General features: G+C 41.0%; 7 protein-coding genes and 1 long non-coding RNA gene across 41 annotated transcripts in view; 1 reads left to right on the top strand and 7 right to left on the bottom strand.

Moving 5' to 3' along the window:
* The window catches only part of LYG2 (lysozyme g2), an 11706-nt gene extending 257 nt beyond the window's left edge, over nucleotides 1-11449 (bottom strand). Inside the window, exons 1-6 of one of the 2 annotated variants that reach the window (XM_008509947.2) lie at nucleotides 11179-11449; nucleotides 10632-10699; nucleotides 5701-5841; nucleotides 4737-4933; nucleotides 3822-3960; nucleotides 1-2809 (exon numbers count right to left, since the gene is read on the bottom strand). The exon at nucleotides 1-2809 is cut by the window's left edge and continues 257 nt beyond it. In XM_008509947.2, the coding sequence (XP_008508169.1) occupies nucleotides 2691-2809; nucleotides 3822-3960; nucleotides 4737-4933; nucleotides 5701-5841; nucleotides 10632-10674 (639 nt within the window). In that variant the 5' untranslated portion in view covers nucleotides 10675-10699; nucleotides 11179-11449 and the 3' untranslated portion in view covers nucleotides 1-2690. Of the gene's footprint in view, nucleotides 2810-3821; nucleotides 3961-4736; nucleotides 4934-5700; nucleotides 5842-7184; nucleotides 7309-10631; nucleotides 10700-11178 lie in introns of those variants that run through there. The other variant, XM_008509948.2, reaches the window with a different exon arrangement.
* A 43140-nt stretch (nucleotides 11450-54589) lies between these two features.
* On the bottom strand, nucleotides 54590-64651 carry LYG1 (lysozyme g1). 2 transcript variants are annotated; one of them, XM_008511140.2, is made up of 6 exons: nucleotides 64546-64651; nucleotides 60479-60545; nucleotides 58417-58521; nucleotides 56983-57173; nucleotides 55057-55189; nucleotides 54590-54863 (listed from the first exon to the last, which is right to left on the bottom strand). In XM_008511140.2, the coding sequence occupies exons 2-6, from the start codon at nucleotides 60519-60521 to the stop codon at nucleotides 54745-54747; spliced, it is 591 nt and encodes a 196-aa protein (XP_008509362.2). In that variant the 5' UTR covers nucleotides 60522-60545; nucleotides 64546-64651; the 3' UTR covers nucleotides 54590-54744. The 2 variants fall into 2 exon arrangements, with proteins under 2 accessions (XP_008509362.2, XP_070428149.1); XM_070572048.1 differs by lacking the exon at nucleotides 64546-64651 and adding an exon at nucleotides 62922-63016.
* A 50602-nt stretch (nucleotides 64652-115253) lies between these two features.
* On the bottom strand, nucleotides 115254-127819 carry TXNDC9 (thioredoxin domain containing 9). Of its 4 annotated transcripts, none has more exons than XM_070572044.1 (5): nucleotides 127466-127819; nucleotides 125160-125378; nucleotides 121618-121736; nucleotides 118227-118481; nucleotides 115254-115896 (listed from the first exon to the last, which is right to left on the bottom strand). In XM_070572044.1, exons 2-5 carry the CDS (start codon nucleotides 125346-125348, stop codon nucleotides 115779-115781), a joined length of 681 nt encoding a protein of 226 aa, XP_070428145.1. In that variant the 5' UTR covers nucleotides 125349-125378; nucleotides 127466-127819; the 3' UTR covers nucleotides 115254-115778. The 4 variants fall into 4 exon arrangements, with proteins under 4 accessions (XP_070428145.1, XP_070428144.1, XP_070428146.1 ...); XM_070572043.1 differs by having other exon boundaries at nucleotides 127448-127818; XM_070572045.1 differs by having other exon boundaries at nucleotides 127488-127809.
* A 618-nt stretch (nucleotides 127820-128437) lies between these two features.
* EIF5B (eukaryotic translation initiation factor 5B) lies at nucleotides 128438-202474 on the top strand. Of its 4 annotated transcripts, none has more exons than XM_070571982.1 (24): nucleotides 128438-128813; nucleotides 153394-153519; nucleotides 153621-153705; nucleotides 154371-155046; nucleotides 156593-156810; nucleotides 157217-157367; nucleotides 160279-160377; nucleotides 160863-160952; nucleotides 162530-162604; nucleotides 166066-166349; nucleotides 183024-183131; nucleotides 183314-183424; nucleotides 186238-186305; nucleotides 186867-187008; nucleotides 192524-192655; nucleotides 193088-193270; nucleotides 193414-193575; nucleotides 195212-195343; nucleotides 196402-196533; nucleotides 196642-196718; nucleotides 196844-197008; nucleotides 198499-198637; nucleotides 200447-200608; nucleotides 201007-202474. In XM_070571982.1, exons 1-24 carry the CDS (start codon nucleotides 128779-128781, stop codon nucleotides 201112-201114), a joined length of 3660 nt encoding a protein of 1219 aa, XP_070428083.1. In that variant the 5' UTR covers nucleotides 128438-128778; the 3' UTR covers nucleotides 201115-202474. The 4 variants fall into 4 exon arrangements, with proteins under 4 accessions (XP_070428083.1, XP_070428082.1, XP_070428081.1 ...); XM_070571981.1 differs by having other exon boundaries at nucleotides 166063-166349; XM_070571980.1 differs by having other exon boundaries at nucleotides 128468-128856; nucleotides 166063-166349.
* A 216-nt stretch (nucleotides 202475-202690) lies between these two features.
* On the bottom strand, nucleotides 202691-294981 carry REV1 (REV1 DNA directed polymerase). 18 transcript variants are annotated; one of them, XM_070571989.1, is made up of 25 exons: nucleotides 294216-294408; nucleotides 284760-284980; nucleotides 284365-284528; nucleotides 270891-270954; nucleotides 269411-269537; nucleotides 249694-249862; nucleotides 242597-242749; nucleotides 239221-239930; nucleotides 238014-238121; nucleotides 236498-236614; nucleotides 231760-231868; nucleotides 226610-226738; nucleotides 224209-224363; nucleotides 221488-221607; nucleotides 215138-215358; nucleotides 214717-214889; nucleotides 209275-209377; nucleotides 207711-207876; nucleotides 207298-207500; nucleotides 205831-206064; nucleotides 205021-205141; nucleotides 204166-204386; nucleotides 203907-204063; nucleotides 203497-203599; nucleotides 202691-203097 (listed from the first exon to the last, which is right to left on the bottom strand). In XM_070571989.1, the coding sequence occupies exons 4-25, from the start codon at nucleotides 270942-270944 to the stop codon at nucleotides 202986-202988; spliced, it is 3765 nt and encodes a 1254-aa protein (XP_070428090.1). In that variant the 5' UTR covers nucleotides 270945-270954; nucleotides 284365-284528; nucleotides 284760-284980; nucleotides 294216-294408; the 3' UTR covers nucleotides 202691-202985. The 18 variants fall into 18 exon arrangements, with proteins under 18 accessions (XP_070428090.1, XP_070428093.1, XP_070428098.1 ...); XM_070571992.1 differs by having other exon boundaries at nucleotides 231760-231865; XM_070571997.1 differs by lacking the exons at nucleotides 284365-284528; nucleotides 284760-284980; nucleotides 294216-294408 and adding exons at nucleotides 264369-264442; nucleotides 294579-294695.
* A 43095-nt stretch (nucleotides 294982-338076) lies between these two features.
* On the bottom strand, nucleotides 338077-911735 carry AFF3 (ALF transcription elongation factor 3). Of its 9 annotated transcripts, XM_070573486.1 has the most exons (25): nucleotides 911598-911735; nucleotides 865241-865351; nucleotides 781889-781963; nucleotides 779474-779594; nucleotides 778135-778447; nucleotides 777623-778008; nucleotides 618910-618957; nucleotides 535535-535615; nucleotides 513121-513157; nucleotides 503346-503397; nucleotides 487463-487516; nucleotides 449435-449486; nucleotides 421244-421284; nucleotides 383870-384056; nucleotides 376041-377141; nucleotides 371215-371339; nucleotides 368304-368502; nucleotides 365940-366061; nucleotides 356891-356954; nucleotides 354192-354328; nucleotides 348575-348646; nucleotides 346881-346974; nucleotides 344518-344567; nucleotides 344143-344366; nucleotides 338077-341761 (listed from the first exon to the last, which is right to left on the bottom strand). In XM_070573486.1, exons 2-25 carry the CDS (start codon nucleotides 865291-865293, stop codon nucleotides 341640-341642), a joined length of 3810 nt encoding a protein of 1269 aa, XP_070429587.1. In that variant the 5' UTR covers nucleotides 865294-865351; nucleotides 911598-911735; the 3' UTR covers nucleotides 338077-341639. The 9 variants fall into 9 exon arrangements, with proteins under 9 accessions (XP_070429587.1, XP_070429590.1, XP_070429591.1 ...); XM_070573489.1 differs by lacking the exon at nucleotides 781889-781963; XM_070573490.1 differs by lacking the exon at nucleotides 781889-781963 and having other exon boundaries at nucleotides 421244-421281.
* A 116944-nt stretch (nucleotides 911736-1028679) lies between these two features.
* On the bottom strand, nucleotides 1028680-1066894 carry LOC139075687 (uncharacterized). The gene is made up of 2 exons (XR_011526332.1): nucleotides 1066549-1066894; nucleotides 1028680-1033306 (listed from the first exon to the last, which is right to left on the bottom strand). It is a non-coding gene; the product is annotated as an uncharacterized lncRNA (long non-coding RNA).
* Nucleotides 1066895-1075214: 8320 nt separating this feature from the next.
* LONRF2 (LON peptidase N-terminal domain and ring finger 2) lies at nucleotides 1075215-1117829 on the bottom strand. Its single transcript, XM_070573485.1, is given in 14 exon segments — nucleotides 1075215-1075538; nucleotides 1077738-1077757; nucleotides 1077760-1077887; nucleotides 1080317-1080478; nucleotides 1083540-1083698; nucleotides 1085110-1085233; nucleotides 1088773-1088885; nucleotides 1089165-1089258; nucleotides 1089653-1089854; nucleotides 1090354-1090515; nucleotides 1092900-1093022; nucleotides 1105671-1105789; nucleotides 1116429-1116497; nucleotides 1117055-1117829. Coding segments are annotated over 14 exon segments (2322 nt in total). The 5' UTR covers nucleotides 1117707-1117829; the 3' UTR covers nucleotides 1075215-1075343.
* Nucleotides 1117830-1153433: the final 35604 nt, after the last annotated feature.

The raw sequence follows: 1153433 nt of genomic DNA, 5'->3' as shown, positions 1-1153433 counted from the left end.
ATCTGACCCGTGTGAAGCAGATGCTGTCAGTGTCCTTCCCATATCTCTAGACATTTCAGGATTCTTGGTTCATTCCCAACTGCCAGTATCTGCATCTCTGTGCCTACAGCCTCTTCTCCCTGGAACTGCAGGAAAGTGTGCTGCCTACTTGCATGGCAGACCAGAGGAGCAGCAAATTAACACACCCTCCTTGCAACAGGCAGTTCCCTCAATCGATGGCTCTTAGAAGTTGACGTATAAATATCCCAGTTCCTTGTCCCGTGGGTAGAATAATTCTGAGGTATGTGTCTTGCACCATTCCTCAATGTTTTCTTGGAGGATTGAGCTCCAGTGCCCACTGTGGTAGCTGGCTTGATGACACACATTTTATTGGCTGTCTTCCCTTCCCTATATCACCGAGCCACTTTATCGCAGTGTTTTCTGCGCCCGAATCCTTGTCTCTGGGTCGGCTTCTGGAAATAAAACTAAGACACCTTAAATATGGACTCTCCTGTAGAGCATCTCTTGGTATCCCAGTCATGAAGAGAATACGGGGGGAAGAGATCCAGAGCACAAGTCAGTGTACTATTTCTTGTTTTTCAAATTACTTAGAAATTATCTCACCTGGATGTACTTTATTGCTTTAGTAGTGACATTGAAGGGGCTGGCAATTATACAGAGTACATGCTTGTGAAGAAAAGCCCAGAAGAAATCATTCTAAGCGAAGTGAACATCTGAAGAACTTCCTGGATTGCCCGCATTCACGGATGATGATCAAAACATTAGACAACTAGGGGCTGGCCCCGTGGCCGAGTGGTTAAGTTCGCGCGCTCCGCTGCAGGCGGCCCAGTGTTTCGTTGGTTTGAATCCTGGGCGCCGACATGGCACTGCTCATCAAACCACGCTGAGGCAGCGTCCCACATACCACAACTAGAAGAATCCACAACGAAGAATATACAACTATGTACCGGGGGTGTTGGGGAGAAAAAGGAAATAATAAAATCTTTAAAAAAAAAAACAAAACATTAGACAACTAGTAGGGCGTGGTCCTTAACCAATCACAAAAGATGCTGGACGGTATGCTGCAGGGCTGCTACTCCAGCTGACCAGTGACTCTGACCAGTGAAACACAGGGGTCCCAGTCCTGTCCGGGTCAAATCTTCAGGTTGGGTTGAGACGTTGTTGAGCAGACAATGGTTTACTTGGCTTTCTCCAAGGGAGCTCGGAGGTAGGCAGGTATGACTTTGATTCCTCTTCAGAAAGGGGAGTGATAGCTAGAAACACTTACCGAACATTTCCAAAGGGAGCTAAAGCTCCAGCAGGGGCCACGGTGGCAGGGACTTTGAGAGCTTTGCACTCCAACATATTATTTATTTATGTCCTTTCCTTAGTATGAAAGTAAAAGCCACAAACTGCCTCAGGTTTACTTCTGGAGAATTTTCTCTTCTCCACTGTAGGTGGTCTAGGTAAGACCAAAGAGCAAAGTAGCCAAGCTGTAGGTATGTACATGACCCCGGGTAAATCCATCAGAGTCTCTCTCCTGGGACTATGAAGGTGAAGCAGAACGACGAAAGGATGGGAGAAAAAGTCTTTGGAGTTCTCTTACGCAGTGAGAGTGCTAATTCATTCATGCAGTGGGGATGCTATAAAGTATGGTCAACTGGTTCCTGCTACCCAGACCCGAGAGTTGGCTGGTTTCTCTTACTGTCTTTAATCTTCTGATTGGTTCTCTGGGCCTTCCAGTAATTTCTTCTTCTTCTTTTTTTTTGTGAGGAAGATTGGCCCTGACCTAACATCTGTGCCAATCTTCCTCTAGTTTATGTGAGATGCCACCACAGTGTGGCTTGATGAGTGGTGCTAGGTCCGCACCTGGGATCTGAACTTGTGACCTGGACCGCTGAAGTGGAGCATGTGAACTTAACCACTATGCTACAGGGCTGGCCCCAGTAATTTCCTTTTATTGCTTAAATTTTCCAGAATTGGTTACTGTTGCTTGCAACCAAAGAACTGTAATTAATTCAGGTCCTATATATTTATCTTCAGCCATGTTTTGTGGGAAGAGGACCCCTTGAAAGAATGTGTGGCAGTAACTACCGAAAATGGAAGAAAAGAAGCCAGTCCCTGCATCTTCAGTAAATAAGAGGAAGAAGACAGAGGAGGTTGGTGTGGGCCTGAAGGGTGTGGTGTACATCACCTAAGGAATATCAGCGTCACCACCGTCAGCCCTCAGTTACTCATGGAGCTGGAATTCCATTCCTACCTTCTCCATTGTCCCACTGGCTAATAAGTCAGGCATTTCTCACAAGCAAAGCCCCAGTGACTCAGCCAGATACTGGGAAAAGGACAAAAGGCTAGGTCAGGTTTTCCTCTTGTTAGCAATTCTGGTAAGACAGGGAGTAGGTTGACATTGAAATCATGGGCTAAAATGAGGCCTCGCTGGAAGATGCAGATGTTATTTACCATGATATTCATATTTACTACAAAACAAATATGCATATGTCCGTGCTCATTTCATGGAAACCATATTGTGAACTGGGTGGATTTTCTTTTTTTCTTTTTATGCTTATTTGCATTAAGAAAACTGGGAAATGAATTTTCTGTCATAATGGCAACTGTTCCTTTGCCAGTGTTGGGCACAACGCATCCGTATCAAACTCTCAAAAAGGGGCCATGTGAGCACCTGCCAACCTGGTCCACTCGTAGAGCTTTGCCTAGTAGCCGTGTCTTTTATAGTATTTAGCTCGGGCAATAATGTCATTGACGAAGTCATTGTCTATGTCTGCGGGGGTGGCAATGGCATCAATTCCTGACTTAAAGGCCGAGAGACCACCTGAAATGAAATACAGAGATTCAGAATGAAATATTAACTTACAGCAAAAATAAGATATGAACATTCCCAGCACGTCAGCCCTCCAGGCAAGCCTCCCAAAGCAGGCAGTCCCAGACCCTTCCTCCCCCTCTGAAAGGATCTACTACCCCAAGAATCACTGGGAAAATTTCAGATAGCTTTTCTTCTCCCTCTCCTTTTAAAGACTTGTCTTTTTCTTGCTGCAAAAGTTGTGTTTTCTCCCTGTAGTCTAGCCCTGGCAAAACTAGATCCCTAGTGAATCTCCAATCTGAGAATGCTTGTAACGTTCTCTCAGTAACTCACTCCTTTATTCACTGATTCATTCAATAAATGTTTTTAAGCACCAACTATGTGCCAGGATGGGTGACACATTGAGTGCAGGGTACACAACGGTACCCGAGACATAATCATTTCTTCATAGGGGTGTGTCTGTATATGTGTGTTTGTACGTACATGCATTTTACCCTAAAATTTTAATCTTCAATAGTTGTTTACGTGTTTAATATAATTGTGTTCTGCTCTGACATCTAGAGAAAAAGACCACTGGTCCTGATCCCTGCCTTCAAGTCTCCACTTGGACTTATCATGGTATCTAAAGCCCTGATGTCACTGAGAATGTTCACAGAGTGAAAATTTTTTCCAAACAATTCAGAAAGTGGCTTAGTTCCTTGCATCAGGAAAAACATCTATCAGAGGAAGACAAATGTATTCTTTTAACTGTTGCATTAACCCTCAAGGTATCACTCAATGGCTCATTAACCAACAAGAGGTGTAATAAGAACCCCAGCAGCTGGCAGAAGAGGAAACTGAAGTCCGGTAGGAAGACCACTCACAGTGACTGAGTGGCTCCAAGAGCACTGAGCAGCCTTTCCACGGCTCCTCTCGGACCACTGCTGACCCAATGAGAACGCTCCCCGGGAGGCCCAGGGCACGTCTGGCCTCCAGGGGTCTCACTCATTGCTCTTTTAAACAAAGCACCATGAATATGGCCTACCTTTGAGGTGTTCAGTCACACTCCACGTGGGGAATTTTTTCTGGATTGCCTTAAATCGGTCTGTTAGAATCCCAACAGCCTGCAAAAGGTGTTCTTTGCTGTCCCAGGTACCAACGGGGTGATGACTTTTTTTATCAAGCTAGAAAATTCAGATAATAATGTCAGCATCTGGATGAAGCAACACATTTTTCTGCTGTTCCTAATTTCCCCTCGTTGTATTCAAGTTCGTAGACATTGGCCTTGGCGCCCTTCCTTTATCCCCACAGAGTTAATTCTATAATCCTTTCTTTCACAGAAAAGCGAGTCAGACAAAGTAAGATTTGGGAGAAGCAGACGTGGCAGAGTTTTAGCTAAGCACACAAATACAAATAAATGAAAAAGTTATTTCAAAACAAATAATTAGCACCCAAAGTGTAGACATTTGCAGTCAAAAATAAAAATTTGTTTCAAACTGGGAAGGCTAGAAGTCTGGGTTTCTACAGACAATTTAAAATAAAGCGTGGAAGCAAAAATCCAGATAATTTGGATCCCTTTTCTCCAATTTGCCTACAGATTGAGTTCATTCCAGTAGGGCTTAATTATAGTGGTTTGATCTACATGGATGAAATTTTCTACTTCATGAACTCGTAGGAGACACCTGTAATAGTGCCCTTTATAAGATTTTCTCAATTTAACTACATTGCATATTATTAACTGCAAATTGTACTTATGAAACTCATAAAATGTTTTTTCTGAAGATATTCAATAACTGATAAATCTTGAATGAAATGCCAAAGATGTGATGGAGAAATCCCAGGACAAATTACGCTGAAGTAACAGAGTGTTTTGAAACCTGGAAGTACTGCAAATAGATTTCCAGTTTGGATCTGTAAGGAAGGATGAAGTGGGGCCGATTCGAGGTTTCTGTCTAAGTACCTGCATTAAGCCAAATTTAAGTCCCTTGTGGTCCCAGCCGTCTTTCAGGACGACTCCTCCATGGCTTTCTCTGGAGATGATGGCTGCAATGAGAGCAGGGTCCACGCAGTGCCTCAGCCCGACTTCTTTGATCAGAACCCGGTAAGGCTTTAAGGCCCTCAAATCCATCTCGGCAAACATTTCGGAACCGGGAATCCCTAAGTCAATGGAAAATAAACTACTGCAGCAGAGAACGCTTTTTCAAAGTTTAACAAGTTAGCCACTCCCTGACCACAGCCCATAGGCTGGGACAACCATTCCAGGACAATTTTTGATCTCTGATTGCATAAACCTGGAAAGGTTCATAACCCCAGACAGATACCATTTCTGCTCTCTCATTCTTCTGTTTTCTGCCACTTTGGGGCATCGGGAAGACTCTTGGACTAGAAGTCAGCCAACCTAAGTTTGAGTCTTGTTCTGCCACTACCTAGCCCTGGGCCCTTGGGAAGTCTCTCTTCCTTGCTGAGCCTCATTTTCTGATCTGTAAACTGGGGAGGTAGGATTAGATTGACCTTGCAGCATCCAGCTCTGATACTCTAACACTGGGATAACATGAAGAAGACTTTGGAACAGGATTACAAAAGAGAGGACGTACAAAGGACAAGAGCCTTGCTTAAAATTCTGATGCTATAACATGAAGTAGACACAACAACAAAGAAAAAACAAAGCCAAAACTTAATATTTTCTTTAAGCAATAATTTCAATATGTAGTAATAAACAGATCTGGACAAGGTTTGCAAAGAATACGGGAAGATGAAAAGAAGCAGTTTGTTAGGTTATTCAGGATTCTGTTTTGCTCTAATTTTTTATTTTGGTATTACTGCTGTAATAATGATTATATCTTTTCAAAATTAAACTACTTTCTAAGAAAGAATCTGAAAATGATGAAAGGCAAAAACCAAATGTTTGCTTGCTTCTCACTTACCACAGTTAAGCAACTTGGTTACATCACAGGAGGCGCCAGACGTCTCCATGATCATGATGTCGCCATAGCAGCCATGGTACAGGCGGGGATGCAGGTGAGGGTTCATCGACTGAGTGAAAGGGTACGAGCCCCTGGAAGTGCCTGGGGGACAGAGTGATAATTGATATGGCGCCTGTGAGAAAATACTGCTTGAGTTGCTATAAGGAACATAGACTACTCCTTCTCCAGTACCTCCTCCAGACCCCTAGAATGGCTCATCACACAGGTCAGAAGATTCCCCCTTCCCACTCTACTTCAACCTTAAAAAAATGTTAATCCAGCACTTAATTCTAAACATTGTGCAAAGTATTATGAAAATCAGTTCTTATAAGTCCCAAAAACATTTACTGTAATCTTGATTAGAATTAAAATTGCCACTAGAGTTTTAGGCAGGAACTTTGAGAGAAATTTTAAGACACTTCTGACACAAATACTTGTAGGGGTGTAAACATCTAGGTTAACAATTGTCTTTGTTTAGGAAAATAAGAAAGAAGGGTACAATTACAATTTAAGATAAGAAAGCTTACCATTAACTTAAGATACTAGTTTTATGTCACCTTGCTGTGAAGCTGAGTTTCTAAGTCTAATTAATAAAATTGGAAATGAAATTTAACTTACCATAAAATTTAAGCTAAATCTATTCTTATGTTTTATTTTGTCATTATGAAGTGAGTTTCTGTCCAAGTCTATTTACTAAAGGAGATAAGGAGCTTTTCTCTAAGTTGAAAAATTTGTTCTAATTAGTTCCTAGAATTGTTGACTTGTACCTTAAGACTACAAATATTTGTTGCAAGAAATTACATTTGTTAAAATGCTTGCTGTAAAAAAATACATTGTTTCAGTTAGTGTTGTAAATAGCATTTTTTAAAAATAGACGTGGATTTTACTCATCCACCATAGGTCTAGTTCTGATTAATTTGACAGTATAAAGAAACTCTCTCAGAATTAGGCACACAACCAAAAAAAAAATATTGATTTTAAAAGGAAAATAAAACAACTCCAAATGTTAACTTTTTAAAACTATATAATTTTTGAAAAGTGAAACTCACCAAAACAAACAAAAATACAGGCACAATCTGCTCTCTCTCATCTTCTAACAGGCAAAAAAGGAATTTTAAACAGACCAAGAAGTCAGATAGTGAAACTATCAAGTAAACTGGGGATACCAAGAAAGCTTATCTAGATAATAAAAGCAGCAGAAACCAGCAAAGCTATTAAGCTTCTATAAGCAGTGTGAATTCCCATGTGATGCAGAGAGCAGGAACCATCATATGGGCACGCCCCATGGCCTCAGTGTAGTATCTTGTGCCTACAATGTGTGTGGGAAATATATGTGAACAAATGAATGGATGTCTATGATACAGATCACTGTAAAATTGAGGTGTGGGTGTTCAGAGTCACAGTGCAGACTGAAAACATGTATCCAGAATCTGACCATTTCTCACCACTTCTGCTATCACCATGGTCCAAACCGCCATCATTGCTCTTCTGGATTATTATAACAGCCTCCTGACTGACATCCCGGCTCCACCTTTACAGTTTATTCTCCACCCAGCAGCCAGAGTGATCCTGTGGCCACATGCAAGGGGTAATATCAGTCTTCTCTCTTAACCTTCCAGTGGCTTCCATTATTCAGAGGGATGGCCAAGTCTATATTGTGGCCTCTGAGCCCTACCTGATCTGGCCCTCTGCTCACTTCCTGACTTCTCCTTCCCTTCTCTAACACTTCTGCAGCCACATTCTTCTCCTTGCTTATCCTGCAACATGCCAGGCAGGTTCCTGCCTCAAGGCCTTTGTATTTGTAATTCCTTTTGCCTAGAATTCTATTCCTCCAGACATCTATTTGCTGCCTCACTGCCTTCAGGTCTTTGTTCAAATACCAGCTTATCAGCAAAAGATATGGATAGACAGTTCATAGACAAAAGAAGAAAATGATCATTAAACATATAAACAATCATTCTCAAAAGAAGAGAATTCCATATTAAAGCTTCACTGAGACACTATGTTTTACCTATTTAATTCACAAGAATCCAAAAGTTTGACCACGTACTCCATGAGTGAGGTTGTGAGGGGGTAGGCTGTCTCATACATTGCTGTGGAGGAGGATTTTGCAATAGATGGTTGTATCAGCACTGCTTGTAACAGCAAAGGACTGGAAACAGTGCAAAAGTCATTGATATAGGGACTGATTGAATAAGCTGAGCTAACTCCACACAATGGGGTGCTGTGAAGCTATGAAAGGGAAAGAGGAAGAACTCTATATACTCCTATAAGATTATCTCCAGGAATAGAACAGTATTTATAGAATGGTACTCATTGTTTAAGAAAGGGGAGAAAATATGATTTTGTCTGTTTGTGTAATTTGCTTATATTTTTGAAAGAAACAATACAAGGAGGAACCAAAAACTAAAAAAAATTGTTAGTTATGGGAGAGGGTAAGAAGAAGGTAAAGCAGATAGGGATAGAGGCTAGACTTCTCTAAATGTACCTTTTTTATAGTCTTTATTTTGGAGTCATGTAAGTGTTTCCATCATTTAAAAAATTAAATCAAATAGAAAAAGACGACATCCTAAAAAAATGAAAAATAAACATAACTCTAAATCAAACTGAAAACAATGCATAGAGGAGAATTATTTCAAGTGACTTTAAAACATGTCAATGTAAGTATATATCACTTGTGGCACACATCCTATGAACATAAAGAATCATAAGAAAATCTTAAATTATATTACCAGTCTCATCATTGGTAATGCTGTCATAGTTATTTTGAAACTATTATGTATAAATAAGTAATCATGGTATTGTCATTAGGAACCAGGATATTTAGTGTGAGACAGCACTGGTACAAATATAAGACCAACGTAAAACCCTTGTATTCTTAAATATGAAAATGAAATATTCATGTGAATGCATAATTATTTTCTCTTTTAAAAAATACGTATTTATGTATTTTCTAGTTCTCTCCACCAGAAAGACCTGGAATGACAACCCCATAGCAATGAAGCACCCCTAGCACCCCAAGTGTGGTCTCTAGATACCATTTCCTGCTAAGAGGAATCAATGTTCCTCTGGAAAATGACTCATTCCTGGTCTGAGGCAGGAAATGTTCAAGATGAGCCAGGAACATCTTCTTGTGTCAGAGCTGGTTCTTACGCTACAGACACATATCAAAAAGTTCACAGGTGAAATGTCTTGATGTTTTGGATTGTTTTAAAATATTCCAACCACCTCCCCCCTTCCCCCTATGCAGAGATGAGGGCTAGATAAAATAAGAATGGCAAAATATTGAAAACCATAGAAGCTGGATAATGTGTATGTGGGAGTTTATCATACTATCTTCTCTCCATTTTGTATGTTTAAAACTTTCTATAACAAAATTTTTAAAAAAGTTATCTTATTAGAGAGTCTTTCTTGTCTATGTATATTAAAAAGGTAACACATTCATGCCTCATTCCTTGTTTCCCATTACCTTACACTAATTTATTTCTATCCCTTATCATCTTCTGACCTTTATTTTTCCCTTTATTTCTTCTTCTCTTTCTTTCCGCCTGCTCTTCTCACTAGAACATTTCTTTCTATGCTCTATCCTCCTCAGCATTTTGAACAATGCTTGGCACAAAGTAGACATTTAACAAATATTTGAGAAATGGATAAATAGATGAGTGAACGAGAAGAAAAAGAATTATCTAAATTATCTGGATCAAGTGTCCATATATCAACAGGGTCAATATCCTTTTACTGGGGAGGCAACCTTTGCTAGACTCAACATGTGGCCCACAGACCACAGGCATAAAAGTGCTCTGGGATGCCTATTAAAAATGCATATCTGTTGGCTCCTCATACTACGTCTATTGAACCAGAATCTTTAGCGATAAGGCAAAGAATCTGCACTTTAACCAGCATTCCCAGCAGACTCTTATGCATACCGAAGTTTGGGAACCACTGCTTTAAGGGGCTTGAAATATGACCACAGACCTTACACTACTTGTGTTGGCATCATAAACATACAAGCCTTTCTTAATTATAGTCACCTCTCAGTTAAACACAGCTACTATGGTAGATCATAATTAGTCTGCTGGCTCTATAACTCTGCTCCCACCTGGCAATTAAAGAAGGAGTAAAAATTAAACTATGCTCCCTTGCCTTTGACCATAGATAACAGGAAATTATCGCTTTTCAGCAGCCTTATTTTTCCAAATTTAGAATTAAACATTTTAGAAACACTTTCATCTCAATCTTCACACTATTGATAAGAACAACTTGAACATTGTTTACAATGGCTTTTCATTTTTTAGGCAGCAGTTTGAATCTCTTCTTATTCAAGATCCCTGATCATCTCACCTGCCTACCTTTCCAGCCTTGCCCTCAGAAATCTCTTCTGTTCTGGTCACACTGACCTGCTAACTGTATCCCAAACACTTTTCATGCATTTCTGCCTCTGTGCCTTTCCTAAAGTCTTTCTTATCATCCAGCAGATTCTTCTCTTATTAAAACACGAAGCATTCTTCAACTATCACGTCCCCCAAAAAGCTTTGTTGGTTTCAACATGCCAACTAGATGTGAACTCTCCAACCTAAACTCCTTTCGTACTAGTGTTTTTCTAGCTACACTTGTTTAACTCTTATTTACTGTCCAGTATTGATAATTTTATCTTTACATGTCTTGCCTTCCAAGGCACTCTTCCATAAGTTCCCTCTGGTGGCGCCTTTACCTGCTTGGTAAACAGATTACACTCTGAAGACAGAAATCAGCAGTTGATTGATGGCTAGGCTGATTAGAAAGAGAGCCCACTCCTCCATTACATGTAATCATTACTCTTTCTGATTCATGACTGTGCTGAATGTCTTTGTGGGCACCCTGTGAACAATGCTAAATGTCAATCAATGACTTACCAATAACGGCAATAAGTCCCAAAAACAGGATAGAGGAAAGCATGGTGTTCAATCTTATCCTACGGCACCTGTTATGATTTGAAAGAGAAACTGGTTAATTTTAAAACTTGAAAGTTCCCTAAAGAAAACTTGCTTTGATTTAAAAGAAATTTAGAGTCATTTCCAATTCAATAGCCTTTTTCCAGTTCCAAAATACTATTCTCATAAGCTCAGTATTATGGTTCATTGGATCACTCTCTTTCCTAAGCATAAACTCCCACTCATTTTAATCCAATTTCATGCTGACATGAGCCTGTGAACATCTTACATATGTTATCTGTACACATCCTCCCATCCCATCTCCAGGCTTGGCCATATCATAATATTTTTCCTATTCTTGTACTACAGCCTCCTTAGAAAATCCAAAGAAACTGCTAAGAGGAGCGTTAGAGATCGTGACTCAGAAGAGGTTTGCTGTGCCTCATATCTTCCTCCATAAACTCTATTCTTGGTTTCATTCGAAAGGCAACTTTTCTGTTTGACAAGATACAAGAAGGCTAGCACTAACCTGGTTTGTGACTTTGCAGAGAAAATCTCTTTTCTCTATTTGAGAAGATATTCTGTAATCAGCAGCAACCTGCACGTCAGGATTTTGGGAAGTGGTGGCCTTTGTCCTATAACACAGGTTTAACAATTTGGGAATCCATTAGTCGGTAGATCTCTGAGCGCCTGGCTTCAATCCGAGCAAACTTCAGCGCGGCTCTGCTGCTCTGGAGGAGGTTCTCTGCCAGCATGTGGACTCACCTGACTCTTCTCACCTTTATTCTGTACCACCAATCACCGGGAGTGCTTTATATATGATTTAAAACCCTCTCTTTAAACCACTGACCTCATTAGGCCTGATTATAATAGTACTTTGGACTCAGGAGGCCCTTTTAATAAAAGGATTTCAAAGCATTTATTAACCACTATTAATTAATTAACCTAATGAACCCCCAGGTTGCACTGGAAGCATATATTTGGTAGATTGTTTCTGGGTATCTAAAGTTGTGCCAGGCAAACAGCTTCTCAATTTGAGAACAAGAAACAGATAATTAGCCTAAAAAAGATAAATAAACAGGAAATACTAGTAGCTCCCATTCCTGGATTGGTTGTTTGCCTAAAATGCTGAGCCTCCTGCTCTTTGTTCTTCGTTCCATTGTCACATGATCCCCGTCCCAACATGCCTCATGGCTCCTTGCTCTAATTCTACCTCTGACAAATAGATCCAAGAGTGGCTACCCGCTCTGAAGAACCAACACAAGGCCAGGGAGTAGCAACATGGGTGCTGATTTCTCAAACTATCTGAGGAAATGGGAAAAAAGGATTTGGTCAGGGATGAAAAGTTCTTCAGGGATTATCTTTCTTCACACTTATGTCCAAAAGAAGTGATGAAGCACATTGTACAGCCTCAGGAACAGGAAATGGAAGGAATGTTCTTGAAACAGGCAAAGCACATTTCCCAAAGGAGAGGAAGGAGTCTGACATGGGTCCTTGCACAAGTGTAAGATGCTTCTGAGACTCACACAATCCTTCCACACAACCACCAAGTGGAGAGAGGTGTGAGGGGGACTGAGCAGGAGACAGAGAAGACAAAGGCTCTGAGTCAAACAACTTTCCAGGCTCCCTGGCAATGAATAAATCACACCTCCTCAGACAGCATGCCCTCACAAAGCGCATCTCTGTACTACCTCATTGCATTCACTTCTGCCCCACCTGCCTTCTTGTTTGTCGAACAGACTGCCCTTTAAGTGGCCTCTGGCTTTCCATTCCAGAGAAGAAAGACAGGCATGTTTTGAATCAATAATGATTCCTGCCTTGACTATCAGGAAAATGACTCATGAGGGGCCTCCTCCACCACCACTGTTAATGCTGCAGTCAGGGCCACTCTTTAAGGAGGGGTTTTGCATGGGTCCAGCTGCTCCAAGGTAGCCCTCAGGAACACATGGGCTATCACCAGTGACAGTGGCAACATCACATTGACGTTGTGCTCATGGTCCTCCAGAGCACAGGGTGAGTTGGGAGAAAGAAGAAAGGGAGGAGAAGAAGGAGTGCAGGAAGAATTAAAAGTCAGGTAAAAGATACTAGATAAAGGCTGAGTCTGTCCCTAGATGCTCCTAGAGAATAAATGTAATAACAAAACATTGAAAGTACTGTTGAATGTAAAGCATACTGTATTCCTCTCCTTGTGTTCAGATAGTGGGGTTACAAGTCCTTCTCGGTATGAAGGTCTTAATGCCCAGGCAATCTGCAATTTAGATAATTGTTTTCAAAGGGATGTGGATTACTAAGTTTTGTTCAAATTGTGAGAATACAAATGGACACAGATCTGACACCCATCATACATCAGATTCCTATGGACATTACATCATTCAATCGTCTGACAACAAGGAGAGGTAGATATTACCCCTTATTTTAGAGGTGAAGAAACTGAGACACTGAGAAGTTAAGCAACTTGCCAGAGATGGCATAGTTAGGAGATGGCAAAGCTGAGATTTGAACCCAGGTCTATAAGATTCCAAAACCAATGCTCTTCCATGTCTGAGGTGCCAGCACTATGAACAAATGACCCTGCAGGGTAATTATTGCAACAAGTTCAAACCATTCAATTTTAACACAAAGCATTGTCTGTGATCTGAATCAGTAATTCCAGCCACAGATATTTACCAATCATTCAAGTGTTTGTAGATACAGTTGTAGTTTTTAAACACAAATTAATATGAGTCAACTGAGTCCACAGTGGCTTTTTGTCACTCAAGAAGAGTAGCCAAGGAAACCATCAACAAAATGAAAAGAACCTACCAACTGGGAGAAGATATTTGCAAATCATATATCTGATAATGAATTAATATCCAAAAATACATAAGAATTCATACAACTCAACAACAAACCAAAACAAACAACCCAATCCAAAGATGGACAGAGGATATGAACAGACATTTTTCCAAAGAAAGGGCTGACCCCATGGCCGAGTGTTTGGGTTCGCGGCCTCTGCTTCAGTGGCCCAGGGTTTTGCCGGTTCAAATGCTGGGTGCAGACATGGCACCACTCATCAAGCCATGCTGATGCAGCATCTCACATGCCACAACTAGAAGGACTCACAACTAAAAATACAAAACTATGTACCAGGGGGCTTTGGGAGAAAAAGGAAAAATAAAATCTTTTAAAAAAAAAAAACTACAATGAAATATGTCAATATAATGAAGGCTGTATATGACAAACCCACAGCTAACATCATTCTCGATGGAGAAAAACTGAAACCTATTCCTCTAAGAACAGGAACCAGAGAGGGATGCCCACTTTCACCACTCTTATTTAACACAGTATTAGAAGTCCTAGCCAGAGCAATCAGGCAAGAAAAAGAAATAGAAGGGATCCAAATGGAAAAGGAAGAAGTGAAACTGTCACTCTTTGCAGATGACATGAATTTACATATAGAAAACTGTAAAGAATCCACCAAAAAACTTAGAAATAACAAATGAATATGGTAAAGTCGCAGGTTACAAAATCAACATATAAAAATCAGTTGCATTTCCATGTACTAACAATGGAGTAGCAAAAAGAGAAATTAAGAATACAATCCCATTTACAATTGCAACAAAAAGAATGAAATACCTAGGAATAAACTTAACCAAAAAGGTGAAAGATCTGTACACTGAAAACTATAAAACATTGTTGAAAGAAATTGAAGACGACACAGAGAAATGGAAAGAGGGGCCAGCCTGGTGGTGCAGCGACTGGGTTCACACGTTCTGCTTCGGTGGCCCGGGGTTCGCCAGTTTGCATCCCAGGGTGCAGACATGGCACCGCTTGGCAAGCCAGGCTGTGGCAGGCATCTCACATATAAAAAAGTAGAGGAAGATGGGCACAGATGTTAGCTCAGGGCCAGTCTTCCTCAGCAAAAAGAGGAGGATTGGCAGCAGATGTTAGCTCAGAGCTAATCTTCCTCAAAAAAAAAAAAAAAAACCGAAAGAAGAGAAACAGAAAGATATTTCATGCTCTTGGATTGGAAGAATTAACATAGTTAAAATGTCCATACTTCTTAAAGCAACCTACAGACTCAATGCAATCCCTATCAAAGTCCCAACAAAATTTTTCACAGAAATAGAACAAAGAATCCTAAAATTTATATGGGACAACAAAAGACCCCAAATAACCAAAGGAATCCTGAGAAAAAAGAACAAATCTGGAGGTATCACACTCCCTGATTTCAAAACATGCTACAACCTATAGTAACCAAAACAGCATGGTACTGGCACAAAAACAGACACACAGATCAATGGAACAGAATCAAGAGCCCAGAAATAAACTCAAACATCTATGGACCGCTAATTTTTGACAAGGGAGCCAAGAACATAGAATCCAGAAAGGAAATTTTCTTCAATAAATGATGTGGGGAAAACTATTTAGCCACATGCAAATGAATGAAAGTAGATCATTATCTTCCACCATACACAAAAATTAACTCAAAATGGATTAAAGACTTGAATCTAAGACCCGAAACCATGAAACTTCAAGAAGAAAACATAGGCAGTACGCTCTTAGAAATCGGTCTTAGCAACATATTTTCAAGTACCATGTCTGACCAGGCAAGGGAAACAAAAGAAAAAATGAACAACTGGCACTACATCAAACTAAAAAGCTTCTGCACAGCAAAGGAAACCATCAACAAAATTAAAAGACAGCCTACCAATTGGAAGAAGATATTTGCAAACCACATATCTGATAAGGAGTTAATATCCAAAATATATGAAGAACTTACACATCTCAGCAACAACAAAAAAACCCTAATAACCCAATTAAGAAATGGGAAAAACATCTGAACAGATATTTCTCCAAAGAAGATAGACAGATGGCCAACAGGCACATGAAGAGATGTTCAACGTCATTAACTATCAGGGAAATGCAAATGAAAACTACAATGAGATACCACCTCACTCCCATCAGAATGGCTATAATTAACAAGACAGGAAAAAAATGTTGGAGAGGATGTGGAGAGAGGGGAACTCTCATACACTGCTGGTGGGAGTGCAAACCAGTGCAGACACTATGGAAAACAGTATAGAGATTTCTCAGAAAATTAAGAATAGAGCTACCATGCAATCCAGCTATTCCACTGCTGGGTATTTATCCAAAGAACATGAAAACATGAATGTGTAAAGATATATGCATCCCTATGTTCATTGCAGCATTATTCTCAATAGCCAAGACTTGGAAGCAACCAAGGTGCCCATCAAAGGACGAATGGATAAAGAAGATGTGGTGTATATACACAATGGAATACTACTCAGCCATAAGAAATGATGAAATGTGGCCATTTGTGACAACACAGATGTACCTTGAGGGTATTATGCTAAAGGAAATAAGTCAGAGGGAGAAAGTAAAATACTGTATGATCTCACTCATAAGTAGAAGATAAAAACAACGACAAACAATCACATAGAGACAGAGATTGGACTGGTGGTTACCAGAAGGGAAGCAGGGAGGAAGGAGAGCAAAAGGGATGATTAGACACCTATGTGTGGTGATAGATTGTAATTAGTCTTTAGATGGTGAACATGATGTAATCTACACAGAAATCGAAATATAATGATGTACACCTGAAATTTATGTAATGTTATAAACCTATGTTACTGCAATAAAGAAACAAAGAAAAAAACAAACAACCCAATCAAAAGATGGACAGAGAGTATGAACAGATATTTTTCCAAAGAAGGTATACAGATGGCCAATGGGACCATGAAAAGATGTTGAACATCATTAATTATTAAGGAAATGCAAATAAAAACTACAATGAGATATCACCTCATGCCCATGAGAATGGCTACTATAAAAAGGCAAGAAATAACAAATGTTGGAGAGAATGCAGAGAACAAGAAAAACTTGTACACTGCTGGTGGGAATGCAAACTGGTGTAGCCACTATGGAAAACAGTATGGAGATTTCTCAAAAAGTTAAAAATAGAAATATGGCATTATCCAGCTATTTCATTTCTGAGTATTTATCCAAAGAACATGAAAACACTAATTCAAAAAGATATGTGTACCCCTATGTTCATTGCAGCATTATTCACAATAGTCAAGACGTGGAAGCAACCTAAGTGCCCATCAACAGAGGAATGGATAAAGAAGATGTGGTATATATGTGTGTGTATATATATATATATACACACACACACACACAGCATTACAATGGAGCATTACTCAGTCATGAAAAGAGATGAAATCTTGCCATTTGTGACAACATGGATGGGCCTTGAGAGTATGCTAAGCAAAATAAGTCAGACAGAGAAAGACATATGACTTCACTCATGTGGAAGATAAACAAACAAACACATAGATACAGAGAACAGATTGGTGGTTACCAGAGTGGAAGGGGGTGGGGGAGGATGAGAGAAATAAAGGGGCACATTTGTACAGGGACAATGGCAACTAGACTTTTGGTGGTGAACAGGATGCAGTCTACGCAGAAGTCGAAATATAATGATGTATACCTGAAATTTAGATAATGTTATAAACCAATGTGACCTCAATTAAAAAAAATTTAATAAAAGAACAACAGCCAAGCGTGATTACTGTGGGAAATTCATTTAACCTCTCTGAGACTTAGCTTCATTAGTAAAACGGAGATGATAATAATGCCCCTGCCTTTATTTTGAAGATAAAAATAAATTACATATGTGAAAACATGTTATAAGCTGCGATGCTTCATACAGATGCCACTTTATTATTATGATGGGGTAGCACTCAGACCCTGATGGCTTAGCTTCTTGCTGATTTATTTGTTTGTTTATTTGTCCATGGGGCTCCAGGAAAAATAAGGAAGAGTTGACTTATAAGACAGGAATGAAACTCCACTTCAGCCAGGATGGACACATAGGTCAAGCAGGGACTACGGATGGGACTCTGCAGCCTGCCTGGTGGGACCAAAGGAAGGACAATATCAGTAATAGCCACACACAGCCTGAACGTCCACTGCATGGCTTAGAAACCCGTAGAAGGAAGGGGCTGCTCAAGAACACATGGCAAAGCACTTGACAATGGCTGGTGGGAAGGCAGAAGGGAAACCCACAAAATTTCACTAAAAAGTTGCATTTAACCTTAAAATATTTCAACGCCTGGCTTGGACTGCTGAGTGCTTTTCTTCTCTTGGGTTTAATTTACTATACGGTAGGTAAAATGTCATACCGTGCTGAAGACACCACTTACACGATCTTCTAGAATAAAATACTTGATCAACATTTCAAAAAAGACGATATACAAATGGTCAAAAAAGCTCATGAAAAGGTGCTAAACATCGTGAGACACCAAGAAAATACAAATTAAAACCACAATGAGATAGCATTTCACACTCTCTAAAAAGGCTAAAATCAAAGACTGTTATATCAAATGTTGGTGAAATTATGAAGCAAATAGAACTCTTGTACTTTCCTGGTTGGAATGTAAAATGGTTTAACTGCTTTGGAGAATTGGTTAGTAGTTTCTTATAAAGTTAAACATATATCTACCCTGTGACCCAGCAATTCTATTCTTGGGTATCTATCCCAGAGAAATGAAAATAAATATCTCCCAAAAGACTTGTACAAGAATGTTCATGGTAGCTTTATTCATAATAGCCCAATACTGGAAACACTCCAAAAATTCATCAGTAGGGGAACAGATTAACACTTGTGGTATAACCATATAGTAGAATAATCTCCAGATTAACAAACAGAAATATCTGGGAAGAACTCCAGTTAAGCTAGGTTGGGTCAGGTGCCCACCTCTGGACTATTCAATCATGTCCAGGAATAGATCTTTTTGAAAAGGGGACTCCTTGTGGTTTGAAAAGAAGTAAGGAGAAGTCTGAATTTTTAAAAGGTGCCGTAGTTGTTCACTATATCTGTGATGGAGAGAAGAGTTCAGGTAGTATCTGGAGAAGGTCTTGGGTCAAGGCCAGTTTGTTATGATTTAGCTGGGAGTGACTTGATATATTTAAATGCCATAGAAGATACTGAGTGTATTGGAAATGGAAGCATTCTGTGAGGTCATAGGTAAGGTTAGAGGCATGAGTTCAAAAGCATAGGAGTAGAGATTGGCCTGAGGCAGGAATGGGGAACACCTCTTTCGTTGTAACAGGGAGAAAAGAGGGAAAAATCAGATAGTAATGCAGTTCAATTGACAGCATTGATGGGAGGAAATTGAGACAGTTCTCTAATGAGTCCTAATTCTTCTGTGCAATAGGAGGTCAAATCATGAGATGAGAGTAAAAATTGTGTGGAATTAGAGGCTTAAGGAAAGAGAGAAAATGTAGAAAAGCCAGTCTGGAGAATTAGAGAAAGAACTGACAAGAAAGCCAAAAAGATTACTGGAGTCCAGACGCAGACAAGTGGAGGTTGCAGTGTATAAGTGTGTAGAGGCACCGGAATGCTGGGCCCCTCGATGTGCAGAGAGAGGAGGCGCAAGTTAGGAGCCTCAGCTGGAGGTCTCTTAATAATAAGTTTCTTGTTTAACAACAGAGAAATGTTCATGATATATTGTTAAGCTCTTTCCTCAAGCAGGTTATTAAATGATATTAATGAATGGTTCCAATTCTCTTTTAAGGGTGTGTATATACAGTCATGGAAAATAAGCTGAATTGCGTCTTCACCTGTACCAGATGTTAGAAGAGTATGAGTCTTCCTGAGGCTCCACATCTCCACCCACATTTGCTGATATCAGACTTTTAAATTGGATGGGAAACCATTTCCCCAATTGAGGCTGGGCGTCTTGTCATCTATGCTTGCATGGCATTCATCTTCTCTGAACTACCTGCTTATATATTTTGATCATTTGTCACTGGATCATTTGCCTTTTTCTCATTTTTAAAAATGGGAATCCTTAACACACCATAGTCTGGGTCCTAGTCCTTTCTTAATTATATGGAAAAAAAGTAAAGAAAGGAATTGCACAACATAAAACAAAATATTAAATAATTAATAGGGATATAATCATAATACCTTTCAGTAATTTTCAAGTATGCATTCTATAAGGAATGTAATAATTTAGTTATCAGAAAGAAATAATATTTTAAAATTCTTTAGGATTTTAAAGAACCCTATTTGTTTCTAAAGCGTGGCCAAATCTGGTCTCATAGGTGAGTGCTGTGTAGGATTTCCCTTTAGATGGCCCTAGGCCCCCAAGGGTTTTTTTTGTTTTGTTTTTAAGATTTAAAAAAATTTTTTTCCTTTTTCTCCCCAAAGCTGCCCGGGTACATAGTTGTATATTCTTCGTTGTGGGTCCTTCTAGTTGTGGCACGTGGGACGCTGCCTCAGTGTGGTTTGATGAGCAGCGCCATATCCACGCCCAGGATTCGAACCAATGAAACACTGGGCTGCCTGCAGCAGAGCCCGCGAACTTAACCACTTGGCCACGGGGCCAGCCCCGCCTCAAGGTTTTGGGAAAACTGCAAGGGCATCTTCCAGAATTTCAGATCCTTGGGCCTCATGTCGAAAGGTAACTGGGAAAATGGAATAGTCAGGGGCCCTTTACAATTGTCCACCCTTCTTCAGTTCAAATTGAGAGCTGAGGAGATGGACTCTGAGTTTCAGTTCCAGGTGTGCAGAGCAACAGAGAGACCCAGAAAAATGTTGGTCTCCCTGAGGGTCCAGTCCAGCAACAGGCAACGAAAGAAGATGTTTCAGGAGTCGTAGCTGTCAGCAATCACCCACCAAGTCAACCCAACCTCAGTGGGTTTTCTTGAGGCTGGCACAAGGCTGAGGACACCTCAGGCATACCTTACCTTCTCCTGGCTCCTTTGTGGGAACTCCTGACAACTCTGGGGCTGGAGAACTGACTAGTCGAGAAAAACGAGGAAATGGACCTAGGAGGTCATGACACACTGTTAACAACAGAGAGCAACATTGTGCTGCCTTTGCCTCTGTAAACAGCCAACTAAGGAAGGTGCCAGCTTGGGCAGAGTAAGCAGCTCAGCCCCAAACTCATTCTATAGCAACTCTTGTTCTATTTTATTCATCTCAGCCTGATTTACTTAATTTTGCTAGGTTCTAGAACTTTCATCCAAAGTTCCCTTAAGGAGTTGTAACTGTGATAGAAAAAAAAAAAAAAACAGAAGAAGAAAATAGGAGCAACGGGCTTCTTTATCTTTGCTTCCTTTTGCTTCTCTGTATAGATATAAGCACAAATGCACTAACACGTCCAACACCAAATTATCTACAAGGCAATTGTCCACTTTGATGATTGTCAACAACTCTCTGTAGAGCTGGACTGAGCCAGGATGGTAATGTAGGCAATGTTTTTGTAATATCTTATGTTTGCACAGTGCCTCAAATTTTAAGTGAGGTTCTGAATAAGTTAAAATACCTGAAATAATCCTCTGAGAAAGATCAAGCAGATTTTATCTCCCCTGTAAAATATATAAGAAGAAAGATTAAATCATGTGCCCAAGACTTTCCAGCTAACACATGGTAGAGCTGAGTCTAGAACCCAAACATTCAGATGCTGAGACTAAGGTATTCTTTCTCGACCACTTATTGGACCAGATGACCTGCATGGCATTGTTTAATCCTGAAATTCCAAGATTCAATGATCTATTTTGTTGTTTCCAACAGCTAGGCACCACCTGGCTGCACAAAGACCTCTGTCTGGGGCCACCTAGGCCCGCCTTAGTTTTGACACTGCCTAGCATCTCTCCACCTTCTCCAACACACTCACTCCCAGTCCCATTGGGAAATATACGTGTTTGGAGTTGTATGTTCAGAGACTTTCTAGACCAGTGCTGTCCAATAGAAATCTAATGTGAGTCACAAATTTGATTTTACATTTTCTATTAGCCACATTGGAAAAGGTAAAAAGAAAAAGGTGATATTAATTTTCATAATATATTTTATTTATTTATTTATTTTGAGGAAGATTAGCCCTGAGCTAACATCTGCTGCCAATCCTCCCCTTTCTGCTGAGGAAGACTGGTCCTGAGCTAACATCCGTGCCCATCTTCCTTTCCTTTATATGTGGGACGCCTACCATAGCATGGCTTGACGAGCGGTGCGTATGTCTACACCTGGGATCTGAACCAGTGAACTCCGGTCCGCCGAAGCAGAACGTGCGAACTTAACCAATGCACCACTAGGTGGGCCCCAATAATATATTTTATATAACCCAATACATCCAAAATATTATTTCAATGTGTAATCAATATAAAAATTGAGATATTTTACAGTCTTTTTTGTATAAGACTGTGTTTTAGAATTACAGCACAGCTCAGTTCAAACTAGCCACATTTCAAGTGCTCAACAACTGCATGTAGCTAGTGGCTACCGTAAAGGACAGTACAGCTCTAATTGATGAGTGTTAACACGAGCCTTTGATGCCCTAAGGCAAAAGAGCGGCTTAACATAGGATTTGTCATATCTGTGGAGGAGATATTTTTGGATATTTCAAATTGCACTATACCAGGTCATGTCAGCTCAAGGCTCCCTTGAAGTGTTTGTAATGCTAACATCTTGGATCTTTATTCAAATCCTGCTGTGCCCTTAACTGGCCATTTTACCTTGAGCAACTAACTTAACCTCCCTAGTTAACTAACCTAACCAGACCACTATTTCTCATTTACGGGTTTTTGTTAGAATTAAATTTAATATTCTATATAAAGCACCTGTCACAGGAATGATTGTCATACACAGCAAGGAGGCAACAAACAGTAACTCTTGATAACCATTATTGCTCCTCCCATGCTGCTCAGTCATGCTGGACTTTCTGTGACTAGATCGGGCCAGTAAGCAGCCATCATCCAGAGAGGAGGAGAGGAGGCATCCTTCTCAGAACACTCTGCCCTCCACCCATCAGCATACCCCTCACCGGCCTGTGCTAGGTTGACTAGGGTCACCCCAAAATTTGTGTCTGCCAGGAACCAGTGAACGAATGTGACTTTACTTGGAAATAGGATTTTTGCAGGTGTAATCAAGTTAGGGTGAGATCATACTGGATTAGGGTAGGTCCTAAGTCCAATGACAGGTGTCCTACAAGGAAGGCCATGTGAAGACACAGGGGGACACAAGGAGTACACCATATGGTGATGGAGGCAGAGATTGGAGTGATATGTCTACCAGCCAAGGGACACCAATGATTATAGGCAACCACCAGAAGCTTGAAGAGGCAAGGAAGGATTCTTCCTCAGAGTCCTCAGAGAGAGCACGGCCCTGCTGAAACCTTGATTTCAGACTTTCAGCCTCCAGAACTGTGGGAGATTATTTCTGTAGTTTTAAGCACCCAGTTTGTGGTAACTGGTTATGGCAGCCCTAGGAAACTCATACACCACTGAATTTGGATTGTCTCTTTTCTGAGTGCTCTCTCTCGTAGTCTGTTCATATTCTATCATATTCATCTTTGTATTTCCAGTACTTGGCAGAGAACTTTGCATACCATAGGTGTTCTATAAATGTTTGTGGACTGGAAATGAAGCGAAAAAGCTTATGGGAAAAACCAAGTCTGATAAACATATAAGGGTGTCATTCTACATCTGATAAATCTCTAAGAACTATTTACATGAGCCAGGGAAAAAGGCAAGACTTGGAAAATTCTGTGGGTGATTGTACTGGAGAGCGATCTGTGAAACTCCAACTGGAGAGTTTTGATGTACGACACAGAAGGTAGAGGATATAGTATATTAGCGAGAAGCAGAAAGACCCACAAGAGAGAAGGCAGTAAGCAGACACCATGAGGCAGGAGAAGCTATGAGTGAGCAGACAGGAGACCAGAGGTTACCCAGAAAACCTGTTTGGCTGTTGGAAGTGATAGTTGTCAATACAGAGATGGAGGGTTCCTGAGTCTCAAGAAGAGACCCAAAGAGCTGCTCCTGACACTAGAGGGATGTGGTCTCCTGAAGAACATTCTAGTTCTTCATGCCACCTACTCACCATCTACTGAGATGGCTTCCTTTGCTTTCTCATTTGCTTCCTTTGAGAATCTTTACAACAGATCACCATCATTCGAGGGAATCTGAGCATTTGCCTCAGTTGCAGGCCTAACTTTATTTTAATTCAATTTGACTCCTTCCAGGCAGTCCTATTTTTACTTTATAGATGAGGAAACTGCCACTTGTATTAGCACATTGATGGATTTAAAGCTGCTTCTTTCTCTCTCTGCCCCTCTCTCCCTCTCTCTCGCTATCTTTCCTGCTCTCTTAAGTTACTCAGAAAGCAGAAAGCTAGACTCAGAGACGACATGCAACAGGAGAGGTACACTTTGATAGAGCAAGGCAGGTGATGGTGGGAGAAATTGTTAGGGGGCTAGTTCGTCCTTGGGTAGAGCCATCAAGGCAATGGGTCACCCACAGGGAACCAAGGCTTGAGGAGAGCTATCCAGTTTTCTTAGGAATAAATAAAGATCATGGACTGTAAACTGTTTCCCACAGAATTCAAGGAGGAAATCAGAGTAACAAAAGCCTTTTTAAAAATGATTTAATTTAAATGTTTAAATTTTTTCGGCATTGTATTTTCACTCTGCTGACTTTAGAAAGTCATATTATATGAGCAACTCTTAGCAGAGTTCTGTTTACCTGGTCCACTATAATCAGTGTTGCTACAGCAAGCTCTAAGGAAAGCTATAAGGGTTTTCTGTCCTGGGATGTTTCAAATAAGATGTCCCAGTGCAGCTTTGTCAAATGAGGCGGCAGCAGACTCTGAGACCATATAAATGCTGTGTTTTCAGTGGATTAGGTTGCAGAATTCCAGAGTCCTGGACGTCTGTGGTTTGAGGCAGATAAATTAACAAGAGATGAAGTCATGTGCCGATGAACGAAATGGGAAAAATTGGTAGAGGCAGTGTTTCATCTGAGGAGCAATGAAAGGGCTTCCCTCTAGGACCGACAGATCACTCACCCCTCTTCCCCAGGAAAAGGAAACCACTGCTGCAGGTCTGAGCGCTACTGTGAGACTGAGAGCTCGGAGATCCCCTTGCAAACAGGCTTTCCAAGGGCAGGACGGGCTTTTTGCTCTTTGATACATACAACCTTAGGGGGTTTCTTCCCTCTCAGAACATGGAAATATCATCCCAGTGCTAGCAAAAACAATTGTCTCTATTTTTCTATATTGATTTCTTTTTTTTCTCTAAGCTCTTATATCAGAAAACAGTGACACCCCGCCCCCTCTTTTTAGTTTCTTTCTGGGTAGAGATGTCTATGTGACATCATTCAACCCAGGATAAGGAAGCTTGGTCTGGGTCCCAGGGACACAATCAGTGCAGCCTCGGGAATTCACATTGATCTCATTAAAATGAGAGCCTAAGAATAGCCTATTTCCCCCAAGAGCCCGACTCTGGCTTCCTCCGGTGGAGCTTCTCTGTGAGTACATGTGAACTTCCTCACATGCAATCTTGACCTCTTGTTACCAGGGGGTTAACAGAATGCACACGCATCTTCTATAAATTTTAATACTTATTTTTATCATTTTTTGAGTTCCTACCATGTGTCAGGGGCTGTAATCAGCTCTTTATACACGTTATTTCACTTAATTCTCATTCTACAGAAGAAAAAATTCAAGCAGGGAGATGAGTAAATTCCAAAAGGTCAAATTTGAACCCACATCTCTCTCACTCCTTGAAGGCAGTTACCTTTGTTAAACTTGCCTTCAGTATTCCTAGAATTTTTCAATGAATATATCTTTAGCTGAATTGGATATGCATACAAGCAAATCTTTAGTATAATAGGGAGTCAAAACAGACTATAAATACAACCTAGAAGCACTAAATTACATTAAAAGAAATTGGGACCTGGTAGAAAATGCAGAGTGTCAGCCAGTCCAACTCCTTAATTTACAGATGAGGAAACGGAGGCTCAGAAAGGGTAAGTTACTGAAGAAGTTGACACAATGATAGAAGCAGAGTCTAGACTCCTGATCAAAGGTGTATTGTGACCATCCACCTTCTTTTCTTCAGACAAAATACACCTTCTTCTCCTTCGCAGTCCTGGTGGAAAGCGCTCAGGGCTGGTAGGAGGCAGGAAATCTCGGTGCTAAGAATTCATTCCTGCTTTGGTGTCCACAAGTTGTGTGACACTATGTCAGTCACCGAGCTTTCTGGGTCTCAGTTTTCTTTTTTGTAAAATGGAAATAACATACTTCTAACTATCTCACAGAGCTTCCATGGAACCAAAGTCAAATAGTGGATATGTACCGTTGGATGTAGAACACGATGATTTATTCCCAAAAATGAGTTAAGGAATACTGTTTGTTATGCTATGAGTTTGGCTGATTTAACAAAGACACAAGATAACAGTGATTCAGTGAAATAGAAGCTTATTTCTCTCTCACGAATCAGACTCCTCCTGCTTCTATTGTACTGCTCTGACATCCCTAGGTATTGCCCTTTTCCTCATGATCCAAGCTGGGTCATCTCCACAGTGTTCACATTCCAGATAAATGTTTGGAATTGTTACTGTGGAACAAATTCTGTTAATTTAAATTTGGTTACCGTGATAGGAAAAGAAAATAGATACCGGCAAGGGGTCAGTTTATAGTCTCTATTACAACAAAGTGTGATAGATACTGCAATTGATGAGCAAATAAGCAGCCCTGACCTTTGGAAACTTAAGATGTACTGAGGGAAACATCTCTCTATACATCAAAATCTAAACATAGAAAAATGATCAATAATTCACTATCTCTCCCAAAATACAGTCCCGAATACTAAGTATCTTTCACCAAGACCTTCATAATCTGATCAAAATCACCTTTTAGTGTTACCTCCCACGTCCTCCCACACACCTGGTTCACGACCTTCGGAGCCTCTAGGCCTTTGAACAACTGTTCTTACTCAGATGTCGTAAGCCCACCACTACAGCCTCTCTCTCCAATGAATTACAAGGAAAACTGGAAAAAATGCAAAAGGCAACCACCAGAGGATTCTGAGAAATATATAAAGACAGGTGAATTATGGAGTGTCAAAAGAGTCAAAGGCTGGAGAAGCGACCAAAACAAGGGTGAGTTTCTTGTTTTTCCCCTTCCACTGCTACTCCCTTCTCCTCTGTAAGAGCAAACCACAGTTGTGGAACTATGTGGTGGAAGCAGTGGAGATAGCTAAAATCTAAAAGTAACCTCTTTTTGGCTAGAGGAACCAGCAAGAGACCTCCGTGAACCAGAGTGTGGGGTAAATCCCAGAGAGGAGAGAGCTGGAGAAGGGGGTCCCCTGATTCTGTGTATGAACCCACATAAGTCCCAGGCTTACTTCTGACCTGCACACGGAAAGGATGGACCCAGAGCAGCACAGCAAAGACTTTGAAAACTGACCAAAGATTTAAACCACTGCCCCAGTCTCAGCAGAATCCATGAGTGGTACACGCATAAGGTATTGAAGCCCAAGTGAAATGAGGAGGGCAGTGTTAGGAGGGCAGTGGCAGCCAAGTGCAGGATTTGGACACACAGGAGGGTGACAAAGGCTTTCAATGAAGAGGGCAGCCAAGTGTACAATGGAGGGTGTTGGAGCCCAGGCCAGGTGAAGAGGGTTTCTGCACAAAGGGTGGCATGGCACAAGGTTGTGGATCCTGAATATGTGAGCAAGAGGCAAATGCAGGGAGGTGGCAGCAGTGACCCATTGTAAAGTGTCCCAAGTGAAATGAAGATGCCATCCACGCAGGGAGGGTGGTGGTGGTGGTGGTGGTGATGGTGACAATGACAGCAGTTGAGAAATTAGTTACATTCAGGTGAATTGATCAAATAAGAACATATATGAAGGGTAACGGGAGCCAGGTTTCTCATTGTTGGAAAAGGGAATTATGATATGGACTACGGAAAGAGAGGAAACTAGAATGAATGCTGTATATTCTCTATCTCTGTCCACTGAGAGAGCCTTGGAACAGTGATACCCAATAACAATGAGAGAACCGAGCACCCAGATCTTGGTTTCCAATACCATTCTTCAGTGAAAGGAACCAGACCTTATGGCAGCCACAGAAGTGTGCTGCTGGCTCTCCCTCCAAGAAAGAACTTACTTTTCAGCTGCAAGGAGAACAATGTGCTCATAGCTTTCAACTGTTAACACCTTCAGGATCCAGCTCAGGTTTGGAGCCCAGGCCACATTCTCCTAAGGCCTCAGCCAATGAGTGAATGCAGTGGCCATTTCTATACTGGCCCTTGGCCATTTCTGCCCAATGTAGTGTACCTCTAAGAGATAAACTTTGGTCCCTGTTGGTTGGCCATGACTTTATCAGATCTTTATCACTGACTGAGGCTCTTTTTGCCAAATCCTGCTGTCCCTTCACAGGTATTGGTTCTGCTTCACAGTCTGAAGGCTTTCCCTATATAATCCTTTTTTCCCTCTTTGCATCTTTCACAAGTGTTAACCTCCAATGAACCTCTTGCACTCCTAACTCCATCTCAGGTACAATTCCTGGAAGAATCAACTCACAAAGGGGTCCTTGGAAAAATGGCTGATTGAAGGGCTGAGTATGGAAGGTACAAGGTGAACCTGGAACATCTTGTTATACTAGAAATTTCTCAAAAAATAATGGGTCATGCCAAAAGGACTTAGGAACTATCTTAAAGAGGCTCCCTCTGGCTAAATCTGGAAAAATTTGTACATCAGAGTAAGTAATGATACTAACAGATCAAAACCTATTGAATAAAATAGAAATCCACAAGTTCAAAGGACATAAATAAGTGAATAAACTGAGATTTTGATAAGAAACAGGATATTTACAGATTCCCAAAGTGCCTTCCCACTAAATATTCTTTTTTTTTCTTTTTCTTTTTGCTGAGAAGGATTCTCCCTGAGTTAACATCTGTTGCCAGTCTTCCTCTTTTTGCTTGAGGAAAATTCACGCTGAGCTAACATCTGTGCCAGTCTTCCTCTATTTTGTATGTGGGTCACCACCACTGTCTGGCTGCTGATGAGTTGTATGGGTCCATGCCCGGGAACAGAACACAGGCTGCCAAAGCAGAACACACTGAATTTAACCACTAGACCACAAGGCCAGCCCCGCACTGAATACTCTTATTTGCAAAGTGGAAAAGAGTAATTTTATAGTGGAAAATTCTGGCAGACACCATATTAATCAAGTGCTCAGAGTTAACATCCCCAGGCATGTGCCACCAGATAGAATGCACTGAGAAGAATGTAGCATTATTTCTGCGATATTCCTGCCAAAGATGGGTAGCCTTGCATCTATGACGAAACATCAGATAAATCCAAATCGAGCAATATTTTACAAAATAAATGACCTATAAACATCAAAATCATCAAGGTCATTAAAGTCAAGAAGAGACTAGGAACAGTTCCAAATTAAAAGAGAATAAAGAGACAATTAAATGCACTGCTTGATTCTGGACTTGATCCTTTTGCTATAAAGGACATTATTGAGACCATTGGCAAAACTTGAATGGGGTCTGAGGCTTAGATAGTGGCAGTATACCAAAGTTAATTTCCTTTCCTTTAGAACCATTTTGATGGTTGTATTGTGGCTGTGTAGGTGAATGTCCTTATTCGTGAAAACTGTACACTAAACTACTCCAAAGATAATGGGGACAACACATTGGCAACGTTCTCTCAAATGGTTTAGGGGAAAGTGAGTTATTTGTAGTACTCTTGCAACTTTTCTGTAAATTTGAGATTGCTTCAAAATCAAACATTTACATGAAAAAGAGTCAAAAAATAATTTATAGACTAAAAAAAAATATTTGTCTGACACAGAAATTATAAAGGATTAGTACTCCAAATAGATAAATCCTACCAATCAAAAAGAAGAATAGATACACTGAAATAGAAAATGAGAAACAGCCATAAAGAAGAGGCATAGGAAACACAGAGGAAAAAAGCTAAATGAATAGATGACAAATGCTCAACATCTTTAGTAACCTGGAAAATGCATGTTTAAATCACAATGCAATAACATTTCATACCCATGAGACTGGTAAAAATTTTAAATCTTGACACTGCTGGAGGACGTGGTAAGAGGAGCCTTCATACATTGCCAGTGGAAGCGTAATTGTTATAACCACTTGGCAAAACAGTTTGGAATCACCAATATAAAATCCAGCAATTCAACAACAAGATAAATACCCCATTGAACAGCATTGTCCTACAGAAATGGAATGCATGCCACATGTAATATTACATTTTCTAATAGCTCGTTAAAAAGTAAAAAGAATCAGTTGAAATTAATTTTAATAATATTTTAATTTAACTCAAATATCCAAAATTTTATCATTTGAACATGTAATAATTATAAAAACGTTATTAGTGAGATAGTTTACATCCTTTTTTTCACACTAAGTCTTCAAAATCTAGTGTATATTGTCAACTTACAGCACAGACTTGATATATTTCAGCTCAGTCGCTGTATATGGCTAGTGGCCATTGTACTGGCAGCATAGTTCCAGAAACTCAACATGTGTAACAGGAGGCTTGTACAACAATGTCCACAACAGCATTGTTCACAGTAGCAAAATCTGTGACAATCCAAATGTCCATCATCAGCGGAATTAATAAATAAACTATGTCACATTCATATGAGATGGAATCCTAGACAGCAGTGAAATGCGTTACAGCTATAAACATCAACCTGTTTGTTTCTCAAAAAAAGTATTGAATCAAAGGAACAACTTACTGAAAAACATATACAAAATGACTTCAGTGATATACAGCTCAAAAGCAGGACCAACAAAATGACATGTTGTCCAGGAATGCATACACAGTTGGTGAAAGTAAAAAGCAAAGCAAAAACATGGTTAATACAAAAATTCAGTCCAGGTTGTCCCAGGTGATGAAGGAGAGGCACCTTGGGAATGTCTCTGCTGGCAGAGAAGTCCTAGTTGTTAACCTGAGAGACGAGTGTATGAGTGTTCGTTTTATTGTTCTTTAAGCTGTACATGAATATTTTATGTAAATTGTATTTAAATATAAGCAATTTACATAAAAGTGTGTATAGTATGCCTCTGGTTGTGGGGGAATTATCAAAGCACAAGAATATAATATGAATATTTCTTTGTAAGTAGAACATATCTGAAAAAATACAAAAGAATTGGTAAAATTAGTTGCCTCTGGAGAGAGAAACTGAGTAACTGGAGGACAGGAATGAGAAGCAAATTTTCACGGTATACCCTCTTGTATCTTTTGAACCGTGAAGCTCATGAACATATTACCCAATCAATCAGTCAATCAATCAATTTCTGTAATTCAATTGCTTGGAGCCCATCCCTGAAAATTCTAACTTAATAGGCCAGGATGAAGGGCCCAGAAATTGCATTTAAATTAGCCAGTCAGGGGATTATGATGCTGTAGGTCAAAGGGCTCCACTTTGAGAAGTGCCACCACAGGCTTATTCATTCACAAATACTGATCACATGCTTATTATGCGCGGGTCATTGTTCATCTGTCACAAAAGGTAAAATAAACCTGGGCATAGTTGCAGGAACGAGCTTTTGGAAATTCTCTTTCGATTATATCTGTTTTCTCATAGAGATGAGAAGCAGTCATCAACTCAAATTGTTTTGAGGATTAAGAAATAACATATAAGATGGATAAAGCTTGAAAACACTATTGCTAAGTGAAAGAAGCCAGTCACAAAAGACCACATTTGTATGATTGCATTTATATGGAATGTCTGGAATAGGCAGATAGAGGTAGAAAGTAGATGAGTGGTTGCCAGAGCTGGGGGAGTGAGGTAATGGGGAGTGACGGCTAACGTTTACTGAGTTTCTTTTGGGAGTGTTGGAAATGTTCTGAAATTAGATGGTGGTATTGGTTACACAATTCTGTGAGCGTACTAAAAAACCCACCAAATCATACACTTTAAATGGGAGAATTTTATCTTACTGGAAATATACCTCAATAAAAAAAAGAAGTAACATAAAATACCTGGTAAAAGTTGGAGGCTAATACCCACTGTTATTATTTTTGGCAGAAGCAGCAATGAAATCCCTATGATATCACTATTATCATGTTGTGTGGTAATTATTTTCAATTCCCCCTCCTGCATACAGCAGATTGCACTTCCCAAAGATGGCCACACCATTGTACGTTGTATGTCCCATCCCAAGTGCTCTTCTTGGTTTATTACACTGACAGTCTTGCATTGAGAGGTCAAGTCTATGTCTTCTCCTCCCAAGCTGGGAAAATTCCTGTCTGCTTCAATCAATAGAAGGCAGCAGAAATGACACTGTGTGACTTTCAAGGCTGGGTCATGAATGGCAGTATGCTGCTTTCTTTCTGGTTCATCTCTTGGGATGTTTGTTCTTGGAACCCAGGCACCATGTTGTGAGGAAGCTCAGACCATATGCAAAGGCATTTCAGAGGCCAGCCCCAGCTAGGCCCTCAGCCTAGGCCAAAAGCCAGCATCAACCACTAGACGTGTGAGTGGACGAGGCTTGGGATGATTTTTGCATCCAGCCTTCAGAACATCCAACAGAGCCCCCAGACACTATGAAACAGATTCCTACTGCACCCTGTCAGAATTTCTGACCTTCAGAAACAGTTAGATACAATAATTTAGTGAATTTGTCATACAGCTATAGATAACTAACCCATCTCCCTTGCTGGACTTCGAGTTAATGGCAAGGATTATGACTTATCTTTGAATTTCCAGCATCAGCTTTAGTGTCTGGCTCAATAACTAAATGAAAAAAAAAATTTGAAGAAATGAACACATTCTCAGTCTATGGAATTCAGGCAAGTCTCTAACTTAGGAGAATTGAAATCAGTTCTCACCACAACATAATTTTAAAATACCCTAAACACTTTCAGCCATTTTATCTGGATATTAACATGATAACATTTGAATACTTACTATGTGATATATGCTACAAATAGAGCTGGCACATACACATATGTACATTCATATACACACACAAATAAATAAGAGGAGACGGTTTAATGTCATCATTTTTAAAAATGAGATTTGAAGTCCAATAGACTATAGTTTGAATCCCAGCTCTGCTGCTTACTAACTTTATAATTTTGGACAAATTATTATCTTCTCTGAATATAAATAATTTCTTTGTTTACCTCTGCTTCAAACACCTGAGAGGGTAGAGCAAACTTTAATGTGTGTACGAATCACCCGGGGCTTGTGTTAAAATGCAGCTCTGATACAAGGGCTGGGGTGGGGCCAAGACTCTGTATTTCTAACCAGCTCCCCAGTGGGTGCTGCTGGTCTTCAGTGGGTTACATTTTCAATAGTGTATTAATCATGTTTTTTATTTTCTGTATTTTATGATGTTTGACATCTTAAAAAGCTTATTGGCCAAGGGAAGACTGCCCCTCGCAGGGCTAGCCAATTCTTAGAGATAGCAAAGGGCTAGGCAGAGAGCATGCCTTTCACGTACAAGCCAACCAATCCCAGCTCTTATTCCTCAGCCACCTCCTTTATCTAACTCTCACGCACCAAGCCAACATTCCCCCTGCCCTAAACTATCCTAGGGCCAGGGACCAGCCAACTGGAGACCACCCATAAAGCCCGAAACCCACGGGAATTACTCAGACTCGCCAGTCCTAAACCGTTTACTCAGTCCTGCCTTGCCGCCTTTCCCACGGAGACCCCGTTAGAGGCTCAGGCTCTCGCGTTGTTCCTGTCTCCGGCCTCCTGACCAAACCTGGTGTTCCTCCTGTGGCCCTGAGTGGCATGCCTCTTGCTTCTTAAACTTTTCTTACAATGGCATTGATCTCTCCCTGTCATCACTCAGTCACCTTTAGAAATTAAGACCCAGGCACAGAACAAATAGCAAATCTGCACATTGTCCTTATTTTGTAAGATATCCTTGTGTTAAATTTTCTGTTACATTCCACCTCTGTATACATGTAAACAAAAATTTATATTGAGATGCCCACCAAATAAAAAGCACCTGGTCACCACCAATGATGTGGTACCTAGATGTGCCGAGAAAGGACTTATGATAACATAGGCAGCAGCCAGCAGGAAGGAGAAGGCAGCATCAAGGGACAAATATATGGTGGGTGAGAAGCAGGGACGTAGGTAGGAGCAGGGACACAGGAGAAGCCCCAGTACTCTTGGCATGTCCCTGGCCTGTCCTGCCTGATTAGCCCCTTGCTGGATGGTCAACTGTTTTCAATGACCTGGCTCCTGTGAAGCGATTCTCCGCTCCCCCTGGAACATGAGGGGAGAATGAAACACCATCTTCTGCTTTCAAGATCTGAAAAAGCCACAACCCAGCCCCATCTAACTTTATTCTCAGAAGTTTCTTTTGTGTTCCCAATATAAAAGTAATTCCTTTCTGTGCCTATAAATATGTTCTGGTTTTTGTGGGGTTTGTTTTCTGGGTTTTTTTTTTTCAGCCGTAACAACAAATCCTTCTTTTGAGTTATTCAGAGGTTTTAGGCTTTGGGGAGAAACAACGCAGGATGGTGCATGATTATGTTCCCAAATGCATGAGGTGAAGCCATTAACCAAGTTCCTCTTATTAATTACAGAAGTCTCTGCTGTTTTCTGGGAGAATGGAAATTAATGGAGGAACAAGCCTTGTCCGTTGCTGTGCCCACATGATGAGCTGGTTCATCAGTGCACAGTATGTTCAGACCAAGGTTCATTCTACTCTACAAGACCCGATGATGTGGTGACACTTGAGTTTTGCTTACTTACGATCTCACACTCTAGAGGAAAATATTTGAGCAGCCTGATTCTTATTGCCTTCTCAAAGAGCTTTGACTCAGGCTCTTAAGAATTCCCCTTTTTAAGGAACCCTCATACACTGCTGGTGGGAATGCAAACTGGTGCAGCCACTATGGAAAACAGTATGGAGATTCCTCAAAAAATTAAAAATAGAACTACCATACGACCCAGCTATCCCACTACTGGGTATCTACCCAAAGAGCTTGAAGTCAGCAATTCCAAAAGTCCTATGCACCCCAATGTTTATTGCAGCATTATTTACATAGCCAAGACATGGAAGCAACCTAAGTGCCCATCAACAGATGATTGGATAAAGAAGATGTGATATATATATATACAATGGAATACTACTCAGCCATAAAAAAGAACAAAATCATCCTATTTGCAACAACATGGATGGACCTTGAGGGAATTATGTTAAGTGAAATAAGCCAATTAGAGAAGGACAATCTCTGTATGGCTCCACTCATATAAGGAATTTAAAAATGTAGACAAGAGTACAGATTAGTGGCTACCAGGGGAAAGGGGGTGTGGGGGGTGGGCACAAAGGGAGAAGTGGTGCACCTACAACACGACAGACAAACAATAATGTACTACTGAAATTTCACAAGATTGTAACCTATCATTAACTCAATAAAAAAATAAATAAATAAATAAAAAAGAATTCCCCTTTTTAATCTCCCCACCACAAGAAATATAAATATGTTACTGGAAGTATAAAATGTCTATTATGTCTGTGCTAGAAAAATAGATTCAGGTCATGTAGGAAAGTTGTCCATAAGGGAAACTGAGTCACTTTCACTGGCGCTGCCTCAGTATTTATTTTTAAAAACCCATGAGGCTGTTCTAAGGCAGTGGGGGGATGGGATTGGAGAAGGCTGCAGGCGGCTCTGACAGAGGAGGAAGTGGGATGGAGCTGCACTGGCTGGATAGGCTGACTCGGCAAGTCAGAAGGTGCTTTGGTCCCATCTGCTCAGCTAAGCCACAAACACTGCACACATCAGTGAGGAATCTGGATTTTAAACAGGCCTGAAAAGTGAGAGGAGGCTTGAGAGTGCTTCAGATAGGCAGACAAAACCACCGGTCAACAGTCTGTTTATTCCAGGTGATTCTGGAGAATTTGAAGGCAGGAATTTTCAACCTTGGCTACACATTAGAATCACCCGGGAGTGGGAACTGGCATTTAGAAATCCCCATACCCAAGGTCACACCGCAGACCAATCACATCAGAATCTCTGGGAGTGTGATGCCAGCAGTTTGAAAGTTTTCCAGGTGGTCCATCGTGCAGCCAGAGTGGAGAACTCTGGTCTAAGGGACGACAAGGACATTCTTAAGGTGAAGAAGGAACCGTGGCAGTTGGAGGAGTCTCCAGTCTTTCAGCCTAGTCCACATCTTCTCTAGATTCTCCACCTCCTGCTCACACACCTTGCCTTACACCCAGCCCTAAATGACCTGAGTTCTGGGGTCTTCACAGAGAAGACAGCCAGCACTTTTTTTTTTTTTTTTTTTTTTGACTTAAGCAAAAGACATTTATATCTCACAGTTGTGCAGGCTGGGAAGTCCAAGATCAAGGTGCCCACAGATTCGGTAAAAATCCCAGTGAGAGCCCTCATCCCGGCTTGCCCATGGCTAACTTCTTGATTCTCTCTCGTGGCAGGGAGAGAGGGTTCTGGACTCTTCCTCTTCTAACAAGGACACTAATTCCATCATGGGGGCTCCACCCTCATGACTACTCCAACCCTAATTACCTCCCATTGCACCGTTAACACAATAATTAGTATTCTGAGGGTTTACTCCACTGTTACTCCGAGTTCACCTTACATCCACCCTCACTCAGTTCAGTGTCATTTCTTCAGGTCACTGGGAAGTTGAGGTTCTTTCTGCCTTTACTTACGGTCTATTCCTGGGTTCTCTGTGAAACTTATTGCCCCTGAGGCCATGTGAACCTGCACTTGGTGATTTCTCTGTTTTCTCCCCACAGAATTTCCTGAACCGCATGGCCGTTTCCCTGGGCACACCTTCTAGTCAGCCCTCCTGGCCTGCCCTTGCTTTCAGCATCTCAACCCTTTATGCTTTCTGAATCCACATTTGTCATGCAACTTTTCTACTTTTTTTTTTAAATTAAGATTATGATAGATTACAACCTTGTGAGATTTCATTTGTACATTATTGTTAGTCATGTTGTGGGTACACCACTTCACCCTTTGTGCCCTCCCACCACCCCCCCTTTTCCCTGGTAGCCCCCGATCAGTTGTCCTTGTCTATATGTTAACTTCCACCTATAAGTGGGGTCATATAGAGTTCGTCTTTCTCTGTCTGGCTTATTTCTCTTAACATAATACCCTCAAGGTCCATCCATGTTGATGTGAATGGAACAATTTTGTCCTTTTTTATGGCTGAGTAGTATTCCATTGTGTATATATATCACATCTTCTTTATCCAATCATCAGGTTCTGGGCATTTAGGTTGGTTCCACGTCTTGGCTATTGTAAATAATGCTGCGATGAACATAGGGGTGCATGGGAGACAGCCAGCACTTTTTAACAATTACTCTGTAAATTGATTTGAAATCGCTGGCTTTACTTTCAGTCATTGAGAATATATCAAGTTCCTCACCAGCCAGCGGCCAATGGTAGGAAACCTCTGAAAAGTCAGAGCAATGAGGAAGAACCAGACTACAAGAAAATAAAACATAATATAAAGCTCATAGTTAATCAAGGTGATACTGGCACACATGTAAATAGATAGCTAATGGGAAATGATGAGCAGTCCAGAAAGGGACCAGAAATACAGGAAATTAGATTGTGATAACGTGGCATTTCAAGTCAATGGGGAAGATATGGTCTATTTTATAAATGGTGTGGGGACAACCAGGTAGTCATCTGGGAAAAATGAAGTTGGACCGATATCTTACACTGTAACTAGGATAAATTCCAGGTAGATCAAAATTTTAAATGTAAGACACTAAACAAAAAAATTTTCTACATTGTGAAGAAATTTTTTAATATCTAAAAGAAACAGATAAAAATCAGGATAAAATACTCAAAAATATTACAGAGGGCTAAGCTATGGAATGCATAAAAACCTTCTACAAATTGTTAAGTAAATAGGAAAAATGGACAAAAAATATGAACAGTTTTCAGAAAAGAAATGCAAACAGCTTTTAAACATATGAAACAATCTCTAGGAGTGCAGCTGAGTGGGGCTGGCCCTTGGCCCGGGGGCACTCAATTGTTTCAGGCTTTGGAAGGTGGGGCTAATCCTTTTTATGGCTATTTGTGAAGCACAGGTCTTCTGCCGCTGATAAGCCTCTCTCCCCACAGGACCACATACACACTCAACACAGTCCTGGTCCGTGCACACTTCTCAACCCCCTGGAGCGTACCCCAATGCTACACTGCAGAGGCCCCCACCCCTCCACCAATGATCCCTGCTTCTTTCTTTTTGTAGCTTTCCTGATGAATATCTCTTTAACATTAAAAACTATGTTAATCCTGCCCAGAAATAAACCCATGCACATATGGTCAACCAACTTGTAACAAAAGAGCCAAGAATATAAAAGAATATAAAACAGGAAAGGGACAATCTCTTCAATGTTTGCTCCAAGAAAGTGTGATTGGGAAAAGGGTGGGATGGAGTCCACTTTTTTGAATACATGCCTGTCTTACTTTGATTTAAAATTTTAAAAAACAGGGCTACATAAAACAAGACAGAGATGCCGGTGTAGCTGGATTGATGGCTCCACTCCCCCCCCGCCCCCAAGGTCAAACTCTGAAGATGTATAGAGGAAAATACAAGTGAGGAAATTGTGAGATACCCCCTGGAGTGGTGTGGGGGCTGTTTTCAACTGGTATGAATTTAAGTGGGGCCTGTGCAGGAGGCAATCTGATTGCAGGAAGTAAAATAGGAGGGAACTATTGGAGTTTAATCTTGCTTCACTATTCTGTATTACCTTGTTAAAAACAACACCCACCTACACCTGCACCCTGGTCCAGGTGTCCCCAGGTGTCAAATCAAGTTGGCATAGAGACCCCAGGCTTTGGAAGAAAAGAAGCAGGTGAGGACCAACTAACCTTCCCCATGCTCTCCCTCCTGGAACAAATGATTCCCTGGTGCTCAGGACCCTCTGCCCCAGGGCCTGCCTTGTCCCTCTCTCAGCCTCAGCACCTATTGGGGCTGACACTGATAGGTCTCAGCAGCCTGCAGAGACAGTGCCCCAGGGGCAAATGGATTCATAGGCTAAAATTTCTAGACGTATGAGGAGCAGAAACATTTCAAAAGGAAAACAACATGCAGCCTCTATCAAAAGCAAAAATATTAGCAGAGATCAATAAATAATATTAAATTTAAGAAAAAGTGAGGAGCTATGATGGATACAAACAGAACATTATCCAGATATTAATCTATATAGCAAGTGTCCCAGAAAGAGAGAAACTGACAACAGCCTTGTAGGCCTGAGGCCTATCACAACTGTAAGCCCCTGAGCCTAGCAATCAGCTACACTGGGTACCAACCCAATTAAGTGGAAAACTGCCATAGGAGTGTGCTGATAGACTTTGTAGCCAACAGTGCTGAGGCTCCCCAAACCGGATTTATAAATAGCTGACCAGGGAAGGAAAGACTAAACTCCCTGGGTTCCTGCAGTGGGAGCAACCCTGCACAGCAGAAGGACGCAAGTAGCCCAAAAAGGGGTCACTCCTGCTTCTTATGGACTGGTGACGAGAGGGAAGCACACTGCTGGGCCTCATAAGGCATCTCATACATAAGGCCACTTCTCCAAGATCAGGAGACATAGCCGACTCACCTAATACATATAAATAAGCACAGAGAAAGGGGCATAATGAGGAGAGAAAGGAATACTTTCCAAGCAAGGGAACAGGACAAAACCCCAGAAAAACGACTAAATGAAACAGAAACTAGCTACCTACTTGACAAAGAGTTCAAACAAAATATCATGAGGAAGGTCACAGACATGGGGATAAGAATGGATAAACACAGTGAGCACATCAGCAAAGAACTGGAAGATATTTTTAAAAACCAATCAGAATGAAGGATACAATACTCGAAATGAGAAATTCCCTAGAGGGACTCAATGGCAGAGTAGAGGAAGCAGAAGAACGGATCAGTGAGCTAGACGAAAGAGTAGAGGAAATCACCCAAGCAGAACAGAAAAGAGACAAAAGAATTAGACAGAATGAGAACAGTCTAAGGGAACTCTAGGACAATATCAAGCATGCTAACATTCAGATTATAGGTGTCCCAGAAGGAGAAGAGAGAGACAAAGGGGCAGAAAATTTATTTGTAGAAACAATAGATGAAAATTTTCCTAACCTGAGAAAGGAAACAGACATTCAAGTTCAGGAAGCACAGAGAGATCCAAACAAGATAAGCCCAAAGAGGCCCACACCAAGACATATTATAATTAAAATGTCCAAAACTAAAGACAAAGAGAGAATCCTAAAAGCAGCAAGAGAAATGCCATAAGTGACATATAAAGGGAAGCCCATCAGGCTATCAGCAGACTTCTCAGCCGAGACCCTACAGGCAAGAAGAGAATGGCATGACGTATTTAAAGTGCTAAAAGGAAAAAACCTGCAGCCAAGAATACTCTATCCATCAAGGTTGTCATTCAGAATGGAAGGAGAGATAAAGAGCTTCCCAGACAAGCAAAAATTGAAGGAGTTTATCACCAAGCAACCAGTTCTGCAAGAAATGCTGAAGGGACTTATTTAAGTGGGAAAGCAGTGACCACAAATGGAGATAAAAAAAATTATCAAATAAACAAAACAATAAAAAAACCAGGCAATAAAATCACTTCTAAGGTAAAAATATAGTAAAGGCAGCAGATCAACTACCTGTGAAGATAATATGAAGGTTAAAAGACAAATGTACTAAAATCACCTATTTCAATGATAAGAGGGTAATGGATAGACACACACTAAACAAGAGACTATATATGATTTGAAAAACACATAATGTGGGAGGAGCGGAGGGAGAAAGTAGAGCTTTTAGAAAGAGGTCAAGCTAAAGAGTCTATCAACTCGATATATACTGTTATACGCATAGTATATTAAATAGGATCCTCATGGTAATCACAAATCAGAAACCTATAACAAGCAGGAATAAAAGTAAGACAAAAGAAATCAAACATATTACTAAAGATAGCCATCAAACCACAAGGGAAGAGAGCAAGAGAAAAAGACAGGAACAGAGAAGAACTACTAAAACACCCAGAAAAAAAAATGGGACAAAATGGCAATAAATACATACTTATCAATAGCTACTTTAAATGTCAACGGACTAAATGCTCCAATCAAATGCCATTGGGTGGCCAATTGGATAAAAAAACAAGACCCATGTATATGCTGCATACAAGAGACACCCTTCAGACCTACAGACACTCGCAAACTGAAAGTGAAAGGATGGAAAAAGATATTCCATGCAAATGGCAAAGAAAAAAAAGCGGGGGTAGCAATACTTACATCAGACAAAATAGACTTTAAAGCAAAACCTGTAACAAGAGACAAAGACGGGCACTACATAATGATAAAGGGAACAATCCAACAAGAAAAGGTAACTCTTGTAAATATCTATGCACCCAACATAGGAGCACCTAAATATATAAAGCAATTATTAACAGACATAAGAGGAGAAATAGACAGTAACGCAATAATAGTAGTGGACTTTAACACTCCACTTACACCAATGGATAGATCATCCAAACAGAAGATCAATAAGGAAACACTCACCTTAAAGGACACATTAGACCAGGTGGACTTAGTAGATATATACAGACCATTGCATCCAAAAACGACAGAATACACATTCTATTCAAATGCACATGGAACATTCTCCAGGATTGATCACATATTAGGCCACAAAACAAGTCTCAATAAATTTAAGAAGATTGAAATAATACCATGCATCTTTTCTGACCACAAAGGAATGAAACTAGAAATCAACTACAGGAAGAAAACCAGAAAAGCCACAAAAATGTGGAGATTAAACAAAATGCTACTGAACAACAATTGGGTCAATGAAGAAATCAAAGGAGAAATCAAAAAATTCCTGGAAACAAATGAAAATGAAAATACGACATGCCAAAATCTGTGGGATACAGCAAAAGTGGTTCTAAGAGGGAAGTTCATAGCAATTAAGGCCTACCTCAACAAAGAATAAAAATCCCAAATAGACAATCTAAAAGTGCACCTAAAGGTACTAGGAAAAGAACAATAAACAAAGCCAAAAATCAGCAGAAGGAAGGAAATAATAAAAATCAGGGCAGAAATAAATGAAATAGAGACTTAAAAAAATAGAAAAAATTAATGAAACCAAGAGCTGGTTCTTTGAAAAGATAAATAAAATTGACAAACCCTTAGCTAGACTCACCAAGAAAAAAAGAGAGAAGGCTCAAATAAATAAAATCAGAAATGAAAGAGGAGAGATTACAACGGACACCTCAGAAATACAAAAAATAATAAGAGAATACTATGAAAAGCTATGCGCCAACAAATTGGATAACCTAGAAGAAATGGATAAATTCTTGGAAATATACAACCATCTAAAACTGGACCAAGACGAAGGAGAAAATTTGAATAGACCAATCACCAGTAAGGAGATGGAAACAGCAATCAAAACCTCCCAAAAAATAAAAGTCCAGGACCAGATGGCTTCCCTGGTGACTTGTACCAAACATTCAAAGAAGACTTAATACCCATTCTTCTCAAACTCTTCCAAAAAATTGAAGAGGAGGGGAGGCTTCCTAACTCATTCTACGAAGCCAACATTATCCTGATACCAAAACCAGGCAAGGACAACACAAAAAAAGAAAATTACAGGCCAATATCACTGATGAACATTGATGCAAAAATCCTCAACAAAATACTGGCAAACCGAATACAACAATATATTAAAAAGATCATACATTATGATCAAGTGGGTTTCATTCCAGGGATGCAGGGATGGTTCAACATCCACAAATCTATCAACGTGATACACCACATTAACAAAATGAAGAACAAAAATCACATGATCATCTCAATAGATGCAGAGAAGGTATTTGACAAGATACAGCATCCATATATGTTAAAAACTCTTAATAAAATGGGTATAGAAGGAAAATACCTTAACATAATAAAGGACATATATGACAAACCCACAGCAAATATCATTCTCAATGGAGAAAAACTGAAAGCTATCCCTCTAAGAACAGAAACCAGACAAGGATGCCCACTGTCACCACTCTTATTTAACATAGTATTGGAAGTTCTAGCCAGAGCAATCAGGCAAGAAAAAGAAACAAAAGGGATCCACATTGGAAAAGAAGAGGTGAAACTGTTACTCTTTGCAGATGACATGATTTTATATCTAGAAAATCCTAAAGAATACACTAAAAAACTTTTGGAAACAATAAAGGAATACAGTCAAGTCGCAGGATACAAAATCAACGTACAAAAATCGGTTGCATTTCTATACACTAACAACAAAGTAACAGAAAGAGAAATTAGGAATACAATCCCATTTACAATTGCAACAAAAAGAATAAAATACCTAGGAATAAACTTAACGAAAGAGGTGAAAGATCTGTACACCAAAAACTATAAAACATTGTTGAAAGAAATCGAAGAAGACACAAAGAAATGGAAAGATATTCCATGCTCTTGGATTGGAAGAATTAACATCATTAAAATGTCCATACTTCCTAAAGCAATCTATGGATTCAATGCTATCCCCATCAAAGTTCCAACAACATTTTTCACAGAAATAGAACAAAGAATCCTAAAATTTATATGGGACAACAAAAGACCCCTATAGCCAAAGGATTCCTGAGAAAAAAGAACAAAGCTGGAGGTATCATACTCCCTGATTTCAAAATATACTACAAAGCCATAGTAACCAAGACAACATGGTACTGGCACAAAAACAGGCACACAGATCGATGGAACAGAACTGAGAGCCCAGAAGTAAACCCACACTTTTATGGACAGCTAATATTCGACAAGGGAGCCAAGAGCATACAAAGGAGAAAGGAGAGTCTCTTCAATAAATGGTGTTGGGAAAACTGGACAGCCACAGGCGAAAGAATGAAAGTAGACCATTCCCGTACACCATGCAAAAAAGATCACCTCAAAATGGATTAAAGACTTGACTGTAAGACCCGAAACCATGAAACTTCTAGAAGAAAACATAGGCAGTACACTTGTTGACATTGGTCTGAGCAGCATATTTTCAGGTCCCATGTCTGATTGGGCAAGGGAAACAAAAGAAAAAATGAACAAATGGGACTACATCAAACTAAAAAGCATCTGCAGAGCAAAGGAAACCATCAACAAAACTAAAAGACAACCTGACAATTGGGAGAAGATATTTGCAAACCATATGTCAGATAAGGGGTTAATATCCAAAAGATACAAGGAAGTCATACAGCTCAACAACAAAAAAACCAACAACCCAATTAAAAAATGGGCAAAAGATCTGAACAGAGATTTCTCCAAAGAAGATATACAGATGGCCAACAGGCATATGAAAAGATGCTCAACATCATTAGCTATCAGGGAAATGCAAATCAAAACTATAATGAGGTATCACCTCACTCTGGTCAGAATGGCTATAATTAACAATACAGGAAACAACAAATGTTGGAGAGGATGTGGAGAGAAGGGAACCCTTGTTCACTGCTGGTGGGAGTGCAAACTGTTGCAACTACTATAGAAAGCAGTATGGAGTATCCTCAGAAAATTAAGGATAGATCTACCATATGATCCAGCTATCCCACTGCTGGGTGTTTATCCAAAGAACTTGAAAACACAAAGGCATAAAGATACATGCACCCCTATGTTCACTGCAGCATTATACACAATAGCCAAGACATGGAAGCAACCTAGGTGCCCATCAAGGGACGAATGGATAAAGAAGATGTGGTATTTATACACGATGGACTACTACTCAGCCATAAGAAATGACGAAATCAGGCCATTTGTGACAACATGGATGGACCTTAAGGTTATTATGCTGAATGAAATAAGTCAGAGGGAGAAAGTCAAATACCATATGATCTCACTCATAAGTAGAAGGTGAAAACAACGACAGATAAACACATAGCATTGGAGATTGGATTGGTGGTTACCATAGGGGAAGGGGGGAGGGGGAGGGGGAGGGGGGAGGGCAAAAGGGATGATTAGGCTCACACGTGAGGGGATGGACTATACTTAGTTTATGGGTGGTGAACATGATGTAATCTACACAGAATTTGAAATATATTATCATGTACACCCCCCCAAAAAGATTAATTTATACCATGTTAACTTGAAAGACATTTGTGTTAGTTTCTATTACATTTAGAAATAATTTATGTAAGTTCTTACTTTAAGCCAATTAATTAAAGCTCTTAATTTTACCCATACCATCTGGAGGTAAAATATCACACATATGCAGTATAAATATAGCCATACATGAGCACACAGATCAACACAGACAGAAATCTTATAGCTTCTGTGAAATTTTTATGAATCAAGTGCAATACAAAACTGACTAGGTTCTAAGAAACATTTTCATTTCAAACAATGGCTCTTAGGTCCTGGAGAAGATGGGAGCAGAAAATTTACTTCATAAACGCACAGAGAAAGCAGTCAAATTTTTTTCTAGACGGAGTTGATGCGGGGTTGGTGAGCCCAGGAGTCGAAAGAAAGATTTCTTGGTCTCTCAAGATCTGGCAGTAGTGCTCTTTTATTTAGAGAATAGTGTGGAACAGCATGGGGACAGGACCCATGGGCAGGCAGAGCTGCTGCCCTGAGTTGAGGCTTAGGGCTAATTTTATAAGGAATGGGTATGTGACTTACCTCTTTACAAGATAAAGGAAAGAATATGAAAAAAAGTTAAAATGGTATCAGTGCAGGTGGGGTCTGGCTATTGGGTGATCCCATGACTTTTAGATAAGAATCAAATCGGATTAAGTAAAGGTCAGAAGCCACCACCCTAAATCAGTGACATGAGATTGCCAGACAGTAACCAACTTAAGTTCTTGCCTTCCCCATTAAGAGTTTCTAGAGACAAGGTCATCTCCCTTCCTTCACAAATGCAAATGTCTCTCAAGGGCAAGCAAACTCCAGTCCTCAGAGCCTGCTTCTCAGCTACAGTTTTAAAATTAACCAGCCTAAAATCCTCATCAGGAGTTTCTGGGGCATATTTGCCTTATCAGTTTCTAACATCCCAATGTAGAGAAACAGGGGAGGCTTTGGGATTGGCAAAAGGACAAGTGAACTTTGAAACACTTTCTAGAGCCATACCTCTCGGCTTGAGAGATTTGCAAGACAAAGACGGTTGCTTCCAGTTCCCCATAGAACTGGATTGCAGTCTGAGTGACAAAAAGAGGTTGACCCACCCTTCCAGCTACATTTTTCTAGTTGCTTGTTTATATCAGGGAAATTTTTAACTTCGGAGGTGAATCAAAAGATTTTTATGGTCTGAAGCTTCAGGACAATGTATCACACCTCTAAAATGTCTGAACAAAGTGTTTAGTAACAAAAGTCCTCTTTCCAAGTGTATAATTTAGCCGTAGACCAATTAACTTTGCGGTGCGCGGGAAGGAGGGGGGTGCTTTAGTTCTTTTTTTTATCAGCACCTGATATTAGCCTCTAGTTTTCATCTCATACAGAGTGGGCTCAGGCAATCCTATTGACTTCCCTTTAGCATGTTTAATTAACGTTGTCTGAAGGGCAGATTCATATGCTGTCTTACAATTAGGCAGGCAAATTGTCCCCTAGTGAGACACAATGTCTATCCCCACAATACAATCTATAGTACAATCAGGCAAAGAAATGCAACTACTTCACACCAAAGCCCATAAATGTATCAATTTTCCTGCAATATTTCTTCTGAGTTCTATCAACTCGTATACCTCTCATTATAACTTCCATTAGGACTTTAGCAATAGGTCTCAGTCTTGTAATATTGGGGAGGGGAAGCATTCTTAGCCAGACATAATGTCCATTTTCAAAACACACTATGACAAAGTTGATATAACCTCTCCATATAAAATTAGCTCAAACATTCCAACCTTTATAATCTTATCAACACTTATACTTTCACATTTTCTCAATTTAGTTGCAGCCTGAGTCAGGGTCAGGCTAGTCATTGTTTTTGTTTTTCCTTTTAATTTAGTCTTTTCATAGGTACCAATAAAACAATTATGACAAGAGCTCTCTACAAATTTTTCCCAATTTAGGAGTATTTCCAGTTTAAATGATCCATCTTCTGGCCACGTTGATGAGTAGGCTCTCAATAGCCACTCAAACCAATAAACATTTATGGCTTAACCATGGACACGTAGGGTGTCTCCAGAAGAGAGTGCAAAAGAAGCAGCCCTCACAAGATCCAGAAAGTTGACTCCCAAAAATAATCTGAGAAAGCAAAGACCTTCACTACACAGGCAGTAGCACAATAACAAGCAGTGAAAGTTGAGATGACAAAGGCTCCTTAGAAAAGCAACTGGGACCATTTATGACAAACTCCCCTGAGAGCTGACACAGCCAGACAAAGAGGGTACGTCTCTTGACTGGCTGCCACAATGCACACTAGTGCTTGCATCCTCTGGATGATGGAGACCAAAGGTGTCACAAAGCCAAGCTTTCAAGACATAGAACAAGGTGAAAGAAAAAAGCATCTTAGAGCAACCTGTAATGGCCAATGGAATTTCCCTGAGGCTGACAGCAATTTGGTAGGACCCTTAGCCACAAATGGGAGTGCAACCTACATTTCTGTCCAACCGTCTCTGACTGTAAAATGTAGTGCAACCACTTTCGTCCCTCCCCAACCTGACAATTATTAAGCCAAGCCCTCAGGACACAAAACAAGTTTGGTAAGATTCTGCAGTTTTTTGTGAACATTTACAGCTCCTGGAAACTTTAGGTAGAAAGGTGGAGCCTTTGACGCTTTAAAGATTTCTTTGTTTCTTGATTTGAAAGCTCAACAGAAGCCCAAAATGGCCACTGTAATTTTAAATTATCCTGGGTTATCTTACCAGCTGTTTACAGTTATCCCTATTTTAGGGAGCTTTTCCCAAGGTGGCCATAACAAACAAGGCAATTTTCTAAGCAGAGTTTCTTATGATCACCAAGAAACTCAGTCCCCAAACAGCCAGTTTTAAGTTGTTTACCAACACAGACACAGATACAGGCACAGAAAAACCAGACACCAGTGAATTAGTTCACAGATTTAGGGCAAAAAGTCCTACAACTGTTCCCACTCTGAGTGCATGCCCAGATGGTCATATTGGACCCCAGCTGGAGAGCAAGGGAGTTCATGGGCATCCCCAAGGCAATTTACCCTATTCCAGATTGAGCCTGTGGAATTGCCAGACATAGCCATTTCTCTTCATACCACAGTCAGCATTAGGAGGCAGCTGGCAATAGTACAGGAAAGCAGGAGGGGCAGTTCCCCAAGACAAAGAGAGCTTCAGAAGCCGTTAGGGACTTATCCAACAGGTTGCCTGCCCAAGGTTGACTGGCCATGAGCAGGACTTAATGTCTCATTTGGGGTGCCAAATTTGTTACCACCCAAGGGAAGGGGGGCGTCTGCCTACCGCAAGACATGCCAATAATCAAGATGAAAGGTGGTAGGAGAGAAAGGACTTTATTACAGCTTGCAAGCAAGGGGGAAGATGGCCGACTAATGTCCGAAAGAACTACCTTACAGAACAAAGACTACAGGCCAGTTATATAGGGGCTGGCCTCCCAATGGAGGAGGCATCTGGTCTTTGGGTGCGGGCAGACATCTGGTCTTAGTTAATGATGATATTTTGTTTTACTGGATATGCATCAGAGCTCAGAGTAACGTGCTAGTTACTCTTTCAGTTGTCATTGATGATGGTTGTCAGCATAGACTCTCTGCCCAGGGGTCGTCACATTCCTAAGGAACTCAAAAGAACCAAGTTATTGACCTATCACAGATGGAGGGGCCATAAAATCTATAGAGCATGTATATTTCTTGAAGGTGCATATCCAGTTGGGTTAGTTAATCAGGTCATTCAAAGTTACAATATGATCTCTTTTCTACAATATGGCTTCCCTTATGTCAACCTTGTCTTGAGCCAGTATCAATTCTGCAGTTAAGGAACTTATATTAAAAAGGTATATGGGGCTGGTCCGGTGCCATAGTGGTTAAGCTCATGCACTCTGCTTTGGCAGCCCAGGGTTCACAGGTTCAGATCCTGGGCGCAGACTTACACACCTTTCATCAAGCCATGCTATGGCAGCATCCCACATACAAAATAGAGGAAGACTGACACAGATGTTAGCTCAGGCACAATCTTCCTCAAGCAAAAAGAGGAAGATTGGTAGTGGATGTTAGCTCAGGGCTATCTTCCTCACCAAAAGAAAAGGTATAAATCCACGAGACAAGGAATCTACCAACCTTGCTCTAGGTATGATATAGAGAAAGAACAGAAATTTGGGTTGAAAACTCCCAGTCCTTGGAAAAACTCCTAGACTCCTATAAATAGAAGTTACAAAAATTATGAAATCTGGAAAACAGATGGACAAGTTGTCACTGACAAAACAGTCATAAGAAAGTGAGATCCTTCTTTGGCTGTGGCAAAGCAAAGAACCAACTTGATTCATGCTGCAAGATCCTCAAAAGACTCAGCTATTGACAGCACTGGCTGCCTCTGGAAGTGAGGGAGAAGGATGTTTAAGGTTGAAAGATGACTAGATCCCTTCCCTGAAGCCAGCAGAGATTTTTATCTCTGAAAAAGGTAATAAAGAGGATCTCTGTGCAGGAAAGCATCTGGAAACTTTGGGGAGGGGGGGGTTGTACAGAAAATAGGGAGACTAAGTGAAACACATATTGAATGCTGAGTTCCTCAGCCTGTTACCTCCACGTAGATTCCAGAACACTGGCAGCCAGATCTTTACTTTCTAGACAAGTCTAGAGACTGGATGGGTTTTCTCTTGGTAATATGACCAGCCCAACAGAAAATATCTAAGGTTATAGATATAGAGAATTTCCCAACAAATAGCCCAGTAAGATGGCTTTACAGCTGATAAGCCCCAATCATGAATTGAGAGTTTCTGATAAGCTTTCTAATTCCCCCTTTTTTAAATACCCCTAGATAACCAAGTAATTCCTGAAACTTGAAAAAAGTCTCCAACATGAAATATAGAGATAATAACAAACAGGAAAAAGCACCTAGAGATTATACAAGAAGAAAACTTGAGGGAGTAGGGGTGGGGTCTCTCAATAATACACCCAGAGAAATAAGAGAAAATGTCGCATTCCTGACACAAAAGAAGGTGCTGTAAAAAGGAACATTCAGAGAACAACAAAAAACTCTTGGAAAATAAAAACATGATAGCAGAAATGAAAAACTTAGTGGAAAATTTAGAACATAGATAAAGAAATTTTCTAGAAAATAAAATAGAAAAACAGAGGTGAAAAATAGGAGAAGAAAAAAATCAGAAATTTAGAGGACCAGTCCAAGAGGTCCACCCTGAACAGCAGAAGAGAGGACAGAGAAATATGGAGGGAAGGAAATTATCAGTAAAGTAATTTTTTTAATTTTCCAGGTGGAAAGGACTAAGTGCTCAGTGTAATGGATAAAACTAGAATCCTACTAAAGCACATCATTGTGAAATGTCACACATGTGACAAAGAGAAGATTTTACAGTCTTCTAGAGGGGAGGAGGGGATATATCATACACAAAGGATTGAAATCAAAATGACCCAGGCTTCTCAAGAGTAAGCCTAGAAGCCAGAAGACCAAGGAAGCAATGCCTTCAAAATTTTGAAGGAAAATTATTTCCAAACTAGAATTTTGTATCAGGACAAATCATCAACTCATGTGAGAGTAGAAAAAATGATATTTTGGACACAAAAGTTCTCATAAAAATTTTCTTCCCAATCATTTTTCTCAGGAAGCTACTGGAGGATATGCTCCATCAAAACAAAGGAATAAGCTAAAAAGAAGGATGTGAAAAATGGAAGGAGCAACATGGTGTTACCGGCTCTTAGTTAATCTCAGCCCTCATATTGGTTCTCCTACAGTGAACGCAGCACATATGGGGTTAAAACCAAAAGCACACATTCCCAGCCCCCTAATTCGTTAGTTACACTCATATGTAAATATTTGTTTCTTCAACCTCTGACTCCCTGAGCCTCACAACCAAATAGAAGTTGCAAATTGTTGAAGTCCAGCTGGCCTGGCACTGAGATCACACTAAAATTTTAGCTAATCACACATCCTTGAAGTTCTTTCACAGGGAAACTAACGTCCAGAGAACATCAAGAAACTGAGGCTCCCCAGAGGAACCCACCATCTGCCACCCAGACAACCAAGGACATCCATCTGTAAATTCTTTATCTGGCCCTGCAAATAGCCTCAAGGCTAAATGTAGGCTGGTGGGAAAACACTGGCCAGCAAGGCTACAGGCACCACCCCTCCTACCCCAAACCCCAAATAAAAATCCCTACCCATTTCTTAATGGGGAGCTAGCAATTTTTGAGGCACCAGCCCTTGCTTGTTCTCTTTGCCTGGCAAAGAAAATAAAGACTTTCCTTTTCTCTCAAGACTGTTCTTGTTATCTGGATTGGCATTGAGTTCAGAGACTGAACTTTTGGTAAGAATAGGACAGCTGCAAAGGACTGATGGTGAGGAGGATCCCAGGATGCTCTCAGAGGCTTCTGACTTACCTCAGGTGGGAGCAGATCCGAAGGCTTCAGGAAAGACTCTCTGGGCGGAGGCTTAGGGCTGAGTGAATGGTAAGTACAGAGAAAACTAAGGCAGCGAACAAACAAGGGGACGTTACTAACTGTGGAAAAAAACTTATTCAAGAAAATAAAGTAATCTGAGCTTACCACACAGCTCGGCTGTGAACTGTGTTTGCATAGTGTCTGCTCTGGGACAGAACCATGTTGTGTGACATAGCTCACAATCCCCAGGAAGAAATCCCTAGAATTCTGGTGAAAAACTCATACTTTAAAAAGAGAAAAAGCACAAACCTTTGATATGATTAAGACTTATGTTGGGAAACCAGTTCCATACACAGCCAGTTGACGGTCAGCCCAGAGTTTAGTGGTCTTTAAGCAAATGTTCTTTCCTTTTTGTATTGTTGAGGACTTAAAAATCTTCCTAAGACATCAAAAAGAAAAAAAGCAGTTTTATTATTGAATAAGCATAAACCAGAGTATCGTGGTATGGTTGATCATCTGCAAAGAGATTTCAAAGACGGAAAGAAATTCTCCCCTATTCATACAGCCAGGAGGTTACAACGCTTTTATACTGGTCCTTTTTTTGGCATTACAGATATGCGTTTGCAAGGTAAACAGTAACCTGTCCTCCTATGAGAAGGCTTAACAGCGCCATTTGCTGTTCATTCTTCCCTAGTTTATCCTAAATTCACCTCTATCAGAGGAATAATAAAAATGTTCTTATTTCTATGACAAGAAGATGCCTAGAGGCTAAGCTCCCACAGTGACAGGGGCCTGGGGGCACTATCTTCCTAGAGGTTTGTATTTCAAAGAGATGGCTCCCACATCTCTGGAAAAAAAATTCTGGGTTGTAAAGCTGAGGAAAGGCTAACTCAGGGGGAGGTTTAAAAAGTGTGCATAGAGCCAGCCCTGACGGCCTAGTGGTTAAAGTTTGGTGGGCTCTGCTTGGGTGGCCCAGGTTCAGTTCCCAGTTCTGGAACCACACCACCTGTCTGTTAGTAGCCATGCTGTGGTGGCAGCTCATATAGAAGAACCAGAAGGACTTACAACCAGAATATATACAGCTACGTACTGGGGCTATGAGGAGAGAAAAAGAGAGAGAGAGAGAGAGGAATCTCGACAAGATATGTTAGCTCAGGGCAAATCTTTCCCAGAGAAAAAAAGTGTGCATATACGTATGTTTTTCACCGGGTGGAACCATCCTGCTCAGTGCAAATTTCAAAATGTTTAGTATTTTGCCCCACCACAAAATACCTGTAGTCTCCAGCCCCACCTCCTACCCCTCCACCCCAAGCATTGTGGCAATAACAAAAGAAATAGAGTGAGGAGGAAGGAGAGAGAGAAGAAAAATGCCCTCACATATTTTCAAATACCTCCTGGAAGGGATAATGCCAAGCTAGGTGATCAACTTTTGGATTTGCTTGGGACTTTTCCCCTTTAACTTTCCTGTTTTTAGCACAGAAAGTCCCACTTCCCAGAAAACTCATCAGCTCCAGGCAATCCAGGACAGTCGGTCACCCTAATACCCCACAACACACACACACACGTGCACAGCGCACACACACATACAAACGTTAATAATCATCTAACTATGTGCACGTGCCACTTAGGGAAAAATAAAAACTTAAGATGAAAATTTAGGCTTTAGGGAGCCGGCCACATGACCAAATGGTTAAGTTGGCGCGCTCCACTTTGGTGGCCCAGGGTTTTGCCAGTTTGGATCCTGGGTGCAGACCTAGCACTGATCATTAGGCCATGCTGAGGCAGCGTCCCACATAGCAGAGCCAGAAGGACCTACAACTAGAATATCCAACTGTGTAGTGGGGGGCTTTGGGGAGAGGAAGACTGGCAACAGTTGTTAGCTCAGGACCACTCTTTAAAAAAAAGTTAGACTTTAAGATGGAAGAAATCTGGGTTTGGGTTCAGGATTCTGCTTCTGTCCCTTCCAGTTCTGTGACTAAGGCAAGTGTCTTCAGCTCTGGTTGACAGTTCTTTCGTCTGTTCAATGGAATAAAAATGGTGTATGGTGTCAGGGCTAGTGTGAGAATTCAGTACCTAATAAATGACTTCATCTCTTGTGTGAACTCAGGCCTCAGTTCTTCATCAAAACTCCCAGCCCAATTTTTATTTACCTGTTCTTTAGAAAAATTAGCTCATTGTGTCCCATGTGTTACTATATCTTTACCCCAACTAGAAAAGGAGACTTTGTGAGCAAGGACAAGGCCATTATAGTTCCTAAGACAGTCGCTGGCAGGTAGAAGATATTCAATAAGGATATGTTAATAGCTGTATAACTAATATCCGTATATATTTACCACCTTCTAAGTCAGTTGCGCCTTCTGCAGAGCTCTCATTGTGATGACGTGGTGCCCTTGAATGACTTTCCTTGCTGGATGTCTTCTCAGAATGAGAGACACCACCAACACGTACACAAGTTAGCACCCTTACTGGGCGTACATGTCCACAGTGGCAGAGGCATGAGGCTGCCCTAATGCTATGATTTCAGGAGGACTTTATCAACCCAAGTGTTTCCCCCAGGGCTCATAACCAGTGCCTCGCCATCTGTTTTCCTTGGGCCAGTGAAAAGTAAATCTCCAAAGAGGGTGTATTCTGAGGTCTTCTCAGTCATTTTCTCCTTGATGAGGATCTTAACGGGAATCAGCCTTCAGAGTAGGTCTTGGAAGGCAGAGGGTGGGCAGACTAAGAAGGAAGTGGCCCTGGAGGTGGTCAAGGGCACCAGTGGTCTTGAGCAGGTTCCCCAAGCCCCTGACACAGAAGATGAACTCCTCACACTGTCACTGTGCAGGCCTGTCTCTGCGCCTTGTGCGCGTGTGGTTGGCTGCTGTCCCCAACTAGATGTGACAGCTTAACAGTTCCTGAGAGCAGAGACTCTGATATAGTGCTGAGCACATAGCAGTTGCTTAAAAAATAAATTCTGCTTAATATGATGACAACTGTTCTCAAATGACACTCCGTAAAGTGTTAATAGAATGGAACATTAATTACTTTTCTAGAATAAAATCCCTAGAATTCAGTAATTTATCCGTATGTGTGTGGTCCATGTCCTTGAGGACAGTTCCAACTGGTGAACCACTCTCCCTTGGCTGGCTATTAGTCTTAAGTGCCCCAAACAAGGGAATCGTTTAGCTGAGTTGGGGAGGTTGGGCATAGGAGAAGTTTCTGCGGTCCAGGAAAAAATGGACGAGGTAAACTTAGATGACAGAGAGGCTGTCCCAGGGTTAAGATAATGCCGCAAAGTTAACAAGTGACCCTCCGGAAACTATTCCACCCAGCAGATGGGGCTGGCCACCGTCTTACCCTTTTTCTCATCAAAAGTTTTGCCAGATAAAACACTGTATGCCCAGTTAAATGAGAATTTCACATAAACAAGGAATGATTTTTTAGTGTAAACGTGTTCCAAATATTGCACAGGATTTATACTAAAAAAAAATATTCATTATTTATCTGGAATTCCAATTCAGCTGGGCTTCCTATATTTTTATTGCTAAATCTGGTAATGCTAGTCAATGAGGTATAAGACTCGTGTTACAGAAATCCACATGACAGCTAACCTCTGTGGAAATACCTTCCAAGAGACACAGCCCTTAATTTACACACACACACATATACACACACACCAGACCACAAAATGTAGATAATAATTCTTCCTTTAATGTGATTTGTGTTATTTTGACAACCTTCAGGACAAACTCAGATTCACAGTGACAAGCCCCATTGGCTGGTGTTGTCTGTGTGACAGTTGAGGCCTCCTGTGTGATAACGATCTTGGGTTTGGTCTGAAGCGTTAGAAGCCATGTCTCTTGAAGTATTTGGCTCTTGCAAGGACATCATTGCAGAAGTCACAGCTCAGGTCCTGGTGGCTTCTAACGTAGCTCGCACCACCAATGTAGGCACAGAGTCCACCTGGAATTCACGAGACAGGTTAATGCTGACCCCACAGCCCCTTGTTGCCTCAGGGGCTCAGAGGTTAACTTAGATTCTCTTTCCTAATTCCATATCAGGAGGCACTGAGGTTTGGGGGAACCTGGTGCAATATATTACACTTGCGCCTATTAACTCCACGCTGTGAAGCTGCTGACCCACACGTTACGCATACCTCTCAGGTACTGGTCAGGGGTCCAGGTTGGAAACCTCCTCTGGATTTCTTTGATTCTAACAATGAGGATGTGAGTCATCCGTGAAAGCTGGGACTCGCTGATCTGGGATGTGGGAGCATAGGGACCAGGGTCCTGGAGGGAAAGAAGCAGAGGAAAAGCCAAGTAAGCCAGGTCGGAGGGTGACAGCTTCATTGGATCAGTGATGCTTTTTTTTGCTTTCCTTTTTTTTTTTTTTTTTTTTTGGTGAGGAAGATTGTCCCTGAGCTAACATCTGTGCTAATCTTCCTCTATTTTGTATGTGGGATGCCACTACAGAATGGCTTGATGAGCAGTCTGTAGGTCCGTGCCCAGGATCTGAACCCGGGAACGCAGCGGGGTAGAACTAGAGGGCGCGAGCTTAACTACTCCACCACTGGGCCAGCCCCAGTGCAGTTTTTTATTTCCCTTCTTTTTCTCTCCTCCTTTGGTGGAACCAATGCTGCCTTCAATTTCCCTGGGGATAAATAGTAAAGCTACAAGTTCTGGGCAAAGGAAGGGACAAACAGACATTTCACTTCTGCTTCAGTGTAATGGGGAGAGGCAGAGTTGGAAGCAAGAGGGGACAGAGGTAGGGTAGGTACCACTCTGGCGCCCTCCTCCAGTGCTGCGAACACAAACCCTCCAAACAGGTCAGAAAGAGATTTTTCTATTTGTACTTATAATTCTCCTTCTGGATAACCTGAATGTCTTAAGGTTCTAACTTTTCTTATATACCTTTGGTTACCATTCCATGTAGGGTTCATCAAATTTAGGAGAAATATCTGACTTTAGGAAGTTCTTTCTTCAGCTTCAAAGGAGATGGACTCATTCTTTTCCCAAGAATGAGATTTTACAAAGGAGGCAGAACAGAGCAGTGGAAATGATGCCGGCCCTAACATCACCAGTGTTGTCCTTGGTCTCAGTTCTGCATTTTCCAGCTACCATGTGACTTTGCAGCAATGACTCTCTTTACAAAGCCACTTCTTCTCTTGTAAAGGATGGATTGCACGTCCTTCTCAACCCATCTCATCAGAATACCGGATGGGTCTCCAATTCGAAGTAAGACACGTACATTTGAAAGTATTTTAAATTGTAAAGTGTCCTATGAAGTACTAATGGGAAGCCAATTTCAAGATCATCGAGCAATACATTTTCCTAAAAGCTTTAAAAAATGACTGCAATACTTCTAGGTTTCTCAACAACTACAACAACAATGTGAAATGCAATAGAAAAAAGCGTGGCCTCCTTGCTTTCTTGGCCATCACCGATTCCCCCAGCACAAGTCATTTTAGCAATGGAGTTAATTAACGCCCAGTTCCCTGGAAGTCTTCATCAGACAACAAGTGAAACGAGGCAGAATTAGCACAAAAATAAAACTTGATCTTTAGAACTAAGAATCGTGTAGAAAGAAGACAGGGAAAAGGAATTCAGTATTTGTTAGAATCTACCAGATAGCAAGTACTTTTTCACGTTATTTCGTTGAATCTTCGTAAGAATTCTATGAGGATGGCATTTTATAGGTGAGGAAACCGAGGCCTAGGGAGATTAAGTGATTTATGCAAGGTCCACGGTTACACAATAACAGGGCAAGGAGTCAATCTGTGAACTTTCTCCCGCCCTACTGCCTCACTGGAAATCCAGAATAGGGTATCATGGATGATATCCTGGAAACGCAGCATAATTTACTTTGAAAAGAAATTGTGGCCCCAACTGAAGCAGGAATGTTGCTGTTTATATTTCTCAGGGAGAGCCAAGGCTCTCAGGCCTCCAGGGAGCAACTTTCACTCTGTGTTCTACGGAACTATGCGCCAGGGGTGCCATCAACAACAACAACAAATGTGAAGGTGTTCCCTTGGCGGTGTGCCATGCACTGCAGTGGCCATATGTCATAACTGGTGGAGGATTACCTGCGCCCTGATTCCATCGCCTGCATTGTCCACGTTGACCACAATGTTGCCACCATGAGACTCCCTGGACAACACACCAGCAATCACTGCAGGGTCCACGCAGTACTTTCGGCCAACAGTACGCATTATGGGTTGATATCTCAATAGGTATGGCTTGTCTATTTCAGCCAGCCTTTCAGAAGCATGAACTCCTAAAGCAAACACAGAAGGAAAGATGCGACTTGGTGTGACTTATGCTGAAATGAGAGCTCAAGAAGAGAGAGAAAATACACTCCAAGGATCTGGATAGGAGTCTAGGACTGAGAAGCCCACGTCTGAAATCCCTAGGGGCCATTCCTAGATCTGAGATTATGATTATCCTTTAAGCTTGAGTCAGCATTCCTGGAGGGAGTGTCCTCTGTGGCTGTCCGTGCCCCTTGGCCAGGCTCTCAGGGGTTGCTCTGGCTGACTCAGGAACATTCTGTGGGCACAGGCACCACTGCCCCAAACTGAGCACCCCAGAGTTACCCAGTGAAATGAGACTGTCCATCAGCTACAACAGGCACAGGATATGAAATAGAAATTCTCCCAGCCCCTTCAAAAAGTCCTTGGAGAGCGACCCCTGGTGGCCTAGTGGTTAAAGTTTGGCACCCTCTGCTTCGGCGCCCTGGGTTCATTTCCTAGTCACAGAACCACACCACTTATCTGTCAGTAGCCATGCTGCAGTGGAGGCTGACAGAGAAGAATTAGAAGTACTTACAACTGGAATGTACAGCTATGTACTGGGGCTTTGGGGAGGAAAAAAATAGGAGAAGATTGACAACAGATGTTAGCTGAGGGTGAATCTTTCCCAGCAAAAAAAAAAAGCAAAGAAAAAAATCACAAGTGCGTAAAAAAGAAAAAAAGAGTCCTCAGAGACTTTTCTTGACAGCTTTGCTCACTCTTGCCCTCCTTTCTACCCTAAAGTGACAATCAGAAATCATGTCAGTTTAAACATTTATGAAATAACAAGAATCCTGGGCAAAATGAAAATCAATACTGCTTCACCTGGCTAGCTTACTTACCTTCTGAGCATTTTTATGGCTTCAGAAGCACCTTCATCCACACATTATATTGACCAGAGTTTACAACACTATTATCCTCCTTTCAAAGGAGGCCCTGGGGAAGCTAAGTGACTTGTGGAAGAGCCATGGCGAACACTGGGACTAGGTCTTTGGACTCCACGTCCAGTGCTCTTTCCACCACTTGGTAGTGCGGGGCTGTGGGAAACAGTGGGAGCCAAAAGGACGTATTGAGAGGGTCAAAACTTGTGGGGAAGGACAGGGAGACATGGGTGTGGGGAATCCAGGGAAGGGACAAAATCCTGTTGAAGCCACCCTTGCCAAAAGGAGTCACCTTCTCAGACAAAGAGGAAGAGGAGGAGGAGGGCAAGGTGGACAAGGAGCTTATGACTACCGCAGTAGCTCAGGCCTCGACGTCTTCCAATCCCACAAGATGCCCCAGGGGTGTCAAAGGTTTGGATGTCTCCGTAGCATCCCCAACTGCTACCGTCAGAGGAGTCTGCAAATTGAGAACATTTCAACCTAAGACATTGAACTAGGACAGTTCTGGTCATCTTTCTACCCATGAATGAAGTGACATTAATAAAAATAACTATAGGAAAATCAGTAACAACAAGAACTTTACTCTGCAATGGAAAACACTTTTGAAACTTAGAGTATAGTAACTAAGAAACTATCACAGAAATCTCGATACTAAATTCCCACGTGCTGTCCTGCAGACCTGAGAAACTGTTGGAGCAGTTATACTCCTTGAAAACCTCTGGGGCTGTCCAACACCGTTGCGTGGGTGTCTCGGAACCAAATCAGAGATTATCTGTTCCCTGTAAACTAGTCCTCATCTTATAGCTTGTGTGAACTCTCAGCGCTTCTCCCTCAAATACTCCTAGCTTGTTGGTCTGAGAGATATTTATATTTTGCCCTGAAGAAGCATTTATGAAGCCTGGGCCTCCCTGGGGTCTCAGCCCAGACCCACAGTAAAGGCACTGCTCATAAACTGGGACTTGGAGTCAGCCTCCCCTGCTCTCAGTGCGCTTGGAGGTGGGGGCCTAAGACAGCAAACAGGGAGGACCTGTAGTGAGGCCGGGGACCAGGTCTCCATGTAGGGGCTCCCTCTTTCCACTACGTCTCTCTTTGCCCTTCCATCTCTCTCTCTTTAACCCCCGCTGTCATTCCAGTCACTGAAGCAGAGGAGTGGTTTTATGCACTATTGGGATTCCACAAAAGCCCCCGAAGAGAAGGGCATCTCCTAGAATTTTCAATTCACACGAGAGGGAAGGCACATGAGCTGGGAGCCAGCAACAAGATATCTACAAAGGGCAGGAAACTGCCCCTCAGAGCATCATCTCACCTTTATAAGCTGTAAGAACTTCTTAATAGATTACTCTTTTTGATTTATTTTATTCTTTGACTGAAATAGATTATATGATCAGATCTTAATGATTTACAGATCTTCAGAAATATATCTATTGTTCATCATCATATGTGTACTGTATGTTTATGTAAACGCATTTTAAGGTTGTATTTTCTTACTAAGAGCTTCGTGGGGTTGATTTGAAAATACTAGTATTTTGAAGTAAATACTTCTACCTTAAAAATTTTGATGAGTAACCTAAGAGAAAAGAGGAAATGAAATGACTTGGTCTCTTATGAGTACACTAAAAATTAAACAAGCCAACCTGTCCTTTATTATTTTTTAATTAGTACACTTTTACCTTTATAATTGGGGACAAATACCTTTAATAGTATTTGGTTGTGTCACTCATTGCTCCCTGCCCTGTAGCCTCTCCCTAACCACATTATATGGTCCTCAACTTTCCTTATATTCCCTAAACTCCTTGTAGGAATTTTTAAAGATTTGTTGAATAAATGGGTCAATAAATAAATGAATGAATGTGAGACTGACCCCACCTGAGAAATGTTTAGAATTTAGAGCAGGGAAAAAAATTGTTTCTCTTGAGAAATTATCCTTCCTCCTTTTGTTTGTCAAAAAAACATGTACTTTCCCTTTTTGCCCCAGCTGCAAGGAACCTCAGGATGGAATCTGAAAATCAAGCATTGCAACTATGCCACCCTCAGTGGTTCGCTTGCTCACAGCTCCTTGATCCCATTCATGCTAGTCTTCTGTTGAATTACGTTAGTAGGCCACCTCAATCCTTCTGTGGAAATACATGGTCTATTAATAAATTCAATAAATACTTTTGGTGAAAGAGTTCTTATGGAGGAACAATGAGCAGTATCAATGGTATAAATTTATAGTCTGGTCTGAAGCAACACTGTTTCAAGCCCATCCCACATTCTGGAGAACTCCTTCCTCTTGTGGGACATCCGGGAAGAGGCTGCTACAGCTTAGAAAGAAAAAGTTTTGCACTACAGTTTTAGTATCAGAAATACCATCACATTCCTATGCTTATCCTTCCCATTTCCAAGGTCATTTGGGAAAAATGAAATGTACTCACCAGGAAGGGCAAGGAGGCCCAGAAGCAGCCACAGCACAGACATATTAATAATGTGGCTCTGTGGGTCCTAAAAAGATTTTAAAATAGAAATTAGCTCAAAGATGCAAAAATATCAATCATCATCATAACAATATGTAATGTTTCTATGGAAAGGTGTGAAAAAAAGAAAGGAACAAGTTTCTCCATGTCTAAACTAAAAAAATCAATAATTTGAATCATAATGAAAAAAGCAAAAGTAGGATATGTGCTCCATTCCCTCCTTTCAGTTGACTTAAAAATGATGGGACCCTTACTCCGCCCACAAGGACTCATCATACCGTCAAGTTACTGGATACTAATTATTTCAAGAAGCCAAGATGCTTTGATTCTCAACATAGAGAAACATAGTGACCTGACTCCAGATCCTGCAAAGCAAATTCGTGATGCATGTGCTTTATGCCAATAACCTCTTCATTATCAAAAGATAGCCTGAAAAGGAGAACTTTGTATTAGTGTCTCTTAATTTGGGTTCTTTTTCCTTCAGGATAGAGGAAAGGTAACACTTTCCTCCGTGCTTTGGAACATATTCTTGGCTTTGTTTGGAGGAAGGAGTTGGAGACATTTCCCACTGCTCTAAGGCCCCAGCCTGAGAATTTCAGACCCCCTCAGTCACCTTGAGCTGTGCTCCCCGTGCTCCCTCTTTAAAACTCCTGGGCAGGAACAACCCTGGGCCAGAGCCCGGGAAGATGGAGAGACAGGCTAAGTCCACCAGCAAAGTCAAATTCCCGTGAAGTCAGGTCATGGGCAGGGGTCCAGGATTGGACTCAAGTTGTTCACTGTACAGGAGAACTGACAACTAGTCGCCGTCAAGCACTTGCTTATATGAGAGCTTGCTCTCATACACTTTCTCTCTTTCTCATCCCAACCATTCCTCCAGTCATCTTCCTCCTATACAGAATCCTGGTTCCCCCACTACCTACCAAACGAATACACAAATGCTACCCAGAATAGCTTACAGTTGACCCCAGGGAATGCTGGAGGAGCCCGCCCCCAAAGCCTCTGCCTCCCACCAGCTCCTCCCACTGCAGGGTGTGCTCATCGTCTCCCTTGGTCAGCTGAGCCTGGCTACCTATCATTTCGAATTGTTACCATCATCACAAGTGGGAGCATGCATATAAATATGACACTCAGCACTTTCATAACGCTTTTCTCATCTCTTTTAAGATTATGCTTATGGACAGTTCCTTCCAAACACCCGGGAAGAGATTGTGTCTCAAGATGAAGAAGAGGTACGAAGGAAGTTATTTGAATTAAGTCTTCTTAAACCAAGGGGTTGTCTTCCCCTCAGACACAGTTGTGTGTTTTGCTTTTCTTCCCCACTACATTGAGGTGCTATACATGATTTCCCTTAGTTGAATGGCAAATGTCGTGCTCAGTCCCAATAGCAGAAAGACACAGGAACTTGGAATTTTAGCTGGGTCTACAGGAACTCTCAAATTCAGTCACCCAACAGGAAATATTTATTTAGTACCCACTGAGCCCTCACCACTGAATGAGAGAGGACACTCCACCCCAGGAAGACGAAGGGAGAAGGAGCCACTTCGGTACAGGAAAAGCCCATAGTCTCATGAAAATGTATCTTACAGAGGCATCTCACTGGCTTTACGGCTTTACAGAAAAGGCCCTAAGGAAAAAGCACTGCTTTCATCCAGATGCTAAACCCAGGGTATTTTACTCCTTTTGCTGCTTCTCTTGGGAACAAAAATACTTCTTCTTGGAAACCAAATGGAAGGACTTAGCTTTCATTGCAACATTAAAGCTACCTCATTTTCCAAGCATGGAATTGAATATCTGTGTTGAGCAAGCACTCGAATGAAAAGATTCTACGCACCAACTACTTAGGAACACAGAGTTATTTCCTGTCACTGTTTTTCAATTAGGAAAGGACAAGAAATGACAATGAGCATAAACACAGCATATTGAAGCAACCCAAACTGTGTGACCCAAGTCTACAGGTGCCGAAAGGTATTCTATGTTCAGAAGGGATTGTTGAGGCATTGCTGGAGTCTGCTCAGGGAGTGCCCGTCAGTTACTCATGACTAATCTATGGCTCCCTGCAGCTGAAACCATTGTTAAATGTCAGGCCAAGCCAGCACAGTGCTCATGATGCCAAGCACAATATCTACAGCAGCATCCCTCTTCTTTCCTGGAGAGCAAAACAGTGACAAACAGCATGGGAATGTCAACAAACTGGGGCAGCAGGTCTGCCAGGCACAGTGGAAACTGACAACCTGAGCTTCCCTTGGGGCCAGTTCAAGTTCCTGCTGGCCTCCACCCACCAAGTCCTTGGTAATTCTCAAGCATTGTTTAGATTTGGCGGGCATAATGGACCATTTCTTTCTCAGAAAGAAATTTTTCCCAAAAAGGGGGAAATAAAGGTCCTTGGTCTTTGTAGTTCTCTCACTGTAGAACTCTCATTCCTTTTCCACTGATGTTCTTCCAGATTTTCACCATAGACTTTGCGCCATAGGCACCCCAGGTTCTTAGGGTCCTCCAACCAGCCTGGAAAATGTACTGTATTAATACACTGAGGCGCTGGGAGATGAAGACAGCCCTGTGCCATTGGGGCCCCCATTTGATCCTGGAAGGACTGAGAACCAGTCTACATATCTGAATTATGCAGGTCTCCCGCTCCATGTTGTACTGTCACCTGGCTTTATTGCTAGCTTGTTTCTTCATCTGCTTGCTCCCTGTGTGCTGATAGGCCTTTCCAAGAGCATCACATCTTAGTCATATACCCTCTGGCTGGCCCATCTTCCCCCTCCCTCCTCACATATGCAGCAACACCCGAGCTCATTGCCTCACAGACTGCTATGCACAAACAGGCCTTAAATTAAAATAATAGTAATGACAGTCACAAATATAAAATGTTCTGCCACTAGGATCACATTTTCTTGAGACAAATCTAACTTTTTAAAGTAAAATATATTCCTTTTAAACTCATTTTTTGCAGAGCTGCATTTTCCCATGGTCTGTTAAAATATGTGTTTCCTGAACTTGGATGGCAAGCAATGATTATCAGGCCGGAAGAGCTCAGAAGTTTGATGGCTGCTCTTCACTCTCTGCGGGCAAATCCTTTCCTTGTAGGGAGAGACCTGGAAGGGAGTTCCTTCTCTCAATATGACCTCTGTGCCTGCTTACCTCACTTTGCCCATTTGGGGTTCCCAGAGTTGAGACCTTCAGGAAGTCTCCTCTCCTGGTGCTGCAGACTATCCCAGGAATACCCCATGCTGAACAAAGATCAAATCGAAGAAATCATGGCCTCTCTGTTTCACCCAAGACTCTTGAAGCTTGTCTATCCTTTGACTCTGTCAAGCTTAAGCTGCTAGAAATGTTGGTCCAGCACAACCAGAGGCACTCGTGACTAGAATATACAACTACGTACTGGGGGCTTTGGGGAGAAGAAGAAGAAGAAAAAAAAAAAAGAAGAGGATTGGCTCAGGTGCCAATTAAGAAAAAAAAAAGGTTACCATTAAAAAAAGAAAAGGAAAGAAAAGAAAATCTTGGCCTTGTTCTTTCACAGCTTCCAGAGAAAATAGGACTCTATTATAGAACCATCACTTAAGGTGTATGGGGCTAATGTAACATTGACAGGAGTGAGTGTGAGGGTGGGAGGAGAGATTACTCTCTGGCAAAATACAAACACCTCAGTCCTTTGGCTTTGAATTAACAAAACAGACATCCCATTTGGCCTACTACAGTTTCGGTTAAAGGTACACGTATTTCTGTTCTCTCATTCTTCGTTTTTCTCATGCTCACAAATCCAAAAGTAACTATATATTGCACTAAAAAAAATCTAAATTTTTATAAGTATTTTAATAAATAGGAAAAAATAATTCTATTATCTATATAATCTTTAATTTTATAACTTCAGTTTTCCTTGCAAGGTCCTTCAGTTTTATCTGACTCTAACTTGTCTTATTTACTCAGCAGCAGAGACACAATCTTTATCAATTAATCAACATAGACCAGATTTTTCATCCTAAATAAGCCTGAGCATAAGCTCCATCACTCTGTTCCACACTCACCTGCCTTTAGTTAGCTCTTGTCCTTAGAAGCAGTCAGCCCACAACACTTTATATAGAGTCCTTGTCATGCTTCCTCTTTTTAAAAGTATTGGCTTCATCCTATTATGAAGAGATTTATGGCCAAGTTTTACAAATTATAATAATAATAATAATAATTACAAAGACTTTGAACTTACATAGGGTCTTTTATTCAATTATGTCTTGGTATTTTGCAAAGAGTAACCCATTAGTTCCTTACCACAACTCAGAGGGCAGATCCTAATTGCAGGTTCACTTTGACACTTTTAGTTCCAATGCTTGTTTTTGTTTGTACCAGTTTCTGGGAATAGGGCTAGGTAAGAAAGAAAGGAGTGAAGGAAGAGAGGAAGGAAGAAAGAAAGAGAGAAAGAGGGAGGAAGGGAGAAAGAAAGCAAACAAGCAAGCAAGTAAGAAAGAAAGAAAGAGGGAAAGGGAAAGGAAAGGAAGGATGGAAGGAAGAAAGGGCTGGGAGAGAAAAAGAGAGGGAAAGAAAGAAAAAAGCAAGAAACAATGCGGGAAGGACGGAAGGAATTGTACTGAACCAGGTGCATTTGGCCCCTGCACAGTATGCCAATCACCAAGACGAGTTTTGCAGCAGAGCAACGGTTTATTCATGAGGCAGCCAAATAAGGAGATGGGAGAACAAGTCTCAAAGCTGCCTCACTGAAAATGGGGTTCAGGGATATTTATGGGATAGAGGGGCAAGGTGGTCTGAAGTGTGGGAATAGATGATTGGAGGTAAGGAGAAGTGAGGTAATTGATGATTTGTGTAAGCATAGTCAAGCTTCATGGCTCTTCATACGACGCATATTCACAAAATGATGGCATTAGCACGACCTGAGGATGGAGTTTTGGGCCTCCTGACGTTAAAGGGTCACCTATCAGGCATTTGTGCAGGCCGGGTTGATGAGTTGGTGGTCTTAACCAGCCTGAGCTGGACAAGGAGTCAACTCTCAGTTCCTGAAAGCCTTAAGTACCCATTACCATGGTGACCCATCGTCACAGATGTTATGTATAGGGTGGGCTTTAGTAATGCATTGTCTAACTACTTTTGCAAAGAGACAATTAACCAAGTATAGTTTAAACAGGTTGGCCCCCTTTTCAGGAAGGAAGGAAGAAAGAAAATAAGTTAAATTTGGAGTGTCAGAAACCCCTATTCCTGGTCTGTATTTCAGGCCAGCAGAGCCACACCTTAGACAGGCTGGATGATGCTCTTTTATATAAATCCACTACTTGACAATTTGTTCCTAAATGTCTACCTCAATAAATACTTCAAGAGGATTTATATGAAGTTTCCAGGAAGGACTCTTTGTCGCTGATTGCCCGGGGGTTGAGTTTCATAACTGAAAAAGGGAGCCCTCTCTGTCTCCACACCCTATGCCCCAGCTCTACTCAATGACTTGATTTTCCCCAGACACAGCCCCATCATTTGCTCTAGGCCTTCCTAGGGACAGGGACTGTGTTTCATTTGTTTTTATAACCCCAGCACCTGACACCCTGCCTGACACATATGAGATGCTCAATAAAACTCGTGGAATAAATGGCTTGCTCACTGCCTAACTTGTTTATAATCTGTCTATTCTGCATCCCCTGCCTTCTCCCCACTGCCCTTCCCTGCTACAACTAGAATGTAAGCTCTGAGCAGTGAACTTGGCTGCTTCAGTTATGACTGAGTCCTCAGAGCCCAGATCCGAGTCTGGTACATTGTGGGGATTTGGTAAATATGTGTTGATCAGTCAAGTCATGAAGAATCTCTACCATCTCACCCAGCAACATTCAGATTGGGTCCCCAACACTGGGTCCTAGGGTAGGCTCACTTTCCTCATGTTCCGTGCTGCCATGTGGATATTTCTATCACAGCACTTGTGACACTTTATTTATTGCTGGTCTGAAAACAACTTGAGAGCAAGAACTGGGTCTTTTTTCTTGTACCCCCTAAAATGGCACATAAGAGGTATTCAATGATTGTTTATGGAATGAATAAATGAATGAAAGGATATTTATGACTTTCAGGAAGTCAACGACTCAGCATCTGCAGCTCAGACTTTGGGGATTAGGATTTTGTTGCTCTCTACCCATGACTGAGATGCTGAGGCCACAAGAAAGCAGGGCACTGTGAGCAAAGATCCAGATCTGGAGGCCCAGGGAGTTCCTAAATTGTAAATTTGAGGAGGAGGATGTGAGAAAGCTGGTCTCCTCTCTGTTGTAGGCAGAACTGGGATAAAAAGCAGAAAAATAATGTACACCATTAAAAACTGTATCTCTACCAAAAAGGAACTGTGCTCTTTATTTTGTCTACCAAAGTCTAGCACACGCCAATGACAACTAACATTTATTACAGTGTGAGGAAGTTTGGAAGGCCCTGGCCCTATCTGCAAAAACACCACATCAGGGCTGATCTAACACTGTGCCAAGGGCCCACACTGATGTCCTGGAAGGTTCTCCCTGGTCAGCAGCCAGCATGTTGCCTGGCAACAGCTCCACAAAAACAGTGCCAACCTAGGCTCTCAAGCTTGTTAGTCCTCAGCCAGTTCCCATATGGACAACCTTCCTTTCAAAGACCTAGTGTCCATCCAGTGGAGGAGGCCATAGAAGTATTGAAAAGAAAGCTTGCTGCAGCTGGACTTCAGTGAGACTAAATAGAGACAGCTCAAGATATTCCCTGCCATGCCCCAAGAGCCAGGGGAGCAGTGAGTGCCCCCTATAATTCTGACACCAATTCCAATGTGTATTTTTCCACACCACACAATTCTGTGACACCAACTGGGTGTCCTACAATTTAACTCAATTCGGACACTACCTGGAGATAGCATCAGATCCCACAGGTTAAGGGCTCAGTCCTACAGGACTACCCTCCTATTTCCCAAGTCCAGTTGTCACCTATGTTTCTGACCAACCAACCCGCTACAAATCTCAGGTTCAGAAGACTCCGTCCTTGATTTTGATTAACTTGCTAGAGCGGCTCACAGAACTCAGAGAAATGTTTTCCTTACTAGATTACCGGTTTATTATAAAAAAGACATAACTCAGGAACAGCCAGATAGAAGAGATGCATAGGGCAAGGTATAGGGAAAGGGTGCAGAGCTTCCATGCCCTTTCTGAGCGCACCACTCTCCCTGCATCTCCATATGTTCCCCAGCTTGGAAGCTCTCTCAACCTCCTCCTCTTGGGCTTTTATGGAGGCTTCATTACAGAGGCATGATTGATTAAATCATTGGCCATTGGTGATTGAACTCAATACCCAGCCCTTGTCTCCTTTGGGGACGGGTGAGGGGGCAAAGCAGATCTGAATGTTCCAACTCTCTAGTAGCATAGTTGGTTCCCCTGGCAGCCCCTAACCTAATTAACATAACAAAAGACACTTGTATTGTTCTCATTACTCAGGAAATTCCAAGGGTTTTAGGAGCTCTGTACCCGGAACAGGGATGAAGACTAAATATATAGTTCTTACTATAAATCACAATATCACACTCCCTCACCTCACTCCCACCCTGGTCTTATTCACACACAGGATCCTCTACTCAGTTTGAGTTTGTGTGTCGAATGATTTTAGCCTTCTTACTCTTACTTTAAGGCTGGGTTCTGCATGGAACCCATCCAGAGGAACACAAATTAATTGCCACAAGCCTCCAAAACAAATAGATAGCTTTAAAGGAAACTACCTTAAAAAGTAGCAAAAAGAGAACCATTCTACACATCACCAAACTTCCTAAAAATCCTCTTTGCCAGTCTATCACTCCAAAGCTTCAGAAGGTGTCTGCCCCCACCCACATTATTTCTTCTCTACAGTGTCTCCTAAATGATATCCTCTTCCCCAATCTTCTCTCTTCCTGGTACCTCTTGGCTTTTCCTAACACCCCAGTAATGTAATAAATATCACAAGATTCTGCTGCATACAAGTTGAAAGCACTTATTGACATATCAGGATCCTTTGCAAATGCCACCTCTTCTACTCATTTAAACATCTGAGTTGACAAATGAGGCAAGGTAAGTATCTTGCTTGGGACTGGAGGGACTGAGCTGGGAACCCAGGTGTAGGCTGACAGCCAAGCCTCTGTTCCCTTAGGTGCTGTCCCAGGCAGCATTCAGTTCTTAAATTCTGCCCAATGTTTTTGAGGCAGGTGCTTCCTGGACTCTTGCTTCTTCAGTTCCCTGCCCTACTCAGTGTTTCAACTTTCAACCACCTTCAGTCCTGAGTGGAGACACTGCCTTCGGTTGCCATTCATATCTGAGAAACAGCTCTTCATGGACCCAACCTGTGATGTGACCATTTCCTACTTCTTTGCTGCTGCACCTCGGCCTCCTAACCCTAAGAATCCTAGTACGCAAAGGGGGCATTCTCCTTAAAGCCTCTTGGACACTGAAGAAAAATGACAGTCAGATTTACGTTTTAAAAGTGTCCTCCGGCTGCCAATTAGATTGGAGTTGAGCAAGAGTAAAGGGACTAGTTGAGAGATATTGCAGAAGACTTGGTAAGAGATGATGGTTGGACTGGGATTATGATTAAGAAAGAGAGTAGACATATGTGAGATGTATTTAGAAATGGAATTGACAGGACTTAGAATGGGACTAGATGCAAAGGATGAGGGAAAGAAAGAGGGCATAAGCAACTAGGAGAATGGTGCTGAGTCTGGAATGTTGGAGATGGAGCAACTTTGCAAAAGAAGATTAAGAATTAATCTTAATTAAGTTTTAGATGTTGGAATTTTGCAGCATGTTTTTTCTTAGGAATTGCTCCCCATCTTCAATTCTCTTCTAATATGGGTGAGTACCATGAGAGAAGCCATGTTGTAACTTGACCCTGCCTCTTTGGCCACTGTCTCTTGGACAAGGGATGACAAAATGATCTCAGCTGGGCCAAGAGACAGCATGGTACCAAGAAAGAGATGTAGCCATCTCTCTTCAAATTGGTGAAAGTGATGACATGTGGATTTGATATTTGTTGGTAGTTTAGAAGAGGGGTCAGAAAACTATGGTCCAAGGGATGCCACCTGTCATATAAATAAAGTTTCATTGGAACATATCTATGGTCATTCATTTACACCTTATCTATGACTGCTTTCGTGTTACAACGGCAGAGCTGAGTATTTACCACAGAGACCACATGGCCCACAAGTCTGCCTGGACCATTAAGAGAAAGCTTGCCGACCCCTGGTCCAGAATCTCTATTTTGTCTGAGGAATTAGAAAAGCAGCTAGAGAGAAAAATGAAGTAGTTGCACAGGAGGAATGAAGAAGAAGAAGGAATGAGAATTGAGGTGTTCTGACAGCATCCTAAGCCAAAGTTCTGGTTGATCTTGAGGTCCAACCACATTCCTGGTCTCAAGTTCATCTGAGACACCCCAGTTGTCTTATACTAAATTTCTCTTTTTTACTTAAAGTAGTTTGAATCAGGGTAATGATATCTGCAACTAAAGGGTACTCTCATTTAATTTACCCACTTATTCATCTTGCATTCATTCATTCATTCAAAACTTTCATAGGGAGCTTATTCTCTGTCAGGCACAGTGCTGAGCATGGGTGATACAGTGGTGAACAGGACAGCTATGGTCCCTTCCCTCGTAAAGCTTATCCTCTAAAATAGTGAGCGAGGTTTCAGGTGCCTGTAGGATATCCAAGTAAAGATGTCATAATGGCAATTAGAGCTTAAGTGAGATCTGGATTGAAGACTATAAATTTGGGAGTCGTTATATAGAAGAATTTATTTTTAATTAAAAAAAATTTTTTATTGAGGTAATGTTGGTTTATAACATTCTAAATTTCAGGTGTTCATCATTATATTTTGACTTCTGTATAGACTACCTTGTGTTCACCACCAAAAGTCTAGTTGCCATCCATCACCATACATATGTGTCCCTTACCCCTTTTTACCCTCTCTCCATCCACACCTCTGCTTCCTTCCTCTCAGTTCTCTGTATCTATGTGTTTGTTTGTTTATCTTCCACATATGAATGAAATCATATGGCAATTGCCTTTCACTTTTCTGACTTAAATCACTTAGCATAAAACACTCAAGGTCCATCCATGTTGCTGTAAATGGCATGATTTTGTCTTTTTCTATGGCCGAGTAGTATTCCGTTGTATATTTATACTATGTCTTCTTTATCCATTCATCCATTATAATTCTTTGTATTTCTGTGGTAGTCATTGTAATTTCTCCCACTTCATCTCTGATTTTATTTATTTTAGACTTCTCTCTTTTTTCTTAGTGAATCTAGCTATAGGTTTGTCTTTTTTTTTTTTTTTTTTTTTTTGGTAACATCTGTTACCTGAACTAACATCCATTGCCAATCTTTCTCTTTTTGCTTAAGAATGATTGTCCCTGAGCTAACATCTTTGCCAATCTTCCTCTATTTTATGTGGGATGATGCCACAGCATGGCTTGATTCGTGGTATGTAGGTCTGTGCCTGGGATCTGAACCCACAAACCCTGGGCCACCTAAGTGGAGCACATGAACTTAATCACTATGCCACCAGGTCAGCCCCAGGTTTGTCAATTTTGGTTATCTTTTCAAAGAACCAGCTCTTAGTTTCATTGATATTTTCTAGCATCTTTTTATTCTCTGCTTCTGCTCTGATTTTTGTTATTTCCTTCCTTCTACTGATTTTTTTCCTTTTCTAGTTCTTTTAGGTGTGATGTTAGATTGTTTATTTGAGATTTTTCTTGTTTCTTGAGATAGGCCTGTATTGCTATGAACTTCCCTCTCAGTACCACTTTTGCTGAATCCCATACATTTTGGTATGCTGCATTTTCATTTTCATTTGTCTCCAGGTATTTTTTGATTTCTCCTTTGATTTATTCATTGACCCAGTAGTTGTTCAATAGCATTTTGTTTAATCTACACATATTTGTGACTTTTTCAGTTTTCTTCTTTAGTTGATTTCTAGTTTCACATGTGGTTGGAAAAGATGCTTGATATTATTTCAAGCTTCTTAAATTTATTGAGACTTGTTTTATGGCCTAATATGTGGTCTATCTTGGAGAATGTTCCATGTGCATTTGAAAAGAAGGTGTATTCTTCAGTTTTGGGATGGAATGTTCTGTACATAATTATTAAGTCCATTTGTCTAATGTATCATTTAAGGCCAATGTTTCCTTATTAGTCATCTGTCTGGATGATCTATCCATTGATGTAAGTGGGGTATTACAGTCTCCTACTATTATTGTGTTACTGTCAACTTCTTCTCTTGTGTCTACAGCTATTTGCTTTATGTATTTAGAAGATCCTATGTTGGTCACATAGATGTTTACAAGTGCTATATCCTCTTGTTGGATTGTTCCCTTTATCAATGTGTAATGTCCTTCTTTGTCTCTTGTTAAAGTTTCTGTTTTAAAGTCTATTTTATCCTATGTAAGTATTGCTACTGCAGCTTTATTTTCATTTCCGTTTGCATGGACTATCTTTTTCCATTTCTTCACTTTCAGTCTGTGACTGTCTTTAGAGCTGAAGTGTGTCTCTTGTATGCAGAATAAATGTGGATCCTGTCTTTTTATCCATTCAGCCACCCTTTGTCTTTTGTTTGGAGCATTTAGTCCATTTACATTTAAAGTAATTGTTGGTAGATAAGTATGTATTGCCATTTCATTACTTCGTTTCTGGATGTTTTTATAGTTCTTCTCTGTTCCTTACTTCTTCTATTGCTCTCTTCCCTTGTGATTTGATGACTTTCTTTAGTGTTGTCGTTACTGGATACAAACATAGGTTCTCTACTCACCACATCAGAGGGGCCAAATAAAACTGGAACACCAGGCCTATGGCAAGGAAAAGGTTTTTATTTCAGGTAACATCAGCTGGGAGATGAGAGTGAGCCCTCAAATTCATCTTGTCTCCCTGAAAGATGAGAGGCAAGTGGTCTTAAATGTTGTGAGGAATGCAGCTGCTTGTAAAGAGGGGGAGCCTATGACCTTGCTGGTTGGCACTTTCCCACCAGCCTGCATTTGGCCTTGTGAGGCTGCTTGCAGAGAGGAGGATGGCAAGATTAGGGAATCTGCAGGTGGGTGTCCTTGGTTGTCTGCCTCTGTGGTGGATGGTGGATTCTGATGCCAGAAAGCTGAGGAGTTGGGGTCTGGGAAACTTCATCTTCTTGATATTCTCTGGACATCAGTTTCCTTGTAAAAAAACTTCAAAGGACCTGTAACCAGCCAAAACTTCAGTGTGAGCCCAGTGTGAGGCCACCTGGGCTTTTAATAATTTGTAACTTTGATTTGCCTTGCAAAGCTCAGGGATACAAAGGTTTAAAAAAACACAATAGTTACATGTGAATGTAACTTAGAGAAGCAGGGAAAGAGGATGAGTGCTTTTTGTTTTAACCCCATATATGCTGGGTTTAATGTACAGGAACTGATATCAGGGCCAGTATCATTATGTTTGGGCTCCTTTCTCTTTACTATTTGTGTATTTATATAGATTTTTGTTTTGTGGTTACTGTGGGGTTCACATATCATAACCTGTGTATATAGTAATCTATATTAGGTTGATGGTCTCTTAAATTTGTCCTCATACTAAAAGCCTTACACTATTAGCCCACGCACACACTTTATGTTTTTGACATCATATTTTACATCTTTTGATTTTGTATCTCCCTTACCCTCTTATTGTAGATCAGATGAGTTTAGTACTTTTGCCTTTTGACCTTCATACTAACTTTATAGGTGGTTGACTCACTACCTTTACTGTATATTTGCCTTTACCATATGTTTTCTTTGATAATTTTCTTATTTCTATTTGTGGTCTTTTCTTTTCCACTTACAGAAGTCCCTTTAACATTTCTTGTAAGGTCAGTTTAGTGATAATGAACTCCTTCAGTTTTTGTTTACCTGGAAAACTCTTTATCTCTCCTTCCATTCTGAATGATAACCTTTCCAGGTAGAGTATTCTTGGTTGTAAGCTTATTCCTTTTGACACTTTGAATATATCATGTCACTCCCTTCTAGCCTGTAAAGTTTCTGCTGCTAAGTCAGCTGATAGCCTTATGGGTTTTTCTTGTATGTAACCTGTTGCTTTTCTCTTGCAGCTTTTAGGATTCTCGGTTGACCTTTAATTCTTGACATTTTAATTGTAGTCTTTCTTGGTGTGGGCCTTTTTGGATTCATCTTGTTTGGTACTCTCTGTGCTTCCTCTAACTGGATATCTGTTTCCTTCCCCAGGTTAGAGAAGTTTTCAGCTATTATTTCTTCAAATAAATTCTTTGCCCCATTCTCTCTCTCTTTTCCTTCTGGGACACCTATAACACAAACGTTAGTATGCTTGTTGTTCCAGAGGTCCCATAAACTGTCTTCATTCTTTTCCATTCTTTTTTTCTGTTCAGCTTGTGTGATTTCCTTTACTCTGTCATCCAGATCACTGATCTGTTCTTCTGTGTCATCTACTCTGCTGTTGAGTCCCTCTAGTGAATTTTTCATTTCCATTATTGTATCCTTTAGCTCTGATTGGTTCTTTTTTATATTTTCTAATTCTTTGTTGAAGTTCTCACCTGTTAATCTGTTCTCCTGAGTTCACTGAGCATCCTTATGACCATTAGTTTGTACACTTTATCAGATGGATTGTTTATCTCTATTTTGTTTAGTTCTTTTACTGAGGACTTGTACTTTTCTTTTATTCTGAACATATTCCTTTGTCCCCTCATTTTGCCTACTTCTCTGTGCTTATTTCTATGTGTTAGGTAGATCAGCTACACCTCCCACTCTTGGAAATATAGTCGTATTTAGGAGATGTCTTATGGGGCCCAGCAGCATGCTTCCCTCTTGTCATTTGTGCCAAATGCTCCAGGGGTATGCCCTGTGTGGGCTGCACGTGCCCTTCTGTTGTGGCAGGGCTATTGCTGCAGGTGTGTGGGTAGGCTGGGCGGCCCCCAAACAGGCTGGATTTGTGCAACCTGGCAGTGCAGCTGTTGCTAGCTTGCTTTTGGATGGAGCAGGTATCAGGGGTGGGCTGGCTATGCAGCCCAGTGGTGCACAACCTCTTTGGGCATGCTAGTAAGTAGGGGGAGGGGAAATCTAGTGGGTGGGGTAGGCTTCTGCAGTAACAGGCTAGAGGAAGTCTGCCACCAGTGTCTCAGTCCCTGGAAGGCAGGGTTCAAGACACCCCCTTCCTCTCTGGGAGGTGCTCCAAGCTTAATGAGTCTCTTTTACCAATAGACCGTGCACTTTTATATCTCGTGTTTTTGTGCTAGTTTCCAGGACAAGTGAGTCTGTGCATGGACCCTTTAAAAGCAGGTTTTCCTTTCCCCTACGTTCTATAGTTTTCCTGCATTTATTCCCTGTTGGTTTTCAAAGCCAGGTATTTTGGGGTCTCATCTCTCTTGTGCTGGATCTAAGGGCTAGGGTGCCTAATGTAGAGCTCAAATCCCCCACTCCTCTGGAGAAAGCTCTGTACTTTTGAGATTGCTCCCATCGTGAAGTGCTGTAGCTAGGATGTGTTTTTTTCTCCCTCAGTAGGACTGTATATCTGCCTCTTCCACCCCTCTCTGTGCTGTCCCTTGTTGTGGAGGTTCTTTCCATCCAGTTTCCAGACCTCTCTCAGAGGAAATTGTTCTACAGGTAGTTGTAAGTTGTTGTGTCCATGGGAGGAGGAGAGTTCAGGATCCTCCCATGCCGTCATCTTGCCAAAACTCCTATAGAGAGACTTGAAGGCAGGAAAACAGAAGGCATTGCCTAGATAGAAAGTGTCAAGTGAGAATTGAAGGGAGCCCATGACCAGTCCCTGAGGAATACCAAATTTAGGGGTTGAGTAGAGGAAAAAGAACTGGTAAAGGAGACTGAATAGGAGAGACTATAGAGGAGGGGAAAAGCAATAGAGTATGACATCATGGAAGCCAAAATAAGAGACTGTCTCAATGGGTAAGTGGTATCTTCATCAAGTGCTGTTGAGAAGACAAGATAAGACTGAAAAGAGATCTTGCATTTAGCTACGTTGAGGTCGCTAAATACCAGGCAAGAACAACTTTTGTACACGTATACCAAGATTCATTTTGTTGTAACTAAAAACGTGACTCAAATTGACTTAAACAATAAAGATTTATTAACTGACGTAAAAGGAAGCTCAGAGGTAGGATGAGTTTCAGGGGTGGTTTGATTAAACAGTTCAACAATGTCATCAGGCACCTGGAATCCTTTTGTCCCTCCACTCTGCTTTCTTGAGTGTCAGCTTCATCCTATGGTTTCCCCTCCCCCAACCCTCTACCCAAGATGGCTTCCAACAACTCCCAGGGTTCATACTTTCTCATTCAAATCTAGAAGAGAGAGAGGATTACTTTGGCAACTCTCAGGAAAGTCGGAAAGCTTATTTCCCCAAAAACACCAGCAAGTTTTTCTTCATGTCTTATTGGCTCCAACTGAGTCATGTGTCCATCCCTGAACCAATGTAATCATAAGCAGGGAATGTGACATTATGATTAGCTAAGTCCTGTGTCTGGGGTCTAGACAAGCCTAGAGTCTGAGGTGGAGTCAGATCCCTCAAAAACACCTAAACTGTGTCAGGAACTATAGATACCCAGTGGAAATCAGGTTAGCTGCAAAGAGAAAAGGAATGGATGTCAGGGAGGCAACCACAGTAAACACACCAAAGGGACAGGAACTAGACAGGAGAAGATTCAGTAGCGAATGGGAGGTGCCGCAGAGGAGACAGAATGTGGAGACAACTCTTTCAAGAAGTTTGTCTGTGAAGAGGAGGAGAGAGATAAGGTGCTAACTGGATGGCGATGCAGAGGCAGAGGAGGGGGGTTATTATTTACATTTACAGATACTAGAATATCTCTGAGCACTAACAGGAGGGATACAGCAGAGGCAGAGCTTGAAAATATATTGAGGGAATAAGAAATGGAAAAATGACTGAGGTGAGTTCACGTGAGGGGTTGGCTTTTGCTGGGAAATGGAAGGAGAGTGACTGAAATCTGCACAAGAGTGAAATCTTAGGGTTCTGGGTAATCTTGGGCAAGTTGGTTTCTTGAGCCTGTTTCCTTGGCTGTTAAAATGTGGATAATGCTTCTACATCACAGGGAGGTTTTAAGGATTCAATGAGATAATGCTTGTAAATGACTCAATGGTATTTTTAGCTTTCTTTAGATCTTCCCCATTCCAACTCCACTCAACACTACCATCTCATTTCAGGCCTGTGACAGACATCTGGGCCTAGCAATACCCTACAGTAAAGGGAGAGGGAAGAAGAAGAAAAAACTGATATAAATTTATATTTGCAAGGCTTTTTTCAGCTAACAGACTCCAAGTTCCTCACCAAAGAATCTTCAATAAAGTCGTTGTGGAAATTTTCGAGGTAGCAATTAAACAAATCCTGCTGGAAGATATTGGCTCCCCAGAAAGGAATGCTGTCAGCAGCGTCCTCTGCCCAGATAAAGGAAAGACCAAGATGCCATTATTCCTTAGTCATTTTTGACAGCTTTACCAGGCCATGGGCAGTTTTGGTCACAGATGCCAGGAGGCAGACAGAAGTAAAGAACTTAGAAAAAGGGAACTGAGAAAGGGTCATTTGTGCTGGCTTTGGACACCACTGACTTGGTTATATTTTATTGTGGAAATCACAGAATTTCTTGCATATTTATCTTTTTCTTTTGGTGAAACAAGGGAAAAACCAGAAAACAAGATAAAGCAAACAAAGCAAAACCTTCTCTCTACTTAGTTTACAGGAATGGGCTAAATAGTTTTCAACTAGGACTATTTGGAAATACGGGGATGTGCTTTTTGAGTTGTCCCAGTTCTAGGCTGTGCTACTGGCATTGGCACCCCCTTGAGAAATGCTGTTGACTTTATTCAGTAGGAGCTTCAGAGGTGCTAGTCCTTTGAGATCTGTACTATTGTACATTTTGGAATCCAAGAATCTTCCAGGTGGCATTTTATGAGAGGTGGCTGGACAGAGCAGATGCTGTGGTGTGCCCTGCTAACATTTCCTGGGGAAAGACTTGGCAGCTCTCCTTGCCCTTCCCTGGTGCTTGTCCTAGACACAGGTTTGGGCTGCAGTCTCACGCATGTACCCGGTACATGGGTGTGGCATACACTCCCTTAGTGGGCAGGCTCAAGAGGGCTTTCTTCTTTCCATATCCTAGAAAGATCTTGTTAGTGTTCTTCTGAGAGCAAAAGAAGAAACTGATCTGCTCTGATGTGCACCTATGGAATATTTATATTCATTTGAGGAGACCCTACGATCATATAAACCTTATCATTGCTCTCACCATAGATTAGTCAAAACATCAGGAACAATAAAATCTATGCAATTTCTTTTCATCCAATGAACACAGAATTTATGGATTATTTTTTTCTATTTCTTTTCACAACGCATGATGCCATCCTCAGAAACAAAAGTCTACATGTAGTCAAGCATTCTCATTGCAGAAGACCACATCTTTTCATTAAGGTCACAGTTTTCATTAAGGTCAGTGAAGGTAAGCTGTGATTGAAGTTTTAGCCTAAGAAAAGTTTGACTACCTAAAACTGTCAGATGGAAAAAGGTTCCATGTATAAATGTACCACTGGTTGCTGCAAAAACAATGCAAAATCTTTCTGCTTTTTTTGTGAGAGATTGCTGGAAGAAGTAGATTGATCCCTCTTGCTCATGAGAAGCCTCCTGCCAGATCTGGGGTTCAGAGAGGGCTGACTTGTTCTGAATAGTCAAACCCAAGTTCATTGAGAGGTTCTACCATGTTTGTTTGTTTCTTTCTTCTTGGCTTGGCACATGCCCAAATTGTGAAATTCTCTTGTGTGGTAAGAGCAATTATTAAAAATCAATTTATAAACGTGTGAGTATTTATATAAATTTAGACACATAAATGCACATCTTTTATTGGCTTTCCTCTTACACTTGATAAAATCTCCAGGAGAAATACTTTTTAATTGTTAAAAAACTTAAATTACATGAACCTGAAAGAACTTTTACCTTAAAGCCTTGGGAAGTACATCTATAAATGAAGGCTGGATCTTTCATTTGTTTCAGATTTCTTCCGCTTTACAATAAAGAAAAAGAATGATTGGCCATTTCAATTATGAACCTAATATTGGTAGTTTTGCGCATTTTCAATGTATAGTCATATGATGCCTTTTCTCCAATTAGTGTGAAATAAAATTTTCACCCCACGTGACAACAAAATACAATATGAAAACAAGGCAAATATTAAAAGCCTATGCTGGCTATGATGATAGAAAATTCCAGAAAGCAAGTAACAACCTTATTCCTTCCAAAATATTTCTATCCATATATTAAATAAATGTTTATTTAGTATCCACAATATGGAAACTGCTGGGCCATATGCCAGGAATAAAAATGAATCAGACATGGCTTCTGCCCTCAAGAAGCTCACTGCCAGGTGGTGAATGGGTTTTCACTGACAATTTTCTGTTTTCTGCTGTGCCAAGGGGCTACATTGCTGCCTTCTCCTGGCGCCAACTTCAAACCTTCTATATACAATCATAAAACTCCACAGAATCCATCAGTCAGCCAACAACAAACTGACAAGGTAACCCTAAGTAAAGTTCTTTATTGTCCACAGGCATGGCAATGTGAGACCAATGAAACTGTCTCATCCAGGAACTATTAAAACTCTTAGATGCTGTGACTCATGCAGTTTGTCTAAAATATCCGCAGTGTGGGAACCTGCCCAAGCAGTCACTCAGTCATACCTCACAGTTGTGGATTACTTCCCAGGGTATAAAGTACTTTCACACGTGCTATTAAAACACCTGTATGATGTATAGGATGGGCATAATCATTACCCATATTTTACACATAAGGAAACTGATGCTCAGTAATGAAATGACTTATCTAAGTTACCAAATCAGCAAGGGGCCAATGGTCAGGTAAGGTAGAATTATTTGCCTTCAATCTTACATCCTGTAACTCTCCAGAGAACTCCCATGGGATCTCTGACGAGTACCATGATTTGGTAACCAGCATCAATCAAGGCCACAAAATGTTCCTTATTATGTGGGGAACAATGGTTCATCATGTTTGTACAGAGGTGATTGTCCTCAGGTGGTACCTGGGATTGTAGATATACGATGTATCATCACTGATGAGGCAGGGGGCATAGCCGTGGCCTCAGCTCAGGGAATGGAGCGGTGGGTCCCAAACCCTGGAGATTTGCATTTGGGAGAGATGGAAATTGAATGCTCTGTACACCCTCTGTAGAAGACCATAGAGCTCCTGGGTCTTGTTACCTGACATGGGGGAAGCTCGGGTCACAGAGTCACCAACACCAGGTCTTTCCATAAGGGTTCTATGTGCTGGAGGATGAGCCTGGAAATTCTGAAATGGGGGCTTACCTCTCTAGTAGAATTCGTTGCCTTGGAAAGCAAAGACCTGTAGCAGCCAATAATTCCAAGCCATCTAGGGCCTCTTTAATAGTGGCCACTTGACTAATCAAAGGGAGTAAGAAAGCTGCATAGTTTGTAGATACTCGCTTGAGAAATAACTGCTTAGTATCTGTGTCAAAAAGAGCCTGTGTAACGCTGGCCAAGGCTTCTCACCCATTGGCTCTGAGTTAACTTTAACTTATGCCAATATGTACAAATCAGCTGCTATCTTCTGATCCCCAAATTAATAATTTATTGCAGGATCCAATAGACTTGTATGATGCGGGGTCGGTGAGCCAAGGAGTCGAAAGAAAGATTTCTTGGACTCTCAAGATCCAGCAGTAGTGCTCTTTTATTTAGAGAATAGTGTGGAATAGCATGGGGACAGGACCTGTGGGTAGTCAGAGCTGCGGCGTGGGGACAGGACCCACAGGCAGGAGGAGGTGCTGCTGCCCCCGCTGCTGCTGCCAACATGGGTGGAGAGTAAGGCTAAATTTAAGGCATAGGTATGTGAGTTATCTCTTTACAAGACAAAGGAAAGAATATGTAAAAAGAGTTGTTAAAATGGTATCAGTGCCGGTAGGATCTGGTTATTGGGCGGTCCTATAACTTTTAGATAAGAATCAAACCGGATTGAGTAAATGGCAGAAGCCACCACTTAAATATTACCTTCAGCTAAAGACAAAGGAGGATGTGGGGGGGGGGGGGTGGTCAGTTACATGAGGTTGCCAGACAGTAAACAACTTAAGTTCTTGCCTTTGGCATTGAGAGTTTCCAGAGATAAGGCCATGCTGCCTTCCTCCTGGTGCAGAGAGGGACACACCCCCCCTCCACAAATGGAGACTTCCTTCACAAATGCAAATGTCTCCCATCAAAGGGCAAGCAAATTCCACTCCTCAGAGCCTCCTTTGGAGCCTCCTTCTCATCTGCAGTTTTTAAAATTAACCAGCCTAAAATCCTCATCATTGTGGACATGTGTGTGTAATTATATTGTTCAAATCTAAAATTTCTATTTGGTTTTTCTTTTTTAAAAATTATTTTATTGAGGTCATAATGGTTTATAACATTGTGTAATGTCAGTGTACATTAGTATATATCAGTTTCTGTATAGACTACCTTGTGCTCACCACCAATAGTCTAGTTTTTAATCCATCACCATATATATGTGCCCCCTTACCCCTTTCGCCCACCTGCTTACCACCCCCCTCTGGTAACCACTAATCTGTTCTCCTTATTCCCATGTTTGTTTATCTCCCACATACGAGTGAAATCATATGGTGTTTGTCTTTCTCCTCTGGTTTATTTTGCTTAATATAATACCCTCAAGGTCACTCATGTTTGTTTTTTCTTTATATCTTTTTTTCTATTTATTTGCTGAGACTTTATTTTTTCATTTGTTTCAAGTGCATTTGTAATTGTTTGTTGAAATATTTAGAAATCTTTGTCAGATAAATCTAACATCTCTGTCATCTCAATGTTGACCTCTATTGATTGCCTTTTTTCATTCAGTTGGAGATCTTACTGCTTCTTGGTATGATGAGTGATTTTTAGTTGAAACCTGGACATTTGGAGTATTATGTTGTGAGACTCTGGATCTTATTCAAACCTTCAGTTTTAGCTGGCTTCCTCTGACACTCCTCCAACAGAGGAAGGGGAAGGTGCCATGTTGTTATTACCAGGTGGGGATGGAAGTCCAGACTCCCCACTAGCTGTCCATTGACACACAGTGGGGAGCGGCTCCTCATTACTGCTGTGAAGGGGTGGGAGGTCAACTGTTGACAAGGCCTCCACTGACTCTCCCTGTCTGGGAAGGGTAAGAGAGCCCTATTGCTGCTACCCCGACATTGAGATGGGGGTGGCCTCATTACTGCTGGGTGGTTGTTAAAGTCCTGATTCTCCACTAGACCTCCTCTGAGTCACCCCTATTTGGGGAAGGGTGCTCATTACTGATAGGTGGTAGTGGAAGTCTAGGTTCCTCACTTGGTCCCCAGTGACACTGTGGTGGGGGGCTAGGAAATTCATTTACCCATTAGGATGAAAGTCCCAGCTCCTTCTCTGACACCACCCCAGGGGAAGAACTGGGGCACCTTGTCATAGCCTGGCATGGGTAGAAGTCTATGCTCCCCATTTAGCCTTTGCTGGTAGGGGTGAGGCCACAGTTTTTTCTATAGTGTTTGGCTGAAGTAGAGCTGTTATTGTCAAAAGGTTTTCTGTCTTGCTAGACTGTCCCTTTCCTGGTCCCTTGGCAACACAGAGCAGGCTTTTGTTCAGGTTTTTTTGGGTGGGGTTGTCTGCGCTCTAGGTGTTTTCAGGTTGCTGGCTTCTTTAAAGAAGCTTCAAGTCTGGGATATATGAAGCAAGAAAACCAAAAACCCAAAAAAACTCGGGGACCTCATTGCCTTGTCATTCTTTAGGTCCTGATCGAGTCTGCCCTCTTCTCTCTACCTTTCATTCTTCTTTTGTTTGTTTGTTTTTGAATATATAAAAATGCAAGGTTTTTAGTTATACTTAGAGGAAAGAAGAGGGAGAAGTGTGTCTACCCCATCTTTCCTGAAGCAAAGTCCTCCATTCCCTTGCTTTTGAAAGAAAATTTTTTTCACATCAACATCATTTCCCCAAAGGTACTTTTTAGCTTATTTTCTCACTTAATATTACATTGCTAGGACCCATCCATATTGTGTATAGCTGCATTCAAGGCCTGTATGATTTCCAGTGACAGACCTGTGGTTACTGCCCTGTACCGACAGTATGAGGGTGTGAGGTCCATTTAACCAGCCACCCTGGCCAGCCCTCACACCCATGTGCCCTCTAGAGATGATCCATAACCACACAGCACAATTCCTGTTCATGGTGTTTGTGTAGTCACTCCTTCCCCTTCTACTCTAAAAGATGGAGATCTGGGGAAAGTTGGGTGGCCACAGTGTTAAACAAAAACTGCAGTAAGCCATGGATGTGGTCACTGAGCTGTTTATAAGCCACTTAGAAGGTGTTTGGGCTTCCCAATAAGACCTAGAGAATCTTCTAGATTCTTCAGAGGAAAATTGCCAAAAGCTGATGAGTGGTGCTTTCCTGGGAAATTAAGCTACATTTTGGCTGATTTTTATGACATGGATGCCTAACAAAAATCAGGGATGCTCTGCTTTTAAAGGAGCAATATATATATATGTGTGTGTGTGTATATATATATATATATATATATATATATATATATATATATATGTATTTATTTCATGTTTTATTTTAAATGCGCAAAGAATTAGTTTAACTCAGTATTGGCTTATACATCATGACATGTTTCCTGTTCCATCCATATAAAGACCATCTTCAGGTACCTGGTTATGAACTTATTGCCACTTCTCTAAATATAGACTCTCTGTATCAGGACTCCTCAGGCCATATCTACAGCGTCCAGCACTCATCATAGTTTATGTGGAATTTAGATATTAAATATCTAATTAACATCTTTTTGCTTCTGAGTTTAAACTCTAAATGCTCTGATAGCTCTACTATTCAGAGGCAGAGTGATGTAGAAGTTACAAGTCAGACAGAACAGGGTCCATTCCTTGCTCTTCTGCTTACCATCACAAGACCTTGGGCAAAGTTCTGAGTCTGTTTCCTCATCTGTAAAATGGGAATCAAAACAGAGCCTAGTTCATAGGTTTGTTGTGGGGATTACTTGAGAGAAAATATTTGTAAAATGTCAGCAAATATTAGCACAATTAACCTATCACAATACCTGGCATATAAGTGTTAGTTGCATTAAAGGAAAAATCCAACAATCAAACATTTTGAAAAGAACTAATTGGCTTTATTCAGCAATTCATGAATCAGGCAGCATCCAATCCAGCAGAGAGAAAGGAGCTCCAAAGAGCTGTACCAAGGTGAGATATTTTTATAGACCAAAGCTAGCAGGAACAAGGATGATATATGGCGCATTTGCTGATTGGTTAAAGCAGGGTTATTCCCTTATAGGGAGCAAAGAAAAGTCTTGGAACTGGGTTAGATAACTTGTGCCAAGCAGGAAAGCACTGATTGGTTGACCCAGGCCTTCCTTTTCTGGGAAAGCTGAGCATAGAAAAAAAATCCAAAAAAAATCATTGCAAAGACCAATGTCAAGGAGCTTCTTTTCTACGTTTTCTTCTAGGAGTTCAATGGTGTTAGGTCTTGTGTTTAAGTCTTTAATCCATTTCAAGTTTATTTTGGTGAGTGGTGTAAATAGGGGTTCAATTTCATTTTTCTGCATGTGATTATCCAGTTCTCCCAACATCATTTGATGAAGAGACTATCTTTTCCCTATTGAGTATTGTTGGCTCCTTTGTCAGGTATTAATTGATTGTATATATGGGGGTTTATTTCTGGGCTCTCTATTCAGTTTCATTTGTCTATGTGTCTATTTTTATGCCAGTGGCATACTGATTTAATTACTATAGTTTTGTAGTGTAGTTTGAAATAAGGAAGCCTGATGCCTCTGGTTTTCTTCTTCTTTCTCAGGATTGCTTTGGCTATTCAGGATCTTTTGTGATTCCATACAAATTTTGGCATTGTTTTCTCTCTTTCTGTGAAATATGCCATTGGAATTTTGATAGGAATTGCATTAACTCTATAGATGACTTTGAGCAGTCTGGACATTTTAACAATATTAATTCTTCCAATCCATGAGTATAGGATATCTTTCAATTTTCTTGTGTCTTTTTCTATTTCTTTCATCAAAGTCTTGCAGTTTTCTTTGTACAGATTTTTCACTTCCTTGGTTAAAATTATTACTAAGTATTTTATTGTTTTTGATGCTATCATGAATGGGATAGTTTTCTTTATTTCTTTCTCAGATATTTCACTGTTCCTGTATAGAAACATAAGTGATTTCTGTATGTTGATTTTATATCCTGCAACTGTACTGAATTCACTGTATAGTTTTACAGTTTTTTGGTTGACTCTCTAGGGTTTTCTTTATAAGAGATTGTATCATCTACAAATAATGACAATTTTACTTCTCTCTTTCTGAATGGATGCCTTTTATTTCTTTGCCTTGCCTAATTGTTCTAGCTAGGACTTTCAGTAGTATGTTGAACAATAGTGGTGAGAGTGGGCATCCTTGTCTTGTTCCTGATATTATAGGAAAAGCTTTCAGTCTTTCACTAGTGAGTATGATGTTAGCAGTGGGCTTGTCATGTATGGCATTTATTATGTTGAGGTATGTTCCATCCATACACAATTTATCGAAAGTTTTTATCTTGAAAGGGTGTTGTATTTTGTCAAATGCTTCTTCTGCATCTATTGAAATGATCATATGATTTTTATCTTTCATTCTATTAATGTCGTGTATCACATTTATTGATTTGTGTATGTTGAACCATCCTTGCATCCCAGGGATAAATCCCACTTAGTCATGGCGTATGATCCTTTTAATGTGTTATTGAATTAGATTTCTTAATATTTTGTTGAGAAGTTTTGCATCTATATTCATCAGGGATACTGATGTATAGTTTTCTTGTAACGTCATTAACTGGCTTTGGTATCAGGGTAACGCTGGTCTCATAAATTGAGTTTGGAAATATCCCCTCCTCTTCAATTTTTTGCAAGACTTTGAGAAGGATTGGTGTTAATTCTTTAAATGTTTGGTAGAATTCACCAGTGAAACTATCTGGTCCTGAGCCTTTCTGTGTTGGAAGGCTTTTGATTACTGATTCAATCTCATTATTGGCCTGTTCAGATTTTCAATTTCTTCTAATTGTCTTGGTAGATTGTATGTTTCTAGGAATTTAACAATTTCTTATAGGTTACCCAATCTATTGGCATGTTTGTAATAATCTCTTATGATCCTATATATTTCTGTAGTATTATTTGTAAGGTTTACTCTTTCATTTTTTATTTTATTTATTTGAGACTTCTCTCTTTGTCTTAGTCTAGCTAAAGGTTTGTAAATCTTGTTTATCTTTGAAAAAAACCCAGCTCTTAGTTTTGTCCTTTTCTTTTTTTTTTCTAGTCTCTATTTTATTTATTTCTGCTCTGATCTTTGTTATTTCCTTCCTTCTGCTGACTTTGGGCTTAATTTTTTCTTCTTTTTCTTGTTTCTTGAGGTGTAAAGTTAGGTTGTTTATTTGAGATCTTTCTATTTTCTTAATATATGCATTTATCACTGTAAACGTCCCTCTCAGAACTGCTTTTGCAGCATCCCATAGATTTTGATGTGTTGTGTTTTTATTTTCATTTACTTTGAGATATTTTTTAAATTTCTCTTTTGATTTCCTCTTTGACCCATTGGTTGTTCAGGAGTCTGTTGTTTAGTTTCCACAGCTTGTAAATAGTCCAGCTTTCCTTGTTTTCTTTTTTTTTCTTTTCTTTTCAGGAAGATTGGCCCTGAGCTAACATCTGTTGCCAATCTCCCTCCTCCCCCCTTTTCTCTTTCTCCCCCAAGCCCCAGTACATAGTAGTATATCCTAGTTGTAAGTCATTCTAATTCCTCTAGGTAGGATGCCACCACAGCATGGCTTGATAAACAGCACATAGGTCCGCACCCAGGATCCGAACTGGCAAACCCCTGGCCACCGGAGCAGAGCACGTGAAATTAACCACTCAGCCATGGGGCCAGCCCCCCTTGTTTTCAATTTCTAGTTTCATACTGAAGCTGGGTACCTGAGGGTTACTGTAAATATTCAGTAAGAACATGATTACCCTTTGACCTTGTTCCCAACAGAGACACAGACGAAATAAGTTAATCTTATTAATTTGCTGTTTTCTTGTTTAACCTGAAGAGTGACTCAAGGGTCACAAAGACTTATGAGCTTGCTTTGCCGAAGAAAAAGAATGCCTTTAATGAAGTTATGATCACCAGATAACCAGCCCCCAGCTGCCATTGACACACAGAAATCTGATTGCCAAAGGGCTTCTCTGGAGTGAAAGGAACACAGATTTCCCCTTTCTTTCTCCAAAACTCCTCCACCAAAGCCCCTTAGCTCTATAAACACCCTGTGCTTTCTTCCTTTTTGAAGGCAGATTTGGAGAGCCTATCTCTCCCACCTTCTTGTTTTGGCCAATTTGAATAAACCTTTCTCCATCTCTAAGCACCAGTGTCTCAGATTGGCTTATTGCGCATGGGCACACAAACTTGAGATTAAGAGGTTCAGTATCAATACCATTGTGGTTGGAAAAGATACTTGGTATGATTTCAATCTTCTTAAAGTTGCTAAGACTTATTTTGTGGCCTATCATATCTATCCTGCAGAATATTTCTTGTGCCCTTGAGAAAAATGTGTATTCTGCTGTTGTGGATGGAACGTTCTATAAATGTCTTGTAGGTCCATTTGGTCTAAGGTGTGGTTCCAGTCTAACATTTTCTTGTTGATGTTTCTGTCTAAATGATCTACCCATTGCTGAAAGTGGAGTATTGAGGTCCCATACTATTATTGTATTGTTTTCTATTTCTCCCTTCAGGTCTGTTAGTGCTTGCTTAATATATTTAGGTGCTCCAATATTGCATGCATATATATTTATGATCTTCTTGATGAGTCAACACTTTTATCATTATATAATCACCTTCATTGCCTCTTGTTATTTGTTTTGGCTTGAGGTCTATTTTGTGTTATATAAACATAGATACCCCTGCTTTCTTTTGGTTTCCACTTGCATGGAATTTCTTTTTCCATCCCTTCATTTTGAGCCTAAGGTGTGTCCTTTAATCTGAAGTGAGTCTCTTATAGGTAGCATGTAGTTGGGTCTTGGTTTTTTATTCATCTAGCCATTCTGTACCTTTTGATTGGTGAATTCAATCCATTTACATTTAGAGTAATTATTGATATGTAGGGACTTGTTAATTCCATCTAGTTAATTAGATTTCTAGCTGTCTTATAGTTCCATTGTATCTTTTTTCTTGTTTCTACCTACCTTTGTAACTTTGTAACTGGTAATTCCATGGTGTTATGCCCTGATTCTCCCCTCTTGACGCTTTGTAAACCTACTCTAGGTTTCTGTTTTGTAATTCCCAAGATGCTTACATAAAACATCTTGTAGATAAAACAGTCCATTTTAAGCTGATAGCAACTTATCTTCAATCACATACAAAAGCTTCACCCTATCACTTCCCTCTTTATATTTTTTATATCACAATTTACCTCTTTTTATATTGTGTATTTGTTAACAAGTTATAGTAGCTGTAGCTATTCTTTAATACACTTTTTCTTTAACCTTTATACTATAGGTAACTGGTTAACACACCATCTTATTAGGGAATTAGAGTTTTCTAAATCTGACTGTATATTTACCTTTACCAGTGTGTTGTATACTTTCATATGTTTTCATGTCACTAATTAGCATCCTTTCATTTCAACTTGAAGAACTCCTTTCAGCATTTCTTGCAAGGCAGGTCCAGTGGTGAGGAATTCCTTTGGCTTCTGTTTGTCTGAGAAAGCCTTTAATTCTCCTCCACATCTAAAGGATAACTTTGTTGGTTAGATTATTCTTGCTTGGCAAGTTTTTTCTTTCAGCACTGAATATATCATTCCACTCTCTCCTGGTCTGTAAAGTTCCTGCTGAGAAATCTGCTAGTAGCCTAATGGGGTTCCTTCATAGGTTAAAATACTTTTCCTCTGGCTGCTTTTAGGATTCTCTTTTTATCTTTATTTTCATTATAATGTGTCTTAGAGAAGGTTTTTTTGCATTGAGATAATAGGGTGATCTATTAGCTTCATGAACTTTGATGTCCATGTCTCTCCCAGGTTTTGGAATTTTTCAGCTATTATTTCTTTAAATAAACTTTTTTGCCAATTTCTCTCTTTTGTCACCTTCTGAAATACCAATTATTTTAATATTTGTACATTTGATGGATTCCCATAGATCTTGCAGGCTTTCTTCATTTTTTTTTCATTCTTTTTTCTTTGTTCTCTCTGATTGGGTTATTTCAAAGTCCCTATCCTCTAGCTCACTTATTTTATCTTCCATTTGGTCTACTTTGTTGCATATGTTCTTTATTGCATTTTTTATTTCATTCATTGAATTCTTCAGCTCCAGAATTTCTGTTGGTCCTTTTTTTTATCATTTCTATATCTTTGTTAAACTTCTTATTCTATTCATATATTGTTTTCATGATTTCATTGAGTTGTCTTTCTGTGTTTTCTTGTGGCTCATTGAGTTTCCTCAAAACAGCTATTTTGAATTCTTTCTCACTTAGATCACAAAATTCCCTGCCATTGGGTTCAGGTATTGGGGGATTATTGTTGTCTTTTGGTGATGACATGTTTCCTTGATTCTTCATGTTCCTTGGAGTTTTGTATTGGTTCTTTTGCATTGAAGTAGCAGACGTCTTGTCAAATCTTCACTAGTTGCCTTCAGGTGGGGTATACTGTTCTTTGGTCCTGTTATACGTGGGGCTTTCTCTGATCATGTATGGATACACCTTCTCCACACCTCTTGCTCCCTCTTGTGGCATAATTCTTAAGGTTTTTTTTTTGTCTTTTCTTGTTCCTAAACTCACCCGGTTGGCTGCTAGAAATCTTTTTTTTTTTTTTTTTTTTGGCCAGAAGATGGCACTACCACCCAAGTTTGTGGTTTCTCCCTTGTCCACAGACACTAGTCTGATTTTCTGAGAGCACTCCATTTACTGGAACTCGCCCTGGCTGCTGCACTCAGGAGCACACACAAGGTGCTGGCTGCAGAGTGGAGAGAAGTGTGGGTTTAGCACTCAGGGCATTAGGGGGTGCCTATGGGTTCAGTCAGGAGATCCTCAATGAGGTTCTCCCAGAGGCTCATGGGCAGACTTCCTGCTAAAGTACTGAGCACAGTCCATGGGAACTATAACCCTTTAATATCTTCTGATATACTTATCTGCCTCTTTCCTGATCTCCTCTTTCCCTCCAGTCATGGAGGTCCTGCCTCAGTACTCTGGGTACTGCTGGAGAGAAATGAGTTTCTCCAGCAGTGTGCTGCACAGCTGGGGTAGCTGAGCACTCACTCACCACTCTCCTTTTCCTCCTGTGGGAGAGGTCACCACTGGCTAGTTCAGCCCCAGGCTGTGTCGCCTTGGGAGGGGCAGCAGTGGAAAATTTCCTCTTACTCCTTCCAATGCATCCAAATCTGTAATTTTTTTTCTCCAATAGTGTGTTGGAATCTCCCCTCAGGAAGGCTGGACTTCTACAAAGTCTCTCTTGCTCATGGGTGTCTGCTCTAGTCAGTACTCTCCAGGTTTTATCTGACTGTGGCTGAGAGGGGTTGGGGCAGGTTCACAGGCTCCTGCTGGCTCCACAGCCTGTATCAAGGTCTGTCTGCCTATTACCAGATGCAGGTGGGCAAGACATCTCCTGGGTCCCTTGGTATATGGTGCTGGATCCCACAACTCCCACAGAGGCACTTTTGTTTGTGGATGGATACCTGATTAGTTGTTAGAAAGGAGGGACGTCTTATACCACTATGATGCTGATGCCACTCTCTGTTTCCAGTCTTCTTAATCAGGAGTTTTCCCTTTACTTATGAGTTTCAGCCTACTTTGGTTTTATTTTTGTCTTTATAAAGGATCAAACTCTTCTTTCTCCTGTGCCATTTAAAACACAGAGTAACATAGTTTTAAATAATAAAATGGGTTTCTTCAAAGGGATGCTAAGGACTAGTACAAAATTATTTATCTTTGGTTTAGAAATACATGAGATGAGTTAAGAATTTATATCCTGTATATATTAAAAAAAGGACAGCACCCTCCCTCCCATACGCTTAATGGAAGAAAGACTAGAAAAGTATAAGACAGTTTCACGAAGGGGCATGTATTAACTTGTTCGCTTGGATGGACCCAGGACGAGGAGGAGATAAGGAGTCTGGGGCCACTCAGAGAAGGGGCAGAAAGTAGAGAGGAAGGACGCTGGCAGTGATCTCTGAGGGAAGAGAAGATAACTAAAGAGATCTGTACTATCAAATGAACAGCAGAGAGCCATGTGGCCTCTCCTACCTCACCAACCCCTTCCCACCAAACAAAGCACTGTGGGGTGCTTTCCCAGTTAAACATTTTACTTGGAACATGACACTTTAAAACTGGAAGTGCTAGAGAATTTTCATTCCCAGCCTCAGACTTCTCAGTGGGAATAGAATATTCAGTAATGTTTTTTAATCACACAATTAACAAGTTAAGATAGCTCTCAAGGTTATTTCATAATGTGTAATCTGTGCTTTGTATCTTATGAATGCACAAAACCCGGTACTTTGGTCAAGACTCTTTGTTCTTACCCAGAGTCTCATTTAGAGGTTTGGCTTCCTCTTATTTTGTGAAAGAGAAAAAAGAAGAACGTTGCCAAGGTTGCCAGCCCAGAGCAGTTTGCATTCTATTTCTTGTGGAGCTGAAGACATATAGGTAGTTCTATATGTACCAATATGAGAAAATGTTCAAGATACATAGCTACATGGGGGAAGAGCAAGTTGCAGAACAGAATGTACTGAAGTACCCCATTTTTACAAAAACAAATGTTAGTATATGTTTAGAAAACAAAAATTTTGAGGGAAATACACCAAATCTTGAAAGAGTAACTTTACATGGACTTACTCAGTGAATATGCTGATAATAAATGACCAACACACATTTTATCAGGCTAACAACGATTTTGATGGCTGATCTGCTGAGAGAAGATGGTTTTGAACACAAATATTTGTAGGTACCATTGATGTGATTGAGTTTTATGATCCAGTTACTATATTCTAAATGTCTAGGGGAAAGTTGGGAAAAAAGACTTGATTGGCAGTTTTTACTGTTAGTTATTTTTCTGGCTACAAAAGTAAAAAGGTAAACAAAAGTCAATCATTATAGAAACATGAAACACAGCAAGTAGAAACGTCCTGAAATCTCATCAGCAAGAACAGTTCCAGCCTGCCGCTGACTACTTGAGGAGTGGCTTCTCCCGCCCTTTCTAAATTTCTCTAAAATTACTCATATACTTTACCTTTTCCCTTCTTTTGTCTCATTTCATTGATGAAATCCCCTAAGATCTGGCTTCTGTCCCAGTCACGATGGTGAAAATGTGTTACAGGTTTTCCAGAGTAGCTCCTTTTTATCATATATTTTTTCAATAATGGTGATTCATTAAATAAATGTGACTTACTTTTGGACCATTGAAAGATTTCATGTAAATAAGTTCATAAATCAATCAAAATCCATCATCAGACCATGTTTTCAATTTTCGGTAATGAAAGCATGGTTTTTGTGCTGCCTGCACTGTGGAATTTGTTCTCCTGATGATTTCTGACCTTCACATTGCCTCTTCTTAGTCTTCTTTCAACTTAACTCCTCTACAGCATTTAAAATTGCTAATCGTCTTCCTTTTTCAAATTTCCTTCCTTATTATTTTTCATAAACTACATTCTTCTTCCTCCGTAAATGCTTTATTTTTTTCTTCTTAGTTCTTCTTAGCCCATCTCCATCAGAATGCATCTCTTCTCTCCCCAACCCACTACCACTTCTTTCCTTGGATCTCCTAGTTTGCTTTAAAAAAGCTACTCAGGTGACTTATTTTCAACCACTCCCTCCATCACTCCTTCCCACCTCCAGCAACTGAGCACTACATGCAATCCCTATACCCTACCCTACTTGCAAACATCTCCCACAGGTTTCTCCGCTTTCTTCCATCTCCTCTCGCACTGCCCTGGCTCAGACCCACATCCCTTGATGCTGTGCCTCCATTCTTTCTTTGATCACAATCCAAAAACTGTGTCTTGCCGAGAAGAGTTTTCATTCAATAAGGCAGAGCAGTTATTGAACCACACTCAGAGAAACAGGTACATCTCATCTAGAAGCTGAACAGAATAAGTGGGAAAACAATAATGAATAGACAGGTGAGTTTTCCTATCCTGACAATCATACAAAGATTCAAGACCTGGGTCAACTGGCAGAACCGGCTTGGGCAGGAAGGAATATAAGAAAACAAGTTCCCCAAGAACGAGGTCCAGAACACTACAGCAGCCAGGCTTTCCAGGGAGTTAATTGGACTGACTCGTCGCTGTGGTATTCTTTTGTCTCAGTGGATATGACTGAACAAGTTAGGGTGAGGTCATTATTAGAACTGTCCTGTGGACTTGGTTTGGATTGAGAAGAAATTCCTTTAATAGTATATTTCCTGAGAATTAGATAATACTATTAAGAAACATATTCAGAAGGTAATATTTTAGATGGCAATACACATTGCCCCCACAATTGTGGCAAACATTGTCAAACTGTTTGTATCAATGTAACCCAGACACTTAGTATAAAATGACTGGGGTAGGGACTCAGGTGGGGGAACATGAGCATTTCCTCATCTGGTCTGTGAAAGATTTCACTGGCCAGTTGTCTGCATTCTCAGCATGTTACTTTCGTCTATCTAGTCACACTGTTTATTGACCTGTCTTGAGGCATTTATACCCTACAATGCACCTACATCGTACAATACACAGGACAGCCCCTCTACAGCAAAGAACAATCCAGTCCAAAATGTCAATGGTGCTGAGGTTGAAAAGCTCTAATTTAAACTTTTTCCTCTTACTAGTTTAATTAGTGAAACTTTATCTAAAATTATGTTTGAAGACTTTGGCTAAAGTTGCTCTGGCATCGAGTGAAATTTGTTCCACAGGGCAGCTTTGAAAATTGGAAAATAATAACTAAATCTTAACATATTTAAAGGAAAGAAACGTAGAGACCATATAACCCCCATCCCTACACCTACCTGTTTAGAGACGAGCAAACTAGGGGCCAGAAATAGATACTTTACCAGGTAAATGATTTAACTTCTTGGCATTTCAGTTTCCTCATTTGCAAAATGGGGGTGATAAATTTTGCCCTAATTAGTTAACATACTTTTTGAGGCCCACATGGGAAAACTTATGTGAAATCATTTTGTGTAAAACACAAAGATGTGTACATATATGTAGGGCGTATTACTGACCATGACACACAGTTATATATCAAGCCAAGATGAAAATCATGGCATAGGTTTTCTGTTTCTTGTTTTTTAAAACTCTAATTCAATATATATATATATTGAGCTCTTGTTTACTCTAAAATTGGTCTACACAGTAAGGAGAAAATAAAAAACATGAGGAAAATTTAGTTTCTACCCTCAAGGTGTTCACAGTCAAATTGATACAATATAAGATAAGTAACTCACTTTATTCAAAATATACACTTAAGTAAAAAAATTATCTTCTATATGGTTGCAGAACATTCATTTTATCATAATAATCTTAAATATGAGGATATCCTATATCTGCACAATCTGAAATGAGCAGAAAGTTCAAGGAATTACATTGGTAAAATTGTCTTTCTTTAGCAGTATGCAGAGATAATCAATGTTCTTAATGATGACCAGAGAAGCAAAGATCCTAAACTCTCAGAATTATAAATGCAAACATTGCATTATGTTCAGTATAATCTTGGTATAAAGTCTATCCATTGACTCCTGAAGTAGTTGAAAATAAGAATCCAAAAATTAAAAAAATGGATCAGTTCACTTTCAGAATAGTTAGACTTTTCTATATTAATATTTCTTGTTTTGTGCAATACAAGGGAATATTTTCATGAGGCATTTCCCCTTGCACTGATGGAATAAGTAAAAGTACTGCCAAGTCACTATTTTTGACCAAGATCATATTTTCCCCAATCTTAGAGTACACCCATGCCAGGAGAGGAAAGAAATCACCAAGCAGGGGCATTTTCTATGCGTTCAACAAATAGCTTCTGGTGTAGGACAATTGTTCCCATAAATCTACAGGCATTTGGAGGAGCTTACATAGACTCCAAATAACAACTGGGATCTTAAACTTCATTCAGTGTTGTTCTCTGTGTTCAGGATCGTCTTCATCAAGTCAAATAATATTAAGAGTGTAAATGAAAACAGCAGATTAGAGCTTTAGTTAGCATAAGCATCGACCACATCTTCTGGGTCAGCTCAGCCACATTTATGATTGCCTCAAGAATCTTCAACATTAGGGCTGACCTCCTTTTGTGGCTTGAAGCCACAGTTGCTTTTTTTCCACTCAACCAAATTCTGCCCCGCTAAATGCATTCAAGATAAGAGTTATGTGTAGCTGTGGCAAATAAATGTCTCAAATGCCACAATTCTTCAATCGCATAACCATTGTGGACGTGGCTAATCCATCATGATACACTTTCTGGCCAAGATTGGAAAGGATCTCTGAATCTTTCTTAACACCATGCTCTAGCCTGCTACTACCTACCAATTAAAGCAAATTGGGTGTGGAAATGGTTGCGTAAGGGAAGAAGACAATTCCTCTACCCTCTAGGTCCTTCTGGTTGGTCTAAGAATTAAATAGACATGAGACAGAGTAACAGGAGAAAAACGAAAGTTTAATAACATGATTACATGGGAGAAACCCAGGAAAACTAACTCACCAGAATGGCTGAAGCCACCACCTAATATACCATCTTCAGCTAAAGACAGAGGAGGATGTTGGGGGTAGTGGTTTAGATCTTCAAAGGGGAGGAAGACAATTACATGGAGATAAAAAAGCAAATGTTTGATAAACAGTTGTTTGCTGGGCCATCTATAGACAATGAGACCCAAACGAGATCTTTTGATAAAATGGCCCTTGCTAGATGACATCCTGCCTACCACATCTAGAATTATCTATGGCGACAGTTCCTTGCATCTTAAATTCTTTTAGGCAGTTATGATGGGAAGGTCAAATTTTCTTTCAAAGAGTTAAACAGTCTTTTGTCCTTAAAAATAATCAAGCCAAAGAGACACATTTTGGGGTGGTCAATTCTGATCCCCCACAGTTGCACAGCCACATGTGCACATGTCTGTAAATATACTAAAAACTATTGAACAGCGCACTTCAAATAGGTGGATTGTATGGTTTGTGAATTACATCTCACTAAAGCTGTCAATTTCTGGTCGCTGGGGACAAAAAAGAGCCTTGAACCACAAATCTTGTGTTAAAATAGTCCCAAACCTAAAATAGCATTCAGTTACATCATATCCTTTGTGCAATTACCAGGGAACAGAATAGAAACAACATTTATCCACAGAGAACAAAAACCTGGAACAAAAGCAAAACAGTCCATTTCTAAGAAGGAAAAATAGACTAAGTTTAAACTTCAACAAATTGACGGGTGGCAAACCTGAAGCATGGCCTTCAAGTGCTGCATGGAAACAGAAGACTTACTATCAGTTTATTTTGTTACCTGTTAGGTTTCTGAATTTTTAGATAGTTTCTGCACAGCTTTTTCCTTTGAATTGTGTTAACCTTTTGAACAAATAAGTTTCTCTGGGGAAGTCACCAGAGGCCCTTTATCCAAGATAAATAAAATTTTCAGTAATTAAGCAATATGTCTTTTTCAAGTTCAATTTACTTTTCATTAATTAATAAGTAAGCGGTTAACTACGTTATGAATTAACATCGTGACTTTCAGGAAAGCAGAGGACTCTGTTCATAGGAATTAATTAAAAATCTCAAGTTTGCACCTTAGGGATCAGACACTGATTAGTTGTTCTTCAGAAAGTCACGTTTCAGCTTCATGTTGAACTTAGACACAAACTTACAAGGTAACATCGCTGAGCACCAGAGGAATTGGGGAAATGCAAACACTGATGCACATTTTCCCAGAGGATGGACTGGGAGTGACTAAAAGAGAGGCAGGCTCTTGCTCTGAGCAATGATTCTCAGCAGAGAGGTGGACATGGTGGAGAAGATAAGAATCACCTACTGTAGGTTTTCAATCTAAGTTTCTCAGAGTCTGATACAATCTCCCAGGCAATGGTTCTCAAACTTGAGCAGGAAGAAACACCTGGGGATTTTGTTAAAGGGGCTGATTCCCTGGTCTCAACCCTAAAGGTTGATTCAGTAGATCTGAGGTGAGGCCCTAAGACTTTTAACAATTTGAGAACAATGCTGCCCTAACGATTGTCTAATGCTGATGCATGTGCATGTCAGTGGAACACACTTTGAAAAGCAGTGCACTTGGGATTAAGAATCACTGGAATGGCTAGCAAATGTATTGACAGATGTGGCATATCCCCCAGGTACGTGGAGGTTGAGAACCACAGCTGTAAAGGGATTTAAAAATAAAAAACAACTTGGTATCAGCATTAACATAATTTAATTTTTTCTACTAAGGTCAAGTAAAAGTCTGGAATAATTGTCTGTGTTAGTAAGTCAGGCCTAGGGCCAGCCCCAGTGGCCTAGTGGTTAAGTTCAGCACACTCCACTTTGGCGGCCCTGGTTTGGTTCCTGGGTATGGATCTACACCACTTATCTATCAGTGGCCATGCTGTGGCAGCAGCTCACGTACAAAAAGAGGAAGATTGGCAGTAGATGTTAGCGCAGAGCAAATCTTCCTCAGGAAAAAAAAAAAAAGTCAGACCTATTCCTGGGTTGCACTCTTCACTAAGCTCTCCATTGCCTGTGGAAGGCCTGGTACACTTGGCATTAAAATTCAGCCTGGTCACCATTTAGGTAATACAATAGGAAAGGGCAGAGAAGGGACTTTAGCTCTTGTGAAAGTGTAAGTACTGAAAAGAATCCCACTCGTTGTTCCTCAGCTGAGTGTTCCAGTCAATCTACCTAACGTGATTACTCTTTTGTAAGTCTGAACTAAGAACAAAACCAATTCATTTCAGTTTGGCTTCCTTTGTGTATAGTGCACATACAACATTACATTATAAATGCATAGTGAGAAATACAGAAGATTCAAAAAGTTGTTTAAAAATTTAACATGCATTTTTTATTGTTAACTATAAAATGAAGTTCCAAGGGATGAAGATTGTGCAGCAACTTCTGGGAATGACCTGAATCCCAAAAGCAGAAACTCTTTGATAAAACCAGGTAATACCTCAAATTCTATTGTGATAATGGAATGCTAGTTCAGAAGCGTTGAAATAAGAGTGCAGGAAAATGCCCAGTAAGGGTAGTAAAGCAGCCCCTGATGGGAAAACCCAACCATCCAGGTGCCAGGGGCTTCCCCTGACTTAGTCTATTACCAAAAAGACATGGAAGAGGCAGGGCTAAATGGAACAATGGCAAGCCCTGTGTGCAGGAAGTGAGCTATAGGCAAAGCAACCTGGAAAACAGAGATTCTGCATCGTGAGCCACTTAAGAGATGCTTATCTATTTTGACTGGGAGAAGGAAAAGCTAAAATATGTCACTCACATACACAATCCTATGTCATAAGGGACCTCCTGCTAGCCTGGAACCTAGTGCTGGTCTCCTCCAAAACTCCCACTAAGAATAGTTTCAGGATGAACTCATTTCACTTAAAGATAATTGTTAGTAAAAAAGGATTCACCACAGAGTTTCAAAAAAGATAATAAAAGCAAAACAGGAAAGACAAATGGCAGGTAAGAATCTCTCACCAGAAAAAGCGTCACCAAAAAACACAGAAAAATTTGGAACAATCATTACATGTCTAAGTTCTTTAGTAAGTTACCTAAACTTGGTTACAAGTTACCACTTGCAAGCAACTAGAGAAAACAGAGAAAGGCTCAGGAAGATAAATTAAAGGTTAAGAAAAGAGGGAATGAAATATCTGTCAGAAATGAGGTAACACGTTGAAGAATGAAATTAAAAGGAAGGGTGTTTTGTTTATCTATTGTACGTAACACATCATCCCAAATCTTAGAGGCTTAAAACCACCACAAAATATGCTTGTGAATCTGCAATTTTGGCTGGGCTCAACAGACACAGTTTTTCTCTTCTCTATGAGGCATCCACTCAGGCAGGAGGATCCATTTGCAAAATGGCTCACTCACTCATATAGTTGGCAAGCTGGTACTAGCTGGTGGCTGAAAACTAAGCCAGGGTTCTTGGACAGAAGTGTTGGCTCCTCTCCACCTGGCCTCCCCACAGAGCTGTTTGGACCTATGGACTGCAGATGTCTGCTACTACATCTGGTAGGTGGGTTCTAAAAACAACTGTTTCAGAGTCAGAAAGAGGAGGTCGTTGGTCTCTTAAGGCTAGACTCTGAAACTTGCAGTGTCACTTCTATCATCGTCTATTGGTAAAGTAGTTACAGAGCTCACCCAGATTCAAGGTGAGGAGACCTAGACCTCCACCTCTTACTGGGAGGCATATCAAAGACAAAGTGGTCATATTTAATCTGCCACAAATGGCATACTGGAAATCAGAAAAAAGTATATATATTCTGAAAAGTTAGTAAGACCTGTGGAAGACAAAATTGACAAAGAGCAGCGTATAAAACAAAAGTAAATAAAGTTAAAAAGCATTACAGAGAAAATTATAGATATTGAGTACAGACATAGGCAATCCAAAATAACGATAATTAGAGACCATGAAGAGAATGGAAATAATAGAAGGAAAAAAAATATGTAATTCAAAGGGATTTCCACATCTGGAATGTTCCTAAATAGAAATCCTGGATAATCCAATGACAAAAACCTAGAAATAACTAATAAAATAAGTACTCTTTTTTTAATTTTATTGATGTCATAATAGTTTATAACATTGTCAAATTTCAGTTGTACATCATTATTTGTCAGTCACCATATATATGTGCCCCTTTACCCCTTATGCCCACTCCCCAACCCCTTTCCCCTCTGGTAATCACTAATCTGTTCTCTTAGTTCATGTATTTAACTTCCACATATGAGTGAAATCATATGGTGTTTGTCTTTCTCTGTCTGGCTTATTTCGCTTACCATAATACCCTGAAGGTTGCAATGGGAAAATTGTGTCTTTTTTTTATGGCTGAGTGGTATTCCATTGTATATACCTACTACATCTTTATCCATTCATCAGTCGATAGGCACTTGAGTTGCTTCCACATCTTGGCTATTGTGAATAATGCTGTGATGAACATAGGGGCACATAAGTCTCTTTGAATTGTTGATTTCAAGTTCTTTGGATAAATACCCAGTAGTGGGATAGCTGGATCGTATGGTATTTCTATCTTCAATTTTTTGAGAAATCTCCATACTGTTTTCCATAGTGGCTGCACCAGTTTTCATTCCCAGCAGCAGTGTACGAGGGTTTCCTCTTCTCCACATCCTCTCCAACATTTATTGTTTTTTTATGGCCATTCTAATGGGTATAAGGTGATAACTCATTGTAATTTTGATTTGCATTTCCCTAATGATTAGGGATGTTGAACATCTTTCCATGTGCCTGTTGGACGTCTGTATATCTTCTTTGGAAAAATGTCTGTTCATATCCTCTGCCCATTTTTCAATCAGGTTGTTTTGCGGTTGTTGTTGAGTTTTATGAGTTGTTTCTGTATTTTGGAGATCAACCCCTATTGAATATATGATTTGTAAATATTTTCTCCCAGTTGGTGGGTTACCTTTTCGTTTTATTCCTGGTTCCCTTTGCCTTGCAGAAGCTCTTTAGTCTGACGAAGTCCCATTAGTTTATTTTTCCTTTTGTTTCCCTTGCCTGAGTAGACATGGTATTTGAAAATATCTAAGACTGATGTCAAAGAGTGTACTGCCTATATTTTCTTCTAGGAGTTTCACGGTCTCATGTCTGATCTTCAAGTCTTTAAACCATTTTGAGTTAATCTTTGTGTATGGTAAAAGATAATAGTCTGCTTTCATTCTTTTGCATGTGGCTGTCCAGTTTTCCCAACACCATTTCTTTAAGAGACTTTCCTTTCTCAATTGTACGTTCTTGGCTCCTTTGTTGAAGATTAGCTATCCATAGATGTGCAGTTTTATTTCTGGGCTTTCAATTTTGTTCCATTGATCTGTGTGTCTGTTTTTGTACCAGTACCATGCTGTTTTGATTACTATAGCTTTGTAGTATATTTTGAAGTCAGGGATTCTTATGACTCCAGCTTTGTTCTTTTTTCTCAGGATTGCTTTAGCTATTTGGGGTCTTTTGTTGCCCCATATGAATTTTAGGATTTTGGGTTCAATTTCCATGAAGAATGTCATTGAGATTCTGATAGGGATTGCATTGACTCTGTAGATTGCTTGAGGTAGGATGGACATTTAACTACGTTTATTCTTCCACTCTGTGGGCACGGAATATCTTTCCATTTCCTTATGTCATCATTGATTTCTTGCAATAATGTCTTATGGTCTTCATTGTATAGGTCTTCCACATCCTTGGTTAAATTTATTCCTAGATACTTTGTTTTTTGTTGCAATTGTAAATGGGATTGTACTCTTGAGTTCTCTTTCTGTTACTTCATTATTAGAGTATAGAAATGCAACTGAATTTTATAAGTTGATTTTGTACCCTGCTACTTTTCTGTAGCTGTTGATTATTTCTAATAGCTTTCTGATGGATTGTTTAGGGTTTTCCATATATCAAATCATGTCATCTACTAACAGGAAGAGTTTCACTTCTTCACTGCCAATTTGGATACCTGTTATTTCTTTTTCTTGCCTGATTGCTCTGGCTAAAACCTCCAGTACTATGTTGAATAAGAGTGGTGAGAGTGAGCACCCTTGTCTTGTTCCTGTTCTCAAAGGGATGGCTTTCAGTTTTTCCCCATTAAGTATGACACTGGCTGTGGGTTTGTCATATATGGCCTTTATTATGTTGAGGTACTTTCCTTCTATACCCATTTTTGAGAGTTTTTTATCATAAATGGATGTTGGATCTTGCAAAATGCTTTCTCTGCATTTATTGATATCATCATGTGGTTTTTATTCCTCACTTTGTTAATGTGGTGTATCACATAGATTGATTTTGCAGATGTTGAACCATCCCAGCATCCCTGGTATAAATCCCACATGATCATGGTGCATGATCCTTTTAATGTAATGCTGTATTCAGTTTGCCAATATTTTGTTGAGGATTTTTGCATCTATGTTCCTCAGTGATTTTGGCCTGTAATTTTCCTTCTTTTTGTTGTCGTTGTCTGGCTTTGGGATCAGGGCAATTTTGGTCTCATAAAATGTGTTAGGAAATGTTCTGTCTTATTCAATTTTGGGGAATAGTTTGAGAAGGATAGGTATTAAATCTTCTTTGAATGTTTGGTAGAATTCTCCAGAGAAGCCATCTGGTGCTGTACTTTTATTTTTGGAGAGGTTCTTGATTACTGTTTCAATCTCTTTACTTGTGATTGGTCTATTTGGGTTCTCTATTTCTTCTTGATTCAGTTTTGGGAGGTTGTATGAGTCTAAGAATTTATCCATTTCTTCTAGGTTGTCCAATCTGTTGGCATACAGTTTTTCATAGTATTCTCTTATAATCTTTTGTGTTTCTGCGGTATCTGTTGTAATTTCTCCTCTTTCATTTCTAATTTTATTTGAGCCTTCTGTCTTCTTTCTTACAGAGTCTGGGTAAAGGTTTGTAAATTTTATCTTCTCAAAGAACCAGGTCTTAGTCATTGATCCTTTCTACTGTTTTTTTGTTGTTGTTTCAATTTCATTTATTTCTGGTCTAATTTTTTATTATTTCCCTCCTTCTTCTATCTTTCAGCCTTGTTCTTCTTTTTCTAATCCTGCTAGGTGTAGTTTAACCTTGCTTATTTGAGATTTTTCTTGTTTGTTAAGGTCTGCCTGTATTGATGTGAATTTCCCTCTTAGGACTGCTTTTGCTGCATCCCATATGAGTTGGTATGGTGTATTTTCATTGTCGTTTATCTCCAGATATTTTTTGATTTCTCCTTTAATTTGTTCAACGACCCATTTGTTGTTCAGTAGCATGTTGTTTAGTCTCCACATGTTTGCCACTTTCCCAGTTCTAGTTCCCAGTTTCTAGTTTCATAGCCTTTTGGTCAGAAAAGATGCTTGATATCATTTCAATCATCTTAAATTTATTGAGGCTTGCCTTGTTTCCCAACATATGGTCTATCCTCGAGAATGTTCCATGTGCACTTGAGAAGAATGTATAATCTTCTGTCATTAGGTCAAGTAGTCTATAGATGTCAATTATATTTAGTTGATCAATGGTGCTGTGAGTTCAACTATGTCCTTACTGATTTTCTGCCTGCTTGACCTTTCCATTTCTGATAGAGGGATATTAGAGTCTTCATCGGTAATAGTGGATTCACTTATTTCTTCTCGCAGTTCTATCTGATTTTGCCTCACATATTTTGAAGCTTTGTTTTAAGGTGCATACAGATTGAAGATTGTCATGTCTTCTTGGATTATGTAAATTCCCTCTTTATCCTTGACAATTTTCCTTGTTCTGAAATTAATATAGCAATCATCACTTTCTTTTGATTAGTGTTAGCATGGCATATCTTTCTCCTTTGCTTTACTTTTAATCTCTATGTGGCTTTATATTTAAAGTGGGTTTCTTGTAGACAACATACAGTTGGGTCTTTTTGATTCACTCTAACAATCTCTGTCTTTTAATTGGCGTATGTAGACCACTGACCTTTAAAGTGATTATTGAAATGCTTGGATTAAGAGCTATCATATTTGTTTGTTTTCTATTTGTTCCCTTTGTTCCTATTTTTGTCTTCAATACTTCTTCTGCCATTTGTGGTTTCAGTTGAGCATTTCATATGATCCCATTTTCTCTCCTTTCTTACCATATTATACTTCTTGTTTTTACTTTTTTTAGAGGTTGCTGTACATTTTGCAATGTACATTTACAACTAATCCAAGTCCAATTTCAAATAACACTGTAGTGCTTCAGAGGTACTGAGAATATCTTACAATAACAGAATAATCCTAATTCCTCCCTCTCATCCCTTGTATCATTGCTGTCATTTTACTTATACATAAGCATACACAAGCATATTTGTATATACACACATACACATAAGCATACGTAGAGCGTTGCTCTTATTTTAAACACGTTGTTATCTGTTAGATAAATTAAGAAAAGAAAAGTTTTTATTTTACTTTCAAAGTATTCCTTCTTCAATCCCCTTCCTTTCTTTATGTGGATCCAATTTTCTGTCCTATATTTTTTTCCTTCTCTCTAAAGAACTTCTTTTAAGATTTTTTGGAAGGCATGTCTACTAGCAACAAAGTTCCTCATAATTGCTGTTTGCCCAAAAAGTCTTTATTTCTCTTTCATTTTTGAAGGATGATTTTTACAGGGTATAGCATTTTAGGTTGGTGGGATTTTTTTCTCTCAACACGTTAAATATTTCACTCCATTCTCTTCTCGCTCGCATGGTTTCTTTGGAGAAGTCGGATGTAATTCTTATCTTTATTCCTCTATAGGTATGTTATTTTTTCCTTCTGGCTTCTTCTAGGACTTTTCCTTCATCTTTGATTTTCTGTGGTTTGAAAATGATATGCCTAGGTGCAGCTTTCGTGTGTGTGTGGGGGGGGGGGGAGTGTTTTGTTTTGTTTTGCATTTATCCTGCTTGGTGTTCTCTGAGCTTCCTGGATCTGTGGTTGTCTGATATTAATTTTGGGAAATTCTCAACCAAATATTTCTTCTGTTCCTTTCTCTCTTCTCCTTCTGGTATCCTAGTTATGCATATGTTACACATTTTATAGTTGTCCCACAGTTCTGGGATATTCTGTTTTTGTTTTGTTTTTCCCCAGTCTTTTTTCTCTTTGTTTTCGAGTTTTAGGGGTTTCTATTGCAATATCATTAAGCTCAGATATTCTTTCCTCAGCCATGTCCAGTCTACTAATGAGCCCATCAAAGGTATTCTCTTTCTTTCTTACAGTGTTTTTGATCTCTAGCATTTCTATTTTGTTCTTCCCTACAATTTCTGTATCTCTGCTTACCTTGCCCATCTGTTCTTGCATGTTGTCTACCTTATCCATTAGAGCCTTTAGCAGAAAAATCATGGTTATTTTAAACCCTCAGTTGATATTCCACCATCCCTGCTATATCTGAGTCTGGTTGTGATGCTTGTTCTATCTTTTACAATTGTGTTTTCTGATTTTTAATAGGGCTTGTAATATTTTTCTTGATAGCTCATCATGGTGTACTGGTCAACAGGAACTGCTGTAAATAGGCCTTTAGTAATTTTTGTGGGAAGCTGTGGGAGGGAAAGTGTTTTATCTCTATGAGTATGTCTCCATGTTCTAGTGAGCCTGTACCTCTGGACTCTGAACTTCACACATCCTTGTGTTATGACTCCCCCCAGTCCCCCCAGTTAGGTGGGACAAGATGGCAAGAAGGGGCTACAGTTGGGTATTTTCCTTCCCCAGAGCATTTAGGCTCTGAAAAAAATCCAGCATACTAGGCTTTGGTTAAACACTTTCTCCTGAGGGCAGACTTTATTAAGAACAGAATGCTGTGACATATTTAAAACGGTTCCTTTTTCCCTCCCCTGCCAGAACCATGAGGGGATTTTTCTCTGATATTCACTTTGAGAATCTGATAGAGATCCAGAAGGTAAAACTCACAAAAGTTTGGGGTCCTCCCCTTGACAAATGGGTCACCCTGGAGTTTTTAACTCCGAGTTGTTCACTTTTAGTCTTGAGAAATACATCAATTAGAGTTCAGGTTTCCCTACCGTGGCATTAGTTCCCAAAGAGATTGCTACTCTAGTAACTTAAGATTCTCTATATTGCCTGTTGGTCTCTATTTTGTGGGGCAGTGGTTTGCCCTGTGATCTAACTTCTCTTATGGATATAGAAGAGTTGTTGATTTTTCAGTTTGTTCAGCTTTTTACTTGTTGTTAGGAAGAAGTGGCGACTTCCAAGCTTCTTACATGCTAGACCAGAAACTGGAAGTCCCCTTCTTTTTAAAATGTGTTTACTGCTGTAAATTTCCCATTGACCTCTCTTTCACTGCCTCCCATAAGTTTTGATATGTTGTTTTTGTTCCCCTTCATCTCTGAATATTTTCAAATTTCCCTTGTGATTTCCTCTTTGTCCTCTGGTTAAGAGTACCTTGTTTAATTTCTACATATTTGTGAATTTTCCAATTTTCTTTTTGTTATTGATTTCTAACTTCATTTCATTTGGGTACAGAAGATACTTTGATTTCAGTCTTAAAATTTATTGAAAATCGTTTTGTGGTCCGTAACATGGAATATCCTGGAGAACATTTCATGTGCACTTGAGAAGAATGTGTATTCTGCTCCTGTTGGGTAGAGTATCCTATAGATGTGATAGGTCTAGTTGGTTTATAGTATTGTTAAAATCTTCTATTTCTTTTGTAATTGTTCCATTATTGAAGTCTCTGATTATTGTAGAAATATCCATTTCTGTTAAAGTTTTCTTCGTTTTTGGGGTCTCTGTTATTTGGGGCATGTTTGTAATTGTTATCTCTTGATGAACTGATCCTTAAAGACTATATGTCATTTTTTGTCTCTTGTAACAGTTTTGACTTCTATTTTGTCTGATATCAGTATAGCCACCTTTAATTACTATTTGCATGGAATATCTTTTTTTTCACACTTTCACTTTCAAGCAATTTCAGTCTTTAAATCAAAGGTAAGTCTCTTGTAAATAGCATAGAGTTTGATCATTGAGTTTTTGTTTTGTTTTATTTTTATCTATACTGCCAATCTCTGCTTTTGTTTGGAGAGTTTAATCTATTAGCATTACTGATAAGGAAGAAGTTACTTCATCATTTGTTTTTCTTTTCTTAAAGTCTTACTGTTTTTCATTCCTCATTTCCTCCATTACTGCCTTCTTTTGTGTTTACTTGATTTTTTGGCAGTTTATCATTTTGATGCCTTTCTTGTTTCCTTTTGTATATTAGTTTTTATATTTTCTTAGTACCATTGGGATTACAAAAAAATTTCAAAATATATAAAAATGCAGTTTGAATTGATATCAACTTTGCTTAAACAGCATACAAAACTCAACCTCTGTACAGCTCTGTCTCCTACCCTGTTATCATAAATTATATCTTTATTACATTGCATTCTCACTAACAGTTTTATAATTGTTGTTTTACACATTTGTCTTTTAAATAAGGTAGGAAATTTAAAAAGAGTTACGAACCAAAAATACAATAATACTAGATTTTATATTTACCTATGTAGTTACCTTTAATGGAGTTTTTCTTCTTTTTTTGTATGACTTCAAGTTGTTATCTAGTATCCTTTTATTTCAACCTGAAGACTCCCTGTAGCATTTATTGTAGGGCAGGTGCATTAGCAATAAACTATCTCAGTCATGTCTTTTTATCTGGTAATGTCTTAAATTTCTCCTTCACTTTTGAAGTATAGTTTTGCCAAATAAAGAATTTCTTGTTATTGTTTCTGTCAGTACTTTAAATATGTCATCCCACTCTTTTCTGGTCCCCATGGTTTTCAATGAGAAATTCGTTGTTAATATTATTGAAGATTCCTTGTACATGATGAGTTGACTCTTTTGCTGCTTTCAAAGTTCTCTCTTTGTCCTTGGTTTTCAACAATTTGATTATAATGTGTCTTAGTGTGGATCTCTTTGTGTTTATCCTTCTTGAACTTGTTGAGCTTCTTAAATGTGCAGAACTTGTCTTTTATCAAATTTGGGAAAATTTCAACCACTATTTCTTTAAATGTTATTCAGTTCTTTGAGATTCCCATTATGCATATATTGGTATGGTAAAAGCCACAGGTCTTTTAGGCTCTGTTCATTTTTCTCCATTGTTTTTTCTTTCTAGTACTGTTCAGATGATTTCAATTAAGCTATCTTTAAATCCACCAATTCTTTCTTCTGCTTGCTAAAATCTGCTTGCAAACCCTCTAAGTGAGTTTTCCATTTCAGTTATTGTATTTTTCAGCTCCAGAATTTCTTTATAATTCCTTATTATATATTTTTATTGATAGTTTGTTTATACATTGCACTGGTTTCCTTTAGCTCTTTGTCTGTTTTCCTTAAAGTGTTTTAGCATATTTAGAAGAGTTGGTTTAAAGTTGGCCCAGCTAGTCCAATGTTTGTGTTTCCTCATGGACAGTTTCTGTTAATGTCATCTGTGAATGGGCCATAGTTTATTATTTTTTCACGATTCATAATATTTTGTTGAAAATTGGACATTTTCAATATTATAATGTGATAATTCAGAAAATTAGCTTCTTCATCACCCTCTTCACAGTTTGTGTTGCATGTTGTAGGTGTAGCTTTCATGACTTTTCTGAACAATTTTTGTAAAGTTTGTATTTTCTCATCATGTGTGGTCTCTGAAGGTTCTATACCTTATTTAGCTTGTGTTCAGCTGGTGTTTTTACAGAGATTTCCTTAAACCTCAAAAAGGAGAGAGTGAGGAGGAGAAAAGGCAGAAATAAAAGTGTCTGTCACTCTTCATATGGGCTCTGTGCTGAGGTACTTGTACAATGCTTGGTGAAGCTATCTACAACTCCTGTATTCACTGAACATAGAGATCAATCAGAGGCAAAAGCTTCAGGTCTTCTCAGGTTCTTTCAGACCACACGTCCTGCCCTGGGCATGCACATGACTTCTGAAATTCCTCAGTGTAAAAATGTAGCTTTGAATATCCTAATTTTCCTAAAGAAACTCTCTTCCCCAGCTTTTCCTCCCAGGCTTTGGTGCTGTATTGTATACCTCAACTGTACTCTTTTGCCCCAGGTGGCTGCAGTTTGCTCATTTACCTTACAAAGTTTTTAAGGAATGCCTGCTCCTTTTCTTCCTCGCGTTCTGAGTTAGGCAAAACAAAGACAAACTCCCTGTGTCAGTCCTTCAAGTACGCTCCCAGACAGGTTAGAACAAACAATTCTTTGTGAATAAGGTCTACTTTGCTTGCTCCAGCATCAGAAACTAGGATCCCACACTAGGAATTCAGGCTACTGTCTTCAAAACCACTACAAATTCAGGGAAAGAGTGGGGCAAAGGCAAATAAAAATGGCACAAAGATTTCCTACTGTTTTTGTCTTTCTTGATTCAGCATTTCCTTGGTTGTTGTAAACTTTTGACTATTTTCCATAATAATGACAAAGTTGACTCTGATAGTTTCTGCTTGATTTTTCGATTTTGGGGGTTGGCAAAATGGGCCCTTGGAGCTGCCTACTCTACTATTTTTGCTGACCAAAAGTGGCTTTAGTTTTACAGGTAAATATATTAAATACTTCCAAAAGCCTTATGGTGGAATTTCTCCAATCATTTTCTGGTTGTCTGAAACTTGCTGGTTAGTAGATCATTCATTATAATATTCTCTAAATTTTTAGAAAATCACAATTTCATGTACAGCCTTCCTAAAGTTCAGTTGGCTGAATACAAAATCCTTGGTTCATATTTTTCCCACTCTAAGTATATTAAATATGCCACTCCATTGTCTTTCAGCATAAAGTGTGGTGGCTAAAATTCCAATGCTAACTCAGTTTTCTTTCCCACATAAATGACCTGGTTTTTTTTGGCATGAATGACCAAAACCTTTCTTCTTCTCCTTTAAAAGCCAGTAGTTTTATGAGAATATTTAAGTGTTGGCCATTCTGGGTCAAATTTACCAAGTACTTGGGAAGCTTTTCCAATATGTAAGTTCAAATCTTTTATTTCAGTGGTTTTATTCAGTTATCACTTTGGGAATTTTTTCCTATTTTCTTTGGTTTTCTTCTTCATAGACTTATTATAATTATGGTGGATCTTCTTTGCTTGGCTTCCATATTTAACAATTTCTAAAGAGACCTTTTATCTCTTTCTGTTATTTCCTCCTGTATTGCTTCTAGCTTAATCTTTATTTGTGAAATGTTTCTCTTTTATTTTTAATTCTTTCCAGGGCTCTGTCAGCTCTCTTTCATATCCTCCTGTTGTCTTGTTATTTATGACTTTTCTAGTTTTTATTTATGTTGCTTCTTTACAGTTTCTATCATCTTTAAATGCTTTGAGATGTAATCCACAAGACGATTCACCCTTTTAAAGTGTACAATTTAGTATATGCATAGTTCTGCAACTACCACATCAATTTTAGAATATTTTCATCATCCCCAAAGAAACTCCACACCCAACATCTGTGACTCCCCATCCTCCAACAACCCTCCAGTCTTATGCAACCACTAATTTGCTTCCTGTTCCTACAGATCTGAGCTTTCTGGACATTTCAATATAAACTGGATCATACAATATGTGGTCTTTTGTGACTGACTTCAACTTAGCAAGATGTTTTAAGGTTCACCCATATTGTAGCACATATCAGTACCTTATTCCTTTTTATTGCCAAATAATATTCCATTGTATGGATACACCACATGCTATTTATGCATTGACATTGAGGCTGTTTCTACTCTTTAGTTATGCATTAGCTGATATAAACATTCGTATGCAAGTTCTTGTGTGAATATATATTTTTAGCTACACTTAAGAGTGAAATTGTTGGGTCACATGGTAACTCTATGTGTAACTTTCTGAAGGACCGCCAAACTGTTTTTTAAAGTAGCTGCATCAGTTTACAACCCCAATAGCAATGCATGAAGGTTCCAATTTCTACACATCCTTTTTAACACTTGCTATTGTCTGTTGTTTGTTTTTGTTTTGGTGAGGAAGATTGGCCCTGAGCCAACATCTGTTGCCAATCTTCCTCTTTTTGCTTGAGCAAGATTGTCCCTGAGCTAACATCTGTGCCAATCTTCCTCTATTTTGTATATGGGACACAACCACAGCATGGCTTGATGAATGGTGTATAGGTCTGTGCCCAGGATCTGAAGCTGCACACCCTGGGCCGCCAAAGCAGAGCGCACAAACTTAACCAGTATACCACCAGGCTGGTCCCATCTGTTTTTCTTGTTTTTAAAGATTTTATTATTTCCTTTTTCTCCCCAAAGCCCCCCGGTACATAGTTATATATTCTTCGTTGTGGGTTCTTCTAGTTGTGGCATGTGGGATGCTGCCTCAGCGTGGTCTGATGAGCAGTGCCATGTCCGCGCCCAGGATTCGAACCAACGAAACACTGGGCTGCCTGCAGCGGAGCGTGCGAACTTAACCACTCGGCCACGGGGCCAGCCCCCCATCTGTTTTTTTAAATTATAATCATCCTAGTCAGTGTAAACAGGGTGTCACTGTGGTTTTCATTTGCATTTTCCTGGTGGCTAATGATTTGAGCATATTTTCACATGCTTATTGTCCATTTTAACATTTCCTTTGTGTAAAGTCTATTCCGATCCTTTACTTATTTTTAACTTGAGATATTCGTGCTTTTCTTGTGTTGTAAGAATTCTTCACATATTCTGGATACATGTCCTTTATCAGATAGATGATTTCCAAATATTTTCTCCCATTCTGTGAGTTCAGTTTGATGGTATTATTTGCAGCAAACAAGTTTTTAATGTTGATGAAGTCCAATTCATCTATTTTGTTTTTGACATTGGTGCTTTTGGTGCTGTGCCTTCTTATGGCTTTGACTAATCCAAAGTCACGAATATTTACTTTCAGATTTTCTTCTAAGGGTTCTATAGTTTTAACTCCTACAGTTTGGTCTTTGAGCCATTTTAAGTTAAACTCTGTGTATTGTGTGAGGTAGGGGTCCAACCTTATTGTTTTACCCGTAGCAATCTAGTTGTCCCAACACCTTTGTTGAACAGATTACTCTTTCCTGCTTGAACTGTCTTGGCACCTTTACCAAACGTCAATTGACCACAAATGTAAGGGTTTACTTCTGGACATTCAATTCTATCCCATTGATCTACATGTTTATCTTTATGCCTGTACCAGATTTGATGACTAGTTTTGTTTTTTTTTGTTCCTGCCTGTTTTAGGTTTAGTTTGTTCTTTTCCTAATGTTTTAAGTTGGAGGATTATTGATTTGAGATCTTTGTATCTGTAACATAGGTGTGTAGTGTTATAAATTTCCCTATAAGCACTGCTTTAGTGCCATTCCGTGAGCTTTGGTATATTGCATTTTTACTTTCATATATCTCAGAGAACTTACTAATTTATCTTCTAATTTTTCTCTTTGACCCATTGGTTATTTGGCAGTGCATGAATTTCTACATATCTTTGAATTTCCCAAGTTTCTGTTACTCACTTGTAATTTCACTCCATTGTGATCAGAGAACATACCTTTCATGATTTCAATACTTTGGAATTTATTGAGGCTTATTTTATAGTCTGAAATATGGTTTATCTAGGAGAAAGTTCCATGTGATCTTGAGGAGTGTGCTGCTGTTGTGTGAATGCTCTGTAGGTGTTAGGTGTACTTGTATAGCGTATAGATAGTACACAGTACAGAGGTACAGACGTATAGTGCTGTTCAAGTCTATTTCCTTGCTGATCTTCTGCCTAGCTTCTTATTCATTACCGAAAGTGGGGTCAGGTCTTGGACTGTTATTGCTGAATTGTCTATTTCCCCCTCAATTCTGTTAAGTTTTGCTTCAGAATTCTGAAAGCAAAACACAGAACTGTCAAGAATTTATGGGCTCTGTTGTGAGGTGCAGATATGTTTACATTTGTTATAGCTTCTTGATGGATTCTCTTTTATCACTATAAAATGACCCTCTTTATCTGTAGTGACACTTTCTATTTTCAAGTCTATTTTTTCTATTAGATTAGCCACTCCAGTTCTCTGATGATTGCTCTTTGCATGGTATAACTTTTTCATTGTACCTTTGATTCTAAGGTGTGTCTCCTGTGGACAGCATATAGTTTAATCTTGTTTTGTAACCCAGTGTGACAACATTTGCCTAAAGATTGTTTAATCCACTCACGTGTAGTGTCACTATTTATATGGTTGATTTAGGTTTGTCATTTTGTTTTCTATGCATGTCATATCTTTCTTGTTTCTTTGTTCTTCTTTTCTGGTTTCTTTTTTTAAGTGAATATTTTCTAATGTAATATTTCAATTCCTTTAATAATCGTTTTTTGTATATTTTTTGAATTATTTTCTTAGTGGTTACTCTAGGCCTTAGACTATACATCTTGTGGGAATCTACTTTAGCTTTATAGTAATTTAATTCCAGGGAAATATAGAATATTACTCCTGTAAAGCTCTACTCCTTCTTCCTTTTTGTTATTGTTATACATATTGCATCTCTATGTTAAAAATGTTTCAATACATTCCTGTAATAAATACATTTTATAATTTTGTTTTAAAAGTTGAAAAAACAAGTATACATTTACAGTTTCTTATATTAACCTTTTAATTTACCATTTCTCGTTGTCTTCATCTCTTTCTGTGGATTCATTATTGAAATACAGATTTGCTCCCACCTCTTTCATGGTGTTATTGTCACATTTCTGTTACAGATGAAACACTACAATCATACACATATTATATATTTTATAGAATTGTTTTCTAAGTCAGCTGAGAGAAGAAAGGACAATAGGTCATTACAACGTCTTTTATAATTTCCTACATAATTATCTTTCCTGGCATTCCATTTTTTCATGAGTATTTGAACTACTGTGTGATCTCACTTCCTTTCAGCTTGAAAAGCCTCCTTTAGTACTTATTGTAAGGTGAGTTTCCTCAGAACGAATTTTTTTTTTAAGATTTTATTTTTCCTTTTTCTCCCAAAGCCCCTCAGTACATAGTTGTGTAGTTTTAGTTGCGCTATGTGGGACGCTGCCTCAGCATGGCCTGATGAGTGGTGCCATGTCTGTTCTCAGGATTAGAACCGGTGAAACCCTGGGCCACTGCAGCAGAGTGTGCAAACTTAAACACTCAGCCACAGGGCCAGCCCCAGAATGAATTCTTAAAATGCAAGAATGTCCTTACTTTGCCTTCATTTCTGAAAGACAGTTTTGCTAGATATAAGATTCTTGGTTGACAGTTTTCTCATTCAGCACTTTGCATGTCAGTCCACTGCCTTCAGGCCTCCATTGCTTCCAAGTCAATCGTTAATGAGGTTTTCTTGTACAAGTGGGTTTTGTGTCTTCAAGATTTTTGTCTTTCAATATTTTTCTTCTGACACGTCTGGGTGTGGATCATTCTGCTTTAAGAATGTGCTGATCTTCTTCATGTTTTTCATCAAATTTGGGGTTTTTAGGCATTATTTCTTCTAATAATTTTTTCTCCTGGTTTTCTTTCTCCTCTCCTTCTGGGACTCCCACTACACGGTGATGGTTCCATGTTTCTCTGAAACTGTTTATTTTTCTTTGTTTTACTCTTGTTTTTTGGATTGCATTATCTGTATTCACTAATACCCACATTTGATGATTCTTTTATACTGCAAGCTCAAATCTACTGCTCAGTCCCTCGAATGAATTATTCATTGCAGTTATTGTACAAGTCTAGAGATTTCCATTTGGTTTTTTTGAAATAATTTCTCTTTAATATTCTCTATTTGATGGACTATTATTATACCTTCCTTTACCTCTGGCATGGTTTTTGTTAAGTTTTTAAAAAACAGCTGCTTTGAAGTTTTTGTCTGCTTCCAACATCTGAGCTCACTTAAAGGCAGTTTGTTTTGATTGCTTCTCCCCATGACCCCCACCCCGTGTATGGGTCACACTTTGTTTCTTTGCAGATCTTTTAATTTGTTGTTGAAAATTTGGTATTTTAGATAATATAGCAGCTCTGCAGACTCATCTTCCCCTCTATCCAAGGGCTTGTTTATTTGTTTAGTGACTTAGCTGGACGATTTAAGGCCATTTACGCTGCACTGTGTAGCCTCTGATGTTCCTCCCCAGGTTGTACAGCCTGGACATGTGCATGCACCCTGACTCCCCTCTCCAACCCCAAGGACAGTAGTTTTACTAGGGCTCTCTTTTACTGTTTCTTTCCCTGATCTCCTTGTAAGGGTTCTAGTTGGTCTGCCACTACTGTTATCACACCCTGCTATTAACATCCACTGATCGCCAGTGGACCCCTCTATTGCTTTTGACAATGCCTAGGGCATAAATTGCTAGACAGTTTCATTCAAACAAATTCAGGCCCTTGTAGACTTTGAGGCTTATTCCAACCTTAGGACTACTCTTAGCTGCCTCTTTCATTCTCTGTTAAACTTCTCACTGGTCTTCCCTTTTGCTTGTTGCTATCATGGAGCTACCAGTCTCCTCTTACTTGTTTTCCCCGATCCCCACCCTCCAAATCTCTTTTGTCTACAGCAACACCCTTAGGCTTGAACTTCTCCTCTCTCACTCTATTCTAAATAAAGTCAGTCCCTTTAGGGAGTGCTATGGAAGCTGTTTTTGTAGTTTGCTTCTCCCACCGGGCAGAACTCTGTGCTACTCCCCAGAGACGTGGGTGGGAGACTAGCCTGCTTTTCTAGGAATGATACCTGTGGTCTACAAATCTTATGAGTAAGCTGGGCAATACTTGGTCTGCCATTCCTGGGGTACATCTGTGCTAGAAGTGGCACGGGGTGGAGGAAGGAAGCTCCAGACCTCTTTGCTGCTCTAGACCTTCTGTAACACAGAAATTGGGGCAGGGACGAGAAATGCTAGTAGTCTGCTCCTCCTAGGCAGAAACTGAGACTAACACTGAAAGCTTCAGGGAGGAAGGGTGCAGGGTTGTGGCTCAATACCATGGAGACTCACTATTCTTACCAAGATTTAGTATTTTCTTGAATAAATGTTTTTGTTTGCTGTATGCTCTTATGACAATTTCCAGGAACTTTAATGTTTTTTTAAATAACATTTACCAGTTACGGTTGTTTAACTGAGGACTCTGTAGATCTCTTGATGTTGTTATTCCCAAAGCACTGCCTAATTATTTTTTAATGCATGTCTTAAAATACAAGCAATCAGGATCCTTTAAATAAGGCAATATGTTCACAACCTGAAAGAGCTTTCTGCTGCCATCAGTTGATGCAGCATACAGAATAAATAAGCAGTTCTTTAATAGTTATTTGAATATATTCCAGAAGTGAAGAGTGTTTAGAATTCATTTACAAGTGCAGTCTGTTATACCAGTAAATGTTACTTGACCTGGTGTATAAAGTAAATAATGTGTAAGACTTAGTCCTGGAATAGTTTGCTGAATTTCTATTTCCAATTCAGTAGATTAAAAACACAGTTATGAATGGTATAAAGATGTAAGAATCATATTGTGATAAAACCAATCTCAAAAATAGAGTCCAGATCCTTCCCAGATAATTTAAGAATTCAGATGTTTTTCTCAACTTAAACATGAGCTCCACACAGAAAGTATTAAAGATGTCCTTCAATGTGCTACAACTGTATAAAACTCTAGAATATGACCATTAGATGACTACTGTATCAAAATCAACAGAATTTAGAAAACACATCTAATTCTGAAATAAGCAGAAATAAAAAGACAATTAACAAAGGATTATGACTGATCTCTAATCATCATCAGAGTCTGAATCATATTTCTTTCCTCGGATAGTTTTCTTTTCCAGCTTTGTGAAGTTTGTTCCAAATTTCTTTTGGCTTTGAAATGGTGGCTCCATTAAATTTCCACTAAAAATAAAGCAAATTTGAGAACCATTTATTCTTTATGATTTAGTAAAGTTGGTAGACTAAACTGCACAAAAATCTCTTTTCTTCCTCTCTGTAACATATAGAGTAAAATTTTCTTTAACGTGCTGGTGTTAAGGAAGAGGTATATTATTCATACTCATGGTTAATAGTTTTAAACCTCATTTTGTACTACTAAATATATTAGATCAATGTTTTATTTTCTCATTTATGATTAATTACTAATTAAATTTCAGAGGAGGCACCAACAGAATTTCTGACTGAAAGGCATGGAAGGAAATCAGAGTTTCTTCCATCTGTTTTGGATATGCTGAACCTGTATTTGATTCTTTTCACTGTGAGAATGACAAAGGAAAATGGTGTTCTATTTTTGACAGCCTGTTAAGACTGTTAACATCTTTTAATGTTTAGATCTCTACAGACATAACAAAACTCATGGAATTCATTATCATTAACCTTGAATTGGTATGAAACTCTTTTCCATCATGCTTGAAAAATAAGTGAAATGAGATAATTTTTTCTTTCAAAAATATCTGGCAATATTCCCAGCACCTAGATCTCGATTTTGAAATATCATTTGCCACTGAAAGGAACCACCGGTCTTTGGAGAAACAGCCAATTCTAAGGAGAGTACAACATGAGCCCCCCCAAAACATCTTATTTGTACCAGAAAGAAAGTGCTCAGAAGAATTATGGGGACATGTCAAAAGGCTGGAGAAGCCAGCATGAAAGAGGCTCTCACTGGCCAAATATGGGGCAATCTGAGCTTTAAAGTAAATAATAATAGTAACAGACTATAACCCAATGAATAAAATAATCCATAGCCCATTCTAATATAAAAAATGAAAAAGTAAATTAATATAGGATATGGAGAAGCCTGGTAGACAACTGGTTAACCAGTGCTCAGTTATCACCACCAGAAATAAGACAAACCACCACATGCCTCCTGATATGGTGCACTGAGAGGGAACAATACAACATCACTTTCATAACATACCTGTGAAAAAACGCATAATCTGAATCTAATCTTAAAACGTTAGACAAATCCAAATCAGGAGATGCTCTATAAAATAACTAGCTTGTACTCTTCAAGAATATCCGAGTATTGAAAAATAAAGGAAAAGTATCAAGTTGTTAGAGGTTAATGGAAACTAAAAACACACAGTAACTACATACAACACATTTTTTGATATGGAGGACATTATTGGGACAATGGTAGAATTTAAATAAGGTCTGTAAATTACATAATATGTCCTGCTTTAGTAATTGTATTGATTATATAAGAAAATGTTCTTGTTCTTAGGAAATACACATGGAAATATTTAGGATTAAAGGGACAACACATCCACCACTCCCACTCATATGGTTCTGAGAAAAATTTACATGTATCTAGAAAGAGAATGATAAAACAAATAGAAAATGTTTAAAATTGGGGAATATGGGTGAAAGGTATATGATAATTCTTAGTACTACTTTCCAACTTGCTTCAAGTTTGAAATCATTTCAAAATAATTCACTAAATATTAATATTTTATTTAATATTAAGAAAATAAACTCCAAAATCAATTTCTACAATGTAGGAATGATTTAGGCATATGTAGGAGAGATTTAGAGAAAAATGGGGAGGGGGAGTGAAAAGACGAGAGAACTTTCCACTTATTGAAAGGCACTATGACTGTGGAATGATAATTCCACAATTATTGCACAATTTTACCTGCTATTTTTGAAAATCAAGAACAGGCACAAAAGACAAGATGATATGCTCTGATAAATTATTTGTCTGGAGAAGTGGACAAAGAGATGAACGAAAAATGGAAGATGGATTTTAAACTATTTTCAAACTGAGACTGTTCCCCTTAGAAAGTAATTTAAGCGAAGCACAGAAATGAGATTCTATATATTTTATCAGATTCTACAAGTGAGGCAGGAATATCCACAGTAAAAATCTAATGTTTAAAAACACGTCATTAACAATTTTAGAAATCTGGTTTAAATCAGGGAAGAGTCAATTCTGGAGTGTCACTTTGGCTTTCCAGATTAATAGAGAATTAGATTCAGTAGGTTCTGTTAGGTTGAAAACTTTTATAGCCAGGTGTACTCCAAGATTCAATATCTATAACTGTGATTTTGTTGTAAGATCATGCTAACAATAATGTACACTTTAAGAAATATGCTTTTCCTTTGTGAAAGTTTTTCTACATCTCAGCCAAAAGATCCTAGTTCCATAAAATAAATGTTAATATAAAAAAATCCTCTCTAAAAATATTGACTGAATATGCGAATTAAAATAAATCTATTGTTTGCCAAGTTACCTGTAATTAAGAATATCGGAACAACCAAGCCTCCACTCTAAAGTTTCTGTGGTGAAGTCATCTGTATTTCCTAGGTCAGTGAATCCAACAACATAATCTTGTGTTTTCCCATCTTTTACCAGTGCTAGTGTAGGAATGACTTTGATACGCAGTCTCTCACAAAGGAAAGGTGCTTTTTCCACATTCAGCTTCAAAAATTTGGTCTCAAGATGTTTCTTGGACAGTATCACCAAATGTCTGTCTAGTATTTTACACCTGTAAAAAACAACATATAGACAATCAAAAGCTAAAGCAACAGATTTCTTGTTTAAAATAACTATCATTAATATTTATGGTACATCTAATTTTACAGTTTTTTTGGCTGAGTCTCATAATTTGGCAGCCAACCTATGCCTGTGTCAGATGACCTCATTTCCACCTCACAGGTTAGCTGTCTGATTATGAGGGGTACAAAAACAGTCAGATTTGCCCTAACTATATTTATAAAAAACAAAATATTCAATATATGCCTTAAGTTATAGATAGTTCATGAAGTCATCATGTTCATGGTAAGAACAAATTGTCATTTCTGTATGCATGTTTCCTGGTATCTCATACAGGGAGCTCGAAGGATGACAAATTTTAACTTGCCAGAACCCAGAAGAGACTTTCCCGAGTTAGAAATGTACATACAGTGCCATATTTGAAAGTCATTAAGAAAGACTGAACAGTGTCACTGAGAAGGAACACTTCCGTGTAACCTGGTCAGTCAGAAGTATATTAAGGACAAGGGCTATAAATATGGTCATTGAGGTTCTAAAGAAATGAAAAGTATCACTAGTAACTTTTATGAAGCCACCTTCTACTGAAGAAGAAAATGGAAGTGACATTTTCTTTAAATTAAAATGTATTTTAAACTACTCAATCCTCTAGTGTTTCTGAAACAGTTCTTAACCGTAGGTCTTCACTACTATCAACTTTTAAAACATACATGTGAATCAACATTCTCGGGATGGAGCTGGGAAACATGCAGGTGACGCTCATGCCCAGAGAAGTCTGAGAACTACTGCTTTACTTTTTTTTTAATTTTTCTCTTTTTTTTTTTTTAAAGATTGGCACCTGAGCTAACAACTGTCACCAATCTTTTTTTATTTATCTCCCCAAAGGCCCCCAGGACATAGTTGTGTATTCTAGTTGTGAGTACCTCTGGTTGCATTACGTGGGACGCCGCCTCAGAACGGCTTGACAAGCGCTGCCACGTCCGCGCCCAGGATCCGAACCCGCGAAACCCTGGGCCAACGAAGCGGAGTGCGCGAACTTAACCACTCGGCCACGGGACCAGCCCCGAGAAACACTGCTTTAGCTAAGACACCAAATGCTCCAGAGCTGTTTTTACTAGTAGGCTTTTGGGGCACTTCTTGGTGTAGTTTTTCCTGAATTTGGTTTGGGTCCATAGTGTTTCTTATAACCTTGATGCCTCATCACTTTCCCTCTGAACGTATCTTTTCATATATCACCTCTGTAGTGCAGCAATGAGATTTTAGTGAAAAATGGTATGAGAGAAGAAATTAACAAATGGTTTTTGAATGAAGCTCAAAACAAATGATGAATCAACTGATATATGAGAATATGTTCTTGCAAATTTGTACATAAATTAACTCCATGGTTTTACTCGAGTAATATGAAACCTATTTTAAATAAGTCTATGTGCCATTTGCCAATTAATCCATTTAGTAAATTGCAGAAGCAGCAGTCATGGTGTAGTTAAAACAGCATGAGACTAAAAACCTCGATTCAAATCCTCTTTTATCATTCATTAGCTGAGAGACATTAGTTGAGTTACTTAATCTCTCCAAGTCTTGGTCTGCACACAAGAAGCATAGGAGTTATATCTACTCACCTCAAAGGGTCATTGTGAATGTTCCTGGATTTTATACATGAAAGCATCCAGCCCACTATGTGCTAGGAACTCTGGTACATAAATATATATACATTCACTGATGATGTAAACTTTGATTTTTCAGTTTTGTTTGAACGTAAGTACTGTTAGTGCTGCATTGTTTACATATCCATCAAATGTACATACATAGTACCCAGTATGTGTCAGCCATTGCTGTTCTAGGGCTAGGAATCCAGACCACAGTGGGCCACAATACAGGTAAACTCCCTACCTTCACAAAACTAACAATCTAGCAGGCAAAGACATTTAATAAACAAGTGAACAAACAATAACCTTATAGATTGATAGGGTACCAATAAACCACCTCATCACATACGTCAGAGGTTGGCAAGTTAAGGAATGCGTGCCCAGGGGAGATGACAGTGTACCACAATGGCAGAGGATTTCCTTGATTCTCTTTTACCTTCCTAATCCCCTCTCCCACTTTCCCTTATAGGAGATTTCACCATCTCAAAATTTTCTTTCATTTTTATTTTCTTAGTCAATAAATCCCAGGCGATCAATCTCTGAAAGGGGTTAACTAATAACCAAGTTGTTGCACAGTGAGGGTAAGACAAGGGCCAGGCATGCTATGCAAATGAGAGAAGTGGGCAGGGCTGAGACGACAGGGAATGAGAGACTGTACAGTGGAGTGTCTGTCCGTCTAAGGGAGGCAGCTGTCACTCAGCATCAGCAAATTGCTTTCATACTGAGTTCTAGGTCTGTTATTATCAAGTTTTGTAGTTTTTTAAAAAAATTCTGAAATCAAGATTTTTAAAAATGAGGTCTCTCTAAATTTTTAAATGTTGGCAACTAATCAAATTTTGGGGCTTAAAAAAGAAAAGGCTTGAGTCGTCTGGCTTAAGTCATAACCTCTTGTGGGGGTATTTTCTTTTTACAAGGGATCTGCCTCCACAGAATGGTGTGCAGACATGGGTTGGTCTAAGAGAAATCACTTTCTTCTCCTTCCAGCCACGCCTAGCAGTCCCAACTGTGCTTCTGGTGAAAGGCTCAAGCCATTGTCTCCCCATGAGCTGCTAGCTGAGAAGGAGTGAATGAATTCAGAGCGGGTATTCAAGGTGTTGATGCCCATTCCCAACACTGTGGCTATATCATAATAGTAGGAAAAAAAAAGTAGAAATAATTTCTGTTGCATTCATAAAAAAATTAAGCGTCTATTTCTAAAATGTTTTTAAGGTTAGCTAGTGAAAATATAATTCAGAAAATAGCCATTTCTCTGGAAATATTCTTGATTTTCAATAAAGTTCATTTATACTTTTGTATGTCACTGGTTTTTAAGGTAACCTTTAAAATAACAATTGCTTAACTTTAATGTACAGACTTCTATAGTACAGACTTCTATTACTTCTAGGAAGTAGTTCCTTTTATTTTTCTTAATTTCTCTATTAAGTCAGTATACCTCTATTCAAAGATCTCATCATGTTTAAAAAAGTCACTGATGGAAACAGTTACCTGAATGTGGAGTCTCTGTAGAAATGGCAAACCACTTTTTTACTCTCCTTTACTTCTTGAAAAAAGTCTCTCTCGCTAGGGATTTCTCTGTATTCTCCATGTCCTTTTGAAAGCCATTCCTAATTTGAAGAAAAGGGAAATATTACACATTTGTAATATCTCTTTCAATACCACTTTACATTTTGTGTGTAAACCACCATAATAGTTTCTAATGAAGTCGATTTTGTTTTCTAGATTAATAAATTCCTTTTATTGATTTGCTTTCCTATGTATCTAGTATCCATGGAAAAACAGTCTATGGGCAGTAATTATCTCCATAGCATGGCTCATATTTAAGACAACTATCTGTCTTGGTAACTTGAAACATGTATGTTTTCTTAGGACTTCGAAAATAAAAATTTAGACTCAAGAGACTTAGAATGTAATCATCTATTTAATTTCTTTGCACTCAAACTACTAAAATCAGAAGCATTTGATCTGAGTCACTACAAAGTTTTTAAAACTAATGCTCATGAGGTAAAGTCAGTTTCTGGGGATCAGGGAAGGGGGAGAGGGGTTACTGTGGTTCTGAAGCTGTGTGCTCTTGATGATTACCCCAGAGAGGCAGGAACCTTCCTATACTCGCCACCAACGGGTAACATCCTAGGAAGAAAAAGTTGTCTCCTCAGACGGTGTCCAGAAACAATTAAGATCTCACAGGTCATCAATCCAACTTCCCAAACCAGTATCTCAACCCTTATCAACCACGCCTGTCAGACCTTTCGGCTTCTTGAACCTTTCTGGTGGCAGGACACTTATTGCCTCAACTGGAAGCTTGTTTCCTTTTCCAGGCAGCTGGTTTTAACAAAAAGAGCACCGGGCCTGCAGGCAGAGGCATGGGCTCAAATGCCTTCTACCACTTATTAGGCTATGAATTCTAATAACCTCTCTGAGTCTCAATTTCCTCATTTGTAAAGTAGAAATCATAAAGCAACTATCTCATTGAGTTGTTATGAAAACAGAAAATCAACATGAAAATAACTATAACAGTGTCTGGCACATGTGCTTAAAAAGCATTTGTACACGTATTCTCTAATTTTTAGAAAGGTCGTCTCACACTGAACTGCAATATATCCGTAACTTTGGTCTGTGGATCCCAGCTTGGACCTAAGATTAGAGAGAAAACTTCTAATCTCTCTTTCACACGTCTGCCCTTCAATACCTCGTCTTGCCTATGTCCTCCCTTCCCTAAATTGAACATTTCCATTTCCTTTTGACTGTTTCTCATATGAAACGATTTCTAGACTTCTTACGCTCCTGGTTGTCCTCCTCTGAACATAGTCTAACTCCTCCACGTCCCTTTCAAATGTGGCATTAGTCTGAATGCAGCCCTCCAGAAGCGATCCAACTAGAAAGGAGCAGGGGTGCCAGCTGCCCTCCTCCTCTGGACTTAAGCTAACACAGCCCAGACTGCATTCATGGTTTTGGTATCCATTTCAGATTCGCTTACACTGAGCTCACACTCACAAGAGGCCCTGATATATTCTCCTTTGGTGACATTTCTTTGGTAAAGCTTCTATAAACAGTTTAAACTCTCAAATACAATTCCTTAATGACATGACATTTCATGACTCCTTTCTCGGTTCACCAACGACATGTGCCCTTAAAAAAAGAGTATTTTTCTGTTTTTTAAAAAACTGCTATTTCTTTTCATTATTTATTATCATGTGTTTAACCAACAGGCTGAAGACCTGAACTGTCCAAGTTCCTTAGACGGAGGCAAGCCCACTCTGAACCTCCAGCAATGCGCAGCTTCTCTCCCAAGACGCCGCATGGCTGCACTCTCAGTACAGTTCCTCTCACAGAGCATGTGCTCCACAGGTATCTGCTGAATGGATTCGGCAGGATGGGCACAGTTAACAGTGCAGCCTGAGCCTCCCTGAGGCCCGGCAGGTGGGCAGCCCCTGGCTCTCACTTCATGGCTATCACCCAACCCTCTGGCGGGCTCTTTCTATTTCTCACCTTGTCTTTCTGCTCCATACTTAAGTCCTACATCTCTAGCTGCTCTAACAGCAGGTGGGTGTTTGGTTGACTGAGGAATACTGATTAGCATAGGCCAATTAAATGCTTATATCACTGCATACACTGATTTCCCCAATACCCTCATGGATCAGAAAATCAGAATTACTATACATCTACATTACTCTTTCAAAAAGAGCATCTATAAAAACCATTAAGGCTTCTTACTTACTTCTTCAGAAAACATTTTAATAAAAAAAATCTATTAAAATGCAAATGAAAGCTCTAAAATAAAACCCTCTGAGTTACTCCATGGTAAATTCATTTTAAATTGACTTGTATATTAATAAAGCCCTAAAGTCTCCTTGCTTCAGTTGGTTTTTAATTATAAATATTCAGACTATTGTTTTTAACTGCTGCAACTTCATTTAAGACATTAATGTATGTCCCTCAATGCAAATCCAGTAGATTCAAAGTCTTTCTACAAAAATATCCTAGTCAGGACAACCTTAAAAAGAGGTTTAGCATTAGCAATTAGTAGTGTACTTAACTGTGATCATGAAATATGAGTTTGTAGCAGAATCTCATCATATATTACCTTAAACAATTAATACCATTATATTAAGAAAAGTAGACTGGTTTCAAAACTATATATATATATATATATTCAAAACAATATATATATATACACACACACACACCCCCCCCCCCATTTTAGACAACTCAAGATATAAAAATTAGAACTCAGTCACATTTAAAAGATTCTTTTTTGTTGCAATTCTAAACAGTGATGGTGTAAATGTTATCAAAGAGACACTATAGCAGCACAAACAAAATTTCCTGTTTCTTCAGAAAAGTTAAAGCTTATGCTTTACTCACAGCCAACTGAAGAGGAACCAGAGTTGGTGACAATGTATTTCAATGTAACTTAAACCAATGGAAACATTTTTTAATCAAAATTCAATTTGCAGAATTTAACCCAGTTGGCTTTGATCAGAGTCTACAAGTCCGTTACACACTTACACTCTAAGAAACCAATAAGCATAGAGCTGTGGCCACCTTTCTTTGTGACACAGCATGCATTCTTTTGAATAAATAAGCCACATAATTAAACATTGCATTGAAAACGACTGAAGTAAAACTTTCTTTAATGTAAGTTGCCTTACAGCTCTTTTCCAGTTTGCTTTGAGCACAGCTAAAGTATGACAGGCTTTACTACTACCTGGAAGGGAAACCACTGACTCCTATTGCTCCTAGCGTTCTTCCTAGTCCACTCTTGTCTCAACCATGCAAATCTGAGCTCAGAAAATGATCTTGTGCACACGTTTGTCTTACTTGACTGTGGATTAACATACTGATCAGGCTAACTAAGTGTCTTTAAAACTGATCTTTTTCTGGAGCATATTTTTAACAATGATAGGTACTTTGAGGTCAAAAACACCCTAAAAATGAGGATTGAAATGTAACTACTGCAGCACACATATATATAAGTTGTTAGGAGCATACTGTTATAGCAATTTCAGAAAGCAGGGCAGAGAGGTTACTTGTTTCTGCTGTTGAGCTTTCCTTAGTGCCTCAAGTCTCTTTTCTTTGAGGCGTTCCAATTCATCTTCGTCCATCTGATCCAGTTTCTGAATTTCAGAATCCAAATGTTCTTCCACTAGTTTGGTAGTCTGAAGCAACTGATTCTCCAAGACTTTTGAAAACATGTCAACAGATGCATTAGCTTCCATTTTTCTAAATGGTACGGTTCAGCCTTGGTGCTGGGGAGAAGGTTTATAAAGTTAGGGGGAAAAAAGTACAAACACTAAGTAAAATTTTCTCTCTTATTTTCAAAAATTCTAGCAAGTGTAATTTGTAGTCCACAAAGAGTTCTGCTGACAACCAAGCACTTCATGTTACGCTTCAGAATTTTTAATTAAGTGTTTTTCCAATTTAATTTTCAATAGGTTATAGTTACACCACTCAGCAACTACTTAGAGCAAAGTTTAGGTGCTTCTGACCTAGTGTGCGTTTTACTACACTAAAACAAAGACAAGTCTTTAACACCATCACCAGACCAGAGAGAAATGAGTAGGTGCAGTCACACTTAGTGGCATACACTGACCATCAGCATTCCCTACCAAGGGGAAGTAAAGCAGAAACGACTGTGAACAATGGCAAAGTTTAACTGCAGTGAGATTTTACACAAACATACACGTAGCAAACTTGGCTTCAGTAAAGAGCAGAGTTGAGTAAAAGATGTATTTTTCCTGGTCTCTGCCTAAATGATTTTCATTTCTTGAACTCCTAAAAGAGGTTATTACAATTTATGTAAAGAACAGCGCCTCATGTTGCCTAAGCTTTAGTTTCCATTCCTGTTCTCCGATTACCTAACAAAATCCACGAGGCCACAAAGACTGATATTGGTATTGACTTACTGACAATCAGTGTTCTTGACTTTGATGTAAAACAATTTAACACTCTAAACATTAAAAAGAATATTGATTTTTTCACCACTCCTCTATGTAAAATACGACTTTAAAAACAGAATCTAATTCAGATTAGAAAGGAAGATTGATCTCAATTATATATTTTTAAAGAAAACTATTACTTTCTACCAGCAACAATCAGATGGCAATTTTACGTGTACCCCTGGGTTATTACCACAGAAACATGAATTATAGCTTGCCTGTCAAAGCAGGAGGCTGCTGCATCTCAATTAACTATGATATATCTGCAAATACTACTGAAGCACTTTAAAAAATCTGAATAAACTGTGAACTCATTCACCCAGCTTTTGACACAGTCTGGCCCATACAGACGCTCTATAAATGTAGAATCGAAGAGAAATAGTCTTGTTGCAAACTTCACTTCTGATTCCTTTTTCTTCGCAGGAAAACCAGTTGAAAAGCATACTTGATTTCACCTTTGTACCCTCAGAACTAGCAGTGCTTGGAACGCAGCAGGTGCTCAAAAAATACTGAACATTGAATAAACACGTGCCTAGCTTAAGTTTCAAAGTTTTGTCCCAAAACTTTAAGTTTCAAAAGTACTTCTGACTTTAAAAAACCAAATAGTAAGTTCCTCTTAAATGCTACAAAATTTTAAAGCTTTTAAATACTTCTTTAAAATATTTTTAAAGAAATATTTAAATTTTAAATATTTCAAACACAGTAAGAATTTCACACGCTCTACCTCCCAAGAAAAATGTTAGTAGGACTGTGACCCTCTGTACAGGTGCTGGATGAGGCAGAAAACCGGATATTAAACAATGACTTGCACATCAGAACCTGTTCTTACTAGGGGCATAGCTGATGCCTATCCCTGGAGTTTTATAGCATGAGCCCAGAATTTAATGCTGAGCAGAAGCGATTAACAAGAGCTGTTCTGGGGGCAGGTGGTGGCGTTCACCACACTCAGAAAGGGCAAAGGTGATGGTGTAGCATCCTGATAACTTTTCATTCTTCAAACCACAAGCCTCTGACTCTTCCCTTTTTCAGTTCAAACGGAACGTTGGAAAGGGACTTGTTCTTAAATTACCTAACCATTTCCTTGATGCCTCTACGTGCGGCCGTCAAAACAACCAAGGAGCCTTATCCTTAACTGCACCTCAGGTACCTTCCCAAAAGCATCCCAGCCACTCCCTGAGCCCCCAGGGACAAACGAGGGCAGAGTTCAGGCAGCCCCGCTTCAACGCCGCCCGGGGCGCATGCGCCAAAGCCTCCCCCGCGTCAGTGACACCCGCGCCTCGGCCGCGCCCCTCCCCCGCCCCGGCCGGATGCTGAGTGGCGGTGTGTCCACTAGCACCGGGAAGCGGTGGCTGGTCTTTTTACACTGCCCTCTGCCTCACCTGAGCTCTCGGTGATACCTGAAAAGTGGGGAACCAGTACCTCCAGAACACCAGTCCACTCCGCCTTCAGCCTCGTAGCAGCTGCCGCTGGCGGCGAACCGGTCCGTCACTTCCGCCTCCTTATTGGCTGCGGCCCTCACGCGATACAACCTGGGACGCCCGAGGAAGGCGGCGGTGGGGGCGGGGGGGGGGGGAGGGAGGGCGTGTGGCGAGCGCTTCTGCGCCTGCGCCTCCCCACCCCCGTCCCCAGGCCGGAACCCCAGCTTTCTGATCCTTTGCCTCTCTCCGGTGAACTGCGGAGCGGGCAAGCGGGCAAAGTATGCTGGGAGTGGTAGTTTCGTAGTGCTCAGCCCGGAGTTGTCAGACTTTTTTAGGCTGACTCTCAGTACACGTAATGTTACGTCAGAAATGAGACATCTGCGATCTCGCTCGAGTGACGTGCCAACTTCTTTTCCATTCTGTTTATTGAACACTTACCTTTTTTAAAGAGTTGAAGCGTAACTTATACAGCATGGCTAGTTTTTACATAGTTAACACCTGTAATGTCACCGTCCAGATCCAGATATAGATTTTCGCCACCCTAGTAGGTCCCTCGTGACTTCCCTAACACAAATTTTTGGAACTTACTGTCACTTTGAATGCAAAGATTAAGATCTATTTGGGGGAGTTAATGGGTGTGTTCTTGTTTTATGGTTTTGTGTGTGTGTGTGTGTGTGTCACTGTGCATACTTCATCATTCATGGACGTTACTGAGAGGCCTCATTTTGTCCTGGATTCGTCTCTCTTGGGAACACCGAGGGCGCTCGTCATTGGTCCACTGGGGTTCTTTACTGAACTTCGTGCCTCTGAGAATACCAAGGTACAGAGGTTGAAAGGTGGAAGGTTTACTTCTGAACCGACCTCCAAACCCCCAAGTCTGCGTCCCCCGGTAGGGAGGGGCTGTCGTGGGGTATCTTCAGCTTCATTGTTCACCTCCGGGTTCTAGAACCTGGAAACCGCGCGGGCGTCGGTGCGCAGCGGACGCTTGCGGGAAGGGGGCGCTCGGGCTCCCGCCTGAAGGGCGGGTCAACTGGAGACGCTCTACACGAAGCGCGGCTCTCGATGAGCCGCGCCCTGCGTCCCCACGCCGAGGCGGCGGGGCGATGCGCTTGCGCATTGAGAGTTCACACCATATGTGCCCTGTCTCAGTGCGCGGGTCTGTGGAGAGCCGGGTGCGAGAGGCGGCAGCGCCGTGGGGACGAAGCCGAAGGGGGCCCAGAGTCGGCCGGGGGACAGTGGGTCTGTGAGAGACCGAGTGGAGGGGCTGGGGCCACGAGCGCCGCTGTCACGCGATGGGGAAGAAGCAGAAAAACAAGAGCGAAGACAGGTAGCAGTGGCTGGGTCCGCACGGCGGCGGCCGGTGCGGCTCGGTGGGTCGTGTGGGTCCCGCCGGCGCGGGATGGACCGGGGTCGAGGCATCCGACCGGCCCCGCGGGGCTCCGGGCCTGGGCGCAGAGTGGGCGGCGGGCGCGGAGGGCCTCGGCGGGGCGAGTTCTCCGAACCGAGACTCAGTCCCACCGCTTCCCCTCGCCCGGCCTGGAGAAAGAGGGGTCCCCGGCCTGAGGAGCGGGACGGTTGTTTTAGGGTTCCCGGCCCCGCGGGGAGGGACGCGGGCCTCGGGCTGCCCGGCCAGCGTGGCCTTGACGGGTGGCTGTTGTTTTGCGGCGGTTCTGTCGGCGAGGGTCAGAAAGAGTTCTTTTTATGCCTCTGTACGCACGAATACTTGGAGAGAAGGGAGTTCGAATGTGGTGTACCCAGAGCCAGGTTTTTCCCTCTGAGCCGCTCGGGTACGTCGGCGTTACCGGGGGGTGTTGAATAGCTAACTCCCACGTAAGTTTCTACAATTTGGATACAGTTCTCAGTTATTTAGGGGCTGATGGTCTGGACTCCACGCTTTTCGCTTGCTTTCTTCCGGCCTGTCTTTTGGTCATTTCTTTACTCGCTAGCACCTCCCCTAAGAAAGGAGGAGATGAAACCAACCAAGGTTGCTCTTTTCTAACCTCTTAAAAAAGGCTTTGGCGGGGAGGGAGTGTAAGGGTGGATGTAGAGTTACGTACTCTCGAGATTTTTGGAATATTTGTGTGTCACATTCGATTGAGTTACCCTTCTCGTTGAAATAGTTTACTTCCCGGCAGTGGACAACATCTGTTACTTTTCACGTTGGTGTACTACTCACCAAACTTAGTTCAAATACTAGACGGAGAGTAAGGTAAATTCAAAAAACGAAAAGCATAAATAACAACCTGTGCCAGTTCATCATTCTGACTCAAAAAACGGATATGTGGTCTTGAAGTTTAAATAAGATCACTAATTATACGTTGGAATCCTGGATCATTTCCTCACCTGGCACTCACCTAGCTGCCGAGTGGAGTTAAAAGGCACCAAGGTGAATCTTGTATTTCAGCTAGAGGTCTACTGGAGGAAGTTAATTGGTTTGAAGAATAGAACTTGTTAATCAAAACAGATAAAAAAATAAGCAGAATTCTGGGTGATTTAATGGGACAAAAATTTCTCTACTTTTGACAGGATTTTTTTGATGCATAGGATACTTTTTTCCCCCAACCATATAAAAAAAATATATATAGGTAATAAAGCTTCATGTACCCATTGCCCAGCTTCAACCGTTGTTATCACGTGACCAATCCTGTTTTGTCCACCTGCTGGATATTTTAAAGCAAATCTCAGAATCCCTTCAGGTGTAAGTCCTTTAAGTGTATCTGAAAGATAAATACTTGATGGAAAAAATAACCACAACGTTATTATCAAGCCTAAGGAATATTAACAGTGACTTCTTAAATATTATCAAGTATCCAGTTTTCTAATTTCACTGATTCTTATTTAAAAAAGTGTTTTTTTGTTTGGTTCAGGATTACAGAAGTCTGTTTTTTAGATGAAAAAGTACAAGTATGTGTTATTCTTTTACTTACAGTTTTTACTTTCCAGACTCTTTGACAATGGAAAAAAGCTATTCAGAAGGGAGGTACTTATTCTTGTCTGTGTATTTCTAGAGAAAAGTGAGTTTCTCTTATTAATTTGTAAAGATTTTCATGGGTGATATAAAGTTTAAATTGCAGACAGTGGAGCCTTATTGTTAAATGTTGGTTTGGTAGTGTAGAAGGAATGTTACTGGGTTTTTTCCCCCCTCAGACTAATCTGTAGTCTTTATTTTTTGGCTCATGATGAAAGTGGTGGCAACGTAATTGAAAAACATAATTTATTTTCTCATATGCCAATATCAAGGTTTTGTTTGTTTTTAATGCTTCATGGACTCCTTTGCTTGAACGTTTTTCATGTTGTGTCTAAGAAATACTCAGGTTTTGCAGAGGGCTCCCTTTGACTAGAACTGCATGGCCTTTTTACTTTGGCGTTCCGTATAAGATATTTTAGAGGAGGGAGAGAGGGGCAGGGAAGTTCCACTGTTTTGTGAGTTTGCTTTGACCTTTTGTTTGTTTGTTTATTTTGGTACAAAATAAATTATTTCTGATTAAATTTTAAAGGCCTAGAGAACAAAAATATTCACTCCCCAAAGTGTCAGTTAAGCCACAATTTTGTCCCTTGGTGGCTCCCATAAGTGCTTCATTCCATTGGTTAATGATTAAATTTTATTATTTCACTACTATCCTCCTGTATCCTCTAGTTTCTTCTCTTACTAGATTTTCAAGTCCCTTCTGTGTTAAACTGAACAAACTATGCCTTAGTACAATAAATTGCTTTCTTAAAAAAATAATTTCCAGAAAATATAATGTCACCACAGGTCACCAGAAGAATACAAAAACCAAACAAGCTTACTTGTGGAAGAGGAAGTTCAGTAAAAAGTGACCAAAAGTTGGGGTATATTAACTTAATGTTGTATATTTAAATAGTACTATCTTCAAGGATATTTGGAATATTTATGAAAGGAACAAAAACACAGACTGGGAAGAAAGTCTAGAAGGAGAAAGTCATACCTTAGGATTAATATTCTCGTTTGTGTAAAATGAGATATTTATCTGGTTTTACTCTTGTATGAAGACCCCTACTTTAAAGATTTTGCATTCATCCTACTTCCCAAGCTGTCCTAAGCCAAGCATGTTTCAGGTCAGGTAGAACTGGGTGAGAAATGAACAGCTGCTTTGTGAGTTAAGATAAGGCATTGGGCCACTTTTCAGTTTTTGGAGAGAACATAAAACACTTGACTGTTTTAATCCTTATATGTAATCAATCATTTAAATTTCTTAACCACTCAATTTTCATTTAAATTTAGATTTTTTTATTTTTATTTATTTTTGCTAAGGAAGATTCACCCTGAGCTAACATCTGTGCCAATCTTCCTCTATTTTTCAGTATATGGGCTGCCAGCGCAGAGTGGCTGATAACAGAGAAGTGTAGGTCCACACCCAGGAACTGCGAACTGAACCTGGGCCGCCAAAATGGAGCATGCCAAACTTAACGACCAGGCCACTGGGGCTGGCCCAGATTTTTTTATTTACTCTGAGTGTCTAGTTTTGTTCAGATAGCATATATTTTGTTATATCACACTATAGTTTTTTTTAAAGTATGGTTTTGTTTAAAGACTAAGTTGTAGAATTTTGTTCCAGCTTGTGTAATTCTGAGAATGAGATTTTGATAGGATGTTAAGCAAATTTTCCTGCCTTTTTTCAGTTGATTGGGGAAACTCTTTATAAGACAAAGGATAAGATTTAATATCTACAGATCATACAAAATCTAAGGCAGTATTTTCATTCCTTCCTATAACTTTCCCAGTCGTCAGTTTACACGATGGGACCTTATTTTAGGGGAAACCTGTGTTCCATTTACACAATACAGTGGATGTTCTCTTATGATGTGTGCAGAGGTAAAAAAGGAGCTGAATTATTTAGTTTTTCACAGTTAGCCTCCCATTCATCATTCTGGTTCTCTTTTTTTTTTTTGGCTCTCCCAGGTGTGGCAGTTATATTTCAGGTTATAATGGGTCTGCAATCAGGCATGTTTTGGTTAGTGACACACAAATGACTCCTTTTTTCCTCCCTTTCTAACTTATGCCTTGTGACAGATTATACTGCTGCGAAATTATAGTACAAAATATACAGGTATTTTGAACACTTATTAAACAGTATTGAAATAATCACAGTATACCACTTGATGTAGCAGTAACAATATTTACGTAATTTTAATAATGAAAACATTTAATGCAGAACCACTAACCCTGCTATAACTAATTTGAGAATCTGGGAGGAACGGAAAGGCATAAAGATATAAGAACTACTGTGTAACATATAGAAGAGGAAATTGGAATTTAGCGTAATAATGTGCTTGAGGCTTAGAGCCTCTCAGCTGTTAAGCCAAACCTGACTCCAGAACCTATGGTTTTTACTGTGTGTGCTCCCTGATCTAGGAAATCCTGATATTCCAAAATATGGACTTTCCAAAGAAAAATTAATATCTACATAAGATCTTTACTGATGAAGCAACTGTTAAAGATTTTTAAGAACTTAACAAAGAAGGAGGGAGAATAGAAAAACAACCACCATTCAGTATAGGTCATTCAGTGCCAAAATTTCTTTAAAGAATTTCTTTCTCAGGGCCGGCCCCATGGCCCAGTGATTAAGTTTGCATGCTCCGCTGCAACGGCCCAGGGTTTCGCCGGTTCGAATCCTGGGTGCAGACATGGCACCGCTCATCAGGCCATGCTGAGGCGGCGTCCCACATGCCACAACTAGAAGGACCCACAACTGAAAACATACACTATGTACCAGGGGGCTTTGGGGAGAAAAAGGAAAAATAAAATCTTTAAAAAAAAAAAGAATTTCTTTCTCGTTTAACCTTAATTGAATAACTGCCTGTCTCATAGTCTGTGTGTTTAAAGTAAAAGCAATGATGACTTAATGTTTCATTCCTTCCCATTTCAGACATGGTATGTAAAATTTCAGATTGGTGCTTAGAGAAATCCCTACTTTTCATCTAGGAAGCAGTCATGTTTTAGAATCATTGCTATTCAAACCTCCCTTTGGTGATAGAAATATTCTCTCTATTGAGATATAAAATATTTGTTTGGTTTTTCTGTTTCTGAAGCTTCATTCAAACTGTAAACTTTTTATAGCAGTTGATGAAATTGGGGTTCCATTTTTTGGCTGTTATAAATAATACTGCTATAAAAATCCCTGTACAGGTCTTTGTGTGGACATGTTTTCAGTTCTTTTGGGTGTATACCTAGGAGTGAAATTGCTGGGTCATAGGGTAACTCTATGTTTAACTTTTTCAGGAACTGCCAAGCACTTTAACTTTTTTTTGGGAACTGCCAAAGGTGCTGCTCCATTTACATTCCAGCGAAAAATGTATCTGAGTTCTAGTTTCTCCACATCCTCATCAACATTTATCATCATCTGGCTTTTTGATTATAGCCATTCTAGTGGATATGAAGTGGTATTTTGTTGTGATTTTGGTTTGCATTCCTTGATGGCTTAAGATGTTGAATATATTTTCATGTGCTTATTGGACATTTGTATATCTTGTTTGGAGAAGTGCCTATTTAGATCCTTTGCCCATATTTAAATTATTTATCTTTATTATTGAGGATTAGGAGTTCTTTATATATTCTAGATACAAATGTCTTGTCACATATATGATTTGCAAATATTTTCTCCCATTCCATGGGTTGTTTTTATTTTCTCCCACAGGAGGTTGTCTTTTCCTTCCTTTTGTAGCACAGAAGTTTCTAATTTTGATGAAGTTTGATTTACCTATTTTTTTCTTTAGTTGCTTGTGCTTTTGGTGTCGGATCTAAGAAACCATGCCAAACCCAGGGTCATAAAGATTTACTATATTTTCTTCTAATTTTGTGGTTTTAGCTCTTAACATTTAGACCTTTGAGCCATTTTGAGTTAATTTTTGTGTATTGTGTGAGGTAGGGGTCCAACTTCCTTCTTTCCATGTGGATTTTCACTTGTCGCAGCACCATTTGTTGAAAAGATATTCTTTCTCTAATTCCTTGTCAAAATCAATTGACCATACCTGTAGGGCTTTATTTCTGGATTTTCAGTTCTGTTCCGTTGATTTATATGTCACTCCTTAACTGCATTACCTCACTGTTCTTAGTTCTATAGCTTTGTAGTAAGTTGAAATTGTGAAGTGTGATTTCTCTAACTGTTCTTTTTTTGAGATTGTTTTGGCTGTTCTGGGTCCCTTGCAGTTCCATATAGATTTTAGGATCAGCTTCAAAATTTCTTCAAAAAAAAAGGCAGCTGGAATTTTGATTGGGATCATATTTCATCTATAGATCAATTTTTGGAGTATTGCCAATATTAGGCCTTCAGTTCTGTGAATATGGCATGTCGTTCCACTTATTTAGGTCTTCAGTTTGTTTCAGTGATTTTTCATAGTTTTCAGAGTACAAGGTTTGCAACTCTTTCTAAAAATTATTCCTAAGCATCAGTTCTTTTTTATGCTGTTGTCAATGAAATTAGTCATTTTATTTTCAGATTGTTCAATTCTAGTACATAGAAATACAATTGCTTTTTGTATATTGATCTTCTGTCCTGCAGTTTTACTGAACTCATTTATTAGCTGTAATGGTTTTCTGTCGTGTGTGTGTTGATTCTTTAGGATTTTCTGTGTACATGGTCACATCATCTGCAAGTTCAGAGTGTTTCCTCCCTCTTTTGCAATCGAAATGCCTTTTATTTGTCTTGCCTAGAGCTTTGAGTAGATCCTCTGGTACACTGTTGAATGGAAATGGGGAGAGTGGACATCCTTGTCTTTTTTCTGTTCTTAAGGGGAAAAAGGCTTTCAGTTTTTCCCCATTAAGTATGATGTTAGCTGTGTTTTTCATAGATGCCCTTATCAGGCTTAGGAGTTTCCTGTCTACTCCTAGTTTGGGGAGTGTGTTTACCATGAAAAGGTGTTGGGTTTTGTCAAATGCTGTTTCTTCATCTATTGACATTATCATGTGGTTTTTTTCTTTTATCCTATTTATATATGGTGGGTTACATGAGTTGATTTTTGTATGTTGAATCAATCTCGCAATCCTAGGATAGATCCCACTTGGTCATGGTGTGTAATCCTTTTCATATGCTCTTGGATTTGGTTTGCTAGTGTTTGTTGGGGATTCTATTTTTTTACTTTTACTTTTCTGTGTACTTGTTTCAGGTCTATCTTTTGGTAAACAGCATAACATTGAATTTTTATAGAAACATTTTGGTAACATATTTTTAAGAGTTTAAAATCACTTACATTGCTCTTCATTAACGATATATTTGACGTTATTTCAGCCGTCATATTTTTTTTTTTATTTGTCCCAATTCTGCCATGCTTTATTTCTATTTAAAAAAATTTTTTTCTCTCTTATCCTGGGTTAGAATTTATATATTCTATTTCTATTTTTTTAAGTGGTTGGACTTGAAATTTTACCTCGTATATACGAAGTCAATATTTAATGCCCTGTAAAACAGTAAAAGGACAGTAGTGCATTTGTCCAATTTTTAGTCTTATATTGTAATCCCCCACTCCAGGTCAGTGACCTTTTACTTAAGGTTGGATGTTACTTTTCTTAAAGGCATTATTTGTCAGGACTCAACCCTACGGAGAAAAAAGACATGTACTCAGTGAATTTTCCATCGTTCTCTTAAGAATTTAATTTGCTCTAAGGTCAAAATGATTATGAAAAATGATTTCCTCTTTTAGACACGTTAATAGCTAACAAAAGTCTTAAATGTTGGGAAGGCATTGTCTTCTCACACTGGAAATTATGAGTCAAAGTACTATGTTATGTAATTCAGGCCAAAGTTTATTTTTTGTTTATACAAGCTTTAAATTTTTTAAATTTAAAATTTTTAAATTTTTATTATAAAAATTTAAGTACTCTGAAAAGTTGAGGGATTAGTATAATGAACTCCCATACAATCATCACCCAGATTTAATCGTTACTACCATTTTGCCCCCATTTTTGCTATATGTATTTTATAGACATTGATGTTTTCTCTCTACGTTTCCTTGCATAACCACAACATTCTTATCCCACCCAGTGCAGTTAACACAAATTCTCTTAATACTTAATATCTAGTCTATATTTCCAATCTCTAGCTCCACAGTGACTTTTCACCATTGGTTTGTTCAAACCAGGTTGCAAAGAAGGTTCATGTTGCATTTCATTGTGGTGTAGCTTGTAATTTAATTTTAAAAGTTACACTTTCATTATAGGTATTTGGCTAAAATTATTGTTCTTTTATTCTGTGTAAATCTTGTCTTCATGCTCTCACTTTGAACACTTGGTTATCTTAGCCTATTGGTGATTAGAATGGAGGGGAATTATTAGAGAGACTTATAAGTGGCAACTTGTTCTGTGCTGTTCTTTGGTTTAAGGACAAAATCCTTTTGCAAACCTACAAACTTATCACTCTTAAATGATGAATAAAGTTAAATTCTATTATTTACTCCTATTTGAGTTGGCATGAAATATGTAATCAATTTTGTGAAATTTTTTTGAGGTGAAATTCACATAACATAAAATTAACCATTTTAAATTTACAATTCTTTGGCATTTAGTACATTCACACTGTTACGCCATCTCCTCTATCTAGTTCCAAAACATTTTCAGCACACCTAATGGAGAATCCTGTACCCATTAAGCAGTCACTCCCTGCTTCCCTCTCTTTCAGCCCCTGGAAACCTCTAAACTACTTTATGTCTTTTAATTTCTTTATTCTGGATATTTCATATAAATGGAATTGTACCATCTATGACTGACCTTTTGTGTCTAGGTTCTTGTACTTAGCACAATCTTTTCAAGGTTCATCCATGTTGTAGAAGGTATCGGTACTTCATTTTGTTTTTATGGCTGATTAATATTCCATTGTGTGTGTGTGTGTATATATACACTACATAATGTTTATCCATTTATCCGATGATGGACATCTCAGTTGTTTTCCACTTTTTGTGAATAGTGCTGCTATGAACATTTGTGTACCGGTGTTTGTATGAGTCCTGGTTTTCAAGTCTTTTTGAGTTCATGCCTAGGAGTGGAATCGGCAGGTCATATGGTAATTCTATGTTTAACTTTTTGAGGAACACCAAACTTTTCTACAGCAGCGGCACCATTTTACACTCCCACCAGCAATGTACAAGGGTTCCCATTTGTTCATATCTTTGCCAATGCTTTTTTTCCTTTTCTTTTTTTAAATAGCCATCCTAGTGAGTGAAGTGGTGTCTCATTGTGGTTTTGGTTGGCATTTCACTGATTACTAATGATACTGAACATCTTTTTATGTTCTTGCTGGCCATTTGTATATCTTCTTTGCGCATATGTGCGAGTCCTTTGCTCATTTTTAAATTGATTTGTTTCTCTTTTTGTTGAGTTGTAAGAGTTCTTTATATATTCTGAATACTTAACCCTTATCTGATACATGGTTTGTAATTATTTTCTCCCATTATGTGGTTTGTGTTTTCATTGTCTTGTTATTGTCCTTTTTTTATAAAAGTGTTTAATTTTGGTGAAATCTAATTTATGTATTTTGTTGTTGTTTGTAATTTTGATGTTGTAGCTAAGAATCTATTGCCAAGTCCAAGATCATGAAGATTCACCTTTATATTTTCTTCTTAAGAGTTTTATTGTTTTAGCTCTTACATTTAGGTCTTTAACTCATTTTGAGTTAATTTTTGTATGTGGTGTGAGGTAGGAGTCCAACTCCATGCTTTTATATGTGGATATCTAGTCCCATCACCATTTGTTGAAGAGACTGTTTCTTTCCCTGTTGATTGGTGCTGTCAAGTCAATTGACCATAAATGAATGGATTTATTTCTGGACTTTTGATTTTATTCCTGTAGTCTTTATGTTTATCCTTGTACAAGTACCATATTGTTTGGATTACTGTAGGGTTAAATGAAAGTTTTCAAATACATACAAAAGTAGAATAGTTTAATGAACACACGTGTCCATCAGTTAGCTTCAAATATTATCAATTTGTGGATGACCTTGTTTCATCTATACCCTGCCCACTCTCTTCCTCCCTTTCCCATTATTTTGAAACAACTCCAGACATACATAAATACTTTAGGAGGTTAATAGTCTATTATAAGAAAGACTTACATCTTAAATTTTAAAGAGTGGTGCGTTTTCATTCATTTGGGAAATTCACATACGGTTGAATGCTTATTTGTGTTAGGTAAGTGAAATGTCATTGTACTTTTCTCTCAGTGGGATTTTTAAACTGGTGTTTGAATTTGTTTCAAAAAATTCAATTTGGAAGTTTTACTATGATCAAAAGTACAGTAAACTTCTATGATGAGACTGGTGAGCCTTGCTTTTTGTATGAAAGTTGTGGTTGCCATTCCAGAACAGGGTTTTTTCTTTAATAGATCCTGTTAGGAATGTGTTACATTTCCTGCTGGTTGGTAGCTGTAGAAGGTGCAGAGGTGAATTGGCATACAAAAAGGAGTCTTCTGTTCTCAAAAGATCTTATATTTTAGTACATATAGCAAATAGACATATGCACAGATAATACAGTGAGCAGATGAAGGGAGAACATGGAGTTTAGGTTAAGTATGGGAGTACCACCCTCAAGATTTCAGATTTGCTTCCTAAAGTTATTATATGTGTGTCTTTCAAATCCATTTCTAATTAAATCGGCCATCAGAGGAGAGCAGGCCAGATTGGAACAAGAGTGCTGTATGTTCTTAGCTCTTGAATACCAAGGGTTGTTAATAAGGAGTATCTGAGATCTTCACTTGCTTTTCTGTTGCCTAATAATTCTGTACACAGGTGCAGCCAGACCATTCTAATGACGCTGTCGTTCTGCAAGTTGATTATTGAGAAGTACCCTCTCCTGAGAGTAGGTACCTGCATCAAAAATTGTTACTATTTATTTGGTTATGCCAGGCGCTATACATAGTAAATTAGGTGAGAATAATCCTTTAACAGTGATTAAGAACCAGAGTTGCTACTACAGAATACAAAAACTACAAGTGAGTTCACCTTCAGTCAGTGCTGAAAGTGCTCAATTTGATCAACAATTTTTTCTTTTTTTAAGATTGGCACCAGAGCTAACAACTCTTGCCAATCTTTTTTTTTTTTTCCCTGCTTTTTCTCCCCAAATCCCCCCAGTACATAGTTGTATATTTTAGTTGTGGGTCCTTCCAGTTGTGGCATGTGGGATGCTGCCTCAGCGTGGCCTGACGAGCGGTGCCAGGTCCGGGCCCAGGATCTGAACCGGCGAAACCCTGGACTGCCGAAGCGAAGCACACAGACTTAACCACTCCACCACGGGGTTGGCCCCTGATTAACTATTTTATAACATAGTGTCCTTTCTTAAGGTGTTGAGAATGGTTGCCTAAATGATCAATATTACCTACATATTTCTACAGGCATAATACTAGGTATAAACTTGTATCTCTTATGCGATTATGAAACCCCAAATAATCATATCAAATAGTAACAAATATAAAATTTTTAAAGTTCAAACTTGCAGTATTAACATGAAGGATGTTACTATTTTGTTGATCCTAAGTCAGTGCTTCTCAAACTTTAATGTGTATTTGATTCACGTTTGGATCTTGTTAAAATAGAGATTTTGATTCAGTAAATCTGGGGTGGGACCTGAGATTATTCATTTCTAACAAGTTGGTGCTGATGCAGCTTATCCTAGAAGTTTTCTTTGAGTAGCAGGATCTAAATGGCCATTTCATTGAGAATGTGTTGCCTCCTATAGTGGATTTCTTAGAGTTTGGCATGCCCATACTAGAAAGGGCTCAATTTTTCTTATTGGTTTTTTTCAGTTTGACCTAATGATTTTGAGCTTTGCATTATAGCGCCTTGTCTTGGCAAAAAAATTTAATTTACGTATAATTCTGCTTCTGATCTTTCTCATCGACGTGAAACAAGTTAGTGGAGGTTTGTAAACAAAACCTTGGGATGGTGTACTTTGACAGTAGACTGTGATAAGCCAGCCATCCATATGGTTCATGGTATGTTTGTCTTAAATCTTTATTATCAAATTAAAGTTACAAACAAACAGAAAAAAGTTACTGGGGAGAATTTTCAGGCTTCCAAAATCACCCACAACTGTGCATTTCACCCCCCCCCCCCCGCCCCGCCATTGAGAGTACTAACTCTAATTTGAAAAAGTTGCCCTAGACTGATTTTATAGTTAGATGTATTGGAATTTATGTGTATGAACTTAGATTATATATATTTGGAGATCTACAAGATGATGCTTGGGCTTGCTGTTGTATTCTTGTCACTTAAACATATCTGGTATTTAGAAGGTGGAGAATTAGGCTGAACTGAAGGTAACAAGATACGTTCTGTTTCCATTGCGTTGTAAAGTGTAAGTAGCAGTATAGTTTCATATCCTTTTTAAAGGTGTCAAGTCTTAGTTCATAAGGCAATTGTAGGCTGGAAGGTCCTTTTTTTTGTTTGAGACATAATAGGTAGCTCTGAATTTATTAATGGATTGTAGTACTTTAGATAGAACTCCATTGAAGGAGTGGGGAGTGAGAACTGTTGGGGTCAGTGGTTGTGCAAGTGGTGGGAGCTAGAGAGGAGCAATGACTACTGATCTTTTCCCTCTTTTGTCTTGTTTTTTCCTCTTTGCATATGTAACTATTGGTGATCCAGGAGTGCTGAGTAAGAAGAGACAGGTTGGAGGGAATGAGATGCCAAAAGGCATCCTATGGAGAAGGCAGTACTGGATTTCTCTGTTCCCTTTATTGTTACTGGGACTACTGGGGTATAGTTAGGGGTAAAGAATGGGATTCCTCCTTATGCTTTTCCTCTTGTTTGCTCTTGTTGATAAAAGAGTGTTTGGGGGGAGGAGCAGAAACCAAAGTAAAGTGAAAACGGGTAGCAACAGGGTTAGGCATGTCTGTTCCTTCCCTCAGTGCTTGGAGAGTACAGGCAATTTATATTTGTCAATTTAGGGGTGGGGAGAGAGGAAGGAATAGTGTGGTTTGGATTTTACCTCCTTCCATCCACATGATTTGCATTTTTATAGGCCTGAGTATTGATTAGGAATAGGAAAAAATATATGGGTGCTCTGGTTATTATTGTATCATAACAAGTTATCCCAAACATAGTGGCTTAAAACAACAAAAATCATCATTTCTCTTGGTTCTGAGGGTTGACTGGCCTCAGTTAGGTGGGTCTCGCTTGTCCCATGTAGTGGCTGTGATGGAGTCATCTTAAAGGTTTCCTCCCTCACTTTTGGTGGTTGACAGTGGCTGTTGGTTGGAACCTCTGCTGGAACACCCATGTTTAACCTCCCTTATGTGATCTAGATGTCCTCATTAGCTTGGCAGTGAATATTCAAGTGCCAGATTGAGGCCTGGACCCAGAAACTATCATCATTTCTGCCATATTCAATTTCTCAAACAGTCACACAACCCCGCACTAGAGGGGAGGGGACATAGGCCCCCTCTTCCACCCCGCCCCCCCCCCCCACCTCTCAGAGTGTCAGAGAAATTTCGAGCCAGCTTGTAAACCCTCCACAGGCATTAGCGAGGAGGGGTTGGTAGGAGAGAATCTTAGGAAGCTTGGAGATTTTGAATTGTGGAATAATTTGTGAAGGAGTTGGGTTTCCTATGTTCTTATCAAACTTTAGACAACTTTTCAGTGGAAGATGCCTGTCATTAAATGAAATTTGCCAAGTTTGGAAGTGAGAAGAGATTTGCACATAAGATTTTTTTTTTTTTTTGCTTCTTTACAGTGAACATTTTTTTTTTTATCGTAACATTTTTATAGCATTTTTAATGTTATGTGTCTTTAAAAGCCTTAACCTCAGAATGAAGTGTGTCTTATTTTTTACTTTTGTATGATTTTTATTTACTTGTTCCAGAAAGTCAGATACCAAAGTTGAGTACATGCCTGCGCACAAAATTAATAAAGAAATACCATGTTTTAAAAGGATTCCTTCGTAGTAACTTCATTTTAGTTACACATTACATTGTGTAATAGAAATTAGGGTATTAGAAAAATATAGATTTATTTTTGTTTATGAAAATAGGTAAATAATTTATATTAGATTTACATAATTTTAACCTTAACCTTTCAGTAAACTGATAAATGAATTCTGTAACTTTTCAGTTGTTTTTATGGTATTACTAGAAATTCAAGTTAACACGTTTATTTTTTTCTGAAGTGTAATTGACGTAAAATAAAATTCACAAATTTTAAGTGTGTAGTCGATGAGTTTTGTTAAATGCATACAGTTATATGTCCTTTACCAATCATACTTTACTATACTCTATAGTATTTTCTTTAACCCAAAAAGTTAAAAAGTTTCCTCATGACGCTTTGTAGGCAATCCTCTCTCCCTACAACTGGCTTTTGCCAGAAATCACTGTAATTTTTCCCTTTTTGGGGGTCACTGTAGTTTTCCCTTTTCTAAAATTTCATATAAATAGAATCATAGAGTATGTAGCCTTTATTGGCTAGCCAGGTTTCACTTAACATAGTACTTTTTTTTTTTCCCCTAAGATTGGCACCTGGGCTAACAACTGTTGCCAATCTTTTTTTTCCTGCTTTATCTCCCCAAACCCCTCCCGTACACAGTTGTATATCTTAGTTGCAGGTCCTTCTAGTTGTGGGATGTGGGACGCTGCCTCAACATGGCCTGACGAGCGGTGCCATGTCCGCGCCCAGGATCTGAACCCTGGGCTGCCGCAGCGGAGCGCGCGAACTTAACCACTCGGCCACGGAGCCAGCCCCGACATAGTACTTTTAAGAGTCATCCGTGTTGGTGTAACATTAATTCTTTCCTTTTATCAGTGAGTAGTATCCCATTGTGTAGATAGATGCCAATTTGTTTATAAATTATCTGGTAGATGGATATATGGGTTGTTTCCAGCTTTTTGCGATTATGAATAAAGCTGCTATGAACATTTGAGTACAAGTATTTGTGTGGACATATGTTTTCATTTCTCTTAGGTAAATACCTAGGAGTGGGATTGCTGGGTCATATGGTAAGTGTGTATGTTTAACTTTAAGAAACTGCCAAACTGTCTCTTCCAAAGTGGCTGTGCCATTTTTGCATTCCCTCTAGGGATGTGTTCCAGTTGTTCCACATCCTCTCTCAACACTTAGTATTATCAGTCTGTAATTCTGGTGACTGTGTAGTAGCATCTCATTGTGGTTTTAATTTACATTTCCTTATTAGTTAGTGATATTGACCATCCTCTCATGTGTTTATTTGCCAGTCCTGTATCTCATTTGGTTGTGTCTGTTCAAATCATTTGCCCATTTTAAAAATTACGTTAATATTGGATTTTAGTTCTTTATATAATATAGATAAATCTTTTCCTTCATCAGATATATGTGTTGCAAAAGTTTTTTTTTCTCAGTTTGTGGCTTGGCTTTTCATTTTATCAGTGTTTCTTTTGATTAAACTTTTAAGATAATTGTAGGTTCACATGCAATTGTAAGAAATAATATAGAGAGATCCCTGTACCTTTTACCCAGTTTCTCCCAATGGTAACATCCTGCAGAACTATACAATTGAAACCTGGATATTGACACTGATATAGTTCACTGATCGTATTCACATTTGCCCACTTTCACTGGTGTACACGTGCGTGTGTGTGTTTAGTGCTATACAGTGTTATCACATGTAGCTTTGTATCTTCACAACCACAGTCAATACAGAACATCACTGCCAGGATCCCTTATATTGTCCATTTGTAACCTTCTCATCTCCTTGCTGTACACTTCCCCTTCTCCACCCGTCCTTAACTTCTGGTAACCATGAATCAGTTCTACATTTCTAAAATTTTTTCTTTTCAAATTGTTATTATAAATGGATTCATGTTTGTTTGGGTCTTGGCTTCTTTCCATTGAGCTTAATTCTCTTGAGATCTATCCCAGTTGTTGCATGTATCCATAGTTCATTCTGTTTTATTGCTGAATAGTATTCCATGGAGTGGGAATAGACCACTGTTTTATTTAACCATTCACCCATTAAAGGACATGTGGGTTATTCTAGTTTTTGGCTGTTGCAAATGAAGCTACTACAAACATTTGTCTACCAGCTTCTGCATGAGATAAATTGTTATTACTCAGGGATAAATGCGCATGAGTGCGATTGCTGGGTCATATGGTAAGTACATTTAAGGAAGCGACTGTTTTCTAGAGTGGTTATTTCCAGTTTACATCTCCACCAGCAGTGTATGTGTGATCCACATTCTCTACATCCTCACCAACATTGGTTATTACCACTGTTTTTTGGAGGGAGGGCATTCTGATTGGTGTGTAATGTTATCTCATTGTGATTTTAATTTGCGTTTCCCAAATGGCTAATGATGTGAAACATCCTTTATTTCCTATCTGTAAATGCTCTTCAGCAAAATTACTTTCGTGTCTTTTGTACATTTTCTAATTGAATTGCTTGGATTTTTACTATTGAGTTTTGAATGTTCTTCATGTATTCTGCATACTAGTCCTTTTTCATATACGTGGTTTGTAAATATTTTCTCTCTGTGGCTTGTTTTTTCATTGCTTTCACATGGTCTTCCTGCACAGCAAAAATTTTTTAATTTTGATGAAGTCCAGTTTTGGGGAGATCTTTTAATTTCAAGTCTTAAAAACTCCTTGCTTAGTGCTAGATCCCAAAGAGTTTCATTTTCTTTTTTTTCCTAAAAGGTTATACTTTTACGGTTTTCATTTAGGTCTGTCATGTAACCTGAGTTCATTTTTGTAGTAGTAGTGAGGTTGGAGTTCATTTTTTTTGTAGGTATGGATGTCCATTTTCTCTGTCATCGTTTGTTGAAAAGGCTGTCTTTCTTTCCTCCCTTGAATTGCTTTTGCATCTTTGTCAAAAATCAGTTGGCTGTACTTCTGTGGGTGCTATTTTGAGGCTCTCTCATCTGTCCCCCTGCCCATACCACACAGTTTTGGTTATTGTAGCTATATATTTAATCTTGAAACCTGGTAAAATGATTTTTCTTATTTTATTCTTTTTTAAAAATTGTTTTAGCTATTCTGGTTCTTTTGGCTTTTCATATAAATTTTGGCTATGTCCCAAAAACCTTGCTGGAATTTTGATTGGAATTGCCTTAAACCTGAATGTCATTTTTGGGGAGAATTGACATGTTTACTGTATTGAATCTTCTAGTCCATGAACTTGGTATATTTCTCCATTTTATTTAGGTTGTCTTGGATTTCTTTCATCAGCATTTTGTAATTTTCAGCATAGAAGTCCTATACACGTTTTGTTAGATTTATACCAAAGTATATTATTTCCTTTGGAATGATTTTAAATTATATGGTGGGTTTTTTCCCCCTCAGGCTTTTAAAATAAACTATTTTTTAGAAGTTTTAGATTTACAGAAAAATTATGAGGAAAATACACAGCCGTATGCCTCACAACCAGTTTTCCTGTTATTAACATCTTATGTTAGCATAGGACATGTATTGTAATTAAGGAATTAATATGTCATTAACTAGAGTACATATATTGTGTAGATTTCTTTAGTTTTTACCTACTGTCCTATATATCTGATCCTATACAAGATACCACATTACATGTAGTAGTTGTTTCTCCTTGGACTCCTCATCTGTGATAGTGTCTCAGATTTTAACATATCACTGATGTTGACTTTGATCACCTGGCTGAGGTAGTGTTTCTCAGGCTTTTACACTGGAAAGTTACTCTCTTCTCCCTTTTTCCATGCTGTACTTTTTGGAAGGAAATCACTCTGTGCAGCCCACACTTAAGAAGTGGAAAATTATGTTGTGTCTCCATTAGAGTGGAGTGTCTGCATAATTTATTTAGAATTCTTCTGCATGGGAGATTTGCCTCATCCCCATTTATTTATTTAATCTTTTGTCTGTATCAGTATGGGCTTATAAATAATATTTTATACTTAGGTTTATAATTTAATACTATGTTCATTTATTGTTCTAATTAACAGATTAATTTGTTGCTCCTATTGGCCGTTGAGAGCTCTTTCATTTGGCTAGTATCTTCCTTTGGTTATATACTCATCATTGTGTTTGTGGAAGACGTCGAGGGTGGCGAGGGGTCAGAGGGGGAGATGGGTTAATCACTTCCTTACTTTCTGGCATTACAAGATGCTGCAGGCTTATTGTGTCTATATCTTGCCCCCATCCTAGAATCAGCCATTTGGTAGTCTCACTGGCAATTGATATTGTCCACTTTTTGTATTTTAGCCATTCCGATAGATGTATAGTGCTGTCTCCTTTTTTTAATTTGCATTTTCCTAGTGACAAATTATGTTGAGCTTTTATTTGGTCAGGTGACTGTTAAAATCTTTACCCATATTTTAATTGGATTCTTTTCTTATCCTTGAATTATAGGAGGTTTTTTGGTATATTTTGGATACAAGTCCTTTAGCCAGTAGTGTTGTGCAAATATTTTCTCCTACTGTGTAGTTTGTGTTTTCGTTTTCTTATCAGTATGCAGAGCAGAAGGGTTTTTTTTTTTTTTTTTAAGATTTTATTTATTTTTTATTTGTCCTTCTTCTTCCCAAAGCCCCCCAGTACATAGTTGTGTATTTTAGTTGTGGGTCCTTCTAGTTGTGGCATGTGGGACACCACCTCAGCATGGCTTGATGAGCAGTGTGAGGTCAGTGCCCAGGATCCGAACTGGTGAAACTCTGAGCTGCGGAAGCAGAGCATGCGAACCTAACCACTTGGCCTGGAGGCCAACTCAGAGCAGAAGTTTTTAATTTTAATTAAGTCTAAATTATCGTTTTTTGTTTCATGGGTTTTGCCTTTGTTTTTGTTTTTTTAATCTTAAATCTCATTGCCAAACCCAAGGTCTACAAATTGTGCATCTTGGTTCCTTTTGTGTGTGTGTGTGTGTGTGTTGTGTACAACCAAATCTTCCAGCAGCAAATGTTGAAAGGACTATCCTTTCTCCATTGAATTGCGTTTGCTCCTTTGTTAGAGATCAAATAACAGTATTTGTGTGGGTCTGTTTGTATTGAGCTGTCTGTTCTCTTGCATTGATCCGCTTGTCTGTTCTTTCACCAATACTCCACTGTCTTGACGGTAGCTTTCTAGTAAGTTTTGAAGTGGAGTAATGCATCCTCCAACTTTGTTGTTCTTCAGTATTGTGTCAACTATTGTAGGTCTTTTGCTTTTCCATTTAAGTCGTAGAATCAGTTTGTCTACAAAATGTTTTTTTGTGGCTTTGGGAATGCATTGAATCTGTATATCAGGGTGGGAAGAATTGATATCTTAACAATATTGAGTCTTCCAATTCATGAACATGGGTCACCTTTCTCTTTGTTTAGATCTTGCTCTCTATTTCTTGTTTGCTGAGTGTCTTTGTATGAATAGGTGTTGGATTTTGTGAATGCATTTTCTGTATCAATTGATAGGATCATATGATTTTTTTCCTTTAGCCTGTTGATGTGGTTGATAACATTGCTTTTTCATATGTTGAACCCAACCTTGCATTCCTTGAATAAATTCCACTTGGTCAAGGTGTATAATTTTTATATGTGGCTGGATTTGGTTTGACAGTATTTTGTTAAGAATATTTGCAATACATAAAAATATTCATCTGTACTTTTCTTGTGATGTCTTTGTCTAGTTTTGTTATCAGGATAATATTGGCCTCAATGTTCCCTTGTCTCTCTCTTTTTGGAAGAATTTGTGAAGGATTGATGATGTTAATTCTTTAAGTGTTTTGTAGAATTCACCAGTGAAGTCATCTGGGCCTGGGCTTTTCTTAATGGGAAGTTTCTAAATTAATAACTCAATCATTTAACTTATCATAGATATATTCAGATTTTCTACTACTTCTTGAATCACTTTTAGTAATTTGTCTTCTAGGAATTCACCCATTTTATCTAAGTTATCTAATTTGTTGGCCTACAGTATTTCATATTCTAAACTTGCATTTCTGGAGTAAATCCCATTTGGACATAGTGCATAATTCATTTTATGCATTGTTGGATTTAATTTGCTAATATATTTTTGTTGAGGATTTTTACATCTGTTCATGAGATTTATTAGTAGTTTTCCTTTCTTACACTGCTTTTGGTTGTGGTTTTGGTTTTGTATTGGGGTAATGCTGGCCTCATAGAATGAGTTAGGAAGATTGCTTCTGTTTTCTAGAGATTGTGCAGAATTGCTATCATTTCCTCCTTAAATTTTTGCTATTCACCAGTAAAATTACCTGAGCCTAGTGCTTTCTTTTTTGGAAGGTTAATTAGTGACACAATTTGTTTACTAGATACAGGCCTTTTCAGGGATGAAATAGGGTATATCATTATAGATGTATATCAAAAGGATAAGAAGAAATACTATGAACAGTTCTATACACATAAATTTGATAACTTCGGTGGAATGGACTAATTTCTCAAAGTACAAACCGTCAAAACTCACCAAGATGAAATAGACAATTTCAATAGCTGTACACCTGTTAAGGAAATTGGATTCATAATTTAAAATGTCCTGAAAAATAAATCTCCAGACTCTGATGGTTTTACTGGAGATTTCTACTAAATGTTTAAACAAGAATTAACACCAGTTCTGTATAATCATTTCCAGAAAATAGGAGACCTTGCTCAATGTTTTTATGAAACTGGTATTACCCTCATATCAAGGCCCAAGATAATACACAGAAAAAAGAAAACTATAAACCGATATTCTCATGAATACAGATAGCAGAAGTTGCTAATGAAATATAGACTTGAGTACCAGAAGGTCTTAGCATTATATAAAAAGAAACAAACACCATCACTAAGTGGAGTAAATTTAGGGAATGCAAGACATGTTCAATATTCAGAAATCAATCAATGTAATCCACCATATTAAAAGGTTAAAGAAGGAAAATTACATGATTACACCAATAGATGCAGAAAGCTTTTGACAAAACTCATCACCCATTCATGATAAAAACTCAGAAAACGAGGAATAGAGGAAAACTTCTTAACTTGACAAAGAATGTCTACCAAAAAATCTACAGCTGACATATTTAGATGCTTTCCCCCGACACTGGGAACAAAGCAAGGATGTCCACTATCGCCACTACTGTTCAGTATAGCACTAGTTCTAGCTAATGCGATAAGAAAAGAAAAGAAACGAAAGGCATACAGATCAGAGAGAAATAAAACTGCTCTTATATGCAAACATCATGTATCTAGAAAATCTTGAATCTATTATAAAATCTTAGAACTAATAAGTGAGTTCAACAAGGTTGCAGTATACCAGATCAACATAAAAAGTTTCAGTCACATTTCTGCATGTTAGTAATGAGCATGTAGAAACTGAGATCGGTTTAAGTTAAATACTAGTTTTGTGAAAATTACAAAACACTGATAAAAGAAATCAAAGAAGATATAAATAAGTGAAAAAACATACTGTGTTCATGGATTGAGAGACTCAATATAATAAAGATGTCAGTTCTCTTCAAATTCATTTGCAGTTAACACAACTTATATTAAAATTCCAGCAAGATTTTTTTTTGTAGATGTACACAAGGTTATTCTAAAATTTATTTTAAAGTCAAGAGAGTTAAGAATAGATAAAACGATTCTGATAAGAATAAAGGGGGGAAGGTATCACTCTACCTGATTTCAAGACAATATAGCTACATTAATCATGACAGTCTGTTAGTGTCAGAGACAAAGACACTAGATCAGTAGATCAGAACAGAGAACTCAGAAATAGCCCAATACAAGCACAGCTGAGTGATTTTTGACAAAGGCACAAAAGCAATTCAATGTAGGGTGGATAGTCTAAAATGTTGCTGAAGCAGTTGGCTACCCATAGGCAAAAAATAAAGATCAAAATGAATCACAGATTTAAATATCAAACATTAAAGTACACAACTTTTAGAAGATAACGTAGGTAAGTCTTCAGGACCTAGGACTTAATGAAAAGTTATTGGTCATGACACCAATAGCATGGTCCGTAAAGAAAAAGCTTGATAAATGATAACTCATGAAAATTCAGAATGCTTCATTTGATAAAAACTGTTGAGTGGATGAAAAGACAAGCTAAAGACTGGAAGAATATATCTGTAAACCACATATCTGACCAGTGACTCATATACAGAACATATAAAGAGTTCTCAAAACTCAGCATTAAAAGAAAATCCAATTAGAAAATGGGCAAAAGATAGGCAGAGACATTTCACTGAATAGTATATATGAATGGCAAATACACACATGAAAAAGTGTTTAACTTCACTAGTCTTTAAGGAAATGAAGACTATGATGAGATATCACCACACATCTATTAGGACAGCTTAAACGAAAAGTAACCATAATACCAAATAGTGTCTGGGATGTAAAAAAAAATGAATGTCTCTATACATTGTTGGTGTGAATATTAAACTCTAAAGCCACTTTAGAAAATAGCTTGTTTCTTAAACCACACATACAGCATTTTTAATGGCTTCATTTTTTAAGGCCATTAAGTTGTAACAATTTTTCTATCTTGATGATGGAGGAATGTGGCATATGAAAACACTGAGTTGAATATAGTAGAAAATTGCCTTTTATTTCTGTAACTCATGTTGTATATCATTGATATATTTTCTAGCTATGTTTGAATTTTTCTAACAATTTTCAGAAACTTATTTCCCATTTTCTAGGAAAGTAGTACAGTTCTGATGTTAGATTTGGGCTTGAGTTCCTGGTATGCTACTTTCTATCTGGGCAACCTTTTGTAAATTGTTTATCGTCTTTAAACTTAACTTCATAGAGTTGTTATGAGGATTAAATGATGTAATATATAGTATGTCTAGCGGTTGGTCAGTACAATGCCTGATAAACAACAAGCACTCAAAAACTGTTAATTTTTTATTCCTAGCCAGAAGAAGCCTTTCAGACTCAACAGCATGCAAATATAGTCCTATATACTGTTATTTTAGGGTGTTAATGAATACTCTGGAAATGTAGCCAATCACATGCTGTTTTGATTAGATGAATATAGTTTAAATGAGGGCTGGCAAGTTTTTGGAAGTGAAATGCCAAGCTTCAGTCATTAACCACCTTCCCATCTCACTCTGTTCTCAGAAGCTGCTGTAATGTGAAATAGTGGCAGAGATGCCCTTGAAGATACTGCTGGCTGATGCTGGGCCAGACTTAGGTTTCTGTTACTTCATGAGAATCATCTGTGATTCTTCTCTCCTCCTTTCTGTATACATTTAGTTGGTCGCTTAAGTGTTGCTACTTGATCCCCTTAATATTTATCTGACTCACATCTTCATCTTGCCTGCCACTCTTGCAAGTCAGGTGTTCATCATTTCTCATTGCACTTAACTATAAAAGCTCCCTAACCAGTTAGTCTTCCTGCTTCCTAACCAGTTGGGATTTTGCCCTCCCGCTCATAACAGAGGTAGCTTTCTAAAATGCAAATTTGATTGTCAGCAAGATTAAGAGCTCTGACTATGGAATAGAACTCCTGGGTTCAGATCCCATCTCTGCCTTCTGTGATCCTGGGCAGATTCTCTGTGCCTTAGTTTCTTCATTTATAAAGAAAAGAGTAACTTCAAATCTGACCCACAGTCACCTGGAAAGATTGCTAGAAATACACTGCCTTGCTCCCCCTCCTCAGTTTCTGGTTCCCTAGATTTGGGGTGGGGTCAAGAAATCCATTGCTTACAAAAAGTTTCTCTGTTGATTCAGGTGCTCTTTTATGAGTCCTCCTGAGGACAATGCACTTTATTCCCTGTAGATTTTTGTCCTCATTGTGTCTGATATGCACACCCCCTTTGCCTAGCTAACTCCTGTTCCACCTCTTTCAGTACTTGGTTCCAGGCTTCTCCTCTGCTAGGAAACATCTGACTTTCTCATTTTGGATTTGGTGCTCTAGGAAGTCACCACCAGTGCAGCAGTTCAGTGTTCTGTGATCCTCCTCAAATACACTGGCTAAGATATAGGACAAAAGGAACGTTTCACTTCTGGCCAACTATTTGTATAAGCATTAGATTCCCTTACTTCATGGCACTTACCATTTTGCAATTCCTGCTTTACTGGCTTCTATTAAGCTTCTTGAGAATCCTGTCCTCAAATGCCTTGTTATATAATCTAAATTATATTTATCATATAATTAAAAGTTATTCTCTTTAGAAAGTCTTTTTGCTGAAATGAATCATCTTTATAACAAGGTGTCCATCAGTGGAGGCATGTTACATGAGATCTTTGTTTTCTCATTCCGTCATTTATTTGGATTCATCCACCTTTTCTACTTACACATCTCAGACTGACTGGTCTCCTTGGTTTTCTGTAGGTTTTAGCTGGAAGTTAGTTTGGTTTTCTCCACATGATATTGGTAGATGAGGACGTTGTGGGATGGAACCGGAAACAAAACCAGGAATGTAAAAGATTGTGAGCAGATTTGGTTCTGGATTTTGGGGTGTTTTATGTGTTTTTAGTGAATCATTCCTAATTCATCTAGGTTTGGATGTGTGGTCATGTTTTGTTCAAGGCATTCAAACTTTGTGCATCTTAATTTTCCCATTGGTAAAAAGAGATAGACGAGGTGATCTCTAAAGTTCCTTCCAGCTCTAAAATCTCTGGTATTCCAGGCAAAAATGGATAGGTGTCCAAATATTTAGATATTGTTATTAATAATCAAGTACTAAGGCTTGTTTTATCATTTAAGTTCTCTTCATTTTATAAATAACTCCATTTATACACAGACACAAAAAACTTTAGTATCAACGAAAGTTAATTTCCTTTTCTTGATTACCTAGATTTTTTTCCTGGAGCTCTTCATCATAGGTCTTTCTGATTTGAGTGTTTCTCAGAAACTTTATTGAGTCAGATGCAGGGAATCTGATGAGTAGCTATAACCCAACAGTGTCATGGAAAGAACTTGACAAATGATTTTTCTCACTGGGCTGCTAATGCATGAAGAAGGCTAAAATGGTAAAAAAAAAAAAAAAAAAAAAAATTTTCTGTAAGTGAATGTAGTAGATTATTTTTGTCTTGAGTAACATTTATATCTTTGTTTCCATTTAAGTGCCAAAGATGATGCTGATCTTGATGCCTTGGCTGCAGAAATAGAAGGAGCTGGTGCTGCCAAGGAACAGGAACCTCAAAAGTCAAAGGGGAAAAAGAAAAAGGAGAAAAAAAGGCAAGACTTTGAGTAAGTATATTTTAAATATATTTGATTTTTATTAGCTCTGGGACTTGATTCACTTATTAAACTAATCCATTGCCTCAAAATGTATTTTAATCCTTTTCTAGTGAAGATGATATCCTGAAAGAACTGGAAGAATTGTCTTGGGAAGCTCAAGGCATCAAAGCTGACAGAGAAGCTGCTGCAGTAAAGGTGAAAGACCGATCCAGTTACCATTCATGCTTCTTAGTGCCAGTTGTACGGAGCTGCTTTTGGAAAGTTTCAGCAATGTGTATATAGTTAGTTAAAGTTTCTATAAATTCTAATGTCAAAGAAGGAAAACAATTTTTAGGAGAGAATGTGTTTTAGAACCTCCAAAAGATATAAACTTATTTTATTTGGGAATCCAAATATGTCGTATGTTGTGGTATGTTGTCTGTTCATAAAATTGGTACATTTGGATATATAGCGTTTCCCATCTTCACCTCCAATTTTCTATATTCTTTCTTTTTCGTTCTTTGAATTTGGATAAACCTCAAAGTAATGGAAAAGCAGTAGATATTTTTTCTTCTTTTAATTTCCTCCTTAGGCTTTGTGCATCATCTGAAGAAGGTAGTAAATGTGGACTGGTGGTTAGTCCTTGATTCAGTGCACCTGGGTTCTGAAGTGTACAGTGAATGTGAGATGTGCCTGAGGCCTTGGCTAGCTTTTGGTACTTGGTTGAATTTTATGTTCTTGTAAAAAGGACCTTATTTTGAAATTACTTTGAGAATTGTTTCTTTGTGTAGTTAATGAAGTACATGACTCTGAGGAGTCTCAATTATTTTAAAAAATAAAACATAACTCTCTTAATATATCTAACAATGGAAATTTTTTAGCCAACAGAAAATAATGAAGAAGAATCCACCTCAAAACAAGATAAAAAAAAGAAAGGACAGAAAGGCAAAAAACAAAGTTTTGATGATAATGATAGTGAAGAGTTGGAAGATAAAGATTCAAAATCAAAAAAGACTGCAAAACCAAAAGTGGAAATGTGCTCTGGGAGTGATGATGATGATGATTTCAATAAACTTTCTAAAAAAGCTAAAGGGAAAGCTCAGAAATCAAATAAAAAGTGGGATGGATCAGAAGAGGATGAGGATAACAGTAAAAGAATTAAAGAGCGTTCCAGAGTAAATTCTTCAGGTGAAAGTGGTGATGAATCAGATGAATTTTTGCAGTCTAGGAAAGGACAAAAAAAAAATCAAAAAAATAAGCCAGGTCCTAATGTGGAGAGTGGGAATGAAGAGGACGACTCCTCCTTCAAAATTAAGACAATGGCCCAAAAGAAGGCAGAAAAGAAAGAGCGTGAGAGAAAAAAGCGAGACGAAGAAAAGGCAAAACTGCGGAAGCTGAAAGAAAAAGAAGAGTTAGAAACTGGTAAAAAGGATCAGAGTAAACAAAAAGAATCTCAAAAGAAATCTGAAGAGGAACCTGTAAAATCCAAAGTGACTCTTGATGCTGGAGCAGCCCCTGCCTCTGAAGAGAAAGGAGAGACTCCCACAGCCGCTGAAGGTTGGTAATGTTATCGAGGAAAGGACAAAAGGCTTGGATTCGTATTTAGTCTAAGTTTTGGTCATTATGTCCCAGTCACTTTATTTGTCCTTGGTTATAAAGGTACTTAATTGTAAGAATCCTTTTAAAAATTACATGTAAGTACTCTTTGAATTGATTTTTATTTTGAGCATTTTAGATATATCATATAAAATATCTTTCAAATGGTTTGCACACAGATTAGGACTTTTATAAAATATCACTGAAAAACAATTTTTTGCTGTTGATAAAGACTGGAAGTTGCCCAATGTAAAATCTGTTCTTCCTTTTGATAACTCAGTGTCACATAATATCTGAATTCTTTCCTGCTTTTAAAAATCCAGTTCAGTCTATGAAATAGAAAATAAAAACTAAAATAAGTTAAAATCTTCTAAGCAATAGTGAGCCATGTTTTTGTACCAGAACCAACTAATAATAAGCTTTCTGGTTAAGTTTCCCTCTCTTATTCAGAAAGAAAATAAAGATCAAATGATTGACATAGTTTTTCTTTAGACTCGAAAACTTTTTTTTTTTAATTTTCTTTTTCCTTCTTCCCAAAGCCCCCCAGTAGATAGTTGTATATTCTAGTTGTAGGTCCTTCTGGCTGTGCTGTGTGGGACACTGCCTCAGCATGGCTTCTTGAGCGGTGCTAGGTTTCAAACCGGCAAAACCCTGGGCTGCTGAACTGGAGCATGCGAGCTTAACCACTCAGCCACGAGGCTGGCCCCGAGACTAGAAAACTTTTAATGGGAAAATTGACATAGGTTTTTTTTTTTCCTTTTTCTCCCCAAAGCCCCCCGGTACATAGTTGCATATTCTTTGTTGTGGGTCCTTCTAGTTGTGGCATGTGGGACGCTTCCTCAGTGTGGTTTGATGAGTGGTGCCATGTCCGTGCCCAGGATTCGAACCAACGAAACACTGGGCCGCCTGCAGCAGAGCGCGCGAACTTAACCACTCGGCCTCAGGGCCAGCCCCTTGACATAGGTTTTTTAACCACTCAAATTTTTATTATCTGGACATCTTTGAGGAGAAATACCATGAAAGTAGCTTCATAATCTTTAATTCCATAATGCTATAGAGTTCTTGGAATATAATTATCTCCATTTTTGTATTTTTGTCCTCCTAATATACCCTCAAGGTGGTTTAGGCATCATTCTTGTCATCCCCATCTTAAAGAAGCAAAACGAACTACAGAAGTTAGGCAGGAATTCAGACATTGTGAATTAAAAGATACGTTAGAATACAGTATGTCTTCTCCCACTGACAGGATCCTCTTGTCTTCTTGCATCCTTCAGGACAACTCAGACCAACACCAGCATTGTAGGCTTTTAAGGAGGTGAACATTGAGTGTTTCTGAGCTGTTCTGGGTACTCAAGTTCCCAAGTGCTCAAGATGCCTTGATGAGACCCTAGCCTGCTGCTAGCATCAGCCTTGTCACATTATGGTCCTTGAATTCTGAGGTTTGTTCATCATTGCCTTAGGAAGTAACTTTCTTTGTTCTTTTAACTCTGCCTCTGTTTTTTTGTAGATGATAATGAAGGAGACAAAAAGAAAAAAGATAAGAAGAAAAAGAAAGGAGAAAAGGAAGAAAAAGAGAAAGAGAAGAAAAAAGGACCTAGCAAAGCCACAGTTAAAGCTATGCAAGAAGCTCTGGCCAAACTTAAAGAAGAGGAAGAAAGACAGAAGAGAGAAGAGGAAGAACGTATAAAACGACTTGAAGAATTAGAAGCCAAGCGTAAAGAAGAGGTATGTTTTCATGAAGTTGCTGACATCAGCATTGTGTTTAACTTAAAATCTGTTCTCTATAAAATCTCTCTAACCTTCTAATTCTAAGAATTGCCTAGTTGTATGGTAATTCAGTTACATTATTGTTCTGATACAAATAATAAGATGAAAAGGTACAGAAAATCCTACCTTTATTTCCTCAGGTACAGACAGAAATTGCTTATATATTATTACCAACACATAGTTTACTCTCATGTAATATTAATTAGTAATCATTCTGTACAACATTTAAAATATTTTCATTTGGAGTCTTCTAACATAGTAGTTTACATATATCTTACGAGCTTTGAAGTTTGGGTTTTTTACATTTAAATTTTTTAATCCATTAACCTAATCCAATTTTTGTCTGATATGTACCTTTTTATAGGAAAGATTGGAACAAGAAAAAAGAGAAAGGAAAAAGCAAAAGGAAAAGGAAAGAAAAGAACGCTTGAAAAAAGAGGGGAAACTTTTAACTAAATCCCAGAGAGAAGCCAGAGCCAGAGCTGAAGCTACCCTTAAACTTCTACAAGCTCAGGGTGAGTAGTATTGTTAAGTAGCTGAACAATCTGGAAGCTTCTCTCATGTAGTTGTACCTCTATAATCGTCAAAAGGAGAATGGAATCAGAAGGAGAATTCCTATGAAAATGCTATGAAAAAGTCCAATAAAAATGTAAGGAATAGTTGAGATAATTTTATTATTTAGGGTAGCTGACTTCTATACTGTGATAAAAAATTTATGTGTAAATGATAGTATGGATAGTATGTCTATAAATAAGGTTTTTTGTCCTCTGAAATAAACAAAAAACAGGGAATATAGTAAAATGAGTCCCCATGTACCCATCACTGCCTTAGTGTGAGACCATGTCAGTAACCCAACAGAGGTGAGAGGAACCTCTATTAGTAGTTTGTTACGGGAAAGGAGAGGAAGGATTGCAGTAGAGAGCCATTCCATTTGTAGTGCTCTCTCTTTTCTGGGATTTCACCATTACCTGTTAGACTAATGAAGATGTATTCTCCTCAGACTCAGTAATGTTACTTGCAAATCAGTTTTGACATTGGTTTGCTCTGCCGTGTCTTAATTTGACAAAATTTATTTATTTGCTCTATTTAGGAGAAAAATATTAGAACAGATGTTCAAAACTGGATAATAACAACCATGAATTCAAATATGAACAAATTATGGATTTGATATTAACGTTTTCATTTTGGATAAGTCACTTTTTAATTGAATCTTACCTTTTTTTTGGTAAGATTTTGTTTTTCTTTTTTCTCCCCAAAGCCCACCGGTACATAGTTGTATATTTTTAGTTGTGGGATATGGGATGCCGCCTCAGCATGCCCTGATGTTCCATGTCCGGCCCAGGATTCGAACGGATGAAACCCTGGGCCGCCGGAGCACGGAAGCTTAACCTCTCGGCCACAGGGCCGGCCCCTGAATCTTGCTTTTATTTGCTTTTAACCAGCTGTGAAAGCTGGCCATATTGGCAAAAAATGGACTTATTAACTTCATTTTGTGATGGTAATGAGAACTTCTGTTATGCTTAGTTTGTTTTCTGTTTCTGCTGAACATGTTATCACAAATTTAGTGGCTTAAAACAACACAAATTTATTATCTTACCGTTCTGTAGATCTGACATGGGTCTCACTGGGCTAACGTGCCAGCAGGGCTACATTCGCTTCTGGAGTTTTTAGGAGAGAATCCATTTCTTTGTCTTCTTCTGGAGGCTACCCACGTTCCTTGGCTCATGACCCCTTTATCCATCTTCAGAGCCACCCACCTTACGTCACTCTGACCATTTTTCCATAGTTGCATCTTCCTCTGACCTCAGCGTGTACCTCAGTGAAAGTTCTTCACTTATAGGAACTCATGTGATTAGATTGGGCTCACCTGGATAATCTAGGATGCTCTCTCCCATCTCCAGGTCCTTTTTGCGATGTTAGGTTACATATTCACATGTTCTGGGAATTAGGACATGGATATCTTGGGGGTGGGGGTGGGACGTTATTACCACACTTTAAAACCTATTTTTCATTTTATTTGTGGGTTCATTATCAATAAAATATTTATGAGTGTCATGTTTCACCGTATTTTTCTTTTTTTCTTTTTTAAAGATTGGCTCCTGAGCTAACAGCTGTTGCCAATCTTCTTTTTTTTCTCCCCAAATCCCCCCAGTACATACTTGTGTATATATATAAAGATAACTCAAAATTCGACGATAAGAAAACCAACAACCCTATTTAAAAATGGGTAAAAGATTTGAACAGTAGTCCTTAGTAGTTTGCAGAACAATTCATCGAGATACTACAAGCATGTGAAACAAATGCTCAACATCATTTGTCACTAGGGAAATTCAAATTAAGACCACAATGAGATATCACTACACATTTGTTGGGATAAATAAATTAAAAAACAAAACAGCTGTCGTTACCAAATGCTGGCAAGGATGCAGAACAATTGAAACTCTCATCCATTACTGGTGGGAATGCAAAATTGTAAAGCCACTTTGGAAAACACTTGTCAGTTTCTTACAAAATTAAGTTCATATTTGCCTAATGTCCCATCATTCCCACTCCAAAATATTTACCGCAGAGAAATGTTGACACAAAAACCTGCATACAAATGTTCATAGCAGCTTTCTTCATAAATGTCAAAAACTAGAAAACTCAAATGTCCTTCAGCTGTCTGATGAATAAAGGAACTGTGGTACGTTATGTACAAGGAATGCTGTTCAGCAGTAAAAAGGAATGGAAGTAGTAGTACATACAGCAATGAGGATGACTCTTAAATCCATTATGATGACAACAGCCAGATTGTAAGGTTTCATTTCTGTGACATTTTGGAAAAATCAAATCTTTTGGAATGTAGAACAGATCAGTGATTGCTGGGGGCTAAGAATGTGAGTAGGATTTGATTACACAGAACAGCACAGGGTGATGAAATTGTTCTGCATCTTCATGGTGATGGTGGTTGCATATTCTGTGCATTTATCGAAAGTCATAGAACTGGACACCAAAAAAATGGAATTTTAATGTGTGTAAGTTTTAAAATACTTTATATAAAAAAGACTTGTGGGAGCTAGCCCAGTGGTGTAGTGGTTGAGGTTGCACGCTCTGCTTTGGTGGCATGGGGTTTGTGGATTTGGATCCCGGGCACAGACCTACACATTGCTCGTCAAGCCGTGCTGTGGTGGTGTCCCATATGCAAAATAGAGGAACATTGGCAAAGATCAGTGATGATCTTCCTCAAGCAAAAAGAGGAAGATTGACAACAGATGTTAGCTCAGGGCCAGTATTCCTCACCCCCAAAATAAAGATTTGTCCACAAATGTTCTTTTGTATTTTAGAGTATGTATCTCCGAGGTGGATAAGATGTCATCTTTTTAGGTAGTATATTTTAGGTAACATGCAAATAATATCAACCTGAAGTTTTCCATTTTTATCCGTCAGGTGTTGAAGTGCCATCAAAAGACTCTTTGCCAAAGAAAAGACCAATTTATGAAGATAAAAAGAAGAAAAAAACACCACCACAGCTAGAAAATAAAGAAGGTTTGTATACAAAATGGCCTGTGATTTAGAAACAGTTTTGTTTGCCTTTTTCCCACAATCTTCAAAACAGAATGTCTTTTAAAAAGAAATCAACAAGTCAGAATCAGGTATTGAAACTTATTTCCTATACCTGTTTCTTATTGTTATCATTCTCAACTGATGCAAATGACAGGTTAATGGAAAAGCACTTTGAAAAATCTGAATCCTGCCTTATAAATAACTTAACTAAACTGAAAAGCACAACAATCATTCTTATTTTTTCTTTGTTTCCTTCTCAACCTTTTGTAATGTTATGTTCTATTCCTTGAACAGAAAGAAAAACCACTATTTCCTGTAAAATATAGGACTGATGTTTAAATGCTTTCTAAAGTTGCCAAAGAATTTAGTTTTGCACTTCTGGCTTTTATTCAGTACTTAACAGAGTATCTGACAGAAATTATGCACTTGAAAAAGTATTGTTAACTTGGTTTCTGCCCTTTTTTCAGTGTCTGAACCAACAGAATTAAGTGCTGCTGTAGAAGTTGTGGAACAGGGAGTACCAGAAAAAGAAGAGACACCTCCTCCTGTTGAACCAGGCCAGTAGCACTGACTAATTAATTCCTGTTAAGTGGCACCGATGTGTCATAAGTTGTCTTCATTGTCATTTGTTTGAGGAAACCAAATATCTGGCAGGATGGCCTTCTTTCTTCATAATTCTTTCTTTTCTCTCATCCGTTTCTTTTTATTTCCACTGTGAAAAAGTGTGGAAGTGAGACTGCTTGTTCTTTTCAGTAGTGTCAGCAAAATGTTTTGTAGAGAGGGATAGAGGTCTTTGGATTTTCTCTGATGTTTTTATTTATGGGTCAGAAATCTTGAATGGTGCCAAGAAGACATGAAGTTCTTTATTTAATCTGTTAGAAGCAAATTGAAAGCATTTTTAATTAGAACTTTTCAAGAGTCATAAAAATTGTCTTCTTATTCATAAATTATCTGTGTGTGTGTGTTTTGAGGTTGGAGACTATATATATATATATATATATTTTTTTTTTTTTTTTTTTTTTAAGATATTGTTCTATTTGTGGAACTAGATGTTGATAGAACCAGAGGCTAGCTAAATGTGTTTGGTAGTAAAATCAAGAGACTCTTCAGTGTTTAAAGAGAGGAGTAGGAGTGGGAACAGCTTTAGAGAATATCAAGACTGACCTACACTCATGACAGATATTATTGATACTTCCTTTTTTTCTTTTTCCCCCTCTTATTCTCAGTATAAAAATAATCATTTACCTGGTTACACCTCAGTTTAGCATGATGAAATTAGAGAAGTTTGGGTTGATATGCTTAATAGCAGTTCACTATTCTAGGTGATATTTGTAGCAGTAGAAAGAATTGCTAATTTAGAAGGATGTTTTGGGTACATGTACCTGACTCATTTCCTCCTCAAAATGACTTATCCAACTTGTTGGCAAATAATAATTATTACAGGGAGCAAATACTGTATGTCCCACCTTTATCTTCCTTTTATTTGAGAATAGTTTTGCTTGATTGGATTTCAGTTAAAAGAGAGTCATTATTGTTAAGGAGAGTATTAAGTCTAATATTCAAAATTCTACCTTTCTGCCTATTTTTTGGTTGTAAGCACAACATTCAGTTCTTAATTTTCAACTGTAGTGGAGGTGTAGCTTTGTACCTCCAGCTAAGTAATGTAAGTAGTATTTGTGTGTATCTGTAGAGGTTAAAGCAGAAGAAAAAATCATAAATTCTTATGTATAAGGTATAAGTTGAAAGATCAAAAAGAAGAAATGGAAATTTCATTTGTCTCAAGAACTGAGTGTGATCATGTACTCTTTTCAAGATCTAAAAGAACATTTAAATGTCTGAGTTTCTAGTATGATTACCACAAATATGAAATCTGAGTTAAGTTTAATTTGGTATGTTAGAAATACTAGGAGATTGTGAAGCATTTAGTAATAGTAATTACAAAATGCTAGTTGTATTGAAAAAGTATTTCCAAAGATAATGAAATTATATATGTATTTGTATATGTATTTGTAAATTGTATATGTATAGGCATAATTTAAACATTTTTTTATGTCAGCATGATTTTCCACTTTTTCTAAAAGCAATCTCATTTCTAGATAATTCCTATGTCTTTAATGAAAACTGTTATTTACAGAAGAGGAAGAAGAAACTGAGGATACTGGATTGGATGATTGGGAAGCTATGGCCAGTGATGAGGAGAGAGAACAAGGTGAATAGCTCATAAGCACACGTTGATACATCTAGTGCTATTAGAGGTGTATGTACTAAAAGAGTAGTCTCCTGATCATGAAAGCCATATGAACATTCCTGGGGATGGGGACCAGTCTTGCTCTCTCCATTGCCATGATTCCTAAATCCTCATGTGAATCATCATTTTATGAATAAATGGTTTTTCAGAAGGCCATTTGTAAGATATCTGCCTGGAATTTAGAATACATTTTTTCAGAGTGACAATGTCATAAATGGGGTTAAGTTATTAAAGCTAGCCTATGAAAAGCCCCTTTTAATTTAAAATATAGTACAAAGATAATAGAAATAAATAGTATAGTTCCTAATCTCGATGAATAAAAGTATTTTTCTTTGTCGTTACTTTTTTGTCCTTTAAACTAACGTATTATACAGAGTATAAAGATTACTATTGCTTCCTTTGGGTTTAATTTACTGGCTTTTTTCCTAACTTCTTGAGATAGATATTTGGCTGTTTGATTGTGTAGCCTTTTTTCCCCTAATGTTTTTAAAACCATGAATTTTTTTTAAGCATGGCTTTAGCTAAATTCCACAGGTTCTGATAGGCTGATATTTTTTAATCGCCATTTTCTCATATTAACTGTTAACAGTGATTTATTTGGAATTGTATTTCTTAATTTACAAAAGTGGGGATTTTCTGATTATCTTTTTGTTACTTCATTGTGATTAGAGAGAGATGTTGAGACTTAATTTACAACCCAGGAAATGGTTGATTATTGTAAATGCTTAATATGCTATTGGAAAGAATTTTTATTCTGCTGTAGTTGGGTGCCTTGTTCTCTATATTTAGTTAAGTTTGCTGATCGTTTTGTTCAAGTCTTTTATATTTTTCTGAGGCTTTTTCCCTGGCCTGTTTTTTCTGTTACTGAGAGTGGTGTGTTAAAATTTCCCACCATGATTATAGATTGTCTGTTTCTCCCTAAGTTGTTAATTTTTACTTTACATATTTTGGTGCTATATTATTAGGTGAATACAGACAGCTTTTTGATGAATTGACTCTTTTATCATTTATTTATTTATTGTTTATTTTATTTATATTTATTCGTTTCTAGCAATGCCTTTTGCCTTAAAGTATACTTTCTCTAGTATTAATATAGCTACGCCAGCTTTGATTTACATGATCTTTTTCTATCTTTGTTACTCTTTCTGTATCCTTAAACAGCATATAGTTGAGATTTTTAAGTTCAGTTTGTCAACCTTTATATTTTACCTAGATCATCTAACATGTGATGTAATTAATGAAGTATATTGGTTTTATATTTATCATCCTACTAAGTTCGTCTTGTTCTGTTTCTTTTCCTCTCCTTTCTAACCATGTTTTAGATGTTGGATTTTGTTTTTTTTTTAATTCCATTCTTTTCTCCTTCCATGAGCTTGGAAGTTGTGTACTTTTCCACTTTGAGTGGTTACTCTAAAGACTTTTAGCATAGATCTTTGAAGTAACAATGTCTAATGTTACCATCTTTCTAGACAATGCAAAAAACAGAATACATGAACAACATTTACCCAAGTCCCAATTAATATATCATTGTTCCTATTTAAATTAGTTCTTTTATAAGATTGGCACCTGAGCTAATATCTGTTGCCAGTCGTCTTCTTTTTTTTCTCCTCTTTCTTTTGCCCAAAGCCCTTCAGTATATAGTTGTATATTCTAGTTGTGGGTGCCTCTGGATGTGCTATATGGGACGCTGCCTCAGCATGACCTGATGAGCGGTGCCGTGTCTGTGCCCAGGATCCCAACTGGTGAAACTCTGGGCCGCCGAAGCAGAGTACACGAACTTAACCATTTGGCCATGGGGCTGGCCCCTGATTTAGTTCTTTTTTAAACCCCATAATAGCTTATTATTATTTTTTACAGTCAATATTTATTTAACTTTCCTCATATTCTTAGCTTTTTGTTATGCTTTGTTTCTTTCTGCATCTATGACCGTCCATTTGGGATCATTTCTTCCTGCCTAAAGAAGATCTTTTAAAATTTCCGTTAGTGTGAATCTGTTAGTGAGATGTTCCATTTTTGCTTTTGTAAAAATATCTTTCTCTCTTCTTCATTCTTTAAGGGTATATTTACTGAGTGAGGAATTCTTTGCTGAAATTCTGTTTATTTAATACTTTGAACATATTATTTCCTTGTATTGGCTTTCATTGTTTCTGTCGAGAAGTCAGATATCAGCCTAAATTTCTCACGTGTCTTGGTTTTCAGCAGTTTTATTTTATTATGATGTGGCCAGAGTTGATTTTTTTTATTCTGCCTGTAGAGCTTTATGAATATATGGTTTTATGTTTTTATCAGTTTTGCAATGTTATGAGTCACTATTTCCCCTCAGGGATTCTATTTATGTCTATGATACACATTCTTAGTATATCGTTCTTTCCTTTCCTCTTTTCTGTATTTTTTGCCTTACTGAGTCTTCATGGTTCATTCTATATTGTTTCTTCTTATCTGTCTTCTGGTTCTTTAATTTTCTCCTCAGCTGTTTCTACTCTCCTATTAAACACATCTCTTGAGTTCTTAATTTTATCTCATGTATTTTCCAGTTTTAGAGTTTCCATTTATTTTTTCTAGTTTTTTACTTTCTAAAATTTTTAATCTTTTGTTTCCTGGATGTTAGAAGCATAGTCATTTTAACTTTTGGTTTTACAACTTCAATATATGGAAACCCTGTGGGTGTCTGTATGCTGATTTCCCAAATGTGAATTGTTTTTCCATATGGCTTATTGTTTTTACGTACCATGCTGGATATTATACTTGTAAAACTGTAGAAATAATTTGAGGTCAAGAATGGTGATTTTTTTTTTTTTTTCCAGAGAGAATTTATATGTACATCCACCAGGAGTCTGAGTAAACTAGCAATATGGAATCATCTTATTCTAAATTTATTAAGACAATCTTAGGGTATAATGGGGAGGCCCTGTTTCCTTCCTGTGCATCTGTACAGCTAAGGTTCGGTTCTTAAGGATTTCACCACATAGTAAGGGCATTACCCAATGTCTGCTTCCCTGAATCCTTTGTAGGCCCAATGCCTGGACCTCTAAGCACTGAGGGGCTATTAAAAGAACTGCTTAGCCTTTCAGCTGCCTCCTCCAGAATCAGCAACTGATCCCAAGGGGAAAGAAGTACTCCCTGGGTTTCTGTCCTCTGTCGTATCCTGGTTTAGTAATGCTTTTCTTTTTTATTAGCTTAAGTGTGGATTAATGCATTAAGTTTTTACTGTTAAATGGCAGTTGTAATTGTAGCATGTACATAAACACTTTATATTTATGATGCATGAAAACATTAATTTGGAATTGATGTATTAGAGTGTTACTGTGTTACTTAGTAGACTTTCAGTATTATTTTCCCTTTAAGATCTCTGTTATCTTGATAGAAATCTGTTATTTTTTACTTTCATTTCTTTTAAAATCTCTTTGTTTTCCTAAAAGAAGGAAACACCGTGCATATAGAAGTAAAAGAGAACCCTGAAGAGGAAGAGGAGGAGGAAGAAGATGAAGAGGAAGAAGAAGACAGTGAAGAGGAAGAGGAAGAAGAAGGAGAAAGTGAAGGCAGCGAAGGTGATGAAGAAGATGAAAAGGTGTCAGATGAGAAGGATGCAGGGAAAACATTGGATAAAAAATCAAGTAAAGAACTGAGCTCAGAATCTGAATATGACTCTGATGATGATCGAACTAAAGAAGAAAGAGCTTATGACAAAGCAAAACGGAGGATTGAGGTATTTATTTGTCCCTTTCTGTTTACTCCTTCCTTCCCCATTCCTCTGTGATCATTAGCCCTGTACTCTACAACTAAAGGCTTTTATTGAGCAGCACTTTTGAAAATACAGTCTCAGAGTGGTATCTTGTCCAGTTTTTGTAATGTTGAGAGTAATAGATCTTTCACACTGGTCTCACCCAAGGACTTCACTCTCCTACCTAAGTCACAATGGTAATTGCGTCATCATTTTTTTTTTCCTTTCTCCAAATTTTTATCTACGTTTTGAGTGGTGGTTTCTAATAGATATAGGGAAGTATGTTGAGCATATGCCTTCTAGTTATCAACATTCATTGTTTGCCTTGCAAAATTTGGTTAGTCACTACGCAGCATCTGATCACTTTAGTTGTTTAAATCTCGGGTTAATGAGGCTTCTATTTAGGAAAATCTACATGCCCAACAGGCTTACCGTATTTTTCCTACTTAATGCAGTATACTTCAAGAGAAAGTTTTCTTTAGTTATATCAGCTTAGTATAAATAATACACTAAAAACTTAGTTTGCTTGAGAATGCAAAACTATTTTAAAGCTAAAAACTATTTTAAACTTTAAAAATATTTCAGCTTTCCTTCATCTTTTCATGTATAATTCTAATTTTTTAATTTTTTGTTTTAATAACCTCAATATCAGTGTTTGCCTTTTCCTTCTGTAAAGTCTGGATAGGGATAAATTTTCTGAATTTCTAAAGGACTGGAAAGATCTATTGTGATAAATTGGGATTTCTCAACCTTGGCACTACTGACATTTTTGGCCAGATAATCCTTTGTTGTGGGGGACTGTCCTCTTCATTTTAGGATGTTGAGCAACATCCTTGCCCTCCACCCACTAAATACCGGTAACTTTCCCCTCCTTTCTCTTGGTTGTAACTGTTTCTTCCCACAGCACCTACTCAAGCCAGCTCCCTTGCTCTGTACTCATATGTGAGAGACAGTTTGTACTGTGTGTGATGATTTACAAACAAAAGGGGTATAAAGCAGAAAGTAAAAGTTCCCCTATTATCTCACTTCCCAGACTTGATGTGTCTGTGAGCTTCAAGTTTTTAAAGATGTTTAATTAAAAATAAGGTAATAAATTTTGTTGATGGGTGTTTTTTTCACATAGCAATATGCTATGGACCTCTTAGCTCAACAAGTTTTTGAGCAGCTTTGTTGAAATATGATTTACATACCATAAAATTGATCTAAGCGTACAATTCACTGACTTTTTAAAATTTACAGAGTTATGCCACTATCACAGCAGTTCAACTTTAGAATATTTTCATCACCCTCAGAAAGATTACTTGTGCTAATTTGCAGTTGTTCTCCATTCTTAGCAGCAGGCAACTAATCTACTTTCTGCCTCTATAGAGTTGTCTTCTCTGGAAACTTCATATAAATTCAATCTTATAGTGTGTGGTCTTTGTATCTGGCTTATTTCACTTACCCTGTTCATCTATGTGGTAGCTGTATCAGTACTTTGTTCCTTTTTATTGCCAAATAGTGTTTTGTTGTATAAATATACCATATTTTATTATTATTCATTCACCAGGTAAAGATGTTTGAGTTGTTTTTACTATTTGGCAATTATGAATAGTACTGTTATAAACATTCTCTTATGAGTCTTTGCGTGTAAATGTGTTTTCATTTCTTTTGCATATACTTTTAGGAGTGAAGTTGCTGGATTGTATGGTAAATTTGTGTTTAAATTTTTCAGAAACTGCTAAACTATTTTCCAAAGTGACTGCACAATTGTAGATTCCCACCAGTTGAGGATTCTCGTATCCCTACATTCTCACTGATACTTGTTGTCTGTCTTTTCAATTACAGCCATTCTAGTGTATGTGAAGTAGTATATCTTATTGTGGTTTTAGTTTGCATCTCCATGATGCTGAGCATTTCTTCATGTACTTGTTGGCCATTTGGTATCTTCATTGGTGAAACATCTCTTCACATCTTTGTCCATTTTTAAGTTTTGTAATTTGTCTTATTACAATTGAGCTATAAGAGTTCATTTTTTTAATAGTTTCTTTTGATGCGAATAAATTTTTACTTTTGATAACATCCAGTTTATCGAATTTTTCTTTTCTAGAGCATGCCTCTGGTGTTGTATTGAAGAAATCTTTGCCTACCCCAAGATCATGAATATTTTGTCCTGTTTTCTTCTAAAATCTTTATACCTTTAGTTCCTTCTACCTTTAGCTCTATGATCTATTTTGAGATAGGTTTTATGTATCATGTGAGATGAGGGACTGAACTCATTTTTTGTGAGTTTATCCAGCATCATTTTTTTTTTTTTTTTTTTTTCACTTCTTGGTTTTTTTTTTTTAAGTCTGACTTCCTAGGGCTTATTCCTGAGTCTGCTTATCTTACTGGTCAGCCAAATGATTTGTCACTAGTTGTGCTTAAAGATCTTGAATCACTAAGGCTTTCACTGTTTTCCAATGGATCTGGCAGTTTACTTAGTCCTCTTTGGTTTTTACATAATGCATTCACAGGGCCTCTCTTCAGCCAGGAATAAGGAACTCACTGAGGACCTCTCTGGTCTCTTTTGACAGCTTTCCGCAGGAAAGCCTTCTAGACCACCAGAGATAAGTAGGATCTTATCAGTGACTACTTTGGCTGTCTTCTTCCACAGACCTCCCTGTTAAGTTTTTGACTGATCTTCCAGGTTATCTCTTGACCCACCAGTATTGAGAACTTAGTCTAGTTATGACTTCAGCTTTATGTCTTTGTTTGCCCTTGAAGTCACTACTGTTTTTGATAGTGCTCTGAGGTGTGAAATCCCAGCCTCCTTTCTCGTACCACTTTTGCCCCATAGAGCTGTGGGAGTGAGGGGAGTGTGACGGAGCAACTCCAGTCTAAAATTCCACAGGCTTCCCTTCTTTTATTGACAGTCAGTTGATTTTCTTGATTTAAATGTTTTTCAATTTGATATATGCCTTTGGTCAATTTCTGGAGTCTTAAAGGGGTTCTTTTGTTCTGACTGTTTTGTTCAGGTTCATGTTTCCTTTTTGTGGAGAGGATTTGCTGAACTCCTCATTCCATCATTCAAGAAGTCCTACCTTGATATCTTTAACAGATACATGTGGTATTCCATTTTATAGAAGGATCCTAGTTTAACTTGGTATTAGTCTGCTGGGCTGCCATGACAAAATACCACAGACTGGGTGGCTTAGGCGACAGAAATTTATTTTCTGACAGTTCTTGAGGCTAGAAGTTCAAGATTGAAGAGCCAGCAGAGTTGTTTTCTGGTGAGGGCTCTCTTCCTGGCTTGCAGACGACTGCCCTCTCACTGAGTCCTCACATGGCCTTTCCCCAGTGCATGCTCAGAGATTTTTCATTTCTCCTGCTCTTATAAGAATACCAGTCCTGTTGGATTAGGGCCCTACCCTTATGACCTCATTTAACTTTCATTACCTCCTTACAGGCCCTTTCTCCAAGTAGTACGAATTTGGGAGAGATACAGTTCAGTTCATAACAAACTTCATGGTTCCCAAACCTTGCTACATACTATAATTTTCTGAAATTCACCTCAGACTTCCTGAGTAAGAACCTCCAGTGTGGATAGGGGTCTCTACCTACATGATTCTATGCATCCAGATAGTTATCAGCCCTGGGGTTTAGGAAGCACTCATTAAGAGATCCCCTGCTAAAGAAGATTAAGTGGTTACTAATTTTTACTATTTTAAACACTACTGCAGTGAATACACAGTGTTGTACACAAGTATCCTTGTGTCATTGCCTCATGACAGATATTTAGAGGTAGAATTTCTGAGTTAAAGTCTATACTACATTGCCCTCCAAATTTAACACTTCCATTTTCAGCCACATCCAATCCTAACTAAGGTCCTGATATTCACATTTGAGTTGTACATACTGTGAAGCTGTTGTGTACTACTTTCTGCTAGTAAATAACTTGCATGTCACTTTTGACCTTCCAAAATGTTTTTTCATTCCACTTTCTACAGAAAGATCCACTGTCTAGTGGTAGAAATGAAAGTAAAGACTTCTTACAGACATGGTTTTTAAATGGAAAATAGTTTTGTAAATGGTGTCACTTCAGAGTTTTGATGAAAGTCTTACCTCTTTCGAATGCCAACTTTACTATACTTGAAAGGCTCTCATTCCAAAGAACTGCTGGCATAGGTTTTTTTTGGTTCTCAGAAAGCTACAGTATTTAGGTAAATGCTACAGAGAAACACATTTTGATTCAAGGCTAAGCTTTCTTGCACTTAGTGGTATCTTAAGAAGGTAAAAAATATCGTTGGACATCTTAGCCTGAGGCTTAAATAGCCCTCTCCTAATTAAAAGGTTTTGTACACGGGATAAAGTGTTGAAATAAAATGCTTTAATGTTTTTGACAATTCTTAAGTTTTAGTGTTTTTGTTTTTGTTTTTTTGCTTGTACCACTCTATTTTTGTTGAGGTTATAATATTTTATAACATTGCAATATTTCACTTATACGTTATTCAGAGTCTCTTTGAATTGTTGATTTCAAGTTCTTTCGATAAAAACCCAGTAGTGGGACAGCTGGGTCATATGATATTTCTATTTTTAATATCTTGAGAAATCTCCATACTGTTTTCCATAGTGGCTGCTCCAGTGTGCATTCCCACCAGCAGTGTATGAGGAGTCCCTTTTCTCTACACCCTCTCCAGCATTTGTTATTTTTTGTCTTGGTGATGATACCATTCTAACGGGTGTAAGGTGATATCTTAGTGTAGTTTTGACTTGCATTTCCCTAATGATTAGTGATGTTAAAGATCTTTTCGTCTGCCTGTTCGCCATCTGTATATCTTCCTTAGGAAAATGTCTATTCATTTCCTCTGCCCATTTTTGGATCCAATTGTTTGTTTTTTGTTGTTCAGTTCTGTGAGTTCTTTATATATTTTGGAGATTAACCCATTGTTGGATGTATGCTTTGTAAATATTGTCTCCCAGTTGGTGGGTTGTCTTTTCCTTTTCTTCCTGGTTTCCTTTGCCTTGCAGAAGCTCTTTAGTCTGATGCAGTGCCACTTGTTTATTTTTTCTTTTGTTTCCTTTGTCCAGGTAGACATGGTATTCTGAAAGATCCTTCTAAGGCCCACGTCAAAGAGTGTACTGCCTATATTTTCTTCTGGGAGTTTTATGGTTTCAGGTCTTACCTTCAAGTCTTTGATCCATTTTGAGTTAATTTTTGTGTATGGCAAAAGATAATGGTCTGCTTTCATTCTTTTGCATGTGGCTGTCCAGTTTTCCCAACACTGTTAATTGAAGAGACTTTCCTTTCTCCATTGTATGTTCTTAGCTCCTTTATCAAAGATTAGCTGTCCGTAGATGTTCGGTTTTATTTCCTGGGGTTTCAGTTCTGTTCCTTTGATCTCTGTGTCTGTTTTTGTACAGCACCATACTGTTTTGATTACTATATCTTTGTAGTCTGTTTTGAAGTCAGGGATTCTGATGCCTCCAGCTTTGTTCTTTTTTTTTCAGGATTGCTTTAGCTATTCAGGGGTCTTTTGTTGCCCCATATGAATTTTAGGATTCCTCGTTCTAGTCCTGTGAAGAATGTCACTGGGATTCTGATAGGGATTGCCTTGAATCTGTAGATTGGTTTAGGTAGTAAAGACATTTTAACTGTATTTATTCTTCCAATCCATGTGCATAGAATATCTTTCCATTTCTTTATGTCATCATCAATTTCTTTCAATAATGTCTTATGGTTTTCATTGTATAGGTCTTTCACCTCCTTGGTTAAATTTGTTCCTAGATATTTTATGCTTTTTGTTGTGATTGTAAATGGGATTGTATTCCTGAGTTATCTTTCTGTTAGTTCATTATTAGAGTATAGAAATGTAACTGATTTTTGTAAGTTGATTTTGTACCCTGTGACTTTGCTGTAGCTGTTTGATTATTTGTAATAGTTTTCCGATGGATTCTTTAGAGTTTTCTGTGTGTAAAGTCATGTCATCTGAAAACAGAGTTTCACTTCTTCGTAGCCCATTTGGACTCCCTTTTCTTTCTTTTTCTTGCCTGATTTCTCTGGCCAAAACCTCCAGTTGAATAAGAGTGGCAAAAGTAGGCACCCTTGTCTTGTTCCTGTTCTCAGAGGGATGGCTTTCAGTTTTTCTGCATTTACTATGATGTTGGCTGTGGATTTGTCATATACAGCCTTTTATATTGAGGTACTTTCCTTCTATACACATTTCATTGAAAGTTTTTATCATAAAGGATATTGGATCTTGTAAAATGCTTTCTCTGTATCTATGGAAATGATCGTGTGATTCTTTTTTTTTTTTTATTAAGATTATGATAGATTACAGCCTTGTGAGATTTCAGTTGTACATTATTGTTAGTCTTGTGGGTACACCACTTCCCCTTTGTGCCCTCCCCCCACCCCCCTTTCCCCTGGTGACCTCTGATCAGTTCTCCTTGTCTATATGTTATCTTCCACCTATGTGTGGGGTCATATATAGTTCGTCTTTCTCTGTCAGGCTTATTTCGCTTAGCATAATACCCTCGAGGTCCATCCATGTTGCTGCAAATGGACCAATTTTGTCCTTTTTTATGGCTGAGTAGTATTCCATTATGTATATATACCATATCTTCTTTATCCAGTCATCAATTTCTGGGCATTTAGGTTGGTTCCAAGTCTTGGCTATTGTAAATAATGCTGCGATGAACATAGGGGTGCAAAGGACTCTTGGGATTTCTGATTTCAGGTTCTTAGGATAGATACCCAGTAGTGGGATGGCTGCGTCATAAGGTATTTCTATTTTTAACTTTTTGAGAAATCTCCATACTGTTTTCCATAGTGGCTATACTAGTTTGCATTCCCACCAACAGTGTATGAGGGTTCCTTTTTCTCCACAACCTCTCCAACATTTGTCGCTCTTGGTTTTGGATGTTTTTGCCAATCTAACGGGTGTAATGTGATATCTTAGTGTAGTTTTGATTTGCATTTCCCTGATGATTAGCGATGATGAACATCTTTTCATGTGTCTATTGGCCATACTTATATCTTCTTTGGAGAAATGTCTGTTCATGTCCTCTGCCCATTTTTTGATCGGGTTGTTTGTTTTTTTGTTGTTAAGCCGTGTGAGTTCTTTGTATATTATGGAGATTAACCCTTTGTCGGATAAGTGGCTTGTAAATATTTTTTCCCAATTAGTGGGCTGTTTTTTTGTTTCAATCCTGTTTTCCCTTGCCTTGAAGAAGCTCTTTAGTCTGATGAAATCCCATTTGTTTATTTTTTCTATTGTTTCCCTCAACTGAGGAGTTATAGTGTCCGAAAAGATTCTTTTGAAGCTGATGTCAAAGAGTGTACTGCCTATATTTTCTTCTAGAAGACTTATTGTTTCAGGCCTAATCTTAAGGTCTTTGGTCCATTTTGAGTTTATTTTGGTGTGTGGTAAAAAAGAATGGTCACTATTCAATCTTTTGCATGTGGCTGTCCAGTTTTCCCAGCACAATTTGTTGAAGAGAATTTCTTTTATCCAATGTAGGCCCTCCGCTCCGCTGTCAAAAATTAGCTGTCCATAGATGTGTGGTTTTATCTCTGGGCTTTCAATTCTGTTCCATTGATCTGTGGACCTGCTTTTGTACCAGTACCATGCTGTCTTGATCACTGTAGCTTTGTAGTATGTTTTGAAATCGGGGATTGTGATTCCTCCGGCTTTGTTTTTCTTACTCAGGATTGCTTTAGCAATTCGCGGTCTTTTGTTACCCCATATGAATTTTAGGATTCTTTGTTCAATTTCTGAAAAGAATGCCCTTGGGATTCTGATTTGGATAGCGTTGAATCTGTAGATTGCTTTAGGTAGTATGGACATTTTAACTATGTTTATTCTTCCAATCCATGTGCATGGAATGTCTTTCCATCTCTTTATGTCGTGGTCAATTTCTTTCAAGAAAGTCTTGTAGTTTTCATTGTATAAATCCTTCACTTCCTTGGTTAAATTTATCCCAAGGTATTTTATTCTTTTCGTTGCAATTGTGAATGGGATTGAGTTCTTGAGTTCTTTTTCTGTTAGTTCATTGTTAGTGTATAGAAATGCTACTGATTTATGTATGTTGATTTTATACCCTGCTACTTTGCTGTAGTTGTTGATTGTTTCTAATAGTTTTTCTGTGGATTCTTTGGGGTTTTCTATATATAAGATCATGTCGTCTGCAAACAGCGAGAGTTTTACTTCTTCATTACCTATTTGGATTCCTTTTATTTCTTTTTCCTGCCGAATTGCTCTGGCCAACACCTCCAGTACTATGTTGAATAGGAGTGGTGAAAGTGGGCACCGTTGTCTTGTTCCTGTCCTCAGAGGGATGGCTTTCAGTTTTTGTCCATTGAGTATGATGTTGGCTGTGGGTTTGTCATATATGGCCTTTATTATGTTGAGGTACTTTCCTTCTATACCCATCTTATTGAGGGTTTTTATCATAAATGGGTGTTGGATCTTGTCGAATGCTTTCTCTGCATCTATTGAGATGATCATGTGGTTTTTGTTTTGCATTTTGTTAATGTAGTGTATCACGTTGAGTGACTTGCAGATGTTGAACCATCCATGTGTCCCTGGTATAAATCCCACTTGATCATGGTGTATAATCTTTTTGATGTATTGCTGTATTCGGTTTGCCAGAATTTTGTTGAGGATTTTTGCATCTGTGTTCATCAGTGATATCGGTCTGTAGTTCTCCTTCTTTGTGTTGTGCTTGCCAGGTTTGGGGATCAGAGTGATGTTGGCTTCATGGAATGTGTTCGGGAGTACTCCATCTTCCTCAATTTTCTGGAATAGTTTGAGAAGGAGAGGTATTAAATCTTCTTTGAATGTTTGGTAGAATTCTCCAGAGAAGCCGTCTGGTCCTGGACTCTTGTTTTTGGGGAGGTTTTTGATTACTGTTTCTATTTCTTTGCTTGTGATTGGCCTATTCAGATTCTCCATTTCTTCTAGGTTGTTCAATTTGTTGGCATATAGTTTTTCATAGTATTCTCTTATGATCCCTTGTATTTCATTGGTATCTGTTGTGATTTCTCCTCTCTCATTCCTAATTTTATTTATTTGAGATTTCTCTCTTCTTTTCTTGGTGAGTCTGGCTAAGGGTTTGTCGATTTTGTTAATTTTTTCGAAGAACCAACTCTTTGTTTCATTGATCCTTTCTACTCTCTTTTGTTTCAATATCATTTATTTCTGCTCTTATTTTTATTATTTCCCTCCTTCTGCTGACTCTGGGCTTTGTTTGTTCTTCTTTTTCTAATTCTGTTAGGTGTCGTTTGAGGTTGCTTATGTGAGCTTTTTCTTGTTTAGTGAGGTGAGCCTGTATTGCAATGAATTTCCCTCTTAGGACTGCTTTTGCTGCATCCCAAATGATTTGGTATGTCGTGTTCTCATTTTCATTTGTCTCCAGATACTGCTTGATTTCTTCTTTAATTTCTTCAATAATCCATTGTTTGTTCAGAAGTGTCTTGTTTAGTCTCCACATTTTTGCACCTTTCTCTGCTTTATTCTTGTAGTTGATTTCTAGTTTCATAGCATTATGATCAGAAAAGATGCTTGATATTATTTCAACTCTCTTGTATTTATTGATGCTTGCTTTATTTCCAAAAATATGGTCTATCCTTGAGAATGTTCCATGCACACTTGAGAAGAATGTGTAACCTGCTGCTTTTGGATGAAGTGTTCTATATATATCTATTAAGTCTATCTGGTCTAATTTTTCATTTAATTCTATAATTTCCTTGTTGATTTTCTGTCTGGATGTTCTATCCATTGGTGTTAATGGGGTGTTCAGGTCCCCTACTATTACTGTATTGTTGTTGATGTCTTCTTTTAGTTCTGTTAAGAGTTGCTTTACATATTTTGGTGCTCCTGTGTTGGGTGCGTATATATTTATAAGTGTTATGTCTTCTTGGTGGAGAGTCCCTTTTATCATTATATACTGTCCCTCTTTGTCTTTCTTTATCTGTTTTGCTTTGAAGTCTACTTTGTCTGATATTAGTATAGCAACACCTGCTTTCTTTTGTTCATTATTAGCTTGAAGTATTGTTCTCCATCCCTTCACTCTGAGTCTGTGTTTGTCTTTGGGGCTGAGGTGTGTTTCCTGGAGTCAGCATATTGTTGGGTCTTGTTCTTTGATCCATCCTGCCACTCTGTGTCTTTTGATTGGGGAGTTCAGACCATTTACATTTATGGTGATTATTGAGATGTGGGGGCCTACCGCTGCCATTTCATGTCTTGCTTTCCGGTTTTCTTCAATTTCCTTTGTTTCTCGTCCCATGGTTTAATCTGTTCTGATGGAGAGCTGCTACTCTCTGTTGTTGTCCTTCTACTTATCTCCTCTGCTCTTGGTTTTGTAACCCCTTCCATTTTTTTGATTTTTCAGGAATGAGGGTTTTCCTGAGCATTTCCTGAAGAGGAGGTTTTGTGGCAATGAACTCCCTTAATTTTTGTTTATCTGGGAAAATTTTTATTTCTCCATCGTATTTGAAGGATATTTTCGCTGGGTAGAGAATTCTTGGCTGTAGGTTTTTGTCCTTCAGATTTTTGAATATATCATTCCACTCTCTTCTGGCCTGTAAAGTTTCTGCTGAGAAATCTACTGACAGCCTGATGGGGGTTCCTTTGTAGGTTAATTTCTTCTGCCTGGCTGCCCTTAGTATTTTCTCCTTGTCGCTGACTTTTGCTAGCTTCTCTACTATATGACGTGGGGTTGGTCTTCTTGCATTGATAAAGTTTGGAGATCTGTTGGCTTCTGACACACGAAGTTCCATCTCTCTCACCAGGTTTGGGAAGTTCTCAGCCATTATTTCTTTGAATAGGCTTTCTGCCCCCTTCTCCCTCTCTTCTCCCTCAGGTATACCTATAATCCTTACGTTGCATCTCCTAATTGCGTCCGATAATTCTCGGAGAGTTTCTTCATTTCTTTTTAGTCTTACTTCTCTCTCCTCCTCTGCTTGCAGCATTTCTGTATTCGTATCTTCCAAATAGCTAATTCTTTCCTCCATATTGTCAGCCCTACTGTTCAGTGCATCTAGATTTTTCTTAATCTCCTCTACTGTGTTCTTCATTTCCAGTATTTCTGTTTGGTTCTTCTTTATAGTATCAAACTCTTTTGTGACATAGCTCCTGAACTCATTGAGTTGTCTATCTGAATTCTCTTTTAACTCATTGAGTTTTTTAATGATAGCTGTTTTGAAGTCGTCGTCATTTAGGTTACATATTTCACTTTCTTTGGGATTGTTTTCTGTGTATTTGTTATTTTCCTTCTGTTCTGGAGATTTAATATATTTTTTCATATTGCTTGATGTTGTAGATTTGTGTCTCCACATAGAGATAGAGTTTAGTTACTCCTTCCACTTGTTTCTACTGGTGTGATGGGGGAAGCAGCTGTTTATACTGCACTATCCAGGAAGCCTATCAGCTGTTGCTACCTGGGCCTGGGCCCCTCCTCATAGTCACAGTGGTCCTGTGGGTTCCCTCTTCAGCTGTGGGGGCCGTCACGGGGGGGCTTCAGGCTGCTGGTGCCTACTGTTGCAGACAGCCTAGACGTGCTCCCTCCTTGGGGTCTGCCGTGGTGTTATGGGCTTTTCCAGTGGCTAGGGGCAGGGTCACTTATATTTGCAGCTCCGTCACTGTCGGCACCCACAAAATCTCACTTGTTCACTATGGGTCACAGCAGAGCTATTGGCATCTTCTGCAGTCTGTGGTTAGCTCACCTGGCTATGCTACTTTTGTCCCGAGGTCTTCTAGCCTTGTGGCTGCCGGATGGGTGCTCTCTTTCACTGAGCAGCAGAGGCTTTCACTGTGCAGAGGCTTTCACTGAGGCTGTTGTGAGACTGAAGGGTTTCCCCCTAGGCTACGGAGCCTGGTTGCTGGAGCTCCACCCAGACTCAGTCCTCTCCTCCAGGATCTTGGGGAGCCCTTTGCCCTGTCTGGGGGATAGCTGGAGACCTTGATTTCAGTGGCAGCTGGCCGGCTGCTGCCCTGCCTGGTATTTTCCTCTCTGGGACCCTCTCTATGTTGTGGATGCTGGGAGGGGCCTCTCCGCTAATGGCATGTAGGGGCTTTGTCTGCTGCCAGGGCGGAACTCTGAAGTATCCCCCCCAGTCCACAGAGCCAGTCGCTGGAGGACCACCAAGCCCCAGTCCTCTCCCAGGATATCTCCGGCCGTCCCGAGCCCCTCCCGGCAGTCAGTGGGGCAGGCAGCGGCAGCTGGCAGGCCGCCGCGCTGTTTGGGATTCTCTTCAGGACCTTCCCAGCGTTGTGGATGCTGGGAGGGGCCTCTCCACTAATGGCAGACAGAGACTTTTGTCTGCTGCCTGGGCTGCGCTCCGGAGCTTCCCCCCGGGGCCTAGGAGCCGGCTGCTGGAGCTCCACCCAGCCCCAGTCCTCTCCGAGGGGATCTCTGGCTATCCCGTGCCCTGTCCAGCAGACAGTGGGGTGGGCAGCGGCAGTCGGCGGGCTGCCGCGCCGCTTGGGATTCTCTCCGGGACCCTCCGGTTGCTGTGGACGCCAGGCAGGGCCTCCCTGCCAATGGCGGGCGGAGGCTCTACTTGCGGACTCAGGTGTGCAACTCTGAAGCCTCCCTCTGCGTTTAGGTGGAATTGCGGGGGGGCTTAGGTGGGGCTCTGGTCGCCTGTTTCCACCGTCGCTCCTCTGGTGTGCACTCCCTCCTGCCCTAGGTGTGTGCCAATGCTCCAGGGGTGTCTGCTGGAAGAAAGCTGCTTGCAGGTACTAGGCTGCTCAGTCGGGGTCGGAGAATTTTTCCTGTCTCCACCTCCTCCTGGAGGGAAGTCCGACCGCCTTCCGATGTATAGCTGCGTGGGTCTCTCAGGTGTCCCGAGATGCTGTATGGATATCCTTTGTTGAGCGATGAATGTCCAATTTCTTGTAGATTCGAAGGGGAAGAGACAAAGAGGACTACTCACGTCGCCATCTTGGATCCTTGTTCTAGACCACATCTATCGATCATGTGATTCTTATTCCTCATTTTGTTAATGTGGTTTATCCCATTGATTAATTTGCAGATGTTGAACCATCCCTGCATCCCTGGTATGAATCCCACTTGATCATTGGTTTATGATCTTTTTAATGTCTTGCTGTATTCATTTTGCCAATACTTTGTTGAGGATTTTTGCATCTATGCTCCTCAGTGATACTGGCCTGTAATTTTTCTTTTTTGTTGTCCTTGTCTGGCTTTGGAATCAGGGTGATGTTGCCCTCGTAGAATGTGTTAGGAAGTGTTCCCTCTTCCTCAGGTTTTTTGGAATAGTTTGAGAGGGATAGGTATTAAATCATCTTTGAATGTTTGATAGAATTCTCCAGAGAAACCATCTGGTCCTGTACTTTTGTTTTCTAGGAGGTTATTGATTGCTGTTTCAATATCTCTACTTGTGATTGGTCTATTCAGGTTCTCTGTTTCTTCTTGATTCAGTTTTGGGAGGTTGTAAGACTCTAAGAATTTATTCATTTCTTCTCGATTGTCCAATTTGTTGGCTTAGTATTCTCTTATAATCCTTTGAATTTCTGGAGTATCCATTATAATTTCTCCTCTTTCATTTCTAATTTTATTTATTTGAGCCTTCTCTCTTTTTTTCTTCATGAGGCTGACTAAAGCTTTGTCAATTTTGTTTATCTTCTCAAAGAACCAGGTCTTAGTCATTGATCTTTTATTCTGTTTTTGGGGGTATTTTTGGTGTCAATTTCATTTATTTCTGGTCTGACTTTTATTATTTCCCTCCTTCTGCTGATTTTGGGTTTTGTTCTTTTTCTAATTCTGTTAGATACAGTTCAAGATTGCTTCCGATTTTTCTTCTTTGTTAAGGTGGAGCTGTATTGCTAAGAATTTCCCTCTTAAGACCACTTTTGCTCCATCCCGTGTGAGTTAGTATGATGTATTTTCACTCTCATGTGTCTCCAGATATTTTTTTATTTCTTCAGTGATCCATTGCTTGTTCAGTAGCATGTTGTTTAGTTTCCACATGATTGTCACTTTCCCAGCTTTTTTCTTGTAGTTGATTTCTAATTTCATAACATTATGGTTAGAAAAGGTGCTTGATATGATTTCAGTCTTCTTAAATTTATTGAAACTTGCCTTGTTTCTTAACAGATGGTTTATCCTTGAGAATGTTCCATGTGCACATGAGACGAATGTGTATTCTGCTGTTTCTGAATGGAGTGTTATATATATATCTATTAAGTCCATCTGGTGCAGTTTTTTGTTTAAATCCACTATTTCCTTGTTGACTTTCTGTCTGTATGATCTATGCATTGATATAAGTGGGGTGTTAAGTTCCCCTACTATTATTTTGTTGTTATTGATATCTCCTTTTAGGTTTATTAATAGTTGCTTTATGTACTTTGGTGCTTCTATTTTAGGCACATAAATATACGTGTTATGTCTTCTTGGTGGAGTGTCCCTTTTATCATTATCTACTGCTCCTCTTCATTTCTCATTACCTGTTTTGTCTTGAAATCTACTTTGTCTGATATAAGTATGGCAACACCTGCTTTCTTTTGTTTGCTATTCATTTGGAGTATGCCTTTGCTCTGAGCCTGTGTTTGTCCTTAGAACTCAGATATGTTTCCTAGAGGTAGCATATTGTTGGGTCTTGTTTTTTAATCCATCCCACCACACTGTGTCTTTTGATTGGAGAATTCAATCCGTTTACATTTAGAGTGATTATTGATATATGAGGGATTAATGCTGCCCTTTTATCGCTCATTTTCCCGTTCTTTTGCCTTTCCCTTAGTTTTTGTCCCATGTATTTCAGTCCTCCAATTCAGTTTGGTAGCTCTCCATGATAGTTTTCTTAGTGTTTTCTTTATTTCTCATTTGTGTCTCTGTTCTGATTTCTCGTCTAGTGGTTACCATGAGGCTTGTATAAAAAGTCTCATAGCTATGATACTCCATTTTCTGATAGCCTCTTATTTCCTTAGCCTAAGCCAGTTCTATCCCTTTCCTCTTCCCCTTCTAAGTTGTTATTGTCACAACTTATTCTATCTTGTATTGTGAGTTTCTGGTTAAAATGACGAGATTACATTTATTTTTGATGTTTTCCTTCCCTTTATCTTTAATGTTATAATTCAGTGTTTGCTAACCTGTTCTGATAGCTGCAATTTTCTGATTTTGTCTGCCTGTTTATCTCCTTGCTAGAGGCTCCATTCTCCTTCTCTTCTCACTCTGGAATACCTATAATCCTTATGCCCCATTTCCTAATTGAGTCAGATATTTCTTGGAGAATTTCTTCATTTCTCTTTAGTCTTAGTTTTCTCTCCTCCTCCATCTGATGGATTTCTATATTTCTGTCCTCTAAGGTGCAACTTCTGTCCTCCATAGTATCAGCTCTGTTATGCAGGGATTCCAGATTTTTCTTTATCTCAGCCCTTGTGGATTTCATCACCAACATTTCTGATTGGTTTTTCTTTATAGTTTCAATCTGTTTTGCAAAGAAGTTCCTGATTTCATTGAACTGTCTATCTGTATTTTCTTGTAACTTATTGAGTCTTTATGATAGTTATTTTGAATCCTCTGTCATTTTGATTATAAATTTCTGGGCCTTCAGGATTGAATCTGTGTGCCTGTCATTTTCCTTCTAGACTATTAAAATATTTTCTCATATTGTTTGATGGCTTGGATTTGTGCCTCTGCATAGTGATAGTATTTGATAGTATTTGATTGCAGCTTCCACCTGCCACCACTGGGTGGGGGTCAAGAGCTGTGTATTCCCAGCCCAACACAATCCCCGTGGACTCGCTCACAGCTGCTGCTTTTCATTCGTATGTGTGGACACACTGATGGACCAGCTGAGCTGGAACATCAGGCGGGAGGAGGGACACTTTCTTTGTCCTGCACAGTCCCAGGAGCTCCTTGCTCTGCCCTCACTATCTGCTCTCCTGGGATGCTGGCTTGACGAAGACACCCCCGCAGTAGCTTAGCCACCTCTGTGGGGCTTTCCCTCAGGCTGTTAGGGAATTTGCAGAGCAAAGGTGTTCCCGTGGAGGACCACCTCTACCCCTCTCTCTTCTTAGAGCCACACGCAGTCCCAGGATTGCTGCCTTTCAGGAGGGAGAGGAGATTCCCTTACCTCCTGCCACTTCCTCTGGGGATCAAGCACCTCCACCTTCAGATGTATGGCTGCGTGGGTCTCTCAGGTGTCTTTTGTGTTGTGTGAATGTCCTCTGTTGGTGTATGAATGTCCTTTTTCTTGTAGCTTAGGGGAGAGAGTCTAAGGGAAGCACTCACTCTGCCATGATGCTGACGTCATTCTTAATGAAATTTTTTGAATGCAAGAGTATACTTCTTTTTATATAAACCCCCTCATAAGTTAGAGGTTGTACTATATAGGAAGTATGTCAGAAAGCTCAATTGCTTTTCTGTTCATTATATTCCATTAAATTAGCCATGTGCAAAAGTGTTCAGAAAGTTGGAGCCAACACTTTACACCATTCTTGTTCATATTTAACACTGCTGCTCTGAAATGTGTTCCAAACAGGTTTCTCCTTGTGTAAAGGTGCTGTAATGGGAATTAGATTGTAAATTTTACATTGTAAAGTGCAATTACATGTAGTTAAATCAACAAAGAACTTGGATGAAGGTTGTGGCATTCTCTTGCAAAGACAAAGCAATTTAAAGGAAGATAATGATAGTAGAAAATGTTTAATTTTGTGATTTTTCTTTCATTCCTAGAAACGGCGACTTGAGCATAGTAAAAATGTAAATACAGAAAAGCTGAGAGCCCCTATTATCTGTGTACTCGGACATGTGGACACAGGGAAGACAAAAATTCTAGATAAAGTAAGAAAACAATGTTATGCATTGATATAACTTTTTAAATAAATGGATGGTACTTTATAAAAGGCTAATAGAAACTAAAGCATGTATAGGCAATTCTATTTACCATAAATAAGTTGCTACTTAATGCTTTTGGTTGATTTTGCATTTTGGAAAATGAGTCTGAATCTGCTATCTTCTCCCAGCTCCGTCACACACATGTACAAGATGGTGAAGCAGGTGGTATCACTCAGCAAATTGGGGCCACCAATGTTCCCCTTGAAGCTATTAATGAACAGACTAAGATGATTAAAAATGTAAGTACACTGTATTTCATGTGTTTAATTGTTAACAACAATTAGAGTAAACTATTTCAAACAGAAAAATAGTGTAACAGACCCATATGCTCACCATTCATAGTTAACATATATGCTATTTTCCCCTATTTTGCTTCAGATTTTTTTTTGAGAAATAAAACATTAGGGACCAGCCTGGGGGCATAGTGGTGAAATTTGTGCACTCTTCTTTGGCAGCCCGGGGTTCATGGGTTTGGACCCTGGGTGTGGACCTACACACAGCTCATCAAGCCATGCTATGGTGGAATCCTACACAGAAAATAGAGGAAGATTGGCACAGATGTTAGCTCAGGGCCACTCTTTCTCACCAGAGTAAATATAAGTAAAAGAAAGCATAAAAAAAAAGAAAGAAAGAAAACATTAGGTGTGTAGGCGCTTTCATGTGCCATTTCCTTCCCTCTTGCTTCAAGAGGCAGACACTGTTCTGAAGTTAAAGTATGTCGTTCCCCTCCATCTTTTAACCCTTTTAACCATAGATGTCCATGTTTAAAACATTCTGTTCCCTTCTCCACTCTCTTTTCCTTCTGTCGAATTGATTATATTTTCTTTATCTCCCTTATTTTCTTTACTTTAGAGACATTCAGTTTATTTATGCTAAATACAACACAATAATAAAAAGATTAATGTGAAGCTTAATGGATTATTAGCATGCAGACACCCTTTGTGTCACCCATGTTAGGAGATAGAACTGTACCAGTTAACTCAGAAGCCCTGTATGCCCCTTTCCAATCAAAACCTTCTTCTACCAAGGAGTACCTTTTAAAATAATCTCTACCATTTAAAATGTTAGGGGTTGCAAAGTGTTGATATTCCAATCCCATCATCCATCTTTATTCTCCATAGGTTACTTCTATGGAGAAACTCGACCTGTATCTGTTTGGTTACTCAACAATAGTACGTTTGAGAAAGGCAGAATAAACGCCTCATCCTTTACTTTTACTTTACCTGCTTTTAAAATAAAGAGTGACCAATTTGGTTTGGCTTTGAATTATTATAAACTCATGGATCGAAATGTGTTTACTGTGTTTTAATCCATTTCAGTTATTATTGTGCTCAGTTAGTCCCATCTCTGCCCGGGGGTTGGTTCTTGAGTCTTTTGGATACAATTCTAGTAGTCTTATTATTCTGTTTGCATCCATGCTGTCTGATATAGCAGGATGTTCTAGGCTCATCTTACATGTAACTTGCTCCAGGCCTGGAACTGGGCCTTGTAGATAATTCTCCAGTTTCATTATCACAGAGCAGGTGAAAGTGGTAAATTTAGAACTGAGAAACAATAAATTGATAACTGATACACAGAGCGTGTATTATTATATACTGGTATCTCCCTTTATTCCTTATTATGTCCTAGCTCTGGATAGAAAGGATCTGTGAGCTTGTGTCTCCAGTGTTTGTTTGTTTGTTTGAGATTGTTTTATGAAGCTTGTTTTCTAGTAGATTCCTAAGGAAAGAATAAAGGGAATAATATTCCTTGAGTTTTTTTAATATTGAAGTGTTACTTTGTGGCCTTCATCTTGGAAAGTCACTTGGCTGCGTGTAAAATCCTTGGTTCACATTCTTTTTTCCCTGAGTAATCTTAAATGTTATTCCAGTTTCTTCTCACACACACAGTATTGCCTTTCAAGTTTGATCACAAGCTGGTTTTCATCCTCTTATAAGTAATGTAATCTTTTTGCATCTTGGTATTGGTTGTTCTGGGTTACTTTTCCAGTTATGTGCTGTTCCATATCAGTGTGTAAATCTTTATTTTTGGATACTTCTTGAATTGCAGTTTTTTGAATTAGTAATGTAAAATTTATTTTGGTTGTATTTTATCTGGTATTTCTCTGTGTGTTGGTCATTGGGGAATTCATAACAACTTATTTCACCAGTTGCCAGAACTTGAAATCTGACTTTATTTTAGAACATAGTTATAGAGTAAGATTTTTATTAGGCCTGTATTAAAGTTCTCAGGAAAACCTTTATATGACATTTGAATTTTGTTTGTATTCTACACACTGAAGTGGAAATAATTATGGCACTCAGTGAGTGTTTGTTTAAGACCACCAGAATGCAAATTTGAAATATTTTACATTTGAATTATTTTGACCTAGATCAGGAGATAAGATTTTGAAAAATCATTTGAAGATGGACAAAAAGTATAGATAAGCAAAATTTAAAAAGCTGTGTTAGACCTTCGTTGATCAGTGCTGCTCTTTAGGTTAAAAGAGAAAGTCCATATCCATCCTGTTGTGATGTTGTTTCCATTCGTTTATGTACTTTTATCAAGAAAATCGTGTTTATGATGTTATTTGAATAAAACAGGATATGACTTTATTCTTTAATATTTTACGTCAGTGTGGGTAAGTTTTCTTTAAAACACACTTTGGGATATTTTTCAGAGTTTAGAATTGCTTTAAAATTGGACCAGATAGATGTTCCAAATCCTGAGAACCTCTTGCATGTCAGCTTCTTATAGATAATCGCTCTCAGATGACTGCTCTGTCATTTGTTTCTTACTAATAGTCTGCTCAAATTTAGACTACACCATAGTTTTAAAACCTTAACAAAAGGAATATTTTCTCATTTCATTTTTTTTTCTGGAAAACTCCTTTTGATATTAATGAAAATATTAACTGTTATGCTTTGCTGGTTGCCTCACTGACTTTTGAAACAGTTTATTTAGAAAAGGAAGTGGTGATATTTTTAGGTTTTCATGGCAGAATAATTGTTTTGTAAAGAAGCTTTCATTGTTTTGGTTTTCTTAAGCTCTTCTCTTTTCCCACCTTTTCTAGTTTGATAGAGAGAATGTACGGATTCCAGGAATGCTGATTATTGATACTCCTGGGCATGAGTCTTTCAGGTAAGAGCAATTTTAGTCTTTTGTCACCAAACAACTGCTTGCAAACATTAAGTCTAAAAGTTCAACGAGAAGGTCTGACTAGTCATTAATCTTTGGGTAGTGGTTTGAGATCTGTGGTCCCTGTGACTACCAGTCCTCAGCGGTGTCTTACTGATTTAGTAGCATTTTATTTGGATACTTGTTTTTTTATAGAGAGAAGTCTTTTCTGTTTTGAAAGAGCAAATCCTAATACATACCTGGTCTATCTCCTGTGAAACCCATTATAGGTGGAATTTCATCCTGTTGCCTCTTGGCCATATTCCTTAGCGCAAAAAACTTGGTCAGTAAAATTGGCAGAAATATTGGAGTAACCTCTGGAACTAAGTCATTCCAACTGATGTCAGTTCACTGTCTGTCAGATAAGCATTTGGCAAGTTAAGGGCTAATGGCACTTGAATTTAATGCATGTACTTCATTTTGTTCTTTTTGTTTAGGTTTTACAAAGAAATTAAAATTTTAAGTTTAAGTAGAAGTATTGATTTTAAGCTTTCTATTTATGCATCTTCTCCCTCTTTTCAACAGTAATCTGAGAAACAGAGGAAGCTCTCTTTGTGATATTGCTATTTTAGTTGTTGATATTATGCATGGTTTGGAGCCCCAGACAATTGAATCTATCAACCTTCTGAAATCTAAAAAATGTCCCTTTATTGTTGCACTCAATAAGGTAAGCTCTCCTTCTGAAAAATTAAATTGTGAAAACATGCTTCTTAATTTTTTATGTTTAAAAAATATAGTATAACTTTCATGTAAGAAAATGTACTCATGCTAAGTTCATTGTTTTTTGACGAATTTATACACACATATAACCAGCACCATTCAGAATATAGACCATCTCTTTATTCCCAGAATATTCCCTTATGGTTGTTTTTTTAGTGTCCCCTTCTTCAACCCCAAACAAACACTGATCTTCTTTCTGTCACTATAGATTAGTTTTGCTTGTTCTATAATTTCATGTTAATGGAATTATATGGTGTGTGATCTTTTGAGACTGGCATTTTTTACAACTTACATTATTATAAATTTATCCGTGTTGCATATGTCATAGGTTATTCTGTCTTATTGCTGAGTAATCTCTCATTATCTGAGTAGTACCACATGTCCATTTTTCTATTGAAGGACATTTGGATTGATTCCAATTTTAGGTTATTAATGAAGCAGCTATGAACATTTCTATACAAGTCTTTATGTAGACATTTGTTTTCATTTAGTTTGAGTAAATATTTAGGAATAAAGTTGCTGGGTCATATGGTATGTATATGTTCAACTTTATGAGAAAATGACACATTTTCTCAGAGATTGTACCATTTTACATTTTAACCAGCAATGCGTGAGAGTCCCAGTTTCTGCACATCTGTTTAAAATCCTTTGCTCATTTTTTGTTAGATTGTTGTCTTACTGCTGAATTTTGAGTTCTTTATATATTGTCTGTATAAGTCAGTTCTGTGTATTGTAGATACATTCTTGTAGTCAAGGACTTGGTTTTTCATTTTTTTGATGTGATTTGAAGAGCAGAAAGTTCTAATTTTTACAATTTATGAGAAATATTTTATAATTTGTGTTTCTTGTGTTCTATATAAGTAATCTTTTCCCACCACAAGTTCATGAAAGTTTTCTCCAGTGTTTCTAGATATTTAACATTTAGATCTGTGATGTTTTCAGTTAATTTTTGTGCATGGTGTAACGTACGAGTCAAGGTTCACCTTTTTCCGTATCAGTTGAAAACTCTTTATTGAAAAGATTATATTTTACCTGTAGAGTTACTTTGGAATCTTTGTTGAAAATTAATTGACCATGTACGTATGTCTGTTCTTGGTGTGTATCTCCTCTTCCATTGACCTATATGTCCATCCTTATGCCACTACTACCCTGTCTTGATTATTGTAGTTTCCTAGTAATGTCTTGAAAGCAGGTAGTGGTAAAGTCTTCAACTTTTGCTTCTCAAAATTGTTTTGGTTATTTTAGGGTCTTTGAATTTCCATATAAAGTTCAGAATCAGCTTCTTAGCTTCTACAAAAAGCCTTCCAGGATTTTGATTGGGATTGTATTTAATCTGTAGATAAATTGTAGAATTGACATTTTCTAAAAAGTTGTCTTCTGATCAATGAACATGAAATCTCTCTACATTTACTTAGGTCTTCTTTACTTTCTCTTGGCAATATTTTATAGGTTCATTGTCCATGTGTTGGGCATATTTTTCTGTATTTATCTCTAGTATTTCATGGGTTTGATGCTCTTGTAAATAGCATTTTTAAAACGTGGGTTTCTAATTATTTGTCACTTTTATATAGAAATAACAGTTGATTTTTATATATTGACTTTTTATCTTCTGACCTTGTTAAATTCACTGATTAGGCCTAGTAGCTTCTTTTGTAGATCATCTGAGATTTTTTATATAAATGATTGTTATCTGCAAATAAAGGCTGTTATACTTTTTCCCTTATCTGTATGCTTTGTAAATTTTTTTTTTCCTTACTGCACTAACTACACCTTCTAAAACAATGTTGAATAGGAGTGATGACAGATATTCTTGCCTTCTTCCTGATCTTAGGGGTATAAAGTGCTCAGTCTTTCACCACTGAGTATGTCTTCTGTAGATTTTTTTGTAGATGCACTTTATTAAGTTGAGGAAGTTCCCTTCTATTCCTAGGTTGCTTAGAGTGTTTTTTGATTTTTTTGAAGTTTTGTTAGATGCTTATTCTGCATCTCTTGAGATCTTCACATGACTTTTCTCCTTTATTTTGTAACAACATGCATTGCTGTTGATATTTTGCGGGGGGCTTTGCTAACTTTTTGTTATTAAGACTTTATTTTTTTTAGAGCAGTTTAAGGTTCACACCGAAATTGAGGGGGAAGTACATAGCTTTCCCATATGTCCATGCCTCCACACATGCACAGCCTGCCCCGTTTTCAACGCTCCCTCCCAGGGTGGTACATTTGTTAACAATTGATGAACGTACACCAACATATCATTATCACCCAAAGCCCATAGTTTACATTAGGGGTCACCCTTGGAATTGTATATTCTATGGGTTTGGACAAATGTATGATGACACGTATCCATCATTATGGTATCATGCAGAGTAATTTCACTGCCCTAAAGATCCTCTGTGTTCTGCCTATTCATCCTTTCGCCTCCCACCCCCTGGCAACCACTGATCTTTTTAGTGTCTCCATAATTTTGGGTTTTCCAGAATGTTATATAGTTGGAATCCTACAATATGTAGCCTTTCCAGATTGTCTTCTTTCACTTAGTAATATGCATTAAAGTTTCTTCCATGTATTTTCATGTCTTGATAGCTCATTTTTTTTAATGCTGAATAATGTACCATTGTCTGGATGTACCACAGTTCGTTTATCCGTTCACCTACCAAAGGACATCTTGTTGGTTTCCAAATTTTGGCAGTTATGAATGAGGCTGCTGTAAACATCCATTTTGTGTGTGTGTGCAGGTTTTTGTGTGGGCATACATTTTCAGCTCCTCTGGGTAAATACCAAGGGAGCGTGGTGGCTGGATCATATGCTAAGAGTATGTTTTGTTTGTAAGAAACGCCCAGTCTTCCAAAGTGGTCATAGCATTTTGTATTCCCACCAACAATGAATGAGAGTTCCTGTTGCCTTCCCATCCTCACCATCAGTTAGTGTTATAAGTGTTTTGGATTTTGGCCATTCTAATAGGTGTGCAGTGATATCTTGGTGTTTTAATTTTGTATTTCCCTGGTGACATAAGATGTAGAACCTCTTTTCATGTTCTTATTTGTCATCTGCATATCTTTGGTGGTGTCAAGCTCTTTGGCCTATTTTTTAATTGGATTCTTTGTTTTCTTGTTGAGTTTTAAGAGTTCTTTGTACATTTTGGATACAATTCCTTTATCAGATGTATCTTTTGCAAATATTTTCTCCCAGTCTGTGGCTTGTCTCAGTCTCTCTTTCGCAGAGTAGAAGTTTTTAATTTTAACGAAGTCCAGCTTATCAATTCTTTCTTCCACAGATGGTGCCTTTGGTGTTGTATCTAAATGGTCATTATCATAGCTGAAGTCATCTAGGTTTTCTCCTATGTTATCGTCCAGTTTTAGAATTTTGTGTTTTACATATTGGTCTATGATCCATTCTGAGTTAATTTTTCTGAAGGGTGTAAGGTCTGTGCCTAGATTCAGTTGTTTACGTGTGCATGTGCAGTTCCATTTTTTAAATGTTAAACCAAGCTTGCATTATTGGAATAAACCCCATTTGGTCATGATGTATTAGATTTTTCATATGTTGCTGGATTTGATTTGCTAATTTTTTGTTAGAGATTTTTGTGTCTGTATTGGTGAGTGATTTTGGTTTGTAGTTTTCTTATTATGTCTTTTGTCTAGTTTTGATATCAGAGTAATGTTGGCCTCATAAGATTGAGAGTTGAGAAGTATTTTCTCCTTTATTTTCTGAGAGAGTTTGTATGGAAATGATATTTCTTCTTTAAGTGTTGGGTAGAATTCACCAGTAAAGCCACATCAACATGTAATTTCTTAAGTAGATGGAGGTTACTTAAGATTTTTGTTTTACCTTTGTCACTGTAGAAGTTTGTATTTTTCAGAGAACGAGCTTTTGGTTTTATTGATATTCTCTATTGTTTGTCTATTTTGTATTTTATTGATTTCCATTGTTAATTATATTGTTTCCTTCTTTCTATTTACTTTTGTTTTCATTTGCTCTTTTTTTCCAGTTTCTTAAGGTGGAAGCTTAGATTGTTCATTTCAGATGTTTTTTTCTTTTCTAATATAAGCATTGAAAAGTATGCCTAGCCCTGTTAAAAGCTCTTCTTAGGCATGTTGAGTTTTTATTACCATTTAGCTCAAACTATTTTCTGAATATTTTTACTTGATATAGAATTCTAGGTTTAAAAAATATTTTTTCTTTATCATCATTGCTTTCTGGCTTTTATCTCTGGTCATTCTTTGTTCCCCTGTAGGTAGGTAGTGTGTCTTTTTTTCTTTGGCTGCTTTTAAGACTGTTTTCTCTTAAGGATTTCATCAATAAGATTATCTAATAGTTTTATTTCTTGTGTTTGTGTTTGATTTCTTACTTGGGTTTGATTTTCTTAGATTTATAGATTTATAGTTTTCATCAATTTTTTAAAATTCTTGGTTGTTATTAGTTCAGATATTTTGCTGCTCTCTTTTCTCACTTCCTCTTTTTAAGTCTTTGATAGAATTCTAGGACTTTCTGGAACTTGAGTTACTTCTCGTAAGGGTGTCCCATAAGTGACCGAAGTGGTTTTTTTCCTCTTTCATCCTTGTTTCTCTGTATGCTTCAGTTGGGATGGTTTTTATTGCTATATCTTGAAGGTCACTAATCGTTTCTTTGCAATATGCAGTTTGCTGTTAAGTTCATCCAGTGAATTCTTCATTTCAGATTATGTATATTTTTTAGCTTTACAAGTTTTATGTTTTTCCTTTAAAGCCATTGCATATATTTATAAAAACTGTTTTAAGGACCTGACATGTTAATTTTATCATCTTTGTCATTTCTGGGTCTGTTTCTACTTTCTGATTTTTTTCCTTAGTAGCATTCAGGTTGTTCTAGTTTATATTACCACCCTAGACTGAACCAAAAGATTATACTTTCTTTTTGTTTTTACTATTAATAATTTCCTCTCTATACCAATTTATCACTCTTTTGAAAAGTGAGGAAATATAGATTATTTGATTAACTAAACAGATTAAATCCTAATTTGGGCAATAAAACAACTAAAATGGGTTATTCTGTGAGATAGGACATAATTATTTTTTTCTGTTTTCTCATATATAATTTTTTTGGTAATGGTACTTGCTGTAATTAGTCCTTGTTCCTGTCTGCTACTTAACAAAACCATTTTAGAATTCCAACAACATATGTCAATAGTCCTAGGATAGTTCTGGAATTTCATCTTTTGCAAACAAATGGCAGCCTCTCATAAACTGGTTGGAGGCCAATGGACAGCATTTACCTCAGCAGCTTCTAGTTTAAGAGGGGATGCAGGTAAGCAGGCTGTCAGAGGCTTTTGGTACAATAAAATATCTGAATAATTCACACTCTTCTGGATGTATGTAACATACATTAGGAATTTTCTGGAGCTTTAACCTTAATTAAACTCCTGAGTGTTCTGAATGTTTTAGAGATGTTTTGTATGAAAAAAACAAAAAACAAAAACCTTTTCCCAGATTGATAGGTTGTATGATTGGAAAAAGAGCCCTGACTCTGATGTGGCTGCTACTTTAAAGAAGCAGAAAAAGAATACAAAAGATGAATTTGAGGAGCGAGCAAAGGCTATTATTGTGGAATTTGCACAGCAGGTAAGAAAGCTTTCCCTTCTTCATGAAGAGCCTATATCATAGAATATTCGTTCTTTTATTACATTGTCTTTCTAATAAAGTCAGCATTTTCATTAATACTGCTTCTGTTCCCGTATTAATGGCAATTAGTGTTTTTCATTCTTTTCTCTTATCCCTTTTTGTTTTAAAATCAGAAAGCTGATATTTCAAAGATCTCTCTCTGTAGTCTGAATGTTTAAATTTTAGAAACGGAGTTGACCTGGAAAGAAACTACTTTTCTGTAATATAAATAATACCTACACAATATGCATATCTTTTCTTGAGTGTTTTCGAGGAGTTTCAGAATGATTAGCCATTTGTTCATCCAGCTCCTTCCTAGTTAGTTGTTCCTGTTCTGAATGCCTCCTTTCACAGCTTGGCCTTTTGGAATGATTTTGCTTTTTATGCCTCTAGGGTTTGAATGCAGCTTTGTTTTATGAGAATAAAGATCCCCGCACTTTTGTGTCCTTGGTACCTACCTCTGCACATACTGGTGATGGCATGGGAAGTCTGATCTACCTTCTCGTTGAGTTAACTCAGACCATGTTGAATAAGAGACTTGCGCACTGTGAAGAGCTGAGAGCCCAGGTGATGGAGGTAATGGTCAGCTTTACAGTTTATCGCCGTCCACTTTTTTTTTAACAGAGTTCTTGGGTGGGGATGTTTATTACTTTTAGATTTAATCAACAATATTGGATTGTAGCGTTATCTTTCATTCCTTTTGCAATAATGTCTTCTAGGTTAAGGCTCTTCCAGGAATGGGCACCACTATAGATGTAATACTGATCAATGGGCGTTTGAAAGAAGGAGATACAATTATTGTTCCTGGTGTAGAAGGGCCCATTGTAACTCAGATTCGAGGCCTCCTATTACCTCCTCCTATGAAGGAATTACGAGTGAAGGTAGGTGTTGACACGTGGGGACTGTACAGTGTTTAGAAGTTTGGCTGAGGTCACTTCCTCACTGTGAGAGCTGCTTGGCTTAATAAACAACACACACTCCTCATTTCATTTTAGATGTCTTCATACAGGAGGGACCATCAGTCAGTGGAGATGTGTGAACGTTCTTATATACCATCTAAGCTTCTCATAAAAATTAAAGTTCATTGTTTTGGGTCTACACTGCTAACTAGTTTTTCATTGACTTTTTTATTGTGAAATAAAACATTCATGCAGAAAAGTACACAAAACAGAGGAAAAGTTTAACAAATTTTTATGAAGAAAAAATTTAGGAAGCAGACCAGATCAAGAAGCAGAACATTGCGGGGCCAGCCCGGTGGCGCAGCAGTTAAGGTTGCACATTCCACTTCAGTGGCCCCGGGGTTCACTGGTTTGGGTCCCGGGTACAGACATGGCACCACTTGGCATGCCATGCTGTGGAGGGCGTCTCACATATAAAGTAGAGGAAGGTGGGCACAGATGTTAGCTCCGGGCTAATCTTTCTAAAAAAAAAAAAAAAAGCAGAACATTGCTGACAACCCAGAAGCCCTCTATGTGCCGCCTCCTGATCTTTGCTCCCTCCAGCTCCCTAAAAGTTCGCCATGCCTTCCATCGTTAGGATAGTGACTAATAGCCTTGCTGTTTTTCCTGTTTAATGGTTTTAATACGTGAGAGTGCACCCCTAAAAATATGTATGGACTTCATATAAATGGAGTTAGTTAATCTCAGTGTGTTCCTTTGTATCAGGCTTCTTTCAGTCAAAAAATAACTTTAAGATTTATCCATGTTGCTGCCTATAGCTATAGTTTGTTTTTGTTGTTGTCTAGTATTCCATTGCATGACTGTATCATGGTTTATTTATCTCTTCTCCTGTTGATGGAAAGAGTACCCTATCTCCAGTTGTTAAATTTTCTTATTACCAACAAAGCTGTTGCTACAAAAGTTCTTGTGTTATCTCCTGGTGCACTTGTGCAGATTTCTCCAGGGTCTCCACCTAGGACTGGATTGCTCAGTTATTGCTTATGCTTAGCTCCAGTTTTACTAGGTCAGGCCATGCTCTGGTCCACAGTGAATGTAACAAGTTATATGTAAACTGGAGGATAAAGTATACTCTATACTTCACATCTTCATTAGCTGTTTGCTGTTAGACTTTTAAATGTATCCCATTCTGGTGGGTATGTGACTCATTCTTGTTTCAGTTGGCACTTGCCTGATTGAAATATGGTTGCTCATTATTTTCTTTGTTGGATTAGCCAGATTTCCTCCTCTGTAAAATGCCCGTTGTGCTCAGGCATTGTCAATTTTTATTACGGATTTATAGGAGTTGTTTATATAATCAGGACACAAGTCTGTTAGTGTTTTGTGTGTATCGCAGCATCTTCTACTCTGTGATTTTTTAGTTTTTCTATGGTCTCTTGAAAAACAAATACTTAATTTTAATGTTGAATTTTTCAGTGTTTTGTGTTTATTGCTTTTTTTGTGTCTGGTTTAAGAAATATTTGCCTTCCCCAAGGTCACGAACATAATTGCCTCTTACATCATCTCATTATGCTAGGCACTTTTCAAATAAATGTGGTAACAAATGGTGTGATCTCTGTAGAACCAGTATGAAAAGCATAAAGAAGTAGAAGCAGCTCAGGGGGTGAAGATTCTGGGAAAAGACCTGGAGAAGACATTGGCTGGCTTACCCCTCCTGGTGGCTTATAAAGAAGATGAAATCCCAGTGCTTAAAGTAAGTTATTTTATTTTATTTTTCTTCCAAAGACATCAGAGTTCTGTCGTGTATCTATAGGGCACATGCTGGGAATGCTGAATGAGTACCTTTGTCTTTGTGAAGCCTCATCTGGTGGCCTTTTAGCAAATAGTTGATGCTTTTAAATTACTTCAGTCTGTACAACCATATAAATTGGTATAAATAATATTTGTATACGCTGGAATTCTAAAATAATACATTTTATTTAAATAAAAAGCTAATCAAAATCTAGACGTTGTTTATGTTTTATTTTAGATACTGCAATATGTAGACAGAACTAAAGAAAATCTTATTGGGGCCTAGGAGTCATTTTAAAGCCTGTCTGCCTGTTTGTAGGAGCAGAAGGCTCACAGGAGCCCAGCGTAGTTTCACAAAAGCAACTGTGAGCCATAGTTTATGTATTCACTTGCCAAGGAGAAGATACTGCTCACGGCACACGGCTCATCTAGTGTGTGGGGACTCCCATCATTCCTTAGGCAGCAGCAGGTCCCTGCCATCAGCAGTCAGCCAGTGTAGGGCCAGTGAGGACAGGGCAGGCTCCTTCTTCCCCAGTCCTGAGTACAGCATAGACTTCTGCGTTTTTAACGGCATCAACATAAGGTGGTCTTACCTATTTCTGGTCAAAATCTCTTCATCTCAGAGGACCAGTGACGGGGACGGGCTGCTGAGATTAGGGTGTTTCTAGTTAAGATAGTCAAGCAGAGCCTTTGGGCCACCGTAACATGTTATTTTATGTAGTACTTTTAACTCACAAGAGATTCTTCTTACTTCATTCCGCTCATCCATCTACCTTATTTGCCACATAGAGCAGAGGTTAAGTATATTTCAACATTTATAAATCTACAGAGGTGAAGTGGGATACAGCTCAGATGGAGCCCCTAAACGGTCTCCTCCATTCCAGCACAGATTCTGCTGTGCCTTGCTCTTGGTTTCATATTTTCAGGTGAATATTTAGTCAAAAAGAGAAGCAGTTAAATTCTAGGCTGCTGATGATAGAGATGTATTTACAACCTTGTCAAATCTAATTTCTTTTCAAGGATGAATTGATCCATGAGTTAAAGCAGACACTAAATGCTATCAAATTAGAAGAAAAAGGAGTGTATGTCCAGGCATCTACACTGGGATCTTTGGAAGCTCTACTTGAATTTCTGAAAACATCAGAAGTGCCCGTAAGTAACCACATCCAACCCCACGACAGCCAGTGGTAGTCAGTGGTTTGTGGTGCTGTTTCTGTTAACTGACACAGGCAGTTAAACTCGGAAACTCTCTTTCTCCAGTATGCAGGGATTAACATTGGTCCAGTCCATAAAAAAGATGTTATGAAGGCTTCAGTGATGTTGGAGCATGATCCTCAGTAAGTAATTTCCCTTCTGCTACGAAGGCTTTCCTATTACCTGCCCATTTTCTTCAAACTGTCCTTTATGATATACTCTCTTTTACTGGATGGTCTTTGATGTGTTTTATGTTTTAACCTTTTAGGTATGCAGTAATTTTGGCCTTTGATGTGAGAATCGAACGAGATGCACAAGAAATGGCTGACAGTTTAGGAGTTAGAATTTTTAGTGCAGAAATTATTTATCATTTATTTGATGCCTTTACGAAATATAGACAAGACTACAAGAAACAGAAACAAGAAGAATTTAAGTAAGTTGGTGATTTTACTTACATTGGATCTTTGGTAAGGAAGTTGATTATTTGAGAATTACCAAATCCAGAAAGGTGTGTAGACAACAAAGGATGGTATCCTCTCATCTACCAGAGCCTGAAGTGGTGTGTCATAAACCACAAACTCTGCCCAGCCAAGACATCCCAGCAGTGTGTGAACATATCTTCTCTAGCCTTTCTGTTTATTATTTACTTTTCAATTTGGCAGACCTAGATCTCATTGATGAGTGAGTAGATCCTGCGTTTGGGGACTTTATCTTGTTGGAGTTCCTTATGTGGGATTGCATGGAATGGAAGTAACAAAATTAGTGTGTGGAAAGTTAGGAAATGAAACGAGGTGAGGCATTCCGTGGGAGAAAAGCTCCTTCCTCCAGCCAGCCTCACCGAGTGCTCAGTGTAGGTGGCACTGCTGCAAGTGCTGAAGAAGTCAGCAGGGACCCTGACCAGTTTCCCTCCTGGAGCTCACAGGACGGACAAGCGATAGACACATGAGATGTGGGGATAAGTGCTCAGAAAGTGAAATGAAGTAGGGAATGGCCTAGATGAGCAGACAAGAGCTGTGACTGACAATGTGGTTGGGGGGGCGGCTCATCTCTGTCAATCTGTCATTCAAGTAGGGATCTGAAGAGAATGAAGCGAGCCACCCAGACACATGGGCAGTGTCCAGGCGGAAGGACAGCACTTGCAGGCTGGATTGGGTTCAGAAGTGGAGGCAGCCACACCGAACCTCAGGGAGGGAGTGGTAGGACTCGTGTCGAGTAGGACCCTGAGGCCAGGGGAAGGGTTTCAGGGAGTTGGTGATAAGAGCTTGTCAGGAGGCTCCCATCGTCCAGGCTCAGACCAGTGACTAAGGGCAGTGATGGCTCAGTCTGGGGTACATTTACAGTAAAGCTGACTGGTCAATACTGGATTTAGATTGGGATATGCTCACTTTAGATCATGAAACCTGAAGTGAAAAGAATTAGTTTAAGAAGACTCCTAGAACCTCGTAAAGTACTTTAAGCATATGCTTGAGAAGCAGGGAAAGAGTGGCCTTATGGATCAATTGATTTGGGAACATGGTGGAGAAAAGGAGGATATGGTTTGATGCCTGTGCGGTCCCCAGAGTAGACCACACATGTGCCACAGGACGCTCCTGACAGTAGCTCCCATCGATTTCTGAGCCCCGTCTTTATGGGCAGGGCTCAGCCTTGTAGTCTGGGCACAGAAGGCTCCGGTGGCACAGCTTCTTTAAGACTTGGGAAGCAACGGAACGGAAAGGGGGACGACAGGGTGGAGGGAGAACGACGCACAAGAAGGGAGCTGTGGACGGCAGCACTCAGAGGCGGCCAGCTGCAGCGGCCTTCCTGCTGCTCTGCCAGCACTGAGGAAGGCTGCTTTGATCTAATGGGAGAAGCCTCTATCTATTGTTTAATATTTAAGTGATTTTCTAAGCTTAAAAGTTACTGGGTTTTCTTTTTTCCTTTTAGGCACATAGCAGTATTTCCCTGCAAGATGAAAATCCTCCCTCAGTATATTTTCAATTCTCGAGATCCAATAGTGATAGGAGTGACTGTGGAAGCAGGTCAGGTGAAACAGGGGACACCCATGTGCGTCCCTAGCAAAAATGTAAGTTCTGATAGTACTTTTAAGAAAAGTGTCATCTCTTAAAGCAGTAAATGGGAGTCCCAGGATGGTGACAAACACAAACTTAAATCAAGCAGAGCTTGTCATCTTCTGTAACTGGTACTTCAGTTTCACTAAATATCAGTTTTCCTTAATCAGTGTTGATTCTTAGTACCTGGTATCAGTGCTGCAGTTAGGGAAAGTTGCGAGTTACTTTGAATTATTTCCCCCTTTTAAAAAGATTTTTGAAGTTTCAAGCCTAGGGAACAGCTAGGGAAAAGGATAGTGACCACGCCTATCCCTTCCCTCTAGATTAGCGTCCCACCCGAGGGAAACGGACAGCTCACTCTCGCACACTTTACAGTCCTCGTTCACATTTCCCCAGTCGTTCCAAACTGTCTGTAATAATGCCACCTGCTGACCTGGTCCAGGATCCCTTCAAGGTGCACTGCATGTGGTTATTATGTGTTTTAGTCTCAATCAGGAATAGTCTCCTATTCTTTTTGTAGAGTCCAGACCAGTTATTTTGCAGATTTCTCAATTTAGATTTGTCTGATTGTCTCCTCATGACTAGATATAAGGAAATTGGAAAGGATACTACACACATAAGTACTGCCTGCCGTGTGTCTTGCGCACACATAGGTGGTCTCAGTGTTGGTGATGCTAACTTTGATTATTGGGGAAGGTGCTATCTGCTGAGCATCTCCATTAGAGGCAGATCTTTCTCCTTTTGTAATTACTAAGTAATCTCTGGGGTACTTCCGAGTCCCTGTGAATATCCTGTTTCTCAACAGGCTTTCTCCTAATAGCTTTAGTAACCACTAGCAATCCTTGCCTAAGTCAATTATTACATAAATGGTTGTGAAATTGTGATTCCTCCCCCTCCCCCGTCTGTAAAGAACCTTCCTTCCGTTACCAATACTTTTGATACCCCAATGATCCAGTTTGGTCAGTGGGAGCCCATTCAAGCCGGCTACTGTGTCCTTGCCACATAGCACTTGGAGCGTTTTTCTTCCTTTCTGGTGCAGCAAGATGCTCCAGGCTCACCAGGTACTTTCCCAGCCCCAGACCTGGTTCCTTTAGTGGGAAATGGCACTGAGAAGTCATCTGAGCACCGTGACTTGTTGCGTCTGGGAGTCGTTGCTTCTGTACTGTTTTAGTGGGCTGAGCTAAGACGTTTATGGGCAGTAGTTATTTCCTGTAGGGCTTTTGCCAAACCAAACTCTGTTTCCACTTACTTTCCTGTATCTCTTCATAAGGCAGCGCACAGAGTGGGTTTTTCCCCCCTCAAACTATAACTGAGATGAGGTCACTCACAACTCTCACCCTCAGGATGAAATGCAGAGTTCTTACTGCGGCCTATAAGGCCCCATGAGTTGTCCCTGGCTGCCTCTGACGTCATCCCCTTGCTCCTCACCCCCTTCTTCACCACACCGACCACTCCACGCTCATTCCTGATTCAGAACTTTCGTGCCTGTTCTCCCCCCTTAATTTGGCACCTGTCACAGGAATGGATAAAGCTGAAACAGCAAACTACACTGGGTTAACAGAGCACTTTTCAAGTTCCCCAAAGCACAGGAGTGGTCTGCTTTTGTCCTCACACCATGTTGTGAAGGGCAGAGGGGAGGGGCCGGTTCACACCTCGCTTACCAGTGAGGAGGTTGCGCTGTGGGGACTGAAGTGAGGAGGGAGGGCTGCAGCGCCAAGGCTTTCCGGCTGGTGCCTTTGCTCATTTGATTTCAGCTGTCCACAGTGCTTGTGACAGGCATGATTCCTCTGCCTTACATTGCAGTTTCTGTTCTTATTTTGCAGTTTGTTGACATTGGAGTAGTCACAAGTATTGAAATAAACCATAAACAAGTGGATGTTGCAAAAAAGGGACAAGAAGTCTGTGTCAAAATAGAACCTATCCCTGGGGAATCTCCCAAGATGTACGGGAGACATTTTGAAGCTACAGACATCCTTGTCAGTAAGGCAAGTATCTCCGTGCAGGTGGCCTCGTTGTCAGACAGCGGGGAGTCAGCTCTTCTCTGGTTACCCTTACTCAGGAGCGCTGAAGTTTGAACTTTTAGAATCTGATGGGACTTAGATTGTTCCTTAGGGTCTGGTGTGTAGTATGGCCTTGTCTTTGCTGAGGAAGGTGCTTCCTGACAGTGCCCGCTGGGACTCCTAGGTCCCCTTCTGCCTAACTCACGTAACAGATGTGATGCTGGGATTCTGCTCCTCTCAAAGGCAGGCAAGTGCTGCCTTTATTTCTACCTAAGCTTTCTTTGTAAGGAACAGCATCTGGTGACAGACTACAGGGCCACATGGTTTTCTTGGGCACTTGTCTGAACATTTTGTTTACCCTGTTTGTGTCTCGGGAATTGCAGATTAGCCGGCAGTCCATCGATGCCCTCAAAGACTGGTTCAGAGACGAAATGCAGAAGAGTGACTGGCAGCTTATTGTGGAGCTGAAGAAAGTATTTGAAATCATCTAATTTTTCCACATGGGACAGGAATTGGAGAAAATGCAATATTATGTTGTAACATCACCAAGAAAAACAAGAAAAAATGGAATGGATGTAATCTGGACACTGATGAACTTAAGTACGGAAGGAAAAAAATAGGTGTATACAATGTTTTCCATGAGAAACCAAGAAACTTACACTGGTTTGACAGTGGTCGATTACATGTCCCCACGGTTCCAACGTGCCTGTTCACTCGCCCAGCCCTCCTCTACTGGCTGCTGTTTTCAAGTCTGCCCTTCCCCAAATTTGGATTTTTATTACAGATCTCAAGCTCTTTGAATTTTATACTGATTAAATCAGTACTGCAGTATTTGATTAACCAAGCTTCTGCAGATTTTGTGATTCTTGGGACTTTTTTGATGTAAGAAATACTTATTTATGCATATCCTTCCCACAGTGATTTTTTCCAGCATTCTTCTGCCATATGCCCTTAGAAATTTTTTAAAATAGAAAATTAGGCATTCTGATATTTCTTTCTTCGCTTTGTGTGAAACCATGGTGTAAAGCCTAGCTGGCTGCTCTTTACTGCTTGTATAGTCGAGAGTCCACTGTAATCAGCACAATTCTGAACTTCCAATAAAGAAAACATTCACCAGTAAGCTCTGTTAGCCCTCAACCTTAGCGCAGCTTCTCTCCCATGAGTCATCCTCCTCGGTTCAGCTCGTTCTTTTAAGGACATGGACTGTGAACTAGCATATCTTGTGTACTAGCACATGTTAACATTAGGAACTTTTATACAGCAATCTTGGTCTATATTTTATCCTAGAAAATTCTCTTATGCATACATTTTCTGATGAGACAATCAATAGGGACGATTAACTATTTGGGCTTAGTGCTTCTTTCTGAGTTGTTGCAGAAACATCATAATGATTATTTGTATGAGTAATCTGACTGTGGCTAGTTTTATGGTTTTCCTGAAGAATGTAGGAAGTGGGTCCACAGGAGGATATATACTCCTTCCCCAATGTAAGAAATCTCTTCACGTGAGATTCTTGTAACAATCTCTAATATCTATCTGACTGACTACCTGTTTAATAGCTCAGTGTTTGAAGAAAATGTTCCCAAGTATTCACTGGCATAGAATTATAACCTATATTTTTAAAGTGTTAGAGTATAACATAGTATAGAAAAATACTTTATATACATTTGAGAATCTGTACCATTCTTCATTATTATTCAAGTTTCTCAAGGGCCAGTAGAGGCAAAAACACCTCTAAACCATCTGTGGGACATAATTTTCCTAGGAAAAAATTCAATTTTTTGTGTGTGTGTTCTAATTCAAAATAATGTAAATTCCTCTACTTGGAAGAAGTAAAGAAGATTTTCGTAACATGCTCATGTGTTCATGCTTGGGGACAAGAATGGTAAGATTGTTCAGAAGCTCTACCCCTGCTTGGAACGAGCAGAGTCCCAGTCTGGGGCCTCAGGAAATTTCACAGATTAGCAGGGAGCCTGTAAGAGTCTGGCTTGAGGGTTTTCAGCCTTTAAGTGTAATCAACAGTTCAGCATTTGCTTCCTAAAGGAGTCACAAAAAGGAGCCTGTACAAAATATACATACAGTTCTTTATTAAACAACTGTAAACACTTCACTGTAAAAATCCATAAAACTTTATAAACAAACATTTTGTAAATAGAATCTATACTACAGTAAAAGAATTAACACAGTTATTTACATGCAATACTGACAAATTTGGCACTTATTGAAAAGAAATGTACAAAACACTTGCTTAAAAAGAAATTTAAAATTATAAAAACTCAGAGCGTTACTATCATGCACTTTGCAAAGACCTCACAAGCACTTATGGCACAGCTAGTGGTGAGCACCAGGCTCCCGGTCCTGTTTACGTCACTTTCAATGTGCTTCCGTACGTCTGTTGTAAAACCACCTGAACATTGTCAAGAATAAAGTCAAATGCCATATTCCAAACCGATTCCACCGACTGCTGCATCAACCTGAGGGTGGGAAGAAGAGACGTCAGGGAAGACGGTCCTCCTCCAAGGATCAGGGTAACATTTGCTTAGGGCTTAAGGGTTTTAACATTTTTACCTGAGAAGCAATTTTAGAAAAAAAGCCCCAACACTCAAAAGTACTTAGTATGGTTTTAAACTATATAACCCTCAAGGGGAAAAATCTCATTTTGACTGTCTTTACTCCCCAGTCAATATTATGGCATTGCTTTCTCTGGGATTCAAAATAAAGGACATCCCTTTTTTCTTAACCCTAAAGAGTATAGTCAACACAACCGATTGCCAGAAGGGGTTAAAACTTGCTCAGCACCTCACCTCCCTCAGTCAGTCCGTCCACTGTGACATGCCAAATTTTTCCTTTTGATAAAAGTACTGAATAATTACCTTTTCATGTATTTTATAACTAGGTCCAGTTTTTCCAAATCTTTTTCCTCTATTAGATCAGTACAGTATTTCACAACTTGCAGAATGTCTTCTTCCATTGGATCTAGAAAGGGGGAAAACCTCAAATGAGGACCAGCCTATCTTTCTGAAGGAGAAAGTGCTCTGTGGGGATAAAGGCAAACTGCATTTCTACAGCTACACCACTGACTAGAGCTATCAAACGAACAGTCCGTGCTAAGGAACTTTTCAAAGCCAGCCCCGGAGTTTAAAAGGTTAGGGGGTAGCTGGCTGGAATTTATTCGATTTAGAAAAATGAGTTCCATCTAAACACAGTTGAGTCTGTTCATGCTCTGAAATCACAGGACCATTATATCTGAGCCTCTGGCCATCTTACCACCAGCCAAGCCAACCTGAAATGGTAGTTATCCACTCTTTGAGCAAGGTCTTCACATCACTGAACTCCACAGCTCCCGCTAGGTTAGGTGCCGGGGGTCTAGCACAGTCGGGTGGGACAGGCTGCAAACCAGGAAGGCCTGGCGCACCTGAAGTGGAAGCGGAGGGTTCTCCCTGTAAGAAAACAAATGAGGAAAAAGTGCAATATTTACATAATATCAAGTACATTAAGATCTGATAAAAGGTCAAAGTTGAGAAAATAGAAAAAAATTTTACCAGAGGTTTCTCAGAAGCAGGACCTTCATATTTTAAAAACCCATCAATAAATTTCTGGGGACTCCCACAGGCTCCTGGCAGAGTTTTTGCAGGACTATTAAGCAGCTTGTTTTTCAAAGGACTCTGAATCTTCTTGAGGGGACTGACAGGACTTTTTTTCTTGTTTCTTTTCTTTTCTTTCACTGCTGCTGGTTTTAGCTGAAGTAATGGATTCTTTGGCACTAAAAGAAGGTCATAAGATTCTCAACAAAATATGTCTAAATACTACCACAGGTTCTCTTTCCATCTCCCAAATACAACCCTGAGCACATGCGCACAGGCCTCTTGCCAAGAGTGAAAATGGCAGGAAGTGCAGGCTAGACAATGCCTAGTCTCTGCTCGGCCCCTTGCTAATCTGACCTTTGGAGCACTGCACATCTAAAAGGCGGTGCTCCTCAGGATCGAATGGAGGCTCCACAGGGAGGTGCCTCCCACAGTTCAGCAGCCAGTCTTCTGTTTTCATAGTAAATGTGGTGACTGACACATGTTCAAAAACCTTCAGATTTTGTTTTAAACCTACTGTTATCAGTCTCAAGGGACAACAGGCTTGACAAGTATTCAACAGATTTCTGGTAGCACCTTATTCAGACTTTTTAAAGTACAGAATGGTTTTTAAGTCAAGAAGTTACAGATACAAATCCAACTAGGACGATGACAAACTTACCAAGCTGTATACTTGTTCTGCTCTCCAATATGAAGAGCCCTTACCATGACTGACAGCTTAGATTTTGGCCATTATCGACAACAGTAATCACACACAACAATGACTTCATGCTGTCATCTTTGTTTTCGTTACACATCAACTCCGAGGCTTACCAGCTGCGCCGGCCGGCGGCTGCTGAGGGCTCTTCTCTCCCTGCCTTTGTCTTTGATCGTATGCTGCTTTCAGCTCCTTCTGCAGCTCAGGAGGAAGGGCAGCGAACACCTCAGGGTCCACCTCGTGGAAAAAAAGTTCAAAGTCAAACCTGAGCTGATCCCATACAGCAGCTGCTTTATACTTTTCACAAAACTGACTTTGTTTTCAAATCATACTTCTCTAATCTGTATGAATTCTTAACAGGTCCTCAATATCAAAGCTCATTAAATTCTCAAACAAGGTTTTAAGGTGAGAATAGTAATAAAATTTTGACTGTGAATTGATTTAAAAAAAAAAAACCAACTAAAGAACAACCAGGGCAAGAAGTACTAACAGAAAATGAGAAGCAAAACACAGGAAAACAGGCTCATCTGTGATGGTTTTAAACATCAAACTTAGATTGTGTTAGTGTCCGTCGTGTGTGATTACACCTCCACCCTCTCACTCCACTGTGGCCCAGTGATCTCTGACCAATGAAACAGGAGAACTTCTCTTTCTTTCTGGGTGGAGGTGTTAAGCACCTACACGGCACAGCCCCCCTCATCCCTGCCCTCTGGTGCCACACACTGTTGCTTCAGGAGAGGGAGCTCTTGTCAGTCTACATCCTGTGGGTGGTGTGGAGACAGGCCAACCCTCCTCCCCAACAACATGGTGTCAGCCACTGAGATTTTAGGGTGCAAAAGAAAAATGGGAATGAGACAAGCCCGGAGCTGGAGTAGGATGGGTGAGAATATTTCAACTCTGGTAGAAGGTCCCTGAATTTAACTTACCTGTGAAAATGCTGGAAGGGCTATTACATTAATTCCTGTATCACTGTTAGATTCCTGAGGTTCTGGTATTTGTAACAAAACTGTCCCAAGTGGTTGTGGCAAAATTCCCGTGTTACAGCCATTTACTGGTTCTTTCTTTTTGTCGCCATGCGCCTCTCCTTGCTGAGCAGCACAAACTTGCTCCACTTGTTCTCGGAGATCAGGTGGAAGCGCTTCCAAAACGGACTGATCGAGCTACAAAAGAGCACACGTAACGAGCTTGAGGAGGGTACAGCACTCAGAGACGATGTGTTTGGAGAGTGAATGTATCACTTTAATTTCAATGTGAACATCCTGGATGATGAACATGAGGTCAGATAACTAGGCTAGGAAAGCTCCCCCCAGAACCAGCATATTTTTGGACTGTCTTGGCCTTTAGCCATAAGTCTGAGAAGTAATGTGTGGGGTCTGGAGATGACAAGTGTACACAAGTGGCCAGCAGCACGGGATCAGGTAAGTCCAACAATACTCAGTGACTCTCCTGTAATAGGGGCAGACAGACAGGTGGAGCCTTTGTCAAGGTCAAATCTTAGACCCCTCGCAGGGGGCAGGGGCAGGGCCAAGGCCTAAGGCACACGTCAAATTTCTGGGATGGGAAATTAAGAGAGTCCTGGATCAGAAGCTTACCCTTCAGACAGGAGACTATCTGCCCCAAAAGAGAAACAGCTCTAGTCTGAGAGCAGCAAGCTAGAAAAAAGGGATTCTAGAAGCTAACTTTTCTCCAGCCTACATACCAGAACCCTCTGCCCATCCGTGCACATCCCTTTAGAAACGCACGATCTCATGAGCTGGGAGGCCAACCTTACCTTGCCAGGGAGCAGCTAATTTTAGAAACAGCAACTGGGACCCAACGCAAGCATGTCACAACTGTCCCTTCCCTACCTTCTCTAGCCTTCAGCCAACACGGACATCTCCTTCAGCCTCCTACTATTCAGGGAAGCAGAGAAACTGACTTTCCCAATAGAGCTTAAAGGGCTATCTTAAGCTTCCAAGGAGCAAAAGTTCCAACAGCAGGCCACGTTTACAGCTCACCCCAACTGAATTAATAGCTTACGTCAGGAAAATCATTCACCCTATAGAGAGAACTGTTTGCAAATGCTGCAAGAAAAATCTTTGACATAAGGCCTCTCTACTAATGATCACCAAAGCTGCGCTATTGAACAGAGCGCTCCGTGTGATTAGCACTGTCACAGGGGAAGTGGCTGCTGACAGTGGCAGTTTACGAACCTGGCTGTCATCTATGTTTCACAACCTGCAAGAACGGCAAACCTCTGCAAAGCACAATCTTTCACCTAACTCATTTCCCGGTGGAACGCAGCCACATCACGGTCCGCCCTAGGCAGCAGCCTCATCAAGAAGGTCAAACGCCATTCCGACTGTAAAGCCACTTTCACACTTACATCGTTATACAGAAGTATAAAACTATACCTGGGAAGGTGACGGGACCTCTATACTCAGGTTAAGTCTTGACTTTAAACTGATGGGAGCATGTAGACCATTCCACTTCCCTGAAGACTCGGCTTTGCTAACGACAGGACTGATACCTGATGTCAGATGTGTAGAAAAAGATGGCAAGAGAGCGCAAGTTCTAGAGGCAGATGCTACTTCCAGATCCATGGCAGCCAGAAATACTGAAAGTACAATACAAAAACAGCTTCTTCAGATCACTGAGGGGAGAGGGGGCTTCAGTCCATTGCAAATAAACTTTATTAATCATAATTCAGAATGTCAATTGTTTCTTAAACAGTTACAGAGAACCGTGTCAGAACACTTGTAGATTAACTTAGCTTTCCTATGGGTAACAGCGGCACCCAAGCGAGAGCCACGCGGACGACGCTGACCTTCCTTGTGCTCCTCGTCTGCAGGTTTCTTAGCTTTCTGGACTTGGAAGAGATCAAGGACAGAGTGTGACCCACCAGGAAAGTGGCCTGACGGAAGCGATGGGCGAGTGGGACAGGCGGAAGGGTTTGCGTTCGCAGGAACCAGCTGATTCACATGAATCCCAACCTAGAACCAGAATAATAAATGTGTTCCTAGGAAAACTAAAGTGAAAATATGAATTCAACTAGCAAAATTCTCAGCTAATTCTTTACTATCCTCTAGATCCTCTTTCTAGAATAAAAAGTTAAATGGAAGTATTCAAACAAACAGCCTTCTATATGACTTATTACAAAAACTACTTCTATCCTAGCTGGTGAGCGGTTATCAGCTCAATCTGAGAGTATCCCATTCTACCCAAATATACTACAATCTCTTCAAAATCAGAAAATCCAAAAAAGTGCAATACTGTGTCCCACTGAAGTTCTAGTCAACTAAGTTTTTAAAGTAAGATTTAAAAAAAATTCAAATAGGGGACAATCTACTTGCAACCTTACTTTATCTACCATTTTTCTTTTTAAAATGAAGTACTTTTCAAATAAAAAAATGGGCTTGGGGGATGGGATGGGCAGTGGGGACCCCGCTGGTATCTGTACAGATACCACCACCCCACACACGCCCCCATAAAACCTTACAACAGGATTTCAGGAAGAAGTTTTAATCGTGGCGGGCTCAGCAACTTCTTAATCCTTCCACAAAACCTACACCAAGCCAACAGCAATCCTTCACTCACATATGTGCACTCAGGCACCGAACCTATGAAGGCTAATCCTCAAGAACAGAAAATTGCCGTTTTTACATTTTTTTTTTTTTTAAAGATTTTATTTTTTCCTTTTTCTCCCCAAAGCCCCCCAGTACATAGTTGTATATTCTTTGTTGTGGGTCCTTCTAGTTGTGGCATGTGGGACGCTGCCTCAGCGTGGTTTGATGAGTAGTGCCATGTCCGCGCCCAGGATTCGAACCAACGAAACACTGGGCCACCTGCAGCGGAGCACGCGAACTTAACCACTCGGCCACGGGGCCAGCCCCCGTTTTTACATTTTTGATGCCCTCTCGCCTATCCGTTCCAAAGGCGTCTTCCTGTGCCTGTGGCAAACCCTCCCTCCAAGAGCGTCATTCATCAGGCATAACGTTTCTGATTAAAAACGACCTTAGAGGTACAAGAATTATTTGCAGATTCACACTCCTCACCGTCCCGTCTACTCCTAGGGGCACAAGAACGGGAAGCAAGATAATGCAAGCCAGATCAGTCTTAGTAAGAGAAAGGCACTCATATAAAAATTGAAGATACAAAATTATTGTTCTAGGCAGAAAACAAAGAGCTGTCAGAAAAAATCTGACTCTTCTCTGAAAAGTAAGATGAAGTCAAATGAGAAAGTCAGGAGCTTTTCGGTTCTGTTCTCGTATCACCACCAAAGAAGCTGAAAGCCGGCCTATAACCCTGCACCTCACCAGGACCCCGCTCAGGTAAGCCTCAAACGAGAAAACACGACAGGAAGTCAGGATGTAAAACCGTTACACACTTACCCCTCTCATATCCGCTATGTTGAGTTTCATCGTATGAAACATGTTTAGTGTGGCCTTTCCAATTATTTTCGCACTGTCTGTTGCCTGGTCAAGAGTTATGGTCCTGTAAGTGACAGAATCAACTTTTTTAAAGGAACAAAAATTACATCCCATACGTATTCACTAGTGCCTCAGTAGCATGGAACTGTGTAAAAGTTACAGAAAAGTTGTAAAGAAACTAACAAAAGGTTTAAATAATTAAGTACTAATTATAATTCTTAAAAATGAATGAGACAGCCTTCCTTGAAGGCAGTAATACCACATTAATCACACCGGCAGCAAGGGGGAAAAGAAAAGTCACAAAGAACACTGGAACTTAAAGATACAAACTAATGGTGAACCTGTCCAAGATAAGTTGGATTTTTTTTTAAAAAAAAAAGATGTATTTTAGATAAAGCATACATAAATATAAGCATACTGTGTTGCAACTAAAGCATGAATAAGTGCAAAATTTTAGGTTCCAAGAAAATACAATTCTTAGATCTTTAAGAACTCTTGAAGGAGGACTGGTGAATCTTCCAGCATGATTAGGTGCCAAAAATTATATTTATTGTATTTATTTTTTCAGTACCATGAGGATATTATGTATTCATCTATGAAAAGTGCCTCTTTTTTTTGGTGAGGAAGATTGTCCCTGAGCTAACATCTGTGCCAGTCTTCCTCTGTTTTATGTGGGATGCTGCCACAGCGTGGCTTTACGAGTGGTGCTAGGTCCACGCCCAAGATCTGAACCTGTGAACCCAGGGCCATTGAAGCAGAGCATGTGAACTTAACCACTACACCAGCAGGCCAGCCCTGAAAAGTGCCTGTTTCTTTAAGGAAATCATTTGCACAGTATTTCCATTGATTTGTTACTTAATAAAGACAGAAAAACTTAAAAGCAAGACGTTTAGTAGACCATGGTGGTTTATCTTTCTTTCCTTCTGAAGCACCACTAAACTGACTTGAAATGATTTTTGAAAGGTATAAACTCTTAAAAGACAGAAATGGGAGAGGAGACTAGAGGAAAAACGTTTCTAATTTAGAATATTGAAAGCAAGCCAGTAAACGCCAAGCTACCAAACGCCTGCTCAATGCCTTAACAAGGCTCCGACTTGGGATAGGCCAATTTCTGCCCCGGGCCCCAGAGAAGCTGGTGATTCGAGGGGTCAGGTCCCTGTGAGAGGAGCAGAGATGACGAGGCTGAGACTCGCAGAGGTCCCCTCTCCCCCCTGTGGAAGCCCTGTCACACACGGGAACGCCGACAGAGAGCAGCCACGAGGCATCACACAGCTAAGGACGAGTGAAGCACGGCACTCGCCAGAGAAACCCCCATCCGTGCTTTCTCCCCAGCCCTCTCCCTACCGCCTACCTAGAACGCGGCTGCCACCTCCACCGTCTCACCCGCCTGGGCAGGAGGCTGGAGGATGTCCTCCTAGGGAAACGGACAAGCCTAAGAGACAAAGCGCAGACCCTGCCACTTGGCGTGGGAACCCAAGACCAGGCCTCCAACCACACACACCCTGAAGCCCTCTGGTCTACACGTCCCACAAAGAAGCCAGAGGTTCCAAACGCCATTTTAGCAGCTCACGAACAGCCGGCCAAGAACTACCAGACAGACACCTGAAGGAAACCTCACACAAGACAGCAACCAGAACAGGAACTCGGAGAAACAGACTGACACGGGGACTGGGAGAGTACTTAAGAGATAAGAGCGAATATTGCATCTGTGAAATAAGAGATACTATAAATATTTAAATGTCCAAAAATAAAAAGGACACTCTGAAATTTAAAATGTTAGTAGAAACAAAAAATTTAATACTGAAAAAGTACCTGGCACAAAGACAAAGACCAACCAACAAAATTCCAGAACCTCTGAGACAAAGAGAAAATCCTGGAGGCTCCAGAGAGAAAAAGACAGATCTCCCGTAAACAACAGGCAATCAGAAGAGCACTGAACTTCTCAACAGTGACCCTGAAAAAAAGACGACAAGCGAGCCTTTAAACGTCTGAGGAAAATGGTTTCTAACTTATATTTGTAACATTTAAGTCAGCAAAACTATTGAGCAAGAGGACAGACAGATTCAAAAAACTGCACCCACGCATTCCTTCTCAGTAAAATACTAAAGAGAGAGAGCAGGGATCCAGGAAAATAGGGACCAACACAGATCACAGAGAGGGGACATCCCAGGGCTCCAGCTCTGCAACAGATCTTACACTGACCCAGACAGGAGGAGCAGGCTAGAGGGCCGGCAGAAGACCACACCAACAGACCACTCACTATGTACTGAAACACACCAGGAGGGGGTCTGGGGATAAACTGAGTGCCAAACTCACAAAAAAGCAAACAAACAAAATAAGATACTCAGTAATTCCAGGAAAAACAAGTTCAACAGGAAAGGAAATGTGATCATAGTGGGCTATAAGGATCAGCTATGTACAGGACGTACATGGTCATAATAATGTAACACTAGATAGTGATTGAACAAAAAACGACAACTTTATTGGGGGCAAAGGAAATACACAGATACAGGAAACAACAACAGGCAATGGGAGAGGAGAACAAATCCTCATCTACATAAAAAGTCAGTAAACATTTTGCAAACCTAAAATAAGCTAGAAATAGCAGTTCAAGTAAGTATCCAGAAATATGGATGTAAATACCAGAAGAAACCACTAAAAGTTGAAAAGAATGCCACTCAGAGGTGGGGAGTAGTGCAAAGGACTGAAAGCCTTCTATCTGTACTTTTCAATTACATGTACTACTTTGATTTAAAAAAAGTTATATATACACACACACACATGCACCCAATTTAAATTAAAAACACACATACACAAAAGAATTCCAAGGGGGAAAAAATTCTTTCCCCAAAAAGAAAATTGTTACAAGAAAAATCTTCCTAAGTGACAATCAAGCCACAGATCTCAATCTACATGTAGCTCTCGGACACGCAACTTAAGGTTTGTCATTTTATTACACAATTATAATGTATCAGAGTCTGGGAGTCACACCATTGCCACGTAGCTTTTGATTAAGGCCAATCAGAAGAGACTATAAAATCAGACTGTGAAGTACCACTTCTGAATCTTCTCAACCAAACATTACCTCCGTGAGACTACAGACAGGGTCCAGCAACTTTTCTGTAAAGAGCCACACAGTAAACAGCTTCTGCTTTGTGGTCTCTTCCACTTATTCTTCATTTTTTACGACTTTTTATATAACTTTATATATTCTTAGCTCACACAAATCACATAAAAACAGACCACAGGCTGAATTTGGCCCACAGGAAACAGTGTGTTAAGCCCAGAATTAGAGGCAGTATAGGGTCAGTATTATAATATTTCATAATCCCTCACCTTTCTTATGCAGTCACACCACCACCAAAATTTAAGATTTAAGTTAATGGCTTATCGGCGAACTACATGTTGGTAACACTTATAAAATTACACCGTTTCAATTAGTGATGTGTTCCTTTTGCATTATCATGTCTCATCCAAAGTTAATATTTTATGGGCACAGCAAAATGCATGCTTTATCGTCAGCAATGCCCAGCAGATGTGGAACTGTCCTGTGTTACTACACAGAGTCCTCGTCTTGTGAGAGAGAAACACTGAAATACCTGTGGAAGAAAATGATACGGTATCTGAGACTGGCTTCAAAATAACCCGGGGGGAGGGGAGGAGGAATGGCACACCGGGAGCCAGCACAACTGCTGCTGAAACAGGTGATGGGCAACGCGGGCATTCACTGTACTCTTCTTTCTTCATAAGAAAACTTTTTTAAGTTTAGGACAAAAATGGGACAAATACCAAAAGCAAGCAGCTATGTACTTACAAAATAGCTAAATGAACATTATCCTTGAATTGGGGGCAATAAAGTATAATTAATCTCAATTTTTTAAACACTGTAATTAGATTTTTGGAGTACCTAGATTTTCTAAAAAGGATTAAACGAAGGCTGATTTTCTTATTAAGATTAGACAGAGTGAGCCGCTAAGTATTGCTGAGTGCACCGAAATAGACAATGCTAAGTAACTAAGATATTTAAAAGTGCAGACATGGCAAGAGACAATCTACCACCACTTCTCTTTCCAAAGGAAAACTAATTTTTGGATGATCCTTTTCATGTATCTTGAATAAAGTTCCAGGTTACATTCCCAGAGAAGGTACTATAAAACTGGATCTGAGTTTGTCACAGAAGCCATGTTTAAAAAGATAATTACATTCCTGAGTAAGGGCCTAAGACCCAACTTATTATAGAAAAGACCACTGACATTACATCTAACTAACTACCATTTGAAATACGGGTACATCAAAATGTTTATTATTATGCACCAGCCTGGTGGTGTGGTGGTGAAGTTTGTGCGCTCTGCTTCAGCAGGCCTGGGATCATGGGTTCAGATCCTGGGCATAGACCCAACACTGCTCATCAAGCCAAGCTGTGGTGGCATCCTATATACAAAACAGAGGAAGAGTGGCACAGATGTTAGCTCAGGGCCAATCTTCCTCACCAAAAAAAAAAAAAAAAAAAAAAATTTATTAAAATAGGTAAATAGAACAGTCCAAGATTACTAACTGCATAAAAATGTATTTTTTAAATCACATTAATGCCTAATTTATAATCCTTGTTTTCTGGTGAACAAATGCATTAATGATAAAGCTGAAAGCTTTCTGTGTTTGAGAGTAGTCATCACATTACTCTTGGCATATTTAATCTCACTATACACATGAATCTAATATGTATGGTTGGCATGCGCTAACCCTTAAACTATATTTTAGGGTTCCTTATATGTGGCTTTCAGAGTCAACAGTCTCAAAGCTTTGGTTGGTTGATACATAAAAGACAGGGTACTGTGTAGTATCAAATGGCACACAAAATTAAGTATTTTCATATTGGTCACAAATTTTACACCAAGTTTTATATTAGTGGCCCTCACATTAAAAAATAGGGTTTTTATACATGCTTTCTACCAGTTTTCAGAGACTACAATGATTATCTTTTCACAAACAGAAATTATACCTCCCTCAATGAAGCAAATGTCCCATCAAATCGTTTTTTGCTTTACTATCCTGAACTCTCTCCGGGACCCTCTGACCAAAGTCCGCAAGCATCGCCGTGGGTGGCAGGGCTTAGTGCGTCCCTTTCTTTCCGTCCACATGCTGAAGGCAACAGCCCGCAGACCCCACGGACAGGCTGCGGAAGGTCAGCACACACGGACAGGCTGGCCCTGCTACAGGTTCCCGTGCCAGGCTGAACCTGACACATCGACAGAACCAAAGGGCCCTGCGCGGGGGCCTGGCTCTGCAGAAAGTCAACTACTATCACACGGCTCACATTCTTCCTCGGTTTTCTTCATTTTCTAATAACTATAACAACCTGCACTGAACTATCGATAGCTGATATCCTTTTTAAGATTAGCTTACCTGGTGAAGTTATCACAAATTCCGTGGCCCCCAAATTTCGCACTTTCCACAGGAGCCCCCGGCTTTCGTACCAGGATTTTGAGAGTCAGGCGTTTACCCTTCACGCCAGCAGCTTCAAGTCGTCGTTGAATTTCTTCTGAAAGATTCAGAAGAAAAGCTTCTGCTTCTTTTGGCTATGGAAAAACAAACCAGAAAAACCGCTGTGTTATTTTCCTATATACCTACCAATCCTTCTTAAGTATTTTAACTTTCAATATTAAACATATATTATTGACCATCCTAAGTGTCTAAACTCAAGCTCTGAGAAGAGCAAACGTTTTAGACTTAACTTCAAGCATCAAGAGTCTAAGGTCTAGGTGAGAGAGGGGCTACGTGACAATACACAGAACCTGACAAGGTAAGGCTGGTCAGAGCCGAGTACCTGGGTAAACCGGATTCCATAGTTGATCTCCGCTGACACGGATTTTCTTTCCTTTTCAGTTCGAACTGGTCTATCATCCAAACCACGGCAGAACCTATAAAGCATCTGACCTGTTTTGGGACCAAATTCTTTTTGGAGTTTTGCCATGGTCATATACTGCAAGTCTCCACAAGTTTTAATTCCCAAAGATGTCAACTTGGATTCCATTGAACGTCCAACTCCTACAAAACAGGATATATATATATATGGTTCTTCAATTCTGCACATAAACTATTAAAAACAATGTAGCAATATGAATATCATTTATATACAAAACTAATTTAAACTAATCTTCCTTAAAATTTTTAAGTGACATCCGAAGCATCTCATAGATTTAGGAATTCTTCAGTGCAAATCATGCTAGAATCTACTTCTCAATTTGAACTCCACATACAGGTGAACAAGAACTTACCAAATATGTAAAAATCAGTTCTCAAAGGCATGTAATATTTATTACTGAGTAATATCAAGATTTCAATTTTATTCACAAAATCAACTAATTAAGTGACAGACTTGTTTAAATGAGTCTATAGTATGACCTACAGGCATACTAGGAGACTCGGAGTATGAGGAATTCTGCTATGATTTCAGTGAGGAACAAACTTCACAAGTTTCAGCCACACTTCCTTTGAATGGGAACAAGAACAAGAACTTGTGAACCCAGAACTGTTACTTGCTAACCTAACGGGCAAGGTAGTACCAGTGACCTGAGGATGAAGGTTTCTAAGTAAACAAAGTGGCTGGGCGGGGGGGAGGTTGGGGGGGAAGAGTGGCGAGAGACAGACACGGGACACAATGACCGACAGTCAGATTTATCAACAAAGGTTACCTCCCTGAAAAGGTGTAAACCCTCCCACAGCTGGGTCAGCATGCAGCAGTCCCTATGTCATATTCTTAAAAGATGCAAGGTTTGAGCCTCACCCAAAAAAGGATGCTGATGAGTTCTGGTGCTCTCAATTTGCCCAAAAGCTTAACAAATGTATGCATTTCTAAGAAAGATATTTAAGAGTAACCTAGGGAAGGTAAAATTCTTATTAAAATGGTCTCCACACCATCAAATCAGTATTTTCCATCAGTGAGGAAAAGACTGTTTCCAGTCTTCTGTAGGATCTCATCAGAGTGCAGAGTGAAGTCTGGCATCTTCTACCCATCACTGTTACTGCTACGTCTAGCTCCTATTCTGAGTGGTCTTCAGTAGAAGGAACAACCTCTAGTCCAGGTTCTGCCAGGAGAAGCCCTGGAAGCAGTTATGTGAGACAACGGTTAGGAGGCTTACTAACCCTATGGCCGTGGAGGCGGGTGGGACAAGTGTAAACCAAGACCACTGATTCCCTAAGAGAAGCTGGATAAAAGGTGTTAAGAGTGCTGCCTCGCACTTTTGCCATTTTAAAGTTCAAGTGGGAACACAGGGCAAGTAAGAATATCTGAGTCTGAGCTAACAGTAACAGAATCCTCCAGAGTACCAGTCACAAAAAGGGGAAATTCTAAGTGAAACTTACCTAGTATTTTTCAAGATGGGGAGGAGAAACCCAAGGGAATGGACAAATCAAATACTGCTTTGGGCACAGTCAGACAGACACGTCAACAGCTATTGGTGTAAAGGAAGGGGAGGCTTTTTCTCTCTGGTTTTCCCTCCCATCACTGATTGCCCTGCTCCCCACTCTCGAAATGTGCTCGTGATCTTGCCCTACAGATGTGGGGGCCGATCCACTCTCAGTGACTGGCAGAATCAACAAGACAATCACCATCCCAGGTTAACTGCATGTGTGTAGTGTTGGTGTGGGGCAGGGGGAAACCCTTAGTTTTTGAGAGTATCTTGAGTATACTGAAACAGAATTACTGCTCACTAATAGATACAAAAGAAAGACTATTATATTAAACATCACAAATTAACCACAACCAACCTCATCTAATTAAACTGTCCTTCTAGGGAAGAAGAAAAAGATCCTCTCCACTGCAAGCTCAGCTCAAGAAACAGAACGGGCCTGAAGTCGAGGAAGCGAGGGAGGCCTGGGGGGTGGTCTACTCTAACCCCTTTTATGTTGCATGGGGCGGAAAAATTGAGCTTGGAATCAGCACTGAAACGCCGAGAGGGTTGCTAGTTTAACTGACTGCATCCTCTAAGTGTTTATAAGGAAAGGAGGCACCGCTAAGGAGAAAACTGAGTCTTGAGGCTGAAATTGAATGCAGCCACCTAGAAAAGAAAAAGTGAATGAAAATATGCTGGCTTAGAACCAAGTCTTCAAGAACGAGAGAAGACAAAGATGTGGAAGCTCACGGTCAAGCTGCTGGGACAAAGACTTGGTATTTGTCCTTAAAGTGGGACTATTACTCTAGATCAAAAATGGCCAGTAACGTCTTCTCCTTAGTATCCAGAACTTGACGAGCCAACAGACACAGAAGAGTAAAGCTTCAAAGAATAAAGTTTCCACCATCTAAATCAGCGCTGTCCAAGAGAACCTTCTGTGATGATGGGAATATTCTACATCTGCGCTGTCCAATCCAACAGGCACTTGCCCATGTGGCTACGAAACAATGAAATGTGGCTGGTGCAACCGAGGAACTCAATTTTAATTTTACGTAACTTTAAATTTCACTAGCTTCACTTGTCTAGTGGCTACCACACCAGGACACTGTAAATCCCCATGGAGCCCTACACATTCATAGGGTTTCTCTGAGAATGGAACGAACAAGTGGAAACCAGAGATTGGGTGCACAAACCCAGTGTAGGTTGAACAAGGTGCAAAAGGTCCTTAAATTGAGGGCACATGCATAGGGCAAAAAGCCTTGCAAAAATCCAAAGAACACATAGACATGGTTACTGTATTTAACTAGTTGTTAGAGACAATCCTCTTCATTAAACAGATCTCACTAGGTAATTTGTTAGCATAGCTATCACCACTGTTCTGTGGAGTGCCCTAAAACACAAACGTACGAATGTATTTTCCTTCTATGGAGCTACAATAATTGTGCACATTGCGCTGGGCACACTACATGCTCAATAAACATTTATGGGCACAGAGGGCATGGGGAGCTGGTGGAGGACAGGGATGCAGATGTTAACACTGACTGTCTTCTGGTCACTGGTTAGACAGCAAAATTTCCTCAAAGCGTGTTCCACAAGATGTTAATAAGTACTACATAGTCATCTTCAAACGTCTTTGAGGAACTTCTGGTTTTTAACAAAGACAAATAGGTTTCTTTATTGTAAGAATTCTCAGAACTTTTACTGTACGTGAAATCTTTCTAAAGGAACAGCTCGTATTCTGTCGAACACACTTTTGGAAAAGACGCATTATAATGCCATTTTTAGGACAGGGAAAACAACAGAGAAGGCTGATATTTTGCATACCTTAAATGTTCTAAATCTGTCTGATTAAGAATTTAGGGATTTTATAAAAGTGAATAAGTTTAAACACATGAAAATCACATGAACGATTCTGAGTGGATACAACCAGGTTTTGAGGCTAGAGAAGGCATGCCAGAGGAAGCCAATCTTGTTGTCCCCCTATCTTTCAGATGTCCCTTACATAATTCAAGGCTGCGCCTAAAAACTGGGACATGTAACTTCATACTTGCCCTTCAAGAAATAAAGTCCCTCTAGCCAGAAAGCAAATGAAGGTGAAAGGTAAGATTACTAGGTCAAGAACTGAAATTTCTCTCCTTCTGTGTAAAAAAACCAAAACCAAACAAATAAACAAAACCCACAAAATTGATTCAGTTTAAAGATGATGTTACGAACTAAACTGTATCTGCTCAGAATTCCTATGTTGAAATCCTAATTACAGTACCTCAGAATGTGACTGTAATTGGAGAGAGGACCTTGAAAAAGGTAATTAAGATAAAATGAGGTCAGACAAGTGGGCCCCAAAGCAATATGACTTGTGCCCCCATAAGAAGAGGAGAACAAGACTCAGACGCAGAGAAGAGATCATGTGAGGACACACGGAGAAGACGGCCGTCTACGAGCCGAGGAGAGAGGCCTCAGGAGAAACCAACCCTGCTGACAACTCAATCATGGACTTCTAGACCCTAGAATCTTGAGAAAATAAACTTGTGTAGTTTAAGCCACCCAGTCTGTGGTATTTGTTATGGCAGCCTGGGTAAACTGACAGAGATGACAAGCACAATAAACTTGAACTCAAATTTCACATGCAGCTTTAAATACTCTTGATTCCTTCTGAGCTAAAACTACAATAAGATGTGTTATTAAAACGGTTTAAACTGTGGTGTCTAATAAGGGTCAGGAAGCTTTAAAACTAACCCACCATAAAATGGCATTTGGGTCAGTTAATATTTTATGGCCTATAACAGAAACTTCTTAGTTCAGATATACTTTTATTAGGCTTAAGAATATGCATGTGAAAATACCACTGAATCCACTTTATTTTTTTATTTTATAAGATTGTATTTTTCCTTTTTCTCTCCAAAGCCCTGTGGTACATAGTTGTATATTTTTAGTTATGGGTGCTTCTAGTTGTGGTATGTGGGATGCTGCCTCAGCGTGGCCTGACAAGCAGTGCCACGTCTGCGCCCAGGATCTGAACCAGCGAAACCCTGGGCCGCCGAAGCAGAATGCACAAACTCAACCACTCAGCCACGGGGCTGGCCCCTGCATCCACTTTTAACAAACAAATGAATTCAAAAAACTTTTATCAAAAATGTACTTTCTTGAGGGGCCAGCCTGGTGGCCTGGTGGTTAAGTTCACATGCTATGCTTTGGCAGCCCAGGGTTCACAGGTTCAGATCCTGGGCGTGGACCAACACACCTCTCATCAAGCCATGCTACAGTGACATCCCACATACAAAGCAGGGGAAGACTGGCTTAGATGTCAGTACAGGGACAATCCTCCTCAAGCGAAAAGAGAAAGATGGGCAACAGATGTTAGCTCAGGGCCAATCTCTCTCACCGGAAATAAAAAAAAAAGTACTGTCTTGAACTTTCCCCACCACAAATATAAGGGAGCTTTGTGAAGCCAATGCAAGCTGCTTTATAACAAATAGTAGAGGAATAGTATCAAGGATTACTATATGGTTTAGAGAAATTTCTTAGAAGGAGCTATCTACCATAGAACGCTATTCCAAATATTTAATAATTGTGAAATGAATTGTTCTACACACAAAAAATTACATCTATTCAAGGCCTCAAAAGGGCAACATTTTCCAGTTACAATTAATTGTAGTCAATCATTTCTCTATGGAAAGATTTTTACATGCTGGGTTAGTTAACCACACAGTAACTACACAAAAATATAAAATAACTAGACATCCTGCCCCTTAGATGAGAAAGGCGTAGATGAAAGTTTCACTTCAACTTCTGCATTAACAAAATACAGTATTTCATCTTTAGGTTTTCTTCTTTTTTTTGAGGAAGATTATCCCTGACCTAACTACTGCCAATCCTCATCTTTTTGCTGAGGAAGACTGGCCCTGAGCTAACATCCGTGCCCATCTTCCTCTACTGTATACGCGGGACACCTACCACAGCATGGCTGCCAAGCAGTGCCGTGTCCACACCCGGGATCCGAATCAGCGAACCCCGGGCCACCGAAACCACTGCACCACTGGAGCAGCCTCTATTCTTCTTAATGTGGTTCATTTATTTTCTATTTTTACAACTATTTGCTTACTAAACTCAGAAAACTGTCATCAGTCCAGCAGGAAAATTTCATAAATAGGGGAAGTGATTCTCAAAACTTTATCTTTGGCCTAGAAGTACACTTATCTCAATTATGACTTATTTAAAGGACCAAAAGCCATGGGGCCGGCCCGGTGGCGCAGCGGTTAAGTTTGCACATTCCCCTTCTCAGCGGCCCAGGTTCGCCAGTTCAGATCCCGGATGCAGACATGGCACCGCTTGGCACACCATCCTGTGGTAGGCGTCCCACATACGAAGTAGAGAAAGATGGGCACGATGTTAGCTCAGGGCCAGGCTTCCTCAGCAAAAAAGAGGAGGACTGGCAGTAGTTACCTCAGGGCTAATCTTCCTCAAAAAAATAAATAAATAAAGGACCAAAAGCTAATTTCATTACATTCCCTTTAAAAATTCACTACATTCCTTGATCTTGCTACTTGAGAAAAGCTTAAAGTAAAACACATGAGAAGCAAAACAAAAATGTAACATAAGGCCCTGGTAAAAGAATTGAGGGGACACTCATTGTGGAATTCCAAATTGTGTTTCTCCTGACATGCAATAATAGATCAAAAAAATTTTTAACTCATGTTTTGGAAGAGATATAATGTAGAATTATGAAAAGCATTAACAAATGTTTCCAACAAATAAAAGTTAAAAGGAAAAGACCTGTATTTACCTGGCAGATTCGTAACCAGCTGCCCTCTGATAAAATCGTCTACGTCCTCTGGTTTTAAGTGGTACTGGCCATCAGGTTTTGCTTTTCTAGTTGCCATTCTAGCCAGGAGAATATTAGAACCTATAAAGTTAAAAAGCAAAAGAAAATTGCTCAAGAAATATTCACCACAATAATTTTTTAAATTTCTTAACAAAGACATCTACAGACAGGTTACTTAGGAAATTTCTAAATCAACGAAAAGATTTTGCAATTTTGATCATTTCAAATACAGTACAAAACTGGCAGAATTTTGTTAAGTATTACAGATTATAATCAGTATGGTTACTAGACAGAGGTTCTCTTTGTTCCAAAATAAATGCCACTTCAACATCTCCCAGCCAGGGAAAGGAACGGAGACTGCAGTCCTCATCATAAGATTGGGGTTTATAGGAACTGAGAGCAGTGGTCAGACGTTAGTTCACTTTACCAACCCCCAGCCCGAGGCTAGGTAGGGAAATAAGGCCAGAGGAATGCTATTGGACTGGGGAAAAACTAAAGCCTGAGGCAACAGAAGTCACCCTCCAAGATCAGAACCCGCGCAGCAGAAACTGAGGGCATGAGGCTGTTAAAGACAAAGACGGATGCTGACGTGAGCTCCAAGGTGTGGTCTGGACAGGGATGACCAGAGCAGAGGCAAAGGCTCCCGGGGGCTGAGACGGCACCAGGGCTCTGACAAACCAGGACGTCAGCTGAACCTCTACGAAAGTAACAGAATCTCCAGAAATTACAGAATACTTACATAAAGCACATGTCTTGGTTTTATGGAAGACTTTCATAAAACTATGTGTTTTCCTATAATAAATATAAAGATACCCATGAAGAGAAAAAGTTCTGGAAAGTCACACCAAAATAATAAAGGTGGTTGAGTTTTGGAGAAGAAAAGTGGGCTGAAGAGTAGAAATATCTTGTGAGATTTTCATTTTAACTATATGCTGGAACTTAAAAGAATGTATTCACATCATCACGCTTGTACATTAAAAATAAGTACAATTAAAAAAAACAAAACTCTACAGCCAGGCCTGATACTGGAATATAGAAGGTAGGTCCTAAATGAATGCTGAGAAGGCTCTGCAGGCCAAACACCAGGGAGTACAAATGCAGGCTAGCTCGTAACTGGAGGATGTTATGAATGTATTAATGTTTTTCATTTTCTGTATCTTATGACTTAACATCTTAAAAATCCTGCCGGTGGGGAGACTGCCCTCCCAGAGCTAATTCCTAAAGATAGCACACGACTTCCTTGGGAGCAGCCTCTCATACGCAGGCCAGCCACTTCAAACCACCTCCTTATCAAACTCACACACAGCAAGCCAGTGTTTCTCCTGCTCTAAATTATCCCAGGGCCAGGTACCAGGCAACTGGAGACGCTCAGACAGCCCTAAGACCGCGGGAACTACCCAGAGTAGCCAGTCCTAAGCTGTTTACTCTGCCCTGTCCGACCTTTCCCAGAGAAACCCCAACCAAGGTCCTGGCCCAGGATTTCCCCTCACTCCTGCTCCTGCCTCCTGAGCAAAACCTGGTGCTTCCCCTTGTGGTGTGGCATGACCCCTCCTCTTCTTGGGAAGTATAAGTAATAAAAATCTTTCAACAGCATTGGCCTGTGTGCTCACTCAGATAAATTAAAATTCCAAGGGTACAAATGAGATAGGGAACTTTAGAAGGGTTTTGAATGAGAATGGAGCAGTACTGTCTGGAAATGACAGGGGCAAGCTAAGAGAGTTACCTCCACCTCCCAAGCCTGTGGCACACAGAGTACGGCAGGGACAAACGGGATCCACTTGAGAAAATGGCAAGAAAAGAGGCATCTTGGGAAAAGGTACTGAGTACATTCAGAAAGGGGTGACTCAGGGAAGCCTAGGTATGACAGAGAGAGTTCCATAGCGCACAGCTGGAAGACTGAAGAAAAGAAGGATAAATGATGGGAGGAGCTGAGGAAACAACGGGCAGGACTTAAAGATAAAAGAGATAAGGGGCGGTGAGAGATGGTACAATCTGTAAGGGCAGTTGTCAGTAAGCGTGACTTCTGGAAGTGAGAGAGTGAAGACAGGACTGGTTGAGATCCAGGAAGCTAAGGTTCAGAAAGTAACTGAATTACAAGACTCATACTTAACAACACAACTCTGAATTCCCCCCACCACACGGCTTTAAATATGGCCTCTGTTTACTTGAAAAAAAAATACAGCTTACAAATATTGAATTCAATTCTCTCCATTTTTTTCCTTCTTCTTTCTCTCCCCAAAGCCCCCCAGTACACAGCTGTATATTGTAGTTACGGTCCTGCTCGTTGTGGCATGTGGGACGCCACCTCAGCATGGCCTGACGAGTGGTGCCATGTCCACGCCCACGATCCAAACTGGTGAAACCCCAGGCCGTCAAAGTAGAGCGCACGAACTTAACCACTCAGCCACGGGGCCAGGCCCCAATTCTCTCCATTTCTGATGAACAAGTAAAAATTATTCCAACTTGTTTATTCCAAAGATATTATCACCCAAATGCATTTCCCATACGTTTGTCTCTGTATTGCACAACTGTGAGCAACACCAAGAGCTATTTTAGAAGTGAGAGGCCTATGCAGTAAGGTAATAAAATCTAAAAATCACTCCTAAAAGTTAAGTGATACTCAATGATCCCAAAGCAATGCTTTGAGTAAAATGAATAGTAGGAGATAAGCTGGATACTAACCAATTCCAACAGAAGCAGCACATTTAGTCTGGTCTTTGATTTCCATGCGGACAGCATTTGCAAATTCGTCAGGAGTAAGTCTGGTCTCTGCAAGGATTTCAGTGATGTCTACTAGTGCTTCATCACAACTGACAGCCTCGATGTGATGTGTATAGCTATCAACACAAAGCAAAGGCAATGAATCAGCCACAGCCTGCCGTCTGGTAGACACAAATGTTGCAAAATAGAGTCTTCCTATTGTGTCTTTCTTCAACACTTCCTTAATGAGACTTAGAAGGCTAAAAAATATTAACGTTTTTAATTAAATTGGCTCCAGTGGCATTATTTAGTCATCGAATTTTTAACTGCAAAGTTAGTGGTTCTCTTTTTCCAGATTAAGTACCAAAAACACAGCAGAAATTTTTATTCCAGTTTCTCTACAGTGAGAGTACCTTTCGTAAACCTCTCAAGAGTCGAACAGCAGTGGATGAATTAGAACTGTTGTAACATTTAATCTAATAAATTTTCAAACATGGTTTACCAGAATCCTTAAGGAATAGAAAAATCACACAAATCAGTCAAACAAGTAACCAAGCCGCTCCTAAATAAAAATACCACAATTGGGTTTTGTTTTTTGGTCATGATCTACCCATACAAAGGACTTGTTTTAATAGCTAGAGAAGAGGAAAGGAAAAGAACTGCCACCTGGCTCTGATGCTAATTACATACGTGGAAATGAGAGGCAACCAGAAAGGCCTCCAGATCAAAAATATATCTTCAACGATCCACTTGGAACGTATACTAGAGGGCCAGGTCTCCTCTCTTACCTACACCTTACTGTGGGTCACAATCAGATTAGTATCTAGGTCCGTTTAAGAAAGGAGTGTTTTGTTTACACTGAAGTGAAGTATGGAACCTGTTGGAGCAGAAGACCTGCCATGAGGAGCCCTGCTTCACAGTGAAAGCTGCCCCAAGGCACAGGGAACTTACCTCTGAGGCAGCATTTCCAAAGAGTGGGAGGAGAAGAACACTGTGAATTTTTTTTCCAAAGAACAGCCACACGACACCGAAAATGTCTCCACAGACAAAAATTATACCAGGACTGGTATGCATCATGGCTCTTCCTCAGATCCTCCTGATCAGAGGTTCGGGCTGGCAGTTTGCTCAAGGCTCTTGAGACCCAGGACAAAGCAGGACCACTGCTCAGCCCAGTCACCCATTCCCAGACCTCATGTGGATACTACTCCTGACCTCAGCTTTAGAACAGGACTTAAAAAGCATACTTTCCACCAGGTAACACCAACGTTCCCATATTTGGGGTCTTAAGGACAGCTGTGATTTTAACTGGCTTATCATTCAGCACTCAATCCCATACACTGATGTCAGATAACTTCATCTGTCCCTTTTTATTTTCTCTCTCCTGCTAAACTAGAGATTGGATCTCACTCCTCTCTGTAGGACTAGCAGCATCAACAGTTGCTTTTACTTAGTAGATATTCAGTAATAGGTATTCAAAATACTGCTTAATAAAGCAGAGGAAGAGGTGAAGACAGAGGCAAGAAGTGTATCTCTTAGAACATCAATACAGCCTGAAGGTTGACAAACCTTGGCCTGCAGTCCAGATGCTTGTTTTGGTAAATAAACGTTTCACGGAGCACAGCCACGGCCATTCATTAACAGACTGTCTGTAGCTACTCTCACTTTACCTAGCAGAGCTGGGGAGTTGGGACAGAGATCTTATTGGGCCCTTTCTAGAGAAAATATGCTGACTCCTGCTTTAGAGCATACATAACCTGCCATATACTTGTTTTAAATTTTCAGTTTTGAATATTAAATATACCTATATCACGAATATTTAAAAAATCAATCTCCTTTTCTCAAGCCAACTAATCAACCACTTTGAAACTATTAACAAACACTAACTTTTACGAAAACTAACTTTTGGCATACCTAATGATTTTAGAAGATAAAAGGTTTTAAAGAGTCACAACTTTTTAACCCATCAGTTCTAATTATAAATAAAACTATAATTCAAATGTAAAAAAAGAGAATAACCAGGTTAAAAAATTCCAATCCTTCATGTGTGCTTCCATGGGAAGAAAACTAGAACCACTGACTTGAAGTTATGCAGGCAGAGAATCAGGCCTTACAGCACCACGGGAAGCAATGGACAACTGTGACAGTGCAAAACATCCCTTAAGACTGCGCTGCCCAGCACGGGAGGTGCTTAAAGAAAGGAGAGAGGTTGTCACAGTGGGATGCTGAGGAAAGAGGTCTTGAAAGAGATAAAAGTCTAACCAAAGTGACCCTGACAATCCTAAAGACAACGATATACTTTATTATTAGATAATTTATCTAATTAGTATTAGATAAAAGAAGTAGAACAACACAAACATGAAAGTAACTATATTACACACTGTACCTTGCCAGTGTTTCATACATTGTTCGTGCAACTTCCTTATACGCATGAAAATCATATGGAACAGCTTGAAGGTTAGGACAAAGTTGTTTAGCATACCCAAAAAACATTCCATTCTTAATGCCAACTTGTCTAGAGAAAGAACAAAACACAAGAGAGGTTATACTAGGAATTTTTAAATGCAAAATCAAATATCAAATGTGCTGATATCATCTCCCCATGCTGCTAATATACAATTTTCATTTAACTCCATTCTCATTAGGGGTAAAAAACAGGCATTAAGAAAATTTACAGGTTTGTTTTCCCCCCAAAGCAAAATTACACAATTGTCTGATTAGTGTAAATGACATGTGCAGATGTGCCAAAATGTGTTATTAAAAGACCAGGTTTGGCTCTTGTCTGTATCTGAAGATTTCTCCTAGGATGCAGACCTCTGGCCCCTTTGCAGAGATGCCAGCATGCCATATGCTGGTGATATCACAACCACCTCAGAGCAGGAATGTACTGTCAAAAAGAGGTTTTCTTCCCCTAACACATGGCACGGTTTGGCCAGGGTTCATCCCCCAAAGACAAAGAATATAAACAAAAGAACTACACAAAACAGTGCTATGTGACAAACAGACAAAATGTACTCATCCTATTACCACCCAATTCCCAATTGACCAATTCCATGCTCCTGAAGTGGCTCCACAGTGGTTGAGATGCCAACAGCATTGTATATGGTAGGACATCACTCTGGGCAGGAGCCAGGGTTCCAGAACTTTGAGGGACCTAATTGAAAATGGTAAATTTTAAATCTTTTGCGTGTCTCAAGGCCCTACATTACCTTTGATATCTGGAGCATTCAGCATAAAACTATAATTATGGAATTAAACATAATTAGTAAAACTCCATTTTACCACTCTGCAATGAATCAAGAAAAAATATTAAAGTAAAAAAACAGGCAAAATAACAATAAGCAATGTTTCACCAGAATACATACTCCTACAGAAATATGTTAAATGGTTATTCTATACATTCAGTCAATAAATATTTACTAAGTGCTTACTTAGTATAGAAGTGTGCCCTGTTTTAAGAAACATAAACAAGTAGTCTTCAATAACGCAGAGGCCTCTGGCACCATCCCCATCTCAGCCCACCAGTGAGGGCCAAGACGGAGAAGAATCCTCCAAGTTACTCAGAGGGAAATGCAAAATCATACACACTTCTCACATACACAAAACAATAAACAAATTATCTGACTGCCAAGCTCCTACTGCATGCGAAATATCTAATAGGAAGGAAAAATGACAGCAAAGGGAGTGGGGACTGACAAACAGCACGGTAAAGAATAGTCTTTCATTCATTCAACAAAAAGTTATGTCTCAGGCATTTTGCAAGGTGATGGGTAACAGATGGTGACCAAAACAGACCTCATAATGTTCACAAGAACGACCCTGCACCCACCCAGCAAAGGCTGGATTAGAGTCAATGGACTTTGTTTATTAGGGTAGGGAAGTATATTCATAATAGTTTAGAAGTCTATATAGAAATACATAGTTGAAGACATTTTCAATAGTGCTAGATATATATAGTCAGTATGTAAAAGCTACACTTACAAATTAAAGGTAATTATTCACTTTTAAAGGAATGTGTTAGGTAATTCCTATAAATATCATATTCTTATATTTACAATAATTTCATTTTCAAAACTTACACAAAAATTTTCAGGGGCATATTACTTAGAAAAATATAACACATCTACTTATGTACTCATGCATATACACATCCCGGAGAGAAATGTTCAGGAGCCACCAGACACTGTAAGGAAGTTAAAAACAAAAAGGAAAACCTAAGAGGTTTCCTATAACTAAGGGGAGCAAAATACCTTGAGTTGGTGGTTGGGAAACTAGATTTGTTTCATAAAAATAAATGAGTAAAGACAATTACAGAACAGTTTGAAGTGACTCTTCACTACAGTGACTTCTCTACTCCTCTCAACTAAAATCCCACGCAGGATCAACTACCAACACTTCCTAAGTGGATGCTGCAGAAACAGTTTACTCCCAGGTTTACACTGCATAGAGCATACTCTTTCTTGCATTATGCTATGCTCAGACAACTGTATCTGGTATTGGATTAGACAATAGAAAAGAATTAATCATTGGGGCCGGCCCAGTGCTACAGCGGTTAAGTGCGCACGTTTGGCTCTGGCAGCCCCAGGTTCGCCAGTTTGGATCCTGGGTGTGAACATGGTACCACTTGGCAAGCCATGCTGTGGCAGGCATCCCACATATAAAGTAGAGGAAGATGGACATGGATGTTAGCTCAGGGCCAGTCTTCCTTAGCAAAAAGAGGAGGATTGGCAGCAGATGTCAGCTCAGGGCTAACGTTCCTCAAAAAATTAAATAAATAAATAAATAATCATTAAATCACTGTCATTGTCCAATATACTAAAAGAGATCTATATCTCTAATTAAGAACAGTAAAAACTAAGAATCACTAATTAGTAATAGTGCTTACAAAAGCACATGAAACAGAGGTTTAAAAATGATTTGACAGGGCTGGCCCCATAGCTGAGTGGTTAAGTCCGCACACTCCGCTTCGTGGCCCAGGGTTTTGCCAGTTTGGATCCTGGGCGCGGACATGGCACTGCTCATCAGGCCATGCTGAGGCAGCATCCCACATTGCACAACCAGAGGCACTCACAACTAGAATATACAACTATGTACTGGGGGGCTTTTGGGAAGAAGAAGAAGAAGAAAAAAAAAAAAAAACATGGGCAACAGACGTTAGCTCAGGTACCAATCTTTGGAAAAAAAAAACTGATTTGATCTTAAAAACCTTTGCCTCTAGGGTATTTGTATATCATTACCTATTCACCCACCTAGCTACCTTCTCACTTATTATGTATAAAGCTTGTTCCTTATGCTAAGTATGGGTAAAACTAACAGTAATGCATGTTCTGATCTACATATACACATCCTACCTTTCTAGGACTTCCACCATCTCAAGTTCACATCCCATCCTTTGCTAACCCCATTATTAATCTATGTCTATTGAAAACTCAGGAATGCATAAAACTGGAAGACCATCCCCACAATCACAGTCCCCACTCCAATCCCAGAAACATTTCTCTAATGCAACTGTGAATACACTTCTTAACAAAAATCTCTTAAGGAATATAACTACTGGATAGCCACAAAAAAAAAGAATATCCAAGAACTGTTTTCTAGAGACCTTCATTAGCAATAGCCTTCTAGAAAATGGAAAATTACAAATAAAGGACAAAAACCTCACTGCTGTGGGTTTTGCGGAGTTTTTTCCCAACTTACACTCAAATCCATTTTCGTCACTTTACGCATCTCTTTAAAATAAACCTTTGCCATTTAAGTGGCAAGTACATGGCTTGCTACACAGCATCTGGCCCCCATACATCATCACCCCAACTGTTCTGTGATACGTTCAGCTTAACAATCACCATCTGTGATACAACATAAATGCACCATCCAAACACCAATGGAAGCCTCGAGCCTGGACAGGACTAGGGCTGGTAGAGTCCAAAGCCATCAGGAGCTGGTAACGCTTCTACCCTTGAGGGAGCCTTGGCACCCCGATGCAGCGTTCAGCCTGTGGGTACTGAGGGAGAAGAGCGAGCCTGCAGAGGCAGCACAAGAAGGGTGGAGCTTTCATTTCACTAACCAGTGAAATCCAAAGACTGAGAGAGTATTTCTGGGCTTCATTACACCCTCCTGACATGGAACACAACTGTCCAGCTATCAGAAGCACACGTTGCCATTCAATAACTTAGCACGGGAGAGAGTCTAGCCTATTGAGCATAACATGAAATCCGCTCTAAATTGCCTGTGATAGTAGAAATATAATAATCCAAAATGTATCTGTATTTGACTTAATTATATTTTATTAAAGCAAGTTTCAGCTCCTTGGGTATACTGTCAACAATGAAAAAGACTAAAACATAATTCTGTCAATGAGAAAGCCAAGTCAGTCTGGGAGTAAAAGTTTGACACGTCATAAATGGAAAATAATTACAATAGTCTATAATTATGGGTGTTTGAATATAATGCTTTTTTCCTAAGTATCTTTTTTATACAATAATGGGCAAGACTAAACAAACTATTCTGGTTAGATGACACTGAGTTTAAATATTTTTTGTTCAGATTAGACTTGCTTGAATAAGCTCAACTTCTAATTAAGACTGGAAAATGTTACATGTATCAAATCACTATGTTGTATATCTGAAACTAATATAAATATCTCAACTTAATCTCAATTAAAAAAGGTATGAATGACAAAGCCATAAATAAAGATACTACCTGACCTTTCTCTCAAAAAAAGCCTGAAAAATGTAACCGGTGTAAGACTCTCTTTTATAATTATTAAATACTTTAACACCTGCCAACAACATATAAATGCTTACTGTGTTATAAAGGTAAAAATGTCTGTGGTCAGTTATCAGGAAAAACAAATAAAGACTGCTCTTTTTAATTAACCAATTCATTATTACTCCCTCTACTTTTACAACAATTGTTTTTTAAATTATTGATTGTTTTTTTAAACTATGAGGACCACATACATATCTCTGTTTTTTCTTGTATTGAAACAGCTAGTTGTAATGAAGTTTTAAGGCTACTGGAAGATAAAGATCTATACACAAAGTTGGTGCAAACAAGTCGACGACACTGCCCATTCAAGTAAAGAGATTACTAGGTATGCCAGTATGGAATTATTTACTTGTAATTTAATAGGCAATCAAGTTTTAACATAATTTTTTTTTTAAAAAAGCACTGAGTTTTAGAATGTTTAAATTGCAAAGGATTTTTTCTTAGCTGTAAAAAGGAATGATTAGGGTAGATGAACATCAAGACCCTCTCTCACTAAAAAAACGACAATGTCCAATTTCTTTAGGTTTCCACTGCAGAACCTTAGTTTCATCAAGAAACTAAGGTGTTTACTTAAAGCTTTCTAGCATTTGTGAAAGGGAAAAAAAGGAATTGAAAGGGAGTAAGTCTAGAAACATTGTTTTTCATAGAATGTCTGTAACATATTTAAGTTATAAGCCTAACCAGCATAGCTAAATCCACTTTAAAAGATTATATAAAAATGATTAAGTAAATTATTTGTAAGTACTACAACACACAATTTCTACATACCTGGCTTCATAACTACAAGATGCAATTTCGGCCTTTGACAAAACAGAATCTATTCCATTTGTTTGTGCAGAATCTTGATTCTCCCACAGTGATGAATCTGGTATATCTGCTTTAAACATAATAAAATTTAATGATTATATATTAAAAGCTGATTTTCCTTAGCTTTCATTCAAGAAATATATGTTCCAGCCCTTTCACAAACAAATGTTTAATAAATTCTAAATAAAGTTAACTCCATTGGTATTAAAAGAAAGTCTGTAACTCTAAAGTGGTTTCCTTCCATTATACTCTTCACCAGTAGACAAAAACTTATAATAATAAATAGAAAGTTCTGTTTTAATGAGAGTTATTTTTTTAAATATATCAGAACTAAATATAAAGTATCCCTTTAACACAGTCTCTTGAGACGGACAAGGTGAAAAGTGATCAGGAAGATGAACGCCCTCCCCATAGCCTTAAAAGGATTATACAGCTCCCTATAATAGGTAACACTTAATGGAAAATGTAAATTTCCCTGAATGTTCTCTGCTATTTCCTAAAAGAACTATCTGCAAAAACTTAAAGCTAATTAACAACATGTTCAACAAACATCAAATTCCTACAAGTCATCGAGCAAACAATAATTTAGTGGGTCACATACCATAAGGAGGTTTCATCCTAAATTTAAGAATTTTCTTTTGAACACACATCAGGTAAAAGAGCCTCACAACATTATCCCCCCTTTCAGGAAATTCTATTTTTGGTTTAACAACACACGTTCAGTTTAAAACATTCAAGTATGATCAAAATACCAATTGCTTTATATAATATAATTCTAGTCTAAATAGTATAGCTCACTAGTATCTCTTAATATCCAAACCAAATTTATAGCTTTACACAAGAATTTAAAAGCACATGGTCTTTTAGGCACATGGCCTACTGACTGCATGCTGCTTGACTTCCTTTACCACCTTTGGCTTCACTAGTAATTGAGAAATAGATTAAAACCCCACTTCAGTTACAGCTCTCTTGGGATACTACTCTTAAATTCCCAGAAAAACATGCTTTCAAAACATGTATTCTAAAACACAACCTCAGCAGTTCTCCTATTAGACACAAAATACCATTAATTAGGAAAACACACCAAGATACAACACTTCAGCTATTTCTAGACAAACCTATTTTGAGTACACTGTAACAATATATAACCAACAAATTCAGTACTGCTCTTCTGTTTATTTCAGAGACGTAATGTTCCAAGAAAAATCAGTCAAGTTAAAGCACCACCAGAAAGACGCAGCAAAAGGTCTGGCTTTATGGGCCACAGCAGCTCCTCCTAGTTTGACTCCAGTAAGCAACACCTTTCATCCAGCTATATAACCCATACAAGCATTTCTGGATTCCAGCACCCATACACACAAAGCATAAATGCAAACCAAACTCTGAGGTGTGGCATCTTAATGGGGTCAAATCCCACTTGCATCAAAACTAAAAAGACCAGAGTATGTAATATGAGCTATATTCTAATATATTGTGACTAACATAGGCTGTACTATGACAATTAAAGACAGAATGCAGAGCAGATTACCCAGCATTTCCGAAGGGTCTTAGAAAGCTAAATATTTGCTTCATTAGTCTATTATTCTAAGCTGAAAATCTATAGGAATTCTAGGATTGTCAGTATCATAGTTCAACAGACGCTGCTACTAAACCAAAGAAATAAGAGTTGAAGCTTGAATAGCCACAACCAGCTGCCTTTCAAAGGTATAACCATGAGTTATGCTTTAAAAGTTGGGGAGTTAGGTGACATATTTGAAGGGCTAGTTAAATAATCTAAGATAGCTGTCTTGAAAATTACAAAAAAGTCATGCTTGAGGTGAGAACAGTGTCTGTGGTCCCTGAGCTCCCAATGCCCTGCCTGAGAGGTAGCACCTCGAGGTTCCCTTCACTGGGCTGGCTGACCTTTTCCACAGTGCAGCAGAGTGCGTGGATCCCTCCACCAGCGGAGTGAGTTGCTTCAAGGGAGATTCAGGGAAATGCAGGGACACTGTCCTCACTGGAGGGCAAAGTAGAGAACTGCTCATCAAAACTTGACAACCTAGACGGGCACATGGAGAATGTGGAGGAACGGTTGGAGAAATCAGAGGCCAGGACCCAAGTCTGTGAAAAAGAAATCGCTGAGAATAAATCTATGACTAATACGATTTTTAAAACCGTAGTTCTTTAGAATGAACACTGAGGCTGTTGAAGGAATAGCAAACATCTACATCCTGGAATCCACAAAGGGATAAAAGGCCCCAACCAGGAAATTTTGAGTATAAATGGATTCCACATAATGAGATCATCAATGAGAAGCGCCACCACTGAGTCCTGCTCAGGAAAGCAGCTTCCAAAGGAAGTCATGGATGGAGAGCCCCTGGTTACAGTGGTCTGACTAGACAAAGAGTCTCTGAACATGACAAATAAGAAACCAAAGTTTCTATAAAGGGCTAAAGATGCTATTTGTTCTAATACTTTTGTCTACACATACAAGTCAAAACATCAGAACTGAATTTTTTTAAAAAGCTAGTGTGCAAAAGCCAAAGATTCCAGTTTCTAAAGTGATCCTCAACATTTTAAAATTTGGTGTCATGTCTAATAAGGACCCAGAGAAAACAAGATCAGGGAGTAACAAGGGAAGAGGAACAAAGGCACTGAAAAAACAAATGCGAAGTAAAAGTTTAGTCGCAACCAAACTTTATAATAAAGGACAATCTAATCACTTCATATGTAGCAAACATTTTGGTAAGCTCCTCATGGGTCAAAAGGCTTAAGAAATAAAAGCGAATGACAGCAAGTTAAAGAAAGAGCACGAAATGCAAAGTATCATATTCACTTTTCTAGTGACAGGAAAGTCTATTTTTGACAGTTTTCAATGGCAAGTGAAAATTTCAATATTTCTGCTAACATTTACCTTCTGGTTTACCACCCACATTTAGAGGTGGAGGGGAAGTGAACTATACAAGGTCATCCCAATGTTATGAAAATCCAGCAGCTAAACTGATGAAAGACAATTAAGTAGCCAACGACAGTATTCTGTTAATAAACTGTTTATGGTCAGATTATTTGTGATGGAAGGAAAGACGTTAAGAGGACTAGCTCTCTGCTACTCCTAAGAAATGCACGCTTGCCCAGGCCAAAACTGTAAATGTGGACTGCTATAAGGACGTGTGGAGCAAATACAAGATTCTACCTACTGGAGAAACTGAGCACCGAGTAACTGAGAGATGTTACTGAATAGAATGCACACAGTATTTTAGTATTTTTTCCTTCTTTCAACTTTTATTATGTTTTTACTTGTTTTTGCCCAATATATGACAAGTATAGTGCATTTTCTTTTTTTTTTTTTCTGCTTTATCTCCCCAAACACCCCCTGTACACAGTCGTATATCTTAGCTGCCGGTCCTTCTAGTTGTGGGTTTAAGCTACTTAATTGTTTTCTAGAACTTAAGATTTCATCTTTTTAATCATACCACACAGAAAATACAAAAAGAAAAACCACCCTACCACAAACCATACTAACAATACTTAAGAAAGTACCCATGTTGTCAAGTATCACAATACAACTAAATCTCAACAAGCTCAACACTAGCTACCCCAAGATCTACTCATGACACACAAAATGCTAGAATCTCAAAAATCTCTTAAAAGATATAAAAACCAAGAAAAGCTTTAGGAAATCTGGAAAATACACAGGTACACAGGAAGCATAAAGATGTATCTACATTTTCTTTTGTACTTATGCCTTATAAAACAGATGATCACAACCAACAAAAAGACTGTAATCCCAAAAAGTCCTCAGACATGTCTAGTGGTTTTCCTTTCGCTTTAATGTCATTGAGATAATTTCTAACACAAGCCCAAGGTTTTGTAACTGAAAACTAGGGACCTGAAATAATTGGGATGAAATTTAACTGCAAGCCTTCCATTCCACTGTGTATCTAATTTTTGACTACTTCCTGACTAATATTTTTCTGAAAAAATGATTAAAAAAATTTTTTGGCTTTGCAGACATCCATGAGGAAACTGATCAGTGTCAAAGGATTTAACTTCTAAGCAAATATTTCTCAGGTAATTGACTCGGGGGGAAAAATATATATATATGTGAAAATCTTAATAGCATTGTGATTAGTATAACTTATGATTTTTATTTATTAACAGCCAAAACTTAAACGCCAGAGAGGCAAGAAAGTGTTGCTTTTCATAGGAAATAGGTTCAACACAGATATGGGGAATTATTGCTGGTATTTATCTTCTTATTCCAATAAAGTGAAACTTTAAAGTTTCTTATTTCTACCATTTCTTATTCCACCGCCTCACATAAATCTTTAGCAACACGAAATTTAGTGTCCTTACTATGATCCGTGACCAAACAATTAGTAATTAACTCTCAAGTCTAGAGGCTTCCACAAAATGATGTCCATGATTTTCACCCCAAATCTAAATTTGTACAAAGCAAACTAATCACATCTTTGAAAACATTCTTCACTCTCTGTCTTAGGAAAATCACCATCCAATTCAACAAAGCCTAACTATAAACCAATCATTGGTATTACTTTCAGATTTTGCTTTAAGATGTCACTGACACCCTTAAAACCATTGGATGAAAAAGCTAATTATTTCAACTCTGCTTTCATTTCTGTAATGGTAATACCAACAGCAAAATCCAGGAGTCTTCAACAGGAGCACTACGGCTTCAAAGACAGCTCATTATCTGTACCTGCTTTGCCTCTCAGGACTTTATTCTGGTAATACTGCCACTCCAACTGTGGGTTAGCGCCAGGACGCAAAGGTGCCCTTCCTGTGCCTCTGTTACTTGTAACAGCCACTGGTTTCCCTGTGGGGGAAAGAATAAAATTATTTTTAAATCTAAGTACAGGAACATTAACAACATTGACAACATGTAAAGGAAGATTTTTCTAAAGATTTTAAAATATGACATTTTTTTCTGCAGCTTTATTTAGGCACTAGTTCATAAAGGAGTTATTATCTTTAAAGATGATCAATCACCATGCAAAAGCCATCTAAGATTTTCAGCACCCCCAAAAATGCAAACTATTTATGACAATTTTGATACATTTATTCAACACAAAAGCAACACTATCACTTAGCCTTGCAGGGTTTTTGTTCGGTTTCTTACAGTAGAAAACAAGCCACTCAGATCCTACATTCAGATTGGACAGGAGGAGAGAGAACGAAAAACTAACTGTATCTAGATTTTTTTAGATTTCTGGTATCAGAAAAGTAGCGTAACATCTACACTAATCTTTTAATTTTACGGCAAGAGAAACAAATTACATATATATGCAGAGGAATCACAATCCGACCTACCAAATAATCAAACATGAGTACACAGTCCCTCAGTTTTTGTTTAGTTATAAAATCTTTCATGTATCTTTTCCTCGGGTAAGTTAAAAGATAACTATAACTGCGTAAAGCAATAGCATGGATAATTCACATATAATTTACTGAATGCATTTGTTGTGAGGACAAAAGAAATAATGCATCAAAAAGTCACTTGAGCTAAAGTTAATTCTTTAACATTCTAAACACTGCTCTCAGAGCTGAAGCAGCAACTCCTCATGACAAAAATTAAGCCCTGCTATTAACCCAGCAGTTTCTGTGATTTCTTTAAGGGAAGGACTGACTCTCAGAAGAAAATGGTAATAGTTACATCTTTCAAAAAAAGAGAACTACTGAAAAATCCAGAATAAATGTTCTGAAAAGTATCGACTAGCTCCCAAATATCTGAAATTCCATTAAAACAAAGACTGGACAGACGTAAACATATTTCAGCAATACTCAACATTACAAAAATTATCCTACAACCAAAAAGCTGGAATGTTCACTAACACCAGGACAGCTATTTATTCAAGAGAAAGGATTGTGACCCAAGGTGCAGACACATGCTACCACAAAATTTCCATTGATTAACATAGTAAATATAAATAAAAATGTAGAAAATGCCCAATGCAGGTTCCTGCCTACATTACTCTTAGACAACAGATCCTTCAGCTGAAGGTAAGAATTCTTCCCTAAAGACCTGATCTCTACAGGGAGGAAAAAACTTCTAATTTCCCCACATCTCTCTTGATAATGGAGTCCAGACAATTTGGAAGCAGAAACTGATTTTGCCAAGGAAAATTAGAATAAATATTTCTTAAAGAAGATTTTGTGATCCCTTAGAAAATGTAACAATATATTAATTTTCTTAAAACATAAACAAGAATACAGACCTTTGAGATCTGGTCTATTTCGTATACCCACTGATACAAAGAAGCAATCCATATCAACATGCATTATACAGCTCTGATGTCTGGGTGAACTCAACACTGACATATTTCCTAGGAGGAAAAAGAGAATGTTCAAAGCCCAAACTAATTTTTAACATTAAAGAAAAAATCAGGTCTAGTTAATTTTAGAAATTATATTTTTAAATGCTTAGAAGTAAAATGAAGTCTTCAAAACAAAGACTCTACTATTACAGATTATTTCTACCACCTTAAGAGAAGTCAAATTTCAGTTTCTTTGGCTCTAAAAGTCATTCAGAGATACAAATTTCATTTCCAAACAATTTTAAATCAATTGTGAAGATACCACCTAATACCTGTAACATTATTCTGAAATATTCCATAAGTGACAAAAAGCATTTAAGAATACATCAAAAACAGCAAAACACAACAGGAAAACCCACATGGAGAAGCTCTATCACTTTCAGAACCATCAGCTTCTCTCTGTACCTCAGTTTCCACAGGTATAAATTAAAGACTAATAGTAGATAATCTCTGAGATCCTTCCTCGTAAAAAAATCCCACATAATCTATAAAAAACAACTAAAACCTCAAACCAGACACTAATTTATAATGGCTGGCACAGAAATATAGCCTGAGTTTGTTCATTTTTGATGACAAGGAAAGTATTAAAGAATACAAAATACAATCAACTAATCTATCTACACCCGAAAACACTTTATCTCACTAAATGTTTACCACTATAATTACAATAGCTATTATGTTGAAGTTATTTATTTAAAAACCATCATGAGGCAAGCTTCTAGAAATTAACAATTACTCTCTTACCAAACCAATTCATTCTTACAGGACTTTAAGCTCTGAATATAATACAGGCTATATTTTACACAGTTCAAAACTTCAACAACTGATGAAGTCTACATGAGGAATGAATGCTCAGAATCCCAACACTGTTACTGTCTCAGTAACCCAAAAACTTTCAGTTAGCCAGACTTAAATCTAATTTTGTAAAAAATATTTTAATAAATATGAAAGCTTTCTATAATATTATACTTACTGCAACTTACATAACCTGATATTCCTAAAGACTTCTGTATTATGAGAGCACAGTGCTGATGAGAACACCAACAACAGCTTCAGAACAAAATGATCAAGCAAGACTGTTTCTTAAGAAAACAACGTTAGTATCTACCTGTGTCAGTTACAACAAGTGCAGACCTGCCTGTTTTCATTTTTTTTAACTTTTCCCTTCCTGGAAAGACACCACTACTTTGCCTTTGCAGGGTACTGACAAACTCAGTCAATTCACACTTCCACATGGATATGTGATGCAGTCTTGAATGAGAATAGAAGTCTGAGATAAAACTGCAGTCCGAAGGTTTGGATGGCACTGAAGGTGCTGCTTTGCTAACAGTAGGAATTGAAGAAGTGCTTTTTGTGCTTGAAGGCCCCTGAACAGTGGAGTGGTGAGCACCATTTATTTTAGTGTTACTGTGCAAAGATGATAATGAGAAGGAATTAGTTCTGTGCGGATTCCGCAAAGCATCTGTGTTTTTAACGCTTTGCTGCAACTGCTGCACAAGGCGGTCTCTGAAGCCAGCACTGCTCTTCTCAGCCTTCTCCTCCTCCTGGGCAGAGTCTGGAGAGAGCCTGCTGGCAGCACTGTTGCCCACCGGCACCAAGCAATCCTGTGTCTTTAAGGCACCATTAGAGCTATGAGTGTGTCCATTAAAAACGGCAGAGCTGCCTCTGTGATGCGGAATTCCATTCTGTTTCCTTCCTGGAAAGATCTGCTCTAGCTCCACAAAACTAAAACCGTTATTTGCATCTTCTTCATCCCAGCTGTTCACTCCATTGACTTTGACTTCATTTTCTGTCTCAATCTTCTTAATTATGTGATTTCTAAAACAGGAAAAAATTTTACTTAAATTAATAATGCCTGACTTTCAGGCTAAAACAATTTTTCTTAAATACTGTCTTAAGTGATACAGACTTCGATATTCTCCCCTAAAAACAGAAAAATTAAGGCACCAATTCTATATGCTTTCTCTTCCAACAAAAGGTAATTCTTTGCTAAACCAAAGTAGCAAGGTAACTAGGAACATTCTAGAACATTAACTGCCTTTAGGGTTTCTTTTTTTCTTTTTTCTTTTAACTTCGGACACTCCCAAAGAAGAAATGCAATGGAATCTTTTCCAGGTTGAAGAAAAATCAAAAAAACTATTTTCAGTTACTTCTCCCACTAAAAATTAATTGGAATCTGTAAGCTCTAAATATCCAGTTTGTAGCAGTGTCTGGCATTTATGAGGTAGTCAATAAGTATTTGCTGAATTAAATGAGTAACTCTCATAAAAAATGGGTAAGAAACTTTATTTGAATTCTTATTCCTAGTTTTAACTTTAGTTTTATGTAAGGCACTGTTCAACATATTAAGTCCAATACTGCTACAATCCTGAGGCCAGTTTCACTCAGGAAAAGGCAGGCTAACAGACTATTTGCATTATCTATTAATGGGGCCAATTGCTGCACAAGTAGATAACAAGTAAGAACCAGGTCAATGTGTATGGGTAATTTAGTAAAATTTATACCTAGAAAAATGAGGGAACGCCCTATTAACAAAGGAAATAACATTCATTTCTAAGAAAAGCATATTTAGATGCCAGGGAGGTTCAAGGCAATGGGACGAGGTTTCCTGACGACAGGTATTTAAATGCAGGACCTATGACAAATGGTACGCTAAATTCACAGCCTTGGCTCCTCTAGATGTCTGCTTGGTAATGCTCTGTAAAAGACAAAATTCATTTGCATTCACAAGAATCATCTAAGTAACAAAAACCTGAATTAGGGAACAGTAATTCATTCTTCTCAGGAACATCCACAGCATTAATCCAATTACAGTTCAGCCTCCAGATGAGGGTGTCAGACATAGTACCCAGGCAAAGGTGAGACTACCACAGTATGATCAGGTTTAACCTATAGTCTCTCATCCTAGCATCAACACAGCATAACAGTAACGACAGTGTGAACACACAGAAAAGTCACACGAGTCAGATGCAAAACGTTACCACCCATTTCTGGGTGGGCCCTGGCTCTGGCTGACCATCTCATGGAATATGACAGCCAACTCTGAGTAGGTCCAGTTCTCACGGATGATCACACCAGCGAAAGGAAAAAAGAAGACAACTGGAAATGATTAAAAGAGGAAAGAAAGAAAACCTAATTTGTTACATGTCAGAGAAAGTCTCTCCCCTGAGATAAAGAGAAAGAAAGTGAGCAAAAAGTCACATAAGAGAATTTCAAAGAAATTTATAAAACGTATTGAACATACCAAAAAATAGTCACAGAAAGCAACAAAAGCGAAGTCAGAAAAGTCTTAAATCTAGTTTTCTGTGTCAGAAATATTAAGATTCTTTATATGTGAACTAGCAACATATGCAACAGAAGGGCATAAAGTGGCAAGAAAATACACCACTAGTATACATTCTTTCTGAACTACAGTTTTTCAGCCTAGAAAAATGAATATTTACAAAGCAGCTGTACTGGATATATACCACTGGTACATATACATTTATTTGCCAAATAATTTTTAGCGTAAATGTATTAAGAAGTAAAATCTAATAGGTAAATTCTCTATAAAATTGACACAAAGAATTTCAAAAAACACATATCTATTTTCTACTTTTATTAGTGTAGATTAAGAAAAATATATGAAACAGTGTATTGAAAAAGGTTTTCTGATATTACTTGTCATACACCTTGACAGTACTAAAAATATTAAAAGTTTAGGTGACATAAAAAAAATTTGAATACCATGCTTCTAAGTGTATACAAGTTAAATGACAACAAAAATTACATACAGAAGGTAGTGATATCGGATCCTCCCAGGTTAATTAGACTGCTGGTCTTTTGGAAAAAATATATCCAATTCCCAAAGCAAGCAACTGAATAAATAAGTACAAAGCTAATGATAATGAACCACCTGATATACAAGGCAACACACCAATTAACTGTGAAACCAATTTACCCAGAATTATTGCAACTAAAGCTTAAATCAATATATTTTTTTAAATCAGCTACATGGAATAAAGTCTAGATTTACCTCTAACTCTGTAACATTGAGGGTCACCAACTAAATTTTCATTGATACAAGATATTTAGAATTGTCATAAACTTGGAATTTTTCAAAAATAACCTAGAAATATTAACATTTTCATTAACTGTCTTTCTACGCATAGCATACAACAAAAGCATAGCTGGTGTATAGTTCAGTTTTTGAGAAAGCAATATTCTACAGCAAATTACTTTCAGAAATGTTCACTTCTAATGATTTAAGATCCATTAGTTTAACGTGAGATTCTAAAATGACGGGAAAAGCTTCCTTGTTTACACTTTATTTATGGAACTTTCATGATAAAAATAATTTTTAGGTAAGACATGCACACACATACTTCAAATGTTTAATATGATGAATGACCAGATTTTATAGCTGCTTTTCTCTTCAGCAGAGCACAGGCCACACCCACTGCTAAAAACCAGCTTTGTAGTGTTCTCAATCTAGACAAACTTACACCCTGTTGTTGAGCTGTTTGGTTATATTGCTTGGACCTGGCACAGGATCCTCAGGTTTGCATACAGGAGTGAAGCTGAGACCTTTCTGCACATTGGACTGCTTGGTGTAAAGCTGATATGGAATATAGGACAGGAGGCGTCCAGCTTTGATGCTGAAACAAAAAAGTAACACCAATTTAAGAGTTCAATACTTGGGGAAACTGAGAGCTCCACGAAAAATCAATGTTCTTAACAATCAGAGTATTTCACCAACAATAAGCCACCTGTTTTCCTAGTTTATTCCTTCTCTCTCTGTATCACTGACCTTAATATTATCTTACTTAAAAACTTAAGAATTTAAGACATTCCACCCATGAAAAGACACACGTCTGAAATCTTAAAAATTAGTGGCCAACAATCTTACATGAGAAAAAAAGAAAAATCACAAGAGTAAGATGAGAAAAAGTGCAAGCAGAGCTGGACTAGTCACTATTTTAATCTTCATATTTAATATTTACCATAATTCCCCCCAAACAATTCACATAGAATCATCAAGACTTTTTCAAATCCCATCTCGAATATTAAGTTTTTCCAGAATAAGTAAGCCAGATGAGGATTCCCAATTTCCATAATTCACAGTATGTCTATTAAATGCAAAATATTGTAAAACAAAAAAAGATAGAACAAAATAAAGAATCTCAACTTTAAGAGGAACAAATAATTTATACTATTTTTACGTGTAAAAGTGACAGATAAAGCCACTTGAGGATCTGAACTCTAAGAGGGCAGAAGCTATCACATATACCCTCTTCCAAATGTCCACCACATACAAACGTCACCAGTAAAAGCCAGGGAATACCAGTATTATAACACGTGGTGGGTGGTGGTACCAGCACATTAACTAACATTCCCAAACACCTATTTCCTTTTGTACTTGAGAACTAAAACTAATTTGATTAAGCAGTCTTAAACCTATTTTTGTCTTCTAATGAACTGAGTTCTATACGGTTAACTGTATCTTTAAAAATAACATTTTCAATTCAAATTTAAAAATAGCCAACCAACATACTTATGCTAACATTAAATTTTAAAAAATACTTCTTAAGTATCAGGAAATATTTCTAAACACATTTCTGGCTTTAAACCTAAAATATTTACTAAGGAAGTCATTCTTTATTTAGGAAAAAATTAATAAAAAAGAGACTAAAGATACTTTTCCTATTATCTCATAAATCCAAGAGTTTTGACATTTTTCTTTTCTCAAAGGGCATTCCAGAAAACTTTTTTTAAAAAATAACAAACATGCAAGAAATAACTGAATTGGCACAAAAAAAAACAATTAAAATACTGAGTCAGCAACTGTGAATATAGGAAAGCATACTAATGATATATTATAAAATGGAACTATATAACGTTACAGACTATGTCCTTTATGTAATATCAATACATATTTAGTAATCCTACCTAAACTATCTTAAACTATACCCAAACCCTAAAACCACTAAATTATGATGGTAAAGAACATACTGGTGACAACATTTCAATTTTCATTTACCTAGATTTATCATCACGCTAAAAGTTAGTCTTAATATTATAGATTACATTCAAATACTAGATTCAAAGTCCTAAAATTAGACCATTTATTAATTTACTTTATTCTTTATCAAACTAACTTTTCTCCCTTTAACAGATCATTTCAACTGCCTGACTACAGATCTCTTTTACCCTTTTCATCATATATAGCTGTAACTAAGGGATAAATAGAGAGCGAAACTATGCCCACCATGCCAGCTACACATCTGAAGTGAGACCAAAGTGCAATGAACATGGGAAAGGCCCTACTATGCCTGCTTCTCCTGCCCTACCAACAGCACGCCCGTGTGACACAGACTCTAAAGGTGCTCTCTATGCTATGACTATGGTCAACACTGATCATACACAAGAGCCTAAGATCTTGTCCAAATCCTAACAAGAGCCACATTACCCAGCAGAATTTTTAGGCTTATATAACTAAGTCCATGGAGATTGATATAAAATAAGAGAGCCAACTTATTAAATGCTGCAGGTCTCAAATCAGACATCCTCAGAGATACTTAGTAAAAGGAATTAAAGCCCAATGCACTATAGTAATGTTAGACAAAAAATTCTTTTAATTTGAAGCCCAAACCACTATACACCAGTTGTACACTCCTAATTATCCCTGCTTATCCATTTATCTTCTAAAGATGTACAGATAGAAACATTATCTGAAAGTATATTTTTAAAAGATCTTCTTTTTAAAAATTCTCTCAGGGATTAATTTCTAAAATTTTCTAATTTTGTTGCTCATCCTAAGCACAAAGGAACTGTATCTACATTTTTACTACTCTTCCTAGGAAAAAAAGAGCCAAATATCAAAATCTAAGTTTCAAAACAAACACAAGCTTCACTTTACCAAAAGATGGTTTCTTTTTCTACTTAGCTTTCCATGAACACTGAAAATATATTCAGACACATATTCTTTACAAGTGAAATATTCGTCTACTTCGGGGAGTCTTAATTCTTGCTTTGTCCTCTAGCTCCAGTAATCTCTAAAACAAAACTTTGTATCTAACACTTCTCTAAATCATTTCCTATTTCTATTAGCTGATAATGAATTTACACTGATAGTTCTAAACAGATTCTGGGAAATTTTACAAAAATTAAGATAAAACAAAATCACTACATTAACATCTATTCCAAATGTTTTATTACAGCTTGTAGTAACAGCACTTTCTTTGTATGAAACAATTCTGCACATCGAATCTTTTTTATGGTTCCAGTTAATGTCCCTGTCATTCTCTATTAGAAAAACAGCATCTAACTCTTGTATACCCATCTGCTTATCCATTCAGGTATCTACCTTCTTCCTTATTCAAAAGTGGACTTAAAGGGCCGGCCCCGTGGCCGAGTAGTTAAGTTCGCGCACTCCACTTCAGTGGCCCAGGGTTTCGAGGGTTTGGATCCCGGGCACGGACATGGCACCCCTTGCCAGGCCATGCTGAGGTGGCGTCCCACATAGCACAACCAGAGTCACTCACAACTAGAATATACAACTATGTACTGGGGGACTTTGGGGAGAAAGAAAAAAAAAAGATTGGCAACAGTTGTTAGCTCAGGTGCCAATCTTTTAAAAAAAAAAAAGTGGACTTAAGGCCAGAAAGGATCTAACTATGTGCTAAGGAAAAAGTGGGCTGTTTTGCCTATTATTCTGCCATTAAGCAAAAATCATCCTTCTGCATTCAATTAAAATTCCCTTTGCCCACCTCCATGACCTAACCTTTCCAAGCACTCACCAAAACACCATGAGCTCAGAAAAGGAAACAAATGGGTATGAAAATATGTAGATGACTTCTTGCCCTTTCGCCCACAAGGTCCAGACTGCCTTTTACTACAGATTCTGAGAGTTAAGCTATTCATTCTTTAGCTCCTGAAGACCAAGAATATATTTTCTAATAAAACATTACCTACAACAAGTCATTGGGGGGTACTCTGAAATGTGTTGGTTAGTCAGCCAAGTAAAAACAATTTTAGAATTATTCTGCAGTGCTATGAGAGAAAAATGTAAATGACACCAAGATTTTTTTTAAAAAAGCCAAATCTATACCAGGAACTAGAGTTATGCACATTTTTTATGAAAAATAAATTGAGGCAAGACACAAAAACACAAGGGAAATGAAAAAATCATGCGATAAACTTGGAATCACGTTTAAACAAGTTGAATAAGCACTCTAATATTTAACATTGACTACAATTAGAAACAAAGTTTGAGCCCATATGAAGTACAATACTCTGAAGAGTATCTTAAGTATTAGACAAATGTGCTAACATATAGTTTGAGAGCTTAAAAAGAAAGGACAAACTCTGGGAATCAGTCACTCCCACCAGAGGAGCCCAGTGCATTGGCATAACTGGAACAGTAAACCACTATCACCCCTTAACCCCAGCAGACCCACGTGAGAACCTAACCGTAGGAGGCAGGTCCCCATGCCACAGAAGACAGCACAAAACGAACAAAACAAAAACAAAATCATAGTCACTTAGCACAATGTTTTTAAACTGCGCTCCATGGTACTCCTCAGGCATGAGGCAGCACCGGGGTGAATCAGCAGCTTCTCGTTAACTATACTACACCTCAAATTTCAATGTAAAATTGTCTGAAGAAAGGATTATGGCAAAAACTTGACAATTGCTAACTTGTAATATACCATACACAAGTATAGGATTTACAAGTCAAAGCTTTCAGTAAAATAATGCCATACCTTAAACTCATGCACACAAGGCTTCTCATTAAAGGACTCCCAGAAGCCACGGCCCTACAATCATGCCTACATTAACTCAGGCTGAATGGCACATACACAGACACCCGGGAATTCTAATCAAAGCAAAGCAATCACCCCACACAACTTACAAGACGTAGCTGCTTTTTAAACTTCTCAACTAAAAACAGGAAAACTAATTATAGGAGAGAAAATCATGTATCATCCATTAAATAGCTAATATAATGTTTGAAATTTTAAATATAATAAAATCTCATTAAAACACTGCTGAGAAGAAGAGATTAGCAAGACTGGGATGAGAGTGTGAAAGAAAACAGCACCATGATTTAACCAAAAGGATTCCACGCTCTGAAAGAGTAGACACTGGGTATTTATTTTAATATATAAAATATTTATATATTAAATTTTATATTTATTATATATATGTTTATATATTAAAATAAATGCCCAGACTGATCCATTTCCACATGGACCAATTCATCTATAGCAACCTTAATTAAGTGGCAAAGTGGACACAAACAGGAGTCAGAAAATCTGGATTCTGAACCTTGCTGTTCTTGAGCAAATCTGTTAACCTTATGAGGGCCTGCCTTTCATATATAAAATGAAGCAAACAGGTCATACAATCATGATGTCCAAAGTCACTTTAGTTATCTAAAAACAGGTGATTAAGCCTGACTTCAAAGTAAAATAAAATCCATTAAGGTGAGTTTTAAAACTTCTAACTGCCTCAGTTGCTTTTCCTCTTATATTATCTCACTAGTTGCACTAAGGGCAAGAAGGAAGAGCAGCTGTAAAGAAAACAACTGTAACAAAAACTATTCTTTTCTAAGCAAATCAAGTCCCACCCAGGAAGAGCCCTTTTCATCCCCCCACTTTCCTGCTATCCATGGATCTCCCCTATTCCCTCCAAAGCCACACACACACACACCCAGTTCAAAATCCTAGCCCTAGCACAATGATAGCACTGTCTGTATATGACAACACATAGCTAACTCTGGAATGATACTAACTTCTTATACTGAAAACTTGACAATTCCTTTTCAAGTAGAGACACAGCTAAAAGCCATGTTCATTGATCCCATATAATGAATGGACAGTGGGTAGGTCATGAGAACACAGCAGAAGGAATCAGTGAGATGTTTCAGGGAGGAGCCTTCAACTTAATCCCCCAAGGTTTAAAACACTCAATCTGGGGGCCAGCCCGGTGGCGCAGCAGTTAAATTTGCACATTCCGCTTCTCGGCGGGCTGGGATTCGCCTGTTCAGATCCTGGGTGTGGACATGGCACCGCTTGGCAAAAGCCATGCTGTGGTAGGCGTCCCACATACAAAGTAGAGGAAGATGGGCATGGATGTTAGCTCAGGGCCAGTCTTCCTCAGCAAAAAGAGGAGGATTGGCAGTAGTTAGTTCAGGGCTAATCTTCCTCAAAAAAAAAAAAAAACCTCAATCTGTAAGATACATTTAGCTTTCTGGAAGCCAAATGCACTTCTGACCCTTTGGAATTTATTTTCTAATACTTGCTAATGTTTATAGACTAAAAATAAAACAACAACATTAACTTCTTACACATTATGGCTGTAGGATGTGCCAGGCATTGTACTAGGTAGTTTGCACAAATTACTTCTAGTTCTCATACAATCATAGCAGGTAGTTACCAGCCTTCTTTTACGAATGAGGAAATGCAGTTCAGAATGACTGTATAACTGTTCCCAAAGGCAGAGAAGATTACAGGGACACTGAACTCCGCAGTTTGGATGTGATACCAGGTACATCTCCCAAGCATCGCCTTTCTCACTGCTATATGGTGCCTCGCACTGAATCTATGCTGCTGTATCTGCTATACAAAGGAAGTGAGCAATACTAAATCTGATGAATAAATCAGTGGAGGGTGTCAGAATTAACGAAATTTAGGACTGGAAAAAAAAGCTTGGCAAGTAACTAAAAAAATAATTTCCAGTTTCATTAGCACTCCATTATACAATATGACTATTCTCTTACACACTGATTACAATTTATTCATACATAAAATCATGATTTTAATATTTTTACTTTTAACTTGCATAAATATAGCAATCACTCATATGTATTATACACCATTTCAAAATGTAACTCACTTAAGTTATGGCTCATCACCAAGGTTCCAGATGACACATTTAAACCTACAAGTTAATATGAATGGTCACCATTCATTTACAATATACCAATTCCAAACCAACAGCAAAGGAACCACAATTTAATAACTAAAAACTAGGTGTTAATAATACTGCAAACTGCTCTTCCTCCTTGTCCTCACTTGTAGTACTCCAGGTGCACATTACCCTGAGCTTCTTTTTCCCTTAGCACATGTCAACTTTTAACATATAATTTACTCATATATTAAGTGTATTGTTTATTACCTGTTTCCCCCAATAAAATGTAAGTTCTAAGAGGTAGGAGCGGGATCTTTGTTTTACCCATTGCTATTTCCCAAGGACACAAAACACTTCCCAGCCCCTAACAGGTGCATAAACATTTGTTGAATGAACAAGAAGCTTGGTCAACCCTCTCCCATCACTGCTTCCTGCTGCTTACTTGAGTCATCTTCCCTAATTCTCGGCAGCTGAGGTTGCAAGAACACTAGTGTACTACTTTTAATAGGATGTCAAATCCTAGGCACCTGAATTATCAGTGTGCGATTAAAGAGTAGTGTTGTTTAGGACAGTAATTACTTTTCACCCTTAAGTTAAGAGGCACTGTAAGTTAGATAAGTGTTTATAATAGAAATAAAAAGTATTTCAACTTTTAAAACTTACTAATTTAATTAAAAATTAAACTTACCTTTCCACAATCCATTCTGGTCGAATTACCTTTTCCCCCTTTAATTCTTTAATTTTGGCATTAGGAAGATTTGTGGCGATAATGTGTGTTGTTTTGGATCTGGAATAATACACGTGGTATTGGCCTCCATGCAACATCATTAGCTTTCTCAATTCCTCAGCAGAAGGATCTGTAAAATTAGTATTAAAATACATTAAGAGTTTTATATATAACAAAATAGAGCCCTAGCTGAATAATGCCTTAAACAGGACAATTTAAAGATGTATTATTGGTTCACTTTTTCCACGGCTGTGTTGCCAGTAAACAAGGTTCCAAGGTAAAACTCAAAGTGATGAAGCTGTTTGTCTTAGTACATCCTTCTCCCCTGGCTGCTAGAGACAGCCAACCACACAAAAACGTCTACTGCTAAGAGATGCCTAGAAGAGGAAACAGGGACCTCAAGTAATGAATTAAATACTAATAAGAGAGCAAATATTTTTCAACTTTGACCACATTTAGATATATGACCTTGATACTGGTATCTTATGTTAGAAAAAACTAACAAACATATACTCGTTTATTGATCAGTTTACAGAGACTCCAGTTAATCCTACAGCTCCCTTCGAGTAATACAGTATTAGTAATACAGCATTAGATAAACTGCTCAGACTTACTATAAGCAGACTTACCACAGGGCTTATTAACAGATGTTACCTCTACGAAGCCTGATTTTACTTTTTATTTAAGAAAATATAAGAAAGGGTAAAGTAATCTCAGTTTCCTAATATGAACTTGTACCAAAGACAAAAAATAAAGTTCACCAATACCAAAAAGAAACACTGCAGACCAAGAATCATTTTTTCACTTTTGTATCAAATTATTTTTTCTTAAACTATAAAAATATCTTAAACAAGAATCAATGTGGTTTTTGCTTTCCCCTAAAAAGAAATGTCTGACTCACTCAAGTTATGCCATGATCAGCATTACTAGCATCACATTAAAATAATTATTTTCAATAGCTTTTCTATTCTTTCACCTGTTATCCAAAGGAAAGCTCTAAATCACACCTCCCCTAGCAGCAGTTGCACCCTGGGGGGAAGCGGGTCACAGGAGGCTGATGTATCTACTTTGTTATTCAAGCAACAGCTTTTCCTTAAGCCCAGGCAACACAGGTCCAAGTATTTAAGTAAACACTTTCTAACTAGGTGAGTTTAAGTCTTTAGAAGAAGGAAAAAAACCTAACAAAGCACATATAGATATGCCAGGTTTGACTAATTCTTGGTAAATTCTCATAGGGTAGAATTCATATAAAGCAACTCGTTGCACATACCACCACCGCCCAATAGAAATATTATGCGAACCACAAAGGCAAGCCACATACATAATTTAAAATTTTCTAGTAATCTCATTAAAAATAATGAAAAGGTGAAATTAATTTTAGTAACATTTATTTAATCCAACAAATCCAAAATATCATTTCAACATGTTATCAATACAAAAAATTGGGATATTTCATATTCTTTTGTTCATACTACATCTCCAGACTCCAGTGTGTACTTGACATTTAAACACATCTCACTTTAGCCACATTTCAAGTGCTTAACACATGTGGATAGTGGCTACCAAAGCGAACAGTGCAGTAGAAAGAGAAATGAAAACAACTTTTAAATAAAATTAATTCAAAAGTCATAATAGAAGGTTTTCAGGGGTTAGGGATCACAAAAATTAAACTAAAGGATCACAATGATTTAATGTAAAATAGCGGAAATTAAACAGCCAGTCAGGAATCTATAAAAATTTACTTTCTTTTCCTAGGATTAAAGAATTTGGCTGACCTTATAAAAAAACAATGGAAGTACCAAAGAAAAGGACAATAAAATGCAATATACCGACAAATACCAAATCCAATAAAAAGCACAGAAGTGTAAAAAATTTTTTACAGGTTAATCTACAACTTTCCTAAACCAATTCTAAATGTATTAAATGATTTAAACAGAAAACAGCAGACTGTCAGGAACAGATTACCTTTGCATACACACACTCTCCCCTCTTAGTTGCTCTTTAAAATCTAATTACTGTGGGGCTGGCCTGGTGGCGGAGGGATTAAGTTCACACGCTCCGCTTTGGCGGCCTGGGGCTCATGGGTTCAGATTCCAGGAGCGCCCCTCACACAGCTCAGCAAGCCATGTGTTAGCTTAGGGCCAATCTTCCTCCCCTCTCCCCTAAAAAAAAATCTAATTACTGTGGAAATTTGGAACTGGAAAACCTGGCGAGTTCATTGTCCTTCTACTGGATCAAGTTAAGGGGGCTCCCTGAAGTTCAATTCTGAAAACTCTCGTATATTCTTCAGTGTGAAGTAGACCTTGAAAACCAATCTAGTTAAAAGGTAAGATAGACTATGGCGTCAGACCAACCTGGGTTTAATCTTGGCTTTAATGCTCTTTACTGTGTAACTTGGGAGAAGCACTTAACTCCTTTAAGCTTCTCCTCTCTTTACAAATAAACAAATAAGGCTGTAATGAAGAAATAAGTCTGGCACATAAGCACTCAATACAAAAACCGTTTTTATAAACTATGATGACATCAGAACTCCTTTCAAGTAATATATATGACTTGAGGCTCCTGCCATAGACCCTACAAGAAATGGTGGATGAAGACAAGACATATGCTGACACATGGTTACCCTAACTTTCAAACAAAAACAACAGCCAAAAGTGCACTATGGACAGCAGCCAGGAACCACCCCATCAGCAACCAGCCTGGCATGCATGGTGGCTGCTGGCTGCCCTCATTTTGATTGTTTCTTGAAATTTCAAAAACAGTCTTTCTTTCTGGCTCCATTTCTTCAGCAGCACAGCATACTTCTACATTACAAGTTCAAAAGAATAGAAACAATAGCTCTGAAGTTTTACATAAATTCATTCTTGTATTTAACACTCTTCTTTAATTCAGCAGATGTGGGCTAATTAGAAAAATGTGTGGGAGATAGTATCCAACACCATGAAATCTGTATGATGCTAAGCTTTGTGTGACACACACAAAGGACCCCATCCCTGCAATCTACATAAAATTAACACCAGCTAATTTTTACAGTTGATTCTTTAGAGTACTGGCAACAAGCTGAAATTATCTTGTCTATTTGTTTACTAGTTTACTGTCAGATTTCCCCCCCAGAACATGTGCATGAGAGCAGGAACCTGGTCTACCTTATTCACTTCCATATTCTGGGACAAAGCAGGTGCTCAGTAAATACATGTTGAATTAACTGATATGCCCAAAGCATCACAGACTCCTGCCTAGAGTTCTAGCAGAGGTGGAGTGCAACTAGTAGTAAAACCTCAATTCTCAAAACATTTATTCAATCACTCACAAAGTAGGTCATATAGCAGAGACACCAAAGTGAGACTGACTGGGTTCAAATAGCACTTGCCAGTTGTGTGTACCTCAGGCAAGTTACTTAACTTCCTAGGGCCTCAATTTTCCCATATGTAAACAGGGGATAATAACAGTGCCTCAGAGGGCTGCTGTGGGATTCTAAGAGATAAAACCTATAAATTGCTAAGAAAAGTGCCATGCACATAGTAAGAAATATGCATCAGCTATTATCAGTATTATTATTATTAATACCACCATCTCTTATCTCAAAGCAGCAAGGAAGGAACTCCAGGGCTGAAGCTGCTGTCTACCTAGAAATCATTAAATTTTTTCAATCCATAATCCCACCTACAAATCTTTCCTCCTGTTGCCCACCCTTCAGTTCCTTTTCCTTCAAGAATGTTCTTTATACACTAGCAAGAATAAGATAAAATGAAAAATCAAACAAAAACACATTCAGGAAAATTCTATCCTCCAAATCTTTACAGGTGATGTTATACCCTAGGGGACTGTCAGAACTAAAAGAGCTTTTAGATATCTAATAACCATTTCATTTCCAAAAGTGGTATAAACAAGCTGAACCAAGTTAAACCAACTGGACCAATTCAAATAGTACATAAAATCAACACCCCTCAACTTCCAATATACATCTTCATCGTACATATTACTTTTAAATACAGTAGAGTATAGGGGCTGGCCCAGTGGTGCAACGGTTAAGTGCCCACCTTCCGCTTTGGCCGCCTGGGGTTCACCAGTTCGGATCCCAGGTGCGGACATGGCACCGCTTGGCAAGCCATGCTGTGGTAAGCATCCCACATATAAAGCAGAGGAAGATGGGCATGGATGTTAGCTCGGGGCTAGTCTTCCTCAGCAAAAACAGGAGGATTGGAGGCAGATGTGAGCTTAGGGCTAATCTTCCTCAAAAAAATAAATAAATAAATAAATAAACAAACCTCAAGTGCATTATGCTGAGCAAAAAAAAAAAGTGACAGACACAAAATTTTAAAAAAAGAAAAAATAAATAAATAAAAAATAAATACAGTAGAGTATAAAACAGGCAATTTAATCACCAACAAAAAATCATCACCACAAATTACCACTGACATTTTGGTGAAGATGCTTTAAATAAAAGAGAGTGTCTCTGAGGCTTTTAGCAGTTCCCACAGATGACTTTACCAGAAGAAAAAAAATAGTATTGGTTCTAACAAAAGATTTTTTAAGGAACCATGTGCCAACTGAATTATTTCCTTAAAGTTCTGCTAAATTTTTAAACAAGCAGATTATTACTCATTAATGCACATAATAAAGTTTCTTAAATAGCATTAATTTTAGGCAGATTAATTTACAGAAAAACAAATCAAAGATTGGAGAGATTAAGATACATAACTTTCCAAAGTCACGCACAACTGGTGGGATAGTTGCAATTCAGGGCCAGGTTTGTGTTTCCCGAAACTCATACTTGATCAACTTTAACATGCTGCAAGCCTCGAGAGGCCTGGTTTTCAACTGCAGGTTGACACTGAAAAGTCATGACAGGTTGGGCAGCTGACTCATCTCACGTAATTCCTCATTTACAAAATGAGAGGCTAGACCAGATGCTATTTAAGATTCCTTCCAAAGCTAATGCACAATTCTGTTCACTAAAATCATTATCTCAGCAAGCAAAATTTGAATACTATTTCACAAATTTATGAGGGGAAAGCAAAGCAGGTCTTATCCCATCCAATTTCATGGATAAAAGAACTAAATCAGAAAAATGTGAATGAGAAAAAATACATAATGATAAATCAGCAAGACACTGGAAAAGGCAGATCAACAATTCACATATCTTCATTATCTAATAAACTACAATGTCTTCTACATATAACAGGTACAAAATTCAAGAAGTTTAAAGCAACAGAAAGTACTTAAAAGCAAGTATTTTCTCCACTATGGCAAATATAAAAAGCATGTGGTATAAAGGAAAACACAGTGAACTGGAGATCCAAAGTCCTGGGTTCAGTTTGGTACCGCCATAATTAGTTGGGTAACTCGAAGAAGTTTTCTACTACCTTTGTGTTTTAGCGTGTCAGAGGTCAAATGGGATGACCAGAGCAAATGATCTCTAAGGTTCCTTTCAGAACTAAACTATTATGAATCTATTTAGCTTCTAGACAAATTCTCTACTTATCACTGCCTCATTTTCCATTACAAGTAGTTCCATCACATCAAATACCATCATCACAGAGAACAAAAAGTCAGTAACAGTGCTTTGATGACCTGGTTAAAACAAACCATCTTTTACGTTGTGTTTTACCAGACCCCTGCTCAATAAGTTTACCCTCTATAATGGAAGTTCTATAACTGATACTGTTACATGCTAACGAAATTTGTGAGTAGAAGGCAAAGATTTAAGGGGTCTTCTATTATTCGCTCGACAAGCAATATTATCATTTATATATATGCATTATATATTTATGTATATGAATGTGTGGGTGTATCATCACACATCTCCAACTGCCTACATCAACTCCCAAACTGTCCATTAAAGTATCAGCACAGAGGATCTAAGATACATTAAGAAAAAGCATAACTAACCTATTCTTTTCATGTGTGGCTTCACTACCAAGGTTAGGCAGTGGTGGTTTAAAACATGGTATGTTAGCAATATGCTCAGAAAATTTCCTCTATGACAAAGCAATCTGGCAGTCATTTTTACTAGCAATAATCCTAAATATCTCATACAGAAATTTAAGATTACTTGCCAGTTTCCCTAAGCGATTCTATTAAACAAAATATGTTTTTAAAGAGATACACGATACTTGTCATACAGAGTAAGTGCTCTTAACAAGGGTAAATTTTTACACAGGATGATATAACAAAACTTGAAAACATTTCTTTCCTATAGTCAGTAAACACTTCTGTGTGTGTCCATTCTAGTAGCACCAATGTATGTCAATTTTATTTAAAAAACATCCACCTTTTTGTAGAGCAAACTAAAACTGTCATGAACTGCTTTAAAACCATAAGCAGGTAAAAAGAACGAAGGAAAGGAAATAAACATTAATTTAGCACCTATTCCAGGCAGGTCCTTCACAAACTTTCTCTCACTTAATCTTCACCAATTGACTCCAATACTGGAATTCAACAGTATAGATTCAACATCACAAGTTCTCTGTCATATTATTAATTTCACTTCAATACTATCTGATGTGGATCAAGGCTGCCCCAGGGAGAGAAGCCCAAGGCATCCTGGCCTACGTGCCAATCTGGATCATCCTCCAGGAAGTATAGGATGTCCTGACCTGATTCAACCTGACTCCTGACCTGATTCAACCAGACTCGTATCCAAAGTTATATGACCACAAGATAACCAGACCCCACCTGCCCTGATACCACTTTAACAACTTTTTTACATGATCTTTCCTTTGTCTAGTAAAAAAATAACTCACAAACCTATGCCTTACAAATTTAGCCCTACCCTCAAACCACATCTCTTCACTGCCCATGGGTCCTGTCCCATGCATGCGGCCCCTCCCTGCCCATGGGTCCTGTCCCCATGCTTACAGCTCTTCACTGCCCATGAGTCCTCTCCCCATGCTATTCTCTAAATAAAAGAGCATTACTACCAGACCTTCAGAGTCCAAGAAATCTTTCTTTCAACTCCTTGGCTCGCCAAGCCCACATCACTATTCTTACCAAAAAACAAGATTTCTTGGATCATCTGGATAACAATTTCATAACTAAGCACTGCCACATGATTTCAGCGCCCAGGTTTTGTTATGAAGGTGCTGGTGCTATTGTCATGGACTGCTTTAAATGTCATATACTAATGGTATATTATTCAGCCTTGAAAAGGAAGCAAATTCTAATACCTGCTACAATCTGGATGAACTGTGAACACAGTAAGCTAGGTAAAGTAAGCTAATCACAAAAAGACAAATACTCAATGATTCTACTTCTTTGAGGTATCTACAGTAGTCAAATTCATCGAAACAAAAAGTAGAATCGTGTTTGCTAGGGGCTGGGGAGAGGGAAATGAGGAGTTATTTCAGGGGCACTGAGTTTCAGTTTTGCAAGATGAAAAAGCTCTGGGGACTGGTTGCACAAGAAGGTGAATATGCACTTAACTACACACTTAAAAATGGTGCAAGTGATAAATTTTATGTTATGTGCAATTTGCCATAATTAAAACAAAAACAAAATTTGGACAGCCATGCCAATGTACCGGTCAGTACCACATCTACACTGTGAGCAGTAATTTAATTTCAGCAAAACAATACGAGTCACATGTTAATATTAACTTGAATTTTATTGTGTTTGTAATTTTATCCACATTTTATTTTCAATTCTGCAAAACCCATGATCGTAAGAGCTTGATAAAACATTATTACTAGTACCATTTTAGAGATGCTTGTGGACATTAGCTTAAAATCACACAGGTGTAAGAAGAGGTGGCATTAGCTAATAAGTGAAAAAGACATGGAATTAAATTAAAATCCAAGCCTTGATTTCTGATCCCATGCTCACTCTCCAACCTTCTATCTCAGTTAACAAGAAAATCTATACTCTGCACTTTAGAGAAAAGTTTTAGAAAAAGATCGATAAAAATAAAGGGATCCAACTTGCAAACAAAAATTTCCCTATTAACCCTAGAATCAGCACACATTCAATTTACTTTTCCAAACTTTTAAAAACTTTTGATACTTTAATTGGAGAACTGGAATTTGCTACATGAAAACTTACTAGAAATATTTCAGCACAGTGAAACCAGGAGGGTTTCTCATCACATCCTCTTAAGCCAAAATTCTTAGCTCCTTCAGCATCCTGAATGAGGTTTTATAAAGCAGATCGATTTCAAACAAAAAGGGACTGTAATACAGCAACATTTTCAAGTTTTAATAAATCTAAAAATAGGTTATAAAAGTTATTTTATAGTTTGAACATATACTTTCTTTTCTATGTGCACTTATAACACATATCCTTTCTTGACAAAACTAAGACCCATCAAAAACAACTGATCAACAGGAAAATACTTTTCATGTACATTGTAGTTCTCACCAAATAGGACTGTACAACTTAAGGAACTTACACATGAAAGAAAGCTTTGCAAACCTAAAACAATATATTCTCCTAAGGACAACGGCGGTAACTCAGCAAGTACAGTACCCAAATGAGGACTGACTCAAGGCAACGTCCGCCTGCAGCGAGGCTGGTGAGCGCCACAGGACTTTGTTCTTACCCTATCCTCCACAGTGTCTCAACTCAGCAAAGAAAGCAGAAGGTTAACTTATACAAGAGACAAAGTAATCTTGGTCAAAAAACACCTCAATGAGAAAAGTCTAACTGAAAATTAAGGTTCTGCATTTTATTTTAAACAACTGCATCATTTCAGGATGTAGGAGAACTGGCACAACAGCAACACAGCAAGAAGAAGTCTTGATGACTAAGCTGAATAAATGTCTCTTCCTGTTTCTATTCAGCTCTACCTCCTCTCCCTCAAAACAGCTAACTCAAACACAGAGGGCAGAAGAGGGGTGGGACAGTTCCACTCCAGAGGGCAGACTCCCTTCAGAGGACCTGATTCCATTTCTGATCTGACGCATGCTACACCCTGACCAACTGCATTAGAGAAGTACAGTAAAAATCAACCAGGACAAATCCTCTACAGATCTCAAGACCAAGTCCTACTGGCTAATAAGCACTTCCTGATGTTTCAGTCATGTACAAAGCTCCAAAAGAAAGAATGAGGAGGGGCCGGCCCCGTGGCCAAGTCGTTAAGTTCACATGCTCCATTTTGGCGGCCCAGGTTTTCGCCGGTTCGGATCCTGGGTGCAGACATGGCACGGCTCACTCATCAAGCCATGCTGAGGCGGGGTCCCACCACGTAGCACAAACTAGAAGGTCCTACAACTAGAATATACAACTATGTACTGGAGGCTTTGGGGAGAAGGAGGAGGAGGAAGAAAAAAAAAGATTGGCAACAGATGTTAGCTCAGGTGCCAATCTTTTAAAATAAAAAAGGAATTAAGAAACTGCTTCGCCTTCATGAAGACAGATGGAGACATTTAAACCAGTGATTTTCATCTTTTTTAATAGCAGAACCCTTATTTCAAATGAACTGTTACAGGAGACCCAAAAACACCATAATAAAAGTAGTATTATATAAGACACAAGTTCAATTTATAACATACACTTACTACCATTTTGCATTTGAGTATAGTACTGAGGATATCCTGATTCACACACATTAGAACTATTAATATTTACAACTATTTAAAAGAAGTTATATTCCAAGGTCTGTGTAAAAACTACTTAACCTGACAGTAAAAGGTAAACAACACTTCTAGTAAATAACATATTTGAGTATTTATCTTTTTTCAGTATACTTAAAAACATATAATTTTAAGACTGTGAAACCTTTAAGACATTTTGGAACTCAAAGTGATAAGCAATTCAAAACAACCAGAAGTTTCAATCAGGCGTCCAATAGCACTCATTACTTCTAATATTTGAAGATAGGAACCTTATTTAATCATGAGTCTATCCTCGGTACCCATATTTTCAAGCAGCCCACTCAGAATTTAGGAAGAATTCCACAAATGCATCTTTAACACAAAATGACTAATATACCAGAAAACAAGTTCTGTGGGAAGAGAGAGCTGACAAACATTTGCTTGAGCTGAACCTGAAAACTAAGCAGGATTTTTATGTTCAGACAAGCTGAGGAAAGATGGGGAACGAAGCTGTTAGGGGCTGGGGAAAGATGCGCCATAAGGTTGAAAGCACACTCAAAGAACTGGGAATAATCTAGCTTTGGAGAGCTGTGGCTTGATTAGCAGGAAGATCCCACTGAGAGCAGAGGACAGGCTCTGAATTTATGCTCTGGAGTCTTAGAGAAGGAACCAGGACCAGCGGAAAGAAGTTACAGGAATGCAGATTTTAGCTCACTAAAACAATCAGACCTGTTGGAAAATGAACTGGCTTGCCTCCCAAGACAGCAGACCATCACTGGACTCGTTTCAAGAGGCTGACTCGTGGCCTGTCTATTCTTCAAGGAAACTGAAGAAGGAATTTTCTCACATAATCAGTGATTAACTTGATTTAAAATTCCTTCCAAACCTAAGACTCTATGAGTCTGCCATCTAAAACTAAGGTCAGCAAACTAAGGCCCTTGGGCCAAATCTGGCCCATCTGTTTTTGTAAACAAGGTTTTACTGGAACAAATTCACTCTCATTCATTTCCATATTGTTACAACTGCTTTGGGTCTACAACAGAAGAGCTGAGTAGCTGCCATAGAGTGCGTGACCCACAAAGCTCTGGCCCTTTACGAAAAAAGTTCACCAAGCCCTGACCTGAAAGATAGCCAAAGATTACCACTTTAGGAAACCTAAACAAAACATAGTATTTGTTTTAAATATTTCTCCTATCCACCATTTCAGATACTGCTCAGAAAGGGTAGGGTAGGTTGGCTGCAGTAACACATGACCTCAATATCTCAGTGACTTGTAAGAAAGGTTTATTTTTCACTCACGCAACATGTCCATCCTATGCTCCAACATGTCCATGGAGCTGTGGCTCCATGTCATCTTTACTCGAGGGTGCAGCTGATGGAGCAACACTGCCAGTCACCATGGCAAAGAGGGTGTAATGAAGCACAAATTGGCTCTTAAAGCTTCATCCTCAAAGTGATAAATACCACTTCTGCTCACATTTTGTGAACATGGCCAAACCTGACTTCAACAAGCAGGAAGTATAATCCTCTCCCAGGAAGAGGAAGCAGATTTTAGTGAACAAAAATATAATCCACTACACAGTCTATTTGGAAAAATTTACCTAAGTAATTTTGTTTTCCTTATGTCTACAACCTATCTTATCAACAGCGTATTTTTACATCAATGTCTTGAGCCTCAAAGCAAAAAAAAAAAAAAAAAAAATCAAAGGTTCTAATGTAATTTCACACTTCCCAAGACAAATAATATTAAAGTTCAGAATTATTTTAAAGTTGTTCTCTATTCTAGTAAAAACATGCCTAGAATAAAAAAACCTGGAAATTAAATAGAAAAAAATACATCACTCATAGTTCTATGCCCAAAAAAAGTTAGCACTATATTTGCTTCTAGCATTTTTTCCCTGTGCTCTTCTTTTTTAAGAATTCAATTATCCCCTAGTTTTCATTTTACATCCTATGCTTTTTCATTCACCAAAAATTTTTTAGTATTATTAGAAATTATCCAGTTATCTTTTTAATTGTTTTAAGTCACCCTGTAGATGGTATAATTTATAACTAAACTTCTGTTCTCATACAATGCTTGGCTTTTAAACAAAACAACGTGTTAAGATTATCTTTTATATCAACCTTATACCAAGGGGCCGATTAAGCTTACTGCCTTAGAATAGACTCTTAGAAGACTGAGTTGAAGGCTATAGGCATATTAAAGCCTCTTCATATTTTCATATACTGCCACTTTGCAAAGCAAGTGTACCAACTCATTCTCTCCAGCAACTAACGAAGTGGCTATTTCATCCATCCATGCCTATATTAGGTATAATCACATAATAATTTTTAAAAATAAATAAACTTTGCAAAAGGTCTATATTATTTCACTATGCATTTGTCTATTAGTGAATTTGAACCTACTTCCACGTTTGTTACCCAAGTCTATCTCCTGAAATAGACTGTTTCTGAAATCTGCCTTTTAATCTTTTGGGATGTTAGTGTTTTATTTCCTATTATTTTGATATATAAGCTTTCTCCCAGTCATCAAATTTGTTGCAATAAATTATACTGAATAATCCTACCCTTTCCCCTATTGATCTGTGGCAAACCCCTTTATAACTTAAAATATTTAACGTAGTGCTGACATGCTAGGCTGTTCTAAGTGTTTTATAAATATTAACTCATTTAATTTATAACAAACACACATATATGTATACAGATGATATCTAATTTACATATCAAATTTATATACATTGAATTTATTTCTAAGCTACTCTAAACCACATATCTGCCTCTTCTTATACGAGTTACACAAAGTTTTAATTGCTTATATAGCATCCTATAATAGGTTTTGAGACACCAGAGCTAGTTCCTCTCTCCTCATTGTTTTTTTTCATCATTGTTTAGCTAGTCCCATCTGATTTTTAAGTTAGACTACTGGGAGAAAAAGAAAATGTAAATCAGATAATTCTCTGTAGAAGCTGGCTAGTAGCAAATGGCACTAACAAGGATAAACGTGTTGGGTCTGAAGAACCAACGTTACTGCAATAAAAGGCTTTCTGGCATTCTAAACATTCAAGCTATTTGGTAAAACTTCTTATGCAAAATAATACTGGGTGGTCTTAATGACAATGAAGCCACTCTAGGATACTAAAGGATCTTCTGAATCAAAGTTTAAAATTATATTCCACAATACTACTACTGTTAATGTTACAGAACATTCTTTGAGAATATTCTATATGCAACAAAATTTGAGGATAAACTAAAACCAACCATAATAGACAATTAAACATAGTAAAAGTAAAAGGCATATGTCAAACAGAGGACCAGAATTTACACCTAAAGCTCTGCAAGTGAAATTCCAAACCGCTGCAAATGCCATTAAATCACACCAAAACAGCACATGAAGACCACTTTCAGGTCTTTAGGCACAGCTTGTAAAAAGAGTCTTGCTCATCTGGTTAAAACAAGTTCTACAAACAAAATTTTTAAATTTTGTACAAAAGCTTTCTTTGATAGATCTTTATTGAGAAAATATTTATCATGTGCATCATTTCATTCTGTATATCCAAAGAACTTGATTAAATGTGGGTTGTGCTACATACACAGTAGAAAAAAGCAAGCCAAATGGCTACTTATGTCCCCTTTGGTCCTACAGTAGTAATATCCTTCATTATTTCTTTATTTCATTTGAATCTCACAGTCCTATAAGTTAGAAAAGATAATTTAGTATAGTTACTGATGAAGAAATAGAAACAAATTAAGTGACTTGTTCATAATCTTACATAACTATTGTGCAGACTCTGGTCTTCTGACTCCATTACTCTTTTTTTCTTTTTTTTGCTGAGGAAAATTAGCCCTGAACTAACATCTGTGCCAATTTCCTCTACTTTGCATGTGGGTCGCCCCCACAGCATGGCCAACGAGTAGTGTAGGTTCACACCTGGGATCCAAACCGGTGAACCCAGGCCGCTGAAGCAGAGCGTGCCAAACTTTAACCACTAAGCCAGCCACGGGGCCAGCCCCCGACCCATCCATTACTCTTTCTCCAGTAGCCATGCATACTCTCTTGACTCTTCCTCCCTAACTCCCTCAGACTTACCGCAATCAACTAAAAGCCACATACATCCAACCAAACAAAACTGAAGAAAGTTTCAAAAGCCTAGAGAACACATTTTTGAGTACCTAACAGGTACAAACACTTATTAGACACCAGCAAAACTACAGCAGGTGGCATAAGTCTCTCCCACATTGGAGGTTAAAGTCCCACACCCCTATTTTACAAGATCAGAGCCTCACAGGAAATGGAAGGAGATATATATATATTCACACAAAATAATTCCTGAAAGCCATCTATTTCAAAAAACTAAGATCTGTCAGCATTAAATGAACTCTTTTCCTAAACGACCACATTCATAGGTTCAGAAAACATGAACGTAAGGTTTTCAAGTCTTCAAACAAATCCCTAACACCTGAAATGCACGTCTGTTATACTTGCATATTTCCTTGTTTAATTCTGCCACCAGGTCAAAGTACTTGCCTGCCCACATGCTATTTCACAAACGTCAGCAGTGCCAATGTCACTGGACCTGGTTTGTTATCCACATTTTGAAAAAAGTAGAAAATAACCAGAACACCTCTTTCCATATTAACTGTCCTGATCCCATTCCACAGAAGAGTGCAATTATAGTTGACCAGATTTGAGCACCAGCTCAACTGCAGAACTTTCACCAAAATAAACATGCCCCGGGCCCATCTCCCAGAGATTACAATTCAGCAAGCCTGAAATGTGGCCTGTTTCTCGATTAAAAGCTATAGACTTAAGAAGACTGAGTTGAATTAGCACACGAGTGAAGTTATTTTAACATTCTGATGTACAAATACAAAATACTGTATTCATTCACTCAACTAATACTTATTGCACATCTTACATGTGCCAGGCAAGGTTCTAGGCCCTTGCAATGCAGCAACGAATAAGACTCCTATCTGTGCTCCATGGTACTTCTATTTCACTGAGCAGAGAGAAAATAACTCAGATAATACCAGTTCAGATACAAATAAATCCTATGAAGAGAAATGAAGCTGGATAAGGGGTGAGAAAACAATCGGAGGGAAAGGTACCTATTTTATACGAGTGATCAGGGAAAGTCTCTTGGAGGAGGTAACACTTGAGCAGAGATCTGAATGACGAAGACCTGGGGAAAGCAGAAGGATCAGCAAATTTAAGGTGTTATCTCTGACCCACGTTTGGATAGGGGCTACTAAACAAAACGGGCTTTCTGACTCCAAAAAACTTAAAACATAAATAAGACATAACAATACAAGACAAAACTCAAGTATTAAAATAGATATTTCCAGCAATAATGCTATGAAATTTAAGTACTATGGACCAGCTCAGACAGGGAAGGAGGCAAATATAATTTGATATAAGTCTTAATAGATAAATATAATTCCAGTTCACAGAAGTGACAAAAGGAGTTTTTCATCAGAGGCAAAAGCACAAACAGCAGCACAGAAACAAGAAAGTACAAAGAAAAAACCTAAAATATCAGAATAAGCCTGTTAACCAAAATTAGAGAATGTACAGGTAAAAATGTACATAAGGATTAAGATAAGAACGCCTTTACCCATTTTCATCTTGAAAACGACTATTTATCCAAGACCCAGCTAAAAACGTCAATTCCTCTATGAAGAATTCACTCTAACTTTCAAAGGCAATTACTTCTCTTCTGTGTTGGCACCTTCTGTTCATGTCTAACAAGATTATTCATTCTTCACAAAATCCACATTTTCCATCAACCACCATCTCTGCTCAAACACAGTTCCCAAAACACAAGCAGCATACAAAATACATTTGTTCCATCAACTAAAGTAGAGTAAAATGGGATAGAAGGACCATAGACTGGAAAACTCAACATAATAAAGATGTCAATTCTCCCTAAATTGATCTATAGGTTTCATGTAATTCCTATCAAAATCCCGGCAAGGTAATTTATTTTGTAGACACAGACAAGCTTATTCTAAAATTTATATGGAAAGCCACAGGCCCTAGAATAGCTAAAACAATCTTGACAAAAAAGAATAAAGTGGAAATAATCACTCTACCTGATATTAAGTCTTACGTATATACAGGTACGGTAATCAAGACCATGTGGTACTGGTGAAGAGATAGACAGATACACCAATGCAAGAGAACAGAGAACCCATAAAGAGACCCACCCACATATGCCCAACTGATTTTTGAGGAAAGACCAAAAGTAATCCAATGGAGGAAGGATAGCTCTTTCAACAAATGGTGGTAGAGCTACTGGATATCCACCGGCCACCGAAAAAAACCTCAAAATGGATCATGAACTTAAATTAAAACATAAAACTATGAAATTTTTAGGAAAAAAAAAGAATATCTTTGGGATCTAGTACTAAGCAAAGACTTCTGAGTGGAAAGCACAACCCATAAAAGGAAAGATCGATAAAGTGGATCTCTCAAAATTAAAACTTTTGCTCTGCAAAAGACCATGTGAAGAGGATGAAAGACAAACTACAGACTGGGAGAAAATATCTGCAAACCACATATCTGACAAAGGAGGAGTATCTAGAATATATAAAGAACTCCCAAAACTCAACAGTAAAAAACCAAACAATCCAATTAGAAAATGGGCAGAAAACATGTACAGACATTTCACTGAAGAGGATTTACAGGCAGCAAATGAACACATGAAGGATATTCAGCATCATTAGCCACGAGGCAAAGGCAAATGCACAATGAGATACCACTACACATCTACCAGAATATCTAAATTAATTAAAAAACAAACAAATAAAAACCTGTCCTTACCAAATGCTGCTGAGGATGTGGAGAAATAGGAATGCAAATTAAAACCACAATGAGATATCTCTACACGCCTATTTTAATACTTAAAATAAAAACACTAAATGTTGACAAGGATGCGGAGAAACTGGATCGCTTATAAACTGAGAGTGGGAATCAGCCACTTGGGAAAATATTTGGCAGTTTCTTAAAAAAACTAAACACCCGGGGCTGGCCCCGTGGCCGAGTGGTTAAGTTCGCGCGCTCCGCTGCAGGCGGCCCAGTGTTTCGTTAGTTCGAATCCTGGGCGCGGACATGGCACTGCTCATCAGACCACGCTGAGGCAGCATCCCACATGCCACAACTAGAAGAACCCACAACGAAGAATACACAACTATGTACCGGGGGGCTTTGGGGAGAAAAAGGAAAAAATAAAATCTTTAAAAAAAAAAACTAAACACCCAACTACCCGTGACCCAGAAACTACACTCTTACGTTCACGCACAAGCTTGCACACAAACGTTCATAGCCAAAACCAGGAAATAATACAGATGTTCTTAAATAGGTCAATGGTTAACAAACTGTGGAACATCCATACAATGGAATACAACTCAGCAATAAAAGGGAAAACACTATTGATAAACACAATTTGGATGAATCTCCAGAATATTATGCTAAGTAACAAAAAGTCAATCCCAAAAGGTTATATAGTGTATGTTCTATTTATCTAACTTTATTTTGGGGGGGAGGGGTGAGGGAATTTAGCCAATCTTCTTTTTTTTCCCTCCCCAAAGCCCCAATACATACTTGCACATCCTAGTTGTAAGTTATTCTAGTTCTTCTATGTGGGACACCGCCTCAGCATGGCCTGATGAGTGGTGTGTAGGTCTGCATCTAGGAGCCAAACTGGCAAACCCTGGGCCCTCCAAAGCAGAGCATGCAAACTTAACCACATGGCCACAGGGCCAGCCCCTATGTTACATTCTTGAAATGAAAAAAGTATAAAGATGGAGACCAGATTAGAAGTTGCCACGGGTTAAGAAGAGACTGAGAGCAGAAGGGAAGTAGGTATGGCTATAAAAGGGCAGCATGAAGGATCCTTGTGGTGCAGAAGTGTTCTGTATCTTGACTGTGTCCACGTCAATTTCCTAGTTGATACTGTACTATGGTTTATAAGATAGTACCACTGGGAGAAAATGGGTAAAGGGTTCATGATATCTCTCTGTATTATTTCTTATAAGTGCATGTGAATCTACAATTATCTCAAAAAACATTTTTAATTAAAAAAATAGGATAGAAGGCAAAGAAGTTAACCTTAGGAGGGAAAAAGATGCTTTTTTAGGGGAAAAAAGGGAAGAGAGAATGGGTTGACAGAGGCAGAGTATCCAAAAAATGGGGGATCTTATCTCTAAGCTCAAGTTCAATGCTAATTGGGCTGGAAGGGATGGGAGTTACCAAGGAAAAGAGCAGACGGCAGAAATGGGAGCTTTGAAGGAATCAAGAAAACTTTGAATATTAGTTAAAGTCTGCAGGGAGCAAGATTAAAAATCAACAATAAAACAGCACTCCCTACTTGTCTTCCTACATCTAAAGCACTATTCTTTGCGTGGTAATTCATTATATAGAGGTTGTTGATTCTATCTAGTCAGAAAAACTGAAAATTTTGTTAAACAATTTTATCACTACTATTTGCGTGTCCCTATGAAATTCAACATAATGAAACTTTACTTGTAGAATTATAAGGTAATCCTAACAATAACAAGAGTAAAAATTGTATTATTATCCGTATTTCCTTTGGGGATTTTCCTTTTTCTTCCTCTTATGTGAATAAGGGTGCCCCTGTGAACTGGGGACTTCCATAACTGGCTAATGTAACAAGCAATGATTATCTTTTTATTAACATTTTTAATCTTTTATAATGCATCTCTGGAAACTGTGGATCTAGAATGTTCCAGCATACCTAAGTAGAAAAGTTGCACGTGAACTTTCCCAAAGCTGCACCAGCATTCATTCTGAGATAATATTCTTAGACTAAATTCATTATCAATGATGCCTGATAAAACACAACCAGGAAACATATCAGTTAATTAAAATTTAACTTTAATTCAACAACTATTTCCTGAGTGCTTACACCCAGTCACCACAGAAGCACCAAGGATACAACAGTAATGAAAACGTGAAAACGTAGCTCTTGCTTTTGTCTAGTAAATAGATAAACACAGTAAGATCTAATAAATGCTAAAATATGTATAAATACAAGGAACCATAGCACCATAGGAGCATGAAAAGTTGCCTACACTAGCAGGAAGACAATCAGACAATCAAGACGAAGTGATGTATAAAGAGAGACCTTAAAGATAAGCAGGTATCAGCCAGCTGAGAAGTGCAGAGGGAAATATTTACAGCCGTTCACTTCGAAAAGCACACTAAAATGATCTTAAGAGGAGAGGAATTCTTAAGAGATTGAAAAGAAAACTTTAGCAGTCAAATCTGATAGACAACAGACAAGTGGTAACTGATTTGCAGATGAGAGAAAGGCAAAACCTAAGCTGGCTATGTGGAAGCCCAGAAGAGGCTGCTGGTGCCAATGAAACCAGAGAAACTCATGAAATAAAGGCAGTGGGCACCTCCAACAGTGAGTGTGTGGATAAGTCAAAAAACAGGAAGTTCATGGTTGAAATTCCGTGTAAGAGACAAATTAGAATTCCACATCTCCTCTCCTACCTGTAAGGAAGAAAGACTATCCTGTCCTTTCCAGATACTGGACTCAATGACAACAGGCCTGGCAGGAGGAGAGAAGACGTAGGGGACGAAAAAGAAAAACAGGGAGATTAAATGAAATCCTCCTTTCTTAACTGCAAGAATTCTGGCCCTTTCCTTCCCCTTGGCAACCAAAATGCTGGCAGCTAGGTTTATATCCTTCTCTAAGCAAGAGTTTGGGAAATTTGACACACACATCCCCCTCCACCAGCTCAGAAAGACCTATGCATAACTACAGGGGAGATTCACCAGTGCAGTGGCTCTACCGGGTCCTCCTATTTTGAAGCTCACAGGTTACAAGCCCCACAAGTGTGATGACCTTCCAATCAGCTGGGTAAGCAAGAGGACTACTGTTTCTCATGTTAAACTTCATTTGACTTTTTAAAACTATGGACTTTGATAAAAATTAAAATGAAAAAGACAATGGCAGGTACAGGCGGGATGGAAAGGAAAAGTGAAGAAAGGGTATCTAAGCAGAGGATTTCATCTTTTTTATATACAAGATAAATAATTAAAAACAATTTAAAATAAATCTCCCTCAATCCTAGTAAGAATACATGTCAACAGAGTACCTAGAAAGTAAAAAGTACTCAACCTGTATATCCATTAACATAGATGGCAACTCCACTAAAAATTGTAGATGACGTCCCATCCTTCTGCATAGTAGCATCTGATCGAAACTGTTCCTCCAATTTCTGGACCTTGGCAGCCATATACCCACCCTAGAATTAAAGAAAAGACAAACTAATCACAAAAGCCATATTTTCTTCCTCTCTCTCTTTTTTTTAAAGAAACTTATATTTAAAAAATAAATAATTAAAAGGACCTTACTCTGTGCTAATGACCAAAGTATGATGATGACATGACATAATTATAAACATGAACCATAAGACAAAACAATAATAAAACAGGCAGGTCAAGGGAGATTTTTACTTTTCCCTCTGTCAACTCAATTTTTAATAATTTATCACATTCTTATAAATGCTGAGAGCTACTTTAAAAAAGAAAACGTCAAAAATAAGTTTAATGCTACAAAATATTGTTCTTACTACAAAATCAAGTGAAAGTTAAACCAAAGTTTAAACTAATTAAAAATTTGACAACTGGTTAATCAGCATGTATTTTAGACTGCCTTCCACTATTTTCTGTGGAAGGCAGAAGGAAGCTTAAATTAGTAACTTCAAGTAAAATGAAGTAGTTTGACAAACCAGTACAGTTCTCCATACATGTAGATAAGAATACAACAAATGATTCAGTGGCTATTTTTGGATCTAATCAATCAATTGATAGTAGGACTAATTTTCACTAGATAACATCAAACCTAAAAAGAATATAAAAATGTTATTATTTTTGCTAAAGACCTTTACAAATCTATGAATTCAGGTACAATTTTCTTGAAGATTAAAATACTTAAGCTTAATTGATTTAAGTCTTTAAAATGCTTTAAGTGTCCAGAAGTGGTACAGATTTTTTCCAAAATGGAAACGACTTGTTTTTGATTATTCAAATACTACATGCTCGCTGTCAAAAAAATTTCTTTCAGAAAACATAAGAAAATATAAAGAAGAAAATTTTAATTAGCTACGATCTCATGGTTAACATTTGGGGATCTTATTTTCAAAGTTTCTTTCTATGCCTCAGAGCACAGAGGTTTTACGAAAATACGATCAAACATAATACTCCTTTATAACACAGCCTTTTTGTCAAGGCCATCTTGCCAGTTAAGAAATATAAAGCTAAATAATGTTTGCAGTGTTCCACTATAAAATTTACCGAACCAATCTATTATCATTGGATATCTGTGTTTTCCTGTTTTTCAGTATTATTAGCAATGCTGCAATGAACTTATCATGCAACAAATTTTGTGCACTAGGATATTTACTCAGGATAAAATTTCTGAGAGTAAAGTTTAGGGGTTAAAGTTCAAGCTTTCAATACATTGTGAAAACTCAAAGAGTTGGTGTGTAAAGTAATGTACAATTTAGAAAATGCCTTATACCACATTATAAACTAAAAGAAGAATGAAAAATACCTAGACAGTTCAATATAACTATTTTTATTCTTTTAAAACACACCCATTTTTCCCAGCCATCATTTTCAGCACGCCTTCTCCATCCACCGCGTCTCATGGTGGAGCCTCTGTATTAGGGAGAAAAAAAGATATCAGTTTTATAACATAATGTGCTATTGATTGATATTTTACTTCAATATCAAGAAAAATGAGAAATTAAAATAAATTCACATGTCCACTTCATAAAAGTTAAAAGCAGAATACTAAGAAAACTTTTTCCAAAGCACATCATTCGCCTGCTTCACAAGTGAAATTTGTTCCTAAAAACAGATAAGTATCAAGTTTCAATTATAACTACTTTAAATTTAATTTTTAACGGGAAAGACTTTTATGCATTCCTGACCACCAATCCTAACACCCACTTACATAAAACATCACCAAATCCAACTAACATGCCCTTGCTTACTTAGTATCATTAATTAGTGTTAACAGAACCTAAGAAAACATTTTCCTTTATGAATTGTCCTATCATATGGATCCGTTTTTTTTTTGTGAGGAAGATTGGCCCTGAGCTAACATCTATTGCCAATCTTCCTTTTTGCTTGAGGAAGACTGTCCCTGAGCTAACAACTGTACCAGTGTTCTTCTATTTTCTATGTGGGACACCACCATAGCGTGGCTTGATGAGTGGTGTGTAAGTTCATGCCCAGGATCTAAACCCACAAACCCTAGGCTGCCAAACCAGAGCATGCAAACTAAACCACTACGCCACCAGGCCAGCCCCTATCATACGGTTCTTAAACTCCTCTTTGGTATTACATACTGGACACTTAAGAGTACACTCATAGTGTAATTCATCTATTATGCAAAAAGCCCTAAAAGAAGCCAATTAAAATAATACATTAGAGGACATAGAAAGATTATCACTGATAATAAACTAGTAAATCTGGCACTCTGTTCTCCCTAAGGCAATTCTTGACCAACTACATTATAAAACCACGCAAATGACCACCAAACAACGGCTCATCTCAAGTGTCAGCGGCTTGGTGACTAGCAAGGTACAAAATCACTGAAAGCAGTCACTACATGAAACTCCTTGTAAAGTCAAATTTTTCTAACCCAAAGGGCTGTATCTTGGGACATGACTGCATTATCCTTCACAAAATTAATATGATCTCTACTTAGGTATGTTGCTCCTAGTAACTACACAGGTTAATATCAAATGGTTAGGTTACCATATATCACTGGAGAAGCCTTATACATTTATCCAAGTTAAATCAGCTTTAATACGACTTATTAAGAATTTGTTATTGAATAACACCTTAGAATATGACACTTTATCCACACACATCAGCAGACATCTTCTTTCAAACATTTCTATTCTTGGTATATTGTGGGATTTATAGTTTCTCTTTGCTAACATTTATATTACCAATTTTTACTATCTACTCTTAAATGTGTTAACACACAGTTCTTGACTTCATATAAACTCTGAATCCATATATCTGCTCTTACAAGTAAAGAGTTTGGGAGTCTGGCCATTATATGTTAAGGATACATACTGAGAAAAATTAAATGCAACAACTAATCTACTAAATGAAGGTAAATTAAAGAATAAAATATATTTTTAAAGTTTAATTCATTTGTCCAATTATTTATTTAAGAGCCTCATTTATTTAAGATCTATTGGGTTTCTACTGCAAAAGGCGAATATAAAAATCCTTACTGATGGTTTAATGAGGGTAGCAGACAAGTATGAAACAAAGTTGTAATAAATAAAAAACAAAAAAACAAATTTTAAAGGCTTTTCCCCCATTCCAAAGTAATAAAACTATCGCAGACAAATGTTTAAAACTTTGAAAAGTAAAAAGAATGAAGGACTGAAAATTCTAATTTCATTTCCACTAATTTGACCCACATACAGTAAACTCCTATTGGTCCAGGATTCAAATAACAAGACCAAAAAAGGGAAAAGGAAACAAGTAACATATTTCACTTTACACAGTCAAATTCTACTTTTGAGAAAATCCTGTAACAAACAGTAAACTAGGTAATCTGGACCAACCTTCTAACAAGGAATAGGAAAACTCAACAGAACACTTGTTTTTAAAAAACTGCCTCAAAGCAAGAAGCCCTAGCAAATAATGAAAAATTACTGGGTCAAGATTTACAAGATGATAAAGGAAACCTGCCACCTCACCTCTCTCCCCAAACTGGGAAAGCTTTTCCCTCTAAGGGTATGTCCCTCTGACAGACAGGGCAATGTTTTTGACACAGTGCTAAGGGAACAAACGTTGGAGTTCAAGGGTCTTTCAAGGACACGAATCTCCAAACTTGGGATTAGAACCCTAGGAGTAAGAGTAAACTGCAAGCAGGCAGATCAAACTGCAGAAAATGTATCCTGTCTTAGATTATTTCAATCTCTGAATGTAAATTAAGGTGATCCTACACTGCTAGTGCCCCAAAGCATCTGGTAGAAACAAATGTAAATCCCCTATGGAAGATGATGACAACATCCTAAACTTTACACATTTCTACCAACAGTTTTGCAAATATAATGTCTGGCACACACACAAAAAATAACTAGACACACAAAGAAGTAAGATCACATGAGGGAGAACCAACAGAAGCAACAAAATAAACAGAACTACAGACTCCAAATACTGAATTTCACAGACTTTAAAATAACTATGCTCATTACTATGTTCAAGGAGTTACAAGACAAGTTTCAGAATACTGGTAAAGAACTGGAACATATAAGAAATAACATACAGTAACTCTAGAATTGAAAGATACAATATCAGAAATTAAGCACTTAATACACAGATAAGAGCAAATAAAGAATAGCTGAAAATCAGTCAGAAGAAGATATCCAGACAAAGCACAGTGGCACAAAAGGATGGAGAACAGGGAAGAAGCGGAAGAGATACAGACCATACTTGAGAAGGTCTAACTTTAATAAGCTGGGGGAAAAAGGAGAAAAACAAATTATATTTGAAGAAACAATGACTCCAACATTCTAAAACTGATTAAGGACATCAAGCCACAAATTCAAGAAGCCCGATGAGCCCCAAGCAGGGGAAAAAAACTAAGAAATCTGTATCTAGACATATAATAGTAAAAATTATAGACAGAGAAAAATCTTAAAAGCTGCCATGGGTGGGAAAAACATAGAGATTCCATTCAAAATACTCAAAATAGGAGCAATTAAATAGACAACTCTCTTTTCAACAAATAATAGAGCCAGAAGACAACAGTGTTGAAAAAAATAATTACTTAGAATTCTATATCCAGAGAAAAATTCAGTCAAGAAAGATGAAATAAAGGTATTTGGGGCAAATAAAAACAGAAGCAAATGCCACCAGCAAACCTGCACTAAAGGAAATCTTAAAGGATCTCTCTTGGGTAGAAGAAAACTTCTCTTAGAAGGAAGGTCAAAAATACAGAAAAAAATACATGGCAAGGAAAACAGTAAATATCTGGCTAAATCAATGTTAAATACTGACTGAATAAAACAACAATCTGTTATTGTTGGTAGAATATACAGAATAAATGAATCAAAAGATCATGAATAAAAGACTAGGGGTAAGAGGAAGTTTTTCTAGTCGAGCCTCTGCCACTAATCAAGTGGTCTCTGTTAAATCTCCACCTCTGGGTCTCAATTACTGTATTATCTCAGTCTCCGCCAATAACTGTAAGAGGTTTGGGGAGTTGACTATTAGAGTTCCGTCAAGCAAAATAAAGAGGTAAACTGAGGAACTACCAGAAATTGAGTTTATTCAGGAATAGCAGAGGAACTGCAATTCGGGAAACACACGCTGCAGCAAGCTACAGGGGAGTCTGCTGAGGGTTTGGGGCGGGCTGCATTCACGGGCAAGGGGTGCAAACAGGGGGAAGTCCAGCCACAGTCCCAGCAGTGAGTTCACTGGCTTGAGGATGGGGAGAGATTCTTCGTGGATGTTCACTGGTCAGGAGATAAGTCTTGGTCTTCTGTGTGCTCCACACAAGACACACTGAAGAACTATTTTCAGAAACTAAATATAAAAAATTAAAACTACTATATCCATATAATTTAGCAGCATAATTCAATTTCAGAAATTTGATTATGTAACAATTTTGATGTTCTACATTTGTTTGTTTTATTTATTTAAGCAGACTCCCTTTTCTTCTTCCAGAAAAGATTTAAGGTAACTTGTCCTATCAAATTCATTTAAATTATGTACAGATTAAGATGGCCCATGACAGTGGATTAGGGGTAAAAATCTAACTGTAAATCTGGTCTTTGCTGAATACTAGGAGTGGCAATTTATCAGCCCTGTCACTGCTGGCTGACATCAATTATATAATTCTCTTTTGTCAGACAATAGATGCTAGATAGCCCAGTATACAGCTGTAGATTACATTTCACAGCATAGATAATTATGGCATGTAAGAAATAATTCAGAGCCCATGTACAGAGGACACCACACTAAAGTACCTACAGATCAAAGCTAATGGAATACTATGGTGTGTAAAGTACCATACTATACTAGGTACTATTGAGACAAATGAAATAGAGGCATTTTCGTATTTCTAAAATTTCACAATCTAAAAAGAAATGAGCACCAATCAAGGAAATACTAGCTCCACAAATGAACTTAAGGGAAAGATGTTACACAGGAAGCGGGGGGGGGGATAAAAACGAACCCTGAGCATAAAGCAAACTACATGACCCAGATCTATAATGCTGGCAAAGAGCAGCGACAGACCAACCTGGCATGTGGCAAAGCTACCTGACAACCTACACTGTAAGGCCTAATGGAGATTCAGGTGACAGGAAGCAAACAAGGAGGTCTGTCACACTTCTGTTGATATATGTAAATAGCATCAAAGACTGTTTATACTACACTCATTTCAGTCAGACCCACAATCATCTCCTGATACTCAAAACATTATAGAATGAAAATATAAAGAACATACTATATATAATAAATTGTTGTTGAATAAAGAAAATGAATTTATATTGAGATAAGGCACGACAGCAGTAGTAATATGTCCCAAGTGTAGTGTACCCCAATATATTAACATTTCAAACTATACCTTAGCATATTTAATCCTATTTTTTATTTCTCTTATTTTAAAATGTCTTTCCAAAGATTCAGTCAAATTCTGTGCTGTTTAATAGATAGCAATATGATACACTCCTTCCCCCAAAAGCAGTACACAGACAAGATTAGCAAATGATACACACTTTCCATGCTAACAAGAACCACACAACAGGCAGGATTAAGTATAAATCACTTAGAGGGTTCTAAAGACTACTGTGCTTGTTTCCTTTGTAGTGTGAACTCAGCAAGTAGCTAACTAAAACCCTATCCTTGGAAACTGCTGTGCCATGAAGTCAATCAGGGCTTAGGTTTCTGCTAACCAGGAAGGATCTTTGCAATAGCGGCTCTGCCTACGCCTCTGAAGCTACATGCAGGGCAGAAGTTCTCCACTCTAAAAGACTGACTTGCTTCTTCAAGTAGGACTTTCCCTAGAATGGAGGAGGGCAATATGTGAAGGTTACCACAGCTGGAGAGAGACAGCCCTCAGAAATAACACACTTTCTTGTTCTCATCATCTCTGTTGCAAGCAACCTTCTGAATTACAACATGTCCTCTTGACTCACCGTGCTAAGATGACAATGCCCTTTATCAACAAGCCATCCAATTATGAAGCCAGACTTGTAAATAAAAATTGCCTTCTAGGGGCTGGCCCCATGACATAGTGGTTAAGTTCACAGGCTCTACTTCTGTGGCCCAGGATCCACAGGTTTGTATCCCAGGCACAGACCTAGCACCACTCGTCAAGCCATGCTGTGGCGGCATCCCACATAAAGAGAAGAAGATTGGCACAGATGTTAGCTCAGCAACAATCTTCAACATCATCATCAAAAACAAAAAAATTGCCTTCTAGTTTTCAGACGAAACTCTTGCAGACTGGGTTCCCAATCTAGTTCCACAGTGCTTGGCGACCTTGAGGAAAGTGATAAACATTTCTGAAACTATAATGCATAATCTAAAATAATCTACCGATTTCTCCTTATCTAGCAGCATTAAAGCAGAAGCCAATTACTGGATTTTTAAAAATGAGTTTAAAAATGGATAAAGAACGAATTCACATATGCAAAAGTACTCTTATCCCTAGCATTTAAGGTATGCCCTCAATAAACACTAGCTACTATTATGCTAATCTACCCTGTCAGGTCACAGAGTGAAAATCAAATGAGACCACATGTGGAAACCCTTTGAAGATTATAAAGTACACAACACTGTTATTTTAAATAAGCTATCCATGGTGTACAACATAATGGAAAGAGCAATAAGATTTAGTGACACAACATCTGGGCTCTAATCTCAGTTCTCCCACTGCCTAGCTACATGACTTGGGGTGAGTCCAAGAGCCTCACATCCCTTCACCTATAAAACAAAGCTAGACTGAGTAGTACTCAGTAGAATCCCTGTGGGACCATGAACTGGATGCAGGGTGGACGTGGCAGGGTGGAAACAGATTTGGGGAGAAAATAGCAAGCAAGTAATGTTTCACTTGCTAAACCCACTTCCATTTTAACAGCCCTGCTTTTTTAAGTTTTAGATTATTTGGGGTTTGAATAGGATTGCTTTTGGAAAAAAAAAAAAAAGCTCAAACTGAAAAAGACTGAAAACTAAAACTAATGAACTAAAAACTAAATCTAAAGACATTTGGGTCTGTTCTTCTGTACCCAAATGTGACTCTATAAAAGGGGCTGGAAATGTTTCTCTCAATCCTTGAAAGATCCATAAACTAAAGTTACCTGTTAGCCCTCAAGTAATGAAATTATAAAGATCAACCAAATTAGAGGCTGTCAGTGCAGTCACGCCCAGCCCCCAGTGTCAACATATAATAACAGCTGGCCAAGTGAGGCAAGCTGATGGCAAATGGAAGAGCAGCTGTACCTATAATGAGCTCAGGGACCCGAATGTCTATAACGCAGAAGATTGCCTGACTCTTCCATTTTCTTAACAGAGATGTTCAAAATTCTATGAAGAGTCTCACGAAGGACCCGATTATTAAAAAATATATATAAATTACTTATGCATACTTTCTCCTAACTTTATTTCATCTTTTGCTGAACATTTACCAGTTCACTCTGGACTTCTAATGTGCATCTGAAGAGGCTATTCAAATCCCACTAAAAAGAACTTCATTCTGTCTTCTTTATTACGATTATTGGTGGATTTTAATACCTACCCATGGAATGCTAATCACCAGGAACAATGATTTTCTGCAAAAGTGGCATTTCATCTATTTCCCATAGAAATATTAACATTATAAGGTTCTAAACAGTTCACACACTAGCAAAATTCCCACTACATATCCAGAAAATGTCCAAATACATATTCATTAGCATTAATCTGTTGGTTACATATCTGTAACTCTAAAGTATATTCACTATTAAGTAATGAAACTGACTTTGAGTGGCTTTTACTCAGTCTCATTACTCTAGTCATATGTACACATATAGGTTTATGTTATCTTCAATTAACAGTTACTTAAGAACTAGTTGCTGAATGAACTGGAATATATAAATGGATATGCAACGGACGAATAAATGTGCATTTTACAGTAGTATAATAATTCATGAATATGACACAAATGCAAAGACAGCCACGTGAGGCCTCCCAGACTAGGCAAGGCTGACATAAAACAAGTCTACCTTGGGCTCACCCCCATATTGCTACTCAGTATCTCTCTTCTTCTTCAGGGCCTCTTTGTTCAGTTTAATTAGCTGTCAATTCTCTCTCTGTTAACAATTAAGGAACTGATTAGTAACTGGCTTAAGATGTGATACATCCCAGAGACATGTGTATTTAAAAAGACTTCTCCATGACCATTTAATAGGGGAAAGCACAGTCTTTTCGACAAATGAAGCTGGGAAAACTGGATATCCACATGCAAAAGAATAAAGTTGGACCCTTATCTTACACCATATACAAAAATTAACTCAAAATGAATCAAAGATCTATATGTAATACCTAAACTATAAAACCCTTAGAAGAAAATATAGGAGAAAAGCTCCATGACATTGGATTTAGCAATGATTTCTTGGATACGACATCAAAAGCACAGATAACAGGGGCTGGCCCAGTGGCACAGTGGTTAAGTTCACACATTCCGCTTCAGCAGCTCAGGGTTTGCTAGTTCAGATCCTGGGTGCAGACGCACGCACCGCTTGTCAAGCCATGCTGTGGCAGGCATCCCACATATAAAGTAGAGGAAGATGGACACAGATGTTAGCTCAGGGCCAGTCTTCCTCAGCAAAAAAAAAGAGGAGGATTGGCAGCAGATGTTAGCTCAGGACTAATCTTCCTTAAAAAAAAAAAAAAAGCACAGATAACAAAAGAAAAAATAAAGGCAGCCTTGATAGTCTAGTGGTCAAAGTCTGGCGCTCTCACCACTTCAGCAGCCCTTACAACTAGGATATACAACCACGGACTGGGGCTTTGGGGAGAAAAACAAAAGAGGAATATTGGCAACAGCTGTTAGCTCAGGGTGAATCCTTCCCTGCAAAAACAAAAAGAAAAGATTCATAGCCAATTGTTAAATACTTTAAAAAAAAAAAAAAAGAAAAAGATAAACTGGACTACTATACCAAAATTTAAAACTGTGTATCAAAACGACATAATCAGCTGAGTAAAAAGGCCATCCACAGAACAGGAGGAAATATTTAAAAATCATCTGATAGGGGCTGGCCCGGTGGCGCAGCGGTTAAGTCCACACTTTTCGCTTCAGTAGCCCGGGGTTCGCCGGTTTGGATCCCAGGTGCAGACATGGCAGTGCTTGGCAGGCCATGCTGTGGTAGGGGTCCCACATATAAAGTAGAGGAAGATGGGTAGGGATGTTAGCTCAGGGCCAGTCTTCCTCAGCAAAAAGAGGAGGATTGGCAGCAGTTAGCTCAGGGCTAATCTTCCTCAAAAGAAAAAAAATCATCTGATAAGGGATTAATGTCTGGAATATATAAAGAACTCCTATGACTTAACAATAAAAAATAAACCAATTAAAAAATAGGCAAAAGAGGGGCCAGCCCTGTGGCCTAGTAGTTAAGTTGGGCACAATCCGCTTTGGTGGCCTGGATTTGGTTCCCAGGCATGGACCTACACCACCTGTTGGCAGCCACAGTGTGGTGGTGACTCACATACAAAAGAGAGGAAGATTGGCAGAGATGTTAGGGTGAATCCTCCTCAGCAAAAAAAAAAAAAAGGCAAAAGACTTTAAATACACATTTCTCTAAAGAGAATATATAAATGGCCGATAAGCACACAAAAATACATTCAACATAACTAATCATTAGTGAAATGCAAATCGAAACCACAATAAGATACCACTCATAACCATTAGGATGGCTACTATCAAAACAACATAAAGTAAATGTTGGCAAGGAAGTGAAGAAATTGGAACCTTGTTGGTGGGAATGTAAAACTGTGCAGTCATTATGGAAAACAGCATGGTGGGTCCTCAAAAAATTTAAAAACAGAACTACCATATGATCCAGCAATTCCACTTTTCAGTATAGGCCCAAAAGAACTGGAAACAGGGTCGTGAAGAGATATTTATAGACCCATGTTCATGGCAGCATTAATCACAACAGCCGACAGGTGAAAGCAACCCAAGTGTCTGCTCATGGATGAATGGATAAAGAAAACATAGTATACACATCCAAATGGAATATTATTCAGCCTTAAAAAGGAAGGAAATTCTGACAAATGCTGTAACCTGGATGAACTTTGAGGACATTATGCTAAGTGAAATAAGCCAGTCACAAAAAAGACAAACTGTATGAATCTCCTTATATGAGGTATCAAGTTGCCAAATTCAGAGATAGAAAGTAGAATGGTGGTTGCCAGAGGCAGGGGGGAGGGGGAATGGGGAGCTATCGTTTAATGGGTGCAGAGTTTCAGTTACACAAGGTGAAAAGCATTCTGGAGATGGATAGTGGTGACAGTTACACAATAATGTAAACATACTAAATGCCACTGAACTCTACATTTAATGGTTAAAATGGTAAGTTTTTTACCACAATTAAAAATTAAATAAGATAAGTTTTCAAAAATAAGCAAAGAAAGTTAAAAAAATAAAAAAGGACTTCTGACACTGGAAACACTCCATAGGCCACTGGGATCACAGAGACTGGCAGGCTACAGGGAAGGATGTAACTAGGATGTTCAGTGGGAGTACAAAGCTGGGAAAGAGGCTATTTTCCAAGAAATCCATACAGCAGTATCTGGGATTTTTTTTCTTGGAGGAGAGGACAGTGGGAGGACGTTTGCAGAATTAATTTACTAGGACCAAGTACTGTCCTGATAAGTGACTAAATGAAGTGCAGGCAGATAGTCACTAGGAAGGTTTGATAAAGCTCCAATGTGCTCTTATTTGTCCTTAAATGGCAAAGCCTTTAACACAAGATAAACAGCTTTTTATGTAACATTTAGATAGAAAAATACAGCTGTTTTGAGATTTCCTTTTGATTCAGCCATAGAGACCATTACTGTCTAAGGCTCTAGTTCTCAGATTGCTCAAGCTATAAGAACACAACAGAGATTCTTGAATTTCACAACGCAGGGAGGTAGACCCTTCTTCTAGACCCATCCCACCAACGAGTCAGGTTCTGACTTTGAAAAGACTCTCACCAAGCTATTAAAAACAAAATTCAGACACCCAAATGAAGGGCATTATGCCCTTGTAACAACTTCCAAGAAGCACAACTACTGGCTCTAGTCTTTACTATATCCTTGCTTTTAGGGATTCTAAACCAAGCTGATAGTTCTCATCCTAAGAAAATACTAATACTACTAATAATAAATCTCATGTATTTAAGATATCTTTGAAAAATATATAAAAATGTCAAATATTTAGATCAGATATCATTCCTAACCTAATAGAACCCTTCTAACACTTTTTACCTGGTTTCCTCACCTTTAGTATACTGAAACATTTTCCAAATACCAATTTTTTCCTGTTGCAATGAAACAATTCCTGTACTATATGATACCATCTCGATCAAACACCAAATAAACACAGAATTCAAAGAACTTTAATTAGCCAAATAACAGTGGCTACAATATACACAGCACTCTCTAAACAACAAATTATAGGTTTAGGTACATAAGCCCTTTCTAGAAGTGAGTCTGATCTTTCCATCTTTTCTTGAGACATTCTCTATTATCCTCCCAGTTCGTGGCTTGTGTTTATACACTGCTTTGTCATGCTGCCAGTAGTCAGGCTTGCTAGGAGTTCCTTTCCAAAAATAGTTTTTCCTTGTCTACTTATAAAAGTAGTACACTTTTATTGCAGAAAATGGGAAAATGCAAGAAACAGAAAAAGGGAGGGGAAAATTACCCATATTCTCACCATTTTTTATTTTTTTTAAAGATTTTATTTTTCCTTTTTCTCCCCCAAGCCCCCTGGTACATAGTTGTACACTTTTAGTTGTGGGTCCTTCTAGTTGTGCTATGTGGGATGCCGCCTCAGCATGGCCTGATGAGCGGTGCCATGTCCGCAGCCAGGATCCGAACCGGCGAAACCTGGGGCTGCTGCAGCAGAGCGCATGAACTTAACCACTTGACAATGAGGCCGGCCCCTCACCATTTTTTAGAAAGTTCACCTGTTGACTGCACTTTGTATTTCCTTCCTTTCAGTAAGTCACTTAATGATGGGGATACATTCTGAGAAATGCATCATTAAGTGATTTTGTTGCTGTGCGAACATCATAGAGTGTCCTTACACAAACCAGGTATTATACGCTATTACACACCTAGGCTGTATGGTAACAATCTTACAGGACACTGTCGTATATGCAGTCCCTTGTTGACCAAAACATCGTTATGTGGCACATGACCGTATTCCTTAAATTTTCAACACTTAAATTCTTTAAATTTAAAAACACCACTAGTAATATCTTACATTTCCGTAGTGCCTTTATTTTTCAAAGGGGTCTTTACATCTACTGTGTATCTTCACAATACATCTATGGAGCAGGCAGGCCAAACGTGGCTATATACTAAAGAATTAACCTTACTAAAAAGAGAGGTCTAGCCTTTGCCCTTGGTTTCTGGGAAGCGATCTCTAAGCCCCCAGAATGTTCTACCTGGTAAAAGCTCTTGGTGTACCTACTAGAATCCTCTACCTATGAGCCACTCCACATAGTCTAACAATGTGATTTATGGTAGAGGCCTTGGGCCATGCACTATCAACCTCCGGAGGGGTTGGAGACCCATGTGGGCAGTCAACCATATTTATATGACCAAACTCCAGTAAAAACTCTGGATACTAAGGCTTGGGTGAGCTTCCCCAGTTGGCATTACTTTGTATTGTCACTCTTTATTGCCAGAAGTTAGCGCAGTCCCAGACTCCAGCAGGAGAGGACAACTGGAAATTCCACACACAGAACTCTCCTGTGTGCCCCATACACCTTTTCCCCTGGCTGGTTTTAATCTGTATCCTTTCACTGGAATAAATCTTAACTATGAGTACAATGGGAGTTTCAAGAGTTCTGGGTCCTTCTAGTGAATTACTGAACTTGAGGGTGGTCTTGGGGATCCCCAAACTTGCAGTTGGTGTCAGAAGTAAGAGTGGTCTTTGAAGTCCCAAACTCTGGAGTATTTTGCCCTCCAGAATTCATTCTCCCTTTCTTTCTTCTAGTTACAGAACACCTCTCCCACCCCTCTTAGTGGGGAGCAGAGCTGCCCACTAGAAAATATATTTCCGAGGCTCCTTTAAAATCGGGAGTGGCCATGTGACTAAGTTCTGGCCAATGGAATGTGAGCAGAGTAATGTCTACAAAAATCTGTGCCATATTCTTAAAGGAAGCTGTTTACTTCTTTTTCTGGAATGCAACTGTGAGGTAACTTGGCTCACCCATAAGGAGGAGGACAATACCCAAGGGATGGCTAAGAAAACCGAAGGAACCTGGGACCCTGAATAAGCTAAAAAAAAAAAAAAAACGAAAGAAGTCACTCGCCCACGGTGAACTGCCCACCTACTATTACAGGAGAGAGAAAAACTTCATTATTGTTTGCATCATTGTGTTTTGAAGTCTCCGTTACAGCAGCTTAGCCTGTACCCTAGCAAACGTAAGTACACTTCAGCATTTTAACACCATGATTTAGAGCCAATATTTAAACAAACTACAGAAATATAAAAAGAGAGACAAACAAGAAGATGTATAAGAAAAATATCTGAATATATTAAAGCCGAAAATGTGTAACAAATATTTGCAATGTCCCAATTCGAGGTTGATTTTATTAAAAGTTTCTATCCCAAACAATTCACTATAATAAAATTTTCTCTCTCTTATCTTCTTGGTTATTCATAACAAAAATATAAAAAGATGACTGATTTAACAAATCAGTCATTTGAATATAAGCTGAAGGAGGCATTCTAAACGAATTACTAATAATTTTCTTCCCTGTAATTACAAATTTCCATAGAAGGGAGAGAAAAGAAATGAAAACACTGTTTTAATAAAGTAAAAGAACCACCTTCTCTGGGTTTCCGGAGTGCAGTGAAATTAACTGGTTTCCAAACACCTTCACCTCCTCCTGACTTCCTGAACTCCAAACTACATGGGCCAACAGCTTATTAAACATCTCCGCTAGGAAGTTCCACACAAATCTCAGCGTCTGCATGTCCAAAAGGGATCAAGCTACAAAGGAAAATAAAAGAACGTTCTGGAGGTGATAGAAGAAGGAATAAAAAGCCAGTGATCTTCAGTAAGGAGAAGTGGCATATTCTCACAGGAAAGCCAAATGATTATCTGTAGAAAAGTTCAAGGTGGCAGTAAATCAAGGAGTCCAAAAGCCAAACAAAAGTTTATAACAGGGACAGAACTTAGCTGGAGAATAAAGGAGGAATATCAAAGAAAAGTAGATTGTACCTTGAGCTGTGGTTCTCATACTTGAGCATGCATCCAAATCACTTGGAGGGCCTGTTAAAACAGACTGCTGGGCCCCAACTCCAAAGTTTCTCATTCAGGAGGTCTGGAGTGGGGCTGGGAATCTGCATTTCTAAAAAGGTCCCAGGTAATGCTGACGTAGTGGGTCTGAGCACATACTCTTAGAATGACTGATTTTGCCTGTAGTGTATCTAGAGTGATAACTGAGAACAGAAACAAGTACAGAGAAGTTCAGAGGTAATGAGACTATGCTGAGTAGAAAGAATGTTGCTACAACATGCACTAAGTAGAAAGAATTTCACAACATGAGTACAGCAGTCCCCCTTATCTGAGGGGGACACATTCCAAGACCCCCAGTGGATGCCTGAAATGGCGAATAGTATTGAACCCTATATATACACTATTATTTCCTATACATACATACCTATGATAAAGTTTAATTTATAAATTAGGTAGAGTAACAGATTAACAAAAATAATAAAATAGAACAATTATAACAATATACTATAATAAAAGTTACCACAGATCTTAACAACCTCAGCATACGATTTTTTTTCCTTTCCTTATTAAGTCAAGAACTTTCACCTTTTCACTTAAAGAAAGCAATTTACAGCTTCTTTGTGGCATAGCTGAATTGCTGGCATCTCTACTCTTGCCCTTCTGAGGAGCCATTATTAAGTAAAATGAGGGTTACCTGAACACAAGCACTGTGATACAGTTGATCTGATAACCAGATGGCTACTAAGCAACTAATGGGCAAGTAGTGGATACAGCGTGGATACAGTGGACAAAGGGATGATTCATGTCCCGGGTGGGACAGAAAGAGATTTCCTTGTGCTACTCAGAATGGCTCACCACTTAAAAATTATGAATTATTTCTGGAATTTTCCATTTAATATTTTCAGACTGCTGTTGACCACAGGTAACTGAAACCATGGGAAGCAAAATCACAAATAAGGGGGGACTACTGTAAATGCAACTCACTAGTTGAAGGTCTTGATTAAATTACAGGTAATAAGATCTCTCCTGTCCTGTACCTCCCACTCTGTCTCCCCCAAGATTCCAGGTCTGATTCAGTAGTTTACTCCATATTCACTGAACATTTACTATAATTCGTAGCTTTCAAGGTGAGTAAAGTAAGTATAAACCATAAACCAAAATTATCTATTAAATAACAAAGATTTGCATAAAACTACATACAAGAGCCTATATTAGAGGCACTGACAAAAAGCAATAAATGCAGAAAAAACAGCAGTAAATCTCATGTTGGAAAGAGACCCAAGAAGGCTCCAATGAAGAGGCAGGTCTGAGCTGAGAACAATGGGTCAGATTTTAACGGCAGGACGAGGTGAGGGGAGGATTTCAGGAAGGAATTCATGAGCAAAAACAAAGAAAAAAGAAAGCTGTTTAGGCCACATTCTGACACTGACTCACGGACAGAGGCAGGGACAGATGAACTAATTAGGTAGCTGAGCAAGTACAACAAAAGACCCTGATTATCACACTGAGAAATTTGAACCCTACTTTGTAAAAGTTCGGAAAGGAAGCATAAATTTGCATATGTAAATAACGGGGGCTGAGGATGGCTGCACACAGACAGGGAAAGGTTCCAGCTCCTGAGCCTAATCTCCACCAAGATCTACAAATCTGTCTTAGCAGAAGCCCTGATCTTGTGCATTCCATCCACACACGGCACTGCATCTGCAAACTCACAGGATAAACTGGCATATATTACGACATACAACTAAAAACAAATTCCTCTGAGTAAGTACAATTCAAAAATACGGTTTTCTCTCAAATCCTTATGTTAAGCATAACTCCAAGTGAAAATAAAGGGAGGAGAATGTTTAAGAAATTGCCACTACTTTTATCTTCTTGGCTTTTTTCCCCTTGCTTCATGCCAAGAATTTCCTATCATATAATAAAAATAACACCAACAACAAAAACCCTACTACTTTTTAAGATGATATGACATTCTAAGGAGATGCCATATTCTTCAAAAGACACCAGAAGTCTTTTTCAATGTAACTGTTTATTTAGCACTCTATACCTTAAGTAATAGATTCTATTTCTGGGAAACATTCAATGAGTTCCAAGAGAATATAACATAACCTTTAAGTGACAATCAGAAATAAGATTTTCTATTGAACATAAACAATACACAAAAGAACACTATTAACCTTCAACATCATAAACTTGAACAGCTTAACTTCAGCTGGAGAGCTAAAATTCAAAATGCAATTAAGTTACTAAAACATTTTACAACTCTAATAACAAATACATTATAAACACCTCCACCTCACTAACAAAAATCTCACTTCAGAGGTGCAGATTTCCTTTCACTTAACAGTAGTAATAACCTAAGTCTAAAATTATCAATTCAAAAGAAATACCAAAAATCAAACTTTTTACAGCCAAAATTATCGAGCTTTTAAAATATCAAAAAGTATGTCATTTATAACCCTACCTACAACACAATTTAAGTAAATAAAATATTTGACTCAAATGAACATCAACCCAGGTTTTAAATATTCTATTGATAAAATGTTGTAATTTTCAACAGAAGGCAATCATTCTCCATACATAAATATATTCAAATGCAATCTATTACACTTTTTAGTATAACGGAGATCACTGGACTACCACGATACAGATGTGTTCTAGTTTCAACTGCCACAATTGGGCAAGTGTCTGTTCTCACTTCTGCTACTGTTGTATAACAAAGAATCTTGTTGGCCTTTGTCCTTGGTTCCGGAGAAGAAGACTCAACCCTTGGAATTTCACAACTGATGAGTTCTTTTCGATCCATGGTGGGTTCCCTAAGACCACATCTTTTAAATTAACAGGTGACTCCCACTGGAGGATGGGCCTGGCCACACTGGAAAGGCCAACCACGTGAATAGAGGGTTGGGACTTTGAGCCACATTTGATATCAGCCTGTCCTCCTGGAAGATGAGGGTGGCTGAAGACCGAATTCAACCATGTGGCCAATGATTCAATCAATCATGGCAATGTAATAAAATTCCAATAAAAACTCTGCATGCTGAGGCTTGCGTGAGCTTCCCTGGTTGGTAATCACACTTTGTTGGGGCAGGAGGATGACATGTCCTGAGGACATGGAAGCTTCATGTCTGGGACCCTCCCAGACCTCTCTCCAGGTATCTCTTCTTTTGGCTGGTCTTGATTTGCATCCTTTACAATAAAACTGTAATTGCTAATATAGCACTTTCCTGAATTCTGTGACTCATTCTAGCAAACTACCACATCTAAGGGGGTAGTGGGAACTCCCAAATTTGTAGCCAGTTGGTGAGGAGTGCAGGTGGCCTGGAAGGCCTGGAGCTCGCAGCTGGTATCTGAAGTGAGGGGAATTTTGTGGACTGTGCCCTCACCTATGACGTCTGCCCTCACTCTGCGTAGTTAGTGCCAGAATCACAGTGCAGCTGTAAAACACCATCTACTGTCCTACCTCTCTTCTAGGGACTCTTACGGGAATTGAACGAGAAAAAGTCAAGTGAAAGCACTTTTTTTATGGAAACTGAACGAGAAAAAGTCAAGTGAAAGCACTTTTTAAGGCATAAAGCATTACAAAAAGTAAAGGACTTTTTCGGTTATGCTGTCAAAAATATAAAGAAGAAACTGTTAAGATATTTTTAAAATTCAGGATCGTCCAGCTTAAATTTTTTAAAAGGCTGAAAATAGTCAATAATAAGTCATCAAGAAATAGAGCCTATAAAATTCAGAACTCTGATGAAAAGCATTTTAAAAAGCAAGGAATCTAAATCATAATTTCAATTACATAATTAAGACTAGTGCCTAAATCACAAGTAGTAAGTAGTAATCTCAAGTGTAGAAATGATGGAGTTTAGAAAACAGAAGATTCAGCTATTATTTTCTGACTAGACCTACAAAGAGCTCATCTGAGCCTTGGTTACCATCAGGAATGATTGATGCCAATAAGCAACATTTTGGTTACTCTGATACTAGGTTCAAGTAAAATAACTATCCACATCATAACCAACTTTTTTGGCCTATCCCTACCTTACCTTTTAAATCAAGCATAAAGCCACAAGGCCAGAGTAGTCCTCAAAAGATTTCTCAAACCATCCTATGTACAGATAGCGGCTACCTGCCTATATGAGAAAGCATAATTTCTAATTGCATTACAGAGGACAAGAATTTTTTCTATAACTTTAAAGCCAATGATTTTTTAAAAACCCTCAAAATTTTAAATCGCAAATTTACAAGAATATATCCTTCAATTCTCTACCCTCGAGAACATAAGATACTAAAAGCATACATTGGTCTTTCCCTGGGTGACGAAGGGGGTTAGTGTAGGAAGAAAATATGGCCTTCCAGTCCAAAAGAAATCCCCAGGTTCTAGTCCTATTTCTCTTCTTCATCAGTCAATTGACTCTCTGGTCTCAATTTCTTCCAAGAAAATATAAAGGCATGGCCTGTTCAATCTATACGATTCACTCTAGCACTGGCACTCTGAATCTGAAGTGTTGAGAAATCAACAACTCATAATTTAGACATTCTTCAAGTTTTAAAAGTCTCAGAAGTACATGTCAAAACACCAATGTGTTCCTCCTCACTTATTACTTACAAAGATTTGCTCCATCATCATTAATCTATCATGAATTTTTAAGTATTTACTTCCTGCCTTAAACTTCTTTTAGCCTTAAGCCAATTTAAAGACATTCATGTTTTCTTGAATCTGATGCACCACATCTATTATATGCAAAACCGTTTCAAACTATTTACAAAGCTGACCTACCATGACACACATGATGTTTGACTTATTTTTAATAAGTTTTAATAAGAATGAGAAAAAAAATAAATGATTTTGCATTATCATCAGCCTGTTAAAATGTTTCACGCCTAGAGACTATACAGGCATTTAAGTGCAGTAGTAGTTAAATCCAAAAAAAACTTAGCCACCATCGATGATGAAACTGTCAGTAGTTAAGAGGAACACATACAAATAACATGATAAAACATAACGGCAAGTTTCCAAACAGAAACTCTGTTTTTACGCACGTAGCAAAGTGGTTATGACCTTGGGTGATGGAATCAGATGGAAGGAGAGTGAAATGCTGGCTCCGCTCTTACAGGTGTGACCTGCCCAAGTAACATCATCTCTCTAAGTCTGTGTCTTTACAACTGTGCCTACCTGATACGGTAGTTGTAAATATTAAATGAGACACTGCCTTAACAAAGAGCCTGACACACAGTAAGTATTCAATAATTTAGCAATTCTTATTAAATTTCGGAACAAATGTACACAGTGAACAAGTATTTTGATTTTTTTCCTTTAAGTTTAAGGCCCAAAGTTTAGGATCCCATTGGTTAAAGTTCAGATTGAGAAATAAAACAAAACATAATGTTCCTACAGAGAGGCATTTTACTAAAGATAAGTGGACTAAGTAAAAATAACTGGTTATCACGCAAGTGCAGTGACCAGAGGCAGAATCTTAGCTTCTAAGAATAATTCAAATTGCATTAGCTCAAAGTATCTATTATTACAAAGCGATTGTTTGTCCCCATCAATTCTCTCCTATTTCTGTAAATGCTAAAGAAAAAGCAAAACCACACTATCAAAAGAAGAACAGAAAGAAAAAAGAAGGCATGAAATACAGCTCAGTTACTATAAGCTCTAATTAAGAACCAAATACAATTTGGGGGGAAAACAGATAATAAAAGCAGGCAGAAATTGAACACACTAAAAATGATAAAACATCTCTCCTTTTCCAAATACTACAAGACTCATACTTCAACTGGGTATTCAAGGATTTTCCTGTCTTCAGCTTACAGCAACTCCTTTCATCATCACAATCACATCTCCAGCTGAACTTCAAAGAGAAATATATAAAAGCCACTCCGCTGGGTGGCTGTTGAGATAATCACTCTTAGCATCTTCTACAGACTCTAAGAATAAAAAAGCTGACTTACACGTTAAGACCAAATACCGGTCACCATTCTCAGCAGTTTATTTTTTAATCCATTCTAGACATCCACAAAAATCTATTTATTTTAAAAAAGAGTTCCACAAACATAACTTTGGTAGTCAAAAAAATTCAGCAAAGTAATAAACATAAAATTCAATGATCCCACCTTTATCTCATGCAAAAACACAAAATCCTAAGTGAATACTCCAAGCTAATGTCAAATATTGCTTTTAAAAACTATAAAATAACCCTGTTCTAAGCACTTTACATATATTCACTCAATTATTATTCACCATAATCCTACGGGGTATTATTATTGTCACCATCTTACAGATGAGCAAACCAAGGAACCACAAGTATTAACTTGCCCAAGGCCACACAACCACTAAATGGTAGGAGCCCGGATCCTGACTCAGGCTGTCTAACTCCAGAGCCAATGCTGAAATCAACTACACCATTAATCATTCAACAAGTTTTATTGAGAGCGTCCTCTGTGCCAGGCATAGCTCTAGTACTGGGGATAGAGCTGTCAACAAGTCAGACACAGCCTCTGCCCTATGGTCGGGGAAAGGCCTGGGAGCAAACAAGGCTAATGGGGGAAACTGACAAATAAGGGAAGAGTGTATCCTCGCCTAGTAGTAAATGTCATGGAGAAAAATAAAGCAAAATGAAAGAACCACAAGTGACAGAGGGAGGGGCTGGCTTCCACTTTAGGGGTCAGAGAAGCCCTCTCTGAGGTGATGACATTTGAGCAGCAAACAGAACATGCAAAGGCAAGATAACCACAGGAGGAAGGGGGGGCCCACCTAAAGGGATAGCAAGTACAACATCCCTATGGTAGGAACAATTTCATTTGTTCAAGAAATGACAAAAGGAGCATGGGACTGGGGCAGAGCCATGAGGAGTCATGTGGTAAAAGGTGAAGTCAGAATTGACAGCTGTCAAATCATGTCATGCTCTGATGGGCTGGGGTAAGGAGTCCTAGGGGCAGGAAGCTTTTGGAGGATTTTGAGCAAGAGAGTGGTAATATGCCTTGTCTTTAACAAGACTGCTGTGATTGTTATGTGGGGATCAGACAGGAAGAGAGCAAGAGATACCAGGTAGAGCACCGTTACAACAGTCTAAGAGTTGGAACTTAGACTAGGACTGATGCACTGTTTACAAGTAGATGAGATACTAAAAGAAGAGCATGCAACCTAATTGTCTCTAAAAAAGTCTTTTTTCATATTTCTCCTTCCCTCATCCCCTATTCCTAACTTGACTTTAAAAAAAAATTAGAGATTTTTTTTATATCCATGTTAATGCTTCAGTTGGTTATTATTGAATTATTATTATTATTCAGTTGGTTCCTATTAAAGGGAAAACAGATTAAAAGGTATTTCCTTCATTTAAATGTTCTGTTTAATATACTCTATGATTTATAAAATGCCACATACACTCGTACATTCTTGAGAAGTAGAAAGAGCTTTACTACTCTTTAGTTTAGGGCTCACTCATTTATTTAGAGACAAGAAGAGGTACCCATCACCTCTTCTGATTAGCTAGCTTCTCATGCTTTGTCTTCAGTACATCCTGGCTCATTCTAGATTGTGAATTGTGAATACAAAGAGAATATTATTTACTGAGCACCGCTGTGCACCAGGGACTCACTCGATTCTTTACATTTAAGAACTCATTTAATCCTCAGCTACCCAAGGTAGGAAATGACGTCTTCATTCTACAAATGATGAAAACAATCAGAGACATTACTTAAAATTGTCCAAGGCCACACAGCTAACAATGGGCAGAGCCAGAATTTAAATTTACATCTAACTCCAAAGTTCTTGTCTTTCTCCTACAGCAGCAAAGAAAAAAGTATCAAATATATATTATACGCAGTCTTCCTAACCTATTATTAATGACCAGCTTGTTGCTTTCTTTTCTTTCCTTTCTCTTACGCAGAATTTGAATTTTGAGGCTGGGAGTGGGAAAAATGGAGTCATCTTACATCAACAAACACATTATTTTGAAAAATTACTTTCTACTTGAGATTTCATAAAAATTAATCCCAAAGGAGTGATTACCACCTCTATAGAAGAAAAATCTTAAATATGCATTGTTCACTATAAAATAGGAGTAAAGTTCTATAACAAAAGGAGGTCGGTACAGTCTCTGCCCTCAAGAGACCTACAAGATAAGTCAGGAAAGAGAGAATATGGGTAAAAAGATGATTGATAACACATGAAAACTGGCAAATAAACAGCCTACGAATTGAATGGAGGAGATATTCGCAGTCCTGAGAAGGACTCCTGGAAGAGGGACTTTAGGAGAGCTTCGAAGAGGCCAGGGCAGAAAAGAGAGGGAGGGAAAGACATGCCAGCAGCACTAGCACTGGCTAAGACGAGACTGAGCAGAGATGGGAAAGCAGAGAGCAGAAGTTTGGAAAGCAGGCAGACGGCAGCCCCCCAGCACGGGTTACTGCGCTCTCCGCAGGAAGCAGCCAGGCTCCGGCGCGTCCTCCCCGACCTAGAGAGGAAAGGGCTAACTCTCGAAGACTGCGGTGGAGACGCCGGACTCCAGGCACACACCAAGAACTAAGAATTGTTACGCGAAGTACATCAAGTCCTTAGCAGTCAGTTACAAGTCCTTTTAAGGTATACGCTAGTCTACACTATCTTCACCTAAACGACATCATTTCCACTCTGTACATGACCCGAGAAAACGTGGAAGACAGAAACAGGACTTACACCAGCTGCAACAAAGGGGAGTGAGTTAAGATATATTAAAGTATTTCTTTACAAACGGGGTTTAGGTAGTAAGAGCAGTGAAATAGATAAGGAAATGCCCCTTTGCGTCTACACAGGAGCTGAATCATTTTAACAGTGAGTAAAGTGTGAAAGGGGCACCTGTAAGGACAGCTGGGGAAAGGTGCCCTGCACATTAAGGCAACAGATGAGTGACCAGGAAAATAAGTGAATGAAAATCGCCTTCAGATACTCCTCCCCACGCCGGGCCCGGGGAGTGGGGACATCGCGGCGGGAAGCGGGCGGAGACCACCAGCGCTCAGCCGGGCCGACAGCCCGCAGCGCCCGAGGCAGCGCCGGCCGAACGCGCGCGGGAATGAATGGCCCCGGGCCGAATGGCCGGCGAGGCGCAGCGCAGGAGGAACGAGCTGGCGGAGGCCGGCGGGCGCGGGGAGCGCGGAGGAAAGGGCCGCGGGCGCGAGGTCGGCCCGCGCCTCGGAGTGCGGGCGGCGGGGGCGGCGGCGCCATGGCGGAGGGGGAAAGGGAGGTCACGCGTTACATAACCCGGCAGCTGCCGCGCTCGGGGCGCCGCGGGCCGCCCACGCCGCGAGAGGACGGCCCGCGGGGACCGGGCCGGCGCGCCCTCCCCCGCCCCGCTCAGGCCGCCCGCGCTCCGGCCGCCGCCGGGCGGGTCTGCGGCGCCTCGGCAGACGCGTGTCCGGTCCCGCCCCTCCCCCACTCCCGCCGCCGGCCCGGGGATCGCTCACCTTCCGCGTTGCCCCAGACCACCATGCCCGGGCACGGCGGCCTCCTCCGGCCTCACGGGCCCCGGCGCCGCCACCGTCGCTGCACAGCGCCCTCGCCGGGGGCCCAGGAGGACAGCCGGGGGAAGAAGCCGCACCGCCGTGCCGCGCCGCGGTCCACGCTCGCCCCACGCTCACGGCGGCCGGCCCTGCGCGCGCCGCGCTCTCCTGCCCCTCCCCCCTCGGCGGGCGCGCGCGCCGCCGCTCCGCCCCGCCCCCTCCGGCGGGCGCGCGCTCCCTGGCCCCTCCCCCGCGCCTCCCCGCCCGCATTGGCCTGCTCTGCGCGCGCGGCTCGGAGCGGCCGTCCCCGCCCCGGCTCGCACTCACCCCGCGCGGCGCAACCGCTCCGCTCGCGCCCTGCCCGGGCGACCCCGAACGACAGGCGCGGCGCCTCAGAGCTCCGCGCCTGCTGGCCCGCCCCTCCCCGGCCACGCCCTCCTCTCTGCCACCGCCCGCAGCGGGCCGCGCCTCCGCGGCACGTGACCGTCTCGCTCGCGGGGGCGACGAGGAGCGCGGCGCGGGCCCGCCTTCTGCAGCGCGCGGATCGCCCGCAACCCCACGACCTGCCAGGCTCCCGCTCGGCTCCTGGCGCCTTGGTCGCTGCCTCGGACCGAGCGCTGCCCTCGCTTCAGCTAGTCCCCGCCGCCCCCGCCTCGCCCCGGTCTGGATACCCCAGTCCGGGAGGACACAAGTGCAAAGACTGACCATGCTTGAAACCCTGGTACTGTCTGAAGATGCGTAAAACACACGGGTCCCTGTCCAAGCGATTGATTGACAGTGACATCTAGTGGAGAAAGAGACACACAGGAACTGACAATTTTCTATGTCAAAGAGCAACCGAGAATCATGGCCCACGTAGGTTAGTGGGAATGAACACTGCATCATGGGTTCAAGGGATTCATTGCCAGCTCCCGCAGGGGCACAGACACCATTCATTCCCCATCCTATGAGTGCCCACCCTGGATTGCACCTGGATATTCGTAAACCCACGGCAGGTATCCCGGCCCACTTGCAGCTCTGGGGTTACACGCGAAAGCAATTTCCTACTAATGTAAAAAAAATATCGTGTATTATGTATGCTTAAATACAATTTTAATTGAGGGCCTTCCGGCAAAAGACAATTGTTCCGTAAGGACCATTTTCCCCCTCTTGGAAGTGTTTGTTTGCCAAGAGATCCCGGAGATAGAGACTATTAATAGTCTTTATCGTTGTAATGCACAAACATGAAGCGAACCTCCGTGCATCGCCTGCACACTTTTTTCCTTATTCCCTTACTTAAGGTACTTGAAGAGTTTGCAAGTACAGTACTTAGGAAACAATCGGTACTCTCTTGAAAACTGATTTTGTAGAGCTGGGACTTGTTTACTGGTAATTCAGAGACTATTCCAATGACGTTTCTTTTTTCGAGCCCTTTCATTTTTGCCATTTTATAGACTTTTATAAATGCACTTCAACATCGGTATTCTTGTCTCTCAGCAAAATCAGGTTGCATGCTTTTCTGAGACGTCATAATTTAATACAAATGCTGTAATTTTAACGGGCTCACAGGCAGTTGCCAAGCACAACATCAAGCTATCATCAGCTGAGATGCCACAGTGAAACAGTGGCAACCCCTTATTAATTGTGTTTATTTTTAAATGCATGTCTCTAAATGGCAGTATTCCATTAACAAGAAATGGCAAAACTCAATTTTCAAATTGAAATATAACCTGTGAACTCTACAGGAAATGTACCATTGTATTTCAATTTTCTTTCCCACTCTCTTCTACTCAAGTCAAAGGTTTTATTTTTTCTGTATTTTCTCAAGAAATAAACACACAAACATCGAACTAACTGACCTTGGCAACAGCTTTATAGAATATAGTAAGATGGTATTAACTCCATTTTAGTGCAAACCAGTAGGCAGCCTCCTACTGCCTCCTACTGCCTACTAGTTTTTCCTCCTAATAAGGAGGAAAAAACGTCACATTGCTCTCTAGATAAAATAGAATAAAAAGAGAGACGAAAGGTATGTAAAACATGTACCAACTCTAGAATCCTGGGTACAAACGATTTGGCCAAAGTTTTCCTTTCTTTTTTGCCCATTCTAGAACATTTTGTATTATGCTAACCCATAATATATTACACACTGTCTGAAGAGCCTTTTATTTCAGTTTTATCCAGTCACCTACATTCATTCATTCATTCATTCACTTACTTCCATTTGTTCTCATGAGGACTCTTCCAGTCTTTGGGGAGGGCAACTGACATGGCCACTCTGACTCCCACACTTGGAGGAGTGCTTTGGGGCACTGTACCTTATTCCTCTTTTTTGAACTTCATTAAAATTCATTTTGGGGGGACCTGCCTGGTGGCACAGCGGTTAAGTCCACACGCTCTGCTTCGGCGGCCCGGGGTGCACCAGTTGGGATCCCGGGTGCGGACATGGCACTGCTGGGCAAACCGTGCTGTGGTAGGCATCCCACGTAAAAAGTGGAGGAAGATAGGCAGGGATGCTAGCTCAGGGCCAGTCTTCCTCAGCAAAAAGAGGAGGATTGGCAGCAGATGTTAGCTCAGGGCTAATATTCCTCAAAAAAAAGTCAGTTTTGAAATTTCTATCATTACTGACATCTCAAGGAGCCTACGAAAATGTAGACTCTTGACCCTTGTAGGGACAGCCCTGGATAAGATCATACCTGTACTATCCTTTAACCTCTGTATCTACAGTAAACTTTTCTTGGAAACATCCACATCTAGTCTCTCAAATAGCAAAAACAGAAAATAAGAACATGAAACCATTAAAGAACAGAGGTTTGTACTCAAGTCCCTTGGGTGGTATATACACACTAACTCATGTGATTTACTCGCAGGAAAGAGCGACAGTGCTGATTGTTGTAAGGCATTCAGCACATTACGCTGAAAGATGAAATAATACCAAGGAAGAATGAGCAGAAGCCCACGGACACTTAGAAAGGAAGTTGGGACCAGAATTGGCTTACCAAGACTTGATTCTTCTAAACGTATTGTCTGTTTTTACAGAGTAAAAAAAGACCATGGACAGGTGTATCAATCTATTTTTAAATGACATGGTCACAAATTCAGGATGATTCAACAATTAGTTATGACATGCATTCGGTGTGTCAGTCATTGTTGGGTCAACAGTGGACAAAATGCATTTCCTGCCCTCAAAAAGTTTCCAGGGTAGTGAGGAAGGCAGATTGGTAAACAGGCACCTGCAGTACAGGTTATGGCGCACACAGGAGAGGTGTCAGGGAGACTTCCTAGAAAGAGTGACATCTCAGTAAAGACTGAGAGCCTAGTCGAGTTAGCTAGGCAAATGCCACTCCCTCACAGAGGGAGCAACATGTGCAGAGGCAGAGAAAGAAGGGAGAACAAGGAACATTCCAGAACCTGCAAAATATGACGTACAGAGCTGCATGGGCTGGGGGTTGGGGTACATGCTGAAAAAGGAGGTTGGAGAGGCAAGCAGGGGTCAGGGCATAAAGGGCCCCATAAAGTATATGAACGTATTTTGCCTGTCCTACGGGCAACGAACCATTGAGGGGTTTTAAGGGATAAAGTGACTTTGGAAAGTCACTCTGGCTGCTGCATGGAAAGTAGGTTTGGGAGGCAGTCAGGAGGTCTTGTCATAGTCCAGGTGCCCAGATGCAGGCCCAGAGGAGGAAAGGGGTGGATTTGACCAGGGCAGGGCTTTTGCCAAGCAAGTATAATGAAAGGAGTAAAGGGCAAAGGAACTGAGGATGTATGCACATGAGGGATTACACTGAGTGATCATGGAACTTAAACTGAGAAGGAGGAAAGAAGACATGCTAAGGATAGGTGGGGGTCAGTGAAAAGATGATGCCTATGGAAGGGGAAGGGGGGTGCGGTGGGGAGGAGTTCAAAGGAACTTTGGAGTCAGGCAGTCGAGGGCATGGTAATAACAAAGTGGCAGAGGGAATTAGTGGTTGAGTTAGCATAAAGGACAAGTTGATTTGAAGACAGAAATTCAAGGACACGAGGGGGCAGCATGAGAGAAGAATCATCTATGTGCATATTGAAATTATCAGGAATTAAGACAGGAGTAGTGTTGGAGAAATGGACAGTCAGAACACAATCTTGATGCCTCCAGGTCAGAAAATGAATATCATCCAATGCACTCAATTCCAATAGAGTGATGGTCCTAGGAGGCAGTTCCCAAACTTTCTCTGTTCAGGGCTTGCTTAGCGTCTCAGTAATTTTTTTCACAGCATCCCTAGGCCAAAAGAAATACTTTCCAGTTCTGTATTAAGTAGGTACGGCCAAACAACTTAGTAAGTATTTGTGACCTAACCACTTAGTAGCCATTTGAAAAAAATAATACACATAAAGTGAAGGCAAAAGTAAGATGTTAATTTCATCCTTAAATAACCATCATTACTTATTAATAGGACCTATGTGCCCATTGAGCAAGGTAAAACTTCTCAAACTGTGGGATCAGATTGGATACTGCCACCATCATTTCCCCTTCCACATTGTCAAGAACATTTCATGCATATTGCTATGCACTTCGTATGCCTTTATAATAGGAGGCACAGGTTGTCCCACTACTAGTGATACTTAGCTGAATCACTTGGCTATGTGGTGACAGCTAGCTGTCTCCACCGTAAAACTACATTTTCCCCTATGCAAGCTGTGGAGTGGTACTTTTTACCAAGTGAATATTCTCTTCAACTATCTTTCCACCTGGCGGTTTCAGCATCTTTTGATGAGCCTGGACTAAACCAGTTCTTTTTACTGGGTTGCAAAGGAGTGCTTTTTCTAATTCTATCATTCTTTCCGCTTTTATTAGCTGGCATTTTTCTTCCAAGAAGAACTGTCCCATATTAACTGAGGATAAACTATCATTTCTCCTTAAAAAGCAGGGAAAATGCTTAATTCTTTCCCTATAATTACTAATTTTCATAGAAAAGTTCTCATCCAATAATTACCTCCAATGGTGGTAAACGAGCTTTTTCTTTCTTTCTTTGTTTTTCCTCCTTTTTCTTGAAAATTCTAATGGACTCATAAATTTTAATTTATTTATTACAATCTTGCAATTGATTATACTCATTCTTTTTGGTGTGCAAATTGTCCCAGATTTGGCCAGTGGTAGCCCCTTCAAGTATGGCACCTAAGTCCTTTAACACATTCCTGTTAGTTGTTTAAAGCTTTTGTTTTTTGTTTTGATCTAGTAAGGCTACCACTCTTCCTCTTTTTCTTCAGGGTTTTCTTAGCTCTTCTTGCTTGCTAATTTTTCCATTTTAGGATCAGTCCTGTGATGTCATTTGTTTTTGTCTCTAGACCTTCTGTTTATTTCTGGTGTTCTGAAATTTCACAATTATATACTGTGGTGTGGCTCTTTTCCTATTCACTATATTGGGTACTTCATGGACCCTTTCAGGCTAGAAGCTTGTGTTCATCTATTTAAAAAAATTTTTTGTACTATTTCTTTGATAATTTTTCTTTAAATTTTCTCCCTTACTCCTCAAGGAACTAGAAAAAGAAGAACAAACTGAGCTCAAAGTTAACAGAAGGAAGGAAATAATGAAGGTCAGAACAGAAATAAATGGAATAGAGACCAGAAAAACAATAGAAAAGACCAATGAAAATAAGAGTTGATTTTCTGAAGATAAACAAAACTGACAAACCTTTAGCTAGACTAAGAAAAAAAGAGAAAAGACTCAAAGAAATAAAATCAGAAATGAAAGATGAGGCATGACAACTGATACCACAGAAATACAAAGGATCATATGAGACAGATGTGAACAATTATACACCAACAAATTGGATAACCTAGAAGAAATGGATAAATTCCTAGAAACATACAACCTACCAAAACGGAATCACAAAGAAATAGAAAATCTGAACAGGCCCATAAATGAGTAATCAAAAACTTCCCAACAAAGAAAAGCCCGGGACTTGATGGTTTTACTGATGAATTCTATGAAATGTTTTTAAAAAAAGAATTAATACCAATCCTTCTCAAACTCTTCCAAAAAATTAAACAGAAGGGAACACTTCCAAACTCATTTTATGAAGCCAGTATTACCCTGATACCAAAGTCACACAAGGACACTATAAGAAAAGAAAATGACAGGCCAATATCCCCAATGACTATAGAGCTGAGAGAGTAAATCTCAACCATTCTCACCGCACACACACAAAATGGAAACAGAATGAGGTGATGGATGTGTTGATTAACCTGATTGTGGTAATAATTTCACTAAGTAAACATATATCAAGTCAGCACATTGTACACTTAAAATATATACAACTTTGTCAATTATACTTCAATAAAGTTGGAAAAAATTTTCTCTCTCCTCTTTTCTATTTGTTCTACTTTCTGGGAAATTTCCTAAATTTTATCTTCTAAATCTTCAATTAACGATAAAATTTCCTACTATCATATTTTACATTTCAAAGCACTGTGGGGTTTTTTTTGGTGAGGAATATTGTCCCTCAGCTAACACCTGTTGCCAATCTTCCCTCTTTTTGCTTCAGGAAGATTGTCCCTGACCTAACATCTATGCCAGCCTTCCTCTATTTTATATGTGGAAAGCCGCCACAGCATGGCTTGATGAGCAGTGTGTAGGTCCACACGAGGGATCCAAACCCGTGAACCCTGGGCTGCCAAAGCAGAGCATGTGAACTTAACCCCTATGCCACAGGGCCAGTCCCTCAAAGAGCTCTTTTTTGTGCTGTGAAGTTTCCTTCTTTGTTTAAAAATACCATTCTGTTCCTATTGCAGAGATCTTATCTCTCTATGGATATTAATGATATTAGTTATTTCAGAAGTTTTCTACTGTTCCTTTATGTCTCTATTTCTTCTCATCACTATTTGGTTTGGTTCTTATCTTTCACATTAGACACTACATTCATCAGCTCAGACTGATGTGGCAAAATACCACAGACCAAGTGGCTTACACAACAGAAATTTATTTCTCACAGTTCTGGAGACTGGAAGTCCAAGACCACGGGGCCAGCAGGCTTGGTTCCTGGTAAGGCCTCTCTCCTTGGCTGGCAGACAACCACCTTCTCACTGTGTCCTCGCACAACCTTTTCTCCATGCGTGGGTATGCCTGGTGTCTCTTCTTCTTCTAATAAGGACATCAATCCTATTGGATTAGGGCCCCACCCTAATAACCTTATTTAACCTTAATTACATCCTTAAAAGCCGCATCCCCAAATACAGTCACATTGGGAGTTAGGGCTCCAACATATAAATTTGAGGGGTACACAGATCAGTCCATAACAGACACCTTCCTCAAATGTTGATAACCCTGGTTCTCTGATCATATTTAAGCATGAGGCCCTAAAAGCACTGCGTGGCATGGAAGGGCCTGTTGATTGACGGGTTTCATTACCAGTTAATCGGGTCAGCTAGCTGATGGTTGGGGCCCCCTAAATATCAGTAACTATTGCTCTTTTAAGAAGGATGGTTCATTTTCTCCAAAGGAAGTTCCTCCAGTCCTGCTGAGGGAGACCAAGCGTGGCTGCCGGCACCGTGGAGCAGGTGGAGCAGGAACGAGGGTGGGCAGGAACCTGGGCATCTCAACCTCCAGTGTGCACACTGTCATGCAACTCCCTGTTTTCATCCAGGCATCCCCACCTGCACCTTGCCTTGCATCCCTGAACCCAGAGCTTTTCTAGACCAGCCTCTCCAAGAGCAAACTTCTACTCTTATACTGGCGTCGAGGAATGGGCATCATTCTGGTGAACAGGCTGAGAGGCCATTTAAAGGGCTTAACTGCTTTTTTATAGATTCATTCCAGGTCAACAAACTGAGTGAATTCCTTGTGCTTGTGGTGCTTGTTTTTAGAGGGTGAAAGTAATCAATAAGCAAATAAATGATAAGTAATAAGCAATAAGCTATGTCAGTAAAACATCATGTAAGTGCTGTGTAGGAAGGTAAAACAGGAAAGAAGGATGGGCTGGGGAAGGGCGGGTGTATTTATACGGAGTGGTCAGGAAAGCCCTCTCTGATAAGAAGTCTTTTCAGCAGAGACCAGAAGAAAGTGAGGGGAGAAGCCTTGCAGGTATCTTGGAGAAGGGCATTCCAGGCTCAGGGGACAGTGAGGTCAGAGGCCCTAAGTTGGGAATATGCCTCAATATTCAAGGACAGTGAAGCTGGATCAGAGTGACAAAAGGGGAGTGGTTAGAGATGAGGTTGGGAGGTGGCAGCAAGCCAACAGTGTTTGGTCATGGACCTGTATACTGAGAGTGATGGAGCCATGGAAGGGTTTTGAACAGAGCAGTGATGTATAATCTGCCTTCCTTTTTTTTTTTTTTTTTTTTTTTGCTGAGGAAGATTTGCCCTGTGCTAACATCTGTTACCAATCTTCCTCTTTTTGTATGTGAGCTGCTGCCACAGCATGGCCACTGACAGACAAGAGGTGTAGGTGTGCACCTGGGAACCAAACCCAGGCTACTGAAATGGAGTGCACCAAACTTAACCACTAGGCCACCAGGGCTGGCCCCTGACTTACTTTTTAAAGAAATTCCCGTGGCTGCCATGTAAGGAAGACTGGAGGAAGAGCAGAGCAAGTTTTAGGGGAGGAAATCAGAAATTTTGCTTTAGTCATCTTAAGTTTGAGATGCCTAGTAGATATGCAAGTAGAGATGTTGAATAGTCAGATATTCAATTGTAGAGTTTGGGGAGACGTCTAGATTGGGGCATATACATTTTGGAGCTGAGAGTTTATGGGTGATGTTTAAATTCATGCAGCTGGATACAACCAATTAGGGAACGAGTATAGTGAGAGAAGATGTTTGATGACTGAGATTTAGAGCACTCTAGTATGTGGATGTTCTCAAGATGATGGGGAGGCTGAGAAGGGCGAACTGCCGGTGAGGCAGAAGGAGAAGGAAAAGAGAGTGGTGTTCTAACCACCCCCCCCCCAAAAAGGAGTATTTCAAGGGTGAAATAAAGATCAACAGAGTCACGCACTGCTGATAATTCAAGTAAGGCAAGACTGAGAACGGACATTGGACTTGGCAATGTGGAGGTCACTAGCGGCTTGGAAAACTCTTGTGCAGAGGTGGGGACAAAGTCTTGATTGATACAATAGAAATGAGAGGAGAGGAAGAAGATGGATCCAGGTGAGAGGTGACGGTGGCTTGATCTGGGTTGGTTGTGGTGGAGGTGGTGAGAAGTGGTTAGACTCTGAAGATGGTATTAAGGCTGGCCAATAGGATTTGCTGATGGATTATATGTGGCATATAGAGTGTGATGCAAGTTTTTGCCCTGAGCAACCATGAGAACAGCATCTGCTTAGACAATGTGAGCACGTGTGAGTGTGTGTGGGTCTGTGTGGTTGCATTTGAGGGCATGCTGTTATGAACATTTACTCTTAGGTTAGAGTAGAGAGTTACAAAGAACCACACATATTTAATTGCAGTCCACCTCCATTTGTCACAGGCCTTAGGTGGCTGGGAATTTCCGGGGAATTTGGAATCAGAATAGATGAAATGTATCTCCATGTGGAATGCAGACTCCGGGGCTCTGAGTGAATTTATGGTCTGGGGGTCAGGGAGCCTATTCTTGCAGATTCTTGCAGGGGATTCCTGGAGCAAAGCATCCATGGGTAGAGAGAACTCTCCTGGTCTTCCTCTCAGGGCTTTTCCGGCTCCATGCCTTACTAGCCCAGCCCCATCTCTGCCCTGAGTTCTGTGACATAGGCCTGTTTGCTTGGAGTGAATTTCTCTTTCCAGCTTGAGCTGATTCAAGTTAGTTTCAGTAACTTGCAGCCAGCAGGTACTTAGTAAGATTGGAGATCTGTGTTTCACTGATCTGGAAGGTTGATCAAACTTTCTAAGGAGACTTAAAGGAGTCTCTCTCTCCCTACTGACATCATAAAGAACCAGGGCCGGGGATTAGGACCAACAGCTTTCAACTCAACTTTCCTGGGGGCCAGCAAATTCCCATGACCTTGGACCATTTGTGGGGCTATAGCAGAAATTGATCTCAGGGACTAGCCATGTCCCACCATAAGGAGAAAGCTGCAGAAGGACATAGGCCTAGTTTATCAGCACTTCCCTTTCCCCCTTCAACAGAGCAGCAAGAAAACCCAAGGAACATTCTAAATTGCTCTGAATCTTGGCCTTAGAGGAGGAGAATTAGAAATGTACTCTTAGCATGAGAGACATGAGGATCACATTTCTGGATTAAAAGTAAGTACAAATTTAATGTCCTAAATAATGCAGTATATCTTGTTTTTAGACTGTGTTAGACAAGGTTTTCCCTGGAGTCTGTCTATAACTAGAATCTGACACACTAGCAAAGCCCAAGGGGAAGATATTCCCAAAGTTACATACCAAACAGTGGGAGAACAGAAAATAAAGCCCGAGAGTTTTAGTGCCCGCTCTATCAATAACAACTCCAGGGACCCACAGGGACCTTGAAGGATGGTGTCTGTTTCTGGATTTTATTGGAAGATTCCCTTTTGTGGGTGTTCAAAGTACAAATGTTACAGGGAAAAAAGATTAATACATACGTTGTGAAAATGATGACTTATACTAATGATATTCAAATGCAACAACACTTTCAATGGAGATGCAGTTCTCTTGTAGAAACAGCACTGGGCAGGAAGTGAGGCCCCAGGGTTCTGCTTCCTACTCCAGCACTAATGAGCTGCTTAATTTGGGACAAATAGTTTAACTTGTCTCGACCTCAAAGTCCTGGTCTATAAAATGGAAAGGTTGTAGTAAACAACGTTGTCCCTAGTTCTAAAATTCTGTGAAAACCTTAATTTTAGAGATTTAAAAACTAAATAAAATGAATCGAAATATGGCTGTATCATACAGTACTGAAATTTTCAAAATAATACATTTAATACAATTTTAAAAAGCTAAAGTGGTTAATAAATATATTCGATTAAAGATAGAAAGAACAATAGAGATGGCTTCTGTTTCTGGCCTTTTCCTTCTGTTTTTTTAAATGTGAGGAAGCCAGAATAAAGATAAGGGAATTGTAAAAGACAAGCAAAATTAATCACTATGTGAGTTTAATCAGGGAAAGATTTAAAAAATCAAGAGGCTCAATATTGCAAGCAGCATTCACAATCACAGGCTTTTAAACCACGTACACAAGACATCAAATATTTTCACATGGGGGAAAAAAGCGTTTGCAGTACAAAAAGAAGACTAGGTTTTGAAAAGACAATTTCATTACTCACAGAGGGAGAGAGTGGAGAATTGCCAAAATGAAGAGCCTTATATCTAGGAACAACAGCTGATATTCAGGAGACTGAGAGAAGGGGCTGCGATGGTAGAAATGATTATTAACAGGCAGGATGCATTTCAGCTAAGCTAAGCATCAAGCTCAGATATTATTGTCTCAAAAGTGTTCAGCAAATAAGTAGAGATATAGATGAAACTTGAAAAAAGATTATAGAATAAAACCCCAACCAATGTGAAGAAAGATTCCAAAGTAGAAAGAAGCACAATTATTTTGAAGGAAAAAAACCAAAAACCAACAAATCAACCAAAACTGAAAGACTAAATCAGAATATACAACAGTTCAGGCAAATGAAAAACCTACTGTGAGAAAATGACCAACAAGAAAACTATGGGAAAGTAACTGGAATTTTTAAAAGCACAATCTGGTCTCATTTATAGGGACAAGCTAGTCATACGTCATCAAACTTTGGGCATTACTGGAGGTTATGGCTGTAATGATGAAGGAAAACTGATGGCTGCACACGTTGGTTTTTAGTAAGGATTACTTGAAAATTCCCATTTGGGAAATTAATTTCAAATGCTGAGTCAGAGGCTAGGAGGTTGCCCCATTTAAGAGCCAGGAGGAGGAAGGGGGGTGGCCCGTCACTGGCCCTGGCACTGGGACACCACTGCTCAGAAAGCCAGATCCCAAGAGGGAAACTTGGGAAGGGCAGCAGGAAAGGAGAAAATAGTGAGGAAAGGGGCTTTTGAGGTACACAGCTTCTGTGCAATCTGGTTCCTTCCTCCTTAGCAAAATTCTTAGCTTGGCATCCAAGACCTTGTGTCTCTGGCCCTGCTTCCTCGCTCACGGCACTTGGTTGCACTGTCCACCTTTGTCCACCACTCTGCAACCAAACTTTGTGCCTTTCCTTGACTTCACCTCTGGGTCTTTACCCTTATACTCCCCTCTGCCTGAAATGCTCTTTCCAAGCTCTCGGTTTGGCCAGCTCCTGCTTCTCATTCTTGTCTCGGCTCATATCTCACCACTGCCAAGTGACCTTCCATGAACAACCTGTCTGAAGTTGCCACCACCATCCTTTCATTCACTTCCCATCACCTCCCTGTCTCTGTTGTGTGTCTCCCCTCTTATCACATGCCCAAATGGTCTCCATCCTCGTCCTCCCTCATTGGAATATAAGCTCTCTGAGAAGAAGGACTTGGTTGTCTTGTGTGTCCCACCACCTGGCATACATTGGTTGCCTGAATAAATTCATGATAATTACTCCGTTCCTACCAATTTTTTTTCAAATGTCCCCTGTCCCTACATCTTTATTCTCATAACTATAGTCTTAGCATAATCCCTCATCTCTTCACTCCTAGACATGCACATTTCCTAAATAATTACCTGGTCCCTTTCTCTGGCCCTTCCCTCATGTTACCTTCAGATGATTCTTCCTAAAACGTCATCTTTGTTATGACTCTCCCTCTGATGAATTTCTCAATACCACCAGCCAAAGACCACCGAGGACACTTGTGTAGTTGAACAAGTTGGGTTTATTATTCACTGTGGAGATCACACACTATGAGGAGTGTCTCAGTCAAAGGGAGAGAAAGAACCCATTATATGATTTGACTTTGGTTTTGACTATGATTTGGAGGAGGGTATAAGGAAGCAGGGGCACATGCTAGATTGGATGTTGTCAGAAAGCAGGAGTAATTTTATGATTGCTTGTCTCACTAAATCTTATCTATGGGGAAAGGAGACTAGAATCAGAATAAAGTCATAATTGGTAAAGAAGCAGCAGGCACTCATTTAGTGGACAAAGAGGGTGTTTGGTACTTTTTAGTGGCAGAGTGACCTTGTTTTTTCCATGCTTAGGTAAAATTATGAAGTGGGCTTGTTTTGTTTCATTTTATCACAGTCTCAGCAGGACCTGTCTGAGAATGGGATTCTGTGAGATTGTTTATAGGTAATAGCAGACTAGTATGTGAGATAGACAGCCTAGCTGTGAGAGTCACGCCAACTTCTGGATGTCAGGGGCTGCTCTTTTCTTGTTTTCTCTTTCTTCCCTTTTGGCCAAGGGCAGATGAAGTCAGGCCACAGGACATTAATCCTGATGCCCCGATTTTCACCATTGTTAACATTTTGTTGATTAAGATCAGCAAAGTATCTTTGAATGCAGTCTGTGGTTGATCCAGGGTTAATCTTTCCCTTTCCTTCTGTTGTAGGATGAGTTGTTGGAACTCTGAGGTGACAATGGCTTTGCAGAAGCATTTAAGACTGTGGATAGGATACATCAGCCAACTGCAACACAGGCAATTATCAGAAGCAAAATGGCTATTAGTTTTATAACAGGGCTTGAAGCCAATGGCCTAGATTATGAAACCCAGGCAATGAAAGCGTGTCCCATAATCCACCTGAGTCTGTTTAAGAGAGCCAGATGGCTTTTTCTTTTAGCTTAGTCATAGACTGGTCTGTTTACTCTGCAGTATTTATATAGTGCAACTGAAGCATTCACTATGGCACAAATTCCCCTTTGGCTGGCAAAGAGGAAATCAAGGCCTGTATGATTGTCCATGACAACTCTAGCTAATGAGTTTAGACTAGCTCTTTGGGTTTCCAGAGAACCAGTAGTGTCATTTATGACTTCTGCTAAAGTCAGAGGCAAGTTTCAAACCACTTTTCTAATTGTATTATCCCCATTGTGGGAATCCCTTTGGAAATTCTCTCAAATAATTCGTGCTTGCCTCATTTTGGAGGCTTTGGTTATCCTTCTCAAGGAAATAGGATCCATGGAGGGACGGTGTTTTAAATATCTGGAAATGTTTACCAGCTTCTCTGAATACAAAGGATCAGTGAGTGGTGGTAGAGAGATAAGAGCCTGATGTCCGTGCAAGAAGTAGTATTCAAGTGGAACACAGATTGAACTGGGAGTGTAAGCATCACTTATTAAACTATGAGTGAGCCACTATAGCGTCCCTCAAGATGAACAAATTCCTTGAGTGGAATTAATATTTCCTGCAAAGCAGGCTGAAGAATCTCTGAAGAGAACAAACTAATGGTCAGCATAACCCCAATGCTAGTGCCTATTCTCAATTGACTAGGCTTTGCTGATAGGATTGTAACGATCTCAAAGAAGTATTTCATTGATGGAAGGTCAAAGTCCAGGTTTTTTTATTTTTTATTTTTATTTTTTTGCTGAGGAAGTTTTGCCCTGAGCTAACATCTCTGCCAACCTTCCTCTATTTTGTATGTGGGTTGCCTCCACAGCATGGCTGCTGATGAGGGGTGTACGTCCACTCCTGGGAACGGAACCTGTGCTGCTAAAGTGGAGTGCAACAAACTTAACCACTTTGAAGGGCTGGCCCTTAATGTCCAATTTTTGCAAGATTGGAGGTAGGGATTAATGATGTGAGGGAAACTCAAGTACCAGAAGGGATCTGTTAGAGGGATTTTTCCTTCTGGAGTATATAAAGGAATAGCTATTAAATTTTCATCAACAGGATCAGTTAAGGGGTTACAGATCCAACAATCTATTGGATGCAGAGCAGCAGCTATGCTCTGGGGAAAATATGTCAGAGAGTTTTGCTTTTCCTTAAGGGATGGAAGGAGACCATAAGTGGTCAAAAATAAGAGGATGGAGATAAGAGGGATTATATTAATGTTTTGGAAGGTGTTAAAATGGAACAATAGGCAACATTGTGTAATAGAGTGAAGGGGAATCAGAAAATTGTCCAAGAATATGAAAACTCATCTTATTCCATCATCTTGAAAGGTAGCTGTCCACTTCTAAGGTTCATTACTTGTTCCATCATCTTAGGTGCATACTGTCCATCTCTGAAGTTGGCAACTTCTGGAGGATTCCCAAGAATCCTCGGTTTAAGGTCTCAGATGGAATGGATATTTAGCAGTGAAGAGGAAGTGACATAGATCTTTTGAGCTGGGAAACATGAATCCCAGGGCCAGTACCTTGGAGTTTCACTGCTGTGTTATTTGTTAACAGTAACTGGTAAGGTTCTTTCCATTGAGGCTCAAGGGCAGTTTTTCTGTGGTATCTTTTCCAGAAAACTGAATCCCTAGGTTGCAGATCTTGCAGGGGCTTATTTAGGAGAGAGTTTTGGAAATGTACTTCTTACTTGTTGATGTTAAGTCTGGGAGGATCTGAGTCCCTTGCAGTAATTAATCATACCTGCTGTATAGAAGGTAGTATCTAAGTTTCCTAGGGCTGCCATAACAAAGTACCACAAACTGGGTCGCTTAAAACAACAGACGTTTCTTCTCTCCAGTTCTGGAGGCCAGAAGCCTGAAATCAAGGTGTCCGTGGACTCATGCTCCCTCTCAAGGCTCTGGGGAAGAACCTTTCCTTGCCTCTTCCTAGCTTCTGGCAATTGCTGACGATCCTTGGTGTTCCATAGTTTGCAGGAGCATCACTCCAGTCTCTGCCTCCATTATCACGTGTCCTTCTCCCTGTGTGTGTGTCTCTGTCTAAATTTCCTTCTTCTTTATAAGGACCTCTGTCTTTGGATTGGGGCCCACTACATTTCAGTATGACCTCATCTTAATTTGATTGTATCTGACTTTTTTTTCCAAATAAGGTCACATTCACAGGTATTGGGGGTTAGGACTTGAAGATAATCTTTTTAGCAGACACCATTCAACCAACAACAGGTAGAACCTATGATTGGGGGTGAAAATCCCACACACGGGCCAAACTGTTATTCATGAGGAGATAATTTGTGGGTTTCATCTTATAGACATTAGAGCTAATGGTAATTCTTTAGGCTATGGGAGTTAGGGTTTCTGAGAACTTAGCTAATTTGGTTTTAGAATTCCACTAGTTCTATTTTTTCTGAGGATTGTGGATGATTTGTTTCAGAGTAAAAGTCAAAACTTTAGAGAGTTCTGTAATCACAGTATCAGTAAAATGAACATCCCTCTTACTAGAGAAATAAGGGCATTTCCCAGAGTTGGAAAAACAAAAGCAAGAATTTTTTTCTTTTGACATAGTTTGAGCAGTAGCTCTTTGGCAAGAAGATTCAACGTGCTCTGTGAATAAATAGGCAATAACCAGAATGTATTCATAACCCAGGGCAGGAGGTATTTTTAGAAAGTCCACATGGAGTGTTCGAAGAGTCCTTGAGTTTTTGTTCCTGTCCACATCTAGTCTCCACAGTTTCACCAGGATTGTGTCACTGGCTGGTAGGATATATTCTGGAAACATCCTCAGCATACCTCTAAAATTACCCCACTAATGTTAGTCTAACACTGTTGCCATTTGATTTCTGCTGTTATGCGTAATATCATGAAGCGTTTTCGCTAAACTCAATTTTCAATTTTTTTGGTACTACTAGTCAAGCATCCTGAGAGGATCAAATATTATCTCTATGCGATGGGCATCCTAATTTTTACCATTTGCTTTTTTTCTGAATCAGGGGCTTGTCTCTGATAGTTAATAATAGCCTCTTTGAATTCCTGCAAGGCTTCTCTTTTCTATGTGATTACAGGAGCAATTATCTTGGTTAATGTCGCCTTTTTTGGCATAGAGGTCAGCTAAAGCATTACCATGAGATTCAAGGTCTTTGCATTTTGAATGACCTTCTGCTTTTATTATAGCTATATCCTTAAGTAAAACAAAGCATTAAGAGTTCTTTAATTTGTGGTCCAGTTTTTCTAGGGGATCCTGTCGACGTAAGAAAAGCTCTTTGTTTCTGAAGCATTCTGAAGTCATGGACTACTCCAAAAATATATCTACTCTCAGTACAAATATTTGGTCTTTTATTCTTTTCGAGTTGGTAGAACCAGGTGAGGGCAACTAATTCAGCCATCTGAGCTGATTTGATTTCTGGGAATGGTTTATATTTCAAATGTAAACTCAAGTTTGTGATAGCACAACCTGCTGGATCATTCCAAGTTTCGGTTTTTAAATAGGAACTATCTACAAGTAAAATTAGGTCAGTGTTATCCAGGGAAGCTCTAACAAATCTGCAAGAGACGTAGATAATTCTGTAAGACAAACGATCATGAAGTTCTTCAGGTGGAGGAAGGGGAGCAGCTGAGTTTCGTGTGCTGCAGCAATAGGTAGTGATTTTGAGACAGAAGGAATAATATTTCATTGGCTGTCAGGCAACTAGCTGAGAAATACTGAATATTTCCCATCAATGAAAGAGTCTGTATGTGGGGAACTACTACATTTAGAGGAGACCTTTACACTAAGCCAGCTGAGGCTTCTGTAGCTTTGATGCTGCTGCAACAGTTTAGACAAAGTGACTACGTCTTAGCTAGTGGATCTGATCAAAGACTGAAATGAGCAACTGGCCTCTGATGACTCCCAGGTAACTGAGTCAGTACTCCTGGTGTTCAGACCTTTCATGAACAAAAAAGGAAAAGAGTTTATGATAATTAGGCAACCCCAGGTTTAGGGCTTGTTACAGAACTTTCTTAGGTTTCACAGGCTTGTTTATCTTCCCAGGGAGAGGTTCAGGGACTGGGGATTTCGTTCATGGAAAGGGGATTCAATGTTAGACAAGTTTGGTACCAGTGCCTATAAGATACAGTCATCCAAGGAATCATCAAAGTTGCATTTTAATGGTTGGTCCTGGAAAATTCTGAATAGTTTGTAATTTTTATGTAGTGAGAGATTTGCCTTTTTGCGATATCGTATGCCCTAAATAATGAGCTTTTTGTTGTTGTTGTCACAGAATTGTAATTTCTCTTTGAAGGCTTTATTGTCTCTTCTGAACTAAGGTCTTTGATAAATACACGGAATCAATATTAAAACTTTGTTCATTTTTAAACATGGTAAAAAATCATCTACATATTCTATTAGGACAGAATCACAAGGAAATCTCAAATCTTTAAAGTCCCAATTAAGAATCGAAGCAAAATAAGAGGCGAGCTTCGGTAAATCCCTGAGGGAAAGCGGTCCAGGTATATTGCTGATTTTCCCACGAGAAGGGAAATGAATATTGACTGCCTGGATCTAACGGGGTGCTAAAGAACATAACTCCATCACAGCAAAATGGGTGGCTTCAAGTAGTGTTGAAGACCAAATCGAATTTGGTTTAAGAACCATTGAGAAAAGAGGAATCGTGATCTGATGGTCCTACAGTCTTGCATAAATCAATATCTACACCCATGAGGCTTTTTACCAGGCAATGCTGGAGTATTACAAAGGCTGATACAGGGAATAATGAATCCTTGCTTTATAAAATCTTTTATAGCGAGCCTCAATCCTTCCTTAGCTTCAGGTTTTATAAGATATTGAGCAAGAACAGGCAAGGGTTTAGAAAAGCCAATTTCTAGTTTGATGGGTTTGGTCTCTAGAATTCTTCAGTAGACCTGTTGTCCCAGAGAGAATAAGAGACCTCCCATAACTCAAATTCAGACTGAGTTAAATTTTTAGAGACAAGCAAAGTGCCGTCTAAATTGCACTATTAAAGAATTATGAATGAGAGAGTCTTCAGGTGTTTCTAGAAATAGTTCATCTGAGGAAAAGCTGAGTTGGTAGCTCCATTTACATAAAAGATCCTTCCCAATAAACTTTACTAGTGTGATGTCAAAGAGAAGAAATACATGTTGCCTACTGAGGGGGCTGAGTTGGATAGATAGATATCCAGTCACAGGGTGGATAATGGGAAGAGTTTGAGCACTGTTTGAAATTCCTGAATAGTTTAATGATTCTGGGGAAGATGGGTAGAAATTGTGGTAGAATTTACAATTGATAGAGTAGCACTAGTATCTATCAGAAAGGTTTGCTTTTGTTTTTCCATTATTAAAGATAATTCTCTTTGTTGATTTAAAGGAATCGTTGGAAATTGGGCAGCACAGTATCCCTCAGCGTCCCTTCATTATTCTTTTTTGGAACAACAAGGAGGCAGCGTAGTTCTGTTTAGTTTTAGTTAAGATGGGGTATGTTCCCAGTTTCTCTTCTCTTTTTTATTTATTTTATTTTATTTTATTTTTTACAATGTTGGCAAGTGTCTTTGTCAAAGGGAAGGTTTTTATTGTCTCTTGAGGGAGAGGAGGATAGATTTAATTGTAACACAATGTGCTTTGTTTATTAGTTTGTTTTTCTTCAGGGTATCTAAAGCCTCTTCAAAATGTTTAGACAAATGTTGAAGTTCATGGAATGAGGTAACATGCAAACCAATTTTTTATGTACCACATCTGTCATTTCTGCCTTAAATCACCAACAAAGAAAGGGGGCAAGGGCATTAAAAATTATCTCGGTGGTTGCACCAGTTTGCACTTCCACCAGCGGTGAACAAGGGTCCCCTTCTCTCCACACCCTCTCCAACATTTGTTGTTTCCTGTCTTGTTAATTATGGCCATTCTGACCGGAGTGAGGTGATACCTCTTTGTAGGTTTGATTTGCATTTCCCTGATAGCTAATGATGTTGAGCATCTTTTCATATGCCTGTTGGCCATCTGTGTATCTTCTTTGGAGAAATTTCTGTTCAGATCCTTTGCCCATTTTCTAATTGGATTGTTGTTTTTTGTTGTTGTTGAGCTGTATTAGTTCTTTGTATATTTTGGATAGTAACCCCTTACCTTATATATGGTTTGCAAATATCTTCTCCCAATTGTTAGGTTGTCTTTTCGTTTTGTTGATGGTTTCCTTTGCTGTGCAGAAGCTTTTTAGTTTGATGTAGTCCCATTTGTTCATTTTTTCTTTTGTTTCCCTTGCCCGGTCAGACATGGGACTTGAAAATATGCTGCTCAGACCGATGTCAAAGAGCATACTGCCTATGTTTTCTTCTAGAAGTTTCATGATTTTGGGTCTTACACTCAAGTCTTTAATCCATTTTGAGTTGATTTTTGTGTATGGTGTAAGGGAATGGTCTACTTTCATTCTTTTGCATGTGGCTGTCCAGTTTTCCCAGCACAGTTTATTGAAGAGACTCTCCTTTCTCCATCGTATGCTCTTGGCTCCCTTGTCAAATATTAGCTGTCCATAAACGTGTGGGTTTATTTCTGGGCTCTCAATTCTGTTCCATTGATCTGTGTGTCTGTTTTTGTGCCAGTACCATGCTGTTTTGGTTACTATGGCTTTGTAGTATATTTTGAAATCAGGGAGTGTGATACCTCCAGCTTTGTTCTTTTTTCTCAGGAATCCTTCGGCTATTCGGGGTCTTTTATTGTTCCATACAAATTTTAGGATTCTTCGTTCTATTTCTGTGAAAAATGTTGGAACTTTGATAGGGATTGCGTTGAATCTATAGATTGCTTTAGGAAGCATGGACATTTTAATGATGTTAATTACCATATGATCCAGCTATCCCACTGCTGGGTATTTATCCAAAGAACTTGAAAACACAAAGGCATAAAGATACTTGCACCCCTATGTTCATTGCAGCATTGTACACAATAGCCAAGACATGGAAGCAACCTAGGTGCCCATCAAGGGATGAATGGATAAAGAAGATGTGGTATTTATACACGATGGACTACTACTCAGCCATAAGAAATGATGAAATCCATCCACTTGTGACAACATGGATGGACCTTGAAGGTATTATGCTGAGTGAAATAAGTCAGAGGGAGAAAGTCAAATACCATATGAGGTCACTTATAAGTAGAAGATAAAAACAATGACAAACACATAGCGTTGGAGACTGGATTGGTGGTTACCCTGGGGGAAGGGGGACTAGAGGAGGACAAAAGGGGTGATGAGGCTCACATGTGAGGGGATGCACTATAACTAGTTTTCGGGTGGTGAACACGATGTAATCTACACAGAATTCGAAATATATTATGATGTACAGCTGAAAAAAAACCCCCCAAAAAACCCCAAGAAAAATTATCTCAGGAGCCAAACCAGAATATTGTGTAAATGTGCTGATTTGCCTGTTGATGAAGACTTTTTGGATTCATCCTTTTGCTATTAGAAAGATTGAACCAAGGCCCAGTATCTTTTTTTTTTTCACCAAGAAAGTCTTGTGTTATAGTTTCCAAAAGGCTCTCACCCATTTGCTGTACTTTAAGGGTCCTGATTGAGTGAAATGCATTCCATTATTTTTATTAAAATGTCTTATTGAGAACAGTGTAAATTCACATGCACTTGTAAGAGAGAATAGAGGGAGCTCCTCTGTATCCTTTGTCCAGTTTCCCCCAATGATAACACCTGGTAAACTGAGGTACAATTTCACAAGGATATTGACATTGAAGCAATCATCAGTTTGTTCAGATATCCCAGGTTTTACTTGTGCTCACCTGTGTGGATGTGTGCACTTAGTTCTATACGATTTTCTGCTATGTGTATGTTCGCGTATTCACTACAGTAAGGCATAGAATAGTACCATCGTTGCATCAACCCCTCCTATTGTCTCTTGATAACCACATCCACCTCCCTCCCACTCTTTTTCCCCCAAGCTCCTAACCCCTGGCATCCAATAATCTATTCTCCATTTCTAAAATTGTGTCATTTAAAAATGTTACCTAAATGCTATATAAATGAAACCACACAACCTTTTGCGATTGGTTTTTTCCTCTCAGCAAAATTCCCTGGAGATTCGTTCAGTTGTAGCATGTATTGATAATTTGTTGATTATTATTACTGATTAGTATTTCATTTTTACCCATTCACCCATTGAAGGACATCTAGGCTATTTCCAGTTTGGGGCTGTTATAAACATAAGTTTTCATTTATCTGGAATAAATGCCCAAGAGTACCATTGCTGAGTCGTATGGTAGTTTCATGTTTCGTTTTATGAGAAACTGCCAAACTGTTTTCCAGAGGGGCTTTACTGTTTGACATTCCCACCAACAATGCATGAGTGATCCAGTTTCTCCACATCCTTGCCCACTTTTGGTGTTGTCATTGTTTAGATGCTCCTGTGTTGGGTGCTATTTTAGCCATTCTGGTAAGTGTGCACTGGTATATCATTGTGATTTTAATTTGCATTTCATTGATGGCTAATGATGTTGAACTTTTTTTCATGTTCTCATTTGCTATGCATTTCATGTTAGCGAAATGTCTGTTCATGTCTCTTGCCCATTTTTTGATTGGATTGTTTGTATTTTTTTACTGTTAAGTTTTGAGATCTTTATAGATTCTAGGTAGTAGTCCATTGTCAGATGTGTAGTTTGCAAATATTTTCTCCCAGTCTGTAGCTTGTCTTTTCACCCTCTTAACAGAGTCCTTCACAAAAAAAAGTGGTTTTTTTGATGAAGTCTGATTTATCAATTTTTTCTCTTATGGATTGTGCATTTGTTGTTAAATATAAGAACTTTTTACAAAGCCTTCGATCTCAAAGATTTCTCCAATTTTTCCTTCTGAAAGATTTCTAATTTTTCATTTTAATTTAAGTCCATAACCCATTTTGAGTTAATTTTGTATAAAGAGTGAGATTTATTTTCTCTTTTTTGCCTGTGGATACCCAATTGCTCCAGCACTATTTGTGGAAAAGACTATCCTTCCTCTACTGAATTGCTTTTGCACCTTTGTCAAAAATCGGTTGTGCATATTTGTTTGGTCTGTTTCTGGGTTCTTAGTTTTGTTCTGTTGATCTTTATGTCTCTCCCTCTTGCTAGTACCACACTGTGTTGATTACTACAGCTGTACAGTAAGCCTTAATATTAGATAAAGTGATCCCTCCCACTGTATTCTTTTTCGTCAAGATTATTTTAGCTATTCTATAGTCTGAGTCTTTTCGTATACATTTTAGGTCATAACTTGTCTATGTCTACAAAAATTCTTGCTGGGATTTTTTTTTGGAATTACATTAAACCTATACTGATCAACTTGGGGGAGAATTGACTTCTTTATTATGTTGAGACTTCCAGTCCATGAACATAGTATGTTCTTCCCTATACTGAGATTGTCCAAGAGACTTGTTGAGGTGGGATTCTCCCCTATGGTGCCATCCAGGCCACAGGTGTCTCTGGGAGAACCTTAGGCTTGGGAGGACAAAAGGGTTTCCCAGGCTGGGTGCTTCCACTGGTAGGATTTCTTTTTAGTGGTGCAGCCCCATATGTGGTGACGTTCTGTCTTTTGGTGGGGGAGGGGAATCTCAGGACCAGTGAGGAAGGACAGTACCTCCAGCCTAGGCACCTGTGGCATTGTTGTAGGGTTTATTTGGTGTTAGCAGAGGGACTGCTGTTCCACAGGGAGGAATGAGCCTCCTTGGATCATCTTCTGTTGCTGAGCTCAGAGGTGGGAGAGGCCAGGCCTGGGTTGCCTTCTTCTGTTGGGTGGTCAGATGCGAGAAACCCTGCAGCTGTGTCTGTCTTTCAGTCCTGGGTCCCTAGCAAGTTCTCCTTCCTCTTTCCACTTTTCAGACATCTCCTCTTGCCTCTTGCATTGTTTTCAGGGTTTATAGTTGTACTTAGATGAAAGAGCAAGGAGAGATGAGTCTATGGCATCTTGTCCAAACTGAAAGACCCTATTGTAACTTAATTTTAAGAGAATTAGAGAGTTAAAATAGAGGATCCACAACATACATATTACATTACAAGAAAATGCAACTTGCAGTCAAAAGACTGGAAAGATGGAGTTATTTCCATTAAGAATTAATGTAAAATAACTAGATATGTTCCAGACTCCCATCATCCAACATTTTATCCATTTGCACTGCTCCCGAATGCATGAAATAAAACCTTAAATGTATTACAGAACTAGTAAATAAGTAATAAAAGACTTTGTGTGATCATTCATACATCAAAAATGTTGGTTCTGAGCTTAATAGAAGAATATGGAGACATGCAGAGAAAGGAGGACACTGCTGTTTACTGAAGGTCTGAAGGGCCCTGTCTTTATCTTTTTCTCTAGGATAGCACTGTCCAGTGGAATATAATCCAAGCCACATACGTAATTTGAATTTTTCAGGAAGCCACATTAAAAAAGTAAAGAGAAGCAGATAAAATTATTTTAAATAATATTTTAACCCAACGTATCAAAAATATTATCATTTCAACATATAATTAATAAAAAATGGTTAATGGTGTAATTTCTTTTTTTTTTTATACTAAGTCTTCAAAATCTGGAAGGTATGTTTCACTCAGCACATCTCTAGCCGGACTAGCCTCATTTCAAGTGCTCAGTCTCCTGGTCCCCCTTTTTTGCCCAACAAATCCTTCTCTTGAGACAAGGAGCACAGAATAGCCAGGAGTGCTTGAATTCTCAGGTGCTCCAGGTGATAAATTAAAAAGAAAGTGGGAGGGTCTGACCCGGTGGTTGTGGTTAAGTTCATGTGTTCTGCTTCAGCGGCCTGAGGTTCCTGATTCGGATCCCAGGTGCGGACATACACATCACTCATCAAGCCATGCTGTGGCAGCATCTCACATATAAAATAGAGGACGACTGGCACAGATGTTAGCTCAGGGCCAATCTTCCTCATCAAAACAAAAAAAAAAGTGGGAAAACAACTGGCATATACCTACAAAAGTATTATTCCAGCAGAAGAGGAAATAGTTCATTCATTTTAGGCCCTCTGCTGATTTTACGTATACTCTGCCTAATCCTTTTTTTGGGGGGGCTTGTTCAGGATGACTTTTCCATCCCAAGTCCAGGGCTTGAATGCATTTTCATAATGCTTTGTACTCCTTCACTTCCACTGGGAAGATGACCCCCAGCTTCAGGGAAGCTAGGGGCTTAAGTGCCTATTTTTGGCTCAGAAATGCACCAATTCAGCTGCTTCTAGGAGTCTCCTGGGCAGTTCTTACTTTGGGATGTGGTGGGCAGGGTGGAGGAAGAGGAACTCTGTGGAGCATTCCAAGGGACTTGGATCCCTTAATTGATGGGGCCAGCAATGGCTAGTGCAGCTCGGAAAGGAGTGCGTAAAAGGAATAGTCTGAGGGGCAAGAGTGAATCTGGGGGCAGGGCGTGCTCCACACAGGAAGCAGGTCCGAGGGGCCTTGATGGTTGTAGCTGGGCACTAATGGGTCCCATACCCTCACATTCAGGGGCAGCCACCAGGCAATCACTGCCCAGAGCTCATTGGGCAAGGAGGGACACCTGAGAAAGGCCAGGATTTGAACAGGGACCATCTGGAATAAGCAGTAATCGTCAGAGAAAGGATAAAGTACTTTGGGATTAAAAAGAAAAAAAAAAATAGCCCAGCAACTGATGTAAGTACTAAAGGCCTTACTTTATTGACATACATTGTTTTTATGAGGGGCCAGCATTTATTTTCATGGCTGAGTTAACGGACTTCTAGAAATAAAAATTGAGTATAGAGAGCCACATTTACTATCCACATATAACATTAGAAAAACCTCTTAGAGCCCTTCTCCCTCCTTCCCCTCGTCTCTCCCTCCCTCCTTCCTCTCACAGTCATTTACTCAGCCTCTATTATGTGCCAGACATTGTGCTGCAGGGAGAGAGAGAAGATAGAATCTCGTCCTGGCCTCAGTCTAGCTGCCGGTCTGGCGCCATGAACGTTTTGCCGACAGGTGACTACCAGCTAGTGCAGGAAGGGGCAGGATGGAGCTCTGAGCAGGAAGCTTCGGGAGTCCAAAGGCCGGCCCCTTGCCCAGATGGCGAGAGGGAGAGAAGTAAAGGAAGACTGGATTTGGGGTGGGTGGGCCGGATGTTGCCTGTGTGGGTTTTGAAAGCTAAAAATGAGTTGGCTGGAGAGAGGTGGTCTAGGAAGTGGGAAGAAGATACATAAAGGCATGGAGGCATGAGAGTGGGGCTAGTTCAAGATCCTCAAGTGGGCTCAGCACGATTGGGGCCCTCTGCGGGGAGAAGGGAGTGGGCTGAGATAAGAGAGGCAAGGCCAGCTCGCCGAGGGTCTTATGTATCAAAGCGGCTGGATTTTCTTCTAGAGTTTCTCAATGTAGGGAGAATTTGCCTCTCAGAGACACTTGGCAATGTCTGGAGATAATTTTCACTGTCACATCTTGGAGAGGGGTGCTACTGGCATCCTATAATGCACAGGACAGCTCCCCAGGGCTGGCTACTTAATTTGCAAGGTCCAGAGGAGAAGATGACTTCTGACCTAACATACACTGATCAGGGTTTTCTTTGACTATGAGTATACCAGTGCCCAATTGTTTGTGTTTTTGTTTGATTCATGTGAATGTCCTCCTTTTAACATTTGGAGCAAACACAGTCTACTCCAACGTCTTATTTCTTTGTGCTGGGCCCATGAATCAACCAACCTAGAACATCTCATCACAGTAAGAAAAAATACTGTTTTTCTAGATGCTAGGAATCATTTATAAATTCATTCATTCATTCAACAGCGAAAGCCAGACTCTCTGCACACTTTGCAGACAACCTGCACAGCTCACCACAGCACTCCACACTGGTTTTGGAGGTCAGGAGAGTCCATGGGACTTCCCAAAGTCTGGGAGGATCTTTGAGCACCATTTCTCATGCAAAAGCCCACATCTGTGAGTTCGTTTCCTGCGAATTCTCTTCCTGTTCAGAGCCCTCCCTGTATCTTACTTTATACACACTCTGTAGGTACAGCTATTACCCTTTTTACTTCCCAGTTGTTGACCTTGGATGCAGAACTTTCAATGCACAGCAACTATTTGGAACTTCTCAGACCAAACCCATACACTTTGAGATGTCTCTCACAGAAAGATAGATATGAAGTGTCAATCCAGTGGGAAAGGATTGATGGGCAAAGATATAGACCCTGCACCCTGTTGGAATCTGTCAGGCTGCCAGGCTGGTATAACCTGAGGGGAGGGGCTTCCTTGAAAGTGGGAAGCAGTTTTTCTCACCTCTGACAGACATTCATCTTAGCATTACCCATGGGTCCCTCCCCCGAATCTTAATGAACCCATATAAATTAAAAGAAATTAGATCTCCATACTTTATTCAACTGTGTACTCTTTCTCCCTCCCTCCTCTCCCTTCTCCTCCCTCTAGGAATGAGGTGTGTATGACAGTAACAGGTCTCTCCTATTACCCTGAATAGTAGGAAAAGAGGCTGGGACCACAAAGAGGAGGAAACAGGAATAGAATTGATGAAAACCTCCAACAGTCCTCATATTTCCTGCCCAGTTCGAGTTGGGTTATGTGGCTGTAGAGGAGCAAGGAGGATGAGTAGAACCCATAACTGCTTTACTTAGTGCTTTGTTTGTGGTGTTCTGGAACCACATGGAAGGACTGTGAGCAGAGGGGAGGAGAGTGGCTCAGAGCACTGCCCATTAGCTGTGTGACCATGGAGAAGTTGACAACTATGGTTTCAGCCTAGGTATGGAACCCTTAGCCGTGTGTCCCACATGTTGTGAGGGCTCAGTAAATGACAGGCACGTGTGCATGGGTATATTACATGAAATGTCAAAGCATGGGGATCAGACTAGTCCAACTGGTCGACCTTCCAGATGTGACCACAGCCCAGAGAAGTTAATGCGCTTTTTCAAGGTCACAGGTAGTATGATTCCTGGCACCATCCCCTAATTCCTTGGCTGGAATTCTTAGTGACTCCCAAACCCTTGTGTAACAGCTAGATCTTAAGTTAACATGAGGGAAGCCATTTTAGGGAAAGGAAGCAATATTGTGCCTATAACCCTGATTTACTAGTCTCTGTGAACACATTCTAGCCAGCCTGTAGCCTAGATGATTAAGTACTTCTCGCTTTTACAAAATACATGATCTGCTAGTTCTATGACTCTTGCTTGTGTATATCTCCCAGCTGTGATAAGACAACTTTGTTCTCTGAGTTCGCCAGCAACATGACGACCTCCAGAAAGAAAAATTCTGCCTTGGTACCCATCATGAATGACAGAAGAAAGAGATAATGTGGCGTCTTGAAGTTTGTCACACCGGATGGTTGACTTCCCTAAATCCCCTCCTTCCCTTCCCATTTCCCCTATAGAACTGCCTCAAGATTCTGTATGACTTTAAGGTGGTTCTTTAGGACTCTAGGCTGCCATCTTCCGATCATGCTAGCTAATCATATACATTTTTGTTTCTCAACCACCGACTTGTTTGCAGTTGATTGGCACTGGATTGCGGCAAGCAGAACGAGCTCCTTTTTGCTCGGTTACCTTGGAGTGAATAAATCAAAACCACTGAAAAACTTGTATTTACGCCTTGCAAGTGTTCTTTGGCACGTGTATTGTCTATTGCTGGGCTCGGGGTCTGTAGCTATCATTTTCATACCAAAATGGAACAGAATAAAACAAAACAACCCATTTAAGAGGATTTACAAATCAAAGTCACCTAATAATAATACTGCACATTTCTGAAGAACTTTTTATCTGCAGAGCACTTCCTAGACAAGAAATAATGAATTCTGCAACTCCCCTTAGGAATATAAACACATGCATTCCCACACGCACTAGCAACTTGATTTACATGAAACAAAGAAAAAGACATTCTGAAGTGGCATTCCACTAAATCATAATTACAACTTAAGCCCAAGATAAACACGTTGAACTCTCCCAGGAAGGCTGCAATACTCACCCACTGGGAAGTTTCCACTTAAATTCCAGCACTGCCTGTGTGGGGAGGAAAGATCTGGAGTGTTCACGTAAAGTCAACCGTCTCTGGGATCAAGGTCCCATTTTAAAGGCAAATGGCCTTAGGTAAATGACCTGTTAAGAAGCAAGCCCTGGAGCAGTGGTCGGGGGAAGCTAATCAGGGGGAAATGGTGAGAGAAGACGTCATGGATGTGTCAGGCATGTCCTGTGAGACGCCTCACAGCAATATGGGCATTTTACAAAGAAGAGCCTGGAGGTGGACTTCTAGGTGTTTTCATTCATGGAGGGAGGTAGAGCCATCTTCCCAGCATTCCATGAGGCACACCACCTGGCTGTGGCCCGCCTCCATCTCCCCAGGGGGCTGGTCCTGTGGTCCTATGGCAGGGCTCATGTGTCTACCTGCGTTCTCAACATCTGGACACTTTCCATGGGTCTTGCCATACTTACTTCGCTTACTTACTTGCTTTGAAATGACATCAGCCGCCAACTGAGATGTCTCCATGGCCTGCATTTGAAATGTTCTGGGCTAAATGGCGGTCCCTTAGCAGGGCAGCAGCTGAATGTAGATCTGCCCTTTGGGTCAGCAGGCTCAGTTAGAATTGGTCTGCTGGAAAGGATTGAACCCCTTTATTGTTTTCTGTCCCTCAGCCCTTCCTTTCCCGGGGCTGAAGCCACGTGACCTCCACCTATAGGCCACTTGCCCCAGGCTCAGGACGCTGAGCTATGCTGAGTGAGGAGCCGCATTTCAGTGTCCAGGCAATTACAATCAATCCCCTTGTTGGTGGTCCAGCTTTTGTGTCCCAGCACTAATTGTGGATTTCTGCCATTGCTCCCGGGACAGGTCCCTGGTTTATACCCAGGGTAGGATGTGCTGTGCTGACCAGTAGCGGGTTGGAACCGCCAGACCTGGTTTCTTAGTGTGGCTCTTTCAAGGCTGGGTTAGAAATGGTATCAACATGGTCTGTGATGGAGAAGACATTTCTGCCTCAGATGTTGTTTTTAAGGCTAAATTAGGAGTAGATGTCAAAAATCCACCTTACACTGCACTCATGGCTGTGGCAGAGGAAGCAAAGGCTACAAACAGCCAGCAGGGAGGAGAGACGCCCCGAGGGTCCCACTGGATATACTGACCAGAGGTGTGGTGAAGCAGCAGCGGTAATGAACAGCTAAGTGGTTCTTTAACGGGCTGAGCAGCAACTGAACCAGAAAGACCAGGATAACCAGAGTCGGTAAGCCAAGGGGGCAGCCAGTGGGACTGCAGCCTCAGAGAGGCTCCCGGTAGTAACATGGAGCCCAGAAGTCCAAGGCAGTCTCGGAAAGCAAGTACGATGGAATGAGAAGGAATGCAGACACCAACATGCAGAACATCCCATAAGGAAGCCTGAGTTGCATTAAGCCTGGTCCCTATATGGAAGTTCTCCTACCACTGGCAATCATTAGGACTTGCTTTATTAGAAGAGAGATGGCCATCAAGATGGCCAAAGAGATATAACCATAATCATAATCATAATCAATCATAATAAATCCACAACTGCATTAAAAAGACTAGAAGTGTTGAACTGTCTCTGAAGGATTGAAGAAGCCTAGGATCATCATGAAGCAGGAAAGCACACTTCTGAGGTTGTGCAGAACTAAAAAGATGGAAGGCTGCCTCAGGATGCAGTGAGCTTGGAGGTCAAGAATATTGGGAGGATCCCTGGGCAGGGGGCATGTTAATCACTTGGGATACCATATAGGAGCAGCCACTCTCCACTCTCAGGCCAAGAAGCAGACAACAGAGGTGTCCATCCCCCAGTATGCAGCAGTGGGTTCAGATGGTTGTGATGCAGAGGCCGGGTGGGGCCCTGCTAACACCCAGGAGAGACGGGAGGCTCTCTACGTGAGGAGACTAGATGCACCAAACAGAAGGAGCTTCAGTGGAAAGGCTGAAAAGTCAAATGTGAAGTTGAGCACCCAGCCAATAACCCCTACACATTTGGAAAAAAGCTATAAAAGAGAGGTAGCAACCCCAACAAATAGAATAGTTTACATCCAGAGAAGCGGAGTTAATAGAGCAAACAGAATAAGAATTTGGCGCATGTATAATTAGAATCCTCAGAGAGAAAATGATATTGCACCCATAAAAAGGAATGTTCTAGAGATCTTGGAAGTGAAAATTTTGATGATTGAAGTAAAATTCTCGGCAAATGGGCAGAAGCATTGAAGCTGATAAGAGAGTAAGCTGAGAGGCTGAGCAAAGGATTTTCTCAAAACAGCAAAAATGGACAAGGAGACAGAAAGTATAAAAAACGGTCAAGAGAACTGGGAGATAAATCCCAAAGTTCCCAACATTCATCTGACAGCTCTTCAGAAGGGAAGAACGGAGCACGGAGGAGAGGGGGGACTCAGGCAGCAGCAGAAGACAGTGCCCGAGCGAGGACAGCCATGGGCCCTGCGGCGAAACAGCCCTGGACAGCTGAGCAGAATCCCGCGCAAACAAGACGAAAGAGAGGACTCCTGTCAACAAGGTCACAGTGAAATTTCTGACATCAAAGATAAAGAGAAACCCCAAATGCTTCCCGGTGTAGGGCGATGAGAGAGGAGGGGCTAAATTGCTACAAAGATAACACTGGATACAAGAAGGAACTGGAGCAATATCCTCAAACGTCTGAGGAAGGAAAATCCTTTAGAGTTAGCGTTCCACAAGTGAAACTAGGACACAAGTATGAGGACCCAAGGCGAGATATTTTCAGACATGCAAGGATCCAAAAATTTTACTGCTCAGATCTGATCTGAAAGAAGAGTTAACTCAAGGAGTATGATACAAGAAGCAACAAAACAACTGGGACCCTTATTGTTAAGTCTAAATAAGTATTGACTATGTTTAAAATTGAGATAAAGTTCACATACCACAAAATTCATCCTTCTAATGCGTACCATTCAGAGGATTTTAGTATATTCACAACGTTGTGCAACCATCATCACTATCTAATTCTAGAATATTTTCATCAAGAAATCCTGTGCCCATCAGCAGTCACTCCTCGTTCTCCCCTCCTTTCAGGTGCTGGCAACCACCAATCCACTTTCTGTCTCTATGGATTTGCCTACTCTAGACATTTCATATAAATGGAGTCATATAACAGGTGGCCTTTTGTATTTGGCTTCTTTCACTCAGCATAACGTTTTCAACGTTCATTTATGTTGTAGCTTCTATCGGCCTTCCATTTTTATTCCATCGTATGGGTATACACATTTTGTTTATCAGTTTATCAGTTGATGGACTTTTGAATTGTTTCCACTTTTTGGCTATTATGAATAATGCTGCTATGAACATTTGTGTACAAATTTTTGTGTGAATATATATTTTCAATTCTCTTGGGTATATACCTGGGAGTGGAATTGCTGGGTCATACAGTAGCACTGTGTTTAACTTTTAAGGAATTGCTAAACTGTTTTCCATAGTGGCCACACCATTTTACAGTCTCAACAGCGATATATCAGGGTTCCAATTTCTCCACATCCTCATCGACACTTGCTATTGTCTGTCTTTTTTTGATTATAGCCATTCTACTGAAAGTGAAGTAGGAGCTCATTGGGGTTTTGATATGCATTTCCCTAATGACTGATAATGTTGAGCATTTCATGTGCGTATCAACAATATATACGTCTATTCAAACACTTTGCCCATTTTAATTTTTTAAAATAAAAAAAAATTTTTTTTGAGGAAGATTAGCCCTGAGCTAACTACTGCCAATCCTCCTCTTTTTGCTGGGGAAGACTGGCCCTGAGCTACCATCCATGCCCATCCTCCTCCACTCTATACGTGGGACGCCTACCACAGCATGGCCTTGCCAAGTGGTGCCATGTCCACACCCGGGAACCTAACCAGCGAACCCCGGGCTGCCGAGAAGCAGAATGTGCAAACTTAACCGCTGTGCCACCAGACCAGCCCCTGCCCATTTTTAAATTGGGTCATTTGCCTTTTTATTGTTGAGTTGTATGAGTTGTTTATATATTGAGTTGTATATATTATGAGTTGTTTGTATATTCTGGACACCAGACCGTTATTAGATATTATATGACTTATAAATATTTTCTCTGGCTTGTCTTTTCACTTTCTAGATGGTGTCCTTTAAAGTACAGAAGTTTTTAACTTTGGTGGTGTTCAATTTATCTATGTTTTTCTTTGGTTACCTGTGCTTTAGGTGTCGTACATAAGAAACCAGTGCCTAATCCAAGGTCACAAAGATTTGCAACTCTGGTTTCTTCCAAGAGTTTTATAGTTTGAGCTCTTAGGTTTAGATCCTTGATCCATTTGGAGTTAACTTTTGTGTATGTTGTGAGATGGGGTCCACATTCATTCTTTTGCTTGTGGACATCTACTTGTCCTGGCATCATTTGTTGAAATGTTCATTATTTTTAAAGAGTCCAATCTGGAACTAAAAATTCCCAAATGACCTCTATATGGGAGACTGAGGTGGGGTCATCCAGTCAGCTAAGGTCTCTTTCTGTTGGGGTATACAGATATTGATTAATTCTAGGCATTGACAGGAAAATAGATACTTACGTTTGTGTGTTAAAATCTAAGGGCAACCACTAGAAGAAACCCAGTAGAGGAAAAGGTGGAATAAATAAAACCTGAACAACTCAACAAAAGACAGAGAAGAGAAAGAAAATACAAGAAAGTGTGGCAAATAAACACACGATCAGATGACAGGAAAATCCAAACATGTCAGTAATCACAATAAATGAGGCCCTGCTAAATTCATCTGTTAAAAATATGGAGATAATCGTAGTGGGTAAAATCCTAAATCCAACTATATGCTAGTTGTAACCACATGTAAGAGACAAATCTATAGAAACCCACATAGGAAAATACAAGATCCTGAGATGGAGAAAGATGCAGCCAAGCTAACACACAGAAAGCAGCCGTAGCAATGTAACATGGGAAAAAATAGAATTTGAGGCAAAAGCTTAAGAGGGCAATGAAGGATATTTCATACAGGTAAGAGGAATGAACTGTCGAGAAGCTGTAACATCCATGAGTGTTTAAACCTCTAAAATACAGCTTCAAAATATGTAAGCCCCAAATGGAGAAAAACAAGGGGAGAATTACCCACTACACAAGTGTGGGAGAGGTTTTCATATACGTCTGAGACTGAAACGTCAAACAGACAAAACCAAGCAGGCGTTCCCTCCGTGGAGATAGTGCTCCAGGAGCAGTTGCCAGTAAAAGAGTAGTTCCAGTAGAAGGATTCCTCCTCCGGAACCCCATGCTCAACACCTCCTCCAGGCCCCTTTGCCCAGGGGCCTGCCCACTGCTAGCGCTCCCTGGAGGCCTGTCTCCCTGCTTCAGATAAGGAAGTATCAGAGGGACGTGGCCCACGCCATTGCCATTAGGTTCTCCTTCTGACGTAAGCAAGTCGGTTGTCCCCACAGGTGTTTGGGTTCAGAAGAGTCTCTGTGTGCCTTCTCAGTTGCCATATGCTTCTCATAACCAGTCCTCTGTTAGTTGTGAGGTCAGAAGGCTGGGCCTGGGCAGTACCCAGGAGTACGGTGAGGAAGTGGGCAGTGGGCACAGGTCCAGGCTGCAGAAGGCTCAGGAAGTGCCTACTTCAGACCCAGTCACACAATCCTGGGCTCAGAAGCAGGGGTCCTACATGGAAGGGCACAGGGATGACAGTCAGGGACGCAGGCGCAGGTGCTGGAAAGTGAAGCCACACCTGAGAAGTCAAAAATAACACACATCCTGTTTCCACCTCATGCCCTTAGCCCAGGGAAAGGCACTCCCCCACTGTGTGGTGCTGGGTCTTCCTGAAGGGAGGTGACAAAAGGGAGTTTAAGGCCTGCCAGCCCTGGGAGTGCCTCTGGCTGGGCACTGGCCCTGCTTTCTGCCCGAGGCGTGGCCTCCTTGCTGGGAGCTGAGAAGGGAGGCAAACCCCAAGGTCTGATCAAAACAACCCAGGTCATAATTCTAGTTTAACGGATGTTAAAATAGGATTCTCTTTTTCCTTTTCCAAGGAGTCCCCACGACAACACAAGCCAACTACTCCCACATCCCGAAGTCAGGGGACACCTGTTAAGCAGGGCTTGCAACAGAGATATCAGAGAACCATGATCAGACCCTGAGCTGGTTACCCACCACAGGCCTGAAAAAGAAGTTGATGAGGCCACAAGAAGGGCTGGAAATTAAGGAGAGAAAGAGTGCGCTGTGAGTCTCACCCCTACTCCAGGGCATTTCTCCATCACCTCAAATCTAATAAGGGCCCATGGAGAAAGTTTACCTGTGTGCCTGCAGTTTGGGGAGCACGAGGATTTTGCACACTTACAGGCGTTGGGGGCGGGGTCAAAGCTGCAGAGAAGGGGACATGGCAGCAGAGAAGGGGCCGTGTCTGGTGGGTAACCTCTGTCAAAGGTCAAAGACACTTGGGTCAAAGGCTGGTCGTCCCACCAGATGCCCATACATGAGGAAGGGCTGTGTATCGTCTTCTAGGGCTGTCATAACAAAATACCACAATCCGAGTGCCTTAAACAACAGAAATTTATTTTCCTACAGTTCTGGAGGCTGGAAGTCCAAGATCAAGGTGACAGCAGGGTTGGCTGGTGAGAAATCACATAATGGGAGTGAGGGAGCCAGAGAAGGAGAGGAGGTTCCTTCCAAAGACCCCTGGAGGATACCCCAAGACAGAGTCAGCACCAGGAACATACAGGCCAGTGGAAGAAGAGCCCTCCTGCCTCTGCTTCCAGCTGGAGGAGGTGGAAATCACAGAAGGAACAGCAGGCGAGGAAACAGCGAAGAGGCTGACCATATCCCATTGCGAACTGCCCACTTTGTCCTGGAAGCTGGGTGGGGAAAAGCTTTAACTTCACATGGAGCCTGAATAATACATAGGCTGGGCCCTTTAATGACTAAAAGGAGATAGCTCTTGTGATTACACGACCAGAAGACTTTTATTATCTGAAGGTGCCTGGCAAAGTTATGGGATCAACCCTAGATTTCACCCAAAGGTCTCAGAAGAGCTGACCCTCTAGAGGATGTTTGAATGGGCAATGCTGGGTGGGTGCTGGAGGTGGGAAGTACAAGGTGGTTTTCTGACTGTTCCTTATGGATGAATTCATTCTGTCTGTTCTTGTTCCCATGTACTAGGCAAATGAGGCAAAATCTACATCCTTGTGATCACAGGAAAATCTATTACACTCCAGAAAGACCTGGAAAAGTGGCTGGAAAGACAAAAAACACGCATGAGGCAAAAGTCCCAAAGAGGTGTGGGGTCAAGGCTGCCCATCCAGCACTGGGAAATCTGGAGACCTCAGTCAGACCGACCCAGGCGGCACCATCGAGTGGGTCAGGGCGGTCAAAGTGCCAGGTCCATGCTGGGTGCTGGGGTATCTGAGCAGGGAGCACTGGGCAGGGGCGGGAGGGTAGAGGGGAGCTGCCAGAGTCTGGAGCCACAGGATTACTGGCACATCTGTGTACTTCTGTTGTACCCTCAGGAACACATGTTATGTATATAAAAAGCTCCAGCTTGGTGAGGGACATCCAAATACTAGCCCAATAACCCATGTATGGTCCTGTCTGTTGGAGAACAGGGACTGAGAATGGACAGGGACTCGGCTGGCGGTGAAAGGCTCATGAACCCATTCTGCACTTTCATACAATTCTTTCAGCCAAGCTACTAGGCACATTACTTGTTTTTAGACTGGGCCAGATGTCACATACGAAATTTAATACATGATGGTTAATTAAAAAACTACTTTTAGCACAAAAGAACTTGCAAAAGATGAACAAAGGTAGAGGACTCATATTTTCCAATTTTGAAAATTACTACAAAGCTACAGTAGTCAAGACAGTGTGGTGCTGCTATAGGACAGAGATCATTGGAATGGAACTGAGAGTCCAGAAATAGACCCTCATGTGTACGGTGAATTGATTTTGGACAGGGGTGACAAGACAATTCAATGGGGGTAAGAATAGAGTTTTAAACAAATAGTGCTGAGACAACTGGATATCCACATGCAAAAGAATGAAGTTGGACCCCTTTCTCACACTACACACAAAAATCATCTTAAAATGTATCATACCTCTAAATTTTAGAGCAAAAAGTTTACAACTATTTGAAGAAAATATAGGAGTAAATCCTCATGACCTGGGGTTAGGCAAAGCATTGTTATATATGACATGAAAGCATAAGACAACATTTCAAATAGATAAATTGGACCTGATGAAAATTAAAGATGTTTGTACAACAAAGGACACTATCAAGAAAGTGAAAAAATGACCACAAAATGGGAGAAAACGTTTGCAAATCATATATTTGATATGGGACTAGTATCCAGAACACATAAAGGACACTTACAATCCAACAGGCAGAAGACAAATAACCTAATTTAAAAATGGGTCAAGGGCTTGAATAGACATTTCTCCAAGGAAGATTTAAAAATGGCTAATAAGAACCTAAAAGGGTGCTCAACATCATTAGTCATTACGGAAATGCGATTCAAAACCACAATGCAATATCACTCACGCTCAGTAGAATGGCTGTAGTAAAAAAAAGATGGACAATAACAAGTGTTGAAGAGGATGTGGTGAAATTGGAACTCTCATACATTGCTGGTGGGAGTGTATAATGGTGCCCCTCCTGTGGAGAACAGTTGGCAATTCCTCAAAAAGGTAAACATAGAGTTGCCCTATGACCCAGCAACTCCACACCTAGGTATAAACCCAAGAGAACTGGAAACACATCTTCACACAAAAACTTGTGCTATGAATGTTCACAGTAGCGTTAGTCATAACAGCCAAAAAAGTGAAAACAATCCAATGTCCATCAACTCATGAATAGATAAACAAAATGTGGTATGTCCATATAATGGAATATTATTCAGGCATAAAAAGAATTAAGTGCTAATACAGCTACAACATGGATGGACCTTGGAAACATTATGCTAAGTGAAAGAAGCCAAACACAAAAGGCCACCTGTTATATGATTCCATTTATATGAAATGTCCAGAATAGGCAACTCCATTGAGAGGTGAGTAGACTAGTGCTTACCAGGGGCTGGGAGAAGGGGGAATGGGGACTGACTAATCATCAGTATGGGGTTTCTATTTGGGATGATGAAAACGTCCTGTAATTAGGTGACGGTTACACAACCCTGTGAATATAATAAAAACCAATGAACTCTACACTTTAAAAGGGTGAATTTTATAGTATGTGAGTTATATCTCAATTTAAAAAATATAATTATTCAATCTAAATATCCAGCAATAGGAGATGTTAAACTATAGTAGACCATACTATGGACATACTGTGCAGAGGTTCCAAACAGTGGGGTAGATCTTTATGTACTCACATCAAAGGATGCCCAAGACTTACCACTAAATGATGAGGGCCACTTTCAGAACACAGAACAGCTTGAACAATACGGTCCTCTTTGTGTAAACAGACACGCATATAAATAACATGAATATGGACAGATACACCCAACGGACAGGAGTGGCTCCTTTTGGGTGGGACTGGATGGGAGTCAACAGGAACCTCTATTTGCATTGCGTGCATATTTTTAACAAGACTCTATTGTTGTATCACTTGTTTGACTGAAAATAAATTTCAAAAAAGAAAAGGAGATGAGAATGTGGTGAACTAAAAATGGCTTAAGTCAGCCTTGGGGTCGAATATTTTCAGTTTGTTTGTTGTTTGTGTTCGGACTATGTCACAATGTAACAGCTTCCATTTGTGCATCGCTCTGTAGTAAACAAAGCTTTGAACTGTAAACAAACAAATGAAAATCAAAAACTCTTTTAGCAAGAATATTCCAGGCTCTATCGTAGGTTTTCTTTCTTTTTCACTCTGAAGCGACACTTAACATTTCCTGCCAAGTGCATTCTTAGATTGGCGCTTCTTTCTTTAAAGTGCTGTCGTCCATTTCAGCAGTTCAGGCGGACTCACACTTTTGTGGAGCAAAAGTGCCCTACAAGTGACTAGTTGACGATATTTAAAACAAAATACTATAACATGAGAAAGGACATTTTACTCAAAAGAATTTCTAGGGAGAGACAGTGGGATGTTTCTGAGACAGAGTGATATCTCAAGGTTTATTAAGACATTAGAAAAGTAGTTTCACTGATGCATCAATATTTACCTTTAAATATAAAAGTGCTTATTCTCACAAATCCTTAAGGCTCATTCTGTGACAGTACAGGAAGATGTTTCCTCCTTCCAGAAACTGTGCTGCCTGAGTTTCATGTGACTTAGAGCTCAGCAAAATCTCCAAACGGTAAAAATAAATGGTCTACGACTCCACTATCTTTGTACATGTACATTTAAACTCAGACAAAATATAAGATCCCCTAGACAAATCCTTAATATTAGATGTAATCTCCACTCCTTCCTAATATCTTGCCAAAATAATTCACTGTTGAATTATTCATGACTTGAATGTTGAGTTTTGTTTATTTGCAATATGATAAATACAGTTGTGTGGGGGCAACTTCTTTCTTCTACGAGAGGGAGACAGATAAAGGGGATTAACATTTGTACTTCCTTGCACAGGTATGAGCAACGGCCAAAGGGAAGCTCTTCAGGCTGCGGGCACGCAGACATCTTAGAAGCAGCCTGGGAGATGAGGCCCCTTGACAGGAGTAAGAGATGTGGGTACTGAATGAGGATCCACTGGAATTTCCTGGGAAAAAGTGGTCACAACTTTTGAGAAGAAAAGCTGGAAGGAGTGATCCTTACTAAAACCACTGGTCCTCATTAATTGCTTGGGTTAAAATTTTTATCACTTGCTTAAAGACACACAGAAGAGCACACAATTTCATCAGTAGTAGTGCTTGTAATGTTGATGCTTCAGAGACCACTGTCACTACTTGGGTTAAAATAGTGACTATCAACACAGATTCTGGACTTTCTCCATAACCATACCCCAATGCTCTAACAAGAAGCCCCAAATGAATATCACATAACAAAAATGAACTTCAGCTATTTCAATATTGAAGAACTAGACAAAATGAAAATAGTATTGGACCTTATAAATACAGCACTTTAATCAATGCTACAATATGTACATTTTTAAAGCATAAATTACAGTACAGAATTGTCCTATTTAAAATCTTCCTTAATTCTTGAGATAACCCTAAAACCTACTCCTGTAAGAGGAAATGAAGGCCCTATAATTTGGTTTTGTGGCTGTTAAAACTGGATCACTGGAAAAGTCTCATGGGAGTTCCCAAGTTGCTGACAGCTTTCCCAAGACCGAGATGCACAATTTGAAGTGGTGTTCGATGTGACACACCAGGCCTTTGATATCGGAATATTGAATCGGAGTTGCCAGCTCCATGAATAAACATCTATGATGACGTAGCATAAGGAAAATGGCAGAATTTTAAATTCCTGCTCCGATTGAGGCAAACTACATGACAGTGACCTTAAACTGGTTCCACAGAACTGTAGAAGCAATCTCTTTCCATGCTGTGGAAGGAGTATTTTGTTCTTTAACATCCTGCCTGAGAAGAGGTGAAATCAAGAGGCTACCGAGTGTATCTACACCCCCTCGTGCTAACCACCTCGTGTTGCCACTCTAGAATTTTTTACCTAAATACCCAGAATTCACACTGGATAAGGTATTGTGCTCCTGTGGGAAGGGTGTTAGTATGAATTTGGGTTCAGATCAGGCTGGATCTCTCAGGACCCTCAGCCTTTGCTCTTTTGTACTGGAGAAAGGCTGGGGAATGGAGTTCCAGGCAGTATGACAAGAATGAGCATTTCACGATTATTTTGGTTAAGCTCAAAGCCCTGATTTAGGGACACAAGGAAGCCCTGTGTCTAAATAATATAAATATTAGATAAAAGCTAAAAACGTCAGTCCAACATTTAGGGCCTCGAACTCAGCAGTAGGAAACATTCAGATCATTGGTCAGATTTCCAGTCTTTGCCCTGATGTTTGGGACTGGAAAGTTCAGTCTCTAGCTGGGCATCATAAAATCACTAAGTTCTTACGTTGATTTTTCTCCCTCCTAGCACACTAACTAAGGTTTAGCCTACAATTAAGCAATCATGTTGAGGCAAACACCTAATCCACTAGAGAAAAAATCCATCCACTCTCTCAAGAGAGGTTTCCTCTTTCCTGAAGCTCATGACATACCCAAGTCCCTTATGACAGATCTCCTTTCTCAGGGACAAACCTCCCACAGCAGCTGTCCTCCATCCCTTGGCCCCGAACAACAACAAAAATTACCACCAGAGGCACAAGTTTCACGCGAAGAGAACTCAGCCTCTTGGCATTCAAGGAAAAACCACAGCAGGGCAGGAAATGAGACTGTGCTGTGGGTGTCTGGCTCAAAGAGGATGCCTGAAACATGGGGTTCATAGGCAAGTTATTTTCACATGAAAGATGCACATACTGGAAGGAACCCAGTATTCCTTCTTCCCCGTTCCATCTGGATACCCCCTGATTTCTTAAGGCCAGGACTGGACGAGAAAGAGGAAGGTGGGACTGCGCCACCGACTGCAGCGTACTCGACAGCCCTGCTGCTCCTGGCAAGGACAGGACTCCCCCAACCCATTGGTCTACTAGAGCTCGGCCCACAGGCAGGATGGACTCAAAGCGGTAACAACAAAGGCTGAGGAGTCCCACGGAGGGGTCTGTGGCTACCCCACTGTCATCCTCTTGGTCCTCTAGAACTTAGGGCTGGGGCAAAGCACCATTTCCCACATCACACCCCGATGCTTCTTGGTCCTGCGATAGAGTGTATTTCTGTTGCCTCTGTTCTCATAGTAACACTTATCTCCGGCTGCCTGTGATCACTGGGGATCTCAAAATGCTTGCCCAAACCTGTTGATCCTCACAGTCTCTCAGTGAGATAGTGGCTGTTTGGAGTCACATTTCATCTGGAGGAAACTGAAGCATTGGTGGCGGGGGGGACAGGTGCAGCAGGCGCAGAAGCAGAGTGCTGGGGCGCCCAGATATTTTCCTGACTTCTCCCAATGTCAGTGAGTTCCAGTGTGTTTCCTTAAAGCCGCCACTGCCTCTAATAACTGTTCTTTTAAAAAGTCAAGATAGTAAATGTGACTTACAGAACTTAGAAGAAAAAAACCCGAAAGGAACAAAAAAACATCAACCCGGCCCACAGAGAAGGACATTTTGGGTTGATTGGCAGCTCTGGGAACTTCAGGGGATTAATAATCAGTTTGCAAATTACTCAAAGGGAAGTGTTGATATTGCTATTTCACCACACAAATAGGCCCCAGAGATAGCTGGTGACGCTGCGAAAGTGCCTATCACTCAAGATGAGTGTGTCATATGCACAGAATTCTTGACATCGCAACTACGGGGCCATACTTTAGGCTTCGTGATCACTCATGCTGTCGGATGAAGATAGCAGAGGAGACTCAAAGAATGTTCTATAAAAAGTCAGATACCTTTGGCTACTGTGGGTGGAATAGCGGTTCAGTCAAGTAATGCACATTACTCAGTGTTAAGTATTTTCTCTTTGTTCATTTGGGCACCTAGAAATACAGAGATGATAAATAATGGGGAAAAAAATCAGTATTGTTTTCTGAAAAACTGAAGACGGGTTGAAGAATAATACAGAAGCTAGACTACTGTAATTATTTTTATAACCAAATAGAACTGTTTGAGAATCCTAAATGTTGGCACTATTTTACATCATATTTGGATAGAAATATTTTCTGATGAGCTTCTCCTATGTTAGAAATGAGTAGAAAACAAGACCTTGATTCAGCTGTCCAGGCTTCATCATTACTTTCTGAGGCTTACAGACGAATGCCGCTCCTTGTGTTGACTTGCAATTAGTACCTTGAACTCATCCCTCAGATCAATGTGATTAAAACTGGCTGTAGGAGGTGGATTTTCAAAGTACCGCATAGGGATTTAATCCCCTGATGCCCATTACTGTGAGTAGGAGCTGTGAGTCTAAATGCCCTGCAGCCGGCCCAAAATTTACCCCCCCCCCCGCCCCCCGCTGCCTCCGAGTGCCAATTAAATAATGAAAACCAAAACCGTGGTCAGATGTAATTAGTTTGAGAGCAGAGTTTTATAATTTTCCTCATGCCAAACAAACAAATTGACCCCTCTGATGACATGCACAGAATAATTCAGTTTGGACAAAGAGAACACAAATCTCAAGTCTGAACATTTCTTGTGCTATTTGTCAGAAGTTGTTAATATCGAAAAACTGTGCTCTTCTGGGAGTGGGAAAATAAGGAAATAAACTCTGGGGTCCAAATTGTTGGAAATGCAGTTTATATTGTTGTTGGTTTCTTCTTCTACTTAAAAAAACAGTCAAGACTCTGGTTGATCCAGGTTTCATCGAAAATGTGTTACTTCTTAAAAATACAATTCTGATAGGAACAGACGTCAGCTGAGTAGCTGGCAAAACTGCCCAAGAGAAGGACAGTTCTTGCAAGACTGTTGGGCATTTCTTAGCCCAAACCACCTCTGAAAGAGTGTCAAGCTTACGAGTCCCTGGGGCAAGCCAAGCCAAGTCCTGCTCCTGGCCAAGTGTGGGGTGAGGCCATCTCCATGGCGACCCGGAGCTGGGGTGCTGCTGCATGACAACGTGTATTTGAATCTAAGGATATGGGCTGGGTTAGGAGAAGTAATCGTTCTGTTTTTGTTGCTGTTTCTGTTTCTCTGCTTAGTTTAGTTTGGGGAGGTGGGGAATGAAAACGGAGGAAGAGAAGAGAAAAATGAGGTTAAAAAAAACCTTCCACAAGGGGGGATCTATCATGGCGAGCCACTGGTCTACTATTTCCCACTTCATTAGTTCAAAATTCTCTTATTTTACTCAATCGAATATTGCAAACATTCTTCCACCTTGTTGGTTTGAGTTGGAAAAAGCCAGCACACACAAGTCAGGGAATTAACTGTGTCCTTAAGGCACGTTGAGTAAAACAGTGTCCCAGAGCTACTGGTTGGACAGGCAGCGCTGCGGTCATCAATATGAACGCCCCAAACCTCCTACTCAGTGCTTTCTGGGACACGCGGTGTGTTCTCACGCACACACACACGTGTGTATACGTGCTGGGAAATGGAAAAGACAAGCAGTAAACTATAGTTACAATGAAGGAAAAAATACTTTTTTTTCCCAGTGAAAAATATCAGACTTAGTAATAATAATCTGTGGAAGCTACATTTAAAAAGTCATGAAACAGCAAAGCTGCTTCTAAAGAGATTATGAACTGGGGACCACAATACTTATTTGAACGTACTTTGATTCTGAAGTTTCCTTGTAAAAATATTCAAAGAAATTGGTGGACACTTTTTACATACAACTCGATTTCTCTCATTTACAACATAAATCATTTAATGTAACATTTGCAACCTTAGAAAGGCAGACATATTTAATCCAAGTCAGTTTATAAATTCCAATTTCACATGGATTAAAAACTGCGATAAATTAAGTCACAATAATATCCTGTACATGCATTAAGGCTGGTGACTGCTAAAGTCTCTTGGGTATCTACAAACAGAAAATCACACACAGATTACTGGGTCTGAAGAGTGTCTACATCATTAAAAAAATCTTGCTTTTTCTTTTTTTTGGTGATACAGATTTCAACAGTAACTCTGGAAAACTGTGAAAAATGTTATTTAAAAATATATATGTATATACTACTGCACAGTTTCAAAGATGTGATTCGTAAATAATGTTGGCTGCACTGATCAATTTTATAACAATTACTGCACTTCCAAGGTGATTTGAACACGCAGTGACTTGTACTCAATATTAGGCACTAGTAATATCCTTCGGGCGTACTACAGTTTTATGTTAGCTGTATTGTACATATATATTTTTAAATGTATGCATTTATACAAACTGTGTATATTATGTATGGGATGTCAGAAATGTACACATCACTGTTATATAATACACACATCATTGTTGTACATAACAGGATAAGTTTAGTGCAGAAAGTCTCACTGCATTGCATTCCACGTGTTCAATCTAGCATACAATTTGTCAACTCTTCAGATTATTTTTCCAGTACATTCCTCTTTAGATAGTGGGTCTGAGTTTCCATTTGCAATTTGAAAGTTTCCAGAAATATCTGTTTTAACTAAACCTCTCTTTCCAGGCACAATTCTGCACATAAGTCTGATCTGTGTAGAGTAGTAACAAACCCTAAATTTTGATCAGGAATATATTGGGGTTACTCTCTTTCAAAGATAACGCTAACATTGTGATAAAGGATGGCATCCATTCAGGTCACAGAAGGATAAGGTCAGTCGAACTTGTGTTGAACTTCTGAAGAAATAATATGTCTTCAAATAGAAAAAAATGGTAATAGACGTGATGTGTTTAAATGCGAGAATCACTAGAAAGATACATATGAAACGGTGAGCAGTGGTTTTCTCCGGAGGACGGGACTGACTACTTTCTATGTTTTTGTATTGTTTGCATTTTTACAATGAGCATGTATTACTTTCATAATCAGAGAACACAAGAAAGATTTCCACTTTGAACAAAACCAAACAAAAGGAACAAGCTCTGAAGGACTTTCACAAACAACAATCAGAAGATGGCTCCTTACCAAAATCATCTATGCCAACGTGAACAAAAACCGCTGCCCTGACATGCTCTACCAATGAAATAAAAGACAGGGAGAGGAACGGCATGCTCTGACCATCCCCAAAATGACCATTTTCAAGTTTTGTTGGGACATGTGGGTCACCAAAGTACTGACAAAGTGCCACCGGCACAATCAGCCAGAGGCCACCTGTGTATCTAAATGGGTTTCATGGTCAAGCACATCACACGGGTACCACAACAAGGCCTGCAACTTTAAAGATGGGCAAAACCAGGAAAGCACCCTGGGGAGGCCCGATGGACCCTGAGGGTCATCCCTTTATGTGAGAGTTTGAACATTTCATCAGAACTCAGCAAGAGCAAGTATAACTAAACCTCAGTCCTCCAAAAAAAAAAAAAAAAATCCAAATTTCTTAAGTTAGACCCAAATTTCCAACATAGGATGGGATTGTGAACTCCGCCTACAATTATTCAAAGGTATGTAAGAAGCACCTCAGGTGGATAAATGTAACACAGAAATACCGTTAATATTTCCAGATGCTTAAGGCCAAAGCCAAATGCAAATTTCACAAACCCTTCATCTGCTCATTTTAAAGTAATTTCAAATCACCAAAGTTGTTCAATCATTTGCAGCTTTGAATCAGTGCTTACAGCTAGGGAATTACAGCAATCTTTTTTCCCACCTACAGAGCAGGCTGACAAAAACGTTGACACCGCCACCAAACTAATAAGACCATCACTGAAAGCATATATTAGTATCTATTATAAACCACCAGCACCTTGAAAAATGGACTGTTCCACGTGCCACATCACCTGTCTTTCTCAGACTGTCCTGGTGCAATTTTGTCAAGTGAGAGGCCTCAGGGACATTATTTTTGTTGTTCAAGTGTGGCAAAGTATATCCTCGTTTTCAGGAGTTTTTTTTTTACCAATATTTTTATATCCAAATAGATTTAACAAGAAGACTAAACCTAAGGCATGACAAGAGACTATAATAGAAATGTTTTAGACAAAATCTGTAAACAAGATGTCAAAAAACTAAAATGTAAACTTAATTAAAAAAAAAAGAAAAGAAAAGAATCAAGGGCAGGACGTAAACACACCAGACGCACAGGATGGAAGCATGATGTTCTGGTCGTTGCTACCCCAAACAGAACTGCAATCATTGCAGGAATAATTTACCCTGCGTAGCAAGCAGCTTGCTAATCCAAGCCTAAAACATATCCCCCGGATCGAAATGCATTACAGGGCTGCAGAGGCACATTCTGCAGGACGACTGAGACGATTAGACAGATTCATGATAAGCAAATAGTTCTCAGCCTGATAAGCAACAGATACAGACTCCCAGCGAAGGGACATTCTAGGTAACGTCCTAATTTGGCCAAGAAATTAGTAAGAAAGCTATTTCAGAAAGAAAAGACTTGAAAAGCATTGGCCAACAAATGCCACGAGGCCCGACAGCCACCGTGTCACAGCGGCAGGAAGAAGAAACGTGCTGGACGGGCTTGTTGTTGGATGTGCGAAAGATTTCAATTCCTAACTGAGGTCCAAAACACAGTTATTGCAGCTTTAATGTGGGTTAACTTTCAGAGGCACTGAGTTTTTAAATCTCAGTGCCATTTTCATACTATTTTGGGGGCAGGGAAGGCCTGTAGGAGTTGGTTCATTTGCTTGTAACATGTTTAGTTGATAATAAAGTTGGAGGGAAGGAGTGGGTAATCAACAAAAGTCAGAGTATTTGGTAACATGCAATCTAGTAAACGTCCAGCACAAAAATAACTGACTTATTTTCATTATTCAATTACCCATTAATATACACAATCAAAAAATAATTGGGGTATAGTATAATAATACTGAAAGTAATCAATAGTATAAGAACTAGGTTCATATTAACTGGCAGTCAAGCTTTTGGTGTGCTGTATTGCACCTGGTTAACTAACCCATGAGATTTTGGTTGAATGTTCTAAGAAGTCATGGTTTAGCTTTGAAACAGAAAGTGTGTGTGTGTGTGTGTGTGTGTGTGTAAGTGTATTTTCTCTAATCAGAAACCTCTGATCACTTTGTCTAGCCTGGGATTATGGAAACTAGACAAAGAAAATGTGTTCTAAAGAGGTGTGTATCTTACACACATACACAGGCAGCTTCTTATACACCCACACATACAAACACACATGCCCTGGGAAAAGACCATTGTTCAATGCTGAGAAAATCTTCACCGCAGTTTGATAAATGCTGTGGCTGGGAATTACAGTAGCACAGTGTCCAGAAACATTGAGCTGTCCATGGAGACGGGAGCATGACCCAGCTCAAGGGTGAGGTCCCTATGACAGGTGGGTGCTGTTCCGCAGCCAGTGCAGGCCCTGCTGGGAGTACTGGACCAGGTGCTCCATGCTGCTGTGCAGGGTAACAGGCCCCATGAGCAGATCCAGGTCGTTGAAGAATTCTGGGGGATGGAGAGAGTTGTTAGAGTGCCATACACGCTAAGTGTGCTACCCTGAGTGACTTAAGAAAAAATTTCATTCACGGTCTCTATATAAATGAAGCATTGTCTGTTCCATCATGTGACTTTAGCATTCAAGTGAACAAAATAAAACCCAAAGGTGGATAACTCATCCTCTACCCAAATAATCACTCAGTTGGCCATTTTTAATTCAAATGAATAACATTTCCTTAGCCAAATAGCAAAGAAAATGTACTTCCTCAGGACGTATTCTCCTTATGCAGTAATGCTTCCCACCCCGAACGTGAGCTGTGGCTCTGTCATCTCTTATACTGTACTCAACTGTGGCACATGCTGAGCCCCTGGAGTGAGTCCAAGGGAGAAGGCTCCAGGCTCCTGGGGGCAAAGCAGAGATGGCTTCTGAAACGTCTCTACTGAGGTCACCTTCTCATCCTGGGACATTCTCTGGGTTTGTCCTTTCCTTAAGCATTTATTATGTGCCAAGGAGGGTATGCTAGATGCAGGAGAGTAGAGGTAGGAGAGTAAACAAAGACAAGTAATGTGTAGGCTCTGCTCTCTCAGAGATGACAGTTTAGTGGCAAATAGAGACACGTTCATATGGCTGCTATGCCATCATAACTGGATCACTGAGCAACACTCCTGGAAAGTGTGCGGGAGAAGTTTTCCAAAGGTGCTCACGTGCATGGGGAATGAAGTCCTGCTGAGGAAGGTAAGGGAGGGGTCAGAGAAGACTAAGTTACAGGTGGCTAGGAGCAGAGCTGCGGCAGGAAATCGAGAGCAGAAGAGGGGAGGAGGAACAGGTCGGGGAAAGAATGCCGACTTTGCACTGGACATGTGGCACTGAGCCCTTGGAGGAGACATCTAGTGGGCAGCTGGCAGTGCCATCTGGAGCCTGGCCCCATCAGGGTCTCCCAAACTAGCCGTGAACGTTTTTATACATTTGTTCCTCCTGTTCTGTCCACCTGTGACACTCACCCCACTCTATCTCAGCCACTCAACTCCTATCTGCTTTTCAAAACTGTGTTCCATGCCATCTCCTCCGGTGAGCCTCTCCTGGTGGTCTCAGCTCCCTGCCATTGACCTCCGTGGCATTCCCATTGGATTTCCAGGGTGCATGACCTCTGCGCTGATGTTACACACTATCTGGTTTTATTGTCAATTTCACGTACTCAGGACCTACTGCCTATCTCTGCCATAAATTCCTCATCTCACCGTGGGCATCCTGATCTTGTCCTCAGAGGCTTAGGCTACCATGGGAACAAAATCTGCACTGAATGGCTTGAAAGTGAGATCAGATTTGTAATCTCACCAGTTGGTAGAGGGAGAGGAGTAAGTTGGTATAACCTTTTGGGAGAAAAGTTATAATCTTAAAAGAATCTATACCTGTTAACCCCCAAATTTTACTTCTACAATTCCCTCCTATGAAGATAATCAGAAATACAGACAATGATTTCTACAAGGATATTTATCACAACGTTACGTGTAATAGTGGAAAGGAAATTGCAAGTAATCTAAATGTCCAACAGGGGGATGGTTTGAGAAATCATGGTATGTTACATAAGTACTGTTATGACAATATTATAGATCCATCATAAAGGGTGTTTTTGAACTAGTTAGTGACATGAGAAATGCCTGATGTAATATTAAATTTAAGAAGGACAGGATATAAAACTATATATACTATGATCTTATTTTGGTAAAAATCATGCATATGTGGCAAAGAACTAGAAGAAACTTCAGTAGAATGTTAACAGTAATTATTTCTTGGTGATAAGATTACTGATGATTAAAAATTTTTTTATAGTTTTCTGTACTTTACAAATTTAGCCACAGTAAATATCCATTTTTTAAATAATTAATAAAAACAAATATTACTTAAAAAGAAATATAGCTTACTCCTACATATAAAACATTCTCTTTTCAGTAGTAACCAGCTATCACTTAAATAGCTAGTAACATTCATACTCATTAATTAATTAATTTATTAATTCAATGTTTCAGATCCCCAACTATGTTCTATGCACTGTGCAGGTCTTAGGAACACAAAGTTGAAGACTTTGAAGTTAAAACATAATCACTACTTTCAAGAAGCTTACTGTCTAAAGGGAAAAACCTATGTGTATATATCTAAATCTGTGTTCTCTCTCTCTCTGTCTCTCTCTCTCCCTAATCTTCCACAGTAAATATAAAGGTAGCTAAAGGCATAGGAGGCCCTGAGTGAAGGGGAGAGGTCGGGAAAAGTTTCACAGAGTAGACAGCTTCTACTATTTCTTCTTTGCTAATTGATGAAAACTTGCCCAAGGGTCAGGCTGTCTCCCCAGGCTGTGGTCGAACCACGCACACACTCCTAGAGGCACACACACCTCTGTTTTCCTTGGCCAGGTTGTCCGCCATCTCCCAGTAGTCATAGCTGTGGAGAATGCTGTTGGTGATGCTGACGTGGTTGGCTGCCATCTGGTGGATGCGCTGTGGGATGCTGACAATGGTCGAAGGGGACAGGGTGCTAGCATTGGAGAGGCTCCCCTGAGATCCCACGGAGCTGGTGGGGGAGGGGTTGGGAGACATGGGGGATGGGGTTCCAGTGCTCCTGGAAGGGGAAGAGGGTAGAAAGACAAGAATGAGAGGTTGATACCCAGTGAGGCAGGGCAGCCCCTCAGGGCACTGTAAACAAAGAAGCACACTGCTCCATGTCATGCAGCGTCTCATTTATCGCCTTTACTTTGGAAAAATGAACTTACTTTCCACTGGCCCCCCATGGCGATGGGGCTTGGGCAGCTTTAGATGAATTCTGCAGGAAAATAAAAACATTGACAGTGAGTACCATCTGCTTAAGTTTAAAGAGCCAACGATAATAGATTCTCAGGTGACCAGTGAGAGTAGTAACGGAAGACATTGCAGATAAAATGTAGATTCACAGAAATTGGATCTGGGAATTACTAGGCTACTGGTTTCCTCTCTGGAAGCTGGTGAGGGGCAGCTGCGTGGCCTGCTGGGTTCCACGGCGGGCTACAATGAAGAGCTCAGCCCACAGCCTGGGTCTTCAGGCACCAAATTAAATCATAATCCTGAGGATCTGTTGAATCTCAAACCAGACTAATTTTTTCACCTTAAACTAGCTTAATTATTCTGAAAAGGAAAAAAGAGCACTAACCAGTGGCTCCCCCCGCCCACGCTGAAAACACCTTATATTTAAATATAGGGCATATTGCCAGAAACCACTGACATACATTTAAATGCCCCAAAATTTGAGACCCCAAATTCTATTGTTTTAACTTATGAAGCTTAAAAGTATTTCTCTTAAAGGAAGCTGCTCTTGCATGTTTCTAAAAGAACAGATTAAAACGTATTTCCTTAATAGGTAGGCAATTTAAAAATTCTGATTTATCTGAATATTCCAATTTAGGATGTTATGTTGCATGAGCCAGTTGTTTGCATCAGGCATTTAAAAGAAGTTTTGTCTTTGGCAAGAAAAGTTGCTACATGTACAGACAGATTTCCTCTCTAGAGTCTAATAATGTCTTCTTGGACGTAAGTTTGTGGGACTGTTAAGGAAAAAATGGTCTTTATGATGCTGATGTGAATTTTCTTCTCCAGAGACCAAAAAAATAGCCTCAGACTGGTTTCCCAGAGACAAAGTGTTTCTTTTGGTTAAAGAGAACTTTATGAAGTGGTGACTGAGTTTTAGTTTTCAGCGGAGGTGTTATCAAGTTGGTAAGAAATGGCCTTACACGTGGCAATTTTGCAGTTGTCTTCAGCCATCTTTCGCTGCCACTAAGCCCTGTGACTGTAAAAAACATGCGTGGGGAGAAAGTCCTTTATTCAAAGACAGCTCTGTACTGATAAAACACATTCTTTATGGATAAACTGCCACTGTTATGTGAATGTTTCATAATCTCTGAACTTTAAGTAGCATTTAAATAGCCTTTGATTAAGGGTAACCGCCAGTAACTCCTGGAGGGGAAACTCTAATTTTTAAGTTGTGTTCCTTATCCATTCGGTACATATTCTTGGACTGCACATATACATTAAGAATTCCTTGTGTCCCTTAAAAGTTCTGTCGTGACCCCTGTGGCTTACAGAGTTCAGATTCCTTCTTTAGTCAAGCATTTTTCTTGACTGGAATAACTCTCTTTAGTCTTAGCTCTTAGATCCTAAATTTTTGAAAACTACTTATCCTGACCTTCGGTGCCCAAAGTAAAGGGAAGGACTTAGTGTCAGTTCCTGTCATCATGACACACGATGGTCAATGGGCCAAGACGGTAATCTCCCTGGCTTAGCACCTGGTTACTCTAACGCATGACCAGGAGGGAGGCGGCATGCGGGACGCAGCCCACGGGACCCCCAACATAGCCTGGTCATCAGAGATAATCTCTCACGAGTGGAGGCTGGGGATTAAAGGATCTAAAATGATGGTTGTGTCCCTGACGAAGGCGTTGGTGGAGGTAGAGATGGTATAATTTCTTCTTCCTAAACAGACAGCAAAGAGGCCCAGAAATCTCAAATGAATTATTACTTCAGGTCCACTTCACAACAGTACATCAGAGAAGGTACTCTTCTTGTTCTTTTTTTATTCTCTTAGTGAAAATGATTTCATTTCCTGAGATAAGGAAAAGTTAGCATGGTTTCCAATTCTATCCTCATATTCACACATTGCCATTGTCCTAGTGCCTCTGAGTTCTAACAAGTCATTTCTTATCATTTAAAATAATACCTTTATTAAAAATTAAATCAGCTATGGGGGACAGCTAAGGCAGTTCTAAGCAGTTACTTCTAAGAGGAAGCAGCTGTAAGAGAACATGAAGAATTTATGTTAGCTATAAAGGTGGGTTTCCCAGGACACTGGAATGAGTAACTGGATCTTCTTTCTCTTGAGGCCATAAAAATACCTGGACACAAGGCAGGGGGATAAATTAGATGGGCTGTCAAGGCCATTCTCTGAGCCCTGAACACCACGAGTATGGCACAAATGGGGTGAGTGTGGATAGCAGGGGGCTCCTGTATTATCCCGGAACCAACAGATTCTACCAGACTCCTTGAAAATGTCCTTGACAGGGAGTCAACTGACTACAAGGGACAAGGGTGCCCATTAGCCACACAGTACCTTGAAATAGTCGATCAGTGCTTTTGAATACTTTACAGCATGGTCCCTTTTGAGTCGAAACATCCGCCAGTAAAGGAGAGCCAGGCATCGGTAACTGCAGCAGAAAAAGAGAAATGGGCCCTGAAAGCATGAGTGTGTCCTTTGCAAAAAAGACTTTACAAAAATCTTGTTGCTCTAAGGCACTCAATATTTACGGCATGATTATATATATAAAATATTTCTATACACATGTATATGTCTGTAACTATCCGACTTTCCTTTTGTTCATAAGATATAATTCAAAATTTCAAGCAGTTGCTTCGTAAATATATTTACCACTAGATCATTTTATATTAGCTTTATTGTTTCTTTGTCGGGGCCAAGGGGCTGGCCATTTTCTTCTTCCACCACTAGAGGGCAGTCTCTCTCCACGAGAGGAGTCAGGAAGCCCCAGCACAGCTCTCATCGCCTGCTGGGTGAGTTCCAGGGCAGAGCCGCTGACTGATTTCCCTTGGACATCCTGGACTGTCCCCCCTCCCCGATGGGCTTTGCTGAAAGAATAGCCCTTCCACCTGTTTTTATTCTTTCACTTGTAAATTACTTTACTATAATTAGTTCAAATAGAGTAACAGTTATGAACGTGTTTTATAAACAATAAAAACTCTATGGTGAGAGTAGTTATTGTTTTAGGTAATAGTTTATACATTTATTATTTACATATTAGTAGTCTATGATATAATATTAATTATTAATCATCATTAATTTATTAATCCTAATGTGGAACTTAAAGTTTGAAAAGAGCACAGAGAGCATTTTCTGAGACACATCTCTTTTCCTTGGTGCTTTCTATTCGTAATTATTTGCTAACTCAGATCTGGGACTGACATGACAACAGACCAAACACACACATACAAATATGACCCCAGCATCCCAAATACAACCTAACAGTCTCTTGTCGGCAGAGCCAATTCCAGACGATGCGACGACGTGAAAGGACTGAGACCCTCTCTTTTGTGTGTGTTGCTGTTATTTTTTCAAGACTCAATTCTCTACCTTTCAGATCAGATTCTAGAGTGGAGTAGGAGCCGTTGAAGACCAAAAAAAATTGGATCCCTCTCACAGGAGGAACCAACAGAGAGGTGTCTTGTGATTTGGGAGAGTAGGGTGAGCTGTCCTGAAGAGGTGCAACAGGGAAAACTATTTTTATTATATCATTGCAATCATTTTACAGATAGAAAAAAATGATTACAGTTACTATTTTGAAAGAAATGCTTTTATTATCAAGTAAAATGAACTGCTCCTCCGTTTCATGTGTTGAGAACTTTAAGGCACCATCTTGATTCAGTAATTCTGATCCCACATGTAAAGAGATGAATTATTTTGATTGCATCTAAAATGTTAAACACAGAGAAATTACACTAGGCACAATTCACATTCAAATTATTAAAACACAGACCTACCTGGTTTTAAAACACACACACATAGGAAAAATTATCCTTGTGTAATGCACCTGTTGATTTTCCATCACTGTGAGGTCACATCATGCATGGGATAACAGCAAGAAGCGAGGTGGGCTCTCCCTGGCCACCACTAGAACCGCTTTTGGTTTTGCGTGTTAGAGGACGCTATGGAATGTTATGCATTTCAGCACCTGGTGTGCCAATGAAGATATGCAAGACTGGGGAAGCTGCTTTAAGCTGACATGATGTACTCACCATAGTGCAGCCAGTTGTTTATCCTCTGGTGTGGCATTGGGGCCTGAGTGGGTTTTTAGTCTCATAGCATACCTACAAAAAAAAGAGAAGAAAGAAAAACCAAAGAAACTGTTTCAAAAAGCTTTCTTATTAACCATAGAACATTTTCTAGGATGGAAGCTCTCTCTGCCCAACACTTAGTTTTTCATAGCGCTTGCCAATAATTCCTTCCTAAAAGCTGGCTGATGCTGCCCCATTTTCCCTAAGCATTACATTATCGTGACGACTAGAACAGACGGCTTTTATGACCATCTAGCTACTTTCTGCTCTTTAACAATACAAATTCAAATGCTACAGATGGTCGAGAGTGATACCAATTCAAGCATTATCCACGTATACGGTGGCATCCATTTTTTACAAATTTTGATTTATGGCTAAGCGGCCGATAAGATGGAGGCAAGCTTCAATCCTTCCAGGCTTATCTCCAGAAGAAGTTTCCTCCCTTGTACTCAGATGAAAGCTTCGATTTACCCCTTTTTAATTGTTATGGAACTTTTACCTCGACAGCAGCGTAGGCATCCTGGGTACATAACCAGTGGCTTTTATGCACTTTACTTAACTCCACTTATTTCTCTGAACCAGAAGGACTGTGGCCCATCCTTTCTCCTGGTAATATACCAAGTTACTTGCAGACTTTCTGAGAGAGTTGAGACAGTATGTGTAACGGTCAGGGAGTCCTGGGTTCAAATTCCAGCTCAGCTACTTATTAGCTGTGAGAGCTTAGAAAATGTAGTAATATCTTTAAGCCTCCATTTCCTTATCTACAAAATAAGACTAATACAGCTGATCACATAGCATCGTTGTAGGGATTAACTGTGACAGTATTTGTAAGGCTCTTAGCATAGCAGGATGGCTCATTGTAAATGGCTCAAAAATGATACTGTTAGCGCACTATCTCCACAACATGCAGATTGGTATGTTTTCGAGTTGATCTGTGGGCATAGTTTTCACAGTGGTTGCTCTGGGTACTACAATATACATATGTGACATCGCAATTTACTGGGATCAACACGTTACCACTTTGAGTGAACTGCGGAAACCTCACTTGCGTTAGTTTGCTTTACTTTCTCCATTTTTAAATAACGTCGTCTTGAGTTATCAGATGGTGGTATAATTTTTGTTTCAATCATCAAATATGCTTATAAAACTCATGAGGATGGTTTATTGCATGTATACATACTTCTGTTCTTCTATTGTTTTTTCTTCCTGACGCTCCAAGATTCCTTCTTTTGTCATTTCCTTTCTGTTTGAGGAACTTCCTTTAGCCAATCTTTAAGGGTGAGTGTTCAAGATAAAAACTTCAAGTTTTCCTTAGTCTGAGAATATTTTTATTTCCCTTTATTCCTGAAGGATGAAGTTTCACTGAATCTAGAATTCACGGTCTGACAGCTTTTTCCTTTTTCAGCACCTGAAGAATGTGTGCCTCGCCCTCCTGGCCTCTGTGGTTTCAGAGGAGAGGTCTGCTGTCATTGGAACTGGTGCTCCCCCGTAGGTAACATGTCCTTTCTCTCTGGCTCCTTTCAGGACTTGTTTCTTTGTCTACAGTTTTTGGAAATGTGGTTATGATGTGTCCTGGCATGCACTTCTTTGGGTTTGTCCTATTTGGGTTTTTCTCAGCTTCTTGAACCTATGGGTTGATGTCTTTTGCCAAATTTACTAAGTTTTAGCCAATCCTTCTTCAAATACTTTTCAGCCTCACTCTCTCCCTCTCCTTCTGGGACTCCAATGATACACATGTTGGATCTTTTGTCACTGTGCTGGAGGCACTATCCTTTTTTTTCAGTCTATTTTCTCTCTGTTGCTCAGATTAGGTAAATTCTATTTTCTGTTCTCAAGTTCAATCATTCTACGCTCTGTAATTTCCACTCTGCTACTGAGCCCATCCAGTGAGGTTTTGGTTTCTGTTATATTTTTCAGTTCTATACTTACATTTGGTTCTTTTTAAAATAATTTTTTTGCTGTGATTTTTAATTTTTTGTTTGTTTCAAGAGAACCTGCACTTATTTGGTTCTAGGTAGTTTCACCACAAGGATTTTAAAGCAGCCATCATAAAAATGCTTCAACGCAGGGGGCTGGCCTGGTCGCGCAGCAGTTAAGTTCGCACGTTCCACTTCTTGGTGACCCGGGGTTCGCCGGTTTGGATCCCGGGTGCAGCATGGCACCACTTGGCAAAAGCCATGCTGTGGTAGGCATCCCACGTATAACGTAGAGGAAGATGGGCATGGATGTTAGCTCAGGGCCAGTCTTCCTCAGCAAAAAGAGGAGGATTGGCAGTAGTTAGCTCAGGGTTAATCTTCCTCAAAAAAAAAATTAAAAAGAAAAACAAGCTTCAACAGACAATTACACATCCGGCAGTTTCACTGCAAGCATTTTTGCCACCGACATCTTTGCTGCAAGCATTTTCATCACATAACTAATTGCCTGTAAGGCAATTTTGCTGTAAAAAATAAAAAAATAACTAGTTGACAGTTTTTGCTGCTGTTGGTAGTTTTCATTTCCCCATTGACAAAGTTCTCGCAGTTACACCCATTTTTATATGATATAAATCTTAGCTGGGGCTCATAATGGTCTATACAGTAACGAGTAGATGTGTTGGTGGTCTTAAAACAGTTAGTGTTTCTTCCAGTGATGTTTTATTGATGGCTTTATTGAGCTGACAGATGATGAGGATTGGTCCCAAGAGTCGGTTTCCTATTTGGAAACACACTACGTTGGAGGAGAAGAGGGCTGAGGGAGCAGAGTCAAATGCACACTTCCCACAGAACAAAGACAAGTGCTTCAGTACAATCCACACACACACACACACACACACACACAAAATCAAATCAGTTCTTAGGGCAGTACTGCCATGAATTGACATACACACATTTTAAATGTATTCAAATATTTTTGTTTTGCAATAGTCTCAAATTTTGTTATTCATTTCTTCATGTTTCAATATGTCCTTTTTAATCAATATCCCTTTTTTATTTTTTGCGATTTTATCTTTTATGGCAAAACGGCCTTACGGCCTATTAGTTACACAGTGAAAATGCTTGTGGCTAAAATGGTTGTGGCAAAGATGTCTGCAGCAAAGATGCTTACAGTGAACACTGGACATGTAATTGCATGTTGAAGCATTTTTATGATGGCTGTTTGAAAATCTGTGTCAGATAATTCCAACACCTGATTCACCTTGGTTATTGGTGTCAATTGTCTTTTCTCATTCCAGCTGTGATTTTCTTGTTTCTTGGTATGACAGTGAGTTTCTATTGTATCTTGGACATTTTGGCAATTATGTTAGGAGACTCTGGGTCCTATTTAAATTTCTTCTTTTAAAAAGAAGTCACTCTGTTTAGGTTTAGCAGTCAGATCCTGACCTACTTTTTTTTTGGTGAGGAAGATTGGCCCTGAGCTAACATCTGTGCCAATCTTCCTCTATTTTGCATGCGGGATGCCACCACAGCATGGCTTAAAGAGCGGTGTGTAGGTCTGCACCTGGGATTCAAATCCGCAAACCTTAGGCCACCAAAGTGGAGCATGCTAACTTGACCATTATGCCACTGGGCTGGTCCCTCATCCTGACCTACTTTTGTGGGCTATGGTTCCAAATACAATTTAGTTTTCAGAGCTTTTGAGGTGCAATTTTGATTTGTGATGGCAGGGTTCCACTTGTCAGTGTCCGTTAGTCACTTCGTGTTCCTGGGTGGAGAAAGGAATTCTCTTGTCCATGGGGACGCAGAGCACATCCTGGGCTGGACACCTGTGGGGAGATCCCCCTTGCCAGTGCTCCCCGCCCACACCCCCCCCGCCCCCCCCCCCCCCAGTGTCTCTCAGTGGGAGAGGGAAGTCTCAAGCCTGGTGGGCAACATGCAGATTTAAGCGGTAAATTAAGGGTTTTTCTGTTTTTGAACTCAGATAAACCTCCTTTTGCCTCTGTTTTGTGAGTAGTTTAAGGGATTCTATTTGGTCAGAATTTTCTAGAAAACGGATTGTGTTCTCCTCCCAAGGAAGGTGACTGCACCAGTGGGGACAGCAGACTCCCCACTCTGGGGTGGAGCAGGTGCGGCACGTTGGCCCCTCCCGGGGTCTTTGACTCACAGCAGGCTGTTACTGTTGCTGGGATTTGCTTGTTTTTAGAATTTGAATGCCTTTCATCGGGCCCGTGCATCCTCCAGCTGACCACAGGCCCTGTGGCCTGCTTATCTGTTCATTCCTCAAATACTTAGTGAGCACGTGTTCCAGGAACCGCTGAGGGACTAGGAATACACCAATGGACAAATCAGACGAAAAACAAAAAAATCCCTGGTTCAAGGCCCTTACATTCTAGGGCGTCTTACTGCTTTGTGCCCATCTGGTTTCACCCATTTTCTTCCTGCCTGCCTGTGGCCATCTGAGTCTGTGCCTTATTCTGAGGAAGAAATGTGAGAATCTAGGATCTCTTAGAGTCATTTTAAGTTTTTTACTATGGTGATCTCTTTTCTTCTCTGCCAAAAATACAGTACCGTGTAAGAAAACAGTATGAAGGAATCACCAACATACCAGTGTTGTAGAAATATTTTAATAAGAAAAATGGCTGAACAGCGTTGACTTTCAAAACATTCTCGAGAAGTGCTTTTTGAAGATGATGCTGGCATGACAGTTTCCAAGGCTGGAAACGATTTACTGAAGGAGTAAATACCAGGTTGCATCTCTGGGCCAATGCAGACCAAAGAGGTTAAACCTGGGATGATTAGAAATCTTCCATCTGGAATGGTGGGACATAGCACGAAATATCTAATCTTAGGTTGCACAGAATTCCAGAATTAGAAAAGTCTCTTAAAGATTGTTTTGGGAAGAATTATTTCACACAATGGGCATTAGCCATTGTCCCAAGCAGCTGAACCAGCTAAAAAGACAAACCATATGATGAAGGTTCTCAGTAGATTAATGGATGAAATTCCCTTAATGGTTCATTAAAGAGACATTAAAGATGTGCCTTTCCAGGTCTCCATCATGGAGGACAAGAGTCTCCCACCCAACCCCCTGATGTGCCCCTGTTGGAAACCCTGCTTCTGCTCACATTGCACATCTTAACTCAGGTTGGGGGATGGTGCTCATGTCCCAGTCTTAGACCAGAACAACGCCAGTACCCTCTGAGACAGTACATCATAGCGTGGATTTCCTTTCCGAAAATCCCCCTGAATCTTCTTTCTTTTCATTAAATACTCTTGAATCATTTACTGATGGAGTCAGAATTTAGATTATACTAACCTAAATCAGATTCAAAGAAAAGCAGCATAGACGTGAAATGAGTTCAAAATCTGCCCCTTCCTGGCTGGCTGGAGTAGGTGCGCCACATCTCATGCAGCCTCAGCTTCCCTTCTGCAGCAATGAGGCGTTACGGGAGCTAGGAGCTGCCCTGCCTCACTCCCACAGAGAGCAACGGAGGTGGGCTGTGTGAAAGTGCCTTGCAAAATCTGACATTCTTATTCTGGGGGGTGGGCGTTGGTTCCTGGTAGCTGACAGTGCAGGCTGACATTCTTTTCTCTGTATTCATAGTACATGCATATATTCCTCATCACCCCCCGGACCCCCAGCAAGAAAACACAGCGCTCACCTGATGAGCTCCACCGTTTCTGAGTACATCGTGTAAGGAGATTTGGATTCCATCGGGCCTTGTTCCATTGCATTTCCACACTCGATGAATGACAGGGCAGCTTCAGCGTAGTTCAGAGCCTTTCCAAACTTTTCCACCTGATCAACAGAGTTAATACAGTGTCCTCCTTAAGCAGAGTTTTTCAAACGCCATTGTCACATAGTCTATATACTTTATTTGAGAAACCCGATTTTTGAGTTCCAAATTCCTGTGAACAGAGCTGAGAGAAGAAAGAAAGAGGACATTCTCTTCTCTAGCTATTTCACAAATTGCTACTGATTTAGGGTAAGTGAGCAAATGGTTACATACAGAATTCTACCAAATCCACATAACAACCACTAATCAGAATTGTTCCGAAATCCACGGGTCCTCTGTTCCTGTTTCCCTCTTTCTAACCCCCAGTGGTCTGGCCACTTCACTCCTGGTTCCTCCATGCTATGCTAATGTACATCAAAGTTGGTAAATCTGATTCCATATAAGAGTTTTCACACTTTTTTTTGTATACTCCAACTTTGATGGTTTGAGGCCTTGGTTATTATCTTTTACATTATTTGTGACATTTACATCTCCAGGCCTTCCTTTTATCATGCGCTTTTTAGTTATTTCATCAATAGTTTGGACCTCACTTAAGGGAGAGAATGAAGAGGGGAAAGGAGACAAGATAAAACTCAAGACACTATTTCACTTTAGCTAAAATGGGACACAAAGTTGAAAATCAATAAAAAACAATTTGGATTATCTAAGGTTGTCAAATTTATGTTAATCCTTCCCCACATTAGCAAGGATAACCAAGAATCAGCCTATATTCTTAGATTCTCATAAATCTAAACTTACACATCAAGTTCCTGGTTCTATACATTGTTACCCTCTGTGGATAATTACATATTCTAAGTTTAAATTGCATAATCTCCCCAGTTTTCAAATAGTCATTCATCAATCAAAAGAGAGTTACACAAATACTCCAACTACTTATCTAAAGCTTGCCTCTGAAAAAAATTCTCAACACTAATGATACTTTAGAAAACAGAAATGTAGAGCAAAACTCTCCTTCATTAGCAAATCAAATTTTTAAACAGCTTACAACCCTAATAGGCTATAGAGTAATATTTCTTGACAACGCTGTCAGATTAAGGAAGTCATTTCATTCAACAAGTATTTTCTAAAGCACCCACTTCAGTGCTATGTGAGTTTGACACAGAAAAGCACCTTCCAGGAACATAGAATACATTAGAGAGGGAAAACGTGCACCCACAAGATAGTTCAAAGTGCAAGGCAGTCTGTGATTAACAAAATACAAAGCAAGTATTCCAATGCAAAAGAGATGGTAGGAAGGGAGCAAGTGACAGGGCTACAGAGAGGCTGGGGAGGCCCCAGGGAAGAGACTTGAAATGACACTGGGAAGGGATGGTACGATTTGGCTGGATTTGGGGAGGACGCTAAAGGTGTGAGTGTGCATGAGAATGAGAATGTGTGAGTGAGTATGTGTGAGGAGCTCTGAGTGTGCGTGTGAGTGTAAGGCTCTGCAGGTGCAAAGGCCCACTGGCTGGCTTGAGCGAGCTGTGCTTAGAGGCCGTAGGGGACCAACCTGGCTGAGCAGAATGTCGATAAGAAAGGTCATTTAAGGCAAGATGACACTGAATGAATAATCCTGGTAAACGGTGGATGATTCAGGCAGAAAATTTCTTTCTGCTTTAAAATTCAATGCCCTTCCCCAGCAGTGACCACGCATCAGCCTCTTCAGGGGACCAGAACTCTCCATCAGACTATGGGATTGTGAAGATAAGAACTGCATCTCCTGTTTCCCTGTTCTATTTTCTGATACTCAGTGGTTATTTCTCCCTTACACTAGGGTACCTAGGCAGTGATCTTCATACAAATAAATGCTTGATGGGCAACATGAGTCGCACTGGGAGGGGGTACTCTTGTGGTTTTACCATTTTCAACACGGGAATAACACTGTGAGAGTCATTTGAAATGCCTTATTCATCTCCGGCACCCTGATCTCAGTTATGAACACTGCAGGGGAACAGAACCAGAATTACTAGGTAGGAAGGAGTCCCCTTCGACGAGACCTTAAGATGGAACAACCATATGATCTCTTTTAGAAAAAAACAGAAGTTTTCTATCTCTTGCCTGAAAGCTTCAAGTTTTCCAAAATAGTAGATTATCCAAGTAAGAAGAGTTATTCTTTGAAAAATCAAATCATGGTGATTTTAGGGTCTTAGGTGCAGTATAATAATTTCCGTGTTGTACAGCTTCAGGAGAAATATTTGAGTCTTTTTGAAAGGGGTTTTGATCCTGAGTCCCAGCCAAGGGTTGGCCAGGCTAACAAGAGAGAAAAATGCAAACCTAGATTGTTTTTTTTTTTTAAGGAAATTAATGCTCCCACCTACTGCCTCCATTGCCTCTGGTTAGTATTCAAACCTTAGGACTAAATTGAAATATTCGTTTATCCAGGGCTTTTTCCCAGTCAGACATTATTGGTTGAAGTCATAATTTATTGGGCTATGAGCACTTGATTATATAAACATTTCTCCATTTAACAGACCCAGCCATCCTTGTAATAGATTTTATAATTACCCCAGCTATATTGCCCCAATGATGAAGCTGCAGTACAAACATAATTTGGAAGAATGTATCTGGAAAGAAAAGGGTCTTACCATTGCATCTGCTTTATGCTTCATTCGTTTAGCTTCTTGCATAAAATAATCTGCACTGCGTGGCCTACAAGGAGAGAATGGTATTAAATGTCATTAGTGTGTAAGGGCAAGATCTTTTGAAAATATTGCTTCCTTTTGCTCAAACTTGAAGCACAATTTTAAAACTCTGCTTGATATGGAATCAAGTATTTTTTGCATTTCCAAATTACTGTCTATATGTAAAATGCCACAATTATATTTCTCAAGTTAGCAATTCAAGACACACTCAGTATATGTAGATAGTATACATTTACAGTGATTTTAACACGGTTCCTCAGTGCCTAATTTGTGAATCTGATTTTTTACTCCTTGCTTAAGAAAACAAATGAAAATTCTATTTCATGTGATATTTACACAAAATGATCCCTTTTTAACGTAAAGATTACAAATATACCACATAATAATTGTATGGATATGTATGGGTGAGTACATTTATGTATCCTTATGAAAATAAGTGTCATTTATATGCATAAATGGTACCTAGAGTTGTATGTATCTAGATATGTAATTATTTTAAAGCTTCACAGTGAAAAATGAAAAAAGATAATGGCCGTATGATTCCACTCCAGTTGTAACGAAGTTAATTGTAAAATGATGTCTACCTTGTAACAATACAAACTTGGCTTGTATTCTCTAGAGTTCTGATTAGCTAGCTGGTAAACATTAACAGCAGACATGTGCATTACTAAAGCAATAACCCTGGCCAGCACTGACTCTGCTGGGAGATGAAGGTAATTCATCCAGAGACTGATCTGAGTGTGTGTAGTGACCCCAAGTGACACTAAGCTACTCCTCATACAGTACCTTTAAATGCTTAGTCTGATAGATTTTTAAAAATCTAAATACGTTAGGTGCCATCATCATAAACTTTTTTCTGTAGTATGGGTCTTTATGAAATCAATAAGCTTGACCTATTCATGAATATCCAATATAAGGCAGGACTCCCTGAATGGGAGAGGAGATGTAAGCAGTGATATTAATCACGGACTGTTTAACCTATTGTTCCACGCTTATTTTGAATGCCTTCTTTCAGATTCTAATGGGTCTTTTTCCTTCTTGCAATGTTAGGTAGTCAGCGCATCTTTTTATCCAAAGCAGTAATAGCGATTAGAAAAACCATGCATACCGTGTCAACGACATTGCAATCCAAAACCATTATCCTCATTTTAATGATTTTAATCAATCAAACAAAGAAACAAACCAGGATCATAGCAAAGAATTAGTTTCAGGTCACAAATCACTGAAGCAAGACAAGGACCTGTTTTTCTGTCTCTTACTTCCCCATGAGATATTGTCAGTACTGTGGGAACACGGGAATATAATCTAACTTTTCCAACGCAGAAATGAGGAACATAGTTCCAAGATTTCCTTAATGTGTCTAATTAATTAAACTTGTTGTCTTTGGCTCATTATCCCTTCACTGTTCTTCCTGCCACGCAGGCCTGAAAGCTTCCCCTCATCTTGATGGGTCTTCTTTGGTGGCTGAGGCCTGGGGTTTCCTTCATAGGAAGGCCCTGATCCTACTGGCTCTTCTTTTCTCTAGTTCACCTCCCAGATGTCCACATTTCTTCTACTTGAATGGTTTTTCAGTTGCCTTTACATGGTCGTTTTTCCTTCTGTGTCCACAGATTGACCTTTGAACACATATTGACTGTCAGGTCTTTAATTCCAACTCTGGCAATTTACATTATTTTTGTTGTTGTTTTTGTTTTTTAACGGACTGACTTTATTGTTTAGAGCATTTTTAGATTCTCAGGAAAATTCAGCAGAAAGTACAGAGAGTTCCCATGTACATCCTGCCCCCACACACGCACAGCCTCCCTCACTGTCAACATCTTCCACCAGAGTGGCACATTTGTTACAACTGATGAACCTACACTGGCACATCATCATCACCCAGAGTCCACAGTTTACATTAGGGGTCACTCTTGTGTTGTACCATAGTGTTGTTCACTCTATGGGTTTTGATAAGTGTATAATGACATGTATCCACTAATGTAATATCATACAGGATAGTTTCACTGCCCTAAAAATCCTCTGCATTATTTTTTGTTTGTCCTTTTGCTGCATGCCCCAAAGCGGAAGACCAGACCCTACCTCTAGTCCAAACCCAGATCAGACTCCTGAGCCTCAGACGGGGTCCCAGAGCCTATTTGTTAAGGAGGGGAGTTCAGGTATCTCTATCCATTTCTCCCCACATTACCAAAAGCTATGAATGCTTCCTCGTATACATTCCTTTCTATTCTCAATGACCATATCCACCACCCAAATCTAGGCTTGTGTCACCTCTCTTGGCCTCTAGTTTCACTCCCCTCCAGTCCATCCTGAACTTTAACCCTTGACTAACGTTTGTAAAACATGGCTTTCATTAAATCACCATCCTACTCCCAGACCTAAAATCAGTTTCTAGGGCCTATGAGATCAAATCTCAGTTCAGGTTCCTCAGAATCTCGCCTAACCTTCTTAACCATATCACTTACTCACCAAGGCCCTCAGGCATAGACAGAGTGGTTTCCTCACTGTCTTATTAACATGTCATCTCTGTCGTAGAAGCTCTGCTCATCTTGTCCCTCCTCCCTGGAACACTCTCCTCTTCGCTCATCCATTAAGCGCTCATTCACTGAGTGCCTACTGGGAGGCAAATGTTTCCTGTCCCTCAAATTCTTGTGCCATGAGGCCTTCCTGGTAACTTTGGTCCAAGCTCATCTCTGTCTTTCCTGATCTCAAATACCATTTCTTGTTTACACTACATTTGTGGGCATTTAATTACCTTCTGAGCTCTACTGGGCTACAGTCATGGTATGTGTGCAACTTTGCAGCTGGTCCATTTTCAGTGGGGACCATGCTCTAGGCCTCTTTGATCTTCCCCATCCTGCAGTTTTAGGCACATGGTAGAAGGTAAATGAATCCCCCTTGAATTCATTTTGAGCTTAGAAGAGAGTAGTGGCTTCTGATGGGCTACAGCATCACAGCCAATGAGCCAGAGAACATCTCCATGGCAACTTGAAATTCTCTACATCATTATCTGCATCACACTCTAGTCTATGAGTTTGGTCATTTTTTTCTCGCCCTGTTTTGTAGACCTTGTCACTAACAGATGATCATTTCAAATGCATTTTCTTTTCGTGAAAGGATTCTCTTGGTGATAAGCTATGCATCATAGTTTTTACTAGTCTTCTAAGTTACCCTGAGGGATGGCAGTGGCTCCTAATTCTTAATACGTGTTCCTTAATCAGTGTTGTTTTTATTTGCAGCATATGAATGTGTTTTTTAAACCTGATATGGAGGCTGAGTCACAAACTCTCACAATAGTGTATGTGGATAAGTAACATCTATTTTCGGACTAGATCACAGCTGCTACAATAGTAACCTGAGACGACGAAAAAAACGTACTATCGGGGCCATTTACAAACACATTAGTCAGAATCCTCATCTTTGCATGTAATGGAGGGCTCACTACACTGAGCTACTGAAGATTGCTGGACGATGGGCCCATTTTCTCCTTTCAGGTGATTTCCAGTGCCACTCTCCTGGATCAGAACACTACAAAGACAGTGGGACCAATGGGGGGTCACCAAGATGGTCCAGCAGCGCTGTGGATGCATGCCGTCATGCGGGCATCACTCGCACAGCCAGGCACAAGTCAGAAGGGAAGTAAAAGTGTTGTCCCCATTGGGGCAGTTACAGAATATAACATGGCAAAGGTACAGCAAGAAAATCTAATTATCTGAGTGTTCAAACAGATTTTTCATCTAGTTTTCTATTACTTTACATGGAAAACCTAGAGTTTTTGTTTTTCATTTAGATAAGATTCTTCATCACATTGTTCCTCACAGTGATGGTATTTTTATGATGATACCTGAACAAAGTTCAATTAAACATCACACATGTAACTAATGGCGGATCTTGGGCTCTAAGGCTCTTCAGAAACCGGGTTTGAGTGATCTAAACCACAGCTTAGCCAAGTGCATCTCTAAGAGCTCTCCGCATCAGTAACAATCTGAGCCCTTGATCCAAACAGAATGTTTTCTTTTGTTCTCCTCTCCCTCTCACCACCCCCACCTACAAACACTGGGCCTTAGTCCTGAGCAGCAATGGGGGCTGAGCCACCCTAATGTTTTTTCTGGCACAGGAGCCTTAAAGCAACCTTGCTTTTTGTTCTCCTTTGCGGCTGATCTTGAGCTGAACGGTCTCCCACGGAGAGGCTGGCAGACTTCTTTCTGCAATTCCTGCCTCCGCGCAGCGCCTCCCCTCAGCAGAGGCAGCCTGTTTTGTGAAAACTGGCAGGGACGAGAGCTCAGCGTGTTTGAACAAACAGGTTCCTTGGCACAGCGGAGATCTGGATAATTTTCTTAGGGGAGTTGAAATCCAAATCAGACAACGAGGCAACTGCATACCAAATAACTTCATCATCTGATAAGCCCCAGGGGTGTCATTGTGTCCCAAGCTTTGAGGTACTTTCTTCACAAAAAAGAACATGTAAGAAGTTAAGTAATTATTTTTAATGCACTAAGTGGCCACTATTGATGAGGGCACTTCGGGGGTGCTGAGGTTGGCTTTGCGAGGCTTCCTGAGGGAAGCAGGACTGCATCTGGGCAGCGAGGATTCAGATGCAGCTTTTGTCTCCATCACCTTGATGTTGGCGGAGATCCCTAAGTTCCTGGAACCTGGCTTCTAAGAAGCACGAGCCTTCATTCCCTGTGTCTCTTACAGGCCAGAGGCTCTTGCAGATGACTCTTCCCCTTGGACCACGCATGGAAAACAGCGCGTGCCTTCCAGGATGCACGGGCTAAGCGTGGCAGGTTTTCATCATTTAATCAGCAGCAACTTTCTGTTGAAATGGAAACTTATCAACTTGTTGTTGTTCTCTGGGTGCGACATTTAAAATAAAATGATTTTATAAAATGCTTAAAAATGATCCGAGCACCAAGATTTCAACCAGGCACACCTGAAAGGCTTCGACTCCCATTTCCCCCGAAGCTTAGTTCTTTTTCTTCTTTCTCTGTCTTTGTTTTGGTTAGAACAAAATTTTTTTGTCAGACAAATTTTCCATATAAAGAACATAAAGGCATAGTAATGGTTTATGAGGAAAACAGAGAGGTGGGGTCCAGCTTTGAAGAGATGGGGGAGGGGAGACCCTCAGGAGAAGAACGACGCCCATGGCAAGCCCCCCACCCTGCTTGGCTGTAATATCACCTACTCAAGGATTTCAATTGGTGTCCTTTGACTAAATCACGCAGCAAGAGATCCGACCTTTTACATACAGGAATCTTCCCATCCTCTATAAAATTAAAATCCTTTTAGCGTTGAGACTGCTGAGCATAATCACATCACAAATGCCAAATCCCTCTTCCTTCCCCCTAGGCACATTTCACATGGCGTGGCTGAGGGAGTCTTTTCTCAATGTCGGGAGGTTTAAGTAGCTGGGCTCCAGTTAGTGGTGTCACGGGGACAGGTGGGATGCTTGGCGGTTTGGCTGAATGTGATGATTGTGACTGACTCTCCCTTGTGAAATATGGGCACGAGATAGTAGCTCCTTCTGGAAGCAGCAGGCGGTTCTGGCGCTCGGGGTTCGCTGGCTTCCCAACACAGCAATATGGCTGGTGGGAACGGAGGCTTGGTTTCCCAGCCAAGCATTTCACCACTTAGCTCTGCTCAGGACTTCTATATCGAGGCCTTCACGACACAGTTGTCTCCTGATTTTCCCCAGCCAGTAACTCCCCGTCACTAATTATGAAACCAAGTAATTCACAACTCATGGCTTTGGACTAATAAGATCAGTTTCGAGGATTTGATTTGAATCAAGTGCTGTCACTCATTGACATAAATTCTTACAGATTTATTTTTTTAAATGAGTTTGGGAATCACACCAGTGTCACCTTAAAACTGTGGCTGTCAAGAAGTGAAGGTTGCGCATGGCTAAATGTCAGGGGAGGAGGTGCAGTCACACTGCCACCCCTTTGATGCTCAATTATGCAGAACAGGCTGACCTGGATCACGTCTGAAGGTAAGCGTTATTCTGTTCAGTTCTGCCTGCTTCCCAAAGGCACAAACTGGTGCCTGTTTAATTGGTAACATCGGAACAGGGGCTTGGAATCCCATGAATTTAAATTTATCTGCATGTAGCTTTCTCATACTCATGGAGAAAGAAAGAAAAAAATGCAGGCATTGCCCCCTGGGAACGTTATTCTAATTCAGCTGGGTTCATTCAACACTTGTTATTGAACGCCCACTGTTGTCTGAATTGCATGTTTATTCAACCATTAATGAGTATTTATAATACAAAAGGATGAGTTTACTTTTTTTAAAAGCTACATGATGTGGCTTTAAAAATTAACTGACAGTATGGCATCTGTTACTTTTTGGATCACTGTAACTGGATTTCCATCAACTCTAAATTACTCTGCTGCTAATTCTCTAGTTCTTTCTCCTCCTCTCCTGGTGGCCTCTCTTTGGTTATTTCACTGCTTGTTGATACCTTCAGTGAGGAGAACTCAAGGAAAGAGACAGGAGCCAGGCCATCATCTGTCAATAAGGCTGCTGGGGGTGTGTGTGTGTGGGGCAGGGGGGAGCTGAACACAGCAGGTGCAGGAGGAGGCTGAAGTTTCATGGTCCCAGGGAACCTTCCTGGGGAGGTCACCCATGTGCCTCTTTCTCCCCTGAATTAATGACTGGGAATTAATTAATCATACATCCTACCTCCTGCCACTGTACTGGGTGCTTAGTAAGTACCAAGCATGATGAAACCCGAGAGACATTTTACACAATTTTACGTGATTTCCTAGAGCACTGATTTCTTCAGGGACACATTTTTATTGTTTAAAGGAAGAGACAATGCCTATTTTTGCTTTTCAAGCTTGAAGAATCTTCCCAAGACTTTCTCAGTTCAGTGGTTGAGTGGCTGTTTGAGTTGGATGTTCATTTTACTGTTATGGATTTCATATCAATTGGGAGACATGGCAATTGGAATGCGACATCCATGCCTCCATATGATGGATATGTAAGAGTGCTTTTTTAATCTATTATATCTATATCCATAAAAGGAGAAACAGTTTTATTGTAGCTGTCAGGCAGAAAAATTACCCATATTGCTAATGGGAAGAACGAATGATAACAGCCTCTTCGTTGATACAAATAGTGACAAAATTATATCAGCTGCAGCCCCAGCAGATTGAGAAACATTTCCGATTGTAAATAGTCCAAGAAACTGCAGATCGAAGTATAACCATTTAGTTGTTGCTGTTTTTGACCTAGTTTCCTGGTCCATACATTGGAAAATTCCTTACATTTTAATTTTCCATACGTGCGCATGTTGAAATACCCTGCCCTTAACATCACCCACTGGAAACGTTTGATGTTTCGAGCACCTTCACGTCTAATGCACATTCTGTTTGATCCTGTTGTTAGGTTATGATTTCTGAATGCAAATTTCCATACGGTCCTTAAACACAATTCTACTTTTACAAATGTTTTGTTAAAGCTCATGTGAACCATTTACACTACTAAACCCTAGTTACGTATGTAGTTGACCAACTGACTGTACTCCCATTATACACCCCCCCACCCCGGGGATTAATTACCACCTCCCTTGCTGCTTAGCCAGGCCAGTGGAGAAGAAGAGAGGAAGGCGAGGTGGCGAGGGCCAGGAGGAGAGTGTGCGTGGGCCCGGCAGCTGCAGCAGCCATGGAAGGGGAGAGAAACACATGTCCTCCTGGGCCACTCAAACTTTTGTAAATCCAATTATCTCGGAATGTGTTCAGTAAGTGAAACAAACCAACCAAAAATGTGGATTTGGTTTTCAGCCTCAAAATCCTGTGTCCTAATTAGCTACGGAAGTCCAAACAACACTTGAGGACCACAACTTGGTATTCTCATTTCTCAGAGAAGTCTACAGAGGTGAATAAACGGACCTTGTCTATACTCCGGGTGAGTTAGGACTGGAGAAGAGGATGGGAGGGAGATGAGGATGAAGAGTCATCTGTCCCTCCCAGTGCTTTCAATTAATTCTCCAGATGATCATCACCCTGAGGAGAGGCCGTCTCACTGGATCTTAGGAGAGCCCCGGGGGGCCGGTGTCATAACTGTCATTTTTCTGATGAGGAATCTGGGACTTGGAGACGTTTAGCACTCTTTAATTATCCGACCTTGGGTGGGTTAGTGGTTCACAGTCTGTCCTCTCAGGCAGCCTATAAGCAATCAGAGGGTGGGATCTCTCCACTGTGGCACACGGCTCCACCCCAGGATTTAATGGAGCGCCTCACACAGACATGTATTGGACGCTCGTTGAACAGCTAAAGTTGAAAACAGACTTCAACTGAACTCCTGAAACCCTGTCTTCTGCTTTCCAGCCTTGTCCTTGATACATATTTTTTCCCTAAGAACCTAAATAATTTTCAGTATCCTTTTATCATTTCTCATTTGTCATTTTCAGCATCTCAAGAGCATTCCGGGATGTTATTTTTATTCATCTTCTTCTCTTATTTCTCCTCCTTTTAAACTGATGCTGGGAATGGAAGTGATACTTGGGTTTCAGCGAAGGGATTGGGTGAAGGATCACAGGATATTTTTTTCTGCATAAGAACTGTTTACACTGTTATGGAGAACATAGCAGTTTAGAGGAAAAAAGCTTTCAGGAGTGAATTACTATTATTCTTTGCTTGTTATAATTTACAAAAACAAAAATGCCTATCTTTCTGGTAGCACACAACCGCCAACAGCCCCAAATACAGGTGCTTAGAAACGTTAAGATTCATTACTGCCATTTGCCTTAGCTTTCTGACATTCTGGATACAACCTCATTAGCTCTGGTTGTTCTGTCTGTTCAAAAATTCCACCCAGGACTCAGGGGTCCATTCAAAATTGAGCTCTAAATCCCTTTGAGAGGGCAATTTAACTGACCAAGTCACATGGCAGAAATGGCTACACTGTAAATTAGACGCATGTAACCCATCTACCTGTGGAGTTTCCATTTATTTACCTTGCCCTCCCCATATCCACAGTCCACACTCACATATCATCGAAGACCAGTTTCTGCCTCTTGCAGTCCCTGTGGCCATTGGAGCCTGGAGACCACGGCTCTGTCTGTGGCCGTGACTTGTGGAGAACGTTTTCGGAATTGTTGTGAGCGGCTTTCTAAACAACAAACAACACACCAGTCTTTGAGAAACTTGCTACCTGGCTGAAAGAGCAACCCATTAAAGAGAGTATCTTGTGTTCTATGTTCCATGTTAGAACTGACGGTACTTTTTGTTTAAATAAAGAAGAAGAAATACGTGCATTTCAGGTCTCAAGTTGAGGGCTTTTACGTACGCTGTCAAATGTCATTCTTACAACAGCATCGAAAGGGAAGTCTTAGTATGCCCACTTTCACAGATCCAGAAACTGAGTCCTGGTGAGATTAAGTCACTTGCCCAAGCTCACGTAACTACTGTGTGTGGAGGCTCAAGCTTAGAACTCAGGTGCTTAACTTATCCCAGTTGGCTAGACGGGTGGTTCTGCAAGTTGACCCTGCAGCAGAGTCATCTGGGGGCTGGTCAACACACACACAGCTGGGCCCCACCTCTAGAGTTTCTGATTTGGCAGGTCTGAGCTAGGGCCTGAGATCAGGCATTGCTAACAGTTCCAGGGGATGCTGATCTGGGAACCAAACTTTCAGAACCACCGAGCTGCAATCATCCCTCGCAACAGAGAAGTCATTCAGGTTACAAATTGGCTGGTTCTCATGAGCTGTCTGCGAAGAATAGGAGAAGCCAGATAAAATGTGTTTTAAAAAGGAACACTATTGATCTGTGGAAAAATTAAAAAATCCTATTTCCTGGAGATACAAATATTACAGAGCACCTGTTGTGTGCTAAACACATGGATTGTAAAACAACTGTCTGGTTATGAAATTCCAGTTGATTCCTCCGAGGTGATTAAAATGGAGTGTACACAAATGCTTCTTTAACTACAAGTGATTTTCTGCGTAGATCAAGCCTCTTTGTCATAAGAGCCCCTAGGACTCCATGCGTTTCCTTTTGGGCGCATGGTGGTTGATTACGGGATGTGAGCCCTTGTCGAAGCCACTCTCCCCAGCTAGCCTGTAAGTTTCACGCAGGCATAGACTGCATCTGTTAGATCATCATCGCATCTCTGTAGCTTAGCATAGTGCCTGGCACACAGTCAGCACCTGATCAATAAACCTCTGTTCAGTGAAAGAATAACTAAATAAGTCTGCCATTGGTTTACGATTCTCTGCACATCATAGCTGCTTGTGATATAAGGATCTAGAAGCAAAGAAAAATTTGTTGTTTTTAAATTGGAATTGGTAGCTTTTTATTTCAGGTTTTTCTAATAGGTCTTCTCAGACTTTTTTAGCCTATAATTAAAGATAATTGCTCCCAAATGAGGGTGCATAAGTGGGTTAATTTCCTGATGATATAATAAGATTTAGGCTCTTGCAGGACCTTCTACCAACTTTACCTCTTTAATTCATGAAATAAATCCTGGCCCCTACCTTTCTTTGCCGAGCCCTATACTCATGTCTCATCTCCCCCTACCTCACAAGCCCTGCTGGCTTTGATAGGCGCCGTGACCCGGGAGAACTCAGTGGGGAGAGTTTAGAATTAAATAATGCATCCCAGAGGATGCATGGTCCAGGGCCACCAGCCGTTAGACAGAGGGTGGCGGTAAAGTGGAACTAACAGGTAGAGTTAGTTGCATAGGTGTCCCATGTCCCTAAGGTGTTGGATTCTTTAGATGATATTGTCTCATTTAAAACTTATCAATACCATTTTGCAAATGAAACAGGCTCAGAGAGATTAAGCAACTGGCCCAAGGTCACAGGCAACTAAGATATGAGGCTAGATGGACTGTGGACTCAAGTCCCCAGAGGAGTGCAGGGGACTGGAATCCCCACTGAGAAGGTCGCTGGAAGAGGGGTGGTGGTGAGAGTCCCATCCTGTGGCTGCTACACTGGTCACCAAGGGCGGAGTGGGAGCCCTGCAATCCTGGGGTTTCCAGCCCAGATCTAAGTCTGTCTTGGGGCAAGGAGTCTTTTCAAATGAAAAGGCTGGTTGGTCCCAAACTCCCAATTTACTTGGTCCTGGGATAGTATTACTGTGGGGCTGTTTCTTTTCAGAATGGGAAATGAAATCCTACAAAGAGGCTTCCTAACAGAAGAGTAAGATAACTCCTCCGGTTTCTCCTCCGGCAGCTCTCCGTGGGGAGAGGTGAGGGGGCGCCTCCTTTGCCAGGTCTTCCCAGAGCTGAGCATTTAGCGATTCTGTGTGGGACCTCAAGCATGTGCTTAGACTCCTGGGCTAAGGGCAGATAGGGTACAGGGGTGTGCTAATTTCCTGCTCATTTATTTGGGAAAGGAAGACCATCAACGTACCGTGAGGTCTCCGGCATGAGGCTGCGGCTGGTTCTCCGTCTTATGCTTTTTGTTGGAGGAGGAAGTGAACAGCCCATTGCTGGTGGATCTGCTGGAAGAAGTGAAGTCCTCGCTGGAGTGTTTGTGCCTGGATGCGTCGGAGAGGGGTGAGATGGGTGACCGGAGCGTTTTTTCATTTTTATTTATTGGTATTGCCAAGCTGAAAAAGGAAATCACAGTAATGGAATGTCACACAGTCAGCACAGGGAAAGGTAAATGTTTTATATATGATCCAAACCGCCCATTTAAAACCTGCTGGTAGGAAGACGTTTATGGGGAATTATTATACCAGGAAACAATTTTATGGCATCAGGACCCTAACAATCAATAAGCAAATTTCACTCGTCGTTTCTTTGCTCGTCCTATCAGGATGAATCGTAATTCTGGAGTTAAATGACTAAGAATAATAAGACTTTGATTTTCAGAGTTCTTCATCCAAGGATCCCAAAATACACAACAAACAACTTACTGCTTTCCTAACAAGCGTAACCAGCAAGTGATGGGAAAGTCAATCAAATGATATATAACTTCTCCACTTCTGATTGGACTTTTGCTAACACCTGAGTTGAACTAATTATTATATGGAGAATAGCAGAATCACAGAATAACCTGCAAAGCATGAAGCCCACTTTCAGTTGTTAGGTTTCTGAGCTAACCAGGTGTTGATCAGAATAAAGACAGAACAGAAAACTGTCCTAGAAGTTACATTTTCTCATTCCTGGCTTCTTACTTTACCTTCAGAACTACTGTCTATGCCTGAATATAACTCCCCTCAAAACTATCCATCAGAGAAGGGAGTCACTTATATTCGAGGGTTTGCAATGTATATTATATTGATAGGGCTCTCTCCATTACCTTACTTTGAAAAAATAAAAAAAAAAGCAATTGGGGGAAGACCCATTAGCCTGAAATAAAGTCAATCATTGCTAACTTGGGATGCTTATAGAAGTCACCTGATAGAGTCAGTTAAAAAAGGTAAATCCATTTAACAAACATTTAGTACACAGGCCTCTACAACAAATGATAAAGGCAAGCTTCTTAATGTTATGCAAATAGATACGTGTAGGGATAGAACGTCTGGTGATAGACCTCTGGTTCAAAAAGCACAGTGCTTCTGACAACTCAGAAGTGAGATGTGTTCTGGAAAACTGCCTTGGTGAATCAAAAGGGGCTCAGCTGGTGATGATGAAGACACTGATGTTGAAGATGAAGTGAACAGTCTGAATATGTGTTTCTTGACATGTGAGTGAAAAAAGTCATATTTCTAAGTCTATTATTTTACATAAATGTGATTTTAAATGTCAAAATTAAATTATTACATTAAATACTGTCATGGACATATGATTATTTCTTCTTCCTCTTTATAAATTTATATATTCAAGTTGCTCAAAGAAACTTTCCTTGGTTCTTCTCTTTGGCATCTTATCTATGGGACTGTCTTATCACACCGGTAAAACTTGAAGGCAGTAATCACAATTCCAGAGGTACACAGACCACCTTTCCTAGAAAGACCTCCGAGCACTTCCATATGCATTGTGTCACTACTTAACATAAATAAAACTGTCAGAGCTAGCAGGCTCTGCCAAGCCAAGGCTCTAAAGCAAGAGTATTTATTCTGGGGTGCATGCACCTGGGTGGAGGAAAGGTATATCTTCATTTCCATTAACCTCTCATTGAAATCGAACAGTTCCTTCAATTGTGAATGAAGGCAAGAAACCAGAGTAGTGGTTTAGCAATACCTGTGACTGTTGTCACCAGTAGAAATCAGACATTTTCATGTCATGTTACAGTTATTGCGGACATTCTGAAATATGGTTTATAGTCATCACTACTTAGACATTATGGTAGTTACTGAATCTGCTAGAAAGGTTATTTAATGCCTCAAGAAAGGAGCACATATATAACTATATCACACATTTAAAGATATTTTGGGTCCACATTTTCCGCGTGCACATTTTCCTGATGTTTGGGGACACAGAGGACGTGGACCAGACCAACTTGCATGTGCGGCCCTCCTTTCTGCTCAGACCTTCCAGAGCCTTGCCCTCCTTCTCAAGGTGATTCTGACACAGCAGCAGGCCTGTGCCTGTGTGCCCTCGCTCTGCAATTTCCTTTCCGAGTTTTAGTACTGCTCTACATCTTTTCCTAACCTTTCAGTTTACATTTTTATGTGTTGTGCTGAAACATTAATCTCCCCTTAAAAATTCTATGTACACAGCCAGGGAGAGTGAAGAGTGTCTGAGCAGAGGAAAAGTGCTTTCTGAGCTGTGGTGTTTCTAAATGGAAAGAGCTTCTATGACTGATGATAAGCTACTTGCTTATAATAAATATCTGGGACCTTGCCTTGCTAGAAAGCCATTTGTCACTGCAGGGATTCAGGGCAATGTGGGTCTGTCTGGAACCCTTTAGAGGATGAGTGGGTGGCCATTTAACCTTGGAGACACAGATCCTGTCTTAACACAACAATTTCCGTCTATATCCAAGAGCTTTAGGTGTGTCATGTGGAGATTCTGCTCAAAGTTTACCTTTCTTCATCCATGTAATAAGCATAGTGTTTTACGGGTTTAGCGGCTATTAAAATAATGGTTGACAATTCACTTATTAAGTTTTCAGAGGGAAAGGTGTGTCTTCGGGAGTGCAGAACTGTGTGTAACTCGTAAGCGGTCTTTTGTTACAAAGAAGTACTTACACCTCACTGGAGCTGTGAGAGGAGGCACACCTTAGGCCTAATTATTAGCCTTGGGGTAAACCACGAGAAGCCAATAGGGAGACCCAGGCCAGAGCAGTCTAAAAAATCTGACTCTCCCCAGTAAGGCACGTGACTTTCAGACCCAGCGAGCCCTCCAGCTCACCTTCCAGGGAACACGCATACCTGTTGATGCTCATGTTGCAGTGGTTCGCAGACAAAGCACTGTTGGCCGAGGCGGTCTGTCGTGAAGAGCTCTCCTTCTCTCCCTGGGCCTTTTTGATCTCCCGGTAGTCGTCTTCGTTGTCACACTGCATGGAAATAGGTGAAAACCAGTCAGCTTTGAATTTCAAGAGACCACGCCGAGCTCCGTCACCAACCTCCACAGAGCAAGGCCTCGCGGAGCCCTGCTCACTCGGCTTCTCTGGAGAGCATCTGAGCAGCAATGTGGTTGTGGCATTCTCGCCCTGGCCTAGGTTCCCCGTCAGCTCCTCAACGAACAAGGATGAAACTTGTCAGTTTTACTATTGACAGTTTATTGAGAGGAAAAGCATGACACCATGATCAAAATTTGGGAGGGAACATTGTAGATGATGAAAGCTGCTCTGCCATCAACAGGGAGAGATACCGCCCTCTAGAGAAGACCTGTTCTGAATTCACATTGTGGCTTCAGCATCTCCCATTTTGGTATTTCTTGGTATCTGAATAAAGTACAACAACCTATTCTGGGCTTAAGGCCATAAGGGAAGTGACAAGCTTGGTCCTTTCTTTTGAAATTCGTGGCTTTTATGAATTTCAAGCAAAGGTTCTTACCTCTTGGTGTCTTACTTCTAGTTAACAATTACTATCCCATGACATCTTGGAACCCTCAAACTCCCTTTTTATAAAACAGTACTTTGGATTCTTGTTTCCATGATTGTGTTTAACTTTAGACGTGTCTTAGGGTGCAATACAAATACACTCAACAAAGTTCCGTTTTTGGTGAGATAGCAGGAATGCAGTAATGGTATATTCAGGGCTCTCAGCAGTGTTTTCCAGGAGACAAGCACCGGCACCAAAGACAGAAAGACTTTAACCTTCTATCTCTAGCTAGGATTGCCACACAGCCTCTGTCACAAGGATCCCAGACATTCACACTGAAATAGTGCCCCCGAGGAGGGCCCAAACCAAAGCTCTGAATCCGCAGTTGTCGGCTCCAGGGCTCCAGCAGGGCTGGACTCTGCACCCTTGGCAGCCAAGTCTGTGGTGTCCCACCTGCCGCACCCAGTCCTGGGGTTGTAACGCCCCAGATGCTGAGTAAAGAGTGCTACCAAAATGTTCTCTCACTTCTCTGTGTCTGTGTTTAACGATGATTCATTAGATTTTTATGAGGAGAGCTGGGTGTCAGGCTTAGCATAAATGAAGTTTCATAAGTTAAAATTAAAAAGGCCATGAATAATGAAATTATTTAAATACAGAATATTATGGACTTTATAGGTATGACTTTCTGCACATCTCTATGTATGCTTATATAGCTATATGTATTTCCAACCTATACGCTTATCAATTTCTATCCCTGTGTATTTCTTATATACCTATGTATCTTTCTCTTTCTTTCCATCAGTCTATCCATTTACCCATCAATCCAACAAGAAATGAGGAGAGCAGGGTATGCAGAGGAAAACAAGAGGAAAGAGGGGTAGGGAAGTAGGGTGCTAACCCGATTATTGAATTATATTGTCTGAATCTGACAACACCCTGGCAAAGACATCACCATTTTACAAATGAAGAAACAGAAGTACAGAGAAGGTAAGGTCACCTCACTGAGGTCACCCAGGAGGCCACGGCTGACTACACAATTTGCAAAATTCAGTGCAAAATAAAAGTGCTGGGCCCCTTGTTCAAAAAGAAAGGAAAGATCCTTGACATCAGTCTTGGTGATGATTTTTTGGATTTGACACCAAAAGCAAAGGAAACAAAAGCAAAAATAAACAAGTGGGACATCAAACCAAAAAGCTTGTACATAGCAAAAGAAACATCAACAAAATGAAAAGGCAACCTACCGAATGGGAGAAAATATTTGCAAATCATATATCTGATAAGGGGCTAATATCCAAAATATATAAAGGACTCATACAACTCAATAGCAAAAAAACCAAACAATCTGATTAAAAATTGGGCAGAGGATCTGAATAGACATTTTCCCAAAGAAGACATACAGATGGCCATCAGATATATGAAAAGACGCTCAACATGACTAACCATCAGGGAAACGCAAATCAAGACCACAATGAGCTATCACCTCACGCCTGTGAGAATGGCTACTATCAAAAAGATGAGATAACAAGTGTTGGTGAGGATGTGGAGAAATGGGAACCCTTGTGCACTGTTGGTGGGAAAGTAAATTGGTTCAGTCACTACAGAAAACAGTATAGAGGCTCCTCAAAAAATTAAAAACAGAAATACCACGTGATCCAGCACTTCCACATCTGGGTATTTATCAAAAGGAAACAAAAAGACTAATTTGAAAAGATATATGAAACTTTCATGTTCACTGCAGCATTACTTACAATAGCCAAGATATGGAAACGAGCTAAATGTCCACTGATGGATAAATAGAAAAAGAAAATGTGATATATGTGTACTACGGAATATTATTCAGCCATAAAAAGAATGAAATCTTGCAATTTGCAACAACATGGATGGACCTTGAGGGCCTTATGTTAAGTGAAATAAGTCAGACAGAAAAAGATAAATATTGTATGATCTCACTTGTATGTGTAATCTAAAAACAAAAAACTCCTTGAATTTACGTACATAGAGAAGAGATTGGTGGTTGCCTGAGGCGGGGGGTGGGGGGTGGGGGGGTGGGTGAAGGGCGTCAAAAAGTACAAATTTCCAGTCATAAAATAAATAAGTTACGGAAGTGTGACGTACAGCATGGTGACTATAATTAATACTATACTGCATATTTGAAAATAGCTAGGAAAGTGGATCTTTAAAGTTCTCATGACAAGAAAAAAACATCCTAACTATGTACAGTGATGGATGTTAACTGGACTTACTGTGGTGATCATTTTGCAATATATACAAATATTGAATTATTACCTTGTGCACCTGAAACTAAAATAATGTTATGTCAACTATACTTCAAAAATAAAAAAAGAGCAGTAAAAGAGTAATGTTATAAAGTACTAAAGTAGAATACATTTTCCTGTCTATCAAGTCTCTCTTTTGACCCGTCATGGTGGTGTTTATTTGCTATTTCATATTGTGCTCCTTGAGGCATGGGAACACATGGGGGGGCCATGTGTAGACTCTCAAGTCGCTGGGACCTGTCCTGCAAATGGGCGCGTGCACAAGGCCCACCAACAGAGGGTGTCCAGTGCCCACCAATGTGTGACCCAGGAGTCCAGGAGTGAGGATGTCCAGTCAGGCATTTCCCTTTCTAAGGCCCACCACCCAAGCCAAGGCGAACCAGCAACCCCTAAGGGCTTGCAGTCTCCCCTCCCAGACCCCATAAGCTTGGGTGAGATGCTGATCCTGACCCCGACCCCCACTGTGCCTGCGCCTTGGTTCCTGGGGGCCAACGGCAGCAGCACTGGTCCCTGGAAGGAGACAAGGAGGGGGAGGTGGCACAGGGCCAGGAGTGCAGAGGGGCCAAAGGGCAGGCAGAACGTGTCTTGGGGAAACAGGCAGGAGGCGGGACCACAGGTGAGTCAAAGCTCCACCTGTCCAGTGCATGCTCTCCTGTCCCATCACACTTCACTTACAAAACACAAATTCAAAGGTAAAATGAAGAGTTTCAAGATGGCAACCAGGAGAGTCAAACTCCAAGCAGGGGCCCTGTGGGGAATGTACCACACAACCGTCAGGCTGACTTATGGAGAGACCCTGGAACCAGACAGCCTGGGTTCATTCCTGGCTCTGTCCCTTACCACCTATGTGAACCGGGGACAAGACACTTTAGGCTCTCTGAGCCTCAGTTTCCTTGTCTGTAAAATGGGCATGACAATAATATTTGCCTCATAAAGCTGTAAGGACTAAACGATTTAACATGTTTAAAGTGCTAAGAAGAGCATCCCTTATGGGGACATTATATACGTGCTAACTGTTGTTAATGATTTCGTCCTAGATTTGGAACCATCCATGATTACTGCAATCTTTGGTTTGTCACCCAGTGTGACATTCCACCGTGGTCCAAGTTACTTTTGAAGATACAGTAACAGGAGGGGATAAAAATCCTCAAAATTGGCTTTAATTTATGATCAAGTTATTCCCATGCTCAAATCTTCACAGACTGCTGAGCATTGGGTCTGCTTCCGGACGCCCCATCCTGGAGCTGCCTTTCTCACTGCCACGCCTCCCCTGTTCATCCTGTTCCCTTTTGGTGCCTCTTCCATCTCCGCCCCTCTGATTACTCAAATGCCCCTCTTCCTCGGGGCACTGTTCTCAGCCCCTCTCCACACACTTCTCCTCGATCAACAGCTGCGGGCTGTGATGCTGCAGTCTGGTGTTCCTCTCCCAGCGCCCCCTCCAGCCCCTGCCCGGCATCGGGCACTTCCATATTCATGCTTCACCTGGGTCACAGCCTTAAACTCTATGAGGCTGCCAGCTTCTTAGGTCAATGAATGATCCCACCATCAATGTCACTCCATCTTTTGCAGCAAAGAATGGCATTCACGACGCGTTTAGCTTTTCTACAGGCCCCCATCCAGCTGCCCTCTGCACACACCCGATAGAGATTTCTTGTATACGTACTTCAACACGCAGTGGGACAGCACTTAATTACCAGTAGCTCTAAAATGGGAATAATAACAGTACTCCCCTCATTCGGTGGTTCTAAGGACATAGCTGTGTTAATATATGTCAAGTACTTCCAACAGTACCCGGCATGTATACGGCGCTATAGTAAGGTCCGTTGAGTAAGGACACCTGCACACCGCAGACGGCAGCCTGCCTGTGCTCCACCACCTGCCCACAGGTTCCAGGAAAGCCCTCCCTTCCGGCCACGCGCTCAGCCCCAGGCCTACCTTGCGTTTCCTCTTGGATTTTGGCAAGGCCTTTTCGGCAGGGGTGTCGGAGGTGTGGCTTGGCGGTGCGCTCTCAGTGTCCTTGGATGCAGGGGCGCTCAAGACCCCCGGTTCCTGGGGCAGGTGTTCCGGGATCCTGGACAGGAGGGTCAGGTCAATTTTGACCCAGAGAGACCTGACCTCATCACTGTCCTTCAGCGGGGAGAGAAGTTCGTTCCGGCCGAAGGGGACGAGCGTGTAGAACTGCTCCTCCAGCTCCTTGGCGATGTCACTGGTGGTCCTGGCGTTGATGGAGCCCACGGCGGCCCGGGGGCCGCCGCCGCTGCTGACGCTGTTGGCAGCCTCCTTCAGCCTCTGGTCACTCCCGGAGGAGGCGGCGGCGGCCACGGCCTGCGCTTTGGACAGAGGGTACTCCTCCTGCTCCGACTCCAGGTCCGAGTCCGAGGAGGAGGACGAAGACGACGACTCTGTCTCAATGAACTCCTTGGATTTGGGCACGATCCTGCTCAGCCCCCGCGTGCGCCGCTTCTCGCAGGTCACCGAGGCGCGCAGCTCCTTGCGGTGGCTGGTTCTGCTGTTGCCGCAGGGTCTGGCTTTGGGGGGCTCGGGAGGGGTCACCACGCTCGCCCCCAGGGCGTCCGCGGCCGCGGGCTCCTCGGGCCGGTGGCAGGTGGCGCCGTCGCCGGCGGAGGTCCTCTCGGTGCGCCTGGTGGGCTTCTTGCCCCCAGACCTCCGGGTGGGCGCGGGCGCGCTCTCGGCGGGCGCACCAGGCACCGCGGGTGGGGGCGCGGCTGCGGTCACGGGCACGGCCACGGCCGCGGGCGGGGACTTCTGCTTCACCCCTTTACTCCCCGGGGCCTTGTTCGCTGTCCTGGGCCTCTGCTCCTCCTTGCAGGCGCTCTTGATGTCCTTCTCTCTCAGGCTGGTTTGGCAAACGTCGGGGAGTTTCCCACAGTCCTGCGCGTCGTCCTTCACCGGGGTGTAGTACTGATTGCCCTCTGGCCCGTGGCTTTCATTTTGGATCAGAATGGGTGGCTTGTGAGGATTAACTTTGTTTAGCCATTTATCCAGCTGCCACTTGTTAGAGGACGCTGGTTCAGCCTAAAAGCAGAAAACCAGCAACAACAAAACATCTTTTATTACCGACTCACTTAAAAGGGGCCTGGCTGTTTTTATCTTCACTGAACTCCTCTAGGCGTATGAGCAGAAACGAATCAGCTGGAAGCAAAAGGAAAAAGGAAGCAGTGGGTATGTGTAGCTGTCAGCTGGCACACAGGACGCAGGGGTGGTGTCCCTCTCCTATCCCAGGGCACTTGCAGGTCAGTGCAACAGTTTGGGGCCTATTTGGAAAAATAAGAGGATAGCACTGTGTTTCATTAGAACCCATTTCTAGCAGTTTTGAGTTTTATACAATGTATACTTTTCATAATTATACCTACATAAACTTGAGATTCCACAAAGGTTAACTGGGGAATAGTTTGGAGGCCCTGAGTCTTTAACCACTCATGTTTTGTAAGACTTAAAATTTGGGGGGAAATTAGAAGAGGGATCTAAGTGGAACCTATAATCCCAAAGAATTAACAAAAAATTATATGATGAAGGCAAGTGGGGCATAGTTATTTAATAGAAGAAGCAATAACTTTGGGACACTGCTTGTTTAGAGGTCTGGAACTCCTATTTCAAGGGGACGGGTGTGTGCCCTATATGGTTTGGCAGTTGACTTGGTTAGTCCATCCTCAACCTGCTTTCATCCCACTTTGCCAGAAATGTTTCAGACATGGAGGTGATGATGGAAACCCTTCCAGCAAGCTATTTTGCTAACTTAGAGCAAATCATGCATATTATAGGTTTTAAGCTCTGCCCCATAGATTGGTTCCAGGGGGTCAAGGAGTGCCCTGAAACAGGATGTCATGTAGAAGCATTTTTCTGGGAGAGGCCCAGAGTTCTCATTCAAGTCTCTAGTGATCTATGTCTCATAAAAAGGTTAAGAACTGATGACTTTATACAGAGTAAATACTGTTGATATCTAATAAAAGTCCATTTACGCAGCATCTATGATTATTAATAGAACAGAGGTGTACTTATCTAAGTATAGAAAATATTTTGAATGATTAAGGTGACATATTTTTCTTTCCCTACGGCCTCCCATCCTCTGAATTCGTGGCATCTGTTGTTTCCACATGAGACTAGATTCTCGCCTAGAATAAAGAAGACAATGCTTAGCTTTGCGTTTCAAACTTGATTGGTTGCAGTCCAGAACATGTCAGGCTCCCTTGTAGGAGAAAAACACTTTTTAAAACATAATAATTCCCGAAAGCTTGCTTTTATGTGTCAAGATTTGCTTTTCAGTAGTGAGGTCCATATGAGGAGCAGAGGTTGGCGCACAACCACAGGCAGCAAGGACGTGAGGGGAGCGAAGAGAGGGCAGCATCTTAGGCACAAGGGTCCTGGCTGAGTCTCCAGGAGTTCGGGGCATAGCTCAGGGAGGTGGGAAGTCTCTAACGAGCCAGAGGGGCTTGAGACCAAGAGAAGAGGACACAGAATGTGGGGACCAGGCACTAGAGCCATGGCAGGGACCATGGACATCCTGCTGGTTCCCCCCAAACAGATGAGACCAACTGCACTCCAGGGAACACCAGCACAGGGTGGCCAGTGACTGGGAAGGACAAGCGACCTTTCAGTGGAGGCCAGCATGAGGCTCCGAGGCCCTTCCCCTGGGGCTGTGAGGATGGAGAGGCCTCACCCCGGGACACAGATGTGGGAGGAAAAAGCCTCAGGGCCCTGCTAGGGAGTCTGGTCTTTGACTTGACCTTTTGCTTGTTTGTTTTCATGCATTAAAAGGAGCAGGGCTCCAGAGCAAGATGCAAAAGAACAAAGATATGTATCTTTTTTGTGCCTCTGAGTTGTTATATGTAAATTCTGACCTCGCTTTATTTTGGCTTCTCCAGAGAAAGGGAACGCATGAAACCTGAAGAGCACCCCAGCACTTAGTGCAGTAGCAGAAGCATGCAACAGAGACAGTGGGACAGCAGGACTCCCAACAGCTTCCTTGCTAAGGGGAAGCTGAGTGTGGCTGAGAGCTACTTTGGAGGGAAACAATGTATGACTTCTGATATTGTCTCCTCCCTGCCCCCATTTCTCACTATGTGACCACTACAAGTCACTGACTTCTGTGCCTCAGCTTCCCTAGACAAACGGGGCACAGTAAATATGAATGGATGCTGAAGGGGCCTCTTGCAGAAAGGGTACACATGTTGGGAGAGGGCGCACACATTTGTGGCAGAGCACACCACCTGCCCTGGCCCTACCATCCTGTTTAACACTACCTCTCCCTCATGCCCACCGTCCTGAGCCTTCCACAGCTCACAGCTCTTATGCGAGAGAACACAGGCGTGTGCCTGGAGCCAAACACAGCTGCACACGGGGAGACTTGCACTAAAGCTTCCTGATGGGAGCATTAATAGTGCAGGGGAGAATTTAATAAATTTAGTACGGGCCCATTGCCTGATGTGCTTGAGGGTCATTTTTTCTGCACTTCCCAGTTGAAGAAATCAGTCTGAAGTACCATTTTCAACACATCGCTAAATCACACTCCCTTTCTCAAGGATCTACAAGGACCTCCTACTGCCTCTCCAACGAAGTCTGAATTCCTCAGGCTGCTGTTCGAGGGCATCCATCATCTTACAGTCATCTTTCATTGCCGCAACAGCTACAATGTACCTCCCACTTTACAAATATTATCTAGCTTAATCCGTACAGATAGGAAATATTATCACCCCTAATCTATAGATGAGGCTCAGAGAGGTTAAGCGACCTGTCTAAAGCTGCAGTGCTACCAGGCACTACCAAGACTAGATCCTTATTTGTCGAGGTTTAAAGACCAAATTCTCTCCCCTGCTGCTTTGCCCAACCTCCCAGTACGCTCCGGTGGAGCCTCATGACAGGAAGATCTCATTCTTTTGAGAAATGTTGGTGTTCAACCTAAAATGATAGAATTAGATTTGATTTTTGGAGAATACCACTAACTCTCCAAGCAATACCTGTGGCCCTCTATTATCCTCAACTGCATAGGCTTTTGATGTTCATGTTTGTTTCACATGTATATGTCTTGTGTCTTCAACAAAGTCAAACACCTCTCTCAGGCAGGGGCCAGGTCGCTGTTTCTTTGTATCCCTTGCAGTGTCTGTAATAGGTTAGGAAGACAGACTGCTATGACTCTCCTCCTGATAAGAACTCACAATGGGCTGTCGCTCAAATTGTATCATTTATTCCTCAGAACAATCTCATAGACTAGGCAGGACGGGAATATCTGCCATTTTGGGGATGAGGCAATTGTGGCCAAGGAAGCTTAAACGGTTAAGCGGCAGTGCAGGAGGGAAAACTCAGGGCTTGGGATTCTCCTCCACCGGCATGCTGCTGGCTCTGGTCCGCTTCCTGAACCATTCACTCAGGTTTCTGCCCAGTGGTTTTGTTTGCTTTCTCGCTTGCTGTGTTATATTTTCAGCCACGACCCTCCTCCCTGATTAATCTTCCCTCTGATTCACGCATAACCTCTCCACCGAGTACCTTAGTGTCTGCTTCATCTATATCCTCCATAGCACTCATTGCCAGGTACCCCATAGGTGCCTAATTAAGGAGAAGCTTGTTGAACCAATGAGTAACTTCCATCACATTTCTGCTGATTTTCAAGAACAATCTAGGGCAGTATTTTCCAAAATAGGGTTTTAGTTCATATATTCCATGAAGAAAGGTTTCCATGGTCAGGTAAATTTGGGAAATGCCACAATGGAAACAGCTTACAGGAGCAATATTACAGCCTGGGCAATGCCCTATTATAGTAAAGAGACGGGTTACACCTACTTTATCCTGGCACTCCTCAAAACACGTGACCAGGCTCCTTTTCTCCCATGTGGTACCAAGTACTTAGGGAACACTGGTCCAGGGAGCTCTGTGTGCTGAGGTAAACGTGCTAGCTGAGCGAAGGTGCTCTCCCCCAGTAAAGCCCTGACAGGAAAGGATGTACCAGGCCAGGAAAGAAGATAAAACTCAAGTGAAAAAAATGAGGCTGAGAATAACTAAGCAAATGTCAGACCATAGCGAAGGGCTCTGCAGTGATGGAAATATTGCTTGGAGCAGCTCTGCCGTGCGAGCTTGCAGATACGGCATTATACTATGGTGACTCATGTAAAATGCAGTGGCTTTCTCCAACCACAGCCATAAAGAACAGCTCAGAGGAAACTCAGCTGAGCCAAGTGGGTTTCCAGCCATGGCACAGGACGGGGAGAATGCAGGTGGCTTGGACCATCGCGAGTGCTTCCTCCTATTCCCACGTCAGGATGTTACCAGTGGGGGAAGTGAGGGCCAGAAACACTTTGCTGCAAAGCAGCGTCAATCGGTCTGCACAGCAGAATGTGCGGCGTGAGGCCATCCAAAGCCTGAGTGTCCTGTAGGGCTCAGGATAAAGAGTCTTAGTGCTCTCTATAAGGTGACCTGGGCCAGCTCAGTCACAGCCAAACAGTGACACTGAGCAGGGTCAGCCAGATAATGTCACTTACTGTCTTTGCAATTTTCATTCTGCAAACTCATTTTATTTCTAAAGGGTGTATGTCTGTATTAATCTTGTGAAAAACGTTAAACGAAATGTTACTTTTATGCCAACTAATACATTCCTTTCCAACAAAAAGGAGTAACATGCAGCGTGGCTAACACAGCTCTTGCTACTTGCTACTTCTCATTCCCTCTGAGTAGAGAAGCAAAGAATTGAAAATTCTAATTGGCCTCAGGCAACTTAAACTTTAGGCCTGCTTTAGTAGACTCACGCTCCCTCCTTAGCCAGGGGCCTCTGTTAGCTGCTGGAAGAAAAGGCAAGAGCTTCCTTTCATCACCAAGAAGTTCAAGTCTTTGTAATTATCTCAGTGACATTTAGAGAGAATTTGCTTACAGCACTTTCTAACTGTACTTCTCCTCGGCTGGGTTTCAGCCTCCTTCAGGAGCTCCAACATTCACATTTCAGCATGCAAATGAGACTCCACATTCACGAATTTAACCTTCAAAGTCACAAAGAAGAGCCTGCATGGGGGGTCTTCACAGACACTAACACGTTTTATCCACCTCCACTGCGCCCCTGGCTCTTGCAATGTCTCTGGAATCCAGTTATTTCTTAAAACTAAATATTCTGGAGTTTCTCAACAAATTGTAGCACAAAGCTGGCTTTGAAGAAGCCTGTTTAACTCCTCAGTCTTATTTAACTCTTATATATTTTTTGTTTCAAATGATTCCCATTAGAACGTCAGTTCTAGGAAGACTGGGACCTTTTCTGTCACATAATTGCTGTATCTCAGAGCCAGGCACCATATCTATGGCAGATGCTTAGTAAATATTTGTTGAATGAATGCTGAATGAATGAATGAAATTATGAAGAAGGCCTAATAATTCCGTTTCTAGGAAAAGTCAACCTATGGCTTTTATAGGTTAATGTTGCCTAGAGCCTTCCCCTCCTGTAGGTAGACAGAGAGAGACAGTGTGGGGAGTGGGGCTCATGGAAAGGAGACAAAAATGCAGGAGAGATGGAGAGAGGCCTTATTTCAGGATGAATGGGGAGCTTCTGGGGCAGAGCAGAAAGGCGCTGGAGAAGAAATGAGGAGTGTGGGGAAATAAAACCTCCCTGGGTGCTCAGTGCCCTGCAGCCAGCTTCAGCCTCCTGAGAGGAGAGTGGAAGGGGAAGAGCCTGAGGGAACGTAAGAGCCACTCTGTGAACCTCAGACAGAAACCCCACTGCTTTCGGGTGGGATAACGTCCCACGGCACAGGCAGAAAAGCTGGAAGCAGGCATTGTGTTGGCTCTTAATGTGCTCCCCTCTCACTGCCACGGTTTGTAGACTGACTTTGGTTTCATTTCAGAGCCTATTTAGAAATTTGGGCTCCAAAGTGGTACAGAGGGTTGTAGGTAAAAAATCAAATCCTACGATCCATGGTAATGTCAAATGTTTACACACGCAAGAAGAAACTGTCTTTTATTCCTTCTTTAGAAATCAAAGCCTACCCTCACAGATCCAGACTTGAGCAGTTTGCTCTCAACCCTCTCCCAAGATCTCCATACTCTGAATTACTATTTAATTTTCCCCTTTCCCCTTTCAAGTAGAAATAGCGATGGTTTTTATTGGTACCTTGTAATGTTTTTACATGAGGCACCTAAATCTTCCACACAGATACTCATCATAGCTATAAAAGGTTTCATTATTATTTGTAGGTTGATGCTAATTTTTCTTTTCATATTTTCACAAAGAAAACACAGTTAAGAAGGTTTTATTAATATTTATAGCCCTTGTCCTTCTGATCCGTGGCAAACTGCAAAAAGGTAAGATTCTAACCATGTCTAATCTATGAAACTCCTTTCCCTATAATTTATGGTGGCCACACTTCCCAGGCGGTGAACTGCCCTGCCTGCTTACTGCCTCTGCCGACCCTTAGGGAGACCCGATCCATAGGTTATTTCCAGTCAGTGATGTATACAGCATACTTGGAAACTTTTGGGAGGCAGGATAGAGATTTTTGGACAATGAAAGATGAAGTTTCTGTACTTCAAAGGAAGCTCTGTAACTGGAACTATGAGGAGGGGACAGAGTGGGGAAAATGATGAGCCCAAACAAATCCAGATGGGCCACCAAGGGGTGGTGGCCTCAGGGGTCACTGCTGGCAGGCCAGTCCTCCTGTCACAGCACGGAGGCTGGGGGAGGGGGGCAGGTGTGAGAACCAGGGCTCCTGGGTTTCCTGTCCTCACGGGGAGAGACGCATGCAGGGGAAGGGCCCCGGGGCCAGTGTGGCTCTTACCTCGGGGCTGGAGTAGTGGGGAGGCTTGCTGCCCTCACTCTCGCTAGAACTGCTCTCGGTCTCCGAGTCGGATCCGGAGCTGCTCTCCGAGTCGCTGGAGGAACTGTTGCCGCTGCTGCTGCTGCCGCTGCTGCTGCCCTTGCTGGGAGGCGCGGAGGCTCTGCAGTCGGCCTGCTGGACCACGGCGCTGCCGGCCCACGAGCCCCCGGGAAGGAAAGGGAAGGAAAGCCAGGTGAGCAAACACGAAACCACGACCGAGCAAGCTGTCACTCAACCAGAGGAGACAGGAGGCACGCAGTCCACACAGCTGTCAACCATCACTGGGAACCGGAAGAGCAATCATCAGGATCAAAGGCATCTTAATGGTTAAAAAAAACTCATATATATGAATAAAATTGAGAATGAAAGTTGGAGCCCCTTGGTGGTTGGCACTAATTACTTGTGTGGCCTTTTTAGAAGGGAAGGTGGTGTAATCTCAGAATGGCTGCTGCTGTTTTGCTGCTGTTTTTGGGGAATGGCTTTTCAAATGCAGCCCCAAATCCGATCATCTTCAAAAATTCAAGGAAATCCAAAATGCCTGAAATATTTTATAAAGGATGAAAGTGTCTGTTTCCTTATTTTTAGAAATGGGCCATGAGGAAGGGCACAGTGTTATGCTCTGTGCTTTCCTGGCTGCTGGAAGGTTCTGGAGATTTGGGGACCGTCAAAGTTAGTCTTGCTTCCCGCCTCCTACTGCTCATAGAGTCGGGTGTTGCAGTTTTTACAGAGCTGGCTTGCAGTATAAATAGTAATTTTCCTTTGAGCCCTTTATTAAAGAACTGAAGAGCCATCACTTACACGTTTTTATATATTCCAGCCTTTCAAATCCCATGGCTGTACAGTGGCTTATAGCAATAGCATTTCAAATTATAGTTGACATTCATATTCCTGCTGAAATTTGACAGGAAGTTATACACTCAAATCATATACTCAAAGAGAACAGGAAAAACTGACACTTTCTAATAGTAATTAATTAGGCACAAAAATTCAAACAGCGTGCATCCACCCAAAGAGTGTTTGAGCCAAAAAGAAAGCTTCGGTACTCACATAATAGTCAACATCTTCAAAGTCCTTTATTAATTGCATTGAAACACACCTGAATCTGTTCTGTGGAGCTTAAATTCTAAACCCGGAAAAGGCAGTGATCCCTTTTTCCTGTTGAGTCAGCAAATATCTGCTTGCCCCTGCCAATTGTGACCACGGCTTCAAGAGGAGTGCATATCAGTGAAGGCCAGGCTCCGGCGGAGCTGGTCAGAGCTAACGGCCTCAAGTACAAGGAAGCCTGAACAAGGTAACAGACCCTTTTCACCCGCCCCTTAAATCTTTGACAGATGCTTCGCCCAAGGACAGATTCTCATAAATCTTCAGTGTGGGGGTGGGGTTAATGCTCATTGGAGCCCTGCTTCTCCTAGAAGAATGAGCAGATAGAAGAAACTATCTCGCAGGATATATCTGAAGATGCAAACACCTTTGTTGAACTGCAGGGTTAGGGAAAAATGGAGTTTGAACATAATCTTCCCTAGTGGTTTCTATTTCTTCCACCAATGCCATGGTCCATACCCAGTGTCTGACCAAATTCTTCAACCTCAGACACCACCTGCACGTTCATGCCTTGCCTGAGCCGCAGTGATTTCTTTTCCGGCCTGTCATTTGTTTCTGGTGTTGAGAGAGGAATCCTGGATCTTTCCATAGAGGTGGGGAGGGAAGGTTAGTGATCAAAGGGCTGTAATATTTCTTTCTTCCCTGATGAACTAAAATCCATCTTTCCTGTTGGCTGAGTCGAGATGGCCACTATCAATGGAGTCATAAAAAAAAGACTCTCAGATTCTGAGCAAACATGAACATCTGGGATCCATGTTCGAGTTTGTCAGTAGGCCCCCAAAACACTGGGGAAATAACTCCAAAAAACAATCCCCCTCCCAAAACCCTAAAACCCAAAAAAGCAAAGCAACACATGATGAGGAGAGAGATATGTCTCCTGCCACACTCTGGAATGGCACTTGCTGACGACTGGGAAATAAATGAAGATGAATGAAGAGCATTTTGATTGGTTTCCTATGACGGTCAAAGGCTCTAATCACCGAGCAGTACATTCTTCCTGCTCTAATTCAAACAACAAAGAACGTGTGAGGCTGATGTGTGGGTACCTGGGCGGTGTGTGTGCAGCACAAGCAGCAATGCATGTGGAGTTCCCTGGGGCTTGTACCGCAAAGTGACTGACTGTCTTTTGAAAAGCAGGACTTTAATTTCTGGGGAAATGTCCAATAAACAGTTGCGGGGCTGCCTTCTTTTCATGACCGCGGTCCTATAGTAAGGAGACGCATGAGCCCAAGGGGACAGAATCTCTGATCTGAACTAGACCGACAGAAAAGCCTACTACATTTATGTTTTCCTTCCTTAAATTAGGAAAGTCACTTAAAATGACAGTTTTACTGGCATAACTATTATTTGTTTTTAAAACAGCTCAGAGAGCCAAGAATTTTGGGTTTTTCTTCATGCTTTGCTTGGAAGGGCTGCGAGGCATACGATGCCTCTGGGGTCAGGATTGAATATATTCATGTTTCAATGATCCGGGTAGAGAATATGTCACCAGAAACAATCCATGTCAAGGATGGGGGCCTGGAAGGGCTCCGGCGGCTCCAGGTGTGGGATGGAGGTAACAATCCCTCCCTCCACCAAGGCTGCCTCATTAGCTAGTCTTTCTGGGGGTTCTTGGGGGCAACCGGTGTTTTGGGCCTCAGCACGGTGACTGCGCTTGCCATGAGTGCATGCAGCTGCCTTGCCTCTGTTGGGGTAGCTGCAGCAGTGGGGGTGACAGGATAAAGTCGCGGAAGTGGGGGATGCTCCTCCCTGCGGACCAGCACTAAGGAAACGATGGGCTGGGTGAAGCCAGGAGGGCTCTCTGGAGTCACAGAATAAAGAAGATGAAAACCGCATATCAGAAAGACCTTCCTGAAAGAAGACTTCAGGCTTTACATATTTAAAATTGCCAATGGAAAATTTTAGTGTGCCAACTAGCTGTCATGTCACCATACCAAAGAGGTTATAAAAATTAATTAAAAATTAACCTTTTCCTGAAATAACACGGATTGATTGACATGATGACACAGCTCTGGGCAATTTTTAGGAGAGTTCTTGGATCCTATGCCATTTCAGGAACATAGTGCCATCGAACCTGCAGACGTGAAAACACTACCGAGATCATGGAATAAAAGTCCATGTGTCACCAAACTTAGCACAGTGCCTGGGACACAACAGGCCTTCACGTGCGATTACTGAATGAAAAAATCAACAGGAAAAAATCCAACGTTGGGTTAATGAGTTAAAAAAAAAGGATTTAACTTTCAAAAAGGTTACAATCTCTCTTTTCCAATAAAAAAAATATTTAAGGGGATTTCAGCACTTCTTATGCTCTTCCAATTTTAACACTTCTTGCTGTCAGAGAATAGTTCTTTCAATGTACTCTGAAGCTCACCTGCTATAATTTAAGCACAGTTCTCTCTTGGGTGGTTTATTGACTTTTTGTATTTCGCGTCCATGGAATGTTTTGCTGGTTTTCTGAGTGGTCAAGAACAAACACACCTTTGAGAGAGTCGCAGCTTTATTCTACATGATCTGCTTGCTGTGTCCCTTCCTTTGGCTGCAGTGACACATTCCTTTCAGAATCTGGCCTGGGCTAAGACAGAATATAGACAGTAACAGAAAAGATCTGGAACCTAAATGACAAATCCTGAATGTCACAGTCAAGGGTACTCCTGCCTGCCAAGCATACTGTGGGGCCGGGATAAATATCCAAAGTTATCCACAAGCTGTCAACTAACAAGTAACTTGGAGGCAGGCTCTCTGCCTGGCTGGCACCTGGTGAATAGTGCGATACCCAGCACAGTGCCTCGCAATCTGTGGGCATCCACTCGTATTAGCCGAATGATAGTATTTTAGAAGAGGCTACAACACCTTCTCACTCAACATCCTGGATGAACTCAGCAAATGCTTGACTTCCAAACTAATCAGTGCCCTGGCAACAGTATTCCTTTATTGATGGGATCTTTATTGATATTAATTATCTAAAACTATAACCACATTATGAGAAGTGAAAATGGTAAAAGCTGGCATAAGGAAGTTCACTGTTGGAATTATCTTCCAAAAAACAAAACTGATAGGACTGTCAGTCCAATACTAAATTTTTTTGTTTGCTCTGCGATACCATCAGGAACAATTCTTTTGTTACACATGCCTTTTTGAAGCTCTGCAGGGTCTGGCCTCAATCAGATCTCCAGCTTCACCTCAGTGGGTCTATCCCTAAACCTCAGACATAATAAATTTCTCATCATTTTGACAATCTGTGTCTGCTCATAGCTGAGTGCCCCGCTGAACATGCTATTTTCTGCACCCGAAAGTCCTCTCTCCCTTTCTTCTTCTGTTACCTCCTACTCACTCTCCAGGACTGAGTTGCAATGTTACCGTATTCTGTAAAGTTTCTCCCAACTTCCCAGGCATAACTGATGTTTCCTTCTCTGAGCCCCTTTAGCACATTGCCCATTTCTCTATTGTAGCTCTTACCATATTAAGGATAGGAATTATCTAATTTGTCTGTGTATCCCCAGAGCTAGCAGGGATCTGGCACAAACAGATTCTCAACAAATATTGATTAAATGAATAAAAGAAAAGAAAAATGATCCTTGAAACAGTGTGTAAGTCAAAGTGTTTTGTTATACTATGAAGTAGCCCATGAGATGTTCATATACACACATACATATATTTTTCTATTGCTTTGGGGCTGCTGAGGATTTCATGCAACTAATAACTTTAGAAAGCTACCATCTACATTACAGCTGAAAATTGAAAACCTACAGAGGCCAGGCAGGTAGCATAAATGAGTAAAGTGTCCAAGTATGAGAAACCCAAACGCCTAACATGTGATGATAAATGACAGCGGATGCCTGGCTCCCCAGGCGGAAAGGGGTCAGAGTAGAGAGTCCCATTTGGTCTAATGCTTCCCCCTCAGGCCAGCATATCTCTGCCATGTGGGAATGAGAGCCCACTGTGACCAAATCCTTTGATTTTTTCAGAGGAAGCCCCAAACCCTGATATTTCAATCAAATTTCCTAATTTTAAATGCCAGTAAATAATCTGAAAAGTTTTAACAATGAAAGGTTCATTGTATTTTAGCAATGATACTCATTTACAGGTCACATGAGGCCTGTGGAGCACCAGTTAGAGACCTTTGATCTATGTCCTATTATTACATATTCTGAAATCTTCAGATGGTTCCATTTAAAGGAAAGAGACACAGAGAGACCCGCAACCACGAGTTTTACCTCTTTCTGAGATTTAGATTAGCAGGGACACACAAGAGGTTAATCAAATACACTTACTCTCTCAGCCTATTTATTTAAAGTTTTTTATATCTTGAAATAATTACTAATTCACCAGAAGTTACAAAAATAGTAGAGATTTGCCATGTACCCCTTACCCAGTTTCTCCCATGGCTATAACTTATGTAAGTATACCACAATATCAAACCCAGAAAACTGACAATTGTACAATGTGTGTCTAGTTCTATGTCATTTTATCACATGAGTAGAGTCATGTAACCACCATCACAACCAAGGTACAGAACTGTTTCGTCATCACAAGGATCCCCCTCATGACACTCCTTTAGAGTCACACCTGCCTCTTAGCCCCTCACCATTCCCAAACCCTGGGAATCACTAATCTGTTTTGCAACTCTAAAATTTTGCCATTTAAAAAATGTTATATGAACGGAATTATACAGTGAGTCTTTTCTTAAATGAGATTTATTTTATCAGTTTTTGGTTCACGTATTTTTCAACTCTGTTGTTTGGTGCATACACATTTAAGACCACTTGGTGTTCTTGGTGTCTACTTGGTGGCTTGACTCTTTTACCGATACGTAATGTCCCATTATGTTCCTGGTAATTTTCCTTGCTCTGAAGTTGACTTTACTGGATAGTAGTATAGCCACTATGGCTTTCTTTGATTAATGTTTTCATGGTATATCTTTTCCATCCCTTTAGTTTCAACCTATTGTTATATTTGAATTGTGTTTCTTGTAGACAGCATATAGTTGGGTTATTTTTTTTATCCTCTCTGCCAATCTTTGTTTTTTAACTGGTGTATTTAGGCCTTTTACATTTAATATAATCATTGATACAGTTGGAGCTTAAATCCATCATTTAATTTTTGTTTTCTGTTTGATCCCTCTGTTTTCTTTTTCTTGCCTTCTGTTTCTTGAAACATGTTACAGAATTATATTTTGATTTACTTACAGTGGTTTTGAATTGATCTCTTTGTAAGTATATGTAATTTCTTAGATTTAGATAAAGATTTCTAAATCGTTTTTCTAGATGCTATATTATACATAACTTCTCACAATCTACTGGTATTATCATTTTACCAGTTTGAGTGAAGTGCAGAAAACTTGCCTTCTTAATTGTCTTAAATATTTCCCTCTCTAGATATTGAGAACCACATCAAACAACATTTCACATTTTGCTTCAACTGTCAAACACAATTTAGAAACCCAAGAGGAGAAAGAAAATTTATTGTATTTACCCTATTTTTACTCTTTCCATTGTTCTTCTTTCTTTCTTTCTATCATTTATTTTATCAAAGTTCCTTCTTTAATCATTTCCTTTCTATTTCAAAACCTCCTCTGGCTGTTCTTTTTGTAGGTTTGCTGGCAACAAATGCTCTTTCCTCTCAGAGTGTCTCCATTTGTCCTTCATTCCTAAAGGAAATTTTCAACGGATATAGGATTTTGGGTTGCCAGCTCTTTTCTTTCCATGTGCTACTTCCTTCTGGCCTCCAACGTTTCTGAGTCCAGCATCAAATTGTTTCTATTATTTTACCCTACAGGTAAGGTGTTGTTTATTTGTCACTGCTTTCAAGATTTCTTTTTTTTGGTCTTGTTTTCAGAAGTTTGATTATGTGTGTCTCAGCATGAATTTATTTGGGTGTATCTGTTTGAGGTTTGCTCAGCTTCTTGAATCTGTAGGTTTGTCTTTTGCAAAACTTGGTCCCTGAGGCTCTGTCCTTTTTTTGTCTTTAGTCTATTTTTCTCTGCTCTGTTGTTCATAGTGGCAGTTTCTATTACTCTGTCTTCAGGTTTACAAATTCTTTCCTCTGTCCTCTTTATTCTACTGTTACGCTCTTCCATTAAATTTTTAAATTTCAGTTACCGTAATTTTCAGTTCTAAAATTTCCATTTGGTTCCTTCTATCTTCTATTTCTTGTTGAGACTATTTTTTCACTTGTTTCAAGTGTCTTCTTAACTGCTCGTTGAAGCAGGTTACAATGGCTCCTTTAAAATCTTTGTCAGATATTTCTAATATTTATGTCATTTCAGTATTGCCATCTGTTGATTGTCTTTTCTCGAGGTGAGATTTCTCCAGGTTCTTGGTATAATGAGTGATTTTCCTATTGTCTCCTAAACAGTTTTAATACTATAAGACTTGGGATTTTTAAAAAAACTGCTTGTTTTAGCATGCTTTCACTAACACCACACCAACAAGGGAGGGAGCATCTCCTCACAGCTGGGCAAGAGCAGAAGAAAGTCTAGGCTTCCCACTTGGCCTTTGCTGATGAGGGGAGGGATAGGGTCATTTTTTTTCCCCACGGTGTTTGCTGGAATAGAGCAGTTATTGTCTAAAAGTTTTCTTCTTGCTAGGATACTCATTTCCTGGTCCTTAGACTAGAGACAGTTGGCTTTCCTGGAGGAATTTTTTTTAAAAAAAATCTGTGCCCGTTGGCATTGCCAGGTTGCCAGCTTCCCCAGCATTCACTCTGGGCTTTATGAGGACAAAAGAAAACCCAGGGAATTCACCAGCTTGTCTTTCCTCAGGTCTGAATTACCTAGCTGATCTGTCTTCATCTTTCAGTCTTATGTTCATTTTATATATAATGTCTAAGGATGTCAGCTGTACTTAGCAGGAGGAATGGGGAGAAGTATACCAGTCTCTTGTCCTAGAACAGGAACCACCCACGTGACAATTATCACGTGGAAATCAACCCTGTGCCAATACTTCCAGCATCCAGCTCTGTTAACTGTATCAAAAGCTGATGAATGAAACTACCACCAGGTCTTCTATAGTCCCTGCTCGTTATACTTACCCAGTCAAACTAGGAATTAATTCATTTATTTAAAAACCACTTATTATGGAAATGAAGCTCAGATTTTAAAAGTATGTGTACCAAAGCTAGAAAGGGCATGTCACTATGGATGCATATAGCCTTACAAGAAAAATGACTCAAATGAGATGAGGTTGTAAAATAGTTAAGGATAAAGAGGTGAGTACTTTAGAAATTCTGCTCAAGATAAATGACATAGGGTTATGGATGACATTGGTGTGGTCACCGTTGACAATCCACTTTGTGCCAGGTACATCAGAGCCATAGCAGCATGTGTATTGTGCTGGGCGTGTGCGTGTGAGTGGGTGTGTGTTTGGGGAGGAGGTGTTAGTGGACACTCAGCCATGTGCAGAGCCTGGAACAGAGGAGGCAGCTGCTCCCAGCTTCCCCAAGGAAAAAAGAGTAACTGTCAAAAACAGTATAGGATCATAAAAAGTAGACGAAATCAGCCATGAAAATTGCAAAGCAAGTTACAATACCACTTGTTGACAATGCAAAAACTGCACATTTTTCATCAGTCTAGGAAATCAAACAAAGAAAAGATGCAACAGTGAGTCATAACAGAGCACCCAGTACCCAAGGGGAGGGAAATAGTTACATCCCAGCGCAAAATAGTGACTCAGAGCAACGGACAATGCCTCCCGCCAGGCCCCAGACACCCGGGAATGTTTCTCTTACTTCATGCCTTTGTCTCCTCCTGTAGGGGAGGTATTATTCTGCCTCTTTATAGGTGAAGACAATAAGGTCCCTAATAAGAGACAGAACTGAGATTCTACTTCCAGAAATTTCCCCTATGAAATAATCAGGCATGTTTAAACACATTTACCCACAAGGATATACGCTCTTATGTTATTCGCAATAGGAAAGCATTTGTAAACAACCAAAATGCCCAACAAGAGAAGACTGGTTAAATAAATGATGACACACCCTCATGAGGGAATACTTTGCAGTACTATCTAGCCATTATGAACATTTTAGAACAGAATATTTATTGTCACAAAAAATTCTCACACTAAATCTGTGAGGAGATGGGCTTTCAATACGCCAGCCATCGGAGGGCAGAGAGACTGCTCAGGAATACCCAAGCGTTGCCTCTGCTTTTTCCCTGGGAGAGGATGAGGTTTTACTGACTCTGGGTTTTGCTTAAGAATCCGAGGGTCCCACTGTCTATAAACAGGCTCTCACACGGCAGAGTTAAGCACACAGATTGTGTAAGTCTTCTTGACTAGCTCTGTGAGGCCCAAGCACAAAAGGACTGAGGTGTGAGCACCCTGATGGAAGCTCTAGGGGGACCATGGATCTGTGCTGGTGCGCAGGGCACCTGGTCCAGCTCTGTGGGGCCCCTTCGCCTCAGCCGTGTCTCTGTATCCTTTGCCAAGTAAGTCGAGGACCTAACCTAACCCCACCAGGTATATCTGTGTGGTCTTTCCCCGACAGTCTGCTGGCTACCAGGCAGCATGATCATAATTACACAAAAATAGAAATACAGAGACAAAAACACTGGAAGGATATTTACTCAAATATTAACTGTGGATATTTTCGGGTGGTAGAATTATGAAGATTATAAATTTTTTGAACTTTCCTATATTTTGCAATTTTTTAATTTTTCACTAATAGAACATATGCTACTTTTTTCAAGTCTGGTTGGTTGTGGAAGATGATTCTATGAATGTATTACTAAATTTAGTATGTTAGTATTTTATTTAGGATTTTGGGAGGATCTATATTTACAGGTGAACTTGATATATGTTTACATTGATCTATTTTATATTTTGGGGGTGATTTTGGCAGGTTCTGTATCATAGTTTTAGCTTAAAAAAATAAATTGGATAGTGATTTACCTTTTTTAAGTATTCTGGAAAAGTTTAAATAGTATGAGAATTTTCTGTTCCTTGAGCGTTTAAAAGAATTTACCACCAGCAAAACCATGTGGTCCTACGGCCTTTGGAAGGCAATTCTTTGATATCTTTTACAATTTATTCCTTGGTTATTGTCCATATCTTTTTTGTCCATTTTGTTATTTTTTCCAAAAAAACTTATTTAGTTTATATTTTCAAGTTTATTTTCACAAAATTTACATAACATTCTCTTAAAATAAAAAACACTGTATCTATTATATCACCTCATCCCAAATTTTGTTTTCTATTCCCTTTTTCTTCATTATGTTTGCCAAAAGTTTATCTATTTTGAGGCTGGCCTGGTGGCATAGTAGCTAGGCTTGCATGCTCTGCTTTGGTAGCCCAGGGTTTGCAGGTTCAGATCCTGGGTGTAGACCCTGACACACCGCTCATCAAGCCATGCTGTGGTGGTGTCCCACATAGAAAATAGAGGAAGACTGGCACAGACGTTAGCTCAGGGACAATATTCTTCACCAAAAAAAAAAAACAAAACAAAACAAAAAAGCTTTTCTATTTTATTTTCAAAGAAACATCTCTTGATCTACATAATAATTCTAGTATTTTCTGGCTTTGCTTCCTTCTACATTTTTTATTACTATTATTATTGTTTTTTCAGGATTATTTTATAAAACTTCTACGAACTTTTTGAGTTGAAGGCTTATTTCAGTTGTTTTTATTCTTAATAACGCAAGCATTTGGGACTATTTAGCCTCTGAGTACTCCTATGGTTGTAGGCGATCACTCTCGTTATGCTGCATTTTTATTTTCTTTACTTTTTAAATAGATTATTGTAATAGTTTTAAGTCCTCCTTTGATCAAATAGTTATTTAGATGACTACTTTTCAAAACAGATGACATTTAAAGAGGATAAACATTACATTGAGGTCCCAAAAATAAACACAGTGGATGTAGCTTAGCATATGTGAAAACTTCAGGCAAGATGCTGGCTTCAGCCTGAAGGGGGAATCTCAGGGCTCAGGTAAGATAAAAGTGAGAAGGAAGGGCAGGCAGGATGGGATGGGAATAGGGAATGGCCTGGGGAAGGGAGTAAGGCCATAAAGAAGACTTACACAGCACTGTGCACACCCCAAATGTCCCCGAAACTCTCTGCTGGCCTTAGGGAAAGATAAAAGTCAGCAGAACCTGATACATTTCGCAGGAGAGAAATTCGGTGATATAAGAGGTCTACAAACTTGGACATAAATTACACCTCCTAACTCACTGCTGATGTTGTTGTAGTATATGAAATTCTTTCTGTTACAAACCAAAGAATCCAGAAATTCTCCTGATCAGCCAATCGGCCCATTTACATATTCCTATCAGGGAATGAGAAACTAATGCCCAAATTCTAATTTTATGAAAAGCTTTGGGTCACAAGCCTTGATCATCAATTTCAGACAACAGAGAGCATAGATGTCATCTCACGGGGCCCTTGTCATTTCCTGGATTTCCATCCTTTCTGATGTTCTGATGCTCTGCTTCCCTAGCTTACATGGGCTTGGAGAATCTGCTCAACAGCACCAGAACATTCTTGAATTTAGCATCCCTGAGTTTACAGTGTCACCACCTGACTAATGATATTTGCTAAGGAATATAAATTCTTTTGTTCTGGGTCAGTCCTGCTTTTGGATTTAGCAGATTTTCTTTCTAGGATGGGTGAAAAATCTTCTCTTCTAGATGGACCAAGACCAAAAAAGCTATGGCTTGGAGCTCTGGGTCATATTTGGAACAAAGTTTTCCTTTCAGTTGAATAAAGAACCACATGTGACCCAACTGAGGAGAAAGGCATCTCACAAATAAAGGAAGAATATAATAATGTACAAATATTTGGTTCCCAAATACTCCTGGACTTGATAGTTTTTCTGTTTCTAAAACAACATGTTATTTATGTATTTTTTACAAAAGGCCCCTAGGAGAACATTCTCTACTCAGTGATCTTCTCTGGACTGAAGGCTTCAAATGGGGTGCAGCCCTCAGGTCCCTTCTTCAGATAGACATGTTCTTGGAGGGGTCTGCAAATATCACCGGATATTTACAGAGAAACATCTGCACATCTTGTCTGTGTAATGGACAGGATTTGAGCGGGGAGTCCTGATGGGTGAGGACGCTGGGCTTGTTCCCATGTGGAATGGTTCTCTGAAAGCCCTGCACTGGTTTGGCCAGGCCGCCTCTGCACCACACAGCTAAACAAGACCAGCCTGCAGCTGCATTCCCTTCCTGTCAGTGGGCACTGTTTGAGAGCCTGTGCCAAGAAGGAGCTGCCTTCTGGCGACACAAACTTGCTTCCCTTACACTCAGGTGGGTGGTCACAGTGACACTGAGTTGAAAAGCCCTTCTTGGCGCAGAGAACATCTCAAAGCAGGGAATTCAACATCTTGCTTTTGACAGCTGGGATGGGAGCTGCAAGGTGGCAACAGCTCTAGAGGGCCTGGGCCCAGCTGCCAGAGAGCTCGAAAGACCCGCTAGCACAACTACTCCTCTGGCAGAAGGAGCTGAAACATGGATTAGGTGAAGGCCATCTGGGTGGGAGTGTGGGGAGACCGAGTGTTGAAATGGAAGGGCGCTGGCCTCTGTGAGGCTGAGCTGGCTGGCCAACGGGTGGGGAGGGCGCTCTGTGTGCGAGTGTTCACGTTCCAGCTGCTGAGAGCGAGCTGGCCACCCAGATGAGCGGCCTCAGCAGGGTTTCATTTGACCTGCGCACAAGACAAATGCAGCTCTCTGACTTGCTCAGTGTGTTTCTCCCTGACCCTGCGGCTGCTGGATGTGGGCAGGGGACCTCCCCACTTGATTACTTTTCAGCCACGTGGTCTACAATGGAATGCTGAGAAATTCCGGGCTATCATGATGTAATGCTACCCCGAGTTTCTTTCTCACGCCGCCCTCAGGGGTGGGTTGCCCAGGGACTGCTTCCAGAGATGAAATGATGTTGTGGGGACATGCAAGTCCCTCTGCACCCTACTGAGTTCCTTCCTTCAGTGTGACAGCCCTGGAAGACAGAGAGTCTATGTGAAGAGCACCTCTTGCACCTTCAAGCCATCTGAGTATTTTAAAGCAACAGCCCCTCAGAGATCCCGCCACCCATGTAACTACTTACATAGTTCTTAAATTTGCTTACATGTATTTTCAGTTCAAGGAGGCCTTTACACAGTGCAGCCCCACACTGCTGTCCTTACGGGAACTCTGTAATCCATGTGGCAATAAAAATTTACCCAAGTTCCCTGAATACTTTTTTTTAAAAAAAAGCTTCATTAAAATATAATGTATATACCACACAATTCACCCACTTAAAGTGTATAATTCAATTTGTTTTACTATATTCACAGGGCTATGCAACCATCACCACAATCTAATTTTAGAATATTTTTGTCTCGCCTAAAAGAAACCCTACACCCATTAGCAGTCAATCGCCCTTTCTCCCACCCCAAATTCCCCTTATCCCAGTCCTAAGCAACCACTAACCTATTTTCTGTTGATATGAATTTGCCTATTCTGGATATTTCATACAAATGAAAGCATACAGTACGTGGTCTTTCGTGACCAGCTTCCTTCAAGTGGCATAATGTTTTCAAGGATTGTTCCTGTCGTAGCATGTATTAGTACAATATTGCAGTTATACCATGCTTTGTTTATCCATTCATCGGATGATGACTATTGGGTTGTTTCCACTTTGGGGTTATTAGCAATAAAGCTATGAACATTTGTGCACAAGTTTTGTGTGGACATACATTTTCATTTCTCCTGGATATATACCTAGGAGTGGAATTTCTGAGTCCTACGATAACTCTATGTTTAATCTTTTGAGAAGCCGTCAGACTGTTTTCCAAAGCAGTTGCACCATTTTGCATTCCCACCAGCAGCGTATGAGGGTTCCAATTTCTGCACATTTGCCAATGCTTGTTATTGCCTAACTTTTTGTTTCTCCCCATAGTGGTGGGTGTGATGTGGGAGCTCATTTTGGCTTTGATTTGCATTTCCCTAGTGCCTAATAATGCTGAGCATCTTTTCATGTGCTGAGTGGCCATGTGTATATCTTCCTTAGAGAATACCTACTCAAATACTTTATCCTTTTAAAAACTTTATTATTGAGCTGTAATAGTTTTTTATATATTCTGGATAAAAGTCCCTTATTAGATATATAATTTGCAAATATTTTCTCCCTATCTGTGAGTTGTCTTTCACTTTTTTGATGGTATCGTTTGTAGCAAAAATATTTATAATTTTGAAGTCTAACTAATCGATATTTTCTTTTGTCACTTGTCCTTACTTAAATACTTTTAAAAGTAACAGATACTTGAATTTATATGAGTCTTTACAATTTTTCCAAGTCCCTCTTCTCAACCTCACAATAAACCTCTAAAATAGGAAAGTCAGGTATCATTACGTCCACTTTATTGGGGGCAATATAGAGAGGTTAAATTGCCTACTCAAGGTTCCACACTTACTTAGTGGAGGAGAGAAGCTGGAACCCAGGCTTGGGCTCCTAATGCTAACCTGTGTTTTCTGGGGAGCCAAACTCTCCCAGCAAGTGGGGTAAATTACAGCCTTTCTGGCCCCAGTCAGGGACATTTATATACTTTTTCCATGTGAGGCAGGATGGTGTGTAGGCTTTAGAATCAGACAGACCCAGATGGAAATTTTACCTCCTCTGCTTGCTGGCTGTGTGACCTTGGGGAAGTTCCTTAACCTCTCTGAGCTTCAGCTGCCTCATTGGTATTAAAGGGGTAATAACAGTAATCATCTCACAGGGTTGCTACGTGGACTAAATGAGAAAACATGTGTAATGTTCTTAGAATAGAGTCTAGCATATAACAAGTGCTCAATAAACATAGGTTAACGTTATTCTTTAATTACTGATAACTGTAATACTTCTTCCAACATGGTAGCCTAAATCAGTAGGCATTCCTCAAGTTAACCTGCACTCTTAACTTGCATTACCCATCTGGTCTTTTCATAGGATTATAAAATGACTGATCAGGAAGTAACCTGGGAGGTCGGCTCGTCTGACTCCCAGAAAAGAGATGGAGCGTGGTTTGCCCAAGATGACACAGCAGATGAGCTTTCCAACAGGACTTCTTAGAAGCTTCTTCTTTTATTTCCATAAACTAGCTCTTTGAGTGCAAAGCTCCAGACGCCTTGATCTTGAACAAGGTCAAAGGAGCTCCCAAGGGAAGCTGGAGGGGCCCAGAGAGATGGCAGCACCCTGATCTTGGTCTGGAATCATGTTCGGCTCCTGAAAATCCTCGTCCTAACCCAATCTCTATCTGAATAAAGCAATTCCATTTCTCTCTGTGTTTAAAGCAAATAAAGTGAGTTTCTGAACGTCAGCAGCATGTGGCGTTTAATTTGCATCTCACCAAGGAGTACAAGACTTAAGGATGATGAGCAAAAGGGATTTTTATGGAAACCAAATTACAGCACCTGAGACACAGACTGGTGGCCGCCTCAGTTCAAGCTGCGATCTTGTTAGCTGCCATAAACCACGCTGGGTTTTTTCCTTGGATAAGGACTCTCAGGGAAAATGTGTAAAACATTATTCAGGTGTTTCTGCGGGAAGCACTGTCCATAACGGCCTTTCAAGGGCTATGTAAGACAGCATAGCAGATAGACTGTCTGCTGACAGGGAAAAGGGGTCACAACCAAAATGAGCAAAACACAGTAAGGACATGCTGTGTTTCTAACTTTCCTCACTGCCATGCTCGGTTAGTGTTGAGGCCAAGTTTCTTCACTGCCTTAAGACGGCTGCTACAGTCATCACACACACATGACGATGCCTAGAGAAAGCCATATTCCTGTCTGATTCTCCTTGTTAAGCAGACCACCCTTCGTGCCTCACTGGCTTGAACTGCATCACACGCCCATGACTAAATCAGTGCCATAGCAAGGGTAAGACCACTTAGATTGGGTAAGACCAATGAATAGCCACCCCTTATGACTGGAGACTGACCAACCTCCTCTGAAGAACCTGCCACTGAGTGCAGGGTGAACCGAATAGATGTTCTCTTTGTAAGGAAGTGGAGGGTGGCTGCTGGACCGGCAATCGATGGTGTCTTCCTCATACAGAAAGTCTGCTCCATTATTGAGATCCTGGACACACACAACAAACTCAACTAGCCAGATACCTGCTACGTGACCAACACAGTTAGCGTGACAGGCCATCTCAGCTAACAGTCAAGGACAGAGCCACGCGGCCTTGAAACCTGCACACCTGCGTTCCAGTCACAGCTGTGCTAATAACTTGCTGTGGGTCGCTACATCCTCACCTATTAAGAGACAGGCTTGGACTAGAGGATGTCTAAAGTCCCTCTCACTTCCAATATCCATGGATAAATCTACAGTTAATTAAAAACAAAACCTGGTGGCCCTCATTTTAGTTACTTATCTCTAGAAATGTCTAATATCAGGATTTCTAACTATAAGCTCTGTTAATTTCTATCTTAATTCTTTTCTTTTTCCCCCACTCAGTATAATAAGCAGTGGGTAGGCCAACTGAAAAACAGAGAACGCTGGAGCCAGAAGTCATGGATGATTTGCTCCTGGTAGTTAGTCTTGAGTTGACCGTAACATGCTGTCTGGTGTTTTATTCCTGCACGTGCACGCAGGATTACTGTGTAACAGTCAAGCACATGCCAAATTCCTAGCTTTGCTACCTTCGGGAGTCTAGGTAATCACAAAGATTCCCCTGACAACAATGTACTGAGCCTCCCATATGCCAGGCGCTGTGTTGGGGCTGCAGATTTCTTATCTTACTGTGTGTAATGTGACTTCAAGGATGAGCCAAAGGCATTATCTGCCCGAAGCCAGTCACACCACAAATACTTTCCATTTTAGTTTTAGGTCGATGAGGGTTTTTCTGCCATCAAGAACGTACTGTGCACCTGCATCACACTGCTGCTTTGTGCTCACTACCTGCCTGCTACTGTTCTGAGTGTGGTGGGCACAAAAGTACCATGTTAACCCATGTCCTCAAAGTTGGAGGGCCTAGAATAACGTTTAAAAGAAGACAGTGTATATCAAGTGTGAAATTCACTCATAAAATTCTTAGTCCTCAGAGTTTAGGGACCAGGGGAATAATGAGGTCTAGAGTTTTCCGGTAGGACTCCCTGGAGGAACTGGGACCTGAGCAGAGCTCTAAGCACAAGGTCAGATTTAGCCAGCAGAATACAGAAGGGGGCAAACCGTAAGCAAAGGCATGGAACAATGGGTGGGAAGCCAGAGGGCAGCCAGGAGACAGAGATTCACAGAGGAGGGTGTGCAGGGTGGAGTGCGGGGAGGGGGGGTGGGGGGGCGGGGCGTGGAGCCCCTCATCCTAACTTGGTTTCACAGAATCTAGCACCAAGGAGGCCTTCTACTTAGATACATGGGGGATGATGAGAAAAGCGGAAAAGACAGATTGGGAGTGACTGATTTCCTGCACTGTGTGAAGCGGAAATTCTACAAGCACATATGTGTGATTTAAAATAGTAAGACTATTCTGAGTGGGACACTCTTGGGAAAAAGGCTGGTTCAGGGGTCTCCAGTCCCACTTCAGCAAATGAGTCAGGGAGGCGGGTGTGGCCCCTTCCGGGCACACTCTGCAGAGGCTGTGCCCCCAAGAGAGCACTTGGGGAGACATGCGTGACGGAGAGCGACACCCACATGCAGAAGCAGAGGACGAGCTAAACCTGTGAGAGGGAGATCTCAGTGACGCCATTTTACTCAAGAAAAGCATGTCAGAAGCGGGCCTCTGTCTCTTTAAGGTTTGCTGAAGATAGAAAGGTCGTTTTACGGGCAGGCTGAGCAAAGACGGAGAGAGGAAGAGAGGGGATGGTAAGAAAAAGAAGGGAGGAAGGACATAAATGAGAATGTGGTCAATATAATTTTATTTGCTTTATTTTTCCTGAGTGTGGTGCCAATAAGTCTGAGTCCTGTGACTCTGCAGCTCCACCATCATGAGAATATGAGCAATCCTGCTCCCAGAAGTGAGCTTGCCTCTAAAAGGAGAAGCACCACCAAGCTTTGTCCACAGGTCAATAAAACTCTCGGCCCAGGCCTGGCCTGATTCGCCGATTCCCTCAGTAGGTCTGAATGGCCCCAGGCACCAGGGCCCCGGACGAGCCAGACCTGCAGGGCTGCAGGCTGCTCTTTCACCGAACACAAGTCACAGAGTCAGGGAGCTGGGAAATGCAGTCACGCCCCAGCTGGGATCCAGGGACAAGGCAGGGGTTCTGAGACACGTGCTGGAGTCAGGTCCCTGACAAAAGGGAGCTCCAGGTTGAAGCGTTGGCTTGTCTCTTTGATCAGAATTACTCTGCTTTAAAGGTCATCTCACTTTTTGCCAATGAAGAAAAAGTGAGTGAGGGAACTCACAGGAGAACTTTGGTCGTAGGAGGAAGAGAGGACAGGAGGAAGGTACGTAGTCAGACATCAGGGCAGTGTGCGCCTCAGTTAACTCCAAGGCGCAAAATGCACTTGAGACCTCAGGGTGTCACATGAGAGGAAACACTCCATCAGGACCTTAAAGCCTTAGAACATAGGCCTTTCCTGATGCTAAATAAGGGCAGTGATGCGGTGTCCCCAAACCCCGGGCCAGCAGCTGCCACACAATTTGCAGGGCTCATTGCAAAATGAGTATGTGAGACCCTTGCTAAAAAATCAGGAAAACAAGCATCACCACAGGCACTAAAATGCAAAGCATCCTCCTTTCTTCCGTGGGCTCTCAACTGGTCATGGCATTTGTTTATTTGCTATTTCATGTTGTGCTCTCTGGGTACCAGGACTCTTGTGGGGTGAGTATAGACCCTGACTGGCATCTGGGGAACTCGTCATGTGGTGCCCTGGCTGGGGGCAGTGAAGTCAAGCCAGGCACCTTCCTTCCCACGGCCCGCCATCCCAACCAACGTGGGTGATGGGTAATCCCCAAGGGTACTGTGACCTTCGCACCAGGAAACACTAGGCACCTGGCTCAGGCTAAGGGAGAGGCTTGCCCCAGAAGAGTTGCCCATTGAATGGGCCCGGGCGCTGCCTGCTTGGGGTGGAAAGGGCTCCTGTGGTGTCCTGGGCCTGCAGGCCCTACCCCCATCCCTAGTGATCCCACATCCGCTGGGGTGTGGGATGGCAGCAGTTGCTGCCCAGGGTGGAGAGGGGAACGCTGCCGGCAGAGGAGAAGAGGGCTGAGTACCCATCCCTGGGAGGCAGGACTGCACGGGAGCCAAGGCTGCAAGCAGCTGTGGCATGCTCCACCATCCTCTGGACTTCCCTTATGAAACACAAATTCCAACATCAAACTATTAAGAAATTCAAGAGGGCAGCTGCAGAGTATTAAACCCAGCGCGGACCATCTGGGGATGCAGCCCTATGAGCCTGCACAGGGTGCTGGCCTGGGAAACGGGTCTTGCCTGGAGCCACAGGTTTCTCCTACCTGTGTCCTCCTCTAGAACAAAATGCCCAGTGCAGCAGCTGTCTTTCAGGGTCCTGGGATCGTGGTCTGCTAAGGGGGCCCAGTCCCCACCTGTCTGCTTGCACCTGTCTGCTTGCATTCCCCGAGATGCTCTCTAACGTAAAGGTAGGACAAAATTTCACAGACTTTCTCCAGGTAACCAAGGTGGTGACAGTTTTGGAAGCTCAAAGGAAGCTCTGTGGAGACAGGATTTTAAATGAGTTGGAGTCCCATGTAATTAAAATAATTTTGAATTAAAATTACCACTTTGGTAACTGCTTTTATAATATTTACTACCATTGCCATTGTGTAACTTATCTCATTAATTACATTTGGAAAAAAGTTAGGCAATGAATAATTAATAGGATGTGATAACCAAGGGAGTCACAGGGCTTAAGGAACAGAGCTGGGAAGAAGGTGTCACCCACGTTCAGTCCTGTCAACGAGAACTTCACGGCCTGACAGCCACATGCGAGGAGGGGTGCTCTCAGGCCATCACCTGCTGTTCGGAGAGGTCAACAGAAAAATCTCCTTGGCCGCATCACTGACGTGGAAACAGGTCAGGAATTCTCCTCAGTGGCAGCAAGAAAAAAGCTTCCACTTTATCAAAACAGACAGTCCTTGGCACAAATAACTCAGCAAAATACAGATTAGAAATGGCACCAAAAGGCCAGCATGGTGCTGGGGCAGCAGCCATGCCTTGTAGAAAGTGGAAGTCTGTTTTTCATCCGGACACGTAAGGTGGGAGGTGGGGAGCAGGAGTTCAGTCGGATGCCTCTGCCCCGTGAATGGTACCACCCCTGCCGGGACTTCCAGACACGCCTAACGTTTGTAGCAAGTGTGACACATCCTCCACGCACACAGAGATACACACTTGTGTGGAAAATCAAGAGGAACCACTATGCACGGCTTCTACTGAAAGTGAGATTCTCAATCTACTGACAAGAGAAAATCAGTTTCCAAGGAAGCTCTTTTGAAGAGCGAGACAGAATTTCCATTTAAGCTGCGTCCACAGTTTGTATACAGATGGCCCTCCAAGATCTTGACATTTCCTTAAGTAATTTCTCACAAAGTTCAAATACTTTTACAGAATATTTTTTTCTTAATGGTCTTTCACTCAAAATATGGTTTCTGTAGGGTTGCCAGATAAAATACAGGGCACCCAGTGAAGTTTGAATTTCAGATAAATAATGAATAATATGCAATACAAGGGACATATTTATTCTAAAATTATTTATTGTTCCCATATTTTTATTTGCTAAGTCTGGTAACCTTAGGTTTGTGATCTTTCTTATCCATCCAACTTAACAACATAAGGTGCCAAGCACTGAGGAGATGCTCCTGGAATGTTCTGGATGACTTAAGGAAGGTGAATGGCACCTGGCAAACGGCATCACCATTAAATGATGCGCAGGGATTTCCTGCTGGAAAGTTTGCACAGTTTCTTCTGGGTTATTTGACAGGATCCTAGATGGAATGCCGTGTGAGAGAATTAATTACAATCAATCACAGATCGGGAGGTCTGGGACCTGGGAATTCATATTTCAGGTTGCCAAAGCTATATTTTAAGAGGAATGTAACACAACAGTCATTATGGAAGAACAGTCAGAAGATCAAAGTAAAGGGGAAATAAAATATTATCTGAGTCTGTCTCAAAGTCACAAAACTGAGGATTAAAATACTGCCTTTTAAAGTTTTTGAATGAGTTGAAAGGGATGAAAAGTGAGGCTTATGTAACCACTTCCCCAGCGAAACAAAACTTGTTTCTATCTCCAGGACCGTAACACCCGCCAGCTGACTGAGAATCCTAAAGGGGTCATATGAAGAGATCAGGATTTCTAAAGAAAGAAACGTACAGCCCTGCCTTGCCATGCAGGTGTAGAGAATGCCAATACCGAGGATTTTCAGTGTATCCAAACTAGCGGAGGCTGCCAATCCTAAACTGCGTTCTGTGGCATTTGGACAACAGAATGTTGGAAGATGTTATTTGATTCAACAGGACCGGTAATAATGTGGGAGTTAATAAGGACATGCCCTCCTTGGGGTGTTTCACTGAAAGAAAGTGGTATCTGCAAACCTAGAGTCCATTTCCCAAACTCATGTTTGCTCTTGTTGCCAGTTTTTTTTCTCATAACACATAAAAGGTAGAATACTTCTTTGGAAAGCAATTCTCCTTTAGACCCTACTATTTAGACCTGCCCACTGCACTGGATGCAGCTTGCCCTTTGTAGAACAGGCAGGGAGGATGCAGAGAGAGATGAGGTTGGCCACATGCACCAAGTTTCACTCTAGACGACTCTTTGGGGGCTGCTCATGGGTACAAGCCACTCAACCCCTCGGAAATGTGACCGTCACAGAGGGGAGAGCTCTGAAAACCCGCACTTCCTTTAGGAGCTCCAGGGTTTTAGCATTAAGACTTCCAACAGGCGATCTTCATTCGAAAGCTCAGAGACAAAAATAACACTGGGGCATGATGGGGATGCACTGCATAAAGCTCGAAAAGGGGGAAGGTTAACATAGAGACTTGTTAAATACTAACTAAAGTAATGACAGCGGTGTTAGAAAACAGTCTCTAACAGCTATTGAACGCCTCTCACGGAAATAAAGAGAAGACTTTATGACCCCATCTGCACACTTCGCTGAGGTAGTTTATCAGCGAAAAAAGGCGATCAGGCCAGTGAAGGAGGGATTACAGTTTGGGAGTATGGATAGGGGGCACTTTCACTGTGTGATACAGCTCAGGGGACCATATCATGGAGAAATAGAGAAGCCTGGCATGTCCTGGGCTCACCTCGTGGGGGAGCTGACCTTGTAGAGGACATGGGCTCTCAGAGGAACTGAGACGGAGGAGGGCCCAGCTAAGTCTTGAAGATGGAAGTCCTGCGGACTGCCGCAGGAAAGCTGGCCTGAGCAGGACACGGAAAAGGGCTCTGTGCAGCTGTGAAGGCTCAGGGAGGGCCCCAACTCCTGGGAGTGGCCTGGCCATGTGAGCCTCTCCCTTGCCGCTCCTAAGTCCTGGGACAAGCACTCTAGAAACTGCAATGAGCCTTTCTTTCCCAAAGAACCCCGGCCCGAAGCCCAGGAAAGGATTAAGCTGGATTTGCCCTCACTGGTGGCCTGATTCCTGTGTAAGCTGCTACCTATCATGCCACCCCATCCAAACAAATGTCCTTCAAACTTCTCCCCATCTGCCTGCCGAGACGTCAGATTCCTTCATACGAAGAAGAGTTTTTTATTCCATAGTTAGAAATAAAAGGCTTACGTTGAAAATGTTTCCTTGAGTAACACTGACTGACACAAATTCAAGATTAGTTATAATTAGGGTGGCCACATAATTTATAGTCTAAACCACAGCATTTTATTTTTTTTAAATTATGGTAAAATATGCATAACGTAAAACGTACCACCGTAATCATTTTGAAGTCTACAGGTTCAGTAGCATTAAGGAGACTCACATTGTTTTGCGACCATCACCACCATCCGTCTTCAAAACTCTTTTCATTTCACAAAACTGAAACTCTGCACCCATTAAGCACTAACTCCCCAGCCCCTCCTCCCAGCCTCTGGCAACCATCATTCTACTTTCTGTCTGAATTTGACTATAGTAGATACCTCACGTAAGCAGAATTATATAGTATTTTTCTTTTTGGAACTGGCTTATTTCACTTAGCATAATGTCCTCAAAGTACATTATGTAGCACATGTCAGAATTTCCTTCCTTTTCAAGGCTGAATAATATGCCATTGTATGTATTACCACATTTTGTTTATCTATTCATCCATCGATGGGCACTTGGGTTAATTCTACCTCTTGGCTATTGTGAATAATGCTGCTATGAACACGGGCGTGCAAGTATCTCTTCGAGACCCTGCTTTCAGTTCTTTGGCGTATATATCCAAAAGTTTTGCTGAATCATATGGTAATTCTATTTAAATTTTTTGAGGAACTGTCACATTTTTTCCATAGTGGCTACACCATTTTACATTCTTTCCAATTTCTCCATGTCCTCGCCAACATTTATTTTCCGTTTTCTGCAGCAGTCATCCTAACGGGTGTGAGGTGATATCTCGTTGCGGTTTAAACCAGGACACTTTTGAGAGTGAAGGAGGCACTGCCCACAATTACCCTGGGGCACGGGCAGACATTGGGGTGCACGGGGACTGTAGCTGTAATCAGCCTGGGGGATCACAGGATGAAGGCTGCTACCCGGGCTGGGGCACGGCAGCCCGGAGTGCAAGGCTTTGTTGAAGAGCAGCACAACAGTGTCTGGAGGGGGCCCAGGCCCCGCCTGCAATCTAGCCAGCTGCCCATCCACCTGCACTCCCTGAGGTGCTGACTTATACCAAGGTGGAACAAAATTTCGCAGACTGCCTCCAGGTAACCAAGGTGGAGACAGTTTAGGAAGCTCAAGGAAGCTCTGTGGAGACAGGATTCTAAATGAGTTGGAGTCCTAAGTAATTAAAGTGATTTTGAATTAAAATTGCCATGTCAGTAATTGCTTTTATGTTATAATATTTACCACCGTCACCTTGTGAAACTTATCTCATTCATTACTGCTGGAGAAAAGTCGTCAGCCACCCTAGGTTGGGGGTAAAGTGTCTGGGGTAAAAGAGGCAGTGGGGTGTTTTGACTTTACCCTTTGTTACCCATCCTGGAGAACAGCTATTCAAGTTGCTTTCTTTTTTTTGTAGCAACTGTACTACTAAAAACGTGTATTATTTGTAACCAGCTTTTTGTTTTACATAGCACTTTTGCAAAAAGAATCTCCTAAGGCCTTTCCAAAAGCTTCACGGTGGACAGAGCGAGGACCACTATCTGCACTTAACAGATGAGAGCGAAGGACTGGGAGAGAGCGAGTCGGTCAGGGAGCGTTAAGGCCCTGCATCGGGCACTGCTCGGCGTGCCGAGACTTGACAGACACAAGGTGCAGCTTGTCTTCCATGGGGAGGTGGCAAACGAAGCAGCTCATTACCACACTGATGAGTGTCACCCACAGGCAAGTGCAGGGTGCTATGGCAACAGATGGCAAAGGGAGGAAGCCCTAAGGGGGAAGAGGATGTTTAAGGTGTGACCTGAAGTGTGGGTAGGAGCGGGCCAGGGAGGTTGGAGGGGAGGAGAAGAAGAGGGAAGGAAAACTGTTCCAGAAGGAAGGAGCAGCATGTATGCAGGGGTGGGAGAAGAAAATTGCTGGGCCTGGAGTCACAAAATGAGTCTGTGGCAGAGCCAGGGCTTGAAGGGGACTCAGGAGTCACGTTGGTTGAGTCTCTGCTGTTACAGACCTTCTGACATCCAAGAGTATCTGTGTGGTCTCCACTGCCCCGGAGCTTCACTGCACTCGGCTGAGGCGAGCAACAGGGTGGCTGATGACCGATGCCCAACGGAACCAAGGATGGGCAGGTTCACGCTTTAGAGACCCACGGGGTGCAGAATTGCTGTACAGATGTGAGCAAACTTTGGCCTTCATTTTGAAAGGTTAGTGAATAGCTAATATTTCTCGAGCCAGTTGGAAGGGAAAAAAAACCTTCAAGAAATATAAGTCTTTGGAAGTCAGGCTGGCTGGGCTCTCCCTTCCTCAACACTGCAATCCGCCCAAGCATGACCAGGGCACTTTTCGAGGTTTTTGCCCTCTTCTGTTTTAAGTGCAGACACAGGAGACGGGCTGAAATCCTTAGAACTCCTTTCTTGGGGAGAATAGAGCTAGACAAGGCTTGTTCTACCAAGCAAGCCCAGCGGAATCCTTCGTGGGTGCATGTTCATTCCTGTGTGATGTCAGGTGTGGAGTGGGCAGAGGCTCCCTCTGATCACATGTGACCACGTTCTGCTGCCCTGCCACACGGGCGGGGGCCAGCAGCCTTGGCCCTGGGTGCAGCCCTCAGCCCATGCTGTGAGCGTGAGCTCGCGGCAGGGCGGGATTCTGTGCTGTTTTAAGGGGTTCTCTGGGGCCAAGCAAGGATGAGGCCCTTGGGCCACCACCAGGTGATGAGCAGCATGCCCCTGCCACCAGCTCCATCTGCCAGGGCCTCTCTGCCTAAGGCCACACTGCCATCTGAAATCCTGGGCTCCAGTCAGCTCTATTCCTTCATTAACCCTGGGCAAGTGATTCCATTGCTCTAGGCTTCAGTGTTTTCACGTGTACAACGGGGACAATGGCACCTACCCAGAGGGCTGTCATGGGGATGAAATGGGATAATGACATCAAGCCCCAGCACAGGGCCTCATGCAGCAGACACGCTGCCCCAAGAGGCCAGGGTAACATGAGGCCCTGAAGACCACCCGCCTTTGTCAGGGAGGGGTGGCGTATCATTCAGATTTGTGTTCATCTTCCAACAATAGCAAAGGCCCACGCCTACTGTCCTTTTAGAATCACATGAAATAGCTCAGTGGCTGGGGCGATGACTCAAAGAAAATAGGGACTCCTTCACATGTTCCCTCAGAAAGCTAATAAAGACCTTAATTCTTGGTGCCTGCAAAGCGTTTGTGGCTGGAAGTACCTCCACGCCGGTTACTCCCTTCTCTCCTCCCAGCACCAGGCTTCGACTGGCTGAACAGGGCTTACCGTCACCATTTTAAGATGAGGAACAGTGGCCTAAAGTGGCTCTCTGAGTCACCGGCCCAGAACAGGGCAAATGGGGCCAGAGGGAGGTGAGTGGGTTGCTGCCAGGCCTTCAGACTCTTGGCCTGGGCTGGGTTTCATGGAGGCTCCGTCCAATCAGCCAGATGGGGCCAGCGAGCAGGCCGACCCGTCTGGGAGGTGGTAGAAGCGGCCATAGACTCTCCCTTCGCAAGCAGTTGGTTTGGTTTCCCCATTTTAACCTAACTGACCTGTAATTACTTAATGAGCATTGACATACCGAAGGCTGCCTCTCAGGGAGAGGGGAACAATGGATAGAGGCAGCATGAAAACTCAAACCCAAGGCCACGGAGAATTACAGAGAGAGGAGGCAAGGCTGAGGAATCTGCTCAGAATTTGGCAGCCCTGATGGCTGTTCCCGAATAACAGATGCAGATGGCCGGGCTCTGATGCTGGCTGGCAAGGGCAGAGGTGGGCACTGCATTCTGCAGGCCATCGGGAAGCTATGGGGCGGCAGCTGGCCCACCAGTCAGTTGCCTGGGAGCCAGCACAGGGAAAGGAGTTGGACGAGCTGGGAAAGGTCAGGTTGCTCCAGTTGACAGGGAGCACATTAACCTTTCAACAGCAGCAGGGGAGCTCATGGGGCTCCAAAACACAGTCATTAAAGGCCAGCCGGCCAGCACGGCCAACGCTGGCCCAAGGCTGCCTCTGGCAGGGCAGCTGAGGAGTGGGTCATGGGGAAGCTGATTGGGGAGTGGAGGAGAGAAGAGGAGGGCAGGCCCCGTGCCCAGAGTTAGCAGCTGGAGGGGCAGCTCTCTCCAGCTGGCTCTGTGAGTCCAAAGAGTGAAATGGCCCGGGTGGGGCTGCCTGGGAGGGAACTTACTGTGGAGGGTGGAATGGAGAGCATGGGAGTGGGTGGGCGGTGCTGGCCTGAAAGGCTCTTAGGGCAGAGAAAGCAGGCTTCAGGGCTTTGGCTAGTTTTCTCCACTAAAAGGAGATTTAAAAAAAACAAAACAAAAAACAGTTTTGGTGTCACACAATTTAAATAAACTTCCATCAAAAGCAGCTAAGTAGTTTGGTTTTAAACAAAGCAAAACAAACAAAACAAAACACCCTAATCTATCTATTAGCTTTAAAACCACCTGCCCAGCACAAATGTTTCTCCAGCTGGCCTGCACTTACTAAAGGCCTAGATGCGAGTGATATATCCAAAGACAGAGGCATAAATGCGTTAAGAAATATACATGTGTATTAAAAATGCATCTTTTTTTAATCTTTTTTTTTTCCTGTAAAATACATTATTTGTTGCCCTTTGCTTTCTTTTATGTTCAGTTCAATATCCAGATCTGGGTCAGTGAGAATGGTGACCACATATGCAAAATTTAAAAAGTGGGTGTGTGTGGGGAGACTATAGATTGTACCTTCACGTGTAATCAGCTTAAACATTTTAATAGACCTGACCACTAACTAACCCATCATCAGCGCATTCGGTGCAGGACAGAAAGCACTTAATTTCATCTAAGTAGTTACTCAAGAAGGCACATGTATAATTTTACTTCAGAAATATATATTTTTAAAAAGGAGGAGACAGTAGTGACAAATATTGAAAACTACGCTAATTACACAATAGTTTTATTTCTCTCAATTTAAACTTTGAGATGTCTCCTATATTGGATACATTAAAAAATCTGGGGTGATACACTGAACGACAAACATTAGACACACACTGTACCACTGTCCTTGGTTTAGAAGGGACAGTGGCATGAAGGACTGTGACAGTGACAGAGACTTTCAATAAAAATAACTTAGGTTCTGTTATTTAAATATTCTACCTCCGGTAACTTCATCAACTAAGCCTGAGAGAACTAGTCCACAAGACAGGGAACACGGTGTGGATGATAACGGGTCAAAGCCAGTAATGTAAATATGGTCGTAAATGTTTCGTCAGCCCATCTCTGAGGTGCCCGGTTCCTGGTCCCTTTCCCGAGGCTGGTTAACTCAAGTGGTGTGGACGATTAGCTCTGCTCTTCCATGGTCACAGACCCCTGGCTCTCGGAGCAGGGGAGGGACGGCGGGTCTCCCCACCACAGGAGACCAGGGTCACCTGCGAGAGGCCTCCTCCACTGGCAGAGGGAAGGGAGGAAACTCCAGACCGGAACTCGAGCACCTCAAACCCAGGAGAGAGGGAACCACTTTCTACTCTAGACCATAAGAGAAAGGGGCCGTCTTGAAGAGCTTGAAATATTAGTATGCGCAGGGATGTACATTGATTTTTTTTTTCTTTTTAAAATTTTTTATTGTGATAAATATTTATAACAAAATTTGCCATTTAAACCATTTTCAAGTGAACAGTTCAGTGGTATTACGTACATTCACATCGTTGTGCAGGTGTCACCACTATCATTCTTCTGGAAAGAGGTCAAACCCTTCTAAGTCACCCCGTTTGTTCCTGTGGGCCCATGGCAATCATGGACACTGACAAAAAGGGTTAAAACTTACTTTTCCCCAGAGGCCCCTCCTGCTGCGTCCCCCTTGCCCAGATGTCAGGCAGCAGGTCCACATTAATCCTCAGACATCCCCAAACCCACCAAACCATCCCAAAGGGCAACTAGTGGCTACACAAAACTCATTATTTATTTACTCAAAAGACTGTAACGGTTTCTTCCAGGCTGCTCTGTTCTATTGCGTAAAACACATGTTGGGGACCTTTTAAAATGTGTGTTATTTACCTGATAGAACTCAATGGCTTCTCTGGAGCTGTTCAGTTTTATTGTGGAAATTAGTACCACAGGGGCTTTTTAAACACTGATTTTTAAACCTGACAGCCTGCGTTTGCTCACAATGTTAATGCAGTCAATTGAGCTAACAGCCACGAAAGGGCGGTGGGGGACACTTATGCGGCCTCTCCAGAAGAAGTGGTCAGGCCGAGGGTGTCCACTTTTGTGAATATCGATGGGTATTGCTGGCCCTCTTAGAGAAGAGAGTGCTGCCCCAGCGCCTCAGCATTGTTCTCTCTCCACACGGCCCCAAACAGATCTCTGCCAGGGAGCCCCCATGTGATCTGAGAATCACTGTTTGCTTTTGAAATAAGGATTATTTACTTTGAACTAACAAAATGAATCTAATTCTTTGGAGATCAGCTGGAAAAGGTGTCAGGAAATGACCCAGGATGATTTTTTTACAGGAGTGAAGTAGGAAGAGGATGCAGGAGAGAGAGGCTGCAGCCTCCTTGGAGGCGTAAGTCAACCTCACCTAGGACCCAAAGACTCACAATTTGGCTTTTGGGGAGAACAGGCTAGATTAGAACATACCACAAGGTAGGGATGGTCTGAGCAATAGTAAAGGATATTTGTTGGAATTTGTTGATATTTATTTTCTATAACATCAGTGTAAAAACATGCCCCACACTATTAGTTATTCATGGTTTCATATATTAAATCTATATTGTAATAATTCTCCTCTCTTGGTTAAGTTTCTTGGTAGGACTTAAATCAAAGAGCATCTCATGGTATCTTGATGAGTGGCTTTTCTCAGTGGTGCAATAGAAAAACTACGATCATGTGGATAGATTAACAAAACACTTTTTCTGTTTATCACCTCATTGAATCCTAACCAGGAGGACACTATTATCATCCTGTTTATGCGACTGAGAAGGTTCAGATGCAGATGAGTAAGTACATTGCCCAAAGTCAATTCCAGCCCAAGTTCAAGGATTCAGAATCCCAGGCTTGCTTCATGACGTCTTGTAAAGAGAGGAGCTTAGGGAAAGCTGAGCCAGCGGTTTGGGTTTTTTTTTTCCTTCCTTACCGTGAGAACAGAGATGAGTAGCACAATTTGAATTCTTGGTCTTTCTTGTTTGAAAGGCATTTAGTAAGTCATTACTGAACAGTCATTTTGTATAAAGCACTAGCTAATATTCCAGATCTGCTTCCTGTTCTCCAGTCAGTTATTGAGACCAGACATAAATACATAAAGTGAGCAGAGCACAGAGGCAGGCCTGTGTCAGCAATTACATGAGGTGCTGATGGAATAGGAGCTGTGGGAGTTGGGGAGCTGGTTATTTGAGGTTTCCATGGAAGATGAGGCTGCATGCCACGTTGGAAGGAAGCACTGTGCAGCAAAAGACCGACTCCCCCTCCCCCCGCAACCCCTTGGGTGGCTGTCTAGAGCGAGCTCCCCGACAACTTTCCCTTCAGATGCACACATCCCAGAGGAATGAAGGGCCCCCACAGTCTTGCTTTGCTCAGGCCATTCTTTCTGCAGAGATGGTTGGTCCTTCCTTTCTCCATTCGTGGGTCACCTGATGCCACCCATCCTTCATATGCTACTTCCAATGCCCCCTCTCCAGTCCCCTTCCTCCGTGCTCTGAGAGAACTTCAGTGCCTTACCTGCACCCCTCTAGTGACATTTATTTCTTCATATCCTAATGTGGGAGGAGGGTGTTACTGAAGTGGCTAAGAGCTTCAACCAGAGTCAGGCCACTCTGAGGCTTGATGGCTGTAAGACTTTCAGTAAGTTATGTGTCTCTGGAGACCCAGATTCACTAGGATTTTAGGGAGAGTATTTGGAAAATGAAATAAAACAAAACTTCATTGAAAACGTCATCTCTTTAAGGCCCTAATGTTGAAGTCCTCCTTTCTAGCTGAGAGGGTTGCTGTGAGGATTAAATGAAGTAATGTATGAGAAACGCTTGGTATAGTACCTACACGTGACTGCTGGACTAATAAGACCTACGACTACGTATGCGCACGTGGACATTTAACAAACACAGTAGTGATGCACGTGGACATTCAAGATACACAGTAGTTATGCACACGTCGACATTTAAGATACACAGTAGTTATGCACATGTCGACATTTAATATACACAGTAGTTATAGGTATGCCTAAGTTTCCTCTACCACAATGTAAACTCCTCAAGAGTGAGATCCATGGGTAATGAATTTTTGTGTCTTCCACAGAGACCAGCACAATGCCTTACCCATTGTAGGAGCTCAGTACTGTAAATCTGCACCAAATGAATGAAGGAAAAAAAGAAGCATGAAGAATTGGCGGAGATATATGGGAGAGCATTTTAAGTCGTGTCAACAGAATGAAGCACAGGAATGAGGAGAAGGGACGGGAGAGAGTGAGGAGCCAGAGGTCACCTGGCCTCTCACCCTCTCCGTGGAGGAAACCTCTCAATGGCATCAGACAGTTCTGTTTTGGTTATCGATTTCTAATTTAATTCCACTCTAATTTAATCTCACTGAGTGATCTCAATCTTTTGAAGTTTTGTTTTTTTTTTTAAGACTTTCTTGCCTGCCTTTGGACTGATTTTTTTTTAACGATCTCACTTTCCCCCCTCTCTTCCTGCGCAGCAGTTGGTAGTGTTCCTCAATTCCATAGCGTCTTAGAGGCATGGACACCTGCTTGAACCCCTTAACAATGAGCCCTGACTGTCAACTGCTCTCTGAGGTGGTGTGCTGCAGTGGTGGAGAGCCACAGTTTCAGAAAAGCATTTTCTATTTTAAGCCCAAAGTTACCATTGTTTAATCATAAAACATTGGTCCCGGTTCATTCATTCATTCGTTCATTGCTTTCTTTCACTCATCAAATCACTTATTGTGTCTCCTAATTGCCAGGAACTATGCTAGGTGTTGGGGATAAAAAGACAACTAAGCCAGAAATGTTAGGATTATTAAAATTATTAGTAGAAACAAATAAAGTATTAGTACAGACTGAGCCAACTATTTGTTAGAATCTAAAACGTGGCATGAGCCACCTGTCTCTGACCCCATCCGAGTCTGCTTCGTGGCTGTGTGATGGAGGATGAGAGGATCATACTCGCCGGAAGCCAGACGACCAGGAGTCTAGTCCCAGCTCTGCCAACTGCTACCTTGTGACCTTGGGTGAGTCACATCACCTGTCTCAGACACGGTTTTCCTATCTGTAAAATGGGTCCTTCCTGTTCCTATCTCACAGGGTTGTTGTGAGGATCATAAAATGAGACAGTCAATGTGATAGTGCTTCTAAGCTCTAAAGTTCTTTAAAAAAAGTTTTTATTTACATGGTCCACCAAAAACACTTCATTACAAGGAGTCCCCTGCATTCGAGAGCCTAGAGACTGCTGTGGGTCTCAAGGGCAGGGCCGACACATACCCTCTAGTGTGCCACCTTGGCATCTTCAAAGCCGGAAAATTTAAAACTTTCTTAAAAGTCTCCCATGCCCCCTTTTTTGGACCCTTAAAGAAGAGACCAACTATTAGTAGTGCATGACGACCGTGACTTTCCTCTCAGGATGTCAAGGACATCGTGTAAAACGTTACTCAGAAAGTTACACTTCTGTGCTGGTGGCCCCCCCTCCCCTGACAACACGCTCCCCTTGCTCGGTTGAAGGTGGTCCCCTTGACGATGGGTCAGGAAGATGAAGCCGAATACAAACCCTCACCCTGCAGTCAGATGCCTGCCCTGCCCTCCCCACCCTGCTATGCGGCCATTTCCAGTCCTGCTTTTGGACAAAGATCAGAATCACATGGAGGTAAAACACCTTATTTTTAGGCTACCCCTCACTTACTTAATTTCATTATACTCTCCCTAACTTGGAAGAGGAGATTTGACAGATGAGATTTATTTGAGAAAGGGCAAAATTGAGAGCAGCAAATGCACAAGGCTAAAGAGGCCTTTCTCTTTGCAAAGCCAGCAGCCCTCTGCACGGTGAAGCCATGAGCATAGGTGCACGGCTGCTTCTGCTCAGCCCAGCACCCCTGCACCAGTGCAGCGCCCGGCTCAGCACGCAGGATGCACACTCAATAAATACTTGGGGCATAATGAATAAATCAATGGCAGTTGTTTGGATTTCAACATAAATGGATCTTGGACCTGAGATATTGCCAGATGGGCAGACAGGTTACAGGCTGGTGATGCATCTCCAAGGCTATAAAAATGTAGCTGTTTCTGGAGTCATAAGCTGACATTTCAGAAGATGATTATATGCACAATTTAACCACACGGCCATTCGTGCCCTCCAAGTGCCATCGCTTCAACAACTGTTTTCATGTTGGCTTTCTTGCTCATTCCTTTTTTTTTTTTAAAGTCAAGCACAATTTTTTTCTGGCTTCTCATATTTCTAGCGGAACGAGATTTATTCATATGAAATTATGCTCCATTTTTATAAAACCCAAGTTACTGCAAACGATGCTTGAGGTTTCACAGAAAATATTAATTCCTGATCTGCTGCTATAAAGCACGCCTGCTCACCGTGCCGCAGCCCTGTCGCTCTGAGACAGATGGAAGCAGTCCAAGGGGATGATTAACTTCTTAGTCCTGGCAATTTCCTAGCGCTCCTCTTGCCCTAGATTTCAAGACTGACCTCCAGCTTCTCTGCAAATGCATAGTTGCTCAGCTTGATAAATCACACGACTCCTTTTTTTGATCACAGTTATCTACTATTTACTACTTAGGAAGGGAAGTTAATCGTATTCAGAGGCACTTTCCATGCTGCACACATATCCTGCCTTCTCCTGACAGCACTTTGCATATTTTCCACATTACTGGCTATAGGGCAGCTTTCACAGTGCAGCGTCCACACCAAAGACACACCTTTATAAATGAACCTCATGCCCATTTATGGCTCTTCTCCTCTGCCTCTTTCTACCCCATCAGGACAACAATCCATAAGAAGAAAAAACCCTGGAGAGCACATTATGAGGAGTGAACAAGTGAGAGGGAGAGTGTCCCCTTGCAGATTGAGGTTTTCTTGTTATTGGCTTGTTTACCTTGTTGGGACTTTTGCCACCTCTTCCTGCCCTGGTCTCTTGCTTTTTTTCATAACTTGGGGTATCAGTGGGCCTCTGTTAGGCCAGCTGACTCTCAATGGCATAAAATAGACATGAAAATTCCAGTCTGCAGTAGAAAAGGACAAAAAATGCTCCACCCTACCCTCACTCAACCCTCCCCGTCACTGCAGGGTGGCACGAGTGAGTTGGGCAGAAGCCCCAGTTTGCCTTGCTGTGTGACCCAGTTTTGACCTCTGGTATACTTTGGCTATTTTGGCTGAACCATAAATTAAGCCCATCACTCAGGCAAAACCAAACAAGGCAAAAGATCTTCTTTGGAGGTGACCACAGATGACTTTTAAATTCAGGTAATGGAAATATCATTGTTTTAATTTATCAAGATTATATATTGATTACTGAGGACTCACTGAACTTTGGAGCATAGAGTCTTGACTGGCAGATATTGGGTTTCTGCTAGAATGCCGATTTAAAGCAGGAAACTGGAGAAATGAAAACATAGATGAGACTGGCCTTCAGAAGACATCTGGATGTTCTCTTACCTCTGATGGCCCACAGGAAGGAGATTTCTATCTGACCTTAGCAAGCAAAGGGAAATGCCACCCTTTTCTTTATAATTAGTCTCATCAGGTCAGGACTCAAAGCCTTGAAGGTAGGCTTTCTTATGGGGAAACAGAGAACAACGACTGGCTTCCTACAGCGTAAACTCACATCCCTTCCATAACCCCAAGTCAACCAAATCCTATTTCATCATCAAGTTGTACATCTTGAAACAAAATGGCTCTACTCCTGTATCAAACATCCTTGTATTCACCTGGTCCTCAAGGCAGTGATAAGACTAACCGGAAGAGAAACGGGCCCACACATGCACAAACCAGCAGGACCCTGATGATGCAAGGAGCCCATGGTGCCATGGCTTGAGCCAACATGGTCTTTTCTGTCCCACTCCAGAACTGCAGAACTCTGGAAGCACCTTTTAAGGTCTGAAAAGTGCTTTTCCTTTTTCCAGGACAAAAATGAAAGTGCTATCTAATCATTGTAGAATTTTATATCAGGAGGTAGTGATAGGCTGAAAAAAAATGGTTTAGGAAACCAGAATAGTTTGTGTAAATGAATGTATAATAGATGAATACCAGGCTATAACCAGCCAGAGATATCGGGGTGAGGTCTCCACCTGGGAAGGTCACGATCTGGGGGCAAGTTTTACTCAACTCCATTCCTACCCTGCGGTGGTTCCTCTGACAGAGAGAGTATTAGGCAAGTCATGCAGTGGTCTGACCCAGAGTTACACTGAACATTTTCTAGAAAATACTGGCTTATTCAACAGAGTAAGTAATGTGATAGAAAAGGACATCACTTGGCAAGTTAGCGTTCTCTAATTTAAGAAACTAGAAAATATGAATCCAATTAATTCAGTAGGTGTTTTAAGACCTTACTTTAAAGAAGGGTTTTAAATCGTATCTCCAAATGATTACAGATGCTTCTCACTTATGGAAATTACTCGTGTGGCCCCAAATTAGGAGGAAATAGAAAGGAAAAAGCACAGAGAAGGTAGCTTTACATAAGTGCATTGCTACACGTATAGGTAAAGTCAACGCATTACTTTGAAATCAGCCAAGTTCCCCAAATTGTCAACAGAAATACTTAGATTTAAGGGAGATATGCTCTACTACATTTGAAGACAGAGAAATTCATAAAAGTAGTGACAACGGGAACCTCTGTTTCTCTTTTTGTTGGGAATGGACTTTTTTTCTCACAGTGTTCTGCACTTAGCAGTTACATAATCAACAGGGGCTGAGACGCTGACTTACTAGTCAACTAACTACTTGGCTTTAGAGAGAATATCAGAAGAAAGTCAAGGGAATAGCGTTGCCCATCATTAAAATCCATAGACATTTTCCACCAGGACACAGTCATGCGTCTCTTGGGAAGAAGCCTTAGAATGTACAGTCCTAGTGTCTGATGACTTGTCTCCGTATTTGCAACCATGTCTTCAAAGGGGGTTCATATTTTCCTAAAATAGGTTTTGATTCATTCTACCAAAGGTCATAATGACATTTTTTGTCTATAAATGTAGCTTTATTGAAATATAATTTATATACCATAAAGTTTGCCCACTTAAAGTGTGCAATTAAATGGTGTTTAGTATATTTACAGGGTTGGGAAACCATCACCACAATCTAATTTTACAATGTTTTCATCACCCCCAAAAGAAACCTTGTAACCACTGGCAATGACATAATATTGTAAACTTAGGGCTTTCGAAGCATGTTGTTGAAGGAAATGCTTCCTTGAAAAGTTAAAGGGAAAAAAGAAATATGGATAGGAAAGGAATTATTGCATCAGATTTTAAAAGTATTTTGATCCAGAGTCTCTCCTCCTTCTACCAACAGACTCAGAAGAAGTACAGCTCTCAGCTTTTGCGAAAATTCCAGAAGCAGTTCAAGAAGATCACGTGGCAGCCGCTCTCAGAGCGCACAGGCTGGCATGGCTGTCATGGGGAAGGCTTTCCAAGTGAAATAAAAACGCTCAGGCTCAGCCTGCTACCATAGAGAAAAGGCTTTTCATCCATGTGCACAGATAATTTGCCTAAGTGACAGGTTTTACCTTGGAGAAGCACTGAACTGAGCTAGCTTACACAGTCAATTATTGTTCATTTCACAAAAAAAAGAACTGGGAAGGGAGGGAGGGCAGTGAAGGTTGGCTAGACAATGCTGAGGTGCCTGCCCGCCAGCCGAGGGGAACATCTCCAGCTGTTTCTAACACTGCAAGAATCTGGCTTGTGGAGACAAACAGGGGCTTCATCCTTACCTCCTGAGAGTGCTTTAAAACCCACACGCGCACAAACACACATACCCCAAACTGAGTATGTGAAAAGTCAAAACCAAACCAAAACAAAAAAGGGTCTAGTCTGTCCTAGAGGGTAACTTTATGTATCCATGTTCAACTATTTTCATACGTTTTAGGCAAAGCAGGATGTGAAATACAGCTTGAGTGTTTCTGGGTTAGGTTCCTGTAGCTCATTTGATAACACAAATCAGAAAAAACAAGCCAAAGCAAGGAGTAAAAGTCAGGCACTCAGGACTACGAACTGGGTTACACGCATAAAGTATTTCAAGAGAATCTCATCAAAAGACAGATAACTCCCAGTGAAATGATATGGAAAAAGTCAGAAGACAACATCTCAAAATAAATGAAGTGCTTATTGCTGAAAAATGAGCTTAGATCTCAACCAATTCAAAAGTGCAGAATTTACTGTGCCATTCGGGCCTTTTCCTCTAAGTTTCTTGTCTCTTGTTTCATTGCACAACAAGAGGTTCTTCATACTTTCTATGAAATACAACACGGCGCTTTTTGCAGTAATAAACTCCACACATGCGTGACAAATCCAAGCGTGCAAAATGTTTAACATCCCAGTTCACAGATACTTTAGGGACAAAATCCGATTATGAATTATATGCCACAATAAATAGGGCTGAATGTTTCATAAAGCAATTTATAGTTCATAAAAATGACAAAATGTACCTGTCAGACAGACCGTGGAGCGCAGTTCTCTGGGCTGCCTGCTGGAAGAAAGGACAGACATGTTTATTTAATATTCTGACTTTTAAATTATGTGCTCAATCAACACTTTTTAAAAAACCTGTGTCATATACCTTTTTGCCATGTGGTCAAATATTAAACTACTAGCAACCTAGTAGAGAGCCGTGCCAGGTTGCGAAAGGAACATTCCTGAAGGGTTAACTGAAGTTGCCACAGTGCACACCTGCCCCCAGGGGCCAAGCTTTGGGGTGGTGCGAGGTGTGCCACAGGTGAGGTTGGACAGGTCTCAGGAGACCCGGCAAAGATCAGAGCCATTTCATTTTTACTTCCTGAAATTGTTTTTTACCGTTGCTTCATTCTACTCTCCTGTAAGAAAAAAGATCTGTTTTGATTTCTTTGCTGCTTCTTTCCCAACAAAGGTGTAATTTTTGACCAAGTTTTCGGATTCATTGAAAAAGTCACCACAATTGGAAATTGGAACACTGACTGGAAATGTGATGATATTATGAGATTGATTTGTTTTAGGCATAGTAATGATATTGTGGCACTTTTTAAAGAGTCTGTTAGAAATTCATATTGAAATATTATGCATACAATTATATGATGTTGAGATTTGTTTTAAAATAATACAGTTGGAGGGAACGGAGAGTGGGTGAGCATATAAATGAAACAAGATAGCCTTGGGTTGATAACTCTTGAAGCTTGGTGATGAGCACATTGGGAGATTATTATATTATTCTGGATATTTTTGTATGTGTTTGAAATTTTCCATAATGCAAAAACTAAGAGAAAAAAGAAAAGAAAAAGGCCTCCATTTCTCCCTCAGATTCTCCCAGTTTCGCACTCACTTTCCACTTATCTGCCTATTCTGTTTGTTGTCCATTTGCCTTCTATCGCTGAGCACTCTGACACTTTGGAAGGCAGAGGGCACACTCTGTTCTCTGTCTCAGAAGTCACAGTTGGGAGGGGATCAAAGCATGGCCTCTAAGACCGAGGCTTACTCAGGGTACTAGGAAATAAGGACTGCTAGGTCCATTTCCACCTTGAATACTGCACATGTCAAGCTGACTGTTTACCAGGGACACCAGAATGTTTCCAGTGTTATTCTTCATCAAATTTAGGTAGCAGACAAAATAGACAGAATCTTCAGATTAGAAAAAAATGACACATCAGAGCCATTATCCCTCTTACAGAAATGAAATATATCCTTCGTGGTAGTTGCATGTCCTTGGATCAGTTGGTCAGTCCAACACTTACTGAATTCCTACTATGTGAAGATGATTGCACTGGGCTCCAGGGGGGTTAAAAACAAAAGCAGAAGTAGTCATTGTCTTGGAGATTCTCCATCCCTAGGTAGAACATCAGAATAGAGGTCCAGGGATGACTTGAGAACTCTTACGAAATAACAGGCAAATAAAAAGATGAAGGTAGGGCAGTGTTAGGGAGGTGCTGATATGAGTGGTAATCAATGGTTGGTGGACCAGCAGCTCCTCAAACAGTGCTTGCAACTGTGAGCAGGTGCTCAGCAAACATCTGCTGAGTAACCTGTGAATGAATGAATCAATTAGGGAATCCTTCCCACTGAAATTGGAGCAAAATTTTAAAGACAAGGAGGGATGTGGTCAGGGGAGAAGAGGTGTTGATTGCACTGCACTAGAAGGTAGAGCCAGGGCCCGTCCAAGCATCTAGCAAGTGGTTCTCAACTGGGCCACCCCTTCCCCCCAACCCCAGGGATATCTAGAATTGAGCAGGGACGTTGCTCAGTGCTACAATGTGAGGGGGGATCACTATTGGCATTTAGTGCCTGGGGACAGGGATGCCAAAGCCTTTCAAAGATCAGGAAGGTCTCTTGTACAATGAACTGTCTCCTTAAAATGACAAGGGTGTCTCTGTGGAGAAACACTGCAGTAAAGTAGGAATAAAAGGCAGATCGGAAAGAAGTAACACAGGGAACATTAGCTTCTGGGCCTGGCAAAGGAACTGAAAGTAAATCGATAAGAGGAACTTAGACAATTTCCACAAGTGACAACCACACTGATTCAGGAAAAAAATGTAAAATCTGTTGAACTGGGAATCGAGAGTCTTACATTCTGGGAGTGGTTTTGCCATTCATTTCTGTTATGGACCTTGAGTCCGCCCTCAACCTACGTCTCAGTTTCCAAACTACCCTTTCCTTCTCTAACCGGGATGATGAGGGAGCCAGCCAGTCAAGGTCCAGGCCTCTGTGGACAGTCTAAGCGGTCACTGTCACCTCCTTCTTCACTGGATTCCAGTGAATTAAGGCCCCAATGTGCTGGTGTTCCAGTGTCACATACTTGGTTCAGGAGAGAGATGAAGAATATCTACAGAGCTTTCTCTTGACGAGGACACCTGAGGCAGGGAAAGGCGCACAGCCTGAGGGAGGGCTGGAGACCAGGGGCCCACTCCCATACCTCAGAGGACGGGTACTTCCTTCTCTCTGCTCTCACTCCTTTCTCTGTGTTCCCCCTGAGGGCCGGCCCAGGAGCATGTTCACAAAAGGCACCCAGCAGCTGATGGGCAGCCATCATTGTTCCCAGGTTTGTCTCCTAAAGGGGGTTCTCTTATCACTCAGCAAGACGGCTTTCACTTTTGGCAGCTGTACTTGAAAAGAACTTAACTCTCTACTCCTGACTCTGTCGGGCTAAATATACAAAAAGTATTTTGAACTCCTAAAGGAAAGATGGCATGTCATTAGTACAGTCTCTGAACTTCATCTCAGCAGCGGGTATTGGAGACAGACTGTTCCTGGAATAACAAAAATCCTAAGAGATGTGACTAAAAGTTCAAAAGAAATCTCTAACACGGTATCTGAATTTTCTCCTACTCGTGGCTGTCAATATTTAAAAAGTCTACTGACTCTTTTCTCTCCCACCTCCAAATAATTCCTGCTGACTTATGATGAGGAAATACAGTGCCTGTTGATGTGCAGCCCACAAGAAGATGATTTAAAAAGCAAAAGTCAGACAAAGCAAACAAAAAACAAGAAACTCAGCCGCTTGACCATCACTGGGGTGATGCAGCCCAGGTGAGATCACCCGTTGAGAATAACTCCACAGGACTGACGTTGGCTAAGTCCTCTAACACAAGCTGAGTGGGACCCCGGAGCAGGGGCTGCTTTCCTTCAGCAGACGGATGTGATGCTGGGACCTAAAGGTCCTTTTGGGTTTAGACATCTGGCATCCTATCAGTTACTAAGCAACATCTTTCTGTGACTCTCACTCCTCAGTCTGTCCACATGAAGTATGTCACCACACACTTAACACCCTGGTACTAAGTACCATCGACTGCCCGAACCACTATTTTTAATGTCTGACTTTGATTGTGCTATTTAATTTGTAGTTATTCTACATCATTAAAAACTTTATAGAGAACGACTCATCATCTAACAAGAAAGGAGAGGAGAATATGCCAAATGTTTTAAATAATTCCTTGAGGGGAAAAAAAGCGCTTTATGGCATTAGATTAAAATTGTACGTACGTCATATACCAAAGCAAAAGTTTTTTTTGCTGCCTCCTCTCTTAAAAATACTTTGGCTTCGGGGCCAGCCCCCTGGCATAGTGGTTAAGTTTGGTGCGCTCCACTTAGGTGGCCTGGGTTTGTGGGTTGGGATCCCGGGAGCAGACCTACATCACTTGTCAGCCACGGTGAGGTGGTGACTCACATATAAAGTGCAGGAAGATGGGCATGGATCTTAGCTCAGGGCAAATCTTCCTCAAGAAAAAAAGAGGAAGGTTGGCAACAGAAGTTAGCTCAGGGCGAACCTTCCTTAGCAAAACAAAACAAAACAAAAAAAACACTTTGGCTTTCACACACTATTTTATTTTACTGTTGGAAAATAATAAAATAAATAAACATTGGAATTAAATAGCAGAGAAAAAAATTACTTAGGTAACTCATGATTGAAGCCTGAAAAACTACTCATAGTAAACTAGATGAATTGTCCAATTTCCTTCTTTCAAGAGTTGTACCCTACAGTAACCATATTTTTCTCTTCCTAAATCATCTCCTCTCATAACTTTCCTCTTATTCAGTTCTCAGCAAAATAAGTTGAGAGAATGCTTCATTGATCTTTCCTGAGTTCATTACTCATTCACGAATGACTCTGAAGCGTAAGTCTATGAGACAAGTTTTCTGCCAGAAATAACCATTTTCCAGGTTCTCTTGAAGAGGTGACATCTTTTCTCTGTCTTTATTATAGCAAGCTTGGTGCTTGGGAACACAATCAGTAGACATTCAGGTCTCAGTGTATGCTAAATGAATTACCAGTCACAATCTGTTATTGAAAGGAAATCAAAGAGGAAATTAAGTGCCCTTATTGTAATTGAGTCAAGCACAAAATAAGTTCCTGGATATTGGAGTGGGGAGGAACAAAGGGAAGAGGCTGAAATTCAGAGGGGCTCCAGGATGATCCAATTTCTTTTTTACGTGATAGAAACAGAATTAGCACGTGGACAGCTCTGTGATTCAATCTGAAGGACCTACTATGTGGAGGTGCTGGGCTTGGGCTGGGTGACAGTCAAAACAGACAAAGCCCTCGTCACAATGTGTTTAGGGTGTAGGGGTGAGTCAGAAAAGCTAAACTTACACAAACATTCTAGATTACACGGGCTATGACTGAAGAGGACAGGGTGCTGTGACACAGAATATGGAGGGGCTCTCATTTGGAGGCAGTGGCCAAGGAACGCTCACTAAGAGACAACACAGCTGATGACTGAAGGACAAAGCAGAGTTGTTGAATCAGAGAAACGGGAGTGGGTGGGGAAGAAGGGACTCCAGGCAGGGAAAACAGTTTGGGAGCAAAGGCCTGAGGCAGGCCTGGATCCTTGCTCAGCTGAAGAACTACAAGAAAGTCATTGTGGGGGAGCTCAGTGAGCACTGGGGACAGTGGCACATCCCAAGGGCTTTGGAGGTTATGTGAAGGATTTTGGATAGTATCCCCAGGGTAATCAGGAGTCATTGAAGGATTCACATTAGGGAAAGTTGGGTGAAGGATGTATGGAACCTGCCTGTACATTCTTTGCATCTTCTGGAAAAGCTATAATTAAAGGAAAAAAAGAGTAGGGAGTAAGGAATATGATCTACATTTTTCAAATGTCACTCTGGCTTCTATGTGGTGACTGGATTTGGGCAGGAAGGGACAGAGTCTGAGGTTGTTGCAGTAACCCAGGCAAGAGAAGTGCATAGTAGCACCAGAGAGGGAGAGAGTCTGCTACATTTGGAGGTAGAATCGAGGGAATCAGTGATTGACTGGAGGTGGCTGGCCAGGCAAGGCATCAGGAATGAGTCCCAGGTTTCTGGCTTGAGCACCTGGTGTGGATGGACAGCCACTGATAGGGAGGGGTTAGACTGTGCAGGAGCAGGAGCAAAGGCAGAGTTTTCCTTGGGGTATGTGAAGTTCAAGTCCTTTCTGGGATGTTCAAGTGAAGACGTCGAGTAGATAGTTGGATCCATGAGACTGAAGCTGTTTAAATGCCAATTAAGTGCAAAACAGCAATATATTTTTGGCAAATAATAGTCATAAAAAGGAGAGAGAGGTTAAATTTTCTGGATCTACATTTTGCTGTGATTCTAAGAGAAAGAGATTTAGGATTCAACTGGTTACATGACGTCTTTGTTTCTCCATTCCACACATGAGATACCTCCATCTTTGATATTCAGGTTTATTACACGGACAATAAAGGCGGGACCTCTACAGCCGCGATTTTAATCATTTTGCTTCACCTGTGTTAGGACATTGCATCCACATTCAACCACCTGAATAAATGCATCACAGCGCATCTTAGTTCATTTGTGTTTTGCTGTTACTGAAGCATGCTGTGAAATTTAGATCGAATCACATATCTTTATAGGAATTCTCTCTGGTAAGCCCTTACTTTTTTCCTGCCACTCTTCTTCAAGTTGACACGTGTATTTATTAATTTATTTCACTGTGTAATTTCCTCCTATATCTATTAACACATTTTATGTTTTGTTAACGTAACTTTTATGCAGTTGCTTTTCATTTTAGTCCTGGTTGATGAGCCTCTTAACTTTTTATGTTGTGAGGTTTCATTTGGTGTTTTTCAACCCGTCTAGTAATATCTGCAAGACAAAGGAAAGAGTCTTACTCTCTCCTCTATTTTTTCCTTTGTAATAATGAGTACTTTGCATTTTCAGATTCCTAGAAATGCTCTGTAGGAAGCATTTTGTTCAGTAGACTTTGACCTTATCCTGTTCTCTACAGAGGTCAGGCAGAGTCAGAGATGACGATATAATTCATCATCCAAGAAAGAATATTTTTGAGAGTGAAAGGAGATGCTAACCAGATGGGAGTCGAGAACAACAGGATAAAACCCTGTTTCTCCAGGCACACTGGGATGTATGCCTGTTCTAATAAAGACTACTTGGCACAAAGATAAATAAGATCAGGATGAGAAGATAGAATTTCAAGGAAGAGGAACTTGTCAATGAAGACAGCAAACAGCTGAATGGGGTCAGCAGTGGACAAACCATCCCCATCCTTGGTGTCTCTTTACGTCGTTGGCCTGTTTTCTTTCCAGCTGCTCCTCCCTCTGTTTAGATTCTGCGTGTAATCTGAGGTCCAGCTCATCCTTTTTATAAGTGTTCCTTGACCACTCAAGCTTCTGTTGACCTTCCTCTCTGAACTCCTAGTCTAGAACACGGGTTAGCACTGGGTTCTTTTATTTTTTGAGGAGTTTGCCATCTGCTTCAGGAGAATTTTAGCCCTGTCCTCTAGTGCCTTGAAGCTCACTGACGGTAGAGAGCCCAGCTCGTCCTCCCTCCACCAGAGAGAGCTTTCTGCTGGCCGACCACACCTGTAGTGTGGTTCACAGGTAGGGTGTGAGCAGGTCACTTCTGAGGATGACAAACGACCACTATTTGCCACGGCTCCAATCTAACAGGTTTGTTGAAATACATTTTTTTTTCTTAGCTGTATCTTTTTTCTCTATTTTACCTTCTTTAAAAACTAGGATACACTATTCTCTTTGGAGAGAGTTTGACTAGTTTTTTTTTTCCACACTAGATTGCTTAGATTTGTTTATGTCTACCAGAAATAAGATAAAGACAATAACAAACATTTATTGAGCACCTGTGACAACTTATGGAACATGCTGATTAGGGCTGGCAGGCAACACCAGATGAAGTTTGTCTGGACAACATTATCTCATAATTTGGATCCTGTTACCAGCTGACTGATTTGGGAGCCTTGTTTGAGGCCGAACTGTCAGTGACAGTCCTAATTTGGCAATTCAAACCTTCCGAGAGGTATTGAGAGAGGCACGCTTGTTTTCATTGAGCTGTTCCAGGACGCTTTACTCACTAGAGATACACTACGAACAATTTCCGACACCCACTGGGTGGCCCTCTGCTTCCAGGCCCAGGAAGCTTTTGCCATCACAAATGAAAACTTAGGGCAGCTGCTGGGAGTTAGGAGAAGGAAGGGCAAGGTGTGGGGACAATAAGAGCATATGCCACGGGGGCTGTCCCTGTTCACGGTGACTGACATCGGACTCTTTCCAGAGGGGCTGGGGCTCTACTGAGGGCCTGGAAGATATAAGGCACCCTGGATAGTGGGCCATACTGACTGCCATGAGGGCAACATTATGGCGCAGAGGGTCCCCGTGGATCCCAGAAGGGCATCTGTGAGGCAGGGAGGCTGGTGTGGGAGAGGTAAGAGGTCAGTTTGAATAGGAGGAGGTTGGTGGGAAGACTCATAGCCATGCGTGAAACTATTAGGGTTCGCCACAAGGGGGGGGGTGTAGAAGTAAGTTGGGTGACATCGGCCCCAGGCCAGGTCATAGGGAGCAACTTGTGGTTCAAGAGATGTGGCATCACTGTCCTATGGCAAGTAGCTGCTTCCACCTGGGCAACTGGACACTTACCAGGGAAGTGTGTACTGGTTAGATTATTGAACAATCCTTAGTATAAGGTCTAACCAATAGCACAGGGAACACAAATAAATGTGCTTGATCAGATGAGCAAGCCATAATGGTGCCTCTCCTGAGCCCCTGAGGGATGACAGGTTGGCCTGTATCTCATTTGTTCATTGAATTTGATCATTCCAAAAACATTTCGTGTCAGAGGATGAGAGCACAAAATTGGCAACTGGGCTTTAGTCTTCACCATAGATCGTAAAGTTTATTCTGGCTTCTGTTAGTACAATTGCAAAACAACTATTCCTTTTTTTTTTTTTTTTAAGGAATGAACAGGCAGTATTTGGCTTTTAAACAGACATCATTATCAATTTCCCTTTTAGGTAAAAGGATCTGAGAAATCTTTGCTGAACTATTATTTTGTTAAAAACCAGAATGGCACTCTCTATGAAACTGTTTTCCGTTATAAGAAATTGATTTTTTTCCTTTTGGTGTTTTTCAGCAAAAGCTTCTCTCAGGTACTAAATAAAGGACTATTTGTGACCCCACTGGACAGGTGGCAAGCTACCAGTCTCTAACCTTCTGTTCCAAACATAAATATTGTGTCCTAAAGAACATGTTCACAAAACTCAATCTCCATTAATTATGGGCTTGGTTCTCTTGTTACCTACATCCTCAAATATTTAAGTTGCTTTGGGAGAGAGATGTTAGAGTTATGTAAATAACAATATATAACATCTAGCCAAAAACCATCACATTTCCAAGCTCATCTTCATTGTATGCATGTGATACATAATCAGGGGTGTAAGTTTAAATTCTAGGCCCCCAATTTTTATTATAATTTTCAATTGTCCAAATGGAATGTGTTCCTTGTAGAAAAAAATTAGCACATATAACAAATAAAAAACAAAACAAAACAAAAAAACAAAAACAAAGAACAACCTCCATTTCACCACTAGGGTGATAGCTACCATTAGCAATTCGGTGTGAATCTGTCTCTATTTTACATGTAACCCAAATAAATCAGGGCTGTCTTGGGGCCAGTCTGAGCATGGTGTTGCTTTGGAAAGAAACACAAAAATGCTATGAAAGTCTTGAAAAATAAAGTATCAAAGACTCTTGACAAGAGGATAGACTGTAACACCATGTAAAGCTCCTTCAGAACCTTCTTACCCATCTTTTCTAAGTCCCACACCTTGTGGCATTTGCTCTGTCTCTCTTCTTCTTCTCTCTCTGCCTCCTTCCCTCCTCCTCACTCTCTCCCGTAAAACTCCAGTCCACCATTCTCACCTCCCCCTCCCACCTTCCAGATCTATTCTTCCATGATTAGCTCCTTGCCTTTTCTTATATAAATCAATTTTCTTGGCTTCTTCCTGTACTCCTCTCCTTCTATTACTTAATAAAGTATTTAAAAAAAAGTTCCAGCAGTGCAAATAAAGAACATTCTTGAGGAGAAGGTAAGGGGAACAGGAGGAGGGAGTGGGGAGGATGTTAAAATGTATACTTTACTAGTTTTACATGAATATATATTTGTATAATATATATTTACATTAATATAAGATATTTTCTATTAACCTACTTTAGTACTTTTTCCAGGTACATTAAGATATTGAAACAGACGTTCAATAAAGTTGACTTGCTCATGGCCACAGAGCTGGTAAATAATGGAATCAGGCCAGCAAGGCACCACAGAACACCCCAACACCCCAGTCCTGCCCTGGCCTCACAGTGGGCTGTCTGGTGCAGAAAGTGAAGGGCAGGGGACCAGAAGAATTTTGAATTCTGCCAGTCTCAGAGTGAAGAGCACTGGCGGGACACTGACTGGATGCTAACAGACACAGGGGCAAGCTTTCTCTGGGGATGCCAGTGAAGAGGCGGCAGAAGAGTCATCTCGAAAAGAGGTGTTTGCAAAGGAGATGCGAGGGTTTCAGGTTTCTGAGACTAACCTCTTTTCTTCAGGAGGTTGCCAGGTAGAAGCATATTGTTTATCTCAGAGCTTGCCAGAAACTCCTAGAGAAGAATTCTTTTTATCTCCAGGGCTCACCACGACAAGGCTACATATATAAAGGAAGTGCCTGCCTGGGTCAGGTCTGAGTAGGTACAAAGATCAGTGAGGATTCATCGGGCCAATGGGGAAAATCCGCTGGTGCTGCTGGATGGTGGTGAAAGATCCAAGCTTGGCTGTCAATTCTCAGAATTGTGAGAGTGACAGAAACATTTGGATTTGGGGATAGGGCATTGGCAAGACAAGAGTGCTTTCCATGTGAGTGTGTGAGAGTGCCTGCATGTGTGCATACTTGTCTAGCACCTACAATTTCAAAGTGAAAGCAAACAAACAAGAATCACCAGCACAGCTAGTGACGGCTGTGCTCCTTGGAGATACTCTACAGGTCGCATGCGGATTTAAAGTCCTGGTTCTTGGGAGTGGAAGGTTAAATGTGGAGTGTGGCAGGTGATGCGATCTACGTCTTGCAGGTTCTGTTACAGCTTTGTGGCCTGTTCATCAGGGCTTTGGTCACCTGCACGCTCCCGGAACTCATCTCACAGAGCAATTTCAGTGCAGGCTAGACCTTGAGCACAGCCAAGATGGTGACAGCCCATGCATAATCTCATCTTTAGCACAATGGGAGGATACTGGGTTTAGGCACTTCTCACTTTGTTGCGTTTGCCAAATATCTTTTGGAGCTTTTAACAAAATCCTTACATTACAGCAATATGATGCTTAGTGGCATCCCATTCACTTTCTGCTGGCCTTGGTAGGTGGTTGATTATTATGATCCAACTGGGGCCTAAGCTGTGGATACAAACGTTGCTCTGTTCTTGTATAAAGACAAGGTGAAAGTAACATAAATGTTTTGATAGTTTTGTTAAAAATACAACCTGTGTTTGAAGAACCAAAATCTAAGCCTGGCTTTATGTTTCACTTAGATGTTGTTTTTACTCAGACAAAATAGTAATGTTTGAAGGTAAAAATAGGTCTGTAACAGTTATGAAAGATTCTCATAATTGCCCTTTTGCAAATCAATGATATAACAGAAGACAAAGCTGAACGAATTCGATTATGTTATTATTGGTATAGGATTTTCACCTCTCAAGGGACCACTTCTTTATGGTTTATATGTGAAAGTGTTTTCAAATACAATACGTTGTAACCACATACTCTTCCTTGAAGTGCCCTGGACTTTTAAGAATGAAGTCCAGGTTGGAACGAGAGGTACCCAGAGACATGCTCAAGCAGACCTCCCAGAGATATATTCTGGCCGACTCGTTCTCTCTCACTTTTCTAGGGTGGAGAGGACCACGTCTGAGGGGCTGACATTTCAGGAGATGTCTGGTCTGCTTCTTAAAGGTGGTCTTTTTTCACTCAGCACAACCTGTTGGCTACAGATCTGGTCAGGATGGAACTTGGAAGTGCCAAGAGGCATTGAATTCCCACAAATGATTATGCTCCACGTAGAAACAATGCGCGAAGAGAGTCTCCTGAGGAAAGCTGGGCTTATGAGATAACCAGCCCCACTCGGAGAAGATGTGGAAAAACACAAACAAAAACAAAACTTTCCGAGTGCGTATCTAGACCAAACACCTGAATGACTGTGGGTAAATCTTTACTATATGAAACCACCCACACCTGGCTATGAGTGATAGCATCCACTCCAAGGAGCATCCACTCCTGAATGGTTACACTTCTGAAAAAGCTATTGAAGAAAAAAACCCATTAAACTCACAGGATAAAGGGCCATTCCTCTGAGTTAAATAGCAGTGTCCTCTGGACGGAGAATTCCACTTCCTCTGCCAGCCAGCAGACCTGCTGGCAGCTGTGTTTGAGAAGGGCATGCCCATCAACTAATGATGTATGGCCTTTCTTCTGTTCTCCGAACGGAGAGTCTATTTTGGCGGAACTGATATCCACTATTAACAAAAACGTGGCTTAGTTTAAAAAATGTAGCTCCCTCCACGATTTCGTCAACTTAGCAAAGCAATGATTCTCCATTTTTGTGTTAATTGTATGTTTGCCCAAATTCAATGGATCTTTTAATTATTATTATTTTTTGTTTTTTTTTTGCTGAGGAAGACTTGCCCTGAGCTAACATCCACTGTCAATCTTCCTCTTTTTGTATGTGGGCTCCCAGCACAGTGTGGCCACTGACAGACGAGTGGTGCAGGTCCATGGCCCGGAACTGAACCCGGGGAGCCGAAGAGGAGCAAATGGAACTTAACCACTAAGCCACTGGGGCTGGCCCAATCTTTTAATTTTTATATAATTTTCCCATTTTCCAGAATCCATACATCCTATGGTCCAGGCTGGTTGGACACAACTAAACCTACACAAATCTCAATCGGGTCCCCAGAGGAGGTCTGAGAAAATATTTTAGGAAACAGGGTTGTGGACCTTTGTTCTTCTGTGCTCAGTGATATTTAAGTTGCCTGACCACTTGCTTTCGGAAATTCCACTTCATTAATATGAAAAAGACATTTTTGGTTATCTTTACCTATGCTTGTTCTTTTCATAAATGTTTATGAAGAGTAGCATGATATAATAAAATTGGTCATCTTAAAAGAATTCTGCATTTGCTTCTGGTGACAGTAACATTTTATTTATAAAATATGATTATCTCACAAAGTTTTAGGACTATTAAACAAACAAAAACCTCCTGCTGAACATCTGAGTTTCACTGAAGGTTTGAATACAAGATTCCTTCATATGCAGACAACAAAAACCTGAGAGGCAGTGGCTTTCAGAGCCAGTGTTTTGTTTCTGTATTAAAAAGAAACTAATTCGTCAGTACGATTAAATTGGGTATTTAGCTTAGGTACAACATTAATGCAAGACTAAAAATGAAAACAAACAAACTACTTTTCTTTTTTTCTGTTTTGCTATTGGGTTTAGTATATTTAATGTATACTTTTTTTGTGTAGTCATTGAGGGCAGGGCATTTCCTGGCATTTACGATTTACTTAAAATTTTTGAGGTTAAATCATCATAATGAATATTATTAATGTGTAATTCATCAAGACCAACAAGCCAGCAACTTGCATGATGTTGGCGCTTAGTAGGAATTCAGGATTATTCTCAGAATGACTTTTTTGGCTCTTGTCTGGCTATGAATAACATCTATGATACAGTTCATTTCTAACGTAGGAGAAGCTTGATTCTGGAGCCCTGCCCCTCAAACCTGGTCCTGATTACTGCTTCAACTCCTGTTTATATAATTCTACACAATTTTGGCAGGACTCAAGAGCACATACCAGGGTGTTGGCTTTTATGAATCTCCTGGGATGTGAATGTCAAGCTGACTGGATGAACTCTGGCCACAAATCCCAGACAAGCACAATGACTCTATTTATTCAGACTTGGCCGCCTGGATGCAGATTGACTCTGTGGGTAATAAATTTTCTCAGGCCAAGAACTTCAGCATCAACCAAGCGGATCCTGAGAAGAAAAATGCACCCAGGGAAGCGGAGTTGGGCTGCAAAACCTCCTATGTTTTTATTCCACGTCTGCATATCATTCAGCTAATTCATTTGGTCCCTGATTGACTCGCTCTGCCAATGGCTTCAGAGGTTCTTTTTAAAAGCTCTGCTCTCTGTTATGCAATTGTCATATTAAAAAGGAACAGGGGAAAAAATGAACAGAGCCCATGCAACTGGCAATCTGCATTTAATATTACACCCCAAACTGATGTCAGTTATCCAGCGACCACTACGGTAAAGAGTGGAAAGTTGAGATGGGCATATTTCTTGTGCTTTTCCCTAGGAAACCAAAGGTAACAAGAAGCAATGGGAACTGCAATTCAGCACTCAGAGCAATCTCACCTATAATCTTGACATCCTGGTGCAGTGGGGCTTTAGATTCATTCTCAGGACTGACATTCTTTCTGAGAGACAGGACTAGCACGCCATGCATTAAAAATAAGAAAAGAATTGACTCTTTAACTTGAAGATCTATGTTAACTACCTAGATATCTATTAAATTAATTGTGTGCTCTCCAAATATTGATTGGGGATTAAAAGGTAACTTTTCTTCATTGTGAGAAGTAAATTATGCCAGTAGGAAAATTTCCCTCTACAGATTATATCCAATGATCACTGCCTGTAAAATTAAAATTGTCAGTTTAAGTGGAGAAACCATGCTCATTTAAAGAGAAAAATGCACTTATGTAATTAAAATGAAAAGACTGCCTAATATGTGTGGATAATGTAATTACTGGAAGCTGCAGGCACACACGTAGCGATTCATTTTGGATCCCTGCTCCCTTACTTTCCCTGAGCTTATATATTTGTCATCTCCGAAACACACTGTGCAGTTGACACTAGCAGCAAGGCTGCTCCTTCCTGAAAGTCTTAATCATGTGTTCCCCTCCTCATGCCTTCACTATAACAATTTCATCGAGGTATTTACTGTGTCCAATCTCCCAAGCTTATCCTGAATTGAGAGGCAGAGTCCCTCTTTTTACTAAATGGGAAGACATGCAACATAATTCATCTCTCTCTTACAAACCCATTTAAAAATTGCCTTAGTACTTAGTACCTTCAGGAATAATTTTGTCTTAAATCTTCTAATTTCTTCACATTCTTCCACGGAAACACTGGTCTTTGGAATTGTTAAAACCAAGAGTCACAGAAAAGAAGATCAAACAAATTGCTACATGTATCCTTCATTTACCCAGACAAACAAGAAAACTGATTCTCATATCGTTTGTCCTATTTCCAGTTTAAATCTCATCAAGTATGAAAATTATAGGAGCAAACGTGAGAATATGCTTCCATTTCAATTATAGCTCCAAGCTTCCTAGGTAAACCCTGTCACAATCCCGGCTCTAGAGGTTACAGCCAAAATTCTGCTATCCTGCAAAGGGAAGACTGTGGTTTTGGAGGCTTCTGTTTAAGATAACTTCTGAAAATTTATAACATCAATATAGCTTGGCATGAGGCATATTTAAGAAGTAGCTATAGACATTTCCATGAAGATAAGATAGATGCTTTTATCCTAAACAGGTAGATTATTTATGCATTAATCTACAGCCAATTTATGATCTTGGGTCTTTTGTTTTTGTCTTTTCTGTCAACACCTTTGATCTTTGGATAAGACTAAACTGAAAAATCATAGTGTTCAGTAAATAAATAAAGGTAGAGCAAAAGTCATCTTTGATACCGGACAATGGATAGTAGGAAATACTCCCAATTCAACTCAACATCATGCATTGATTCATGCATCCATTTGGCAAGTATTTAGCACCTCTAGTGTTCCAGACACAGTCCCTGCCCTAGGAAACTTCCAGTCTAATTGATAGAGTTAGATATTTTAAAAAATAAACATAACACATAGCTAAAATGATGACAAGACTTAAGAAATATTAAGGTAATTGTGAGGAGGACTAACTGGGGGTCCATCTTGGATAGGGAGAGGCTTGGTGAGGAAGTGAAAGTTACGCTGCACTTCCAAGATGAGCCGGTGTTAGCCAGGCAAAAAATGAAAGAGTAGAGGCCTATGGAGGCCATGAGGCAGCTAACCATGGCTTGTTGGAGGAGCTGAAAGAGGGCCCAGGTGACTAAAGTGCCATGAAAGAGCTCAATGTGACGTGAAGGGAAAGAAGTTGGTGAAGTTAGACTGTGAAGGGTAGTGTCAGTCATGCTATGGGCTCTGGATTTTATCCCAAGTGGGAAGGGAAACCTATTTAAGATTTTAGAACAAGGAATGACTTGATATGATTTATATTTTTAAAAGGATCACTGTGAGGAGGTTGTATTATAGAAGGGGAGGAACAGAAATATGCTAGTGTCTACGAGACTGATCTAGCCTAGTAGAATGGAAAGAGGTGGATGGACTAACATTTAATTTTGGAGGTTGAATTTGTAAGACTTAGACATAAAACTTTTAAGTGAGGAACAGGGAGTCATCAAGGATGAGCCCAATGTTCTAGGATTGAACAAGTGCATATCTGGAAGTGTCACTTTTAGAAATGGAAACAATCATAACAGGAACATATTTGTGTGTGGGTGGATAAGGGGTGGCAAAGACCAGTTTGGCACAAACTGAATTCGAAAGTCTTGTGAGACATTCAAGTAGAAAAGTCAAGTAGGTCTGCAGTTTAAAAGAGAGTTCTGAACTTTAGAAATTGTAGGCATATAAAAGTTGAAGGTCATGGGAATGGATGATATTGCCGAGAGAAAGAGAGAGAAAGGGAGAGAGAGAGAGAAAAAAAAAGAGAAAGAGAGAGAGGGAGAGGGAGAGAGAGAGGGAGGGAGGAAGTGGATAAGAGAAATCAGGAATAAATGCTGAAAGACTCCAACATTTAAGATTGGGTTGAGGAGGAACAGTCACCAAAAGAACCTGAGAAGAAATGGCCAGGGGGCAGGAAAGAAACCAGGAGAGTGTGGTCATACACCTCAAGAAAAGAGGGGTGATCAATAGTGTTCAATGCTGTAAGTCCTCTGGTAACACAAGAGACTGAAAACAGCCCAGTACATTTGGCTCTGTGGAGGTCACTGGTGACCTAAAGAATAGTTCTGGTGGAGAGTGGTGGTGGGGGGTGGGGGAGGTGGGGCAGAAAGGAGTCAAAGGAACAAGTTCCTGAGTAACTGAGAAGAAATGGGACAGACTTTTGAAAAGAGGAAGGCAGTGCTCTTCTGTAACAGGAGGGGAAGGAGAGGATGGATGAAGATAAAGGTAGTTGGGTGGATCTGGTTATGGGAAGAGGAGGCTTTCATCCTAAATGCCAGTCAGCCATGGTATACTAGGGGAATAAAGATGAATAAGGAGTAGAATAAGATTCAGGTTGCTCACTCAAGAAGGCAGGAAGATAGAAAATGAAATCCCATATTATCCATATATTATCAATTCTGTGATGGAGGTAATTATTGGATATTAAGGGAGAAAACTTGTAAAATGCCATCACCAGTGAACTAAGTTATGTATATATAGTGTAATACCTAGAAGAGCCACTAAAAAGCTATACACACTCAAAAATACTATAGATAAATAAAAATGGAATTCTACAAAATGTTCAAGGAACCTACAGGAAGTCAGGAAAAAGAAAATAGAAAAATGAAAAAGAGAACAAACAGAATACAAAAAATAAAGTGGCAGACTTAAGCCCTAATGTATCAATAATTACACTAAATATAAATGGTCAAATGTATCAATTGAAAGACAGAAACTGGCAAAGTGGATAAAAGATATGACAACTATACTCTGTCTATAAGAAACTTACTTCAAATATAACAATAGAGATAGGTTGAAAGTAAAAGAATGCAAAAAGTTACATTATGCAAACATTAATCAAAAGAATGCAGCAGTGGCTGTATTGATATCAGATAAAGTAGACATCAGAGCAAAGAAAATTACCAGAGAGAGAGTGGAACATTGCATAATGATAAAAGGGTCAATCTACCAAATGACATAGCAATCCTAAAGACTGTGCACCAAATAACAGAGTTGTAAAATATGTGACGCAAAAACTTATAAAATGGAAAAGAGAAATAGACAAATCCACAGTTATAGTCAGAGACTCCAACACTTCTCTCCCAACAATTGATAGAGCAACTAGACAAAAAGTCAGCAGGACTTTTTGACAGAATAACTTGACAGAATAACTCAACAGCATCATCAACCAACAGGATCTAATTGACATTTATAGAACACTCCACACAGCATCAGCAGAAAGCACATTCGTTGAAGTGCCCATAAAACATATACCAATAGAGACCATAAAAAATATTCAACAAATTGACAAGAATTGAAATCACATAAAATGTGTTCTTTGACCACAATGGAACTGAACTAGAAAGCAATAAAAGTAAGATTACAGGAAATCTTCAAACATTTGGAAATGAAATAACACACTTCTAAATAATCGATGCATCAAAAAGGAAGTCTCCCAGAACTGAATGACAGTGAAAACACAACATGTCAAAATTTGTTGGATGCATCTACAGCAGTGCTGAGAGTGAGATGTATAGCACCAAATGCTTGTATTATAAAAGCAGACAAGTCTCAAATCAATGGACCAGGCTTCCTCAAGAAACTAAGAAAAGAAGAACAAAATGAACCCAAAGCAAGCGGAAGGAGGGAAACAATAAAGATAAGAAACCAATGAAATTGAAAACAGAAAAATTGATAGAGAATATTGATAGAACAAAAAGCTAGTTATTTAGGGGCCGGCCTTGTGGCCAAGTGGTTAAGTTTGGGTACTCCGCTGTGGCGGCCCAGGGTTTCGCCGGTTCGGATCCTGGGCATGGACATGGCACCACTCATCAAGCCATGCTGAGGTGGCATCCCACATGCCACAACTAGAAGAAGCCAGAACTAAGAATATGTAACTATGTACTGGGGGGCTTTGGGGAGAAAAAGGAAAAAAATAAAATCTTAAAAAAATATAAAAGCTAGTTATTTGAAAAGATCAATAAAATTGATAAACCTCTAGCAAGACTGACATAGACAAAAATAAAGAAGATCGGTATCAAGAATGAAAGAGGGGAGGAGAGTGACACCAACATCATGGAAGAGTGAGTCGTTCCCTTTGTCTCTCCCCTCTAAGTTACAACTAAACAGACATTCATTAACCAACAGAGCCTTCTCTACACAGCACAACAGGATGCCTGAGAGATCCACGCAGCCACACATCTGAAGGTGGGTGGACTGGATCTCCAGGAAGTGGTAGAATTAGGTGAGTGTATCCCTCCTTGTCCCTGGAAGTAGTGGTCCAGGTTTCAGATCCTTACACAGTGGCCCTGTGCAACTGTAGGTGGAGGAGAGGGCAGCCCAGCTCATGTGCAAACGTTTTTGGAGTGGTAGCCTGACCCACAGGAACACCAACTGCGCCGTGGTGGCCCTGCCTGTGGGAATGCTCCCCACTGAGTGATGGCTGCTCAGCCCCTGCATAGGCACCCCTCCTGCCTAGTGCTGCAGGTTAGCCTAATCACCCATGAGTACCAGTGCAGCACGGGCCTGTGTGAAAGAAAGTGCCCCTCCCACCCAGTGTAGCCTGAGTACAGCAGGCTCCTCTTGCATGACAGTGATCTGCCTGCAGAGCATAGAGGCCCCACCTGCAGTGCGTGACCCACCTGTTGAGTGCAGAGACCCCACCCCTGTGAGTGCAACCTGCTGAGTGGCTGTGGCCAGCCTGCGCAAATGCAGAGCAGCCCTACTGGCACAACTACAGCAGACAGGGCAAGATCAGAAAACACAGCCCCCCTCCCAGTGGTAGCAGGTGGAAACTGCAATCTGGTACTACCACAAATGCACTGGTAAGGGATCAATTCATCAAACACCATGAAGAACTACAGTAATACTTCAGAGGAGAAGGAAAATGAAAGTCTCTAGAAACCAATCCTGAAGTCACAGAAGTTTACAATCTAAATCACAGAGAATTCAAAATAGTTGTCATAAAGAAACTCAATGAGTTACAAGAAAACTCAGAAAGATGGTCCAGTGAAATAAGGAATAAAATCAATAAGCAGAAGGAATACTTCACCAAAGAGATTGAAGCTCTAAAAAAAACCAAACAGAAATTCTAGATATGAAGAATACAATTAATGATCAAAAAAATCTAGAAACCATAAAAAATAGAGCTGACATTATGGAGGATAGAATTAGTGAAGTAGAGGACAGAAATATAGACATGCTTCAAGTGAAGGAGGAGAACTAAAATTTTTTAAAAAATGAAGAAAATTCTTCAAGAAATATCCAACTCAGGAGAAGCAATATAAGAATTATAGATATTCCAGAGGGAGAAGGGAGGGAGAAAGGAGCAGAGAACTTATTCAAAGAAATAATAACTGAGAACTCCTCAAATCTGAGGAAGAAACTGGACATAGAAGTATATTAAGTCAAAAGAACTCCTAATTATATCAATGCAAAAAGACTGTCTCCAAGGGATATAATAGTAAAACTGGCAAAATTCAATGACAAAGAAAAAATATTAAGGGCAGCAAGGCAGAACCCATATCAGGCTCTCAGTGGATTTCTCAGCAGAAACCTTACAGGCTAGGAGAGAATGGAATTATATATTCAAAATACTGAAAGACAGAAACTTTCAGCCAAGAATACTCTATCCAGCAAAACTATCCTTCAGATATGATGGAGAAATAAACGTGTTCCAGATAAACAAAAGCTGAGGGAGTTCATCGCCACTAGACTTGCTTACAAGAAATGATGAAGGGAGCCCTCTTAATTGAAACAAAAAGGCAGACGTTTACAATGCTTTGAGGAAGGAGATATATAGACAGACAAAATCAGAAAACTGCAACTCTCTTTCAGAACAAGATAGCAAACACTTAATTATAACACAAAAGAAAAAGGGAAGGAAAGCATCAAAAATAACTATAAATCCTTCAATTTAGTCACAAACTCACAACACTAAAAAGAATAACTTGTGACGATAATAACTCAGAAGGGGAAGAGGAAAGGGATGGAACCTGCTTAGGCTAATGGAGATAAGAGGCTATCAGAAAAGGGACTATCTCATCTATGAGATGTTTTATTGAAACCTCATGGTAACCACTAAACAAAAATAAGAACAGAGCTACAAAGCAGAAATAAAGAGAAAACTGAGAAAACCATCACAGAAACCACCAAACTGAAATGGCAGTCAGAAATACAAGGGAAAAGAAACAATGGAAATATAGAACAACCAGAAAACAAGAAATAAAATGGCAGTATTTAGCCCTCATATATCAATAATCATTCTAAACGTAAAGGGATTGAATTCTCCAATCAAAAGACACAGAGTGGCTGGATGGATTAAAAAACAAGACCCAACAATATGCTGCCTCTAGGAAACACATCTCAGCTCTACAGACAAACATAGGCTCAGAGTGAAGGGATGGAATATGATACTCCAAGCAAACGGCAAGCAAAGGAAAGCAAGTGTTGCCATACTTATATCAGACAAAGCAGACTTCAAGATAAAAAAGACAATGAGAAACAAAGAGGGGCAGTATATAATGATAAAAGGGATACTCAACCAAGAGGACATAACACTTATGAATATATATACACGCACCTAACATAGGAGCACCAAAGTATATAAAGCAACTATTAACATACCTAAAGGGAGAAATTGATGCAACACAATAATAGTAAGGGACCTCAACTCCCCACTTACATCAATGGATAGATCATCCAGACAGAAAGTCACCAAGGAAACAGAGGCCTTAATCGAAACATTAGATCAAATGGGCTTAATAGATATATATAGAACATTCCATCCAAAAATAGCAGAACACAATCTTCTCAAGTGCACATGGAGCAGTCTCAAAGATAGACCATATGTTGGGAAACAAGGCAAGCCTCAGTAAGTTTAAGAAGATTGAAATCATACCAAGCATCTTTTCCAACCACAGTGCTATGAAACCATAAATCAACTACAAGAAAAAAGCTGGGAGAGGCACAAATATGTGAAGACTAACCAACATGCTTCTCAAAAACCACTGGATCAATGAAGAAATCAAAGGAGAAATAAAAAAATATCTGGAGACGAATGAAAATGAAAACACAACCTACCAACTCTTATGGGATACAGCAAAAGTGGTACTAAAAGGGAAATTTACAGCAAAATAGGCCTACCTCAACAAAAAAGAAAAATCTCAAGTAAGTAATCTTAAACTATGCCTAACAGAACTAGACAAAGGACAAACAAAGCCAAAAGTCAGCAGAAGGAGGGAAATAAAAAAAATTAGAGCAGAAATAGAGACTAAAAACACAATAGAATGGATCATTGAAACTAACAGCTGGTTCTTTGAGAAGATAAACAAATTTGACAAACCCTTAGCCAGACTCACTAATAAAAAAAGAGAGGCAGTGCAAATTAATAAAATTAGAAATGAAAGAGGAGAAATCACAATGGACACTACAGAAATACAAAGGATTATAAGATAATACTATGAAAAACTGTATGCCCACAAATTGGAAGAAATGGAAATTCTTGGACTTATACAACCTCCCATAACTGAATCAAGAAGAACTAGAGACTCTGAATAGACCAATCATAAGTAAAGAGATTGAAACAGTAATAAAAACCTTCCCCAAAACAAAAGTCCAGGACTAGCAGGCTTCTCTGGAGAATTCTATTGAACATTCAAAGGAGAGTTAGTATCTATCCTTCTCAAAGTATTCTGAGAAATTGAATAAGATGGAACGCTTCCTAACTTATTCTATGAGGCCAACATTCCTGATACCAAAACCAGACAAGGACAACACAAAGAAGGAAAATTACAGACGAATATTGCTGATGAACATAGATGCAAAAATCCTGAACAAAATATTGGCAAACTGAATGCAGCAATACATTAAAAGGATCATACACCATGACCAAGGGGCATTTATACCAGGGATGCAGAGATGGTTCAACATCCACAAATCAATCAATGTGAAATACCACATTAGCAAAAGGAGGAACAAAAATCACATGATAATCTCTATAGATGCAAAGAAAGCATTTGACAAGATCCAACATCCATTTATGATAAAAACTCTCAATAAAATGGATATAGAAGGAAAGTACCTCAACAATAATGGCCCATATATGACAAACCCACAGGCAACATCATACTCAATGGTGAAAAACTGAAATCCATCCCTCTGGGAACAGGAACAAGACATGGGTGTCCACTCTCACCACTCTTATTCAACATAGTACTGGAAGTTTTGGACAGAGCAATTAGGCAAGAAAAAGAAATAAAAGGTATCCAAACTGGAAAGAAAAAAGTGAAACTCTTGCTGTTTGTGGACGACATGATTCTCTATATAGAAAACTCTAAGGAATCCTCCAGAAAACTATTAGAAATAATCAACAAGTACAGCAAAGTTGCAGGGTACAAAATCAACCTACAACAATCATTTGCATTTCTATACACTAATAACAAACTAGCAGAAAGAGAAGTCAAGAATACAATCCCATTTACAATCGCAACAAAAAGAATAAAATATCTAGGAATAAATTTAACCAAGGATGTGAAAGACCTATACACTGAAAACTATAAGACATTATTGAAAGAAATTGAAGCGGATGTAAAGAAATGGAAAGATATTCCATGCTTATGGATTGGAAGAATAAACATAAAATGTCCATATTACTTAAAGCAATCTGCAGATTCCAAGCAATCAGAATCAAAAACCCAACGACATTCTCCATGAAAATAGAACAAAGAATCCTAAAATTTATACGGATAAACAAAAGACTCTGACTAGCCAAAGCAATCCTGAGAAAAAATAAGAAAGATGGTGGTATGACAATCCCTGACTTCAAAATACACGACAAAGCTATAGTAATGAAAACAGCATAGTACTGGCAGAAAAATAGACACACAGATCAATGGAACAGAACTGAAGGCCCAGAAATAAAACCACACATCTATGGACAGCTAATATTTGACAAAGGAGCCAAGAACAAACAACGGAGAAAGGAGTCTCTTCAATAAATGGTGTTGGGAAAACTGGACAGCCACGTGCAAAAGAATGATAGCAGACATTATCTTTCTTCATACACAAAAATTAACTCAAAATGCATTAAATACTTGAATGTAAGACCTGAAATCATAAAACTCCTATTAGAAAATATAGGCAGTACACTCTTTGATATCGGTTTTAGCAGCATCTTTTCGAATACTGTGTCTACTCAGGCAAGGGAAACAAAAGAAAAAATAAACAAATGAGACTACATCAGACTAAGAAGCTTCTGCAAGGCAAAGGAAACCCTGAATAAAACAAAAAGAAAACCCACCAACTGGGAAAACATATTTGCAAATCATATCTGGTAAGGCGTTAATTTCCAAAATATATAAAGAACTCATACAACTCAACAACAAAAAAACTAATAACAACCTGGTCAAAAAATGGACAGAGGATATGAACATTTTTCCAAAGAAGATATACAGATGGGCAACAGGCACATGAAAAGATGTTCAACATCACTATTAGGGAAATGCAAATCAAAACTACAATAAGATACCACCTTACACCTGTCAGAATGGCTATAATTAACAAGACAAAAAACAACAAACGTTGGAAAGGATGTGGAGAAAAGGGAACCTACATACACTGCTGGTGGGAACGCAAACTGGTGCAGCCACTATGAAAACAGTATGGAGATTCCGCAAAATATAAAAATAGAAATACCAAATGATCCAGCGATCCCAGTACTGGGTATCTATCCAAAGAACTTTAAATCAACAATTCAAGGAGACTTACACACCCCTAGGTTCACTGCAGCATTATTCACAATAGGCAAGACAAGGAAGTAACCTAAGTGCCTATCAACTGATGAATGGATAAAGAAGATGTGGTATATATACATACAATTGGATAGTACTCAGCCATAAAAAAAGATAAAATTGTCCCATTTGCAACAACATGGATGGACCTTGAGGTATTATGTTAAGTAAAATTAGCCAGACACAGAAAGACAAATACTGCTTGATTGCATTCACATGTGGAAGATAAACACTTGGGTAAGGAGAACAGATTAGTGGTTACTAGAGGGGAAGGGGGTCGGGGTGGGGCAAAAGGGATAAAGGGGCACATATGCATGGTGATGGATAAAAACTAGATTATTGGTGGTGAGCACGATGTAGTCTATATAGAAACTGATATATAATAACATACACCTGAAATTACACAATGTTATAAACCAATATAACCTCAATAAAAAAAAGGTAAAAAAAAAAAGAATGAAACAGGGGATAAACCTATAGGCCGAGACATCAAAAGAATATAAGACTAAACACATAAATATGACAACTTAAATGACATGATGGGCTACTTACTTGAAGAGCACATACTACCACAACATACCCAATGTGGCCTACCCAAATAATCTGAATAGCCCTTCAACTACTAAGAAAACCGAATCAGTAAGTTTTAAAAATCTCCAGGCCCATATGGTTTCACTGGAGAATTCTGACAAATATTTAAAGAAGAATTAACATTAATTTTGTACAATCTCTTCAAGAGGAGAGAAGAATGGGGAGCACTTCTCAATTCATTTTATAAGCCAGTGTTGCCTTTATATCAAAATCAGACAAAGACAACACAAAAAAAGAAACCGTCAGAACAATAACCCTCATGAACATAAAAAGACAAGCACGTGGTAAGGATGTGGAGCAACAGGAATTCTCTTCCATTGCCTGTCGGAGTGTCAAGTGGTATGACCATTTTGGAAAATGGTTTGGGATAATCTACTCACGTTGAACACACAGGTACCCTAGGGCCCACCATCTCTACTCTTGGGCAGAGACCCAAAAGAAATGTTCCCGTAGGCTCATCAAAAGACCTGCACGAGAACGTTAACAACAGCACTACGCTCAAAGCCCCAAACACCTTTGTGCTCGTCACCAGAGAGAATGGGTAACAAAATTATGGTACATGCACATCATGAAATATGATCCAGCAACGAAAATGAACAAATTTCAGTTACATGCAACAACCTGGTTCAATCTCACCAACACAATGCTGAGTGAAAGAAGCCAGAAACCACAGGGTGCATGCTGTATGATTCCATTGATAGAAAGTTAAAAAACAATCAAAATTACTCCACGGTGTCAGAAAGCAGGAGAGCGATCATTCTCCTGGAGGATGATGACTGGAAGGGGATGCGGGAGACCTGAGAGCCTGGTCACATCTCTATCTCGATCTGGGTGCTGGTTACATGGGTGTGTGTGGTATATTCATCAAGTTGTATTCTAATTTATGTACTTTTCTCTATGTATGGTGGATTCAATTATAAGTTGACTAAGAAAGCAAAAAATAAAAAAAAGCCTATTGGATCTGGTGACACGAAGCCAACTGGTGAGCACAAGTTCTGAGGAAGTGTCAGGCTTCGGGGATCTAACATTAATTCCAGTTTTACAAATGACAACATTGGAGCAGAGAGCTGTGCAGGGACTGCACCAAGGCTGCAAAGCTACTGAGTGGGAGAGCAGGGATTTGACCGTCCTGGGTTCAAGCCGAGCACGTGCTGACTCACTCAACTGGCCGTCTCTGTATCTTTGAGCACACAAAGGCAATGAGGATAAAGGAAACAGCAGACAGGAATACTCAAACGCATGAGAGTCCGAGGCCACTTCAGGAAGGGCAAACAGGTGGGGCAACCTGGAAGTTGTACGGACGTCTACTCATTCCAGTGGCTATACAGGCTGGTGACCAATATTCACAGGGACAACCAGTTGTCACATGAGAAAATGTTAAGGATTTTAGTATACTATGTTTACTGAGGCAGGCAAATGGACAGTACATATCTGAAAGATTTAAGGGACAAACTCTGGTTATACCTGAAAAAATCATTTATGTTAAATGATTAATTATCTCCAGTGCCAAAAAAATGCAGTGTGTATATGTGTGTTGCATGTGTGCACAGGCTCCACTCTTTTGGGGCACAATCACATTTTGATCTTGGAGAGAAAAAAAAATACCATATCATTAGTCTTTTTTAAAAGCATGGGAATTATCATTTTGTGATTAGGCCAGGGGTATAATTATAGGCCAAAGCAGGATAGCTTAATATAATTAGTGTTAGAGCAATCCTTTCAACTACCACATACAAAACCACTGTCTGGAGTCTTAATTAAAAGAGAGGATTACGGTATAAAAATCGTTCATTCTGTCGTTCCTTTCATTGCAAAAGATAGGAAGTTGGACCCACATAGAGACCAAATGCAAGGATACAGGATCTGGCCCATATACTCACATTACAATATTATCAGTGTCTACAGATTGAAAAGAAGTAGCTGGTAAAGCAAAACGAGTCAACTAAAAGTTCTTACTGCCTTAGAGAATGTGTCCAGCACATCCTTGATAAATAAATTTTTTTAAATTGAGTTTTCAGTGGAAGCGACTGAGGAAAATCCTCTTCAGATTGAGAAAGTCTCGTTGAATGAAATAGTCTGTGAATCCTTTCTCTAACATAAAGTATACCCAATTTTTATGTTTGGTGTGACTTAATCCACACTATTCCTATCTGAACCTCTCACTGGGAAAAAACACAAAGAGATGAAAGCATTTGCTTATAGTCACATGGAGGAGGAAGCAAAATTAGGAGTGAAGTAGGTCTCCAGCTCTGCCAAGCTTGTTGGGTTATAGATATTTGACTGCCCCTGTGTGTGCACCTAGAAACAAATTAATCAGTCTCGAAGAAGCTTGAAGCCTGGCTGGCCCTCCTAGCACAGGCACCTTCCTTCCCTTGGGGTTTTCTTCATTGGCCAATCCAGTTTCCAGATTCGTCAGGTTCTACCTCGTGCCCGGTCCCTTTGTTGGTGCCTCACCTTCTCTCACAAGGTGAGCAAACTCTTCTGTGACCTCACAGCCACATTCTGCTCAAACGCTTTTCCTGGAAATGTCCTTTGACTTTTCTTTCACCTCTGCACACTCTCTTGCATTATTTGCATCTGCATGTCTAGACAGCAGCATCACCTGCCCAGCACTCCGTGATACCTTCATATAAAATTCACTATTTCAAGGTCAACTGAATGGTACAAGTGTCTTGTATTGCATGAAAAAATGACTTATAAAAACACCTCTCTGAATTATCTTTATGCCTATCAGAGTTATCCAAACTTGACAAAATACAATACAGGTAATGAGAAAAAGGGAACAGAAGTGTAGGAAAAATCTGTCTTGAGTGTTTTCAAACTTGCTTTAAAATACAAACATTTCCTGAAATGCAGAAGTGAAAGTGATGAATGGTAAGTGGATATTTTTTCACCTTAAGTGACTGATCAGAAGAGTATTTATAAACCCTGACTGATGTCTCGAGCTGATAAATCAACACCAGAAGAGAACATTTCAAGCACATTTATCATTTAAGACAAACAGCCTATTCTGAGCATGATATTTTTTATTCATCATTTCAGCTCACCTCTACATTTGCCTCTTCTCAATGTTAATAACGTCTGTATAAGACTTTTCAATATTTAATGCTACAGCTTTCCTGTTGCATGCTGATGAGGTTAAGATCACACGTTTGGTGTCCAGGCCAGTTAGTTTTCCCAAAAACAAAAAGGCTCTATTTCACACTGAAGCCTGAGCCCAGTCAGCTTCCCCATAAATAGGTGTTGGTTTCAATGCAACAAAAATCACAGAATTCCAGTTTGAAGGGAAACTAAGGCCAAGATATTTTAATAGATTGGCCCAATGGCACAGAATCTTGTAATTAGTGAGGACACCCAGCTTCCTAGGGCACCACCATTCAGCATCTGTACGACTCAGTTAACACTTAGGACAGTCTACCAGGTCAGTGACAGAGTGTCACATTCAAAGAATGCCAACGTGAAAGAAAATCTTACCTGTTCGTTCTCTTCTTCATCACTACTTAGCTTAAGGTCATCTTCTAGCATTCTGAAAGAAGGAACAAAGAGGTACGGATACTTAGCAAATACAAAATAATTTAACACCAAAATATCTTTATTAGAGCAAAGTTTCAGTAATAAGGCTTTGATTTCTTAATTTAAAAAAATTTTCCTTTTAAACCCTTTTCCTCTGATGCACTTTGGAAATAAACTGCCACGTCATGAAAACGAACCCTCACAATAGCCATAGGATAAGAGGGGCTGCTTCAAGAACATGAGGTTTTAAACAAACAGAATCAAATAGGTGCTTTTCCCTGTGAAGTTTTAATTCCATGACTATTGTTCAGTGTCTTCCAGTGACAGGGGCTGTGCGACGTCTCCATTACCCTTCAGGGTAAACAGAATGAGACAGCAAGGAGAGCTCTGCTGAGAGCTAGAAAACAGTCAAGTCCAGTCGTGAGCAACAGCTGCTCAGGTCTTCCACCCGCCAAAGCTCTGGAGAACACCTCTGCTTGGAGATCTTTCTAGATGTGGAAAACTAAACAGGAGGGAACTTTCTGGAAAGATTCTGTGAAGACAACTCCCCAGCGTCCCCCGGGTCCCTCAGATTCATCAAGACAGAGGCAGTGGGGTAGCACACTTTTGGGTCCATAAAAGTTAAAAGAAAAGAACAAAACTTCCAACCCTATTACTTCTGATGATGATAAAATCACATTCTTATCAGGATTGCTGAATTGTTTCTTTGCAGAATAGTAGTTTTCAGATTAATTTATTTCAAAAGAATTCTCACTCAGAAGCACACTCTATCACACAAACGAATGCAGAGCTGTTCTGTCATGGGTGGGAGAGTCCATTTCTGATGCACCCTGGGGCTTCAGGATCAGTCTGAAGGCCACGGAGCCCATGTACCCAAAAGGCCTCACTGTGCTCCCTGAAGTCACCTTCCAAAGATTGCCCCCTAAATTGTGCCTAGTTTCCTTTAAAAGTCAGTTACAGGTCTATCATCAGCATATTCCTCTGAATATTCTTATAAGTAATTTCAGTGACTTTTGGGGTAAACTTGGGGTGAAGATCTGCAGGGGCAGGGGGTAGACCCAGTTCTTTCCCAATTGGCTGTGTGTTGAGGTCAAGTCATTTAACGACCCTGCCCCCAGTCCCATTTCCCTATTTGTACAATGAAGGGTTAGGCTGGGCGAGCTGTAAGGTCCAATCCTGCCTTTGATTCCATGAGTCTAGGAAATAAATTTGCCCCCCTAGTTTGTGTAGTAGAAAAACTCTTGCATTTGTTCTAGAGACCACAAATTAGAAAATTTCTAAGCTATTTTTGATGTACCATTTAAGCAATAACCGTTAGGACACCAAATCTGTTTCTTCACCGGCTGTGGCTATTCTACCCGCAGTGAGAAGCATCATTCTTTTATCATTTAAACCACAAGCAAACACACAAAACACCAGCAGCCTGCAGAGCTGCAGCCCCAACTGCTCTTTGCGTCTGTCTGGCATGTCATTCATTTCCCTTGACCTCACCAACTTCTACGCTTGGCTTCAGAGAGAAGAGGCATCGCGGTGATTTATTAGACCATTGTTTGGGAAGAACCTAGGAAGAGGACTATGTTTCCTTTGTCCTTGAGTCCCCAGTGACTAGCACAGTGACGGCACAGAGTATACCACCAGTTTGTGGGCTGGGCTGGGACACCTTCCCCAAGACTATTTTCCTACCAAAAGGCACAAATGCCTTTCTGATGAAAAAGACCGGAGAAGCAGGACAGTTTCTTGCCTCCATCCCTTACCCCTCTTTTGGGGTAAACTGCCAACTGCCATTTGGTTTAATCTCAAGGACTGCCCTGCAAGCACTGGGTGTTCCAAGTATGGGTGGTCCTGTCAGTGGGTGGTAAGAGGGAGGGGAAGGACACGCACAGTCATTATTAACGACCCCCTTGTTGATGGATGGAAGTCATGTCAAGGGTGACACAGAAGTTTCCTTTTTATACGGGCAATACATTTGAAGGTCACTGTCAACCAGAACAAGAAACCTCAACATGCCCCAAAGCGAGGGATCTCAGCTCAGCTGCAAATCAGCTGCGTGACTCGGTCACCACACGAGGCTGGCATTGCTGAAAGTAACCGCAACAGTAAAAACAGTGTGTGAGGTTCTCTTTTGAGGTAGAAAGTACAGCTTGTTTTTGTTTATTGTAAGCATGTGCTCAATGTGCAAACACATAAACACGTGTCTGTTTGCATCTCACGCAGTCCCATCCCCTGAAGCTGGGCAAGGCACACCTCTGGGCCTTGGCTCTGTCATTTCTACGTTTTCATCATTTCCTGAAGAAAAGCAGTCAGACATCCACCTTACTTTGTGAATAGTAATTACTCTATGACGGAATTTGCCTCTCTTATAGCAAAAAAACAAATTTATTGTGTTTCTGGCTGAGCAGAGGATCAAATGAAAAAATACTCTGTATTCAAGAGAAGTTAGAATCCAATTAAACTTGAGAGTATCTCGGAACATGAGGAAATGGCAATGGAAACACTAAGTCAAACAGCTCATACATATCCCACAGCAATCCTGGGATGCTGCTATGACCAAAACATGCAACCACAGACCCGGAATAGATGGTCACCGCCACCTCTGCTCCAACAGACATATGTTGAGGTGACCCAAGCTCAAGGCCATCCAAGAACACAGCCTGGCCCTTCTGCCTCGTTCTGATGGCCACAGCAGGATCCCCGTGACTCAACTTACAGAGCATAGTGCTTGTTTGACCCACCGCATTCTTCAAATCTCGTTTAACATTCACAAAACGTCCACTTTTTTATTTGTAAGGAAGATTGTCCTGGAGCTAACATCTGCGCCAATCTTCCTCTATTTTATGTGGGATGCCACCACAGCGTGGCTTGATGAATGGTGCTAGGTCCACGCCCAGGGTCTGAACCTGTGAACTCTGGGCCCCCGAAGTGGAGCATGTGAACTTAACCGCTATGTCACGCGGCCAGCCCCCACAAAATGCCCACTTTGAATGCTGGAAATATCACAGTGGCCTCTTCGAGAGCCTGAGGAGGAGCTGAAGTGTATTTGAGGCTTTGGCTGAACAGCAAAACATGGCTAGAGAAGAAAAGAGAAAACCTGTGGCACCCTCAAGATCCTATATTTCCTTTTATGGTTTCAGGTCTTACATTCGAGAGCCTAAGAACTGTCGGTAGTGGGTGTGTGGCGAATGGACTGCAGGCTGTGGCTGCCTCCATCTAAACACACGGATGGTATTGCTGTGGCAGCTGTGCCCCCAACTTCAATCCCACCCACCTGACAACATTTTTATCATTTGTCGATTTCCAAAAGGAATTGGATTGGCATAGGTATATTAAATAAGAACAAACAACAAACAAAAGTTCTAAACCAAGAGTGAAAGAAAATGCAAATTAAGTGCTGGTTAGGCCACAGGGAGTGGGGGTGGATCTCTGACTCGGCTTTTGAAAAAGGAAGGCAGGGGCTGGCCTCATGGCCTAGTGGTTAAGTGCGGCGCACTCCACTTTGGCAGACTGGGTTTGGTCCTTGGGTGTGGACCTGCACCTGTTGGTGGCCATGCTATGGTGGCAACTCACATACAAATTAGAGAAAGATTGGCATGATGTTTTGGTTCAGGGCAAATCTTCCTCAGCAAAAAAAGAGAAAGAAAGAAAAGAAAAAGGAAGGCAAAGGAGAGCCCTCTGATGTTCTGAAGGGCTGAGGAGAGTTTGGGATGGGTCCTCTGCACGTAGGTGCAGGGCCTGTGCTTTGGTATCACGCTGGCTTGCATGGGCACTTTGCCACATGCCTACACCCCTATATGTGAGCACCGCTGGCCTCCAGGCGATGACGCCCACCCACCCAGAGCCACTCCCCTTTCATGTTCCCTTAGCCCCTCCCCTTCACAACTCTCCAGAGCCCTCTTAGGGACTGAATTCCTGTCAAATAGTAGAGATCTCAGCGTCGAATGCATGTTCGTACCAGGTCTGCTAAGCACTTTCTAGACATGACCTCATCCAATCCCCACTGCAACTCCTCTCAGGTGGCACTGCTGGGGCAGCAGGCCGCAGTGGGCAGAGCACGGACTCAGTCAGACTGCCAGGAAGAATCCTAGCTCTGCCTCTCAACTAGCCGAGCGACCTGAGACCTGCCTCCAGGTGTTTTCCAGAGAAATCGTCCCACAGTCCTTGGAAAGTGCTTAGCACAGAACCTGGCACAGAATGGCATTCAACAGATATTCATTTTTCTTTTTTTAAAGATTGGCACCTGGGCTAACAACTGTTGCCAATCTCCCTTATTTTTTTCCCCAAAGATTGGCACCTGGGCTAACAACTGTTGCCAATCTTTTTTTTTTTTTTCTGCTTTATTTCCCAAACCCCTCGGGGCATAGTTGTATATCTTAGTTGCACGTCCTTCTAGTTGTGGGATGTGGGATGCCGCCTCAACGTGGCCTGATGAGTGGTGCCATGTCCGTGCCCAGGATCCGAACCCTGGGCCGCCGCAGCAGAGCCGGCGAACTTAACCACTTGGCCACGGAGCTGGCCCCGATATTCATTTTTATTAATGTTTCTCTTTCACCTTTGAGGGTAACGCCTTAGAGCATTTAAGAAACTTGCACAGGCAAACAATTTGGGAGATGGAGATGTTTCTGTGACAAAGTCTTAAAACTAAGCCATTCGCTCTACTTTCAGGCCATTTTGAAAAGAAGAGATGAGGTTCTCCAGAGACGGTGGAGGGGGAATAGAGTTAGGTTACAACTGCTGCCAGGGTTCACTGATGTGGTGGGACTTTCTGTCTAGAGAGGACAGAAAACATGTCCGTCAGCCAGCACACACAAGGAGAGCTGCCCTGGAGGCCGTGGTCAGGCACACGGCCAGGAGTCCCTTAGCAGCACGCACTGCCTGATGACAACAGGGACGCTGAATTAAAATAGGCAGTAAGACCGAACTTGGCGAATGAAGCCAGAGAGCAGAGGTGCAGGGAAGCCTGGACTCTATGCCCTGAGCACCCTCGCCGTCAAACTGCTCTCGGGGGCCCTTCCAAACGAGTGTCTGACTGGGATGTCACAGGGGAGTCTGAACCACATAACTGAGAACCCAGATGCTCCAAGGACTCAAACAGGATTTTCTTCAACATGGAATTAGGTAATGGAGAGTCTGTCCATTTTGCTCTGGGGAACTGTGCCACCAACAATAGCATTGGCATCCACACTTCCAATCAGGTACTCATTCGTTTACTCATGTGTTCACTGTGAAGAGCACACAGTCTCCCAGGGCTGGTTCCCCCCACACATTAAATTCAAGTCAGCATTGCCATTTTAGCCACTTGTATGTGCCTTAAAATCGTGAAGCTCTGGCATACATAACTCTAAAGGAACCCAAGTGTCTCATCTGAAGGTATCTTCAGTAGCTTTCTGAGAAGGTATTCTCAGCAACTTCAAAATATTTGATTATGGTAACTTCCCCTCTGTATTATTATTATTTTTTTGGTGAGGAAGATTGGCCCTGAGCTAACATCTGTGCCAATCTTGCCCTATTTTGTATGTGGGATGCTGCCACAGTGTGGCTCGACAAGTGGTGTGTAGGTCCACATCTGGTATCTAAATCTGTGAACCCCAGGCTGCCGAAGTGGAGCAAGCTGCCAAAGTTGAGCATGTGAACCTAACCACTACACCACTGGGCCGGCCCCAGCGTGTGTATTATTTTTTAACTGAGTAATAGACAAATTTATGTTGTAGCTGGTACTTACATTTTTGAGGCCCAAAATTTCTCAGGAAGCAGAAATAGTAGCCTAGCCTTAACAGATGGCCAACTGCTTCTAATGCTCATCTCTGTCTTACACAGGTACTGCAAACGGGCACATTAACTACCTGCAAATGTAATGGCAGTCATTTCACAGAGCAGTGGTTTTTAATTAATAGGATTTCCCTGGAATTACTTCTCATCTGGGGCCCTTAACAGATCTGAATCCTTTAGTCCTTTAAAGTTCATTTCACTTTGCTATTTCTTAATGGCTTTTAAAAAATCCAAGTTTTAATTGGGTTGTTCGATTCTCAGATTTGTTCCTATAGCTGGTGCTACTACTATCTCCACCTATTTGAGATTTAAAGCCAAAGACAAATGGTTATGACTCCCCATTAAACATATTCATATATGCAAACATCTATTCTAACAATTAGCAGTGCATGAGAGCTTATTCGTCATGCAAGTGCATCCCTCTGCAGGATTCCCCAAGCCATCATCTCCACTGCTTGGAACACAGGAGGGAAAGTTATAAAACTCATTTCCCTCTTTCTGAAGTCCACTGCTCTGTCAGGGTCAGTGCTACCATCTGCCTGAGCTTATTTTCATAAACAGGTGATCACTTTCCTCTCTACATTTGTTCGGAAGAATTCATCTCATGCTACTCCAGGTAACTGGGAACCAGGAAGGCTAGGACAGGCTCACACTAGGGGTTGGTGATTTAGTGTGTCCAAGGCACAAGTGAAGTACTTAGTCTGAAAGCCAATGGAGAAATCAGGAACAAGACAAAGGAGCGGTTGAGCTGATCTAAGAGCTTCCAGCTCTGATGTTCTCCCATCCAGGGTTTCGCGTCTGCATCTTCTGAAGCAACGCTGACTCACAGGGAGACGGTGTGTGCTCACACACGTCTCCTTCCTGGACTCCCTCTTTCCAGGATCTGTTCTGCTTGTCGATGAAATCACAAATGATTTTCTGATTCTGCCACATTCATCCTGGGGTGAAGGTGTGCTGTGTCTCTTCTGTTTATGACCTTATTTTTTCTTAAGGACAATAAATTCCAATGGTCCTTTTCTCCCACTTACAAGCTGAGTCCCCCTGCCACCTTCTAAACAGGCCCGTCTTTCCTGGGGGAGCAGAATCTCATTTCCTACCCTTTAAGACCCTGGCAAAGACCAACCTCATTTAGGAAACCTGCCAAACCCTGGTGAGATATGGGATGAGCGTGTGTCTTTGAATCTCAATCGAGCAACTGTCTTTCCTCAGGTACTCATATCTATACATTAATGTAGAATAAATGGAAATCAAAGGAAAATGAAAATCCACACTAAGAGGACACAGTCAGTGGTTCTAGAGTGCGGAGCGGTGGGTGAGTTCTGAAATGGCAGCCGGTAGGCTGGCCAGCATTTTAGTCTGAGTTCTGTGGCTAACTAGCTTCGTGAAATCAGGAAAATCATCTGATCTCTCTGGATGTTGTATTCACATCTCTAAAATGAAGCTTGGATAAAATGGCCTCTGCAGCACTTGTTGCTCTGAACTCCACGGCTCTGTGCCTTTACCAACAGGCGGAAAGTCGAGGAAGACTGTTGGCAAATTAGAAGGGACTCTGGAGATGAGCTGATACGACTCAGTTAAACAGGTTGGAATTTGAGTAAATGGCCCAAGATTCAACTTGGGAGCCAGTTGACTGGGGTGAAGTCCTGTTACTTCTTTAAGCACTCATTTCCTCCTACATCAGGTGAGATGTTTCAAATGGTTGTTTTAAATATTAAATAAAAAATGGATGTTGTGCTTTTAGATGGTACAGTGCTATGTAGAGTGTTTGACTATTTCTGGAAAAATTCCCCATGTAATATGGTGTGTAGGACAGAGCCTTGCCCTCTGGCACCAGCACCATAAATCTGAAATGCTCGAGAGGCTTCCTGGAGACCAGAAACAAAGGCGATAACCAAACTGTCCCCCAGTGCTCCTGCACCAGGTGGCAACAAGGACTGAACCAGGAGATGGTGCCAGCTCCCCAACAGGCTTGAGACCATGCAAGTATTCCTCTGTCATAAAACTAACCAATTGGCTTTTTACCGATGTGACCCCAAACACACATCTGATAGCTTTTGGGTAGTTTAAAAAACTGTATTCATCTTTTTCTTTTCTCCTTAGAGGACCTACAAATAAAATTAGATGACATATAAGAAAATGGTGAACAGACCAATAGAGTAATTTGCTGAGGCCCCCAAGGAGCTTTCTCCAAGTTCTCTGGGCTCTGTTCCACTTATCACCAGAAGTATATGTCCTCTCAAACATTCTATGTCTGTGTGATCCTGCATTCTTTCAAAAGGAACAACTTGTTCCCAAACTCCACCATGAAGACACATTTAGAAAAGCATGAAGTCACAAAATACTTTTCAAGATAACTGCAACAATAACTGGAGGCTGAGTGTACGGATAAGCTCCTCATCAGCTCCATCCTCTGGGGAAGTAAGACTCAGGTGCCTGGAAAATGATTACAAAGGAACACACCCTTAGGAGGTGACCTGCTCTGACCTCCAGCTGCAGGGGTAAGCAGGATGCCCCACAAGAGGACGAGGAGTGAGGGCGAGGCCAGGGGTTCTCAGACTCGGCCTGCATCAGAACCACCTGGAAGGCTTATGAAAACACAGATTGCTGGGCCCACCCCCAGCTTTCTGATTCAGTGGGTCTTGGGGTGAGGCCCCCCAAATTTGCATTTCTACTAAGTCTCCATCTGATGCGGAGGCTCCTGGCCCAGAGGCCACACTCTGAGAACCACTTGGCTAGGCCACAACCTCCTGGCCACAAAGGTTTATTATATCTGGAGTCAGCCACTGAAAGCAGAGAGCCTGTGAGATGGTCCCTCAAGCCGCCTCTGAGGGCATAGTGGGGCTTTGCGGTCTGGTGGGGGCCTGGGGCCCTGAGACTCAGACATGCTCCGCCATGTGTATCTGGGGTTCACAGGGTACGATCGCTAAGAGAATCAGGGACCCTTCTCCCACCCCCCATATCTGTTAAAGAGAAGTGCTGCTCATTCATTCAATCAACTGAGCCTGACTCACTGGACTACGAGTTCCAGAAAGGCTGTGTACCTGCCTCCAGAGAGCATCAGCTTAGTAGGGAACAGAGACAAGTAATCCAGTGGTTTTTTCACGGTGGGAAGAGCACCAGAGCAGAGCACTAGAGAAGGGAGCGCCTGAGCTGGCTTTAAGGTCTAGAGGAGTCAGATGAAGTCAGGACATCCTCCCCTAAGGAGGAAGGACGACAGCCAAGCAGGCAGTGCTTGGAGAATGGAGGCAGTTTATTTCCCTCACGCCTACGATGCTCTTCTCTTTTTTGAAAAGTAATCCATACACATGGTTCAAAACCGCCCCAATAGAAAAAGGTACCTAGCGAACTGTCTCCCTCCCATCCTTAACTCTACTTGCTCACTTCCTCCTCTTATCCCCCAAAGTCACCACTGTCTGCAGTTTCTTATATATTATTTCAGAGTTTCTTCATGCATTAACATGCAAATATGAATGTAGCACAGCAGACCCATTAGAGTAAGTACACGACATTAAAGAGCAACCATGTAGCGGACAAATATAATATTAACTGGACCATCATTATCTGGCTGTGGTGGGCAGCTTCTAAGATGCTCCCAGTGGTCCTGCCTCCTGGTATTCACACCCTTGTGGACTCCCTTCCTGAGTGAGGCTAGACCTAGTGACTTGATTCTAGTGATCAGAGTAGGTCAAAAGTGATAGGATGTCCCTGGTGAGATTAGGTGACCTCCACCTGCTGGCACACATGCTCTTTTGCTCTCCTTGTTGGCTTGCTCAGAGCAAAAAGCTGCTTTGTTGTGAGCCTCCCTATGGAGAAATCCCCATGGCAACGAACTGAAGGGGCCCTCTGGCCAACAGTCAAGGAGGAAGTGAGGCTCTCAGCCCAACCGCCTGGAAGGAACTGGATCTGCCAACAACCATACTTGGTTGTGAGCATGGAAGTGGGTTTTTCCTAGGCAAGCCTGGAGGTGACTGCAGCCCCTGTGGACACCTTGATTGCAGCCTTGTGAGAGACTCCTGGCCAGAGGACGGAGCTAAGCCATGCTCAGATTCCTGACCCACAGAAACTGCGGAGTCATAAATGCTGTCTTAAGCCACTAAGTTTTGGGGTACTTTCTTAGGCATCAAGAAATAATTGATACACTGACGGATGGTATTAAATACTTAGTGTGTCCCTTTTCAAGATCACTCCCAACTGCTTGGGGTAAAGCATTAGCAGACGCCATTCAAACTGACCAACAGAAGCACAATGTTAACAGGTAATTAAAATTTTCTAATGGCCACATTAAAAAAACTTGAAAGGAACAGGTAAGATTAATTTTAATAGTATATTTTATTTAAGCCAACATATCATTTCAACATGATCATAGACACATTTCAATGCTCAATAGCTAGTGGCTCCAGTGTTGGACTATGCAGGCTCACAGCATTTGCAGAAGGCGGGGTTCAAATCTCTAGGAGGTCTTATGGGTTTTTCCACCCCTACTCAGTCCTCAGCCCCCTTTTGCGTCTTTCCGATGTCAATCTTCCTCACACTTCCTGACTCACAGTGTGCACTGAACCAGCATGTGAAAGCAAAGATCCTGGTAACTCAGAGTGTGGAGGAGCGGAGGGAGGAGAAGGGGAAGGCACTGGGCAGAGTCGACGCAAACGCATGCTCCCATTGACTATTCTCGGTGGAGACTGGGATCCCAGAGGTCCTTTTGTGCCAGTTAAATGTGTTAATGACCCATCTTGTTCCTAATTCTGATGATACTGTTTACTTGCGGCACAGCCCTTTACAACGTACTTGTAAGCTTCTGGCTTCACAGAAGAGCTGGAAGGCAGAAACTAGCAGATGGTTGCAGGAGGCCCATGAGAGGCATGCTCAGGGCAACGTGTTCAGGAGCCATGGCTTAGGAAACCAGAACAGTGGGCAGCCTTGTGAACATACCTTGTAAAATGCTGACCATGTGGCAAGGGAGGTTTGTGCACTTGTTGCTCTGATTTATCTCGTCCCTACTTCTCTTGGATGTCATGAAGACACATTTCACTAAAGTTATTTGAAATATACTAGTTTATCTTTTCTCCAGTTCTTTTTTCTTTTTTTTCTTTTTTCTTTTGGTGAGGAAGATTGGCCCTGAGCTAACATCTGTGCCAATCTTCCTCTATTTCGTATGTGGGATGCCACCACAGCACGGCTTGACAAATGGTGTGTAGGTCTGTGCCCCAGATCTGAACCCATGAACCCTGGGCTGCCGAAGCAGAGTGCATGAACTTAACCACTATGCCACTGGGCTGGCCCCTCCAATTGTATATTTTTAAAAGCATGTTGTTTGTTCTTTTTACTTAGAATTGCACTTCTAGCTAGGGTAGCTGAGAAGCCCAGAGGGAACTCTTTGTATGGAGAAATGGAGCCTACTTTTCTTGAACATCCCATGACTCATTCCACCCAGAAAGATCTAAGTGTCACACACAGTTTGTGTGATTGTGAAAATATGAAAATGCTCCATCTTTTCCATTTAGGTCAATGTGGGCCACCGTTATAAAGTAGCATTCTCTGAACATATTAGACTTTAAAATTGCCTCCTCCTGATAGAATTACAGGGGAAAAGGGCCGTCAGTACCCTATCATTTCTATCAAAAAACAGCCAAGGCTTTAGAAATAGAGCTTTAATAGGGAAAGCTTTCTCCTCAAAGATGGTTTTAAAATTCCTGCTCTTGTTTGTTACAAGGACTTCTAGAAAATTAGTTTCTGAACTTGATGTTCTTGGTATTAGAGGATTCAGTTCCTCTTAGAATTCAAGTACAGTGTGTAAAGGACCAAGATCCTTCTCCGGGAAGACACTATGAGAGAGACAGAGGACCCTGACTGGGAACACAACATTCTCTTGGCTGCACAGATTTGACAACAGGCATTTCTTCACATAAACCTCTCTAAAGGGGAATTTGTACTAACCAGAGGGGAAATGAGATATGCACATATTTGGCTCAAGTCTGTGATGTCGAATATTAATTGTCAGTAAATTAGCAAGCTGGTTGCCTTTTCTGTTTGCTAACTAAAGATTTGCTTATTTAACTGATAACTTCTGACAGTAAGAATGCATTGAATCTAGAAAGGTCATCATACAGTAGGTTAAGATTTGTTCTTTGATTAGCAATACCAGTTTTTGCATTTTTGTGATTATTGTTATTGACAGGTTGACTGCTAAGACAGCCCCTCATTAAGAGACTTATTTGAACAGATAAATTGTTAGGATTACAGAAGAGAACCAAGTTTAATCTCCTAATTAGCAAGTGCACGTACACACTTTAAGCTACACCAACCCCCCATGTTGCCTGAGTGTGGATAACCCAGTGACTTCCAAACTTTACTGCACATTGGAATCACTTGGGATCTTTAAAAAGTGTTGACGCCTGGCTCCCACCTCATCCCCATATTCTGATGTAACCAGGTTTGGGGTGTGACCTGCGCATCTATATTTTTAAAAGCTCCCTAGGTGATTCTGCTTTACAGCAAAGTTTGGGAACCACTATATAACACAGAGAGAACCGGACAAAGAGTCTGAAGAGCTGAATGTCTTGAATAGCTCTAGACTTTGGATAAAGTCCCAAACTCTGAGTTTTAGTTTGTTCATTACTAAAATGGGATGATAGTTGAGACTTAAATGAGGCAATAAAGGTAAAAGCACGTTGGAAATCGTAAAGCCTCTTAGGTGTTTCTCAATGACGAGGTTAGCATTAGCCAGGGTGCTAAAATCCTAATTCATGGGCCTCAGCCCCAGAGATTCTGATTTAATTGGTTTTGGATTGGGCTCAAGCATCAGTTTTTTGGGTTTTTTTTGAGGAAGATTACCCCTGAGCTAACATCTGCTGCCAATCCTCCTCTTTTTGCTGAGGAAGACTGGTCCTGAGCTAACATCTGTGCCCATCTTCCTCTATTTTATATGTGGGACGCCTGTCACAGTATGTCTTGATAAGTGGTGTGTAGGTCTGTGCCTGGGATCCGAACCAGCAAACCCTGGGCCTCTGAAACTGAGTGCACGAACTTAACCACTATGCTACTAGGCCAGCCCCTTGGGCAGCAGTACTTTTGACAAGCATCCCAGATGAATCTACTATTCAGCCAGGGTTGAAAAGCACTGCCTTAATTCCAAGTGAACTGTCCCCTTCTTGTTAAAGCCATCTCCGATCCACACAACAGAATTCTTCACATCTTATCTAACTTTGTACAGAACCAGTACATTGTATTAGGATTGTCTACCAACTCATCTGGCTCCACCTTTCTCCCACCTTCCATGTGAATAAGGATGCTTCCAGGGGAGAGGTGTGTTTCCTCAATGCCTAGGGTAAGGCACAAACCCATCATTACTAATAAGGAATTATCATTATGTGTTTCAGAATTCTTCAATGGTTGTTTTCAGAAATCATGGGCAGTGCGGCGCTTCTGAGGTCATTCTCTGGCCTGGTCTTCAGCCTCTGGGAGGAAATGAGTTATCCTGCCTTTCAAGCTCTCTAGAGAAGTCCTCAAACTTTCTTCAAGACAGAAAAGCATAGTTTGCTGGGTCACTTGTCTGCTGACATCTCAGCACCATTCCCCCTGTTGAAGCAAGGCCTGGATCCCAGGAGTAGAGGCCCGGGAATTATGTCTTCCGGAAGCCCTTCCTGCAGGGTTTTTGGTTAGATGTCACCAGAGAGATGCACCTGAGTAGAGTCTGGAAGGCTGAAGAGTGAGAGAAGCCATCATTGCTCCGGGGCAGTGAGGGTGGGTGCGTAAGCTCCAGCAGACGGCAGATGTGAGGTTCTGCCAGCGGCTTCTAGGCATCCTGTGAGTAGCACCTGCAGGTGCTGCAGCCACCTGAGATTCTTGTCGGCAGTCTTCTGGCATTTACTTATTTCCTGAAGGGATCGCTGATTTCCTGGTGGCCCCCTGACTTAGCTTCCCCAGCCCTCCTGATGGATTCGGAAACCACTCATGCCCTACATTAAGGGCCTCTCTATTTGAAATACCTAGAGCAGTTTCTCTTTTCCAGATCAAAGTCTGACTGATGTGTATAGCAATTAAGAACATGTGCTCTGATTTACTGATTCATATCCAAGCTCTGCCACATGCTAGCTGTGTGACCTTGTGCAAAGAAGTCAAAGTTGCTCTGTCTCAGTTTCCCCATCTTTAAAATGGACAAATAAGAAAGTTTACCTCCTAGGAACGTTGTGGGAATTATACGGGGAAAAGGCATAAAACATTTTATACACAGTGTCTGATAGATAGGAATTACTCAATAAATATTCAATATTATTATTGGCATTTTATTACCCATTCCATCTTGTTACAATCACCATGCTATAATTTAAGTCCATTTCACTTTTTCTAACAGAGAACACAAACTTCTTAATTTATTGACCACCTCCAATGAGCCAGGTATATTCTAGGTGCTAGAGACATAAAGTTGAAGAAGCTTTGCCTTCAAATGGCTCACTGCTTACTGGAGGGAAAGGCAGAAAGGTGACCCAGTGAAGCACTAACAAGTGGGAGCATAGATCACCATCTTCTTTCCTTGTCAGATAATCCTGGCCCTTTTTTTCTTTCCTCATAGGTTTTATTCTCCAGTCCTTGAAACGCCTCTGCAGTTCTCTTCTGTGTCTACTAAAAGTTCTCCAGAGTCCTTCCCGGTGTCTACAGTTGTGTGAGGAACACAGTGCAACATAGGCTGTATCAGTATTAACTGGAGTGGGAGAAGTACCTCTTCTAGGTTGGGAGTCAGTAGTTCCTGAATTTCACAAATCGAACCTTTCTCCACCTTAGTTCATTTAGTTGCTCCCTCCCCAACCAAGTCTTGAGCAAAAAACCCATCTGCCTCTTTGCTCAAGACATCCATAGGTCATTTGAAACTCATCACGGAATTTTAACAACCTTGCCCTATGCTGTGTGGACCAGGATGACTATTCTGGCTTCTGACTGTGATGGGGACCAGGCCGGATCTGGATACTGTAGAGATCCAGCCGGCCCTCCACCCCGAAGCTGTCCATTCCCTGGAACATATGCCCTCAGGACTTCCGGCTGCCTGAGACTAGAAGCAGGCTTTTATACTAATCCACTAACCCTGTCCGCACAAACAGAATAAGCTGATCGTTTAAATGTACAGATGAGGGAAGACATCTATGCTCCATATTAAAGAAACAGCATCCTGTTAGCTATTGTTAGCAGCCCGTTATCATTGGACTGGAAGATTGCTATATGATCCTCAAACTAAGGCATTTTCGTGAATTCAGCTTTAATGCTACCACTTTTGTAGTACTTTGACTATTATCTCTGATACTTTCAGAATTTTTCATTATAAAACGAATCCAGGGGCCAGCCTGGTGGCATAGTGGTTAAGTTCACGTGCTCTGCTTTGGCTGCCCAGGGTTCACTGGTTTGGATCCTGGGCATGGACCTACACACCGCTCATCAAGCCATGCTATGGTGGCATCCCACATACAAAGGAGAGGAATATTGGCACAGATGTTAGCTTAGTGACAATCTTCCTCACCACCACCACCACCACCACCGCCAATAAAAAGCCAAAAAAAACTAATCCAGGTGGTTTGAATATATAAATCAGATAACCCCAATTTTTAAAAAATCTCATATATACCAGGATTAACTCACTACTTTTTTTCTTTAAATGAACGGAGTTGAAAATTAGGCCAAATACCTCAAATGTTCTAAACTCATCTTCAGGTATACACAACTGGCTTTTGCAGTGGGAAACATAATTACCCAGTTGAAATGCATCTCTATCCACCAATTACATCTTTTGGGAGTTGTTCTGCTCATGGCGATACAGAAGGCATCATATAATCCATGCATATGAAACCCTGCCATATCTACTGCAGAGGAGAGTTCCATTTACTGGATTGGAAACAGGGTCAGCAGCATCAGTCAAGGCCCCACTCCTCAAGAAAGCTTCAGCATTTCCTTAGGGTCTTAGATCAGGTGTATTTTGGGTTTAAGTAAAGAAGAGCAAAATTGCAAAACCAAGTTGTTCATTGCCTATCCAACTTTTTATGTTTTCATCAGTTTGATTTTCAGGTGGCAGAAAGGAATCTCAAGAACAAAGAAAATAACTCATGTGAAAAATTTTAAGTGAGAGCCCACATTTTCGAAATAGAACCTGACTGTAGAATAGTGCTGCTTCTACCTACTGCTTAAGAAAATAATCAGTACCAATCATGATAAATTTAGTTACTGTTCTAGAAGTCATGGTGTAAATCCTGCCTACGTGTGTCCATTCACTGATGGAGGGCAAGAGAGTAGGGATGAAAAGAGACAGGATCCCAGTCCCAGGTGGACTCTCTGATTTTCTAATTTTCAGTGGATCAAGAGTCCTGGTCCATAGTTTTTAACTAAAATGGTAGAAAGTCAGTTGATCTTGGGACCAACACTAGACAACACTGTGAAGAGGTGAAGTTTATCTTTGAAAACTGCCATTTAGGTGTGGTCCCTCCCACTCCAGGGCTCATGCTTCCATACAGACTATTCCTGCCTCATGCAGCAACTGGAGCTCTTCTCATGGCCTGGAATGGGTTTCCCTTACTGCCTTTTCCTGATAAAATGATTCTCTTCTGTACTCCATGCCCTTGGGACTGGCTGTGAGCTAGACATGCTGTACAATGAAGGGTTGGTAAGATTTTACCCCTTCTAACAGGTTCCCAAGCAGTAAGAAGTCTGTAAGGACTTCTCACAGTTAAAATGAACGTGTTTCTTAAAAACAGAAAACAAACAAAACCCCCTAAATAATAACAAGGACAGAAAAGATCCTGAAGGGGTGACATTAATGGTAGAAGTTTGTAGGAACAGTGGCAGCCCCTCAGATGGAGCACCCTGCCGCTGTCCAGTCTTACTGCATGGTAAATATAGACAGCAGCAGGCATCCCTGACCAAGAGTGCCAGTGGGGGCCTGGCGGGACCACAGAGGTGAGACTGTGTCTCATCTATCCTAGGGAGCACTGCCCCTAACATGCCCCTGACAGCTGGGAGCCCGCTCCTCCTGGAATAACAGCACAGCGGCAGCTTCTATTGTCTGTGGTGACATTAATTAGCTATTTAAGTAATATTTTCTTGATTGCCTATATGTGTCAAGCACTGTGCTAGCCAATGGGGAGTCAACGATGAATAAGAAATGGTCCCTGCCCCCACGGAGCTCCAGTCTGGTAAAGGAGCTCACACTTACTGAATGTTCTCATCCAGACAACAAACTGTCCCAGGGTCCTTTAAAGAGTCCTCTGAGACTCCCCAGAGTGCAGCAAGTATGTGACACGAAACTCAGAACAAACAGAAGGATCTAGGAATGCAACTTTCTTTATGGCCAAGAGATGTATTCCCACCAGAAATTCCCCCCGGCTTTGGCTGCGTTTTCATCACTGTAACTCATGTTTTTAATAGTAAATAGCTCAATGTACCCAAGTAGGTTCTTTGTGGGTATTTCCTGACTTGATTTGGCCAGTCTCAGGCTAGGGAAATGCTATGTGGATGCCAAGACTAGAAGAGAAGTGCTCCAGAACAGCAAGGGGCTGAGCGCGGTAGGAGAAGCGGCTCATCAGATTAACGAGGTGGGTAACGGGGGAGACATGGCAACTTCGAGTCAGGAAGAACAGGGGGCGTGCTCTATGAATTCAGTGAGGACAAACTTCAAGCCACCAGGCCAAGCTCTCAGAACTGCGGGGACTCCAGGAGAGGCCGCCAGAGCCACTCTGCAGAGCGGAGAGGTGGCAGGTTCCTCCCCAGTGAGGTCCAGCCGACAGGGCGTGATAGCACTCAGCTTAAAGGGAAAATTCAGGCCGATGATTAGTCAACTGTTGTTACTTTTACATAAATTCTTATTTCACAGTAGTTTTAGATTTACAGAAAAGTTACCAAGATAAAACAGAGAGTTCTTAGCAGCTCAGTACGCAGTTTCCCCTATTGAGATTTTACATTACTCTAATACATTGGTCACAACTAATAAACTCATACTGATACTTCATTCCAATTTCTTTAGCTTTTACCTAACATTCTTTTCTGTTCCAGGATCCCAACCAGGATAGACAGAATGTGACCTTCAGCTGTATGTCTCCTTAGCTTCCTCTTCTTGGCTGTGATGCTTTCCCAGACTTGCCTTGTTTTTGATGAGTTTGACCGTTTTGAGGAGTGTTGGCAAGTTATTTTGTAGGATGTTCCTCAGTCTGGGTTTGACGTTTGATGTTTTTCTCACGATGAGATTGAGGTAATGGGTTTTGGGGAGGAAGACTGGAGAGGTGAAGTGCCCTTCCCGTTCCATCACGTCACGGGTGCGTGCTAAGAACACAACGTCACCTGGCGAAGGCTGTGTCTGTCAGGCTTCACTGTAAAGTTACTCATTTTTCCCCCTTGCCAGACTGTATGCGGAAGTCACTACACACAACCCACACTTAAGGGGTGGGTGGTTATGTTCCACCTCTTGAGGGGGCAGTTTGTACATGAAGTATTTGGAATTCTTCTGCATGGGAGATTTGCCCAATCCCGCATTTATTTGTTTATTCGAGCATTTATTTATATCAGTATGGACTCTTGTATATTTACTTTCTATATGGGGTTACAATCCAGGGCTAGTCAAATGTTTCTTAAGCACATAAAAAGCACTGGATGGAGTAGGTGTCCTGGCACTCTGTAGATAGAGCCAAGGAGCAGAGTTGCAATGTGCCGTCCACGGCGGCTATAGACGCAAATCAGAGGCTTGTCATTATCTGTGCCAAGTGGTTAAATTCTGGCCAGAGATTTTAAGTCCTAACAAAGCATTCAGAGTCTTGACCATCAAGCGCAGAACTTTTTCCAAATGACAAATATCTGCATATGCATACATGTACACTAAGAATATCAGAGATGTTCAACTGCCAAGTCAAATGGACACCACTGTGTCTTTGTCTTGCTTGGTCACTCTAATTTATGTGACATTTCTTCCTTGAAATCCTCCTTGCACAGCTTCTCTGGCTCTCAAGGTTCTCTTTATCTTTGACTTCCTCTTTCCTTCTGGCTGCTCTTCACACCGTGAGGTTATCCCAGGATCCTGCCCTCCGTTCTCTTCTGCACCCTCTCATCTCTTTATCTAGGATAAATATATCCTAGATATATTTATCTAGATATTCTGGAAATATCTAGGATAAATATCCCAAGGATGACATCCACAACTTTGTCCTCCAAGTGCCAGCTCCACAGGGCCCACTGCACCCTGGGCATCTCTGTCCTGTGGCTTCCTGGAAGCTGGAGCCCATATTTTATCTCACTGGACATCTCCAGTATCTAGCAAGATGCCAGGCAGTAACCACACAATAAGTGTTTGTTGAGCAAATAAATTAATCTCCACTTGGATGTACCTCCATCTTGATTTGCCCCAAACCGGAACTTACTACCTCTTCACCTAAAATCCAGTGTTTATTGCTGAATTCTGTATCCAGGTCACTGGCACTGCCAGCCACCTGAATCCTCTCTCCTCATTACAGACAATAAAACTCCTGGATGTCTCCATCCTGTTTCTTAAGCTTTCTTTTGAACTCATGTCTTTCTCCATCCTTATGCCATTCTGCTTTAGTTCACACTTCCAGTTCTCACCGAATAGCTTATTGACCCCTCTCCCTGTAGTCCTGCCTCCAGGTTCTACTCCCCAACTTGCTGCAGTCCTTCTAAAATCTAAATTCACAGGACCTGCTGCTCCTTAAGGCGCAGGAGGCTCTTCACGGCCTGGCCTCAGCTCACTGCAGTTGCTACCCTGTCCTGGCCCTTGAACTCAATACTGGAACAATGCAAACTGCATACACTTCCACTTCTCTGAATCAGCCTGAGCTGTGCCTCCTGCCCGAAACACCCTGTTCTCATTCATTACTCACCCTTCAAATACCACCCCAAAGGGCACATCTCCTTGATGCTCAGTGACCTTAATTAATTATCCTCTTCTGCACACGTCAGTTAGTGCGCTGCCACTCTATACTTAATTACCTGTCTTCATGTCTGTCTTATCTACCTGATTCATGGGCTTCCTGAGGAAAGTTTCTGGTCTCACTCCTTCCTGTGTCCCCAGTGCCTGAGGGTCACAGGTATTTATTTAGTTGGAAAAAAAAAATAAGCACATACTCCCTCATAATAGGAGACAAGACTCTAACAGTACACAGAAAAACCTGATCCATGACTCCAAACGCAATGGAGTACATTTAAGTATCTCCTTAGTGAGCTAAAAAATAATGAGCTCAAAATAAATTATAAGAGCTTATTTTAAAAAACATATTTATAATAACCACACTTTTTACAGCTCATGGTCTGTTAACCTCAAAAACAGAAAGTGGTTAGGCAAGCTTCTCTATCATAGAAGCAGACCAGCAAGGGGAAGGGCCCAAACAGAAACTGCTGTGAATCCAGGGCGTCAAACGGCCATGTACCTGTTAAGGAAATAAAAGTTGCAAGACTGCAGGGACACGTGCTGCTGCTAGAATTCCTGTAGGAAATGACTGGATATTGATGCTATTTTTTTTTTATCCAGATCCTTTCAAGGAAAAAATTGGGCTCTTGACAAATATATTTTGGCTAAACGTATCCTAATACAATGTAGTATATATATATTTTTTGGTCAGGAAGACTGGGCCTGAGCTAAGGTCTGTGCCAATCTTCCTCTTTTTTGCTGGGGAAGATTGGCCCTGAGCTAACATCTGTGTCCATCTTCCTCTATTTTGTATGTGGGTCACTGTACAGCACGGCTTGACAAGTGCTGTGTAGGTCCACAGCCGGGATCTGAGTCCACGAACCCCAGGCCACTGAAGCGGAGCATGTGAACTTAACCACTATGCCACCGGGCTGGCCCCATGTAATACTTTTTTTAAAAAAGGAAAATTTAATTTCTGTTTTGGTGAGTTTCTATGCAGGCATGGTACAATTTTTCTCTTCTGGTTTTCCTGGTGGAGGAAGCAGAAGCAGGGGGGCCCAGAGGAGTGACAGGGAGGAGGACGAGGACGATGACACCAGGGTGCTGTGCAGCATCAGGCAAATGGTGGGTTTCTGTCTGAACATCTAGGTTGTGGGGCACAGGAGGCTGTGACAAAAGCACTTAATTAATGTGTGTTAAAGGGACACATCCTCACTCTGCTCTGGCTTTGTTTGGGGCCTAGAGGACAGGAGGCCAAGCTAGTTGTTTCCAGCCCTGTCAGAGGCTCCCTCACTGCCCTTTCTTCTTCCTCACCAAACCAACCTCACGCAAAGTTCCTCACCTCCCACCAGCAACACACTCCCTGCTCCAGAAAGACCTCAGGCTGCAGCACCGCCAAGGCTGGTCTCCAAGCCAGGCCGCGCCCAGTCCCTGCTCACTCCTCCCATCTGAGCCGGATGTCCAGGGGGAAATTTAGAGGCTCATTTGTGTACTGAGACCTCCAAAGAAGACCTTTCAATACATCTGTGCCCAAATGATTTTCATGAAGAAATACTGACACCATAGTAAAGCTCTTCTGCAAACGCATGCATGCACTGAGCTTCTGCAGCCTGCAGCTGGGGACAGAATGTCATTTTAGAGCATTCAGTGTTGCCCTTGTTCCCGCCCCACTTCAGGTGGAGGGTTTCCTGCTGTCTCTGAGCTGCCTTCCCCAACGGGCTACGTCACTCAAGGCCACAAAGGACTGAGACCAGGAATGAGCTTGTGCACCAGGGAAATCCTCTGCAAAGGGATTTTAGAGTGAAAGGCCTTGGTGATAATCGAGACCAGTGGTTTATAAACTTCTGTTGTTGGCACCCCGACCCTTTCTTCAAAGGGAAACCCGTGCAGGAGGGCAGGGACCTCAAATAAGTATCACCAGCTGCTTATTCCTCCTGCAAGGAAACAGCACCGTGACGACACATGGGGTCACCCTGCTGTCAGTGAGAGGGTGCCAGACGGTGGGACAAGCTCTGCAGTGCCTGTGATTGTGTGATCGCGTGATGGGATTGGGGGAAAACGGACTTAGGGAAAAGCTCCTCCAACGGGAGGGCTGTCGCATAGAAGGTAGAAGTTCATCCTGAGGGAGCTCTTGTTCCAGGAGGGTATTTCATTAGTGATTAGGGCCCAGGGAAGGACTAAGCCCATATAATTAAGTAATGTAATCTAAAATATGGAAGGCTTTAAGGACGTTCCTGAACAGCCTTCCTGCCTTCTTAGCGGAAGCTTTTGGGAGTAGTGACTCGTTGTCAGCCTCTGCATGGAGTGGAAAGGTCACAATGGCTTTGCTGAAGCACAGGGAGGGTGTGGCAGCTGCTGCCCTGGCCCACACCCTCCCTCTCTGGCCTTAGCCCTCCTCCTGCCAAATTCAGAGCACTGTTAACTCTTTCCCCTGCAGGACTGAGTCCCAGGCACAGAAAAGCCCCAGGAGCTAACTCTGTGCTGGCCCTTGCTGAGGGTTCCCACTCGTGTGGGTGGCCTCTGTGGCCAGAGAGACAGCACGGTGAATTCTGCTTGCCCCTTGGTCTTGGCCCCTTCTTGAGCTGCACTGTTCTCTATTCTTGCTCTTCTATCTTATTAATAGCAGCAGGGGGTTACGAGATTGTGGAGGTTGGAGGTAGGGGCTGTGCCTGAGATATGCGAGCGGCAGGAGGTCGGGTGGATGAAGGGCCTGGAGGAGATTTCTAGGAGAGAAGAGGAGGGAGCGGGAGCCGAATCCTGCAATGCTGCACCTGTGTCATCACCTGCCATGCCTGGCCTCCTCCCTCTGTAATTTTAGTCCTACACACTTTTGAGGGTCCATCCTAAGAACCACTCCTCTAGGAAGTCCACCGGACAACCCACCTTCCCTGATCTCCCCTCTTCCCTGAACCCCACCAAGGATCTGTTGTCTTGGCTGGGTGCTAGGTCTCCTCCCGCCTCTAGACTTCTGAAGGACTGAGATGATGCAGGAAACTCCTTCTGTGTCCTTTGGAGAGTCAGCTTCTCAGGTATTGGGTTAAATCCAGCTGGAGGAGACTCAGTGTGCAAGTCTTGAGCTGCCTCAGCTTCTTGAGGCTGGACTTGCTGCTCTCTTGTGCCAGGCAGTTGTGGGGGCCTCTGAGCCCATCTGGATGCACACCTCTAACATAGCTCCTGTCACCCTATATTGAAATGCCCTCTTTACGCTCTAGCCTCATTCCCGGCAGGGTAAACGTCTTTCGAGCAGGGGCCATGTCATATTCCGACAGTCATTTTGTTATTTCCAGTGCTGAGCATGGGCTCCAGACAGAGCAAGAACTTAACATATTAAAAGATTCCCAAGTGAACCAAATGGAAATTAACAGACTGCTGCGAGGTTACAGAGAAAAGAGCTGGGCGATGGAATAAGAGGGAAAGGGGGATAAAAACAGGAATTCAACTATTAACTGCAACTCAAGTTAGTATCAACTGACAGTAATGTTAACATTATTACCCCAAACGGATAACTTTAAATGTGATTCTGCAAGAAAAATTTTTATTTTTCTCTGGTATGTTTCAGTCAGATTCTTGGAAATAAATCTTCTTTCTATCCCCTGATATTGCAAAAACTGGATGTGCCCAATCTAATTTTCATGTGGAACCAGTTTACATACCATTAGGACTTCTTATCTAGTATGATCATTTACAGTAATCCTATGTTTTTCTGTTAAAGGAAAACACACTTTTTTTTAGAAGTCAAGATAAAAATCAAAGAGTTGGTGCGTATTATAGATGGCAATTGACTCCTGGCTCCTGCAATTTATGAGCCTTGGGTTTATTTCTGGTGCCTTGATAACAGGGAAATAGCTGTTGTACACTCCCAGGCGTGACTCTTAATATCCTGTGATACCAAGCACTTCTTTCTATCTTTCCCTTACTACTGAAAAATAAAGTCATTAATTCTTTTTAAAGAATGAACATGAAAGCCTGTGATTTTTGGTACCTTATTTATACTCTTAAGTTGGTAAACAAGAAAAGCACTCAAAACATCTCTTTCATTTCCCACTGCATCATTATTTCCACTGCTAGGGTCTCCTTATAACATCCAGCCTTTTCACCGTGTAAATACGTATTTCTCACTCCTCAATGCTTTTCAGAACTCTCCAGCCAAGAAATTAGAGATGGGTGCTTTAGACTTTCAAAGGATTTTAGGGACTCAAGGTCAAATTCTGCTTGAAGGAAGGCCCACTGGCTGCTCTTGCCCCACCAATCGGGCAGCAGGTATAAAGACAGGGGGCGCCGTTGGTGTGAGCCATACGCAGTGACACTGGCAGCCAGAGGAGTTAGGTGTCCTGAGGGTGAGCGAGCGAGGTCCTGGCTTTACTTCCTACTGTTCCTTACTTGCTTGGTGACCTGGTGGTAACACTGACTCTCAATTTCCTTCTTTATAAAGGAGAAAATAAAATATTCTCTCAGGACTGTCACATTTGAAAAACAACATGTGAACAAAGGCTTCTGTACTCCCAGGAATCAAACGCTACCAAAGTGGTCATTTGGTGCTATGACTGCAATTTCATAACTATGGCATTTATTCATTAAAGCCTTGTGCCTCCCTTTCATACACCCTCACAAGTGCAGCTCTTTTAACTGCTCCAGCACCTGGGCTGTTTTTGCTACTGATACTCATAAATTATTCGCTGCCTCCTCTGCTCCATTCTGCCATCTCACACGGCTGGGCCAAGCTTTCCTTCACAAGTTTGGGGTATGGTTTAGATTTTTAGCCTAATTGTTAAGATTTATTCCAGGAAGCGTCTGAATGTTGCCAACATTGCTTTGGCGACCAGTAAGAAAAGTGACCTTTCTGGACCAGTAGTGAGTATGCATCCACACCTCCCCACTGACCTCCAAGTATCTAACATGTCTACTTAAAATAAAGCTTTCCACCCCTCAGGTTACAGTGTGGCATAGGAAGCAGCTCACTCCTGTACTGAGAAAGTGCTGGAGTTGGAGTTAATTTCTGACTTCTAACTTTGTTACTTACAGGCTTTATGGCCCTTAGTAAACTATTTAGACTTTTTTGGCCTCCACTTCTGAATGTAAATTGAGAATGAATAATACACATCTCCTCAACTATAAAGGATTATGGAGGAATTGAATAAAATTATGTAGACAAAACTATTGCACAAATTTTAAAGCACAGAATAAATACAAGAGATTATAACAGTGTGGCCTCAGAGCCTTGTATACAGAAGGACCCTAATAAATGGGAACTGAATTGAAGGGCTACCAGCTAACTCCACTAACTCCTCTGGCAACTTGATATGTCATCCAGGGGAGAGAAAGAGAAGCAAAGAGAGTTGGCAGATTAAATCTGGGCTCAGCAGCCTCCACTCAGCTTTCCTAAGTGACACGGGGATGAAAACAATGAACTTCAACATCTGGTTATGTGACTCTAAGAAATCAGTTCAAATGACAGAACACAGGGAACACATTTCATTCTAGAAGGCATTATCCTTCGGGCGTCCTTTGGGCCCATTGGGAAGGCAGGCAACAGGCCAACCCTCATTAACTATCTGGAGAAGACTGACGTCCAGGTGAGAAGCAGGAAACTGCAGCCCCCTCTTCCCTCCTTCTCCTGCCCCCCGCCCCCATCCTGACCCCCTCCAGCCCCGCCTGCCTCCTCAGCAGGCCTGGGACTGGAGCCCATGCTGCTCTGCTCTCTCGAATCTCTCACTCTCCTGCACTTGTAGCCAATTTCACTCATTTTTGCACTTAATCCTTCTGTTATTCACTGTGGTTCCTGATGTTTCAGCACCCCCTCTTTGAGGTTAGAGACCGTATTTCAAGTGTCTTTTGAGTCCCCTCAGCCCCTGAGAGCCAAGCTCATAGCAGCTGGTAAGTATCTGCTGAGGAGGAGCCTGGACACCTGCTAAGGAGCTGGAACTTGGTCCTGGAGGCTGTAGGAATCCTGAAAAGGACTGAAAACAGGACAATGATCTGACTAGACCTGTCTTTCAGAAAGATGATCTTTAAGGCAGCCTTGAGGGAAGACGAGGTGAGGGAAGCTAGATTTTAAGGGAGGGAAAAATTGCTCTGGGTCCACAATCCTTATCTGACACCTTCCGGTCTGGACGTGTTTGGGGATTCACAACTTCTTTTGGATTTTACAAAGGCAAACTGATGCCTACCTCACATATTCTACAACTCCCGGGCAGGGGCTGGGACGGTCTAATGAACAGATAGTTCCAGGAAGTGAGATCAAAGCTATAAAGAGCTTTCAGTCAGTTCTGCCAAGTGAGTTTTTAAAAACTTCAGGCATTCAGAGCTTTTACATTTTCTGAGTTGAGGGACAGAGATTGTGGGTAGATATTTTAAAGGAAAGCCTTCTACGGAGGATGGGTCTTGTTAACCAAAGACTCTTGTGTTCTGCTGAGCACCTTACAGGCTCGGAGTGGAGGGGTCAGAGAGAGGAACTGCTCAGGCAAACAGGATGCAAGGTGTCGGGAGTGTGCGGCCATCCTGCAGGGAGGGGGAAGCTGACGAGGTGAGATGGGCAGAGGTGGAGGAGAGGGGAGCTGGCAAGCTGGCTGCAGGCTGTGCTGGGCGTATGCTGAAGCTACCACAAGAAGCCAGGGAGAAGCCCCTAGGCAGGGCAGCTGAGGGCTTTTGGGACAGGAAGGCCTAGTCATCAGTTTGACGTTGTTTGCATTGCTTTCTCTAAGTCCTCTCCTTGCCTACCCCACACGCTGGTCAAGTCTCGAGAGCAGTACTATCTAATAGAAATCTAACATGTATCACCCATGCAATTAAAACACTTCTAGTGGCTACATTAAAAAAAGTAAAAAGAAATGGCTAAATTAATTTTAATAAAATTTATTTAACCCAATATGCCCTAAATATTGTCATTTCAACATAAAATCACTAAAAAATTACTAACGAGATCTTTTACATTTTTTTTATATGAAGTGGTTGAAATCGGTAATTTACACTAACAGCCCATCTCAGTTCAGACTGTCCACATGTCGAGTGCTCAAAAGCCACCTGAGCCTGGTGGCTCCTGGACCAGACAGTGCACCTCTAGATTTTCCCGTCTTTCACTCCTCAGGTGGCTCAGGGCCCACCCTCAGCTTTTTACTGGTGAGTCTCCCAGGTTACCCTCACTGCCTTCAGCTGTGTACAGCTTGACACGAATTCATTAGCTCTGCAACAACTGGGGATTTAGTTCCAGGTACTCATACCTATGAGCATAAACATATTCCTTTTAGTCAGACCTCTGGAGGTAGGCTGAAATGTGCCCTTAAACTGCAAGAAAAAAACCCTGGGCAATGTATTCTCCTATAAAGACTGATTTCACATGCAAGCCCATAGCTACACAGGATGGAGGTGTGGGGCTATCCCTGCCCCCACTTTTTTCATTACAAATGAACATGTTTCATTCCAACAACCTTAATAAACAGAAGGCTTCTCAGACTAACAACACAGCACTACATTTTGACTTTTTGATTGGTTAGAGATGAGATTTCATTTGTAATGTACAATTCTGAGAATTTGTAGGCCCTTATAAGCACTTTAATGCCATAAAACAAGAGAACTGATAAAGAAGCTGAAATAAAGTATCTGTAAAAATAAAGACGATCAATCACAGAGATGTTTTCCCTAGCTAAAGAACTCTCCAGAATCTGAGAAAAGATCACTTGTGTGGGGGAAGCACCCAAACCACTCCAAGAGAGCACTTACTGACCATGAGTCATCACCCTCGCACGGAGAACATCACTCTCCACAGGCTGATGGCCTCACACAACAGTCAGCTGTCCAAATCCATTCAAACAAAATTGATTATTCTTTTGGTGAGGGGTGCAAATAAAATTTTCAAATCACTTGCCTGACAAATCAATTTGACATATTATCACATAAAATCTTGGCTGCTTGGAAGAATTGTAACAAGATTCATTAATACAGCTTCCTTCTCCTCCACCTCCTCCCACGAAGTTACAGCATCAAGGCTCAGGTGCCTTACACACGGGAAGCTACAATCACTGCATCTCAGCTGAATAGTACACGACTTTAAGCTGGTTTATCCTAGGCTCCTATTATTTAAACTTGCACTGCATTTAATAGTAAAGGTCTAATCCAGGGTGTGTATCAGCAATCTACACATTTATATCTGTACCTACTTAAGTGTTCTACAAAAGGAAGAGAATCAAGTTATACTCATCATTATACTATATTGCTCTTTCTTCTTTCCACGCTAGACACGTGGTCTCTGGAAGCCCAGAACTTGGACTGACGAAGCTCTGAACATCTTACAGCACAGTGTGCAATTTCTATGTACCAGCGGAACTCTTGATGGTGATGGAGAAGGAGCCAGCCAGCCTTGCCGTGCTCTTTGCTTTGCTCTTCTACCATCTATTTCTTCTGAGCAGGGGAGTCCTTTGGCACGCCTTGAAGATTTGAAGGTATCAGGTCCCTTATCCCAACTTCCCACCCTGAGGAAAAAAAGTCAGCCTAGCTCTTTAGGAGCAGAGACTAGAAAAAGTAGGAGAAAGCTGGAGGGGGACATTTCACAAGAGTTCGGATTAATTTCCTATAGGTTTGAGAATTCTAAATGCCACATGGGGTCCCACCACCTACTTAGCTGGTGGCACTCCAGGTGGAATGAGATGGCTTTCTGCCCATCCTGGCTCTGGGTGTGGGGAGTGGTGTGTGTTTGAGACCGCAGATATGCTACCTTGAAAGAGACTTATTAACCCAAAGACCAACTGTTAAGAGCCTAGAGTTTTTCAGAGACAGAAAAAACAAAAAGCAAGTTTCAGGTCTATAGGGCAAATGTAACAAGGAAGAGCTATGAGAAGATGATGAGTTAGGTTTCTGCAGATACTTCTGTTGTAAAGGTTAGTTCTTGTTTTAAATAAGCAAGGCATTCTGCCCTTATAGAAAGGCCCTTGGGACCAGAACAAGAGAAAAACAGGTCCTGCTAAGGATGCAGGGTCCTTTCAAGGTCTGACAACTCTACCAGGTATCCAGAGCTGAGAATCCGCAGATCTGAGAATAGGAGTTCTCCTCCTGGTTCTAATGTTAACTACTTACCCACAAACTTCCTTGTGGTTTCTTTATACTGGGAATAAAACTAACTCTGCCTTCTTCACAGGTTGTTGTTGAAGACAATGTGATGGAATAGAGTTGAAAGCGCTTTGAAAACATAGTTTTATGAACATAAATCAGTTAGGAAACAAGCACTCGACTGTGACCTTGCATGCTGCCAGTGTATCTACTGCCTGCACCAGGTCTCACCTCTGAGTTCTATGAGGTCTATGCCTGCTGTTTTTTCTTCTCCAAAACTTCTCTGTATACTTCCAAGCTGTTCAAAATAGAATTCCAAGTGTGTATCATCTGTAGGAATGGGCAATGGCAGAGTGCTGTGTTGTCCCTGGACCTGACCCAAAGTTCCAGGAACCAGACTACCTCCAAACTTCTTCCCAGCTTGAAAACTCTCATCTATGCGACCATCTCTACCCAGGCATCTCTAATCCTTGCCTTTGGACTACTAGTTTAGCAGCTTATTTGTGGTTTTTAAAGCTTATTTTCCTGCCCCCAGGACAGCTACATGTCTTCTGACACCACTAACGATGGAGTGCTGGGGCCAAGCTGGGCATCCTTTAGTGTGCTAACTGTCCAACAGTCCGCTGTGACTCATGCCTTGGACTGCCCAGCACTGGGGTGCTGGGTGGCTGTCACCATAACGTTTGAGGATTTGGAAATTGTACCTCAACTCCAAGGGTGTTGATTCTGGCTGACTACACGCATGCAAAACCATCCAAGTCCTCTGACTCACTTTGGGAATCTGGCTTCTTGGGCTTTTGATATTGACACAGTGGAAAACTTTTATATCAGTATAGCTGCTGCCAATAACTTTTATCCATTTAAGCACTTGATCTTTTACATATTTACCCAGCAATTTCCAAGGCTTATCATGGATCAGAGTTAGCACTATTCTTCTAGAAAAGACTCCTCCACAGTGTGGACACACATTATAGACACCAACGGAGAACATTTTAGGCATTTAGGCATCAGAATTTTGTAATTTTCATTATAGACACCCTGTACACATTTTGTTAGATTTATACTTCAGTGTTTTATTTTCTTTGAAGCAACTGTTAATGGTATTGTATTTTTTATTTTGGTTTCCGCCTATTGTCAGTATATAGAAATGCAGTTGATTTTTTTTGTGTTGATCTTGTATCCTGTAATCTTGGAGGACTCACTTATTTATTCTATTTGGTAGCTTCTTTGGGATTTTCTAAACAGCTAAGCATGTTGTCTCCAACATGGAGTCAGTTTTATTTCTTCTTTTCCAATATGTATGCCTTCTATTTCTTTTTCTTGTCATATTGCAGTGGCTAGAACTTCCAGCACTACACTGAATAAGAGTGGTGACTGAACATGCTTACCTTGCTCTCCATCTTAGAGGGAAAGCACTCTCTCTTTTATGATTAAGTATGATGTAGCTGTAAGTATTTTGTACATGTTCTTTATGAGGTTGAGGAAGTTCCGTTATATTCCTTGTACATGAGAGTTTTTATAATGAAAGAGTGTTGAATTTTGTCAAATGCTTTTTCTGCATCAATTGATATGATCATATGCTTTGTCTTTTTTAGCCTGATGACATAGTAGCTTACACTGGTTGATTTTTAAACATTGAACCAGCCTTGCAAATCTGAAACAAATCCCACTTGGTCATGGTGTATTATTCTTTTTACACATTGTTGGATTTGACTTGCTAAAATTTTCTTGGAAATTTTTTTAATGTCTAAGTTCATGAGAGATAATTTTCTTTTGTCTTTGGTTTTGGCATCAGGGTAATACCGGCGTTATATGATTTGGGAAGTGTTCCTTCCTTTTTTCTCTCAAAGAGATTGTATAAAATTAATGTTAATTCTTCTTTAAATATATGATAAAATTCTCCAATGAAATAATCTGTGCCTGGAGATTTCTTTTTTGGGGAGCTTTTAAATTACAAAGTAAATTTCTTTAACAGTTTTGGGGCTATTCAGGTTAAGTATTTCAACTTGGCTGAGTTTTGATAATTTGTGGTTTTGAAGGAATTAGTCCACTTCATGTAATTGTCAAATTTATATGTGTAAGCTGTTCAAAGGATTACCTTATCCTTCTGACATCTGCAGGGTCTGCAGTGATATCCCATGTTTCATTTCTGATATTGATTATTTGTGTTTTCTTTCTTATTATCTTCAACCTTGCTACAATTTTATTAATTTCTTCAAAGAACCAGTTTTTTGTTTATTAACTTTATTGTTTTCAATTTCACTGATTTCTATTCTTATCTTTATTATTTTCTTTCTTTTGCTTGCTTTGGGTTTATTTTCTTCCTCTTTTTCTAGAGGTAGGACTTAGATAATTGATTTGAGATCTTTTCTCATTTCTCATGTAAGCATTTAATGCTGTAAATTTCCTTCTTGGCACTGCTTTGGCTGTATTCCACACATTTTGACAAGTTATGTTTTCATTTTCATTCATTTCTAGGTATATTATAAATTTACTTCAAAATTTCCTCTTTGACCTATGGGTTATTTAGAAGCATGCTGTTTAATTTCTAAATGTTGGGAGATTTTCCTGTTGTCTGTTATTGATTTTTAGTTTGATTCTGTTATGGTCAGAGAACATACTATACATGATTTCAATTCTTCTAAATCTGTTAAGGTTTGTTTGATGACAAGAATAAGGTTTATCTTGGCGAATGTTCCATGGGTGCTTGAAAAGAATGTGTATTCTACTGTTGTTGGGTCAAGTTAATGTCAACTAGATCCTGTTATTTGATGGTATTGTTCAGTTCCTCTATATCTTTGCTGATTTTCTGTCTAGATGTAGTGTATTAATTGCTGAGAGTGGGGTTTTGAAGTCCCTAACTATAACTGTGGATTTATCTATTTAACTTTTCAGCTCTATCAGTTTTTGCTTCATGTATTTTGAAGTGCTGTTGTTTCTGTACACAAATTTCAGATTGGTATATCTTCTTGGTAGATTGATCCTTTTATCATTATGTAATTTCCCTCTTTGTTCCCAGTCATATTTTTTGCTCTGAAATCTACTTTTTAAAAATATTAACATAGCCACTCCTAACTTTTTGATTAATTTTTGCATGATGTATGTTTCCAATATTTTTACTTTTAACCTACATATGTCATTATGTTTGAAATGAGTTTCTTGTAGACAGTGAGTAGTTGGGTCATTTAAAAAAAATCCATCCTGCCAAAGTCTGTCTTTTAATTGGTGTATTTAGATCATTTATACTGAATGTAATTATTGATATGCTAGGGTTTAAGTCTGCCATATTATTCGCTGTTTTTACCTTTTGTTTCTCATTCTTCTCTTTTTCCTCGCCTTCATGCGGGTTATTTGAACATTGTTTAGAGTTCCATTTTATTTACAATATTTTTGAATATATTGCTTTGTATAGTTTCCTTAGGGGTTGCTCTAAGTATTACAATATACATAGATAACTTATCACAGCTTTATGGTATCCACTTTGAGTGAAATGTAGAAACTTTACCTCCATTTAAGCCCCTTATCCTTTTGACTGTAAAAACTATCTTCAATAGCTCACCTGGGATCAGAATAAAGTTTTAGAAGTTTAGGTATGAAATACGCAAACTCTGTGGTCCCTGAACTTCTGGTGTGAACTTGAGGTCTCCGAGCCATTCCTGTATCCAGTAGTACCTTACTGATATAGGCACCAGGCCTGTAGGTACCTCATGCAACACACCCTCCTTTATGCCCATGCACGTACCTTAAAGAAACATAAGAATATAACCAGCCACTATGGCTTAGACTTCAGATGTAAGAAAACAGCTCTAGGCACAAGGTCAACATCAATATATAGTATCATATGTGTGGCTGTAATCGGGTAAAATGAAGTACCAGCTATCAGAAGGTGTGGATTCCACCATCAAGAGCCATTCTACTTTCAGGATTTGGTTCCTATACTATCTCTGGATTCTAGAAATTAAAACCAACAAAGCAACTAACCATGCTTCTTGCCCTTCATTTACTTTTCTATCCCATGGGTCACTCAGTTAGTGGATTAAAGTACACGGTTCTGGATCATGAGATGTATTACATTCCTAGGTCAGTGTGCTAATACGTGGCTAACCCACATTTCAAAATGTTCAGGCAATAACTAAGGTGAATTTCCATTTTGTTGTGATTTTATACACCTGCCATATGTTTATTACTAATATATTCATTATATTATGAGGAAATATATTAGGAACAAAATCAGGATCCAATATATTTGGTATAATGGTAGAGGGAGAAACTGAGGTAGACCTTGAAACCTGAGTAGCATTCTCACAGGAGAAGTAGGAGAAGCTCTCATGTGAGGACCAAGAGAGAGTCTCACAGGAGAATCAGGAGAAAGCATTCTGAGCAGAGGAACGGCATAAATGAAGGCCTATTTATCATGGTTATGGAACACTTCAGAGCAGAGAAGTGGCACAGTCAGAACGGCATTTTAAATGAGTTAATCTGGCAGAATCATATAGATGGAGAGAAGAAACTAGAGGCAGGGAGATCAGGCTTCTATAGAAGCAGGGAAGGTGTAAACTAAGGTGTTGCCATGGAAACAGAAATGCAGTAGCCTGCCCTTATGTGTGGAGATACGTTCCAAGACCCCCAGTGGATGCCTGAAACTGCAGAGAGTACTGAAGCCTATATATACTACAGTTTTTCCTATACATATGTACCTACGATAAAGCTTAATTTATAAATTAGGTACAGTAAGAGAGTAACAACAATAACTAACAATAAAATAGAACAATTATAACAATATACTGTAATAAAAGTTACTGTAGATCTTAGCAACCTCAGCATACGATTTTTTTTTCTTTCCATACTGATGAGAACTTTTACCTTTTCACTCAAAGAAAGCACTTAATGACTTCTCTTTGGCATATCTGAATTGCCAGCATCACGACTGTTGCACTTTGGGGCCATTATTAAGTAAAATAAGGGTTACTTGAATACAAGCACTGTGACACTGTGTCAGTTGATCTGATAATGGAGAGGGCTACTAAATGACTAACCGGTGGGTAGTGCATACAGCGTGAATAGATTGGACAAAGGGATGATTCACATTCCAGGCAGGATGGAAGGGGATGTTGTGAGATTTCATCATGCTACTCAGAATGGCCCACAATTTAAAACATATGAATTGTTTATTCCTGGAATTTTCCATTTAATATTTTCGGAGTGTGCTTGACTTTGGGTAACTGAAACCGTGGAAAACAAAGGGGACTCCTCTAGAACTATGTGGGACAAGCTGTGGAAATAGAACTCGATAGGATGCAGCAAGTGATTGAGTTCTGGAGCCAAGGAAGGAGAGAGAATCCATGATTTTGACTCTAGGTGGCATCATTAGCAAAAGTACGTGATATAAGAGAAAGAGCTGGGGAGGGACAGAATGGAGAGGAATGTGAGATTTGAACGTGCAGGGTTTGAATCTCAGTGGATGGCTGGAAAGACTGGTTAGGAGCTCGAGGAAGACATCAGAGTTAGGGATCTTGATTTGGGAGGCATCTGGACAGAGATGAGAGTTAAAGCTATGGGAATGGATGAGATCACCATGAGAAAGAGGTAGGGAAAAAGAAAAGAAACAGACCACAGGCTGAACCCTGGGAAGAAAACCAAGAGAATGCAGTAGGATGGCAGACAAAGAATAGATGGTTCAAAGAGGGCATGATCAACAGTACAGGTCACAAGCTGCAAAGACATCAAGGAAGTTCAGGACTGGGAAAGGGCCACTGGTTTGGCCCAGCGACAAACAGGTCATGGTGGCCCACAGAGTAGAGATGACAGAAACCAGCTGTAGTGGACAGGTGGTCAGGAAGGAAGGCCCATGAGGGGTTAAGAACTGGGAGAGAGAGAGCTCAGTAGCTCTAAGGGTAGATAGCTGTTTTTGTTTTTTTTTTTTGGAAAATATGAGCATTTGATAGGCCCAGGTAGGAAGAGGACCTAAGCAAAGAGCAAGAGGGGCCTGGAGAAGGAGGAAAGAGATGAGGTCAGGGGCATCTGAGGAGAGAAGGATCAAGCATTTCTTCCTCTGGGATGGGAGAGACGCAGGCAGGGATGAAGCCAGGAGAAAGTTTAAAGTGAAAATAATAGAAATGTAGGATGTTGCTCCAAAGGCACTGTACACATGACTAGCTTATTTTTCTTTTTAATCAAAACGCTTCCTTTTTTTTTTTTTTTTGCTGAAATTAATGTCATTCAATTAGAACAAAGATGGTTTCCAAATCTGACTAATCATCAAAATTAATCGGGAAACTTTTCAAAAATACAGATTCCTAGGGCCAAACTCAGGCCCACTGAATCAGACTCTGGTGGAGGGAGCCCAGGAATCTGCATTTTGAAGCCTCCTCACTGATGCTGACGGTTAGATGGGTTTGGAACCTCCCGAGTATGGTTTTCAACCAAGGACATGTCTCAAAATCATGGGGAGGCACTGTCTGAGCAGACTTTGCAGAGCATGGGTATTAACATTTTTAAAAGCTCCTGGGTGATTTGACGTGCACCCTCGTTAGGAACTAGGGTGAGGAGACTGGATTGAAAAAGTGAACTAGTTCGATAGGATACTTGAATTCACCACACTGATTGGTTCTCTGTTATTTATGTCACCTGACAATTTCCTTTCGACCTTTCTCCCATCAAAACGGCACCTGCTTCTAACCTGGCTGGGACCAGTGGACTGATGTGGCTCCCTGCAGCTTCTCAGTGCATTTGCAGAGGCAGCTGGGCAGGTGGGGATGCCACCTCTGGCTCTTGGGAGAGAGGCCGGCTTTGGAATTTTTTGAAATCTCTTTAAGGGAAAGCCTACAGAACAACATTGTTCTTTCTCTGAATTAGCCACGCAATGTACCTTATAAAAGAAACAAGATGCAGAATGAAGGAGACATGACAGAAAAAGCAATGATGGTTTATATTTCACTAATTCAAAAGAAAATACTATCAGGCAGGTTGATAATTAATTTGGTCAGAAAATTCCTTGCACCGTTAGGCCATTTTTTTTTTAAGCAGCAGCAACAATACAACGATACAGAAAAGCGACTCTGGCACACCGTTGTTTGGCTTTGAGAGAAGCTCTAAGCCCAGCCCTTTAAATGCCTCTCAAAGAAATACAAAATTTTCTTTTATCCCCAAAGCTGGTGTGATCCATTTCCTGCTCCAACAGCTCCAACGTATCATCTGTTGGACTCTTTAAGTTTACGGCACAGACGGAAACTGTCAGTTCCTCTCTTTTATAGGACATTCACATTTGCATATTCAACAGACAGTACAAGCCTCAAAGGCCATATTCCCCCAAACGTAATAATCCTACTCTTGAAATACGGAAGATATAACAGTAACAGGAAAATATTCTTACCCTGATGCAGGCCGGCTCCAGCTGTGGCTTAGTAAGTCAAAAACTAGTAAACTTGCTTGCAATAACATCCTAAAAATTCCAAAGCTTATTTTCTCCGTCCACAGTTAAAAAGCCATCTCCTACAGAACAGTGTCACATCTGTGACGTGTCCAGGATTAAGGCGAGAGGTTTCTTGCTTATAGCATTTTGTCTGGTTAGAGATTAAAGAAAAAAATGTCTCGAAGCTGTCAGTTAATATTTTTTAACTCAAAAAAAAAAAAAAAGCCATCTTCATGCTTCACAGCAGAGCTGTGATTTTTAAACAGAGGTAAATTCTTCTCCATATCAGGTATCTGATAGTTTTTTGCATTTCAGCGCAAGGCAAGCAAACAAAAGCTTATCCACGAAGTTTTGAATGCGTCTTAGTAACACAGACTGAAGTTAGTTAGCTTTCTTTGATATCGAATTACAAAAGCATCTCACTGAAAAGACAAAATCCTCCTTGCAATTAATAAAGAATTGTGGTATTCTAACAAAGCTGGAAGCTAAGACTCTCCAAATTCCAAATCTTTCCATTCCTGGATGAGCTTTGGTATTTAGATGTTAATAGGATGCCTGCTATTTTTTCTTTTTTTTTTGGCCAATGTTCAGGCTAAAGAGTCTGTGAAACAGACTTTTTCCATCCTATGACCTCAGTTTTAGGATTTCTTTCTTGCAAAATGTTAGTTATTTTACTTGGCAGATTGCCAGAATTCATTCTTACTTTCTCTCTTTCTCCTTCTATTACTTTATCTCTTCTCCCTTCTCTTTTTTCTTCCTCTTTACCTTGTCTATCTTCTGTTCTTTGATAACTTATGCATTTAAATTAAAGCCCAGTTGGAGCTACAGTCTATGTAGTGTTTGGTAGGGTTGCTAGAATTAGCAAATAAAAATACAGGACGCCATGTTAAATTTGAATTTCAGGTACAAAACAAACAATTTTTTTTAGTAAAAGTATGTCCCAAATGTGGCATAGAACATACTTATACTAAAAAATTATCCCCAAATATTGCATGGGACATACACACTAAAAAATTATTCCTTGTTAATATGAAATTCAAATTTAACTGGGTGTCTTGTATTTTATCTGGCAATCCTAGCTTGGAAGTTCAACAGAGGGATAAAAAAACAACAAAGACATCCATTTACAACTCCTAGAAGAAGAGAAATTTCCATTCCTATCCTTCTGAATGATTTCTGTCTAGGTATGACACGCTCCATGGCTTTACTTTAGTTTATTTTTGACCCATCAAGTTATACCAACAGCTCCACAGAGCACACCACATCCTGACAATGAAGTCTGTCCCAGGTTTCAGGTCTCACCCAGCATCACCTGAGTCCAGAACTTGCAAAGTCGGTCCCCCAGGCAGCATGGGATCTCAGTCTGGCCACAAAACCGTACAAACACTCATTTTAATTGATCATTTTTCTTCAAAATTTGAACATCAAATTTAGTATTTTTAAAGACACTGAGGGGTTTTTCTCTCCACAGTTCTCACTCTGAGGCAATTTAGCATGATTAGTAACAGTAATTATTAGAAAAAAAACAATAGAATTCAAACGTACTACAAAATGTAATAAAATGATGACCTTAGACATTTTGAAAGGGAAGATAAAAATACTGATATGCTCCAGACATTTAAAGATAAGATAAATATCTTAATTGCGGTAATTGTTAATTCAAGTGTATTTTCCAACATCTAAGTATACCCAGGGGTGACACATAATTCAGAAATGCTGTTCTTTTGTTCAGAGACACATTAATGTTCAGTATTTTGGAATTATTTTGAAATCTCATAGCAGAAATTGAGGCTGTATAGAAGCGTGGTCAAAAGCATGGGCTCAGGAGTCAAAATCGAGTTGAAATCCCAGCTCTGTCACACACTAGCCATGTGACTCTGGGCAAATTACTTACCCTCTCTGTGCCTCATTTCCCTTATCTGTAAATGGGGATAACCATCTCAGAGAGCTGTGAGAAGGATATGAGTAAAATGCTTAGAATAGTGTCTAGAACACAGTAAATGCTCAGTAAATTTGGGGGGGGTGAGGGTCATACGACCTGGCCCAAATTGTCAACAGGAAAACAATATACAAAATCAGAGAATGTCACTATTTTTACAATTGGCTCATGAAAATTCTTGAGGTCAAATGAATAATACATATTTTTCAAACTTATAAATAACAATATTTTATGTATTTATCCATTAAAATTCTCTTTGTTTCCAGAATATACAACTTTTGGGGTTCTGTGAAATTAGCAACACATTGTTTCAAGAAGTGAAGGTATATGGTTAACAGGCCTATACAACTAGTGGTTGTTTTTCTTGTCTCGCCCTGCTGATTATTCTCTCTACTCTTCAAAACTCCAAAAGCAAAGGAATAACACTCTCTCTCCCATCCCTAAAAGCCAATTAATCTAACTCAATCCTCTAGCTTTAGTGTTAAATAAATCTTCAAGAGAAATAGCCCCCAGTCACTGGGTTTTCTGCCGTCCAGCCACTTCAAACTTCATTTGTTTGTAACTGAACCAGCCATGGAGTCCAGCAGAGTAGATGTAGACAAGAGCACAGCTCAGTGTCTGCAGTCTGAGGCAGTGTCAAGGGAGGGCTGCTTGGCAGTCCGACACCTCTGGGGTAGTATCCTGGCTGGGCCACACTCCCTGTGTGAGCCTCTGAGCCTGGGTCTCTTTCTCTGTAAGAGGGAGATTCTAATGCTGTCTACTTTTTCGAGTTGCTATGAGGATTCAAGAGTTGATTCATCTACAAGGTGACTCTATGTTTCCCTTTATACTTGTCCCCGCGTAGCTGTTATCTCACTTTACATAGTTACCCTAAATATATACAGTATGGCACACAGTCAGTATTCGGTGTTTGTTACCTCTGGATTACGGTATACCAACACTTGTACTATTCTAAAGAAATGCTTTAAATCTCGTGTCCTCCTCCTAAAGCAGGAATAGCCCTTTTTACATAGAAAGGTGAGTGTGTGCATATGCGTCAAAGTTTGGTCACTTGCCCATTATCCCTGCATCCCCTGTCCCTCTGTATATTTCAACCATTTAAGAAGCTAAAAGTGGGGGTGGAATTCTCTGTGGCAGAACCTTGAGGGCAGAGGCTTAAATATTCTACATGCTTTGGTGGGAACATGTGAGCACTGCTTTACCAAATACACCCTGCCAACAGCAGAAGGCCCTCTGAGGTGAGCAGGTGGGCCAGGGCTGGGAAGCTGTCCTTGTGCTTCTGCCAGCTACTTAGATTGTCAGATGAATTCCAGACTCCAGCTTATGCTACTTCCAAGACCTCCATCACTGTGCAGAAATACCACGCGTATTCATTGTCCGTAACCAGGCTCCCCCTTTTCTCCTCCCCCAAGCCTCCTCACAGGCTCTTCGGGATGCAATTCTCTTGACAACATGGAGGGAGGGCCGAAATTAAGGCTTCTAGGAAAACACCAGCCCTTTGATCAGAAAGAAGATTTCTTCCTTAATATCTCTTTTACTTCATGTGCCAAAGACCTAAAGTGGTGCCTCCAAGCGGCCTGAATCTCAGCTTCACCAGTGCCAACAGTGAAGCCTCTGAGAGCCAATTCATGTCTCTGAGACTTCAGTTTTCTGTTCTGTAATATGAGATGTAATAACGCAATAATTCATCTCCTTAGATTCTTGTGTCAATGAAATAAGACAACGTGTCCGGTAGAGTGGCTGGCACAAAATAGGCATTGAATGCATGCAAAGTACCAGTATGGCCCGGCCTGTCTGCGAAAGGACTGGCATTAGAGGCATGAGGTGCAGAGAGAATCTGTGATCTGGGGGCGGGGGCGAGAACTTAGTTTGTAAATATACAAGCTCTGCATTTTGGAGGTTTATAACTTAATTAAAATCTGCAGAAAAGAAAGAACAAATCTAGGTAATGGTATTTCTGACAGAAGATATATAAAATGCACACCAAATGTATTCCAGCCATCCTTTGTGTTATTCTGTATTCATTCATTTATTCATACTAATAATTTTTACTGAATAAGTATTATGTTCTAAATGCTGGGCAAGGCTTCAACACGAGAGTATGAAGAAGCTTTATGAAAGAAAACATTTGGAGGAAGTACAATCAATCTGTCAATGTCAGGCAATATTTATTGATTACCCGTGGCAATCAATAAATATGGTAATATTTATTAATTTACCACACACTCCTCAGAAAAACACTGCCATCTGCTAAAGCCACAGTGGGATACAGAGTAGCCAAAGTTTATTAATTACTATCTCTGTGGACTGGAAGAGCTCATTGCAAAGGTGCCAGACACACTTGCAGAGACTGTGTCCACCTTGATCATTAAGGGAAGGAAACAGCTGCTTATGTGGTCCAATTAGGGGTCACCGAAAAACCTTCTCTTCTCGCATGGCATACGCCCCAAATACCTACTTCTTGAGGCCGTCATGGGTCCTCACATTTTCCGAGTTGTCAGTCCTTTGAGTTCAAGCTCTCCTTGGCCCTATTAGAATGCTCACGGTTCTCTGAGGAGAGGACTGTGGGTGCTGCACAAACCAGTCCGTCTTGGCAGCGTGGGCCAGAAAGAGTGGCAGGACTGAGAGGAAGCAGAGTCCCTGGATGCAAGCCTTTGGACAAGCTCATACTCTTTCAGCCTAGCTTCCTCATGTGTAACATGGGAAGGGAGAATCCCTTTCAAGGCGATGAGGAGGACTGGAGAGATCATTCACATGAGGTGTCTGAGCCAGTGCTAGAAACACGGCAGGGCCCCAAACACGTTATTTCCTTCTCCTTCCTTGGCAGTTTCTCCTTTGGCAGAAACTATCTTGTTATTTGGTCACTAACTTATACTGTATTTTGTGAACACTGGCTGACGAAAGTGAATTTGTGTGGTTTGACCTGCACTTAAAAATATTCAATAAGAACAGCAAATGTCAGAGTAATGGTAGGTAATGTTTTGTGATACTTTTGTTTCAGTACATAGACTCTCATAGGATATGATGTAAAACGGATTTCTGACTGCGGAGGTTATGTTCAAAAAGTTTGAGGTGGATATTCATCCCAAAGAATTGAAAGTGGGGACTCAAAGAGATGTTTGTACACTCATGCTCATAAGCAGCATTATTCACAACAGCCAAGACCTAGAAGCAACCCAAATGTCCATTGACGGATGAATGGATAAACTAAGTGTGATACAGTTATACAACGGAATATTATTCCATTAGGTATACAAACACAATGGAATCTCATTCAGACTTAAAAAGAAAGGAAATTCGTTTTTCAAAAGGAAGGAATTTCTGACATATGCTATAACATAGATGAACCTTAAAGACACTATGCGGATTGAATAAACCAGTCACAAAAAGACAAATATTGTATGATTCCGCCTAGATGAGGTACCTGGTATAGTCAAAATCATAGAAACAGAAAGTAGAGTGTCGGTTGCCAGCGGCTAGGGCAGGGAGAAATGGGGAGTATTGTCTGTGGCAGTTTATTAATTGGCGTATTAATGGGTACAGAGTTTCAGTTTGAAGAGATATGGTTCTGGGGATAGACAGTGGTAATGGTAGCACAACAATGTGAATGTATTTCAAGCCACTGAACTGTACACTTAAAAATAATTAAGACAGCACATTTCATGCTATGTGTATTTTATCACAATTAAAAGAAAAAAATTAAATTACAAAAACATTTTGAGAAATCCTGACCTAGATAATACCCTGAAGAGAGGTACTTTTGGATGGAGCCTGTGTGTAGAGGAAAGAAAATGCATGAGCCTCTGGGGAGCCAAACAACAGTTGGGGGACAGACTCCCTAGCTTTGCTGAAGAATTCTTTATTTACGACCTCTGGGACCATGGGCCTTCCAGTCTGGTGTAAGAACACAGAGGATAAGGTTTGCAGCCTTGTTCTGTGATGGCATAATCTCCAGTCTACATTCTTGGGTTCGTTTAGTGTTTTAATCTAAGAGTACAACCAATACAGTAGCAACATCTAATTTCCCTCTCAGGTAAAACTGATACAGCTTCCTCACATCTCTCCTCCCTTAGCAAAGCTGCCCAGCCCCACCTGGACTTGGTGGTGCCTGAATGCCAGGCCTTCCTCCCTTATCCACTGGAAAAGCCACAGCCCTCGAAGGCCTTCAAGTCTAGTTTGTTCATCTAACGTAACGAGGGCGTCCAAGGAGCCATAAAGGCCCTTCCGATGTTATTTGTTATTCTTAGTGTCTAACAGTTGGAGAAACAGGATGTGGCCAAATTTTTTCTAAGCAAAGGCTATACACTTAGTTTCTCATTTTCTTAGCAGACAGAATCCTGGCAAATTACTTAAACAGATACGGAAAGGAAGTCTCTGGGGACAGACACCTCATAGACTAAAAGAAAAGCCACAGTTCATCATTTTAGACACAGAATGCTATGGCCAAAATAAATATCAGGAGAGTTTCAAATTTCTCTGAAAAAAAGAACGTCGTTTGGTAACAGTTCTCAAATCAACGTTGACCTCTCAACTTCCAGAACCTCTTATGTGATCAGTTTGTGTAACCTCATTATTAAATGCACATGCATAAATGATAGATTTCTTTATATGTTTAGCACATAATTCTTCCTCTGCATATTTTCCCCCATATTTAACATTTTCTAAGATAGCTCTATAGTGGGCAGAAGATATTTTTAATGAATACTGTTATGGACTGAATGTTTATATCTCCCTAAAATTCATCTGTTGAAATTCTAACCCGCAATGTGATGGTGTTAGGAGGTAGGGCCTTTGGGAGGTAATTAGGTGATGAGAGTGGAACCCTCATGAATAGGATTAATGCCCTTATAAGAAGAGACACGAGGAAGCTTGCTTCCTATCTCTCTGCTTTCTGCCATGTGAGGACACGGCAAGAAGACAGCCATCCGCAAACCAGGGAGCGGACCATCACCACACACTGGATCTGCTGGCACCTTGATTTCAGACTTCCCAGCCTGCAGAATTGTAAGAAATAAATTCCTGTTGTTTATAAGTGACCCAGTCTATGGTAGTTTGTTATAACTGCCTGAACTGACAAAGACAAGTTCTTTTCATTGATATGAACGTATTTCACCTTTCATCTTTATAAATGACTCAGAGGTGCACATTATACACCTGAAAAGGAGCTCTGGGCATCACCTAGACCCATTCTGTTCCACCCATCAACGATGTCCCATCTTCTAAGACATTTAAAAATAGAAGTCAATGGAGATGAATTCTTCACCCTCCTCCAGACCATGCATTCTTCTTGGGGACATGTAAAGCAATGTACTCCTTGCCTATGGTCCTGTTGTCTGAAGGCTTGGAGAAGAGCTCATTCTGGTTGATATCTCTAGGGTAGACTCACCACTCAGTCTTTCTTCTTCACAGCCCCAGCTTTCAATTCTTGTTGTTATCACCCTTAATCCTTTCTAAGTTTTCCACTTTACATTATTAAGGAAAAATTAAAATTCTAATTAAGCTCTGATCATTGTCAACTGTCAAGACAGGATTGTTTTCTATCTTTCAAAAGTCATGAATCCTGTTAAGATAGCAATAATAACTAATTGACTTCTTAAGAAGCATGGGCACTTTCCATATATTAATTTCAACTGCTGTATTAACTAGGGAGAAAGAACATTTCACAGTCACTCTAATTCAGTTTGAGCTTATAAGAATTTCCAAGTCTTTTATTGGACAATGTGCATACCTGAAGGACCATTTTCCTTCTGCTTCATTTTATCTACTTTTTTCTCCTAGGAGTTGAATACGTTGTGTTTAATCCCATTTCTTTAATTTATAAAGGTCATTTCAAATCTTTGTTTACTCTTTACAGTTATAGTTACTTTGTTCGACTGAGGAACAAATGTAGGAGGGTCTTCCCTTAGGATTTTTCTACAAGCCTATGCTATTGACCTCTGACTTGAGAGTGGATTTGTTGGCATTGGGCAAATCTGGATTAAGCAAGCACAGTGACCCTGCCAAACTGTGGTCTTCAGAGTATTCCGGAACTCTCCATTTGCTCATTATTCCCAGAACTTTTCTAGTGCAGATGACAATCTAGCAGGATCTCAGTTTACTCTTCCTCTGCAGGCATTACCTTAATTACTTGTTCTTCCTGAGATGGCGTTGTCTCCAGAGAAACTACATAAGAGCTCTGAGGTAGCGGCAGAAAGGGACAGTGGTTAAGAGCTGAATCTTGGGTTCAAATCCTGACTTTGCCACTTCAAGCTAGGTATTTTTGTATGTAGATATACAGTTGTTATAGTATCATTTGTTAAGAAGACTATTTTTGTTCCATTGTATTGTCTTTGTTCCTTTGTCAAAGATCAGTTGACTATATATGTGGGTATGTATTTCTGGGCCTTATATTCTGTTCCATTGATCTATTTCTCTATTCTTTTGCCAATAGCATGTAGTCTTACTTATTGTAGCTTTACAGTAAGTCCTGGAGTCAGGTAGTGTCAGTGGCCCAACTTTCAGTATAGTATTGGCTATTCTAGGTCTTTTGATTCTCCACATAAACTTTAGAATCAGGTTGTTGATGTCTACCAAATAACTTGCTGGAATTTTGATTGGGATTGCATTGGATCTATACATCAAGTTGGGCAGTTTGTTGGTTTTGATTAGAAGTATTCCATTGTGTGAATATACTACAATTGTTTATTCATTCACCAGTTGATGCATAATGGGGTTGTTTCCAGCTTTTGACCATCATGAATAAAGCTGCTACAAATATTCTTGTATAAATCTTTTAAAGGACATATGTTTTTCATTTTTCCCACACTAATGTATGCAAATAGAATTGCTGGGTCATGCACTAAGTGTGTGTTTATTTGCTGGGTAATGCAATAAATTTGTGTATAAGAAACAGTTTTCAAAAATGGTTATACCATTTTTCACTGCCACCAGCAATGCAGGAGAGTTTCAATTGCCTCGTATCTTTGCCACTATTTGGTGTCGTCAGTCTCTTCAATTTTAGCCATTCTAGTGGATGTGTAGTGGTATGTTATTGTGGCTTTAATTTGTATTTCCCTGAAGATGAATGTTATTAGTGAAATGAATTTTTCAACTGCTTATTGGCCATTTGTATACCTTTTTTGTCTGTTTGAGGCTTTTGCCTGTTAAAAAAATTTGTTTCTTTATCATTTTGTTATTGAATTGTCAGAGTTCCTTATATATTCTGGATACAAGTTATTTGTCAGATATATGTATTACAAATATATTCTCTCAGTTTGTGTCTTGCCTTGTCAGTTTGATGAGATGTTTTGTATTTTGATGATTTCCAATTCATGATGGTTTTCTTTTATGTTGTGTTTTCGTGACCTCTGTAAGAAATCTTTGCCTACCCCAGGCTGTGAAAATATTGTCCCATGTTTTCCTCTAGAAGCTTTATAGTTTTGGCCTTTATATTGAGGTCTATGATCCACCTCAATTGTGTGTGGTTTGAGATTCATATTTTTCCCTAGTGGCTGCTCTAGCATCATTTGTTGAAAAGACCTGGCTTTCCCCACTGAACTGCTTGGTGCCTTTGTGAACAATCAGTTGACCATATATGTGTGGTCTATTTCTAGACTCTATTTTGTTCCATTGATTTATCTGTCTGTGTTATGTCAACGCCACACTATCTTAAATGACCTTGGCTTTATAGTAAGTCTTGAAACCAGTAAGTGTAAGGCCTCCAACCTTGTTCTTCTTCCAGACTGTTTTGGCTACCCAGGTTCTTTGCTTTTCTATAAAAGTTTTAGAATTAATTTGTCATTTTCTGCAAAAGTATCCTGCCAGCCTTTTGATCAAGATTGTATTGAGTCTATAGAACAATATGAGAAGAGCCAACATATTAACATTATCAAGTCTTCCAATTCATGAACATTTCTCTATTTAGTTAGGTCTTAGATTTCTCTCGTCAAGGTTTTACAGTTTTCAGTGTACAGGTCTTATATGTCTTCTGCTAAATTTCTCAAGTATTTTATGTTATTGTAAATGGAACTGCTTTTTAAATTTCATTTTCTAATTGCTTATTGCTAATAAACAAAAACACAAGTGATTTTTGTATATTGACTTTGCTAAATTCATTTATTGATTCTAGTAGTTATTTACTAGATTTCTTAGAGTTTTCTCTATAAACAATCATTCTTTTCAATCTTTATGCCTATTATTTTCTTTTCTTGCCTTACTGCACTGACTACAACCTCCTGTATAGCACTGAAAAGAGAGAGGTGCTAAGCACAGACATCACTGCTATGTTCCAGATCTTAGGAGGAAAGTGTTTGGTATTTCACCATTTAAAATGAGGTTAGCAGCATGTTTTTGAGTAGATGTCCTTTGTCAGATTGAATAAGTTACCTTCTTGTAATGGGTGTTGAATTATGCCAAATGCCTTTAATTAATCTATTTAGAGGATCTTATGGTTCTTCTCCTTTATTCTATTAATATGGTAGATCGCATTAACTAACTTTTCTAATGTTAAACCAGCCATGCATTCCTGTGGTAACATCACCACCCCACTTAGTCATAGTGAATTATATCCTTTTCATATATCACTGGATTATATATACTAACATTTTGTTAAGGAATTTTCCAATGTTTATTAGGGATATTGGATTATAATTTTCTTTTATTATAAGGGTTATGTCAGATTTTGGTATCAGAGTTACACTGGTCTTACACAATGAATTGGGTAGTTTTCCTTCCTATTTTCTGAAGTAGATTGTGTAAGACTGGTAGTTCATTTGTTGGTGTTTCTTTGGGATAAAAATTTCTTATTTAAAGTTTTGATAGAATTTACCAGTGAAACCATCTGGCCCTGGACGAATTTTCTTTGTGGAAAAGTTTTGAATACAAATACAATTTCTTTAATAGAGAAAGGGTCATTCAGATTTTCTATTTCTTCTTGTGACAGTTAAAGTAAACTGCATTTTTCAAGGAAATTGACTATTTCATCTAAATTGTCAAATTAACTAGCAGGAGGTAGTTCATAACATCCAGTTATTACTGTTTAAATTTCTGTAGGATATGTGGTGATGTCCCTCTTTCATTGCTGATGTTGGTAATTTGTGTTTTCCCTCCTTTTTGATTAGCCTTGTCAGTGTTTTGTTAATTTTAATAATCTTTTAAAAGAATCAAATTTTGGCCTCATTAATTTTCTCTGTTTGTTCATCTCTATTTCTATATTAATTATGTAATTCTTCCTAATTATCTTGGGTTTAATTTATTCTTCTTTTGCTAGCTTCTTAAAATGGAAACATTTTACTGATGTTCAACTTTGTTCTTTCCTAATATAAGCATGTAAAGCTATAAATTTAATTTTTGCTGTGCTTATTGTTTAGTAAATCCTATACATTTTCATAAATTGTACTTTCATTTTCATTCAGTTAAAGTCACCTTCTAATTTCCCTTGTGATTTATTCCTCAACTGAAAGCCTATTTAGAAATGTTATTTAACTCTCAAATATTAGAAATTTTCCAGACATTTCATTGCTATTGAATTTACAGTGTAATCATTCTATGATCACAGAACATACTCTATAAGATTTTAATCCTATGAAATTTATTGATACTTCTTTTATTGCTCACAATAAGGTCTACCTTGGTGAATGCTTCATGCATACTTGATAAGATTCTATATCTTGCACTTGTTGAATGTAGCATTCTATAAATGTCAATTAGGTCAAAGTGGTTGATAATGTTGTTCAAATATTCTATATACGTCCTAGTATTTTGTTGAATTTTTCTACCAATTACTCAAAAAAAGGGATGTTAAAAATCTCTAACTATTGTAGTCCCAGCAGTTTTTGGTTCATGCATTTTAAAGATCTGTTAGTAAACACATATTTATGATTGTTATGTCTACCTTATGAACTGATCTTTTTGGCATGATGAAATGTTCTTTTTATGTTTTGTAATACTCTTTGTCTAGAAGTCTATTTGGCAATATTAATAGTGTCACACCAGCTTTCTTATGCTTACTGTTTACACAGTCTATCTTTTCCATCTTCTGGCTTTAACATATTTGTGTCTTTATATTTAAATTGTGTATCTTGTGAACAGGAGACAGTCTTGATTTTATAGCCGGTCTAACAGTCTTTGCCTTTTAATTGGAGTTTTTAGTCCATTTACATTTAAGGCAATTATTGATATGGCTGGATTTAGGTTTACTATTATTTTTATTGATACCTCCTATTTTTTCGTTTCTGTACTTTCTTTCCGGTGATTTTTTTGTATTAATCTAATTTTTTGGTATTTTATTTTAATTCCTCCAAAGACTTTTTAGCTGTGGGTTTTTTTGTATTTGTTTTTAGTGTTTTTTCTAGGTATTATACTATGCATCCTTAACTTATCACCAGTCTACTTAGATTTAATACTATGCCACTTCACATAAAATGTAAGACCCTTATAGTCATGCAATTCCATTTGCCCTTTCTTATCCTTTGTGCTATTTTTGTCATATATTTTATATCTACATACATCACAAATCTCACAAAACAATATTTTCTACATTAAACAATCTTTTACATCTACACATATTTATTATTTCCTGTAAATAGTTCCTTCTTGTAGTTCTGAGCTTCCATCTGATACTATTACCTTCAGCCTGACAAATTTCCTTTATCATTTATTGTAGTACAAGTCTACTGGAATGAATTTTCTCAGATTTTGCGTATCCAAAAACGTCATTATTTTATCTTCTGTCTTGAAGGATATTTTTGCTGATTTAGAATTCTAGCTTGACAGTTCTTTATCTTTTTTTGGTCTTTCAGCACCTGAAAGATGTTTTTTTACATTGTATTCTAGCTTCTGTAGTTTGTGATGGAAATCCTTCAGTCAATTGTATCTTGTTCCCCCGGAATATGTCATTTTTCTCTGGCAACTTTCAAGAATTTGTCTTCATCTTTAGTTTTTAGCAATTTTATTATATTGTTTCAAGGTGTGGTTTTATTTGTATTTATCCTGCTTAGGGTTTGCTGGGTTTCTTGTATTTGTATGTTAATGTTTTCACCCAGTTTGGTAAACTTTCAGCTATTATTTCTTTAAATATTTTTTTCTGATCTATTTTCTCTGTTCTCTCCTTCTGAGACTCCAATTACGTGTATATTAAACTACTTAATGTTGTCCCATAATTCACTGAGAGTCTGTTTGCCATTTTTAAATCATTTTTCTCATTGTTCTTCATACTGGATAATTCTTATTGGCTATCCAGTGAAATTTTCATTTCAAATATTATGCTTTTCAGTTTCAGAATTTTCATTAGGTTCTTCATAATTTTCATTTCCCTGCTAAGATTCCTCTTCTTTCATTATGATCATTATGATCATGTTTTCCTTTATATCCTTGAACATATTATAATAGCTGCTTTAAAATTCTTGTCTAAAAATTCCAACATCTAGGGCATCTCAAAATCTATTATAGTGACTACTTTTTCTCTTGAGTATGGATCACATTTCCCTATTTCTTCAAAAATCCTTCAATTTTTTTATTAGATAGTGAATATTGTGAATGTTATCGTAACTCTAGATTCTGTTTTATTCCTTTAAACAATGTTGATTTTTTTTGTTATTGTTGTTCCATCACACAAATTACTAGCTGATCACCTTGAACTGGTGGATGTTTAGTGTTACACTTTGTTATGGTCTGTTTTGGTTTGAATCCCACTTCAGTGAGATTCAAATTCCAAACTCTATAGGCAGTAGTTGTAGGCAACAGACAGCAGTTGAAATCTCCACTCAGCTTTTCAGCTTTCTAGCTATTGTTTTCCACTGAGCTCACTGGCAGCCCCTCCACACACATGCCGTTTGGGAGTCATCCAAGGATTAAGGGGAATTTATATACAGAATTGGAGCTCTCTTCTCTATGACTCACTTCTTTCTGGAATTTCCTTCCTTAAATTCCAGCCACTCTGGCAGCCCTGAACTCCATTCTCTGACACTTAAAGCAAATATGATTGTGGCTTTCTCCATGAATTCTAGTTGCTATTTGTGAATTGGAAAGTGCCTTCGGGGGAGAAGCTGTATAAATATAGATCTCACCCAGCCCAATTTCCTTTTTCCAAGGACCAAATTCCCAACATTCTCTGCCTTCTTTTAGTCAGCCTTTAATGTCTTCAAATAGTTTTTTGTCCAGAGTTTATAATACTTATCTAATGGAGAGTTAATATAATATAAGCTCTTCCATCATTGATATAACTGGAACGGTATCCTAGAAATTTTAATTTATGGTTTTTTTGGGTGTGTGTTAAGAATAAATTGCATCTTTCCTCTTTATGAATACTCACAGAATCATTAAATAATATATCCTGAAAGGATCCTCAGGTGTTATCCAGATTATTCTGTTCTACCAGGCAATGACTGTCTAAAACATATCATGATTAGTCTCCTGCTTTTATTTGTTCACTTGTTAGTTTCAGATGTACAAGATAATGATTTGAAATCTCTACATATTATGAAATGATCACCACATTAAGTCTAGTTAATGTCCATCACCACACATAGTTACAAATTTTTTTCTTGTGATGAGAACTTTTAAGATCTACTCTCTCAGCAACTTTCAAATATACAATACAGTATTATTAACTATAGTCATATGCTATATAGTACATCTTCAGGACTTACTTATTTTATAACTAGAAGTTTGTACCTTTTGACTACCTGTACCCATTTTGCCCACACCCCACCTCTGCCTCTGGCAACCACCAGTTTGTTCTCTGTATCCATGAGTTTTGTTTTTTTAAGATTCCACGTAAAAGTGAGATCATATGGTATCTGTCTTTCTCTCTCTGACTTACTTAGCATAATGCCCTCAAGGTCCATCTATGTTATCACAAATGGCAAGATTTCATTCTTTTTTATGGCTGAATAATATTCCATTGTATATGTATACAAAATTTTCTTTATCCACTCATCCATTGATGGGGTAAAATGAGCTTGTTTCCATATGTTGGCCACTGTAAATAATGCTAATATCTTGCTTTCAAAAGAAACCAGTGAGGAAAGATGCTTCTTCAGGAAAGGAACTCTCTGTCTGGAGGCTTCCAATTTTGTACTAAAATTTAAACCCAGATAATAGCTTTAAACGACTTACAGGGTCATGGAGTTATACAGACAGAGGGATATATAGGCATTACTGAAGCTGAGTCTGTCCCACCAAACCATGAATGCCTTGTATGTATGTTATCTACAGTTTTCTTTGCTCTGCTTCACCACTTCAGCTCCAATGGAGCTCATAATTTTCGGTCTATTTTATGTAGGTTCTCTCACCTTGTCTAGTCTTCTGGCATCTGTAGACTCCTGGTTCTGCTTACCTGGCTTCTGAATCTTTCTGATTGATTGCTCTGACCCTTAATGTTATGGATTGAATTGTTTCCCCCTCAAAATTTATGTATTGAAGTCCTAACCTCCAGTACCTTAGAATGTGACCCTATTTGGAGATACGGTCTTCACAGTGGTAATCAAGCTAAAATGAAGCCATTAGGGTGGACCGTAATCTAATATAACTGGTATTTTTATACAAAGGGGAAATTTGGACACAGAGACACACATAGAAGGAAGATGATATGAAGAAACATAGAGTGAAGATGGCCATCTACAAAACAAGGAATGAGATCTGGAACAGATCCCTCCTTCACAAAGAAACCAATCCTACTGACTGGTCTTGGACTTCCAGCCTCCAGAACTGTGGGATAACCAATTTTTGTGATTAACTTACCCATCTGCAGTACTTTATTATGGCAGCCCTAGCAAACCAATACACTTACCACTTAAATAATCTGATCTCAGTTTTTCTAGTTGATTCTGACTCATGGCTTTTCTTTGTCTCCTAAGATCCACTGACTCTCCAGTATGGTAAATTGGCAAAAAAGCAAAATATCTGAAGATTTGTGCCCTAATTTTTTCACTTAAGTTGAATGACTTTTCTGATCTTTAGATTCCTCATATATAAAATAAGGATATTATCCCCTCCCAATCTGTCTACCTAAAGAGAGCTCAAATAAGGTACTGCACAGATAATATAAAATGCTCCACAAGTCTCAGGCATCCTGAGTCCTTGTTCTTTATTCATAGCACGCTGCTCCTCTTGCCTAATTATAACAGAACCACTGTTAGAGGGCTCTTCAAGAGGCTCAAGTTTGGAATTCTCCACTTTTAAAAGAGATGCTTGCAACTTCAGTCTTTATTTCTAGTTCAAGAGGCAGGATGTGAGGCAGATGACTAAGGAATTGCTTTGCTTAAAGAGATAGGAATATGGGGTGATGCTTCAAACTTTTATCATTGTTGAATCTCTAGACGGTGTAAAAGAAATTCCTCAGACAACATATTTACTTTTATAAGGTACTGAAGTATAGAAACCAATTCTTTTAGAGAATGGAGCTTTTAGAAATAATGGAAGGAGAACTTTCATGGCACATCAAACTCCATTAACAAAATCAGTATCTACTGAGTATGATTTTAAAATTTGTAAAATTAAATGTAGGATGTTAGCAGTTTTCCAATGTATTTTGTATGTTCCTTTGTCTGTTTTTAAAATGATTTCATTAATGAGCATTTGAAAATTGTTGTTTCTAAAATAATTGGCACTTTCATAAAATTACTTACAAAAAATGTAATAACTCCCAAATAGCTTACTTTCTAGTTGTATAAATTCTTACCCAGTCTCAAATGTTACTCCAAAGAATCAAATTTTTAAGTGATTCTACCCTTTTCAGTTCTCTAGAATGCCTCCAGATGGCATTAAAACCCTTTTCCCATTATATCTTGCAGCTCAAAAATTTAAAAATTAGTAATATTTTAACCACTTAAAACTAGTCATATTCATCATATCAGCATAAATCACAATAATGGAACTATTTAGAACTTTTAGGGTCATATCTTAAGAAAGACTAACATATAACCATATCCTTTATGAAATATATAGCCATCCTATGCAAGCCAAAGGATCTTCATAGACTGAGAAACAGATCTCAGACAAAAGAAAGGACTCAATAATACTATATCGTACACCGCGATTTCTAATCAATAGGATTTAAATGCTTAGTCACAAGAGCACCGGTCCACAGGCAGACAAATTCACAAAGCTGTCATAATAAGAAAACATATCTCGGCCCTCAGAGTGAGGAAAACAAAGATTTTTAAGGAGCAAACCAGTTACTGATTCCTGCGGAGCTAAAATAATTTGTTAGCTTGTGAATTATTTTATTTAAATTTTAGTATATAAATTTGGTATCAAATTAATCATTAAAACATATCTGGATTCCTTGAGGACTGAGAAGAAAAAGACAAAATACACAGTGAGGAACATATGTTTTATAAGTGCCTTTTTTATCTTTTTAAAACTGAGTTTGTTAATTCCAAAATACAACAAACTTTTGAGATTCCAGAGATAGCTATAATTGGACTTTTCACATAATTCACATAATGTAGATGGCAGGCTTTTAAAGTGACATTGGCACGTGGCAGGTGTGTCGGACAGAATCTCCCGGCACGTGTGAAAGTTCTGCAGTTACTGAGGACGGTGCTGAGTCTCCCACCCGATCCGAAAGGGTTTGGGCCCTTCTCCCCCATCACACACACCCTCCAATCTCACTTCTTTTCCGTTTTATGAAAAGGAGTGTTTGCGTTTTTCAGATGACTCTTACTGTGCTAAAGCCTAAGAAAGACCTCAAAATACACCTGCACCCAAAAGCATTTAAAAAGACATCATCCTGAGAAAGAGAACACAGGCTGCCTTCTGTTAGCAGCAGTATTACTATTACAAGACACTCGCATGGCTTCATATTACAGGCCTATTTAAGAACATCATCTCAGAGAGAAGCAGGAAAGACACTTACGATGTATTCGATGTGCCATTGTCTGGACTCTCTGGCTCAGCATCACCTTTCTCTTAAAAGGGAAGCAGAAAAAAATAACAACATGTGAGCGTTATAGTCTTTAAGATTTAAGAGAGATTAAATATATTTCCATGCTCCTATTAACAATGTTTCGAAATGTGCAGCAGGAGGCTTTTAAAAAGTCTTTTTATTGTCTGAGAACCGGATTTGCAAAATAATTTCTTCTCTGCAATACAATTGCCCAGGCACCGATCTGTGAGTAGGTACCAAGGAGCTGTTTGCAAACAACCAGAGGCTCAGAGTAGGGAGCTTGCCAAAAGACGAATATCTTACAGATGGAACCTGTTTCCTTCCACTTCATTTTACAGAAAATTTAAGGAAATAAACCTCATTAGCCTTCTACATGCAAGGCATTTTGCACTTTGATCCCTTCTGCTAATACAAGCCAAACTAGGTCAGGGTGCATCAGAACTTGCAGGAGAGAATTTTACAGCACACCGAGGTTACACCCCAGATTACAAGATCCCCGAGAATCAGAGAATCACACCCCACTGAGAGCCCTGGCAGCAGGCTATCCGGCCCCTGAATTAACACAGAGTAAGATGTAAACCAGAAATCCTTCCTGACCATCTGCAAGTCCACATAAAGAAAGGTTTCTGCCATCTGTGCTCATGGAGGATTTAATGGGTTTTAATTAAGGGAGCCTGGAACCAGTTCACTTTTTGTAGTTTTAAAGGGCACATTCCTCTAGCAATAGATCTAATGTAATTCTCCGAGCCTTGACCATTGATGATTTGACTATGCATCCTCATTTTGTAAAGTGTTGCATTTTATCTCCCTGAGGCTAGGGGACAGGGGAGAAGAGTCATGACTGTGAGGGTGAGTCAGCTGTGGTTATGATGGTTGTGCAACGCTAACAGTTGAATAAACCCTAGGGAAGATTGTGGGTTGTAAGAAATGGGCCTGATGATGTTAACTTGCTTTGCTCTTTCAAGTCAGGCCTGGCGATTGCACAGAACCCCCGTCTACTCTTTACGGCCTCAGGTCTATGCACCATACAAGCCCCATATGTCAGCTGCCGGCGTCAGCTTGTGGTCACCTAGTCTCAGGAACGACCCCTAAATTATATGAGGAAAACAGTCTGAGACATCATCCAAACCGGACTCAAAAGCAGACTTGACAATTTCTTCTTTTATTCTTATAGGAAATTAAACAGTTGTGAGAAAAAGAAGACACAGTTATGTATAGTTCACACATCTATCTGAGATATAACTGTGCTAATGTGTCTACACAGTGTCACAACAACCATGAGGGACAGCCACTTTGTTATGAAGCCACAGAAGTTTTTAACAGCCTGGATAGCAAACACTGACCAGGCAGAGCCCCAGTACACAGGAAACCACACTGAAGAAAAACGAGAGGTGGCAAACTAATAAACTTGCTTTAAGGTTCCTACTTTTATATTCTACTTTTGTCTTCCAGGCCAGTCTGTGGTGTACTCATTTAGGAGACAGGTAAAGCCTCATCAACTGGCTTTAGTGCTGGAAAATAACCTAATTTAGTATTTTCCAGAATCATTTTTTCACTGAGTAACCACAATTCCTGCCAGAATCCTAAATAGAGAGTTCTAACACCTGCATTATGTAAGACAAAACTAAATGGAGGTTTACTTTTTCTCAAACATATTTATCTATTTTTTTCCCTTTAACTGGGAGAAATTCGCTACTTTCCCTGGTCCGTAGCCACCTGTAGTCACCCCCCATCCAACCGTAATCAACAATGTGCAACAGCAGGCCCAGCAGCAGCAGGCATTAGTAAACATTTCCAAACAATTCATGTCACAAAAACAGGAAATCAATAATATAAATGAAGACATTGTTTGGATGTTTGAATAAATACGTTTTACCTTGACCAACAACACTGCCAACTGACCCGCAGGCTGAGAGGACACAGGCCTTATTGCACATGGAATCTGGGGGCTGCGGGCATCCCGGGCTGGATCAGCTCAGGGACAAAGCTGTGGCTGACAATCTCTGCTCTTAGCAGCATTTATGTTGTGGCAACAGGGAAAACAGAATAGGTTCTGGCAAACAGGAAGGACACAATGGGGCCAAACAGGGCATTTACGAAGAGTCTGAGAGTGAGTGTTGGCAGCAACTTCAGGGCTGATAATGAATTCACTTTTCTGCGGGAAAAGTAAGCTCAGGGTGGAGACAGGGACTAAAACGATGTTTGTCCTTTAGAAAGAATAAAACAGAAAGCTCTCCCAACATCTTGAAATTTTAGGTGATGCAATTGCTGAAGCTAACATGAAATGTTTAAGTGCATAAGCCATTAAGAATCATAGTCTCTTTATCAGGACCCAAGGGAAAATAATGAACATAAGCTGGGAAATTGTCAGCAAGAGATTTTTTAGCTGGGTGCTCAGGAGCCACCAAAGAGGACTGTTTGGGATCATCCTGGTTATTTCAGCTGTTTCCATGATAGATACCACACTAGGCTCTTTGGGAGGGAACTGCCTTGATCATTAAGAAACTGGACATGAGAGACTGGCTCAGGTGCAGTGTGGTCATTTTGCATGTGGAAATACAATTATAGAGAGGAAGAGGGAAAAAAAATGAGCCATAGGAATGATATATTTATACATATACACACACACATAAATGCATATGTATATACACATGTATATTATATATGTACTTTCAATTCAGCATTCCATATCTGTCTCCCTGAGCCTTCCACAGTACCTGACATACACTACACACTCGGTATATGTCTTCTGTCTGATGACCTGTCATTAATACAGAATCCCACGCTACAGTGGAAGACGAGGAGTAAGGTACACTCACCGTTGAGATGGATATACAATTTGAGGTATGAAACAGCTTGATGGCTGCAATAGGCCACTTCAAAAAAATCACAAAAGCTACATTTTTCATCCAATAAATAAACCGACGACTTAGATGTCGGGTATTCTGTCTGGTAAGCAGAAAGATAAATAATGTCTAATTCACGCCCTTTAAACACTTACAATGCCTGCCCTGCTGGAGTACTGCACTCTCCATCAACAGGGCTATGATATGCACTAAAGAAGATTTTTGAAAAGGGGATCAAAACAGACCTGTGTGAGGCTGTGTTCTGCTGCAGAGGAAAGTTTTGCTACACTACAACTTCCCTTTATGATAAAAGCAATCCATGTTCACAGTAAAAATAGTTGAACAGTAGAGAAAAGGTAAGACTTTGCTTGCTTTGGTTCTTAGCTCTGACAGTCCTTCAATAGTTACGCTAAGAAATAGACTTATTTCTAGATGTATCAGCTTTAGACAGTAAGTAATGATTTCTGATAGGAAAGATGAGAGAGAAGATATGAATATACTTATACTACCACCTCCCCTCTCCTTAGAATTTTTCTTAGTTCTGTTATTACTTTTAGTGCCTCTAGTGGGTATTTGTAACTTTGAATAAATTTAATCTTCCATTTCTTGATTAATCAACTTCTGACAGCATCTTTTCTTCTATACTATGTGAAATGAGGAAGCTCCCCATCTGTCCTTCCCTCTCGCCTTTCCTTCTATCACACACAATTCTGCAAAGCTATGCCTTTCCTTCTACGCAGCCAAGATTTAAAATATTTATATTCCGTTCAGTAATTATTAATGAGTCGTGCTCACTAACATTAATTTAATTAACAATTTAATTTTTGGAATTTCCTGTAGGCCAATTAGAAAAATTATAAACCAACAACAGGATTTACAATATTACAGCAATATAAATATTAGTCACGAAAGAACAAAGCAGTGGGACTGGGCCTGGTCAGAAGAGAATGTCACTAAACCTGAATGAAGGCAAGTGTTCCTGGCATTTACGTCAAATGGATTCTCATTCTTACATTTCACCATGTCACAGGTTAATGTGTCTCAAGTAAAGGCTATGCTTTTCCCAAAGAAATGTTAAATAAAGCATGCATTTAATGCATATAAAAATGTACATGCATATGAAAGTGTATATATACAGTTCTAAAAAATTACAATGAGTTAACTGTGAAAACACCTTGCAGGCCAGGAAATGGGCATTGCCAAGAAACAGCCCAGAAGCCTGCTGAGCTTGCGTCCTCTTCCTGCCCTCCCGCCAGCTATCAAGTAATGGAATTTTGTGTTAATCATTCCCTTTCTTTTCTGATAGTTTTTACAAGCTATGTATTTATTAATAAATAAAATATTTTTTAGTTTTTCCTGGTTTTAAATTTTATATGAATGGAATCACACCGTATGCATTCTTCTGAGACTGACTTCTGTCACTCACTATTATGAGTTTTAGATTCGGCCATCACGATGCATGTAGCTTTGGTTTGTTCATCCTCATTGCTGAGCAGCATCCTCTTATAAACATCTACCATGATGTTCTTATTTATTCTACTCCCGGTGGACTTGTAGGTTTTTCCATTATGAATGACGCAATTACAAACATTCATGAACATCCTTCCCCGTGTACATGTTAGGGGTTCTGGGAAGTAGGGCTTACATATGCTCAACTTGACCAGGTAATCCTACAGTGGTTTCCAAATTAACTTAGGGTTAAACTTTTCATTTTTTTTCTAATTTAATAATGTAAAATGCAATTTCGTAGTGGTGTTTGCATTTCTCTGAGTACCAATGAGGTAGAGATTTTGTGCTTGCTCTTCTGTGACATTCTTCTTCATTCCTTAAAAAATATTTTTGTGGTATTATTATATCTTTTTTAATTCATAGAAGCATTTTATTGCCTTATTGCAAATCTTCTGTCACATATACATATGTCAGATATATATATGTAAACACACACATATACCTCAAATAACTTTCTAGTATGAGTCTTTTTACTCTTTTTCTGGTAACAGTGGATAAGTATAAGTTCTCAGCTTTAATATACTTGAATTTATCAGTATTTTCCTTTATTTCACACTTTTTTGTGTTTTATTTAAGAAATATAGCAGAAAGATGTTCTATATTGTCTTCTGAAAGTATATCATTTTACTGTTCAGATTTAGGTCTTTTACCAATACCTGAGATAGTTTCTGTATATGATGTGAGGTAGAAGCCAATTTCATTTTTCTCCCTGTAGATAACCAATTATTCCAGTACTATCTATTGAGAAGTCCATTATTTCTCCATTGGTCTGCATTATCGCCTCTGTCACCTTAATCTAGTTTTCATATATCTGTGAGTCTGTTTTGGGTATTCTGTCTCATTACTCAATTTGTCTATTACTATCTTCATTACTTAGCAAAAAATATTTTTCTATTTATTTTTAATATTGGTAAGGCAAGACTCCAACCTGTTCTTCTTCAGGACTGTCTGAGCTATTTTCCGCCTTTTGTTCTATCAAATAAATTTGAGAATCATCTTGGCAATTTCCACATACACAAAAGTGAAGTTATAAATTCACTGTCTGCTGGCTCTCATTGCTGCTGTTGAGAAGTCAACTACAAGTTTAATTGTTGCTTCTTTGAAGGTATTAAAGGATATTTTAAGAATTTTTTCTTTATCTATGTAATTTGCAGTTTAACTATAATGTGTCTACTGTGGACTTCTTCTTATTTATCCTGCTTAATATTCATTGGGTTTCTTGAATCTGTGGGTTAGTGTCTTTCAATTCTGGAAAATTTTCAGCTATTATTTCCATTAATATTTCCTCTGTTCCCTTATCTCTTTCTGGAATTCCAGCTAAATGTATGTTGGAATTTTTCCCTTTATCTTCCATGTTTCTTAACTTCCACTTCATATTTTCTATTTCTGTCTCTCTAGGCTGCAATCTAGATAATTTCTTAAGTTCAATTTCCCAATTCATTAATTTTTTCTTCAGATATGTCTAATCAGCTATTAAACCTGACAAAGAAAATTTTAATTTCTGTTATTATTTTTTTCACTTCTAGACATTCTCATTAGTACTTCTTCAAATCTTCTTGTTCTTTACCACATTTTCAGTCCTCCCACTTCTGGAAATTAAAGTAAGCACCCTTATTTTATATTCTGGGTTTGGTAATTCCAATATCTGAAGTCCTGATAGTTCTCTCTAATTTGCTGTGTGTTGTCCTTCCTTGATCTTGTTCATGGGCTCTTGTTTCCTTGAATATAAGTGTTTTTGAAAGTGAGCTGCTCATTTCCCTTGGAATTCTATTTCTATTACTATTTATTCTTCTCCATTTTCTTTGTTTTCTTTTTCTGGTATTCCTATTCACTAGATTTTGACCTTTCCACCATGATTGATCTTCCATGTATTGTAGCTTCTTTTCATATTTTCCATCTGTCTTTTGCTTTATATTCAGAAAAAAAAGTTTTCAAACTGATATTCCAGATTCCAGACTTCACCTACTACCCATTATTTCTATTTTATCAATCATATTTTTAATTCTCAAGGGCTCATTTGTTCTGTAACTGCTTCCTTTTCATACTGATCTGTTCTCTCCTTTTTTTTATACAAATAATTTCTGTAATAAGTTTCTGTAACAAATTTACAAATAATTTCCACAAATAAGACTGCAATTATACTTGAAAATTTTTTCTTCTGTTTCTTGAATTAATTAGATTTCTTTTGGGTCAGTTCTTCTCTTTAGTGCTCACTGGTTATGTATTCACATCTTTGAATGATAACAGGTTGGTTAACGAAAGTAATTGGTGTGGATTTCCTCTATTAGTACATTGTTCTATTTTCCTAAAACACCTCTTCCTTGTAGGGAAGGGTTGATATAGAGTTCTTTGTAAGTGGACAGCGTATGCTAACTGAAAGGCTTCATTTAGGGTTCAGGAGAAGAGAGGACTCAAGGCAAGCTGGGCGCCCTTACCCTCCCCCTACCTCTCAGCAAAAATAGGAAGCAATTTACTCTGGGTGTGTGGCATTTTTATTTCCTTCTTGAGAAAAGTTGACTCTTCTTTCAGCACTCATATGTGTCTATTCTTAAGGTCTGGTATTATCTCAGAATCTATTCTGCTTTTCTTTTAGGTATCAGCTCCCAACTAGGAGTTCTAGTCAACTGTTCATTTTCTTAGCAAATACTACTATGTTTTTTGGTATTTTATTTTTGGGAGGAGGAAAAGCAGACTGAAAGCTCTGTATGATAACCAGCTAGGATGGGGAAGGGTAACAGGTGGAAGAATGGCAGGTGTTCCCTTCACTGTCCACAGTCCATGCCTCTTCTCTGTTGAGGTTGAGTGGAAATCCAGAGCGTCTCTTGGAGCTCTCTGGGATGGTTCCCATCACCACCACAGCTTATTTCTGTTTGTTTCATTATTTTCCTTTTTTCTTTTCCTGGGTCATGACCTTCCCTGCCCAAGATTATTTAACAGTAGGGTCCTATCTACTCTCTGTTTTCCAAAAACTCAGTTCAATTCCTGGTTTGTTGATAGCATCCCTTTCTGTTCTCAGTGGTATTATGGATTTATTTCCATTACTATAGCTTTACGATTATTTAAATGGGGTTTCTGAAGGGAGGGGAAGAATTGCTTAGGCTTAATCTGCTACTTGAACAGGACACTATCATAACTTTAAAAAAATGTAAACATATATCACCTATTTTAGTATTTAAGTTTCTCAATGCTTAATAAGCTTCTATTTTATAATATTAAGTTAAATTAATCAGTAATTCAGACTAAAGTATTTACCTTTTAAAAGATATGAATTAAAATAATTTTATTTAATTTATACACTCTTTTCTCTTAGTATCTACAGAACTTAGTTTTTCTAATGTCAAAAAGAAAAAAAGCACTGACCAAAAGTGGTGAAGGTTGGTGCATCAATCCACACATATACCTTTTGTGTTTAGTTTCTTTGAAGTTCAGTTTTTTTCTATTTTCTACATATTTACTAGAGTCATGATTCCAAAAACTGTAATGATTTCAAACCAAATACAAAGAAGAGCACAGGAAATGCAGGTGGGACCAGATCTCCTAAAGTTTTAAATGTGCTGTAATCTACAGAGAATGCTCATATTTTTAAATAGTGATATTACCTTTTCATGGATGTGCTTGGCTTTGGGGGGAAGATTTATTTGAAAAATACAAAAGAAAAATCCCCCTACACCCAGAAAAGAGAAAGCCAATCACAAATTTCCTTAGATAATGAAATGCCAGAAGGTTTTATACCACACAAGGCAGTGCCATCTCACATCCCATAGAAGATGCGTCTGCTCTTACATAATCTAAATTGCAGCATTAGCATGTGAATGTTATGGCACATCATAAAAATGTGCCAGATGCATGCAAAAATACAGTATATAGTTCTTGGCCAAGAATTCAATCTCACATTTAAGTGACAGAAGCAACCTTCTTGAGGTCAAGGTAATGGGATGGAAAGAAAGTCTGTTGTCTTTGGGGCAGATCCTTGAATTCAAATCCTAGCTGTCATTTTTTTAGCCATGTTACTTTGGGCTAGTTATTAACCTCAGAATCTCATTTTCATCATGTGCAAAAAGGAGATGATAATGCCTACCTCATACAGCTGTTGTTAGGATCAAGTGAAATAACATACTTCAAGGTGTTGGCACATAGAAGAGACTCGACAGCTATTTGCTGGGCTCTTTATGTCAAAACCTCAAAGCTGAGAGAATGTACATTTATTCATCTATTATATCCCCCCTTTACCCTGAACTGTTTAAACTCAAATGGAATGAAATGGTGGGGAAAGTCATGGCAATTCTTCAGTATGCTCTGGTCTTTGGCATACGATGCTGATGCCTGCACACCTCATGGACTTAACCATGCCTTTCTTCTGATTCTTTTTCTTACTATTTAATTTATTATTTTCATTAGATTTCAAATCCTTTGCCATTTCACCTCTTCACTGGTGCCTGTGCTCATGGCATATCCCAACAGCGGGTGGGATAGTTAAGTGATACTGCCTAGGTATCATTACGCCACCATCCTCCTACCCTGACTTTTCCCTGGCTGTACATTAAAAGTCTGGGGCTTCCTAACACCTTTGTCTGGATGTCTTTTCTCTCCAACGCTTCTGCCATTACAGATACTCAGTGGGTGAGCCTCAGTTCCAAAGACACATCTGCTAGCTCAGGATGACTTTCATGTTCAAACACAGCTTTGTAATGTGGCTGGCAAGGGATGCCCTCAGCTGACTGGCTGGTCATGAGACTAACAAAGCCCAGTCTTTGTGCATGTGCTTTCATGACATGAATGAAATGGCTTATGTATTTTTAATGCTCAAGAAAACATTAATAGCAATTAGTAGTGCCAAAGAAGAGAATTAAAACACTACTTTATGGAATGATGACATCCTCCCTTTGATGATGAAGTCCACACATTTTCTAGACAATGAATTCAATAAAGAAATTCCTTCCGAGACACTCTAGTCTATCTCTGGAAGAAGGCATGGTTTGTTCATGGATTCTAAGGCCATTTGTCTTGAGGTCTTCTGATTGGTTCTCTTTGCTCACTCATTTTCTTTCAATTTAGATAATTCATTGGTTGCCTTTAAAATTTTTTCCCCTCCACATCCTAGGGACCAACTATAGTAAAGCATGATGTTCCTTTCTCCTAGGATTGCTTTGAAATTCACCATTTTATCTTTGGTCCTTCTTTCCCTTGATTAAAGACAAACGAACACTGAAGGTCACCGTGAATCTTATCCATTTGGGCAATACTTGAACAACTGGCCCTCTTTTTCCCAATGGGTTTCATTTTTCAGTGAAATTCTTTTAAACCCAACGTCTATTGCACGCTTCTCCCCTCCTCAGCCCCTCCACCTCCCACCCCCGTCCCACGAAACTGCAGAGAGAAGCCTTTCTTACTTGGATTATTGTGTCCAGAGGAAACAAGCTGAGAGTCCTAAAAAACAAGAAATACCAATTAATTTTCTTATTTTGACTTTCTAAATCTAAGTTGAATATGAGATATATTATTGGTCATTCAGAACCTAATCACTGATCATAATCTCAACCACATACTGTGATAAGAAACATTTACACAAATGTGATTGTTAAGCAGTCTGGTAATATAGTTCACAGTCATTCCTCACTTGTATTATGGACTTTTTGTTTTGTTTACTGAGGTGAAATTCACATAACATAAAATTCACCACTTTACAGTAAACAATTCAGGGACACTCTTAGTACACTGGCAATGTTGTACAACCACCTCTATCTAGTTGCAAAATATTTCCCTCATTCCAAAGTAAAACTCCTTACCCATTAAGCAGTGTCTCCCCATTCCCCCTCTCCTCTGTCCCTGGCTACCATCAATCTGCATCCTGTCTCTATGAATTTAGCTATTCTGGATATTTCATATAAGTAGTACCATATAATATATAACCTTTTGTGTCTGGCTTCTTTCACTCAACATAATGTTTTTGAGGTCTATCCATGTTGTAGCATGTGTCAGTACTTCATTCTTTTTTTATGGTCAAATAATATTCCGTTGCCTGTTCACTCATGCACTGCATAATGATGTTTCAGTCAATGATTGACTGCATATATGATGTTGGTCTCATAAGATTAGTACCATACAGCTTAGGTGTGTAGTAGGCTACACCATCTAGGTTTGTGTAAGGACACTCTATGATGTTTGCACACTGACAAAATCACCTAATGATGCATTTCTCAGAACGTATCCCGTCATTAAGCTACGCATGACTGTACATGCAATAATTTATCATTCATCTGTTAATGGACATTTAGGCTATTTCTACCTTTTGGCTACTGTGAATAGTGCTGCTATGAGCATACATGAACATGTACTTGTTTGAGTCCCTGTTTTCAATCCTTTTGGGTATAAAGGTAGGAGTGGAATTGTGGGGTCATGTAGGAATTCTACGTTAAACTTTTTGAGGAGCTGCCAAATCGTCTACCACTGTGGCTGAACCATTTTGCATTCCTACTAGCAACGTACGAGGATTCCAATTTCTCTTCATTCTATCCAATACTTGCTATTTTCTGTTTTTTATTTTTTAAAAATTTTATTATGGCAGCCCTAGTGGATGTGAAGTGGTTTCTCATTGTGGTTTTGATTTGTATTTCCCCAGTGACTAATGATATTGAGCATGTTTTCATGTGTTTGTTGGCCATTTGTATATCTCCTCTGGAGAAATATCTATTCAAGTCCTTTGCCCATTTTTTAATTGGGTTGTTTGACTTTTTGTTGTCAAGTTGAAGGAGTTCTTTATATATTCTGGATAACAGATCCTTATCAGATATATGATTTGCAAATATTTCCCCCCATTCTTTCTTTTCATTTTATTGATGATGTTCTTTAATGCACAAAAGTTTTTAATTTTGATGAAGTCAAATTTATCTAATTTTTCTTTTGTTGCTCAGGCTTTTGGCATCATATCTGAGAATCTATTGCCAAATCCAAGGTCATGAAGATTTACCTCTATGTTTTATTCTACGAGGATTATTTAGTTCTTATATTAGCATCTATTGCATTACTGGCTTTTAACCTAATCTACTTACTTTTGAATGTACCTTTATTCTCACCACCTTTCTGCACATAGGCTGGCAACCATCCCACCAGGGACACCCTTTGAACAACTATTGTTCATCTCACACTGGTGGATGGAAAGATTACAGATTTCCACTTATCTAACCTGGCAGAAAGCCAGTGCTACACAGTATTCTGAGTTTAGTTACTGCTCAGGTAAATAGTAATCGAACCTGATTTTATTTGCATTAAAGTGAAATGCTAAATTTTGTTTTGAGAATTAACATCTCTTTCCTTGCAAAATTCCAATTTAATATGAAATATGAGGGAGAGTTATAAAAGAATGAATTAATTGAGATGGAAGGAATGTAAAAAAATAAGTAGCAGCACATAAAATCCAGTGAAACTCCTTTATAATTTTAGTGTGTGGAACAAAAATCTAGTGAAATGGAACTAACTTCTATTAATGCCCAACATTTTTACCAGAATTTTCTTCCATGAATATAGTTGTTATGGGGCAGGGGGTGTCATTTAATATGACATGTTGCATATTCAAATCCATGTAATAACAGATGTTTTAAAAAGGAATTCCACTGGGACAGTGTGAAACAAACCAGACCAGTTGGTAAGGGTTGGTGGGAAGGGAAGGGATTCCCACTCTACTAAGCAGATTGAGTCAGACACAGATGCCCAGAATGTCAACATTGGTAATAATGAGCTATTCATCTGAAGGAAAAGAACAAGATCAACTCTCAACCTGAGATTCAGTTTTGGGAAGTAGTTGTATTAAGATGAAATATTGTTGCTGAAATGATGGGCTAAAATATAATCCTCAAGAACAATGTTGTGCTTCCATGTACATGGATTGGAAGAATAAACATAGTTAAAATGTCCATTCTACCTAAAGCAATCTACAGATTCAACGCCATCCCAATCAGAATCCCAATGACATTCTTTACAGAATTAGAACAAAGAATCCTAAAATTCATATGGGGCAACAAAAGACCCCGAATTGCTAAAGCAATCCTGAGAAAAAAGAACAAAACGGGAGGCATCACAATCCCTGACTTCAAAACATACTACAAAGCTACAGTAATCAAAACAGCATGGTACTGGTACAAAAACAGGTGCACAGATCAATGGAACAAAATTGAAAGCCCAGAAATAAAACCACACATCTATGGACAGCTTATCTTTGACAAAGGAGATGAGGGCATACAATGGAGAAAAGAAAGTCTTTTCAACAAATGGTGCTGGGAAAACTGGAAAGCCACATGTAAAAGAATGAAAATTGACCATTCTTTTTCACCATTCACCAAAATAAACTCAAAATGGATTAAAGACCTAAAGGTGAGACCTGAAACCATAAGGCTTCTGGAAGAAAACGTAGGCAGTACACTCTTTGACATCAGTATTAAAAGGATCTTTTCGGACACCATGCCTTCTCAGAGAAGGGAAACAATAGAAAGCATAAATAAATGGGACTTCATCAGATTAAAGAGCTTTTTCAAGGCAAATGAAAACAGGATTGAAACAAAAAAACAACCCACTAACTGGGAAAAAATATTTGCAAGTCATATATCTGACAAAGGCTTAATATCCTTAATATACAAAGAACTCTCGCAACTCAATCACAAAACATCAAACAACCCAATCAAAAAATGGGCTGGAGACAGGAACAGACATTTCTCCAAAGAAGATATACTGATGGCCAATAGGCACATGAAAAGATGCTCATCATCACTGATCATCAGGGAAATGCAAATCAAAACTACACTAAGATATCACCTTACACCCGTTAGAATGACAAAAATATCTAAAACTAATAGCAACAAATGTTGGAGAGGTTGCGGAGAAAAAGGAACCCTCATACACTGCTGGTGGGAATGCAAACTGGTGCAGCCACTATGGAAAACAGTATGGAGATTCCTCAAAAAACTAAAAATAGAACTACCATACGATCCAGCCATCCCACTACTGGGTATTTATCCAAAGAGCCTGAAGTCAGCAATCCCAAAAGTCCTGTGCACCCCAATGTTTATTGCAGCACTGTTTACAATAGCCAAGACGTGGAAGCAACCTAAGTGCCCATCAACAGACGAATGGATAAAGAAGATGTGGTACATATATACAATGGAATACTACTCAGCTGCAAAACAGAACAAAATCATTCCATTTGCAATAACATGGATGGACCTTGAGAGAATTATGTTACGTTAAATAAGCCAGCAAGAGAAAGATAATCTGTGTATGACTCCACTCATATGAGGAATTTAAAACTATGGACCAAGAACAGTTTAGTGGATACCAGGGGAAAGGTGGGGTGGGGGGTGGGCACAAAGGGTGAAGTGGTGCACCTACACATGACTGACAAACATTAATGTACAATTGAAATTTCACAAGATTGTAACCTATCAATAACTCAATAAAAAAAAATGTTGTGCAATATATACAAATATCAAATCATTATGCTGTACATCTGAAACTAATATAATGTTATACGTCAGGTATACGTCAATAAAAATAAATAAATAAATAAAAAATGACTGGCCAATTTTGGATAGTTGTTGTTGTTAAGAAGACAGCCACGGTTAAATCCCCCACATGAATTGGTAGGTTTCCCATCCTTTCTAATTAATTGAGAATTTATTTCTGAACTAAATTAGAGTTAGCTTTGATTTGAGCCCCATTTGGTTGACTCCACTGTCTGTAGACTTTGGCCTTTTGGAGGTGTCCTGTACTAGAGAGATGGAGATTCACACATCATCTCATCGTCAAATGGACAAGAATGGTAATTGAAATAGTTTTCAGCATTAAGGTCATTCTCTAAAAAACCAAAACAGTAGGAATTTTGTAAGATTGTTTCTGATATTAGGAAAGAGAATGTTTGATTTCTTTCTTTTCTTTCTTTTTTTTTTTTTTTTGCTGAGGAAGATTCCCCCTGAGCTAATATCCATTGCCAATCTTCCTCTTTTTGCTTGAGGAAGATTTGCCCTGAGCTAACATCTGTGGCCAATCTTCCTCTAGTTTGTATGTGAGCGGCTGCCACAGAATGGCTGCTGACCAGTGGTGTAGGTTCGTGTCTGGGAACTGACTCTGGGGTGTTGAAGCAGAGCATGCCAAACTTAACCACTAGGCCACGGGGCTAGCCCCAGAACATTTGATTTCTTGATGTAGTTTAGACATCCTAAAACCCTTATGATGACTATTGACCATAGACTCTTGAACAGAGAACCAAAAATGAGCTTATAGGTAACCTGAATAATAATTACATACTGCAAGATCATGTATTTTATAGATAGCAAACTTTACATTTTAGCTAAACATCTGTATAATGACAATTATTTCTATTTTGTGCGAGGAGTGAAGAGAGGCAGGAAATGGTTAAAGTAATTGATTTTAAAAAAATCACCATAGAAGTCTGCTGTAGGAGAGGCAAAAATAAAATAAAGACTTTGTTCCTAATACGTAATCTCATGTTTCTAGCTGATGCCTTCTGGGTGGTACATGAACCAACAAATGTTAGCTCAAAGATATTGACTCTGACCCCAGTGTTTGTCGACCGTGCCACTTTGCAGGCAACAATGATGTCCCATTATCATGCTTACTGACATTTGGCCAGCATGTTGCTAGTCGGCTGGTGGAGGGCATCAGTTAGTTTATGAGGCTCCTCTCAAGTTTAGATCCAGAGGGTGCCATCCTCACTCTGATTAGGTCTCTGTTGGCCAATGACAGGGCCTGTGGCTGCCGCTTTGTGAAGGAGTACTGCCCTGCCCAGCCAGCCGCAAAACCCTGGGGGCCTCCACAGTGTGTCCGGATCCTCCATCCTTCCTTGAGCCAAAGCCAGGCTGGGTTCAGAGGGGAGGGAGACAAAAGCTCCTTGCTCCAAAGAGCCCAGGTATTAAAGTCCTTCCTATTTTTGTGTCTCCTGCTGCCCCACCCACACACCCACACACCTTCAGTTTCTGTCTCCAAGGCCTTGTCTTCCCTTGCGAATGTTTTCTGTAAGTAGATGCCTGGGGAGTCGCTAACCCCATCTGCGCATTTTCATTTTAGCCTCCTCTGGGAGCTCTACGAGGCCTGCACAGTTCTCTGTTAGGCTCCTTATGGGTTACAGAAGTGAGTAAAAAATCCCCGCCTACAGGGCCCGGGAGTCCAGCGAGTTAGTGGTGGAGAAGATGTGAGTACAGATTGTCATAACCCAGGGCTGAAAGGGATGTCACGCCCGCTTATGCAAGAGAGCTTCAAGCCTTCATATCGTTTCCTTACTCCCTGTCCTTGAACGTGTGTCCTGCCATTTTCTGTTTTCTGCCTGGCAAACTTCATTTTCTCCAGGCTCCACACAAAGAAGCTTAGGGTTACCTGCTCTTTGAAATCTTCCTGAGTCTCAGAAAGACTTACTTGTTTTCTTTGTTTTCACTGTACTGTGTCATAGTTCCATTATAGGAATTCTCTTTTCAACTATGAATCTTTTAAAAAAAATAGCTTTATTGAAGTAAAAATGATATAACATAAACTGCACATATTTAAAGCATACAATTTGAAAATAAATAGCATAAAGAGAATGCTGCTAGTATTATTGCTTTGGCCCAAGGACAGCTCCTCTTATTAAGTAGCATTTACTATTTAAACAAACAAACAAAAGGAATATCTATTCATTAAAGAAAATTCAGAAAAACAAGAAAGTCTAAAAAAAAAAGTTGCTTGTAATGGCACAACAGGACATTTCTAAGGTTAATCTGCTGCTTTTGGTTTGCTAGTATCATTCAGCAAGTGCGTGTCATTCTGACGGCCACGTGCACAAAGGTAAGAATCACTTCTGGTTACTCAGAAGAATATCTACAGGCGGGAATTTATTCTTCTCCAACTTTAAATCCAGGATTTTCAACATCTAAACTATAGTTTGGTACATGGGCATCCTAAAACTCCTTTAAATGTGGTATTTAGCTAGGAAGTAAAGTTTGTACAAATCTTTTTGCTGAAGACAGAAGTAACCAAGCACACTGGTATCTGAGAAAGCCTTCAAAGAAGATGATAATATTATATTTCATCAAATGTAACATGCCATCAAAGTTGTATGAGGCTGCATTCTCTCGTGTACTACGATAAAAGAAGACAGCTGCCAATTAATTGAAAAATGTCATCAACTATAAGAGAATTCCTGATCTTAGGGAACTTAAAATGTGAAAAAAATACGCACATTAGATCAATACAAGGCAGTGGTTCTTAAGCCGTGTTGCTAATGGAGGACAAAGCTAATACCATGGGGGCATTACTTAAGAATGGCTTTTGGGAACCATTTGAGAGCGCTCCACTCACACCTCTCCTCGCATGTCTATGAATCCATCATTGGAATTATAACAGGCAAGAAATGGAAATATATCTTCTCTTATTTCAAGACTCCCCAAATAAAGCTAATTACTATAAGAAAAAGAACCACCTGGTTTGGTTTGGTCTCCCTTCACCCCCACCAATCACTTTCGTCTCATTCTTTTCTATAAAGCTCAAAAAGGCTGAAATAATCTAATTTACAATTAATTTAATGTTTATTTTGAGGTAATGCTAAACATGGAGTTTCAGTCCAAACATTTTGCGGTAGTTTTTGGAAGCATGCTAGGAATCCAAAAATGGAGATGGAAAATGAACTTTCCAACTGCAAAGCACTTTCCTTCCCACTTGCTGGCTCTCAGGCTCCTTCTAGTGCATAAGGAGAAAGGCAGTAGGATTCTCATTTCTGTTACGATGCTAGAATTCCTCTGTACAGTGCTTTAAAAACTCAACAGCAAGAACAGTTCCAGACCAAGTCTGATCCCACTAGATTCGGCATCCACTGCCACACGAAATGTTTGTGAAATGCCACTAGGTTTGCACATACGCCTTCTGAGGACGGAAAAAGTCCTACAATTTTGAGTCCCTTATTTGCATTTCAAAACTTATGAGACTGCCATAGAAACGAAGGGAAAAGGGCAAAGGTGATTTTTTTTTTCTTGGTTGAAATACTGATAATGGCATGCCTTCTTTTCTTTACCAAAGACAATTACTTTTGAGATTTGAAGAACGAGGCGGACATGTCTGGTAGTGTTTGTCTAGGGAACTGTAACTCCAAATTAAGTCTTCAGAGAATAGAAAAAAAAATCCAGATTCAGTATCAATGGACTTTACTATATATTATGTCCTTCAATACCCAGATGAATTGGGGACATTCTCGGTAGTATTTAGCTAATTAATTTAGTGATACTGGTAACTCAGAAGGAATTGATTTTCTTGTGAAGTCAAATTGTCCCTTTAATCTTAAAAGGAACTTAATTTCATTGTTTATTAGTCAGTTTGGAGATTTTGTCCCCTGAAATTCCATAAACAATTCTAGCTCCTACACGCTAGGAATAGCAATAATCTCAAACATTAATAAGCTAGTTACTGAGCAGCAAGCCTCCAGCTGTCAGAAGACTAGTTGAGATACAGGCCAAGAGACGTGTACTATGTGGGGAAATTAATGACAGTCTTTGTAGCAGGAGGCATAAGGGCTCCCTCCAAGATTCTGTATCCTAATTCCCAGACCCTGTGAAGATGGTACCTCTCATGGCAAAAGGGACTTTGTAGAGGCGATTAAGTTAACAATTTTGAGATGGAAAATGATCCTGAATTATCCAGGTGGGCCAAATATAACCACAAAGGTCCTTATATGAGAAAGGAGGCAGGAGAGTCAGAGAAGGAGAGTTGACAAAGGAGTCAGAGGTCAGAGTGATGAGGTCCATGGCACAAGTAAGAAGGGAAGCCTGAAGGAGCTGAGAAAGGCAAGAAAAGGGCGTCTCCGCTAGAGCATCAGAAGGAGTGCAGCCCTGCCAGCGCCTTGATTCTAGCTCAGTGAGGCTGAATCCAGAGTTGCAGGATAATACATTTGTGTTAAGTCACTAAGCTTGTGGTAATTTGTCACAGCAGAAACAGGACACTAAGCCAGTCTTATTTCATTTGTACAACACAAATTAATAGTACTTATTGTGAGCTTTTTGAAAGAAAAGCATTATAAAAATCGTGCAATGTTCCTACACTTTGTAAAATCACTTATTCTTTCTTTCTTGGGCAAGACAAAAAACATCTAGTGGTGAAACAGTGCCATACAAATCCTATAGTAGTCCTAAATAAGACACATTTTTTCACTTAAATTTGAAATTTTGTGCCCTATATGATAGCTAATGATGTTTCATTGTGGGTGGAAAACAAGATACCTGTTAACTTTCTTTCTGCCTTGAAAAATGAATTTTTTGTACTAATGATTTGAGGTCTCAGTTTCACTTCAGGAGCTAAGTTATTGCTTAAACTTGACTATTTACATTCAACAAAACAAATTTGTACAATCCTTTTGGAAAAGTGACAACAAAATATGCCTTGGTATGTTAGCTCAATTATATCAGAAACTATACTTATACCATGGAATATGTTCATATAACAAAAATTCTTATTTGATTGTACTTTGGGTTAAACCATTATTTTGATCAGGTTATGTGCAAAAATTGTAAGGATTTTGCATTGTATTTGGTGTGGCAGGAAGCCATTGGTCAGTTTTGAATACAAGAGTGACAAGATGTGATCTGTGTTTTAAAAGTATTCTTGAGGCAATTGTGTGAAGAACAGACTGTGTGTTCAAGGCCAAGGTGAGGGGTGGAGAACTCTATCAGTCCAAGCTTGATGTGACGATGGCGTGGAATAGAGTGGGAGGTGGAGCAGGTGGAGAAACACAGAGACCAGTTAGAAGCTACTGCAATAATTAATGCCAGAGGTGATGGTGATTTTGAACAAAGCTGAGATAGTGGGGGGACAGCATTCAGATTCAGGATATATTCTGAAAGTAGGGTACATATAATTTAATGATGGGTTGTATGTGTGGTGTGAGAGAAAGAGAAGAGTCAAGGATGGGTGCTGGGTTGAATAGTGTCCCCCAAAAGCTCATGTCCACTCAGAATCTGTGAATTTGACCTTATACGAATATACGGTCTCTGCAGGTAAAACCAAGTTAAGATGAGGCCATAGTAGATTAGGGTGGGCCCCAAATCCAATGACTGCTGTCCTTTTAAGAGGAGGAAGATTTAGACATAGAGACACACAGAGAGAAGACGGCCATGTGAATGTAGAGGCAGAAAGTGGAGTGATGCAGCTACAAGCCACAGAATGTGATGGACTGCTGACAGTGATTAGAAGCTAGGAAGAGGCAAGGAAGGATTCTTTCCTAGAGCCTTCAGAGGGAGCATGGACCTGTTGACATCTTGATTTCAGACTTCTAGCCACCAGAACTGTGAGAACAAATTTCTCTTATTTTAGCCACCAGGTTTGTGAACATTGTTACAGGTGCCCTAGAAAACTAATACAGATGGCTCTACAGATTTTGGTCTGAGCCAACTGCAAAAATGAGGAGCCACTTACTGAGAAATACTGGGATAGAAGGTTTGTGATGGATTTGATATGTCAAGTTGGAGATGTTGGCTAGATATCCAAGTGGAGATATTGAATAAGTAAGGAGAAATACAAGTATGGAGTTGAGGGGAAGGAAAAGGTGCTATAGATACAAATTTAGGAGTCATCGGCTCAGCATGCAGAGTATTTAAGCAACAGCGCTGGCCCTGTGGCTGAGTGGGTAAGTTCACACGTTTTGCTTCAGCTGCCCAGTGTTCACCAGTTTGGATTCCAGGTGTGGACCTATGCACCGCTCATCAAGCCATGCTGTGGTGGCATCCCACACGGAGAAACTAGAATGACTTGCAACTAGAATACACAACTACCTACTGAGGCTTTGGGGAAGGAAAAAAAAAAAAGAGGAGGATTGGCAACAGATGTTAGCTCAGGGCCAATCTTCCTCACAATAAATAAATAAATAAACAAAATAAAAGAATAAAGCAACAGGCCTAGATGAGATCACCTAAGGAGCGAACAAATGGACAAAGAAGTGGAAGGATGAAAGACAAAGCAGAATGTTATGTATAGGTTTGAAAACTCTAAAGGGTTTAAAAAGGAAGAAAGAAAGATGAATTAACCCAACATAAGGATGGAAAGTGACAAAAGGAACATCATGGCTAACAAAAAACATAACATCAAACGGCAGGAACAAGCGCAAATATAACTGTAACCCCAACCAAGGAAAATCAGTTAAATTCCCCAAATGATAGAGACTCTTAGATTGGGTAAAACGTAAAAACCCAATGTGCCAGATTATCTTTTGGCAGCTCAGTACCATTTTACACCTCAGCTCTCCCCTGTATGCAAAAGGCTGGAAGCCTGGGAAGTTCCAATGGGTTCTGGTTTAGAGTCCACTAACGAGATGCCTTTAACATATCGATTTGGAAAAAAGGAAAACTGAAAATAAATGAACTATTCTTCTAGACGAACAACTAAAAAATGACAAAATAGAAATAAAAGGAAAGGAAAAAATAACAAAGAGAAAAGTAAAAATTAATAATAAGAAAAGCCAAAAGAACAGTGGATTTGATCAATCATATCAAGGTTTTTTTTAAGACCAACAAGATTTTTAGCACATATAATCAAAGAACAAAGGAGAAGATACAATAAAACAACATTAAGTACGAGAAAGGAAGGGATTAAAAAATAAGACTTTATTATATATAATTTAATATCATTATATTTGAAAATATAGCTAAGTGGAAGGTTTTCAAAGAAAACAGTAATAACCAAAATTGAATTAAGAAGAGGTAGAAAATCTGAATAAGCCAACAGCATAGAAGAAAAGGAAAATATAGTAAAAGATTTACTCTTAAAAGAAAACTCCACGTACAGAAGTTTTATGGATGAATTACATCTTCCCGTTAAGGAAGGGGAAATGGGCATGTTACATAAACTGTCCTAGAACACAGTGAAAGGTAGAAAGCATAATGAATTCATTATAAGAGGCTATTATATTCCTGATATGGAAATTAAACAAGCATACACAAAAAGATAACTAGTTCAACTTCACTTATGAACATAATGGTAGAAATTCTAAACTAAATACTGGCATATTAAGTCCAAAAGTGTATTAAATGAGCAATATATCATAATTAAGGAAATTAATCATAGGCATGTATAGATGATTAAAAAGATACTCCACTAATGTAATTTTATGCATTAACAGGGTTTAAAAACCCATGAACATCTCAATAAATGCTGAATAAACTATTTAACTAAATTCAAACCTATTCCACTTATATGCTACTCTGGAAAACAGATCAGTGATTCCCAGGGACTGTGGGCGTCAGGGGGGTTGACCACAAAGGGTTGGGGGGAATTCTGGGTGGTGATGGAATGCCTTTATATCTTGACTCTGGTGGTCTCAGGAGCTTTTGTGTTTGTCAAAACTTGCAGTAAACTAAAAAGGGTAAATTTTACTCTTCGTAAATTATGCTTTAATTTTTTAAAATGAAAAGAAAATTCAAACCTTTGAAATGTTCAGAAAGCTAGGCATAAAAGGAAGCTACCTTAGCTGGACAGAGGACAAGCAATTATACTCAGTGATAACACTTTGGAATCATCCTCATTAATGTCTGTATAGGTTCTAGTTGACACAATAAGAATAACAAAATGGAACAAACTTGTTATTTGCAAAATTCTTTAACGGCTTCTCAATTCACTCAGAGCAAGGCCTCAGAGTAAAACTCCAAGTCGTTCCAATGGCCCTACAGCTCCCTGCATAATGTGACTCTGTGTTTTCCTCTTTGTGTCATTTGCCGTTCCTTGCCCGTTCACTCTACCTTGGCCGCACTGGCCTTGCTGTTCCTGCAGCACCTGGGCATGCTCCTGCCTCGGGGAGCTTTCACTTTCCCATTCATCTACTTAGAATTCTCTTCCTCCACGTGTCTGCATGACTTGCTCCCTCATCTCCTTCAGGGAGTTGCTCAATGTCACCTCCTCAGGAAGGTCTTTCTCAAGCTCTCTGTTGAACATTCATCCTTTCCCATTCACCATCAGAACTCATTATCCTCCTTTCCTGACTTATTCTTCTTCAGCATAGATTATCATTTAACACATTATATATTTTACTGCTATTCATTCTGTTTTCCCTCACTTGAAAAATATAAGTCCACCAAAAGAAATCCACCAGACCCAAAGGAGTTCAGTAAGTAGATACATAAAACCCCAGTAACGTTCCTTCGCACCATCAACGACTAATTAGAAAACACAAAAACTTAAAAAAGCTCATTCAAGTAGAAAAATAAGCAAACATTGTTAAATATCTAAGAATAAACCAAGGAAGCAATGTGAAAGACACGCAAAAATTATGTTTACTAAAGGACACAAGAGAAGACATAAAAAGTAGTGAAGAGATATTCCAGAGTCCTGGACAGGAAGACAATGTTGTCAGATGCATATATTCACTTAAATTACGTTCCAAACTCAATTAAACTCAAAATAAAATTCTAAGAGGATTGTTTTGGAGTTCTCATCAAGATGGCGCTGTGAGCAGACGTTGAGCTCGCCTCCTCCCATGAACACAACCAGGTTACAACACTTTTAGGAAGAATCACCCTGGATTGAAAACTGAAAACTGGATAAAAAGAACCCCCACAACAAGGGACAGTCCTGACGAAAGGAGAAGAGGCAGTAACTCTGGCCAGAGAGGAAAAAAGCCACCTTTGGGAGCAGCGGAGCTTCTCAGCTGGCCGGCCGGGAGCCAACCTAAGGTACGCAGCCCTCCCTGGAGGAGTGAGGTCCGGAGCGGGGGCAACACTGCTATAACCATCCTTCGGACTCAGCCCAACTGAGATGGGGGTCTTACTGTCTGACTTTGCTGGCTATTAACTGCAGCGAACACCCCAGAAAAGCTATCGGCCGAAAGCCGAAAAGATCCGGGTCTTAAAAGGCCCACGCACAAACTCTCTCATTGCAGCAACCTGAAATCACCAGAGAGAAGGCTGACTGTCCTTTGGTGAAACAAGACTCACCTGGTGGGCTCTGGGGGCATCTTGGTGAGAGGAGGATCCTCTCCGGAGACTGAGACTTTGGTGGGGGCCGCTGTTCTGAGCTGGTCCAGGCGTGCTCATACGGACACCAGTGGGGGCCATTGAGGTGCGTCCCTTGGGCTGTTAGCCCAGGGGTCTGCCACACCCACTAGAGCACAGATTTAATCCAGTTCAGCCAGGGCAGGCAACCCGCCCTAGGGACTGGCCCCACCTAACAGCAAGCCCTCAGGCTACTTTTCAGCCTGCATTGACTGAGTGCCTTGATCCTCTACAGGTAGGCAAAGGTATCTGCCTCTGTGGGGCAGGGCTTGTGTGAGGACCAGGTGAACTGTGGGGGGCATTGGGGCAGAGGTGGGGGCCTCTGCAGTGTGGCGGTGGGGTATGCTCCAGGGGGTTGAGAAGTGTGCAAGGACCAGGACTGTGCTGACAGTGTATGTGGTCCAGAGGGGGGGTGAGGCTTATCAGCTGCAGAAGACTTGTGTTTCACAAATAGACATAAAAAGGATCAGCCCCACCTTCCAAAGCCTGAAACAACTGAGTGCCTCCATGCCAAGGGCTAGCCCTACTCAGCTGCACTCCTAAGAGAACTGACATCAGCCTTGTTGGCCTCAGGCCTATCACAACTGTATGCCCCTGAACGTAGCAACCAGCTACACTGGGTACCAACCCAATTAAGAGGACACTTGCAATAAGAGTGTGCTAATAGACTTTGTAGCCAACAGTGCTGAGGCCCCTCCAAACCAGATTTACAAACAGCTGGCCAAGGAAGGAAAGATCAGACTCCCTGGGTACCTGCAGTGGGAGCAACCCTGCCACAGCAGAAGGACACAAGTAGCCCACAAAGGGGTCACTCCTGGTTCTTATGGACTGGGGATGAGTGGGAAGCACACTGCTGGGCCTCATAAGGCATCTCATACATAAGGCCACTTCTCCAAGATCAGGAGACATAGCCGACTCACCTAATAATGAGGATGCTCACAGATCTGCGGAGAAGAATGGATGAACACAGTGAGCACATCAGCAAAGAATTGGAAGATATAAAAAAGAACCAATAAGAAATGAAGAATACAATACTTGAAATGAGAAATTCACTAGAGGGACTCAACAGCAGAGTAGAGGAAGCAGAAGAACGGATCAGTGAGCTAGACGAAAGATTAGAGGAAACCACCCAAGCAGAACAGAAAAGAGAAAAAAGAATTAGACAGAATGAGAACAGTGTAAGGGAACTCTGGGACAATATCAAGCGTGCTAACATTCGGATTATGGGGGTCCGAGAAGGAGAAGAGAGAGACAAAGGGGCAGAAAATTTGTCAAAATAATAGAGGAAAATTTTCCTCACCTGAGGAAGGAAACAGACATCCAAGTTCAGGAAGCACAGAGAGCTCCAAACAAGAGAAGCCCAAAGAGGCCCACACCAAGACATATTATAATCAAAATGTCTAAAATTAAAGACAAAGAGAGAATCCTAAAAGCAGCAAAAGAAAGGCCACAAGTGACACATAAAGGGAAGCCCATCAGGCTGTCAGCGGACTTCTCAGTTAAGACCCTACAGGCGAGAAGAGAATGGCACGACATATTTGAAGTGCTAAAAGGAAAAAACCTACAACCAAGAATACTCTATCCATCAAGGCTGTCACTCAGAATGGAAGGAGAGATAAAGAGCTTCCCAGACAAGCAAAAATTAAAGGAGTTTATCACCAAGAAACCAGTTCTACAAGAAATGCTGAAGGGACTTATTTAAGTGGGAAAGCAATGAGCACAAATAGAGATAAAAGAAAAAAATTATCAAAAAAACCCAAAACAACAACAAGAAAAAACAGGCAATAAAATCACTTGTAAGGTAAAAGTATAGTAAAGGCAGCAGATCAACTACCTGTGAAGGTAATATGAAGGTTAAAAGACAAATGTACTAAAATTACCTATTTCAATGATAAGAAGGTAATGGATAGACACACACTAAACAAAAGACTATATATGATGTGAAAAACAAATAACGTGGGAGGAGGGGAGTGAAAAAGTAGAGCTTTTAGAAAGAGGTCAATAGACTGTTATATGCATAGTATACTAAATAGGATCCTCATGGTAACCACAAACCAGAAACCTATAACAAGCAGGAAAAAATGTAAGACAAAAGAAATCAAACATAGTACTAAAGATAGCCATCAAACAACAAGGGAAGAGAGCAAGAGAAAAAGAAAGGAACTGAGAAGAACTACTAAAACACCCAAAAAAAAGAAAAAGAGACAAAATGGCAATAAATACATATTTGTCAATAACTACTTTAAATGTCAATGGATTAAATGCTCCAATCAAATGCCATAGGGTGGCCAACTGGATAAAAAAACAAGATCCATGTATATGCTGCATACAAGAGACACACTTCAGACCTACAGACACTCACAAACTGAAAGTGAAAGGATTGAAAAAGATATTCCATGCAAATGGCAAAGAAAAGAAAGCAGGGGTAGCAATACTTATATCAGACAAAATAGACTTTAAATCAAAAACTGTAATAAGAGACAAAGACGGGCACTACGTAATGATAAAGGGAACAATCCAACAAGAAAATATAACACTTGTAAATATCTACACACCCAACATAGGAGCACCTAAATATATAAAGCAATTATTAACAGACATAAGAGGAGAAATAGACAGTAACACAATAATAGGAGGGGACTTTAACACTCCACTTACACCAATAGATAGATCATCCAAACAGAAGATCAATAAAGAAACACTCGCCTTAAAGGACACATTAGACCAGATGGACTTAGTAGATACATACAGAACATTCCATCCAAAAACCACGGAATACACATTCTTTTCAAATGCCGATGGAACATTCTCCAGGATTGATCACATATTAGGCCACAAAACAAGTCTCAATAAATTTAAGAAGATCGAAATTTCTGACCACAAAGGTATGAAACTGGAAATCAACTACAGAAAGAAAACCAGGAAAGCCATAAAAATGTGGAGATTGAACAAAATGCTACTGAACAATGAGTGGGTCAATGAAGAAATCAAAGAAGAAATAAAAAAATTCCTGGAGACAAATGAAAATGAAAACACGACATGTCAAAATCTGTGGGATACAGCAAAAGCGGTTCTACGAGGGAAGTTTATAACAATTCAGGCTTACCTCAACAAAGAAGAAAAATCCCAAATAGACAATCTAAAAGAGCACCTAAAGGTACTGGAAAAAGAACAACAAACAAAGCCCAAAATCAGCAGAAGGAAGGAAACAATAAAAATCAGAGCAGAAACAAACGAAATAGAGACTAAAAAAAAATAGAAAAAATTAATGAAACCAAGAGCTGGTTCTTCGAAAAGATAAACAAAATTGCCAAACCCTTAGCTAGACTCACCAAGAAAAAAAGAGAGAAGGCTCAAATACATAAAATCAGAAATGAAAGAGGAGAGATTACAACGGACACCTCAGAAATACAAAAGATAGTAAGAGAATACTATGAAAAGCTATACGCCAACAAATTGGATAATCTAGAGGAAATGGATAAATTCTTAGAAACATACAACCTTCCAAAACTGGCCCAAGAAGATGTAGAAAATTTGAATAGACCGATCACCAGTAAGGAGATCGAAACAGCAACTAAAAACCTCCCAAAAAATAAAAGTCCAGGACCAGATGGCTTCCCTGGTGAATTCTACTAAACATTCAAAGAAGACCTAATATCTATCCTTCTCAAACTCTTCCAAAAAATTGAAGAGGAGGGGAGGCTTCCTAACTTCTTCTACGAAGCAAACATTATCCTGATACCAAAACCAGACAAGGAAAATTACAGGCCAATATCACTGATGAACATCAATGCACAAATCCTCAACAAAATACTAGCAAATCGAATACAACAATACATTAAAAAGATCATACATCATGATCAAGTGGGTTTCATTCTGGGGATGCAGAGATGGTTCAACATCTGCAAATCTATCAAGGTGATACACCACATTAACAAAATGAAGAATAAAAATCACATGATCATCTCAATAGATGCAGAGAAAGCATTTGACAAGATACAGCATCCATTTATGATAAAAACTCTAAATAAAATGGGTATAGAAGGAAAATACCTCAACATACTAAAGGCCATATATGACAAACCCATAGCAAATATCATTCTCAATGGAGAAAAACTGAAAGCTATCCCTCTAAGAACAGGAACCAGACAAGGATGCCCACTGTCACCACTCTTATTTAACATAGTATTGGAAGTCCTAGCCAGAGCAATCAGGCAGGAAAAGGAAATAAAAGGGATCCACATTGGAAAAGAAGTAGTGAAACTACCACTCTTTGCAGACGACATGATTTTATATCTAGAAAACCCTAAAGAGTCCACTAAAAAATTTTAGAAATAATAAAGGATTACAATCAAGTTGCGGGATACAAAATCAATGTATAAAAATTGGTTGTGTTTCTATACACCAACAACAAAGTAGCAGAAAGAGAAATTAAGAATACAATCCCATTTACAATTGCAACAAAAAGAATAAAATACCTAGGAATATACTTAACAAAAGAGGTGAAAGACCTGTACACTGAAAACTATAAAACATTGTTGAAAGAAATCGAAGAAGACACAAAGAAATGGAAAGATATTCCGTGCTCTTGGATTGGAAGAATTAACATTGTTAAAATGTCCATACTTCCTAAAGCAATCTATAGATTCAATGCAATCCCTATCAAAGTTCCAACAACATTTTTTACAGAAATAGAACAAAGAATCCTAAAATTTATATGGAACAACAAAAGACCCCGAATAGCCAAAGGATTCCTGAGAAAAAAGAACAAAGCTGGAGGTATCACACTCCCTGATTTCAAATTATACTACAAAGCCATAGTAACCAAAACAGCATGGTACTGGCACAAAAACAGACACACAGATCAATGGAACAAAATTGAGAGCCCAGAAGTAAACCCACATGTTTATGGACAGCTAATATTCGACAAGGGAGCCAAGAGCATACGATGGAGAAAGGAGAGTCTCTTCAATAAACGGTGTTGGGAAAACTGGACAGCCACATGCAAAAGAATGAAAGTAGACCATTCCCTTACACCATGCACAAAAATAAACTCAAAATGGATTAAAGACTTGAATGTAAGACCCGAAACCATGAGACTTCCAGAAGAAAACAAAGGAAGTACGCTCTATGACATTGGTCTGAGCAGCATATTTTCAAGTCCCATGTCTGACTGGGCAAGGGAAACAAAAGAAAAATGAACAAATGGGACTACATCAAACTAAAACCTTCTGCACAGCACAGGAAACCATCAACAAAACAAAAAGACAACCTAACAATTGGGAGAAGATATGTGCAAACCACATATCAGATAAGGGGTTAATATCCAAAATATACAAAGAACTCACACAGCTCAACAACAAAAAAACCAACAATCCAATTAGAAAATGGGCAAAAGATCTGAACAGAGATTTCTCCAAAGAAGATATACAGATGGCCAACAGGCATATGAAAAGATGCTCAATATCATTAGCTATCAGGGAAATGCAAATCAAAACTACAATGAGGTATCACCTCACTCTGGTCAGAATGGCTATAATTAACAAGACAGGAAACAACAAATGTTGGAGAGGATGTGGAGAGAAGGGAACCCTTGTTCACTGCTGGTGGCAGTGCAAACTGGTGCAGCCACTATGGAAAGCAGTTTGGAGTATCCTCAGAAAATTAAGGATAGATCTATCATATGATCCAGCTATTCCACTGCTGGGTATTTATCCAAAGAACTTGAAAACACAATGGCATAAAGATACTTGCACCCCTATGTTCATTGCAGCATTATACACAATAGCCAAGACTTGGAAGCAACCTAGGTGCCCATCAAGGGACGAATGGATAAAGAAGATGTGGTATTTATACACGATGGACTACTACTCAGCCATAAGAAATAATGAAATTCGGCCATTTGTGACAACATGGATGGATCTTGAGGGTATTATGCTGAGTGAAATAAGTCAGAGGGAGAAAGTCAAATACCATATGATCTCACTCATAAGTAGAAGATGAAAACAACGACAAATAAACACATAGCATTGGAGATTGGATTGGTGGTTACCATTGGGGAAGGGGGGAGGGGGGAGGGCAAAAGGGGTGATTAGGGTCACATGTGAGGGGATGCACTATAATTAGTGTTTGGGTGGTGAACACGATGTAATGTATACAGAACTTGAAATATGATGTACATCCGGAAAAAAAAAATTAAAAAAAAAAAAGGATTGTTTTAAGGAGCAACAGGTCATCAAGATGATTCTCAAATTGATATGGAAGAGAAAAACGTACAACAGCAGGACTTCTGGAAAATAACAAAGAAGGGGATTTGCCTGATAATATACTACAAATATGCCAAAAGTCACCAATAATTTAAACCAGGAGTCAGCCAACCACAGCCCACAGGCCAAATACAGCCCACCCTCTGTTTTGCTTTTTTAAACAATTTAATGGTTCTTAGCATATTCACAGTTGATGAACCATAATGAATTTTAGAACACTGTCATCACCTCACCAAGAAATCCTTTACCCTTAGCTATCACCCAACCTCACCTCCCCACCCACAAGCTGTAAGCAGCACTAATCTATTTTCTGTCTTTATATTTGCCTATTCTGGACATCTCAAATATATGAAATCATATAATGTGTGGTCTTTTGTGACTGGTTTCTTTCACTTTCACTTAGCATAATGTTTTCAAGGTTCATCCACATTGTAGCATGTATCAGCACTTCATTCCTGTTTATGCCTAAATAATATTCCATTGTAAGGATATATCACATTTTGTTTATCCATTCATCATTGATGGACATTTCTGTTGTTTCCACTTTTTGGCTGTTATGAACAAGGCTGCTGTGAACATGTGAGTACAAGTTCTCATGTTTTCAATTCTTTTAGGGACATTCCTAGGAGTGGAATCGCTGGGTCATATGATAATACAATGTTTAACCTTTTGAGGAAATGTTGAAATGTTTTTCAAGGAGGCTGTACCATTTTATGATCCCACCAGCAACTGATATCAGGGTTCCAATTTCCCACACCCTTGCTAACACTTATTGTTTGTCCTTGATTTTAGCCTTTTAAGTAGGTGTAAAGCATTATCTCACTGTGGTTTTGACTTGCATTTTCCTAAAGGTTAATGATAGTGATAGTGTTTTTTCACATGCTTTTTAGCCATCTATAGATCTTCTTTGGAGAAACGCCTATTTACATCCTTTGCCCATTCTTAAAATGAGTTGTCTTTTTATTAGTGAGTTATATGAGTTCTTTATATATTGTGCCACCACCTGTTTCTGTAAGTAAAATTTTATTTGACTATAGCTACATTCATTCATCTAGGTATTGTCTGCAAAGCCTAAACTAGTTACTATTTGATCCTTTTCAGAAAAAGTTTATTGACCTTTGATTTAAACAAAGAGTTACTGGGAAAGAAATAGATAAACATACTGAAAAAACAGGATAGAAAGTCCTGAAACAAAGCCCCATATAAATGAGAAATTCGACTGTTGACATAAATGATATTTCAAACCAGTGGGAGAAAAATGGCCTAATTCACTAATAGTATTACAATAATTTGCTAACTGCTGAAAAGAATAAAACTAGAATCTTATGTTAGACCATCCACAAAAAATTTTTTAAAACTTAAAAACAAATTTACAAAAGAATTAGAATAAAATAGAGAATATGGTTAGAAGGTTAGGGGAGGGAAGACGTTTTTTCTCCAACATAAAAATTAAAGTTACAAGAAAATAGTTACACCATATATAATAGAGAAGTGAAGAAAATATAAGGAGTTCCTTCAAATCATTTTTTAAAAAGCGGCAATGGATATGAATGGGCAGGTTGCAAAGGAAAAATAGTCAATCTCAGACTCAAAAGTAATTGGAGAAATGCAAATGAAAACAATTAGATATCAAATTTTCACCCATCATACAGAAATGATGATAAAAAACGAGATAATATTAAACGTTTGCTTAGATGCATTAAACAGTATTCTTGAAACACAGTCAAGGGTAAATACGGCTTCCGACTCCTCTAGCACCACAGCTCCTGTTCTAGGAATCCACGCTAGAGACTTTCAATAACAGGAACAGAAAGAGGCATTTACAAAAACTGTTTGTTGTAACAATGTTTGTGATAACAAACCACAAACAATTTCAACGTCCATCAAAAGGAGCTTGACTAAATAAATTATAGCAAAAGCATACTAGGAAATATTTTGCTGCAATTAAGAAGAATAAAGAAAATTTCTACATATTCACTTGGAAAGATCTCCAAATACACTTTGTTCAAGGAAATAAAAACCGACTCCTCGATTGGAATGTGATAATCACAATGAACAATTATTTTAATAATTCACTTTAGAAAGTTGTGATGTTAATATTTGCTAATGATATTTATGTATTATGGGTATCTGGGAAAAAAATCAACTCTTAGAAAAAATGCTTTTACTACTATACCATTTGAGAGTTTAAAAACTACATGTGCACAAATATGTATATAACGCACAGGGAAAAGGACTAAAATGGTATACACTAAACTCTGCATAGGTGAGTATATTTCAACTTCACAAATGTTTTTGGATCAAATGATTATAACATGCATCACATTTTGCAGAAAGTATGGAAGTGGAGGTAAGTAAGACTGCAAGCTTTTTTTCTCCCTTTGATGAACAAATATACACTCAAAAATTGTTGAAATTAGATCCATATGTCTCTGGCAGGAATATTTACAGAGGAAAAGATAATCAAGGGAAAACCCACTGTCCACTAAAAATCTCTGTGTGAGTAAAGCATATTCTTTCGGAGGGATGCAAGATCTCACCTTATTTGGAAATGGAAATTTGCTTGGTTCCACTTTGCCAGGTGCTTGAATAGCAGAAAGTGGTGGAAGCCAGGTCATCTCCTAAAGGGAGGGAAAAGCAATCAACATTGTAATACAAAGAGTATTTAAAGTCAGTAGGATATAAAGCAGCTACACAGGGATGCCTTAATACGTCATGGAAGGAATAAAAAATGAACAGGAGATGAGAAGGAATGAAAGGGATTTTTCTTTTTAAAGGATGGGAAACCTACTTTTATGATTTCTTAACTTTACCAATTCTTGGTTCCATGGCTATTCCCATGTCCCCTTTATATCTTAAAAAGATCTACAAGGCTGTCCTATTTTTGCTTCATTTAAGCCCCTGAATAAAGGGACAACTCAGTCGTAAAAGTTCTATGGAAAATGTCGTACAAAGGGGGCTGCTTCTCTTGGATTTGCTCCCACAAAATTCACAGGGTGTTTCTGAAGAAATGCACAAAGTACTTTTAACTTTAGGGCTCACTATTAGAGGAGTTATTTATTTTATTCAAAACTTCTATTAGTATGAGTTTCCAATAAGCCCTGCATATCACTTTGCTCTTCATAAAAATGTCATTCATGGGGAAGTGAAAAAACAAATCACACGTATGAAATACAGAGAATGGTGGCGTTTTTACAACACAGTATTAAGGACACAACTTGAGCTCAACACGCACTAATTTGTCATAGCTTTTTGACATCCAATTCACTAAGCTGCGAGAGAGAGGGGGGATTGTTGTATTCACTTCCAGTATTCCTCCTCAGTTCCATCTCCTGGAAGATATTTGCATTCACTAAATGACTGTGGAATTGCATTGAATCAACTTCTGATTATCAGGAAACTGACTTGGAGTTTACATATAGACTCTGCACCCTACGTCTTGATATCCTTCCCCTTCCACACCTAAGCAAGCACAGAAGCAGCAGTGGGTCCATTTGAAGAAAAGTGAGAAATTCTCTCTTCAGGTGAAGATATTTTCTTACCTCCCTTGGTGGGGTGGGTGGGTGCTGAAAAGGGATTTTTTCAGACTTTTGCAGTGAAAGAGTTTCTTGAGGATGGTATTGTGTCTCTTTCCTTGGTGCAGACCCACACAAGGAGCAGAGGGAGAGAGAGTGTGTTCAAACCCACCCTGGACAGATTTACTGACCCTGTATCATCTCTCGCCCACTGCGACACATGTGCCATAAGTGGGTTAAGCTCATATGTATTCGAGCTTGTGTATCCCTTCTCTATTCTGCTGTTACCAAGGTTTCTCCAACGGAAAGCAAAGGAAGATCTAGAGACCTTTTATGTCCCTTCCTCCTCCCACCTCTGCTCCCCAAGTATGTGCCCATTCTACCCTGTACTTACTCTATCCCTGCTGTCTCTCTTGAGGAGGTTGTTACGCAGCACTGCCGAGATTGTGTGCAGAGTGGTATCTGTCTTCATCTGTGGGTCCAACTACCATTCCTCCTTCTCAGAGTTGGACCACCTTTTCTAGGAACAGGTCAGATCTTACCTAGATTGTTGCTAACCCATTAAGAAAGCTATGAAGATCCACAGACAGTTTTTCTTCAGTTTCCTAACCCTATTCTTTTCTACACCTTGGCTTTCTCATAGAGCCATCTTTCCTTCTTTCCTCTACAGGCTTTTTGATTTTTCTCTTCGATTTAACTTACCGGCTAGCATACCTGTGTTTTTACTGCAAGTGGCCTTGAATCTTATATATGAGGAAGTTAGTTATCAAATACAAAACAAGTGAACTGATTGTTCCTTTCCTGCTTTGTTGACCATCTGATGTGTCCCTGAGTCCATCCTACTAATAATCACCCATTCAGGAGCCTCCTTTGCAATCATTCTTTGGCTCACACAGTTTAGACTGTATGATGCTTGGGGCTAAAATTGATAAGCACAAACTAATTACTCAGATTTAGACATGACACTTGCACATAAAGCTCCAATATGTTAATATTGACTTTGCATAAATTATTTTATGATTCCATCTGCATATCAGAATGTCTTGTATATGTGCATTTTGTGCCTGACTGCTATCAAAAAAAATCCCCAAAGATGAGGTGCTATTTCTGAGCGTCTTACAGCTACTCAAGAACAAATGAAATAAAAGGTCCACAAAAATATAAACAACAGTACTTTCAAAAAACACTTCTTAGATCAACCCTCTCTCGTGAATGTCACTTTCAGGTTAAATGTGTTTAATGTACAGCTTATCCAAGAGTGAAATTGCAGACAAGTTTGAAGAGACCACTCTGCTGGGATCCTTAGATGCTGTATCCCTCTAATTTTAGTATCTTATGCAGGGTCCAGCCCTGAGCACCCACTCACTCTGTGCACAAACATTTGCTCAAGACTCACCACGGGCCGGGCACTGTGATTACGCCTTAGCTATACCAGGTGCTCAGTTGCGTATCTACTGAACTGAAAGTTAAGGTAACAGCTCTGGCTGTATTAAGTTTTCTTCTCTAATCCCAGCTATGCACCCAATGCTTATAATCTGTCCGTTTCTTTCTTTCTTCCTTCCTTCCTTCTCTCCAACCCAACCACCCACCCATCCAGCATGCCATCATCCACCCAACCTCACAAACAATGGCACAGAAGACAGATGTCGTATTCTCTTAGTTCGCTGTCCTCATTCAAATACCAATTCTCCTTTGAGGCTTTTGCCATGTGGTTTTGGACCCTCAGCTCCCTTCCTCAACTCATTAAAGATGAGCTGCATCTTTCGCTCCATCTACCGCATCCCTTTAAACCAGCCTGATGGCTCCCTTCTGAAGACACCCCCCACCTCCCCTTACTCTATTGCTTTTAAGGATAAACTTGTGGAAACTTCAAGCATTTCACTTCACCTTCTTGACCTGCTCTTCTTCTAAGCCCATCTCTCTTCCACCTGAAGATTTTGGTTTCACAACCTTGATTTTAACTTTGATCTTCGGACTTTTGTGTTGAAAAATTAGAATACTGGCTCTTCCCACTCTAGTCTGAGCTGGCTCACCCCTTGGGATCTCCCCACTGGAGATCCCAGCCAGAGATCCCTATTTCTCCTCACATAAAAATTTGCACACTAAATTGCGCTTGAAATCCAACATCCAACACTAACTACCTATCAGATATTTTAGTTGGCTTAGCCAAGACCCCCCACACGGTGGCAATCAGACACTCTTAGGTCCACTAAAAATCCCCCTAAAGTACACAATTTTGGACCAAGTCTTCATTCTGGCTTCTCTGATCCTATGCACGGGCTGCTTAGGAAAAGGCATCTGTGCACATTGGTGGCGATACAGAATTAGGACACTGCCTTCCTTGAGTTTGGGTGCCTCATGTGGCTTGGACAGTCCTTGCACTTGTCCTTAGTCTATTCTCTTTTCCAGGCTCCTCAGATGTTATTCTCCCATTTTGTCACTCTCTCTCAGTCTCACTTTGGTTCTCACTCTCACAACAGGTGACCTTGCCTCCTATGTCATTAAAAGAACAAAGGCTATTAGGTTTAAATGTTCCCCAGGGACAAATGTGTCTGTATTCATGCCCAACCTCCCTTTTCCCTCTGGTCTGAATGGAAGAGGTGTGCTTCACTCTGTCCCAGGCTGCGCCCAACTTCACCCTCAATTTTGTTTCTTTCTCTGTCTTTGGGGAGCTAGTTCCATCAATATCTCATTGTTCTCCTCTTAACTTCAACATCATCTTCTCCACTGGCTTCTCCTCCCATGACCTATAAACCATCTCAAGCCTCAAACTCTTCCTGATCCTGTATCCCTTCTTTAGCTGCTCGTTATTTCTCTATTTCACTTCATAACCACTTTCTCAAAGAAGCATCTATATGTGCTGTTTTGACATCCTCACCCACTGTTTGTATTTTTGACTTACTATACACGTAAGAGTCCAGATAGTGTGTGTACAATATAGTTTAAGAATAACGAAGAATACTAAAATGGATACCTGTGAACTCACTACTCATCTTCACATTACCAATGCCCTATCATCCAGTTTTCAACAGAACCAGCTCTGACAAAGGTCCTTCTGATTGTCAAGTCCATTGGATTCTGTGGAATGCTCATTTCTTCTTGAAACTCTCTTCCACCCAGGCTCCCATGATGCTGTATCCTCCTGGCTCACCTCTACTCTCTGAGCCTTCTTTCCTCATTCTTTTTTTCTGAACCTTCTTTTTCTGCTGTTCTTTGAAGGTTTTGTATTTAGCCTTCTTCTCACTACCTTTCGCTTCCCTGGGTGATCCTGTCTATTACCGTGGCCTTAAAAACCACCTAGTATGCTGATGATGTCCAAATGTATACCCAGCTCTTAACTTCTCACTCTATGTGTCTGTTGAACCTCTCAACCTGGGTGTTCTACAGTCAATTCAAACTCATCATGTTTAAAACTGAACTCTACTCCCCACAAAACCTTTTCTTCTCTTTGTACTTTATATCCTGGTCATTGGCACCAACATCTATTATAACCTTTCGAGTCAGAATACTTGGAATCATTCTAGACTCCACTGCTTCCCTCCCCCATCCCTCACAATAATAATAGTAACTCACATTTATTAAGCACTTAAAATATGTCATACATTATTGTAAATGCTTTATATGATTTATTTAACACAATTTTCATAACAATTCTAAAAGGTAAGACGACTTATTTCCTCATTTTATAGATGAGGAAACCAAGTCACTAAGAGGCTAAGTGATTTGCTAAATTTCACCCAGCAGTTGGATTTGCCATATCCTGGGCTGCCTCTTGGTGGACACGATACCTTCCGTGTTCTCGCCCAGACCTAACTGGAGCCTCACCGCCATCCTAAGTCAAGATCTCCCAAATACACCATGCTCTGCATGTGCTAGTAGCCTCCCCCAACCTCTTCTTGTTTGCTGGGATGTTGAGTGTCAAAATCCAGTTCCATTTCCTCCTTTTCTACAAAGCCTTTTTTGGCCAAACCAAGTCACTGTTGATTTGACCTTCCTTTGTGCCACATTTTCCCTATACTGATCTCTATTAGAACACTTGTCCCCTCTGTTACAGTTATTGTTTACATATTGATGCCTCCCTTAGCCTGTGATGAGCCCCTGAAGGGCTGACTTCGCATAATTTGTCTGTTGGCTCCAGACCCGAAGGCAGAGCCTGGAACAGAGCGGATGCTCAGAACATTTTTGAGTGAATGTCAAATTGAACAGTATCTCTGCATTGTCTCTTCCCTTCTTTCCTGTTACTGGAACTACCATCCTTGCCACACCTTCATTATTTTTAACCTGAATTACTTTAATAGTTTCCTGATTGCTTCTCTTTCTTCTGGTATTATCAATCCATCCTCCACACTCCTGCCAACTTGATTTTCCTAAAGTGTAGCTTCAACCGAAAAGCTTCACTGCTCCAAAATCTTCATAGACCATCACATGCGCGACAATAACAATGACGGCAATGATGCCTCCTGTTGAGCTTTACAGTTTTCAGAGGACTTCCACACAAGTTTTCTCAGTTACAACCAACCTTTAAAGTAATTACTACATCTCCATATTGCAGGTGAGGAAGTTAAAGCTCAAAGAGATTAAACGATTTGCCCAAGTCACTCAGTTCACCCATGCCACCACTGAAAATCTCCTACTCCCAGTCCAGCGTTTGTTTTCACTCTACTGCATCTGCCCTCAAAGACCTCACCCTAGTATCCAAGACCTTCCACAACAAGGTCCCAGTTTTCAGCCTTGTGCCTTTTTATTAATCTACACACGCACTATGTATAAGAAAAACTACAGTCTCTGCTTTTACTTACACTGTACCCCTTGTATGTGAACGCCCCACTCCCATATGCTTTTTGGATTTCTAGCCATCCATTAAGGCTCCTCTTAAACATCAGCTATATCTTGGGCCTTTGCTGATTCTCCTTCTGTTTCAATATGACATGAGAGTTCCCTTCTCATCCTTCTCCAACGCACGCACTTTTTCTCTCTCTCATAGTAACGCTTAGATTCTTTTTTGTGCTATAGTTTTATGAATATACACCTCAATCGGCACTCGACCATTTCTCCCTCTTCTGATACCCTTCCCCAATGTAGAATAAAAATCATACTAAGGAATTCTAATAATCTCTTTAAAGAATATTCAGATTTATTAAAGATAGTCCTCTAAAGAAGAACTGAAAATTTCTTCAGAGAGGGATAGTGTCTACTCACCTTTCTGTGGACTGAAGCACCTTATATACTAAGTGGTGAAATTAACTTGTTGAATTAACTAAATGCCCATATTTCAACACGAAATTGCTCACTAACATTACTTCAATCTGAGTATTTCCATGTGGTTTTGCCATCTGAGACTTGCTAAATATACAAAGGAATAGTAAAGACAATACGATTGCTTAAAACATTCAAATATAGTAGAATTTCCAAGAACATAAGAATTATTTATCTGTACTAAATATATTTGTTTTTAGTGAATGTTCAGTGACTTTTTAAGATTGATTATCTATCATATTAAAATTTTCCATTAGGGATGCATGGGAAAATTAAGGGCCAATTGACTATTGTCACTTAGTAGCTCAGTGAACTTAGGTCAGTCACATCTTCAGTAAGTTATAGTGATTTCAAGCTGTAGACTTTGGAATCAATCATATCTCAGTTGTGGTATCTTAGAACCAGAGGAAATGGAGATATGAACTATCTCATGGTTTAGTCATGAGGATTAAATAAGATAATACATATAAAGAGCATAGCATGATTCCCTGATGTTTAATCATTCAATAAAAGACAGCACTGATTAATATCGAGCTGAGTTTCAGAATTCTTGTCTCTAAAATGAGAAATATAATTTCTCTCTGAGCTTTAGATATTGGGAGTCTGCAGGTAGAATATATGAGAAAGTGTTTTTATAAAAGAATAAAGTATTGTGCAAATGTAATCTGTAATTAAGCTAGTAATTATTAATACAAACTATGTATTACTAAAACAGAAAGTTATTTAAAGAGATTATTATGATTACTAAGTCTGATTTGTACTTTAGATTGGAGAAAATGTTCCTAAGTTTTCTCATGGGAACAGATCTATAATAATACCAGTCAGTGAGATAATAAGATTTGATAAAAAAGTGTTTAATTTGTACCTTATTTCTGGTAGTGATTTAAAATGTAAGCAAAAGTAAAAATTTTCATTCCTTCTAAAATTTCACTTAGTTTGCCTGACATTATTTTTCTCATAGAGAAAGAATGCTATTTCATTGCAAGGCCATTAATCCCAAGTACTGAATCCACTGTTCCCCACCCCCGCCCATGCTTTTGACATCCCTGGCCTCAACCATCCTTCATCACTGCTTTGCTCCTATTTCTCCCATGTGGCTGTCCTTTAACCACTTCTTGGACCACAGGTAAGGCAGGAAGAGAAATATAATGTTTAAAGGCAATTACTTGAAAGTCTGCGTAGCTGCCTTCTCATCTTATAAAGTCCCCTGCCACTTCTTTGATCTGTCTGCCTTCCCTCCTTTTTGATTTTCCTGTCACTTAGGAATGAGCTCCCGCTCTATTCCCCAGGACGGAGGGGTCCTCAGTTTTTTTTTGTTTTTTTTTAAGAATTTATTTTTTTCCTTTTTCTCCCCAAAGCCCCGGGTACACAGTTGTATATTCTTCGTTGTGGGTCCTTCTAGTTGTGGCATGTGGGACGCTGTCTCACCGTGGTTTGATGAGCAGTGCCATGTCTGCGCCCAGGATTCGAACCAACGAAACACTGGGCCGCCTGCAGCGGAGCGCGCGAACTTAACCACTCGGCCACGGGGCCAGCCCCCGGCGTCCTCAGTTTTGACCTTAGGTTCCTTAGCCTTTTAGATAGTCCAACTGATGGGATTAAGAAGCAACATATCTGTCTTAACACAGCCTCACTAGTCCCATTTCCCTGAGCAGATGTCTAGTTACCCATAGGACATACTTCACGGTGACTTCTTATTTCTTAGATATGCTTAAAATGCCAAGTCTCTGTATAGCAAATATACTCACTTTTCTCCTAAATGAGAGAACAGATGGTTAAATGATAAGGGTACAGAATACTGCATTTCATTAATGTCCAACCTTTTCTCTATCTCCATAGCAATTTTCAGAAGGCCTTGGGTTATGTGGGCCAGTTTCCATTTTCAAGTCTATTGTACAGCAAGATTGACCATGAATCCCAAGAATCCATAGCTTCAAAGTGAGTAAACTTTCACGTGCTCATTTTCCACAACCCTTCTCTTCCTCTGTGTAGCTACCCACTTACTCTGACATTACCTGCATCAGCCTGTCTTAGGACAAATGGTCAGAGGCTCAGGGCATCCATTCACTAAGCAGCACAGCTATTTGTTATTAAAGGAGAGAAGAAACAAAAATTGAATTTTGGCCTGAAATCTAATTTTAGGGTTCCAAATGTACAGTTACGAAGATCTGCAAAGCACATTTAGTTTGCAAACAGATTAAACTAGAAAAATTTTAAAGAATATTTTAACTTTCCTATTAAAATCAGTAAGTAGAGAAACACTTCCCTGGTTTCTCCCCCGTCTGCTGTCTCCCCACTGCAATCTATCTTGGTCACTGTCGCAGAAGTGTTTTATCTGAAATAGTAACTATGATGCACTTGCTCAAAAGCTTCCAGTGACCCTGGTCCAAGCATTCAAGACACCCTGTCATATGGTGCCATCGAGGAACGCCACATGTTACTGCCTGTTACCTTTCTACATAGTCCTCTCCCATGCCAGGTGGGTTTGCTTCCTGTCCCGCCCTAGGTTTTCTTGTCCTGACATTTTTTGCTTTTCCTTTCATGTTATTCCAACTTCATTTACCTCTTCATTCTTTCTCATCCCGGCCTCTCTATGAAGGTCACTGACCATGCTATCCTCAGCGAGGGCTATACATTCCACTCTCCATTACACACGATTCGGGTCACTTATTCACCATTTACACGCCGCTTGGGGCTGAGATTTTTCCTTTTACATTTTGCCACTCTCAGAGTATAAACTTTGTAACTCCTACTAGATTATAACCTCTTTGAGGGAAGGGATCATGAGTAATAACTCTCTTGTACTCCCCAAAGGTCTAGCACAGTGGATAAAATAATAGGAATTCATTTAATCTCTCTGAGAGTCTCTTTATTTGCCTGTAAAATGACGGCAACAATCAATAATACTGTCCTACCAAACACACACGGCTGTTGCCAGGATCAAGAGGGATTCAATTACTTCTTTCTCTTTCAGCAATGTCTTGACATCTGCTGCCAACTCAGATGTCTGCTGGAAAGGGGTGTCTGTCTCCACAGGCCTGGCAAATGACCACAGTGAACTCCAGCATTCTTTGTGCTCAGAAACTTACTCTTTTCAAAATAAAACACTGGGTTAATTCTGTCACTTAGGAATAAAAATGTAAAATGCCAAAGTCGATTTTTACGTGTGGCAGTAGCTGCTGCAGATCAAAGCATTATTTTGTTTTCAGTTTCCATATCAGAATAATCACTTAGCTTTCCAGTTCTTTCACACATATTATTCATGTTATGACACTCTTATCAGATAAATGCCACCGACAACAGAACATGGTAATTTTTATTACACTGTATATCCTTTAAACGCCAGTAGCTAACAGGAGCCCTGTATCTGGTGAAAGGGAAAATACTCCTGCAGGTCTGTTCCTGGAGGCAGAGCACCAGCCCTCGAGTGAGATAAGGGGGAGAAGCACACTATTCCTTCCCTAACAGGACCAGAGAGGACATTCTAATTGTCAATCCATCCTTGGAATTCAGACACAGACTCCAGGGTCAGACTTGAAGGCTGAGCAGATTTTGGCTCACAACAAGGAGGTCTAAGTTGGCCCCTAAATCAATAAAAACCCAAGAACAACCTCATTCTGTTACTATAGCAGGACCTATAGTTTGAAAAATAATAGTTAATCTAGTGCATTCATGTCCATGATAATAACAATCATTATTTGGATGGAAACACTACTCATGGGAAACTTTTGGAAAAACATTAGCTGCTGAAAAAATAAAAGTAGATCCCCTACTAAGATTTTTTAAAATATATTTTTCATAGTATAGCTTAGGCTGCCAAAATTAAAAATAAGCAAATAACCAATAAAAGTGTAATAACAGGGTTATCAAAAATCACAGTGAAATCTTGTTTCTTTAAACTGAAAACCCAGGAATATGACCAATTTGAAGTAAAATCGGTCTAAGACAGGGGTTCCCAGGAGCTGTGTATGTATTTCCTGGTCTCATACATACCCCCTGGATGGGGGAATCTCAGACTGGAACACCGACTAATCTAATTCATTGCAATGCCAGAGCTTTTTAACTTATCGCCATCCCCTGCTCTCAGTGAGGTTAATCCCCAATGAATAAAACAGAGGGTGCACCACGCAGGTAAAGATTAATGGAATCAATTCGAGAAGCAGCTTTCAATTCGGGTTTCACAGACTGAGAAAGACAAGGAGAGCACAGGCATTAGATAACAATATGATCCCATGGACTAAAGGCAAGAAAGCAAGCTCTGGGGCTGACAAATATGAACGTAGGACTGGAAACTGAGGGCGCCTTGGACCTGTGCAACACACTTGCTCTTTGGTCCCTAAGATTTACAGTTCTCAAAAAGCTGAGGCCACACAGCGTCCGGCCTTTTATTATTTCCTTCACATCGTAAAGAGTGTTATTCACAGTAAGGAAATCAGTCCCATGCACTGGAGACCCGCTTCCCACTTCTCTGACTTCAGCTGTTCCTGCAAACTCTGGACTCTCCATGGAAAGGATAAGAGCATTGACTGAAGTCAAGATACAACTGCCACCCTTAAAAAAGTTATTTCCTGTTGGATCCCTTCATTCTGGACTTTTTGAAGATTTCTTGCTCTAGATGCAATTTTGCTGTTTTCCAGTTTTCCTCTGGGGCCGGGAGATGGATGTGACCCGTCTTAGCCACTTGTCCTTCTGTGTTAAATGCATTCCCTGTGCTATCTATTTACTTGGGACCTTTAGGAAGAATAAAAACCATACATTCCTAAAATTCATTTTTAGATTCACCTGGCTTCCAATGTTCACTTTATTTCTGTGTTTAAAGCATACTATAATTCCCATCCTTTAATTCGGGGATCGTTTCCAGAACTGCACATTGCGTTAAAATGCTAAAAGTCATAAAACCTGCCATGGGTTCTCAGAATTTAAAGAAGACGGTTTGCAGTTGGGTGAGCGGCTGCAGGAACTTACTGACTCTGGTGACGACTTCACCCCGAGCGCCTGCCGCACCACACAGACACCTGCCAGGTCCCTGCACTCTTACCGACCTGGTGCTTCTCAAGAGAAACACTCACTGTTCTAATTTAAAAAAAGAACAAAGCATTTGGGGGGCATAAGAGGATTTCCCAAATTCTGAATCAGGGCCTGGTACTTTCCTGTGTCATTTCTGAGAACAAATCATATTAAGTCTAGGTTTATGAGAAGTGAGCCAAATTTCTGACCAGCCTGTGAGAAAGGTCGTGTTATTAATGATGCCACTGTCACCGTATTTCTGATCTACATAACACCTGCTAGTGGTAGGTAGCACAAACACCCAGAAAGTAGCCCTCGTAAAGACATCCAGATCATAATTAATCTTTGAACTAGCTGTGGTTTACAATAATCAAACTGCTCATCCAGAGGCATCTAAGGGTAAAGATGGTATTATGTGGGACAGAGAGGAAAGCTGTGGAGGCTAGAAGGACAGGAGGGAGATAATGACATTCTTGGCCATGTTTTCCACTTCACATGCTCCCGAACCCCTTTCCACTGACAGATAATCTGGAAGTGTGCATTCAACAAAACCCACATTTCAGTTACAGAAAGGCAGAACAGAACAGGCTTGGAATTGGCGTCTGAGAAACCTTGTTTAATACTGGCCCTGCTGTGAATCAGCAGAATGACCTTGTGCAAGTTTACTTTTCTGAGTATTGGTGTTTTCATCTGTAAATTGGTGCTAATAACCCTATCTTGCAGGATTCCTGAAATGGTAAGTGATAAATACACGAAGAACCCAGTACAGTGTCTGGCATAGGGTAGGTGCTCCACAGAAGGTAATTATTGCTACCTTACTACCTTTATAATCAGTGTTGGCAGCTCTTGGCTTGGACCTTGTGAAGGGAGGGGATGCACAAAGGAGAAGGCATTTATGAGTTTGTTTTTTAATCTATTTCACTCAGTTAATTATTTAATATTTAACTGGTTAATTATTCATAGTCAAATAAAAGGCATAATGAAAGCGTGCTTATTAAACAAGAATTTGCTTCCCTAACTCCCTTTGCCACTAAGCACCCTATGCACAAGCGGAAGGGGGATGCTATCTCAGTGTCAGGTATTGTTCTCAAATGGGACAATTACTAGTCAGCATCCTCTTTCCAAAAGCTGGTTTTGGGTTCCGAAGAGTTTAGACGCTTTGCCTTTGTGCCTATAGACTACCCCCGGGGCAAGAGTTAGGGCAGTTTAGTTGGTATGCTGGCCTGAGAGCTCTCCACAGATGACTCGAGGAACTCAATGGGGGAATGCGAATGTAGAGGTGGGTAGCTGCTGTTCCATGGTGGCAGGAGGGAGCATCTAGACTGGACACAGAGCAAGGCAGGCCAGCCTGGACAAGACAGACTCTGAAAGACACAGAGGCTGACATAAAAGTCCTTGGTATGGCAGGATTTCTGGTTCACCAGAGGGAAGGCAGGTCTTAGCTGCTGTTCTGCTGTGAGCCCAGTCCTGCTGCAGGCACCAGTCTTTCTGCCGTTCAAGCCCTTCCTCAGCTATGTTCCTTCCAAACACACAGGCTTCTGCCTATTAACTTTACCCAAAAATATCTTCTCAGTTTGAGAGGTGATTTAAAAATCACTGAATGGTATTGCCTAGTCCAGCAGGGATGTCTCCTTAAGGATGAATGTGAAAGGCAGAATGACATTATAGGAGACAGGAAATGTCAACTGAAGGCCTCCAGACATGGACAGCTGAATCCAGAGGCTGGAGGCTGGTTAGCTTTGGAGAAACAATCTTTTTTTTCCTTTTTAAACTATGTGGTTAAAATATCCTTAAAAAAGACAAGTAAGATTAAAATGTTTACCCCAAAAGTTCATAGGTCTGCAAGAAAAGAGAAGTTAAGGCCAAAATAAAAACAGGGTGAAACAACTTTTATTAGAAGAAAAGGCAACAAAAAGACTGAGTTAGTATAGCCTGATAAGGAGCTTACACCTTGGGAAAAAATATTCTGTTGGAACAAAGAAATAAAGATAAAAGAGGAGATACTAAATTAATGATGTCTGAAGAAAACAAGATCTTGAACTCAGCTGCTAAGTATGTCTTTAAGTGGGGAAAGGAAGAAAAGACCTTTAGGAAATTAGGAGGCAAAGATGATCGTGCAGAAGTCTGAATGGGGAGACAGGGAGAAGGAAGGTTCAGAGTATAAAAGGGCAAATGGACAATCTACAAAATTCAGACAGACGTTTCTATTACTTGATCCTCACCAACAACACATAGCTCCCTGTCTTGAGAAGAGGTCTACAATCATGCTGAATAGTTTATGACTCAGTAAAGCCAATCACTTCAGTTTCTACTAGTGTATCCAGATGTGCATTCAACTGAACACATATTTGAGCACCCATTATGCGCCAGGTGCTACTCTAGGTCCTGGGGATACAACAAACAATATAACAGGCATGGCCCGACTCTCAGGAAGCATTAGTACCGGTGGGAGACACAAGTGATAGACAATGAACAAAGGAATGTAAATACAGCAGATCCATATTCCTCACGGTTGCTGTATTGGTCTGATGTGTCTAATTAGTGTTTTGGCAAAAAAGAGGTATAAGAGAGGGCATGTATCAGACATCCGAGGGATGCCTTGTGGAAGAACATTGTGTGTAGCTGATGGAGACAAGAAACACAATTAGAGTCAATCTGTTCAAGCTACAGAGAAGAGTTCAGTTTTTATTAACTTTCTAACAATGTCTGTGACTAAAAATTCCACAGGTGCTTTGTGCTAACCACTGTTTTAGCTGCTTGGGACACAACTGCAAATAAGGTCCCTGTCCTCACGGAGGCTACATTCTGGCAAAAATGAGATAGACAGTAAACATGCACATAATATTACGTGACATTTTATAATATAACACAATGGAGTGTAACTTAGTATAATGTAATAGGATATAGCATGATAACCATTAAAACTATCCAACGGTAAACTGCCCATCTCTTAAAATGGTGAGCTGCTATTTTGGAAGTGTTCAGGGTCATAAACAGAGTGAGAGGTCTCTGGGAATCCCAAATCTGGAGCATCTGCTTCCCTCTGAGTTTGATGGGGCCACATGGGGGATTTGGGGCAACCTCCGCCCTCTCTGTTTGTCTCTGTTTCTGACTCAATGAAGTTCTTGACTGCCTGTGTGATCTCTGGTAGGTTGGGGATCCATGATTTCACTTTAATTTTTATTTAATTGAAAAAGTATCTTTATTGCATCTTTCTGCTTACATAAATAATATATGCTTCTTATTAAAAAGTTAAACATTGCAAAAATACAAAATGCAGGAAAGTCAAAGCCACCCAGGATCCTAACGCCTACAGACAATGCCCACAGTGAACAGTTTTAAGCACTGGGTACTCATCCAATTTTTATATAAACACACCAACATGCGGATTGTATATATATTTTTATGGTCACAGTGTTTGGTGACTTTCTTTTCATTTTTCATTTTTTCTCTCCAAAAAAATCATGCAAATATATCTTCTTTTCAAAGGCTGAACAGACCATCCCACTGCCAGGAAGTATTGTAGTTTATTTAATCAAATGATGGAGGGTCAAGTTGTTGCCATCTTTTATTACTACAAACCACGCTGTGGCAAAAATCCTTGTACACTGATTTTTCATGGTTCTGTATTTCTGCCATAGGATTAATTCCTGGTATAGAATTTCTAGGTCAAATGGCATAAATATTTTAAATTTTAATATATTATCAAATTGTTCCTCCAAAATGGTCTATCAATTTATATCTCCTCCAACAGTATATGAAAGTCTCTGTTTCTAAATACCTTTAATAATATTCTTTTTAAAAATCACATTTGAGGGCTGGTCCGGTGGCACAGCGGTTAAGTTCACATGTTCCACTTCAGTGGTCTGGGGTTTGCCAGGTCGGACCCCGGGTGTGGACCTATGCACCGCTTGTCAAGCCATGCTGTGGCAGGCATCCCACATATAAAGTAGAGGAAGATGGGCATGGATGTTAGCTCAGGGCTAGTCTTTCTCAAAAAAAAAAAATCACATTTGAGGTGGCTTCAAGATCAAGATGGTGACATAGGAGGCCCCCGAATTTCCCTCCTCCCACAGACACACTGAATACACACCTACATTTGGAGCAATTTCCTCTGAGAGAAATCCAGAAACTATATGAGTGACTCCTACACATGAATGACAGAGAAAACACCCACAGTGAAACAGGTAGGAAAGGCTGAGACACGCTCTCACCATAAACCCCACCCTTGGCACAGCACCATAAAACCCAGAGGGTACCCCCCAACTCCCAGCTTCTCCTTGAGGAGTGAAGGGTTTGGAACACACATCTAGTGCTCCAACTTTTAAGGCTGCCTCCTGAGGAATGGGCTCCCAAATCACCCAGCTCTGTTAGCCAATGGGGCTTACATTCATGAGTCCCACAGGACTACAGCAAACAAAGAAGCAGTTGTCAAGGGGCAGAGGAGCACTTCCATGCCTATATACCAAAGCTGAGTGCAGACGGAGCAGACAAAAACATAAATCTCCCAATTTCTCCCCAGAAGGGGTTTGACTGCATACTTTCCTAGCTGCTGCTAGAATTTATCCAATAAGAGGAGCAAAAAGAGAAAAAAGATTGAAAAAGAGGGAAGCTACCTTAAAGGACTTATGGGACACCATCAAGCAGACTAATTTATGCATTATGCAGTCCTAGAAGAGGAAAGAGGGAAAGAGGCAGAAAGAGCATTCAAAGAAACAACGGCCGAAAACTTCCCTCATCTGGGGAAAGAAACAGACATCCAGATCCGAGAATTCAGAAAGTACCAAATGAGATGAATCTAAAGAGACTCATACCAAGACATATTATCATTAAATTGTGAAAGAGAGAATCTTAAAAGCAGCAAGAGAAAAACAACTTGTTACATACAAGGGACCCACTATAAGAACATCAGGAGATTTTCCAGCAGAAACTTTGCAGGCCAGAAGGGAGTAGGATGACGTATTCAGACTGCTGAAACAAAAAAAACCTGCCACCCAAGAATACTCCACCGGAAAAGTTATCCTTCAGAACTGAAGGAGAGATAAAGAGTTTTCTAGACAAACAAAAGCTGAAGGAGTTCATCACACTAGACTGGCCTTACAAGAAATGCTGAAGGGAGTTCTTCAAGCTGAAATGAAAGGACACTTATTAGCAACATAAAAACATATGAAAGTATAAAACTCATTGGTAAAGGTAAATATATAGTTAAATCAGAATACTTTGATATTATGGTGGCAGGTAAATTCCTTATAACTCTAGTATAAAGGTTAAAACAACAAAAATATTAAAAATAACTAAAACTACAATAATTTGTTAATGGATACATGATAGAGAAAAGTGTAAATTGTGACACCAAAAACATAAAATGTGTGTATGTGTGTAAAAATGTACAGCTTTTGTATGTGTTCAAAGTTAAGTTGTTATCAGCTTAAAGCAGACTGTTTAAACTTTAAAATGTTTTATGTAAGCCTCATGGTAAACGCAAAACAAATACCTATAGCAGCTACACCAAAGATAAAGAAGTCAAAGCATACCACTACAGAAAATCAGCAAATCACAAAGAAAGGAAACAAGAGAGGAAGAAAAGATCAAAGAAACCACAAAACAACTAGAAACCAATGGGCACAATTGCAATAGTAAGTACATACCTATCAATAATTATTTAAAATGTAAATGAACTAAATTCCCCAATCAAAAGACAGAGAATGGCTGAATGGATAAAAAACCAAGACCCAACTATAGGCTGTCCACAAGAGCCTCACTTCAGCTTAAAGGACACAGAGAGAGAGAGAAAGTAAGGAGATGGAAAAAGATATTCCATGCAGATGAAAACCAAAAGAAACCAGGAGTAGATATACTTATCTCAGACATTAATCCAAAATGGTAACAAGAGGCAAAGAAGGTCATTATATAATGATGAAGGAGTCAATTCATCAAGAGGACATAACAATTGTAAATATTTATGCACCCAACATTGGAGCACCCATCAGAGCACCTAAATATATAAAGCAAATACTAGCAGATCTGAAGGGAGAGATAGACAGGAATATAATAGTAGAGGATTTCAATCCCCCATTTTCAACAATGGATGGCTCATGTAGATAGACTATCACTAAGGAAACACTGGACCTAAACTATATATTAGATCAGATGGACCAATAGACATATACACGACATTTCCTCCAACAGCAGCAGAATACACATTCTTCTCAAGTGCACATGGAACATTTTCCAGCATAGATCATATGTTAGGCCACAAAACAAGTCTTAACAAATTTAAGAAGACTGAAATCATATCAAGCATCTTTTCCAACCATAATGGTATGAAACTAGAAATCAATTGCAAGAGGAAAACTGGAAAATTCACAAATATGTGGAGATTAAACAACATGTAACTGGACAACCAATAGGTCAAAGAAGAAATCAAAAGGGAAATTAAAAAAAATCTTGAGAAAAATGAATAAGGAAATATAACATACTAAAACTTATGGTATGCAGTAAAAGCAGTTCTAACAGGGAAGTTCATAGTGATAAACATCAATATTATGAAACAAGAAAGATCTCAAATAAACTAACTGTGCACCTGAAGGACTAGAAAAAAGAAGAACAAACTAAGCCCAAAGTCAGTAAAATGAAGGAAATAACAAAGATCAGAACGGAAATAAATGTAGAGACTAGAAAGTCAATATAAAAGATCAATGAAATTAAGAACTGATTTTTTGAAAAGATAAAACAAAACTGATGAACCTTTAGCTAGACTAAGAAGAAGAAGAGAGAAGATTCAAATAAATATTGGAGATGAAAAAGACAGTAAACTGGTACTAAAGAAATACAAAGAATCATAAAAGACTACTATGAGCAATTATACACCAACTAATTAAATAACCTAGAAGAAATGGATTAATTCCCCAAAACATACAATCTTCCAAGACCGAACCGTGAAGTAAAAGAAAATGTGAACAGATCAATAACTAGTAAGGAGATTGAATCAGTAATGAAAAATCTCCCAACAAACAGAAGGTGGCTTCACTGATGAATTCTATGAAACATTTAAAGAATTAATACCAATCTTTTTCAAACTCTCCAAAATACTGAAGAGGAAGGTACATTTCCAAACTCATTTTATGAGGCTAGCATTACCCTGATACCAAAGCCAAACAAGGACACTACAAGAAAAGAAAACTATAGGCTAATATCCCTAATGAACATAGATGCAAAAATCTTCAACAAAATATCAGCGAACCGAATTCCACAGCACATTAAAAGGATCATATACTATAATCAAGTGGGATTTATTCCAGGGATGCAAGAATGGTTCAACATACACAAATCAATAAATGCGACACATTACATTAACCAAGTGAAGGATAAAAATCATATGATCATCTCAATAGATGCAGAAAAATCATTTGACAAAGTTTAACATCCTTTCATGATAATTTCAAGAGACTGGGTATAGAAGAAACTTACCTCAACATAATAAAGGCCAACTATGACAAGACCCACAGTTAACATCATACTTAATGGTGAAAAGCTAAAAGCTTTTCCTCTAAGATCATGAACAAGACTAGGGTGCCTACTCCAGCCACTTCTAGTCAATGAAGTACTGGAAATCCTAGTCAGAGCAATTAGCCCCCCCCCCAAAAAAAAGGAGCAAAAAGGCATCTAACTTGTAAATAAAAAGTAAAATTGCCTCTGTTTGCAGATGACATGATATATATAGAAAACTTCAAAGACAAAAATCTGTTAGAACTAATCAATGAATTCAGTAAAGTTGAAGGATACAGAATCAATTACAAAAATGAGTTGCATTTCCATACACTAATAATTAACTATTAGAAAGGGAAATTAAGAAAATATCCCATTTTCATTGGCATCAAAAGATTAAAATACTCCAAATAAATTTAACCAAGGAAGTAAAAGATCTGTATAATGAAAGCTTTAAAACATTGATGAAAGAAATTAAAGAAGACACAAATAAATGGGAAGATTTCCTGTGTTCATGGATTGGAAAAATTAACATTGTTAAAATGTCCATACTACCCAAAGCTGTCTATAGATTCAATATAATCCCTATCAAAATTCCTATGGCATTTTTCACACAAATAGAAAAACAATCCTAAAATTTGTATGGAACTGTACACAACACTGAATGCCAAAGCAATTCTGAGAAAGAATAAAGCTGGAGGCATCACATTTCCTGATTCCAAACTATATTATAACGTTACAGTAATCAAAACGGTATGGTATTGGCAAAAAAACAGACACATAGATCAATGGAACAGAATAAAGAGCCTAGAAATAAACCCACGAATATATGGTCAACTAATTTTCTACGAAGGAACCAAGAATACACAATGAGAAAAGAATAGTTTCTTCAATAAATGGTGTTAGGACAACTGAATATCCACATGCAAATGAATGAAACTGGTCTCCTATCTTATTCCATACATAAAAATCAAATCAAAATGGATTAAAGAGTTGAATCTAAGACCTGATCCTGTAAGACTTCTAGAAGAATATATAAGGAGTAAGCTCCTGGATTTCGGTCTTGGTATTGATTTTTTGGATTTGACACCAAAAGCAAAGGCAACAAAAGCAAAAATAAAGAAGTGAGAATAAAAACCGTCTGCACATCAAAGGAAACATCAACAAAATGAAAAGGAAACCTACGGAATAGGAGATTTGCAAACCACATGTAAGGGGTTAACGTCCAAAATATATAAGGATCTTATACAACTCAATAGCAAAAAATCAACCAAATAACCCTAAAAAATGGGCAAAGCACCTGACTAGACTTTTTTCCAAAGAAGATATACAAATGGCCAACAGGTACACAAAAAGATGTTCAACATCACTAATCATCAGGGAAATGCAAATCAAAACCACAATGAGATATCACCTCACACCTGTTAGGATGTCTATTATCAAAAAGACAAGAGATGACAAGCGCTGGCAAGGGTGTTGAGAAAAGGGAACCCTTGTGCACTGTTGGGAATGTAAACCAGCACAGCCACTATGGAAAGGAGTATGGAGGTTCCTCAAGAAATTAAAAATAGAACTACATTGGATCCAGCAATTCCACTTCTGGGTACATACCCAAAGGAAATGAAATCATTGTCTCAAAGAGATATCTGTACTCCCACATTCACAGCAGCATTATTGACAAAAGCCAAGACATGGAAACAACTTAAGTGTTCACTGAGGGAAGAATGGAAAAAGAAAATGTGAGAGATATATACACACACAGTGAAATATTATTCAGCCTTCAAAAAGAAGAAAATCCTGCCATTTATGACAACATGGATGGACTTTGAGGGCATTATGCTAAGTGAAATATGCCGGACTAAGAAAGACAAACAGTGTATGGCATTGCTGTATGTGGAGAAACAGAGAGTAGAATGGTGGTTGCCTCGGGGTGGGGAGTGGGGAAATAGGGAGAGATTGGTAAAAGTGTACAAATTTTCAAGTTATAAGATAAATAAAGTCTGAGGATCTACGTATAGTTGATAATAAAGTATTGTAAATACTGTATTGTATAACTGAAATTTGCTAAGAGAGTAGAACTTAAGTGTTCTCACCAAAAAAAAAGGTAAATATACGAGGTGATGGATGTGCTAATTAACTTGATAGTGGGAATCCTCTAACAATGTATATGTATATCAAATCATCATGTCGTGCACTTTAAATACACTACGATTTTATTTGTCCATTATACCTCGATAAAAAAACACTTTTACCTCATTGCCAATTTTATAGGAAAAACATGCTTGAACTGTCACTTTAATTATCTCTCTAATTATTAGCACAGCATATTTATTGGACATATTCTTTTCCTATTCCTCAAATTCCTTAGGAGATGTGGCTCCTTGCCCTAAGTCGAAGGGGTCTCTATCGTCTCAGTGTCACTATTCTACTCGTAACCTGCAGGGCATAATGGAGCAGTCCCTAGCTCTCCTTTTTAGGGCACATATTCTTGCCCACTTTGACATCAAAATATATATTTTTCATATAGTGTTTAAAGAGTGCTTTGGGTATTTAGGAAATTAGATCTCTGTCTCACCTGTTAGGTTGTCACAAATAAATTTTCCATATCACACCTCTAGGGAAAAAATTCCTGAAGTAAAAACGGACAAGAAAACTCAGAAGAAAAAGCAACTCCTGAGAAGTAAAGGTAAGCAATTAAATCTTGTCATCGAAACGTATTCAATATAACCATCAAAGTACATGGCAGGCAAATTTTAACATATAGCAGCTAACTTTTGTAAATGTTAAAACCTGATTGCTAAAAATATTTGTTGTAATAAAAGCCTAAATAGGCCAAAAAAGTAACATTCCAGTTGAACCATTAGATGTGTGAGTGCATATGCGTGAGAGTGTGCGTGAGTGTGTTTATTATATGTGTGTTTTCTATGCAATGGGTATGAGGGATCTTATTGGGGTGAAACCTTCTAAACCTATATTATGGTGATGGTTGCACACCTCTGTAAATTTACTACATATCATTGAATTGTACACTTGAAATGGGCTAGTTACTTGATGTGTAAACTGTGCCTTGATAAAGTTGTCAAAAAGGAGAGCTCGGGACTGCTCCATTATGCCCCGCAGATCACCAGTAGAAGAGTGACACTGAGACGATAAAGACCCCTTTGACTTAGGGCAAGGAGCCACAAAGAAGGGGTAGCGGGTTTTTGACGACGGGTCAGAATCCTCCTAGGCATGGCCGTGAAGGCAGTGGGCATGAGGAGACTGGCCTGCCTAGGGCAGCATGGAGGTGGTGCTGGGGTGGCAGTGAGTGCTCCGGAATAGACAAATGGGACCGGAATAGGTCACAAGCACCCAGATCATGGAAGCCTTTCAAAAACAGAGCCACTCAGACCCGACAGAAAGCCAGTGAAGACAGCCAAGCCCGAGTGTCACAATAAGAGCGGTTCTGAAAAGAAAGAAGGTTGGCACAAAGCCGGATGCGTCAACCAATTGCTAGAGATGGGAAATTCTAACTAAAAATTTTAAATGTCACTTTCTTTATAGAATATTTATATTTTAAAACTTTACGCTTCTCCCAGTATTTCAGAGCCCTGTGAGACAAAGAGAATAACCTTGTGTAAAGAAGTGGCGAAAGCATAGGACTCAGAATGAGGAGCTGGCGCGTCTGGCCCTGGGGCCACATGGAAGCGTGGAATCCGGGCTGAAGGCTTCTAGGGAGTGGCACGTTTCTAATTCTCAAACGCGAGGGCTCGGCCCAGAGAAGCTGTCTGTCCAAGGCCACCAAGTCATCCTGGGACTCAGCCAGAATGTGAAACAGGGGCTTCTGCGTCCTTCAATATTCCTTAAGTAAGAACATTTAACTGGGGTTTAGTGAGAAGTAAATAAGATAATATATTTGAAATTATTTTATAAATAAGTTACTCAAGGCAGGACAATTAGTTTCAGCAGGATTTCTTAAGTGTAAATGTGATATATATTATTAATATATATTATATATAATATTAAATGATATATATTATATATAAAAAAGGCTCTTCCAGCATTATTGGTTCTCTCACGTTTCTCACTGAGCTCTGGTCCTCTCTCTTTTCCTATCCCTCTCCCCACTCCAAAAACAAGAAGTGTGACAAACGAGGAAAAGAGAGAAGAGGAAAAGAGCAGAGGCCAGACTGTGGCGAGGTGGTAGGGGCAAAGGAGGCAGGTGAAGGCAAGTGGATGGGAACAAGGACACCTTGCTCTGCCCTTGACCAGGATACGTGCTTGACTTTGCTGGGCCTCTGCTTTCTCATCTGTGAATACTGTGAGAAGAAATGTGATAATCAGAGAGCTTACCAAAAGAAGGAGTCAATCAGATGGAGCCTGTCCCACCCTACCTCAAAAACAACTGTGCACACACCCGTCAGGATTCTTGCTGAAGTTTACTCAGAAATCGCCTATGTTCAGCTCTTCTGAGTGATAGAAATGGAATGTATTTACTCTGGAAACTGCATCTCAATATATAGCCAACATCTTAATGTTTTCAGATTCTCTGGCATTTGCCTCTTCCCTTTCCTTGTTATTTCTTCTGTATCTCCTCGAGAAGACATGGTGGCAATTTAAAAAAACAATTTATTTTCCCTGGCTTCAAGTGATGTGGTTAAGCTGAGTACCATTTTCACTTCAGAGTAAAACAACCACTGTCCAATTCTCAAATTGCTTCCCCAACCTGGGGAAGTTCATGCCCAAGTATCCGACACGTAATTCTAGAACCAACAATTGTTAAATGGAGTTGAGCACAAGGAAGTTAGGGCAACCGCAGCTAGGGGGAAGGTCATCAATCCCGATGCCAATTAATCTCCCTTAAACAGTTTTTCTATCACGCCACCTGCTTCCCTAAGAGTCTGCTCAATCTGAGAGTGTTCCCGGTCGCCCATTAGTCCAGGTCCAACTTCTCAGTCTTGTCTCAGGCCCTGCCTCACCTTGATGAGTCCAGCGTGTTCCTCCCAGGAGCCTCTATTCAGGCGACTGGGTTTACCCAGCTGCCCACAGGAAGGAGGCTCTGTGCATCCCACCCACAGGCTTTGCTCAGGTGTTTACCCATCTGCCTTCGCTTCCATGTCCACATCCATGTCCACATCATCATATCTTAGTTCAAGACCCATATTGTTCAGGAAACATCTGCTCACAGCCTCCTTTTCTTAACCTTTTCTTTCTCTGAACGTCTGGAGCACTAACAGTTTATAGCTCTTAATCAACCACTGACTTAGAGCACATTTAAGCCTTCCGAGGTCAGAGACCCCCTCTGTTGCTCACTGCTCCATCCCCAGTGTCTGCCTTAGGGCCGTGCTCATGGTAGGTACTCATTAAGGAATTCCAGGATGAACTGTTACTTAACATAGGAGGTGTGATAACGCAATGAGACATTGTTAAACCACCACGCTATCACACACGTTCATGTCATTCTTTGTTGCTCTCAGGCAAACAGTGCTGGGATAGCTCAAGATGTTTCTGAAATTCCTCTGTGGGAATCGTTCCACATCACAGTCCTTCTAATTCCCGGGGGGCTGGGGTGGGGCAGGGAACCTCAGCATTAGGAGTGGATATCAATTCAGAGAGAATGAAAAGTCACTCAGAGCCAAACTTCAATAAAGTGGCCAATCAAGGTCAGAAAGGTGTTTTGGATCAAAACCCAAGTAAGGATGCTGGTTCCTCATTGCTTCCTCCTTGCTCTCAAGAAGAAAGTAGTTCTAGGAATGCTTGAGAGATGACATCATCAGAATGAGGATTTAGTCTCTCAAGATGACTTTTTGAAGGACAATGAGTGATCCCTTTGCATTAAAAATAGCCAAACATGAATATTTTTCTTTTTTTTTTTTTGAGGAAGATTAGCCCTGAGCTAACAACTGCCACCAATCCTCCTCTTTTATTGCTGAGGAAGATTGGCCCTGAGCTAACATATGTGCCCATCTTCCTCTATTTTATATGTGGGATGCCTGCCACACCATGGCTTGATAAGTAGTGCATAGGTCTGCGCCCGGGATGCAAACCGGTGACTCCTGGGCTGCCAAAGCAGAGTGTGTGAACTTAATGGCTCCCACCGGGCTGGCCCCATAAGTATTTCTTTTTGAAAAATGAACCTAGCAACTAAGCACATAGTAGGAACTAAATCAATACCCATTGACCTAACCTTATTTATAGCTGTGGTACAATACTAGTGTGGTTCCGTGCAAATATGAACTTTAAAACAAATATGCTGCCTTAAAAATACCAAGCTTCTATAGCAGAACAATAAAATAATGCAACAGTAGGAGACACACAAAAATGCATGACTAGCTCTCAGAAGGAAAGGACGTGTGGGGAATTTTTAAATCACAATTCTCAGAGGGGTTTCAAATAATATTGGGGAAAGAAAGAATGTACTAGATGTTTCTGGAGTTCCTTATAATTGTCTCTTTTTGGCTCCTAACGAACTAGCAGCAGAGTCAGAATTATTTTGGGCAAATCTCAAGAAATTAAAACAAAGGTTATAAAAAGAAGAATAGAGGTCAGTGTGTTTACCTAGTACAGATGCTTGTATTTATGTAGTTAGAGGAGTGATGCAGAAAGACTTCCAAAGTTCCATGAGACACATTTGCCAAGAAAATGCTTCAGGTTGGCAGAAGGTAGAAACCCGGTATTGGGTAAATATTTAGCAACACTGATGAATTTTTAACACTAATATCTCATTTGCAGTGGAATATGCTTTATGGTCTGAAATCTCTTTCCCCATTCTGTTTTATAAGTGATGACAAAAATCCAAACAATCACCTGTTGAGGATGAATCCTGCACCTGTGAAACTATATTTCAATAAGCCAGCTTCCTAATTACAATGGGGAGGGAACTGGCATGAGGAAGCGAGCTGTTCCATCATCCCAATAGCGGGCTCCAGGCTCTCAGACAAAGGGCTGGGGGTACAACCACCAGACTGCTAAAATCACCTTTCACTATTCCTGTCTGCCCAACGAATAGCTCTGTCTCGGGCTCAATGGTAGACTCCAGCCAAAATTTGAGAGGGCTCAGCTCTGAGGCATCCCACAGCAGCCCTGCCTAAGGTAGAAACCAGACCATCGTGATCACCATCTACAGAAGACGATGGAGAGCTGGCTCGTGCAGGGCACTGGGCTGAGCATGTCCCGGGCACAGAGAATAGGAATCAGGGACTCTGCTGGAAGGAAACTTATAGTGCAGTTGGGGAGATAGGAATCTACAAATCCACGTGTGCACAAGCTACACAGTCTGTTGGGCATGTGCGCTAAATCCAAATGCGTGGGTGGGCAGTGATGCCAGGAACTGAGCGAGGGTGCAGTGCTCCCTGGGAGTTGGTGTGGTCAGGGCCACATGGAGGAGTGGCAAGTGAGCAAGCCAGGAACAGAAGGTGAGATCTGGGTAACCCTAGGCACAGGCTGGCGGGCAGTCTGAGCAGGGGTGAAGGAATGAGTGGAAGTCAGTTGGGCTCAAGTGGAGAGCTGAGGAGAGTAATGAGCATGCTCTACACAGGGCTTTGAACGCCCAACTGAGATGGGGAGGGTGTGGGTTGGCAGGGTGAGGTCAGTGAGGGTTTGAACGTGGAGGGTCACACATGCCAGGTGCTGTTTTAGGCAGAACAACTTGGCAACAGTGTGCCGGATGGTTTGGAAAGTGGAACAGTGGAAGAGAAGGTGGCCTTCTGGAAGAAAAAGCTTTTTAGAAATGGCGAGAAACATAATTACAATAAGCTAGGAATGAGGAGGTGGCAGGCTCTAGGAAAAATCAGATGTTTTAGCATCAGAGTGAGAAATTGCTTTTAGAGGACAGAGTCAGCACAGCCAACTTCTGATCTCAGAAGAGGTTTCCTCGAAAGCAGTTTTAAGAGCACACCATGCCCCGGGCTCAGGCAGATGACTGTGATGGAGCAAGCAGGCCCCATCCCAACTCCTAGATCCCAGCCCAGCCCAGCAGCCCCGGGCACTGCCAGGGCAGGACTACTTCCCTGGGCTCTCGTGGGTTCTCCTTGTTATCACCGAAGCTAGCAGTGGGCCTGGTCAGTTTGCACTTCAGTAAAACAACAACAACAACAAATGTATACCAAGCTGCTTGATTTACTCAGTTGCATGTAGGGGCTTACTGTGGTCTTTGCCCGGCTAATGGGCGTACAGAAGAAATGAAACTGCAGACCTTGCCCTCAGGAGACTCACATTTAGAATGTGGAGACCTGATGAACACAAGCCTGTTAGTGAGCATCACAAAATGGCATGCAATTTAGGGCACCATTATGTATTTTCAGTCACAGGGGCTACAGGAGTTCGGAGACATTTAGAATCAATGACCAAATAATTTTTAAAAGCATAGAGTCCGAAAATGAGCAGAGCAGCCTTGTGTAAATAATTCTTGGTCTTCCCTTGTTGCAGATAAGACTTTAAAACAGAGGACGTGCTGGGCTTTGAGAAAGAGGGAAGATGTCTGAGCTGACCTGTGAAGAGTAAACACAATAAGGGGAATGGCCAGCACAACCACTGAGTCACCTCTAACTGGAAATTCCACATCTAAAATTACAACTCAAGTATGAGACCAGCAAGTTCAGTTAGTTGGGCTACACGATCAGAGCAGTGAAAATCTAAGGTATTGTCAAACTGAACACTCACTGTGCGCCAAGAGCCACGCAAAGAGCATCCTCTACATTAGCTCATGTAATCCTCAGAATAACTGTGACGTAAGAACTGGCATCTCATTTTAAAGATGAGGAAACTGAGGATTGAGAGGTTGGAGAACTGACCCAGGCTCACCTCGCCAGGAGGTGAAGGAGTGATGCCTCTGAGCCACTCTGCTCTGTGGCCGCCTCCAGCGGGGATGGGACTGCCAGGTTCCCACCCAGGGAGACTGGCTGCTGAACCTGCTCACATCGCCCTGGACAGATGACTTCTGCTGCTGACCAAGCTCCATAGTGAACGCTTCCAGACGCGACACAGGCCCTGTTTTGCCACTCACTCTCTGAACTGTGGGGAATTAGACTTTTCAGGGGAACCTGCTTTGCACCAGAACATTTTTATAGGCATAGGGGTTTGCAGAGAACTAGTACTTTCAGATACAGACTGTCGGTAAGGGGCGTGTGACGGTGACGGGGAGTCCTGGGCATAAAGTCACCTTCGGCCCACAGCACGGGGCCTACGATAAGGCCCCATCCCTGAGTCTCCTCTCTGCGGGCCTTAAACCAGCTGACAACAGTGGTTGGTGCCACCTTGAGGGCTGGCTGTTAGAGCAGTGAGGCTCCAGAAGCGGGTGTCCACAGACTGACCATGCTGAGTCCCGTGGAGTGGTCTGCCAGCTTTTCCCCAGGGAAAAGACTGCAGTGGATACCGGTGCCTTCGCTTGGCTGGGGTTGGGTTAAGCATTCCCACTGCCTGGCCTTGGAAGCTTCTCTATCAGATTTAAGTACCAGGCTGCCCACTCATAACTCTCTTCAATTACCTCAGATAAGGATTGCCAGCTTGACACCTCCAGCATCTGGCAGGCTTTCTACTCTGTTCCTTTCTTTTCTGCAGCCATGAAAATGCCCTTAAGAGCTGCTCTCTGCCAGGCAACCTCCCTGCCTTCATGCGCACAGACAAGTCAGCCACCTTCACCAGCTCCCGGAGGCACACGGAGGCGGTGCGCCCATGAGCCGAGTCCTGCCGGGCGGGCCCTGGGAGCTGAGACACAGCTTGCACAGCATTACCAAAGCAGGCCCTGGGGTTACTTTAAAAACACAAAACAAAAGACCTGGGAAAATTAGTTCCAGCACTGCCAGTTCAACTGGGCAGCCTGCAATGTCCATATGGCCTGGGCCCTGCAGGTCCAACTGTGTAATAAAGACAGGTTTCAGTTGGTTCCTTCCAGGCCTGAGAGCCAAAGACAGAGCAGTCTCTGAAGCACCAAAGCCAGAGTGATCACGGTGCCGGCCTGGTGCCCTCTGTCGGCCTGCCTGGCGCTCTCTCTGCTTGGAGCACACTTCCCCTTGCTCTTCACCCGGTCTCCTCCTCCTCAGCTCTCACTTCCGACAGGGCCATGGCTGTTCCCCGCACCTTCACAGTGCCTGGCACTGAGTGAAGCTCGACAAATATTTGTTCAATGAATGAAGGAATGCACCATCGATCCAAGAAAGAGCTGAAGCAGTGGGTGTCCCAGACAGGCAGTGACTGGGATGGAAGGTGGAGGAAACAGAAGGGATTAATAGCAGATGCAGAAAGCAATAGAAGTATTCATGTACATAGACTCCAATATGACTTCATACTACTCTCTCCAGTAACTGGCTGGGACAGGACTGGCAGCCTGTCTCTCTCCTACTCCCACCTCCATCTTCTCTTTCACGTGAACATCAATGGGATTCATATGGGTGACCATCTGCCTACGTTTCTATGTGTCTATCTAGACATCTCTGCATCTATCTATTAAGAGTGTTTTGTGAGGGCATCTCCGTGTATACTATATATGTGTGTGTCATACACGTACACACATATAAATACAGAAAGAAGGAGCCTAAAAAGCCATCTCCATTTAAACAGTTCCTCCTCAAACATTTCAGTATGAGGATCCCTTTCTGAAGTCAGAATTTTGTAGACTTGTAGTTTTCGGGATTTGTTGACAAGGAAATGACTAAAAAATTATATTAAGTTCAGGATCACCTTTAAATGAACATACCACATTTAATAATCAGGAGAAACTGACACTTAAATAAAGTATCAGCCTCTCCTTAGGGTTCACTTTGAATTGAGTGATGAGAAAAAGAGGCGCTGAGAAAAATTCTCCTTGAACTCTCATTGATGAAGTGGTGAAATGAGCAATGGTGGCTACTTGGTGGTCAACTTCAGATACCCAGCAGGGATGATGTGAAGAGTATTGTCATTGTCAATTCTAATTGCTAAAGAAAAACATGCTGATTCCTGACTCCCAGAACCTAAAATCAAGATAGGCTTTGGGGCAAGAAAAAAATGATAATGAAGCTCTAAGACTAAACTGACCACACGGTTAGGGCAACAGGCACTTACCACAGAACTTCACTTCATTTCCTACATGAAAGCTCTTTTTGTTATTTTTTTGTCTAAACTATATACCTTCACAATTAAAAGAAAGAAAATAGTAGGAAAGGAAAGAGGATGAGGTCTGGGTGTAAGAACGTGTATATGAGTGTGTAAGTGTTTACGAGAGGTCCATCCTGGAGAACTTGGCCTCTTCCCAAGAAGAATACACTAGCGTTGTATTTTTCTGGCACCTCAGAGCCTGAAATCTCTATTGTGTTATTTTTACTAGGAACTACAAAGTAACTTTTAAAAAACTGAGACAAAATCACCATTTTAACCAAAAATGCACAATTCAGTGGGTTTTAGTTACTTACAGTCTTGTACAACCATCATCCATATCTAATTCTAGAAGAAACCTTCTATCTTCCAATTCCACTCTCCCTCCATCCCCTGGCAATCACTATCCACTTTATGTCTCTATGGATTTTCCTATTCTGGACATTTCATATAAATGGAATCATACAATTTGTGGCCTTTGTGACGGGCTTCTTTAATCTTAGCATAATGTATTCAAGGTTCATCCACGTTGCAGCAAATATGAGTACTTCATTCTATTTATGGACAAATAATACTTTTGTACCACAATTTGTTTATCTACTCAGCAGTTGATAAGCATTTGTGTTATTTCAACTTTTTGGCTATTCTGGATAATGCTGCAAACATTCATGTACAAGTTTTTGTGTGAACACGCTTTTAATTCTCTTGGATATATACCTTGGAGTGGAATTGCTAGGTCAGATGGTAACTATGTGTTTCACTTTTTGAGCAACTGCCAACTGCTTTCCATAATCCCCGCATGATTTTACATTCCCACCAGCAACGTATGAGGCTTCCAATTTCTACACATCATTGCCAATACTTGTTTTGCTTATTTTAGCTACCCTAGTGTGTGAAGTGGTACCTCATTGTAGTTTTGATCTGCATTTTACTAATAACAACCATCTTTTCATGTGCTTATTGGCCATTGTATATCTTCTTTGGAGAAATGTCTATTCAAATCATTTGCCCATTTTTTAGTAGAGTTTTTATTTTTATTGTTGAGTTGTAAGAGCTCTTTATATATTCTGGATAACAGACCCTTAATACATACATGATTTGCAAATATCTTCCATCCTGTGGGTTGTCTTTTCACTTTCTTGACAGTGCCCTTTGAAGTACAAAAGTCTTACATTTCAGTGAGGTCTAACTTAGCTGTTTTTCCCTTTGTTCCTTGTGCTTTTCATGGCATATTTAAGAAACAACTGCCTAATCCAAGGTCAGAGAATTATACCTATGTTTTCTTCTAAGATTTACATAGTTTTGGCTCTAAAATTTAGGTCTTTAATCCATCTTGAATTAACTTGGTATATGGTGTGAGGTAAGGGTCTGACTTCCTTCTTTTCTATGTGGAAATCCCATTGTCTCAGCACCATTTGTTGAAAAGATTCTTCTTTCCCCATTGAATGGACTTGGCATCCTTGTCAAAGATCAACTGAGTATAAAATCATGGGTTTAACTTTGGACTCCAAATTCTATTCCATTGATCGATATGTCTATCAAGAAAGTAAACACTTTCTTGATTACTGTTGCTTTCTGGTAAGTTTTGAAATCAGGAAATGTGAATCCTTCAATCTCGTTTTTCTTTTCAAGACTTTTTTTGGCTTTGGAGGTCTCTTGCATTTCCATATGAATTTTAAGATAAGCTTGTCCATTTCTGCAAAAAAGACAGTTGGAATTTTGATTGCACTAAATCTGTAGATCAATTTGGGGAGTACTGCCATCTTAACAATATTAACTCTTCCAATCCATGAACACAGGATGTCTTATATTTACTTAGATCTTGAATTTCTTTCGATGTTGTTCGGTAGATTTCAGTATACGAGTATCGCACTTCCTTGGTTCACTTTATTTCTAAGTATTTTACTCTTTTGATGATATGGAATGTTTTTCTTAACTTCATTTTCAGATTGCTCACTGCTAGTGTACAGAAATAATGATTTTTGTATATTGATCTTGTATCCTGCAACTTTGTTGACTCATTTATTACTTGTAATAGTTTTGTGTCGGGGGGTGGGTTCTTCAGGGCTTTCTATATAGAAGATGATGTTATCAGTGAACAGAGAGAGTTTTACTTCTTCCTTTCCATTCTGGATGCTTTTTATTTTCTTTCTCTTGTCTAACTGCCTTAGATAGTACTTCTAGTACAATGTTGAACAAAAGCAGTGAGAACAGACAACCTTGTCTAGTTCCTGATCTTAGGGGGAAAGCTTTCAGTCTTTCACCATTAAATATGATGTTAACTGTTGGTTGTTCATAGATATTCTTTTATAGGTTGAAGGAGTTCACCTCTATTCCTAGTTTATTGAGCATTTTTATCATGAAAGGGCATTGGATTTTGTCAAATACTTTTTCCATATCTACTGAGATAATCATATGGTTTTATCATTAATTCTATAGTTATCATGTACTATATTACTTGATTTTCACATGTTGGACCAACTTAGAATTTTTGGGATAAATCTATAAAAAATAATTCTTAAAACACCAGGAAGATGATCAACAGGCTTATAGTATCACATACCAGTGTGGTGATTCAGAATTTCGACAAACAAAAAACCCTGGGAATGTGACTGCACAGTTATTATTATTAATCTTCATTTTACAGATGGAGAAACAAAAGCTCAGAAACTTGCCCAAGGATACAACATTGGCAAACGGCAGATCCAGGTCCAGGATTCAGGCCTTCTCATTTCCAGTCTATATACTCACCCACACACACATAGAGAGTTTCTTTCAATTATACTGAAAAGACAGCCACCGCATCATTATAAGAAAAGGTGAAGAACACATCTCATTCAAAAGTAGAATCCCAACATCTGAAGCGCCACTGAAGCCACTGAAGCGGTTAATGGTCATCTGTTCATAATCCCTTTCTATAAATCATTCCTATCACTATAGAAACAGCAGGATTTATCTCGCATCTCCAAACACTCTCCCTTGACCTCATAGCACACTTGAGCAACTGTCTCGTTTTTCTGCTCCCTTTCATAGAAACACTCCTTGGAAGAGCTGTCTACACTCTCTGCCCCAACTTCCTTTCCTCAGTCTCCCAGTTCCAGTCATACTGAGCTGACACTGCTCTGGCATTCTCCATGCCAAGTCTCAGTCTTCATCTCTGGACCTCTCAGCACTCGTCGTTTCAGCTCACGGTTCTCTCCTTCATGAACCCCTCTGCACCTGGCCACTGAATCACCTTCTCTTAGCTCTCCTCCTTTCTCAGCAACCTCTCCTCCCCAGTTCCCTTTGCAAGAGGATTGTGCAACCCAAGGCTCAGTCCCACAACCACTTCTCTCTTCCAAATATACTTAAGCTTTAGCTGATCTCATCCCAGCCAGATTTATCCTGCTAACCTACCTCTTCCCCCTGACTTCCAAACTTGTATATCTAACTGCCTCCCACTTTGATACCTGAACGGCACCCCACATATAATGCATTTAAAACTGAGCCTTGATTTCCCCCACAGACCTTCTTTTTCAGTCTTCTTAATCTGAGTTAATGGTAATTCCATTCTTCCAGTTGCTTAAAAACCTTAGAGTTATCTTGACTCTTCTTTCTCTCACTTTGAACATTCAGTCTATTAGCAAATCCTGTCAGCTTAATCTTCAAAAGGTATCCTGAATCCCATCGCTTGTAACCTCCACTGCTACCATCCTGGTACGAGCCACTGTCATTTCTCATTTGACTTTTACTAAGGTCTCTTCTTCCATCCTTGTCCCCTGACAAGTCTCTTCTCTACACATCAGCCAGAGAGATGACAACCACTACACTAGAGAAACAGATCAGAGGGAGCTTTTAAAAACACAAAACTGATCATGTCACTCCTCTGCTGAAAACCTTTCAATGGCTCCCTATCTTGTGAAGAATAAAACCCGAGGTCCTTACAATAACCTACAAGGTCCTATATGCTCTGGCCTCTCGTTCCCTCTATGACTTAATTCTCATTGCTCTCCCCTGACTTATTCTGCTCTAGTTACAGTGGCCTCCTTGCTGTTTCCCTAAACAATCCCAATAAGCTCCTCCTGCCACAGGACCTTTGTACTTACTGTTCCCTTAGCCTATCCACCGTACTCTATGATGGCAACACCACTCCCTCCCTCATCTGTTAGGTCTTTGCTCAACTGTCACTTCAACAGAGAGGCCTTCCCTGCCTGCTCTCCCTCTTAAATAACCCTTGCCGTCACTCTGTCCTCTTACCCTGCCTTATTTTCCTTCTTAGCACTTATGACCACCTGAAGTCTATATATTTATTGGCTTATTTGTTTCTTGTCTCCCTCCCCTAATATGTAAACTTCATGAGAATAGAGAACTTTCTCTGTGTAGCTCATCGCTCTATCACAGAGCAAGGGTCGGTAAACAATGGCCTCCAGACCAAAATGGCCCGTCACTTGTTGTAAATAAAGTTTTATTGGGACACAACCGCACCTCTCCATTCATTATAGTTGTCTATGGCTGCTCTTGTGCTATAGACGCACACCCGAGTAGTTGCAACAGAGACTGTGCAACCCACAGAACCTAAAATGTGTACCACCTGGCCCTTTATGGAAACAGTTTGCTGACTCCTGTTTTGAGGCCCAGAAGTCCACGCTGGCACTCAGTAGAGGCACTGAACACACTTGTTCAATGAATGAATGAATGAAAGGGAAAAAGAAAGGAACAAGGCAGTGGGGTTAAGAAATATCATATTAAAAGGGCATTTGCATTTGTAATCAGATTAACCAAGTATAGCAAAGTATAAATAGAGTGATTTGAAATTTATAAAATACAAATTTATATAAAAGATACGTTTTAACTCTGTTTTTGGTATACTGGGAATAGAATCTATTTTCTTTGATGCAATGTGAGAGAAATGCGGAGACGAATACTGCTAGCTTCTGTGACATTTACACTCATGCAGAACTTTATTATCTGTGAGACTTCAGTCCAAATAAATAAACATGCACACACCAAAAACTACTGCCTCAGAAATCTGAAAGGAAAGGTTTTTTTCTTTTTCTTCTTTAAATTATTCTGGCCAATGTTTTGATTCTCCATTTCCCCTTGGACATGAAGACAGTCTTCTTTGGGACTTAGGGTCCTCACATTGTGATAATTGTAAACAGAGTGCACTTGAAAGGCTTAACAGAGACGTTACCCAAAGCCCCGTAGCCCAAACATCTGTAAATGCTGGTGAACTTTGTAAAATAAAGAAACATGATTCCAGGTTTATGATGTTATTTTTTTTAAAGGCATTAATTCTGCCAGCATGAGAGAGAGAGAGAGAGAGGAAGGAACAGAACCCAAAAAGGAAAAGCTCAGTGTTAGAATTTTACAACAGTACCAGGTCCCCATTGAACATTTAGGGGACACACTGCCTGAGCTGTGACCTTTGCTGTCACTGTGAGATGAGGGGCCTACACGGACCCTGCAAAGGTTTGTCGTGGTAAACCATTTGAAACTGCTCCTGAAACTTTTTAAACCTTGACCTGCGACACTGGTTCTCCAGAGATGCAGCTCAAAAAGACTTCACTCCGTCCTTCTGTGCTTCACTTTAATGGAGCAGCAAGGGCCCCAGTCTCCCACCACCTGACTATTCAAACTGGTAGTTAGTGTGGACGAACCCCCCCTCCTCTCCCCCAGAACTCACAGCAAATCCAGAGACAAGACTTCTGAAAGTAAAATGAATGTTCCAAAGCCCCATAATAAGACTCAAAATATTTTAAACTAATGACATTTAGAATCCAAAGCAGAAAAGACACAAATGCTTATTTTGGCCTATGAATGTGTAGAGAATCTGTTTTCTTAAGTTTGAATGTTTTCCAGACAAATCATTTTCAACATCCAAAAAGTCTGTTTTGCCTTGCTATTTTAGACACGTTCCTAGAGTTTCAAGGAGTTAAATGGGGTACAAAGACAGTGAATGGCTGCTTGGAACCTTGAGTCTACATTGGCCTTCTCTTCTCTTGGTATCTCTTTTGCAGGAGACAGTAGTGAATAAAATCCATTACTCACAGAAGGAAGATAAGTGAGCAGAGATTTAAATAAGAAAATCTCACTATTTATTTAACTTCATAACGGCAATAAAGCTTCTGCTCTGTCTCAAAGTTCGATAATTGCCGTGCATTGCCAACCCCCACCTCTCTAATATTCTTTAATATCTTCCTCCAAATTTGAGGGATGGAAATTCCCTCCACCAACCGTGGAGCTTCTGAAAAGCTGTTCCATACCACTTCCTTCCCTGAACCCCATGTGCGCTGTCAGTGCCTAGGGACTCTGGGTAGATGTTGCAAAACGGGAGAGTATAAATACAAACTCAGCAGGTTTTGTGCCAGTAACCATGCTGCCCTGCAACATGAGAGAACTCACCCTATCTCAGGACGGTAACTCAGGCCACTCTCTCGAGGACACTTGGCATCTGCTGAGGAAAGACACTCATGACAACAAAGGATTAAACAACATATAAGGATTACTTCTCTCTTACATTGCCCTAAGGACAACGTCAAGCTTGGTCATTGACAAAATACGTCAACCAAACCACCTCTTTGTTCAAACTGCCTGCAACAAATCATTTAGCCTGACTGCCTTTCTAGAATCCAGGCACACTTTGCAATGTGGAGGCTGTCATTTGCAGAAACTTCCAGAAAAGGAAAGAATGGTCAAGAGACTACCCTGAAGATACAAAACCAGGCGCTTTTGTAAGATATTCTACTCTTGCTTGACAGTACAAGACAGGGCCCTCGTGGAAAGGGAAAGTGATTCAAGAGGGTCTTCCATGTCTGATCAGAGCAGTAAATTTACACTCTCTTTTGAGCACCTACTATGTGCTTAGCACAGATACTATACTTTATCAGTCATCAGTCACCCACTGCAAGTACCTTTGGAAGCTGCATTAACTCCGATGGAAAACCTACTTTTAAGGTATCCCCAGCTGTTCCCCAATAGACTCAAAGAAAACCTTCAAGGTAACCTCTGCAGATGGCCTTGCTGAGAAGCATGCATTGACCTCACCAGCTCTCTGGCTCAAATGATTAGCAAAGGGTTTACTTAAGCCCCAGGCCCCTCAGAGAATCTGATATGGTCCAGAGAATCTGGAAACAGTAACTGTTGATCAGAACCAGGCCCACACAGCCTGGAGTTTCCAAGACTCTGTCCTCTTGGACACCCGCCTGCCTGGAAACAAGACTTTGGTGAGCTGCCACAGGTCCGCAGTCTCTAGCCCTCTCAGGGACAGTCTGGGGGCATTCTTTGGGTTCTCAGCATGTGTGTGTATCAGTGTAGTAACACCCTGTCAAACCTCTGCAGGCTCCAAATCTGACAGAGTGCAGGGGTCACACGAAGGGCTCAGGGTGCACACCGCAGAACAGAGATGACAGACGCAAGGCCGACAGGGCCCAGGAGCAGACTTGGAGCAAGGGATGAACTGAAGGCAAGTGGGCTGGCAAACAAAACTGCATATACCAGGAAACTCTAGTAGGACATCTGACATATTAGTTTATTAGACTAGCACAAAGCTCCGTGCAGTAATGAAGATACTCTGTTTCTCAGTTTTAAAAATCTTAGGCTGTTGGCACGTGGGGAACGAGCTCTACATGGTATTAAACACAAGAGTAATTTTTTTTAACTGAATAACGTGGACTTCAATTCTCTTAACCACTTTTTGTTTCAGGATTTGAAGTAAGAATACACCAAATGTAATTGTGCTGGCCCCAAATTTAGTCCGTACTCTTTCAATTACCTTTGAGGCTGTTTCTGCCATGACTACATCCTAAGTGATCACAGTTCAAAAACTCAGAATGACTCGGTAAGTATGTTCTCCATGCCCTCTTTTGAGTGTTTCCTCATTCCTAACGTTAGCTCTGACATTATTTATTGAGGGAATCTTAACTGCAGTTTCTTAAACTGTCTGCATCTTGTTTAGTGTCTCTGCACTGAGGAAATGTTGGACCCTCTGAGGTTATTCACTTTATCCTCATTTACAGCCCTGCAGCCAAGAGCACACAGGGGTGGAAAGCAGCAGAAGAAGGAGTCAGAGTTACTGCAGGTCAGCCTGAACCGGTTCGTCTGTTCCTAATCAAACTCTGGCTAAGTCGCTCCCAGTTCTAATCTTCACGGACCTCTGTAAGAGGAAGAGAGTGAAACAGAGAAGAGAGAACTCCAGTGATGGAGTCTGTGAGTAATGAAATTATACATCACTGCCTTAGCGCCACACTCTTGCTAAGTGGTCATTTCTAAGTCTAAAATAAGAGCACAGAGGTGGAACCCACCTGCCTTTAAAAGGACAGCACCAGTTCAAGAATTATATCTGAATCTCCAACGATTACCTATAAAGGTTACAACTACTGCTGATAGGAAGCTCAGCTTAGAAAGAGTAAAACTGGACTCTCTCTTTATCCCTTTTCTCTCTTTACAACTGTATTTTATCAGAAGTTCCGTAAGGGCAATAAGAGGGGGGCATTTTATTTCACTTCAGGTTTCTGGTAGTTATTTAAAATAAAAGTTCTCGGGCCGTCCCCGTGGACGAGTAGTTAAGTTTGTGAGCTCTGCTTTGGCGGCCCAGGGTTTCGCTGGTTTGGATCCTGGGCGCGGACAGGGCACCACTCATCAAGCCATGCTGAGGCGGCGTGCCACATGCCACAACTAGAAGGACCTACAACGAAAAAATATACAACTATGTACCAGGGGGCTTTGGGGAGAAAAAGGAAAAATTAAAAAATCTTAAAAGTTCTAAAAACTATGGTCGTTGAAAGATTTTTCTGCTGTCTCTTCTTCCGTTGAATATGTGGAAGAGTTTAGAACGCTTCAGAAAACTTCCAACTATTTCTATACACTCAAGAACTTCAGGGAGTTGGAGTCAGGATAAACTTTTAAGGCACTTAAGAACTTGGGTTCACCTACTGCAATGTGTCCCATTTACACATTCTCTGAGCTCCACTCCACACATATTCATTGAGTACCTTCTCTGAGCCTCCTCTGGCATGTGCCATGCACTCAGCACAATGCTGCTGTGTTACGCATGAAGGTCAAAAGTTTGGGCTCTATACTCTGAACGGCAGAGTTTGAATCCCAGCTCTGCCACATTTGCAATGTGTCCTTTGGAAAGCTATTTAACCTCTCAGGTCCAGTTTTCTCATCTGTAAACGGGGACTGAGAATAGTACATGATTCATGGGGCCAAGGAGAGGCTCAAATGAGATATTAGCATAAAGCTACCATCAGCACACTAGCTCCTTGTATTATATAAATATAAATTAGAAAAATATTAGTTGTGACTACTGAAATTATTAGTAAAGATTAAAGTAGGCTGAACTTAAACATTAAAGTAGCTGTAAAGTGAAGGATATAATATTGGATATTCAGATAAAAATAACATTGCATATTCAGATAAAAAATAACGTTTCCTCTTCAAAATGACAAACGTTTAAAAAATAAAATCAAGATCTCTCACACTCTGTTTCTTGGTCTTGTATGATAAAAAGTGTGTGTAACTCAGCAACGTGGTGAGAAATCAGGCAGGTAAGTACCTCTGACTCTGCCCAGAAGTTAGGGGTGTGGGAGCCAGTAAACAGAAGCGATACTGGAAACCATTTGCGGTTTTGATGTTAGAGTGCTGTAAAGTAAGACAGTAAAACTATAAACGATAACTTCAAATTAATCCTTCTATGCCAGCTCACTATAAAATATTTAGAGGATGCAGGCCGGTTTGGTGATAGCTTCAACGTGCCATGCAGTTTTGTCCTCTTCCATACTTACAGCTCCAATGGCTGGATTCCCACCACACCATCTGTTCCTGACACTTGGTCTCATTAGCACGACTATTTTTATTGATACACACAGCACTGCTCCTCATAGCATCTTAGCTAAGCATTATTTATTGTATCTATATATACAACAATATTAACACAGTCAAGCACCAGGATCTGGGCTGGAGGGCATCACTAAAATCCGCCAGTGTTCAGTGAGAGACTTAATGATGGATTTAATAGCGTTAAATGGGAAAAAATGCCTTTGGCCTTTACATTCTCATTTAAAAACATATAAAAAAGCAGTAATTCAGGCTGTTATACTTCTCTCAAAGATTTTGCTCTAAATCACAGATGGCAATGGGAGGCCTCGGCTGTGTGCTGGCTCACACCCACTCACTCTGACCGAAGCCAGAAGTGGCGTGTTGGGTCATAATTAGCAAACTGCCTGCAAATTCAACTCTTTAAATCAGAGGCCAGTGAGTGCCAGCTGAAGCACAGAGGGCAGGAAACGAGCAAGAGCGACGATCTAGGTATTCTCTGGAGGCTGCCTTCTCAGGATAGGTGCATCCCCCATGTTTCAACCTCACCGCGGGTTCCTTCCACACCTGCACTCACGCAATGGGAAGTGGTGTACTTTGCTTTCTAAGAAGGCCTCACGGTTGGGCTCTTCGGTTTACAGGGCTTCGAGGCAACAGGCTTCCACCGACCAGCTCCCGCCTGCCCCTCATCCCTCACCACAGATAGGTCATAAATTTCTGTTTCAGAAACACATCATTTAGCCAACTAATTATCAGTTCCCTATGATGTATATCCTGGAGAGCTTCGATAGGGGCTGCTGGTCTGAAAGTCTAAACATTCCTGATTAGAGATCGTTAGGCTGGGTTTCAAATTTGGATGGAGATAGTTTTGGCAGGGCAGAAAACAAAAATCCTGGATTTTTCTCAGAGGCCTGGCTTTGAGTCTGCTTGGTCATACACTAGCTCTGCGACCTGGGGCTAGCCATCCTTTGAGTCTGTTCTCTCATCTGTAAAATGCCTCCTAGAGCTGGTATGATACTTCTCATAATTGTTGAGGACTCAGACCACTGGTATTTTCTTTTCCAGAGACCCTAGAAATCGTGAAAATGTGACCATCAGGCTCTCTGGAAGTCAGCTGGGATTGACCCGCAGTGGGTGGCAGCCGTGCCTTGTCTTATCTCCAGCACTAGGAGAGACTTCCATTTTGGAAATGCTGAAAATGAGCACTGAGAACGAGTCATGTAGGAGAAGCTGGCAGGGGTACTGCCCAAGAACTCAGGCTGCTTCCACGGGAAAGTTACACTGCTGAGTCCTTCCCACACTTTCTAAAGTCTTGTCAGGAAAAAGAAACATCAGTAGCAGAAGCACAAGCTCTGCAAATTAAAATATAGCTACAAAATGATCTTCTTTGCATTTTAAAGCAAATTACAGAATCATTCAACTAATTTCAACAATGAAAGGAATGTAGATCCAGTCAGAATTACACATGCATGGACGCTGGTGATGATACCTAAAATTAGATTCTTGGTGGCAGCTCCTGCAAAAATAAATGCAAAGTGATTGCTCATCAGAAAATATATACGTTCCTATGTGAAACTCTTTTGCCTGTGATAAATTCTTCCAACAAAACGACTACTCAAGCATTTACCAACCTGCTTTAGAAATACTGCAAGCTAATGTTTCTTGTCCAAAAATGTGTATACAGCACAGATAAGGGAAGAAATGTGACAGCAACATCAGAGTCTTGAACTGTCTGAAAAGCCTATACAGTAAATAAAGTGCCACAAGAACCGCCTGAAACACAACTAAAAACCAGGTAAATGTGGTAACTAGAGTGTCTAACAGTAGCACCCAAAATAAAACAACTAAGAATTTATTAATAAAACTACCATATGCTATTCAACATCTAGACACAATGGGACTAGCGCTTTGGAATTTTTGAATGAAATGCACTAAATAGAACCTTCTGTGAATGAATGAGAGATCTAAGGTTTGCTTCTCCCTGGTGAAGGAACTCTGAGAAATATTCATGTATCTGAGGATAAAATTTTACCTTTATTGAGCACTGTTTTCTTTTATAATTGTATTATCCGTCTCCACTAAGTGGCTACCAAATTCTACAGTGTTTTTCAACCAGGGGCAATGTCTGGAGACATTTTTGGTTGTCACAATTGAGGGGGTGCTACTGGCATCTAGCGCGTAGAGGCCAGGGCTGCTGGTAAACATCCGACAACGCACAGGACAGTCCCCCACAACAAAGAATCATCTGGCCCAAAATGTCAACAGTGCCAAGACTAAGAAATCCTGATCAACATACAACCCAGCAATTCTATTCTCAGGTATTTACCTAAGATAAATGAAAACACAAGACCACCAACGAATAGGCATGAATACAGGGATGTGAACGAACAGCCAAATGAAGAGATGCACAGGGGGAGGCCCAGAAGACCCTGAGCACAGGAGCTTCTGTCCTTGTAGTGTAGGGTGCACCACTTTCCCAGCACATGTTCACCAACCCGGAAGCTCTCCACACCCCATCCTTTTGGGCTTTTATGGGGGCTTCATTACATAGGCATAATTGATTAAATCATTGGCCACTGGAGATTAACTCAACCTTTAGCCCCTCTCCCCTCCCTGGTGGTCAGAAGGTAGGGTGGAAAGTTCCAACCCTCTATTCACATGGTTGGTTCTTTGGTCAACTAGCCTCCAGCTTTAGCTTATCTATGGGCTTTCCCAAAAATCATCTCATTAACATAAACTCAGGTGTGGCTGAGAGAGGTTTGTTATGAATAACAGAAGAAACTTTTATCTCTTAGTGCTTGGGAAATTCCAAGGGTTTTAGGAGCTTTGCACGAGGAACAGGGATTACAAATCACAATATCATAGTGGTCATTCACGGACTTGCCTAGAAGGATGAGCAATTTGAATCACTCGATGGGCATGTTCACAGCTGAGGTCCAATAAGGTGATGCTTTGCCTTCTTCTTTGAGCTCTCATACTATAAACAAGTGTCCTTTTGTGGTATTCTCAGCCCTACATTTTTCACATTTTTGTGCTTTTCATTGGTGGTTTCAATGTTTAAAATAGGCCACAAGCACGGTGCTGAAGTGCTGTCTAGAGTTGCTAAGTGCAAGAAAGCTGCGACGTGGCCTAACAGAGAAAACATCTGTTAGATAAGTTTCATTCAGGCCCGAGTTAGAGTGTTGGCCATGAGTTTAAGGTTAATGAACCAACAATACATATTAAATAAGCATCTTTAAACAGAAATACACATAAAACAAGGTTATATATTGATGAGTTGATGAAAATATTGTGACCAGAGAGGCTTGCAGGACCTAACATTGTATTTCGCTAGGTTCCGTATTCATGGCAACTGTATATAGAACGTAACTACCGTGAATAATGAGAATCGACTGTACCTGTGGGTCTTTTACTAGCCTCATTTACTTTTGCATTTCTATCTCTGTGCCAGTGTCTGCTTCTCTAAACTGCCACAGTTTAGCTCTCTATTTATTTTTCTTTAATTCCCCTTACTAATTTTCTACAGCTTTCAGAGTATAATTCATGCATGTATCTTGCTAAATTTATCAATAAGCACTTTACAATTTTGATGCTATTGTGAATGGACTATTTTCTTTCTTTCTTTCTTTCTTTTTGGTGAGGAAGATGGGCCCTGAACTAACATCTGTTGCCAATCTTCCTCTTTTTGCTTGAGGAAGATTGTCCCTGAGCTAACATCTGTGCTAATCTTCCTCTATTTGGTATGTGGGATGCCGCTACAGCACGGCTTGATGAATGGTGTATAGGTCCACACCTGGGATCCAAACCTGTAACCCCAGGCTGCTGAGGTGGAGAGTGTGAACTTAACCACTACGCCACTGGGCAGGCCCATTTTATTTCATTTTTGTATTTGTCATTGCTTGTATAGAAATTGGCAAGAGAGTACATCCTTGCCTTATTCATTATCTTAGAAGGAAAGCATTTGTTCCTTTATCAGTAAGTATAATGTTGCCATAGGCTTTTTGAGGTAGCCCTTTATCAAGCTGAAGAAGTTCTCTTATATTCTCAGTTTGCTGAGAGTTAATACATATTCAATTTTGTCCAATGGTTTTTCTGCATCTATTGAAATGATATAGTTTTATCCTTTATCTGTTAATATGGAAAATTACATTGACTGATTTTTCTATGTTGAACTTTTCTTGCATTCCTGGAGTAATTTACTTGGTCACGGTATGACCTTTCTTATATATTTCTGGATTTGACTTGCTAAAATTTCATGAAGGATTTTTGAATCTATACACATGAAGGGTGCTAGTCTATCATTTTCTTTGTTTGGTTCTGATATCAGGCTAATGGGAATTGGGAAGTGTTGGGAAGAGTTTCCTCCTCTTCTGTTTTCTAAATATTATACATGATTATTTCATGTACATGTACATGATTGTACATGATTATTTCTTCCTTAACTGGTAAAATTTACAAGTGAAGCCTGGAGGTTGCTTTGGGGGAATTACAAATTCAATCTCTTTAACTCAAATAGGACTACACTGATTTCTAATTATTCTGGTATCTGATTTGGTGATTTTTATCTTTCAATAAATTTGTACATCTCATCTGAGTTGTTGAATCTATCAGCATAACGTGGCTCATAATAGCCCCTTATTATTCTTTTAACGTCTGTAAGATCTGTGGTGATGTCCTATCTTTCATCGCTGATATTGAATAACTTATGTTTTCTCTTTTTCTTATTAGCCCACTTAGAACTTTATTAATTTTATTGATCTTTTCAAGGAACCAACTTTAGATTTCATAAGTTTTCTCTATGTTAATTTCTTATTTAAATGAGTTCTGCTCTCATCTTTATTACTTCCTCCTACTTCCTTCGGGTTTAATTTGTTCTCTGTATTCTAAATTCTTAAGGTAGAAACATATAACTGATTTTTAACCTTTCTACTTCTCTAATATAAACAATGAAAGCTATAACATTTCTTCTAACACTGCTCTAGCTGCATCCCACAGATTTTCTATATGTTTCATCTTCATTAGATTCAACATACATTCTAATTTCCCTTGTGATTTTTTTCTTTGACCCTGGGTTATTTAGAAGTGTTTTACTTAATACTATAACATTTGGGAATTTTCCAGATATCTTTTTGTTTTTGATTTCTAAATTAATTTTGTTTTAGCCAGAGAACATTATTCAATGCTTCTAAATTTACTGAGATTTATTTTATAAACCACAATATGGTGTATTTTACCAAATGCTCCATTTGACAAAGACCAATGGGTGTAGAACTGCTGGGCGCAGTATTCTATAAGGTTAACCAATAAATAATCTTCTACAGTCCTACTATAATCCTACTAATTTTCTGTCTACTTTTTCTATCAATGAGAAAAGAGTATTGAAATTTCCAACAAAAACTGTGAAATTTTCAATGTCTCCTGGCAATTCTGCCAGTTTTTGCTTCACGCAATGCAAAGCTTTTTATTAAATGTATACACATAAGTTTGTTAGGCAGTTTTGATGACTTATTATACAATTTTTATCATTTTAAAACATACCACTACATCCCTGGCAATATTATTTGTCCTGAATTCTACGTTGGCTGATATTAATATAGCCCCTCAATCTTTCTTTAGATTTGTATATATTTTTCATCATTTTACTTTGCCTATCTCTCTTTATATGTAAAGCAGGTAGACAACATATAGTTGATTTTTGCTTTTATTATATCCACTTTAACAATCTTGGTCTTTTAATTAGAGCTTTTAGACCATTTTACTTAATGTAATTATGTTATTATATTAATTTAATGTTAAGCATACATTACATTAGTCTATCATTTTGATAGTTGTTTTCTATATGCCCTGAATGTTCTTTGTTCCTTTTCTTCTCTTTTCCTGCCTTCTTTTATACTAACTAAACCTTTCCTGTATTTTTTCTCCATTATTGGCTTATTTGCCATACCTCTGTTTAATTTTTAAGGAGCTGCTCTTCAGTTTACAATATGCATTATTACCATGGTCTGTCATAAAGTAACACATCACTCTACTTCCATTGTAAGAGCTTTACAACAGTAACCTCTATTTCCCCCTCTGGTCCTTTATACTATTGTTGTCACCCCTTCTACTTTTACATATGTTATAAACACTTCTACATATGTTATAAATTGCTGTGCTTTTGTTTTAGATTGCCAGTTATCTTTAGAATCAAATTAAATTAGAAAAAATATTTTATATTCACTAATATATTTACCATTCCTAGAGCTCTTCATTCTTTTATGTAGCTCTAAGTTTCCATCTGGCACTATTTTTCTGAAGCCTTAAGAACTTTCTTTAACATTTTTTTAGTCCAATTTGTTGGCAACGAATTCTCTCACCTTTTGTTTAATTGAGAAACTCTACTTTGTCTTCACTTTTGAAAGATGTTTTCATTGGATATTGATTTCCAGGTTGACAGTTTTTTTTCTTTCTACACTTTAAATATGCCATTCATTTTGTTGTTGTTTGTGTTGCTTCTGAGAATAAGGAAATAGCCATGTTTTTATGTTTGTTCCTCTGTGGATAATGTTCTTTTTTCCTCTAGCTGCTTTAAAATGTTCTTTGTTCCTCATTTTCAGTATTTTGAGTACAATCTGCTTTGATGTGACGTTCCTTGTATTTCACCTTCTTGGGATTGGCTGAACTTCCTGGATTTGTAGGTTTATAGTTTTCATCAAATATGGGAGACTTTCAGCCATTACTTTTCCAAGTATTTTTTCTGCCTCTTTCTCCCTCCTCTCCTTCTGGGATGCCAACTACACATATGATAAACACCTGGATATTGCGACACAGGCCACTGAGATTCTGTTCTTTTTTTTCCCCCAATCTTCGTTTTGGATAGTTTCTAGGGTAATGTTTTCGGCTTCATTGAATTTTATTTTCTGAAGTGTCAACTTACTCATAAGTCTGTCCAGTGAATTTTAAATTTAAATTGAGTATTTTCAGCTTTGGAACTTCTATTTTTGTATCTTCAATTTCTTTCCTTATTATGTTCACTTTTTCCTTTAAATCTTCAAGATCATTTCTTTATATTTGCTGTTGTAAAGCTTTTGTCTGATAATTCCATAATCTCTTTCACTTCTGAGAATGTTTTTATTCATATTTTATGGGTCATATTTTGCTGCTTCTTTGTATGTCTAATAATTTTGGATTGGATGCTCAACCTTATGAATGTTACATTGGTAACTTTTTCAATTTTTTTTGAGGTATAATTAACATACAACCTTGTATTAGTTTTAGGTGTACAACAAAATGCTTCAATATTTGTACATATTGCAAAAGGATCATCACAATGTCTAATTAATATCCATCACCACACATAGTTATCTAATTTTTTTTCTTTTGAGGAGAACTTTTAAGATTTACTCTCCTAGCAACTTTCAAAAATGCAATTCAGTATTATCAACTATAGTCACCATGTTGTACATCTTATCCCCATGACTTATTTATCTTATAACTGGAAGTTTATATCTTTTGACTCCTTTTGCTCATTTTCCCTACCCCCTACCCCTGCCTCTGGCAACTACCAATCGGTTCTCTGTATCTATGTGCTTGGTTATTTTGTTTGTTTGTTTGTTTTTAGATTCCACATATAAGTGAGATCATACAGTATTTGTCTTTCTCTGTCTGACTTATTTCACTTAGCATAATGCCCTCAAGGTCCATCCATGTTGCAAATGTCAAGATTTCATTCTTTTTTATTGCTGAATAAAAGTTTCTTTATCCATTTATCTGTCAAGGGACATTTAGGTTGTTTTCACATCATGGCTATTGTAAATAATGCTGCAATGAACATGGGGTGCATATATCTTTTTGAGTTTAGTGTTTTCATTTTCTTCGAATACATACCTAGAAGTGGAATTGTTTGATCATATGATAGTTCTATTTTTAATTTTTTGAGGAAATGTCATACTGTTTTCCATTGTGGCTGATCCAATTTACATTCTCACCAACGGTTCCCTGTCCTCCACATCCTCGCCAACACTTGTTATTTCTTGTCTTTTTTGATAATAGCCATTTTAACAAGTGAGCATTGGTAATTGTTTTAAGTTTTTTCCTTTCTTCAAAGATTGACGAAATTCGTTACTTGTGGGTCAAGTTTATCCTTACAAGGCTTAACTTTAAACTTAGTTGGAGTAGATCCAAAGTGGCCTTTACTCTGGGGATATTTTAGCCTTATTATTAAGGCATGACTCTTCTGGTGTCTCCACTAACATTCTGGTTTTTTAATGAGATTTCTACATTATGGCTTGTGAGAATTCAAATGCACCTCTGCCCTGCGTGAGCTCTGGGGATTGTTCAGTTTATAGCTCCACAGAAATTTTTATTTGCATGGCCTTGTGGAGTTTCCCATTATGTATGCAAGGATTAGTATTCAGCCAAAGGCTCAAGGGGCTCCCTATGCAGATTTCTCGTACTCCTTCTCTGAATGCCTCCACTTTTGTATTCTGCCTTGCAAATTCCAGCTCCCTAGCCCTTTTCCCCTTATCTCAGTGAGACCTCTAGTTCTGCCTAAAGCTACCTCTCCGCACTGCAGTCTGGAAAGAATCTCTGAGTATAAATCTAAAGTGACTGTGGTAGTCTCCTAATTTGTTTTCCTTTATAAGATCACAATTATGTACTATTTCCTAGTGTCTGAAAGTAGTTATTTCACATATTTTATGCAGTTTTCTATTTGTTTACAGAAGAAGGACAAATTCTATGCCACTTATTACTTCATCAGAGGAGTCAGAGTAATCATTCGAAAATACAAACCTGACGATGTCACTCTCTAGCTTAAAATCTTTCAAAGCTGACTATATAATTTATTGTCTACACTGGGATATTTCTGAAGAGCTAAAATGCTAATTAGAAGGGGGACTGTGATAATAGGCAAAAAGCAGGATGCTCACAGGAAAAGTGGGACCTCTGCCACTGTCATACATCTTGGCTGAGCTTATAGGCTCTCAGTACATTCCCCCTCCCCCCATTTTCCATCACATTTTATGCCTTAAGCTCTAATATCTCTACATTGCTCTTTCTTTTGCTTGTCTCCTCTCTTGTCCATCTAGTACATTCCTCTTATTCCCTTCAGGTGGTTGAAACATTATCTTCCCCTATGCCTATATAGTGCTTTGTAACTCATTTGGCACGTATGTCGTGGTATCATATTAATTTGTTTACATGGTGCCTCCTCTTAAAACTAGGTTTTTGAGGAAGTGAGTGCAAAATCAAGAAATACGTTTTAGAAAAATTAATCCAGAAGCAATATTTGTGAAAAACTGGAAAAAGAATAAGTGATAGAGGCAACTTAGGAGATTGTTCAATATCCATAGTCTTATTTAACATTAACCTGTAAAGCCAAAGAAGCCCAAAGGCCTCTTCACACCAAATCATCCTACTCTTTCTACTTAGACTCTCAACCACAGTCAAAACCCATTCAGTAAATCAGAATTTTAAAATGTGAAAATCTCAGTAAGGAGGTTATCTGTATTTTATGATCTAAGCAAACTTGCCAAAGTTTGGTGAGTGTCAACGTTGGGAAAATACTTGCAATTTTCCCACTGAATTGTATTTAATATCACACTGTAGTTCCCATTGCAACTGACATGTATGAATATATTGTGCTCACAATCACATTATTTGATACAAAACTCTACAGTTTAACATTGTGTCATGTTTCTTTTTTCCTTTTAAGAAAAAATATTTTAATTCAAAAGATTGCCTATTTGGGACAAATGCATACAACAAAGGTTTTCAAGACACTAGACATTAGGCAACCCATGTCAGATTCCTGGGAGATGGAAAACAAATGAAGTGAGCTGTGCTCTTGTTCCAGCTTACTGCATTAAGAGAGTTTCCAGGCTATAGTACAGAGAAGGGAAGCCAGGTAGAGGCCCGTGGACACCCTGAGCTGAGAGTCTGGGAGAACAAATTGGCTAGAGTTTGCACGACAGAGTGCCAGAGAGGAGACTGCTGCACAGAAAGAATCCTGGAGACCTGCAGAAGGTCCCCTTGAGTATTCAGTAGAGTTCTGAGTAGCACAAGTGTATAAGGAAACAACCTGAGGCTGGGGAAAGAATCATCTGAAAGGATGAGAAAGAAAACACCAGTTGCTCACACAAAGCCAGAAACAGTCATTGTTTTCACTAGCCGGAGTGGAAAACTTCATAATTAATGGGGCATTGAATACAGCACTGCAAAAGAAGCTTGCCTTAGTAGTGGGCAATAATTAGCTATAGACTAAATACTGCTCTATTCTCGCCTAACAAATTGTAAAAACAAGCCCTAAAATGATCAAATTGTTTCCAAGTAACTTAGCTTCACCCCAGAACAAAGCTCAAAAAGATTTATAGAAATACAAAAAGGCAGAAAATTCTCACTGTCTGACATCCAACCAAAGAGTATCAGATCTGCAAAGATGCAAAGAACAACCTGTAGTGAGGAGAACAATCAATCCAAACCAACTCAGAACTGGCAGAGATATTAAAATTAGCATATAAGGATATCAAAAACTTATTATAATTGTAATCTATATGTCCAAAAGAGTTAAGAAAAGACATAGAAGATATACAGAAAACACAAATCAAACTTCTAGAGATGAAAATTACAATGTATAAGATGAAAATATACACTGAATGCAATTAATGGCAGAATAAGGGTTGTAAAAGAAAAGACTAGTGAACTTGAAGACATGGCAATAGAAACAACACAAAAATGAAACAGAGAGAAAAAAAATCAAAGGAGTATCAGTGAAGGAGAATAACTTCATGCGTGTCCTAATGTACACAAAATTTGAGTCCCTAAAGGAGAAAAGGGGGGAGGGGAGAAAATATGTTTGAAGAAATGATGGAAAAAACCCTCAAATTTGATGAAAATTATAGCTCCATAGACTCAAGAAACTCAGTGAACTCCAAGCATGGGAAACATGAAGAAAGCCATGTGAGGACACAGTATAACCAAATTGCTCAAAATCAGTGACAAAGAGAAAACATTAAAAGCAGCTAGAGTAAAATGAAATGAAGATAAGGATTACAACAGATTTTTCGTTGGAAACAACGCAAGTGAGAAGACGGTGGAGCAACATCTTTAAAGTATGGAAAGAAAATAAATACCAACACAGTAATATATAACCAGCAAAAATATCTGTGAAAAGCTAAAGTAAAATATAAGCATTTCCAGACATGCAAAACTGAAAGAACTCATAGCCAGCAGATCCGCACAAGAAGAAATGTTAAAGGAAGTCCCTTGGCAGAAGGAAAATGATAACAGATAGAAATACAAATATATACCAATGAGTAAAGAGAATTGGAAATGGTAACTATTGAGGTAAATATATAAAAATATATTTTATTATTTAAATGTGTTTAAAATGTAACTGGTTGTTTAAACAAAAATAATAATTTATGTGGCGTTTATAACATATATAAGTACAACGGATGACAACAATTGCATAAAGGTGGCTGGCAGGGAGAAATGAAAGTATCCTACTGCAAAGTTCTAATACTGTTCATGAAGTGGTATAATACCACTGGAAAGTAGACTGTGATAAGTTAAAGGAGTCTACCATAAAACCCTAAAGCAACCACTAAAATATCAAAACAAAGAGTTATAGTTAATCAAACAACAAATAAGATAAAATGGAATAATGAAACAATTAATACAAAAGAAGGCAGAAAAAGAGGGAAAACAAAGAAAAGGTGGGATGAATAGAAAGCAGCAAGATAACAGACAATTCTAACCATATCATAATCACATTAAATGTAAACATTCTCAAATCCCAACTAAAAGACAAAAATGGTGACAGCGTATAAGAAATCAAGCTCCAATTATATACTGCTTATAAGAAACACACTTTAAATATAAAAAACAAATAGATTGAAACAAAATGATAGAAATGGATGTTACATGTTAACATTTATCAAAAGAAAGCTAGAGTGGCCATATTAATATCAAAGTACATCTCAGTGCAATGAGGGACAAAGAGGGTTACATCAGAATGTTCAAGGAGTCAATCGGTCAATAGGACATTACAATCTAAATGCTTACACACCTAATAACTGAGTTTCAAAATGCACCAAGCAAAAACCGATACAAAGGCAAGGAGAAATAGACACACCCATAATTATAGTCAGATTTCAACATCCCTCCCTTAGTAATTGACAGAATAAGTAGGAAGAAAATCAGTCAGAATGCAGCCTTGAACAAAAGTATGTAGAAAATCCAATGGAATCTACCAAAAAGCTACTAAAATTAATGAGTTGCAGGATAGAAGATCAATTAACAAAAATCACTTGTATACCCACAGGCTAGCAACTAATAAATAGAAATTGAAATTAAAAGACAAATTCCATGTACAATGGTACCAAAAATATGACGTACTTTTAGGGATAAATCTGACAAAAGATGTTCAAGTCCTGTACACTAAAAACTGTAAAACATTGCAGGGAGAAACTAAAGGAGATTTAAATAAATGGAGATATATGCTGTGCACAGGGTTTGGAAGAATTAATATTGTTAAGATGTCAATTGTTTCCAAACTGATGTGTAGATTCAATATGATCTCCATAAAAACCCCAGCAGACACTTTTTTTGTAGAAACTGACAAGCTGATTCTAAAATTCACAGGGAAGAGCAAAGGCTTTAAAACAACCGAAACAACTTTGAAAAGCAAGGACAAAATTGGAGAACTAACCCTACCCGATAGAAGTTCTTATTATAGAGTTGTTATTGATCCTGCACTTATTATACAGTGACTAAGAGAGTGTAATATTGGGGTAAAGACTGACAGACAGGAACACAATAGAGAATCCAGAAATAGACCAAACATATATGGACAATCGATTTTCAGCAAAAGTGCAAAGGCAATTCAATGGAGAAAGGATAGTATCTTCAACAATCAGTGCTGGAACAACTGGACATCCATGTGCAAAAACCGAACTTCCATCCATACTTTAAAGTGGCTCTTAAACTCAAACGTAAAACGTAAAACTTCAAAACTTTTCAAAGAAAACGTAGGAAAAATTCCTTGTGACCTTGGATTAGGGAAAGATTTAGTAGTTATGACACTGAAGACATACAGAAAGAAAAAAATTTATAAACTGGACTTCATCAAAATTAATTTAAAAAAAAACCCTAACAGTGTCATCTTCGAAAGACACTGTTAAAGAGAATATAAACACAAGCCCCATACTGATAGAAAAGATTTGAAAAGTACATATTTTTGGAAATATATAAAAGACTTGTATACAGAATATATATAAACAATATTAAAAAATCAATAATAAGAAAAAAAACCCAACCCAATATAAAAGGGCAAAACTTTTGGACACTTAACCAAAGAAGATATATAGATGAAAAATAAGTGCATGAACAGATGCTCAACATAATTAGTCATTATGGCAACAGAAATCAAAACCACAGTGAGATACCATTACACACATTAGAATGTTTAGAATCAAAAAGACTAAGTGTTGGCAAAGATGTAGAGGAACTGAAACTCACACACTGCTGGTGGGAATGAAAAATGACATAAGTAGTTTGGAGAACAGTTTAATTAAAGTTTTTAAAAACACTTCTACCATTTGACCCAAACATTCCACTCCTGGGTATTTACTCTAGAGAAAGAAAGCATAATTCCACCCAAAGACTTTTGTCTGTTATAAACATGTGCACAAATGTTTATAAAAGATTTATTTGTAATACCCAAAAATTGGAAACAACTCAAATGTCCTTTGAAAGTGATTGGATAAACAAATTGTGGTATATCCATATGACAGAATACTGCTCAAAAATAAAAAGGAATGGACTACTGATACAAGTAAAAACATGGGTGAATCTCAAAATAATTATGCAGAATGAAAGAAGCCAAACAAGAAAGAGTACACACTATATGATTCCATCCACATAAAATGCTAAAAAAATGCACTATCTATAATGACAGAAAGCAGACCAGTGGTGGTCTCGGAAGAGGTGTGGCAGGCGGAGAAGAGTAAGAGGGATGAATGACAAAGAGGTCTGAGGAAAATGTGGGGAGCGATCAATATGTTCCTTATTTTGATTGTGGTGGTTTTTCACAGGTATATACCTATGCGAAAACTTATCAAGCTGTCTGCCATTCTAATTTGAAATCCTGGTGGCAGAGCTTTCAGCATCACAGCAACACACAGCTGCCACAGCATGACAACCAACAGATGGGTGGTGTGGCTCCCTGAAGGAGAAACAAACCTGGGTCGCAGCAGTAAGAGTGCTGAATCTTAACCACTAGACTTCCAGGGCTGGCTTAACTTCAATTACAGTAATTTTATAGGTTAACTTTCTTCTCTAACCTTCATCTAACTGTGCTACAAGGTATTTTCTCACTTGTTCGTTAATCTGGTCTCCAACATCATAGATTTTGGTGATTGTGGATACTTACAGTCAGGAAAGTGAAGCCAGTGGCACTGCTAAGTGGAAAGGCAGGGGTGGACCCCTAAGTAAGGCAGCCACTGAGCCAGCAGGAGACTCATGTGCAGGGAGTAGCAAGTTCCTGTCACCGAAGGACAGATCCTGCACTTCTTTCTTTCAGGAAAATCTGGATGGGGAGCCTGCTCTGCTGGAACGTTTTCTCCAACTATGTCCCTATCCTAATATCTAGTTACAGGACCGCTCACTCTTATTCATCCCCTTGAGTTCCAGCTCTTCAGTTCAGGCATTTAGTTCTGACCAGAAAAGTAGAAATTGTGAACACAGATGCTGCAGCATGAGTACTAACTCATAATTGTATCAGGGGGTGTCTATATTATTGCAAGTCATTAATTAGCCAAGTCCCTTTATTTTCTGTAAGTCAATTCTTTCGACTCTCCCCACAACTATCTCCCTCAGAACTATTTCCTTTGTGAAATACATGCTTATACAGGTTTTTACATGTGTATTATGTATCAATTATCATATAATTACATAATTACTGTAATTGGATTTAACTGCATAATTAGAATGCGTAATTACATAATTAAAACATGTAATTACCAAGTTTAAAAGTTATGGAAATTATTTTTTTTAATGAATAATGCATGTCTAAGTAAGCAACTATTGAAGTTCATTATTTAGGGCGTCTAAAAACCATTTCAACTGAAAACACACTTTAAAACCCAGTAACCAGTTATTTCACTTGGTGTGTTGAATACGTTAAAATTTTTAATGCAATTTTTATTTTATTAAAATATTAAAAACCTTCAAGAGTTCAGAATCTGGACGTAGGAGAAAGATAAAAAGGCAGCTTTCATTAAGTGCACGTGAGGTCTGACTGCATTATTAACCTATTCGCATAGATCTATCAAGTTTCCTTAATGCGATTAACTGCAAATAGTAAGTAGTATGAAAGTCATTGCTCAGCTGGTGTTTTGGTGAATCCAGGCAACAGTGTATCTGACTCTGCCCCCAAAAAAGTCTATGCTTGGTCTCAAAGGTATGACGTTACTTTTAAAAATAAACGTTGATTATGTATCTGCTTCATCATAAGAAAAATCCACCTTTATCCATTTAATTTCAACTTGAATAAAAATTATGAAAAAGTTCAAAGTGTATTATATCAGTGGTATCATGATAATAATTCAGCCATGCTAGACGGTGGGGATGAAAAGAGGATCAGATGTGTTCTCTGGCCTTACGTTGTTCAGACAGACACATAAGGCAATGAATACAGAGAGAATATGGGCAGTAAGAGCTTCTAAAACTTTTTTTTAATTTCATAAGTCGTAATTTGCTGCCTGAGGAAATAATCCTCATATCTAAACCAGCAATCCATTATTGACTTTTCTGATCCAAATCAACACAATAGTTGATGACTTTCTGTGCCGGAGAAATCCCTGTTCCTCTTCAGGCCCAGAACCCTTTGTACACACTTAATAAGACAGCACTTACCCCATTATCTCATAATCTGAAATGGCTGCATCGTCTCTAGACCGTGAGTTCCAGGAGGGTAGTTACCCAGCGCAGGAAACATTTTCTTAGATGTGTTGAATGCCTGCAGGAGTCCTCTATACACACACACAAGCACATGTATACACACAACGAAGGAACATTTGCCCTCCCTTTTCACAGGCACAGAATGTCTTTTTACATCACACGTAACCAGCACAGCTTTCAAAACTCAACAGTTTAACTGGCAAATATTCATAAAGAATATTCTCAAATGACAATTTATTCTTGAACAAAAAAAAGGAAACACATGCATAAGATAAAAGCATATGCCTCACAGAGATGGCAGAAAAAAATCAGCAGAATAGTTATAGCAAACCACAGCTAAACCTTTATATTATGCATCACACCGGCCATGATGAATGAGGTCTGCATCTGTCAGATCTGATCAGCCTCATTTCAGGAGTAGCCAAGTTTCAGCAAATTGTTCTATCACTGATCATCTTGTGAACACATCTGCAGTAGGTTAATGTTCAATTCATTCATTAATTACTCCCATCAACATTTATTGAGCTTCTGTCTACAATATGTGAAGCAGTGTGCTGGGCATGGAAGATGCAAGAACGCAGGAAATAACAGGCCCTGCCCTCATGGAGTTCATGTTCCAGGAACAGGGCAGACCCATAAGTGAACATAACAGTGCATGTGCTCAGCCTGTGTGAGAGTGCGTGCCAAGACCCAAAGAGTGTTCAGGAAGGGTGCTCCTCGAAAAATTCAATGCATTGCACACGGCTGCCTATTTCCTTCTTCTAGGTGACCACTCCAGATTTGATGGGGGAATCCAAGTTGGATTTCGTATGATAGAGCAAGTAATTTAAGACAACCCCAATGTCCCAGAACCTGGAGTAGCCGATCCACTAGTCTCAGGAGTCCCATTCCCTCTACATACACCCATCCCCACCCCCCCACCCCCATCCTCATTCCAGATAAAAATTCACAAGCATTATTCTTAATGTGTCTCTGTTGGGGAACAAGCTGGTAGGCTGGGGTCCAGCACACTGGCAAAACTAAGCATCCCATGTTGAACCCTGACATGGGTGTCACTTATAATCCATGGTATAATATATTTGAGTGTTTTTTTCATTAATTTTTCATCATTTCTGAAGAAAGAGACACACTAATGGAAATTGGTAGCCCTTGGGAACTTCCTGGTTTATCATGGATCATGGAGTTGATCATGACCTCAGGAGTGTATCAGAGCCATGTTTAAGGGCTCAAAGCTCAGCTGAGGCTTTTGAAGAAGGACTAAGACGCGTGGCATAAATCTTAGCCTGACCCCCAAGCATTCTTTGCTTTATTTGTATGGCATTACGGGCACTGCCAGGGCTATTTCTTGCATCTGTCAACAAATACTGTTGGAAGGCTGCTGTTAACATGTGCATGAATTGAAATTTGTCACCCATGAATGCAAATTTGGTTCATCAGAGTAGCCGGTGTCACCTCAGAAATGAGGAATTATGATCTACCCCAGGTAGAAGGGGATAGATCACAGGACAGGCAAGAGAAAATGGCTTGGCGTATGGGTTGCCATCCAGTCTGTTGGTTCTTGAAGTCCTGTAAGATCGCAGAATCCAAAGACTGGGAAGGACTCTGGACTAGCCACAAACCTCATGCATGAATCCCTGCCAACACATCCGGTTTCCGTTCTTCCCAGGATTCGGAGCTGTTACATCCACAAATAGACCCTTTACTTTTCTGATATCACAGCTGGTAGAAAGGTCGTCATGATATTGAGCCCCAAACTGCAAATTCTACTCTTGGTCCCGGTTTTTTGTCCTGAAGTCAGAAGAACCAACCTAATCATCTGCTACTGTGATGTAAGCCCTGAAATTAAGACTCGATATTATGTTCTGCCTTGACAGCTGGTGAAATCAGGAGGTCCTCACATGGCCTAACCACAAATCTCTCACCGACTCTGGCCCCATGAATAAGGTCCCTGACCAGACAACCCTCCTTATCAAGGGGACCAGATGCAGTTCCTGCTCATCCCTGAGTAGCAGGTTTAGTTCCCTGCCAGCCCACAAGATTATTCAAACAAGCCAGTCTCATCCCTGTGGGGGCCAGGGGCACCCCACCCTCTTGTTACTACAAAGACTACCTCCCACAGCCCCTGCTGGTTCACTCTGTTCCAGAGTGCAGCCCTGTGTGGCCTTGAGTCCTCCTCCCCCAGGCTGTGAGTATATCTGACTGATAAATGCCTGTTAAGCGCATCTGTCCAGTGTCAGGTGTTGCATGTTCAGCCATCCCCATTCCTCTAGGGTGGGAATGCCTCCCTCACCAACAGGGTGAAGAGGAGGCAATCAAAGCAGCTGTTAGTAGGAGGCCTTAGGAAGCTGGGAAGAGTGAAGAGAGGCCAGAAGAACTCTATTTCATGGGAATTTAAGAATCACAGTTCCTCACACTTTCCACCTCCTCTGGACAGCGCTCCTGAGTCTTCTTAAGCGACTGTCAGTATGGCTGCTGCTGAGTGCAATGGCAGGACACAAGAATGAGGGAACAGAGGCAGAAACAAAAGGCACACTTCAGGAAAACAAACAGTCTAGGGTCTCAGGACCATTGGTGACAGGAAGCTTATTCTAGAAAACGTATAATTCTTCTTTTGATTCACCAGCAGATTCTGTCCGCATCTGACTCTAGTTCTTTGGATATCGCATCCCAGGGTACCAGAACCCTTCCCTTCTCTGTATGAAAACAAAGAGTGATGAACAAGAGCACTCAAGATTAGTACTAATGCATGTGTTCTAGTTACAAGCGCAAACCTGTCCCCCTCTCCCCACCCCGAGCTAACGGATGAACCTCAATCAATACACTCAGGAAAGACCACAGAATCAATAACAGGGCTAATTTAACAGAATTAAAAGTGGCTTTTTTAAAAAAACAAAAAAACAAAAAATAACACAAAGCAAGAAAGCAGACACATTTGCAATAACCACATTCTTATATGTTGCCTAGCAACAAGGTATAAAAATGATGTACAATGTCAGTAACTTATTTTCACATACAAACACAGCCCCCTGCCTTGGCAATGGTATAATGTACTTTCCCCCAACTAGAACTCCACGGAGACTATTAACGCTGCCATTTTCCACAGTATACTCTGTTAAACAATCATGTGTTTTTGCTAGTGCATTAAAATACTGAATTTACTTAATGACTACTCGGTGAAGCAGCAGCTACAGAAAAGGGAGGAGTTTTTCTGTTTCCATTTTAAGCCCACAGGTTCATTCCCTGGGCAGGAGAATTCAATAGACTGCAGAGGTAATGAATCAAAACATGGGAATTCATGTATGAAAGGTGAGCGAACCAGGCTAGAAGTGGTCTTGTGTGTGTTTTAAAGGGAAAGCAGACACTGAAGTCAAAGTGCAGTATGAATGTATTTTGACGATTTTCAAGATTTTCCATTGGAATATGAAAGAGGTTTCTGGAAGGCAGAAAGCCTTTAAATTTCCAAGGCATGTCCTTGGATAAGGGAGTGTAGGTGGGACAGGAAGGGAAAGTGACAACAGAGAGCTTTAGCTGAGGGGTGGCAGAGAAGAACAAGGGGCAGCTAGCAAGTTGCAGAGCTCTCGGTGGCCACACAGGCAAGCTCTCAACACAGCAGACTCTCACTGCTAATGCAGCCGGGGCTCTGGCAGGTGGGAAGGGGAGCAGGTCTGTCCTGAGCTGGGGCTTTACATACATTATCTCATTTCATCCTCCTATGATGTTAAGTCCATTTAATAGAAGCAGAAAATAGGCTCAATGAGATTAAGTGATTGACCCAGAATCATCCAGCTAGTAAGTGGTAAAGCTGGATTTCAAAAGAGGATCTGCCTTCGAAGTCACTACCCATCTCTGCCTCGGTTGGCTGTTAGTGATCTCCAGCCGTAGGGGACGTTCTGGGATTGCTGCCATTTAGCATCCGAGGAGCTAAGGAAGAAAGCTGTTTCCTCAAAAGAAGAAACCAACCAACCAACAAAAAACAAACTTTCCTGATAAGTCCCGTATCACAGTGCACTATATGTAAGTTAACTTGCATGCTTCCATGATGTTTTGCAAATTCTTATTCACTGTTACGTGGGATCACTAACTCCTTAGTTTAGGGTCACGTATTATATTGAAAAAAATAAAACTATTTTCTGCTGAATAGAGCATTTTATTCAGGAGACCTCCGGTAAGTATTGATGGACAACTTGTGGGACAACAGACACTCAGTTTCATAAAATCTTTGGGGGAATGGATCTTATTCAAAGTGCTATCTTCACCACTTGTGTTGGAATATAGTAAGTGCCCATTGAATACGTATAAGATCAACTTTATGTACTCATGAAATACAAGGTTTCTCTAATAGGTTGATTGACCAATGAGTTTTACCCAGGATTCTCTGGGGCTTGAATCAGTTCTGCTACCTGTAAAACAGCCTGAGATGAGCAAAAAGATCCGTTATCACTGGATGCTAATCTGAAGTGGAATGTTGTTTAGTGGGAAGGGCAGGTGATTATCGGTGAAGACTGCTCCAAGGCAGCTGAGCATCCTTCTGGCTGCTATGCAACCTGAGACAAGTCCCTCATCTTACCTGGCCTCTCTAACTCCATCTGTTTCCTCATCTAGGAAATAACTGCAACACTTACACTGTCAGGCAGTCAACAAGTATTTATGGAATACCCAGAGGGCCCAAAGCAATAAACTTATCGCTTATTTAAACCAAGAAATAAAGCCAAAGCAAAGCAGAGGATTAGTCCAAATACCTGGACTAACCAGGCACAAGTAGAAGTGCTAGGCTCTTAAATCCTCCAGTGACTGTCGCCATATGCAGTCTTTGCTTTGGGGTATTTTAAAATTATTATCTTCTTCAGATTTTTTTTCGTGTCTACCTATTTTAGTTAAAATGTGCGTGTTTTCTCTAAGTCCACAATGGGTTAAAATCAAGGCGTTGGCAGGGCTGTGTTCTGTTCTGGAAGCTCTAGTGGAGAAATCTGTTCTTTGCCCCTTCTAGCTTCTAGAGGCTGCCCACCTTCCTTCATCTTCTAAGCCAGAAATACTCCCATCTCTCTGGTTCTTTCTCTCTTCCACTTGTAAGGACCTTTGTGATTACATTGGACCCACTCAAACAAATCCAGGATAACCTCATCTCAAGGTCAGCTGATTAGCAACCTAATTCCATCTGCAACCTTAATTCCCCTTTGCCATATAACCTAACATATTCACATGTTCTGGGGATTAGGACATAGACATCTGCAGGGGGTGGAGGGCATTATTCCACCTACCACAGTGTGTGTCTGTATGCGAGTAATTAGTTATCCATCGAGAGCAATGATGGGTTATCAATTCTATGAGTACTGCTCAGGGACCTGTGTAAGACTATTGCCTCGTGAACTTTATATTCTAAGGAAGGTAATATATACATAAAATATTAACTGCAATAAAAAACAACCCTGACATTTATTAACATGACTTATATTTTGCAAAGCACTTTGATACATATATTTCTTATTAGACCCTCATAATGACTTTGCCAGACAGGTAAGGAAAGTATTATTATCTCTGATTTATAAATGAGTTAACTGAGGCACAGAGGGATTTTCTTAAGGCCATAAAAATAGCAGATTCAAACTCAGGTATGGAGAGTTCCAGACCAGTGCTCTTTCTACTGTCCACACTGCAAAACCCTTCGAGAATATGCATATCAACATATATTACCCAAAGAAGCAGTAAGAGATCTTGTTTCTATTCTGTGAAAGGAAAAACAGAGGTTCAGAAACTTAATAAAGAGCGCAAAACATGCCTCTTACAGCACTGAGGAGAGGCACCAGATTCTCCCCCCAGCAATTCAGTGCTTATCGCTGATCCGTGCTGTGTATAGTGACACAGTAAAGGAGCGAGAGGGCACGGAGGACTTTATATAGGCAGAGTCACCACAGGGCTGAGGAACTGCAGAGCAGTGTGCGCACTTCACACCCCTAGTTCAAAGGAAGGGCTTGCCTTATGTTTCAGTCTTCTTCCTATTACTAAGGGGGCGTAGCTGTAGGCTGGCTTTAGCATTGTGGGCACATTGGCAACTATGTACATAAACACAGAGAACCAGAGAGGCTAAGCAGTTTTGTTAAAACCTTTCACTCTTGCTTGCCACGGCAAGTTACTTTTTTCTTCAAAAAGGTACATCATTTTAAAGGAGAATCCAAGATCAGAAACTTGTTCAGTCTAACCATGATCTCACAGATTTGTTCTGATGTCTTACCTTAAAAAAAATAAAGGGAATGATTCTCGTGTCCCACCAAAGAGATGTGCTCATTATTAGTGAACTGTGGCCACTCCTGATGGTTGGGGGAGACACCTAAGGCCAGTCTACAGTGACTGTGCTCTGTTACCATCTCCCACACTCTCTTTAGGGGCCGTCCACAGTGGCACCTAGAAGTAAGATACTCCTGTTTTCCTCCCAGTAACCTCTGAAGAAACCTCTGAAGGTGAAACACTAATAGGAGCAGAAAAGTCCTGCGCACCTGCTGGTAATGCCTGACAAGGCACGTGGCATGTGCCGGCCCAGCAGCATCCTGATGCAGCATCTTTTGGAGGTAAGACCTCCCAAGCCCCAGAACCCCCAACACTCACTGCATACTACCTCATGACGTGACTCTGACAGTTAAGTTGGTGAAAGATAAGAAAAAACAGTTGCTGGTATATTATAGGAAAACACATAAATGTAAATGCATAAAGGGAAGTCAAGTGTGACTCCCTTTCTTAATTGCCTAACACGATTCCCACTAGATGCATAAATTACACTTCCTATTAACAGCACTATGAATAATAATCAGTTTACTTTCTGACTTGTATCTAAATATACTTCCTATATGATTTCATCTTTTATTCAGCTGTTTAAAAGCAGAACATCTAATTACAGTTCCTATTAGTCAACATTAATTTTTTTTTCTTTTTGCCATGGAGCATGTGTGATGACTAATTTTCTAAAAACAGAATTCTTTAGCATATGGAGCAAATCATGTTATTATTAATGCATTCCCAAATGACTGTGCATTTCAATTCTCTTAATTATTTAGTCATTGCTGATTATGTCTTTTTACAATTCATTATCCCATTTCTTGCAACGTGGGCATTTTATTCATTAAGTGTCAAAATGAAGGGTTTGACCTCATAAAAAAAGATAATCAGGAAATACTGACAAATTTTTAAACGTCTGTGCTTCCCTCTAACATCATGTTATGTTATAACGAGCTCTAAACAAGTTTTTCAAGGACATCGCAGGGACCAGTGCTGATCTGTGTATTGTGAAGCCTTCTTGGCAGAGGCTGGAGGGAATGGAGAAGGGGAGGCTGTGGAGCTGCTTACTCGAGACATCTCTAAAGATCAGCCCACACCAGCTCCAATGACGGCTCAGTCACACTGTGATGTTCTCATTTTAAACAAAGATACTATTTGTGTCAGCAGATTGTTGACTAGTTTTATTCAAAAGCTAAAATGATCTTTTAAAAACAGCTCTTTAAGTAGTGGGAAACCCAGGATAAGAAACATTTACTACAATCAAAGAGAACTGGCTCTTCATAAGGATTAATCTTGTCCTCTGGCTGATCCTACTGAAGTCATAAAACCAGATTCTGACCTGGACTGTTGAATAAGGCCTGGGTACTACGACCTTCACGTACATATGAGCTTATGATCTCAGTGAGGTCCATGTGTCTTGTCTGAGACCAAATTCATTGTAAAAATAAAAAAGGCAAAGAGAAAATAGGAAAGGCTTAAGCAGGTTGAGAAAGCGAAGAAATTAAAGGAGAATAAATATACTTCTTTCTATCTGGCTAAAGACTTGTCTCTATCTGAGACATCAGCTCTGGCTGGGGGAGATCTTGCAAGAACTTACCCAGGCTTCCTCAACACGGTGCTTTATTTGTAACCTCCATGGTAGATACGACAGTAATATAGAACAAAATGGTAAACCTTTTTTTTTTTTTCAAGATTTTATTATTTTTTTCCTTTTTCTCCCCAAAGCCCCCCGGTACATAGTTGTATATTGTTAGCTGTGGGTCCTTCTAGTTGTGGCACGTGGGACGCTGCCTCAGCGTGGTTTGATGAGCAGTGCCATGTCCACACCCAGGATTCGAACCTGCGAAACACTAGGCCACCTGCAGCGGAGAGTGCAAACTTAACCACTTGGCCACGGGGCCAACCCCTCTTTTTTCCTTTTTTAAAGATTCTTTTTTTTTTCCCCCTTTTTCTCCTCTTAGTCCCCCAGTACATAGTTGTATATTCTAGTTGTGAGTGCCTCTGGTTGTACTACGTGGGACGCCGCCTCAGCATGGCCTGAGGAGTGGTGCCACGTCCACGCCCAGGATTCGAACTGGCGCAAACCTGGGCTGCCAAAGCGGAGCATGTGAACTTAACCACTCAGCCATGGGGCCAGCCCCAGTGGTAAATCTTTTATGAAGCGTACCGTCTAGCTAAACATGTACCTCCTGGCCATGCTAAAATTGAGTACTACTGAACAGGAGGTGAAAATGTAACTTGATCTTTGTTTTATGATTTTGAACAAACAAGAGATACCAAATAATCAAAAGGAGGTACACCTAGGCAAGGCAAAGCTGGCAAGAGAGGAGCTCAAAAGAGTTTTATGACCTTTTGTTCAACTGTCATCTGAGGTCCAGAAAGAGAAGTTCTTTGGAGAAAGTTGCTGTAGTGCTGTGACATTTTTCCTTCCCCCTCTGAAGTGGGTGAGGGGAAGCGAGGTGGTTCTTCCTCACCTCAAGCCTACACGAAGGGGCCTTTATAACACACACACACACACACACACACACACACACACACACACAGGCACACATGCACTCCAACAACCCTCAGAGGACTTTATATTTGCTCTGGGAGCTTGGCAATGCCCAACTTAAGCCTGAAAAATCTACGGGAATGGCTGACAGTGGCCTGGGGTGGCAGCACAGAAGGCTATGTTGGAATGTGGACTGCACTTCCACCTACAGAGAGACAAATATACCATTGGATGCAGAAGCTGGATTGGGGCAAGGACAGGGAGAGAAGAGTCACATGGAAGAATGAAAGAGAGGCATTATCCTCATCTAAGGAGTTACAGGTAGATGTTCACAGTGGGGAAAATCTTTCTGGAACCACTAAAGAATCCCATGCGAGAAAGGATAGTTTTTCTTTCCCAAAGAGACAGACGCCCAAGCTGCAAGAAGGCCAATGCCAGTTCACACGGACTAGCCAAGTACAACTGCTTTGGCTCCTCACCACTCTTTTGTCACTCTAGCTCTAGCCTGGAGGATCCAGAAACCACAACTGAAAAAAAACAAAAGTGCAAGCCAGGGACATAGAGAAGTAACAACATGTTCTTCCTTCCCTCCTAGGATGCGGGCCTGAAGGAAGCCTGAATAGGGGGAAGAAAATCTTTCAGTGAAGTTCAGAGCTTTGATGATGCCCCGTGACTGGGGATTTAAATCACTGAAATGAAACTTTAGTCACTAAGAATGACTGGAGGACTTCAGTATCATCTACCAGTGTCTGGAAAAGCTGTGCGAACTACTGAGATTTCACTCAGGGGCAGGGGGAGAAGTAGCCCATGAAAAGGGTTTCAAGACACAAACGAGAGCGAAAACAGAGCTGCTCTACGATTGCAGCCTACAGATTGGATAGAACAGCTGCACTTTTTAATTGTAGTAAAATATACATAACAAAATTTACCGTTTTAACCATGTTTAAGTTGAGTGGCAGTTAGTAGATGCACGTTGTTGTGCAACCATCACCACTGTCCATCCACAAAACTTTTTCATCTTTCCAAACTGAAACTCTATATCCATTAAATAATATGAATTCCCTTAGTTTTTGTCTGAAAAACTTTATTTCTGTTTAACTTTTGAGGAATATTTTTGCTGAGAATTCTGGGTTGACAGTTCTTCCCCAGCCCTTTAAAGATGTCACTCCATTGTCTTATTGCGCACCTGGTTACTGATGGGAAGTCTGCTGTCATTCTTATCCTGGTTCCTCCATTGGTAATGTGGCTTTTTCTCTGGCTGGCTTCAAGACTTTCTCTTTGTCATTGGTTTTCAGCAGTGTGAATATGATATACCTCGGGTGGGGTGCGTTGTGTGTGTGCATATTTATCTTGCTAGGTATCCTCTGAGCTTGAGCTTCTGGGATATGTGGTTTGGTGTCTGTCACTAGATTTAGAAAATTCCTGGCCATAGCTTCTTCTGCCCTGTTCTCTTTTTTTCTCCTCCTGGTATTCCAACTACATAAATGTTTGACCATTTAATATTATCCTGCAGGTCCTGGATGCTCTGTTATGGTTTTTTCCCCTCACATTTTTCTCTGTTTTCAGTCTGAGTAACTTCTATTGACTTATCTTCGTCTTCACAGATTCTTTCCTCAACCATGTCCAGTCCACTGATGAACCCATTAAAGACACTCTTCATTTCTCTGTGTTTTGATTTCTCAGATTTTTTCATGTGGCTCTCTCTTACAGTTTCTATCTCCCTAGTGAAATTACCTATATAATCTTACAAGCTGTCTGACTTTTCTTCAAGAGCCATTAACATATTAATTGTAGCCATTTAAGTTCCCTAACAGCTCTAATATCTGTGTCACATCTGATTCTGGGTCTGATGACTGCCTTGTCCCTTCAGGCTGTGTTTTTCTCTTGCCCTTTTATATCTCTCATAAGTTTTTGCTGAAAGCCAAACACATCATATAGAACAGCGGATTCTGAGGTAAGCACATTCTACCCTTGGAGATGAAAACACCTTTCCTTCTGTTAGGTCTTTATCATGCAGGTTTGTGTTACTCTAAGTCAGGGGTGGGACTGGATGTGAAGTTTTCTCTCAGCTTGTCTATGAGTCTCCCCATTTGGCTTTGGGTCTTCTCTTTGTACAGCTCTCCTACTTGTATCCCACTGTTACTTTTACTCATTGCTCGTTAGTGTGGTGCTTAGAGAGTTGAGGAGGGAACTTGGTCTCCGATGTTCTGATTAAACCTTGGTTTTATGAAGGCACTGGGAACATGAGTCTTGGTGGTGTGGCCTTCCTTCCTCTAGGTGTAATATTAGGTGGCACAAATTTCTGCCCGTTCCCCAGGAGCAGAGCTTTTTGTTTTCTCCAGTTCTCCTCCTTCAGAGACTCCAGTATGCATTTTGGTTGCCTGTCTCCATGAAGGGTAAGGCTTTGGTTCTGAGGAATGACAGGGGAGTTAGAACGGTCTGAGTTGAGTTTTGGTGCTGGTTGCCATTCTTCTCCCCCAGCTGTAGGGAGATCTACCAGTACTCTCAGGCGGCAGTTTCGTGCCCTTCTTCTGCAGATGAAGGCTTCTAATTAGTGGGAGAGATAGAGGAGATGGGTCCAGGTGGAAGTTCAGCAGTGGCTGCTCTTCTCCTCCCCTAGCCAACACAATAGGAGAGGCTTCTCAGCATGCTCCCAGGTCTTCCTATGAATGCCTGGTGGAGGTGGTGCCCTCCTGTGAGCCAACATTCGCCTTCAGCAATTCATTACAAGTTTCTAGCTGAATCTTCTCTGATTCATATGGCTTTGGGTGATATCTCATATAAGCAAATACTCAGGTCTTGTTTCTTCCTGAAGGTGACTGTCTCTCTTCATATTTCAGGTTCCTTGTTTGCCCTGTGACTTCAGTTCTTTCATGGGTTAAATCAAAGTAGTTAATTTGCTGTTTCTCTAGCTTTTATCCTGTTGTAAGAGTGGAAGCAGTGCTCCTCTCTCCAGCTCTCTACCTTCTGTAGCTCTGAGCTGAAACATTGCTGTTTTTAATAGCACTTTACCAAGTGTGTGCAATCCTTAATCTCCTTTGAGCTACACAACCAGCCTGGGTCAAGCACATGTTACTGCTGCCACAGGCAGAAAAGAAAATCTGTTAGACAACTTACTATTTACTATGCTGAATATGCACACCCAGTTCTTCATTTTCAAGTAATTGTAGGTATCATTATAAATTCCTAATTCACTCAACAGCGGATTCCTATCAGAGATAAAAACAAAGTTTATAATTTTAGATGCCTTTGAGTTCCTGTGAAGACATGAATTTTCTATACGTAAAATTCCAGCTCTTACTCATTTCTTGACCCTAGAAATCACTTAATTTTTAAATAGCAATACCTCAAGGCATTGAATACAATTCGGCAAGTAATATGTCTCTACTTGAAACTATGTAAAATGTTTTTAAGTATTGAAAGAGTCAATTTTTTCAAGAAGTTAGATTTTCAATAAATCATTCAAGTACTTGTTAAGACCATTGCTGGGTGCTACAAAATCATACAGAAATGTAGGCAATCTCATTCTAATTGAAATTGAATCTGTCTGTCAATAAAAAATAAAATAGTGAAACAAAATTCTTTATATATACCATAAGAATGTCAACCCATTCCCAATCCTGTATCTTCTTTTAAGGGTCTATATAAGAGCTGAGGATTTTCTGAATCCAGCCCTTTGAAGACTTCTACTGTTCTAATTCATTGTCCTTTCAAATCCAAGTGGATTTCTGAGTTTTACGTTGCGCTCCTCAGCTGGATAAGTCTTCATGTGCAAAGAATTTATATTTAAGTAGGAGGGTTCTGTCACTTGCCAATAAGCAAGACAGCTGTTCCAAGCAATCTAGAAGTTTATTTCAATGTGAAAATACCGCTATAAGTTAGACATTATGCATGATTTTAATCCTCTGTGAGTTCTCAAAAGGAATCTTTAGGAACATAGTAGACTAGAACGTATATTATAAAAATTGCTTTGCCTGGGTAATCTGATTCATAATTAGGCATACTTGGTATAACCATATACTTGTAAAAGCAACTTACAGGCATAAGTTGACATAAATGAACATAGTTTTACAATTAACTAAGAAGGCAAAGAAATTTAAATACGCACTTTAACTGTACTTAAAGAGATAAAAGGCTATCAACCACCTATCAAACAAATGTTCCACCAGGGGGTGTCGTCTGCATTTATTCCCTTTGCAGTCCCCTCACTTAGCACATGCACCTGAACAGCTGTATAAAAAACTACATTTTTGTAAAGTGATTTATAATGTCCCACTGGCTTTCATTTTTATTCCAAGGAAGCTTTGTCTTTATATTTTATTGTTTGTCAATCAAACGCAAAGTGATTTCCAACACTTTGTTTTCTATTAATGTCACATTGTAAAGAAACTGTAAGCAGCTATGCAGATTCTTCGGGGAAGTTTGCCATTAATCCTAGGTTAACCCTGTCCGATAGCCAGGAATCCTTCAGGAAAGCAATTGTTTCTTAGCAATAAAGGCAATCTTACAAATATTCTACAAGTAGATTTTATACATTGCAACTTCTTTAAGTGAACCTCATCTTTAATGAATCTGAAAATACTCGATTATCCTAATGAAGGAGAGCTAACAGTCATCAGTTCCATAATAAAATGTTTATTTCAATCACAGATTTACAAAACTGATTTACTTCCAGAAACATTTAATGAATAAAAGCATTTTGTTAGACATGCTGACTCACTAAGACATGTATTCACAAACGAATCCAGCAAAAGGTGTTACAACCGTATCAAATAATGAGAGAAAACAATAGCTTTTTTCTTTGCAAAACGTGTGCTGTTTTGAAATCTATATTGGTTCAATGTCACCCAGCCAGTTGGCAGCGGAGCTGTTGAACCCAGGAGTGTCTGGTTCAAAAGCTCAAGTTCCTGTGAAAACTCACACTCGTGCAGTCAGGGGTCCTGGGGCTTCTGCTACCTGGAATTCTTGGTGTCTCTTGACTTTCCATCTTTACCCACCCCTCTCCTGGGGGAGAGGACAGCGTCGGCTGTTGTTGCCCTTACTAGGGGTAATATGGGCAGGAGGTGTTAGTAACATAGAGCTCCAGAGAAGGCAGCAGAACACAGGCTGATAGAAAAGAATCCAGTGCTTCAAGACGCATTACTCAGTAACCAGGTTACACATGAATGCGCACTCGAGATCAACTTGTAAGGAATCATCAAAGGTATTTCTAGGCTCACCGTGCACCCCTTGTGCCACACGGCACACAGCAATCCTCAATCCAATTCCGCACAGACTCTACAGCTTCTTCCCACTGAAGCAACAGTTGCAGCTATGATGCATCCCTTCGTTTCCCCAAGGCTATGAGAAAGAGGTGGTACAAGCCCAAGAATCTTGACGGAGCCCCACAAGAATTTGCTCAGCCTTATGTTTTGAAAATATTCAGATTTTTTTAAAAAATCACACTGTATGGTGTTTATGAATTTGGGCTCTGGAGTCTGGAAGACCTGAGTTTAAACCCCAACCATGTCTCTGAAGTGCTGTGTGTTACTCTCTGTACATCTCAGTTTCCTCCTATGTAATATGGGGGTGACATCATACAGCGTTACTGTGAGGATTCAAAAAGCTAATAGATGTTAAGGGCACAGTGAGCCATCAGTACATATTAAGCGATGCTGCCATTATTGTTCCTGTTGCTTAAATTCACGGAGTTTGCTCTAGTCCAAGGAGCCTACTCAGACCCCTGCACCTCCAAGAAAGAGAGGCTATCGTGCAATACTGATTTGATCGGCTCTTGACTGTTGTTAGTGATAAAAGGTCTGGCACACATCCTGGGAGGGACTGTGAGCTTCCCAGTGCTGCTGAGACACTGGGGGTGGCAGGAGTGTGGGGTGAAGGAATGCATTTTAAAAATGCTCAAACCAAAGTGATTGCTGATCTGATTTCCTAAACATTTGTTCAATTCGCCAAATATTTTGCTCACTGCCTTTTCTTTTCATTTTCCTCCACTTGCACGTGCTTTGCTTTTGATGTGGCAAACACTTTAAAAATACATTATTAAGCAGACAAGCACGTCACCCCTGGGGCTAGCACGCTGCCCCCTGCTTATTCTTAACAAATCTCCTTTTGTGTTCTTTTGTGCTGAAGTGATTAATCATTTCAACCATCTAAGGGTTGCTGAGGATCTTTCTAGAAGACTCCAGCTACCATGACCCCTCCTCCCCCTCCATCTACACTGTTTTAAACACGTTAGGAATCTGCTCCTGAGTCTTTATTCGCATCACAGTGGGCTACTCATTTCATACAACAATAACTAGCGAACCTCCAAAAGAACTCCGCGCTCATTTTCTGCCTTTTTCCAGAGTCTGGGGTTGGGGGCGGTGGGGGGGGGCGGTTGTGAAGGGGGTAGTGAGAGACTTCAGTGAAAAAACAAGAAAATAGAAAGTTACAAAGTCAGAATGATGAATGCTTCTTCTGCAGACCAGAGGAGGGGTTTTTAACCTCACTGTCTGGACAGAACCTGCAGAACCTCATTCTTCTGGGCAACAGCACCTCCTCCGTGGCACTGTGGCTAGGTTTCCCCTCCCCACTGTCCTCTTTCTCTCTGGTGAACTCAACGGAGTTTTCAAATGGCCTTGGTATTGGAAGCTGAGTCTTTGACTCACCAGGGTCTTAATCTGTAATCTGGTTTCCAGAGAAGCAGCCTTGGCAGGTTTTGGGGGGATTGGTCATCTTTTAAAAATGGTACTAATATTTTTAGCTAACTTTAAAGATTCTATTTTTAAAATCCTATCCTTCCTGGCTCCTCCATGCCATCCCCAGAGATACACTGTTAAACTGAATTAAAAAACACGTTTAAAAACTGACCAAAAATACTCTGTTAGGTCACAAGTTACTCCCAGAGAAGGGAAAGCTAAAATGACTCATAAACTAAATATGCAGATACAAGTATTTTGATAATGTTAAATTAATTAATATAGAAGCCCAGGGTGATTTTTTAAAAATATGTACTTTCTATACAGAAATAAATCTATATTTGAGACTATTAAAAAGACAAGTAGCTGAGGAATAGAGTTTTAAATTAATGTGTAAAAAGTCAATAATAAGCAGGCTGATCTTAAGATTTTTAATCAGGTTTCAGAAGCCTAATCAATGTTCACAGAAAAATACTTTAAAAAAAAAGCAGGGGCCAGCCCCATGGCCCAGTTCACGTGCTCCGCTTCAGCAGCCCAAGGTTTCGCCAGTTCGGATCCTGGGCGCAGACCTAGCACCATTCATCAGGCCACGTTGAGGCAGCATCCCACCTAGGATAACTAGAAAGACCTACAACTAGAATATACAACTATGTACTGGAGGTACTTTGGGGAGAAGAAGAAGAAAAAAAAAAAGATTGGCAACAGACGTTAGCTCAGGTGCCAATCTCAAGAAAAAAAAGTAGTAGAATATAACATCCTTAATAATTTTAATTCCACAGAACCACAGACGTCTATTTAGAATTACAATGAAAAAACAAGGCACTAAAATAAGAGCATTGTAATGAACAAGTAGTAATAATAAACAGTGAACTGCCCATAGGTTACAACTTCTGTAACCTTCCAGGAAATTCAGGGGAGAGAGAAAGATAGACATTTGCATAAATAGGCACACCTTTTTAGTGGGGAGGGAGGGAAGCTATAATAAATAAAATAAATCAGCTAGTGTTAGCACATGACAATTATTTTCAAACCTAATATGTGGAGACACAGGAAGAGGCACACCTTTCTTGCTGTATCACCAGAAACTAAAGGTGTTTAGAAAAGCAGTGCTTGGTGGAGGGATGGTCCAGGGAAGTGGAGGTGCTGAGCAGTGGAACTGAGCATAGCACTTCTCCAGAACTTCTGAGGTACAAGTGGGCCCAGGAATGGGGCTACGGGCAAAAGGAGAAATGCCTCATGTTCAAAAATAGCTAATTTGAGAGGCTAAAGAATATTGACACTGGGCTACCTATTCTGAAATTATGGGCTGTGTGGACAGCCTTCAAAATCGGAACAAAATAACATGCAAATAAATATGGGAGCATGTTCAAAAAGTTATGGAAAATATCTGTGTTCCAACCCCCACATTTTAAAAATATTTACATTTCCTTGCATCCAACAACCATAAAAACAAAAGAACTGTATACCTATAAATCAAGTTAACAGAACTTATAAAACAGCATATAAATGAAATGGCAAAAGAAAAATTAGGTTTAAATATAAGTTTTAAAATCTTAGATTTTTAAAAGTTATAATGATCTAAGTAATTATAAATATAAGAACTAAAGGAAATTATGTTTTATTTAAAATATATGATTAATATCTAGATAGATGTTCTAAATTTTCAAGGTCTATATCCCTTCAATCCTCAAATGATGATTCTCTATCTTAGAAATTATTTTAAACATTCTTGTATGTGTACTATAGTAATTTACAGCAAATCAGTGTAATTTCACAACCTTCAATTTGAAAAAATAACAGAGAACACTGTGTACAGTTTTCATGATAATAAATACAATTTTAAAATGTATGTCTTGAGTTGATCCTTTTGGGTAGACGTGTTGTAATTGTTCTAAGAACTGCCTTTCACAGAGCACATTTGCAGTGGAAATTGCTTTGACTTTCAGCCCTTGATTCTATGAGCAGCAACATGGTAATTAACCAAATTATCCCTGCAAATTTATTATCTTGATTTCTTCAGCTTGTACATTACACTCATTATCTATCAGAATGAAAAACTCGGTCTCATGAAAGATAGTCAGAATACAAGTGGCAGATACAAAAGGTCCAAGCTTTCCTGGTGTGTACACCAGCAAGAGCTGCCGGATTCCTTTTCACTTCCAACCCTCGCGAGTTGGGAGGTGGGTTTTCATGTCTCCTGCATTTGTGTTAACAGTAGAATATACGCTAACGCTCCCGGTAACACAACAGTCTCAGCCATCCTTAGCTGGTGTTTTAGGGGGACAGTACCTGAACCTTTTTGTTGCAGGATTGGAAGGAACAACAGGGTGGACAGTAAGAACAGACATTGAGCAAAAGGTCAAAGTCATCCATTCATTAGTCTTCATTCATTTATTCAGTATTTATTAAACATCCATTATGTGGTAGTCATTTTGCTAGCCCCTGGAGATAGCTGGGTACAGCCTAATGAGGGATCAGAAAGACCATTATGACTCAGGGTAATAAGTGTTGTGATAAGAATAAAGGGTGCCTGGGGAATACAGAAGGGGAGCACCTAACTCAGACTCTGGGAACCAGGAAGGCTTCCTGGAGCTCCCTTGACATCTCAAGTGAGGCTTGGAAGATACACAGGAAATAGCTGAATCTGAGGTCAGGGATAGACAGAGTGTGTTCTGTGGGTAGGGAAGAGCATGAGTTAAGCCTCAGTTAAGAGGTGAGGGAAAGAGCGGTGGTACCCCTCTTGCAGGAGTGGAGGACAGAGTGTGAAGTGGGCAGTGGTGAAAGATGAGGCTGAAACACCACAGGGATAGAGCATGTGTGGCTCTGCAGACCACATCCAGGAATGTGACTGTATTCTGATCCCAGAGGGAGCCACTAAAATGTTTTAAGCAAACTTCTGCTTTGGAAAGCTAATTCTGCTGCATCGTAGAGGGCTGGCTGGAAGCAGGCAGGAGGCCAGCAAGGGAGTCTCCAGGGTAATCTAGGAGGGAAAGGATGGTGGACGGAACAAGGAGGGTGGCAGGGGATGGAGAGAAGTACCCATTTGAGTGGGATTCAGGAGACAGAACTGACAGACTTGGTGAGGAGTTGACTGTGGCGAGAGCGAGGGAGAGGAGCCAACAGCTTGGGCAGCCGGGTGAATGAGGACAACCCATGCTGGAAGAAAAACCAGTGAAGGTTCGAGGTGACATGAGGGTGGAGATGTCCACGACACATCTAAGTGGAGCAATGTGGGGGCGGCTGCACTGGTGAGCATGAAACCGAGGGACCAGAGCTGAGCTCGAGATACACACTTGAGAGTCATCAGGGCACAGAGGTTAACAGAAGCCAGTGAAACTAGCCTGTGAGAAGAGAAGAGAGCTGGGACAGAAGCCGGAAGACACAACATCTAAGGGACAGTTACAGGAAGAGGAGACCACAGAGTACACCAAGAAGAAATGACCACCGAGTGGGGAATAAACCCATGCGAGTATGGTGTGAGGGACGCCAAGGCATGAGCATTTTAGGTGGAACCTGTGGTCAGTAGCAGCGAATGCCCACCAAGAGATCCCATGGGAAATGGTTTCTGTGCTTAGCGATACCCCAGCTGGGGGTGGTGACCACGGTCCAAGTTGCTTCAGGGGCGTGGTAGGGGAGACTGCAGACAGCAGTGTGTTGATGGGAAATGGAAGTGACGGCACAGAGGGACTTTGGCCAGACAGGGGGACTTTTCTGCCGAGGAAGGAGGAAAGAGCCACAAGGAATACAGCAATGAAGGAACTATTTTTAAAGATGGAAAGAACGTGTACATGTTTACTCTGAGGACAAGAAGCTGTGGAGCGATAGAGCTTAGAGGAGACCTAAGGGAGAGGAGGTGCTTGCCAGCTCCTGAGTTGGCTGCAGTGGGGGATCGGCTCCAAAGCCAATTAGGTAGAGGGATTAGCCCAAAGTGGGAGGGGGGATGCTTCTTTAATTTTAGGAAGGAAGGAGGCAGGGGTGGGTGACATCTGGGTAAGTTTCCAGGTCCGCCAGCAGAATGGAACACAGGAGCCCTGGGAAGGTGGAGTCTATGCCTGCTCTGTTCACTGCTGTACCCCAGTGCCTAGAACAGAGCCTGGCACATTGACTGAATGAAGCAAGCAGGCTGGGACTTCCTACTAATAGCATCTGTCTCCTCAGTGACAGAGAAGGTGAGGTTCCTGTTGAGGGTGGGAAGGAGATGCTGGTGTCAGAGGTGTGTGGCAAATGGGGAGGATTTGACTAAGCAGATAAAACTGGTTTTTGGGGATGAAGTCCTACTCTCTCTGTATAAATACAAATACACATGCCATACATAAATAGTTGTACAGTATATCTGTGGTACTACAATTTCATGAGGGAGCGATTAGGAAAAGAGTGTCAAAAAAGTTGCCTAGGAGGATGACCATGAAATAAGGTTGAGAAACGCCGACCCAGCGCAGGTGAGTGGATAGGAGGACCCCTCCAGTCAATAATGCTTGGTGCATACCGTGTTGACAGCGAGCCCCAGCAGGAATAAGTCCCTCTTTAAGGGAGACAGCAAGTCCAGCTACTGTGATCCCGCTCTAGAAGTGGGACTCGGCATAAAGCAGCGGCACAACTGGCTGGCTCCCTGGAGGGGTCTGTGATCCAGCCTCCAGCACCAGCTGCTAGAGAGAAGCTTTCACTGCTCCATCGGGAAGTCCTGCAGGGACACAGGGATGGCGCGGGCTCTAAGAATGGACAAGGGACCAAGCACAATGGTGCCCTGCTGGTGGGGGCAGAGAGTGCGAGAACTGTCAACAGAGGGACCCTTCTCAGAGGAGGGCAATGCCTCACCCACGGCTGTGCCAGCCACAGGCTGAAACTGGCAAGCTTTCTGGGAGAAAGATGGCAGTGTCCTTAGGGAATCTGATGGGGGCAGTAATGATACTGAGAGGTCTTCAGTGACTTGTATCTGAGGATCTGTTTGCAAGGACCAGCTGCCTGACAGAATTTCTAGGTCAGAGAGAAAACCAAAAAATATAGGGTAGAGGTAAAGAAGGTCACAGGACGCTTCATGCTACAAACTTTCTGACACAGACATACATACACACATCCACACTCTAAAATCACTTTTGTAAATAAACAAGAGGAATCTTATTTGCCTTCATATTTTAAATATTAATATTACTTTAGCAAATATTGTAATGTTTTTATGCTTAATTAGCACTCAAATATTCTTTGTTGAATGACTTAACACATAATAATTCCACAAATAATTTTCAGCTCTGATGCTCAGTAAGTCTTTCAAAGTCTGGCGAACATATATGCATATATTATTCTTAAGTATAGAAACAAGAAAGAAAAGAAGAAAAAATAAAATTTCACTGATTCTATTAAATAAATTCAGTACAGGAAGAAAGCAAGTTGGTTGGCTAGTAGTCAACATTAGCATTTTGTTCTTGGAGAATAGCATTTAAGAGATACCCAGATTAAAAATAAGTATGTCCCTGGGGGAATTTATACATTGGAACATATTATCAGGTATTATAATTTTACATGTATTAATATTTTCAACTCTATATAGTAAAATAAACAATACTGTAATGGTAAACCTCATTCATGGAAAAAAGATAAGAATTTGTCCTTTTCGTTCTATATCATCCAACTTTAAGCCCTTATTTTTCTGAAAACGAAGACTTGCTGAAATATAAAGAAGCAAAACCCTGTGCAGATGCCATGGAAACCTCGGTGGACTATACCAGTGACACTGTGTAGTCCACTGGACCCCATATGCTCTGTGCCAGCAAGGTGACTACTTCCGTCCCACCCTTCTGCACTCCTGTGTTGCTGGGGCTGGACTCTGCAAACCATCTTTCAAAGGGGCACTGGTACGGAAAGGAGTGCATCTATATTTGTTTTCTCCCCCACATTCTCTCTCTAACTCACTCATCCCATAAGCAACTGCAGGGTCCCTCCTGCGCATCTGGCAGGCGTTCTGAGGCACTGAGTAAATCTAATTCTTTTTGAGTTATATTCAGCCTCATCATTTCTTTGTTCTGTTGACATACCTTGCAAGGCTAGAGCAACAGAAAACTTAAAAAATCAAGTATTTTTAATGCCTTGGTCCTCTAAAGCAGTGCTGAAGTTCTCCAAGTATCTTCATGAGAAACTGAGGCTGTGTCTTTGACATTGCCAGAAACCCAGCCCATCATGCACTCCAGCTAGCTGACACGCCTCTCTGTACTTTTCCTAGTCTTTACCAGCCTGGGTGCAGCAGGAAGTGTCAGCTTCCATGGCATCCAGCGGCATCTAGCTTTTGTTGACACTATTTGTATACCTCTTCCTTTCTTCCAGTCAGCAGTTCACAGTAAAATACTGATGAACACCCAAGAAAAGATACCCGCTAAGGTATCAGAACTCACCCTTTACCGTTAGGGCAGAGAGTATGCTCCCACAGACCGTCAGCTACTTAGGCTGCTGCCAGTCCCTTGGTCTTCCTCCCCCGTGGTTCTGTATGTGCCTTTGTGATTTGTAATGATGTGCAACAGAATGAGACAGGTAAATGCACAAAGGCAAAGCTGTTCATTCCAGCAGGAGCTTCCAGACCTCTGCGGTTTCTTTGGCCATCACCCCAAAGCCTCTGGACTCGGAACAGATTCTGCATTAGAGTGGTCTCTTGTCCCAGCTCTGTTAGAAACTGAACACCTCTGGAGTCACCGCAAAGTCTACAGAGCGTAGCCAAATGGCCCTGAAACAGAGGAGGCTGGATGCTCCTTACAGCAGTAGGACGCCCTTGGCAGGCAGAAGTAGAACCATTTAAGTAGGACTTTCGGTTTCGGCCAAAAGGACTAATAAAATGACATCTATTAAACATGCATCTACAGATGTAAAATAAGATATAAATTTGGTATTTCTGTTTCTGTCCATTCAGACGGCCAAACGCAAAAAGAAAAATCAAAACAAAACACTACCAAGCGAAACTAATTTATCTTGGATGAGACTTGTAGGTTCTGCACGGTGAATTTCTCTAGGCCTACATCAGGCTCACTTTCACCTTGATTTCACTTCACTACAACAAGTAATGGGATATATTAATGGGGCTCCTCTACAGTTACACCCAGATTGATTGTGCTGTTTGTGGGCTGCATTTTATCACTAACAAAACCTTTACTGTTTGAAACAAATGAAAAAATGTATAAAGGAAACAGCATGAGCTAGAAAAAGCCCGTCTGGTCTGAAGCAGAAGAGGTCCACCCTGGGTCCAGCTCTGCGAATGACCCAAATAGGGCCCTTAGCAGCAGTCCTGCCTTTGTGCTCTCCTTTCTCCACAGAGTGGCTAATACATTTTCATTTGGGTTACAGAGCACGTAGACAGTGAAGCACGGGGCTTCTCTCGGCCCACCATCCAGGGTCTGAACATGTGAGGGGCCACAAGGATGTGCACTGCATATGACAGTGCTCTCAACTGTCTCCTCACCCAGAGGTCTCCCAAGATCACAACTGGAAATCTCATCCAGGAGGCTCCTCAGTTTCTAGAAAACCGTGGAAAAGGAGTTCCCTTTATTTGCTGGAAGTCTGTCCAATTTTAGCATCAGGAAACTGGTTTGAGGCTCCAAAATTTACATAAGTACCAGTTACCCCCTTTGTATAACCAGAAACGCAAGTCTATGCAAATATTCACTATGAATATTTCACAGGAAATTGGAATTAAATTAGTGACTAAAGATGAAAGCCAAGAAGGTAATCTGCTCAGATATTGCGCTGAAATCGTCTCTAAATTCATCCCTCAAGTCCAAACCAGAATCTCAAACCCCGGTCTCTTATTACAGGGGTTCATGTGTTATGAGTAGGGCCCCTCAGCAACTGCCATCTAGAGCCGCCTTGCATAAAATTTGTGCATCCTAGATTCCAGCCCTGCACAACCCCATTAAGTTGTAAACGGATTTTATTTGCTGAACAAATGTTAATGCCATTCTACGTTAATGGATAATGCTACGAAAAGCACCTATGTATTACAGCACTGGAACCTTTAAGGATGAAATACAGTGTAACTTAGAAAACTGTCTGTTACAAACATATGTCAGCCGTGAGGGCTTCCAGCCCTTATCACCCATCTTCACAGAACTCAGTTAGAAGTTCTCCCTTGGTTAAGTGAATTTTCCAATAATACACAGATTTATTAGGTCCCAGGATTAAAATTCTCTGAAGAAGAATAAAAAATAATTGCACTTTAGAACATAATGTAATATTCAAATGACTTGAAAACAGTTACCTCAGCAAAAATAAGACAGAGGAGAGGAAAAAAGAATTTTAAAGATGAGGTTGGTAACGTTGGCCATAAAACCTCTGTGTGTCAAATGCACAAGGCATGATCTGGCACTTCCGAATCGCAAACACATGGAAACGGAACCCTCCCTCTCACAGCAAAATGCCTGGGTGGTTTCACTTGTGAGCCAGGGGGACCTCTTCACTGAATAAGACATATAGTAGCCAGGAGAGAGGGGGTGCTGGTGCCAGACAGTGTTTGTTAAAATGCCAGCTCTACTACTTACTAGCTGTGTGACCATGGGGGAGTTGTGTTTAACCTCCTCATCTCAGTTACTTTGTCTGTAAAATGGGGTTGCTAACGGTGCTGACCTCATGGGGCAGCTGTGATGGTTGAATGACAGGCAAGGAACTTAGAGTAGTGCCTTACACATATCAAGTGTTCAACAAACGTTAGCTCTTCATCATTCGGTGAATGATGGTGGTCGTTACTGTAAATAGGATTTATTGCTTATAGAAAGGGACCTGAACAGAAGCAACGGCCTTCCCTCGCAAGAGGTCTCTCACCTCACTGACTCCACTTGCTCCCTTTTTTCTAGTCTGGATTCTGTCCCCTCTCCTCCACAGGAAAAGCACTCAATAAGGTCACCAGTAAAGTTTTTATTGTCCAGTCCATTGGGTGGTTCTCAATTCTCACCTCTCCTGTCCTCTCAGAAATGCTGAGCATTGTTGAGCCTGACACTCCTGCATTCTATGACTTTGACTGTCCTAATTTTCCCTCAACTTCTCTAGTCTCCCTCTCCCACTTCCATTTGCCAGCAGATCCTCCTTTCCTTGGCCTTTAAATGGAATTCAAACTCTCATTGCTCCTAGGTCTCCAGTCTCTCTCCAGGCAGCTTTACCCATTACTACCATGCTAATTAATCCAAAATGTTGGCCTGCGGCTCATACCTCTGTTCTGAGCTCCAGACCCACGTATGTTCATTTATATTCTCCATGTTTACTTGAATGTCTCAAAGGCACTTCAAACTCAACATGTCTAAAAATTAATTTATGATTTCCTCCCTCCCCAGCATCTCCCTCAACGTTCCCGTGTCTGTGAGTGCCCCACAAAGCATCTCTCATCTGGACATCTGCAATAGCCTCCCACCCCTCTTTCTTCCCCTCAATCCATTCTCCACAGCAGCCAGAGTGGTGCATTCAAGTTGCCAATCTGACCACATCACTCAATGCTCAAAGCCTTCCATGGTCCCCCTGTGCTTAAAGGATCTTGAACGTGGCTGAGAAGGCACAGCATCATTTGGCTTCTCCTGCCTCTCCTGCCTAGCTTTATCTGCATACTCTCTAGCCACTCTGGTCTTCTCTGGCCTTTCTGGGTCTCTGATAAGCAAAGCTCGTCCATTTCCTCTGTGGGGAACCCTCACCATTCTTCTCCTTAGGCTGATTTCCTATTCACCCTCCCACTATTAGTTCAACTGGTGCTTCCTCAGGGAAGCTGTTCCTGATCTAAAACTAGGTCACGTACCCTACAGTAAGTTCTCATAAAACCCTGAGTATTTATCACTATTAACAGTACACATTTATTTATGAGATTTTAACAGACTTAGTATCTATCTCTTCCAGCACATTGTCAGTTCCAAGAGGGCAAGGGGTCATGTCCTTTTGTACCACTATTGTGCTCCCAGTACCTCCCACATGGAAATGGCATGCTAACACTTGTTAAATGAACATCTCAACTTTCATCAGTTGAATGTATTTTTCATGACCCTGCTCTTCGTCCACAACAAGAGAGAGCCATCACTTGAATACAATGGCTGCAAGTAACAAGTACCTCTGGTGACCTCGACCACATCAGGTTTACCTGAGCTGATCGTAAGGGGAGAGAAACTGATAAGGAAAATTGGGCTCCACAAAGACTACCCATGGGAACCCAGCATCAGAAAGGCCAACACATCCTGTCCGTGATTTTAGCAAATGGAATCTGCTTGTGAGCCGCCGCAATGATGTTCATCATTCTCCTTTAGAGAATTCTTTCATTTACTCACTCATTTATCTGTTCATTCAACAAAACTATGAATTCTAAAGTCCAGACATTGGGGTCACAGGGTGGGAAGAACACTGATGTGTGACACATACACAACAAATAAAACAGGCTGTAACTGAGAAGGAGGAGAGGACATGCTCAAGATAAGAGAGTAAAATGATCCTGGAGAATGACTCCTGTGAGTAAGGCAGAGGACGGCCAGAAAAACTTTCCAGGCAAAACTGGGGACACTGACCGGATCCTCTAGGAGCTCCCTAAATACCAACTACTACTATTACTACTACCTTAGGTTGACAGGTGAAGAAAGAGAGGAAACAGTTCTCCTGGACAATACTAGCACCACCATCACCTCTGTTTCCTCCAACTCTACACTCCCTTCCATCCTGGACTACTCTCCTTGGGCTCTAGGAAGAGTGGAACTTAGAGAGAGCTCAGCTGTCTTCTAATGAAGTCCTTATCTCCACTACCCTTAACCTTGCATATACAAATCAACTGTCTGGTTCAGGTTTTCCCTTTTGTTCCATGGCTGATTCAAGGAGGCAGCGCCAGTGGTATGGATGTATCGTGGGAAGGGAGGAGTGGGGCCAGGGTTATAAGGCTCTCACCAGTTCTCTTAAGACAAAAAATAATGCTTTAACCTCTTGATTGCAGCATTCAGTTTTATTTTAAGTGAATCTTACATTACTAAACCATACCCTTTTGGTGTGTGAACTACTCAAGCTCTTATTCAAACTTCAAGCCTGCTTGGAGCTTGGAAAAGAACAGTCAAATGACAGATTTCTTCCATCTCCTCAGAAAAGATAAGAAAGGATAATAAGGCATAGGGTTTTTTAAATAACAACACCAAAGGGGGGATTGGTGTGTTCCGGTATTATCACTTTGCAGATATAAACACCACAACCAATCAAAGGAAGATGGCTTAAACATTAAATATTTGGACCTCAAACATGAAAGTACACTGAAAGAGAAAAAAGGAAAAATATAGCAGCATTTTACACTATCTGTTGTTTACTCTGAAACAAAGCCCCAGGATGGAGACAATACAGGTATAAATTACAATATGTATTTTAACACATCCTTAAAAGCCAGAAATGAAGCTACCCACTTTGACAACTGTTTTCTATATAAATCTCTGCCAGAAAAACAAAAATCATTATGAATTCAACAAATCAAACTTCAATCAATTATTTTGGTCAACTTGAGAGTTAATTTTTTTTTAATGAAATAATGCTTCTGAGGAAGAAAAAAAGATCTTGCTTCTGAAAACAATTTTATGGTTAATGTAAAGTTTTAAACCAAATAATTATATTACTGTGATTCACTAGCAATTCAAGAAAAAGTGTGTAGGATGTCCAAAAGTTAGAAACATATTAAAATAAAATTTTTTTCTTTATAGAGAGTTGCCATACCATCTGGTTTAATTTGTTTTGTTTTTAATATCAGCTTTCTAAGAACTACAAATTATTAAGCTACTTCCCTGAAAAAATACGAGTGAAGAAAAAACACGGGTTGAAGACAACATCCTGATTACAAGTTTGGACACTCAGGAAAACACTAATATGGCAGAACAGCCCAACCTAAGTGAATTTGAGTGTGAAACTGGTTCATGGGCGGTATCTACTAGAGATGACAATGATGAAAAGGACAGGTTCACAGAGAGTAACAGGCAAAATAATAACATGCAAAACAATATAGAAATAAATTTTCAGACACTGAGCTTTACCTCTTTGTCAGAGTGCTACTGATTCTAATTGAGTTTAGGAGAAAAATAACAAGGCAACCCCTGCTTGACTGGAAAGTACAGACTATTAAAGGATGCTTTTAAATAGGAGAGTGATTAATGGGGGCATCCAAATGTGAGCACAACCATATTTTTCATCTCAACTGTGTTCTTCTGTCTTCCAGCTGATCACTTTAATACAGTGTCACCTCAGCCAATGCAAAGGCAAGAGATTGAGGTGTAGCTCCTAGATTTCTAAAAGAAGCATTGTTTTGTAAAGCGTCATTTAGGCAATTCATGGAATTATCCTCAGAAAAGGTAAAAGTCAAACAACAAACAAACAATGGGCTCCCTTTGACAAGGGAGTCACATGCCTCCTGCTATTTGAAATCTACGTCAAACCAGTTGATAAGATTTGTAAAGGAATATCCTTACCCGAATTATTTCTTCAACACAGCTGTTGGTTTCTCCAGATCTACTCTCCTGAAAGCAAAGAAAAAAAAAAGGTTAAGCCTGATAGAATAGATTTACAGTTACAAAGAAAAGATGACACATAAGCTTCCCAACTTAGAGTTTGGACTGGGTGAACGCCTAAACTGGGACTTACTGATGAGCTCCTTCCCTTAATGGGGTAGCTCCCATCATGGCTATGCCTGCTCTCCCTCCCCTCACTGCTGCACGAGGCCAGGCCACCCAGGAGCATGGCACATGCCCCAGAGTTTCAGCTCTGGGCCCTCTAACCACGCTGACTGTAAGTGGGCAGGCTCCTAGGAGTACAGCACACGACCGGCAGCTATGAGCTCTGTCTACTTTGGGCTCCATCAAAGTGTGGAAACGCGGCCTCCACTGCAAAAGTGGATCCAGTTCACTCACCAAATACACGCAAGGGCCCTGCCGATTACAACAGCTGCTACAGCTTAAGTAAAAGTCTGGTAGTTTTACTGTCCTCAAAGCCTAGATTTACTGGTTTGATGGCCTGAAAACTGAAAGACCAAAAGGAGAAACATCCTCTCAACATTTGCACGGCACGCTGGGTGTCATACCCCAGAGCCACTTGTTCTGTAAGCCACGCTGCCCTGTGCTGTGGAGATGTTAAGGGCTCTGAGGAATGGTGGCTTCATGTCACAGCTGACTCTGGGGAGCATTTTAAGTTCCAGAGATGCTATGTGGTTATGTTGGTTACATAGCCTGGAAAGCAGGAGGCAGTTCTGTGGGGACATGAGAGCAGCATTTGCTAGTACAAGTGCCAACTGTGGTCTCAGGGAGATGCTTCCCTTGGCCTTGTAATTCAGTGATACTGACCACAGCTGAGCATGACGTCCTAGAATGAGGCTTTCTTCACAATCTCTTCTCTAAAGTCCACTCTCCAGGAATGCTTATCTGCACCTTCCCAGTTTTTCCAGTTAATTCCAAGTCATTCTTCAGACTGCAGGCCAGTCGTGATTTCCTCAGAGCAGGCGTCCCTGACCTGGAGCACTCACTTCTTCACAGTACTCACCACAATTGCCATTCAATAATTAACTCTTCAACCATCTCTCCTCCCTCTAGAACACACACTCCACAATTCAGAGGCTCTGTGATTCTCAGCACGGTGCTTCACACAGTCCTGAGTGTGCTCAGTAACCATTTGCTAGTGGACAGTGTGCCAAGAAATGAATGATCTACTTCCTGTAGTTCTCAGGAAGGTGAGGCCTATCACCATCACTCTAGGATCTTTGGAGACAGCAAAGGCTCCACCGAGGAGGGCTCCTCTGCACTCCCAGCCCCGCTGTGCACGGCACTCCACCCGCTTTTCCTGGAGGGAGAGGATTCTGCCGGAAATATTTGACCCTTCATACTGGGTAAGGGGCCAGGGGGAATGAAGATATGTGAGGCTTAAAAAGGCCCCACACATGGTTGAGACTTTCTCCTGCCCAGAAATAGAGGGCAGGTCCAAGTCTCCCAACTGAGGCCCAGAAAGTTTACATGATTGCCTCAAGCCACGTAACAGCAGAGCCTGGACCAGAATACAGGACTCCTGATTCGCAGTTGTGTACATTTTCTCTTCCAGAAGCTTCCCCAATCCCAAAGGCTGTGCTTAAAACATATCCATTCCCTTAGCAAACCTGACTCATTTGTTTGTCAAAGGCGTGTCATTACCAGGGTTTCTATGAAGCTTATATAGTTTGAGAACTTTTTTTTATTATTGTGGTAAAAATATACATATAAAATTTACCATTTTAACCATTTTAAAGTGTATAATTTCCTGGCATTAAACATTCACAACGTCACCACTACCTAGTTCTAGACTTTTTTTGTCATCCTGAATGGCGACTTCATGCCCATTAAGCAAGAACTCCCCATTCATCTTTCTCCCCAGCCTCTGGTAGCCACTAATCTACTTTCTGTCTCTACGGGTTTCTCTATTCTGGATATTTCACATAAATGGAATCATGCAATATGTGGTCTTTTGCATCTGGTTGGTTTCATTTAGGATAATTTTTCAAGGTTCATCCATGTTGTAGCATGTACCAAAACTTCATTCTTTTTATGGCTGAATAATATTCCACTGTATGGATGTACCACATTGTGTTTATCCATTCATCAGTTGATGGACACTTTGGTCGTTTCCACTTTGCCTATTGTGATAGCACTTCCTTGAACATCTGTGTACAAGTTTTTGTTTGAACATCTACTTTCAGCTCTTTTGGGTATATAACCAGGAGTTGAATTGCTGGGTCACATGGCAATCTATGTTTAGCTTTTTGAGGAACTGCCAAACCGTTTTCCACACTCGCTGTATTGTATATTTTACATTCCCACCAGCAATATATGAAGGGTCTAATTCTCCACAGCCTCACCAACACTTGTTATCGTCTGCTTTTGTTTTGTTTTTGATAACAGTCATCCTAGTGGGTGTGAAATGGTATCTCTCTGTGGTCTTGATCCGCATTTTCCTAACGACTAACGATGTTGTGCATGTCGGCTATTCGCATATCTTCTTTGGAGAAATGTCCTTTGCCCATTTTTTAATTGTGTTGTTTGTCTTTTTACTGTTTTGTTGTAAGAGTTCTTTATATATTCTGGACACTAGACCCTTATCAGATATATCATTTGCACTTATTTTCTTCCATTCTGTGGGTTGTATTTTTGCTATCTTGATAATGTTCATGGATGCATAAAATTTTAATTTTGATGAAGTCCCATTTATCTATTTTTTCTTTGTTGCTTTGCTTTTGGTGTCATATCTAGGAAACCACTGTCAAATCCAGGGTTATGCAGATTTAACCCATGTTTTCTTTTAAGAGTTTCACAGTTTTAGTTTTTATATTTAGGTCTTTAATCCAATAGTTTGGGAACTTTTAGGTGAAGTTTATTTCCTTATGGGTTATATGATAAGTTTTAGTTAAAATAGGAACATATCCTTGCATAAATTACTCTATTCTAGTGTCATCATTAAAAGATCAATAAGAAAACGTGTAAGGCACAGCCACTACTGCTAACAGTGCACCAACACAGCATGCACATCTATCCTACTAATCAAGAAAAACAGTGCTAAATAGCACGACAGGATTAGGAGACCCAAATGCATTTACTAACATTTCATTACCTTTTCCTACACTTATACCTCTTTCTGTTTTCCCAAACGCTCTGGTTTGGCCACATACATCTAATAAGGCCCCACTCCTATCCCCAATATCTTATCCCAGGACTGCTCTGAAAACTTCACCATTCTGAAACTCCAACCAAATAGGATCAGAGAGCTCTTTTTGGAACCTGCCCCAAACCTGCTTTCTTCCAGGGCAGCCTGAGGCAACCATCACAAAGGCCGTATGGAAAAGTCTCAGTCAGGCCAGGCTCGCTCGTCTTTTGGAACGATCTGCTTGGGAGTTCAATGATGGGAATAGCGGTCTCAATTGGAAAACATATCTTCAAACCCACAGCCATCTCTCTTACCCTACCTCCAAGTCCCAACTCTTTCCGACCATATAACTTACTAGCAGGGGAAAGGCTAAATTCTCAAGGTATCTTCTATTTTTCACCTTAAAACAATTAAGAAAGGGAAACTTGATTTCACGTTCTCCTGGTAGATTCAGCCAGGTACATAACATACTAAAAAAAGACTCTTCAAATTAAACTTTGGGTTTGAGTCCTTAAAGCTAAGCTTCCCCTGAACACGACACTTTAATTTCATTCGAAGTGATTTATATAAATGACAGGTTGCTCTTATGAGTATCTCTCCCTATAATCCTATAAATTTCCACTACCCTCCTCTGAAAACGAATGCACTGAGAGACAAATGCAGTATAGACGCCCTGTTAAATAATTCCCTCATCACTGTAGATGGACTATGTAGGATTATTACATTGGGTCATCTCGAGGGCAGCTCAAAGCTCATTTCCTACTGGGAGGGCCCCTTGTAAAGCTGAGGAGGTACCAGAAGTGAGGCCAGGATAAAGGACTTCCAACAACAGTTTCAGGAAGTCTTGGCCTTAAAATACAGTATGGATAGTCCTTGGCAGAGGAAAATCTAGGGGATTCTCTGGAACATGTCTGACTCCTGGGGACAAGAACGGTATCACATTGGGTCTGAATCTCCAGAGAAGGGTACCGTATTGGGTCTCAATCTCCAGGACCCCATTTAGATTGGAGTGGACCCATGAAGCACAGTACTGTAGAAAGTCTGAATTGGAAGGAAATTTAGAGATCATTTTAGGCCATCTCAATGACTTTAACAGATGGAGAAACTGTGGCCCAGAGAAGTGAAAGGCTTTGTGAAAAATCATTTTGGCAGCAAGGGGCACTCAAGGTAAAACCCACACACATTTTTTCAACACCAGCTTCATGATTTTCTGCTATTTTCTGCTCTAAGTTCAACCCTTTGGCTCAACTTGAGGTCGCTGTCACACTTAAGGTACAAAAATAAAAGAATCTGGACAGTATTGGGGTAAATTTCCTCCTTCCTTTCCATGCTGCAAATTATCCAACACTCAGTCACTCTGTGTCTTATTCGCTAACCTCCAACACCACATACATCAACCAAAGGGGTTAGAGAGAGGAGAGTAAGAGGAGAGAAAGGGTTAAAACTACCATCCCTTCTGTGACATTAACAAATTAGAGACAAGGATTTGTGTCCTCAGAAATTGGAGGACAGAATTCCACCTCTTCTTTTCCAAATACACAAAAGGGGGTAGGCAGGCAGTGTTGGGGTGGGCAGGGTAGGGGTGGGGAGGAGACGGCAGGGCCTTTTTCACCCTCTTGAGGTCTTTTTCAAATCTGGTTTTGGCTACAGTCATGTCCTTTGATTATATTTACATTCTAAAAACTTTCAGTGTTTATGAACAAGATTAAAACATGCATGTGATTTACATCTCCAAATCTGTGTTTATATTTTTCACAATAAAGTTATTGTTTTCCTTGGAAAGGTACCCGCTGAGAAGGAGGGCTGCACAATGCAAATTTTAATTACTCTGTATTTTTTGAGGGTTTGTAGCTGTTGTTTCATGCTGAGTCGCTGAGCTGTTGCTCCGTATTTACTCCGACTTTGATGAACCCACCCCATTTTCCTATCATTACATTTTGAAATCTGTCATAACAGTCTCACCTCATTGAACCTCCAGATAAACTTCAATTAAAAGCTAGCAACCCCAGCTGATTCTCCTTCTCTACATCCTTGTCTATCACGTTCCTTTCATGGAACTGCTTTCCCCAAATCCTACCACTTAAAAATAAACACCACACAATCTGCCAGGGAAATGGAAGGAACTGAGCTGTGGGTGAGTATAGTTCAAGAAATAGCCAGGAGCATCCTGTCACTGAGAGCAGAAGTCCCTAATTACCATGCCAAGCACAGAGCACTGGAAGAAGCAAGCAACGCTTACGGAGAAAAGGCTCCATCAAATCAGTGGGAAATGGCATTTCACTGCAGAGGAGACGAAGCTGCACGCGGCCTATTTTCAAAAGCAGTTTAACTCTTCATCAGACATATTTAAGGCAGAACCTTCACTCTAAAATAATACTACTTTATTACTATTTTAATTATATGTTTCAGGGTACAACACTATAATTCAACATCTCTATACACTACAAAGTGATTACCCCTAAAAGTCTAGTTACCATCCATCACCCTACAATTGACGCCCTTCACCCCCTTTGCCCACCTCCAACCCCCTTCTCCTCTGTAACCACTAATCTGTTCTCTGGATCTAGGAGTTTGTTTTCGTTTTGTTTTGTTTGTTCACTTGTTTCATTTTTGTTTAGATTCCACATATGAGTGAAATCATACAATATTTGTCCTTCTCTTTCTGACTTATTTTACTTCACATAATACCCCTCAAGGTCCATCCATGTTGTGGCAAATGGCAAGATTTCATTCTTTTTCATGGTTGCATAGTATTCCACTGTATATACATACCACCTCTTCTTTATCCATTCATCAACTGATGGACACTTAGATTGTTTCCATATCTTGGCTATTGTAAGTAATCCTGCATTGAACACGGGGGTGCGTATAACTTTCTGAATTAGTGTTTTCATTTTCCTTAGGTAAACACCCAGTAGTGGAATAGCTGGATCACATGGTAGTTCTATTTTCTAATTTTTGAGGAAGCTCCATACTGTTTTCCATAGTGGCTGAACCAGTTTACATTCCCACCAACAGTGTGCAAGTGTTCTCTTTTCTTCACATTGTTTCCAAGACTTGTTATTTCTTGTCTTTTTGATAACAGCCATTCTAACAGGTGTGAGGTGATACCTCACTGTGACTTTGATTTGCATTAATACTACTTTAATGCCTTTGTCTGTCTGCAAAAGGCCCTCAAGCATTTAGAAATTGTTTATCACATGCACACACTCAAATACTTCCACAAAAGTATTTCTAAATAAGTCTTACTATTCATTTTTCTTCTTCTTCTTCTTTTTTCTTTTGGTGGGGAAGATTGGCCCTGAGCTAACATCTGTAGCCAATTTTCCTCCATTTTGTATGTGGGATGCTGCCACAGCATGCTGTGGTATGTAGATCCACACCTGGGGTCCGAACCCGCAAATCCCAGGTCACCAAAGCAGAGTACACACGAACTTAACCACTATGCCACCAGGCGAGCCCTGAAATATTACAGCCCTGAAGTATTTATAGAAATACTGAGACAAAGAAATTATGTGTGGCATCAATGCCACCAAAGCAGTGGGTGAGGATCTAGGCTCGAATTCAGGGATCATCATAACTCTGTGTGAAGCCCCACCCACTGACTGTATCCTCAGCCTCAACTGAGGCAAGGGTTACCTGTGGACAAGGAGGCAGCCAGCAAGTTCTCTCCCAAATTCAGCCTGTCTTACACCCAACCTAATATCTCTCCTTTTAATAGCTCCTCTCTGCTTCCATTCATCCAAGCTGGAAGCTCAGCTTCCTTCCTCATCAGTTCCCCTCCTTATCTCCTGCATCTGCTCAGCAAATCAGTTCCTTCACCTTTTGCTCTGTCACTTACATCCATCCCTTCCTCTCTGATCCTACTGTCACTCCCATCATCTAGACATTTATACTTTGAGAGGAAAAATAAGTAAAAAGAATAGTAAGAGAAGAAAGGTATACAAAGGTGTATTATAGAAATACAAAGTGACAGCAAACGGTGGTAATATTAATATCAACCAAAGGACAGTTCACAGCACAATACAGAAGGAAGAAAAATAGGGCATTAATAGAGCATCAATACAAGGTATGCTAAGAAAAAGGAAGAGAAATAGAATTATTATGCTTGAAAGCCTTTAATCAATCCCTATTTTTCCTAATAGACAAAATGTGCCAAAAAAAAAACACCCCACACAAACCTATATCAAAGGATAGATAATTTGAAAAATAAAATTAAATAAGGCCAAATTGAGAGATATAATGAAATTAGAATTCTATGCCTCCCCAACTTTTCAAGCATATATAAAAGACAGTTACCGAAGCGGTCATACACTGAGCTACAAAAGAACTTCAAAAAGTTTCAAAAAAGTAATTGTTTTATAGTCCAGACTCTTTAACCACAAGTTATCAAAACAATTAAGCTATGAATTAAACACTGTGTAGACATAAAAATCTCCTAGAATTCTTGGAATAAAACAAATACCACACACTTATAAATAACTCTTTATATTTACAAAAAAATAAAACTAAAATACTGCAAAACAAAATTATAGGATGATCCCAAAGATATTCTGGGGGGGCAAATTCATACTCTGAAAGCTTTCATTATTTTTTAAAAGGAAATTTATGTGCTAAGCAATCAATTAACAGTTTAAAATCAAAAGAGACACAAAAAAGGAAGAAAATAACAAGTAGAAAAAATCAATGAAATATTTACAAAACAAAAAATCAGTCGAATTTATAAAGCCAAAATATAATTTCATAAAAACAAAACATATATCTAAAAACAACAGTAGAAAGTCACTTAAAATCTGTTCAATGAAAAGAAAGCCCAAATAAACATAATTTGATATAAGAAGGGGAAAAAATATATGAGATTATAAGAAGATATTGATATTAATATTAAAATAGAACACAATGCTAATAAACAAAAAATTTTGATGAAGGAGGCAACTTTCTGAAAAAAGCTTTACTTAAGAAACAAAGAGAAATGAGATTAGACCATAAACTCGAGAATGTAGATTAAACTAAATTAAAAAATTATCTTCAAATAAGGCTTCAAGCCAGATAATTTTAGAGTGAAGTATTTCAAACTTTCAAGGAGAGACTAATTCCTATATATTTTCTTTTATAATATAAAAAGTAATGGAAAGCAACATGATTTATTTCATTAAATTAATATAAAAATCTCACATAAGACAATAAACCAATATCCCTTATGAAGATAAATGTAAAATCCTCAATAGATTATTAGTAAATATAATTCAATAAAATATTACAAGAATTAGTGAGAATTTAGTGGGATTTGTCCCAGGAATGCAAAAATGGTTTAATATTTCATATTAAGGCCCTTTTACAGTATTGTCTCAGTAGGGAAAACATGTAAAACTGTGATCATCTCAGCTTACAGATTTTTGATCATTTTTACCTAGAAAAATCCAAAAGACTCCACTGTTACTCTTATTAAAAAGCAAGGTAAAAAAAGGGGTTGGATAGAAACTAGTCAAAGCTCAATAGCTCTTCTGTGCAGCAGCAATAAACTATTCAAAAATATTTTTAAAATGCCACCCACAATATCAAGAAAAATAAATGAGGAATAACTTTAACAAAAAATGTTCAAGATCCATAAGAAAAATCCTCAGGATTCTACTGAAAAACCAAAAAGAAATACCTGAAAGGAACTGAGCTAGACTCTCAAATACTGTCCAACTCTAATGCACAATACACAGCCAGATAAACATGTCAAGAGAAACAAACCACAAACCGCATTAACTTAAAAAAAACGGAGATGAAAGTCACACAACAGAAAATCAACCATTTTAAAATGTACAATTCAGTGGCATTTAGTCCATTCACAATATTGTGAATTATAATCACCTCCATTTGTCCCAAAACATTCCTATCGTTACAAAGGAAAACACAGTACCCATTGAGCAGCTTCTCCCCGTTCCCCTTCACATTAACTTTTTAAAGATGTCTTTATTGTATTAACAAATACTATACTCAACTGAAAAGAACAAAATGAGGAAAATGTTGATGAGTATCATTTACTGGTATTACTAGATTTTATAGTGGATATGGTATCTCTCATTTATGGGTTTATGACCAGTTCCTAGCAGCATACTTGGTACCACATAGTAGGCACTTGATAATGTTTGTCAAATGAATAAATAAATAAGAGGCCAATAAACTTAATAAAAAAAGACTTTTAAAAATTAAAGTCTTGCACTTTATAAGAATTACGGTTGGTCATCTATATTACAAGGGAATGTTTTTGCTTTATCAAAAAAAAAATCACCAGAGTTATCTTAAAGACAAATTCTTGGAACATCAACATTTATTTATTTCATTAAAATTAAGCTTATACCCATCAGTACAGGAGCCATTAGCAAGTTATTTGACTTCTCTAATTCCCACACTGGTATCTGTAAATTAGAGAACAAGCACCAGCATTCTATCAACAGGCAATACTGTTAAAGAGTTAATCATCGATTTTCTATCAGATTCTTAGCCATAGGACAAGGTCTTTCAATTATGTTATTATTATTATAATGAAAATTAGTGATCTCAAACAGAGCTTGTAGCTAAAAGTGCATTTGGTTTTCAGAAAGTTAAGCGGTCTGTTAGCACAGTGACCTTGTCAAAAGTCTGTTGATGGCATAAGGAGATTAGAACCAGAGGTAGCGGTTTTACATCCTGATCACTAATTGATATTGAGTGCTTTTCCACAGGGTCACGTCTCAATAAAGTGCTCGAGTAGCATATACTGGGGCCATCTCCACATTGTCCTGTCAGAGCTGGCTAAAGAAACCACAGAACAGTAATAATGAACACGTGCTTCCCACCCGTAATGTGACATTGACAAGAATACTTCAAGACCTCTGTGCTCTTTCATCTAAGACTGAGCAGTCATTACTTCAGCAAGAGGAAGAGCATGCAGGCTCAGGCGAGAGGGACAAGGCTGAAGCCATTAACCCTTATGTGACAGGCAGACTTCACTGAGACTTCTAAAACGGACACTCCTCTTTTAACGTTTGCCTGAATCTCCTCCTGCACCCCATCTATATAATCTGATAACAAATAATATGTTATCTGGAGGTGGCAGAAGGCTTGCTGATAGGGTTTCCCCATAACATACCTTTTTTTCCCTACATGACAGAGGGAAATGTACAGGAAAAACACATTTGATGATCATTTATAGTTGGGAACACGTTTTCTTTTCTAATCATGAAATTCTCAACACAAAAGCTTACAAGATGGAGAGAGTAATCCAACGTGGCTGAAGAAATTAACTAATTAAAGATAATTATTAGGACTGCTCTAATTTGTGGCCCACTGTAGGACAGATAATCAATCCTCTTTTAGCCATGAACTGAAATGACTATTGTAAATGGCAAAAGTGGTGCTACATATCTGATAATCTTCTATTTGGCACATTCTATTAATTTTACTTAAGCATTTTGCTAAAAGAAATAAAGGACAGCTTCACAAATAACCCTTCACATGTCATGCTCTTCATGCGGCTTTCTCTCCATTATCATCTCACCTTTCCCAAAAGGTCTCAGGTCTGTCTGACCCACAGAAAAGAGTTTGTTCTGTGCGTGCTCGACACCAACTGTCTCTGTGTATGCTTTCTGAGGAGATGTGCTATAAATAAATGCTGGATAAAGAAATCCAGCTGAGATCAGCTGGGGTGCAGGGGAGGACGCTTACCTGAGAGTGGGAGCTGGTTGCATTGGAAAACATGAGTGAGAAACTGTATGTTATTTTTGTGTGTGTGTGAAGAAGACTGGCCCTGAGCTAACATCTCTTGCCAATCCTCCTCTTTCTGCTTGAGGAAGCTATCTGGTCCCTGAGCTAACATCTGCGACAATCTTCCTCTACTTTGTATATGGGATGCCGCCACAGGATGGCTCGATGAGCAGCAGTGTGCAGGTCCACGCCCAGGATCTGAACCTGTGAACCCCACGCCACTGAAGCAGAGCACGTGAACTCAACCACGACGCCACTGGGCCAGCCCAGAGAAACTATTTTTTTATTGGCTGGTGAGAATTTTTTAATACTCAAAGTTTTATATTTTTAAATAAATCCATCTACAATCCCATATTTAAACATTTTCTTCTTTTTTCCTTTTTAAAATTTGTGCACATTTACAGCATTTTCATTCTTGTCTCTGCTGGAGTAACTTTACTGTTAGTCTTGGAAAATATTTGCAGGCTATTGGGACAACAGCTGTCGTACTGGCAACAGATTTTATCTTTTCCCTTCCACTCCCACAAAATGCTCAGTCCCTTCGAAACCTGTCAGTGTGTCCCAGCGTGAGGCAGGGTGAGCTTGTTGGCCTGTGGAACTTGGGCTACCTGGAGCTGAACCTGGATATAAATCCACATATTTGCTCTTTCCTCTATCAGGGCAGGTCTCAGAAGGCCCCCGGAAGTGCCTGCTGATCCCTGAATTTCTATGTAAAATGTCACCAGATAGAGACATCCTCTGGTGATAGCTGGTGGACAATTCAGGGAGAAAAGGGACACATCAGCTCCTGTGTCCCTCCCACAAAGGACAGAAGTGTTTCCTATCTTCTCTATTCCAAAGCCTCTGTGTGGGGCCCGTCAGAAGACAATCTCTGAATCTGTATATCCTTGCTGGCATCACAAAACCCCTTAGTGTTGTCATCTAGGGGGAGAAAAAAAAAGTTTTACAAAACAGAAAGTTTGATAAGAAATAAATACCACGTTTTAAATATGCTGAGCTGACTATTTGGACAGAACGCAGACACTCCCTCTTCAGCGTTATCTAATTATCTAACACCCACACAGGGTCCTCCAGATGCCCACAGCGAAGAGCTGCACAGAAAGACCACTTGCTTCCCTCACTTTGGTTTCGCCACCTTTGGCCTCTGTGGCATTTCTCAGTAGATTGTTACAGTATGGAATTGATCATAAGGCAAATTTCCGCACCAAGAATCTCTTTTTCCAATGGAGAAAATTTTAACTGTGTTTATTGGGGGGGGGAAAAAAAGGCTTGAAATCTAACAAAAATACACCCAAGATTATGTTGGAACAACTTAATGAAAAATGATCATTTTGTGATAAGTACCAACAGCAGTCAAATGAAGTCAGAAAGTGCGAATGAAAATTAGTCAAGGTTATTTTCTATCTAACACTATGGCTTAAAGGTCTACAAAAAAAGCAAAAAAAAAAAAAAAAAAGAATCACTCAGTTATTTATCAACTTTCCTTTCTAACATAAAACCAATGAATAACGTGCAATGTTTGATTACAGACTCGATTTCTAGCACTGGAAAAGTAAACGATTTCTAGAAATTCCTTCCTTTAAACTAAAAAAAACAAAGACACCCAGAAACTTAACAATCGTAAAGAAATAAATGACACAGACTATTTAATGTAACATGCAGCCAGAGAGGGGACTTGAAAACCCTGTAAAGTAGTGTAAAGAGTACGAATAAGGAAAAACTGGTGACTGTTAAGGTAGATGGTGTGGTGTGAAATGGCACAACATCAACAGATGACAGAAAAAACATAATTCAACTTCTATCCTGCTTCTGCCTTCACAGCAAGAACCATCTTCAAAGTTAGAAGGAGCAGAACAAATTAAGAGGGAATCCACACCCCCGTTAGGTGGCAATATCAAGAGAATGCCTTTTTAACCACTTTGCCTGTCAGCCCCAGAAAAATACACACTAATGGATGGCATTGAAAAAACTTGCTGATGTGGTCACAGAACCACCATCTTAAAAATTTAAGTCACAGCCACACCAGGAAAAGGCAAATGCTCCAGCTCTTCCTAAGGCAGGATTCCCCACCTACAGACTTCACTTTGTCACTTTGTCCCAAGGTCCCAGCAATCACACCAGAGGCTGTATGGTGCAACAGCTGGGTGCACGGGCTTTTGCAAATCCAGTTCTGCCATTTGTCACATGTGTCCCTCAGGGGAAGTTACCTAACTTCTCTAGACCTCATCTTTCTCATTCGCAAAATAGGGATAATAAGGGTACCTGCTCAACGTGAGGACTAAATGATGCAATGCATTTCTAAGTGCGGATAAGGCATTCAGCAGGGTGCCTTCCACATGACAGCTGATCACTAAATATGAACAATTATTTTGTTTTAGAATTACATAGAGTATTTTAGTATTTAGAAAAGTAGGCAACGATTACTAGCAGCCAACATGAGTTCAGAAAGCCCAGATGTGATGTTATCTGTACAGTTTCCCCTGGACTTAAGTATAACGCATCCAGATTTCTGCAAGGCAACTGTCAAGGTCTTATAAGATCTCCCAGTAGGAGAAATGGACATGTATGGATTGGCTGTTAATATAGGTAGAGGGACTGGTTGCTGATTGAATACCTCAGTCAGTATCGTTCAACAAATATTTATTGAGTGCTTACCATGTGTCCAGCATGTTCTAGATGCTAGGGATTCATAACTGAATAAAACAGACAAAAATTGCTCCCCTCGTGGAGTTTAGATTCAAATGGAAGGAGATAGTAAAAATATTAACAAATAAATTACACAGTACACTAGAAAATAAAATTTTATGGGAAAAAACTAGACCAGGGTAAGGGGATTGGGAACGTGGGATGGGGCAATATGTTTGTAATCTGTTCATCTGATGGGCATGTTATCTTTGTCGACCACGAGAGGGTTTAAAACCTGGGCTAGGTTAGTCTCCTCCCCTATTGATTTTTTCCTTCTACTATGAGAGTATTATTACTCTTAGTAAGAAATGTGTGTTTAACGTTTACCTTTGTTGCTGAGTTGAAAGCTCCATGAGTCTAGAGAAGGATGGCAAGACTGGTGAAGGGTCCGAGCACTTGAGGAACAGTTGAAGCCAGGGACAATAATTTGTCATGGGAAGGAGAAGAGTGAAATGGGCCACACTAGATGCCTTACATATTTAAAGGGCAAGGTTATGGAAAAGAATTTAAACTTATTCTGGGTCATTCTAGACATGGGAGTTCGGACCAATGTGGGAAAGTACAGGAATCATTTTAGCTTCCTGAAAGTTATTTTTCACAACTAGAACCATCCAAATAGAGAATGGGGATGATTAATTCAATGTTCAAGCAGAAATTGAGTGGAAGTTAGCTATTAACTCACACCTCTAAGTGGAAGAGTCTTTCTAATTTTAAGACTAATTCTGGTCATTTCCAACCAATTTTCAACTAATAAAACGTTGAAGGGTAAATTTCTATATCTTCTGGTTTAGTATAGAACTGTAAGTCTGTATGATTTATTTGTGAAGAAAACCCCTAAAGAGAGTAAAAAGAAAATTCTAAAAGTACCAATCTATGAGAATGGAATAAGAGTTCTTACAGTATCCAATAAATAAAATGGATTGATTGGATAGAGATTTGAGAGACTTTAATTAACAATTAATCAATAAAAGTATTCAACATGAAAATCTATTACAATCCTGTTTACATTATTTAACTTCAAGCAATCAGTTCTGTGTGCTTATAATTAGCAAGCAATAAAAGATGCCATGCATTGGAACATAATGAGAAGAACTGTCTGTAATGGTAATTAGTATTCATTTTCACAGAGAGGAAGGTGACATGGCTACAGGCGCGCAAGCAAGGAGTTAAAGTCATTACTGAGGAAAACACTACACTTAGGCAGTATTTATCATACACTTAACCCTATAATGCAAAGCCTTGCCTTAGAAAATACATCCTAAATAAAGCTCCAAACTCAGATAGGTAAGATTTTCCATAGTGAGGTGGTTAGTACAGGGAGTCCATGAAATTCTATACCCCTCCTTCCACACGGGTCACAGCTAAACTCCAGCTGCTGACTTCATGTTCTCCTCCTGGTTCCTCAGACCGTACCTGTGTAAATGTTTTACAAAAGGTATTTTGTGTATTATGAAGGCCAGGAAAAAATTTTTAAAAATTTTTCATTCCTGCCTTTGGGCTGGAGTTGGCCTTCGATGGCACTCTACCCCTCCTCTGAGAGCCGTTGGAGGCTTCTCGTGGGCTTGCCAGGGGCGAAATCTCAGCTCAGAAGTGGGAAACAAACCCACAGCACAAAGACCCTCACTTTTCAAATCCTTCTGTAATTCTGGCTTTAGAAAAATCAAAGTTTTCATTCAGCCGAGATGAAGCTCCTGCCCGTTTGAGAGAAACTCTAATATCTACAAAGACCTACTCGGTGAAGCCTAAAATGCTTTCTAGACACGTGGTTGTAGGAATAAAAGTGTTTCTTCACCTCTCGCTGTAGCCCTGAGCTGACAGACAGAATTTGTTAGTCTACTGACAAATAACCTGCCAACACTTGCCATAATTAGAGCAAATGGTCCTTTTCTAGACAGAGCAGAGTGCAGGCTTCAATATTAGATTTTTCCTCTATTTCTTCTATGTGCAAGGCTAAGACTGAACAAATCTTAGACTAGTTCCTAGCCTGAGGTCACAGAGACATTTAACGCAGGTCACAGGCTGGGAACAGCAACGATCAAGGGCAAACTGAGATAAATGTGAACCAGCCACATTATGGCCCGTTGCATTAACCACCCTCCGAGCCAAACAGGCACCTTAGCAGTCCTCATTGAAAAAGAGAAAATCAAAGAATCTTAACAGAGTTATTGGTGGGCTTATTTTTCATCATCACATGCCTTTAAAAGGAAAGGCCTAGAGTCAGCTCTGATCAATACAGCCTCTCCTGCTTCCTGTGCCTTTTCAATCTGTTAAGCAAGAAAATGCCTTTATGTTGGTACTAATGCCATTGTGCCTCCAAAGAAAAAAAAAATCTCCTGAGGGACTGTCTATTTATATCCACACAATTTTATTAAAAAAAAAAAAAGACCCAGAAAAAACAAGGAAGTGAAGACTATGAAGAGAACAATCCTGGAAAAACCCTCTTGAAAACATAGTTGAGTAAAAGAAAAGTTAAAAAGATCAGAGAAAGCAATTACGTTCAGGGAACTCACATTCTGTTTGTGAAAGAATTCCAGTATCTAGAAAGTGACTTATTAATTACTTCATTCACTCACAGACGATTCTAGGCACCAACGCTGTGCCAGGACTGAGGACAACATGGAAAACAAAATGGGCAGGGCCCCAGCTCGCAGGGAGCTTATCACATTCTGCGGCAGACCTGGACAACAAATAAGTAAACGGAACAATTTGAAGAGTGACAAGTGATTACTAGAAAAGTCAACAGGCTGACGTGGAAGGGCTGGTGTCATCATCAAATTCCTTTCAGTGCTAATACCTCATTTTCACTCACATCACAAAGGGATAACAAAGACTCTGAGTCCTTTGCATGAAAGGGGCTGTTTAAGATGAGAGCGTGTACGAATAAAAGTAGGTGTAAAACCCAAAAATATAACAACATAAAATTGAAAAGAAGCAGCAATACGTGATCTGAATTTCTAGCACATCCCCAAGACTCTGGGGAGAACCTATTTACAGTTTCATTGCAGCCATTCTGAAAAGGTAGAGAAAGAATCACAGGTTTTTGATAAGAAATTTTGCAAATAGCATGGCAGTATTGCAAAATGCAAATGGAAGTGCTGCTGAGCCATCTGTTCAATATTACGGCGACACTGGGAAAAAGCTCTGAAAGAAATGATGTTGAAATCATTAAAAAAAAATAACATGTCAAGTTTAAAATACTCAAGAATCTTAAAACCAGCATCAACACATTCAGCAGCCATATGGCCCTACAGCAGGTTAAAAAAAAATTTGCCGTGCTTGCATTTTATACTTCAACCCAATGGTTTCTGAAACATGTTTCTTTTTCTCATTTGAATACCTTTGTTTTCTGTTGAGTTTCTTGGTGTTTACAGCTTCTTGAATTATACCTAGAATCATAATATTCATTTCGCCCTTTCTGAAGCAGGAGATAATGTAGTGAGGAAGATTAAGAGTCAACTGTTGGAGAAAAAGGCACATGCAGGTGACTATATATAACTTGTTGAATACATCTTGTTCTGGGTTTACTGATTTATCCACAGTGATCTCACAGTCTCAGTAGGACCAGCTAACTTTCTTGAGCATCACCGTTTTCCTGGCACTAGGCTGATGCTTTACATCCATCCTATCATTCAATCACCACGATTTTACAAAGTAGACGAGTAAAGAGTAACTTCCTCGAGGTCACACAGCTAGCACGTGGCAAGGCAATAGTCCAGACCCACTTTAGGCCAGGCCTGAGTTCCCACCTGCTCTTACAGGCAATACGATGTTCAGATGTTTGTGTGGACACGCCTGAAGTGACTTTTCAAGGTTAAGAAACGAGCAATATACGTTTAGGACAGAATTAGCTCCCTTGTCTCATCAAGAAGCAATTCTTGAAGAAGTGTCTCCAACTAAACTCTAAGAATAGAAGTAGTGGCCTAAAGGAAGGCTCTTCCAGAGGCAGGAGACAGAATGACAGTCACAGAGCTGGGAAAACCAAGAGCAAGCAGAGGAAAGTGAGTTAATATTGCCAGTGTGGTTTCTGAGAAAGCAGTTAAAAGGACATTAAGATCAGCCAACTTATCCTGCCCCCTACAACAGGTCAGAGACCCAAAATTTCAGCTTAACTTTTAAAATGACACTTACAAAGCCATTATTTACATTGTCAGTAACAGATGATATGCCCTACTACATAACCCAACCACCCACCACCAGAGAAGCGAGTTTATCTTAATCATAGAAGCAGAGTTTACATTAGGGGACACTTTTCAGCAAGTGTCCAAGGATAGGCCAACCGCACCTAACACAGTGGCTGACAGCACTGCAGAGATGTGTGTCTGTCAAATCAAGCTAAGAGTTTGTGATAAATATTTCAACCTGTGAGATGGAAAAGCAACCTGAAGCACATTGGTTGTATCATAGTTCATAACTCATCTCATAAGCCAGTTCCAATGTTTGGTAAAAGTTACAAAATTTATAAGGTCCTAGAGAATTACAAGTTTATAATGAAAATCTTTAGGGTTTCAAAGGAATTAAAAAATTAGTTTCATTCAACTTAATAGCTTCACATAGTGTCTTGTGGATATAGTGGGAACCCAATACATAATTATTGGATAGCAGTATTAACTCATAAGTCAAAACCAGTACAATCAGCAGTCCTGCATTTGTGGATTCACCAACTGTAGAGAGAAAGGCCTACAATGGCTGCATCTGTACTGAACACCTACAGACTTTATTTTCTTGTCATTATTCCCTAAACAATACGATATAACAACTATTTATATAGCATTTACTTGTATTAGGTGTTATAAGTAATCTAGGGCTAATTTAAATATATGGGAGGATGTGCATAGATTATATGCAAATATTACCCCATTTTATACAAGGGACTTGAGCATCTGTAAATTTTGGTATCTGCAGGGGCGGGTGGGGGGTCTTGGAACTGATCCCCCATGGATACGGAGGGACTACTCTGTTACCTCAAATGGTCAGGATCTGGTGTATACATTTTAAATGCTAAAGTTGTTTTTGTATCTGGACCATAGAAGACTTTTTTTTTTTTAATGAAGCATATTTAAATAACTTGATGAATAGTTTAGGAAGAACCCAAAGGAAGTCAGGCAGTAGGAATATCTGCCAAACACTTAAGTTCTCTAAATGTAGATATATAAATGAAACTCTAACCGTAACCCCACCAAATGCAAAAACTGTACAAGGAATAGATGTGCATGTGGTCAGTGATTTCCAAAAAGATGCAAAGCTACACCCCTCTTTAATTGTGTCTACAAATCAGCCAGTGAAGGAGTTACTGATACATATAGCCATGGGCATCAGTGTTGGTGCAGAAAGTTGTGTGGTCTTATAAAACTCCTTCCAAAAACTTTTACTTCACATTCATCTGTCTATTGCTTTTGACTAATGATTTTATCTCTTGACTGATTAGCAATCTTGACTGTCTTTAGCAAATCTTTAAATCCTATGTGGCCAAAGATAATAAACAAAATAAAGAGAATAAGTCACAACAATAACCTGGGTAAAACAAGTAAGCAGTATAAGCAGTTGTAGAGTTACAAACTACTTACAGAAAAGTCCATATGCCAAATCCACATAAAAACATAAATAGTAGTTACAGCTCACAACTTCTATGATTTTTGCCTTTGGTTCCATAAGTCAGGACACTCAGTAAATCTCTGGCCTAGAGTGGTATTTTATTTTTGCAAAAGTTGAAGATGTATAAGCAGAATATAGTTGCCTGTGAATAGAGCTTGGCCTCTTTCTTCTCCACTCACTAGGGAGTCCTTACAATAAGGACGATAAGGCTTCGGGTGCCAGAACTGGAAATACATTTCTTTTCCTTTCCTAACTGCTTTGGCTAAAACCTTCAGTACTATTTTGAACAGAAGTGGTGAGAATAGGCATCCTTGTCTTGTTCCTGATATCGGAGGAAAAGCTTTCAGCCTTTCACTGCTGAGTATAATGGTAGCTGTGGGTTTGTCATATATGGCCTTCATTATGTTGAGGGACATTCCTTCCAATTTGTTGAGAGTTTTTATCATGACAGGATGTTGAATTTTGTCAAATGGTTTTTCTACATCTATTGAGATGATGATATGATTTTATCCTCCATTCTGTTAATGTGGTGTATCACGTTTGTTGATTTGTGGACGTTGACCCATCCTTGTATCTCAGGGATAAATCTCACTTGATCATGGTATTTGATCCTTTTAACGTACTGTTGAATTTGGTTTGCTAATATTTTGTTGAGGACTTTTGCATCTATGTTCATCAGGGATACTGGCCTGTAATTTTCTTTTCTTTTGTGTCTTTGTCTGACTTTGGTATCATGGTAATGCTGGCCTTGTAAAATGAGTCTGGAAGTGTGCTTCCCTCTTCAATTTGAAGAGTTGGAGAAGAATTGGTATTAATTCTTCTTTAAATGTTTGGCAGAATTCACCAATGAAGCCATCTTCTCTTTGTTAGGAGATTTTTGGTTACTGATTCAATCTCCTTACAGAAACTGGTCTGTTCTGATTTTCTAATACTTCATTGTTTAGTCTTGGTAGGTTGTATCTTTCTAGGCATTTTACAATATTAACAAAAAATTTTAAATAAAGGTTAAGAAATAGATTTGCATATAAATGGTTAATTTATTTTTGATGAAAGTAATTCGGCAAAAGATAATTTAATGATGAAAGGATAATCTTTTCAAAAATAGTGCTAGAACAATTAGACATCCATATGCAAGCAGATGAAACTCAACCCGTGCCTCACACCACATAATTAAATTGTCTCAAAATGGATCCTCGACCTAACTGTAAGCACCAAAATACAAAATTTCTAGAAGAGAACATAGGTGAAAATCTTAACGACCTTGGGTTAGGCAAATATTTCTTAAACAAGACACAAAAATCACAAACTACAAGAGAGAAAAATACATGTGACTGTTAAAAACTCTTCCTTTTCAAAAGACACTATTAAAGACGGAAGAGATAAAGGGTACAAACTTTCTTTTTGGGGTGATGAAATGTTTAAAAATTGATTGTGGTGATGGTTGCATAACCCTGGGGATATAAGAAAAATTACTGAATTGTACACTTTAAATGAGTGAATTGTATGACGTGTGCGTTACGTCCTAATAAAGCTGTTACCAAAGGAAAAAAAAATGAAGGGAAGACACAGTCTGGGAGAGAAAATATTTGCAAAACATTTATCTGACAGACGACTTGTAACCAGAATAAAGAACTCTTACAACTCAATAAAACGTGGGCAAAAACCCAACGATGAGGGCATGTCAAAGGGACACAAGGGTCAACTAAAAGCGCTCCTAATGGCCAAAGCTGGAACAACAAAATTAAGTAGTATTGGATTATAACTCAAAGTATAAAATAAATATCCATGATTCCATACTGATATAAACACAATTGAATAAATAAATAAGTGGGGGAGACTAGATAAATCTCCTGTGGCATAAGAATTGAAATCATTTATGTAGCTATTCTACCCTCAAGGAGGTGGGGCATAACTCACAACTTCTTAAGTGTGGGCTGCAAATAGTGACTTCTTTCCAAAAAGTACAGCATGGAAGGGGAAAAAAGAATAATTTTACAGTGGAGAAACTCGGCAAACACTAAGTGATCAAGGTCAACATCAACAGTTACAAGTCATGTTGACAGTATGTATCCCTGATATGATGTGATGAGACTGACACTTTACTTGTGTGGTCTTCCTCCCCAAAAGCCACAGCCCAGACTATCATTAGAAAACTATCACACAATTTCTAATAGAGGAGTATTCTACAAATGCCACACCGGTATTCCTCAAAACTGTCTAGTTCATCAACAACAAGGAAACTCTGAGAAACTGTCACAGTTTAGACTTCTCTAAGGAGACATGACAACTAAATGTGTGGTGCCCTAGATGGATCCTAGAATAGAAAAAGGTAAAACTCAGGAAATCTAATTAAAGTATTGACTTTAGTTAATAATAATGTATCAATATCGGGTCATTTACTTGTGATGAACATGGTATACAAATGTAAGATATGACCAGTAGGGGAAACTGGAGGTAGGGTTTTAGGAGTTGTTATTACTATCTGCAACTCTTCTGTAAATATAAAACTACACCAAAAGAAACAGGTTATTTTCTTTAAAAAATGGGCAAAGATTTGGACAAATTCTTTGCCAAAGATGTAGGAGTATCAAGCACATGAAAAGATGCTCAACATCATTGGTTATAAAGAGAATTCACATTAAAGCCACAATGAGATAACTACTACAAATCCATCAGAAAGGCTACAATTAAACAGACTGACAGGTGCACTTCTGGTTCCAGGTAAGTTGGAGTAAACCCACTTTATCCTGTCACACTAAATGCAGTTAAAGAACCTAGACAAACGCACAGACGAGTGAAAATTAAACAGCAGGAAGCCGATTGGCAAAGAAGACCAGAATCTAAAGTATCAGTGAACCGTTTTCATTTTCCTCTGCTATCTCCCAGTCTGGACTCCACAAAGTTCGAAAACCAGAAGGAGGCATTGTTGTGGGGGGAGAGAGAGAAAGAGAAAACAAACCAGGAAAAGCCTGCTAAGATGGCCCAAAGGGAGGGAGAAGATTCTCCTAATGCTGCAAGAGTGTGGAGGGAATCCCCATTTCTTTTCTTTTCTCCATTTTCTCATACTCCAATCCCCAAAAACATCCCTTGGAGGTGATGACTGACAATGGCAGCAACAGGAACCAGCAAGAGCCTAAGACTGCGATGGTGAAGAACCTTTTTCTCTGATTAAACGAATGCTCAATCAACATCAGCTATGTGAACGTAACAGTGGAACACACACACACACACACACACAGTGCCCAGCTTGGATCAAATCAACCTTTCCAAGAGAGTAGGGCAGGCCCCCTGGGGTAGGGTTGCAGGAAGTGATTAACAGAGTAAGATAAAATCCGAGATTTCTGGCAGGATGTCTAAAAAGAGGAACCCCAGGGAACCAGAAAGTTCTGGGGAGATCACAGAGAGGGAAAAGACTGAAAAATCAACCACATAAAGCTTTTTTATGATCTCCTGGGCTCACCTCCAAGCTGAACATGCTTGGATCTAACTCTAAACAGCATACCATAGACTTTGAGATCTGATCTATGGGATAAACTGGTCCCAGATCAGACATTGGATGGCACACATACAGAACTGGTCTGAACAGCACACAAATGATTTGAAATCAGAACTGAGGCTGAAACTAAAAACCCACAGGAGGCGCATCAGAACTTAAAGCCTGAATCCATCCAGGTTGATTGCTTGCGAAAACAATAATATAAACATTCTCCATACAATATTCAAAATGTCCAAGGTGCAATCCAAAATTACTGAGCATACGAAGAACCAGGAAAATCTCAGTTCACAGGGGAAAAGACAACAGATATCAATGGTGAGACAACACAGATGTTGACATTATCAAAAATCATTGACTTTTCCATTTAAAATCGGTGGATTTTTTAATATATAAAGTATGCTTCAAAATATGAACAAAGCAAGAAAAAGTTTTAAATGGAGGATTGATACAGTTGAAATATTCTGTTAGTATTATTTTGGTTATAGTGTGAGATAAATTGATTCTTACGGACTATTCTGGAACTAAACTACTATTCATAACATTACTTCTTTGAGAAATTATGTTTTAAGTTTCAAACAATCAGCTTACAAAGAATCTTTTGGCACCTACTCCTTTCTTAAGTTAATGACCAAACATTTTAGAAAATAAATATAGATAAAAATACAGGAAAAAAATACAGATCCCATCTTAAACCCAGGAACAAGAGACTTTTGATTACCTGGGTGTCAAATTATACATAGGCACGTCTTGATGCTATTAACATCTCTCAAAGGATTTTGGAGATAGTACATTTGGAGGAAGGGTAGGCTTTTAGAAAAGTCTCAAATAATGATTCAGCTGCTGTGCTGACATGAGACGTGTAGGAGAGACCCACTAAACTCCCTCCCTTCCTCTGGCATTGAAATTCTGTTAGAAATTAATGAGTTCTGCTTTTATAGAGTACCTCTCACTAAATTCTTCAGCCCTTCCTAGAAAGAATCATGGTGACAAATAGCATTCTAACTTCTATTTTTACCTATTATTAAACTATTTGAAGAGGGACATAGGTACAGAGGTTTCAAGAAGACTGTCCAAACGAATATTTATTTTCTCAAAGGGAAAAATCTGTGAAACTGATCATCTTTCAGTTAAATAAATGAATAATCATAATTGGTATCTATGTTTGGGAGCTCATTTGCAAACTATTCCTATAATTGTGCTACTCATTTACAGGCACAATTGAGTGAATCAGAACATAATACAGCACCCTACTTATTTGCATTAATTGTGATCAGTTAATTGTCACAACTGTGAACAATTGTCACAGTTTGTTTATAAGACTGAACAATTTTTAATCCCAAAATAATTATGCTGATTATCAAATGATTCTGTACTATTTAGTTTTTTTTTAACATTTAGAAAATGTTTAATATAATCATTGCATTCCGGGATCCTGAACTATAAAGCTTTTTATTTCATTGTTTGCTTTATTTCCAAGAATTCAAAGGTTCTTCCAAGTCACTCTGTCAATAGCTCATTAGAAAAGTTAACTAAGGTGAATATATGTTGTTATTTTTAAGTACAATAAACATTAAGATACAGAAATGTAAATTTAGAACACATACACACATAAATCCCAGCTGGGATCAGATCAACTTTCTGTCTCTGATGGTGAAAGATCCCATGTATCCAACAAACACTACTCAATTCAACCTTCCTGGATGGTGCCAAAGATAATTAATCACACCCTTTTATGTTCTCCCCTTTGCCTGTGCCTCCATTGTCACATTTCTTCCAGCCTACCTCTAACTTGTGTACGTCTTTCTCCTCAACTTGACATTGAACTCATGGAGATCTCATTGATAGCTTTTTTCCTGACATAACTAAATAAAAATACCTCTACTGTGCTATTTTGGAGTATTGTTCAGAAAATATTCACTTCCCTTTCCTTCCCACTGTGGGTGGAATATTTTTCCCTATGCCCTGATTTTGGGTGGCCAAGTAACTTGCTTTGGCCAATGGGATATACTGGACACGATGCCATCTGAGGCTTAAAATGAGCTTGCTTAGCAGGGCTTGCCCTTTGAGGATTAACTCGTGGAACAGATCTGAACCCAACCTTCAACATGGAGCTGGGTCCAGCCAGTTCCAGCCTAAACTGAATATATGCAAGAATAAATGACTGCTGTTTTAAGCCACTGAGTTTTGGGGTGACGTGTTCCTCACTAATAGCCGACTGATACACTTACTAATGTGGGGTTTCATCTTCTATGAGTTTGTCTAGGTTAAATTACATTTTGGAATAATAACCAAGAAAAAATAGCTCTGCTTTTCACATGCCCTAACTACAGTGCTAAATTGAGTTTGGATTGCTTTCCTCTATGGTATTATCTTACACTTGCCTACGTTAACACTAATGTTTCTCTTTTCTGCCTACTCAGTCTTTCAAGATTCTCCTGTGATTCATCCTTACCACTTCGGTACACTGTTCTTCAGGAGAGCTGGAGTTATCTGCAAACATGTCACTCCGCACCCTGTCTTCCAGAATCACATCATCTTTAGTATGAATTTTTTTTTTTTTTTTGCAGATGGGTCAGGAATCATCTGCAGCACAATCATCTAGAGCTCCTAATAAAATTACCAATTTCTGGGCCAGCTCCAAACCCACTGAGTCAGAATCTCTGGGGTGGGATCCAGGAATTTACACTTTTAACAAGCTCCTTAGGAAATTCTTATATCATAACAAAGTTTGGAAAACACTTGAATACTATAAATATGTTAACTAACCAGCTCCCAAGCCAATACCTACTCCTAGAGGATTTAAATGATTATCTAACATCATCCAGAAATATATCCGTTTATCCTTTATTTTTGTTTTCTATATGTTCATTTTCCACCTACTACAAAACATTATGTTTTCTTCCCTCTACTTCTAATCCCATGAAAACAATTTTTTTTTTTTAGTAATGTTGGTACAGAATATTTTCAAGGGCTTTTCGATAATCTATATGTTATTTCAATGGCTTCTATTAAATTTTTATCTTCTCTCAAAAATATAGTTCTTGGGTTAGTCAGACATTTTCCCTATAGAAACCACACTCCCCACTCCGCAAAGCGCTGCCCTGGGATTTTGCATTAAGTGACCCCTCCCTTTAATGGAGTTCACTGGTTGGCCTCATGTGAAAGTGACTTACAAATCTTAATTCACTGAATTTCTTATGGAAAGAAGTCGAATTGGTAGCTGACCAGGTTTTCAGCAATTTGCCAGTCAAATAATGGGTTTGGGCAATAGTTTCAAAATCGATGTTGCCACTGGTTCTGTTTCATCTGTGTGCCTTCCAATCTCTCTGATTCAAAAGACAAATTGATCTTTTCTATGTAAGAACCAACGCAAAATTTAATTTATTTAATATATAAATTTATATTTATATATCACTCTATGGGTGGTATAGAAAAGTGGCCAACAGCATGGGCTTTGGAACCAAAGTGCCTGGACTTGTGCCCTGGTCACACTCTGTGTTTCAGTTCCCCCTACTGTGCAAATGGGCATGGCAATAATGTCCTACACGAGCCTGTGCATCACATGAGCTACTACATTTAGAAGGGCTTGAACAGTACGTGGCTCACTGGAAGTCAAGATGCGCAAGTTGATATTATGATATCGTTGACTATTCTTGGTATGGTTACTAATCTTTAGTTGGGCTCCTCTGTATTTAACCACTTCCTATTTCTGTCTTTTCAAATGTTTTATTTCAAAATATATCATACGTATATGTACATTTTAAAGAATAACAGTAGAATACATATTTGTGTACCCAAACACTTTAAGATAGAGAATTACAACAATACATTTTCAGACCCATTGTTCTCCTCACTCATCTTATCACCTTCCCCTCACTACCCCAAATGGTGTGTTTGTCGTTCCCTTGCTTTTCTTTACAGTTTTACTACCTATTTGTTTATTACTATTTTTAAAGAAACTTTGCAAGTTGCTCATAAATCCTTTTATGGTCTATTTTCTTGTTAACACTCCCCATCTACCACCTATTTTAGCTTCTCCTGTTCTCCTCAATTCGGGGACTGTCACAGATTTTGAAAGACATTTTGTTCCCTACAATGGTCAATTTTTTTCTCCACTGCTTAGTTTTTGAAGGCTTCTTCCACCCTCCCAAAGACTCCTTCATCTAATTTTTCAGTGTCTATAGTCATGTTTACAGATAATACCCAGCATTGTTAGTCTGGCCCAATGCTCCATGGTGTGGTCCTGACACTGGCCTGAAGTACTTAGGCAGAATTTCCAGTCTTATCTTTTTCTTTATGCTCTTTACCCTGTGTAAGAGCTGAGTAAAAAACAATTAATATTTTACAAATATAAAAGAGATCTTTGAAACCTATTTGACGTGTTAGAATGCCAAAGGCTAAGGCATTGCAGAAGAAACCAACTGAGGTTGTGACTAACCTTATTCAGTTTCCTCTTCTAAATTAAAATCTAGTGCCAGATACCAAAAGGTTCAAACGGTTTCCTCTTTCTATCCTTCATCCTTTAAACAGCTATGACGGCAATTAAAAAGACCCCTTCGGTGACTCTGCACAAGTCTCTAGTCCAACCACTTCCCATCATCTAATGATACTATTTTGGCAAACTAATATTACAAGGATTTTTTATTAAAATAAATATAGTTTTAAATGGAAGTACTCAATAAAAAATCTCAACAGATGTTTTTCTTGCAACGGAAATGGAACCACAGAAATTCAAAACTAATCCATCTACCTTGCTCAATAAAGACTCCACTGTTCATTTGCTACGGCCATTGATTTTAGCAGGCACTAACAGAGGCTGAGAAGAACTAAGCTTTTTAAAAGGTGGATGTTTTTGTCACTCAAAAGGAGCTTTTGCATTGCCTATTTCAGATTTTTAAAAAAAGTAAAAATTTATCTTTTGCTGAAAGGATAACTATTTCAGAGTAAAAGTAACACTTTTGTGCTATGAAGATAACTATTTCAGCGTAAATATACTACTTTCTCATGGGCTATGAAGTCAGATGATGACTGATTTAAACCATACAAACATCAGAGTCAGACTGTTCTATTTATTTTGTCTCCTCTTTTAAGAAAAATTTCAGAAAAGAGTTCACATAACCCCAACTCTAATCCTTCAGCCACCAAAAAAAGTATCCTAAACAAAATATAAGCATGACTTGGAGACACTGGAAAATATTTGGATTCCTCTACTGATTTATGGTTTTTACATGCACTGTTACAGAGAACACTTTAAAAACCAACTATTAATGTGTATGTTATGCTTTGATCCCAAGATAGAAAAATATTATTTAATGGAGACTAATTTATCCACATTTTGTTAGTGCCTTCAAGTCGATTCCAACTGTAGCATCCTGTGCACAGCAGAGCTGAACCCTGCCTGGTCTTTTTCCACCATCCTCTCATCTTCCAGCACTATATCTGCTGCCATTCACAGGGTTTTCATGGCCAGTTGTTTTGGAAGTGGGTGGCCAGGTCCTTTTTCTTAGTCTGTCTAATTTGGAAGCTCTGCTGAAACCTGTCCACCCCAGGTGACCCTGCTGGTATCTGGAATACCAGTGGCATAGCTTTCAGCATCACAGCAACACACAGCTGCCAGAACATGAAAACTGTCAGACAGGTGGTGCGGTTCCCTAACGGGAAAGCAAAACCAGGCTGCAGTGGTGAGAGGGCTGAATCTTCACCACTAGACCCCCAAATTTATCCACATAGCAAACCCTTTTTCAACAAGGTTATCCAGAAGTTATTGGGATGAGCGTGGTGAGATTGTCTGAGTCAGCTGACAGTTAGCATCCTAACTGAGCAGCTCTGAGGCAGATTAGGATGGAAGCATGGTATGAAAGAACATGACAGGTTCATGATCAACTTTCATTTGAAATCCACATGCCACAAAGACGTTGCTTCTTTTAAAATGGTGGAGCAAACTCTCCTTGTTGGAAATGACAATGAAGGGACAAAAGAGAGCTATTTTAAGGACCTTTTAAGCTGTCAGATATTAGGAAAGCAGAGAAGATGTCAACTATCGACTTGGGACTTCAATTCCTCAGAATAGCCTCCCTGAGCGAAGCTGAGGAAGTCAGTTGTTGCTGTGGTCCCGACAGACAGTTCACTACTACTGGCGACATCTGGCTGGATTAGCTACTTCCTAATCTCACCCACTGCGGTCTTGCAGAGTTATGGTTTATACAGATTTTCCCTGATTTAGGACACAAAGAATCTGACGATGGCTGCATAACACAGACAGAAAACAGATGGGATAAGATCAAGATCTCTATTCCAGGTCTGTCGCCTTTACCAAAGGGGTGTCATATGGCTGCTGGACTTAGACTCTGGAGTCTTGAAAAATTTGTCTGCTGATAAAAAGTCCACACATATCTTTAAAAGTCTACCTAGTCTTCTCCATGATAATGAGGCCGGAAGTGGCAAAAATGTCTGAACAAACATTGTCTCTATTGTGCCTAGAGTCAAGCAGAGTTCCATGATGGCTTCCATTTTGTTCAATCTATTTTATACAGCTCTTTTCACAAGCACAAACACAGAACTGTAGATTGGTAAACTATGTATCTAGTCCATTGGGAGAGTCTCTAAGTTAATAGGATATAAATGTCATGGAAAGTCCTTATGACCAGCCATTCAATCAGCTATTCAAAGGCTGCCTGCTCACGACTGCTCTGATTGAAGCCCACTTTCCAGAGAATACAACTACTCTGCTGCAAACGCACCTACAATAATCAATGAGAAGCCTGAGGTTAACACATGAGCCAGTGCCAGGGAATCCTGCAAGCAACCAAAGAGCTTCATCAAGGAAGGGGAGCTGGACGCTTTGCCTGAATTCTGCTTCACAAGCCAATGTGTTCATCGAACGTGAAATATTAAGTCAGGGCTGATGTGTTCCTTGGAGTGTCATAGACAGGGTTCAGCACCATCAAAACCATACAAATCTCCAAATCAAACAAAAGGGCAAAAAAATCATGCCTTCTTTGCAGTTGGAGACTGACAGCTGACATAAATGTCACATGTTGCTTCTTCGGCGTTTTAATTAGTATCCGCTATCAACCTTCTTTAGCATTTAATAGAAAGAAGAGATTCTTAAACAGAGTCAGTCTGACAACACTATGATAATATTTGCTGAGCCCACACTGCTGAGAACGTGCGGGGGTTGGATGGAAACAGACAGTTAAGCAACAGCTATGTGAGATGTTGAACGGAAGTGAACATAAGTTGTATGGGTAGATAAAATGTTCTACCCATACAGGGCACAATGACCTAGCTTCGATTGCTGTGGCCCAGCCATCAAGTGCCACGGGAGAGAGCAACAGGGAACCACTCTAGTCAGTGGAATGGGAAGAGCTCCTTTGAGCAGACTCTTTGAAAGCCATCAAGGAAAAAAAGTGGGCAGCTTTGGCCCATGAGAAACGGAGTCTGGAAACAGAGAGTACTTAAAGAGTAAACCAAAGAATTATTTACAGGAGCATGGAAGGTCCTATCTGTCACACTGCTTATTTTAGCCACACATAGTTCATATGTTTGATGACAGAATTAAATTCAGACAGCTCTCCTTAAGCTGGATGGGCCATTCCAACAAAATGGAATTCAATAGAGATAAATGAGTATTATGCTTAGGCCCAAAGATACAACTCCAAGAACACATGAGTTGTAACTTAGCAGCCTCATGTGTATATGACTTAGGAGCTATAGTTGGGAGTCAACAATGAAGCAAAGCTGACCCCAAAGTTAATTTGATTAATTATGCAGAAAAAGAAGAGGACAACCCTATTTATGGACCAGATGTAGTGCACTGTGCTGGGTTCTAGATGCCACTCATTAGGAAGATGCCCAAAGAAGAGGAACACATGAAGTCACTGAAATTGCTCACTCAGGGGATGTGAGAACAGGAAGTAATTGTAAAGTCCTCACATTTCTGAAGGGTTATGATGTAGACCAAGAGACTGGAGTTATTCTATGAGGTATTACGGGCAAAATTAGAGCCAATGATGGACATTACAGTTCAATCATTCATTCAACTAACATTTGTTAAGCTACTATGTGTTGGGCACTGTGCTAGGCAGCAGAATTGCAAAATAAGGGGAATTTTCCCAATACTCAGAGCTTTCCAGAAACAAACTGGGCTGCCTTCTTGAGACAGAGAGTACAGGGTCAGTGAAGATACTAAGACAAAAGGTGGAAGCTACATTTCAGTCTTTGACTGGCTGGAAATGGAATAGATGAACTTTAAGCTCCCTACCTCAGTGTCTATGGTCATCCATGAGTTTACACTGTGTATCTCTCTTTAGTTCCTCTACATTCTAAGAAAGAGGCTAAGCAGCTCAACATGGTTTTTAGTAGACAGCAACAGAAACCAACACTGGTGAATGTAAGTAAAAATGGCATTTATTAAAGAGGATATTGGGTTTCTTGTAGACTCTCCAGGTGACCTGCAAAGCTAGGCCTGAAGACCTCACAGTCACAAAAGGAGCCTCGCCATGCACAGCAGAGCTGGTCTGGGGAAGAGGCCTTGCTGTGAAAGATGGGCTCACATCGCTGCCAGTGGGCACTGGATGGTGCTGTAAGAAAACAGCAGCCCGGAAACCACAGACGACTGCCACCATTGTCCCCACTCTCAGTGGAATGGATTCCATGCATTCCGTGTGTCTGTCCTCACATCAGTAGCCTCCAATTTAACGTCTGCAGGGGATGAATCGAACTGGTAGAGCCTGCATCACAGGCCTAAGTCCTAGCTTGAAGAGAAGCTGGATACCAAGTATCTGGCATTTTCAGCTTCTATAGGTGGACTCCACCCCATAAGGCAGACTTTACCAGGGCCTTCAGATGCTGAGAGTACCGGAAAACTAATAAAGATGTAAAAACACTCAACAAAAGTTGTACCAATTCTTATTCCAATGATACTTTAACAAAGCCAAATAACTAGAACAGAAGGCCAAAAGGTGAAAAAAATGAAAGTTGGGAAAATAACTTCCCTAATATCACAGAGAGTATTTGTTTCTCCGAATCCTTTTTTAGGAAGAATTCTGATAGTCATGGTCACTCGCAAATGTGGTTAACATTGATCGGAAATTGTCATAGTAGATTTGAAAGGAATTGATAGCAGGAGAGAAACTAGGGAGTTTCAGGTCGTATTACGGCAGATGAGATTTTTAAGCCAGCCTTTTGAGAAACTAATTACCACAGCAGTGACTGAGAATAACTTAGTAGTATTGCAGGACTGGAAGAAACCTGCAGCAGTCAAGAAATCCATCACACAGCATCCCCAGGTCCTGAATTGCCAAAAAGATGGCTGGCAGCCCCTTTTCTCTAAAAGCCTCTAGACAAGGTCATTTGATAACCTCCCTAGATAACCAAGAATTGCGGCTGTCTTATATCTCCTAGTCAGAATGTTCTTTGATAATGTCTTGTTCTTCCATCCACATGCCTCCCACCCCTAGTAGCGAAAACAGAGAGGAGGGGTTCACCATCTCTTCCATCAACTTCACTGTGGTTTCCAAAGGACAGTGCTGGTGCTGGGGGTCAGAGCCAGGGTCACTTCACATGTTACATCGTGATGCATCCACTGGGGCACTTGGGACTCCAGGTGACGCTTCACAATGCTAGACTTCCTCCAGGAAGTGTGAGCATGCTAATCGTGCCCCTGGGACAGGTAGGCATGTGGAGACAGATTAGCTTTCCACACAGCTGTCAAGCTGGGGCCCTCTCATTAACACCCACGTTTCTCTTTCATTTTTTTTTAGATCCTTTGACTGTAGCTTGTGTACTTGAAGTACGTCATTGAAAAATGCACAGATGGGATCTACCAGATCATGAGGACGCGTTCACAGCTTTTGAAAGTGTGCTGGGTTTCTTTCCTTAAGACAAAAAAAAATCCTGTATTTCAATTTCTACCCATTTCCCACTCTCTTCCTGCTTCAGAAATAGGCTATTACAGAAGCCAATGTTCCAAGTAGTAATAACCAATAGGGCAATAATTAAAATCTAGTTATTTTTATCTTTTGTTTTATCCTAAAGCAGCTAATTGTATCTGCTAATCTTGTCTTCATAGTTCACAGAGAGGGCACAGCATCTGACATATAGACAACATTAGCTGCAACCTACAGAAATTCTATGTCAGGCCAGAAGGAGAGACACAGTAAGGAAGGCAAGAGGGGCGGCTGACAGGTGGTGCCCCGAGGGGACATGTGTCCTGAAGCAGGAGGAACTTGGGGGAGGGGTCTTTTATCTCCTTATAAAAGTCCTATCAAAGGGGTTGGGGGTTTTAGTATGGAAGGCAATGAGGAGAGAAGGAAGAGTACTGAGAACCATGAATCTGTCTTGGATGACCCTGTGGCTTCTTAAGCATTTTAATCAGTATCATCTATGATCCTCTGAATGATATTAAAGAGGCAAAGAGGATAAAGTCACTATTCTCTGAGTGGACATTGTGTTCTCTTTGTATGAAGCTGCTTCTTTGTATAAAGAAGAAAGGGAACTATGCCAAGATCCAACAGTGCTTTTTTTAATTTAAGTTCCTAGTTCCGGACTTCTAGGTGGCCCTGCCACACCCACCTGGCCCCAGCCAGCTCAGGACACTCACCAAACTGACTCTAAGCAAAGTGGGCCCCCTGGTAGCCTGGACAGAGAGGACTGTAGTCTATTAATTTAATACATGCCCAGGATTTGGAACAGATGAGATTAGCAATCTTCCCAGGAAATACCCAACAGAATTTATTTGTAATGACTTGGCTGATAAAATTATAGTACTTCTTAAATCTCAGCAAGGGCCTTCCATAAAAAGAAGGCAGTCACTCAGTCAACATTTCCTCGGCACCTACTCTGCCCATGTGTCAGGTGTGGGGCTAGAGGGTGGTGTGGGCAGAGGGGAGGGAATTACATATAATGAGGATAGACTTCCTACTGCACAGAATCCCATGCTTTAAAATGTCACTAATATAATCTTGGAAATTATGACATCTGTCCTGAGGAAGTGTTGGGACTGACACAGGACTTTATTGACTAAGAGGAAATGTTGAACAAGAAGTATTCAAATGTGTCAGTTGATCTCCAGCACAGTAGGGCCATCATTGGGTGTCCTTTCAAGGGGCCTCAGGGTAACAAAGCTAACCCTGGGTTACCCTGGGTAGCACTCCAGTGTATGCAGTGATGTGCCAGACAGCAAAAGAAGTCAAAGCATAATGTCACTTTTATGGGAAGATGTATGGGGGAAAGTTATACTTTCTCAAAATTTTTTCACTAGTGGATGCCCTCAAAATTCTGCTCTTCTCTATGAGCTAATTTCACCCTGTTCCTGAAAACTCGGAGAGACTAGGAATCGGAATGTTCACTGAGACATTGGTTGGATAATGGGGAAGCTGCATTGTGGAGTTCACCAGATCAAAGTGAGCTGGACACCAAGGAGCTACAGGAGGCAACACTGGCCAGGGCTGTGCATTTGTGATTCCTCAGCATAACTGCAGGGACCCCATTAGTAAAAGTTTTTGGAAAATGAATTAGACTGTGAGCTCAGTGGTCCTGCAGGTCTGTCTCCTACTTCAACATCAGTGTTTGGACCAAACAGAGCTCATCAGCCTCCAAAAGCCCTTCAAACCCTCCCCAGCCTCAGTCTCTATATCATCTTCTCAGCTGTCCTCTAGCTCTGGGAGCAGCCAACACTGTTGTCTGTGGTTGACATCCTGTCCCTGACCAGTGTTGAGCTCCCAGATCTGAAAGAATTACTCCTCCCAGAGTGGGTTCACAGCCAGAGACATGGTCAACCTGCATCAACCTCCTACACTTCCCTCCTTCCCTCTCGACCTAGATTTTCACCCTAATGGTGTGGCCTTGCGGGGCATGGGCCACTTCCCACTGATCGGCGGAGGAGAGTGGAAGGATGTGGTTGCTCTCTCCCACCATATGCATAGCTGGCCAAGATGAGTGGGGTCATACCCTGGACATCCTGGCCTTGCAAAGAATCTGCACCAGCCCTGGTGGATCTGCCCACACAGACCCATCCCTGGGACTTCCTAGAGAATCACTTCCTAGACAAGCAGATGGGCAACCACGTGACTGTCCTCCCAGGCTCGCAGGTCCCCAGTTGGGCAGGTGAGGAACCCTGAGAAAGTCTGGCTCTCAATGACTAGGAGCCTCCTGGGCCTTTGAGGGAGCTTTTTAACCACCCTGGAGCCTTCTTTCCCAAGCTGTGGGACAAACAGAAACAATAAGGCTTTTTGTAAGAAAAAAAATGAATTAGCAACCATAAGAAGAAGTATTTGAAAAAATATCAATTATACAAAGAAAAAACTCTGTCCTTCAAATCGGTTTAAATTCCATAAAATGTAGTTAAAAATTTGGACTCTGGAAGTAGACTGCCTGAGTCTGAATGCTGGGTCTGTCCCTTGATAGTTACATAATCTCTTTGTATCTCAGTTTCCTCACCTATAAAATGAGGAACACAAGATTACCTGCCTCCCAGGAATTTCCTAAGTATTCGTAGCAGAGCAGAGTGCCTGGCACATAGTGGGCACTCACTCTCAATAAATATTAGCTATTATTATTAAATGTTTATTTACATCATGACACTATGCTTTGTTCTATTTCTCACCTCAATGAATTCTCTATGAACCATCGTGAAAATAGATTAAAATCTGGTTAAGTTGAATACAATTACTGTTCACCTTAATAAGGAAAGGCTCATAAAACTGGTTTATTTTGCAGATATTTTTTCAAAGTTGACTCTCAATTAACAACTAATTGAAGGCAGTATTGTGGATAAGTTTACCATACATGGCAGAAATGTTTTGAGAAATCAGGGATAAAGGTTAGTTGTAATGTCAACGCTGAAATCATAGCAATGAACTTTTCAAACTCTGTTACATTAAAATCCATTGGTCTATCTGACACTTTGAACAAATCTTTTACATATGCATAATTATGTAACACTACACATCGGTCATTTGGAAAATACTGGTTCACTGAGTTATACAGATCTTCCACATGTTAACACATTTCACTACAGAACACCAAAAAAATCACATTTGTTTATATCACCACCATCTCATTAAAAAAGTCTTTAAGTGTTTAAGTTAAAGTAGTTGTCAAGCTCCTAGTGGCAAATACAAGTTTTCTAAAATTCTAAGTTTTGCTTGAGAGCTCAAATTTTATCATTAGCAACAAATACTGTCAGTTGTTTTCCTTGAAGTGATAATCTCACTTTCAAGAAATGTCTGCCAAATACCCAAGTTTGAGAACCGTAGTTTGTCTCCCAGCCATTCTTTAAGTGAAACAGCATTCTTTTTCACTTTTGTGCCTCTAAGTGGCTTTTCTCAAGACAGCCATCCTAGTCGGCAGGCAGTAGAAGTGCCTTACACAGACTTTCCACTTACCGATTATTAGAAAGAAACGTTCTCAGCTGTTGAGATCTAATAAAACTAATAATTTTGCCTCTTCATCGAGGACATTCTTAAGTGAAATTGGCCGTCGTCTGTTCATTTTTCACGTGTGAGTCCACGGCAGGGAAGAACCCACGACTACTCGTCCAGTTTGGTGGCAGTGCTTCAGGCCACCCTAAGGCGCCTGCACTTTTACCTCCATTGTTTTTACGCCTCGTATAATTTAGTCAACACAGTCAAAAAAGACAAGTAATATTTTTGTATTATCATAAAGATAGTTTTGATCTTGTGTACCCATTGTAAGGGTCTCGGCGCCGTCAGAGACTACACTTCAAGAACTGCTGCCAGAAGTAGATTCCTTTACCTCCCTATGCCTCAGTTTTCCTATCTGTAAGATGGAGATAATTCATAGTACATTTCCCACAGGGTTGTTGTGAGGAGTAAGTGGAATCAATCTTGTAAAGAGTGAAGAACAAAGCTGGCCTGTGGTGAGTGCCAGGTAAGGATTGGCTGAAAAAGGACTAGGGATCACCTGAGAACTTCGGTTCATTCAGGTGCAATAAAAATAACCATCTTGACGGTTTAAGGAAAAGGAGAACATTTATCAGTCATTTGCACTAAAAAAGTTGTTGGTTGAGTACTTCCCTGAGGTTGTTAAAAAGACCAGCTTGTCAAAGACTGCTTCAAATGCCACAACAACTAGACTTCTCTTTAAAAAGCTCTAACGGCTCTAATTTCCCCTGACCTGGCAGGAGAACGTTACCTACCCCATCTCTGCAGACGGGTCTGAGCATCTCTTCTTAGAGGCTGCCTGAGAATCCCTAAAGCCCTGGAGAAAAAAAGCTGACATTTATATTCATGACTTTATGTGTGCCTGGTTTCTCAAAATATTGTGATGCCAAGAGAGATGAGGTATTGCTGGGACCCTGAACCCGATGTGCGATGTCAGCTCTCTGCAGTTAGCGTGGTTTTCGAAAAGACAGACAGACTCAGACAAAAACATCTGTCCCTTTACCCAACAAGATAGGAAACTGATTTGGGGATTTGTTTTTTCCTGATGGTACTAATGTGATTTTTTAAAATTAAAGCAGACACAGATGTATATTGGAGTAAAATACAACTCCCTTGCATGAATTTTTAAGACAATACATTTTTTGTTCTTTTGTGAGCACTTATTAATGACCCTGCTCACAGGCAATTTGCTCCATGCTGTCTCTTCAGCCTGATCCTGAGCCATGCCCCTGTCCTGCTCAGGACACTCCAGCCAGAGTGCCTCCTCTCTGACCCTCCAACAGGCACAGGTCCGCCCTGCCCGAGGCCTGGCATCCTGGATGTTCTCTGGGTCTGCAACACTCTCTGCGGCTGAACCCTTCCCAGGGCTGCTCTTCCTCAGAGGCAGCTCTCAGCTCAGGTGTCATGTCCTCAGAGGCCTGTCTGACCACCTTATTGAAAGGGGCTCCCTTACTCCCACCCCAAGTCACTCTCTATACCCATTCCCTGTTTTATTTTTTAAAATACAATGATCACTGTCTGAAACTGTTCTATTTCTTTACAGTTACCTATATTCCTCGTATAGAGTTACTCTCCACTGAGGCTAGAGAGCTTGTATTTTTGGTCACTCCTACTTCTCTTGTAAATAGAGCCTGGAATGCTCTAGGCACTTACTAAATATTCGTTAGCTGAATGACCGACCGTACAGATGTCCCAAAGACCTCCTGGCAGGAGGCATTCAAACTCTTCCACCATCAAGGGCATGGGGCACGTTAAATACTCAACATTCATATGTGAGTGAAGATACTAAAGAGTTTCTAACTCTAAAAAGGACTCGATTCTGGAAGGCTAGTGACCCCACTAATTATACAGAACCACATAGGCAGTTCAGCTGGATAACATCTGCCAGGCACACTCTTTGACATTTATTCTTCAAACAACTTCAGTCTAGCTTTCGCCCCCTCATTTCACAAAAGTTGCTCATGCTAGAGCTGCCCATGATCTCCATGTAGCCAGATCCAACAGGCTTTCCATTCCTTATCTTTCTTGTCATTCTGAGCAGGATATGACAGAGTGGGCCCATCCTCCTTCACTGACTGTTCTCTCCGCTTCCAGAGCACTGGTGACTTCTGGTTTCTCCCTGACTCATACTTTATTTTGCCAGCTCCACCCCAATTACTTAATATTCCTGGTGGTTACAAAGGACTCAGTCCTGTGCCTTCTTCTCTTCTCGTGACACATTCATTCCCTAGGCCATGTCATGCACTCCTATACCTCCAAATATCATTTGTATGTTAACTTCCAAATGTATCTGTCCAGCCAAGGTCTGTTGCTGAATTCCAGGCTCATTTATCCAACTGCCTAATTGGCACATGCATTTAAATAGTTCGCAGAAATCTCAAAGTATCTAAAACTGTTTTTTCTATTAACCTTCTTCCATCCTTCTCACACTTCAGGGAATGTCCACCCTAAAAACCCAATTGTTGTCTTACTATCACATCCATTTCATCCATAAGTCATGTCGATTCTACCTGCAAGAGGTATTTTACTTCCACATACTGTGATCCATCTCCAATGCCATCACCTTATCCTAAGGTAGCATCACCTCTCGCCTCTTCTAACCTGTATCCTAGCTCCCCTTCTTGCCCAACTCCATTCTTCACACAGCAGCCAGAGTATTTTTCATCAAAGAGGAATCACATGATGTCATTTCCTGGCTTGAAACCATTCAAGGGCTTTCTATGGCCTATAGGATAAAAACCAAAAGCCTTAACACAGCCTAATTGGTCCTGTATGATCTTGTTCCTCCCATCCTCTTCACTCTTATTCCAAAATACTCTCCCCTTGGCTCACTAAGCTCTGGGTGCACTGATCTTCCTTCAGTTTCTCTAGAGTATAAAGATACTTCCCATCCTAAGGCCTTTGCATGCTGTCCCTTAGCCTGGAACACTTTTTCTGGCATCTGAATCATCCATGGGGACCTCAGTTACAATGGGCATTAACAGAAAGATTCTAAGCAAGAAAAGTGCTTAAAATCAAATTTGGATTTTATAACGGCAAAAGAATGGAAGATGAATCGGAGTGGCTAAGATATGACAGTGACGCCATTGAGATGGGGCATTTAGGAGGAGACGTAACTGGTACATAGGATGGGAGGAAGATGATAGGCTCTGTTTGGGGCATGCATTTGGGATGTCAGTGGGACTTCAGGTAGAAATGTCTGCCACCCGCTGTGATGGAAGCTTTGAAGAGGGCAAGCAGGTTGGAAGCACTACTATGAGAAATGAGAAAAGGAGCTGAGCAGAAATGGGAAGAAGGAGATACTGAGAGCCCATGGGTGGTGGAAGCCATCACAACTTCTGGCACCACACAGGGGATACCTCCTTTACGATGAAATTGTCAATGGCACTTTATTGAAAACTATTACTCTGTAGCCACACGTTCACGGCATGTTCACAAAACACATGAAGCCAGCATGATTATTTTTGGAATGCAATGAAAATATTAAGTGATATGGAAAACTATTTCACAAGCATAGTATAATACTTTGTTTAGAAGCAAACTATAACTTTCACTTGCCAGTAGCATAAATGTTGCTAAATAGAGACTACACACTATCATCTAGATACTAGGTGTTAACTTCCTTCCATTCAAAAACAAGGTAATTCACAAAAAGAGTGTACTCTCCATTCATGCAAGAAATAATCACTGAGTCCCACTGTGTGCCAAACACTATCCAGGTGTTGGAGATAAAGTAAGACATAGAGAAAGGCACTTACAAAATGTGTGCTGAATGAAGGAATAAGTCAAATCAAATCACACTATTACTATATCACACTCTCAACGGTTCTTCCCAATTCCACAGACTGAGGCTGAAGGTCAGTTTACCTTAATTAGTCAGCATTAAACATTGCAAAAGTACCTAACAGTTAAGCTCTATGTTGAAACAGACATCCAATAAATGCAATTTTGTTGTAGTATGTAGGAGAAAACAGAAAGCAGGAAGAGGAAGTTTGCGTAACCTCTATGGCAACGTTCTCCAGCTCAAGAGGAGCTTAGCTTGAGTTGAGAAGAAAAATCAAGGCAAGGTAATTTGTCCTTGGAACAAAATTTTTTTTTTTTTTTTGAGGAAGATTAGCCCTGAGCTATGATCTGCCACTAATCTTCCTCTTTTTGCTGAGGAAGACTGGTCCTGAGCTAACATCCGTGCCCATCTTCCTCTACTTTATATGTGAGACACCTACCATAGCATGGCTTGTCAAGTGGTGCCATGTCCACACCCGGGATCCAAACCAGTGAACTGGGCCGCCAAAACGGAATGTGTGCACTTAACTGCTGCGCCACCAGGCTGGCCTTGGAACAAAATTCTTTTGGTTGAATTTTACATGGCTAAATCACAACTTTCGGGAGAAATAGTTCTTGCCATGGAACATTCGTTCTTGCCTGTGTGATTAGACAATCTCAATTTTTATTTATTTACCTTTTTGTACTTCAGAGTCAAGGGAAAATTCCATTCTATAATCATCTATTTATTGAGGCACATAAGAGTGTTTTCACCCATTCATGATGGATTTTTAAACACCCACAGCCTTTCAAATTAATCTGAAGTCTCGTGATTTCTCCCTTCACCATGTTACTTTACAATAAGTAGATTTTAGTAAAAACAAAGGAAACAAATTTCCATTCTGTCAGTAGGCACTGACATATTTCTTCCAATTCTCATTCTCTCTGGGCTACACTTCTATGAAAATTGATACAATCTAAAAACACTCAATGAGAAGCGTAAATTTAAGAACATCTAAGACATTCCAATCAATTACTTGAGCTATCACTAAACTCTGGATTTGGCAACACATAGTCTCTCAGTGAAAGAGAAGGCGGATGAGTGATTCCTGATGCCTGCCAGCAAGCCTTGTTTTTGCACTCCTATTTAATAACATCCTGTTCAATACACTTCATATAGATTTAAGCATTAATCCTTTTTACACCTTAATCCTTTAAGTCTATGGAATATCTTTCAAATATCCAAACTAAACGTGGGCACAGTTAAAGAAAACTAGACAATACGAAGGCCACAAAATTAGGTCACTTCGGAGAAGATGTCAGGTTTTCTTTGTGTGCACAAAGTCCACAGTTATGGGCAGCCCAAGAATCTGCTGGATAGAAGCAATGAAGTTATAACTCATTGGACCAAAAAAAATCCCAGAGCTGGTCATGGTGATGGAAATGCAGAGCATGCAGTTCCAAAACTGTTTTCCAGATTGCATTCTTTAACAAAGATACCTATTATTTATGCTTTTGAAAAAAGTCAGTGACTTCCCTACGTAGTCCATAATGAGTTCTGCAGATTCATGGAATTCCTTTCTTGAAATCATTTCCTTTACTTGAATTTTTATGCTTATACTATCCATCTCCAAGCTTATTTAAATTCCAGGGACCACGTTTATATCTTCTGAGCCATGCTCATCAACTTCTTAGTAGCTCCATAAATGTCTATATAACAACAATATTAATAATATTAGTGAAGCATTACATAAAAACCACAGAGTGTGTATCAGTTTTTGTTCCATTTCCTTGAGGTGCAGCAAGCCACCTCTGCAAAATTTCTCTGTGACCTCGTGGTAGGAGAATGGTCAGAGGTTCGCTAGGAGGGTAATTCTGAGCTTCTGGATAGTTTACTCAGTCAACTGGGCATAAACAACTGGTCTTTATAATCTCCTGTACTTTGCAAAATGCAGCAAAAGAAATAGTCATCATTTCACTGAAGCCAGGTTCACAAGCAATCAGGTCTTGCCAACGTACCCAAGGGCCACATCTGTGTTCTTGTCCTAAATATAGAAACCCTGATCTTAATGTTTTCACCTCTTCTCGACTTTTTATGCCCTTTTCAATTATTATTAATGTCCATGGGCATAAAGTAGTTACTCTTTTAACAGGTATGAGCTATCATCAATTACCATTGTAACTTTCATTAAAACATTAAAGTAGTTAAGGACCAAATCGAAATAGTTTCACTTATTAATATCATTTAAAATAACAATGAAAGTGGTAAGATGGTTGCAAGTTCATTAAATTGCTAATGAAGCTAGACCAATAACTCAAAGCTGGATTCCCTGTAGAATATTGATTTCAAGTATCAGCAGCAAACATCATCTAAGAGATATTTAAAATGAGCATCAGGATTTTACTCTCCAAGGATTCATCTTTGAATTTTTGCTGCTGGTTGCTTTATCTCCAGCCTGCTAAAAAAGTAAGATCACCTGAAACAAGCAGGCATAAGTCTAGATTGAGGACTGAAATTATGATGAAACATTTGTACAGCAAATTAAAATGGACGGAAACAAGCACACATCTTCTGGTGTATGTCACACGCCCTGGGAGAGCGCAGCTCTAGTGCTCTGAGGCCTGCTGAGACATCTCTGGGGACACGGCTCACTGTGAGGCCTGTCACTCCTAGCGCCAGGACTGTTTTTCCTCTGGGGAAAGACCAGACCCTTGCCCTTTATAAAAACCTCTGGGAGGAGTCACAGGTAAAATCAGTTGGCATTCTGAGGTGGAGGGTGGAAGTCAAGGCTTGAAAGGAGGCCATGTGACGGGCCAAATGATCCTGCCAGCTGCCTCCCAGGCAGTGTGGGTTGGGTTTTATGGCTGTGCCACATGGAGAATCCCTCACTCTAGGATTTCTGGTGTGGATCTCATCATGCATATAGGACACCCACTCAATTTCAAAAGGGTGCTACCCACCTTGGAAAAAAACCTAGCCCACTGAGGAGACGTGAAAATACACAGCCAGGGAAACAGATGGCTCAGGAAGAAGCAATCTGGAATAATAGTGAGGGTGTGGGAGTGGAAGTGTAGGCTGGGCAAGGAGATCAGAGGAGAGAATGGGCATCAGTATGTGGAGACAGATGACAGAGTGTTGTTTGGGAGGAGCGTTTGGAGGAGGCAAGGGAAATGGAAGTAATGTATTTATGCACCAGGGCCACAGCATAATTTGGAAAATTCCCCTTCTGTTGACTCCTCAAGTCCCTCTTGGTTCAGGCGGAGAGAGCATTTGCTTCGCCAAGGAAGCAGAGGTTATACGCTATTCCAACAGGCTTTCTATTTCTGATCGAAACAAATCCAAACTGAGCTAATTTGTGTACAGCTGCAGGCAATATAAACATGGCTGTTTAGAATTCTTTATAGAGTATAGGTCTTTGTACTCCATACTTCACTGAAGTTAATAAGTAGGTGTCAAACTCTGAATTAAAATTCCCAGAAGAGGACACAACACAAAGGACAATAAAAATGATTTTTAAATAATCACAGGGATAAATAGCATCCACTTCTGACAAATGTAAGTACTGACATAAAATGTTATTAGGCTACAGAGATCCTCTTTTGTTCAGAAACTATGTTTTATTCTCCAGCCGCGTCATTCATCATCCTAATGAGCCCTCAAAATGTAAATTAAATAGCAAAGATGAATTCATTCGAAAAGCATCTTTGTGCTAGGTGTTAAACCATTTTTCTACCTTTATTCTTATATATTGGTTCATTTTTTCATTGGGGGAAAAAAAACCCTCAAGACTTGAACACTTTATAGGGTAAGCTCATGCAATTCATATTTTTAGTAAACAGTTCATTCATTCTCCAGTATTTTGGGATCTGTGATTCAAAAAAAATGAAATCTCATTTTAAAATGCTGTGCCCTGTAAATTAGGTTTGATCCAGAAAATCTAAGAAACCTGTGCGTGCATTTGCTTTATTGTTTTATTCAGAAGTGATCTGGTCGAGGGAAGCTCTCAATGAGAAAGGATTAGTGAAAATTTCATACAGCGTTAGTTTACTGAACGCATTAATGACTAGACAAACACCATTTCAAACATTAACGGTAAAAGAATAAGGTCAGGAGCCAAATTAGTTGCGATTTCTTGTTATGTATTGATAAGAACATTACCCGCTCCCAGGAAGAAGAGAGAAATCAGGGTTTTGTACTTGACCTGAATTTATGCATGAGCACACACAACAGGAGTGACTGAACAGTACTGCTAGGGAGGCATCCAGGAAAAATACACTGAGAAAGGAAAACAGCAGCAAATCATGTCTCATTTTGGCATGATTGGTCCTCATTTGCCTCTCTCTGTCTCTCTCCCCCACCCCCCAACCTATCCTCTCGCACTGCACCATATAAATCATTCTTTGCATTCTCTGGCTGTCCCTGCTCATGTGAGAGCTCGGCTCACCCACATGTCTCTCCAGCTCTCAGCTTTCTCTGTGTGTCAGTGAATGTATATAAAATGAAGACACAGATAATTGCACTGTTGAGGTTTACCCAATGTCCAGGGAACAGCCATTAATCTGTGCAAGGGGGTTTCTACAGCCCCAATCTGTAGAATAAATTATCATTAACCAATCTAAGTATTCCAGAGACATTATACTTTATGAGGTCAAAATGTTGGAGAAATACCCCAGAGGGAGGGCTGAAATCATCCAGCTGGGAAAGAAGTAAGTTAGTGAGCAGCATTATGTGGAAGCCTGGGTTCTTGCAATGGCTAGAGACCAACTCTTGGCCTGGCTTGAGATAAAGCCCGAAAGCCTGTCTGGTTCATTGGGATTGTGGCATTTTGGAAGCACCCATCCCCTTGTGGCAGTGCCCAACGATGGCCCACCTCGAGCTGGGTGGCATCTCTCTTTGAAGGTCTGGCTGATGAAAGAGCATATCACGACAAATGGGAGCTCACGCTAAAGCCAGCACATTAAACTAAACATCCTGTTTTGGTATATTTACTTGGTTATTTTTAATGGAGAATTTTATTTATAACATGATTGAGCGAAATTCAGCTCAAGACTGTCAACATGACAGTTGGTCACATAAAGAAACTCTGTAGTCTGAGCCCAAGTCACGGCCACTTCATTTCTGCCTATCAATTTCCTAATGTACATTTCAATGGGCAAATTGATTGGTTATGATCTAAGAATAACACTAATTAGTGAGGAGGAAGCTATTGCCATGTGTCCACGGGGCCTTGAGAAGTACTGCTGAAACGGTGACAGGAAGACAAGTGAAGGGCCATGGTTTGAGTGATAAAGTATAAGTTACTCCTGACAAAAACAACCTATTATTCCATACAGATACTTAACTATGAAGAAGCATTGTGCATCGAGAGACATATTTTAAAGTAGAATTTAAGCCTTATTCAGGGTCTGGAAAGATAACTGGTTAGGATATCAATAAACTGTTTTATTTTTGACTCCAAGCAGGAAAAACAGTGTACAATCCAGGGACTGGAAGGTGCCCTGCTGTGAAGAATGCGCCTTTTAACCTGTGCAATATGTTAATAATATAAATTCACACCAATATGGTACCTTCATAAAAACACAGAGCTCTCACACATAAAACCTTTCAAGCATAAGAAAAATAAGCTACTCCCTGACTGTTTTCTGAGAAAATTCCCAATGAAGAAGGATCTCACAGTTTGAATGCACAGACTTTTAACCAGATCTAACATTCCTGTAAATAGGCCCCACGTTAAATGACTGACAGGACCACTAGGAACTCCACGAAATAAAATACATGCTTCATTAGTCCCCCAGCTGAACTCAGAATCCTCTGGCTCAGAATAAATCTCTGCTCTTAAAAATAAATTCTCTTCTGAATTAACATCTCAGAAACATTAATCTTTGGAGTGACCCATCAATTTCATTTGGAAAAGAACGACCGCATTTCACAAAGGTCTTTTTTCTTTTGGCACACCATGATTTCATAGAGAGAAGGAAAATAACATGCTCTTTCTTTTATCATTTCCCCATTCTCACCCTTAAGGTGGCTTCTTTTTCCTTCTCAACTGAAACATCCTAAATCTAAAATCAACAGACAACCACCTGCTGAGTAAGGAAGGGACTAGCTTTAGGTATACATGAAAACAAAAACAAGGCTAGATGGAATTATTACAAATTTCAGGAAGACGGAAGCACTGTAGTCAATAAAATGTTGCTAAGTTAAAAATGGTTGGGATTTTATTCTTCATTGCAGGGGCTTTGTTTTTCAAATAGACAGAACTGAGCTGGATGATTCCACAAAGTAACAACCAAACATGAATAACGTGGATTTATTTAACAAGCCAAGTGAATAGATGAAGTCTGTGCGGTCAGGATAAATGTTGCTTCGTTTTACCCAAGGTGTGTGATGCTAAAGGTATAGACATCGTGTTTTAAATACATTAGGAGGGCTTAGTCTATAAAGTAATTCTACTGTAATTACTTCTTAAGCAGAGAACCATTTTGAAAAGCAAATACTTATTCCTCTATTTATTCATTAATCTAGATTTTCAAAGTTAGATGTTTACTTAAAGCAGAATATGTCTATACTGTCTGCCAACCTTCCCTGTGAAGACCACACAAACCAGGTCCCAGAGGAGACTTACTCTGGTTTAGGGCTTGCTGGGTTCTCTGTATTTGCTTCTCCTACCATCCTCCAACCCCAGTCCTTCCCTCTATCAAGGGTATTCACTGGAACAATCCACGTGTATTCTTTTGGCATTCTTCAGCCAGCAATGACTTCCTCAAACCTTATCTGCCACCCACCCCTTCCACATGACTCTGTTCTCTACTACTAGGTTAATATTAAAATCCAGCATTCACCATTTAGTTCTCCACGCTTACCAACCTTTAATGGCTACCTATCACTTACAGGACAAATCTATAGTCCACAGAGCCAAGTGCAGCCCCTCACAAAGCCCCCCTGTCTGGCTCACTTGGGCATTTCCTTCTGAGCAGTCTGTGTATTCCCGCTGGGAGCCCCTCCTTTCTCCTCCTATTCAAATTCTTCCTCTTAAGGTCTGCTCAAACCCTGCCTCACATACAAAGGCTTTCACTCATCTTCTTCCCCAAAACCGAAAGTCTACACCCTCTTGCTTGACACTTATTCTTCCTGTCTTACTAAGCTATTTAACGTTCCACTTAAGTCTTACCAACGTCTCTCTGATGGCAGGAGTTGTGTCTGGTATTCTCACACAGCATATAGCCTACACATATTACCTTACCCACAGTAAAGGCTAAACGAAAATTTAATCATCTTAAGACTGTTTTCCTGCTCTCATCTTCAATTGGAGTAAACATGAGTCTCAGAGAGACATTCCAGGCCTCTAAATCTGTGTTTGTGCCCAGAAGTTGCTGGTTTCAGGGACGAGGGCACAGGGGCCTTTTAAGCCCTAAAAATTCCATCCTTGGCCCCTTTTAAGTTTTAGAGGTAGTGAAAGGTACGGAATGCCTTGGGGTCCTTTTCAATGATCACCAACTTGTCTATAGTGGATCTGTCCATTCACTGTATCTTGCTCCTAGTTGAGAGAGAAAATTAACCACTCACTTGGGCCATCTGAACAACCTCCTTTGGGGCAGACCTCACTACGGGGCCAGAGCATGCCCATAGGGCCAGCTTTGGAATCTGTCAAGTGAAAAGGCTTCTCCATACACCCTCTCCTGCTATATTATAGGCAACAGGGCTTACCTGCTTTCAACTGGTTTTATTTCATCTCCTACTGTCTAGAGATGTGCCAGGAGATAGTGGAACAGGGCACATGTAGACAGCAAAAGTTTATTGATCCAGTTTACCCTTAGTGATCGATCTGGAGAAGGGGGAAATAAGGCCTGAGCCAGATGTGCTGTTCTTTCGTAAATCCTCAAAATATATTTAAAAATCTCCTTTAAACATATCTCCTGTGTACCCTCTACCTGATATTCAATACTGTTCACATTTTGTTCAGCTACATTGTACCTTTCAGATTTATTCTCTCTTTCCTACGTCAAAAAGGTCTACACGACTCTAAGATGGGCGCTCAGCCCCATACTAGCGAGGTCTGATCACTATCTTCCACCCACACATTCCAAAGTCAGGAGAACACACATCTTATCCCTGCCCAGCTCCTGCTGAGGAACCCTTTCTTCAGATTGGCCTTAGCCTACTCCCACACATGGGTGCCCCAAGATGCCCACAGCTAAGTGAAAACTAATTCACTAGAGTCATTAAATTAACAATGTTTTCAGAACAAAGGAGGGACACACAAGGTCAGACATCCTCCTTAACTCAGAGACGGACACATTCCCGTGATGTCAGGCCTGGGGGCAGAGCTAAAAGCATCTGCAGCCCCCTGTTGCCTCCCCTCCCTGCCAGAAAAATGCAAAAGATGCGAGTTTGCCATCAGGAAAATCTTTAATTGTTTGTGGACTATTTTAACTTGAAGTCCATTGGATTAAGGCCTTTTAAAAAGAGTCTGTCTACCATGCTCCATGGAAGAAATTCTATTAGCCAAACTGAAAAAAAAATTAATGACAATAAAGCAGACATATATTACATGAAAATGACTTCTGGGGAAGAAATTCCACTATAACATTTGATTTGTAGATTTCTCGAATGGCAAAACAACAACAGTATAAATGAAAAATTTTATATTAATTTGGGATATATTCTTAAAAGTTTTATTTTTTAAAAGACTTCAGTTTAGAGAAACCATCTTAATATATATTAACTTCAACTTATACAGGAAATAGCAAATTTCTCTTAATTAAATTTCCAGTGACTCCTAATTTTTAAAATTTCAAGCTTATCATCTCTCAACTTCCCTTAATGGGATAGCTGAACCAGCTCATACATCCAAATGCATATCACTAGTCAGCGTTGGAAACAGAAATGGTGGAAACGCTGGTTTGCCCTCACAGGTGGCAGCCGCCTCCCTGCACTGGCAGGGCAGGGTTCCTAAAAACTGCAGGCGTGCTGATGGAAGACGGCTGAACTCATCTGGTCACCTGAACCTCCTGTCATGTTCAGTTGAGCCCCAATCTCTAGAATGTATAAGGTCTAAGGCACATAGCAGCTGGCAAATGCAGCCCTAAGTGAGAGAACCAACGCTGAGTCCAGAAGAGGTAAAAATACAGTTTGTTTCCTGACTATTTGTTTTTGGAAGCACAAAATTAGAGCGGAAAAAAGTCTATTGATCCTAGGATCATCTTTAGGTAAGAAAGACAATGAATTCTTCCAGGGCTCTAAGCCTTTTTTAGAAATGATTATTCAGGATAGTGTTAGCATCGGGCTTGTTAATTCAGCATCTGCTTAGTTTATGAAGTTGATTATTTTTTCAAGCAACACATTACCCATGCTTGCTAAATATCATACTGTGGATTAACAGTAACAGAGTTATCACCTTATATTATAATTATCACTTAAATATATGTGCTTTTACCAGAAAATATAAACTCTTCAATGTCAAGAGTTATTCTGCTATTTTTTTTTTTAAATCCCAATTCATAATACAGTATCTGGAACACGGTGGGCATTGAATAAATATACATTTTTATTACTGTTGCACTCATTAGTAAGCTATTATAACAGTGATCAAGTGTTGAGTATTTACTGTAAAAGGCACCATGCTGAACTCTTTGCTTACGTTATGTGATTTAATCCTTCATCGCATCCCTACGAGATAGGTATTACCTCCAATCACAGGTCCCTCCAATCACAGAGGAGATAAGGAGGCTGTTAAGGGAGGTAACTTGCTCCACATCATCCCGCTGCACAGGGAGGAGACAGTCTTGAGTCCAACTCCAAATAGGCATGTCACTAAATGCTGCACTAACCATCCACGAGCACACATGATTCTAGGGGCTCCCTCTCCGCACTTATTATTTGTAACCAAATTTGGCAAGTGTTATATTAATAACTTCACAAACGCTGTCATACACAGTCAAAACTCTGCATCAAATCTTTTAGTAATGAACTTAATATGAGTATTTTAGATAATTCCAAAGCAAGGGATAAGAAAGTATATTCCCAATAAAATATTGGGAAGGGAAGGCATAACTCTAAAAATAAGCTATAATAAAACTTCACTGTAATTTTGAGAACAAATGAAGAGAGTAAATGATAGAAGTATTGGTATAAATTAAAGAGATCTCACATATAAAGCATAGGCATCTAGGACTACATTATATATAATTTTTAAGTGAATAAAAATTGTCAATTAAACAGAAGCCCTAGCATATATATAATGTTTGAATTTTGCCATTTAAAAATAGCACTTCATTTTCTGTATTGTATTAAAAACTACATTTAGGATTTCACAGTCACCAGACTAGAATGTTTATTTAAATTAAATGTTATTACTCTAGTACCTGTAGATAAGTATATTATCTTTCCCTTTATTTCTTCCTACTTCATCAATTTCTTGTTAAAAATCATGTGAGTTGCACTGCAGTTTTTCAAAGTCATCATCTTACAAGAACTTTTATTCTTAAGCATTTCAGATGGACACTTAACCCAGTGTAACTTTAAGAAGTCTTTCTCTTTCATGTATTGTAATCAATCACTCGTACTTCTGAAAAGACTAAAGCACGTACATCAAAACTGTATCTTTTTTAAAGCATGCAGCTGTCTTTGTCAAAGCATTGCATCTTTTCCAGGAAATGTCAGCAGTGTTATTGTTGGCCTCCCTTTGCCCAAGAGGCCAATGAGGGCTGAACAATGAAGCCAACAAGACAGTTAACCAATAGCACTCACAGCATCATTTTTTATCCTCCGGAATCTTCATTTTCACTGAGATTTACACCATTAAAGTAAGAAAACAGGACTGTCAATCTCTATTGGTTTCAAGCGGTAGATGAAAGAATTAATTTGACTGTCATAAAAATAATGATGCAACTGTGTGCTATAAGTCCTTAAAAATTCATTTTTAGGTTTAAAACCTGGAAGGAGGACAGACACATCACTGAGAAATAAAAGCACTGATTTATCAATTCTTCCTTTTTCTCCTAGTCCAAACAGATTTCCAACAGATCTAAATCTTGTAAAGAAAAGCAAAAGGTTTCAAGACAAGTTCTTTAAGATGTCATGAATAATATGTCTGAAACACATTTATTAGCAGTGATACCAGTGCCATTGTTTTTGAATGATGTTGACACATGCCATCTCAACATGTGCTCTCATCATGACAGATTTATATAAAAGGAGTGAAAACATCACACAACACCCACATGTTCCGGGGCAGATGTGGGTTTTGTGCGTCCTAAAGGCTATCGAGCTCTCTTTAAAAAACAAAAGGAAAATTATGAATACAAAATTATACAGGGCCTTGTAAGAGGACCACGCAATCCAGGAGCCCTGAAACGTAAGCTTAATTAATTTAATGGTAAACCCGCCCCGCCTCACCCACTGAAACACACGGGTATCATTTGGCTCGTACACGGGCAAGTTCTGCACGAGCTGGGCTTTTGTTCGTTATTGTTGTTTCCACAGTGGCTTCCGGTGACCTCCCCCAGATATCGTGTTAGGATGGCACAGTGTGCCCTGAGACAGAAGGCATGGGGACCTCAGCTCAGCCACAGCGTTTGGTGAGCATCCTGGGAAACTGCAGGCGGCCACCCCTACCCAATGAGGCAAAAGAAATGTCCTGGCAGTGAGGGAGTCCTTTCTGATTTTTACTTAATTTAGGAGACTGACAGGATGGCCATTAGGTGTATTTTCAGGGTTTTCATGACTAGCTTTATAGGTTTACATGTTTTGCTTCTAATCATTTATTTTTGGTGCTAATCTTCAAGGGAAAATCCATCAGAAATCTAATAAAGAATGGAGAGGAAGCAGAAGTCGGAAGAAATAACAGACTTTATTAAGGTACATGCATTGGCACCTGGTGTCTAATTGAGACCAAAAAAAAAAGCAAGCCCTGTCGAGGACAGTCCTGATGCCTGCCCGGCCAACCGACCAGAGTGGGCAGAAGACCCAGAGTGGGAGGAGGCATGTGACTTCTGTGAATGCGGCACTTTCTTCAACCACCGTGTTCTCACACTGCCCCTCCCCCGCCCTGTCCTTCAAACAGCAGGGGTGTCGGAGACAGGCTTTGGAGTTCCCAGAGTCTGTCTGGGTAGAAGTGACCTCCATGTGCCCCTGGCCTGCCAGGTGCAGGATCAACAGCCTGTCAGCTGGATCTCCCCTACCTCCATCATGGAGACCCAAGCAGACTGGAGTGAGTCTCCCTGCTCCCTGGGGCCTGCCTCTCCAGGGCTAGTGTCTTCCTGATAGCCAAACTGAGGGGTGGGCTGGTGTTTCAAAATGTGGGTTGTCCTATTATTCAGGTATGGCAAGAGGAGGCAACAGATTAGGAGATAACTGGCAGTGAAAAGATATTTTGTTATGCACAGATCCCAAGAGAAGGGGGCACACCATGCCCTGGGGGCCACATGGGGAAGCACCAGGGTGGCAGAGGCAGCAAGAGGGAAACGTGGGCAAGAGCCTTGATTGTGGTTTCCGAGGGAAGGAACAGGCAAGGCAGGGTAAACTGGTTTAGGACTGGCTAGTCTGAATTGTCAGTAGGCTCTGGAGCATAGGGGCTGTCCCTAGTTGCCTGGTACCCATCCCTGGGGTGATTAGGGCAGGGTGAGAGCGGCCTGATAAAGGAGGTGGTTGGGGGTGTGGACTCTGGATTGGTTTGCATTTGAAAGGTGCACTGCCAGCAGGGGAGTCATTTACTATCCTAGGAATCAGCTAGCCTTGGGAGGGGAAGTTCCTCCAGGGTCAGCCAGGACCAGAGATGTCAAAGATTCAAAAACACAGAATCAAAAGACATGATTAACACAGGAAGGAAAGAGCAATAGGCAGCTAAGAGTGTCTCAGCCTACAGCAAGGGGAGCCAGAGTCCCATGCAGCTTTCAAGATGCTGAAGCTGGGGAGGAAAGACTTCCCTCACCCTGCTTCAGGTGGGGGCTGGGAGGTCCTGAACCTCCTACCCCGTTCCCTGTGACAAATGGAGCACAGCTGCAGGTGGATGTCTCACCCAACACCAGGAATGCATACATGAGCTCTTTGGGGGAGGTGATCTTACCCCCATTTTACAGATGAAGACACTGAGGTTTGGAGAGTTTGAAAGCACGTTTCCCAATGTCACATAGCTAGTAGGTGGCAGAGCCAGGATTCGTTTCCAGGTCCAGGATCATTCTATCTCCTAGGCACTGGGGTTTTTAAGGTCCCACACAAATATTTGAGACTTGAGAAAGGAAAATATACGGGTGCCAAAATAAAAGAGAAAACAATAATGTCAAAATTAATAAATGTTTAATTAAACATCCAAAAAACATATTAAGTCATTTCTATTAACTGTTACATTTAGTATTCATTAACAAATCCATTACACTTGGAAATAATGTGTGTCTTGGATTTTTTTTTTCAGTTTCCAAGAATTCCTGAGTTTGCCTGATGATTACAGAGAAATTAACTGTAAATTAAATGAATTAGTTATAGTCAACTTCAAAAGCAAAATTATAAAAACCCTTACAAAAATTTTATAGCATTAAAACAACAAAATATTGTATTTAATGTGGGATACGAGTATATTTTAATATGTTCACTAGGAAAAGGGGGGGGCCACCAAAAGGAAGCAGGCCCAATGCCTAGGAGGTCTTTTTTTTTTTTTTTTTTCCAAGGGATTGGCACCTGGGCTAACAACTGTTGCCAAACTATTTTTTTTTTCCCTGCTTTATTTCCCAAATCCCCCCGGTACATAGTTGTATATCCTAGTTGCAGGTCCTTCTAGTTGTGGGATGCTGAGGAGGTCTTAAAAGGGCCCTCCCTGAGTTGGCCTGCTCCCAAATCTGGGCTCTTTCTACCCACATCCAGCCCCACTACACCAGGCATGAAAGGCAGCTTCAGGGGTCCCTGGGGGACAGCCAGCTCATTGAGACAATGACTCAAGGGCTCTGCTCACTGCAGCATTGGATATCTTCAACACCATAGGATATAAAATCAACTACTACAAAGGAAGTGAGGATATTCAAATACAGGGAGGTTCCAAATGGAGCTTCTGGAATATCTGTCAAAAGCACCAAGAAGGTCTGGGAGCCAGAAGACCCAAGTTCTCCTTTTAGAGCTACCACTCCTTGTCCACCTGGACAAGTCCCTGTGCTGGGCTGGCCTTTATTTTCCTTATTTATGAATTCTAAGACTTGAATTACATCAGACCGAAGGGTTCCTGATCTTTAAAGTCTTTTCTTCTATACTAAAAACATACACATCTCTTTGAAAAACGTGGTTCTCAGACCGGAATGGTAGACTCTCCTAAGCTGATGATAATAGTATTTATAGGCTCAATTTAAATAGAGGCCATCCAGGGCAGCCACCGAGAATAGGCTCTGGAGCCAGTCTGCCAGATTTGAGCCTCAGTAACTGGGACTTCTGGGTGCTTCCTCATACGGAAGATGAGGATAACAGCCCTGACCACAGCAGTTGCTGCTACAATTAAACTTAAACATTTACAATAAAGCCTGGAACACAGTAAACTCTCAGAAAACGCTGATGTTTTTAACTTTTAAAATCTGTTTTTAACTTTCATAAGTTAAATTCCCCAGCAAGGAGAACTGTACCTGTAGAAGTCATTGAAAAAAGATACAAAATAAAGTTTAAATCCAAAGACCCTTGGAATCTGCAGGTTTTGTATTTGTATTGGTTCCAAATTCCCGATTTCAAATAAGTATAAATTTGAAACTCCCCGGTCAGGTTTAGCACTAAATCAGCACCTCCAAAATGCAATCATGCTCCTGTAAGTTTTAGAACAATGTCCTATCACCTACCAAGAGTCAGAAAAATAAATGCACAGCTATGGAACCAAACTCACTGTACTGTACACATCATGATGTCTACCATAATTTTAAATAGTTATGAGACTAAGAAATTTAAAACATAATATTACTTGACTCTTTTAACTGGTCTTCTATATTACATGACTCATGGATCAAATCTGGCCCACCACCTGTTTTTATAAATAAAGTTTTATTGGAACACAAGCACACTCAATCATTTACCTATTGTCTGTGGCTACTTTCGTGCTACTCTACCAATGTAGAGTTGAGTATTTGCAACAAAGACCAGATGGTCCACAAAGCCTTAAATACTTAGTATCTAGCCCGTTACACAAAAAGTTTGCCAGCTCCTGTTTTATATTGTTCCCCTTCTATTCACAGAATTACTTGAAGAATATTAGAGGCTGACATTCACACTTACTGATTGTAATGCAGTGATTTTTTTAATTCCATGATTTAGGTTCCTTGGGGCCACCCTTCTTAAGCCATTTTCCTCTCTATTTGGAATTTCCTTTCAATATTGTCTGCCTCAAGAAAATGGCTGCCGCCTTCTGCCGCAGAAGGTTGTTTGAAAAGCCATGTCTTGGTAACTCTACTAATACATTTTGTGTTCCTTATCCATTTCTTATTTCTTTAGGCATCTGGTATAACTACCAACATTTCAACAGACCTCAGATGCTCAAGGCTCACTGCAGCATTTGATACCCATAATGTTGTAGTCTATTAGTCCACTGTTATAAAGGAGGTGAGAATATTCAAATACAGGGAGATTCCAAATGGAGTTTCTGGAATGTCTGTCAAAAGCACCAAGGTCTAGGAGTCAGAAGACCCAAATTCTCCTTCTAGCGCTACCACTCCTTAACTACCTGGGTAAGATAACACAAAATTCGGGTACATTAGTCTAGATAACTTAAAACAAAGATTCTATTATTAAAGTAAATACGTCCTCAAATAAATTGTTTTGGAATGTAAAAAAAGAAGTTCTATATTATTTTATATTATTTATGTAAGTCTCTGTGAAGAGACTCCTGTACTCATGGGTACCAGTCAGACATTACTTGGCTGTCATAATGATAAGACAACAAGGCATGGGTGCCATCATCGGTCCCTCATTCGTTCAACCAGCAAGCATTCGTCCTGACCCTTTCTTTCCCTCCCCTGATTCTTCCTAAAGGCTCTGTGGTCCTTACATGCACATCAATCTCCAGAGCACAAAAAAGAATCTTGTGAGATCAATAACACGGAGAATAATTGTAGAATTATGTCCAATCTTAGCTGTGTGGGCTCAACATTCAACCCCGGTTCTCCTGGAACTGCACAGCAGGAGGATGTGGACTTGGGCTGTGACGGATGGGAGTGACCAAGGGGAAGCTACTCCATCATGGGCAAGAAAGAGGACGTGGTCACCTAATTCTCACCATCCTGAGACTTTTACAGACTCTTCTGTGACTCACGAAGAAGAGAAATGCTGCTGTTACCACCTGGATAGACATGGCAGGGTGAACCAGCTTTGCCTCCCAACAATTTTTCTTGAAAATCTAAATAAACCATATTGGTTACCTATGGCTGGGCCTGCCTGCCCCTTGGTACTGGTCATGTTTTCTGCTCAGAACGATGATGGTCATATCGCTCAACACCTCCCACAACAGAAATAATTTCTCTTATAAACGTATCTGAAGTTCTTCATAGTGCGCTACACAAAGCAAGTATTTCATGAATGTTACTGACTGAAAGTTCAACCATCTCCATATAGATGGTGCTATGGATTGAATGTTTGCATCCCCCTACAAGTTCATACGTTGAAGCCCTAACCCCCAAATGTGATGCCATTTGGAGGTGGGGCCTCTGGGAGGTAGTCAGGGTTAGATGAGGTCTTCAGAGTGGGGCCCTCATCATAGGATTAGTGCTCCTGTGAGAGGAGACACCAGAGAGCCTTCTCATTCTCTCCACCAGGTGAGGACACAGGGAGAAGGCGTGTGCCCGCAAGCTGGGAAGAGGGCCCTCACCAAAACCCAACCATGCAAGTACGCTGATCTTGGTCTTCCAGCCTCCAGAAACTTCAGAAGATAAATTTCTGTGGTTTAGGCCACCCAGTCCATGGAATTTTGTCATGGCAGCCTGAGCTGACTAGTACAGATAGTTTAAAGGGCTGAGGAAGAGCATCGATTAACTCTATTTGATTTTATCAGTTTAGACAGAGGGACTAGGCAGAAAGACCCAGAAAGTGCCAAATACCTTTATCAACAGCCTCAGCTTTTGACCTGAAATTTCTATCTATCAGTTTTTAAAGGACTCAAAACAAAATATCCGGGTTCAGACTATCTAAGTTTATATCCTGCTCTGCCAATTTCTCCTTTTTAAAGGCTCTACTTCTCTGAACTACAGAGGCTGCTCATTTTTAAAATGGGACTAATAGCAGGATGAAATGAGATAGTCCATATAAAGTGCTTAGAAAAGCTGTGACTCCTTCATACAATGAAACACTATGCAGCTGCAGAAAGTGATAAGGAAGCTTCTAGAGAGAGATGTCCAAGATAAATGGTAAGTGAGAAAAAGAAAAACAAAGATGAGAATACTACACATTGATGTAATGCTTTTTGTAAAAACAAAAACAAAAAAAAACAAAACACAGAAAAAATAAGGAGGAAAAATAAGGAGACTATTCCTATGTGATTATATCTGCTTAAAGAAAATTCTGGAAAGATACACAAGATAATAAATATAGCAATCTGTGGTAGGTTGAGCATTGGGAGAGACGGAATGGGACAAAACATGATAGATAGGACAAGGGTGGGAGGGAAATTTCACTGTATAGTTTTTTTATATTATTTAAATTTGAAACATTATTTATTCAACAAGGAAGGAAGGACAGTGTCCGGTACTTAGTAAGCATTTTAATTGTTTGATATTTTTTCTGATGAATGTCAGGAAAATATTTTTTAAAAAGTTTAATTACATAATACGTAAGCACATGCCTTTAAAAGCTTCACACAGTACAAAAGTATACGGATTTAAAAATCTAAGTCGCCCTTTACTTCTGCACCAGTCTGTACCTCTCTCCCAAAATAACCAAATATTAATAGCTTTGTGTGTCATTATTTAAAAACAAAAGTGGGATCACACCATATGTTGGTTTTGCAACTGCTTTTCCTTTAACATTTCTTGATGTTCTTTCAATGTGAGCGCATACAGATTTGCTTCATTTTGTGTAACCGACATGTGACAATCTGTAATATTTATACACCACAACTTAACTTCTTTCCTATAGGAAGGCATTTGGGTTACTGACAGTTTTTCTCTACTACATGTTCTTCTTGCACACGTGTGGGTATTTCTGCAGGAAATGTTTTAGAAATGGAACTGCCAGCCTGAAGGGCTCACACTTTCAAATGCTCACAGATAATTGCCAAACTGCACTCTGAAAAGACAATGCCAGTTTACAATCCCACCAAAAGAGCATTTCCCCATACTTCAGAAGAAAATTAATATAAAAATCAATTTAAAAAATTTAAATATTTTTGAAGTTTAACTGCATTTCAGCAACACAGTGTAGAAACATGCCTTTGATTTTAAAAAGATGACACGTCGCAATTCAGATATGCTGAAGCGCAGAGACATTCTTGTAGCACAGGCTGATAGCCTTCTCTTATCTCTTTTCAGCTGCATCTATTCGCATAAGCTTTGAAGTCGGTTTCATAAAGAGGCCACCACGCTTACTGCAGAGGGGGTCCTTCTCCAGTAAAGCCTGACCTACGACGCTGGCACGGACCCCCTCGCCACAGCCGTGGTGCCAACCAACAACTGTCTGGGCTCTGCATTCAGTATGTGCTGATGGAAGAGGAAAAGCAGCACGTCAGGCACTTGTGGAAGTGATTTAAGGTGAGTTGATTAAAGTAATAAAACATATTTGTACACTCGTAGTAGCAGCTTCTATAATATAAAGGGCTGCCCTTGTCTTTCTTTTTCTTTCTTCTTTTCCTCCTTCCCCTCCTCCTCATTTTGTTTTGCCTTTGTTTTTTAACTAAATCTCAAGTGAGAAATCACCTGCCCACAGAAAACTCAAGAAAACTCTATTCACTTTAAGTTTTGGAATAAATAACTAGGGACGCCTAAGTTGGTTGTATAATAAATACAGCATTTATATGCTGTTGTAAGTTTGTACAAAACTGTGTACAGTGGAATGAACCAAACACCTAGTGTCAAGGAACTTCCCACCAACACCACCTAAACTCACCTGTTATCCCCAATTCCAGAAATACAAAAAAGCCCCCCCACCTACATCTAAGCTCTAGCCACCCACCTGCACTGCCACTCCTGCTACTTTTGCAGGCATCTCTGGTTCTAGAAGTAGTTTCTCAGGTCAGTACCTGATGTTTTTTGCACAAGGCTTTACCCAAGAACCTGTCAGAAGTTTCCATCTGAAGTGAAGTAGCGCTAAGTCAAAGTACTTTAAATTGCTAGTCGAGATGTTTCATTCGGTCATTTTTTCCCCTGCCAAAAATTCTTTCTTATTCAATAATTCTCTACGCCAGGTGTAAATGAACTGTTTTGCAAGTATACCCTATAAATTTTTTTAAGTTATTTACTTTTATTTTTTGTTATTTTTTATTATTTTATGTTTTTCAATTGTATTGTGAAGATTTATTCAAAACTGGAATAATGGTTGGTTATTTTATCCACCAAAGTTCATGAAACAGCCATTTATTATAAAATCAATAGAAAGGTGAATTCAACTAATTTACCATAGGCAAGATCATCACTTTAGGACAACAAAGACCAACATTTAAACTGCATTTCAAAAGTTTTTATTCAGCAATGAATACAAGACCAATTGCACAGTAAGCAATATACACTTAATTTAATTTTTAATCATGTGCAATTATTTTGTCTTTATTAAAAACCAACTTCCACCCTCACCCTCCCCCAAAAAAGCCATTCCAAAAGATTCTCTTGGGAAACTTAGGAATGAAAGAGAGTCCCCACAGAGCATGGAAATAAGCCCCCTGAAGTGATTCAAAGGATCTCTCTGGCCAGGTGGGGTCTGCACATCATTCCATGAAGACTCAGGCCAGACCTGCTTCCTCCCTGATGGTCTTTCTCTCTCCTTACACTTACCTCCCACTGCCCACACCTAACTTCCTCCCCAGAGCTTATCTCCCTTTGTGAAGCCGTTACTGACTGTTTCAGCAGAATTTCTAACTTCTTTCAACTTTTGGAGTGCTTACTGTCTATACCACTTCTTTTAGTCCTATTCATTTACTTTTTTATGTCATCATTTTATAGTCTTGTCTTTCTGACAAAACACTCTGTAGGAGCAAAATACACATCTTACACCTTTTTACTTGCCCAGTATAGTAACGAACATATAGTTGGCAAATGCCAAGAAATACTGAATTGAAATGTTTAGTCAGAAAAAAGGACATAGGCACAGCAAATGAATATTACTCATCTAAGAGCCCCGGAACCACAAAGCAGAATTATGATCTGTCAGTTTAATAAAAACACATTAATTGTGAAATGATAAGAGGAAAACAAAGCCTCTCAAATAATTAACTTTTGAAAAATACTGGAGAATTTATCTGATAAGCTGCGTCAACAAGTCTTAACACTTGTATTTCCAGCCCCTCTCTGCAATTTCCACTGAATACACTACAAAGTTACATGCAGAACACAGACAAAGTGGACTCTCTCCCCTCCTGTTAGGTAAGAACCATGTTCGCAGAGTGAGAGAAACCTGCACTCTTATCCCCTTAGCTTTTGTTTCGGCTTTCCTGAGAGTTAACATTTTCCCCTATATGATCTTCAAAATAACAACTGCTCACATTTACTGAGCATCTATATGCGGCCATGGTTCTCGTGCTTCAACTATATCATCTCACTTCATCATCACTCCAGCCCTAAAGGATATGCCCTGCCATGAGGTGGTGGAGGCACAGAGATGGCAGCTCACAGCCAGCATTCTCACACATCATGGGCTTCCAAAGCCCCAGTTCCTGACTCTGACCATAGTACCTACCCCACGACCCCACACAGGAGAAAGCATTGCCTCAAACCTCAAGAAGCAGCTCATAATCAGGGAAAGTACTCCCATAAGCAATCGCATCTTGGACGCCTCCTCTTTCACCATCTCCTCTTCTCCTCCAGGCATCCTATCACTTGTCTTTTCCTCAGTCCTGGACTTGCTCCTGCCAACACTGTGGTCCCCTATGTGTTGCCTCCAGTCTGCCTGGCTGCACTTAGCTCTTGACCCATCTCCGTTCTCTTAGGAAGCCACTCCCAGCTTCTGCACACCTCCTACCACCAGACCACTTTCAATAATACATTGTCACCTCAGCTTAAAATTCTAAGACAGCTCCCACTGCCTCCTGGCCTAAAATCCAAGGTCCTGCTGACTGGCACCCGCATGCTGGCCACTTTCATCTCCTATTACCGCCCCTGCTCCACCAGGGATGTGTCTCTCCCTTCTCCTCCCTTACTCCTCCTTCCACACCAGCATCCCAGCATCTTTCCTGCTTCCTGTTCTAAGCTCCTTCTCTTCTCTCAAGCCTCTGCTTACGCTAACCTTATCTTCAAAACCAACACCAGTTCAAACGCCATTTCCTCTAGAACCTTCCTCACAGGGCTCCGCACAAGGATGTCTTTAATAAGTACTGCGGGTTTGGAATGTCTGGATTTGGCAGCATATAAAAGAATGCAAAATGCTGAATATTTATGAAAACAAAAAAAAGCCCACTTTAAAAAAAAACCCTCTTCATGGTTTCTTTTCCCTCTTTCACCCCACATTCAAAAACATACACAAGTCCTTCCAACTCCCCTCATCTTGGCAAGTTTAAACTGCCATTTTCTGAAACAAAGGTCACTTGCTTAGCTACAGATAAATAAAAATTCACAAGCATCTCCAGGAAAATCAATACAGGTACTAAAAAATCTAAGTTGATAATAAATTTTAGTTCCCCTTGCACATAGCTCAGGAATGTCACTATTTACTGGAACCGCTGTAATATCAGATATTTCAGAAGGGTATTGATTTTGCCACTGAAGTGTGACTAAAGGGATAAATAAACCGCTCCTGGGGTCAATCAATCCATTTATCTACACTGGTATTTTATAAAAAGTCAAAGTAGCATAAACTTTGATAAATAAATGTTATCACAAAAGAAATACTGCTGACATAAGGATTTGAAGGAAAAAAGAACAGACAAGTCCACTATCTGGAAGATACACAATTGGCTTAATGTTTGAGGAGTTTTAATATCACTACCCACATAGAAACATCCTTTTTCATTCGCTCTCCATAAGCCATGTGGGTCCAAGTAAATTTTGAGCCCCATGGCCAAGAAAAATAGGGAGCCACAAGTCAAGTCCCTGTGAAGTAGAAACGCAAGGGAAATGAAGACTTTTTTTCTGTTTAATCAGAACGTAACCGATAGAGCCCCTGAGATAGACATATGTCTTTGGATATTTTGAAAGTATGTTTGGAAAGAGGAAGGCTATTTAGACTTTAAAAACTCAGAATGGGGTACCCTCCGAAGTGGGTTTTTAAAGCTTTACTGTTAAACTGTGTTGTACCAACAACCACTTCGATCCCATAAAGATTTCAATGCAAGGCAATGGAGCACCCCCAACATTGTGGCTGTAATAGGATATTAAGGCTCCAAAAGAATTTTAATTCAAGTGTAGGAAAAGTGGGAATCCTGTGACGAGGCTCTAACTTCCCGTGAGAAATGCTACTGGCAAGAAGGCTTGGCTGCAGTTGTGTAAAGACAGCACAACCACCTTGTCATGAAACAAGATGATGATATGAAAGCACACAAGTTGATACTATAATTTCAACCCAAGAACGACTCTGGTGACACTACCACACCCCAGGGAGATGCACAGCTTTCACAATGCAGAGACTGCTAAAAGATTATAAATCCGGTTTGTGACCTCTGAAAGGGCTGCAAAACTTAAAAAATTTTCCAATGCAAACACACAGCTCTTAGATTCAAGCCCATCCCTGGTTCTCTTCTCATTAACTAACCAGGGCCCATTCAGCAGCTCCTTCTTCTTCTTCTTTCCTTCACACAGACCACTGCTGCCTTCAAAGACCCCTGCCCAGAGAGACGCTTTTCAGGGGCCTGTTGGAGGAAAGCCTGCTCGGCATTTGGTGAGGCAGCTAAAAGGAGCATATCTCCTGGGGGCTGGTGCGATGCCCAGCAGGACACAGTGGGCACTGGATACAATAGCATTTACTGACTGAAAGTGTCTGGGTGGCCAGCCCAGGCCTGGGATTCTGAGGGTCACAGGATGTTGGCAATGTGGTTCTAACAGCTGCTAACGCTACCCTGGGCAGGAACAGAGCAGTAGCCATGGGTACAGTCAAAGAGGGAAATGCCCATGATGAAAGGCTGTCTGGCAGGCTTGGACAATTTCCACAAAATAAGTCTGGCACATTCCCATGATGGCAGGTCACTAGAAAGAGTCCACAGAGTGTACAATGCTACTCATTTTCCTCCTCCTACAGAGCTGAAAGTGCAGGATGAGCCACAGACTTGTAGAAATGCACGCCCCCTGTAATGGCAGCACCCCTCCTTGTCATGTGCAGGAATAGAACGTGTGTGTATGCACTTGTGTGTGCATACATGTCTGTGTGTGTGCACGCTTGCCATCCAGCTATGAACTCATTGCAGTAAGTCTCCCTGATACTATTGCACTAAAGAAGTAAGGCAAGGGTTTGTCTAATGGGAGTTTTCTTCTCTCTTCTCCTCCCCAATCCTCCAGAGGTACCCTGGACTGGTCTTCTCAATGCATGACGTCAGATTATTTCCTCTACCAGAAAGTCATCTACATGTGGGTTACGTAGCACGGCCGGAGAAAATCTAAATATGGCAGACTGGGGCTTCGTCTTGGTGCTTGGGCTGTGCAGCAATCCGTGTTTCTCCATTCAGCTTTATCGCAGTCTCCAGTAGGTTCTAAGAAACTCTGTTGGCTCTACTAAACCCTTGCTCTCCCCTCTCTCCCCACGGCCAATGGGGCATCTCCACTTGGAGTGAACTCATTATCTTGATCCCCTGTCCTTAACCTGCTTTCCTCATGTGTTCACTATTTTGGAAAATGACCACCATCCTTCCAGCTGCCCAAGCTGGGATTCAGGAGTCAGCCTCGGCTCTGCCCTCATTTCACCCCATATGCAATGCACGACCAGCTCTTCCTGAAGATCTCTATTCTCCGGACGCTTGTCTCCGTTCCTGCAGTAGCTAGCTTGGCTCACGCCTCCATTCTTTCTTACATAATTGGTGCAGTCACCTCCTCGCATCCCGCCCAACTCCAGTGGGTTCTCACACTGCAGCCATTGTCATCTTTCTAAAACACCGATCTTATCACGTCATTCCCCCGCTTGAGACACTTTGATGGCTGTGCCTTAGAAGGAAAGGCCAACTGCTTGTCACAGCTAAGAAGGCATTTCATGATGAGGCCCAGATTTACCTCAGTTCCCTTCACCACTCCCTAGTACAGCCTCTTTCAGTCTCTCCCACATTTCCAGTTTCACAAATGTTTTCCCTCTGCCTCTGTGCACCATTTAAGTCTCTGCTTGGATGTAATTTTCTCTTCATATCTGAAAGAGAGGTCCCTCCTCCATACTTCTACAGAACCCCATGTATGGTGGTCGTTAATACTGTTCACAAAAATACAGATTTTAGACATACTTGGAAGTATATTTGCTCATAATTATTTAAACTGTGAGCTCATCCCCTCCAAGAAGTATAAACTTTAATAAACAGTACAAATAATTTATAGCCCTATAAGTTCTTAAAACCTGGAAGTCACATGCCACTATTAGTACTGATTTGTTATATATATACAATGGTGGAAATATTTCTCTTTTATGGTCAGAGAAATTCAACATTTGTTTAAAAATCAATGAGTGACAAATTCTATTCCTAGTGTGTGACTCTTCTGAGTAGCCTTTAAATATATATATACATGCAGTGGACTATATGTTTGAGTATATTCAGGCGAATTCAATTGTTGACTCAACTCCTTAATGTAGGTGTGCCTCATCAATGCAGGTGTACCCCATCAATGCAGGTGCACCTCAACAATGCAGGTGTACCCCATCAACGCAGGTGCACCTCAACAATGCAGGTGTACCCCATCAACGCAGGTGCACCTCAACAATGCAGGTGTACCCCATCAATGAAGGTGTACTTCATTTTACATGACAGGCATGCTTTTAAAATTGCATGCAAACTGAATTTCTGTGAATCAAAGTTGATCCTAAATGTCCCATTTGAGCAAATTCTATGGTAATTCCATGTTTAAAGGGAAGAATCACCTCCTAATTTAACTTTCTTGAATACTCCAGACTTTCATAATTGGATTTACTTAAAGCAATATTATAAAGTAATTAAATTTATTTTAGTCACAGAATAAAACACAAAGAAAAAACAGTATAATATAAGCTATGTACATACACATTGCCAACATCCTACATACCACAAACACTGAGATGACTAAGCTGTCTTAAAAACCTCTCATGCATAATGACGGAAGAAATATAGGAAAGTTTAGTATTTATAACTTCTGAATCACATTTTTTCTACTAATTTAAAACTTTTTTTACTCTCAATTTACAACCAAGGACACACAGAACATTCTATATTGGAGCCATTTTTTTTTTTTTTTTTACCAGAGACGCAAAAATGAGTTTCTTGGAATAACCTCAATTTTCTTACTACATAAATATGAAATAAGAGCTGGCCCCCTGGCCTAGTGGTTGGGTTCAGAGTGTTCCACTTTGGTGGCCTGGGTTCACAGGTTTGGTTCCTGGGCGTGGACTTGCATCATTCGTCAGCCATGCTGTGGTGGTGACCCATATAGAAAATAAAGGAAGATTGGCACAAATGTTTGCTCAAGGCGAATCTTCCTCAAGCAAAAAAAGAGAAAGATCGGCAATAGATGTTAGCTCCGGGCACATTTTCCTCAGCAAAAAAAAAAAAAGAAAGAGTTGCTCGGGTGCACCAACATATATATGTATAATTAAAATTATATCTATTTCAACAATTATAAGACACTGTCAATTGTGAGATGCAGCACAATGCTGTGTGCCATTTAGAAAGAAAAACTGTCAACCAAATTATGACACATAATAGATTTAAGACACATTCCAATTTTAGAGACGTTAAAATGTGAGAAAATGTGCATCCTGAAATCAACGATATAAAGTAACAGACTCTTTTCTGCTTTATCTCCAGTATTTGGAATGGCGCTCTGCAAAATTAAACACGCTATAAATATTTGTTGAGTGGATGAAAAAATAAGTGAATATTTAAAACATAGTGAAACAAATATCTTGCATAAAGGAAAATTATAAAAATGTGGGCACTGATCAAAAGTTTTAAAAAGTAGCAGTCACTTTCTATAGTAAATTGTCTCTTAAATTTCATCTCAGGAAATCAGAATATAAATAATCATAACCTCTTTACAAACTTTCACTAAATAGATAACTATCAGGTTTAAGATGTGCAAATAAAATCATATATAAATTGGATGAGATTATTCTCTTTTTAAACTAGATTTTAAAATGATTGTCCTGCTATGCCATTCTGACGTATTTGCAGTAAATTTTCCTCCGAGTTTTACTTTAAGCTCATTACCTCATCAGACTTATCTTGAAGGTCCGTGTGTCTAAATGCGGCTGAGCAAAAGATCCCTTAGGCTTACGTCTTGAATCATGTCAATATGAATGGAAAAATGCCTCATTTTACAATTGCCGACAACCTGCTGATGCTGCCAATGACTCCCCTTCTTCCTAAACGTTCTTTCTCTATTATATTTATCTTCTACTAGCTGACATCATTTTGAGATATTCCCAGCAGGGAGCACTTTTATAAATGAAGGAAGAATTTGATAACTTCTCATTTGTTGCTTAAATTTTTTAGGTTTTAGCCACTTTATACATCTTCTTTACAAATTTTATCCTTCATCTGAAAACTTCCCTTTTCTTCCTTGCTTGTTCTGCCTTCATGAGCTCGTGAGTACGAAAATGGAAACTGGTTACGTCATTTCTGATAGTTTTGCCATTTGATGCTCTACTGGGAATGGAAGCTACAGTTTCCCCAAGCCTTGATCTTATAGATAAATGCCGAGTCTATTAGGTCTGAGATAAATCTGTGTCTCCTCTGTGCTCAATACACGATGCAAAACAGGGTCTGGACCTCTGGAGAATAACTAAGAAAGGACATCGTGTTCTAACTTTACAATAAAATGCACATCTCCCATTAAATGGCAAATCCTTCATCATGTCTAAAGGTTGACTAGGACAGTACTTATAAATGAATTCCACTTGGTTAAATTTAGAGCACAGAAAAAAGTCCTATCCAAAAATACACTCTGCCTTGGGGCCTTTTTCTTTGATTTTGAATTAATTTATTTTACGTCCTTTCCTCTCAGTATCTTACGAGGTAAACACCAGTTGATATGGCAATCTCAGGCCCTGAAATCTAAAATACTTTAATGCTCTGACTTAGTTGCCTTATAAAGTTTTTAATTAAGAGAGGGCTTTCTTGAGCCAGCCCTGATGGCCTAGCAGTTAAAGTTTGGTGCACTCTGCTTTGGCAGCCTGGGTTCGGGTCCTGGGCAAGGAACCACACCACCCATCTGTCAGCTGCCATGCTGTGGTGGCGGCTCACACAGAAGAACTAGAAGGACTTACACCTATACACAGCTATGTACTGGGGCTGGCGTGGGGGGAGAAAAAGGAAGAAGACTGACACAGATGTTAGCATAGGGCTAATCTTCCCCGCCAAAACAAAAAAAAACAAAAAAAAAAAAGAAGGTTTTCTTTTTACTGACACATTTTTGGTACAACCAATATCAGTAGCAATATTTCCCTACCTTATTCATTGTTTGTTTCTTCAATAATTGAAGTTGCCTTTGCCTCTTCGGTAGACTCCCAGGTTGTCCTTCTTTTCCCTTTTGAGAGGGAAAGAAGGTCCTAAACGAGCATGGTCAGTTCTAAAAGCCTGTCTCTTTCAAGACTGTCTGGAACACTGACATAAGCTGATAATCTACATGGTCCTCTTTCCTAGGTGCCTTTTAGGGTCTAGAGTTACAGCCCTTCCCACACCTCTAGCCTGCATCCCTCCCTGCAGCCATGCCCATCAGCTGCTCCAGGAGGAAGCCCAGGTGCTTGGTGACCCCCCCATCCTGCCTTCCCTTTCCTCCACTCCCTCCTTTGCTGCTGCCACCGCTGACTTCTTCCCATTCCCTCCACAGCCCCTGGCCTCCTCTGGATTGTCACTCTCCTGCATTTCCTCCTCCCACTCCTTCTACCACTTTGGCCTCCATGCTGGGGTGGCCCATAAACCACGCTACCCAATGACCAGCATTCAAGGGACGGAACTGTGCTGCTTACAACTTTGTGGGGCATCTGATGATGGTGATCCAAAGAGCTCTGCTGCCTTTTCTCCCTGCTGTGCCTAAGTCTGCAAGGAGTTGCCCTGAAGATGTCTGTTCAAGTTCCTGCCAACGTAACTCTGCTCGTTTGGGGGAAAGCTTCTGATGAAAACTTACCTAACAGCCCTCTTGGTCTTGGTGACCTTCCACATATAAGGGCAAGGAAAGTCATCAGTGCACCCGCCTCATATTCTTGGTCCAAATGCTTCTTGGCTGCCCCTCCACCCTCCCTCCCTCTCTCTCAAAAATTAAGATCATGTCTTCAGTTCCAGCTTCTTCTCTTCTCATCTTAGATGTTGATTATTGTAAAATGTCAAGGAAGAATCACCCCGGTTAATTGTCCCTTCTCTCTCGTGTGTTTATTCTTAGCTTCAGACTCACAAAGAGAGGTATTTGGTGTGTTTCAGTGAGTTGGGTACAGACAGCAACACAGTCATGTATCACTTAACAATGGGGATACCTTCTGAGACATGCGTTGTCAGGCGATTTCATGTTTGTGCGAACATCACAGAGTGTCCTTACGCAAATCTATATGGCATAGCCTACTACACACCTAGGCTGTATGGCACTAATCCATGGGACCACAATCTGAACATGCTGTCCATTATTGATCAAAATGTCGTTATGTGGCACATGACCATATAAGGCTTTTGTTTCAATTTTATATTTTAAAAACTATAACAGATATTCATGAGTTTAATTTAACTGTCTACTTACTAGCAGCCATGCTTGTTAAGAGCGGCAATAAACCAACTGAAGAATTAAGCGCTCCACTTCCTCACATCCTAAGTAATACATTATTTTAAGAGTCTCGTCATTACAAATTCAGTCGGTACTCACACCAGCGGCACAGATCCTAATGACTCCATTTGGTATTCATACAGATGTTATCATGTATCATGCCCTCCACCGCCATCAGAGAATCATTCCCATTCACTGTTTTTTTTAATTCCCTGTGTTTGATAAATAAGCTGATAATCTTAGCTCTGTACAATAAAAAGAATATTAAAACTAGGCCTGACTAATGTGTGGCTGGAGGCATAAGCAGGAAACTTTTATAAGTCTCAACACCAAAATACTCCCACTTCTTCCCGACTACTCCATCCAGCTGATTTTGGGGCATTCTTACATTTCTGAGTGCCTCCAAAATATGTGAAGATAAAACTCTCTAAATCGTATCTTTAACCCTAACATATACCGAACCACGATAGCTACCTTTAACTGTGCATTTTTATCACGCTAGATATTCACTTGATCATCTTAAGAAGCCCACAAAGTCGGCATTATTAACCTCATTTTATACATGAGGAAACTGGAGCAAAGAGATTAACAAACGTGCCTGGGAGGCACAGAGCTAGGACATGGCAGAGCTGGGCTTCAGAAGTGGGCTCCCCAGCTACCAAGTAGATGCTTTAGGATCTCAGGGTCAGCCCAAAGCATAATCCTACCCCATCCATCTGGGATGGTCAGCTGGAAGTGGCAACTTGGCTAGGCTACAGTCCCCAGTTATCCAATCCAACACTAATTTAGGTGTTACTGTGAAGGTATTTTATAGATGTGGTTAACATCCACCATCAGCTGACTATGTAAAGGAGGCTATCCTGGATAATCTCAGGGGGCCCAATCCAATCAGTTGAAAGGCCTTAAGAGCAGAACTGACATTTCCCTGAAGAAGAAATCCCACCAATTCCACCAGTGGACACAGCATCAGGTCCTGCCCAAGAGTTTCCAGCCTACTCTTCCTGATGGCCTACCCTAGGAATTCTGTACTTGCCTACCTATTCCTCACAGTTGTATAAACTAACTCATTGCAATCAATCAATCTATCATCTATTGATCGATCAATTGATCGATAGATCGATCTTTTGTTTATATACATCCATTTTTCTCCTGCTGTTCCTGCTTCTCTCTTGGAGCCCTGACTGATACACCATCTAAGAAGTGTACTGAAGATTAAGGAGCTATCACGAGCCAACACTGTGCTAGGCACTCCCACCTGTTAACATACAGCAAGTCTACACCTATACTACAGGCTAGGCAAAACCAGATGCATATTCTTGAAAATCAACCTCTCCCAACCCCTTTGTGGCAAGCAGTTTAATTCTAACAATACACACAACTCTTTCTCCTTTCGTAATTTAGGGCCCCTTTTATCCCTAATGGAGGTGAAAACAACACTTCCTCCTCATATATTTGAAGGCACTCATGTATTTATCATTCATTGATAAAAGATGTTAAAATTACATAAAATCTGTGTAAGCTGCCTGACACCAGCTCAATTCTGTTGCACTGTGTACAATTTTACAATTTTATGTAATGAACAAGTTCATACAAAACTCAGTCATTCTATGTGCAAGATTAAAGCATTCCGAGTATTACCCAAATATGATTCCTTAGACACTAGTTTAGAAAAGCCTCGTCTTCCCTTCAGGATAAATAACCTGCGCTCCCTTGATGCGGCACATGAATCACGCCCCAGTCTTGCAATTACTTCACTTGCCTGCCTGCGGAGCTTTTCCTGTTCATTTTTTCTCATCCTAAGTAGCTAACATTGGATTCAGTCTTCTAATAAGAGATTCTGAATTGATGAGGAATGCTGCTCTTAATATGAAACAAATATTTACCAAGCATATTCAGTCTAGGGTTCACTAATCCTTAGACCACTGCAGTCCACTCTCTCATTCTCCTCCTTCCAAGCAGAAGGAATCTTGACTCTTTACTCTCCACCTTGTGTCAAATAAATGAGGACTGGCCTTATGACCATATGACACTTACAGCTTATCGTGTGTTTTTAACACAACCATCTACCTGACATTCCTTTCTATTCAGATGGCTTATATGTGCCCATTTTATTCCATTTCCCATAATAATTTTGAGTCTGTTTTGGCTATTTTACCTCCTGTCTGTTGGTCTAAACCCAATAATAGGTCATCTAGGAGCCACTGAAGATAATTTTCAACCCCTCACTCATGTTGCTGATCAAAAGATGTTTAAAAACTATCTTTTCATGTAAATGTAGCAATATGTTCAATCTGAATGAACTGTGAAACACAAAACATGCTGATTTGGATTAAAAGAAGCATAACCACAATGCTATGCTCTGTCATAGACACTACTCACTAAATATTAATTTCATTAAAGTGACCATGGAGGAGAAGAGCACTCCTAATGCTTGATTTGGGAATAAACATACTTCTGATCAGGCAATGATAGAGAACTATCATCCCATTATTCATTCACTAAATATTGTTTAGTGAACATTTTTTTCATTCCTAAGCATATTTTTAAAAACTAGGCTTGATTAATAACTTAAAATACCATATTATGTAGTAGCATTTGGATATTGTATTAAAGCATTAAAGAAAGGTCTAATTTAAAATACTGTACTATATAGTAGCATTTGGATATTGTATTAAAGCATTAAAGAAAGATCTAGACAGGGGACAGGTAAAATAGAATGTATTCATCTTCTACTACCACTGTACCATATTTGATCACTATGTTTGTCTTCTATATCACTGTCTACGAGGATATATAGAAGTAATGTCTCTTGGACCACAATATGAGGAAAGTCTCTGCATCTCCTAAGTAGCTATATTTACATTTACAGACAACATGATTCTTGAAGTCCTTCAAGTTTTGCTTTTCACCTTGGCTGCTAGGAAGCTCAGAGCCAATTTACAGGCTACTTTTACTTACTATGTAATAATTGTATGAATTTTGGTGAGTCACCTTACATCTTTTTCTGAATAAGAGACCTGTGAGTAGCACTGTGGTTTGGTAGACTAAGTTAAATGTGATCATTTCAGGAGCTCTGACTGGCTTTGCTGTTTGGCTAGACAAATTACTTAATTAGAGCTAACATCACATATTTCTCCAAATACTGAATTAGGGACTCTGCAATTCCTTCTTCCTTATCCAAGGGTACTGTGACAAATGGTGAAGTTTTCCTGAAGAATCTTAAAAGAACTTTTTTACATAAATGTTAAGAAAGGCATAAAAAATGCTTTTGATTTGTGCACACACTACAATAACCTAGCACAGTGTCTGAGTCAGAGCTGCTGGGATGTGGGCTTCCTGGGGTGGAGCATACTGGTCCATTGATTCTGCTAGCTGTCTGATGCTTTGTCTGCGACAGTGGATTGGCCTGGATGCAGGAGGTGTGGCATCAAGCGTCTATGTGATCTGTGTGTGGCTATCACACTCCAATCTGCTTCAATCATTGTTTGATCTATTATTTCTATGTGTTATTTTTCATAATACCAAGAACATACCAAGATTTAGTACAAAAAGGTTTTTTTTATAAGAAAAAAGATTCCTCTCAAAAACTCAGTAGAGACCAGAAATTACAGACCAGCTCTCAATAGATCAAATTGGTTTTGTCAAACGTTTGTGCCCATTTAAAGATCTGCATTCTTTATGTTCACTCAGACAGGCAGGGCAAAGCACGTGAGTCTGGCTGCTATGGCAAGTACTGACCCCTCTGATGTGGCCAAATTCCAGGTAGGAAGCTTCAATAGTCATTACGGGTTTCCTGTGACCCAGGATCCACCCCAAATTTTAATGACAAACACTTGGACTGCTTATGAAAACAAACTGTAAATGCAAGTGTCATGTATTATTGCAAAAATGTTCCTTTAAAAAACAAGCTGCTGTCCCCAGCAGCAGCTACCATCATCCACCTGAAAGGATGCTGAGTGGTAACCCAATGGAGTGAACTGAGTTACGGCAGCCAAGGGGCTGGAAGGGAAGACACGCCCCTGGGAGATGTGCACCACAGAGACAAAAGTCAACACCTGTGCTGGGCAGCGAAGACCTCGTGTTGTTACATCTGTGATGTGAAATTTCCAGAACCACTACGTATTTGAAAGCAATTTAACATTTTAAAAGCTCTAGATGGTAAAGGTTAACTTCTCTGATGACTCATCAGGACTGTCCTGGTGAGAGTGGCAGAATTTACAAGCACAATAGCTGGCAGGGAAAGTGCCCAAATGAAAGAGAGGAACAGAATCCATCTACAGCCAGAATACCAAGCCTCCGAAAAAGTTTTCCCTGGCAGGTGGAAATAACCCAGAGATCAATGGGAGTAAAATTCCTCTTTAGCCCAAAGGAGAGAACAAGGCCACATTCATGCTACCGAGGAATAGCAAGTCCTGATTTCTCCATGGGATCAGCCTATAAAAGGAAGACCGCTCTGTCTATTAACATAAGAGCCCAGCATTATCAGAGGCTTACGGCAAAAACCCACTGCGACCCACGGGAAAATATCTGCCCAGGAAAATAACAATCAACAGTGCTACATTTAGCTAAAGTTTTATGCTTGATGATAAACACAGTCCATAAATGTCACTTGGTAATTTGCATTGATAAAAATTACCAGCCAGAAGTCACATGTGGGGCATACATGCTTCCAAATACCACATAACTTGTTACAACATGTCCTCATCTTTGTAACTATGCTGTATATCCCCTTTAAGACCCAATAAATTACCTCTCTGCACCACCGATTATGAAGATTTTTCTTCATTAGGGTAACTTCCAATCATACAGAGCTTTCAAAAGCTCCTACCTTTAACCCAAATAAATGTAGTTGTATTTCTCACCAAATGATCCCCCAAGATCAGAAACCAATATTATACGAAAGGGACCCTAAATTCAATGAGGGGCAAAATCTCACAGGGCCATACATTCCCAAATGATAATAGAGGGAAACAAATTCTTAGCTTACTGTCTCTGTATTAGGAACTGATTCTTGCTCTGGCAAAATTGTATATACAGGAGCAAAATAAGTTTGGTTATTTTAAGCCACTAAGTTCTGAAGTGGTTTGTTATGCAGCAATAGCTGACCCAAACACTCCCTATTAGGAGAACACAGAAATGCGTGTGCAGGGCTGTTCTCTTTGTAGAGACAGATATGACGTAGTACCAAACAGGGAAGAGAAAGGACAACCTCCATCCACACTCCCCACCCTCGGTCCCCCGTAACCCCACACTCCATGGCAGCCTGCACTTTCTAGGCCTTACTATGTTCTGATAAACACTGAAGCAAAACCAATTACGTCTCACTCTGTTCAGAGAGGAGGAGAAGGAGGAAGAGGTGAAGTAATTTAATGACAAAGACAATGTCTTATTCAGCTATACCTACTACTGTATTTAATGCAGTAGGAAGCTTATATAAATAATTATATTAAAAATATTGAATTCTTAATAGTATGCTTGTTTTTCACAGTTGTGTTAGCAGTTTTGAATCTATTTTTTTGTGTATTCTAATTTTGAGCAAATAAGTAAATATATTGTGGATAATGGGAACAAGGTTTCTCATTGTCAGAAAAGAAAGTTACAAATACAGAAAGAAAAAAAGACCAGCATGAACTCTGTGGAATTGGATTGGAATTAGAGACAGCAGTAGGAACCCTGATCTCTCTTGAATAGAAAGATAGATAAATAGATATATGGATGGACAGACGGGTGGATGATAGACGACGGATAGATAGGTACTGAAGTAGATACTGACGTGTGTACGTGTGTGTGTGTGGTGTGTGTGTGTATAGTCTAGTAACTCTCACCAACAAAGGGGCCTAGAAACAATGACACTCAAGTAGCAATGAGCACATACAGTACCCAGATCTTGGTTTCTAAATACCATTTCTGCAATAAAAGGAACCAGGGTTCTCTGGAGAAATGGCTGATTCCAATTCTGGGGTTGGGGAATTACAAAATGATTCTAGAACATCTTGTTGTACCAGAAAAAGGAATCATGAGGAATAATGGGGATATGTCAAATGGAAACAAGCCAGCTTGAAAGGAATCCCACTGACCAAATCTGGGATAACTTGAGCATTAAAATAATGTGAATAATCAACTATAATCCATCTAATAAAATAAAAATCCATGAGCCTATACTGAATAAATTAATAAACAAGGTAGATGGAAAGCTCTTCCTTACAGAGGAATGCCAACTAATAAATGTAGATGTAATTATGCAATTAGAAAACCACCATTTGGCTAGCACTATAATAAGTGATTCAGGCAAAAGTCATCAATGGATGCTAAAACTAGTGAGTGTAAAAGCATGATGAGAAATATGATGTCTACATGGTCTCAAAGACAGTTACTGGTAATACTTATTAATAACTTCAGTGGAGAAACCTGACAGATACCACCTAAACCAAGTGATGATGTTCACATCACCGTAATGGGACACATCAATGTCACTGGCCTCGGGGGATGATTTTTTTTCTTTTTCGTGAGGAAGATTGTCCCTGAGCTAACATGTATGTCGATCTTCCTCTATTCTTTGTATGTGGGATGCCACGGCAGCAAGACCTGAGCAGTGCATAGGTCCGTGCACGGGATCCAAACCTGTGCGAATCCTGGGCTGCCGAAGCGGAATATGTGAATTTAACCACTGTGCCACCAGGCCAGGCCCCTGGACACGATGTTTTGAGAAGGATCAGCACCTCTCCTGTGGCTTTCTTGCCAAAAATGCAAAACTTAAATCTAATCATTAGAAAATATTAAACAAACTTAAATTGGGGAACAGTCTATAAAATACTGACTTCTGGTCTTCAAAAATATCAAGGTCATGAAAGACCAAAAAAGTCAGAGGAACTGACACATTAAAGGAGGCTCAAGACCACACATCAACAAAATGTAGTGCATGATCTTAAAGTGGGTCCTGGACAGGAAAAGAAAAGAGACCTCGTTAGGATAATGAAATAAAAATAAGGTCTATAGATTACGGCACTGTATTAATGTTGATTTCCAAATTTTTATCATTGTTCTGTGGATATAGTCTGCCCCCCTGGTCTAGTGGTTAAGATCTGCTGCTCTCACTACCGTGGCCCAGGTTTGGTTCCGGGTCAGGGAACCATGCCACCTGTCTGTCAGTTGTCATACTGGCATGGTTGCATCTTGCTGTGATGCTGAAAGCTATGCCACTGGCATTTCAAATACCAGCATCCATGGTGGACAGGTTTTAAGACTAAGACAGACTAGGAAGAAGGATCTGGCCACCCACTTTTGGCTGATAGAGCACCAGAAGGTGAAAGGATGGTGCAAAAAAAAAAACCAGGGTTCCCCTCTGATGTAGACAGGGTCCCTAGGAGTCGGAATCCACATGACGGCACTAACAACAAACTTATTTAAGAGAATGTTCTTGCTTTCCTGGGAAATACACGCTGAAATATTTAGGAATAAATAAGCATCATGTTTGCAATTTTTTCCCAAATGATTCAGAAGAAAATTCTATGTACATATGCTAGTATCATATACTTTACATCATACACACAAACAGGAAGGGAAGGGAAGGAAAGGGAAGGGAAAAGGTGAGAGGGAGCAAGAGAGAAAAGAGAGAGAACGAAGCAAAGCGGTGAAGTGCTACATTTGGGGAATCCAAGTGAAGGGTGAGGGAGCTCTTTGACTCTTCTTGCAACTTTTAAGTGTGAAATTATTTCAAGATGCCTGCATGTAGATATGGAAAGATTAAAGATATTCACTCAATAACGAACCGATTAATTAAAATATTATTAACTTCTGACAGCAGTTAACGTGAAAAAAATAAAGAGCCACATGTACCAATAGGAAAGATGTTGAAAACATGTTGAGTGAAAAAGGGAAGTCACAGAACACCACGGACAGACAGTATCATTTCCTTAATTTAAAAAACACATGTGAAACATTACTATAACTTATTTTGTGAACTTCTTAATAATTTTTTAACCTGGGGCCCAACATTTTATTTTGCACTGGGTCCCATAAATTATATAGTCCCATGAAGTATTGTAACCTTCTATTTTTTTCATAAAAATAACCAATATGAATTAGTTATCTATGGATAGTACATGCCCAGGTGTTTACTATATTATTCTACGTACTTTTCAGTATTTCTATATTTTTTCCAAGTTAAAAAGAATCTCTTCTCAAGTTCATCTTTAGATGTTAATACAGCGTGCGGTTGTAAAACTGGAAGAAAAGCAGTAACAACCCAGTATTCAGCACTTCAAAGTTGGGTTGCCCTAAACGAGAGGTCAGTTTCAAAGAAAAGTTCTCCACTTAGGCTGCTCCTCCAGTCTGATTCCTCTGTATTTACCTCGCTGCTGAAACATCACCTCTTCAGCGGTTTTCTTTACCCACCGCATCTATGCGCCCTCCCGTCCTTGCCAGCCCATCCCTCCACCCCTCACCTTGTTTTCTCTTCATCACAGCACTTACTCCTCTCTGGAGTTCTAGCAGGTACTTATGCAGCTGTGCATATGACATTCTCCTCCATCAGAACGTAAGCCCTGGGAGTCAGGGGCCCTCTATTCCTTGTCCCCTGCTATATTCCTGGCACCTGAAATAGGACTTGGCACACAATAGGCGTCTAATGTCTGCTGAAAAAGTGAACTTAGAACGAGAGGCAGAGACAAAGAGAGAAAGATTTGCAGAGAAGAAGAGAGGCCCCAAAGTGTCCGCGCTTTTGGAACAAACTCAGAGCAAGACTTTCCAAGGGCCTGAGGATGCTCTGAGGGCACAAGCACAGACTAGGAGGAAGCCCGTGACACCCCGGCCTTGGACATCACATTCTCCAGTCACACTCTTAGCAACATATCCCGGCAACACTCCCTGAGGAGAACTCTGAGCTGCCTTCTCAGGGTCATCAGTTCTGGTTACCTCAAATCTTCACTCCCGGGGGAGGCTGTGAGAGAATCTCATCCTTGCAAGGCCGCAAGGCAAAGATACCTGCAACGGTGAGGGCCTGACGCTTAAGGCCAGGGATTTCCTGATGTCACCTGGGTAAGACTAGAATTGCCAGAGACTTCTAGAAGATTTGCACTTTGTGTTTCTGCTGTTGTTCATGGCGCTCCCCGTTTCTTAGACTCCCGACCTCCAAGGCCTGACTTGAGCTTCCCGTAATAAAACCTGCTCTAACTACTGAAGCCCACTGTTCAGCCAGGATCCTGGCAGCTCTGAGAAGCTAGCACCTGGCAGACAAGAGTTTAACAGAGGGACTATGTGCCTGGCCCACTGCAGCGGGTAGGGAACCACAGGCCAGTGCATCACTTGGCCTGAGGTGAGGAACAGAAGGGCACTGACTGCCACTTGACCTGCAGGGTCAGAGCCCAGAGGCTGCTAACAGAGGGCCTGGGGGAGGGGAGGAGACGGGACCTCTCTGATCACCTCGTTAGCTGAGCTCCACCGGAAGCCAGAGGGCAGAGAGCCGGACGCAGTTCTTATAGGTGGGCTTCCTGGCTTTACGCAGTGGGGAGAAGAGGGGAGAGTGGGAATGGGAGAGGCAAACAGAAGAAATTCCCCACACTCACAATTCTCTCTCCCTGCTCTAAACACTTACCACAGGAGCGCACGATCAAATCTCCTCTGCTCTGAGTTCCACCCTTGCTTCCAGCATGTAGGCTGTGTCTCAGCTAGACTCTAAGCTCTCCAGGGGAAGGGACCAACATATCAGTTTTCCTGCATCCCCTAAAGAGCTTATCATATAATCATTTATCATATAAATAATCACTAGATTACTGTGATTATATGATAGATTACTAAACAGGCTGTCAGATTTCTGATATTAAAAATGACCTAAGGGCCTGGCCCCATGGCCAAGTGGTTAAAGTTCCATGCACTCCCCTTTGGCGGCCTGGGTTCACAGGTTTGGATCTTGGGCAAGGACCTACTCCACTCACCAGCTGCATTTTGGGGGTGTCCTACATACATTTGGAGGAGGACTGGCATAGATGTTAGGTCAGGGTTAATCTTCCTCAAGCAAAAACAGAGGAGGATTGGCACAGATGTTAGCTCAGGGCAAAGCTTCCTCCGCCAAAAAAAACAAAGGACCTAAAAGTATCAGAACTTACAATACTCTGATTATATGTGATAGCAATGCGTATCTATCTCATTAATAGTAGCCAGAATTCTGTACCAACTAATATACATTTCTACACAAGATACAGCATTACCTAGTAAGAAAAGTAAATGATGAAAGTAGTTTGCTATTTGACAAGGAAACTGCATTATCTGCTCCACGAAAAGCATGAAAAAACTTCTGCTGGGTATTTATTACTTGGCCATTATATGAAAATATTATAGAAATAAAAACCTAGGAAAAGGAAAAAATCCTAAGAAATTCTTGTAGGACTGAAAAGTAATACGCTAGTGCACAATGAATTCTGATACAAAAAGGGGGAAAGAAAAAAAAACAGCTTTCTCTTTCAGTGTAGTTTTCTAAAGGGAATAAATAATTTACGATTTCTTCAACCAACCAGTTCTCTCCTATTATTTGAAAAATATACTCTAGTTGCAGTTACAAAACAAAATATAGAACTTTTTTTCCTGGCTTGCCCTTTACATGGCTGTATATCTTTTGATTATGAGCAGGATAACTCATAAGTCACAAAGAAAAGCTTTTGAAACACCACCATCTTGCTTTGGAGACAATGAGGAAAAGGCAATCAATCAAAGTTTGAAATATCCTGGGAAAATCGTGGGCTATTTAAAGTAATTTGATATAATTTAAATTAGACTACTTCTGCATCACGTTTCATGTTCTTAAAAATCTACCAATGAACATCCCCATTACACACTTCCTAGTGTTTTAGACACTCTGGGGTCAGGATCACTGACCAAGTCTACTCCTGCCTTCCACAAAGATGGTGCCCCTAAAAGAAAAGAATCTGTTCCAGTGTCAGCATTTGTAATATTAATTGCTCCGATCTTGAACCCATTCACAACTGTGGGTTCTTGCATTCATTCATTCTGACAACAAACATTTATGAGGTGAGATGGGCAGACATAACACAAATAAGCGTTAAATGGCTGCCACAGGAAGCACTACCCTGAAGGCTACCTTACCAAGCGCTATTTAGGTGCAGTATGAAGGATAAGTACCCGTCTTACTTGAAAGTAAAATCTAATAGAAGCAGCCTCCAATGGCAAACTTACATATGTTTTAGGCTTGTTTTCAAAGGTTTTATGAAAAAGAACAGCGGCAACAAAAATACTAAATTCAGTAGAAAAAGCTTAGTACGAAACTAAACTTGAATATCTTAACCTTTCCTCGTCATCCAAAACCACTTTTGCAAAAAACCACTATAGCCGCCTGTGGCCCCAGGGAAAAGGTGATTTTCCTCTGGGGCATGAAAATGCCTGGCTATCATGCTTTGAAAAGAGAAGGTACTATTAATCCTAATAGTTATTGTTATTGCTTTATGGTACACCCTAGGTTACTATCTGGTTTTTATGAATACAGACAATAATCATTAATTTCCAGTAGTACAGAATCATTTCCCTCTACTGTAATGTTCTCCATCATAAAAGACATGGATGAAAAACGTTTGGGGGAACCTAATTCTTTTTTGGATGATCCATGAGCATAAAACTATTAATGTTTATGTGTTAAGTGTAATTACCGCATTCTCACATCAATGCCCACGGTTGAACACATCAATTAAAACTAGATGTATAATTTTCATGTTTCAAATGAATTTAATTGTGGGCAGAAGATCTGTTGTATGCCCTCTTATATATATCTTTCAGGAGCCATTACTCTGCCAATTCTAGAAAGGGTTGTAGAATATTGGGATCATTCCTTCCGTGAAATAATCCAATCCTCTGGGCAGCTGTCATCAAGACCAGAGCAGCCATGCCTGTTCAGATTATTTTAGATCTCATAGGTGAACTTTGCCCATATTTAGAAAATTGATATCAAGTTCAATTTACCTACAATATTTTTTATAAAATATTATTCCTTATTAAAAAATATTTCACACTAATTAATCTTTCTTCCTAAACTAGTAATTCCTTTAAGGCAACAGCTAAAAGTAATACAGTCAACAAATTAAACCCAAAGTAAGCAGAAGACAGAAAATTATAAAAATAAGAGGAAATTAATTAAATAGAAAACTGACAGGGGCCAGCTTGGTTAAGTGCACATGTTCCACTTCGGCAGCCCAGGGTTCGCAGGTTCAGATCCTGGGTGCAGACATGGCACCACTTGACAAGCCATGCCGTGGTAGGCATCCCACATATAAAGTAGAGGAAGATGGGCAGGGATGTTAGCTCAGGGCCAGTCTTCCTCAGCAAAAAAGAGGAGGATTGGTGGCAGATGTTAGCTCAGAGCTAATCTTCCTCAAAAAAAGAAAAGAAAACTGACAAAGAGAAAAAAAACCAACAAAGCCAGAAGGTGGTTCTTTAAAAAGACTAATAAAGTTGATAATCATCTAGCAATACTGATCAAGATTAAAAAAAAAGACAGAGAAAATGGAAATTATGAATATTAAGAAGAAAACAGTGGACATAACTACAGACTGTACAGAAATCAAAAGCATAATGAGGGGATATTATAAACAACTTCATGCCATAAAATCGGACAACTTGAGTGAAACAGACAAATTTCTTTAAAGATATAACTTACAAAACTGACACAAAAAGAAATAGAAAATCTAAATAATTCTATATCTGTTAAAGAAACTGAATTTGTAACTAAACAACTCCCCAAAATAAAATTCTAGGACTAAATGTCTCTACTGTTAAATTCTTCCAAAAATTAATAAAAGAGATAATACCAACCATATACAATCTTTTAGAAAATAAAGGAAAGAATCCTTCCCAAGTCACCCTATAAAGTCATTATAATCCTGGTACCAAAACCAAAGACATTATAAGAAAAGAAAATTACAGATCAAAATCCTTCATGAACATCAATGTAAAAAAATCTTTACAAAATATTATCAAAACACCTAGAAATACATAAGAAGAATAATACACTATAATCAAGAAGAGTTTATTCCAGGAATTAAAGGTTGGAAATCAATTAATGTAGTTCACTATATTAACAGATTAAGGGGGAAAATTCACATGATCATTTCAGTAGATGAAAGAGAGTACTTGACACATCCATTTATGTTAAATACAAAACCCATTTGTGTTACAACACCCACTTATGCAAAAAGCTTTCAGCCAACTAGGAAAGAAGAGAAATTCCTCAGCCTGTAATAGACATCAAAAAAACCATCTACAGCTAACAACACTTAACAGTGAAATATTAAATGTTTCCCCCTTAGTTTGGGAATAAGATAAAATTGTCTGCTTTTATCACCTCTACTCAATGTTCTACTGGAGGTCCTAGCCAGTGCCATCGGACAAGCAGGAGGAATAAAAGGCATACAAACAGGAAAGGAAGATGCAAACTCAGTATTCAATGCTGACATGTTGTGTGCATAGAGGTATGAATAAATTTACAAGATAACTACTAGACCTGATAAGTAAATTTAGTAACGTCACAGGACACAAAGCAATTATATTAGCAATAAAAACTGCCAAAAACACTATTTACAAAAGTATCAAAAATATCAAACATTTGGGGATAAATTTAACAAAAGCCATACAAGGTCTTTATACTAAAAATCCTAAAACATTGCTGAGAGAAACTAAAGAAGACCTAAATAAATAGATGGCTATACCATGAACGCATGCATTGAAAATTCAATATTGTTAAGATGTCGATTCTCCCCAAATTAATCTAAAGATTCAATATAATTTCACTCAAAATTCCAGCTAATGACTTTTCTCAAAAGAAAATGAACAAAAATAAAATTTGAGACGATCATAGACCTATAAACATAAAAGCTAAAACAAAAAAGCTACTAGAAATGGTGAGAAGAGTACACCACCTCTGCAGCATTCGCTCTTCCCAGTAATCCATAACCTCAGTCTAACCATGAGAAAAATTTCAGATAAGCCCAAAATAAGGGTTATTTCTCAACACTCTTAGAGTAGTCTTCAAAAGCGTCAAGGTTATAAAAGACACGGAAAGACTGAGGAACGACGACAGACTGGAGAAAGCTAAGGAGTCGTGACAACTAAGTGTATGTGGTATCCTGGATTGGACCCTGGAACACAAGGACATTAGGGGAAAACCGGTGAAATCCCAACAAAGCCTGTAGTTTACTTAATATATTTTACTGATCACAAATTCTTAGTTTTGACAATTGTAACGTGGTCACACAAGACGTTAATGTCAGGGGAAGCTGGGCGAAGAGTATACAGATATTCAACGTACTATCTTTGCAACTCTGTAAATCTAAAATCATTTCAAAATAAAAAGCTTTTTAAAAAACTATCAGAACAAAGTATAGAATAATACATTCATGAAGTTGAAGTAGACAAAGATTTCTTAGAGAGAATATAGACAGGAATAAATGTAAAACAGTAATAATTGAATTTTATCACAATGAAAAACACCCATTCATCAAAAAGTACCATTGAGGGGCTGGCCCAGTGGCATAGTTGTTAAGTTTGCGTGCTGTTTCAGCGCCCAGGGGTTCACCAGTTCAGATTCTGGACATGGACTTAGCACTGCTTATCAAGCCATGCTGTGGCAGGCACCCCACATATAAAATAAAGGAAGATGAGCACAGATGTTAGCTCAGGGCCAATCTTTCTCAGCAAAAAAACAGGAGGATTGGCAGTGGATGTTAGTTCAGGGCCAATCTTCCTCAAAAAAAAAAAAAGGTACCATCAAAGAAATAAACAGGTAAGCCACCAAATGGGAGAAAACATTTGCAATGCAGATATCTGAAAAGTGACTTATATCTAGTATATAAAAAGTACTCTGATACCCAATAAACAACAACAACAACACAATAAAAGATTGGCAAAAGACTTGGAGAGGCACTTCACAAATGAAGATAATCAAAAGGTCAGTAAGCACAAGTAAAAGTGTTCAACATCATTTCCACCTGGGAAACGCAAATTAAAACCACAATAAGACACCAACACTCATTCACTAGAATGAGTAAGTGAAATAGACCAACACCATCAAATGTTGAAGAACACATGGAATAACCAAAATTGTTCAATACTGCTGGTGAAGGATAAGATGGCAAATCACTTTGGAAATCTCTTTGGCATTTTCCTAAACAGTTAAACACACATCTACTCTAAAAACCACCAATTCCCCTCCTAGGTATTCATGAAAAAGAAATCAACCGTATGTCTGCAAAAAGCCCTGTACTACTATGTCCATAGCTTTTTGTTCAGAATAACCCAAACCTAGAAATAGCCCAGATTTCTATCAAGATTTCAACCTACTGCGTCATACAGTGGATTACCACTCAGTAACAAAAAGAAAAAAAGGAACTATTGATGCAGGCACAAAAGGATCATGCTGAGTAAAAAGAAGCCAGACATAAAAAGTACATACTGTATGATCCCATTTCTACAAAATTCTCGAGTGGGTAAAGTGAACCTATGGTGACAGAAATCAGATCAGGGTTTGCTTCCGGGGGCTAGGGGGAGCTGACTGGAAAGAGGCATGGGGACGATGTCTTTAGATTTTGCATTCATCGTAACTGATTGAAAGGTACTCTTAATAACTCCTCATTTCACTGCATGCAAATTATATGTCAATTAAGAAAAGGGTAACAGTTCCTAAGAATTAAGAATCATTATAAGTTCTCAAGTGAACATGCTTTTTCCTTTTTGCCTAGACTCTTTCCTACCTCTGGGGCTGAAATAAGCCTTTTTCACAGTTCCAGTCCTTTGGCTACTTCTCATGGAATGGTGGTGAATATTTTTTTACCCACCTTTTTGGAGCTTTCCCTAGGACAGGCTACTGCTCTGCCAGGTGTCTCTGAAAGACTTCCCAAATGTTGCATACTATATGCATGCATGTGCCATTCATTCCCATCCCTAGCATCAACCTCATAATTTTTAAAAAGAACAGAGATTTCCACCACCACCTCAACTTTGGAAGAGTTTTAAACCACCAAGGCAAATACAATGTTATAAGCAAACTCTTTTTCTTACCCCACAGGGAGCATAGCAGTAACCTAGCTCCATTCTAGGTATGACAACATGGGAAAATCTGAAGATAAGACATAACTAGGGTCCTGTGATCCACCAGGATCTTCTCACAGTTGCCATCTCTTCAAAGCAAATGCCAAGTTGCTCAAAGTTAAATGGCTCCTTAGAAAATTACTAGATAGTGTGCACAAAGTATTGATAAGGACTTTGGTCTGAACCACATTTGTGATGCTCACCAGAGTACAGAATGTCAATTTCTAGATATAAGCTTTCAATGCTGAAAGGCATATGGAATAGCTGGAATGAAATAGGTTTTGGGCTTAAGAATCAGCAAGTACTTTATTTCACATTATACCCAAGTATTCTCCAGAGCGACAATTATAAGTCCTACAAACTTAGGAGATAATTTGTATTTCTGCAAAAGGAACAATTAAAGATGACTAGGTTTTTCTGAAATCTAGCTGTGCGGAAAGTGAGAGCCAATGAATTCATTCAAAAGAAATAAAGCACAAAGTGAGGATAGCTGTTCAATAGCATATGAGCCTATCTACGATGCTGACTATCTAAGTCATTTGAATCAGATATTTTTTGCAATAAAAATTCAATTTTGCTTTGGGAAAAAATATTCCCCAAATAGAAATTTTCTGCATCCTTGGTTTCTGACTTTTATATAGCTAAAAAAAAGGGAAAGAGAACATGCTATGATCTACCCCAGTATGCACGTACTAAACATCTTAAATGTGTTCATTGCCTCTACACAGTCACTCCACAGAATTCATTTTGCACACTGCAATTCTTACAATTACAATTAAACCAAGATGAAGAATGAAATCAATAACAGCTGCATACAAAAGATAGGGAAATCTCACTCTAAGAAACATCTCTCCTTTTGACTACAGGAGGGGCGGGAGAGAATTAGAGCAGATGGCTTAGTGTAGGTCTGCTGGGATGAGCTTATCTATGAATCAGCCCGCTAGATATGACTCTCAAAAGAAGCATCAGACATGTATCCAACTCTAACTACTCCCCCTAAGCTTGTTGTAACATGCCCCCCTTGAGCTCCCTGCACTGTCCTTCCTCCAAGAAGTACCACTGAACAACCTTTAGTGCCCTACATTGGACCAGGGATTCAGGGAACTTCCTTTTCCCCAAAAGACATGGTCCCCACCTCAGAGGTTCAAATTCTTTTGGAATGAAAACACACACACACACACACACACACAAAGACAACAGTGCCTTTCCTCCTCCTTCAGCTAACACGAGTCTCACATATCCTTCCAGGTTCTACTTCTATGTCACATCCTTTGAGCTGCTTTCCTAGAGTCCCCAAAGAAACTGACCTTCCTTCTGGCCTCACATTACATCTAAGCTGTGTGGAGTAGACCGAGTCTCTCTCTGGTCCTCTTTGAATTCTCCCCACAGTGCTTAGATAGCACTGTGCTACCCTGCATGCAGTGAGTACTCACTAAATAAGAGGTGAACTCCCAACCTTTTCCCATAAGTCTGCAGAGTGTAGGAGGATTGTCATTATCAGGAAGTAAAAGAGTGAAAAGCCTGCTTCTAATTACGAGCACCATTCTTTGGTCTGTCACATTACACGTAAACTCAAACTTCACTTTACCTTTGCTTATTGCAAAATAAATTCAACATTGATCTGGCAAAAATAGCAACATCCTGAGATCACTCTATCATACGCTATCTTCAGATTTAGAAACTATTAAAATGACACATAAAACCTAAAATGTTATTTCATCAACTTAATTTTCCTGTTTCCACACACTCCAAAAGGGAATTTCTATTTTAGAACTACAGCATCAAATGCAAATAAGTTTTTTATTAATTTTATTACCGGGTTTTCTTCTTTTGCTCATACTGATTCATTAAAATTTACTTCAGGCTTGGCATAGATGAGCCATCTCTATTTTTTTAAGTTCAGCAGTGACACCTTCCCACAAAGTATGTTTATTATTGTAGATGAATGCAAGCCCTTCCAAGGAATGATCCTCATTGCCACAGAGAATGATCTAGGAATTTATGTCTATTGCTTTTGATCTCCTTAACGTCCAGGTCCACATGTTAGTGTTCTCAGAAGACAGCACAGCGCCTGGCACGTAGTAGGTACTCAGTCAAAGTTTGTGGAATGGATGTCCTGCGCAAATAATCTTGGGCAGATGAAAGGACAACTCAAAAATGAAGAAAGACAGCACACTGGAACCTCAACCTTCCACCCCCTTTAAGCTGCCTTTCTGTCCTTCCCCAGGGGTCCAGTCCCTGCCACCACTGAGGCTGTCCTGGTGGCGGGAGCAGTTCGGAGGTCAACTGCAGGGTGGAGGGAGCACACAGAACAGGACTGCAGCCCTAGGCCCTCATCGACTTAGCACACAGAAGATGCTCAGTAAATATCTGTTCAATTAAATGGCTCACATTGTTCTAAGGCTCACGAGCTGAGCTTCCATTCCCAAGGAATTTCTTCATTATCAGGGAATAAGCCAAGGTCTCACAACTATGGATCACGAACTGACAATGCTGCGAAGCAAGGCGATGTCCCTTTTACTCTACAGGCAACTGTGCATCCTTTGAAGGCTTTTTCATTGATACCCACAAAGGCTGCTCAGAGGAAAATGAAGTCATTATTCGCACATTTAGTAAACATCTATTGAGCCCCAATTCAACTGAGTGAGGAGCTGAGGATACGAAAATAAATAATTCCCAGTCCTTACTCCTCATAGAGCTCCCTGCCATGGGGTCACAACATAAACCAGTAAATACCACACCAGAATCCAAATATATAGGCCTGGAAAAGAAACAGAGAGCTAATGAGAAGGATAAAGGAAAGTGCAAACGCATGGGGGCAAGAGCACAAAAAAAAAAAGAGGTGCCACTGATTGCCCCTGCCACTCTCTAGAGTAAGAATGGACGTCCAGAGTATGTCCAGAGTGGGAGCCGGGGACCTGCTGTTCCAGAGTCAGGCACAAGTTCTTGATGCTTCTCATCTCCATTATTTAAAGATACAAACCTTTCATACAACAAAGCCCCTAAACCCAAACCACCTACTTCACACACGATTAATTTATACACACAAATTATACATATACACATAGAGAACTGGATACATTAGAAAAGGCAGAAGCTGTTTTTAACGAGAAATTTAGGGCTTCTTAAGGGCAGTTTTGACTAGGTGCAATCAATTTTCATCTCACACAGCGACTTTGAATCTTTGAATCTCCACTGATGTGCAAAGTGCTCTGGAAGCACAGGATCCGGACAAGGGGCAGGCCTGACGCACCTGCAGGGATGCAGAGGATCAGGAAGGACCTATGCCTTTATTATCAAACGACTTGCTTCAGAAACATTATACACACTTAACACTCCCATTGACCTCCTTCCAGAAACCTGATTTCGTTCCTCTAGTTACATTAACTGATTAAACAATTGAAAAATAAAAAAAGATTTCTGAAGGCAAACACAATCAGGATGTTTGCCTACAAATGTAAATCTACAAAAAATTTAAACAAAAGCATTGTAGTCAGGTGATGCCAATCCTCATCAATTTCTACTGCGTCCCCTACCTGTTGCTCTGGGCGTGAGCTGCTGTGCAAGGTGGTACTGGAACTCTTGCGAGAGTGGCCCCTTGCCTACTTAAAGGAAAAGATGTGAAAACTGCACCCTTCTTCTCCCGACTTCTCATCATGCTCCTATTTGTGCAAGCCACGCTTGCTTAGAAGTCAAAAGTTAGAAGGAGGTGAGCAATTAAACAATTTGCCAAAGGTTTCCAAATAAGTTGGAAGCAATCTAGCCCCAGAGCCTCTCCGGGGCTCTAAACCTTAAAAATACTAAGTGCGCTAACAGAGAACCATGAGTGCAAGCTGAGAACTCGGGGAGCACAGGGGGAGGCTCTTTCATGCTTCAGAGTCCATGGAGCTATTGTGGGAGAGATGTACTAATACAGGAAAGGAAATGAAAGTTTAAGGCTAAATAACTTCATGAAAACCTCAAAATGGTACCTAAATAGCATTATGTAAGTCTTTTTAATATACAAGACATGAAGCCAGGGATCCTTCCTTGAATATAAGTTTCCTAAAGTTCTTTGTCCTCACAGATATTTGCAAGTGGAGGCTGATATTTACAGGTCCTCTTCACAGAACATACTCACCTAATTATATTTATGTAACTAGAACAAGATGGACTTTGTCTGCCAGTACCGGGGGAAACTTGAAAGCTATGACTGATAATCTTCCTTCAAAAGCTCAGTAACTGTATCTGCACAAACTAAGTTAGGTTACTCTCTTTATCATATCACTTCAGGTGAATAAGGCCAGCCCTACTCATTCTTCAATAGGAAAAACACAGAAAGAAGCCAGAAGACAAGACACAGCTACCCAGGCAGGCCTTGGCGGTGTGCTGGGTAAAGTAACACCCAGCTGTGGCTTGTGATGGCCCCAACCTGAATCTACCCCCACAAAGAATTTTATCATCCCAACTCTAATGGACCCATCAAATTAGTCCGGAGCAAGTTCAGACCAACTCTTTTGGAGCTGCAACAGCCTTTGACTACAAGAACTCTGATCACAAAATATTCTCCACAGCAGTGTGCCACATATAAATCATGTAGACACCACAAGAACCAAACTTTCATGACTTGGATTAAATGCTGTCTATTAAAGCCGCCTTTAAAAAAAGTATAAAAATTATTTTAGACCAGTTAAATATAATTCAGGCTATGACTTAAGAAACGGCATGGGTAAATGGAAGTAAAAACTCTGCTAAGGATGAGAAAAATCACAACCAATCATGTTACATAATCAAAATTAATTAAGCCTATGGATCAACTCAGTTTAAGAGGAAGAAAGTATATATTCCTTCATTTTAGCATTATGTCTGACTGCCTACCTTCTTCGGTATAACTTTATGTTGATCTCAGTTATTTTTCTTCAACGAATCTAGTTTCTTGTTCCACAGGACTTCTCATATCAATCATCCGAAAAGCCACCTTACTCAAAGCATATCTTCTTACAGAAAAATGCCCTCTTAGAACACAGTATCTTCTGACATCACATGGCATTGCTCTCACTTGATTCAGATTCAGGTTCATAATGCAATAAAGTAAAAAAAAAAACAAACTCAAAACTTTTAAAATAAATATGCTCCAAGTATAACATGTTACAACCAAAATAGCTTTAAAATAGCTTTCCTAGGGGCTGGCCCCGCGGCGGAGTGGTTAAGTTTGTGCACTCTGCTTCTGTGGCCCAGGGTTTCGCTGGTTTGGACCCTGGGCACAGACACGGCACCGCTCATCAGGCCATGCTGAGGCAGCATCCCACATGCCACAACTAGAAGGACCCACAACTAAAATATATATACAATATGTACTTGGGAGCTCTAGGGAGAAAAAGGAAAAATAAAATCTTAAAAAAAAAAAAAAAGCATTCCTAAACAACTGAAGAGGTTGGAATGCCAACAAATATCTTAGAATGAACATCGCTTTAAAATATAGTTTGATGTGTTCAGTGAAGGAGAACCAGGGGCAAAATGCACTACCATATATTTAGAATTTTTATTTTTTTTAAATGAGCATCTGACTTCTTTATATGTTTCAAATTCAGGAAAGCAGAAAATCCAGGATATTAAGATAAATAAACTATTTTGAGGATTACATAGAAATTGCCACAGACCTGCACACTAGCATCTCTTTAAATTTAAAGAAAATACTGACTCTAGGCTAAGAGAGTGTTCAGTGCACAGTAAGGTCTACAGGATAAGCTCAGTTTACCCAAAGCCCGTGCCTTCCAGCCAAGAAATGATGAAAAGATGACTCATATCTAAAGAATGAAACAAAAATTCATACTTTTTCCCACGGTTGTAATCTGTTAACATGACAGACAAGCAGGGCTGAACAAACGCTGGTCCCCAGGAAGGGCCCTGCAGTGCTCCTAGTAATGGGAGCTCAAAGTTCAAGGTGATCCTGAGTCTGCACTGTCAGCTGTGTCTTCAACGTGGGCCCTGCCGGCTGGTCCCCTCAGTCTCAGTCCAGACTGACCTGACCCTGACCCCAGCCACTGATACGAGGTGGTCATCTGAATGTGCCAAGAACTTGATTTGAGAAGGGAGAAGAAAATTCTCTGGTAGGTGAGATGGGCCCCTCTCCCTGCCTCCATTTCCTCCCCAGATCTTTCTCTCCCCCTCCTTCTTTCCCTCTCTCCTTCTTTCTCTCTCTTTCCCTTAACCCCTACCTTTCTGCACTCTGGGACAAACCAGGCTTCTGATTCAAGGCCTTCCGTAACTGGGGTTCAAGCGTTGACTGACGCTTGTACCTGCCACACAGATCCATACAGGGAAGAGGGCAAGACTAGCCTAAGGGCTTTCATAGTCCTTTAAAGCATCAGTTGTTAACGGGCTAAGTTTACCACTGGGACCCAGGCAATAACCCTTGAAACACGAGCTCAAATATATATATTTTCCAATCTGTAGTTCTCAAACATGTTCCATTTCTATGAGGCTTCAATGAGACCTGCGAGGGGGGCATTTTTTTTAAGCACACATTTATAATGGCTCTCACAACACATCCAGGTACGATGCAGTGACTTGCCTAAGCTTTTACTACTAAAGTTCTAACAACCACTAGTTCAATATTTGGAATTAAAACTCATATGGAAGAAGGTTCATAGTCACAGAATGAGTCTTCGTTTTTTTAAACTTCACAATCTTATAGACGGTTCATAGTTTTAAAACACTGAATAAACATGGACTATCATGACCCTAGGGTCAGCTTGTTTTATAACAAAATCAACAAAATGATGAAATAAATATAATGGTGTCCTCCCTATCTCGTTATTTTTGGTTGCCCTATGCCCTGGGCATGATGAGTCAGGAGCTTAGAGTCCGTAATCACTGAATAATTACTGAGCTCTTGACACTCACTGAGATGTCAAGAAAAGCAAGCCACACTCTGCCCTCACAGGGCTCTCAGTCTCTGGCCACCAAGGGAAGCCAAAGTATATAGTTCTTTTTGTAGGGAGAGAAAAGATATTGATCTGTATGGCCAAGAACCGACTGGGCCTTTCTGGGTACAAACCCAGAAGGACCCCAGCTTTGAGAGCTAGTTAAGGTGTTGGAAGAACACTGATGGATTCTTTTCCTTTTTCAATTCACTGAGTACTTAAGAGCACAGCTATTTATAGGCACTGTGAACCTTTTATATATAAACACCATAAGTATAAACAATTTGCATCATAAGGCTTGCTATGTATCCTCTTCAGCCCAGGGGAAGCCCAAAGAACAGGATGTTAAACTGTGCAGTCTTCATAATCAGAAAGGTTAGGTGCATTCATCTTCCCAAATTTAGCACTACCATCAGTGTATGGATGATACGGCTTACTCTGCTCATTTTTTCTTTTCGAGAAAGAGCATTTCAGAAGATATTCCTCCTGATTCCAGATTTTATGATGACTAAAGAAAATAAGATTTAGAAACAGAGCACCTTCCAGTTATTCGGGTTAACAGCCACCACCGAGAGAACATTCTGTTCTACAGGTGTCCCCTGTATTAATGGCCTTTCCCACACTACATACACCACAGCAGCACGGGCAAATTGTGCAAGGGACCGGTCAGACAGTGTTGACTTTCCTTGCTCAGGGAAAGTACTGTACCTGGAACACCATGTCACCTTACAAACTGTCTATCTGCCCAGCTAACTTGTAAGATCGAGGAGCGTAGGGCCTGCATCTAGGATCCATCTGTGTCTGGCATGTGCAAAACGCTCTTCAACATCAGTTCCATCATCTTAGGATCAGAGAATGCATTTTTGAGAGTTTAAAGGGCTACACAGAGAGGCAGCAAGGTAAACAGTTTCCATGTGACCCTGCGGACTTCTCGGTTAATCATATTTTCCAATTAACTTTTCCATAGATCTTCTTGTTCTATTCCTGATCATAACATACAGTTTCAATAATGTGGGGTTTTTTTATTGATGTTAAATATGCTGCTAGAAGTTGCACTGCAGTGAAGTAATTTCATGGAAAGGCGAACGAGATTTGCTTGTCAGATAATAAATATATATGTTCATAATTAAAACAGATCTATATTTCCAGAAAGGAGCACAATGGAATGAAGAAGGTGGTACAGAAATTCTGAGCCCTCTGTACCACTAGTGATGTATTTCACCAGAGATGTCTTTCAGACAAATGCAACATTCTGGAAATTAAAGGCTGGGGATGAACTGGCAAAAGTTCCTTTGAGGATCCATGAAAAAAGCAATGAGCTTAAACTAGAGGTGTGGTATTTAGATTAAGCATTTGAAAGACTCTTACACACGAGACTAGAGAGCTGGTGGAACAGATAAGTAAAGGTGGCTGGAGGTATTTAAGAACAGGATAGTCCTGAGAGGGAAAAAGCCTTCATCCCTAGTGTCGCCCCCCGCTGAGCATCATGACCTTCTCGGGTCCTCTGACTACCTCTGCACAATGCCCACCATGCACTCCAGGATCACTGAGGGAGCACCAGCATCTCTAGGGCAGCCGGTCGTTCCTCTAGAATGGTTTAGAATCCCAGCACAAGGAACTGGAAGGGCCCTCACATACAATATGGCACAGCAAGTGAAGAACAGAAGCCTTGCCCAAAGCCTCCCCACCAGACGCTGGGCTTAGGGTGGACCCCTGATGCTTCTCTCCACCACACTGCTGGAGGGGATAGTGACGGAGGCAGGGATGTCTAGATCAAGCAAGTGATCTCTTTCAGTCCCCTGGTTTGACATTTGACACTGACCTATTGACTGGGCATTTCCAGGTCTAGAAGGTGAATATGTTATATGAGTTTTCATAAAGTGCTGAATGACAAAAAGTTTCTGAGAGGGGCTGGCCCTGTAGCCAAGTGGTTAAAGTTCTGCACACTCTGCACACTCTGCTTGGGCGGCCCAGGTTCACGGGTTCACATCCCAGACGCAGACCTACTCCACTCATGAGCTGAATGTGTCATCAAGTGCCTGGCAGGCAGCTAAGGATAATCAGAGCAGATCACCTCTCAGGGAGCAGAGGAGCAGAGGAAGGACAGAGAAAGAAAGTCCTGCGAAACCTCCACCCAGGGGATGAGGCAAAGGGGCCACAGGGCTCAACTCAACAGTGAGGCCTGCACCGGACCTGGAGAGAACAAGAGAGCAGAGCCGGGTTGATTTTCCAGACAACCTGCATTAGAACAGATGTTCACATATCACTGGTTAGTATCAGTATTAGTACTAGCATTCCCCTCTTCTCATCTCACCCAGAGGGAAAGAATCTTGCCCTCCATTCCTCAGAAGGGGCAGCTGAGAAAGAGCACTTCCAGCCTCGCTCTGCTCATCTAGGACTCTGTCCCTGGGCAGAAGGGCCTTATCCAATTACTGCCTGAGGGAGACGCTCAGCTCACCCGCTCAGCCTGGTTCTTCTGGACCTTTTCACACAGAGTGCATTTTGTTCTGCTCTCCTGCCACATGGGAAGCTCAGCCTGGCAGGACTTGCTCCTCCAGAGAAGCTGCAATTCAGCAGCATTACCCAAGACTGCTGGGATGGGAATGTTTAATTCTGGGGAGAAGAAACACAGATCAAAGGCCACCTGCTCTAATCCACTTTATCAGCTGAGATATCGACCTACATTTGACTGTCGCTTATGTCTTATTTCTCAATTAGTTCTGAATTCAAGAGGGGGAGAAAGATGTGTGTTTACATACCTCCTAACACTCCGACACTTTCGAGTCTGAAAAAGGGAGGTCACCTAAAGTTTAGCATTAGCACAGGGATGGCAAACGCCACCTCCAGCATGCATGGCATTCTTTCCTTGCAAGTCGTGAGACACCTCTGAATCCCTCTTGACATGGTGTTCATGGCAGCAGCCACCACCAATAAACCACCACTGCGATGTGAAATAGAACCACTTGTTATCCCAACCTTTGCATGTTGCACACTGGCTCTGTTGCTTTCTGGAGAGCCCCTTCTTACTTATCTGTAGTCACTATTCTCATTCATTCATTCATTCACTGTATGATACAATACACTATCAATTATTTAATATGCAAATATTTAATAAGCAGTTTATAACTCTAGGGGTGGGAGAAGGAAGTATGTATTTTAAGAACTGTCTTTACAATAATAAAGTCCTGAGGATAATAAAGTACCATGAACCCTACTGAGAAGACATATTCTCACCACACTAGGGGTACAACTTAGAAAGAAAGAATTGAAAACCTCAAACATTCCCAGAGATGGCAGGCCAGCCCCCATGAATGAGCATGGCAATCTTATGTTCCACATGACAGCTGAGAACTTCCTGAGACCTTAGCCCTACGCAGGTATTTCTAGGACCTACAAACAGCCCTATATCACAGATAAGGTCTGTGCCAAAACTCTTATCACCATGTCTCTATTTTGAATACGCTCACAATTTGAATACACTTCAATTTTTTCAATTTCACTTAAGGGTGTTAGGAGAGTACATCTGTTTGAAACAATGCAATTTCAAACAGTCTTCCTGGTAAGTTACCCAGTTACTCACGATTGCATATGACGAATCATTATTATTATTATCACTATTATTATTATTGTTGCTGCATGACGAATCATTCAATAAAAGCAGAAGGAAAAAACGGAAGGAGGTGGGAAGTAAGAAGATGAATTCAAACAAAAACAACAAAATACCTCCATTATTTACACTCCAAAATTAGAAGAGGAAAACACCCACTCTAATTGGCTGGTTCTGGAAGATAGACAGACAGATGGATAGATATCCACAGAGAGAGCTAGAGAGAGAATTTTCCAAGATGCTTGGAGGGAAGAGTAAATATAACCCAATACTCTTGTGTTTTTCTTTTCTTTTCCCCCCTTCTGTTTCTTCCTTTCTATCCTTCAGACACTACAGGCTTTGGGGAGATGGATTTGGGTGTTAGCTGAGTATTAATTAGAGGATCTAAGTTTGCTGGTACTGAAAGATTAGCGAGAGCTAGCCACATGATGCTCAGCTAATCCCTCACCTGAGGCACAGGCAGCCCTTCGGCCCGGTGGTGCTGTGTGGGCAGGAGTTCCCAGGAAACCTAAAAGATTATTTCCTGACAGCTTCATATGCTGAGTGTCAGCACCTGGCCGGCTTTGATGCTGTGTTTTACCCTAATCAGACCACCCAGGAAATGAAGGGACAAGGATGCCAGCTGCGTTTCAGGGAGATGTCCAAGAAGTTACAGGAGGATTACAGAACAAAGGCATTCTTGTTATGTGTCAAATCCACATACATTCCTACACAGACAGGAGGAAAAGCTGCTTGGGGCACTGTGCTTAAGCAGTTTACAGCCTGTATGTAACTTCATCTAATTTTTCAGAACACCAAGGAGAACTTACACCACACTAAAGGAAGAAAAAGAAATTAGGGTGCATTCATTTTGTTTGGAGATGCTGGTTCATGGAGAGAAATCACTGGACTTATGAAGTGTAAACACACTTGTTAGAAAGGAAAACTCTTTAACGTACTAATGACCTTCATTAAGAAAAGGTTTCTCCCTTCAACAGTTACTGGAATGCACTTTCAGCCCTCAGTCCAGACGCTAGCCTGAGTTGGATTTAACTGTGACACTGTCCATGATCAACGTCAACAGAGAACACCTCAATAAGTGTAGCCCGCAGACACTCAGGAATAATCCCAAGACATCTATGACTATTTTATGGGCCCCCCAAATAACATTCTAAAATGATTATTTACATTCAAGAAGAACAGAGGAGAAAAGTACAATGTATTTCATGATGGACAGGCATAAGAACCAGTGACATCCTGGTCTGAAAGGCTGGGAGAGAAAGAAAAAGGCAATTCAAAAAGATATACAGGAGCATAAAGAGGAGATGCATGTATAAAGGCTGTATAATTTAAGGGAATGAAGAAAAGATTTGAGAACAGTAATAGACTTTATTTAAGGATAAGTCTCACGACACGTGTCTAACAAACTGAGTATTTATGGGAAGGTGGTCATAATTGGAGAGACTGTCCTAGAATATCTAGAATCCATGGTCCCTGTATTATATGGTAAAGGTTACAAAAAGCAGTCATTCACGTATTTTCAGAATCATCTATGCTTTAATGTTGGCTTTATCCATCTAGTAACAGGTAAATTTTCATAGATGTTTTAGATTTGCAAAGACTGAATGTGGATCCTGGCTCCAGCGTTCAGACTCCATGACTTTGTTCAGGTTACTAACTTCTCAGAGGCCCATCTTCCCCATCAGTTAAAACATCTACTCCCTTAGATGAGTTTAAAGATTAGAGTGCTTAACCCAGTCCTAGCCTGCAGTCACTGCTCCACAAACGGTAATGGTAAGCATTACCACTCATTCAGTAAACGACTCCCAAGCACCTACAAAAAGAGAATAATATCAGCTGGGTCTTCAACCAAAATTTTTAGGCAAGATAGATATGTGCACAACCAAGTTAGACTAGCTAAGAACTACAGGCATGTTATTTGAACTCATAACCACAATTCTGTCATCTGTAAAATGGGTATAGTTAGAGTATGTATCTGATGTGGTTGTGATGAGGATCCAATGAGTTAACACATGTAAAGTGTTTAAAATAGCATCTGGCACACAGTAAATAAAAATGATGATGATGATGACGATGATGATGTAATGGTCAATTTTACGTGTCAACTTGGCTTGGCCATGGTACCCACATATTTGGTCAAACACCAGTCTAGATGTTTCTGTGAAGGTATTTTTTAGATGAGACCAACATATAAATCAAGAGACTTTGAATAAAGCAGATTACTCTCCATAATGTGGGTGGGCCTCATCCAATCAGTTGAAGGCCTTAAGAAAAAAGACTAAGGTCCCTGAGAAAGAGGGAATACTGCCTCCAGATTCAGAAAGACTGCAACATCAGCTCTTCTCTGGGTCTCCAGCCTGCAGGCCCGCCTTGCAGATTTTAGACTGAGCTCCCACAATCATGGAGCCAATTCCTCAATATAAATCTCTCTCTCTCTCTCTCTCTCTGCATATACACACACACATGCACACACACACACACCCCTATTGGTTCTGTTTCTCTGGAGGACCCTAATACAAATGTTGCTATTTTATTACTATTTTATGGCCAAGAAAGATGAGAAATGCAAGGGATCGATGTTACAAACAAGATTTCAGCCTGATTAACTTTTTCTTCAAGGACCGTCCTGTTTGATATGGGTTCCCTGAGACACTAGCAGGATGTCTAGAGGAGGATTTGCTTAATGCATACCTGGTTGTTTCCTTTCTATTAGAAAACAAACACAATTGTTTAATTAAGATAAACTTACGTAACATTTAAACTTTCTGATGACACCATGGGGCAAAGGTCTTTACACTTAACTCACCTAATCACATGACACAATGACTAAGTTCTTTGATTCAATAGAGAGAGAAAAGGCCTCAGTTAGGCCCCCTCTCACTTTGTTAAAGAAGGACCTAAGCCCCTTTTCTACATAATAGAGCCTTTCACTTCAGACTGAACTGTATCTAAGGAATTTAAATATTTGCAACAAATTGAAACAAATTACCCAAGATAAAAAAATCCAGCTTCTACATGCAGCTTTAGAAAGGCTATGATGTATTAAAACATTTTTTTTTAATATCTCTTAACTCCAGACAGGGATAAATATAGCTATTTGTTAAAACTAAGCTTCCCAAAACATTTGATATTCTGACTACTGCCGGATTAATGAAACACTTGAAATGTAAACGTGAAATCTGTATTTCTTTCATTATCTGTTTACGGCATTAATAAGAACCACTTTGCTAATTACTCTATTGTCAGTTTCCCACTGGGAAAGTCTAAGGTGTTAAGAGTGTATAAAGCCTTATAGTTAGGTCTTGTTCTAAACAATGACTGACACCAGGAGATTATAGTTAGATGTGTCGTACTGTATTAAGCTAAAAGCTCATTTAGGGAAAAAAAAAATACCCCTCCACAAATACTAAGGTCTTGGATTTCTCTCTCAAGTTTACCCCCAAATTTATAAGTCTGATGTGGCAAATGACTCGTGCTATAATCTGAAATCAGGAGGCCCTGATGCGCCAGGGTTTCTGTGTATGTTCTCGCATGTCTGCACGTGGTATGTGTATGCTGTTACATTTCACCTGCTATATGGGCTTTCCTCTGTGATTATAAAATATTTTAACGCTAATTATGTAATTAGAAAAATATCCCTTTGAAGGGGATAGAATTTTCCAGTTTTCCAAATTATCTTCCCAGATAATTTACTTTCAGAAACCAAAACTAGAACTCGAACCAGGAGGTCATTTCAATTTGTTATGTTTTCTATCTGTCTTATTCTCACCTATCCATGGTTCATGACCCCCTCCTCACTACCTTTCTTCATTTCCTCTGAAAAAATGACGTTTATCAAGTGAAAGGTTTTTCTCCACCTTAACGAAGATCCTTTCTCTCTTTTCATAGATTTACTGTGCTCAATAATTGTCAAATTACTTCCTGGTAATCTATTTCTAATGAGTTCTACCTGGGGCCGGCCCAGTGACATAATAGTTAAGTTTGTGCACTACACTTCAGCGGCCCAGCGTTTGCAGGTTCAGATCCTGGGTGCAGACCCAAACACCACTCATCAAACCATGCTGTGGCAGCATCCCACATATGAAAAATAGAGGAAGACTGGCACAGGTGTTAGCTCAGGGCCAATCTTCCTCACCAAAAAAAGAAGAAGAAGAAGAAGTCGAATGTGGAATAATAATTTCTTAGTGGCTTTCTGTGACCCTTCTGCTGATCATTCACAGTCTCCCATATGATAATGAAACTAATGCCAGTTCTGTGGAGTCTTCCGGTGATTTCTCTCTTGCATGTTTCTCTCACACTAGTAATTCAGTGGTCCCAGGAGTTCACACTGGGACTAGTTGATCATTTTTCCCACGGAAGCCCCTAATTGCAATTTCTGTCTGGATGTCCATCTAGATTAGACTGAATGTGGGCTGTCCACCTAAACCACTTCTGTCTTCCATGAGGTCTCTGTGTTTAAAACAAGTCTACTTAGACGGATTTATTGTTCTAATGACCAAAACTGGGAATGGAGTTGATTATCCTGGGCTGGAGTTGACGTTATTTTTTTCACATTATCACAGTGTAAATATTTCTCATTGTAAAATTAAAGCTATTTAAATGTATTATCTGGTCCCCATCAGTAATAACATCCATATTTAGGAATGTCCTCATAAGTAAAGTGGGATTGATCAGACAAAATCTCAACTTAAGGCAAAGCAGACTGTGAAAGTTGGTGGTGGAGAACCTGAACTCCCACTTCTTCAGAAATGCAAAGTTTGGTCAAAGCTTCCCAATATCATGAAATTACCCCACCTGGCGGGGGCTCTAGCACTAAACCAAAACATAGAAAGTACCAGCCCTTCTTTCATTACAGGTCAAGCAGTTTACATTCTAAGGAAGAGTCAACAGCTTTACTAATGTTTGTTTTTTAAATTTTCTAGCACTTATGTGCTATGAACCAAGCTTGGCCCTGCAGGTACAAAGAAGGATAAGACAAGGAGTGAGTGACAGAGCTGCCAAGGAGCTCCACTCCAGCTGGGGTGATGTACAGTCAATGGCCCACAGGACCCATGTCCAAAAAGAGCTTTTATTTTTAAGCTAAAATGTAGTAAAAACTAAAATATACATTACTTTACATTCAATTAAGAAAAGAAGTGAACCTTAAAGAGGTTATCTGTTGGACTGTTTTAAACAGACTTAGAGAAAACGGAGTCATAAGGAATTTATGTGAGTCTGTAACATAAACTCAGTAACATGATCCACAGATCTAAGTATTCCACAGCTACTGGATGCCTGCTACATGCAAGCACTGGGTTAATGCTGGGGTAACAAAGACAAGACATGAGCCCTGCTCTTGAGGAGGCCTCGTCCTCAGAGATGAGCAAATACATAGAGATAACTCAGAATGGTGAACAATACGGGCCGATGCAGAGAAACGAAGCAAGCATGGAGGAACCAGCCATCTAAGAACGGCCTTTAGCTGGTTCTTGGGTGATTTTTAAGAATGGGTATACACTTAGTGAAAATTACTTTGGAATTTCTACTCTTCCAAAAGAACAGTGCCTCTTTCTCCCTTCGTTCAGACACTATCAGGATCCCATTAATATACATATGCAGAAGATCTGAAAAGTCTCTACGTATGTAGTTTAAGCAAAACAAGCAGCAAAAAACCAGTTCTTTGACTAGGTATAAAACTGCTAGTTTAATGGAACCATGAAGTAAGCTTTTACACTTTCCTCGAAGACTCATGGCAAGTACAGACCTCTTCTCCATTTCCACAGGTGGGGTAAAGAGCTGAGGGCAAAGAGCCTCAATGAGTCTTCTCGGTTCCCATCACGGCTTCTCCCCTATGGAGTCAGACTGCCTGTCCAGGCAACCCCGTGGCCCCCACCACAGGGTGGCTGGGTTCAGCCCTGTCTCCTCTTCATGAAGGCAATGAACAAGAAGGAAGTTGGGAACGGTTTCCACCTCTCCACTCGCTCAATTTCTGTCCCCTGCCATTTAGCCTGGAAAAATGAGGAACTCGCCACCCGTCTCACCCTCACTGGGGAAACTATATCTGAGCTGCGTTATGCAAACAACAATTCCTTCAAACAGCTTCTTGCTGACTTTGAAACCTAGTTTACAGGTATTTTTATAGATGGCTCAGCTATAAACTCTGGGAATGATCGTTATAGAAGCCACACCCCCTGAAAGTAAGCCATGCATGTGGAAGACGCTTGGGATTAGACAACAAAGGCTGTTGACAAAAATCTTACCAACTACTCAGCACTTCTCAGGAAAACTGAAGGATGTGACAGAGGGAGCCGCCACATGTCAGCAGAAGTCAGGATAGCATTCAAAATATCCTTGTTGAATGATTAGCATTTAGGACTATATATGTGCAAAGCCACTTAACCAAATTTTGACAAACATTAATTCTTCAGTTACCTGTTTTAATGATTTACCTAAATTTAATGATTTAATTTTCACAGAAAATTAAATTCGAGACACATGTCCTTCATGCAGTCCTCCTCTGGGTTCTAGCAGACAGAGCTCCTCCCGTGAAGGGGCAGATTTAGTCTGGGAGACAACACAGCAATGAGGGGATGGTCCAGAGAGAGGCTCTGACACCCTGCTGGGGGTTCAGGATCACCAGTGTCTTCAGAACTCCTCCATAACGAGCCCCAAACTCAGATGTAGAGCTTCCCTCGCAACTGATAGTGATCAAGAAGGGAGGAAAACAACTTAATTTGTGCCACCTTAATTAGAAATCAATTATAGATGAATAGGAATTAAGCCATAGTTTACATGTTTTGATACTTATGTAAAATGGTTTAAGGAAATAACAACATGGAGAATTGATGTGTGGGTGGGTCATATGTAACCAGCTTAGGAGATTGGAATATCTTACGTACCTTTAATGCCCATTTATATACAAACACTAACAAATTAATCTCAAACCTTTAAGGCAGTAACTATGTCTTTTCATTTGGGATCACCCAAAGGGCCTGGAACCGCATTCTAGATGAAATGATCCTTATTAAAATATATCACTCACGGGCTTCTGTTTGGCAACATTTTGTTCTCCTCGTGCAAGTGATGGCATTATTTGATTTAGTCAGTCATTACGTAAATATTTATTCAATACCTATTGTGCACAATGCCCTGTATTCGGTACCACAACAGAATGTAAAGATAGACAACACATCTAAGCAAGTACCTGGAAGATATGGTCAAACAGTGGATATATGCAGACAAACTGTGTGGAGCTTTCACAGCTAGTGGAGGCTGCATCTGGCCAGGGAGATCGAGAGCGGGCGCTCAGAACCAGCCTGGGGAACACACAGGGTCAGGCGTGTGGGGATGGGACAGTGGGAAATCAGCTCAGGAGAGGTGGAAAGCAGGGCATGGGGGGGCACAGGGAATACTGAGACATTCTGTTTTTTCAAGGCATAAAATAAATGAAAGGCCTGGTGGAGGATAAATCTGGGAAGAAAGAATGAGGATTTAGCATGGAGCATCCTGCAGCCAAAATCAGGCAACTAGATTTTGCCATACAGAGTGAGTGGCTGAACTCTTTTAAACAAAGAGTGTTTAAAAGCAATAAAACCAAATTACTTTCCCAGTCCTCCATAACATGGGGGACTCTCATCCAGGTTGGCTGACTGCCCTCCCCAACACTGGTCTGCATTAATGAGACCTTACTGTACAGGTCACCAGTTGGGCTACTCAGAGCTCCACGCTCTCTGTGTGAGGTTTGACGTTCGTTGCGACTGTGTCCACCTTTCTCCTTGAGGAAGGCCTGACCATTTTCTGCCTGCAGTGCTCAGTCCCTACGTAACTCATCCCTTCATGAAACTCCAGGCCTCAAAGAATCTTACACTTAACAAATCCTGCGACAACTCCCCATGTTGCCCCAGGTTCCACCTACCTGCTTCGTGACACGTTTCAGCTTCTGCAGCACAGTCTGAGGGCCTCGCTTGGCTTTATATGCAAACAACATAATTTTTCTTTGCTGTTCTAGCCTATCATTTCATTGGAACAGAAAAACCCAAAAGAAGAAGGATGATGAACAAGAATAGGGGACAGCAAGGGCCTTGTTAAAAGGACACATTCTTACCCCTCCCCCAAATTAGCTTTTCCTGCTACCCCCAAATGAACCCCTGCCTAACTCTGAAAAAGAACAAATGTCCTAAAGACACAGCCTCAAAAAGTCCAGGGCAGAGTTATCAGCATGTGCAGCACCCTCTCATCCAGACTAGCAGTGTAGGAAAACACCTGAGAACTAAAACCACTGTGTCAAACACACACACACAGACACACCCACACACACCCACACACCCACAAACCAAAACTGTGTCTTCCCTACCATCAGCTCATGACAACATCCAATTCTCCCAAATAGAGCAGTATGAATACTGGGAAAGAAATGCATGGAAAACTTCTGGAAGTATCCTCAATTTAATTCCTCCAAATACAATTTTAGTTGGGAAAATAAGTCACTTTCAAGGTGACCTTGAGTGAGTTACTCAGGTTTTAGATTTCTCATCTGTAAACGAGAAAATAATAGTACCAACCTAATGGGTCTGCCAAGAATTAAATGAAATAATGCATATAAAAGTACTTAACACATCCATTTAGGATATCTTCTTGCTGCTAACATTCATGGATCTAAAGTGTTTTATTTACTTAACTGTTCCCATCTCAAGTAAAATATTTGTCTTGTTTTAGTTCCCCTAAAGGGAGGAGAAAAGATAAACTTTGGGGAAAGTATGTGGACTCCATTTGGTGTATGAATGCTCTCAAACCCTCATCGGGATCTATACATGTCTTTTCAGCTCTTAAAATAATGTTTCAAATACCAAAAAATGGAATAAAATGTCTTTTCACACAATAGCCATGAAATGATATTTTTCATTTTTCCCAAGTACTTTAAAAAGCACTTCATTTCTTATATTTTCCCTAGCCATTACAAAGAAATTTTAAAAATCAAATCTCTAACATTAGCAGTTTGATTCATAAGAGACAGACAACACAGCATTACTAACAAAGTGATTTTATAGCTAAATCTTAATTACAACTGCATCAATTCAGTTTGGACAAATAATGACATGATTAATCGTGCAGTAAGATTAAATGTAACATAACAGCAAGATTAAATGGGTTATCTCTATACCCCTTCCTTAGCCAAGCATTTCTGCATTTGAGGTTAGGTTTCTAGGTTTTTGCTTTTGATTTTCAACCTGTCAAAAAATAAGGGGGAAACAACTTAAGGGCAGTAGGTGTGTGGGTGAATATGTGGCAGAGATTCTGGGAGAGAAAGAAGGGAAATGTGTTGAATCTGAATATTATGTTTGGGATAAGAGATATAAAGTCATTGTCTTCTGTACCCCAATGCCTGGAGCATGGGAGACAATTAAATGCTTGTTCTTTGAATCAATGATCACAGTAATTCATTACTACTAATAACGAGGAAAACAATATGGCCAAACAGAAATTTAGTGGGTTTCTTTTGTGTGTTTTCAATGAACTGCCATATCCATGAAATCATTTTATTTTATAATCTTAAGATTAGAAGAATAGATATAACCATTCCAAATTCATAGATGGAGAATTTATCCATCCATTTAGCAAGTATTTCTTAAACACCTACTACGCATAATTACAACAGGAGGATCAGACTCACACGTCAATCTGTTAACTTTGAACTGGGTATTATTTGTTTGTTTCTTGCCCTCCCTGTACTATGGCAAACTTGAGAAGTTTGAGACACACTTCCTGTCAGGACAGCAAATAAAATCTAATTTATACATATACAACTAACGCTCAAGAAATTAGATAATAATAAAAATATGCATGCCTACATCCAAATGCATGCGTCTCTGTGCACAGGTGTCCTCTATTATCTGATTTGGTGACAAAAGGGACTTGGTAAAATGAAGCTACTAAAAATAGGGGCTAAGATTCTATACTAAATAGTAAAATAAGCTTTTATTTAGCCTAAAAACTAAGAAAGAAGGTTTATTCTATAGCTTAACATTTTTTATGTTCTAATGGTAACTACACACTCAGTCTTAAAGCAAAGAATGAATCAAGTCATAATTATTCTTAAAAATAATTTTTCTGACAAAACTGTATGAGTTCCCTTGAGAACATCTTTCTGATTTTTGATACATGAAGAGGATTACTTTTGCAAAAATACCTGAGAGTGTCTGTGATTCTTTCAAGGATTTCTCTTCTTTTCTTAATACCTACCATGTCATCATCCTGGTTGATTTTCTCTCTAATTAGCAACTTGTCTAACTCTGCCAAATGCTCATTTGCCAATGGCTCTGCCCATGATTTGAGGAGTCCTCCAACATCACTTTCATTGACACCATGAAAGCCCGTATTTTGGTAAGATTTGCACATCACATTTCCAAACTGCATTGTATTTGCAATTTATTGTCAGATGTTTACAACAACCTCTTAGTGATAGATAAAAAGGATGGACAGAAGGTTAAGAAAGGAGAGGTTTTTGAGTAGGGACTAATTTTACAAATGGGCAGCTTGTTAGTAAGTACTGTCATAGTATAATGACTTGATTCTCTCTGCAACCGTGGAAGTGACTGAATCTTCTGAGAAGGACCAGTTGGAGGATGTAAAGTGAGGTGCTAAGTTGCTTGTTTAGAGAACATGAGAACGGCTGAGTTCAGTTTCTCTTCCTTCACTTCAGAAAAGTTCTTTGCTTTCCAAGCACCCAAACTATCAATTTCTCAGTTTCCTGCATCCCATCACCCCCACCATGAAAATGCTCACCTTGACCTGACCTCCAACGTTTCACTTTCCCTCCCTCCATGATTTTCCAGTCTTGTGTATTATTATGTCTAAGCTTGACCAGGAAAACAGCTACTTAACATACAAAGAACTTATCTGAACTATACTATTTCTGATTGAGAAGGGTGTGAGCGCAGAAGCCCTCTCATTCGACAGACTTCCCTTTATCAAGGCCCTCGCTTCCTTATTCAGAGGATACTAACGCAAGGCAGATGCACCCTAGTGGTTAAGAATGTGGGTGCTGAGAGCAGGCATCTGGGTGCAAATCCCCACTCTCCAACTTACTATGCGACTTCAGGTGAGTCATTCAAATTTTTGTGCTTCAGTTTCCTTACCTGTAAAATAGAGGTAATAATAGTGCTATATTCCATATAGTCAGTAAGAAAATTAAATAAGATGATACACATAAAGTGCTTAAGACAGGGCCTGGTACCCAGAAAGCACTAAGGAAGTGTGAGTTCTTATCTGGAACTTCAAACACCACCTGGTGCTCAACCAACACCAGCCCCGTGCTGGAGCCTGGGGCTACAGAGCTAATACACATTCCCTGGGCCCTGAAATCTGAAAAGGGGTCTGTCCTGCAAGATGGCAAAGGCCTCCTCCCATTCACAGGCTGTGTGATTTGGGGATGAGGAAGCGGGAACAGACATTCAGTGCCGCCCATGCCTCTTGGCAGCTGCGTGACTCTAGATTGGGCATCTGAAGCCTTTAGAGGCCTTTCCTCCACTGTAAAAAATGGAGACAATGCTAACTCAGAGGGTCTTTGGAATGATTATATATATGACACATTTGAGAAAGCATCTAAAACAGATTCACACAGGCATAAATGTGCACTTCTCTTCCCTTCTTTAGGAACATGACCATAAATTCAATTTGCAAATACCTATAAGAGGATGTGCCATTTAAATAAAAGCATACTCTGGTTAATTTTAAATCCTTCCATGTCCAAACTACAAGCTTTTGAAGACTGAGGACCACTAATAGCTGTAACTTCTCAAATTCATCAGAATTGATTATTTCATCCTGTCCTGAAGTGGCTAACCAATGAACTGAGAAAGTTATACTGTAATATCCTTCCTGAGGCTGTGTTTTATATAGAAGAAGAGGAAAAATGCCAGCTGATAAAAATAGGCAGGAGAATTATGTGAAAATGAGACAAAGTGATGGACGGCAACAATTGTACACTCAACCCAGTGAGCTGCAAACATGAGGGAGACAGCGACAGAATGGTGTGGGAGGACCCGAGTGAGAAGCTGGGCTTCCCTACCATAGCTCCTCCTCCCATGATCCCCCGCTTCCTCTGACAACAGTCCACGGCGGGGGAGACGCAGCCCTCACCCACGCAACTGAGTCACTGCGGAGACGCAACAAAGACTCAGAAAGAACAGACAGCCTGCGTCTTGTGGGTTTGACTGCTTGGCCAAGGTCATGGCTTAATTTGCATTGTGTACTAATTTCAGGGACCCTGAGTGAATGTGCGTGAATGGAATGACGGAGTGATACACAAGCAACCCCAAATCCTCAAAGAATAAGTCCTACTGACAGAGGATCAGTACACATTTAGCATTATACGAATGCAGGGAAATTAAAATGCTGTGGTACAAAAAAAAATCCCACTTAACTAATAACTTGCCATTCTGATAATTATACATAGAAGGAATTGCTCATTTTCTTTCCATCTTTAGTCACATTTTAGGACTATTCTGGCTTACAGGTATAGAAAAGATGGATGTAATATATTTTTTCCAATAAATGATGACATATATATGTATATAGTCCTAAAACTTTGTGGAAATGTTACCAAGGTAATAGTATACACACAAAACATTCTATGGAAGTACAGTGTTTAGAAATGCTTCGATTATCACCAAGGTGATATAGTAAAATGAGGATAATAAAATGTAATTAAACATTAATTACAGAAACTATCAAAAATAATTGACTTGTACAAAGCACAGCACTCCTATTAAAAAAGAACCTGATGGATAATAAAATATATACAGTATTCTGTCCTCTAGAAGTAATTACTTCAAGGTAGCAATTAAATTTATAGAAAACTGTTAAGTTTCTTCTGTGACGCTTTACTACTCTGAGCTTGAGACATTTTGATTGAGAATTGCCTCCAAATAATGCTTATGATTGTTTAACATGTTAACAGGAAACACCGCCATAAACTCAAAGACCAGGGTTATAAACAAACAGAAATGAATTTTAACACAGTCGGGACTCTGCTGCATTTGTCATATTTCTGGTGCCCACAGGACAGAGTTTTGCTCTCATTAGAAATGTCTAATGCTCTCATAACGAAGGCTGAGCGCTGTTTAAGATTAAGGAAAATTGTAGTTTAATGCAAAAATCCTACTCTGCAGAAATACTGGCGGACTATATTTTTACTAATAATTATCATGCCACATTTTTTACACCAGCTTGTTTATCATTTAAGGAAGTTCAACACCATTCCATAAAACCATTCCAATGTCCTTATGGGAAGCATTAAGTTTTTAAAAGGGTATAAAAATCTTTCCTTTGGCCTTTTTACAGCATATTCAGAGAGTCCAGAGAATTCTCTCCACAGAGGCAACTGTAAACATAAACTTCTTGACACTGTTGCTGGGGCCTGCAGGGGAGGCTAGGATTTCAAATGTTTTTACACCGACAAATTTTGTAACCACTCAAAAATGAAGATGGTTTCCATCAAAATAGGTGTGCACAGGTGTGGGAATGGGCAAAATAAAAGCAGTAAATCTGAGAATGCTACATGCATATGCATGCGTGTGTGTAGAAGAGCCTTCAAAAATCCAATCATATTTAATTTTTCCTCCTCATATACTTTTATTTTGTCCACAAAAGATACTTTTAAAGGCCGGCTCCGTGGTTAAGTTCACGCGCTCCGCTGCAGTGGCCCAGGGTTTGGATCCTGGGTGTGGACATGGCACCGCTCGTCAGGCCACGTTGAGGCGGTGTCCCACATCCCACAACTAGAAGGACATGCAACCTAGATATACAACTATGCACCAGGGGTGGAGCGGGGGGTGGGGGTGGGGCTGTTGGGAAATAAAGCAGGAAAAAAAAAAAAGATTGGCAACAGTTGTTAGCCCGGGTGCCAATCTTAAAAAAAAAAAAAAGAAAGAGACTAAAAAAGATAGTTTTAAAAAATACATGGTTTTAGTTCAACTCTCAGCGCAAGTGAAGATAACACTACAGGGACATTACATTAAAGAAAGAATTCATGACCGTGTGCCTACTGAGAGATGAGCTGAGAGTGAGAGACTAGGAACAAAGGGGGAAGACACTGTGAGCAAGAAGCAGGTCCCTCGTTTATTGATGTGAGAAAAAAGCCTGAGTGTTGAAATGAAAATTTCCTGAAGCAGAATTGAAACGGAACCATGACAGACACGTAAATGCAAACCGCTATATGGAAAGCCGCTAAATCAGAGGTGGTTTGTCACTGCAGCATCACTTAGCTTAAGCTGATTGACACAAGCCTGACATCTAGCTTTCACAAGCAAGTTACGGTTTGAGGAGCTGATTTTAAATGAATACAAAAGTTATTCCTCACCTGCAATGCCTTGTTTTCACATTAAAAGAAGTTGAAATGATTTGGCAACATTCCTTAAATATGGCTAATTCTGACTACTCAAAATTAGGCCACTAAAGAAATTTCAGGGGCACATGTGCTCATCATCCATCTCTACTCATGACTGAACATTTCAGCATCACTGAACAAGAGGCAATAGATTGTACCTGGGGTGTGGTGATAGGCTATTTTGGCAAGGAGTGCCTGAGAGAGGAACAGGAAATGAAATAAGAACTCATTGATATTGTACGATAATTCACCACTGATGCCTCTGACTGAAGAGGAAATGTGAGCTCCAAGCCATAAGAATCACAACGTAAAAGTAGGTTAAGTATAAAACAAAATAATACAAGCACCTACCCACAAAAATTACAATTTATAGAAGATTCAGCAGAAACAGCTGAGAGGGGTGCTCAGTAAATACCAGGCCCAGTGGGAAAGGCCTGGAATAAAGAGACAACACGCATTCCCATCCCAGGGAATGTGAACAGGGGTCCATAGTGCACGAACTGCAAAGGTCCCCTCATATTTACAGGCTGTGCATATGTGTGTGTCCCCCTACATCATTAGGTAGAGACCTCTTAGATCCCTTACTTAATTAAACATTGACCCCTAAAACTTTGGGAGGGCATTCCAGAAGTGTTTTTTTTTTTTTTTAAGATTGGCGTCTGAGCTAACAACTATTGCCAATCTTCCTTTCTTCTTCTTCTTCTTCTTCTTCCCAAAGCCCCCTAGTACATAGTTGTATATTCTAGCTGTGAGTACCTCTGGCTCTGCTATGTGGGACGCCACATCAGCGTGGCCTGATGAGCAGTGCCATGTCCACACCCATTGGGATCCGAACTGGCGAAACCCTGGGCCACTGAAGCGCAGCGTGCAAACTTAACCACTCAGCCATGGGGCCAGCCCCCAGAGTTATTTTTTAAAATTTATCAGTCCTTTACAGGAAAGGGAGTAACACTTAACACCTTCGGGTTGCACGCAGAAATAGATAAAATCAAAGGACAATAGTCCAGAGTGATATTTCACTTAAATTTATCTCCGCAGCCAGTCAAATCAGAAAATTCATTTCTGTATATGTGTGGGATGTGGAAGGAGGGAAGAGGAGAAAACAGAAGTGAGTCAGTGAAAAAGATACAGCACAGAGTCACAAAAACACCAGCTTTCTGGCTGTCGGCCTCAACAGGGTGTTCGAAAGGCAGCACTGTCTCCAGAGATGGTGTGAAGTGTTAAAGGGACCAGCTGGATCGGCCAGGTTAGACAGATCTTTCAGATAAAGCAGTATGGAGCAGGCCAAAAAGTAGCAACCTCGCAAGCTTCATGGAAGATAAAATCTTTCTCAGAGGAAAGTCCACTCAGTCTGGGGAAGCAAATCCTTGTGCCTGTTCTGTCTGATGTATTCTCAGCATCTAAAGCAAGGGAGGCAGGTGAGTCTTTCAAAAGAAGAACAGCAGGACCTCAGAAGCAGGCACCACGGCCAGCTGTGCCACAAGGCCTGGCAGCCTGACTCACGCTCCTTAGGCGCCCTTTCAAAGAATTCTTGGTTGACTTGACTTTCCCACGATAATTAAAACAAAATGACTCTCAGGCCGGTGGGTAGTTGTTCCCCTGCAATGAGGAAATTGTGCTGTCCTCGGCCCCCATAAAAACACTGTTTTCAGTTCTAAACACGTTCTAAGAGGGACAATGTCCAAATGAGAGCAAACAGAAAGACAAAGGCTTTGGAAATGTTGACTGTGAAGGGGAAGTGCAGATGGACAGCCTGGAAAAATTGGTGGAACAAAATAGTTCTCCTCAAAAAATTTGAAGGGTTATTACACGGTACAATTCAATAAATCTGTCCTGAGCAACATCCTCGTGAACAATCCCTGGAGGGCTCACAAAGACCAGTGAGAAACAGTCCCTGTCCTCAGGGAGTCTGCAATCTAATTCGGGCAGGGGGAGGATGTCCATGAACAAGGCACTAACACCAGGCAGGCCTGAGGAAGCACAACGTGTTGTGGGGACTTCCGGGAGGAAGAGACCTCATTTCACTAGGGGACATTTTTGAGGGATGGATTAAGTTTTGATAGCTAGAGATTGTTTGAGGGGAGGGTAAGGAATAAGGATATTATCAGGAACAGATGAACAAAGGGTTGGCAATGGAAAATAAAATGTATGAGGTTGGAGGAAATGTCTAGTTTTGCCTGGAAAATACATGATTAAGAAAGCAATGGAAGATTGGTACGTCCAATACATATTTCCAAGGAATATTTGTATTTAAAGAGAATTTTTATCCAATTACTGCAATTTTTTTCTTTTAGAGTTAGGAAAATGAAGCAGAAAAATTCTTCCTCACAGTGCCTCAGTTCTAAGTAACACTTTTTAGTCCCCCCAACTTGTAAACACTCAATAATGGACTGTTGGATGAAAAAAATGAATTTAAATTTTTAAAAATAGTGTGCAGCAGAAATACAGCTGAGGTTATTAGCATTTTTCCTCCTAAAATCAATTATGCATTTCTCCCCTTTCTGTTGTAAACACAGTCCGCTCCTATTCAATATATGCTTACAACGTGTGCCCCATCTTAAACCCCGTATTCGCTTCCTCTTGACACAGTGTATAGTTTATGGCTTCTCCCCACCACACCCAATCACATCCACACCCATGCAAAAGACCATAGATATTTTAACAGTGTCCCAGAGAGAATAAACAAGGACAGAGATTTTTGTGTGTTTCGATCACTGTTATATTCCCAGTGCCTAGAACAGTAGCTGGCACACAGTTGGTGATCAATAAATATTTTGTTGCTGAATAAAGTAAAGAGATTTTTAACTTGTGCAGAACACACCAAAATAAAATTATGTATTTTGTTTTATATTTGCTTCTTAAAATTATCCATGATACTACCAGAGTGGCACAATCAAGATTTTACACTAAATGAAACGTGAAAGTGTATGCCTGGAGAGAGTAAACCCTTTCTTTCTTTGATGGGCAGTAAAGTTGTTAACATCTGAGCAATCACTCCCCAGCACTCATCTTGAAATTTCTAACTCTACTTAAATAAAAACAATAACAACAACAACAAAAATAATACAGTTTTCTCTGCTGTGATTTTTAGACTCAGTTAGAAATTTCTGGTCATGTATAATTTCACACTTTCTTAACTACTACAAGGAAAGCAGTGCTTCTGATGTTTCATTTAATATCACTATTTACAATTATTTCTATGTTTACTGAAAAAACCACTAGCACCATATGGACTAACTCAGAGACATCCTGCTGGGATGTTGTATTTTATTAACAATACGCTAAATGCTATTATCCTTATAACCCCCAAACATTTTCCCTTCTACCAAGTGCTGTGCTTCATATTATAAACCTTTCATTAGAAAATCAAGCTTATTTGTTTATCTCTGCCTTCCCTCCCTCCCCTCTCCTTTATGCCTATAGACTTCCTAGTACAGGGACCCTCCAAACAGGACCAGGTGCTGGGAGCAGTTGGGGAGCAGGCAGCTGCAGGCTCCAATGTGGAATGGGTTTCTACAATGTGGAATGGGGAGGTAGGCCTTCCAGGGCCCTCTGAGCCCTCGGATATGCTGATTTAGGATCTGGCCTCCACCTTCGGCCGGTCATGATTATGCTGCACTGTCTCCTTCTGAGCTGTCTTGACAGAGCTGCCAAAGCTGTGCCCTACTTTTGCTCAGCCCTGGGCTTTTGGCTCCACCACAGTCACGTGCCTTTCCACATGGTGGGCTTGCTACCTGTTTTCCCAAAACTGGAAGTCACACTGAGCCAGCCAGACACCTTTTTAGCTTCTTAGTCACTGCCTTCTGGGTTTTAATCATCACGTGTAGGCATTTTGAAAGCCATTCTCGCAAAGCGTTCCCCACTGCCCGTCTCCACTGATATCCATCACCCTGCTTGCCCCACCCAAGTATACGGTAAAGCAGGGACTACATGACTTGGAGGAAGGTGTCTTATTTTAAGATGTTACTTTCTAGCTGTCAGTTCCATATTACCAGCTAAAAGCCTCGTTAATCTGAAGATCATATCCGATGGGCGTCACAACCATTGAAAACCTGTGGTTATTAATTGCTCAGGTCAGGCTAGGAGATGTATTGATCTTCCCTCCCTCTGAATCTCCAGTGTTTCTTGCCCACATCACTCACTTGGCAATTAATCACATTTTGCTTTGAGACCTGTGGTTTCACTTTTGCCATTTTCTTTAGCTCTTTGTTCCCAACTGGCCCATCCACTTGACACACAAGGGTTATGTAGGTTATGTGTCTCTGCATTTTCCACAGACTATACAAACTGAGTCTCAAAAATATCTGTGGACTGATCTGTGGGAATTAAGGCCTGGACAGGGTGGCATAGACTCGTTTCCCTCTGTTCCTGCTAAGACAACAATGAACCCTGGAAATAACACAAAGAGCAGCCAAAGGAGGAGTCTGAAAGGTGGCAAGAGTAAGGTAAAGTGGCTAGCGACCCTAGGTCTGGGGTCCACAGAGTGACAGGGCATTGTAGGACTGTCCCACCCAATGGAAGAAGGTGTCCCAGACCTGGTGTTTCCCAACCCACAGCCTGCAGAACAGAAGGCAGCCCAGGTGGGCTCATTCCTTCTGTGAATTAAATAAGAATCTTGCCAACACCACCAGGTGAGGTAGAACTAAGAAGGGGAAGGAGCAGATGCCCCACTGACAAACGCTGGCCAGTAGAAGTGTTCTCCCATCCTGCGAGGCCTGAGATTGCCCTCCCTCATTCACACACTCTGCAAGGGGGACCCCACCACAGCAAGCACCTGACCAGGGAAACATTCTTCATCTACATCCTCTCCACAGGCCAGATATTCCCTGCCCTGCCCTACAAGCATCAGAGGAATCAGCCTGCAGAAACTCCTTCCTTCTCCTCAAGTAGCACCAGGACACAAGATAAACCACGCAGATCAAAACAGCACTACAAAGGCTCCAAACATTAAATGTCATTGTAACCACAGTCCACGAAAATAGCCTGAGTGTTAAACCTAAAAAGAGTCTTAATACAAAAGCCAGAATGTCCAGGATAAAATTTAAAAATCACCTATCATACTAAGAAACAGGAAAATCACAAGTTGAATGAGAAAAAGATAGTCAACGGATGCCTACACTGAGATGATCAGATGTTAGAATGATCTGACAAGGACTTTAAAGGAGTTATAATGAAAATGCTTCAACAATCTTATAAACAATCAATAAAATCTCTTTACCAATAAAACAGAATGAAACAAATGAAAAACAAAAAATCTCAGCAAAACATTTAGAAGTCATAAAAATGAATAAAACAAATTGTATGATAAAAAAATTACAATGAATATAAACTCACTGAAATAGGCTCAATAGTAAAGTGGGGATGACAGAGGATAGAATCAAAGAACTTGAAGACATATTAATAGAATTTACTCAATCTGAACAATAGAGAGAAAATTGACAAAAAGTGAACAGAGACCTGTGGGACAGTAACAAAAGATCTAATATTTTTTATCATCAGAGTACCAGAAGGGGAGAGGAGAGTATGAATGAAAGAATACTAAAAAAATAATAAAATAATGGCTTAAAATTTCTTAAATTTGGTGAAACACATATAACTCACAGATTCAAGAAATCAAGTGAATTCTAAATAGTATAAAATCAAAGAAATCCATACCAAGACATATCATAATTAAATTTCCAAAAACTAAAGACAAAGGAAAAATCCTGAAAGTGGCCAGAGAGAAGAGGTGCATTATTTATAGGGGAATAACAATTCATATGAAAATAGATTTCTCATCTGAAACCATGGTGGCCAAGAGGCAATGGCACAACATTTTTCAAATATTGAAAGAAAAGAACTATCACCTATGAATTCTCTATTTGGTGACACTATCCTTCAGAAATGAAAGGAGAAATAAAAACATTCTCAGATGAAGAAAAACTAAGACAATTTGTGCCAGAAAACCTATCCTTAAAGAAGGCTGAAGCATGTTCTCTAAATAGAGAAGGAAACAACAGAAGAAAGTTTGTAACTTCAGAAAAAAAGAACAGGGGCTGGCCCAGTGGTGCAGCGGTTAAGTGTACGCATTCTGCTTCGGCGGCCCAGGGTTCACCAGTTCGGATTCCGGGTGCAGACATGGCACCACTTCGCAAGCCATGCTGTGGTAGGCATCCCACAGATAAAGCACAGGAAGACGGATATGGATGTTAGCTCAGAGCCAGGCTTCTTCAGCAAAAAAGAGTTAGCTCAGGGCTAATCTTCCTCAAACAAACAAAAAAAGAACATGAGAAGGGGTGAAATTGATGGTGGAAGCAAAAAATTATTTCACCATCTGATGTAGTGCACAATGCACATAGAGGAAACACTTAATTTTATTTAAAGAGTGGGAAGGATAAAGATACTCTAATGGCAGCAAGGTTTTTACATTTCAATCAAAATATAACACTGATACCAGTAGACTACGATAAGTTTCATATACATATTGTAATAGCTAGAGCTACCATTAAGAAAACTATACAAGAGATATACTAGGAAAAAAACTATAAATAAATCAACATACAATCATTAAAAAATTCTTCACATAACCTACAGAAAAGTAAGATGACAGAAACAGAGAAACAAGAAACACTAAAAACAAATAATAAAATGGAAGACTTAAGCCCAAACATGCCAATAATCACCTTAAACGTAAATGGCCTAAATAAATCAATGAGAAGACAGAGATTTTCAGAATGGATAAAATAACGTGAGCCAATACATGCTGTCTACAAGAAACTTACTTCATATATAACACCATAGGTAGAATGAAACAAAAGGATAGAAGAAGATATACCATGCAAACATCAAATTAAAAAAAGGGCAAAAGTAGTTATATTAATATCAGATAAAGTAGACATAACAAAGGAAAAATACCAGAGACAAATAGGAATATTGTATAATTATAAAACAATCAGTCCACTGGGAAGGCATTAACAGCCCTAAATCAAAATGCTTCAAAATTCATGAAACAAAAACTGATAGAGCTGAAAGGAGAAACAGATGAGTACACAATCACAGCTGGGGATTAAACACCGAACTTTCAGCAATAGTTAGAACTACTAGACAGAAAATCAAGAAGGATATAGAAGAACTGAACGACACAATTGACCAACAAGATCTAAGTGGCATATATAGAAAACTCCACTCAAGGAGAGCAAAACACACATTTTTTTCAAGTGCCCATGGAACATTCATCAAGAAGGAACATTTCCTGTGCAAAACAGGAAAGAAAACAAACTTCAACAGATTTAAAAGAATCGAAATCATACATGGACCGTAATGGAATCATAGTAGAAATTAGTAACAGAAAGATAAGAGGACAATCTCCAAACCCTTGGAAACTACACAACACACTTCTAAACACTCCGTGGGTCAAAGAAGAAATTTCAAAGGAAATTTTAAAAAGTCCACAGAACTGAATGAATATGAAAATACAACATATCAAAATATATAGCATGCAGTTAAAGCAGTGCTGAGTGGGAAATTTATAGTATTAAATGCTTACTTTAGAAAAGAGGAAAAATCTCAAGTTCTAGATACAAAAATTCTCAAGAAAATATTAATAAAATATAGCAATGGATTAAAGAGCATTATGCACCATGACCAAGTAGGATTTATTTCTAGGATGCAAGGCCAACATGAAGGATCTTTGTGATGATGGAATTCTTCTATATCTTGAATATTTCAATGTCAATATCCTGGCTGTGATATTATATCATAGCATTGCAAGATGTTCAGCTTGGGGGTGAGTGGGCAAAGGGTACATGGGATCTTTCTGTATTATTTCTCACAACTGCATGTGACTCTACAATGATCTCAAAATAAGAAGTTTAATTAAACGTTGGCGGGAGCTGAATGTAATTCAACTCGATCATTAATCTTTAAGAGATTCTACGTTACAGAAGACTGAGTGTCATGGTTGTTGGTTCCCAGGGGTCAGACTCCCCCAAAACTAGGGTTTGAGATTGTTCTCTGAGATGTCAACCTTATTAATAACACAAAATGAAAGAAAAATGAAATATAAAAATGAATTTTCAAAAAATTACTATGAATGCTAAATCTACAAGACTAGACTATAATGTGATTGAAGCTACCTATCTAAAGAAAGGCCATGTGGGGGGCCAGCCCGGTGGCACAGCGGTTAAGTTCGCACGTTCCATTTCGGTGGCCCGGGGTTCACCGGTTCAGATCCCGGGTGCGGACATGGCACTGCTTGGCATGCCATGCTGTAGCAGGCGTCCCACATATAAAGTAGAGGAAGATGGGCATGGATGTTAGCTCAGGGCCAGTCTTCCTCAGCAAAAAGAGGAGGATTGGCAGCAGTTAGCTCAGGGCTAATCTTCCTCAAAAAAAAAAAAAAGAAAAAAAGAAAGGCCATGTGCCTCAGAAGGGTGGTTGAAGCAACCGTGTAAACACAGAAGAAAAAAGGAGAGCGTGGCATCCATCCCAGGCCTTTCCAGGGAAGAAGAAGCCTTAGCCAAATCTACTACTGATACCCTGCTAGCAAGGCATTTGCACCACTGAGTTGGAAGCACAGAATTGTACTTACTGGACTTCAAATATTCCAGTCCTGCTCTCCCTCCTGGGGTACATGGTAGAGAAATCAAAACATTTAGAAATCCATAGTAAACCTGCACCTGATGATAACTAGCTGAAAGCTATTGTTGCATATATGTCTACCCCCTGCTTTTTTTCCTCTAAGCCAGCCAAGATCTCAATCCTATATTCTTTCCTAAATTTGTAGTCTTTTCCCACTTAAATGAATAAATTGACATTTTAGTTTACACATCAGTCTTGTTAGTTTAGTTTATGTGAGTCCAGTCTTAAGAGTTTGGTGCCAAAATCAACTTTCTGAGCCCAAGACCCAGCCTATGGGCTGTGGCAAATTCACCATGAAGTGGCACCAATCACAAGGGCCTCTGAGAAGCTGGGCTGACTCTCGTGGCAATAGTCATTCTCTTGGTTTGTCCTGCGGGTCCAGTGTGATCTTTTGAACCTACTGAGTGGGGTTCAATCTTCCGCCAACAAAATCAAATTTAGATATGGTGCTTTGTTCTCTGACTATATTACCATAATTTCTACATGATGAATAGAAATATGCATGAGATTTTTATTATTATTTTGACTAGTAAACGAAAGAATTTGATGTTTTTGTTTACTTTAAAGTACTACAAAAATTCAAGATTTTTAAATTATTATAATAGAGGCAATTAAATTACTTTCTCCTAATACCAGACTTGATTAACATTTTTATTAATTAACTCTGTTGAGTTTATGATATGGAAGACTAGAGAAAGACCTTTCCAAACCACTTCATCTTTCTCTGTTAGGATTCCCACCTAGTCTCGTAATGCCCTGAGCTCAGGGGAACTGTCAGGAAAAAGCAACTAACTTAGATGAGCTTAATGGGTTTGTTTTTAAAGACAAAAGTAAAACTTACATGGCTATAATGGCCGCAGAATAAAATTTACACAGATGAAATATTGCCCAAAGCATCATCTGTTGTTAATGGTAAAAAAATGATCCTGGGGAAACCAGACACAGAAATGTTGGCCTCAAAAGAAAATGAATGGCAAAGGATATAATCAGTAAAATTCAATAAAGTTTTTTTAAGTTATTGATAAATCAAATCTTTATCATGATATTTATGAGGAAAATAATTGATCCTGATTTAAATAATTTCATTAAGATAAATATGAAAATTGGAAAAATTGGAAACAGATTAACAGCACTCCATGGAAAATTGATTATGGGAAGGAATTAAATTGGCTTAATGATGTTCCCTCAGGAACTTCATGAAAATTAATTCATGCTGAGCCAATTCTGATTAAAATGTTATGTTCATAAATTGGGAGTCAAAACATCCTACACTCCTCATGACATCATTCTGCTGCTTGAATTCTCTGCTGTCTTAGATACTGCTATCCTGCCTTCTCTTGACTCTCACCCCCAACTGCTTTCTCTCTCCCAGTCCTTCACTTCTGCTTTTTTTTTCCCCACAGCTCACCCCTTATACACAGGTATTCCCCAAGGTTCCATTCTACACCCACTTCCATAAATTCTATCTCCCTGCCTCCTACCCTCTCCCAATCATTTCCCTTCTCCTCCTCCCTTCCTCCCCTACTTCAGTGCAGAGAAGTTCAGTCTCCACATTCCGTCCTGCCTTCCTCCTGAGTGCCAGCTATAAGTTTCCAGTGCTTGCTAGACTCTTTCCACATGAATGTTCTGCTGATGCCTTAAATTCAAACCATCCAAAACTGGATCTAGTATCTTTCTCCACCACCTCCTAGACACAGCGGTGTGCTGGAGCCGGCTCAGACCAGCCCACGCACTGATTGTATATGTCTCTTCTCAACGCCACCTTCAGTGACACCATCCTAGTAGACTGAAATCAGCTTTGGCAGGAGCGTCTACACCCTGGAAATCAGCAAACATCTCTCTGTATTGTTCCTCAGCATTCCACTCGATGCTGCTTTGGTTCAAGCCATCACCTGTGTACACCTAGACTACTGCAATAGTTTCCTGAATAGTCCTATAGACTTTGATTACACAATCTATCCCTCACACAGCCACAGGATTCTACCCCTTAAAATATAGCTTGGGACATTTAATTCTGCTTCAAAATCCCACCATTTTCTAAGGACTGAAGTCCAAAACTCAAAGATCATTCTGTGTTCCCTGAACACGACAGCATGGGCCCACACATCCCATCTGTGATCCTCCTTTGTGTTCCCTTAACCTCAACTGTCCTTATCCTCACTACTCTCAAGGCCCACTCAGCGGAGAAACCCCTTTCCTGATTCCCAGTAAGAATACTGATTCCTTCCTTTACGCCTACACAACCTTTCTCTGCATCACCATTTGTTCTTCGAGCCCTACACTTCAGTGTCTCATGTGTGCCAAACTTGGCAAGCAATCAACTTTATCTCCATCAGCTTTTAAAATCTCCTTTTGCTCTTAACTGATGGAGATTCTATTTTCCTTTCAACCATGTATTTCCTTCATTTTGCTTCCCTAAGCCAATTTAATTATCCCCAAACCATAAGCATTTACAGAGTTAAGAAGGCCTACTCTGTCTGTCACAATCATGCAAGATGAAAGGATATTTAACCCCAGGCTGGATGTTCCAAGTGCCTGCAATTAAAGCAAATCTTTTTTCCCTTTGGTTGACTCGATGATTAAAACAGAAAATGATTTCATTAAAGATAATTTAGTTGACATTTCTGCTTTGGTACAACTTGGAGTTGAGATGGTTTCCACTGCCCTGGAATAATTTCACATGCAGTAACATCAAGAAACAAGGAGCAGCAATGCCCTCAACAAGGATGAGTAATGGGGAAAACACGAAGTGAACAGCAAGGAGATAAGTGGACTACAGGAGGTTTGGTTTGTCATAAAATACCTAGGGGAAGCCATTGATAGCTTCTGGCTAGATGGAGGGTTTGTACAAGGTCCCCACTGCCCTCCCTTTGTCAACTTTACTTCCCTCTACCTCTTTCCTCCCCAGTCCTAAGGCAGTTGAAGCAATATCCTCTTAATTACATACTAAAATGTAGCCAACTGCCATTGCAAAAGGAGAGGTTCATAGACTGATGTGTCATAAGTGAGATGAGATGAGAATGAAGGAAAAGGGAGGTGAGAGGAGAAAGAGCAGAGTCTCCAGAGTTAGACGGAGTAAACTGCTTTCCACCCTACACCCTTGCTGTCTTCCTAAGAGCTAAAGAAAGAATGAAGTGTGGGAGAAGTTTTCTGATTTCTGTTCTCCCCTATGCTCGGGTACAAAGGTGAGGTGATGGCCAAGATGCACTCCTCAGGTAGGCACACAGCATCTCTTGTTCAAGACTCCCCACGGATATCAGGCCACAGGGTCACTTCACTCCCTTTAACACCTTCAGAGATGATACTGACGTTCATTTTCTCTTTTGATGACTAGTGACCTCAGTCTACCTTGAACAAAATGTACTAAATGGTAGAAAGATCCATGTTTGGACATTCCCTCTGCATACGGGGGGGCAGCTTAAACTCCCTTGTCAATGAAGACAGATTATGTTTTATTAACATAAAGTTATTAACATGAAAATCTGTACTATTTCTACCAGATCATCTAGATCCACATTTAAAAATTAATAAATAACTACCACATCAAATAATTTTAGTATTTCTAAGCCTGAATATCTATCATCTATTATAATTAGAACCTTTGAAATCTAACACAGAATTGTTACAATAGTACTATACACTTATATACATTTTCCTCTCAAGAAACACAAAACATTTATAGGTATCACCTGCCTCCGTCTCAGTTTTTGTACTGCTCTCTGGACTGAGAGGAAACCTAGTATCACATAACAGCATACACATGGTGCCTCTTCTCTGCGACAGGGAGAAATTTTCTGATAGGGATGAAAAGGGAAAAAAATGGCAAAAGGCACAGACATGAAAACATGTGCTCCTTAGTTTTTCTTTGAGGCACTTACTGTATAGTTGACAATAAACTGGAGTCATCTTCTATTTTTTTTTTAAAGATTGGCACCTGAGCTAACATCTGTTGCCAATCTTCTTTTCTTCTTCTCCCGAGACTCCCCCAGTACATAGTTGTACATTCCAGTTGCGAGTGCCTCTGGTTGTGGTATGTGGGATATCACCTCAGCGTGGTTTGATGAGCGGTACCACGTCCGCACCCAGGATCTGAACCAGTGAAACCCTGGGCCGCCAAAGCCAAGCATGCGAATTTAACCACTCAGCCCCCGGAGTCATCTTTTTACAGTCCTGAATGAAGAAATATTCCCAACTTCTCTAGAGAAACCATCCACTGTGACCTAGAGACCACCCCTTCTCTTTCCTGTCCATCATCTTGACTCTCTCCCCTGCCAACACTTCTTTCCAACCCCCTTTCAAACGACCACAGAATTTCTACAGCTTGAAAGACCCACTGATTGATCCTGCTGCTTTTCTAGAAACCATCTCCTTCTCTCCCTCCTTCTTCTCTCTCTCTCTCTCCCTCTATCATTCTTCATTACTAAACTTGGTTTAGAATCAAAATCTCTATCTCATCATCACCCACCAAATCACTGTGAAATCTCTCACCATTTGGCTTAGGTTCTTACCAACCTATTTTTACTACTCTCATAAAAGTCAACAATGACCTCTGCTTTGCCACAGAAATGAGCCTTCTTGATAACCTCTCAAGGTATTTGACATCGTTGACCCTTGCCCATCTCCTTCCTGACAAGCTCCTCTTTCTTCACTTCCAAGTCACTACACATCCTTTTTCTCTTGCTCCTACAGCTATTCCCTATGGAGGTCTTCCATTGCCCCCTAATGATGCAGGGTCTCCAAGGCAGAGTTCTTAGCCTCCTACTCTTCTTTCTCTAAATCTCCCTCCCAAAGAGATTCAATTATTGTTTCATTGATTTAATTATCATATCAAGGACTTCTGTCTTAATGCATCTACTTTATATCTCCAAAAATTCTTCCTCAGCATTCCCCCCTTGGATTTTCTCCCATCAGCTCAAATTCAGCATATTCATGTGAGAACTTACCGCATTCTAGACCAGATCCCACTGAACCTAGGCTCCATGCCAGCTTCTCCACTTTTAATAGCCACGTACCTTGCGTTTTCTAAGCTTTCTGAGCATCTACATCAATAATATGAGAGTCAAAATATCTTTCCTGCCAGGTCCAGAGGGTGGTTGTAATGATCAGATAGTTTTCCCATCTACAGAATGCTATAAATATCTAAAGTATTGTCCTATCAACTCTCCTACCACCTTCATTACACTAAACAGCCCTTTCTAAGTTACAGCATCCAAGTCTTCTAATTTGTTCTCCCTTCACCTCAGCCAGATGGTGCATCCCCAGGTCCTGTAAGTTTCCTGTGAGATGTCTCACAGGTTCATTCTTTCTGTTCTTGTCCATTCTTCTCCACTGTTTCAGATCAGGCCTTCATCTACTAGTGCTTGCTTCCTGCAAAAGTTTCCTAATTCAGACATTTCCCATTTTTCCCTCCTCAATCCATTCTCCTACCCCCAGAATAATCTTCCTAAGACTTAACTTCCACAATCTTCCCACTTCCTAAACTGATTATGGTTCCCACTATACCCAGGAAAATATCCAAACTCTTCTGGCTGACTTTCAATCTCTCCATAATCTAACCTTTACTCTCCAGCCAAAATTATTCCCAACTAATCCAAAACCACAACCCACTACTCATAAATATAAATGTCATGTCTCTTCTCAAGGCTGAAAGCTCCTTGATAATATATAAATATATCAAAAAAACATGTCAAATTTATTTTGTGTAATCCACACTGTGTAGTTCACTGTTGACTGAGCATGTAGTGTTTGATCCATCTTATCCTGAAAACTCTAAGCAGGGTAATATGATCATAAAATATAATTTGAGGGCCATTTCGGTTTAAACAACAACTCATCATCTAGCCCTACACTGGAGAGTCAGACCTAAAGCCAAACCAAAAAATGAGCAACAGAAGTCAATGTATTAGTTAGAGGTTTCAGCTCAGTATGATTGATCTGGAAACATATCTTGAGGCCCAGGTAACAAAACTTTACAGTAAGAGAAAAAAAACCCAACTATTTGGATTGATTTCCACTGTTTAAATCATGAGCAGGAAACCAAAAGAATTTGACATGTCTGTGCATTTTAAAGACAGAGGAAGCCTAAATTCATTAACAGGTGAAACAACCCGAATTAGATCCACATCAAGCTAGTGTTCTTCCCAGTGGCAGAGAAATCTCCTAGCTTAGGGCCAGCTGACCATCTTCCAGAGGCTGGTGGTTCTAATAAACCCACTGGGCACTGAGAGTGTGGGACTATAATATTGGGTGTCACGCAGAATATATCCCAAACCCTGGAGATGGGGTCAATGAGAGCCTAGTGCAGAGGCCACATGGAGTATAGACACAAGCTGGTTTCACAGTCATCCACGTGTCCATCTTCAGATCCTAGGGGCCACAGAGAGGCCACAAGATCTATTCAGCAAGAAGATCTGGACAGAGAGCAAGTCCAAGTGAATTATTTACATCCAGAGCAGCTACAGTTGGTTAACTCTCAATTCAGGTAAGCCTCAGGCAATGTCCTTTCTGGTAATTTTATAGGAATCATGGCGGGGGCGGGGGGGGGGAGTCAGATAAAGACAAACAGTGATACCATGCACAGAGTTTCATGGAATACCTATATTACCTTGCTTGTTGTTATGGATGGTATTTTCAATCACTCAACAAATGGTTGCTGGCCCTTTCTGGTATGTCAGGCACTACTGTAGGTGCCTGGGACAGCAGTAAACAAGACAGACACAGTCCTTAATATATTGAGGAGTCAGGCAATAAACCAGAAAATGAATAAGGGAAATGCCGACAGTGATAAGAGATCTGGAGAATTTATAACAGGCTGGAGAGGATAGGGTGGTCAGGGACTTTAAGCATCGGCAATGAAAGAACCAGGAGGAGGCGAGGATATGTTCTGAACTCCTTCTCAGCACTTCTCACCCAACTCCTGGAGGTGGAAGCCACCTTTTAGCTATAGCTCTGTCGCCACTTCTACTCAATGGAAATACCGTGTTGCTTTTTCATTCCTTTGTTAAGCCTGACACCATCGTAACAAAGTAATGGCTCAACACCTATAAATGGTTAAGTATATAGAGACATGCAAGTTTTTCTCCTCTGCTGATTTTATTTAGTGGCATAGTATGCTTTTTGACCTACTTGATCTGATCAGCGATGGACCCTAAAACAACACATGATGCCTTTATTTTTTGTTCCCAACATATCTTGCATAATTTCCAAACACTTAAGGTCACATGACCCTTAGCTGCTCTACACTGTGTGCTCACTGTAGATAAAGCTGTTCTTCTTAGCACTCCTCAGTAGCACCTACCTCTCACTAACCCAGGTCCCAGGTTTTGTTATCATGGCACAGATGCAGCTGAAAGGCAGCCCACTCACTCACTAGAAAAACGCTTCTTTGTTAAGCTTTGCTATGAGGAGGGAAAGCATAGATCCACAAGACTTCTAGTCTGTTGAAATTGTTTTAAGCAAGGTGGAAAATGGAAGCAGATAAGCAAGTTGCTCGACTGGCTCCACTTTCCCACCACCTACATCAATTCAGAATACTTCCTGAATATTTTTTACCCATAGATTCAGAGTGAAACCGAAGACAGATGGTTGTATTTCATTCTATTTTATGCATAGAGGGAGAAAAATCACTTAAAATGGACCCAAACTTCTCCTAAGTTTGATACCCCCAAATCTGTGCTGCGTAGAATTGAAATCACAAATTCAGGTCCACTGAAACAATTCTCACCATCTCAACTTGAGTACACCAAATTGCACCGCATATGCCCTAATTGCCTAATTTTAATTCTCAGTGCTTTCCCTCTTCTAGGTAGTCTTCTGAAAATTACCGCTATAGGTTCAGCTCTTCCCCTTCCATTCTATCTCTGCAGCTATTGTTTTAATTAGTTTGCCTGCTTGTAAGCTGGCCCTTTGTTGTGGCCTGCTCTGGGGCAAAGGGTTCCTCTTCTGGAACGCAGGCCTTAATGACCCATTTCAGTAATAAGAGCCCTGTGTTGAGCCAGGAGCCAGAGCACCTGCGATGCCCCAAAGAGTAGAAATGCTCAGGAACTTCTGAAGCTACCTTTCTAATTTGCATTTAAACACAATTCCTGAAGAACAATCTCATCTGTGATTTTCTGAGCTGGAGAGTAAGGGAGTTGAGATGTTGAATATGTACAAATTATGTTAATACAATGGAGGTAAATGAAAGTCAAATGCACTGTCATGCAAAATGTATACACACCTCTTATCTAAATGTCTATTTTCTACCAAAGGTTGTTTTATTTTTTCCCTTCGGTGAAATGTGATATAAATTTTTAAAGATAAGTGAATCTTTATCATTCCTATTTGATTAAAACTATCTGATTATTCCTCATTTTTCTGTAACCCAGACCTCAGAAGCCTTAACAAGAGGAGGATTACTCGGTGCCTGCCGACTTCATACAATGCACTGAAACCAATCTAATTTAACACCTGTGTGCTCATCCATAAGTGTTCTCAAGCACAAAAGTGAGCACAGTGTTGAGTGATTTTGACACTGACTGCATGACAACTGCAGATTCTGTATCCAAACACTGGCAGACAAGAAGCTAATTGCAGGGATGAAAGGCACGCCGCTAAAAGCATGAGTAATCGCTGCCGGGATCCAAAGATAACCTGCTCTCCTCTACTACCAGGGCACTTCGGCATTTATCTAAAACCTGTCTCTACCCAATCTGACAACCTTTGGTCTCTATGACCAATGAAGGAGGGAAATAATTTTTCATTGCTGCTCCCGCAACAGTGAAGGGTCTCTTCCAAGTGTGGAGATTTAGTTCAGCAGTCGAGTATAAAATAAAAGCAAAAGCTGAAATTTGTCATCACACTGCAGAAATGAAAGGCTAATTAAGTAGATCTGTTTGGATGCCTTCTCCCCAAACCACCCTTTGGTACCAGTGGAGACACACTGCCTTTCCTTGTTGCGACACACAGAGCAAACTACCAGGGCCGATGATGCCCTGGGAAATGTAGCACGATACAGCCCTGCAGTGGTGCGGTGACAAGGAAACAGATCATCAAGTTCAATTCAAGGTAGTGATAATTAATAATGTACTTCCTGAAATACATAGCTTCAACCTCTAAGGGAAGATTTTCCCCTTGATTTGGAACTTGAAATAATCAGGACTATGTGAGCCGACTAAGAAGCCCGATGAACTGGAAGGCATCCTTAATCTGGGAATCACATCCACTTATTCTTATTCCAAGGTAAACCTGATTTTAAGTTTCACCAAGCTCTTTGGGTCTTTCTCTTGACAGCCATTAGGGTAATAAGCAATATATGTCTGACTTGAAGCTGGAATCTACCCAGACCCACTGAATCACTGATCCCTCATTTTAACTCCACTGAATTGGGGTAGAATTGTATACTCTTAAGTATCACACAAAGCAGAAAAAACTCAACAGTCTAAGTTACCCAACCATCTGAACTGAACAAGTTTACTTGGAGAGTATATACTGCTTATGAAATACTAATAAGGACAGCAGGAAAGTCTTCCGATTTCAAATCTACCCTTGCCAACATTCTACATATGAATCACAGAAATATAGGTATAAACTAATTATCCGTAAATCAAGTCATTTTACTATGGCATTTTGCTAATTTAGGAGGACTGAAATGAGGAAACTTGTTTAGGAAATCTGGATTCTCATACATCCTGTATCGTTAAGTGTGTATGTGGGCTGGGAGTGAGGAGGTATTTGAGTTTCCATTTTACTGCACAATGTTTGGAACCCAGTTGGCTGAGATGGGATGAGTGACATGTGTGCTTTGATGAGCAATTGTGGCCACTGCCCTTTGTGCTAGAATCTCATTATACTCTTCTCTCCATTCATTTTTTGCCAAGCCACCCTACTAGATTATAAAAGTGCCGCCTCAAGGAACATCTCACTAAATTCTAGAAAAGCACAGCCATGGAGATGAAAAACTAAAGTACAGACAATCAAAACTAGGAAACAGATTCTGAAAGGAGCATTTTACTGATAAGGCCCAGGAAGGTGACAGACGTTCCCAGGTCCACACAACTAGCCAGTGGCAGAGGCAAGAGAAGAACCCATTATCCCAGTGCCTGCACAGGATTTCTCTGCACAGATCATTGTAAAGAGGAGGTTAACACCAACTCTTATTCAAAATTAAATTCTATTAGGTATTATGGATTTCTAGTGGGAATACTTCAGAAATGAAAAAGCACTGTCAATCTAAATTAAATTAAATATCCAATTATGTCACAGAGAACTATACTTCAATGGGAATTTGTTTTACTTTACCGTTTTATAAAAAGGATAATTCACTTTTTTTCTTTCTGATCATAAATTAAGAGTTTTATGCAAAATGATTCATTTTCACCTCTGATTCAAATGCAGCTTATTTTAGGTTTGGGGATTAGAATCTGAGGCCCAGGGACTCAGTGAAATTGTATGGGATAGTTCCTGTGTGTACATATACATATTTCTCCAGGAAGGGGTTCCTAGCTTTTATCAGATTTTCAAACAGGTCTATGACTCTCCCCAAAGATGAATAACTTCTGTTCTAGAGAGAGCTGAGGTTTTGGCAAAAGCAAGGAATCCTTACTCCACAATCTTGTTTCTCTCAATACCTCCTAAATCTCTTCAATTCACACAGTTGCTTTTCCATTCACAAAGGAAATCCATGAGACCTACAAAGAAAAGTCAGGTCCCGCTCTCACTGCAAGGGGACTGGGAAGCAATGGATTAATTCTGCAGTGATGAAAACGTAATCGAAAACTTTTTACTTCGGTTCAGGTAGCCTGAACTTCAGATGGGATGTTGTCAGCAGAGAGAAATTTTTTTTTTCTCTATCCTATTTTTTTTTCCCTAAAAAACAGCTTATATTTACTTGATTTGAATTTTCCTAGCAAGCTTTTTCCTCTGAATGCGAGTGACTGGAAATGAAATTATTCCACCTGGGGAGAAAAGAAAGCTGAAAGCCAGTTTAATATTGGTTTTCAAATACATGAATGGTACTCAGAAAGAGCATGACAGCCAAAGGAAATGGTCTTTGAACTAAAGTTTGAAGAATCTGAGTTTGCTCTAAAGCTAAATTTCCTGACGTAAAGAGTACATAACATTAAGTGAGAGACTAAGGGATCATTTTTGGAGACTTTAAAGATAGAACAGACTCTTAAATGTCTGAGATGGCTTGGATACGGACCTGCCAGAAGTCAGGAGGATGAACTGTACCACCGGTGGTCCCTTCCTGGCCTAAAAATCTAAGGATATTACTAGTATATCACAAGTTCGAACACTAGACCGGGACATCCAGAGTCATCTCTCCAACAGGGGAGTGGGCAGCGGCCAGCCAACAAATCTCTCACAGGCTCACCCTCTCTCAGCCAGACACCACTGCCAAATGTAACCTGAGGCCTACTTCTGTGTGAGGCTGGGAGAGGGTTTCCAACAGGGAGGAGAGCTCTGCTCCCTAATTCCACCCCCAGCCCCTACCAATCCCTTAGAGATCCTAAGTTTTCAAGAAAAACAAAAGCAGATCTCAGGTCTGGTAGTAGAAATTACGTGAATGCCAGTTTTGTTTTTTTAATTAGTATTTAACTTTGCAGCACACTATTCTTCTCTTGACAAAAGGAATAGCCTAGCTCAGCTTCCAAAACAACCACCCATAAGATTGGGCCAGTCTTTGCCCTCCTTTTTGCTGGACAACTCTGCCCCAACTTACAATGGAGGAGATGTCTACAGCCTTAGACCTTTACAATGGCCTCAAAAGTCTGTGTGGATCCTAAAGGAGAATCCCAGGGGACGCTTAAGGAGCTGGAAGCTCAGCGCCTCCACCTTCATCGGTCTAGTCCTCACAGGCTCAGAGATGCTAAGTCTTTCAGAGACCCCAGAAAACATGTGGTCAACATTTATCTGCAAAGCATGTTCCTCAGTCATAACTTCCAAGGGATCACCCAGTTCCTATCAGAGCTCCTCCAGGAGGAAGAACTCCTTCCCTCCAATGAACCCATCCCAAAGCTAACCTGCTCTAAACAAGAGAAAGAGCTCAGCTGAAGTCTGCCTCTTCTTCGTGTCCACACATGTTCACTTCACACTAGTCCAAGAAACTTCATTCAAAGACCTAAATGTAGAGGGCATTCCCCTGGACAGTAAACCTCAAAGACAAGAGCAATGCCCACTCCCTCTGAGGTTCAGGAGCCAAATTCCCATAAGGTTACTGCCATTTCTCCTTGTTTAGAAGCAAAATAATCTGAAAAGTATGTGTGAATACACGTTACAAGTGAAGACTGCCCACAGAACTCTGATCCACAGGACAATGTGATGAGAGTAAACGTGTGTTTTCATGTTGGTGCCTGTTATAAAGCTAAAAACCCAGCAGAAACCAAAAGAGGCTAATAAGCTCAATATGGAAAAAAAATACTCAGAAAATGCTCACATTACGGTTTTATTACCATTGCCAACGTCAGAATTACTTATTGGTTAATTTAAATACTCAAAGCATCCATGAGAATAATATGAAAGTGGAAGTCATTACTGGCTCCTCTCTGAGAACACAGGCCTAGCAGCCGACATGACACACAGAAATGCTGACACACAGAATGAGGACACCCTCCTCCTCCTGGAGGAAGCCACAGTGCCATGTGTATGCAAGACACGGCAGGGAAGAGATGAACGACTATTAGGATCAAGGACGGGCGGTAAAAGGACTGAGAAACAGGAGCTCTTCAACTGGAAGAGATGAAAGCAGAGAGGGAATGAATATGATTTAAGTCTGGCCAAACTCTAGAAGGGTATAAATAGGGAAGATTTTATTAAAAAACACATTCGTCTTCCCCACTGGTCTCCTCAAAGACAAGGACTGGGACTAAGCTGTCTTCGTACCACTCAGAGACCCTGCAGCGCCTTGTGCACACTAAGTGTTCCACACCCAATTATACTGAACTGGACCGCATCATCTCAAGTGCAAAGGCAGCGTCTGAGAACTAGCTCACTCGAGTAAGAGGCATTCAGTGAGAGGAGCCTTTGTAGAAAAGGACTAAGATGGCTGATCACAAGCTCAGAACAGCTACGGATCTAAGGCTGAGTGAGGATGTTTAGATTCAGGGAGAAGTCTAATAAGCCAGGAAAAAGGACCATTCAGAGTCCACAGAAAGGAAAAAAAGTCCTTTTCTTAAGTTTCTTTCTTCTTTATTCTAGTCTTTGCCTGTAAAAAAAGAACCGCTCCCTGGTTCTACTATCTCTACATTAAACATTTTCCTTCCCACTGCAAATCTACTATTTGAACTCCCAGTACCACTCAGAACTTGAATTCCATAAAGTACCAGCAATGTAGATAAGCAAACACGGCTCTGAGTATCTGACAGTCTCTATTGCTCTCTCTCTGTGGCGTTCAACCGCACTTCTTACCATAATCATGTGCCCTTAATTAAATATAAATTTCTAGCCAATTTCTTTATAATGTAAAATCTCACGGCAATGTCCTTGGGTTTATAGCTCCATTATTGTTATAGCATGCTATTCAACCTCAGCGATTGCTTAACTTAAGTTAATAGAGGATTCTGAGTTTCACATTCCTAGTAGTGGAAATAAATACGGTGTTGTTTGCCTTTCCCTGCTGTTCTGCAACCTCCTGTCAGCCTCGAGGGCTATCTGGGACATGTGGCCGTTGTGCCAGGACAGAAGAACAAGATAAGTCCCAACAGACACAAGGTCAACGTTTTCTTTCCTCTAACTGCAGAAATAACGACACTGGCACAAATGTGCATGAGGTGGCAATTAGAGACAGGGCTCGTCTCAGAAACAACCGTACTGGAGGGCACAGAGAAAAGCAACGATCTCTCTTTCCCAATTTGTGGCAATTTTTAGATTTCAAAGGGACAATACATATACACAGTCTATGAAAGGATTAGATTGGTGGCAATTGCTTTTCTTTCCTGATTCCATGAATGCCAGGCTTGTTGACCTTAACCACAGAGCCAGGTATTGTCTTCTTATTTAGTATTCCCTGGGAAGCTATTATCCATATCAATTTTCTTTTATCCGGATCAAGTCTATAAAAAAATGTGCTGTTCAGTAATTGTATTATATTTAACCAAAATATTTGCTGGCATAACATGTTTTTATAGTCAATCTAAGGGAACTTTAAGTCATAGAGTTATTTTTAAGTTACACAAGTTGTTTCTAGTTGCAAAAGTAATTCATGCTCATTATAAGTTCAAACTAGAAAAGTAAAAACACTTAATCATCCATAATACCACCAACCAAAATAATCTCTGGAAACAGACTGTGTCTTTATAAAATTCAGATCACCCTCTATACACTGTTTTATATACTTATTTTTCAGCTAACATATCATGAAAATTTTCTCATGACATTAAGTCCTCTTCAAAATCATATTTTAATCTCATATAGTGCATAGAGATTCTTTTCCAATTCTTTGATGTGTTAAATGAAACTGATACACGTTCCTGGAGACAATATTTTAAATTTCTTCACCCACACTCCAAACTGCTCTCAGAAAGTCAACAATTTAAACTTCTATAAGGATGCTACAAGAATATCTGCTCCCAATCCTTCACAGTTTTTGTTTTTTTCTTTTTTGAGGAAGATTAGCCCTGAGCTAACTACTGCCAGTTCTCCTCTTTTTTGCTGAGGAAGCCTGGCCCTGAGCTAACCTCCATGCCCATCTTCCTCTACTTTATATGTGGGATGCCTACCACAGCATGGCGTGCCAAGCAGTGCCATGTCCGCACCCGGGATCTGAACCGGTGAACCCCGGGCCGCCAAGAAGCAGAATGTGCGAACTTATCCCCTGCACCACAAGGCTGGCCCCTCCTTCACAGTTTTTAAATTTGCCAATTTAACATGTTATGATACTGATATTTTCATTTGCATGTCTTCATGTTCATTTTTCTATATATATATACTTTTTAAACAGCTGGATACCTTCTTTTGTGAACTGTCTGCTCAAGATCTTTACGCATTTTCCTTTCAGAGCATTGGGTTTTTTCCAGTTGATGTCTAACAGTCCTTAATGTCTTAAGGATATCAACAGACTACAAATTTTTCCCAGTTTGTCATCTGCCTCTAAATCTGGGATCATGTTTTAAAAATTAAAATGAACAGAAACTTATATCTGTGTCATTTCTCATAGGAACTTCAAGGTGTCACTAGAAATTACCCTATTCACAATAATCAGATGTATTTTATGTTCTGAACTTGTCTATTGACTGTTAACCATCTGAAATATAAAACCAATAGAACCTTTTGAAAAAGAGAGCTTTCACTGACAACTATTGGAAGACAAAAAATGTCAGTAATTTCCATTGCTTTTTTGCTGTTCAGAAAGTCAAGATGCAGCAATGCCCCAAAGATATTGTCCCTGCACATTGCTCTTCCTCAAGCCAGAGGAGCCACATACAAGCAAGCAAAGACAGTCCAGGACCAAACTACCATCTTCTGGAATCCAGTTTGAAGTTCTAAGATGACCAAACCAGAGGAACACAAACATAACAGAAAAATGCTGTCCAGCTTGAGCAACCGGGTTACTTGAATTTCTGAGTCTCATTCTGGCATGTTGACTACTAGAAATATTCCTAATGACTCTCTGGGTCTGATATTCCAACTTCCCTCATATGGTGGACCCGGGATATTAAATTTACTGGAAATTTGCAGAAAACTATAAACATGGAACATTTAACCTAAAACAAAACTGAAAACCAGGCAATCAAGAAGGGAGCTAAGATCAAAAGTAAGACAGAAAATCAGAAAGGACAGAAAAAAAAATTTCCTAATTAAAGACAGGGGAGGGTTTAACAGAGGAGGAAACCAAGAACATTCCAGGCTTTATGAATTAGGTTCACGCACCTAGAATTAGTCAGGTAATTGCCACATACAGGTAATCTCCCTGAGGGATAGGACATAATCTTTGTCACAATGTGTAAATATTAATTCATACTTCAAGTACATACCCAAGCATACAAAGGATAGTCCACAAATCATTAATAAGACAAAAGTCGCAGCCCCTTAAAGAATGACTCATGTCTGTGGCTGACTAGAACTCAACTATAAGAGATTTAAAACATATTAGATGAAATCTAAGTTCTGCTTATCAGAAGAGCTAGGTACAAGTGTAAAATTAATTCAGTCTTTTTTGAACAGGATGCCCACGTCAAACCATCAGTCACCATCTATCCCAATGGCAGAGGAAGCAGAACTGAATGGAGCCTGCTCTTCATCTGGCCCATTTGCTCCATTCTGCTTTGAATGGCTCACAACTTTTCAATAATTCATATAAAAGATGATCCCTGATATCTTGATCATCTCTCTGTTTTTTCCTTAATTTGAGATGACACAATTCATTTTTTTGTGGATCACTTGTGAATTATTTCTAAATGTCTTGGTTATTATTATATTAGTTATTAATAAATCCTGAAACAACATCAAATAGTTGACAAAATCTTTGCTAACCAGGCAGAGACTTGACCTTCAATGAGAGCCATCTGAGGGGGAACAATCGAAACAGTGTTGTCTTATCTATGTACTGACTTCAGAAGGGCCAGAAGGCAAAAACATAATTATCTGGACAATTCAGGTGAGGAAAACTCACTTTTCCCTGAATTCTTTGTGTAAAAGAGGCTTTAATGGACTGAATTACTCAGATAATTGTTCTGCATTGGTCTGCGTTTAATTAAAATAAGAAAGAATAACACTGCTAGGCAAGCAGTTTTCAGAAGGTCTGAAGTATCGAGTACTCCAAAGGTTTTGCAATCATACTACATGGCTCCACAAAGTGCCAGCAGAGCAGAAAAATTAATCTAAACAACATTAGTTTTGATTTCACTAATTTCGAAAGAAACCCACTTCACAAAGCTTATAAAACCCTGGTTTTCAAGTATGAGAAAGAAAACTCTGCTCTTTCGCATAAAATAAAACAAAACATCACAGTGTTTTCTTCCCATTTTCTTAGAGTAAGCTTCGTTTGGCACTTTTGCTTTTAGTCTTTTATTTTTAAATTTTACAATGTCGTATAAGTTCCCTTTAATATTTAACACATCAAGCTTCAAGTGTTAAGGCGGTTGGGCGGTTGTAGCTGGCGCTGAAATAATACAGAGACTGAAGAAATGCACTATGCACCTAAGGTTCATACATGGGTACCAACTGCTTCCAACTAACAATTCAGTCATTTCCGTATGTGCAAGGAACCTACGATGCTTTTAAATTCAGTCCTGAGCAGAAAATTTCAATAATGAAAGAGTCTCTCATTTCGCTTCCATATCCAGTTTCATCCAACATCCTTATTTGACTATGCTATGAAATATCTAGAGGAAATAAATAGAGGCCCCTCTGTGAAGGCCGGGGCCAAGCACTAAGATTGTTTAAGAATAACCCAAAAGATTACCTAAATGTGTTTTTGCTATGCTTTGGTAACCTACATGATCATAAGTATGCCACAGCCCTATGGATGTAAAAACAACTGAATAGAAATGGAAAGAGGTATGTTTATAAATCTACAAACCTAAAAACAAAATAGTTGGGCTAATACCATCTGTTCTAGTTCTGTATCATCCAACTCTGCCACCCCCCACCCATGAGAAGGACCTAGTTAATTCACATGAACTGCTTGCTGCCTGAGATTCCTGCCAGAACACTTCACAGCCCCCTCATTTGTTGGGTGGTTTTATAGGTCTCTGGTGCTGAGTAGGGGTAGGACAGCTTGCAGTGCATGAGGAGGACAGATAAAACCACCCTGCTGTGCAGATTTAGTCCATTTGCACTGGCTCTCATACAGAAAACAAATTGCAACCTCTCACAAAGGGGCCCTTTTCTGCACTAGCAACCCTGAAAAATGCAGGCAAAAAATGAGTAAATCAGGCAACTTCACATCAGGAGGAAAAAAAAATGGCTGCCACTCCAACAGCTGCTCTCATAATTAAGAACAGATTTCAGCACTAAACTCTTGCTGGTTATGTCTGCAGCAAAACAAATACACAGATGTGAGGCAATTCACATACTGGAAATTTTGTACTGGGTAACCAAACCAAATTTACCTTTTTTTGTTTTAAGATATTCTCTTGAAAATATCATCCAGTCAATGATAAGGTATAAGAAAATGTCCAAACCTTAAGTACAACTATATTTCTGTCATCATCTTGCAACTAAATTTATTTTGGCATTCTACCAAATTCACTTTCTTTTTACATATTCAGAATTGCAACGGACTGCCACGAACACGACCTCTTTCAAATAATGAAAATGTGCTACTAGTTTCTTTGACTCATAAAATTTGCTAAATTTATTGCTGCCTCATTTATCCATGTTTTAAAAGATTGCATGGCACATGCAGTAAAAGGAACAGCGCCGACCTTTTAAAAGGTAAATTGGTGTGCAGTTAAATCAGAGAAATAAAATTAATGAAATGATAAAATTATAATAAAAACGGATAGGTAAGGACAAATTAATGGAATGCCACTCCACTGCAATGAGAAAGAGCAATCTACAATTCACATAACATGGATGAATCTCACAAACAAAATGCTGAACAAAAGAAGTCAATGATATACAGTATAAAAACAGACCAAAGTAATTTTGCTGTTAGAAGTGAGGATAGTGGTCATCCTTGGGAGGTGGGGCCGTTACTGGGAGGGGGCACCAGAGGGCTTCTAGGGGTCTGGTAATGCTCCATTTCTTAGTCTGGGCAATGGTTACACAGATGTGTTCAATTTGTAAAAATTCTTCAAGTTGTATACTAGGATCACATTTCTATATATAAATTGTACTTGCACAAGAAGTCAAAAAGTGAAATAAAATTAAAAAGACAGGCAAGGCAGGCACCAAACTTCATGATTTTCAGTGTCAAGCATAAGCACTTGCTCACCAATTTTAGCCACTGCCTCCTCACAGGACCCATTCCATCCAGTGTTCACAAACTTCCTGACACTGCTACAATAGTGTCCTTATTAACGATCTTTATCAAGTCATAAGTCTTACTTTTGAATGAATAAATTGGCCAAATTTTTAAGCTTAAATTAATAGCACAGTGTTCTAGGATAATCTCTTGTCTAATACATTAAACTGATTATCTTCCCAAAGGTGTGAATGTTAAGTAAGTTTTTACTGTGTACCTCATTATTACTGATATAATTTAAAGCAAAAAAAGCAGTCCTAAACATGTAATTTTCGGTAAAATGCTGTTATAAGTGCATTTTAAAAGTAACATATTTATACACGGTTTTACCTAAAAAACAATAATCCTTAGAGAAATCTGCAGATGTAAATAAGCTAACACAAAGGTAAAAAATGCAAGAGAATGCCTACTCAAGTTGACCTAGTATTTTCTAAGATATACACTACACCACCGCCAAAACATCTAACGTGTAGTTCAGTATGGTTTGATTGGTAGGCTAAAACAGTGGTGGGGTTTTCACTCAGAACCGCACTTTGGGCAATTGGAATTACACTGTAAATGAGCATTAGAGTACCTGAAGGGAACTTACGAAACCAGCTATGGCTGCACATGATGAGGGTGGTGTTCTCCACACTCTTTCATCCCAGTTATGTCTTTGGTGAACCAGAAGGCTGATCATTGCAAACATAATCACACACGGTCTACTTTAAGTGGCTTCCCAGCTGCACTTCTCAAATGGTGACCATCAATGCATGAACCAGGGGTCAAAGGCATAAAGAGACTTTCTTTACCCAAATAGGAGGGTCTCTCTGACCTCTCTCTTTATGTTTGTTCATTTATTTCAACATTGTTGTAAAGGCTGAATTCCTCTGATAGCTTGATCTTACACAGTCATTAATGTTAAACCATTAAATCTAAAAGGGATACGGAAAACTTCACCCATGGGCTTTGCATTAATCTATGTGAGGTCCAGATTTATAAGCGAAAGCCCTAGAGAACTTGTACCTAGCACAACGAATTCTCCATACATCGGTGTTTGTTGAAGTGAACTGAAATGGCTCAGCATTAGGTTTTGCTTTCACACGCAGTGATTCCACAAGAAGATGGGCAGACTTGGAGGTGTGTTAAGCTAATGTTAGTTTGGATCCATCCAGAGACCCTCCCATTGATGTCATTCTGAGATCTAGCTGATGACCCAGGACAATGCAGGGCTCATGGAATTTTAATTTATTCTCAACTTTAGCTGGAATAAGCAATGTTACTTGGACTTTTGCTTATACCAGCCTATGGGCGTTTATTTTAAGGAACTCTTTTGTAGCCAAAATTAAGGAAACCGGAACTGTATCCTTAACGAAATTATATGATTTCAAATTCCTATTCATTTCTGGAGTGTGGACACTTGTCTACTGATCATCTGCTACCCCAAACAAAGGTTTTATCCATGAGCTTATTACCCTTCACTACTCATACCTTTTCCATCCATGTTGTCACAAATGGCCGGATTTCGTCACAAAAATGAATTCTCTGGTATCTAAGAACTTAATGTCCAGCCAGAATTCTGACAGGATGAAAGATACAAAGAATATTATTTTCTCAATCTCCAGCCTGGGATAATGCTTGCTTATAAAAACTATGAATCCTTTGTGAAAAGAACCGCTATGTGATTTTTTTTAAAGTTTTTAATTTAATGTGACATTAATTTGTGAAGCTCCTACATGTTAAGCACTGTATTCAGTGCCAAGGATATAGAGATGAATAAGACAGCTTGCCAGCTGACAAGGAGCTCAGACTAGTAAAAGAGACAGCCATATGAACCTAATGAATGGATGGATGATGGATGGATGGATAATAGATGCGGGACAAGAAGTACTGTGAGGAAGATAGAAAGCAACTCATTCCATGAGGAGTAGAGGTTTCACAGAGGAGATGATAAAGGCTTAATGATAGTTGCCCTGCTGGGGTGGGGGTGAGTAGATGCAGAAGATTTCTGGTATGGAGAAATGGATCGTAAAAGCATGGAGGCATGAAAGTGCATGGCATGTTGGGAGGACAGCAGTCAGGTTCTGAGTGGCTATGAGGTACCTGGCTCAGTGTCATGAGGTTAAAGCTAGAGGAGTGAGTTGATGTAAGATTGTGAATTGTTCTGTATGCTGGGTCCAAGGATCTAGACTTTTTATCTTCTGGGTTAGTATTTTCTAAGTATGTTTCTCAGGATACTAATTCTATGAGTTGCTTTGCAAAAAAAAGTTTTGCGGTCAAGTAAGTCTAGAAAATGCTGCATCCTATAGTCTCCTTTCAGAGATTCCTAATATACATTTGGTATCAACAGGACTGAGAAATATGGCAATAAAAACCAGTTTAACTTTAACACCATTTTCACAGAACTACTGACATCCATCAAAACTAACGTTCTGCAGAATATACATGGGTGATACTGAAAGCTGCTCCAGGAAAGTGGGGAACAAAGGCAGCTGTTGGAGCAAGAATGTAAGATGATCAGATTTATTTTTTCCTTTTCATTTCCTCTTCATTAGAAAAATATTTTTTTAGCAGTACATGTCTGGTAGAGATGTGGATATTGAACTAAGTTTGGAAGAGTTGAATGGCAAGAAGCCAAGAGGTGGTGAAACACAGCGAGGAGGGATCCCACTCAAGAGACTTTCCTATATAAAATTTAAAGGAATTAATGGTGGAGTAGAGGTGGAATGATGGAAGCACAGCAAATGAGAAGGACTTCTAAGGTTCCAGCTTGGAGGCCCGGTGGAAGGCCCTCCTTTAACCAATACACAGAATTTCAGAGGAGAAGCCTGCTCTGCAGAAAGGCAGCATGATCAGTGCTGGTCATTTTAAGTATGGGTGCCTCCAGAAACATCCATCTGGGTACATCAAGAAAGCAGTTAGAAATATGGCTTTCCAGCTTAGATGGAAGGTCAGGACTAGAGGAACATATCGTAATCATATAGGTGATATATGAAGTCACGAGGATGGATAAAGGCTCCCAGGGAAAATATGTAGGGTCAAAGAGCAGAGAATCCAGAATACCAAGATTTCAATGTACAAAATACAAAATTAATTAATCAGCTTTATGACATGCAACATTTTTTATGTTGTAATCTTAAGGTTTTTTTAATTATAATTTTATTGTAACCTAAGGTTTTATTGTAATGTAAAAGGTTCTCTTTTGCATTATACAGAACAGAATATAGTGCTGAGCCCAACAATGTTTTATATCTTCACTATGGTCATTGGTACATTGTATAAAGGAATCGAAATATGTTTGGAAGAGAACAAGGTCTAATTAAGTACACCTGAAGTCCCAAGCAATTAAGAGAATTGACCAACGTCTTGCAGCTAATTAGTCTTGATTGCAACTAGCCCAACAATGATGTAAAAAATAAAAAAGAAAGAATCAGGGGCTCAGGTCTGGAAAGGAGCCTTTGATTTTTAATCAAAATTATATATTTTTTAATCCTATGAAATTAGAAGGTTGAAAATTAGTTCAAAATATGATTCTTTCTTTCCTTCTACTTTTTTCTAAGGCATTTGAGAATTCAAATAAAATCAAATAATTCACTTGAATAAGACCATTAACTGGTATTAGAAAAGTATTTTGCTGCTTTCACACATTCCCTTTTCAATTTTAACAATATTAGCTATTTTTTTCTTGATGTAGTCAAATTGTGTTTCACTGGAACATCATGGAATTAGCCAGTATTCTTGGAAGAGCAGTCAAGAAAAAGCAATATCCTACAACAGCAATGGTCTTATCATCTCTCATAACCACTCAACAAATAGTTACCAAGTGCCTACTATGAGTGAGGCACAGTTCCTACTCATGGAGGAGACGCCAGGGAGAGGAAGAGGGAGCAGACACTCATAACTGAGCTCAAGAAAGAGTTCAGTCACTGCCACTTAATTGCATACAATGCTTTCAATTGACCGGTACGAAGTTCTTAAACACTTTCATATAAAACACTTAAAAACCTGTGTTAGATGTAACAGGATTTACAATTCTCTTCAGTGAGGGGGGAAAAGCATCAAGAATTCTGAAATATTGTTGCACAACAACACAAATATAGTTAACACCACTGAACTGTATGTTTATAACTGGACAGATACAGGCAAAAGTATGAAAGTAGACCACTATCTTACACCACGCACAAAAATCAACTCAAAATGGAGCAAAGACTTGAATGTAAGATCTGAAACCGTGAAACTTATAGAAGAAAACATAGGCAGTATGTTCTTCGACATTGGTCTTACCAGCATTTTTTCAAATACCATGTCTGAACGGGCAAGGGAAACAACAGAAAAAATAAACAAATTGGACTACAGCAAACTAAAAAGCTTCTGCACAGCAAAGGAAACCATCAACAAGATGAAAAGACAACCTAACAATTGGGAGAAGATATTTTCAAACCATATATCAGATAAGCGGTTAATAACCAAAATATACGAAGAACTCATACATCTCAACAACGAAAAACCAACAACCCAATTAAAAAGTGGGCAAAGGATCTGAACAGAGATTTCTCCAAAGAAGATATACAGATAACCAATAGGCACATGAAAAGATGTTCAACATCATTAACTGTCAGGGAAATGCAAATAAAAACTACAATGAGATATCGCCTCACTCCCATCAGAATGGCTATAATTAATAAGACAGGAAACAATAAGTGTTGGAAAGGATGTGGAGAGAAGGGAACACTCATACACTGCTGGTGGGAGTGCAAACTGGGGCAGCCAATATGGAAAACAGTATGGAGTTTCCTCAGAAAATTAAGAATAGATCTACCATATGATCCACCTATTCCACCACTGGGTATTTATCCAAAGAACTTGGAAACACAAATGCATAAAGATACATCCACCTCTATGTTCACTGCAGCATTATTCACAATAGCCAATACTTGGAAGCAACCTAGGTGCCCATCAAGGGACGGATGGATAAAGAAGATGTGGTATTTATACATGATGGAATACTACTCAGCCATAAGAAATGATGAAATCTGCCCATTTGTGACAATATGGATGGACCTTGAGGGTATTATGCTAAGTGAAATGTCAGAGGGAGAAGGTCAAATACCATATGATCTCACTCATAAGTAGAAGATAAAAACAATGACAAACAAACACATAGCAAGAGAGATTGGATTGGTGGTTACCAGATGGGAAGCGGGGAGGGAGGAGGGCAAAAGGGGTGATGAGGCACATGTGTGTAGATGGATTGTAATTAGTCTTTGGGTGGGGAACATGATGTAATCTACACAGGAATCCAAATATTATGACATACACCTGAAATTTATATAATGTTATAAGCCAATGTTACTGTATATTAATCTGGAGAAATACCTATCCAAATGCATTGCCCGTTTGTAATGAAAAAAATAAAAATGTTCAGGACAGTAAATTTTATGCTATGCATTTTTTACCACAATTAATTTTTAAAAAGGAATTATGAAATTAAGTTATCTTTAAACAACTCATATTTGTCCATGAAATGTTTGTTTTATATCCTGCAGGAAATAGGGAACTTGGCAATATTTTGAGATGGGGAAGAAACTGGTGAAACTGGATCCTTAGGATGATCTATCAGATAATGCTGCTCAGGGTTAAAGAGAAGTTGACTAGATGAACAGTCAAAAGCTAGAAAAGCTAGCATGAAAGTGAAATGGTTAAATAGGAAGGTAGCACTAAGATTTGGAAGAATGTGAGAGACTTGAACAGAGCAATCAACAAGATGTGGTATGAACATAGAAGGAGAATCCAAGAAAATTTCAGGACATCAAGTTCCAGTGAGAACATGGTACACGTTGCTGTGGTCAACCTGAGTAGAAACCATTAAAATGAAGATCCCAGAAAGCAGCTGGAAAAAGGAGACTGCAGCTTGGAGGCTGTTTAACCACCCAGGCCCCAAAGATGCCCCAATCTGAGACACATGCCAGAAACTTGAACAGCAACTCAGATGAACCCCGACTGACTGTAGCCTCTACATCACCAGGTGAGCCATCGCTTTCTCTCCCTGAGAGGTTACCCTGTGCACCTATCCTTACATATTCCTCGCTTGAAGTTTACCTGGGGAGGAGAAGGGATTAACAGAAAAAGGTAACAATCACATCACCTCCAATTTGATGGAACTAAAGAAACTTCTGGAGAGTGAAAGAGTCTCTTCTAAACATTTGCTGTGCTCTAGGGAAACAGAGCAGAACTGAAAAAAAATTAAACTCTTTATAAACTTTATGCCTTTAGGCAATCTAACAAGTGTTGATCTTCCTTCCGTTTTGGATCTTCGTACTGCAGGCAACTCAGAAACTCCCTTGCTCTGATCTGTACAAAAGGCCATCTGGTGTTTCCAGATCAATCTCCTGGTGCTCCATGCACTACAACAGCAGATGAAATTAATCTTTGCTGTTCAACATTCACAAGGCCTGCAAGTCTCTCCTCTCCATTCCAACACTTGGGGGAAAAAATGGCTGAGTCAGAATGTCATTATGTTGGAGTTGGAGAATCTTACTGTGATATACAATATTTTTTTAAAAAAAGGAAACAGGTTTTTAATTAAAACCTTCAGAATGTTATCACAAAATGTTTCAGTCTCTGCAGATTAAACGGAATTTTTCCACTTAAAAGAAGTATAACCAATTTCTAGGGGAAAAAACAGTACTTGGAAAAGCAAAATGAATTTATTTTCACTGAAATGTATATATTTAGATATCTTCCCTATCTCTGTCCTTTAAATTTAAGCTTAAATATTTATTTTTATTTTAAAAAGTAGGCATGTTTTAATTTCTAATCTAAGGATATTATGGTTTACTAAATTATTTCTCTACTTCTGGATATTAAGGTTTACTAAATAATTTTTTTTTACTTCTGCTAGCTACTTAATCTGGGAAATACAGCCGAGGAAAAGAATGCAGTCATAAAACCTGTTGGTATAAAGATAAGCAGTTTATTTAATATCTAATTAAATGTGGTCACCAGAGAAATCACAGCTTATGAAACTTTATCAGAAAAAGATTAATCCGTTTCAGGCTTAACCCAAATGTCATAAGAGAACTCATGAATTTAGATAGGAATCCACTTATTATCCAAAGACATTTTCATATTGAGTAAGAAGAGCCTATATTACTGCCTATATTTATACTTACTACAATCAAATTTATATACTCTGTAGCTATCATTGATTTCAGGGACAATAATCAAACTAGAATAATATAAGAGGAAGCCTTTCTCTCTTTGTCAAAAATTTCTAGAGTGTTCTCAAATACTTCACAAATTTATACATCCCATTCTTTCGGAAAATCAAAAATTATATAGACTGTGTCATTTTAATTCAAAAGCAACAATTCAACAAAAAACTAGTCAAGACCTATTATATGCTCGACTCAGCCACTGGGGAAATGAAGATGGGGAAAAATGATTCCTCCCTTTGAAGGGTTCACAAAAATGATGAGAAATAAACCCTTAACCATACAACCACTGATATAAAGTACTAACTACTATAGGGCAGAGGCTGCTTGTTTTCCCCCAATATCTATTCATGTCTTCTTCCATAACGAAAAAATTTTATCTGGACATATGGTGACCCAGCATAAAAGCCGGACGCATTTCCCCGCCTTCTTTGAAGCTAAAATAGCCAGTGACTAATTGTGGCCAACGGGATATGAGAGAAAGTAGTTTGTGCTCCTTCCAGGTTGAACCTTTAAAGGGCAGGCTATTCTCTTCCCTTTCCCATCCCTCTTCCTAAGGGCTGGAAAGGAACATGGACCATCTTGGATCATGTGGATAAGTGTAACACTCCTATCGGCGGTAGAGCAAAAGAAAAAAAGAAGCCTAAGTCCATAGTAGGATGTCACAGAAAAGAAGCAGCATACTACCTCAGATTTATAATTTATAAATAAACTTTTCTGTTGTTTTTAAGCCAGTTTTGGGAATCCATCACGTGAAGCAGCATCACGCTATAATTAATATCTAATAGAGATGCTTCTTTTTCTGAGGATTTTGGTATTGGAAAACGCTCACTAAAAGGAAGAACCAAAATTTAATAGTGTAAGTAGGACAAAGTTTGATTTCTGACTCTTTCGTGAAAAATAAAACCCTGTATTATGACAAAAAATTAATCTCATAATTACTAAAACAGAAATGAGAACTAAAATTTTGTAAATTCTTAGAAAAGAATAACTTAAGTAATCACTGAAAGGAACAATTTTCTTTTAACAAAATTGTATGATCCTGTAATAGCAATAGTTCAAAAAAAAATTAGAGACAGTAAGAATCAAAATAGACACCAAAAACTGAATTAATGACATATAGAAAAGGCTTAGGAAAACAGTAGTGACTGCAGGTGAAAAAATATAGATCAAAGCAATTAGAGAGGAACTAATAGATACGAAAGAAACATAAAGATGATTTAACATAAGGGTAAGTCCTTTAAGAGGCAAATTAAAACCAGTATGTGCAAACACGTGCAAACACTTAATACGAAAACATTCCGTGAACTAGAAGAATGAATTAATCTTGAAAGACTGAAAGAGCACTCCAGCGGCCAGTCCTGTGGCTAAGCGGTTAAATTTGCATGCTCCACTCCAGTGGCCCAGGGTTCACAGGTTCGGATCCTGGGTGCAGACCTATACACCACTCATCAAGCCATGCTGAGGCAGTCTCCCACAGAGAAGAATTAGAAGGACCTACAACTAGGAGATACAATTATGTACTGGGGCTTCAGGGAGAAAAAAAAAGAAAAGAGGAAGATTAGCAACAGGTGTTGGCTCAGGACCCAGTCTTCCTCACCAAAAAGAAAAAAAAAAAAAAAAACCACTCCAAGTTTTAGGAAATCTTCAGTATTGAGATGTATTTTGGTTAAGCTGCAGAAATTTAAAGAAATAATTCTTTAGGTATTCAAGCAGAAAGAACAAACCATCTACAAGAAGTAACAAGATGGGTATGTTAGAAGAATATATACCAAAGCTCAAGAGAGGCTCCACATTTGATGAAACCAAAGAATTATAAAGAGAGAGGGGTGTGAAGAAAGGAAGAGAACATCATCTGAAATGAAGATCATCTTATGTTCGTGGTTTTTTTCTTTTCTGAATGGTGGGATTTGAGTTGATTTTTAAATTTCATTTTCCTTCATTATTTAAATTATTTAAATGAGCACATAACCTGTTAATAAAAACAATGAGTAATTAAACAGAAGAATATCAAGAATAAGACAAAGCAAATTCGCCGATATATTAACAATGATCAGTTCCAGGTGGTGACTTTGAACTTCCAAGAACTATTATTTTTTCTAAGAGGAACTGGCCTGGAAGGAAGAATTTGGCAGGCGAATTAGAAAAGACTAACACCGCAGGCAGAAGCAAAGAGAGAAAAGGATGAAAAAACATGACATGCTTAGGAAATAGTAAGAAGTCTGGTAAGTAGATGGAGATAAAGCTTGCGTCAGATTATATGCTATGCTTGAAATTCATTTTGTCTTTATTCTTTTAGTCACTGATTTCCCTAATATTATTCAAACCCGTTAAAGCAGATTTATCTCTCTATTTTTCAAGTGCAGAAACTCAATGTCCAGACCTCAGGGACAAAACAATTCAGTAGTAGATATAATAGGACCCTATTTCAGATGATGGTGCAAAGATGAACAGGAAGGGAACCCTGTCCTCAGGTACTTAGAATATACGTGAGACCAACAGACCCAAAAAAGAGTAAATAATAATATATGGTATGAAAAGAAGCTCTTTGATGACTGGAGTAGACTGGGAAAGTGGCAGAACTTACGCCAGGTCTTGATGAAAGGATGGAACATTTTGATTTAAGATTTCCAGTTTCATAAGAAATGGTATTATGGGATCCCTACCTATAGCTACATCACAATTCCATAAAGATGGAGTATTTATCTTTTTTCTTATTGAAATTATAAAGAAAAGATGGACTAATTAATCAGTTATGTGGGAATTTGACTATTTGAAAAAATAAATGACTAACCTAATATCAAAATAAATTCCAGACAAACTTTTCATCGAGTTTTTTAATAGTTTCGAATGTTAGATTTAACTCTTTAATATATTTATGGAAATAGCCTTTTTAACCATAATTACAAAGGAAGAGATCAAAAGGAAGATAGAAAGATAGAAAATTTAATTTCTCCATTATAAACAAAGATTCATCCACAAACTGGGAGAATTGCTTACAATATAATTAGGTAAGGTCCATTTTCTTAATATTTAAGGAACTCAGTAAGAAAAAATACAAACACGTCAACAGGAAAATGGGTAAAGAACATAAACAGAAAATTCACAAAAGATTATATATGATAACCTTTTGTTCATTTTGGAATTATAAATTAGCTAAGAAGTTTTCCTTGAAAAATATCACATCCACACAAAATTTACTTATAAGGCCATTCATTGTGGAATACTTTACAATAGTGAGAAAACTGAAAACAGCTTAAATGCCCAAGAAAAGGATTATGTAAATAAATTATGGAACCTCTATAGGATAAAGCCATTGAAATTTCACAACTAAATGAGATACAAAGGCCACAAATTGAATGTTGCCAAATGTTGTTCAGTCACATGGTGAAGTGTAAAGAAAATAAACGGGAAAACAATCATATGTAATCACTTCATTTTAATTCATTAAAGAAGGTAGAAGTATAGAAAAAGACCAGAAGGATGTAAACCAAAACATTAATTGTGATTATTTCCAGATTGCAGGGTTACAGGTGATTTTCTTTCTAGTTTATGATCTTATAATTTTAACCAAATTTTTACACTGGAGACATATTACTTTAAAAATCTTTGCTGCCCTTTGCAGTAAAACTTCTGGAAAGAGTTGTCTATATTTAATGTCTCTAATTCCTCGTCTTGATTCTCTCTTAAACCCAAACAGGTTTTGGCTCCAAAAACTCTCCTTGATGTAAGCGGTGACTTTCTTGTCACTAAATCCAACATCAGCAGAATTGACACTGGTGATAATTTCTTTCCCTTCTCCACACCCTCTTTCCTTGTGGCTTCTAGATACCACACTTTCTTCCTTCCTACTGATCCCTTCTTCTCCGTCTCCTTTGCTGGTTCCTTCTCTTCTCACTGACCCTTTGATGTAGGAATGCAAGAGGCTGACCCCTCTTCTTTAGCTACACTCACTCTCTGGACCTCATCCAGCCTCAAGGCATTAGATACCACACATATGCCGACAATTCCCAAAGCTACATCTCCGGCTCAGAGATAGATTTCCTTTCCTGCCAAACTCCAGACATGTGGCTCCAATCCATGTGCCTACTTATCTCCACTTGGATGTCCAATAGACACCTCAAACTCAATAAGTTCCAATGAACTCCTGCTCTTCCCCTCAAAAACCTGCTTCACATAGAGGTTTTCCCATCTCAACTGATGACAACTTCTTCCTTTCAGTTGCTCAAGTCAAAAATCTGTCCTCAATTCCCCTCCGGCGGTCATCCAAGCAGTCAGCAAACCTTATTGGCTCTCCTTCAAAATATATCCTGAATCCAACTTTCTGATCATCTTTGCTACCACCTTAGTCCTAACTGTTATCATCTCTCTCCTAGATTAGTGCAATAATCTGCCAACTGATCTGCTTCTGGCTGGGCCCCTTAGAGTTTATTCTCAACATGAGACCCATGCTGATCCTACCTAAGTCAGATCATGACTCTTTCTGCTCGGAACCCACCAATGGCTCCCCATTCTCACTTACAGTAAAGCCAAAGTCCTTACTGTGGCATATAAGGTCTTACATGACGCGGGTTCCTCTTCCATTTCCTTCCTCCTCATGTACTCCATGCCAGAATACTGCCTTCTTGCTAGTCCAGGGAGAGGAGGCATGTTCCCACTTGGGCCTCCTCTCTAGCTAACCACTCTACTCTACCTGACACCTTCTTCCTCCAGAGGTCTTCCCGGCTAACTCCCTCATGTCCTTGACTCCTCTGTTCTTGCTCAAATCTCACTTTCTTAATGAGGACTACCCTAACCTCCCCTTTTAATATTGCAATCTGATACCCCCCAACCCCATGTGCATCCCCAGCCCCCTTAATACTGCTCTGCTTTTTCCTTTTTCCATAATACTTATCACAAAGTATAAAAGATTAAAAATCAAAATGGTAAAGGAGTAATTTAGACAGGCTATGAGGAAGCAAGGAAGGCTACTCTGAAAACTCATACTTAAATGTACCTTAGTGCCTATCTGGAAAAGGGTGGCATAATCCTGTGTGAGGTACTGTCCAGAGGGACATGGTGAAGACCTAACCTACAAGAATTAATAACAAAAACAAACAAAATTGAGATAGCTAGCAATTTTAAATCCCAGTGGGAACAACTAAAGCTAAGCAGCACAGAAAGGCTGATGCGTTGGTCGATCTAAGGAAGGGTGAGAGCCGTCCAAAGATGGGAAGGCTACCCCAGGAGGTGCTAAGTTCCCTCTCAGCTGTGGGGTTTGAGCACAGACAGAGGAAACTTGAGAAGGATGTCATGGGGAGGAGTCAACCATCCCACGGGACATTTGGAGGAGACTTTCCATCACCGATGCTCTCTCTGTGAGATTTTCAAGACATCCAACAACTGGGGGAGGCAAGTGGCTGATTAATAGCTGAATGCACAGATATTTCTATTTTCCACTCTGTATCCTTCTGTCACACAGACAAAGGGGTCAACCTTTTGCTGCATATTAAAGGCATACCAAGGGCTACATGGACCCAAATACTATGTAATCAGCAATATTCCCGAAAGATATGTCTGTAAGACCACAAATAAACAGATCTCTGGATAAATATGTGGATTATGTTTGCATAAATTATGAAACAATGCATTACCCCCAATCTCTGAAAAAGGAATCGTGACAGAAACAGGATCAATGAAGCAAACAATGACACGTGGAGGAAAAGGACCAGGGGACGTTCTGGGAATCAGTACCCACTGGAATCAAGGGGTGTCTCTAAGAACTCCAGGTATTCTAGGTTATTTTAAGCCCATTCGAACTTAATTCTGGTTGCAGAAAGGCTGGAAATGTGGCTCTTCCCTACCGTCCGGGACCTCTCCTCACCTCCTCAGTCCACGTCCTGTTGCTACATTCACGTCGTGTGGCCAGAGAAGAGGAGCATCTGCCTGCAGCACACACACAGCACACCACACACACTGCCTCAAGCCAGGGCTTCTGATCATGAAAACCAAAGGAAAGAGAGCAAGGAAAGAAGAGGCAGAGCGCACAGCCCTGGCAGAGCTGCTGTCTGCTCTAGCTTTTGTTTCCGAGGCCAGCATAGCGCTCGATGGTTTATTTTACATGGGCCGTGTTTACATACATCAGTAAATATGGTTCCCATTTCTCTTTGCAACAGCAGCTATAAATTATATGTTGGAAGTGTTTGGCTCCTCTCTTCCCATAAAAGGTTTGGCAGGAATTACTGAGGCCCCAACAAGAGGAGGTCAGTGGTTGGAGCGGAGTGACTTCCTTCACCCATAGCCTTAAATTAATTAACTAATTCAACAAAAATATATTGAACACAAACTATGCACCAGATAGAGTTAGGGATGCTTCAGTAGACAACACAGTAAAAACAAAACAAAAATCCTCACCCTTCTGGGGCTCATATTTTAGCAAAATTCACCCACCTCACCTCAATTTCCCGATTCTGCACTCTCAAACCATCTATAGCTAAGCATATTAGAAGGTAAATGTGAAGCAACCAGAGCTACTATAAATGATTTTAATAATGATTATGAGCTGTTATTACTATTGTGGATTTTTTCGAGTGCTTTTGAGAATAGTGGCTATGCACCAGCCACTATTCTAAGCACTATACAAGAATTAACTTATTAAATAGTCATAAAAATGCTATCAATAGGTGCTGTAACATTGAGTTGTGTCCCTCACATTTTAAATTTTAAAATTTAAAATTTTTAAATTTTAGATGGAGACAGGGTCTTTACAAAGGTAATTAAGTTAAAATGAGGTCATTAGAGTGAGTCTTGATCGAATACAACTGACGTCCTTACAAAAAGCGGAAATTTGGACAGACACACAGAGGGAAGACAATGTAAAGACACAGGGAGAAGACAGCCATCTACAAGCCAAGAAAGGAGCCCTGGAAGAGGGGCCGGCCCGGCGGCGCAGTGGTTAAGTTTGCATATTCTGCTTCTCGGCGGCCCAGGGTTCACGGGTTCAGATCCTGGGTGTGGACATGGCACCGCTTGGCAAAAGCTATGCTGTGGTAGGCATCCCACGTATAAAGTAGAGGAACATGGGCATGGATGTTAGCTCAGAGCCAGTCTTCCTCAGCAAAAAGAGGAAGATTGACAGTAGTTAGCTCAGGGCTAATCTTCCTCAAAAAAAAAGAAAAGAAAAAAAAGAAAGGAGGCCTGGAATAGATTCTCCCTCATGGCCCTCAGAAGAAACCAACCCTGCCAACACCTTAATTTGGGGGTTCTAGCCTCCAGAACTGTGAGACAATTAATGTCTGCTATTCTAAGCCAGTCAATTTGTGGTAGTTTGTGACAGCAGCCCTAGAGAACTAACAAAGGTACAATCACGATTCCTTGTCACAGCTAAAGCCTTTGAGACATAAGGTCATGTGGCTGGCAGATGGAGTGAGAGTCAAACCCAGGCCACCTAGCTCCGGAAACCGCACCCTTCACTCTGCTCTAAAATCAGGCCAATTACTGCAGAGGCGGGTCCTAGTCAATATCATTTCTGAGAGTGTCTTGGTCCTGGAGCCTGACCTTTGGTCACAATAGGAACATGCCACGTCCAGGGGTGGTCAAGAGGCTGCCCGTCACATGCGCAGCTACGGAATGGAATTTGCAAATAGCAGAGGGGAGACCCCGCTTTGACCTACTGTAAAGGTATTGTCAATGCTGCTTCGTCACGCGGACAAGTGATTCCACTGCTCAGCCCAATTAAACATGCTATTTAATACTTGATGGCTTCAAAGAGATCTATTTCAATGAGTCATTCTAAATACTGACTACCCGACAATTTTGACATTTTTCCTCAGCCCAAATCTTGTTGATTTTATATATCATTTAACTGGAAATAAAGCTCAACTGTGATACATTCCACTACAGATAATAATAGCTCAGAAAAGCCAAATATACAGAATGAGAAAATCTGATCCCAGTCTTGGCAATAAAATCTCAGGAGGGGGCTAAGCCTTAAATAAGGGAGAATCATGCCACTCAGGCTTTGCTATATTAATCCAGGATAATCTCAGCCTTCAAGATTTCAGTTATTTCTAACAAACAAATACAAAAGAACTTTCAGAATTTCATTTTTCTTTCTCCTCCCACCTCATCTCTCTCCGCCCCTCTCTCTCCAGCTCACACACACGCACACACACACAAAACCACTTCCAATAACACCCTCATTTTTATATCTTGTTTGCTTTTGTTGTTTCAAAGGTACTGCTAATAAGAATAATGTAGGAACATTTACCAAATGCTTACCATATTATCACTGTGCTAAGCACATTATATACTTCGACTCATCTACTCCTCCCTCCGATGATTCTGCCAAGTAGATACTATCATTTCCTCCATCTTCACACATAAGGAAACTAAGGCCTGGCAAAATTAAAAGGCTTGCACCCAGCACACGGCTAACAAGGGGCAGAGCTAGGATTTGAACCTAGTCCTTGCTTGTCCGCAGAGCCATGATCATTCCACTGTGTTCTACGCCTGCCCCGTGTACCTGAAAGCTTGCACATGATTTCCAACCAAAAAAGGATGAAATAAAAAGAAGAGACCTTTCTCGTTGGACTGTTTAGTGACACCTGTTCCAGGGTGGAAGACATGCCGGATCACACATCATCTTTTCAAGTGACTCCAAACACAGAGGCCTCCAGCTCTGATTAGCCCAGATTTGGAATCCACACACATAAGGTTGCAGTTTAAGGGAAAACAGCCCCATAATCTTTCCAGATGCTTTCCAGGAGAGCAAGCTTTATGAGAACTGAGAAAATGCACAGGAAAAATAAAGCGGGGTTTGCTAATAGCCTCCCTCCGGGTCCCGCCTTCAACGCCCGCATCACAGGAGTAGTTTCCCACCTTATGGCTGCAAAACTTGGCTTTATGACATGAACCTAAAGGAGCCCAGAGACGAAAGAGAACAGAAAAGGACACCAGCACCTTCACACAGCAGGACACATTTTAATATGCTTCCTTTCAATTTTTCAATAAAGGGTTATAGAAACTGAAGTTATTTTTAATGATTAAGTGCTTTCCCTTTTAGGGTCCCGCTGGCTGAACATAAAAGTACCAAAAGTATGGAAACATTTCCACTTGCCAGCCTTCATTATGACCTTCAGAACAACCCACCTATAAGATGGAAAAGAAGTGCTTTCACCCAGCATCTGAGATCACAGTTGTGAGCCTTCCCTCTTCTGAGTCTACGTGGTACACGCTCCCCAAGCCCTCGCTACGAGAACGAGGGACGTGCGTTATGTGAAGAGGAGGAAGCACAGAGTGTAACCATCTGTGCTGTTACTAAGTCACACCGTGCTGTGGGACGTGGGCTCTGTCCGCAACGGGTGAAGGAGGATGGAGGTGATGCTGATACGGAAGAGGAGACCAGCATAGACAGGGAAACTGAGTCTCCAGGCTGGCCACACACCCTCATTTCATCAATGCGCAATCAGATAGCATACTTGAATTTGAAAACATTATACATCTCAAACATAATTAAGAAATGTAGACTGGCATGAATATGGAATGTACACATTGCTTTGCAGATGTCTTTTTCGTCCGACAGGCTGGTGCCGACTTTAATTTGGAAGAAATCCATTTTCATACAAAGGTAACCAAGAGAGACAGGAAATAGGAAGCCTACATCATTTATCTTCTGTGAACTTAAAAAAAAAATCAGTTAATTGCTTTTCTAGGAAGCTATTTTGTGGAATCACGGTGCTTTATCTTTCTGCTCTTCTTCGTGGTATAAATGGCGATTTTAGAATGCCCATCATGAAAATGCTATAATTAATCAATACATCTTAAACTATTTAATTACTTACTTTAACAAATAAAATCCTGATCAACCAAAAGTGATTACTCTCTTCTTCTGGATGTATTATCAACTACTACTAAAACCCCTAATAGACACTCTATTAATTGATATTCAAATTTAGGTGTCTCTTTCCTTATCACTATCTAAGCTAAGGGCAGCGGCTACTGGCTTCCATCCTTCCCTGGCTTTTCAAATGCATTCTACTCTCAGCCATCAGAGCCCTCTGCAAGAGCAGTTTCAAATCATTGCTATGTATTAAGTTAGTAGCAAACAGTAACTAAAATGTGCATGTTTTGGAAGACCACTATTGAGGCTGGAACTTGACAAACAAACTCACTGCCTAGCCTGTGAGGCCCATATCTTGTCTCAATGCACTGCATATTAGGCTTTTCACAGTACTGTCCCATTTTTGCCTTGCCTCTACCTAGCATATAAATATGTATTTTAAATTCTACCAAGTTTGAGGCTATTACAAAGCCCTATTTTCAAATCTAAAATTATCATTTTAATAATAATTTCTTATTATTCCATGAACCAAAGACAGATACACCATGACGCTAATGATGCATACGCTTCAGGGCCTTTTAAAAACAGAGATTCCTCCAAGGCCCCAGGAGGTGCCCTAGCAATGTGTTAATACATGTTTTTGTAAAAATTTCAAGTGTACGATATTTTTCTGTTCTGCTTTTTCCTAAAGAGGATCCCCAGGATAGAATAAATTTTAGGTCCCGAGAAACCTCTATCTGCCCCTCTAGGTTAACAGTCCCCAACGTCTGGATCTTGAATTACATGTTAAGGGCAAAGCATCAATTTTGCATGTCTGTGTGAAACAAAACACAACTCACTTCAACCAGAAATAAAATTTAGTGTGCTCTACCCTAGAACATTCTAGAATGCAAGCTTTAGTCATTCTTTAAGTTCCTTGTCTCTCACCTAACAGTAGTCACCCTTCCAAGTGATACACTGGGGAAGTCTCACTAAACGAGGGGTGGTGTCAAGAACAAAAAACTCAGCTATAACAACAAAAATATGTTTTTCATTAAACACATAACTGAGCTGGGAAAAACCAGCCAAGAGGCAGGTGTATCAGTTAAGGAATCCCCTTGAGGTCTTTAACTTCCACATCAAATTGCACTGAATTTTCCTACACTAATTACCTATTATGGAAGACTAAAGAATTATAACAAATAATTCGCCATGGCAGCAGACAGAGTGCAGATGTTGTAAGGGAAAGAATAAAGAATTTACTAAGTGTAAAATAAGGCAAAAGAGATTCACAAATTCTCAATTTTTAAAAATAACATAGAATATTTTTCTACTACACGATTATGAAGGTGAGGGAATTTTCCTAGGGCTAGAAGGCCAATTTTAAATTTAGTTAGGACTGTGAGAGAAATTGCAAATTAAAAGCTAAGTGCTGCAGTCTGATTTATTCAACTCATGTAAATTTCTTAGAGGCAGAGACGACATCTTAGAATTTTTTTTTAATTTCTCACATCACTTTACACCTAGTCATTGATTTGATTTTCTTATGAGGAATGTACCTACACAATGCCACACAGCTCTGTTTGCACTTCCCTTGTATTTATGTCATTTTTATCCAACACTCCATTTTAGCCCCCAAATTCTTCACACTGTCATCATTCTTGCCCTACAGCTAACATCCTGAAAAAGAATAAGCAAGTAATGCAAGTTCCCTTCAGGTCCTTTCCTCTATAAATTTCCCTAAAAAAAGACATTCCCTATCTGCCTAGAAATCAATGTCAGTACCATTGAGAGGACATTTTCACACAGGTGGTATTTGTGTACAAAAAAAAAAAAAAGGCATCAATATTTTTTAAATCGTTTGCCACACTGAATTGTTTTATTCTCTCCAAAAAAAAAAATACTCCCTCAAAATTAAAATCTGATGAGTTAATAAAGTTCTTCAGTTTCCATGTTATGGTTGTGGGTTTTATAGGAATCCCTATAAATACTGAATGATATACCTGCAAAAGGGTATTTCTTAACCTCTTGGAGTACTATAAAAAAAAAAACTTTTTGAGTTTGAAGGACATTACCCTGCTGCTAATTGGCAGAGTTATTTTCTTATTATGATCGTGGATTGGTTAGACACACAAGGGTTATGAGATTCAAATGACCATATTTTCTATAACACACAAAGCCTTTTGTTAAAATAAGGACGTATATCCTCTCCCCATTATAACTTTGCTCTATAAACAACACTTCTTCCGACCTGTTTTCTGTCAATGCATGACTGGCTTCTTTGAAGTATTCAGGCTGACTGGTTCAATGTCATTATACGGGGGAAATGAAATACTTCCTGTATCAAAGCTCTAATCTCTCTCAGTCTGACTCTCTATTTCAGGCATTTCCCTCTTTTTGTGATTACTGAACACTAGTACAGTGTGCCATTCCCAATCCAGGGTCCTGGAAGGGCATCCCAAAAGTGTCCACGTTATTAATGACATACCCCAAATGAAAACTGTACAGTTATCTACATAAGCCTGTACTAGCTATCAAAAACTGGTTTTTAACCAGAGCTTTATCAACTCATTGGGTTCCAAAATAAATAAATAAATAATTACCTAACAAATTTGAAGTTTCTTTGGCACTTCATTTTGAAAAGGAATCAACTGGGATTAAAATCATAAAGGGATGCCTGGTAGTTGTAGTCACTTCTGTTCAAGGATAAGTCATGCTCTATTTGCCAGTACCAGTCATCTGATAATGATAAAAATCAGACAGCTGGAGAAATTCAGTTTTATAAGATGGTATCTATGTGTGTTTCCTAGAAACTTTTAAAAACATAAATGTCTGCAGAAGTTACAGTTTGCATCTATCAATTCCTAATGCATACTTTATGAGACCCATCACAAATGAATAATATAAAGAAGTTACTGGTATACATGCCACTTAACTTCCTCATTAGAACCTTTTTGTAAACATCTCAGAGTAAAAAATCTGTCTTCTCTAAGGGTAATTTGTTGATCTGCCAACTGGTACAGGCGCTTTCTGAGATGATAACTCAGAAAGGGTTAAGCTTAGCCTCATCAGACACACAATGAGAAATGTCAAATCATTTGTTTCACTTGATTATTAAATCAAATTAAGGCACAAAGAATATTCTGGCCAAGATAGAGAAAGACAATCTCTGTATGACCCCACTCATATGTGGAAGTTAAACACGTGGACAAAGAGAACAGATTAGTGGCTTCCAGGGGAAAGGGGGTGAGGGGGGCACAAAGGGTGAAGGGGTGCACCTACAACACGACTGACAAACAATAATGTACAACTTAAATTTCACAAGGTTGTAAACTATCATAGTCTCAATAAAGAGTTAAAAAAAAAAGGAGTATTCTGGCCCCAGTGTGACCCATCTTTAAAAAAAGAATATGTCAAAAAGAAAAAGAAAATGGAACAGTTCCTAAGGACAATGGTCGAGAATGCACATTTTATTTTAGTTAGTATATCACAGCAAAACAAAAAACTGTGCAGTCATACTTCTTCATATGTTCCTGACAACTGTCATCAATTTGGACTACAGTATGAAACGTGCTTGTCTAAAACAAAACTTCATTTTCTACCTAGCTTTACTCTTCAAGTGACTACTCATGGCTTCTTTCCTACCTCTGTGATTCTGCGATTTGCTTGCTATGAATTCTAATATTCCATACATCCAATCTATACATTTTGTAATGAAAAAATACTTTAGAATAAAATCAAAATGCAACCAGAAGAATCTGAACTAAAAGACTTCACTCTCTTCATATAACCCAAGACCATTTTTACAGGACAAGGAGAGTTCTTACCTGATTAACATCAATAAACCTGGATCTTAAATACTCTAATAAGGATGGGACACCTGCTACATCTGAATATTCACCATATCCAATATTGAATCATTTAACAATTATTTAAAAATCATTATGAGGTGGACTTCACGAAATCTGTCTTAGAACATTTCAAAACTGAAAAAAAGATTGAATTTCTCAACTCTTTTACATAAAAATTAACCTCTTTATATACTAAAAAGTATAGACTTTGAAGTACTTTTATTTCTAGTATATATCTCCTCCAACACAGGCTTGTTCACAAAAAAAAAATCCCTTGAACTACATGGAAAGAGACATTCCTTCCTGAACTAACACAGACACACAACTGCATTTGTTGGTACTTAAAAAATTCTGATTATAATCAACTTGAGATTCTGAGAAATCATTATCTATGTATACATCCTCCTTTATTGATTGCTACAAATCCAACCACATGAAGTCAGTCACACATTGAAATAGAGAAACACGGGAATTGAACTTTCAACTGTCAGGTAGTCACTCAGAACTACTCAGATGCATGTAAGTGGTATTGAGAAAAGACTCACCTCTCCTTGTCTGGGGATGCCGAACTTGGAAAGCTTGGCTTTGGCTCTGGCGGACTCTGGTTTGGTGGCCGGGACTCCCCTATACGACGTGCAGTGCACGCTGGTTTCCGTGGATGACTTAAGCTTTGGAGATTCATCAGGTGCCTGATCTTGGCCGTCCATCGGCCGCACATATGCAGTCGGTTTCTGCTGGATCAAGCTGGGTTTTGAAGCCAGGGAAGGAGGAAAGTTCTGGACACAGTGTCCACTGCCACTGTGCTTGGCTGCTATAGCAGGTGGCCTTTCCTGGGTCTGAAGACCCACTTCTACATTGCACACTTGTTTGGTCCGTGACTGCTGTCTGCCAACACCATCACCAAGCAAGGTCCTGAGAGAGCCCTGTTGTGCTGAGTTGGAAGAAGAAGAAGAGGAAGATGAGCATGAGGGGCTTGACACATAGTGATTAGGTTTTTTATTATGATTCTTTGGGCTAGCAGATTTGTGAACATCAAGCAACCTGTGTCCGTGCTTACTTGCTCTCTGTTGGCCATCAGATGGTGGGTGCCCAGCCTTCTGCCAGCCCATGGTGCCCCTCTTACTCTGCTGCACGGGGACAGCTGCTGGTGTGGAAGATGCAGTGCTACAGACAGACGAGGGCTGGGTCTGGGCTCTTGAATCTGCAACAAAATGTTCATCAATCTTGTTCACAGGAGCCTGAGGAACCCCAGGTTTGGGAACGCCAACGAGATGACTCTGATTAGATCTATCAGTTAAAAAGTCTTTCATTTCATCATAATTGCCTAAAGTATTCTGGATCCGGTTGGAGAGCTCATCCCCCTTGTTAGTCTGGAGAAAGAAAAACACAACATCCACCTGATTGTTAGAGACAACAGGAACATGGGAAATAATGGAGAGGTATCTTCACTGATCACAGAGCCAGGACTGCCACATTCAGAATGAGAGCTGAGAGCTGAAATCAAAATCGTCATCTCTGAAGACCTCTGTCAGCACTCTGCATCGCACCAGAACCAGAAAGCTGTGAATGGCCTCAGAGTGCACAAAAAGGGAATCCATCAACACACTGTGCCACAGCTAAGGAAATCAGAAAATTTACTACTGCAGCTTCACAAAATGGTCTGGATTAAGGCTTTCTGGGACTAGATTTTCTTTTCATTTTTGTACTTCCATTGGAAGCTTTTCTTGAAAATTCAGATTTGGCTCAAATTGTTCTGCTTCCAATTTCTAAATATTTAATTATTCTTGTCAACAACCCAGAGTGACAGGCAAAAGAAGTCAGAGAAAAGCTTAAAATGAACAGGGGACTAAATATGCAAGAAGCTACCAGCCTGAACTATCCATAGCTCCATACAGCCTAAGATATTAGTGAAATCTGGGGAGATATTTCATTTTGGAAGAGAGGTTCTATTTTTGGCCTTTGGCATACATGAGAAACAATCCAACAGCTTCTCTCTCATTAGCCCTGTCAGGTACCCTGATCCCAGCATGATCCCTGTGTGGACAAATATGTAACCCAACCTCTTTTTGTTTCCTAACAGCTTAGAAGATGTAACAAATGGCATTGACTTTGAAAATCAATGCGGAGATGAAGTCTATATTATTGATAAAAATCACAGCAAGCAGATAATAAGCAAAAATTACATTTCACCAAGGTCATAGCTGGTAAAGACATATGAGCTAGACACCAAGATTTGTGGGAGAAGACCCCATTCTTAGTGGTCGAACTGTCTTCCCTGGGCTGAAGAGGCAGAAAACTAACTGAAGTTTGGTTGGTCAACTCTTCTAGTCAAATCTGCCATCATGGAGCTAGAGGTACAAGGCAGGGCTGGAAATGAACAACTGAAAACCATCTACCTTGTAGGGTTCACTGAAGAGGGAGTAACTTGAACTAAACGTGCCATCATCCTGTTGAGTTTCCTGATTTCTTCTTTCTCGTTCTTTCCTCCGTAACACATTTCTATCTGGTTCATAGACACTGCATCAGGAGAAAGAAAAGAGAACAACCACATGCAAAAAAAGTGAAGGCTAAAGCCCCATCTAACATTCACCAGAGAGCAGAAGTCTGGTTCAGGGACACATGGTGATGATAACAAGGACATGGATCAGATTAAAGCCAGTCTAATCAAACAGTACCAGCTCAGGTGTCTGATAATTAAATTCTTCAGGAGGGAAAAAATCCTTAGGACAAGTTCCAATCAGTACTAGACCTTTCTACCTGATTTGTGAAAGAGGAAATATCTGAGCAACTTTGACAGTAGAAGACTGAAAGTAAACCTAAGGCAGACGGTAATTACAATGATGTGTAAATGGAAGTTATGAGCGTATTTCCTCTCATGACATAGCCTCTGAGTCTTATATGGGAATGCCCCCGTTCTTTTCTTCCTTTTCTTTCTTTTTTTTTTTTTTGGCATGGTTGTGTTTCTGTAGTGATTCTTTCATTAGCCAGCTCCCTAAAGAGCTGTTCAAACTCTATGCTGCACTGCTTTTCACAGTTATGAGCCTTCTTCTGATCTCTGTTAATCAGTCAAGTCGTCAAACTACTACGGAATCAATTCTTCCTTCTGATACATTTGACACTATCACTCCTCCTAACCATGAAAAATGTGCCAGGAGGAAGGGGCACAGGCAACAAAGAGAGAGAACGGAAATTGAATTATGGTGTGTCTTCACAGAACTCGGCCTTTTTGTTGAAGAAAATTAATATCTATTCTCCTAAAATACAATTATGAAGTGACCAGACACCAGATAACTAGAAGGACTAAGGAAGAAATAGTGTCCTTTCCTCCTAATAAGGAGAAAATAAAGGGGCTAATTCAACTAATAAGACGGAAGGGGCCCATTTACTGACGGAAGGAAATACGCTTGTTTTTTCAGCTCCCTAGATAAAGAAATCTGGCCTCAGTGTAGACAACAGAACTAATACTGCCAATTGCAAAGAACTGACATGTCACTCAAAACGAGCATGATCTTCATTTCCCAGCAGAAGCATTTACTTTAAGTGACCTTGTCTTTATTTTGCTTAGAGCTCCCACTTGGTCTAGTGGACAGATGCCCGAGCTGGAAGCCAGAACAACTGCCTACTGACTGTCATTCTCCCATAACCAGCAACAGGATGATAGGAAAGCCACACGTCTCTGGGAACCCCAGTGTCTTCATTATAAAGCATGGATGTTTCATGGTGGTGGTGTAAGGTTTCAACATGAAGGTAATCTACAAAAGGGCTTTGGAATACCTTCAGGTGCCAAAAATCCAACGTATTGCTGTTAAATGTTGTTAATAATAAAAGATCTATGGGTTCAAAGAAACTTAGGAAAACAGTGAGGTGGTGGTGGTGGTTGTTTTTAGCTAAATTGCTTTCTTGAGTAAAAGAGTTTTTGCGTCATATAGCTGTAGAGGACAAAATAAAATGATCATAAAATAAATACTGCTTATCCTCCTAGCTCTGCCAGTGTGGCCAGAATATACTTTAAATTCACTGTCTAAGGGGCGATGGTAAATACGCTTCTGGCAAGGCTGTGAGAGCACCTCAGGCATTTCATTTAAATTTAAGATTAGGGAATGTTAAAATACCCAGAACATGTAGCCTATTAGCATTTTAATTCATCCTTAGCACATTACCCAAAGTTATTAGATTTGAGAGTCCAACTAGTGACCTTCATATAAAGGGAGGCTACAGTCACAGCCTTACCAACTGAGAGGCTCACAGCTCCAACTCACGATCACTGAGAACTCTCCGGGGTGGCTGTGGTAACAGTGACTGGCATAGGGAGGCACGAGATGGAAATGACACTCTTATTCACAGAACCAAGATTCGGGTTCAAAGGGGAGGGTATGACTGTTCTGCCAGCTCGTGGACATTTGCAATGTGAAACCCCAGCTTTCATGAACATTCCATGAATTTCAAATGGAGACCACTCTGAGGACACATATGTTGTGGAGGGGCATGAAGCGGGCTTTAACCAAGAGGGAAATTCTATTTTTACTATGAACTTACAACTTTTGGACCAAAACCAGCATTTGCAGTCAGAAAAATAAGCTTGCATCGCATGCATCACACTTCTTCCCCTATGCAGCACATACAGCCGCCCGTGAAGCACCTGTGGAACTCCATGCACAGAGACTTCCACATCATGCTTGCTGTCCTCAGCCAGGTCAAGCCAACCAAGCACACAAGACTGGTGTGATGCACAAAGTGGCCTTATGAACACGGAGCAGGCATTTAGGATGATTTCCAGGCTTCTGAGAAGGCCCCCATACCCAAAATAATACCTCCTGCATCTGCTGGCTGATGACTGAAATTCCACAACTAGAGAGTCATTCCTCTGGTTTAAGATGTCTTCACCCCTGTAAGAAACGTAGACACCACAAGAAGGGAAAACACTTTAAACCTGATAAGCCCTTGATATCTTAGCATGCATGAGTTTGCCAACTTTTTCCCCAAAGGCCAGGGGGAAAGGGCACAAGGACATCAAGGTCCAAAGGGGATCCAAACAGGAGGCATGATGAAAAAGGGAGGGACAATGTAGAGTGCAGCACGAAAACAAAACCCTACCTATTTTGCAATGTGGCTTAGATATTTAAGACAAAGGCATGAGGATACAAGCCCAAATCAACTCGGCAGGTATCAGACTCACTGCATTTCCGGGTCAGGGAGCATGGATCACTTCCGAATATGAAGAAGTTGGAGGTGAGGGGGATACTGCTCCTTCCCAACTAAATCTGCTTCATTCCTCAACTCATTAAGCTTGAAGATAACCCAAAGCACTCCAATATGCAGACCACTGATAGCTAAAGTTCTCCAGTGAGGTTCTCCCCACACATTCAGCCTATGGCTTTGAACACTAAGAAGGACTGAACACCCTCAGGACCACTTACACACAATCTACTAATACAAATGCACTGGCCATCTTTTATGCTACCACCATGATGCTTGTGCCATGCAGTAACCTCCACACCATCAGATGAAACCAGAATGACCAAAAAAGACAATCATCGCCCTTCTCCAGAGGAGAGCAAAGGAAACCCCAAAAAGAGAGGCAATACTTCTTCAATGGCTTCACTTTGGTTTTTCCTCCCTTTCCTTGGTAGGCAGATCTGTAGGCTCCACTGACCATTCAGCCCTTCTTAATGGTAAGCAATCCACTCCTTATCCTTAACTACAACCACAACCCCCATGTGTGATGTCAGGCCTAGGAAGCTAACATGTCACCTGCTTAAAACAAATGTCATTGTAAGAGAAAGTCTGGACTTGCTATCCCCCATCTCTCCCTAAGTGTCTGAACTTTTATCTCTTCTACCAACACTAAATATTTTGACTCAAAAAGACAGTGTCTTCTCAACAGTGAGTCCACCATTCCACTAATTACAAGCGAAATCCACGTAGGTACTTACAATCCCAGGGAGTGCCTTTCTCTTGATCTCTCACCATTAAAACTCAGCCCTCTTCCCTCCTCTGCCATTCTAGCAACGTGAGGACCATGTTATCTGCTTTTCAAGCAAAGGAGCCTTTCACCTGACGTGCTGAAAGTCAGGTCAACTTCCCCAGGGGTGGTTGACTAAAGCTGTAGAGGATTTCGGTTCCTGGCATGCCAATACATACGTTAAACCTAGTAAGAGTCTTGTGTTACGAGCTATGTTTCTTTGTTACTAGCAGATGGTAAAATCTCTATCATCTGAAAAGTTGTTCCCTACTGCTGTGAAAATTATAAGAATCACACTCCTCAAATGTATGTCACCAAACGTATTTATTTATTTTGCATGAAAGTGGAGGCAGTCAACTGCTACAATATTATTTATTATTTATTGCAGATGCATAACATTCCCAGAAAATAAAGCTTTTTAATCAATTCTGTTTAAAAGACATTTATTTTCAGAATAGAAAAAAACAGCCAATGAAAAACATAGTAAAAACATTTCTGATCATTTCCCACTTACTTGCTTTTGGCCCATAAATTGAGGTATCTTGTAGGACTCAGGTCAAAAACAATTACGCTGGTTAAGTAGGAATAGATCTCCAAACACAAAATTATCATCATTTCCAAAATTAATGTATTCATGATCATACGGTAACAGTATGAAACTAAATAATAGCAATACCTTTGCACCTGATAGCTTCTCCCTTCAACTGAACTCAAAACACTTCACATATATGTCCCTTAATTATCCTTACAATGCCCCTTTAGGGAAAGTAGGGATAGTAGATACTATTACTAGATTAACTGTTTTCAAGATCAAGGAACTTAGAATCAGAGTTTCATTTTCAAAATGATGTCATAACGAAGACATCACGTAGAAGGAACAGCAATGTCCAAAGTACTTTCTTCGTGTCTACCCAAGGAAGAGGAGCTGCCCATGAGCCAAGAGATGGCCACACTTCCTAAACCCTGATGTCTAGAAGCCCAGTATTAATAAATAGTGAACACAAGCCCCATGAAAGCATAACAGGACAAGTGAAACACAGGGAAGCTATTTCTCATTCAAAGGGAACTAAAAGGAGAATTCTGGAATAAAGGCTCAGCTGCTAAAATTTTTATATTACCAAAACAATGAAAGACAAAAATCAGTCTCTTTCCAGAGCACACACACAAAAAGGATATGCATGTAATATAGAATAGTAGAGTAGAGGACAGATGAGTGAATAACGAAATGACAGATTCTAAAGTAAGCCATCTGGGGCTGATGTCACCACCTTTTTCATCAAATCCTACCCATTCTCTGCCCAGCTGCCCTACTGGAGGGAAAGGTGCCGGAGCTAGTGCAGCGGCCCCTCCAGCTGGGCCCCCACTTGGCCCCAAGAGACCCAGCTGGCCAGGAGAGCCCTGCATCGATCCACATACAGTTGTTCACATCTGAACACTGGCTCCAACAAACTGCCCCTCCCAAGAGGGAGACTTTCAGCCAAGGGTACACATAGCTAAGGGACCCCCTGACTAGAATCATCAAAGTGTTTTATTCTTAAAACAACACTATCCTACCCACTGGTGTGTCTCCAGGGTTGGGGTCTAGGAATAAGTGAGTTCAAGGAGAAGAGAATGAATAACCTCTTGCCTATCCTTTGAGGAAAGCCATCATGTTCTCCATGTTTAAAAAATGTTAATCCTCTTCAACTAGCAGAAACACAATTCACTTTAGTCCGAAAGGATTTCCTGAATGCCTCCCGAACGCCACTGTGTTAGATGCTCTGGAGACAACTCGGGCAGTGACTGGCCTAGACCCTCTTACTTTAACAAGCTGGCATTCCACATTTAAAGTCTCATTTCCTTGGTTTGCTTCACCGTGAACCTGTCATTGCTTCTTCACTCTAAATAGGTTTATCTGATCCTTTCCTGAAGCAGGCGTGGTTGGGAGTGACAAAACGAAGGGCAGATGCAGGGGAGAATAGAGGGGCTCCCAGACACACTCTCCCTTTCTCTACAGTTTGCATCAGAGCTGGCCTTGAACAGCTTGATCACAGAGGAGACAATCTTTTCAGTCACGGGACATTTACAGTCCTGGGACAACGTACTAAGCTGCCCTGGGGTGTGGACTGGCAGCCACAGGGGCAAACAGGAAGAAGAAAAGGCACGAAGTGGAAAGGAGAAGAAAGCTTCACAGAAACTCTCCTGCTCTCTGGAGCTGCAACATCTGCAACTGTGTGTAATTAAAGAAACTTAATCAAACACGCCAAAATTATAACAATTGCTTTAAATTTAATGAGTCAAACTAATGAACATATCTCCTTATTTATAAAGCAAATAATAAAAGATCAGTAATCCTTTCTTAATTCAGAGAAAAGCAAGGCTGTTGAAGTGTACTTGCAAATTCTCTCCTTAGCCCAGAGACAGAGGCTGGTGGGCTGAAAGGCAGAAAGGTGGTCACGGAGTGAACAGGTGATAGAAGCAATTCAGGCAGTGAGAAGATGGGGCTGGAGTCAGAGCTGGGTAAAGAGGCATGAATGATCCCCACTGGAGTCCTTCAAGGACCGCGCTGTGGTAGCTGTGGTGGAGAGGGTGTTGGTGTTGGTGGTACTAGGGAGGGTGGTGCTGGGGAGGGTGGTGTTGGTGATGCTGGTAGGCGTGGTGGTGGTGATGGGGGTAGGTGATAAGGATAGTAGTGAGGTTGGTAGTGGCTAAAGATCTGCTGAGGAGTGAGAACTGGTCAACAATGCATATAATAAACCCTTAAATCCTGAACATTACCATTCCACTGCTTACTTACACTAGGCATTCTTTTTTTTTTTTTTTTTTGAGGAAGATTAGCCCTGAGCTAACAGCTGTCCCCAATCCTCCTCTTTTTGCTGAGGAAGATTGGCTCTGAGCTAACATCCATGCCCATCTTCCTCTACTTTATATGTGGGACGCCAGCCACAGCATGGCTTGATAAGCGGTACGTAGGTCCACACCCGGGATCTGAACTGGTGAACCCTGGGCCACTGAAGCAGGGCACACAAAGTTAACCACTATGCCACCAGGCCCGGCCCCTAGGCTTTCTTTCTGAGTCAAGTAATTCCAGTTTCCATGCCTGTTCGCTCTACTTTCCCCCAAGAGCATTATGCCACCGGCTCACCATCAGCTTTGTAAGTGTGACCCCCATGATTATTTTTACCATAGACACCTCAAAAAGGTCAGTCCTACCTTGTACTTACTTGTCTCTAACCACAAAGGTTATCTCGATCTTAATTCAGTCTTGAAACTGTCTTTGGGAGCATTTACAGATCTCTGCCTTAGGGCTACGATCTGTTCCACAAGAATGGGAAGAGAAGTGAGTGTGGTTTGTGCCATAATCACTTCTTCGGAGACACATAGTAACGATCACCCATGGACGATGTCAGCCCACAAATATTCCAAAGAAAGATAGCCTTTTTGAAAGATCTATGCCATCTTCCCAGACCCATCACGCCCATATTCAATTTTGCTAATAACAACCACTACCCTTTCTTACTACACGCAGCCACTGTGGAAAGCACTTCACAGGAATTATTTCATTTAATCATCTTCAAAATCCCAAGAGGCATTATCCCCATTTACCAGTGAGGAAACAAGAGGCTCTGTAGTTAACTAACTTGTCCAAGTCCCACAGCCAGTGAGCGACAATGCTTGGGTCTGAAGCCAGGCAGTCTGGCACCAGAGACCAAATTCTTACACTCTTACCCCACTGGCTCCCCAGGGAACTTGCTCACTGATGAGCTTTAACAAATAGTACCCCCTCCCTTTGTTAGTAAATGCCAGGAAGAAGGGTGTTAATTTTCATATCATGACAATTTCAGTTCATTCTTCTAAGATCTGCTAAGCCTCCTTGGTTGATATACATCAAGAATCCTTCTAAAACCTATAAAATATTACTGGGACAAGAAATTCAAATGAGTCAGCACTAGCAATTAACTAATACTCCAGTCCCTGAATTCTGTACAGCGAATTCCTTAAGAATTGTAGAAGACCATAGTAAGCGCTTTTTACAACAGAACTAGCATGGACAAGTCAGTGCTGCAATATGGTACTGGACACTTACCATTTCTTTACTGATCCTTTACTGGATCCCAACTCCTTTCCTAACTCAGTAAAAACGATGACTGTTCCAAATCTCTCTCATAAATATACTCGAGTGAATTTTTAGAGAGATGACAGATAAATGACAGCTTTGCATTTCCAAGGGTTAAATGCTTTTCCCAAGGGATCCTAAGTCTTGGTGCCATGAGAACAAGTGTCAGGTTCTAATGGAATTGTTCCATGATAAATAAACCACCAGGCTGTACGACAAGCAGCTTTCAAAGAGGCTTTCCATATAGTATAAACAGCAGAAGTTAATTTGAGTTTCTTAACAGGACCTTTTTCCTTTACAATATAAAAGTGCCTTGGGATGAAGCAATTACTCTGATTTACCATCTTCTTCTTGGTAGAATATAAAGATGCAGCAGAGCCTCACAAAAGCAGTAACTTAACCAAATGAGACCCACCTGCAAAGTCCCTACTATGCTATTTCAAAGAGCTCCCTTCCAGCCAGCAGCACAGAGCTGGCATCAATCATAGGTATGCATGATGAGAAGGATGCTTACTGCCAGGGCTTTCATGTTAGAGACAATAAATTACTTTTCCTCCACCAAATGCTCAGTTAAATTTCATTTTCACTTTACAGCATCAGTTTCTAAACTTGGGCTCCCAGGAATTTTCAAGCCATATGCAAGAAGGGTCATATTTTATAGCATGCTTATGTTTTTACGATGCTCTTCCATACAACCCCCATGCGGCCACTCAGGGTCATGGGCATGGCTTTAAGTCAGAGGGCAGAAGGGTGGCCGAGCCCTCTCATATAACTTCCTGACATCATTTGGATCAAGCTCCTGGACACGGAAAGCCCTGAGACCCCAAATGTTAGCCATTAAAGAATGGCTCATGCTCTTCCTGAATCCAACTCCTCAACTTGTTTTCCTCCCAGAGGAATGAGATATGAACCATCTGTTTGAATGGGATTTCTGAAAAGGAGCAAGAGTCAGCTAGAGCTACAGCTATTTATTGAACTGAATTAATTTACCTGTGAAGGACAGAACTAGCCCGAGGCTAGTAATGAAAACAGCTAACTTCACGGAAAGGTAGAATTAAAGGGATATGCATGTCCTCAAACACCTTCTGATGTCCAAGCTATCTGACAGACCAACCATTTGGTCTTCCATGTAGAACAGATGGAAACTACTATCATAGACACTAACTTATCTGAGAGGGAAGAGACCCTGTTTTGACGAGGAGAACAATCTGTTTTGGTCCAGGGCAGTTTATCAGCTTAGCAAGAAGTCTTGGTGGGTAAAGGAGACAGGAAGAGGAAAATAAGACAATTAACAATCTCCAGTATCTGAAAGAGAACACAGTACCCCCCTGAGAGGATGAGCCTCTAGGGTCATCAGGAAAGCAGGACCAGGGTATGAGACCCCAGGCTCACTTCCTCAGTCACAGAGAAACAGAAGCCCATGGGTAGATGCTCCCTCAACTTCCCACCTTCCAACCTTTCCCCACCTCCCTGCCACTCAGGCCTTTACACCCCATCCCTCCTCACTCCCCTCTGAGGGCAAGTCCTTCCTCAGCCCAAGGCTAACTCTCCCACCTGAGCCCTGAAGCCTATTCCCCCCACTGGCCACTTTCCCATAGAGGCCACTTTCTCCTATTTGGTCACTGTCTTGGTCTCAATTGGCTTTTTCTCATCAGCAAATAAACTCATTCAAGGCCCTCCTATCTTTAAAAAAAAAAAAAAAAAGATAAGCCCTCTCTGACCCTCTGTCCTCTTTTGACTGTTTTCAGCCACAGTTTTCTACAGAGACTCACTGTCTCTCCCAATCCCTGGTTTTCCTAATAAGCCCACGCCATCTGGGATCAGGGTCTGCTGTTCACAGCAGGGTCACCACCTCCTCACTGGGCAATCAATGGATATTTCTCACTCCCCACCTCCCAGGCAGCTGACACCATCTTTCAAGAGGCTGTCTACTCCAGGCTCTGTGGTACCACGTGCTCCTGGTTTCCCTCCTGCCTCTTGGGCTACTCTTGAGGTTGCTTTGCATGTTTTTGTTCCTGGGACACTCCTTTAGAAGCAGTTGTCACTCAGGGTTCTGTGCAAGTCTTTGTGTCTAAGCCTGGCCTGTTCTCCCGTGAGTCTTCCTGGGTGATGTCATTCACTCCTTGCCTTCAGGTGCCATCTTTATGTTGATGACGGGCAAGGCTCCAAGACTCACCCAATCTGTCTTCTCAGCTCCAAACCCAGTTATCCAACTATCCACTTGGTCTCCTCAAGTCAGGTTTCCCAAAAACATGCACAGCCCAGCATTTCTACACTTAGCCCCTCACCACCCCCTGACCCCAGCCTCTGCCTCCACTTCTGTCATCTATGTTGGTGGATGGCACCACTACCCACCTAGTTACTCAGGTCAGAAATATGGGCACCATCTTGACTCTGTCATTTGCCAAACCACTGCTCCTTATATCCAATCAATCCCCCAGTCCTGTCAATATCACTCAAACTTGTCCAGTTCTCTCCTCCACCGCCACCTTCTCACTCCAGGCCACCATTGGCTCCTTCCTAGTCCCTTGCAGTGCCTCCTAAAGGGTCTCCTGGTTGTTCTTCCTGCCCCAGTAGAATTACGCCTCCACAGTAAAGTGGTATTTTTAAAACAGTAGCTCGATCACGTCACTGCTCTGGCTCCACACCGCCTTTGGACAGAAGCTAAACCTGGTGTCAATGGCCCTGCAGAGATGATCTGCCCCTGCTTATCTCTCCAACGTCAGCCTTCAATCCATCCAATCTCTATGCCCTGGTCTCTCTCTGAGCCCAGGTGTATGCTCTCCAACCTGCCCACCTCCTCCTGATCCTGAAGGTGTCAGATTAGTGATGACTCCCTCTCAGAAACGTTCTTGGACACCCTCAATGGACCCAAGTCCTGACTGGGGGGCCCTTCATATGTACTACAGAGAAACCTGCATTCTCCCCCATAATCACATTTCTCACACTAATTATCTGAATCCTCCATTAAATGGTTAGTTCCATAAGAAGAGGGCCTATGTCTACTTTCTGTAAACCTGTATTCCCAGGACCTAGAATATTAACTAGCACAGAGTGGGCACTGAAGAAAATACTTTAAAAATACATGCTAAATAATTGTTTAATTTTTTTTCCTTCCTTTTCAAAAGCTAGCCTATACATATATCACAATTTGAACAAACAGAACGAAAATCTATTCAGATTCTGGATCCTAAAACGCTCTTTATGGTTAAAGAATATAATAACAATGAGAATCATAATAAAGTAATATTGGCCAACTGTCTGGTGCTGGAAAGTTTGTAAAGAAAGTTTTATTTGTTATCCTCTGAATCCCTCTCAACAAACCTGTTATATAGCCCTTATTTAAGCAAAACACAAAATTTTAATAAACAAACGTGTAAACATAAAAATGAAATAAAATCTGTGTGCTGTAAACATTCTTATGCTCATTTTAAAGATAAAGGTCTTTCATCAATGAAAAAGTGGGGCTTAGGAAATTTAAATGATTTTCCTAAATAATAACGGTTAGAATCGGAATTCTAAGTTCCACAGAAGTTCTGGATATTAAAAACAATTTAAGTTTTTAAAATAATATATTTTTTATCAAAAAATATTCAGTTAACACTTACTATGTACAAAGTGCCAGCTAGACATGAAAAAATATCCATATCCCCACCTCAACACAGAGATTCTTGAGGACATTTCTCCAACTTCCTAAGGTGAAAATTCTATAATTAAGCTGACTTAGAGGAAGATGATAAGGATTATGAATTATTTGAACTCTAAAGTTCTATAATTCATTCTGTGCTAGTGACACTAAAGATGATTAATTCTAAATATCCATATAACACAGTGTCAGAAAACCAAGGGGTCTTCCTATAGCTGATGTATCACTTGCAAGTTCCCAACTTCAATTAGACATGTAATCTATCATAAAAATATTTTATTTGATCCCTAGAATATTATGAATATTATATTTATATATTATGGGGCTGCCCACACATGATGATAACTATCACAATTCTTTAAGAAACATGGCAAAGAGAAGACTCAGTCTACTCTGACAACACGTTTGCTTCATTATCTTAAAATGTCTTCACCCCCTCCTCCCCTCCTCCCCTCCTCCTTTCCTTCTCTTCCTCCACTCCTTACTCTTTCTGTCTCTTTTCATGTTTCCCATATATACACTCATACACAACAGAGTAAGACCAGTGTCACAGGCAATATAGATAGCTCTGTAATATTAAGATTATTAATGGGAGGAAAGCCTATGAAGAAGGCTATTCATCAAAATGCCGTGCACAGAAAAAAGACCTGGGTAATCTAGAGTAGGTAATCTTGGGCAGTTTGTGGCACATAATATTGGGAGAGACAGGGGAAGAGACAATCCACTTTTCTCCTCGTCTTTGATCTCTGCCAACTCAAAATCAATTAGCCTTCTGCTGAGTTAGCAGGAGGACAGCATTCTGTGGGCTTTCATCCTGGTTTTCCAGCTTCTGGGCAGCAGGGTTCTCCCTCCCCTGGACTTCAGAGTCCACGCCTCTCAGAATTAGCTGAAAACAATGACTGGCTCATAGTAGACACTCAATTTCCATTTGTTGAATGAATAGATGAATGGATGGATGGATGACCTACCTAGGTTCTCTTTCACTCAATCTGTCCTTTCACTGACTGGCAGTAAGGATAAACAATACTGTGAGTAGATTTGTCTGGTCTCCTCAGGACAGCAAAGTTCATTCTAAGACACGTAAAGGCTTTTCAGGTACATTCTGAAAGCAGCAGCCTCAAGTTGTTGATAAAGCTAGGTTTTACCAAATAATTTTTTTAAATGATTTGAACAAAAAGACATAGAAGAGTCATGTACTCCTTTTGCAATTAAAAGTCTACATGCATTAATAGAAGATACTATAATAACTCAATGGGAAACATATTAGAAAATTATTGAACTTGAAGCTTTCTTGAATAAGCAGCAGATGATTCTGAGTCAGTGTGGAATTACAGAAAAGGGAAGACATAGCAAATCCTCCCACTGAACAAGAAGAATATTTCCTATCACTGGGCCCATAACTTCCAAAGACCCTTGTCTACTTTCAAAGATATTAACACTGGGCCAGGAATGAGAAGACCCAGGTAAAGACCAGCCATAGTCAAGTAAGGAGCCACTCCCTGCCTTATGCCCTCATCTTAAGCAGGGTTATAAAATCAATCCATACATTGATCAGTGGTTATAAGAAGCAAATAAGATAATGAACACCGAAGTCTTTGAAAATGTTAAAAGTGATCTGCCACGGTGAAATATTATTAATATCCAGATGAAGATGACTAAAATACCCACCATGCAGAAAGAAATACCACTCCTTATCCATCTGAGAGAGGTGGCCTGAACAGCCTGTCACTAAATACTGACTTTGACCCAGGGATTTCATATTTAGGAATTTATCATTCATATTTAGGATTTCACTGCATTATTATTTAAATTTCAGAATAAAAACAAATTTAAAACCAATTAAATATCACTCTTAGGAGACTGGCTAACAAATTAAGGCAGTTCATACAATGGAAGACTACGTAGCCGTGGGATAGAGAAGAACTAAATGTATAGACACAGAACAATGTCCAAGACATATATATTAAGTGGCCAGAATAAGCTGTAGAAGAGCATGGATGGTCTAATTCCTTTTACATAAAATAATGTGTGCGTTTATAGATACATGAAGATTTTAAAATAGTTATCTCTGAGGTGAAAGATGGAGTGGCAATGGGTGGGAAGGAATTTATTTTCTTCTGTCTTGCTTGGAAGTTTTACAAGCATATATCACATTTTTAACACAAAGCATTACATTTTTAAAATATCGACAGCATATGTTTTAATTTGTTCTTCCCATTCTAAACTATCTATAAACATGGAAAATGTAAAATTAAGGCAATGATTAGTAAATACGGCACAGGATTATGTGCCACACTATACCAGGATCCCGGCTCTCCCTACCAGGCCAGGTCTATTTTTTCCACTCCCCTTCCTTCCTATGCCCCTCAATCCCCACCCCAAGGATGAACTAAACCAATTTCTCAATAAACCTAACCTATAGATTTCAACCCAACCAAACTTCACATTGATCAAGGACTTTCTGAATCTCTCAGTAATACCCCTGTACTTAGACATGAAAAAAAAAAATCAGGATATTCATCCAGAGAGCATCTAATTGCATCAACTCTGGTATAATCTGGGTCTCAGACAAATAATGTACATGATTCCCAAGGACAACTCAGAAGACACCAGGTCATCTGACACCAGGTCTAGGAACTTCTCTTTATGAACTCAACATGTCTACTTCTTCCAAGAGATAAAGTACCTCGAGACTATGAACCTGGATACAGAAGCACCTGAAACTTCAACTTATAGAGGGATAGCGATTTACATCAGAAGGCGTTTACTGAACTGCCAGGTCCTCCAGGAACTCTGAATTCTACTCTCCCAGACACGGATTTACTAACTGTCCGCTCACCACACCCCTCCTCCCACCCCTGACTTGACCATCCTTCCCTTCAGGTCTCTCCTACCTATACAATCACCAGGACTCTTTTCAGTTTTGGTGTGAAATTGTCTCCTTATCTCTTATCTAATCAAACTTTACTGTTTCAGAAATACAATTTATTATATTTATTTCTTTTTGAGTTAATACATAATGAAATTAAAATTTTAGATAAAATCAAGTGGTTTTCAGATTATAATGTGCATTTCCTTTGTTTCAAATATTTATATTTTAAGCAGTTTTCTCTGACTAGTATTTACAATTCGTACAGAACAAGGAAATTATCATTAATAAATGCAACACCATCTCTTAATATTAATATAAGGAATATTACATTTTCTTAAATCTTAAAGACTATGACTAATAGCATCTCCCTATACTAGGAAAATATTGGCAATTCTGCAAATTCAATTTGCTATTTCCTATCTATGTCAATTATCATATCAGGCACATTAAATTCACAAAAAAAAGAATAATAAATATATGAAAACTGTACATCCTCACTAATAATTAAAGAAATACAAACCAAAGTGAAACCATTCTTACCTACCCAATTGAAAAAGATTTTTAAAAATGAGTTGGAAAAAATATTCATTCCTGGTAAGTGCTGGGTGACAGTGGTGTCAGCCACATGGCTGGAGGGAGTATAGATCACAGCCAAGTTCCTAAAGATAACTTTGCATTTTGTAATAAATATTCAGAATCTTTAAAAAGGATATTTTACCTTGCTAATCTCCTCCAAGGAATCTGTCCAAAGGAAACTGTCAGAAAAGCAAAGATTTATGTAGATACATTTTCATCAGAGAATTTTACATAAATGGGGACTTACATACAACCCAATGTGTCATAATCAGAAAATAATTAAATCATTATTTATGTTGTAGCTATCACAACTCACATATTTCAATTATATTTAACGACACAGGAAATACTCATAACCTAACACTTTTAAATGGAAAAAACAGGATAAAAATTATATAAGCAATATGATAAAATTTTGTTAAAATCATACAAAGGCATATTTTGTGTGTGTGTTTATGCATACATAGAACAACAATCTAAATATCAAGATTTTAACACTGACTATTGCTGAAAAACAGAAGAAATAAAATTTTCTTTTTTCTTTGTTTCTACTGGGTATATTTGATTCCTCATATTAAACATTTAGCAATCTTCATACACATGAGGATGGCTCCTCTTTAAAAAACCAGAAAATAACAAGTGTTGGAGAGGATGTGGAGAAACTGGAACCCTGTGCACACTGTTGGTGGGAGTGTAAAATGGGTACAGCTACCATAGAAAAGAGTACAGCGACTCCTCAAAAACTTAAAAATAGAATTACCGTATGATCCAACAATCGCACGTCTGGTTATATACCGAAAGGAAGTGAAAGCAAGTTCTCAGAGAAATATTTGTAAATTCACGTTCATAGCAGCCCTATTCAAAACACCCAAAAGGTGGAAGGAACCTAAAAGACCACTGAATGGATAAAAAAATGTGGTACATAATGGAACGTGAGTCAGACTTAAAAGGAAGGAAATTCTGACACACGCTACAATGTTATGGGCTAAACTGTGTCCCCCCAAAATTCATATGTTGAATCCCCAGCCACCAGCACCTCAGAAGGTGACTGTATTTGGAGAGGGGCCTTTAAAGAGGTGATTAGGGTAAAATGAACTTATTAGGGTGGGCCCTAATCTAATCTGGCTGTTGTCCTTACAAGAAGAGGAAATGTGGACACACAGAGGAGACATCAGGGATGCCTGTGCAAGGGAAAAGACCTTGTGAAGAGGCAGTAAGATGGTAACGACCTGCAAGCTGAGGAGAGAGGCCTCAGAAGAAACCAACTGAACTGGGAATTCCAGTACCCAAGCCCGTGAGAAAATTAATTTGTGTTGTTTAAGCCACCCGGTCTGTGGTATTTTGCTATGCAATCCTAGCAAACTAACACACACAACATGGGTGGACCCTGAGGACATTAGGCTAAATGAAATAAGCCAGCCACTAAAAGACAAATACTTTGATTTCACTTATATGAGGTACCCAGAGCAGGGAAATTCACAGAGAAAGAAAGTCAAAGAGTGGTTCCCAAAGGCTGGGGGAGGGAGAAATAGGGAGTTGTTTAATGGATATTGTTTCAGTTTGGCAGGATGAAGATAGTTCTGAAGATTGCACAACAGTGTAAATATACTTAACACTAGTGAACTGTACACTTAAAAATGGTTAAGATGGGGCGAGCCCCGGTGGCCTAGTGGTTAAGTTCAGCATACTCTGCGTCAGTGGCCTGGGTTCAGTTCCTGGGTGTGGACCTACACTAGCTCTGTTAGCAGCCATGCTGTGCTAGTGGCCCACATACTACAAAATAGAGGAAGACTGGCATGGATGTTAGCTCAGGGTTAATCTTCCTCAGCAAAAAAAAAAAAAAAAAGAAAGAAAGAAATGTTAAGATGGTAAATTTTATATTGTGTATATTTTACCATAATTTAAAACAAATTAAAGAAATAAAGTAGCAGATGTGAGTTAAAAAAAATCACAATTACAAATGTTATATATATTTTATTAATATTTCAGATAACAAAATCCTATATACATAACTTTCCTCACCAGTTATCAATAAAAAACAGTATTCTAGAAGTTCACCCTAATTTTGCTCCCCATGTCATCCTCTGCATCTCAGTAAATGGCAATTCCATTCTTCCAAATGGCCAAGAAACTTTGGAATCATTCTCACATAATAAAGGGAAGGAAGCTAGAATGATCTATCTGATCCATATGATAATGGATTAGGTTGGAGATATCAGCATGAACTTACATTTAGCTTAATATAGATACAGATGGACACATATAGAAATATCTATAGATATGTGCATAGACACAGGTTAGTATACACGCATACGTCCTTGCTCTGTCAGCTCAGCGGTCCTAGAAGGATCAACGACACAGCAGCAAAAACCACAGCTAGCATCCAGATCTTGGTTTCTAACACCATTCTCCAATGAAAAGAACGAGGGCTGATTCTAGGACTGTGACAGAAAATATACAAGATAGGTCTGAAGCAACTTGGAATGCCAGAAAGCAAGAAAGTGCTCAGAACAATAACAACAGCAACACAGTGATGTGCATACGTCAAAAGGATCAGGAGCCAATTGAGTTTCCAAAGGCCAGAGCGGGAGCAATTTGAGCAACGAAATAAAGCAGTATTGAGTTATAACCCAAAGTATAAATATCCATAAGTCCATACTGATAGAAATAAATGATTGGATAAATAAATAAACGGAAGAGAATAAATCAATCTCCCATGCAGAACTCCAAACAATTTATGGAGATCCTCCACTTTTTAGAGAGATGAAGTGTAACTCCACACTCCTTAAGAACTACAGCTATATGCAACAACATAAATGAGGCTCCCAAACATAATACTGAGCGACAGAAGCAATACGGAGAAGAGTATCTGCTATATAATTGCATTTGTATGATGTGAAAAAACAAGTAAACATCAACTACAGTGTTGAAATTCAGGATAATGGTTATCTCTGGAGAGAAGAGAAAGATAATGATTGAAAGGATGCCCAAGAAAGATTTCTGAGATTCTGGCAATATTCTATTAAACTTGATCAATGATCTACGTTCTGTTGATGATCAAGTGAATGAATTAAACTTGACCCCTACCTCGCACTATGCATGAAACCAATTTCAGTTCAGGAAAAAAACAACCTGAAACTGATTTTGATGTGATGTAGGAATCAGGTTTAACTTTTCTCCATATGGTGATCCAAATGACCCAGCACTATTAATTGAAAAGACCATTATTTTCTCATTGCTCTGCAGTACCAACTTTTGCCATAAATCAAGTCTTCCTATGCATTGGGATCCTGTTCCTGGACCCTCTTTTCAATTCCATTTGTCTATTTGCCTATCCCTTGCCAACAAAAAATGTCTTAACTTACTATAGCCTTATAATAAAGTTTTGATATCCAGTAGAGTAAGTCCTACAACCTCATTCTTTTTCAAGACTGTCTTGGTATTCTTGACCCTTTGTATTTCTCATACATATTTTGGAATCGGCTTGCTAATTTCCACACAATTCCACACACAATTGTTGGAAGCTAGTTTGGGAACAAGTATGCATATCTTTGCATATGTCATATCTGCATTTCCTCCATTGCCAAATACAGAAGCATAAAGATGGAGTTTCCCTTCACCTGGGTCCCTGAGTGAGGTCAATGTCACAAAGAGTCCCTACACCCACTGACACACTATAAACATGCAGAATGAGCAAGAAATAAACCTTCATTATTAAAAAAATATTCTATGGCCCTAAAAACTCCATGGCCTTGGGGTAGGAGGAGAGGTTAGAAGAAAAAATTTAAGATTAACTGTGGGTTTATTTTAAAAATCTGAGCTTCAACAAGCTCATTCCATACATACTCATGCACACAAATGCAGGACACATGAATCATTAATTGTGTATGAAACATCTAAGTTACTTGCAACTCTCTGAAATTAACTCAAACCATTTACCAGATGGTAAATTCTGGAAATAAATTTAAAATATGCAAAAAAAACCCACTATCTGACTTTTATATGAAACACAGAGTACCTAATTATAACTTCATATTTTAATTTTGAGAAGAGAAAACAATATAGAACTTTTATTTCTAATATTACCTTTGAATGATAATCAATTCTGATTTGCAAAAGGGTCTATGTTTTGTAAGCAAATCAGCATCTCCCACTTGCAATTTTTATTGGACAATAAAAGCCATATGGGCTAAGAATTTTCATCAGGATTAATTAAAAAAAGATGCAAATTCTTATAATACAATGTGCCCCTAAACTTAAGAACCTCTGCAACAGCTTTTTGTGCATATCAAATTAGGATTTACTATATAATAAAATTATGTAGTAATGATATACAACCTTTATCTAAAGTCATATGATTCTTCAACATTTATCTTTGCTACTCTACAGCACATAAATCATGCAAGGGAATTCTCACGATACATATTATATAGGGCAGAGAATTATTTTAATTTAATTCTCAATAAGAAGGGAAGCAGTAACTTGTTACTTTAGACTGGCAAATCAATAACAAATTCTTGTTCTAAGATTGGTTATCACTCTGGTCATGCAAGTAGCTTGAAAAACTGAAATATTAGCGTTGACAAAGGGATTGCTCTATTTGTTTTCCAAAGGCTTTCCTGCATGACTCTACACTTAGTTTTACACCAAAGAAAATCAATTTCTTTATTCAACTTGTCAATCAGAAAACACATATAAAAACAATGATTTTATTGGAACACATAAAAGAATATTGAATAATACTGTGAGATGAAATAGAAATATAAAAGGGTATTATATGTAAAATATACACATATAACAATAGAATTAACATACACATATAACAATAGAATTAACATACATGTGAATATGGACTAAAATACAAAAGAACAATTAACTAGAGAAATTAAACTGGCAAAAATCAGTTGACCAGACGTACTCCCATCTTCAGTTGCAAATACATCAATCTCTTTTCAGTTCAGAATTCAAAAAAAAGAAATCATTAGAGCAATTAGCTTTTCCCAATATGATGAAAGTCCACAGAAACCTAATTTCATTTTTAGTTTTTTGATCTGCAAACACTAAACTTTCTAGACGGATGATCATGCTGGCACATTTATATCAGAGTATCAATGAAGTAAACATTTCTTTCAAAAATGAAGAGTCTGAGTCACTCTACATTACACTTTCCATCACAAAGAACCAAGTAATATAGATGTCTGGCTTTTGATCTAGTGCTTATAAAAAGCACCCCAAAAAGGTATACCTTGAACACCAAGGTAGAAAGGAACATAATACGTTGATCTAATTATCACCCAGTTCCCTCATTCCATCAAAGTCACTCAAGTTCACCCACGCATGAAGTATTAAATGTCACCCACATTAATTGCCTCTTGTGAGTTTTCTTTTATTTTAATGGAGGTGTATTGTCAAGTACCAGGTCCTGGCTCTGAAAAGTGAATTCTGGTCAAGGAAAGGAGTCAGATCCTTCCTTGTCCCAAAGTCCATTCCCCTGAAGATCACAGGTCTTCCAACCTATCATCAAGGCTACCAACAAAGCAGTGCATTGCTCCACACTACCACGTCACGAGCAATACGTGCCTATGTGCAACCATGGCTCCCTTCACTATGGCTATGGTCAACCTCCTCCATTAAATTCTAGTCTTCAGACACCTGTGGAATCACCTGTGTGCACAAAGGAGAACATGCTTTGAGGATGCTCAGGCCAGGAGCCAACCTTACTTTATACCAACTCTGTTAAAACAAGGATGCTTATGAGGCATATTTCACCCAAGTATCAGGACCCTAGATCAAGCTATGCTAACATAATCCTCCCTGAATTAGTCAACCTTTCTCCCTATCCAGGAATACTGTTGGTGTGGAAGGAGCCTCCAAGTATGAATGAATCACATTTACTTAACAAGAGTAACCAGACATGACAATTACAAATAAAAATGATTCCTGCAGACTATGATGACTCTTCGGTCAACTAAGGATCACTATCGAGTTCTTATAAAGGAAGCAATCTAACCATATTTTGACCAGTCTCAGCTGAGAAGCCTATGGGTACATATACCAGAAAGTATGGTGTAGTGAGAAGAGCACTACTTGGAGTTACAGGATCTGGGTTTTTGTTCCAGCTCCGCCTTTTACTTTACTTAAACACTGAAGAGCAAGAACCTTCCTCTCATCTATGTATCCTCAGTACCTAACAGTGCCCAGCATACTACGGGCCCTTAACGAGTATTTGTTCAATGAAAGAACTAGAGAACATAGCTCCTTTGTGTGACCTTAGGCACCAAACGTCTTTGGGTATAAGTTTCAAGATCTTTAAAAACAAGGACACGATAATGCACGCATGCCTTCTACATTGGGTTGTTGTGAGAACCAAGTGAACTAAGAGATATGAAAGTTATCTGTTAACCATAAAGGTAAGTTGTACAAAAGTAACAAAGGTAAGTTGTAATTAAAGAAGCATTCTCGGAACGGGCAGCACTGAGGTGGCAGCAATGAGAGTACTTCAGAAACAATTATGAATAAATATAAAATGGCTTTCCAAACCCAGATTTCTCCTCTATCTCTTGAACCACTTAATCCACTCTTGGCTTGCAAAGATATTCAGTCCACTGAGAGAGACCATTGATATGGCTCTAATCAAAATTGAAAGTGTGTGCCAAGCTCTGAAAAAATAAAGAGCTGTAGAAAATTTTTCAAGCTCTTTCCTGACACCAGTCTCCCCTCATGAATTCCCCATTAACATGGATGGCACCATCATCCTCACAATGCCCTAGGTTTGAAGTGCCTGTCGTTTATCTGTCACATTCAATTCCTTCTATTTAATAACTTTAGAATTGCCCCACATATCGCCCTAGGCCATTACTGTCTTACCAACTTTTTTAAAACCTAACTCCATATCATTACAAATCCACTTCTGGGTTGCAGGCTAACAGGTACAGTATTTGGGAAAAGAAAAATTTTTTATCCTACTTCATAAAATATTCAAAAATAAGTTCCAACAGATTAAAGAATAATTGTTTTAAAATGAACCTATAAAACAACAAGAAGAAAATATAGGTAAATATGTGATCTTGGAAGGGTCTGGCATTCCTAATCATTAAAGCAATTAAAGAGAATGCAAAAAAAGTGATATATTTGACCATGTAAAAATTATACACTTCTATACATCATAAACTTCCCACAAAGTTAAAAGATTAAAGATAAACTGGGGAAAATATATAAAACATACAAGAAAAGGGGTAATGGCCTTATTTTCTACCTATATAAAGAGTTCTTAGAAATAAAGAAAATGGTTTTGAAAAATCAGATAAAAATGAGTTAGGACATGAAAAGTAAGTAAGAAAAAAACAAAAAAAGAGAGAAAAATAAAAATAACAAAACAAGGGTGGGGGGACACAAAGTAGCTCATCAATAATTTTTTGAAAAGGAAAAGAAAAAACAAACAATAAAGAAATACTATCTTTACCTACCAAATAGACAAAGAACTAGAAAGTATAATCCTGAATACAGACAACTGTAGAGGGCAGCAGGAGGTCTCACAAGCTCCTGCTGGTAGCAAAACAAGTCCGATCTTCCTGTAGAGAAATTTGGCAATATGTCAAAAACTGTATAAAAGCTCACATCCTCCAATCAGAAATTCCATTTTTAAGAATTTTTACTAAAGGATTACCAGCAATATGTGCAATGACTTCTCTACAAGAATGTTCCCCATAGCACATGTTCATGTAACAGCCAAAATATTACGAGAAAAAAAATCTAATGTCCCATAGAAGGATGCTTAAACAAGTTATGGTACCTTCATGTAAAGTGAGTATTCTGAAACTGTCTTCAAGGAAAATGTAATGATATTTAATGATAAATGCTCACAATATTAGTAAAAATGCGAGATTTAAAACTATAGGGAGTATGATCCAAATATGGGAGGAAGGGGAAATAGGAATACGCACTATACGTATGTAGCTCAGTGAGAAAGTCAAGGACAGTACTCTCAACTCCAACCTTGAGTGGTTTTGTGTTTTTTGCTTTGTTTTGTAATTGTTTGATTTGGGGTCTGTGTAGACTTTGAAGTGGCATGGGTAAAAGACTTTCAAAGTCACTGTTTCCAATTATAAAACTCTTGGCTTTATTTCTTCTCGTCCTAAAAATCCCCATCAAACCATTAAAGGAAGAGGGGGAAGAAGGGAGAAAAGGCAAAGACAACACAGGAACCATTCTTCTGCAAAGAAGTCCAAAACAGAAGGATGGGAAAGATCACCAGCCCCCTATGCGGTCCTCCAGAGGACATGAGGCACCCAGGGACACCTCAGTTGAGCAAGTGTATCTACACCCCACCTGCTTTCCCACCAAACTAAGGGCATCGTATGGTCTTACTCCCACAGATTTCAGACAAACAGACCACCTGGCCACTTATTTCATTCTCTCCAACATTCCCGCCTTCCAACACCAGTGAAGTTGACTTGAATTTTCCTCAAATAGAAAAACAATCTGGAGATACAGATAACCCCCTAAAACAATGTACACGTGTATACATAAGGGCTGCACAGAGGAAAAGTGTTTTACAGAAAGACACAGAAAAGAGTTAACAATCTCAACCATCTTGTGGACTAATAACACAAAGAGGGCTTTGATTTTATTTCTCATGTATTTTATAAACATTGGAGAGGGCAAGTGAAAGACATCCTGCAGCTTGCAGTTAAGGGGAAAGAGGCCAGGCACCAGTCCAGAATCTTCCCATGATTTTACCTGGGACACATATACGCACAGAAAGGCCCCAACATAACAAAGCATGCAAACGATTTAATTTCTACCCATGGGTCATGGGACTATGCAACATGTTTACCTTCTTCCTTACAGTTTTTCTACTTCTGAATTTTTCTGAAATTAATCTTGCTTTTATAATAAAAAAACTATTATAACAGTGCTTAAATTTTTAATTAGTTCAATGAGATACCATCTTCATTAAGTCATTTTCCTGTTCAAAAATCTACAATGGCTTCCTAGTAGCTATTCTGTCAAATTTACACTCCTTCAAGTATTTTCTACCAGACTTGATGATGCCCAGAACCCTTAGCAAGACGTAAAAGTCATTCCCCTCACCCCGTGACCTGCCTGCCTCCTTCATTAGCTCTACCCAAGCTACTCTCCTGCATGTGTATTCTAGATACACAGGACAACTCCCCAGTGCATCATATTCCTTTTCCTACACATGGCTTTGTTAACCTTCTTACTTAACCTGAAATTCCTCTTCTGTCTTTTCTTCCCACGGGCCACTCACTGTTGGCTCTAGGTCCCTCCTCTCCTCTAGGAAGCTGTCCCTAACGTAAGTGGCTGCCACCTCCTTCTCTACCACCTCACACCTGGTACAGATTAGTTTTCCTTTTCCCTTCCCCCGACAAGACCATGAGTTCTGGGGCAGGCACTCATCTTTGTTCTCCCCACAACCCAGCTTAATGCCTAGCTCCAAGGGCACTGAATGTTTGTTAAACTGAGTTTTCATCTTAACCATCCTATTTCCTATAAATCTCCAATACAGAGATTTATAAGAATACTTCAGCATAGCAAACACCTGCCTCAACACTGCTGACCATTTCAAACCCAATAACTGCATGTGCCATGCCTTCTAGTTGGAATTTCAATTACCCTCATGACCCACAGCCTTGCCCCTTTCTCACGACTCTCGACACTCATCACTCTCCCTCAGGAAGCTCCCTCTCTTTGACCACACGCTCCTCACCTCCCCTACATGCTCCTCTGTCCTTATTTTCTCTGTTGGACCTTGCTAAATTTGTAGTCATTTGTACCGTTTGCTCAAGGTCACTAAGTACTATGATAATTATTGCTTACAGCCTCCCATTCAGACTGGAATCTCTTCAAAGAAGGAAAATGTGACAAATTACTTGGAATTCCATTTCTCCTGAGTCCCTGACACATATCTCCACACAAAGAAAGAGCTCCACTCGGATGACTACGGCATTCCTTTGCTCCAAGAAAGAGTCCAATCTAACCGAGATGCAATCATTTTACTAATTCAGCCAATATATACTGCAGAGTTTCAAAAGCTCCAACCACTCCTGGGAACCTTCCCCTTGTCAGTAAGGGGCAGAGGGAAAACAACAGAACAGATCCCTTTTCTAGTCATTAGCGGTAGGAGAAGAATGTCCTAGTCTCACACCCTTATCAACGACATCAGAGGACCATTGAGGAGAACCCCTGAGGACAGCAGGATGCCAAGGCAGTGGCTAAAACTGGTGTCGGCATCGCCAGTCTGAGACACCTGCCCAGGGAAAGCAACGCAGAGCTAAGGCTCGGAAGCACCTGCTTCCTTCCTCATTCATTCTTACAGATGGCTTTTTCTTTAAAGGATTTTCTCATGGACCATCGCAGTGAAAGCAGTGTTAGAACACGCTGTTTCAGGGCTCAGGGAAGTGCTGTTTGGTCAGACTGGCCGGGAAGCCAGCCGGAGCAACGATGGGACAGACCCTCCAGAAAGAGGAAGAGCCCCACTTGGCTGAACCCTCGAAAGAGAACCAGGCAATGGGACAAAGGGTGAGAGCCTCAGTCAGCTGGGGAACACGTTTTGTGACTGGAGTCAGACAGACCTGTGTTCTAACTGCTGTCTGTCACACATTGGGGCAAGTTCCTTAACCTCATTATTTTTTCCCTTTTATGAGGATTTTTAAAATAACAAGATAAGTGAGAGAGTTTTCAATAAAAAATAAGCAATACAGATGTATAATAAAAAGATGTATAAGAAAAAGAAAAAGATTTTTCAATCTCTCTTCAGCTTTTCCCTCTCTCACCACCCCATCCAATCCCGCCATCTTTCCATGCATCCTCGATTCAACACAATATGGCAAGAACTAAGTCTCACCAAATTCTAGTCTATGAATTCTAAAAAAGATAAACTTCAGTGTCAACACAAATAGCTCCTAATCCTGAAGAGAACTGTATCCTTCTTGATCAGTGCAAAAGAAATATTAAAACACTCCAGATTAATATTTACTATCCTATGCCTCCTTCCCAACTGGAAAATGTTAAACTTTATTGACTTTGACATTTAGCGATTTCTTTCTGCAAATTGAAAGGCAATGTGGAATGGTGGTAGAAGCCCAATGCTTGATGTCCACATGTCTGGGACAGGACCCCATTCCACAACTTGCCAAATATCTACCTCAGAAAAAATATCATTATCTTTATCTTTATAGGTGGGCATAATAATGCTGATACTTCACATACTTTTTGTATTTTTGAGAAAACAAAGTAAGAAATTGCTCCTGCACTGTAAAACGTTCACATAAAAAAGCAGAATACGGTTATGCAATGAGAGAAAAACTGGTAGGACTAACAAAACATGAAAATCTGTAGGACAAGTGCTGTCAGGGGCTGTGAGTATTTGTCTCAACTACTACTAAATTTTATTACTGAGCTTCTAAAAAAGTCACCAACCTTCCGAATTTCAAAACACATATGAAGTGAAAGGGTCTAGATCACCAGTTGGGAACATCTCAAATTCTTTATTTCTTTTACTCCCTGGAGGTGAGGAGCGGACAGAATCAACGCTAGCTCTTCAGGCCAAGGGGCCCAGCGGGTCAAGGTGGCACTTGGGATCAGTCAGCCCAGCCAATTCCCTCTTCATCCCCTTGAAAGGTAAGCCAATCCAGGTCTCTGGGTCTTCCAAAACAAGGCCAATGCAGAGCTACTCTATGTGCAAACGCACAATCTCATGAGGATAAAAGTCACGTGTGACTGACAGCTCTACTAATAACAGGTCAGCAAAGAAGTTCAGTGAGAGCCTCCTAAGCACGAAGCCCAAGCCTCCTCCAGTTCACAAAAGTACAGATAGGTTCACACAGCAACTATGAAATGGGCCTCACTGCAAAGGTATGGCTTCGACCACACTTGAACTTCAGGGAGCAGAGTGTGTGAAATACACCTTGGAAAATACCTCACTCATAAGTAAGGCTTATATATGCAGGGCACTGCCAATGCTTATCTAAAACTGTAATGCTAAGCAAAATATTCTGTTAACGGTGAGAGAAGTATCATGCTTTTAGCTCTGGAGTGCTAAGTCAACTAATCGTCAATGTTTTGTGTTCAGATGACAGGCAGTCAGCCGAAGCGAGAGTTTATGCTGGTCCAATTAATCAAATAACCTCCATGCCACTTACCCTCGGAACTGGCATTAGAAAAGCCCCCGAGTGCCCCCAAATCATATAAATTCCAAGGTTTCCTATTCATTAAATCCAGGTTGGCCTGTGCTGATCTGTCATATTTTGACGTGTACCCACAAGGGATACACAATCAAAATTAAGAGGAGACCTTACCTAAAATTGGCATGCCCCACTCAAATGAACAATTTATGCCCACATATGGATAAAAATGTATACTTCTGCTCCAAATGATGAATATTAAACGGTTAGAAACACAGAGATATGTAATTCATTTTGCATAAAATATTTCTTTCAGCTTTCACTCAAACTTACAGAAGGGGTGTCCACATCATAGCAAGTACACCGGCTATTACTACATGTATTTACATTCAGACTTTCCATCCTACTATCATCATGATGTTTACTGAATTAACCTGCAGTGTTGTTAAAATCCCATTTTTCTCTACTTTAAAATCTCCCACAGCTTTCCTCTGCATTTAGAATAAATGACAAACTCCTCACCACTCCCGCCCATGCCCACTCTCCGAGCCTATCTCATACCACCCCCACCCCATCCCATAACCTCCCAGGCCCCTGGCCCTGCCCCACCATCGCTCATTCTGCCCCTGGCACACTGGCCTGCTTTCTTTGTTCTTTGTCCTGTGAATGAGCCAAGAGAAAGGCCCCTGTCTCTGCTGCTTCCTTTGTTTGAAAAGCTTTTCTCCAAGACCTTTGTGTGGTTAACTTCTCAGATCTCAGGTCAAATGTCACCTCATCAGTGGGGCTTCCCCAGCCACCCTAATTAGTGGTGCCATTCACCTAAAATCATTCTCTATCATGTCTCCTATCTCCTATTTTATTTTCTCTATAGCACAGATATATTTCAATCTGAAATTTACTGTTTGCTGATTATCTGTCCCACTGAAAAGTAAGCTCCAAGAGGAAAGCTATCGCCTTTCACTGCAGTGTGTAGAACTGTGCCTGGCACACAGTAGGTCCAACATAGGTGTTTGTTACATAAATGAACACTGTTCCAGGAGATGCATAAAACCAGTTGCAATTGTGGCAGTCCACACCCCGGAGCTACCTAATGAGTGAGAAACGAACGGACAAAACAGCAGCCAAGAAACAAAGAAAAAATACTCAGCGGCTGCCTATCAAATGATGATTAAGTAACCAAATTGAGCCAAACGCATCCAACATGAATAAATTATTTAATAAAGCAAAGCAAAGTCACATGGAAATGTGAGTGGCCTGGGCTGGGAAGGCTCTCTGAGGTTTGATAATGAGGAACTTGATGAACTTTCTGACGTGACGTAATGGACTGAATATCTGTCTCTCTCCCAAATTCATGTGTTGAACCCCTGACCTGCGATGTGATAGTATTTGGAGGTGGGACCTTTGGAAAATAATCAGAAAGTGAGGAAAATTCAAAATGTTATTTTAGTTTTCTCAGTGAATATTTTCAAAGACCGCTTCTCTACAATCCCTACTGATGTTTCTCTCCAGCATAAATACCAGATATGTGGATATTAAAATTAGGCAGTAGAAAAATCACCCATGAATGCAGGTGAGACACAACCTGGAAGACTGTGTTGTTTTTTTCTTTAACATGGAGGGGTTTTTTCAGCCCTACAAATTTCAAAGAGGCTTTGCTAGTGCAAACAGACTTCAGCTTTTTCACGTTCCTCTTGCCCAGAAATTGGGATGTTAAAATGCCAGGAACCCTTTTCAGTATCTAAACCATGTGATAAATGCAGGAGAAACTCTCAAAGGACCAAGATAACTTCTGTGGAGCTGCCAAAGAGCCAGACGCTACTTTCAAAAAAATATCAATTTGGCTTTGAAAAAATCTGTGGCCTCAGCCCCAAATGGGAAGGGCAGGTGGGATGACACAGTGTGCGATGCATGTTCCCAGAGCCCGGGGCAAGCATCTTCTCCTGACAACAACACTGTGTTACTATCAGGCTTGGAGGCATGTGCTAAACGATGGCTCTGCCGTACATGAGGACAGGAACTGGAAGGATTTGGTCTGGGGCCATGCAAAATGAATTCCATACAATTACATGGGAAGCATGTGATATTGAAAAAAATGCAAAATAGCTTCACTGCACTTGAGATTTTTACTTTCAGAAAACCTGAATATAGACAAAGAAAAAAAGCTGCATTAAAAAAAATTTCATGATGCAGAATACTAGAAAATAAAACTTTTTCTGACCAATATATACAACAAAGAGCAATTGTTTTTACTACTGCCATCTACCTATCAACTGTGTGATCTTTTGCCTTAATTATGAGCTTTTTAAAGGCCCTATTCATGTGCATTCATTTTCACGCACTCTTTTAAAACTAGCATGATGATTTGGCTTGAAATAATAAATTCAAAGAGTTTCCGTAGCTGTTGTTGAGGATTTTTGTTTTTATTTTTTAAGAAAGCCTAGACTCCATTTCTCCATTTGCAGCTCCTCATGGAATTCATCCAAGTTTAAATTTGCTGCCAAAATTATTTTTCCAGTATCTTTAACACTGGTCGGCCTCCTGAGAGCGTGTGTGCCCTGGGCTTTCATAATTAGGCAGCTCACACCTGAGCATCTCGTCTCTGGTAATTAGATCTCACGGAGGCAGTTTCCGTCCATTCTGGCCATGGGGCCAAGAGTAAACATATTTAGGAGCTGTGACTGTGGGCAGCAGCCCCATTTTGCCCTTCCTCAGCCTCAGATGGCTGGGTTCTCAATTACGGGGCCAGTGCCTGGAGGGCAGGAACACATCCTCCATTTCCGCCCTCTCTCAGCACCTAGCAGCATCCTCTCTGCAGAAGACACCTCATAAACATTCATTTCCTGGCAGTAACAGTATCTATATATTCATACACAGTTACACGTTTTGAGTGCAACAGTTTTTTCTGTTTTCATTTGCCACTGTCCTGTAAGACACAAATATTAGGGATGGTGCAAGGAGAAAATTTCTAGATGAAAATATTGAATGTAATCAGAATTACAACCCCATTTCTCTCCTCCTTTACGTCTATCTATATGGGTGATAGAGTACAGCGAACCCCAAAGTCTTTTTTTGAGGTTTTTTCATTCTTAATACCCAACATAAGTTCACTTTCCCAACTCAATGCAGCAGCTTACAGCTAAAAAAGTAAAATTCCCTAAGCAATAAATAGAAATGGATACTATCTTCTTTTTCTTTCTGTGGGTTGGCCTGCTGTTTGCTGGTTCACTGACCGATGGATGTTGCACAAGGCATTCAATTTTGGTTGATCTCTCAGATTTAGTTTGGGGGAAGTTGATATGTTTATATTCCTTCAAATATAATCTGTAGATGGACCAAAGAGGAAAAAGAAAACAGTCCATTCAGAGGCCCCGTCGACCTTTTCTATTCCACTGCTGTCTCACTTTCTGGCAGGTCAGGGCACATAAGGCAGTGAAGCAGACCTGCAGAGACGGGGAGAACAAGCCAAGGTGGGGGGTGATAACTACAAGACGGCAATCTGCTTGGGAGAAAGAGCCTCAACCCAGAGGCTCCTAAGCACCTCCCCACCCTAACCAGCCATCCTCATAAAGTTAGGGCTATAACGGCACTGGTCTGAACAGAGAGGGAGAAGAAAGGGAAGGAACAAGCCATAGCAATGGGTGGGGGGCGAGTGTGGGAGGGGGTGCAGGAATTGGCTATTTTCTTTAATCAAGTGGTCAGTGGTAGCCAGAGAAGACTGTGAAATCACCCCAGAAAAGCAAGCAACTGATGAGCTCTGAAGCAGCTGAACACCAGCAGTTACTGTCCACCAGCAGCAGTCATGTGTCTACCACTGTTTTCGTTCTGCCTCTAAGAAGCATAGAAAACAGCCAAGCAACTGTGGACAAATTTGCTTTTTAATAAGCACAGCTATCATTATTGAGTTCTCACTCTATGTCAGGAATTCTGCTAAGAACTGCCTTAAATCCTCCCTTAAAGGGTAGAAATAAATATTTATTATCCTGGGCATCTTATATATAAACCTAGTCTACAATCCTGCTATGTGGGTGCATTAGTCAGGTTTCTCCAGGGAAACAGAACCAACAGGACGCGTGTGTGTGTGTGCGCACGCAAAGAGATAGATTATAAGGAACTTTCTCACGCAATTATGGAAGCTCTGCAGGGTGACTCGGCAAGCTGGAGACCCAGGAGAGCCGATGGTGTAGTTCAGTCCAAGTCCGAAGGCTGGGCCCCAGGAGGGCTGATGGTGTACAGCAATCGCCATCTCCCCAACAACTGTAAGCTCCAGAACTGCGTAGATACTGCATCTTATGATTCTCTACGTGTTACTGAGTACCTGTTATATGCCAGGCTTGACAAGGACACAACACAGACACTGTCCTTATTTGGTTCTCCATCCTCTACCTCTAAGATAAACCCCAAAGCAACCTAAATAAAATAAACTGAAAATTAAATTAAAAACTCAAAAAATAACCCTTGTAATGTCCTTGACAATTTTTTTTTAATTCAGTTAGAATGATTAAAATCTTGAGTTAAAAACAAAAGTCAACCATAAGATCTAAGCCAATATTTATCAACGCAATAATGCTTAAGTTCTTCATTCAATCATTAGGGTACTGATGAAATTCTCTGTAAGGAGTAAAACATCATGTCCTTTGTGACAAATTAAGCTGCAAAGCTGTTTCCTCTGTTCTCTGGTTTCTAGCTTATATTAACGAGTGCCATAAAAGAAAGCCTTTAAGATAATATTTATTTGCAGAAACAAACATCGATTCAAAGCACTTAGAAGCACATATGTGCACTGAGGGAAACACTCGAGGGAATCCTAATATTTTATCATGTCATGGATATTATTACCGTCGTACCTGCATATCTCCATAGTCAACCACTCTCAATATTTCATGTCTATCTCTACCCCCAACCAGAGCCGTTCTGGTGGCACACCTGCATATTACCCACCGTAATGACACCAGTAAATATCACATTTTACCCCTAGTCAGAACTGTCTAAGATTACATAAACATGACATATTTTAAGAAGGAATGCATCTCTGTTGTTTACAATTTAACAAAGATAAAGCCATGACAAATATTGTAAGCTATAAATAAAGACATCTACCATTGTACTGCACTTATTCATCTCCGGGTTGAACAAATGTTAATTATAGAGAATTTGAAAATGAGACTTGTTAATGTCATTTTTAATTTAGCATGTTACAGTGTAAATGTTTTCCATTGTGTTAATTTACACCTGTTATCACAAGCTTCATTATTAGGTTTATCGTGGAGCAGCTCTCTGTGACTCTGAAATTTGCTTAAAATGGCAGAAACAATTACTAATTAGAAGGGCATGTTTACTTTAATTATATTTATTTCCTAGTCTAGTTTTATATGTAATGTACTATGGAAGTGTATGATTTAATTAGTGAAACCTATTTATCACAAGCAATTTCTCAAGAGTACTGCTTAAAAAATACAACAGATTCATTCAGAGTTTCATAAATTCCTTGGATGATATTTCTATAGACACATTTATACGGAGATCCTTCCCTCACCAACTCAGGGCATTTTCCCATTTCTGTTGCAAAAACTGCAATAATTACCAATAACAAGAAATCAACTCAAATTTTTAACGCAAATTTTAAATTACGGTGTACAAAACTGAGAAACTTATTAGCTCAAAATTTAAAAATCTGCACTCAAAATTAACACAGCCTTTTATTTACTCATATTCACACTCACAAATTTCATTTAAAACTCTATCTTAAATATGTAAAAAAACAAATTCTTCTTGTTTTTAATAAAAAGGACGTGACTTTTTTCTCCCTAGAGTCATTTCTCTGGCACCCAAGGTACAATTAACTTTTCTTCCCAAACACTGGGGTACAGTAACCACCAACGCAATCACTAACTCAGGCAAAGACCATTAGCAGATGTTAAAACTCCTGGGAAAGACTGTTGGAGAACAGGATATTCACCTGGTCTCAAAAGCTCACCCCAGAGGCTACTGAATCACAGAAGGAAGAAAACGCTTAGCAACCTGGTGGGCACCACCTTAAGGACGTGACCAAGTGTGCCACCACCACTCACAGGGCAGCCTGACTCCGAGCGCTTCCTGAGGCAACGCCAGGGGAAGGCGAGCTCCCTCGGTGGCATGCGTGAGTCTTATACGAGGGAACAACTGAACAGACACAGAGTGGAGGACATTCCACAAGAACTAGCCTGGACTTTTCAAAACAGTCAATATCACAAAGACTTTGAAAAAGCTGAGGGACCATTCTAGATTTAAAAGAGACCAAAGAGATGTGACAACTAAATACAATACATGATCCTTAATTGGATCCTGGATTTGAAAAAAAAAAAAAAAAACAGCTGTGAGGAAAATTCCTGAGAATTGGGGAAAGGTGAATGCAGGCTATATGCTAGATAACATTATTATATCAAGGTTAAATTTTCCTGGCGTTTTAATGGTAATAGATTGCGTAAGAGAATAAACTTATTCTTAGGAGATACACCTGAAGCAGTAACGGATGAAGTGTCAGGATCTGCAACATCCTTTCAAAGATTCAGAAACTTGGCAAGTGTAGCAAAATGGTTGGTGAATGGGAGCAAAGAAGATTCCTCATGTTCATTGAACCATTTTTTCAATTTTTCTATCAGCTTGAAATCAAAGGTTGAAAAATATAAGTAATCCAATGGGTAGAGTGGGAGGCCAAATCAGGAATACTCTTCACACAACTTCTAACATACAGACTTTCAACAAATATTACTGCGCTTCTCTGAATTTAAGCTTTTTAGCATGAATATTAAACCCATTAAAATGGCAATTACAGTTGGAAATGGCTTTACAGTTATCTCAATATATTGACTCATAACATGCTCGTGAGGCACATTCTAATCACCTTACGTTTTTAGACCCCAGAAAAAAATCCATGCTACAGAGCAGCCAAGACATTTCTCATAATGACTCATACGTCCCACCAGCCCGGGGAGAGGTCCAATACTTGGTTTTGTTAGAAAAGATGTATTTATAGAGTATGTTTTGTTTAAGATACATACTGTAAGTTCCATGACACAGTCTTTCATGCTTGTAAAAACACACTATCTTTACTAAAGGAAAGTAAACATCAGGACATGCAGGATTTTGCCCAACCAAGAGAAATCCCCAAGATCCCTAAAGGGCAGACTGTTCCCTGCTCGTCCCTGATTAGTATTTCCATATTGTTCCTGCAAATACAGATGGGCTGGACCACATTCACTAATTCCCATACAGAAGCTGAAGCTGACGATCTCTTCGCGGGGGATGGCTGCTCCACTTTGACTAGTGAGGACTAATAGCCAGAGAGGAGACAGTCCCACTGAAGGAGGACCCACAAGAAGAGCACAAAATTCCAGAGTCCCCACCTCCAGTCCCCCACCAGCCAGACAGAAGATGTGCACAACACGCTCTCTGCTGCTCCTGGAGACTGCCACCGAGCTTTCCAGTAACCTAGGGCATTTTTAGGAATGCTGGGGAAGCTATCTTTTAATTAAATTTCTGATTTCTCCCCATGGCAGGGCCTTTTTCTTCCAACTCTAAGTCATTCTGACAACTTCTTTCAACACGGTTATCCTGTTGGTTAGGTAGATAACAAGCCTTTTTGTTTAGCATCTGCCCACTCCCACTCCAGGCCTGGATTTTAACTAGGGGTAGACCAGGCCTAACGAAAGACGGAGAAAGATGTTTCAATAAAGAGCTGGAAAACCCAAGCTGAGCCAGTGTAGCACCTCTCAGGGAGGTGCAGAGGATTGCTAGCAAAGAGCCAGTTAAGACCAGGGTATCGGATCCACAGATAAATTGGCAGCTCAGCGGCTTTTAACGACAAGTCTTCAAACATATTGCACTTGCAATGTTCTGAAACTGAAAATAGTCTTCTATCTCCAGAAAAGGAAAGAATTGGGATGAGGCAAAGCTTGTTAGGAGAAACAAGAGAGGCTAGCAGTGAACCTAATTAGGCAGTAGTGTCTTCCTACTCCCCTTTACCAAGCTGCAAAAAGATAAAAGGAAAAACTAACATGGCTCACATTTCTTATCTACCATTTATATAGAGAATCGAAATGAAAACCCAGGGAGCTCTACAGGCATAGATGGTGTCTGCACCTCTGAGTTTATACGTGTACAACACACACTGCACGTGTTTTTCAAGGAGGGAAAACCTGGCTAAGGAGAGGTTGCTGAAGCCTGGTAAATTTCAGCAAAAGGTTGCCTTTCCCTTAGAAACCAGAAACCAGAGTAATTAGATTACAATCTTTCCAACACTGTGGGAGACATTTGATCAATTAGAGCCAAGATCAGTTCCATTATTTGGTTTACCTAAGTAATGGACCCTTAAATACAATCAATACTATTCCAGGCTGTGCGTCTTCAAGGCCTGAGATGCATTCAACAAAAAAACACAAATGGATTTTCAAAAGGCCTTAGGATGTTCAATCACAGATGTGGAAGGGACTGGAGAGGGTGGGCAGAAGGAGGAAACAGACTTTTAAGGTTGCTATATGGAGTCTTCCTTTCCTTCGCTCGTTGGTGTGCTATTTCCATGTTGGTGTGTTTTGGTAGTTTACATACAAGCTACATTTGTTTTACCAAAGAGTCCTAACCCAGGGATGAGCAGCCATGCCGCTCAGGTTCTTTTTCAAATTTCAGTATTAAAACTAATTTGATAGGAGAAAGAATAAGGTGAAGATTTCTATTTATGTCTTAAGAAATCGACAAAACTTAATTGTGAAGTTATAAAGAAAAATGGCAGAAGTAGCTCCAATCTTCTATCTTTTCCCACCATCTCTCCTCCATTTAGGGACTTCAGGGAAGGGCAACGGGAATGTCATGCCCAGCTTGTTTGGGGACCTCCCAGAGCTGCCTTCTGCAACTATTCTTACTTAGAAGGGATCCATAAGAGCCCCACGTTAACACTCTGTCCCCACCCCACTCCAAGCACAGGAGTTGGGTTTAGAGACTGTCATTCAACTTGGTGGGTCCATTTTCCACGTCTATGGTTTAGAGCCTAAAGATAACGTTATTTGTACATCTAGACAGAACACTCCCCAAGCGTTCTTCTAAGTCCATTCACCATCCTCCTAAATCAAGTCTCCTGGGGGGCAGGACAGGCAGGGCAGCACCTGCTAGCATCTCCTCCAGCAGCTTTCTCGTGTATTGGCTTAGGCATGGGCACCTGCAACATCGAGGCCTCTTAGCAGAGATTTGTTTGACACACTTGTAATAATTAGAAAGTTAAGCAACTAATTCCTGACCTTCCCAAGGGTAGGGCTTCTGCTAAAAGGTGTGGGGAAATGTGACAAGAGGGGAAGTGGAAAAGGGAAAATTTATACGAAGAGGCTTTTCTGCATAGCTTTTCAGTCTCTAGTACTGATGAAGAGAAGCTGAGGGAATCTAAAACAACAGGTAATCAAAAAGTCATTTGTATTTACCTTTGATCATCAATTATCTTCCTCTTGGCAGCAGTTGAAAAATGATGTTTTACTCAAAAGCCAGCCTGTTGACTTTATTTATACAACACCTGAACTGCCTTGGGTCTCAGCACGTTAGTCACTGTGGAATTTCAAATTCTGCTGTTTGACGGTAACTGAGAGTTGACTCTGAGAGCAATCTTCTGAATAACTGTATTATCGTTCCCTAAAAACAGAGGTGCTCAGTGCCAATGGTCTGGGAAACGCAGGGGCTTTACATTAGAAACTCAAATCCAAAAGGAAGAAAATGCTTCTGGAGCTCAGTCTTCTCATCTGTGGAGTGGGGATAATGTGTAACTTCAATAGCTGTTTTCAGACTAGGAAAAATAATGTATGGGAAGCACCCAGCATAGTCTTTGACACGGGGAAGGTGCTTAACCTGTTATGATGGCTGTCAGGAGCAATATCCTAGAGAAAGAGCTTCCCTTTGAGTGTCTGGCATCTTTCTGGCCAAATCATCTGCTGATTCTACAAGAGGCCATATGCTGAGAACACAAGGGGAGCTCCCCCCGTGGAGCTTCCAACAGTGGCCTTCACCTCCCCTAATTATGCATGTCAGCATGAAATCCTGCCTGAAGATCCTTATTCCTCATCCTCTTGATAGCATTAAAGGATTAACTAGCATTTGGGGCTCCTTGGAAAGGTGTGAAGGGTGTTGGTGCATGGAATCAAAGTACATAAGCCTCTGGCTGTCACCTGGTTTACGCTGACCACCTCCATATCTAGTCGATGGACTGCTCATTCCTCAAAATGGCGCACTACACTTTCCAGTGGCTGCAGTCTTTGTCCCGGCTAAGGTTTCTCATTCCTAGGCATTACTTCTCCCATTTCTTTTAGCAGAGTCAGTCTAATCCTAAGGATTGGAGAGGACCCTAGAGATCATTAGCATGCCCTCTACATCTACTCAACAGTCTAGCAGGAAGAGCATAGGACTATGGATTGAGAAGATCCGAATCCTAGAGCGACCTTGGCCACTGAGGCCCCTTGGGCAAGTCACATCCTCTGAGACTGTTTTCTCATCCATAAAATGAGGATGCAGCCCTAGATGGTCACCGTGATGGTTAATTTTATGTGTCAAACTGACTAGTCACAGGGTGCCCAACATTTGGTCCAACATTATTCTGGGTGTGTCTGTGAGGGTGTTTCTGGATTGGATCAACATTTGAATCAGTAGTCTGAGTAAAGCAGATGGCGCTCCCCAAAGTGGGTGGGCCTCATTCAATCTGATGAGATGGGATTATATATGTTAGCTCTAGTAGAAAACACGAGATGGCCCCCCCCCACTGCAGCACTCCTCATCAGCCCCCTCCCTCCTTGCCAGAGGTCTCCAGCCCCGACTACACCTTACAATCACCTGGAATCTTTAAAAAAAAAAAAAAAGCCAGGGCCAGCCTCAGAGATTCTTACTCAGCTGGCGGGTCAGGGGAGGACAAGCTAGGGCATTAGTAAGAACTTAGGTGATTCTAATATGCAGCTGGTCTGAAAACCAGTGTTCTATTTAGGCCAGGGGTCAGCAAACTTTTTCTGTTAAGAGCCAGATAGCAAATATCTTAGGCTATGCAGCCTATATGGTCTGAGTCACAACAGCTCAACTCTTCTATTTAGCATAAAAGCAGCCAGAGATAATATGTAAACGAATGGCTTGACTGTGTTCCAATAAAACTTTATTTACAAAAACCAGCAGCAGGCTGTACTTGGCCCATGGGCCATAGTTTGTCAATTCATCCATTCATCACCCACTTTTAAAATGGTCACACCAAATATAAACTCAAGGAACTATATTATCTATCACCCAACTCAAATTTCTCCATCTGTCATGTCACAAGAAACTCTTCAATGGCTTGTGGAAACCAACATTCACTCTCCATCTTGCATTCCCTTCCTGTCACACTCCTGATCCCATCCAAACAGGAAGAAACTTGTTCTTAGAGAATCCTCTCTGTCTCCCAGTAACCACGGATGCCTTTTCATACGCTCACAAACATCTGTTTAATATTGCTTCTAGAATTTCATCAGAAACTGACTTAAGCTCACCCATCTGGAGTTTCTAAACTATGCTTTCCCCCCTTGAAAACTGGGACTTGTTCACTGAAATCATTTACAATCTCCTGGCATCCTGTTCTCCTTGATTCACAAAATATTATCTAAAGTGGTTCCACAGTCACATCTGCAATTTCCTTCAGTGCCCAGGAGACCAAAATGCATTTTAGCAGCTCTCATTATTTCTTCTATCTTGGGCTTTAATTTCTCCTAACCATGTTTATTCTATCCTTTCCAATGTCAAGATCATTTCTCCTGATAAATATGATAAAATGAAAATAAGAGTCAAGCAGTTCTGCTTTCTCCATGTCATCTGTTTACACAATACCATCTGTTCTAAATAAGACTCTGTCTTTTTTTTTTTTTTTTGGCTACAAACGTAGTTTTAAAACTCCTATACAGAGATTTTATACAGGTGACCACAGGTTCTGGTTTGCCTGGGACAGTCTGGTATATATCTTTTGCCCTGAGGTAAATTTTAGCAGCGCCCTTTACACTCTGAAAAGTAACCACTATGAACAGCTAGTTCCACAGGAAAAGCTGATGGAACAGAAACAGACAGCATTTCACAGACCCGATGGGTTCTCAGGTCTCTCACACAGTCAAGAAAAAGAGAAAAACATCTCTGTGGCACTCTCTAGCCACACTGGATTCATTTCCTGGATCTGCCATTTACTAGCTGCGTGACCTTAGAATAAGTTATTCAACGAATCTGCCATTTACTAGCTGCGTGACCTTAGAATAAGTTATTCAACCTCTTTAACTCTGGATTCCACCCCATGGAATCTTTTGTGCCTAGTAAATACTTGACTAAAGCACTTAGCACGGTACACATATCAGAGAGTAAATGCTCAACAAATGTTACCTGTTATCACCACTAGTACTATTACCAAAGTTATCAATTCTCTGAACCCCTCCCCAGCGTCACAGATTTGTAACTCTGTTGGTTTGTCCTTCCTTTTCTGTGAGTCACATTCTTTTTCTCACCAATCTCTCTAAAAACTCAACTCTACCTCCATACAACCTTGTAAAGTCTCTCCCATCTGGTTGCAGAAATCTTTGTCCTCACTGGAAAGCTGGAATACTCAGAGGAAGTTTCTCCCCTCCCCAAGAAGCAACCTGCACTTATAAGCTACATAACTCGTGAGCTGCTCCGGCAGGAATGCAAACACAGATTCCACGACTCCCTCAGCATCTATATTTCCTGGAATCAAGACAAAGCACTGTCCTTCACGGTTCCCTTGGGAACACACCCCCAAAACTTGGGTGATTTCAGCTCTCAAATAGCCAGAGTAAATCATACTAGCTAGAAAATAAAAAGACTACACTAACTTTCTGAGAAAAAGACTGACTTAAGGCATATTCAAATAAGGGAATTAGAAAAAGGACCACACAGAAAAAGATGAGTGATAGCTGGGGTTTCAGTATCAAGTGGTACACTAGGCATCTTATAAATGGTATCTCATGTACTCCTCTCAACAACTCTGCTGGAAACCGAGGCTCAGAGGACTCATCACCCAAGGAGCATAATTGGTAAATGGCAGGAATAGCATTCACCCCAGGACTTCTGCATCCAAAGTTCATGCTCTTTTAGATACACCATGCTAATTTTTTATGAAAACAATCCAAGCCTGTTTTTAGACAGAGTTAAAAAATAAAAAGCCTCCATGAAAAAAAGCAAAATAGGATTTACATAAATTTTAGACAAATGTTTAAACCTTACTAAGTGGATAGCTGACCTCTGATCAGTGATTTTGGATGATGAAAATCAGATTTCCAAGGTTGCTTTTTACACAAGACATACGTAACATATGCAAGGCCAGTATCTCAATGCAGGTAATTACAAGGAAGTGTACATCCAGCAAACTCAAGAAAGGTGCCATTTTGATACACCCTGTGTCCCAGAGAGAGAGCGAGTAACTACAGTGAAGTGGCCCAGAGTTGGTCCTGAATTTAGAAGATGAGGTTCTGTTACAGACTGATTTGCGTTCCCCTCCAAATTCATATGTTGAAACCCTAAGCCCCAACGTGATGGTATTTGGAGGTGGACTCTCTGAGAGGGTTTAGGTGAGGTTTAGATGAGGTCATGAGGGTGGGGCTCGTATGATGGGATTAGTGCCCTTATAAGAAGAGGAAAAGACCAGAACCTTCTCTCTACCATGTGAGGATACAGCAAGAAGGCATTTGTCTGCAAATCAGGAAGAAGAATCAGCTGACACCTGATCTTGGACTTCCTGGCCTTCAGAATGGTGAGGAGTAAACGTGTGTTGTTTAAGCCACCCAGACTGTGGTACTTTCGTTACAGCAGCGTGAGCTGACTAAGACAGGTTCCTCTCCTGCTCCATATACTTGCCACATGCATGACCTTCTATAAGATATTTAGTGTCCCTGAGCTTTCAGGAGTTAAATTCCTCTTTGAAGTTATATGTCCTCTTTCACCAAATGATGCTAAGACATCTGGATATCCACATGCATAAAAATTAAATTGGACCCTGTGTCAGGGACGGCCACCATGTTCAGATATATGCTAGAAGGACACAGATCCAGCATATAGTTATACTCATAACAAAGACTGATTATAGCCACATAGTGGGATACAAAGCTGGATCATAAGGGGAAAAGACACAAGGGGAGCCTGGAGGAATCCACGTGCAGACTTCCTACGCTCTTTCCCTCCCAGGAGGGGTCACACAGAGCACACTTTTCTCCCAGCAATAAAAATGCAACAGGACGTGTACAATGTTTCTGCCCATGGAAATCCATTAGGGACTCAGTATCCAAGGTTTTTATTTGAAGCTGGTCATATAGGCACCCTCTTCCTAGCCCAGGCCAAAATTACAAACTCCTCAGAAGGAAAGCAAGAGATCCCTTCCTCACGCTATACACAAAAATTAACTCAAAATAGAAGACAGACCTAAATGTAAGACCTAAAACTATAAAAATCTCAGAAAATAGAGAAGTAAATCTTTAGGACCTTGATTAACAAAGCTTTCTTAGATATGACAAGTTAGATATGACAAGCTGCCTTAGATATGACAAGCCTAAAGTATGAGTACCAACAACAAAAAATAAAGTGGATTTCATCAACATTGAAACCTTTTGTGTTTCAGAAAATATCATCAAAAAAGTTAAAATGGGAGAAAATATTTATAAATCACGTATCTGATACGGGACACATCTAGAATTACAAAGAATCCTTATATCCAGAATTACAAAGAATTCTCACAACTCAATAATAAAAAGAAAATAAACTTATTTAAAAATGGGAAAAGAATATGAATAAACATTTCTACAAAGATATATAAATGGCCAATAAGCACATGAAAAAGGTGCTCAACATCATGAGTCACTAGGGAAATGCCAATCAAAATCATAATGAGATGCCACTTCACAAGAACTAGAATGTCTATAATCAAAAAGACAGCTAATAAGGGCTGGTGAGGATGTGGAGAAATCAGAACCCTCATATGCTACCCATGGGAATATAAAATGATGCAGCCACTTGGGAAAACAATCTGGCAGTTCCTCAACCAGTCAAACACAGAGTTACAACAAATGAACCAGCAATTCCTCTCCTAGGTATATATATGCCCCAAAATTGAAAATACACATAGACACAAAAATCTGTACACAAAGGTTCAAAGCAGCATTACTATAATAGCCAAAAAGTGTAAGCAACTCAAATGTTCATCAACTGATGAATGGATAAAGTGAGCTCTATACATTCGATGGAATACTATTCAGCAATAAAAAGGAATGAAGCAATGATATGTGCTACAACATGAATAAACTCTAAAAACGTTACTCTAAGCAAAACAAGCCAGACATAAAAGGCCACATATTATATGATTCCATTTATATGAAAGGCCCAGAATAGGCAAATCTATACAGATAGGAAGTATATTAGTGGCTTTCTAGGGCTGGGGTGATGGGGAATTGGGGGGTGATAGCTAAAAGGTACAGGGTTTCTTTTGGGGGTCATGAAGATGTTCCAAAACAGATTGTGGTGAGGGTTGCCCAAGTCTGTGAATACACTGTACACTTTATATGGATGAGTTATACGGTATGTGAATTATATCTCGATAAAGCTATTAAAAAAAATTGCATGTCCTCATTTCTTGTAATCCAAGGCAAGTTAACAAAAGGGCAATAAGAAAAAGAGGGCTAAGTTTGATCCAAAGGCCACATCAATGCTTCCATTTGGCTAAAGAGTCAGCCAAGAAGCCAGATGCCGGGACTGGAAGAAGAGGACCCAGGATCTGGCACTGACGCCTGGCAAGTAAGTGCCTTTGAAAGAGGACAACGAAAGCTTATCTGGCATGAAACCCAGCAGAATCCACAGAGCAAGCTTTACGATCCCAACCATATAATGCGTTTCTTTAAGATCACAAACAAATTAAGTCCCGCACAACCACAAACACAAGATGCATACGACCAAATGTATTAATCTGATCCACTCATTAACAATTAGAGAGCACACAAAGGGTCCAGGATACATAAGTAATGACGTTATTACCTAACCATGTGGGAAACACACTCTCCATCCTTGTTCAGTTCAACACTGGCCTCTGAGAACAGATAATTTCACGTTAACCAGCTTGGCATCGTGTAATCCACCAACTTGTCACCTTCATAGTCATTTGAATAGGTCATAAAAAATACCAGAAAAAAATGGAGCGAAAGTTCTGGTGCTACAACAATGATGTGGCATATACCAGGTAAGCTTTATGTCTTAGCTCATTCGTCCTCACAACCACCCACTGCGGGACAGTACTTTTACATGAGGATACATGAGGACACTGCGGCACGGGAATGATAACTTGCCCAAGGGCACACGGCTAGGAGGAACGAAACTGGGCTTCAAACCCAATCAGCTTGGCTCCCAAGGCCATGCCCTTAACCACTATGCTACATGCCACCCACTTACCTGTGCCACCTACCTTTCCCCCACAATTTCTTGTCCCTTCCAGAAGAGGGTCAAAGGCTCTATGGACGTACAGATAACACTACAGATATAATACTTCTCAGAGCTACTAGGAAAATTATTTAATTAGCTATTTTTATTTAATTATATTTATTTAAATTTTTTAATTTAAACATCTTTTTATTTTAGAATAGTTTTAGATGTACGGAAAAGTTGCAAAGATAGAGAATCCCCGTACACTCCATCAACCCAGTTCACCCTGCTGTCAACATCCTTCATCACCACGGACATCTCTCACAACTCAAGAGCTGACGCCGGTCCACTGCTATTAACTAAACATCATACTTTCTTTGGATCTCACAACTTTTTTCCTAACGTCCTTTACCTGTTCCAGGGTCCCATCACATTACAGTTCGCAGCCACGGCTCCTTTGCCTCTTGTGGTCCGTGACAGTTTGTCAGACTTTCCTTGTTTTCAACGACCCTGACGGTTCTGAGGAGTGCTGGTCAGGCATTTTGCAGAATGTCCCTCAGTCTGGGTTTTACTGATGTTTTTTCTCATCCTTGGGCTGAGATGATGGGTTTTTTGGAGAACACACAGAGGTGAAGCGCCATTTTCCTCACATCTTATCAATGGCACACACTCTCAGCACGACTTGCCACCGCTGAGGCGGACACTGATCACCGGGCTGAGGAAGGTTGGCCAGGTTTCTCCAAGGCCAAGTCCATCTCTCCACCTCACCACACTCTGCTCTTTGAAAGTAGGTCACAAAATGCAGCCCACACTCTAGGGATGGGGGGTTAAGCTCCGCTTCCTTCAGGGAGGGGACCTACATAAACATATTTTTAATGGAGTTAATTTGGCATGACATTTTAAAAACTAAAATGACAAGCCAAAAGACAGTGTACTGACCTGCCCTGTTTTGAGTGACCCTACAGTGGTTCTGAGGGCTCACTGCTCATCATTCTTACGTCTCAGAATCACAGGGGGTGAGATGTCCTTTCTGCAAGGTAATAAAAACGTGAACCAACTGACTTACAGAGAAAGTAGAAACTCTATGCCACTCCAGAAGATGTCTAACAAACAATAGGAGGTCAGGGAAGGAGAAAAATTATCCTGTGATAGAAGAGGTGACACATGCTGTATATGTTTGCATCAGATATTAAATTGGACGTTTCAAATGAGCTACCAAGCAACAACAGATATAAATTTCCAAAGTGAAGTGTCAGGCTTTCAAAGCAACTTTTCAAAGTTAATTTGTCATAACTGATATCATGACTTTTTATACCTTTTGCCCACTCTCAGTGAAAAAAAGGTCAGGAGAGAATTTTGTATTTCTTTGAGGGAAAAAAGTTGCATTGTCATTACCACCACCACCACCACCACCAGGAAGGGGTTGGGGTACCCTAGTTGGCTTGGGGTGCTCACTCTCACTTCAAGTCTAGTGAGAGAGGCTCCACAGCAAAAAGCACAGCACTGGATGTAGTTTCCCTAGATTTAGGGGGACATACTGGACTGGCAGCTGACACACACGGAGAGGGCCACAAGCTAAAAGTGCACCGGGAAGTACCTGCACCCCATTACTCACTCCAAAGTGGAACAAACGGGACTCAATCTGGGGGGCCAGATGTAGAATTTACGGTGGGAATGCTGGCCAGAGCGCATCCTGCCCAAGAGACTCTTCCAGGGGATGAGGTGACCCCAACAGGGTCTGGATGGAGGAGACCTCTGTAAAATCAGAAGCTTGGGCACAGCTGAGGGAAAAGGCTGCCCTAGCAAGGGAGCTGCAGCTGGAGGCACTAGCAGAGGAGCCCAAAGAGGGCTTGTGTGGAAGGTGCTTAACATCTGCTAAGGCTTCTAGAAGTACGGTAGACTAAATACTCTGGGGACCTACCAGTAAACAAACAGATCCCAAATAAAAAACTATTATGATTGTAGTATTGGGCTCAGAGGAAGCAAGAAAAATCACCAAGGGGCACAAAAGAAAAGCAAACAAACAAATAAAAAAAGCCCTGGGCAACAAGCACAATTAAGGAGAGGGACCTAAGAGGGACAGTGCTGCTTCCAAGTGGGCCTTTGGGAGGGCCTTAAGTCTGCGGCCGGGTGGGAGAAATAAACTAAAACTCCTGGCTCACACTGGGGCACCTGGAAGGTGGTGACGTGGTCTCAGGAGAGCAGCGTCCCACGACCACTTCCAGAAGCAAAAGCAAATATTCTCCTAGAAAAGCATCCTTGATTTAGGTCCCAAGGCTTTTCGGCAGATTGAGATCAATCAACGCTTACTAAATACATGTGGAAACAAAACACCATGCGTGAGAGTCAGAAGAAATAACAAACAACAGATTTCGATTACCATGGACTTCAGATGTTTCGATTACCAGATACAGACTATAAAATAACTACATACGAAATATTAAAGTCACAAAAGACAGAATCACAAAAATCAGGAAGCACTAAGCGACTATCAAAATGACCAGGCAGGGGCCGGCCCCATGGCCTAGTGGTTAAGTTCAGCGCACTCTGCTTCAGCAGTCTGGGTTCAGTTCCTGGACACAGACCTATGCCACTCAATGGCAGCCATGGTGTGGCAGCAACCCACATACAAAACAGAGGAAGACTGGTAGAGATGTTAGCTCAGGGTGAATTCCTCAGCAAAAAATAAAATAGAATGACTAGGCTGTTTCAGTTTTGCAAGATGTAAAGAGCTCTGGAGATTGGTTACACAACAACATGAACATACTTAATGGCAACTGAAATGTACACTTAATGGTTAAGATGGTAAATTTTATGCTATGTATATTTTACCATAATTTAAAAAAATGACCAGGAGATTTACAAAAAACCAAAAAAAACACTTAAAAATAAAAATTATAACTAATGAAATAAAAAATTCACTAGCAATATTATACAGCATATTAGTTAAAGGTGAAAAGAGAATTAATGAGCTGAAAGGAAGAGCTGAAGATATTGCCTAAAAGGCAATACAGAAAGACAAGGAGATGAAAAATATAGAAGAGATGGGAACCTACAAGGAGAATACAATGAGAAGGTCTAAAATACATTTAATCACAGTCCTAGAAGAACAGAACAGGAAGAATGGCGGAAAGGGAATATTAAAGGAGATAACAACTGAAACTTTCCTGAGGTGGTAACACATGAATCCATGGATATACTCATCAGGGTAAATAAAAAGAAATCCAACCTAGACATATTATAGTAAAACCGAAAAGCACCAAAGACAAAGAGAAGAGACGTTAAACAGCGGCTGAGCCCAGAATACACAAAGCAAGTTTATGGCCAGACCGGTCAAGGAAGAAATCCTTTCCATTTCTTGCAATTACCTTCCTTTCCTCAGCTTCTTTTCTTCCCCAACACAAATCCAGTGAGGAAGAGCAGTAAGAATGCAGGGGGAAAGTGAAAAAGACGCCAAACACACCTCCTCCCCTCTAATCAGGATGGATGCTTACAACCACGCCTAGGACGGCCAGGAAAAGTCCTACCTTTGAATGAATAAAGTTTCTCAAGTTTTCATTAACATATTCATAGACTTGACTGAACACTGCAATTGCTACCAAATTGAGACAGTGGGTTTTCAACTTAACACATCTGCCTACTGTAAAAGAGTGTAAAGAGACCTGTGAGTTAGCCTTCCTCAACAAAAAGTGTATGAGAATTCCTGTTACTTCTATATTGCAAGCTGCAGAAGAAACCAAGAATATCTCCCACCATTTGTTTTCTCAGGGCCAGAAACCACAGTTGGCTTGATAAACATGGCCTGTGCAAATACAAAAATATATCACTATGCAGTGATAATCTCGATGCCTACACTCACCTCCAACTCCCATTTCTAATGTGCAAAATATTACTCTGCCAACTTGTTGTGAAGAGCATCTATGCTGTGCCCTCTTTTATAAATCCTATAGATGCATTAAAATTAGATGTTCCCTTTACACATCAGCTAGCCAGAAAAGAGGATGAGATAATGAATAACACCCAAGGGAAGGAAAAATCCCTTTTTCAGCTGGTTTAAGTCTGGCTGATAATGTGCACACAGCATTTTGCATTTACCATAAAGCTCTTCAATTAGTTCATAGACAAGTTAACCTTCTAACTCCCAGAAAATATAATTCATGCACATTTTATACCACGCAGCATCCTGCTAGCTATTATCCATCATTTACAAGTGTTATTTGTCTATAAAAATGACACTAAATTTTTGAAAAATGACACTGCTCTGCCTGCTCCTGGCCGTGTTTTAACAAATGGTACCACTGCAAAAGGCTTTAAGTCGTATAAGAAGCAATTAGTCAAAGCAGCCATAAATATTTTTAAAAGGATATAAATGATTGCTTGTCCAGATAGCCAAATGTCTAAAGGCTGATACATAATAAAATAAGGGTTAACATACAAGAGTACATTTCATTATTTATGGTTAATAAAGTTAATCAAATTCAGTGCTTTTTACCCATGCATGCATTTAAAGAGAAACACAAGTATGATATGCATATTTATGGAAAACAGCCCAAAAGATCATTATCTCCAAAAGAAAATCCAGCAAAGAAAGAGATGTATAAGATGTTGCTGTTATCCTATAACAACAGAAACTGTTTTGCTTAAAACACAAACATTTATTTTAATTAAAACTATTAAGCTAAATAATATTTTCCACAACCGACAACCATGACTAAAACATGAATTCCAGAATTAATACTAAAATAATTTTGGGAGAGAGAAAAACATGTGGTCAGAACCCTTCAATCCTCCTTTTCCTGGTATCTTATCCGCCTATCCTATTTTTGTTCTTCTACTCAAAAATCTATTCTCAAAAGATATATTAGGATCTTTTTAAAACTAAATTAGATAAGCATAAGCTCGTCAATCAGCAATTTCTAAATGCATTATCTTCAAGTGGCTTGGTCTTTTATGTCACTTTATCTGCTTAAAATTAAGTGTAAAAGAGTTTCCAGGAAAAGAGGATAGAAAATTAACTTCATTTCATAATACGTCTCCAATCATGCCAGCAGACAGCTGATGTTATTACAGCTCACACTTATAAATCAGTGATTATATACACTAGTTAAGCAAGAAAAGAAATGAAGAAGGCAATTATATAGTGGTGAAATTCCCAAGAAGCACATTCACAGTCAATGTTGCTAAACAGGAGTTCACTTGTGGTTACAACGGAAAAAGAAAAAAAAAAAACACAAAAAAACCCACCTTCAGCTATTTTTGGGAGTAGTGACTTTTGAGGGGAAGAAAGCAGAAAATTTTGCAATTTGTCTTATGAGCAAAAAAGCCAGCAAGAAATCAATGAATTGTAATTTTAACTCATTTTATTGCTTATTTTGAAGTTGAATTCTGTAACTTCCATATGTCATTGAACAATAGTTCTGAATCAAACTGAAAACAGAATAGTGGAGTGGGGGGGTGTGCGGTGGGGTGATGTCCGAATACCTACAGACATTTAGCAATGAACAAACCAGTGGTGAATAAAGACAGGAAGTGAACTGAGCGTGGTTTCCACACCCAATTCTGCTCTGTGCCGTTTGAATAAAGGCCAAAATGCCACTTCTAATCTTATTTTCCATTTCTTAGATGTGTTTTATTAACTCCTCTTTTATTGCAAACTTAAATATTCTAATTGGCACACTGTGGACACACAGCTACTGGAGGTCGATTACACTCTAATGTGTTTGTAATATTAAGTATTAAGGTTTTGGCAGCCCCAGTGAGGTCCCATTTATTTCTTCCCTTACAAAGACTGCACACGATAATACAACCTAAGTAGTGCACCAGAACAAAGAAGTTTGTATCACTCCAAGAAGAGGAACGTTCTCTCTGCCATCTTTTTTAAATAACTGAGAAGAAACGAGACATCTTTTCTACTCACTCCAAATGAGAACCAAACAATGTTTACCATTTCTGAAGGACCTTTTGATTCTCCAAGCATTTGCTAGTGATCTATTTAATTCACCCCCACAGCATCTCTGCAAAGAAAGTTAGAGGGACAATATGGGAAACACGGTTCCACACTGACATTTACAGACAGAGGCGGAAACAGGGGACAGATATTCAGAAAACTTGACAACAGTCTGAGAGCTTCTACAAACGGAACCTGGAGGAGATATCGCTTTTGTTCACATCTGCAACTCCAGCCTTACACCCTGAAGGAAACAGTCCTCAAGACCGTGGGCAACTGCAACTCATTGACTTGTATCTTCATCTAAAGCATCCAACTCATAATTATTTCCCTCTCAACTAGCAAACTTGAAGATTTATTTGTACTTTCACTTGCTAAAAAAAGGTGTTGTTCAAAAGGCCAGACAGATAACCCCAACCCCCGTGCCCCCAGGGAGATGTAAAAAGTTTACTTCTTTGAGTCCAATCTCCAGCCAAGGACAGAGCTGGATAATTTGCAGGGGGAAGTGCCTCTTATCTGTTTCCTTCCTGAGAACAAATGGGGCAAGCACACAACTCCGAGTGTGCACGTGTGCGGGCGCGCACGCACACACACACGCGCGCGCCTCTCCAGGCTCATCTGAGATCAATTAAGAGAGTTGTTTCTGAGAGATCAGTCTGTTCCCTGAAAGGTCTGAATTTCTGGTAAATACTTTTAACCCCACCCTGTCTAAACTAACAGCAAAAGCAAAATAAAAAAAATAAATAGCATGCTAGAAAAAGAGTCTAAATTTCATTGATAAGCCAATAGCGCATTAATAATAATGGCAATTAAATATTTTAGCCTATTTTTTTCAAAATGGCATTACATTGTTTTCTGTAACCCATTTCTCCGAACATCTCAAGACTCTGGGTAGTCAATACATTCATACAACTACATATATATATATACTTATGTATACATCCATATACACCTCCACAAGTTAGGGCAAAGGTACTTATTAACCCTATTTCACAAAAGAACTTTGGCCTGGAAAATCAAAAGACTCGTTTAAGCCATAAATTGGTGACAAGGTAGAGACATGAATTCAGGTCTCCAAACTCTCTGCTAACTAAATAACGGCCCTGAAGAGTCATAGAAAAGTCAACACAAACAGAGTGTCAGCTCTTATTTACACTGCCTACAATAAATGTTTGTTCCAGAAAAAATAGTTCAAACAAGATGGGAAATAGTTTAAACACAAAGGGCTGAAGGGTTCAATATAGGAGAAAAATATGTTTGCTTTTACTACAGTGGAGGAGCTGTTCAGAACAGTCTGTTCTCCTCCCGGAAAGGTCCGCCTGGCGCTGCCGAGGCCCGGAGATCACAGGCTCCAGGGAATCGAGGCGCCTGCTGCTTCAGCACAACCAGCTTCTCTCGTAGCACCCCAAGGGCCTGTTCTTCCAAATCCTTTGAGTCTTTGACCTGCAATGTGCACGATCTTTTTTGGCAAGCAAAATTTAGATTTGTGTAATAACCCATGACCAAGTGTCCTAATTCCCATACAGAGTTAAGTGATAAAGAAGAAAAGGAAAATTAACTGGGGATCTAGGGAGGTGACGAAATGATATGACATGACAGGAGGAAGAAACAGCCACCCCACAGGCTTCCTGATGGCTGGGGAGATTCTGGGGTTGACAGCATGGCTGTTTGTGGAGGCTGTGGTGGGGTTTCTGTTTGGAGGGAATCTGAACTTGGCACCTGACACAATTAGCCTGGAGTAGGAAAGCCACAGTAGGAAGAAGCTGGGTTTCTTTGAATAGCACAAAGGCTGCTATGAAAAGAAGGACCGGATTTATTCTGGATAGCTCTGGAGGGCAAAACCAGTAAGTAACATGCAGAAAGACAGGTGCCCAGAGGAGAGTGGAACTTGCTAATAATCAGAACTGCTCAGCAATAGCAAGGGCTGCCTGGGAAAAATGCAGACTCATCTCTGAACCGCCCCCAGCAGAGGCTCAGACGCCCACAGTCAGGGATGTGGAGAGGGCAATCCCACACTGGGAAAGATGTCAGACAAAAGAAAAGCTGGGATTCTTTCAAATGCTAGGATTCGATGGTGGTTCTTAAATGTCTCTGTCTGTTTCCAGATTATGAGCTCTGGGGTCACAAAGAATTGAGTCCCGATCTCAGCACTATCCTTTCATAACGGTGTGACACGAGATGACTCTTCAACCAAGCACGGCCTCCAAACCTAGGTGTTTATTAGAATCAACTGGGGAAACCACCTATCATAAAGCCACTCAGATCTGTTCTCTAGAACTTCTAAATCCTACTCTCCAGAAGTTGGGGCAAGATTTTAAAAAGTTTGCACGTGACTTGCTGGCAGACCCGTTTGGGGACCACTGATAACTTTTTTAGCCTACGTCTTCATTGGTAAATAGAGTTAATGATAGTTTTTGCCTAAGTAAGTCATAGAAATATTTAAATAAGATAATATTATGTAAAATATTTAGCATGGTGCCTATATCTATTAAACACAGTCCCTTAAAAAAATGTGTTCTCTGCAGTACATGGTCAAGCTTATGAGCATTCACTGATTAAAATGGAGGACAGTATGACTTATGTAGAGCTAAGGTTTGGCCATCTCCTATTTTCTTGTCTGTTTCCTCATCTGCGTTCTTTAGGCAACATAGACAAAATCTGATGCAATATAATTTGAATCAGTTGAATAAAATGCCTTATCTAGGTGAATATTACCTTAAAATTAATTTAACATAGGGTTGCATTTAAAAGTTGAATGCAGTACTATATATAGCCTGTGAATTTTGGCTCTTTTATAACAATTAGAAACTTAAGATATAAATTCTCCACAAATATGAGTTTAAAACTCCTATTTATTCCCGCACACTCAGGTAAAGATAAAAGACCCCATTTCTCTTCGTCCCTGTAACCAGTAGTCACACTCAGTCATTTAAAATCCTGCAAGGCACTGAAGTGGAAGAATTATCCTGTTCTGACATTTATATCGCCACAAATGGCTTCAATTCTTTAATTGTAAAGTTGCCTCTAGACACTAGGGTGAGTGTTAAAACACCCCCAGATAGAAAGACAGAAAGGAGGTAATTGGAGCAATTTATATCAAGTGGAAAAATGTCTCCCGGATTTCTGTATTCCGAGTTGCAAGTTATTAGCTTGCTGGTTTTATACAAAAAATTGTAAAGCGTGGCTGCTTAAGCACGTCTAAAGGTGACACTCCAAGCAGCTGATCTGTAAGTGAGAACAAGGAACTGTCAAACACTTCACCTTTTGCAGATTCAAACTGTCTGACTAACAGATGTGAAGTCACTGTTGCTGTATTGTTATAAGTAGAAATCCGATCGTTTTTAGAAGATCCATCACTTTTTGGAGCACTCATTTCACGCCTCGGGTCAACTTTCCTGTTCTCTACTGAGAGAGAAATCCCTGCCTTTCACTGATGTTCATACCCTGGTTCCCTGAATTACTAGAAGGGTTCATCGTTATCCTACAGATGTGTTCTTGAAAAGTTATAAGCTAAATCTAATCATCAGTTATATTTTCACATTACTCCATACATGATAATTTTAGAAATGCATTATCTTCATTTCTGACTGATTCTAATTGGCCACAGCTCCTAAGATTCTCTGCTCCCCTCCCCTTCTCCATGCCCACTTCTGTCACATAATTACAAGCGTCTGGCTCACCGTAGATGCTCAACCAAGATTTGTCGAAGGAAGGAAATTATCTTTAACAGGGAAAAGACCTACTCCCTAAAGACAGTTTTTGATAGTCTTTTTCTATTGGAAATCACCATCTAACTTGTTTGATAGTTTTTAATTTTAATAAATGAGGTTTTCCTTAAAATGGAATACATTCTTTCTGGTTTTTAGTTTTAAAGTTACGGATAGGAATGGACATTTTATAACATATGAAAGTACTACATAATAGAATAAAATTATAGTCATGTTCTTATCCAGCACAGTGTAGGTGTTCAAATATTTGTTTAAAAGGACTCTACATTTTAGACATTATAGCTTTAAAACATCTGACTTGAAACATACTGCAATTTAATAATATAAACTTCTTCTTATCAACAATGGTTGAATACTGTGTGACCTGTTTCTAAAAAGACACAGAATGTTTGCAAACACTTTTATTTTAATTCTGGAACTGCCATCAAATAAAATAGAGGACCTTTTTAAAAACAAAAATGGCTGACAGGAGAAAAGTCTGAGGAGTTTTTTAATCAAAGTATAAAAGATATAGGAGGGGTTCAAAGCTCCAAATTCTGAGTTTTTATGTGAAGGGGGTACAAAATACGAACCGTGCAACATACACCAGTCTGCCTATGAATGACCTGACTCCATAACACAATAGTCTACAAATATGGACTAAGGTTTGAAGAAACAGCCACAGTGCAATAAAGAGCACACACACTTTACCCCCAAAACCATCCGGAAGGAGGAAGTGTGGTTCTGTGAGGTTCCTGGTCTGAAGAAAGAAACCTCCAAGCTATGGCTTCAGGCTGAACCCGGACAAATGAGGTGGCTTGATGTTAGGGTCTTCCTTTAAAGGGGCTGGTGTTGGCATGGCTATTCAAAGGAACTGGAAGGGGCACCCTGAAAAATGCTTTGAGCGGAAACAGCAATAAATACCAAATGATAAAGTAAATGGCCTGACCTTCTTTAAGAAACCATAACCGTGGCTGGCTTTTCCTTTTTCTGTCTGCGACACTCTCCCCACGTCAGAGTCTCAGTGCGTGTATATTCTAGACACACAGTGCACGGCAGACGCGGTCATCTGCAGGTAGTATAGGGTGTAAACCAGCCTGCCCAACTAACCAGCATTTATCATGTATTTTTATTCCTTCTGACGTCTGTTACTGAGTATAAACAAAGGAAGAGTCACTGACATCTGGAGATTTCTACTCTATGAGGTGGGATAGCTAGAAAAATCACCTCCGTTTTAACCATAGAATGAGACATTTTGGCCTCTCTCTGTCCATACACTCAGGCTGTCCTCTAAGTGACTGCTCGGCCTTTAAGAGAACACGCTGAGGACCCATAGAGAGCAGGACCCACGGACAGGGGAGTCCTGAGCTGAGCGGGGCAGGCTAGCTGGCTGGGCCACACCATGAGGGGCCTGTCCTGTTGGTTACAGCTGCGCCCCTGGTAAAATGCCAGTCTCAGATCAGAGAGAGATTATTAACAACGAACTGAAACATCTCCAAAGTAATACTGATGGCTGCATCTTTCTTGTCCTTGTATATTAAGTGTGGGATTGATGCCATAAATGCTAAGACTCCACCACATCACAAATATTGACCTGTTGGGCCTTATTACAATAATATGTTGGGGACACTTCACAGATTTTCTGTACCCAGAAAATTCCATCTGAAACATGTTCCCAAAATAACTATCATTGCTCCGTCTTCTAATTTGTGTTTTATCTTTGCCATTTTAACTTCATTTTCCTCTTTCCTGCCATCCCTCTTACCTTAACTGAGTCCTTCTGTTCCCTATTTCTGTTCCTATATTAGCTGACTTGACCAGTTAATTTACAGATTTAAATTTAAATGACTGAAATGTCATTTTTGAATGAAGTCCAACACATTAAGTCTGAACACTGAGGACAGATTCCCCAGCCTCAGTCTTAGAGAATCTGACTATGCTATAGTCTATTGTACACACTGAATTGCGTCCCCCAAATTCCTATGTTGAAGAGCTAACCCCTAGTACCTCAGAACGTGACCTTATCTGGAAGCAGGGCATTGCAGGTGTAATCATTTAAGACGAGGTCATCCTGGAGTAGGGTGGGCCCCTAATCCATTATGACTGGTGTCCTTATAAAAAGGGGAGATCTGGACCTAGCCAGTCACACAAGGAGAGGGTCATGTGCACAAGAATGTAGAAATTAGGATGCAGGGTCTACAAACCAAGGAACATCAAATATTGCCAGCCAACCCCTGGAAGCGAGGAGAGAGGCATGAACAGACTCTCTCGCACAGCCCTCAGAAGGAAGCAACCCTGCCAGCACCTTGATCTCAGAGTCCTAGTCTCCAGAAACATGAGAAAATAAATTTCTGTGGTTGAAGGCCCCCAGTCTGTGGCACTTTGTCACAGCAGCTCTAGTAAACTAATACACATGTCATGCATTTTCTCCATTTACTCACAAGCTCAAGAAAATGTTATCTGGTCAAATAAAATGCAATAAAGAGCCAAATAAATAAGACACTAAAGTTTCTCAAATAAAGGCAAGTTCATGTATCACGGTCAGAAGTTAAAAATTAAAAGAATAATTGCTGTCTATAATTCAAAGGTTGCTGTCAAGAGCTTTCAGACGGCCACTTCATGGAAATCAGATTTATTTTTCACATTTAAAATTTAAGTGCTACAACAAAGTTCAAAACTGTAAATCAGCAGCTCGCTGTACAAAAAGCAGCATTTACTCCAACCATGATATATATCTAATAAAGAGACTAATGAAATGAGAAATTTTTAAATTATGAAAAATGAGACCATGTGGCCTATATAATGGGGTACTGTAAACAAGTCATATCAGAGGAGCCAGTGTCTCATAAACATGAAGAAGATTGAGTAGACAATTCCAGAAGGAAGACCACTACCAGGCCCCTGCCATGGCTCGGCTCTGGATCAGACACTTAATCATTCTGAGCACTGGTTTCCTCATGTGGCTCTGTCAAATATCCCAGGCACGGCCACCCAATCCGATGCAAACTTTCCAGATCTAATTGAACCGGAAGACTCTGGTGCATTTTACTCTGTTGACCCCTCACCCTTGAAATTTCTCACTTCCTGGGCTTCTGGACTTTTCTGCCTCCTGGCTCTCTTCCTTCCTCTCTGGCTATGCCTCGTCCACCTGTCAAAGGCACTCCTCAGTTCACTTTCATTCTTGTCACGCTCCGTGTTCTCCCCAAGGGAGCTAGCTGGCCCACCATTTCCAAGCCTGTACTTCCAAACCTAACCTCTCGCCTCCCAAGCACCAATCTCGAGGAAAATAGCTATGTTAACAATCATGTAATACACCTTTTACTTACACATCCTTATATTATACTTTTTCTAAACAGTATTTTTACAGTTGACCCACAACAGGATCAACACAACATGAAGAAATAAGATGGCTTGAAAAATGGCTTGTTAATAGATTAGTCTCTTAAGGGTAACACATCGTAGCAAGCTATTTACAGTGTTTTTTGGTTTAGCAGGTGCTTTCATCTCATTTTACCTGATGAAAAGGTAAAGCCCAATTTGTCTCTGAATTCTGAATCAGAGGGGTACAAAAACAAGCAACGTGCTTTTAAAGGTATCCAACATGAGGATAAGCAGGTCCTTCCCAAGACTGAACAACTGGGAAGAAGAACAGGACAAAGGCCCCACAAAGTGCCTGCTGACCTTACTTATCCTGATAACACAAACTCTGACCTTGGAGAATTAAGGAGTACTTTGGAATCAGTCAGTGCCCCTCAGAGGCCAATCAAAGTCCACCTTGAGTGCTGACAGAGAGGAAGGTAAGGTGAGGAAGCAGGAAGCCTGGATAGGAAAAATGGTCCTAATTTACATGTTCAAAAGGACCATTATAGGATCTTAATCCCTGCCAGTAAATAGAGCATCTAATTATACAAGGACAATGAGCTATAAATATAAGCCCTGCAGAAAGGAAACACAGGACAGAGCTCTCTGCTCCAGGGAGCATCCTTTGCTTTCACGAGAATGACCCGTGCTAACCCCTCCCATATCTTGGTGGGTGGTAAGTTTAGAGAAGACCCATTGAGGACACCAGCAAGCACACAGAAGCTGGCTGTGGACTGCTTTAAGTGTCAAGGCTCCCAGGTGAAACATGGCATATGTGCCCGTCTGCCAACCAGCCTCTTCTAAACCCTCTGAAGAAACACCGTGAAAAGGCCTTCATTCTGTCAACAAGTCCTTAAGCAGCACAACCACCATGTTGGGGCAATAGTTGTGCCCCTGTAGTGAGGGGGAACTTCTTTATATGAGAGCCCCAAGAATGAAGAAAACAATACACAGTAAGAGCAACAAATGATGGTCGAGGCTGTTTGCTGCTATTTCTCAGAACATCCCATCAAGATCCTTCACCAAAAACATCCTTCCATGGAGCACAACCAAGGGACCTTGAAGAATAAGCAATTTCCTAGAAATTGTCAGACCAGAATAATCCTATTTCTAGACATGGCAAGAACAGTGGCAAAAAAACTGTTAATTAGGAAAATAACTAAGGAAATTTCACTATAATTAGGGAAAATCTCAAATTCTGGTATTTTTTTAATGTTTCCGGCTTTCACTTTTTCTTCCAGGTTCTGGCCAAATTCCCAGCATGCATTTATCTGATGATGTTTCAAAGGATGGCCAACAGAGAATAACATATTCCAGTTGTCACCACTGCTTGTTTCTCTGTGATTCTCTCCTCTGGAGGATGTTTGTGCTTTGAAGGCACTGTGCTATCACAATGCCTCGGGAGGGGGTTATGGAGCCCCACATCACCTGGCCACTGGACACCCCAACACTCAAGTGCAGCCGAGATTCCTCCCTATGACACCAGCCAGTGCTTCTCCGCCACTTGCCAGGTAGCATGAAATCTGGTTTGGAGGCAAGTTAGCATCTTCCTAATCAAATTAGAAAGTTAAGATGGACTGTAGAAATGTACATTTCCTCAGGAACTAGAGGAGTTTCTTCTGATGACGTGAATATCTCTGTCAAATCAGAATATGAACGCAAAGTTGCTGAAGTTTATGGCGAAAACAACACAGCTTCAGTGTCATGATTTGTTCTCCCGAACTCTGTCTTGTCCTCAGTCACTTATGACTCTAAACTACAAACCGAGATAACTTCTTATCTAATGCAGTGATAATTAAAATGTCACCCCCGAGACACTAAGAATAAAGATTCATCATGGCTTCTGCTGCAGAGAACTGTAAACACTCTCAGTGTTACTCTCAGACTCTACGCAGGAATTTCTTTCCCCAAGAGGATCGGATAAGTCCCCAGTGCTTTGAGAAAAAGCCTCCCCACTGAAAACCAAACACACGTCACCTCAATACCGAATGCAAGGTGGTCATTGCAGTTGAACCCCAGAGAACTTAAAACCTAACACCTCATCCAATTTCCTAAGAGATAAGTCTCAAAATACCTGTGGTCCTGGTCCTCAGAACCTGTCTGCCTTTTTCTCAGCACAACTGAATCAGAGCATATCATACACTCTCATGAAGGCCTTGCTGTTGACTGCGTTTGAGTTGACAAAACTGCCTCCCAACAGTGTAGTTCTTTTTCCATTTTCTCCCCTTTTTCCTTTTAATAAATGCCCTGCTGAGGCACAAGAGGCTGGAGCAGTGCAACTGAAGGTCCCTCATGAATGCTAAAGATGATTTAATCTGCTAGCAATATTCCTTTCAAGAGAGGAAGCACAGTCTCCTGGGTCAGTGCAATGCTATCAACATTATGAATGTGTGGTAGGGAGAAAAATGGCCCCCCAAAGATGTCCACCTCCTAAACCCCGGGACCCGTGAATATGTTACCTCACATAGCAAAAGGGGCTTTGCAGACACGATTAAGTTAAGGATCTTGAGCTGGGGAGATTATCCTGGATTATCCCAGTGGGCCCAATCTAATCACAAAGGTCCTTATGAGAGGGAGGCAGGAGAGTCAGAGAAGCAGAGGTCAGAGAGAGGCGACTGCTGGCTGGCTCTGAAGATGGAGGAAGAGACCATGAGTCAAGGAACGTGGAAAGCCTCCAGAAGCTGGAAAAAGCAAGGAAACAGATCTCCCCTAGATCCTCCAGGAAGAACGCAATCCTGCCAACACCTTGATTTCAGCCTAGCGAGACCCGTCTCAGACTGCTCACCTTCAGAACTGGAAGACAGTAAACGCGTGTTGTTTTAAGCCACTAAATTCATGGTAATTTGCTCCATGTGGTAATTTTTCCAATAGGAAACCAATACAGTATGTTACTTCCTCTCTCCTGATCTAATCCAACCTAGGAGTTTGGGGAAGCAGGAGGAAAAATCACCTAGCTAATCCCCAAACTTTATTTCTCTATTGCTTCAACTCCCGATTATCTCTTCCATTAACAGAAACTAACTGGGTGAAGTTCTCTTTATTTGAAGAATGCCCACATTGCAGAATTCTTAATAGACCAGAGGCCATTTAAGCCAAGCCTCCAATTTTATCCAAAAGGAAAATAAGAACTCAGAGAGGTTCAAGCGATACCCACGAATACCCAGTCAATTGGTGACTTTCGCTGACATTCTAATCCAGTTCTCTAAATTTCCTGTCTGCTGCCAGTACTGTGAACAACTCTATCCCTCAGAAACACATTCTTCCTCCCCTCTCTAAGTTGATTCCCTCGGCAAACTTTCCTTTGAAGTAAATATTTCAATTAGCAAAATGTATATATTTTACACATTCCAACTAGGAAGCAGCACAAACTGTCTCAAAGAACTTCGGTTCATATCACAACACCAGTTCACGGACGGAGAGGGGGTAGCAGGTTGCCGAAGACTGACATCTGGAAGACAGGAGAATTCAGCTTCTCCTACAATGCAGAACATATTATAAACCAATACATAGGTTTATCAAGTTGGAGGTTCTATGAATGCCATCTAAAACACTGAGGACAGTTTTTTACCACCTCAAAGTCACAGGTTTACACGGCTTTTTTTATTATTTTAAACCCAAATCATATATTTAAAGCTGGAAGCGACTCAGAGATCATTAGTTCAACCCTTCATTTACTCAAAGAATCCTCTCTACAAGAGCACGTACATATGACTTGGTCTTATCGCAGAGGGCTCTGCTCCTGGCTGCGGCATCAAGTCTTGCTTTGAATCAAAAGTGGAAACGACAACACAGAGAACAGGCTCATTCAGCTGCAGACTGAACTGAGTTAAGTGGATTTACAAACATCTCCCAATGAAAGAATAAAAAGTAAAATTAAGAATAGCATTATGTGGGGGCTGGCCCTGTGGCAGAGTGGTTAAGTTCGCGCGTTCCGCTGCAGGCGGCCCAGTGTTTTATTGGTTCGAATCCTGGCCCCGGACATGGCACTGCTCATCAAACCACACTGAGGCAGCGTCCCACATGCCACAACTAGAAGGACCCACAATGAAGAATATACAACTATGTACTGGGGGGCTTTGGGGAGAAAGAGGAAAAATAAAATCTTAAAAAAAAAAAAAAGAATAGTATTATGTGAAATGAGATTAAGTGTTATGTATAGGAGAGTATACTTTAAAAAAAAGCCAAATAGAAACTAGCAAACTAGCAGATTTCAAGTTTCTCTGCTAAATTGTAAACCCCTCAGGGCAGACACTGTCTGAATCAACTTCTCTTTCCTGCCTGTTGCCTCTTATTTATGATGGGTGCATAATCAGCATGCGCTGAATTCAACCGGAATGCACATCCCTGCTTAGCCCTCAGAAATGGGCAGGTCCTCCAGAACACGTTGACATGATGCACTGTACTCTCTTCTAGTCCTTCAGTAGAACTCAAAGTTCCTCTGCTTCATAAAGACTGGAGATATAATCTACACTTTTCCTTGCGGTCCAGGTTCCTGTTCCAGTGTCTGCTCCTGGATTTGAAGCTTATTTTCATCTGGGTCCAAGATAAGTCTGAGCGCTGGGTGACTGGGGGAAACAGAAGACAGCCTCCCTGAAGTTTCGTGTTCCTCGAGCTCCTGGCCATGAAGACAGAACATCCCGGTCTTATTTCTCCTTGCTCTTGGTTAACAGTACACGTCACTGTTACTCTTGTCACTGTCACTTAGGTAGTGTATAATATACTGCGCCCCACAGTCCTCTAGCACTCAGACACAGCAAACTGACCAAGAAGAACCACAATTCACAAAAAATTTAAGAGAGCTGCAATATTCTTCAAAAGAGAGAGAAAGAGTGCCTGCTTTGCTTTAAAATCAGAGCGGCGCATCACAACAGCACTACTCAATGTCGTAATTGGGCTTAAATCCAACTACCTCTTGGTTTCCTCCTCTGCCTGCTGCGGTAGGTTATTGTGATGACTAAAGAAAACATAGACGAATGGATAAAGAAGATGTGGTATTTATACACCATAGACTACTACTCAGCCATAAGAAATGACAAAATCCGGCCATTTGTGACAACATGGATGGACCTTGAGGGTATTATGCTGAGTGAAATAAGTCAGAGGGAGAAAGTCAAATACCATATGATCTCACTCATAAGTAGAAGATAAAAACGACAAAAAGAAAAACAAACACATAGCATTGGAGACTGGACTGGTGGTTACCTTTGGGGAAGGGGGCAAGGGGGAGGGCAAAAGGGGTCATTAGGGTCACATGTGAGGGGTTGCACTATAATTAGTGTTTGGGTGGTGAACATGATGTAATGTATACAGAATTCGAAATATGATGTACATCTGAAAAAAATAAAAATTAAAAAAAGAAAAAAACGTAGATATGATGCTATTAACTATTAGTAGCTCTTAATTATCACTGCTATTTGCATAGTATTACATGGATGTTTATTGCAATTCTGTTAAGCTGTGAAAGAATATATTACTTCTAATTAAAACATTAGTATAGTTCATCTTGAAGGTTTTCTTTTCCTTTACATTTTTATCTGGGGCCTTAGCTGAAGCTAAAAAAAGGTCCCATGCAGATTTGTCACCTCTTCTATAAATCATTTTCCTGAAACCTGCAACGCAAAGCTTACCATCTCAGCTACACAGAGAAAGGAAGGAAGGGGGGAGGGAAGGAGGATCCATATATTGGCAAAAAGAAAAAAAAAGAGTTAATATCCAGAAAAACAAAGCACAGACATGCACCAAGCACTAACCAGTTTGCCTCAGATGTTCTCCCTGAAGGAAATAAATTGTATCGTTTGGGTTAAATGACCAATTTATGGATAAAAATTGAGAATCAGTGCATTTTGGAGGCTTCGCTACCAAATCTCTATTTCAGAGCAGGGGGGCATTATTGTCCTCCTCTGGGGACAAAGGGAAGAAAAGCCCTGTGCCTAGCAGACAGAACGAAGATCTAACCCTCACTCCACCATTCACTGGCCACCACATTTAGGCAGGTACTCCACCCCTCAGTGTTCCGTTTGCCCCATCTGTCAAGTGGGACCATATGAGCACCTACCATCTGGAGCTAAGTGCCTACGACACGCATTCAGGTTAACCTGCACCCTGTCAGCCTGGGTCACCCCCCCTCTGCCTCTGCAAAAACATCTAAATGCTGCTCCCTGCCCAGAGGGCTGCCAAAGGACCTGCAGAGTGAATGAGAATGACTCTAAAGAGAGTGGAAACCTAGGATGACAGTCAAGAAAAGGCTGGGAACCAGACGTGGGGCCTTTTCTGGGCTCGAAGCAGACTAGGGCGTACCCAGAAGCTAGTAACATCAGGGTTAAAGAGGAGGCTAAAAAGTCAGGTAACAGTAGAGACCTGGGAGCCACTCATAGGTCAAGAAAAAGCGGAATGCAGAAGCCAGCCAGCAATGCAGCTGAACAGCAGTCATAAAGCCACAACAATGACAGGACTAACACTGCTGAGTTTTCTGCTGGGGGCGGGAGCCCACCACAGGGTAAGTCAAGGCCAAGTTCTAAGGATGCAATCAGGTAAACTATCCCCAGGAAGTAGGTTGACTGGGTGAAAGAAAAGATCTGTTTTCTTACACATACAGAGACCTGTTTTCTCTCTAACCATGAAATGGTTTCCAAACTTCAGGAAGGGGATTCTAAAAAGCAATTCTCTCCCCTTCATGCAGATCCAAAGACAGGAAAGAAGGTCAAACAGAGCTGGAAAAGCAAGAAAATCCCCACAATTCCGTGATGACCTGCTTCCCCAGTTCTCTAACAGCCAGGTTCTGTTGAACTCCACCGTTCGTCCTGCCTTCCCAAACTTCCACCGGCCTGCACTCTGCTCCCTCACTTGACTTAGGAACATTGGGCCCATGACCCACCTATGCTCCAGATTCACAGAAAGGAGAAAGAAGATAACTTCCATGAGGACAACAGGACCTCTGCAGCTGACTCTGATTCACCCGTAGCTCCTTCTGATGCACAGACTGATCAGGGAAAAGTAGCTATGATTTACCAAGAGCTGAGAGTAAGACACTGTCCTTGATCAACTGTGAGGATCCACTCACTTCATTCTCACACCAGCCCATGAGGGAGCTAGGACAGTATCATCATCCCCACTTTATAGATACAGAACTAAAAAATCACATTCTAATGAGTGGCATGGCCAGAAGTTAAGCCCACATTTGGCCTCTCATGGATCAATACCTCTCCCATAACAGTCAATAGGCAGCATCTGTAAAGAAATTATGTCTATTAGGTGGAAAAAATTAGATACATTCTAAGAGAAAGCTCTTGTGTATATGAGCTTTTTTAAAAAAAAATCTTTTAAAGAAATAAAATCCTGATATTTCTTTCCTTAATTTAGTAATTTTTAATATCTGATTCCTTGAAAAGCTTAAGAGTTTTACCAAAGTACATAAGCTCTTCTACCTTTTTCTTAACTTTCATTTTTCACTATGAGTTTTTCTCATCAAAAATTATTCAGATCCTTCTAAAAATGTCTGATAAGTAAACCAGGAAAAATTGAGATGTATTGAAATATGAACGAATGAATGAATGAACCAACTCAGAACCTTTAGGACAGACAGTGCACCACTGCTCTACAGACCTAAACTATCTAACGTTAGCAAGAACTGTGACAGGAAACTCCTAACCAACGACAGCCCCACAGCGGTTTCTGGGTGCTAAATATAGACAAGGTCCAAATTCCCAAAACCTAACCCTGGCCTTATCACACATACTTGGCAAAAGAATGTTATCCTGATAAAGCCCTCCTGTCTGGTCACACTTAACTAAATGCCCCCAACGTGTACTGTTTCCCACCTAACTGCCAGGGAGCAATGGATCGCTTCTGTACCCTCGGTGTCTAGCCGGACTATATTAAAAAGCCCTCGATCCTGTCACTGCAACAAAAAGTGCACTGCCATCGGTTATATTAAAGCTGCTGTGAGATAAACTTGAATATTGCATAACGGCAGAAAAAATCGAGGGTTAAGTTACAGCTAGAAAAGGGACATGTGAAGCTTTTGATCATGATTTTATCATTGAGTAGTGACCTTCGGGATAATTCAAACTATAATTAATACCTGAAAAGCCCTTGGGATATAGTGTGATACGCATTCTTATGAAACGACTCTTATAATAATGCATTTGAATTCCTAAGTCCTTCTACACAACATTGGTCCCCTTAATTTTCTTTGAAACATAGGACAATGGCCTTTTTCTTTTAGCAGTTAAGCCTCGCTATGAGAAAGGCTATTAGCTCATTTGCAATTAAGGCAAATCTAAACCACCTGATTCTCTCCGTACCATAAGGACAGAGAAAGAGAGAGCCCCGTAGGCTGAGTTCTCACTGGCTTCTTTTCCTAACCATGGCCTGCGCTGTCATTATGCTCTGGCTATATTACTCTAAGCCTCTTGCCTGTATAGACAGTCAATAGAAGATTCAGCAGTATCTTCATGATAAAATCCCTTTGCCTGGCAGAACGGCTTTGCCAAGCATCCCTATTAGTGCCCACTCTTTCCTCTGCAGCTGGAAACACTAACAAAGGAATACAGTTCTTATACTTCTCCGAGCACCACCTCAGCTTCTGCTCATAATGGAAAACGGCTGCTGCCAGAGCCGCTTCCACCCTCACGGAAGTGGGGTCAAGGATGCCTTTGGGAGTCTGATGAAAGCTGCAGGATCTCTTCTAAGAAAAGACAGGGAAAAAAAAGGGAAGAAAAAATGCACATGTGATGTGAGGGGGGTTCCCTGACCTCCAGGTAAAGAATCCCTCTTCACAAAGCTACCAGAGGAAGACTGGGATTGATGACAGAGATGGCGGGGATACAGACAGAGAGAGAAGGGGAAGGGGGAAAGTGGGAGAGTGAGAGAGAGAGACAGGTAGAGAGTTAGGCCAGGTGACAGAACACTGAAGAAAGTGCTTCAGAGAGAGTGACTTTCCTCCCTTCTCTCCTAGCCGGGGAATCAGGTGGTCCAGGTTCTAACTTCCTAGTGACTTTGAGCAAGTTCTTAGACTAAGCCCCAGACTCCTCAGTGAGTACAATGAGGGGCATTAAGTAGATAACCTCCAAGCATATCACATATATTAACTCCTTAATCCTGACACCAGTCCTTTGGGATAGGTATTATTCTTTTCCAGAGTTCCCAGTTGACAGAGTTATCCACAGCTGCAAGCAACAGAGCAGGGAATTAGAACTCAGACCATCTGGTTCAGAGTCCACGCTCTTCATCATTATCATGGGGTCACTGCCTTCAACCAACTCACGTACCAGGGAGACTTGTTATCGGGACAAAAAAAAAAATTGTGTTTAACATTTTGACAGTGAAATGAACACAACTGTAAAATATATGTAAATATAAACTGGACAGATTTTTTTACAAAAAGGAAATTCTGTTTGGTATCTTACACATACTGATTGAATACAGTATTTATTATGAAGATATTGTCCAATTTCATGTATCTTAATACTATTTAAAATGTCAAAGATAACTCACTTTCTTGAAAGAAGAAAATTATTTTTCACAAAGAATAGTTTATAAATGTTAATGTTTTCACTGGTTGTCTATAGCACACTTCTTTATCCAGACATATTCATTAGAATACTTCATATCACCCACTTTATTACCAAGAAACACAGTAATTGAGCATACAAAATTGTTAATGTCTGCCTCAAAACAATTTTCGGAAAGCAATGAAGATATGAACCATGATACCGATGATAAACTAGAAAAAAAATACTCTTAGACGAACACAATTAATCCATTAAGCAAACTGCCTATGCCAGAATTCTCCGGGCCTGGTGGTCTTTTGCACTCCAATATAAATTCCTCGTCCCCTACCCCAGAGACCTTGGATCCACAGGTGATTTCTGGGAAGCAGCCAGATTTAGAACTCCTGGACTACACCACAGATATTAACATTTAGCTATCGCTATCAGTTTTCTCTGCTATAAAATGAGGGAACTGGGCTGGATAGATGATCTCCAAGGTCCCTTCCAGAAAGAGCTAATAGTCTATGAGTCCAGATTCCAGAGCGATTGCATAGATACTGGTTTCTCTCCAACTAGATGTGATACTTCTTCAGAGCGGGGGCCACATTACTTTTCCTGTGTTCCCAAGCCAGCAAAACACTTCGTGCATAGTAGGGGCCCAATACACTTATGATCATGAGTTTCTTTGATTTTGTCCTGCCGACTGAGGAGACCTGGTGAGGTGGGCCACACACACTGCTGTGGTGGGCTACTTGGCAAATCTTATGCAGAGGCTGGGTCACACCTTGCTCCAAAAGAACCTCTGACAGAGGCTTCAAGATGTCAGCACTGATTCACTGCACTCAGAAAACTGGAGAAACCACTCTTTCAAACACTAGTGGACCAAGAAAGTACAAGTTCTGACTTTCTGTTTATTTGTTAAGGAAACCACAAATGCCCTTATAAAAATAACATATCTGGTTTGTGAGAATTATGAAGCGTATTGTTGTGCTGTCATAAGAATTCACATATCTAATAGAAGGTAATGGTGAGAAAAACAAGACAACAGTACTTTTTACTGTAATGATAACAGGATGATCCAGGTAACAATTCAAGTTCAGGGAATATATTAAATTGCATCTATTACCAAGCTCTTTCTATTGAGATGGGACTTTTCTAGCTGGCCTTCTGGAGTTTTCCAAAGTCTGGCTATGGAATCTTCTTAACAAAAAAGTACCTTCGTTGGAAAGCTAAGATTTACAGAAACAGAGAAACAACATAGGCTTGATGGTTTTCAAGTCGTTTTTACATGTTATGCCATTTAAACCTTTCACAATCGCCCCTGAAGGCAGGTGAGGGGTATATTGTCTGCATTTGACCAGTGAGAAAACAAAGTGAACCTTTCTTAATGGTGGAGCTGGAACTAGACCCCAGGGCTTTACACTCTATGACCGACTCTCTGAATCAGGGGTCCCACAGAGGAGGCTGACGAATGTTGTCTGGCCAGAACAGTGGAGATTTGGGTTTGTTTTGTTCATTTTGTTTCTTTTCCTTTGAATTTGAATGTACTGAAGCAAGACTGCAGAGCTTCCAACTGGTCACAGGCCCATCACATCCAACTGTGTTACCACTTCAGACGTTTACTTGGTCTTCTTGGCTCCTGAAGGTATCTGAATTTGTGACCCTTGTGCTAAATAATTATATTTACATATTCATACAAATATAAATAATTATATCTTACCATCATGTAATATCTTATGAGCACATTTACATACCATATTTCATTTGCTCTTCATAATCCTGTTTACTGATTGGGAAACTAAGCCAAAAAAAAAATTGAATGACTTGCACCAGGTCAGGACCTAAAATCTGAATATATCATATAAGAAACAACATTACGTAAGAATTTCATAAGCATACGCCAAGGTAAAGTTCTTTAGATAACCATTATGTAAAAGTTTCTGAACTTGAGTACTCAGGCAGGCCTGTTCTGAAACTTGATTATCCCTTAAAGGACAGTCATTCAGAGCATGTGCAGAAATGAAGCATCCATATCTCCATAGGGAAGTTCTGGGAAAGTCATCTTGCTTTACTTTTCTCTCCAGTGTTCATGAGCTTCCAACATCAAAGGAGAAATTGAAGTCTGTTTTTAAAAAATGAAGACATTCATCAAAATACTGGCAAATTAAATCCAGCAATGTACAAAAGGATTATATAACATGACCAAGTGAGATATTCCAGGAATGCAAGGTTGGTTCAACGTACAAAAATCAGTCAACATAAAAAACCACATTAATAGAATAAAGGACAAAATCTACATGATCATCTCCACAGACGCAGAAAAAGCCTTAGAGAAAATCACTGTTCCATGATAAAAACACTCAACAAACTAGGAATAGAAAGGAACTTCCTCAACCTGATAGAAGGCATCTATGAAACCATAGATAATATCATGCTTAATAGTGAGTGACTGAATGCACTCCCCCTAAGATGAGGAGCAAGGCAAGGATGTCCATGCTCACCACTGCTACTCAAGATCATCCTGGAGGTTCTAAGAAGCCAATTAGGCAAGAAAAAGAAACCAGGTATCCAGATTGGAAAGGAAGAAGCAAAACGACCTCTATTTAACAGACAGACGATGTCACATCTCTATGACATCACCTCGCATATATAAAATCCTAAGGAATTCATACACACAAACCTATTAGGACTATCAAATACATTCAGTAAGGTTGCAGGATATGAGCTCAATATACAAAAAAGAAAATAAAAATATCAATGATCCCATGTTTCCATCACTAAATAATTATTAGCAACTAAAAATCTTGCTCGTTTAATTTCATTAATCTCAACCTGAGAAATAGAGACACAAAATTCAGAATTTATTTTGGCTTTTTAAACTACCTATGATATTTGGTTAAGAGAAATGTTTCCTGGTCTACACACAGTTCTGGAAAATGTGGAGGAAAGACACTATAGCCAAGAAGGTTATGTGACGAGAATTAGAAAAGATTTTGAAGCAGCAAAAGAAATTTTGCTAGGCCCATTAAAAAACACTAATTTGTTCAAGTTTTAATTCCCTTTTACTGAGTTTTTTCAAAGCACTTTATAGCAGTTGCAATCAGTTCAAAATATTGCATCTTTTTTTTTTTCAGGTATGCTTTTTGGTGAGGAAGATTGGCCCTGAGCACCAATCATCCTCTTTTTTCTTTTTCTCCTCAAAGCCCCACTGCATAGTTGTATATCCTACTTGTAAGTCCTTCCACTTCTATGTGGGATGCCGCCACAGCATGGCTTGATGAGCAGTGCATAGGTTCACGCCCAGGATCCCAACTGGTGAACCCTGGGCCACTGAAGCAGAGCATGCAAACTTAACCACTATACCACCGGGCCAGCCCCAAAACATTGCATCTTAATGCTCATACCAACTAGAAAGCAATGACTACATTTTCACTCGTTTAGTTTATATTTTTACATTGACCCAGTCTCCCAGAGATTTTGAACACCTTAATGACACTTCACATTATTGGTGTGGACTGTTTCCTCCTTCAATTTCATTAGAATTAACATAGAAGTGGTATCTTATTCCAATAATATTGAACATGCTTCTTAGGTAACATAAACCAAACATACATACAAAGAAAAATTGCTCTGTTTCAGAAAAGTATTACATTTATTTCTTTTCTGAAGATTGAATACAGACCCTGCCAACTCTAAAATCCATAAGGCATAAAATGGGCCAAGGGTCTAGTCTAAGCTCCAAGAGGTCCCGCTAGGTTCCAGGATATTCCTTTCATACCCCCTACCTCAGGAAAGCCTCAATAAACACATTCATTCATTCAGATCAATGGTCAATTATCATTCCCTATGTATCTGTAGGTTCCCACATCTTTTTTTTCTTTTTCTTTCTTTCTTTTTTTTTTTTTTTTTTTTTTTGGTGAGGAAGACTGGCCCCGAGCTAATATCTGTTTCCAATCTTCCTCTTTTTGCTTGAGGAAGATTGTCACTGAGCTAACATCTTCCTCTATTTTGTATGTGGGATGCCGCCACAGCATGGCTTTTGATGAGTGGTGTGTAGGTCCATGCCTGGGATCCAAACCCAGGCCACCAAAACAGAACGCGCACACTTAACCACTACACCAGCAGGCCAGCCCCCACACATCTTCTTTTAAATTTTTTCAAAAATCAAAACCAAAATCAAGTTATAAGTAAAGCTTTGAGTAAAGAAACCATTAACGAGATTTTTTTCTGTAAATCAAGTGGTTTATTGCCTGATTCCCTTCCAATTTATATATGGAGTTTACTCTTCATTCACAACTTGATTCTAATTAGTCAGTGGCAAGCAAAGTCGAGTTATTAATTTAAGAATCAGGGCATAATAATTGAATAGCAGTATTCTTCTCTACATGGCAAAGGCAAACTTTTCAGAGATGAAATATTAAAGAAGCACGTGCTTTCAAAAACAATTTCCCTAATAGTATAAGCCTATAACATGGAAACTTTGACTCTTTGGATGAAAACATTTCACCGACTTTTTTCATCAGCCCACTTTTTTGCAATGAAAATTCAAAAGAGGTGATAAATTCCAGTAAAAAGCAAGCCATGGGCCAAAAGACAGATATCTTCTATCATATAAAAGAACGTGCTACCAGACAGTTCTGTAAGCTCTTTTTTGAATCTTGCTGTTTTCCTAACTTAAAAAAACTGATTAACAAAAGAAAAAAAAAGTACTGATTAAACTGCATAGTAGAATGTAGCCTTGTTTCCAACTCTTCACTGCCCTCCCTTTAAGAGGTTACGCATCCCTCTGGTCTCCAGGTGACTGGCAGTACTGCTCTGTAAAAGGAGGATATTTGCCCCTCAAGTGATGTCAGGCTTGGCCTTATGACTGATTCAGCCAATGAAATGGGTGCCATATGACATATGCCATATCCAGCAAAAGCTCCTTTTTTCCCTCCACCAAGAGGACAGCATGTTTCAAAAAAGTGCACTCTGCCAACTGGGTCCTAGTATGAAAAAGACATTACAGCATAGCTGACCTTCAACTGCCACATAATATGAACAAGAACTACACTTTGACATTGTAAGCCACTGAAATCTGGGGGTTGTTCATTACCACAGCATCGCCTGACAAAAGCTGACTAATATAAACTACAATTCTAATGTTTAACCCACTTGGTCATTTTAATTTATCTGTAAGTAGACAGATCTGATAGATGCCATAAACAACATTTAGGGGATGTTGATTTCACAATTGAGTATGAGAGAAATATATAATGACTCATCTCTAGGTTTGCCAGAATCAAGCAATTTGATGTAAAGCTATCCTATGTTCTGTATCAGCAATTAATGCAGAGATAAGAGAAGAAGGGAATCAAGAGAAGAGAAAGCACCCAAATCAGAAGTCTAAGGAAGCGATGAATACACGGCTTAGGTTCACTGTACAGACCACAACAGGCTGTCATCCAACTGGAGAATCTGGGGTCACTCTAAGTCTAAAACTGGGGAGCAAGCGTATGGGCATGGATCAAAGTAGAGATACAAGCTCGAGGTACAGTCACCCATCTGAAAGAGCAGAAAGGCTTCAGAATTACTAGAAATTTTGTCATTTGGGCTATCGAAACCCATTGGTCCTAAATTCACCTAAACTAAACAGTTTAGTAATATAATTGTTCATCAATTTTCAAGTTCTGTGTTCTTTTTCTATTTTAATTATAATAAATATAATAATTTTTAAAAAACATATTTCTCAGCACCTACAATGCATACAGCTCCCTATAATTAGCACTGAGGAGGACTGTGAAGTCATAAGAAAGAATTTTTGCTCTCAACAAAAGAATCAGATTATCTTCTATACCTGTCTGCTGTAGTCATTAAATAAACACAAGCCTGGACCTCGGGGGGGCGGGGAGGGGAGGGGGGCGGGGAGATACCAATTTTCAAAAAGACAAAAACTGAAACACTGACTCACATAAATGTTTCTAAAGTTTTAAGTAACAGAATGGATCCATTCACTGAATATAACTGCTAATCAAAACATTAAGTAACCATGAGAAGGGAAAGAAAAATTAATAAAGTTACGATTTTTGAGGACCCACTATGCGCCAGGCTATTTATATGTCTTATCTCATTTAATCTTAGAAGAAATCAGCAGCATAAGCATTATTACGTCCATTTTATACCTGAGGAAACTGGGGCTCAGAGAGGTTAAGTTACATGCTCAAGGTAGCACAACCAGTAAACGGCACAGTCAGAATTTGAACTCACTGCACGCTGATTCCAAACCCCCTGACCTCATTATTAAATGGCATCTTTCTGGAATTTTGTCAGCAAAGTGGATTTTCTAACCTAACTTAAAACTTAATTTGTCTTATTCTCAAGAATTTTTAAAGAAGACTTTTAAAGTTATTTTTATCATCTGTTTCAATATGTCACAATTCCTTAAGCCAAGAATCTATTAATTTTACTTTACCCAAATATGTCGTGACATAAATTAAGCCCATTTACTCTTTCCATGTTGTCAAAGCAACACTTTTTATAGAATCCGTCATTCAGCTATAAGAGACAGTCTGTCTTTATACAGAAACTAAGATGAAATTACAGAATAATCTACATGAAAAAGAACCACCTTACAATTTCAGATTACTTTCATATGGCAGTTTTACTAATTTCATTGCTGTCTCATCTTTATTGTTATTAATAAAGTTACATTTAGGTGTTTTGGTAGATTTGACCAGCTGTAGTGAACAGTTGTTACCATTTTCTTTATCCATAAAACTTGTCAAATTAGTGGTTTTATGAGTATACAAATAATTAAAGGAAAATATGTAGACAGTATATTTTTATACATTTTAAACATTGACAAAAAAAAAAAAGCAGTACCTAAATTGACAATGAATGAGACAATCCTTACACAGTAAACCTGTTTAATTAGAATTCCACTAGTTCAAAACTCACCATAACTTGGACACAGTATATTATTTATTGAGTTAAAAAGCTCAAAGTAAATCTCAAGATGTTTTTCCAAATATACTTATTGTAACTGTTGGAAACTATATATATATATATAAAATCACAAATATTTTAAGGTTGGAAGGGAGCTCCAAACTCATGCCCTCTGCCCTAGGATTCTGTCACTGAGAAATACTTCCTATAGGATGGTGGCTACGTGTAAGGTCCCTGGAGCCAGACTGCCCGAGCTGAAACCCCAGCTCTGCCTGTACCAGCTGTGGGACTTTGTGCAAGTTACTCTGCACTTCTGTTCCCTTCTCCAGAAAATGGAGAATAATAGAACCTACCTCACAGGTTATGAAGATTAAACGAGATATGGTACAAATAAAGGGTTCACCACACTTCCTTACAGATCAGAAACACTAAGAAACCCTGAGGCCGAAGGGCTCGGTGCCCTTCTATGGAGATGCTGCCATTTAATGTCGGAACAACATCCTGGGGCACCTGACTCTCTCAATCCTGTGTGTTTGCAAACAATTTTTAAAAATCCGTTTTAAATAGTCCACAATTAGAAAAGTCCACTAATTTTTCTTGGCTACGTAGCCTCATCCAATTACTCCTGAATCAAAATTACTTTTACAAACACGCTAGTTAAATTACAGATGGTATGACAGAGATCTATGCTAAAGTGGCTTATGCAGACTTTTCATGCATTAGACACTTACTCAAAACTACCTATGAAACACTTCTTACATTCTAGAGTCTAATATTTGATACTATCCTCCTCTCAGCAGTTCCATTCTCTGAAACTTCCATTTCTCATAGATATTTTTAAAAAAACGTCTCCTCTACCCCCAGTGTATCTACATCCATAACCACCCACATGCTCCCCCTCTTATTCTGGGCCTGGCCTGCCCACCTCCTTCTCTGAGACCGTCCTCCATCAGTCTGCCCATCTTTCCCCTCAAGAGTGAGAGCTTTCATGGACTCCACTTTCCTGCCTCCTACTCCTTCTTTCGCCCCGACTGCCGACTCCATAAACCACCTCAACCTCCTCTTGTCAGGTGACTACTCTCGAGCCCCTCTCTCTCATGATCCCCTACCTCTCCAATCATTTCTTTTCAAGCTCCTGCATGGGCTGCTTTCTCTCCCACCATCCCTGTGTCCTCAGCCTAATTCTCATCCTCTCCTCACTCTTCCTGGATAATCCTGTCCAATCTCATGGCTTGCACCAGCACTGGTCTGGTAACTCCCAAATCTTTATTTCTGTCCTAACCCTCTTCCTAAACATCATTATCATACAGCAAACTTTCTGAAGGCAATTCTACCTGGACAGCCCACAGGCATTTCAAATGCAACATGTTTAAATCCAAACACTACATCTTTCCCCATTCAGCCTACTCCTCTCCCTATATTCCCTACCTCATCACACAAGCTAGACATTCTAAGAGCATCTTTGACCTCTCATCCCCCCTCATTCCTCCCGCCAGTCAATCAGCAAGTTCTGCCAAGGTCATCCCCTAAACACCTCTCTAATCCATCCCCTCCTCTCCATCCTCTCTGGCCTGAGCTAGGCAGCCATCACTCCCTGCCTGACCTCCTGATCCTCCACGCAGGGCCCCTCACTGCCCCCAGACTCATCTATGTAAAATGCCTTCTAGAAATAATAATAAAATGCAAATGTGATCAATTTATTCCCCTGCTCAAAGCCCTCAACAGCAGGCCATCACCTACTGGAACATGGTCAAGCTCCTTGGAATGCCATGCAAGGCCCTCCAAGGTCTGGCCCCTGGGGCTCCCCTCCCCAAACTCCTCTCCTACTACTCCCTACCTTGAAGGCTTTGGACCTGCAACTTACCTGCATTTGTCATTACTATTGTTCACAACATGCTCTTTTGCACCTCTTTGCCTTTGCTTACATTATTGCACCTGCCACATGCCCGCTGCTCCCAGCTTAACTCCTATTCATTCTCTAAAACTCAAATTAGATGTCACTTTCTCCGAGAAATCTTCCCTAAAACTCCACAGTGGGTATGGTACCCGTTTATGTACTCCAAAGGATTCTCTATTAGAGCGTACAAAAACTCCACCGAGATTATTTGAAATAATCTGTTCCAGGCTAAAGGATAAACACATCAAGGGCTAGAAAAGTGGTCTATTCACCTCTGTAGCTGGCTCAATAAATGGTTGCTCATCTCAACCCAGAAACCTATAAATCTAGAGGAAGAAAGTTACAAAGAGCAGCTTAAAGCATACATACTGTGTTACATTATTGCATATAGTATTTTTGGACTTTAAAATGTTACTTTGGTCCTGCTGAGGGATAAGAGTAAGGAAAAGAGTAGAAATTAATTTATGTAACTAATTATGTACAGAAATACTGAAAACTAAAATACCATACTTTCTTTTTAGACTATAAACACTTAATTTCCACACTCAGAACTTATTAACTCAGCCTTAGAGTTTTAATTCAAGCTGGGGGTAGGGTGGCTAGGTAGTAGGTAAATTCACCAGCTTTCCCACAAAAGACTTTTCTCAGATATTCCACTCATATTAAAAGATTAAACTCTATTTATTAAAAAAAAAAAACAAACACTCTAAAGGAAAGTCACCTAAAAGATTTTGTCCTCAGAAGAAGCCATGCCATATTCTGGGGAAGGACCTATCTTCAATGAAAAGAACATGAACGGGAGAGTCCATATGGCAGCAGCTGAGCGGCCCTCTCCTACACGTGGAGATGCTTCTGAGAAGGACTCAGCAGGCTCTGCAGGCAACATCTGTCCTGAGCTCCAAATATCCCTCAGCAGCAGATGAGCAGTGGCGCTCAGGCACAGCACAGAATTTATCTGCATCCCCCTAACCTGAACTCAGACTATGTAGGGCAGGCCAGGGGCTGCATCCTAGAGAGTTACACAGCTAGAGGTACAACTGGTATACCATGGTAAAATATCAGACCATTTGGTTTTACATCAAAAAGAGAAGGCTACTACATCTGGATATTAGTTGGAGTAGTATGGTTTCCCATGACTGCTGATGCCGCAGCCTACTGCCTCAGGATGACAGACAGCTCGTCTACTTTGCTCTGAGGGTCTCTAAAGCTACACACTCCCATCAGCTGAATCCCATTTCCACCACTGCTGCAGACCAGGAGAGGCGCTAGCCAGGCCCTTTCAGAAAGTGGAGGGACCAAAACATTCCGGATCCTGAGCCTCTATTCCAGGGAACTGCAGAGTCCAGGGACAGTGGAGACGGCTGCCTCTCAGCCTGAGGCAAAGCTCAATGCCCAGCAGCACTTCCCACCTCAGCAGTTCTGAGAAACAACGCCAGTGGGCTCCCTGACGCGGAATATGGGTGGTATGAAAGGGAGCAAGCAGGGCCGTGCTGATGGCCTGTCTTCTCAGTCAAGGTCAAAGCCTGGATAATGGAACCAAAGTTCAGAATTCAGCTGACCATCGTCAGTTGCTTTTCTCTTCTTAAGGACCTCCTGGGTGTTTCTTCTTAGGTCTCGACAGAGCAAACCGCTGACTCTGAGAGCCTTGTTTTCCCCAAGAGTTGTCTAAATCACCTGACTATTCCGTTATTTGTACTATATATTGATAGCCAATATATAGTGTTTTCTCCATGTGAAAGAAAATGCATTAATTTAAGGATCCTAGTACAAACCAAAGCAATAACCAAACACTTGCTTTCCTTATTAGGAGCCTGACATATCTCCATGCTTGAGGGTGACAGTTTCCCTCTCTCCTCCTCCCGAACTGAAGGAAAAGTTAAGTTAGTGGAATGTAATGTTGCATATTACCAGAAACAGTTAAACTGGCCAGATAACAAACTGTACGATGATGTATAAGGCAATATCATGGCCACCAGATGCATAAGGCAGAAGGACTGCCCCAAACAATGGCTAAAAGCTATTGCAGGCACATCCTCTGTGGGTTCACGTGGGTCCCAAGGCTACAACATGTAAACTGGTCACTACTACTGCTGAAAAGTCAGCATTCTTTTCCAAATCTGTAACACTCACAATTGTTTAAACCCAATCTGCTTGCTCTTACAGGCAACAGTGTTCTCTACCTATCTCAGAGAACGGAAACATGTATGCGTGTGTGTGCGCGCATACACAAACCCTCATTAAGAAGATAAAGTAAACAAACTTCCCACCAATCTCACAGCACATTCAAAGTCAACTGTGCCATGTTTACTCACATAATCAGCCCTATTTGCACTTATTTTTCTAATGAAATAGGACTGGAATTAGACATGGAAACTGTGGCGAAGTCTGACCACCTGATGGACTCGGGGCTGAGGGAAAGGGACACCGGCAGTGCTGGGCTAGAAGGTTCCTACATGAGGTGTCCGAGACTTGCCGTGAGTTCCACTTGCAGCTGAGTTACGATTTCTCCTAGGACACCAGGAGAGCTGCAGTTTGCAGCTATGGCCACAGGGTAGTGCAGCAATTCTGCAAATGGCTGCCCCCCACCCCCATTACTGCCACCTCCCTTCCCCTCCCCTCCCCACCTCCCCAGTTCCCTACCAAAGAGAGAACGGCTGGGAGAGCAGGCTGACATTTGGTCTGAGTCCTGGGCACCTACAGGAGCTATTGTGAGATTCCGGACAAATCTAGAAGTGTTTGTAAGACTTCGTATCCGGTTACTCTCAGCATTAGCTCCAGACGCAGAAGGACCGAGCCTTCGAAGGCCCGACAAGAACTGTAAAGCTGTAAAAAGTGATTAACCTATTTATTCCAAACTTTGTTTACTTAGGTTTTTATGTTTCTTTCACACCATATCCCCACCAGGATACAATTAACCACCCCCTCACTCATCAAAATTGTAATAGAAAGACTCACAAAAATAAAACAAATACTGCATCTAAGTGTAACCTCCCGGCCCTGAGGAATCGTAATCTATTATACCAAAGCCTCCCCAAAACAAGAAGGAAGGGCCGTGTTTTGAAAGAGCTTCTTTTCAAAGGAACTTTTATCCTTTTAGTTCTTGCTACTCAAGGTTTGATCTATGGACCAGCAGTAGTTCCTGAGAACCAGTTAGAAGTGCAGAATCGTAACCTCACCCTGGACCTATTTCATCAGAATCTATATTTTACCAAGATCCCTAAGTCATCTGGATGCATGTTACCGTTTGAGAAGCGCTGTCCTGGGAGAGGGTTAAGTACATTGACCCGTGTGCTCAAAACAGTTTTCTAAGCTCTGGGTCTTTTCTTCCTCGAGATACATTTTATAGAAAAACAAATATATTTTGAAATTTGAAAACAAAGAGGTTATTTCCCAGAACTGGTGATGATCCACCGTAGTAAAGCCCTTTTCTATCTAAACTGCCAGGTAACCAATTAACATTTCAATGAACACTGACAGAAGATTTGTCCCATCCCTGCATGACTCAGGTAAACAGTACAGGTATGACAAGAAAAATTTGACTAAGACTAACAGACTCACATTACAGCACTCCAGAGGATTTCTGAGAACTAATTTCCTGTCCATAAAAAGGAAAAATAAAACTATTTTCAGCATCAAGTTAAGCACAGAACTCTACATTGAGTTGCTATGTTAGAGTGGTCTCCAAATTACACTCATTTGTGTTTACCTCCACTAACAATGAACCTCCTGGGAAGAAATTATGTGAAGAAGTTTAAGTACCCTCTATGCCTTTCTCCACATGTGAGTGGAGAAATTGCAAGCGGGAAAAATACACAAGTGCATACAATTAATGACTTCTGCACTCTTTGATTCCTGCTCCCCTCTGACGGGAGTGATCACAGAATTCTTAAATTGGCAGGAGTCTCAGAGAGAACTTACTGCTGCTAGTCCACTGACCCAGGAATCTCTTTCTACAAAGCACTGGCAGGGGGTCTACAGCCTCCCAGAGGCAGGTAACTGTCACCCTCTGAGACAGCCGTCTCACATCACCGTTAGTTACCCTCACTGCCGCTGATCTGGCCTGTGCCGGTGAGCACCCAGAACAACTCCATTCCCCCTTCCCAGCGAAACTCTTTCAAAGCGTCCTGGGCTGCTGTCAGGTCCCCAGGGGTTAGTTTCCATAGACTAAACCCATTTAGTTTCTCGGATAGTGGGGTCTCCTCCTCCCCTGGTATAACTGTGTATTGTTTCTATTGAAAGTAAATTATGATTAGCCTGACATAATTTAACGAGACCCACAGTGCCAAATGAAGTCATTTGATGTAATCGGTGGTAATTCAACACATTCTCAGTGAAACATCAAAGATTATGTAATGGTTAATATATCTACATATGTTAGTAGTACAACCATCAGTAAGGGCATATTTGTCTGCTAGACTATGATGTATAACTAAGAAAAACTACCAACCTCTACTCAAAAATGTCCCTGGTGCCACTGCCAGGGACAAAACTCTACACCAGATGGATGACCTGACCCAATGTGGCCTTCCTGCACCCTTCCTTGTTTATGATAAAGAGACGTTTATAAGGAAGCGAAGGGTATTAAAAGAACTACATTTGGCATTCACAAAGCAATTGACACTTTTATTACTTAACATCACAACCTTATGAGGTAGGCCAGTATAAGTGCTGTCATTTTATAAGTGATTAAACCAAGACTGAGAATAGGAAATGAGAAAAATTGTGAGCTGCCCAGGGCCAAACAGAAAGCAAGGTTGGAGCCAGCTAAACTCAGAAACCTCAATTAAATTCCCAGACAAAAGAGAACAGGCAACACTGAAAATAAGTTTTATAGATTTCACTTTGAAATAAAACAAGGAAACATTATGTTACCATTAAATGATATTAAAATCGTCTTTAATGGCCTTAATCTTGCCACCAAGGCTTTATTCCCAAAATAAAGAAAATTTAAATAGGCAAACTTATTCCAGGTTAAAAATCCCATTTACATACAAAAAATCTTGCATTCCATTTTGAGATTAATTTTTTTTTCTTAATTTGACTCTTATTCTAACCAATATTATGCCACAGGGCCTTGTTCAAGTTGCTAAATCTAAAGTGTCATTATTAGACCCATGCTGGTTCACAGGGACATTCTCCCAAAATAGATTCTTACCATTTTATAACCCTCCTACATTTTCACAAAAGAGAATCTGGAACGCAGGAAGGAATCATTTCCCCACACAAGATACCATCTTCATCGTCATCAAAAGGTATTTGGTTAAAACCCATCTGCACATCCAGTGCGCCTCCTCTCTGGTATCCTTGCGGCCCCCAGCCGAGCTTGTGTCCTCAGCTTCAGCGCCCTGAATTAACCAGTCTCCCCACCTGGCTTTCTCCAAAACACACCACCCACGTTGCCAGGTTGATGCTCCTCACGGGTGGCTGCAGCACTCAGCTCCCTGTCCCCAGCACTTCACTGCCTCCCATCGACACCTCCCTGACTTCTCCAGGCTAGCGACCAGCCCCTTCACAGCTGCAGCCCACAGGCCCAGGCTCTGGAAGGCCTTCTTGGAAGTATTTTCATCCCCGCACCTGCTGAGCCTTTCCCGTGCTCCGGGAGCGCTCAGGAGCTGTCAGCCAATGAGAGTCGCCGCAACCAATCATCCAGTCAGTTTTGGCCAATGAGAGTGAGCGAGGCCAAGGAGGCTGCTCTCTCAACCAATCAGGTGCAGAATGCCTGAGGCTCAGCCCACGCAGAGTTAAAGTCCCCGGGCGCGCCCCTTTCCGTCTCCGTGTTCTGGTGAACTGCTTTGACCCCTAAGGGCTAACAAAAGGGACAGGAGTAGGCCTTAAAATGTTTGCTTTGCTGGGCCTGGAGGAAAGAGTCGAGGCACCTGAGGGTCAAGATCAGGAATCTGGGGCAGTTTTCTCACTCGGTGACGAGCCTTGGAAGCCTGACTAAGGAGGCCTGGGCCTGTTGGAGGGGTTGATTTGAAGAGAACCAAGCATGTCAGTAGGCACTACCGGGAAGCACCCCCGTAGAGATTAAGTTGTTAGTGGCTGTGCTTCGCTGCTCCGTCTACAGCAGCGCGGTCCCTTCCCAGCCTATGTTAGTTAATAACTTTATCTTCACCAAACAAGGTCCCCACTTTATTACCTCCTTATTTCTATTCATAGCCTTCCCTCCACGTGGACTCTCCTCCCGTTTATTTTCTCCTTTTGAAATTCTACTTCTCCAGGATCAATTTCAAAGGCCACTCCACCGTGAAGGTCTCCTACTCTCTACAGGATGTGTCCTCAGCCCCCTCAAACAGGCAGGGTTAGCTTTCTACTGCAGATATTTACCGTATGGCTTATTCTCCCACAAGTTCCCAGCAAACACTCTCTTTTCTCTTTGCATCCCCTACAGAAGGGCATTTTTAAACTGCAAGTTTCAACCTGTGAATAAACGGGAAATTTAAAAAAAAGAATGGAAATAGAATAGAAAATATCAAAGTGCATCACACATAGTAAGGATAAGTGTTCTTTCATGACACTTGTTTCAGTTATGTGTATGTGTGTGCATGAATGATGTAGTGGGTTGCAAAGTTAAACATATTCGTTACTGTGAGTCATGGTCCAAAACCGTCTGTAAGCCACTGGTCTACAGTACCTATCCTATAGTAATGCCTCATACTCTATGAAATACTTACTGTATTGCAAAAATTGATGAGTATAATATAATCCATTTATTACAACTTCAAAGGTTCCACTTTGAAAGAATATTAAGTATAATGCCTATTTGATCACAAGTAAATGAATTCTGGCCTGTGTGAAGTTATTGGGGGAGGGAGGGTTAGTAAAGAGGGATCTGAATATTTCTATTATATTTCAATAGACTTTCTCCCCAATAAGTAAAACGTGTTTATATTTAAGGACAATTAACTACAGTTTTGACTAAGTTCATTTTGGGAAACTTTTCTCATTCACTGAAACCACTTCATAATTACAAAGTTCTGCATCTTTAAAATACTTGGTATAGGTAATTCCACCATGATTCATAAAAGGATCTTTCAGAGACACCATGAAAGCCTTTGTTCGAGTTCTTTCTTTGCCCAAGATGCCTCTATGTCCTCTCAATACCCCCACCCCCACCATCTGTAAAATCCCATTCATCTTCCAAGGCTTAGTTCAAAGGCCACCTTTTCCATGGAAGCCTTTTTTTTTTTAACTCAGTTTTTCCTCTTTCCCTCCTCCACCACCCACCCCAGCCCCAAGTATGGTCTTTCTCTCTTCTGAAGCACCAGTGTTGAAAACTTCCTTTTTTATTTGTATACGTGTCTCACTCCCCTACTAGACAATAACACACACAATCCGTGGTTTACTCATCTCTGCATCCCCTCCAGCGACCAGCACAAGGTCTTGTCCTTAAGAGATCATCAATAAATATTTGTGAAGCGAATAAATGAAAGCAACCGTTAGCCAGTTCAAAGGGATGGTCATTAGTATTTTAAGGGCCCTGAGGAATGGCTTATAGGCCCAGCAGCTGATCAAAAGCTGGAAGAGGAGAAGAGGAGCAGAGGGAAATGAGGTGGAAGGATGAGAAGAGACACCATTCCTCCAATACCCGCCCCTGGAAACTTACTGAACCCCCACCCTTCAGGGATTCAACTCTACCGAATGAAGCTATGGACCTGGGTGCAGGACCAGCGCCTTCACCTCATTCCAAGTCCTCCGCTCTGGCTTCAAACTAGAAATGGGAAGGGGAAGCAGAGGTGGAAATGAGAGCTACCCTTCTCAACTTAAGGTATGGCTGAAAAGAAAAAGTGAAACAGCTCCCTGGACAATTCAGGCTCAAAAGGCCTCCCTTGAAAAATAAGTATGGGTGTTTCTGAGTCAGGGGAAGGGTGCAAGGAGGCGGACGAGACGGCTCTTGAATCATCAACTGATTGTCTATATCGACTATATTCGACAGCACTGAGACTTTTTCTTCATATTTTCTATACAGTCATTTGGGGACACTTTCTGTGAACACTAGACCAAGCTACCAAGTTCAAAGCCAGAGTCCCAACTAACAAACTGCAATTCGTTTGACTGGAAAACGATGCCCACCGATTAGAAAAAATTATTAGGGATTAAAATATCATTTTATTGTGCCATTAACCTGTACCTTCCCCCACCCTCTCCAAGGAAAAGTGTTTTTCTAAAATCAATTAAAGGAAGAAGTTTCTAGTGGTCCTTATTTTAAATTTATATATACTTTATAAGTTAATTGATATAGGGTAGTCGTAATATCCTAAATCATGGTATTTTGTTTTTTAAATTTTAGATCAACATTACTTAGGGCTCTGACCTTCTCTTTCTTTGATATTTTAACAGAACCTTAACTTTCAGTCCATCAAGGTTTTATTTTGTAATTAACTGCTGAGCCACCCTCATAAACTGGCAGACATTTGCAGTACTGCAGAAAACGCACTGGATTTGAAGTCAGAAAACTGAGCTTTGCAATGAATGCTTGGTTTGAATGCAGCTCCTCCAGTTCTAGCTCTGTGACCTTGGGCAGGTTACCTGATCTTCCCCCACCCTCGAGTTCCCAATCTGTGAAATGGGAATAATAACAGTACTTGCTTCCTAAGGTTGTTGTGAGGACGAAATGACCTAAAACATGCAATGTATTTAGAACAGAGTTAAAACATGCAGTGTACTTAGAACAGTGTCTGGTAAATGGTAAGTGTTCCGTAAATGTTAGTTTAAAAATTCTGCTGTCACTTGTTTCACGGTCTCAGTAAAGTCATTTTGCAGTTCAAAGTCTGCATCTCCTTGTCTACCACATGGGACTACTACCACTGACCACCTCCAGGATTGTTATGCAATTAAAACAACAAAACAGTGGATACGAAAACATTTGACACACAGAAAGTACTCAAATGTTACTTATTTTGATCCCCTATAAGCTTAAAAGTAAACCATAAAATTGAGTTAGAAAATACCTTCCAAAAATTCATCCACGACTGAGAAAATGACTGTGTTTGAAATGCATACTCAAAGAGTTTGGTTGATTTTTAACTTATCAGCTTTTGTAAAATGTAAATTCTACATCTGTAAACTAGAAACACCACCTCAGTCAAGCCAAACTGTCCCATATCGTAAGCTAGAAAGCCTGCACACTTTCATAAGCCAAAGAGAAACTGATACATTGATTAAAATCTGATTGCATGTATAGCAGCTTTTTAAAAATGCTAAATTTTTTTTTCATCTTTAAAATGACAAACGTACTGCAGCTAATGTAAATTTCAAGTCAATTCAACAGACATTTATTGTGTAACTGTGCTCCAGGTAACTCACCTGGGAACTAAGGATGTAAAGGGTAATAAAGCTCAGGCCCTGGGCTGCAAAAGCCCACAGATTATGGCTGATAATTTCAAACTATTACTTGTAAAAGGCATGAGGGGGCTTCAATTTGAGTCAGCAAGCAGACGGGCAGCATCAAAATATGACGAAACAATAAGTTCTTCCCTTTGACTGAAAAACTGCCCTTTAAAAACAAGAGTCATTTTTAAAGCACAGGTTCTATCTGGAAACCTATTGAATTTATGCCAGAAACCAACATTTCTCAACGTAAACCTGTAAAATAATAGGTATCTGTAAATGAAAGGCTGCAAGAACCCCAGGAGCAACAACACAGTAATTAGCAACTTTTATAGCGTAATAACATGTTTCATATTCTTTTTACACTGGCTCTTTGAAGTTTCCAGTGTAATATATAAAAGTTTTATTGCATTAGGGCCCATCCTTGTGTATTTTATAGGCGCCAGCATTATGCAGAGCAAGCTGCATTTACTCATCATCGGCTCTTTTAGAAACTGCTCAATAATGCGCTAGCTTTGTGTCCAGTTGAGTTTGTGACACCTGGCTTTAGAAAGATAACAGTCACCAGAAGCCTAAATCACTGAAAATATACATATATCCACAAATCGTCTCCACGACCTATAAATCATAAAGCAGTTTAGCTTTAAAATCGTACACTGCATATTCATGTGCACACCACTTGCAGTTTTAGACACATGTGAACTCTTTACTGAATTAAAGAAAAAAAAAGAAAAAACACCTCAGCCTACCATAAGCGATTACCAGAGGCAGAACAGAGTGCAGCTAATATGCTTGTTCCAGCAGATGTTCGTTCCCGTAAATATTAAACATAACACAAGTTCCTCCAGGAATATGCAGGCAGTAATTTTACCACCTGAATAGGGCTCCTTGGAACATTTGCGGGGGGGTGGGGAGAGATAAGAGGGATGATGAAGCAGCCAATAGGATTTTTCAGACACCCGCAACTAGAATTAAACTGCTTCCAGCGGCGATTTACCTACAGCAGCTCCTCAATGTGAGAAGCCCGAGCATCAGAACCCGGAGGGCTCCCCAGGCTGCGAGGTGTGAGCGTGGAATAAAGAGAGGCACTGGGCGCCGGAGTGGGGTGGGGTGGGGTACAACTGCGGTGAGGTGTGAAGAAAGGGCCCAAAGGAATGTGAACCTCGAGGAAATGAGTCTCCCTGGGCCAAGGCCTCTGGAATTCCCGCACGGAGAAACACTCGCCCGCCCCCCGCCCTGGGTGTTCACTTTCCATCTCGGGTGGGAGCGGGTGGGAGACAGAAAGGATGCAGCCGCCAAAACCCGGCGCAGACAGGCAGGAGTCTGGAGCATCCTCTAAGGGCACTTCGCGGCAGCACCAACTCCAGGGGGTCGCTGGGGTGAACCAGAGGCTCTTGGAGAAGAGGGAGGGGGCCCGAACGGAGGGAAGGGAGGTGAGAGGGGCTAGGGGGCCGAGGGGTGGATCCCCGGGCACTAGTGACACGTTCTAGAAATCAGTTCTTTTTCTCTCCATGGTTGCGCTCTGCCCCTGGCTCCCCAGATCACCGGCCCCTGGGCTGGGGAGGGTAGCACCGGGGGGAGGGGACAGGAAAGGGGGGCAAGAAGACGGGAAGGCGGCCTTGCATCCACCCGGGGAAGGCAGGAAGGAGCCGGCGAGGCGGGCGCCCCCGACCCACCCCACCCCCACGGCGGCCGGCCGCCCAGAGCCCCCGGCCCAGGTGAGGGCGCGCGGGCCGCCGCGGCCGCGCCTCGCCGCTCCCGCCTGCCCGGGCGCCGGCACCGGGACTCACCACAGCGACTCGAGGTCCCATTCCTGGAGCAGGGCTAAGTCGAAGCTGTCCATGGTGGGAGGTGTCAGCGCCGCCGTCGCCGCCGCCGCCGAGGCTCGGGCCGCCCGCGCGCTGCAACGAAAGGCGCCGCTCAAGGTGCATCCCGGCCGCGCCGGAGCGGCCGCCGCCCCCGGGTCTGGGCTCCGGCGCCCCCCACCCCCGAAACCCGGCCGGCCCGGCGGCAGCGGCCGGCGCACTCACCCGCTCGCCGGCTCGCGCGCAGGCACACTCCGGAGAGAGCGGCGAGCTCGCCGCGCCGCCGCTGCCGCCGCCGCCGCCGCCGCCTCGCCCCCCCGCGCCCGCCCCTCCGCCCCTCCGCCCCGCCCTCGCGGCGGCCCGGCCCGCTGCAGCCGCCGCCGCGGAGCTCCGCGCCCGCCGCCCGCCCCTTTCTCCTCGGGGAGGCGCGTGTGCGCGGGCGAGACCGAGGCGCGCGCCCCGGGAGCCCCGCGCCGCGCCCGCCCCGCGCGCCCCTGCGCTCCCCGCGCCGCCCCTCCCCCGGCCCCGGCTGCCCGCCCGACCCGCGGCGGCCTGGGGTGCCCCAGGCTGTCCCGGGAGGGGGGACCCAGGGAGAGGCGGCTGCGGCGCCGGGCGGAGGGGGATGCTGAGCCGGCCAGGCCTGCCGCATCTGCCGCCTCTCGCCTCGCCGGCCCCACCCGGCCCTCCTCGGTGGGCACGCACTTCTTTTTGAGGCCGGGATTCCCTTGACCCCGCTGGGCGCTCCCGCGGGCCGGGTCCAGACCCGGAGTGGGTGCTGGGAAATTCCCCGGCCGCCCCAGGCGCGGGGAGAGTTAACTGTGCAGCTTACGGCAGCACCGTAAACAAATCGTTGAAAATATCTAGAGTGTAAGTTAAGTGAAATAAAGGGGAGTCAGGGAGGAAAGCTCTTCTGACACGACCTGAGTTTGGCCTCCACTGGGGGTCCCACCATCCTCCAGCTGGCCGGTCCCTGGAAACCAACCTCTTTTCTTTTTATTTATTACAGGGAAAGGGGACAGGCCTCTGGGTGTAGACTGCAAACTTCCCGCCCCATCTCCTGTCTGGAGCGCTGGAAGGATGATAGAGTATCATTGTGACTCCTAAAAATCAAGTCCGTGTTATTATTACTTGCTTGGTTTTAAAAAACATTTTCCCCTCCCTTGCTTTTATAGACGTGCTAAGAAGCCCACGTCTAGATTTGGGCCTTAGATCTGTTTCTCTACCGCTGGCCAAAACGGGAAACCGCTCCTCACTCCCCTGACTCTCCTGTCCTCTTGGCCACAGCTCTGGGAGCCTCTCTCGGGATTCCACAGAATTCCTGGAGAGAGCAGTACAGAGCAGCGTCGTTAATCCCATCATTTGCACCAAACTCCCAATCCCCTGCCATAAGGGAGGCCCTTCTGGTACTCTCTCCTTTGTTCATTCTGGACAAGGAGAACTACTGACTGAAGCTGCCAGAAATCTAGACCCTTGGGTGGAACTCACAGGAGCCCTCCAGGGTCAAGCCTAGGAGTCACCCTCCTCACCTCCCTGACCTCTGCAGGAGGATTAACAATCTCAGTTTGGAGAACATGTAGAAGAAGAAAAGACCAATGAGAATTATTTCCTATTTGGGGTTGAATTACAAAACACTCAGCCTCCTTCCTCCCTCAGCTCTGGAGTAGTCCTGCCTTTATTAGCATCCATACCTAATGTGCAAAATGTACAACAATAAATTAAGGCAGAGTGAGCATCAACATAGTTTGAGGAAACGGAATTGTTATTTTACATGCTTACAACTCCCAGCCCCTAAAATCCTCTCTCATTAATTGAAGGTAGTAACAGGGCTACAAAAGAACAAAGAGACTGTGAATACAGGAGAAAGTACAGGTGTGAAGGGCCGTCTTCAATCCCAGTCTACAGTGCATTTGGAGAGAAAGAAAAAAATCTGTCTTCTTAATATCTCCTTAGCATAAGCCTGGTTGGAAATGTTTGCTCTGGCAAAAGTGGGATGCCTGAGCCATCCAGACAGCATTCCCAGGAACAAAGGATGGGGGTGGAGGTGGAGGAGGGCGAGAGGAACAGCCCCTCTCTGGCAGAACTGCCAGTTCCACTGCCTGAACAAGAAATGCATCCTGTCCCCGTGCTCGTGGCTGCAGCCGGGAAGCCTCTCCAGAAAGGAGCCCTCCCGCCCATCACAGAGATCTGGCTTTCCTTCCCTTCCCACCACATCTGTTTATACAAAGGAGGCCTGAAGAACAAACAGAACCATGTTTACTGGGAGTCCCATCTCAGGCTTGAAGCTCAAGATACAGATTTGCCCTCACCATGGAGGCTGAAGATAAATAGATGGTTCCGGAAAAGGAAAGGAGAAAGCCCTGGGGGCATAGAACTGGTACAGTGGTTTACTCCTAAAAAGCTTCTCCCCCAAAGCCACGTAGCAATGGGTATGTTTATACTAGAATTTAACATGGTGCCTCGTGTTAATACATAAGTGTACTTCAGCCTAAAGCAATTTCACTTGTGGGTATTTAAGATTTTGTCTTCAGGAATAGCACTTATTTTCTGTTTGGGGCGTCTAACATAGGGGAAGTTGCATTAATACTTTTATTCCCAGTGTATGTTTTTGTGTATAGTGTCCAGTTGGAGAATAGGGGCTTTTGAAGGAACCCAAATAATAGTTGTAGATACCATTTTTACTAAGTCGTTATGGAAATAAATCTAAATTAATGGTATTTACAAGTAAAATGTAGAACAGTTAATGAGAACCTTTATAGGGAGATCTTTTTTATCATTATTATTTATCTGGTTTATTAAGATGTTCCCATTATCCTCCAGCCCCTAGGTACACGAACCAAAACAAGTGCTTAATCTGGTTGCCAAAATTTTAAATCCTAATACAAAGCAACAAAGGGCTTGGGCTTCCTGGGATTAGAATGCCAGAACAAAAAGGGGAGACTTTTTGTAAAGGAGTAAGAGAATACCTAAATTAAAAATAAAAATAAAAATGGGTGTTTCCTCTGAAGCTGATGTAGCCTTGTGCTTTAATGTTAAAGCCCTTGAGACTTGAGGGACCTCTTCCCCCAGATAGTTGTGGGTGATACTGCAGAAAGCCTCGTGGGGAGGCGGCTGAAGGGGAGGAGGTGCTCGGCTTCCTAGGTCAGGTTTGTTTGTTTAGGCTAAATCTATGAACGAAAGATGCTGAGAAATGAATCCTACTGGGTCCAGGGGAGGCATACACGTGGACTTATCGAGGACCCCCCTCACATCCCGCCAACCTGCAATAGACCCAGAAGCAAATCCGTGGCATCCAACTAAGATCTCCCTTTGGACACGAATTGAGGGAACAGAAACTACGTGGCTTTATCAATTCATGCCTTATTCTGAAGATGTGGCTGCAACTCAGAGGTTGGTTTTGTGACCAGGTGAAAATTTTTCTTTTGTAATCCCACCATTCCCCTAGAAAAATATGTCTGGCCAAAGGCCAGCCATGCGGGTGGTCTTGCTGGAAGGTGATGGGAGCCCCTACTCCACCTCCTCCAGCGTTGTGTGGCACTGCACTCTCTCTCCTGTTCCAGCAAGGCTGCAGATGAATCAAGCAGTCTGCTTCTCCTTCCAGAGCCTTCTTGGGTGTTTGTAACTCTAAGTAGGGATTGCAGGACAAGCCCTCTAGGCTTTCTGCTTGCAGATTACGTGGTAGTATGTCGAGCCTCAGGACAGCTTGGGTTTTAATCCACCTGGGAGTTCTGGCATCTCCAGGCCTTTCCCTCTTCACTGCTATCTCAGAGTGGTTCTAGCCTAGGATCCGAGGTGCCTTCCTTTTTCTATTTTTTTCATCATTCACTAGGTCCCGAGCAGATGGTGTGGCTGTGCTGGCTGTCATCACTCCTCCTATGTTTCCATGGAAACATGGGGCATAGGGACCATCTCTGCCTTGGGCTCTCTGACAGTATCCTCTGGCGGAGAACTTCAGCACTCTGGCTCCCTCCCCCTTGCCTGCCCACGTCCTGGAGAGCTTGAGAATGTTCTGAGGCCCTGGAAGCCAGGGTCATTTCAGAGATCACCTAAGGACATACTCCCCACAAAGGGTTGTGAACTGGCTGGAAAGGGGAGGGTGAGGGGTGCCAATACCCCAGTCATGTGGCTGAGACCGATTTGCAATGGTGGCATATTTGGACTGTCTGTCCCCTCAGCCAGATTCCATAATGGCTGATTATTGCCCAGATTTCGGAAGACATGCTCCTAAGGTTGCATCTGCTCATCAGGTAACAGATATTTAACGAGTGTAAGTATGTTACTGACATTTTACACTTTACTGACATTCTACCCCCTCCATGTGCATTCGTTATTTTTTTTTTTTTTGTACAAAAACAGGTTTTCCCTAAGGAAGGTACCTTCCTCAAAGTTTCCAACATCCTCCTGCCTACATATTTCACTTATATAGCCGCTAAGACATTAATTAGATTCAGAAGTCCATAGAAACAGTAGAGCTGGGCAAGGTCAGAGGCCAGGCAGGGCAGAGAAAAGAGCGAGGAAAATGACCCTTGGGAGAGGGTAAGGAAGCAGAGGGAAATTTTTCATGCCATTCAAGTTCCAAATAAGACAAAGATAATTTCAAAATATGGTCAACTACCACAACACTGTTTAGAGGATTAAAGTATTGTCCAATTAAAGAGTTCTTTTTATAAAAAAGTTGATTTGGTATAAGAATTCCATGCATCAACTTCTCTCGTGGTGGTCACTCCTTATGCAGTGGGTACAAAAGCCTAGTGTGTGAAGCTCATCACATTTTAAAAAAGAAATGAAACAAATCAGGCACATGTGCTGAAAACAAAAATGCCAGTGGAAAAGTCATAGGCTCTTCATAAAAGTGGATCAGAAAAATATTTCCTATCACAGATCATGTCTTTCGTGCATGCTGACCTACTTGGAGGATAATAGCATCGTTTGAGATACGAGAAGATCGCTTAGTGCTGGTAACAAGAACCAGTCACCCTGACTTAAGACTTAGTATCCCCACTGGCTCCTTGTCCTGCTTCTTCAAGATGTGCATTAACCATCATGCAAAATTCAAGGACTCTGAACCTGTTGGGAATAGGCAATAAGTGACCACAATGATAGCAAACACTTCTAAGTTAGGATGTACCGAGTACTGTTCTAACTATCAACTCCATTTATTCCTCCTAAAACCACATGAGGTATGTTACTGTTGTTTTTGCTTCACAAGTGAATAAACTAAGGAACAGATAAGTGTCACAAGCCAAAGCATGGCAGGTTGGGCGTTGGATCTAGCCGCCACAATACCATGCCAGCTCTCATAACTTCTGCCTTAGTTATCTATAGCATTGGAGCATTTCCCTGTCTGCAGGTGCTTCAATAATGAATGGAACACAGACCTAGTCAGAATGTGAGAGAGAGCCCTCTACCTCTCTCTGTGCAATCTTCCGTCCCCTAGTTTTGACTCCAGAGCTCTGCCACACCACAGCTGGAGGAGGGCACTCCTTCTCTCGAGTCTCAGTGTCCTCCTTTGCAATGTGAGAAGGCTAGGTTGGACTTTTTTTTGTCTCTTTGTCAGTTTTTGTCTCTGACAGTTCTAAAATGTTCAAGTTCTGTTTTCAGTTGTTCCTCCTGAGCACTGCCAGACAGGACTCCCTGGAGTACATCAGGAGAGCCATAAATCTTCTCTTGTTTAAGGGTAGGACCTCCTCCTTGTCTTAAACAAATCTCAAGGTGTTGATCTGTTCCAAACAGGAGTGCTTGCTGTTCTGTTAAGTGTTAACAGACAGCAGGAAAGCCAACGTGTTTAGGAGGACCTAGCTTAGGTCTGGTGGGAAATGTGGGAAGGAAGTCACAACATGATTGTGGGTGTCAAACCCTTTTTCTCTCTGGCACCAGAGAGTATTCAACCATGGAGCTGACGACCCCCATGAAGCCCCTGGAGGACACAAGTGCAAGTAGACCAACCATGACTCACAGCCTGAAGACAGAGAAATTTCAAAATTATATCTTGATGGATTAAACATTGATGGGCAAAGGACAGCAGTATAAGATCCTCAAAAGGTCTTTCAGGTCGAGGCATCTCCTATAGCTCAAAGTCCATAGTGGAGGTCCTCCAGTCTAGAAATAGAAGAAACAGAGAGCAGAGTCTCCCTCATCAGGAGTTTGAGACAAACAAGTTAGGTCAGTCCCTGCTGGTTGCTTACCCAATATCCATCCACCCTCTTCTTTACTAACAAAACCTAAGTTTGGTTTGGGGAAGTAATGAGGCCAGCTGAAATAACTACATTTTCCAGTCTCTATTACAGCAAGAACTGAGCATGTAACACAGTTCAGGCCATTGAGACATAAGCTTAAGTCAGCTGGGATTTCTTTGAAAGTTTTGCTTTGGTGAAATAGTCTCCATCCTTTCCTCCAGGTCACTTCCTGCTTCTTCCTGTCCAGAATGCAATTGAAGGCCTGAGGCGGAGCAGCCATCTTAGACCTTGAGGGCGAAAAACACAGAGTAAATTTGGCAGATCTAAAGTCAAAAGGAGGCTAGGTCCTTGATGGTTTCTTCATACAATTGTACCGTCTTTGAACCACCTGCCTAGCTCTGAACTTTTGGGGACAAAATAAGACCATATTTGGCTGAGCCACTGTAATCATGTTTTGGTTAGTACAGCTAACTGATAGAGAAGTCACGGTCCCTCCACTGTGCCCTGCACACTGCCCTTTACAGTCAGGTCTACCAGACGTCCCAGCCTATGTGCCCAGCAAGGGCAGTACTGCAAGAGAACCAACTGTGATTTGGAAAAGCCTATGTTTGCTTTCTTGAACATAAGCTTGCCTTCTAGGTTCACTCCAATTGTAAGAAAGTCAATTAATAAGAAACCCATGCTCAATTGTCTGAAGACTGATTCATCTGGCTCCTGCATTTTTATAATATTCCATATTAATAATTGTTTCTTTATTTTTGTGTTATTTGCTAACCTGATCAAGTTACGGTTATATCCTCACAGGGACACTAGAAGATCTCATTTCTGGAAAATAGTGCAGGAATAATAATAGTCAGCCTTTCTTGTGTCCTTGCTACATACGTAAAAATATGCGTGTTTCAGACTCTGTCATTGTTTCTACCAAAAAACTAATTACCGCTGTATGAAGCTGATTTACTTCAGAAGGAGTTTAGAAAAACAACTAATTAAGTAAAGTATTGTGAAATATAAACTGCATTATAAGGTTAGAACCCTAGAATAAAATCGCAGAAGATTGAAAGTCAGGAGAAACCATAGAGGCTCTCTCTGGCTAAACTCCTACCCCACGCTGGAATTCCCTCTATGTCAGCCCTGAGATAGTCAACCTACACATGAACATTTCTAATGATAGGTAGCTCACTCTCTCAAAAGGCTTCCTATTCCATTTTTAAAGAGCTCAGCTCTGACTGGAACAACATTCTTTCTTATATTTATGAATCCTAAATTGATTTCCATGTAACTTCCTAGCATATTACTTGCTTACAGTAAGCACTCACTTAGAGCTCAGTTTCACTGAATGCTTTCGCTTGGTCCTCCATGTACTGAGACTTGTGGGCTCAAGTAATTTCCTCAGCACCCTTGGCAAAGGGAATTCTTTGTTCATTGGGAATACTGTACAGAGAAGGGGAGCCAGTCTCTTACGAGGAGCACACGGACAGGGGAATGAGAGAAACCCCAACTTCTTCCAACTGGTAGTTGGTTTCTTGGAAGAAAGGAGCTTCCAAAGGAAGTTGGAGCTGGCCACAAGAAGGAAAATGCCCACCACAAGATAGGGAGGCAGGAAGCTCCTCGCAAGAAAGATACTTCCCTCCTGGTTCTCAAGGAAGAAGGTTCACAGTGGGAGGTAGACAATGGGAGCCCAAGATCATGGGAGGAGGCTGAGAGTGTGGACAGGAAGGAGTCCTGATTAAAGCTATAGCCAAAGGGCCAGGCCCACAGTTAGAGACAGCAGCTCTTTGGAGGGATGGTTCCCTGTGTTTTTCCAAAGCTCCAACTCTCCTGTGGTGCTTGTTATAATTTTATATACTTGGAACAGACAGTTACATTTTTATGAATTTAGCATTACTTTCTGTCACTCTCTAGACAACAATATGAGGTTTATTACTACATAAAGGGAAATTCGTGCTCTTGGACTGGAGTGAGTGTCAGCCCAGATTCCCACGCTGCCATCCTTGTCATCCTCTTTTGATGAAGTCACTGGGGACACTTACCCAGACTCAGATCTTGGGCTCAGGCCCCAAGAGGATAATTTCAATGATCGTGGAAGTCATTTCAGATATTTATTTACTGAACAAACATTATTGAGCACTGTTATATGCCAGTCAGTGAGTTAAGAAATAAGGAGAAAGAGAGGTCAAAAAAATTTTAAAAGCCCGCGGTGTAGAGGATAATACACATATATCTTCATTCGCTTATTCATTCTTGAGTTGAACAAATGTTTATTGAGCCAGTTATGTGCTCAGAACTATGCTAGGCACTCAGGTTACCACCCTAGGTGAAACAGACATGGCCTTGAGGAAGGGAAATGATTATGTTATAATGCGATTAGTGCTATGATGAGGGGAATGCAAATATTCAGGGAGATCTTTCTAGAAAGAATGGCTGACCTGTATTCCAAGTCCAGAACTCACTTATCCAGAGTAAGGTGGGTGGGAGAGGATGGAAGAGAAGAACAAACTCTGTATGCTATACTCTGTTACCTGCTAGGACAAAGATGTGTCGTCAAAACTATAGGAGCAAGAGAGAGCTGGTGATGACTTCTGTCTGAGGCACTCTTAATAGAGAAGCTGACATTTGGGTTGGGTCTAAAAGAATGAAAGCCAAAGTGAGGGTACGTGGTAGTGGTGGAAAACCATTCCAGGCAGAAGGGAAAGCACATGACACAGCCCAGAGGTGAGAAGAAACATGTCATGTTCCGGTAACAGAGAAAGTTCCATGTGGCCTTAAGGGGGGGAGTTGCAGAAGTCAGGGGTCATATTCAGGGTGGGAACAGAAGTAGAATGAAGGGAGAGGGAAAAGGAGCCAAGGCTAGGGCAAGAGGTCGGGGCGAGGTGGTGAAGACCGTGTTTTGCTGGTGGGAAAACGTGTTAAGTGAGCAGGAAGCGAACATCAGAGATTCAGTAAAGCGCCAAGTGAATACCCAGCTGCCCAACCCAGGGGGACAACTGAGAGTTGAAAAGGGGAAACGGTTTCTGAGAAACCAGAGAAAGTATTTCACAGAGCACTCAGCCCAGAGGTTCTTCTTTTTGTTGTTGTTGTCAAATCAAGCAAACTCTTCCCTCAGCACAAGGCTGGCCACATCATTTGCAGAACCCAGAGCAAGATGAAAATGTGGAGCCCCTGGTACATGAATTATTAAGAATTTCAAAATGATGACACAGAGCTCCTGTGCTTGGTTTAATGCTTCTGAGTGTGGGGACCTGTGTGACCGCATAGGTCACAGGCCCGTGAAGCTGAGGCTGCTGAGGTATTTTGGTGCTGTGGGGTTCCTTTTTACTAACTGGGTAAGCTGGTGCTGGCTCTTTGCAGCCTGGTGTTGCAAGGACAGGTTGAGCAGCACATCTAGAGCACAGCCTTGTGCTCGTACAGGCTGCACCCTGTGAGCCCCCCTGCGCTTGAGATCATTGCACAAGGAAAAGGTTCTTTTTTTCCCGATCATATTGAAAACATACACGCAAGAAGACAATTCAAGCCATGCACAGCAGTATGTGACAGGGGGAAACATTAAATTATAAGTATTTTCCATTTTCCTCTCCCCTTTTTATGCGAGTGAGTCCTCAAAAAGAATTCTTTTTGCTAAGCAAGAAGATGATAGAGATGTAGGTTAGGGAAACTGAGGGAAGGGGGAAATTATTCTACAAAATAACAGGAGTACAGGAAGAAATGAAGAGCTTGGCTGGAGGAGGAAGGGAAGGGAAGAGGCAGCAGCTTAACGGAGTAGAATTTTGGGGAAAGACAGAAAGATCTAAAAGGGATTTCAGAAAGTTTTGCAATATGATGTAATCCCATTCTCCATCCTCCTAATGAGCTTTAAATAAAAGACTGCATTGCTCATCCAAGTTTAGGGAGACAGATGTGTGTGTGTGTGTGTGTGTGTTTTCGAGGGGGTGGTTTTCAAACCTAGCTGCAGATTAGAATTACCTGGGGAAAAAATTCCAGTGCCCCCCCCCACCCCGCCACCCCGCCACGCTGATTTAAATGGTGTGAAGTGAGTTTAAGGAAGCCACACAAGCGATGGCCAAGGTAAGCTGTCTCTTCTGGCCCTGGTCTAAGTCCTTTTCTTTGGTGACCGTATCATTTCCATTGGTCTATTTGTCTATCCTTGCGTCAGTTCCACCCTTTCAATTACTGTAGCTTTATAATAACCTCAATGGCTGGTGGAGCCAGTTACTCCCACTTGGTTCTTCTCCAAGCTGATCTTCTATTCCTTTGTTTTTCATTATCATTTTAGAATCAGCTTGTCTATTACTTACACACACACACACACACGAATACCTGTTAGCAGTTTGACAGGAATTGCTTTGAATATATAGATCAGTTTGGAGAGAACTAATGTCAAAGATATTGAGTCTTCTCATACCTACACATGCTGTGTCCCTCTGTTCATTTAGATTTCCTTTACTTCTATGGATAATGTTTCATATTCTTGTGCATAGAGATCTTGCATATCATTTGTTAGATTGTTTTTCCCTAGGTATTTGGTTGAACCAACCTATTCATTTCCATAATTTGTCTGTAGTTATTTATTTATCTATTTTTAAAGAATGGCACCTGAGCTAACATCTGTTGCCAATCTTCTTTTTCTTCTTCTCCCTAAAGTCCCCCAGTACATAGTTGTATATTCTGGTTATGAGTGCCCCTGGTTGTGGCATGTGGGACACCACCTCAGCATGGCTTGATAAGTGGTGCCATGTCCACACCCAGGATCCGAATGGGCAAAACCCTGGGCTGCCGAAGTGGAGCGCAGGAACCTAACCACTCGGCCACGGGGCCGGCCCCTGTAGTTTTATTTTTGTTTCCTATGTACACAATAATTCAATAATATCATCATGTAAATGATGGCTGAGTTTTCCCTCCTCTGCAGTCCTTACACCTTTATTTATTTTCTTGTCTTAACTTGCCAGCTAGAGCTTTAAATGCAACGTTGAGTAGAAGCAGTAATGCTGGGCATCTTTGTCTTGTTCCTGATTTCAAAATTAGGGATTGCTGGACAGCCTTTATCAGATTAGGCAATTTCCCATCTACTGCTAGTTTTTTAATGTTATAGCTGTTTATTATTTTGTTTATTGAAATCATGAATTGATGCTGAATTTTATAAAATGTTTTCTGTGGCCTGTTGAGATGCTTCTACTATCTGACAACTTTTTTCTATAAATGGTTTATGTAGTGAATTACATTGATTAATTTTCAAAAGTCAAACCAGCCTTGTATTCATCGAATAAACACAACTTGGTAGAGTGACGCGTTACTTTTGTTATTTGTTTGTTTGCTTGTTTATTTATTTATTGAGGAAGATTAGCCCTGAGCTAACATCCACTGCCAATCCTCCTCTTTTTGCTGAGGAAGATTGGCCCTGAGTTTACATCTGTGTCCATCTTCCTCTGTTTTATATATGAGACACCTGCCACAGCATGACTTCGTAAGTGGTGTGTAGGTCCACACCAGGGATCCAAACTGCTGAACCCCAGGCTGCCAAAGTGGAGCGCACAAATTTAACCACTACACCACAGGGCCAGCCCCACTCATTACATATTTATTGCTAGATTCAATGTGCTATTTTGTGGGGCAGGGGGGCAGGTTCTGCACCAATGGTCATATATAAGTGAGTCAAATTTTCCTGTTTTGGGATGACCCTGTTAGCTTTTACTAAGAAAGCCCTTGAAAATAAATTGGTGTGGGGAGATTTACCTCCTTTTCTTTTTATTCTCTGGGATAGTTTGTGTAATATTGGCATGATTTCTTCTTTAATAATTTAGTGGCATTCACTAGTAAAGTTATCTGAGCTTAGAGTTTTCTTTGAAATTTGTTGAGACTTACTCTCTGGTCCCACCTATGGTCATTTTTGTAAATATTCCATTTGTATTATGCTATTGTTGGTATGGTGTTCCTTATATATTTATTGCTCATGTTTTCTGATAATCTTGTTCAAAGCTCTTAATCTTTTCTGATATTTTGTCTGTTTTTCTATCATTTTGAAGATATATGTTAACATTTCCCACTGTAATTAAGATTTTATTTCTTCGTATAATTCAAGTTTTGCTTTATGTATTTTGAGGTCATGTTATTTGTCGCATAAAAATTTAGAATAGTTGCTTCATCCTGGTAAATTGACCTTGTTAAAAGGATGATATGTCCCTCTTAATCTCTAATGATGATTTTTGCCTTAAAATCTACTTTAATGTAAATATAACTGTGTCTGCTTACCTTGGGTTACTGTTTGTAGAAAAAATATGTTTCCATTCTTCTATTTTTAATCTTTCTATATCTTTATGCTTTAGATGAGTTTCTTGTAAGTAGCTTGTACCTCTATGGATTTCGTTTTAGCACAGTCTGACAAAATTTGCTCTTTGAGTATTTAATCCACTTACATTTAATATAATTACATTTGTGTAGATGTTTAAATCTGTCATCTTGCAAGGAGCTTTCTATTGTTCTGATTGCTCTGTTTCTTTTTCTCTTTTTGTATTATCTTCATTGGATTATTTGAGTATATTTTTATTATTCTATTTTTCTCCTCCCTTAAATTGGAAGTTATATATTTTGTATTGTTATTGTTTTTAGTATGCCTTAGTGCTTGAACTAGATAGCAAAACATGCATCCTTGACTTATAAAATCTAATATTTATTGTTACTTTTATCCTCATCCATGAAAATGCAAATATTTTAGAACATTTCAAGTCTATTTATCCCCCTCCTCTTTGAGGAGGGTAAATATTTTATCCCATTTCAAAAGGTGCCTTTCTATTTTGTTGATTATTTTCTTTGCTGAGCAGAAGCTTTTTAGTTTGATGTAGTCCCACTTGTTTATTTTTGGTTTTGTTGCCTTTGTTTTTGGTGTGAAATTCAAAAAATCATTGCTAAGACCAATGTCAAGGAGATTACCCTCTATGTTTTCTTCTAGGAGTTTTATGATTTCAGGTTTTATGTTCAAGTCTTTAATCCATTTTGAATTGATTTTTGTGTATGGTGTAAGATAGAGATCCAGTTCATTCTTTTGTAATGGCTATCCTGTTTTCCCAAGACCATTTATTGAAGAGACTATCTTTTCTTCATTATATATTTTTGGCTCTTTTGCCCAAAATTAATTGACTATATATACATTGGTTTATTTGGGGGCTCTCTATTCTATTCTATTGATCTATGTGTCTGTTATTATGCCAATACCACTGTATTTTGATTACTATAATTTTGTAATATAGTTTGAAATCAGAAGTGTGATGCCTCCAGCTTTGTTCTTTCTCAAGATTTCTTTGGCTATCTGGGGTCTTTTTTGGTTACATAAAGATTTTAGGATTTTTTTTTCTATTTCTGTGAAGAATGCCATTGGAATTTTTATAGATATTGCACTGAATCTGTAGAATGCTTTGAGCAGTATGGACATTTTAACAGTATAAATTCTTCTAATCCATGAACACAGAATATCTTTCCATTTGCTTTTGTCTTCTTCAATTTCTTTCACCAATGTTGTATAGTTTTCTGTGTATAGATTTTTCACGTCCTTGATTAAATTTATTCCTAAGTATTTTGTTCTATTTCTTACAACGCCTAAGTAGGTTATTTAATGCAGGATTATGAAATCCAATAAAATAACTAGTTTAAGAAAGCTCAAACAATACTATGATACACTATATACTGGTGGTCCTACTAGTTCACTTAAGCATACACATATAGCTAATTACCAATTCTTGACTAATTTGTCATCTCTCCACATCAGCATCATTTATTTTTCACACTTCAGTCATTCAACAAGTATTTATTAAATACCTACTCTGTTCTATTTTATTCTTTTGATGCTGTTGTAAATGGAATTGTTTTCTTAATTTCTATTTCTGATAGATCATTGTTAGTGTATAGAAACACAACTGATTTTTGTATATTGATTTTGTATCCTTCAGCTTTACTGAATTTGATATTAATTCTAACAGTTTTTTTGGTGGAGTCTTTAGGGTTTTCTACATATAAGATCATGTCATCTACAAATGGAGACAATTTTACTTCTCCCTTTCCAATTTGTATGCCTTTTATTTCTTCTTGACTAATTGCTCTGTCTAGGACTTCCAATACTATGCAGAATAAAAGTGGTGAGAGTGGGCGTCTTTGTCTTATTCTGATCTTAGAAGAAAAATTTTCAGGACTTCTCATATACGGCCTTCATTATATTGAGGTGCATGCCCACTATAAATAGTTTAAATAGTTGAGAGTTTTTACTGTGAAAGGATGTTAAATTTTGTGAGATGCTTTTGTATCTATTGAGATGATCATACGTGATTTGTATCCTTCATTTTATTGTTGTGGTTATCACACTGATTTTTAGATTGAATCATCCTTCCATCCCTGGAATAAACCTCAGTTGATCTTGCTATATGATCCTTTTAATGTGCTCCTGAATTTGGTTTGCTAATATTTTGTTGAGGATTTTGGCATCTATGTTCATCAGGGATACTGGTCTGTAGTTTTCTCTTCTCGTAATGTTTGGCTTTGGTATCAGGGTAATGCTGGCCTCATAAAATGAATTTGGAAGCATTCCTTCCTCAGCTATTTTTTGGAAGAATTTGAGAAGGATTAGTATTAATTATTCTTTTAATGTTTGATAGATTCACCAATGAAGCCATCTGGTCCTGGGCTTTTCTTTGTGGAGAGATTTTGGATTACTGATTTAATCTCCTTACTAGTAATTAGTCTGTTCAGACTTTCTGTTTCTTCATAATTTGGTCTTGTTAGGTTGTGTTTCTAGGAATTTATCAATTTCTTCTATACTATCTAATTTGTTGGTATGTAATTGTACACAGTGGTCTCTTATGATCTTTTGTATTTGTGTGGTATCCATTGTAATGTCTCCTGTTTCATTTATAATTTTATATCTTTGAGTCTTCTTTCTTTTTTCTCTTGGTAAATCTAGCTAAAGGTTTGTCTATTTTGCTTACGTGTTTTACAAAACAGTTCTTACTTTCATTGATCTTTTCTATTCTCCTTTTAGTCTCTATTTCATTTATTTCCATTCTTTGTTATTTGTGTGATTTTACTAATTTGGGGCTCATTTTTTTCTTCTTTTACTAGTTCCTTGAGATGTAAAATTAGGTTGTTTATTTGAGATCTTTTTTCTTAACGTAGGCATTTATCATTGTAAACTTTCCTCCTAGAATTGTTTTTGCTGCATCCTGTAAGTTTTGATTTGTTGTGTTTCCAACTTCATTTGTCTCAAGATATTTTTTGATTTCTCTTTTGATTTCTTTTTTGACCCATTGGCTGTTCAGTGGCATGTTGTTTATCTCCACATACTTGTGAATTTCCCAGTTTTCTTCTTTTAATTGATTTCTAGTTTCATACCATTGTGGTCAGAAATGATGCCTGATATGATTTCAATCTTCTAAAATTTATTAAGACTTGTTTTGTGGCTTAACATATGATCTATCATGGGGAATGTTCCATGTACACTTGAGAAAAATATATATTCTGCTGCTGTTGGATGAAATGTTCTGTAAATGTCTGTTAGGTCCATTTGATCTAATGTGTAATTTAAGACCAATTTTTCCACATTGATTTTCTGTCTGGATGATTTATCCATTATTGAAAGTGGAGTACTGAAGTCCTCTGTTATTGTATTGCTATTTCTCCCTTCAAATCTCTTCATATTTGCTTTGCATATTTAGGTACTCCTATGTTGGTACATAAATATTTACTGTTATATCCTCTTGATGAATTGACCCCTTTATCATTATATAATGAATTTCTTTGTCTCTTCTTACTTTTGGCTTACTATCCATTTTTTCTGACGTAAATATAGCTACCTTGTTTTCTTTTGGTTTCCATTTGCATGGAATATCATTTTCCATCCCTTTACTTTCAATTTATTTGTGTCCTTAAAGTTGAAGTGAGTCTCTTGTAGACAGCTTATAGTTGGGTCTTGCTTGTTAAATCCATTCAGCCACTCTATGTCTTTTGATTGGAGACTTTAGTCCATTTATATTGAAAGTAATTATTGATAACTTTGGACTTATGATTTCCATTTTATTAATTGTTTTTTAGTTGTTTTGTAATATCTTTGTTCCTTTATTTCTCTCTTGCTCTCAGTCTTTGTGATTTGATGATTTTCTGTAGTGGTATGGTTTGATTCCTTTCTCTTTACATTTTGCAAATGTACTATAGGTCTTTGTTTTGAGGTTAACATGAGGCTTACATAAAACATATTATATTTATGGCAGTCTATTTTAAGCTGATAGCTTTAACTCAAACACATACAAGAGCTCTACACTTCTACCCTCTTAAACATAAAACACATTTTCTGTTTTTGATATCACAATTTACATTTTTCACATTGTGTATCAAGTAATTAATTATTGTAGTTGTAGATATTTTTAATACTTTTGTCTTTTAATCTTCATAGCAGAGTTATAAGCAATTAACCCACCACCATTACAATATTAGAATATTCTTAATTTAACTATATATTTACTTTTACCAATGAGTTTTATACTTTCATATGTTTTCCTGTTACTAATTCGTGCCCTTTTGTTTCAGCTTGAAGAACGTCCTTGAACATTTCTCATAGGGCCAGTCTAGTGGTGATGAACTCCTTCAGCTTTTATTTGTCTGGAAAACTCTTTATCTCTCCTTCAGCTCTGAAGGACAACTTTGCCAGGTAGAGTATTCTTGATTGGAAGTGTTTTTCTTTTAGCACTTTGAATATATCATCCCACTCCCTTAAGATTTCTGCTGAAAAATCTGCTTATAGTCTTATGGGGGGGTTCATTTGTATGTAACAAGTTGCTTTTCTCCTGCTGCTTTTAAGATTCTCTCCTTGTCTTTGACTTTTACAATTTAATTATAATGCTTTGGTGTGCATCTCTTTGAATCATCTTATTTGGTACTTTTTGGGTTTCCTTGATCTGGATCTCTGTTTCTTTCCTCAGGTTAGGGAAATTTTCAGCCATTATTTCTTTGAGTAATTTTTCTTTCTATTTTTCTAATTTAAAAAATTTTTCTCTTTCTCTCTCTATTCTCCTTCTGAGACCCCTATAATGTGTATGCTGGTCCTTTTGATGGTTTCCCATAAGTCCTTTAAGCTATCTTCACTGTTTTTCATTCTTTTTCTTTTTCTCCTCTGATTGGATGATATCCACTGCACTGTCTTCATTCTGGCTGATCCTTTCTTCCACATAATCTACTTTGCTGTTGAACCCCTTTATTGAATTTTGTAGTTCAGTTATTGTATTTTTCAGTTCTGTGATTTCTGTTTGGTAATTTTTTATATTTTCTATATCTTTGTTGAAATTCTCACTTTGTTCATGAGGTGTTCTCTTGACCTTGGAGAGCATCTTTATGACTGTTATTTTGAACTCTCCATTAGGTAAATCATTTATCTCCATTTCATTAAGATCTGTTTCTGGAGATTTATCTTCATATTTTGTTTGACGCATTTTCCTCTGTTTATTCATTTTTCTTGACTCTCTGCGTTGGTTTTTGTACATTAGATAAAATAGCCACCTCTCCCAGTCTTGACAGAGTGATCTTGTGAAGGACATGGACCTCATCAATCAGCCCAGCCAGAGCTCCTGGTTACCTCTCAAACCTCTGTGATTGTCTAAGCTGCCTTCTTTGTTATTAGTGGCTCCAAGTAGTTGAGAATTTGCTAAGACCTGTCGGTGTCCAAAAAGGGAAGATTGCATTCAGCACCTAAATGCCAGCTGATTGGAAGCCAGACCCTTAGACAGCAGCTGGAAAAGTATGTAGTTAACCCCTTTTCAGGGAGAAACTGGGAAATGTCATTTTTGCCTCCTCCCTTTGCACTGGGCCCAGGTGCATAGCTGCAGTAGGGTATCCTGTGGGACTTTTGAATGGAAACCCAGTTGGCTATCAGAGCCAGGTGATCTGGAGACCCATTGCTCAGGCAGCAGCACAAAAGCTGGGTGCAGAGGTGTGTGCAAGCTTCTTCCAGAGACATACTGGTGACCTGGAGCAGGCTAGAGGAACAGGACAGAAGAGGTGTCTGCTGGTTTCCCCAGTTCTAAGGGAAGATCACAGCCAGCCCCTTGATGTAGGCTAAATTAGAAAACTGACCCACAGGCAACAGCTTTCAAAGTATACAATGGACCCCTTCAGGGAAAGACTGAGAGATAGGTGATTTTCTCTGCTCCCTCTGTGCTATCACTAAAGGAACAGCCATAGTGAGTGTTTGCATGCACATTAATAACTGCTTATTTGTTTGCTATAGTCTTGTGGGTCTCATGGATGCAAGGCCCATTGGTTTTCAGAGCTAGGAGTTGTGGCGGCCTGTCCCTCGGAAGGAGTCTTAAAAGTTGAGGTGCTAAATGTGGGGTTCAAACCCTTCACTCCTCAGAGAAAAGCTGGGTGTTTGGAGTTTCCTCTTGACTATATGATGTTGTGCCAGGGGAGGGGTTTACAGCACAAGTGTGTCTCAGTATTTCCTACCCATTTAAATTTCGGTATTTTCTCATTTGCCTGATGTGTAGGAGTCTCTCAAATAGTTTGTCTATGTCTTTTGGAGGTAATTTCTCTGTGTATACCTACACATTCAGTGTTTCCATGGGAGGAGGGCAGTAGCCTCCTGTGTCGCCATCTTTATTGACCTCTCTATTTTACCTTTATTATTGAAGCATATTTTTGCTAGGTTTAAAACTCTGGGTTGACAGGTGTTTTTTTCCCCTTGTAATTTAAAGATATTATATCATTGTCTTCTGGTTTCTATCATGCCTGTTAAGAAGTCAGCTGTCAATTATATTGAAAGTAAAGCCTCTGGACACATGAACAGACATTTCTCCAAAGAAGATATACGGATGGCCAATAGGCACATGAAAAGATGTTCATCATCATTGATCATCAGGGAAATGCAAATCAAAACTACACTAAGATATCACCTTACACCCGTTAGAATGACAAAAATATCTAAAACTAATAGCAACAAATGTTGGAGAGGTTGCGGAGAAAAAGGAACCCTCATACACTGCTGGTGGGAATGCAAACTGGTGCAGCCACTATGGAAAACAGTATGGAGATTCCTCAAAAAATTAAAAATAGAACTACCATACGATCCAGCCATCCCACTACTGGGTATTTATCCAAAGAGCTTGAAGTCAGCAATCCCAAAAGTCCTATGCACCCCAATGTTCATTGCAGCATTGTTTACAATAGCCAAGACATGGAAGCAACCTAAGTGCCCAGCAACAGACGAATGGATAAAGAAGATGTGGTACATATATACAATGGAACACTACTCAGCTGTAAAACAGAACAAAATCATTCCATTTGCAATAACATGGATGGACCTTGAGGGAATTATGTTAAGTGAAATAAGCCGAGAGAAGGATAATCTGTGTATGACTCCACTCATATGAGGAATTTAAAATTATGGACTAAGAACAGTTTAGTGGATACCAGAGGAAAGGTGGGGTAGGGGGTGGGCACAAAGGGTGAAGTGGTGCACCTACAACATGACTGACAAACATTAATGTACAACTGAAATTTCACAAGATTGTAACCTATCATTAACTCAATAAAAAAAAAGTAAAGCCTCTTTTTCCTTTGGCTGCTTTTAATATTTGCCTATTTGCTTTTGGCTTTCAGCAGTTTTACTTTGATGTACCTACATGTGGATTTCTTTTTCTTTATCCTACTTGAGGTTCATAGAGCTTCTTATCTGAATTTAATATATTTAAGCAGTTTTAAGTTCCTAGCCATTATCTCTTTAGCTGTTGATTTTTACTCATTCTCTTTCCTTCTGAGACTCCAATTTTATGCATGTTAGAATTTCTCAATGTCTTCTTTATCTTTTACTCTGTTTTTTGCAATTTTAATTGCTTTGTCCTGCTAAAGCTTCTTTCTGAATATTTTCTTCTAATATATCTTCCAGTTAACTAATTCTTTCTTGAGCTATACGTAATTTGCTGTTAAATTCATTCACTATGCTCTTAATTTAGAGTAAAATCTTTTTTGATTCTAGAATTTCCATTTGATTCCTGTTTTCACTTTTTCATCTTCTGCTAAAATTCTCAGTCTTATCTTTCTTCAATTTAGACATTGTAAAATATATAGACATAGTTATCTTAAAGTTTGTGTCTAATGACTTCTTTATCTAGAGCCCCTAGGAGTATATTTCTACTGTCTATTTTTTCTGCTGACAACATGTCATTCATATAATCTCACATCCTTGTATCCAGTTATTTTTTTAATTATATGATGGACGTTATTTTGCAAAATAATTTTCAGAAATGACTTCAGGCCTAGCATGGTGTTATCTTTCTCCAGAGAATTATGTCCATTCCCTCCAGGTTCTTAGGAGCATTATCAATTTAGAATTATTTTTCTATGATTCATAAGTTTGGGGGATTTTAAACTCTATTAAAGTCCCTTGAGGGGCATGTCTATTTTCAAGTCCCCATTTCTTTTAGGGTGCACTCTTCAGCATTCCAATCCAAATGATAGGGATTCACTATGCCCTATTTTTCTTTCGTGGATGCTGACTTCCTTGTCATCATCTGAGCCCAAGAAGGCTGTCAACAGCTTGCATTAGCCTCTCAACCACTGCCTCCAAAATTGGGATCAGCCTCCAGGAAAAAGTGGTCCTAAACACCAAATTCAGTTCCTTTAATCTCTGTTTTCTTCTGGAGCTTGGCTCTGCAAGTCTTCACTTAATTTTTAGATCTCTAATGCCTTTATATCATAATTATTCAGGAAGTTCTTTATAACTGAATAGATGCATGTATGCTATGAAAAACAAAGTTTTATTTGAATTTGGATAATTTTCTCTGACAATGACCTTCACAGGATGGCTGTAAACTATCCTGTGTATTGGTTAAGAGCACAGGATTTGGAGCCAGCAAATCTGGTTCAAATCCTTGTTTTGCTTCTATTAGTAGTGTGATTTTTGGCAACTTACTTAAACTTTCTGATTCCCACTTCTCTCACTGGTAAAATGTGAGTGATGATTATAGCTCCTCTGTTGACAAATAGATAAAATAATATTGCAAAATATAATACAGAGTTGGCATCTAGTGTAAGCACCCATCAAATGGCAACTATTCTATTCAATATGAGCTATTTAAATATATAATAGCATCTGCCAAAGATATCTGTTTTAGATTTTAAGTGGCTATAATTATGAGATTTTTTTCTGGTGTTGTATTTCAGAAAAGAACTCTTAAGTCATGTCTTTGGGGTCCTGGCAATGCTTGCTTTGTAATTTTTCCATACCCAAATCTTAGCAATGTTTATGCTGTACAACTCGGGGACCCAGTGGAATAGTTCCTTGCATTCTGGGGTCAATTAAAAACTCCAATTAAGGAAAATTCTGTCTTTCCCTACATGTAGCCTTAAAGTATACCTCCATGCAGAGATGTGTGAGACTCCTGGTTATGTGTCCAAGTTTCCACAATTACCTCAATTGTTTTAATGTCTTTACTAGCTCCCTGTTCACCCACAGGTAAGGCCAAAGGTTTACTAGCAAAAAGTCCCTATGATTACCCTCAAGGCCCCATTGTTATAGCCCTGCTTTAAACCACTTGGCCCTGTTTTGCTTGTCTAGAGACTATCCACTCTTTAGGAGTCTATTCCTGCCAATTCTGCCTCTTGGGCACTTGAAAGCAGGTTCAATTAAACATCAACAACTAGGAGTCTTCATTGACCTCATGCTGCTTAATTCCTAACCTATTCTTGACCCCCAAGTCAAAACCTTGTGAAAAGTCAATAAAAGTAGCAAACAATATTATGTTATTTTTGGAAGACTTTGAAAAACAATGAGAGGGTTTAACAATAGTTAATTATGGCTTAATAGTTGCTAACAAGTATTGAGTGTTTACAATGTAGTAGACAATGTGCACACATGCTCTCATTTGATTCACATAACAAACAAATGAGGTAGGCACTGTCATTATCCCAGTTTTACGGAGGAGGAACTGTGGTTTACAGGGGCAAAGTATTTGACCTGAGGCCACAAATCAGCAACAGGGTTCATGTCAGCCATTCCTGGAGTCTGTGTGCTTTCCATGTAGAATATTAGAACTGAGACATGCAGACTCTCAGTTTATTATGGAGGAAGGTATTGTGAAGTTTTGAAGAGAGGACCAGCAAATTAATAGGTCTGTAGACATTCTACAGAACTGCTCTGTTAGAATGAGGTAGATTATGCTTTTAAAGACTACCCTGATGAGAATAGAGCCTGAGGATCTAACTGAAACAAATAGGTTAGCAAACATCAAAACTGGCACATCAGAACAGGGTGAGAAGAGCCTGGAAGCAAAGGAATATCATCTGGTCATGTAAGTGATGGTAGTTAATAAACAATCCATAAAGGAGGCATTAGTAGGTCTTCTGAAGAAGCTTTTTAGAGAAGCTTACAATTGACAAAATTAAAGGTAACCCTCCTTTAAGTGTCAGTGTAAGCCTGTGAAAAATTAGCTTTATAGGTGCAACTGGATTACTTCAAATCAGAGAGGAAAGTACATGCAAAGGGGTGAGGATGACTTCAAAGTTCTCACTGAGGCAGCTGGATGGGCAATAGTGCCATAAACTAAAAAAGATGGTGGATGAACGATGAGGTGTTGGTCAAATTAATAACAAGCACATGATATTTTGCCACACATTGGGGAAATTCATGTTCAATAGACTGGTGCATCTTGATGAGGTAACCCTTCTCCATATTTACACAACTGGTATCCTCCTATAACATTTTTATTAGCATATTCTGTGACTATCCTAGAGCTTGAGTCTTCATATATTTTCAATTTTGTTGTTTACCACAATGGGATATTGTTTACTAAAGGCTAAGATGGTTGTGAGAGAACCCTCTAAAAGCAGAAACTTGATTTCAAGTGTTTTCTTATCACCTTCATGTAATAGATAGGCTGTCATTTTTCTTTTTCATTTCTCTCTAAAGCCTAAAGTGTTTGCATCAAAATTTTGTAGATGAGGAAATTAAGACATTAAAATGCAGTATCATTCAAGGACGTAGGGGGTAGTTGCAAAATTGAGAGATGGTCATAGCAGAAAAGCAGAGAATGAAGATGAATATAGTAGCAGAATCACCTAACCCAAAGTAGTAAAAACTGAATATGATTCTGGAATAAAAAGCTGCAAGGCTGGGAGGCATGACCCAAGGATGAGAAATTGAGAATATGTCTCTGGAGAGGAGAAGAAAACAAAATGGCTCTTTAATAAATGAAGTTAATGTCTCTCAAAATATGTATTTTCTAAATTGAGCATTTACCAAAATGTGCATTTCCCAAATTGTGAATCTCTTAGAGATTTGTGATTCATATTAGCAATGAAAATCTCTGAGAAGACCAGCAGCAAAGGAAAACTAACTTCACTTAACCCAGATTTGATCAAACTTATTTAACCTTGGAATGCATTTTTCATGGAACATCTACTGCCACCTCCCAGGAAGCTGTGGGAAATATTGAAATAATAAACCAATGTTTAATTTCATGGTTGAGTTAAGAAACCAAGTCTGGTATAAACTAGGAGATCAATAAATGCTTATTTTTGAATTTTTAGAAGTAATTTTCTAATAACAAAATCATTATTTGTTGTCAGCAGTTTTTTCCAAAAAAATGGATTTTTAAAAAGTAGCCATGAGGAGTGACGTCAGCAACGTGGCAGAATGAGCAGTTTTCTTTGTCTCTCCCCCTTTGAACTACAACTAAATGGACATTCACTGATCAACGGAGGATACTCACACAGCACCTCAGTGCCTGAGACCCGAACTGCTATACATTGCAAGGTGGATGGACAATCCCCCAGGGAGGAGGCAGAGATACATGAGAACCCTCCGGCTCCCAGACAGCCTAGTACCTGCGAGTGACTCTCTCCCAGCTGAAGCGCTCATATCAGCACTGTGGCCCTGAGAGTGGGTGCAACTGTGGAAACAAATGACTGCAGTCCAGAGCCAGCTGCTCTTTGGACCAGTGGGAAAATCCACAGTCCCACTGCAGCCCCAGGGAGTGACTCAGACTCAGACTCAGTAGGGAGGCCCTGCCCACCAAGCACAAAAGCTGGTGCAACCTTGGAGCAGATGCAGTGCAGCTGTGAGTCCAGGTGAACAAACCAACAGCTGCCTTAAGTGACCATAGCTCTGCTGTGGCCCTGAAGGGATAAATGAGATCCAGTGGGACTGTGGGAGCTGATGGGGACAACCCTGAACCTAGTGTGATTGCTCCTGGGTCCAAAGGGAAAGTCCATAGTCCCACCGTGGCCCCAGGGAGTAACTTGGGCTCTGTCTCAGTGGGGAGGCCCTGTCCACCAAGCTCAAAGGCTGGTGCAACCTAGGAACAGATGGCAGTGTATCGGCAGCCTGGGTGAAAGTGCCCCTGGCTACCACAAACATCTACAGTAGCACAGCAGCCCTGAAGGAGCAGTACAACTGGCGGGACTGTGGAAGCAGGCAACAGCAGCCCTGAGTCCCTGTGTGATCACTCTCTCGACCAGTGGGAGAGTCCACGGTCCCAGGATGTGGCACAAGCTCAGACTCAGTGGGGAGACCCCAACTAACAAGCACAACAGCTGGTGCAGCCTAGGGCCAGACAGTGGTGGAGCTGCAAGTCTGGGCGAACAAGTTCCTGGCTGCCTTGGAAGCCCATAATACCACTGCAGTCCCTAATAGGGGAGCATGTCTAGGTGGGTATGTGACAGCAAGTGGCAGCAACCCAGAGGCCCCACGTGATTGTTCCCACAGTTGATGGGAGACCCCACATGGCCACTGAGATCCCAAGGAGTGGCCCAGCCTAGGTCAGGGACAGCTGACAGGGATCCTGGTGGGACCAGATTACTCCTGCCCCCTCCCACCAGTGGCAGCAAGTGGAAGCAGTAACCAAACTCTATCTCTATGTGGAGGCACAAATCCACACAATAAAGCAATATGAAAAAATATATTAAATCTCTAGAATAGAAGGAAAATGACAAGTACCCAGAAAACAATCCTGAAGATACAGAAATCTATAACCTAAATGACAAAGAATTCAAAATAGCTATTATTAAAGAACTCAATGAGTTAAAAGAGAATACAGACAGACAACTCAACAAGTTCAGGAGCTACGTCACAAAAGAGCTTGAAACTATAAAGAAGAACCAATCAGAAATGTTGGAGACAAAAAACACAACAGATGAGATAAAGAAAAATCTGGACTCCCTGAAATGTAGGGCTGATAATATGGAGGACAGAATTAGCAGTTTGGAGGATAGGAATATAGAAATGCTTCAGATAGAGGAGAAGAGATAACTAAGACTAAAAAGAAATGAAGAAACTCTCTGAGAAATATCCAACTTAATTATGAAATGGAACATAAGGATTGTGGTACCCCAGAGGGAGAAGAGAAGGAGAATGCAGCAAAACTTGTTCAAAGAAATGATAGCTGAGAACTTCTCAAACCTGGGTGGGGGGAGGGGGCTGGAAATCCATGTGACAGAAGCGAATAGATTGCCAAACTTTATCAATGTAAAAAGAACAACTCCAAGGCATATAGTAGTAAAGCTGGCAAAAGTCAATGACAAAGAAAAAATATTAAGGGCAGCAAGTCAGAAGAAAATAACCTACAAAGGAACCCCTATCAGGCTGTCAGCAGATTTCTCAGCAGAAACCTTAAAGGCTAGGAGAGAGTGAAATGATATATTCAAAATTCCAAAAACAAAATACTCTGTCTAGTGAAAATATCCTTCAAATATGATGGATAAATAAAAACTTTCCCAGATAAACAAAAGTTAAGGGAGTTCATTGCCACAAGATCCCCCCTACAAGAAATCCTCAGGAAGGCCCTCAAACTCACAACACAAAAAGAAAAAAGATGTGACAACAACAACTTAGAAGAGAAAGAGCAAGGGAATGGAACCGGATTAGTCTAAGGAAATAAGAGGCTATCAGAAAATGGATTATCTCATCTATGAGATGTTTTATACAAACCACATGGTGACCACTAAACAAATAATTAGAACAGAGACACAAATTGCAAATAAGGAACATCTAAGAAAACCAGCATAGAAAACTACCTAACTGAATTGGTAGTCTGAAATACATGGGACGAGAAACAAAGGAAATGAAGGAGAATTGGAAAACGAACGATAAAATGGCAGCATTAGGCCCCCACATTTCACTCTAAATGTAAATGGATTGAATTCTCCAATCAAAAGACACAGAGTGGCAGGATGGATTAAAAAACAAGACCTAACAATATGCTGCCTCCAGGAAACACACCTCACCCAAAGACAAACACAGACTCAGAGTGAAGGGATGGGAGACGATACTCCAAGCTAATAGAGAACAAAAGAAAGCAGGTGTTGCCATACTTATATCAGACAAAGTAGACTTCAAGACAAAACAGGTAAAGAGAGACAAAGAGGGGCAGTATATAATGATAAAAGGGACACTCCACCAAGAAGACGTAACACTTATAAATATATATGCACCCAACACAGGATCACCAAAGTACATAAAGCAACTATTGACAAAACGAAAAGGAGATATCAACAACAATACAATAATAGTAGGGGACCTCAACACCCCACTTACATCAATGGATAGATCATCCAGGCAGAAAGTCAACAAGGAATTGTACAATTAAATGAAAAACTACACCAGATGGACTTAACAGATATATGTAGCACACCCCATCCAAAAACAGCAGGTTACACATTATTCTCAAGTACACATGGAACATTCTCAAGGGTAGACCATATATTGGGAAACAAAGCAAGCCTCAATAAATTGAAGAGGATTGAAATAATATCAAGCATCTTTTCTGACCGTAATGCTATGAAACTAGAAATCATTTACAAGAAAAAAACTGGGAAAGGGGCAAAGATGTGGGGATTAAACAACATGCTACTGAACAACGAATGGACCATTGAAGAAATAAAAGAAGAAATCAAATATTATCTGGAGACAAATGAAAATGAAAACACATCATACCAACTCATTTGGGATGCAGCAAAAGTGGTCCTAAGAGGGAAACTCATTGCAATACAGGCTCACCTCAACAAACAAGAAAAATCTCAAATAAGCAATCTCAATCTACACCTAACAGAATTAGAAAAGAAGAACAAACAAAGCCCAAAGTCAGGAGAAGGAGGGAAATAATAAAATTTAGAGCAGAAGTAAGTGAAATTGAAACAAAAAAGACAGCAGAAAGGATCAATGAAACAAAGAGCTGATTCTTTGAGAAAATAAACAAAATTGACAAACCCTTAGCTAGGCTCACTAAGAAAAAAAGAGAGAAGACACAAATAAATAAAATTAGAAATGAAAGAGAAGAAATTACAATGGACACCACAGAAATACAAAAGATTATAAGAGAATACTATGAGAAACTATATGCCAACAAATTGGACAACCTAGAAGAAATGGATAAATTCTTAGACTCTCACAACCTCCCAAAACTGAATCAAGAAGAAATAGAGAATCTTAAGAGGCCAATCACAAGTAAAGAGATTGAAACAGTAATCAAAACCTCCCCAAAAATAGAAGCGCAGGACAAGACGGCTTCTTCGGAGAATTCTACCAAATAGTCAAAGAAGATTTAATACCCATTCTTCACAAACTGTTCCAGAAAATTGAGGAAGATGGAGCACTTCCTAAAACATTCTATGAGGCCAACATCAGCCTGTTCCCAAAAACAGACAAGGACAACACAAAGAAGGAAAACTACAGGCCAATATCACTGATGAACATAGGTGCAAAAATCCTCAACAAAATATTGGGAAACTGAATACAGCAATACATTAAAAAGAACATACACCATAATCAAATGGGATTTATACCAGGGACACAGGGGTGGTTCAACATCTGCAAGTCAATCAATGTGATACACCACATTAACAAAATGAGGAATAAAAACCACATGATCATCTCAATAGATGCAGAGAAAGCATTTGACAAGATCCAACATCTATTTATGATAAAAACTCTCAATAAAATGGGTATAGAAGGAAAGTACCCCAACATAATAAAGGCCATACATGACAAACCCACAGCCAACCTCATACTCAATGGAGAAAAACTGAAAGCCAACCCTCTGAGAACAAGAACAAGACAAGAGTGCCCACTCTCACCACTCTTATTCAAGATAGTACTGGAGGTTTTGGCGAGAGAAATTAGGCAAAAAAAAAAAAAAAGAAGAAGAAGAAGTAAAAGGAATCCAAATAGGCAATGAAGAAGTGAAACTTTCACTGCTTGCAGATGACATGATGTCATATACAGAAAACCCTAAAAAATCCATCAGAAAGCTACTAGAAATAATCAACAATTACAGCAAAGTTGCAGGATACAAAATCAACTTACATAAATCAGTTTCATTTCTATAATAACAAACAGAAAGAGAACTCGAGAACACAATTCCATTCACAATTGCAACAAAAAGAATAAAATATCATGGAATAAATTTAACGAAGGAAGTGAAAGACCTATACAATGAAAACTACAAGACTTTCCTGAAAGAAATTGATGACGACATAAAGAGATGGAAAGATGTTCCATGCACATGGATTGGAAGAACAAACCTAGTTAAAATGTCCATAGCAAACTAAAACTAAAGCAAACTACAGATTCAATGCAATCTCAATCAGAATCCCAATGACATTCTTCACAGAAATAGAACAAAGACTCCTAAAATTCATATGGGGCAACAAAAGACCCCTAATTGCTAAAGCAATCCTGAGAAAAAAGAACAAAGCTGGAGGCATCACAATCCAACTTCAAAACATACTACAAAGCTACAGTAATCAAAACAGCATGGTACTGGTACAAAAACAGGTGCACAGATCAATGGAACAGAATTGAAAGCCCAGAAATAAAACCACACATCTATGGATAGCTAATCTTCAACAAAGGAGCTGAGAACATATAACGGAGAAAGGAAAGTCTCTTCAACAAATGGTGTTGGGAAAACTGGACAGCCACATGTAAAAGAATGAAAATAGACCATTCTTTTATGCCATTCACAAAAACAAATTCAAAATGGATCAGAGACTTGAAGGTAAGACCTGAACCCATCAGACTTCTAGAAGAAAATACAGGCAGTACATGCTTTGACTCAGTCTTATAAGGATCTTTTCAGACACGGTGTCTTCTTGGACAAGGGAGACAATAGAAAGAATAAACAAGAAGGACTTTATCAGACTAAAGAGCTTCTACAAGGTAAGGGAAAACAGGATTGAAATGAAAAGACAACCCATGAACTGGGAAAAAATATTTGCAAATCTAATATCCAACAAAGGGTTAATCTCCATAATATATAAAGAACTCACAAACTCAATGACAAAAAAATCCAACAACCCAATCAAAAAATGGGCAGGGGATATGAACAGATATGTCTCCAAAGAAGATATACGGATGGCCAATAGGCACATGAAAAGATGCTCATCATCACTGATCATCAGGGAAATACAAATCAAAACTACACTAAGATATCACCTCACATCCATTAGAATGGCTATAATAACCAAGACAAAAAATAACAAATGTTGGAGAGATTGTGGAGAAAAAGGAACACTTACACACTGCTGGTGGGAATACAAACTGGTGTAGCCACTATGGAAAACAGTACGGTGATTTCTCAAAAAATTAAAAATAGAAATATCATATGAGCCAGCCATCCCACTAGTGGGTATCTACCCAAAGAACTTGAAATCAGCAATTCAAAGAGCCTTATGCACCCCTACGTCATTGAAGCATTATTCACAATAGCTAAGACGTGGAAGCAACCTAAGTGGTCATCGACTGATGACTGGATAAGGAAGACATAGTATGTATATATAAACACTGTGGAATACTACTCAGCATAAATAATGACAAAATCATCCCATTTACAGCAACATGGAAGGACCTTGAGGGTATCACATTAAGACAAATGGAGAAAGACGAACACTATATGACTCCACTCATATGTGGAAGATAAAAAAACACATGGACAAAGAGAACAGATTAGTGGTTACCAGGGGGCAGGGGGGAGAGGGATGGGCACAAAGGGTAAAGGAGCACACCTATAAGATGACTGACAAATAGTAATGTACAACTGAAATTTAACAGTGCTGTAAACTATCATAACCTCAAAAAAAAAAAAGAGCCATGACCTTCAGAATCAGGCAAAACTTTAAAATTAGGAAGAATGTGGCTTTCTTAACATCTACTAAAAATAATTAAAAATTTTCCACCATCTCATAGCTTGCCCGATCCAGGGGTAAATTATTCCCTCTAGTCCCACAGCACACAGTTCCTCTGAAACTGTTAATTCTGCTTAGATGCCTTCTGAGTGTGAGTGAAATTTAATTGTCTCATTTTCTTTAATAGCAGAGAATAGATTAATTGCTTAAGAGAAAAGGATGGCTTGTTACATGGGTGGAGAGGTGCAGAGTCCCTGGTGTGCTGCTGAAGATAGGACCACTAAGGTTGAAGCTATAAAGCACACAAAAGTGTTTACTTACAAGAAAGATAGAGTTAATTATTCTTATAACACTATTTTTCAATTTGTATTGGAATTTATTTGGTTTTGTGAAATGAGAATAAAGGTGTTCATCAGGCAAACTGCAGTACAAATTTTGGCTTCATCACTTACTAGCCATTTAACCATAGGAACATCTTTGAGCTTCAGTTTCCTCTTCGTAAAATGAAATTAATAGAGTAGCAGAATAAAGCCTTCCTCATTTTAGCCTTTAGAAACCTTCAGGATGATTGCTGTTCACCATCATGCTACCCTAAAGCAAAGCTTCCTGGCAGACACACCCCACTCCATCCCACTCCCAGTTCTAAAGGAGAGAGATCCAGCTGGAAAATAGACCTACTAACAATAAACACATGAAATACAGTCACTTAATCCTTTTCTCTTAAATGGAAATGCAAAACTAGGGATCACCAGGCAGACAAGGAGATCTGCAGCGTGAAAAGAAAGACCAAAGGAAACAGAAACTGACCTAGAAAAAAAAGACAATTAGGGACCAGAAGACAACATTAAAAGCATTCTAATTAATATGCCAGGGGAATTTTAGAGAAAACACTATATCCTTAAAATTAGAACAAAATGCTAAGAAAAAGAAACAATGAGAGAATAAAAGAGAGTGCTTGCAGATTTAAAAAAATAATATTGATTGGAAAAATTTTTTTTACTTACAGAAGGACCAGAAAATAAATCCCAAAACTCTCTCTACTCTCTTAGATTATAAGGGGAAAAAGACAAAGAAATTGGAAACTATGAGAAAGAAGATGAGTAGAGAACAGAAGCTCAGTCCAGGAGGTTTCACACACAGGGTTGGAGATGAACAAATTATCAGAAAAATACTTGAAGAGAAAATTTCCAATGTTGAAGGACAAAATTCTTCAGAATTAAAAGAGCTTCTGGAGTCCCCAGTATAGTTAATGAAAGGAGAGCCACACCTGAACACGTCTTTGGTGTGTCGGAGTACCAAGATAAAGAGAAACTTCTAATGGCTTCTATACCCAGCCAAATATCAATCAAGTATGAGGGCAGAATAATGATATTTTCAGACAGAAAGATCTCAGAAAGTTTATCTCCCATACATCCCTTCCTTTAAAGGTATTTGAAGATATATCCAGAAAAACAAGAGTAGATTGAGAAGGAGATTGTACGGTGTAGGAATCTGTGATTCCAATCCACACTCTGACAGCAGTGGAAAAAAAATTGCAACATGGCGATTGCACAGCAGGCTTAGAGGACAACCAGTAGAGACTGGAGCAGACGGGTGGTGGGGAGATCAGGATGGAGGTTTCCAGGAGAAAAGGAGGACTTCATAGAAAAGACGGTCTTGGGGAAAATTAATCACAAGGGAAAATAATGCAAGAAAAATAACAGCATCAATTGGAAGTGCCAGGGATCAGCGGGAGGGTGGAGGAACGTATAGTAAAGCTGAATGCAGAGTAAAAGCATAATTCATATATGAAGCAAACTAAAATGTGGCAATGTTGAAGGATAAAAACAAAGAGAGGGAAATTCTATTGAACCTTGGTGCTGAGAACATTGTCTCTTGATTGGCCAAGGGGTCATGATGTTAGACTTGTTAAAAAGAACGTTCTCCTAACACGTGATTTGATCCACCTGTGGGTGAATCATGGCGACTTTGTTGCAACTTCAGGACAAAATGTAAAGTAAATGTTTATCTGACAAAGTGGGGCACGGAAGGTGGAGAAAAAGGCAGAGGCACCAATAACGTTATCTTTTAAAGTGAGGAATCAGGAGATACAATATTATCAAAAGTTAATGAAATGAGAAATACAGATATAATATAATACTTTAAATTACAAATATAAGCACAGGAAGAACAAAAATAATAATATAAATGTCAGACCCTGGGAATGTCCAGGATTCTGAGAGGAGAGAGGTGGGAGTACTGGGCTAAATCCTTAGCTTTCATACTGGGGAGTCTATAAATAATAACCTTGATTGATAATTTTAAAAAACAGAGTTATAAGCATCTTGTCTATGTGGAGGCAAGAGTAGAAGAATTGAAATGGAAACATTCTCTTAAAATGGGGACTCATTTTAATGTCTGTCTCATTTGTTCAGCTTTGCACCTCTAGTGCCTGGAATGGTGCCTGGCACCGCTGCTTGATAAAGGGTAAATGAAAAGAAGTTGACTCTTGGAAATGGTGCTGGGAGTAGGGAGGGGAATGGCTAGGGCTGCATCTTCCCAACGTTGAATGGTTACTGGATGAAGGTATTATTTTGGTGGTTTCCTTGGGAAGTGACAAGTAAGATGAGACCTGGAGGATGCATAAGCCAGGAGAGGGAAGAGAGCGTTCCAGGCTGAGGAAATGCATGTGAAGACTTCAGGTAGAAAGAAGATCCAGGTGGCTGGGGCACAGTAGGGTGTGGAGGAACGCTCGTTTGAACCTGGGAAGTAGGCAGGGGCACGTCTATGAGGACCATGCAGGCCACATTAGGGATGCTGGCAAATAACTCAAGAAATGCCACATGAAGCCCATGACTTGTCTGTATTTCATTATCACCAGTGAGGCTGGGTACTCCCGGCTCCGTGCATGTGCCTGGGACCAGAACTTCCAAATAGCTCTGTTCTTGGCCTATCAGGAGAGGACTGAACTTTTGGATTTGATTGTTAGTATCTAATAATTTTGAGCTACCAAAGGAGAAGAAAATGCTACCTCTTGGATAACTGAGTAGAATGCGGTCAACTTACTGCAGACACTGCGTGCTTATTGGATAAGTTGAATGAGATGTGCTGAGAATGCCGGGGAAATGGCTGGCTTTCCTCATCACCAAGGTATTGGTGCTTGTCAGGGAGTTGTGACAGTGTTTTCAAAGGGAGGCAGTGAAACATTATCAGGGCAATTTAGGCATCGATCAGGGGCAAAGCATGTTCTATTTACGAAGCCAGAGGAGTGTTTCCTGGGCTCTCAGGAGCTTGGGGCCGGGCCAGATGCCAATGATAATTGTAAAGATACGGGCTCTACCCTGAAGAAGTGCCTATTCTTAGAAGACAGAGATAGATGTGGATGAACACAGATCCAGATTCTCATGGAGCACAAATGCTGCCTGGGGATTAGGCTCGGTGCTCTGGGAAGCTGAATGAACTCTTCCAACCCACTAGGGTCCTTGTTAGTGCATCGAAGCGGTAATTTACTCAATGACAAGAGTTCATGTCGTTTTCTAAGGCACTTAACTGACTCCCAGGATGTTGGTTGCACACCAGGGGAATCCGGCTCACTAATCTTTAACACTTGTCATAATTATTTTTCCTTCAATAGTACTATTTTCCCCCTGAGAAACTCAAAATTATTACATAAGAAATGTAGAAATATGTGTGCGATATTTTTTAATAAAATGTAGTCAGTGGCCCCAGGGAATTTTTGTAGCAAAAGCCTTTCAAATCAACTATATTTTCACATTTCTGGTTCTAATAATTGAATATCTTATTTCTATATTTATTTAAGTTCTTTCAAAAATGAAAAGGTGGAGTTGTGTTGACACACTTGGAAAGGAGAGCATTATTAATTAAAGTTGTTTAAAGTCTTAGATGAAAACAGTGTTGATGCATATAAATTTGCTCCAATCAGCTGTCAGGCTGCTCTGTGAGGTTACAGGAGCATCACTGGCACTCTGGGCGCTGGCACAGCAGTGCACCATCCGTCATCGCTAGGAGGTAGGTCTGCAATCACAATTCATCCAGTCGGAGAAAAAGTAAGTGATGCGTCCAGGTGTTTAGTGCCCATGACTCAGCTGTTTAGAAAATCCAGGATTAGTGACCCAAATTTGTCACGTTTTAATCAGAATGTTCAGTCCTGATCCCTCCCTCTGTCACTTCAGCTAGGCTCTTGTCGTTTACTTTTGAGTCTCATCTGATTCTAACACGGTTGCTGTGATGTGGGTGGGGCAATGGGAGTGGTTATTTCCCTTCCATAGTTAAGGAACACCAGGTTCAGAAAGGTTGAGGACACTTGCCCAACCAGGGTCACACAGCTGCTTGGTGGTACAGCCAGAACCAGGCTGGGGGTCTTTTAATTCTTTGTGGACAGTTTTTGCTGACTCTGATCCCAGACCCTACTTTGCCTGACCTCTGAGCTTCAGCCATTCCTCCACACCCCCACTACACAAATGCTTTGAATGTCTAAATAAACAAGGCCTGAGGAGAGCAGCCCCAGGGAGGTTCCTGCTCCCAACTAGATGCTGATGAGTTACCCAGGGGCACGGAAAACTCAGGATGGCTTACAACTCCTGCAGGAGTTGGCATTAGTCAGAGAACAATTATTCATGGAGCAGGTAGATTGTGGACCCTCTCTTGCTAACTCCCTTTCTCAGCTGGGGCTCCTTTATAACAAGTATGAACAATACCACCCTAGCTCTCTCTCTCTCTCTCTCTCCCTCCTCCTCTAACCCATTCTCACCGGAAAACTCTCAAGAGGCTTCTGATGTTTTTAGTGGTTGGTTAAGGATGACCAGAGTGACCCACTCAAGGAAGGTTAATTTCAGAGTTCAAGCAATGCCTTTTCTGAGCCTACCTCTTCCAACCCACGCCCCTGGAGATTCATAACTGTCAGTTATTGTTATTTGGCCCAGAGGATGCTTTGAATGCAGAGTATTGTGATCTGTTTGCCCAAGTCAATCTCATATTCTTAGATTTATTCACTGCGACACCAGAAGGCAAAATTGGAAACAAGGGTCAAAATTACAGAGAGGCTGAATTTGCTTTGAACAGAAGGACTTTCAAGTAATTGAAACTCTTTGGAAAAAGAATGGCCATATCAAGGGGCGTGAGCTTTCTGTTGCCAGAGGTAGTTAAACAGAATCGATGACCACTTAATCAAAATGTGTTGGAAAAGGAGAGTATGGTTAAAATAGATGACCTCTAAGGTCTCAACGCTGAGATACTTAATTTGTTTATCCTTTCCATGGACACATTTCTGGAGTACAGAGAGAAGGAATTGGGTCAGAGGTCAGAGTTCAGGGTCAATGGTCAGGCACCGTCAGTCCATCTGTCGCCTTTGCTAACCCCAAGCTGTCTGTTCACTAAATCCAGCCAGGAGTGTGCGGGCTGTGGCACGGAAGACAGCCACCGGGCAGAATACATAGCCAATGGGTCTGAGTCCCCCTGATTTCAGTTTCATTGTCACCATTGACAAACTTAGCAGCAGCCACCACTTAACTAAACCAGAGGATCTATTTTGATGAGATTCTGAAACAGGAATCTCTAACTATTTTTTTCCTCCTAGAATCATAGGAAAATGTGGCAGGGATATCATCATATCATTTGAATGTGTACCCACTTGCCAATTATCTGGATTGATGCTTCCTGATATAAACAATCCCTAAACATAAAATCTAAATCATGTATTTGACTCTTTATTCAAGACAAAAAAAGATGGGCTATTTAAGCAAAATCAGCCTAGCAGTTTTCCTGGCAAATGTGCTACAACTAAGTACATATATATATAAAACAGTCCACATTATGAGCACGTAATGGTCAGGCCATTCCAATGGGCAATTTTCTCTCCGGGAAACCAACAGGGCCTGCACTCCATGCATGCTCTTTTCCAGGTTACTCAGAGCCATTTAGAAAATTACTATTGTTATTCACAAAATGCTTCACCAATCTGAGAAATTAACCCTCTTTTCAACATGTCTAATTTACTTGTTCTTCAAGTAATAGGCATATTAAAGTTGATGTGGTTCCAGTGTCTAAATAATAAAAAATAGCTGCTTTTTACTGAGTGCTTAGTAGTTTCCAGGTACTCTGAACACATTACACACAACCTCATTAAATCCTCACAACAACCCAGATGATTATTATCCCTATTTTAACTGAAGAGTAAACTGAGACTCAGAAAAGTAATTTGCCCACGGTTATATAGCTTCTAGGGCCTGGTGCATAGAAAGTGCTGGATGAGTGATCATTAATATTCTTTTATACAAGGGGGCACAGCTGAGATTTGAGTCAAGGTCTAGCACTCATCAAAGCCTTTCCACTCGGCTTCCATGTGGTTCTGCCTCATACAACTTGCACTGTGCATGAGAAGGAGGAGTGTCATGGCCAAGTGTCACTGGCAGGAATCCTTGTTTTAAGGGAGGCATACTGTATATATCACACTTCCAGTAGCTCCCTATTAGTTACAAGCATGTGGTACACAAAACAGAATGATTAAGATAGTAGTGTCCCAACTTGGGTGGGATGCACAAAGAAGTTTTGAGAAGCTCGCTGATACATTCAGGGTTAATGGAATTTATGGCTGGATTCTCAGGTTGCGGATGTCATCCTTCCTAAAACTGATGTACCCAAGCCTGCTCTGTGGGCAAGGCTCCACGCCAGCTCTCCATTCCCACCTCTCCTGCACCACAGATTTCTGCCACACCGTACATTCCCCTCACCCGGGCCTGTCCTATGCACATGCATAAGAGACACCCACACTGAAGGGTGCAGACTTTGGGGCCCAGGGCTTGGTGAGATGCTGGTGCCTTTGTGAGAATTAGAGAAAAGGTGTCTCTTCCTCCAGGCAAATGGAGTGTGGGCTGGGTGTTAGTCTTTACTCGCACACTCAGCAGTGTGCCCCCGTGCAGATCACTGCCTGCACAAATCTTACTACAGTGCTTGGGGCATTCGTTGCCCCAGAAATAAAGCCCATGCATCAAAGGGACAGGTTCAAATACTGACTTCCAGAAAGACTCAGAGTACAAAGTTTTCTGGAGTTCTTTTAGGAGTTTTGTGAGCAAAACCATTTCATGCCGTGCAGGGTGATGAGATCACTGGGCTGCCTCACAACTTCCTCGAGCACGCGCTCCCTCATGGGACAACCCAACTGAGGCACCATCAATACCACCAAAATCTTGGTTGAGATGGCAGAAGGGCATTTGCCCTTTGAAAAGATTAACCACTCACTCTATTTCTAAACAGAACAAAGATTGAGCATCTCCTAAAGGACAAAAACATAATTGCAGGCCAGGCAACAATAAAGATTGAATAACAGACTCATAAAATTAATGGCCAGAAATTCCACAGCAACATTTTCAGCCCAGAGTTTCTCCGACTCCAGGTTGTAAATATGCCATTTGAAAAACAAAATGATGGACTCGACATCCCAGTTCCCAACACCCCTGTTCCTTTAAGAACAGGGCGACCTAGTGCTTCTGTGAGACTCAGACCCCATGGACATACTTATCTTTTTCACTAAACCGAGGAAGTGCTGGTTCAGTGTGCCACAGGGTGCTGTCTCGGCCCCTAATCGACTCTAAGGACTATGATCATCAGGTTAGTCTTGTTAATATGGTATAAATGCAGTCTTCCTGGGAGAGGCTGCATTTTAAAATAGATTTCTCAAGAATTCAAGCTCCTGTAGCACTCGTCTTCATTATATTTATGAGTCAATGGGAGAAGAAAACAGAGAGGGCTGCTTCGGAAGTGGAGTGACACTTGACCCCCAGGGAATGAGAGAAGGAAGGGATGAAATAATGAATGAACTTTTACAAGTTCCAGCTGTATGTCGTGCATGGCATTAGGAGATAATCATAATATTAAAAGCCAATGGTCGGTGAGCACCTATTATATGCTAGACACTGTTCTAAGAGAGCTACATATACTTACTTTTGGAATCCACCTGGCATCCCCTTTTATAGAACTGAGTAGCTTTCCTGCCACCACACACTTGGTAGAATTTTTCTTCCATCAACTTTTGTATTTTTTTCTTTTCTGAATGTATTTGACAGAGCTCTTTATATATTAAAGATGGTATGTGCTCATTATATATTGAAGTATTTTTCCAAGTTTGCTGTTCGTCTTTTCATTTTTGTGTGTGTGATGTTTTTGACAGTCAAGCCTATCCTTATTTACATCCACACTTCATTTATTTAGTACCAGGCTTACAAAAACCTTTCTCATCCTCAGATTATTTTATTTTTACCAAAATTTTCTCTAGTAATTTTCGAGTTTTATTATAACACGTTAAAATCTTTCTGGAACTTATTTTGGTTTAACGTACTAGGTATGCATCTAATTTTATTCTCTTCCACACCACCCCCCAACAGTTAGAAACTATCCCAATATCATTTACTGAAATTTACTCATCCAGTCATTCATTTGTTAAACAAATATTTATCCAGAACCTACACCGAGGAGGCATTTTTCTAGGTCCTGGGGATATATTACATTCTAATGGGAAGAGGCAGATAAGGGCAAGTAGACACATACTGTATGAAGTGGTGTTAAATGCAATGCATGAGGAGCACCGGAATGCCTATTTTACACAAGGCGTCAGGGAAAGTCTCTCTAAAATGGTGACATTTGGGTAGAGACCTGAAGGAAGTGAGAGATGACCCTGCACCCAGGGAAGGGCAGTTCAGGCTGAGCTAACAGCAGGTGCTGAGCTGTGAGATGGGGTTATGCTTGGTGTGTTCAAAGAATGCCGAAGAGGCCACTCTAGCTGAAACTGTACCACAAATTAGGGGAGAGGGCACTAGAAGAAGTCAGAGAGGTGGCAGGAGTCAGACTGTGTAGGACTGACAGGTCATGGTAAAGACTTTGGATTTTGGCACTGGGTGAGTGAGTGAGAGATGGGCCGTAGCAATATCCCACGTGCTCTTTTGCAATGTGATATTGCCATGCCCCCATCAGAAGATAGAGTCTATCTCTCTATTTCTTTGAATCTGATCAGGTCTGGTGACTATTTTAGCCAATAAAATATGGCAGAAAGGATGCTATGCTAGTTTGGGGAATAGCCCTTAGCTAGTCTGGCAGCTGCTTCTTAGAAGATAATCATAATGGAAAAACTGCAAACACCCCAAGATTGCCATTCTGTGAGAAGCCCAAGCCACGTGGAGGGCCCTGGAGGATGAGATGCCACATGGTGAGAGAGAGAAGCCAAGAAGCCCCACGGGGCCAGCACGTGAGTGAAGATGCCATCTTGGAAGGGTATCCTCCAGCCCAGCCAACACCAAACTGCCCAAATGCCTGACCCATGGTATCTTCAGCAAAATGGAAAGGTTGTTTTAAGCCACCATGCTTTTGGGTAGTTGGTTACACAGCTCTAGATAACCGGAACAGTGAGGTAGGAAGCCGTTGGAGGGTTCTGAGCAGTCGTATGATTTGACTTAAGTCTTATAAGAATTTCTCTGGGTCTGTGCTGAGAACAGGATGAAAAAGGGAGCGTGTGGAAAGGAGATGAGTTTGCAGAGCAGATAAGACAGCAGGGAGGTAGAAGCAGAAGGGGTGAGAAGTGACTCAATTCTGGATATATTTCAAAGGTCATATGGGTGGGATTTGCTAGTGGATTAGATGTGGGATGTGAAAGAAAGGAGTGAAGGATGGCTTCAGTGTGCTGGGCTGACACTGGAAGAATGAAGGGGACTTTTACTGACGTGAAGAAACTGCAGGAGGGGCAGGGCTGGAGTTAGGGAGAGCAGGAATTCTATTTTGGACATGTTAAGATTGTGAGGCTGAACACACATTCAAGTGGAGACACTGAGTGTGGTTGGACAGCTGGGTGTCTAGTCAGAAAAATGGTCAGGGCTGGGTGATGTAAGTTTGGGCATCGCTGGTGTTTGACTGGTCATATTGGATCAGGTCACCTGGGAAGTGAGTATAGACAGAGCAGAGAGGTTGGAGTGCTGAGCCCTGGGCATTCCACCATTTAGAGATGGGGAAGATTGGAAAAAGAGACCAAGAAGGAGCGTCCAGTGAGATAGGAAGAGAAATAAGAGAATGATGTTCTGGAGGCAGAGGAGTAGGTGTTTCAACAAGGAAGGAGTAAATAACTTGTCAAAAATGCTGAAGAACCAAGTCAGATGAGGACTGACCATTCTTGATATTACTGTCCTCATTCTTGGTATTACTGTTTCGAAGGTGTTTTTATCCTCTACTCCATTTGCATATGTGTGAACGTGTGTGGGTGCGTACTTTCTCTTCTCTCCCATTGATCTGTCTATCCATCTGGAACTACACGACCACTGAAACTTTCATACTTGACAAGGCAAGCACCATGTCCACCTCCACCTTTTCTTCTTTTTTTCAAAAATTTTTACTTTTATCTAAAATTCATCAGAATTTTAGATTGGAATTTTATCAAGGCCCCTTCCTCCCCACAAGCATTGGAAATTTTATTTTATACATTTTTTGCTTACAAATTATTTTGGTGAGAGTTAGTATTGAGTCTGCTTATCTAGTCTCCTCATGGTATGTGTTTCCGTTTCTAAGTTTTACATCCCTAAGTAGATTCTTTTTCATACAGGTCTTCAGTGTTTTCTCTTAAGTTCTTTTCTAGGTATTTAAATTTCAATGGCTTCTGTGAATTATGGCTATTTTTGCTTTATGAAATCTATTTATTTTTGTATGTTGAATTTGCTTATTATTTCTAATGGTTTTATAGGTGCTATAAACAGATGTCAACTTCCTTGTTATTTTCATGGGCATGAGGCCTTACAGCTATATAATCACTTAGCCAATGTATAAGGCTGTCCTAAATTCTGCTGATAAAATCATTCCTAGTTTGGAGACGGGATTTAATATGCCAGTATTTCATAGTGTTCCCCAAAGAACTCCATAATTTCTAGGTGCTCTGGGAATGATTGTAGACACACGTCTCAAATTGTCCCAGATAGTCCCAATTTCAAATATTTTTCCCTCTCGTAACCCATGAGTCAGACCATATGTCCTTTGATCTTTGCTTCAAAAAATATTGTCATGGTATTCAGAAATAGGGACAGCCCAGGCAAAGTTATAACATATGGGATGTTTTCCTCTGAGTCCATGACTTTGCTCTCAGCATTCTTCCTGGTAATGTGTGCCTGGAGCACACACATGTGTGTGCATGCACACACACACACACACACACACTAGTGTCCTGGAGGAAAGGGATTTCTTTCAAATAATACCACATGTGTTGCTGCTGTGCAGCCGGGTCTCGGGATCACGCTAAGGCTGGCTGGTTAGAGCTAGGCAGCCTGGGTTTGAACCCCGCATCTACCTGTATGCCCTCAGACACGTCACTTAGCCTCTTAGAGCCTCTGCTCTCCACGTGCAAAAGAAGTGTATGATATCTATGTTGCAGGGCTGGCAGTAAGAAAATAACTATAAAATGCTCACAGAGGTAGGAGCTGGGGAGACAGTACCCATTACTATGATTTAGAAGGAGGGTCCATGTTATTGCTCAGGTCCTTAGGAAAATTCCTCGGTCACATACCCCACTCCCAGCTGTAGAAGCAAAGCGACCACAGTGAGAACGCAGGAAGCAGTGGGTTCTCAGTGTCCTAATTCTCTCTTTTGTACACTTATCTATATGAACAAACCACCAATGGCTATCTCTCCCATTTGTCACAAACCAGCCTTCGCTCAGAGACTGCCGTGCAGTGAACAGATATTTGTCACTTTTGCCGTCACGTTCCAACCATCCGCTTCCTATTACCACTCCAGTCTGCATTTTGGGGATGCCACACTGTGCGTAGCTTTGGCAAGTAGGGGCTGCAGTCAAATGGCTGGATCTGACCTTTCCCTGGGGACAAGCACGTGACCTAGATGCAGTTCAGCCCTCTCTCCCTTCTCTCCAGGATTCTGTATTTCACATAAGTGATGCCCCAACGTGGGGACAATGGAGGCCACATCTGTGACAGTGGTGGCTGTATTATGTGGCCCACACTGCCCTTGTTTCTATTACTGTTACTCTGAATAACGTTCTTACTGGTCCTGGCTGCCTGGGCTTCAGAACCCCTCTCTCGCTGCTCAACTTTAAGCCTGGTCAGCCCCCAATATTGTTACAAAAGGTTGCTTTTCAGTTCAACAGAACCCAATTTTGTTTCTCTCTCTTGCAACAGGAATACTTGCAAACAGGATATAGCCAGATTCTGAGAGGAAAATAAGGAAAGGAGGCTCATCTCACTTAAGAAGAATTCCCTCCTTCTGTGGTCAACATCCAGGGCTTAGGAGAAAGGTGAAATCTTAAAACACGTCACTGAGTGGGTCATGATGGCTGAGTTGAAGTCATGCAGCATCACATTAGAGAGGATTTAGGGACAGAATGCCTTCAGTTTTCAAATTTATCATCAAAAGGTACAGGAGGATGGAGGGGTGGAAGAGGGGTAGCAAATATCAACTCACACAATTATCAACTCAGACACAAACTCTTTGCATGCTTTTAGGAGAACTTGAAACAATTTCTTTTTTTAGGATGGGGAAAAGTAAGTGCTCTCTTTGCCCTTTCTCTCTTCGTTATCCATTGTCTCAGCATTGCTCCTTGGCCCTGAGAAAGCTGCCACAAAGCATTTTACTAGTTATCTGATTGTCATGCTACTTAACATGTTCCGTGGTCTGCTGGCTGATGGTAGTTTAAGCAGGATCTAATTGGTAACATATTGTCGATTGAATTAAGTGCCATATGATAGAGATTTAAACCATGGTAATTTTTCCATAAAGAAAAATCTGTCAACAGGCTACAGCGGAGGAACAGCAATAAATCAAATTGTCATGTTTATTCGTTATTGCAGGAGTCTCGTCTTGTTTTCATTATAACCCCCCATTTTTAGCACCAATAAAAGCTATAAAGAGGAATATTTGTGCAAGGGCCTTTTTAATAGGTTTATATTTGTAGACAAATACCTGCTTGCATTTTAATCCTGAGAAAAATGGTGCTACTTCACTTTAAAAGCAACATGTATTTTGGTTATTTTCTGGATGAGGGATAGCATCTTTAGTTTTTTTGCAAAGCTGTGTTTTAAAACATTCGGAATCAACACACTTGTGATCCAAGAAAAGCCAACAAAAACAAAAATGAAAGTGCCATTTGCTTATCAGATTTGCAGAAATTAGAAGAACTCACAGAATGATTGCAGTCCAAAATCTGTAGAACAGTCAATGCAGTCTGATTTATAATATCAAAAACAGCAGAAATAAATAATTTTCCATATATGGGAATAAGTAAACAAATTATGGAATATCAGTACCAGAGAATGCAAAGTAGCCATTTGAAAGAAGAACTTAAATCATACTAATGACGTCATTAAGAACCACCATCATTTGCATTTTTCCTTTCCTTTCTTTTTTTTTGTGAGGAAGATTGGCCCTGAGCTAACATCTGTACCAGTCTTCCTCTATTTTGTTTATGGGACACTGCCAGAGTGTGGTTTGGTGAGTGGTGTGTAGGTCCATGCCCAGGAACCCAACCCAGGAACCCAACTCGGGAACCCCAGGCTGCTGAAGCTGAGTGCGTGAACTCAATCACCACACCACCGGGCCAGACCCCCTTTTCTTTTAAATTGCCTTCACTGAAAGTCACTTTGAACATTTTTTTCTTACATGAATCAGAAATAATATAATATCATTTTACGTATGTACCCTCACTGGAATCTCCTAAAACCCTATGAATGATGTAGGACAGGTTATTATGCCCCCATTACAGATAAAGAAACTGAAGCATGGAAGATAAAGTGATTTATTGAAGGAGTCCCATAGCTGTCAACCTCTGGAGGCAGGATGCAAGCCCCAGCGTTCTTCCTCTGAACTGTTATGTAAAATAAAGGGTCTACAAATTGGAGACCAGTACCCAGCTGCTCACCATAACTTTGACTCTCAGTGTGACCTTGAACTTGTTTCTTCATTCTCTTGGACACGGCTTCCTCATCAGTCACATTTCATTACCACTTGATTTGGATTGTAAAGGCAATGAGTGGGGGCTAGATCCCAACTCTGCCATCTCCTAACTCTGCACTCTTAGGCCAGCTATCAGCTGTCTTCTAAAATAGACACAATTGCAAGGAATTTGATGCAATAATCTGATGGAAGACATGTAACATGTGAGCACAAGCTTCACACGTGAGAGGCACTGAACATACACCATTTACTATCATTTGGACGCCACGGTTACATGTATCTACTTTCCGGGTTGCTGTGCACATGGACATGCAAGATGTGTACAAGCTCACGTAACCGAGTCCACTGAGCTCAGCCTGCTCCTCTCGTGAGCGGGACTCGTGGGGAGAGGCTCCTGTGCTCCTTTGCCAGCCTCCTGCTCCCCACACCTCTGCAGGGTGAGGACTGCACGTGGTGGTGCCATGGCTCCCACCTCTTATGTGTCTCCTTCTGTGCTCACTTACATACACCTCTTCCCACCTTCAATCTTTCCTACCCTCTTACCATTTCCCTTCAAGCCTGACAGCTAATTGCCGAAAAGCTGGTGATAATGATAACAATAATAATAAAGGCCACTAACACTTACTGAGCCTTCTCAATGTGCCAGGCACTCCTCTAAGCACTTTGCACGTATGAGCCCATCTAATCCTTAGTGAAGAGGCAGACACTATTATTGTACTACTTTACAGATACCACAACCCTGATGCTGAGAGGTGGAGTGACTTGCCCAAAGTCACAGGAAGTGTTAGAGTTGGAAATTGAATCCAGAAGTCTAGCGAATGAGCAATGTATATTTTTCCCCATCTTCTAATGCAAAATAAATAATGCAAAATAAATAAAAATATGCATGACACAACCAAACACCAAATGCAGGTGATGCCCAGAGCAAGGTAACCGCCGTCGACAGAAACACAACCAAAACCGTAGAACGCCTTGTGCTCCTCTTACTTTCACTGTGCTCGTCTCACCCCAGCAGCGAGACGGGAAACCTTGACAGCCCTCAGGAAAGGAAGGTACTCTTCTTCAATTTTGCTCCAAGGGCCAAATGCTTTTGGCAAAAGCAGAGACCATAATTTTTTAAAAACCTGATTATTTAGCGTATACACTCAAGACTCAAAGGCCGAGTTTTCTGCCACTTCTTTGCTGACATGGGTATCAGTTAACATTTGGCCTTTAGCGATTCGTGTTGCAATATCAGGTCCTAGACTACCTGATGGTCCCCGTCTCGTGGAATTTTCACCCCTTTGAATAAAAGCGGTTATGAAATGCATATCTAAACATGATTTCCCTTTTATATTTGTAAGACTTGAATAGCAAAGAATTCACATATTAGGAAAAAAGTCCTTTGTCACACCATTAGTTCTCTGGTTTCAAAAATATTGTCACTATTGCTATTTTGTACTATATGATATGTATGTTTACATGTATATATGTATGTGTGCATGTTTGTGTATACATGTAATGTGCCATGTATATGTGCATGATGTATGTGCACATGTGCATATGTACACACACATGCATACATAACATGTTGTTCAAGGAATACGAATAGGCTTGTCAGCCCCTGATGGTGAGGAGGTCATGCGTTCTGAGTTATTTCTGCAGGAGCAGTGGCGTCCTGCACCCAGGCCTCTGTGAGCTCGCTCCCCCGGGCCATGCACTGGGGCCCCATCTGCAACTATATCATGGGTTCTTTGTTTGAGGTGCAGCTAACGGCCTAAATGAGACTCAGAAACACTTTCCATAAGGCCCATAGGCCCAGTTACTGACGTAAATGTGTGTGAACACGTTCACACCTAGGTTGTGTATTCTTTGCATGCTACACCCATATGAATTCTGGGACCTATTTTGACCACGTTCCAAGTCAGCCTCCTCAATCTGTCCAGCTGCTCACCTGAGGCTGAATTATCTCTATGGGGCAGATTGGGAGGGCTCCCTGCCGCCCAGCCCTGAGGAGCATGAGCTGGGCTTCCCCAAGTCCCTCCCTGAAGGGTACAAAGTAAGGGTCACTTCTTTTTTAGCTAGGGCAGCCCAGAGGACCCAGGCCCCGTCTGGCTTGATCTTACCTCTCAGCTCACACGCTCGCTCCTCTTCTTTCTCTCTCAAGTAATTCGTTCAGCTTCTTTCTTCTGAGGCTGAGTGTATGGCTGTCTTCTCACTGGCAAGCTTTCTGAATGGCACTTTCTGTATAAACAGGAAGAGCGTGTGTGGTCGCGACTGAAGTGTGCAGGTGTTGATAGAGGATGTGAAAGTGTGGAGGCGAGGGGACTAAACCAGCCAACGACGTTTCCCCACCAGACACCCAACCGGCCTCCTCCCACCCACCGCAGGGCAAGTTCTACCAGAAGGCTGGAGGCAGGAGCCTGGGCCCCACTCCGGGGACCACCTGACACAAACCAGAAGAATGCGGTCGTGGAGGCCGACGGGAGAAGTTCTTTATTGCTCTACCTCTGCCTAACTCTATGCAGACTCCTTAAAAGAATCCCAGGAGCGTTTTGAAACTCCTTAAATATATTCTTGTCATTGGGTATGCTGACTTAGATGGGCTACTTAACTTGCCTGAAACTCTGCTGATTCCTTCCAACTATCTAGATATCCCAGAGACCAGAACCAAAAGCCTGATCCTGCCTCCAGACCGTAATAGGTCTTCTAGAACTTTCTAGGACAGAGATGCACTGGGAGAGGAGAAAGAGCACCAGATCAAGGAATCAGATAACCAGGGACCTTACCAATGGACACTTTTTCAGGTCCTGTCTTATTTGTCCCCCTCTAGTGTTTGACACCAGTGAGCACTTCTTTCCTTCCGGAACTTCCCCTGGGCCCCCAAGACTCCACATTCTCCTGGTTTTGGTCAGGTGATTTCACTCATGGTCAGGCTTCCATTCCTCCGCCAACATCTAAATTTTTGTCCTTCTCCAGGGCTCCGTTCTCAGTCTAGTGGTTCCTGTTCTCCATGGATGGCCTCTCCCGCTCTCTACATGCTGCTTCCCAAGCCCGTATCCACATATTCACTAGTCTCTGCTGATCTTCCAGGACATCCTCCAGGCACTCAGGACCGACTGGTCAAAATAAAACGCTGGTCTTTGACTCCCTGCCACATCGCTTCCATGTGGCCTGTGAAATCCTTCCTGCCTTGTTCCTAAATTCCTCCTCTTGCTTTGCCCTTGGCTAATATGGCTTCTTCAAGTTTGACCCTCAGTTGTCCTCGTCCAAACAAGGCCATCCTTCGGTATCCTCAGGCTGGATTCACTTCCAGACATGTCTAGAAACTATCCCACCCAATCCTATGCCAATCACTGGGAATTATCCAAGTACTGGCCGCATCAGGCCCCAGCAAGGGGAAAAGCTTTCTTTCTCTTACATCTAAACCAGAAATGGGGAGTCTTCCTGCCTTCTTCTCCTTCCCCCATACACCTCGACCTTTAATCATCAAGCCTTGTCAATCCTACCTCTTAAACCACGCCTCGCATCCCTTCTGTTTTCTCCTTTCCCACAGCCAGGCCCTTACTCGAGGCCTGTCATCACTGCCCTAGTCTCTAAATGGGCATGTGCACCCAAGGCCTGCAAGAAAATTCCCTGAGGTGTGGGAAGAAAAGGCTTGAATATCTACTCATGCTTACCTGTTTATTCATTTTTATTGAAGTAATATTCACAGAACATAAAATTAACCATTAACTGTTCTGAAATGCACAATGCAGTGGCACTGAATATATTCACAGTGTCGCGCAAGCACCTCCTCCATCCAGTCCCAAGACTCACATTTACTTTTATGTCATATTTTTAGTGTTTACTTTTTGTGTACATTTTAAGGCATGTGAAGTATGAATACAGTTATCCTGTGATGCTTTGTGAATAGTCACACCTCTACTGGGAACATGTTGTGAAGACTTCCTAACCGAGGAGGGTGCACGATCAGAAATGTGGACACGTGGTCTCCAAACTTATCTCCCAGGTGACAGCCTCAAGAGTGTTTTTCAAACCGCCTTCAAATTTTCTTTGCAATAGACTGCAAAAATGATAACATTACCCTCCCCTCACCCCGTTCCCAGTCCTTAAACCCTTCAATGGCTCCTCTTCACCTACAGGAAAATCCCAAAATTCCATCGCTGAGTGGACAAGGTGCTTGATGCAGTAGCCTCTGCCCTCTCCAACGCCATCTCTTGTCATGCTCTCTACCTACTTCCCTCCACACCGCCCAACAACACACTCCTGGTGAACATCCAGGCCACCATAGGTCACGCTGTCTTTTCCCATGCTGTTTCCTTTTTGGGGGATGCCTTTACTTCCATTGGCTGTCTGGCAAGTCCCCATGGATGCTAAAAACCCTTCCTCATTACTCCTCTCTGAGGCAGGATTCATAATGCCTGCGGGCTGCCACTGAAGCCATTTGCCTCCATGTTGGATGGTACCATGGGTGATTTGGTGGTTAAGAGGGTGGGCTCTGAGATCTGAAAGACTTGGGTTTGAACCCTGTCTCTACCATTTAGTAGCTGCGGGACCTTCAGCACATCACTTAACTTCAGGTTCCTCATCTACGCAGTACTCCCCTCACAGAGTGATTGTGTAAACTAAACGCTATCATGTAGGTACAGGATGCAGTAAGCATTCAGTAAGTGGTGAGGAACATCATCATCGGTATTTTGTTTGCTTGCCTTACTATTCTGAAAACTCCTTGTAAAATTCATAAATTTCATACCAAGGAGAGCTATTCCCAATAAGGCAGAAGGCCTTCATTTAAAAAAAAAAAGGGTTAATTCTTTAGTGTACATTTGTAACAGAGTCAAAGAATGCATTTTCTGCCAGCTGTTTATGTGCGGACCTCTGCAAATGTCCCCAGTCATGCCTTCCCCACTTTTACCCTCCATTCACCCCCCACTGCTCACCCAGCAATGACCCACCACCAGCCAGCTGCTGAACACTCTGTGCTGCATCTTACCACTGTGCTTTTGTACGTGCTCTCTGCAGTCCCAGCCGTGGCAGGGAGCACTCCAAGAAGCCCATGCTCCTCTCAGCGAGCATCCTTGTGTACCCGGTGCAGATGTCCCCTCCCTGGATGAACGGCCGGACAGATGAGAAGGCAGACATGGAATGCGAGCAGCAACAGGTCCCTGGGGGCTGGGCTGGTTGCAGATGCATTCATTTAAATTTATTTCCAGCCTCTGGAAAAATATCTGGCACAATGTTTAATAAATGTACTTCCTCTGCCACAACACCCACCACATTTAATTACAATCAATTACTTAGTCGTGTGTCTTCTCCAGGAGACTAGAGGCTTTGCAAGGTAGAATTAGTGCCAGCCCTGTCCATGCCTGACTCTGCATGACCTGTTGCACATAGTAGGCCCTCGATAAATATTTGTTGAGTGAGTACATGAATGAAAAGGTTACCACACCGCAGTTGGGTAAAACCAATCTTGAGCTCAAGTTCTGTCATGTATTAATCTTGCTATGTTATGTGACCTTTAGCAAGTTTTATCTCAGAGCCACAGTTTCCTCATCTATAAAATGGGAAGCACCATGAAATAGAATTGAAAGCCCAGAAATAAAACCACACATCTATGGACAGCTAATCTTTGACAAAGGAGCTGAGGGCCTACAACGGAGAAAAGAAAGTCTCTTCAACAAATGGTGCTGGGGAAACTGGAAAGCCACATGTAAAAGAATGAAAATTGACCATTCTTTTTCACCATTCACAAAAATAAACTCACAATAGATCAAAGACCTAAAGATTGGACCTGAAACAATAAGTCCTCTAGAAGAGAATATAGGCAGTACACTCTTTGACATCAGTTTCAAAAGAATCTTTTCGGACACCATAACCCCTCAGACAAGGGAAACAATAGAAAGAATAAACAAATGGGACTTCATCAGACTAAAGAGCTTCTTCAAGGCAAGGGAAAACAGGTTTGAAACCAAAAAACAACCCACTAGTTGGGAAAAAATATTTACAATATTTATCTATCTGACAAAGGGTTAATCTCCATAATATATAAAGAACTCACACAGCTCAACAACAAAAAATCAAACAACCTGATCAAAAAATGGGCAGGGGACATGAACAGACATTTCTCTAAAGAAGATATACAGATGGCCAATAGACACATGAAAAGATGCTCATCATCACTAATCATCAGGGAAATGCAAATCAAAACCACACTAAGATATCACCTTACACCTGTTAGAATGGCAAAAATATCCAAAACAAAAAGTGACAAATGTTGGAGAGGTTGTGGGGAAAAAGGAACCCTCATACACTGTTGGTGTGAATGCAAACTGGTACAGCCACTATTGAAAACAGTATGGAGATTTCTCAAAAAATTAAAAATAGAAATACCTTATGACCCAGCCATCCCACTACTGGGTATCTATCCAAAGAACTTGAAATCAGCAATTCCAAAAGTCTCATGTACCCCTATGTTCATCACAGCATTATTTACAATAGCCAAGATGTGGAAGCAACCTAAGTGCCCATCAACTGATGATTGGATAAAGAAGATATGGTGTATATATATACCATGGAATACTACTCAGCCACAAAAAGGATAAAATCATCCTATTCACAACAACATGGATAGACCTTGAGAGAATTATGTTAAGTGAAATAAGCCAGATAGAGAAAGGCGAACTCTGTATGACTCCACTCATAGGTGGAAGTTAAACATGTAGACAAAGAGGACTGATTGGTGGTTACCAGGGGAAAGGCGGGGTGTGGGGAGGGCACAAAGGGTGAAGTGGTGCACCTACAACATGACTAACAATAAGGTACAACTGAAATTTCACAAGGTTGTAAACTATCATAATCTTAATAAAAAGTTCCAGAAAAAAAAAAATGGGAAGCACCATACACATCCTCCCAGAGGACCAGGGTAGTTACCAAAGCAGGTCATGAACTGCAAAGTCCTTCACAAGAGCAATGCTGCTGGGTGGATTTGGAGCTGGGAGCGAGAAGTGTTGATAGAGGACGGCGGGAGAGATGTGGGCAAATGCTCTGCGCCTAAGCAGGATAGCGCAGAAGGCCCTGCCCTAACACGCCCTGCTTCTCCAGGGTGAGAAAGTCGGGGCTTCACTTCCGCCCCCAGGAAGGTATGTTTATGGGGCTGCTGTTCCTCTGAGCCCGTTCCCTGTTTACTGTGCAAAGTTCTCAGGGGCTCCCTGGACAGAGGTGGTGCATCTTACATCCATTTCATGCCCTATGATGGGGAATGAGAGCACAGGAAACATGCTTGTCCTGTCTGCCAGGATCTGGAAACAAGCCCACATTGGCTGCACTTGCTGGACACCAAGAGGCCGCTGGAATGAGTCTCTCCGTGAAGCTGGATGGAGAAGTCTATTTTGGAATCCTGCAATTCTCTGTTGGGCAAATGGAACAGCTCAGGTGGTAGTGCTTGAGGAAGGACTGGTTAGTGCCAACTGGCGCCTTTACCGTGCCAACCGGAATGGGTGTTGGCAGCCGGTTCTGTCCAGGTACTAGGTTAGGTCCGGAGGATAGGTATTGAACGGGCAGGCCCACTGGGGTGCTCGCCTGGGAGGACCGTGCAGGATCACATGCACATCTGAGGGCAGAGACTCCCCATCTCATATCCCCCCTGGGCGCTTTAGCAAGGCGCCGGGCACTCAGCAGCTGCTACGAATTTCAGTTGAGTGAATAGGAGGGTCTAATCTAATCAATGTCTGTTATGTGTATATCTATATCTATTGTTTATCCTATGTGATAACAAAAATAGCTGACATTTATTGAGTGCTTACGACACACTGAGAAACACTTTGTATGTATTAATTTATTTAGTCTCCACAAAACCCCTATGAGAAAAACTGTATTCTTATCCTCATTTTACCGAGGAGGAAAAAGAAGTGTAGAAGTTTAAGAAATGGCCCAAGTTCACACAGGTATTTAATGATAGATCTAGAGTTCAAACACAGGTATTACTGTTCCAGAGCAAATATAGTCTCTCTCTGCACACCCCACACACTCTTTATTCACATACTCTTGCGTGTTGTGTAAAGATAGGTGTACCCGTTGTGTTTATATTTATTTGTAACTCTATATGCATAATGTTTATTCCTGGCATGACTGTCCCACATGAAATTTTCGTCAGCTTTCTTAGCCTTACTGAGAAACCTGAAACATACACACGTATATAATCTAATTTTACGCCATTTTCCATATCGTATAAATCAAACCAAAGGAGTGGGGAGGGGTTAAGTTAGTTGAACAACTTCTCTCTGTTAGAACCGAAAGACTTGTAGTTAAAAAATGAATAAATAACAGAAGGAAACAATCAGGAGGAAGAAGGAACAATTCCACACATTCGGTCTGGAAAGGACTCGTGGGTGGGTAACCTTGAGGGGAGGGGGCAGACCAGCCCATCGCTCGTAAGAAAAACTGCTGCCGGAGCCACTCTGTGATTCATGAGTGGAACATGAAGCAGGCATTGCTGCAGTTGATATAATAAGAAACGAGTCAGGGAGACAGGGATAGAACGTAATTACAGAGACACTCGATCCGCTGGCAGCATTTACCAGAGAATAAGTTGCATACAAGAGAATTTGCATACAAATGAGATGCTGAAAGCAGGGGAACAGGACAGTGATCAGACCTCGTACGTGTTATTAAAGCATGTCAGCGGGAAAAAAAGTCATTCAATTGATAGCATGTAGGTTTAACTACATTACATCACCAAAATAAATTTTAAATGGCATCCTGAGCTTTAAAACAGGTATGTGGCTTTCAAATCAGAATGGTAACTGATGTTTTTTGTGTATCTGTTTCGTTGTTTCTATTGCTTGGACTTATCTATTTGAAGTGTTATTTTAGGAACTAATATTTTAAAATAAGTACTGAAGTATTAGTCCTCCCACAGATTAAACGTAATCATCCCTTTTTTTAACTTTCATGCACATTATTTTGTATTCTCTTGTTAGGTACTGCATACAATTCCCAACAAGACTTTTTAAGGATAATTTTTTCAAATACTTCGTTGTTACCATTGATACAAACTTTGTTTACATGAGTAGCTGAGAAAAATTTAAACTTTTACACATAACTATTCAAACTTCTACAACAGTTACAGTGATATTTAGGGAATCTAACAGTCTTCCTTTGCTTTGCTTGAAAGATGCATTGTTGAAATAAATTGTGAAATGCGAATGGATTTTGTAATGAATTAAACTCCACGTCAATATTTTCAAATAGTTATGAAACTCTCTCATTTCCGGTTTGTGCATACGTCATTAGAAGAGTCACTCTGCTGCTAGCATTGCAAAGCACATCCACCACAAAGGGACAGAAGTATCCAAGATGCATGAAATTTCAGGCTGAGGCCTGGCCATGTCCCTGCTCATTCTCCCTAACTCCCAGCCATGTCCCTGCTATGCGACTTGCTCCTTGGGCACCCTACCTGAACTTACCTGCTCCGTACAGGGCAGCTGCAGAGCTCTCTGCAGGTGGCTGCGAATCAGACGCCCAGGTGGCAGACACTTCCTCGCCCATGCTCGGTGTATTGCGGTGCGGTAGAGAGAGCCAGATGTGGCTCAATGTGTTCTGTCTCTGGTCTCAGGGACTGTGGGTCGTGTTGTCAGACTCCAGGCTACTCAAGTAGTTCTCTGAGGAGTAGCAGAAAAAACTCTCCAGGCTGGTGGTGGCCAACTTGAGGTTTTCAGCATCCCTAAGCTCCATTGATGACTTAAGGGCTCAAGAGGTCCTGTGGCACAAGAGTGCCTATTGGTTGGGAAACTCTCTTCTAAAGTTCGGAAGCCTTGGCTATTATTTTCATACTCAGCGTGCCAGTGGCTGATATGTGCATGTTACTATAAGCCTGCATTTGGGGTTTCTTGATTAGTCTTTGCCTGTCTTAAAATTTATGTTTTCTGTGTTTTGATGCTACATTTTTGGGCACAGAAATGTTCCTTCCTGCTTTAATTTTGTTATTTATTATACTTTATACCAATTTATAAGATGATTCCATTTCTCCTTATAATTACCATGCATTTTACATCTAATTTGACTTTGTATGAATGGAAATATTACAACCCTGCCTCTTTTACGGTTAGTACTTTTCTGAGAATATTTATTTATTCTTTTAATATTTCTTTGTCATTTTGATGTAGATTTTAGGAGCCTAGCAGCTTAGTTTATTTTATGTTTCACCTGGTATTTGCCCTTTAGAAAAGGATTTTCCCTTCATTTACTCTTACTGTCTTAATTAATTTACTTGCCTCTTCTTTCGTTACTTTTCAGGTTTCTCCTTTTTTATATTTCTTGCTACTTCTCTTGTTTTGATTTTTTTTTTTATGAATTATGTATTACTTTCGTTGAAAGGCAGAGATCCTGTTTGAATTTCACTAGATTTTTATTCTTTAAGTCTAGTCATTTTGAAACTGGCAAAAACACAAGCACTATTTACTGTTTTAATTTTAATAAGACTGATACAATGTTTAACAGAACAGCATATTAAACAGAACTACAAATGGCACAACAATTTTAGTAATTCTGGTAGGAGCTGACGTTAACTGAGTGTTTACCATGTGCCAGAAACCTGGGCTAAATGCTTCAGAGATGTGACTCAGCGATGGGGTTCCCAAGGCTGAGGGCCTGGCCAAGGCCCAAGGGGTAGCCGAGGATGGAGCTGGAGTCTGAGCCCCAGGCTGTGTGACTCCAGAAGCCACCTCCAAATCCAAAGGGACACTCTCAGAAATCTTGTATGGAACAGATGTCCTCTTCTCCCCCATGGCCTTCTGCAGCTCCTCCAAAGATTTTCAAAAGCTTCTCTTAGCCAAACATAATTGGTCCTGGAAAAAAGCCACTTAGAGGGAATCCACTCAAAGTGGGGACCAAAATTTGATACTCAATAGAGAAATGAGAAATTTGCTTGTGACTTAATCTTTAAAAACAAAGTGAAAAATTATGAAAGTAAGTTTATCTTACATTTATGAAAATGTAGGTGATAATTGCAATTATGTGCAATTCTTAAGACAAACAAGAAATAAACTAGGTACGATCTGGACGGCTTTTGAGTGCAATATTCCTGCCAGAGTAGGGTATCGTATGAGGACGTCCTTCACTTCACATAGTTTTATGGCACAAACATAAAAAAAGTGTCTCTTTTATTATTTTTAAAAAAAGAAGAAGCAAAGGATTCATATATTTGCCTAACACCTCTCTTAATCCTCTGCCATTAAAAACACTCTCTTTTGGAGTGCCTAAGTATTGATTTATCTCTTCAGTTTTAACTGGAGAAACTCTGCTAAACCACGTTACATAATAGCTTTACATGTGATTCAAACAGTCCTCCAACACCACTTTCATCTGCTTCATGAAATCCCACCTTCTTTTGCAAAACGTGTAATTTCACTTTGCAATTGACTTACATTGCATATCTATTGTATTGCATTGTCTTGTTCTGCTTATGCCTCACAAATGGGGAGGGGCAAACGGTACCAGTCTCAGTCCCTGCAGGAAATAGATAGCATACTCACTCAGACCGTGTAATTGAGGAAAGTTTAATAAAGAAATCTTAAAAATGTTGGGCAGTGTTGGGGAAACCAGTAAAGGGTGCTGAAGGATATCTGGGTTAGCAACAGCAGGAAGCCATTACCAGCCCCTCGCATTGCCCATACCCCAACTTGTGACCCAAAGAGCATAGCCATGGGTGGAGGGGAGGGCTGCCACAGAGGAACCGTGATTTAGGTAGAGGGGCACAGTCATTTGCAGTAACCTAGCTGAGAGAGAGCTGGGCGAGTAATTATCCTGACGTCATTCTTCCATTGTCTCCTCGTCTCCTGCCAGTGACACCCATTGGTGAAACCAAATGGAATTGAAAAAACCCATTGATTATATTCATAGAGCTCAGCGTCTAGGGACACAGAGTGGAAAGGGAGAAATTGGGTCCAGAAGGACAAATAAAAATATCTATTATACTGACCAAAAACACGTTGATTTGTTGACTTGGTTGATTCTGATGTTAAGTAGAGAGGGAATTTGAATGAGAACGAACTTTGTAGGTACTCCATTCGTTATGGATCTTGTAGTTTTATAACTTGTCTTTGCTGCATTACACCATAACTGGAGCAATTTGGATGATGAATACTGGGTTAATGTGATCTTCTGCAGTTTTCCTTCTAAAGGAATGCAGAAGATAGTTTCCCTTCTACTTTGAAGAGAGAAGAAATGGAATAAGGAAGAAATTGAACACGTGTGTCTGTTGGGGACATATTTGCAAATACATATACACACACAGAAAAATGTCACCTGTATAGCATGAGTGAATTTATTGAGTCAGCAGGCAATAATGGACATTTCAATTGCTAGAAAATTCTTCCTGGCATTTTGAAGCCAAGAGCCTTAACTTAACCACCAGTTTCATAATCTCACCTGATTTACAAGGTTTAACGAGCAAAATGGAAGTTTCAGAAAGGAATTAAGTTGGAAATCACTCCATTTTGTGACGTACTTTCAATGGTTTAAGAAAAATTTTTAAAAGCAAAGTTACTTCTGGCTCCTTTTTGAAATCTTTCAGAAGATCTGAAATGAATGTCATCTAGAATAATCATCAAAATCTATTTTCTTCTATACATTCAGGATAATTACCCTGTTTTTGAACATTCTGATGGCTAAAACAGGACAAATAAGGGCAAAAGGAGCAGAACACGTCATCCTGATAAAAGCTGAGTCCAGGCTACACTTGCAAAGAAAAGCACTTGTTTTTAGCTGGTGAGTCATTCACTTATTTTCAAGATGTAGCTTACCACTACCCACTCAACTAGGAAACAGACCACTCACTAGTGTAAAAGATTCTTTTAAACTTAATACTTCTTCAATAAACATCCTGCAAGGCTGACCGTGGCCCAAAGCCCTCATTCGTCCTCAGCCTTTTATCTCTGGAGTCTTGTTATCTCTTCGGTTGCTGCCTGGGGGTCAGGTCCTGGTGCATCTGCACTAGACTAAGCCATATCTTAATTTAAGTTCCCCTAGAAGTAGACTCTGAGACAAGGATTCCAGTGTAAAGCATTTCTTTCGGAGGTAAAGAAAATGCCAGTAGGGGAGTTGGGGGGAGAGACAGAGAAGGGAAAGCAGCCCAAAGTGGGTTTTATCAAGCCACTGTGGCCAACTGGAACTCAACTTCTGGGGGAATGATCTGGGAACCAGTGTAGAACACACAACTCAGGGGTTGGGGGCTGGAGTATTTATATACTGACTCCTTTCTGTCGTTGGTTGAAGGCTACTTGTGTGAGGCACCAGTTCGACAGCACTTCCAGTCAGCCAAAGATGAAGCAAAGTGGGATTTGGAGGCCAGAGAAAACCCTCAGGCATAGAAGTGCAGGTATTGGCGGTTGGAAGTCAGACTGGCATATTCTAAGGTAGTTTGCTAGGGCCAGGGGATGGAAGATGGCACCAAGAGCATCTGCTACCCACAGCACTCTTTCCCATCTCTCTCTCTCTACTGCCACCAACTCAAGGGAATTATTTTCTTGTCTGGGGGTGGGGGGACCTCTACCCTCTCCACCCTACATCTCTCAAGAATTTGGCTGATAGCTCACATTCTCTAAGCCTAGAGGCCTAGGCTTTGGCCTAGAGGATAGAGACTCACAAGCCCCTTCGGATTTTTATCATATTTTCACATGGGACAATGGACACAGAACAAACCATCTATATAAATGGATAAAGCAAAAGGTGGAAGTATTGGCAGATTTAATATCTCAAAACTTAATCCTTCTATAGAATCTACCACTGTTATCACAAATACCACCGTTAGTTATTTCTTGACTGTGAGCATGGCAGAAAATATCGTATGAACACTAGCAGTAGTAAGTGTGATCAATTGTAGTCAAATAAAAAGTAATATGCAATCTTTGACTTTTGGATACTCACAATTCAAACTTATGTTTGTCAAAATCCTGTAGAGTAGTTCTATTGAGGCTATGATGGAATGACTTGTAGTAAACTAATGCTTCAGCTGAAAACAGGAGAAAAGCGAATACAAAGTAAATTTGTTTGAGGACATTAGAGAAAGGCTGGGGCAGGCGCCAGGACTTGAGGGGCCAAAGTCCTAGAGAAAAGGGAAGCTCACTGAGGGGAACTCAACCATTTTCATTCGCTCTTCCTCTTAGGACATTCCTGACACAGAGAAAGTAAGGTTGAACTAGGCAGAAGGAGGCTACCAAGAATCAGACAAGCCAGGAGAGATTTTGATAATCTCACAGGAATGGAGAGGCTGCCAAGGCAGCCAAGACTTGAAGGGCCAAGTAAGAAAAGCGAAGAGAAGTTCAGAAAAGTGATCCTCACATTCCACAGCAGTTTTTAATTGACTGAGTCTTAATTTGTGTAATACAAATGGCTCAGAAACCTCTGAAAAAACAGCTGGAAAACATAGAAGAGGTTTTAGCAGTCTTGCATATCTGGGAGATAAAAATTGGAGTTCAGTACCCTCTAAGCTCTAGTAAACACCCAAGCTCTCAGTTGAGAGCCTGGAGTATAAACCAAATGTATGTTTGAATCTGAGATAGACTTAGTCATGTACAGGCTGTAACATAACTTTGAACCTAGGATTAGGGTAAACTGCCCATATTTGAGGTGTCTGGCAGAGGATAGCATTAATACTCTCTGAACGGAGAAAAAATTATACTCAGCCTCTTCAATTTTTCATACATAATGTTTGACATTTAATTAAAAATATCAAGTGTATGTGAAATAGGGTCAAGAGAAAAATAGGCAATAAAAACAGACACAAAGGGAATCAAGATATTTCGGTTATTATACTCATTCATCTATCTGATTAATATGTTTGTGAAAATAGATGATAAGACGAAGAACGTCAGTGGGAAACTCTAATATTAATATATTAGAAATTCTATAAATTAAAAATATAACTGAAATTAAGAATGAACTCAATAAATAGGTTTAACAGCAGATTGAAAACAACCAAGGAGAGGATTTAGTATATTTGAAGATAGATCAGTAGAAAAATAGACACGTTGTCACAAGGAGAGAAAATACCAAAGAAAAAGCGTTAAGACCATAATGATTATAATGAAAAGGTTAAAAATATGTGTAGTGGGAATTTCAGAAGGAGGAGATAGAGAGATTGAAGCAGAAGCAATATTTAAAGAGATATATCTGACAGTTTTCCAAAACTTGCAAAAGGCATCATGCCACAGACTCAGGGATCACTCTGACCTTCGAGCAGTATAAATAAACTAAAAGAAATAAAATCCCAAATACATCTATACATCATAGTAAAAACAAAGAAATTTAAAGACAAAGGGAAAATATTAAAAGCAGCCAAAGAAAAAAGACACAGCACTTTCAAATGGGAAATGAACAATAAGTCTAACATCTGACTTCTCAACAAAAACTTCAGAAGCCAGGAAACAATGGAAAGATATCTTTAGATATTAAAAGGAAGTAATTTTGAAACTAGAATTTTATACTCAAACATACATTCTTTAAAAATTAAGAAAAAGTAATGATACTTTTGGACAAAAACAGAGAATTTATCACCAGGAGTCCCCACACAAGAGACACTAAATTGGGCTTTGGAGGCAAAAGGAAAATGATCCCAGGTTGAAATACAGAAAGGAATGAAGAACAAAGGAGATATGCCCAAATGAATAATATGTTCACAACAACTCATGTAATTTAAATATATGCACAATTAAAGCTCATGACAACCATGTCACAAGGCAGAGAATGAGTAGAGTTAAAAGTCTTAGCATGGGAAGTGGTTAAAGAACTAGTTTATATTGAACCTCAATAAGTAAAAAGCACAGACTGTAGTCTCTAGAATAGCCATTTAAAGAGCAGTCCAGGAATACGTAACTAAAAGCAAAATGAAAACTGCAAAATAATAAAATATTTTTAATTATCTAAAAAAGTTTTTTAAAAAAAGGATAAATAAAAGATCTGCAAAACAGATAGGATGGCATCTACCAAACAAGTTAGTAATCACATTAAGTGTTAATGGACAAAATTGTTCCAATTAAAATACAAAGAATATTAGACTGGATTTCAAAAAAAAAACAAAACCCAAGTATATGCAGCCAGCAACAGACACATTTTAATATAAGGACAGAACAAAAAGGTTGAAAATTAAAGGATAAAGAAAAATGTACCAAGCAAGCACAAAGTAGAAGAAAGCTGGTATAGCTGTACTGATCTATCAACTACTAGTCAATTGACAAGGTAGACTTCAAGGCAAGGAACATCACTGGAAACGAGGAGAGACTTTCATAATAAAAAAGGGCCAATTTTAAAGAATTATACCAACATTATAAATTTGTATGCACTTAATTATATAGTTACAAAATATATAAAACAAAACTCGACAGAACTAAAATTAGAAATAAACAAATCACTGTGATTTTTACCAAAGATTTTTCCAGGTCATTATCCTTTGTTGTACGTGTGTTACATGCATTGCTTCCTTTCTCATCTTACTGTCCTCATTCTTGTCCACGCTCTCAACACCTTTGTTAAAACAGCCTAACTAATGTTTTTAAAAATCATAGCTGAGTAATCGACACTGATACAACCCACTGACCTTATTCAGATTCGCGCGTCTTATGCACTCATTTGTGTCTGTGTGTGTAGTATTCAGTTATATGCAATTTCACCACATGGGTGCATTTCTGTGACTGCTGCCACAATCAGGATACAGAGCAGTATATAATAGCCATAGCCACCTCTCCCTTGCTATCATCCTCTGCTCCCATCTCTTCCCCTTGGCAATAACTATTCTCTCCTACTCTATAATTTTGTCATTTCAACAAATTTACATAAAGGGAATGAGACAGTGATTAGCTTTTTTCACTTGGCATAACTCCCTGGAGACCCATCCAAGTTGGTGCACATATTAATAGTTCATTCCTGTTCATTATTGAGTAATAGTCTATGGAATGGATGTACCTCCCTTTGTTAAAATACTTACCTATGGAAGGACATCTGGGCTCTTTACAGTTTTTAGCTATTGTGAATAAAGTTAATACAAACATTCATATACGGGTTTTTGTGTGAACATGAGCTTTCATTTCTCTGGGATAAAGGTCCAAGAGTGCAATTGCCGGGCCATATGGTAGTTGCACGTTTAGTTCTATAAGAAGCTGCCAAACTGCCATATACAAAAAAATTAACACAAAATGGTTCATATACCTAAATGTAAAATTTAAAACTACACATTTCTAGAGGAAAACATAGAAGATGTTTGTGACCTTAGGTTAGGTAATGTTTTTAGATAAAACATCAAAAGAAAGGTGCATAAAGGAAAATATGGAGTTCTCAAAATTGAGAACTTTTACTTTTCAAAATACACTTTTAAGATAATGGAAAGATAAACCACAGACTGGGAGAAAATATTTGCAAATCCCATATCTGTTTAAGGACTTAGATCCAGAACATGTAAAGAACTCTTGGAATTCAATAATAGGAAAATAAACAACCTACTATAAAATAGGCAAAAGATTTAAGCAGACACGTCACCAAAGGTGCTACACAGATGGCAAATAAACACATGAAAGATGCACAACAGTATTAATCATTCAGGAAATGCAATTAAAATCACAATGAGATACCACTCTACGTAGGTTGGAATGTCTAAAATTAAAATGTCTGACCATACCAAGTGTTGGCGAGGATGGGGGGCAACTGTGATTCACATACACTGCTGGTGGGGATGTAAAATGCTACAACTACTTTGGAAAAATTGGGCGGATTTTTAAAAAGTTAACATATACCTACAATACGGCCTAGCCATTCCATTGCTGGATAAAAAAGAAAAAGTAGCACGTGTCCGCACCAAGACTTCTACACAACTAAGAGCAGCTTTATTTGCAGTAGCCCCAAACTGGAAACAATGTAAATGTACATCAATAGGTGATTGGCTAAATGAATTATGATATGTCCACATAACAGAATATTGCCCAGCTTCAAAAAAGAATTAATACTTCGCACAACATGGGTGAATCTCAAAATAAGTACGCTGAGTGAAAGAAGACAGCCAAAAGAGAGAAGAGACTGTATGGTTTACTTCTCTAAAATTTGAGAAAATGCAAATAATCTTAAGCGACGTAAAGCTGGTCAGTAGTTGCTGGGAATGGAGAGGGCAGAAGGGAGGTAATACAAGGGAGTTGGAGAAATTTTTTAGAAATACTGGATATTTCCATTATCTTGCTTGTGGTAACTGGTGACAGTTCCATGGGTGTGCACATAGATTGCACTTTAAGTACGTGTAGTTTCTTGTCTATCAATTACACCTCAAAAAAAAACTATTTTAAAATTTAAATTAAAAGTTTTCCCACAAAGAAATCTTCAGACCCAGATGTATTCGCTAGTGAATACTTAGAAGTATTCAGGAAGAAATGATATCTGTCTCGCACAAACTCTTCCAGAGCAAATCAAAAAGGAAATACTCTCCAACTTGTTCTATGAGGCCAGCATATCCTTGATACCAAAATCAGACAAAATAAGACAACACAAAAAAAGAAAAATTGGCAGCCAATCTCTCTTATGATGCAAAACCCTAAAAAAATTTAGCAAATTTGAATCCTGCAATTTATAAAGAGTGTAACATATCATAAAGAAGTTGAGTTTATTCCAGTAATGATTCTGAAAACTCATTCCATGTAATTTACTAATTATTGGAATAGATGTGAAAAATTGTATTATTCTTTGAATAGATTTATAAAAAGCACTTGACCAAATTCAACATCTATTTATTTATTTAAAAAACAGCAAGCTAGAAATAAAAGGAGACTTTCTTAATATGATAGAGTATTTGCAAAAATTCTGTAACAAACATACTTGATGGTGAAATAGTGAAAGCTTTCCCCTTGTGATCAAAAATTTTTAGAAAGATGCTCCATATCACTGCTTCTGTTCAGTATTATACTGTATAACATGGCCAGTACAACAGGGTAAGAAAAGAAGTTTCAAGACTTGGAAAGGAAATAATACAGCTGCTATTATTCATAGTAACATGGTTCCTTTTCAGTTTATTTTCAGCTGTGCTAATTAGTAAAAACCTTAGCCCACCTAAGTTTCTATCTCCATCTAAAAAGTTTGCCAGTGGCCCAGAAGATTTTGTTTCTGAGACATAGTGACTGTAATGTGATTAAATAAGGGGACACAAAATATTGACTTTCCTTGTCATGAGTGGAGGAAGAGGAAAAAGAGGAAGGGAGACGGAGTCAGAGAGAAATAGCTTACTTAGCACCTTGAGGAGAAGTCACCCCAAGAACAGCAGGACGATGGTTTTGCCATCTGGCTGTGGTCATTCTTCCTGACCATAACACTTAGGTTCCAGTAGAAGAGAATTAAGAACACGGTTTAGCCAAAATCAAAAAGCTTAGTTGAACATGTTTTTCTCATTTGTGCTTTATCCTAAACATTTGTAAAGACTTAGCAGCTCACTCCAGCAAGCCTTTTTAATCCACATTCCAGTAATAGAGATTTCATAAATGCTTCTCAAGGACGTTTTTATTTCCAGGCTTCAACAGAGCCAAGTTATTTCATTCTCTTAGTGGCTTGGGGGAACGTTGAGATCCTGACCAACAGGACAGACAAGAAGGTGACTCCTCCGAGCGTGGTGTTCTCATGCCTAGTCCAGCATTCCACCGGGGGTCGGGGTCAGGGGACGGGGATGGAGGGCAAGCCCCAGGGTCTGGACATGAGCAGAAATACAATAGTGGTAAAAGTTGTCTTCCGCTACTGGGAAATGCTGCTGTGTCTCAACTCTGGGTTGAAAAAGTAATGTGTATTTCCTTTCAACTTGTCGTTGAGCCGGATATGCAATAAGGTTAGATTTCTTAGGAAAAAATGAGGCTTTAAGAGAAGAAAGGGAATAACTGTGGGGTATTAAGTGAGAGCATAGCATCGAGGGGCTTATGACTCCAAGAAGGGGAGGAAAATATTTAAAACTACGAGAAAAGAGAGAGCTGTTAGAGTGTCAGAAGTGTGTGGGTAGGCAAGAATAGGAAGAAGAGAAACTATAAGTCGGATATGGGGAGAGAAACAGTAAAACAGAAAAGTGAAAGGACAGAAGGAAGATAAAAGAGTGAAAGGGTGTTGGGGAAAGGTGCCAAGGCTGATCCGTCTTGACCTGCATTAGCCTCCTTGCCTGCCCATCAGCAAGAGGTGAGGATAACTCAACCGCTGATGACACTTCACGCTTGCCTCCCAAGGAAAGGATTACCCCGTCTTGAGCAAACTATCTGAGCCCCTCCCTATGCTTTATTATGCTATCCTACACATGGAAGAATTCTGGGGTCAGAAAAGGAAGAAATAAGAAATGTAACACGCAGAAGTTCCAAGGAAGCTGAGCCATAGGGATATTATATCATTGACCTGAGGCTACTCAACTAGCAGTGATATAGTTGGGATTTTAGATCTTCAGAGTCCAAAAAAATTATCTTTTACAAATCGCCAAAATCGATGAGGTTCTTAGGAGGCCTTTTCCAAAACATACTCCTTTCTGACGGCCATTCTGTCTAACTCTACCATTTAAGACTCATTCTAGTAAGCTCTGAGACAAACAATTCCTACTTAAGCACCTTAAGGTTTAAGATAATAATTCTCAAACTTCAGTGGGCATAAAAGTCAAATGGGTGGGTGGGGACAATAACAAAGCAGATTCCAGTCCCTGAGTAGAATTAGGTCTGGGGCAGGGGACGAGTGGCAACAGCACTCAATGATTTCCTGTGGCAGCACGGGTTGAAGTGTGGGTGGGGGCTGGGTATTGGGATGTGGGTGGCCATGGCAATGTATTATTTTCTTAGGGCTGCCATAACAAAGTATCATAAACTGGATGGCCTAACACAACAAAAGTTTGTTCTCCCAGAGTTCTGGAAGCTGGAAGTCCAAAATCAAGATGTTGGCAGGCCATGCTCCTTCCAAAGGCTCTAAGGAAGAATGCTTCTTTGCCTCTTCTAGCTTCTGGTAGTTGCCAGAAATTCATGGCGTTCCTTGGCTTATAGATGCGCCACTCCAATCTCTGCTTTCATCTTCACATGGCGTCTCCGCTGTGTGTCTGTGTCCAAATTTCCATCTTCTTATGAGGACACAAGTCATATTGGATTTGAGGCCCACCCTAATCCAGTATGTCTGCCTTCTTAACTTGATAATATCTACAAAGACTCTATTCCCAATAAGTTTACATTCACAGATTCCAGGTGAACATGAATTTCTGGGGGGACACTTGCACTGACCCAGTGCAAGCAACAACAGTGATTACAAATGATATGGGCTCAGATGACTGCTTTTGATAGCTCTAAGGAGTATACGGAGAGAAGAGACAAAATTGAAAGAAAACCCAGAACACTCAAAAATCAGAGTCTCTGTGACCGCATTGAAGGAGTCTCTTGCTTCCTATAGTTGTAAGGCGGGCAGAACTGAACACCAAGGCTAGGGTCTGGTTGTAACAACTAGTGTTACTGCATCCATTAAGCTCCCAACTCCACAGTCTCTTATGCCAAGATTTTTTGTCACTGTGCTAGGACACTGTAAAGAATAATATGAACCCTAAGAAATGGTATGGGGACGTTTTGGCAGACATGAAGAGGCTGAGACTTTTGAACTACGAAATTCCTCTTAATCTTTTGACAATGGAAAGAAGACCCTCACTTCTTCCCCAAAGACCTTTCCTGCAGCCTTTCCATAATTGCGATGGGACAGTTGTATCACAAGAGCCACTGCCACCACCCCTCATCACCTCTAAACCCTAAAGAGAGTTCCATGGCAGTGTAGCTCTGATAAAGAAGGATGAACGAGATCTGCTCTGGAAGGCAATAACCTAAACACCCAAGAGAGCTGCAGAAGCATGTGTGGAAGTGAATTCCGATGACGCTAAGCCAAGGAAGAAGAAATATAAAACATAACCAGGCCAAATTAATTAATACGGGTGTACTCACTCAGGATTTGGGATTTAAAGTGTTGACTTTTGCACCTGAAAGTGACGTAATTGTTTGTGAGGATTAACTGAAGACTTGACTCAAATGGTGGGCTATAGTCAACAAGACAGAACTTTCCTGGTAATGCTTTGCAGACTTTGGTGAGCCTGTTAAAACACAGTTTCCTGGGCCTCGCCCCCAGAGATTTACATTAATTAGCTCTAGGTTAGGACCTGAAAATCTGCATTTCTAACAAGCCTCCAGGTGATGCCTATGCTAAAGGTAGACTGAGTAGCATTCAAAAGGTAGCTGAAGAGGAGTGTGTCTGGAGTGATGGGATGGATCCACTAAGCGCAATGTGTTCAGACACCCGCTAACCCTAAACCAAGGGAGGACCCTCCCTTTCCCGAGGCCATACCAGGAGCATTGGTGAGAAGGGCTCGGAATCACTGAAAAGCACTGAGGTGGCTGTCTCTGCAGGTGGGGGATATTGGTAGGTGTGGCAATTTATTGGGTCTTCTGATCTCAAAGAGAACTTGAAGTTTTAAAAGTGGTATTATTTAGAAGTGGTGGTATTCAACCTTCAGAAACAAGGTAGGGGCAATGATCACAATAAGCAACAGAGACAGAGCCATTATCAGAATGTTTTGACCTTCCCATGACAAGAGGTGGGTCCCTAGGATCCCTGGGAATGAAATAGATAGGCAGCCTCATAAGGTGCTGCTTGGCATCTATAGGTGAAAAAATTCTAGGTTCAATGGGTAGAAACTTTACCTGAGTTCCTATAGTGGGAATTCAATGTCTCTAATACAGTTCTCTGACAAAAGCCAGTTCACAGATCAAGAACTGCTCAGTTGAGAGATTGACTGGGTTCCTTTGAAGAAGGATCTAGCAATATATACACAGAAGTGCGGCAAGTTGTGAATTTTCCTCCAAGCCTTCCTTAGAGGCTGTTTTCCATGACATTGCCCTGAGATAACCAGACTTTCCAGGAGTTATTAGATATTGACTCTGATCTGACACTAATCCCTGGAGAATCAAAAAGCCATGGCAGGGACATTTTTTGAGGTAAATGATAGACGAAGTCTTTAATCTGTCTCACCGTGGGTCTAGTGAGACAAAGAATCCGTCTTGTGGTTAATTTCTCCACTATGAGAATTAGAGTGGGACTACATATACTCAGCACCTGGCCAAATCTTGACATTGGTTCCCTGACCTATGGAGTGAAGACTGTTGTGGTAGAAAGAGCCAAGGAAAAGTCTCTGGAATTGCCCCCCACCCCATCGTTAAGTAAACTACAGGAATTCCACGTCCCTGGGAATTGTGGAGATTAATGCCACTGTCAAAGATCTGCTATATACTGGGGTGGAGACTCAGCCATATCTCTATTTAAATCACCTGTTGAAACAGCCTGATAGCTCCTGGAGAGTAACTGAGATGATCACCAATTTAACCAGATGGTGATGATGATCACAGTTGTGGTTCTGGTTGTGGTATAATTACCAAAGCAAATCAACATGTTCCCTGTATCTGATGTGTAGCTATAGTCCTAGCATATCCTTCTTTTCCCATCCATATCAGCAAAGATAATCAGAATCAGTTTTCATCTACAGAATAGGCACATCGCTGACCTGCCTTACGGCTATGTCATGTCTCCCAATTCCCATCTACATATAGTCCAGGGGGAACTTGATTTTCTTGTTATCTCACATAAAGTCATGCTGATCCATAACATTGATGACATTATGATAATTTGACCTGGTCAGAAGGAAGCAGCCAGCTCTCTTCAATGCCTTAGAAAGTCACATGCATGCTGGAGAGTGAGAGATAAACCTTATGAAAGTTCATGGCCCTGCCATATTGGTGATGTTTCTAGGGGTCCCATTATGGGAGCAAATCAGGTTCTTCCTTCTAAAGTAAAGCTAAATTCTATACCTCGCTCCATTCCGTTATGAAGAAATAGGCACAATCTTACGGGGCCTCCCTGGATTTTGCAGGCAACATATATCTCATTCAGGTATGCTGTTCTGACTGACATATTAGGTTTCATACCATGAGGCTGCCCATTTGAGTGGAGCCTGGAATAAGAAAGGTCTCTACAGCAGGCTGCCTTCGCTTCTTGGGCCTTTGATCTAGCAAATCTGAGGTGCCGGAAGTATCTCTAGCAGACAGGGATATTGTAATGGCAAGCTTCAATAGAACAGCAAAGTGCAGACCCCTAGGCTTTGTAGAAAATGTCCTCATCTGGTGACAAATCTCCACCTGAGAAACAGCTCCTGGCATGCTATTGAGTCCTGATGGGGACCAAAGACTTGCCCTTGGGACTCAATCTTTGTTATCTATTGCTGCGTAAGTTAACTTAGTGGCTTAAAACAACCATTTACTCTTTCCTGATTCTGTGGGTTGATTGGGCTTAGCTGGGAAGTTTTTAGACTCCACATGATGTCAGCTTGTGTTGCATCATCTGGGGACTCAATTGACCTAGAAAGTCCAATTGCTCATCAAGTCCAAGATGGTTGCCTGTTGATGTTGGCTGTTGACTAGGAGTTTGGCTGGGGAGGTTGACCAGAGCACCTACATGTGGCCTGTCTGTGAGGCTTGGGCTTTTGACAGCATGATAGTTGACTTTCAGGGAGCAAAGGAAGGAGGAAATGAATGCTCCCAGGCCTTTTAATGTCCAGGCCTAGAACATCGTAGCACAGAGGCACTTCACCACATTATCTTGGCCAATCAGTCTAGTTTCTAGGGGAGGGGAAATAAACTTCATCTCTTGATGGGCAAAAGTGACAAAGACTTGCAGCCACTTGTAATCCATTACAGATATCAAGTGATTGCACAATCTCAACTGGCTATCACAAACAAGATGTTATTTGATCTGTCAAATCATAAAAGAGCACATACATAATAGCATCTCATTGTAAAATGCAAAATGTTAAATATACAATTGAGCCAGAGCAGGTTTGAAAGGCATGAATACACTGCCCAAGCCAATGGATCAGATTCCCATGGTACCTGCTCCTTTTCCTATTTCCCCCTTCTCCCTCAACCTATGGCCTTATGGGGAGTTCCTTATGATCAATAAAAGGAGGATGGCTAGGCAAGCAGGAAGTATATGGCTGCTGCAGTACAATCCCACTTAGAATGCCCTGAAAGCTCCTGGTGAAGTGAATCCTTCTGGTGGGCAAAACTTCGTTAGTCCATCCGGTTGTTCACTCACGTGGAAAGACACATAGCCTGAATAATGAATCTACATTTGTTTAAGTGCAGTGGCTTTTGGTTTGGTTGGCTGGTTAGGGATTTTGAAAAACACAAGGTTGGAAGATCAGTGACAAGGAGGTCTGAGGGAGAGGTGACGAACGTCTTGGAAGATGTCCACGCCCCACTGGGCACCTGTTGCAGAGGAGGCTCTCAATAATTGAGTAGACAAGACTCATCCGGAGATGCCATTCAACCTTGCTCAGTGGGCCCATTTACAGTGTAACCATGGCATAAGGGATGGAGGCTCTGCCTAGCTGCAACAGCAACATGTGCTTTCTGTTGCCAAGGTTGTCTGGCTGTTGTCACTGCTGAGTGCCCAACCTGTCAACTACAGAGCCAGAGCTAAGGCCTTCATATGGCACCATTCTCTTTGTGCATCAGCCATCCACGTGGTGGCAACTTGATTACAGGAAACCGCTTACATCATGAAGGGGTAGGGACTTGTAGTCCTAGGGACAGACGTACCTTCCTTACCTGAGGTACTTCTGACAGAGGCAGATCTCCAGGAGCCAGGACTCATGTCCCACTGTTTTCCCTTAGCCGCCCGACTGGTCACTTAGAGCTAATCATTTCTAAAATCAGTCCACCACAATGCCTGACCACAACTGTACTTTTTGAGCCAGGTCAGTCTCTATTCCTTCCACTTCCAGTCAATATTCCTTGGCCTCTGCCTATCCCCAAATATTTCACATTTGAGCTGCCCCCCAAGCAGACACACTTGCTCCAAGGCCAGACAATTTCCCAGCATTAAATGCAGTGTCTTACGTGTAGAAGCTCCTCATTAATTGAAATGACATGTCAGGAAGCATCTTGTAAACTATGGAGTCCTAGAGACAAACAATGCAATTGTGATTATTTGTTGAATAAATTAAATGGCCGGCATGTAGACAAAAGTTTTAATATTTGAAATAGTCCTGTACATGATCTATATTTGTAAATTGACAGTGAAGAAAACCACATATAATTTCCTTTTATAAGCGTCATTTTTTCCTTTGCTAAAGGTTCATTAGAAAAAGGCCGATCTTTAAATCCATGTGGAAATGGCGGAAACATTCTGCCATGATCTCTGGGAATGAACTGGAGTTTACAGCTTACTAGGAATGTGGTGTACAACATTGTGTGTGTACATATGGGTGCATATGTGCATATGTGACATGTTAGGTGTGCATGTGTGTTTGTACACATGTGTATGTGCATGCATGCATGTTTGTATATGTGTGGATGTGTGCATGCATGTGCATTTGTATATATGTGTGTGCATGTGTGTATATGTGCACATGTGGGTGCATGCACGTGTGTTTATGTATATGTGTGCGCTTATACGTACGTGTGTGCGTGTGGGTGCATGCATATGTGTTTATGTGGTGTGTATGTGATGCATATATGCGTGCATACATGTGTATGTGATGTACGTGTATGTTGGGGTGTGTGTAGGAGGGGCAGCTAGAGCCCTAGAGCAGAGATGGAAGACAGCAGGCTAAAGATGTTTGAACTACAGGTTAAGGAGAGAGCTTTGGCAGGGGGGCTGTAGAAAGGTCCTTGATGCCTTTCTCTGAGCAGGATGAAGCAGATGTAGCCAGAGGATATGGAAAGGTTTCAGGCCAGGGCAGTCAAGAAAAGAATCACATTTTTAGATCTCAAAGAAGCCAATGTTTAATGACATAGGGATTACAACAGTTAAGTAACGACACGACGGCTTAATGCGTACTTAGGAGTTGTTTATTTTAACCCTTGCTGTACTTGAGGGTAATTCAGGGCTTATGAAAAAAGAGGTAATAATAGTGATTGATGATGACTAAGACATATGAAGCGCTAACTATGTGTGCCAGGTGCGGCTCTAAGCCTTTTACATGTATGAGCTCATTTAATTCATTTAAAAACCCTCTGAGTTCTCCTATCATCTCCACTTTACAGAGAGAGAGACTGAGACCCAGAGAGACCGATGATAAGTTGCCAAGTTCACACAGCTGGTGGGTGGTGGAGCCAGGGTTCAAGCCTGACTTCAGAGTCATTTGGGTCTACCTGCTAAGTTGATTCACAGGGGGTTTCCTTAATACATTTATTTCTCTAGATAAAGATAAGGGAGGGAATCCTCTGTTAGATTTTTCTATCCAGGTCTGAAAAAACTTAATCATTTACCTTACACCATCCTAAACCAGGTACCCTGATGTTAACTAAAACTAGGGTCACCAACCATCTTGGTTTGTGCAGAAGCGAGCACCAGAACACCCTGGGCAAACCAGGATGGTTGGGCATCCTAAAAGGTATGCTATTTAAAAGGAATATGGACTCCACCAGTTTCCTTTGTTTTGGCAACAAAAATGTCACGACGGTAATTTCTACATTTTGTCTCTGGCATCAATTAATAATTATTATTCAGGTATAACGGCCTTCATTCGTTTTTCATTACGCAGTGGCTTTCTTCCCAGGCTTCCTGGATGGTTTTGCTGAGCGGAGGGGTGTGGGGGAGGGGTCCCTAGGCTCTCTAACCCGCTGCAGGTGGGGGAATGCAGGCACAGCTGCGTGGACAGAGAGCTCCCCCGTGGAAGGGAAGGCCTCCAGGGATGACGGAACTCTCCCAGGAGGTCCAATCTCTCTGATCTTGTGGGAACTCCCCCTGTGGCTCTCACAGTGCAGGCCTGGGAGAGGATAGATCAGTAAAGGCCCAGCCGATGCTCACGTGCACCACCTGCATCCGTTAGACAAGGCACTCTGGGCCAGCCTTTCCCTTCTGCAAGTCACTCAAAAATTCAGTGCCAGGTGCACAGCCAGCACCTTTGATATTTTTGCAGTAATTGGTCCATTGTCAGTGTCTCTCTCACCTCTTCACGGTGCGGCCTCAGAGGATCTTTCCCGTTGTGACTTTCGCTTTCTTTGTCACTTGGCCTCCTGCCATCCACTGGAATCTTTTCCTTGAGTGACTGGGGAGATGTACATTTATGCCAGTCTCTCTGGAGACATCCTACTGCCTCAGCCCAGTGCGCTGTCTCATTTTATGCAAGTTCAATGTCCCAGCCAGGAGAAAATCCCCACGTGCTGGCTTGTTCCATTTTATCAGACCAGGCAACAGTCAAAACGAAGTGACAAGTGCTGGAGGGTGCTCATTTCCTAAGCCTCAATTTGTGCTTGCTAATGATCTGCAATATCTGGGCTGAGGCATGTGGATTTGCAGAAATAAACCCCAACGGCTGCTAATTTCAAGCGGCAGCAACAGTCACTGGGGCAGAGAGGGGATATGCGGGTGGCATGAATTGTCTGTACAGTCTGTAACTAGGATGGTTTGAACTCAATTCTCACTTAAAAGTGAGTGATAAACAATGGAGAAATGAATAAACTGGGATTTTAGATCATTTGTGTAAAATTCTATTTTCATAAAAAGAACCTACATACCAGAACCAGAAACTCTGCTCGTTTGTTGTGGCTGACCAAACCATCCCAGGAGGTGATCATCAACCAGAACTGGGCGTTAAGTTCCTGACGTTTCCACATCTCCTCCGCATGAGAAGTCAGCTCTGAAATGCAGACAGCTCCTCAGGAAAAAAACATTATAAATAAGAAACCAAATATCCTTTGCTCCCTATCTCCAGAGATAAAGTAGCACCACTTCAAGAGAGACACAATTAAATCATTTAAAACTCCAATCTTAGTCTAGCATAAAACCGTAAAAGTACAGTTCTTCCTAGAGGCAAACTAAAGCTTGTTGTAAGGCCTCTCTTATAATTACTTTACCATTAGAAGCAGAACCATATTTCCAAAGCCTGGTGTTTACTCTTCTGATCTATTTGCTCCATTCCCAACCATCAGCTGGTTCCCACTTATAAAGATGAGCCTGGAAGGAAATCCAGGCCTTTCTAAGAACTAATAAAAGGCCATCTCTTCTGTAAGTGGTGTTTGTAATATATTTGTCATCGTTTGGCTGGAAGAGCGTGTAGGAAATGGGGAGGAGATTATTACACAAGAATACATATTGTAGGCAGAAATAAAGACGTGCCCATCGATTCTGTGTCCTATCCCAGAAATTGGGTGAGGCGCTTCCAAGATGCTCAGTGATGTTCATTTATTTGCTTTGGAAAGAGAGAGGAGGCAGCTCGGCCGTGAGAAGCACCATTATCGTGGTGTGCCCTGGCAGGATGCTGAGGACAAGCACTTAAGAGTTCACAATTAATTTATCATTAAAAAGATGATGAGAAAGAATCCTGGCACTGCCCGGCCTGGCAGACTCTCCAGCTGAAAAGGAGAGAGAAGTTTCCGTTCTGTCAAGTTTTGCTTAATGGACCAAGAGAAATCACGCCACAGGTCCAAATGTAAGCAGGGTTTAAAGGATGTTACCTAGTGACATATCCGCCTGTGGGCTTATTTATTCCCTGCTTTCTCTTCTTTCATGAATTCTTCACAGTGCTGCCCTGAACTGGCAAGGTGGGGGAACAACTCTGGGAGTCTGAGGGTGCCACGGAGGCCAGGACGTGGCAGTGGATAGAGTGGTCCAGTCCTCCCTCCCTAAACCTGGGCAGGATCTCTAGCAAGCCCCACCTCCCAGTGCAGCCTCCCAGCGCTCTCTCTGCAGACGGCCTCACCACCCCAGACCTGGCCTGCTTCCCACAGCAGCCTCCTAGCTCCCGCTAATTCCCACAACAGCCCCATTCTGCCCTGACCTGTGTACCTTGCCAGCTGGAATCTCTTCCCCTACCACATTTTCATTATCACACTTCTCCCACCCAGAAACCAGAATGTTCACTTACTGGCCAGTACATTAGGAAAATCCAAACTCAGCACCATTTTCAACCCCAATACTCGGCAGCAGCTTTGCCAACTACCCTCTGGCTCTGCCTCCGCATGGCTGGGCCAGATATCAGTCGTAGATTACCATGCTCCAGATCTTTCTCAGCATAGCCCTCCAAAGGGCCACTAGCTACTGATGTGTGTTAGCAAGCAGGATTGCTCAGCAAGTATTTGTTGAACCTCGTTATGTTCCAGGGGGCTCTTCCAGGCCCTGGGGACACAGCAGAAAACACAACAAACACCATGCTCTGATAGAAGACAGACAAATACACATATAATTTAATGTCAGATAGGGTAAGTAATGGAATGGAAAAAATTAAAGCAGGGTAAGCAGATGGAGTTTCCTGGGGGGCTATTTTGCTAATGGTGGTCAGAGAGTAGAGGACTCAAAGAACCCAGGGAGCCAGTCCTGCACACAGCCATAGGAAAACTTCTTCTAGGCAGAGGGAATGGCAAGCGCAAAGGCCCTGAGGTGGGAGTCTGCTAGGGATCTGCTTGCCATCCCTGCCCCCTAACCTGGTCCCAGTCTACTGCTCCAGCCCTCTCTACTCTTGGCCAAGGCCTATCATTGCTCATCTGTGCAAGTGCTATTCATTCTCACCATCGTTTCTGGGTCTGAAGTTACAATAAAGTGCTGGCAAAGTCTTGTTTAGATGGCTGACATTCCTCCCAGAAGGTGCAGGAATTCAGAGGCTTGTATGTAGATTAAGTGAAACAACACTTTGTTTTGCTTTCTAGCTAAAAGTTGACCCTTCTTACTAATGAGAGAAGATCAACTGGTCAAGAAGAATGGGCCGACTGACCTTTTGGCCATTTTTTTCCTGAACCATTTAGGGAGGTTTTGCCCCTTCTTTAGGATTCTTAACAAGCTTCCCTCCACCAAGTCAAGTCAATTCTTCTTGACTCACCTTCCTCCCTCCCGCCTCTGTTCCCTATCTCCCCTCCACACCCTACCTGGGATGAACCCAGCTTTGGGGGTGGGGCCTCCAGCAGTGCTTGGTGGATGTGGCTTCTCCTCCCCGGTGCTAATGCGGCCTGTTGACAGCACAGAGGGGGTCTTAGGTCCTGCCTCCTTCATGGGAGAACCCTGGCAAGATGGGATTTCACCCACCCCGTCTAAGCCCTGCTTTGCCTCCTCTTCTTGGTCTGGGATGGCTGATTTATTAGTGAAGATTGATCTCAGGTGAGTGTTAACTGTCAGCACCTGCACGGTCAATGCACTCAGGCTGTCCTCCGCCTCAGCTCCTTTACGGTAATGGGTAATGCATGTTTTGTTGCCACATTGGTGGATCCATTCAGAGTTATTTGTATATTTCCTGGTGATACTATTGGATGATGGAGATCTTTGGGGGTGGATGTGTGTGGGGAAGGAATGTGCGGGTGGGTTATTACACTAAATACTCATCTCCAACTCTCAGAACAAACCACATCCAAATCTCCAAATTCTGAATCCTTGTGCTCCTGCCAGAGCTGGACTGTCTCCCTTATCCTTTGTCTGTGCCTGCAGGGCCTCGGTCCATGTGTTCTCCTCTGATCTTTCCTACGTCTGAGGGATTGTTGTTGAACCCTTATTTTGCTTTTTGGTTTATTCAGGGTAGGCTAATTATTCAAACAAACAAAACAAAATCTGAGCAGCTTAAAACGCTGGTAATGTGATTCTTGCTCACATCACAGTCCACGTAGGTTGGGCAGCATCTTCCCAGAAGACGACCCAGGAATGAAGCACTTTCCATCATGGCAGAGCCATCTTCAGTCTGTGGCCTCTGAGGGCACCACGGAAGGGCAAGGAGAGTCTAGGATCTCACCGGCATGTTTCAGGGGCCAGGTCCGAGAGGAGCACACCAAGTTTCTGAGCATGTTCCCTTCGCCAGGAATCAGTCACCTGGCCCTATTTACCTACTGGGGACACCAGGACATGTGGCTGAGCTACCTGGCCAGCAGGAAAAGGAACCCACTTGGTAGGCACACAAGCACTGTCTCTGCTACATTCTTTAATGCCTCACTTTGATTATATTTTGTTAATTATTTCCATGGATGAAGAAAAGTAATAAGGGACCTCAGAGGTTTAGTTTAAATGCCTCATTTTACAGATGAGGCCCTGAGAAGCACAGTGACTTGCCTGGGGCAGAGTTCAGCCTAGAACCCTGCTCTCCAGGTTCCTGCTCCAGAGCTCACCCCTCCGCCTGAGCTTCTTGCATTGTTTGCACCTGACCAAGAAGCTGCACATTGATTGAGTTCAAGAATTAGGTCACTAGTGCCAGCTCCTAGAACAGTGCTGGGTGTGGAGTAAGTCCTAATGATTGATTGGAGGTGGAGTTGCCGGACACAACCTTTTCTCTTCAAAGCTGAACGTCTCAAATGGGCCTTTTTTTATATGGAGGTAGGGGGTGAAGGAAGGCCTATGGTCACATTTCGCAAATCTAGGATGTCAATGACTGAAAGACATACCATTATTTTATAAACCACTGAAAAGGAAAAAAGAAAAGTGCTGTCAATTAATTTTGGCAAAATGCTTTTTTATCACTTAAAATTATTATCTTATACTTATTAATAGAGTTTGTATAGGCTTAATAAGACAGATTGCTTTATTATGGTAAATATACATAACATAAAATTTACCATTTTAACTATTTTTAAGTGTATAGTTCAATGGCATCAAATACATTCACATTGTTGTGTAACCGTCAACACCATCCACCTCTAGGACTTTTTCATCTTCGCAATCTGAAACTCTGTACCTATTAAATGGTCACCCCCCCATTCCTCCTTACCACAGTCCCTGGTAGCTACTACTCATCTTTTTGTCTCTATGATTTTGACATCTCTACTACCTCATATAAGTGGAATCAGACAGTATTTGTGCTTTTGTGGCTGACTTATTTCACTTAGCATAATGTCTTCAAAGTTCGTTTATATTGTAGTGTGTGTGAGAATTTTAGCACTTTTTTTAGGGCTGAATAATAGTCCACTGTATGTACAGTGGTCCCTCAGTATCCATGGGGGATTAGTTCAAGAACCCCCCGAAGATACCAAAATCCAAGGATGATCAAGTCCCTTATATAAAATTGCATAGTATTTGCACATAAATCTGTGCTTATCCTCCCATATACTTTAAGTAATCTCTAGATTACTTATAATATCTGATATAATGTAAATAGTTGTTAAGCTGTATTATTTAGGGAATAATGACAAGAAAAAAAACTGTCATGTTCACTACAGACGCAATCAATATAGGCCTTTTGGTCTGCAGTTGATTGAATCTGTGAATGTGGAACCTACAGATGTGGAGGGCCGACTGCATATACCACATTTTATTTATCCATTCATTTGTTGAAGGCTGCTTTGGTTGCTTCAACCTTTGGCTATTGTGAATAATGATGCTCTGAACATGGGTGTACAAATGGCTGTTCAAGTCCCTGCTTTCAATCCTTTTGAGTGTATGCCCACAAGTGGAATTGCTGGAGAATATGGTAATTCTGTTGAGGAACAGCCATATTGTTTTCCACAATGGCTGCACCATCTTACACTCCCACCAGCAATGCACAAGGGTTGCAATTTCTCGACATCTTTGTCAACACTTGTTATTTTCTGTTTGTTTTTTTAAATAATAACCATCCTAATCAGACAAAGATTTTTTTTATCACACATGCATCCATAAAAAGGAAAATAGAAGTGAAATCAATAGTTTCAGACATTCCTAAAACATCTCCATATTCAGTCTGACTTCCCTGAGTCACTACATGACTCAGAGAAGGTGATGTTTTCCCGCCCAACGTCACACACTGTGCTATAGGACCATCAAGCTCATTGGTGATGCAGCATTTTTTTTAAGAGGCCCTAAAAACAGCCGGTGCTGGGATCCTCAACTAATGTTGATTTCCATAGAGTCAGCCTCCTTGTGACTCCTGCTTTGACAATGTTGCTAAAAGGCCTGGTTTACTACCTCCCCCACCACGTGCTGGCAAGCACTTGGTTCCTGGGAGCGCAATGCTCACTGTGATCTCAGGATTTCCCTCCAGTCCATTGATTCCAGTTCTGCAAGTTTTGTTTTAAAGATTGGCACCTGAGCTAATATCTGTTGCCAATCCTTTTCTTCTTCTTCTTCTCCCCAAAGCCCCGCCAGTACATAGTTGTATATTCTAGTTGTAGGTCCCTCTGGTTGTGCTATGTGGAACGCCCCCTCAGCACGGCTTGATGAGTGGTGCCATGTCCGCGCCCAGGATCCGAACTGGTGAAACCCCGGGCCACCAAAGCAGAGCACACGAACTTAACCACTTGGCCACAACGCCAGCCCCTCTGCAAGTTTTGATGCTGGTGTTTTCAATGTCAATGCCTGCCCAGGCAATGGCAACTATGTCCTGACCATTGACAAAGAATGTAAGAAGTCATTGATTGCAAAGCATATCTTAACTCCAGAAAGGTTCAAATAACATTTAGAAAATAATATGTCATTGAAATGATGACATGTATTGATGAAGTGTGACAGGTATTATATTTTGTACATGGGTCACTTGATATGAAGACTCTGCTACAGTTCAGCCCCCTCATTTTGAAATTACCACTTAATAACTCAGGTGGACAAAGAGTACACAAACGAGTAAATCAAATGAGACAGGAATAATAGTGGGGTCCCTACAGCTGGAGGAGGTGTCGTTGCTTCACACCAGTGGGGTACGGGGTAGCGATGCACAACTTTCTGTTAGGAAGACTGAGGATCCTGATCCTGTTACTCTTGCAGAGGGAGGTCGTGGTCCTTCATGGAAAAATCAGACCTATATGGAACAAACACTGAGGATCTCTTTTGGCCATGAGGGGGCAGAATGGACATTGCCTGGGCACTGAAGAGGTTCGGTTGTGCTCTCTGATGTGTGACGCTGTGCTTCCTTGGTCTGTCAACCTTTTGGGGACAGGTTAACCCTTTAATTCATTCATCCCTGAACTCTATTCTGGGTTTACTTATTATGGAGCAGGATCATAAAGAAGTGTGCAACCTGGGACTTGTGAGTCTGAATCATTCCTGATAAGTTAGAAAGGAATGAATGAGAAAGTAGAAACACCTAAAACAATCATGGAAACAATGAGAAAGATCCCAGGAGAGGGAAATTTGGAAAAGTCGCTAGAGTCAGAATGACTTCGTCTTTATCATTCACTTAAATTTTTATAATTGGAAAATACAACACATATAGAGAAATCGAAATGCTTAAACACATAAACTTGCAGTAAACTGTACTATGAAGCCACTTAAATCACTAACCAGAAGGGAATTAGTACCCTTGAGAGCACCCCTGTGTGCCCTTCCCCACTGGCTTTATCTCACTGTGAACCTCGAAGCTTCATGGCACGAGACCTGTGCAGTCTCACAGAGCCCTGCTCTTAAACAAGTCCCAGCCTTGCGATTTAATGCTCTGCTCTCACCATCTTCAAATTTTTGACAATTCTTTGAACTTATGTTTTATAAGTGAAGTCTAATGGCACATATGCAGAAGCAGAAGAGATACATGCAGGAAAGGAAAAACCTGTGTATGTTAGGACTTTTAATGATATTTTCCCCTGCGTTTTGGACAAAGGGCCCTACCATATACATTTTGCACTGGGCTCTGTAAATTATGTAGCTGGTTCTGGCTACAAAAATACTGCATGCCTTAAAAGAAAAAAAAAAAAAGGAAAGAAAGAAAGAAAGCAAATGCAAAAAGTTAACTGAAATTCTTGGCAAGAAACCTATAGGTATTTTATATGTGACACAGCTAGAGGCTGACATCCAGCTGTTCTCACAGTAAAGGAAGGGATTTGACCACTCGGCAATTGGCCTCATTCACTGAACAAACACTGAGTGCCAACCATATGAAAAGCATTGTGACAGACTAATGAAACACAATTCCTACCCTCCAAGGAATCTAGAGTTTCCTGGGCAAAATGAAACAGACATGTTCCTCCCTGCCTCCAATCATTTATCCTCCCTGCAGCCACAGTGACCCTTCTAAAACTTAGATCTGACTATGACCCTTCTCTCCTGAAAACTTCAGTGACTTCCCAAGCTCCCTCAGAATAATGTTCAAACTCCCTGACTTGGTGATTCACTTCATACACTCCTGTGGTAATTATTAAACAATACAACCCATAATAGGCCAACCAGAAGAAAATGTACTACCTCACACAACAAGAAGTCCCAGGAAGAGAGGCTTTAGACCTGGTTAATTCATCAGCCCAGTGACCTCATCATGAAGTCAGGGTCTCTCCCTCTGGCTGCTCTGCCTTTCCAGCATATTCATTTGTCTTCTGGGGTTGGTTTTTCTTTTGATCCCAAGAAGGCAGTTAGGATATATCCACAGGGGGAAAAAAGGGGCTGTGTATTTGCTTCTATGTAACTCTTTTAATGAGCACTCTTCCCCCACTCTCTCGTTGGCAAGTACTGTATTCTTTCCAAAGCTAAACAGATTCCTGGAAAGGTAATGGGGTTACCATGATTAGCTTAGACTCTGGTCTGGGGAGGGGCTTTCCCTCCTCTCAATCACATGCTGCCTGCTAGCTAAACAACAGAGAGGTTCCAACAGCAAAGAAGACTGGCTGCTGGTAAGGCAAGTAGCAGTGCCCACCAGACCCAGCCCGTGAGACCCTTCATGTGGCTGAGCTTGCCAATCCAGCCTCATCTACTGCCATGTCTCTCTCACATTCTATTCTTCAGCTACACTAAATTTCCCAACCCATCAGACTCTGACTTTGTTTTGGGTATCCATTCATGCTCTTCTTTTTACCTGGAATACTCTCCACTGAAGCACCTACCACCCTCTCTCAACACACACACCCACACACACACACGCACAGAGTTTCACCTGGTTAACTCTCACTCATTCTGACCGATAGTTTAGGCCAAGAGGAGGAAGCTGGCAGCACTTGGTTTATTAATGTAATTTGTTCATACCCCTTAGTGTTTTGATATTTTTGGATTAGTTATGGACATTTAAAAATAAAAATCCGGGGGCTGGCCCCGTGGCTGAGTGGTTAAGTTCGCGCACTCCGCAGCAGGCGGCCCAGTGTTTCGTTAGTTCGAATCCTGGGCGCGGACATGGCACTGCTCATCAGACCACGCTGAGGCAGCGTCCCACATGCCCCAACTAGAAGAACCCACAATGAAGAATACACAACTATGTACCAGGGGGCTTTGGGGAGAAAAAGGAAAAAATAAAATCTTTAAAAAAAAAATAAAAAAATAAAAAAATAAAAATCCAGCTTTCAACTTGTCTTGAAAACTGGGGACACTGGCCTCACCTGGCCATAGGACTCCACTTGTTCAAGCTGAGGGCAGCTGCCCACTTTAGACGGGGTGTGCTCTCTCAAGCTCATTCAGCTCCCACCTGGCTGGATTAACGCATGTATATAGCCTACCTGGCCCTGCAGGCATGTGAGGTTGCCACCCTTGGCTTAGACTGCCCCTGACTGCCCATTCCCAGCTGTGACTGAAGTTTTCTTGGATGTTTACACAGCACCCTTCCCTTCCCAGTCAAAGCACTTGTCACACGACGCTGTAACCACCCATTTTTTTAAATCAGCTCCCTCAACACTCATTGGACTATAAATTCCTTGAGGGTCATGAGTGTGTCTGTCTTGTGCGTGGTTCCATCTCTATCACCTAGCACAGGGCCTGGCACATAGCAGGTGCTTAATGAATGTGCAGACAAAAGTGAAAAGTAAAGACTTTGTTCTTTGTCTCAGAACAGCATTTAGACCCTATTTGTTTAACCTATAATTACCTGTTTCTTCAAGCAGTATCAATTAACTGCCCATTAATGGCCTGAGAGAGTGCTCAATGCTGGGATGAAGGTAAGTAAGTCAGGCTTAGCCCTCAGCGAGCCCACAGTCTAATGAGGAGACCAACAGGAATACAGGGACTACCGTGGAGGGATAAAGGGTATCAGAGAGGAACGAGGAGAAGCACTGGAGGGTAGTGGATTAATTTATCTTAGGTGCTAAAGAGAATCTACATCTGGATCCCAGCGGGAAACAGAATTCATGCCAGATAGTTCAAACCAAGAGTTTGGTGAAGGGACCAGACACAGAGCTGTGGGCAAGCTAAGGAACCCACAAGGCTGTTGTTGCGACACTGGGAAGCCATCACCTCCGCCGGGGTGGACAGGCAAGAAGAGGAAACAGTGCTGTTGGAGCAAATAAGAGCGAGGGTTGTGGCAACTGGTCAAAATTAGAGACCTAGCACCAACATATGAGGCGGGTAAGAAAGAAATACCCACCTCTTTCTCTTTCTTCCTGCCCTCCAATCTCCCACCAGTCTCGCAGGTTGGCTGAATTTAACCAGAAATCCACCAGACAGGGCACCAGGGTAATACATTCTGCAGAGGTCAGCCTCCTGGGGCTCAGAACTGGGCAGCGGAGGGATCTGGGGGGTGGTGCAGAGCCATTCCAAGAAGAGGTCACCCTGGAGCTGAGGCTGAAGTGGGTGGAAAATATTGTTTCATGATTTTTTGTTTCACTTAGTTTAGGGGTTTTTTTGTTGCTTTTTATTTTGGTTTATTTGTTGGTTATTATTTTTTATATACATTTATGGACATTTCTGCCTTGTTTGCAGTTCTTATCACATGTACACGTGCTTGCTGAGCCGGCTACCCTTGGTAAACCACAGCTACACATTCACTCACTAAGGCAGATCTCCACTTAAACAATTGGCCTTGGGAATAAAAACCTAAAGAAAAGTACTCAGTAATTTTGGAGGGTTTTTTAATATCTCCAATTACTGAGTACATTAGCTGGAGTTCAGGCATCAGCAATGGCGAATGCAGTGCGTGTTGTTTTCAATACTATAGGGAAGGTTGGAAATTACTTTTGTGATCAATCTAGATTTCCCCGTAGCTCTGAATTAAACAGAAAACTTGCCTAAATGTCCTCATCTCAAAATTTAATTCCCTTAAAAAGTGAGATTTGGATTGGTTTGGTTCTTCCATTTGCTAGTATGAAAAAAGGAACATTTGTGAAAGATTTGCTTCCTCCATCCCTTATGGGAAGAACAGCAGGCGGTGGATTTCTGCCCTTAAGGGAATGAACATGGTGGTAGACTGGGAGGGACTCAGGTGCTCGTAATTATTCAAATTGGGCAAGTTTAGAATGTAAAATTCAGAGTGGATTCCTTACCATGATTCAGTTAGAAAAATCTCAAAGCCTGTGTTTACTCTACGTGGACCAAAACATCTGGCTGAAAAATGAGATCGAGACAATAGCTGTGCATTTTGTCGTCTCCCTAGCGAAAACCCAAGGTCAGGTGTTGTGTGGATTCCCAGCTATGGCCGGACAAGCGGACACACCTGGTGACTGCATTGAAAGGGCTTAGGGTAGTGCTGATTACCCTTAGAGTGCAGTGGGAAGACAAAGGCCTTTAAGGATCTTGAAGGTAGCGAAGGTCCTTTTAAAAAGGCTTTAATGGGAGCTTATACTAAAGCATATTGACCTGGCAAATTGATTGATCTCTGACTCTCTATTGGTTTGTGCTGTCAATACCGGGCAGTCTCTCTGAGGATATTGTCTGTATGCTGAAATCTTTAAGTTATGGAGATTTTTAAAAAATTAGTTATTTGTATCCTTGCAAGGTACATTTCAAAAAGATATTCTCAAAGTCCTTCCAACAGGATGCCTCTATCCGAGTGGTTGGGGTTCAGCCATGCAAAATCCATCAGCAGGGGAGTAGAGGGACGTGAGCTGTAGTGCAGGGCTTTTGACTCTGGGCAAGAGGCTGAGTCTCTTTGTGGTTTGATGTCTCAGTGAGTAAACTCAGATAAACATCTCTGCCTCACTTGCCTCGTCGAGGGCCAATCGGGACAGAAGGAGAAGGCGTTCAGGTGCCTAAAGAAACACAGAGCATCATACAAGGGCACAGGACCATTTGTCTGCCCTTCGGCTATCGGCCAGGAACACAAAGACATAACATGGTCTGGTTCCTGGGGGAGGAGAGCAGTGGGAAGGATGGGGCTGATCACCAGCAGCGCAGGGAGCACTCGCTGCAATTACTGCAGCCGGTTGGGGTGGATGCCACAGGAGGTGAGCTGCCGGTACACTCCCAGCTAGTGATGTCAGCACCTCCCAGTCTGAGACCCTCTGCACTCTACTTATCCACTAAAGATGGCACGAGGGGAGAACAGGTGAGACCTCAGGATTACAGATAACCTGAGCTGTAATGCTTTCCTTCCATTCCAATTTTGCTGCCCTGCTGTAAAAGTGTATAGGCGGGGCTCTCCAACCACAGCAACCTGAAGGGTGTGGTCAAGGAGATGGGGGCCCTCTGGATCCTCAGCCTCCACTCCCACTTCTTCCCCTACAACACACACGCAAAGCCCTTCTAGAGTCCCGGCAGGGTTCTGCAGGTCCCCACGTGTGTGTCTTTGGGGACTTTTACTTCTGAAGTCAGGAGCACTACTCTTCCCTGTTCACTGTGGGGCCAGCAATGTGGCATGTCCCTTGTGTAACTTTAGGTTTTGCTGGTGGCTTGACACCCCCTTGTTCATGAAGTCCACTCAGTCATGCCTCGGATTGCCAATGCTGGGTCACGTCTTCCACTCTACACAATCCTGGCCACACCTCGATCAAAAAAAAATTAAATCCTTAAATACAGAGGCCTAGAGACTCACAGTGACCCTAGTGCTACAACTCTTCATTTTCGTCATCTTTCATTTCAGTATAGTCACCTTCCCTCCCCCGACACTTGGCCCTTCATTTAAATTCCCTAGGAGCTGAGTTCAAAATCATCCTTTCCCATCTATGCTGACTGGACATCAAAACTGGTGTTCCCAGGCCCTCAGGGGGCACTTTGTCCCCATCCAGTCTGCTCGCAGGAAAGCTGAGGAATGGCCTTTCCTTCCCATCCCACATGTGTTTCAGGGCCCCAGTTCTGGGTTGCCATGACACCCAGGGTCCTGCAGGCCTCTCCCCCACATGAGGACTCTTGATACATAGCATTGGATAAATATACTGTCCTTTAAACTTATCCTGTAGATTTAACTTCAGGCCAAGACAAATATGGAGTTTTGAGCCCAGATGTATTAAAGGGATTTATGCGTGACTAAAAATAGAGAAAATTCATTACATTCTTTTCTTGTAAGAAGCTGGATTTACTTTGCCAAATGTGTCTCAGAAAAGTGCGTCTTTTTTTTCCTGTCAATAGTTATATTTGCTGTCGTTCCCAGCAGGGCAGATTGTCCATTAAATAATCACAATATAAGGGAATCCTCAATAAAATACAATTTTAGCTCAGGAGGACATGGTATACCTTGCTTTAAAGAATAGAGATGTTCCTCAAAGTGACTTTTCGGTAAAGCAACTAAGAAATACCAGAAATGCACCAGAAGGGAAATAAAAACTGTGCCTGAGACTCCAGACAGGAGGGAGTGGGGCAGGCGCAGCAGCGGCCTGGGGGAGGGGCCCAGTGCTGCCTCAGCCTGGCTGCGCAAGGAAGCCTGCGACTCTGTCACTGGACTGTCTGTGGCTCCAGGGAGCTGGAGGCCAGTGCCTGTCTGAGGGGGCCACTGCCAGCCAGACCAGGAGCTCTGGGCTCTTCGCCGTGCGCCCCCTCCTTGCACGCTTCCCACCATTACAGCCCAAGGCAGAAACAGAGAGAGATGGGATTAGCATTGGAGAGGATCTTAGAGCCAATAGGAAAAGAGCCCTTGCTTCATGGGCAATTTATGGCAGCTGTCTGAAGCACAGTTGCTTTTGTGATGCAAGGTACAATGGGTACAGTTCTGTGGAAGGCATTTTGTGTACTAGAGCTGTTCTGTGCCTAGCTTGAGAAGCTGCCTTTTAGACACAAATTGCTTATACAACCCAGATGTCGGCTGGGGCCTCACTAACCTTGGAGGTGAAGTAACCTTGACTTCCCAAACTCCCAGTGGCCTCCTGCAGACTCCTGAACACCCCCGATTCACTCTTGGTCTGGATCCAACCCACCATGTCTCCCGTGTCCTCTGCCCTGATGTGGGGTCAGATGTGAACTCCCCTTGAGTTCCCCATTGGAATCCACTTACACAAAAGCAACATAAGCCACCCAGTGGACCTGACTGGAGGTAGAGGTTGGGGCGCAGTTGGGGGTTATATCATGTTCTTCATGCTCACAACTTCAAAACCTCCCGTTACAAGGTCTCCTATGAGAGTGATGAAAATGTTTTGGAACTCGGTAGAGACGATGGATTGCACAACATTGTGAACGCACTAAATGCCGATTTCAAGTGGTTCATCTCAGGTTATATGAATTTCACTTCAATAAAAAACAAAAATCAAATACTTCCCTCTCTCTAGTCCTTCCCTCAACCAGAGCCAGACTCCCACCCCTTAGTCCCCCTCCCTCTCTCAGGCTGGCCAGCCCTTCCCTCCATCCAGGGTGCCCACATTTGCCTTCACAAACGCCTCAAGGGCATCAGCTTTACAGACCCTGGCCATGGACTGATCCACCCTTCATAAAGGTAAGAAGGAGGAAAAGAGTGTCATTTCTCTCTGTTCCGTTGACTTAAGTGAGGAGTGGAGAGGGGTAGGTAAGACGCAGAGGAAGGTTTGCTCTTTAATGAGCCAGTAGCATCTATGGCACTCTATCCCCCACATAACTGGGCCTCCATGGGTAGGATATACAGCTCTCCCAGCCCTACAAAACTCCTCAAGCTTTCAGAGAGTAGAGATGGCCAATCCACAGCCTCGTAGTCAGGTGCAGGGCCTCTGGAGCTAGACTACACTGGTTGGTAGCCTGTCTTTGCCTCCTCCTTACTCCACGACCTTGGGGGATCCCTCCAGGCTCTGTGCGCTTTAGTCCCTTCACCTCCAAATGGGGATCATAACAGTATTTGCTGCATCTGGTTACGGGAGGTGCTAGGTCACAAGAAGTGGCCAGCAGGCAGTGAGGGACAGAGACGGTTGTTGTTAGAGATTATGGTTCCTGCCACCTCAGAGATGGCCAGCACAATTACTTGGTTGTGTGGAGTTTTGGCTTAGAGTTCCTATAGTATTCCAAATACATCCAGCTTTATTCTTAGCATTCCCAGGGAACCCGCCCTGTGTGGACTCAGAAACTGGGGTCCCTGAGACCACAAATATGCCTGGAGAGTAAGCGGTTTGAGGGCTCTGTGCCTAGGCGTCAGTGTGTTACAATTCAACTGGAACTTGCTTCATTGCTTATATTTGTATTAATTACAGTTTACCAAACACTTTCACAATAATTTTCTCACTTGTTTTCACAACCACCATAGGAAGCAGATTTCATCCCCATCTTTAGAGATGAGACAGCTGAGATTTGAAGAGGTCAGGTGACTTCCCTAACGTCACACAGCAAAGAGTAGAGCCAAGAGTCAAAACTAGGTGTTCTGAACCCCATGTGACCTCCCAGCAGAAGCTCCGTCCACAAAGGTCTTCCTCAGCTGAGCACTGTCCACGTGCCCAGCACCAGGCTGGGGGTCGGGGGAATAATGAAAGGAAGACTCACAGGTGTCCTGCCCCCGGGGAGCTTATGGTCTACATGGGGACAGTCGAAATTCTGCAGTTCCCGGCCTAAATGGTCACCAGCAGGTACTCCTCAAATCTCCAGGGCATCTTGTAATGCATTATTTTATTTTCTTTAAGGGCACATTGTGATGGTGAGTTGTGCCCTCTGGAGCACATGTTTGTGGCTACAGTGAGAAAAGGAGTATGACCAACTCTCAGGGTGGTGAGGGAGGTGGCCCAGTGGAGAGGACCCTGGGGCCTAGGCAGGGGCAGGGGCCCAGGCTCTGCAGCTGGACAAAGTGCCCAGGTTCTCTAAGCCTCCGCTCAGTTTTCTTAGCCGTCAAGTGGGGATCATTAGAGTACTTACTTCACAGAGTTATTCTGAAAATTAAATGAGAAGAGCTATGTAAGATATTTAGCACAGTGTCCAGAATTATCACTCATCCACTCAAGCAAGCTCTGCTCCACTTAACCATCTTCAGTAAGAAGTAGGCTCAACATTAGCTGATCCCACGTGTTTTGGGCGATGACTGTGTCCTGTGGGATTAACTGCCATTGACGACTCAAAGTTGGATGTCCTTCATTCTTGATATGCATCCATACACAGACTAGGAACCTACAGAACACCATCACGATGAGAGGCACATACCAAAATTATACTTCGACAGTTTTTTTCAACCTCAGTTACAAAAGAAATTTTGGGGAGAAAAGTTCAATTGTAAAGACTTTTATTTACACTTATTATTTCATTTAAATATCAGATTAGGAAATAGACTTTAATTATAGTTTTTAATAAGTATACTTGACCTCTGTTTCCTGTATAGGTGTATGACCTGAGTTTCATATACGTGTATAGGAAGTTTTGTAAAAGCTACTAAAATACAGTAAAATAGATTAAGAAAGTAGAATAATACAGTCCTTTTAGGAAAGATTTTGAAGAATATATAAGGAATGAAAATCTCTCACTCTCATCATTTTGTTCATTATCCACATATGTTTTTCCCCAAAAAAATCTAAAATAAAAAGATATTCAAAAGAGGGTGCCCCTCAAACAAATACTGGAGGTAAACTCCTTTTACACCCAAGAGAGAGGTGGGTCAGTCACCATTTTTAATAAAATTCATTAATGACTAAGCGTGAACAAAATAGGGAAGTAAGTAATCAGGCGGAATTTATGTTATTCTAAAGCTGGAATAAAAGTCTATGAGATGGAAAAAAAGCCTTTGGGGGCGTGGCCAAGTTCTTAAATAATCAGGACGCCGAGCAGAGCGGCTGCTCTCAGGAATCAATGTCCAGTTGCACAGACAGAGCCTATTAAAAATTAACAAAATAGTTTGAGATTACTATTTTAAGTGTTATGAATTGGCAAATGGCAAATACCTCACTGAACAGATGACTGGGTTTGATTCTTAATAGCCCATCGTAAAGGAAATGGACCACAACAGGCTTTCAGACACAGAAGTGGCTGTCAGCGCAGAGACCGAGGCGTGGGGTACATCTAAGTGTAGGGATCAGCAGTTCCCCAGGGGGCAGACAGGAAAAGCCAAGTCTAATTTCCCATCAACTGTTGAGCATTTTCTAGCAAATTAGGGGTAAGTCTGGAACTGAGGGTGGCAGTGGGGGTGGGGGGTCTGCATTGAAGCGAGTCTTAGGAATGGGGGAAGCCCAGTAACAGGGTGAGGCTGACTATTTTAGGCGTTATTCAATAGTGTAATGATTTGGGGATTTTTTTTAGACCCTAGTATTAATCACGTTTTTTATTTTCTCTATTTCCTAATGCTTTGACACCTTGGGGCCTAGATAAGCCTGGAGAGAATGCCCCTCTGGGGCTTGCCAATTCCTAGGCCTATGCGCATACCTTTCATATGCAAACTAACCTATTTTACCAGGCCAGGTACCAGACAACTAGGGACAGCGCCTATGTCCCAGAGCCCCTGAAATCACTAAACTAGCCAATCCTAAAGGTGCTTACCCTGCCTCCCTCCCCGTCTCTGCCTGCAGGATCCACAATAAAGACTCTTGCTCACCCTTGTTTTCCTCCCACACCCTCTGTTCCCCACCCGCCCTGGTGCTTCCCCATGGGGCCCTGCATGGCATGGTATGCCCCCGCCTCTCAGGAACTGTGCTAACAAACCCTCTTTTCAACGAGTCTCCTAATCTGTTGGCCTCACCATACGTGAATAATAATAAAGTCTACATTTTAAAACAGCTGTGTCAAATATCCCTGGCATCAAAGAAGGCCCATCAAAATGTCAGGTCCCCAGAAAAGGCAAGGCTGAGAAAGCTAATTTGAGCATTATAATGTAGGGCCTCACGTGCCTGCACGAGTAACCTGGACTTCATCCCATGGGCCGTGGGTAACCTCTGCAAACTCCTGAGCAGAGGGGAAATGACTGCAGCTATGTCCGAGGGAGACGGAGCCCACCTTGGACTGCAAGATGCACTGAGGGGGCAAGGAGACCAGTGAGGAGGCTGGAGAAGCTGCCTAGGGAAGAGGGCCGGGCCCAGGACCATTGTAGAGGGAATAAAAAGGACACTGTAGATCAGAAAGGGCAAGATTTGCCAACTAATGAAATGTGGTGAGCAGTGGAAGAAGAATGAAAGTGACCCAAAACTTCCAAACTCCAGCCTCTCAAAAGACAGAGGTAACAGGGCAGAAATAAGAGTGATGGAAAGATGAGAAGTTTGGGAGGAAGGGGGAAATTGGCTTCTTCATTCCCTCTTTTCAAACAGAGGTGCTAGGAATCTCCACACGCGCCTTCACTCCGCAAACCTTTATATGCTGGGCGCCTCCCAGGCTCTGTCCTAGGTGCTGAGGAGAAAGTCAAGGACAGCAACAAGACCGGACGCCTGCACAGAGCTGATAGTCTGGGGGAAGATGTCTCAAAACGTATTGCTTTTTGTTTAAAGACCATTATAACCCAGGACTTACCGGCCAAAGACTCCCCGACACGCCCTTCTCCAGCGACTTGCTATTCACTTCACCCTTGGAAACACCTTCCCTGCTGCCTCATCAACATCATTCCCGCTGACGCGAAGGTGGCGTCACGGCTTTTAGCGGACAAGCGGAGTCAGTTACAACTAACTTAGAAATCCGTATCTATTTATTTTTCCCTTCAGTTTATCAAATAAGTGTTAATAAAAAGAGACAAAGGAGTCACGTGGGTACCAGATGCGTGTGAGTGCATCACCTGGCGCAGGGAGAGCAATTCCTCAGTTGCTGCCCCTTCCTGGCCTGGAGGCTGAGAAGCCCTCTCCTCTCCCAGAGGACATCCCTCACGCACGTGGTGCACCCTTTGCTTTCATTTTCCTTCTGCCTACAGAATAATCATTTTCTTTCTGATTCCTTCTCTGACACAAAGCCCAGGAGTCACATATCAACAGCAAAACCGCAGATTAGGAACAAGCAGAAAGGCACCAATGGGCAAAACCATGCAAAGCGTACTGATAATAGGATGAGAACTGTTCCAACTGTGCATCTCACCTCTGCCCTCTGACATCTCCTCTGGCTGTGGACAAAAGCAACTGGATTCCTGTCTGTCTTAGTGAGCAGGGGCTGCTGTAACAAAGAGCAGCTTAAACAGCAGACATTTACTTCTTAGTTTTGGAGGCTGGGAAGTCCAAGGTCAAGGTGCCAGCCCATTTGGTTCCTGTTGAGAACTCTCTTCCTGGCTTGCAGATGGCTGCCTTCCCACTGAGTCCTCACGTGATGGAGAGAGATCATCTCTCTGGTGTATCTCCTTATAAGGGCACTAATCTTATGATGAAGGCTCCACCTTCATGGCCTAATCACCTCCCAAAGTCCCCACCTCCAAATGCCATCATATTAGGGATTAGGGCTTTACTATATGAGTTTGGGGGCGGACACAAACATTCAGTCCACAGCACTTTGGTTGGCCCAAGTGCCATAAATGGGCCCTCCACATTCTCTCATTAGGGAAGAATTTGGGTAGATTAGAGATTAAAAAAAAAAAAAAAAGCCAAGCAGAAGGTAAAAGGTTTTTATCACTTAATAATGCCAATTTTATCATCACTTAGCATAACTTCTTTCTGACAATTTTATCATCACTTACAATAACTTCCATTAGGGTAATAAGGCATTAAGTAGATGTTGATTGCAAATAATCTGGTTACATTTCCTAATTATATGGAGACTGATTTTTTTCTGTTTAAAATGTAATTTTAAAATATCATTACTTCCTAGAAACAAGACGTATCAAAGGAAGGAGACATATAAGCTGTAGAGATAGAAAATGAGATTTTTGTATATTTGGCAAATGCCTGATTACAAGATGAAAATACATGGAGGATTCATCTTCAGAAATAAAGAATGTAAATGTCTCGCTCTAGTTGATTTGCTCTCACCTTCTCTCCCTTGGGGTCAAATTAATATGTTTACTACCGATAAGCCATTTCATATAGCTGAAGACGTTGGTGCTCAACTGCCATCTCACAGAGTGGGGATGTCCCTGAACACACGCTCTTTATAGAGATTAAGTATAAATTGCCAGGCTCTGAATTTTATGAGTCGTCCATAGCTGTGAAGTGCTAGTGTAAGCAAGCGGTAGACAGGCTTCAGATACGTTATATTGTTATTTAGGGCTGCTATAAAGTTTTGTAAGGCTGTCCATTATAACCCTAGCTTTCAGGTGGCTATCATAACTCAATGGAAATACAGTCATGTGCCAAATAATGACGTTTCCATCAATGATGGACCACATACACATGCTGGTCCTGTAAGATTAGTACCATATAGCCTAGGTGTGTAGTGGGCTATACCATCTAGGTTTGTGTAAGGACACTCTGATGTTCACACAACAATGCAATCACCAAACAATGCATTTCTCAGAATGTATACCCATCATTAAGCAACACATGATTACAATGGTACTACTAATTACTACCACTACTAGCAAACTGCTACTAGGATATTGGCATATAGGAACTTGATTGAAATTATTTTTCCCAATTTGATAAAACATTCTTTGGTCATTTTCAAGTTTATAAGATTATTAATGCCCTGAGCATCCAAATGAGAGCTGGACTGTCAGAGATGCCCTTTGTGGTTCTTCTAGAATTGGAAATGATTTCCTTTCATCCACAGACATTTTCTAACCTATTCTTCAGTAATATGTTCAGATCTTCTTGGCTTAGGGGGAATAAAAAATAACTCAGATTTCAGTAAAAAAAAAATGACAATGATAGTTTGCACTGTGTAATGTCTTCAAATATCTAAAAGCAATTTTATTTTATTCTCTCACTCCTTCTTTAGAAGATCCTGAGCACTAGTAGAACAAATGTTGTTTGTTACACTTTATAGATTAGAAGCTGTTTGCCCCATTTTACAGACAAGGAACAGAAGCTTAGAGAGCCGACGTGACTTGCTCAAGGTCACGTGAGTAAGTGTCTCCATTAAGACTAGAAGAACCTAGGTGTCCTGATCAACAGCCTTTCAACCATAGGACATGACATGCCTATGATGGGAAATGCACGCCACTCCATTCGCTGTTAACTTCTTTTGTTTTTTTTTAAATGTACCTTCATCACAACCTCCCTGGGAATGGGCCTTACATAAGCACATAACTTTGAGTGTTAGATCTGGCCAGAATGAGCTAATGCAAAGGGCCTGGCTCATCTCATGGTGTCTGTTTTTTGCACAGTTACCGTCAGCTCAATGTGAAGAGATGTCTGAAACAGCCAAACCGCACAGCCCCAATACTCGTGGAGCAGGGCATAGTCAAAGTGGCTGCAGGGACACCAGCTCCACCAACCTGCTCCTACCTCTGCCGCAGGCCTTGAGGGGCATCTGTTCACAGATTCCGCACCAGGAGGCACCTCTTGAGGCGCCTCTCAGTCTCTCTGCTTTTCCTTCCTAAAAGCCATTAAAGGTGGGCATAAGCTCTGTCTCCAGGAGGTTTGCAAAGAGCGAGTAAGAAATTTAGGATAATTCAAATTCTAAAGTAGGCTACAATTTGAGCTTATATCTTCTGATTGCAAAATGCTACCCCAGAGGTGTATTAATTCCCACTGGCGCGTTGCCACTACACTTGATGTTTTATTTGGGGGATAAAAGGTCAAGAAAGCCCTAGTCCAAGAAGGTCAAGAAGCTCCTCAATACAGAAGTTTTTCTTTTATGGCAATCTCTGCCATCTGAATATACACCCCACAATTAGAATCACAGAATCTAAGACTCCGGGCGTTCCAGAGCTGAAGGAAGCAAAGTTTGTTTATGTTTCTGGGAAGAACGCTCCCAATCTGAATTTTAAGGTGCTGCCTGCCATAACATTCTCCTCCTTTATCCTGCAAGTTGCGTTTCTTAACGTAGTAAAGAAAGGAAATGCTTGGCTTTCTTAAGTGTGAAATCACCAAGGTGAGATTTTTTTCCTTGCTACATGTTGTCTTTGGGAGTTTAAAGGTTGTGGCAATGCCCCCACCATCATCCCATAGTATTTATTGAGTCCTTCTTGAGGGTTCCAAAGAACAGACACAGGCCCTGTGATCCTCACACTGATGATCTTTATATTAACAAGAACGTAGGTCTAATTATTCCAAATTCTCCTAAAATTGGGCCCAAATGTTCAATTTTCCATGTGTTCCCCTTAATTAAAAATGAAATGAAAGAGAAAAAGAAACCATCAAAATTATATAAATAAAAACAGATGGAATGCAATATTGCAAGCTCTCGTCTATAATAACATTCCCTTTAATAAAATTCATTGGTTAATTTGGTTGATAAAAGCAGTGTTAAAATTAAATAAGAATTAACATACACTTGCGTAAATATTTGTCGTTTCCTTCATGTGCTACCATGATAAAGGTAATTTAGCCTAAAAGCAGTTATCGTCTTTCTTCATAACTGATAAAGCATTACTAATTGTGTGTGTTCATAGGATACAATATGAAATTGAATAGAGATTTATCTTAATAACATCTCCATTAAAGACAACATTGTATGACAAGAAAGATAAGTCTGTTTATTCCGAACTAGCATATCAAAAGAACAACCATGAGAAGATTATGGTAGCTAACATTTTCTATACTATTCTAGCCGGCAACATTGCACTTATAGTCACTGTTGTAAACAACAATTTTGGGGGGATAATCTGGATAATTTTTCATTGAGAAAAGTGATACTTTAATTATGGTGACAATGATTCTGCTCTTTTCCTTTCTGTGTCTAATAGGATATTTCTATAGACAAGATGCTGGTTGGAAAAGGATCTGACTCTGCTGCAATGAAATAACCATCCTTCTCGGCTCTTTTCCCACCCCTGAGCCTCTGTTAGCGTCATGAGTGGCCAGAGATTGCCACAAAAAGAACTCTCCACCTTGTAGGAGTGAATAATAATGATTTAGCTGCAAGAATGCTAGCAGCATCATTCCAGTTCTTTCCTCTTAAACCCCGAGCGATCTGTCACTCGTGTGGCTGGAGTGTGCAGGACTGCAAGCCTATGCCATGGTGGTGCCCTCAGCTGTGTCCCTGCCAGGCTGGAAGGGCAAGATTCCCTCAGGAGCACTAGCCGGCTGAAGGCCCCAGGCCTGAGAAACCCAGCTCCCTTCTCCATGTGGGCTGGGCAGCTTCACCCTGATAAACACATCATTGCCACAGCACTGGCTGCCCAGGAGGACCAGGAGACATTTTGAATGTCAGTTGTTTCATCTGCTAATCTGTTTGTCTCTAAGAGCACGTGACACAATGTGCCCACTCAGAGGCTGTGGATTTGAGGTACACATGAGACCCTGTGCATTGCTATGTGGACATGCTCTTATGTCATCTCCTTCTCTCAGAGGACAAATAGGCCAGCCTCCTCCAGGTGTGCAGAGCCTTGGAAGACATATTTCTTTGCTGCAGACTTTGGACACACTCGTCACACAGATCTGTCTGATACGCAGCATCACGAGTGTGAACAGCCAGAGTGGATGTCAAGGACCAGCGAAGAATGAAAGCAGGCTGGGAATAACTACAAACCTCCTTCAAAAAACGCTCTTTAAAAAGTCAGTCTGCAGAAGCGGATGCCAATTCTATTTTTATACCAACCCGGCAAAAAAAAGAAAATTGTAGTTTAACATAAAGTGGGAGATGTAATAAATAATGAACTGCACAACAGCTTAGCATCATGAGGAGACAGATGGAAAAGCTCTCTCCCAAGATGGCTGCTTCCAAAATTAGAGAAAGGACTTCTGGACACGTTCAGGGTGGATAGTTCAAGCCTGAATATCAATGAGGTGGGAACACTTTTTAGCTCAAATGCAAGATTTTAGAAAATACAGAGATTATGGCACTATCGGTTTCACCCAGGACTCCGAACCTCCGTCTCTTCCAACATGCTGGATTCAATTAAACAAGGGAAGACACTACCGGGCCTTTGTTTCTTGCAGAAGTGTTATAATGCCATCATCTGTCCAGGAAAAGAAAGGAACACCCATCCATGTGCTAAAAGTTATCAGGAAACTGGAGCATTGGGAATAAAGGAATTATTTCCATGAGAAAAGCATGGCCAGCTGTTGGCTCATAATGGGTTAAAGGCCGATGACCCTTTCTCAGAGACTCCGAAGACCTGGTGTCGAGGACCCACAGCTGCAGCTGAGTCAGCATGGTGCAGATCAAAGAGCAGGGGTGAGGTCGGGCAATGTCACCCAGCTGTCTCTGCTCTGCATCACCTGGGAACCACACAGACTCCTCAGTTCATGTTCATTCACTTTTTGGGAAAGAGGCCCATTCGCAGACGGACACACCAAGGCACAGGTGATCTTGGGCAGCTCATTTACCACAAATCCTGGCCCATCTAGCTCTCTGGAGTCCCTCCTTCCCCAGCTGTCACCTTCCCTGAAGTAATTTAAGTGTACTTCTTTCTGAGAGGCAGATGCATGCCTGTGGCCTTCTGTCCACTGGTCAGGAAGCTCCAAAACTGGGCTCTAGCACACTCTGCCTCAATTCCAATAACAAAGGGGATTCTTCTTTAGACTTTTGCTTCTCAGCTGTTTCAAATGACCTCTGCTGGCATCATCATCATCATCTCGCCAATATGGCTCTCATATTAAAATGGTTCTCAGAAGTCTTTGAGAACAAAATTTGCATAAATAGATTTTCCAAAATATTCTGATCAGGTTTGGGGACCATATAGAGCAAGTCTGACAGAGGATGGTTTCCCCTGGGAGACCTGAGCCACCACAATTACAGGCCATTGTATTAACTAGCCCAAATCCTGCAAAACCCAACCGACTCTTCACAGAAATCAAGCATTTAAAAACAAAGAACGTGTGTTCTCTTCTCTTTGGAACACTGCAAATAACGGGCTGCTCCAGTTCCACCACGATGCCTCGGATGAACTCTTCAACCCACAACCCTTAAACACAAATGAATAGTAGCATGGACAGTCAGACTCATGTTCAAAATGTCAGAAAATAGGAGGTCAGGATAAGATTAACTTACCTCTTAAGTGCAGGAAAGGATAGGAACAATGCAATAAAAGGCATGTTCTTCAAAACCATGGCAGCTTGCTTCTTCAAAACCAGCAAGGGAGTGAGAGACTCCAGCAAGCTGGGCTACAGTCTCATGAAATGCAATCACGTGTCGATGGGCTTGTAATCATGCACCACCAGTCACTTTTACCATATTCTCTTGGTTAGAAAAAGGTCATAGGTCCTGCCCAATCTCAAGAAGAGAGATTCACACAAGGCAAGAACACCAAGAGTTGGGGATCATGGGTGGCACCTTCTGTGTCTGTCTTCCATAACATACAATGACCAGGTTCAGGGAATTTAATATTGATACTGTCCTCAGTGTATCAGCACCTGATGTCAGTCAGCTTGTCCCATCATTGGTGATGTGCACTCTGATCATTTGGTGAAGGAACCATCTCCTAGGTTTCTCATCTGTAGTAAATTTACCAATTTTCCCTTTGTAATTATTCAGTCATAGCCTGTTTGTCAAATTTTCACCCAATAATTTTAGCAAAATGGATGATTCTTTGCCTGAATCAATTATTACCAGGATTGTTGCAAAATGGTCACTTTGTAAATTCCCTCAATCTCTCTATTTGTGTTTGTTGGCATTCTGCTGTAAGAAAGAGCTTTCCCTCTTCCTGTATCTATGTGAGTACGTATGTATGTTTGTATGTGGGTATGTATTTACACAGATATGGACTCATGGGTTCTTATTCTTTTAATGGTTTAAAATCTATTATTGTCCTTATTTATTCTGATGCTGAAATTGTCCCAGATTTGGTCAATGGAACACTTCCAAGCTGGCGCCTGCCTCCTGAGTCCTTTTCACATGTCCCCATCATTCTTTGAGTGCTTCCTTACTTTCTGGCATAAGAAGATGATCCAGGTCCATCTTGTACTTCCCTGTCTTGGCCCTGGAATCAGTCATTTTTCCAAGGAGCCCTTGTTCCTTGTATTGGAGAATGGCATTTAGAAACCAAGATCAGTGTGCATGAGAAGGTTTCAAACAAAGATATGGATGACAGAACTTGGAGAGGCCACTGCAGTGGGTGGGACAATGGATACCAGACGTGCTGGAGGTTTTTTTTAGAGGCTGAGAGTCCGTCTGTAGGCAGTGTTTCTCCTGAATGCCCCAGAGTCTTTAGAACCACGCTAGACCCTTAATGGGTCCTCTATAAATATCTGGTCGATTGATTCATTCATTCATTGACTATATTTATTGTTCGATAATAAAGCCAAAGTTAGTTTATTAGATGCATTTTCATGGACTTTGTAATAGGTAAAATAAAGTGCATGAGCAGCTTGGAGATCATCCAGGCCACCCCTCCATTTGGCAAATGAAGCCTCTTGGACCTCAGGGAAGGGAATTCCACCTCCAGGTCACACGTTGGCCAGCAGCAGAGCCGGGCCTGGACTCTAGCCCTTTCGGCTCTGAGCCCTGCACATCCTACACCTCTCATCAGGACCATTTGTAATGAGGTGCCAAAAAGAATCCTTTCCTTTTAACAGAAAAGGTTTTAAAAGCCTCGCCTGTGACTTCCCTAGTGTGGTTGGCCTGGGAGCCACGCGTTCTGCCAAGCGCACACTGGCATGTATTCCCACAACACAGCTCGCAGGTTTCACTACAAGCCTTCAGCTCCATGTTGCCAGATAGTGGCTCTAGGTTAGCGGAGTCGCACCCCGCTACAGGCTCGGCGAGTTCTGAGCATGTGCACTTCTGGTTCCAAGCCAGTCTGTCCAACTTTCTTGACCGTTAAGACCATCTACAGGGCACTGTGTTCTATGGGCTGTGGTGATTCAGGGAGGGGCGAGGTCCCCATCTCTGCCCTGAGGTCCTCAGTGTCTATTTCACTGTAGGAGTAAGCAGTGTTACTCTTCACTCATTAAAAATAATAAATAAATACAGTTTTCCAAAAAGCTAGTTGTGAGCATAGCTGCGGGTTACTGAGACCTTACTCCATGGCACACTTCCTCTGCAATCAGCACACCCATCTTGCAAAGAAGTTATAATTACCTCCCATTTTTCAATGGAAAAACCTGGGGCAAAACAGAGAAGCAGCCTCATCTAAAGTCACGCTAAGGGTGTGGGAGTGAGAGGGCTGGGAGGCACACCCGGACCCCTACTCTGCAGCAGGAGTCTCTCCTCCACAGGGACACGAGGGACATTTACAGCCAAGGGCCAAGGTCAGGGGGCTGGGCACTCGTTCTTCCACTCCTATCATGGGGTAGCCTGCGATCCAGGACAGCGGCCCTCCCTGGGCCTTCTCCCTTGTCCTTTCACAGGCTGCTCTCTCCCTCCCCATCCACCAGCCCCTGGTGGGCTCCTCAAGTGGGGCCTTGGGCTCCCCTCTGGCCAACAGCAGCATCTTCATTGGCTTCTTGCCACCCTAAAAGGATATTGTTCCAGTTCTCAGCTTTTAAATCCCAGAAAAATCTTGTGGCAGGGCCAGCCCGTAAGTGTCCCTGGCTTGGCTGGAGGCAGCAGTGAGTCGCTCTTACAGGCTCTCTCTGCGCGCTGCAGCTTTGCCTGGGTCCCCTTTCTCAGGCAGGGCTTGAGAGTGTGAACACCAGCATTGTGCTGGGGCGGAAGTCTTCCAGCATCTTTCCTGGGAAACGCTTCTGGGACAGTACCTACGGTGAAAATAGAAACTACGACTCAGGACTCGACTGGAGGAGGTTCATCTGAAACACTGTGAACATGCAGTCATTTCCACTGTGGGACCAACACTCAAATAGGAACGTTTTAATGACTCATACAGGGCAGACACCAGGGTTTCTGATGATGATTAAGAGCTTAGGGAGTTAGACCTGGATTCCAACGCCAGTTCTACTGGTTCCCAGCCATGGGACTTTGGGCAGTTCCTTAACCCAGGAAGTGCCTAAACCTATGTTACCCTTTGTCAGGGGCTGGTCCATCCTAAAGATAATGAAGCTTAAGGTTTTTGTTGTTGTAACTTTGTATCATTTGTTTGAGAGGGCACCCTTAAATCGAATAAGTTCCAAAGACTTGGATCATTTCTGCCATTTCTGTGGGCTATTTACCTGTTTGAAGAGACAATCCTTTCTCGATAAGGAATAGATACTAATGGTGGAATTGGCAGCATTCGGGAGCATGGAGCCCACGGTGTAGGCAGCCCCAGTATTCTCTGGAATGGAAACATGACTGTCATACTGGCCTTCAAGCACTTGCTCTAACGCCTCCCCTTCTCCCCATGGTCTGGGTCTCTTGAAACCAAGTCAGCGAAAGTGCTTGGAACCACAAAGTGCTGTTCAAACGTCGGAGGTGAATAAATCCTGCCTTCTTCAGACCTCGTTCCTTCGCACAGTGGACCTCCACCTGGCGCACATTGGAATCAAGGAAGAGATGCGGAGAAATACAAATGTTTCAGCTCTGCCCCGAGCCAATTAAATCAGAGTCCCTGGGAGCAGGGCTCAGCATTGACACATTTTTTGGGTCCTTCAGATGATGCTACCTTGCCGCAGAGGTTGAGAACCACTGCCTTAGGAAGCTGTCCTGGTCCTACCAGGTCTTGTGCTTCTGGAGGATTTATTTTTGCCATTCTTTGGGTGCTTCCTTGGACTGCCACTTGCCATTTGTTTCCTCCTCCCGGGGGAGGTGGTGAGGACCTTCACAGCCTCTCTATGCTCTCCTCTCTCCGCTGGCTCAGGGCGTATAAACATGCCTAAAATTGTAACCAGAAGTATGCAGCTCACTGCCTACTGTGCCCCCAAGCAGCGCTAATCCCACTGAAAGACAGGAGAACAGCGACCACTTGTACAGCCCCTCTTATGTGCTAGGAGCTCCCCAGCTAGGAGCACCATAAGAAATCTGGCAGGAAATGAGCTATTAGCCCCATTTTGCAGGTAAAAGAGGTGAGGCTCAGAGAGGTGCAGCAGCTTGCTCAGGGTCACGGGGCTACCCGGTGCTGGAGCTGGATGCCTACATGGGTCTGTGTGCTCTGAAACACGTGCTTTTCTCTGAGCCTGCTGCCCTGACTATGGTCGCATTGATGTAAGGACTGATCAGGGAGAAAGTGTTTGGGTACAAGGCTGGAGGCGAGCTCAAGTGGTGATTAAGAGAACTATATAACTGAGGTTTGACTTTTTCACTGCACATGTTCCTGATATGATTCATACTCATTGTGTGTGGCCAGGGTTAGAACTGAATGACTAGCTCAGCTATAAAATTTGGGTGCTTTCCTGAGTTCCTGCTGGAATAAATTAATAATAAGATAACCTATAAATATTTAATAGTCGATTAGAGGTTTTTCCTTTTTTGGATGGAATCAACATCCTTTCATAATTGCATTTGAAAGTTGCAAAGCATCTCTGACCCCCATGCTTTTCAATATAACCTATGTAAATTACCTCTTTAAAAAAAATCTGTTTGGAGTAAAAGGACTGCAGGAAATAGGAACAGCAAAACCATTCAAACCTGGAGGTCATGTCATTCTGACGGTGTGAGAACAGCATGCTGGACCAAGAAGAGGCAGGCAGCGGGTGCTGACACGCTCTTAAATGAGGGGTTCATCTGTGGAATATTGATGTCCAGGCTGGTCCCTGTCCTCCTTTTTTATGCCTAGAAAAGCATCTGCCAAATCCCACACTGACCTCAGATGACTCAGAACTTTCCACCTTGTACCTACTGCAGGAGCCAGGAGCACAAGGTCCACCTTCGAAGACTGCTGTTCTCCTGCAGTGGTTGGAAGGAGGATTCTGGAGCTTGTTAAAAAGGCGGTCCAGTGGGTCTGGCTCAGTGGGGCTGTGCTGGGGCCAAGGAAGGGCTCAGGAACCTGCCATAATAATGAGCATCCCAGACTCCTCGCGGCTAGAAACCACGCTTTGTGAAATGTAGGCTTAGCGTCATAGGCTCAGGACACCCCAAATGTTGTCCAGTCTAACCTCCTCCTTTTGGTCTCATCCCTCATCCTACCATCAGACGTCCTCTGAGCTCTCCTCCGGGCTTCCAGGATCAACACCTGTGGAAGGGAAGAGAGGTGAGGTTTGGGCAGGGTGAGAAGGTGGGCTGCGATGCAGCCTCAATAAAGACCGCAGCCAATCCCACAGGGAGCCCAGGAGCTGAACGGCCCTTCAGAGGTGTCCAAGCCAGGGGAGTGGACAGACCTGGGCCTTTGTATCGCTGCACTGATCAGTTATCCCTGAAGAGGGCTAACAGCCAGGGACATCTTCCAGCCGCACTCCAGCATTTGGGGGAGTAAGTCCTTCACTCCTGGGGGGGTTCTGATTGGCCGTTCACAGTGTCCACCATGGTTCTCATGACTGCCAGCTCCCATCCCCTTCCAGGACTTTTCACAACTAGGTACTAGGACCTCTTGCACGTTGAGCACACATTCGGCTGAGGAAAGCTGCGGCGCACCCCCAGGGTCGTACTCTGCCACTGAAGGATACAGTGGGCTTCAACGTTCTCCCGTGTAACGATCATGCGAATATTTGAAGGCGGTGACCTTCATGCAGGGCCAAAGCCAAGACAGGCAGGATGCAGTCCTGTGGGCCCCTCTGTGTAAGGTTGCTGCTATTGACTATTATTCATTGAAAAAATTTCTATACACCGGGCCCTCTGCTTAAAAAGTTCCCATGTATTTAACTCTCTCAACAAACCCATGAAGTAGAATCTACAAAGTCATTCCCACTATACCGATAAAGAGATGTAGAGATGCTCAGAGAAACTAACTAAGTTGCCTGCACTCCCCACACAGTCAGTGGTTGAGTCTGAATGCAAACTCAGGTCCCTCTGACCTGCTGCTCACCTGGGTTGGAAGTACTCACTTTGAAAGCTGGGTCCCGGGTCCCATCTGTGAAAGGGAAACCAGGGGCAGAGAGCCAAGCGCTCCTTTTGGAATTGGCATTGGAGACGCCCCCTCCAGGCAGCCAGGATGTTGGACAGCCTGTTTGGACACAGCTCTCACTGTGATCACACATACAGCCTCCGTGCGAGGTCTTGGCCACTCTCCCTCTGACATCCTCATGCTTCAGGATTTTCTAAGCAGAAGAGGGTCTTCAGGGAATCCTCCAGATGTTACATCAATCCGCCCAAATCTTTCTCCTTTTTCTGATGAAGAAGTTGAGGCCCAGGGAAATGAAGTCACATGGCCAAGTGTACTTTACACAATTGTTCTTTCCCACTCCTTGCAAGTCTGACTCTTTTAATTAAGGTGTAGGTTTAAAAAACATCCCCAGATACTTTAATAAAAATACAATGCCATACATCCCTCTATTTCCCAGATGGGCTTTTCTCTAGCTTGAATGTTTTAACAGAAGCAGACAGGAAACCCCAAGACCATGGAAAAACTAATTTGCAGGCATGGAGGCAACATCCCTTGACCCTGTCTGGTGTCCTCCTGGCCAAAGTCCTAACTAGGCTGGAGGAGCCAGGTTTCGCGTCAGGGCTCCAATGTACAAGGGAGCAAATCGCGTTGCTAAACGAACACAGTGCTCAGTTCATCCCTTAACAGCACCCTCAAACTCAATGCACACCTCTCTAGGCTCAGTGGGGGCCAGCTCCTGGCCCCAAGAGGCTCCTTGCCAGCCAAAGGAAAAGGATGGAAGTGACCAAGGAAGTGACCTCCTGATACAGGGTGCGGTTCGTGTTTACCCCTGGGGCCTTGGGAGGTTCTGTTTTATCAGGGTGCCCTGCCTTGGGGGCCTGTGCTTGCCCTGCAGTGTCTCCCAGGGCTGCTGCCTATCAGGGGGAGCCCCGGGGACCTGTATGCTCCTCCGTCTTTTCTTTCTTCCATCCTGTTCCACAGCACCTCGCCGCCTGCATCGAATACAGCCACTTGCTCAGACACCAAACTCCTGTGTAACAGGAAACACACACAATTCTGGTTCTTGCAGCTTCAATATCAACCGAGCCCTTAGGTAATGACCTACATAGTGTTTAATATGGAAATATAAGAATGTTTATCTTAAAAAACATCTCTGACCCACTTTCAGGCCACCAACACAGGTACTCTCGGGTAGGCAGGTTCCTGTTGACTCTGAACAGCACAAATGCTAATTTCATTAGCATTTCTCCCAGGATTTATAGTAATTCAATCAAAGCCCCTCCCTGCTCCCCGCCAGGGCCGGTTCTGAAACATGCCTTAATTCATTTGTCAGAACATGGCTGCTGCATCAAGGACCTGAATTAAAACAGTGAATTCTCAAACAGGCTCATGGCATAGCAATTTTATACATCCTCTACAGGATGTTGCCTTTTGGGGCACAGAATGAGCCGGAGAATTCTAGAGATGAATTTGTAAAAGGAGGGGTTGTCGTCCTTCCCTTCACTTTTCAGCTAATCTAAGAAACTCCTTTAAAATTATTTTTTTAAAGAATTATTGTATCATATTAAAGGTACTAATTGCAGTTTAAAATCTCTGTCTGAGGGAAGTGGAGTGGACTCCTTCCACGTTAGTGGGGTTGAAGAGAACATGATTCCGCGTTCAGAGACTGGGGCTTACGTCCTGGCTCCACCGTTTCATAACAGGGTGGCCTTGGGTCACCAGTTATGTTCTACTTTCTTCCCCCCAAAATGGGAATCGTATTCAACCTTTCTTCACTGAGTTACTTATAAAGACCAAATAAGATCACGCATGTGCTTTATCAACTATAAAACTTTATCCAAGGATAAAGAATCTTCCTTTATTTTCCATTCACTAGTAGAGGGGTCAACGTCAAAACTGAGCATCAAGAAAAGTTCATTTTCATCACACTTTGCTTCTCAGTTATCTTTTCTCCTTCAGAGGTATCCAATCTCTTTCAATTTTTGTCTCCATGTATGGCATGAAATGGATTATAAATTCATTCACACTAAAGTGTAAATGTTTCTCATAGGGACATTTTCCTAGTTACAGGAACCAAACTCTAATCTGAACTGCTCATGTTTGAGTGAGGGACTGAGGGACTAATTTGGGGACAGGGAGGCATATTGGAGTCCCCAAATTCTACTAATAGGTAGCTGCCTGCTTGTGGATCTATAAGAACACACCTGGGGGGGGGCGGGGGCGGATGATCCAAAAGGGGCAGCTTTTCACAAGAACCCCAGGCAGCTTTCATCAATCTTTGAACCCGCCCCACCACACACCTGCTGGGAATAATCACCTGAATGGGGCCACTTGCAGCTGTGGGCTTGACTGAGGCTCCTTGCCCTAAGGTTGATACTCAAAGTCTAAGGAAACAGAGCGAGAGGCTCTTCATTTTGATGCTATTGTACATGGAATTGCTTTCTCAATTTCATTTTCAGATTGTTCATTGTAAGTGCATAGAAATAACAACTGATTTTTATATGTTGATTTTTTTATCCTGCAACCTTGCTGAACTCATTTATTAGCTCTAATGATCTTTTAGTGGATTCCTTAGGATTTTCTGTATACAAGATCATGTCATTTGCAAAGAGATATGTTTTACTTCTTCCTTTCCAGTCCGATGCCTTTTATTTCTTTCTCTTGCGTAATTGCCCTGGCTAGAGAATCTCCAGTAAAATGGTGACTAGAAATGATGAGAATGGACATCCTTGTCTTGCTGCAGATTTTAGGAGGACAGTTTTCAGCTTTTGACCCTTAAGTCTGGTGTTAGCTGGGGTTTCTCATGGATGCCCTTTATCAGGTGGACGAAGTTCCTTTCCAATCTTAGTTTGTTGGATGTTTTTATAATAACAGGATGTTGAATTTCGTCAAATGTATTCTTCACATGACACGATCATGTGGCTTTCGTCTTTTATTCTATTAATATGATGTATTATATTTATCAATTTGGGGATGATAAATCAATCTTGCATTCTTAGGACAAGCCCCACTCTGTCATGATGTATAATGCTTTTTGCATGTTGCTGGATTCAATTTGCTAGTATTCTGTTGAGGATTTTTGCATCTGTATTCATAAAAGATATTGATCTGTGGCTTTCTTTTCTTGTAATATCTTTGTCTGGTTTTGGTATTAGGGTTATACTGGCCTCATAGAATGAGGTGGAAACTGTTCCCTCCTTTTCTGCTTTCTGGAAGAGATTGTAAAGAATTGGCGTTAATTCTTCTTCAAATGTTTGGTAGAATTCACCAGTGAAGGCATTCGGACCTGGGCTTTTCTCAGTGGGTGATTTTGATCACTAATTCAGTCTCTCTGCTTGTTCTAGATCTGTTAAGATTTTTTCCCTCATTTGGGGAGCTCTTAGGAGAATCAAGTCACCATTAAGAGTGAACAATCTCAGAGACACCCCTCCTCCAACTATCCTCTCAGATGATGCTGTTGGCCTCTTATTCCATCGAAAGATTGAAGCAAGCTTCCACTAGCAAACCTGCTAACTCACCTGAAACTGGACCTAGATAGTCTGCCTTCAGCTCTGTCATCGTGGATGAACTGACCACGCGTCTTAGTCAGTTCAGGCTGTTAGAATATCATAGACTGGGGGGGCTTAAACACCAAACATTTATTGTTCACGGTTCTGGAGGCTGAGAAGTCCGAGATCAAGGTGCAGCATCGTTGGTTCTGGTGAGAAGTTCTTCCTGGTTTACAGATGGATGCCTTCTCGCTGAGTCTTCACGTGGTGGAAGGAGTGAGTTCTAGTCTCTTCCTCTTCTTATAAGGACACTAATCCCATCATGGGGACTCTGCCCTCATAACCTCATCTAAACCTAACTACCTCCCAAAGGCCCTGCCTCCTAAAACAATCCCACTGGGGGTTACAGTTTCAAACTATGAATTTTGAGGGGACACAAAGATGAAGTCCGTAACACTATGCCCCTACCTTAGCCCGTACCTCCACTTGGGCATTGGATCTCGTCCCCTCTTGCCTGTTCAAGGCCTACACACCAGCAATTATCTCCTCTTTTCAACAAATCCTAATTTCCTCCTCTCTACATGAACTTGCAAATATGCTGAAATATCTCTTAACATTAAAAAAAAGAAAGAAAGCTCTCTTGTGGGTGCTTCCCTGTAAGTCATAGCCCCGTCCCTCTGCTCTCCTTTATGGCAGCCTTCTCAAAATGGTACTCTATATAGTGTCTGTCTCCACGTCCGCTCCTAATCTCTTTTCAGTTCACTCCAACCTGATCTTTGGTCTCACCACTCCACTGACAGCTCTAGTTAAGGCTTCTGCTGATATCCCCACACCAAATGTAGCTCTCAGTTCCCAGGCCTCATCTTACTCCCATCTCCTCCTTGAAACACTTTATTTACCTGGTTTCCAGGATACCACCCTCTCTCCTCTTAAAGTGCCTGCTCAGACTCTTTTGTTGGTTCTTTTTTATCTAACCAAGCAGAGCTTGGTTCTCAGATGTCTGCTCCTCTCTCTCTACACCCACTCCCTAGGAGGTATCGTCACTTCTATCGCTCCTGACCACGGAATTTATACCTCTAGCCCAGGCCTTTTCCAGGAATGGCAGACTCGTAGCCAACTGCCTACTTGACATCTGAACCCAGAACAAGTGTCATCTCAAATTTACTAGGTCCAAATAGCCCTCTGGAGCAAAATGCAGTTTTTCACTTCTAAATGAACAGCACTTTAAGTCAAACAATCTTTGCGTCATCCTTGACTTCTCTCTTTCTCTCACATGGCACAATCAACGCATCAGCCAATTCTTTAGACTGTGTCTAAAATCTGACCATTTTTTCACCATTCGCACCATAACATTATCAGGAATATTGCAATGACCTAACTGGTCTCTCTGCTTTCCCTTGTGCCCCTCTATAATCTATTCTCTATTCGGTAGCCAGAGTGGGCCTTTGAAAACATATAGGCCATATCATCTATATCGTTCCACTTATATGCCCCAAGTCCCGCAATGGCTTTCTATCTCACAGTAAAATCTGGTTGCTAGCAATCTCTACGACCTCATCTCCTCCCAACGTGCTGCCTCCCAGCCTACTGACCTCCTTGTCCTTTCTCTAATACCTGCCTCAGGGCATTTGCATTTGCTGTAGCCTCTGCCCGTAATACTTTCTGCCAGATAGCTGCCTGGCTGCTCTCCTACTTCTTCCTGGCCTTTTATTAGTCAGACCTTCTCTGACCACTCTCTGTAAAATAGCATAGACTCCCCCTACCCACTGCCTTAGTTCCCCTTATCTTGTCTATTTTTCTTCCTAGCATTTTGGTCCTGATGACATATCATGTGCTGATCTGTTTAGAGTCTCTCTCCCCTATTTGCATGGGAACGGAAGCCCCTTGAATGCAATCCCTCTGACTGGCTCACCACCCTCTCAACAGTGACTGACACATGGAAGCCACCCATTGAACATCTTCCATATGAGTAAAAGAATTAATTTATAACAGTAGATTCATAAACGACTTGGGTCCAATGACAGAATAATGATTAAACAAATTATAGCTTCACTTCTCAATGGAATTTTGTGTAGTCAGTAAAATCGATGGAATCACTCATAGTTAGTACTCAAAGGACACAGACAATTTTCAAACAGGACTTCAAATTGTGAACAGATACACAGGGGAAAAGTACTACCCACCTAGCAACCAAGGAAAAGCAATTTAAAAGAACTACAGGATACCATTCTCCCACTACTAAATGAGCACGGTCTCTTTAAATGTACACCGCCAGGTTCCGGGAAGGCTTTCCAGTGGTGAACTCTGTTCTAGGGAGCGTAAGTTTATACAACACCTTTGGAAGAAAAATTTGGACAAAAATGCATCATATTACATCAAGATGTTCATTCTTTTTCATCTGGTAATTCTGCTGGGAATATCGCATAAGAATATAATAAATATCATAGAGACACATGCATCAAGCAGGTAATCTACACGTCTCATGGCTAAGAAGATGATGATACATCTACTCTATTGAGCATTAAAAGCCACTAAAATTATGTTTATTAAGGGTTTTTTGACTTGGAGAGATGTCTATGACATAATATGATACTAAATTTAAAGTGTCAGCCCTGGGGAAGACAGCAGGTTATCCACACAAGGAGTGAAAGGTGTCCACAAAGTTCCTTTAGAAACCTGGAGAATTTTGACTTCTGCACAAAATTGCTGACTTGATGTTTTGTACTTGTGTTTCCAAAGGTTTAATTAAGTTTCTCTTCAGATAACACTTGGGCGGAGCTCCTGTTGGTTACAAATAAACAGTGAGGACTCCGCTCTGCCTTCCCCGCTGCTACCCTCCATCAGTACGACACCGAATCATTTAAGTTGATCAGGTGAGAGGTTTATGTTTAATTTTCAAACTGTAAAGAATTATTAGCATTTGAATAAGTGATAATATTTCACATCTATAAATGAATATTGAAATCTATAAACTATTTGATTTTTTTTACCACAATGCATCCATTTTTCTCATTAATGCAAACAACCACCACCACCAACAGAAAACCATTACCTAGAGGGAGAGCCTCACCTGGAACAAGTTCTTTTTAGGATCGATACCGCTAGCCGTGTGTGTGGCATGCTGGGATCAGTGGTATTTAGAAGAAGAAGTGACAAAGAGGGGTTCACAAAGAGTGTTCTCATTTCCTCCCACTCAGGATCCAGGAGGAGTTGAGGGGGATTGCAGAGTTGCCAGGTAGCCACATGGAATCCCAGAATCATAAATACTAAACGTGAGGCTTTGTTCTCAGTTGCACACCTGTGCACTTGCACACACAAAGCCCAGCTCAGTTCTCCCAAAGAAGTGAATGGCTCACTTTTTTAAAAACAACTGTAAAATTTTGAAATAGTTATAGATTCACCTTCAGAGTAACACAGAGAGATGCCTTTACCAAGTTCCTCCACAGGTAAAATTTTGCAATACTGTAGTACAATACCGCCACCAGGGTATTGATGTTCATACAATCCACTGGTCTTATTCACATTGCACCCATTTTACTTGTACTTGTGTGTGTGTGTGTGTGTGTGTGAGTTCTGTGCAATTTTATGACATGTAGGTTTGTGTTTCCACCACTGCAGTCAAGATACAGAACAATTCCCTCACCATAAGGTTCTCCCTGTTGCTCTTCTTCAGACACACCCACTGCCTTTCCCTGACCGCTGTCTGGCCCTAACCTCTAGCAACCACTAATGTTTTCCATTTCTATAATTTTTTCATTTCAGCAGAATCATATAAATGGAATTATGTAGTGTTTAACCTTTTGGATTGGCTTTTTTTTCACTCAGCATAATTCCCTCTAGATCCACCCAAGGAGTGGAAGGATCCAGCAGTTGCATGTCTTGATGCTTGGTTCTTGTTCACTGCTGAGTAGTGTTCCATGGCACAGATGCACCACAGCTTGTTTAACCATTCACCCACTGGAGGACATTTGAGTTATTTCCACTTCTTGGCTATTACAAAGAAAGCTGCTACAAAGCTTCATGTAAAGGTTTTTCTGTGAATATAAGTTTTCATTTCTCTGGGATAAATGCCCAAGAGTGCAATTGCTGGGTCATATGGTAATTGCATATTTAGTTTGATGAGAAACTGCCAAACTATTTTCCAGAATGGCTGGACCATTTTGCATTCCCACCAATAATGTATAAGTGATCCAGTTTCTCTACATCCTCACCAGCATTTGTTGTTGTCATTATTTTTCATTTTAGCCATTCTGATAGATTTGTAGTAGTTTTAATTTGCATTTTCCTGAAGGTCAGTGATGTTGAACTTATTTTCATGTGTTTATTTGCCATTTATATGCATTTTGGTGAAATATCTGTTGATGTATTTTACCCATTTTCTGATTTTTTTTTTACTATTGAGTTTTTTTTATCGTATTTTATTTTTCAGAGCCAGTTTTAGATTCATAGCAAAACTGAGCAAAGTACAGAGTTCCTATATATCCCCTGTCCCCAGACAAGTACAGCCTCCCCCACTGTCAACATCCTGCACCAGAATGGTACATGTGTTACAATCCATGAACCTACACTGACACACCATTATCACCCAGAGTCTGTAGTTTACATTGGGGGGCTACCTTATGTTTACATCAGGGTTCACTCTTGGTGGTGCACATTCTATGTACTTGAACAAATGTATAATGACATGCATCCACCAATTTAGTATCATAAGAATAGTTTGACTGCCCGAAAAGTCTTCTGTGCTCTGCCTATCCATTCTTCCTCCTCTCTTAACCCCCAGCAACCACTGATCTTTTTACTGTCTCCATAGTTTTACCTTTCCCAGAATATCATACAGTTTGAATCATATAATATGGAGGCTTTTCATATTGGCTTCTTTCATTTAGCAATATGCATTTACATTTCCTCCATGTTATTTCATGACTTGATAGCTCATTTCTTTTTTAGCGCTGAATAATATTCCATTGTCTGGATGTACCACAGTTTATCCATTTAGCTACTGAAGGACGTCTTGATTGCTACCAAGTTTAGGCAATTATGACTAAAGCTGCTATAAGTATCCATATGCAGGTTTTTGTGTGGACATAAGTTTCCAATTCATTTGGGTAAATACCAAGAAGCAGGATTGCTGGAATGTATGGTAACAGTCTGTTTAGTTTTTTCAAGCTGTCTTCCAAGGTGGCTGTACCATTTTGCATTCCCACCAAAACGAATGAGTTCTGTTATTCCTTCTCCTCATCAGCTTTTGCTATTGTCAATGATTTGTATTTTGGCCCTTCTAATAGGTGTGTAGTGGTATCTCGTTTTGGTTTTCTGTGTGTGTGTGTGTGTGAGGAAGACTGGCCCTGAGCTAACATCTGTGCCAGTCTCCCTCTATTTTATGTGGGATGCCGCCACAGCATGACTTGATGAGTGGTGTTGGGTCCACGCCTGGGATCTGAACCTAAGAACCCCAGGCTGCCAAAGTGGAGTGCGGGAACTTAGCCACTATACCACTGGGCTGGCCCTTAATCTCATTGTTTTAATTTGCAATTCCCTAATGACATATGATGTGGAGCACCTTTTAATATGTTCACTATCCATCTGTATATGTTCTTCAGTAAATATCGGTTCAGGTCTTTTCTCATTTTTTATTTGGATTCTTTGTTTTCTGATTGTTGAGTTTTAAGAGTTATTTGTATATTTTTAGATAACAGTTCTTTACGAGATGCGACTTTTACAAATATTTTCTCCCTTTCTGTGGCTTGTCTTCTCACTCTCTTGATAGTATTCAGTTTTGAGATACTATTGCTTCATTGGATATGTGGTTTGGAAATATTTTCTCCCGGTCTGTAGCTTGTCTTTTCAGCCTCTTCACAGGGTCTTTCATAGAGCAAAAGTTTTCATTTTGATGAGGTCCAAATAAACTATTTGATTGTGCTTTTGGTGTCAAGTCCAAAAACTCTTTGCCTGGCCCTGGGTCCCAAAGACTTTTCTCTTTAATGTAAGAGGCCACCAAACGAGAGATCTAGAAGGTGAAAATAGGGAGATAAACTGATCAGAGACTGAGAACGGGAGGAACAAGAAGGCGGCAAGCCTGTGTTGTTTTTTACAACCCTCCACCCACTAGAAGAAAGTGACGCAGGCCCCATGTTTGCCAGCCCCCAACTCTTAAATAGACAATGGCCCAGGTAAGCTCATTCCTCCCCTGGATAGAACAGGAACAGGAGTCCCCTGCACAGTGCCAAGAGACAGAAAGTCACCAGAGGAAGTGCTCCCCTTTCTTACGGGCTTGAGACCCTTCTCCTCCAGAGCTATCAGGAAACTGGACGGTACTGGCAAGGGGGACCTTGCCACAGGAGGGCCTGAGCCCAGAAAGCCTCTTTGTGTCCAAGGGCTGAGACTCCTTCTCCCACCCAGAGACACTAGGTAGCAGAATGGCATCAGTAAAGGGAAACTGCCACAATAAGCATCTGGCCCAGGAAGTGCCCTGTCCCCAAAGGCAGGGCTGCTCAGGAAGCACTCTTTATTTCCAGGGCCTGGATGGTCCCTTCCCTCATCCAAAGGCTCCAGGCTAGGGAAATTCCCTTCAGCCACTGTGGCAGCACCATGAGGGACCATGGGAGCCTCAGCAGCACCAGGTAAACCAAGCAGACCAAGACAGCACCATGAAGGCTGTGAAAATTAAACTGTCATTGTAACCATATCCCACATAAGCAGTCTGGTGGCTAAACTTAGAAAGATCGTCTGCTAATGTAACAGCTAAAATGTCCAGGATACCATAAAAAATCACCAGTCATACCAAGAACCAGGAAAATCACAACTTGAGTGAAAAAAGTCAATCCACTGATACTGATGCTGAGATGAATCAGATGTTGGGATTATCTGACAAGGATTTTAAAGCAGTCGTTATAAAAACACTTCAACAATCAATTACAAATTCTGTTGACACAAATGAAAACATTACAAAACTCAGCAAAGAAATAGAAGTTATAAAAAGGAACCAGTAGGGGCTGGCCTGGTGGCATAGTGGTTAAGTTCACGTGCTCCGCTTCAGTGGCCCGGGGTTTTCAGGTTTGGGTCCTGGGTGCAGACCTATCACTGCTTGTTAGGCCATGCTGTGGTGGCATCCCACATAAAATAGAGCAAGATTGGCACAGGTGTTAGCTCAGTGACAATATTCCTCACAAAAAATAATAATAATAAAATAATAAAAATAAAAAAGAACCAATGGGAAATTTTAGAACTGAAATACCCAATAACCAAAATTTTTTTTTAAAGAATTTGATGGACTCAATAGTAGAGTGGAGATGTGAGAGGACAGAATCAGTAAACTTGGGGAATATTCATTGCTTTTACCCAATCTGAATAACAGAGAGAAAATAAACTGGAAAAAAAAAAGGAATAGAACTTTAAGGACCTATGTGACAATGGTAAAAGATCCGACATTTGTAATGTAATTGTAGAGGAGAGAGAAAGAGACTGTGGCTGAAAGAGAATTCAAAGAAATAATGATTAAAAACATTCCAAATTTGGCAAAGGACATCAACCTGCAAATTCAAGAAGCTGAGTGAATTCCAAATAGGAAAAATCCAAAGAAATTCATGCCAAGGCATATTATAATTAAACTTCTGAAAAATAAAGACAGAGAAAAAAATTTTCAAAGCAGCCAGAGGGAAAGGACACATTACCTACAAGAGAACATCAATTTGTATGGCAGTGGATTGCTCATTACCTGGAAGGAAGTGGCATAATTTTCAAGTGCTGAAAGAAAAGAACTGCCAACCACAAATTCTATACCTGGCAAAACTATCCTTCAGGAATAAAGGGGAAATAGACATACTGTCAGATAAAGAATTTGTGCACACATGAAGAATTTGCGGTTAGCAGGCCTACCTTTAACGAGTGGCTAAAGCAACTTCTTCAAACAGGAAGGAAATAATAAAAAAAATCTTGGAGCATCTGGAAGGAAGAAAAATCAATGGAAAGAGAACATATATGGGTGTATACAATAGATTATCCTTTTCCTCATGAGTTTCATAAACTATATTTGATTATGGAAACAAAAATGATAACACCATCTGATATTTAAGCTAATGTGAGGAAGGAAAAGAGACCTCAATGGAAGTAAGGATTCCACACTCCACTAGAAGTGGTAAAATGACTGCGATAGGCCTCATATGTAGACTGTAATACCCAGAACAACCACCAAAAAGGCTCTTCAAAGAGAGGCACTCAAAAACACTCTAAGCAAATCAAGATGAATCCTAAAATTTGTGCAAATCATCTATAGGAAGACATGAAAAGAGAAACAAACAAATGAGAAACAGGAAAGAAAGAAGAAACAAATAATGAAAAGGCAGACTTAGCTCTAAAATATCAATAACCTTAAATGTAAAGAGTCTAAATACAGTAATTAGAAGGATTGGTTTAGTGGATAAAAAAGTCTCAACTATATGCTGTTTACAAGAAACTCACTTCAAGTTCAATGACTCAGGTAGGTTGAAAGCAAAAGTATGGAAGAAGATATAACCTGCAAACATTAATAAAACAAAAACAGAAGTAGCTACATTAATATCCAATAAAGTAGACTTCAGAGCAAAGAAAATCACCAGAGGCAAAGAAGGACATTGCATAATAATGAAAGGAGCAACCTACTAGGAAAAAATAATGATCCTAAATATGTATGTACACAACAAATAACAGAGTCTAAAAATCCAGGAAGAAAAACGAAGAGTTGAAAGGAAAGATAGACAAGTCCACAGGTATAGTTGCGGACTTCAACACGCTCCTCTCAGCAACTGATAGAATTTCTAGAAAGAAAATCAGCAAGAATAGAGAAGATGTAAACAACGCAGTCAACCAACAGGATCTAACTGACACATATAGTCCCCTCCACTTCACAACAGCAGAAGATACCTTTTTTTCCAGGTGCTCATGGGACATTCACCAAGACCTACCATGTCCTGGACCATAAAACAAATCTCAAAAAATTCAAAGGCATTGAAATCATATAGATTATGTTCTCTGACCGTAATGGAATCAAATTAGAACTCAATAAGACAAAGAAAACAGGAAAATCTCTAAACGCTTGGAACTTAAACACGCTTCTAAACAATCCATTGGCCAAAAGTGAAGTTTCAAAGGAAATTTAAAAATATACATAGAGGGGCCGGCCTGGTGGCGCAGCGGTTAAGTTCGCACCCTCCGCTTTGGCAGCCCGGGTTCACAGGTTCGCATCCGGGGTGCGGACATGACACCGTTTGGCAAGCCATGCTGTGGTAGGCATCCCACATATAAAAAACCAGAGGAAGATGGGCATGGATGTTAGCTCAGGGCCAGTCTTCCTCAGTGAAAAGAGGAAGATTGGCAGCAGTTAGCTCAGGGCTAATCTTCCTCAAAAAAAAAAAAAAAAATATATATATATATATATATATACACACATAGAACTACTGCGTGAAAATGCTCACCAACTTTTAAAAGCATCTCTCAAAAACAAAATGCTTTTATTACGTAGAGTTAGAAAATAATTTAAATATGTTTTATTACATGATTTAAATACTGGATTGTCAATGGGTAGCTCATCATCTTTTAAAATCAAAATTGTAGAATGTTGCTTTAGGTCTCACAATTTTGAGAGGCTCTAGAATGGTTTTGCAACGTATTCCTTCATAAAAATGGCATAACTTTTTGATGCGAGAGCCTGTCTCCTGTTTCACATATCCTCATATCCCCCACACTGTCAGTGGGGCTCAGGGAGCACGTGGTTGGAGTATGGGACATTAGGCTCCTCCTCTTCCACTCAGTTTCTAAAAGTTAGGGTATCTTCTTGTAGGGCCTTTCTCTTCTCCATTCACACTCTCTCCCCAAGCAACCTCATTCAGTTTCACAGCTTTAAATACTGTCCATGTGTCAATAATTCTCAATTAGACAACACTGGCTCTGGAACCCAAACTCACTCATCAAACTGCAAACTTGAAATATCCACCTGGATATCAAATGGTCACCTTGCCCACCCACAGCAGGACTCTTGATTTTACTTCAAACCTACTTCTTCCCAAGTCTTTTTGTCTCTGAAATTGGCACCGTTGTTCACCCAGTCATTCAAGCCAGAATCCTAGCAGCCAATCTGGATTCCTCTTTTTCCTTCACACCCATGACATATCCATGATGCAGGTCATTAAGTTCCATGGACCCAACTGCCTAAACATTCCTCTCTTCTCCATCTCCCTCCACCACTTTCATTCAAACCACCATCTTGTTCATCTGGATGACTGCAATAACTACCCACTCTCCTTGCGTCTGCTCTTCTCTCCCTACAGTCCACTCTCCACATGGAAGAAAACCATCTTAGAAAATATAAATCAGATTATGTTACTCCCTGCTCACAAATTTCCAGTGGCTTCCCATCACTCTTAACATTTGTTTCCTCGTTTATTGTGTCTCCTCCAACTAGAATATGCATTTTACGAGAGACGAAAACCTTTCTGTCTTGTTCACGCCCAGTATTCTCGAGAACTGCCCCTTAATGAGAGACTCCATAAATATCTGTTGGGTGAACAAATAAATGAATAGAGTTCGAGGAGAGCAACAGCATCCATAATTATGAAACAAACTGGCTTGGGAAACTGGATCATGGTACATTGGTACGACGGTTATACATGCATTTAATCTGATCACAACACGGTAAAAATCATGTGTGCACGGAAAGACTGGATGGAAATAAATACAATGTTAACAATATTATCTTTAGGTGATGGGTTTATGAATGATTTTCTTCCTCTTTCCTTCTAAATTTTCTTCTCTAAAATTAGCATGAATAATTTTATAATGGAGAGAACTTCAATGAGCTTTATTTTTCCAAGTCATTCATTGGGCTTTTTCTTGCCCAGGTTGAATTATTCAGTGCGTCTGACCATTCCATTTCCTTACACCTCAATCATCTTTTGGGCCCTTTGCAACACAATCTCTCCTCACCAATCACAACACTTGACAAGTTTTCATTCATGTTATAGTTCACACTATTCTTCTTTCCGTATGAAAATTTACAGAAAGGAATTTTTCCTTTCTTAGAAGGTGTCATAGAGCAAATGTGTTCAAAAATGTTAATAAAGTCCTGATTTTTAGGAATGGCTCCTAAAGAGAGCTGGAAAGGTTTTAATGGGGTATAAAATCTGGCCATTAATCTCTGAAAGAATGTCTGAGAACCTCTAATGAGCTGTGCATATTTCCTCTTTTTATAAGTGGGGTTGAATGAGTTATGTTATTCACACTTCCAAGTGTGAATCCCAGCTAAAGTACGCTTAATTACGCTCACGCCAAGTACGTGGTACTCGAAAGCTAATCTTCAGAAATTAAAGAAATACATGTAGTGCTACAAATGTGAGCATTTTTCTTTTTAAAAAAAGTCAGACACAGTTGCCCAGTCCATGACTCTACATAGTTTTGCCTTCCATCAGGCAGTGACCCTGGCAAGGGTGGTGACATGTTATTTTCAGGAGTATGTGTCTGAGAGGAGAAACATATAACATGTTTTATGAGAAGTTTCATTCAGGGGCAGAGGTCCAAGTTGGCTTTGGGGGTGGTCTTGTGGCCACCTGGGCAAATCAGGTTTCTTGCCAGTTCTGGAATGGGCTCATTTCCAGGCCTCATTAGGCAAGGTTAAATCGGAGCTGGTGGGAGGGAGGGCAGGTCGAGCTGAGCTGGGAATCTGGACAGAGTGGACCCCTATGCACACCAGAGCCCTTCACATCCAGAGTGGAGTCAGAACTCATTTACCTTCTTATCACCACCAGCACCCACCATAAGTGAGGTTTGTTGGGGTCCGTTGGGTGCTGAATGAGGATAAGAATTGGTCTCTGTCCTCAAGAATTTTAGTCTTATTGGGAAGGTAAGACCCACAGCTGACAAAGGAAACAATCAACCAGCCCATGCCCATGCTGAGATAAGCAGTTCTATAGGTCAGAGGTGGAAGCGGACTGAAAAGGACCGAGGTGGCAGCAGGCTAGCAGGGCTGAGGCTCCACGGCCATGCTTTTGTCCCTACAAGTTCGACTTGCTGTGGGACACCCCCCTCTGAATGCTTGTCGAGATGGCTGCCTGACTGGCTGGGGAAAAGACTCCTTCCTATAAAACAGAACCATCCTTAAGTGCTGTCATCCCCTTTACTGTTTACCGTTGCTCCTATTGTGTCACGGCAGCTGGAAAGGGTCTGGTCATGGTGATGGGCTTTGGAGATGGTTTACTGACCCTAGCTGGGCCGATAGAAGCATAAGGTGGTGCCTCTAGTCTGAAAGTCACAATCTCTGCTCTGAACTGAAGGACGTGAATTTGAATCTGATTTGCCTTTCTGGTTAGGCTTTGCTGAGGCTCCCACTAAAAATTCATGGGCACTTCCCATTTACGTAGATGTTAAGGAGTGGGGGTGAGAAAAGAGTCAAGAAGCAGAGACTGGCCAGGAGGGGAAAACCAGCTCAGGCCTGGGAAGCCACTGCCCCGCTTTCCTGAGGAGAGAATCAAGATATGCAAAGTAAACTACGATGATGTATTGTTTCATTTATCGGATCGGCAAAACTAAAAATGGGGTGATGAAGTTCAGCATTGGAGAGGGTGTAGGAAATAAACGGGTGTTTGGGTACACTGTTTGTACAAGCGGGCATCAGTGCACTTTTTGGCTTGCAACTTAGCAATATCTACTGAAATGTTTCAGGTTCATACTTTTTGACTCAGTGTTTCTACTTTTAAGATTTAAGCCTCCCAAATCCTTCTATTAGTACTCAGAGACTCAAGAATGTTCCTTGTGGCTTTGTTTAAAAACTTAAAAGTATTAAAAACATAGAAGTAACTCAAATGAGCTCTAAAGAAGAAGATTAAATAAGTGTTGGGACACCCACACAGTGGAATGCTGTACGTGTCTTAAGAACAAGTTAGACCTTGTACTGACATGGAAAGTGAAAAATGCAAGCTCAGAGCAGCATTGATGGCATGAGTCGGTAGACAAAATAATCAATAGCAGCAACAATAGGGTTAACATCAGTGTAAAAAAGAAGATGGAGAATTATGCACCAATTTTTGGCAGTGTGTTTCTAGAAGTGAGATTATACACATTCCTCTAAGTTTGGAATTTTACATAAATTTGCACCATTTAATCAGAAAAAAGGTAGAGCCCATGTTAGCGTAGTTCTGACACATTTCCATTCAATGAATATTTGCGAGAATTCTTCACAACATTTGTAAACATATGGGCATATAAGTGATACCTCATAGAGGCTTTAGGACACAAATTTCCTGTGTGAATAAACGAGGGAAGATCTGGCAAGTCTATGTGGCAAGGTTTATTTTGACCCTCACATCAAGCGTTGTAATTGGTTATGGGTCTTTGAACAAGTAATTTTTAAGACTCTTGAAGTCTCAGTTTCCTTATCTATAACTTGCAATTGGGCAAGCTGTCCTTTTTAAGATCTAGTTGAGGTGGGCTCAGCATGCAGGTAAGTACAGTCTGGGCAAATGATTTCTCCTAGCAATGGCAGGTGCGTGCTGCTCACAGCTAGGACCAGGGCCTAGAGCTGACGGACCTCTTCTGCCTTAGCTAAACACAGACTTTCCCAGAACAACCTAGGTGGCCTTTCCCACTTCAGCACTCTCTCTCATTCATCTCAGGCCTTCTGATTCCCCAACTACACTCGACTGAAGAAAGCTTTAAAAAGAGAGAGAGAGAGAAACGCATTAGGAAGAAGAAAATAGTGGTGGAGGGAACTCGGTCAGTTGGGAGAGAGGGCAGTTAAAGATGAGTTACGATAGGTGCAAATCACACTAACAAAAGTTTGAAAAACAAGCCCAGCCCCAACGAGGTGATGACTGATGCAGAGCTACGGAGCCCTGCGTTCCAGGCCGCCCCGGAGGGCCTGCTCCACAACGTGGCCATTGATCCAGCCCAGGTGTGCACAGCCTCGGCCGCTCTCATTTCCCCTTCCTGTCCATGCCTCCCCGCTGCTCAGGAAGCTGTGCAGTCCTGGTTTTGCATGCAGAGCTCAACAGCAGGTCAGGAGCCTGGGTGGGGGAAGCAGCTCCAGGCCCATTCTCACGGTAAGAGCAGCTTTGACTGCCAGCCAAGGCAGGGCCCAGGACAATGCTGAAGTAGTCAACAATATGAAAGCCGTTTTTACAAAGTATTTTGTAGGCACTCTGTGCCAGCCTGACCCTCGTAACAACTCCACGAGGCAGGCATTACGATGTGCATTGAATGGATGGGGAGGTCAGGGTTGGTCAGAAAGGGCAGGCAACTGGCCCCAAGTCACCCAGCCAGAGAGAGACTGGGTCAGGGCTCAAACCCAGGTCTGCCTGGCTCCTCTCTCTCGGATACTGCTGCCTTTGACTTTTGCCTTTGGCTCTTCCAGGGGATCCCCATCCCTCCCCGTACCCTCAGTATTCTTGTGCACTTGTGAGCCAGTTGGAAAGCTGGAAAGCTGTCTATCGCTGTTTATGATGCCCTTTTGGATACATTAGAAGGTTAACCTTAATAGATACTCAAAAATCAAGGAGAAACCTCAGTAATAATGACAAAGCAATCGCTCCTACATTGTCACATGGCTATCTGGTGCCTAAAAGAGCATCTGTGGTCGTCCAGGTCTCAGCCCCATGTCCCTTTGTGAGTGGGACTGTCCGTCCATGCTCCAATCTCCCGCTGTTGTACACTCAGAAGCTGGAGCGTGCCAGCTGACCCGACCTCCTGCCTCCGCCTCGCTGCAAGTTATGCCAGCTCTCACCACGTCTCATGGTCCCACGAGTCCAAACCCCTTCTGAGAGATGATAGGGTGATAGGATGCATGCACAGTTTTATAAAAATTCACACAGGGATCAGAATTCGGCGGTGAAGGTTTATGGCACCCAGGTCGAGAGCCTCTGTGTGAAGAGTTAACTGAAAATGGCTATGGCTGCCTCTCCTGGGCATGACTGCAGCCTGGGTGAGATCCCTGAAGACAAGTCATCTTCAAGATGCAAAGGGACAAGCCTCTAGGGTGGTTCTGACACCCACGAGGAAGGGCTGGGGAAGGGGCAGGAGGGGTCAGAGAGAAGGAGGGCGGTGGGTGGAGGGCCTTCTCAGTCTCTTAAATCATGTAACGTGGGCAGACCACTTCATAGATGTAATGGGCTGAAGTGTGGCCCCCCAAATTTATGTGTTAAAGCCCTAACCCCCAGTACGTCAGAATAGGACCTCATTTAGAAATAGTCACAGCCAACACAATTAGCTAAGATGAGGTCATACTACAACACAGTGGGCCCTAATCCAACATGGTCAGTGTCCTTATAAAAGAAGACATTTGGACACAGACACAGATAAAAGGAGAACCATGTGAACATGAAGACAGCTGTCTGCAAGCCAAGGAGAGAGGCCCGGAGAAGGTCCTTCCCCCACAGCCCTGAGAAGGAAGCAACCCTGCCAACACCTAGATCTCGAACTTACAGTCTCCAGAACCGTGAGACAATACGTTTCTTTCTTTAAGCCGTCCAGTTTATGGTTCAGTAGTCTGCCCTTATCCACAATTTCGCTTTCCTCGCTTTCTCTGTTACCCGCAGCCAATCTGGTCCAAAAATACTAAGTGGAAAATTCCGGAAATAAACAATTCATGAGTTTTAAATTGTGCACTGCTCTGAGTAGCACGAGAAATCTCACGCCATCCCACTCCGTCCTGCCCGGGGCATGAATCATCCCTTTGTCTAGCAAGCAGGTCCACGCTCCACAGACTACCTGCCCGTTAGCCCCTTAGTTTCAGCAATAAACGTGGTACAGAAGGGGTTCGGCACGATCCGCAGTTCCAGGCGTCCACTGGGGTCTTGGAACGTATCCACCACGGATAAGGCGAGACCACTGTACTTTGTTCCTGCAGGCATGACGTATGACGACAACAGCTCCTTTTCAAAATTCTGCTAAGAAATCTGGACTGTTTACAACACTTCTTAGGTACAAAGTTATACATTAAAATGCAGGAAAGACAGAGTTATATGCTTTCAACCCAAAATAGGACCATACGCCTTCCGTGATGTTTCCCGCACTTCTCAAGAAACCTTCCAAGAACCATCAACACAGTGTGGGCAGTGTCGTGTCATCTGCAGGAGCTATTTGTGTCTTAACTGACAGATTTTAAATAAACACAAAAAACCAGGGAGCTGGTACCCTGACAGAAAGTCCTAATATTAGATAATTAGATTAAATGCCTATTGGTTACATTTAGCAATGTTTTAGTCCTCTATATGATTGCCAATTGGAAATCTATACATCTGACAAAATGATCTAATTTTTTCACTTACCGGTCTTAAATTTTTATACCATAGTGAAATGAGAAATCTGTAAAATATGGGCTCCAAAACAAATGGAATCAAACCAAGCTGTTCTTTATTTAAAGAATATATTCTCAGTCAGGGCCATGAGAAGGACATTTACAATTTTGTGGCAATTTTACAAAATAGGATTTGCCTTGATGACTTTATAAAACTTTGCACTGTAATTTTACCTACAGACATTCTGATTTTTCTGTAATCTGATATGCATTTTGCTGGGTGAAAGGATAAGCACGAATTCCTTTTTGGTTTTTTTCCCATCACCCATCACCCGACAGGCAGTCAGGACAAAGCTCACCAAAGGTGAGGCTGGGGTCTCATTTGCTCCATGAAGCATGAACATGGTGCAATGCCACACAAATGGACAAGCATATTTCATTTATTCTTTCAACAAACACACTCTGCCCTTTATTACTGTGCTCAGCACTCAGTATGGTGAGGAATCCTGCAGGATAGAATAACAAATCCTAGAAGGAAAATAGCGCAGAGATATTTTTTCTATCTACGTAGATATAGTCTGTATATGTGGATATTCAATGCTGTGTTTAAGATTATTTGGGGCAAACCTGACAAGCCTGTTTTCTGTTTGTTCTCTGAAGGCCCTGGAAGGTCTGGGTTGGTGCTACAGCATGCAATCAGGCCTTGTCATCTTGTCGTCTCTTTCCTAAGCCCCTCGCCCTGGGACAGAGAGGCGAGCTGTGATACACAGTGTCTTTTCTTGTTTACCACTTTTGATTAAAACAATAACCTTTCCTCTGACGTAATGACTGCACCAATCAGACGCAGGCAGAGGAAAAACTCTGGTGGAGTAAATTTAGCTGGGGAGTGGAAACCTCTCCAGAAGTCCCTGCAGTAATTATCTGTGTTCTCACAGGGGCTGGGCGACAGGCCCGGTGTGCAGGCTGTAGGACCACAGGGAGGCCCAAGCTTCACTGAGCCGGGGCCCCCATCTCCAAACTCCTCGCTGGCATTTCACCTCCCTCCCTGTGTTGCACTCCCAGCCAACCTGCCAAGGGGTGAAGGGTCAACAGGGAGGCTGAACAGCAGGGCCTGGGCAGCAAGAAGGGCCCAAACTAGCCTCAGGGGAAGCTTCCAGAATCTTGCCTGGAATGGAAGCCCTGAGGGCAGGGCCTCAATCCAACCAGGTGTGCACACAGCAAATATATGCTGAATGGAAGAATGAGTGAATCCAATTTCAAGGAAACTAAAATAGAACCAATCTTGACAACAGCGCGGGTCCCTTCTCTGGGTGTCTGCACACACAGGAGTCACTCAGGGCAACCTCTCTGAGTATAGAAGACCCCGGGTGTGGTGTAGGCCTGTTGTCACAATTTCTTGGGGTACCAATTACAGATCAATAGATGTTAGGCATCTTTCTGGGGTGACTTTAAAGACAAAATAAAATAGAGATTCCATAGAAAGTAATTTTGAGTAATTGTTTAAAAATACAAATGTCACTCCACTTTGGCCGATAGAAACAAGTATTTATTCTGTTTTGTTTTTCTAAATGAAACTGTCAGCCAAGTTGAAAAATCCTTTTCATCTCAGCTGCTGCCTACGAGGAGCACAGGACGAGTGGGGTGAGCTATGTGTCCTCGGCAGACACTCCCACGGCCCCTTCCTGGGGAGGCTATTAGTGTCTCTGTAAAGACAGGGAGACACGAGAAGCTGATTACTATTCCGATCAGCGGCAAGGCCCAGGCTGTCTGGAACTGACAGCGCCAGGTAAAGAAAAGGGCATTCAGTGTAGACTGAGCACGTTCTCACGTCCGCCGTGGAGAAAGTGGATGCCTGCACCCACGGCATTCATGGCCTCCTTGCGGAAAATGTCTCCAGCCCCCCAATGCGGGGGGTGCTTTGTGCACAATGTAATTTATTATTTCGTGTCACTTAACACCCCCTCCATCTCCACATCCTCAGCAGTCAGGTACCCAGCCCATTTGGACCTAGCATTCTGTGGCGATTGATCACAGCCGGGGTCTGTTTCTTGGTTCCCCCACTCATTTCCCAGATGTGACACTGTCCACTTGTCAGTAATGATCTGTATCAAACAACCAGCAAAGCCATTGGCTCTGTGACGTCAATGAATTAATAAATGACCTCATAGTAATAGCCAACATTTATTGACCTCTTTCTCTGTGCCAGGGACCAAGCTTAACACTCATTATTTCACAGCAACACTATGAGGTTATTGTCCTCATGTTACAGGTAGGGACACTGAGCACAGGGAGGTTAAGTCACCTACCCCAGGTCACACAGCCAGTAAGAGAGGTAGCCAGGACTCAAGTCTGGTTTGTTTCTGACTCCAAGCCCAAGCCTGCCACCCCACACAGCCTCAGGAGAGACCAAGCCTCTTAAACTGCACCTGGCATGTTGGGTTCTTTCCTCCCCCCTCCCCGCCTCCTTCCCCATAAGGGTTGCCACAATCCATCTAGTTGTGTAAAGTGGTTTCTCAATCACACGCAAATTCAATTTTCCTTAAGTATCAACCTAACTTTATCTAAAACCCCATCTTAAAGTTGACTCGCAGGCAGCTGAAGGGGCTGCGGGCACGCGGGGGTTCAGGGCCTCTCCTGGGAATGTCTGTGGTAAGACTACACTCTGCCGTATAAATCTTGTCCGGGAAAAGAAAAGAAGCGGCCTTGTGCAGGGCTAGAGTTACCGCAGCTGCGGGGACCCCTGCTCACAGACTGGAGATCAGAGGGGAGCCCGGCCAATTGGATTCCTGGCCCAAGGGCCATGTTTGAAGCTACGCTTCTCAGGTTTCTGAGAGAAGGTTGGCTGGGAGCTGGGAGTGCTGGGACCAAGGATGAATTCCGCACGGTGTGGTTCCTCGATAAGTTGAGGGCGGCAGACTGGATAATGAGCCCGACTCCTTTCCACCTCAGATAAGATGGGGCCTTCGTCTCTGAGCGTGTTATTGATACTCTGCTCAGCCCTCTGCCTGCCCAGGCGGGGACAGAGTGCGGGCGGTTCTTCTCCTGCAAAGGGAGAGTCAGAGGAGCCAGGGACCTCCCCCAGGCTGATGACCTCGAGGCTATAAACCCAAGGAGGGCGGTCAGCGACAGAGCCAGGGCCTAGGACATCTCCGTCCCCTCCCAACGGAGGAGCTCAGCCCAGCTCGGTGGCGAGGCTGTGACCACAACTCAGTCTTCCTTGCAGTGTAATCACGTTTAATAAAACATGGATATTGCATAATAAATACTGCGTTTTCATAAATCTGTTTGTGAGATCAAGTGGTACACCTGAAACTATGAAATATGCATCAAAATGTATTACAGCCTCCTCTGAGCATTTTATATAAATCTTTGCCTGTAAGAACATTTCAGGGAGAAAATTCCGACTCCACAGAATGAACATCCAAAGCTTTTCTCCGCGGCAGGGAGACATTAGCATAACATTTTTTAAAATGTGAGTTAACCTTTGGGATTCACAACGCCCTACACCGTCACCCCAACACGTTTCCATTCACACAAACAACTACTGCACTTGCCAGCCATCCCTACTCCGTGCTGGCCCATCTGTCAGGCAGCAACCAAGCTCTCGTGGGTCTGCACTGTCGCCTAGTACCAGTTCCTGCAGCTGGTTTCCTGGCTGCTTTCCGTTTCCTTCTGAGAGGAGGGTCAGTGTATGCCATGAGCATCCCCTCTGCCCCCATCCTCCCCACCACGGTCCCTGTGCCTCTCAGTAGACCGTCAATACTTCCATAGACCTGGTTGATTCCTCTGTGCAGATTCTCCCCCGCCCACGCCCATCCATAGGCTCTCAAACTTCTTCCTCCTTCTTATTCTCTTGTAACTCACTGGAGTTTCTCCAGAAAAATCTCTATCCACTTTCTAACCCTCTTTCCCTTCCATTTGGGAGGCATATATTAACCAAAACTAGGGGTAAATGATGTCAAAGTGGTGTTGGTGATCCAAGTGCACCCAGGAAAGGGACATGCCGGCGTTGGCAGCAAGGTAAACGCGATGATGCTCCGCTGCTCTCCGTTTCTAACGCTCTGGAAAGTACCCAGAAGCGCCTTCAACCTCCACTGAGTCTCTAGCTACCTCATTCTGTTTCTCCAAGGAAACCTGCTTTCCTTGTGCACCAGCATTCAAGATGAACTTCACCAATACTATTTTACTTGATGTGATTGTTTTTCTATTGTCTTCCACAGCAACAGCCTTGATGCTGTGATTTTTCCCCGTGCACTTCATCCAGATTGGGGCTTAAGTAGTTTGTGGAAGGGTCTACAGGGTAAGCCAGCCACCGTTTATTTATAATGCTCTTTCGATGGAGACCTACGGTCTGAACACCAGCCAGTTACCCTACGTTGCTCGGGCCCATGCCTGTGAGAGGGACGCCTTTTGTGCATCACCTCAGCTCCTGTTATCCTCACCTCTTCCAGCCACTGCCATGGGAACCAGGTCCCTGCAGGTTTCAACCAGCTCCACACAGGTGTGAACTGCCAGCTTCTTGCCTCGCCGCACCTGCCTCAGGTCTTCTCTCTGATGCTGAGGTGTGGGACACCTGTGGGAACCATGTCACACACGTATCACTGGGAGTGCAGTGAGCTGACGTCCTGTGAGGCGCCCCTTGACCTGTGAAGCATGGCAGGGGGAGTCAGTGCTCCCCCATCACTGCTCGGGTGGGTGCTTCTGAATCTTTCTCCGGAGGATTCTTCAGAGTTCCAAGGGGTGAGCATCCAGTGACCCTCTGCGGTACCCAGCTGGATAACACATCTCTCCCCTGTCTGCCCCCTTGCCCCTCACTCCTGCTTCCCAGGACCTCATCCCTCAATAAACCAGTCACATCAACCCTTGTCTCAAGATGTGCTTTTGGGGGAAACTGGGAAGAGACAGGCTGTCTCTAAATCTTCCTACTACACGTGTGGATCACCTGGAGAAGCAGACAGGAAGGTGGCTTCTGAGAGCAACATTCTATAAGTGTGACTGTCAGCTCGTTTTCTTCCTCTGAGCACTTGAACCAGAGATATATTTGTGACAAACCCCAGAAGGGCTTCAATTAGCATGGGGTTCCATAAAGACAATTAGAGGACTAGCTGGCCCTTGCTCTAGAATGAGGACAGAAGACACTTTATTATAGAGTTAACTTAAGCATAACTCCATAAAACTATCTCTAGTTAATAGAAAAAGATTCTGATACTAATTTTCAATTCCTCTCACCACCAAATCGTTAACCACATGTGGAGAAGAGACTGTGTCTGCTCTGAGCTGGTCCAGAGTTCTTGACATCTGCATTTTCTCACCTCTAGATTTTGCTTGTCCTACAAAGTTTGTGCTGAGACATCATTTCTAGGATCAGCTTCAAAGCGGAGCCCCAGAGGTTTTATTGGAGGGACTGTGGAGAAGACTGGGTTCGCTCCAGTACTCTCTGGAAAGTGCCTTCCTGTTTGGCATCCCCCTTGCTGGCGCCCCCTGCAGGCTGCACAGCCCGGGGCTCAGCCTGGCTCTGACTGTCTCTGATGCTGTGCTCTGCAGCTGACCTGTTCCCAAGGCTCCGGATTCATACTCCGCCTCTGCAGAGGAGTCGCTTCCTGACCAGGGTGTGAGCTGAAAAGGGATTCCTCTCTGTCTTTTGTTTTTTGATTTTTTTTTTGGGGAAGAATAGAACAGTTCTTTTTGGTTTGCTTTATTTCTAATGTAGAGGAAAGGGAAACAGGTATATTAAAGTTATTTTTCAAGTGAAGTTGTCTATCAGTCGAAGTAGTTAACATTGGCCTCTTTCTCCCTGGTCCAAAGCAGTCTTTTCTTTCATTGGCTTCTGAGAATGTACCATGTAGAGGCGATACATCAGGGCCACGACCTGTGCTGAGATGGCTGGGATCGCCCAATTGGTCCACCAGCTGGAATTAGAATCAATAGTAGTAATAACAGTTTCCGAAGCCTTGGTTATCTTTGATCTGTCATCTGGATGAAGCTCCCCAATGACACATGCTTTGGACAATTCTCTAGCATCTGCAGAGTGCCTGACATCCTCAAAGTTTTCAGTAGCATCACCACCAGCTTGTTCCCGTAAGACTGCTTGCCCACCAGGATGCTCCTCCAAAAATGTGGTCGAATCATACACCTTGTGGTGCAGGATCAGCCAGGTGCTCTCGCTGTGGTTGTGCTTCCTGTTCTCTTCCAGGAGCCTGAGCAGCAGAAACGGGCCATCTTGTCTCTTCTTGCATTCAAAACACACTCCCTCCAGGCAGCACCATGGACTCGCTGTCTAACAACTTCCCTGAAGTAGTGTGAGCTACGAGGAGGTAGAGGCGCCATCCAGGTGTGTGCTGCTCCCCTGGGAACCAGGTGAATGTGACCTGTTGGAAAGAAGGTGAGGTGGCCCTAGGAGGTAATAAGAAAGGGGGCCATCCCTCCAAGCAGCCGGCATTCCCTCCTGCCTCCCGAGAGAGCCTCTTGCCCAGGTGTTACAGAATGTGCCGGGGCAGGGAGAGGACAGCAAATGCTGGACTGGCCTGACACTTTTCTAACTCTTCCAGTTCCAGTGGCTCCCGAGTGTGGGGTGGGAATTATTTTACTTCAAGAGGAGAAAACCTCCAGGCAAAGCTTCAATGGGGCTCCCCACCTGGAGGAGGCAGGACGCTTTCCTCCCCCCCTTACCCCCTCACTCCTGCAAAGCACCACGAGGAGCTTCCTAACGACTCAGGACAGGCCTAGCCTCTGGGAGACACTGAGGGCCTGGTGGGGTCACCAGGCTGGCTCCAAGGCAGAAGCAGGATGGTGGCGATAGAGTGCCACCTGGAGGCAGAGGTGGCTAAACAGTCAGAGGGACAGGCCAAAGCCTGTGCCTCTGCAAGACCCTGTCGGCTTTCCCCGTCTTCATTCCTCTGCTCCAGGGATGCCCAGGAGGCCCCACCTCCCATGCCAAGCCCCGGACAGGCTCCGGCACAGCCAGGGCCCCTCACTCACAATGCACCCTGGACACAGAGAGAGGCCAGAGGACCCCAGAGTTCTCTCAGCGTCCTCTGAAGTTTTGATTTTTGTTCTTTTCTTCCCACTTAGTCTTATCAAATGTATTCCGACGCTATAGACGCTCAGAGTTCAAGGGGGAAAACGCTTTCGTTTACGAACTAAGTCAATATAGAATAAGTGGAAAATCCACACTTTTTGACCCAGATGCTATGGCTTCCCTTGATTCTTCTTTTAAAGAATCTACTTTGTACCCAGCAAGAGTGTGTCTTATTAGTTCCAGCATAATTATGGCTGGCTTAGAAAACACTATTTTAAAAATCTAAAACACTACCCCTCGTTCTTAGAAAGAGCTCTCAAACCTCTTTAAACCTGGTGGGTCCCCTTCCCAGGAGGAATTTAATGTACCTGTACCCAAGCTAACTTAGCTACGATCGCAAGAGGTGTATGAATTATCCCTCTCCGCAGTCCCTCCATAGATGGATTAAAAATCCCTCTATGTCTGTTCTATGCCCGAGGGCCAAGCACTGCAACTGCTCCTGCAGAGCTGAGTCTAAGATGTTTCTAAAGCCTTGTTCTCTAAAGAAAGTCTAAGGGCACAGAGTCTTGGCCTTTGTACACGCTCAGTCTCTGCCTGGAACTCTCTAACACTCCCAGTATCTGGCTATCTATAGCTGCCTAACAAATCACCCCAAAACTCAGGGGTTTAAATCACTAGTTTATTACTTTCCACAATCCTGTGGGCTGACTGAGCTCCTATGGGTGGTTCTCACTCAGGGTTTCCCATGCAGTTAGACAATGGCTGGGGTTGGAACCATCAGAAGTCTTCTCTGCTCACATGTCTGGGGTCTGCTGGGCCAGCTGCAACAGCCAGGGGCTGACTGGGTGTCTCTCTCTTCACACTGCTTTTCCACAAGGCTAGCATGGGCTTCCTCACAGCATGGTGGTCTCAGGTAGCTGGACTTCTTACTTGGCATCTGCCTTCCCCAAAACAAGTATTCTAGAAGGTCTGGTAGATGTTCAAGGCTTCTTGTGACTTAGCCTCAGAAGACTCAGAATGTCACTTCTGCCACGTGCTATAGGCCAAACTAAGGCCAGCCCAGATTCAAGGGCAGAAGAATTAGACTTCACATTTCAGTGGGAGGAGGAGCAAAGAATTTGTGACCCTCTTTAAACCATAGAGTTTATGCGCCTGGCCAAGCACCATTGGAAGCTGTAAGTTTCATATTCAGGGCCATTTTCTTAGGGAGGTCTTTTCTCACCCCCAAGACTAGGTTAATTCCTATTTTTTGTACAAGCTCCTGTAGTGTTCTAACACACACACACACACACAGAGGTTTTTCATGTTTTCACCCTTATTTAAGATCTGTCTTCTCCATAGACTGTAAATTCCTTGAGGGCATAGACCATGTCTTTTATTTACTACTGGTCCCACGCACTTATACAGTGTCTGGCTCGGTGTTTATTTTCAGAATTGAACTGAATTGATATTGGGTTTTCAGTTGATCAAGACAAGAAATATGGAAGGACCTGCAGGAGGTTTGAAACTAATTTAGGGTATATCTTCGTGTGGCTGTCTCACTCTCATCGCTGCCTTGCTTGTCATCACTCTGATCATGCCCCTCCTTGAGCTCTCTGGAGGAAGGGCCTTCATGCTTTAGGAGCCTGTCAGTCATGTGGGTTGACCCTGGAATACTGGGAGGACTCGGAACTTTGGGATGGGGCAGGTCCTAAAGGTGGATCTGTGGCCAGGAGGAACTCAGTCTCCCAGGCAGAATGTGGCAGTTGATATGACCAGACAAGAGGTGGCCAGTCATTCAGCCCAGCTGTCAGGTCAGGAGTTTCTGCGCAATCACAGGTGTCCTGAGAGCTGGGCTGAGCATAAGACCAGAGAATTCAGAGCAGACCCTCTCCAGAAACTGAGTCTCAAGGGACTTTAGAGAACTTTATCATCAGATGGAAAGACATCTTCTACCAGCATGTAGGGCAGGGGGTGGCTCAATGAGACTCCAGTCTCTGGAAGTCCCTACTCTTAGAGAGACTAGGGCCCTAGATAGGGCATTGAGAACAGAGACAAAGACACAGGATACAAGACAGACAGTCATTGTCCACCATGGAGGTGTGAGGTAGGGCTTGGGCGTGAGGCAGAACCAGGCCCTCAGTCAACACCATGCATCAGGAGAAAGAACTTTTCTGTTTAAATCCCTCTTGCTAAGCATTGGCCGCACATTTGTGGTAGCCATTACAACTGTTTGCCAAATATTCTTGCTCTCCACTTTCTGAGGACATGGTAGGGCTGCATTTCCTGCCTCCCTGTGGCGGGATGGGGTCGTGTGACTAGTCTGCCCAATGAGTTGTGAGAGCCAGTGGCACATGTCCCTTCTCTCAGGGCCTGTAATTACTGAGGTGAGACCCTAGGAGTTCTTTTTCCCTCTGGCCCCATGCCAGTCATTGGAGATGGTGGCTGCCCCACCAGCCTGAGTCCCTGAGTCACTTATGATGAACAGCATGCCCTGGCCTACCCATAATGGCTGTGTAGCTACAGGGACACAAAAATCTGTGTTGTTTAGACACTTAGAGTTGTTTGTTGCTGCAGCACAAACTAGCCTGAGGTTCTCACTTTGGCTGCACATTAAAACCATCCAGGAAATTTCAGAAGCCTTGATGCCCGGCTCCTGTTCCAGACACTCTGATTTCGTTGCTCTAAGTGTGCTCGGAATCAGGATTTTTAAAAATAAACTTTTTGGGGGCTGGCCCGGTGGTGCAATGGTTGAGTTCTCACATTCACTTCTCAGTGGCCCAGGGTTCGCCGGTTCGGATTGCGGGTGCGGACATGGCACTGCTTGGCACACCATGCTGTGGTAGGTGTCCCACATATAAAGTAGAGGAAGATGGGCACGGATGTTAGCTCAAGGCCAGCCTTCCTCAGCAAAAAGAGGAGGATGGGCAGTAGTTAGCTCAAGGCTAATCTTCCTCAAAAAATCTAAAATAAAATAAAATAAAATAAACTTTTTGTTCTAGAATACTTTTACATTTACAGGAAAGTTGAGAAGGTAGTATAGGGAGCTCCCATATGCTCCTCACCAAGTTTCCCTCTTGTTAACATCTCACAGGACTGTGGTCCCTTTGTCACGATAACGAACCAGCACTGGCACATTATTATTAACTAAGGTTCATTCTTTATTCAGATGCCCTTAGTTTTCACCTAATGTCCTTTTGCTGTCCCAGGATCCCACCTAGGATGCCACGTGGCATTTAGTCATGATGTCTCCTTAGGCTCCTCTAGACTGTGACAGTTTCTCAGACTTTCCTTCTTTTTGATGACCTTGATAGTTTTGAGGAGTACTGGTCAGGTGTTTTGTAGACTGTCCTTTGATGTGGGTTTGTTTGATGTTTTTCTCATGGTTTGACTGGGGTCATGGGTTTTTCGGAGGAAGACCCCAGAGGTGCTCACCAATCAAGAGCACATGACTTACCACCGTTGAGGTTGACCTTGCTCACCTGGCTGAGGTTGGGTTTGTCAAGTTTCTCCACTGTAAAGTTACTCCTTTTCCCCCTTTGCATCCTACCCTCTTTGGAAGTCATTATACATAATCCTCACTTAAGAGGTGGGAGTTCTGTTCCACCTCCTTGATGGAAGAGCATAAATTATTTGGAATTCTTCTGTACAAGAGATTTGTCCATTCTCCCCATTAGTTTCTTTTTCAATCACGTATTTATATCAGTATGGACTCATGGATATTTATTTTATACATTGCTTATGGTCCTATATTTCATTGCTCAAATCGTTCCAGCTTTGGCCATTGGGAACTCTTTCAGTTGGCTCCTGTGTCCCTTTGACACACCTCCACAATTGTGTTCTCTGAGCACTTCCTTATTCTCTGACACTACAACACGCTCCAGGCTTTCTTGTATCTTTCCTGTCCCAGCCCTAGAATCAATCATTTCTTCAACAATCCCTGGGCCCTTTTATTGGAAGATGGATTAGAAATCAAGATCCGGGTGCTTGGTTGGGCATCAGGATTTGTAATCCTAATGTGCAGCAAAGGTTGGGAGCCGCTCTCTAGACTCACGGTGGTTCTCAACTCTGGTCACTCATAAGAAGCACCTTGAATGTCGACTGCAAGATGGCAGTGGGCTGCTCATGAGTTATACCTACAGGGCTCTACTACACATCACACATTACCTCTCTGAAAGGTACCCAGTCAATTGAAAGTTTTTTCTTTGAAGTAATTTGCAAGCACAACCAACATTTCCTGGAGTTTAAGCGTCATAGCAGAATTTATAGCTCGTGCTGCTAGCGTTCTCTCTGTCGCCCTTAAAGCTTATGGCTCAGAGAATATGGCAGGTGGAGAATTTACTCTCTCAAGGTACCAAGGTTGGCTCAGGATCTAATCCAGACATCTGAACTCAAGATGCTGACGTGACCATCTTCTTTCCGGGACCAGGAGGAGAGTTCTCATTTGAAGTGTTTAAATGTTTCTGTGTGTGTGTGTGTGTGTGTGTGTGTGTGTGTGTGAGTATATGTGTGTGTGAGCATGTGAGAGTGATTTTGGGGTGGGAACAGGTCATACCCACTCCCTTGTCCCTCATGGGGCACTGGATCCCAGTGACATGAGCCCCCTCGTCATCCTCATTCCTCACATCACCTTGAACTTCCCAGCCGACCGCCTCCACTCCACACTCCGAGGAGGAAACGGAGCCTGGGGGGCCGGGGGCTCCCAGCATGGCCCCATGCCAAGCCTCGTCTCTCGCCTCCTCCTGAGAACCCGGGTGCAGCACAAAACAGTCAAATATTTTCCTTTTCTGTCATCACTAACTATAGCTCCACAAGTTCCCAGATCGCTGTGTTAACTCATTGCCATAATTAGCAATTTTCTGATATCATACTAACACGAGTTAATTATCCCTCCGAGAGACAAAGCAGATTCCTGGGACGCCGCTGGTGAGCGGACAAATCCCGCTCCAGAGAGAGGCCCCGGCCCTCGTGTGTTAGTCACCCTATGGGTGGTGGGGGTCCGGGGAGGGGCTCGGGTCCTGGACGGGGGGCCGTGGGTGAGGACACACAGGAAGGCCTGGGTCCTCACGGTGCTGTCCCAGCTCTGCTCCTCCTCAGCCTCACAACACTGAAGCTTGGGACCCTGCTCTCCTCCAGTCCGTCACCCATGCTGTGGGTGTCCCCAGCAGCCCCAACTTGGGCCCCATGTGCAGAAGGAAGTGTGTCATCTCCACCCTCCTCAAGCTGCCTGTGCACCCCAGGAGCACCCACCCTCCCTGCATTCCTATAAAACCGTCCTGTCTCATCCCCTACTTCCAGGGCCCGGCTCCGTGCCCACTTCTCCCCTCAGGGATGCATGAGGAGGATTTAGCAGCAAGGCTGCTGGTGACCCCTGTCTGCAGACAGGGCCTCGTGGACCAGGAGAGAGGGACTGGGCACAGGTGTGGCTCCCCAGATGGTGCAGGGGCTACTTCTCCTCCCGGGCACCCTGCTCCCTGCTGAGACCGAGAAGGGGGAACTGAGAGCTCTGAGGGCCCATCATTACGTGGGACACACCACAAACCTCTCCAAGGCTCATTGGGTGAAAAGAAGAAAAACAACCTGCAAGGCTATTTTCGTCTGGGTTATTCTAGTGCTTGAAGCAGACACTGGGTTTTCTTGCCTGAGTTACTCAAATAACGACCCCAGTGGCGTTTTCCCTTCATGAGTGAGAAAGTCCCTTCTCCATGGAAAGGCTTGAGGTCTTTGACTTGCGGCTTCTTCTTAATTCCCAAAACACAGAGGGGGCCGTGGGTGTGTCGTCACTGCATGAGCGGGCAGGTAAGGGGTCTTCACCTCTCGCCGGCTGCCCCCAGCACAGATCCTCTCGTCAGCAACACCCTATTTGGTTTGGACAGCTTCCCCAGTGAGCCTGCCACTCAGAAGCCCTGCAGGGAGGGCCATGTGGGCTGTGCTTCGATATGTTCTGTAGGCCCAGGCAGCCGGCTGCTCAATGGCAGTGTGACCGTATGATCCAGTTTGCTAGGACAGTCCCAGATGACACGTCTTGTCCTGGCTTGATGGCCAATAACTCTCCAGAGTGTCTCGATTTGGACAATAGCTAGTCACCCCACCTGGTGAAGATCTGCGGGTCAGCACTGTCTCCTCGGTGTCTGAAATCTGGCCTGTCTGAAGCGTCTCTACCCTGGCTGGAGGGGGGCCGGCTTACCTTCCTGAAGCTCTGGAAAAGCCAACACAAGGTTCTGTCGAACGAGGAATTGCTGGGACAGAGGACAAACTGCCCTGTCCCTGTGCAATGGGGGTGGCTTCACACCTATGTCGGTTAAAATCCAGCCCAGCCCTTTAAATGCCATCAGCGTCCTGAAGCCGTTCTGCACTTCTCCGCCTGCAGTACTCTCTCTCTGACCTCAAATCCGCCCGAGCCTCTCTCACCTCCCTTAGCATATTCCTTCTGAAATTTTGGAGAGACGGCAGAGAGAAGGCTCGGGAGCACATCTGCCTTGGGTCCCACCCCACCTCTAACGTGGAGCAGCTCCATGACCTCGGGCAAGTCACTTTGCTGCTCTAAGCCTCAGTTTCCCCAAATGATAACAGTGCCGGACTCGCAGAGTCGTTAGAGGGTTAGATGAGCGCATACACGTGACACACTTGGAAGAGGGTAAAACACAGGAGAGTGTCAGCTGTTACCTAAAGCACCGCATGTCACCTTCCTTTCTAGATTGGAAGCACCTTTTGTTTAAGAGACAAACCTTGAAGTTCTTTGTCGAGCAGTGACTACACGCCAGGTGCTTTCACAACCACTGTGTCACCAGTCCTCAAGCCAACTCCCAGAGCTAGGGTCATCGACTCCATGTCATAGGTGGAGAAGAGGAGGTCCAGGGAGGTTAGCCAACTGGCCCAGGTCACACACTTTAGTGGTTAAAAGATCGGGATGATTCCAAACACAGGTCCTTCCCTCCAGCTTGTCGCACAATCCCCCGTCTCCCTCCAGGAAAATCTCACAGTGACCAATAAACCTTTGTTCTGACATCTATGGCAGTTTAGCCATAGATGTTTACAACAGATGACATTTGAAATCAGCTGTGCTCTCCAACAAAAATTAAATGGGTTCCAGGCATCAAGTGAAGAGAAGGACAGTCATTTATACAACCCGAGAAGTGTTAAGCACTTCGCCAAAATCAATGTTACTGCTCCCTGTACTCTGCCCTGAACAAGTGCCACGGAGTCTGCTCATGGTCTGGGCTTCTGGACTGAAGAAAAGATGTTCCAACCAGGTTTTGCTGTTTGCAGAAAGGGCATGTGAGAGTTATTTCCAGGTACAAGGATTTGTTTCTGAGGAGAGGAACTCTCACCAGGCTATCTCAGGCTCTGCTGCTTCCCTTCCTGGGGCCCCGGGCTTCTCCTCTGTACAATGGGACTGCAGAGGTCTTCTCCAGAATCTCTATGGCTCTTACACTGCAGGGGGCCCCTGAGTCACACATCTTAAATGCTTCAAGTGACATCTACTTTTCTAGAAGGTTTGCCTGAGTAAATAGTACTTAGTAGGCTGAATGGTGGCATCCCAAAAGATATGTCCACATCCTATCCCCAGAACCCATGAATGTGACCTTATTTGGAAAAAGGGTCTTTGCAGATGAAATTAATTTTAGGATCGTAAGATGAGATCATTCTGGATTATCTGAGTGGGCCCTAAATCCAATGACATGTGTCTTGTAAGAGCTACAAGGGGAGAGATACAGACACGCAGAGGAGAAGGTCATGTGAAGATGGAGGCAGAGATTGGAGTCATGTGGCCACAAGTCAAGGAATGCCAACAACCACCGGAAGCTGGAAGAGTCAAAGAACAGATTCTCTCCTACGGCCTCCAGGAGGAGCCCAGCCCCTAGGCCCCGATTTGGGACTTCTGGATTCCAGAATTGTGAGAGAATAACTTCTTGTTGTTTTAAGTGCCCCAGTTTGTGGTAATCTGTTTTGGTAGCTGTCCAGGAAACTAATACAAATAGTTTTATATGAACACAACTTGGTGACATACATGCTCACTTGCAGGACATCAGGCAGCTTCATCTGTAATGGCTCTGAAAGGAACTGTATAGTGGGATCACTGTGAGTGAAATGAAGATTAGGCCGTTTGTTAGGACACGTGAAGATTACCTCCAGGAAAAGGCAGAGGTGTCTGAGGGACTGGCTGAGCAATCCCTCTGGCTGTCAGCATAACTCACACCTTCACTGAAGGTAGCCCTGGCTGGGGTCCTTCTGCGGGTAAGACATTCCCATTTGAAGATTCTCAAACATCTCTATACCATGTTAGGGCAGAGATGCACCACGGAGCCTAAAACCAGCTTGTCCCCGTTGATCGTCACAGTTATTTGCTCTGAAATAGCTGGTGGTCCTCTTACAACAACAACCTCCCACCCAGGGTGGACACCACATGCTCCAGGGCACACTGGTTCAGTGCTGGTCTGACCCAAACTGTCCCCAGGCCCTTCAGAGCCACTTGATCATTCTCATACAGAGTCTGGTCCGCTCTCCCCACTGCATTCCCCAGAGCATCTTTCTCCCGTCCCACAGCCTCCCTCACATTCCTGCCACCACCACCCCAAGAAAGAAAATGGAGGCCACAGGGCATGAGCTTCCTCGATTTCCCATTGGCCATCGCTACCTGGGGAAGTGTCTTTCCTTCTTCCCTTCCTGTCAGAGGAACGGCCCCCACTCCATTCTAAGTTTAATCTTCCTCCCGTGTTCTGGGTCCCTGCTCCCCCCGCCTCCTCAGGACCTTTGCTTCACCCTCAGGCAGTATCTTTAATCTATCCCTCTCAACAGTGCCTTCCTCCGGGATGTGAACATGACCGACGGACACTCTCTTACATGAAGAAACTCTCCACACCAAAGGCAGGACAGGCAATTCATAGAAGAAGAAAGCAGAACCACCAACAGCATGTGAAATGATCCCCAACCTCACAAGAAGCAGGGAAATGCAAATTAAAACCACAATGAGGCACTGTTTCAATCACATCAGATCGCCTAAAATTAAAAACATCTCGCAATGCCCAGTGCTGGTAAATGGTGTTAATTGTAGCTTTCTTTAGAACAGGAAATGGAAAGAACCTAAATGTACACCGGAAGAGAGTGGATCTGCAAGTCGAGGCGCAGTCACACAACACGAGTTATCCATAAAGTTGAGCACAGCAGCACGCTGCAGAAGGACACATGCAGAACAATCCGGAAGGTGGCACGCTTGCTTACTATCTTTGTTTTACTGAGGAACAGCAGACAAACAGCACAAAGATGCCCCCAAGTTTAAGGATAAAGTGATTGGCTGCGATTCCTTTTTATCCCTTTAGTTCCTCCAAGGAGCCCCATGTTTAATGGTCTCGGCAGCCGGCGCAGAACGAGGGGTCTGCCAGGCAAGAGGAGGCCAGACCCTAGCAGTCACTGCCTGGTGTGTGTGTGTGTGTGTGTGTATGCACGTGTGCAAACACAGGCTTTGGAGGGAGAATACACTAGCACTTGAAGGCCTGCTCTATTACTTATCCTTTTTAATTTCTTAAAAATAAATATGAATCCAATACGGAAACCTGTTAGAATTTGAGATGACAGTGGAGCCAATGATGTGGAATATGTTCTCTGTATTTTTCTGTATTATGCAATATTTCACATAAAAGATCTGTCCCTAGGTCCTGTCAACTTTCCATTGGCCATCCCAAGTAGAAATTACGAACTATAAGAACTTGCAAAATTAGGAAGCTTTGCATATTGACCACATTTGTGCTTTCTGTAACCCCATCTCTCATTACAGGGATTATCAAGGCAGTCCTTGATGCAAAACAGGGCTGTATATATGCTTGGGGTCAGGAGAAGGGATAGAATGCCTGGGAGCCCACACCCCACTCTGCAGCCAGGCTTGGACCAGACGGCTCCCAGGGAAGAGGGAGGAGAACTTAATGCCCAGCACTCACTGTGACAGAGAAAGGAGAGGGAGAGAAACAGATCCACGCCCACACCTACACACGCCACAGCCAGTCAGCCAGACTAGAGCCACCCTGGGCCCCGGGCTACACAGCAGAGCTTCCTCACGTCGCTGTGTGGTGACTGACTGACCATTGGCCCGTGTCTCTCCTTCCTTTCATGGCGAGCCCGTGGAAATGACCTGTTCCCATTGGCCAGCTCCGCACTTCTTGGTCCAGGCTCAGTCCAGTCCAGTCAGCCTCTGTCCACCATGTCACAAAGGCCACTCTGACCCAAGCATTCAGTGACCTTCTGATGGCGACCTGAGTTCTCCGACATAGGTGACCCCTCCCTCCTTCCTGAGACTGTCCTGAAGGTTTGAGGACGCAACCTTCCTCCGGCTCCCAGCTTGTCCTTCTTCCATCTCCTTCCCAGTTTCTCTCCATCGTCTTTTCTCCAGCTCCATCCTCTCAGAACTGCCCAGTCTCAGACTCACCTGGGGTGGTGTGATGGATGATTTTATGTGCCAACCTGACTGGGCCACAGGGCGTCCAGACATCTGATCAAACATTACTCTGGGTGTGTCTGTGAGGCTGTTTCTGGATGAGATTAGCATTTGAACGGGTTGACTGAGGAAAGCAGATGGACTTCCCCTGTGTGGGTGGTCATCATCCAATCCATTAAGGACCCGAACAGAACAAAAGGCGAAGGAAGGGAGCACATGTCCCTTCTCTGCCTGTTTGAGCTGAGACATCAGTCTTCTTCTGCCCTTGGACTGAGGCTTCCACCGTCTGCTCCCCTGATTCTCAGAGCTTTGGACTCAGACTGAATGACACCCCTGGCTTTCCTGGGTCTCCAGCTTGCAGAGAGCAGACTGTGGGACTTCTCAGCCTTCATCATGGTGTGAGCCAATTCCTTAGAATAAATCCCTTTGTATATATATTTCGCTGGAGAACCCTGACTAATGCAGGTATCACTACAATGCAGATTCCTGGGCCCTGCCCCCGACCTACTGAACAGAAGTTTTGAAGGAGCCCAGGAAGCTACATCTATAGGCACCAAAGGGGCTTCTTCTTCCTGTGTGAATGAGGACACCTCCTCTTCTCTCTCAGCTCTGCGGCCAGTGGAGAGCTTTCACAGACTGGTAGCCCCTCCCTTTTTGGCCAGCATGATTATAAATCCCCCATTCCTTCTTCTTCCTTCCCCCAAAAAAGAGTGGGATGGGGATCCCCAGGAAAACAGTTTCTGCGTTCAGTTTGCGCAGGGCAGCTGCTAGTCTGGGGCCTGCAGAGCTGGCTCTGCGTCCACGTGGGGCCTCTCCGTGGAAGATAACAGATGGTTTATCTCTGAAAATAAAGTAGTGCAGCAACTTCCAGAAGGATTGCTCTCTTATTGTTTACTAGAATCTGTAGTAATTAAAACCAGCCTTCCAGGAATGCTCAACCAAGTGGTAACACATGGAAATGTAAAGAGCATCCTTCCACGTTGGCCCTTAGAGTTTGGTTTACTGCCGGTAAACACTGTCGCTCTCCCTGAAGCATTTCACATGCTCACAGGTGAGATCACCGCCCATGGGTTTATGATGACTTCGGGACAGAAAGGCCGGGTTTTGCTCCTAACGTCTCCCGACACCTCCTAAAGAGTCTCCGTCTCATGTCTCAGCTGCCTCCGCTCAGCATGCCCAGAAGCGCCGTCTCCCTTCCAGTCCTCTACTTACTCCCCCTCCGCTCCTTTCCTTGGTTAAGGGCAACAACAGCCACCTAACTGTTCAAGCTAAAAATTCTGTTGTCACACTCCCCCCCTCTCCCTCTCACCTCCACAACCAGTTGGTCACCAGGTTTCATCCCAGGCTGTTTCCTCTTTACTGCTGCCCTCCTCTCTATCCCCCAGCACAGCCTGCCTTGGCTCAGGGCCCCACTTTCTGCCTGGATTTCTGTGAGACAGGAGAGGGCTTTATGAGATTATAGGTAAATTTAGAGTTCTAGAGTCAGACTAATCTGGGTTCAAATCCCAGCTCTACCACTTAGCAGCTGTGTGACCTCAGGGAAATCGTTGTGCTCTATCCACAACAGTTTCCTTGTGTGTGAAAAGGAATAACAAAAATTCCTACCTCATGGGATGCTAACGAGGATTAAAGGAGGTCATGCTCAGCCCAGCGATGGCGCAGTGTACTCATCCAGCGAATGTTAGTTCTCATTTCTATCAACTCTGGTGGGTAGACGAGGTCTTCCACGCTCCAGACAGGGTCCTTCACGCTCCAACTGCTTTGTGCGCCTGTGCATTTTCTCCTGCCTTTCTCTCTGCCTGGAATGCACCTCTCCTTTGTCCATCCAGTTAACCCATATTTATCCTTCAAAAATGAGCTCAGGCATCACTTCTGTGATAACATGTTAGTAGCTTGAAAAGGACCATGGTGGGAGTATTTACACCAACGAAACTGGCAAATACTGCAAACGGGGCTTGATTTATTATATGATATCACCTAGACTGAGAAAGTAGATGGACAAAATTTTAATAATGCAGATTAAACTTAAAAGTGTGTTATGCCTGTAGCTATTACATTGCAATCAGCACAAAAATTTAGCAAATGTTCTTCCAGTATTTGGAAACTATTATCTAATTTAACAAAAAGTTTCTTCGATCATCGGCAAATGAGTGAAGTTCCAACATCCATCTTTGTTGATTCACTTTTGTCTTATGAACGTAAACAAAAATATCAACCAACATTTATGGTGAAATTATACTCATTTACAATGACACGAGTGACTTCGCCAAATGTGATAGTATCAAGCACTTATTTGCAGTCTGATTTTGTTACACTGTTGTTACTGATAGGATTATAAAGACTAGCAGTCAATTTTGCAAGAATCAGGAAGTCATACGGAGGTTAGAGGTATTAACTGAAAAACAAGGTATTTAACATGAAATTTATGTCATTTTTAAACAAATAAAATCACTAGCAGAAAATTTTATGTTAATCAAGTGGTATCAAGAATTTCCCTAACAAGATAAAATTATTTCTCAGATTCTGATCCATAAAATACCAAAATGATAGAGTAATGTGTTAAAATTGTAAATGTAAGATGAAAAGACAGAAAATAACAAGAACAAAAATCATGTGCAGCATGGAAGCCACTCCATTTGTCGAGTCACGGTTGAAATGCAACCACAGGACGGTTAAGAATACAAGAGTTCAAGAAAAAAGTTTAAAAAATCTGTGAGAATCAATTGGCTATATCGAATTTACAGTAAAGAGTATTATATATTTTATAATTATTTGTAAATTGTGTGCTACATGTCCTTTATAGCAGTCAAATTTATAATCAACATATTTATCCACATGTATATACACTTCTCTGGGGAGTCAGTAACCGACCTTTGCCAGCACACCACTGGCACTGCCCTCTCAGCCTCCTCCTTTAGGATCTCACAGTTCAGAACAGAAGATACACACAGATAACTCTAACATGAGGTGAAACCAGTAAGTTACACACTGCTGCTAGAGTGCAAACGAGTGAGAAACCATTTCAGCTGTGTGCCGCTGCCAGCCTTTGTTCACAGTGGGACGCATTCTCACACACCTTGTAAAACTTTTTAAATTGAGGGGAAACACATGTGTATGGTAAAGATAAAGTTCACTGATCTTAAGCGTAATCCTCAGCCTATAAGAGTGTTCACACAATGGAATACTATGCAGCAACTGAAAAGGAATGAAACCTGTGGAACACAGAACCACATGGATGAATCTCAGAGGCACTGGGGCGAGGGAAAGACACGAGGCACAAAAGAGTCTGCCAAATCAAACATTAATCTCATCCAAGCACCATCGCAGACTCCCCAGAATAATGCTTTACCAAGTATCTGGGCAGCACGGCCCAGCCACGCTCACACACACGACTGACTCTCACAGCTCCGTGCAGGCTGGTGCCAGGGAAGGGATGAGAGCAGGAGGGGTAACTGTACGAGCTCAGTCTTTAGCTGCACCACCGCCTGCTGCAAGCCCCAGGCAGGTCGTCTGGCCGCTGCGCCCGTGTCCCCCTCTACAGTGGGGACAGTGATGGTACTTACCTGCAGGCAGCATATGCAAAGTGCTCAGGGCCGTCCCCGCGCCCTCCGTGCCTCCATCGCCAGCTTTGTAGTGTGGCTGGGACTGTGACTAGAGGAGCCGAGGAGCTGGGAGCAAGAAAAGAGCGAGGGGGAAGCCAAGGGAGGCTCCTGCACGAGCAGGGGAGCCTGATGAAGCTCAAGACCACTTCTTTCTTGTACTGCATTTTAGCTTTTGAATTCAGGGCCTTTCGAAGGCAGAATTTCATCAGATTGCAAAAATGTGTACAAACCTGCTTTTCCTGGATTAAATACACACATATGGGTCAGATGCCCTGGAGACTGGAACCATTTCCTCTACACCCCCCAGGTCCCAGCTTCTTCCAATAGGGGCGTGTATCACGCCGGGGAGGCTCAGGCAGTCCATCTCCCAGCTCTGGAGCTCCTCTCAGCGGGAGCCTTGGAGGGGATTCAACAGCCCTGGGGCCAACACATCAATTCCTGTGTGCTAAAAATAGGCACCTTTTCCTGGCAGGAGGGAGCAGAGTCCTTAGAAACCACACCTGCAGGAAAAAGCGAAGGAGTGGCCTGGACCCCGGACCTTGAGTAGATGAGCAGCCATGGCGCCAATATGTATTTATTGAGCACCTACTGCACACAGCGTGCTGGAGGGAGGGCTTCTCTCTTTTCTCGAGGCTCAGGGGAAGGGCCCTCCCGCGCTCTCCCACACGGGGCGGGCGGCTCCTCATCTGACCCCTTAGAACTTGGCTTGCGCTGGGTCCGCCCCCGGTGGGCGCCGGCCGCCCCTCTTCTACTCCGGCTTCGCGCTGATTATGCCTCTGGGGCCAGGGCCGGCGGAGGACGATGGAGCCAGCGAGCCAGGCGGGATGTTGAGGAAGTCACCACCGGGCCTTGTTGGCCCGCGTCCCAGCACCTGGCTCCGGGCGGCACTTCGCTGGAGACTCCAAACGCATGTTCACTGGGGCCTGACGCGAGGGCTCTGCCCTGAGCTACCTGGTGTGACGGCAGCTGGGGCCGAGGGAGGACGTGTGGAGGAGGACAGGAGGGCGGGGCGGGCTGCAGACTGTAGACGGCATGGACTCGTCGCGATTCTGACATGTTTGGGGAGGTCATCACAGGGTCACTAACCTTTTATTTCACCCAGTAAGGATGCTAAAAAAGAGACCTACCATCAGCGGTCAGCAGCACTTCATAAGGGAAAGGCGAACTTCAACACCAAAATGCAGTGAGGGTTTCCTCAAAGAGAGTGAAGGGGCAGCTTCTCCTCAGGACAGTGTGTGTGCGTGTGTGTGCATACACATATGTGTATATAATAATATACATACATAATTATAATTATAAAATATACAATATAATTATATATTGTATTGTATTTATTAACATAATTTTGATATATAATTATAGAAAATATACTATATTATATGATATATTTTATTGATAATGACACATAATGCATATATCATTATATTTATTTTTTCTTATTTATTTGTTCTGCAATAAACACCCTCCGGGCATCTGGAACGGTCCCAAGAACAGTGATTGGTGCCGGGACATATTTTCCCTCCACTCTAGAGCCGTGGTTTGCATGAAGTGCTGTAGCTTTTACCTTGAGCGGACATACTTTCAGCTATGTTTAGGAACATTCCACTTGTAAACTCCATGGATTGGGCTCGACAGGTATTTATCCAGAACACCTGAGGTGGCTGCAGGCTCAGTCTCCAGCACCCGCCCCTGGCAGACCCACCTGGCCCCCCAGGCATGTCCGGCTGGACTCCCTCCATCTGGCAGTGGAGGGCAGGGCCTGGCCTCACATGGCTGTGCCGCAGCCTGTGTGTCCACAGAGATCACAGCCCTGATCAACGCAGGGACTCAGCTTCCCGGTGGTGGACGGGCCCCTCCACAAGCTGCTGGATGAACTGGAAAGTGAGGCGCCTAACTCAGGGCCTGGTATTAATCCAACCCCGAAAAGTGGCTCCAAGACAAGGAAATTACAATCAGATGTTGCAAAAAGGCAAGAGCAGATGACGTGGAAGGGATGCAGCTCGCTCCCCGGCCTCGTTAGCCCTCGAGCTCTGCAGAGACCAGCTGAATGTCCCCTGCAGTGTTACCAGGTTGAGGACAGGGCTGGGCAGGGAGGGCCCCACACCAGAGGCTGCAGAGCTTGGGGGCTCAGCTCCCAGAGGATGGCCTTTTGGGGATTCCCAGACATCACTGATTTTGGCCAACTCCTTCTCCCTGGATTGCTGGGAGAATAAAATAAGGATGCAGATGGAAGGCACTGGAGTGTGTCCCCAAGGCCTGGGATAATGCCAGGTGGCAGGGCCTGCCCTGTGCAGAGCAAGTGCATTTGACTCGCCCCTCTTGGTTCTGCGAGTCAGCCTGCCATTGCCCTCACCCCACTGCCAAGCTTCCCTGACCCGAGCTCCCAAGATACGAAGCTAGAAGGGTGGCTGTCACCTGACAGAGTTCAACATGAAGTATCCACTCCTACAACCTCCCAGGCTCAGCCAACACACAGGCGCAAGTGAGGCTGAGCTGTGACGTGGGCTGAGCCTGCCCGGTGCCCAGGAACAGCTACTGCCCCCTCTGGACCTGCTGCAGGGAGACGGGAGTGGGGCTTTCCAGAGGGGTCTGCTCCCAGGACCACTGCTGGCTGGACACAGCTATCCTCTGGTTCTTCCTCTGCTTCTGCTCACGGACAGGTACTGAGTGTCTGATGAGATTCCAAGCTCTGTCTGGGGTGGGGTGGGGGGGGCACCCACCAGCCTTGAGGTGGGGGCCCAGCACTGGGCTCACAGGAAGGACTGACAGTCTGGTGGCTGTTTCCCAGAGGAACAGCTGGACGCCTGGTCCCTGCTGAGCACTTTACATGCGTCACCTCGTCGGATCCTCATGGGAACCCCAGAAATACTGCCCTCACCCCTATTTTACAGGAGACTGAGACGCAGAGAGCTCAGGAAGCTGTCCTGAGTGTGGGGTAACAGCCAAGCCCCTGCTTTGACTCGTGTTTGTCCTGCCTCCTAAAATGATGGCGAAATCCAGAACTTACATGGACTTCCTCCCCAGAGAATTTGGAGACAACGCTCGGTCAGCAGGAGTGCCTGATCAGTCCAAATAAGGGATCCTCCTAGCACTGTCTCTCAGAGACCTCCTATGTAGCTTGGGCAGGGGTCACCCTGGCTGGGGTGCAAAGCCCACGCCCCCACTTAGGAGATGTGTGAACGCAGCCCAGGTCACGGGACTTCTCCGTGCCGACCCTCCCTCCTCGAGAAGATGGGAAAACAGTTGTGCGAACCTCATGGCTTGTTGTGAGGAGCGAATGAGTTAACACAGAGCCACACCTGGCACCCAGAAAGTGCCCACAAATGTCGCTACTATGGCTGCTGCTGTTGTCATTGTTATTATTACTGTTATACTCACTCATCAACAGAGGCCGTTATCATTAGCCATCTAAGGGGTGTCCAAGGGCCACAAAATATCCCAGCACCCACATCTGGCCTGTGGTTCTTACTTTCTCTTTCAGGGTTCTTAAGGAAGCATGTATTTTTGCAGACAGAAACCTGGGGGGAATTGCATCACTCACTTTCGGGACCAGCGGAAATGAGCGCACCTGGTTAGCCCTTCACTCCCCACTGCTAGGTGCAGAGCGGGGAGCAGAGATGGGTGAGCAAGGCCTGGAAGCTAATGAGGGAGAAGGAGGGGTTGGGATCCCAAAGAGGAAAGGCCAAAAAGGAGAATGACACTCGAAGCGAACTGGCCCAGAGAAGAACGGCTGGAGCACCACGCTGCCTTTAGACCAGCATCACGGGCAGGACTTGTTCGCCCCCAGCTTGCTGGTCCCACCCGGAGTTTCTGATACGCGGGTCTGGGGTGGGGCCCAACACTCTGCCGGTCTGGCAAGTTTCCAGGCGATGCTGATGTTGCTGGCCTGGGAAATGTACTTTGAGACGTTTGTTCTTTGCTTTAGACCAATGCTCTTCAAATGTTTTTAAAGCCAGGGAACCATTTGGTCAAATGAAATCTTTTGCAGGCAAAAATAAAGCAACAAGCTGGTCGTGTGGAGTTAGGGCTACCTTGCTGGACTCTTCCTCGGGCACGATGCCAAGCCAGCCAGAAATCCTGAAGTTCACTCTTGGCTTTAGAACATCCACAGAGAAGGGCAAGTCCAGGCCTCGCGTAGCAGACCCTGAAAGAACCCGTTACAACCACATGGTATTTGGGGCCAGCTGTCCCAGCCATCGGTGTCTCAACAGCCCTCCAGCAGCTTCTGAGCTTGTTAAAGTTTGAGAACCACTGGCCCACACCACTCGTGGCGATGACAGTGACGTGCGGATGGCCCCAAATCTGCCCCATCCCGGAGAGCGGCCCAGCTCTGCTGAGCTCCCCGCAGGCCGCCCTCCACCTGCCTGGCCCAGCCTCCTGCAAACCTACACCCTAACTTCTCCCCAGGCCTCTCCACCCTGCTCCCTAACTTGGCAGTGACAGGCTCACCACGTGCCCAGCACTGACGGGTGCTTTATGCTCAACTCCAACCAACGCAGATATTGGATTTCCCATTTTACAAATAAGAAACCAAGGCTCCAAGCAGCGAAGAGTTTGTCCCGTCCATCTCCTCCTTGGGCAGCTCCTTTCTCAAATCCAAACCCGCCTGAGACAGGGCCCTCCCCGCCCCCGCCGCCCCCATTCCTGAGCATGCAGTGACCCCACGTGGCCATTTCCCAGTGTAGCTGCTTATTGACTGTAGTTCACCATTTAAAAAATCATCAGATTGATGTCTTTTGTTAGAAGTTTTGCTTTCCTTCCCCTGAGAGGCGACAGAAGCAGCTCCCACTGGGAGGAGGCAGGCTGACCTTGCAAGGACAACTATCCTCTAGCATGCGGACCACAGGAACCCTCGAGCTCAGGAAGGGGGCCAAGAGCGTCCCCTTAAGGCAGTGTATGGGGGACAGCAACACATTGATCAGGCCAGCTAACGTCAAGGTCTAATTTTCCCCTCTATGCCCCCCTCTCATTTCCCCCTTCCCCCTTTCCTCTGCACCTCCCCTGGTCCCCAACCAGTCTGTTGCATCTTAGAGAAAAGACAAAGGCACACAGGGGGGCCAAGGAAACTCTGCTTTGGAGTAACCTCCATACTCAGGAGGTGGAAATGCAGGTCTGTTATGTGACATTTGTGAAGGTTCATAGGACTTATCTGAGCCACTCCTTCATTTTCTAAATGAAAGTGAGGGTCAGAAGTATTAGCAAGTCTCTCCTACGGCCACCCAGCAAGGAACTGCATACGGCTGCTACTAACGTCTGTCGAGTCATAGTGGCTTAAATAACGTAGGGGCTGTTTTCTCTCATATTACCTAAAGTCCCTCAGAGGTAGGTGGCCCAGGGCTGCTAGGGTGGCTCCATGATATCATCTGAGACCCTAAAGTCTCTGCCTTCTGCTTCCTCAATCCTGAAGCATGACTCCCATCCACAAGGTTACATCATGATCACAATATGGTTGCTAGAGCCCCACCCAGCGATTCTGAGTTCCAGGCAGAAAAAAGAAAGAAGGAGCAAGGTCAAAAGCTCATCTGCCAGCGAGGTAAGCTTCCTTTGAAACAGCTTTTCCTACTGTCCCAGAACTTCCGTTATCTCTTTTGGCCATCCCTATGCGTAAAGAAGCCTTGGAACTGTAGTTTTGTAAGCTGGGTATATTCCTAAGAAAGAAGGGGGAGAATGAAGATGTAGGCAACCAGAGGCCTCAGCTGTAACTAGCGGAGGTGACAACGGCTACTGTTTCTTCAGGGCCTGCTGCATTTCCATGAGCCCTCTCAGTGATCCTCACGACAACCCTGCCAGACAGAGTTTGTAGTCCCATTTCACAGGCGAGGAAAGTGAAGCGTAGCAAGATTGTTGCCTGCACTACAGCTACGGGGTGGTAGAGACGAAATCTGAACCTAGATCAGACTCCTGACTCCAGATTCCACGGCCTTAACACAGCAGCCGTCAAAGGGGCGGGACCACAGGACTGAGGACCTCTGCCCTGAGGGCTCCCTTTCACAGCTGCTCCCATCCTGGATTCTTCATTGTAAATGGAGAGAAACGGTTCTTTTTGAGGAGGCGGCGCTGCTGCCGCCACTGCTGGGAAGGGCAGAGCATTAAATGGAAAGGTCTGCGTCTAAATAAGCAAGTTTGACCAGGGGCACGTACCCTGACCCGTCACCCTCTGCCTGTCCTGCTGCTGGCTTTATAACCTCGGGTGAAACCTTCCACATGACTCCGGCTATTTTGCTTTAACACCCATCAGCCTGTCATCGTTTACTGTTTGTACAATTGGGCCCAGAATTTTAAAAAATCATTTAAATGTATAAAAGATAAATCCTTTTGCTTTGTAAAAAGGCTCCTGGCTTCACAAAAGAACTCACTCCAGGGTTCCTTTAACTAGAGGTCTCCAGTATTTTAAGTACAAAATGTTTTCAACTTTTAACTAGTTGACAAAATGGCCCAAGGACAGAGAAACCTACAACTAGACGGTGTGACGGCCATTGAAGATCCAACCAGAAATTACGATACATCACAGCACAGATCGGGGGAACAGGAGGTGCATTTATAACCAGAATTTTCATCTTAACCTCTCCCATAACGGGAGGCCAGCTCTGGCTAGGATTCCTGATAAGGAGGGGAAATGTTGAGAGGGGGCCTGGGGAAGACTGTGTTCCACGATCAATTGCCTGAGCGGTGGCGATTGTGCTTTGTTCTCTTGAAGCCATTTGTCATGGAACCTCAGCAAAGACTTTTACTATTTTGGTGAAGTTCTTTGGAAAACCATCAGGCACGGGCTGGGGCAGCCGTAATGGGGATCCCTACCCCAGCGCACGCCCCTGCGCCCCCGCCCTTGCAGTACCGCAGAACGTCCAGCAGAGGGCGCACGACATCGCTTGTCCTTGAGACGGGACCTTCAAAACGGCTCTGCCTCCTCATTCCCTGCCTCCTTTCCTCCCTTCTGTCCTCTCCCTCTCTCCCTTTCTTCCTTTAGTCACTGATTCGTCAATCTCTATGAAAGCCTAAAGCTGAGCTCTGTACAAGACCCTGGGGAGGTGAATCACGACAGAGCCCCTGCCTTTGAGGAGCCCAGAGCGTAATAAGAGAAAAATAACAGCCCGCTGGAACTCGGGAGGCGGAGGCGGGCCGCGGAGGCAGCAGTATCCCGAGCTCCATGGTCTCAGCCTGTGGTGCCGGAGGTACACCCGTCTCGTCTGTCTTCAGGTCCCAAGTCCACACTGCTGTGACCTCGTGCAAGTGCCTCGGTTTCCTTATCTGGAGAATGGGGGTAACAGTGGAGCGCCCCGCGTAGTTTTCAAGTTGGCATAAACGAGTTAATGTACAGAGAACATCTAGCACATACAAACCCTCAAAATGTTCCTTAAAACATGTAGCATGCTGTCCTTCACGCGTGCGCTCTGAAGGCGTGTTGGCGGACAGCGTGCGACGAGGGCTGCCCTCGGGATTTGAGGGGCGCAGGATAAACATCAGGGGGGCTCCTCTGCTCCAGGGCGTTGAGTCCGCTGAAGATTTATTTTCTTTGAACGCCTTCTCTAGGGAAAGGGTAAAAACCTGTCGGACTGACAGAGGGAAAATGAGCCTGGAGTGAAGGGAGGGAAATGCAGCCCTGCAGTGAGGGCGGGGACGCTCTCGGCCAGCTGCACGCGCGGGGAGAACGCGGCGGGGGCCCAGGCCGGGCTGCCGCGGGGGAATGCCGCGACCACCGCCCCGAGTGACCCCTGCTCTCCCCCGATCCCCCCACCTGCTTTCCCTCCGTGACTAGGGACCCCCAAAGGCAGAGCCCTCCTTGCCCCAGGGCGGCCCGGCCCGGAGCTGACACCCACCGTCCCAGCGGAGGCCCCCCGCTCCTTCAGAGCATCCTCAGGGCCCGCGGCCTGACCACAGTGGCCTCCTGGGCAGTGGACCGATGCTGTCAGAGCACAGGTGTGCCCGTTAGGCCTTGGCTGACGGGACTTTCACACGGAAAACTCGCTTTGCAACCTGCCCCACAGCCGGTGTGGGCGGCCGCCTCGGCCGGCTCCTCAGAGCTTAATCCTCCCAGGGGAGGTGAGCGAGGGGACAAACGGGGCCCCCACGGACTCCAGACGTGGCAGACACAGCCGAAGTTTAAGACCCTTCTGGGCGGCCCAGCAGAGCTGCGGATGTCCAGTCCAGAGCACGAGAGTGCCCCCTGAGGTGTGGGTGTCCGTCATAACATTGGGCGCACTGCTGGCCGAGTGGCCTTGGGCAGTGTTTCCCCAGGAACAGCCTGGGACCAGGCTGGCAGCTGGGCACTGGTCCTGCCTGCTGAGCTTCTGGGCCTGGTGTTCCGCCACCCTGGAGTTACCTGATAACTGTCAGTGTTCTTTCCCTCCTAAAGTCAGCCAGAAGTTTGCTACTAAGGTCCACGATGGGTACACCCCACCAAAATGGAGATTCACTCCTGCATTCAACACCATTCACCAAGTGGCTGCCTCATGCAGGTGCTGACAGCCTGGAAATGCAGGTGGGTGAGCCCCAGGGCAGAGGGTCGGTCCACTGCAGCCAGGTTGAGGGGCGTCCAGCTCACCCTGTTTCTTTAGAACTGCTCCAGGTGGCAGTGTGGCCAGTGGCAGAAGCAGCTGCTCTGGACCCGTTCCCTAGGGGAGACCTTCCATATGTTTTCCTGTTTTCCATGGTGGGCACACAGGCAGTTGGTCGGTCCCACTGATCGGTTCGCCCAGCGGTTCTTGAAGTTGTGCATCAGGATCCCCGAGGGGAGGGGCGGGGGGCTCTTAAGCACAGATGCTGGGCTCTACCCTCAGTTTCTGATTCAGCAGGTCTGGGGTGGAGCCCCCAGATGTGCATGTCTAACTAGTTCCCAGGCAGTGCTGAAGCTGCTGGTTCAGGACCACACTGAATTACAGAAGGTCCCGCCCGACTAGAGTCCAATCCTTAGGCCCTCCCTCCCTCATCTCTTCCTCCCCTCCTTCCACAAGCATCCTTGGGCTAGGAACTGTGTTTGCTGATAGGGGCACAGATGCCTCAGTCCCTGCACTCCCCACCCCTCAGGTCGGTGAAGATTCCATCATGTGCTAGCCACAGTGGAGCAGCTGGAGCAGACTCTGGGGCAGATGACACCTGTGCAGCCTTGAACATGGGTTTTAAGACACCCTCAATATTCCAACTGAGGGGCCTGGGCCAACAAGTAGGTCTGGCCCTTTGCCAGCCTGGGGGACTGCTGGTTCTGGCTCGGCTGCTGCCTCGGTTGTTAGCTAGGCAGTTGTGACTGCCCTTCCGGGCCACAAAGGGTGTCCCCGGTGCCATGTTGGGGACGCCAGAGCCCTCACTCTGCGTGAGAGTCTCTCGTGGAGGGGTGAGAGACAAGGCTCAGTCTCCTTCCTGGCTGGGTGGGGCCGTGGTGGCCCGTGTCTCCTCCCCCCAAAACGGGGCACAGCATGCATGGTGCTGGGGGTCAGAGCCCGCACCTCAAGACTGGGAGGACGAAAGAAAGGGGGTCCCAGGGAAGGGAATACGGCCTGAGTGTCAGGAGGACAAGTCGTGAGTATGGTAACACATGTGGCCCCCCATATGCACACCCCTCCCTTCTCCTTCTCCCCCTCCCCCAGCCCCAGGGCTGTGAAGACTCCTGAGCAGCCTCTCTCCTCTGCAGCCTCCCACCCCAATTATGAGTGTCGACTGTATGCCAGGTGCTCATCCCACAGATGCTGTTCTTAATCTCCCGGACAGCAGCCCTGCAGGCACAGCCTGCGCTCCACCCTTTCGACTGTGCTGTCTGTCATGGCTGACGTCATGTTAATAGGAGGCGGTGATCTCACTGAGCCTGAGGCCAGGCCAGAGGCAGGGATCCAGCCTGGGATGGAGCTCAGACCATGGATTAGCCTGTGACCGTAGCAATTCACTCCACCTCTTTGGGTTCAAGCAGGGGGCTGGGCTCTACTCCAGGCTTTCAAACTTTCTGGGTTGTGACACGCCCCCCCCCCCCCCCCCCCCCCGCCCATTAAGAAATACATGTTACATTACAACCCACATCATGCCATAGCCGCTCAGGATGGTAGCTTAAGGTGTCCTTACTAAGTACAATGCATTCTGCAGTTTTCTGTGCTATTCTGTTCCGTTTCATTGTTTGGGGATGACCATCACAACCTACCAAATTAACATCACAACACGCTAGTGGCCCCAGGCCATTGTCAGATGCTCCTCAGTGCACTTGTGGCTGCCTTGTGCCAGCAGCTCCACATTCCCCCAGGTTTAAGTGTCCCCAGAGCCAGTGGAGCTCAAGGAGCAGAACTTAGGGGAACGTGGTCATTAGGATGCTTCTCTTCCCACTGAGCCTGCTGCACAGGTTCCAAAGGGGTGGAACACTCTGGATCCTCAAGTGGCTTCCGCAGAGCAACCAGCTGGGGGGCTCTCCCCTCTCTGCCTGGACTAAGGCCCTCCACCTGCTAGCTGGATATGGCGGGCCGGAGGCCGCTGGGCCTGGGTTAGTCAGGCAGCTTGCGTGGACACCTAGGAAAGGACTCGACCTGGAGCACCGTCCACTCGGCCACGCTCTCCAGCACCTCGCCTCTGCGGGGACCCATGCTGAGGCCTCAGAGCTGTGCTCTGCCAGCTCAGCTACTCTGGATTCTCTGCAGCTCTCCCCTTCACTAACGTGCACAGAAATGGCTCACAATGCCACGTGTTAGAGTTAAAAACAGTCCAGTAACATCACACCTTATCTGGGTGCTGTGTTTTGCTTTTATGTAGCTTATTCACGTGTTGATTCAATTGCAGCAGGGCCTGGGGCCTCTGGGCCTCTCGGAGCCTCCTTTCCTGTAAACTGTTGTTGGGGGCTGGCCCGGCCCTGTCCAGAGGGGTCAGCAGGAGAGCAGTGCAGAACTAGAACCAGCTCTGGTACCCCCCACCTCGTCTCCTCCCTTCCTCTGGTCCAAGGCTCTGGCTACGCAAGTTGGTTGTTGTTAATGCTGCTGAGTTGATTCTAACTCCTAAACCCTGTGGACAGCAGAGCGGAGCCCTGCCTGGTCTTCCTGTGCCATTCTCTCCCTTTCTGGCAGTACATCAGACAGTGCTTTATTCACAGGGTTTTCATGGCCAATTTCTTTGGAAGTGGGTGGCCAGGTCCTTCTTCCTAGTCTGTCTTAGGCTGGAAGCTCTGCTGAAACCTGTCCACCACAAGTGACCCTGCTGGTGTTTGAAATACCAGTGGCAGAGCTTTCAGCATCACAGCAACACGCGGTCACCACAGTGTGACAACTGATAGACAGGGGGTGTGGCTCCCTGACCAGGAAATGAACCCTGGCTGCAGCCACCAGGACCAGCACACAGGCTGTACTCTTCTGGAAAACAAAACACCAAAAAGTGACAGTCCCCAGCAGCAAAGTGGTGGCCCTCAGTGGTGAGCTGAGCTTCTAAGGGTCCTGCTATTTATTGCCACTTACTTCCAGGGCTGTGTTTCTAATTGATAATTGCTTGCCTCTGCTCCTCAGGTTTCCACTGGAAATGAGACCTTTCCTCAAAAATGCATTTCTGAAACAGTCTTGAGGTGGCGAAGAAACAAAGGAAGACGGATGTGGAAACGCAGCCCCACTTGCTCTCCTGCCCTCCTGTGCTGCTGCCCACGTTGTGGCCTCGGTGGGAAGTGGTGGCCTCCGTGGGGAGTGGTGGCCCAGGCACTTAGCAGCTGACCTACAACCTTATGGTCTGGTCTGAGGGGACGGTGACATCGTTTTGCATGAGGAAGAAATCTATTATTTGTTTCTGTTTCCAGTCCATGCCTCTCAGTTTCTTTTTTTCTTCTTTCTGAAGCAATGGCTTTCTCCAAAGTTGGTTTCTGAGGTTTCATGTGAAACACAGACCGCTGACAGTGTAAAGATCCGCTGACTGTGCATCTCTGTGGCAACCTTTGGTGTGAAGACTCAAGGTGGGTCTCTCTTGCGACAGACCTGTCACACTCTCCTGCCAAGAGAACTGGCAAAGGGGGTGGGCCAGGTCCTGGGAAAACCACGCTTCTGGAGTGCATGGGTTTCCCCTTGCTGCGGTCACAGATGACCATGAATTAATCATCTTTCAGTTCTGGAGGTCAAAAGTCTGACACAGGTCTCACTGGGCTAAAGTCGAGGTGTCATCGGGGCTGTGCTCCTTCTGGACGTCCTAGGGGACAATCTGTTTCCTCCTTTCCCAGCTTCTACTGGATGCTGCCCACATTCCTTGGCTCATAACTCTCTTCTATTTGCAAACCCAGCAATTGTATTGCCCTGCCCTCTGCTTCCATCCTCCCATCTCCTTCTCTCCTCCCTCTTTCATTTTTAAGGAGCCTTGTGGTTACCTTGGGCCCACCCAGAAAATGTCCTCATCTCCAGATCCTTAATTTAGTCACATCTGCAAAGTCCTTTTTGCCATGTAAGTTAACATATTCACATGACCTGGGGACAGAATCATTATTCTGCCTACCCCATGGGGCATCAACTCTCATTCAGTCAGGGGAGGGCACATAGCCAGGCGCTGAGCTCTCAGCCTTCGGTACCTAAGGAAGGCTCTCCTGCATGGCCCCAGCAGGGCTCTGGGTTTGGAGGAATTATTGTTGGCCAAGGAAATCCACCCAGTCCTTGCCTTGTGCACTTGGTCTGTCCCCGGCTACTAACCTCTGATTTGATCACCAGACACTTTTCCACCAGACACAGGCTTTTGTTGTTAACACCTTCTGCAGCCTGTATATTCCACTGGCGTGAATGACGTTGCAAGTTGGCTTTTGGGAAACAGACTCTGAGATGGAGTTTGGTATTTACTAAGGAACGCCCTTGGACTCAACACCCATGGAAGGGAAAGGAAGGAGACGGAAGAGGGCAGAAGGGGAAGCCAAACCACAGCACAAGCCCCACCACAGCCTCGGCTACGCCATGGGACCTCTGGAGCCAGAATGATCCTGCAGAGATGTCCTGAGTTAGGCAGAGAGAGCCAGGCCAACACTCCCATACTGGTCAGTCATGGGATGTGAGCTGCCTGGGAACTCTCTGCCATTGAGACAATTCCAGAAGGAGCAGAGAGCTGAAGGCTGTGTGCTAGCAGCATTCCCAGCCACTAGAGCAACCAGGCCTTCATTGAAAGGGATGTGGCAGCACATCACAATGTTCACCCCAGCCCTCCTCTGTGCCCCTCCGACATACTTCTTCATACATGTTCTGGAAGCACCTTCAAGATTCCAGTGGGCCTCATTTTCCGGGGGAAACTTGAGAAGGTTAGGACGACGACCTACAGCTTCCGCCTCTGTTGCTGGTCTCCAGGTCCAGCTGATAGTCGTTAGCTCCCTTCTGCACCATCCATTCCAGATTCCCCCCGCCTCAGCTAGCCCCCCTGCTGGTCTCAGTGGCTTAACTGGTGTGATGACCCAGAACCTCCTCTCTGAGAATTATGACTCCCTGGTCCACACACCCTGCTCAGGATGGCATCATTGCATGCGTTCATTTACCATCAACACCGAGCAAGGGAGTTCCAAGCAGCAGCCCCATGGGTCACCTGGGTTCCACACATATTCCTCTCTTCCTCACTGTGTAACAGCCCTGCCTCCCATTCCTGGTCAGAGTCAACTAGCTCCATCAGGATGGTGACTCTCTTCTTGCTTGCTAGTCACCCTGACGCCCCCAGATGAAAACTGCACTTTGTAATGCCGTGATTCTCTTACTGTGTTCCGAGGCAGAAATCTCCCTTTGGGCACCAAATTGTCTCAACCGGCAGAGCTCAGAACGAAGGGTCTGGGAAGCACAAATACTCCAAGTGGGTCCCATATATTCTTTCTACTGGAGACACAGCACTATATAAAGGTCCAGAGATATAAAGGATCCAGAGATCCTGCGTCTTGGAGGATGGCACCCCATTCTTGCAAACTAGCGCCTCTGAGCTGGCACTGATCCTTTAACAGGCCCTTCCAGCTCCCGAGCCGCTCAGGATGTGACATAAATCAACGGTCACAGGCCCATCCTGTGCCTTTTTGCTGTGGAGAGGATCTCTTGATCTTAAACGATCCGTGACATCCCACGCTGTGAGTCAGACACTCCATGAACATGTAACAGTGGTTCTGACGGAGTCCCTGTGGTCAGGAGAGGTAAACCGATACTCAGAGTCTGTGTCTGTTTCTGTCAGAACAGATCACTGGCCCTTCCAAGTCAGCTTGCTACCAAGTCTCCTTGAGGGATTAAGCCTTCTGAGACTCAGCATTTGTCCGTTAGCGGCAGCTTGCACATTTGGTGGCAGCAGTAGCTAAATCAGCTTTGCTAAGTGGAAGCCCATGTCACTGGGCCCACGCGTAGCCTCCACCCCTGCCACCATTGTGCCAGCACTGGGATGACCAACGACAGAGACTGGCTGATGTCACCTGGCTGAGTCATTTTGTCCACTTGGTTGCTACATGGCTTTTCTGAGGTGAAGCTCTCCGTGAACACACACACATAGATATGAGTCTCCCCACACTCTGCCTACCTCTCCCACATGTCCATGCACGTGCCTCTGCCACACCCTGTCCAAGACCTTCCAATCTTCTTCATCCCAGGCTCCTGAAGCCAGACCAGCCATTTGTCACTGCCGTGAGGCCATATATACTCTAATTTGGGGCTACTTTCCTTTCCAGATAAAATGGACAACCAGGTATTCTGCCCAAACTCCTGCCCATTGGGAGGTTTTTTCTTCACTACTCTTTCAAGACCACCCTTGACTGAAGTGGTACACAGCTGCCATCTATTTCAGGCTTACACACACACATATACCACCAAGCCTACTTGACCACAAACTCAGCTTGGACTTTTTCTTCCTCCTTCTGGTCATGCAGAACTCTCCACACAGCCATGGACACAAACTGATGAGCTGCACTGCTGCAAGAATAGGGATGACAGAGGGGTCTGGGCTACATGCTGTGTAGTTTGCTGTGTCCTCTGCTCTTACCTGTGTGTAACTGTGGATATACCACTTCCACCTTAAAATGGATTCTTGGGGGCCCACCCAACCTTATGACTTGATGGGTCTGTCAGAACCCAGATCATCATGAGCATTTGTGGCTGCATGGCCACTTTATGCCCCATGGTGAAGGGCTGTCTCTACTGGGGACCAGTACACGCCAGGAGTGTTTTTTAAAGATGTATAATTTTCTGCTGGAAATGGAATAGACTTGCTCTCTAGAGGCCAAAGGGATTTGTACTGTGATTCTCCCATTGTGGTTTGCCATACATTCTGCACAGCTCCCCTTCCCATTAATGATATGTCTGCCAGGTTACATGGTCCAAATATCAGGGATCCTTGCACCACAGCCCAGGACCTGTGTAGGGCCTTTTCCTGCCCTGGGCACCCCCTATAGTGGGCAGCCTTTTGATTCACCTTGTATGTGGGTCAGAGCAGTATTCCAGGTATGTAACATGCTGTCTCCAAAATCTAAAGAGGCTTACAGGATTCTGCGCTTCTTTCTTCATGGTGGAAGATGCAAAATTCAATAATCCGTCCTTTACTTTGGGTGGGACATCCTGCATGCCTCTCATCACTGGACCCCTAAAAATTTCACTGATTTGTCAAGCCCCACATCTTTGTAGGGTTTCCCTCCCGTACTCTGGAATGCATGTGTTTTACATGGGCCTTGCATATGCTAGCCACTTTTTGCTCATCCAGTTTGATGAGGATGCTATCAGTAGTGTAGCAGATTAATGTGATGTTCTGCAGAACTTCCAGATGGTCCAGATCTCTTCAGACTGTATTATGACAGAGGGCAAAAGGGACACCATTGGTCCTGGGACAAAACTGTAAATGTATACATTGTTTGCTTCATGTGAATGCAAAGTGCTTCTTTTCTGATAGGAAATGCATTTGCTAAATCAATGTCCATACACCATTCACCTTGGTCCCAGTTACTATGTCCTGGAAAAGACATAATATCTGGCATGGCAGACTGCAATCAGGGCTAATACCCAGTTGAGCTTAGAGGAGTCTACTCTTATTTTCCAGGATCCACCAGGGGTTGCAAAGGCTACACTAGTAAGTTAAATGGGGAAATGGGGCACCACTACCTCTGCATCCCTTAGATATGGAATAGTGATAGTAACTTCTGCCATCCCACTGGGACCCGAGATTGTTTCAATTTACTATCTTGGCTGCAGGAGAGGGGAACAGTTTCAGAGGCTTCTGCTTGTCCCTCCCCACTGTGATAGCTCTTACCTCCAAGGCCAAGGATGCTAAAACATGTCTATTCTAATTGCACAGGGGACCACTGGGTGGTCTGTGAACCAAAGGACCACAGTGAGCTGGATCCTGCTCAGGACCGCATTTAGTACTCGCTCCTCCTATACACCACTCTAATAAGGGCGCCAAGACAACATTTCATGTGCCTGGATAACAATACAGATTTGGATCCTGTGTCCAAGAGTCTTTGAAATATGAAGTACTCCTCTTTCCCTGGTGCACTGTTAGCTGAATGAATGGATGAAGGTACCTCTGGAGAAAGACCGGGGAAACTCACCATGGTGTTGCAGTCCCCTTCCTCCCGGGCAGCTGGTCTCCAATGGGTTCTGTATCTGAAACTCGCTCAGATGTGGAAATTGGGCAAAGGAAGGAGCATTTTAGGGGAGCAACTCACTTTTGCCTCCAGATCATCACTTCTTGATTTTACTGGTAGACTGAGTAGCTCCCTCGTTGGCTGTCCGTCTACTTTAGCCCAGCAATACTTGTTTTAATAACCATTTTGTCACCATCTATAGGTCAGCAGCATCCCCTACTTCCCCACCTTGGGCATTGCTACACTTGATAGTAACTGCACATCACGCATCCCACAGTCACGTGCTGCCACGTGGCCTCTATTGCTTTCAAATTCTATAATCCCAGTTATCAGTGGGCTGGGTTCTATAATGGTCTTTCCTATTATCAGCTCTGGATTACATTTTAGGGTTACTGTTACTTCTTTCACCAGGGCACTCCCCTGTCTTCTGGGGTCCTCACTGGTGTGTTAAATAAGTACTGAATCCTATAAGATTGAATACTTCCAAATTGATCAGCTCTCTCTCATACAACTTTATCTTCCAATCCCTTTGATGAAGCACTCTCAGAATCCCACCCTATACATAGTCTCCTGCCTTCTGCTGCTACACATGGGCTAGGTCTTGTAGTTCCTTTGGGAAATAGTGCTCCACCCCCTTATCAGGCTCACAATGTCCCTGGGTGGGTTTTATCGTGATTTAACCCTATTATAGGCTTAGCGATTAGGAGGAGAGGTGGGGGTAGATCCCAAGGCGTAAATGGCATTACCCTCTGGAGAAAGGAACGTTTGTGTCATTTCTCAGCTACTTCTGTAGGTTCAGAAGGTTCAGGGGAATCTTGAGTTTCCAAAATTGTCAAGGTTTTGATTGGCAATTATTCATAGCTTTTTATCTTTTCCTAGAGCATGAATCACTGTTTGCTATAGCCACCCAATTCCACGGTCCTTATAGCTACCTACTCCACATTTCTCAAAGACCTGATATACTGCATGAACCAGTGCATTTCCTTCTACTGGCAGACCATCCCAGTCCCCAGCAGCGAAAGTTCTAAAACTTACACAGTCACTTCATACCAGGGGCTCTTCAGCCAGTGACGGGGTTCTTACTGCCAGAAAGTGCTGAGTGGTCCAGCTCCCAAACCCCACTTCAGGGCTTGATTTCTTGGCCCACTCTTGGTATTAACCATTGCAGGCTGGTTCCAGGGAAGCAGACTCTGAGACGAGAGTTTAGTACACAGCATATGAAGGGGCGCCCTTGTGAATAATACCTGTGGAACTCCTATCTGAGGAAGGAAGAAGTGGGCAAAGGGAGAGGTCCTGCTGTACTGCAGGTGCAACGACAGCCTCGGCTGAGCTCACAGGGAGCTCTGGAGCTGAAAGGCCCTTCTGAGTTGTCCTACGTCAGGCTGAGATGGCTGGACCTTTATGCTATCACTCTGATTAGCCACTGAATGTGAGTTTCCCCGGAAAGGGATGTGACTTTGGGTGAGGTGGCCCTCTGAAGGGGCCAACAGCCAAAAGCTCCTCCAGCAGGTGAGACCACCAGTCTCCCACTGAAGGGGGTGTGGGCCATGCATCACAGGTGTCCACCATAGATAGGTAAGTTGTGTAAGTAAAAACTAAGCCCTTGCCATCTGAAGGCATTGAGGTTGGGGGGGACGCTTGTTACTGCAGCATCATGTAGTCTACCCTGATTGATACATCTGACTTCAGCAGAGAGAAGGGAAAGGATCTCATGAGTCTCAAGAACATGAAAAGGAACCTGTTCCAGAACCAGACACCTTTTCTTCTTTAAACGTGCTGATGCAGCAGTCTTTCTGAGCACACGGGCGTGAGGGAGGCAGACGATTTTTCTTATACCTCCACGTCCTTGGTTAGTTTTCACCAAGTTTACTGGCTCAGGCCCCAGTCTGCTGACACAGCCACTGGGCCTGGAAGGAGGCCCAGGGGAGGACACTGAGGGCCACAGGGCTGGGAGTGGGCAGATCTCTGGGTGAAAAGTCAACTGTTAAACTGAATTAAACAAAAAATTCCATTTCCCAGCTACACTAATGACATTTTAAGTGCTCAGTAGCCACCTGTGGCTGGAGGCTACCACAGTGGACAGCACAGATCTACAGCATTTCCATCACCACAGAAAGTTTTATCAGACGGGGCCAAAGGATTTAAGATAGTCACTGCATTCTCAAGAAATCTTGAAAAATGCCCGACTCATACAGCTCAAATATAAAAGAAACTCAATACTGGCTTCCCCATATTTGGCAATAATCCTAACAACAAACAAACAATGACAATTTGGGAAAACTGAAACGTCTACAGTTTTTTCAATAACTATGCTAAAGAAAAAAACGTAAAAGTCAGACCCTCTTGAGAAACTAATACAAAATTGTCATAGGAAGAAGTGATCAAAGTATATGTGGTCAAAAAAGGACAGAGAAAGTATCATAAAGGTGTCAGGCAGTTAATAAAAATAGTTTTCAATATTTTGTGTTGATTGTGCTATGCCAGCTTTTAAAAATTTTAATTTACTCCCTTTTAAAACTCTAAATAAATATGCACTTTCATACCCAACTCTCTAGATTTGCTATTTTTATTCCTTTTCTTAAGAAGCACTACCCCTCCCCCCAAAAAAACTACACAAGCTTTAGTTCCTGTAAAGTCTTATCTGCCTTGGATAGAACTCACCTTAAAAAGTAATTTTGGTTTTTAAAGCAAAGCTACTGACAGTCTCTTCCCCTATTTTTCTACTACTAAATTAAGTTGGAATAGTTCCACATCTGTACTGGGTTTTCTAGTGTTCCCACAAAATTCATGTCCAACTAGAACCTGTGATGGTGACCGGCTTTGGAAACAGGGTCTTTGCAGATGTAATCAATTTAAGATGAGTTCATCCTGGATTAGGATGGGCCCTGAATCCAAAGGCTGGTATCCTTTATAAGAAGAAGGAGATTCGGACACACAGAGACACACAGGGAAGAAGGTCACGTGATGACAGAGACAGAGGTGGAGTTACGCTAGCACAAGCCAAGGATGCTGGCAACCACCAGAAGCTACAAGCAAGGAAGAATTCTTCCCTAGAGCCTTCGGGGGAAGCACGGCCCTGCTGACACCTTGATTTTGGACTTCTAACCTCCAGACCTGTGAGAAAATAAACTTCTGTTGTTGTAAGCCAGCAAGTCTGCGGTAATTGGTTGGAGCAGCCACAGGAAACTAATACAATACCCTACGCATTGATTTGGTCCAATTTCCAGTCATTCTACCCTCTTACTTGGGTGCAATTATTTATTAAAGAACACTGACAACACTCTAAGTTTTATTTACTCCAAATATCACATGTTGAGATAGACAATTCCAATTAATAAAAATGAACAGAACAAGAATACATGAAGTAAATATGGCAACATTTAAGTTTGTCCTCACTTAAGCAATAAAAAATGCCAAACATTGTTATTACATCTGTAACGCTGCTTGCACTCAGGAAATAAAAGGAAGGGCAGAGGAATAATCTACATTATATGAGTGTGATAACACAGTGCCTATCTCTAAACAGGTAAAAGCATGATTTTAAGTTTATTTACATCAACTTATTTGTTCAAATCTGCTCTTCTAATTAAATAGAAAAAATATACATCAAATTCTTAACTGGTAAAATCATTTTACAACTATAAAATTAAGATGCTAATGTCACATCCTCTACTAGCATGAAAGAGCAATACACAAATAGAACTTTCTAATCTATCAGTAATAGTTTTTTTCCAGAGTTCATGGAGAACTGTGTATGGGGAGAGTAAGCAGAATGAGAGAGAAGACACACCAGTCACTGATCAAACTGTCAACAGGGCAAAACTTGACCAAGCCATTCAAGTTAAGAGTACGGTAACTAACGAAGGTCCCAACGCAATGTTTTAAAATGATCCCTGAGCAAAATCCATTTTTGTCCTTAAGTGCCACATATGCCAACTCACCCTCCTGACTTAGGCATCTCGCTCAGGTTACTATGCGACTGTCGAGGTCCAATCTTTCTACCTGGGTGCTGCCAGACGCCTCCCTACCGTGCAGTGCTGTTCCTTTGCTGCATGACTGCAGCAGTGGGGCTGCCGCTGAGCTTCCGCACACACGAAGGATGCGCCCGCAGGCCCAGGACCAGACCCTGCAGAAAAATACCTACCCATTTGGAGAGTATAAACCTCTTACAGAAGCTGTCACCAGAAATGCTAGAATGAGCTTGTTTATTTTTTTTTCTATTTTGTGACATTTTGACATCTTGGGGTCCTCAGTGACTGGGGAGAGACTGCCCTTCCTTGAACAAGCCAATTCTTGGAGACAGCAAAGGGGCCACCAGGGAGCATGACTTTCATATAAAAACCAACCAACCTGGAGCCCACACCCTGAGCCACCCTCCTCTGTCTGGCTCTCACCCTCCAGAAGGCAGTATTCCTCTGCCTGAATCACCCAGGGCTGGGACCAGACAACCAGAGACCACCCCTAGAGCCCAGAGCCCACCGACATGATTCAAGCTGGCCAGTCCTCAGCTGTTTCCCTGCCCTGCCTGACCTTTCCCACAGAAACACAATGAAGGCCCTCCCCCGAGCTTCCCCTCGCTCCTCTCCTGCCTGGCTCTGGTGCTCTCCCTGTGGCCGTGTGGGGCACGGTGTTAGCTTCTCCATGCTGTCACCTAGTTAGCTCTATAAATTAAAATCCCACGGGTGTATTTTAACACAATTCATGTGGCAGGCAGGGTGCTTCTGTGTTTGACGGAGGGATGCGCCTCTTGACTGTTCTTGACTTACTGAACAAATTCACCAAAGAGCCCGCACTGCCTGGGAAAGCACAGCTCCTGTTGGCAAACTCACACTCCGGTAGTCACCGCGTATGCTGCGTCCCCTGGGTGCTGCCACGGTGCTCCAGCCAGACCTGTAAGAGCACCCTGAAGGCGTGCACCTCTCTGGTCCTCACTTCCTTTTAGGTGCTGGCGTCTAGGCTGATGTTAATCATAATTCCTGAGTTGGCACCTTCTGGGATATATAACTGAATCCATGGGTCCCATTTGATAACCTACCACATATACCTAGTTTCTGGGGTGGTGACCCTGAGGGCAACTAGGATAACTGGGTAACAAACAAGGCAGAGGCTACTCCTAAAAAAGGAGTGAGGAGTGGCTTTCTCTTACAGACTGTGTTGGGATAAGTGCGATTAACTGAGCCGACAATCTGGAAGTCAGTGGTAAGCTGCTCAACTGAGTGACCCTCCCTCCCCATCCTGTGAGCACCTGATTCCACTGGCTTGCCCTTTTAGAGGGTGTCCCTAGGATAGAGTCCAGATCTTGGTCCCCAGTGTGCTTCAGAGATCCACTGGCAACACGGTGCTGGGTGTCTTCCTCATGGGAACAATGGCAACCAAAAGGTTTCAAAGTTGCTTCAAGGGCAGATCTCTTTGTTGTCACTTGCCTTGCTGCTGTTGCGATTCTTCCCCAAACCCAGCAGGATATAAGAGATCTCATCCACCTAGACCAGTGGCTCAATGAAAAAGGGAAAGGGGAAAGAGTACTTTGCTCTCGCTCACCCTAGGATCTGAGGAAGCTTCTCAGCTCGTAGGAGATTGTACATCTCCTGGCCAACGAGTCTGGACACTTGGGAGTGCTGCTGCCTATCAACAGGCTATGAGCCTCTTTTTTAAAACTAAACTGTCACAAATCAGGATGCTACCACCAGTGGTCTCTCGGATGCAAGACCAGCCTCTAGGAGGTTGACTTAGATACTCCAGAACAGGAGGCCACTCAGAGCCAACAGGCGATTGTCAGGTAAACACCAAAGGGGGAAAAATAGTCATGAACAGACAAGAGACAAAAACAGAAAAAGAAAAGAAAAAATTTCAGCAGCCTAGAGATATAAGCCATTCTAAAAAACGTATTTCAAACAGAAAGGGGGAAAAGGGACTGACGCTGCTGCAGTCGGGGTTGCCCCAGGGAGAGGCTGCTGCCCTCGGCACCAGGCTCCTCCCACCCTCCTTCCTCCCGTCAGCTCGAGACAAACTTAAACCTCTGCTTCAGCTGGCTGAAAGGCAAAATCAGGGGAAAAAAAGGAAAAAGAGAAAAGAAAGAAATCCCCCTAGATGCAGGGGAAGAAAATGAAAGGTAACTAAATAGATCTTTATATATATAATAGTTTAGTGTAACTATATAATGAACAAATTATATATGTATAGATATACATGTATAACTATATGTATAACAAAATAATACATACATAACATATACATATATATGTATAGATACATATATAACTAAGCCAAAACAAAGGTCCATAGGTTGATCCAATTGGAAATCCAAAATTTATACACCAAAAATTTATATAACAAATTACATATAACAATTATACATATGTAACAAGATTTATACACCAAAAATGTTTATAATCAAAAGATAAACAGGCATTGGTTGGTTTCTGTGCGTCTACAACCTAGGTTCTAAATTCACTCTAGCATTTGCTAAAATGGACAGACAAAGCTTCATGGACTTATCCAATACCAGGGAATTCAAATTAGTTCCACCTTGGCATTCTACTAAATTTAAACATTGTACCCTCTATAATCTTCTTTTTAAAAGTAACTAAATAGAAAATGGAAAAAAATTAAGTGTGGCCTTACTTTAACTGTAGCCTTGCCTAAATTTCCCACCCATTGCCCTAAAATATCCTACAGGGTATGGATGCTCTAACATAATGAGTAATAAATTAAAATTAAAATAAGTCTTTGGCACTTACGAATTGGCTTGATAAAATGGGACTCCATGGACCTCAGTGAAAAGTTCATCTGGCTAATGTACATTAATACAGGGCCTCAAGAATTAAATTTTTTTATATAAAACCCAATTAATGAAGGGGTGATTCCCCCCCTTACTTGTCCATTTTACAGCCCTCTTCTGCCTGTTCTTAAACGTGAGAAAATAAACGGTGCCTCACGGTGGATTATTACAGCTTTACTGTATTCATAGGGCCCACACACCCAATATCCAATGTTCTTAAAATTACTAATTCTATTCAATCAGTAACTGGTAAGTAGTTTGCTCGTATAGATTTACCTAGTATGTTCTGCTCAGTGCCTATTTCAACAGCCTCTCAGCCACAGTTTGCCTTCCTCTCAAAGGGACAAAACCCACCTTTCCAGGCTCCCCATGGGGCACCTCAACAGCTTTGCAGACAAGATCCTCGCTGCATCCACCTTTCTCCAGGAGCACAGGTATGACATCACATTGAAACCATCCTCCTCCAAGGAGACTCATTTGACCCACTCACTAAGGCCTCCTGGAGTCTCGGGACCCCTGATGCTGGCCATAAGTTGCCCAAAGGCTTTGGATGTAAGCAACTGACCTCCTTGGGTTTGCACTATGCACCATCAAAATGACAAACGACTGCCCACATACTGAGGTATCCGGAAAATAGAGGTTCTCAAAGACCCTGAGACTGTGCACCCTATGTCCAGCTGCCCATTACCCTGGGGTAATGAAAGCAGCACCCTACAAACTCAGCATGGCTACCGAAGCCTCCTTGATGTATGATGGAGCTAAACCTCTGCTCTCGGACATATTTCACCTGTAGAAGCAGGTGGCCTCCCCTGTCCTCAGTTCCTCGCCAGATGCCTTGATGCTGGAGGAGGTCACCCTCTCCCAGATCCCTTGGCAACCTGGGAAGCCTCCTGGGATTAACTGAGTGGACAGCAATGTGAGTTTGCAGATTATATGAATGGCATTGCCAACCATCATCAAAACGATGGAGCTCAGTAGAAGGTTGCTGCTCTCCATCCCTTAGTCAAGATGTCCCCCACGAAGGATGGGATCCAAGGGTCAGCACGATTGGCCAAACTGCAGACAGTCCTCTTAGCAGGGGATGTTCTCGTCAGCAAAAGGTCCCATCTCCATATTGACTAAAAACTGTTGGGTCATGACGACATAAAGAGATGGAAACACATTCCATGTACATGGATTGGAAGAATAAACATAGTTAAAATGTCCATTCTACCTAAAGCAAACTACAGATTCAACACAATCCAAGTCAGAATCCCAATGACATTCTTTACAGAAGTAGAACAAAGAATCCTAAAATTCATATGGGGCAACAAAAGACACCAAATTGCTAAAGCAATCCTGAGAAAAAAGAACAAAGTGTAGGCATCACAATCCCTGACTTCAAAACATACTACACAAAGCTACAGTCATCAAAACAGCATGGTACTGGTATAAAAACAGGTGCACAGATCAATGGAAGAGAATTGAAAGCCCAGAAATAAAACCACACATCTATGGACAGCTAGTCTTTGATAAAGGAGCTGAGGTCATACCATGGAGAAAAGAAAGTCTTTTCAACAAATGGTGCTGGGAACACTGGACAGCCACATGTAAAAGAATGAAAATTGACCATTCTTTTTCACCACTCACCAAAATAAACTCAAAATGGATCAAAGACCTAAAGGTGAGACCTGAAACCATACGGCTTCTAGAAGAAAATACAGGCAGTACACTCCCTGACATCAGTATTAAATGGATCTTTTCGGACACCATGTCATCTCAGAGAAGGGAAACAATAGAAAGAATAAACAAATGGGACTTCATCAGACTAAAGAGCTTCTTCAAGGCAAAGGAAAACAGGATTGAAACAAAAAAACAATCAACTAATTGGGAAAAAATATTTGCAAGTCATATATCCAAAAAAGGTTTAATATCCATAATATATAAAGAACTCTCACAACTCAACAACAAAAAAAGGAAAAACCTGATCAAAAAATGGGCAGAAGACATGAACAGACATTTCTCCAAAGAAGATATACGGATGGCCAATAGGCACATGAAAAGATGGTCATCATCGCTGATCATCAGGAAAATGCAAATCAAAACTACACTAAGAAATCACCTTACACCCATTAGAATGACAAAAATATCTAAAACTAATAGTAACAAATGTTGGAGAGGTTGTGGAGAAAAAGGAACCCTCATATACTGCTGGTGGGAATGCAAACTGGTGCAGCCACTATGCACAACAGTATGGCGATCTCTCAAAAAATTAAAAATAGAACTACCATACGATCCAGCTATCCCACTACGGGGCATCTATCCAAAGAGCTTGAAGACAGCAATTCCAAAAGTCCTATACACCCCAGTGTTCATTGCAGCATTACTGACAATAGCCAAGACGTGGAAGCAACCTAAGTGCCCATCAACAGATGAACGGATAAAGAAGATGTGGTATATATATATACAATGGAATGTTACTCAGTCATAAAAAAGAACAAAATCGTCCCATTTGCAACAACATGGACGGACTTTGAGGGAATTATGTTAAGTGAAATAAGCCAGACAGAGAAGGACAATCTCTGTATGACTCCACTCATATGAGGAATTTAAAAATTTAGACAAAAAGAACAGATTAGTGACTACCAGGGGAAAGGTGGGGTGGGGGGTGGGCACAAAGGGTGAAGTGGTGCACCTACAACATGACTGACAGACAATAATGTACAACTGAAATTTCACAAGATTGTAACCTATCATTAACTCAATAAAAATTTTAAAATAAACTGTAACAAGAGACAAAGACAGGCACTACATAATGATAAAGGGAACAATCCAACAAGAAAATATAACACTTGTAAATATCTATGCACCCAACCTAGGAGCACCTAAATATATAAAGCAATTATTAACAGACATAAAAGGAGAAATAGACAGTAACACAATAATTGTAGGGGAGTTTAACGCTCCACTTAAACCAATGGATAGATCATCGAAACAGAAGATCAATAAGGAAACACTGGCCTTAAATGACACATTAGACCAGAAGGACTTAATAGATATATATAGAACATTCCATCCAGAAACCACAGAATACACATTCTTTTCAAATGTACATGGAACATTCTCCAGGATTGATCACATATTAGGCCACAAAATAAGTTCACTAAGTTTAAGAAGATCAAAATAATACTATGCATCTTTTCTGACCACAAAAGAATGAAACTAGAAATCAACTACAGGAAAAAAACCAGAAGAGCCACAAAAATGTGGAGATTAAACTAAATGCTACTGAAGAACGATTGGGTCAATGAAGAAACCAAAGGAGAAATCAAAAAAGTCCTGAAGACAAATGAAAATGAAATTCAACATGCCAAAATCTGTGGGATACAGCAAAAGTGGTTCTAAGAGGGAAATTTATAGCAATTCAGGCCTACCTCAACAAACAAGAAAAATCCCAAATAGACAATCTAAAAGTGCAGCTAAAGGTACTGGAAAAACAACAAGAACAAAAGCTCAAAATCAGCAGAAGGAAGGAAATAATAAAAATCAGAGAAGAAATAAACAAAAGAGAGACTAAAAAAAATAGAAAAAAATTAATGAAACCAAGAGCTGGTTCTTTGAAAAGAGAAAATAGATTGACGAATTCTTAGCTGGACTCACCAAAAAAAAAAAAAAAAAAAGGGGAGAAGGCTCAAATAAATAAAATCAGAAATGAAAGATGAGAGATTATAACAGACACCTCAGAAATACAAAAGATAACAAGAGAAATCCATGAAAAGCTATACACTGACAAATTGGATAATCTAGAAGAAACAGATAAACTCTTAGAAACATACAACCTTCCAAAATTGGACCAAGAAGTAGTAGAGAATTTGAATAGACCAATCACCAGGAAGGTGATTGAAACAGCAATCAAAAACCTCCCAAAAAATAAAAGCCCAGGACCAGATGGCTTCCCTGGTGAATTCTACCAAACATTCAAAGACGACTTAATACCCATCCTTCTCAAACTCTTCCAAAAAACTGAAGAGGAGGGGAGGCTTCCTAACTCATTCTACGAAGCCAACATTATCCTGATATCAAAACCAGACAAGGACAATGTAAAAAAAGAAAATTACATGCTACTATCACTGATGAACATCGATGCAAAAATCCTCAACAAAATACTAGGAAATCGAATACAACAGTACATTAAAAAGATCATACATCATGATCAAGTGGGTTTCATTCCAGGGATGCAGAGATGGTTCAACATCTGCAAATCTATCAACATGATAGACCACATTAACAACATGAAGAATAAAAATCATATGATCATCTCAATAGATGCAGAGAAAGCGTCTGACAAGATACAGCACCCATTTATGATAAAAACTCTAAATAAAGTGGGTATAGACGGAAAATACCTCAACATAATAAAGGCCATATATGACAAACCCACAGCAAATATCATTCTCAAGGGAGAAAAACTGAAAGGTATCCCTTTAAGAGGAGGAACCAGACAAGGATGTCCACTGTCACCACTCTTATTTAACATAGTATTGGAAGTCCTAGCCAGAGCAATCAGGAAGGAAAAAGAAATAAAAGGAATCCATATTGGAAAAGAAGAAGTGAAACTGTCACTTTTTGCAGATGACATGATTTTATATCTAGAAAACCCTAAAGAATCCACTAAAAAACTTTTAGAAACAATAAATGAATAAAGTCAAGTGGTGGGATACAAAATCAACATACAAAAATTGGCTGAATTTCTCCACAGTAACAACGAAGTAACAGAAAGAGAAATTAAGAATACAATCACATTTACAATTACACCAAAAGGAATAAAATACCTAGGAATAAACTTAACCAAAGAGGTGAAAGATCTGTACACCGAAAATTCTAAAACATTGTTGAAAGAAATCGAAGAAAACACAAAGAAATGGAAAGCTATTCCATGCTCTTGTATTGGAAGAATTAACATCGTTAAAATGTCCATACTTCCTAAAGCAATCTGTACGTTCAACACAATCTCTGTCAAAGTTCCAACAACACTTTTCACAGAAATAAAACAACGGATGATAAAATGTATGTGGAACAACAAAAGATACCGAATAGCCAAATGATTCCTAAGAAAAAAGAACAAAGCCAAAGGTATCACACTCCCTGATTTCAAAATATACTACAAAGCCATAGTAACCAAAACAGCATGGTACTGGCATAAGAACAGACACACAGATCAATGGAACAGAATCGGGAGCCCAGAAAGAAACCCACACATTTATGGACAGCTAATATTCGACAAGGGAGCCAAGAGCATATGATGGAGAAAGGAAAGTCTCTTCAATAAATGGTGCTGGGAAAACTGGACAGCCACAGGCAAAAGAATGAAAATAGACCATTACCTTATACCATGTACAAAAATCAACTCAAAATGGATTAAAGACTTGAATGTAAGACGTGAAACCATGAAACTTCTAGAAGAAAACAGAGGCAGTACGCTCTTTGACATCAGTCTGAGCAGCATATCTGACCAGGCAAGGGAAACAAAAGAAAACATGAACAAACGGGACTACATCAAAGTAAAAGCTTCTTCACAGCAAAGGAAACCATGAACCAAACGAAAAGACAACCTAACAATTGGGAGAAGATATCTGCAAACCATATATCAGATAAGGGGTTAATATCCAAAATATACAATGAACTCATACAGCTCAACAACAAAAAAACCAACAACCCAATTAAAAAATGGGCAAAAGATCTGGACAGAGATTTCTCCAAAGAAGATATACTGATGGCCAACAGGCATATGAAAAGATGCTCAACATCATTAGCTATCAAGGAAACGCAAATCAAAACTACAATGAGGTATCACCTCACTCCGGTCAGAATGGCTACAATTAATAAGACAGGAAAAAACAAGTATTGGAGAGGATGTGGAGAGAAGGGAACCCTCATATACTGCTGGTGGGAGTGCAAACTGATGCAGCTACTATGGACAGCAGTATGGAGTATCCTCAGAAAATTAAGGATAGATCTACCATATGACCAAGCTATCCCACTGCTGAGCATTTATACAAAGAACTTGAAAACGCAAAGGCATAAAGATACTTGCACCCCTATGTTCATTGCAGCACTATACACAATAGCCAAGACTTGGAAGCAACCTAGGTGCCCATCAAGGGACGAATGGATAAAGAAGGTGTGGTACACAATGGAATACTACTCAGCCATAAGAAAGTATGAAATTCGGCCATTTGTGACAACACGGATGGACCTTGAGGGTATTATGCTGAGTCAAATAAGTCAGAGAGAGAAAATCAAATACCATATGATTTCACTCATGAGTAGAAGATAAAAACAACGACAAACACACATATAGCAATGGAAATTGGATTGCTGGTTACCATGGGGAAGGCAAAAGGGGTGATTAGGCTCACATGTGAGGGGATAGACTATAATTAGTTTCTGGGTGGTGAACATGATGTAATCTACACAGAATTAGAAATATATTACGATGTACATCTGAAACTGATATATTGTTATAATTCAAGGTTACTGCAATTAAAAAGGATAAAAAAATTTTTTAAAGATAAAATAACAAAATTGAATTTGAATATCTCTCACCTCCCCCAAAAAACACAAAAGCTACAATGAGATATCATCTTACACCAACTAGAATGGCAATAATAACCAAGAAAAACAACAACAAATATGAGAGGGGATATGAAGAAAAGGGAACCCTGGTGCAGCCACTAAGGAAAATGGTATGGAGATTTCTCAAAAAATTCAAAATAGGAATACCATATGACCCAGCTATCCCATTACTGGGTATTTATCAAAAGAACTTGGAACATAATTCAAAGAGACTTACGCACCAGTATGTTTATTGTAGCATTATTCACAATAGCCAAAACGTGGGATGTGGGACACCTCACCACACATAATGGAACCCAATAAGGCAATCAGTAGACTTCTTAGCAGAAAGCTTGCAGACCAGGATAGAGTTGGATGACATAGTCAAACTGCTCAAAGAAAAAACTGCCTCCCAAGAATGCTCCACCCTGCAAAGCTGTCCTTCAGAAGACAAGGAGAGATGAAGACCTTCGCAGACAAACAAAAGCTGAGGGATTCATCACCAACAGACCTGCCTTACAAGAAATGGTAAAGGGAGTTCCTCCAACGGAAACTAAAGGACATGGAGTAGTAACATGAAAACATAGGAAAGTATAAAACTCACTGGTAAAGCTAAATGCACATAGCAGTCCCTCCCTATCTGCAGTTTCGCTTCCTGCCCTTTTGTGACCAGGGAACCAGGCAGAGAAAGGGTTACTGACGATCTGGTCAACAACTAACAGAACCTGTCAAATGTTTTCCAGACAAGAAGAAACTGTTCTCCACTCTTCAGAGGCTGCTGTCCCATTTTGCAGACATTGCTGTTTTGCAGAGAAATCACACGTTTGCAGAAAGACTCCTGCAAAACGTTCCAGCACCAGATGTCCAAAAGTTGCTTTAACTCATTAGCACCTTAAATTCTTCCTCTGGGAGGGTCCAAGCAGCCTTTTCTTTTTTTGTAGGGGAAGATTCATCAAGTGTGGGATTGACCGGCACTGCTTTGCAGCTAGTTTGATGCTCTCTTTCACTAGATAAGGAGCAAACTGGTTTTCTAATAGAGAAGTGAGCCCACTTTTTGTGGTAGCCCAAAATACTGATGTTATTAGGTGATTGGGCTTATTCTAACATCTGTTGCCAATCTTCCTCCTTTTTTCTTCCCTCTGTCCCCACCAAAGCCCCAACACACAGTTATGTATAGTTCTAAGTTCTTCTGGTTTTTCTGTGTGAGCTGGTGCCACAGTATGGCTACTGACAGACAAGTGTTGTGCTTCTGCACGGGAACCAAATCTGGACCACTTAAGTGGAGAGCACTGAATTCTAACCACCAGGTCATCAGGTCGGGCTTCAAGCAGCCATTTTTAGGTCATGTGATGCATGTAATAACATGTATACATGTCTTAAAAGAACACAGTTGTTACAGAGTCGTTAAAGTTGTTAGGGAAATAAACCCTGACCCTCCCTCTCTTTTGTATAAATTCTCCACCAGCACTGAGCTTGGGGAGATACTGCTTTGGGTGTTATCCCCAGTGTTCTCCATTGCTTGTACAGGCAATAAACCTTTTCTTCACCTACTTCTGCCATGCTTGTGCTTTTTGGCTCCACACTAACCAAGAGACGAACCCATTGTGTTCAGTCACAAAATTTGGCAAGCCAGATGGGGCTGCTTCTCTGACCCCTGAGACCCTTGTCACTCAGCTTCCAACAAGTGAAGCAGTGGGCTGCAGAAGCTCACCTGGGCTAATGCCACTGGTGACTTGGTGAAGGGGGAAGGTTCCTCTTGGCACCTGGACTTGCCAGCCCTGCAGTGCTGCCACTCCTGACAAACTTAGTGGCTGCACTGGACCATTTTGCTCCGAAGTGCTCCTGGAGCGGTGAGCTGTGCTGGACCCACAAACTGGTTATAAGACTCCTTCAGACTGATTAGGAGATGAGTGGTTCTGCGTAGAAACTGTGCAGATTTCTGGTGCCCAGGCTTGGTTTCTGTTCTGTCTGAAACAGCTAAGGTCTGGGAGACTGCAAGACATCTCTGTTCTGGCTGAAGGGGAGGCTGGTCACGGATGCCCAACTGAGGAAACCTCTATAACTGGGGGAGAGAGCTCTGAGATCTGGAGAGGAAGGCTTGGCTGTATGACACCCCTATGCCCCCTGAGTGTGTGATTCTAAGAATCCTGGTGGGGAAAGTATTTCAATGATACCTGGGATAAAAACTGCGGAAATTGTGTGTCTACTAATCATTACTAACAACCCTTTGGAGCTGGAAACAAATCTGTAACAAAAACTCTCCAGTATGGGCAATACAACGTCCACACTGGAGGAAACCCATTAGGGTGCCTCCTCCGTCACTGGTAATTATTTGGCTATGCTCCCATGACTAAAAAGAGAATGATATGGGGCTGGCCCAGTGGATAGTGGTTAAGTTTGTGCACTCTGCTTAGGCAGCCCAGGGCTCCAGGGTTCACTGGTTTGTATCCTGTTTGCGGACCTATGCACTGCTTATCAAGCCACGCTGTGGCAGGTGTCCCACATATAAAGTAGAGGAAGATGGGCACGGATGTTATCTCAGGGCTAATCTTCCTCAAAAAAGAAGAAAAAGAGAGAGGGAACAATATTCCTTTGTAATATAGCATGGTCCAATATAGCTTGGGAGATCAAGAAGGGTAGCCAGAAAATGGGTCACCGAAATATACTACCCTCCTACAATTGGATCTGTTTTGTAAAAGGGAAGAGAAATGGGAAGCAATTCCCCTATGTACAATGCTTTATGGCCCTGTCTCAGGATGAGAGTCTTCAGCGAAAACGTAAATTGACCAAATTAAAGACTAAACCATCTGCCCCAAAAGGGACTATCTCCCCAGTGTTAGAAAGCCCTCCAGGTGACAAGGACCTGCTCTATCCTGCCAAGAGATGGGACCGGGAAGCCATATCATCTGCTCCACCAACCCAGCTCCAATGAGACTCACAGCACAGGCCCCGTCTTATCCTCCCATTCAGTCACCTGCCCCCGAGGAGCAGCACCCACCTACTGCCGCTCCTAAACCCATCGCCCTTCCCTCGCCTGATGGCCCAACTAAACATGGGACTCGCTACAGTCTAGAAAAAGGCAGGGATGCCACAGCCCTGATGGGCACGACAACCTCATAAATGTGCATGTGACTTTTACCACTTCTGACTCCTACAACTGGAAGGGACAGTCTCAGGGTCTGCAGGTGGACCCTGGAGAGTTCCTTAACGTGAGGAAGGGTCGTTTTTCCACTCATGACCCCACTTGAGCTGATACACAGAATCTTCTGTCAACCCCCTCACTGCTGAAGAAAAGGCAGCAGTTTTAGCTGAAGCCTAAAAAGAGGCAGACAAACAGCATGCCAATCAGCCTGATCACCAGATTCAGCAACCGGCTGAATGGTCAGTGCCTGCCACAGATCTTGGCTGGGATCCCAATAGAACAGGGGACAAGGCAGCCTGAAAGCACTATAAAAACATGCACTTGAAAAGGATGCAGGTAGCAGGAAAACTCCCCATTAACTGGAATAAACTAAGGGAAATTCAACAAAGACGAGATGACAGTCTACGAGCAAGGAGTAAATGCCTTCAAAATACACCCCCGGAACCCTGACAGTGAAGGCAGCCCAAGAGTGCTGGGAACCTCTTTCACGTCTCAGGTGCCTCTGAGAGCCAGAGGAAAGTCCAAAACTTGGCCATCAGTCCTGAGACCCACCCTCCCTGTGGGTGCAGACTGCCTCTAAGGTCTTCAACAAATGGATGTGGCAGAAGAGGAAAAGGAAGGAAAGAAGATGAAGACGCAGGCAGCCTTGTTAGCGGTCAAGCCGCAGTCTGCTCCAGCTCACCCGGGAGGAAGGAAGAAATCGCCATGGTGAGTGCTCCGGCCCTGATGCGGGACCACAAAGGGGCCTGTAGGGCTGAGGCCTGAAGGAGGTGGCTACTGCAGGCAGGAGGGACCCTGGAAGGGGAATGCCCGCACCTTCCCAGAGAGAGAAGGGGGACGACAAGCCCAATTCCTGACAGCCACCCTTGACTGGAGAGGAATACTGATGAGGCCAAGGGGCTCCCCGTGCAGCTCTCAAACTTTCCTCCGAGGAACCCCAGGTTACTTTAGATACTGCAGGAGAGGACATCGAGTTCCTGCTTGATATGGGAGCCACATACTGTTTTGACCACTAAAAACGGCACTTTATCCAAAAGGGAATGGTATACAAAAGGGGTATCAGGAAAAGAAGAAACAAAGAGCCTCTGACCTGGGAAAGAGGTTCCAACATGTGAAGACACTCTTTTTTGTATATCCCTGAGTGTCCAATTCCTTTACTGGGGAGACATCTGTTGGTGGAATGAGGGGCCAGCGTAAGTCTTCACCATAAGTCAGACAAAATGGTTCAGGCTCCTCGGAACCGTGGAGTAGAATGTGAGGCACACCTCCATGAGACAACCAAGCTGGCTGAAGACATTCCAGAAATTTTTTTAACTAAAGTTGATCCCAACGCTTGGGCACAAGCGCAGGTGGGACGGGCTGTTAACGTCCAGCCCATTAGGGTAAACTTAAAGCACAATGACCACTGGGTAAAACAATACCCTCTGAAACCTGAGGATTCAGCTGGGATGCTGAGTGAACTAAACAGGCTTTTGAACGGAGGATTCATAAGGCCTTGCAGATCTCCCTGTGACACTGCCATCCTGCCTGTTAAAAACCAGGGACAGTAGGCAGAGCAAAATGGTGGGGTGAGCTGACCAGGGACTCTCTCCCCTCCAAACTACAACAAAGGATTGGAAAAACTGAATTTCAGCTAATAAACCTAATGCCAGACCGTCAGAGACCTACAGCACCAGGAAGACGTAGGACGGAGAGGCTGCAGCTGGCCTTGGAAGAGCTGGAACAGGGTAAGAGAGAACTTCGCTCCCTCCCCTAGAGACTGGGATCGCTGCCACGGGTGCGGGAAGGAGCGGGGGAGGGGCTGCGCGACCAGGTAATCATCCAGGACTCCCACCGCTGGTACAGTGGACACCCACTGATGGGGGGAAGCTGCCGTGCGTGGGGACCCCATAAAGCCAGGGCCCCAGGAGACCAGAGAACAGAGCTGATCCGAATCCAGACTGGCGTATGAGAGAAACTGCCCCTCCCCCCACCAAACCGTACTGGGTGCCGCCATCTTGCCCAAAGGTGGAGAGCTCTGAACAGGCTGCTCTCCACCCCCATCTAGTGGCGACAGGCTGTAACTGCAACCGAATTCTACCATCGTGTGCAAAAACCACTCCGCTACCATCCAGCAATTTATAAAAGCTCCAGACCAGAAGGAAAACAATAAAAACACAGAATTAAGTCCTGAGGACTTGGAAATAGGTAAACTAAGTGAAAATGAGTTCAGAGTAGCTATCATCAAAAAACTCAATGAGGTAGAGAGAAAGATAGAGAAACAAGCCAACAAGTTCTGGAGTTACTTCACAAAAGAGATTGAAATTATAAAGAAGAATCAAACAGAATTACTAGAGATGAAAAACACAATGGACCAGATAAAACAGAATACAGATTCCCTGAATGCCCGTGGAGACACCACAGAGGAGCAAATTAGCATAATCGAAGATAGGCTGAATGGCTCCAGACAGGGGAAGAAAGAGAACTAAGAATTAAAAAGAATGAGGAAAATCTCCAAGAGATAGCAGATTCAATAAGGAGAAAGAATTTAAGGATCATAGGAATTCCTGAGAACGTGGAAAAGGAAAATGGAGCAGAAAGTGTGCTTAATGAAATTATAGAAGAGAACTTCCCAAATCTAGGGACTGAGGGAGAAACGTGTGTTGAGAAAGTTTTCAGATCTACATTTGTCAATGTAAAAAGACCTACTGCAAGGCATATAGTAGTAAAAATGGCAAAAATGAAAGACAAAGAAAGAATACTCAGGGCAGCAAGACAGAAGAAAATAACCTATAAAGGAACTCCTATCAGACTTTCAGCAGATTTCTCTACAGAAACCTTACAAGCTAGGAGAGAATGGAGCGACATAGTCAAAACTCTAAAAGATAAAAATCTTCAGCAAAGAATACTCTATCCAGCAAGAATATCCCTCAGATATGAGGGAGAAATTAAATCTTTTCCAGCCAAACAAAAGTTAAAGGAATTTGTAACCAAAAGTCCTCCACTATAAGAAATCCTCAAGAAGGCTCTCATACCTGAAAAAACAAAAAAGGGAGAAAGGGGTCACAAACCACAGAGTAGGGAGACAGATAGAACCAGAATAGGATAGCAAATATTCAACTATAGCATTAGGATAAAGGGAAGGAAACTACCAAAGCAAAGACGATCTTATCACTCTAACTACAAACTCATAACACGAGTTGGAACAAGAAATGAAAATAATAATTTAGGAGGGGAAGAGGAAAGGGACTAAATCAGTCTAGGGCAAGTAAGTAAGAGACCACCAGAGAATAGACTATATTATACATGAGATTCTAAATACAAACTTCAGGGTAGCCACTAAACTGAAAAACAGAACAGAGCCACAAAACATAAATAAGGAAAAATCTAAGAAACCCAGCAGAAGAAATTGCAGTAGTCAATGGGTAGGCTAAAGCACACAGGACGAGAAACAAAGGTAACGCAGGAAATCCAGATAACGAGTGACAGATTGACAGCATTAACTCCACATGCATCAATAATCACCCTCAATGTAAAGGAATTGAACTCTCCAATAAAAAGACACAGAGTGGCAAAATGGATTAAAGAACAAGATCCAACAATTTGTTGCCTCCAGGAAACACACCTCAGCCCCAAGGACAAACACAGGCTCAGACTGAAGGGGTGGAGGACAATACTTCAAGCTAATAGCAAGCAAAAGAAAGCAGGTGTTGCAATTCTTCTATCAGACAAAACGGATTTCAAAATAAGGAAGGTAAAGAGAGACACAGAGGGACAATATATAATGATCAAAGGGACACTTCATCAAGAAGAAATAATGCTTACAAATATCTATGCACCCAACATAGGAGCACCAAAGTTCATAAAGTAACTATTAACAGACCTAAAGGAAGATGTTAAAAACAACACAATAAAAGCAGGGGACCTTCAACACCCCGATCACATCAATGGACAGATCATCCAGACAAAAAATAAACAAGGAAATAGTGGAGAGCTAAATGAAAAGCTAAAACAATTGGACTTAATAGACATATATAGATCACTTTCTTCTCAAGTGCACATGGAACATTCTCAAGGATAGACCATATGTTGGGAAACAAGGCAAGCCTCTACAAATTTAAAAACATGATAAGCATCTTCTCCGATTATAATGCTATAAGGCTAGAAATTAATTACAAGAAAAATACTGAGAAAGGCACAAGGATATGGAGACTAAACAATACGCCACTAAACAAGCAATGGATCATTGAAGAAATTAAAGAAGAAATCAAAAAATACCTGGAAACAAACCAAAAATGATAGCATGCCATACCAATTCATATGGGATACAGCAAAAGCTGTATTAAGAGGAAAATTCATCGCAATACAGGCACATCTTAACAAACAAGAAAAATCTCAAATAAGCAATCTTAAAGTACACCTAACTGAACTAGAGAAAGAAGAACAAATAAAGCCCAAAGTCAGCAGAAGGAGACAAATAATAAAAATCAGAGCAGAAATAAATGCTATTGAAACAAAAAAGGTGGTAGAAAGGTTCAATGAAACAAGGAGCTGGTTCTTTGAGAAGATAAATAAAACTGACAAACCCCTAGTCAGACTTACAAAGAAAAAAAGGGAGAAAACTCAAATAAACAAAATCAGAAATGAAAGAGGAGAAATAACAACAGACTCCGCAGAAATACAACGGATTATAAGAGAATACTATGAAAACTATACGCCAACAGAATGGATAACCTAGCGGAAATGGATAAATTCTTGGACTCCTACAATCTCCCAAAGCTCACTCAAGAAGATGCAGACAATTTGAACAGACTAATCACAAGGAAAGAGATTGAAACAGCAATCAAAAACATCCCAAAGAATAAAACCCCAGGACCAGATGGCTTTGCTGGGGAATTCTACCAAACTTTCGAGAGGATTTCATATCTGTCCTTTTCAAGCTATTCCAAAAAATTAGAGAGGATGGAACAATTCCTAACACATTCTATGAGGCCAACATCACGCTGATACCAAAGCCTGACAAGGAAACCACAAAAAAAGAGAACTACAGGCCAATATCACTGATGAACATAGATGCAAAAATTCTCAACAAAATTTGGGCAACCAGAATTCAGCAATTCATCAAAAGGATCATACATCATGATCAAGTGGGATTCATACCAGGGACACAGGGATGGTTCAACATCCACAAATCAATCAACATGATACACCACATCAACAAACTGAGGAATAAAAACCACATGATCATCATCTGACAAGATCCAACAGTGATTTATGATAAAAACTCTGAATACAATGGGCATAGAAGGGAACTACTTCAACATAATAAAGGCCATATATGACAAACCTACAGCCAACATCATACTCAATGGGCAAAAACTGAGCGCCATCCCCTTGAAAACAGGAACGAGACAAGGATGCCCTCTATCATCACTCTTATTTAACATAGTATTGGAGGTCCTGGCCAGAGCAATCAGGCAAGAAAAAGGAATAAAAGGAATCCAAATAGGGAGGGAAGAAGTGCAACTCTCGCTGTTTGCAGACAACATGATCTTATATATAGAAAACGCCAAAGAATCCATTGGAAAACTCTTAGAAGTACTCAACAACTACAGCAAAGTTGCAGGGTATAAAATCAATTTGCATAAATCAGTAGCATTTCTATACTCTAATAATGAACTAACAGAAAAAGAACTCAAGAACACAATACCATTCACAATCACAACATAAAGAATAAAATACTTTGGGGTAAATTTAACTAAGGAAGTGAAGGACCTATATAATGAAAATTACAAGGCCTTTCTGAGAGAATTGGATGACGACGTAAGGAAGGAGATGGAAAGACATTCCATGCACATGGATTGGAAGAATAAACATAGTTAAAATGTCCATTCTACCTAAAGCAATCTACAGATTCAACGCTATCCCAAATCAGAATCCCAATGACATTCTTTACAGAAATTGAACAAAGAATCCTAAAATTCATATGGGGCAACAAAAGACACCAAATTGCTAAAGCAATCCTGAGAAAAAAGAACAAAACAGGAGGCATCACAATCCCTGACTTCAAAACATACTACAAAGCTACAGTCATCAAAACAGCATGGTACTGGTACAAAAACAGATGCACAGATCAATGGAACAGAATTGAAAGCCCAGAAATAAAACCACACATCTATGGACAGCTTATCTTTGACAAAGGAGCTGAGGGCATACAATGGAGAAAAGAAAGTCTTTTCAACAAATGGTGCTGGGAACACTGGACAGCCACATGTAAAAGAATGAAAATTGACCATTCTTTTTCACCACTCACCAAAATAAACTCAAAATGGATCAAAGACCTAAAGGTGAGACCTGAAACCATAAGGCTTCTAGAAGAAAACGTAGGCAGTACACTCTTTGACATCAGTATTAAAAGGATCTTTTGAGACACCGTGTCTTCTCAGCGAAGGGAAACAATAGAAAGAATAAACAAATGGGACTTCATCAGACTAAAGAGCTTCTTCAAGGCAAAGGAAAACAGGATTGAAACAAAAAAACAACCAACTAACTGGGAAAAAATATTTGCAAGTCATATATCCAACAAAGGCTTAATATCCATAATATATAAAGAACTCTCACAACTCAACAACAAAAAATCCAACAACCCGATCAAAAAATGGGCAGGAGACATGAACAGACATTTCTCCAAAGAAGACATACAGATAGCCAATAGGGACATGAAAAGATGGTCATCATCGCTGATCATCAGGGAAATGCAAATCAAAACTACACTAAGATATCACCTTACACCCATTAGAATGACAAAAATATCTAAAACTAATAGTAACAAATGTTGGAGAGGTTGTGGAGAAAAAGGAACCCTCATATACTGCTGGTGGGAATGCAAACTGGTGCAGCCACTATGCACAACAGCATGGAGATTTCTCAAAAAATTAAAAACAGAACTACCATACAATCCAGCCATTCCACTACTGGGTATCTATCCAAAGAGCTTGAAGTCAGCAATTCCAAAAGTCCTATACACCCCAATGTTCATTGCAGCATTATTTACAATAGCCAAGACATGGAAGCAACCTAAGTGCCCATCAACAGATGAACGGATAAAGAAGATGTGGTATATATACACAATGGAATACTACTCAGCCCCAAAACAGAACAAAATCATTCCATTTGCAATAACATGGATGGACCTTGAGGGAATTATGTTAAGTGAAATAAGCCAGTTAGAGAAGGATAATCTCTGTATGACTCCACTCATATGAGGAATTTAAAAATGTGGACAAACAGAACAGATTAGTGGCTACCAGGGGAAAGTGGGGTGGGGGGTGGGCACAAAGGGTGAAGTGGTGCACCTACAACATGACCGACAAACATTAATGTACAACTGAAATTTCACAAGATTGTAACCTATCATTAACTCAATAAAAAAACAAACAAAAAAAAACCCCAAAAAAACCAGGGACAGGTTGGGGCCGGCCTGGTGGCACAGTGGTTAAGTTCACAGGCTGGCTTTGGCAGCCCGGGGTTCACAGGTTCAGATCGCAGGTACAGACCTACACACTGCTCATCAAGCCAAGCTGGGGCAGCATCCCACATACAGAACAGAGGAAGACTGGCACAGATGTCAGCTCAGGGACAATCTTCTTCAAGCAAAAAGAGGAAGATTGGAAACAGACGTTAGCTTAGGGCCAATCTTCCTCACCTAAAAACCCCCAAAAAACAAAAACAGAAAACCAAAAGTAAACAGGGACAGGAGGATACTGGTTTGTATGAGACCTCAGAGCTATAAATGAGGCTATCAGGGATATTCACCCAGTGGTCTGGAACCCACATACCCTCCTAGGAAACTTGCCTGGAGATAGTAAGTATTACACTGTTTTGGACCTAAAGGATGTTTTCTTCTGCTCCCTTTGGACCCAGAGTCCCAGGGATAAAGAGTTCCCACTTTTGAATGGGAAGACCCTGAGACTCATCAAAAACAGCAATATTGCAGGACTGCGCTGCCACAAGGATTTAAAAATCCCCCACCATTTTTGGAGAAATCCTGGGTAGAGACTTAAGAGACCTGAAATTAAACCATGGGACTTTCTTGCAAGATGTGGATGACATCCTTATTGCCAGCCCCACAGAGGAGGACTCTGACAGGAACACAGTCGTGGTCCTGAACTTTTTAGCTGAAAGGGGTTATAAAGTCTCCAGAGAAAAGGCACAAGCATCTAAGGAAACTGCGAAATATTTGGGGTTGATAATTTTGCAAGGCCAATGCAGCCTTTTCCAAGGAAAAAAAGTAGCGATTTACCAGTGGGCCCTCCGAACACCAGGAAACACCAGGAAACAAGTACGAGGGTTTTGGGAAACAGCAGGTTTCTGCCGCATCTGGATCCCTAATTTTGGACCCATAGCATAACCCCTGTATGACAGGCTGCAGGGTCAAGAAACCAGTCCCTTCGAATGGGACAATGTGAACAGGCCTCCAAGAGGCTAAAGGAGCTTCTGACGAGAGCTCCCGCCTTGGCATTACCTGACTTAACCAAACCATCTGACCTCTGTGGACATGAAAGACAAGGAGTGGCCTTAGGAGTATTCACTCAAGTGCTTGGACCTCTCAAGAGAGTGGTGGCCTATTTTGAAAACAAGTGAACACCGTGTCTCGAGGCTGGTAGCTTCGCCTGTGGGCTGTGGCAGCCACTTGCCTGTTCATTAAAGACGCATCAAAACTTACTATGGGGCAGCCCCTAACTGTGTGGACCCCACAGCAGGTTTCAAATGTTTTGGAAACGAGAGGACACCACTGGCTCAGGAGCAGCAGATCACTGCAGTATCAGGTGACGCTGCTGGACACTCCTCAGCTAGTCTTAAAGCCTCACCAGGTCCTAAATCCAGCCACCTGGCTTCCTGTGTCACAGGAGCCTCTGGTGCACGACTGCTCTGAGCTAGAGGATCAGGCACGTTCAAGCAGGAAAGCCCTCCGAAGTGACCCTTTGCAGAACGCAGAGGACGTGTGGTCTGTAGATGGAAGCAGTTCTGTTGTTACTGGGCCACGCCGAGCAGGCTGTGCCGTGGTTTCCCTCCGCCACTAGAGAAGCAAGGGCGCGCTCCCCAGGAACATCAGCACGCAAGGCAGGACTTCCTGCCCTGACAAGAGCCTCAGAACTGGGAAAAGGGAAAACTGTGACCATCTAGACTGATTCCAAATACGCCTTCTCTGTTAGTCATGCTCACGGGGCCATGTGGAAAGAAACAGGTCTGTTGTCAGCCGACAGTAAAGAAATTAAACAAGGAAGGGAGGTTCTCAGTCTAATTCGGCAGTCAGTGAACCATGGAGGCCACAGCTCTCGACTGCTGAGGACGTCAGAAGCGGGAGTCGGAGGCGGGTCTGGGAAATCACTCGGCTGATGCAGCGGCCACAGGAGCAGCCTTCACACAGCAGGTTCTCCAACCGGCCCTCATTCCCTCTCGACCCCTCTATGAATTCACCCCAAAAACACCCCAGAAGAAAGAGAGGAAGGTGAGAGGGCAAGTTTCCAAACCTCTCCTCTCTCAAGGAAGCTGGTGATGGACAGCAAGGGAAAGGTCTGGCTACTCAGAGACACAGCCTGGACCATGAGAAAGGTCGCTCACAATTCCACTCACCATGGGAAAGAAACTGTGTAATTGGCTTCTGGCAGAATAAAAACTCTGGGCTTAAAGGAAATAGACACATTAACAGAGCAATGGGTACACGGCCGACAAAACAATGTACACACCAGGCCACCAATACCACCCCCGGCAAGAGCCGTACAGTCCAGGGGAACCCAGCCGGGGGCAGACTGGCTGGCTGGTGGACTTGACGGTTACGCCAACGGCACCTGGAGGGCTTAGGTATCTCTCGGGTTCTGTACACACCGTTCCTGGATGGGTGGGAGCCTTTCCTTGCAGAACAGAAAAATCAGGGGAAGTGATGAATGGCCTGATAAAAGAAATCATCCCAAGGTCTGGACTGCCTAGGTCTTGGCGGCATCTTGGTGGGCGAGGTGGGGGCCTAGGTTGAAGGAGTCTGCACATGAAGGACGTGATATCCTCCTGAAGTCGGCCACACATCCTGTAACGGAGAGCACACCAGCAGCCTGTCCACACCTGCTGAAACCCCATCGACAGAGGGACACACTGAACACTCAGCTCCAGAAGCAATCAGCCAGCTGATCACGCATCCCAAGATCCAATCCCCAGTGCCTTACTCACCACCCCTCTCTAGAACCCCTTAGAGAACCCCTCTTTGAGGCTACTCTCCCTGCTTTCCCAGACAGCCCAGGCTCTCTGTAGCCTGTGCCTTTCTCTTACCTACGTCCTGCTTAATTGCTTAATAAAACTGTCTTTGTCTTATTCTTTGGCTCTCACTTGAATTCTTTCCTGCGGGTGCCCAAGAACTCACTCCTGGGCTCTGGGCCCCATCAGGGCCCTTCTTGCTCTGAGCCCTGCAACACCTTCATATCAAGAGAAGTTGCCAGAGTTCCTGGAACACTGGGAATACAATGCAAATCGCACATAGCCTGGAGACCTCGATCTTCAGGGAAAACTGAAAGAACCGACCACACCCTGAAGGTCACTTTGGCCAAGCTGTGCCAAGAGGCCCACGACAACGGGCTGCAGCTCTTGCCCACTGCCCTGATGCATCAGGGCTGCTCCCAAGGGAAGGTTAAGCTAAGAGCTTTTGAGGTACTCTATGGAAGGGCTTTTCCAGGTGATACAGGCTCAACAATGCACCCTGGACAAAGAGATCGAACCAGCTGTAAAGCGCATAATTAACGTGGGGCAGGTGATGTCGAACCTTCAAAAACACATCCATCTGGACCTCCCTTCCCCTACAGGAATAAAGCTTAATCCCTGTGAGCCAGGGGAGTGGGTGTACCTGAAAACCTGGACGTCTGGGTCCCCCCAGGACCAGCTTGAATCCATTTGGACAGGACCTTATCTGCTTTTGCTAACCACTCACTCTTCTCTTAAACTGCAAGATGTGACCCCCTGGATCCACCATACTCAGGTTAAGCAAACTCAAGAGCCAGAGACTGTTCCCCATTCCCATGGACTCCTATTCCTGCAAACCAATATCAGAGCTGAAGTTCCCTTCAAGAAGGGTGGCGAAGCAAAGTAACGCCTGGATCTGCTGGCTGCCCTACGGTTTTTGTCCTCTTCACTTGTGCCTCGTTAACTTTCTACTTGTTGATGAAACTGTGCCCGCTGCCCAAAGGGTGGAGGCACTCCTCCTGTAACTCGGCTCTATTGTCTGAACTCCACGTCGTCTTTTTTTTTTTTAAATAGATTGGCACCTGAGCCGACTGTTGCCAATTTTCTTTTTTTTTCTTTGCGCTGCTTCTTCTCAAAGCCACTCGGTATACAGGGGTATACTCTAGTTGTAGGTCCTTCTGGTTGTGCTGTGTGGGACGCAACCTCAGCATGGCCTGATGAGCGGTGCCATGTCCGTGCCCAGGATCCAAACCGGCAAAAGCCTGGGCCACCAAAGTGGAGTACACAAACTTAACCACTCGGCCACAGCCTCTCTGAAGGACCCTCGGTCTTTTAGTGGTCCCCCACCTACTGCAGTGGAATCAGGCCCCTCAGCTGAAAACCTAAAACGTGTAAATCTTGCCCCAGTAGCAAATGACATCAACCATGAGTAGATAGCGTATCTAAACTGCACTTCAGTGAAACCTGTTATCAATGCTCACCAGCGGAAGGCAACATAACCCACTCCTCTATATACCCTCTCACTTTTAATGTTACTAGTACCCAATCCTGAAGCCCAAATGAAACTCCCTGATGCTCTGAAAGTGAAAGGGGTGGAAAAAGCCAGAGGGGAAATAATCAAAACCAGTGCAAAGTTTGGACAGGGATACAAAAGCCCGCTGGATACTGGAGGCTTGCTTACCTGTCTCCTAGGGTAGCTGGAAGGCAGCCACAGGCCCCATCAACTATAACTTAACTCATAAGGGACTGTTATCTCCTTGTTGCAGAGATAATACCCCTGGTTGGGGCATTACATTACTCAATTGGCATGACAGTACCACGCCCCCATGGGCCTGCGCACCCCCAACATATGCCTTCCTCTGTGGGGCACCACACCACAGCTCCCTATCATCCCCTTCGGCGGTTTTCCTTTCTCTGCTGCTCGCAGTAGCTCATCCATGCTTAGATAATGTACAACACATGGAACAATGTACAACGGGAATGCGAGGTCCCACAGGAATCAGAATATACAACCATATCCAACACCAGCCCAGAGGAAAAAGCGCTAGTGGATTGCTCCTCTCAGCAATAAGGCTGACAGCTGGACTGGCTGCTCCCTGGGGAGGACTCAGATACCATGAACTGACCCTAAGGAACAGAACTAAATCTCTTGAAACACTGGCCAAGAATACAGGAAAATTACTCCAAAACATACAAATAACCTTAGAGTCACTGGTGAATGTGGTGCTGGATAACAGAATAACCTTGGATTACCTGCATGGAGAGGAAGGAAGCATGTGCGTCATAACTAAAACCTGAGGCTGCACATGGGGAAACACTTCAGGGGAAATAAGAAGTAATTATTAAAGAAATATTTGACCAGGCTGCACAGCTACACACCTTTAACCAAAAGGTCAGTACAGCCAGCAAGATATGGGACAATGTGAGAAAAGGCCACTCCCTCCCCAGCCTGGCTCCTGCCTTTGATAGGCCCCTCTGTACTTCTCCTATTCCTTTCAATTTTTGGCACATCCATCTTTAATATGCCAGTTAAGTTTATCAGCTCTTGATGAGAAAAGTTCAAGTTACAAGTCATAGTTACGTGACGGTATCAACCATTACAAAACTTCTCAGACAGCCCCGAAACTGACCTTAGCCTGGCAGCAGGAAGAGTTTTACCCCTGAAACTCCCCTGACAACCACCGCAACCAGCAGGAAGCAGTCACAGAAGACTGAATGCCGTCCCTAGTCCCTCAAGAATGAGGAGTAAAATATATCAAGGGGGATTCTGTGACCAGGGAATCAGCTTAACAAAGGGTTACTGAGGGTCTGGTCATCAACTAACATAATCGGCCAAGTATTTTTCAGACAAAAAGAAACTATGTTCTCTTTTGCAGAGGTTGCTGTCCCTGTTTTGCAGATGTTGCTGTTTTGCAGAGAAATCACAAGAGTGCAAAAAGACTCCTGCAAACTGGTCGGAACTAATGTCCTAAAATTACCTTAACTGATTAGCATCTTAAAATCCCCTCCTCTGTGAGGGTCCAACCATTTTTAAGTCATGCCATATATGTGATAACATGTATACATGCACCGTAAAAGAACATAGTTGTTAGAGTTGTTAAAAGCTGTTATGCAAATAAACCCTGACCCTCCACTCTCTTTTGTATAAAGTCTCCAACAGCACTGAGATCGGGGAGATGCTGCTTCCAGAGTTATCCCCAGTATTCTCCATTGCTTGTGCAGGCAATAAAACTTTTCTTCACCCACTTCCGCCATGGTTGTGCTTGTCAGCTCCACAATCACCAAGAGAGGGACCCACTAAGTTTGGTTATGTATGTATAGCGGAAAACAGTATACATAGGATTCAGCACTGTCCAGGGTCTCAGACATCCACTAGGGGTCTGGGAATGTATCCACCATGAGTAAGGGGGAGCTACTGTACACAATGCTGGGCCTTTGGAAAAGGTGTTCAACAGAACTTTCATGTCTTTATTAGGTCCCAGATACCCAGTTTAACAAGAGATGATGGTCTCCTCAAAAAACTCCTTTTCAGATTCCAGTCTGCCAAACAGACCCTGAAAGTGTGCCTCAGTTGTGCCCCAGACCTTAAATTCTAATAATTCATGGCCCCTAGGCTGCCTCACCCCCTCACACACACTTTAAGAAACTTTCCTGAGCATCATGGCACAGTAAGCTCTCCTCTTACACTCTCCCCTCTAAGATACAACTAAAAGGACACTCATACACTAAGAGAGGGCATTCAAACAACACAAAAGATGTGTGAGAGACCCACAGAGCCATACATCTGAAGATGGAGGTGCTGGAGCCCCCGGAGGAAGTGGAAGGGGGTAAGGGGAATCATCTTTTCCTCATGAATAGCAGCGATCCCGGGACTGTGCATGACTGTGAGAGAAAAGACGGAGGGGCAACCCTCCATGGGAAAACCATTGCTGTCCAAGTTCCCTCACAGCCTGTGGGAAAGCCCCACACACAGGAGGCGAAGCTACTAAGGGAGTGTATTCTTAAGACCAGCACCTCAGGAGAGCAGATAGTGAGGGCCCAGCAAGAACAGCCTGGGATCCCACAGGTTGAAGGAAGTGCTCCTCTCCCGACCCAGCACTACAGCTCAGTGGTCAGCCAGAGTGTCCACACAGACAGAAAAGCAGTCAGTGCCTGGGAGGATAGCCCAGTGAAAGAAAGCACCCCACTCCTCGCCTGGTACCTGAGACCAGCAGCTGGCCTAAGTGCTGCACAGAGAGAAAATCAGTCAGTGGCTGGAGTGCGGGAGCTGTGGACTGTGTTGGGCTCAGAATATAGAGCTCCACACCCACACCTAGTGGCAGCAGGTGGGAGCTGCGAGCAGATACTATCACTGTGCAGAGGCACAAATCCACACCACCCAGCAGTATGAAAAAGTATATTTAACATCCAGACCAGAAGGAAAATGACAAGTACCAAAAAACCAATACTGAAGGCACAGAAATTTATAATCTAAATGACAGAGAATTCAAAACAGCTATCATAAAATAACTCAGTGAGTTACAAGAAAACATAGAAAGACAAGTCAATGAAATCAGGAACTTCTTCACAAAAGAGATGGAAACTATAAAGAACCAATCAGAAATGTTGGAGATAAAAAATACAACGGATGAGATAAAGAACACTCTGGACTCCCTAATCAATAGAGTTGATATGATGGAGAACTGAATTAGTAATTTAGAGGACAGAAATAAAGAAATGCTTCAGATGGAGGAGGAGAGAGAACTAAGACTAAAAAGAAATGAAGAAATGCTCCCAGAAATCTCTGACTCAATTAGGAAATGCAACATACGGATTTTAGGTATTCCAGAGTGAGAAGAGGAAAATGGAGCCGAAAGCTTGTTCAAAGAAATAATAGCTGAGATGTTTCCAAATCTTGGGAACAAGATGGAATTACAAGTGAAAGAAGAAGATAGAACTCCTAAGTACATCAATGTAAAAAAGTTTTCTGAAAAATATCTGGCAAGATGACAGCCTAAGCGGTGTCAGCATTCATCTTCCCCACAAAAACTAGAAACAAGAAACTACAAGCCAATGAAAATAGCTGTTGGAAAGCTCCAGACTACAACAAAGCAGCAACAGAAACCCTGCAGAACTCAAAAACTAACAATGGCCACACAGGAAAGTTTAGGGAGCATTTTACCTGTATCACCCCATCCCCCTGTCCAGAGCAAATAAAGGACAAGAGGGGTCCCCTCAGAGGGATTTCATCCCATGGGAAAAGGAGAACAAGAGGACCCAGCAATCCTTGTCCCTGCCATGGACGTTTGCAGCCTTTGCTACGAGGAGCACAGACAGTCTTCACCAATGCTGGACCAGCTGACACAGCTACTCAAGGTCCCCACTGCAGTGTCTCCTCCCCAGCACTGGAGCTGCCATGGCAGTGAGGTCTGCCCCCAGGGGCCCTAGGTGCTGCAGGACTCTGCTCTCCATGATTGGCATTAGAGTGCCTTCTGACCTGTGGAACCAGAGCTGCCCCTGCTCTGTGTCCCACCCTTGGGGCCAAAGTCATGACTTTGACCTGCCATTACCAAGGCTGCAGTGCTGCTGCTCTGCACCCTCGCCTCTGCATCCTGACGTGTGGCTTTCATGGGCCATCACTGGGGCCATGATGCTGCTCTTCTGCATCTACCCACTGGGTACCAAGTTGCAACACTCACAAGCCATCACCAGGGAATGCTACTATTGCCCTGATCTGCCTCCTGAGTCCTAAGTCAGGGCTTTCATCTTCCATCATAGGGGCTGTGCTGCTGCCGCTACTTCTCTGTGCCCCACCCCCTGGGTCCTAAGTCCAGGCACTGACCTGCCATCCCCAGGCTGTGCTGCTGCAGCTCTGTGTTCCCCTGCTGGTTCCTCACTTGAGGCTTTGATCCAGCATAACTGAGGCCAAGCTGCTGTTGCTCTGCATCTGCACCCTGGGTTCAGAGTCAGAACCTTGATACATCATCCCCAGGGCATGATGATGCTGCCCCCTGCCTCCATGGCACCGCAGCACCCTGATCCCGAGGTCTGTGTTGCTGCTGCATCCCCTTGCCCTGGGGGCCCAAGTCACTGTACTGAGCCCTAGACCCAGACCCTGGTTCCACAGCACATTTCCAATGCCAGCACATCAAGCACTGACGCCACAATCATGGCAAGCGTACCTATGCCCCAGGCCCCTGGTGCCATGGTAGTTCTACTGGACCAGTGCTCCACTGCCAACCTGAGTATCAGCACAACAACCTGGTGCCAAGTGAGATCCCCTCAACTAGAACTTCCTCCCATGGGCAACAAAGGAGAGCAGGAGGACTCCAGCCACCTTCACCAGCAAGTCCTCGAATGGCCATAGCCTCCACTGCCAACAACAGGTCCTCCACATTCTTGACCACCAAAGATTCCCACAGCCTTTGCTGACATTGACCTCAGCTAACAGAGCTGTATGGGCACTATGCTGCTGTGCGCTCCCCGGAACCAGAGATGGACCCCACTCATCTGGCACCCAGACAGCTACCTTCAAGTGATAGTCTTACCCCAAGGCAAGTCTGAAAAGGCTGCAAGAGGTGATGTCTCTCTCATATGTTCAGACATTGACACAGAGTCACTAGAAACCCAAAAAGCAAGACAAAATGACATCACAAAAGGGACGCAATCATTTTCCAGCAACTGATCCCAAAGAAGTGGAACTCTGCAAGTTACCCGAAAAAGAACTCAAAATAACTATTTTAAAGAAGTTCCATGAAATTCAAGAGAACACAGTGAGTCAACTCTATCAACTCAGGAAAACAACACATGCACAAAACACGAAGTTCAACAAAGTCTTAGAATCATAAAAAAGAACCAAACAGAAACTCTGGAGGTGAAGAATACAATGAATGAAATGAAAAGTGCAAGAGAGAGCTTCAACAACAGGCTGCATGAGCAGAAGAAAGAATTCATGAATTTAACGACAGCATTTTTGTTTGTTTGTTTGTTTAAAGATTGGCACTTGAGCTAACATCTGTCATCAATCTTCATTTTTCCCTCCTTCTTCTCCCCCATGTACCCTCAGTACATAACTTTATATTCTAGTTGCCAGTGTCTCCAGTTGTGCTATGTGGGACACCACCTCAGCATGGCCTGATGAGCAATGCCATGTCTGTGCCCAGGATATAAACTGGCGAAACCCCGGGACACCGAAATGGAGTGCATGAACTTAACCACTTAGCCATGGGGCCAGTCCAAGACAGATTGTTAACACCATACAATAAGAGGCAAAAAGAATTATGAATGAAAAAGAGTGAAGAAAACCTATGTGAACTACGGTGCACCATCAAGCAAAAAAATATTCACATTATGAGTGTCAAAGAAGGAGAAGAAAGGGACAGAAAATCATTTAAAGTAATAATATGGATGAAAACTTGCAAAAATCTGGGGAGACATATGGATCATCCAGGTATATGAAACCCAAAGGTCCCCAAACAGATTTAACTCAAGAAGATCTTTACTGAGACACATTATAATGAAACTCTCAAAATCCAAAGACAAAGACAGACTTTTGAGAGCAGCAAAAGAGAAAAAAGACTCAACACACATAATGGAACCCAACACGGCGACTTCTTAGCAGAAAGCTTGCAGACCGGGAGAGAGTGGAATGACACAGTCCAAGTGCTCAAAGAAAAACTGCCACCCAAGAATACTCCACCCTGCAAAGCTGTCCTTCAGAAGACGGGGAGAGATGAAGACTTTCCCAGACAAACAAAAGCTGAGGGATTTATCATCAATAGACCACCCTTACAAGAAATGGTAAAGGGAGTTCTTCACACTGAAATGAAAGGACACTAAGTAGTAACATGCAAACTTACGAAAGTATAAAACTCACTGGTAAAGCTAAATACATACTGTAGTCCCTCCTCATGTGTGGTTTTGCTTTCTGCAGTTTCAGTTACCCGTGGCCTGACGATTAAATGAAAAATTCCAGGGGCCAGGGATGGAAAAATTCCAGCAGTGAAATCTGCACACTCTGCTCTGGTGGCCCCGGGTTTGCCAGTTTGGATCCCAGGTGATGGACCTACGCACTGCTTACCAAGCCATGCTGTGGCTGGCATCCCACATACAAAATAGAGGAAGATGGGCACAGTTGTTAGCTCAGGGCCAATCTTCACCCCCTGCCAAAAAAATTCCAGAAATAAACAATTTGTAAGGTTTAAATTGCACACTGTTCTGAGTAGTGAGACAAATTCTTGTGCCGTCCAACTCTGTCCCACCTGAAATTCAGAAGAAGCAAAAAGAAATTCATACTAGTTTTGCTGTTGTGCCTCAAAGTACAAAAGGTACAGCGACACTGAATGATAAATGCTTAGTTAAGATGGAAGAGACATTAAATTTATGGGTGGAAGACATGAACATAAAATGTGTGCCGACTGACAACAAAGTGTTGCACCAGAAAGCACTGAGCCCATACGAAGGCTTCAGCAACAAGTCCCCTGAAACGAGTGACACCTAGCCACTTACGACAAGTAAGGGATGGTTACGCAGATTCAGGAAAAGGTTTAGAGTGAAAAACATAAAAATTATTAGAGAGGCTGCTTCTGTCAATGAAGAAGCTGCTGCCACATTTCCAGCAGAGTTGAAGAAATTAATTAAGGAGAAAGAATACCATTGAAAGCAAGTCTTCAATTGTGATAAAACTAGGCTCCTCTGGAAGAAGATGCCAGTAGAATCTACATTCATAAAAATATAAAGGAGGCATCAATGGCATAAAACATGGACTGACAGATTAACTCTAGTACTATGTGGCAACACTGTGGGGCATATGACAAAGCCAGGTGTAGCGTACACAGTGGAGAACTCGTGCACTCTAAAAAGCAAAATTATCTGCCTGTGTTCTGGCAATATAATCAGAAAATGTGGGTGACAGCCATCTCATTTATGAAATTGTTCCACCAACGCTTCATCCCAGCAGTGAAAACAACACTTGGAAGAAGAGGGTTGGAATTTAAAGTTCTATTAATAATAGACAATGCACCTGGCCATCCCAAATCTGTTTGCTACGAAAATTAAAACGTTGAGGTTCTATTTTTACCTCCAAACACAACCTCATTGTTTTAGCCCCTTGACCAGGGCACCATTTGGTTTGTCAAGGCCACATAACTTGCCTAGTATTTGATCGCATTCAATCAGCAATTGATGTAGACCATAATCTGGATATAGTGCAGTGCTGGAAATCATTCATTACTGCTGATTCAGTGACATTCATGAAAGCTGTAACGGATGAATTAAAATCAGAAACTGTAAATGCCTCCTGGAAAAACATATGGAGTGAAGTCATCAATTATTTGAAAAGCTTCCCAGGCATCAACAGAGAAGTTAGGAAAATCATTCATGCAGCAAGAAGTTAGTGGAGAGGGAATTGCTGACATGCTTGATGAAGAAGTGGAAGAACACACTGAAGGCCATCGAGAATTATTAACAAATGAGGAATGGGAAGAATTTGTTGAGTCATCTGCAAAGGAAGAGAAGAATGAAGAAGAAACTGAAGCAGAACCAGCAACAGGGACGTTACCGAAATTGCTGAAGTTTTCCAATTGTACAGACATTAAAGGATAAAACTATGGAATATGATTCTCAGATGTAATGCAGCATTAAAGTCACCCACATGATCACCGAAGGATTACCACCTCTGCAGCAACACTTCGATGAGTCAAAAAGAAAGAGATGACAGTTTCCAATTACAATGTTCTTCCAAAAGATTTTGCAAAACAAACTTGCAACTATCAATGATCCCCAACCACCTACACTGTCTGCTCCTGACATCCAACCATAGTCATCATCAGGGCCTGACGAGCCTCGTTCTGAGGTATTGTCAGAAGGCCAATAGCAGCCTAACACTACATCACATTGCCTACGTCTTTCACCTCACGTCACCTCATCACAGAGGCACTGTATCGTCTCACATCATCCCAAGAACAAGGGTGAGTACAGTACAATAAGACACTTTGACAGAGAGACCATAGTCACATAACTTTTATCAACTATTATGATTATTGTTAGTAATCTCTTACTGTGCCTCATTTATAAATTAAACTTTATCACAGGTATGTATGCACAGAGAAACACAGTAGGAGAGACGTCAGCAACACGGCGGAGTGAGCTGTTCCCATTGTCTCTTCCCCTTCAAACTACAACTAAATGGACATTCACTGATAAGCAGAAGATACCCACACAGTACATCAGGGTGGCTGAGAGACCTGTACAGCTATACATCTGAAGGGGGATGGACTACCCCCAGGAGGGTGGTGGAGACAGATGAGCCCTCTCCAGCCCCCTGCCAGCCCTGTACACACTTGCAACTGCTCTTCTGGCACTGAAGTGCCCATAACACCACTGTGGCCCCAGGGGTGGCAGCATGCCTTCGCACAACTGCATGAACAAGTGACAGCAGCCCTGAGCAACCGTGTGATCACTTTCCTGTCTGGTGGGAGGGCCCAGAGTACTTTCGCACTCCCAGGGAGTGGCCCAGGCTCGGACAGAGTGGGGAGGTCACGCCCACCAAGCACAATGGCTGGTGCAACCTAGGAAATGGCAGTAGATCTGCAGGCCCAGGGGAATGAGCTCCCAGCTGCTGTGAATATCCATAGTACTGCTGCGGCCCCGAAGGGAGGAGCACATCTCAGCAGGACTGTGGGAGCAGGTGGCCGCAGGCCTGAGCCCCCAGGTGATGGCTTTCTTGTCCAGTGGGAGAGCCCACAGTGCTGCCATGGTCCCAGGGAGGGGCTCAACCTTGGACCCAGTGGGGAGGCCAGGCCATGCCCACCAAGCACAATGGCTGCTGTGACCCTAGGAGATGGTGGCAGATCTGCAGGCCCAGGTGGACAAGTTCTCAGCTGCTGTGAATGCCCAGGGTACCACTGCAGCCCTGAAGGGGGGAACGGCATTTTGGTGGGACAGAGGTGGCAGCCTTGAGCCCCCACATGATCACTTTCCCATTTGGTGGGAGAGCCCACAGTGCCACTGCAGTCCCCATGAGTGGACCAGGCTCGGACACCACAGTGGAGAGGGATCGTCGCAGGCTCAGAACACACAACTCCTGCCTCCCCTTCCAGTGGCAACAGGTGGAATCTATGCTAAGGCACAAATCCCCATCATCAAATAGTATGAAGAGGTATATTAATACTACAGATGATAAGAAAAAAAAGACAAATGCCCAGAAATCAATCCTGAAGGCACAGAAAACTACAATCTAAATGACAGACAATTTAAAATAGCTGTCATAAAAAAACTCAATGAGTAACAAGAGAACTCAGAAAGACAGCACAATGAAATCAGGAACAAAATTCATGAAGAGAGGGAATTCTTCACAAAACGGCTTGAAACTATAAGGAAAAACCAATCAGAAATGTTGTTGATGAAAAACACAATCAATGAGATAAAGAAAAGCCTGGAGTCCATAAATAACAGTGCTGATATTATGGAGGACAGAATTAACAATTTTGAAGACAGGAATATAGAAATGCTTCACATGGAGGAGAGAGAACTGAGACTAAAAAGATACGAATAAAATCTCTGAGCAATATCTGACAAATTAGGAGATGCAACATAATGATTGAAGGTATTATAGAGGGAGAAGAGGGGGCGAAAGGAGCAGAGAGCTTGGTCAAAGAAAGAATAGCTGAGCACTTCCCAAACCTGGGGAAGGAGCTGGAATTACATATAAATGAAGCTAACAGAACTCCTAATTACATCAATGTATAAAGTCCTTCTCCAAGGCATACATTAGGAAAACCGGCAAAAGCAAATGACAAAGAAAAAATATTAAGGGCAGGAAAGCAGAAGAAAATAACCTAAAATGTTACTCCTGTCAGGCTTTCAGAGGATTTCTCAGCAGAAAACTTAAGAGTCTAGGAGAGGGTGGAAGGATATATTCAAAATTCTGAAAGACAAAACCTTCAGCCATGAATACTCTATCCAGTAAAAATATCCTTCAGATATGATGGAGAAATAAAAACTTCCCCAGATAAACAAAACCTGAGGGAGCTCATCACCACAAGATCCCCCCTTCACAGGAAACGATCAAGAAGGCACTCACAACTGAAAAAAAAGAAAGGGTTTACAAAGCCTAAAGCAAGGAGATAGACACACAGACAAAATCAGAAAATTCTAACTCTCTTTCAGAACAGGTTGGCAAACACATAATTATGTCATTAAAGATAAAGGGAAGGAAAATATCAAGAATATAATCACTTCATTTTAACCACAAACTCACAACACAAAACGGAATAAGTTATGACAACAACAACTTAGAAGGGGAAGAGGAAAGAGATGGAAACTGCTTACACTAAGGGAACGAGAAGCTATCAGAAAAGAGACTATCTCATCAACAAGATCTTTTATACCAACCTCACAGTAATGACTAAACAGAAAATCAGAACAGAGACACAAATCATAAATAAAGAGAAAACCATCATAGAGCACCACCAAACTCAACTCTCATTCCAAAATACACAGGACAAAAATAAGGGACATACAGAACAACTGGAAAACAGGTGAGTAAATGGCAGCACTGAGCACTCATGTATCAATAATCACTCTAAAGTTAAACGGACTGAATTCCCCAATCAAAAGACAGAGTGACTCGATGGATTAAAAAACAAGACCCCAAAATATGCTGCCTCCAGGAAACACATCTCAACTCTAAAGACACTCTGAAGGCTTAGAGTGAAGGGATAGAAGACCATACTCCAAGCTACTGGCAAATGGAAGAAAGGAGGTGTTGCTACACCTATATCAGACAAAGCAGACTTCAAGATAAAAAAAAGACAATGAGAGACAAAAGGGGCAGTATACAAATATAAAAGGGACACTCCACCAAGAGGACATAACACTTATAAATATATATGCACCTAACATAGGAGCACCAAAGTACATAAAGCAACTATTAACTGACCTAAAAGGAGATATTAACAGCAACACAATAATAGTAGGGAACCTTAACACTGCACTTTCATCAATGGATAGATCATCCAAACAGAAAGTCAACAAGGAAATAGTGGAACTAAACGAAAAACTACACCAGATGGACTTAGGTATATAGAGAACACTCCATCCAAAATCAGCAGAATATACCTTCTTCTCAAATGGGTACAGAACATTCTCAAAGAGAGACCATTATGTTGGGAAACAGGGCAAGCTTCAATAAATTTAACGAGATTGAAATCATATGAAGCATCTTTTCAGACCATAATGCTGTGAAACTAGAAATCAACTACAAGAAAAACGCTGGGACATGACAAATATGTAGAGACTGACCAACAGGTTACTGAACAGCCAATGAATCATTGATGAAATTAAAGGATAAATAAAAAAACATCTAGAGACAAATGACAATTAAAATACACCAGACCAACACATATGGGATGCAGCAAAAACGTGACTAAGAGGGAAATTCACAGCAATACAGGACCAACTTAACAAACAAGAAAAATCTCAAATAAGCAATCTCAAGGTACACGTAACAGAATTAGAAAAAGAAGAACAATCAAAGCCCAAAGTCAGTAGAAAGAGGGAAATAATAAAAATTACAGCAGAAATAAATGAAATTGAAACCACAAAAACAGTAGAAAGGACCAATGAAACTAAGAGCTGGTTCTTTGAGAAGATAAACAAAACTGACAAGCCCTTAGCCAGACTTACTAAGAAAAAAACAGAGAAGGTTCAAATAAATGAAATTAGAAATGAAAAAGGAGAAATTACAATGGATAACACAGAAATACAAAGGATTATAAGAGAACAAAATGAAAAACTAAATGCCAACAAATGGGACAATCTAGAAGAAATGGATAAATTCTTAGATTTATACAACCTCCAAAAACTGAACCAAGAAGAAATGGAGAATCTGAATAGACCAGTAACAAGTAAAGAGACTGAAACAGTAATCAAAAACTCCCAAAAAATAAAAGTCCAGGACCAGACAGCTTCTCTGGAGAATTCTACCAAACATTCAAAGAAGATTTAGTACCTATCTTTCTCAAACTATTCCAAAAACTTGAAGAAGACAGAACACTTCCTAACACATTTTATGAGGCCAACATCACCCCAATCCCAAAGCCAGACAAGGACAACACAAAGAAGGAAAATTACAGGCCAATATCACCGATGACCATAGATGCAAAAATCCTCAACAAAATATTAGGAAACTGACTACAGGAATATATCAAAAGGATCATCCAAACATACATACATACATACATACATACATGATCAAGTGGGATTTACACCAGAGACCCAGGGATGGTTCAGCTTCCAGAAATCAATCAATGTGATACACCACATCAACAAAATGAGGAATACAAACCACATGATCATCTCAATAGATGCTGAGGAAGCATGTGACAAGATCCAACATACATTTATGATAAAAAGTCTCAACAAAGTAAGTATGGAAGGAAAGTACCTCAACAGAGGGGGCCAGCCCAGTGGTGCAGCGGTTAAGTTCATACGTTCCGCTTCTCGGTGGCCCGGGGTTCACCGGTTCAGATTCCAGGTGCGGACATGGCACCGCTTGGCAAAAACCATGCTGTGGTAGGCGTCCCATGTATAAAGTAGACGAAGACGGGTGTGGATGTTAAGTCAGGGCCAGTCTTCCTCAGAAAAAAGAGCAAAACTGGCAGTAGTTAGCTCAGGGCTAAACTTCCTCAAAAAAAAAAAAAAAGAAAGTACCTCAACATAATAAAGTCCATATATGACAAGCCTACAGCCAACATTATGCTCAATGGGGAAAACTGAAAGCCATCCCTCTGAGAGCAGGAACAAGACAAGGGTGCCCACACTTGCCACTCTTACTCAACATAGTACTGGAGGTTTTGGCCAGAGCAATTTGGCAAAAGAAAGAAATAAAAGGAGTCCAAACTGGTAAGGAAGAAGTGAAACTCTGTAGACGACATGATCTTATAGATAGAAAATGCTAAAGAATCCACTGGAAAGCTATTAGAAATAATCAACTACAGCAAAGTTGCTGGGTACAAAATCAACTTTTAAAAATCGGTTGCATTTCTATACTCTAATAACGAACTAACAGAGAGAGAACTTCAGAATACAATCCCATTTATAATCGCAACAAAAAGACTAAAACGTCTAGGAATAAATTTAACCAAGGAGATGAAAGACTGATACACTGAAAACTCTAAAATGTTATTGAAAGAAATCAAGGATGACAAAGAAATGGAAATATATTCTATGCACACGGATTGGAAGAATAAACATGGTTAAAATGTCCATACTATCTAAAGCAATCAACAGATTCAATGCAATCCCAATCAGAATCCCAGTGACATTCATCACGGAAATAGAAAAACGAATCCTGAAATTCATAGGGGGCAACAAAAGACCTCAAATAGCTAAAGCAATTCTGAGAAAAAAGATCAAATCTGGAGGCATCACAATCCCTGACTTTAAAATATACCACAAAGATATAGTAATCAAAACAGCATGGTACTAATAGGAAAACACACACACAGATCAATGGAACAGAACTGAAAGCCCAGAAATAAAACCACACATCTACGGACAGGTAATCTTCAACAAAGGAGCCAAGAACATACACTGGAGAAAGGAAAGTCTCTTCAATAAATCATGTTGGGAAAACTGGAAAGCCACACACAAAGGAATGAAACCAGACCCTTATGTTTCACCACACACAAAAATTAACTCAAAACGGATCAAAGATTTAAAGGTAAGACGTGAAACCACAGAACTCCTGGAAAAAAATACAGGCAGTACACTCTTTGACATCAGTCTTAAAAAAGTCTTTTCCAATACCATGTCTATTCGGGCAAGGGAAACAAAAGAAAAATAAACAGATGGGACTTCATTAGACTAAAGGGCTTGTGCAAGGCAAAGGAAACCATGAATAAAACGGAAAGACAACCCAACAACTGGGAGAAAGTATTTGCAAATCATATATCCGACAAGGGGTTAATCTCCAAAATAAAGAACCCATACAACACAACAACAAAAAAGCAAACATGCTCAAAAAATGCACAGAGGATATGAACAGACATTTTTCCAAAGAAGATTTACAGGTGGCCAACAGGCACGTGAAAAGATGTTCAACATCACTAATTATCAGGGAAATGCAAATCAAAACTACAGTGAGATATCACCTTATACCTGTTAGAATGACTATAATTAGCAAGACAAAAACAACAAATATTTGAAAGGACGTGGAAAAAGGGAACCTTCATACGCTGCTGGTGGGAGTGCAAACTGGTGCAGCCACTATGGGAAACAGTATGGAGATTGCTCAAAAAATTAAAAACAGAAATACAAAATGACTCAGCTATTCCACTACTGGGTCTTTATCCAAAGAACATGAAATCAACAATTCAGAGACTTACGCACCCCTATGTTCACAGCAGCATTATTCACAATAGCCAAGACGTGGAAGAAACCTAAGTGCCCATCCACTGAGGAATGGATAAAGAAGATCTGTAAAGAACAGATATATGTACACAACGGAATACTACTCAGCCATAAAAAAGACAAAATTGGGAGCTGGCCTCCTGGCCTAGTGGTTAAGTTCGCACGCTCCACTGCAGGTGACCCAGTGTTTTGTCGGTTCAAACCCTGGGCACAGACATGGCACCACTCATCGAGCCATGCTGAGGTGGCATCCCACATGCCACAACTAGAAGGACCCACAACTAAGAATATACAACTATGTACTGGGGGTCTTTGGGGAGAAAAAGGAAAAAAAAAAAAATCTTTAAAAAAAAAAAAAGACAAAATTGTCCCATTTGCAACAGCATAGATGGAACTTGAGGGTATTATGTTAAGTGAAATAAGCCAGACAGAGAAAGAGAAATACCATATCATTTCACTCATATGTGGAAGACAAACACATGGATGAAGACAACAGATTAGTGGTTACCAGAGGGAAAGGGGGTTGGGGAATGGGCATAAGGGGTAAAGGGGCACATACACATGGTGACTGACAAATAATATACACCTGAAATTTCACAATGTTATAAACTATTATGACCTCAATAAAAAAAAAAAACAGTACATATAGGGTTTGGTTCTATTCACAGTTTCAGGCATCCACTGGGGGTCTCAGAATGTATCCCCCATGGATAAGGGGGGACTACCGTAGTCAAATTCAAAATACTCCAATACTGCAATGGTGGTGTGTCAACCACTTTCAACTCTAGCATATAGGTTAAAAGACATAAGTACTGAAAATAACTTATAGCTACAATAGTTTGTTAATGGACACATAATATAAAAAGATGTAAATTATGACATCAACAATATAAAATGTGGTGGGGGGCAAGTCAATGTGTAGAATCTCTTATGCAATTAAAGTTAACTAGTTATCAGCTTAAAAGAGACTATCCTAAGTTGTACTACGAAAGCCTCATGGAAATCATAAAGCAAAAACTTACAACAGATACACTAAAGATAAAGAGTAAGAATCCAAGCATACCACTATAAAAATCATCAATTCAAAAAGAAAGACAACAACAGAAGAAAGAAACAATCAGAGAACAAGTAACAAAATGGTGATAGTCTTTATCTATCAATAATTACCATAAAGGTAAATGGTTTAAATTCTCTAATTAAAAGACACAAAAGTGGCTGAGGATAAAAAAAAAATAAGACCCAACTATACGCTGCCTACAGGGACTAACTTAAGCTGTAAGACAGTCATAGGCTAAAACTGGAGACACGGCAAAGACATTCCATGCAAATGGAAACCAAAAGAGAGTAGGGGTAGCTATACGTAATATACTTATGTATACTTAATATAAGGCAAAATAGAATTTCAGTCAAAAGTTGTAACAAGAGACAAAGGAAGGTCATTATATAAAGACAAAGGAATCAATTCATCAAGAGGATACAACAATTACAAATATATACATATATACATACCCCATATCAGAACACCTAAATATATTAAATAATTATTAACACATGGGAAGTCAGAAACAGCAATACAATAATGGTAGCAGAGTTCAATACCCTACTTTCAACAACAGATATCATCCAGAGAGAAAATCACTAAGAAAATAATGGACTTGAACTACACCTTACACCAAATTGATCTAACAACATGTACAGAACATGCCATCCAACAGCAGCAAAATATACAGGCATACTTCGTTTTATTGCGCTCTGCTTTACTGCACTTCACAGGTGTTGCATTTTTTCACAAAGTGAAGGTTTGTGGCAACCCTGTATGGAGCAAGTGTGTCTATGGAGCATTTTTCCAACATCATTTGCTCACTTCGTGTCTCTGTGTCACATTTTGGTAATTCATGCAACATTTCAAACTTTTTCATCATTACTATTATATTTGTTATGGTGACCTTTGATCAGTGATTTTTGATGTTACTATTGTAATTGTTTAGGGGCGCCACAGACCGTGCTCATGTAATACAGTGAACTTAATTGATAAATACTGTGTGTGCTCTGACTGCTCCACTGACCAGTCATTCCTCCATCTCTCTCCCTCTCCTCAGGCCTTCCTATTCCCCAAGACACAACAATACTGAAATTAGGCCAATTAATAACCCTAAAATAGCCTCTAAGTGTTCAACTGAAAGGAAGAGTAACATGTGTCTCACTTTACATCAAAAGCAAGAAATGATTACGTTTAGTGAGGGAGGTATGTTGAAAGCTGAGATAGGCCAAATGCTAGGCCTTTTGCGTCAAACGGTTAGCTAAGTCGTAAATCCAAAGAAAAAGTTCTTCAAAGAAATTAAAAGTGCTACTTCGATGAACACACAAATGACAAGAAAATGAAACAGCCTTATTGCTGATAGGGAGACAGCTTTAGTGGTCTGGATAGAAGATCAAACCAGTCACCACATTCCCTTAAGCCAGAGCCTAATCCAGAGCAAGGCCCTAACTCTCTTCAATTCTATGAAGGCTGAGAGAGGTGAGGAAGCTGCAGAAGAAAAGTCTAAAGCTAGCAGAGGCTGGTTCATGAGGCTTACGGAAAGAAGCCGTCTCCATAACACAAAAGTGCAAGGCAAAGCAGCAAGCGCTGACGGAGAAGCTGCAGCAAGTTCTCCAGAAGATCTGGCGAAGAGAATCACTGAAGGTGGCCACACTAAACAGCAGATTATCAATGTAGACTAAACAGCCTTACGTGAGAAGACGCCATCCAAGCCTTTCACAGCCATTCAAAGGACAGGCTGACTCTCCTGTACGGGGCTAATACAGCTTGTGACTTTAAGTTGAAGCCAAGCTCATTTACCATTCTGGAAATCCTAGGGACCTTAAAATTTACGCTGATTCTGTATGAATTTTAGGATAATCTTTTCTATTTGTGTAGAAAATTTCATTGAAATTTTGATAGGAATTGCATTTAATCTGTAGATCTCTTTGAGTAGTAAGGATGTTTTAATAATATCAGTTCTTCCAATTCAAGAACACGAGATATCTTTCTATTTATTTGTGTCTTCAGTTTCTTTCATCAGTGTCTTATTTCAGTGTACCGTATAGTTACCTCAAAATCCTCAACAAAAGCCTAGCAAACCAAATTCAAGAGCACACTAAAGCAATCATACACCATGATCAAGAGGGATTTACCCCGGGATGCAAGGATGTACCAACACACGCAAATCAATCAATGTGCTACACCATATTAACAGAATGAAGGATAAAAACCATATGAACACTTCAATAGATGCAGAAAAAGCAACTGAGAAAATTCAACATCCTTTCATGACAAAAACTCACAACAAATTAGGTGTACAAGGAATGTTCCTCAACATAATAAAGGCTATATATGACAAGCCAACAGCTACCAGCTAACATCATACTCAACGGTCAAAAGTTAAAGCCTCTCCTCTAAGATTAGGAATAAGATAAGAATGCCCACTCTTGCCACTTTTATTAAAGACAGTACTGGAAGTCCTAGCCATAGCAATTAGGCAAGAAAAAGAAATAAAAGGCACACAAATTGAAAGAAAGAAATAAAATTATCTGTTCGTAGATTTTATGATCTTAGATACAGAAAACCCAAAAGACTTCACTAAAAAATTGTTAAAACTAATAAATGAATTCAGTAAAGTTGCAGGATACAAATCAATAATTAAAAATCTGTTGCATTTCTATGCACTAACAACAAACTATCAGAAAGAGAAATTAAGTAGACAATCCCATTTAGAACTGTACCCAAAACAAATGATAATACCACAGTTCATGGTAATTCTACCATCTCTAACTTTGTTCCTTGATGAGTCAAAAGCCCTGTGGTAAGACGTGAGGTACAGCAAGAACGGAGACACAACTTAGCAAACAGTCTTGGTGTTTTCTGGTTTGGGCAAGGGGGTTAAGAGAAGAAAGGACATCTCTGTGGTCATCAAAACGGGATAATACTTGAAATTTGGTACATGAATCGATTAAAAATTATTGTGGTTGCATGAATAAACCTTAAAACTTTAAATTTATTTTCATTTGCAACTTTAATAAATATTCTTTCAATTCTGAAGACGGGGACTCATAGGGGATGTGATACCCTAAAATCTCATGGGCTTTCAGAATCCTGCCTGTCAGGACATCAGCTGCATTTCAAAGACACAGGCACGGATGGAATGACGAGTGAAGCCTCTCAGAAGAGTAAGTGGAAAAATACCGAACAGTGTACTGTATTCAAGAAAAATCACTCCCCGCATTGTTATACTCTAACTAGATTCTGTTTTTATTCTCATGTAACTAGAGCATTCATGTTGGAACATTTTCAGTAAAATCAAATTGCAATGATCTGACTTTGACCCAGAGATTACATTATTTTCTGAGAAATACTTAGAAATGAGATCTCCATGATAGAAAATAGGTGTAGGAGAGGAGAAAGGGGATTGTTCTGCTTTAGCTCAATTTGTAGCAAACTGGAGTTGGGGTTTCTTTCTTTTTTAAGTTTGTAAAAGGAAGCTTCTTTCATAATATGTCTCAGGATATTATTTCCTTGGTGGGACTTCCTGATAAATAATGTAACCTAAGTGCTCAGGAAGTACCAATCCACTCCAGCTTTGTACTCTGTGGAGGGGTGGCGCTGGACCAAGCACGAAGCGATCACAGTCAGTTCCCTTTGGTGTCAATAAATAAAAACAACAAAAACTTCTGTTGCTCTAGTCCACATCACTACTATTCAACAGGCTTTACGTACGAACACTCAGAATGAGAAGACGACTCAGACAGAGGCAGAAAGAATCAGGAAGAGATAACAAGGGTTCTGGTTAAAGAACCGTCTGAGTTATAGTTTAAGGAGTGAGGGTGAGAAAGCAACAGCATTGATTGTTACGGGGAAAGCCCAAATACTGTGAGCACAGAAACCTAACTTGAGGAAGGATCTTGCAGAAATTTGATCACATTCTGGTTATCAGACACCCCCAAATAGAAATACAATGATACAGTTTTAAAGTAGAAAAAGATTTTCCAAAAGAGAAAGACAGAGCATGGCCAATTCATACCCATTTTCATGACCATTTCTAAAAAGGCCTCCTGGCATACTAGATACAGTTTTGTTTTCTTTTAAATGATCAGGTTAGATTAAAGTGCCTAAGAAAGTTGAACACTATTGTTAATGCATGGATTAATAAAATATTTTAGAGACCACTTGGACAAATTGCCTTTAAACCATGTACAAGATGAGATGTGAGATTCACAGTAAGTGAAGCACTGGGAACATCTGACTGGAAAATTCTTTCACATTTTCTCTTTACGACTAAGTTCCACTAGTAGTGTTTTCTAACTCCCATGACGAAACTGAGTTTTAGCTACTGAGAACTCCTACAATTACAAACAAATACTATTAGAAAGTCTTTTCAATAAAATGCTTGATAGGTCAAGAAACCACTAACGTTTAGTATTCTGAAATACATCTTTTAAAACTCAAAATCATACACCTTGAATGAAGAAAGCAAAACTTACAGCTGTGATTTGCTCTCTAGCCTGGTCCTTACCATCTTTTATTTAAGAACATCCACGTCACAGGCCAAGAAGCCAACTGAAAGTGCCGGCTGCTTAAGCCAGTGAGAACGGTTCAGTATCTCAGGGTCAAATAGTTCTTCCAATCAATGCTACCAATGCACATTAGGTTGGAAGTGAAAGGTATTGTTCTTTAATAGATGACACCTGCTCTATCACTGTAACACTGCAAAAAAACAAAGATAACTTCTCGGTTCGTGTTGGAGAAAAGCTTGAATGTTTACATCCCCTACCAGCCTCGCTCTCCTTGAATATTCTCCTGGTCTGATTCCCTGGAATAGACAGATTCCCATTTCATAGCAGCTTTTTAATGTCATCATGTATTAGTGGATGGGTGGGGAACTCAAATTTACCGATGGGCCTAATTTCTAATGCGAATCCTAGCAGAAAGATGAAAAGATTCCTAAATGCTTAGTATCCATTGAATCAATGCCACAGGGTTATGCTTTCAATGGGCTCTTTGCACTAGTTTGGTCATATGTTTGACAGCCCAATGCATGTAGTTTTAACTCACTTTTGCTCACTCTTGATTGAGTGTGTATAAATATATATCCTCAAATAAACTACACTGTTCTCAGATTTTTCTATGTCCAAGGTACACTTTCTTGCATTTTGACATTCACTTGATTACAACATGAAATTTACAACATCTAAACTACTGCAGGACACAAAATACAGTTCTATTGAGTAGCGACTACTTCTCAGGTAAGACCTAAGTTCAGCTCCTGCACTGGACAATGGTTTGATCTCTCAATTTCACAGACAACTTCACAGTGACACACAAAACCTAAGCACATTTTCGGTTAGCCTGTGCTCTGAGAAATCTGAATCCAGATAAAAACGTGGTTTCCCCCTTACTGTCTGGCCACTGAAGCATGCTGTTCCCATCTGGTGTAGCAAAGTACTTTACAAGAAAGGAGTCCTTCTTTCTTGCAAAACCCAAACCATTTGCAAACCATCTGTGATGTCCATGCTGTGTCAGCACACCAGAAGCATCTGCTTCAAAGAGATTTTCCTACGTTGCTTTCCAACCATGGGCTCCATTCAAACTTTAGGCTAACCTTGTGCAGAGTGAGATTCCACCAGGCACAGACTTTCAACTTTTGAGTAGGAGTCAATATTTGCTAAATGTTCCATTTTGTAACTCTATCAACAAGCATTTCACAAAGCGCAATGAATGGGATGCTGCTCGTCCATGCCTCGCATCCTCAGGAAAGTACAAGGGGTTCTGGAAACCTTGACAGAGAGAGAAAATCAATTATTTCTCTCCCTGCTATTAATCAGCTCTTGCCGACTATTTATCTTACGTGTGATGATGACTAATATTCTCCGAACGGCAAGCAGATGCTCTTTAAGCGAGGTCATGCCAAGTATAGCCAGCTGAGCCTTGCGTTCCAACGGCAACACTGCCAGGATCCACCAGGACCAAGCAGGACCACTAGGATTACTCTGCAAAAGAAAGGAAAAGAAACCACAAAATTATCGCCTAAAATACAGGCCTACCCCTCCAACATTGTCTTTTGTTTCACCAACAGACATATGAGCAAGAATTGAGTGCCACCTCCTAAGTTAGGTTTACTTCACAACTCATTCAGCCCTCGAAACACACAGTTTACTCTTATGCTACACATCGAAGTGGGGGGAACTCACAAAAGGGCTGCAAAGAGAAGTATCTTCCAATGCAGAACCCCAGCTGAGAACCAGGGAGGGGGGACTCTGGAGTCACCATGGTTTAGGGTGAGGTAGATTCTACTGAAAGATTAGGAGTCACACTGAGGACAAAGTGCACAGGGGCAGCCAGGCCACTATGAGGAAGGCACCAGCCTCCCTCCCAATTGTTAGAGAAAAAGCCCTTCTATATGATTCACAACTCTCCTTTTCCCTCCTCATCTAACAGAGCAGGAAAAACTGAGTAGCATGCTTAATGGGAAGGGCTCGGCATAAAAATATCTCCCACATACCACCTACAATCTTCTGTGGTAGGAAGGAAAATGGTCTTCCAGAAGTGCCTACCCCCTAATTCCTGAAGCCTGTGCACATGGAGGCTTCCACGGCACAAGGGGCTCTGCAGATGTGAGTAAGTCAAGGACCTTGAGATGGAGAGGTCATGCTGGATGATCCTGGTGGGTTCTCCTTCAAGCAAGAGCTCTTCTGGGCCGTGGTCAGAGGAAGACGTGCACTATGGAAGAATGGTCAGAAAGGGCAACGTTGCTGGCTTGGAAGATGGAAGAAGGGGCATGAACCAAGCAACGCCAGCAGCCTTTAGAAGGTAAAAAAGCTAAGGAAATGGATTCTCCTTTAGAACCTCCAGAAAGGAACAAAGTGCTGCCATCACCTTGCTGCTAGCCCAATGAGACCTGTGTCTGATTTCTGACCTCCAGAACTGCAAGATAATAAACTTATTTTGTTTTGTTTGTTTGGTGAGGAAGACTGGCCCTGAGCTAACATCTGAGCCCATCTGCTCTAGTTTATATGTGGGTCGCTGCCGTGGCATGGCTTGATGAGCAGTGTGTCGGTCCACGCCTGGGACCCAAACCTGCGAACCTCAGGCCACTGAAGTGCAGCACAGTGTACCGACCTTAACCACTACGCAACCAGGCCAGTCCCTAAATTTCTGTTGTTTAAGCCACTGTATTTGTGTAATTTGTTACAGCTATAATAAAAAGTTAATACCTCCCCCAATTAGAGATTAAGTTGGATTAATAAGCAAAAATCCCTACAAAAAGAATGATTCATACCTTAATTGGAGTTAGTCTAAGCACCTTTCTTTCTGAATCTGAGCTACAATACAGAGTAGGAAGAGGGGGTGATAAGAGTGGAGGGTGAGGAGGGACTCAGAGGCAATTTCTGGCTTAAAGCACTGTCTTGAGTTTGGAAAAGACAGAACTCTGGTGGGGGTAAAAGAGAGAAGCCCTCAAAAGACAGGAAAAGACAAAAATGGATGGAAAAGACACAAAAGACATTTCATGTGACCCTGAACCCACTGAGAGCTGGTCCTGCTTCCCCACCTTCCCCAAGAGGGGTGTGTGTACAACGGGAACTGTGTGCTCTCAGCCACAACCCTAAACCATCCCTGCCTGGTTCTGTCACCCAGACACCGAGGAGAGGAGTTACCTGCACTTGGAAATGCTTCACACACCTGAAGCCCATTCGCTGCTTAAAAAACCAGCTTCACCAAAAGCCCTGCTGGGGGCACGAGCAGAAGCCAGTGACGACTGAATGGAAGGGACCACAAGGGCAGGGAAGCTCCTAATTTAACACGACTTAGGGGATCTGCTCTTCATTTAGTCAACACCTGTTTATTAGGGGCCAGGCAATGTGATGTGCCAAACGTGGAGTGTTGATGCCAATAAACTCAAATTACTATTTAAATCTTATGATGTTGGTGAGAGAAGTAAAAGCACAAAAGCTGACGGCCGATCAGAATAAACTGATTTGTGATAGAAAAGAAGTTATCTTTATGTAGCAGTAATCAGAAAACATTTATCGTTTTGCTCCAAGAGGCACATGCTACTGTATTAGGCACTTCCTGGGGGCTGCTAATAAATGAACTGATTCATAAGCAATCACAATGAAGTATATCACACAACAGTGCCACACACCACAACAGGAAGTAACAGCATTATATAAGAAAAAAGGAGAACGTACCTGAGGCTCAGGTTCCTGGCTGGCATTAACCCAAAATGACTTAAAATTTGCTCTTTCACGTGATCCTGAAGTGAAGTAAACCAGGAAACAGACTGTTGATCAACTGAATCCTGAAGACTGGCTAGTTCTTCATACTCTGCACCTTCCACCAGATCAAGGAAAGGAGACGACCATTTTCACAACTCGTTATTACACATGAAATACACTTAGTGACCTCTGCTGCCTCTGCTAAGTGGATTCGAGGTATCTGCTACTTTGATAACTCATTAGTGTTTTATAAACAAGACACATGCTCAACACAGAAACTGCACTTCTTTTTACATAGTCCAGATCTCTCTGTTCTCTATCACATCCTGATTTTTCTCTCAACAACTGTAGGCACATATCCCAGGTTATTACAAATAATTTTCATGGCTACATGCAATCATATTTGAGTTATACCATCATTTACTCTACCATTCACATAACCTATATTAAGGTTATTTCCAATTTTTCATTTTTAAAAATAACACAGTAATATAAACATTTATGCAAAAATGTTTTTTTGTGGTGAAAGAACGGGCTGTCATTCCCTCAGGACAGTTTCCTAGAAGGAGAATTACCAAGTCAAAGAATTAGACATTTTAAAAATTGTATTCCATATTATCCAAAAGATATTTCAGCGACAATGCATTCACTGCATTAGCCTCATGTGAGTGGTGGGCCTGACACTTCAGATGTATCAGGCTTTGCTTCTGGGTACCTATCTCGCTGTCAAGTCGCTCATTTCAAGCATGTCTCCGTCCAATTTAGGAACACCTGAGTGGGAAGCGCAAGGACCGGGGATCAGGGGACCTGGATCTGTTCCGGCTTCATCACTGACTCATGTGTGAGTTTCAGCCAGTTGCACAGCCTCCTTGGGATAGAGTTTTCTCATCTGTAAACTGGGAATAAACCACTAAGATCCTCTCTAGCGATAAAATTCCAGTATCTATGAAAACTATAGTAAACTGAGGAATTAGATTATAATACATATAACCATTCTCAATTTGATCTATACAAATCAACTATTCGTATGTAGTGTATGGTTTTCTTTAAAAAAAGAACTAAAATCATTTCATGTTGTAGCTGTTTAGGCTCCCATTTTAAAATAAATACATACGCCATTCAAAGCCGTCATCCACAATAGTGGAAAAACCCTCCATCAGATTTGTCATCAGGGCAGCAGAGGGACCCAGAGAACTATCACCTCCAGTCACAGCCATTAAAACCAGCTCCTGGTCCCAAGACCTGGGAGCTGGGCTTGCTGTGCTCTGCTCCCCTGTGCTGCAAAGCACTGTGCTCACAGACGACCGCAGCAGCAGCTGGAAGGGGGCAGCTGGCACCGTAGTGTGATTCTATGCACAGGTGTCGAGAACGTACACTGCTGTCCCCAGAGTGACTTCCAGTGTGAGGCGAGATGGCTAAAGACTCACTTTCCTCATTTCTCAACATGAACCAAAGAATTCAAAAGAGGGATACAATAATTCCAAGGATTTCGCCCTTCTAAATACTTTTAACGTTTTTGTTGCAGCATAATTCACATACAAAAAATGCACAGATCTTAATGGTTTAGCTCGAAGAGTTTTGTCAACTGTACATTCCAGTGTAACCACCACTGTGAACAGGACAGAGAACATTTCAGTCACCTAGAAGGATTCCTGCATCCCCCTTCCAGTCACTTCCAACTCCCACCCCACAACCACCCTCTGACCTCTATCAGCAGTTACACCTGTTCTTGGAAGTGTATAAACAGATTCACACAGTAGGCATTTTTCACATCTGGCTCCTCCGTCTTAGCACAATGTCAGTGAGATTCATTCCTTTTTATTGCCAAGTATGAAGATACTATACTGTACTTACCCACTCACCTGTTGATGAGCATCTGAGCTGTTTCTAGTTTTTTGCAATTAACGAATAAGACTGCTATGGACATCCTCGTACAAGTCTTTTTGAGAATCCCTTCAAAATATTTTGTTACTCTGCCAAATTACGGATTCTGGTATTTCTATTAGCTACAATTTAATTCTTAAGGGGTAAGAGACCTAAGCCTTTTATACTTAGCTTTAGAAGGTAGTTTTCAGCACTTCTGAACTGATACCAGTTTTATCTAGACAAGGACTGACTACCGCTTGCAAATCAACTCCTGTTCATCAACATTTTACTGGAAACCAGTCATGCTGATTAGTTTACGTATCGTCTATGGCTGCTTCTCTGCTACAAGAGCAGAGTGAGGCAGTGGCAACAGACACCATGTGGCCTGGAAAGTCTGGAGTATTTATTGTGTGGCCTTTTCCAGAACAGTTTGGACTAGAACATTAAAACAAGGAATCCCAAATCCATTTTGCAATGTTCAGCAATAAGGAAATTTTTTCAGGAGGAGGAGATTTTTCTACCAGCTCCAACTCAGGTAAAAATCCACTGAGATAAAAATGCCAAGTGCTGACTTAAGGAGGAAATAAGTAATACTGTCATCAGAAATTTGACCAAGTTTTTCCCCAGTGCTGAAGGAAATAAAGTGACTGACCTCTTTAACACACATCAGTAAAATAAACCTCACCTTTTCATCTTCGAGATATTCAATGTCTGCCGTGTTATACCCATCTCTGTGCCGGTGGCTTAAAACTCTAAACCGACTAATACCAACTGCATCCACAACCGAACTCTCATCAGGCAAGGTTCTCAGGTCCTTAATCTCCAGCATGCAGCCATACTCTGAAATCCTGAAAGGACAGTCAGGAGACACGACCCTGACTTAAAAAATGCAGGAGGTCTTATTTTTCCCTACATGAAAGTCTGGGTCTTAAAGGAATAAAAAACCAAACAAAACAAATGGTGTCTCCACACTGAACCACCAAGGTCATTTTCTCTAACAGACAGATGCAGATGACTCCTTCTGTTAAATGTGAAACACCCTGGTATGCGATGGCTGCAGAGGCAGGGCTGGAGGTGAGAGAGCACTTGTACCTCAGCTGTTCAAACAAGCTCGTGCTTTGAGAAGGACCCAAAAGATGGAGAGAGATGGAATCTTAAACCCTTAGCCCCCTTGGCCAGGGAGCAACCTCAAGAGCTCCAGAGAACACGTAGCCTGCCCAGGCCCCCGGGCTACTCACAATCTCTGCTCCCTCCGCTCCCACTTGCACGGACGCTGGTCAGCTCTGCCCTCCCCAGCAAACTGCTATGGAAAGTCGTCTACAGTCACTGCCTTCATCTCCCTGTCTCCATTTCACTTCTCAATGCCCCCAAGCTCTATTGCAACGACCCCAGCAGAAGTCACAAATGACTTGGGCATGACCCTGCTGACCTGTCACTGACCCAACACCATCTGCTGCTCTTCTTCTGCCCTCCCTGACCAGTCTAGCCCTTGACAGCTTGCTTCCTTCACACGCCCCTTACACACTGGGGCTACCCAGGAAGGCATACTTGGCTACTTGTGTCCTCGCCCCAAGCTCTCCCAGCAATCTCACCCACTCTTGTGATTTCAACCGTCATCTGTAACCATCTGTATCGTGATGACACTGGTCTTGCGTATGATGTACCAAGCTCTACACACAGCAGTTCACAACACATACCCATTCAAGCTTCACAAAAACACGCAAGCTTAGAAAAATTAAGCCACTTATCTAAGGTCAAATAAGATTTACAGCCAAGATTTGAACCCAAGGCTGCCTGATTCTAAAGTGAGTGAACAACTTCACCATACACCTTCACTTAATGATGAGTGATGATTCCCAAGCTGCATGCCTGCATGGCCAGGTGCCTGCTGGACACTTCTACCAGGATCTCTAATAAAATTCTCTCTTCCTGGTTATGTAACAGGACTACTTTATCTATAGCTGTGGTGTGCATGGAAACACCCTGAAGATGCCTTCAAGGGAGGACTTGTTCCCCCAGCTATCAGCAGACAGCCTCAGCTGCAGAACCTGTCTCTCTCTTGTCTGTAGACATAAACCTGTGAGTGGGTACAAACTCCTCTTGCCATCTGCAGCTCTAAGGGGATCTCGACTCTCATGCTTGTCCACGTAAGGCCATTAGAAATTGTCAAAAAAATTAGCTGAATTCTTCCTACACGCTTGCATAGCTCCTCCTCCAGGCTCTGCCACAGGTGAGCCAGGGCTCTTGTCTCCTCTCTTCCTGGAGGGACCTGTCTTTCCTCTGTTACCCTGAGCAAGCTCCACTCTGACAGGTGCAAGAAATTTAGGTTCTGTAGTTTATCTGGAGTAACACTTTTCTCAGTGTTCTACATCCTTGGTTAGAAGTGGAACTTCTGGAACTTGCTTTTTCACTTTGCTTTTGCTCATTTTGATGAGTCAAATTTTAATATACTCAAATTTATTTATCTCTCCATCTATGCTATGTGCTCTCAGCATCCTCTGTAAAAAACAAAAAACGAAAAAAACCTTCTTTCCTTATTCCTAATTATAAAAATAGTCCCCAATATTTGCTCTTAAATTTTTTTATATTTTCTTCTTCACATTTCACACTGGGAATGTAAATGTGTTATTTTGTGTGTATGGCGTACGGCAGAGTAGAGATTTGTTTCCCCATGTGGATTACCCACTACTTTTCTGAGCACGTTTTATTGAGTAGTGTGCCTTTCTTTTCACAAAATTCCATATCAATTTGGAGTCCATATATGAGTGGATCTGTTTCTTATCTCTATTCTCTATTTCAATGGTCTACTTACTATAATTTCTAAGTCTGACATTGTAGGAATATTCTCCCATCTTGCTCAACGGTTTCTTCAAAACTGTCATGGTCTTGGTCTGTCTTTCACTTTTCCATACAGATTCTAAAATCAGCTTGAAGAATTCCATGAAAACACACTCTTGGGGTGTTGACTGCAACTACTCTGGATTTATAGACCAATTCGGGTAAAACTGGCATCTCTATGACACTGAGTCTATGCATCCATGAGCATGGTATTTCTCTGCATTTATGTAAATCTTCCTGAATGTCTTTCAATAAAGTTGTAGAATTTTCTCCATTGAGGTCCTAACACATATCTGTAGAAAGATCTGTTCCTGGGTATTTACGGTGGAAACTAGTGGGTGGCCCTAAATATCCAGTCTCCTCTCCCTCGTGAGCACACGGGTAGACGGCACTTCCCAGCCTCCTCTGCAGTGAGTGTGAGCAGCAGGGACGTGTGCCCCTTTTCTCCACAATTCTTTAAGAGCACGTGTGCCTCTTCCACAGCTAGAACTTGGATGTAGTGACCTCAGCATGATGATGCAGTGCTGACAAAGCCCTAGGGGATGAGGAAGCGAAGAGGTGGGAAGGACCCAGAGACCCCAAAGAAGCTCATGAGGGGAGCTGTCTGCTGATCTGGAACTTCTTCCCTAGAAAAATGATGCAAAACAAGGAAAGGTGAAAACCAAGTGCTGTGGGTTTTCATAAGACTGAAAATTTTGTGTGTATAAAGGAAGGTTTCTTGGAGGATGTAGTAAATTATTTTAGACCTTAAAAGTTGGACCAGATTGGTTTGTACATTGATGAGCTAGAAGAGAACTGCAGGCAGAGGAAAACATGGGGGTATGAAAACATGAACTGTATTCGGAGAAGGGCAAATGATATGGCAGTGGACTAGCAGGAATGACGTTTGAAAGGAAGGACTAGGAGACGGACAGAAAGAAGGCCGAGATCACATCATGGATGGCCTGGAATTTATACCTCGTTATGTAATGGGGGCTACTAGAGATTTTCACCATCATCCTAAACCATTCTTCAAGAAAAACGACAAATTATGCACTTAATTAGGACCCCATGAATGCTGATAATTCTCACCCTGCATGCTCAGAAGATAAATACATGCCAAACCGTTTGGTGCCAGTTTCCATGCATCTTCTTATCATAAGCCGATAGCGGGGCTCAAAGACGTGGAGAGGACACGCGACAGTGGGGAAGGCCATGGCACACACAAAGATGGGGACGTCTCTGGTCAGACTGTCGGTAAAGGAAAATGTTAACTTAGATGCAGGAGCTGTTAGAAACAGGAGGGAGTACCAGTCACTGTAAAGGAGCAAAAGCCAACCTCAATTTTCTCATTTTGAAAATAAAACCCTGAGGCCTGCAAGTTTTAAGTGGGGAAAAAAGCAAAGGACCACAGCATGAACAAGTTCCAACTCACCTGAGTTTCCTGCCAAGACTGTCTTATTTAATATGATGAGAGAATATGCTGAATTATTTTAGTTTACTTAGAGAAAGTTATAGCTTATGACCACTATAAAAAAATTCTGATGACCTTGAGGGCGTTATGCTAAGTGAAATAAGTCAGACAGAGAGACAAATACCCTATGATCTCACTCATATGTGGAATCTTAAAAAAAAGGAAAAAAAAAAGTGCCCAGCCACACGGCTGAGTGGTTAAAGTTCTGCGCACTCCACCTCGGCAGCCCAGGTTCGTGAGTTCAGATCCCAGGCACAGACCTGCTCCACTCACCGACCATGATGTGGTGGTGTCCCACATACAAAAAATAGAGGAAGAGTGACACAAATGTTAGCTCAGGGCGCATCTTCCTCAGCAAAAAAACAAAAAACAAAAAACCAAGCTCACAGATACAGATAAAAGACTGCTGGTTGCCAGAGGTGGGGGATGGGAGAAATGGGTGAAGGGATCAAAAGGTACAAACTTCCAGTCACAAAATAAATTAAGTCATGGGATGTAATATACAGAATGGTAACCACAGTTAATGATGCTTATTTGTATTGCATATTTGAAAGATGCTAACAGAGTACATCTTAGAAGTTCTCACAGCACGCACAAAAATTCTGTAACTATGTATGGTGATGGATGTTAACTAGACTTACTGTTGTGACCATTTTACAATATCACAAATATGGAATCATTATGTTGTACAGCTGAAACTAATATAATATGTCAATTATACCTCAATAAATAAGAAAAAAATTCTGATGAAAGCAAAAACTACATAGCAGTCAAAAGTAATGCATTCTAAATAAAAAAGAGTTGAAGAATTATAAGATCTCAATAGTTAAAGGTTACCACAACACAAAACTTCAATCACTTTAAAAGATAAAAAAAACTGGCAAGGCTACTTTGGTAATACTGTTTTCTGTTCTGTTTCTATATACTGTGCCTTCTCAATTATGAAAAATTCAGTATCACTTACATATAAAGAGAAACTACATAATTTCGTTAAAATACACTTTAAAAATATTTCTTATAACCTCTTTCAATTAAATTTCCATAAAGTTTTGGAATTATTTTTTTCTATTTTGAGGCTTTCTAATTTCTCGGTCAAGGGGGAGTAAAACTGAGATAAAGCTACAAGGTTAACACACATTTTCTTCTTTAATCTGAACTCAAGAGCAAGGACAGAGCGTGAGGACTTACTTTGAAAGTTCTGTCATTTCTTCATCATAAATTCTCTTCCTATCAGACAGTTCATCCGACAAATACCGAAATGTTAATTCTTCAGCCAGAACAGTTATATTAACATTTCTGCTTGCCAACAACTGTAACAAAAGAAAATGTTAAATAACACCACATGGTAATTAATACTAAAGAGCAAAGCACCCTCTTCCTTGTTGACAGAGGTCAACAAAGGTAGAGCGTTGTGGTCTTCGAGAAGACAAAGGGCACGGGGAGATGAGAGCATGGAGGTCAGCCTGTGGCAGGGATGGGGGACAGGGCAGTTCCTTCCCATGGGAAAAGGGCAGGAGAAGGTGTTCACCTGGAGGAAGGATGAGGCAATCTCAATCCTGATGGCTTCCAGATTTTCAATCAAGTATCATAATGTCAGGGAGGGGTGCAGCAGTGAGTTGGGATACGTTGGGAGAGAAGAGAAAAATGAAATAATCATCTTGCAGAGTGAAAAACTGAAGTTACTAGAAAGAATAGTAAGAATGACTACTAATGTTTTCAGTCCAAGATTTCAGATTATAAATTTAAACTGAAACCAATCTTCCCAATTTTGTGGTTTTTCTCTTGCTTTGCCATGTTACTTATACAGACGTGTAAAAAGCATGGCTGACTTTATTCGGGTTGAGAAAGGGAGTAAGAGACCAAGGAATTAAATAAAGCTGGATATGAAGGGAAAGTAGGTGGAAGTTGAATTACAAAGTGCTAGGATCAACGGGTGGAAGGTTCACATGTGGCTCAAGAACTATTACCCTGGGTGTGTGCACCATTTTTCTCTCAGGCATATGAATTTGCAAACAACAGCTCTTTTTCACGGACACTTAAAACTTAAGGTACCGACTGCGGATGCTTCATGGAAACTAAGTTAGGCCTTAAAACAGCAATCACTACAGGTCGTGTCTACACTGCACTAACACAGAAGCGGGGTCACAGGAAGGTTAAGGGACCAGCGCAGAGCCCCCGGGGCACAGCCAGGACCCCAGGCCTGGTGGGCTTCCGTGTGCTCCTGCTGCTTTGGTAACTGGCTGCACTGCTGGCTCTACGTACGTCTCACACACTTAGGTCTGCGCGAGTCCTGACACGCTGCCGGGTTTCCCTTCAGCCTGCGTGAACAAGCTACCTGTACTGTTGTAACTGATGAGAACCAGGAGTTCAAGCACTGGAAACAACTGTGTGTGGGAACCTCAGTCACAGCATAACCAGCAGAAACAAGTTTCACTTAGTTCACGATACTACTTCGTAATTTTCATTATTAATCACATAGGCATTTTATAAACTGTCAGTTTATGGTATCCTTTTACCGAAGAGTAGGGCAATAAAATCTGCTTTACTTGACATTATGTTAACCAAGACTTCTGTCCATACACAGATAATCGATAATTCATATTTATAGTAATGCATGTGAGGAAGTCTAAACTCATGAAGTGATTTCTGCATTGAAGAAGGATCGAATTACGATTCCGGATTTTAGCTAGTGTTGTTATATGCTAATTTCTGGAACATTGGCAATCTTCGTATAGCTCACGCGTAATCATTCCTTCAACAAAGATTTCTGGAACCTCTAGTATGTGTTCTGGTCCCTGGAGACAGAGTGAAAATCAGACAGAAGTCATCTCTGTCCCTAAGGAGCTCATATTCAAGTGCCACCTGCAGACACCGCTTCATCACACAGCCCCCTGCAAGGCAGCACTGAACAAAGAGGGGAATGAAGGCTCTGTGGTACAAACCGTGGTCCCAGACATGCATTTCACTCTGTGAGGACAGGCAAGCATCTCCACCAGGGTTGTACCCACTGGCCGAGGCAACTATGGCTGACAAGGTAGCAGGCAAGATGCTATGTCATCGTTATCAAGAACAGACAGCAAACACCCTGGAGTAGATCCACATAGGAACCACCAAAGGAAACCGCTATGTAGACTCAAAAAGCCTCAACCAACATGACACAGTGCATAGCACGATGGCTAATATTCATATTAGAACCCAGAATAACTCAGCAATCAGTATGAATGTAATTTAACATAGCAAATACATGCATACAATGCTTTAGAAAGGGTTCCATTATAGTAACATTTAAGTTTTAGCAGTAAATTTAAACTTACTTTTAGCAGTAAATTAAAAATTATTTTAAAACTATTAGTTACAATTATTTAACAATTCACTTAAGTCTATCATCTCATTTATCATGTCAGATTTAAAAATCAATTATACAGTACACTCATTTAAAAAAACCACTTTATCCTATTTAAGATGCAGTGAGGGGCTGGCTCAGTGGCACAGTGGTTAAGTTCGCACATTCTGCTTCTTGGCGGCCCAGGGTCCACTGGTTTGAATCCCAGGTGCAGACATGGCACCACTGCTTGGCACGCCATGCTGTGGTAGGCGTCCCACATATAAAGTACAGGAAGATGGGCACAGATGTTAGCTCAGGGTCAGTCTTCCTCAGCAAAAAAGAGGAGGACTGGCAGTAGTTAGCTCAGGGCTAATCTTCCTCAAAAAAAAGAAAGATGCAGTGAGTGAGTTTAATCTCCAGGAGGTAATTAAGGCAAACATAATTAGTATCATTTTATGGATGAAAAAATAAATCCCCTCCCTGACAAAGAAGTAACTTCCTTCATGGAAAGTTAGTGTACCAACTGGACCAGAGCCCAACACAGTTGATACAGATTCATTATTGAAAAATTGATCAGAAAGCCTTCAGCTTTTAAGTGTTGTTTACTGTATTTATCATACCTACCATATGGATTTAATAGTTTATATTTGGGTTTGCTGTAAGTGCCGTGGAGTCAGACAGTGCTCTGCTGCTATTCACAGGGTTTTCATGGCCAATTTTTTCGGAATTGGGTGCCCAGGTCCTTCTTCCTAGTCTGCTGAAGCTCTGCTGAAACCTGTCCACCATGGGTGACCCTGCTGGTATTTGAAACCCTAGAGGCAGAGCTTTCAGCATCACAGCAACATGCAGCTGCCACAGTATTACAACCGACGGATGGTGTGGTTCCCTGAGCGGGAAATGAACCCAGGCCACAGCGGTGAGAGCACTGAATCTTATCCACTAGACCCCAGGGTTGGCATATTTGGGTTGGACATAATTAAATAGCTTCTCCATGGAACTTAGGTTTCACTGGTTTTGATTTCGGAGAAAAGAGACCTATAACTGACAGCACACCAAAGGGGCTTCCCAGTAGTCAGAAACGATCAAGTCCTCAATCCTACACAAACTGAGCATGATAATGTGACTCCGCCTTGAGACGAGGTAAAGGAGAGAATCCTTGACACGTTAAGCGCACCATAATGTTATCTCAGTCTTTCATGATTAACGTATGGTAAGGACTCAGTAATGTTATCTCAACTCTTTATAATCAACACATAGTGAGAGCTCCAATAATGTCACCTATTTCCAATGTATCAACCATAATTCGTGCCTGGAAATTTCCTTGAAATTTAGTTGTTTCTGTATCTAAAATTCCTCTGTGTATTCTTCAAGAAATCAGAGAGATGAGAAACAGACCTATCTTTGACTGGAGAAATCTGACTTTAATAAATGGGTAGCAGAAGCAAAGCCAACCCATGAAACGAGCAGCTACCAAGGGATGAGAAGAGGGCAGAACCATCTTGTCATTTCACAAGAAATACTTAGTTCCGAAAGTTCTTCTTTGCACAGCAGACAATGTGGTGCATGGTCAAGGCGGCGCTCAAGGCATTTTAGGCAAAAGGTGTGTCCACACGGTGTAGTGACAGGCTAAAAGAACAACCTGGAAAACACATCTGAGTTTTCAGCAAAAAATGTCCAGATGAGACTTTCAAACAATCTGTTTATTTTATAGTAAGAATTCCTTAGGCAATTCCCTTACTTTCTGGAACTCACTTATATCCATTTCCATTTGTATTTTTATCAAATTTTTAAAAAATAAATCAATTATTACTGAGATATATGTAATTTTTCTGATAATAAAAAGATCATTATGTTTAGGATATAAAATTCAGGAAAGCTGAATTCTTCAAAGAGTTGCATTCACTCTACGTGATCCTACCTCATGCAAAGGGCACACTCAAAGTCGGTTACATCTATCGAAAGCTCTGGACTTTCTCCTACGTTAGAGTTCATATTTCTTTGAGGTGAGGAATCTGCCTCTGAAAACATTTAAAATGCTATAATTAATACTTGCACATCTGGCTAAGAGCAAGCAGTAACTGTATGTCCTCTGGATAGTTACACCAATGTAACAAGCCACACCGGGCAGGAGGAGCTCCTGTCGAGTTAACAGTATACAGCTATAACTGATCTAGACAGTAAGCATGAATAAAAGTTGGTACACCTAAATTTTCTCTGCTATTTTTGACCATCAAGTCTTTGAAGGATTAACCATTTAAACTGTTCTATAATCTTAAGGCTGATATATTCACTTCCTCATTAAATTTAAACTACCTGTGTAAAGTTTTTTTTTTAACTATACTGAATATTAGCTAACATTCTATCCCTCTGGAGTCACACAACTCCAGGAGAAAACAGTTTACTGACCTTTCTTGGGAATTTTTCCAGGGGCCTTCAGGTCACGCGCATCCTCCAAATCACTCAGAAACTCTCTCTTTAAACCAGCGCTGGGAGCTACTGCAAGGACACTTTCTAACACTTCTTTATCCTCCTCAAAGTGTAGACCCAGCACAAAACATAAAACTGAAGAATTCACATTTTTAAACACATCAGATTTCTCAGATGCATTCTGGTTAAGTAGAAAAAAAGAATCCTAACTATTAAAGAAATCACAACATAAGACAAAACAAACTCATGCAGTAGCCTTGCCTAGAAATTTCGGAAAGAAGAGGGCTTATACTCTTCCTTCATAATTGGTTTCATCTATTAACTTCTAAGATGAACTTTCCATTTTTCATGGTAAAATATAGGATCATTTCTTCCTGGGACAGATCAATTGAACATCAATCTTCATATCTTCAAATCATCCGTTGCTTTCTTTTCTCCAGGCCAAAATAATTTCAAGCCTCCTGATGTTTTGGGTTGTTTGGAGATGTCCAAAAGTCTCTTTTATCTTCAATCATTCTCCTTAACTTCCACCAACTTCCTTTAAAACTTTCAACTCTCAAGTTGAGGAGCTAGAACTGGTCTTGAGAAGTACTTCTAACATCATGCCACAGTCTGAATAACTTGTAAACGCTCAAAATCAAGGAATTACATAAAGCTTGACAAACACAACCACGTCATACCTTAGAGCGCCCTGCATTATCAGCTTCTTCCTGGGGAGGCTGGGTGTTGACACGGCTGCAACAGTGAGCCTTTAGTCTGGGGTTCAAGATCCCACCTTGGATGGAAGATGTTATATTTGGACACATGTTTTCTGAAGCTGGAAAAAACACCTCACACGTTACCTACAAAATTGTCACGAAGAAAAAAAGTATTTTACAACACTTTTGAAAAATATATAATACGCCTATACATTCAGAGGAAACTATGAGGCCAAATAGGCCTAAAACATCGAAAAGAATAACTACCATATTCCAATTGACAATATTTAAAATTCAAACATTTCTGAAACCACAGTCAACGTTTTAAGCACTTTAGCTCTCAGTCCCTTTCCATATTAGTCTTAACAATTACGAAATATGAGCCTTACACTTTCCTTCTGTATGGTCCTCACACATCTCCAGAAAATCTCCCCTAAAAGTCTCATGAATAAGAGAGAAAAGTGGGGTGTAGAGGTTGCAGGGGTCTCAGATTAAATCTAAACTGTGATCGCCCACAGGAGTGAGATTATTTCTAGAGGACGGCTCAATTTACAAGAGAAACAGAAGAGTCACCTAGTAAGAACTTGAAAGGAAGAGAAGGTGAAACGCCGTAATTCTAGTTGAAGAACCGTGAACCGGCTTTCAGTGGTGGTGGGAAGTGACTGCCAGTCAGTCGATGGTCCTGTCAAACCCAATGGACTCAGCTGAATCCAAGGGCCTGAGACAGGCAAAAAGGAGTGACTGACACCTCAACGAGTCCCCCCGCTGTTCTTCATGTGACAGGTGAGTGCACCAGAACCCTGACCTCTGTAGCAATGAGGAACAGCATCTCAGCAGGGACATCGGTGTCCTCAGCACTGGCTCTGAGGAGCTTCAGCAGAGCTGCGGGAGGCTGCCAGGGAGGGTACCATGTTTCATGGGCATCAACAGGCTGGCAGTGTTTTGGCACTGTCTGTGATACGAGATACCTATCACCCATAGAATGCTGGAGGAAAAAACACCACGTCTGAAAAAGCCCCAGACAGACAAGAATGCACAAGACCTAAATTCCGGTCTTGGGACCTTCGTGAATCTGCCTAATCTCACTGAGCTCAGGCGGAATTTTAGGCTGTTCTAAGGATCACCTGAGATAAGATATGTCTTAAGATTCTTGTAAGATTTTTGAGTGGGACAAAGCAGGCAGGAATAGTTAAAATAGTCAACTCAAGACTGAATATTATTTTGACAAGTTGAAATAATAGCCAAAACCAATGAGCTACAACTCAACAGGATTAACAAAGACCAATTAACTGGAAAAAAAAAAAGGGATAAAAATATGCTAGAGGGGCTGGCCCCATGGCTTAGCGGTTAAGTCCGGTGACTCGACTTTGGTGGTCCAGCTTCAGTGGTTTGGACGTCAGGCAAGGACCTACATCACTCATCAAGCCATGTTGCACTGGTGACCCACACAAAAAACAGAGGAAGACTGGCACAAATGTTAGCTCAGAGCAAATCTTCCCCACCAAAAAAAATTTTTAAATATACCACAAAGTTCTCATTTAAAAAAATTACCTAGGTGTCTGGCTAACTAAAGTTCTAAGGGGAGCCAAGAGTGTGACGGTATCAGGCTAAAAATAAACAAACACACCTCAGGACATGAACACAAGGGCAGGTAAGAGTTCACCACCTATTGCTGCCAGATGTGGGTGCTGAAACTTGGGGTACACTGGAATGCATCCAGGGGAGCAAACTTTACAACCCTGTTCTACGAGAAAAGGATGTTTGGTCCAAAGAATGACTGAAGGCAAAGATAACAGGTGTTCTCAAATATCTCAGGTGGCTTAAAATGAAGCTGGAAGAACTGACCTCATTTTCTTTTGATCCAGAAAACAAAACTAGACTGTAAAGTGGAAATTACACGGTAACTGTGCAGTAGAAGTTGGCAATAAATAGCATTAGACGAGGGAAACGCAGACAGAAAAACAAGAACTCCTGGGCATGGGAAGCACTGAGGCTGTGTAACAACGGTATAGCCTTTTTTACAGAGTGGATTCTTACATTAAGTGTGACTTGATGACTTCCAATAAGACTGGGTGAAAGATTAGCATAAAAGAGCAGCTATTTCTGCATCGTGCTGGTGAAGCTTTGCTGAAAATTTCAAGTCAACCTGTGTAGCTAAATTGATCTATTTTGTATACATCACTGCCTTTCATAAATTCCTGTACAAACTTTAACACCTGAAATTACAAACTCTAGGAAAAACCACTTTGCCTCCCCGGCCTCAAACACCCTGCCTCACTAGTAGGCGTCGTTCTCTCAGCAGAACTGAGGTGTGTGTGCCGTCTCACGGAACATTCCGCTTTGTCCACGGATCAAAGGTGTCAAATGCATGACCCTTATCATTACTTCTGCGTTTTTAATCTCACTGCCACGAATACTCAGAATTCTACTTCTTGTGCATTTTACATGCAGGAGCTACTCCGCAGGGACACGAAGGCTGTAAATAAGACGTAAAGAAGAACTTTAAAGTCACTTAAAGGAAACCACACCTCCTGTGCTGCTTTCTTCACTGCGCTACACTCGGGATTCAAAGCGAGGCAGTAGAGAAACTCCATCAACACCTCCTTACTTCTTCCCAACCCAGACAGGGCCTGAGCTTTCACATGATGTCCCTGGATTCAACAAAAGACAAGACAGACAGTTAGGAAAACAGTGTGATTATATACTTGCATACACACAGCCCTTAAATAAACCATTAGAACTACGTTTTATTTTCACATTAGTAAGAATAAACAAAAACCCAGAGGTTGGCGCTAGTTGTACCACCTCGGAAACTGAGCGAACCTGAATGTCTCATGAACACAACGCACAGTCAGAACAAGGGAGTCACCAGACCTGGAATCTGAGTCCAGAGCAGCTCCAAGGGACACGCTGAGAGAGAACTGGCTGTCTATCAACTTTAAATTCACGCAGGAACCACAGGTCACGACCACGTTCCCGTCTTCAAGGAGCACAGTCTTGTGAGAGAAGATAGACAGGACCAGAAACAACTATAACACAAAGCATGATACCCAAGTACCACAGCAGAAACAAACAAAACGCAACATGGGTCAGTATTTTCCAATACCATTCTGTTTTCGTTTCATGGATGCAATATTTTCTCAAATCAATGTAAATATTGTGGTTTCTTCATTTTACTAATTCACGCATTATATATCCATTGGGTCAACTGTTCTGATTATTTATTTCAGTCTTCCTCTTCTATACTATTCACTTTTTTCTTGTTGATCCCTCGTTCTTTGTTCATACTTAAGAAAAATGGACTGCTTCCAGGCGGCTTTCTCTGATACGGAGTCAGCTACGCCTCTGTCCTCACAGACCTCATTGTTAAAGGGAAGACTTACGGGGTCCTCTGTCCATGGGTGAGACCCATTTGGGAGGTTTTATTTTAGGTGTGTGGCAGGGAAGCCAGGCCTGGGAGCCCCATAAGCCGGGATTTAGAGGGATTTACTCAGGGAAACCTGCCACATTCACTGGCAGCCTTAATTTTCCTCAGACAGTTTGTTCAAATTCTTCGGAAGGGGGGCCCTAGGACTTTTTCCCACTACTGCTCTCCATAGCAGAGTGAACTGGCACTGTAGAGCCTACCCCATTTCTTACTCCCATCCTGGAGTCTGTAATACGACATAGCTCAGCTCCCAGCTGAACTGTAACATCCGCTGGTCTTTCGTCCACATTCCAAAAGTTTGTTGAACTTTCCAATCCCATAAATATTCCCCATTCTCTTCCGTTATGGACTTAATTCTTGTTTATAATTTCTTACTGTCACATTTTTAGTTAGGTATAACTTATATAAAATAAAGTTCACTAATTTTAAAGGTACACCAATTTCTTAAATGTATAATGTGATGGGTTTTGACAATGTATACAGTTGTGTAACTACAACCACCATTACGGTACAGCACATTTCCATCACCCCAAAAAGTTCTCTGATGCCCTTTGACGTCAATCTCCTCCCCACTCCAAGTCCAGAAACCACTGCTCTGTCACTACAGTTTTGCCTTTTTGAGAACTTCATGTAAAAGAAATCACACACACATATTGTGTGTGCCTTCCTTCACTTACTGTGATGCTTCTGAGATCCATCCACGTTGACACACAGATCAACACTTCATTCTTTCCTACCAACAAGTAGGGTTCCATTGTAGGAATATACTACAATTTATTTATTTACACGTTTTTTAAAATTTTTAAAAAGAAATTTTATTAGTTTCATAGCCCTTTGTTCAGGCAAGTAACACGTGACGCACCAGAAAGTTATCAGTTACCCGACCTTGCTCAAATCAGCAGCTACAACAGGTCACATGCATTGCAGGTCACTCAGTCCATCTCCTTGAAATGTCTCAGGAATGACAGGTTTTGGTAGTTAAAGTGAACAGAGAAAAAATGGCTGTCACAGAGCCCAAGATGAAGAATTTAATCTCCTCCAGATGTTAGATAGTTGAATTCCTTTCTTCATCGAGATTTACTGAAGAATAACTGACAAATATAATTGCATATAAAGTGTCCAACATGATGACTTGATACGCATATACACTGTAAAACGATTACCATGATCAAGATAATTAACACCCCCACTACCTCACGTAGTTAACTCTTTTGCTGTGTTTTTGATGAGAATGCTTAAGATCTACTGTTACCAAACGTCAAGTATGCAACACCATATTATTAACTATAGTCAACTTGCAATACATACATCAGATCCTCAGAACTCCCTCTTCTTACAACTGAAAGTTTGTACTGTTTGACTTACATCTCCCCATTTCCCCCTCACCCCAGCCCCTGGCAACCAACATTCTATTCTCTGTTTCTATGAAATCAGCTTTTTTTTTTTTTTAAGATTCTGCATACGGTGATACCATACAGTATTTTTCTTCTCTACTTGGCTTATTTCATTAGCATGATGCCCTCCGGGTTCATCCATGTTGTTGCTGCATAAATAGCAGGATTTCCTTATTTTTTCCAATTATTTTATTGAGGTCATATTGGTTTATGCCATTGTAAAATTTCAGTTGTACATTATTATGTATCAGTTTCTGTACAGACTGCATCATGCTTACCACCAATAGTCTAGTTTTTACCCATCACTGTACATATGTGCCCCTTCACCCTCCCCTCCGATAACCATTAATCTGTTCTCCTTATCCATATGTTTGTTTTATCTTCCACATGTGAATGAAATCACATGGGGTTTATCTTTCTGTCTTGCTTATTTCACTTAACATAATGCCCTCTAGGTCCATCCATGTTGTGGCAAATGGGACGACTTTGTCTTTTTCATGGCTGAGTAGTATTCCATTCTGTGTGTGTGTGTGTGTGTGTGTGTGTGTGTGTGTGTGTGTGTGTGTATCACATCTTCCTTATCCATTCATCAGCTGATGGGCACTTGCACTGCTTCCAGGTCTTGGCCACTGTGAATAATGCTGCAATGAACATAGGGGTGTATATAAGTCTCTTTGAATTGTTGATTTCAAGTTCTTTTGGTAAAGATCCAGTAGTGGAACAGCTGGGGGGTATGGTATTTCTCTTTTTAAGTTTTTGAGAAATCTCCATGCTGTTTTCCATAATGGTTGCACCAGTTTGCATTCCCACCAGCAGTGTATGAGGGTTCCCTTTCCTCCACATCCTCTCCAACATTTATTGCTGTTTGTCTTGTTAACTACAGCCATTCTGACAGATGTAAGGTTCTCACTGTAGCTTTGATTTGCAGTTCCATAATGATTAGTGATGCTGAACTTCTTTTTATGTGCCTGTTGTAAATTTGTAAATCTTCTTTGGAAAAATGTCTGTTCATATCCTCTGCCCATTTTTTGATCACATCATTCTTTTGTTGTTAAGTTGTATGAGTTCTTTATGTATTTTAGAAACTAACCCCTTGTCAGATACACAACTTGCAAATATTTTCTCCCAGTTGGTAGGGTGTCTTTTCATTTTGCTCATGGTTTTCTTTGCCTTGCAGAAGCTTTTTAGTCTGATGAAGTCCCATTTGTTTATTCTTTCTTTTGTTTCCCTTGCCTGAGTAGACTGGTACTTGAAAAGATACTGCTAAGATGAATGTCAACGAGTGTACTGCCTGTATTTCCTTCTAGGAGTTTTATGTTTCAGCTATTACATTCAAATCTTCAATCCATTTTGAGCTAATTTTTGTGAATGGTCTAAGATAATGGTCTACTTTCATTCTTTGCCACATGGCTGTCCAGTTTTCCCAACACCACTTACTGAAGAGACTTCCCTTTCTCCATTGTATGTTCTTGGCTCCTCTGTCGAAGATTAGCTGTACATGCGTGGTTTTATTTCTAGGCTTTCAATTCTATTCCATTGATCTGTGTGCCTATTTTTCATCAGTACCATGCTGTTTTGATTACTACAGCTTTGTAGTATCTTTTGAATCAAGGATTGTGATGCCTCTAGCTTTGTTCTTTCTTCTCAGGATTTCTTTGGCTATTTGGGGTCTTTTGTTGTCCTACATAAATTTTAGGATTCTTTGTTCTATTTCCATGAAGAATGTCATTGGGATTCTGATTGGGATTGCACTGAATCTGTAGATTGCTTCAGGTAGTATGGACATTTTAACTATGTTTATTCTTCTGATCCATGAGCACAGAATATCTTTCCATTTCTTCACGTCTTCCTCAATTTCTTTCAATAATGTCTTATAGTTTTCAGTGTATAGATCTTTCACCTCCTTGGTTAAATTTATTTCTAGGCATTTTATTCTTTTTGTTGCAATTGTAAATGAGATTGTATTCTTGACTTCGCTTCCTGCTAGTTCATTATTAATATACAGAAATGCAAGGTGATTTTGTACCTCATGACTTTGCTGTAGTTGCTGATTACTTCTAGTAGTTTTCCGCTAGATTCTTTACAGTTTTCTCTCTATAAAAGCATTTCATCAGCAAAAAGCAAGAGTTTTACTTCTTCCTTGCCAATTTGGATATCTTTTACTTCTTTTTGTTGCCTAATTTCTCTGGCCAAAACCTCCAGTACTATGTTGAATAAGAGTGGTAAGAGTGGGCACCCTTGTCTTGTTCCTGTTCTTAGAGGGATGGATTTCAGTTTTCCCCATTAAGTATGATGTTGGCTGTGAGTTTGTCATATACGGGCCTTTATTATGTTGAGGTACTTTCCTTTTATACTCATTATATTGAGAGTTTTTATCATAAATGGATGTTGGATCTTGTCAAATCCTTTCTCTGCATCTATTGAGATGATGACGTGATTTTTGTTCCTCATTTTGTTAATACAGTGTATCACATTGATTGATTTGTGGATTCTGAACCATCCCTGTGTCCCTGATATAAATCCTACTTGATCATGGTGTATGATCCTCTTAAGGTATTGCTCTATTCAACTGGCTAATATTTTGTTGAGGATTTTTGCATCTATGTTCATCAGTGGTACTGGCCTGTAATTTTCCTTCTTTGTGTTGTCCTTGTTTGGTTTTGGGATCAGTGTGAACTTGGCCTCACAGAATGACTTAGGAAGCATCACATTCTTCTTCAATTTTTCAGAATACTTCAAGAAGGATAGGTAGGTATTAAATCTTCTTTGAATGTTTGGTAGAATTCTCCAGAGAAGCCATCTGGTCCTAGACTTTTATTTTGAGAACGGTTTTTGACTACTGTTTCAATCCATTTTTTGTGATTAGTCTATTCATATCTGCTGTTTCTTCTTGATTCAGTTTTGGGAGCTTGTACGATTCTAAGAATTTATCCATTTCTTCAAGGTTATCTAATTTGTTGGCATATGGTTTCTTCATAGTAGCCTCTTATAATCCTTTTGTATTTCCATGGGTATCCATTGTAATATGTCCTCTTCCGTTTCTAATTTTATTTATTTGAGCCTTCTCACTTTGTCTTGCTGAGTCTAGCTAAGGGTCTGTCAATTTCGTTTATCTTCTCAACGAACTAGCTGTTAGTTTCATTGATCCTTTCTATTGTTTTTTAAGTCTCTATTCCATTTATTTCTTCTCTAAGTTTTATTATTTTCCTCTTTGTGCTGACTTTGGGCTGTGTTCTTTTTCTAGTTCTGTTGGGTCTAATTTAAGAGTATTTATTTGAGATTTTTCTTATTTGTTGAGGTAGGCCTGCATTGCTATAACTTTCCCTCTTAGTACCGCTTTTGCTGCATCCCACCAGAGTTGGTATGTTTTATTTTAATTTGTATCCAGATACTTTTTTATTTCTCCTTTAATTTCTCCATTGATCCAATTGTTCTTCAGTAGCATGTTGCTTAGTCTCCACAAATTTGTAAATTTTCCAGCTTTTTTCTTGTAGTTGATTTCACTTCCATAGCATTGTGGTCGGTAAAGGTAACTAATACAATTTCAATCTTCTTACATTTATTGAGGTTTGCCTTGTTTCCCAACACATGGTCTATCTTGGAGAATGTTTCACGTCCACTTGAGAAGAATGTGTATTCTGCTGTATTTGGATGGAATGTTCTATACATATCTATTAAGTCCATCTGGTCTAGTGCTTCATTTAAGGCCACTATTTCCTTGTTGACTTTCTGTCTGGGTGACCTATCCACTGATGTGAGTGAGGTGTTGAGGTTCCCTACTACTACTGTGTTGCTCTTAATTTCTCCCTTTAGGTCTGTTAGTAATTGCTTTATATATTTGGTACTCCTGTGTTAGGTGTATATATATTCATAAGTGTTATATCCTCTTGGTGGAATGTCCCTTTTCTCATTATATACCGCCCCTCTTTGCCTCTCATCTTTTTCTCTTTTTTTTTTTTTTGTGAGGAAGATTATCCCTGAGCTAACATCTGCTGCCAATCCTCCTCTTTTGTGCTGAGGAAGACTGGCTCTGAGCTAACATCTGTGCCCATGTTCCTCTACTTTATATGTTGGATGCCTATCAAAGCATGGATTGAGAAGTGGTGCATAGATCCGCACCAGGGATCCGAACCGGCAAACTCTGGGCCACTGAAGTGAAACATGTGAACTTGTTGTTCATAATATTCCTTTTTTATCCATTTAATGTCGGTAGGATCTGTAGTGATATCCCCTCTTTCATTCCTGATAATAGTGATTTGTGTGCCTTTTCTCTTCTTTTCCTGATTAGTTTGCTTTTGAAGTATACTGATTTTATTGATCTTTTGAAAACAACAGGTTTTTGTTTCACTGACATTTCTTTATTGCTTTCTTGTTTTCTATTTATTGACTTCTCTTGTATTATTTCCCCTTACGCTTCCCTTGGTTTTAGTTGGCTCTTCTTTTCCTAGTTTCTTAAGGTGGAAGCTTAGAACACTGACTTGAGACCTTACTTCTTTAATAATTCATTAATGCTATAAACTTCCCTCTAAGAGAGGCTTTAGTTACCTATCACAGATTAGATACGATGTTTTTATTATCAATAATTTAAAAATATTTCCTAGTTTCCTTTGTGATTTCTTTTTTGTCCTATGGATTGCTTGGAAGTAAACTGATGAAGCTGCATGTATTTAAGAAATTCCTAGATGTTTTTTTTTTGTTGATTATTCTTTTAATTATATTGTCAGAGAGCACTCTCTTTAAAAGATTTCAATGATCTGAAATCTATTGTTTTACCAGCATAGGATTGCATGAGCATTAAAAAATACATGCATACTGAAGTTGGGTCTGGTGTTGTATATATTTTAATTCGATTAAGGGAATTGATAGTATTATTCAGATCTTATTTAGGTTAATTAAAATTTTTTGTCAAGTTGGTCTAACAATTACTAAGAGAGCTTTATTAAATCCACCACCTACGACTGTGGATTTGTCTTCCTCCTTCCTTGAGTTTTAGTTTTTCCTCCATACATTTTGGTGCTCCATTATTTCTTATTTACTCATAATTGTTGCATAGATCCTCTTACTAAAAATCTCCCTCTGTCTCTAAAATACTTTTATGACTACAGTATTATTGACAAATTGATGTACTGATCCTCTTACCATTATAAAATTTCACTCTTTCTCTCTAAAATATTCCTTTTAAGTTGCTGGCAATACTCATTGTGTGGTATTAATATAGCCATCTCACCTTTTGTATGCTTCTTGTTTGCATGGTATATTTTTACAATCTTTTACTTTAAGCCTCTTTGTGTCTTTGAATTTAGAGTGGATTTCTTGTAGACACCATATAGTTGGTTCTTGCTTTGTAGGCAGTCTGACGTTCTCTGCCTTTGGAGTGGAGTATTTATTTATATTTAATTTAACTATCAATGTGGTTGTATTTACTTTTATTATATTGCTATTTTTTTCTCTCTCATTTGTTTTTTCACCCTACTCCTCCTTTCCTGCCTTCTTTTGTGTTAATCAAATACTTTTTATTATTCTGTTATATTTCCTCTATTGGCTTTCTAGATATATATCTTAAATTATTCTTAGTGAATATTTGGGGGATTACAATATGCCTCAAAGTTATCCAATTCTACTTAGATTTAAACTGAATCACTTCAGGTAAAATAGTAAAAATTCTTCAACAGTATATTTCCATTTACCTCTTCACATCCTTACTGAAATTGTCATCATCCATATCATATCCACACGTTATAAACCCATCGATACAGTATTATAATTTTTGTTTTAACCACTGACGGGTCTTTTAAAAAGTAAGTAAAGGGGCTGGCCTAGTTGCATAGTGGTTAAGTTCGCATACTCCACTTCGCCAGCCTGGGGTTCAGCAGTTCAGATCCTGGGCATGGACCTACCACTGCACTTCAAGCCATGCTGAGGTGGTGTCCCACAGAGAAGAACTAGAAGGACGTACAGCTAGGATAAACAATTATGTACTGGGGCTTTGGGGAGAAGCAAAAGAAAAAGATGAAGACTGACAACAGATGTTAGCTCAGGATCAATCTTCCTCACCAAAAGGCATAACTTTAAAAAAAAAAAGTAAGCAGAAAAAAATACGTAATCTTCTGTTAGCCACTTTTATACTATTTGTGGTGCTCTTCCTATCTTTCTGTATATCTGAGTTACCATTTACTGCCATTTTCCTGCAGACTAGAAAAATGCCTTTAGCATCCTGTAGTACACGTCTGCTAGCAACAACCTCTGATTCTGCTTCCTGAAGATGTCTTTACTCCAGCTTCACCTTTAATGGATATTTTCACCGGATATAGACTTCTTGGTTGATAGACTTTTTTCTTTTGGCACTTTGAACACGTTGTTCCAATGTTAACTGGCTTCCACAGTTTCTGATGATATGTTAATCATAAATCTTACTTTCCTCTATGTAATTTTCTCATGTCATGCCATTTTCCTCTTGCTGCCTTTAAGACTGTCCTGTTATCTTTGGCTTACAGAGCAGTAGTCTGATTATTCTGTGTCTAAGTATATTTCTTTGTGTTTATTTTGCATGGGGATTATTAAGCTTCTTAGATATGAAATTAATATTTTCCACTAAATTTGGAAAGTTTTTAGCCATTATTCCTTCAATTCTTTTCTGCCATTTTCTCTATCTTCTCCTTTCAGGATTTCAATTACACATGTATTCTACCACTTTATATTGCCCCACAGGTTTCTAAGATTCTTTCCATTTTTCCTCATTCTTTCTTGTTTCTGGTTCTTTGGATTGGGTAATTTCTATTAATCTATCCTCAATTTCACTGATTCTTTTGCCACATATAATGTGCTATTGAGCTTATCTCGCTTTTTTTTTAGTTCAGCATTTGTAGTTTTCAGCTTTAGAATTTCCACTTTTTCAACTGCCTGTTGAGGTTCAACTGCCCTGTTGAGACTGCCTGTTAATTCAAAGATACCGTATTTGCCTTCAATTCTTTGGACATAATTTCACTTAATTCTTTGAACTTATTTACACCAGCTGCTTCAAAGTCTTTTTCTGCTAACTGCAACCTCAGCCCACTCAGAGACAATTTTTATTGACTGTCTTTTATCCTGAGTATAGCTCAACAATTTCCTGTTTCTTTGCATGTCTAGTATTTTTGGTTAACATTGGACATTGTACATAATACGCTGTATCAACTCTGCATTTTACTGTATTCTTCTAAAGATTATTGGGTTTTGTGTTAGTAGGCAGTTAACTTTCCTGCATTCAATTGCAACCCTTGTCTCTCCCATGGTATGGAGCTGCTTATATCTCTGCTCTCTTTTTATGTCTTTCTACTCCTGCTTTGTAAGCCCTGTGGTTCTACCCTACACCTGTGAAGTGTGGCAATAAGCCAGGATTTGGCTGGAGCTCGCACTTATCCATTCCTCGATTTCCTTGCTTTTAGGGATTTTCCCTTTCAGTTGTTCTGTCGCCTTTGGGCACTGTACTCTGACGTGTCACGCTTTCCACTGCCTGAGCAACGCACTGCTGTGGAATGCATCCACTCAATCAAGAAAAGCACAAACTCAAGAGATATGGGTCCTTGTCACTCTCTTTTAACGGTAGATTTCTCTCTGGTCTCTGCCAGTTTTTTTGGCGGACCTTATGCATCTCACACACAAATGCACACTTCAGCTGTGCGTCAGGGATTTAGACAATTTTTGTTTTGAATTTGTGTCACTCCAGCAATTTCTGTGCTGCCAAGTTTTCCCCTTCATATTTCCAGATGCTTTACTGTCCCTGAGGCTGGAACTCTGATACCTTTACCTAGTAATGCTAAAGGGTTTTTCCCACTACTGTTTTCTGTAGTTGCAACTGGACAGAACCCTTGGGCCAAAAAGCTACAAACACAATTCTTAGCCCTTTCATGTGTACTCTTTTCTAGCTTCTGTCTGTTTTGGATGCTTTACAGTGTCTGTTCTTTTATTCCAGTTTGTATAACTGTTACAACTTTTTAATTTATATAGCTTTATAATTTTATAATTTTGCTTTCATTTTAATTGAGTCCCTTAGTAGGGAAAACAATAACGCATGCACTCCAGTTGTTATCTCTTAATCCCTCACGTCTCCTGTCATTATCTCTGTTATTAAAAATGTTCTGAGGCACTGGCAACCATGAAAGATCAAACACAAAGGCCTATTTTCAGGGCCCTCTCTCACCTGACTTCTTTCTCTATAGTTTTAAACACCATGAATGTGCTGGTGGTGGCCAGTTGCTATCTCCAGCACCAACACCTCTCCTAACATTTGCTAACCGTCTATTCATTGCATCACTTATCTTCCAGCTCTCTGGGAGAACAGCCATTTCAAAAGACATGACAAACATTTTGGACGACAGCTCATCAGTATCATCCTTGAGCTCCCTGAAAAGCGTCACATGCACTTCAGGCCATCAGCGATTCGTCTATGGAACTCTCTTAATTTTGGTGAACATCTGAAGTTTTACTAATTTTGTTATTATCCTTAAAAGAGTGGACCCAGCTTTTGTGCAGCCTGAAGCTTACACAATTTGTAATATCCTTTTAAGAAAAAGTACAAAATTAAGAAGACAAGGCTACCAGGCCCCTTCCTAGACATTATGTAAGTAAGGGGCCCTGACTCTCAAGTTTCAGAAGCTTCTAAATCTTCTCTGTCAGCTTATCAAAAGTTCTAAGAGAATAATAGTGTTATATATACAAAGCACTTCACAGTTTGAAGTTTTCCACACACGTACACAGAATACTTAAAAATTTGAGTGTATCAATAAATGCTTATTAATTAAATTCACTAACTTTTGAACAGTTTTAAATCTTACAGGCTCCCTGTTTGGGTTAAGACCAAACTTAGCATGTACCTAATTCTGTTTTTGCATATGGGCAAACATTTTCTAGCAGTGGCTTGTCTCCATTGGACCAAAGGCTCTGAACTAATTATCAGCCACAATTGGCTGCTTGCTAAGAGTTTTGCTTGGGAAAAATACACTGCTACATCAGGCCCCAACTGGGACTTTGAGGTTGGTTCCACAAGTGCTTCCATCTCATCCTAATCATAGTTGGCCAACTTCGTCCTCCCCTCAATTCTTTCAACTTACCTTCCAATGTCACTTCTTCTCTAATCCTTTAGTTACAAACATTAACTTGGAGATAAATTTCTATCCCTTACTATCTTAAAGTGATTTGACAGTGTAAATTTCTGCTGAAGCTGTTCTTCACTAGACATTTGCCAAGAATTGAGGTCCACAGATTCGCAATAAACCCTGAAGATAATGACCAAAATCCCAAAGGCTAAAGGTTCATTTTCTGCCTTTCTTACAGTTACAATTAGCCATGTAACTCTGTAGTAATTAAGTCTGTCTTTGATCAGAGAGACACTGCCAGACTTTTTAGTTCAAAGACCAATACTATGGAGAATAATCTAGCTTCAGAGGGCAACGTAGGTCTATTGTCAGTCAGAAATACTAGATTTATAATTCACAAGAATTAAGGCTCAATCATTACTGACATGAATTATCTAAGAAGAGTAACAGATAGAGGGAGAGGAGAAAAGGCATCAGAAAAGGGAGTAGAAAACCTTTTTAGTGAAGCATACAAACAAGAAAATAGACTTCTGGGCTTGGTCCAACAAACATTTCCTTCCCATCCTTCAGCTAATTCCCAAATCTGATGTGACACTCAATCTGATCTGAAGACATTCTGTTTTAAAAGATGGATGCTTGGATAGATGGCTGCATGGACAGAAGGGAGGGAGAAAGAAAGAGCTGGCTACATCCACTCTGTCTATTAACCTGGGTTAGTGTCTCTTCTACGTCTCTAAAACAAAGATGATAAAAAGTAACATAGCACAAAAAAAAATTTTCAATTATTAGCTAATAGCGTATGCTATAGGTGTTAATTTCATCACAAGTTTGTTAAAACTTTAAAATATTTTATAAAGGTTTATAATCAAAATCTGTGAAAAAAACTACAACTTTTATTCTTTGGCTTTCTTCAAGGACAACATAAGCTATCGTTATTAAGTGAGTTAAGCTATTTTGCACCATTAGAGGAAGAAATATTAGACCTTTCCAACCAAAACACAGAGATTAAAATTATTCCAAAATACATACAAAACATTCACCCTTTTACTAACAGCATCTACATGCTCCATGCATATGAGGGCCTAACTGTTCATCACAATTATGATGTGATCTTCCTATTTAAACTAATTTTAAATATTTCTTCTTTGCTCAAAAATTTATAAAATTCTATTTTTATATACTTGCTCAGTATAGAAGGCATATTATTCAGTTAAATATCTAAAAAGATTAATTTAAATTTGTGTTTCTTATCTAGATCCAGTTGGAGACTCAGTCTTTTAAATCAAGCAGGTTTATTAAGAAGTGGTTTACTATATTTAGACTACTGTAATTCGTGAGAAACATACTTTATTCTTAAGAAAAATCTCATAAACGTATATTTATTATGTCCAAGCCAACCAGTACCTTAGTCAGGAGAGGCTCATTCTGACAAACCGCACTGGCATCCCTCAGAGCCTGCTCATGGTTCTTCAGGGTTAAGTGTAACTCTGCTCGCAGCAGCAAGAATGAATTATCACCAGGAGCTGAAAGACATGAGGAACAGGAACAAATAAAAATGACTGCATTTAAAAAGAAATCACCTTTAAGTCATTAAAAATATTAAATTAGAAAATAAACCTAAAGGCAAAATAAGAAATAATTCCTCCCTTCAATCATACTTAGATTTAGTAGTTCGATAAGTATATTTTACATAGCTTCTCTCAAGAAAAGAGAAAGAGGATTAACAAGACTTCGAAATGCACCAAGAAAAAGACTGCTATGTACACACCAGCTACAACATAATCTCCAATAAACTGAGTAAATGCTGAATCACCTTTATGCTATAACTAGATATTAAAAAAGGATTTAAAATAACTTTATTGAAAGTGCATAAGGAAATTCAAGCTTAAGAAACTAACAAAAGTAAAACAGAGTTTGTTTTTCTATACAACCGCATGGATGCGGATTTATCACCAGATTTGTACCTACAGTATGTTCTCTTAAGTGGGAAAAGGACAAGAAAAACTTCCTTTTCCCCAAGATTCCTCAAACAGAAGCAATCTTGTAGCATACGTAGTAGCATTAGTAGCATTTGCTACTACATGAGAGTAATTCTCATAAGCCCAGCTCCACAGAAGCCAACAATGACTCTACGAACCAACGTGTAGTAAATGAAGGTGCTGACTTGGCAGGGCACCATGCAAAAGAGACAAGAAAGCCAGAGTTCACGAAAACAGAACCATCACAGCCAGTTTTCATCCAGCTGGGCCTGGCTCACTCTGCCTATGCTCATTGCAGGATCTTTGTTAATAGAGCTACAGTGTGCATTTTAGTTGATCAATAAACATTCTGAGCACCTAGGATATGTTCTCATCTTTCTACCTAATACACATTTTCAGTTTGTTCCAAATCCTTGATCATGACTCTTTCTCTATCTAACCACCTGCTCCTTTCCAAATGCCACTACGTCTCCCTCAGTTTATACAGGTGGCTGAGCAAGTGTGTATAAAAGAACTCATGCAAAAAGATACTACATCAAGACACGGTGAGCGGCACTACTTATAAATGCACTATTGCTACACATGTGTAATATAGAGAAGGCATGACGAGGAAAAAAGCGGGAGAAGAGAAAAAGAACAGTAGGAATGGAGAGTCAAACAATAAAAATTAAATTTTTAAAAAAGACATTAGGGGCCGGCCCCATGGCCAAGTGGTTAAGTTCGTGCACTCTGCTTCTGCGGCCCAGGGTTTCGCCGGTTCGGATCCTGGGCGCGGACATGGCACCACTCATCAGGCCATGTTGGGGCGGTGTCCTGCATGCCACAACTGGAAGGACCCACAACTAAAAGTATACAGCTATCTACTGGGGAGATTGGGGGAGAAAAAAAGCAAAAAAAAAAAGAGATTAGCAGGTTGTTAGCCCAGGTGCCAGTCTTTAAAAAAAAAAAAAAGACTGGCAACAGATGTTAGCTCAGGTGCCAATCTTAAAAAAAAAAAAAAAAAGACATTAGCTAAACCAAGGATCAGCAACTTTTTTCTGTTAAAGGCCAGATACTAAATATTTTAGGCTCTGTAGACCAAGAGGCATACTTGAGGATATCATGCAGGTACTTACATAACAAGAAAGAAAGAAAAATTTTGACAAAACTCAAAATATGATAATTATTTTGTACTTTTTTTTCACGCATGTCTACTAATTAGAAAAACGGAATTGTTTGGGAAAGGCAAACATTTTCCTCAACTGAGGTTCAAAGTGAGTGTTCCCTATCATCAAAATCAACTGAAAATGTTCATTGTTGATTATGATCTGTAATGAGATTTTACCTATTTCATCTTCAAAAACGCACATAAGTACTATGAAATACTGTTGTCAATCTATAAGCATATGAATTTAAATTGAGCATTTCATTGCTTGGAAGGCATTTATAGAATTCCATTAGATGCCTCTCCTGATATTTGTCTTTTTAGTACGTCATTACATAATAAATAGAACTACAAAGTAATAATTTCCAACTGACGATTAGGTGCAAGCTCCTCAGTTGCACAGTTAAATGCATTTTGAAATACAGAATCTCCTTTGGAGATTTTTGGAAATCTCAAAATAAAAAAAGGCTGCTGGAACTACAGTCCGAGCTTGGGAGACAGACCTGCTGTGAGAAGGGAGATCTCCCATCTCGTTCCCGTCTTGCTCAAGTTGATGCTTTTGAACTGCTGAACAACCACAGCAGATGCACACAGCTTTGACTCCTGCATTCTAATATTAATACCCGTTTCCTTTATCCTCATATTGCAATTAATAGTAGTGATAGCGGACATTTTTCTCTTATTCTTGAATTTAAAAAGAACATGTCTCATGTTTTAACATGAACTATGTTTGCTCTAATTTTCTGAGAGAGAATATTTACCAAATTAGGTAACTTCCCTCGTATTCCTGGTTTTCTGAGGGCATTCTAACAAGTAGGTGTTGAATTTTATAGAATGCTCTGTCAGCATCTGAGAGATTCCATGGAGCATAGCTCCTTCTACCTGTTATAACAGAGAATTACATTGAAAGATTTGTCTAACACTGAATTATCCTTATGTTCCTTGATAAGCTCTTCTTGACCTTAACTCTTATTGCTCTGCTACATTCAAAATATTAAGTCACTTAATGAAAGCTTTGGCATCTAAGTACATATTAAGACCAGTCTATGAATTTTTTCCTGTGCAAGCTTTACCTGATTATATTAACCTTATAATAATCTTACAAAACGACATGGAAATCTTCCCAAATTTTTCTAGGATCTAAAATAAGATGGGAGTTAATGCTCATCAAAAGGCTGTTAGAACTTGCTTGACCTTAGCATCTTTTTTCAGAAGAAAATCCCTGAGTAGCACTTCAATTTCTTTTACAGTTATTGGTCCACGTCAGGCTTTTACTTCTTCCTGGATCAATTTTGGTCATTTTTAGTTTCCATCAAATTGTCCTTTTTTTAACAGGTTTTAAAATCTGTGATACTAATTTATATCTGCAATTACGCTGCTTCTTCATTCCTGACACTATTTGTGCTCTGCATTTTTCTTCATCACACTTGCCAAACATTTGTCTCGCTTACTGGTCTTTGTAATGAACCAATTTCTGACTTGTTAACCAACTCAATTTTTTTCTGTTTCATTATTTTCTCTTCACCATTCCTTTGCTTATACTTTGTTAGCTTAATCGATCTCGACAAAGTTTCCTGAGTCAAAAACACATTTCATTCACATTTATTTTTAATCCTTCTTTTCTAACAAATGCATTAAGCTTCTACTCCTCACATTCTAAAGGCTTTTACTCAGGTCCAAAAGCAATTACACTCACTTCTCATCCAGACACCGAATACATCAAAGTGTCTTCTTTGGCAATCCAGTTATGAAGGCAGCACTTCACGATTTAATCTTTTAAAATATTTAAAATAAATCTCTACACATTTTCTAAGCATTAAGCCTTAAGCTTAATAAAACTAAGAGAATTTATTGAGGAACCACCCAAAAATAAAGGGAAGAGGAAAAGCAACTTCAAATTCTTTGTGGGGAGAAAGCATACGGGAGAAAAACGCACATGTGCACCTTCCGAAAAACTGACACAACATTTCAGAGGATTTACCAATTAACCCCCGTACGGAGAAGAGAGTCAAAAAGAAGACAACCTGAGAACCAGGCTTCGTGAAAAGTCTACTCTCTACATCTGTGTTTAGGGTCGATCAAAGGCTGTTCGCCTCCAATTGGAACCCAGAGCCATTGCTGGGCAGGGAGCCCGGGCCCTGCTGTAAAACCTATCAATGAGTGTGCAGTGGTGAGAGATGCAGAACTGTACAAGTGTTATTCAAAAAGCAGTGAAGGAACTGACACATAAAGCAATGACAACTCAGTAGCTTTTCTGGTGAATAGAAAGAACGAATGGCAATTCTTCTTATAGGTTATTTGTTCAAAGTGATGTAGGACTTCAAACTCAAGTCCACAAATCTTAACTGTGTATCCTGAACCTTTACATATGTATACACCCACGTGATCAGCACCCCAATCACGTCCAGAACCTTAGAGGGTTCCCTTGTGCACTTCCCCACTTGGTGCACCTCTCCTGAGGATAAGCACCGTCCTGACTTGTATCCCTACAGATTGCCTTAGCCTGTTCTGAACTTCTTATACATGGAGTCACATAAATACAATGTACTCTTTCACATATGATTTTCACTAAATATCATTCTGTGATACTCATCCATATTGTTGTATGTCTCAGTAGTCTTTTTAAAAAAATAAATTGCTGTCGATTATTACACTGTATGACTTTATTTATTTGCTCATTCTATGGGGTGGGTTGTTTCCTAAATGTTTTTGGCATATATAAATAAAGCTACAATGAACATTCTTGGATATGTCTTTTGGTGGACATAAGCATTCATTTCTATTTGGTACGTACTCAGAAGTGGAAATATTGTGTCAGAGATTACGTATGTTTAGCTTTAGTAGGTAGTTCCAAACACATTTATTAACTTGTACCAATTTACACTTCCACTAGCAATGTAAGAGTTCCAATCGCTTCAAATACTTGCCCAAACCAGATATTGTCACTCTTTTTCATTTTAACCATTCTGGCACATATGTAGTGATATCTTCTTTTAGTCTGAATTTGCATTTGATCACTTAGAATGTTGGGCACCCTTTCATAGGCTCAGTGTCCATTTTGAGATCTAGTTTTTAAAGCATCTGTTCAAGTCTTTGTCGTTACTGAGACAGTCGTTTCTGCTCCTGAACTGCAGGCATTCTTCCAATATTCTGGATTTGCATTCTCAGTAAGATACATATTACAAATACACATCACCTTTTCACTTTTTAGGAGATCTGTGAGGAACAGAAATTCTTAATTTTAATCAGATTTATTTCTCTTATGGTTGTTTTCCATGTTTCATTCTAGAAATAACTGCCTATCCCAAGTTCTTGAAAATATTCTACAATTTCTTTTCAATATCTGACTGTAATTTCAACCTATCATGTAAGATAAGCATCATCCAGGTTCATTTTTTTCCATATGGATAAACAACTACCTCAGATTATTTAAAAGAATAGGCTTTTTCCTCATGGAATTCTATTAGCATCTTTGTAGTAAATCAAGCGACGGTATGTGTGCGAGTCAGTTTCTGCGCGTCTATCCTTGGCAAGGCCCACGCAACTCCGTCCTAATTATTACAGTGTTATAGTAAGCCCTGGTATCTTACAGTGTAAATTCTTCGGCTTTGTTATTTTTCGTCAACATTGCCTTAGCCATTCATCAATTTCCACCAAAGGCACTGGAGATATTTTGACTGAGATTGCCTTAAATCAGCAGTTCAATCTGCAGAGAACTGACATCTCATCAATACTGAGTTTTGTAATCAGTGAAAATAATATAGCTTTCCATTTATTTAAGTCTACTTTAATTTCTCCCAGAAATGTTTTGTAATTTCAGTGTGGAGGTTTTGAACATCTTCCAGATTTCAGGATTTATCCCTAGGAACATTTTTGTTGCACGAATGGGTTATTTAAAAATTTTGTTTTCTATTTGTTTTTTTGCCAAGTGTATATGATTATCATTGATCTATTTTTACCTTATATTCAGCAATCTTGATAATTCACTTATAATTCACTAATTCACTTATAATTTTGAATATTCTTCTGGAGTTTGTATGTACTCCAACATGTCATCTACAAATAATAAGTTTTCTTTTTTCCCCCAATCTTACTACCCTCTCACCTGCTCCTTATTGCACTAGCTAGAACTTCCAGTACAATGTTGAACGGCAGTACTACAGTGAGCACCCGTCACCTTTTCCTTCACTGGGAAAACAGTCAACATTTAATTATGATGGTTGCTACAGATTTTTGTAGATACTCTTTAACACATTAAGAAAGTTCTATTTCTGGTTCCGAGAAATTTTAACACGGGTCACATGATTTTTCTCCTTTATTCTGCAGACGTGGTAAACCACATTGGTTGATTTTCAGTAATTAAATTCCACTTAATCACGATGTATTGCTCTTTAAGTGTATCACTGGATTCAGTCCGCTAATATTTCGTTTAGGGTTTTTGCATCTATGTTCAAAGAAATACTGGACTATATATTTTTCCTTTCTTGTCACTGATTTTTGCTCTGACCTTTATTGTCTTTCTTTCTACTTCCTTTGGATGCAGTTTGTTTTTCTTCTAGCATCCTGAAATGGACACCTGGAGACCACCAACGTTCAACTGTTCTTTTGGAGTACAGACATTTAAAGCAATAAATTTCCCTCTAAGCACTGTTGCAGTGGCAGCTCGTAGCTTCTGATATTCATATTTTCATTATCATTCAGCTAAAATATTTTCTAATTTTCACTGTGATTTCTTATTTGACCTATAAGATATATAAAAATGTATTGCTTAACTTCTAAATATTTGAAGATATTCTAGTTATTTACTACTCAATTTTAGTTTAAGTCTACAGTGTTCAAAGAACATATATTGTCTGATTTCAATATTTCAATATTTGTGGAAACTTGTTCTATGGCCCAACCACAGACCAAGTCCAGCCTACTGTTTAACATCACGTGAACCTCAACAGATGGTATATTCTGCACTAGTTGTATCTAGCACTGTATATTAAATCAAAGTGCTGACCTATGTTGTTCCAATCTATATCCTTATTTTTCTATCCTTATTTTACCAGCTCCTAAGAGTTTTGTTCAAAATCTCCAATTATCTCTCTTTTCAGTTTTGCTAGCTTTTGCCGTGTATGTGTACATCTGATTTTAGGGGCATATAAATTTAGGAATGTTACATATTTTCTGTTGAATTGGCTTATTTATCACAAACATATCCATCTCTCACGATGCTCCTTGCCTTAAACACCACCTTATCCGACAGTAAATTTGCCCTATCAGGTTTCCCCTGGTCAGTCTTTGTGCAGTATCTTTTCCCATCCTATTAATTTCAACCCTTTTGTGTCTTAATATCTAAAGTTTATCTCATATCTATCTCATGTAGCTGTGTTTTGTTTAATCTAGTCTGTCAACATTTGTCTTTTAAGTGGAATACTTAAATCACTTACATTTAATGCAAATTAAACCCCATTTTTCTATTTCTTTTCTAGTTGTCCATTTACTCTCTGATACCTTCTTCCTTTTCACTTTCTTTTGAATTAGTCAAGTATTTATTATTCCACCACAGCCTTTTAATTTTATCTTCTTTTATTATCCTTTCGGTGGCTACCCAAGAGATATGCAAACTTGATTTATTAGTGTATTTTAATTACTTTTATCACACCCAAAGCAACACACAGCCCACACAACAATTTAACTTTATTTACTCATCCTAGCTTTGTGCTATTGCCACATTTAACGTCTACATATGTTATAAACACCAGAAGCTGTTGCTGTTTTCTTTTGAAATAATCAATATTCTCTCAAATTTACTCACAGATTTACTCTTTCTGGTGGTCTTCATTCCTTCCTTTAGATGCATGCTTCCATCTGGATCATTTTCCTTTAGCCTGAAGAATTTCCCTTAGTATTTCATGAAGTGCATCTCTGATAGCAACACAAATTCTTTGATTTTATTTATTTATTTGGATTAAAGAATCTTGACTTTCTCTTCATTTATCAAAGGTATTTTCAGCTGGGTAAAAAATTCCAGGTAGGCTTTTCCCCCCCATTTAAGCACTTTAAAGATGTTATTCCATTATCTTCTAGTTTTAATAATTTTCTTGTAAAGTCAGCTAGAAGTCTTTTTATGGCTCCTCTGAAGGAAAATGTCCTGTCTTCTCTACCGGCTTTTAAATTTCTCTTTATCTCTGATTCTAAGTAACCTGACTAGAACATACTCAGATACGTTTCGTCTGTTGTGTGTTCGTGTTTATTCTGTCGGGCTTACTGAGCTTCCTGACTCAGTGAGTTAAAGTTCCTCATCAGATTTGCAAAATTCTCAGCCATTTTTGCTTCAAGTATTTCTCTTTCCCCCTCTTTCTCTCTCCTCTTCTGGAATTTAAACTTCATAGAGTTTAGGACTTTTGTCTGTGTCACACATATGTCTCACACTCTGTTTTGTTTATTCTTTTTTTCTCTGTGATTCCACATGGATATTTTCTGTTGACTTGTTCCTGAGTGTTCTCATCTCAACTTCTGGTGTTTCCAATCTGGTTTTAAATCCATCTAATTCTCAACTTCAGATATTTTTCAGAGACCGTTATCTATTGAATGCTTTATCTTTTCATAGATTTATTTCTGTTTTAACATATTTATTAGGTATTTTGAATTCCACTCACAACCTATTGGCCAAAATTAGTGACAGGCCCCACAAGCAGGCCAGGAATGCAATCCTACCTTGTTGAGGGCAGGTACAGAGAGAGAAACATTTGGGGAACAGCATTAATGATTACTACACTTGGCTAGGGTCACATAAGCAAGTGTCAGCCTAGGTCTAAACACAGGCATTTCTGATTCCAATCACTTGTGACCTTTCTACTATATTAAAACCTTTTAGGGGATAATCTATCACAAAATTAAAATTTGACTATAAATTTTTAAACTAGGGAAACTTGGCTTTCTTATCTAATTTTGAATGGAAAATACTGAATAAAAATTTCATGATGAATTGACTGCAACAGTCCTCGTTTTTAACACTTTTAAATTGAGGTCTAATACATACATGGAAAAGCTACAAATCATGAGTACATAGCTCAATAAACTATCACAAACTGTACACAACTGTGTATCCAACCTCCAGGCCAAGAAACAGAACATCACCACTACCCCACAGGGCCCCCTCATACCCACAGGAACTGTCCTCTTTTACTCCCCCAAAAGTCACCAGTGCCCTTCCTTCTAACACGCTACAGTAATTTGGCATGCTTAGACTTACAGATAGATAGAATCATATAGCAAAGATGCTTTCGAGTCTGACTTCTTTCAGTTAACATTATGTTTGTGATTCATCCACATTGCAGTTTCTGACTATAGCTGCTTTATTTTCTTTCTGTATAGTATTCCATAAAGACATCATACTATATTTACCCGTTAATTCTGTTCTTACTGCACATTAGAGTTCTTTACATTTGGAGTTATCACTAATGACAATATACATTGCTATACATTCTTCTGGTACACATATGCATGTACCTATTCAAAACCTCTTGGCCAAAGGTCATATTTAACATTTTCCGATACTACCGACCAATTTTCCAGGGTAAACTTTGCAGACCCATCAGCAGCATACATAGTTCTCCTTTTCTTTCTTTTTTTTTTTTTTTTTTAAAGATTTTATTTTTTCCTTTTTCTCCCCAAAGCCCCCCGGTACATAGTTGCGTATTCTTCGTTGTGGGTTCCTCTAGTTGTGGCATGTGGGACGCTGCCTCAGCGTGGTCTGACGAGCAGTGCCATGTCCGCGCCCAGGATTCGAACCAACGAAACACTGGGCCGCCTGCAGCGGAGCGCGCGAACTTAACCACTGGGCCACGGGGCCAGCCCAGTAGTTCTCATTTTCTACTTCCTCTCCAATAGTTGGCATTTGACCTTTTACATTTCCAGCAATTATTTTTTTAATTGAGATATAACTGACATACATTTTATTAGTGTCAGATGTATAACACAATGATTCAGTATTTGTATATACTGTAAAATGATCACTACTATCAGTCTAGTAATGTCTATCACTATACATAGTTACAAAATTTTCTGTTTTTTTGCAGTAATTTTTTTTAAAATTACTATTTTAAATTTTTTTTAAAAAAATTTCTATTCTTGTACTGTCTAAGACAGCAGCCACTAGCCACATGTGGCTATGGGCGCTTGAAATGGGGCTAGTGCAACAGAGGAACTGAGTTGTTACCCTTATTTCATTTTAACTAACTGAGATTTAAGTTTAAAAACTGATACTCTATTCAGTTGGTGAAAAACTTTGAAGTTAATTTGGAACAACTTCAATACATGAATCTACTTTTTCAACTCTAAATTTTACAAAATCTAAATATAGCAGAAGCATTTCTGATGAAAATTCAGTGTCCTAATTGGCATGGGCAGTAAATGTAAAACACATAATGAGATTTCAAAGACAATTTTTTAAAAAAGAATAAAGTCTGCATCTTTTTTCCTACATTGAAGATACGTCGAAATAATATTTTAACCCCTATAGGATTAAAAATATTGTTAAAGTAAATTTCACCTGCCTCTCTTCACCTTTTTTAACGTGGCTACCAGAAAATCTTAAATAACCTATGTGGCTTAAGCAATATTTCTACTGGACAGTGTTGCTCTGCACCATATATGCACACACAAGATAGCTGAAAACAAAATATACAACCTGTTAAAGTATGAATATGTTGGTTAGAAAAACGGTACAGAATATTTGTTAAATAAAGCAATTTAACTGCTCTATCCTAGCAGAGATTCCTCCAATTTAGATATAGGTGTGCCTCCTAAAACGGAAAACCCTAACCCTAAGATTAAAATAAAATGCATACTGACCATAGCACACAAGAGTCCTTTAGCAACAAAAGGTTAGACCAAGTCTTCTTGACTAGTGATTTAAATCATATACAACCTGCTTCAAAACCAGTGAATTGAGAAATCACCCACCACACACGCACTTCTCCACCCAAAATGACGGTCGATAGAGCATTCTCATTCAGAGTCAAACAGAACCACCGAAGTTTGGCCTACCTTCAAATTCTTTATTCTTAACGGGAGGGCGGGCGAGGAGCGAACAGAGCAGGTGGTGCTGGTCACAGACTTTCGTTAAAAAGAACAAAAAAACACGTACTAGTTAGTATAACTATCTATAAGCTAATTACACCATAACAACCATCCAACAGCTTTTGAGACAGGAAGGCCAGAAGCAGACACTACGAAGTAATGAAAGCAGAGTGAAAGGGGCTCCTTACTGGATTCACTGGCTGAAACCCCCAAGCAAATCCCGCCCCATCACAAAGCACTGTTTCGCCTCGAGACTGTTAGTTTCTTACATTTTTCTGCAGGACAAAAACACCCTTGGTCATCCTCCCACTGCTAAACAGCTCAGATAGGCTGGAAAGGCAGTGTTGGCCTTACGGGACTGCTCAGGAAGGCTGCGGAGGTCCTGGGAAAGGCACAACCATGGAGGCGCACCCGGCCTCTGACACCAGCCACCCCGGCTGGAGGGCGTGGCCGTCACCACCTTTCATCCTCACCTCACCACGTTCAGAAAGCAAAATAACCTCGAGGGCCGTGGGGAACAAAGCTCTCCACCCCCAAGCCCGCTGCTGCCCGACAGGTGTGCGGGCGGCGGCCCAGCGCCCGCGGCCACTTACCCAGCTCCAGGGCCTGGTCGCACCGGAGTAGCGCGGCCTCGGGCTGCTGCTGGCGCTGCAGACTCCGCGCCTGGCCGGCCAGCCTGCAGCGCCGGCACTCGGCCGGGAAGCACTTCTCCAGCAGGCCGCTCAGGACCACGTGGACTCGGCGCACGGGAGGCGGCGCGGGCCCCGGCTCCACGCAGCGCTTGCACACCGTGCGCCCCCACGGCAGCGTCACCCGCCTGTGCAGCAGCCGCTGGCAGCGCGGGCAGCCGAGCAGCTCCCGGGCGGCGGCGGGAGCCCTGACCGACGGCCCCCCGCTCGGCGCCTCGGCCGGCAGCCGCCCCTCGCGCCGGCCCAGGGCGCGCGCTAGGCCGCCCGCCAGCTCCCCCAGCTCCTCGGGCCGCAGCGCCCCGAGCCGCGCGGCGCCGCGGAACGTGCCCAGGGCCTCGGGGAGCCGGCCCGCGCGGGCCAGCGCGTCCCCCAGCCGCAAGCACAGGCCGCGGTCGGGCTGCGCCAGCCCGGCCAGCGTGGAGCGGAAGAGGTCGGCTGCCACCTCGTACTCGCCCGCGCGGAAGGCCTCGTCGCCCTTCTCCAGCCGCCAGGCGAAAGGCTCCCCGCGGTCACAGCCGGGACACTGGGGCGGCGGCGGCACCGGCTCGGGGCTCATACCGCGGGGAGGCGGCGGCGGAGGCCCGGAGCGAAGACGCGGAGGAGAGAGGGCACTCGGCCGCCACCTTCGCGAGTGCCACGCGCGTCTGGGGCGGCGCGCTCTAACCCGCGGCCACCAGCGCCTGGGCGGGCGGGCGCAAAGCTGGACCGCGTCCCCGCGCCGCACCCCCCGGAGGGGCGGGGCAGGTGCAGGGGGCGGGGTCAGGCCCTGCCCACGCGTGGCACCCCACCCGCTCCACTGGCTTATGTAACTCGGGTCCGCTGTAGGGACGCGGCGACCCCCTCCCTAGGTCCGCGCCTCTTGCCAGCTATGCGGCCGCTGATCCCGGGCGTCCCCGCCCGTGTGCGTGCGCCTTCGTCTCCACGCGCCCTTCCCCGCGCCTTCTCTCCCCGCCGTCCGAGGCACTTCTCCGCCGAGCCTCCGCGGCCGCGCCGGCAACGGGTGTCCGGGGCCGGGGTCGCCCAGCTGTCGGCGCACCGCGGCCGCAGCCTTTCCCAGGGGCCTGGCCGCCAGACAACCTGTGGCTGTGGCTACAGTGAGAACCTAGGAAAAGTTCCCAAGCACATCACGTATCCCTAGCTTTGATTCGGCAAATTGTCTTAAATGGCTAGGAAGCCTGAAGTGGGCGCGGAACGGGTCTCATCAGCAAGCTTCTCTTAACGGAATAATAAGTTTTAGACAGAGACACTTTAGAACTCTAATTTAGACTGAACAATAATTTTAATACAAAATGTGAAGAAATACCAAACTAGGTGCTGGGAGGAGCAGGGAGTTGAGAAATGGACAATTGTGCCCTTGATTAGGAAGCAGAAATAGAATTTTTAAAAATGTGTCTTAATGGAGTACTGCATACAGAAGTTGCTGGAAGAAGGGAGTTAAAAGCTACGCTGGTGTTTATGCAAGGACTAAAAGTGTTCTTTCTGTGTTCATTAATCAGGTTTCAGAATTCTCATTATACATAGCCTGCTCTTCTCTCTGTATTGTTCCACCATCTATTTTATTCTATGTATTTGAATGCAATACAATGCATTACAATATTCCAGAATCCATACTGTTCATGTTTTCAAGTCCAAATTTTATTCTAAGTTTGTGAGGGTTTTTTTACATCTAAAACAGCTGACTAAAAAAATATAAAATACCTTGATCAAATCTGGCTTTGGGAAAAGGAAAATGCCTCATTAAATGAGGAGAGAAAATTTTAGAGCAGTTCGTAAAAGGGAAAAGGAGACAACGTTCGGCAGCCCTTTGGTCCTATAATAGACAAATACAGAGCGCATCGCTCCACGCACCCCAACCCCCGCTCTTTCCATGAAAGATTTTCCCCCTAGCCGTCCATTTTGACTGTAACAGTTGTAGTCAAACGAGATTTTTATCTGTTTCTCCTTAGCGAATTATTCCAAACTCTCTTTTTAATCACTTTTTGTTTTTATCTACTTTCTTTATACAGTAGAAATTCACTTATATATGAAGGTTGTTCATTTATCCAACAAATTCACAGCCAACAACCAGGAAGCTAGGAGGAAAAAGCTTCTGAGTATTTAAATTGGTGCCTCAAAGACTACACACTAAGGATTATGAAACCTTATCATCTCAGATCCCATCTGCTCTTATTTTAGACAAATTTCTAGCAAGAGAACAGAAAGGAGAAGCTTGTTGGAGGTATGCCTGCTGAGAGCAAGAAGTGTTTAAAACAAAAATATTAATGTACTGTGAGGTTTATAACATATATAGAAATAAAATTATGCTAAAAATAGCACAAAGGTCAGGAGAGGAGAAATGGAAAAACAGTGTTGTAAGATTCTAATACTATATGTGAAATGATATAATTTTACTTGAAGGAAAATTATAATAAGCTAAAGACGTAGACTCTAAAGCCTAAAACATCCACCTAAATCACACAATTAGCTATAGGTAAAAAGCCAACAAAGGACACAAAATGAAATCATTTTTTTAAAAATTCTATTAATCCAAAAGAAAGAAGATAAAAAGGAGAAAGGCAACAGAAAACAGATGGGACAAAGAAAACAAATAATAAGATGGTAGATTTGAACTTGACCATATCAATCAAAGTTAATTAAATATCAGTGGTCTAAATGCCATAATTAAAAGGCAAAGATTGTCAAATTGTATTCAAAGGAAGACCCAAATATAGACTGCCTACCATTTTAAATAAGAAAATACAAATAAGTTAAAGGTAAAAGAATGGAAAAAGATGTTCCATCTTAACCCTTATCAAAATAAAGCTAGAGTGACTATATTGCTATCTGACAAAGTAGATTTCATAGCCAAGAATATTACTAGGAGAAAAGATGGCCATTTCATAATGATAAGGGGGTCAATTGGTCAAGAGGACATAATAATCCTAAACAAGTATGCACCTAATAATAGAACTTCAAAATATGTGAAGCAAAAACTGATAGAACTGTAAGGTGAAACAGATAAATTCAGAATTATTGTTAGAGATTTCAGTACCCCTGTCCCAACAATCAATAGAACATGTATACTGAAAGTCAGTAAGGATACAGAAGACCTGAATAGTACTACCACCTAGCTTTACTTGATTGACATTTATAGAACTTTCCACCCACAACAACAGAATACATACTCTTTTCAAGTGCACATGGGACATTTACCAACATAGTACATATTTGAGCCATAAAACAATTCTCAATAAATTTAAAAGAATTCAAGCAGCCAAGTCATACAAAGTACGTTCTCTGACCACAGTGGACTGAAAATAGGAGTCAATAATAGAAAAATATCTAGAAAATCCTCAAATATTTGGAAACTAAGTAACACACCTCTAAATAGCCCATGGAATGAATAATTGGATTTTTATATACTAGCATTAAGTGGAAATTGAAATTTAAAAACAATACCATTCACAATATCATACAAACTGTGAAAAACTTAAGGATAAAAATGAAAAACCATGTCTAAGATCTGTACACTAAAAAATACAAAAGGTCACTGAGAGGAATGAAAGGAGACCTGAACAAATGGAGAGACATAACGTAGTGAAGGATCACAAGACTCTGTGTTGTTTAAGATGTCAGTTCTCTCTAAATTGATCTGTGGATTCAACTTGATCTCAATCAAAATCTCAGCATGACTCCTTGTAGAAATTGACAGGCTAATTCTAAAAGTCATATGAAAATGCACAGTACCTGAAATATCCAAGACAACTTTGAAAATGAACAAAATCTTCCAGACTCATTATAAAGCTACAATAACCAAGAGAGTGTGGTTTTGGTGTCAAAATAAACAAACCGATCAATGGAATAGAATAGAGATTCCAAAAGTAGACCCACACATAGATATGGGCAGTTGATTCTCAACAAAGGCTATCGAGTGGAGAAGAAAATAGTCTTTTCAACAAACGATGTGGGAATAATTGGATATCCATATGCAAAAAGAAGTAAGAGGAGGTGGAGGAGGAGAAGAAGAAGAAAAGGAAGGAGAACTTTGATCTATACCTAGCATCATACACAAAAATTAATTCAAAAAGGATTATTGACCTAAAAGTAAAACCATAGAACTTCTGGGGGGAAAAACACATAGGAGAGAATTTTTGTGTCTGGGTTTGAGATATAACATGAAAATCATGATCCATAAGAGAAAAAAAGGAAAAAGGAGCCCCTTACATCAGGGATCTGGGCTGACACACAGTGAGGCCTCAGTATTATTACATAGCTGGCCTGATGCTGACAGCTAGTTAATTTTGCTCTCCTATTGGACATAAACAATCTCAGAACATGAACATCAGACAAAGTTACCCTGAGATCATGATCAAGTGAGACAAAAACAAGGGCACTGTGCAACCCACAAAATGCCAACCATCCCCTCTTCTCAGCTGAAATGAATGACTACTACTTCTTTACCAGTTACAGCTTCATTCTCGTTCTGGTTTGTCCTCCTAATAAATAAGATTTAGTGAGATAGCCAATCGTGGAACTGCACCTGCTTTCTCACAGCACCCAATCAGATCCTTCTTCCTTAGATCTTTCCCAAAAGTATCCAGCCAAAGCCCAAACCCCATAATAGGTTCTTTCTAACACCCTCTTACCAAGACTCCCCATGGTGAGTGTTCTCCTGCGCCACAATGAGTAATAAACCAAAATAGAAAATACAGTGTTCCTGGTGATTTGGGGCACTAGGGCATTGACAAATTGATAAATTGGATGTATCAAAATTGAGAACTTCTGCTCTTCAAAAGACACTAAGATATGCTGCACACTTGAAAAAATATTTGTAAATCATGTATCTGGTCAAGAACTTGTATCAAATATATACAAAGAACTTTGGGAACTCAAGAAAGCACATAACTGAATTAAAAAGTGGGCCAAAGATTTGAACAGACACTTGACTACAGAAGCTATATTGATGGCAAACGGGTATATGAAAAGATGCTTAGCATCATTACTCATTAGGAAAATCCAAATCAAACCCAAATGAGCTACCACCACACACCTACTAGAATGTCTACAATTTAAAAAACTGACCATACCAAGTGTTGACAAGTACATGGAGCAACTAGAACTCTCAGATACTGCTAGTGAGAAGTAAAATGGTGCAGCCACATTGGAAAACAGTTTGGCAACTTCTTGAAACGTTAAATGTATACTTACCATAGTACCAGCCTTTCCACTCCCAGGTATTTATCCAAGAAAAATGAAAGCATGTGTCCATTCAAAGACTTGTATGTGAATGTTCATATTGACTTTATCTGTAATAGTTAAAAATTGAAAATAATCCAAATGCCCATCAACAGGTGAATGGATAAACATATTGTGGTCTGCACAATGAAATACTACTCAGAAGTAAAAAAGAATGAACTATTGACACAGGGACCAACATGGATGAAATCCAGAAGAAGTAGGCTGAGTGAAAGAATCCAGACAAGAGAGAGTATATACATATAAATGATTCTATTTATATAAAAATCTTGAAAATGCAAACAAACCTACAGTAATAGAAAGTAGATCAATGGTCATGTGGGGATGGGAGAAGGGATTACAAAGGTGAATGAGGAAACTTTCAGAATGATGCAAATGTTCATCATCTCGATTGTGTTGATGCCCTCAGGGGTGTACTGACGTGTCAAAACATCAAATTATACATTTTAAATATATGCATGTTATTATAATTTCAATTACACTTCAACAGAGCTGTTTTAAATCTGTATAGATTTAAAAAGAGAGATTTAAACATTAAATTTTAAAAAATATGTGATGTATCTAAAGCTATATTTTGCAAGAAATTATAGCCTTAAATGCTCACATTAAAAAAGAATAGAAACTAAAAAGCAATATGCGAACATCCAACTCAAAGAGTTGAGAAAGAAAAGCAACAGAATAAACCCAAAAAGTAGTAAGAAACCAGAGAAGAAACTAGTGAATGGTTCTTATTTTGTTAAGAAAAAGATATCAACTCAAAAGTTAAGGAAAAAAGATGAGAAAAGGGACAATAAAATGAAACACTATGATTAAGATGACAGAAATCTCTAAATATATCAATAATTATAATAAACATAAAAGGACTACATTCACCAATTAATGATTGAATATGTCAGATTGAGCCAAAATTCATCCCAACTATATGTTATTTCATAGAGACACACCTAAATTATAAAGTCAAATATAAGTTAAAAATAAAAAGATATTAAGGTAAATACTAGTAAAATGAAAGCTGGGTGGCCATATTAATAGCAGATAAAATAGATTTTAAGGCAAAAGCATCATTACTAATAGAGTTGCACCCAATGATAAAAAGGCTCACTCACCATGAAGATGTTGAATTCTAAATGTAACTGAACACAATGGGTAATGGGTTCGTCTCTTGGTGAGTGCAGAGATGGAAAACACAACCAAGCTGGAAGTAGATGAAGAGAGGTTCATCACTTTCACAAGCAATGGAGAACACTGGGCACAACTCCCAAAGCAGTGTCTCCCCAACTTCAGGGCCAGTAGAGACTTTATACAAAAGAGGGCAGAAGATCAGGGTTTATTTGCATAACAACTGTAACAACTGTGTTCTTTTAAGGCACAAATTTAGCAGGTAAACATGTTATTACATACATCACATAATCTAAAAATGGCTGTTTTGACCTTCCCAGAGGAGAATTTAAGATGCTAATGAGTTAAGGTAACTTTAGGATGTCTGGTGCGGGAACATTTTGGGGGGGCGGGGATCTTTCTGCAGAGGTGTGATTTCTCTGCAAAACAGCAACATCTGCAAAACCAAGACGTCAGTTTCTGCAAAATAGAACACATAGTTTCTCTTCGTCTTGAAAAACACTTGACAGACCATGTTGGTTGTTAAGTAAATCCTCAGTAACCCTTTCTTTGCCCGGTTCCCTGGTCACGTAAGCAGGTGTGCAACTAATAAAAGAGCCTCAAAATACATAAAGAAAAAACTGATGGAGCTACTTAAGTAGACGAGAGGTGATGAGAGAGAGAGTGAAATTTTACTTTTTTTAATAATTTTTTTGTTTTTATAAAGTCCTTTATTATAGAAGATTTCAAGCATATGCAAAAAGTAGAGAGGATAATAATAATGAAACCCCATGTATCCATCTTCCATTTTCAACAATTTATGGCCTATCTTATTTCCCAGTTGTCCCCTCCCCTAGATAATGATATAGAAAACCTGTTCCCAAAAGTTCGGTCTCTGATCCCCATGCCAAACCAAATAATGGGAACAGAGTCGTGGGAGAAAAAAGGAAAGCTTTACTTTGCCAGGCAGAGGGAGCAAAGCAAGGGCCAGTGCCCCAAAAGTTGCTTGCTCCCGGTTAAGAAATGGGTAGGTGTTTTTATTTGGGGTTTTAGGTAGAGGAGGGGACCGTGGATTTCTTGGTCAGCGTTTTCCCATCGCCCTGTGTCTGGGGCTGCTTCCACTGGAGGAGACTAAGGATTTTCAGATGAGTGTGCTTGGCTGTTCATCTCCATGGTGGAGGAGGACTCTCGTGTCAGGAAGCTGAGGAGTTGGGCCTGGGAAGCTTCGGTTTCTTGATATTCTCTGGACATTAGTTTCTCTGTAAAAGAGCTTCAAGGTCCTGGGATTAGCTACAACTCTAGCGGGAGCCCAATTTGTGGCCATCTGGGCTTTAACGATTTGTAACTTGTAACTTCTATTTCCTTGTAAAGCTCAAGGAGTCAGAGGCTGAAGTAACAAACATTTACATCTGACTGTAACTACAGACCCGGGGAACTAGGAATGCAGGGTTTAGCTTTGACCCCACACAGCCAGGTTCACTGCAGGGGAACCCATTTCAAGGGTGATATTAACCAAGAGCCGGTAACAAACCAAGTCAGAGAACAAATAAAACTAGCAAAGCATTGTTTATTGCAACCTGATGCATGCACAGATATTACTGAGGCAATTCCTTTAGTGTAATTTGAACATGATGGTGCTATGAAGAATCTCGTTACAGCATCATTGCCAACAGACACAGCTAGCTCTGCAGTGTGACATTCGGAAGGACTACTTAGGAAAGACTGCAAAGAAAAGTCTGATCTGAAGGAGAAGCTACCAAGACAGGAAAAGGTCCTGGGGTTGTCACCCAGATTAAGGAGCATGTACCGGGACGTAAAATAATGCGCAGCACCTTTCATCAAGAAACTCTTCCTATGAAAACAAAGTCAGCTAAACCAAAGTGTCCTTAGTGACATCATAAAAATTGTGAAATGTGTAAAGCGGAATTCAAGATTATTCTCTTTATTATATGAAACTGTAAACCACGAATCACAAAGAACTCTTTTTTTTTTTTTTTTTTGAGGAAGATTAGCCCTGAGCTAACATCTGCTGCCAATCCTCCTCTTTTTGCTAAGGAAGACTGGCCCTGAGCTAATATCCATGCCTATCTTCCTCTACTTTATACATGGGACGCCTACCACAGAATGGCTTGCCAAGCGGTGCCATGTCCGCACCTGGGATCCCGACTGGCGAACCCTTGGCCGCTGAAGCGAACGTGCGAACTTAACCACTGAGCCACGGGGCCAGCCCCACAAAGAACTCTTATTGGCTGTTGAGTTATTGGCTGTTGCCAAGGGGGAAAGTTCTGCTGGGAATGTCTGAGCTACAGAATGAATGCTTAGAGCTTCTGCTATATCAGAAACCAGGTTGATCCCAATTTTAAAATATGTAAATTAGATAATCAGACATGCTTTTTTGTTTGATATCTTTGTATCTTTAATGATCTTAACTTCCGTTCAAGGAAGAAATGCAACGTTTCTCAATTTCAAGTAAGACTGAGGGCAAAAGCCTTCAAGTTATTGTCAACGTTCCTCCGTGAGATGTTTTCTCTACTCTTAGTGTTATTAAAACAAAATAAAGAGCAAGACAGAAACACTGTCTCCTGCAAACGGCATGGTTGGCAATTTAATTTAGATTAGGTTAACTAACAAGCAAGAAGCAAGCTCATTTGTCACCCTAAAAACTTTGTATATTACAGGCTGGCCCTGTGGCTGATTGATTGAAAGTTCTGTGTGCTCCACTTTGGCGGCCTGGGTTCGTGGGTTCGGATCCCAGGCACAGACGTATTCCACTCATCAGCCATGCTGTGGAGGCATCCCACATACAAAACAGAGGAAGACTGGCACAGATGTTAGCTCAGGGCACATCTTCCTCACCAAAGAAAAAAAAAGTATATGTTAATATTCATAGTATTTATTCAAAGGGTTCATATACACATTTCATGGGGAATCATCATTTCACTCAAGAATTATTTTATTTAGTTTCAACTTTTATTTAGTTGCAATTGTAGAACCACCAAAAGTTAAAAGTGTATAGGTTAATTACCTACACAAATGTACACTTTCAATGAATGTGTACAGTTTTTGTAATTTTTTCCTTTTTTCCAATGTTGTGTTTGTACTGATTACTTTTATTGAAATGTGATTTTATGTTGAACTTATTAATAAGTTGAGTCTTAAAAACCTAGGCTTGTATTGTGTGTATCTTCAATAATTCCCTTCATTTTCCTAGTAATTTGTTTTATTGTATTTTACAAAAGTATCTGCAATGGATTGGAAATTAAAAATAGCTTGAGAAACACTTCCTTGTGGAAATTCTTACCTTTTATCGCCCAATCAAAACTTCCATTCTCTTTATTCAGATTAATTGGATTGAAAAGATTGATGCTCACCCCCTCCCTTTTCTTTCCAGCTCTCCCTGGGATATTTGATTGCTCATTCACTGAATCTCTAATTGATGTGATTTTAGGGAGTGTCAAGGGAGGGATAGGATTGGTTAGGCCCCTGAATTTGGCCTCTGTGAGAGAAGAAAGAACAGAGCCAGCACTTTGGGTGAATTATTTGGCAAATCTTTACTCCCTGCTTTTATGACTTCCTCTGTTTGTTCAAAATATTTCACTGCTGAACTGCTGGCCACCTCCTCTCCAAATGCCTCTTCTTCAAATCTCCAAATTTTAAAGTATTTATATCCACTCTCCGAGAGGTGCTAGATAATTACTTACTTGCAATGAATTCAGCTTATAAATAAGGCGTAATCCTCTAGGATCTTATTCATATTTTAAAATAAAACTAGTTAATCCAAATGAATGCATGCAGCTCCAGTATTTAGAAACCCATTTGTCACCATGTTTCTACAGCCCACCCTGTTTACTTATTTCACCAGAGAGTAATATACACAAACTTTGGAGCCACCACTCACACCCAGTCCTGCCTCATCCTCACATTTACAAGCAAAGCTCAGCTGACACAACACAAGTTCTGCAGTTTAATCCTAGAATCAGTCTATGCGGTAGAGGCTGAACAGCCCACACGTGGAAGCCTGCCCCAGCTTCCCGAAAGGGGATGAATTTTGAACAATATCCTCAAACTGCTTAAATAGTTCAGAAACCTAAACGAGATGAACCAGGAGCTATCTGCGCAGGTACAGATGAGTCGGAGGACAGCTCAGATCACATCATTATCCCTCTCCATGGGCCACGAGTGTCTGACTCCTTCACAAAACTGTGAGCTTGCATAAGGCGGTGACGTATCTCCCCAACAGCTCCCGGCATGGGGGCTGCCCTTAGTTTGTGCCCAGGAAACCTCTGTAGAATGAACGTCTCACCTCTTTTAAACCCACAAAGCTTGCGTGACCCTGGAGCCCTGTGGCAGATTCCACTTGGTAGAACACTGGAGCCAATGGCTGTGACTCCGATGCTCGCCCGTGAAGAGTGGCCACACTCAGAGTTTTCTTTATCAACCTGTCCCCTGACACTCCTTACTCACACACGCATGCACACACACACACACCGTAATGTGCTGGGCATTTGACTTCGAAAACTTGTAGGGCAGCAAGGAATTTGATGTGTTATCCAGGTGCATTACGTCTAGCGATCCAGACAACAGCTTTCAATTATCTGGTGTGTTTAACATCATAAACAAACCATCTGGAGCCTCACCTCCACCATGCTCATGCACCAAGGGAGCTGGAGGAGATGGAAGCCTCTTCCATCACACCAACCAAGAAACATGGTTCTCCTTCCCTTGACAGTTGTCAAGAGGGGTACTAGATGCCTGGGGAGCCAGACTCAAGAGTCTACATGCCAGCTCAGGTTGGTGATCCCAGCAGGCTGTGTGGCCAGCACATCAGCACACCAGCTCTACAAGCGACTGTGCACCAAAGGCCAGGGCGAGCCAGCCCCGCAGCTGGGACCGCAGAGAGGAATGTCCAGATGCTGCACTGAGCAGATGGGGTACGGCAGCCTCTGTGTCGGCTTCCTGACCAGTCCAAAGCTCTTATCCCAAACGGGGAATGGTTAGGCACAGGCCTGCACATGGACTGGGTCTCCACTGCTTCACATCCTAGTGGAAGGAAAAGATCAAGAGCACATGCCTGCTGCTCCCCACTAATGAAAGTCAGTAACGCCCCAACTTGCCCCTCACTCCTCTTATTTTATGGGAAAAATGAAAATGAGGAAACTGAGGCAGAGAGAGTTTTGGCCCAGGAAAGGCCAGTGCAGAGATGTGACTCCAGGCAGGCTGGTTCCAGTGTTCTCTGCTCTTACCCCCACCCTGTGCCCTGCTGCCTTCTCTTCCCGGACTCGGCCACTTGCAGCCCCATTTGTAGGGGAGGGGTGTGGTAACCCGTTGCTGGAATGCTCCTGGACTCTGACCTTCCTTCATTCAACTTTTGGCCTGAAATGTACCTCCTATGAAAATATTTTCACAAGTGCTTTCATTATATGGGTGTCTTGAACTGACCCTATGATTATCTACAAAAGTAACCCATTCACCTTTGACAGCATTCAGATAATGTCCTCGTGTATGACAGTCATTTTTATAGGGGGTAATGACTTCATTACTGTAAATGAAAAAATGATGTCTTGGTTTGCGATTTCAGGTGGGCCAATAAGACTGAAATATCAATCCAATGCATCTAATAAAAGTGTGTTATCTCATGTTGAGCTAGAAATAAAATTGGGGATTGTAAGATATATTATGTTGGAATGTTTTCGGACATGTTAATTACATTAGCGGCTATGAAATTTAGCAGCTTTCTGTAGTGTTCTGGCTGTGTGCTTAACATAAAGTGAGTCATAAAGCGGTTTGGATCTACATATATACATTTATGTTGGGATAAAGGGTATCTATGAATTAATTACTAGATCCTGGAATGTTAGAATTAGGGGAACCCTTGGAAGCCTGAAAGAAATTTTGCTTCGCTACGTTATAAACAAATTTTAAACTGCTCCTACTCGTAGATTTGAGAAAGTTTTAATTAAATCCATGCAGTTATAAATTGTCAAAAATAAATCCGAGAAGCCTCACAAAAACTTAGTTACATACAATTTTTCTTTAAGTTCCATTTCATAGATGAAGAAACAGAGAAAACAGAGAGGCTGGATGATTTGAACAATCCAGAGCCAGCAGAGGACAGAGGCAAGATTGGAACATAGGCCTTATGGTGCTCGGCCCTCTGTTCTTATGGTGCTAGGCCCTGTGTTCTTATGGTGCTAGGCCCTGTGTTCTTATGGTGCTCGGCCCTCTGTTCTGATGGTGATCAACCCTCTGTTCTGATGGTGCTAGGCCCTCTCTTCTAATGGTGCTGGGCCCTCTGTTCTTATGGAGCTAGGCCCTCTGTTCTAACGGTGCTCGGCCCTGTGTTCTTATGGTGCTAGGCCCTCTGTTCTGATGGTGCTAGGCCCTCTCTTCTAATGGTGCTGGGCCCTCTGTTCTTATGGTGCTAGGCCCTCTGTTCTTATGGTGCTAGGTCCTCTCTTCTTATGGTGATCTGCCCTCTGTTCTTATGGTGCTAGGCCCTGTGTTCTTATGGTGCTAGGCACTCTCTTCTTATGGTGCTCGGACCTCTGTTCTCATGTTGTTCGGCCCTCTGTTCTTATGGTGCTCTGCCCTCTGTTCTTATGGTGCTAGGCCGTGTGTTCTAATGGTGCTCGGCCTGCTGTTCTTATGGTGCTACGCCCTGTGTTCTGATGGTGCTCAGCCTCTGTTCTTATGGTGCTAGGCCCTGTGTTCTTATGGTGCTAGGCCTCTGTTCTTATGGTGATAGGCCCTCTGTTCTAATGGTGCTCGGCCCTATGTTCTTATGCTGCTAGGCCCTCTGATCTTATGGTGCTAGGCCGTGTGTACTAATGGTGCTCAGCCCTCTGTTCTTAGCTGCTCGGCCCAGTGATCTAATGGTGCTCAGCCCTCTGTTCGTATGGTGCTAGGCCCTGTGTTCTAATGGTGCTCGGCCCTCTGTTCTTATGGTGCTCGGCCCTCTCTTCTTATGGTGCTCAGCCCTATGTTCTTATGGTGCTCGGCCCTCTGTTCTAATAGTGCTAGGCCCACTGTTCTTACGGTGCTAGGCCCTATGTTCTGGTGGTGCTAGGCCCTCTGCTCTTATGGTGCACTGCCCTCTGTTCTTATGGTGCCAGGCCGTGTGTTCTAATGGCGCTCGGCCCTCTGTTCTTATGGTGCTAGGCCCTGTTCTAATGGTGCTAGGCCCTCTGTTCTTATGGTGAGAGGCCCTCTGTTCTAATGGTGCTCGGCCCTCTGTTCTTATGGTGCTAGGCCCTCTCTTCTAATGGTGCTCGGCCCTGTGTTCTTATGGTGCTTGGCCCTCTGTTCATATGGTGCTCGGCCCTCTGTTCTTATGGTGCTAGGCCCTGTGTTCTAATGGAGCTCGGCCCTCTGTTCTTATGGTGCTAGGCCTTGTGTTCGAATGGTGCTCGGCCCTGTGTTCTTATGGTGCTCAGCCCTCTGTTCTTATGGTGCTACGCCCTCTGTTCTAATGGTGCTCGGCCGTCTGTTCTTACGGTGCTAGGCCCTGTGTTCTTATGGTGCTAGGCCTCTGTTCTTATGGTGATAGGCCCTCTGTTCTAATGGTGCTCGGCCCTATGTTCTTATGCTGCTAGGCCCTCTGATCTTATGGTGCTAGGCCGTGTGTACTAATGGTGCTCAGCCCTCTGTTCTTAGCTGCTCGGCCCAGTGATCTAATGGTGCTCAGCCCTCTGTTCGTATGGTGCTAGGCCCTGTGTACTAATGGTGCTCGGCCCTCTGTTCTAATGCTGCTAGGACCTCTGTTCTTATGGTGCTAGGCCCTCTCTTCTAATAGTGCTAGCCCCTCTGTTCTCAGGGTGCACGGCCCTGTGTTCTTATGGTGCTCGACCTCTGTTCTTATGGTGGTAGGCCCTGTGTTCTAATGGTGCTCCGCCCTCTGTTCTAATGGTGCTCCGCCCTCTGTTCTTAAGGTACTCGGCCCTGTGTTCCAGTGGTGCTCAGCCCTCTGTTCTTATGGTGCTAGGCCCTGTGTTCTAATGGTGCTCGGCCCTCTGTTCTTATGGTGCTCGGTCCTGTGTTCTAATGGTGCTCGGCCCTCTGTTCTAATGGTGCTTGGCCCTCTGTTCTTATGAAGCTAGGCCCTCTGTTCTTATGTTGCTCTGCCCTCTGTTCTTATGGTGCTAGGCCGTGTGTTCTAATGGTGCTCGGCCCTCTGTTCTTATGGTGCTAGGCCCTGTGTTCTTATGGTGCTCGGCCCTGTGTTCTAATGGTGCTTGGCCCTCTGTTCTAGTGGTGCTCGGCCCTCTGTTCTTAAGGTGCTCGGCCCTGTGTTCTAATGGTGCTCAGCCCTCTGTTCTTATGGTGCTAGGCCCTGTGTTCTAATGGTGCTCGGCCCTCTGTTCTTATGGTGCTAGGCCCTCTGTTCTAATGTTGCTAGGCCCTGTGTTCTTATGGTGCTCGGCCCTCTGTTCTTATGGTGCTAGGCCCTTTCTTGTAATGGTGGTAGGCCCTGTGTTCTTATGCTGCTAGGCCCTCTGTTCTTATGGTGGTCGGCCCTGTGTTCTTATGGTGGTAGGCCCTCTGTTCTTACGGTGCTAGGCCCTTTCTTGTAATGGTGGTAGGCCCTGTGTTCTTATGCTGCTAGGCCCTCTGTTCTTATGGTGCTAGGTCCTGTATTCATATGGTGCTAGGCCCTCTGTTCTTATGGTGCTCGACCTTCTGTTCTTATGGTGCTAGGCCCTGTGTTCTTATGGTGCTCCAGCCTCTGTTCTTATGGTGCTAGGCCCTGTGTTCTAATGGTGCTCGGCCCTCTGTTCTTATGGTTCTAGGCAGTGTGTTCTTATGGTGCTCCACCCTCTCTTCTTATGGTGCTAGGCCCTCTGTTCTCAGGGTGCTCGGCCCTATGTTCTTATGGTGCTCGGTCCTCTGTTCTTAAGGTGCTAGGCCCTATGTTCTAATGGTGCTAGTCCCTCTGTTCTTATGGCGCTCGGCCGACAATTCCAATGTTGCTCGGCCCTCTGTTCTTATGGTGCTCGGCCCTCTCTACTAATGGTGCTCAGCCCCCTGTTCTTCTGGTGCTAGGCAGTGTGTTCTTATGGTGCTCGGCCCTGTGTTCTTATGGGGCTAGGCCCTCTGTTCTTTTCTTGCTCGGCCCTTTGTTCTTATGGTGCTAGCCCCTCTATTCTTTGGTGCTTGGCCCTCTCCTCTAATGCTGCTTGGCCCTCTCTTCTTATGGTGCTCGACCCTCTGTTCTTATGGTCTTACGCCCTCGGTTCTAATGGTGCTCGGCCCTGTGTTCTTATGGTGCTTGACCCTCTGTTCTTATGGTGCTCGGCCCTCTGTTCTAATGTTGCTAGGCCCTGTGTTCTTATGGTGCTCGGCCCTCTGGTCTTATGGTGCTAGGCCCTCTTTTGTAATGGTGGTAGGCCCTGTGTTCTTATGCTGCTAGGCCCTCTGTTCTTATGGTGCTTGGCCCTGTGTTCTTATGGTGCTCGGCCCTCTGTTCTAATGTTGCTAGGCCCTGTGTTCTTATGGTGCTCGGCCCTCTGGTCTTATGGTGCTAGGCCCTCTTTTGTAATGGTGGTAGGCCCTGTGTTCTTATGCTGCTAGGCCCTCTGTTCTTATGGTGCTTGGCCCTGTGTTCTTATGGTGCTAGGCCCTCTGTTCTTATGGTGCTAGGCATTTCTTGTAATAGTGGTAGGCCCTGTGTTCTTATGCTGCTAGGCCCTCTGTCCTTATGGTGCTAGATCCTGTATTCTTATGGTGCTAGGCCCTCTGTTCTTATGGTGCTTGGCCCTCTGTTCTAATGGTGCTAGGCCCTCTGTTCTTATGGTGCTCGGCCCTCTGTTCTTATGGTGCTAGGCCCTGTATTCTTATGGTGCTAGGCCCTCTGTTCTTATGGTGCTTGGCCCTCTGTTCTAATGGTGCTAGGCCCTCTGTTCTTATGGTGCTCGGCCCTCTGTTCTTAGGGTGCTAGGCCCTGTGTTCTTATGGTGCTCGGCCCTCTGTTCTTATGGTGCTTGGCCCTCTGTTCTAATGGTGCTAGGCCCTCTGTCCTTATGGTGCTCGGCCCTGTGTTCTTATGGTGCTAGACACTGTGTTCTTATGGTGCTCGGCCGTGTGTTCTTATGGTGCTCGGCCCTCTGTTCTTATGGTGCTAGGCCCTCTGTCCTTATGGTGCTCGGCCCTCTGTTCTTATGGTGCTCTGCCCTCTGTTCTTATGGTGCTAGGCCCTGTGTTCTTAGGGTGCTAGGCCCTGTGTTCTTATGGTGCTCGGACCTCTGTTCTCATGTTTTTCGGCCATCTGTTCTTATTTTGCTCTGCCCTCTGTTCTTATGGTGCTAGGCCGTGTGTTCTAATGGTGCTCGGCCTGCTGTTCTTATGGTGCTAGGCTGTGTGTTCTAATGGTGCTCAGCCTCTGTTCTTATGGTGCTAGGCCCTTTGTTCTAATGGTGTTCAGCCCTATGTTCTTAGGGTGCTCGGCCCTCTGTTCTAATGGTGCTAGGCCCACTGTTCTTACGGTGCTAGGCACTATGTTCTTGTGGTGCTAGGCCCTGTGCTCTTATGGTGCTCAGCCCTCTGTTCTTATGGTGCCAGGCCGTGTGTTCTAATGGCACTCGGCCCTCTGTTCTAATGGTGCTAGGCCCTCTGTTCTTATGGTGCTAGGCCGTCTCTTCTAATGGTGCTCGGCCCTGTGTTCTTATGGTGCTCGGCTCTCTGTTCTTATGGTGCTCGGCCCTCTGTTCTTATGGTGCTAGGCCCTCTGTTCTTATGGTGCTAGGCCCTCTGTTCTTATGGTGGTAGGACCTGTGTTCTAATGGTGCCCGTCCTCTGTTCTTATGGTGCTAGGCCCTCTGTTCTTATGGTGCTAGGCCCTTTGTTCTAATGGTGCTCGGCACTCTATTCTTATGGTGCTCGGCCCTGTGTTCTAATGGTGCTCGGCCCTCTGTTGTAGTGGTGCTCGGCCCTCTGTTCTTAAGGTGCTCGGCCTTGTGTTCTAATGATGCTCAGTCCTCTGTTCTTATGGTGCTAGGCCCAGTGATCTAATGATGCTCGGCCCTCTGTTCTTAAGGTGCTCGGCCTTGTGTTCTAATGGTGCTAGGCCCTCTGTTCTTATGGTGCTCGGCCCTCTGTTCTAATGGTGCTCGGCCCTGTGTTCTTATGGTGCTAGGCCCTGTGTTCTTATGGTGCTAGGCCCTTTCTTGTAATGGTGGTAGGCCCTGTGTTCTTATGCTGCTAGGCCCTCTGTTCTTATGGTGCTAGGTCCTGTATTCATATGGTGCTAGGACCTCTGTTCTTATGGTGCTCGACCTTCTGTTCTTATGGTGCTAGGCCCTGTGTTCTTATGGTGTTCCGCCCTCTGTTCTTATGGTGCTAGGCCCTGTGTTCTAATGGTGCTCAGCCCTCTGTTCTTATGGTGCTAGGCAGTGTGTTCTTATGGTGTTTGACCCTCTCTTCTTATGGTGCTCGGCCCTCGGTTCTAATGGTGTTAGGCCCTCTGTTCTTATCGTGCTAGGCCCTGTTCTAATGGTGCTCGGCCCTATGTTCTTATGTTGCTCGACCCTCTGTTCTTCTGGTGCTCGGCCCTATGTTCTTATGGTGCTCGACCCTCTCTTCTTATGGTGCTAGGCCCTCTGTTCTAATGGTGCTCGGCCCTATGTTCTTATGGTGCTCGGTCCTCTGTTCTTAAGGTGCTAGGCCCTATGTTCTAATGGTGCTAGTCCCTGTGTTCTTATGGCGCTCGGCCGACAATTCCAATGTTGCTCCGCCCTCTGTTCTTATGGTGCTAGGCCGTGTATTCTAATGGTGCTCGGCCCTCTGTTCTTATGGTGCTAGGCCCTGTGTTCTAATGGTTATCGGCCTTCTGTTCTTATGGTGCTAGGCCCTCTGTTCTAATGTTGCTAGGCCCTGTGTTCTTATGGTGCTAGACCCTCTGTTCTTATGATGCTAAGCCCTTTCTTGCAATGGTGGTAGGCCCTCTGTTCTTATGGTGCTAGGCCCTTTCTTGTAATGGTGGTAGGCCCTGTGTTCTTATGCTGCTAGGCCCTCTGTTCTTATGCTGCTACGCCCTGTATTCTTATGGTGCTAGGCCCTCTGTTCTTATGGTGCTTGGCCCTCTGTTCTAATGGTGCTAGGCCCTCTGTTCTTATGGTGCTACGCCCTTTCTTGTAATGGTCGTAGGCCCTGTGTTCTTATGCTGCTAGGCCCTCTGTTCTTATGGTGCTAGGCCCTGTGTTCTAATGGTGCTCGGCCCTCTGTTCTTATGGTGCTATGCCCTCTGTTCTAATGTTGCTAGGCCCTGTGTTCTAATGGTGCTCGGCCCTCTGTTCTTATGGTGCTATGCCCTCTGTTCTAATGTTGCTAGGCCCTGTGTTCTTATGGTGCTTGGCCCTCTGTTCTAATGGTGCTAGGCCCTCTGTTCTTATGGTGCTCGGCCCTCTGTTCTAATGGTGCTCGGCCCTGTGTTCTTATGGTGCTAGGCCCTGTGTTCTAATGGTGCTCGGTCCTCTGTTCTTATGGTGCTAGACAGTGTGTTCTTATGGTGCTCGACCCTCTCTTCTTATGGTGCTCGGCCCTCGGTTCTAATGGTGTTAGGCACTCTGTTCTTATGGTGCTGGGCCCTGTTCTAATGGTGCTCGGCCCTATGTTCTTATGGTGCTCGGTCCTCTGTTCTTAAGGTGCTAGGCCCTATGTTCTAATGGTGCTAGTCCCTCTGTTCTTATGGCGCTCGGCCGACAATTCCAATGTTGCTCGGCCCTCTGTTCTTATGGTGCTCGGCCCTCTCTACTAATGGTGCTCAGCCCTCTGTTCTTATGGTGCTCGGCCCTCTCTTCTAATGGTGCTTGGCCCCCTGTTCTTATGGTGCTAGGCAGTGTGTTCTTATGGTGCTCGGCCCTGTGTTCTTATGGTGCTAGGCCCTCTGTTCTTTTCTTGCTCGGACCTCTGTTCTAATGGTGCTAGCCCCTCTATTCTTTGTGCTTGGCCCTCTCCTCTAATGCTGCTTGGACCTCTCTTCTTATGGTGCTCGACCCTATGTTCTTATGGTCTTACGCCCTCGGTTCTAATGGTGCTCGGCCCTGTGTTCTTATGGTGCTTGACCCTCTGTTCTTATGGTGCTCGGCCCTCTCTTCTAATGTTGCTAGGCCCTGTGTTCTTATGCCGCTAGGCCCTCTGTTCTTATGGTGCTTGGCCCTGTGTTCTTCTGGTGCTAGGCCCTCTGTTCTTATGGTGCTAGGCATTTCTTGTAATGGTGGTAGGCCCTGTGTTCTTATGCTGCTAGGCCCTCTGTTCTTATGGTGCTAGGCCCTGTATTCTTATGGTGCTAGGCCCTTGTTCTTATGGTGCTAAGCCCTTTCTTGTAATGGTGGTAGGCCCTCTGTTCTTATGGTGCTAGGCCCTCTGTTCTTATGGTGCTAGGCCCTTTCTTGTAATGGTGGTAGGCCCTGTGTTCTTATGCTGCTAGGCCCTCTGTTCTTATGCTGCTACACCGTGTATTCTTATGGTGCTAGGCCCTCTGTACTTATGGTGCTTGGCCGTCTGTTCTAATGGTGCTAGGCCCTCTGTTCTTATGGTGCTAGACCCTTTCTTGTAATGGTGGTAGGCCCTCTGTTCTTATGGTGCTAGACCCTCTGTTCTAATGGTGTTCGGCCCTATGTTCTTATGGTGCTCGACCCTCTGTTCTTAAGGTGCTAGGCCCTTGTTCTAATGGTGCTAGCCCCTCTGTTCCTATGGCGTTCGGCCGACTCTTCCAATGTTGCTCGGCCCTCTGTTCTTATGGTGCTCGGCCGTCTCTTCTAATGGTGCTCGGCCCTGTGTTCTTATGGTGCTAGGCAGTGTGTTCTTATTGTGCTCGGCCCTCTGTTCTTATGGTGCTAGGTCCTCTGTTCCTATGGTGCTCGGCCCTCTGTTCTTATGCTGCCAGGCCCTGTGTTCTAATGGTGCTTGGTCCTCTGTTGTTATTGTGCTATGCCCTCTGTTCTAATGTTGCTCAGCCCTATGTTCTTATGGTGCTCGACCCCCTGTTCTTAAGGTGCTAGGCACTTTGTTCTATGGTGCTCAGCCCTTTGTTCTTATGGTGCTAGGCCCTGTGTTCTAATGGTGCTCGGCCCTCTGTTCTTATGGTGCTAGGCCCTCTCTTCTAATGGTGCTAGGCCCTATGTTCTTACGGTGCTCGGCCCTCTGTTCTTTTGTTGCTCGACCCTCTGTTCTTATGGTGCTCGGCCCTATGTTCTTTGGTGCTAGGCCCTATGTTCTTACGGTGCTAGGCTCTATGTTCTTTCCAGATGTCAACCTGCCTGAATATCTCAGGATTCTGCTGATTTATCATATTTAGAGTCTTCCTTTAAAACCAACATTCCTCTGGAAATGATTGCAGGAAAGAGAAATTTCGTTGTTTTAGCAGAATGAACATAACCTGAAGAAGATGGTTTTAATGAAATTAATGTATTCTGTGTCTACATCACACATTCATAAAAAGTTTAAAAAAATTGCAAGAGGGTTATACTTCCACTGGGAGTAAAATTTAGTACAGTCACTTTGGAAAACTGCTTGTCAGTATTGACTTAAGGTGAGCAAATGCACACTCTGTGGCCAAGAAGTTCTATTTCTAGTCATACACCACCAAAGGTGCACTCACATGTTCACCAAGTGACAGGAACAAGAATGTCCAGGGCAGCGTGATCTGAAAAACCTTGAGTTAATTGTCCACTGTGGCAAGGGGTCTCTGTCCTTCTGTTAGCTCCTCCACCTTAGGCCAATGTGGGTTTTATTCAAATAAATTTATTTTCATCTATTTTCTGGAATAATTAAGACATAAATTTTCCCTAGAAGAAATATAAGAATCTCTAAAGTAGAATTTTGTATTCTTATTTTCTGTTTTTCAAAAAAGTTTACATAGCTGGTAATAAGTCTCAATAGGCATGATAATATTCATAGGAAATCTGGCAAATGCTGAGGATAAACTTAAAAGTTCCACTTAAGCATCAAGCATAGTAATGAAACATTAACATGGAACAACAGTTTAAAACTTAATTGGGTTTAACTGGTATTTTCTTTTATGTTTACGTGTATTCTGGCTCTAAACATAATCAGTAGTTACCTTAGTTACTGAACCAGGGGAAGGAAGAACTCCAAGCATGCCCTTCCAAGGCCTAATCTGGCCTCGAGGACACAGGGGCCATCTGCCTGGCATGCAAAGGATTTACTTATCTATATACCACCTTCCAGATAGAGGAAGGGCAGGCGGTGTGTCTGAATATTGATACCAACCCTGATATCACTTTCCCCACACTAAACCCAGCATATATGGGGTTAAAACCAAAACACTCATTCCCTGCTTACTCACTGGCTTCCTGGCTCCAGAATCCCCTATCCTCCATGAAGACAGACACCGTCAAGCACCTGGACTATCTCCTCCCACAAAGAGATACTGGCTGGTGGGAAAGCTGCTGACCAGCAAGGTCATGAGCTCCCTCCTCTCTGCAAGTGTCTCAAGGCCAAAGACAGGCTGGTGGGAAAGCTCTGACCAGCAAGGCCATATGCTCCCCCTCCCCTACCTAAAACCCCAAATAAAAACCCTTCCTTTTAGCTTTTTGGGGAGTTTGGGATTTGGGCGTTAGCTGCCCTCTCTCCTTGCTCAGCGCTGTGCAAAAAATAAAATTCCTACTTTCTTCCACCACACCTGGTGTCAGAGATTGGCTTGCTGCGCAACGGGTGAGCGAACTCACTTCAGGTTCGGTAACAATATCAGCCTCCCCTGCAAGGCTGCAAGGCTCCCGCTGTCCTCTCCTCCCTCCCCGCTGCCCCATCTTGCCTGCTATTCTCCTTCCCACAGGAGAATTTTCAGTCTTCCCCAGACCCTACCCCCCTGAGAAGCTTCTCCTGAAATACTGGACTCAAAAATCCAGCAACCCTGCTTCCTTCCCAGTTTCCAGATTTGTTAAACCACACTCAAATATACTCCAACCACTACGGACATTAGTCTATCGTGCTAAATAACTTCTACCCATCCATACATTACTTGATATTGTGTAACAATAGCTGAACAGGGACAAGGAGTCAGTAATAGCTCTTGATGATAGAAAATGATGCAGAAATTTCTTATCATTTATGCACACTTGATACTGACCTGAGAGTTTCTGAATAGATGCCAGTTAGAAAAGAGGTTGGGGTAGAGAATAAGCCCTATTCTGATCAAAAACTGCTGACTACCTCTTGCCAAGCCTAGTTTATCTATACTTCTTTGTTTTTCCAGTTTCTTCATACAGATTATAGTTGCCTAATACAGTCTGTAAAATTGGGACAAGTCAAAATTATGACAGGAGTGCAATGTCTTGGCAGCTGCTGGAAGTCTGCTCAAGCAGAGCAGGATTGATTTTAAGGTATTTTGTTTCCATTAAAAAAAATCATTTTGAAAGTTAAGGCAAAAAGCAGGAACTTCTGCTCTGGCCTTAATTCTAGGAGGAAAGAATTTTTGGCAGCATGGGAGTGATGGGCACTCGTGAGAAATTCCTTGCCGTGTCAGAGTGAATTATAGGCAAGGAAAAAGAGGCTGGCATCATCTGGCGTGTGCCTTAAATCTTAAAAAGACATACGTCATAATTTCCAGAGAAAATATCATCACGAATTCATGATGGAACTTTATAAAACAAAGAAGACTCAAAGACATGAATTTCTGGGAATGCGTTGTTAATTGAGGTCACAGTGGTGGTGGCACTTGGGGGTTGGCTCAGATTGTCTCCAACCTCACAGGATGTCGTGTAGACTCTGGTTTTCACTCTGAGTGAGCTGGGGTGCTACTGAAGAGTTTTAAGCAGAGAACTGACGTGACATGACTTATGTTTGAAAATGTTCACACTGGCTGCTATGTTAACCTAGTATAGGTTCTTATATCACCTCAATAATAATGCAAGAAACTCATAACAATATATTTCCATTCTCCACCTCACCTTTTATGCTGTTATGTCCTAGATTTTGTCCTGAAAAAAATTCATTTTGCCTTTATTTTTGAAAACTAATATTTTTTTTTTGGAAGATTAGCCCTGAGCTAACATCTGCCACCAATCCTCCTCTTTCTTTTGCTGCAGAAGACTGGCCCTGAGCTATCATCCATGCCCATCTTCCTCTACTTTATATGTGGGATGCCTACCACAGCATGGCTTGCCAAGCAGCACCATCTCCACCCTCGGGCCGCCAAAGTGGAACATGTACGCTTAACCGCTGTACCACTGGGCCAAGCCTGAAAACTACTTTTGAGGAGCACAGAATTCTAAATCGAAAGGTACTTTCTGTCAGCAGTTTAAAGCTGTCCTTCCATTGTTCTAGCTTGCATAGTTTCTGATAAGATGTCTGTGATTATTCTTATCTTTGTTCCCCTTTAGGTAATACGTCTTTTTGTCTTCTGATTGCTCTTAAGATTTTCTCTTTATTACTGTTTTCAGGAATTTGATGAGTCTTAATGTGGTCTTCTTGGTGTTTATACTTCTTATGGCTCATTAAGCTTGTTAGACTTGTGGGTATATAATGTAAATAAAATTTGGGAACTTTGGGGTCATTATTCTTTCAAATATATATTTCTGTCCTCCCATTTCTCCTTCTGGTACTCTTATTAGGTGGATGCAAGATCACTTGACATTGTCTCATAGGTCACTGAGGCTCTCTTCTTTTATTTTCAGTCTTTTGTCTCTCCATGTTTCATTTTGGATAATCTCTATTGCTATCTATTGCCACATCTTCAAATTCACTAATCTTTTCTTCCACAGGATCTAATCTGCAGATTTTTTCCTAGTCAGTCAAGTTTTAAATTTTCAGATTTGTTTTTAATCTCTAGAAATTCCATTTGGTTCTTTTATATATCTTCCACTTCTCTCCTCACTATATTAATATTTTCCTTTAAACAAACATAATTATAATTGTTTTAATGTCCTTTTCTGCCAATCCCATCATTTCTATCATTTCTAGATCTGTTGCTATTATCTGATTTTTCTACTACTTATGGCTCACATTTGTATTCTTCTCGGCATATCTAGTAATTTCTAACTGGATGCTGAAAATTATGGATTTTATTTTGATGAGTATATTTTGTTTGCTTGTTTTTTAAATGTCTAGGGCAGTTTTCTGGTAGCAGGAAAGTTGTTTGCAGTTCCTGTTGAGGCTTCTTTTCGACTTTGTTTGGTGGACACAGAGTTGTCTTTATTTTAGGGGTAGAGTAGCCCCACTTCTAAGATGTGGCTCTTTTTGGGGTTTCTATTGAATGCCCTGAAGGGTTAAGGAGGATTCTTTACTCTGGCTAGAAGTAAACTTGCATAATTTCTATGAGCTTTCTGTGTGAGCTCTGGGAGCCATTTGGTTCATTACTCTCTGATCTCTCTTTGTCCTACCTCAAGGAGTTTCATCCTATACGTGCACATCTTATCGTTCAGGAAAGACTAAAGGGGGTCCCCATGCAAATTTCTGTAGCTCATTCTCTCTTTTCTTCTGTTGCATTTCCACTCCTGTACTCTGCCTCATAACTTTCAGTTGCCTTTACTCTAATCTCTGTCTCCTAATCTCAATAAGAATCCTCTTCTCTGTTTGGGATTCCCTCCCTGTTCCATGGTCCAGAATGTCCCTCCAGCCAGAAAGGATAGTGGGAGTGGAGAGTTGGAGTATCATGGGGATAAATATATATAATTTTTGAATGCATGGAATGATTGAGAATAAACTATCCCACATACACAATATTCACTACTGAAATAAAATCAATCCCGCCCCTGTCTTAGGATCAGCTTAAACTTAATATGGGTAATAAGTGAAGTAAACGTATAGAAGAAATCTACTAAAGCAAGTAGCTTTTCTCTCCCCAGGCATTTCATAAGAAAGGAAACTGGGCTTTAAGTTTCCCCTCAGGATCTTCACTCAGCAAAACTAACTTAATACTATTCCAGTGCACTGCAGTGAATGCTAAGAGCAGTGGACAATCCATGCAACATGATGGAAAGATGACTGACGTGAGTATAAAGAAATATAGATTCCAGTCTCGATTGTAACTGTTTCTGTGTAATTTGGGGCTTAATTTCCTCAGCCATAAATGAGGCAATGACCAGTGTTCTACTCAACCTCTAGAGTTATTTTTAAGATCTAATTGGGGGCCAGCCCGGTGGCGCAGCAATTGGGTTTGCACGTTCCGCTTCGGCTGCCGGTTTGGATCCTGAGTGTGGACACGGCACTGCTCGTCAGGCCATGCTGTGGCAGGCATCCCAAGTATGGGGTGGAGGAGGGTGAGCACAGATGTTGGTTCAGGGCTGATCTTCCGCAAACAAAAAAAAGAAAAAGATCAAATGAGGTAGTGTACATGCAAGTGCTATATAAAGTGAAAGGGCCAGACAGGAGGGTTATCATTAATAGAGTGACTGTAGGGCCTTGGCCTTGCTTGCTCAGCAGAAACCCCCAGGCCCATTGCAACCATGTGTCCTTCTGGCTCCCTTCTGGGCAGGCAGCCCAGCTACCGGGATTTGTAACAATCTGGGCCTGGCCAGCCTGGATCCCTCCTTATCTCACATGAATAACATTGCATCTTACAGGGACACAGAGCCCCTCCATGTGAGCTACTGTTCCTGGGAATGCTGGTCGTACCAAGGACAGCCCTTTGGCGAGCATGCAGCCTTTGCTCCTCTGCCTATTTAAGAAACTTCTCTTAGGGGGCAGTCGCGGGTGTACACTTCCGTCCAGCCAGCTGCCACTTGACACTCTCCCTGTAAGGAGGACCCAATAAACCTGTATGTCTCATTCACAGTCTCCGGGTCGTTTCTTTGGTCTCTTGGCATGATACCCTGCCACCCTAACCTAGTTGGGCTTGTGGCCTTACAGTGACCAAGATTAGATCATGTTTGGGAGTAATTTAAGGCACGCAGAGTACATGCTTCCAATTAGGAGAGGTCAGTCAGATTACACATCGTGAACATAGCAGGGGTCAGAGGGCTTGACGCCTCCACACACAGAGACTGGGCAGAGCTGTGGGTGAGCACCCCAGAGCCACATTGCAGGAGTCCCTATTTGTTCTGATGGTGCCACTCAGGAACCCACCTCCAGGGGTCACTCTATTGAGTGCTATCACCTCTGCACTTGTTTTGGGGTCACATGGTGTAGATTAATTATTGTTGAGGCTCAGCAGGAACTCAGCTGAAGCTCTGTCCTTCCTGGTTAGGGCTCCTGGTCAGTCCCAGCTCCCTCCCAGAGCATCCTGGGCTGGCTGAGCTTCAGGTGTCTCCCTGTTGTCTCTCCCCCACGGAGATCTGCAATTCACTGGGCTGTCCACCCACCCAGGTGGCTTTCTTCTTCTGGACTGTAATAGTCAGAAATCCATTCTAATTAACTGCTGCCTATTTATCACCCTAATTAAGGGCCCCTGCTGTGGAGATCGGTTCCTCTGATCCAGGTTGCTGCTGTACCTGTCACAGTTAATTTGTTCCTGGATAATCAAGGGTTGACTGTGGTCAACCATGATGTTTGGTTATCTGCAAGTTGGCTTCCACTTGGTCACCTGGATAATTGGGGGTAGCCTGTGATGTGGGATGGGTCAGGGCATGGCTCCCCAGATCTTGCTGCTCCAAGGGTGGTCTGCCAACTAGAGGCACTGGCCTCACTTGGAACTGGCTGGAAATGAAATATCTCAGGCCCTGCCTCAGAACTGTTGAACTGGAATATACGTCAACCAGAACTGCAAGTGATTCGAGGTCGAGAAGCAGTGCTCTAAACTAGCCATACCGCTCAGAAAGCAGTGGGGATTTGCCAGAGGCACCTGTGAACATCCAGGGACAGCATCTTCTCTGGTGTGAAAAGGAGACCAAATGAGCAACGACCAAATTGGAGGAATGAAGGGGGATATAGTCACCACCTGCATGGAGGGGAAGGCATAGGATTACTCTCGAGGTTAGATGGTTCTGACTCTCTGCTGGGCAAGACCCTCTTATCAGCAGTGGGGCAGCCCACCTAACTCAGCTAAAGTCATATTAAATAGGCATAAACTCTGTTCTCTGGATAATTCTAATTTCAAAACAGCAACATTCTTCTGAGCACACCTAACAAGGTCAAATGAACAAGAATGTACAGAGTGAACCAAGGATTTATACTCAAAAAAACCCCACAACATCCCAGGCAAAACCTGGGGACAATAGCAAACTAAAATAAATAGCACATATAACTTATATAGCTATATAAATAATTATATGGTTACCTGTCCTCTTGGTACCAGGGATAATGGACAAGAGGATGCTATCACAGGGGAATCATGAAGAGGTTAAGACAAGAAATTACAAGACCCAAATTTGAATGCTGGTTCCACCTTAAAACTTAAAGCAGTTTCAAACCTTTCACTTTGTTGACAATCTTTGATAAAATGAGGCTCATACTATGTGTCTCAAGGGACTTGTGAGAATCAGCCAGGATGGCTGGAAAATGTCTATTTTCTCTGGCACCTGAGTCAGTGCACAGTGTATTACTCATTCCTTCATTCCTCAGCCCAAGATGATGTTGTTCTTAGCAGGGCCTGGAGTTGGCTGCATCTGGGACTAAGGGGCTGCACTCCTGGGCTCGGGTAGGCTGCAGGACAAACTTTCCCCTCTGGCGGAACCAAACATTCTCTTTTGGAGAGAACTCATTTTCAGGTCTTTGGGTGGAATTCTGGTGCACGGGCCCAGGACTAAGAACCCATCCTGGTCCTTGGACTGGCCAGAAAGATCCAAGACAAAAGTGAGAATCATCTCTCCCAGCCAGTTTTGAAATCCATGAAACTCCCTCAGTCTTCTCCAAGTATTTATACGTTTTCTGCAATTTTGCATAATATGCAGACCTTGCCTTCCCCCAGCCCAAAGAGGCCTAGATATCCTCCTCTCAATTATATTTTACAGCTAGCCTGACTATATGAAAGGAAGTCAGGATATCCTGATATATACCAAGCCCCAGCAGAAAACAGTGAGGAAAAGAAAAAAATCAGGTATATGCGGTGGATGGAGAAATTATATTTATTATTTTCAGTCTTGAGGGAATTGGAAAGGAGAAAGGATCAACTAGGAAAAATGAGGTGAATAAAATAACTGAGAGAAGTTTTGATTATAAAATAAGACTTTTAGATAGCAGCTTTTATAAACCTACAGGCTGAGCCAAATGAATATTCAGTCATGCAGCACATAATGCAACAGCGGTGAGAGTAAGGAACGTACAAGGCACACAGGAATGGGGCGTTAATAAAACATGAAAAGCCTCTTCTCACTGGATAGTCAGTACAAGATGTGCGGGAGCACAAAGATGTGCAATTTAATAAATACTATGTCTAAACAAATGGGTGGCAAAAGCATTCAAATTCATAGAAATCATGAAACGATCTTATGAAATGCCTTCGGAAAACATATGCTCATCTACTCCCAGATGCTGGTGGGCAATTTTGTACTCCTTCATAGTTTTAAATTAGTTTTCCTTGTCTAAAGCTTTCATTTTATTGTTCAGAAATGGTTGGGGGAGAAATGCTCAGTAAAAACAGTAACAAGCATTGGAGAACACAGTGAAGGACAGCACACAAAAAAGGGAGGAAGAGGAGGAGGAGGAAGACAAACTGCAAATTCCGACTAGGAATTTCCTTGTATTTGAGATAAACAGAGAAAAGGATACAAGGGTCATAGTGAACCACAAACAAAACTCAAGGCAGCATTGTGGTGTACTTAGATAAAAGGTAAGTATATTTGTTGCTATGGCTAAGAGAAGGAGTAGAGTGTGTTCTAGAAAGAATATTAGACTGGGATTAGAAGCTTCCAGAAGTAACTGCCATGCACATTGTGTTCACAAGAATTCTGTGGCTCTGTTCAGGCTCCATAGGAAATAATGTAAAATTGATTTTTGCCAGAGGCTACTGGTGTATATTAGGTTAGCCAGTAAGTTAGTTCATATTGCTATGAAAAGACTCTGGGACTTTGGAGATTTTTCCTAATTTATTTAGACCTAAATTTCCTCATCTCTAAAACAAGGAGGATAGACAAAATGATCTCTAATGGTTGAATTCTCTTCCATGAGGCTCAGAGGGAAGTTGGAAGGGTAGCTGGACCAGGATAGGATGGCCATTGTCACTGTTGGGTGCCATGGGTAATTGAAGTATCCAGAACAAGGAGAAAATCAAATCTATCTACTTGGAAAGGCCACATTCAGACTCTGGAAAGGCCAATATAAACACCATATCTGAAGAACTATAGTTAGGATGAAGGTTTGAATCTCAGAGTCCAGAACTCCAACTGAAGACTAAGTTCAGGAATAATGTGGTTAGAAGAAAAAATATAAGGAAGGATTTCTAGTTGGGGCAAAATCATGGTGGCATCATAATTTTTTAACTCTCCTTTAAATCCCCTCCTAAAAATGAACAGAAAAATCAAGGCAGAAAAAGAAAAACCCATGGACCACATCTTCAATAAGACTAAGTGACCAGATATCCCGCAAGACTCAACATACGTACAAGTAGGCAAAACCATCTGCCAACAATAGGACCTTCACAGGTGCCACATGAGATATGCAGCTGTATGGAGGGGAGAGAAAAGCCCAACAGTGGGCCCCAACTTTTGCAGAAACCTCTGCAATGAATTTGAAAACAACTGGCAAAATAGGAGAAGTCTGTACAGGTTCCTATCTGGGTTTGAGTGAAGAAAGACCACAGGAACCACTGCGTGCAGTGGGAAGATCAGAGAGTGGCCTACACCTTTAACAAAATCTCCCTTCTAGAAGGACAATGATGCAACTGCTAGTAGCAAATCCAGATTGAGCTGGGTAAGAACTGGGGCACCACTACTGAAAAATGGAGGGCCGGAAGAGCGAGATTTCAAAGGAAGGCCATTTTTCATTACTTCCTGGTAGCAACAGAGGAGGAAGCCTTTAAGCCATGAAGCTAGGAAAACTATGTGGTCCATCCCCACCCTGTCCACTGGAATCTGTTCTTAAAAGCACAGGAAAATGCTCCTTATTTAAATATCATCAACAACAAAAAGAATTGTAATTTAATTCTATACGAACACTTATGAACAAAAACAGAACATAAAATAATATGACAACTGAAATAAAAAAGGGCTTGTGTAGTTTAAAATATATGTCTAATTAAAATATATGATAACAATAAGAAAAAAGGAGAGAAGGTAGTAAATAAACTAAAATATTGTAATGCTGTTCCATTGTAAGGGAAGCAATAAAAGATGTAACTGAAAATATACTATCTCCTTGCAGTCCAGACAAGATGGTGTAGACTCATCTCTCCCCACTCCCACCCGCTAAGCACAACTATGAACCCTGAAAATAACACAAGAGGCAACCAAAGAAGATATCTCAAATGTGGTAAGAAGAAAACAAACCAGTTTGGGAAGCCAGGGCTGGAGAAACAGCTCTGTAGCAGGGTGTCTTAGATCCCCCTACCCAACAGAAGAAGGTGACCTGGACCTCATATTTTTTGACCCCTGACCTAGCAACAGAAGGCAGCTCAGGAAGGCTAATTCTTCCCCACATTTAATGGGGGTCCATCTGACAACATCAGGTGAGCCCAACACCACCAGCAAGGGGATTGATCAGAAGCCCAGCCAATAAACAACCAAGGGGAATGCGCTACTTTCCTGCTAGGCTTGAGACTCCCCTCCCCCACCAGAGAGAGAGAAGGAGGGTGGGCTGGAGAACTCCTTGCGCCCCCTTAGGCAGCAGCAGCACCAACTCAGGTTCAGAAAATTACATCAAAAAGTTCTGAAAATTAAATTGTCATTGGAACAACAGCCCACAAAAGTAAACAGGGTGAATTCCTAATAAAATAAAATGTTTAATAGGACCCAGGATCTCCCAACATAACAGACAAAATGCTGAGGATACAATAAAAAAATCACCTGTCACAGAAAGAACAAAGAAAATCTCAACTTGAATCTCAATTGACTGACACCAACACTGAGATGATTTATAAGGTGGAATTATCTGACAAGGATTTTCAAGCAGACTTCATAAAAGGCCTCCAACAATTAATTACAAATTGTCTTGAAACAAATTTTAAAAATGAGAAATTTCATCCATGGAATAGAAGTTATTGAAAAGAACCAAATGAACACTAGAGAAATGAAAAATACAACAGAAATTTTTAAAACTTCCTAGATGGGCTCAATAGTGTAGATGACAGAGAATAGAATCAGTGAATTTGAGGATAGATCAATAGAATTCTCTCAATCCAAACAACAGAGAGAAAAGAGATTTTAAAAAATGGACAGAGCCTCATAGAATTGTGATAAGTAATAAAAGATGCAACATTTGTATCATTGCAGCCCCAAAAAAGAGACAAGAAACAAAGTGGGACTGAAAAAGTATTCAAATAAATAATGGCTGAAAACTCACACATTTGGTGAAAGACATAACCTACAGATTTAAGAAGCAGAATGAATCCCAAACAAAATAAACCCAAAGAAAATGACACCAAGAAACAGTGCATTAGTTTTCTATAGCTGTCATAACAGATTACCACAAACTTAAAACAATACAAATTTATTATCTTACAGTTCTGTAAGTCAGAAGTCCAATATAGGTCTCACCAAGCTCATGTCAGGTGTCAGCAGGAGTGCATTCCTTTCTTGAGGCTCTGGGGGAGAATTGTTGCCTTGCCTTTTCCAGATTCTAGAGGCTGTTCATGTTTCTTGGCTCATGGTCCCTTCCTCCATCTTCAAAGCCAGCAATGTCCCATTTCTCTGACCCTTCTTCAGTTGTCACATCTCTCTCTCACCACAGCTGAGAAAATTTGGTTGTGCCCACCCAGGTAAACCAGGATAATCTTCCAATCACGGAGACTTTAACCTAATCACATCTACAAAGTCCCTTTGCCATGTATGGTAATATATTCACAGGTACTGGGGATTAGAGCCTGGACATCTTTGGGGGCCATTATTCTGCCTACGATACACATCATAATTAAACTTCTGAACACTAAAAGCAAAGGAAAAAATCTTGAAAGCAGCCAGAGATAAATTAATCATATCTATAGGGAAACACCAATTAAAATGACAGTAGATCTCATCAGACGCCATGGTGACCAGAAGGAAGTGGCACATTTTTCAAGTGCTGAAAGACAAATAAAAGTTCATTTCAAATTCAATATCTACTGAGACTATCCTTGAGGAATAAAGGGGAAATAAAGACCTTCTCAAATGAAGGAAAACTGAAAGAATCTGTCATTAGCAGACCTACTATTAAAGATTGGCTAAATAAAGTTCTTCAAACAGAAAGGACAGCTAAAAGAAGGAATCGTGGAGCATCAGGAAAGAAGATGAAACAACAAAAAGAGAAGAAATATGGGCATATAAAATAGACTATCCTTTTCCTAGTGAATTTTTAGAATCATAAATTTTAATTATTGAAATCATATTTGATAGTTGAAACAAAATTATAACATTGTCTAAAACTCAAGACAATCACATTTACAAGTCAGAAAGGTGACGAGAACTAAATGGAAGTGAGGTTTTCATATTTCACTTGAAGTGATAAAATGTTGATACCAGATGGTCAAAAGTAGATAGACAGATAGATAGATAATAGATAGCTGTATCTATACATACGTATATATATCTATAGTTTTATATATATATACTCTTTATATCTATACATATATAAACATAGATATGTATAGTTTTTGTAGTAATTGCTCTGGGTATGATTCTCCATGTACAGAAAACATATATTCTCTCTCTCTCTCTCTCTTCTCTCTATATATATATATGTGTATACATATAACTCTCTCTACATAAATTAATACCCAGGGCAACCACCATAAACACTATACAAACAGAAACACTCAAAAACACTATAAATAAATCAAAATGGAATTCTAACAATGTTCAGATAATCCATAGGAGACAAGAAAAGAGAAAACGAGTAAGAAACATAGGAAACAAAGAAAAAACAAATAATAATTGGCAGACTTAAGCACAAATATATCAATAATTACCTTAAAAGTAAATGGCCTAAATAAATCAATCAAAAGACAGAGACTGACAGAATGTATGAAAAAAAAGACCAACTATATGCTGTTTAAAAGAAATTTACTTCAAATTCAATAACATTAGTCAGGTTGAAAGTAAAAAGATGGAAGAAGATATATCATGTGAACATTAATTTAAAAATTAAAAATTTAATGATTAAAATTATTAAAAATTATTTATAGTGATAGCTCCTATTTCATTCCTAAGATTAAATTAAAATTATTTAAATTTATTTGATTTTTTAATTGAAAATTTTAATTTTTTAGAAAGCAGACTTTATTAATAAGTGATAAAGTAGACTTAGAGCAAAGAAAATTACTAGATAAAAAGAGTGGCATTACATAATGAAAAAGGATCAATTCACCAAAAAGACATATTATCCTAAATGTGTATCGGCCAAACAACAGAGCCTTAAAATACATGAAGCAAAAACTTATTGAGCTACAAGGAGAAAGTGACAAATCCACACTTATAGTTGAGGACTTCAACATCTCCCCTCAACAACTGATAGATTTATTAGACTTAAAATTAGCAAGCATATAGAAGATCTGAACAAGACAATCAACCAATGAATCTAATAGACATATTGAATACTCCACCCAATACCAGCAGAATACATACTTTTTTCTCAACAATCATGAACATTCACAAAGATAGACCATAACTTGAATCATAAAACAAACTTCAACAAATTAAAATAAATTGAGTCATACAGAGTATGTTCTCCAACCATAATGGAATCAAACTACAACCTAGTAATAGAAAGACAACAGAAAAAATTCTAAACACGTGCAAATTAAACAATACACTTCTAAATAATCAATATGTCAAAGAGGAGGTCTCAAAGAAAATTTAAAATACATACACAGAACTGAAAATTTAAAATACATACATAGAACAGAACATAAATTAAAATACATATCAAAATATGTAGGATGCCATGAAAGCAGTGCTGAGAGGAAATTTTATAGTACTAAATGCTTACATTAGAAAAATGGAAAGGTCTCAAATCAGTTATCTAAATTCTTATCTCAAGAAAAGAAAATAACTCTGAAGAAAAAGAAAAGCAAAATAACTCCAAAGAAAGCAGAAAGAAGGCAAAAACTAAGATCTGAGCAGAATGCAATGAAATTGAAAACAGGAAAACAATAGAGAAAAATCAATGAAACAAAAGCTGTGTCTTTGAAAAAAATAATTTACTCTAGCTGATAAAGCTCTAGCAAAACCGACAACAGTAAGGGGCTGCTCCCATGGCTGAGTGGTTAAGTTCGCACGCTTTGCTGCAGGCGGCCCAGTGTTTCATTGGTTCGAATCCTGGGTGTGGACATGGCACTGCTCGTCAAACCACGCTGAGGCAGCGTCCCACATGCCACAACTAGAAGGACCCGCAACGCAGAATATACAACTATGTACCAGAGGGCTTTGGGGAGAAAAAGGAAAAAAATAAAATCTTAAAAAAAAAAAATGACAACAATAAAAAAAGAGATGAGACAAATCGTTAATATCAGGAATTAAATAGGGACTGCCATTACAGATTCTACAGCCATTAAACAGATAACAAGAGGGTGATGTTGGAGAAAATATCACAGTAAGAACCTTCAGAAATTATCTCCTCCATAAAAGCAATGAGAAAATTGGCAAAAATGGTGAGAATCAAATTTTTTAGAATTCTGGGAATACCAAGGTTTTGCAGCAATCCAGGGTGCATTTATCAAGAAAAATGTTGGGATCTCTGAAAGAACAATCCTTTTGGGGCGTTTTAACTTGCTCTATTTCCATTTCCTCCTTGCCAGTTCCACAAGAACCTTGAAAACCAAGAGCCCACGTCATGGTGAAACCCAGGGCCTGGCAGCCATTGGCGAAGGCAGAATGGGGCTGATGCTCCTTCAAAGCCTTATTCCCAGAGAATTGTCATTATTTTATAGGTCTAGTGGTTCTCTAGAAGACCCCAGTTGCAAGTCTGTCTTTATTTGACCTGACTTGTAGCTCACCCAGTGCAGAAAGCCCTGTCCTCTGGGAGTAGTCGCGGAAAAAATTTAGAAGCAATTGTTCAGCTTCACAGCTGCCTGAGGAGATGGGCAACAGCTGGAGCAAACAACAGACTAACCATAAAGCTTAAAAGGAAAAGCTGGTGAATGAGATGTCCACAAGGGCTCTAAAAACCTCCTGTATATTCCTGGAAATCAAAAAGTCTACACACATGCACAGGGCTGTGCACGTAGTCAGTGTCTTAGTCTCTTCAGGCTGCTATAACAAAATACTACTGACTGAGTAGCTTATAAACAACAAAAATTTATTGGCCATAGTTCTGCAGGTGGGGAAGTTCAAGATGAAGGAGCCAAAATGGTGGCCTTCTGGTGAGGGCCCTCTTCCTGGTTTGTAGCTGGCACCTTCTAGCTGTGTTCTCATAGGGTTGAAGGGCAAGGGATCTCTCTGGAGTCTCTTTTACAAGGCACTAGTCCCATTCATGATGGTTCTACCCTCATGACTTAAGCACTTCCCAAAGGCTCTACCTACTAATACCATTACATTGGACATTAGGATTTCAACACATCGGTTTGGGGTGGACACAAACATTCAGACCATAGCACTCAGGAAAGACCCGAGAAAACCCTAAGCTCTCACTGTTGGCTGACCTTGAGGCTCTGTGAAAATAGGAAGGGGAAGCTAAGGTAGAATTGTGAATTGCCTATCTGTGTGTTGAAGGCATGCACCAACATACACACAGAGCACCTTGGAAAAGATTAAAAGACTGGTTCTAGGCATTTAAGGAAATCTCTATCTAACTGATCATTAAGCTAGCTAAGTAGAGAGTTCAGTGGCTACACATGACAAAAAGTGCAGTCTTTACAGAATTATTTCAGAAAAGTCACTAAACAAACAAACAAAAATAACAGGAAAAATCCTAGGGAGGGAGGAATCCAATTTCCAGAATTGCCACATTATATTATCTAAAATGTCCAATTGTCAAGAAAAAATTATGAGACATG

This window comes from Equus przewalskii, chromosome 14 (genome assembly GCF_037783145.1).
Source record: "Equus przewalskii isolate Varuska chromosome 14, EquPr2, whole genome shotgun sequence".
Lineage (NCBI taxonomy): Eukaryota > Metazoa > Chordata > Mammalia > Perissodactyla > Equidae > Equus > Equus przewalskii.
Note: the sequence above shows the minus strand (reverse complement) of the source record. Positions and strands in the feature narration are given on the sequence as shown.

What these genes read in the sequence shown, in the direction of transcription:
- TXNDC9 (XM_070572044.1), bottom strand. Translation starts at nt 125,348, where the DNA reads ATGGAAGCTAATGCATCTGTTGACATGTTTTCAAAAGTCTTGGAGAAT. An exon ending in TACAGAGACTCCACATTCAG is followed by an intron (nt 118,482 to 121,617) that starts GTAACTGTTTCC and finishes TGTTTTTTACAG; the next exon opens with GTGTAAAATACTAGACAGAC. An exon ending in TCCGATATTCTTAATTACAG is followed by an intron (nt 115,897 to 118,226) that starts GTAACTTGGCAA and finishes CTTTATTTTTAG; the next exon opens with TGGAAATTTAATGGAGCCAC.
- AFF3 (XM_070573486.1), bottom strand. Translation starts at nt 865,293, where the DNA reads ATGGACAGCTTCGACTTAGCCCTGCTCCAGGAATGGGACCTCGAGTCG. An exon ending in GTGTTGAAGAAATAATTCGG is followed by an intron (nt 535,616 to 618,909) that starts GTAAGGATATTC and finishes CCCTCCCTTTAG; the next exon opens with GAGATGACCTGGCTTCCACC. An exon ending in CTCATGCCGGAGACCTCACG is followed by an intron (nt 366,062 to 368,303) that starts GTACGTTGATGG and finishes TTTGTTGTTTAG; the next exon opens with AAAGCCGCTCACAACAATTC.
- REV1 (XM_070571984.1), bottom strand. An exon ending in ATGTATGAAACACTGGCAAG is followed by an intron (nt 224,364 to 226,609) that starts GTACAGTGTGTA and finishes TTGTGTTGATAG; the next exon opens with CTATACACATCACATCGAGG. An exon ending in AGGTCCCGTCACCTTCCCAG is followed by an intron (nt 206,065 to 207,297) that starts GTATAGTTTTAT and finishes GCTCTTTTGTAG; the next exon opens with CTCGATCAGTCCGTTTTGGA.
- LYG1 (XM_008511140.2), bottom strand. Translation starts at nt 60,521, where the DNA reads ATGTCTGTGCTGTGGCTGCTTCTGGGCCTCCTTGCCCTTCCTG. An exon ending in GGGCCTCCTTGCCCTTCCTG is followed by an intron (nt 58,522 to 60,478) that starts GTGAGTACATTT and finishes CTCAATTTGCAG; the next exon opens with ACTCCTCTGACGGTAGCAGT. An exon ending in GCGATGGAATCAGGGCGCAG is followed by an intron (nt 55,190 to 56,982) that starts GTAATCCTCCAC and finishes CTTTCCCTCCAG; the next exon opens with GACCCTGGTCCCTATGCTCC.
- EIF5B (XM_070571980.1), top strand. Translation starts at nt 128,549, where the DNA reads ATGAGCCGCGCCCTGCGTCCCCACGCCGAGGCGGCGGGGCGATGCGCT. An exon ending in TGAGAGCCCAGGTGATGGAG is followed by an intron (nt 193,271 to 193,413) that starts GTAATGGTCAGC and finishes AATGTCTTCTAG; the next exon opens with GTTAAGGCTCTTCCAGGAAT. An exon ending in ATGAAATCCCAGTGCTTAAA is followed by an intron (nt 195,344 to 196,401) that starts GTAAGTTATTTT and finishes TTTCTTTTCAAG; the next exon opens with GATGAATTGATCCATGAGTT.